Here is a 1,121,011-nt window from a genome sequence, read left to right as displayed (position 1 = left end):
ATTTGTGGCTGACAATTACCACATATTGCAGTAATTAATTCAACTATATGTTACTAAACTAACAGCCGATATATACGCCGTCTGTCAACCACAACTTGCATGAATAAATTAATGTTGCTTGCTTAGAATCTCTGTTTATACTGCTTACTATAAAAACCATTAAAATATATACCATCAGTATTCTGGAATTATATTTTATCGAATATGAACCAGTTATTACTGAATACGGAAAAGCTGTATATTCGACACCCGTTATATGGGAATAGTGATTTTTCTTTGTCTTTCGCGCATTAAGTTTTAGTCATAACGACGTAATCTTTCTCATGTTCAATGATCTGTGAAATCCGTTCTCGAAGACATGGAAGCCGTATCAATATATTTATGTCATAAACAGAATTTGTAATTATTTTATATTTTGTATATGATATTTTTTTGTATATTGCTTACCAACGCTAGATGATGAACATATTGATGATTGGAATAGTATAACTGAAAAAACTCGGCGTACCCTTATGCACATTTTTTCACCCGTCAAAGAAAGTGTAAAACAAATAAGATAGGATATTGGCACAGTTGAACTGTCATTTTCATACAAATGTCTATGCACAGACACCTATCCGACCTACCATGCATAGATTGTATCGATAGATGGCTATTACAATCCGTCGATTGGTTATTGGCACACGAACGTCGAGGATATACGGGTGGATTAACTAGTCTTGATGTGGTATACCTATATGCCAAACAAAATAAAAATTGTGGATCGTGCACTCAGTCTTTAATAAAAACAAATTATTTTTATTACCTACTGATGAAAACATTAGTTTCGAAGGCATTAAAAACTGACCATCTACTTCATATAAAACAATTGAAGAAATGTCTCTCGTTTAAAATGTGTGTGTAGTTTAATATTTAAAGTCAAAGAAATCAAGAGGCAAGAAACCTCACGAATTTTTATAAAAATCTCTATATTGTGAATTTAAAAGGCATCATTCCAAGCGTCAAATACTTAAGTGAAATATAATGAAAAGATCATTACCATTGAGCACCCTCATATCTTCGAAGTCCTACAATGTTATTAAAAGTAATGAACCCATTACGATGTTCTTATGTTTCAAAATTTTATTATACTGCCGTAAATTGACAGGACTTGCTTTTTGCTTTTAATTTTTTAAAGGTAGTACTGGCTGATAATAATAAGGTTAAGGTTTTATATTAAATTAATTAATATAAAACCTTAACCTTAAACATATTAAAAAATTAAAAAGTATATTTAATTACTTGATAATACAATTTTTAGCTACAAGGACAGAAGTTTTGGCGATAAGATGAATAATTATCAATTAATCTAATTAAAAAATCCTCAATTATTCCTCATTTTGTTGTTTATGATTTTTACCAAAAACAGTTAATCATCATGGTGTGTGCATGTTGCTCCCCCAACCGATACCAACGTATTATCTTACTTATCTTGTTGAACGATAGGTTGCGCTTTGTCGGTTCTACATATATTATGCGCACAGGAGAAGAGGTAATAGGCATATCTGACATTTATCTAAACAAAACATAAAATGTTATTGAATATTAAGCTACCCGCATCTGAATAGAAACCATATTCTGACAAAGGCAGCTTTGAAGTTAATAATATTGAGCGGAAAGGAAAAATGTATTGTGCAATCATCAAAGGACCTTAGACGGAAAATCAATCTAAGAAATGGAATATTTCAATCATTTTAAACTTTGAAAAGGAAATCGCTAAGTGCAACACCGATAGAAATGGATTCCGTGAATAACAAAATGATCGGGCCTACAACTTCAATATTAAAAATCCTATTTTTTTCTAAATAAACACATTTCCGCCTTCGGAACACATGAACATTATTTATTTCGTCGTCGCTTTGCGTAACTGGCGACATCTAAGATAAATTATTTATAACAAAAAACAGTTACACTAATCATATAGCCAAAGATGAAATATATGCACAAGGGTTCAAACCAAAGGAATCAATCATTTAATATAATTAACTGTTACACTGTTGGAGCAGTGCGTACAACTCTTACCCCTGAGGTTATAAGTTCGAACTCTGTGTATGCACTAATTTCCTTTTGTTGTGCGCATTTAATATTAGCTCGAACGGAGAAGCAAAATATTGTACGGAAGCCGGCTTGTCTTAGACCCAAAAAGTTGACGGTGTGTGTCAGGGACAGGATGATCACCTACCCACCTACCTATATTACATTTACAAATGATTTTAAACAGATACAGAGTGTGAGGCCCAGAACTAAAAAAGGTTTATCGCTGAATTAATTACTTATTTAAGCAGTACCTAATACGGCTGTGTTATGTGATGGTCTAGACTTCTAGAGTGAGGGTATTGCATTTCGGCGAAATTATATTTTATTCATAAAATTGTATAGTATAGAAATTTAATGTAATGTCTAGCTAAATTCAGAATTTTTAAAACTTTTGTAATGCGATAGGGCTGCCGATTGGGAATTGTAAGTTACAATATATCAGGGTTGGTCTGAGTAGAAAAAAGACGCATAGAATAGACGCACATAGATAGACGCACAAAGGGAAACATGAGCTACCCGGTAAGCCTATGATCCATAAAGTCGACGGCCTGTTTGCCGTAGTTTCGATCCCCAGCTGTGCACCTATGGACTTTATTTCTGTGTACGTATTTAACATTCCTCTTTTGCCTGTAGCCTCCTGTGCCTGACACACACCGTCAACTTTTGAGTCTAAGGCAAGCCGGTTTCCTCACGATGTTTTCGTGCACCGTTCAAACAAATGTTAAATACGTACATAGAAATAAAGTCAATTGGTGCACAGCCGGGAATCGAAACTCCAATTAACAGGTATGAGAGTCGCACGGTGAAGCCACTAAGAGATCTCTTAAAAAAACGTTTACTGTGTTTTAAAAAAAAAAGGTTTTTGTGAAAATAAACCTAACCGTATTCTCGGAAAATTTGTAATTTCACGGTATTAAAATCGTCAAAGCCTCTGCCAGGATTATCTTGTTTTTGAAAGGCTTTAGAGGCATATTAAACTACGATGTCGCTAACCAAGATATCGTTAAATGAATTTTAAAATTATTTTTTTAATAAATGAACAACAGCTTTTACAGTAACAATGTTTTAATATGATAAATATTTAGGTTCTCATCACACATAGGACAAACATTATGCAAAGGGCGCATATTATTCGGTGTTTTAGTTTACTTAACGAAATACATAGGTTAACGTACCTCTTTCATTGTCCGTAGAGTGAGGTGGCAAAAGTTATTTTATTTATAAGTGCCTATAGTAGTTAGTAAATCTCTTGTATTTTTTATTATGTAATTTAATGTGTTTTTTATAAATAAAAATTTGTATACTGTGAAAACTTTCCTAGTATGTATCTAATGTGTAATGTATTAACTAGTTGACTATAGTTAAAATAGACATCGAAAAACGCATTTACGATTCACCTAGTGGTTAGTCATTTAACTATAGTTAATGTAAGAAATGGTTATACCATTTTTAACTACCGATCAAAAAAATTGTGCTTAATTTACTAATCAGTCTTATGTTAGGCTAAATCGTAATGTTCCATGATGTCTTATTGAATACACATGTATAAAAAGAAATCGGTCCACAAACCAACAGTATTAAAGGTTTTTATAGTTTTACTACCGGTTCCAATAAAACAATAAAAATCTTATTCACGTATAAATATAAAAACGATACCCAAGAATACAAGTACTAAAGACTTTTCTTTCTAACTCATTGAATTTTACGCTTCGTTCAGATTCCTTCCATTGAAGTTATATTTAGACAAACCTTTATATAAAGGAGCAAGCCTTTTTATACTCAATACGTTAAATATTAACACCTGTGACTTCTACTGATAGGTTAATTCGTATATTATGACACTATATTAACGTATAATAAAGCTGTATATCTCGTAAATATCTATCATGGGAAGGATATGTAAATTATTTTTTTATTCAAAATCAAAAATCATTTATTCATATCGGTAACATAATGTGCACTTATCAACGTCAAAAAAAAATACATTAAATGAATCTAATTTTACATTTACTGCCAGTTCTCAAATCAAGAAGTTCCGCGGGCAGCTGTAGGGGCTACCTATTCAACTCAGACGTGACACTCATCTTCTTCAACTTTTTTCAATCCCAAAAATCATTTCAAATTGTCAGGTCCTTTTAACCATATGTTATGCTCTTCCATTGTGTTTATAACATATTCCAACCCACAGCTCATCTTTCATAGGCAATCCATTTAGGATCTCCGCCATTAAGCTGACAAATTATTTAAGAATAAAATATTTATTTATTATTTAAGAATAAAATAAAGCAACTCTTAATGTCTTAACTCTATATTACTATTATGTGTGTTGTTGTCATGTATTATTTTTTGTATCATATGGTTGTATAAGTGTAACCTGTTGTGGATGCATCCAGTGTGTTTGTATTTGTTTTATTTTTGACTTTGTTTTTATTAACGATGTCTCTGTTTGGTTTCCCAATAAATAAATAAAAAGAACTGCTGAAAAGCTGAAACAGGCTGCCGACTCCATACAACTGGTTTCTTCCCTGTCATCTTTAAAACACTTATGTATAAACATTTTTTATCCTTATCCTATCCTGATTAATCGTGACTTGACTTGTAATTGTAACGTGTAATTCTTGTATTTCCTTTTTTTTAGTATTGCATCGCTTTCATGAATCCGTAAGTTTAGCATTTTATTTTTTAGCTTGCTATTTAAAAAAAATCTATTACTTTAGATTAAATAAAGGTTATATAATTTTTACTGATCATTTTTCTTTTTAATCTTTTCTCATACTAGGGTTGCTTGTGTGTGTAGTGTGAATAAATAAATAAATATATCATATTCCAGAGTATCATTTACAATATTTTGAGGATTCCCCTCAGTTGAGGGCGGAAGTTTGAAATATGTATTTAATTAGAATCTTCTCGAATAGCTGTTCGCTAATTTGCCGACGACGTTGGTTGATGACAATACCTTTCCTTTAATAAATGCCTACAATGAATATTTCTGTGCATTCAAAGTATATATTAAATTTGTAGGTAACTTAATTATTAAAATAAGATTTTACGATAACTTGGCAATGGACTCGGTTCTCTCAATCTATACCTATGGTAATTGATTTCTGACATCTTGGTATGCTAATTATGGTCTTAATAGTCATAGTATTTAGTAAAACAAAATTTTGTCAGGTTCGTGTATTTTTAGAGTAGCTATCTATAGCCTCTTTAATAAAAACATAATCCAGTTAATGTTAAAATATTTACTTCGTTATAGTACGAGATCCGGCTGCAGGTTAGAGCGCTAATCGGATATTTGCTAAAAACCAAATTTTTATAATTAGAATGTATTTCTACCAAGTTGCTTCTCAAAATTTGGCCGCTACTATTTTAAATTAAATAACGTATTTTGAATTACTTTTTATAAAACATTTCGCTTGTTATTTAAATAAAATATCGTCTACATGAAAGCAATTTACATAAAAATTTAATAAAATCACGGGTACACCTGGCCGCACTTCTTCACAGCCAGGTGTAAACAGGTATGATTTCGATACATTTATACGTTCATAACGTAGGTATATTTATTAATTATATATCATATTGAAGCAATTTTTTTCTATTAATTATCGTAGATGGGCGTCAAAATGGGCGTTAAAAATGACGCAAATTTGGCTTAACTGCTGTTAAAGATGATATAATATTAAAGGTAGAGTGACAGAAAGTTAACGCATAACATCATTTGTTAGACGAGAATAGCGTATGCCGCCTGTGCGACGCTTTTAAGGCCACTGCGCATGAGTCGAATGTTAAGCCGGGTTTCCACCGCGAAAGGGTAATGAGTGGGAAATGGTTAGGCGGGACGGACGCCTTTTAAATGAAATAGGTTTACATTTCCACCAACAAAGAGATTTGTCTGTTGATTTCCACTGCAAAAGGAAAATGAGAGAGAGGAATCAGCGGAGCGAGCTGAACGAAAAATGAGAAATGGAAAATGAACAATCAGTTTACACAGAGAGCGAGTTCAGTTGGAGTTTTGAACGTGCGGTAGTGTTTTGTTGCGAATTTGCGATGTTGTCGAGTGACACGGGATCAAGTGAAGACAGTGATTATGTATACAGAAAGAAAAAGTACATATGTATTATCTTAAGCTTAGAAAAAAACGTGCAAGACGGAGATTTCGGTTATGCCAGCACATTCGAGAAAGAACATTGAAAGGGGAATATAGGCTATTCTACGATTTAGACGATGAAAAATTTAATAACTATATAAGGTAATATGTACTTTTTCTTTCTGTATACAATATAATCACTGTCTTCACTTGATCCCGTGTCACTCGACAACATCGCAAATTCGCAACAAAACACTACCGCACGTTCAAAACCCCAACTGAACTCGCTCTCTGTGTAAACTGATTGTTCATTTTCCATTTCTCATTTTTCGTTCAGCTCGCTCCGCTGATTCCTCTCTCTCATTTTCCTTTTGCAGTGGAAATCAACAGACAAATCTCTTTGTTGGTGGAAATGTAAACCTATTTCATTTAAAAGGCGTCCGTCCCGCCTAACCATTTCCCACTCATTACCCTTTCGCGGTGGAAACCCGGCTTTAGTGTTCTCAACCACCAGAGTAACTGAGTTAATAACTAGGTAATCCATAAAATTTGTCTTCGTTTTGATAGACAAATTTAAAAATTAAAAAAAAAATAAAAATGAAAAATGATTCAAAAAATATATTGTATCATATTATCACTATATGGACTTTAAAAAATAATAAAGCCAAGGTTAATTGTAAAATTATGTTTTCTTGTGAAAGTATTGTTTTAAAAAAAATCAGATTTTATTCAATTATTTAATCGTCTGTTACATATTAATACAACATTCAAGCAAATTACTTATTTTATTCTGGCCGGAAAGCGAAAATAAAACTGGCAAGGATCATAAATAAAAATAATATACTACATCAACACTTTATTTTGAACAATTTTAAACATTCACAATCAAGCACACAATTCCATTTCAGACAACTAAATCTGTTATATTTGACATCAAAATGCAATTTCTTCGTTGGTACAAATGATTCGTACCACATAAAAACAATATTAAATATGTAGTAATAAATCTATACTAATACTACAAAAGGAACGATTTTTTGGTAAGAAACTCAAATTCTACTGAACCGCTTTCTTTCACCATTGTAATTCTCCCTGAATAACATATCAGATTTTTTGTTCAAGGATGTAAAAGGAAAAATTAGTATTTCCAATTTGAAAATACTTTTTGATGTTCCTTATTTGAAGTCGGTTAAAACATACATATTCACAGAGTTTGGAATTTTGTTCTTATATTTATAAAATATAACTAAATATTGCGGTCCACATAATTTTACGATGTCATTAAATATAAATTCTCTGTATATTTTGAATATATCTTAAATTTGATTTTGTTTTTAAATCAAAGACTTGTGTACATAACATTTTAATACAGTTAATTTTACATATTATCACATAGTACGAATCATACATTGCATTATATTTATAATTGTAATTAACTCAAATTCCGTTGCCTCTGACCAAACGGCATTTTAGGCATACCACGAGGTTTGTCGTGTTTCTTCACAGATAATATAATGTCGCTTGTCACCAACTTGTCTAAAGTCTGCAAAAAAAAGGTTTTAATAAAAAATGATATTTCTGTATCAGATTAATATAACTACAAAGTATCGCGATCATAGAATTGATAATGAATTGGCCACTAGTACTAAAAATAACCATTTCAGAAAATGAAATAATTTAGATATACATACACATGTATGTGTAAATGGTGAAAGTGGTTATTTTATAAAATAAGAAATATTAATAAATTATTTATAATATTATAAAATGAGAATTATTAATATTAAAAAAATGGAACGTGTTATAATGACATATTTTTAGTTTCCAAAATCATTTTAGTGACATTTTACAGTTAAGATATAATTTTGTATTCAAATTTAGAATCCCGAAATAATTGTTTTTTTTTCTTAAGACAAAATGGCCTGGTAACAAGGCCTAGCAATAATTGTCATCTGTAGCCAGTAGACAAGAAATATCGAATCAACATGGGGTATAGACTATAGACATATTGCCCATAGACGATTAAAACTAATCAATATATCAGATAGATATTTATAACGTTTTTTTCCGTCGTTGCGGGTTTAAGTGTTAACACGTGTTTCGGATTTAATTATTTAGTTTTTTCTATTTTTATCGTAGTTTAAGCTGACTTATCTAATTGGTGGTGGTTAATTAATAACATCAACTAATAACGTAAGTTATTTTTATTTATTTTTTAATTTTTCCCTTTAACTTGTTATATTTTTAGTAGTCCTTAATGGAGAAACATCCTCCAGACCCTCCGGATCCTCCGGATAGGGTCTCTTCTCCGGTTGAGTTAATGGATTCATCCCCCTCAATGTTTTCCCATCCCGGTGTCAAACGCAGACTCGACACTGACAAAGAAGTTTTAATGGAACCCTCTAAAAAACCATTGATTGAAGGCCGGTCATCTGCTGATGATGTCAACCCTGGGTTTTATACCCATCCATCATTAACTGACTCACCCAAGACTTACCTTGTCAATGACAAGGGTCCTTTTATAGTACATGTTTCTTGCCCTGAAGCTGACCCATCCGCTGGTACATCAATCCGCCCAATTAAGTTTGGTCACTTCTTGGTCAAAAACAAAGTAGCCAACATTGTTCGAGATGGTGTTAAGAAAGTGGGTCGTAACAGAATATCTGTTGAGTTTAAGTCGGGTTTAGATGCCAATAATTTTATATCTAGTCCCATAGTACCTTCCAGCAATTATTCTGTTACTATTCCCAATTATAATGTTTCCCGTATGGGCCTTGTGAGAGGTGTCCCAGCTGATTGGTCGATGCAAGAATTTGTTGAGACTGTTGAAATTCCCGAAGGTTTTGGTATAGTCCTCAAGGCCAGACGCCTAAATCGCAAGACAATCTCCGATGGTCAAATTACATGGACTCCAACACAAACCGTTGTTTTGACGTTTCAAGGACAAAATCTTCCGGAGAGAATATTCTCCTGTCATAATTCCCTCCCCGTAGATACTTACCAACTTCCGACAATCCAGTGTCTTAACTGTTGCAGATTTGGCCATGTTAAGTCACAATGCCGGTCGAAACCTAGATGTTTTCGTTGTACTCTAGCCCATTCTGGCGATGAATGTAATATCCCGGAAACAAAATCATTATGTTTATTTTGTACTGCCCCACACTTTGCAACCAACAAAGCATGCCCCGAGCATAATAGACAAAGAAATATTAAACACTGTATGTCGCAGGAAAATATATCCTATCTGGAAGCATCAGCTCGCTTTAGACCTAGCAGTGGCAAATCTTTTGCAGATTCTGCAAAAGCTACCTCGTCCTCTTCATTCAGTTTATCCCAGCCCATTATTATACCTTCCCAAGTATCCCCCCAGACTACATCATACAGGAAAACTATATTTCTCCCTTCTCGCTCTAGGCCAACATCAGGTAAATCTTATGATAAAGCGGCCCATGAGGCCATTACTTCCAATTTACCCTCATGTTTACCAAATGGTTGTGCCATAAGCCCCTCTTCCCTTATCAACAATGAAGTTTCCCCTAATGAAAATCTTCTTGACTGCTTATGGTCATTGATTTGTAACATGCTATCTAAGTATGATGATATCCCCGTACCGTCCCACGTTGCCCAAAAAATCAACTTGCTCCACTCATTTGTTACCAAAAATGGCGAATCTGGTGATTCAGTGGAATTGTAAGAGTATTCGTAATAAAAAATCCGAATTAGCCTTTCTGATCAACAAATTCTCTCCATCTATTCTAGCCATATCGGAGACTTGGTTATTGCCGGATTCCCGCTTTAGGGTTTCTGGGTATCGTTGTCTCCGAGATGACAGGGATGATGGCTATGCTGGCTGTGCCTTTTTGGTCAGTCGATCTCTCACCTTCCACTCATTATCCCTTCCTCATAGTGATGGTATTAATGCTGTGGCTATGAGGGCTTTTAATATCTCATTTATTTCTGTTTATATTCCCCATCCTCATTTTGACCTCATTTCTGATTTACGTTCTATTATCCTTTCGGTTCCTCCTCCTGTTGTCATGTTGGGTGATTTCAATGCCCACCATGTTGCTTGGGGTTGTCATTCCTCAGATTCTTTTGGGTCCCTTCTACTCGATTTACTTGATGATATAAACATAAGTGTCTTGAATAATGGGTGTCCTACGAGAAGGTGTCTTCCATCTCAGAATCCCGCTAGCGCAGTGGATTTATCACTTTGTTCTCCTGATCTCTTCCCTTTTCTATCCTGGCGGGTTTTTGAGAGCACATGTGGAAGTGACCATTTCCCTATTTTCATTGATCTCCCATCCAATTTAAGGAGTGTTATTCGCCATTCTCCTCTCTTAAAATTTAATCTGAACCAGGCCAATTGGTCAGACTTTTCATCCACTATGGACTCAAAAATAGCTGCGCTCCCCGCAGTTTCTGCTGAAAACTGTCTATCTTCATACAATGATTTTATCAATTCCCTTAACTCATCTGCCTGTTTACATATTCCTCTTAAACCTTCAACACATAGAAAAATTTCCCCTCCTTGGTGGGATTCCGAATGCACAGAGATGATTCAAAAAAGAAAAGCATCAGAAAGGTCATACAGTCTCTGCATGACCTTGGAAAACTTTTTAATTTATCAACAAGCCTCTGCAGCTGCTCGTAGACTTTTTAATAAAAAAAAACGTCTTGGGTGGCATAAGTTTTGTGAGAGCATGTCTCCTGGTACCCCTTCGTCTGTGGTTTGGAGGCAGATCAGAAGATTCCGATGTTCGCTCAATTCCTACGATGTCCCTTTCAATGATCCTTCCAGCTGGATTACCTCCTTTGCCGACAAATTGGCTCCTTCTTCAGTCCCTTTTTATGATTGTCTTCCTTTTAAGTATAATTCTTTTATCCCCTCTTCAAACAGTCTGGATTGTCAATTTTCCTTGGAAGAACTCAACAAATCATTAAATGGTCTTTCTGACTCTTCCCCTGGAGTAGATGGAATCCCCTACTCATTCCTCATAAATTCTTCGTTAGGCACGAAAAGATACTATCTTGATTTAGTCAACATATTTTTCGATCTTGGAATTATTCCTGACTCATGGAATCGACAAATCGTCATTCCACTGCTTAAACCTGGCAAGGACCCATCAGATTTCTCTTCATACAGACCTATTGCTTTGTCTTCCACCCTCTTAAAAATTATGGAATATATGATTAAAAATCGTTTAGAATGGTTTTGTGAAAATAACAATATCCTCGCAAAATCCCAGTTCGGTTTCAGGAAGGGCTTGAGTACGACGGATAGTTTAAGTGTCATAACCACCGATATTCGGATTGCTTTTAAAAAGAAACAGTTCTTTGTGGGTGTTTTCTTGGATATCGCATCTGCGTATGACCACGTGCTGGTTCCAGTGCTCAGGCAAAAAATGCTTCAGCTGAGTATCCCTGAGAAGTTAGTACGTTTTATTTGCAATTCTATTTCGTGTCGTTGTGTTATTATAAGATCCCAAAATACCGTGCTGTCTCCTAGATCTATATGGAGGGGCTTACCTCAAGGTTCTGTGTTGAGTCCACTCCTGTATAATATTTACACCTATGATCTGGAGCTTGTAGTGAATTCCTTCTGTCAGATCCTTCAATACGCGGACGATGTAGCCTTATACCTTTCATCAAATTCAATTGAAGAAGCATCATCACGCATAAATTCGGCTCTGGATTACTTGGGTGATTGGTTAGATGATCATGGTCTTTCCATTTCTGTGTCCAAATGTACGGCAGTCACGTTTACTAGAAAATACAGGGTTCCTCAATGTAACATTTCATTTAAAGGGTCCCCGGTGTCTTGCTCTAAGCATGTAAAATTTTTAGGCCTTATTTTAGACTCAAAATTAAACGGTGTTCCCCATTTCAACCATGTCATTAAAAAAAGTGAGAAGGGTGTTAACGTTCTTCGTTCGTTATCTGGTGTGAGATGGGGAGCACATCCCTACTCGCAAAAGCTTTTATACAATGCTGTAGTACGAAGTCATTTTGATTATGGCACCTTCCTTTTAGATCCTGGCAACAAGCAAGCCCTTGACAAAATTTCCAAAATTCAATCAAAATCTTTACGCATCATCCTTGGTGCTATGAAATCCTCACCCATCAATGCTCTCCAAATAGAATGTGCTGACCCCCCCCTGTATCTGCGTAGACAATTTTTAAGTGACCGATTCTTCATCAAAGTCCTTCAATATTCTTCACACTCCATCTTGTCCAAATTACGTCGCTTATCTTCTCTTACGATGCCATCTAGTACAGGTAATGTTCCATGCCTATTACTCAGTTTTAAGAAACTATCTCGTCTTCCTAATCCCGTTGAAAGTTTCCCTAGTAATCCCTTGTTTTTAAATAGTTACGAATCCCTCATTTTTGACCCTAAAATAATTTTAAACTTTGGAATTGATATAAAATCCCCCCAAGCTTCCATTTCTTTTCTAGAAAAAATTTCTAAAGACTGGCAGGGATGGTTGCCGATGTATACTGATGCCTCCAAGTTTCCCAGTAATGAGTGCATCGGTGCGGCTGTATGGGTCCCTTCATACAAAACAGTTTTGAGCTATAAACTTCCTCCTTTGACCTCCGTATTTTCAGGTGAAGCTTTTGCAATTCTGGAGGCTGTTTTGTACGCTGAGTCCCATAACCTGAATAAAGTTACAATTTTTTCCGATTCTCGCAGCTGCTTACAGGCAATTCTTTCTAATCCATTTAGATCTAAAAAAAAACATATTACAATTTTAAAAATAAGAGAAGCTTTGTTTAGGTGTAGTAAAAAAGATATTCAAATTGTACTTATATGGATACCTAGTCATTGTGGTATAGCGGGTAATGAAACTGCTGACTCTTGTGCAAAAGGTGCTATTTTCTGCGGGTCTTGTCAGCACCCTAACATCTCAGCCCACGACCTAACAGCTCTTGCATACTCCCACCTTCTAAAATCCTGGACTATTGATTGGCAATCTTCTAAAGAAAAAACCGGCAAGCACTATGCCAATATTCAATATTCAATCCCTTCTTCGCCGTGGTTTTTTAAACATAAGTTTTTAAGCAAAAAGGTCACATCTTTAATCTGCCGTCTTCGTATAGGGCACGCTTGTACTCCCGTTCACTTAGCCAAAATTAAAATTAAAGACAGTTCTCTCTGTGAGTGTGGTATGGACGAAGGCTCGACAGATCATATATTTTTTAACTGTTCTCTAATTAATGACTCGTTATATGACCACCTACCTCCAAACTTCCCTCGTCCATGTAACCTTAACTCCCTTCTTTCCCTCCCATCCAGTCCTATCGTCAAAATGTTAGGGAAATTTATTTCTGCTAATAAATTAAACTTATAGGATTCTCCCCTCCATAACTTGTAGTATTATGTTAACCTCTTGTATATATTAGTATATATTTATGATTGAAGTAAGCTTTGTGTGTGTTGTCTTTTTTCTGTGAAGTCATTTTTGTTTTGGGTAACTCTGCTTAGATTTAATTCAATCCATCAAATCTATCCTCACCGTGATAATGCTTAGAACGTGACATTGGCGGAATTGTGATTGACACAGAAGTCGCCATTAAAAATAAAATGAATGAATGAATGAATGATATTTATAACAGGCATAGTACTTGTACATACCTGATCATCTATGAGATCGCGATCCCGTAAAGCCTTTTCGATATTTTCAAAAGTCTTTTCAAGATCTTTGTCATTCTTTTGTTTTACCGCTTCCTGTGCTGCTTTTATCTGTAAAAATAATTAACATTAAACTATTATACATATTTTTTTTAATTTTATAGATAAGCATAAATTAAACGTTTAAAAGTATTTCAAACAACTTTTCGCCATATCGCAAATATCATCTGATATATGATTGCTCAATTCTACAATTCCAAAACATCACAGTTTCTCAATTTGTTCCGGCTCGAAGGACCAAAATGAACGATTTGGGGGAAGCTTTAAATAACCGCTTCAATTATACTAATAGCACTCTATACTGATTTAGAAACTGATGAATTTAGTGGTTTTTAAATTGGTCCGTTCATAAATGTTCCTCGTTGCCAATGGGGCCGTTAAAGTACGTAAGCTGATTAAGTGTAATTCATCCCTCCTCCCCCTCCTCTTGTCAACAAAAGCAAAGCTATCTAAAATAATAATAATATATGGACGCATTAATTTTTGATAGGAATCGAAAATGCATTTAATTGTAAAGCAATACAATAATAAAAAAAAGTAAATAATTACTGTTGACGTAATCATAAAAATATATGAAAATCAAATACCCTATAGTACATACTTAATACTTAAATGGCCCTAATATGAATAAATTTATGTACAATTTTACCACATATTTTTACATAAACATATTAAACTACATGAATGAAACATGTTACAAAAAACCTTTGGCTTAGCTTCTATAGCTTCCCAAATCGGAGTAACATAAGTAATGGACCTCAATTTTTTTAGCTAATTAATCTTACATATAACCCTTTAACCGATTTTAGACCGTTAACAAACATACCGTCTCTGAAAAGAACGTGTGTTTGTCTATTCTACTCGGAGAGTCTATATCCAAAACACCTCTTAGAATTGGCAAGGCATCGTCAATCCTACCCACTTGACATAAAGCTATGACCTGAAAAAAAAATATTTTAAATATAACCTTTACTAATATAATTGAATTTTTTTTAAATTATTTTAGCATCAAAATACGGTCGATCTACAACTTTTTGAAGACATTTGCCGCGCACGTGTTGGAACCAGCACCAATTCATATAAGCATATTTCAGATCCAATTCGACTAAGGGTCTAGGTCCACCAAGGTCAGGAGTTGGACTGACCAGATCAAGTCTGCCGCATGAGGTTAATGAGTACAGCAGGATAAACTCTAACAGGCAACGATGGAGAAACGTCCTGAAGCCCATCTGTCTGCCCATCAATCTGCCCTTTTAATGTCAAGAGTGTACCCTAAGAGTCCATAGCCCCTCCCTGTTCTATGAAGATACACATTTGCATATGTTATAACAAATACCCCTGATTTCCTAGAATTCTGACAGCTATCATTTTTTGACATGTCAGAGATGGTAAACCTTTTTGGCGGGGCACAATTTTCAATTTCAATATGAATCTGAACATGAGTCTATACATACATTTAATTTGTTAGTGAATGTATTAAATTTATTAAATGCTTTTGCCACATTAAAAATGGTTTTACGTCGAGTGATAATTACGTCACTTTTTATAATAATCAGTAAAAAACACAAGTAGTACCAGTTAAGATAACATTTTATTTTATTAAAAAGTTTTACTAAACATGGAATTAGTAGGCAGTGATTAAAGTTAATTCGATATATCGTTCGTGATATTGAAGTCAGAATTCTACGGAAATAAAAATTAGAGTATACTTGCCTATAGAAAAAAGAAATATTTAATATACATTATTTCATAGTACTTACTTTAATATTCCTAATTGTGACGTAATGCGGTGTTTGTAACGATATACACTCTAGAGCTATGTGTGGTTCATTATTCCTTAAAGCCATGGCTGAAATAAAATAAAAAATATTTTATCAATAGTATACATTTTTAAGAGCCCAATATTTGTTACTTATCCAAGACATAATATATGTTACGCAAAACAGACCAATTTCCTACTTACGTACTTTTTCTTTCTGTATACAATATAATCACTGTCTTCACTTGATCCCGTGTCACTCGACAACATCGCAAATTCGCAACAAAACACTACCGCACGTTCAAAACCCCAACTGAACTCGCTCTCTGTGTAAACTGATTGTTCATTTTCCATTTCTCATTTTTCGTTCAGCTCGCTCCGCTGATTCCTCTCTCTCATTTTCCTTTTGCAGTGGAAATCAACAGACAAATCTCTTTGTTGGTGGAAATGTAAACCTATTTCATTTAAAAGGCGTCCGTCCCGCCTAACCATTTCCCACTCATTACCCTTTCGCGGTGGAAACCCGGCTTTAGTGTTCTCAACCACCAGAGTAACTGAGTTAATAACTAGGTAATCCATAAAATTTGTCTTCGTTTTGATAGACAAATTTAAAAATTAAAAAAAAAATAAAAATGAAAAATGATTCAAAAAATATATTGTATCATATTATCACTATATGGACTTTAAAAAATAATAAAGCCAAGGTTAATTGTAAAATTATGTTTTCTTGTGAAAGTATTGTTTTAAAAAAAATCAGATTTTATTCAATTATTTAATCGTCTGTTACATATTAATACAACATTCAAGCAAATTACTTATTTTATTCTGGCCGGAAAGCGAAAATAAAACTGGCAAGGATCATAAATAAAAATAATATACTACATCAACACTTTATTTTGAACAATTTTAAACATTCACAATCAAGCACACAATTCCATTTCAGACAACTAAATCTGTTATATTTGACATCAAAATGCAATTTCTTCGTTGGTACAAATGATTCGTACCACATAAAAACAATATTAAATATGTAGTAATAAATCTATACTAATACTACAAAAGGAACGATTTTTTGGTAAGAAACTCAAATTCTACTGAACCGCTTTCTTTCACCATTGTAATTCTCCCTGAATAACATATCAGATTTTTTGTTCAAGGATGTAAAAGGAAAAATTAGTATTTCCAATTTGAAAATACTTTTTGATGTTCCTTATTTGAAGTCGGTTAAAACATACATATTCACAGAGTTTGGAATTTTGTTCTTATATTTATAAAATATAACTAAATATTGCGGTCCACATAATTTTACGATGTCATTAAATATAAATTCTCTGTATATTTTGAATATATCTTAAATTTGATTTTGTTTTTAAATCAAAGACTTGTGTACATAACATTTTAATACAGTTAATTTTACATATTATCACATAGTACGAATCATACATTGCATTATATTTATAATTGTAATTAACTCAAATTCCGTTGCCTCTGACCAAACGGCATTTTAGGCATACCACGAGGTTTGTCGTGTTTCTTCACAGATAATATAATGTCGCTTGTCACCAACTTGTCTAAAGTCTGCAAAAAAAAGGTTTTAATAAAAAATGATATTTCTGTATCAGATTAATATAACTACAAAGTATCGCGATCATAGAATTGATAATGAATTGGCCACTAGTACTAAAAATAACCATTTCAGAAAATGAAATAATTTAGATATACATACACATGTATGTGTAAATGGTGAAAGTGGTTATTTTATAAAATAAGAAATATTAATAAATTATTTATAATATTATAAAATGAGAATTATTAATATTAAAAAAATGGAACGTGTTATAATGACATATTTTTAGTTTCCAAAATCATTTTAGTGACATTTTACAGTTAAGATATAATTTTGTATTCAAATTTAGAATCCCGAAATAATTGTTTTTTTTTCTTAAGACAAAATGGCCTGGTAACAAGGCCTAGCAATAATTGTCATCTGTAGCCAGTAGACAAGAAATATCGAATCAACATGGGGTATAGACTATAGACATATTGCCCATAGACGATTAAAACTAATCAATATATCAGATAGATATTTATAACAGGCATAGTACTTGTACATACCTGATCATCTATGAGATCGCGATCCCGTAAAGCCTTTTCGATATTTTCAAAAGTCTTTTCAAGATCTTTGTCATTCTTTTGTTTTACCGCTTCCTGTGCTGCTTTTATCTGTAAAAATAATTAACATTAAACTATTATACATATTTTTTTTAATTTTATAGATAAGCATAAATTAAACGTTTAAAAGTATTTCAAACAACTTTTCGCCATATCGCAAATATCATCTGATATATGATTGCTCAATTCTACAATTCCAAAACATCACAGTTTCTCAATTTGTTCCGGCTCGAAGGACCAAAATGAACGATTTGGGGGAAGCTTTAAATAACCGCTTCAATTATACTAATAGCACTCTATACTGATTTAGAAACTGATGAATTTAGTGGTTTTTAAATTGGTCCGTTCATAAATGTTCCTCGTTGCCAATGGGGCCGTTAAAGTACGTAAGCTGATTAAGTGTAATTCATCCCTCCTCCCCCTCCTCTTGTCAACAAAAGCAAAGCTATCTAAAATAATAATAATATATGGACGCATTAATTTTTGATAGGAATCGAAAATGCATTTAATTGTAAAGCAATACAATAATAAAAAAAAGTAAATAATTACTGTTGACGTAATCATAAAAATATATGAAAATCAAATACCCTATAGTACATACTTAATACTTAAATGGCCCTAATATGAATAAATTTATGTACAATTTTACCACATATTTTTACATAAACATATTAAACTACATGAATGAAACATGTTACAAAAAACCTTTGGCTTAGCTTCTATAGCTTCCCAAATCGGAGTAACATAAGTAATGGACCTCAATTTTTTTAGCTAATTAATCTTACATATAACCCTTTAACCGATTTTAGACCGTTAACAAACATACCGTCTCTGAAAAGAACGTGTGTTTGTCTATTCTACTCGGAGAGTCTATATCCAAAACACCTCTTAGAATTGGCAAGGCATCGTCAATCCTACCCACTTGACATAAAGCTATGACCTGAAAAAAAAATATTTTAAATATAACCTTTACTAATATAATTGAATTTTTTTTAAATTATTTTAGCATCAAAATACGGTCGATCTACAACTTTTTGAAGACATTTGCCGCGCACGTGTTGGAACCAGCACCAATTCATATAAGCATATTTCAGATCCAATTCGACTAAGGGTCTAGGTCCACCAAGGTCAGGAGTTGGACTGACCAGATCAAGTCTGCCGCATGAGGTTAATGAGTACAGCAGGATAAACTCTAACAGGCAACGATGGAGAAACGTCCTGAAGCCCATCTGTCTGCCCATCAATCTGCCCTTTTAATGTCAAGAGTGTACCCTAAGAGTCCATAGCCCCTCCCTGTTCTATGAAGATACACATTTGCATATGTTATAACAAATACCCCTGATTTCCTAGAATTCTGACAGCTATCATTTTTTGACATGTCAGAGATGGTAAACCTTTTTGGCGGGGCACAATTTTCAATTTCAATATGAATCTGAACATGAGTCTATACATACATTTAATTTGTTAGTGAATGTATTAAATTTATTAAATGCTTTTGCCACATTAAAAATGGTTTTACGTCGAGTGATAATTACGTCACTTTTTATAATAATCAGTAAAAAACACAAGTAGTACCAGTTAAGATAACATTTTATTTTATTAAAAAGTTTTACTAAACATGGAATTAGTAGGCAGTGATTAAAGTTAATTCGATATATCGTTCGTGATATTGAAGTCAGAATTCTACGGAAATAAAAATTAGAGTATACTTGCCTATAGAAAAAAGAAATATTTAATATACATTATTTCATAGTACTTACTTTAATATTCCTAATTGTGACGTAATGCGGTGTTTGTAACGATATACACTCTAGAGCTATGTGTGGTTCATTATTCCTTAAAGCCATGGCTGAAATAAAATAAAAAATATTTTATCAATAGTATACATTTTTAAGAGCCCAATATTTGTTACTTATCCAAGACATAATATATGTTACGCAAAACAGACCAATTTCCTACCTAAGACATAATATATTTAAAAAAAATACTCTTATAAAGAGCGAAAATGTATCTTTCATTGTCATATACAAACAGTCGCGACTAATCTGGGATTAAATTTCATAAGTTGCAATTATTTTAATATACTAATATATAGATTATAGTATTTTTATGAAGGGCCTGATATCTGTGCTGGCATTTGGGTTTTGCATTTTGAGAATGAAAAAAAAATTCTCTAGACATAAATACAAAGGCAATTTTATTAATTTGATATTTATATATGTAGAACTCGTTATGTCTTGGTTAGTTTTATAATTTCCTCATCTGTTTCTCTGAACACTTTTACTGAAAAACCCTAAAAATCTGTACTCATACATAATCTTTATACAAAAATTTAACAGCTTGCATCGATTTCAAACAAAACTTTGCTGTATAGCCTAAGACACATTTCACATACCGCTCATGAATGTACAACTTCTACGGAGAGGGGAGGTCCCGGCAGCAGACATGTCCTTCCATAATTTCTTTGCATATTCATAACTTTCTGGTGTATTCTGTAAACATAAAAACTCAAGTAAATGTTTGTAATATTAAAAATACTTTTTCATTATTACAAGATATATTCTATATATATTTCTATATAAATCTATACCAACCAAAAGGCTATAAGACCATATGAAAAATCAAGTATCACTACATAGTATAAAACAAAGTCGCTTTCTCTGTCCCTATGTCCCTTTGTATGCTTAAATCTTTGAAACTACGCATCGGATTTTGATGCAGTTTTTTTAAATAGATAGAGTGATTCAAGAGGAAGGTTTATATGTATAATAACATCCATTAAATAGTAGAGAAGTACTGTTATTTTTGAGGTTTCTAATGTGATGTCGTAAATAATTACATTTTTTCCGCTTACATTGCAAACGTAGGCTGAACCCTACGAGTTTTATAAAAATAATGTACTAAGTATTTTACACATTGAAAAGTTCTACAGAAAAGTCCCGGATGGCATATGTCTATCTCTTATGGATAACCCACAATAACTTTTTTTTGTCATTTACTTTTTACGACAAATAATGGCTAATTTTCGAAGCGATTTTAACCGATACAGCATTAATCCTTAACCAATTAAATACCTTGAATACATTGTTCATTTAATATAGATCTATACAGCCCATTACAGCTTATTTAGCAGCGATCAAACGCGTATATTATCGGAGCTTTCCAGCGACGGAAAAAACAATACATAATAAAAACCTGCTTTTCATCAGCATTGCACCCGTGCGAAGCTGGGGCGGGTCACTAGTAATGTGTATAAAACATGCTTTATGAAGTAAAATAAATCTTGATCTTGTTCGAAAATAATCAGTCATTTATAAAAAAAACTCCATAATTTAAAATATTGATTTTAATAAACGACAAAGCATAGTAAGTGGCTCTACAACCTATTTAGGTCTGGGCCTCAGATTTCTAAATTTATATTCAATAGGCAAGTACATCATCAACCTCCTACGCCGTTTTCGTTACGATATTCACCGTTCCAACAAATGTTAAATACAACAAAGAAAGTCAAACATACAACAACAAATTTTACCTGTTTATAACAAGCAGCAAGTATTAAAACAACTGGATACTTTGGATACTTTGTCATATTCAACTGGCGTTCTTGTACTTTCTCAAATATCTTGAACATTTCATCATACATTTCATGATTGTAGAGAAGATCCAATAATATCTGGTAACTGACTAATTGATCAAAGAAGCCGGCATTATCTGGGTTTTCAAAACACTGTAAAAGAAAAATGCTAATAATAGTATTTCCAACAGTAAATAATAAAATTATCAGTTGTAGAAGTAAGAATTCATGATTTCTATCAGAAAACTAGAACAATTGCAATATACTCTCAACATTAAACCTAACCTAAGCATTCTTCCCTATTATTATTTTTTCCCCACAGGAAATATTAAAAAAATTTGTATAAAGTAAATTTTTCTTAACAGGAATTTTGTCAAGCTTTTTTAACTTTTTAATTTATATAAACTATGTATTACATTAAACAGACCTACATACAATAATTTTATGATTCTTCTGTCTACTAACCTTTAAAGCTTCAGTTGGAGCATCCAGGAAATAGAACATCCTCATCACAACAGGTCCAAAGACAAATGATCCAAATCTAAACTCTGATTTTTGTGTATTAAATCTGAAAAAATAAATACAGTCATCTATTGCCCTGAAGGTTATTATATTATATATTCATCACAAGAATTGAAGTATATGTTATTATTTTTATTATATAGACATTACATCCATGCTTGTCTCATAATAGATTTTCATATTGTAAAGATTTAATGACTAAAATGTTTGGTTTAGTTTCAAGTGTGACAGTCACAGGGACTTGTAAAATGATCTTGTCTTAACAGTTTAATTATTAAATTGCTACAAAAAAGTTTAATAGTTACCATGTCCAACTTTTATATTATATAAAAAAAGCTATATGCTGTGTGTTAGCAATGAATTAATAATCATCTGCACAGTTTTTTTGCAGTCGGGTGGTTTTTTAGTTAACCAGCACATTTTAATTAGTAGAAAAATGATCTGCAGCCAAGATAGTTGCCATAGATATAGATAAGAATATAAAGATATTTAAATAAGTAACAAGAAATAAGAATATATATTCTAAAATAAGAAACTCTTCAAATTACAACTTACTTCTTAACCATATCAAGTACTAAATTTAAGTCTGTGGGCTCAGCCATGTGGACCATATTTTTAAGATCCTCTGTAAAAATCATATGTTTTGAATCATGTACAAAGTCATTCATTTTAGCTCTAAATGTGTCAGTGAATTGGGCAAATTGTTCTTTTATCTTCTTTCTGGTCTGCAGATATCCATCAATCCCCAGAGCTGATGGTGAGTATAAGCATTGTACTGTAATTATAAAAAAGTACTTTTAAAAGACCATCCAACAAAAATAAAATGTGGTAACTATAGCAACTGTTTTATTACAGGATTAGACCTCCAATACTATTTCTATCTTAAAACTTGAGAATTTTACTCTTAATGAGGAATATAAAAGGTAAAATAATTAACCATACAGAATTCTTATTTTATAAATAATAACCATGCCTCACCTTTTGTTACGTGAAAATGTTGTAATGGCATTTTCATACCAAAATTATAATGAGCAGAAGCTCTTGAAATTGTATTTCTGATAATATTCATTTTACCTATACCTTAAGTCTTTTTCACGGTATATTATTTATATAAAACAACTTTTTGTAAATTTATTCTATATTAAACTAAGTAATTTTCGGGGTTATAGGTTAGAGTCATGTTAATTTTTAAAAGTTAATGTCAAATTTTTGACAATAGTCTCAAAAGAGCACAATGTTATGTCATGTGGGATGGTGCACGATACAAAAAAGTTGGCTTATTTTTACTTAATCATGCGATTAAGATAAGAGACCAAACCAAACATGTAATAATGAGAAATCTCTTGTTCTAGAAAGTGAAATGCTTTAGTCTCAATAGTAAATAAAACTTTGAGAGTCAAGCTCTCTTTTACTATGTAACAAAGCATACTAGAATAATGCATTTCTTTGTTTTTACAAAATTTTAACAGTTTTAAACTTTATTTAAGTGTACAAGTATTATTCTGGATACTAATATGCTATTTTAGTAAAAATGTATGCTTTTTTTATAATATTAAACCCTGATATTAAATATTTTAAATTAACGTGAAGTCACCGTTGAGATGTATATTAATTCTTATCTTTTGTTGTTGAGACGTACAACAATTGAGATTTAAAAATATGTCCAATTTGGTTTTTTATGAATGCTAATCGAATAAGTTCAACACCAAACAATAAACACATGTAAGTAAATAGTCTGTACTACAGACTCTGTAGTCATTAGTCCATTGTCAAATTGCAATCAAAAAGTAATGGCTAACTTTTTGGCAATAAAACAAAACTAAAGTACAGTAATTTTTGGGTTCAACGTTAGGTACTTATATTATTTCTTTATTAGTTTATTGACAAATTTTATTATATGCACATTATTAATGACACAGTTGATTTCTATCAATCTCCGGTAAATTTAAGTTTTACGGAATATTTATGAGGATACGCGTTTTAAAAAATTATGGCCTGATTAGTACAACTATTTATGACTGCAGAAAATAACACTATAAGATTTCAAACAAAATAGGTAAGTCTTGCGTGAATATACATTTTAAATGTGAAATTCAATACGGTATATGATGAAGTTCAATACGTCTAAGTAGACTATGCAGCCCGTTACAAACAAACTTCAATCAATTACCAAGAGAAAAGCAAAATTATTTTATGATGTAACACAGCTTTAATCTATCTCAATGTGCCTGATCCTCGTCTGAACTAATAAACTGGGTTATCATTATACTTACGAAATCTTTAAATGTTTTTCTTATATTCCAGATTGTACTTCTGAGGCCATGTAGTGTAAATTTTCATTAATATGTTATCGGCTTCAACATTTATAAAAGCTTATGGTGAAATTGGTTTTATAAATATTGAGTAACTACAGAAGAGTTGTTCAAGAATAACTCATAACATTTTAGTAGCACACTTATTATTAGTTTAAGAGTATGAAAACTGGGATTGGAAATTATTACTTTCAAACAAGTTTTGCATGTTTTATAATATGTGTGCTATAAAAAATGTTGATTTCTTTGGGACGAAAAGGATGAGTAAAAGAATGACACTTTGTTTTGTGTAAAATATTTTATCCAAAGTTGATATATCAATATGAGGTTTCTGTCATCATTATGTTTGACTAATACATATTTTTCATTCCAATAGATAACAATGGATGGAAAAGTAAAATGAGTATGCAGCCAACCCAAAAATGGCAACTTACATAACAGCAACATGAAAAGTCGATCACTTAGTAATGTTGACACATCAGATGTCGAGATTGGGTGGAAATGTAATCAGTGCTATAGTTAACATTACATCTTTTATATCAAAATATCAGATCCATGATTGCAAATTTACATCATATTCTATACATTATGTCAAAATTAAAAAATTTAACATCATGAATCTGATTTACTGTATGTAAAATGCTTGCCTGTCTAAATAAATCCATTTTTATACATAGAAAATGATTTTTTACTTTAAAATAGATATATTTTACTTTTTCACCAGTCTAATATGTAAAATATTTAATTTTTACAGATTAGGTGACCATACGAAACAAAATTTCTTTATTAAATAATATGGCAGATCATCACAGAAAATACTCAAAACATAGGACAGATTCAAAGAGAGATAAAAGTGCAAAAAGGAGTAAAGATTCTAAACGCCATCTGAATGAGTCTAGAACACCACCATATTCATCTAAAAGTAATTCTATTGACGAACTGATAAAACAGCGAGAGACCTTAAAAGAGGAACTTAAGAAATTCTCAAAACATTCTAAATCAAGTTCCAAAAGCAAGCATGATGATCATGGCAAAAAGCGGTCTAGTTCTGACAATCTTCATAAAGATAAAAATAGTAAAAGATCCAAAAGTGAAAAAAATTCCTCTTCCACTGTATACGTAGAATCTTCACCGGTTCATAATGTTGATTATACACAGGTAGACTCTGAAGATGAGGAATCTATTATTGAGCAAAGAAGACAACAAAGAAAGAGGCTATTAGAACAACTTACGCATAGTAAAGATATTGCTGAACAAGAAAACAAAAGTTATCAAGAAAAGTGTATAACAAAAAAGGATATGCAAGAAATAACCAACTCAAATGAAACTAAAACTCAAATCAAAAATGAGACAACTGACATGTTTGCAGAGGAAGATTTCATTGCTAAACAAATAACTGATAAAGTAACTCAAGACAATAGCAAAAATAGTGTTCAACTAACAGACAATTGGGATGATGAAGAGGGTTATTATAATATTAAAATAGGAGATATTATTAATAACAACAGATACACAATTAAATCTTTAGTAGGACAAGGTGTGTTTGCAAATGTCATCAGGGCTCAAGATACCAAAACTAACACTGAAGTTGCAATTAAAATTATGAGGAACAATGATTTAATGTACAAGACGGGATTAAAAGAAATAGCAACATTAAAAGAAATGAATACTGCAGACCCAACAAATAAATATCATTGTGTTAAGTTAGATTGCCACTTTATGCACAAAAAACACCTTTGTTTGGTCTTAGAATCCCTTCATATGGACTTACGAGGGGTTTTAAAGAAATATGGTAGACATGGGCTGAACATAAAAGCCCTCAACAGTTATTCCGTGCAATTATTACTAGCCTTGAGACTTCTTAAGAAAGTCGGGTATATCCACGCCGATATTAAGCCAGATAATATTTTAGTAAATGATAGAAAAAATGTTTTGAAGTTATGTGACTTTGGTTCAGCATTTAAAGTGGAAGAGAACGAGCCAACACCATACTTAGTCTCAAGATTTTACAGAGCCCCAGAAATTATATTAGGCATAACTTATAACCATGGAGTAGATATATGGTCAACAGCCTGCACCATGTACGAAATGGCAACAGGAAAAATATTATTTACTGGCAACTCTAATAATAAAATGTTGAAATGTTTTATGGACCTTAAAGGAAGAATTCCCACAAGACTTCTTAAAAAAGGAAAATTTAAAGACCAACACTTTAATTATAACAACAACTTCTTATATCACAGAAAAGATGAATTTTCCGGAAGAGAAAAATGTGAGGAAGTGTCTAACATTACAATTGGAAGAGACCTTCTGAAAGAAATGAAAAAAGCTAGAAAGGAAATGACACCTGGCGAAGAAAAAAAGATTGGACAACTTAAAGATCTTTTGGACAAAATGTTAATGTTGGATCCTTCTCAGCGAATATCTGTCAATGAGTGCTTAAAACATCCGTTCATTCGAGAAGAATTGCATTACTAAATTGCTCAATCAAAAATAAACTATTTTTGTCTATAACATCTTTTATTCATCAATTAAGGAGTAGGGCAAATAATAAAACAGTAATTGTAAATTCATTACTTTATTCCATATAGTTTAAAATAACAAAAAAATATAGCTACAAATTAAACCAAAAATATCACTTAATTTAAGGTTTTACATGAGTATATAAGTATACAGCATGTTCAGTATCACATTATAAAGGAAAAATTGACAATCGGCACTTTGGGTTTAAATTGACAACTATGCTGTGTATGTTAATTGTCAGAGTACTTCAATATTTAAGTTAGAAATGTATAAGTACCAATTAGCTTTAGTCACTATAAAACTATTGCTTCAAAACTCATCATTTTAGCGTGTCTAATCACTTAATATATAAAACCTAAGACTAGCTACATCTGACAAATTCCGTATCAATCTATATTACATAAAATTCGTCGCGATCTATCAAATACATGGTGTACCAAAAACCAAAAGTGAACAAAAATAGACAAAAGAAATATGTGTTAGCTACCAAAATTGGTGGGAATAAACTAGTTTAGGGGCGAGTTGCTTGCAAACAAACTCATACGGATATTGCTTTCAAGGCTTATTATACTGTTAAAAAAGTCAACATTCTTAAAATCGCACATAAAAAAACACCCATAAATTTACTGTACTAAAAATAATATATTTTAAGTGCACAAAACTAATCATACTGTGATATCACTAAAAATGACTAATTTATGAACAACCTAAATACGACAGCTTTGCTGTATCTTGACATTATACAAACATAAAATAATCAATAAACAACAAAAATAAGTAGGTAAAACATCACAGTAAAATAAATAGAAAAAAATATTTATACAAGTACAATGGCGGAAAAATACTTAAAGCGTGAAACGCGACGCGTTTTGGGTCGGATCTTTGGATTTAATATAATCCCCCCCCCCCCCTCTTTTGTCAGAAAAAGTAAGCAAAGCTCTCAAAATTTTATTGACAGTTTTGTGATGCTTTATAGATAGTCGGCAACAAATTTTGCCCAACCTACAACCAGTAATCGACCACTGTGCTCAGCTCTCACTTTGTATGAGTGAAAAAAGCGAAATTGCAGAATGTCTCGCTCTTCCCTCTTCCCCATATCAACCTATACATGACAGTCCTACTACTAGTGGCTGAGAATCTTATGTGTATAATTTTGTGCTCAAAAACAAACCCAACATTTTACGTGCAACTAAATTGTTGGATGCAAAAAAAAACAATTGCAGATCAGGATCGGTACTAGCTGTCGCTATTGGAATTTACAGAGTGAGGGAGAGAGGACATGCCATATCGAGAACTCCGGCGCTACCTGTGAGTAATTGTATAAAACGCTTTCGAATGCTTGGCGCATTCATAGGCACTTTAAGGCAAATATAACCCGGAAGCGGAAGAAACAGGAAAGTACATAAACAATTTCCCTTTTCTACCCTAACACCAAGTTATTTTTTTTCTCGTTCGTTTACCCACATTGCGTATCTTATATCCTCATGCAACATTCAATCAATAATGCCATCGCGTGTTGGTAGTGCACGAATTGAAAGTGATCACGACAATATGCGTTGCGCTTTAATAATCTATTTCCACCTTAAAGTATTTATATTGCATTCACTAATTCTTGTTACTATTTCAATCATAATATAGGCAAACAATCTCACAAATACATATTATAAATACTGTTTACCCCAAATAACTTATAACCAAATAACTAACTAACTAACTAACCAGCAAAAATTAATTACCGAAAATATTTTAAATGTTTACGAGTACTTAAATTTATATATTCGAAACCTTTTTTTTCTTATTTATAAAACTTGACTAATTATTGTATTTTATATTGCATTATAGCTAATTTCGAACACTTATTACTTGGCTTTCGAAAACTTGCCCGTGGGAAAATTCATTGAAAGTTCAGGAATTTAATATTATACAGTTAATTGAATGTCTTAACAAAACTCTAAAAGTGATCAGCTGCTGTCATGACCGCCATCTTGTTTTACATTATTAATCAACTCACTGGCTTTCGGTCAGACAGATAGATAAATTATTTCGATGCTGCTTTATTATTTGATTATCGATCTTTAATTAAGAGATTTAATTAACTCTCAGATTTAACGCCTTTACTGCGACAGTCTTATATTTACCTGATCAGACATTTGTTGGATCCATTGATTTAGTTTTGCCATTTTTATAAAGACAAAGGAGAATGACAACGTCTATGCTAGCATTGGAAATTAGCTATTATAAAAATTATTACAATAATCTTATTCTAACGTGAAAATTGTGTGGATGGATCCATTACTTAGCTTAAAGCGGAGATGGTGTGTCAGTCTAAGACACATTGTTCGTGAGATTCGTAATATATCATTTCATATAGAAAATAATTCTAATTCTAACCTTTGGATGCTTTAGGGATTATTTATTCAAATACTGGCATAGTTTACACTTATCCTGGTTTCCAATCTTGGCTTAGAGAATGTATCTACCCCACGATCCAATACTACTTTACCAGTATGTGCCGATAATTGCGACATTCGGATTTCTCAAACTGTTTAAAAAGGTTGACTTTTAGCTTAAGGCCTACAATTTAATGTTTTCTTATAATTGAGATTTGTCGATGTTTTTCTAAGTTTCACCCAAAAAAGAACACAATTTATATAAATTTTAACTGCCGCATGAACAATCTAATTACGTTTCTATCATTCTTTAGTCTATTACAAATTGCATTATTTCTATGAAGAAGAGCGTAGCAATTTCAATGATTTTCAATACATAAACATTCCAACTGTATACCAGGATGGTAATACATAAATCTCTCTTCGAGATTTCTTTTTTGATTGGGGTAAATTGTAGGCCCTAAATTAATTCTGAAGAGACGGTTTTTACTACCGTCGACACAAACAAGGGCGTTCCCCTAGTTTAACATATATATTTCTCATGCAAGCATGAGCAAGCCCTTGGACACAACTGGTAATTACACAATTTAATTATCTTTATTGTTATGTAGAGAGCATATTTTTGTTCGGAAAGCCGGCTTGTAAGTCTATCGATTGACCAGATGCAATAGAGTCTGGACTTTGTAAGGATGCACTATACACGGGGTTCATTGGGGTCGTCCCGCCTGCTTCAAACAGTGTACTATCATACACACTGTTACTCTGGAAATAAAGGATAGCCATATACTTGATTTTCCCGCCTTTTTGCTTCATAGAGATGAATTCCCCCCAAAACTCAATGACAGCTGTCATTCGTGTGGCACGAAAAGCTGATCACTTTAAATAATAAAACTGGCTTACTTAATAAATTTAAATAATTGTTAATTATCTAACGTATTGAATGATTATCAATTATGTATGTTAATAAAACTCGCATCTATTATTAAAATAACAGTTAAGTTAGAAATATCTTGGTTATAGCGGCTATTTTATAAAAAAACGCTTTTAAATTGCAACTTATGGTGGAATGTAAAAAACAAATCAACAAAAGCGCAGCAGGCGTAATAGGAGCACTCACATTATCGTTCCCACTTTATTCTATGTATAAAAACATAATAATATTTACTGTTATATATTTTTATGTGTCGGCTGAAATAAACAGACGTTTCTTCTCCTTTTTATTATTTATGGACAACTCTCAAGTTATAACATGTTTTTAAGATCTGTTGTCCTTATTGAATGAAAAGGGTAAAACGCTTCATTAAATTCGTGTTTTATAAGTTTCGCATTTAAGACTAACTTACTTGATAAATGTAGTCTGAATCCGTTTTAAGTGAGCTAAAACTTTGTTGATGCGGTAAAGAAACTTGGTCTTCGTCCATTGGCTCATCCATCTGAGCCTTGTACGAGAACATTATGCTTGGTTGTGCGACACTGGAATTTTTGAGCAGATTTAGTCAAGTGCTTAGGTTGTCTACAATCCTAAGTTGGTGCGTTCTGGCCTTGTACCAATGGAATATTTCTACCTGTTTATTAGATTACCCTTAACTTATATACTTATAACTTAATATGTAAGTATGAGAAAAATAAGTTAATTTGTCAAACCTGTCATTCATCATATCAATGTCAATAGTTAGAGTAAGCCCTAGAATAGATTTTCATTGAAAGATTTTGACCATAACTATTTATTAGTTGTAGTACACTACTCACCTGAAAAATTCACTTAAGAATGTATGATATACAAGTGGTGTATACAGTGAAAAGTAAAGCCAGGTGGTAACATCAACAACACAGAGACCTGATTGCATAGATCCCCACATTAGTAACCCGGTACCCACTGACTGGGTCATATCAAGTAGGGTCAGTAGCAGTATGTAAAAATAAAATGAGAGTTTTGCTGAAATAATAATATTTGTATGTGTGTTATAAAAGTGTGGATTATTTTTCACAAATTAAAAGTTATGTAAAACAAACAACAAGCATACCAAAAGAGGTTTTATTTATTATTATAAATAAAACTTCAACCTACTTCTTTCAATAAAAGTAATTAATACTTCCTTATCATTTGACAGTCACATTAACTTCCTTAAGTTGTCTCATTAGTACCATTTTCATTGGCCACTACATAAATAAAGTAGTATATGCTTTGACCTTGACTTTAAATATCCATATAACCTTATTTTTATATATTATTATAAATCATATTTTGTTTAAATATATTCAAAATCTTTTATTTAATTACAGAGACAAAATAAGGATGATTAATAGGAATAGTCATTATAAATTATAACAAACAACAATACTAGCAGACTGGGCCAAGTGTTGCTGTGGCTAAGGTTTTTGTTATATTACATAATAGTAAACTATTCAAGGGAAATGGTAGGAAAACTTATGCGAAAGGTAGATAGCTCATGTGAAATGTTGGTACTTTTAACACAGCGCCATCTGTTAGAATTGTATCAAATAATAAACAAATATTTGCAATAAAATAATATTGCCGGTATAAATTGACATGTAAGCTAATCCTTTCTTTAAGTAAGATCAAACTGCAAACGGTTTGCAAATTTGATTGATAACAGTTTGGTACTTTACGAGTCCATAGCTGACAAACAACTTAACACATAATTTATATATCTAAAGATTTATCAAATTCTTATAAAATATGAGAAGAATATATATATATATATATATAATAAGAATACATATAGAGAAATAACATGAAGAAAAATTTGCTACTAAAATTTCAAATACTTACTTGGCAAAGCTAAATACTCCCGCAAAGGTGTCCATGGTAGAAGTAAAATTATGAAGTAAATAATCCCAAAAACCAATGATGATGTAAACCAAAAGAGCATCCCACCATGTCCAAATAGATTATAATCCCTTGTATCAATATGGAACATGTCATCTGGCATCACTATTTCTAGTGTACCCTGAGTGACGGTAAATGCAAGGGAAATTAGAGATGTGGCCAATAGAACATATCTAATGCTGCTGCGACTATCCATGTGGCCTAAAAATTATTAGTTAACATTAACATAAAAAGTAGCAAAAAAAGGTAAAACAAACAGTATATTTATATAGCTAATTACATACACATTATTAAGTTTATTTAATACAATATTCTATTATAACAACAACTTACCAAATGCAAGTCCAAAAATTACAACACTCATTTCAGTTGCAAGAAGGAAGAATCTTACAGTTACCCATAAAATTTTATCAATCAGACCTCCAAGAGGTACTGATGCATTTACTGTCATGGAAACTGCACATCTTATAAGACTGACTATGACATTTCCCCATACAAGAGTGTAAAATGTAAGAAATATGGGACTACTTGTGGCACGAAGTTTTAACTGAGCTTTGTTAAATCTGACAACTAAGAAAAGCACAAATAACGCATTTGGTATTAATATTATTAAATCCCAAATGCGAACTCTGAAAAATAAAACAACAAGAGTAAATGGTAGCGAACTTTCTGCATTATGATTGTATACATAACACGAATCTCATATTTACCTTGAGTTGTTTATCTCGTAATACAATACATATTTGCAAAATGTATCTTCCTTTACGGGAGGAAAATCAGTACCGTTACTAAACATTTTGCCACTTTTTAAAGTGTGACCATTTAGATAGTTATGAAATTATGTCGAGGCTCGAAAAGAAATCATCACTTGCACCACAAGTAAATTTTTGTAGTTAATGTCTTATAACACAATTATCAAATAAAAAGCCCCTGCATTATAACGTCAGCTATCTTTTACCATTATATACAAAATTATATATTTTGATTATTATCCTTCGTAAATGGTTTTCCTTTCGCTTTGTTTAATTTAATTTATTTTAAGGTGAAAATTGAAATATATAAAATGAACATAAATGTTATCACAGACCACATCTGTAATGTCAGTTGTCAATGAGAATATATCAAAATGAAAACAGTAAAGGAAAAAAAGTCCACAGATAACCATTCTATACATTTTACCTATAGTAATACCGACTGTAAGTAGCCGCCATTAACTAGAACTTTAACCCCGATCCTCAGATGAGATTAAATTCAAATTCAAATTCAAATTCAAAATTTATTTATTCATGTAGGTAACAATGTACACTTATGAACGTCAAAAAAAGAAATATTATATGAATTTAATTTTACATTTACTGCCAGTTCTCAAATCAAGGGCGTAGAACGGAAGAGAAGAACTGGCAATAAACTCTCCGCCACTCTTTTTAATCGCCAAGTTTTTTTTTTTTACACAATGCTTGTAAGGAGCTGCAACCACTACACCATGTTCCATATGACATATTGAGTAATAAAGAATAAAAAATAAAAAATTAAAAAAATTAAAAACAAAGATTTGACCTCTATCAGCAGGAGGCATGGTGAAATAGGAGCACGCACTTACGTACTCGTGAGAACAACACGCAAAGACGTAGTATAAACAACTAATATCACCGCAAACACGAATTCAAGTACGACCAGTCACCACAAGTAGCACCCGTTCACGAGTATGACGCATGGCCAGCCATTGGCCCCCTCGCCATATTTTAGGGAGAGAGACAACCCGACGCATGGACGCCGCCACAAGCAATGACATTTGAGTGAGCATGACGATCCTTGAAATGTGCACTTGGCTACACAAGAAAATAGTAATAATACTAATTATACTGAAATAATTTGATACCACATGAATCACGGTTTGTTCCCACTTTACATTTAAAAAAAGTCGTAGATGTCGACGATCGCCCCATAGTCTGAAAATGCAGCCGAGAGATTCTGTCGCGTTACCTATTTATACTGAAGCAATTTATATCCAAGCACTATGATCGTTTAAGTATTCATTTATATTATAATAGGCCTTAGCAAGCAGTTTTACTTTAGTGTACGATTTAAATTTATTGATTGACAATATTTGTATCTCACTAGGGATTTTGTTGAAAAAACGTATGCAATTGCCTTGGAAAGAATTACTCGTTTTATGCAGCCTTGTGGTTGGTGCACTAATTTTGTCTTTATTACGAGTACTATAATTATGGAAGCTACTATTCTTTTTAAAGATATCTATATTTTTCCGCACATACAAAATATTCTCATAAATGTATTGACTTGCCAAAGTTAAAATATTTAATTCCTTAAACTTATTTCGGACTGACTCCCGTGGGGACAACCCACAGATCGCTCTTATAGCCCGTTTTTGTACTACAAATATCGAACTAATGTCGGCGGCATTACCCCACAAAATAACACCATATGACATGATACTATGAAAATAGCTGAAATAAACGAGCTTTGCTGTGTTCTCATCCGTAAGATCGCGTATCTTTTTCACTGCGAACGCTGCAGAACTTAGCCTATTCGAAAGACCTTCTATGTGTTGGCCCCACTGGAGTTTACTATCTAAGGTAATTCCCAAGAACACCGCACTATCAACAAAGTCTATTTCCTCGTCTTTAATTATTATTTGAGAAGGACTACTTTTTACATTTGTAGTTTCAAATTTAATACATTTTGTCTTCTTCTCGTTTAACTTAAGATTATTTGTACTAAACCAGTGAACCACACTGGAGATGGCACTATTTACATTCTCAAGTGATGGATTTCGTCGTTTCACTTTAAATAAAAGCGAAGTGTCATCAGCAAACAGTACTATCTCGTGTAGCTCCTTTACAAGAAATGGTAGGTCATTTATATAGACGAGGAATAAGAAGGGACCAAGTATGGAGCCCTGCGGTACGCCCATCGTAACAGACGATCCCTGTGATATAGTTCCATTTACATTTACCTTCTGAATTCTATCGCTCAGGTATGATTCCATAAGATTTAGCGCTTTTTTGCCAATGCCATAGTGTTGAAGTTTTTTGATAAGGATTTCGTGATGGACACAGTCAAAAGCCTTTGATAAATCGCAAAAAACTCCAATGGCATCATGAGAATTTTCCCAAGCATTTAAAATCTCGGAAATTAATTTAAGGCCAGCATCGGCTGTAGAGCGACCTCTTGTAAAACCATACTGCTGGCTATGCATAAGTTTATTATTATTAAAATGTATCAGTAATTGATCTAGAATAATTTTTTCAAAAATTTTACTCAATGCAGGCAGCACAGATATGGGTCTAAAATTTGTGGGGTCAGAAGTGCTGCCCGTTTTGAATAACGGTGTGATTTTACTGAACTTCATCTGGTCTGGAAAGACTCCACAATCTATACATTCATTAAATATTATAGCCAACTCTGAACTGATAGCATCGATTACTGATTGTACAATGAAAACAGATACACCCCAAAGATCTTTAGTTTTTTTAATTTTTAGCTGTTTAAATGTTTTTATGATATCATTGCAGCTAATGCGGCTAAATATAAACTCACGATTGCATACAGGAACATTCTGTTGCAATAATAAAAGGGCGGCTGATGGCGAAGAATTCAGAACGCTGGTTGTATCTAGTGGTGTGTATTAAGCGGTGTACTGGTATCCCCTAGACTTCCCAGCTGAGCAGCTGGTTGGTTTCACAAAACTGTGGTACGTGGCCTTAAGAAACGGTCAGTTGTGCTGTTGGAAGGTGCTGTCCACATATATTTGTCTATAATGCATAATGCATGTAGTGCTGTCGACCACATAGTAAAGTTTTCTATGTTACAACATGATATGTAGAACAAACAAGGTCGGGGATAGGACACAGCCGTGATAGACTCGTTCACGAGTCTATACGATCGATCCTCAGCCTATGACGACCTTGATGCCCCGATTAGCCAGAAAGGTGTAGATCTAGGTAGGTAGGTACAGATAGCTTAATTTATCGGAGAACCCATAGTCCAATTCAAGACAAGCGCTTCTCATACCTTATTTAAGGCTTTCGCTATATCCAACTTACCGCTAGCGCCTCCCCCTTGGACTTACTTCTGCAGATAAGTTACACAAAATGTCACCAAGGCAAAGTTACCACGATGAATGCCGTACTGATAATCGCTAATCAGTTAATGGTGTCTAGAACACCTCAAGAGCTGGCCGCCAATAATGGTTTCTATTAATTTGAAGAACAAGGAGGTAATATCTACTACTTGTCCAGCCTCATGCCGAGGTTCTCAACGAGGACCCTCGTGAGAGTGTGGTGCCGTCTTTAAATGCTGCACTGACTCGATACAGCCTCGGTCAGGATGCGATTGTAGTCTGTACCGCGTTTTTTAAATAAATATATAGGACCTAGGCATCCGACATGGCCAGACTCGGGTCTCCATAGAAATTAGAAAGTCGATTCTTAAAAAGCATGTTTAGTCGCCATTTAACGTATTGGTATGTAGTCGATGAGACTTATATCGAGTGTAGTATATGATGTAATAATTAATCTTTCAGTTTACCCTTCTGCATTTTGGTATGTAGCTGTTGCATTTTATCTTATACATAGTAATATTATGTGATACTTTTCCTCAATCCTCAGATATAGTCCAGTCAATTTAGACATTCGAAGTTACATGAAGTCCCAAAAAGCTAAAAACCAGTGACATTGTTCAAAACATAATTATAAACAATGTTTAAAAGTTCCCCATCATTCCCATGTATGATTTTTTTTTTATTTAAGGTCAAAGGTCAAAAAATTGAGTTTTTCGCGTTTTTCAGCAAAACTAAAATTTTTATCATAAAAGTAGTTAGGTACCTACTTCAGACAAAAATTGTAGATCATAAAATTATCTATAAAAAATGTATCAATACTTTTTTTCTTACGCGCCACTGTTTCTGAGACATAACGATTCAAAAAGTTATAAAAGTGGTTATCGTCATAATATGCACACGTTCCCACGCCACCTATAAGGTAGCGTACTCAGCGCGTTTTTTAACGTGGTTTCTCCAATAGGCCTACTCCACGAGTCAGTTGTGATCCTGTTTAATTAACTATTGCAAAATAACGGAAATTTTCAAAGATTGGAAAAGATAAAAGCGATGTATATTTAAAAAAAAGTGGTGATGTTCATTCGCCTGATTCGTAAGTTTCAAATTCTTGTTCTTCTTCTTGAGCTACTTCTTCTTCATCTTCATTTTGGATGTAAGTAAATTGCGTCAATAGCAATGTATCGCATGATACTCCGTCGGAATCAAACGAATCTTCCATTGTTTTTGATTCAATATTAGAGCACGACCGGCCTTGACAATTTGTCCATTGCAAAGAACAAAACAGTCTGCCTTTTTTGCAACCATATTTAGCACTGCATCCCCTTTTGCAGTTGCAAAAAAATAGTGTTCAGCAGTTTTTCCGGCGCAGGTGGAAGTAAAGTTTGAACTGGCTCTATATATTGTTGACCAACTTCCAACCCCAGTCTGTTAGGTCCAGCTGATAAGCAAGCCACACTTGAATTATAATTGGTAACATACTCAAAAAATATGTTAGTGAGCAACTGAGGTTGGAGGAAGACAAGCTAATTGAACTTGTTTTTTGTTTTTAGTATTTTTAACAAAACATTCATTATTAACTTATTTTACTTATATATTTTCAGTTGTAAACTTTTCTTTCAACATTGAAATGAACCGAGACTTGTTGTGGGTACTTGTAGGAAATTTCTGTTGACTGGTAGGGACTGTCATAAGTTCATCAAATAAAATATCGGAAGATGAAGATGTTGCTAAAGTTCGACGACGTTGTTTTGCAGCTTTGATATTTATCATGCAATCATCATAGCCATCAAATACGATAGTTACTCTGGAACCAAAATGTCTACGTACATATTGAACGTATTTGTCTAAGATAACGTTGAATGTTTCTTCGCTATCCCACACAACGCGGAGTAGTAAGTATTCTCCGTCAATGATGTATGTCGCACTAGTGTTGTTAATATCAATATTGTACTTTTTGAAAACAATCGTAAATGGCATCCCGATGTCATCAAATACCAAAAGGTAGGGAGGGAGCTAATTCATATTCAAAATATTTTTCTAATACATCTTGAAATGCTGCAGTAATAACCATGGGTTGTAACAATAATACCTACAGGGTCAATAGGTACTTTTTCTTCATGAACTTTTATGGAACTAGTCATAGCTAAAAGAGGAATAACTTTGTCAGGGCGTTTTATTTAATATTATACTCGCATTAGAAACAATTTCGTTAACCTCTGGAAAAGGATCATGCGTTGAGAACCACTCTAAAAGTCTTTGTATGTCTCTAGCATCTTTTTTTACTCGTGAATCACTTGCATCAACATGCTGCTCGTTTGGATCCACCCTAACATTAGCGATATCTTCTAATTTGTCACAAACTGTATTCATGCATACTATAAACCCATTTACTTATGACGCTCTCTTGTGTACTTCTCCCTCGAGCCTCACTCACTCGATACCTCCATCTGTCTTCATATATATATAACAACTCTAGATGTATATATGTAGCGTACTCATGCATATTATGACGATAACAAGTTTTATAAGTTTTTGAAACGTTATATCTCAGAAATAGTGGCTTGTAAGAAAAAATATGTGTGTGTACCAGAGTACACAGGTAAGAAGTGAAACTTCTTTACGACATATCATTTTTCTACTATTTGCAACTTCACGAAAATGGGGTAGATAAGGTTTAAGCCTTAAGAAAAACAATTTTTTCAGTCATATTTATTAATACTTGCTAATTTTAACAGATTTATATACATTCACTGATACTTACAATCAAAAAGTGAGGTTAACCTCAAATACATATTAAAATCATGCTCATACCTGTTGAATTTATAAAACGAAATGTATAATCACTTCCATTTACTTTCATTACTTTCTTGTAAATTCACTTAAATTTTAACAAGTCTTCTTATTTTATCACTTTCAAATTAATATATTGTTATACTTATTTCAAACCAAACTTCAAAACTAATATATTGTTGTTATTATTATCATATATTACATTATATTCTTTACGTCACTATACTAAACTTCGATAAAAAAAGCAACATGGCGCGTAACCGAAAAACGTGAATTTTTCTTACAAAATTTCTCACATACCTCGATAAAGAAGTTTCACTTCAAAAAAGTATTGGTACATTTTTTATAGATCATTTTATGATCTACAATTTCTGTTCGAGATACCTTTATGATAAAACTTACTGTTTTGCTTAAAATCGCGAAAAACTCTTTTTAACCTTTGACCTTGAATATTTTTTTTACACAGGAATGATGGGGAACTTTTAAACATTGTTTATAATTATGTTTTGAACAATTCAGTTCATTCATTCATTCATTCAGCTTGTTAGGACTTTATGTAACTTCTCTAATTTTTTGGTCTAAATGGACCGGACTAATACTACACTTAGCTTTTTGTAGTCTGTAAATTGAAACTGACGCGTCGAAGTGCAATTGGCTACTGGGTGATGCCTTGTGTGAGTTTGGTTACTGGGTATCAGTCAAATTATTTTTTTACATTTCCGATCATTTTTATTTTAGACGTAGCGTGGCACTGTCGGTTATTCAGTTGTAAATATTACATATTATAATTTTAAAAAAAAGTTAAAAATTCTCAGAAAGAAGACCAAAATTGTTTTAATTATGGGTTTTCTAGCTACAACCCTTGGCCTTTTATTAATTGTCACTACTGTTTGGTCAGATGAAGCTCCAAAGGGTCCTAAAGTAACCCACAAGGTAATTTAATTAATGTTTAATTATTGACTAGATCATTAAAATAAAAATGCAATCGTTATAATAACTAAATAAAAGTATCGTATAAATTATTTCTATACTATGTTTAAAAGATCGCCCAGGATTGTAAAGGAGCTTTCAAGGTCGGTGACCTCGTACTCAAAGCGAATTAGGAATTATGATGACGTACCTTAGAGCTTTGTATACGTTGTCATTTTCTTTGTTTTTTTTGTTATTACAAATACTGTCATAAGTTTTTTTTATTAATTCTAAACCATACTATTGTCACCTTGTTTGTTCGTTACATTGCCCCCCTTGTACTTCACTTAAATATCCTTATATTTTTAAATATCATGAATATATTGTTACAGGTTAAATTTGATATTAGTATTGGGGAGCAAGCTATTGGAACTGTTACAATTGGTCTTTTTGGAAAGACAGTACCAAAGACAGCCGAGAACTTCTACCAATTAGCCCTAAAACCTGAGGGAGAAGGTTACAAAGGCAGTAAATTCCACAGAGTTATTGATAACTTCATGATTCAAGGTGGTGATTTCACAAAAGGAGATGGAACTGGAGGTAATTATGAATAAACTAGCCATTACTCTATTTTTTATTTGAGTATTGTAATATTTAAAAAAATACATTTTGACAACTAGCAGTTTTTTTAATTTAGTTGTCAACTCTATTTTTTTTGTCGTACTGATTATTTGTTATTTAATTTAATAGGTCGTAGCATCTATGGAGAAAGGTTTGAAGATGAAAACTTTAAGCTGAAGCATTATGGTGCTGGATGGTTATCTATGGCAAATGCAGGCAAAGACACAAATGGTTCCCAGTTCTTCATTACTACCACTAAGACCCCATGGCTTGATGGTAGGCATGTAGTTTTTGGAAAAGTGATAGAGGGCATGGTAAGCATTATTGTGATTGTAAATTTTTCATGTTCTAATATAAATTTGTTTATGCATCATCATGTAAAAATTATCATATTGTTCAATTTGCAAAGTCCCACTTGTGATAACCTATTTACTGATTAAGACATGAATTGAACACAATTTATACCTTATATTCTTTGATATAGTTACCATTTTTGCTTGATTAAAGATATAAGTGGTTTGATTGTTGACAGGATGTTGTACGCAAGATTGAGAAGACTGTAACTGGAGCCAATGATCGCCCAGTAAAGGATGTTGTTATTACAAACACTGAAGCAGAAATTGTTTCAGAGCCATTTAGTGTTACAAAAGAAAGTGCTCAATAATACTTTTTTATTAGTTTCATTCTAGAAACAATATTATAAGTTCTAGGAATATTAAGTGAAATAATAAGAATATCTTTAACAGATAAATATATTATTGATTTATAATACCTATATATTTATTTATGCTCATAATACAATATTTTTGATTTCAGCAATACATTCTGCTGCTTCATGTTTAATGTCATTATTTTTATTTAATATAGCTAATCTTAAGCCATACCCACAATATTGACGAGCACTATCTATCATTCTTTTCTTCATGTAAGCTCTTCCCAAATTAACATAAATAGCTCCTAGGTCTTCCATTTCTGGAAGTGTTTTTCCAAGGTCCAGTGCCTTTGATACATATAGTATACAATCATCCACGCGATCCATTTGATCACAAACTGTACCTATGTCATTCAGTTGAACTGCAATATGTTCAGGATCAACATCACTTAGTTCTTTCATTTTATTATAAGCACTAAGCATATAATTAAACCCATTCTCATATTTTTTACATTCAACAAATAATCTTCCATACCAATCCTCAGTCATTGCTAAGAGTTTCTTTAATTCTTCCGAAGGGTTTCTTGAGTATTCATTGTTTATTCTTTCTAAGCACCAATCAAAACCTAGTTGTGCTGTCTCATATTCCTTTTGCAAGTGGCTTACTCTTGCTAGTTTAACACTGACCTGAACAATACGTAAATCATCTTGATGCACGCCGCTTGAAATCAATCTTTGAGCTACAGATACAAATAACTTCTTTGCCTGATCTAGACGTTCCCTTTGCAAGGCCAAATTAGCCATTAAATCGTATATGTAAGTGATTCCTACATCATGATGCATTTGTTGAGCTTGCCTTAATGCAACATGAAGTAACTGCTCAGCTTTGTCATACTCATTTCTTTGCATAAAAAGTAAGCTATGTTTTATCATTATGATTAATTCATCTTCTGCATTCAGTTTCTTCTCTAATCCAATCAACGTTAAAATAGAGAATCCAACAGTGCAAGGCAAACCTGTTTTTTGAATTAGTATTCTACAAAATGTTGTAGGAAATAGGGGTTTATATTGTAATTTGATTTGTAAAAGTCTCCTAAAATATGGTCTGAACTTTAACAACATAGTTTTTTTTTAAATTAACTTTAGTACAATTTTAATCATTGACAACTTATTGGTTATGTACTTTTACGCATAGGAATTAACACAGACTAGAAAACAGTGTTGCCAGATTGTATCGGTGATATTCCCTTGACTCATTTGAATTTTGATTTACCTCGTCCGCCCATCATCATGCTTAGGAAACATGTTGCCGAAATCTAGGTCACAATGAGGACAACCTGATAGCCAATGCGACACTTGCTATAGAATATTTTTAATTAAATTTTTGATTTGATTAAATTAAAAATATTAGGTAGTGGTAATTGACCCATTCTAGCTCCAACAAGCAAACTAAAAAATGTGCCATTGAATTTTTATTTGCTTTCAAACTTATTAGTAGATGGTATTATTATTCAACTTTTTAAGTTATAATAAAACAAGCCTGTCTATTAAATGCGGTATATACAAGGTGACGCTATTGCATTGAACAAATTGATAGGAATGCTTCAACTATGCAACCAGTCCGTAAAAAGCTTAAAAATTAATAAAGACTATTTAATTAGATGCATTTACTCCTATTTTTATTTCTTATATTTATGCACTTAAAAGCCTTGATTGTTTAAGTGTTTACACTTAGTAATAATAAGCCGCGAATCACCTCTTGGTACTTTAATTGGCACAATGATCTCTAGGCAGCGCTAGTGCGCTGCAATGTCGGTTAGTATACTCTATGGATTACATTATTCTTTAGCTTTAGCGCCAAGTCGCTGGTAAGGTTACTGGTTGACTTTATCTGCCAAGTAGCAAGTTTTATGAAAATTTGAATTTGATTATTGTATCATCATAATATTTTGCTTTTAATAGTTTATATTTAAGATTCATAATTAAATATGGATGTTTTAGTCAAAGAAGAAATTTTAAATCGCTGCAGGTGTTGTTTGGATAATGTAGATTTACATCTCATGTGGGAGGAAATTTCCAACAACGATCGAGCCGATTCTTTTGGTAACATGTTAATAGAGTGCTTTTCATTACCAGTGAGTTATTATTGACTTAAATATGTTTATGTACCCAAGTATTTACGCATTAAATTGTTATGTCAAAAAATATGTTACAGTGGTTAGCAAAAAATGAAGGTGATCAGCTGGAATATATTTGTAGCTCATGTGTGGATAGATTACAGAGCGCTTTGGATTTTAAGAGAGAGATAATTGCCTCTGAGCAAGTTCTTAAAGGTTTTTTATTCCAATCGGACATACAAATTGAAGTTGTCACAGAAGAAGATTCAATGAGTGCTAAAGATGACCATATAGAAAATTTGGGTATTAAGACTGAAGATTCAGAAGGTAGAACAAATAAACAGGACAATTTAAATAAATTGCAATATTTAAGCTTATACCTACTATGATAGTTTCATTACAAAGCATAATCACTAATGGATCTCAATTTATTTCAGGTGAAATATCTGCTTTGGATATAGAAAATAGTGATAAAACAGATCTTGAATCAAAACCGAAACGAAAATGGCCTAAAAAAAGAAAAGGTGCTAACCGTTTAAAAGTTTACAAAAAATATACACAGTTGGATTTACGAGAAGCTATTGTGTCGGTAAGAAGTGAAAAAATGACATTTAAGGAGGCTTGTACTGAATACAACATTCCCCGGAACACACTCAAAAGTAATCTAAGCAACGCTGATACTATATCTGAAGATAATAATTGTAAGTTTTTATATTAAACATTTCCATAAGATACTGTATATAGAAAAAGTAAATTTTACAATTACCAACTTTCAGTACTAAAACAACTCAAATAACTCTTTCAACATCTAAATTATTCCAATAAATATTGAATTATTATTTAAAAATATAAAATGTTTAAGAACTTTTGAAGAAAGTATAAAGTATTATTTATAAATTATGTATTTAATTAATGTTTTAAAAGAAATAAGTTCTTACACATTGCATATCAATTTTTGATTCCAGTTTCATGTGAAGATAAGAGTATGAAGGAAAGATACTTCAGACTTATTGAAGAAATAAAAATGATATTAAAGTATACAAATGCTATACCATTTAAAACAAAAACTGCGAAATACTACTGTGCATATTGCTCAACCAATGGTCCCATGTTTCAAGATGCTGATGAATTAAGAATCCACACAAAGTTTCATGAAGAAGAACGACTACAGGAAGTGGATCATTTCATGAGACCCTATTGGCTTAATGAAATATTGAAGCTTGATGTATTAAATTTAACTTGTACCATATGCACTACTAAACTTCCCGACTGGAATCAAATGTTTCATCATTTTGACTCAGAACATGGTATTGAATTTGACGAAGCATACACTAAAGTTGTGCCTTATAATCTATCTGAGCCGATGCAATGTGTGTTATGTCATGATGACTTCCCAAATTTTCATAGCCTCGATGGCCATATGAATGCCCATTACAATAATTACATATGCCCGACATGTGGGGATACTTTTGTTGCTAAGTGTCGTTTAGAGAAACATTTACAAGTACATCATCAAGGAGAGTATCAATGTGAAGAATGTAAAAAAGTTTTCACTTTAGACAAATATCGTGCTAAGCATTATAAATTGGTTCATAAACGAAATACTACAAAGTGTATATTGTGCCCGGAAGTATTTAATACAGTTTCTGAACAGAATGCACACTTAGTGGAGTATCATAAAGACACTACTAATGTCTACATTTGTGAGTACTGTGGTCGTTCGTATACCCATAGAAAAAATTTCCTGAAACATCTAAGTAGAAAGAAATATAAGTGTGAAGATTGTGATAAAAGATTTCCCAGCTTTAAAGGCTTAAAAACACATAAATGTGAAACATAAATTTTGGGGCGTTAGACAAATTACATTTGATAGAATTATTTGTGCTAATGTCATCCCCACACAATTTTATGAAATAAGGACTGTCACAAAATTTTGTCAAAGGCAAAAAGTTTCTCATTTTCATTGGCATTTAAGCCAATTGATATGAGAAACAGGTTTTAAAAATTTTCATGGGTTTATAACAGTTTCGAAAATTAGAGTTTTAAAATTTAAAAGGAGAATTTCAAATGCAATTTTTTTTTCTGTTGAAACAACATTTATTCACTAAGTATTTTAAGCTAATATATTTTTGCTCCTCATTAAGTTAATACTATAATTTTTAGTTATATTAAGTTAATACTGTATATCAAGACGCCAGCTTGGTATCTTTCTGAAAATAAAACATATGTTAATTAAAAGTGCCTTTACTTAAAACTAATGAAGCCTAATTATAATTCGATTGATGCCTTCTAGTAATAAAACATGCACTAAAGTTAGTACCCACTGTGTTTTAAATCTAAAAATTTTTTTGTAAACACACTAACAGTAGTATCATAAGTCAGAATTTTATGTTAAGTTTTTAAGAGTAAGGGGCCGTTCAAGCATTACTTAAGCAGATTGACTGGATCCCCCCCCCCCCCCTCTTGTCAACAAATATAAGTTAAATTTAAAATTAGAAATTATGTAAACCGTGGGGGGAGTTATTGCATGCAGTAAATCTGCTTCGTGGCCGTTCAAGTATAACGTAAAGAATTTGAAGGGGGGGGGGGGGGGGGGGGATAAAACGACGCGGGGCTGGGATTGAATAATGCGTTATTGTTAATATTATTTTCGACTGTCCGATACTATACACAACGTAAATGGCAACTTTTAGGTTTAATGAGTCATGAAACGTTAAAGAAAACAGAAAAAAGTTAAGGAAGTTGAAGCAGCTGTAATACCCCCCTCTCCCCTCTTGTCAGCAAAGTTACGCAAAAGGCTAATAAGGACTAGTAAATGCATTTCGTTTCAAGTAAAGACAATGTGTGAGTTATATTGAGTAAAAAAGTAAATGTAATTATTTGTTGTCGACGTAGTAACCAAATAAGAATATCAAAGACCCCACTCTCCCCTATAGTGCTTACGTAGTACTTGAACAGCCCCTAAGGTGGTGGATTTGTAAAGTATTCCATTTTTGATTGTATAAGTGTGGATTGGAGATGTTATGGATATGATATATCGGATCTGGATACTGATCCGGATATAGGAATAAAATTAAAAAAATTAAATTATATCGGTTTCGGATACGGTTACGGATATCTCCTCTGTTTTATCTATTCAAATAAAAGTTAAATAAAAAGATAAATTTAAAAGCTTTGCAAAAACATTATAAAATTTTAAATTCAAAAATTTCTTAAATTTAAAGCTTTATACATTGCACATATTAACTTATAACCTATGTATAACATATTAAATGTTTTCTTTTTAATAATTTTTGTGAGTAATGAAACCTCTACTGTCAAAACATGTAGTTTTATCTAAATTTTAGACTCCGATATATATTTATTTCGGATATCCGATTGTTTCGGTTACGGTTACGGAGCTAGATTGTATGTTGGTTTTTTGTACATTAAAGAAAAAGCTTCTTTTATTCATGTATTTTTTTTTAATTATTTCGAATTAAAAATGATTAAACTATTCTGACGTTTTGTGTTTTACACTGACAGAAGTATAGACAAGAAATTGTCTTTCGATTTGTGGTATACGTCAATTCTGCCTAATTCGAAACTCGAGGGAAATTGAATTGTCGAGTGTTTGAAATAAGAAATGGTTCGAAATTTGTGATAGAAAATTAAAAAAAAAACAAAAAACCTAAAGTGATCAATTATTACTTAGTCACTGCTATTTTAATAACAATGTCAGAGGTACATTCGTGTACATGTTTACATAATAAGAATGAATTAAAGATTAATTCATTCTTATTATGTTAACAAAACAAATATAAAAATTATTATATTACGGTAGAACATTGCTGCTGCTTAGACTGCTATATATAGAACAGGGGGCAAACGGGCAGGAGGCTCACCTGATGTTAAGTAATACCGCCGCCCATGGGTTGTTCCTTTATTTACATTTTGATGTTAAAAAAAGTATTATGATGTGATACTAACAGTTTTTCAATTCCATCGATATTATTATTACGACTCTCATTTATTTCGTTATTTTGACACCTTCTCGTCCATTGTTTTGTCGAATTATACAAATGCGATATAGAGCGTTGTTTACCCACTCCTTTATCCGATGAGCTTTCACCAAACGCACTAAAATAATTGTATTATAATAATGTATTATTTTTTTAACATGAAACACGAAAATGGCCTTTTAATACAAAAATACACCCTAAACTTAATTACAAAACGATATATTTTAGAAAATAAACAGCTCATGCTGTATAATTAAGAAGCAATCATTCAAACATTGCCCAGTCTTATTCTGTTCGAACTGTGGTTGCCTGATGTTAAAATTAAATACTTTTAACATGCGTGAGTCATACTCAGCGCTATACTTAACTCCTGTCGCCCGAGTAGCGATAATAATTTTTGGAAAAGTCCCGTAATCAAATGACAAAAATTTATTGACATAGTGAAGGCATATTTAGTCCTCTTTTAGGCTAATAGCTCTACCACACTTTAAAAACTAACTTAAACCGTAAATTATTTCTATTTCTGTATGAAAAAATTGAGCAGTGTCAGTTTATTTGGAACTCGAATCAACGTATACGACTATTTAAATGCATCTAGGTTAGGGGCCTACTTAAGATCAAAGAACTAAAACTTACCCTACATTCAGGTCGCCAGAGTCTTCCTTTTCTGGTAGTTTTGCTACAGAAAAAAAAATAGTAACAGCAAATATTGTAAAAACATTTAGAATATAATTGTTAAAGGACATATAAAATTAACTTTATGATCGTCTTCAAAATATATTTGATTAAATTTTTAATTATTATTTTTATTTTAAGCGGATACAGAGGGTTCATTAACCACACAGCAACTACTTTTTTGGAACTTGGGGAGATTATATAAGTTAGGAAAGATTATAATTCTAGGTTAAGTTATTCTCACTTTGACTGTGACCCTAAACAGAAGATGCGCTCTAATAAACAAAAATCTGTAAAACACATAAATATACAAAACGATTCACACCTGATCTTTGCCGGAAAATGGCTGGGGCACTATTTCTTTTTATTAATTTGGAAATATCATTCTTAACATTACCCCTCTCTAGTTTATGGGGACATTTTATTTTCCGTTTATTTTCCTTCCATTTATTTAAAGCGGCTTCCTGGCATTTTTTAAGCTTTAGATATTCATTGTACCACTCTATATGAGAATATACATCATCTGAATTGATTCCTGAAAATATTTATAATTTTTCTTCGTCACAAAACAAAGAAAATAAACCGAAATAGCTAAATATGTTTTGTCTATATATAACCTAAAATATGTTATACTTTGTTATAGTTGAATGACCGTCTGTTAATCTTACCGAAAATTTTCACACAAGTTTCATCCTTAAATTTCAGGTAAGATGGATCCTTCCTGTCTTGATCTTCAATAACGTTATCTCCATAATATTTATTCCATATGTGTACAAAGATATTGTGATTGTACTCATCCCATCCACCGTAACGTTTATTTGTTTTCATAAATTCTTGGAATCGTTGAACTTCCTGGAAATATTAATTATATTTTGGATTAAGAAGATTGGCAGATTTGAATCGTGAAAAATATGACTTAATAAAGAAAAAAGTTACATCGAAAAATATTTTTTTTTCTCGAATTTCTGAAGATTTTCGCATATAACTTTTTTATTTATAGTTCTACGGAAAAAAATTACTGGACCAAAGTTGTAGAGAATTTAATTTGCAACAAAAAATGTTAACATTTTTTTTTATCAAATAAATAGTTTGAGAATTGAGATATATCGTAAATACCATTTCAACCCCTATTTTCAAGATGGCGGCCGTGGGACAAGGGTGGTGACCCCACAAACTTGGTTTTAGCTTAACACTGACCCCCCCTCCCCCTACACATCAAAAAAAATAAAATTGTGTCCTCTAAAAAACGCAAGATTAGGCCTAAAAATGTTACATTTCAATGGACTATTTGGCGCGTTAGGGAAAAATATTGACAGTAAATATTTACGATGCGCGTGCACATTGTCAAAAAACCGATCTTGAAGTTAGTCAACATTTTAGATTTTTTGTGATATTTCAATAAACTTTATTTAACTAGGTAACGCATACAACTTTCAATGTATTAAATACTTTTTTCTATTGTTAGATAGTGTAGTTTTTCTTACAAACGTAGAATACAATTTTTGATAAGAATTTTATCTTGTTACGCCAAAGAAGTATAACGCGTGTACATAAGAACAAAAAAAACGTACTTACTATAGATTTAAAAGGCGAGTTTATTAATGCTCGTACGGGACTTGGCACTACCTCACTAAATGATTTCATTGATATTTGAGTCTTTTTAAAGTTATTCTCTTCAGAGTTTTCACTTATCTGGAATTAATATTATTATGATTTAAAGCAGAAGCAGATAAAACTTAAAAACTAAAGGAATCTTATAATCAGTTATGACTTTTTATTACTTCAGTTATTGTTAGTAGTTATTTTCTGGCATTGTGTGGTTAGAGGAATTGCTTATAAAGGTTTTATACAGATCAAGCAAACGGGCAGGAGAATCAACTGATGTTAAGTGACTAGATAGTCGTCGATAAGAGATAGATAGTCCGTCGCTGATGGATCAAATGCCAGAGGGCTCCCGAATACGATGCCGGCCTTTTAAGAATTGGTACGCTCTTTTCTTGACAGATCCGAAATTCAATTATGAAATATTAGCAGTTAGTTTAAGAATTAAGTAACGTTTATAAAAATAAAAATTTCTAATATCAAATTTATTTTGGATTAGCATAATATTTATACTTTGGCGTATATGGTTATTATCATGAGGATACCTGTATCAATAACTCTTTTTCCGCAACCTTCAGTAAACCAATTTCTACGCGAGAAAACTCTTTTAACGCGACAATTTTCTTGTCCAATTCCATTATATCTTTTCTAACATCGTCGATATCTGAGAAAATTAAATATAGTTAAACATGAGCTAGTTACGTAATTTATACTAAACCTGTTATCTCTGGCCTATTAAAATTTGGTAATCCGAAGGACAGGCCTCTGAGTCATTCTAAGGCAATTTATGTACCTATACAGTACATATACATGCGGGAAGAGTAAAACACATTTCTACTTCTCATTCATTGATTATGTAAATCGTAGCCGACCCAGCCAAATTTTTTCCAAAAAAAAATTGTGTGAATTATACAATACACTCCATGAGCGTCAATCATTTTTATCAGTTACTGGTTCAGAATTGTATTTTTTACTTTTAAAGTTTAATAGCATTCCAAGTTCAGCTAGTTAGTATTATATACTTAGAAAGTTTATAAAATTGTATCGTTACCAGTATTTTTTAAACTATCCCGGTCCTTTGTGATTGTTTTAATATCTTGATATAGAGTTTTAATTTCCATATAAGAGTTTTTGATTTTGTGTAAATAATTTCTGAGTTCTACACTCTCTGTATATCCTTTTTCTGCCATGTCAAATTTTAATGCACTCTTATTAGAAGACGTGGTCAATATTTCTTCCTGGATTTTTAATCTTCTCAGTTTAGCACCTATGCGACTTTGGTCAGTTTCATAGACTTCGCTACAGGATTCCATTGATTTAATCCTTGCCGTTTCTATTATTTTGGCTAATATTTTTAAAGACGTGCTATATTTTGGGATTGTTATACTCGCGAATCAGTATAACAAATAGCTTGTTGCAATATATTAATTATAACATTAACGCTACCTCTGGTTGCTATGGTAACACATAAGTAACTTGTTAATAACATTTGAACCTAGGTTGATCAATAGAAGCTGTGCATTTAGTGGATAAAGTTAAGTCAGTAAGTTTCGGAAGGGCAATTATCATCCTTGACCACTTATTTCTCAGTGTAACGTGATTAAACTCGTGTTGTGTGAAAAGGTGCACCTCGTGCGGGTAGAAATTCCTCGATGACTAACATACAAACAGTGACAACAAAGAATAGTCAATAGACTACGCAATCCTTTTATAATTCTTAAATAGATTATGTATGTTTTCGTCCTTATCTTAATCTGTATAAAGAAGAAAAGATATATAACTTTTGTCAATTGCCAATTTGAAAGCGAATTCTTAGTCAAGTGTCAACTTTCCGTCACTAAAATAACGAACCGTCAATAATTGTAATTGAGTAATTTTCTGTTTACCCTGCGGGTTATCTTACAAGTTACAATAATTATGAATTTATTGATCATCTTACAAGGTTTTACTTAACTGTCTTAAATTGTAATAAATAAAAATGTTCACACGGACAAGGTTATTCCTATCAAAAGCGCTTCCTTTAAAGGTTCGGGGTTTTTCATTAAAAATTACTTAACATTGCCTAATAATAATTTAATTTTCTTATTGGAACTTTCAGTATACTCTTAAGGAATATCAAAATGAAGGCAGATTTCTTTATAGTGTCTCAGCAGCACGGTACCGCTCAACATCTCCGATTAATACAATTGTTATGTTTGTACCCCAACAAGAGGTTAGTTTGTTTTCTGATACAAAATGTGGACTATTCTTAATAGTATGGTTAGTTGTTACAGATCCCAACCTCTCAACTGTTTCTCTAACTTTCAGGCATGGATTGTGGAAAGAATGGGAAAGTTTCATAGACTCCTGGAACCAGGGTTAAACCTCTTATGGCCTATAGTAGATAAAATAAAATATGTGCAAAGTCTTAAAGAAATTGCTATTGATGTGCCAAAGCAAAGTGCCATCACATCGGATAATGTCACATTAAGCATTGATGGTGTCTTATATTTGCGTATTATGGATCCTTACCTTGGTAAGTATGCTTTATTAATAGGAGGAACTGTTGAATAGTTTATTTGACTTCAACTATGAGAATTTTTTTACATAAAATATTTCTATTTTTAATATGCTCTTGATGTGTTTTCTGAACAAGTGTCCTCATCGGGTATCAATTGAACTTATCTGCAATATTATTCAGAATCCTGTTGATGCTATTATGTCCTTGTGCTACCACCAAAGCTGTGTTTTCAACATAGTGCAAGGACACTGTCCACATGAGTGTACCACAGTTGTGGTGTAAGAACTAAATGAGACGTAACACAGCCTCAGCAACACCTTAAATGCATTATTATATTGCATTTGCAGATTTTAACTTTAAATTGATTAAAAGTATTTTAAGTTTGAAACTATCTGCTGTAAATATTCATTCAAAGCAAATATAATAATTAATTTCAGCTTCCTACGGTGTTGAGGATCCAGAGTTTGCAATAACACAGCTTGCTCAAACTACAATGAGATCAGAGTTAGGGAAAATATCTCTTGATAAAGTATTCAGGGAAAGAGAATCACTAAATGTATCTATTGTACATTCTATTAATAAGGCCAGTGAAGCTTGGGGTATAGCATGTCTGAGATATGAAATACGTGAGTATATTCTGAAATGGCTTCAATAAAATTATAAATTTAAACATAAACCTTCCTTTCTTCCTTCACTAACATTCAAAGTACTACTACTCTGTACAAATCACTTGTCCATAGTATTTTACATAAAGACTACAAAATTCACATAAATACTATTTAAACCGTTCAAAAACAATTCTTTTTCAAGATTTCATTTGTTTACATTTTAAGTTTAATAATCATTTTGACCATCTTTCAAAATTCTTTGTTGTAGTCAAAAAGTTGCTAGAACCTAAAATTGGACCTATAAAAAATCCTTAACATTGTCTTTAAAAATATTTTATATTGTAAGTTGATAGGAAATAATAAGTAAAAAAATTCTTCTGTAAAATATTAACATGTATATAAAATCTAAAAAAAAGCAAAATATAGAATTCCTAGAGCCTCCATTCAACCTCATTCCTTTTCCCCATCATATCAATTTAAAATTGATTTGTAATTAACTTGATTTAGATTAATTGTAATTAAATCTTTATTTTTTTCTAGGTGACATAAAGTTGCCTACCCGTGTCCATGAAGCTATGCAAATGCAAGTTGAGGCTGAACGTCGCAAGCGAGCTGCGATACTTGAGTCTGAAGGAGTGCGTGCGGCTGACATTAATGTGGCTGAAGGCAAGCGACAAGCTAGAATCCTTGCATCAGGTAATATTTTTGCCTTACTTTGAAGTGAAAATTCTTTAGGCGCCTGATGATAAATTTTTCGTAAACGTCACGAAGATGTGCAGCGTTTTTTTCAAAGAATAGGGAAAGAGCGATTGAGAGAGAGTGAGAGAGTGATATCGAGGGATACTTTGTACGCACGCACTTTTTTTAAACACTTAAAACAACAAAACAAATGGCGTCAAATAAATAAATGACTATTTATTTGAGATATAATAATGGTATTATGATAATAAAATTTAAAAATATTTAACAGATAGCCGATGCCTAACATGATTATTCACATATTAGTCTCATATTGTAATTTAGATTTGATAGTATATATAATATGTAATACTATACTATATATGTGTGTTTAGAGGCGGAAAAGCAAGAACAAATAAACAAAGCCTCGGGAGAAGCGCAAGCGATGTTGGCTGTGGCTGAAGCAAGAGCTCGCGGACTTAAACTTGTGGCCGCCGCTCTCTCATATCCGGTAATAGACATTTCTGTGTCTGTTTTATACTCCTTAAAGATCATATTGTTTTTATTTAGATTATTCTATGACATATTTAGTTAGACTGTTGATTGAATGATTAAGCTGGTTGGCTGCCACATATACATACCTCTGGCTTTGAGAGTGTCCATGGGCGGCGGTGTCACTTAGCATCAGGTAAGCCTCCTGCCCGTTTGCCCCCTGTTCTATAAAAAAAACTTGAACGTTAAATAAAATATGAAGATGATTCTAGTGGCCTCTTCCAAAAGGTAGTTTCGTGTGGAGAAGAATGGGCAAGAAACTCTACACTTACTATATTAAATATAATTTAAAATATTTGTATACATTAGTGTAGTGGTTGCAGCTACTTACAAACATTGTGTAAAAAAAACTTGGCGATTAAAAAGAGTGGCGGAGAGTTTATTGCCAGTTCTTCTCTTCCGTTCTACGCCCTTGATTTGAGAACTGGCAGTAAATGTAAAATTAAATTCATTTAATATTTCTTTTTTTGACGTTCATAAGTGTACATACCTACATGAATAAATAAATTTTAATTTAAAATAATTATATCTGAAGTAAATGTACTCTAGGAGTACATTGTCAATAAAACTACTAAATAAATAATTTAAATGACAGGACAGCAAACAAGCCGCGTCTCTGTCAATCGCTGAGCAGTACGTGGACGCGTTTCGTAAACTCGCTCGCACAAATAATACCCTCATCCTACCCGCGAATGCAGGCGATGTCTCCAACTTAGTGGCCCAGGTGAGATTTTACATACGTCTTAAATACAAACAAATAATACTCATAGTTACTTTTTTTTTTTTTGGCTTTAATTTGTGCCAACTGGGCACAAGGTACTTCGCCAGTGTCGTGTAGATGGAGAAGGCACGAACATAGTTACTATACTCTGATTTTTAATTCTGTAGAACTCTGACAGCTATCATTTTATGACATGTCAGAGATTACAAACCTTTTTGACACATTTTTCAAGTTCAATACGAGTCTGAACATTGAGTCTATACATTCATTTTATTTGTATTTGCATGTATCACATCAAATAATGTTTAACGGCGAGTGATAATTACGTCCCTTTTCATTACAAACAGTAAAAAACGCACAGATAACATGTTTGTAATCGATGCCAGCTAAAGAATAAAATAAAGTACTTAATTAAAGTTAATTCGATATATTGATCGTGATATTGAAATATTTGTTACGTTTGTATCAAGTAAACATTAAGATTTACCTTTTTGCAGGTAAACCAAAAAAATAAAAAATGCCCTTAAATGGGTCAAATTTATTCCTTTTTCCCGTGGAGAACTTATTAAGTAGCAACTCTTATGAAACCTCTGAATTCTACGGAATTAAACATCAGAGTATAGTTCTATATATTCAAGAAAAGTTACTATTCTCTGAAAGGCCTCGATTGCATCATAAAAATCTAATTGTAAATAATCTAAACAATTCTCAAATTTACTTGAACATTCATCAAAATTGGTCTAGCCGTTTAATTACAGACACTAGATTTAAATACATATATCAAGACATCAATTGGTTTGTAGCTAGAAACGAATCGTATTGGTAAATTAAATTATTTATTCTTTATACCTTAGCTAAACATCTAGCTAGCTATTAAGCGATTCTCTTCATAAGTTTGGGAGAAAAGAAGAATCAATCTAAATTACATACTGTACGATAGTTTTTCGTGTCTTTTGTGCTTTTTATCCACATGAATAAAAAAATACAACATAATTTGTGCTGCAACAAAAGACGTTAGGCGAAAATAAAAGACTATGAATTTTATTTAATTACTTACGCTAGTGTGAAGTAAACTTTGTATGTTTTTAACACAGATTTTTCTTTTTCCATGAAACCTTCGTAATGTCAAAATGTGCACGTTATATACAGTGTAGGTACATTGTATAATTTTTATGCGACCTTCCACAATCATTGTTATATTCCAGTGAATTAATAAAAAAATGTGTTTGTACTCATGTATATACAAGCTTTAGACGTTATAGTTCTTAGGCGTAACAAGATACAAGTCTTTAAAAAAATTATCTATTTATTATTTACTAACGAAACGACCCTATCAATAGAAAAAACTAAAATGTTTACTATAGCTAACTTCAGGGTTTTTTGTGACGGTGTGCGCGCGCATCGTAAACATTAACTCTCAAAAATTTTCCCGAACGCGCCCAAAGAAGTATAACTTCAAATGTATACACATTCCTTAGGAATCTATCAAAGACAACTGTATAAAAATCCGTTTGTCTTCTGTCCCCGTTTTTATACCATTGTATAAATTGCTTTCAGGCGATGTCAATATATTCAACAGTCTCTGCTCACAATAGACAAACTCAACCTCATGGTGAGCCAATAGTCCCGGAAATAATGTCAGAAGACCCACTTTTCAAATTAAACGCACCCGCCCTTAATGAAAAGGGAACTACGTTGGCCGGTCAACCCATCCCACAAGAAAATGACTTAGCAGAGTACTTCTCCGACGATGAAGAAAGAGAACAGGCGTTGAAGGCTCAAGAAAAGAAGAAATGGACAAAATTAGAAAAGGAAACATAGATTAAGAAAAGTTAAATAAAACTATCGTTAACTTTGGTATTTTATTTAATAATCGTAAAAAATCTAGCTTTAATAAGTTTTTGAAATAACAAAAGCAATTTGCATACTTAAAACAATTGGTTGTCAACTTAAGATTCTATATATTGCCTTTTCGATTATTGGCACTAGAGTGAGAAGGACAAAACATAGTCCATGTTTTGATCGTTTAGAAATCCACCAAAGAATTTGGTAGATTTAGAGCAATAGGCCCTAAGTTATTTCTATATTAATATACTAAACAAATTAGTAAATATATATTTAATAACTTTTAACCATAAGACCATATTTTTTTTCATAAGATTCATAAAACAGTCTTATTACATGTTATAAGGTTTCCAAACTTCATCGGTCACAGCAACTAGGTTGTATATTAATTGAAATTAATGTCTTAACCAAAATACTTTTGTCTCTTTTCAACACAGCATAAACACCATTTGACAAAAAGAGAATGTAGTTTAATTAAATTAGATTTAATTTTTATTAAAACTCAAAGTGTGTTGATAATTATGTGATGTTGGTAATAATTAATACATCAGTGAATAATAATAAATCTGCAAGTTTTTTATTAGGAATAATAAATTCCTTATTAAATCTTGTATGAAATCATCTTGATATTAAAATGTATGTAACGCTATTAAATACAATAAATAATTGATAATGACATTTATTGTTATATAAATTTATTGTATAAACTTCATATTAAAATATGTTATTTTTTAAATAGTATCTTAAATTAAAATGGAAGTTAAATTTCACTGAGTTTTGCATCATTGATTAATTTTTGATATACTTGTAAATACGTATTAGCTAATTTTACTTACTATATCGGATCAGTGAAAAACCCAGTCAAAATAACCTTTTCGTCATCTATTGTATTAATTTTTATCAATTATGTATAATTTTATACATTTTTGGCAAATAATAAATAGAATTTCGTTTAGACTAGTCATAGTAACTGCATTTATAGGAGTTTAAACACACAAAATATTAAACAGGAATGTTCTAGCGCTAATATTAAATTCGTAAATTACATAACAATATAAAACATTTACGATATTTTAACAAACTTATCCCTCTGGTTGAAGTAACTGACTGAACCTTCCTCGGCATTATCGTCATTTTGAGCTGGCATTTTGTGTAAACTTAAGTAAGAAGCCGAGATGTCCGTACCATCGAATTGCCTCAAATGAATCTGAAACATCAAATTAACATCTCCTTGCACATCTATTTATACATAATCTGTGTCCAAATCAAATAAAAAATCATTTATTAATGTAAGTAACACAATGTTCACTTATGAACGTCAAAAATGAAATGTATATATTATATGCTTCTAATTTTACATTTAATGCCATTTGATTTATGTTTGTATTGATTTAAGAAAGTTATTTCCAGTTATGTGTGCTATATGTGATGAATAATTATTTTTTGACCAAATTCAGTATATACTACATATTTGATTTTAAGAATGAGAAAAATATTTTCTATTATTCTTTTTATGACTTGTAGAAAATAAGTAAATAATTGTTACTGTCACATTTTAAAATTTACGGGATATTGAAATATGACGGCGAATATTTAAAATTATTATACAATAGCTACAAGGACTATCGCAACGCGTGTGTTATGAATGGCCTTAGCCATATAAAATGAGAAAGTGCATAATCAATGTTACTTACCAGTAAATGTAAATTGACCTCGTCACTTCTGCTTAAATATGGAAAGTTCCCTCCACTTTTCAAATGTGCTAGTTTTGCTTGTGGATAGGATTTGTAAAGATCTTCTCTCACCCTTGAACTTAGGGCACTTTCATCCCAAACATCCATAATAGTGATTGGCAAATTATATAGATGCTGTGGTTCAACATAGCATGGAGTACAATTTAAGGTCAATCGGGATGCTAGCTCTGATTGAGTTAAAGATTCCAGCTGAAATGATAATTGTAGCCCTGTATTTTGGAAAGCAGTATAACTAGGGTCATGTTGTAGCATTCAAACTATGGGGTTATGGAAGTTCATAAAAAAGTGTAAATTGAATTTAAAACCTAATCTTTAGCTGCAAAAACATCATAAATATTCAACGCTATGTTTATTGCAGCTGGAGTTAATTATAAATTCATATAATTTTATTGAATTGTTTTTACCCGTTTTAATGAACAAATAGACAAAATATATACAAACACATTAATGAACTAAATTTCATAGTAGTTCATACTTGTCTTCAAAAGGCAAATCAAGCGGAAAGTATTACCGTGATATGATTTCACTTTATATAAATATTCAGTAGGAGATCAATTTACATAGCTTTAATAGTAAGGACATATTTTTGTAAATAAGTCAATTATAGACCATTAACTTATCATGTTTAATTTATTGTATGCTATTATATTCTTACAAAAACACTTTAGATAACATACTTAGAGATGAGTAATTAAGGAATTAGCAATAAACTAGTTTTCTTCTGATAAAAATACTACAAAAATATAATAACAACAACATAGATTAAGATCAAGCTCTACAAGCATGCTACATTAATATTTATAGACCATTTTATAGCCTTGAATTATTTATATTCATTTTGGTTATGTATATGCTGTAAATTTGGAAACATTAAATACAAAACTTTTAATAATTTAATAACAGGGCAGTGATATTTTAAACATATCTTTAATGGTGTCAGGGGTTATGCAAGTTACAGGGGTGCTAATTATCTATAGTAAATTCCCATTTATAATATACACTCGGTTAATTATTAATGGGAAAATTATTTTGTTTATTGCAAATGAAGTATTGTTGAATGTTACCATTTATTTATTAACAATTTGTTGCATATACAGAAATATAATACAATCAATATAATAAAAAAAGTAGGGCACCTGGAGTTCTTATTGCCAGGTAACTGCCAGTGCAGAAATACATGACCAAGTTATTAAAACAAAACATTATTTATTTTATTTATTTACCAAGTAGTTTAAGAGAGCAATGTCCTGATATTTGTGTTCAAGATGATTAGTAATATTGTTTTTGCACTAGTATAACAATCTTTGCAGGTCAGTAGAAACACAACCATATACATGCATAATTATATATTATCTTTAAGATAAATCATACCTTTTCAACCATAAAATCTATGGAATCTGCAATTCTCTTATCAACTTTATCAACAGCAAAATTACCCATAAGCATTCTTTTCAAAACCAGTGATGGTAGAAGCCAAAACAGTGCAACTGAGTCATTGTACTCAAAGACAGTTGTGTCTGTGAATGTGTTACACAATACAAGTGACACTACACGTGGACAATTCTGAGTATACTGTGTAAATTTTTGTGCAATGAATCCTCCTGAAAATGAAAAATTAAACAAATTAATAACAATTATCTTAAAAGTATTATTAGTAAGGAAGTGAATACACCACAGTTGTTATTTCACCTGCGGTTAAAATTGTCAAAATAGTTAAACAAAAAGGGAAGAAAATTTCATTAAACAAGTTATAACAGTATTGAAATTTATTATTGATACATTATATTATTATATATAATAAAAAATAATGTCCATATAATAAGGTGTTAACTCATTAGTACTCACCTAAAGACGTTCCAAAAATGTGAATTTTATCTAGTTCAAGGTAGTCAATAAGCTTTTTGAAACCATCACACCATTCTTTGATATTCCAATAAGGTGGAGGTTCAGCTGCAATAACCCTTACACCTCTAGATGCAAGTCCCATTACTTGCTTATAAAATATATCAGCTGTTCCAGAAACAGGAGGTAAGCATATCAAGGGACAAGTAACAGATTTCGGACCACTATCAAATATTTTCCAAGCCTAATAAAATATTAATACGGTATTTAAACACATATTTTAAAGTGGGTCATTGGCACATAATGAACATTAAGTAATTCGTTTACCTTGATTCCATCAGAATCCACAACTATCTTTCGTAACGGGACACTACTCCTAAAACTCAAATATTCACTTGATTGAGACAAATCACACGAAAAATTCATCATAATATACTAAACTTTATCATATACTTCAATAAGAAAGCTTAGATTTACAATTAAATTAGAAACAATATTTATCAATAACCGATGTTTAGATTTCAGTTCAGTGGTCCCAGTTCCCACTACTTGTCAGCACAGACTAATGTACAATAGTCATGAGTCAAGTGACTACCTAGTTGAAAACAAAATAAACATGTTTTGAAGTTGATGACCATTAAGGCTCTTTTAATAATTACACTCGTTGCCAAAATTGATTATTGACTCCGCAAAAGAACAACGTGTCCTCTTTATTTATCAAATATTGGGTAGTTGTCATGTTATCTGGTATCACAGATCAAATTAACTTTCTATCTAAATAATTAATTATAATTATTTTTGTAAGATATTTTGTTATACCTTTTCTTAAAGTGCCAATGGACTTTGTATCCGGCTAATAAGTAAATAAAAAATAATAATAAGAATAACTTTCTATCAGTCTGGTTTCGCTTCAAATCCAAAAATCTTTCGCCTTTTTTTTAACTTCCTGTTATTATATCTCCAATGAAGTCTTATGCGGCAATCATTTATTATAATGGTCCGAGATCCCACTGCAGGATTGGTGCGTTCATCGAGTTTTTGTTTAAAACCAAATTTTTATGTTTATTTATAATTAGGAGATTATATATCTACTAGGTTGCCTATCAAAATTTGGCCGCCAATATTTTTAATTAAATTATTTTGAATTGATTTTTGGTAAAAGATTACGTTCATTTAATTTTTATATAAAATAACGTCTACATCACGGTAATTAATATGAAGATTCTAAAAAATCATGGTTGCCGTTTCGCACATGGCCGCACCTCTTTGCAGCCAAGTGTAAACAGGTATGATTTCGATATATTTATACGTTTATAACGGATATCTATTAATTATATGTCAAATTGAAGCTAATTTTTTTCTATTAATTTTCATATAAGGGTGCCTAATTATATCTGGCCGCAAATGAGGGTTGCTGGCGGTTAAAGATCATAAATATTTGAGGTAGAGTGAAAGAGAGTTAGCGCGTAACGTCATTTGTAAGACAAGGACAGCGGTTGCCGACTGTGCGACGCTTTTAAGCCATTGCGCATCCAAATCATTAGTAGAGTCAATTGTAAATAAATGGTCATAATATTTATATTTTTTTTACGACGAAACAATAACATTAGCGAGCACTTTTGGATTAAAGTCGAGTACATTGCTTTTTTCGTTACACAAAAAATACGACTTCATCTTTATCAATTTTATTTTACTTTAATTAATATAATAATTTTTAGATGCACAAATAAAACAACAATGTAAATATAAAACGTTGTTTATTACGAACTTCAAAACAGCGTGGATTTTCTGTTAGAATAAAAATGCCGCATCTGTTCAGTTGAGAACACTAACATTCGACGCATGCGCAATGGCTTAAAAGCGTCGCACAGTCGGCAACCGCTGTCCTTGTCTGACAAATGACGTACGCGCTAACTCTCTTTCACTCTACCTCAAATATTTATGATCTTTAACCGCCAGCAACCCTCATTTGCGGCCAGATATAATTAGGCACCCTTATATGAAAATTATTAGAAAAAAATTAGCTTCAATTTGACATTTAATTAATAGATATCCGTTATAAACGTATAAATATATCGAAATCATACCTGTTTACACTTGGCTGCAAAGAGGTGCGGCCATGTGCGCAACGGCAACCGTGATTTTTTAGAATCTTCATATTAATTACCGTGATGTAGACGTTATTTTATTTAAAAATTAAATGAACGTAATCTTTTACCAAAAATCAATTCAAAATAATTTAATTAAAAATATTGGCGGCCAAATTTTGATAGGCAACCTAGTAAATATATATTCTCCTAATTATAAATAAACATAAAAATTTGGTTTTAAACAAAAACTCGATGAACGCACCAATCCTGCAATGGGATCTCGGACTATAATGCTTGTACTTAGACATTATCTTTCAACCGACTTCTCTCTCTCTAAAACTCTAGAGAAATTTCTTACATAGGCAAATTTTTTAAGAGCAATCTCATTTCGTTTGATTGGCAAAACCAGAAGTCGGAAATATCGCGTCTATTCGGATTATATATGCTGTAGTCGCCATCCGCGGTTCGAGGCATTATCCATTACTTTTGAAGCAATAAAAAGTATTCAATGTACATTTAGAAATACACACGTGGATATTCTAAATACACTATTAATGATCCCCCAGAAAACATGTATTTATGTTATGTACAGTTAAAAGCAATTTTCATAAAGCACTACTCACTTCATTGCCTTCAAAGTATGGTTTAAAATAACAGTATAAACTTTAAAAGCAGGACAATAAAAAACTAATAGCTTCAAAACACATGCTCTTTATTACTGAATAAACCTAATTATTAAGTTATTGACATTTTCATTGTGAACATTTCTACTATTTAAACCTTAACTAAACAAAACATTGTTGGACACATTATCAGAATAATTTTTGTTACACATCATTATGGGTCCATAATTCCACATGGAAGCTGTTACTTTCTAAGAAGAATAGAAGTCACAATTCATAAGAATTTTAATATTCATCTTAAAATACGGGCCCCAGAGATTCAATGTCCCATTATAACCATAAAATACAGTTTGTAAAGTGATAATGAAACTTGTACTTTAAGTTGTAACAGTGAAATTGTAATTAACTGTTTGTTTAATAACTTTTATTCCTACTTTTCACAGCTACTTTACTAAATCCTATAGAAAACATAAGCAAGTCACATCACTTTTTTATTTATTAGAAAACACTATGAAATTTGATTAGGTAAAGGTTTTTGCAAAATATTTTTTTTGTACGCCCTATAAATTCACAATGATGACAATAGCTGTTTTCTTAATGCAAACTATACATAACTTATATAATTTCGTTTATTTACGTATCACTATAATATATGCTTTGAATATATCTTAAGAATGTACTATATTTATAATTTATTTTACAGTTCTGATTTGAGCATATTAATAGTAAGCCCAAATAAGGATAAAACGATTTCACCCCTTAAGAGGGCAACACCGTTGCACTTTTAATAAGTCATTGATATATTAAAGTTTTCAAGTGTTATATAAAATAATAATGCACACTTTAAAGCAATTTTTATAAAACGAAAGATATTGTATATTTTACTAAAACAGTGTTGCCACCTATAATGAGTTTCAATAGCACATTTAAAACACAGAAAATAATTTCATTTTAACACAAACAACAAAAATGTGATGTAAAATTGAAAAATGATGGCAATTGAAAAATAAAATAACTAAAGGCATCTAAAATAGGCAATTAATAATTAATCACAGAAAATGTTTAGCATTAAAAATAATTACAAAATTGTCTAGCAATTGCCCGGCTGGGGCTTTTTTAATATATCATTTACTTAGTATTAAATTATCTATACATTAAGCGAACGGTACGGACTGTACATATTTGATAGAAAAATAATTTTTATATTTTATACTGAATATCATATTAAATACTTAAGTAATTAATAGTATCTTTCTGTCAAATGCTCTGATGCAATGACAGATCCGTAGGCTTAGTCAAGATGTCTTAACAATAGTGTATGAAAATTTGTGGACACTGACTGTCATTTTCATACACTACTGATAAGGCATCTTGACTAGCCCCCAGTTCAAGTTAAAACAGTGTAATAAGATAAGACTGTTTTATGAAAATTTTAGTAATAGTTAGATTGTTATCTTCGGTTGACAACAAAATTTGCATACTTTTTTGTATAATTCAAGTTTAGTTAGTATAAGTTTTTATAGAAATCATCAAAGAAATTCATATTTTTTAAAGCAATAAAGCTATATCATAAGATTTACGTCCATATTCAAAACCGTGTCTACTGTACTGTCAATTGTCAGTATGACAATACGTCAAAGAGTAGAATAGTTTGACAACTAAAAACCTGTATGACCTAGATAAACAAACATACATGCTATTAAAATAATTGCATGTCATGTAATATATTATTTATTGATATCGTCCGTACGCGTCGCCGGAGATCGCATTCGTTGTGACGCGAGAAGCTGGGACAGCTGTCAATCTGGTAATTGACATTGATCTGTCAGACGTCAGAGCTGTCCTGTCAGAGCGTAAGCCTCACGACTCTCCGTTGCCACTGTCGTCTCCATCTTCACCACCTTCGATTTCCTCTTCCGAATCGGAATCAAGATCATAATCGTCATCATAAAAGTCTGTCATGTCCAACTGAAAAAGAAAACGTATTATGTATGCAACATTAAAACAATGACGCCCCATTCATTCGGCCACAGATTTATGTATTTATTTATGATATTTTTTTAAGAGCAATTGAGTGATCAGTCTTCTATGCCTGACTCACGGTCTTGTGTTTTAATCCCGCGTAAATAAATATTACTTTGTTGGTTACCGTGTCTTATTAAAAATTAATCAACTGAAATGACGCACAAATTAATTACCGTGAGGATTATTTAAATCATGTGACGATATGAATTCCACCAACTGCGCAATAGTACATCTTTATTAGACGAAGATACTTTCAATTAAATTCTCTTTAGAATTATCTAAATGTCAAAAAAAAATCTGGATACTCTACAAGATTTATGATTATAGCTAATTTGTATGGAAGAAATTAACTGTACATTTTAATGGATTTCAGAAAAAGGTAAACAACTGCTTTAATTTTTTCATGACCAACAGTGAAGTAGGCTCAAAACAATATAATCTACATTTAAATACAAAATCTACCACACCTTTGACATATTCTATGGTTTCAAAGAACAGTCAATTAATAGATTTTAAATATCGAAAACCGATTCCAAATTCAAAAAATCGTTTCTTTTTATTCTACGAAATCTGTTTGAAGTACAAAAAAATTACATCCTTCCATATACAACCTAATTGTATATAATATAACTCTGAAATGTAAGGGCTTTTCTCTTTAAATAAATAAATATAAAACATCTGTGCATCTATCTATTAAATACATTATGAGCATAAAGCTGTCACCACAAACAACATAAAAAATCCGCGATACTTTAATCATTCGTGCAATTCGAGGCCGAATAAGCTTCCGGCATTCCATATTAAGGCCTCAAATCACACCAAGACATAGGAAGCATACCTGCGGCTCTTGTGTCGTCGCCTTGACTCGAGTCTTAATACAATAATCTTCTAACGTAAGTGGCACTACTATTCCTTCCTTTTCCGCGTCCATGCGCGCGACTTGCGCTTGTTTTCTGCAATATAACATGTATTTTATGTAATAGTGAAATTGGCTGATACATCTGCTGAGTTATGAAAAAAATAAATCAGTAGCACTACAACCTCTTTAGGTCTCGGCCTCAGATTTCGATCAATTTTTAAATCTAATAGGCAAGTAGGTAATCAGCCGCCAGTGCTGACACACGTCGTCGACTTTTTGGGTCTAAGAGATGTCGGTTTCCTCACTATGGAATTCCTTCACCGTTCGAGCAAATGTTAAATGCGCACATATGAAGTCCATTGATGCAGAGCCGGGGTTCGAACCTACGACCTCAGGAATGAGAGTCGCACGCTGGAGCTAGGCCAACACTGCTCTTTGAAATTATGAATTGGCATCAATTCGTAGAATTTTTCGTACTTTGAAATAGCTTAAACTATTATTATATTTAAACTATAATATTAAGTATTTAAGATACATATGAAACGGCAAGGAAGAGAACATTTGAATTATATATTTTAGATCTCTTTACAGCACAAGGCTTAATGCTTCTAGACATTTCCGAAAACTGCAGACACGGAAATAGAAAATTATAATTAAATTGATTTTAGCCAGCAACGCTCTCGCCCTCTGACGTTGAGAGTGTTCATGGGCGGTATCACCAGGTGATCATCTTCCGAGCATCCAACTGGGGTTTTACAAGGGATTCGTTCAGCAATTTCGACTTCTTTTGGAATCTCCAATGGAATTTCCGATCATTCATGAGATTGAGAGTCTCTATGGGCAATATCAACTTCTGGAAAACCTTTAGGCTTTTAGAAAATCCAAATGCTATACCCACCTTATAATGTTCTCATACTCCTTATCTTTCCCTTTCGAGTCACGCCAACGGCGATACATCACACTAGCGTCAACATTAGCTGGGCTAAAGGTATTTGGCTCGTTGAGGAGTGATATAACCGAGAGGAGAACTGTTCGCACAGACTGTGTGGGGTTCCAACGCTCGCAGGGCAACTCGCCAGATTGTGGGTCGTCGACTGGTGGATGAAGAATTGATATACAGAGGTCGCCATTCTGAAACATTTAATGTTATGTGAGCATACTATATAATATATACCCGTTTTGTTACAGTTTTAAGCCTGTATCATAAAAGTAAAGTAATCCTCCTGTAACGAGATTTCGTATATTCGTCACCATATAACGTGGTATTTGTATGAAATTTGTCAAGTCTATAATAACTTAAAGAAATAACTTTTTTACCGCTAAAATCTTTAGGCCTGGGCCTCAGATTTCTTTATCTAATTAATTCTATTAGGCAAGTAGATGATCAGCCTACTGTGCCTGACACACGACGTCGCCTTTTTGGTTTAAGACAAGCTGGTTTCCTCACGATGCCTTCACCGTTCGTGCGAATGTATAATAAAAAAATTTTTAACAGTGTATATATAGTATTTTGGAACATACATATAACAGTATATATCTATATATTATTTTGGATCACAACAGGCAGCCGTTTGAATAAAACTACAGGATTTTAAAGGGTATCTAAAGTTTAACCACTAATAAAAAATCGGTTGTCTGTAAAGTCAGTTTACTGACGATAGTTGAACGTGACAACGTCATAAGAAAATACTGATAGAATGGTTGCATTTTTCAAAACAAAATTTTAATTTTATTTGTTTGCTAGATAATTTGTATGGATATAGAAGGAGGTAAATGGAAATTACAACTGAATTGAAAGTTACATTTATTTGTACGCATAAATACGCTTGCACTTCAAGCTTTAAATGGAACGCATCAGAGGTAACGACGCGCCGCCAGGTAACGCTGCATGATTCGTGTTTTTTCGTGCGTGCACCTGGCTCCATCGAATTATATGACGTTGTCACGTCAATAGTCTTGATATATAAGGTTAGGTAAATAAATCAACGTTGAAAGAGATATTGAATGCTTTAGAAAAAAGGCCCCGTCGAGTTGTTTGACATGTTCTTAAACCAAGGTTCATTCTTGTTTGCTGTAAACTTGTGATTTCAATATTGACCAAGGAGAAGTTCACATTTTATTTATTGCTGGATACTACTGGATTCATAAAATCTTAATGTAATGTAGTCTTTTAACTAAAGAAAATAAATATTATATACAAAAATACAAATACACACCTAATAATAATATAATAATAATAATAATACTTAACTTTAAGTTAACAATTGGTAAACTGAAAGTCAAGGACAGTAAAAATCAACTTTGTTGACAAACTGTATTCCTAGGCGTAAACTCCAGTGGGGCCCACACATAGAGACTCTTTCGAGTAAGCCGAGCTCTGCAGCATATTCAGTAAAGAAAATCCGATAGTTCATTGATCAGGAAATGGCGAACATTGTGTATCACAGCTACATATATGTATACAATGTGGAATATATATATATATATATATATATCTTGAGTTATATCTCTAGATAATGTAGCATTCAATCGTAAAACCATTTTTGAAACCAATTGTTTATTTTACTACCTATTTATGAATAGAATCGAATACTTCGTTTACTTCTAGGTACTAGGTCCCAAGCGAAAATTGAGAATTATCACTGAATAAATTCAAATCTGTCACTAAACGTAAATTAATCAATAAAGCTTTTTATAAATTTCACAGTTATTATTTAAACGATCCTATAATCCTTGGGATTGATTTGCTCCAGTTCAAATAATTCAATTTGTATGACTCAAAAATGACTGGCGGAGATTTCTCGCGAACTTGTAGTATATGTAAATTTAGAATCAATTAAATATATTTTCTGTTGACGTTCATCAGTGTACGTATATATGAGTTTGAGAATATATTTCTAATTAAATCGACATATACAAACAGATAATCAGACAAATGGCTGTAATTGATAGATAAATATTGTATAATCAAATCATTTGCAATCTAGACAATCTTATAATTTGTAATAAGTGCTTCTCTGATTCGTGTTGAATTACGTAATTTAATAATTTAGAATCTACTAAATATATTTTATATATTTAGTATGAAATTTTAAGTGACATAATATACTTCTTGAATTAACATTATTATTTAGATCGAAACGTAGCGCTTACTCATATGTCAAAAATGCATTGGTATTGAAATATTAAAGTCAGACTTAATACTAAACTTAAAGTAGGCTGAGGTCGTAGGTTCGACCCCCGGCTGTCACCAATGGACTTTAATTCTATGTGCACACGAAACCGACATGTCTTAAACCGAAAAAGTCGACAGCGTATGTAAGGCACAGGAGGCTGATCACCTACTTGCCTATTTATTACATTGAAAAATGAAACTGATACAGAAATCTATGTCCCACACCTGGAGGTTGCAGCACCACTTACTTATTTAATTTTTAGTTATAACATTGTTTAACTGACTATTTTTTATAGCATTTATAAAAGTTTCAAACGATCCTTCCAATAGGCTTAGCTTGGTAGCCAAAAGACCTCCGAGTTGCTGCGATTAAAAACTAACATTATAACTCGACCTCAATAAAATACTGTTTATAATGAAAACAATATTAATTAATTTTTCTCAATAATAAATCGGGTAGTGAGTTTACCTCGATATATATATATATATATAATAGTGCGTATAATATATATATAGTAGAATACCAACTTCTATTTAAAAACGACATAGAACGGTAAATATTGGGTATGAATATACTGTGTACTTTAACATTGAATGAATAATTAATTAGAATTATATTATAGAAAAAAACATAGGTAATAAACCTTGGCAATAAATTATTCTAGTGTTAATACAAAATCATTGACGATTGTTTTTATTAATAAAAAGACTTAGATTAAATAAAAAACTACATTATTTATTATGTGTAATTGCAGCTCTTCCAAGATAAACTTAAACGTATTTAACGTTAAGTTGATATTTTTCACTATAGTATTTTTAAAAATTTCAAAAGGCTATTCGCGGTGAAGACTTGCAACCTGAATTTTTTTGTCATTAAGTTTTATATATTGTTACCCTAGCTTGTAGCAATATGTATATTGTATACCTACTGCATGTAATGGTTAATATTTGGTAAACCAGCACTGAAGATGCCACTAAAATGTTGTGGTCAGATGTAATTGGACCTCAGGTTTTGAAATGTTGTTTAGTGTGTTATAATTGTATGTATGTATTTAGTCAATCTGTTTTCTGTTTCTGTACCAAAGTTTAAAAATAAAAATATACTAACTAGTTTTTCAATTACATTTTTTTAAACTGTTTACACAGCGTGAGGGCATGAGTGTGTGGGTGCATGGGGATGAATGTGTGTGTAATGTGTAACTGCATGTTTGGTCTAATGAGTGTTTCTCCCGGTGTTTCTGCATACAAATATTTTCCGAACTTAGAAAACAATAACAACCTTTTTTATGCAGATGCATGCCAGAAGGCTTGCACTTGCAGTTGCAATGCACTTGCGTTGTCGGCCTTTATATCTATAGCGTTCAGTATGACTTATGGCCCTGACGTTTTATTGCTTTTAAACTTCACCCTGAAATGCAGAATACGACCAAACCCAATTGTTCGAAAAAGATCAATAAAGTAGGTCGAAGGTTAAGAATCATTTGGTTTTTGTATCAGCAGATCTCGTCTAAAAAACCAATACAGATTGTATCACAATAAAATTCTATATTAAATTGTTCCTACAATGTATAAGAAAATATACTTTTATGTAATTTTTTAAATTTGGTTCACTTGTGTCATTGTTTCTAGTTCTCGTTAATCAGATTTTTTCCTATTTTTATAGAGTTTGTTAGACATAAAGGTAAATTTGCCGAATAACTTTCTATCAACTACAATTTTTTTCTATAGTTATTTATGACGTGTATGTCCACCAAGTAATAAGGTGGCGCATGTGTTTCGAGCCCTTTAAAAAACTGTACATGCAAGACGTAAATTACCCACAGTACGTTAGGTTTTTTTTTTAATTTAAGTAGCACAATGATGATCTGCGTGAGGGACGTGCTTTAACAGCGACTACTGAAGATAACATCAGTGCTGTGCGACGCATGCTAGAGGAAGATAAGAGACTGTATCAGCAGATACGGGCAAGTCGTGGTATGAGTGAAGTTCAAAACATACTACACGAAAATTAAGGCGTCGGGAAGCTTTGTACCAGATGGATTCCCCATACTTTAACCGACGACCAGAAACACATTCGCATGGACTGGTGTCGCAAAGCAAAGATTTGTCCACTATCAGCAGGAGGCATGGTGAAATAGGAATACGCACTTACATATTCGTGAGAACAACACGCAAATACGTAGTATAAACAACTAATATCACCGCATACACGAATTCAAGTTCGACCAGTCACCGCAAGCAGCACCCGATCACTAGTATGACGCATGGCCAGCCATCGGCACCCTCGCCATATTTTAGGGAGAGAGACAACCCGACGCATGGACGCCGGTGCTGAAAGCTATATATTGCTACGAACCCGAAACCAAAAAGCAATCAGCTCAGTGTTCCTTTCGAATGGTCAACACTAAGGTAAAGAAATCATATTGATTGATGAGTATTATTTATCTATGTCACAGAAGAATATTCATAAAATCTGGCTTCCTATTAAAAAACCAAGTGACTTATGTTAATCGAAAGATATTAACGGTACATATAACCGGTAAGCAAGCGTTGTTTGACCTAACTAAACATTTCTGTACGGGCTTTTTAATGAACAACGAAATAGCTTGTTTCATTAGGCAATATTTATAGGTTCATACAATTAATACAGCCATTCAGTTTTCCAACTAACAATTACACAATTAGTGCATCGTGTATGACATGACTCTACTATTAATGGCATAATATAGAACGCAGAACGAGTACTAGTGCCCCGGCTCGCCCATGAATATTGTTAATAAAGATATTACCGATGTAGTCGGGGCGATTTTCCGACGCGTAACACTTCTAACACAGTAGCAGTGATTGTATTTTTTGTTTAAAGTCCCTGGACACGATGGCAGGACTAATGCAAAACATAACGACTTGGATTTAATGTAATATAATGTAGTACTCAAATAAAGTTCAGAAAGGTTGTTCAAAATTTACTGCAGCTGAGTATCATCGGACGTCAAGGCTTACAATATACCATCCGTATTACCTCGACGCCCGTCGTTCCACAACTTAAGTAATTTAAGGCAGTTTTTGTGCACCACTACTATGTGGAACCAGCTGCCCACTCAAGTATTTCTGAACCAATTCGATTAAGGGTCCTTCAAGAAGAGAGCGTAACAATAAAAATTATAAAAAGGCTGGCGACGCACTTGCGAGTTTTCTGACACAATACAATACAAAAAGGCTATTTTTATTTAATAATTTGGAAGTAAGGTCGAAAAATACAAATGTATGCAGAAACAGAACACTGTCATTTTCAAACTCTCAATGACCAAATGGAATTTGACTTTAAATTCATTTTATGACGAAAATTTATATAATTATTATTAATACAACATGATTTTGAAATGTACACGATATATTTTATCGATAGCCAAGTAATCCATTTCAGAAACTAAAATAAAAAATTACATTAATTTAATGTTTTACATAACTAATTTAAAAAAGGCCGGAGCGCCACAGTGCTCCATTGCGCACCGCAGTCCACCCCGAGATACACTGACACAGGAATTCGTGCTGGGATAGGGCCTTAAATTTTGTTATAGTTCGGGAATGTGCTCGAAAATTGAGATGATTAACAAAAATAACACCACGGTGATAGCGCATAATGGCATGGGCCGTGATCGGTGCGATGCCCTCGGCTAAAATTATGCTTGGCGTAAGATTAACCGCTTCCTTACCGACAATATTTAAATCTGAATTTTATTTACTGTATCCTATTATAATCTGCTTTTGAAAACCGTAAAAAATATCAAATAAATATACCACACTTTCCTTTAATACATAGAAGTTTAAAAAAAACAAAACAAAGGACAAAAGCTTACCTGATGTTAAGTGATGTCATGACTCGCGATTGCGTTGCCGGACTTTCAATTAGTTCAAGTTCGACCTCGAGATAACCTCCTACCTCACAAACTTTACCTAAATATAAAGTATAGTTGTCTCAGTCGTCTGTCTTATTCACCGGCTAATTAAATTTTCAACATTATATGAAAAACTTTGTTTTTCAAATTTCCTTAAGTACTCTGGTAGAGTTCTAGAATCGTCTTACATAGAAAAACGTTATGGATTTTTCTATAGCACAAGGAAAATATAATTACCTAAAATGTCTACTTTAGCATTCAAACAAATTGATATAAAATTAGTCGATACAACATCGCTAATTCATTCATAATACGAAATTCCACCCGTATCACCTCGACGTCCACCGTTCCACAACTGCGCGTTTTTCTTGGCAGTTTTTGTCGCGCAACACCACTTTGTGGAACCAGCTGCCCACTGAAGTATTTCCGAACCAATTCGACTTAGGGTTCAAGAAAAGCCGTTTGCCCCCTGTTCTACAAAAAAAAAATCATACCGGACGACGGTCAAAAACGCGATGCATTGGTGTGCTAGTTCGGTAAATTGAAGACGTAAATATTATCGATAAGTTCACTTGTGTCAAAATCATAACAAATTTAGATTAATAGGATACGACTGTTTACTTATCAGATGTATGCAATATGCATACAAGTGTTTTGTAGTATAAACGAATAAAAAGTATTGTGAAATGAAATTTAAGTTAAGTTAAATTAAGTTAATTTACCAAATTAAGTTGGTAATGTTTTTATTTTGACAAGCAAAACCATTGAAGTAAATAAAAACCCGATTTTAATAGAGAGGACGGCCTAAAATGATCAAACCCCTGGGATCCAATGATATCGACATTAAAATCTCAAAACAAACAATCCGCAAAAATGGAATACACAGTGAGAAAATTCTGCAAAAACCCTTTATCTTTAAGCCGATATCAACTCGGGGGAAATAAATACAGATAATATAACTTTTTCTACAGCTGTGATACTTTTTGACATTCAACACCTTATGTCTTCAGTCACCGTGACCACGCACGCTGTAAAGCACGCGAAATGTCAAAAAAAAGTTAAATAATTATAAGTTTCAATCCTGTAAAAAAGTGTTTTCTTTAAATAGCTTAAGATCTTTAAACCGGTTCATTATATGTATTTCAGTGATATCATACATACATATATATTCTATTCTCTAATGCTATGCTATGAGGCGTCATACTACCATAGCGTTTAAAACAGTTTTTAATGAATACCTAGTTAATTTTGGAGTTTGGATATGGTACCATTTGCAATTGCCGATATATCTAACATATTAATATCTGCAACTGTAACATTTAAATTGTAATGAAAATCTACTCTATCGCAATGTAATAAATCGCTTATCGACCACGTCGTGTTTACATTTATATTCAACCAGAAATAAACACGCAATAAAACGGGCTAATTTCGATTGTGAAACAATAGTAGTATACATAGCTTACTGATTTCATTATATAAAGCAGGGGGAAACGGGCAGTGGGCTGATCTGATGATGCATACGCACACTGGCTTCTGCCATTCTTTGGAGAATTAGTACGCTCTTAAAGGACCCTAAGTGGAATTGTTTCGGGAATGCTTCAAAAACTGCTTAAAAAACGCTAAGATGTCGATCGACGGACGTAAAGGTGATACGGGTGAAATTTCGTATTCTGCCTCGACGTCCGATGAAACACGGCAAACTCATTTAGCTATCATTTTTACGTGTCCGAATACCAAGTTAGATCGTGTGACACATATAGCTAAGAATGAGGGCAAAGCAATATCCCTAACATGTGAAACACGTGATAAATTGTATAAGTAGTCTTGTGATACAGAAAGCCCTCTTTCAAATGACCATAATAAAATAGACTCTCCGTAGCCCACTATAGGATTCATTTTGTTTAGTTTCCTATCAAATACCAACCAAATAAACTAAAAGTACATGAGGATCTGAAATAAATAAATACTACTATTAGATACAGGACATAAAATGTCGTACCAATATGAGAAGATATCGTAAAGGGAAAGTACATCCAGACATCAGACTTGCCAAGTTTGAGACATGTTTTGGCATACAAAACCTTATTTCTCTTCACTTAAAATTCAACATTTGAAGTCTCAAATTGGGCAATATTTGTGACTATACAGTACTTGAGACACCGTCTTATTTAAGTATGTATGATCAACATGAAAACATTTCATATCAATAAAGAAACGCGTTTCGGTCGCATCTAGTTAGTGTTAGTGTCTTGGTTACGATGATATATCGTATTTACATACGATAAATACATACAGATGTCGACTCTTAAACAAAAATTGATGAAGCAGCTGCCAACGATATATACTGTACATCAATTACTAGTCAAATCATTTATTCCAATTAGACCACCTAAAATGGCACTTTTGAACGTTAAATAAAATATAAAGATGATTCTAGTTGCATCTTCTAAAATGTATTTTCGTGTGGAGAAGAATGGGCAAGAAACTCCACAGTTACTCTTTTAAAATAGAATTTACAATATTTGTATATATTAGTTAAATAATTACATGCGAAGACAATGTACTCCTAGAATAAAATTACTATAGATGTCTATTATTGTATTGTTTGTATACATGTACCTCATATATTTACAATTATCGAAACCGTAGAATATTATACATTAAAGAGTAATAAATAAATCAATAAAACAGTGTGTAAAATAAGAATACGTAAAATTAGATAAGCAACCAATTGATTTTGTCAAGGCTCCATGATTGTCTTCTGGAGCACGACCAGCATGTTTCCAACCACTCATATCTTTCCAAAGACCGAAAAAATTAAATCCACAATACAACTTTAAATAAATATTAAATGAAAGAAAATACTTTTCCGATATTCCTATTAGACGTGGTCGGCAATGGTTCAAGGTATGATGGGAAAATTTGAAACAAGAAGTGCATTAAAGTTGTCCTACTATGAGCACCCTATGTGTTTTTCAAGAACTCGGAACTCTTTGCACCTATGAGCTATGTGCGACGGCGAAGGCCGAGGTACCAGTATGTTGCACAGATCCCCGTTAACTGAAGTTGCGCTTACTGAATGTTCGCAGTGACTGTACAGTGGCGTATTTAATATCGTATTTAACATTATTTTCGACAATATCGTATTATCGTAATGTAAGAATCGTGTTTTTGAAGTTATACTGATTTTGGCGCGATAAGGAAATTATGATAGTAAATTTACACGATGCGCGCGCACACCGTCACAAAAAACCGACACCCTGAATTTTACTTTTTTTGCCCACAACAACCGCATTAATTACCAACCACTGCAACGCTGAATTTACATCCAAAATTTACTATTCACTGCCTCACGTTAGTCACCTGGGATTGTTTTGATGTGAGAATGTAGAGCATACGGGTTCAAAGCGGCCAATGCCATGACAATCAGGTTAATTACCCCAAGGTTGGGACGTGCCAATTTTCAGGTCTTCTTTCAGGGAACCTCGAATAATGCGTCAAATTGCCAAAAATTTTTCTTTGAGTAGGAATAAATTCAAACAAAAGAATCATATTTGTTTCTGCTTACACTGGAGTAGGTAAAAATTTTAACCACGTACACAGCTAAATGTACTGTAATTTAATTTCATAGAAATATAGACTACAATATGTTTTTTTTCCAAATAAACTTAAATAAAGTATGTCGTGTATCAAAAAAATTCATTATTAAAGTACACATTTTGGGAATTCATTTCTTAAAAATAAATTCGCGGCACTAATTTTATCGAATAATAAAGTTACTTATCGGCAGGTGGACTCAGTGATTGCTGCCATTTCGTGACGGATATTTCTTTCAATTGCGCCACAGAAGTCGGCTTATTGGCGTAGGGAGATTAAGAATAACCCTTTAAGAAAAAACTCCATAGGGTTTAAATCAGGACTTGGAGGTCAATTAATGTAGGTGACAATAATTGGCCTCATGGAGATCAATTTTCTTGAGAAAATTTCATTGGCAGAGACGTATTGGACGCGTGTGACGTTGCTCCGTTCTGCTGGAACCATGTTCTTTGGTTATAGGCAGGAAGTTTTGAAGTTCAAGCACCCAGAAGTCGTCAAACATTTAAACATGTCCGTGATGTGTTAAACGCATTTATACTATCTATTGCAGAGGGCTCGCGTTGCTAGCCTTTTAATAATTGGTACCTTTTGGACCCTAACGCCCGAACCCAATAATACCCGAAACCAAATAAAGAAAATAAAACCGTACAAATAATATTAAAATATATATCTATGTTTAAAACATATCAAATAGCATATAATTATTTTAAAAACTGGTGGTTAAAATCTTAAGGCACTGTTGAACCGCCATTTGCATACAAAGGTCTATCCACATATTATGTACACCGATCTGACCTACCATGGAGAGCTTGTATTGACAGATGGCTATTACATACTGTCGATTGATTATTGGCTCACTTTTATCCATATTTGGATTAAGATGTCTATCTCAGATTGTATCAAAAATGGATTGAGATTGGGCATTAGTCGAGTCCTCTTCCGCGAATCTTTTTAGTATTAGTAACACCCATCTCATTTGAAAATCAGCTTAGATAACGACATGAATATAAATAAACTAAAACTAAATTGGTTATTTATCATGCAACACCAGGTTTCGATCCAATCAATTATAAAACTTCTACACTATTGGCGAAGACATCTTTCGTCCACCACCAGTCTTTGTCTTTAATCGTTGCCTTGAGGTCATTCAACTAACACTACATCCTGTTTGATGCGACCTGCTCTTTATAAAACCTCACAATGTTATCGATGAATAGAAATAAAATCGTTTATTTGCTAAGATAGTGATACGATACATGAATTATAAAAATCAGCACAATCTGATACATATAAAAAGCCATGCAAATGTCATATTAATTTTTATGTCATATAATACAAACATTAATAAACAAATTGTACTATAGTAATTCAAATTCAAATTGTACATATAGTACATTAGTATACCTAATAACTAACCTTAAAATTTAATAATTAACATATATTATTAACATAATCTTATGATAATAGGAAAGTTAAGTTATTTAGAATTGTTTAAAAAAAATTAATCACCTTCCCCTGAAGGAATTGCACGTCACTGATCTATAACTTCTAGGAAGGCGATTAAATAGTTTAATACCTATGGCGTAAATTTTTTTTGCATACATCGTAGTGGAGCATGCCCACCCACAGCCGTGTTTGATCCCTCAGTATATACAGGATAGTTTCTTTGAATGTTTTAAATAATTTTTGATGCTTTTTAACAGTTATAACTAAAGTGACTACGTCTACTAACAATAACAAACGGGACAATTTTGCGCCCCACAGTTCATTTCGGGGACAGTGGTACTCGTAATAGGAAAAAGGGACGTTACTCATAACTGCAATAAAAAAAACTTAGTAAGTTAGTAGTACTTAGTTAGATAGTACTCAAAAACATAAGACAGTAGAAACGACAGAGGTTCGAAGAGAGATTAAATTTTATTAATTACAGATTTAGCAAATGCGGAAGCGACGCAAGTAATGTTTAATATTACATGAATTGTGCTTACGTACTAAAATATTTCCGCATGCATTTTACGAGTTATAACGATCGTGATTCAACACTGTTTTAGATCATATTTATTAATACTTTTAATTTTCTGTATGCTATATATGATTACTATATATTATATATAACTGAAAATATAAATGGCATTGTAACATTCGTATTTTAAGTGATCTCAGTGAGTTTGATATTGATGATAACTAGAAAACGTTTCCGGCAAAACGGGAAGTCTAAAAAATTCATTTGATACGCTAAAATTTCTTCCGCGTTGCTAACAAACTTGCACAGGTAATAAATGTTCAGAAACAATAACGGCGCGGGTTCTCGGCGCTAATCACATTTTAGTTTTAATTCAATAAATAAAACATATCAGCTGTACACAAAACAACAAGTACTGATATGTTTGCTATCTCTTATTTTACATAAATGTTTTTTTTAATATAATAGAGGGGAAAAGGCAGTCATTGCAGCCCATAGACACCCATTTTTAGTGGGTGCGTTGCCGGCCTTTAAGGGAGGAGTACGTTCGAATTTTGAATTGTTGGAGGTAGTATATCTCAGAGAAGACCCCCGCCGGTAGTCAATTCCACAGTTCGCTACTCCGCAAAAGAAAATGCCTTGTGAAACGGACTATGGAAGATTCCAGCCATCAAGGTGATGTTGGTGAAATTTAGTATTCAAAATTATTTCATTTATATGATAGAAGATAGCGGGGTAGATTGACAAATGGAAGAATTCAGTCTTCACTCTGTCGGAGGACGTGTACCAATATTTGCGTGTTGTTCCCACGAGAATGTAAGTGCGTGCTCCTATTTCACCATTCCTCCTGCTGATAGAGGACAAATCTTTGTTTTTAATTTATTTATTATTATTAAGTCATGTGGAACATGGTGTAAAGGTTGTAGCGCCTTACAAACATTGCGTAAAACACTTGGGAGATTAAAAAGAATAGTGGAGTTTATTGCCAGTTCTTCTCTTCTGTCAACTGGCAGTTAATGAAAAATTAGAAGCAATTAATTGTTTTTGAGGGTTATATTCATATTGTATTACCCATATGAATAAACAATTTTGACATTAATTGAATCAACATCAGAAATACTTATAAATGGTTGATACAATCCAACAGTTTCAAAATAAGGATTTTCCTGTCGCCAAAATATAAGGAAAAAAAATTTTAATTGCCACCTAAACCTGATTAAAATAAATTATATTAGTTAACAAGTTGCTGCAAACTTCGTTTCACATTAATATGATTTCTTTACAGACTTTATCCAATTTTACACTTCACAAAAACTTCTTCAGAGTTCAAAGTATAAAGAATTACTCGATTCGTCCAGTCGTCTTCAAGTTTTGAGCTTAGCAACATATTTTTATATAGGTACATAAAGCACAAGGATTTTGACATAAGGGAGTCACACTTCACGATAAACCTTGTTCATAAAACTAGTCTTTATAGTATCGTCGATATTACACACGTTTCTCTGTGTGTTAATAACAATTTATTTTTATTATAACATATATATTGAGGGAAAAGAGAATTATGTATATGTTATATACTAACCTAACATAAGTTAAGTTACATATACATTTAAGTTATATATACTTAGGCCCGGCGCTCATTATCGGCATCAGAACCGCTGAGGAAGCAATTATCGCACATTTGAAGCCAAAATGACCCCCTTAGTTTCTACCACACATAAATTGTTATTCATTCTCGTTTCCGATAATGTCCAATAACTTAAGCATCTGTTAGATTTAAGAACTATTAAATACGTCAAGTTAGTTTTATTAATGCAGCCCCGCAACCCCACTGCGCCTATCTTTATTACAGATACCGGCAAGAAACTAGAACTAATGTCGTGGGGATGGCTGAAGAGTGACGAGTCGATCGCGTGGTTGGTAAATCAGTTGACCTTTGTGTCGCTCTGCGATACGATGCTTTCCCTCACTCCCTTCTTTAAAGCTCTCTCTCCTCGCATGCTGCAGCCCGCGTCAAGGCCTAACAGTCCGCCCAGTACCTCCCTTTATTCAGGGCACAAACCAGCACTCCATCCGAAGAGCATACGCCTGGAGTGTGTAAAAAGATAATCGAAAAATAAAACCTAGTTGACCAGCTTCAAACAAAGTGATTCATTTAACATATGTATTTGAACATATACACACAAACTAAATATTATATAATAATAAGGGTGAAGCAACAATAAAAAATTGTTTCATTGTATCTCTTTCATAAATTAATTAAATTAAATCAAGTCTAATTAATATGTATTAATAAAACAACGATAGCGTGATAAATCTTAGATTTCTGTACTATTGATATGAAGATTTGTGATATTATTATAGTTATCTACAAAAGTATTCTTATCACTATAATAATATTAGTACAGATTATCATCAAATCGTGTAGATATTGTAAAATTGGTAGGTAGGTAACACCTATCAGTTTTCGTAATCAACTTCTACTTTAGGTTAAGGTATCACTTAACATGTGGTGAGCCTTCTGCCCGTTTGCTCCCGGTTCTATAAAAAAATAAAAATAATAATATCTATTATTTTTATTTAATTTTTTTTTTGTTTTTTAAAAATGTTTTTTTTTCGTGCTGTTTCTCTTTGTTTATACAGCATACGAGCTCCGAGGAAAGACTCCCACCGGCTGATTGTTTGGTTCCCTTGTAAAGAAATTTCTTAAGATTAAAGTATTATGTCTACACTGTTCAATTCTGCCAAAAGAACTCGTACTTAATTAACTGAACTCAGATGACGTACAGCTGAGTTTAATTATCGGACGTTAAGGCAGAATACAAAATATCATCCGTATCACCTCGACGTTCGTCATTCCACGCACTACCGCTATATGAAACCAGCTGCCCACTAAAGTATTTCCAAACCAATTCGACTTCGGGTCCTTCAAGAAACGAGCGTACCAATTCTTGATAGGCCGGCAACGCACTTGCGAGCCTTCTGACAATGTGAGTGTCCACGGGCGGCGGTATCACTTAACAACATGAGCTTTCTGCCAATTTGCCTAATATTACATAAAAACAATTATTTAATCAAACTGTTACAAAAACGGGTCGTTTTGTAAAACGGACCGTAGACTTCATCGTGTCACTGTGAATCATGCTTGGTTGATGACCCGATTAGTATTACTGTTGGCTCGGATGCCTACAATGTAACGGTATTCAAACTACCACGAAAAACAAGATTAAGTGACGCTATTCGTGTTTTGTGTAACTACTTAGGAATATAGGAAATATCTGATCCAATCAAGATGTATTGAGAGACTAAGGCGATAGTTTTATCAATTAAATATTATTGAAATTTCATAAACATATTATATAGCACAAATAAAAGATGGACTTCAACGTTGTCATTAAGAATATATAGAATTACGACGGGACTGTATAACCGGTATGTTGTTCTAGACGATGTCGTCGTAAACGGTTTTATATAAAAGAAGGAGAAGGAGATGTCAGCGCCCCAAAAAAGGGAAATAGAAGAAATATAAGCGGTAGCAGGGAATGGAGAACGGAAGTCATTGATAGTTGGAAAGAGCTGGAGGAGGTTTTTACACACGAAGGAGTTCCAATCAAGGGTACTGAGGGAAGTTAGGATTACAAGAAAATTGTATATAACAAATTTTATTTAAAAAGGTTATATTTAAAGTTATATATAATAATAATTAATTAAAAAATTTCCGACCGAAATTTTTCGTTTCCGGGGAAATAAATACAGAAATAATAACTTTTCTACACCTGTGATACTTTTTGCCACTCAACACCCCTTTGTCTTCATTCAACGTGACCACGCACACTGTAAAGCACGCGAAACGTCGGTAAAAAATAACAAAAAAAGTAAAATAATTATAAATTTATAATACAACTTCAATCCGTTGAAAAAGTATTTTCTTTAAATGCGTAGTTATGTTAATACAATACACTACTAAATCTAAGTATATTCCATTTTTGTAATGATTGTATATCATAGGGCTTATATTATTATTACATTAATAAATAACGTTCATAGAAAAGTCTCGTCACCTATAATGATTACTCATCACTGGAAAACGATTATGCATAATTTTAGGAATCAAAACATTGCAGTGTTTTCCAGTAAGTCCAGTAGTTCTATTGTTTATAAATTATCCAATGACAAAATCAAATAAGTAGGGCGGGCCGTGATTCCCTATCTAGCACACTTAATCAGGTCAATGTTGATGGCTCTTTGTCGAAATTCAATAAAAACTTACAATAAATTAGCATTTATATAATCCGTTAAAGTGCAGCCGTACTTAGACTGAATCGCCAAATTACGCTCATAAATTTTTTTATAAAATCACCGATAAATACGGTAATAAATCGAATAATTGATCTTGTAATGGATATTGTAGCGTGCTATGACTATCTCCATCTCATATATCTAATATTTTCCTACAATTAACCAAGATTTATAAACATATTTCATATATTTTTGAATCAATTTTAAATCTGACAGTCTCCTTTCTATTTTTAGTTATATTCTACCGCTATTATGCAGACTACAAAGACTTATGAACGTCAATATTAAAAAGATCTAAATTTACTACCAGTTCAGAAGACAAGAAGAATTGGGAAGATTCCGGTATGCTTTTTAATAGCCAAGTTTTTTGCAAATTTTAGAAGAGACAATCTACATTTGTAAAATAGCGTTTTGAAATCCAGACGAGATCATTAGATAAATCCCGCGTGAACATAAATTAAAATTAATTAAATGTTTAACCTCGATTATAAAACAATGCAACATGCGCAACAAACTGGCCCAGATTTCCAGATATTAAAAAAAAACAAGGTTTTAGTTAGAGTACAATATACCTCTTTATTTTCATTTTCATATTTGCATTGTCTGTTATCAATATTTGCAAATATATAACTGCCAATACCGAACGCGATGGACAGTCACTCTGGACGCCTTATACCTAACGTAACCAAACGTCCCGTTTTTGGGACTGTCCCCTTTTCCAATTACGAGTCCGGGTGTCCCAGAAATTAACTGTGGGACGCAAAATTGTCCCGTTTTCAGAAAGCGCGTGAAAATTTGAGCAGCAGAATATTTAAAAAAAACGTGCCATAAGTTTCATTGTTATTTGAAATCGTCACCATTATAAAAAATTTGTTCTTCTGATGAATATAACTAAACATTTTGAGGACCTATATTTTGTTTACTTTCACTAACTTTTTTTAAATAAATAACTTTAAAGTGTTTTTTTTTTCATTTACTATTGTTTAATTAAACCAATGTGTCGTTTTGAGAAAAAATGGTCACTTTAGCTATACCCCATCTTGGCTAGAGGAGAGAGGAGTTACTTATGTTAACGTGTTAATATAAACTATGTAATGCTTTCATGACCGTATAATTGGTATTTTTAGACAAACTGGGATGTGATTGCTTGGCTCTATGTATATGATATGAGGTTTTTATGTTATATATGTTATATATTTCAACATATAAAAGATTTTTTTCTATCCATTTGTCATCTTTTCGTTCTTTGCATAAATCGATTTCTTTAATTTAGTTTATGAGGAATTAAAAAAAAGAATTTGTTTAAAGGTGGAGCCTTAATCCAACAATTTATTTTTATTGTGGTGTATTTTTAGTAAGCAGTGTTGGGCTAGTGGCTTCAGCGTGCGACTGTCACCCTTAAGGTAGTAGGTTCGATCGCGGCTGTGCACTAATGGACTTTCTTTCTATATGCACATTTAACATGCGCTCGAACGGAGAATGTATCGCGAGGAAACCGACATGTTAGACCCAAAAAGTCGACAGGATGTGTAAGGCACAGGAGGCTGATCATCATAACTTGCCCATTAGATTGAAAAATGATCATGAAGATTCAGAAATCTGAGGCCCAGACCTTGTGTTACCACCAAGGTAAAACAAGGTCTTTCATTTGCTCCCTGTTCTATAAAAAAAAAGGTTAAGCCCCTTAGCGGGGCAAAACAAGAAGAGTTTGATTATATTGTTCTCCTTATATATTATTGTATTAAAACCACAATTTCTACCAAAATTATTAAAATTAACCCCCCCTGAATTCCAAAATATTTAATTACAAACTTATTCTGAAATCAGTTATTTAAAAATTGCGATGAACACTAAAATAACTGATTTTATATCATATAAAGGTCTATGTCGTGAGAGCCTTGATCTAGTTCACAATTTAAACGAGGGCGTCCAAGCCTAAATTATAATCGACTAGCAACTATCAATATAGCGAGTGGGACTGTTTAATTTTTACTAGTCGCAATAATTCTTAACCAGTTCTGTGAATGTGTGCGTGATCCCACAGGGTTATATGTACATTACAGGTTCTGAGTGGTTACATGCATAGACCTCGTACTTGTCTTAAAATAATCACATGTCTTCCCCGTGTCCCATTGAGGAGGGGACTACGTGAACAGCATTCCAGTATGTTGGTTTCTTCAGAACCGAATCAGTTGCGTCACACGAAATTAAACAAAACAGAACAGATTCAAAATCGACAGAATTTTCCAAATTCCATCTAGAAAAAAAAAAAAAAAAAAACAGAGCTTGATATATTTGGTTGTGGGCTAATCAATTAAAAAAAAACATTTTAAGTACCTAAACCCTCTTGCAATTATTTGCAAAAAATAACTAGTAAAACCTAAAATTGGAAGTGTAATTTTTTTATACTTATATTATCTTTTTAAAATATTTTTTGTGACATTTATGTTTGATATTAATAGATTGTAACATATATTGTGGGTAGAGTGATATATGATGTGAACTTTAATAAATATAATATATAACACAGAAACACTAGGCTATAACATTTGGAGACGGCGTCGGGCGCTCGTCCAGATCAGACGTGTTGTCGGTTGAGCGCTGCGAGCGAGTGAGCGTGAAAATATTGCGTTGAGTACGTAATATATAAATGTTTTTATTATAACTTATATTTAAAAATAAATGCTAGATGTACCTATTGTGATAAATGACATAATTATTATCTGTTTAATATTTTATACTCTATGGTTAAAACTAATAATTCTAAGCAAGACATAATTATTATCTGTTTAATATTTTACACTCTATGGTTAAAACTAATAATTCTAAACAAACTTATTTTGTCCTACCCTCATTTGTGAATCATATTTGTTTGTTTGTTAACGGGTATAAAAGAGCGGAGCTACGGTGGCGTAGTTCAGTGACTGGTTGACTTTCAAAGTGGTAATATCTAAAGTACGATATTTTTGATTATTTTGTATATTGTCTATTTATGTCATATTGAGGAATCATATAATGTTATTATGTAACGTCATTATATACTGATGACTGGTGTATTTAAAAATACGGTTAATACAAACAGTTGTTGTAGTTGATTATGATTAGGCATATTGTTATATACACTATTGCGATAAACACTGGTTATGTACTACGAGATAATTAAAATATGATTATGAATTTAACCCTTTTATTTATATTTCCCCTTAATAACTAATAATAATAAGATTCTAGTTATATATATAAATATCTTTTAAAATAAAATTTATAACATACGCGTATTAATTAGTGAGTGTTTTAAAAATGTCGGTAGGCGTTAGCTACCGTCATTTATTAATGAAGGTGAATTAGTTGGAAAACTATTGTTGTTTTCTTTGTGTTATACCACACAATTATTAAAAATGGAAGACTTACAAATGAGTGACGAAATCCGGGAGATGACAGGTTCAGACACGGAAACAGAGGAGACACAATGGAAAAAAACTATCCAAGTTTCTACTGTAAGCTTGAGTAAGGCACGTGAAGCATTAAAAGCGAAAAAGGAATCAGATGTACAGGAAGAATCTTCGGTGGAGGAAATAAAGGAATGGGTTTTTCGACTATCTGAAAGAATTGGCGTGCTTGCATTAAAATCGGGAAACACAAAACCAAAGTATGTAAAGGAAATGAAAGCAGCAGCGAGGGATATCAAAGAATTAGCTACAGATCTTCCTCTACAAAATCAATCGGAGGAAGTTATTCGCCTAAAAGCGAAGTATACTGGGGTAAAGATGCGCTTGGAGGAATCAAAGAAAGAGATAGAGGTACTTAAGAAGGAGCTTCTAGCCCGGTCCGATAATGGTGCTGAAGGGCTAACGGAGGTTTTAAAATCATTTGGGAAAGATCTGAAAAGCGAAATTATGCATTCAACTGAGGAACTTTTGAAGAAAAAATTGGCGAATATAGAAAATAGGCTTTTACCTAAACAGTTAAAGTCGAAGTCGGACCAAACAGTAGTTGATCAATCGATAAAGACGTTGGATCTACAGACCTCACCGGAGGGAACTACACGCCCAGGTTGTTGGGCTAGTGTTGTTTCGAGGAAAGGAAATAAAAAGATAGGGCAACATGAGGCGATCCCACCCAAAGGAGGGGCATTGCTCACTGTACCTCGGTCAGCAGCAGTACTAGTGACATTAGAAAAGGAAGCTGAGGAAAATGGTGTTACATATGCTGAGGTTATTAAGAAAGCAAGGAAGAGTGTAGCTTTACCTGAGTTAGGCATAAGTCACATAAACATCAGGCGGGCAGGTGGGCGTCTTATTGAAATAGAAGGCGAGGCATATAAAGAAAAGGCAGATTTACTCGCCAGTAAATTAAAAGCTGCGCTTCTTACAATGGCGAGAGTTAGTAGGCCAGAAAAAATGGTGTGTCTCAGGGTTAAAGGCCTTGACGATGCAGTTACTGCCGAGGACGTAATTGCTGCCCTGTCGAAAAAGGCAAACTGCGCAGCAGATTTAATAAGGTGTAAAGACATTTGAAAGGCGATACAGAATAAGAAGTGTGCTTGTTCATTGCCCAGTTGCAATAGCAAAAATAATTCGTGAAGGAGAGTGCATAATAGGATGGAGTTTGGTGGAGGTAGTTCTTTTAAAAGTAGCCCCATTGCGCTGTTATAAATGTTTGGAATTAGGACACACACGTTCGTCATGTACATCCACGGAGGACCGTAGCAATGTGTGCTATAGGTGTGGAAAAGCTGGACACAAATCTGTCAGATGTGACGAAGCACCACATTGTGTTATATGTGCAAGCGAGAACATGGTGGCGAATCACGTGTTAGGTGCAAGAAATTGCAACCCTACTGCAAAGACTTCTCAGGCGATGTCAATGTAATGGAAGATGGTTGCTACAGCAGCCAGTCACGGGGTCTCTTGGTAGAATGCTTACGCGAGCCCAAGTTACCCCAACAGTGACTTGATTGGTGGGAGGGGTTTAGTGGGTAGGGCTTTTAGAGCGAGTCCCACACTCTGTGCGGAAAAGCATTCCCCTCAATAAACAAAAAAAAAAGGCTATAACATTTATAAGTTACTAATATTTTAGATATAATATTAGTAGACATTTGTTTTAAAGCTATCTTAAGTAAATAAATTAAAAAGCATTACATAATACTTAATACTGAAAGCTGATTTATTTAAACTATCATCAAGAAAACGATATAATGATTGTTTTTGTATAGGTTAATTCATATATAGTTTGTAAGATGTAATTCCGCTCTTTAACACAGACCATAATTGCGTATTAACAAAAAATATTGGCAATAATAAAAGTATTTGAAATTTACAATAGACAAAAGATACAACTATATAATATATATAACTATCTCTTTTGTTTATGGGCTACATTTTCTACTGTTTATACTAGCCAAGTACTGTGACATTAGTGTAGCACTGGCTGAATTGGTAGACAGATTATGGCAATAGATAACTTGTTCATATATATAATAATAATAATATAAATGTATGAAGTATGTAGTTTATCATCATGTGTAAGGGCATCCTTACATATTAACATAAACTAACTCTACTAATATTAGATATAATATAATAGATCAGACAATGATAAGTACATTGTTTCTCAGTATGACTTATCATATTCTAACCTATGGCCACAGATGTAAGTCTATCATGTAGAATAAATAAATATTTCTTATAAATGAAAAAATAATTACAAAAAGTTAAGAGGTATTACAAAGGCTGACCAGACTTATCTTTAAGAAAAGCAAATTCAGAAATCTGAGATTAAAGATAGTTGTAGTAGCACCACAAATTCTTAAACTAACATAAATTTCTTCTAGAATGATTTCAGTTTGTTTGTGAATATGTAAATAATAAAGTGAATGCGAATAATGTAAGTAATGTAAATCCAAATAATACAGTGATAACTTAAAGTTTGTTTTTAGTTTCTTACTTTACTATTTAAAGATAATCAAGAATAGGTAATCAAGAATAATTTGAATGCAATAAAGGATTTTATAATATAAAGGGGGATAGGTTAGGAGATTGAATTTCTTCTGAATCATTCTTTAACAGTGTCAAAAACAATAAACTAAGCATAAAAGACAATCAGTCTTATAAACAATTGTATATATGGTTTATAGTTAAAACTTCAAATGCTACACAGAACATATTACTATGGAGTTTCTTATGAAATATATTCAGTGATTTAAAAAACCTATTTTAAAACTTACCTCATACACATTTGGATGCCAAACTTTTGTTAAAAACCGTACTGTTGGTGGTGAATATGGATAATCTGGTGGGAACTTCATATATGCCTGAAACAAAAAGAAGAATTTCTAATATCTAATTCAATGTTTTTGAGATACAGGAATCATACTAAGTTCTAAGCATGGACTCTGACTCTTTCTCATTGTGCTTATAACCCATCTATTTCTCAGGTAACTCTATCAGTTTTTAAAAAGACAGCTATGGTTTACTATGCACAACAGCATATGCACTACTTCAGCGACAGCAGTTTTTTTAACAAGAAATCAGATGTATGTTACCGAAATATCTTCACGAATTGTGTAAGTTTTGTTAATAAAACTTTACATAATTGAATATTTAACAACTCCGATTATCTGGAGGAAAGAGACAATACACAGTTTGTAAAGAGTAGTAGTAGTAATAGACTGGCTAAAATAAAAAACCCATGAACATTATTTCATGACTTGAAACAAAATCATTGATTTCCTCATATTGGGTATATATAGCTTTATAAAACAGCGAAAATTATACCTACTTAGTATGTATAGTATTTATACATGTGATAATGTAGTCAGTGACAAAATAACTATACATAAATCAATTATGGATTGTTTTACAAATTTAATCTTAAAAGGTACCTAAAGAATTTATTCTAACGTACATTGTCTGTTACTACATATTTAAACCTTGATCCTATAAGTTGGAGATTGAAACACTTTTATAATAAAACCATGTTTATTTTGTCTATTTATAGGTTAATAAGATAATACGGGTACATTGTGTAACTTGTAAGGAATGAAACTGTAGTTGTAATTATACAAGAAACACAAGTTTAAATTAATTAAAAATAAAACAAAGAAAGTGGATTCTTACCTTGAAATAGCCTCCTTGATATAAAGTATCTGGTGGTCCAAATATTGCCACTTCCCACTCAAACAAATTGTCCTCTCCCAACAATTTCACCCTAAAACCCTCGACTGGCTCCTCTTGTAAGCTTTTATATTCTAAGGCCAAAGCCCTGAGAGCAGAACTGGTCGGCACCGTACTAGACATTTTATTAACTTTTCGTCCTAGTTATAACAATTTTAACACTAATATTGCTATCTAAGCGTTGAGATTCTATTGACATAACACACTTCTCACCTCAGCGTCCACGTATTCACGAGGCATTTCTACCATTCGAGTCACAATAACAACGGGCAAATTTTGGTAAACATCATCAATATCTCCCGCATGTAATGAATCACACTAGCACCGTTATAATTACTTGCAAACTTAAAGAATTAATCTTTACCGTTTAACAAAAAACAATGACAAAGCGACTATTCTATAACCAAACAATCGCAATTTTCAAGGAAAACGGCTGCGTCTTTATCCGAATACAGCTGCTGCTTGCTGTTACTGAGTTGCCCGAACGAATATTGTAGAACACTGAACAGCTGTTATTTCCGTGCTTGATTGCGCAGTGATGTGACGCAGGCGGCCATTATTGACGACATAAGTGCAATGTGCCATCTATTTCTCAACATAATTACGCTATGTCAAGAAAGCTGTGCGAATCATGAAACAGTACGTTTATTTTGGGATCGAAATCTAAATCATTTCCCTAGATGGCGCTGTAAGCATATAATTAGATGTTCATCCAAAAACTACGAATAATTTTCTATAGATGGCTCTAGCTTACTGATGCAATGCTAGGAATGTCTATTTGGTTTTAAATTTTAATTTTTGTACCACGAATTACTTAAAAAAATACTATACGTATAGCTTTATATACGTATATTAATGTAAATATTTTTTAAATTATATTGCAAAACTCACAAACCAATAAAGCTAAATTAAAGAGAATATTAAAGATTATTTTCTTCGGGTTTTCATTTGCCTAACTTCAAAACTTGCACACGCGCTGTGGGGAGGATTAGGAATGTAATTAGCCGCGTTTGGATTTGAACTGTTGTAGTATAAGCTTGTACTGTCTTTGCTTTGCAATGATGGAAATCCTTTAGACTTTTTAGTAATAGTAAAAAAAACATATTTATTTGAGATGTGTACGACTTATAAAGTAAGTACTTTCATTGTAGTTTACAGGTTTACGTGTTTTCTGTTATAAGTTAATACATACACCCAATCCATCGTTTCATATTAGGTATATTTATTTGTATTTTAAATTTCTTAAGTCATATTTCTGTATAAAGAAGGGTTAATAAAATACTAGTACTTATGGTAAATTGTCCACAGCGGATACGACAAATATTGTGTCCCCTTAACTACCTATTTACTAGGAATTTGATTATGATCTGTTAGTATTGTCTTACAAAATGTCATGTTGTAAATAACATATTCATATAGAAAAAGTCTTGGATAAGTCACGTTTATTAATATACGTTACGCACGTACAGAACACTTCATTTCGCATTTTTGATATCAACTTATTTATTTGCTTTTTTCTTGCATATAATTATTAAAAAATGCTGCCAGCGTTAAAACTACACTGCCTGCCACAGGGACCAAACTTTTGACATTTGTGTTAATTTTTAATAGTAATTATTATTACTAGTAAATACTGTATATTTCATTGTAATGTTATGTTAATGTTGTAAACGTTATACTATTTTTAAAATAATTTCGGAATCGCAAAAATACACAGAAAAAAGATATGTTTTTAATATTTACAGTTTACAGTCTGCTTCATCATGAATTAACTAATTGGCTAATTAGCTAATTTTAAATAGCCGATAGGATTTTTTTTAGCAGCCGATGTGTCGTGTAGAAATGAAGATAGACAGCATATTTTACCTTCTAAGTAGAAAGTCGATAATTGTCCTCTAATACAAACATATTCTTTCAATTCGAACTCGTTTCTAACAGAGTGTTTATCTAGAAAAACAAACTTAATAACATTTCTAAACGACACATCAAAGGCTGTAAAAAATCTTTCGGCTATTTAAAATAAGATAGTTATTAATGCTGAAGCATACTGCAATCTGTAGATATTAAAAATATACCTTTTTTCTTCGTAATTTTTGCGATTCCGAAATTATTTTCAAAGGAAGCTTTGTATTTTTTCCAAAATTATTATAAAAAATATATATCTATTATTATAAAAAGAACCTCTATTACCAAAAATAAGACTTGGCGTAAAGGTCTCGTTACCAGGCCATAAAATAATTAAAAAAAAGAACCTCTATTTGGACTGCTGAAACTATCAAAGTTTTTCAAGGACCCATATTTATTGATTTTCATGGACCTCGACACAGCAATTGTCGATTAACCTCCTTTCAGTAATTTGGATTTACAATATCACGAAACATTTGCACTAATGCGAAAGTTATGTGTATTAGAGATGTCAAGAAGTACTTGGAGAAGCGGGAAGACGCTGTTTTTTTTTAAGTAGTAGTTTTAAATTCTTAGTATTATTTGTTGCTCTTAAATGTCAAATTTCAGTTTTTTAATTTTATTCTTTTATTTTTTTTAAATGTATCGTTGTCTTTCAATGCGCTTGCTTGTTTTCTGTTTTTTTTTTGGTTTTTATACATAATTTGTTAATCTATGTAATCTATTTTGGCTTTCAGTATTGTAATAGTATTTTGTATAATTATATGTATGATGTTAAGTGATACCGCCGGCCATGGACACTCTCAATGCCAGAGGGCTCGCGAATTTGCCGGCCTTTTAAGAATTGGTACGCTCTTCTTGAAGGACTCCATTACTGCGCCAAGATTGATAAAACAGCAACTGCTTGCTGCTTGCATTAAACTTAAAGTCCCGATTTCAATTTCAATGTGATAATATGTCAAATTACAATTATTTACCTTGCTTATAATGAGGAGAGAATTTTGCATAGACTTGTGTAGTATAGGCAAAAAGGGGGGGGGGGGGGCTTAGAGGATGCCTTTACGTTTCTTTATGATTAAGTTTGTTCATTTTATATTAGTATCTTTAAAAAATTTAAAATAAAGGAATAAATTGGCTTTTTTATTCGATGGACAAACGCGAGAATACTTCCAATGTCATGTCAGACTCATCTATACAGTCGTCGTGACGCAATCACTTAGGTGATATTTATTCGTATTAAGTTAATACATACAACCAAGTCCTTTCCGTCCGAGTTACCAATACCATTTACGTAAGCTATTTAATATCTCCGACGACTACATAGTCGGGGAATTGTCTAGAAAATATTTATTAAAAAACCAAGTCCTTTGATAATCTATAGGCTTATCCAACTTTTTCGCTGATCTTAAACTTATATATTTTTTAGATTCAAAATAATCAATGTTATTCATTCAATTTAAGAAATCATCATTGTTTGTATAGCAAAATCAGAACAGGTAGAGGTACTAATCGATTTCACTTTCATATCAGTTTAGTATTAGCGAACACGCTGATACTAAACGATACGAAATATGCACCATATGTTAGCCTGGTTTGAGGACACAATGACGCCAACGACACAACATTTTAGATTCAGATTTCTGTATCTGTACACATCGTCAACTTGTAGAAGGAGGCTAGGCTGGCTTAGGCATGACTGTGGTTGGACCAAAAGGGCCTCTCACTGTGTAAACTGACTTCACACTACAATATACACTAACTAATTTCTTTTTGACGTTTGACGTGTAATATTTCTGGATATTAGCAATACTCTTCAATGTACATAGAAAAGTAAATGAACATTCTGCACTCTGATTGCAACAATCATCTTAAACAGTTAATATAACCTATATACAACGATGCGAGGGCACTTTATAGATATAAAGTTATATACATATGTAATGTATATGAGAAAAGCCATATATATTTTATATATGTATATAAAGTTTCTTAAGAGCAGTGTTTTAAAAATCATTACGTCTTTTAACTAAAATCCGTTACTTAGTCAAAGATATAAGGCTTACAAATGGCGTGTATTTTTTATAGGCCAGGGCTGGACAAGTATAACGTATGGTAAAGTTGTAATGAACTAAGTTCAATGTTTCTATGTCTAATTTAATTATTTATTTAAGCTTTGTTAAAACCAAGTGATACTTGTCTTTTAAAGCAAATAAAATATATTTATTCGGGGTAGTATAAAATAATAAAAAACGAAAACCTGCTGCCAACAAAAGTACCTACCACATACCCATACATTATATGGCATGTATAAAATATAATTAAGAACTCTGTGAATCACATGAAATTGTGCCTTTGAGTTTGTCAGAATGATTACTAGTGTAACAATCTAATACCAAAATAATCCACAGATACTTCGATCGATTCTGTTCGACCAATTAAATTTTTATTGTTCAGGAAAGTTCTTAGGATGCCTCATACACTAATGTAGAAAATCGAAAATTAAAAATGACAGTTCGGGTCAACAAATTTTTTGTCTATGATTTTGACCACATATTAATTAATACATTCCACGTTTATTTCCAAAGTCACTCATAAATTTAAAGTCATAACATATAAAATTTAAAACTTATTTGCTCTAAATGGTAATTATTATCTGCGATATTCGTATGCAATCAATCCGTGGGTGCATGATTCAAAAGCAACTCGCCCACACATCTCTGGAAATGGTAAGTTGTGCAACCCACGTCTCGGTTGTCTGTGGTTTCGAAGGCTTCATTGTTTTATAATACTTCATTCACTGGAACGGTACTTTTGAAGTCACTTTTACAGATTATACTTGTAATAAAATCAGTATCCGTGTAGATTATTCTCGATTTTTAGTTTATTATTATTTAAAAATCAATGGGTTATTAAAATAAAAGGCTTACTATAAAGTTAGTAATTATCTAGTTGATAAAAGGGCCTGGGACTAGTGCTGGGCAGGCTACTTCTAATTAATTTGCTGTATTTGTTTTAAATATTGTAGAATTGTTTGATGATTTCCTTTTTTTTTAAAAAAGAGTACCGAGAGTTTTTTACGCCGGCTTTTTCTCTCGCCCAACACCCTCTGTCTTCTTTGCCGATGAGTAGGGATGCCAACAGGCTCGAATTTAATGACGTGGAAAAAGTGATACCATGATTATCTTATGTTCCAAAATAAACGTATTTTATTTATTTTTTTATATGTATTAGTACTTTAATTTACTAACGTCCATTAAACTATTTAAAATATCTAAAGACGCAGCAGAAACAATGATTAGTTAACGAATGATTTATGGATTAGTTTATACTTCCGCTTAAACCTTTTAATTTTAACAGATTTACGTAATCATTCACTCATGAGTAACGATTTTGAATACGGCTGTTGCATACAATAAGGCTAAGGCTGTGTCCTTAGTTATGATCTCAGTTGCAAAAATAAATATGTGTTTCATTTTATTATACATATATTTTTCCCAATGAAGGTGCCTACAACTTTTTCCACCCTATTTAATTTTTACTTTATCCTCTCGAAATCGACGGCCCATTCCTCTTTTAGCCAGTCTATTTTGTCACCATTTTGACCATCTGCCATCAGCCATCTGTAGTTACTGTTAACCATAATATAATAAAAGTTAAACATACATTTAATCTAATGTTTAAAGAACTTTATTTCTCATTACAAAACAGAAATATTTTATTTACATGAGAAACTTAATATTAATATGTATATATTATATACGAGCGAGATACACGTCGCCATTAGCCGTAACAATTTTAGTCAGCTATGTTCATTCTAACATGCATCTTTAATGCCTTTTTGAATTTGTCAAACACTCCAATATTACGAATTTGAGATGGTAATTGGTTAAATAATTGCACACCTTCATACCTAATAGATTTCTTCAAATAATTTGTACGCGGCTTCGGTAAGATAAGCAAACTCGCTCGACGAGTATTGCGTGTCGTTGTGTGTTTGATTTTTTTAAACGACAAGCAACTATGGATTGAGTTATTTAAAATTTTTTTTATCAAGATACAGGTGCTATATACATACAGTTGTTTAATTGTCATAATTTTGGTTTCTTGGTAGATTTTATTAGTCGGTTTAAAAAATTGTATCTAAATAATGATTTTATTAATTTATTTTGTAGTGTTTGAAAGTTAGTAATCTAACCAAAACATAGTCGCGACTTCTAGAGTTATAAAACCTTTGTTTAAACAGCACGCTTTTCACAAACAAATTTAGTTTAAAAAACGGTTAAACACGAGTTATGTAACATTAGTTAAGTAAGGTAAATATATATTTTAGTTAATGATTAGAAGATTAAACAAATGTAAGCAATCATCGCACAATAGAAGCCTAAATGAGCCTTTACTTACCACACTCATAAATTGTAATTTAACGTTCTCCATAACTATAACTTCTTAGAACCTTTTAATAGGTCAAGATAGTTTTTTGTTAATCCAGCATCACAACCCCACTTCCCTAATTTTATCTTAGTTATAAGCTCAAGTTTTCAAACAGTAAAGCCTTAATAAATATATAAATGAAGCCAGTTAATTCCCAGATTCAAATGACGTGTTTCATATAATTATTACAACCGCCACCGAACTCACGATGAGTGGTTTCAACGTCTTAAACAATGCTTAATTTTTGAAAAGCAATATAATTACGATACACTATCAATATCTGACATTAGATTCATCCGATTAGGCGTTACAATTTAACAGGTATATAGACGGATAAATCTATTTAAAATTATCCGATATACTGCAGAGTAATTCATTTATTTAAGAATTCCTACTAGACTATTTGGTGATTACGTCAACAGTAATTGTTTACATTTTTTACACATATTACCCACACATTGTCTATGCTTGAAAACGACATGCATTTTCGAGGATTCCTACAAAAAAATAAAGAGGCAATTACATTGATATATTATAGTTATCATTATTGTATATACCTACTTATTGCCAATTTAATATGTAAATAAAGGTTGTTAATGTAACCGCAAGTCTGATGCATTTATCTAGGTTGTTCTGTAAATGGACACAGCGTTAAAACATTTTCAAAACGTTGCGTAACTTTCATCGAATTTAAAGACCTTCATGTGAATATTATGCATTTATCCCAGGCATAAATTATTAAGTTTAACTTTAACCTAAAAATTATAAATGTTGAAACCGTCATTTTAACGTGAATTTCGTTTTTAATAACAAATAAAACCAATCATATGACACATTGTTTTCAAATGGCGCATCATAATACCTAAATAAAACATAGATTTTTCCTTAACTGACGTAATTTAAATTAAAACTCAATGACAGAATTAATTATTACTTCAATTGCTATTTAACAAGAATCCGCTTAAAGGCTATTTTAAGTATACTTTAGCGAGGAATTAATAGTCGCGTATTCATTCACTGGAAAGGGTTTAAGTAATTCTATGCCTTTTTTGGTGTGAGTTCAGCAATGAGATGTAAACGCTTACGTGTCGTGACTCGTGAAGGTCTAGTGGGCGTCGTGATACGTAAGGTGTGGGGGGCAGGCGGCTAGCGCTCAGACTCCGCGAGACAGTCGCAAACAGCGCGCGCGCATAAGCGATTCTCGAACACGAACGACTCTCGCGAAAACATTATTTACATGGCACAAGTTTTAAATATGTGATAAGATTACGCGTATAAGAATATTTAATCTCTACTTTTAAGAATTATTTAACCACGAATCTCAATTTTATTTGCATTTGAAAAAGTGACAAAATGACTATAAAAAATAAAAAGACTAAGTCCAGTACTTCGGAGGTGACGTCATCTAAAAGTGCATCGAGCAGTGTGCAGAAGACCAGCACTTCTACTTCAGTTCAGAAAAGTAGTAATACTTTACAGAAGGTCAGTTCTTCTGGCAAAAAGATTCGCTACATCGATGTTAAGGTCGAACAAGATGACCCATTAATGATAACTGACATCAGCGATCATGCTTCTATTAGCGGTTCTACTGTCTCTGAACATTACAACAGCCACCCGCACTACATTATTACGGAGGCCCCATCGGTTTCTGATTTGTCACAAACTAGAACATCGAATGAAATTCAAGTAAGTGACATGGCTCAATCTACTACTGGAGAATTTGTTTCTAACTCTGTTGTGCATGAATCTTCCTCAACATCACAGCAGCAGCAAACATCTAGGAGTGAAAATATTCAGACATCGTCAACTGTTGAACATTCCGGTTCTAGTCATAGCCAGACATTTGACAGAACTGCTGATTCTTCATCTGCGAACCAAACTCTAAACACGGCCTTTATTGATAATTCAGGCAATCAGACTAACTCGAGGGGTTCATTTTTGTCAAGATCTCAAGGTGCTAATGCTACTGATTCATTCATTACGTCCGAACGGCAAAATGTATCTAAAACCGGACACAGTTCAAACGTGAGTAGCGACTCTTCAAAAGGCAATGTGAACATTCGCGGTAATGAACGGCACATGAATATTCCAGGTGACAAAGTAAATACCCTAAAAACGAATCCAAACAATTTCTATGGGGGTGAAGGAACCCTAGATAAGAATAAAAAAACAAATGAATATAGCAGTACATCACATTCCAGTCAATCAAAGAGCAGTAATGTTACAAAATCATCCTCATCATCTTACGTAGTTGAAATTGTTGATGGAAAAGAACGTATAGTTGATAAATCTCAAAGAGAGTGGGGAGATGCAAAAGAACATGCAACAAATGAAGAATATGTTAGTGTCAGTGGAACGGATATAAAGCCGCAATCTGCCTATAGTGCCCAAAATTATGACATGCAATCAAAGTATGATTCTGGCAAGGATGGAGCAAGACCTATTAACGAAATGACTGTTAGAGAAGATTCGAAGTATGTTAAAGATGGAAAACAACTGACTAGCCACGAAAGTGTAATTTCACAAAGTGATAACTCCATACAACAACAGTTTACGTCAACGCAGAATCAGATTACTTCTGATGATCATTACAATTCACACGTAGGTAATTCATCTCATAATTTACAGAATGTTCAATCAAATTCTGAAAATACTGAGTATAACACAATACAAAATAAAAACATACAATCAAACACCTCCTCTTCTAATATGCAGCAGAAAGATATACAAGAAAATGTATCAACTTATCACCAAAACAGGAATAATCAAATTTCAACAAAGCGTAACGTACATCAAACAGATTCTTCTAACTTTTATGGTTACGATTCTACCATACAAGATCAACTTAGGAAAGTTGGAGATATCTTACAGGTTCCAAACACTGAAAATATAAACTATTCAACTAAGATACTGAAAAGTAACACCAGTAGTGCCCAGCAAGCATCGTCATCGTCTTATGTATTTGAAGTTGTCGATGGAAAACAAAGAGTAATTGACAGCGCACACAGAGAATGGGGGGATAGTAAAGAACATTCAACACATGAGAAAAGTCATAATATCAGTGGTACCGGTATTAAACCAGAACATGTATATTCGAGACAGGTGCTGGATAAAGAGTCGTATTATGACACTGGCAAAGATGGTATTCCTAAGAGTGCATCTCAAATATCAGAAGAATCTGCAATGTATAAGAATGGTGTGGAAATTGCTTCAACGCGAAATGTATATGCCAGTGATTTAACTAAAAAACAAGCTATAATTGAACACCCATCTGATTATGTAGAAGAAAGATACTTGGTGGATGAAAATAATAGAAGGCAAACAGATAGTCAAGATATCAGGTCTGACAACGTCTCAACTTATGTTACTGATTCTGACAATATTAGAAAAACCACAGAGCTAATAACTAATGAAAAGCAAAATATATCAAAAGAAAGTTCTTCAAAGACTACCAGTGAAACAAAAGATACCCTGACATCGTATGAAAGAAGCACGGGCACATGGAATGGTAAATTTACTTATGAAACTGAAGATGACAGACCTAAACGACCTAAGCAAGTAACACCTTTTGGTAGATCGGACCAACCACGGCACCACTTGAAACGTCAAGATACTGAAGAAAATATAATAATATCATCTAGGGATATTAAAGATTTCACCTCTATCAGTGATTTGCGCAAAATCATTGAAACATCACAAACAAACAAGGATGTTACCGTAAGCAACAAGAATATTGTGATAAGGAGAAATATAGATGACAGGGTTTTGAAAGAAATATTAGAAACTGTAAAAAAGTATCCATTTAAAAGAATTGACAAAGTTACTTTTGGCACAAAGATAAATGAGGACGTTAAGGATTTGTATGAAGGAATTGATACCGAAGAAACGACAGTTTTAAGTACAACAACTGGAGAGAAGGTGAAAAAATCATTTGAAGTTGATAAGACGAGGAGTCAAATCGAAGTAACAAGATACATAACTGAAAATGGTATCACAAGGAAAGAAACAACATATGAAGATGCGAAAGAAGATGATAAAGTCAAAACAGATGTGTTTGTCGACAATAGCTCGTTAGACATCAGAAACTTGGTAAGTTATGCAACTTAATATAACATTTTAACATAAGAAGTACTATATTACTAATAACTATTTATTTTTAGAAGGATGTCCGCACAACGAAAGATGTTTACGAATACGACGTGGTCGATCACGCAACAACTAATACCACACGCGAAGATATCGTCAGCTCTGTCTATGATGAGACCATCATAGATGATAGAAAAACAGTGCGAGATGATACAACGGTTATCCGCGAAAGATACACCGACGAGACCAGACCACGTCCCGGTGGTCCCAGGAAACCAGAAAAAGTCTGTAAGGAGCAATGCATCTGTGAGATCTGTACTTGTGGGTAAGTTATTTAAACATCTTTTGACTTCCTAGGAGTATTAATTTGAGTTTAATATTACTTTAAAATAGGATTTTTTTAAATATTTCATCAATGTTTTCGACAAGACGCGACCTTCACCAGTGAGAGAATTATTTTGTGTTTTATCTTGCTTTATCAGTGCAACGATATAAGTAAATCATACGCAACACATAAATAAGATAAAACTTAATCAATCATAAAATGAAATTTTTATAACATTCCTTGCATCCAGCAAACGCATTACAATATTTTTTTACTTTTAAAAACTTAACTTTTAAATCCCTTCCGTAGCTCGTAATTTTACTCAATTACAATGATATGTAAAATAAATCCGATTATGTGTGAAACATTTTATGACAAATGACATTCCTTGAGGAACTTTATCATATACATAAAAATACATTTCGAATGACCTCAACATTCTTGTGTCATTACCTTTTAAAGTCGTTCACATAATCTCGTCTAGGCGTCCCTATCTTAAAACAAGTAAGTGTTTTGTGTTATCTTCTAGGCGTTGACCAGAATGCCATATCCGAAGTCGAAATATGCTATCTTAAAGTTAGCAAATACGCAAATCGAAAGAATGTACGAATTTGGCCATGTGCCTAATAGACTGCTTTTATGCGTTTTAAAAAACGGAAGTATTTTAATAACGATTATTATTTAAATTATTAAATATATAACAGAATCGATCACCTACTTTCGCACTCTAGCCTTGCCGTTTATTACATTAGATACACTGGTTTATGACCAGTATTGTACTTGATACCGAATACCAAAAAAAGGTTCAGTTCTAAATAGCACCATAGTGTATAGAGTAACGACTATGAAATTTCCTCATTTATTATACAACTAACCAGCCAGTTTCCCGCTGGCTTTTAATTATTTTGACTAAGCTTTTTCATAGGTGCCTACTATTTAACGCAAAAAGAAGTTTTCAATTTGACCAAGTATTTAATGAGATTAGCGCGCAAATAAGACAACTCTACATCTATGATATTAGTTTAGATTGTCTGTGATTTCATAATTCCTTCCGTGCTGACAGCATTCGCCCACTGGTAGATAATGGCGGTCCTTTATGGCCAAGAAAATGCGTCTATTTGTTTTGTACATATGAGGCCATGGCGCCTACGTTAAGGCCATTTCTATCGTGTCTTTTAGTCACCCGTTCGAATCAGTACATTTAAAATGACATCATTCCAATGATCGAGCAAATGCATCTATTTCCGGCATGGAACAGATGAATACGTACAATAGGTTAACAAATGTCACTGAGCTATGTAGAATTTTTATCTGTGCTTATGAAATAAATTAAGATTATCTGTATATTTATACATATTTTATGTCACGGGATTTGTGGAGTGATATTTAAATTTCCTTGTGTACGTACCGCCACCGGTGTTTATTGTTATAGTTTTTTTACCGGTAACTTTTGGCTTTTAAATACCTCTAATCCATCAACTAGAAATATGTCAGGAAAACTTTTTTACCGGTTATTTAGTATAAAAAAAAGTCAGTTAATGGTAGCGTGGAGACATTAGTTTAGATTGTGTTGTCGTGTATGTGTGACGACTGAAGCATGATAAAATAACCTTCGCTTAATGATTTTTCAAGTAATAATTTAAATTTACCGCAAAAATAACGATTACGGTCTGGTATGATGACTGTTCTATTGAGAGTATCACGAATTTTAAATGACTCAATTCGACATTGACGTGACGTCACAAGGTCATCCAAAGTATAAGTAATCGATTGATTAATAGAGTGATTACCTTAAGATTCTAAAAGCAGTACTCAGAGTCGTACCTTTAACGTAAACGGTTACTTAATTTAAAAAAAGATTTAAATCAATTCACCCGCATATCGTATCTGTATTCTAGCAAGGAAATGGGATATTGTGCACGAAGGACCAACTTCTGTTATTCTTTTTTTTACTAGTTATATGTACAACATATTTCGGTTTTAGGTCAAAGACAATAGACAATAGAATAGAGTTACTGGGTTCCTTTACAACTAAACATGATCCAAAAAACGTTTTATTTTAAAAAATGGTGTCATAGTATTAGTTAGGGTTTTAATGAATTCCTAAATTATCGTATACATTGAATAATTTAGCTATAATAAAACTGAAATCTTTGCATAAATTATTAGCATGAAAGTTGCCATACAACAAAATTTTCGAACCATAAACAGCGAAGATGATAAGAGCCTCATTTAGCAGTTGTAAGAAATCGCAAACTGGCTGGAAACAAGTCTTTCCACTCCGATAAGCATTTATATTTGTTTATAACAAGAATTTTTAGTTCGTTCAGGTATATTTAATGCGATTATCAACACATATATATTTTAGATACCTGCGTTGTAATTAAAAAAATATATTTTTTAATTATTTAAGTTATAATAATAATATTAAAGGTACTTATATTCTATGATATTTCATACTATTGAAAATTACAAATCAAATGGGTGTTAGTTTAGTTCTCAAAGTCTATGTTAGTTATTTCACTTACTTACACTTACTTTACTGAACGGAGTAATAAATTATTTTCCAATCGGCTTTTAGGCGCTGAAGGCGTACTGTCTGTCTGTTTGACGATTTTTAAAGTAAACAGTGTCATCGATTGAACAAGTGTTTCTGAACCCAATGTGTAACTAATCAGCATTTAATGTTGAAGAGTCTCAGATTTTGATCCATATAATAAAGATTAGTTACCCCGAATTTTCATAAATCTGGCCAGGCCTGATTTTTTTATCTTCTTACTTAATAACATCAGCTACCGACTTAAATTACCTGAGGGCTTATAATTCGTGTGGTTTTTTATTCACTGTATCTGCTTTTTTAGATCTTCTAACCTGTTTCTCAAATAAAGGTATAGATAGGATAGGATACCGAAAATAATGATCAGTTGAAGGATACGGTTTCCCGTTGATGAATCCCCTATTTTTGTTACCTATCTCATTGCTTCAGCATTGACTTATATGTACAATATGTTTTATATGAAAACATTTCCATGAATCGTAATTATTTGTATTGTTTTATTAACTACAATCTATAAATAAATATGCAGTAATTATTGTGTAATGTGCTATGATGCGCTGTCTATGTAACTTCAACAATATCCGTTAATTAATATTACTAAGTTTTCTTAACATTAATTAACTTTAAGATTTTTTTTATTTGTTTGGTTTGATTATTTAAATTCATAAACTAAATATCTGCTGTTCATTTTTCTTATAACTAAATTATGGTTAGAATATATAAAAAAAGCCTACGTTTACAAAGGATTTGGTGCTAATAAAACAACAAGACAAATCGAAAAATATTTATCTACTCATTGAATACAGTGAACATTCCGCCATGCTAGAGTTACTAAGTATACTACCTTGGCTTACGTATATTTTTAATAGTTTGTAGAATATTCTAGAGAAAAAAGTAGTACAAATGCTTTCCAATAGGCATGGGAAAAAAAGTTTTACAATAGGTGCAAAATGCCGCCAAATTCTAAGTGTAGTATAAAATACGTTGATACTTAATTTTTAGATTTAAATTTTATTTTTAGACATAAACTCTATTATCTATGTATACGTCATGCTCGATAGGCTACCTTTATTTATCCGCCACAGATAAACTCTGACCACAGACTGTCATAGCTGTGTTGCATTACGATATGCATATATTATCTTTGTTTTCTTTTTAAGCAGATAAAAACAAAACAGAGGATAACCTTGAAATTACTTTCGTAAGAATAATTTAAGATTCGTTTATGAGTTATAAACGTTATGTTAAATGTAAATATATAAAACAGCGAATTTTAAGGCTAAAGTGCCTTTAGACAAGTTAGAGTAATTTAAGTTTGATATCGCTAAAACAGGTTCGAAAATGAGTGTACGTTGAATTTGATAAAGAATATAGGTTTTTTGTTATTGCTAGTTCATTTAAAAAAAAACAAAAAAAAAACATAATCGATTTTTTTCAATTAAAACGCCAATTAAATGGTTTATAGACTAAATAATCATAGGTACATAGATAATGCGTGTATGGTGTAGTGTGTGTGTGTGTGTGTAACCGAAGCGTGTGAGTTAAAATCGGCCTGATTCAGTGACATGAATAAACATATTTTTAAATTCTTCGTAGCAAACTCGATCCTATTTTTTATTTTTATAATTTTTTCTGTATTTAAAATTAAAGTCAATTTATTTCTTAAAATACACAAATATATATGCTATCTATTTCAAATATGTACATATATTTGCGTTTTATAATTTGTCAAAATCTTGCAAGTATTTAAATAATAAATTTTAAGGTGAAATCTACCCCAGAACATAAGAATCATTACCCTTAACAAAACAATGAACACAATGAAATAAAGCCTTTCTTGTCCAATGTCAATTAGATTAGATTAATGGAAGACACGTGCTACTGACATCAAATTGGGTCTTGAATTTATCGTTCGAAGACTTACAGGGCCTTCCCATGACATATTATTAACATTAAATTATAACACCCGCTAGCTATACCTAATTCAACTGCCGACTCGACACAAAGCTGATCGTAACAAAAGATTAACATGTGCACACAGTGTAACATTGCCACATACCTCTATGAGGTTTGCGAACCGAACAAAAACGTCACAAGAACCATCTAATAGGGTCTAGTAATCAACAATTTGTTGGTAAATATAATTAAATTGAATTTTCTATATAAGTATAAAAGCTTGTGTCTTCAGCGTGCGACTCTTCTGCACAATCTCATGATTGTGCAAACTTACTATGTAACTCGATCGGTGAAGGAAAACAGCTTCCCTTAGACAGAAAAAGTGCGTGTGTCAGGCACAAAAGGCTGATCACCTATACATTTACAAATGATCCTGAAATAGATACTGACAACTGAGGCCTAGGCCTCAAAGGTATAGAGGAACTGTTTATTTATATATCGTATATGAAATAAATTGAAATACTTAAACGACAATTGAATTTTCTAATAAATACTGTTCCTAGCTGCGACGTTATATATTATAACGTCTTTTATATTTAAAGAATTTTTTTTTGACTTGGTAGTCATTCATAGGCGTTCAGACGAGGAAAAATAAATTGGAGGAAATATAAGTAGACGATGTCCTCAATAACGTATCAATGGACACAATCAATACATGGTACTAGAAAAGTCTACACTTTCATAATATACATATAGGCTTAGACTTTTTCTGATCTATGTTCTACATGTCATCGGAAGTGGATGACAGAGTGTGTTTATGGAATAGGTTTTCATGTTATTTATTCATTTATTTGCGCCATTTTTCTAACATGTTGCGTCAGAAACTTAAACTCTAAATTCATAAATTTTTGTAATTCATTAGATTATTTAAACGAAATTTTTGTGCATTGTGAAATTTGTCTTATTAGTGTTTTTTTTTAATCAAGACTTATATTTACCAATTCCAACATTCGTAGAACGGACAAGAAGTAATGTCATAAGAAACAAAAAAGCGAACACTTATTAATAACCCAGTGACATTATTGTGTAGGAAGTATTTTCTAAGTGTATATTAGTTAAGTGTAGGTGGCTACAGGTATACATGTAATGCCAGGCAAATGGCCTACATAAAATAAACTTATAATGCTTTACGTGGGTATATTTTAAGCTTAAAATATTGACTACGGTTACAAAACTATAACTTATATATCTACTTAACTTTCCTTTTGTACTGGTTTTGCTACCAAAGAGATAAACAGATCCTACAAGGACTTTTTAGATTTGTTTAAATTTTCATTTTTTTAAATAATACCTGATTATTATTATACTATGTAGGTGAAGAATAATAATAAAACTAGCTGACCTGGCAAACGTCGTTTTGCCACGTATATCATTTATAATAAAAAATAGGGGTTGATTGTAGGTAGGAAAATTTAAGTTAAAAAAAATATTTAGAGGTGGATTACCCTTAACATTTAGGAGGATGAAAAATAGATGTTGTCCGTTTCTCAGACATACCCAATATGCACACAAAATTTCATGAGAATCGGTCAAGCCGTTTCGGAGGAGTTTAACCACAAAGACCGCGACACGATAATTTTATATATAAGATAGTTCTGTCATAAACCGTTTTGATTGTTGTAAATAGCTACGCGTGTAATTGTAATAAATAATTAAATTACATGGTGTATAGACGTGACTTCAATCGCCGATCAGACTACCTGTGAGGCATTCTGAACACGTTTTAGTGCGAAATGATTGGACAAGTTTGATAGCCTGTTTTATATGCTAACTTAGTTAACCTGCAAACGCTGCAGGCTGTACCAATCAGGTTTCGTCCGAAATCTAAAGCTGTCTTTGTCTTCATCATCCGAGTAGGTTTAAGATACTTTTCTGTTTTGAAATCAGAAAATGTTGTTTCATTAATTTGTCGGAAACATTATTAATATTGCGAGATAAATAATATATACTCTGTTACTGCTTAAACACCGTAGTCGTTGAGGAATTCGTATACATTTATTGAATAAAGGTAATTATTAAGGGAGTTCTTTTCTCAATAGCCAGAGGTCAAAAATTTAATTCAATTTTGAAGGTTATAAAATAATTATTGATAAATCTAGTCTAAGTACCCTCTGTTCACTCCTTTGTTCATTTTCATCGTCAACACAATTTGACAGAGAGACAAGGACTTCAATTAAAATTGTGCAATCAGACCTATATAATACGTAAAGGCCTGTTTCACAATGTATGGATAAAGTACCAAATAGGTATGCAACACATACTTCACGTTTCATGACAAATCTTACAGTCGTGAAACGCAAAAATACTGTTAACCTACCAATAAGTAATAAATAGCTAATTTGGAACTTATCCGGACATAGTGACACAGGGCCTAATGCTTTCTGTCTATTATCTGTCATTTATATTCAATTTATCATCAATACTATAACGTCCGGTACGCAAAACGAGCTTAATGTTCTCGATAAGTATTTTTATTACTTTGATTAGACGATTTTAAGGCATTTAGAGAAACCAAATCCAGTTGTTTCCCCTCCGTAACATGCAAACTATCAAACTTCGGCAAGTACTTCTCAGAGAGACACGCACTTCGCCGTTTCCAAGAGGCCCGAAGTTTGAGGTTTAACGTCTTGCTGACGTCTTCTTTGTATTGTTCGGTTGATCTTTTAATGACTTCCTTATTTTTATTTATTTATTAACACTTCGTTACATAAAAGGAAAAAAAAAATTAAACATAATTTGAGTGAAAAGCAACTGGCGGCCATATCGCTTTAGAGCGATTTCTTCCAGACAACCACTGTGAGTAAATTACATAAGGTAGGCAAGAAGTGCAAAAATACATATTATTAATACAATAAGAAGGAAAAAACATACTTAACAGAAACAAAAAGAAATAAAAATAAACTAAACTGATATAGAATACATAAAAAAAACAACAAAAAGTAAAAAGTGCACATGAATCATGATACTCCAATTCAAGATCGGATCGGAAGATTAATTATATAAGTAAAACATTCTTCTATAAAATATAATAAACATATAAGCAACGGTGGATCCAGGGGGGGGTCATGGCGGTCATGCCTCCCCCCCCTAAGCTTCAGTCTTAATATATATAAATCTCCTGTCACGATGTTTGTCCGCGATGGACGCCTAAACTACTTAACCGATTTAAAATCAAATTGGCACACCGTGAGCAGTCTGGTCCAAATTAAGAGATAGGATAGCTTAGATCTTTAATTATAGTCGCAATTTTATTTTATTGCAAATTATTTGATACAATTCTAACAGATGGCGCTGTGTTAAAAGTACCAACGTTTCACATAAGTTCTCCTACCGAATAGTTTACTACTATGTAATATAATAAAAACCTAAACCACAGCAACGCTTGGCCGAATCTGCTAGTTTTTAATGAATTTAATATGTATTATAATAACTTTGTATGATGGCAAATGTATAAGTTCTTGACTTGACAACGACTATGGCGCCATAGTTGGATCCGCCCTGCATATAAGTAACTTATGAATTGAGACCCAGACGTTATAATGAAAATAAACACATCTGTCATTGACATATAAATTATACTTTAATATATGTAAAGAAGTTTTCACATCTGACGTCATTGGATTTCGTGATTATCATCACGATCCGTTCCCAGAACGTTCCGACATACATGTTATTGTATGGAAATAAGTGTGAATTATACATACGGTACGCGGGTTTTAAATAGCAAATATATTTCGATAAGCGATACTTTCATATTGGTTTACATACATTATACATACTAAATAAATCAGTGGCCATACAAACTGTTTAGGTTTTTGTTTTCTGTTTCTGTTACATGATCATTCGTCAATCTCATAGGCAAGTAGGTGATCAGCTAAATGTCTTGTGTTGTTCACAAAATGGTCGGCTGTGACGACGTAGAATGCTAGCACATTGCCTACAGAAAAAGAGAGCAGAACGAGGGAGGGAGCGCTTTAGGATGAATCTTAGAGGTCTAAAATCTAAGACGTGGTAAATAGGAGAAGATATACCCATCTCTTACCTCCTATTAGTGTATACTTAAGGTTTTTGAATGTAATATGACGTATAGGATCCGATAAAGATCCTCAGCTACAGTAGTCCGAACGACTAAACAACTTTGTTGAAGTTTTTTTATCATTCGTCTGTATACAAAGGAACGCCACAGTTCATATAACAACAATCATTATTATATAGAACGAAATAATGGTGTTAATTAGGCGGATGCCGTAATGTACCGGGGAGTAATAGAGTTCGTTGTATTTAACGAGTTCTATATGATCAAAGTTGTTGGAGTAATAGCATAATAAGTAAAGTGGACGCTCTCGCCCACAATTCCTCAATTGAATACGTCTTGACCTTACCAATCTGGACAATAAACATGAATTTTATGTGTTCAAATATAAAAACAGAGTGTGCAGATTGATATATTAATTTAAGGTTTTTAGCTCTGTGGGTAACTGGTGTAGATCCCATGAACCTTATATCTATACAATTACATATACCATTTAACGTAAAAGGTAGTGTAAACAAACGGGCTGACGTTAAGCATACCGCCCATGGACACATTCACACAGTCTTTTAAATAGGCCTTAGTAAATGGTACGCTCTTAAGTATATGCTACAAATATAATTTAGTCGCCATATTCTGCCATTGACAATGTTCGTCTTAAAAGTCGTAATATTAGTTACATATTAAATAACATCATTATCACATAAGTATTTCACAGACTATGTTTTTTCAAAAAGCAATAGATTTATAGAATACTTATATAACATATAAGTACACCTGTGTAACATATACGAATACACATTTTTATATTCTTACTCAGTTTTTTTACTAAATGATAGGTTAATAGGACACAGTTGGTAATTTTTCAAAACATATATTGAAATTCAAATTCCATATAATTTAACGAAATTTTCGATTATTTTTCTATCAATCTAATTGCCCCCTGTAGGGACTTTGTAATACGTGGGCCCCACTTTGGGAAACACAGCTATAGATCGTCAATAGGTCTTGCCATATAACATATTTTTTTTAAATAATTCAGGATTTTTCAGTGGTTGTCCGGAAGAAATCGCTCGAAAGCGATAAGACCGCCAGTTGCTTTTCATTAAATTATGTTTAATTTTTTTTTTCCTTTCATGTAATGCAACGAAGTGTTAATAAATAAATAAAATAAATTATTCACAGAACCAATTTCTGCCTGTCAACAGTTGCCATTAATACGTGGCTTTGTAGGTATATAAAAATACTGGTTGAGTTTACATTTTGTATGGCAATTGGAAAGACGCGCAGGTTCCGACCTCACTGGCGCTATTCGCGGCGGTGATCTCATCGCTCGAGCCCACGTCCTCGCAAACTTGTTTCTTACATGTTTACTTGCAAGAACCAACGCAGGATAAAATTACGTCATTCAATTTTTGACTTTCGAATTATTTCTGCAATTAACTTTTACAGTCCTACTCAGATGTTTGATGATTTTTATTTACGTACTAAACTACGTTTAGTGTTCATTTGTCTAAGCGTCTGTCAGACACTTTTCTATTCTGTGTCCTCTACTGCGTCATTGTGTTAGTAATGATTTGGGTCGCCATAATTCAAAGGAAACAAAAGGTCATTTACTTTACGTTCTATATTTGACGTAATAATAGATTTGTAATTTAGTTTTGGTGTTATTCAGACTCGTTACAGTAGTAATAATAATTTATGTACAACACTGGTACAAAAATGTTATGGTACAATCTAAACTTCGCATATTTTGGCAAACATAATGCGTGCAAATTTGGCTTACATAATTAAAGGTAGAATTTTATATAGTAGTTACATATTACAACATATAAATCATACCAATATAGTCAAATCTTATATTATTATATCAGATTATTACAATAATATATTATGTAGCTGTGAGCAGTGTTCTAGGAGTTTCAGTGTACGACTTTCTGAGGTCTTAAGTTCGATCCCTGACTGTGAAATGGACTGTATGTCTAATAACATTCGCTCGAATGGTGAAGGAAAACATCGTAAGGAAACCGGCTTGCCTTAGACCCAAACGGTTGACGGCATGTGACAGACACATGAGGCTGATCACCTACTTGCCCATTAGATTAACAGATGATCATGTAACAGATTCAGAAATCTGTATTCGGAGTTAAGTCGACGCTAAGAAGTCTTTTACAGCTCTGGGTGTCCCTAAATCATTCGTTAACAAAGTATTAATCATATTATTATATTAATCAAGCATTAATATTAACGTGAAATAATAACCCAAATAATAATTCTTGGTGCAATTTTCGCGGAAACAATTTTTCAGATGATCAAAGAATTTTTTTAGTCTAGATCAAATGAAGCGATATCGCATGCGCATTATCTAAGATCAGCTGGTATGTCACCTACTTTCTTAAGTTATCTCTAGATATTTTCACAGTCTTTGTCTTGTCTCACGCTACAAGTTCACAGATAATTAATATAACTTTTTAAATGGAAAATTGTCGGGAGCATTTTATTTTATTAAAAAATCATCGTGACTATTATAAAAAAATATAATTTTGTTATATAGCTACATTTTTTCTTATAAACCTAATATCCTAGCTTCTTTCTGTACCGATCGAATTCCATTTACGGGAATAAAGCTTTAAAGCTTCTTCCAGCTTTTTCCAAATATTGGTGATGGCTTTCTTACTCAATTCGGTGCTACTTCTTGTATTTTTTATATTTATTATATATTTATTAGTCCTTTCCATATACAAGTGTATATGTTTATGTAGCCAATTTCAGTTATTGATGACGTGGTACAATTATTTATTAATTAGAATTTAATACCGGCGCCGATTTTATTTCCAATAAATATTTGTGCTCAATTTCTCCGAATAATCCATTTATAAATACAAATCGATTCGAGAAACTCGATTCTGAGTAGCAACTCAAGACCCCATTATCATATAAGGTCTAAAAAAACTGTCGACCTCAATAGTCTTTAAAAGGAAAGGCGTTCGAGACGCAGACCAAAAATGGCTCCGGACTTAAAGAACTAACAATTGTGTCTTGCTAAAGATTTAACTGGTTACATGTGCATTTATATAAATCAAAAGTCAAAATTTATTTATTAATATAGGTAACATACACTTATGAACGAAAAAAAGAAATATTAAATGAATCTTATTTTGCATTTACTGCCAGTTCTCAAATCAAGGGCGTAGAACGGAAGAGAAGAACTGGCAATAAACTCTCCGCCACTCTTTTTAATCGCCAATTTTACACAATGTTTGTAAGGAGCTGCATCCACTACACCATGTTCCATATGACATATTGGGTAATAAAGTATATGCCCGCACGATCTTCTTTATATAACTTAATATTAAGGAACAAATTTAAAAATATATATATAATATATATAAATAGTTTTTTATACAAAGGCGCGCCAATAAAATGGATGTCCATGGGCTACGATGACTGCCCGTTTTGGGCGTCCCATAGGCTCGTTTACTACATATAAGAAAAGGGGGTGCGTACAAAGTACACATGTCAAAAGTAAAACTTTGTAAATTAATTATTACTAAGGAAAAGGCTTAATATATGATCATGTACCAGTATATGATCACTCCAATTGTAAATCTAAATTCACACTGTTTACACATTGTATACGTGCTAATGATAATACATAAAAATCTGTGTTTTCTACACAAAACGTTATATGGCCGAATTGCCATCTAAAGTTCTAATATGTAACTTCTAAACGAATACATCAATAAATAGCGTGTATTTTTTCTTGATCTCCTTCTCAATCTGTCTCAATCGCTCTATCCCTTTTCTTCGACAAAAGGGAGAGAGCGATTGCTGCACATTTTCCAGACGTTCAGAAAATAAAACTAAAGCCATGTTCGATATTCACTACGACGGATAAGTAGAATTAAGTGTAGGAGTTTATCAGCTTTACACAAAGGTCACCGACCATATGGTGTCTGAAGCTTAAATCTTTAGGCTATTTTTTATTCAATGTACTTGAAATACGCAAAATTAAAATTGTTTCCGGGCGTTGATTACTTTGAACTTGAGTTTCAAAGGTCATATAGTTCGGAACAAATTATGTATTGTATTATTTGTGTTTTTTATCTATTTGATAGTTTTAATCAGTGCGTTAAGATGTATACGTTTTAATAATACCAGGGGCAGTCAGAGTTTTCGCAACAGCGTTGGCGGCCTTTGTCTGACTACTAAATGAACGGTAATTCAAATGAAATCACACTATGAGTAGCTTTAGTATCTTTCATTCAATACAATTATGAATGACTTAAAGTGATACCCAAATTATATTGCCAGAAGGGTCGCAAGTGTGTTGACGGCCTTTGATGAAGTGGTATGTCCTTTTCTTGGAGGACTCAACCAAACTATTTCACACTTATCAACGTCTATGCCATTAATTAATTACATCTGACAAGTAGCAGTTATCAAAACATTCATAAATTGTCTTAGTTTGTTACTCATCAGCAGAGTTGAGTAACCATCCCAATATAGTATTCGTTTGTGACCAAGTGAGTCATGTGCGCATCTTGTGAAAGCATGGTTCATGTTACATCTGGAAATATCGAGAGGGTCCAATTGATTGCGCCAATTAACATGAAAGAGAAATTAATTATATTGTTATCTTAGATTTCATTTTGTATTATGTTTACTACAATAAAGGGACTTTAGATAAATAACCATCTAGGATATATAATAATTATGGCTTCCAAGTAATATTCTGTAAACTTAAGTTTCTACAATCCTACAATATTCTGCAATAATCAAATTAAGGCAATTTGACAGTCTTAGTATCTATATTGTTTTGACTATGTTCGTGTGATAACGAACTTGCGTCCTTACTTATTACACTAGGTTATATTCTTGTAATTTGTTATTTAAAATTATTATTTAGATAAATTTCTTATAAATAAAGTATCGTGTTTTGGTCACTCAAAGGTTCTTTCATTCGTTAATTGTTTTAGTACGATTTTTTATTTCTATTTCTGACAGCTCGCAAATCTACTTTCCACTTAATCTTCTCCTATTGACATTTAAATCAACATCCATTCATAGAAATATATATGACGAATTAACCGTTTTAAGATTCATCAAAGTCTGTAATCTATATTTTTGGAATACAGACTTATGTAAATAAATCTTATGTATTAAAGAAAAGTTCTACGACAGACTAGGCGGTATTGTCGAAAGGCCTGCGCCACGGGCGAAAAAAAAAACATTTGGTTAATACAATTTTGTTGATTGGATGTATGCGTAATATTTCTTACTGAGGTTTTATTGAGAATTTAGAATTTGTGTCACGGTCGCCTACTCACACCCTCACCGTGTGACATATCTCGTGGTTTCTTGTTTTGTCCTTAATGCTTATTTGTAGAATTTATCTCACAGGTCGTGACATTGCATTTACATTATCTTAGTACCTCTCATCTCTAATTTTGGATTAATTTATTGCTTTTCCAGAAAATATTTGTCATACTTAAAAATAGAACAGTTTTATTTATTAAAAGTAATTGTAATTTATAAAAAGTATTGTAATAAATTAAAAGTTTAGTTATAACTATACATAAACTGACCATAGAGCTAATTGAATGATAATATATTTCTATGCTTGGTGATTGAATATTATGGTTTACTTGTCTGTATTCCATAAGTTCGTAGCCAATAAGCATTCAATGACAATATTTCTAATTTGTATTAATTGGTCATGACATTCATTCTCTTAGGTACATGTACCTAAGAGAATGAAATATTAATTAATGTATGTTAATTGAAAACCCCTGCTTCAGGTCTGTTGACATTGTTTAATTATAAATATATATATATAATCGGTCTTAGATTTGGGTAGTACGGTTTCATTTACTCCGTTTCAATATGAGCAGACAAGCCAACACATGAATTATATTGATTATAAAATCATTTAAATTTGAGTCTGTATTGTAGATAGTAGTTTCATGAGAATTCCTGAAGTATCACCACCGGCTTATCACGCGCAGTACATGTCTTCAAATGAGACCTAGAGAATACAAAAAAAACAGTGTTTAGTATATCGACATAAATACGCAGTTACATTGGTAATTTGCAGTATTAGGTAATAATTCTATGTATTGGAAACTTTTATTTGACCTTTGTTTTTAGTTCTTTGTAATTACTACGTACATATATGAACCGTGTAAACTCTAACATTACAACTGCACAAGTAACATAAAAATTGGATAACTAAGTTTTACGGCTTCAGAGAGAATTTTACATCATCCCTTTACAACGTGTTATGTAAACAAAATATTATTAGCATCTTCGAAACTATCCATATTATATTTATTACAAATATAATCTGGATAGTTTAAAGGAATTCCATAGACAGTTTTTATTTCTATATTCAAATTTCATAATTGAAGCGCAATAAAAACGGTGATACCAGTTTTTATAATAATGTATAACTCAAACAGGACGTGTCTTTTTGACCGGCTCAAAAAACCGAAAGAGGTTACATTTCGACGGGTATGTTTTTTAAATCCTTTGCAAGGAGTGTTCGGTGTCAGTTTACGCAAATTCTAAATACAGCTTTCCCCTTTGCATGTTGATTACTTATTATAAGCAATTATGTCTGTGAGATGGATTTCAAGAAATGACTAAGTCAGAGCTAAATCGGGACTGGTGGCGTACTTAAAATGAACGACTACTTGCAATTGAAATAATATATTTTACTTGTTTACAAGCTCAGAATTACTGCAAATTTTAAGCTACTATAGAATTAGTTAAATATGAAATAGATGCAGTAGTATTTTTAAGTCCGAAAACTTTTTATGAGGTCGGCAGCCGTTGCTATGGTTACCAAATTTTGTTATGAGTAATTTAGAAAGGTTGGAATGGGTATCAAAGAGTAGGTATTTGATTAGATATTATATATAAAACTAAATTTTGTCCCCTATAAGATTCAAGTAAAATGCAATTACAGTCAAAATCTGTTAACAATATCGGAGGTTCTACTTATATTTGGTCGTAAAAACCGATAGTCGTAATAGCCGATAAAGTTGTGATAACGAACCTTATACAATAGAAATTAGCCGCGACCTTTGATTTTGGTAACCGATATGTTTATCTAAACGATGTCTTCGTTAACTGTTCTGACTGTAATTAATTTTTCTTGACCGTTTGACTGAAGTACGATAGAACAATCTACTTATGTTTTCAATAACTTTTACAAATATCGGCAAAAGCTAACATTACAAAAACGTTAAGCTCTATCAAGGCTTAAAGCATTTATGATTTTAGTCGATACTATCACACAATCGGTATTTAGGTCTCGCGTTAACAGTCTGATGCGTTAGATACGGCAGTTTTCCTGGCGCGTTGAAACGTCCCACTCGTGCGATATTGTCGTCATTAATCCGTAAATGTCTAATTTGAGGACAGATCGACGATTTGGTTTACCTCAATGAGTTTCTATGAGATGTAGTTAGCGCAATGAATGCGCCGTGTGATGGCTAAATTGTTAACTTTACCGCCAATACCTATACTACGACGTTTCCCTTTGTATCTCCATCCGTATCGAAGAAAAAGGTAGTCGACAATTACTGCATACTGTTTGCTTTCATTTTATCTGATTAGTGTATGTAAGGGATGGTGTTTTACTATGGTTGAATCATTGTTTTTATCTATTATTCCAAAGATAACATATAGACAAAAGTATGTAAAATTATTTAATTTAAAATGTGTCTATGGAAATATGCACTAAGGCTACGTCCTCTTGATTTCTGTTCAAAATTTTCTTAGAATTGTAGATGTACTTATGACATAAATAAAAAAGTGCTTATAAAAACTAACAATACAATCAATGTTTTTCAGGCGCCACCGTTGCCCACACAACGATGTCCCGGAGCCATTGTTCGATGTGGAGCATACTACGAGCGTGGTTTCCGCGTACAAGCAGGATTATGACGAGAAACATGTCAGTCGAACAACAGCCGTTCATCACGAAGATCATTTGTATCTTGAAGGTGATTTTCAAGAGCCGGAACGTCCTCAATGGCAGCCCATCGAACGGCGTAAGCCAACAAAGCCAGAAGACAACCTCAAACCTGAAGGTGATTTTGAGAAAAGGCAGCCAAACGAATGGCGTCCTGGCGACCGGGCTCCAGTTCGACGCCCCGAAGACAACTTGAAACCGGAGGGTGAATTTTCTACACCTGAAAAGGAACAATGGAGACCTGCAGAACGACAACGCCCTACAAAGCCAGAAGACAATTTACGACCTGAAGGTGATTTCGAAAAACGTAAGCCAGATGAGTGGTATCCAGGAGATCGTGCTCCAGTAAAACGACCTGAAGACAATCTGAGACCAGAAGGAGATTTTGAAAAGAGAACGCCACACGAATGGCAGCCTGGTGATAGAGCACCTATACGTCGACCACAAGACAATTTAAAGACAGAAGGTGATTTTGAAGATAAACGACCTGAAAAATGGCAACCCGGAGATAGAGCTCCAATCAAACGGCCTGAAGATAATTTAAAACCGGAAGGTGATTTTGAAAAGAGACGGCCAGAAGAATGGCGACCAGGAGACAGGGCTCCTACACGTCGTCCTGAAGACAATTTGAGACCTGAAGGTGACTTCACAACACCAGAAAAAGAATCTTGGCGACCAGCTGATCGTCAGAAACCCAAAAAACCCGAGGACAATTTATTCCCAGAGGGTGAATTTGAAGGTAGAAAGCCAGAGGTATGGAGACCAGGTGATAGAGCTCCAGTCAAGAGGCCAGAAGACAATTTGAAGCCGGAAGGTGATTTTGAAAAAAGACACCCTGAAAAATGGAGTCCTGGAGATCGAGCTCCAACGCGTCGTCCGGAAGATAACCTTCGACCTGAAGGTGAATTCACTACACCTGAAAAAGAGTCATGGCGTCCTGCTCAGCGTCCAAAACCTATAAAACCAGAAGATAATTTATTCCCTGAGGGTAAATTTGAAGACAGAAGACTCGAACAGTGGAGACCAGGAGACAGAGCTCCAGTCAAAAAGCCTGAAGACAATTTAAAACCAGAAGGAGACTTTGAGGATAGAAAACCGGAGAAATGGCAACCCGGAGATAGAGCTCCAATTAAACGCCCTGAAGATAATTTAAAACCTGAAGGTGAATTCGAGAAGAGGCGGCCTGAAAAATGGCGCCCCGGAGACAGGGCTCCTACTCGTAGACCTGAAGATAATTTAAGACCGGAGGGAGATTTTACAACGCCAGACAAAGAACCTTGGCGACCAGCAGAACGTCAGAAACCCAAAAAACCCGCAGACAATTTGTTCCCAGAGGGTGAATTTGAAGGTAGAAAGCCAGAAGAATGGAAACCAGGTGATAGAGCTCCAGTCAAGAGGCCAGAAGACAACTTAAAACCTGAAGGAGATTTCGAAAAAAGGCGCCCTGAAAAATGGAGTCCCGGTGATCGCGCTCCTACACGTCGTCCGGAAGACAATCTCAGACCAGAAGGAAAATTTACTACACCCGAAAAAGAAGTTTGGCGTCCGGCTGACCGCCAAAAGCCTACAAAGCCCGAAGACAACTTGCATCCAGAGGGAGAATTCGAAAAACGTAGACCTGATGAATGGCAACCAGCTGATCGGCCTAAACAAAAGAAACCCGAAGATAATTTAAGGTCCGAGGGTGAATTTACTACACCTATAAAAGAAAAATGGCAACCAGCAGAGAGGCCACAGCAGAAGAGGCCAGTTGACAATTTAAAACCCGAAGGTGATTTTACGACTGAGCGCTCAATAACAGATGATTTCAAAGTTGTTACCAGTGAAAGGGCTAAAATTATTAAGCGCACTGATAATATTATTACTGAAGGAGAATTCACAGGTAATTATATTGTTTAGAGTAAAACTAGTAGTGTACTGATAATTTTCATCGCCCCGTCAGTCTATTCCATTATAAGAATAGTTATCTTATAATCGTATTTATATTATTCCAACAATAAATATTATTTAGAAGTTATATAATTGGTCGATACAATAATAAATTATTAAAATATAAACAATTAATTAATAAACAAACAATTGTTACAGATACTACAACTTCTCGCAGCGAGTACTCAATAAAACCCATGGAAAAAATTAAAACTGTACGAAGAAATACATGGACTAAGCCAGAAGGAGACATGACAACAGAAACAACTTCACAGTCAGAATACATTGATTTTACAGATTCTGTAGAGAGAACAACTCTTGTAACGAAAAGAACAGATAACTTGATTCATGAAGGTGTAATAGACTTCGTTACATCAAATCAAACAGATTATACAGAAAAAAATACTGTCATAACACGACCCCAAAGACGACGCACATGGACGAAAGAAGATTTGGAAAAATTCTATTCAACTCAAAATACAGAGACAACAACTACAACAACACAAGAAGAATATAAGATTCGTGATGAACGATGGCATGAACGGCAACAACCTAAAAAACCTAAAGATAATCTTGTCCCAGAAGGTGAATTTTCAACCCCCGTGAAGGAAGACTGGCAACCTGCAGAACGAGTAATACCTAAAAGGCCTACAGATAATCTGTTTCCGGAGGGCGAATTCACTACTCCCCAAAAAGAACATTGGCACCCAGCAGAGCGACCAATACAAAAGAAACCTAAAGATAATCTTAAACCAGAGGGAGAATTCCAACAGCCACATCAAGAGGAATGGCGGCCTGCTGAGAAACAAATACTTAAAAGACCACAAGATAATCTTAAACCTGAAGGTGATTTTGAAACACCGAAACGAGAAGAATGGCGTCCATCGGAAAGACCAAAAGCTAACAAACCAGAAGACAATTTAAAAATGGAAGGTGACTTCACAACACCTGAGAAAACTAGATGGACTCCCGCTGAAAGACCTGTACAAAAGAGACCTCAAGATAACTTAAAGCCCGAGGGTGAATTTTCTCAACCAGTTCACGAAGAATGGAAACCAGCAGAAAAGCGTATTCAAACTAAACCACAAGATAATCTTAAGCCAGAGGGTGACTTTGAAAAACCAAAAGAAGATAAGTGGAGACCTGCTGAACGTCAAACTCCAAAGAAACCACAAGATAACCTAAGGCCGGAAGGAGATTTCGAAGTACCAACACAAAAAGAATGGCGACCGGCTGAACGCCCATCGCCAACAAAACCAAAAGATAATTTAAAACCAGAGGGTGACTTCGAAAGACCAAAAGAAGATACGTGGAGACCTGCTGAACGTCAAACTCCAACAAAACCGAAAGATAATTTAAAACCAGAAGGTGACTTTGAAAGACCAAAAGAAGATAAGTGGAGACCTGCTGAACGTCAAACTGCAAAGAAACCACAAGATAATTTAAAACCAGAGGGTGACTTCGAAAGACCAAAAGAAGATACGTGGAGACCTGCTGCACGTCAAACTCCAACAAAACCGAAAGATAATTTAAAACCAGAGGGTGACTTTGAAAGACCAAAAGAAGATACGTGGAGACCTGCTGAACGTCAAACTCCAACAAAACCGGAAGATAATTTAAAACCAGAGGGTGACTTCGAAAGACCAAAAGAAGATAAGTGGAGACCTGCTGAACGTCAAACTCCAAAGAAACCACAAGATAATTTAAAACCAGAGGGTGACTTCGAAAGACCAAAAGAAGATACGTGGAGACCTGCTGAACGTCAAACTCCAACAAAACCGAAAGATAATTTAAAACCAGAGGGTGACTTTGAAAGACCAAAAGAAGATACGTGGCGACCTGCTGAACGTCAAACTCCAACAAAACCGGAAGATAATTTAAAACCAGAGGGTGACTTCGAAAGACCAAAAGAAGATAAGTGGAGACCTGCTGAACGTCAAACTCCAAAGAAACCACAAGATAATTTAAAACCAGAGGGTGACTTCGAAAGACCAAAAGAAGATACGTGGAGACCTGCTGAACGTCAAACTCCAACAAAACCGAAAGATAATTTAAAACCAGAGGGTGACTTTGAAAGACCAAAAGAAGATACGTGGCGACCTGCTGATCGTCAAACTCCAACAAAACCGAAAGATAATTTAAAACCAGAGGGTGACTTCGAAAGACCAAAAGAAGATAAGTGGAGACCTGCTGAACGTCAAACTCCAAAGAAACCACAAGATAATTTAAAACCAGAGGGTGACTTTGAAAGACCAAAAGAAGATACGTGGCGACCTGCTGAACGTCAAACTCCAACAAAACCGGAAGATAATTTAAAACCAGAGGGTGACTTCGAAAGACCAAAAGAAGATAAGTGGAGACCTGCTGAACGTCAAACTCCAAAGAAACCACAAGATAATTTAAAACCAGAGGGTGACTTTGAAAGACCAAAAGAAGATATGTGGAGACCTGCTGAACGTCAAACTCCAACAAAACCGAAAGATAATTTAAAACCAGAGGGTGACTTCGAAAGACCAAAAGAAGATAAGTGGAGACCTGCTGAACGTCAAACTCCAAAGAAACCACAAGATAATTTAAAACCAGAGGGTGACTTTGAAAGACCAAAAGAAGATACGTGGCGACCTGCTGAACGTCAAACTCCAACAAAACCGGAAGATAATTTAAAACCAGAGGGTGACTTCGAAAGACCAAAAGAAGATAAGTGGAGACCTGCTGAACGTCAAACTCCAAAGAAACCACAAGATAATTTAAAACCAGAGGGTGACTTTGAAAGACCAAAAGAAGATATGTGGAGACCTGCTGAACGTCAAACTCCAACAAAACCGAAAGATAATTTAAAACCAGAGGGTGACTTCGAAAGACCAAAAGAAGATAAGTGGAGACCTGCTGAACGTCAAACTCCAAAGAAACCAGAAGATAACCTAAGGCCGGAAGGAGATTTCGAAGTACCAACACAAAAAGAATGGCGACCGGCTGAACGCCCATCGCCAACAAAACCAAAAGATAATTTAAAACCAGAGGGTGACTTTGAAAAACCAAAAGAAGATACGTGGAGACCTGCTGAACGTCAAACTCCAACAAAACCAAAAGATAATTTAAAACCAGAGGGTGACTTCGAAAGACCAAAAGAAGATAAGTGGAGACCTGCTGAACGTCAAACTCCAAAGAAACCACACGATAATTTAAAACCAGAGGGTGACTTTGAAAGACCAAAAGAAGATACGTGGAGACCTGCCGAACGTCAAACTCCAACAAAACCGAAAGATAACTTAAAACCAGAAGGTGACTTTGAAAGACCAAAAGAAGATACGTGGAGACCTGCTGAACGTCAAACTCCAACAAAACCAAAAGATAATTTAAAACCAGAGGGTGACTTTGAAAAACCAAAAGAAGATACGTGGAGACCTGCTGAACGTCAAACTCCAACAAAACCAAAAGATAATTTAAAACCAGAGGGTGACTTTGAAAAACCAAAAGAAGATACGTGGAGACCTGCTGAACGTCAAACTCCAACAAAACCAAAAGATAATTTAAAACCAGAGGGTGACTTCGAAAGACCAAAAGAAGATAAGTGGAGACCTGCTGAACGTCAAACTCCAAAGAAACCACAAGATAATTTAAAACCAGAGGGTGACTTCGAAAGACCAAAAGAAGATACGTGGAGACCTGCTGAACGCCCATCGCCAACAAAACCAAAAGATAATTTAAAACCAGAGGGTGACTTCGAAAGACCAAAAGAAGATAAGTGGAGACCTGCTGAACGTCAAACTCCAACAAAACCAAAAGACAATCTAAAAACAGAAGGCGAATTTGAAAAGCCAAAACTTGATGAATGGAAACCAGCTGAACGTCAAAAGCCAAAGAAACCACAGGATAATTTAAAACCCGAAGGCGAATTTGAAAAACCTACAACAGAAAAATGGCAGCCAGGTGAGAGACAGACACCTAAAAAACCTCAAGATAACCTGAAGCCTGAAGGTAAATTTGAACGTCCTGATAAACCCAAGGCTGCACCAGTTGGCGAGCGACCTGTTCAAAAGAAACCCGAGGATAATCTTAAACCAGAAGGGAATATGGAAGTTATACGGCGAACTGACTATACAGCTACCAGAGGTGATCGTGTCGACGTTGTGAAGCATGAAGATCATCTTAAAATGGAAGGTAAGATGGACATTCATAGAACAAGAGATGACTATAAACGCATAGAAAAAACTGAGAAAATCATAATTCAAAAACATGAAGATAACTTGCGTACAGAAGGCGAATTTATTGATTTGCATATTCGAAATGATTATAATGCTACGAAAGGAGATAGAGCACCTGTTGTAAAACCACAGGATAATTTAAAACCTGATGGAAAATTCTACAAGCCTGAAATTATTCCGTCCCAACCAGCTGAAAAAAGAAAACCATTTAAACATGTTGATAATCTAAAAATAGAACATGATCTAGATTTACGTCAGAAAGTTGACAGAGTTGATATTATAAGAAGAGAAGACAATTTAAGAATTGAAGGTGAATTTATAGATATGAAACAAAAGAATGATTACCAAGAAGTTACCGGTGAAAGGTCAGCGATAGTAAAACATGAAGATAATTTGAAGATGGAAGGCAAAATGGAAAATATACGATCTTCAGATACTTATCGTCTTGTAAAAGGGCAAAAAGTGAAATTAACGCGCCGGGAAGATAACTTAAAAATTGAAGGAGTTTTTGAAGATCTTACACGAAAAAATGACTATAATATAATTAAAAATAGTAAACCAGTGCTTAAGAGCATTGAAAATGAACCACATAATGGTGAACCAAGGCAATTCACAAAAATAGACCAGACAAATGTAGAAAACAAAAACACGCATTTTACCTCACAACATACAACTTCGATTCAAAGAATTGATACTAATGATAAGCAAAACAATACTTATCGACACAGCCAAGGAGGTCCTGGCGAACCACACCATAAACCTGATGAGCGACCTGGTTCACGATCCAGATATCCTTCCACTCCAAAGCATCAGGAAAATCCATCTGAACCGTATTCGCAAAAGCCGTCTGATAGAATAAAACCTGTGGAAGATGAAACCGACAAATCAAAGTGGAAACCAACTGATTTTTCAACCCCAATTGGTAAAACAGGTAAACCAACATTTAAATCTCCTACAGAACCTCACCGCGAAAGCCCTAATAGACAAGGTAGGCATTCACATGAAAGACAAGTTGTTGATTCAGATACAACTTACAACACAAGGAAAAATCAAAGTGATACACATATTCACACTAGTAAGGTGTCGGAATCTAGGCTTCATACTGAAAATCATAATCATTCTAATCGTATACATAGGGATGAAATTGATGTAAACAGAACTCAACACAATCATCTAGAGAATGTGCAACAACAAGAAAATAATTTCCAGCGGCATCAACATCATGAAAACCACAATCAATACGCTCAGCATCATCACGGAGCTACGACAAAACACGAAGTTATTCATTCACACATCGATAACTCTACTTACCGTTCAGAAGACGTTAAGCATTCTAAAGTGTTAAGTCAAGATGAAAGAAATATTAGACACGGTAGTGTTGATCGCATACCGTCGACGAGTTCAGTCGATCAGAATAAATTAAATCGTACTTCGGCTTCAATAACTAAACAGAATGACAAAAATATAATTAATAAGAGCGATTCTAGATCAATCAAAAATACGTCAACATCTTCGACCTCTACAAAAACAATGAAACAAGTAACTGAAAAGAAATTAATAGGGGGTAAATGGGTAAATGTGACTAAGATGATTGAAGTGAATAATATTACTGCTGATACGGGAAAATCACATCCCATACATTCTGAACCTCAGCAGGCGCCTGGATTAAAAACAGGTGTAAGCGGGATTACAGGTAGGATGATTTCGACGGAACAAAATAAATCTTCGTCAAATCAATTCCATTCCTCACAGAAGAATCAATATAATCGCAATCATAGCGATGTATTAAATACAACATACTCTATAAAAGGAACCACTGAATCTGACAATACCCGACATCAAAGGCAAAATGATACCAGCCAGCAACAACATGAGAATATTTCGTCATCCAAACAAGTTTCTAGCTCTACGAAACAAATTAAATCGACACATATCAGCGACAACAGTTCTCAGATCTCTCAAACATCTCGGAGCGCTTCAGATGTACGTAGTGGAGATCAAATCCTTGGAAAGCACATGATATATGATAAAAGTGACACTACGAAGTTCATCAATAATCGTGGAGGATCTGGTCACCAACACGACCATCAAACATCAACAACACATGATAAAAGTGACACTATGAGGATAATAAATAATCGTGGAGGATCTATTCAGCAACATGACCATCAAACATCAACAACACATGATAAAAGTGATACTACGAGAATTATCAATAATCGTGGAGGATCTGGTCAGCAACACGACCATCAAACATCAACTATACACGATAAAAGTGATACTACGAGAATTATTAATAATCGTGGAGGACCTAGTCAGCAACACGACTATCAAACATCAACCATACGAAAGGGTGCAGATCTTTCTAATATTTCCACTGAAAACCACGAACATAATACAAAACATATTTACGTTTCCAATCAAAACCATACAGTAAACAGAAATCAGTTAAGCGATAGCGTAACTAAAACTAGCGTTGAGTTCCAAAGAGCTATGCATGGTGGGGACAATTCGCTTTCCCAACAAGATCACTCCAATCGAAGTGGATATCATAAGCGTACTTCCGACTTTATATCCGATGCCAATTCCAGTAACGCTGTTCTTCATCGCAAAGGAGTAACTTCAAATACAGAAGCATATCACACTACAAGTTCCACCGCAGCAGCACAGCGGAAAAGCATCAGCAATTTGTCTGAGCGTGGTGAATATATAAGCAATTCGACTCAAAGCGCAGACAGGAAGAGTATCAGCTCAATGCACAGATCGGCTAGAGACAACACAGCCGTTACATCTCATCACACTGAAAGTGTCGATACTCGACGTCAACAACGACGGGACGGGCAGTCCACGTTTGTTACAGAGAGACAACCTCGTGCCGTAATAAAAGATAATCTACGCGTTGGCGGTGAGTTCTTTGGCCAATCAGAATCCCGGTATGGAAGTTTTTCTAAGTCGCAACATGCTCAAAAGATTGACCGATCCGAACACATTGAGAGAGTTGAGCAACACTCGCGACACGGATCGAATTCACATTTCGTTCTCGGAGATGGGAGTGGAACAAGCTATAAACAAGAATTTAGGGGCCACGTTCATGGAACATGTCCAGCAACGTTGTTAGAATCTACGCGGACTCCATACAAGCATTCTCGTGATTCTCGGGAACACAAGTTCTACACTGAAAAAATAACAGAGAAAAAATCGTTATCGTAAACGTTTTAAAACGCAGAATACTTTTTTCTTTATAATTTTATTTTTTTATATTTTACCATTCCTTATTATATCCATATGCTTTGAGTTAAAACCGCGATTTAATACTAATTTTAAGACTATAATGTGCCTTTAACTAAACTTTTAAACAATGTTTAAAATAATAATGTTGCGATTTTTATATAATTTATGACAATTAATATATTTATAACAAAATGCCATGTAATAAAATCGTTATAAAATACAAAAACCTTTTTTTTTATTTTAATATCCTTTCTGAACTATTACCGATAGACTATTATTAATAAGTGATAAATTTACGCCGAAACCCAATAACTTATTTCAATCCATTTTTGACCATCTGAGATAGACATCTAAAACAAAATATTGTAAAAGTGCGCCAATAACCAATCGACGGATTGTAATAGTCACCTGTCGATACATGCTATTCATGGTATTTCGGATCGCTGTATGTGGATAGACCTTTGTATGAAAATGACAGTTCAACTGTGCCAATATCCTATCTTAAGATTTTAACTTACAAAAGTTTTTAAAATAATCAAAAAGCTATTTGATATGTTTTAAACATAGACATGTATATTTTAATATTATTTGGACGGTTTTATTTTCTTTATTTGGTTTATATTGATTATCAAATATGAGTATGAAGAGCGAAGATATTGCATTCTATCCGTCGCCAAAAATGGACTGTCTTCGTAGGGTTTGTTTATTGGGTTGCAGACAGGAGATCGATCGATTGTGAATTAATTGTAGGGTTCGGGCGTCAATTAAATGTATTTAATAACATTGGAAATGCACGTCAATTTTTGATAAAATAAATTTATATTCTATTCCCAAATAAAGGCGCAGGCGAAACGAACTGGCAAGAAACTATCTGCCTCTCTTTTTAACTGACAGGTTACACAAAAGTGTACAAGAAAATTGTAAGGTAAACAACTATTGAAAACGCTAACCATCAGCATGAAAACATTAAATGGATATTATAGTGAGAACAAAACACAAACACGTAGTCGATCACACACAATACGAGCATAATCAGTCATTACAAGTAACACCCGTTCTCGAGCACGACGCATGGCCACCCATTGTCACCCCGTGCACGTATGGCAGGGTGAGGGTCAATCTGACGCATGGACGGCACCATAATCGATGAAAATTTTAGCCTTATTTAATGAAATCTTCAATTCAATTAGTTTTGCTAATACAACAAAATGTGAAGCAGATCCGGGAATCCAAAATGATTCGGTCATCCTCTTGATTTTAAACTGATTAATAACCGGGGTAACAGAAATCGTTTAATTATTAGGACTGCAATTCGTAAACTATACACTTACTCAGCTTTCGGTGTCAGTCAGACTTTAAAAATAAGTTAACTATAAAGTTTCATTTTACTGTCATAAAATTATATAACACGTATACCTTATCAGAGCTACGTTTTAATAATGTTAAAACGTTCTATTTCAAGATAAGTTGGATAGAAGAAATAGAAGCGGTAACAGGAAGCGAATAGAGAAAGAAAGCCATGGACAAAATCAGTTGGAAAGAGCTGGAGGACTTTTCCCGCGAAGGGGTTCCGATCTACACAACGGTCCTAAATTTGGCTAAGATATAGGATATATAACAAGATAAATAAAATAATGTATAAAATATAAGTTGTAAATTATCTTTTTTGTCACGATTGGAAATTAAACGGGCTTTATTATCATTATGTTCTATTTTACAATTCTCTGAGAATAACTTCCTTGTTTTTTTAAACGTAAGTATGTTTAAAAAAGGTTTCTTAGTATTATTATTAAATTTTTATAGTTTCCTTCTTATTGATTAAAGTACTATAAACCTCATTTTTATAATCCCTTTGTGAAATCAAAGCTTATTTAATTGAGGTTTAAAGTACGTTTGAATAAAATAACATAAACTTTCTTTAAAAGTAATACTTTATTAAACTTATACGTCACTAAAACAAACTAGCAGACAAAAAAATAACGAAAATTAAAATAAAATTCTTAATGTTGAACAGTTAATAAAAAGTCTATGTATAACTAAATATCATTGTGTATTCTCTTGTGGCGGCGACTTGTTTAATCTTCGTATTCGTTTATATCGGCCAAGTTCCTCATTAGCACCGCGTTGTATAGCGCCAATGGCATCTTGATCTTGGTAATGTAAATCTTTCTTCGATAGTGAATCTCTCATGTTATTCTCGTTAAACGATTTTGCAGAGTCCAGAGATTCTTGTTGTAATTGATTGGCATCAGTGTCGTCTGCAATACGTTTTTTACGTATTTCTTTATTGTACATCAAGTTATCATCAACTCCTTCAATGTTCGAAAGAACGTTGTCAGTATCTGAACCAATCTTTGCGGAATCTGTTTCGCACTTTCGACTTGGTTTAGTATATTGACGGTTCCTATTTGAACTTATATCATAGTAACCGATGTTTTTATTATCCTCCTTTCCGACTTTTTCATAGTTGTATGAATTTTCAAAGTTGAATCCATCGTCAAATTCATCTTTCTCGTTGTCATCGTCATTAGCCGCACCAGGGAAATATGGGACTTTCATATTACCTGAACTGTGATTTATAGATCTCTTAATATTATTTGTTCTTTTTACACGGATTAGAGGGGCCATTTGAGAAAAGGATGATTTTGCATTATCTGCTCCGTATAATGGAAACGAATCTTCTAGTGATTTAACATCGGCTGTATTGGAATAATCGTCGACACCTCTTTTATAAAGGTTGCTATTGTGCAGCTCAGATTCATCTTTCATCAATTCCGACCAATTAGCATCTTTATCTGAATCATAGTTTTCATTATTCGAGGGTTCGTTAATCAGTTCGGGGTTTTCCGGTGTCATTTCTTCAATATTTATTTCCCTTTTATTCTCGTTCTTTGATTTTTCGTTTCCGTTACTGTCTTTCGATAGAGCGACATTATCTTGCATAGATTCTTGATTGTTGTTTAGGTTCATATCATTTACTTCATCCTTTTTTTCATTATTAGGTGAAGTATTATCATCAGATTCGGAAGCCTTTGTTTTAGAAATTTCACTACTTTCTGATTGTTTTGTAGTTTCAGTTGTTTCACTTTGAGATAAAGAGGAAAGTGAGTCCACAGAACTTCCACTTTCAAGTTTATTTAAATCCGACCGGCTATTTTCTAGATAATTATTTTCCTCTACGGCTCCGGCTTTTTTGGTAATTTCTCTCTTATTTACGTTATCATTAGTAAATTTGTTACTAATTATTTTGTTAAGAAGTGCTCTCTTATCGTCTGAAAGAGAGTTTAGAAGATCTTCAAGTTCTTCTCTTGAAAGTTTTTTGATGTTTCTCTTAATTGCAGACACACTATCTTCATTGTTATTCTCTACTCCTTTTTTCTCTATATTTTTATCATCATTGAGGGTTTCTTGCTGATTAAGAACAGTTTCCCGTCTATCCCTATTTGAACTGAAAACGCTATTTGGTTTCTTTTTGTGGAACAAATCACCCTGTACTTTATTATAATACGTTATCTGTTTATACAGTGGTTGATCTCGCGGCTCTATGGCTTCATTATTATAATCGCTCTTATCCTTTATAATGCGACGATTACTTTCCATATTATTATCATTCGAGCCAACGTCTGAATCACCAGATCTATATTCATTATTTTGGTTTCTTTTATAAGTCTTAAAACGTTCGTTTGGCGCTGGCTGTGAAAAGTCTGCCTCCTCTTCGGCTTCGTCATGTCCTGAATCAGATTTATAGTGACCAGATATTGGCATTTCTTCGGCGCGACCCATATTTTCATTTTTATTCATGTATAGTTTTCTCTCCATCACCTATAAATAAGACAATGATGGTATGAGTACTGAAAATTAATATAGAGTAAATTAAAACTCGCTATGGAATACACACATTTTCATACTCATTATTTGTCAGAGCCTGTTTGCGAACATCCTCGTCTTGAGTTTCAGATCTTGTTTCTATTTCTTGCGAGTCCTAGAATATAAGGACATTTATAGTACTTATATGTCTTTAAATAAGTACTGATATGCAAAACAAGATGATTTCTTCCGAGATACAAGACAAACTTCCTACCTTATCTTTGTCATTTATGTATTCATCAGCAGCAGGCTCCTTTTCTTCATATTCCGCATACACTTCACTAAAATGAAAAACAACACGAAAATATATATTACGCAAGATGGAATATCTTTTAAATATTTTATTATTTACTTTTTCAATATTTTCAAGAAGGGAAGAGGAACACAATTATTGTTGCGCTGAACCCAGGAACCTTAGCCACTAAGCCACGGAAGTGGTGCAAACATAATTGCGGATATGAATTGTTACCTTTCATTTTCAACCCGGGATGGTCTACTAGCTCCATTTGCGACTAATCCAAAAACCAACAATAGATTTATAAATCGCATCTTGCAAATACGGCAATAACTTGCAAATAAACGAAACGACGTTTGACAATCAACTTTTTAATTTTTAACTGGCCAGATATTTATTGAAGTGTAGAAATGTAGTTGTAAAAAGGTTTTACATTTTAAATGTATTATTAATTACAACCTAAATCTAACCAATCCAATATACGGTATATTTGCTTAACATATAGAGTAATAAAAAAATAATAAAAACAAAACTTTAAAAGTCTGGTCCCCATGGCAGTGTACCTGTAACGCTGACAGCATTTTCTCGCTGTATTGCAAATCTTCTTCGTCGAAACAAAATTTTGATACCACCGTTTATGGGTGTAGGAAATTTAAGGGTTCATTTTGGCTTCAAGTGTGCAATAAATGTAAAGAGGTTGTAGCGCCACTGATTTATTTGTTATTATTTTTTGCTCCAGATATTTAACTGTATCTAATATAAGAATTGGAAATAACTGAAGACCTATCAAGAAAGAAAAAACTATCCCAAGGTTCTTGCCTTTCACCTTGTGCGCTCCTCCCTGCTTGTGTGTGTGTGTGTGGTCGCGATTCCGAACAAGCGGTAGAGTTGACGACACAAAGTGATCATGTGATTCAATTTTATATATATTTTTTTTATAGAACCGGGGCAAACGGGAAGGAGGACGACGTTAAGTGATAACGCCACCCAAGGACACTCTTAATGCCAGAGGGCTCGCGAGTGCGTTGCCGGCCTTTTAAGAATTGGTACGCTCTTTTCTTAAAGGACCCTAAGTTGAATTGGTTGGGAAATACTTCAGTGGGCAGATGGTTCCACAAAGTGGTGGTGCGCGGCAAAAACTGCCTAGAAAAACGCGCAGTTGTGAAACGATGGACGAGGTGATACGGGTGGAATTTCGTATTCTGCCTCGACGTACGATGATGAAACTCATCATCTCAGTAATATGGAATATCTCAATCTTAAATATAGGAAAAGCCGTTTAAAAGCAATCAAAATGCAGACATACTTACAACAAAATTTATTTTTTTAAATGAGACCGTTTCATCTCTATCACACATAATATGTACATTTGGTTTTAATAAAACAAACCACTGAAACATTTTACTGCAAAATTCCTCAATAAGTTTGTGCATATTTGAGAAAAAACATTTATGTCTTAAATTTAATGTCATATAAAATACGCCTAGCCGAAGACCTATGCATGCTTTTGCAGTTTTATTAAAAAATACTATTGTAACAAAAGTATGCTTGTCTCTTTCTAACTCATTGTGTTAACGCTGTATTGAAAAGAGACGACTAGTATTTCATCAAACGCGCTGCAATCAAAATTTCGTTTGTATTAGGAATTGTACCAAAAACTAAAGAAATTGTCTATGCATAACTCGCATCGCTTATTATCGATCCATTTCTAAACCAATCACAAATAAGCGAGCGAGTCTACCGACAATTCGATCCGTTACCATGGCAACAAAACTGCAATAGCATTAGGCCCCATCCATTTGGTGTTCGCGTTAAAGCACATCACTTACATACTTATTTCGAAAGGTGAAGACGAGAAACGACGTGAAGAAAATGTTTTCCACGCGCTGATCGTTGTATGGCGTAAAAAAGTAAGTCTTGTTGATCTCACAACCTTGTAATAAAAGATAGAGAAACCAATATTACTACGTACGTACGTCTTCAGTACTGTCTCAACCTAAGAATTTTTGTACCATCCCCTTAACATTTCTAAAATTCTTTTGACCCCCTTGCAATATAGATAATGTTTAATATTAAATTGTTCACTACAAGGGAGAGGGGGGAGAGATTGCGAGTCTTTGATTTTTTTATTTCGTGATTACGTCAACAGCAATCACTTTTTCACACACATGAACTATAATTTAAGTTAAATTAAGTTTTGCTTACTTACAAGGGTGTGGCCTGTGGCTATGTTGGGTAAACTCTCTAAAGTAAAGGATCAGAGCGACTTATTAATGTCACTCCCGGACTATTAGAACGGCTAAATAGAAGGCTCATCTGAAGCTAAGTCATAGCTCCGGTGTGTAACCGGTCTTTGAGGCATTGGCAACGTCAAAAACGTATTCGATTTTGACATCAGCCCAGAGGCTGTCAGCACAGAGGAATCAGTCACCCACGTAGTCCTGGAATGGGAGGCTGTGGCTAAACAACGAAGGGAAATCCTGGGAACAGTGTCGCTCCGTGAAGCCTGTGAAGTGCCCAGGAGACTTCTGTGCTTCTGGAAGGAGCTAGGCTGGCTAAAGTAACCAGGACTTAACGCAAAACGGACCATTTGAGTCTAATTGCGGAAAATGAGTCTACCTACCTCGATTTTGACATACTTGTAAGTCTCAAATCACAATTAGTATGTCAAAGTTAAAATGGAAAAAATGATTTGACAGCTCTTGAACGTAGATTTGGGATTGAGCAACGTTCTCGCATGTCAAATGTCAATACGTTTTTGACACATGAAAGCCACATTCTGAATCATCCTTGTGACAGTTCTGATCGACATGACTGATCGTTGAAGACGTTAATAAATCTATTGGTTTCCCTCTCTTAAAACTTTTGAATCTAAGTCCGATACAAACGCCGTGGAAGGCATTTTCCAACAAATAAAATATATAATCTTAAATAATTCTTGATTTAACATAACATTTTATATATCTTTCGTAGTGTATGTAATAAAGCCGATTAGGCATTAATTGTGCTTCTCCTTTATCACATTAAAACAAGCATCTGTCATACAGTTTTATCACCTTTGAGGAAATTTAAATTTTTCATATGTCAACACTGTAAAATTAATTGAACTAAGTTTATAAATTTTGAAAAATTAACCATCTTTGGATATTCGTTAAATATATAATAAATTTTACATACCACCAATGCCGGGCTTGTTTAATATATTCTAACATGTGTACGTCTCTACGTACGCGTACGTGTTCGTAAGTACGTACGTATACGCGTATGTAAGTACGGACGTATACACGTATGTACGAGTACGTATATACGTACGCGTTCGTAAATACGTACTCGTAAAGTATGCAAACCGGGCAAAGTAACAAGATATTAAACAGAAAATCAACATCGGTAGGATAACGGGCAAATATTATGTCAAATTGAAACTCTTAAGTCGTAATGACTAGACTCTTAACGTAGAATGAGCATTGAAACAATACATACATCTATTTTGGGACACTGCAAGCGCTAATGTATATCAAATTACAACCAGTGTAATGAAATTGTTAAGTACGGCAGTACTCAGTGTATTTTTATACGCCTTTTAAAGTTTTTTTATTGAAAAATTCGGAAGATAACGTAATTTTTAGCTAAGTCTCTGTCACGTTCATTAAATTAATAATTATTCATTTGTCTTTAGAGATTTTAATCGGAAACTTTAGAGTGCGACCGTAAAAAGGGTTTATATTGAAATTACCAGTAGTACATTTATATTGTACAGCAAAATCTGGTGATGTTATACCCGAATATAGGTACATAAAGTTTCATTTGTGTGTGTGTGTTTAATAAATATTTGTGAGCAAACTGGTAACTTTCGTATTTCGAGGTTATCTTATAAAAACATTATTGTAAACGATTCCAGATACCAAGTCCAATAATTAAAATTAAATATGGTAATTCGTTGTTAGGGAGCGTTAAGTATTATGTAACGAATTTGGGGGGGGGAACTACTTTTAGGGATTTAGGGAACTTTTAATGGGTCACTGGGTGGTAACGAAACGTTTCACTATTGGGTACAGAAAAACGTAACGGCGCGTTATTTGGGGGGGGGGGGGGAGGTCAAGAATATCTAAAAATCGTGTGACGTAATACTTGAACGCTCTCCGATGTCATAGTTACGACAATACGTGACGTCACAATTATGTATCGTATGCCACCGTAAAATTGTAATGTTGCTTATTTTGTTTTTTGATTATAATCCCATCCAACGCGAATTGACGACTTATCTAAGAAAATAGCTCAATTTTTTGATACCACCGTTACAGATGATAATGGCAATTAAGATTTGACGGTAACAAACGAAAATCACATGCACAATGTCCCACATTCCTGAAATTCCGTCACTAGTCTATGTACTATATATTTGTAAATTGGCCATATACCGATTCGTAAAATTGACCTCAAAGTTCCACACACAGATATGTTTGCGACAAAAGCTTATCTCAATATTTACATGAAAATATACAAGACAATATTCAGGAAGCATGCATCTCTTGCGAATTGGGGAAAATACTCGTTTGAGCAACGGCTTAACGATGAAAGATATAAAAAGTACAAATGACAGCTTAAATGCAATTTCGTAGAACATCTTCAATATTTACACGAAATGATATTCGAGTACACGTCTATCGAAGTACCTAACCCATTAAAATACTTGCACCCTAAAATGAAATGTACGCGCACGCTTACACGTACGCACGTACGCGTACACATCCGCGTACGTGTACGCACTTACGCGTATTCTTAATACGTTCGGAACAGATCCAAAATAATTTAACTTTGCTTCAAACTTCAGTTTGAAATAGAATATATTTTATATGAAATGAAACTTAACCTGTAAAATAGTAATTTGAAAAAATCGGAAAGTCTAACATAAATAAACTTCCGTTTGATAATTTCCCTGTACTTCTCTCAAATTGACTATCTGAAAACCTGTTCCGTCAGTACTATATAGGGAATGTGTGATGAGTACCGGCGTCATACCACAATCGCGAGTTTTACGCCCGTATCACTCGTAATTTCTACGAGCCGTTTCCTTCAGTAGCAAACTAAACCCGAGCACGCGATCCTAACACATTGAAACTATACAAATTGTCATGAAACAAAAACAAATAAAAACGTAATTACCATCGTAATTGCACTTGATTCAAAATTGTTAAATGCATCGAACGATGTAAATGCCAAGAATGAAGAACTTATAACATGCGGTCGATCCGGTCCATTCGGAACTCGTGTTCCACGGAAGAGTCAGGTAGTAAAGCACTGGGTTCCTCCAGCAGGGACAGGTCGTCCAGGTCCAGGCCCGCCCGAAGTTGGGCTTCCTCGCCGCCGAATATGCTCGCGTCCAGTTCACCCGAGTAATCTGAAAGTTATTTATTTATTTATAAAATACACTAGCCGACCCGGCAAACGTTGTTTTGCCATGTTTTTGTGCCAAAAAATTAAAGTTTATAATTAACAGAAAAAACATAAGGGATGATTGTAGAGGGGTGAAAATTTAGGGTTGCATGTATTTTTGTATGGTATATCGTAAAAAAATAAAAACGAAAAATTTTGTCTAAAAAATTAATAAAAAAATTTAGGAGTGGACCACCCTTAACATTTAGGGGGATGAAAAATAGATGTTGTTCGATTCTCAGACCTACCCAATACGCACACAAAATTTCATGAGAATCGGTCGAGCCGTTTCGGAGGAGTTCAGTTACTAACCCTCACCCTCACAAGAATTTTATATATAAGATTATCCTTACAGGACTAAGCCAATATGATAATGTGGAAAAAGGCTTAAATTATAAATATGTAACATTAAATACATAATTAAGAAAGTTCTTTGTAAATGAATTTTTTGCGTTTGTTTATGTGCTTACGGTATACGTCAAAGGGACTAGTGAGACGCCATCTTACCAAAATATGCGTTTTGAAATTGTCAATGCTATTTGAAAATTTAAATGAATAAAAAAAAACAATTTGCTGTGTCACTAATAATTTTGGTTTTTAAAATCTGTTCAAGTAGCCCATTGTGGAGGATGTTTGCGAAGATGTGTGGCAGTCTTATATCCCATAAACTCGACAAAGAACGCAATAGTGTAAGGCATTATAATTTTATTTCTATACAATTTATTTTAATGGATTTTGATATTTACCTTCAAAATAATTAATTAAACTCTTAATAACTCACCCGTGAGTATGATGTCGGGGATGGAGGCGGGCGTGGCGGGCGTGGCGGGGGTGGCGGGCGAGGGGGAGGCGAGGGGGAAGCCCCCGGCCACGGGGTCCCGCGCCCTTCCCTCGCCCGACGACGGGTACGTGTGCGTCTGCGTGTGGATGCCCGGTGACGTCGACGACTGCGACCATTACGATAAAAATATATCTCTAAACTAGCTATAGTACGGACGCGGAGCATGAAGAAGTTCGTTTTTTTTATAAGTACGAATATTAATAACGGTAGGTTTGATTTTTATTTAGACTAAACGGCTTGATGGATTTATAAAAAGGAAAAGTTATGATTGCGACTAAGATTTGGTAAAAAAAAAACAGAAATACTCTTAAAAAAAACATTTAATTTTAGTCAGAGGCATCTATTTCTGATGAACTATCAGATGTTTCGCCAGATACGTTACTACTTATATACTATACTATAACATATATACTACTTATAACAAAACAAACCAAAGTACATGTGCACCACCGCATGTCTTTATGGTTATGACTAAAAGGTTTACAATCTCTGAATACGGCGGTCACTGCATCTGTGTGAGCGCAACGGCAATATGTTTATGCGCGAGCGACAAAGACATAAGATGAGGGGTCATTGTACGAAATTCTTCGTGCTCCGCGTCCGTACTATACCCGCCCCGGCTTCGCACGGGTGCAATGCTGATACTAAATACACTACAGAAAATCTGTGAACGTTGTATATAAAATGTGGGTTATTCATAAGAGATAGACATATACCATCACAGACTTTTCTGTAGACCTTTTCAATGTGTACAATACTTAGTGCATTATTTTGGTAAAACTCGTAGGGTTCAGCCTGCGTTTGCAATGTAAGCGGAAAAAATGTAATTATTTACGACATCACATTAGAAACCTCAAAAATAACAGTACTTCTCCACTATTTAATGGATGTTATTATACATATAAACCTTCCTCTTGAATCACTCTATCTATTAAAAAAAACCGCATCAAAATCCGTTGCGTAGTTTCAAAGATTTAAGCATACAAAGGGACATAGGGACAGAGAAAGCGACTTTGTTTTATACTATGTAGTGATGCAAGAAGGGAGTATCAAGTATTACGTAACTAATGAACAAGGCGTTATTGTTAATATTATTTCCGACTTTCCAATACTTTACACCACATTAAATGAAAACTTTTAGGGAATAATAGGATAAAATTTTAAAGATCCAACAAAAGTAAACAAAATTACTTTTAGTAATAATTTATTTGGTAAATAGATAACTTGTAAACTCTATTATTTAAGCAAGATCCCATGTCCCACAGGTGGGACAAAGGGTAGCGTAGAAATCCTTAATAGTTTTATTAGTATAAAAGTTTTTATAGTTACAGTGGGCATGAAGCTCGCTTGATGTTAAGCGATACCGCATAAACATATTTCCAGAATTTTGCCAGCCGGAAGTGCGTGGCCGCCTTTTTAATCATTGGTTCAGTCGCAAAATACTAATTATAGTTTGTGTGACTTGCGATGATAAAACTTATAAGGTATAATCGTTTTTATAGATAGCATCTATCCGTATATGACAAGAGAATCTATCTCTATCTACTCACCCTTGAATATGTGTGTTGCGTATTCGTTGTCTGAGGTGAATGAGGCGAGCTGTGATTAATATACGTCGTGTTGTAACTCGACGTCGGTGGATCGAGCTGGAAAATATAAACTTTTCTAAAAAACACATTAAAATACACATAACACCTGTAAAACAATACCAATAACCCCTCATACGTTCACTGACCGGACTATAAACTAATCTTAACTAAATAATAATTATTATATTTAGAGATGAAACGGATATCCGGTAACTATCCGGTATCCGGCCTATCCGGTGGCCTTTATACTATCCGGCCGGATACCGGATAACTAACTACTAAGCCGGATGCCTATCCGCCCGAATTAAAAAAATCTGAATAAAAAAATGTACTTTTACGTAATTATTAGCTTTATTCAGTCTTAGTATCATTTAAGAAATATAATGAGTTTCAGTAGTAAATTTTTTCATCACACAATACATAAATGCAATAGAAAAAAATTAATTAATTAGTACTCATATTGTATATAAGTAGAAATCCACCTAGTGCTAATAACTTAGTTTTTTTGAATCGTCAGTAGTTTTTCTTGAGTTAAACCTGAGTGATTGAAGTGTGCGTGTGTGTGATATATCAAACGGCTAAGTCCCGCCGGATATTCGGCTATTCGGCCACACGGTTGGCCGAATATCCGATATCCGGCCAAACTGCTATCCGTTTCATCTCTAATTATATTATAACGCTTTGGAACTTTGATTTGTGACAGGCTATAATTAGTTTTAAAAGTCAGTAAACGTATCATTGACCCACGTGTGAACAAGTTAACAGTAAATGTTCAAACACCGGTCAGTGGGTCTGAGAGACAAAGCTGTGATCCATAATACATGCTTGTGCAAATTTATCTATTAACACAATTTATAACTTAAACTTTCAAAGGCAAATAATTCTAAAAACAATTGACATTTAGTGGAAGCTTAAATAATTCAGCTTATTGCTACACATGCTTGAATAAAAATATGTAAAAACCTATATGAAACCGGGCTATAGATAATAGTTTGTGAAAATCTTTATCTATGGCCCGCTTGTGGGAGAATTCATTCCTTTATCTACGTAATTTGTGGTCTATAGAAGAAATAGTGAAACGTACGTGTCTTTATGTACGCTTAAAGAGATCGTGAACGAATACGTCGCAAATTAGAAATTACGTTACTTTTTTATATATTTTGATAATCAAGCACTATTCGTTTGGAATATATATTTAAATACATTGGAAATTATCTTCTCTCTTATCGGTACACATTTCTCTATCTGAAATTGTATTTTAGCAGCAGAAGAGAAGGTGAAGGAGAAAAGAGTTTACGAGCAATATTTTTGAGTACTGCCAATGCGTTCTATAATCTGTGCCGTGACGCAAGATACAGAGTCACGTTCGCAACTCGGAACTGTGAATCCACAGATTAAATAAAATTCACAAGGGAGAGTTTTTTCTCTTTAGGGATTTAGCTATCTCCCGATATCCACAGATTCAATGGGATTCAAAGTAAACAAGAAAATTCGTTCAAGATCCGATATATATATATATATATATATAGAAAAAACTATAATGTAATATTGTGTGTGTGTGTCGTACGTTTTCCGCGACCTGAACGTGCGCGGTCCAGCCCGACTCCACAAGACTCTGCACCAACTGCGCCCAGTCCTTGGCCAACGTTACACCAATGTTACACATTTACTTTGCCACATATACTACTACGTTACTATTTGTTTACATCGGATTAATAAGGCATTTTATAAGCTCGTTTATTTCACATTTATTAACTAATAGATTTTATGATAACTTAATGAATATATTCCTTTTCGTGAGTATAATTTATATCAGAAAAAACGTGTGGTAGAAGTAAAACCTTTAATAATTTTGGTTTCAAGATAATGTGACGAATGTAATTGTTACTTAAAGTTTATACACTGTATAATGATTTCTATCTCATTTTCTCCTACGTTAAATGTTATTAATTTATGTGTCTGTCTCTTTTTACTTTCTTTTCATCGACTTTCAAATCCCAAACTTTAGATATTTAATAGTTCACACCCATTGCTAACATCTACACATATAATTTATATAAAATGATTAAACTTTAATATAATCATATTATATTATTGACTCTCAAGAGTATTTGTATCACTGTTAATATAGAGTATATACTCTATTTAATAATTTAAGTAATTTTCCCACAAGATAGCGTCGTTACTAAGCTTTTTAAATAGTAAATTCCTTTGATTTCCAATTCCTGACATTTTTCTCGATCTCCCTTTCTCACTCTCTCTCATACAGTCTCAATCGCTCTCTCCCTTTCCTTCGACAAAAACGCTGCACATCTACGTGACGTTCCGTAAAATTTTTATCCTCATACAAAAAGTATTAAAATTGATTCATTAAATCCTCAGCAAAAGTAAACCGATACCAAAAATATTATCTCATCGCAAACAAATATTAACGTAGTTGACCAGATAATAGGGAAATTAAAACATATGTTTTATTTACCCAAAAGTTCGTCTTAATGTGCTTACATTGTGCGATTCTATTTAGTGTTTCGATCTCGGCTGTGAGAAAATCACTATTTATTATTTCTATCAATTATAAGCATCGTTTAATTAACTAAGTTACTCACAACTCCTTGCTATTCCATAGAAGCATTGAAATTTTAAATAAAACATTATGATAACTTTGATGTACGTTGTTTTTATTTAACGAATCATAAATGAGTTTGTGTACATCATAATTATCATAGACTAAAGACAATATTTAATAATTAAATAATAATTGTATCGCAATACAGCGAGGAAATGCCAGAGTTAAAGGTACACTGACCAAACTTTCTTAATTGTTTTAATTTTCTATTTAATTAATTTTACTATTACGTAATTTTTGACAACTTAAAAAAAACACAAAATCATCCAACACCACATCATATTTTTTTTGTGTTTGTAATTTGATTTTTTAAAATTTATTTATTTTTAATATTTTTGTTGTGATCATAGTATATAACTATAAATTGAAAATACTGATCCACTGAAGATCAGTATATCTGTATCTCATTTAGCAATATAAATCTGAGATGGACTTGGCCCATGGGCAGTTCTATTCCAGCCCATGGACACAACGTCAAGTGCATTGCCGCACTCTCGAGCCTGGCATTGAGTTGTCTTTTAAAAATTGTTTTTTTTTTCTTGGAAGTCCTAAGTCTATTACTGTTAGTGATATTCGTTATTAAGCTCCGTCATATAAAATATTTAAATTCAAGTATTAGTGCAACATTTTGGTTTTGTACGAATGGTTACCATGGCAACAGACGTTTAGTGCACGTCCAATGCGGTCATAATGAAGATAAGTGTCGAATCCTTTGGCAACGTACGATACTCAGCGCTAAGTCTGTACGTACTCTCTCGTACGTCAAAAATGTATTGGATTTTGACATGTCGGAGTTTATAGTTCGCGAATACTTTCTGCATTCCACCCTCTAACCATGATTATTGTCGTGTTGTATTTAGTGAAATAAAGTCACACACATGCGTGTGCGCACACGCATCCGAGATAGAATGCACTATTGACTATGGTAAGGCGTATATGGACACATTTTTTTATTAATTAAATTAATTTTTGATGGCAAACGAAGGCAAATAAATTACCATTCCCCGTTAATAAATTAGTTAGTAAAATTAAAAAGTAAATTAAAATTAAGTAGTGATTTTTAACCAAAATACACTGAGGTTTTCTTTAATTTACGTCAACTATATTAACGTGTTTGTTAAAAGATTAATTAGAGTATTATTATTACATTTATACAAATTGAACCACCTTTAAAACTATCAAGAAAACTGATTCCACACATATCAAAAACTACAAAACCGATTCTGATAAAGTTGGAGTACAATAGATGACTCAAATTTAAATTCCAACAATTACTGAACTTCCTTTTTGAAGTCGGTTAAACAAAACATCTCACCATCGTGATTTGCTCGAAGGGTTGTAATAGCACTTGATGCAGGTTGCTGTAGTCTGTCTGCGGTGACTCTACCGGACTACCGGGACTGTGGACCATCTGAAAAAAACCCACGAAAAAATCTAATATATATAATTCTTGTGTCACGGAGTTAGTAACCGAACTCCTCCGAAACGGCTCGACCGATTCTCATGAAATTTTGTGCGCGTATTGGATAGGTCTGAGAATCGAACAACATCTATTTTTCATCCCCCTAAATGTTAAGGGTGGTCCACCCCTAAATATTTTTATTTATTTTTAGACAACATTTCTTAAATATTTTTTTACGATACACTATACAAAAATACATGCAACCCTAAATGTTCACCCCTCTACAATCCTCACAAACACAATCCTTACAAATCTCATCCCTTATGTTTTTTTTGTTAATTATAAACTTTAATTTTTTTGGCACAAAAACATGGCAAAACAACGTTTGCCGGGTCAGCTAGTATTACTATACATATATAATACCGTTAAATTCTGACATTTCATAAGTGTTGCTACTAAATAAGTTCTCCACCGAAAAGGGGCCAAATTTGACCCACTAAGGGCCATTAAATAAAATGCTACGTATTTTTTATGTTTTACCTGCAAAAAGGTAAATCTTAATATTTACTTAAAGTACCTAAAAAATAACAAATATTTCAATATGACGAACAATATATCAAAGTAACTTTAATTACTTTATTTAATTATTTAGCTAGCATAACTGCCAATTAATTCCCGGTTTAGTAAACCTTTTAAACAAAAATTGCCTTTTAACTGTTTGTAATGAAAAGAAATTAATTTTAACAATCTATTTCATTTCTAAATGAAATGAGACCGACCAATCAGGAAGAACTTGCAGACAGTTGACAATTTGACGCGGGACAGATTGTAATGTAACGGTTTCACTTCGGTAGATTACAATATAGCGAAAAATGACGCGTTAAATTGCAATCATAATGATACGGTTCACAATCTATCGATAGTTTACAATCTTACTAGATAGATTGTAATATAACGATGTTTATAATCTTACGGTGACATATACATGTCGCAGCCAACTAACTTAATTGTCCTTTCAGGCCGCTAGTTAAACGGCGCCGTTTAGTTCAGTCACTCGCTCGACGCGAACCGGAACGCACCTAACGGCATTGCGCGCGCGCACATTATTCATCATCATGGTTAAATGTTTTAAGTGCGCGAAGACAGTTACCAAAAAAAGCCCAGGAGTGCAGTGTGGAAAGTGTAGTAAATGGATACATGGCGCTTGTGCATCCATAACTACGGAACAACTAAGCGCGCTCGTGGCTACTGACTCAGTAGACTGGAAATGTCGAAATTGTGCGGGTGGTGTCAAACCTAAACGTCTATCCTGCATCCTACCTGATGCCGATGAAGAGGATATTACGGATAACGAATCCGTATCTAATTTGGCGCAAAACAAAGTTACACAACAGATTCTTCACGATATACGGCGAGAGGTCAGAGAAATAATTACGTCGGAGCTGCAATCTACCCTACAATTCTACTCGGATAAAATTGACGAGTATGAGGAAAAAATTGCATTGTACGAATCCAGCATCAAAATTGTTGAAAACCAATGCCAAGACCTGAAAAATGGTTTAAAAAATTCAATGCTCAAACATGAGACCTTGGAACAAAGAATCAATACTATGGAGCAATTACAAATGTCAAACCAAATTGAAATATGCGGAATCAAAGAAGCGGCAGACGAGGATCCCGTGGACATATCCAGTAAAATCTGCTCCAAGCTGCAACAAAATCCTAAAGTAATAATTAAAGCTTATAGGAAGGCGGGAAGAAAAAACCGGGCCGCTACCACCGACAAAGAACCCTCCCCCCCGATAGTGGTTGTCATGCAAGATGGAAGCCGAGATAAGTGGCTGGAGGCTGCACGGACAATCCAGCTCAACTGTACAGACCTAAGAAGAGAGGATACATCCAAGATCTTCATACGGGAAGCCCTAACTCCCAACTCAGCATTTCTATTATGGAAAGCTAAAAAAGAGCTAAAGGAGACTAATATGTATAGATTTATCTGGTTTAAAAATGGCCAAATATTAGCAAAAAAGGAAGAAAAGGAAAAAACTAATCTAATTCGATCGCTCAACGACATTGAAAGGTTAAAAGAGAAATCGGTAAAGTAAGTAAGAGTACAATTCTACAACTGCCGTATCAATAACATGCATTGATTTATGTACTAAAAATGGCTGAATATATCATCAAATCTATTCATGAATTAAATAACACGTCATGGAATGAGTTTATTCAAGATATAAAATTAACTCGAGACAAAGAACAATTAATTGCATTAAGTGTAAACATCAGATCCCTTATCAAAAACTTCGCGCAACTAGAATTAATAGTGACGAGCAGTAGCAGCACCGTACACGTCGTCGTGATCACAGAGGCGAATATCACTGATACATCCAAAACATTATTTCAACTTCAAGACTATGAAATGTACTCCGAACTGCGCCACGCCAAAAAGGGAGGCGGCATCCTAGTGTATGTGCATAAAAGCGTGTCATTTACAAGATTCAAAATAAGCAACCTCAGCTACGAGTGTATTTTTGGTGAAATTAAGACGTGTTATAATTATAAGATTGGTTTGTGTGCTATTTATAGACCTCCAGACAGGAACAAAAACATTTTTATTAAGGAAATTAAAAGAATGATATCAAAATATCCTGAAAAATATAACTTTGTAATATTAGGCGACATTAACATAGATATCAAGATGTCAAACCCACACGTACAACAATATTTAAACCTGATGTATGAATCAGGCTTAGAGTGCGGCATTAGTCAGTACACTCGGGTAGAAACCAAATGTAACATAATTACAAGGTCGTGTATAGATCATATCTTCTTACGTAATGTAAATAGTAGTAACACAAAAACATCCGTTATCCAAAATGCACTGGCTGATCATTACATTACCGGTTTATCTATTGTGAATAACAACCACCGCACACAACCACAAAACACTTATAAATTAATAACTCAACAAGACAATAAAAAAATACAACACGAACTATATAACATAGACTGGACCGCAGGCTTAGCCCACACAAACCCAGTTGATATTCTAAACTTCATTATAAAGAAATTTACAAACGTATACAATAATTGCAAAAAAGTAGTTAAATTTAAAGTAGGAAAAAGACATCAATGTGTATGGATGACAAACAAAATAAATTGTATGTGCGCTCAAAGACGTAAACTATTTCTAATTTGGAAAGGGGATGAAAGTAACTTAAAAAATAGACTATTATATAATATTTACAGAAATAAAACTAATAAATATATTAACAACGTTAAAAACCATTACTATAAGAAAGAAATAACAGAAAATTTTAAAAACCCCAAAAAACAGTGGGAAATTATAAATGCAATATGCGGCAAAATAACTAAATCAATCGATGAAATAATAATGAATTCATTTGATAACATAAACTTAACAAGTCTGGTAAACAACTTTGCTACAGAATTTCAAAATAATGTTAAAAAAATCTGTACATACTGTGATAAACCATTATTAGACGTCAATTCCTACGCAACGCAACCAAATATAACAATAAGATTGAAAAAAGCAAGCAATCACATTATTTACTCCATAATAAAGCACATGAATGAAAAAAAAAGTCCTGGAATCGACGGAATCAGAATGAAAGATTTAAAGTTCATAAACGGACAAATAACACCCTTAATAACTCATTTAATAAACTCCTGTATTGCATATTCTCTATTTCCAGACAAACTAAAAGTCGGCTGTGTACGACCTGTATACAAAAAAGGGTCGAAAAACGAAATAAACAATTATAGACCAATAACAATATTACCCTGCATAGATAAAATAATAGAGAGGTACCTTGGCACGAATTAAATAAATTTATCAAAGAAAATAAGATTATAAACGATAAACAATTTGGCTTCCAAAAACAAAAGAACACTTCTCAACTTTTGTTTCAATTTACCAACGAGATCAACAAGCACATGAATGATCGTCGTCATGTGCTCGCTGTCTTCGTTGACTTTAGCAAAGCCTTTGAAACACTAAATCATACAACCCTATTTTTAAAACTACGCCAAAATGGCATACAGGGACCATTCCTAGAACTTTTAAAAAACTATCACATGAACAGATTTACTGCGGTTAACATAGGCGGGGCCTTCAGCCAGCTGATCCGTACCGAAGAGGGCGTCGCCCAGGGGTCAATAACCGGGCCGACTGAATACCTCTTATATGTAAACGACATGCCTAACATATTTACCGAAGCGAGTGTCTATCAATTTGCAGACGATACTTGTCTACTTACTGCACACAAAGACATCTCCGTAGCTCAAAAACAACTCCAGCACAACTTCAACCAACTATGCAAATGGGCACACGATTCAGGCCTCATCATTAACGCACAAAAAACGAAATTACTACACATCCACTCACCATACTTGCGCACGGGATTAAGGCCATCCATCACAGCTCACTCACACCAATGCTTTCATTCATCGAACTATACAAATTGTAATTGCATTAAACTAGAACTAGTTAAACAACATACCTATTTAGGTTTGATTATAGACAATAACTTCAATTGGAAACCTCACATCGAACATATTTGTAACAAACTTAGAGCAATAATGTCCCGTTTGCATATCATTAAATATAAATTACCATACAATACATTAAGGATGTTGTACCTCTCACTAGCAGACTCCATTATAAACTATTGTCTGAGTAGTTATGGCCGCACACACAAAACAAGCATAAATAAAATTTTTTAATACAGTTGCTCAAAAAGTGGCATATTGCAGGGACGTATAGCGTTCGGAAAGTGGGCTATAACACACTCGTGCTTTTTCTTTGCCATTCCCGCACTCGTGCGTTTTCTTTGCCAACTGTCAAAACAATGTGTATTAAAAAGAAAAAACCAACCACGAAGGTTTTATTAAAAAGATTCATAGAAGTTTTTATGATATATGATTTCTAAATATTATAATAATTGGATTCAATAAGGTCGGTTAGGTTTCTTTTCATTTCATATCAATTAAAAAAATATTAAAAAGAATTTTATAATATATGCAAATACGTATTTTTAAAAAGTTTACTAATTTAGATTTAAAGTTGGATTCAATAAGTTAGGTTAGGTTTATTTTATTTCATATCAATAAATATTTTAAAAAGAAGCTACTATTTGTTTCAATATCAGATTTAATGATTGGACTCAATGATAGATTTGGTTTTCTTTCAATAAAAATAGTATACTGAAGAATTGGCTGTATGGGCCAAGTTCCCTTTGCCTACCCAGAATGGGTGAAGAAAAGAAAAATCAAGCTTTGCTCATATTCTTTGCGGTTGGCACCATTTTCCAAAAATGTTCTTTCGAGTTGAGTTATTTGTTGCAAAAAATGAGTAATTTCGACGATATTTTATTTGAATGAATACCACCCGAACTCAGTATAATTGCACAAAATGCTTCGGAGAACATTTTACCGGAAATATATAACATATCTACGTGCAATGGATTTATTCCGTAGAGAGAAGAGAAAAAAAGTAAATAGTTTAATTAAATTGTTTAATTTTTTCGCAACTGTATTAAAAATAGTCGTTCAGTACACGTGCGGTACCGTCATTGCAACTTGTTCCGACTGTCAACCCTCACCTTCGGCTGCGCCTCGGCTCGGGTAGACATTCGTCGGAACTCGTTGCAATGACAGGCTTTCCGCACTTGTAATGAAATATACTATTTAATTTACAATATAGACTTTTAAAGACAATTGTACCACCAAAGGTAAAACAGAAATTGAATCTTAAGGGAAAAGCCTTGTTTCACTATTGTAAGATACTCAATATATATGATAAAATTGAATTATCTATTGTGTGTGAGGCTCACGGTCATATAGATTCGTTAGTAAAAAAAGAAAGACATAACAATCTACGTGTTTTGCCCTACTCACCTAACTACATAATACCCAACTTTAAAAATTCATACGGTCAACGGACCTGGGAGTACATGCTTCCTAGCATCTTAAATAATATACCGAACCAAACCTTGAATAGTGTACTAAATAATATAAACAAAAGTAAATTTATACTCAAAGCCCACTATTTGTCCCGTTATGCTTAAAAAATATACAGATAAGAATAGATCATAACTGTGTAAAAACTCGATAAAAAATTGTAGCCTAAGTGTTATTCTGTTGTACAAGCTATATCATTGCAAGGATCCATTAAAATTCATTAAGACTGAATTGATATTGTGTAACAAAATGAACGTAATAATATTATCATTAAAGTTGTATAGACATATTTCCGGCACTTTGTTTGTATCTATAAATGTTGGCGTATGACTGTACTTTATGCTATAAAATAAGATACTATGTAAGTGTTAAATTAATTATGTAATCAAACAGTCGAGTAGCAGCGACCACACCATGCCGCACTTAAATCTGTTGGTTTCAGCGCATGGTTATTTGCATGTACCCTCATGTATTTTTTTATCACATGTATTGAATAAATAAAAAAAAAAAAAAAAAAAGTTGAATGGCTAGGCTATTAATTAAACGGCTATTTAAGCCTGTTGGCTTCGTCATATGACATATATATGCCAACTTATGGCTATACGTATGGCTTAACGTGTTCAACTAACCGTTGGTGAAGGGATATTCGATGTTGAAGAATATTGTGATGGCGGACTGCACTGAGGCTGATAGCTCGATACGAGCCAGCTGTGATCCAAAGGGGACATATTCTGAAATATAATTATTTATACATTAACAGAGTATTTTTATACATTCTTGTTGTATTGTCAACGTGACACCCATATATTCGGAAGATAATAAAAACCCTTAACATTGTTAATTAAAAAAGTATAAATCATTTTACTAAAAATAAACAAATGTAAACTCATGCTTTAAGTAGAGTATAATATTAAATTGGAAATATTATAGCAAAAGCATGTTTTAAATGAAACATTATTTTAATCAGCCCTTTAAATCCGGTGGTTTAAATTGCGTTAAATGGCCAAAGCGTTAAAATAGAATCATGTTTAACGAGCACGTGCACGGACGTGAACGTACGTGTCATCATGCAATAATACAAAAATATTGTAAATGTTATATGGGAAAAAATAAATAATTTATTATTATTATTATATTTCTAAATGTGAAATTTAGCTGAGACTGTTAGAGAGAAATAATCGCCGTAACTCTAGTCTATTTAAATATTCTATACTCTGATTATTTAATCTGTAGAATTCGGACATTTCATAAGTGTTGCTACTAAAAAGATGCATTGAAATGCTACGTATTTTTGTTTTACCTACAAGGCTGTGCTGGGGAACCTAGAAGGCAAAGTTTCTCATCTCGGAGGGCAAACCACTATTTGGGTAGCAGAGCCAAACAAAGTGAGTGACTCAGTAACGAAATAACCCTCAAAACAGGAATGGATATTATGACGAATTTAAAATATAAAGCCGCATACATAATTATTTGTTTTTTTAATAAGTATTTGTGTTTATATATAGTTTAAAAAGTATATATAAACACAAACTTTGCATGAATACAAACAATATGGGCGATTATTCCTTTCCAATACTCGTTGTTTTGACTGACGAACTTATGAAATAGTATAAATCCATAAACTACCTCCATAATTTACCTAGCATTATATATGCTATTTTTTTTAGTTAGAACACCTCGAAAGATATTTAAAGTAATTATTTAATACATGCAGATATGTTAATCAGAAGCAAAAGCATTAATCAAAACGTTTCAAAAGAAAACGAACCTTACTATGATGAAGATAATTATTTGTGTTTGGTACAGATAAGTGATTCTGAAATAAACAAAACAATATGACACAAAAGCAAAACGATACAACAAAATCCCTTTCATAAAAAATTAATCGAAATTCCATCTCTTTTACACCACAGCGTATACGATCCGCCAGAAAGAGACGAAAGATCACTTTAGTTCAATCAAGTGATTTAGTTTTTTATGAAGGTTAAACTACAAAAAGCGATCTACAACAGACCATTAACTGTATTTTTTGAACCATTTTTAGATTCAATTCGATATTTGGTTGAACCAATTTTGATGTTTTTTAACTGTCTTATCCAATTACACAGATAAAGGTAATTGATTCTTTGAAAAAAAAAATGAAATTTAACCCCTAAAGGATCGCTTTTGCATCTACTGTCTACACACAAGAATACGGGACAATACATTGTGCCGATGCGCCTACACATATGTCTATAGCCAAACAAGCCCTGATACCTAGTGTATCCCTATGGCTACTACAAGTTCTATAAACCATAGACTAAATAACACAAAACTATAAAAGGCGTTACACATATTTTAATAACTAGGTTTAACCATTTTTTTTAAACAGCTACCTAAAGGTCTACAACCTAAAGGTTTCAAAATTTTAGTATTAATATATAACAGTGGTCAATTTCGATTAAACTGTCTTAAATCTCAAAAATTGTTACGATGCGTACGTATACGTGTGCGTATAAAGCGTATACGTACTTGCGTGTCGTATAACGAGTGGTCCGGTGGGTGCATATTAGAGAGGGGCACTGTGGCCCCCACGGGGGAGCCCGAGGCGGGCGAGAGGCCCCCCGTGGCGGGAGAAATACTGCCCCCGCCAGGGGACACCGCTCCAGGGGAACTGGGGCTCTGGAATCGTAGAAATCAGAACTTTGCAACACTTTGCAGCATACATACGCCATAGTTAGGTAACAATACACATATACACACAATTAAGAATACAAAGAAGAATTAATGACAATTACAGATATGATGACTAAGATGTATATATCTATACAGATGTACATGACTAGAAAGTACTTACCGCACTGTGGTGATAGTCGGGCGATGTGCGCAACGGAAGGTAGTGCGGCGGCGGGAAGTGCACGGAAGTGAGGTCGGGCAGCGAGCCCCCCGGCACCTGCAGCTCGCCGCACCCCAGGCCCCCGCCCCCGACGCCTCCACCTCCGCCCCCACCGTCCCCGCCGCTCTCGTAGACGCTGATTAATCATTGTATGAGTGTATGTTCCCATTATGACAATAAAAAACATTTGGTACTAGGGATTCATGATTGAGGAGTGTCTTATTTTATTCCTACAGTCAAATTAAAAGCATTCAATTATGGAAGGTATATATGTTAGCGGAAATGATCTATAACATCTACATGTATATCTAATATATATGCGTTAAAGTATTACGTAACGCGAGGTTCTACCCCCCCACTCCTGGTAACGCACCGTAACGTTTTATGTAGTATCCCCCCTATCCCGAGTCAAATGTTACGTTACGTTACAAGTACTTAACGCGTAGTTCAAACACCTGTATTGTATCGCATCACGTTACAAGACTATATAAAAGCATGCACTAAAACTATTTTTTTAAATAAAATCCACCATATTCCTAAGAACTCAGCCTTATTGCTATAAAGTACTCATCTCTTTTCATCACAGCATAAATACAATACAATAGAAAGAGACAAAAGACATTTGCAGGACTTATACTAAGAAATATACTCACTTGTTATTATTTGGTATTCGTGGGATTTCACACGACGATCTCGGACGATTCGAGGGAGTCATGCCAAACGTTGCTAGAACATCTAAATGGATATTTGCAGCTGGAACAGAAAATACATCTTTAAAATAAGCGCTGAATTTGATGAATTTTGATAGTAACGTACAGTACGTCGTATGAGAGAAGCAACGGAATAATTTAGTTTTTAATTCATAGAAATGTTAGAAGAATGAAGAAGTTATGTTATTCTAGCGTATATAATATTAATTCACAATAGCTAGCGAAAATAAAGCGTCGAATTTTGATAGTTCTGTACTGTAATGCCGCATTTACTTTCAGCCGTAGTTAGCAAGGAATTGGGCAGGGAAGTGGGCAACGAATGTTGTATGTAAACACAACGACAGTGAGTATGACAATACAACAGATTGCGAAATAATACAATGAAATGGTCAATAATTATTTCGTAGAACAATTGCAACTTTTTCTAGGGTAAAAAGGTAACATGTGCTCGTGTGTTATTTGAAAACAGACTCTAAACCTTTCAAATAAGGTTTATTTAAATGGACCATGGAATCCAAGAATTTTCCTGTATATAAATGTTATTTGTATCATACATATCTATACTAATATTATGTAGATTTTAAAAATTCTTTCACCATTCGAATGCTACATTATCACCGATTAATACAATATGTTACTTACAAGAGAAACAATGTACCCTACTAAAACTAAATAAATTCGTATATTCAGTTTAGATGCATCTTGGCATGGGCAGGGCATGCTTATGAATGTCAAAAACGTTTACAAAATTCACGAAAGAGCAAGACTACGCCATCCGGGCACAAGGGCAGAACGGGCAAGAAACTCAGCAAGTTTTACCCTCCCTCTGAAACGGCAAAGTACTTTCGAGCTCTCTAGCAATGTGACCGCCCATGGGCGGTATCACTTAACATCAGATGAGCCTTCCTGTGCATGATAAGAAGACAAACAAAAATCGATTTTTCCATCATACATAATTCCACCGATGGAATCACCAATGGAGTAGACGGGGTACATGGCAGAGGAACAAGAGAGAGTTAAACAGTTGCCCACGGTGCAATAAACGCAAAAGAAGGAGACAATTTAGAAGCAACATGGAAACAACATGTGGTACATGGCAGAGAGCGGCACAGAAAACCAAAAACAGCGGTACCACCCTTGACTTGGACCTCAGATTATGTATCTGTGTGTGTGGCACACGTTATGGCCCAACACGAATTGTTGTGTCAGTGTTGCGGGGCGCGGTGCGAAATGGAGAGCTAGAGCACTGAGGCGCACGGGTCCGTAATAATAATTAGTTATGTAAAACATTAAATTAATGTAATTTTATCATTTTAATTTCTGAAATGGATTACTTGGCTTGTGATAAAATATATCGTGTAAATTTCAAAATCATGTCATCATAAATTTTTGTCATAAAATTATTTCAAACATTGGCCATGTTTGGATTGTTTTTCTATCGTTAATCAATCTTTCAAATGGATACATAAACTACTCAACTCCACGAAATATTTACTCCATTTGCCCTACTTTAAGAAACGATGAAAAGAAATGGAAAGAAGCAATGTACTTTTTTGGAGTTTTGCGACCGGATAGGTCCTTTAGGCAACAAAGGACCTTAAACTAAACGATGAAAAGAAATGGAAAGAAGCAATGTACTTTCTTGGAGTTTGGCGACCGGATAGGTCCTTTAGGCAACAAAGGACCTTAAACTAAACGATGAAAAGAAATGGAAAGAAGCAATGTACTTTCTTGGAGTTTGGCGACCGGATAGGTCCTTTAGGCAACAAAGGACCTTAAACTAAACGATGAAAAGAAATGGAAAGAAGCAATGTACTTTTTTGGAGTTTGGCGACCGGATAGGTCCTTTAGGCAACAAAGGACCTTAAACTAAACGATGAAAAGAAATGGAAAGAAGCAATGTACTTTTTTGGAGTTTGGCGACCGGATAGGTCCTTAAATAAACGCAACAAAAGACTACCTTAAACTATACGAGGGAATCCTCAAGTAAAACCGCGAATACATAAAGCATGTCTCTTACCTCGTCTATGATTCTGGTGAGGCATATGCGGGTGCGCATGGGAATGCAAGGGGTGGTGAGGTGAGAGTGGCGGCGCGGTGGATTGCTGCTCACCACACGACTGGTGCAATGCCGAGTCACTGTTCGTCCTGCGCCAGTTGCTGTCTGGTGGTGGACTGGAAATGTATAATAATAATAATTATTTATTTTTCTCCCTTAAACATTAACCATAGTAATTAATAATACAGTGACGGTATTGGGAGACTGGTTTCCAATCTAGGTAAGAACCTATGGATGAATAATATAGATACTACATATATAAAGCACGGTTTCGTTAATGATTTTCATAGAAATATACGTTTTTCTCCGATCTTATCTTAATAATATATTCAAATTCTCAGGCTTTTTTCTTCTTCGTTTACAAAATAAGATATGACAAAATGTTACATTAGAAAACCGCTGTGGTTTGTATTAATGTAATCATAGCAGTTTTGTTTAGGAGCGCGACAATGCATATAAATGTTGTTTTTTTTAATTTAGAGCTTATGTTGGTTAGTGTTAGTTAAGCTATCTATTATCTACTTGGGTAGACTATTTATCTACGTCTGTCTGTCGTCTGTACGTCGTGCTCCACTTTTTTTTAATGTCATCTCGAAAAAAGTACTAGAAAAGACATTTACTTTTTCTGTTATTGGCAGTATTTTGCAGTTAAAAATTCCTGTTTCTTCATTTTTATATGAGTCGAGCACATTTCTCGAGACGACGTGTTTGAGTATTCGCATTTGAAGTTTATATATTGGTTGAGATGCGTCGGATAAGTTCTACCGTAGCTACTTAGACCGTAATTGATAACAGACTCGCAAAGCACGTTGTAAAGTAAAAGTTTAAATGGGATACGCTTTTTGAGTATTGTTATTTGTGCCAAAAACTGTCATAGCTTATTGCAGACGTATTCTATGTGTTGATTCCAATGTATGTTTTTGTCAATAATTAATCCCAGATATTTTTGTTTATTAACTATTTCTAGGATTGTCTGGAAGAGATCGCTTCGTTAGCAATAAGGCCGCCCGTTTCATTTCGTATAATTTTTATGTAAAATGTAATTTAGTTGTATAAATGTAACGATGGTGAATAAATATATAAAAAAAGCAATATATGTATAGCAGATAAGATTTAACTAACGCCCCCGACAGTTTTTATATATTACTACCCTTTCGGGGAATTTCTAATTAATACGAAATTAAATATTAAAACATAAGGTCCCATTTCACCTAAATATGTTGACTTCGCCAAAACTTAATATGTATTTAATTTAGTATCAATAAAAACGAGTTCCTTTTACCAATACACGAGGATTTTCTATAAATATACCAGCTACATATAGTAAGGTTATAATTAATATAACAATAAATCATTATGAACATTTGCGCAGTACTATATTTCTTATGAGGTGAGGTTAAATCATTGGTTTTCCTTGATTATGTAACAGTTAATACTTTCACATCATGACGAATATACAATCTGTGTAAATATTAGATAAAAGCCAATTACGTGATGTCTTTCGACCATTTAAAGATTCAAATTAAACTTCTATCAGAAATTTCAACGAAATCCTACTCACAATTAGTTTAGTAGGTTTTGTTCATAATTTATTAAATACATTGTTGCTACTAATAAAATAAAATATCAGTGGCGCTACAACCTCTTTAGGTCTTGGCCTCAGATCTTTGTTTCATGATCATTTTTAAATCTAATAGGCAAGTCAAAAAGTCAAGTCTTAAAGACATGTCGGTTTCCTCACGATATGTTTCTTCACTGTTCGAGCGAATGTTCAATGCGTACATAGAAAGTCCAATGGCGCACAGCCGGGGATCGAACCTACGACCTCAGGTATGAGAATCGCACGCTGAAGCCACTAGGCCAACACTGCTCTAATAAACACAGATTTTTTCAAATTAATAAACGAGAATGTAATGCATAATGCTAACGACATCCAATTTTTAGTTCCGTTTGTCACAAGAGGGCATTTCTTATTGCTACGAAATTTTGAACTTGTTTAGTCCCAAAATAAATTGCATTCACTACACTAACACAACATCCACGTACATTCTAACTGGCTTTTAAAATTTATAAGCCTCGTGATAGCTTACGTATTAAAGGAATCTAGTGCTTTACAAAAGTCTAGACAAGTTTTTCTACCACCTACTAACGCGCAAATAATAAATACATAAAATTAACTGTACATTTATTCCATCTAAATATCTATAGATTTCCAATTAAAGCATGACAAACTTGAATTGTAAAACTATTCGTGATTTTATTGTAATGTTAATTATACCACAATAAGGTAGACAGATTAATGAAATTATTAAACATACGAATAAAAACATACCAAGGAAGGAAACTTAGGATCTTTTTAATTCAGAATTGATAATTATGTGAACAATACAATCAAGTTATGACGTAAATGTAGGCTTGCTATGCGGTTTCGTTCTCTATTTATATCAGTATGGAGTACAAAGTCCGTTGACCCGAAACTTTGACTAGAAGATTAAACCAATTCCAAGTACCTACTGCTTGACCACAGCCGATGCAAATTGTTTCCTGTACATATCTGTCGCCGTGCAAACAATATATTTATTAATTATGAATGAGGTCTCCACAAATGAATGACAATAGAGATTCTATCAAGCCAGAACATATAAGCAACACGTTCGTTAACAAATGCGTTCAGAGCGAAGAGTTTTTTAAAAAAACAAAGCTCTTCAGATGTTAAGTGATAACGCCGCCAATGGGGAATCTGCCAGAGTGCTCGCGAGTGCACCGCCGGCCTTTTAAGAATTGATTATTATTTTACCGTTTGATCATTGATGGGTGAAAATTAAGGGTTGTTTGTATTTCGGTGTGTTATATCGTAAAAATAAAAACAAAAAAAAAATTGAGGTCGACCCTTATCAATTAAGGGTTTGAAATATTGATAGAATAGATATTATAATAGCAGATTCTCAGACTTATTGAATATGCATAAAATATTTCATAAGAATCGGTCGAGCCGTTTCGGAGGAGTATGGGAACGAATATTGTGACACGAGAATTTTATATACATAGGGATTTGTTTAAAATCAGGCGTAAGAAATGTCAAAGCTTACGACAGGTTAAACGTATAAATTTTGCATATCTATCGAGTTTTACCGGTTTAGACGAATTATTTACAAGACTTTGTTTTTCAATTATGACTCAATTTTTAATCACTAATTTTTCTTATATAATTCGATTGACGTAGGCAAACGTGTTAGTCGTTTAAGTATAAACAAAAAATACTCTAATATTGTTCGTAAGCCGAAATGAATATTGTATTGTCACGGTATATTGTCTATATATCGCGGTTTTGAACGAAACTACTCGAGGTGGTTTTAGTGGGCATTGTTCACCCAGGTCCCAGTCTATGAATAGAGTCTCTCAGCAGAGAATCTGATGTGGGTCTAGTCCCAGATGCCCCTGCAACTTTTGGGGGCAGGGGGCAAATACAGTTCCCTTTCGGATATAAAAAAAGGCCGAAGTGAAAACTTAACTTGGAATTTTAACGCTTGGGTATATATGCTATGGTATTGTGTTTCAGTTTCCGCACTTAACGCCCAGTTTTTCCGTCCGTTTATTTCCAGAAGCTCAGAAGATTCCTGGGCACTTAGCACCAGCTTGCTACCGGTTAATGTACCATTTATTTCATTCGTAAATTATCTTAAATCGGCTAGTAGGCGATGGTTTTGATAAATGGCAAAAAAATATTTCGGCATGGATAACATATCCAAAAATATACAGTGAGCAACATAGCTATAATGCCATAATACACATTTAAATTTAATTCTTCAGAAATTAATTTATTAAAAACATCCTATGTTTTAAGATACGCGAACACTTGAAATATTTACTATATGTATACAAATTTTAAAAATAAACTTGGGAGCTGAAATCTTAATTATAGGCCATCCTTGGCATTCAACTTTTACTTTCAACATGGCAAACAATATTAAATAGGAAATACAGTCGAGGTAAAACCAATTTAGTTCATGTTGAACATGATCTTACAAATAAATCAGGGAAAATGGTACAATTAATAATACATGATATAATATGTATTATTTACATTACATGATATATATGTCATGTATTATTTCTGTATATTCTCGGGTTGTATAACTGACAATGAGCATTTGTGTATCATAAATATGATGCAACCTTCTTGTAACTATAATGTAATGAAAATAAAAATACGGTTATTTTATTCCACGTCATTAAATTCGAACCTCTTGGCATCCCTACTCATCGGCAAAGAATATAGGCCGAGAGAAAAAGCCGGCGTAAAAAACTCTCGGTACTCTTTTAAAAAAAAAAAGAAAATCATCAAACAATTCTACAATATTTAAAACAAATATAGCACATTAATTAGAAGTAGCCTGCCCAGCACTAGTCCCAGGCCCTTTTATCAATTAGATAATCACTAACTTTAATGTCTCAGAAACTAACTGATTGGGCCTCATAATATCATTTAATACCCTAAAAACATTAATTCTTATATTCAAATAGCTACAATTGAACATCTTAGAGGTTATCAGTAAATAGTATTGATCTTTTAAGCAAAATATCAACAGAAACTATGGGCAACAGCTAATTATTATTTAAAAGTATTTTTAAGAATCTAATTAATATTTGTTTGAACTTGATGTTTTAAGCTCAAAATTCATGTTAATATAGTTTGGAAGTAATTTAATTTAATCAAATTTCTAACATTTGGTTCTTGGAAGGAGTAGCAGTCAACAATGAACAGTTAATTTAATGATCAGTTTCTTTAAATTTGTAAATATCAATTAAATCATCAAGAAGCAAAATAATCATACATTTAGCACCTCATTCATAAATAAATACTTTAGAACATAAGTAGTTAATTTTTTTTTAACTTTCAAAAATAGTAGAAAAACCTTTTATATTGTCCAAATTATTTGACATATTATTTTTAGTAGAGTTAATAATCTTACCTGAGATAAACATTGCTACCATATGGACTAGTGTCATGCTTGCGGTCTGCTGGCCGTCTCATTGGTCCAACAGATGATGAGGCTCGTCCTCTTTGACCCGGGGATCTGGGCGAGGGTGACATACCCCCACTCCTGCCCCCGGACATTGTGTATTGTGATACTAATGGCGCTTCCTCTGGCTGTTGACAAGAAAATTAATTTATTAAAAAACTGTTATTCATTAATTTAATATTTTAAAGAGAGAAGTTTATTTATCTATTAAATATATTTTGTAAATAATAATATTTTACACCAAAACATTAAATTATCTCATTTTCTACCCATGCACTATCATACAAAACAACCATTCCCATTCTTTTCAAATATTTTTCTTAAACAATATAACGACAGAGTACTTCATTTTAAAAAGACCTTATGCCTATAGAAATAGGAACCAACATACTTTTGGTTTGTTTATCATAACACATGGTAACTCATATTGACTTGAACACATGTTATAAAACAAATAGAATAATTTCATGTTCAGCCAATAACCCACTCAAGGACTGTCTTTAAAGTGATAATAAATAAATCTTTACTGATGTAAAACAATAAAGCTATTAGCAACCAACTGAATTATCTACATACAAAAAATGTCTCATAGCCATTCAAAATAAGTGGATATGCATAATCTACGAAAATAGTTTTTAAAATTACAAAAAAGAGAAAAAATTAACATTGTTCCAACATGGGATAAAAAAACGGACAATCTAACAAGACTACATGTCTCAGCTTCTAAAAGAGAAACCTTAACAATCTCTGGTTCAGAGGTGGGCAGTTGTGGAGCAGCAACATTAGGTAGTGAACCGCTTCTGAACGAACCCACATTTTGTTGGTTTTGAACAGTCTCCAAATCTTTATCACTCAATTCTATTGTAGCATTTATTCTTGCTCTTCTATTATTTGTATTCACCTGTAATTATTTAGCTTCAAGATACCATTGACTTTTTAAATGGCTAGATTGATATTTTAGAATGGTACCTATACTATTTGAGAAACATGTAATGTTCAATAATTATTATTTTCTAATATGAATGAAACTAGTATCAGATAACATTTATTTCTAGTGTTAGAGCAGAGAATAAGGTAAAGCACATCTTATAGTGTGTGTACATACAACAATAATACCCTATTCTCTAGCTCTTGATGTATTAACGTTTCAAGACGATGTTAAGTCGCAAAAAGCATTATAGTGTAGCAATTATTGTTTACGTCGGCTAGCGCTTTTGACGGCCAGGAAGCGATTGCCTGAGTAAATAGGCGATTCGCGACATACCTTATTGGTTGCGTCGGAAACTTCACGCATAATTTTTTCAAAGGCAGCCGTCTCCTCAGCTTGCTTTTGATTATGGAGGGCAATTTTTTCGCTAAATTTCCTAGGATTCGCCATGATTATCAACAAACATTTATTATTCTCTTTTTACATCACAAATTTCTGCGTTCCTGCTTCCTAAAACCCAAACGCGCTTACTTGTCAAACTATATGTGTCAGACGTAAACTGTTAACTAAAGACTATGGTTTGTCACAGCTTAAGACATGAAAAATTTTATATACTTGACAGTCAACTAACTAAAGAACTTTAGACTGAGTCCAGTAGATTTTCATTGATATGTTTTCTTTTTTGTGTATCTGTATCGTAATTTACGTTAAATGATATTCTTTTTATCAGCATTCTTTGTCTGCCTAGAAGAGTTCACTTATTTCTTCTTCTAGCACACTACCAATAATCGCAACGACGCGAACGCGGACGTTTGTGTGGACGTTGACAAATGACAGCATAAACTCAAACAAACCGATTGGAAAACATTAAGTATTTTCTTATTCTGTGTAACTTATGCAAGTAAAAGTCCAGTTTCCACTTACCAGTTACCACTATGCAGTATACACTTTAAAGTGCCAAAACAATTAATAGTTCAATTTAATAATTATAACGGAATAAATACAACATTTATAGTAAAATAAATAATTTTACTAGTGTGTACAGATTTTTCATGTGCAAATATTATTAATATTTTAATGGTGTTAAATATAAACATTGTGTAGTATAAAATAAAATACCAATGTTTTTGGGTTTTCTGTAATAGATCTTGCAGTTTTCTGAAATAATGGAAGAAAAATATATTCTATCATTAGATATTGGAACTACAACCATACGAGCATTTATTTATAACTCTCGTACCGAAACTATAGCTAAGGCTGTTGATCACGTATGTACTTTTACTTTTATAAAATAAATTTGTATGAAACTTATGGTTTAATCAAATTATAATGCTTATAACACAGCTTGGGTTTCATGAAATCTCAGTGCACTTATAGTGATGCTGCTAAAGTTATTTAACTTTATTTTTTGTCATTACAAAACTATATATTTTATATGAGCAAGTTAATATTATTACGAAAGAAATGCACGTCGTAATAGAATACTTGCCTTGATTTTAAAATATATCTATATTTTATTTAATGCATTATGTTCATTGATTTGAAAATTTAAGAAATTGCATTTCACTATTTACCAACTCTTTACTTTTGTGGGTCCTTTTAAATGGTAGTCTGTAATAATTAAGTAAGTAGCAGATGGTGATGTTTTCAGGTAATACTACATTATCCAGAACCAGGCTATGTAGAGATCGATCCTGATGAATTATGGAACTCTGTTGTTGATGTCATTAATAAGGCTTTAAATTGTATGTATTACTCTTATTGTTAAATTATACAGTATAATAATTATAATAACATGACATTTTATAAATCAGGCTATACATTTTTAATTCAATTTCAAAATTCCAGGTGCCAAGTTAAGTCCTAGACAAATAACTGCAATGGGAATTTCAACACAGCGGAGTACTTTTACCACATGGTCTAGAGTAACAGGAAAACCATTTCATAGATTCATCACATGGAAGGATTTAAGGGCTGATAAATTAGTTAAATATTGGAATAATTCATATTTGTGGAGGGTTTGTATAAAACATACTTAGTAAGTTTAATTGCGAAAAAGTGTATAGAATCAGGTAATAAATTTTATAGTCCTAATGTATTATTCCATGATAGATGTTACAATATGAATTTTCTATTACCATAATTTTCGAATAATCTAGTAAAAGGAAAACATTTGAGTTATCTTCAATATTAATACTAATTTAAGTGCGAAGGTCAAAACAATTCCATAATGATCTTCATTGTACACAAAAAGTTTTAATGATCATTATTATACTAACTGTCTCTATCACCAAGGTGTTTCCTATATTTTTATTATTTGTATTTAGTTTTGTCTATTAAATTATTTGAAAAATAATTTAATAGACAATAGAAATATTGTTATTATGTGTGAGCCTTTTTGCATACCAATAATTATTTTCTGGCAACTCTTGTCAAGATTTTATAAAGACAAATGAATGGACTAATAGTGAAAAATTTAGTTTAACTGATCCAGATTGTATTTAAATTTTATTTATTTTTCGACACCAACTCTCTTCATTAATGAGACTTCAGACTGCTGCCAACATCTATACAAAGTCATCTTAGCAAACAGTAGTCTTGCAGAGCACTAATAGGATAGTTTTATAATGCACTTGTACAATTCTTTGAAATGTCTGGTGTTTATTTTTTCAGTTTATAAAGGTTGGTGCTTATGTATTATATATGGTATCGAGAAGTAAAAGATTTAAAGCCGGAAGTGTTTTTAAATTTTCAAATAATCAGGTGAGGTTTTTAAATTATAGCAAAATCAATGCAAAAATGAATATTTTTCAGTTAAGTAAAAGAAATTAAATAAATATATAATAATAAAATTTATTTTCAGACTACTTTGCGACTTTATTGGGCTCTACTTAATGTACCTGAATTGAAAATTGCAGTTGAGAAAAATGATGCAATGTTTGGCACATTAGATACATGGCTTTTATATAAAATGACGGGTAAATAATATTATATTTAAGATATGATTTTTATATAGACCCCTAAGTATTTGTAAAAAATTGTACCACGCTGCATAATTCGGAAACAGTAAGACGAAAATGTTTTTTGTATAAATTACTATACTCGGGAGTTTTACAATGAACTATTTAATTGGGGGTTTGATTATTAACGAGAATTTTATAGTTATGTATAATTTAAATGTAGGCCATATTTTTCTCATGTTTTATTTCTTAAAAGAAAAGTTTAGAAGTTTTATAACCTATGTGATATTGTTAGAATTGAGTTAAATTTGAGAGTAATGATATATAATAAGTGAGGGTCTTCCCTGAGAGATACGACCTCCAACGATTAAAAATTCGAGTGTGCTCCTCCCTTAAAAGCCGGCAACGCACCCACTAAAAATCTATGTCTATATGTTTATGGGTTGCGATGGCTACCTTTATGGGCGTCCCGCAGGCTCGTTTCCCCCCATTTTATATAAAAAAAACATAAAAAGTTATTTCATAAGTTTTTAGAGATATTTTTTACACAGGTAAACAAACTTAACCTAGAACTAAAGAATTGTAGATAATATCTTTTTCAGTTGACTGGTTGACGGTCGCATTAATTTTTGTTTGTTGGTCCAATTAAAATATGCACTACTCTAGTAAGTTAAATAAATATTTTCGTGCGGTCACTGTGCTAGTTGGCGAACACTGAACAACAAACGCTTGCATTCCTTATCGCTTAGGAATTTCACTCGATTAATCCTTATCGCTATAATTCCAGATAAGAAAATACACATGACTGATATATCGTCAGCGTCAGCTACGGGTTTCTTCGACCCATTCACTATGCAGTGGGCCGGGTGGGCCATGTCCATATTTGGTATATCCTTAGAGATGTTGCCCACAATTGTGGACACGGCAGGCGACCACTTTACCAGTACAGCGAAGGAGATATGGGGGCATGCTATACCCATTAAGAGTTGTGTGAGTACCTTATGTAATTTATTGTATAAGTGATGGATATATAATAACAAAATTATTATTTTTGGTTTAGGCAAGTACTACACGTTTAAGTTTAGTCACCTAACCTTTTAAAATATGAGATATTTTGGGCAAAGTGTTTTAGTTTTAGTATAGTAAGAAATGAGACGTAGTGACCTATCATTATGGACGTGGGTATTCTATACCCGTCTAGGGTATTATATACCCACATATAAAATGTGACAAAGGATTGCGATTGGTCAAGGAATTTATCTATTTGTGACGTCATTATACATAATGTGACCGATATTTACCCGTAATTTTAAGATGGTTTAATAAAAACTGTGCGTTGAGTTTTCTGACTCAATAACTTCCTCCAGATAGCTGACCAAACAGCTTCAATGTGGGGCTCATGTTGCTTCGACGTTGGAGACGTGAAGCTTACGATGGGGACTGGGACATTCTTCAACATAAACACGGGTTCATCGCCCCACGCCAGCGTATCGGGCCTTTATCCTGTAGTGGGTTGGAAATTGGGGCAGGAATTGGTCTTCTCGGCTGAAGGGGCCAATAATGATACCGCTAGTATTATTAAATGGGCCCATAATTTGGGTAAGTTTTTGAGTTGGCAATAATGTCAAATTTGACAGCTGACATTTTTTTACAAATACCCAACGAACACTCAGAGGTACTAAGTCACTACAATAAAATTGCTAATTAAAATTACTAAGCTACACGAGTATTTTATATTTTTTTTATTAGTATTTTTTACATATTCAAAAGTTATTTTACTATTCATTGTCCCATTTCCAAGGCCTATTTGAAAAACCAGAAGATACAGCTGACATAGCGATGTCTGTCCCGGATTCGGATGGTGTGTTCTTCATACCAGCATTTAGTGGACTCGGGGTAAGAATAATTATACTGCTTAGAACGAACAGCCCAGATATTATTTATCCGGCTCGAAGGACCAATTTGATTCCCTAGAGGTACTTAAACAATAGATTTTATTTTTCCTCTATATTTACTACTCGCGTACAACAATTTAAGACGTGAAATATGATGAATGCAGTTTTATAATTATATTATAATGTTATAATATAATATTCACAGCCCCCATACAACGATTGTACGGCGGCTTCAGGCTTTATAGGAATGAAGCCTTCGACGACCAAGACGCACTTAGTACGCGCGGTTTTGGAGGCGATAGCCTTTCGTACGGCGCAGTTGTACGATTGTGTACGGAAGGAAACGAGCTATACGTTCAATACTATACGGTAAACTATATTTTGTTCTACGGAACTAAAAAAATATCGATTTTTAGCTGACTCGGAAATGTTTTGTTATAAAAGATTATACATAATTTATATTAAAAATAGGGGTTTGTTAAAACAATGCATACTGCTAATGCAGGGCCGGATTTATTTATTTATTTACACTTCGTTGCTAAAGAAACTCAAATAACACAATATATATAAATATCAAGGGATGCAACGGATGGATTTAGGTGATGCAATCGCGGCCTAAATCTGGGGCTCCCAAAAATTGAAACTTCGGAAAAAATTGTTTTTCTTTAGATTTTATGATAGTCATTAAGTAAAATACAGTTTACATGCCAAAAGGAAGAGACTGGCTGCCCACAACACAGAATCCTAGTGCACTTCACTTTATCTAAATATTCCTGTATATTATGTACATAATAAAGTTTATTCTTTCTTTTCTTTCTTTCTCCTTGTATTGAGGCCTCCAGAGCTCTAAATCCGGCTCTGAGTATTAGAGTTTAATCCCAAATTTGATAGAAATGGCGATGACTCGAGTACTTTTTATGAAGTTTTCTGTGTCTACATACTGTAAAATTTGTATTAAAACAAGCCGTTTTGGAGGTGTTTTATTACATATAAAAATGTTATAATCCATGATAATTGTCTATTTGACTGGTTTAGTTAATATAAAGTTATTTTTATACTATTTAATCAAACTCAAAATAATAAACTTAATTCACCATACGCTCTGTTTGAAAGTTTTGGGTGTATGAGTGAGTAGAAATAAATGGATGTGTTTTAGTATGGACGGTGGCGTGTCTAACAATGATTTCGTGGCCCAATTGGTGGCGGACCTCACAGGCCTCAAAGTGGAAAGGCCGACTGAAGTTGAAATGTCTTCGCTTGGGTGTGCTCATTTAGTTGGACTCACTTTAGGTAAGAATTTCATTCATTCATTCGTTCATTTGTTATTTTAAACCGTATATAAATATGTTTTTTTATACTAAATATATTTTATGTCATTTTGATTTTATTTTTAATTTTTTGTGATAGTTTATTTCTAGATTTTTATTCATTATTGCTACACAAATAAGAATTGTCAATCTCAATTATAAATCTATTATCAATTCTTGAAAGGCCGGATTCTCGGATTGTGATACCGTCGCCCATGGACACTCAGTCCAGTGGCCAGGATCTTTAACATCAGATGTGCCTCCTGCTTATTTGCCTCATATTACATAAAAATGACATTTATAACAATTAATGATATTTGCATATCTATTTATATATAGCTTATTGTGCGGAATAAACGATTTATTATTATTATATAAAAATAAATTGTTCATTTCTTTTCTTATTTAACTTTCAGGTATATTCAAATCGAAAGAGGAACTAAAGTCCCTCCGTAAAATTGGTACCGTATTTACACCGCGTGCGCACGTCAAAAAGTCGTACGACGTCACGATTTCCCGTTGGGAAAACGCCGTTAAACGGATGTGTGGATGGTATACAGACAATAAATCTTCGCAAAATAGTATTTCCGATAGTTCGGCGACGCCCCAAAGTAGTTTCAAAAATGGCAAGGCGAAATAGCATCGGTTTTTGTACCTATTTATCAAGAGTCTGAACAGACTCAGATGATATAGGGACAAAGTCACCTTGTTGTTATATGTGTAAGGTATTATGGACTGTAAGTCGATTGAATAGAGTCGATTTTGTAGTATGATTACTTTTTGAGGTTATACTTCTTTTGGCGCGATGGTGGAAAATGATGAGAGTACATTTTTACGATGCGCAAATACCAACACCTAAATTCGACATCGTAAAGTTAGCTCTAGGTGGCATGGAAATCGATAACTATGTTCAAGTTGTATATTCTAGTATTTTTATTCTTAGAACACGTGTTTCGTAACAATTAATAAATATATTATTTTGGTGTTTTTAAATCAATTTCATATAACGGTGATAGTATTTACTAATAATTTATTTATTTAAATAAAATCTTTTTGATTTATTTTAATATTTATCGTTAATCACTACTGCATTTTAGTTATTTTTTTTCCAAACGCCAAAGAAGTATAACTTCTAACGCGTGTATAAACACACTCTTTTTTTTACTAGGTCGAAGTTTTGTACTAGTTAATAAGATATAATCTATATGAAATATAGGTTATCTTTTTTCCCCAATACAGTGATATCAACAAGCGAGTTTAATTCGTTCCGTACTCTTGGTCAAAGTTCTCGTCACAGGGCCGGATTGAGGGGAAGGCAACTGGGGCTCCCCCGGACCTCCACACAAGAGATTTAAAAAAAAATGTTTTGAATCCGTATAATAAACACTAGTAAACAACTATTCTTTTGATATATTTTTATTTTTGTTAAGTACTTAAAGACTACTGGTTTAACAATAAATTATTGGTTGAAATAACTAACGAATTATTTACTCGAGAAAAGAAAGAATAGAAACTTTTTGAGTAGTAAAAATTACTACTAAAAAGTATTTCATTAATAAAATTTTTTCCTTTCATTTGGAAAATAATTGAATGTTCCAATATTATTTAATACAATATCGCTCTCTATAAATCATTAATTCACGAAAGAGGTTTATATCGAACAGTGACTTAAACTTTCTTCTGCACAGACTATGAAAATGTTTAATCTTTGACAATTAACTTTTATTTTGAAGCCAATTAAGTCATGAACGGACATAGTTATATACAGTGCTTTGTTTAGAGGTCTGAAAGCATAGGGGCAACAAAATGGTGTAGTTCCCCTGGCCCCAAATTATTTTCTAAATGAAATGAAAAAATAATTCAGTCGAGTTTTTCAATAAATAATTTATAGTAGAGATTTTTTTAGTATTTAACAAATATAAAGTTATGTCAAAAGAAAGTTTTTACGAGTATTTACTAGTCGGAATTAAAAACATTTTTTTCCGAACTCGAAAGTGTGGGGACCCCTCTTTTGTACCGGGAGACTCCCCTAAATCCGGCATTTTTTTGAGGTATCAAACATTAAATCAACTTGTACTTGACGAAAGTATCATATTGTCTACATGCAGTCTTTCGTCTCTTTCTGTCAAATTGTGTTTAGGTTACGTTAAATAAGAACAGATGAGTGCTTTATACTTGGTTTTAAGGGTGTAAGACTATCTAAGCAGGCAGCGGCGAATCTTTTGAGATCTCATGAGAAATGACAATTCTTGCCAAAGGGACTTTTATTGTTTAATACATGACATAAATGGGCTATCGGATAGGAGATGGGTTAAGAAGGCCTTACTATGGCCCAGTGGGAAGAAGAGAGGAGGCCCACAGAACAGAAAATTGGGAAGATGGATTAAAAGGGACAGCGGGGCAGAATTGTAAAAGGCGTGGAATAGGGACAAGTGAAAGACTCTGGAGAAGGCCTTCAGTCCGTCGGAGGTCCAATACTAGTGTAAAACATAATGACATGGAATTAGTGTAGTTTAGTGTACTCGAATAAAGGTTATTTTTTTTACATTAGTAGATAATAACTCTATATTAAACTAGTTGGTCTGTTTTTCACGGCTGACTGTTTTTATCTATTCTGATGTATTATTAGTACTTATTATGTATAAATAGTTATTACATGTTTGGTTTTTATGTTTTCTTGTTTTAAATTAATAAGTTTTCTATTTAGTATTAGGTAACTGTAAAAATAGGAATAGGGAAAGTCTCTTAATAAGTGAAATAATTAAATTTAAATGGTTACGTGGATAAGGTTTTGTCGAATAGTCAACAAAGTATGGACTCACATAAACATTTCCATACATATTCGTTTGGCGTTTGGTCACGCCTAGCAAAGTTATCTTGTCAAAAACCTCTGATTACATTACATAATGGCAGAGAATGACAGCAGTGAATCCCTAAATATAGGTACTCAACATTATATTTATCAGAAGAATGAATTTGTTACGATGATGATGACGATGTTAATATAGCTGGTGACCATTTCAAATATGAATGATTCTCTTGGCACGATTTTTATATCTGCTGCTCAAATAGTCGCGCGGTTTCTGAAAACGGAACCCCACACCCCCCAATTCTTTTCGGGTACAGTGGGACTCGTAATTGGAGAAAGGGACAGTATACATACCTATCGTGACGTCATACGACGTAATAGTTTGATAAATTACGTGTATCAAATAAAATTATTAAAAATCATTTATCGTTGTAATGCTGGATTATTATTTAGGACCTGGATGACCGAGCTTAGCTCGGTATTTTTTTTTATAAATCGTGATTTTTATAAATTTTATTTAAGTACTAATAAAATTATGAAATATGAATATAATTATCGAATAAAGATAATTATATTCATATTTAAGTTTTTATTTGACTGACATCTTTAAACGAGCAACTCTATGTAAGTTGATAAAACACAAATAAAATGACATTTTCTAGAAATGATTCCTAGCTTAATCGATTTATCGCCCCCGAAACCCTCCGTATACTTAATTTCATGAAAATCGTTGGAGCCGATTCTGAGATTCCAATTATAAATATATATACAAGAATTGCTCGTTTAAAGATATAAGATAAGATTTATGGTATTGTATACCGTTTTATTTGTTGAATATTTTACCTTGCCTATTCTTTATGAATTGCAATTGCCTATTACGCTTTGAATTATGTCAGTCTTGATTGGTTATTGTAAGTTCCAAATAGATTTTAAGATACAATTATTTAAGTGAAAAATTTTATAAAGGGAAAATAAATATCATTTATCTGTTTTTGTCTTTTATTCGTTGAATATCTTCTTCGCGTGTTTTACGCATTACACAGTACTAATCCGTGGCTGGATTTATTTGGTAATCTATCCAGCTATGGTGATCTGATCAAATTTAAAGAAAGTATTGTGAAGTGCTCGAAATTAATTCGCTGTTTTGCTGATATTATTACTGTCTGCTTAACAGAAATTTCTGCTGTTATGTCATACATTTTGGATAAAGAGTTTGTAATATATGTCGTAAACTTTAATAAATAAATATCTTTTCCAATAGTTTAGAAAATGAAGGAGTCTAAAAAAATTAAACAAAAAAACTTAAATTAATAACATTTATTAAAACATCATATTTATAATATACTAAAAGTTAAATAAATACGCATTTAGTAATTCACTTTGGTACAATCTTACATATGAAATACCTAAAGCTCATAATAATCTCTTAAAATTAACATAAATTAGGTTTATAAGTAAAGTTTTTTTTGTTATAGTAAAAAAAGTTCTAATACATGTTGGGCTTAACGATGTTACGTATACCATTTGGTTGATATTAAAAACTATTTCGGATTTACAAAAGGGAGCTGTAATTATTTACCAACTCTAAAGATGGACGGCAAATGCATTGCGTAGTAAAGCAGCACTGTATTTTAGTTATAACAAATTCTCCCATAAGACGTACGACGAAGGGATTTTATTCAGGAACAAGACTTACTGATATGACTTTGGAATGCCAAGGATTATGATTTAACTTCTATCCAACCCAACTAGGTAACGTCTTGATTCTTCTACTAAGTCCCGCGACGTTGCTGTCGCCTTGTAACGCCTCGGACTCTCCAAGAAGATCGTTGTTTATTAAATCTTCAGGTACAGCAGATCTCTTCTGGACGTCGTGCGATGGTGAACTGTCTGCTTCCGATGTTTCGTTCAACGGCACCACAACAGGAATGAAACCAATCACTTCTATAATTTCAACTGTCGTTGACTCATTGTCGTCTGGTGTTGGTAGAGCGTGAAGAATTGTCGCCGTGACTAGCAAAAATAATAATGTTTGTTTCATATTTATGTGATTTGTATTAACGAGTTGTTCACTTGAACGATGTTTGAATAATAGCCTTATAATCGAACTTGTCCATATATATAGCAGTTAAATAATTGTGTTAACTCATCCAGAGTTTTTGACGCCTCACACATGTTAAGTTTTTGAGTAAATATTTTGATAATGACCATGAATATCGGGCGACTAATACTACTAACTTGATTTATAGATAAATATTTTTCGGAAACTCATTTATTTTTGGATGCATATTTACGATTTTAATAAACGTGTGTTGGGATGATTTTCATACCTTGTTGAGTAATACGAAACGGTAGAAAACCATTGATTTTTTTAGATAAGTAAGTAGTAATCATAAAGCCTTGACAAAATCAAATTGGTTGCTGACCTAATTTTACAAATTTTTGTTATTTTTTATTTTATAATACTACAAACTGTAATTATATTTTTATCTCACACACTGATTTATTGTTGTAGGTAAATGTGTGAGGAACATGTATACTAACAATACAATAATACACCTGTATAGTAGTTTTATTCTAGGAGTACATTGTCTTCATATAATTATTTAACTAATGTATAGAAATATTGTAAATTCTATTTTCAAAAAGTAAGTTTGGAGTTTCTTGCCCACTCTTCTCCACAGAAAACTACCTTTTGGAAGGGGCAAATAGAATTATCTTTATATTTTATTTAACGTTAAGTGCCATTTTGGTGGTCTAATTGGAATAAATGACTTGACTTGAACTTCTTAAAATTTTTGGAATATCTGAATAGGGGCTCGCAAGTGTTGTGACTACTAGTGAGTAAGTGAGTAGAGCACTATTGAAGCATTTAAGCAGTGCATCCTTGGACTGTAAGGATTCATGGATCCTTTGTTTATAGAAAATTAATGAACGGCTCAAAAATAAGACTTTTCTCCAACTTCGACTTTGTTCCCTTTGGAGTAGAGAGTCTTGGGCCTTAGGGTGCACAGGCGGTAATTAAAGATGTAATTTAGAGCCTGGCAGATAGGACCGGTGTCCCAAGAGGCCAGAGCAGGTGCTTCCTCGCTCAAAGAATAAGTATCGCAGAGGAAATGCTGCCAGCGTTAAAAGTACACAGAGTGACTGATTTTTTAAAATTTGTTTTTTTTTTAATATTTTGTATGATTACCTACTACGTAAGAAAATTGTAAATACTGTATTCTTGATTACTATGTTAAGGTTGTAAACGATTTATTATTTTGTATAAAATTTAAACAACTCCAAAAATCTTTAAACGTTATTTACTTAGGTACGTATAAAATGCATGCCTTCATAATTGCATTGATACCTATATCTCGAAAGCTAGAGAACCGATATTTATAAAAGCCTGAATTAATTATATTTAAATATCAAATACAAAACAATATCATGGTGGCACCGTGGGGGTTTAGTTTGTATTCACTAAGGGAGTCTCACATTACCCCCCGCACTTCCCCTTGTAAATAGCCAGCCATCTAGAAGTGACAGACATCTCCATTTGTATCAAATTAAAATGTATTCCATAGGCTATTGAATTTAAATAATTCTAGAACTTTCAAATGCCGACTATGTCCCTCTCATTCCTTTTATATATACGGCGAAGAAAAACCATCGGAAGGAAACATGTTGTATACCCAAAAGTGTAAGCGTGACTGTCTACTTTTATCATCTACTTGCATCATGAAAATATAAATAAATTGACGCACTTTGTCTGCCCAGAAGGGGATATTATTTTCTAGTGTATTAGTTTTTTGAATACGTACACATGGCAAACGTAGAAAGTTACAGCTATCTATCTATCTTGTATTTGTGAATATTGATCATAACATTCCTCTGATAACCATGAACCTACGTCCTTTCATAAAACCTCAAAACAATTTGTCCGTTTCAAGGGCACAGTATGTTTATTTTTCTATTTAGACTTGTATTATGTATTCTGAACTAGTGACATATATTATATAAATATCTGTGTTAGCTCACATAAGTATATGGATATAAATCTTGCGCACGTTTATCACGTATTTAAAAGCCGGCAACGCATTCGCGAGTCCTCTGGTATTGAGAGTGTCCATTGGCGGCGGTAGGTGACTGCCCGTTCGTTCGAATAAATAAAGTACTAGATTTAAGTAACTAAAAAAAGTAATGATACATATTAGCGGAATTTTGGCTTTACTTATAATGGAATAAGAGCAGGTTTAGTGGCTTTTCTGATGCCCCAAATGTTTGTGTGGAAAATGGCTTACTTTAGACCTAACAATTTTTGGCGTGTGTCGGGTACTTAAGGCTCGCCTTGACCAAGAAATTTACAAGTATTCGACAATTAAAACTCTTTCAAGAAGTCTCAATAATATAGGGAAAAACTAAACATAAAATTAGGGGTTGCAAGCTAGATTAACATAAACCTAACTTGGCTTATTAAATTAAATGGACACTTGAGTCATTATATTATGTAAGAAAAACGAATGGGCTCATTTTGGCTTTTGTGCCAAAGGGTCTACGGCCCACGAGTCTCTATTCCAAAGGGAAAAAAATGGAAGTTGGAGTAAAGACTCTTACATTTGAGTCGTTTATTATTTTCTGCGTGCTGTGCGGCTGCTGCTCAAAACGAAATATAGTTTTTTTAGTCTATGAATCTAAATAAATAAGATAAAGTCTTGTTAGTTAGTTAGTTCACCACTTATAACTATAGATCGGCTGGACCGATGTTAGTTATCTGTTTTTTCTTCTCCGTTCTGAATAGCACATTAAGTATTAAAATATGGGATAAGTTATCGAATAATAATAAATTACCAAATTAATTTTACGAATGCAAACAGCATGTGGTGCCATCTGTTGACAAAACTACGCATCGTTTTACATAGAATTCCTGTCAGTTCATGAGATTCGAAACTTGAGGTAAATGTGGAGGTGCATAACCAGGCTTTAATCTTGATCGAAGACATAATATGTTACCTCATAAAAAATGTATTTCATAATGTGCTTTAACCTGCAGTATCGCAATGTTGGCGCTAGAGAGAAGAAGCCTAATGTGTAAAACTGCCATTCTTCTTTCGAAATGGCAAGCAATAAAAAAAATTGATATTGCAAGAAAAGTTGTATGAATGAAAATGAAGCCGGAATTAAGTTTAATTAAAGTTAACAGATATTATTAACTGTTAGGCGGAACGAAGTTCGCCGGGTCAGCTAGTTAATATATAAAACACAGAAGGAACTTGAGAGTATGTATATAAGTTTTAACTGAATTTAGAAGGAGGCAATTCAAAGTCTAAGTTCTTTATAACATCATGTACAACAATTTTTTTACATGTAAATTACAAAATTAAAATATCTATTTACATATTTATTTTATAAATAATTCTAATATAATAACTAATCTTAAAATGTAATAACTAAAATATATTATTAGAAGGAGTCCGTTTAGGCTAGGTTTCGAAGATACTGGCAGCGTTCCCCCTTTGAATAGCTAGACTAATTCTTTGTCCGGGGTAGCTGCCAGCTCTTCGGTCTCCAGTGATGTCGACTAACATTTTAGATATTTCCCTAAAAAGCCTTATAGCGCTAGGACCCCACGGACCAAGGGTCTTGACACCGAATGGGACAAATTTTATATATTATTATTATTATCAATTTCATATTAACATAATACAAGACAAGATCAACGACGTACATCACATGACCCACCGCTCGTGCTGAGGAAATTATTATATGTTTATTGATAATGCGTCAGTATCGAACAAACAAATCCGGTAGTCATATGTATTTAGCCATGGCCCTAATCAGTTCTGCTATCACTGGAGCATTTATAAATGTAAGGATTTAAAATTAAACCATAGTTGAACGTAGCAAGCAAGATTGAATCAGTCGGTAATGCGTTTTATGTTCTTCGCCGTCGCGTCGCTGGCATTGCTGGCGGCGTGCGTCTGCGCACCAAACGATGCGATCCAACAAATACCAAAACAAGAAACAACACAGTCAGCTACAGAAAAAGACGTTGCGGCATCTGGTGTTTTGGTAAAAGATGCTGGATCTTCTGAACCGAGGGAGAAGAGGGATCTAGGTGGTCAAGAAAGTGATTTGCTTCCAGTTGAACATGAGGTGTCGGCGTTTGGGGAGAATGCGCTGGTTGGTCGTGGACGTATCAAGGTTTTACCCGCTTTTCTAGGCTGATTGATAATAATGAAATTATGAAGATTCAAATAATGAAAGCAGGAATTAATGACTCCGATTTTTTATAAGTTTTAAAATTGCGTAAGCTTTATGTTAACAATAATTTAACTATTGTACTTTAGATAATGAATAAACGTTTATTCAGTAAAGTTTGTTTTTATTTGTAATAAGGATTCGTTGAGTGTCTATGGCAGTTATACTCTAAGGCTTGCGAGCGTCTAAAGGCTTGCCAGGTTTTCTTGTGGGCTTATCTTTAATCTCGAGTGTAGAAAGTATAGTAATAGTAATAGCCTTTATTTCCAAAACTTAATTTTAAGTTTCATTGATTTTGGATTAAGAAATACACTTAAACATTTAGGAATAATCATTTACTTGTTAGGTTTTGGTTTGTCCATCGTTGGGCATAGGCCTCCTCCATCCGGTTCATCCTTCTGCAAAAGCATAGGAAGATTCAGACCTCTCTTTCGAATTCTTCGCAGTTTTAACGGATTTAACAGTACTTACAGAGCTGGATATGATCGGTAGTGGGCTGTTCGGTTTTAAGCATTGTTAAGTACATATCTCGAACCAAATCTACTGTTTTGCTGGAAATTTTTTTTGTGCTTAACAAACATTTCTGGTATTTTAATTGCATTTTATTTTAACTTGTATATATAATTGTATTTTTGTAACATTTATGTTAACCTAAATTGTAATACATTTAAGATAAAAGAGTTTGTAACATATACCGTAGATTTAGTACTATCAAATGAAATGTAATGAAAAAAAATGGATTCAGATGATGGAACTAACCACTCTTTGTTGATATTAATTATCAGTAAATAGTTAAGTGTGTTAATCTATTTACATAGTAAATGTGATTAATTAACACATTTCCATTACATTTATATATGTATTCTCTTTCCTTATACGCCAGTTACTCAGTCATGCGAGTCTTATACATGTCTTTGATTTTAATATTAGTTACAGCTAATATGGAAAATGCGGATAGTACAAAGGATTTAGATACAGCAGACAGTGAATATGTGTATCGGCCCTTGTATGTGTATAGAAGAATAGAACATAGCAAACGACGTATAACGATGTTTAATTCGTTCGCAGGATAGCTAAGGTAAATATTATATTTATTTTATATGCAACTTTGAGATATGCAAGTGAGACCAATGTAGTGATTAATGGTTATTTTTGCGCCTGTAAGACTATGAAGAATAACAGCACTCTGTTACTGTCATGGACCATTTGGGCAACACACACACTCTATGTGAAACCAGCTGCACACAGAAGTATTTCCGAACCAATACGACTTGGGGGTTTCAAAAAAAATAGTGTAAATTTTTTTAAAAGGCCGGCACGCACTCGCGAGCCCTCTGTCATTGAGTGTCCGTGGGTATCACTTAATATCAGATGAGCCTCCTGCTCGTTTGCCCCCTGTTCTTAAACCAATCTTATAAAATTGTAATTCTGCCCAAAAAAAGACAGCAGGCATTGCAGAAAGCGCAATTTTTTTATACCAATTTTATTATACCACGAATCCAGACGCTCAAATATTTCTGCTCCCGCTCGCGTTTCCAGTACTCCTGTAATCTTTAATAATTTTATTGCTTCAATTAATTTACACCTTAGCTAATTGCCTGTATAAATAATTTTATTTCCTAACGATAACGTATTTTTCAAACGCCATTTGGAATAAAAATGTTGAAACTCGTGTTTGGTTTGTTGTTTGTGAGTAGTCCAAATTTGGTGTCAATTCGTTATTTAAACATATCCATAATAATTTATGTAAACTAAAGTTTAAGTATACAAATTGATGAGTACGTTGAAGCTATTCAGTTAAATGCGTAGAATTTTTTTATTATGACATTGATATCTTTTATCTAATAGAGGGCAAACGGGCAGGCGGCTGATGGTAAGTGATACCGCTGCCCATAGACACTTACATTGCCAGAGGACTAGTAATGTTGCCTTTATGGTACGATTTTTTTTGAGGGACTCGACGAAGAAGTCGACTGATCCTCGCTTTGAGTCTCAAGGCAAATGACTTGGTTTGAGATCTCGGGAAGGTGTAGACAATCGTAGAAACTAACTGAAGTAATACATGTACGGGGTTTTATTTTAAATTTTGTTTTTTTTTCATTGTAGGTCAATACCATCCATGCAGGAATATCACCAGTACACGATTTTAGAAATCAGTTAACCCCACAAGTTGGAGATAAATTATTACCTATGAGTGCACCTTACAATGTCCTCAAGCATTTAGATAATTCCGTAACTAAAGCGACAAAGAATGTCACCCACAATCCAAAAATGGAAGAAACTTTGTATCAACTATCAAAGGATTTGGTATCAGCTATACTCTCTAAACTTGAGATTCAAGATAAGCTCACGAGAATAACTCGAGAAGCTTTAGACGCTCCAGGAAAAACGAAGGGTATGACTGCCATAGAGACTCGACGAATCCTTGACTACATTTCTAGAACTTTATCAGGTCATATTCTTACTATCACAAGGGCTTCCACAGAACCTGAATTACATAGATTAGTTTATGGTTTGGCTCAAATTGCCGCGGAAGTTTCAATTGTATCAGCATTAAAAGACATAACTTACGCTACAGCTCTATCGAAAAAACAGTCAGTTGATCTTTCGCTGCGTAAAAAGAGATCTATACTACCCAACAATGCTAATGTTGTAGCTTCTACACCACAAACTAGCCAGTCTACAGTTTACGATATTATATTAAATAGACCTATCGCTATATCTTCAACAGAAGCACCAAACAGACTACTGAATATTACGCGATACTCTGTTAATTTATCAAAGAAGTCAGTAAATATAATTCAAAGCAAAAAACGAGCTCTACCATCACCCCCAAAAGGATTTTTAAATCAGACAGTTCTTGATGCGCTAGTTAATGATGATATAAATGATACGGATGCAATAATAGTACAGAATAAATTAAATAACACTCATGTCGTTACACAAGACAGTCAAACACTTGACAACCAGGAAATGAGTGCACCAAATCTAATTGATGATTGGGTCGACCCAAAAGAAAAAGTATACACCCTTAACCCAGATGTCATAGCTGAAATGGAAATCGATCAGCCAGAAGTAGAAGATGATGTAGCAAACGAAAAAAAGACGAAACAAAAACTCGAAAAATTGGAAATAAAAGCTAAAAAAGCAATTTTATACGCTGGTGATGTAGCATATTTGACTGCAGCAAGTGTTGTGGCTATGCGACGTGCGTTAACGGCATCAATTGAAGTCCAAATGTCAGTAAAATATGCCAAAAATGGTATGTCGAACCATCAAGACCTAATGATGAATTTGGCTAAAACAGCAGCCCAACAAGCGGGCAAAGAAGCGAAGAGTGCAACATCGAAGTCTCTGGCCTGTGAACGTGTTATAAAACTAGCTTTAAAATACACTGCGCAATCTAGAGGGGCAAAATTGAATCACGTTGCCAATAGAGTTGTTATGGACACGTTATCATTGGCAACACTTGCAAAGTCTATGGCGTTTGTGTCATCCGATATTGCTATTAATTCTTTGTACCAAGCCACCGACGTAAAACCACCATCATGATCATAAATAAAAATTCAGAACGTTAATCCATGTTTTATTTAAAAATTACTAGTAGAAATCGTTAGTCGAATTACCATGTGTTCCAGTATGAATAGTAAGGCGCGTAATCAGCGTAGTATGATGTGTAAACACTGAAACAAATCGAAATATTAATTATTCAATGACAGAGTTGTTGATCCATCTACACATTCAATTTAAAAGACTAGTTACACTGTGCGGAAACGACAACAGTAGTGAGATTTCTGTTACATAATATGTCATCTTAATACATAATATGTAAAATTAAATTTGAGTGTAATAGTTGACGATTAGCAAAAAAAATGTTTAAATACCATAACCGTCAAAAAATCATATGTAGTTTTTTTCTCTCTATTTCTCTAAACATTTACAATAAAAATATCTTCTTTCACTTGACAACAAGTCTTTGTAATGTGTAATTCAGGGATTCAGGGTTTCCAGCTCTGTGACAGCAAATTTTGTCTTTATAATCGGCGCCATAGCAGAGTTAAGATATATGGTTTGATATAGATTTTACACAAAACACTATAATAGCGACATATAAAATTAAAAGCTTACCGTGGCCTATGGATTATCAAGGGAGGGGGCGGAGCACTATGGATGCTATGATGGTAGCTGAACCACACACTAGGCTCGGTTTCCAAGTCAGAGTCAGTTTTTTGTACAGGCGTTTTGGTTGCGTCAAGATTTTCTGTCGGCGCTGGAGTTGACACCTCTGAAGCCAGTTTGATTTCAGGTTCGATCGGGACACACAGGACGTATCCAGCCAATAACAGGGCAATCAAGAAACGAATCTGAAATTATTTTGATTTATAGACACTTAATTTATTTTCTTTTATTATATTGCTACATTTATATTTTATCTACTTATAATAAAAACTGACAAAAGATTTTTGTTGTAGAAATTTAAAATTATAAAACATTAGTTGTTCTAACCATATTGCGTGTCGATTAAAAATGATAAAAGTTTTAAATGCGATTAAATAAATATCTCTTTTATATATAAATTCAAATGCTGTTTCTAAAGGAAAATATTGATTAATTGACCTTCGATTGCGTTAAGAAATTTATCATTTAATTTTGGGTTCCATTGGAAACCTGTAACGAATTTCGTAACGAATTTCGTACCAAAAAATTGTTATTAATTATTTGATTTAATTTTTTCAGGGTTGTCTTATCTATCTCTCTCTACAATCGCAGATCAAGTCTGAGCGTCGTGGTATGTATGTAAGTATCTGGAGCTTATAGTTTTGAGGACGATGAGACTTTGACATAAAAAACGAGATGATCATGCTGCATCAAGTTAGGATCTGTACATCGAGAAAAAACGAAGTATATGCTGAGATAACGTTGAGGTTATTGTTACCACGGCTAGTTAATAGACAGCCCAGTCAGTAATTAATAGGCTGACGTTAACCCAACATAAAAAGTATGTAAAAAACTACATTATATGCATTGTCGCGCTCCTACACAGGTATGGTTACATTTATACATATCACAGTCGCAAGTAACATATTATTATGATTTTATTATATTATTCTGTAAAATAAATAATAAAGAACTTGATCGATCCATCTGTTGGGTGAACCATGTGATCTTTTGCGTGCTGTGTATTAACCACGAATAGTTTCTTCAAGTTCTAGCCTATGCGCATTGTATGGCCGAAATAAGATACAATCTACTTTCTTTTTATATAATTTTTGATGTGAAACATCTATAGCCGCACGTAAAACCGATTTCTGGCGTGGCGACGCATGCCGTGGCGACGCGTCGCCACGCTATATAATATACAACAGTCTAAATGCAGTAGTAAATTTTACATTAAAAATATTTAATGAAAATAATGTTTATTCAACAAATAGTCATCGTTATCTGGAAAAAATCTTAATATTTTATTTTATCATTATGACATATTTAGTTCATATCACAGTCTGTTCTTTTCTGCATATTACTTTTACAAAATAATGTCGATGTTTCACATCTGCCAGGCGTGCTGTGACGGCTCACATTTTTTTTATTTACATCTTTATCAGGGTCTGCTATATACTATGAAGTTGTCATGTCATTTTTTGATTGATTATTACACCTTGTTTCAAAGCATAAATACCTTCAATAAAAAAAATAGTTTAACGTGTAATATTATTCAAAGTCAAATCTTTGTAATTATAAGGAGTTTCAAGAGTTTAATGTGTACGAAACACGTGTTATATAAAAATAGGCGTTTTTGCTGTTTAAAGTAAGTTTTTGCTTGTATGATTAAAACGATGAAACGTTAAAAAGCTTAATATTTCAAGATTATAATAAAACCGAAAAAGTATTTCATTACTATTTTTTATCTTTGAGTCTTATAACGACATTTATATAAAAACTATTACATATTGTTTTACATTTTAAAGTCATGTGCTGAGCACATAGTGATTTGCCTTTTTTCTTTATTTATTTATTTATTAACACTTCGTTGCATTACATACATTTAATGAAAAGCAACTGGCGGCCTTATCTCTTTAGAGCGATTTCTTCCAGACAACCACTGTGAGTAAAGGAAAAAGTTTTCTGTTACTTATTTATAAGAATTAAATGTATATCATATCAGTCTTGATTATATGAAAACTGTTCAGTGCAGCCAAAGACAATAAAAGTACATTAATTGTCTGTGGTGGTCAGACGAATGACATTTGTCGACATCAGTTTACGAATAGAGTTATATGAAAAATGTATTATGGTTTCTTAATGTAAATGTACATTTGATATGATAATATGCAAGTAGGGGATAATATAGGACCCATGTAACTGTCATTGGCAGGAAGATGTCAATCATAAAAGCATAATGTTTAAATTATAACTATGACTGTTTGACCTTGACGCGCTAGTTTTGCTCTAAATTATTATAGACAAAGTTTCGTTATTTATTAAATTATTATACTTTGTAAATTATAAAATTGTTGACTTATTTAACCGTCATAGCCTTTTTCTTATATTTTTTCTTATAGAACAGGGGGCAAACGGGCAGGAGGCTCACCTGATGTTAAGTGCCCATGGACACTCTCAATGCCAGAGGTCTTGCGAGTGCGTTGCCGGCCTTTTAAGAATTGGTACGCTCTGTACTTGAAGGATATAAGTAAATAAGCAGGTAATATTTTTGCGCCTGTATAAATAATCCGGCTAAAATGAAATAAGAATTTTTTGCTTTGTATTATTATAATAAATAAGAGAAATGGTAAGATTTAGAACTGATTTTGCCGTATGACAGATATTTTTTGCAAGTTGGAGTCCTAGTTCGCGTTTTGTACGGATTAGACATAAAGAGATTTGACATTTTGTTGACATATGCCTTCCAGAATCACACTAGCATAGTTATTCCGGCCGCTAAGGTTATATACAACCTTCAGGCTAGTCTTGAGACAATTGGAGCAATATTTAGCGCATAGGAAGAGCACAATAACCTTTATACCTTTGGACACTAAAAGAATACTCCTAATTGTTACCAGTTAAAAGTAATTTGTTAAATTATATAGTCTGTAAATTTAAAAATCTTGTGTTTTCTTATTTTTTTCTAATTTAAGTCTAGTCATGTAACGGCTAGAAACTTAGTAATGTTCATAAATTCAAGTTTATATTTTATTTGCTGTTAAAAGTATACAATGTTTGTAATAATAAATATTACAATTATGCGAACAAGTGGATAATTTGCACATTTGCGTACGTAGATGTGTCAACTAAAATTAAAACCGTATTATACCTATTTTTAAATATCTACTAAGGCCTCTTCAATTAAGCTATCCTATCTTCTAAGTTAGATCAACACACACAACACGGTGAGCAAATTTGATTGATATCGGTTCGGTAGTTTAGGAGTCCATCGCGGACAAACATCGTGACAGGAGATTTTGTATATTAAGATATATTTTAACATTTTAGTTCACCACTGGTGGCCTATGTTTTTAAATATTTCAGAAATATATTATAGCATATTTTACTCAGGTTTAATGTAACGTTCTAGTGGTTATACATATATTTTTTAAATAGTTCCTATAATAATTTTAAGTGTAGGTATTCGCTGGAAAAAATGTTTTATACAACTGAATGTTACAATTATATACTTTATATCCACAGTAAATAAAGACAACACGTTTTTCAACCATCTGTTACAAGTGACGTATTTAATATACAAATAGCTACCCCTCAAGTGTTATAACGAAAAAATCACGTGTCATGCACACTTGTGTATTGTGTGTGAGCGTTTGACGTAAACAATTATGTACATAAGAAATTGCTTATTCACATAATATTTCACTCAAAGATCTAAAAGTAGCTACCAACTACAGCGAGAAAGCCTCAAACACTACCCATCGAATTCAGAGAGGGCAAGACAAGACATTGTCTTCCGTATGTCAAAATGTAATACATTTTTTTTTGTTTTGTATACTAAATGATATAGATTATACTTGTACAACTTATAAAGAATATAAATTTAATAAAATTTAATATATATTCTATGAAAGTTAAACAAACAACATTACATTTTTTACTTACAAGAGTATGACTTCGCTTCTGAATAACTCCGCAACACTAACGAAAGCCCTCACAAATAAATAATACACAGTTTCGGAGCTCAGTTTACAGGCTAAGGGATTCATAAGTGATATTTAGCGATATTAGTCCTTTACAAAACTGTTTTTCTAGGCATAACAATAGATAGAAAGCTCCAGTGGGGCCCACACATAGAGACTCTTTCGAATAGGCTGAGCTCTGCAGCATATGCAGTAAAGAAAATCCGACAGCTTACTGATAAGGATACGGCTAAAATTGCGTACCATAGCTACTTTCACAGCGTTATGTCGTACGGTATTCTACTGTGGGGTGCTGCTGCAGAGGTTCAATCCATATTTGTGTTGCAGAAGCGGGCTGTTCGAGGTATTTGTTGTGTTTCCCCGAGGGAGTCGGTACGGAATAGATTTAAGGAACTCAATATTATGAAATTATCCGGTCAATATATTCTTGAAGCCTTATTGTATGTACAAAAAAACTTAAACGATTTTAAAACAAATGGTGACTTTCACCAGTATAATACGCGTAATAGAACTAATTTGAGTGTGCGACCAACCAGGCTCCAGAAGATAAACCACTCCTTATATGGAAATTGTATTCGTTTTTACAACAAACTCCCAAGCGAGATTAGAGAACTGTCACTAAATAAATTCAAAGCCCTTGTTAAAAGTAAATTAATTAATAAAGCCTTTTATAAATGTGACGAATACCTAAATGATCCTAATCCTTGGGATTGATTTGCTCCAGTTCAACAATTTGTATTAAAAACTTGGCGATTGAAAAAAGTGGCGGAAAGTTTCTTGCCAGTTCTTCTTACCCGCTCTACGCCCTTGACTTGCGAACTGGTGGTAAATGTAAATTTACGATTAATTTAATTTGTTTTCCTTGACGTTCATAAGTGTACATGTTTACCTAAATGAATAAAGATATTATGACTATGACTATGACTATAGCACTAAGTATGATTTCTGTATGTCAAAATCCAACAGCTTTTTGACGTACGGGAGTTATACTCAGCGCTGTCTTGTTTCTGAGTTGACCTGTTTCGAAAATGTTTTTAAATCCAGTAACATATTATGCCGTTAGATAGTATACATTTCTTGTTCCACCGCACATCTTACTATATATATATACACCGAATTAAAGTTAATTACATTTAATTTTCTGTCTACCTTTTGTATTAACTTCTAACAATTCTTGTACTCGACTTGATTTTTCGAAAGCGCTGTTTTTAATTATTATAATTGTATATTTCTGTATACTTGCAAGGAAGTGTTTATAAATAAATAAATTATTATGTTTTCGTGTCAAATACGAATACGTTGCACACAGAACCGAAACAATTGAAATAATTAAATGAAAAAGAGAACAGGTGGCCTTAATTATTTAATTAATTATTTATTGATACTAATTGTAATTACTAACTTAGACTTGTTACTAACTCTAATACTATATATGGATAAAATCTGAAATATTAACTTATCATTTATTTCTTTGTTCTAATGTATAGTTATTTCACTCAGTATGATTTTGCATAATGAGTACGAATGTAAATAATTAATATACCTACCGATAGTAAAATATGTCAACTTTGCATTTTCAACGCAAAAATCAAGAACAAAATATTCAAGCAATATTCTTTTTTAAGTACATACTTAAAACCGTGATGGCGTCAGTTTGCTTTGTATTTTAGATATACAATTATATGTATATTTCAATATACATATAAAATACAAACGCGTTAGCTAATTTCAATATACACTTGTGACGATTTTAAAACATTTTTAAACACTAACAAGTACACACCTAATGAGAAATTAAATTCAATACTTTCTACATATACTGCCATTTGAACGTAGTATAAATTAGTAATAGGCTCTTTCCACCAACTTCGATTTCTAATTTGTTCCCTTTGGAGTAGAGACTCAAGTGCGCATGCGCCAATTAAAGATTGAAGTTGACATCTGGTAGAACCCAGAGCTGGTGCTTTCCAAGCTCAACGAATAAGTATCACAATACAGTGAGGAAATGTTACCAGCGTTAAAGGTGCCATTGCCACAAAGACCATACTGTTTGATTTTGTTTTAATTTTCGTTTCATTTTCAATTATTTTTATTTTTTATATGTAGATTTAAAAATATAAATATGTACTGTACATTTTAATTGTATTAACTGTTGTGTTGTAACTAATAAACAATCTATTCTTTTGCAAAACTATTTTTTTAAGATTTCTAAGAAATAATAATAACGTGTAAGCATAACATTAGTTAAGTTACATACATATATTTTACTAAACAATTAGAACCGAAAACCAAATGTAGCATCTATCGCACACTTGAAGCCAAAATGAGCCCTTAACCTACACTCATAAATTGTAATATAAAGTAGGTGATCAGCCTCAGTATATTTTCCTTCACCATTCGAAGGAATGTTAAATGCGCATATAGTCGACTGGTGCACAGCCGGGGATCGAACCTACGACTTCAGGATTTAAATTCACTTTTATTAATACACAAGCCAAGTAGCGTGTCGCATAATTTAAATTGCATTTGTGGAATTCGTGACAAAACACTTTGGAACCAAATCAATATTAATTATTTATATTGCTTTAAATATGTAAATATATTCTTTAGAATTATTCAGTTATATACCTCAATAGCCGTCACAGTGCAAAGTACGACTTGATCGGAAGTCCTGCTCAAAAATTGAGAGGAAAATTTTAAAAACGTTACAGGTGGGAATTGTGTCGCGGGTGCGTCACTGGACTATTTGTTAATCTTTTAGGTTAACTCTTTTGCTCCAGCTGTATGATCAGTGTTGGCCTAGTAGCTTTAGCGTGCAACTCTCATCCCTGAGGTCACAGTTTCAATTCCTAGCTATGCAATAATGGACTTTCTGTCTATGTGCACATGAAAGATATAGTGAGCAAACCCGCATTTCTTAAAGTCGACGGCGTGTGTCTGGCACAGGAGACTGATCACCTACATGCCTATTAAATTGGCAAATGATCATGAAACAGAAATCTGAGGCCTAGACCTAAATAGGCTGGTGCGCCACTGCGTCATTGTATTCACTTCCAGCCGTGTTATTTATACCTTATATCATTCAAGTTCGTCGATTAAGATACGTTTGTATCTTAACCATTATATATATGGTGCGAGGCAACGGCCTTAAAACGCTCATTTGTGGAACCTGTAGAGATATAATATATAAGAGATATTATGCGTATGTACATGCAATGTATTTAAGGTATGTGAACGCTCATTTCCGTTTACAAATCCGTAGCAATCGATTTAGAAGCCATAGATTTCGGAGTCTTAATACAGAATGTTCTCATATATCATCCAATCAGGTAGGGAACATAACTGTGAGCAACCAAGTACGAGTGGAACTAATTGTAATGTATGTCATGAAGAAATATGAATTAAATTTATCATAAATTTTCTAATATTTTTCATTTACCAAGAATGAGTGATGATAATTAACTTAAAATAAAAACCTTTTTTATTTTAGAAGTTATAAGCGATATACATACAAACATTCAAACTGATGATGCAGTGGTTCAGAGACAACTTCAGTTTGATTTACAAATCCCGCAATTATCTATCTAGAAGCCAAAAACAGAATACCCATTCAAACATAAAACAAAATGAACAATTATTATTTACTTGTACAAAGAAAATACTTTTATAATAAATTGTAAAATGCATAGATTATTAGGACATAATATGTATGTGTAAAATAGGAATAACAAAGCGATAATATCTAATAAATTATACCAAAGTTTTTTTATAACAACTTTAATCATTACATTAAATATGTAGTATTCTGTAGTCTTTTAAAAATGTATGGTAAAATACCTAGGTGCTGTGTTTACAAAATCTTTTTTCTGATTTTAAAATTTGACAGTTAAATCATGTATGGAAGCAAGAAGGTTTGTGTTCATTTAAGGGGCGATTAATTAGGCATAGACAATACGCATCTAACATTAGGTGGGCCAAACGGCAGTCTGTATGACAAAACAATTTCAAACCATTAGCTAATTGATAACGAGTTCCGCGTTTTTATCTATAAATCAAATTGAGGCCACAAGCGGTGAAAATTTAGTTTATAAATGATAAAATCATCTAAATATAATCTTATCGAAACACGTACTTTATTGATAACAGACACGCCTACGCATTTTCACTTTTATTATTTATCTTAATACGATAAGATTTTGAATACTTTCTATATAAATCATTTACAAGAAGCGTATGCGTATTTGAAGCAGCAAAAGTAGACATTCTTGACTATACAACATTTACCCCACTTTAGAGTGGAAAAAATGTTATAGTAACTGGTTTGAGCGAATGGAAAAATGTATAAAGCTAGAGGTGAATACTTTAAAAAACTAAAAAGTACTATAAGGTTCTAGTTGTGTTTTTTATTTTCATACGACAAAACGTAAAAGGCAAGCCTCGTACTAGGCGTCAACTTGCCTGTGCACTTGAATCCCAAGAGGTTTTTTTAAACTTTTTTCATTTTGTTTTATTTTCCTATAATTAATTTTTAATTATTGAAGCGAAACTTCTTTATCGTTAGGCGTTAGAAACATACCACCGCGGTTGATTCGAATAGATTCAAAGCCATTAATATCAAAAATACATAATAACGATAACCATGATAGTAATAATTATATTACTATTAATGAAAATCTGTAATAGTCTTAGTAGTAATAAGGTAAATGAAATAATTGTATTATTAGTCTAGGATAATAAAAGCCTTTTGTTAAAGTTGATCTAATTTAACTTAAAACGACTAAGGGAAACTGTTAACCATGCTGCGGTATTAGCTACTTATCATGCATATATTGCATCTATAATTAGATATGGAATTATAATTGGGGGAAATTCAGTCGAAGTGAATAGGGTATTTAAGGCCCAAAAAAAATGTATTAGAGCAATTTGTGGAGCAAATTGCATTGATAGTTGCGTGCCTCTATTTAAGAGACTCAAAGTGTTATCTCTTCCATCTATACTAATATTATAAAGAGGAAAGGTTTGATTTTTTGTTTGTTTGTATGAATTGAATAGGCTCCGAAACTACTTGGCAGATTTGAAAAATTCTTTCACTGTTGGAAAGCTACATCATTCCTGAGTGACATAGGCTATATTTCATTTTCAAAAAAAATAGGCATCCTTACTAAAATTACGATAACATTAACATTTGTTTATTATTTGATACAATTCTAACAGATGGCGCTGAGTTAAAGGTAGTTTAGTTTAGGTCCGTGTCGTGGTACCAACGTTTCACATAAGTTCTCCTACGGTTTCCCTTGATTAATTTACTACTATGTAATATAACAAAAACCTTAGCCACAGCAACGCTTGGCCGAGTCTGCTAGTGTATTTATATATTAGAAATGTCCCTGTTCGTACACAGAAATATACATATTTTTAAATCGAATGTAGTAAGTAGTAGACATGGGGAGAAATTGGCTGTGCCAAAAATAAATTTAGAATTATTTCGGAAAAACGCCTTCTGTATGGCAATTAAAATTTACAATAGATTACCGAAAGAACTTAAAGATCTTCCGACAAGAATCTTTAAAAAGCGACTTAGTGCATTACTTTTAGAAAAAACATACTACTCAATAAACGATTATTTGTGTGAGTCATGGTAATTTATACAAATTTAATTATGTATGATAATTGACTTAATTGATATGAATCTGACTAATAATGTAAAATCTAAACTAAGATAAATTTGCGCGCCACTGTGTGTGGCAGAATATGCGAACGACTGACAATTGTACCACCTTGACATTTTGTACCATATTCGTGCAATGAATAAATTATTATTATTATTATTTATTTACCAAATTCTATAAAGTTACATACAATACTATATGTAACTTTATAGTAAAGTAGATCATTTAAAAAAAAAGGTTTAAAGAGGTTAGTTTAAGAAAATTGTAAATACTGTATAATTGATTGTTATGTTTGTAATAAACGATGTATCATATAATGTGGCTGTAAATGGTTTCAATATTATGACGGATCCGTAAACTGAGGTATTATGGAAACTGCTACTTCCTAATATTAGGTCAGGGCGATAATACAATTCAGAAATAGCACAGCGCGTCAACATAGAAACAGGCTAATCGCGCACGGATTACCTTTCTCAGCATTACATTAAAGTGTGACAGTGACAGTTTTTTTGTTTTTTGCCGTTATGGATTTCGAAGAAACGTTGTCTCTGAACTTATCAGACGCCAAAAAATGAGCGTTCCAATTCTTATAAGGCCAGCAACGCACTCGCGAGTGAGTGTGCATGTGCGGCGGTATCACATCAGGTGAGCCTCCTGCCCGTTTGCCCCTATTCTATAAAAAATAATAATACACCCCTTTGGAGTCAAAGACTCAGAGTCAGAGAAGGAAAGTTCTAGACTGTGTTAACTTCGAGAACATTCACAGAAAGTTAGAGACTGTTTTACACGTTGATAATAAAGAATGCTAGTCTCGGAATTCATTCAGTAGTTCCAGTTTAGCGTTTAGTCAATAAATATTAATCTGCTTGGAATCATTTTCAATTTATGTTAATCATTTATTGGATTACAATGGCTTGTGTCAGCTGTATTGGCGTCGTGCGTTCAGATCCCAGTAAAGCCAATAGAATTTTCTTTCTTTGTGTGTATTTATGAATTAAGTATTAACACTTGCTCGTATGAAAACAAGGTGGGGAAACATTGTTTATTTTTAACACACTTAAAATTTTGTATGCTCCAAGGTTTACACCTAAGACCAGATAGTACGCTAAATTATGGATAGCTAAAACATATTAACAAATTCATTTTTATTTACACACCAGCAAATATTTTGAAATAAATATCAATCATGGATAATAATCTAAGTGAAACATTTGTTTGCATCGGTTTAGTTGTTTTTGATAATTTTTGTCGTATCACCTGACATGCAAATCTTTTCTATTCATAATAATGATATTGAGTAAATTTGATTATTATACAAAAAATCACACATTCTAAAATACCTACGTAGTATGTACACAGTGATATTTATGTTTCGTCACTACAAAGCGCAAATCTCGTGGACTTTGACCGGCCTTGCTCGAACTCCCGTCTCAAACACGTTTTGTAATACAAACAGCATTTTTTCGCATGTTTTGATCGCGAACGAAAACACGAGTAATTGTATGTAGTATAGTATTGTGTGCGTGTGTGTATAGATATCTGTGCTTGCAATAATCGATATAGATTACTAATAGTGCTTATAACATTGTAAACAAATATATGATAATATCCTTGTTGCACATGTTGTGTTTAAATTACAATTGAACGTAGTCTTATAAAATACGAAATTGTTTTTAGCGCTTTAACACAGATATGTCTGCTGAAAAGCACTAGAATTTTTTTTGTCATTTATGGCAGCCAAAAGTTATTTAAATGTGTACGAGAGAACTAAAGACTATAAATAAAAACACAGAGGTCAATGACATATTCTTTATTGGACTTTCTATTAAATATTAATATTTATATAGATAGTTTAAAAAATTCAAGGTTTTTAAGCCACTAAAGTCTTACAAAATTATTTCAAAATTATGTACGAATTAACTATGTATCGTAACGCAATGATTTAGTCTTTGGTATGTAATTAAAACCAAAGATTATAGACGTCACAAATGCAAATTGTGCTTTGTTTTGAGTGCAATGAACTTTTACGTCACATTGTGTTATTTCTGAAACTTTCGTTTGAAGCCGGAAAATTTGAACTAAAAATTTGTATTAATGAATGCAAAAATTGTAGATACAGAAATTTTTATTAGACGTTCATTAGCCTAAAGTGTTCTATTAAAATATATGAATGATATTTTGATCTTTGCGGTTTCAGCGTAAATGCGTTTTTAACGTGATAATTAATTTATAACAAAATGGCCTATTTAAATTCCAACATAAGAATAATCAATTGAAACCAGAAATTCCTGTTATTTTAAAAAACTAAATTTACTAGTAAAATTAATACACTATGACGTGGATTGAAAATATAAACATCTATCAATTAACAGAAAACAGTTGGATACGTATCAGTGATCACAAAATATATTTAAATGAACACAAATGTGTTATACGAGTAATCAGACTGTCTCTATGTTGCGGCCATTCAGCTCTTTTCTCTTCTCTTTGCGGGCATTCTGTGATTAACTGATTTCATACATTAACAATTAATAAGCTACGTATTATGTCCAGAATAATCATGCCGCGGACCAGCGCTATGCGAAATGAACAATTTTTAAAGAGTGGCGGGCAGTTCCTCTCTTCCGTTATAGGCCCTTGATTTGAGAACTGGCAGTAAATGAAAAATTATAAGCATATATATAAATTTTGAAATTTTTTGTACTACTCAGTAAAGTATAATCCAAATCAAATCGACTTAGTGTCTTTCAAGAAAAGAGCATACCAATTTTTAAAAGCGGATGCGAACAGTTCTCTTTATTGATGAGAGTCAATCAACGCATAACTTGGAAAATTATTTACGTATTTTATCAGTGGAAAGGATATAAATACCGATGGATTAGTTTCCCAAACTCCAGCTCAAATGTCTCATTGATTACGGTGTATTTAAATTTCGTAGTTTGTAACATTTTCAAATTTAACGATTTAACCATAGTGTACCATGTTTTTTTTCGAGTATCTTCGTTTATAGTCGTGTATTTTCGTGTATTTTCGTTTACCTTCGCTTATTTTCGTGTATTTTCGTTTACCTTCGTTTATTTTCGTGTATTTTCGTTTATCTTCGTTTATTTTCGTTTATTTTCGTGTATTTTCGTTTATTTTCGTTTATTTTCGTGTATTTTCGTTTATTTTCGTGTATTTTCGTTTATTTTCGTGTATTTTCGTTTATCTTCGTTTATCTTCGTTTATCTTCGTTTATCTTCGTTTATTTTCGTTTATTTTCGACATCACATTAGAAATCTCAAAAATAACAGTACTTCTCCACTATTTAATGGATGTTGTTATACATATAAACCTTCCTATTGAATTACTCTATCTATTTAAAAAAACCGCATCAAAATCCGTTGCGTAGTTTCAAAGATTTAAGCATACAAAGGGACATAGGGACAGAGAAAGCGACTTTGTTTTATAACATGTAGTGATTCAATTTAAATATAATTATATTATGTTAGTTAAATACTAAAAGAATCTCAAGTAGATTTCACAATAAATTATTGATTGAAAAAATCGACCTAAAAAAATTAGTTCATTTCATTTGGAATATAATTTGAGGCGAGACTCCCTTTGTTGCCCCAAGGCAAAATAAAACCAGCCCTATAGTTAGCTATACTATAACTAGCAGTTCACAACTTTGTTGTACTTAAATCAGTTACAGACTTACAGTTAATAAATATGCAAAATACAGACGTATAGATAAAGCATGCATCAGTTATAAAATATATGATAATATATTTATGCTAAATTACTTATTTATTTCCCAATCTCTTATTTTTCAAGAACGAGCCAAGAAGAAGAAGAATCTAGTTGTTTACAGAACAGGAGGCGATCGGGCGAGGCTCATCTGATCTCACTCTCAATGCCAGAAGCTGTAAAGAAAGAGCGTTCTTTCTTTCTTGTTTTAAATAATAATAAAATAAATTAAGAACATAGATTTATAAAAACAGATTAATGATTTTGTTTAATATTTTAGCACAATATAATCATGATTATTCACTGGTAAAGGTTAAGGTTAAACAGCGACTAAATATATGAAAAGAAAAGTTATTTACTAGTGTCTACTAGTCGAACTTTTTTCTGAATTATCTATTGTCTAGCGCCCTCTTCTGTGTAGGCGTGGCATCCGGTTCGCAGGTGAAAATCGATTCGACATTTATCTAATATAAACATTACTATGAGATGAAGTAAAGTTCTGGTGAAGATCATTCGCAAAAACTAGGCCATCGATTTAATGACACAGTATATCGAGATAACACGTTTACAAATAACCGGTTGTGACGTATCTAATATTGTTTATTTCCGGTTTGGATATTGCAGCTTTTATAACCACATTTTTATTGGTATTATAGTTTAATTGGAAACGAAAAAATCGACCACATTTTGAAGGTTTAAGTTTATGGTAATTTAGCCCACTGAATAAACAGTTTTTTACACGATAAACAAACGAGCCTTCAGGATACAAAGAAGGGCATCGCAACCCATAGACACCCATTTTTGTGGAAGGAGTTTCTTTTTATACAGATACCGTCATACTTCTTGAGCATTAAACAAGGGAGTGCGGGTAGTTTGCGCCTCGTATCACAGCGCGGGACACAAATGTCAAATGGTTTACCAATCACGTGATGAACACGTCACTCACCCGCCGCCACATTTTAGGTATAACTGTTAAGGGATACCTAAAAGAAAAACCTGATGACGTACACACAATGACGTAATATAGGTGCGGCTAATACGCGTTAGAGCGGGACAGAACGCATACTGCTTCTTTTATCGGTCTGTAAGCGCGGACGGTGCAGCTGGTACCCGTTAGAATAAGACAGACTATATAGGCGTGATAGTCTGAGTAAATTTATTAGCTATTGGCAGTCCACAAGTGCCACTCGTTTTTTTTTAAATTCATTTTCACAACTACTAGAGTTTGCGTTGATATGTACTTATGTCACAATCTATTGTTTTAAAGGTTGAGAATTAGTTTAACCTATAGTCAACATCATTTACAATTCTGAATTACTTTCGTGGATGATTCTTATTGAGGTTATGAAAATAACATTCAGTGAAGTTGCAAGTCTTTTTAATTCTTGGCCACAGATATGTGTCATAGATAATTTCTTTATGGGCAGCCTGTCACAGAGACGAGTCTATATCAAAGTCTGTATGTCAAAAACGTTTTGATTTTGACTTACGGAAGTCACGTCTCGTTTTCAATGTTGCCGATTACCTTGAGAAGTTTTACTTTATCCTGCACCGGTGTGGATTGACCGCATAATATGAATTATAAGTAGAATTTCTGTGTATAATTATTGTATTTAAAATATTGATGTTCAAGAGTAAGATTATTACTTGGCTGCTAATGAATGCTAGGTCAGACGCATAAATTAACATAAGTAAGGATCAAGTAATCAGATTTAACTCAGTTTAATTATTTCTTCACATCCGCAGTTGTATGCACTTCAAATGGAAATTTTCTAGATAATTACCACACATATAACATAGTTTACAACTATAAAGTTTCACATTATATATAGATTCAGAGACGAACACTATATTTGACGCCATGAATCCACAATGCGTCAAAAATTTATTGGATTTTGACAAACGAAAGTCATGGTTCGCAATTTCTCTTGCTTCTGAATTTTAACGTACGACCATTTCAGTGGTCTGCTGGTATTTCTTGTTCATCATTCGTTCAAAAACACAACTGTTTTTATGTCAACGGAAATTGATTGAAACAAAACATTGAAACATATAAAATCAGTAAGGATTTTATATGTTTCAATGAGATTTCCTTTTAATCGCCTGCTTCCTAAATCAGTGGGATATATGTATGGTTGGATTAAATTGTATATAGTATTGTTACGAGCTAGAGGATCGGACAGAAAACGGCGCAGATCTTTTCAAGGATTTATTTTCAGATAAATGAATTTATTTACACTACAAACCGCAAATAACGCGCACAAATACACTAATTACCACACACAAAAGTGCACTAGCTACTTCGATTACGCGCACTTCACACAGTAGGTACTTTATCACTTGAAAATGAGGGTAGCATTATGCAAATTACAATTTTTAATAATTATGTGATAGAGTCTCTCGAGAAACGAACATAAGTGATTTGAAACGAGCATGCTGTAAACTTATAACTAAGATTTCTAGTATTAGATTTTATAATTATACAAATTCTGTTCCGAAATCAATTTTAAGATATCCGGCGATCCAATTGTAATTTATACAAATTTGAAGAAATAGGTTACCGTAACCTATGAATTATTGATTATTCAATTCCGATCATTTACGTTCTTCGTTCATTGTTCTTACGAGGTAAATATGTTTGAACAGAACGTTTGTGAGGGACGTTAACAACAATTGATTTTATAATTAAATAGAGTAATAGGGCGGCGGTATTGGGATATTATTATTTTAATATTGGCCTATAATCACTTTTTAATAATCGATAAAGAAATTGATTATGCACGTCATTCAATTTACAGATATAAAAATTTAATAAATCATATCATATTTTTTGTACTTTTATTAAAATCGTAAAAATATTAAATAAATCAAAGGCGCTAAATCTTTTTTTTAGTTCTGGGCCTCAGTTTTCAGCATCTGCTTCATGATCATTTGTCAATGTAATGGCAAGTAGGTGATCAGCCTTCTGTGCATGACACACGCTGTAAACTTGTTGGGTCTAAGGCAGGTCGGTTTCGTCACGATTTGATACTTAAGCGTCCGAGTGAATGTCAAATGCACATAATATATAGAAAATCCCAATCCACATTCTTGGTGCACAGCCGGGAATCGAACTTCAGGGATGAGAACGAGACTGAAGCCACTAGGGCAACACTGATCGAAGTAACATAATACGTTCAATAATGAAAATTCTTGTATTTAAACGTTATTGGTTAATATAAAAATGGAAAGATCCATGGGGAGAAGAAGAGAAGCGCCCCAAGAAAAGGTGGATAGAAGAAATAAAAGCGGTAACAGGAAACGAATGGAGAAAGAAAGCCATGGACAGGGTCACTTGGAAAAAGCTGGAGGAGGCCTCTCCCACGAAGAGGTTCCGATCGACGGTACTGAATTTAGCTTAAATATAGGATAGATAAAATAATGCTAAAATGTAAAAAATATAAGCTGTATTATCTTTTTGTCATGATTGGAAATTAAACGGGCTTTATTTATTAGTTAATATTAAACAAGTTATTATATTAACTAATAACTATATGTTAGCAAAAAGCAAACAAAAACTTCAGTTCGCTTTAAATAAAAAAAAATACATAAAATTTTTAAAAATCTCATTGTATAAATATGACGCACAGGCATGAAAAAAGACTAATCTATAATTAATGATAGGGTGTCATATATATATATATTACATATTACATTAACTGCGCAGGGGTAACGTATAAATTGTCACACTTATTTAACATATACCTAATATGTTATATAACAATAACAAACTTGACTAAATTCTACACCGAAATTCTTAAAGCAATAAATTTAACGTTATAACAGCGAAAAGGCAGTTTGAGGATCAAAATCGAAATAAAAAAAAAATCATCCAAGTACTGAAAAACAAAAACGCTACTGCGGACTTGTTATAATTAAAATAAATATTTTTAGTTACGGTATACTTTTTACCGCATGTTTACGTTGAATGTCGTCAAGGTCTGTGCACACCCATCGCTGTTCGCTGTTCGCAGTTCGCACTCATTCCTAACCAGTGATTGATATTGATCGCACGCACCTGTATAATTTAATTTTCCGTTCGGTAACCTCGTCTTTATTGCGCTTCACTTTTTAACAATTAAAATGTACTCCATTGCCGAGGTCACGTTGGCATTTATAGTATTATACCTATTTTCTTTCCTTTTCGAAGTTGTGACGGGGCTTGTGTCGTAGTTAATTATGAATAAAATTGTGATAGTAATTAAGTTTTAAGGTTTTAGTTTTAAGGGAAATCAATGCAATTTTAGTTTATATAATATGAATATTTATATTCGTTTATTAAGTGAAATATTTAACCTTTATATATGCAACTTTCACCATCTTGACGACAGCATTTAATGGTGAGTGTTAAGAGTAAAATAATTTGTGTAAATAAATAATTATAACATTTATTCTTATTAGGCTGGCAGCTGTTTAGCGAATTTTTATTCAAATATAATTAAAGCAGATATTGCTCCAAATGAATATTTATAGACATATTAATGAACAGTTTTAACATAATATGGTATATCTGTATAGATGGTAAAATTATTTTGAGACTTTATAACTCACCTAAAATTTGTTTTTGTTTTCTTTTTACATAAATAAAAAGGCATATAAAATTCAAAGCTTTGTTCATAACAAGATATTTTTTTTTAATAAATTATCCGTGTCATCGAGAGAGATTTTTAATCGTCATAACGAATTTAATAAATATACGAGTTCATGGTAATTAGGTTTTATCAATAAACAAAATTAGGTATTGTTGATCACAAAGTTTACTAAATAGAATTAAGAATTCTATAATGGCGGTAAAAATTAATTTGACAGTTGTGACGTCGCAAGTTGGTATGGTTTAGCGCCTCTTGGCTACTCGATTTGCCGAACTGATTGTCATTGTCAATTGACATATCAATCAGGTGATTGTCTGTTTGATAGTTTAAAGTTTTATTACATTCAATTTTGTAATGTTAACCTACGTTTAAAAACAAACAAATATTAATATGGTATAATTTTTTTATCAGATAAAATGAGGTCTAAGTTATTATATAAGTATTTAAATATACATAAGCGTTACTCATCGCAAATTGCAAAGAAATGGCAAAGTGTCGTGGGATTAGAAGTTCACGCTCAGCTAAATACAGAATCAAAGTTATTCTCCGGCGCCCAAAATACTTTTGGAGGATTAGTTAATAACTGTGTGTCCCTATTTGATGCTGCTATACCTGGCACATTACCTGTACTAAATAGAAAATGCGTTGAACTTGGTGTGTTAGCTGCATTAGCATTTTCATGTCGAGTTAATGAAGTCTCTAGTTTTGATAGAAAACATTATTTCTATGCCGATTTGCCTGCAGGATATCAAATAACACAACAGAGAGCTCCTTTAGCTAATGATGGTGTTATTAATTTTCAGGTATATGGCATAAAATGTTAAATATTAATATTTCAACACTTCTGGGTTTTTATCAAAGTTGATATTATTTTAACCAAGTTCTTATTTGTGGTTCAGCTTCATAAAATTATATTCACATACTGACAAATATACACCTGCCAATTGTTTAAGTATCTCAACAAAATCAGATTCCATGTTTTGATTATATTAATACATAATATGTTTTTTTTTTCAGGTATATACACCAGGAGTTCATAAAAAGCCATATAACAAAAGATCATTGATTAAACAAATACAATTGGAGCAAGATAGTGGTAAATCACTTCATGACATAGAATTAAAACAAAGTCTTGTAGATCTTAATAGAGCTGGTGCACCGCTTATAGAAATTGTCTTTGAACCAGATTTAGAGGTGAATATATCATCTATAATGAATACTCAATTTTAAAATAACTAGACCATAAAATCCAAACTGCTAAATCTATTTCTAATAGTTTAGATTTTACACTCTGTTGAATCAACATCGAAGGAACTACTTGTATTTGGTTGTAAAACAAATAGTCATAAAAGCTGATGATGTTGATTGTACTTAAAGTATCAAATACAATAAAATTTAAAGTTGTCTTTTTTAAAATGACCAGTATTAGAACTATTATAACTACTATAATTTTGGAGTTATAATAAAAATAAAAAAGCCTTTTAATTCTTACAGCAGAACAAGTTACATTGATTAAGTTTACTTACATACTAGTGTTAGTTTTGTTAGTAATTAAATTTCTATCCTAAATTTTGTTGTGTTAGTTTTTCCTATTTCTAGACTATTATTGTTCTGTAAGAACTTTGGAGTTAGTTTATATAAATCATAAGATGGCAGGCCTGGCTAGCTCAATAACTTAAGTATTGTGTCTATGTTAAAGTTGTCTTTCTATTAAATATAATAAAGTCATTAGTGTACTTATTGATGAGGCACAATAATAAACAGTGCTACTTCAGCTATTAACACAATCATATTTAGAAAATAATTAATTCTTTTTCCAGGATGGAGAAGAAGCTGCAGCTTTAGTAAAAGAATTGGTATTAATTGTACAACGCCTGGGTGTATGTTCTGGTCGTATGGAAGAAGGTGCTCTGAGAGTAGATGCTAATGTTTCTATACGAAGAGAAGGCGATCCACTATCAACACGGACTGAGGTAATTTTACAAACCTATTTAGTTGTTTAAGGGTTAATCTCAGTACTCAGTACAGGATCTATCAAATGGAGAGTGAATCCAGCCATAAAATTTAAAATTTATAAAGTACATTTTTTTATATTACAACAAAATTAAAATATAAATAAAATAAGTAATATTATGTTGACTTAATATGTTCATTAACAGTCTTAGTGTTCTATAATATTTTGACACTAAGTTCATATGTCTGAGATACCGCACTTGCACTTATATTCACTACATTAAGTTACTATGGTCTTATACCTGACATGTCAAGAAGTTGGTTTGCCTCAGCATTCACATGGCTATGTAGCCAAGTAAATAATTACTTTGTTACAGTCCTATATGTTATAATGATTCTAAAGCTTCATGTGAAAAACTTATCTACTGCTCGTTAAATGTATAATTCAATTCAATTCTAAATCATTTGTTCATGTAGGTAACATACTGTACACTTATGAACGTCAAAAAAAGAAATATACATTAAATGCTTCTAATTTTACATTTACCGCCAGTTCTCAAATCAAATAATAGCTAATAGTAATAATTTTTAAAATTATAAATAAGTAAAATGTATTATAAGTATGCACAATGGATCTAGTGAGAGTCAAGTGTGGCAACTGAGTCCACCGATCTCAACCTTAACCTTACCTAATATTTATGAAACAGTTCAACAAATACAGTAATAGTTTTAACACATAAATCCACTGTGATTGCTACTTATTGGTTACTATAAAGCTTGGTTTTAAGAATTGAAAGCCGAAATGAAGGCACAATTTTATTGATTTTGTTAATGTGACATCTGTTATATTAATCTCAATTTTAATGTCAAAATAAGTTATTGTAATCATCAGTTTCATATTTTAGTATTAATTGTTCCGTACCAACTGGATTTAATTTCCCGCTATATGAGATTTTTTCCCCTTTGTTTCGTACAAGGCATTGCCTAGTTGCCTTAAAAAGATTGAAAATTGTCTATCAGATAAATTCTTCATCTCTCAGTGTTGTGTCTTTTTTGTTGTACATATGTTTTAATTTTTAACGGCACCTTGACTGTTCTGGGTCATCTAAAAATCGTTTTTCGAGAATCATGGGCTCCTAAAATTTCTTAAACTTTTACTTCAGATAAAAAATATTGGCTCCATCCGCGGTGTGGCCAGTGCGGTGCGATATGAAATTGATCGGCAGCGGTCAGTACTCGAAGATGGTGGGACTATTATCAACGAGACCAGAATGTGGGATGCCGCTGCCAAGGTCACAGTACCAATGCGAGACAAGGAAGTTGTCCAAGATTACAGGTAGGTGACAAAATATTTACCCAAATGTAACAGTAATAATAATAATACTAATAATAGCCTTTATTGCTGTAAAATACTTATCCTAGGAGGCCGCTCAAATATTATATATGTATTTGATTTTGTTATTTCGTGATTACGTCAACCGTAATTATTTACTTTTTACACATATACCCACGCATTGTCTATGCTTTATAACGAATTGCATTTCCGAGGATTCCCACAAAAAATTAATATGTCTATATACTATTGTTTTTGAGAGCTTCGCTTAATAATTTAGCTGACAAAAGGAGTGGGGGGGAGATAAATTACAGTAAATCAATCCCTAGAACATACAAATGTGAACATATTTTACAGCTTGTATTGGACTATAGGCCTCCTGTAAGAGCTTACAGTCATGCTCTATGCCCTCTTAAATAAAATTTTGTGCAAAAAAGTTAAATAATTTAAGAATCAACATTTAGAGTTTGTTTTTTCAATTAATCCCTAATGGGAAAGGACTTTAGTCCATACAGCCTAGTCTTCTTTTTCGTATTCAAATTAAAATGACTAACACATACAAACAAAACTAGCGGATTTTCCACAGACTAACGAACAAAATTAAATGAACATCTGTAAAAACAAATGGATAATAAATACAGATACCGGCAAACTTCTTGAGCATCGTATCGGCGCGCGGGACCCAAATGTCAAATGATTTACCAATCACGCGATCGAAACGTCACTCTGCCCCTCACTATAATAGATAATAGATACCAATGGTGCGTTTAGCAACTGACCAAAATTTCCTACAGGCAATGTAATCTAAGAATAATGGCACACGTGTTAATGCAATTAACAATAACAAAGGCGAGGCTGTTTATGACCTCTGGTGCCTTTTAGAAATTTCGGCACCTCAATTTTTTTAGTTTTGTAATGTGATTATAAAAACAATTACAATAATGTATGTTGTTCAAATATTTCTTCGTAATAGAGAGCGTTGCGTTATAAAGATTGAATTAATGAATGGGTTATGTGTTAAACTAACCAAATTGTGTATTTTAACGTTATACAGAGTTTATCGTTATAAAGAGGTTACATATATTATCATATACCCTTAATAAAGGTTTTGTTTTCAGATATATGCCTGAACCAAATTTACCGCCTCTCCGTGTTAATTTAACGACAAGAGAAGACACAAAAGACATCATAAGCGTACCATTAATCAATGATAGAATACCAGAATTACCAGCACAATCGAGAACGAAATTGATCGAAATACATGATCTCCGTCCAGAAATAGCAATACAACTCGTCAACGAACCGACTCTGTTTGATTTCTTTAACAGTTTGATGAACGAGAAGAGAAATCCAACAAAAGTCGCCAATCTCTTATTAAATGATCTCCTGACTGTACTTAATAAACGGAAAATCGATGTCAACGACTGTACAATAAATATGGAGCAGTTAGACGAACTAACTGACTTGCTTCTACAAAAGAAAATTAACTTGGATATTTGTCGTAGTGTTCTGGAAGAAATTATAGGTAATAGTAAATCTCCAGTTGCAATAGTGAATGAGAAGGGATGGTCCCTTGTCACAGATGGGGAAGAGATAACAGAGCAATGTAGGAGGGTTATCGAAGATAATCCAAAGTTAGTTAAACAGTTTAGAGATGGGAAGGTGAAAGTTTTGAGAGCTTTACTAGGTATATTGAGTAAAACGTCTGATAATAAACTGGACATGTCACTAGCGTCTAAGAAAATGGAGGAGTTGTTAAGGAAATAAATGTTTATAATTTTTTATTGTTTTATTTACTTTTATTTTACTTTATATTTAGTAAGTTGGTTATACTAGATATGTTAGATTACTAGATATCAAATCTGTTCCAACATGTATGGGGAAATACAATAAGGGTTAGCTGCATACAGCATAGGCAATAATTTTAATAAAATAATGAAATAGAACAATTCCTTTGAACTAGAACAAGTTATATAGTAAAAAAATATAAATAAATAGTAAAAAAAACACGTCTACTTTAAGAAATGCTTAATTCAAGCTAAGCGCTATTTACAATAACGCTGTCAAAATGTCAGAAGCTACTAAATGCCAAAAACCATTTTAATCTATTTTTAACGCCAGATGTAAAATAATAGGCAACATATTTCGTAATTGTATTATCGACATTTATAAATTGCTAGTTATGATTTGTATTATAGATTAGTAATATAGCGTGGTTCGATACTGTGGAAAACTTATCGATTTAAAGGGCATAGAAATCTGTATTGTTATTTGTTTTATATTTGACGTATTCGCTTCAATGAAGAACTTTATGACATCTTTGCGGCCGCCAGTATCTAATTCTTAGATTACAGACGCAAGTGACATTTGCACTAAATGGCGGACGACAGAATCACATAGGTATTCTATAATATGATTATATATTTATATATAGAATAGTAAATCACCTTCACGTTCAAAGTCAGGTAGGAAATTGACAAAGCCTAAACTGAGATAAAGAATTGCGTTCCAGCGCAAATGCGCGGAGCAGTTGTAATCTATTACCGCAGTAAAGAGATTGATAATATTTAGAATGCCATCTATCAATTGTAATGAATCACTCGAGAATGCTATTGTGCACTTACGTTTTGAATTTACGGCCACACGTACGAAGGTTGATTGTTTAATCGTACATCGTGCGCCCTGAATAAAACAAACAACAGGGCTAGACAACCTTTTAAAAAAAGTAAGTAGATATAAACAAAACATACTAGGTAGTGCTAGGTAAAACCAATTTCTTTCCATTTGCTTGAATATTTGGTACATAAATTTGTGACTTTAATCCACAAAATGTTTTTCACTGTTTAGCTTAGGATTTTTTATTTATTATTTTTTTTATTTAAACTGCATTACTATATACAAATACATACATATAAAGAAGTAAGTTATAAAAGTTATTGGGCAATGGGCGGCCTTATCGCCCATATATGGAACAATAAATAAAACATCTACAGAGGGTAAAGTACAAGACGTGAATACATAATTAACAACAAAGAACATAATATAACGTGTAACACTAACTATTACCAAAATAATGTAAAATCTAATTAATTGCCAATTCGGGTACTTTTCTTAATTTTTTTATTTAACTCTTATGGCTTTTATGAAGAACTTTTAAAACTGTTAGGAAAAACTTAACGCCCAATCTTTATTAAAACAACAAATGTTCCATACGTAAAAATGTTAGACTAAAAAAATCGAAACGAAATTCGCATTGGCAGCTGGTACAAAATAAAATCCCAATAGTTACTCACCTCTGTCAATCTTTAGCATACCGACAAGGTGAAAGCAATACATCTTATGTCATTACGTCAATCGAATCCTCATCACCATCATTACTTTACCAAACTTACCCCAAGTCGCACTCAAAATGTGGAGCTTATTAGCATTTTTGAGCCTCCTACGATTACTATCAGCTGAAATAACAGCCCCAGGCATCGATAGAATAATGAGTGATGGTGTTACAAGTGTTGGGTATAATTTAGTGTATGGAGACGAAGATTTTCAGGTGTACAACGAGGTGGTGAAAAATGAAGAGAAAATGAACGCTCTGAAGAATAGGTTCAATTTAAACGAAGCCCTGCCTCCGTTGCCAGCAGGGGACGTCAAATGCTTGATGTCTGTTGATAGATATTGCTCAAAGAGTATGCGCGAGATGAAGAGTATGTTTATATTATTATATTGTATAAGATTTATAGGTATATAAACCGTATTTTTAAGATTTACACTCCAACTATGAAATGATCGGGATGTACATAGATGATTTGGCTCCTATATGAAATATAAAGACAGATCTTACGATAGGAGAAAACCTAAGTACATATTGTTTTTTTTTAATTTTTTTTAATTGTTGCAAATTGTTTTAGGTGTTTTAATAGAGGCTTTAAAAGATGATTGTGCGAAATGTTCGAAAGAGCAAAAGGAAAAAGCGGGTAGAGTGGTTGCTTCAATGATGGCGCACGATCCTTCAGCTTGGAAATTGTTCCTGACAAGGTACGATGGTCTGCAGAAAATTCAAAGGATTCTTGGATAGTGTATGTATTTTCTTCCTTCTTAACACATTTACATTTGTGGGTACTAACATAAAAATAGCTATACAGTACGGTAATGTTAGATAACTTTATTTGATAATTAATTTTGTTTTTATATCTATTTATTTATTTTATTAATTAACACTTCGTTGCATCACAATATAAAAAAATTGTTACGCTTATAAAACTAAGAAATTCTGGGTGTATGAACCTAGCCTGAAGAAGGTTCGTACAGATATATTGTTAGGATAGTATTGTTTAACATTTCTACTATCGAATCAAACTGTCTTTATCTTTAATTTAGGATAGTTTATATGTAAAGAATATAACATTAAACAATTAAATTTTCAGGTCTTCATTACAAATTTTTCCTGAGAAAAAGCCCGCAAAAAGAGAAAATTATAAATATAAAATTGTTGGACGAGCCGAAGATGTAGTTAATTCTAGAAATAGATACACTATGCCAGGTGTAAAAGTTAGAGTTAAGAGATATGTCGTAGAGAGAGTTAATTACGATTAGTAATTTAGTATGTATGTAAATATACACTCTTCACAAGTGTGTTTTTTAAACAACATTGATCATTGTTTTTATTTATTTATTTAATAATAAGTAATCAACAGCTACTTAACACATATTATTATACAAAACACAAATACAATACACAAAGCCAAAACAGATTACACACATTAAATAAAAAACAGAAAACAAGCATTAAAAGACAAAGTGTCATTTAAAAGAAAAACAAAAGAATAAAATTAAAAACTGCAAAATTAATTTTTTTTATTTTTTTCAACAAATTTCTTTGCACATATTAAAGTGAAATACTAAGTGTGCTTAGATGTCTTGGTCGACGACCAGGCACTTTCAGAGCGGCTAGATCTCTTGCGTAGACATGTTTAGTCTCTGCATCATTTACCGCATTTACCATGGTGAGTGTTCAGGGGAGTTTGAATGAATACCTGCTGAGTTGCATCATCGGACAGGGCAGAATACGAAATACCACCCGTATCACCTCGACGTCCGTCTTTCCAGATCTGAGTCTTTCTTAGTGCAGTTTTTACCGCGTACTACCGCTATGTGGAATCAACTTCTGAAGTATTTTTAAACCAATTCAACTATTGGTCCTCGAAAAAAAGAGCGCACCAATACTTAAAAGGCCGTCCACTGCCGAGACAATATAATTGTCGATGGGCGGCGGTATCACCATCATATCCTCAGATAAGCCATCCGTTTGACACCTGATATAATATATTAAAAGAAAAGTGCGTTCGTACAAAGTACACATGTCAGAAGTGAAACTTCTTCGTAAAGTTCGTTTGAATTTATTGTTTGGACCTGCAGTTGACTTTTATCTTCGAGTCAGAATACAAAATTTCTACCGTGTAAGCCGGCACATTTTTCGTTTGAGACCATCATCAAAAATGTCAATACTGTACCAATTTCTTAACGCCTGCGACAAACTTATGTCGTTGTTAATGGCAGTATGAATTTTATCAAAATTTTTGCCTGTTCGCTCATTTAAAGTATTTGTGTAGGTCTTAGTAATAAAATAAATATATAGAATATGTCAGTGTATGTAAGCAATTGCTAGATATTGTTTCGTTGCAATTTATATAGCGCCTGACAAAAAATATTCGCAATTATTGTATTTATATAGCGTTGTTCATTTTAAATATTGTAGGTTTTATATTTGTTGATTGTAACAGATGTCATAAAAAAAAAGTACACGTTACTAAATAGAAGGCAATATTAAGAACTAACGATGCGACTTCATTTGCGATGATTAGCTTTTCATGCCTTCTATCCGATAAAGTGTATTTTCTTTAAAAATAACTATTTAAAATACAACTTCAAGTGCTGTCCCAATACTATTTATTCTACAAACATTTTTTTACCAATAAATTGAACAACTTAATGTCTGTCTATTATTTTATTCATTGATTGGCGGCTCGGTCGAGTTTAAGGTTTTCCTCGATAAGTACTGAAGCCTGTAACTACCGTCAGCATTGAATCTGAAAACAGATAGTTTTATTAACCTTGCTTAGTTAAATAATTGTTGTTTTTTTTGGAATATAACACGAGTAACAGTAACAAAATATTATATGCTTAATTCAGAGAAATTACTATTTTAAAAATCTTTTATTTTGCAATTTTTTAAATTTTAAGTCTCGGCCTCAGATTTCTGTATCTGTTTCGTGATCACTTGTAAATACTACTAATAAAGGTGATCCGATCCGCCTTCAGTGTAACAGACGCCATCCAATTTTGTCTAAGGCAAGCCGGTTCCTTACGATGTTTTCCTTTATCATTTGAATGGATGTTAAACGCACACAGACGTAAATTTCACAGCCGGGGATCAAACCTACGACCTCAGAGATGAAATTCGCACGCTGAAACTAAGCCAATACTGCTATAAAAATTACGATATCTATATATTGATAAATAACCAACTGTTGTGTTGTTATTTCAACAGCTTCTTATAAAAGCGTAAAAGAGCATTGGTTTAAAACTTTTGAGTTACCTGGAAAACAACTCCTATATTATATGAAAACAATTAAAGACATACTTTTCCTCCAAGGTTTGCCAATCTTCAGGTCTATTGTCTATGATGAACTGCATCACTTTATCAGCACCCTCTCGTTGATGCTCAGTACACTTCTGGCAGTCATTTTGTATAGCATCAGGAAGGTTTCCTATGATAAAAAAGGGACTGTAAAATCTGAGTATTCAATATTACTATCACGACAAAAAATAAATCGCACATTATAAAGGTTTAAAAATGTGTTACTATTCAAATAAGATTAAATATTTCGATTTTTACACTGCGTTTTTATTTATTTATGATGTCTTAGATTATATTTGTATTATTTCGACATAGTAAGTTGAAAGTTCATTTAAGACTATACCAAAATAATACGTAGTAAAATAAATAAAAAATACTTCTCAATTCCTTAGCATCGGGCGTACAGGGCCCATTATCTAGAAGACAGTTGATGTACCCAGTCAGCAATCTGTCACTTGCTAATACCTCATCCAGATTCACATCGTCATACTTGGTTGTATAAGTTGTATTTTCACAAGAACAGATTGCAAATATCAGTGACAAAACAGCTAGGATCTTCATATTGTTCTATAAATATTAACATACATTAATAGCGCCTGTGAAAACAGAAACATTATTTTAACCTTCATGTGAACCAAGTAACTAAAACGACAAACAATTTGGTTGAGTATGTGATTTTTGGGACCACGATATTTTAGTGAGTTTATTGCCAGTTCTTCTTTTCTGTTCTATGCCCTTGACTTGAGAACTGGCAGTCAATGTAAAATTAGAAGCATTCAATGTATATTTCTTTTTGACGTTCATAAGTGTACAATATATTACCTACATGAATAAATGTTTTATTGAATTGGAATTTTATAGGTATAAGGAGAATTAATATTATGAGGATTTTTACCCAATACCTTCTTCTCTCTGAGGACTTGTCAACCCCTAACGTCTTGCTTAAAATAACTAAGAGAAGTGGCGGATATATTTTTGAAGTTTCTTTTGGCGCGTTACGGAAAAAAAATGGGAGTAAATTTTTATGATAAACGCGCACAACGCGTTGTAATATAATTTTAAATGTATTAAATGCTTTTTTTCTATTCTAAGTGTCGTTTTTTTCTATGTAAAATATTATTCTATTTTATTCTATGTAAAATAATTTAAAACAAAAAGATTTTTATCTTGTCACGCCAAATAAGAATAACTAACACGTTTGTTTTGTACTTACTACGATGTACCTGGCGTAATAGTTTTTTTAAAATATAATACGAGGGGGCAATCTGCGGGGCGCCCAAAAAGGGCAGTAATCGCAGCCCATAGACACCCATTTTTCGTGGGTGCGTTGTCAACCTTTAGTGTCTAGGTGTCCATGGACAATTCTGCTTATTTTCCCTATTCATCATTCATTCATCCTATGAAATAGTCAACTTACCGGAATACCGTAGAACACTATAGAAAATGTTTGAAAAACAAATTGTTTTGTGTACTTATAAGCAAGCTCATACAAGAATAAGGTTGTAACTGAATTTTATTGTACTCAAAAGAGGGCCGATGTGAATGTGTAAAATTGATAGTGACAGCCAAAGATAAAATAGGGTTGGCCAAGTTGGAGGAGGCCGTCTCCCAACCGGGCCACATCTTAGAATAGCATATATTTATGCCTCTTTCTATGCTTTTACTCAAACTTTTTGCCTGTACGTCGTTTGCCTCATCGATGCATCCGCCGTTTTTTGAAATGGACCACGTTGCATTTGAGTCACTTCAGGCGAATTATTTCTGGAATGGTCCACAATCATCACCTTTATTTGGTGCAATTTATTTTTAATTTTATTTTGAAGAAAACTCATGGCGTATCCCTTAACATAAGGAGCCTCCTGCCCTCTGTTATATAAAAAGAATAGATTGATCAAAGGAAAGTGCGATGGATATTTTAAGAGAATCAAACTGAAAAAAAAACAATTTTTATCAAAGTTTGTTTCTCAGTTCTATCTATGCTGAGGATAATCAGTAAATAGTATAATGCGACAAATTTTATTATGCTACCATCAATTTGCGTTACACGCAACTTTACATAAACAATAATGATTATATTTTCAAAATTACGCTATTAATTTTTACATTTACAACTTCCGAAATTAGGTAAAATTCAATAATATGGACATTATATCTTCTTATCTACATCATGTCGGACATACCTTTACGTCATAGCCTTTCAACTTGCTGCAGCTCATAATGATGGGAAAAAAATGTAGTAAAACAGTATTGCACGGGGCAAAGGTGAGTTAATTCGTCATTAGAACACAGATTGTAATTCCAGGAAGTTTACGATACCAAGGAGTTTCATTTATATTTTTTTTATAGAAGGCGTTCTGTAGTTGTGTGTGGCTGCCACAGCCTTCCTTTTATCTGTTTACAGTTCATGATACAGATAATTTAAAAAAATATATTAAAAAACTGTACATAACAATTAGTTTTTATATGAAAATACCTTTCTTTAGAGCAGGGGCCAAAGCAGGAGGATCACCTGTTGTTAAGTGATACAGTCGCCCATGGGCACCCACAATGCCAGAACGCTCATGTTTAAGTTGCCAAAATCGGTACGCTCTGAATCGATACTTCAGTGGACAGCTAGTTCCTCATAGTGGTAGTGAGAACCAGTTGCCCATTGAAGTATTCCGAACCACTCACCACACCGAAAAAAATTGGTTCGGAAATCCGATTTCGAATACGATTGGTAGGAAAATTCCTTCAAAACAAGAGCGTACCAATTTTTGAAAAGCCGGCAACGCACTTGCGAGCCTTTTGGCAATATGTGTGTCCATGAACGGCGGGATCATACAACATGCTAAAGAGCTGAATGACATTGAAAACGCCAAAAAAATAGCTTCCTAAATATGTAGTTTAAATTTCAATAAAACAAATATTTTGTAATAAATCTAATAAATAAATCAGGCATCGAATCTCAGATCAGTTGCACGCTGAAGCCACTTCTCAAATTTTGTAAGAGATTCTTTTATACAGAGTTATAAAGGAACAGTTCCGATGCGGAAATTTCCATATTAAAGGCACTTAATATTGACCTTACCCTTCACGACTTCATTATAAGGAGTGAGGACGACATTAACTTTGATCTTTGCACACGTCGTTGACATTCAACAAGTTTATATACGGGAATTAAATATATATTAATCAATTATTAGTACAATTAGGTTCTTCATACTCTTAGCCTATATAGTAATAATAATTATTTGAAGAAATCTATAAGGTATGAGGGTGTGCAATTATTTAACCAATTACCATCTCAAATTGAGTGTTTGACAAATTCAAAAAGGCTGTAAAGATGCATGTTAGAATGAACACAATTGACTAAAATTAAGACGGCTTATGGCGACGTGTACCTCGCTCGTATATATACATATTAACATTAAGTTTCTCATGTAAATAAAACATTATATTTTGTAATGAGAAATAAAGTTCTTTAAACATAATCCAAATTTAATAAAGTTTGTTACATGCTAATGGATTAAAAGAAAAGTCACGTTTATAATCTAAAATCTAGAGCTATTTCTCTCAATATATTTATAGTCAACTTTATGTGTCATCCATTCCATTTTAATACATGCGGCTGGTGGATACAGGCAAAATAATGGGCCTAATAAGTCAGAAGAGGCTTCGTAACAGCAATCCTTGACAAACAGAAATTTTCGGGCCAGGAAAGCAGTTAGGAGGTTTGCTTAATTAGCAAGGACTTCGCGCACAACGGACCGAATGAGCGTCTAAGTGCAAAAAATGAGTTCACTCTACCACTACTAAGTAGCAATGTAATGAAATACAAAAAAAGCAATCGAAACTAACCACTTACGGTACCTTCTCTTTATATTCGCATTTTTGGGCATAGAACAAAGTTTTTGACGTGACAACGTCTAATAGATCGACGAACTACGGCTGTACGCATGAAAAAGCATGATTCATTGTCCCGATACGCTCATTGTACGTTTGCGCCGCATATATCTATCTCTCTTCCACTCGATTGGCATATGTGGAGGATTCACTCCCAAAATTTGTGGTAATCCAATAAAAATGATTCAATTTTATTCATAAAGGAATGTAATCATCTCATTAATGATTTATTATGTTAAACTTTAAACTTTATTAAAGGTAAATAAATATCGGTTCCGAAATAGATAGGTCTATATAAAACTCAAAACTTAGCGATTAAAAATAGTGGCGGAAAGTTTCTTCCCATTTCTTCTTGCCCGCTCTATGCCCGTGACTTGCCAACTGGTAGTAAATGTATATTTAGAATTAATAAAAAATTTTTGACGTTCGTAAGTGTGCTTCTTTACCTATATGAAAAGACATTTTGAGTTTGAGTTTACAAAAAGTATGATACAATTTAGTCCAAAACATTTATCGCTTGCTTAAGCTAATGCTTGATTTTATTAATAATGATGTCGAATCACGAATTAACTAAAAAGCAAAGTTAGGCTATCATCTTTTTCTCTTAATAACGTCATTCGTCGATTGAAGCGAAGAAAAGTTATTCAACTTTGGAATTAATTTTTGCTATGGAATTTTATCGTTGTTGCAATGTTTTTAGTTTATTTAATCGGGTGTTTCCAGGCCTGGGTTTTTACCTTGCTTGTGACGACAATCACAAGTAGAACAGGTTTTACGACACAGCTTGCGGCCTGGCTTATTTCGGTTTGTAAACACTACTTGACGTTTTAAAATATACGAGTTTTTGGTTAAATTTATATATAATATTATCAGGTGAATATTTACTTAGATGTTCTTCAGGAATTACTTAATTGTATTCCTTACATTTCTTTTTGTTGATAATCAATTCATAGACAGGCTACGTATATAATAATAATAATATAATAAAATCTATTTTTTTAAATCACGTACATAAATTATTATCGTTATTACTAATAGGTTAATAATTAAATTATTATTATTTTTTAATTATTAAATTTAAAGGTTAGTTATTATGTACATATATTAGAATTAACTACAATTATATTTATATCTGTTATATTGGTTAATTTGTCTGTTTGTTATGTTTAGAGATATTAATAAAATTATTTACTTATGTTATAAAATTTGTTTAAAAATGACAGAATTATGTGGGAATAATACAGATGCTGGTGTCTTAAGGACAAGTGTTGTGTGTGATTAGATCTATTCCGTATTTTATTATGCAAATGATACAAAAAATCATGATTTAAATTTGAATTAAGTAAACTATTTTAACGGTTGTTGTCCGTTAAATTCGTTATAAATAAATTTTTATAAACATTAAATCAGGGCTGCTGAAATCTTTTTAGGTCTTAGATTTCTGTGTCTGTTTCATGATATTTTGTCAATCTAATAGGCAAAAATATTTATTTATTTAGGTAAATATTTATTTATTTAGGTAAATATTTATTTATGAACGTCAAAAAAAAATGTTTCGAATTTTATTATTTTACATGTACAAAATCAAGAGCTTAGAATGAACGTAAAGAACTGGCAATAAACTGTCTGCCACTCTTTTTAATCGCTCAGTTTTTTGTTCTAAATGATGCTTGTAAGGCTTGTAAGCTGCCAGCATCTGTTCCACATGAGGCAGGCACAGAAGGCTAATCACCTACTTGGTGATTAGCCTTCCGTGCCTGACACACATTGTCGACTTTTTGGGTCTAAGCCAAACCGGTTTCTTCACGTTTTCCCTCAACGTACAGCAATAAAAAAAAGAATGGCGGAGAGTTTATTGCCAGTTCTTCTCTTCCTTTCTACGCCCTTGATTTTAGAACTGGCAGTAAATGTAAAATTATAAGCATTTAAATACATTAAATTTCTTTTTTTGACTTTCATTAGTGTACTTTTTTACCTACATGAATAAAGATATTTTTGTTTGTTTGTTTGTTTATAAGCTATAACAAATCATATAAATTGAAGCTAAAGCTTAAATATCGTGTATTACCACGAAATAAAAGATATTATATCTAGTTCACCTCGGCGTAAATGAGTAATGTTAGTGTAATACATATTTACATATTTAGCCGTGATGTTATTGTCAAAGCGATTTTCTGCGAACGTGGTGAATATGAAGGAAAATAACTAGAGGTGACACGAGTTCAGACTGTTCGTAGTTATTAAGTGTAATAATATACGGCCATGGATGTTATTTGCAAAAATACTAATAAATTTGGTTAATGTTATGTAAATTTTTTTGGGCTTTTCGACTTAGCGTGTTCCAGAAATCGTAGGACCAATGGACCCTGGACCAATAGACTTTCTGGATAGATCACATCGTGAGGAAACCGGCATCATGCTTTAGACTGAAAAAGTGCCCTCGCGTATCATAGTCAAATTACCAACTTTCCTATTAGAAATTACAACTGATCACGGAAGATATAGAAATGTTAGATGTTTTTTTTTCTCTGCGGTAATTTGCAATCAGCCCTAGGCTATGAGCGAATTTGTTCTGTGGTGCTGTCAATTGTAGTAACTTTACATTGGAAGCATCAACTCATCTTCTGCCTAGAGCTACTGCCGGTCTTCTAGCCCTAGATATGGTGACGTTTTAGTCAACTCACATTCTGTCTAAAGGTGAGTTGGCGAGTAAATGCCATCGTGTCTCATAGTAAAATTACCTACTTGCCTATAAGAAATAACAAATGATGACGCAAGATATAGAAATGTTAGATCTAGACCTAAAACTTTAACCTTTCGTCCTTGAATTTGATGTTGGTGAACTCAGTTTCCGCACTAAGACTTACTAGGTTCATCCGTAGTCCTGGCTAACTAGGCCAGCCTAGGTCTTTCCAGAAGCATAGAAGTCTTCTGGCACTTCTCAGGCTTCAGGAAGCGACGTCACTTCTCCAAGGATTTCTGTATGCTAATTAGCCAGCTGTCTGTCGCACCTAGGATAAAACAATATGTGTACTAAGGAGACATGGGGAAATGGAAAAAGCTATTCAACACCAACTCAAAGAAACAAAGTTATATACTATCTCGTCTATTCCCACGATTGTATTTTATTAAAAAAGTTGCGGGGGTAGCTCTCGCAATGTTTAAGAACCTTTATCTAAAATATACCATACTAGCTGACCTGGCAAACATCGTTTTGCCATGTACTTATATCATTTATGGTTATTGTGCCTCACTCGACATAGATAGGTATAGTGTGACGCAGACTTTTTTGTAGATATTTATAAGATCTACAATTACTTAGAACATTTTATGGTTCTATCTTTAATAGTTTAGGCAGGGTACGCAAAATAAGTAACTTTTTTGGTTGATTTTTTACACCTTGTGTCCGATAAACCCTAATATCTTACGGAACCCTATTTTTGTTCAAAATTAAATATAGCCTATATTACTCGTGGATAATGTAGCTTTCGAATGGTGAAAGAATTTTTAAAATCGGACCAGTCGTTTATGAGCCTATTCATTACAATCAAAAAAAGAAACAAACAAAGTTTTCCTCTTTATAATATTAGTGTAGATTTAAACCTACCATATTAAATATTATCACATAAATTTAGTCTTTATTCTATTTACATACGAATTAAAATCCTGTGTTTAAAGTATTCAATGTAAAATAATTTGTTTCTAAGATTTACACTCCTTATATGGACCTCGCCTTGAATCTGACGGCAGAGGTCAAATACTGCATTTTATTTGTTTACATTTGTCTATCCTTAATTTAAGGTTGCTTTGTTTGTATACTAGTTATTTACCCCAGTTTTACATTTGAACTTAGTTTCAAAGAACCGAGCTGTAACGGTTCCAAACAGAAAATTACGTTATACTATATGATATATATTTATTATACTATGGTGAGAGAATGTTGCGGTATTTTGCGGACTACCCGGTAAATTATTAGATAGCCAACAAAAAGTAAGATAATAAAAACTACTTTTAAATGCATTTGTTGCGCTCCAAAACATTTAAATAAAATAATTCAGTGGCGCTACAACCTCTTAAGGTAGGCAAGTAGGTGATCAGCCTCCAGTGCCTGACACACATCGTCGACTTTTGAGTCTTCAGCAAACCGATTTAATCACGATGTTTTCTTTCACCGTTCGAGCGAATATAAAATGCGCACATAGAAAGAAAGTCCATTGGTTAACAGCCCCGGATCAAACCTACGACCTCAGGTATGAGAGTCGCACGCTGAGGCCACTAGGCCAACACTGCACTAAAACCAAACATTTTCATTACATTAATATTAATAATATTATTCTATAAAGAAATATATACATAAAAGTCTACATTTAAAAGTCGGTGGTCTACTATATTTATTGAAGGCCAGTAACTCACTTGCGAGTCCTCTAGCATTAAATAATGGTGTCCATGAGAACTTAACATGAGAACACGTTTATCGGTAATGAGGGCTTTGTAATAAAAGCAGTGAAGCCTCTTCAAGGATCCATGGTGAACTTATTGACAAGAATCACCGTAATCTCCTAAATAACGACTGTAATGATTACACAAATACACAAAAATATACAGTATTTACAATAAAAAATGGCCTTTATTCGAGTATTACTTTTAGATAACTCGTTACATTTAGCCTCTGTCTTTGTTCAAAGAATGTCTTTTACAAGTCTGTGCGCAGCATCTTCTCTTTCTTCTTCCCACTGGGCCATTCCAATTAAGGGAATTTGACCTCCAAATGGACAATGTGACTGGCTCATTTCCACTTTAACATGTTGGTATGTCGACGTATTTTATGTTTGTACCGCTTCGTATCATACTGTTTACAACTTCGTCTTTAAATTTCAATCGAAGAATTGAATCGAATAATCGAAAAGTGTAAAACAATATAAGTTTTATTTTTAAATCCAAATAATAAAATAAAAACAGTGGCACTAGAAACTTTTAAGATATTGGTCTCAGAGTTCTGCGATCGGTTTCACGATCATTTGTGACCCTAATTAGCAAGTAGGTCATCAGCACGTAAGCACTAGACCAACACTGGTCCAATCCAGTCATAGTTTAATCATTATGTTAATAACTATTTAAATGGTGTAATATTTAATGTGCATATAAATCAAAACGTATGCATAATTATATATTTATAAAAAATAACATGTAGTTTAATTCTTGTTAATTATCATTTTTATAAGCAAAAAACTTCGTTGGATATATATATGTTAAGCAAAATTAAGTGGCTTCGGCAAACGCGTTTATGTCTTTTGGCTACTGAATTGTCTTCGCACGAATAAATTTCGGTCTATGTTGTTGTATGGAGATGTTTAAATAAAACTCTTTGTTTGAAGCTGGGTAATAAATGACTTTTATGTTTTAAAACATGAGCTTACAACAAACATCAACGCTAACAAAAAACAGACCCTAATAAAAACAAACTTGAATCATGCAAGGGTTTATAGATCATTAAGATCTTTTTTTATATTTAATTATAAGTAATCTAACAACTTATATTATATATATTATAATACAAAACACTAAGAGAATACAGAAAGCCAAAACAGATAACATAGATAAACAATTTATGTATATAAAACAGAAAACTAGCAAGTGCATTCATAGATACATTAAAAAAAAATAAAAAAAACTGAAATTTAACATTTAAAAACAACAAATAATACTTAAAATTTAAAACTACCGCCTCGTCCTCCCGCTTCTTCGAGTACTTCTTTTCATCTTTCTTTTTGAGGTGGAAAAGATCAATATCCTGATAATGGATGTCAGTTCGATAAAACCCGAAACATTAGGCGAATTATGCAGGTAATTCGACTGTGTACGAGGCACACTGAACAATTTTGAGTATATTGTCGCATACGGAGGAGGGATTTTAAAAGAAATTAACGATAGCAAATAGGGATTCTTATGGACATTATCGGAACAGAGAACAATTTATAAACATAAAGCGCTCAGTACTGGCTTCAATTATTACATTTTATCTAAATATGTAACTTAACTAAACTCATGTAACAAATTTTTTATAATTCTTTATCAGTTGTCTTATATAAAAAACCGGTCCTTCGCTAAGTTATAAATTTTATAGATAAGTTAAGGCCCGTATTCACAGTAACTGAGATCGATGTTTGAGTAACTTTAGACTTGTATATGTTAAATTAGATATAGCACGTAATATTTTGATACAAAGTACACATGTCAGAACTTTTTTGTAAATTATTTATTACTAAGGTATAGATTAGATGATCATATACTAGTATATGATCACTTCATATATTTGTATATATATATTCACACTGTATACGTGCTAATTTAATAAATAAATAAAAAATCTGCGTTTACTGTACAAGATGTTATGCGACAGAATTACCATCTTAAGTTCTAATATGTAACTTCTTAACTTATAGCGTTTATTTTTCTCGATCTCCCTTTCTCACTCTCTCTTGATCGGTCGCAATCGCTCCCTCCCTTTTCTTCGACAAAACGCTGCACATCTTCGTGACGTTTCTTCCGTAAAAAAATTACCTCATGGGCCTAAAGATGTTTCACTTCAAAAATAAATACTATCACGTTCGTTGAAGGAACAACTTATAGCAGTGAGCGGCCATTTATATCCTTATTTTTTTATTTTATTATTTTCCTGTGTGTTTATTATTATTATCAACATTTAATTACTAAAATAATTGACATTTCATCTAATTATAAATTGTCTTATTAAAAATCTTGAAAAATCTTAATTAAAAATTTGTCAACATATTTGTCAAGTGTCTATGTAATTTTTTACAAAGTGGAACACAACTTAAGTTTAATCTCAGTGTTACGAGCGTTTGTCTGTGGATAACCAAAATTTAATTAGCGACATGACGAAATGTCTTCGCAGAATGCCCAAAACTAGTTTACATTGACGAAAAGATCATGATATTTTGTCGTATAAAAACTAAAGTTGACGTCCGGCCAATATAGTTGACACGTGTGATCCTAGCCGAGTGTTTTAAAAAAATTAAGGTATTTTTTGTATAAATTGTAGAGATTTTCATTGGCAGATAAAGAAAAACTTTGATTGATTAGTATAAAAGGAGAAAAAAAAATGCTTCATTTTTTATCAGCAAAGCATGTTTTAATTAATTAGCTATTTGTGTTTTTCATTACATTTTTTTTAATAAATCTGTGTTTTTGAATGTATATTTTGAATATAACAAAATTAATTTTAACATTTGTTTTTTTTTAGGATGAATGCTTTATTAATTTGTCTCTTGGGAGTACTGGCTGTAACCGCGGGATTACCGGCGGACCATTATACCGATCGCTTTGACAATATCAACATTAATGATATCCTGAATAACCCAAGGCTCCTCAATGCATACATCAATTGTGTGTTAGATAAGGGAAAGTGTACCAGCGAGGGAAAGGAGCTTAAATGTAAGTAAATTGATTAACCTTAACCTAACCTAACCTAAAAATAGATAATGTTGAAATACTCGCGTATTAGTCTTCTTAATCTTACTTTTCTCTTAGAAACCGGCCTGACCCAAAACAGGGTTTGTGTCATGCACAAGTTGATCACCTTCTTGCAGATTAGAAAAAACAAATGATCAATACAGAAATCTGGCTCCAAGGCTAAGCGTTTTAGTAGTTTGAAATATAGGTTTATATCACATACTTGACGATTTAATTAAATTACCACGCAAATACGAGAATTAGCTTGGTTAGGTTAGGTTATCCAGTTTAGATGTTTAGTAGTTTATTCAGTTTAGATGCGTCTTAGGGCATGCTTATGAATGTCAAAAACGTTTACAAAATTTGCGAAAGGGCAAGACTATCTATAGAATAGATTGAATAGATTGCGTCATCCGTTCGCAAAACTACCAGGTTGTTCTGAGAAGAACGGGCAAGAAACTCAGCAAGTTTTACCCTTCCTCTACAATTCTCTATTAAAATCATGAATTTAGGTGTAGACCTAACACATATGGTAGAAGTATGCTATAATGTATATAAATATAACCTATATACTCTGCCTATATTTTACACGTGTGCACATCCTTTCTATAACATATTTTCATAAGTATCATATCCTCATTTTAACACGTATGTGGGAGTAAAAATAAATAAATATATTATATACTTTAAAGTTTGAACTGCAGTTGTAATTACCAAGAGTCACTCACAAGTTACAACACCAGAATAAGAAAGAATCATTATCTTTATTGAATCAACAGCTCCAAGAAAATTTACGCAAGGACTAGCTTGGATTTATATTTTATTTTTTTATTTTTTTATTCTTTTTACATTTTGGTACAGAGACAGAAAACAGATTGATTAAATACATGCAGTTATGACGTAATAAACAACATTTAAAAACCTGAAATCCAATTATCTGCACACAGCATTTTAGTGGCATCTTCAGTGCTGGTTCACTAAATATATTAAAAGTTTATGGTTTTTACAGCTCACATAGGCGATGCTCTAGCGACAAACTGTGAGAAGTGCACCGACAAGCAACGCAAGGGAACCAGAACCGTTATCAGCCACCTCATCAACAACAAGCCCCAAGAGTGGGAACTGTTAACAGCCAAATACGATCCCCAAAGAAAATACTCAGCGCAGTATGAAAAGGAATTGAAAACTATCAAGGCTTAGAACATATACAAATTTATTTTAATTCATTTTGTTTTGTAAACTGATTTACATTTTTATTTATTATGACTGAATAAAACTTAAGTTGAATAGGGTTTTTTTTGTCCTCGCCATACATTTAAATATATTAAGGTTCTATTTCACAATAACCGGATTAGTTCCAATAAGCTATCTATTTCGTTTCACGACTGTACTGAAACGCGAATCGGCATTTTCAACTTCCGAATAAAATTTATGTGTTGCATGGCAATTTGTTCTGCTACACATTGTGAAACATACCCTTACTGTGGTATAGAATTTGTGTGTTGATCGTTGGAAATCATCCCTAAAGTCGTAGATTCGAACCCCGGCACCCAATGGACTTTTCTATGTTTACATTAATACTCGGTTGTGCAAGGAAGCAAACATCGCGAGAAAAACTTACAAAAAAGACAGAAGGCTGATCATCTACTTGCCTATTAGATAGATATTAGACACATATAAATCTGAAACAAAAGATACACAGTTTTTAACTCAAGATCGGCTGGACCAACCTGAAATATTTGAAGTTAACGAGTGCATAACTAAGCTTTGATCTTGATCGAAGACACATCAAAAAATGTTGTGTGTCAGAAATTGTATTAACATGCAGTATTGCAATTTTGAAACAACAGAGAAGAGACCGAATGTGTAAAACTGCAATTCAACATTCGCAATAATAAAACATTTCTGTATTTTCAAAACAAAGTTGTTTTAATTTTATAGCCTTAATGAAATCCTAAATTAAATTTAACTTTACTTTAAATCGGCAGGTCAGCTAAAACTGTATATTGGATTGTTATGTTTAGGTTTTATTAACGTTATGAATCATTTATATACTATACTAAACTTTTTATTATCAAATCAAAATATAATTCAAACAGGTAATTCAAACCTTAAAAAGGTTATTAACGAATAATAATACAATCTGTTACCTAACGTTGAAAATAATATTTAATAGGAATTATTTTAACGTTGCTAAGGAAATTTTTTGTTCTGTTTTCTGATTTCAGACTTTGAGTCATCTGCCATCACACAGGTTAAGGCTTATGCTAATGAGTGTTTAAGTTTTAAATTAGAAAATTTATATTTGCGTACAATCGCTTACACAATATTGTTTTGAAATGAACCTACTTTTAATACTAGTAATTAATGTTTGTTGTTGTTAAACAGTGTAGCTCTATAATATAAAAACCAATTAATCTTTATTTTATATTGGTCTTTTTTGGGGTCAGACGCCAGGCGCACCTGACTTAGCTAAATCAAAAGTCAAAGTCATTTATTTCAATAATTTCTATTGAAAAGGTAGTGTTGAAAGTCTATATTAAAAGTTACAAATATAAAAAAATGACTCAAATAATTGCCCCTTCCAAAAGGTAGTTTCATATAGAGAAGAATGGGCAAGAAACTCCTGACACGTTTATAATAGTTTTTACCAAATTGTACATTGATTTCATAATTGTATCCGAAAACTATGTAGCTAGAAGAAAAAATATTCTATAGTAAAATAAAGATTTCTAGGAAAGGGGAGACTAGGCACATCTCTATTGTTCATCTTCTTTAGGCTAGAACTGCACGACCCCGTGGTTTGAAAAAATTATTTAGTGAGCAATTGGTGCAACTGTTAAGTATCAACTATCATATTATATGATTATTTCAATTCCAACACACATGTACAATATTTACAATATTCTTAATACATTAAGCGCTCTTTTCTCGGATCCGAGTGGTGCGTTGTCATAGTAGCAGTGCTGCCCAATCGGATCCGTTCGAGCGTCCCGTTCACTTTTTTTAAACCATTGCCATCCCTATCTATCGGATCCGAACATTGGGTACTCAGTGTATGCCGACCATACGGATCCGAAAAATGTGTTAACCTTAAAAAAATATAAATAAGAAATTAATACAATCTTAAAAGTTTGGTCACTATGACAGTGTACCTTTAACTCTGGCAGCATTTCCTGTATTGCGATACTTAAGCGAAAATTTAAGCGAAAATTTATTTGGCTCACCAGATTTTGTTTAAATAAATAACAATAAAAAGTTTCTTTATTTGACCCAAAAACAAATACTACATTACATATATTACAACATTCATTGTGGTCAACCTTATATATAATATACATCTATGAGCACTAGCGTTTAAACTAGGCCTAGCCTGTACCTTAAACGCTAGTTTCTTCCAGTGTCATCAAGAAATTGGTCATTTAACCAAATGGAAACTTATTCGTTAAGTTTTCTTTAGTAAGAGATATTGTAAGTTAGTATAATATAGATGCCAAATTATTCAAGTGTTACACGAAAACATCGTGAAGCAACAGTGATAGAGTTCAACCACAGCTTTCAAAACCATAATTAGATTAACAAATGAAAGATCTGTTCAATGATTATATATAATCGTAGAAAATTATACAAAACAAAAATGTCAGACTATTACAGACGCGCGGTAGTACGCTCTGTAGGTTTTTGCCCTATAATCTAGAACTAATTCTTAATTCAAAATCATATATTTAATAACACAATATACAATTATAAACATCAACAAAGAAATCTATAATATTAAATGGTTCTATTTTACATAAACTGCCAGTTCTCAAATCAAGGGCGTAGAACGGAAGAGCAGAACTGGGAATAAACTCTCGGCTACTCTTACAATACAGCATTTTAGGGTTTGTATGTTAACCCATGACTAAAAATATTGATGCTATAAAAAACACATGAATGTTCGTTTATCTTGGCGTAGTTTTGCTCTTTCGCGAATTTTGTAAACGTTTTTGACATTCATAAGGATGTCTTAAGTCGCATCTAAATTGACTAAATGAATTTTGATTGATTGATTTGATCTTGTTCGGCCTAGGTCTCGTTTCACCATACCAACAAAAAAAATATCTTTTTTTCCATAGAATACCTGTTATATTTTTAAAGTTTGTATATTAATTCTCATGTAGATTATATATTAGAATAAACGAGTCCTTTACGGAGGTATTTAATTATGTTAATACAGTATACGAGTACTTTTGACGCAAACAGTTTCCTAGTAGGTAATCACGAAGCAAACGGACGAAAACAAATATATTGCATGATATTGTGATTTGCGTCACACAGATAAATCGCATACTATAATCTTTTAAACTTTCCCATATTTATCCATAACTTTATTTCTTCATTAGGGTATTATTATTTACTACTTAATGATAAGAAAACCAAATATTCTCTTCTCTCTTGTTCTAGACTTTTGAATCGTATCAGTTTCACGTTTTTTTTTTTCATTTTCGTTCACAATAAATTTTTAGTATTATCTATAAATAATAATATAAAAAATCGAGAATAAAATCAAAACTTTTTTATTGAGTCTGACCAATTAATATCAAAATGAAGATTATATTTATTGATTTATTACATTCAAAATCCGTAAAACTTCGTTCAGAATAAATTCTACTTGGCATATTCATAATAGAAAAAAATACAGAATATATATAAAATTTATTTGAATTATAAGAGTCTATTATATGTAGTAGTATTATAGTTATAATAATTAGATGTTAGTCTTACGGTAGCTCTGTCCCCGAAATAAAAAGGCGAATCGGCATGGCTAAGGATGCCATGACACGTTTAGGCAACATCTGGAAGAAAAGAGGAATTGGCATCAAAACTAAAATAAGACTGATACGGGCTCTGGTTTTCCCTATCTTCCTGTATGGAGTAGAAACGTGGACCATCCTGGCTCGAGAACGACAAAGAATCGATGCCTTTGAGATGTGGTGCTGGCGGCGAATGCTCAGAATACCGTGGACTGCAAAGCGCACCAACACATCAATCCTGACCCAACTTCGCATACGAACTCGCTTGTCTACCGTATGCCTACAGCGAATCGTATCGTATTTCGGCCACACAATGCGCAAAGGCGATGAGAACTTGGAGAAGCTGATCGTGGTTGGTAACACAGAAGGCAAAAGATCACGTGGCCGTTCACCAACCAGATGGACCGATCAAGTGAAAGACTCATCGTCTTCAAAGCTATACAATGTTATAAGAGAAGCGCTGGACAGAAACCGGTGGAAGCAGATAGTCCGCGCTAAATGTTTCGTTGCTGACCACGACGCTCAGAAATGAGCTGCCGACTAAAGAGAGAGTCTTTACGTACTGTTTTATTAGAAAGTTGTTGTATTATCTGGCTAACTAAACAGTTTATTTTCGGTAAAAACAAACGACCCGTTTTATTGAAGATTGCCTATAATTCTCAGATGATGACACACACACGGAGAAATCATAAAAACACAAAATTTTATGTGTACTAGAATAAATAAAATGAAACATTAAACCCGACCCATCAATTAATCTCATCCGAAGAATTTAATTTCAAATCCAATTTCTTAAAGTTAATAAAAAAGCTCCCACTGCTCATATGACGTCAAAAAATACGTAGAAAATGCAAATTGTTCGTTTTTGTAACGAGATTTAAAACTATATATACTGACTTGATGGAGCGTGAAATTATCAGTTGTTTGAAGTGAAACGGAGCCTACACATCTAAGGTATATCTTTTAAGTCAATATCAAAAGACGATAGAATATTAGGGAATCTTTACCATGGGGTTTTGTATTTAGTTTCCTATTTATTAAATGGTGGCCTGACCGCTTTCTTGCGATAAATAGTTTATTACTTTTTATTTTTACTGTGAGAGTATCATTTGCTAAAGTTCCTTAAGTATAATCGGGTTTTGCCATTCATAGAGAGAATATTCAAAATCCTACCTGGACTGAGCCGGTTTATATTATATATAGCAATTATAAACTTGTATTGTAACAATTTCAAATCAATATATTTTCTCCAAGCCCAACAATACTAGGAACGAAGAAGGTATGAAATAGCCACTTCTTTCTTGCGTCCTTATCCTTGTGAGGCCCAAAACACAAGCGCCAATTTGTATCAAAAAACAAATTCTACCAACTAAAGGGTCATTGTTTCGGAATACGATCGTTGCATCCTCTGCGTAACGATCGTAACATACTATATCGTGTCCTATATTTATCCGATATAAAATCCGGTGCTTTGTAACTCCCAATAACTGGCTTCAGTGAAATGTTTTCCCCACTCGATTTCTTTTATTGAATTTATATGATTTTTATTGATTAAACAAACGTCCAAGTCGTTTGGGGAAAAGCCACTAATGGCTAAGTGTCTTGACAACTATCTTGTGTATCTCATTAAAATAAATAATTCACTATGGAATGGAATGTAACTAAAATTTTTCCTTCAGAAACTAACTAATTTCTTCTTTCAGAATTTCAACATGAGGACTTTCATTGTATTCGCCCTTTTCGCCGTTGTCGCTGTATCAGCTCGTCCCGACGTTACCTACACTGACAAGTACGACAGCGTGAACCTCGATGAAATCCTCAACAATGAGAGACTTCTGATTCCATACATCAAGTGCATCCTGGAGCAGGGCAAGTGCTCACCTGATGGAAAGGAATTGAAAGGTACTGTTCTTCTCAATCGAGACTAAATACGAAAATCGTCCTGTATCACCTCGATGTTCCACAACTGAGCGTTTCTTTGGCCCACTGAAGTCATTCCGAGCCATACGAATGTGGGTCCTTCAAAAAAAGAGCGTAACAATTCTTAAAAGGCTGGCAACTCACTTGCGAGCCTTCTAGAATTGGGAGTGTCCATGGACACTTAGCATCAGGTTAACCTCCTGCCTAAAATCAAACTATTACACAGAACACGTACATTTAAAAACACGTATAATGCCTAAATCTTATAATTACGAACAGACTAGGCTAGACTCTTTAAGAAATGCCTTGAGGCGTGGAACCTTTATGCATACCTCGAATTTTTTACTGCAACTGATTAAGTTTGTATCCATGTTATGGGTTTTGTAGTTAGAGAGTTCTCAGACTGCTTTTGAGTAAAGATAAATCTTCTATTGAAGTAGGAAAGGTACATATGCGCGCTTTTATTGCATTTAAACATTATCCCCATATATAGGGCGTGACAGATAGGACATAGGACGTCCATAGTAAATCTCCATTGCGGTCTTGAGCTTCCTATTTCATCTCGCTCCAAGTTATTCTTGCTCTCTTTGCCTCATCTGCAACTGCCCGACGCCTTAGATGCACTGGTCTATTTCCAATTGCGTCGCTTGATCTGCTATTCGAGATTATCTCGCTCCCAAAGTTGCTCATTAGAAATGATTAAAAAGGACATATAATAAACAAGACTTGATCGTGACCTACAGTACAAGGAAACAATAGTAATACACATTTTATCGTCAAGGTTTTACATTAATATCCAACAAGTTATTGTAATCTTTCAGACCGGTATTCTCTTCTGAATTATATCTACCATTATCGTTAGCTTGAGCAGTGTTGGCCTAGTGGCTTGAGCGTGTGACTCTCATACCTGAAGTTGTAGGTTCGATCCCCAGCTGTGCACCAATGGAATTTCTTTCTATGTGCGTAATTAACATTTGCTCGAACGGTGAAGGAAAACATCGTGAGGAAACCGTATAAGACCCAAAAAAGTCGACGTGTGTCAGGCACTGAAGGCTGATCACCTACTTGCCTATTAGATTTAAAAATGATCATAAAACGGATTCAGAAATCTGAGGCCAAGACCTAAAGAAGTTGTAGCGACACTGATTTATTTTATTATCGTTAGCTTACTAGCGTTGTATTTGAAGGCTCCTAGGGAAACAATATAAAAACGATACTAGCCAGCTACGAAAATTTAATTTATTATTTGTTGGAAGAGTAAATAGCTGTTATTAATATTTTTATTGTTATTTTGTGATTGATTCTGTTTAACAATTTCACAATACACAAGACATGTATGTACGAGTATTAACTCAAAAATTCATCCGCATCTCCTTGATGGCTGGAACTTTTTCACGGTGCGATTCAAAAGTCTTTTTATTTCGCAAACTAGCGGACAGTGAAGTCTACTTCCCGGTGAGGGAGGACGACCTCCATTTATTTAGCAAAAGGCCGACAACGCACCCACTAAAATGGGCGTCCCTTAGGCTCGATTTTTAAAAAATAAATATCTTTGTATCACAAGAAACTTTTAATTAAAACAAATCAATACGTTTGAATAAGTATTATTCGCTTACATATATATATATTTTTTTTATAGCTCATATCAGGGAGGCCTTAGTTAGTAACTGCGCTAAGTGTACCGACACACAGAAGTCTGGAACCAGGCGTGTGATTGGACATCTGATCAACAAGCAAGCCGCCTACTGGGAACAGCTGAAGGCCAAATACGACCCCGACCACAAGTTTGTACTCAAGTACGAAAAGGAATTACGCACAGTGGCTGCTCAATAAATCAAAATATTAATTTATTTGAATTAAAGGTGTTGATTTCATAATATTTCCTTGTTTCATTTTTTGAGAATCTAAATGTTAGGCGTAGTTTCTAGGTACAAAATGAATAAAAACGTTTTGAATCACAATTAGTCTTTTTAGAGTCTGTGTTTTAAATGAAATGGTGACTAAGCTTCATTTAATAATTTATAACTATATAAAGTTTTGTTTTAGGATCGATTTTTTTGGGAGAACATTTAATAGAGAAGGCTTTCTACATAGAAAGTTAACTTTTAAAGTAAAAGTCAAAGTTCATTTATTCATATAGGTAACACGATGTACACTTGTGCTTGCTTATAATTTTACATTTAGTGCCAGTTCTCAAATCAAGGGCGTAGAATGGAAGAGTAAATGGGCAATAAACTCTCCGCCACTCTTTTTAATCGACAAGATTTTTGTTTTACACAACCTTTGTAACGCTGCAACTATTACACCATGTTCCACATAACATCTTAAGTAATAAATAATAATACAATAAGTTAAACAAAGCACACACGAATGAATTAGTAGTACGCATTTACATTCTCGTGGGAACAACATACAAATATGTATACGTAAATAACATCATTCATCAACAAACAAAACAAACAAAAAAAAACAAAAAATTCCTTTATTAAGTTCATGGTCTTAAATATACATTTTAGTACATCCCTTTTAAGTTCTATAACCTGTGTTAGGGATGATCATTAGATCATAGGATCAACATTTAGACTTTTATCTGCATTTGTTTAGAAGCGAAGCATAATAAAAACATGTACATTGTTTAGCCTTCTTTTTTATAATTAATTTTTATTGTAATATATTTCTTGGTACTTGCGGCGATGTGGTTACAAAAAAATAAATACTAAAAAGTTTAGTCATACACTGCCTCTAACAACTTTTTAAGGGTTAATGCCATTGCTTTTAAAATTAATACAACTTTAAAGAGAAAGCGGTCTTTTTTACAAAGCATCAGAATTTATATTTATAAATCTAATAATTATTAATTTATACCAAACAGTATTACGCGTTTCTTCTTTTAATTTGGAATGGTTGGAAATTACAAGAATTGCTCAAAACTTGTGGGTTTTTGGTTTGAAATTGAATAATTTACCTATGGTACTAAGCTGCACTATAGAATTAATTAAAACATAAAACTTAGTTAAAATTTATATAAATAATTACGAAGTAAAGCTGGCGTAACGTGATTGTAAGCGTAATATCTAATCCGGTGATATATTAAACCCATTTCATGTGAATATATTAATGGGAATTGGCACTAATGATAAAACACACAAAAAACATGTAATTGGTGTTGTGTTAATGAATTCATTTTGGGAAAAATTAAAAAAAAAACGTTTGTAACATATGTACATACGTTAGCCATTATATTTTTTTGGCGGAACAAGAAGTCACACATTATCTAGTTAAATAAAATTGTTTTAAAATATCACAAAAAAACTAAAATGCTATAGCTAACTTCAGTATATCGGTTTTTTGTGATGGAGTGGGCGCATCGTAAAAAATAAATAATTTTTTTTTTTTTTTTTTTTTATAGAACAGGGGGCAAACGGGCAGGAGGCTCACCTGATGTTAAGTGATACCGCCGCCCATGGACACCCTCAATGCCAGAGGGCTCGCGAGTGCGTTGCCGGCCTTTTAAGAATTGGTACGCTCTTTTCTTGAAGGACCCTAAGTCGAATTGGTTCGGAAATACTTCAGTTGGCAGCTGGTTCCACAGAGTGGTGGTGCGCGGCAAAAACTGCCTGGAAAAACGCGCAGTTGTGGAACGGCGGACGTCGAGGTGATACGGGTGGAATTTCGTATTCTGCCTCGACGTCCGATGATGAAACTCAGCTGCAGGTATTAATCCGAACAACTCCTCTGAACACTCTCCATAGTAAATGCGGTAGAAGATGCAGAGAGACCCCACATCTCTACGCAACGCCAAGGGATCAAGCCGCTTGGAGAGATTTTGGTCGTCAACGATTCGAACCGCTCTTCGTTGAATACGGTCAAGTGGAAGAAGCTGGTACTGGGGAGCACCCGCCCAAAGGTGGGAACAGTACTCCATGTGGGGCCGAATTTGCGCTTTATATAGTTGCAAGCGGTGGCCCGGAGTGAAGTACCGTCTCGCCCTGCTGAGCACACCGAGCTTTTTGGAGGCTAATTTTGCCTTTCCCTCCAAGTGACCGCGAAACTGAACGTCGTTCGATATGTCAACGCCAAGTATTCCAATGCTGGCTGTGGCTTTAAGGAGAGTGTTTTCGAAAAGAGGAGTAGCGACAAAGGGTGTTTTTTTAGCGGAAAACGCGCAAACTTGTGTCTTTTTGGGGTTAAATTGGACTAGGTTTAGTCTGCCCCAGTCAGAGACTCCACGTAGTAGGGTTTCTACTTCAGACACAAGTTTGTTCCGGTACTCATCGACATCTGCCCGAGAAATACTTGCCCGGCCAGTGTAAAGAGTGTCCCCAGTGCTGTCATCCGCATAGCAGTGAATATTTCCATAAAGCCCCAAAAGAAATATAAGATTTGATTTTTGTCCTCACCTCTATCTAATTTTATTTTTCTCATAGCGGTTGCTGGAAGAGATCGCTCGAAAGCGATACGGCTGTCAGTTGTCTTCGTTACTATTGAATAATTTTAATTGTATTATATTTCTACATGCAACGAAGTGTTATAAATAAATAAGAAGAAAAAGTTTCGTCAATATACATTCGCTGATGACGCAACTATTTTGCGGACTGAAACTTAATATAAAAGGATCGAAAATCCTCATAAATAATACCATATAAGCAAAAGGATACATAATGTTTAAGTTTTTCTCATTACGCTGATCCTAACACATAGAAAAAATATTGAATTAAAACTGTACTTATTACATTGTTTAACACGTTACAATATTAAGTTTATTACACATTATGCAGGCTTTGACCATGAATTACTATAAATTACCTAAAAAGCACCAAAATAATAAAGAAGTACTGTTTTTATTACGTTGTTTACATGTAAGTAAGTCATATAAAAAGATCTATTCACAATAGGAATTCAGTCTAACATTTTTAACCTGTGAGTAAACAAGTAAGTAGGTATGTTTATTTCTCAAAAGTACTGCCTCAAAGATGTTTGCTGTATTATGTTTTAGAAACACATACATACATAAAAGACAATATTAGATTTTTATATCAGTTTCATGACCATTTTCCCGACACACGCTGTCGACTTTTTGGCTTTAAGGCAAGTCGGTTTTCTTAAGATTTCCTTCACCGTTCGATCCAATGTTGAATGTGCACATACAAGGAAATTTCATTAGTGCACAGCCGGGAATCGAACCTACGACCACAGGGATGAGAATCGTACGCTGAAGCTAAACATCCAACATTGCTAAACAATACATACTTTACTACATGCTAATACTATGTGAACGTGTTATAAATTGTATATATTTCTATATAGGTAAATGAGATGAAGGCATATTTTATCTCACTCGGCCGCCGAAGGAAATTTGAGTTAATCGGAATTTCCGAGAAAAATAAAAATCATTAATCTCAGGACATGCACGCTACCGTAGTTAACCTATGAATTGCATTTATCTTAAATATATTTTTATTGATTAACTTAGCAATTGTAGATAACTACAATATATATTTCTTGCAGTTTGTTGACTATTGTGAATTAAATTCTAGTTAAACATAATGAAAAAACGCATTGAATTTTCATATACAAGAAACATAGTTCTCACTAATCTCGTCTGATTAATACTCTACGATTTAAAGGGAAATCTTTGAATTTTGTATTAAAGTATTAAAACATACTAGTGACACGTCCTTTGTTTTGATACTTTACGACGTACTGTTTTGCTAAACAGTTTTACAATACTTACAATCATTTGTTTTTACTTGTTCAACGAAGTATGTTTCTTCGACGAAATTAAATAATATATTTGATTATTATTGTTGTAGAGTAAAATGAAGACCACGTGTGTTTGCCTCTTCGCGATTATCGCTTTGGCAGTAGCCGAAAAGTACACCGATCGATATGACAATATCAATTTGGATGAGATCTTGGCCAACAGGCGGCTTCTAGTGCCATACATGAAGTGTGTATTAGACGAAGGGAAGTGCTCAGCTGACGGAAAGGAGCTGAAAGGTAAGGTTTTAATTTCTTGAATAAAGCTGAAATATAACAAGCGCGCAAGTATTGGATTGAAATTCAAACAAATGCATTAGTTTTTTATTGCGGACTTTGCCGAGACATAATGATAAGCATGTGTTAACTTTCCTTAAAATAATGATGAAAAATTACTGGGTTTGATGAAAAATTACTGAGTTTGATGAAAAATTACTAGATTTGTTGAACATTTTTAGTGACTCTACAGATCAAGTCGTTATAGCAACCTTGCTGTCCGAATTATTTAATATTATTTTTTTGACATGTTATTTATATTTTTACATAGTTGCAATTTATGTATTAACAATGTATATTCGAGGTTACTTTTCGGCCATGTGACTTCTTAGATACAAACCTCTCTCTGAGTGCTGCGATACTGCGACCTACTCGAGTATGAGGAAGTTTTTTTACATGTGTATTATAACACATTTTCATAAGTATCTGATTGTCCTTTTTAACATGCGCAGAAAAAAATATCAAGGCAAGTACGTATATAAGCGATAGCAAATATAAGGCGAAAAAATAACTAGAATTGTTAGCTGTAGTAGGCTTAGTGCTTATTATATAAAAATTATTGAAAAGACACAAAGATGGAATTGTAGCTTTGCAGTTCAAACAATAATTGTGTTTTCTTTTTAAAGTGCACCTGACTGAGGCGTTACACAACGACTGCCAGAAATGTACGGAAAATCAAAAGAAAGGTTCGGGACGGGTGTTATCACACCTTATCAACAAAGAAGCGGAGTTTTGGCAGAAGCTTAAAGCCAAATATGACCCAGAGAACAATTACGCGCCTAAATACGAGAAAGATTACAAGCAGTAATGTATTTTGGTAATGGTAATAATGATAATACAATATTAATAAATTATAAAATGTTTTAATTTTAAACCCAATTGTGTGCACTGGATAAAAATCCCTGCTCAAATATCATTTGCTGGTACAGTTAATTCTAAAGGAACCTGCTCAAAGGTTTGTTATTAGAAACAAATATAGATTTGGACACAGCAGGTTGACAACTTAGTTGTATGTATATAAAAATGTATCTCGTAACATGCATAACAATTCATAAACTACACATGTTTTCTGAATCTGTCACTGAAATAGCTGAATTAAGGTGAATCCACCACATCTTGAAAAATGAACATGGTTAACTAGGTGTCGTTATTTTTTCAATGGCAACTAAGTTATGGTTAACACCATCTGGTATAAACACAGTAAGTACCTTTCTACTGACATTAGGACTTTTCGCTTGGTCTGTGCGAAGGCACGAAGAATTTAATGTATTCTGTATACATAAAGTATCTTTTGTGTTTCGCTCTTGTGGCCAATTCGACTTTTTGAGTGTTTTGTTAAAAAAAATAATAAAATAAAATACGTTTATTTTGGAACATAGGATCATAATGGTAACACTTATTTCACGTCATTAAATTCGAGCCTGTTGGCATCCCTACTTATCGGCAAAGAAGACAGAGGGTGTTGGCCGAGAGAAAAAGCCGGCGTAAAAAACTCTCGGTCCTCTTTAAAAAAAATCATTATGTATATAAACATATTTAAAACAAATATAGCAAATTAATTATAAGTATGAAAATATGCACGCAATATATATAATAAAGTTATAATCAATAAACACATTATTATATATATTGCGTGCATATTTTGTGAATTTGTGCATGTTTTGTATTTGTGCAAATGTTTAAAAATAATTTAATTAAATAATTTAATTTAATTAAACCTATGTTCATTAATTTAGTGTCAATGTATAGTTTGTTGAGTAAGAGTAGGATAAGAAAGCTCATTTTAATGTTTATTTTGTTGAAACTGAGTTTAAGTTTACTAGTTGAAGCGATACCCTATATTATATCTATATGATAAATGTGATTTTATTAAATACGAATAGCGAGTGACAGCATCATACGATTAGACATTTGTTTCTTATATTATTTATGGTAATGGTAATCGGGAGATAATCGTGATCGATCACGCATTGGTCTAACCAAATAATTGTGTCTAATAAAAGTCTCTACTTTCCTTATGAACTGAGAACTGAGCATAGAGTGTTGTGGAGTCAGCAAGACGACGTATTGCTAGGGCTTCAAAGACAGGCATGAACACTGAGAAAAAGGAGAAGAAGTACGGGTTACCAATGGTAACATATTATGCTGAAAAGTCTGACATCCGTGCCACGGGTAAATTTAGATCAGGCTCGTGAAGAAACTTACATTCCCCATATAAGCTGACCTTGAGAGATGGGGAATAGCAGAATAGACGCTCTGAAAATGTGGTACTGGAGCAGAATGCTTGGGATTTTGTGGACCGAGTACTCGTCTCGATACTCCAGCAACTCGGTATTAATCAGCGTCTGTTCTCCACAGTAAAATCTCGAATCCTTGCATTCACGTATTAAAGCGTCGTGCTAAGTTAAGAGAACCTCCAAGGAACGTTGGAAGGCACTAGATCGGGCAGAAACCACAAACCAGAAATCACCTAGGTACGCGTTGTGCTGACCAGATCAGGTCTGCTGTAAAAGGTGCAGCAAGGAGCGCAGCAGCATCACATTTGCCCCTTCTTATACTACTACTACCTACATAGCGATCACGACTGCTCTGTCAAGATTGTACCGGATAAAAAGAACTAATGAAAATAATTTGACGCAGGCTTAGCGTACAAAGCTATTATAAAATGAACCTTGATTATCGCCAAGTACGGATATGGTCAGTAAACTGCATACAAAAAATATTAATTAATATTTTATTAGTAATTTAGTAAAATTTTGGCTTTTTTGTCCAAATTTAAGTAAATATATAATGATGTGTGTCTAAACTTCAGCAGTGTCATTGTGAGTGATAAACGGTAAGCTATCCAATATTTATTCTATTATCTATCTAATTGAATTATCCAGAAGATTCTAGGACCTTCCATTTTTTTGTAATATCCTATAGTGTAAGCAACCCAAGTATACTCCAACAACTGGGTTTCTATGGGATATGTGCGACGGCGAAGGCCTAGGTTATTTGCGATCCCAAGGGCAAGAACCAGTCTGTTGCACAGATCCCCGTTATCCAGGATTATGCGCCTACTAATTGCTGCCTCCGACAGTATCGACATATTTGTATGTTCGCATAGTGAATTCGCAGTAGCCATTTTCTGTATATTATGTGTTTAATATTATTTATATACTTTATTGTATTTAATTTAACGTTTCTCGACATATGTTTTGGTATAGTCTGTATGTATTTCTGTAATACATAAATAAATTAATTTTCAATTAGTAGTCTAGGCCCCTATATCATATAATTTGTGTTATTTCTGAATGCTTGATACCTAACATTATCTAATATGTTTATAAATATATTAAATTGAGTTTATATATTACATATTACATTATTTTGTATCTGAGCTAAATAGGATTACTATTGTCATGGCCCCACAAAAACTAATTCTATTTATAAAATAATTTTGTTGCGAAAATGATTTTTTCTCTGACGGTCTTACCGCTCCATTGATTTTACCTCGATGTGGTTAGTAATACCAGAATGTTTATGTAAAAAGTATTCGGTTTGAATGGAGATTTTGGTGCAATAATATGTTCATTATAAAATTAAAGTGTCGACAATGATTAAATAATTAATATAAAGTATAATTTAGTTGCATACAAAAAGGTAGATTCAGACTTAATCCAGGGAATATCATAAATTTGGCTAAGCACAAATAAATTGTTTCATACAATTGAAATCAAATGTAATCGTTTATTTGCTAAGATAGTGGTACAATTAGAAGATAATTTAAAATCAGTGATCTATAACTTCTAGAAAAGTGATTAATTACTAAACAACAATTAATAGACTTAATAGAAGTATAAAACTTTATTATATTTACAGCAATAATGAAGCTCCAAATCCTGCTATGTTTGGTGGCCATGGCTGTTATGGTGTCTGCCCGTCCCGAGCAGTACACTGACAAGTTTGACAACGTCAACCTGGACGAAATTCTCAGCAACCGACGTCTTCTTATGCCTTACCTCAAATGTATTACTGATGAAGGAAAATGTACTCCAGATGGAAAGGAACTAAAGAGTAAGTATATATTTAATGAATATCTAATCTGTGGTCATATAAGTTTTGCGTAGTATGACTTATTAATATCGAGTGTTTCATATTTTAATAGTGCCTTCAAGATTTCTCAATAATTCAATTGCTTGTCTTGTACTGAAATATCATTACATACATACTGCCCGTTATATTATATTGTTTTATATAAAAAAAAATTATATTCTGACCTATGGCCACAAATATATATTTGACACTTGAATCTGCTAAGCTTCAGCAAGTATGCCACACTTCACGCACAATCACTTGCACACACACTTGAGAGTTTCTGTGCATTCAAGTGTCATGTATTGAAAGGAATTTTTATAAGAAAACTGATATGCCTAAGACCTATATGTGTCAGGCACAGAAGGCTGCTAATTAGAAAATGAACACCAAACAAAATAAGAACTCTGAGGCACAGATGTAAAAGCTACAACCAGTACTGGCTTTTTTGTTATATTTTCTTTAATATTATATCGGATTATCATTATAACAATTGCACCGTATGAATGATTTACCCATATATTTTCATCACAACGTAACATTATTTGGAGTTTAGCGGTTCAATCACCTATCGTTGATTACGATATATTTGTTTCATACATTTGAAGAGATTATAAATCGCTACAACCTCTTTAGGTCTTGGCCTCAGATTTCTGAACCTGTTTCATGATCATTTTTTAAATCTAATAGGCAAGTAGCTGATCAGCCTCAAGTGCCTGACACACATCGTCGACTTTTTGGGTCTAAGACATGTCGGTTTCCTCACGATGTTTTCCTTCACCGTTCGAGCAAATGGTAAATGCGCACATAGAAAGAAAGTCCATTGCTACACACCCGGGGATCGAACCTACGACCTCAGGGATGAGAGTCGCACGCTGAAGCCACTAGGCCAACACGAATGATGTGATAGATACGATGTGATTTTTTCATACATTTGAAGAGACTTTAGAGACTTACATAAAGTTGCTGAAAAGTACAGTCTTTGGGTTGTATCATTGGGACAATGAAGGTTTTGATAGAGCTAGTATTCTCGTCTTGTTCCTAGATACCTAGATGCCCCATATACCCCCCATACACGCCCCATTCTTATAACTATAACAAACTTTGCAATCTTTTAAAATGTATTTATTATTGTATAATAGTAGTTTGGAACAGTTACAGCTTAAAATCTAAAATTATTAGCAGAGAGTATATCATCATGATTTTTCAGAGCATATCAAGGAAGCGCTCCAAGAAGACTGTGCCAAGTGCACGACGTTCCAGAAGAATAACTCTAACAGAGTAATGGCTAAGGTGATAAATGAAGAGCCAGCCTACTGGGAGAAGATAAAGGCTAAATACGACCCACAGAACGCCTTTTCTTCCAAATACGAGAAGGACTTGAAGAAAAATTAAGCTAAAATATTAAATAATGGTAATAATCATGTTCCTAATATATCACATACCAAATTGTTATCACTATTTTAGAAAATTAAGTTTCAAGTAATAAATTTTCGAAGAATTTAATATATATTTTATTTTGTGTGAATGACGTTCAAATACCTAAACGATGATTTTTTGGCTTAACGTTTACGTGGTTATACAAAAAGTTACCTCCCAGAAGGTCTACACTCTTAATTAGTTATAATTAACATTAATCTTTAAACAAGTGTAATATTTTACAATTGTTTGAGGTGGGTTGATTGCATCCACAAAAGGGGGCAAAATGATGTAAAGTGATACCGCTGCCCATGGTTATTGTTTCAAAATTATTTCGGCACAATTTTGAAACGATGAACAATCTTTTAAATTTGAAACGCTATTTCAGCGCTTTTTTACTTTACTTATATGATCTCTTGTTTATTATAAACATCAAAATAATAATATAGCCTTTTATTCAGATTGACTTAGGTACATAAAGATCATTGTATTAACTAGATATTAGCAGGTTGAAAAAAAACTATTCTAATATTTGGATCTTGCAAGGTATTGAACCATTTGTTTTGAAAGTTTTAGTCTTAGTCCAGGTTATATAACATTTCAATGGAATTATACCTCATATCAGGTGTTATATTTTTTGCATATTAATGAATAATAGTGTAAAAAGGGAGTAACAATTCAACAACAATTTGTTTTGTCAAAGATCAAAGTTCATCCGACATTTATAAAGAAATTGCTACTCATGCATCCCAGAATATATTATTAGCGTTGATTCGTTGAAACTAGTTATTAATGAGATTGTGCCGTATAGAGAAAATCTTCGACACTACACGTTTACATACATACACTGAGTAATTAATCAGATTTAATCAAAAAATACTTACTTTATTTATTTATGTATAATGTAAAATTAAGAAGCGTCCCACTACCCCGAATTTTATGTTAGTTATAAGCTCATATTTTTAACGAAAAAGCCCAGCTTCAAACATATCTACAACAACCGCTACTGACACTTAAGCCTACACAAAACATTTTTATTAATCATGAATAGTTTTTTTATATTTTATCATGCTTAAAAGTCTGATCCGGATTCCTGACGATGTTTTCTTACACTATTTGAGCGAATATTCAATGCGCACATAGAAAGAAAGTCCATTCCATATCATAGCGATCATCACTACTTATTATAAAACAAAGTCGCTTTCTCTGTCCCTATGTCCCTTTGTATGCTGTATCTTTGAAACTACGCAACAGATTTTGATGCAGTTTTTTTTAATAATATATAGAGTGATTCAAGAGAAAGGTTTATATGTATAATAATATATAATAACATTCATTAAATAGTGGAGAAGTACTGTTATTTTTGAGGTTTCTAATGTGATGTCGTAAATAATTACATTGTTTCCGCTTACATTGCAAACGCAGGCTGAACGAGTTTTATCAAAATAATGTACTAAGTAGGTATTATACACATTGAAAAGGTCTACAGAAAAGTCCATGATGGTATATGTCTATCTCTTATGGATAACCCACATTTTTATATACAATATTCACAGATTTTCTGTAGTGTATTTAGTATCAGCATTGCACCCGTGCGAAGCCGGGGCGGGTCGCTAGTAATTACTAAAACTATTCGAATATTAAAGCCATCTAGATTACTTTTATGGCGCAAATAACGACACATTTAGATGACATTTAATACATATTTTTCCGAACAACATCCCAAGAAACCTTGAAGGGTACACAAATGGGTGACGTATGTTAGTAAGCGTCTTTAAATTTTGTCTTTTTATTTTCTTTGGTGTAATGGGAACAGGTTTTGCTTCACTATTTATTATAAATAGGATTTTGCCTTCTTAGGGATACGTATTTTGTGCGTGGCAGTGAGTGAAATTGGTATAATTTCTAAAGACAAATTCTAAGGTTCGTTGATAACTTGTTTATTTAGTGCCTTTTTTAAGAATGTCTATCAACAAATTTAAATTAAAGTTAAAATTATAGAAAGAATTAACCATAATCTACATGCAACATTGAATTTACCACCTTTGAAATGGCAATAGAAATATATCTAACTAAATAAATCTGAGTGTGCGTATATGAATAGAAAGAAGAATGTTAGAATACATAAATTCAGTAAACCAAAATATCTTTAATTATACTAAACGCAACTAGGGTATAGATAGGGAAATTTTGAGCATTTGTTGTTATTGTAATGTTTTATTAGAACAATTATTTCACAATAGTAATTTTTTTTCGTCATAAAAAAATATATAAAAATAAAATAAAATTATTGCCATTCATTGCCTTGTGCACGATTTGAGAATCCCTCTTAAATACGCCAAAACTTGTAATTGAGAGTCACTTTTCAATTATAATTAAACAATTCAACCTTTTACAGCTAATAAAAAGTTATATTTTTTATTAAAACCGCCTACAAAGTTTAGGATGCTACATAAGCAAAAATAACATTTAAAAACTATTATAACTATATTTCCCTTTTTTAAATGTTTTATTTTTAGATAAACATTTTCTGCCTAAATATATGTTTAAACCACTCTACCCTGTCGCATAGTAGAGAACGGTGGTATATCATTTATTATTTTCAGAATGAAATATATGATTCTACTATGTTTCCTGGCTTGTGTTTGTGCCCGACCCGAGACATATAATAACAAATACGATGGTGTTAATTTACGCGATATTTTGAGTAACCGAAGATTACTGGTTCCTTATATACTTTGCACTTTGGAACAAGGACAATGCTCACCCGAAGGCAAAGAACTACGATGTAAGTTTATTACGTAGAAAAAAGAAAGTTTAGTACGTTTTTACTAGGCGTGGATGTGCACATTATAACTTGGTTTTTTAACAGAAATACCGACTACGAATGCAAGTCCAATATTCTTCTCTCAATCCTACCTCTGTTTTCAAAATCTTCTAAATCTCATTGGAGTCAGGATCGGGGGTTATTTATTTGAACTTGCAGAGTCAGAGCCCTGGTCCAAAAAAGACTGGTCCCAGGGTTGACAGTTAAACAAACTTCTGATGGATATATTATTGTAGCTAACATTGATCATTTTATATATTTTATAAAAAATTATAAATATATTCGTAAAATATAAATAATAATCGGTATATAATAAATTTACAATTCATCATCGGTGACCTGGAAGAGATCGCTCGAAGCGCGGCACTGATAAGGTCGCCATTTGCTATCATTTCATTTAATTGCGTCAATTGTATTAATGTTTCTGCAACGAAATATTAATAAATAATGCATTTTTCCAGCTCATATCAAAGAAGCCATAGAGAATGATTGCGCTAAATGTACTGAACCTCAGAAGAAGGGCACCCAACTTGTAATCGCACATCTTGTCCAACACGAAGACGATTTTTGGAACCAATTACTTGCCAAGTACGATCCTAGCAAGACTTATGTGACAAAATATGAGAAACAATTGAAGTCTATTAAATCCAGACCTTAAGATTTAGACCTTAAGACCCAGAGATTAAATGTATGAATTAAACTGTTTAACTATCTGAATCTTTCTTTTATAATCGTTAAAAATCTTACAATACTAATGCCTAATATCAGGCGTTATATTTTTTGCATATGCATGAATAATAGTGTAAAAAATGTAGTCAAAATTCAGTAACAATTTGTTTATATATGTTCAAGAACAAAGTTCACCTGAGACTTCATTTGTAATTAGATTGCTACTTAGGCTACTCTAACCCAGAATGTATTTTAAATTAAAAATCAATGAGATGTTGCATGTGGTTAAAGTTAGCAGGCATAGCATTCGTTTGCGTTTTTCGTATCTAGAAAAGCTTCGACACTATACGCAGACATAATACACTGCGTAATTATTATAATTATTATTATTATATATAAAAAGTATTTAAACTTAAGCATGACTCACGGATTTTTAATAAACTATGTTTTGAGAGGGAACAAGATCATAGTTCATGGTAGATTACATGGCAACTCTGGCTATGTTTGCACTCCGTATTTATTTATACCGGTACTAAATCCGACCACTCGTAAAGAAGAAGCATACAATTATGCCCACATTAGTGTGTAGTGTGTGTGATGTTTTGGTGTTTGGAACAACTGATTTAGGTATTTATTGTCAGGAGATTCAGAATATCTCTAGCAAACACCAAGTATATATGTAGTAAGTATCTTTGGCAGTCTTACACAATATAGAAATTGAATTGAAAAAGGAACCTATCTCTTATGATGAAGCCGAGCCCTGCCTCCACCACCACCCTCATCTCAAAACACAGTGTTCCTTCCTTCAGTTCAGTTCCTACTCCGTGAGCTATATTTATTAAAAAAAACTTAAATAGTTTCAGTTTAAACAAATAAAAGATTTTTAACATACTGTTCTATTTACTTTTGAAACATTTTAATACATCATTCTAAATATAATATAGTGACTACTAAAAGTTTAGAGTTCTAGTCTACTAGAATGTCAGTTTGTAATTTTAAATTTATCTTTACCTAGCTATGTATCTCGGCTATATTCTTAATTCTTTGTTTGTGTTCCATTTTGAAGATTTAGGTTTATAAACAATTAGTGTTTTAATTTAGATATATCCGAACACATTCACAAGAACCGCTACCGAACTTAAGCCAGACAAGACCTTTTTATTTATTATGAAAAAGTTTTTATTTTTATTTCTTACTAAACTCACAACCCTAAGCCGGATGTTTTCCTTCACTGATTGAGCTAATATTAAATGCGCACATAGAAAAAAAGTCCATTGATGCACAGTGATCGAACCTACGACATCAGGGATTATATCGCACTCTGAACCACAGTTGCACAATGTTTAATCATTATTGAGTCAACTGACATTTTTAAAAGTTATTAAAAGATATTTGTAGTTATTATCCGAGTTAAATTATTTCATGCAGCGATGATAAAACTACTCTATTAAAAACGTTTAAAACTCATCTAGATTATCTTGATGTCGTAATTGAATTAACTTAGATGACATTTAATGTAATACATATTTTTCCGAATGAAATTCCAAGAAGCCTTGAAGGGTAGACAAATGGGTGACGTAGTGAGCGTCATAATATTTTTTCCTTTCTTGTAATGGGAACAGGTTTTGCTTCACTATTTATTATAAAAAGGGTTCAGCCTTGTTAGGGATAAGTATTTTGTGCATTGCAGTGAAAGGGATTGGAATAAATTTTAATTTGTAAAGAAAAAATCTAAGGTACGTAGGTTATGGTGCTTTTTTTAAAATTACTGTTAAAATTGACGTTAAAAGTGTATAAAAAACAATTAATGAAAGTTTGAATTGACCACCTATAATAATAATAATAATGAATAATTTATTTATTTAGGTAACTTAATGTACACTTATGAACGTCAAAAAAAATTACATTAAATGCTTCTAATTTTACATTTACTGCCAGTTCTCAAATTTAGGACGTAGAACGGAAGAGAAGAACTGGCAATAAACTGTCCGCCACTCTTTTTAATCACCAAGTTTTTTCTTTTACACAACGTTTGTAAGGAGCTGCAACCATTACACCATGTTTCATATGACATTTTGAGTAATGAAAAAAAAAATAAAAATAAATTATAAACAAGTTTTTTTGAAATAGCAAAATAGAAGAATATCTGCCTAATTAAATATATTATAAGGTTTAGGGTTGAAACAAATTATCTTAAATAATAATATTATATAATATACTCAATGGATATGTTTTTCAAGATTTCATATTTATATTTTAAATGACTCATTATCGTATAATTCTTTTCTTAAATTTATGTTTTATATTAAAGCCGCGAAATGTGTAGAAAATAGTCAGACAAAAATGAACTTCTTAAAACTAAAAAAATATTCGCAATATTTTTAGATTAAATAAGTTAACGTTTAACACAGTTTCTGTTATATAGATTTTTAAAACAATTATTAATCATTGTCGTAGAGCATAAAAAAAGTAGTTAATTTTTTATTAATTTCAGAATGAAATACATAATTCTACTATGTTTCCTGGCCTGTGTTTGTGCCCGACCCGAGACATATACCAACAAATACGATGGCATTGATTTACGAGACATTTTGAGTAACAGAAGATTACTGGTTCCTTACATACTTTGCACTTTGGAACAAGGAAAGTGCTCACCGGAAGGCAAAGAACTACGGTGTAAGTATTTCTAAGTAAAACTTCTTTAGTCGCATGAGGGTAAATTTTTTACGGATCGTTACGAAGATGTGCAGCGTTTTTGTCGAAGAAAAGGGAGAGAGCGATTGAGACCGATTGAGAGAGAGTGAGAAAGGGAGATCGAGAAAAAATACAAGCTCTAATGGTTGATGTATTCGTTTAGTTAGATGGCAATTCTGTCGCTCGACTTGTGCAGTAAACAGAGATTTTATTTATTTATACATATTATCATTAGGAAGTATACAGTGTAAATATAGATATACACGGAGTGATCATATACTGGTAATTGATTATCTATTGGGGCTTTTACATTATACCGCATTTACATTCAGCTGTAGTGAGCAGGGATACTTACGCCGAAGTATCGCGTTTACAAACTCGTCCTTCCCTGCTCGAAGTAATACATACATTTTTTATTTATTTATTCCCGGAGAGCGTAAAATTCCCGACTAGGCGAGAAGTTTTCTACGTGCGTATTATACAGGGAACAAAAATTGGAAGAGGAAACCAGCTTATCTTAGCCCAATTAAACTATAAATATATTTTAATTACAACAATATATATTATATATATATAATATATAATATATATTGTATATATATATATTATATATTATATATTATTATATATTAATATATATATAATATATATTGTTGTAGCGTTATTATTTAACGTGCCGTAGTTTAGTGGCTTGTAAAAGTCTGGGAGACTCACGCATGGTCACGTGACAATATTCTTTACACAAAAATACTTCACGGCAGGCGTCACCTACTAGTCCTATCGAAAGAATGGTCACAAGCCCTGACAAAGTGTTTTCGTCTAGATAACACTTTTCGTCGATTATTCATTAAAAGCCCATTTATTTTTATTCAAATTAAGTAAACTGTGACGTACGAAGATTTGTTTGAATTCTCTATGCTCTCATAAACTTCAATCTCAGTAACTACAACCATTCAATTATTAATTAATACAATAAAACTGTGTTAATTACGAAAAGATATGAATCACAACAAAAATTAAAACAATGAGCGTTCAGCTATATTTCCTGTTAATTCTTATTTTTGGAATATTTTTTATCTCATTTTACATTGCCTTGAGTTTCTTGGTTCAATAACAGTGCCCTTACCCTGTAACTTGGTGTAGTAACACTGACGTCTTTGAATGCTAGTTCCATGTCTCTCAATACTGTTTGTACAACCTTGGCACCACAACAAAAACTCATTATTGGGATTAGGATCGGTGGTTTGAAAGGTATAAGGTATGAAATAATAGCCCTCGAAAATTTTTTTCAGTTCGTCTTTTCATATTTATTTCATATACAAATAATAAACATACCACTATTTGGTATTCAAACATTTATGATTCAGCAATATTATACGTTTTTCCAGCTCACATCAAGGATGCCTTGGAGAATGATTGCGCTAAATGTACTGAACCTCAGAAGGAAGGCACTCAACTTGTAATCACACATCTCGTCCAACACGAAGACGATTTTTGGAAGCAATTGGTTGCCAAGTACGATCCTAGCAGGAAGTATGTGGCGAAATATGAGAAACAATTGAAGTCTATTAAATCCTGAGTTTAAGTTTGTATAAACGAAATAAACTGTGTGTTTTATTATCTGAAGCTTTCTTTAATCCTACATTTCATATTTTTCTAAATTTATTTCTTAATTCTACAGCTAAAATAATTATATAATTCAATTGTAGTAAAGATACAGCCAGAGATGGGAATATAATATATAAAAAACGGTTCAATCATATACTAAAGGAAACCAATAAAAAAATATTAAATACATTCAACTAAGTAATAACTAATACAGCTGTGTGTGATGGAGTGAAAGTAAGCCTATGTATGGTTGTGTGGGGTGTTGTTATGATGCAGGTGATATGCCAAACACACAATACTCCTTTTAAGAAATTTCGGATTGCCGAAATTTCTTAAAAGGACTTACTTAAGCTATTGAGCTTAAGTAAGTCAATGCTTCAATTTTGGTAGTAGTCTTATTTACACAACTTAAGTTTACCCGACTTAAAATTGACGCTGATTAAAACCTCACTTGTTTTTCAGAATAATGTAATTGTGATTGCTTATTCGTTGTTATTACATATTTAATTATGCTAGTATTTATTCACTAATCATCAGAGGCCAAAAATGGTTCGTAAATTTGTTTATATTCATTTTTAGGGTCGTATTTCTTTACGATGTCTTGGAAATAATTGTCATAGTTCTCGCGAAGATATCGCACGACCTTCCTTGCACCTCTCCTCTGATTGTCTGTACATTTTGTGCATCCTGTCTGCATACCATCTTTGACGTGCTCTGAAAAATATATTTGCAATCAAATAGATTTTGTCTTGAATTGTTATTAAATTATCGGTTCGTTCGACAGTTTCGGTGTTCGTTATAAAAATAATACAGATTCACACGCACACATCTTCGTCGTATTGCCAAGTTGTGGACAGATAACTTTTCAACTATTATCGTTATATCTCAGTCAATTTACATAAAAGTATTATGAATTTTACACTCAAATCTTCCTCAATTATAGCATATCTATTATAAGACATTTACAGAGTTATTTAGGCAAGACTAATGTAAACAGTGAACAGGACAATAATATATAAAGAACACATCAAAAAGAAAAAGTGCACATAATTTCAGATCATAATTTAGGGTTGATTTAAATGAAGATAAGGAGAAGAGAAGGAGCTAAGCAAACAGGAGTAGGAATTGAATTTCATAGGTTCACTGGATGAACCTTAGAGGATTCATCAAGAAGAGCTATAAGATGGGATTTCAAGGATATGATTTTAGAAAGAGGTATAGGCTCCCAAAAGATTGAAATAGTTTTTGAGATTATGGCATTCACTATAAAAATATTATAGAATACTAAGACTGTTAATGAACATTAACTTAGTTTAAGCTATTTATTAGTATTTTAGAAAATTAAGTAAACAATAAATTAGCCATAAATATTGTAAAGGCTAGATTGTAATTCATGTAAAGTCGCATTCTTTTTTGTGAAATTTATAGTAAGAATAAAAAGGCAAAGGCAAATTTAGTTAAAGAACAACAATTTTATACTCTATTATGGAATGTAAGGGGTTACAATTCTCAGTTTAAGTATCTAGAACTTATTTGATAAACTTTTAATAAACGACTCTGAGTATTGTTTTAAACATGTACCACGGAAAAATTGTCTTCTATTCACGCACAACACAGGGATTTCCCCCGTTGTAATCTAGAAGATAATATGAATCTTGTCACAACCCGTTTGTCATTAATAAAGTTTATTATTATTATTTATAATAAGAGATTAATCATACCCTTTAGCGCGTTTCCCTCAGGCGTACACCTGCCTTGCTCCAACAGACATTTAACATACGAAACAACCAAACGTTTATTTTGTAAAATTTCATTTACATTTATATTGTCATATCTATCTGTATATTGTTCTGCATATATAAAACCTACGACGGCGAACAAAACTAGAATAAACTTCATTATTTACGATTATTTAAACAATGGTGGCGGCGCACTCTGACTGCATTTATATATTTTCTGTAACAATCGCTCAACATTATTTTTAATAGGTTTAATTGTTGTTTCAATAGGTAATTGCATCAATAAATGATAACCATAAGTATGATTCAATGGGAAGATTTACATAGATTATAGAATAATATCTCTGTTTACATCTAGTTGTCATTCGTCTTTTTTCAAATATAAACAATGTACAATGTTGTAAGTGTTCGACTTTTGGTGTATGATTTTCTTCGCTTTTATTATAAAATAAATGAAACAACTTTTTATCTAGTCTCGAATTTATGTGGATTATTTTCAATTTATATTATAATATCTAAGGCTATCAGATGAAAATTCGAAGAAGATGGAATTAAAAAAAAAATTCATTGGCATGCATATCGACGCCGACAGAACGGGTTTTTGTTGAAGATACACACACACACACTTTGATAATAATTATAAAAAAAATAATAAATAGAAATTTAAAACAAATTTTAAAAGTTACTACAAGCCATTTTAAAAACGTAAATTACCGAGTAAGGTCAATATATTAAATTAATTACATGGCTCTACATAACCTAAAATGTATTTACATAATTACAATAGCAACATTTTAATTATAAAAATATTAAATTATAAATCAACATTAAACAAGCCGCTTGTGGCGGAGTTAAAAGTCAAATAAATATGATTTTTATGTAATTTTAATGAGTTAGGATTATTAAACTAAAACCAACAAATGCATATCCAACCATTTATTTAGAAAAATAAAAGAAAATCGGGTCAAGTAATCTTTTAAACGGCTAAGCCGGCAGACTTCGCGCGCTCCTCATACTTCTTCCTGTATTTCCCTTCAGCGTCGTATTTGGCACAGAGCTTTTCCCAAATCTCCTTCTCCTTGTTGATAAGGTGCTCTATGATGGTGTATGTGCCCTTCTCTTGAGCCTCAGTGCATTTGGAACACCCTGTTTCGAGCGCGTCTTGTATGTGGTCTGCAAGGTAAAAGGAAATTACATGTTTTGCAAGTGTAATTACTACGTATATTTTGAATTTTCCAAGGCTTAATCTATCGTTAGTAAAGTTATATCTTTGCTGTAAGCGAACACTCTTAAAATTTCCTAAAACTTTTTTATATTTACTCGAGTTAAGAATAACATAATTAATTAACATAGAAAATAATATACGGCTCAAATATAGGAAGGAGTCTTTCCATCTCTCTGTGATTTGGTTCAATTTGGAGAAGAGACTCTTTAGCCGTGGGGTTCAAGTACACAGCCGCTAATTAAAGATTTTAGTTGGCGTCTGGTAGATGGTACCAGTAACCCCAGAGCTGGTGTTTTCATCGCTCAACTAATAAACATCGCAACACAGCAAGTGAATGCCAGCGTTACAAACACAGCCACAGAGATCAAACTTGTGAATATGTTTAAATTGTTTTATTATTATTATTATATACTATGTAGGTTAATAGTGAACGCTGTAAAAAATAAAAAAATTGAAACTGATAAAAAATTCTTAAAAGGCCGGCAACGCACTCGCGAGCCCTCTAGAATTTAGAGTGTCCATGGGCGGTGGTATCACTTAACATCAGGTGAGCCTCCTGCCCGTTTGCCCCCTGTTCTATATAAAAAAAAGTGAAAAATAATTTATTTTCTCAATCTGTGGTCATGCTTGATGTAAACTTTTTATGATGAACTGCGTGTTCACCCACCAAACCAATTGTTTTATTTATAGAAATTACAAAATATATTTCATCTTGAATTATTTTATTCAGTAAAATATATATTATAACTTTTATTAGCTAAGTAATAGCTCATTCAACTTTTGGCACGAGCAAGAACAATTTAATTTGTGGCAAGAAATAACTATCAATTTGAACACGTTTATCAACTATTAAAAATGTCACAATATTACCTTTCAATTCCTTTCCTTCAGGGCTACACTTTCCTTTATCCAAGAGACAGTCAACATAAGCATTCAGCAAACGCTTATTTTCCAAAATCTCTTGCACGTTGATGTTGTCATATTTATCGGTGTACTTCTCCGCGAACACCGCCACCAAAACACAGCAGAACACAATGAGTTTACCAGCCATCTGAAACATATATTGACTTCAATATTAATAAGCACGAACCAGATATTAGTTTAGTAAACTCTGAAACAACGCTATACGAATCGCGTATTATATATATATATATATATACATATATGCGATAAATCCAGAGAGTATGATTGTCCAGTTATGCCGCGATAATATCCAGTATAGGCAATGGATAATAAGCAAAGGAATTTTATTTATTAAGGGTCTGTTTCACAATGTGGATATGTTCTAAATAAGCTATTTATTACTTATTGGTAGGATAAACAGTATTTTTGCGTTTCGCGACTATCAGATAGCGCTATTCGTCATGAAATGCGAAGTATCTTATTTGGAACTTTTATCTTTCGAATAATTTATATGTTGCATAACTATTAGGTACTTTATCCATACATTGTGAAACAGGCCCTAAGAATCTTAATGTTGCTAATCATGCTTCGAACTAGGCTTACACTATTCTCGACCGACACTAGGACACGATTCCTTGTTAATCCTTATTAACCACAAATTTTACTTTTAAATAGTGATTACTATTATTTATATTAAACACTAAACTGAACCCACCGTCTCAATCTCGAACTTGGTAACTTATGCCTCTCAATGTAATGACAGAGTTTATATACTGGTTATATCTAATTTACTCGTCAGATCGTTAGCTGTGAACCATTTGATGCATAAAAACTAATGTACATGGTGTTCAGAAAATAGGAGTATCAGATTTTGATGTAAATAGGGTTATTAATAAATTATTTGTGAATTGTCAAGTAGTTTAGTAGTTAAAACAAGTTAAGGTATTAAAAATTTGCATGTATCTTTCCATATAAACAAAGTTTAAAGCTTTATATATTACCAGTTTTTCTTAATATGAACATTATTTTTGTATAATTAAATTTTATTTATAGTATAGGGGCAGAATGCTCATCTGATGTTAGTGCCGCAGTTGGAAAACATAGCCATAAGGCTCGCGAGTGCGTTGCTGGCCTTTTAACAATTGTAACGCTCTTTTCTTGAAGGACCTTAAGTCGACAGCATAATAAGCAAGGCATATGTATTTATATAACTATTAAATATTTCATAACAATCTAAATAGGTTTCACTGAGAAAAACGTGTTTATTTAAATATTTATTAGACATTATGGGGTATACCTACTATCAATTTTTTCTAACAACCAAATATTATTTATGTTCACATTTTTTAATCATAGATATGTATATCAAACCCATTTTAAAACATTTTTAGTAAACTATAGGAATGTATTAACAAAAACCTACCTGGAAACAAAAGACTAGCATAGAGCTACAATCACAAAATAGTATTACGAATATAGATTTATTATATATTTATGGCGAAAATTTTGATAGAAAACAGTAGCGATAAACGAATTCTAAACTCAAACAAAGAGTTTAAAGAATTGTTTCTTTTAATATCACATGAAGAGTGAATGAGAGAAACTGTGAGCGATCTTCAATTAATACAAGTGGATTTATTCATTGGGAAACCGAATGACCCCCTACCGAAAACATGCAAGAAAAACAGCAGAGTCTAATTCGGTGGACTAGTAATTTCATAGACTGACACATAGATGGCGCTACTGATTCTTACCTTCAAAAGACACAATTCCTGCATTCAGACAACAGAGAATGCTCGCTGGAAGAATATTTTGCGCTAATGAAGTGAAAAAAATACTTGCTAAATAATAATAATCTCTAATACTCAGCCCATCTTTTGTGTATAAGGATAAAATCCTAAAAGTACTAGGATAAATAATCAATATAACGTGACTGTACTAATATTAGTACAATAACATATTTGTAATATTGTTGACATATGTATATTATCATATATCTTTTAAATAATAACTGGAAGTATGATCAATTGACTGATTTTCAAAGAATTCAAACCGCAATTATAACAAGTTCTGTAGAATTATGTAAATTAATAATTGTCAACAGATCTATATCATAAAAATAATTTTATACATTTTATTCAGATTCAAAATGAAGGATATATTGTTTGTATTGATTTACAGTTTCATAAATAGGTGTTAATCGGCTTTTGGATGACTTAGAAACACACAACTGTATTGTGCCACAGGGCATCAGGGCTACGAAGAACAGGGAATTGTAAGAATTGCTGCAATTAACACCGAAAAAAACCTCCAGTAATGCATAACAGAAAATTTTTATATTAAAAGAACATTCTAGAGGCCTTTTTCGGCCTGGCTTTGGATATAAATATGGCTGCTTCTGACCTGGGATATAATGTGTAGTATAGTATCATGGACATTATAGTATATATAGATATATTATTTGAATTTTTTCTCAAAAATCAAATGAAAATATGTTATAAAAGGATACATATATATATGTGTATATGTAACTTCCGAAGGCGCAGCGCTAATTTCCTCACAACTGAGTAGCAATATCGCAGCACACAACTCAATAAGGGGAGTTTTTATCACATTAGATTATATCGGGAGCAAGAAATAGGCTAGAAAATAACCGGCCTATGCTTCCATGAAAATTGCTAAATAATTTATAATTTCTCAAAAAAATTAAAAAAGCGCACAAGGTAATAAATAAAATATGAAACATCCTATATAATATCATATTTATTATTATGCATAAAAAGCAGACCTTTTGTTTAAACTTAAACCTCAATTTTATTTAAGTTTTTTTACAATATAATGAGGTGTTTTGGAAATTGTTCCGAGTATAATTAAAGGAAGTATCCAAGGTGTTCTTACTAATTCACGTTTGAAGTCCAGATTTATAAGTACAATAGTGTTAATTAAAAATAAATACACGCTTATCAGACCAAACCAAGTTTATATTATTTATTATATAACAACTATGTCAAGGTAAAGTTCGTTCTATATTTATTTGGAAACAAAATAGATACATCTATACAATAAAAAAAGTTAAAAAAAAAAAAAATTTTTTTGTGCAAAGTTAAACTAAAGTAAATTAAATACTCTTTAAATATTTTATAAACACTATTAATATATTTTAACATGTATTATTTTGTTAGATAGAACCATTTCAATTGAATAAATACATTTAATGACTGAGGACTATTAATTTATAATTCATCGGAAGGGTACAAAAGGATTTTCAAATTTTAAACCGTCCGTATTTAATTGTTTATAGGGTTATATATACCATATATTATTTTCCGTTGTGCGTCTGTATCAGACTAAATTAAGACTATAGAAAATAATGTTCCTGTATAATAAACTGTAAGTATGATTCGCAATTTGTTTGCTTGCGAAACATTTATTTCGCCAGGGGATAGTAAACCTATGCCATTTTTATTTTCTGTAAAATTTTCTTTCGATCTTAATATAGTGTTATTGTAACAGCCCCTACAAACGAGAAAACTATACATAAACTTCCATACAAACATTGTTATTATGTGATTATAAAAAAAATAACTATCCTTGAATGTACTGATTTAATTAGTTTTTAATGAGTGTTAAATAAGTGTTACTATGTTATAAAACCTGTTAGTACTTAGTCGTTTTTCTGATGAATAATACAATCTATGGTTCGGAATCTATGGTAGAGAAACCATAGATTGTATACATTCATGCTTTCAGTTAGCAAGTACAAAGCAGACTTACTACAACTAAATACTCCTCTTGTAAATACTTTTCTATAATACGGGAGTCATCCAATCTAGGTCCTAACTTAGATGTCACTCTAATAACTTGCTATCTGAGCATAGCATTAATAACCCGAAACCATTAATCCACAATCTCAGATTGTTTTCAATCAGACAATGACAGTCGATCGATCTCCTATCCGCATCCCAATAACCAAACCCTACGAAGACAATACATTTTTGGCGACTGATAGAATACAATCTATTCGCTCGTTATATTTGTCAATCAATATAAACAAGATAAAGTAAATAAAACCGTACAAATAATATTAAAATATACATGTCTATGTTTAAACATTTCAAATAGCTTTTTAATTATTTTAAAAAGAGGTGTAAGTTAAAATCTTAAGATAGGATATTGGCACAATTGAACTGTCATTTTCATACAAAAGTCTATCCATATAGCTTGTATCGACCGATGGCTATTACAATCAGTCAACTAGTTACTGGCGCACTTTTTGTCAGTATTTGGATTAAGATGTCTATATCAAAAATGGGATAAAATACGTTATTGGGTTTGGGCGTAAGACTGGCTGTCTAAAAGATAGTCATGGAGCTCATTTAAATCAATTTTCAATAAGGCTTTAATAATACCAAGTGCAACAAGGAAAAGAAAATGTAACAATTTTGATCAGACTATAACTTGGGTGTAGCGACCATTTAGGTATAACGACGTTAATTAATCTAAAATCCCTGAATTATTTAACTTTGTTGTTTACTTGAATTATTTGACTTTATTACTTAAAAGAGACAAAAAATTCACTTATATGAGAATAATACTTAATATTAACATTACATTATAGTCGTTCTTAAAATAATCACAATATAAAGATACATACATGCAACAAACTTAAAATATTATTTCATAAATATTTTAAGTTTATATTACATATTACATTTATAATACATAATATTTTATAAATTATATATAAATATATTAAATAAAAGTAATATTAATGAATAAATTTTAAAGTAATTTTGTTTAAACTATACACTTAGCTTCGATTTGAATGTATTGAAAGAAGTAATATTTTTTTATATTTGTGGGTTTATTATACAGCTATGCGCCTTTGTAGGTACACATTTTTTGCCATAGTACGTATTTTAGGTAATGCAAGACAACTAGTATGACGCATACTTCTATGAGTCACACGTTGCGTTTCGGAGAAAGTTGGGCTAGTCTAGTTAGCTCTTGGCTGGATGCGGACAAGGCTAAGCTGTTACCGTGTCCTGCCTCGGGCAATTGTTTGTGGCTCCGAGGGTTCTAGTGGGTATGCTCAGTGGCGAGTCCCACATGACCCTTCACAGGCAACCGTGCCGCGGGAGGGTATACGTAACGTATTTCCCCACGAAAAAAAAAGTATGACTCGATATATATGTATCGAGAATGAAATGATAGATACAAGATAATTATGTGACCATAGCGAGTTTGGATGTTGCGATTGTTTTTAATGAATCAATAGGAAGGTACCGGTGGACCAGTCTGGGGTCCCAGGCGCTAAGATATATGAAAGTAAAATTAATACTTACTCTTTAAATATTTTATAAACACTATTAATATGTCTACACTTGTATTATTGTCTTAGATAGAACCCTTTCAATTGAACACATTCATTGAATGACTGTCGTCTTTTAATTAATCGGAAGGGTACAAACAAAGGTGGTCAAATTTGGAACGGTCCTTATTTAATTGTTAATAGGGTTATTAATAATATATAAATATAGTCAATGTAAGTATTAGTAATTCAAATACAACACTACGAACGCATGTGACGGTAAGTGTTTGTGATTATATCAAAATTTACCCAGGAGTTTCATTTAGTAATCATCGTGAACGGCTCTTATTTTATTTATAAAGGAAATTTCAAAAACAAAACATGTTCATAACTTACATATATCTGTGTGTATACAGTTATTCAGTATAAAATCAGACATTAATAATTTAAAAAATGTATACTCCCCCCTTCAATAGTCAGGGGCATTAGAGTCCTATTGTAGACGCATTTTAATTAACAGTTTTTTTTAAGAACCCATTAATGTCTCAAGGTATTGTACAAGTTAACCGATGGAAGCAGATAGTCCGCTCTAGATGCTTCGTTGCTGACCATGGCGCTCAGACATGTGCTGCCGATTAAACAGAGAGATAGTACCGGTTAGTTTTTTTTATGTTGGTTATAAGCCTAGTTTTAAGTAATTAACACACAGTTGACAATTAGCATCAAACAAAATTCGGGTTTTTTAAGTGTTAACATCTTTAGGCGTTTGAGGGTAATTTTTTTACGGATCGTTACGAAGATGTGCAGCGTTTTTGTCGAAGAAAAGGGAGAGAGCGATTGAGACCGATTGAGAGAGAGTAAGAGAGAGTATGTCTACCTTGGCCAAAATATTTCGTTTAATAGCCATTATATAGAGGAGGTAGAGAGAAGAATTAAAAAATCCTGGATTTCATATTGGTCACACGAGCATATTTTCAAGTCTCAAATGAGTCTATCACTGAAGAAAAAAGTGATGGACTCAGTTGTGACACCTGCACTGTTGTACGGCTGCCAATCATTGCCTATCACAGTTGAATTAATAAAGAAAATTCAAATATTTCAACGATCAGCCGAAAGGAGCATGCTAGGGTTAAGTCTCAGAAACAGGGTAAAGAGTACAGCGATACGACTAAGAACAAAAATAATAGACGCGGCAAAAATGGTGTGCCGCCTGAAATGGCGTTGGGCAGGGCACACAGCAAGAACAAGTGACAACAGATGGAGCGAGAGAGTGCTGCACTGGTACCCGCGCGGCGCGAGCCGGCCGCAGGGGCGCCCACGCCGACGCTGGGCAGATGATATCATCGCAGTCGCCGGGGTTACCTGGCCGCGCCTGGCCCGCGACAGAGGCGAGTGGAACCGGAAGGAGGAGGCCTATGTCCAACGGTGGACAAACCAAAACGACGACGATGAATGACGTTTTATTATCCCTAAATTTTAAAGATTTTTGGAAATAAAGGCTATTATTATTATTATTATTATTATAAGAGAGATCGAGAAAAAATGCACGCTATTAGTTGATGTACACGTTTAATGCATATTAGAACTTTCTATAGAAGTTCTGTCACAACGTGTTGTAACGTGTGAATATATATACAAATACATGGAGTTATCATATACTGGTACATGATAATCTATTCGGGCTTTTACCTTAGTAATAATTAATTTGCGAAGAAGTTTCACTTCTGACATCAAGTCCCATGTGACTGACACGCAGTGAACTTTTCATAGAACTTTCACATAGAACCCAACACCCAACTACCCAAGTTAGATCTCTGTATTTCATATCTTTGGACTACTGATAATCCATATACTGTTCAATGCATTGTGCTATTGTTAACATAATCAGACAATATAATTAACAGTTCCCTACGAAGAATCAATGCGTGAGGACAATCTAATAGGCTGATCGACCTTCGAGGCTGGCTTGACCAAGACTGTCTTGTCAGAGAGGTCAACTGACTTGTTTACCTACTAATACTGCTTCGTAAACTAAATATATTTAAAGTAATACAATTGTGCTAAACTAGCTAACTATATGGAAGAAAAGGTGCCTCCGAACATACGTAAATGTAGCATTTGATATTAAGGAATATTATATTAATTAGATTTACATAACATTGTTTAACCTAAGCCGTAACTAATACAAATAATTAAAGTAATATCAAATCAAATTATTAATTCTAATTAGACCACCTAAAATAGTACTTTTGAATGTTAAATCACTACATAGTATAAACAAAGTCGCTTTCTGTTCTTTAAACTTTTTTCTTGGATTTTGATGCGATTTTTTAATAGATACAGAGATTAGAGGAAGTTATAATACATTAAATAGTGAATAAATTGTGATGTTTTTGAGATTTCTAATGTGATGTCGTAAATGATTACATTGTTCCGATTACATTAATAACGCACGAGCCGTACGTTTCCAATGTAATCGAATCGGAGAGCCGTACAAAATATTTTTTCTAAGTAGTAGTTCACATTGAAAAGGTCTACAGAAAACTCCACGATGGTATAACTCTATCTCTAATGGATATCCCACAATAACATTTTTTTGTCATTTACTTTTTACGACAAAATATGATGGCTAATTTTCGAAGCGACTTAAGCAATACAGCATTAATCCTTATCCAAATTAATACCTTATATACATTTTTCGTTTAATATAGATGTATAATATAGATATAGATACAGACAATATAGATTATATATGGTCCCTTACAGTAAATGATTTAAATGAATATTTTCAAAGATATTACAGATTTCAAAATTGCGGGGCGTTTGCGCCGGTGAGCTACGCTCGCCAAAATAACGATCACCCAGTCCAAACGATAGTATTCCGATTTGGAATCAAATATCCTCGTGTACAGAGTTTATGTCCATCAATATATTATACTGGCGGGGACAGCTAGTATTAATATAAAATTATAGAACATTTTACATACATTATACAATTCTGTTAAAGGCGTTCATAACTTTTTAAAATATATTTTTACAAGATTTAAGATATTAGTGGAAAACCCGGCATCCGTTTGCGTCATTAAACAAGTAACGACACAAAAATGCAACTTAAATACATAATTGACAACTGTATATCATAACATTCATCAGCGGAAGTAATCAAAAGCCATTCTTTGGTTTTTATCCGAAATATATTTTTTAAAACAATAACAATTACTCCAAAGAAGAATGACAATTATTAATACTTTACTGTAACATATCATATTATGAAGTTTTGTAAGTTTTTGTGAGACATAAATAAAATAAAAAATATAAATATTTTTGTTATTAAATTGTTCTTCTTAGATATGCACTCAAACACAACTTTTTTTTTTTTTTTTTGTTATTCGAGGTGGAAATGCATTTGCGCATCCCCTGCCCTAGGAAGTTGCAGGGGTATGTGGGACTCGACCCACACCAAAATCTCTGCTATTCAGAGACTGGGTGAACAATACCCACTAAAACACCTCGACAAATACCTACAAAGCCGCGTTACAGAGGCTCCGGGGTCGCTATCGCATTCTACCGGGACCTCAACGGCATAATACATTCAAAAAGCTTCGGTGCAATACACTACATAGGAGGTAAGAGATGGGCATATCTTCTCCTATTTCCTCCCCGTCTTCTACCCCTAGGATTCGTCCTAAAGCGCTCCCTTTCTCGTTCTGCTGACTCCTTCTGTAGCATTACATGCTCACAGAAGGATACCACTGCATTCCATACCTCGTCACTGCCGAGCATTTTATTTACAACACAAGGTAAAGCAAGATTATAACCCACCACAGAACAAAGATTATGACGCAACTGAGACCACTGTGGACAATCCTCCAACGTATGCTCTGCAGTGTCATCATTTGCGCCACAGTCCAAGCAGCTAGTTGTTGGTTCCCGCTGCACTATGTCATGCAGGTACCGCCCAAAACATCCATGTCCTGTCATTACCTGCACAAGACGAAAGGTAAGGGTACCACTTTTTCTGTTTGCCCAGTCACTAAGTACTGGACGAATAGCCTCTACCGTTCTATGCCCTGCTAACTCAAACACAACTACAATATCGTCATTGTTCAGATAATTTATTTATCCGATTTCTTGAATATACTAGAAGGTTCTGAGTACTCGAGTAATTGACAGACCCAATCAATGTTCAGTTACAATAAGAATAGATGGCGTTAGTGGCAACCACTACATACTTAAATTGTGTGCTTATTATATAAATATATAGAGAGAGCCGTATTAATATATTTTAGAGATTTTTGTAATTTTAAAGTGTTTCGAAAAAGGAAGATTACCAGTCTCTGTTGTACAAACACTCCCTAATATTTTTAATTACCAATGTGAATGATTAAATTTAGATTTTTGTATATTTTTTTTAATAAAAAAATGTAGGTATGCCTCAGATTTCTGTATGTGTTTCATAATCATTTTTGAATGCTTAAGATCAGCCCCAGCCTACTATGTCGTCAACTTTTTTGGTATTGGGTCACATAGAAAGAAGGATCCATTAGCTCAGATTGAACCTACGATCTCTGGGACGATAGTCGCTCGCTAAAGTCACTAGGCTAACACTGTTCCTATGAATAAAACATTTATTTAGTCAATAGCTAGTTTATGTTTATTTGTTGAAACGGCAAGCTATTGTCTATGGTTTGCGCAAGTGAAATAAACGAGAATTTCTTACGCTTACTCTAAATCTAGTGCTTACAATAATTATAACTTTTTATTTCCAATAACTATGCTGGAAATAAACATTTTTTTTATAGAACAGGGGGCAAATGGGCAGGATGCTCACCTGATGTTAAATGTTATTAATTATAATAATAATTTATTTATTTTTCTCCCTTAAACATTAACAATAATAATTAATAATACAGTGACAGTATTGGGAGACTGGTTTCCAAACTAGGTAAGAATTTTATTGACCATGGACACTCATTGCCAGAGGGCTCACGAGTGCGTTGCCGGCCTTTTAAGAATTGGTACGCTCTTTTCTTAAATGATCATTTAACTAAGACGATACAATATACAAATCTTGGCAAAGTTTCTACAAAAAAAATTACAATTACTCCCATAATCATAGACAAACGGTCCAGTGTCATAGGTCATGATCATTAGTCTAGGTGATTGATAGTGTTTTTTTTTTGGCAGTGATTGTCAAACGTCAAGGTAATAATACTTTAAATATATTTAATATAAATGACACATTGTTTTCGGAAGTTAGACGCAACAATGGCTTTTATCATAGTTATTTTTCTCAATTATTTATTTATTTACACTTCGTTGCTAAAGAACACAAATAACACAATATATATAAATTACAAGGGATGCAACGGGCGGCCTTATCGCTAACAAGCGATCTATTCCAGGCAACCCTAGTAAGAAAAGAAATAAATAAAAAAAAATGATGGGTGCAAGAAGTGCATAACCAGAAGTTATATAAAAAACAAAATAAATTTATATTAATATATAGAACCTTAATCTATTAATAACTATATATATTATATTAACTAACTAAAACTAAAAAGCTAATCTTACAAATTCAAGAATAGCAAATAGAGAATTACATTTACAAAACGAACAGGAGATTACACAGGTCACGATTGATCAGGATATGATAAGTTTAGGAAATATTTATATAGAAGAGTTTTAAAAGACGATAGGGAGGAAGCCAATCGTATAGACTCAGGCAGCTTATTCCACAGCCTAATGGCGGAAATCCTAAATGAATTGAAGGCCTATGAAGGAAGAGCTGTGGGATGAAATTTCTAGATATGTCATTTCTAGAATGATAGATGTCTATTGGAAGAGCGTAGAGTATAGTTAGAAGGACCTAAGAATTTGAAATTATTTTTGAGATCAGAAGGGGTTTTGAGAATTTTCAGATACTCCTCATCAATTCTCAAAAAGTTAGCGGCTAATTGATTAGTAATTAGGATTTTATGAGGGATATTCAATTCATTTTGTTATAATTTTTATTTTATCTTGTTTTAATTATTTTTTAGTGTATACGGTTCATAATATATGTAATGTTTTATGAGCCTGTAATTGGGGTAGCACTTGGCTTATGTTTGTGTTATATGCATGTGTTAGTGACTACATTGTTGGTGCAATAAACAAATAAATCATTTTTATTTATTCAAATTTATATTTGATGTTTTTAAACTTAGTTTGGATTTGCTGATTTCTTATCTGCTATAATTATACGATATATTTCAATAAATATTATATGCTTCTACTAAAGCTACTGATGATCTAAACTAAAATAGAAATAGGCAGAGCATGCAGCAAGAAGAGGCCCTATTGGAAAACGAAACAGAAGAAGACAATCGCTCGCTTGTCACCCATTTATGACATCACGCATCTCCTGGGGTGGATGACATTGCTAATAGGGCTGGCTCGAGCTGGTTGCATCTCACCCAAGACCGAGATACCTGGAGATCCTTGGAGGCCTATGGGAGGGTTCTTGCAAAGTAGTTAGGAAATAGTTAAAAATTGTAATATATTTATGATCACTATGTTCTTTTGAAAAAAAAAAATAGGATTTTTTAAAATATTTTATATTACTAGTTATATAACCTGATATTACGTACATATACAGTGTATATAATGACACTCAAGGGAATGTGCAAATTATGACGTTACAAAGAGTCCTCGTTAAATATAAAGACTAAAAATTTGTATTAGAAAAACAAAAAATAATCAAATTCAAATTTCAAAAATCATTTATTCATGTAGGTAACATAATGTATACTTATGAACGTCAAAAAGAAATATATATTAAATGCTTCAAATTTTACATATACTGCCAGTTCTCAAGGGCGTAGAACGGAAGAGAAGAACTGGCAATAAACCCTCATTTCTGACTGTTATTTTTACTTGACGTCTTTTGCCGGACCAGAAAGTGACACAGATTTAAGGACCCTTCAATAAGGCAAACCCTTTTATTAACATTACATATAAGTTCATATAAAAATGATTAAAGCCAGTTGAAAATCAGCTTCAAGCAAAGAGTTTTATTTATTATTTAATTGAACATACCTCTAACTACCACAACCTAACGTAACTCACTGAGAAATAAAATAATTTATATCTAGAAAAATTGTCGTATTAATTCTTTTATCGAACATAATGTATAAATCTAAGCCAAGATTTTCAATAAACCTTTAACTGACCTTATATAAACCAGCTTTACCATCTTAATTAGTATTGAGTCATTATTTGAATAATTCCCTAGGTCATAAGGTGGAAGAGCAGTTATTATTAACTACTTGATAGATAAGTATGAAAAAACAATTGCGCGCTTTTAAAAGATCTATATTAATTGCGCTGTACCCTTTAAGGTTAGGCGGGTCTGGCCTCAGATTTCTGATTCATGATCATTATTTTCTAATAAACTATCTCTTAAACACACCGTCTTATATTCCTTCGCGATGTATTCCATTTTACCGTACGAGCGAAGGTTAAACATATAAGGTCCATCGGTGCCCTTTAAGTATGAGTAACATGTTGAAACTATAAGGCCGACGCATCCATTTCAGTAAGGTTCTTTACCTGCTTTGTTCGTCCCATGGCATGGTAAGCATTAGACAGAAAGATACAAATGAGAACTGTAGTCAAAACAAACAAACATACGTTGTTAGAAGGGCATTTTAGTGCCAAATATGCGTTTGGGGCAAACTCTTATCACTTAGAGGTATGAAAAATAGTTTACGACCTATGCTCTGGCTTCATTTCACAAGTTAAGAACATCGCCTATAGTTACAAACATTGTTTACAACTACAAAGTGTGTCAGTGATGCATTATATTTTTTGCAGGCGCTTTGCATTGTGATAGTCTTTTACGCTAGGTAACACTGAAACTGTTTTAATGAAAACCGGCTTAATATTGAAAGTTGTCTATACTTTATTGATTTTCGAAGTATTCTCCTTCCTCTCTACACATCGTCATTCGATTGAACCACTGGCAGTTTCAAACGCTTTCACTGCATCATTAGGGCACAAAGAAAATACCTGGAATTTTATCTTTAGTTCTTGGGAATAAAATATGAAAATCACAGGGTGCCAGGTCAGGACTGGAGATGACTCAATCTCTCAACATCTGACATAGACAAATATTCAATAGTCCGTTTTGCGAAGTGCGACAATCCTGAAGGATCATCGTGGTGAAGGAGGATCCTGCTTCGAGGGCGTGCTCTCAAATTTTTTGCAGGCAAACTGCGATTGACATCCCACTCGCAAAATAAACTTTCCGACCAAAGAATGAGGCAATCTTTTTTCCTTGACTTCTTCCTTTCTTTACATTTCTTGGCTGATACTCGAAAGGATATATTATGTATGAAACTGGATATTTTGTGTGTGTTTTAAGTTAGCAAAATAATATAATAATATCATTGATGGAATAGTCCCGATGTCATAAATAATATAAAATCAATTAAAAAATCCAGTTTCGTTAGGATTTTTCCAAAGCCTATAAATATTAAAAACAAGTACACGTAGAATAACGAAGTGGAATTAATTATTGTAATAAGTTGTATGTTGACAAAGGAAATATACTTGTGCAAGATTAATACATCATTATCAGATAAACGACAGCTTTTTACACTTGATATGTATTATGCATGTTTTAATAGCTATTTGGACTCCAAAAAACAGAAATTAATTATAAAAGGGCTTATAAAAAAGTTTGAATTACCAGTGGGAATAAAAGAACCAGCGACTCATACATGACAATTACCGGTATTGATTTCTCCTCTCTAATAAATATGACATGGAAAACCATGGGCAGAAATATAACTAAAAAGTGATGAAATACCCAGAAGAATTATATCTCAGTTGTGGATTTTTCATTGCATAAAAAATGTTAAAAAATCTATTATAACATAATTCACACGAGTTTTCCGTTAGATTTTCTTCCGCTGGCTATTGTCTATTAAATTAATGAATTAATAATGACGTCTAGTGAATAACGCAATTTTTATTGTAAGCAATGAAGCAGGTATAAATGTCCTAAGTTAGCCGTGAGATCTTCACAGTTGTGTCTAGGAACCTAGAGATTGCAAGGGGATTTATCTAATCTTGTAAGTAAACAATTTTATAAAATCTTTATTGCACTATTATTAATATAATAAGTTTAGTTGTTAGATTATTAATACAATTTGAAAGACAACAAGAAGTAAAGTTCGAAATAACAAGAAGTCCTCAAGTAAATAAGTGTTCAAAATTCGTGATTTATTTTTATTATTCCTAATTCATTTACAAATTTTTAGTTCGAAAAGAAGTATATAATTTTTTATGAGTGACTTTGGTCCATCATTGTCCATAAATTAAAAAAAAACAGACCACAGGTCTTTCTATGATAAAGACTTATTATAGATAGTAGGAATCCCGATTATAAAATTATCGCAAGTTGGCAAGCACGATCTATGCCTTAAAGTAAAAATTATGGAAGGGACCAATTAACATTGATTTGATTCAATTTATCGAGTATTTTTTAAGGGTCCGGAAAACAATCTTTAAATAATTGTCGCCGGAACAGGTCAATGTAGATACTGTATACAACGCATTTTTGTTATTTACAGTAATTTTATTGCATAGTTTTAAGACTTTACTTTTTCTCACATTTACTATGCGATGACAGATCTTAATAAAATACAACTGACAAAGCATTAAATGGTAATCAGTGATTGATTTGATGATAACATCCAATTTAAATTTTTCTAGTAAGCATCAGTAATTATATTTTTTTTATTGTGTTTGTTTATTTTAATTTTCTCCTTAGATTACTTCTAATATAATTGATGTGTATGCGTGTTAAATTTGTGATGTCATATTTTCTTGTTTTACGAAATCAAATACATTCGTATGTCCTAGATACTTTACATAAATTAATAAATGGAAAAAATATATGAAAAAATATCTACAGGTCTGCCAATATGACCTATACTAAAAACTGTCTTAGAGATGCCTGTATAAACACATAGCATTGGATTCTTGATCTTTCTTACATTGTCAGTTCTTTAGCAATATTTTCTCACCAAAAAGGTGTAAAGGTGCTTCTTTGTAAAAAACTGTAAAGTAGGTCCTAGGTGAGATCATATACTTACGATACGCACAGAGAAATATTGGATTTTTTCAAAAATTTATTATCTGTTGTAATAAAGTGCTTAGATATAACTAGGATATTACCGCTGAAACAAAATTATTTCATTAAAAAAAAACATATAAAATTATGTATCGACACAAAGTTATTTGGGTGAAAATATTATTGATGAGAATAAATTTTATTTTGTTAGAACATAAAACCCATTATACATAATATAATGTTCATACAACTCATTAAATTAAAATTATTGTTGTTACAATGGAACAATAGAATCACAGTAATTAAAAACAATATTTACATAACGCCGACACGTTTGCACTATTATAAACTTTTTTTAAATTATTATAATTTGTATATAAAGTTTTATATAACAAATAATTGAATAAATTTTTGCAGACGCATTTTACACTCAGTCTAATCCGGTATTAAACCAAAATATTTCTATTTTTAGGAAAATGAAGTTAGCACTTGTCTTGGTTCTTAGCTGCCTTGCCTTAGCTTGGGCGAAACCTTCAACATACACTGACAAGTATGACAATGTCAACGTGGATGAAGTGCTGGAATCCGATCGCCTATTGAAAGGGTATGTTGAATGTCTTATGGAGAGAAGCAGGTGTCCACCAGACGCGAAGACCTTGAAGGAAACTCTTCCAGATGCTTTGGAAAACGAATGTAAGAAATGTACAGCGAAACAAAAGACTAACGCCGACAAAGTCGTAAGGCACTTGGTGAACAAGCGTCCGGAGCTGTGGAAGGAATTGGCCTCAAAATACGACCCAAAAGACCAGTACCAACAGCGGTACAAGGACAAGATTGACGCTGTCAAAGAAACATAAATGTGGTGGTTGAATGTATTCAGTTATTTTTTTTTGTTTCATATAAAAATTTGTCTTCAGTCGAGTATGTATAAAAAAAATATTCCAAATATATTTGTTTAAGTTTAATTTTTTTAATGTCTATCCTTCCTGTCATACTTATTATTTTATGATTTACTGTAGTATTCTAGTAAGAATAACGTTTCTTCTCTTCCTTTATATCGTTAATTGAAGTTTATTTATTTATTTATTAAGTGATACTTCTTTTGGCGGCTTAAGGAAAAATAATGAGAGTAATTTTTATACGATGCGCACACCGTTACAAAAAACCGACACCCGGAAGTTGGCTATCGTCAACATTTTAGTTTTTTATATTGTCTGTGTCGTTTTTTCTATGACCGTAGATTAAGGCGAAAGATAAAATTATTGAAAAGACAATTTTGTAGAGAATAATCTAGGCTTTGCAGGCATCACGAGTATCATTCAAGTATCACTTCGTTTAACTAACTGTCTCAGTATAAATATCTGAATATTATTGAAATAAAAATGAATCGCAAAATATGTGTCTGAGCGGTAAACTTGAAGACGGTTGGCGCAATTTAGGTTATTAATGTAATTTTTAAGTGGAGAGGAATATTTTTATGGAGAGAAAATATAGTTTTATTTAGTACTAAGATTTATATTCCAAAAAATCAAACAGCCTAAGTAAAAAACTATAGGCAAACAAATTGACAATGAGACAATGTTAATTAATCTGTTTATTGGCAATAATTAAGTTATAAAAATATGTCATTGTATATATAATTCTACTGTACTGGTGTATGTCACTGAACACCTCCTTTACGGGTGGACCGATTTTAATGTTTTTTTTTTGTATGTGTTTGGGTGGCGCCCTGGATGGTTTTAATTCACAAATCAGCCCGTCAGATGGCGCTGCAGTATCTTATTTAGCAATTTATCTATACAAAAAATAAACAGCTGGCATATATTCTTCTGCCGGTCTTATTCTCTTAACAGAACTTGATAATTTTTTTGGGTGTTCAAGTGATTCGAAAATTATGTATAAATAAATTAATTAAAACTTAAAAATAATAATTTCAATTAAAAATTGAAGAAAGAATCACTTATTGACAGTAAATTCATATCTATCTTTTTTTATTGAATATCTATCTTATTATATTGTAAATAATTATTTCAAAATCTGTCCCCGATAATTATTACTTATTTATTGCATCTAAGAAGGCGTAGAAACATCTCCATTGTCCATTGGACGGCTTATGGAAAATAATCATAATTTTTGTTTACAAGCAAATGAAAAGTATTACTTTCTATCTTTCTCTTTAAGAAATTTATTGAATTCTTCCCTATATTTTTTCTCTCCATCATACTTGTTCACGAGCTGGTCCCAAGTATCAGGGTGAGCTGCCATTATAGCTTTTATTACCGTTTTGATAAGCTGTTTCTGTTTTGGAGTGCATTTTCCACAAGATGACTCTAATGCTTCCGGTATAACTTCTGAAAACCATAACAAATTAAAAATATTAATAAAATTTTCTTAGCTTTTAAATACTGCTACTACTACTAAGATATTAATATTCCAAGAGTGTTACAAACTTAATAAATTGAATGCTTATATAATGGATGCAAACAATGCATGTTTTAAAAAAATGAACAGGATTCTCGCACGGATCCGAGTGGGTAGCACCGCCACTCGGCCCGCTCCGCTCGGATCCGAGAAAAGAGAACTTAATGTGTTAAATCACAATGATATTTTTACAATACCTACTTTTAAAATCTTTTGCTTCCGGTGTACACGGACCTTGGTCGAGGAAGCATTTTGAGTAACTCACTAATATCCGGTCGTTTTCTATGAGAGGGTTGATGTCGAAGTCATCATATCGTGGGCTATAATAGTCCGATAAAGCTGGTGTTACAATGTATACAAGGAAGCATACTGCGAGCATCACTAAAAATAACCATTATCGAATGAGCCACTGCGAAAAAATATACGTATAATATGTATGTATAATTTACTGAATTATTTTTATATAACGGGCAAAAGGCCGTCTTATGTTAAGTAATAATCCGCCTGACACTGACATTGACTGGTTCCCAAATGCGTTTCCGTCATTTTAAGAATTTTCGTCTGCTCTTGCCCTAAGTCCAATTGGTTCGGAAATATTTCAGTGGAGAGCTGGTTCCAAATAATGGACAAAACCTGTATTAGGATCCGCTCAGTTGTGGAACGATGGACGTCGAGGTGATAGCCTGCCGCGAAGTTCGATAGCTCTGAATACTCTCCATGTTAAATGCGTTAGAAGATGCAGAGAGATACCACTTCGAGATCTTTACTCGACCTAAGGGATCCAGCCACGCAGAAAGATGTTTGTGTGTTCACTATTTTCTTTTTTAGAAAATAATGTGAATTTTTAATAATGCTTTTTTAATATTTCTTTATTCCAGAAATAAACTTAATTAAAAATTGTCGCACAACAAAGTAGGACATTTTTGTGCCCCTTTAACTCAACACGCCACCTTCTAATAAGTACCTAATTGTGATCTAAAATATTTTTATTATTAAAAAATAGCACTTCTCACAATTCTTATGAGGATAGTGTAATCACTGCCTTTTCTTTCATTTGTTTACTTTTATCGTTGGGCCTTAAATTAAAAATACATTTACTGACTATTTTTAAAACATGTATTGAAATAGGTATATAGTCATCAATTCTATTTAGAAAAATCACGTCTCATACTGTAAGAAATAAATAATCTTTTTGTTAATATTTTAATCTACTACAGTTGTGTTGTTTTGTATTATGCAAATGTAAATAGTTGCCGCAAGTAATATGTAAGGTTACCTTATTTTTTTAAATAAATACGTAAATATTCTTACCTCAATTTTCTCTATCAAAGAGGCTGTAACTAAATTGCGTAGTAATGTTCTGTCTGTATTTATAAAGTGCATTGCACTATTATTAGGTGAATATAATCTCGCTATGTAATCATTATTTTACGATGTCGTACAAAGTGTACATAATTATTTTGCGTAGGTAACCTTGAAGGCTCTGTGGCTTGAGTTGGAATACAACCTCAAGACTATGAATTTCTTCGTTAAATCAAAGACGTATGAAGTAGACCAATAATGTTAATACATTAAATAGATAACCAACCTGTTAGAAAGAAAATAAATTATTTTTATGACTGCTTTAATATAAAAAAATAAACCATGTGTTTATGAAACATGTCAAATCATGCAATGTAAATATTGTAACCATTTTTGATAATTCTTACAATAATTGTTGATAATTTATTTTCTTTGTATTATTTTTATTCGATTGCAATGCCGGTAGATTGCCAAAGGTCCACCTCTGGTGGGAAGGGTAATTGGGGAATGTTTATAGAACGTGATCCGAAAATATGTGCCGCGGGATTACCCTCTGCTCAGCCAGACGACAAAGTTTCTGAGTCATTAAAACATTACTTATTGAAGGATGAAGTGGATGCTCTTGTGAGTGATGCAATCTTTCCACCGGAGCCTCCTCGACCATTGCCACCTTTACGACGACCGATTCCATTAGACAAACGCTTCGCAGGCCCATTTGGTCAAGTTGCGCAGTTAATAAATCCCCCAATAAAAACAAAATTCCTAACACTTGTGGATGAATTTAAGGATACTACGTATACGTCTTATTGGAAAAGACCACTTGCACAAGTGCGTGATCCTGTGCCGATGCTTCCCGATGGTATGGATACTTTTGGCACCACTTTTGGAAAGAAAACACCATTTCATGGCAGGTTATATGATGTTGTAATGCCGAAAAACCCACTTCCCGATAAAACACCTCGTTCTAAAGAAGCCGGAGTGCAATTAGACCGAGAGTACTGTTCTCCTCCGTATAATGGAGATGTAACATTTGGGCACAGAACATTTGTTGATAAGCGTGGTACATACGCTAAATGTTGTCTTACTGACGATAGAGTAGTTCTCGGAAAGGGAGGCCGAACGATTTTAAATACACTTCAAGCTAAATATCTGGAAGCCAATCAATCAAGAGTTGGAAAGGCTATCACTCCGAATGACAATATAAATAACGTTCCAGAAGGCTATGCTTTTGGAAAATTAAAACCACCTGATAATTTACCGGAATGCCTATCGTATTGTGCTTTAAATCCAGAACGGCATTTCTTCAAGAAATGCTTAGGACACTTAAATTCTCTTCGAAAATCTTTGTCAAAGCGTTTTTTGCCATCATTCTTTAGGGATTTCTTTTTAAATATAAAATTTTACGATAAAGAAAGAAGTGGTTGGTTACCTAAAAAGGTTGTTTATGATTTGTGTGCGTTAAGACTTATTCGATTCGACTCGTCATTAATAGAGCCCTTGTTGTCTATGTGGCAAGCGTATGATGGAGAAAACATTGAGTACAAGACATTTGTTCATGTAATTAATTACCGAGAACCATCGCCAGATCTATCAAAAGTCAAGGACATTCCCGATGAATGTCTTTCATTTTCAACTACTTATACAGAAATGGTAGCGCCTGGAAAAGAGGAAGATAGAAGTCGAATGGCCGGTTTGCCATCGGGTAGGTACTTTGACATGGATAATCCAGTTACTCCTGAACGTTGCTGCCGAGCAGATAGAACTTGCCTACCCCATGAATCTGATATGAAAGCATGTCTCAATCCAAGCATTTTAACTTTATACCATGTTAATCACAGAGATATGTATGCTAAACGAGAACCTCCAATTGTGAGAAGGGTTTTTGAAGCAGCCGGTGAAATATTTACTGATGAAAAATTTAACGAGATTTGGGAAGAAGCTAAGAAGTATCATTCAGATGGTTGGGTCTGTTATGAAACATTTAATAGAGCTTTAAAATCATCTTAATTCTGTAGATTTATTAATTCTGACTGAATTCGGGTAAATAAAATACTTTATTACTGTTACATGCTTTAATTTTAGCAAAGTATAAAACTCTAGTGTTCAAAATCTTTAGTTGAGAAATTCTTGGAATTCTTTTTGATATTTTCCTTGAGGATCGTAGTATGATACCATATCTGTCCAAATGTTTGGATGCTTCTCTCTCACTTGTTTAACTAAAGATTTTCCGAGATATTTTTGCCGGTCCGTACACTTAGCACAGTTTGTTTCTAATATTTCAGGAATTTTATCTGTAACAATAAGAGTAAAGGATTATAGTCTGTACTATAAATAGCGGATCCAACAAACGTAGCAAAATATTTTATTCTTTACTACAACAAATATTTCAAGATTCAAACTTGGCATCAGTCCAGCAGTTCTCCAGCTTAAGCGAGACAAACTAATTATTTTATATACAACGTAGATATTATCACTATGAACAATTTATTTTCATAGTGTGAAAATAAATTGTTCAAATATTCGTGAATGTTCCACAGACTTCATCTCGACATCCAAAAAAGTTCCGAACTGAATACGAACTGGTAAGATTCGATATTATAAAATGGTCCAAAAATTGACATAATGTCAGTATAATAAATAAACATACATGATTGTCTAGTTCTAGGCAAATATTTAATATCGATATTTATTTATCGCTGGGTATATTAAGGCCCAATAGAAAACATGTCAAGAGTCTCAAGTAACAGAACAAGTGGTGGGAAAGGAAATATAAATATGTTTATTGAGCGTGATAAAAATATATGTGCCGCTGGTCTACCAAATTTGGACGATGCGTCAATACCTAATATTCTTCCATGCTACCAGCTTCAAGATCACGCCGATGCCCTATTACATGACGCTATTATACCTGAAAAGTCCTATAATCCACGCCAAATGTCAAGTCGGCGTGATATGCGAAATGCTGGAATGTTCACCGAATCAGCTGATCTAATTAAGCCACCTATGAAGACCAAATTTCAAACGTTGGTTGACGACTTTAAAAATACACAATGCCACTCATACTGGAAAAAAGAAATAGGAAAAGTGCCAGATCCGAAAGGAAATCTACCAGAGGGCGTAAATGTATATGGGAAAACTATGGGAAAGAAGTATCCGCCATGCTTAAGTTCTTACGAGGTAATATTTCCCACACAATCTATAGAAGATCAAGTCCCACGTTCAAAGAGATGTGGAGTTCAAACTCACCGTAATTACTGTTCGTTTAACGCGAATCAAATTTTCGGAAAGAAAACAAATATAGATTCATCGAGCAAACGAATGAAATGTTGTTTAACTGATGATAGAATATGTATAGGAAATAATTTAAAAGCACCGATACATTTTCTGCAAGCTAGGTTTAATTATAAAAATGTTGCTAGGGTAGGAGAAACTCAAGAACCAAATAATAATATTGATTATGTACCAAAAGGGTTTGCGTTTGGCAAAGTTGATCCTTTAGACGGTATCGGAGTGCCCGAATGCCTGACAATGGAACTGAATCCGGACCGAAAATTCTTCAAAGAATGCCTAGCGCATCTGAATACTCTGCGAAAGTGCATGTCTAAGCGCTTCGATGGAGCGTTTTTCCTCAAATTTTATTTGGAAATTAAATATTTGGATGCTCCTAAAACAGGATGGTTGCCGAAGGATGTCGTCTATGACACCTGTAAATCAAAATATATAAAATTTAACGAGAAACTTCTTGAACCTTTAATGTCTATATGGAATATATTAGATGAATCAAGAATAGAATATAAAAAGTTCATTCATATGCTGAATTATAGAGAGCCTGTTCTCGAGCTTCCAAAAATCAGCGATATCCCTGAAGAAAGTATCGATTTCCGCACGACCTATTCTGAAATGTGTAAAGATAGTGTAGGAAATACACAAACATATATGGCAGGAGTACCATCTGGTAGGTATTTCGACAAGGACTACCCAATAACGCCTGACGGGTTATGCAGAGCTGACCGTGTGTATCTACCTCAAGAATCGGATGCCAAGTCCTGTTTATCTCCAAGTATCTTGACAATGTATGGAGTGAACCACCGTGATATGTTCGCAAAAAGAGACTCGAAAACTATAAGGAAGGTATTTGAGAATATCGGAGAAGAATTTACTGATGAATCATTTGACTATATATGGAACAAAGCACAGAAATATCACTCTCAGGGTTGGGTGTCCTACGAAACCTTCCGCCGTGCCTTAGATAATAAAAGTACTTAGTATTATAGTTAAGGATATTTTGGAGTAGGATGTTTTTGTTTTCACTACTAATTTAATAAATAATAATTCTTACCCTTCACTCGCTTTATTTCGGGAGTACATGGCCCCTTGTTTATCAAACATTTAGAATATGCTAGTAATAGCCTTTCATTACTTAACACTTCTGAGATATCAATATCCACACCGTCATATTTGTCCTGCGCATAGGCAAACATAAATAAACAAAATAGCACGATTAATTTCATATTAGCTGTGGTAACGATCTGATCTCGGTCTTAGCGCGATCAATCTTATATGTGTTTTATACTAGTCATTTGTTTATAAATACTAAGAAAATGCTATTAGAATATTAATAGTGATGCGTCAGTAATCCAGTTTTAGACCTCGGTGCTTTGTGGTCAGCGCAAATTACAGATCAGCCTTGTTCTAAGCGCGATCATCGACATAGTAGATAATGGAAAAATACACAACTCCATAATGTGACATGTTTATTCATTAAATACTTAACTAAAGCATTACAAGGAAGTAAATTATGCACTGTTTCAAGAATTGTTGTTATATTATACACCTTTAAATGACGTTGAGCATTGGTGCTTTTTGAAGTTATACTTCTTTTGGCGCGATGGAGAAAAATGATGAGAGTGAATTTTTACGATGCGCACACCAACACATAAATTCGACATTGTAAAGTTTGGTCTAGATGGCCTAGAAATGGATAACTATGTTCAAGTTGTATATTCTAGTATTTTATATTTAGAACACGTGTTTCGTAACAGTACAATTAAACAGTGTGAATAAATCAGTATTACTTTGGTGTTTTTAAATCAATTTCATATTCGACGGTGTTAGTATTTACTAATAATTTATTTATTTAAATAAAATCTTTTTGATTAATATTTATCGTTAATGACTGCAGCATTTTAGTTATTTTTTTCCATACGCCAAAGAAGTATAACTTCTAACGCGTGTACATAAGTACACACACTCTTTTTTTATCTTCCGTAGCGATAACTATCCCGATTTTACAAGTGTCTACCCACAACTTAGATACAGGAGTTAAAGTCGTTTGAGCTGTAAATGAACGTCTTCGGAGGGTCAACAATGATTATTTATCACATTTTGAAGATAACAATTTTGGTTAACTCATTTCGATGATTACGTATACAATAACAATATCAAAACAGAGCATACATTTGGCATAAAAATACAAACTAGACAATTTAAATGCATTACTGTTGTTTTAATAATTAGACCATATATAGTAAACTAAAATTCCTATCGACCTTACTAGGCTTTAATCGGTTTGCCCTTGTCCATAATATATGTATGTATGTATGTATGTACATACATCTCTAAAACGTCACACACTTTATCGTCCCTATATAGAGTATAGGTAGCTAGGAAGACAGTACTTGTTAACTTAAAATAAATAGTATTAAAACTACGTTAATTTCAATTTTCTTCCATCATACTTAACACGTAAGGTAAGAAAACAACAGTGTTGGCCTAGTGGCGTCACCGAGTGACTCTCATCTCTGAGGTCGTAAGTTCGATCCCCGGCTGTGCACCAATTTTTCTATGTGCGCATTTAAGATTTGCTCGAACGTGCGTCAGGCACAGAAGTGTGATCACCTACTTGCCTATTCGATAAGACAAATGATCATGTCATCTGAAGCCTAGACCTCATGCTGTAGTGCCATTGATTTTAATTTTTAAGATTCAGAGACGGTATGCGAGAATCATAAGGTATGTAAGATGCAGACAATGACTTCAACTTAAGATCCATTGTTCATTGTTAATGTAAAGTTTACACAATTGTTATGTCTTCTAATTCCCCGTCACTAAGAAGTTGTAGAGAGCGTCTCTGTTTGTCGCGGTTGGGTCGTACTTTTCTAATAACTCGGTGAAACGAAGTTCACTCTTCGACCGTATACCAAGAAGCATTTTCCTCACAACCGCTTTCTGCTTTTGGGAACACCTTCCGCAGGCTGTTTGGATCGTCTCAGGTAGAACTCCTGTAATAATGATGAGAAATTGTGAATTATATTGAATACAATATTCGATTTTTTAATTTAAAATACTAGTAAACTAACACTGAAGGAAATGTACACTATCACATTAGCTGTTAACTTAATTAATAAAAAAATATTTTGTTGGCTTCAGCGTGCGACTCTCATCCCTGAGGTAGTAGGTTCTATCCCGGGCTGTGCACCAATGTACTTTCTTTCTATGTGCGCATTTACCATTTGCTCGAACGGTAAAGGAAAACATCGTGAAGAAACCGACATGTTTTAGACCCAAAAAGTCGACGACGTGTGTCAGGCAGAGGAGGCTGATCACCTACTTGCCTGTTAAATTTAAAAATGATCATGAAACAGATTCAGAAATCTGAGGTCAAGACCTAAAAGAGGTTGTAGCGCTACTGTTTTTTTTTTATTTAACTTGGCAATGAAAAAGTGATATATATATACAAGTAGAACTCGTTTTATGTGATGATTCGATGATTTTATTCATCATTTATGATGATTCGGAAATTGTGTATTACTGAAATTTTCTGTCTACATTTGTGTCGCATTAATTTAAAAAAATCATTTAAATATATTACGGACCTGTTTCACAATCTATGGATAAAGTACCAAATGGCTATGCAACACATAAATTATTCGAAAGATAAATGTTCCAAATAAGATACATTGCGTTTCATGAAACGCAAAAATACTGTTTATCCTACCAATAAGTAATAAATAGTTTATTAGGAACTTATCCGGACATTGTGAAACAGACCCTAAGTCGGCTTATGAATACAATGTTACTTAATTTCTCGTTAAAATATTATATAAAAAAACACTTTCTTTTAGAGACAAATAAAAACGCTGGTGAAAGTCAAGCATTGAATACAGAGAAAGCAGGACGCAAATGGACTTGAAACGATATCTCCTCTATCATAGATAATGTAGAAGACTTACAGCGAACTTTTTAGGGCTTTTCAAATGTTGTTTTACTTTTATTTTGGCACATTATTTGTAATATTAAATATGATAGTTGTACCAATTAACAAGTAATTTATAAAATAAATTAGTTCGCGAAAAAAATACAATTATTCTGTCATTCGTTCCACTAAAAATTTAAATAAGATTTAAATTAGATTGATAGAAAAGATTAATTTAATAGAAACACCAGTTTATACATTACTTACATGGCTTCACATTATGTGTGTTATTTAAATATCCGTGACAAGCGAGAAAGTATATCAACGTAGTTTAAATGCGCCTACCAAAATATAAAAGCAAATATTTCATGTCACAAGACTTACGTTTAAAATTCTTTCCGTCCTTAGTACATGGTCCCTTCTCCATAACACACTTGTAGTATGCCAATAGTATCCTTTCGTTTTGGATGATTGAATCCGCATTGAAATTATCATATCGGTTATAAGGTTGTTGTTGAGAGAATGAGGAAGCCACCACCGTCAGCACACATGTTGATAGCAACCAGAATCTCATGATGACCACAAAGTACCTAGAACAACATAAGATTATTTGTTTTGCCTTTGAATTAAAATAAGTTAATAAAATAAATCAATTTTATGTTTATTAATAAATAGTGGAATTTGAAATTTTACGTGAATTAAGAAAGTAAAAAGTTTGACGTATAAAATAATCTTAACAGAAAATTGTAAAGTCGCATATTTTGGCAAGTCCCAAGATAGAAACAATAACAAAGAAAAAACGCAACAAGATAAAAATCTTTTCAACATTGTTATCCTGCGTTTGAAGAAATAACGACACAATAGAAAAAAGGCATTGAATGTTTTTTATAACGCATTACCTAGTTAAATGAAGTTTATTTAAATATCACAAAAATATAGCAAATTTCAGGGTGTCGGTTTTTTGTGACGGCCGCGGCGCGCGCATCGTAAATGTTTACTCTCATATTTTTCCCTAACGTGCCTAAAGTATAACTTCAAAAATAATATAATAAAAATTTTTCTATGTCTATCAGGATAATTGTAAAGTATTTATCATTAAACTCAATTAAAATCCATAAATCGTGTTAATATATTTAATTAAATTTATCAATGAAAATAAAATCTACATTCATAATTTCTTACTTTAAACTTACATTAACCGCAAACTTATATTAACGTAGACAGATAATAATTTTAAAATAAGTTTAAATTGATTGCACTTACCGAAGAAAGTGTTCCGAATGACGCACAAGATCGTTATGGTTGGTTCTCGGGTGTTCACAATTTCTCTAAACCTGTCCTGGGTACCAAGACAAAGCCTACTTTCGCCTTGCGTACACGCTGGCAAAGGATATTAAAAGCTTTGACTTTAGTCTAACAGTATGACCGGACAGGTATTATTCAATGTGTATTTGTTTGTTTGTTCAACCATAGTTCCGTCGGTGATATATCCAAAATAATTTAGTGATATAATATAACAGAAAGCATATAAATATATGGCAGACGTATGATCTAATGTTATGTGATACCCATGGACATTCTCAGTAGTGCGTTCATTAGAATTAATCTAATAAATACAAAGTATTAAGTTTACTTTGTTCTTTGCAAGAAATAAATAGGGTTTTTTTATTTTTATTTATTTATTAGTTTATTACTTAACTATTCGGCTTGTTTTTAAATCATTTAAATTCGTTTATCCAACTATGGTTAAACAAACAAACGCATATATATTTATAAGCATTTATAGCTTTATAAAGTGAGGCAGCCAAATATATCTATATAATAAAGTTTTCAATCCTATCATTTTTAAATTATTAATTAAATAAAACAACACATAAGTTTAACTATTTTATATTTACACAGTAATTAAGTATTTTTTTATTTCAGCAAATTTCTGTAAATGATATAGTGTTTTAACTACATCATCAGAACAAATGACCATCATCTCATGGTTTCTTTAATGTCCATAGCCATGTCCGTAACCACCGTACGATGTACCAATAACGCCAATTGGGCCAGCAGCAACCATCGCAGTACCACCAACTGAGCCAGCAACAGCGCCAAGTCCGTTATTGTCAATTAGCATCAGACCGTCCTGTCTTGCAACTGTATCAGCAACGGCTTGTGCCTGAGCCGCACTGCTCGCCACAGCAGCTGCCTGAGCTCTTGCAGCGTTCGCGATGCGAGCGGCTTCTATGGCACGTGAGTTTGCAAGGGCGACGGCTTGTAAGCGAGCTGCGTTTGCAATGCGTTCGGCTTCAATGGCTCTAGATAATTCCACGGCACTGGCAGCGGCGGCACGTCTTGCTGCATCAGCCGCTCTAGCGTTCTCTAAAGCAGCGGCTTGGGCTCTTTGTACGTTAGCAATACGGGCTGCGTCTAAAGCCTGGGCATTTTGAATGGCGTTAGCCTGTCCTGCTCTAGCAGCAACTTCTGCAGCGCGCGCATTCTGGATACCTGCAGCAGCGGCGTTTCCAATCTGAGCTGCTTGAACAGCTTGAGCATTCTGAATAGCACTAAGTTGTGAAGCGCCTACTGCACCGGCGCTGTTTAATGATGCAGTTGATCCATCTCCCAGGCCACCTAAGGAGCCAAGAGCTACACCACCTACAACCGCTTCACCAACAGCGAGTCCACCGTGACCAACTCCACCAAGATGTCCAAGACCAGCATCGAGAGCAATGCCACCATGAACCGGTGCTGATAAGATAGCAGGTGAGTAGTAGCCAGTTTGCTCAGATTTTGAGTCCGCAACAGATTTGTTTTTTAACACAGCTGTAAATTTAAATAAGAGTTATAAAAGCTACAATAATTTTATGTTAAGAAAACTATTAAAAGTTACCTAACCTTTTCCTAGTACTCCATACACCATGGAGAGAACAAATAGAACCTGCAAAGAAATAACAATTAACTCTTGCAAAGTTCCATTGGCATCGCATGTTGTGATTCCTTACCATTAGTTTGGACATTTTGTTGATGCTAACTACAAAACCTCTAGTTAAAGGCGCACAGACGAATATACTTTGTAAAAACTAACATGCACTTTTATACGAAACTGAAATTTATTAATAAGCAATTACCAATTCTAAATAGACGGCTGACGCCACTTTACCTGAATATAGTTGAAGTTCGTGTAAAAACTCACTGAAAACCGGTAAAAAGATCGTTGGATTTGGTCCACTACTCTTACGTCAGAATATGCTTTTAACTTACTATATTTATGCGCAGAGGCAAGACTGCGAGAAATTAGTCGTGGGCACTTCGTCCTCAAAAGTATATTCTGTCATGAGAGAGATAACGCAAACATGGCTACTAACTTTAACCACAATTCTGTGGGCAACAAAAAACGATAGCGCGCGAAGAATTTGCTCTAACCATGATTCTAATAAAGTGGTTTAGTGGAAAGGAAATCCAGTGGGAAAACCAGCAGTGCTCCAGGGATTCCATTCTCGTAAGGTTATGAGGCCGTATCAACTGCCGTTACTATTCATACCTTCCGCGAAAACTAACCTAGCAAAAAGGGCACAGATGGCAAAATCTATGGAAATAATAATTAATGAACTGCATGGACAATAGCTGAATTTGAATGAAATCTTCTAAAATATAGTCTTAATAAAGTATATCAAAAAACTACCTATGCGTACCGTGCCCTAAGGTATGATTCCCGAACCTCAAGATTTTTAATCTATTTTAATTTCGTATTTTTTTTTAGTTGAAATGAGATCAAGCTAATTTCTGATAACTGTTATTACCAACGTAAAACGGGTCAAGAAAAATGTAATTTTTCATTAACTTTAAATATATTGATATCTACTCTTTGAATAAACCCAATTAGGTAAATCGTCACGCTTTATTAATTAAAATCTTATACATTACTTATGTAAGCAGCAAATTAGCAACTTGCAAATGAAAAACTGCGTGTCAAAATGTGAGTCTCCGTTTAAACTGGCCCATTGCGTGTAACTATTGATCCATGAATCCATACATTAATACAGTATGCTAATAAACGAATGACTGTGTAATGAAAATGTATCAATCGATTTTATGACCTTTTTTAAATTGAAAACAGCTGTTATCTTCAAGGTATATAGAGCAGAGTAACAGTCCCTCGTTAAGATAATAAAATACTTATTAAACTTCTTTCTCTCTCATGAGGGAACAAATTTTACGGATGAAACGTCACGATGATGTGCAGCGTTTTTGTCGCAAAGGAAGAGAGCGATTGAGACCGATTGAGAGAGAGTGAGAAAGGGAGATCGAAAAAAAAATAACTATTGGTTGATGAATTCGTTTAGTAGTATTATAACTTTAGATAGAAATTCTGTCGCATAATATCATGTTTAAACAGTGTGAATATAGATATACAAATACATGGAGTGATCATATACTGGTACATGATCATTTATTGAGCTTAATAATTGATTTACACTTTTGCTTTTGGACTACTGTTTTACTTCTGATATGTGTACTTTGTACGCACGCACTTTTTGTATTTCTATGTAACAGGAGGCAAACTGGAAGGATCCCGTTTTTTTTAGATTCCTAGCTAATCTGATGATAAGTAGTACCATGGACTCACATTGCCAGAAGACTCGGAAGTGCGTTACCGGCTTTTTAAGAATTGATACGGTCTTTTATGTAAATCATTATATATTCGTTTCACCTTTAAACAAAGAGTGTTAAACAAATATGAATAAGATTTGATTAGGAATAAAACATCGCTCCGAGTCAAATATAATAAAAGGAACTTGTCTAAGACCCAAGGAAGGCTCAAGAGGTCAACGTAACGGTATATGTGACATGCTCGGATTCGAAGAAAGTATCGGTGACTAAGCGTGTTTTACGCAGGTAGAATTGCTCTCAATACCATTGGCGCCATGTTTTCGATTTGAGAAATTAAAAAGGTTCGTTAGATGTGTAAAAAATTCCATCAGTTTATTTTAATTGTACTCCTTTACAAATTTTAGAGTATCATCATCATTTGTTGCATAGGTCCTGTTATTGTTTGGATTGCAAATAAAGCTGATCTTTCTGGTAGTCTAAGTAACATTTTTAGCATTCTAATTTGTTACTGAAGTTCTGTTAATGGTGCAAGAAATCTTTTTGTTTATCAGTTTATATAGTTAATAAGTTTCTGATTTTTATTTTTAGCAATGATTTAAATTCAAAATCATATATTCATTTAGGTAACACAATGTATACATAAGGTACTCTTATGAACGTAAATAAAGAAATACATATTAAATGCTTCTAATTTTACATTTAGTGCCAGGTCTCAAATCAAAGGTGTAGATGGTCGAGAAGAACAGTAAACTCTCCGCCACTCTTTTTATTCGACAATTTCGTTCGTTTTTTGTTTTACAAAATGTTTATAAGGAGCTGCAAACATTACACCGTGTTCCACATCTTTATGTAATTTAAAAACTATAATTGTAAAAATAAATATATAAATGATGATGAAAACTAACAAAGATTTGTCATGTATGAGTAGTAGTCATGGTGAAGAGGAGCACGCACATTGGGTATCGGGAAATAGTCCTCCACAGAAGGGGGCAAAATAGGAAATAGTAAGTAAATAGTAATAGTCTCCTTCTGCTTAGTAAAATCGTTTTGGATTCTAGTAATTTTAGTCGGTAATGGTCGGCAGTCAAATTAGGAGGGAGTGGTTGAGTTCCACATACTTCTGTTACATTACTGATACTCAATTATATTCTAATATTTAAACAGTTCTACTGTATTGCTTCTAATTATGTTTTAGACAAGATGGTTCATGTTTCTGTATGTAATGTAGAGTTAATAATAATAATAATAAAAATATAGAAGTAGAACATTCATTATAAAAAACTACACAGTCAGTCATCATAAAAAGTTTATTTTTACTTGAAGACATAGGTACTGCATTAGGTACTGAAAGATCAACGATTTTTTTACATTAGAGGAGGCAAGTGGGTAGGAGGCTCTCATGATTTTAAGTAATACCCATGGAAACTTATTGCCAGAGGTCTTGCAAGTGCATTGCCAACCTTTGAGGAATTGGTACGCTCGTTTCTTAAATCGAATTGGTTCGGAAATACTTTAGGGGGCAACTGGTTCCACATTGTGGTGGTGCGCGGAAAAAATTGCCTTAAAGACGCTTAGTATTGTGTTGCACACGGTTAAGATCCCATTGGGAGTTTGACCCCACAGCTGATATTGAACGGCTATTAGTTTATCCATTGTTGACATTAATAAAAAAAACGAAAGCTTCATTTTATTTTCATCGTCATCCTTGGTACTTTGCCTTGAGAGCTTTTAATTTTTCCGGATATGCTAAAGCCAACAATTGTGAAAACATATTATATTTTTCAGATTCCTGCGGTGGGCAGTTTTGGCAGCTCGTCTTTATCATTTGAGATATTGATTCTGAAATAAAATATATATTTTAGCCACAAATCGTATCCAAAAAATAGTAATTTAGTTTTAAGTAACGTATTAGGGAAGAGAATCCTTAAATCATGGGGTATCTGATATGAAAGTAATGTTAAAGAGTATACTGAGTTTCTCTTTATGACAGATTTTTTATCTGTTAAGTTTAATTTAGACTAAAATAAGCTTTAAATCTATCGTTATTATTATCTATTACAATCAGAAATCAGATGCTTAGACGGACAAGTATAATTGATATAAATATGATTTGTATATTAATACTATGTTTTACTAATACATGCGGGTGGAGACAGGGTATAGATAAAAGTAGTGACAAAGACAACTCATAGGTTAAGAGGGTAAGATAGAGAAAGGAGACGGGTATAGAGAACTAGGCACAATAACAAGAACGTATGACCCTTATTTTAATATAAATAGCATACACATTAGTAAAAAATTGTTAGTTGGCTTTATCAATACAATTTAACGAACTGGGCTGTATCAACCAGTGCCTGTTATAAATTGTCTTTAAGTTTTCATGGTTTAAAGTTATGAATACTTTTAATAATAATAATAATGACAAAAGAGTAACTATTATCATTAAACATTGAATAGTCATTATTTTATAGATGTAGAAACATTGACAAATCAAAGAAAACACTAGTATTAACGGTTTGGGACTAATTTGAATTTGATAGTATTAGGCTAACAGCTGACAATAACGCCATTCCTTTAACGTTTAACATTAATAATAAAGACAAATAAAAATAAAATAAAACAGACTCTCAAATAGTCGTTAAATTGTACATCGATTAATATCGACAAATAAAACAAACTATAAACGGGTTTTAACTAATTTGACTTGATTATAATCATAATGACAATGGCAGCTGACACAAATGCCATAGTTTCAACATTTATATTAAAGACCATTAAATTACTATTACTATATACTTTAAAAATCTAATAAACTACAAGTATGTCGAACTGATTTGACTTTGACACTGTCAATACACGCGCCCTGTGACGTATTTGACAATGACAGCCGAAACCAGCGCCATTGCTCCGACTGTTTTTTGTTTTTTATTAATAACACGCCTATTATTATACATTAAGATAATTATTACCTTTAAACTGCTGCATATCACCGCACGGCGCCTGCTCCATCAAACAAGCAAAAACATGTTTCCTCTCCTTTTCATTTTTAAGCAAATTGACTAAGTCTAAATCTTCTATACTCTTTATTTCCTTACTATTTATGATAGCAATACATGCTATACACGATATAAGTATTAATAGTCCTATTTTGGTCATTGTAAGGAACTGAAACAAAATATACTAGCATTAATTGAAAGTCCTAGAACCTTTCTGTACCGTACGAGCCAAATAAACCTTTGCTTATTATGCTTATAAGGTAGTTTTAGCGCCTTAGGATAAAAATGGTTTAAAACCTTTGACAACGATATAATCTGAATTTCCTAGAGATTTTTTAGAAATTCCTTTAGAGTTAAAAAAAAAATACCACATTTAGCTTATCTCAAATGCGTTTTGACATACGGAAGTCATACTTAGCATTAAATCTCTCAGGCTAACCCTAAGACTTCCAACTATTTCGTTCATCACGGACAGAGCATGTTCCGGCTGTGAACGCCTACAAGACTGTCCTATCTCCGATCTGACCTTTCCTGACCGACTGGGGTAGACTAAATCTAGTCCAATTTAACCCCAAGCCCCCAACTAAAAACACTCCTTTGTCTCCACTTCTTTCTTCGAAGACACTGTCCTTAAAGCCAGCGAAGCGGAAGCGTTCGTTTCGCGGTCACTTGGAAGAGAAGACTAAATTATACTCTAAGAAGCTGGGTGTGCAAGGCGAGATGGTACTTCATTCCGGGCCACCGGCACCATGTGGAACCAGCTGCCCAAAGAACTCGTCCGACCAGCTCCTCAAAACCGTACTAATTCTAAAAAGATCCGGTCTTCTGGTAATGATGGTGTCTATGGGCGGGTGGTATTAATAACACCTGGGGAGTCTCCTGCCTCCTCCTACATAACAAAAGCATGCTTCTCATGCTCGCTTTACAAGAACAAAGGACAAACATAGAAGATATATCAATACTCTCAGTGAGCGGAGATTTGGAATTATACGTTAGAAGGTGTATATCCAAAATCTAATAATCGCCCTGATCTATGATAACGTATATATACTTTATGTATAAACGAATACTAAGAGTAAATAAAACTTACCTTTATTATATCAAAGCAGCAATTGAAATATAACTTTACCCCATTAGACTTTTATACTAGCGATAATTATACTCCATGCAGATAATTGTGTAAAATGCAATCCTTTGTGATGATAAAGACGTACCGGTTATGTAATTACACAATTACTAATTCAAACTAACTAACTACCTCTATCGGCAAGAAAGTTGCGGCAAAAGAGCAAGATCTAAAATGCTAGAAACTTCGCTCATACTACGATAGCCTTTTAAAATTTTGTAACTCTCTTCTTGACTGGAATATTAAAGTCTTCGCTCACAGTTCCTTTCTTCTTATAAGCAAGAGGCAGTCTAAACTAAGTATTACTTCCGTGTGCCAAAATAATTTTAACAATTGTAACGGCCTCAGCAGCTGAGAGGCGTAACTTAATTTCCAGTTTCATTTTTGTTAGAAGTTGTAGTTACAGAAGAACAGTGCTGGCTGATAGTTACTGTGTTTAGATTATATTTATTGATGCTACATATGCAATACTTGCAAAGTCACCTTCACGCCTTGGCAAGTGATATGAATCTCATGGAATAGATCCATTCGAGTCCAAAAGATAATCCCTTACTTCTAAATCGATCATATCTAGGTAACAAATTTCTGTATCTGTTTCATGATCATATGTCAATCTAATAAGCAAGTAAGCCTTGTGCCTGGCGCACACCGCCGACTTTTTGCATCTAAAGCTAGGTTCTGACCTATGTTACGTTCAAACAATACAATGTAACATCGCATGCTCGTTTGAACTCTGCGTTCCATAGTCAGGCAAGATATCCAAGGTTGTATTGGGATTTTTGATTTACAATTAATCATTCTCTGTACATTTATATAAAATACATAGGCTAAGAAAAAACCCTGTATTTTATAGAAAAAGAAAAAACCGAGAGTTTTTTTATATAAAATATACCTTATATTTTATAAAAAAAACTCTCGGTTTTTGCCACTTTGAAATATATTTCTATTTATAATTCATACCTCTACCGCGAGAAATGAATAAGACAATATTCAAATCTGATTTATTGGAACGAAATTCCATATCGAGCGTTACGAAAGGGAGCTAGACGGAAAAAATAAGACGAAAAGTTGTAACCGCGAAGCTAGCGACATCTCTATGATGGAACGGGAACTCTTTCGTGAAAAAATGGACATAGGTGTCAATAGATGTCTCTATCTTCAGATTTGTTGTCAAAATGAAACAATAAATTATTACAAAATAATAATTTTAGGCACTTTCATTACTAAAATTGAGCCCACTGATTAAGGTTATATTACACTATATTTTTTAATTAAAAAAAATACAATTCCTTCACTAATTAATTGAAAGTAACTTCGTTCCATCCGGGTGTCACTTGCAAGTTTTTATTCAATAACATTATCTTAATAACTAATTACACCTATTTACACATATATAATATTATTCTAGTGAGCTATTAATTAGATGTATCGCGCACCTTCAGCTGTTAAGATTTGGAACACACGTGGGCCGTGTCAGCAGATGATCAAAGTTCAAATAAAATATAATTAAAATTGCTCTTCAGTTGCTAAGATTTCGAACACACGTGATCCATATCATATATTATCAGCAGTTGGTTGATGTTCAGATGATGAAATCTGAACAATATATATTTAAATAAATAAAAATATTATAAAAACTAAAGAAAATTAAGAACTAAACAAAACTGAACAAACATTACTATTATTAGAGCTTTATTCATGAATCCATACAAAAATTGGTTAGTTAACAGTTCTTAATATAAGTATTAGTTGTGTTAAATTAAGTTTGTTTTAGTGGTCTTGTAATTTGTGGCCCGTTTTAGAGTATCACTTATTCCACGTCATTAAATTCGAACCTGTTGGCATCCCTACTCATCGGCAAAGAAGATAGAGGGTGTTGGCCGAGAGAAAAAGCCGGCGTAAAAAACTCTCGGTACTCTTTTAAAAAAGAAAAGCAAATCATCAAACAATTCTATAATATTTAAAACAAATATAGCAAATTAATTATAAGTAGCCTGCCCAGCACTAGTCCCAGGCCCTTTTATCAACTAGATAATCACTAACTTTATAATAAGCCATTTTACACAGCTTTTCTTTAATAAATTTCTTGAATTTAATAAAAGGCAGAGATAAAAGAGCCTTTGGGATTTTAATTAAGGAAGAGTATTCCTATTCCAAAAAAAAATCTCTGATTGATCTCGATGCATTGGTTAGATTTAATTCTCTTGTTTGGATAATAATGATCTTACGTTGAAATTACATAATTTTAACTATTATGACGTGGGCGCCTTTTTCATTTTTATGATTGTACTATTCATTATAAGAAAAATAAGAGTACATATACTAAAACTATCTACATTCAATGTATTTTAAACGGTAAATTAAATATATTAATTTTAGATACCATGAGAGGATTATAATAAAAGATAATGCATACGATATTATGGATAGTAAAATTGAGCTCGTTAAATAGATAAAGATAATAATTATGTTTTTCCGCTGTTTTTTCTATAAATTCTAAACATTGTAGTTAGTTCCCATGAGTTTGAGTGACAAGTTAATCTAAAAGTTAACAATGTAAGTAATAAAATTAAACTTTTTTTATAAATAATAAGACAAAAAAAATATAGTTTTAAAAATGTATCAAAAGATGGAATTATGTATTATTATAACATAAAAAAAGGTTCAAACATCTGCAAAAGGATGCTATTATTAAAAAAAATATTAAATACATTTAACTAAGTAATACGTAATTTGGCTGCTCATGATCCAGGTGATTTACGGCCATACCCAATCTAGAGAGAGAGAGATATATCTAAGATATAGAAAATTCAGATCGGTGTATGTGGATAGACCTTTGTATGAAAATAACTTAACATTCATTTGTTTTCTGTTTCTGTAAATTGTGTAAGACACATGTTTAATGTTATATAAATGTGTTTATTATAATTAATATTTATAATAGTTATTAACATGCTATAACGCTGTTAGTATAGCTTAGTCATGAAAGTGTGAACTAATCTAATTATGGGTAAAATTAAAGGTTTAATTGTTTAATTATCATAATTTTCATCACCGTTTTCTTGATATGGCAATAACTTACTTACCTAGTTTTCATGCGTCGTGGTCATCATGGTAAATGTGTCTGTGTTGTGAAATAATTAAATATTTATTAAATGGAAAAATATTCAATTAGATTAAATTACTTTAAATAATTTTCAATAATAATCAGCCGTTCAATAAGAGACATAGAATCAACGACAATAAGAGTCTAATAAACTCTTTGTCACAAATTTGAATAACTAAGTTTAGCCTATAAGTTTGACAACAATTGATTGTAAATACATATAGTATACGTAAAGACTTATTATTATAACTGATGTTCTTATTATATGACTTGATAAAAAGTAATGTATCATTTGCATGCCTATTTTTGTGTGGATTTTTATGATAGATCGTTATAAATGTACCATTTTCTTGCAAATAAATTTATTATTACTATCATAACATGTTCCCAAAAAAATCTGTGGTGATACTAGGTCTGGGCCTCAAATTGGTCAATCAAATAATCAAGTAGGTGATCAGCCTCCCGTGCCACTATATCGACTTTTTTGTCTAATGCATGGCGGTTTCCTCACGATGTTTTCCTTCACTGTTCGAGCGAATTTTAGACGCACAAAAGACAAAAAGTCCATTGGTTCAGTGATGTTAGTCGTACTCTAAATTAGACCATCACTGCACCTCATGCTCCTAATCTAATCTTAAAGCAACGAATTATATTGAAAAGGAGAAAAACAATTGCTGCACTGTAAATACCAGCAGAATGACCAGCGCTGTGGAACAGTCTGCTCCTCAGCATAATGCTGAGCCAGGGCCAATGACAACCACAGCTTGCACGCATTACATTCTTTAAACGTTTAAAAAAAAATGTTGTCTCTCATTTTTTTTTCTTTTTTTTTCTTCTATTACTGTTATTTTGTGTGTTTCTGTGAGTGTATTTTGTTAGTAATTAATGATATGTCTATGTCCGTGTCTACAAAGTGAAAATGATTTTCAGATGTTTCTTTTCATCATATCCTTCCTGATCTTATCCCAGGGAATATTTGGCTATGACGAAAAATATAACAACGTGGATGTGGATAAGATAATCTCTGATGACACTCTATTACTGGCCTACATCAACTGTTTTCTTGACAAGGGTCCTTGTGACACCGAATTTGCGCAGGATTACCGAGGTATCTATTATTTTTTTTATAAAAAAATATATTTGTTAACACATTGAATGCCTTAACAATGGAATGGAATGGACCAAAACTATTTATGTCGAATTTTATTATTGTAAATGATAATAATATAAAAAGATAATTTTTCGGTACCGAGTGGTCGGCATACAGCATGTCGGGTGCCGAATATTCGGATCCTAGTATTTGGCACCCGACGACAAAATGAACGGGACGCTAGCACGGATACGAGTGGGCGGCACCGCTGCTGAATGTGTTAAGAATAAACTTGATTACTTTGAAACTCATCTCAAAAGTGCTCAAAAATTATGATTAAATGGCTAATTTTGATCTTGAATCATTTAAAGTTCATCATCATATGAGTACATAAGAAAAAAAAATCAAATATTGTGAAGATAGGAAATTTTTATCAGAACATATCAACAAAAATCCTACCCGGTTTTCCATGAAGCTTCCGTAATCACAATACATGAAACTAAGCGCGAACATTTTTCATCAGCGTTAAATACTCCGTTAAAAAATTGTCTGCCATTCTGTTTTCAGACATGCTACCGGAAGTGATAGCTACAGCCTGCGGCAAATGTTCAGATATTCAAAGAAAGAACGTCCGAAAACTAATCACAATAATATTCGAGAAAAAAACAGCATTGGCGGCTGAACTCCAGGCGAAATATGATCCTGAGAGTAAATTTCAAGATAAAATTGCCGCTTTGATGAAGGACGACTAATGATGGTTGGATGGGATGACGTTTAGAAATGGGAACCTCTTTCTTGGCTAGACTTTTGTATGTAGAAATTCGTACTTTTGCAGTTGCAACAATGGACTATCATTTAACAATTTTAAAATAAAACTTGTACAGTGGAGCATTAATAATTGTTTTATTTTATTCATAAACTGTTTAAATATAACTTGATAGAAATATTGTATAAAATATATATTATTTCACTTTCCGTTACACATTTTACTCTTTTTAAAAATAACCTATATTAACATACATGAATATGAGAATTTATTGTGTTGATTCATACTCATTCGTTTCGGATTAGGGATACACTTTGTTGATTAAATAGACTACATTCGAGTCATCGCGGCACCTGTCTTGTAGTGTTCTTTCATTGCAACTTTGCGCAAATTTTTTATAAGGCGCAAAGTTTTTCCATACAATTGACATTGGGCTTACTTATTTATTTATTTATTTATTCGGAAACCAAACAGAAACATCCTTTTAATAAAAACAAAGTCAAAAATAAAACACAAAACAAACACACTGGACGCATCCACAATAGGTTACACTTATACAAACGACTATACTTACGACTGCAATATTGGCTTTTAGAGCCGCGGATTAAAGAGTAATTACCCACCCTACGGATGTTACGAAAGCTAGTATGAAATTACACACACAAACACACAGAAACGTCGTAATCAGTACTGCGGTTGAAATAGGTACAAAGTACTTGATATCGGTAACAGTCAACAAATTTCCCATTGTAATAACAAATAAATATAAATAATACCTGTAAAAACTTATTCTAGTACATTACCTTTTACTAAATTATCGGCACGTCGGTTAATTTTTATTTTACAGCTTGTCCTTTGACATAGGCCTCCATCCTCTCAGTGACTAGGTATACGCGGGCTGTACGGGGTATTTGTTGTGTTTCCCCGAGGGAGTCGGTATGGAATAAATTTAAGGAACTAAATATTATGACATTATCCGGTCAATATATTCTTGAAGCTTGTACAAAAAAATTAAACGATTTTAAAACAAATGGTGACTTTCACCAGTATAATACGCGAAATAGAACTAATTTGAGTGTGCGACCAACCAGGCTCCAGAAGATAAACCACTTCTTGTATGGAAATTGTATTTTACAACAGACTCACAAGCGAAATTAGAGAACTATCACTAAATAACTTTAAAGCCCTCGTTAAAAGTAGGTAAATTAATTAATAAAGCTTTTTATTAATGTGACGAATACTTAAATGATGCTAATCCTTGGGATTGATTTGCTCCAGTTCAAACAATTTGTATTAAAAACGTGGCAATTGAATAGAGTGGCGGAAAGTTTCTTGTCAGTTCTTCTTACCCGCTCTACGCCCTTGACTTGCGAAGTGGTAGTAAATGTAAATTTACAATTAATTTAATTTTTTTGACGTTCATTAGTGTACTTGTTTACCTCGAATCTAAATGAATAAAAATATTTTGTTGTTGTTGTAGCCGCATAGTGCAAGCGGCTCTTATATCGTAATCCAATCATTTTATTTGTTTTCCTCGTTCCAGCCAATCCACAGCTTTTTTCGTCTATTTAACGGAAAACTGGCCTTCATCAGATATGACAAACTAATTGTAATCATAACCTAAGCTAAGTATTTGTTAATAGCCCAATCAATTTGGCTAAAAAGAGATCAGCCACTATTAAAACTCATATGATTAATTCTAATACATATTTGTTGTAATTTAGTATGTTAATAATATTATCAGAATGTCTCGTTAGTCTATAGAGTGAAAAAAACAGACGTGACTTTCCCGATAATCGATGTAGACGTGCAGATGTCTGACAACCAATTCTATATAGAATTAAATGAAACATCTGCTTCCATCTACTCAATTAATTTAACGGGATATGCCTGAAACACGAAACATTAAAGGTTTTGACCATAGTCATCATCGTCTTGTGACTAATTTAAACCGTGGTAAAAAATAAACAGAGATTTAACGATTGCACAGATTACATTATACAACCGCTTACGTCACGCTGCAGCCTGGCGCAACTGACCTCGCCTGACACACAAACACACATACAAGCCTTACTCAACATTTATGTCTCACTGATTCATTTATCTCTTGAAGTATTCTAATAGTGGTGTAGTGATATACATAATCATATTTTAAATCACGAAATATACAGTTCAAAATTACCCATAGTATTATCATTTTATCCACCTTCAGAAATTTCCCAAAATAATTACAGGAATTTCTTAAATTGAGACCAAAAACCTCACGAATTAATTTTTTAAAAATCATTGGAAAATAAAATAAATATGGCAAGAATATCGAGCAATTTTCTTCTTTTTAGAGTGTTACACATAAAAAATCTATGTTCACTTGGATTCAGCCCGTTGTAACAGGATATATCATTAAATCCTGGGCTAAAGCTAACTGTTTATTTTAATAATAATAACAATAATAATCATCTTTAACGTATGCCAATTTAATTTATTATTTATGTTCATCGAGTGCTGAGGAACAAAAACCGCCAGCATATATATATTTAACAAGAGCGTATAGCAATTCTTAAAAGGCCGGCAATGCACTCAAGTGTCCATGGGCAGCGGTATCACTTAACATCAGGTGAGCCGTTTGCCCCTTGTTCTATTGGTTATATAATAAGTTAAATTTTTTACATAAAAAAAAAAGTTTTCTTTATTACATCCCTACAATATGTTTTTACTTTTTTAAACACTTTATATTATGTTTTTAATAGTTGTATATGTTAGAGGTAAATCAGAAATGTTCAATTGAAAAATAAGATTTTATACACATATTTGCCATTCAAAACCATTCTAACTACAAGTACCTAGACTTAAAGTTGCAGATTTTCATCAAAATGTCTAAAAATCAAGAGGTTAAAAATATAAAACAAAAATTATCACAATTTCTTTATTATATCAGTCTACACAAGCACATTCAAATGCCCCGTGTTTTTTAATATTTTTTATCACAATCTTATATGTTATAACAATTCATTGGAGCCTCATTATAAAGTCAATCTTGGTACACAATTAATATTATGTCGATGGGAATTAGAGAATAAAAATGAACTTTGAAAAGGGTTAGTAGATAGGTTATGATTTAACGATCACCTAAAATCAGTATAAAAGCAAACAATATATTTTACTGCCCGATGCTTTGTCCATCAGTCGTTAATTAGGCAAATTAAATTGTTATTTATAATTTCGTTGCCTAGATACACCATTGTGTACTACCTACCGTTTAAAAAAAAAGGAGTATTAAAAATTTAGCTTCCTTGGATGAATTTATCAAAGTTTTCTCTGTGTTTGCCTGTTGGGTCGTTCTTCTTGACGAGCTCGTCCCATTGCTTGGGATGTTTCTGCTGGATGGCCTTAATAACTTTTTTGATGTTGCTTTTCTGTTTTTCACTGCATTTTCCGCAGGTCGTCTCTATTGCCTCTGGTAAGTGCTCTAAAGAAGACACAGTTATATTAATGATACTGATATTCATGGTAACAAGGTTATAGACGTCTTGAGGAATCCGGTATGTCCAACGATAGGTGACATGTGTCAGGCATAAGGGCTGAGGCTCACTTGATGTTAAGTGAGCCCGCCGCCCATGGACAAAGAATGTTGCAGATTATTTCATGTATTAATAAATACTATATGAATAAATGATTTTTGATTTTGATTTTGCAGAGTGATGTAATGACCTATTTACAGTTGTTGCACGCATATTACAAATAAAAATAATTAACGCACAGCCCTTATAATGCAACTTAAAATTCATACCGAAACCATAAAGATTAAAGAGAGCGGATCGGTGCCCTGCAATATGATTGCAACAAATATTATTGCAGAATGCTATGACATAACAACAACATAACACCTCAGCAACTTCTTTATATAATAGGCAATTTATAACGGTAAATAACATCAGTCGCTATATATAAATCACAGTCTTATGTAAAGGAAAATCTGGAAGACTTCCGTGTATGGAGCGGAGTTGTCTTTACTATATTGGAAAGTTTCATTCTTGTGATTACGTGTGAGAATCTGGTTGAGTTTAACACACAATTTCATTTAAAAATGTATGAAGTATGATTATTTAAGTATACGTTTGTGTGTGATGTACAGAAAAGTGGAGCAAAAAACTGCTTAACTGGTGCTCAAGGTACAGCAAACGCAAAAGAGGGAGACAACTGAGGTGTGAACCACATTAAAGAAACGGCAGGTGGTACATGGCAGAGAGTGGCACGGTGCAGAAAGGAATGGCGAGATTTGGAGGAGGCCTTTGCCAAAAAAGGGCACACAGATGCACCAGAATTGGATTAAAGTGGAAATTTATTTAAATGTATATAAAATATAATCTAAAATGTATCTGAATAAAGGCTGTTATTATTATCATTATTGTGTGTGATATTTATTAAATATACTTATGTATTCAAGTAATTAAGAAATGTATTACTTTATAAGAAATTATCCTCTTAGTGAACCAAGGCCGGCTACGTCCTTGAATCAACCTCGACCTTTATGTATAGTAACGCAATGTATCCTGTGCGCACATTGCAAGACTACACAAGTATTGTAAATATACATTATTTATATTTTGTCGCGCCATTTGAATATAAAAGTCTCCTTAACTAAATCTGATTTAAAAAAATACCAATGAGAAATTAACTTTAGGTATATACAGGTAAAAACAATCGTTAATGATTTTCATCTTATGTAGTATTTTTGTGATCAAGGCTGCACAATTCAAATTTATATTTTAAAGAAATCCATCGCAAGCAAACCATGTCTTCCAGTGAAAATCGGGGATATGCGTTTGGCACAAATGCCTGATCATCTACGAACACGTATGACTCATGCTTTTTACATTTTCCTCAACACTTAAAGGTTTGAGGTAAATTGCAAGTTGACCTAATGCATCTATTGGTAGTTTGTACAAAATATTGGGGTCATAGCATACTAAAAACCGGTATACTGTATAATTAATTCAATCTTATCGTGATTGTACTTAGTCAATTTAATTTACTTTTGAAACATTAAATCTATCTAATAAAATAATGTTAAGATTTTCTTTTTTAAATATTTTGTTTACATATATACGATACGATTTTTCATAGATAAAGTACAACGATGTGTCGAATGATTTCAAATATATTTATACAAAAATGTGGATTTGTTTGTAATATGACATCGTCGGAAACACCTTTTTTTACGATAGGACAGTTTTTTTAATGCAAAGATTTTCTTTTTTATTTATTTTGTTTACCTAAATACGATACGATTATTAATACATAAATGTGTCGAAAGATTTCAAATATATTTCTACAATAATGTGATTTTTAAGGTGACATCGTCAAAAACAACTTTAATTATGATAGGACAGTTTTTTTAATCATCAGTTCATGTAAGAAACTTTGTACTTACTTTTGAAGTCAGCTCCTTCTGAGGTGCATCTGCCTTTGTCCAAGAAACAGTTGATGTATGTCTTCAGAAGTCGTTCATTAGAGATCAAAGTGTCGACATCAAAGTTATCGTACTTTGAACTATATTTCTCTACAGCCGACACCGCAAGAACCAAACACGCTAAGACAAAGACGGCCCTCATCATAAAATCTGAAATAATTTGACTGTTAAAGCATTTCATTTGAATAAAATTAATCCAAAAAATACTAGCCAACAGAGACACAATCAAATGAGACTATAAATTTAACATGCTGGCCGATTTATATGTTATAAGTAATAATGCAGCTATATTTATATTTTGTTGAAAATTTAAATAAAAGAGTAACGTTCTAAACTAATATTCTATACAATGTACTCAAGAATAACTGTATACTTTATGCTTTATTATTATTATTCTTACTCAGTTAACGCGTGTAATAAACAAAAAAATCGCGTTGTCTCACTGAAAACGAGTTACGCGATTATTAATAAATTGACAAATGGAAAAACGGAAGAATAGCATCAAACCGATAGTATATATGTGATAATCGAATTTCGAATACAAAGCACTATAAACACTGTATCAAATAGACAATGGAACGTTCTCCCCTTCCAAGAACATGTATGGAATACGTAATTCGTAAAGCAAATTCTGACACTACATTTGTCACAAACCTTTTACTCGGTATAAGGGACCCAAAGAACTAGCCAATGCAGAGTGCGACATTGCTTTTATATTGACCACGATAAATCTACCACTACCAACGGCGCATAGTTCACAGCAGTGGTTTTACGCAAGCAATTCTGCGCCTTTCGTATGATATAGTAAGGCTGGTGGTATCACTTTTATTCGTAACTGTTGATGCCGAAATTGTATTGGCCACGCAGATATTGCCAGGAAATTGTTGAGTAACATAAAATTCCCTGAAGGAGGATGGTAATACGGTTTTGTTTTGTTTTATGAATTAGAAATGTATTGTTTGTTCTCAGGTATGATAGCGTATTTCAACCCTGACTGGGTTAAACGTCAATACATTTAGTTTAATCTATTAAATACTTATTGATCATACTGATTAGACTTCTTATACTGATTCATGACTAAAGGAAAAATTCCTGTGAAATGGGCGAAAAAATATTGCAATTTATAAATATTTAAATTTTTGGTTACAAAAACAGTACAACCATTATTTGGTAATGGATTTAAGATTTAAATGTTTCATTATATTTGTGATACAGTCTAACGACCACGTTACAGGGAAGAAAAGCAGAACAATCAAGGTCATAGCCAGACTGGGCCTAATTACTTAAAGAAAGAACATAAAAGAAGAAAGAACTCACCTAATCAAGTAACTTAATTATATATTTGAAATAAACTTTATCTTGATTTGGATATAGTCCTTAAAAAGTTCGCGAAAAATCTGTTCTCAGGATCCAATCGACTCTTCAGTGTATTGTAGTCATCGTGCAAGTACAGGTTGAAGGCTTCGAAGGTTTTCTGTGCGAGCCTCTTTTGTGATGGCGAACATCGTGAGCAAGCCGTTCTAACTATTTCCGGTAATGCCACTATAGAAAAACATTCATGAGTATTTTGAGAGGATATTATATTAAAGTGTTACTTAATTATACGATTTTTGATGTATTTTTATACAGTATGATTTAACAGACTTTGTTTAGAAGATAGAGGTTTTAAGACGTATAAACTATATTTATCCCGTATCACATAAGTCAATAGAAAATCTGTGCAGTTAATATTGATTAGTTCAATCTATCTTAGGAAAAGAATATTAGAAATACAATCCACAGGGTAGTAGAAAAAATCCCAGTTTTTTTACTATAAATAAAGATAATGAAGGAAAATTGGAATTTATTTTTCGATGACTAAGGAAACTCTGTAGAATATTATTTTAATGTTTATTGTACTCATTTATTTTATTTTCGCGTAAATTTCTATTAAAACAAAAAATTCATACCTACTTAAACTACAATACAATATTTAAGAATCGTGGCATTAATAACGGAAGTTACATCCTCATAAGGAAATATGCTGCGTTATAAATAGTTTTATAAACATGATATGAAACCCTATCTATATAAGTAAAAATAAAAATAAAATAGGCTTTATTTGAGTACTACTTTAGATTACTTTAAGTCCACGTCCATTATGTTTTACACTAGTATTCGAAGAAAGATGTCTTCTCCAAATTATTCAACTTGAATAATTTGGAGAAGACATCTCCGAGACAGTTTTAAAATTCTTCCCCGCTATCCCCTACATCTCATCTTCCGTTATTCTGGTGGGCCACCAGATATAATACAAGTAAGTACCCTGAATATTATAAGTCTTAATAAATATCAGCTTATGCGCGTATACAGAACACTGGCTCATAGTATGATGGCTTTTTCTTTGAAGGGAATTAGGTACCGGTGAAGGAAAAAGTTACGGAAAACTGGCAGGTCAGGCTATTATTACTCGCCTATATAGAAATTAATCATAAATACATGTTTGGTTAAGATATAAGATGCACATAATGTGTATTTATATAAAAATTCTGGAATGTTGAACTAAGTTAACGCTATTTTCGCTATAATAAATGTATACCGAACCATGCTTTGGTACTTCAAATACTATATAAAATGACACAAATATATGTAGGTGATACAAAGTTCAACGGGTCATTTAGTAATTGTATGAATAACGTAGTCGGTGGTACGTGTATTTGGCAAGTAATCAGGTTTTAAAACAAACAATTCTGCAACTTAACCATTAAATTGAATGTCCAAAACGCGAACAGTCAATTTTGGTATCCGTAACATAATAAATATACGTTGTATATCTTATACACATAAACAGCATATGTTACCTATATATATATATATCTGTAACAGTGCAGAGATGTGGGGTCTCTTTGCATCTTCTACGGCATTTACCAGGGAGAGTGTTCAGAGGAGTTGTTCGAATTAATACCAGCAGCTGAGTTTTCATCATCGGATGACAAGGCAGAATACTAAATACCATCCGTGTCACCTAAAAGTCGGTCCACAACTGAGGGTTCTTAAGGCAGTTTTTGCCTACCATTATGTGGAACCAGCTGCCCACTAAGTATTTCCGAACCAATTCGACTTAGGGACACTAAGTCGTGTTCGTTCAAGAGAAGAATAAACCAATTCGTAAAAGGCCGTAGAGTAGCGGACGAGGCAAAGAGAGCTGGTAAGACTTGGAGCGAAGTGAAACACGAGGCTCAAGACCGAACCCGATGGAGACTCGCTGTGTATGCCCTCTGCCCCACCTTGGGGTTATAGGACATGAGAGGGAGTGAGAGAGTAAAAGGCCGAAAACGCACTTGCGAGCCTTCTGGCAATGTCCATGGTAAAATCACGGCTAATATAAATTATGTATAGCCAAAACTAAAGAAGAAGACAATCGTGGAATTCATAAAATACAAAAGCGAAAAATAATAATAATTTATGTTGCTAAAATATTGAATCCATGTTTGAGCCTGTTTACTTACATTTAAAGTCTTTTCCAATTGGAGTGCAAGGCCCTTCGTTGAGGAAGCAATTGATATATTTCTTGAGAAGCCGCGGATTTTTAACTAAAAAATCTGTGTCGTAATAGTCATAGCGACTGTCATACAACTTTTGTGAATCACCGCAAATAAATAAAATAAATAATATTAAACGCGTATACATAATAGATAAATGAATTCAGTAGATAAGTAATGACTAGTTAAAATTTCTGCAAAAATCTTCTTTTATTCATTGAAGGTACTTGAAAGGTAAAAAAAATCAAGTGTTTTAGTCGATGTTAGGAGAGCAAATTAAATGTTTATATTCATTTTTGTGCAAAAGTAAATAATATTAAGTATCTTCCTTTAGTTAAGGAGATGAACATCAAAATTACTAACCTTGAAAAATGCTGATCGTGAACTCTATGTTTTGTTGACTTATATGGGTTGTTTTTTTAGTTAAATTTAATGTTGTATTACGTTTTGTCTGCGCATTTGATTGTATGTAAGTGTGTATAAGTTTACTAACATAAGCATCATCATTAATATTATTATCATCATCGTTGTTCGGATTAATACCGGCAAGTGAGTTTCATCATTGGACGTCGAGGTGATACGGGTGGAATTTCGTATTTTGCCACAACTGCGCGTTTATCAAGGATGTTTTTGCCTCGCACCACCACTTTGTGGAACCAGCTGCTTAGTGCTTACTGAATTATTTCCGAACCCATTCGACTTAGGGTCTTCAATAAAAGAACAATTCTTAAAAGGCCGGCAACGCACTCTCGAACCCTCTGGCTCTTTGCCCTATCTTTAGGCATTGAGTGTCCATGTGTGGCAGAATCACTTAACATTAGGTTACCCTCTTTGCCCCCGTTATATACGAAACGCTATATCTATAAAAATGACCACCAGAAATGTGGCATCGCCATGAATTTTGTTTTGCACACCGTTTTTTTTATTTATTTCGTAATCCTACAGCAGTTACATATACACTAAAATATATATAATAACAAACAGACACACCGAAAATATAGCCAGAGGTGGACTACATCATACATTTAACAACAAAAAGGTTCAAAAATTAACAAAAGGAAACTTACAAGAAATATACAATACATTTAACTAAGTGGTACCTAATTTAGCTGTGTTGTGTGTGTGATGTACAAGTGATAGTAAGGACGTGGATGTGTGTATGTGGAGTATGCTCATGATGCAAGTGATGCTCTATGGATTTTCATAATACATACATACTCATTTTAACCATATTCCGTCATAGCCTAAACAAGTCAAGACTTAAATAGGTCGTACGTCCGGGCGATACAAAACTGACTTTTTGCAGAGTTAGTGTTACGAGACAATTACGAGTCTGGTAGGCACAAGTAAAGGCAACTTTTCCAGAAGGGAGCTGCAATTTATTTTATTTGAGATGATGTCATGCAGTAGCAATAAACCATATTGTTTTCGCCGAGAGTCTAAAGTATTAATTTTAAAATTTTCACACGCGTCTTTTTAGTAATGAAACTTTTTGTAAATTTAATTCTTATTTATTGTCTTAAAGGAGATAAATTATTAATGTAATGAATACTTTTTGTTTGTTTCTTACCTTTTGTAAATCTTTTTGCAGTAAAATGTATCATGTATTCCATCTTTGGAAATATTTTCAGTGTATTTGTTTGTAATTATATATAATTTATGTTAGCTGTAGGATTACGTAATAAATAAATAAATCTTAACACCTTAAGTTTGTATTTTCACGAAAACAAATAAATTAATTAAGAACATTTATTATCCATTTTTATCTTTTAAAAACCAGAGATTGCTGCTTGAAGTGGTTGAATGTATTTTCCCTGAGTGTCGTATTTCTGTAAGAAGATCCCGTACTCAGAAGGCAGTTTCACTTTGGCTTCGTCAATGAATCTTTTGAAGATATGCTTCTGTTTGTCAGTACATTTGGAGCAGGATGTTTCGAAAACTTCTGGGAGATCCTCTGAAATATAAGAGTTATTTTAAATACATCTGACAGTCTATGGGCAATGGGCTAGTGGCTTCCAAGTGTGCACCAATGGACTTAATTTCTATGTGCGTATTTAATATTCGAACGGTGAAGGAAAACATCGTGAGGATACCAGGTTGCCTTAGACGCAATAAGTCGAGGATGTGCGTCAGGTACAGAAGGCTGATCACCTACTTGCCTATTAGATTGACAAATGATCATGCATCATAAATCTGATGCCAATAATTAGACAATTATTTTTTGTGACAGTCCATAACATAATTTTAATTCGGAAATATATCTTTAACGCTGGTAGCATTTTCTTGCTGTACTGCGATATTTATTAAGTGAATTAAATTAAAGAAATGATAAATAAATACAAAATAATTCTAAAATAATTGGTGAGTACCTTAAAATCTAATATTTATTATTATTAAAAAGGAGTCCCTTCAGGCAAGGTTCCGAAGATACTGGCAGCGTTTGAATAGCTAGACTAATTAGGAAATTATATCGATTTTACGATGTCATTTCAAACAATGCTTCTTTCACCGTACTATAGACACTTAATTATAGACATAGTAGCAGTGGGGATAGTTTAACTAATTCAACATATATTCATAAAATAAAAATATTCGATTATTGTATATTGTATGTTCTAAAATTATTGTTTATTTTTCTCGCGTTATGAGTTCATGTAAAGGTTAATTTTGAGATAACCTTGATATATCACTTAATATGCACACAGTCAAAATAAGCTATTACAATTATTCTTAAAAACGTTATCAACCAAGCGTAGGTATAATCATAATTATTTATTTTGCATTGTGGTCACGCATTGTTTGTGCCACTACGTTATATACTATGTTTTTTTAATATAAAAACTTAAAACACAGTCTAGAAAGATTTTCAAAAAATTTAAAGAAATGTCTGCTCAACTGTTAAGTGTAGTGGTATTGGTGTAAACACCTAATTAGGATAAAGAGTAAATTTTATAACACTTATTATAATGAACTTATTAACAAATTACATTGGAGTACCTAGGTAAATTGATTATTTTAAATCACTTATCACACAATCAAACATGAATCCGTACGAATAAAGCGAATCTATGAAATTTTGTATATATAATATGCCTTTAGCTTAAAGTTTTGTAAACATAAGCCAGTACTTACTTTTGAAATCCGATTTCACCTCATCACACGGTGTGATATCATTGAAGCAGTTGATAAAATCCCTCAGTACATCAATGTTAGATACCACAGACTCAATATCTATGTCGTCATTGTCAGGGCTGTAGGTGTTTGCTGCAGCCAGCACCAGGAACGCAGAGAATATCAGTAGCTTCATTTTGACCTGCGACACACGAAATTTAAATTTCGAATACGAAAAACAAGTCGAACCCCGATGTTTATATTCGAAAAGCTGAGACCCCGCCCCATCTCATGATAACTTGAATTATTAAAATTACATATAAAAATGTACAGATAAATACAATTTTAAAAATCTGTTTTACCTCAATATATAAGCTAAAGTTTCATAGAAAAGGGTTGATTTTATAAAAAAATAGTATAATAGAAGAAACAAGCTTAATTTTATTGGTTGGTATGATTTCTATTGATTACTCGTGTATCTCTACACTGTCAATATACAGACAGTACACAGTGGCAAATTTATAATGTTATGAATGAAATGATAAGAAAGTCAAACTTATCTGGGGAAAACAAACAATACATTAAACTTTAGTCTTTGTAAATAATAAAAATTGAAGATAACGGGCTCAGCTTTCTCAATAACATAACATAGTTGTTTATTATATCAAGAAATTTGGGATTAGAAAAAATAATTTGAAATATTTTTTCTTAGGACTCTGTACTAATCAATAAAATAAAATATCAAAATATGTCTGCCCTTTGTCCCAAGAAAATTCAAGGTCAAATAAAAAATAAATGAAATTTTTACCTGAGTTGTAATGGCGTCCAGTAAAATACTTGAAATAAATGTTTTCTGATTGAAATCGGTTTATATATCTTCGTTAATTCCATATTATATTCAAGTCATGTAACCTTATATGATTCTCTCACGGTATGATAAAAAATGCAAAACGTGATTACAATGTCAAACGCAAAATATCTGAATATACGTTGCCCGCACTTTAATCTGGGATAGGAGAGAAGAGATTCTATTCCCATTTGTAAGAAAATGTAAGATTATTTTTTAATAGCGTCAATTCATAGCAAACTATTAACAAGTACGATAAACAGAATATATATTACAAATTGAAAGAATGAATAGCTTTATTGTACACAATATAATATTAAATAAAATAAAATGGATTTATTTGCAAAATACAAAAAAGGATATTGAGGTAAAAAGAAAGTGCACTAGCCCTCATTAGCTAGCTATATTATATATATATATATATATATATATATATATATATATATAATATATAGCTATATATAGCTAGTCTCTTCGTTTTGATAATATGTTATCAGTACTTAGTAATTATTTTTACATTAAAGTGTTGTTGCTAAATAAGAATATTTCTAGTTCCACATAGGGCAGGTTAAGAAAATATTGTCTAAGATTAGTAGTGAATGATCCAGTTCTGTGTTGAAAAATTAGAAAAAAAAAATCATGGCAGCCATACTTTATTGAAAAGGTAAATTATTTGTCATTCTTTATTGTTTGTACATGAATGCGTATTAAATGAGTTTAGTGCAGAACAGGGATTCGATCTACGACCACAGGGATTAGAATCGCCGTTAGCTCTGCAAGACTTTTGTTAACAGGCATTACAAAGTGCAAGGCGCAAACTTTTCCATACTGGGACCAATACTAACCGCATAGCAATATATCTCACAAAATATTTTTTCTTTCTGAGGAAATTCTGTAATTAATTTGAAATTTTGATATATCCTATGAACTTAATTTGGCATTTAAATATTTGCTCAATGTTAAATATAATAAATACCATCAATCACATTCTTCTCCATAGAGGTATCGACCTAATAGTATCAATCAATTTATCATTATTCTATATCTTGATCATATTCTGATTAAAAAAAAAAACAGAAAAAATTAGATGAAAATTTTAAAGTTTATTTACCTATTCATTATTTTAAAAAAATTGTGAAGTGAAAACTTCTCATTTTCACTCTTCTACTACTTTTTACTGTTGCTTTTTCGTTTCATCGACTTTTAAAATTTTAATATTTTAGTTTTTATAAAAATTCAAGATTAATATTAAATTTAAATAAAAAACTAATTTAAAGATAAGTCTACTACTACATTAAGATAGTGAAAAAGGTCCCATTTACATATTATTAATTATAAAAACCTTTTTAACCATTGTAGTTTTTATCAAAATAAATAATAAATAAATTGAAATGACATTCGTCTTATTATATTTATAGAATTTATATACGATTATAGATACTGTAAAGTCTAATGGTAAATAATAAGATGTATTGAATGAAAACGTTTATTATGGCATGTACATTGTAAAGAAATCTATTACCAAATGTTATGTTTAAGCACCTTGTACGCTTTTGAGGAAAGAGTCCATGTATTCGCCTTTGGGATCGTATTTTTGTACGAAGTTGTCATATTCCTGGGGCAGGTTTTGTTGTAACTTTGTGAAGAATACGTTAGCTAAATGCTTCTGTGCTGGTGTGCAGTTGGCGCAATTGGTTGCAACAGCTTTGGGTGTCATTTCTGCAAAAAAAGAAGTTTCAGTCAGTCAGTAAACACATTGGGAAAATTAAACCAGTCTCAAATTTAAAAGATATTTTTCGGTTAGCAAATACTTATCAGTTCAGATAAAGCATTATTTAAATAAATAGTTATAATAATTGATTAAAAAGCAAATTTTTCTTTTGTTGTTTTTTGGCTGTTTACCAATAAATATGAAAGTTCAGGGCTAATATGACATTCGAAGAAAGTTTCATTTCAACATTACTATAAATGTTAAGCCTTAATACAGAAAAGAATTGCCAAGATGCCAAAGACATATATGATATTTTTAAGGTAATATTACTAAAAATTATCGATCATTGATTAATTATAACTGTTAACTTTTAGCATTTTGGTGTGAGAAGAAATATACACTGCTAGTTCTCCTACTATCTCGTCCTTACCTTTAAATTTAGCTGGTTCCGGGGTGCATGGTGCCCGATCAAGGAAGCAATTGACGAAGCTTTGCAATTTCTGGGGATCAGCGATCGCCTTTTCCAAATCCTCTTCAGCTAGAGCAACGGCAACGATGGCAACCAACACGAGAAACTTCATTGTTGATATCTGAAGATTGCAATTTACTTTTTAATGGCGTTTATTTTCGTGTGATTTGTGCTAGGTATAAAATTTAAATACTAGCTACATATATTGGTTTAAAATAATACTTATTTAAGCAATTATAAAATTATCGTCTCGTATTGTTAAATAAATAAATTATAAAGTATTAATTAATTATGAATGTGATACGAGAAATTTAAGTTAAACGCTTACCGCCGCCCATGGGCACTCGTAACAATATGAATTTGCCAAATGCGTTGCTGGGTATCGGGCAATAATCATACGAAGTTACTCAAAGACTATATAAATAACAGGCAGAACTTCCAAAAGCGATAGCGATCCCAACTTTTATATATTGCGCTTTTGAGATTGGAAAGTCCAATTTTTATACTTCAGGATCGCTATCGCTGCAGAGTAGCAATGACGGGAATAGATAAATGAAGGAGTGGTTTCTCTGGATATCATAGTCTATTTATCAAATATATATTTTATATTTATCAAAAATACTTACCGATTAATTTAATCCCAAATCCAAGACAATACTCGTTAGATCAAAGGATGCTTCAAGTATAACATCAACTGAAATGGAGCTCGTCTTATATAATTCTAAGCAACCTTCAAATTTGCGAACTCATGATTTACATTGTTCGAAAAAATCACTAATAATTAAGATATGTTTTTGTATCCTCTTTTGGTCAGATAACTTTTTGATGCAGGATTATTATGTAGTGTACGTTTTTTATTCAACAGTAACGCATACAATATAACTGTTTCGGGTGCGATTTGGAGCTAAAGACTGCGATGAGGCTATCCCGGTGTGGGCTTTACGACGTGTTGATTGAGCAAAGATCTCAGCAGGAAAAATTCTGCCATAAAATTGTCAAATATGTAAGAAAGAAAAATTGCACGTAAAACGTGCCCCGTGAGGGGCTCCAACTTGCCCATAATTATCGGGAGAATATTTCTGGAGACACAAAGTGCTTTAAGGTCAATGAGGTCCCTTTTTAGGAAAGAAGAGTTTGGACACTCCCCTGCAGCCTAGCTTCTTGACCACAAAATAAAATATGTTTATTTTGGAATATAAGATACAGGTCATTAAGTTTGCATGAGCATCCCTACGCATCTGCAAAGAAGTCAGACGGTGTGGGCCGAGATAAAAAGCTGGCGTAAAAAACTCTCGGTACTCTTTTGAAAAAGCAAAACATCAAAAAATACATATTTTAAAACAAATATGGCAAATTAATTAGAAGTAGCCTGCCAAGCCTTAGTCCCAGGCCCTTTTATCAACTAAATAAATAAATAAAACAGTGGCGCTACAACTTTTTTAGGTCTTGGCCTCAGATTTCTGAATCTGTTTCATGATCATTTTAAATCTAATAGGCAAGTAGGTGATCAGCCTCCAGTGCCTGACACACGCCGTCGACTTTTTGAGTCTAAGACGTGTCGGTTTCCTCACGATGTTTTCCTTCACCGTTCGAGCAAATGTTAAATGCGCACATAGAAAGAAACTCCATTGGTGCACTGCCGGGGATCGAACCTACGACCTCAGGTATGGGAGTCGCACGCTGAAGCCACTAGGCCAACTCTGCTCTATATATACATATATCATTAAGTTATGTAATTTTATTAACGCACCAAAAGAAGTATATAACTTCAATAAAGTGTATTTAGATATCAGAAAAAACTAAAATAACTAACTTCATGGAGTCGAAATTTACCCTTATCAGTTTCCATAACGCACCAAAAGAAGTATAACTTCAAATATTAAAATAATCCGATCTTTGTCCATAGACTACAAATTCACACGTCTGGTTTTTTAAATAAGTACAGAGCAGTTGACGTTAATTATTACACTTGATTCAACATTGTAAACCGTTTTGTAAAGATGATAATTTTTACATAGTCATAATAATAATCCAGCCTTGGCATTCTAATAATATGAATTCATTTCACTAACAGAACTGCCTTCATGATTATTATCGTGACAATTAACTCATTTATTTATAAAAATAATTGTCTAATTTTTAAGTTGGAAAACAAAACATTTACTAATTTTAAAAATGTACGTGAGTACAAAGTACACAGAAGTGAAATTTCTCTGTAAATTAATTATTACAATGGTAAAATAGATGATCATGTACCATCATAAGATCACTCCCTGTATTTGTATATTCACACTGTTTACGTGCTAATGATAATAAAAATAAATAAAAATCTTCTAATTGTACTACAAGATGCAGTTAACACAGATGCGACAGAATTTCCATCTAAAGTTCTAATATGCAACTACTAAACGAATACATTAACCAATGTATTTTTTTCTCGATCTCCCTTTCTCACTCTCTTTCAATCTTTCACAATCGCTCTCTCCTTTATCTTCGACAAAAATCGCTGCACATTTTTGTGACGTTAAAAAATTAACCTCATGCGCCTGAAGAAGTTTTTCTTCAAAAATTATTTACAAAGACTGATTAATGAAGAGAAACATCTACATCAAGCATAAAGGACACCTAGTTGCACTCTTAAAATAGAAAAAAAAACACTTGTTTAATGTAGTGAAACCCTAAAAAAATTACCTTGCCAATGATAACATAGTATGTGAAGATGTTGTATTCTGATTCATATTATGATATATTATTTACCGCCATCTCATCTGACAAAGCTTGATCCTCGCCGGACTATTGCCCATGATATCAAATTTATTGCTTATAGAGAACAAGACTTAAGACCGTCCTAGGATAGATGGACCAAACGTAAAGCTATACAGGTTGATCCAATTAGTGACGTCAATATTTTTTTTTTGATTCCTCACACATGGGCGTGTACGATAATACCCCATGTATGTTCCGCGAATTTTATATAGTTTTCGAGTTATATTTTTTTGTGTTATTCAAATGTTTTCTGCCAACGAGGTTTCAAAAAATAATATATTTTTTTTGTAGGTATTTTGCTGACTTTTTTCTATGAAGTGATTATCTTTAATGTTGTTCGCATAAAATAAACTAACTTCTAAAAATTATTTAGGAGTTAGTAGAGTAGACGAATTGGCCACTGAAGCGAAATGCATTGTAATTCTTTATTATTGCTTAATTCTATACATTCGATTCTTTCTAGGTGGATTCGATCTACGACCTCAGAGGATACATCCTTAAATACTTCTCACAGAAATACTTTTGATTCAAGGTCTGAGACTGCTTTTTTCATTTCATACGCTGTAATCTAATTACTGTCCACATATACACATTGTCTGAATTTAATTTATCACATGATTTTTTCCCATGATAACTTGCCGTAGTCTTACATCCCAATAAATCACACTAAGCTAAGATCTTCTTAACTAGTGTACAGGTAAATGATAAGAATGTATTGAATAAAAACGTTTATTATTAATGCGTTATGTCAAGATGTTACAAAATGTTATGTTCAGGCCCCTTGTACGCTTTTGAGGAAAGAGTCCATGTATTCGCCTTTGGGATCGTATTTTTGTACGAAGTTGTCGTATTCCTGGGGCAGGTTTTGTTGTAACTTTGTGAAGAATAAGTTTGCTAAATGCTTCTGTGCCGGTGTGCAGTTGGCGCAATTGGTTGCAACAGCTTTGGGTGTCATTTCTGCAAAAAAAAGTAGTTTCAGTCAGTCAGTAAACACATTGGGAAAATTATATTAGTCTCAAATTTAAAAGATATTTTTCGGTTAGCAAATAAATATCAGTTCCGATAATGTATCATTTAATTGAATAGTTATAATAAGTGATTAAAAAGCAAATTTTTCTTTTCTTATTTTTTGACTGTTTACCTATAAGTTCACGACTAATATGACAGTCGAAGAAAGTTTCATTTCAACATTACTTTATATGTTGGGGTAAACAGCAATGAAATGTCAAAATAAAGACATTTATGAGATTTTTAAGGTAATTTTATTAAAAGTTGTCGATCATTTATTAATTATAACTGTTAACTTTTTAGTATTTTGGCGTGAGAAGAAATATACATTGTTACTTCTCTTACTATCTCTTTCTTACCTTTAAAATTAGCTGGTCCCGGCGTGCATGGTGCCCGGTCAAGGAAGCAATCGACGAAGCTTTGCAATTTCTGAGGATCAGCGATGGCCTTTTCCAAATCCTCTTCGGCCAGAGCGACGGCAACGATGGCAACCAACACGAGAAACTTCATTGTTGATATCTGAGGAATGCAATTTACTTTTTAAAGGCTGTTATTTTTATTTCCTGTGATTATGTATTAAGATTTAAGATTTTTTCAATAATTTTGAATGTAAGGAGTATACTATGAGAAATGTATGGTTTCTGGAGCAGAATTTTTTTAAATTAATATTCACTCCAGTGAAGCTCCATACTAAAAAGTGCCAACTACAAACTTTAGTAATGGGATAACATAAAGTTAGGTGCTTAGCACCGCCCATGGGGTGCCCCTGTGTGCACACAACAATGTATTTGTCAAAATCACATGAAGTTACTCAAATACCAATATATAATGAGCTGCTAGTACTCCCCATAAAGGTAGCTATCCTTCACGTAGGTGAATAACCAGGCTCACGATATCTTTTTGGGTCAAAGGCGTGCCTGTTTCCTAATGATATACTTCCCGTTCAATCGAGTGGTATATGTACATAGAGAAGTCCATTGCTGCTTAGCCGGGGATCGAATCTACGACCTCACTGATGAGATTGGAAAGTTCAAGTTTTTACTTCAGGATCGCTATCGCAACAGAGCATTAATGACGGGAATAGATATATGAAAGAGTGATTTCTGAATATCATTTATATATAATCATATATAAATATAATTTAATATAGTCTATTAAATTATATTTATCAAAAATACTTACCGATTATTTTAATCCCAAATCCAAGACAAGACTCGTTAGACCAAAGAACGCTTCAAGTATAACATCAACTGAAATGGAGCTCGTCTTATATATATCTAAGCAACCTTCAAATTTGCGAACTCATGATTTGTTTTGTTCAAAAAAATCACTAATAATTAATAGACTTTTTTGTATCGTTGTCTTTTCAGATTGAAGAACTAATTTGACGCAGGATTATTATTTGGTGTACGTTTTTTATTCATCAGTAACGCTTAAAATAGAACTATGCCGGATGCAATCAGGAGCTCGAGACTGGCGTGATAGTAGCCCGGTAGGATTTACTAGATGTTGATTGCAGCTAGAAAGTTCTGTCATATAATCGTCAAATTTGTCTCGAAGACAAATAGTACAACTCGCCCATAAATATGAGGATATTTCCGAGAAGAGTTGTCGCCCGACCCCGACGGGACACGCAAGGCCTTTTCAAATGAAGATTTTTTTTGGGGCAGATTCAACACTGTGCCTAGCTCTCTGTCACAGATCGGCCTTATCGCATGCCTGATAAGGTAATATGTAAGGGTATATAAAAAATATGTTATAATACAAGATACAGGTATCCGTTCCGCGTCATTAAATTTGAAACGGTTGACATCCCTACTCAGCGGAAAAGAAGACAAAGCCGGCGTAAAAAACTCTCAGTACTCTTGTAAAATTAGCAAATCATCATACAAATATCTCAATAGTCCCAGGCCCTTTAATGACTAGATAAACGTTAACGTAGTAAGCCTATTTATACAGCTATTTTAATATATTTCTTAAATTAATAAAAGGCAGATATAAAAAAGCCTTTGGGAATTTATTAAAGAAAAGGATCCTGGTTCCCAAAAAAGAATGACTTACTTTAGATAGTCTAGTACGGGGAAATTGCAGCCTGCGTGTGTTTCGAGTATTAACATTGTGCGTATGTTCTATTCTAGTAAAATATTACTGTTCAAAGCACTTTGGTCCATCATGGCAGTGATTTGTCGTTAGTTCTAACTAGTTATGGGAAACAAAATGCTGAAAGATAGGCTTGTTCATAACAAATTTATGAGGCACACACAAAAAATATGTAAATATGGCACAGGCACTGGAATAATATGTTTTCAATATTATTTATAGAAATTATTGTTTTTACTAATCTAGTAGTACTATACATATATATCTGTGTCGATGATGTTGCCGGTTTTTGGGTAAGCAGCCGGTTTCTTGATGCCATCCACCATATCCTTTGGTCTCTTGATTAAAACACGCTTTGAGTTGAGATTATGTGGCAACTAGACCAACTACTCAGCGTAACAGAAACAATTAAATGATAACATGTCTATAATTAAATTTTTACCATTTATATGAAAAAAAAAACATTTTTTTAATAAAATTAAAAAATAAAAATCTACCTGCTCTTTTGCCGTCTGTTTTACATTTATGAGATTTTTTAATGAGTGTTTCCTAATGAGGATAAAATAGGCAGCTCTTTGTCTACAGACAACAAATTCACACGTGAAGTTTTTTTTTCAAGTACATAACTTGATTCAACATTGAACACCAATGTTTAATAATAATTTTATGAAACAAAACGGTCAGTTAATTACATACAATTTTATACAATGTTAAATTATGCTTGTCACATACATTTAGCAATTTTTTTTTCTTTGTGTACACGGATTTTGATACAGGGTTGATACAAGTTCCAGCGAACAACCCGGTCCAGGAGAATACTTGTTGTGCGCATGTCGGGGTGTGGATAAGGCCTATCTTTATTCCTATAGAAAAAAAATCTACCGATCGAATTTGCAGTGCATTATAATTAGTTATACCTACCTAGTATAAGTGTGCGAAGCGTTAGCATACTAACAGTAGCAAGTATTATAAAAATAATAACGATGTACAAAGACTTTTAAGTGCAACTTTTCAGTTAGTATTTTAAATCTTTCGTCAAAAGACGTTACTAACAGTAGTCTATTTAGTTTCTCACTGTGTTAAATCTTTCTTATATATATTTTTTTCAGAAGTACGTTCGAAAAAACTAAAACGTTTTTTTAAATATGCAAACGTAATCATGTAAATTTAATTACGTGAAACAAACTTATTTTACGATCTGGTAAGCGATAAATTAATTTTATGTTTTTAGTTGTCTATTGTTACGATTCAAACTCATTGCAACACTATTAAAGTCGTTATTCTGGCAATTATCCATTAGCCAAAACACAATTTTTTGAACACTAAAAACCGGAAAAATTTTGACCTTGGTCTAGACGGAAGAGGTTATTTATTTGTAAAGGCTTCAGTGCAGTAAAAATCTGTTTAGTTAGCAGCTTATATGAGCTTTTTACATTTAAATCTTTTAACGGATTTAAATTAAGTGTTCAGCGTTTTTAACATATAACAATATTGTTGTATATATTTGGTAACATTTATATCTAATAAGGTATAGATTTTTTCCCATTCGATGTCGAGACCCTTGATCCGTGGGGTCCTAGCGCTATAAGGCTTTTTAGGGAATTATCAAAAAGTTTAGTCGACATCACTGGAGAACGAAGAGCTGGCAGCTAACTCGCACAAACAATTAGTGAACGCTGCCAGTATCTTCGGAACCTTGCCTAAAAAATCTTATTAAATTTTAAGGTTACTTATTAGGTATATTTTTATGTATTATATTTTAAAGGGTATATATTATGTATAATGTTTTTGTTACAATAAAAAAAAGTCACTCCGATAACTTTACATTTTTTCTATCGTCACAAAGAAATGGATTTCAAGCAACGAAAGTTTAAGGTAATTAAATTTCCCAATTCGACTTAGGGTCCTTCAAGAAAAGAGCGTACCAATTCTTAAAAGGCCGGCAACGCACTCGCGAGCTCTCTGGCATTGAGAGTGTCCATGGGCGGCGGTATCACTTAACATCAGGTGAGCCTCCTGCCCGTTTGCCCCCTGTTCTATAAAAAAAAAGAAGCAAGCATACCTTTGCCAACGCGAACACGTCATCAGGAAATACGCATCGTTTCGTGAGACTATTATACTTAATGATAATGATCAATAACAATCTAAAGGATGGTGATTAGAGATGACTTAGTCTTTTTTTTCATCGTCAACCCACTATTACGTTAATTAGTCTTTTAATAGATCAAACTAAACAACCATTACACTTCTCTAAATACATTTATTAAGCAACGTAAAAACACAACATAATACCTTACAAAACATAATATAATAACTAAAACATATGATTAAAAGGAGTCCCTTTAGGCAAGGTTCCGAAGATACTGGCAGCGTTCCCCCTTTGAATAGCTAAACTAATTCTTTGTACGAGGTAGCTGACAGCTCTTCGGTCTCCTGTGATGTCGACTAACCTTTTTAATATTTCCCTAAAAAGCCTTGTAGCGCTAGGACTCCATGGACCAAGGGTCTCGACATCGAATGGGACAAAATCATATTCAGAGCCTAGACCACCATATTTGTTGTTGGTTTCATGAAGATGGGAAGGGGCCAGTGTGTCTGAACAGGTTGCATCTCATACTAGAACCCAGCACATCTTCCATGGAATCAAACTCATACCGTCCGTGTTGCCATCATCTCTTGCAATACCAGTCGGCTCTAGATGACTTGGCACGGTGACGGTGAAAGCTTTTTTGACATGATAGTTCCTGATGTCCTAGCTTGTCGACATCACTGCCACCGGGACATTTATAAGGATAATTAATTTTATTTCATTAGTTCAAACTAATTAGTTTCAATTACATCTATAGAAATAAAGTACATAATATATTTATCACCATACTTAGTATTATCTAGCCTATTTAATGCAATACAGAGTTATAGTATAAAGTAACACACACATAGATTTCTATAACTGGTCATACTATGATCTAATAGTACATAAGTCAAAACTAAGTCGCGGTAACATCAAGTGTAATTCGCTAATTTTTTGCGCTAGTTTTTGCACGAAATCACGAACTGTATGATGTAATATGCAGATTTAATAAATTATTTTAATTTGTACTTTTTCAATTACTCCAAGGCGCAAGCGCATATGTCATAGCACATTTTTAGAAAAATCCACACATTTTATTTTTAACCATATTTATTTAATTTAACAACAGATTTCTACATTAAATGACTAGTTACTGCAATAATTATAGGCACAGTTGAAAATATTAAACTATCGTCAATTATGTACTTCTCCTCAACGCCTTGTGTTCCACAACACGACGAAAAAGATGACAGTTTAAAGGCGGCAAAATTTTTCCATTTCCATAACAAATATATCTATCGTACGGAAAATAAAAATTTAATCAAATTATATTAGATTTCCTTTTAAACGCTTTACGCTTTATACTGAGATTAAAACCGCAACCGAAAACTAAGATGAATTGCTCGTTTTAACGATTGCAAAGGATTTAAATTTTTATTGCTACTCACGATAGTGCCACCCAGAACGAAATATGTAATGAATATCTTTCGTTACCTATAATTAATAACTTGATATCAATAGTAGGATCGGTTCTAGTAGATAAGAGTATATATATTATATAAGTATAATGAGTGATCTGATAATAAATATATTTATTTAAATAGATATCTTAGCGGTTTTATTTGTGTTTTCGAAAAGTAATCGAGATCTCGCGAGATTAGTGTAGATAAGTGATACCTAGATGATCTTATGTTCCAAAATAAACGTATTTATTGTAGTTACACGAGACTAATTAACACGAAACGAATTAACGATCTCGACTCGAGATCGCATCCACTAGCTAAAAATATCTTATTTACATTAACAATAAATAAGATATATACAAACAGAACAAAAAATATTATCAAAAACATAAGAATAATATATCAAGCAACTGTGGTGTGCTGTTATTGTATTTGAGTCGGTATTGTATTAGTCTTATGCCGGCTACACCATGGCTTGAAGTCTAATTAGGCATAGTTAAATAAATTGAATCACAATTAGTTAAATGTATTGAATACTTTTTGTTTGTTTGTTCCCTTTTGTTAATCTTTGAACCTTTTTGTAGTAAAATGTATGATGTATTCCATCTTTGGCTATATTTTCAGTGTATTTGTTTGTAATTATATATAATTTATGTTAACTGATTACGAAATAAATAAATAAATGCTGGTATTTATTGTATATAAGTTTAATTTTGTAATATGTAACTACATCTCAGTAATTTTCTAAAAAATAATGATATCTCAGTACCACAATTTGATTATAAATTGCAATCTTAGGATACATACTGTGATTTTTTTATTGCCAGTGCTTCACTTCCGTTCTACGCCCTTGATTTGAGTACATGTAAAATTAGAAGCATTTAATGTATATTTATTTTTTTGACGTTTGTATTCGCTTATTTGCGATAGAATCCAGTTGATGTTCACATCTATTCGCGGTTCTGTCTCGTTTACAATTACCACATTAATTGCTCTTTTCTTGGATCCGAGGGGGCCATATTAGCGTGCGATCGCCCCGTTCATTTTTTTTAAACCATTGCCATACGATTGATGTGCTGTACGCTGACCACGCGGATCTGAAAAATGTTTTTTTAAATAATAATTTAGAATTATACATGTTTCAAACATTCATATTTACTTAATCAAAATTCTCCATAAAAAGGTTTTCGTTTCCGGCTATTACTTTGTATCCATTGTTTAAGCATTCAATCAAAATCAAAAATATATTTTTTCATATAGGTAAACAAGTAGGTACACTTATGAACGTGTGTATAAATAAATAAAATCTTTATTAATATTACAAGTTATTCTACAAAAAAATATTCGTACTGAACACAAACAGGTGAATTAAATTAAATACATGTTTAATGCAGATTTTTATATGTATAGTTAAATACAGAAATTCATAACTAACTTATAAACGTTATTGCTGATGGGGAGCGATACAACTTAATTTTTTTTTTGCGTGCTGTTAAAAAATGTACAATAAAATGAGGTTTTATTATTTAGATGTTGTAGAAATTTCATAAAATTGTTTAGGTACCTACATCATTAGTTTATATACGTACAAGCATCTGATAAAAATAAAAGCCTCCAGTTACTACGGATAAGATTCATTCTTGGCCATTTAAAAAACTAGTAATTTATTGATTTATTTCTGCTTACTATTGTAAATTGTAAGATTGTCGAATTTGAAAGTGGCAGAAAATGGAACTATACTTAAATCAACCGTTCAGTTTAGATTAGATTAGAGATTAGAAACCGATTCAAATACGTTTCAGTTTATCATGAGGTCATGGTACGAAAAAATGCGATTGACTTTAGGTACCTAAACTCAACTTTTTTGGATTGTTTTAAGAATGTTCATGGTAGGCCCCAAGCCATTACTTGGTTTCTTTAAACGTCATCGATCCAAGTCATTTGGCTAGCTGTTTTATCAACTGGCTGAACACCTTTCAGACTGATTGTTAAACGGCGCTGTTTGGTTAAAGGCTGCGACATATATACAAAACAGACAACATATAAAAAAGCCGAATATTCTTTCAGTGTTTTGTTTCAAATTAACAGGAATTCTACTTGGAATAACTAATTTAATCGCCTTAACTTATCAACCCTGTAAAGAGCTGGGATGATACTTTGTGTAAATGTGAATTCCAAAATCACACCTCAATTACAGGGTGGTGTGTAATTGTATGAGGTACAGTGGTCTTAAGACATCGCTTTGATTCGATTCCTTTAGGGAAGAGTTTTTTGAGCCCTGGAGTTCAAGTCAACAGGCGCTTATTAAGGATATAAGTTGGCGCCTGATTGATTTGTTTTCAAACTTAAACTCTGCTATTTATATTTTTATTACTATCTATGTACGTTAAGAATTATAATTTATACTTTATATCTAGCTAGGCTTTAGGCTTTATATAAGCCTAAAGTTCTATAGTTTATATTATAAAAAACTATGTATTCTCTAGTTTTGCAGTGTCCATTTGCTTTATTAGGAACTTGTGGAGTTTTAAAGCTGTCTGGCATTTGCTATGAAAATTTGACAGGCGATTTAAATATTCGTTTTTGTTAATATATTAAATGAGATAATTAACAGATTGTATGTAGCCATTTTCTATATATATAAAATACGAAGCTATTTTAAAACTACGTTAGGTAATTTTTTACGTAAACCATTTTATATAATTCTTAATTGTCACATTGATTTAAACGTGAAGTTGACAATTATTTTTTTACCAAGAATGTAATCAATAATATTTCCTATAAAAGCTTATTCTTTATCAAGAACTATTAGTGAGTTATAAACCTAACTGTGGTACGTATCTTATATTATACTCTGGAACATTTATACATCTAAGTAATTCAAGTCTTGTATTAACAGCATTTGAAGATTTTATTCGTAAAATAATTTGATATTATAAACTTCAATTTAAATCGGGTCCATTTTTGTATCTTTTTTGTTTACTTATTTATTTTCTAACCACATTTTACCGTTAGATTTCTTTTTAAATTTTTCTCGTAACCTTTTTGTTCAAATCTTTAATTGATTTAATGTAATACAAAACAACTTATTTAGTACAACAAGATATTTGTATGTGCTCTAAATGTTTGCCTATAAGTGCTTGTCACATTAAAAATTTTATTTTGTTTGTTTTTACTAATATGTCAGTGCGCCGAGCGCTGGAAAATTTTATCAATAAAAATACTTACACATGGATCGTATAATTAAATTACCCGTTGTATTTAAAGCTAATAAAATATCCAAAATGCACTTTAAAATTACAATAATAACAGAAAAACGGTTATTTTTTACTTCGTTGTATTATGTAATATATAAATGTCTACATAACATTTATATTGAGCGTAAGAAGCGCAAATTAATCATTAATTGTAACGATTCACTTAAGATGTATTTATTAAAGTAATTCCTTTTTTATTAATGTTTAATAACTTCTCTCGCATATATTTAGTTATCTACCTTGCGGATCTCTAAGATCTACAGATCTCCCTAACACATAATAACAATAAATATATAAATAAGAACCCTACGCGTAGAATCAAGGATGAAGTTCGAGAGAGTCATTTTCTCTGAGCTAGATAGGCAGGCTTCGTTTGAAGAGGAAGGATGCGAGAAATGTATAAGACAGCAATATTCTAATGTTAATTGTGAGATATATAAAGTCCCTGGACACGATGGCAGGGGAGTAGAGTAAAAATTATAAAAAAAAATATTCTAATGTTAACTTTTGTCATGTAAATAAGGCGTTTATGATTAATTGCGTATTCTTATCCTAGGAATCAAATGTATGACCGTTATTTTCTTTATGGCTTTATTTTTATTCATTTATATATCTGTATTTTGTTTAAATAGGTTAACTAATTCAAGATGAAAATCGTTGTGGTGTTAGCGGTTGTTTGCGCTGCATTAGCCAGCCCGGTTGATTACTATACGACAGCTGATGATAACCTGGATATGAACGCCGTGATAAACGATTCAGGGAAGCTCAAAGCCATGACTGACTGCTTCTTGGATAGAGGCTCTTGTGATGATGTTGCAATGAGTTACAAAAGTAAGTAAAATATTCATATTAAACGATCGAATGGCTTTTCAATTGGCTAGTATCTTACTCCAAGTATCTCGTGAATCCAAAATCTATTTTCTTATATATATGTTAGTATGAATTATATAATTAACTGTCCAGTCTAACCTTTACCAAAAGTCAATTGATATTAAACGCCGAAACATAACTTCGATACAAGTTTTTCAAAATCTGTTAGTTTCTTGCTTGCTTCACACGAAAAGTGTTTTAATTGTGTTTTTCAGAAATAGTTCCTGATAGCATGAAGGACTCGTGCTCGCGTTGTAACGACGCTCAAAAACATTTGGCCAATGTATACCTTACAGGTTTACTCGAAAAAGTTCCAGACGACCACGAGAAATTCAAGAACAAATTTGACCCTGACGGAAAATACTTGAGCAAATTTATGGATGCTATTAAAGGCCATTAAACATTGCTAATGTCAAGAAATAAATCAGTTTCGCATTCGAATTTGTTTATCTTCACCTTCGTATAAGATACGGCTGATAAAGCTTTTGTTAGTTCTCATTTTTTAAGTATAATATCAATATATATATCAATAGAAGGATATTTTGATTACTCAATTTGATAAGAAATACACCTGTAAAATATTTTTTAAATGACGCATATCACTCCTGTCGGAACTGCTGCAGGCCTAGACAAATGGACATCTAATATCGTAAACGAAAGTAGAATAGAATTAAAATGTATGGGAATGACATTTGTCACGTCATCTACCTTATCGCAAATACAGCGATCGTTTTATTACGCAGCCAAGTGGCATAGTTCTGTCATGATTCGATTATCGCGTTCGATAAACGAAACGCGTCGTTCGCTACGCCATACAATTCGTAGCCAAGTGGCACATTTTGACAGGTAATGTAAGCATCAATCGTATCGTTTAAGCGATGACAAATCGTTCGCTAGGACCCTGTAGATAACCACAAAAATGGCGGTTATTTAGTCAGCTGTATATATATTATTGGTAAACCAAACTATCTCTTTATATTTATTTTTAAGAATTTATAGGTACCTTCGTGGTAGGTAAATTCAAGAGTAAATAATAAATAAAAAAAATGATTTCCAAAATCAAATCATCTCTTTATTATTTTAAAGAATTTGTACATAATACATAAGACTAAATAATAACTAAAATCGTTTCTTTTTCAAAATCAAATCATTCATATGTGTTTTAACCTATTTAGCGCCAAAGTCTGATGGGTTGCCATAACAATTACTGTAAAATCACCCGATTAAAAAAAATATTTCGTTTGTAAAAATAAATACAACAAATACAATTTAAATAACAAATATAAATATACATAGAAACATAGACGGCTAAAATCATTACTCTTCCTTTTGGCTTTGCCGTAGTCGGGTATAACAACAGAAACTACACATTAGTCATTAGTTAAAAATTATCATATCATAATAGCAACATCAAGATTGTGCTTGTCAACAGCTATCAAAATGAACTGACAGCGCGCGCTATACAGTATACCACATACAATATTGTGGTTTTTTCACATATCTATCGCATATCTGACGCAAATGGAAAACGATGCAACGTTAACCGAACTTAGGTCCGTTTGGCTAGGCATCGATTTGCGTTCACGACAGATCGTGCGTATTATTCGATTGCGAAACGTTTGATAACGAATGCCACTTGTCTAGGGGGGCTGATCTTAGCTATACCAATAATTTAGATAATAAGTATTCTTTGACTTTTGCTTAGTCCGTATGCAAAGTTGTATTTTAACTTCATTCTTGATTTAATACGAGATCTGCGTTCTCAAGACTTGATACTTATTTATTTATTAAAGTTAATATATAATGCTATATCTACAATATGTTACAAGCTATCTATGCTCGATTTAACAAACGGTTTGCTATATATATGTCATTAAAGTCGACATCTATGCTAAAGAAGAGATTTAATTGTCAATCAAATGCTCTACGTGAATATATTACTTGAGAGATTCTTGTGTGTATATTCTGTTCTTCCAGTTGTTTCCTGGATCTTTCCGTTGAAATACCTTTCTTATTTTAAGATCCGATATTTTACACGATCCATGAACGGATCTTTTCATTTACGAGAATCATGAAAAGTTGGACATTAACAGATCGAGATGGTTTCTAATTGACTCGCGAGATTCCAGATTTTATCAGGACGTTGTAGAAACTATATTTTGAAGTTAATTTATTCAGATTCAAATATTAATATAAAACGAATAAACTAGGACTAACATTTGATTTATTTTTTTTAAATTCCATAAACTATAACAATTGGTATTGTAACTGGCAGACTGACTGAGTTATATATAAATATACTAGCAGACTCGGCCAAGCGTTAATATTGCTAAAGTTTTTGTTATATTACATAGTTGTTCAAGGGAAACGGTAGGAGAACTTATGTGAAACGTTGGTACTTTTAACACGGCGCCATCTGTTAGAATTATATCAATTAGTAAACAATTTAAAAAAATTGCGGTTATAAATTGAGATGTAAGCTATCTTTTAAGTTAGATAAAACTGCACACGGTGTGCAAATTTGATTGATATCGGTTCGGTAGTTTAGGAGTCCATCGCGGACAAACATCGAGACAGGAGATTTATACACATTGAGAATTATTTATACATAAATATTGAGAATATATGCATATTTTACTTGATTTCGGGTGGTATGTTTGTTAAGAAAAGATTATAAAAATCACATTATGTCTAAAATTCACATAATATAGAAGAGAGTTTTGTGAACTAAGAAAACATATAATTGCCTAGAAATATTTTTTGTTCAAGTAGTCCATGATCTCATCTTTTATTTACCTATCTATTACCTACCCTATAAATCACCATTTGAATCTCTTTTTAGAGATTTACCTGCATTTAAATATTTGATTTGAACATCTACATTCTTATTATTTTGTTGGATCTACGCATACTTCATCTTACAACTAAATCAGAGTGGTAAGATGGGCTGCCAAATTTGACAGATTCCTACAGATGAGTGGCATAAATCTAAAATAGCGATATACTTGATGATAAGAGAAATCAACAAAATCAAAAAATAACAACATCGAGAAAATACAAAATCAAGAAATTCTGTAGAACGGATATTTGGGATTAGGAAGAAATATTAACCATTTCACATGTAATTCTATTTTTAATATTGCTAAAGTATTAATTTACACTTTAATCACATATTTATAAAAACTAAATTAGTCTAATAGTAGTCTTTCTGAATCAAATAAATCTGTTTATTTAAAGTTTTATACAGAACACAACTGCTTATCAATTTTATACTATAATCATCTGTAAATTAATAAAACTATTTTGAACTACTCCTTGTACTTTTCTAAGATATAAAAATTCCTGTGTTACAATTTTTGTAATTAAACTCCTCGGAAATGGCTCGCACTATTTTCGTGAAATTTTTCATCCCTCTAACTGTTAACTGTGGTTCATATATTTTATTTTTCAGACAATTTTTGCCTTTATTTTTTACATACGAAAATACATACAATCCTAAATTATCACCCCTCTTAGTTGAATTATTAGAAACTTATGACTTGATCTCTGAGGTTTATAACTATTTGGCGGCACACAAAGATAAAAACTATTTACTTATAGTTTATGACAAAAGTTTTGAAAATACAGAATAAACTAATATTTGCTTCAATAAAAATAATAATTAAAAGTTTATTACGGGATTAATTACAAGCTTATAATTAAAATATATTTTTTTAATTGTTATAATTTAATAATATTAACATTATTATATGTTCGCAAAATGTGGCGGCACACAAAAGTGCCGCGGAACATAGGTTGGCCTAGTCCATATTGTAATTTGATAATGTATAATATGATGAAACCGATTTGACTTAGACCCAAAACTCGACGGCGCGTGTCAATCAAAAAGGCTGATCTCCTACTCGTCTATAAGATTGACAAATGATCATGAAATATATACAGGAATCTGAGGCCTAGACCTAATGTTGTAGTGCCACTGATTTATCTTAACCGAAGGTGAAGATTAAAGTGAAAATAAAAAAAATTGAATGCGAAACTGATTTATTTCTTGACAATAGCAATGTTTAATGGTCTTTAATAGCATCCATGAATTTGCTCAAGTATTTTCCGTCAGGGTCAAATTTGTTCTTGAATTTCTCGTGGTCGTCTGGAACTTTTTCGAGTAAACCTTTAAGGTATACATTGGCCAAATGTTTCTGAGCGTCGTTACAACGCGAGCACGAGTCCTTCATGCTATCAGGAATTATTTCTGAAAACCACAATTAAAACACTTTTCGTGTGAAGCAAGCAAGAAACTGACAGATTTTGAAAAACTTGTACCGAAATTATGTTTCGGCGTTTGATATCAATTGACTTTTGGTAAAGGTTAGACTGGATTAATTATATAATTCATACTAACATATATATAAGAAAATAGATTTTGTATTCACGAGATACTTGGAGTAAGATACTAGCCAATTGAAAATCCATTGGGTCGTTTAATACGAATATTTTACTTACTTTTGTAACTCATTGCAACATCATCACAAGAGCCTCTATCCAAGAAGCAGTCAGTCATGGCTTTGAGCTTCCCTGAATCGTTTATCACGGCGTTCATATCCAGGTTATCATCAGCTGTCGTATAGTAATCAACCGGGCTGGCTAATGCAGCGCAAACAACCGCTAACACCACAACGATTTTCATCTTGAATTAGTTAACCTATTTAAACAAAATACAGATATATAAATGAATAAAAAGAAAGCCATAAAGAAAATAACGGTCATGCATTTGATTCCTAGGATAAGAATGCGCAATTAATCATAAACGCCTTATTTACATGACAAAAGTTAACATTAGAATATTGCTGTCTTGTTCATTTCTCGCGTCCGTCCTCTTCAAACGAAGCCTGCCTATCTAGCTTAGAGAAAATAACTCTCTTGACCTTGATCCTTGATTCTACCCGTAGCGTTCTGTCTTTTACTTTAGGCCTCTTGGCGCAGGTACTTATTTATATATTTATTGTTATTATGTGTTAGGGACATCTGTAGATCTTAGAAATCTGTGAGGTAGATAACATAAAATATATGAGACTCTTTGTCTAGTACAGCTTGCTAATACAGATACTACATACATACAGATACTCCTAACATTTATTATATATAAATTTTAGTACATATTTAACTGTCCCCTGGCTTACAGCCAAGATGACAGTTGGCTTAAAAAAGCCATTAAAAGGTAATAAAAAAATTATTTTGTTTTTACATAAAACAACGAAGTAAATAGGTAATTACCGTTTTTCTCTATTAATTGTAATTTTTGAGTTATAGAGAGTTGACTGGTAATTTAACTATGTAAGTAAGAAGGCGTAAGTTGCTCTGTATTACATTAAATCAATTAATGATCTACAATTAGAACGAAAATGTTTTGAGAAAATTTTAAAAATAAATATCAAAAGAACCTTTTATCTTACAATTTTAGAAAATAAGTAACAAAAAAAGATTCAAAAACGGACCCGAATCATCATCTTCATCAATCAAGTGTTTTTAATACAAGCCTTGAATTATTTGGATATAGAAATATTTAAATAATATAATATGAGATACGTACCACAATTAGGTTTATAACTCACTAATAGTTATTGATAAAGAATAAGCTTTTATAGTAAATATTATTGATTATATTCTTAGTAAAAAAAAAAAGAATTGTCAACTTCACGTTTAAATTAATGTGACAATTAAGAATTATATAAAATGAGTTACGTAAAGAATTACCTAACGTAGTTTTAAAATAGCTTCGTATTTATATATATATAGAAAATGGCAAGAACCAATCTGTTCATTATTTCATTTAATATATTAAAAAAACGAATATTTAAATCACCTGTCAAATTTTCATGGCAAATGCCAGACAGAGCTTTAAGACTTCTTATGTACTAGCTAATGAGCACTACACAATTAGAGAACACATAGTATGTATATAATAAAATCGATTGAATTTTAGGCTTTATTTTCTTTATTTCCAACACAGAAATATACAGCATTTACAATATTCTTTTAAATATATAAAAAAATAATCAGTGGCGCTACAACCTTTTTAGGTCTTGGCCTCAGATTTCTGAATCTGTTTTATAATATTTTTTTAATCTAATAGGCAAATAGGTGATCAGCCTCCAATGCCTGACTCACGTCGTCGACTTTTTGTGTCTAAGACTCTTTGTCGGTTTCCTCAGGATGTTTTCCTTCACCGTTCGAGCAAATGTTAAATGCGCATATAGAAAGAAAGTCCATGGGTGAACAGCCGGGGATCGAATCTACGACCACAGGTATGATAGTCTCACGCTGAAGCCACTAAAATAAAAATAAAAAAAAAATAAAAAATACGTTTATTTTGGAACATAAGATCATCTAGGTATCATTTATTCCACGTCAATAAATTCGAACCTGTAGGCATCCCTACTCATCGGCAAAGAAGACAGAGGGTGTAGGCCGAGAGAAAAATCCGGCGTAAAAAACTCTCGGTACTCTTTTAAAAAAGCAAATCATCAAACAATAGCAAATACAAAGAGGTAGCCTGCCCAGCACTAGTCCCAGGCCCTTTTATCAACTAGATAATCAGTAACTTTATAGTAAGCCTTTTTACACAGCTTTTCTTTAATACATTTCTTAAATTTATTAAAAGGCAGAGATAAAAGAGCCTCTGGGATTTTATTAAAGAAGAGTATCCCTTTTCCCAAAAAAGAATTACTAACTTTACATAGTCTAGACTCTAGTACGGGGAAATTGCGTTTGTTCCGAGTATTGACATTGTGCGTATGTTCTAATACTAGATTAGATAAATTTATCATTATTTTTGTATACAAACATAATATTTTCATAAATATATTGCGAGGGAAAGGTAAGTAGGTATATTAATTTCCTTGAATTTATCTCTCAGAGATTCCCTTCATTTTAAATTATAGATTGCACGAATAGTCCTCTTCTGCAGAATGAAAACAGATTCGACATCAGCAGCATGACCCCATAACAATAAGCCATAAGTCATTAAGCTGTGAAAGTAACTAAAATAAACAAGTTAAGCTGTATCGACATCAGTTAGTGAGCGAATTTTTTTAACCGCGTAAGCTGCAGAACTAAGTCTCTTCGCCAATCCGTTGATATGAGGGGACCACTGAAGTTTTGAATCCAAGGTGATTCCAAGAAATACAGTTGTACTACTGGACACTAGGCCAACACTGCTCATTAAATATATAGGTATAGTAATCCTAAAATTAAAAACGGATAAATAGAAAACCTTAAAGGATTCACTAAAAAAGGAAGAGTTATGAGATGGGATCCTTGATGGATATAGGTTTCGTACATTAGTTAGGGTACGTATCATGTATTTAGTTATCTAGTGCAGCTTGATACTGATAGTTCTGACATTTATTACATAGACTACTATCTGGCAAGCTGTTTTGACAGTCTTACTTAGATGTAGATTGGCTTAAAGAAGCAATTAAACAATATTAGAAAATTAGCTATATACTGTAAATAAAACACAGTGAATCGTAAACTAAATAGTTTTATTGAATTATATCTTTAAACGAGCATTTTGATACAGTTACAACAATTAAGTATACTTCTATGGCTTCGGGGGCGATAAATCGATCTAGCTAGGAATTATTTATAGATATCATTTTATTCGTGTTTTATCAACTTAAGCATAGATTTGCCCGTTTAAATATGTCAGTCAAATAAAAACTTAAATATGAATATTAATTCGATAATTATGTTCATATTTAATCATTTTATTTGTATGTAATTCGTACTTAAATATAATTACCAAAAAACTAAATTTATAAAAAAATACCGGTCATCCAGGTACTTGAATGATAATTCTTCTTACGCTCAATAGAAAATTTATCTAGACGTTTATATATATTACACAAAACAACGTAGTCAATAATATTAATTTCCCATCTCTGTTGTTATTGACATTTTTACGTGTATTTAATATGTTTCTATTAATTTCCAATACGACTGGTAAATTCAATGGCGTGAGTTGTTTTGAATTACATTAAATCTATTAATGAATCTATGAACGAGAAGGTTAAGAGAAAATTTTAAAAATAAAGTATAAAATAAACATTTTAATTACCAATTTTGGACTCAGATTGAAGTTGATCATCTTAAATTATCTATTTATTTTATTTATACTTTATTACCCTATTCAAAAACATACACATAACAAAAATAAAAAATTTGAGAGGTGTCAAGGGACACCCGGATATAACGAAGTTCCTTTCGATTAATTAGTAAGGCATTGTAATAAAATTTAATTTTTTTTAAAGTTATAATATTTTTTTTATTATTAACAAATATAATGTTATTAAAATTTAATCACTAGGCTTTAGTAATAGTTGGCTTGTGGTAATTGAAGTAGGAAACATATGTTTTGGATTATATTTTATTTATGTCTTGAAAAAACTGCATCGACGGTAGTATTATATTTTGTTGTTTTCATTTCTTATTCCTAGAAAGAGAAAAAAAAGACAACATCACGAGGTTACCCATCCAAGTACTGACCTCGCCCGACGCTGCTTAACTTCGGTGATCGGTCGAAAACCTGTGAATTACAACAACTATAGCAAAAAGTGTCGTGACAACTTTTCGTAAGAATTTTTTCCGTCTAGCCCGTCAGACTAGCCTCTTCAAAACGCGCGATAAGGAATTTCGTTACAAAATTAAAAGGCAACGGTCGGCCTTATCGCTTACAAGTGGTTTCTTCCAGGCAACCCTAAATTATTATAAGATAAAAATCTTGAAATGATGTTCAGACAAGCCTTTTCCAACAACCTAATATGACATACGTACCACAGTAAGATTTATAATATACTAAAAGTTATTTATATAGAGTAACCTTTTATAGTAATTATTATTTATTATATTCTGTGCATATAAAAATAATAAATATAATTGTGAACTTCACGTGTAAATTAACGCGACAATTTATAATTATATCTAATTGTTTATTGTAAAAATAATTATCTAACATAGTTTTAAAATAGCTTTGTATTATATACATACAGAAAATTACGCGATACAATCTGTTCATTACTTGATAAAGAAAATAGGTACTGCAAAATTATTCATATTTTATAAATTAATAGTTTTTAAAACATACTATTATAAAATTGAATTTTAGCACTAAATTTTTTTTAACACACAAATACATAGTATTTACATTATTCTTGACATATGTAAAGAAATAATTTCTTTAATTAGATTATTAATTATCTATTTTGTGTGTACAGATGTTTGTTGTGTTGAGGTGTTCCTATATGGCTAATAGATAATGATATACATACTTATTTATTTAATTATTTTTATTCTTTCATGAAGACTTTATTTGAGTCGTATGTTTATTCTCTATATTACTTTTATATTTATTTTATTCAGAGTAGCTAAAAGTAAAAATTAGCCATGGTCTATGTTTAAATTTAATTACGCCAAGTGAAATAGCTTACGAGAGACTAAAAGAATCCGGCTGCATAAAATGGATAATGGAGTACACGATATTTTTATATGAAATAAAATCTTTCAAGCGCTATATGAATTTACTTGCTAATAAATAAAATTTTAATTTCTCTCATCTTTGATCTCGCAAGATCAAACAGTGATTGTGACTACGATTCCTAAACCTGAGGTCGTGGGTTTAAATCAAGGTTTTACACGAATGGAGATAAAGAAGAAAGATTCTAATATATAATAAGAAGAAAGAAGAGAAAGATTCCATGCGCGCATTTAACACCAGCTCGTACGATTGTCTACCAGCATTAAATACAAAATTAAGGATATGTGTCAGTAAGACTTGTAATTGTATATTAACAAAGAAACTAGAATGGTTGCCTAAAAATAACGAACAATGTTGAATGCTAAACGGATTTATTTCTTGCATAAGCAAAAAAACAAGCAAGCAAGCTTAAAAGCCTTTAACAGCTTCCAAAAATTTGGTCATGTATTTTTCATCAGGGTCAAATTTCTTTTGGAAGTTCTTGTAGTCTTCTGGAGCATTGGTGATCAGACCGTTTAGGTATACGTTTGCCAAACGCTTCTGAGCATCGTTACAACGGCCGCACAAGCCTTGTATGCTGTCAGGAACTATTTCTGAAAACCACAAATAAAATCATTTTTAATTCTTTGGCAACTAACAAAGACCACACGCTCCAACGTACCCGTAATAAATAAATAGGTATTTTACAAACTTTTTACCGAAATGTTCTTGTTGTTTGATTAAAATTGATATATTTAGACTAGCATACCACATCTACCTTTCAAGCGGCCAGATTTTTATTTTTTATAAGAATTCACTTTTATGAATATAGTTTATGATTTGCTTAAATAAGTCTAATTGAAAGTGTTACTATCTCTATAATTGCCGATATTAAATTTAAAAAAATGGTAGCGGTTGTGTTTTATTATACCTACACTAAACTTGGGAATTTGAATTTGCTACAGGTACCGCCCTGGCTTAATCAGGCACTGAGGGTAGTTGACAACCAATTAGTTGGTATTTTTTTTTATCACGGCTACGAACTACAATCTAAGGAACAGTATTGTATACTATATGTAACACATGTATTTTTTAAACTTTGACAAGCAATCAAGCGAGAAAATAGCAGATTTTGACAAAATTGTATAGAAATTGTGTTGCACCGTTCAATGTCAGTAGGTACTCTTTTAATTAGGATTGGACTAGACCGTTAATTATTGAATGCATAATTAGTTTTATTTACAAACTTTTTCATAAAGTTCATATGAAAATAGATTTTGGATTCACGAGATACTTGGAGTAAGATACTAGGCCGATGATTATAAAGCCATTGGGTCGTTTAATATGAATATTTTACTTACTTTTGTAACTCAATGCAACATCATCACAAGAGCCCCTATCCAAGAAGCAGTCAGTCATGGCTTTGAGCTTCGCTGAATCGTTTACCACGCCTTTCATATCCAGGTTATCATTAGCCGTCGTATAGTAATCAATCGGGTCGGCTAATGCTGCGCACACAACCGCTAACACCACAATGATTTTCATCTTGAATTAGTTTACCTATTTAAACAAAATATAGATATATAAATGAATTAAAAGGAAGCTATAAAGAAAACTGGTTATGAGTCCTAGGACTAACGAATGCTCATTTAATCATGAAGGCCTTATTTACATGAGGCCTTTAAGAGAGGCGTACGCTCGAATAATATTTATATAATTATTATTCGAACGTACTCCTCCCTCTTATAATACAGAATAATTTTGAATAGTTGCAGGTCGTATCTCCCGGGAAAAAAATAATAAAACTAACGCAAAATTACAGAAACGGACTCGAATCAGGCATTTTCTATGGGCCCATCTAAAATTATTATTATGTTGTTATTACAAGCCTTAAATTACTTAGATATAGAAAATTTCCAACAATGTAAAATGAGATACGTACCACAGTGAGATTTATAAGACACTAATAATTATTGAGACAGAATAAGCTTTTATAGTAAAATTGGCAAATAAATTTAATTATCAAGTTCTCGATTAAATTATCGTGACAATTTAGAATTATGTTAAATGGTTCATTACATACACATTTATCTGACATAGTTTTAAAATAGCTACGTATTGTACATAGAAACTGACGCGATACAATCTGTCCATTCCATGATTTAATATAACAAAAACGAATATTTAAATGATCTGTGAAATTTTCAAGGAAAATATCCTTCATAATTTTAAAACCCCCATAAGTGAGTAATAAAGCCAATGAGCACTCCAAATATAGGGATTTCATAGTTTATATTGTTATGGGTTTTTAACGTTAAATTTATAAATTACATAGACATTTATAAAAAGAACTTCAAGCTAACAAAAAACAATCAATGTTTAACATAAATTAAACTATATATCTTATAACTAAAATTAACCTAAATAAATAAAATGTGGGCGCCAGGAGGATTGTTGGCTTATCCTACCAAACCTATGTGTGGCTACGTTTACCACATAAACAAACGGTTAGTTAATTATTCAATAAATGAATATCTAATTTGAGGGTATTTCCCATAGCCCTCAACACAGTTATAACCGAAAATCTAAAATCAACGGCAATAACCGTCTATGTCTGTTCTTTTGTCCCTACCCTCCTATCACAATATATTTAAGAAACTCAGCTTCTATCCTTATTCATGCAAAAAAGTCCTTATTCGTGCACAGTAAAATACATATTTTAAGTCGAAAGTAGAAGAAGACATGGGTGGAAATTGGCTGTGCCAAAAATAAATCTGGAGCTGTTTAAGGAAAAACACATTTTGAATATCAATAGAGGGTTAACAATAATTTACCAATTTCTAAAGATCTTCCGACTAGAGTTTTTAAAAATCGACTTAGTGTATTAGTTTTAGAAAAAATTTATTATTCAATGAATGATTTTTTGCGTGAGACACTGCAGTCTGCAGTTGATATAAATTTAATTATGTAGGATATGATACAAACAATATAAGAATTTACCACACCAATTGACCAATTCATAAAACTAATAATGTAAAATATAAAATTTAAGGACAAATTTGCGCGCCATTGTGTTTCAGAATATGCGAACTTACGATTGTGCCTTACCCCTTTTTGTATCATATTCTTGCAATAAATAATAATTATTATAAAAACGATTGAATTATTCAAACACTCAAATTACAGTACATATTATTTACAATATTCTTACTAACATAGTAATAAAAATAAGAGACAAATAACTTTAGCAATTTAGAAAAGCAGTGAGTGCAGGAGAGGGTTCCTCAGGGCACGATTCTGGGCACCCTTTTATTGCACATTGTATATCTCAACTTTTATTAATAATAATTTTTATAAATATACACGTAAGGCCTCTTTTCTGTAGCGTTAAAATTGCGATACAGCTAACATGCAGCACAAGCAAAAAAAATGTACAAGCACTTCATGATAAACAACATTTTTGATGAGTTAACACATATTTTCGATCAATGCCTGGTTATGCATCTTCTCATTCACCTCAAGATCAAAATTTCGATCGAAATTAAAACGATGCATAGTTTTCTCAACAGATGGCACCACATGCTGTATGCATTAGTAAAATCTAATATTTTTTTATTATTATTGGATAACGTATCTGATATTTTATTACTTATTCTGCCTAGAAGCTTTGAATAATTTATCAAAGAAGAGATAACTAACATTGGTCCATCCGATCTAGAATTATAAATGGTGCAACTAACACGTCTTTGTTTTATATATTTAGATGCTACAGCCTAACCAGCGCAGGTGAAACCGCGTTAAACGGCATAATAAAGGTGTTTTCTTAATAGAAAACAAAAAACACATCAATAAACATTTATTGTCATAAATTAATAATCCTTTACACCATCCATGAAGTCGTTCGAGTTCAATTTCCTTGTTTGTTTCCAGCAGAGACCGCGGACGAAGGTGTGTACCAAATGCATTCAGGGCGTTCGATCAAAAGCGTGAGCGATGGATTCAGGAACTATCACAAATTTATTTGCACATTAAAGAAATCATTCAGTCACGGATATTTGGAGATATTCCAGGACTATATCCATTATAGGAGGTCTGGTGTCTCATTGTGCGATTTCACATGACAAGTGACTCATTACATAAGCTTAGCAAGCCACGTCAATTAAATGAATATTTCGTTTCTTTGGATCGCATCGTTGTTCTTTGCTAGGGGTATTTGCGTGTTGTTCCCACGAATATGTAAGTGCGTGCTCCTATTTCACCATGCCTCCTGCTGATAGTGGACAAATCTTTGTTTTAAATTGTTTATTATTCTTTATTACTTAAGATGTCATGTGGAACATGGTGTAATGGTTGCAGCACCAAACGTTGTGTAAAGGAAAAAACTTAGCGATTAAAAAGGGGGCCGAGAGTTTATTGCCAGTTCTTCTCTTCCGTTCTACGCCCTTTATTTGAGAACTGGCAGAAAATGTAAAATAAGAAGTATTCAATGTGCATTTCTCTTTTGACGTTCATATGTGTACATTGAATTACCTAAATAAATAAATGATTTTTGATATTCTTTGATTTGAATGCAAACAACGATATCGCCAAATGTGATATTGGTGTATATTGATGTTAGATTAGCTGATCCCTAGGATATTACTTGTATCAGAGTGACCTAGAAGGCTTACTACCATACATCCTGTTGTTGATTGTTTTGAGTCAATATATACGATTCTATAAGTAAGATGATATAAGTTCTTACTGCGATAATTCATGCTGTGATTCGTTGTTCCTAATATGGATATTATCTGAATATTTTATTTTAATGTATTCATTTTTAATTAATAAGTATTACTGTATAGCTTAAATAAATTGTAATTACTAAGAAATAAATAAAGCCTATTTTTATCTACATTTTTTAAACATCATACTGCACAATTCACGCTTAAAAAAGTTTTTAATTTAGTAGCTGAATTTCGAAATCTTTATTTTTTAGCTATTTTCTACAGCTTGAAAAATACGGAGCCATAGAAAATAGGTTCATTACTTTTGTTACCCTAAGCTAGAGTCAGTCATGGCTTTTAGCTTTTCTGGGTCCAGTACCACCGCCACCATATATATGATCAGCAGTCGAACAAAAAGCGTATATTGTCATATCGGCTAATGCAGCGTACACAATCACTAACAGTAAAATTATATTCATCTTGAATGCCTAAACATTAAAACATATATATTCATATTCAGAATTTAAAGTTATATTTGTTAACATGTTTACATGGGCAATGCGAATCGAAATATTAAAATTATAGCTAAAACAGGAATCTAGGACTATGTTCTGTTTAATCTAGAATATGTCTTAATTACATTAACAATAAATTAATAGCTCATATCATTACTTAATGATACATTAAATATCGACTTGTTATTGTAACAAGAAACAATTAAAATAGCATAATTATCATTGAGATAACGCACTCCGTCATGTATTTAGTTCATAATTGGCAAATTTTATATTTTAATAGATACTATTAATTTCCTATGAACATAATATATTAATATTAAAATTAAGAAAAACTTCTGTGCCTGACAAACGCCGTCGAGTTTTTGTGTCTAAGTCAAACCGGTTTGCTCGCAATGTTTTCCTTCAGTGTTCGGGTGAATCTCAAATGCGCATATAGAAATAAAAATATTGTTGCACAGCCGGGATTCGAACCTACTTCTAGTGATAAAAGTCGCACGCTGAAGTAAACACTGCGCAAAATAGTAAAATACCCTCAATAAGTATTTGTATGTAAATCAGTAAATAATTAACTAAAACACGGTACCTATTAAAACACAAATTTAATTTTAAAAAATATGTACATGCTTGTATCATGTATATTATATAAATTACAGTATTATAGCTAAATCGGCGAATTCCATTCAAATACCTAAACGTGATTATTGAGAATTATTAAAAACAAACTGATATTGGAATCTCAAATGGAGAACAGCGATTTCGAACTTTTATAAGTTTGAAATCTAATAGATGAGGTGACTCTCGAATATTTTTTTCAGAGAGGTTTATGTGGAGATTCATATCACATTATATATGCGCCACTGTAGGCATTAAGCAATTATTTTATATTTAATGTAATTCTCATCATGGAATTTGTTATTATTTTTACAATAATTCTGTAAATTTGAGATATAAATACGAACAAAGATATTTATTTAAATGGAAATCCCTATATATATTTTTATTACTTACTGTTAATGTCTTGTTTTTCGTATGTGTTTTTTGGAATATAATAAATACAATACATTGAACCCAAAGTATTTAAAATATATATATTAAAAGATATATAAGTATATATATTTATATGGATCTATAGAAAATAAACTATTCAATCCAAATTAAAAACAAATTTGAGAATGTTTGAGAATATAGTATAAGACATGGAATTTTTGTACGATGTATGCAAACAAATACATAATATAATACCTTCTATACAGTAAAATGTAATGTTCTTAGATCACTATCAGAAACGTCAATTTGTAATCATGTTATCAAATTGAATTAAAATCTTTTTAATTAATAATAAAATTAGTAGATGGAAACGTTCATTTCAATGACGTTATGGTACCCAAATCTTGTATATAAATTAGATGTTTTTTTAAATTGATTCAGTACGTGCTCAAGACATTGGTAAGTGACAAACATAACTTCATGTATATAGGTATTAAATATTTAGAAAACTCTTGAAAAATGAACAAATTATGATCAACGTTTATCATAATTATTTTTAAGATTGACAGTGTGTATATAGTATATAGATATTTTATAAATAAAACAGTCGATTAATACATTCGGTATTATATAAAATATGATACTATCTATGTATATAATTATATCAACCTCGACGGTATATAATACACGTGGAATTCCTTACAAGGGTAAGATTCACAGGTTTTCAAAATATATTCCTTTTTTCAGATCAAAATGAAGATTTTCATCATCATCACCGCGCTGGTAGCGTGTACCCTCGCCGAGGATATCGTATACTACACCACGGGGAATGATAACCTAGACGTGGACGAGGTGATGAAGCACCCGGAACAAGTAAAGGCATTCCTTGACTGTTACGTGGATAAGGCTCCATGTGATCCTCTTAGTCTGTCATATAAGGGTGAGTCATATGTTTGTTGTAACTGCTTCCTACTTAAAGTAGGAAAATTTATGGATAGTGGTAATTAGACCAAGAACTACAGAAATAATTGATATTAATAATGTTACAACGTAGTACACGCTGGCCAAGTTTGTATTTTTAAGTTCGGCTCCGTACATCGAGAGCAAACATGTTTAGCTATATGAATGTTCAGGTATTTGCTACCGCGGCCAATAAATAGTCTACCTAAACAAGACTGCTATAGTTACACTAATACAACCCACATCGGTTTTCTAATGTACTATTGTGACTTATAGTATTATTTTGTAAAAAGAATTGCGCAATGTAAATTGACTATATATATATATATATTCTTAAATTAATGAGAAATGTGTTTTACAGAAAACATGCCTGAAGCTGTAGCTACCGCTTGCCACAGATGCAACAACGCCCAAAAACACTTGTGGACTCGGTTCTTATCAGGACTCAAGCAATACTACCCTGAATACTACGACGCCTACCAGCAGAAATACGACCCGAAGAAAATTTATTTGGTTGCCTTGGAGAAGGCTGTTGAAGGATACTAACGACGTTTTGCATTTGACACTGGTTCTTAATAAAAAGATTTTTGTGTATTTGTGATTTTGTTGCCTAAACGAAAACATTGATCTGATGATATTGGAAAAGTTTGATGGACTTCTGAGTGTGATATTCCTGTTATGTTTTATTGTATTCCCGTGTTTGTTGTTGGTAGGTTACTAAGGCGAATTATTTGTCAGGCGGAAAAATTGTTTTTTTTTTGTGCTTGCTCTTTCAACTTCTTTCTTTTCTTGTATATTGTTACTATAGGTTTGATCTCTGCCGCTCAGTTGTGGGACGACGGATATCGAGGCGATAAGAATAGTATTGAGTATTCTGCCTTGACGTCCGATGTTGAAACTCAGCTGCAGGTCTAAACAATTTCTCTGAATACTCTCTCTAAACTATCGTAATTCAATCCAAACAAATTAAAAACAAATTTGAGAATGTTTGGAGAATATAATACCCACATGCAAATTTATGTGCGATGTATGCAAACAAATACATAATATGATACCTTCTATAAGGTAAAATTTGTAATCTTCTTAAATTACATTCAGAAAGGTCAATTCGTAATCATCTTATCAAATTGAATTCAATTATTTTTAATTAATAATAAAATTAGTAGATCGACACGTTCATTTAAATGACGTTACAGTACCCAGTTCTTGTATATAAATTAGATGCGTTTTTAGATTTATTTAGTACGTGCTCAAGACATTGGTAAGTGGCAAATATAACTTGATGTATGTATCGTTAAATACTTAGAAGGTTCTTTTTCAACTATTTTGTTATTAAAGTTAGCGTATAGTAGTATAAAAATCGCAAATTATGCTGTTAAATAAAACTTAAAAATCCCAAGTTATCATAATTATTTTTACGATTATTTATGCTGAAATTCAGAGACGAGACTGTCTTAGTTGTATTTTTATAGAGAAAACAATTGATTGTTACATTCGATATGATATAAAATATGACGTATATATATGAAATTCTATCGGGATTTCACATAAGCCTGCTCTATTTCTAACTGAGCCACAAACAGTATAGATAAAAATAATTTATACTATTTTATTTATTATTATATAATTCAGAAAGAATAGTTGGTCTGCTAAACTTTTCTACTTGAGAATTAAAAGTCGAATCCAAATTGCTTACGCCGTCAATCTAAACATAGTAAAGATCTTTACGTGAAATATAAACAAAGCCCAATGTAAGAAAAATTCAAAATATATTCCTTTTTTCAGATCAAAATGAAGATTGTCATCATCATCACCGCGCTGGTAGCGTGTACCCTCGCCGACGATATCGTATACTACACCACGGGGAATGATAACCTAGACGTGGACGAGGTGATGAAGCACCCGGAACAGATGAAGGCGTTTGTTGACTGTTACGTGGATAGGGCTCCCTGTGACCCTCTTAGTCTGTCATATAAGGGTGAGTTTATATTTCTTGTAACGACTTCCTTCTTCTGTGAATAGTGATAATTAGACGTCTACAGAAATTATCGATTTTTATAATGTTACAACGTAATATATTATGCAGGCAAAGTTAGTATTTGCGCCGGAATGTTAATGGACTAACTATGAAATTTCGAGGAGTTAAATTTATTCTAAAGGTAGTTCGATTGCGTCGTTTCATGACAGTTCACTTGGCAATCCTATTCTTCAAATAACAAGAAATGTTTTTTTACAGAGATCATGCCTGAAGCTATAGCTACCGCATGCCACAGATGCAACAATGCCCAAAAACACTTGTGGACTCGGTTCTTATCAGGACTCAAGCAATACTACCCTGAGTACTACGAAGCCTACCAGCAGAAATACGACCCGAAGAAAATTTATTTGGTTGCCTTGGAGAAGGCTGTTGAAGGATACTAACGACGTTTTGTATTTGACTCTGTTTCTTAATAAATGGATTTTTGTTAATTTGTGATTTTGTTGCCTAAACGAAAACATTGATCTTATGATATCGGACAAGTTTGATGGACCTCTGACTGTGATATTCCTGTTTTGTTTTATTGTATTCCCGTGTTATTTGTTGTTGGTAGGTTACTACGGAAATTATTTGTCAGGCAGGAAAAAAGTTTTTTTTTTTGAGCTTGCTTCTTCAGCTTCTTTCTTTTCTTGTGTATAGTTACTATAGGGTTAAAACCTGCCGCTCAGTTGCGGGACGACGGACGTCAAGGTGATACGAATAGTATTGAGTATTCTGCCTTGAGCTAGAGCAGTGTTGACCTAGTGGCTTCAGCGTGCGACTCTCATACCTGAGGTCGTAGGTTCGATCCCCGGCTGTGCACCAATGGAGTTTCTTTCTATGTGCACATTTAACATTTGCTCGAACGGTGAAGGAAAACATATTAATTAGAAGAGCAAATTTGTTTTGATGTAACTGGTAAAGATCTCAAATAAGAATGAATGATTTCAATAACTCTTTGCTCGTTTCTGTTTTTATATTCTGCTGCTCAAATTTTAGCGCGATGTCCCAAAACAGAAAAAGGGACAATCTTTTCCCACATAATAAATAGTTTTATAATACTTTTAGTTGAAATTTGGCCACACATACGCTGTAGATAATGGGTTTATGGAGCATAATTTTACGTGATAACGTCACAAGAGAACATTGGTGGAAAATTGCATAGGTACTTCAATGAATTTAATTTAATTATTATAATAAAATATCATTATTTGTAAAATACGAAATCCTTTTACGCTCGGCTCTGGGACAACGTGACAACGCCATGTTTTTTGTGCGTCCAGTTTACGTTCATTACACATAATCGCACCTCCTGACCTCAGGTATGAGAGTTGCACTCAGAAGCCAGTAGGCCATCACTGGTATTGGTAATTAACAAAACCAATCCCAAGAGGATTGGTTTTGTTAATTGTCATTTCAGTTGTTTTTACTCTGAGTTGTCCTCCCGGTCGTTGACCTCTGACATATTAAAATTATACGCTACAAATCTGTTTAGACATAGTGATTCTAATCAATTTTATTGACCATTGATAAACTATGAAATTATAATATACATATTTCATTTCATGGTGAAAATTATATGAAATTTATTTTCAAGATATCGACTATAAAATGGGGGGTTTCTAAAATATTTTATCAGTTGTCGACTTCTGTCTTCGTGACTTGGTAAGAATATTCAACATTTATATGGCTGCTTTCACATCACTATAATTAAATCTAATTTAGTGTTGAAGTATTTATTATTCTTTTTTGGAAGTTATCATTTCCCGTGGTAAAATATACGAATCCCTCTTTAAAAAAAAATATTCTAAACTTAAAAGTTCTAACGATACTTATCTATAGTTATGGATCTTTTTAAATATAATTTTGGTACTTAGAATTAGACAATTGTTTTATTCGACACCGAATGGAATTCACCGATTTCGTTTATATACTGTAACTTATATATGTTCTTATTTTATTAAATAAGATATGTGTTTTTGTAGCTACCCGCGTGCGCAAGACTTATCACATATGAGATAAATAAATGATCATGAAACACCATCCGCGACCCAAACTAATATATGTTGTAGAGACTGACTTATATATTATTATACCAAATATTCTAATCGATACTCATAGGAGATAAAAATTAAATTTAAAATTCGCCAATTGCGAACTGAATGCATGACACAATTAAATATAGACATTGGTATTTTCTACCAATGATAATTGCTATTTTGAATTGTTTCTTGTAACAACAACAAATTTTTATTTATTTTATCATTTAGTTCTATAAACATGTTCTGTATTAGAGAGAACATAGTCTGGATTCCTGATTTGGTTTCAACTATAATTTTAATATTAATGAATCGTAATATTAAAAAAAATCACATAGCCCATGAAAAATGTCGAAATGGGCTAGCTAATAGATAAATATATGTTCAAATACTGACAATAATGTTTATTTTTTTATAGATAGACAAAGCATTCAAGATGAAAATCATTGTCCTGTTAGCGGTTGTGGGCGCTGCATTAGCCAATTCGGCACAGTTCTATAAGACAGCAGATGATTATATGGACATGGAGGGGGTGGTACGCGATCCAGCGAAGCTCAAAGCCATGACTGACTGCTTCATGGATAATGGCCCGTGTGACCCTGTATCTCAGAGTCTCAAATGTAAGTGCAGCAGTTTTCTATGGCTCCGTTAGATAATAAAAAAATAAAGCATAATATGTTCGACTACATATTTCTTAGTATTTACAATTTTCTTAACATACATAGTACGTGAGGTTACTGGGGTGGCGCCGGGCAGCGGGCCCCAATTCACCAATAAATATTATGGCAATAATCCCTTGCCCGGGCGACAACTACTCCGGGAAAGGGGACATTTCGACACTCCCCTGCTGCTTAGCCACTCCATCACAAATCTGCCTGATTGCGTGCCTGATAGACTAGGATGTAGGGGTCCCACAAAAAAAAACATACATATAATAACAATTACAATCAACTGTAATTCGGGAATTTCGTTGTTTGGGTACCCTAGCAAAGAACAACGACTGGATCCAATGAAAGAAAAATTGCCATTTACCTTACGTGGCATGCAAAGCTTTAGGTATCACTTGTCATGCGGAATCTAAAAATGAAACGCATCCTCCTATAATAGATATAGTCCACCTGTAATCTCCAAATATCCATGACTGAATGTATATCTTTTTTATTTTGCGTATAATTTTAGCAATCGTTGGTGACTCCATCGCTCGCGGTTGCGACCGTTGTAACGACGCCCAGAAGCATTTGGCAAACACCTTCTGCCGTGGTCTCTTCTGGAGACAACCACACGCCTACAAAAACTTCGTAGACAAATTTGACCCTCAAGGAAACTATATGGCAAACTTCATGGAGGCTGTTAAGGATTATTGATTAATGACAATAAATGATGATTGATGTGCATTTTTATTTTTTTATTCAGAGGACGGCTTAAAAAAGTCGTCACCTGCGCAAGTTAGGTAGCGTAGTACCTATGTTATATGAATATTAACATTCTATAAACCTTGTTATAACAATGAAGGATGTCACAATCTTCAGAAAATTTATTCTTAATTTACTTATTTTAAAAGTAATAAATCAATATACTGTATATTTAGAGCTTTTCAAAAAAACTTTGCAATTTATATATTTTTTTAAACTGTTGAATTTTTTAAATTCACTTTGCTATTCTGTTATACAACTTTATAGTTTTTATATAAAATATACCAGATTTTTAGGATAATTAATTTGGTATTAATTTAATTCTTCCAAAATGGTAAAGTACGAAATTAAGCGAAAGAACTGGCCGAATGTAATAAGAAAAGAAAAGCAAACTAGGATGAGTACCTTCCCTCTTTAGTGGAATTTTAATTTGGTCACATGTTACTAGCATAGATTTTCATTTTAAATTTTAATATACTAATAATAGCATAATTACAGTTATCAGCATCAAATAAAACGAGTGAATGCTATCCTAAATAAACACTACCAAGAAACTGATTTAAATCAGTTCAAATAATGCACCATTAGATGGCGCTGACGGAATATAAAACGCGCTATCGTTGTTATTTTTAAATAGCGGAAACCACACAAACATTAGTAAGCGTTATTTCAGTAAGAAAAAAATGAGTTACTCCTTAGTCGCGCCTATTCGATTATTGATTTGAACGCCCATACTGGAATAAAGAAATGATTTTTTTGTAGATAGTACTCACTTAAAGAAAGTTTTGAGTTGCGAAAACTTCCTGTTCATAATATGATACATTTAATTAGACTTCTACTCTAGATGTCAAACGTCAATCACTTCAAAATCACTTGAAGATGTTCCATCAAAGTCCCCCGAAGACACCTACAAAATCAGTATCATCAAATTCGTGTATATGATTTCTATGTCGTTACCAATTCCGTTATCAATGTAATAAGCTCCGAATTGTCTGTAGTTTTTAACAGATGTATCGATTGTGGAGTCTTTCCAGACAATCTAAATTAAAGATTTACACCATTGTTCACGGTGCGCGTTGAGTAAAAATTTTGAAAAGAAATGCTAGACCAACTTTCTTTATATTTTAAAACTCAAACTCAAATCTTTATTGCATTCCTTATATAAATATTTTACACGTTATAATTTATTACAATAAAGACCTTGGTTAGGCACAGCAATGTTGTGGGAGGGCTCCACCATAGTTAATACATTTCTATTCTCACAAGATACATTATTTATTTGCATTAACTTCACTTCGCGAAAAGGAGAATGTACTTAACATTATCAATAAACTTAACTTTTATAAAAGAAATTAAAGTCTATCGGTCAGATACTCTGTAACAGTGTAAACACTTCTTATATAATAATTTCCATAAAGATTTTTACCTTCTAATTTGACATGGTCTATGGTCGGTCGGTTATCAGTACTCATAACTTTTTGGTTGTTAAGTAGAGATTGACTTTTGACTTCTTTTGTAATATTTTAACTTGTTATCATTTATTTATTTATTTATTACATTACATTGTTGATATTCGTTCTTAAATACAAAATACAATGATTTTTAATACTATTCCCATTTAAGCTATGCCTTGGGCCAATCATTTATAGTACTTAGTACTTAATAACATTTGAAGTGATGTTCCCCGCGTTAATTTCAAACTTATGATCTAGGTAGTAATAAAAATAAAGTCTTGTATAATAAACAGTATGGTTTTTCTAATCGCTCCGATGCCGGTGTGAAGTTAATTTCGGACATATTACATGCCTGGGAATAAACATAATATGATGGAGTCAGCATCTTTTGTGATCTATCCAAGGTCTTTGACTGTGTTCATCCTGATATACTGGTTAGAAAGCTTTAACACAATGACGAGATTGGCAAAGCTTCCAGCCTGATGAATGCATATTTAAAGGAAAGGATCCAAAGAGTGTGTCAATGGTGACACTACTTCGGGTTCGCAGATGTTAATCAGCGTCCCTCAAGGCTCAATTCTCGGGCCTTTCTTACATAAACGACCTCCCATTCTTTGTTAACCATATTCATAAGCTACAGTAGGGCTCACACATAGATATAGACACAGTAGAATAGTGGTGACCATTCGTCCAGTACTTAGTAACTGGGCAAATAGAAAAAAGTGGTACCCTTACATTACGTCTTCTGCAAGCGTTAACAAGACATGGATGTTTTAAGCGATACTTGTATGACATTGAGCAGCGGAAACCACCGAGCTGCGTGGAGGGTGGCGCAAATGGTTGGAGAAAATGATGTATCTATCCATGGCTTTCTTACTCCATGCGCTTCCCGTATCCATCTTTCTATATCTTCTGTCTACTTTTTAAGGCCGTTCCCCTCAGTCCATTCAATGATGCGAAAAATCGGAAGTATATATCCCTACATTTATAAAATTATAAATTAATACGATTGAACATTGCATGCGGCGGGTTGTCTCATTCCCTAAAATATGGCTAGGGAGCCAATGGCTGGCCATGCATCATACTCCTGAACGAGTGCTCCTTGTAGTGACTCGTTGTACTTGAATTCGTGTATGCGGTGAGGTTAGTTGTTTCGACTACGTATTTGAGTGTTATTCCCACGATAATGTAAGTACGTGCTCCTATTTCACTATGTTTTCCGTTGATAGTAGACTAATCTTTGTTTTTAATTTATTTTATTATTATTTAATACGTAAGATGTCATGTGGAACATGGTGTAATGGTTGCATGTTGGCGATTAAAAAGAGTGGCGGAGTGTTTGTTCTTCTGTTCCGTTCTTCGCCCTTAATTTGATTTTAGCAGGAAATGTAATATTAAAAGCATTTACTGTAAATTTCTTTTTTGACGTTCATAAGTGTACATTGTTATACGTATAAGAATAAATAATTTTTTTTTCAATCTATTCTGTAACTACTATTTTAAATTAAACATATTTTTCAATTCAAAAGATTTCTTATTTTTTAAGAAAGAAAAAAAAAATAAGAGAAATTTATATACCATACTACGCTAAGACCTAACTTGCACAGGTGAAACCGCGTTAAACAAGGTTTGAGCCGTCTTCTTAATTAAAAAGAAAAATTCATATCAATCATAATTTATTGTCATTAATCAATAATCCTTAACAGCTTCCATGAAGTTTGCCATAAAGTTTCCTTGAGGGTCAAATTTGTTCACGAAGTTTTTGTAGACGAGTGGTTGTTTCCAGAAGAGACCACGGCAGAAGATGTTTGCCAAATGCTTCTGGGCGTCGTTACAACGGTCGCAAGAGCGAGCGATGGAGTCAGCAACGATTACTAAAATTATTTGCAAATTAAAAGGAAATACATTCAGTCAAGGATATTTTGAGATGTTACAGTTGGTCTATATCTATTATAAGAGGATGCATTTCATTTTTAGATTCCGCATGACAAGTGATACATTACCTAAAGCTTTGCATGCCACGTAAGGTAAATGGCTATTTCGTTTCTTTGGATCCCGTCCTTGTTCTTTGCTAGGTATGCAAACAGCCAAATCCCCAAATTTCATGGTAATGTTGGTTTTTATTGCATTTAGATGAGCTGATTCCTAGGATATTACTTGTATCTGAGTAATCCAGAAGGTCTACTACCATCCATCCAGTTGTTGACTGTTTCGAGTCAATCTATTCGATTCGAAGTTCGTTGCGGTAAATCGGTCCAGGATTCGTGGTTCCTAATGTGGATATTATCTAAATATTTGATTTTCTGATAGTAATTTTTTAATTGTTGTTGTCACTATGCAGGTCAATAAAAGTTTTATCTATATATTTTATATTATCTAGCGGAGCTATAGAACAGCTTCACTTACATTTGATACTCTGAGCTACAGGATCACATGGGCCACTATCCAAGAAGCAGTCAGTCATGGCTTTGAGCTTCGCTGGATCGCGTACCACCCCCTCCATATCCATGTAATCATCTGCTGTCGAATAGTATTCTATCGAATGGACTGAGGCTGCGCCGACAACCAGTAACAGTAAAATGATTTTCATCTTGAATGCGGTAACCTAAAAAAAGTTATTTTCCATGAGCCATGCGATTTTTAAATATAACGATTCATTAGATTGGAAGTATTAAATTTATCAGTATCATCAAATTCAGGTGACGTAATTCTAAATGCAACCAAAATTAAGTATATATAATATAAGTTATACAGTAAATAAGCTAAATCGGTGAATTTCATACGAAATCGAATATAATAATTGTCATGCAAAATTAATTATAATTAAGTACCAAAATTATATTTTTTTAAATAAAAAACTGATTTGTTTTGAAAATGGGCAAAGATCGGCCATGCCACTAAAAAAAAAAAAGATCGGCCATTTCTAACTTTCGATGGGGTCACTGTCGAATGATATTTTTTCAAATCGTATACCTCACCACGGGAAATGATAACTTTGATAAAATAATAATAAATACTTCAAGACTAAATTACATTAGATCATAGTGATGTGACAGAAGCCATATAATTGTTAAATATTCTTACCAAGTCACGAAGACAGAAGTCGAACTGATAAAATATTTTAGAAACCCCCCATTTTATACTCGATATCTTGAAAATAAATTTCATATAATTTTCACCATGAAATGAAATATGTATATTATAATTTCATGGTTTTATCAATGTTGAATAAAATTTATTAGAAACACTATGTCTAACCAGAATTGTAGCGTATAATTTGAATATGTCAGAGGTCAACGACCGGGAGGACAACTCAGAGTAAAAATAACTGAAATGACAATTTACAAAACCAATCATATGAGAAACAGAAGTATTTTAGAGAGCAGCGATGGCCTAATGGTTTCAGCGTGCGACTCTCATACCTGAGGTCGTAGGTTCGATCCCCGGCGCATTTAACATTTGCTCGAACGGTGAAGGAAAACATCGTGAGGAAACTGACATGTCTTAGACACAAAAAGTAGGCGACATGCAGGCACTGGAGGCTGATCACCTACTTGCCCATTAGATTTAAAAAAAAAATGATCATGAAACAGATTCAAAAATCTGAGGCCAAGACCTAAAGAGGTTGTATCACCACTGATTTATTGTTTTTATTTTATTTTTAATTAAACCAACAATGGGACATCCCATTTTGAAACGAATGGGCACGTTAGTCGTACCATAAAATTCCCATCAAGAACTTCGAACTCATGAAGAACGTGCCTTTGAAGAACGTTTGACGTTGCAACGTCAAACGTTTTGTATTAAATATAAAAACTGTAGAAAGCATTAAAAACAACTAATCATTCTAAATCATTTAAATAAATATTTTTGAAGATATTACAGATTTAAAATTGCGGGACGCAGTATTTGCGGCGGTTCTGGCCGGCCAGGGCCTATACCGCCCGAACCCAATAATTAATTAACAATCTCAGATTGAAAGCAATCTGAAATCAGACCGTTACAGTCAATCGAACTCTTATCTGCATCCGAATAGCCAAACCCTACGAAGACAATCCATTTTTGGCGACGGAAATAATGCAATCTCTTCGCTCTTTACACTCATATTTGATAATTAATATAAACCAAATAAAGTAAATAAACTTACAAATAATATTAAATTATACATGTCTATGTTTAAAACAAATCAAAACTTTTTAATTATTTTAAAAACTGCTGTAAGTTAAAATCTTAAGATATCCTATCTTAGATTATTGGCACAGTTGAACTATCCTTTTCATATAAAGGTCTAACTACATACACCGATCCGACCTACCAGGGATAGCCTGTAATCACAGATTTATCAGAGGCTATTACAATCCGTCGATTGGTTATTGGCACACTTTTGTCAATAAAGATGCCTATCTCAGATGATCAAAAATGGACTGAGATAGGTTATTGGGTTTGGGCGTAAATAGCGCGTCGGAGGCCGCGGTTCTCCTCCTAAAGGCCCTTGAGGCCAACGGTGTGATTTCATTAAAAAAAGCGATTCTCTCTATAGCACTTTAAATTTAGCAGTAATTGGACGCGTTTAGTATCGGGCTCTCCAGCGAGGAAAAAAAAGCAGATAATATAAACGGGCTATTCATCAGTATTGCACCCGTGAGGGTCGCTAGTTTGTGATTATTCTCTTTTTTTATAGAACAGGGGGCAAACGGGCAGGAGGCTCACCTGATGTTAAGTGACACTCTCAATGCCAGAGGCTTGCGAGTTCGTTGCCGGCCTTTTCAGAGTTGGTACTCTCGTTTCGCTTGGAAGTTTGTTTTAAAAACGAATACATTTTCCAAATAAGTGATCTAATCTTTTAAAGCCTGGTTGGTCGTACTGTTAAACTTGCTTCAAATACTTAACAGGTGTCACCATTTGTTTTTAATCGATTATTTATTTATTTATATATACATTTTAAAACAATGTGTATGCCTAAAAAATATAGAAGGAAATATGACATCACAAACTTAACACACTTACACATACACATCAATTACATTAGAACTTAAGCTTATATTTTGTTATACATACAATAAGGCTACAAGAACATATTGACCAGAGAGTGTCATAATATTTAATTCCTTAAACTTAGTCCGTATCGACTCCCTTCGGGTAACACAAAAAATCTTCCGAACATACAGGAATTCATGCGCCATCTGACATAAGATAAAATAAATTACTTACCTACTATATTTTATGTGTATTGTAATACAAACATGAGTGCATTTTGTCTATTATAAGTTTTATATAAATAATAACTTAAATAATCGTTTAATAACGATGGTCACAATTTAATACTTGAGGACTATTTCCTCTGTAACAAGGAAAAATAATTAGTAAATTTAAATAGTTTATCAATTATTATTAATAGAATTAGTAACTATATATACCGTACTGTATTATATATTGTCACAGTTCAATTTGGATCTCAATTTGGTATGGTTTTATATTATTTTCTTTGACTAAATTTGAACATAATAAAAATTGCGATGTTTATGGCAACAATTTTTGTATTTCTTTATTGGTATTATATAATCTGTAATTCTCTGAAACCCAGCTGTTTAAATTATTGTTAGAGAAACGAATTTCGATATTATTTTACAGAAACATGAAACTCTTCATCATCCTTTCCGCCCTTGTGGTGATGACCATAGCAGAGGATTTTGTCATATTCAGTCCAACAATGATCAAAGAAATTAGTGATTGCTTCGTTGATCGTGCACCATGTCACTCTCTGATTCAGTCATACAAAAGTAAGTCATGATATATATTTAAAATAATTATATTGCGCAGTATAGAAGACAGGCAACTAAACGAAAGCGATTTAGTCAAGCATTGCTTAGGCAAAAGTTTTCTTTCTCATATTATCACGATTTCTGACTTCCTTTGATATTTTTTTATTAAATTTATAATTTTATGTGTGTTTTATAGAAAACATGGCTGAAGTAGTCTTCACAGCCTGCCACAGATGCAATGACCTCCAGAAGAAATTTTTGAACCGTTACCTGATGGCTCTGAAGGAGTACTATCCTCAGTACTACGGGGACTTCCAGGAGAAATACGATCCTGACCACATTTATCTGCCCATTTTGGAAATTGCTGTGTCTGGAAACTAATTTTTTTTATCAATAAAAAATTTGCATGTAATCACTTCTGTTTGATGTACCTTACTTGATTAATTATACATTTATTAAATCATTATTCATGTACGACACTTATGAACTTTAAAAATAATTACCTTGAATTAAAAGGTAACTGCCAGTTCTGAAATAGGGAGAGGTTAACAACGAACAAAAAAATTGAAAACGAAGTGCTATTGTATGACTTTTATTTCATGAAATATCGAGTATAAAATGGCAGGTTACTTAAGGGTTTTTTTACTGTTCCACTTCTATCTTCTTGTTAAAACACATAAAACATGCCAATTATTTTTAAATAAATAGAACGCACCTTATATTTTATTGAGAAGTATTTATTTCCAACACAGAAATATATAGCATTCACGACTTTCTTAACCTATAGTGTAAATAAATTAAGATAAGTATATAAATCATAGTATATTTTGAAAAACATGTAACACACTCAAATAAAAAAATAAATTGTGTGTGTCAGCTCCGACGCACGACTGGACTACTCCTTAAGTACGATTGTCAAGAGTTTATCCAACTGAAAATGAGATTAATACCATATGAAAGGGTAAATTAACAAATTAATGAAAATAATATACATATATATTTATTTATTTTATATACATTTATTATAACTAATCGGCGAAAAATTTTACATTAAACTTTTCACAATAGTCAATTTCAGATGTGCACAAATATTTCATTAGGAATGTTGATAAATTATGTAATTATTATTATCTGACAATTATCATTTATTTTTTAAAATAATCCAACCAAATTAGAAAGTTGCGAGCAAAAAAGTAACGAGGTCAGTCATCAGTAGATTTTACCTGTCATATTTTTCTCATACCGGGCGCCTTATATATGAACATCGATTCTTAAGGAGTAAACTCCAAAAATTTGGTAACTTTTATTTTTTATCTATTTCATTGTATATGTGTTATTTTTAACCTTCATGTTTTGTGATTAAAATATATTTATTTCCAACATACAAATATATATTACTTATCAGACACTCAAACTCAAAATAACTTTATTTATATAGATAAACCAGTATACTAATGAACGTCAGATAAGAAGTTAAATTAATTCAAATATTCGTCAAATTTATAAGAAGTTTATATATTAATTTAGGTTTGATGAGGGCATTGAATTTTTTTAGTGATAATTATCTAAATAAACTAGGAAGTTTGTTATAAAAACCAATACATTTCCATATAAGGAGTGGTTTATCGTCTCCAGCCTGGTTGGTCGTACACTCAAATCGGTTCTGTTTTGAGGATTATTCTGTTGAAAGTTAGGATTTGTTTATATATTTGTGTTCATACAAAAAGGCTTCAAGAATATATTGACCAGATAGTGTCATAATATTTAACTCCTTAAACTTATTCCGTACCGACTCTCTTGGAGAAACACAACAAATACCCCGAACAGCCCGCTTCTGCAGCACAAATATGGTTTGAACCTCTGCAGCAGCACCCCACAGCGGACAACCTTACGACATAATGCTCTGAAAGTAGCTATGATACAGAATTTTAGCAGTGTCCTTATCAGTAAACTGTCGCATTTTCTTTACTGCATCTGCTACAGAGCTAAGCCTATTGGACAGAATATCTATGTGTTTACTATCTATTGTATGTCTAGAAAAACAGTTTTGTCAACGAAGTTCAAAATCAAAATTCATTTATTCAGTCCAGATGCGACCTAAGGCATGCTTGTGAATGTCAAAAACGTTTACAAAATTCGCGAAAGAGCAAAACTACGCCATCCGTTCGCAAGACTACCAGGAGGTCTTGTTCTGAGAAGAACGGGCAAGAAACTCAGCAAGTTTTATCCTCCCTTTACATACAATTATTCAAAAGAAAATGTCATAAACCACAACGTCATTTAAGTTACATAAGTAAAAAAAAAATACAATCTGTTCTGTGATTTACCACATTCACCATTACATTACATTCCATTACATTACATTACATTCACAACACTTCCAAGAGAACAAAGCAAATTATAAGAATTTAATTAGACCTATTGCCAAGCGTTTTTATCTTCTAGGTAGTCATTAACTGTGTAGTAACCTTTACACATTAAGGTTTTTTTAATATGTGTTTTGAATCTGTTGAGAGGCAGTTCCAATATTTCACTAGGAATCATGTTATAGCAGCGTACACTTAGGCCTATAAATGAATTGTTTATTTTCTGCAACCTGTAAAACGGCTGGAAAAGTTTTCCCTTATTTCTTGTATTCCTATTGTGAATGTCACTGTTCTTTAAAAGAGAACTAATATTACTACGCACAAAAACGATACAGTTGTAGATATATTGTGACGGTACCGTCAAAATACTGATTTCCTTGAATAAGTGTCTAAGTGAAGTGCCTGGTTTCAAGCAATAGATTGACCTAATAGCACGTTTTTGCAAGATAAAAATAGATTGAATATCTGCTGCTTTGCCCCATAAAAGAATTCCATATGACATAACGCTGTGAAAGTAACTAAAATATGCTATTCTGGCAGTTTCCTCGTCTGTGAGTTGCCTAATTTTTCTAATAGCGTATGTCGCTGAACTAAGCTTGTCTGAAAGTTTAGTGATATGCTGACGCCATTGAAGTTTTTGGTCTATTGTAATGCCTAGAAATACCGTAGAATTAACTAAATTTAGTTTTTCATTGTTTGTTTTAAGCTCCATGGTTGTAGTTTTAACATTAGGTAAAGTAAATCTTATGCATTTTGTTCATCAAAGCAAATTGTCGTATGGCAATCTTGAAAATCGTATCGTAACATTTATAAACTGTCAATTTACCACAACATGACTTACCGAAAATTAAAAGGGTAGGAAAAAAGGGAGAATGAAACCGGTCTATTGTAAAGGAGGACTATCTTTACACACACTCAAGAAAAGAACCTGATAAGAATCCAGACAGTGTTTTTGTGGCATGCGGTAGTTACAGCTTCAGGAATATTTTCTGTAAAATAAACATTTCTCGTTGCGTGAAGAATATGTTATATGACATACTAGCAGACTCGGCCAAGCTTTGCTGTGGATAAGGTTTTTATTATATTAGATGATAGTAAACTATTCAAGGGAAACGATAGGCGAACTTATGTGAAACGTTGGTACTTTTAACACAGCGGCATCTGTTAGAATTGTATCAAATGATCAACAAATATTTGCAACTGTACCCGTCATCTGTTGGAATCTTTTGGAGTTAACAGATAATTGTGACTGTCAATTAATTATAGACAAATAATTTGCAATAAAATAAAATTGCGACTATAATTAAAGATCTAAGTAAGCTTATCTTATGAAGCAATCTTTTGGGTTGGACCAGACTGCTTACGGTGTGCCAATTCAATTTAAAATCGGTTAAGTAGTTCAGGAGTCCGTTGCGGACAAACATCGTGACAGAATAAATATTTTCGAAGATATTAAAGATTTAAAAATTGCGGGACATAGTATTTGCGGCGAAACCGGCCGGCCGGGGCGGCGGGAGTGCGCCTATAACGCGGAACCCAATAATTAATCAACAATCTCAGATTGAAAGCAATCTGAAATCAGACCGTAACAGTCGATCGAACTCTTATCTGCATCCCAATAGCTTAACCCTACAAAGACAATCTTTTGGCGACGGATAGAATGCAATCTCTTCGCTATTTACACTCATATTTGATAATTAATATAAACCAAATAAAGTAAATAAAACCGTACAAATAATATTAAAATATACATGTCTATGTCATTATATGTTTAAAACATATCAAACCTTTTTAATTATTTTAAAAACTGCTGTAAGTTAAAATCTTAAGATAGGATATTGGCACAGTTGAACTGTCATTTTCATATAAAGGTAAGTATCTACATACATCGATCCGACCTACCATGGATAGCTTGTATTCACAGATTTATCAAAGGCTACACAATCCGTCGATTGGTTATTGTCACACTTTTGTCAATAATGATGCCTGTTTATATTTTTTTTTATAGAACAGGGGGCAAACGGACAGGAGGCTCACCTGATGTTAAGTGATACCGCCGCCCTTAGACACTCTCAATGCCAGAGGGCTCGCGAGTGCGTTGCCGGCCTTCTAAGAATTGGTACTCTAGTTTCGCTTGGGACTTTGTTGTAAAAACGAATACATTTTCCAAATAAGTGATCTAATCTTTTGAAGCCTGGTTGGTCGTACGCTTATATTTGCTTCAAATACTAAACGGGTGTCACCATTTGTTTTTAATCGATTATATTTTGTTATACATACAATAAGGCTACAAGAACATATTGACCAGAGAGTGTCATAATATTTAATTCCTTAAACTTATTCCGTATCGACTCCCTTCGGGTAACACAAAAAATCTTCCGAACATACAGGAATTCATGCGCCATCTGACATAAGATAAAATAAATTACTTATCTACTATATTTTATGTGTATTGTAATACAAACATGAGTGCATGTTGTCCATTATAAATTTTATATAAATAATAACTAATAACGAAAATAATCGTTTAATAACGATGGTCATAATTTAATCCTTGAGGACTATTTCCTCTGTAACAAGGAAAAATAATTAGTAAATTTAAATAGTTTATCAATTATTATTAATAGAATTAGTTACTATATATACCGTACTATATTATATATTGTCACAGTTTAATTTGGATCTCAATTTGGTAAGGTTTTATATTTTATTAACTTACTAACTAAATTTGAATATAATAAAAATTGCGATGTTTATGGCAACAATTTTTGTATTTCTTTATTGGTATAAAATATAATCTGTAATTCTCTGAAACCCAGCTGTTTAAATTATTGTTAGAGAAACGAATTTCGATATTATTTTACAGAAACATGAAACTCTTCGTCATCCTTTCTGCCCTTGTGGTGATGACCATAGCAGAGGATATCGTATACTTCACCTCGGACGATGATTATTTGGATATCGACTCATTGATGAACGAACCACTTATAGCCAAAGAAATTATTGATTGCTTAGTTGATCGTGCTCCGTGCTACTATCGGATTCAATCATACAAAAGTAAGTCATGATATATATTTAAAATAATTATATTCCGCAGAATATAAGACAGACAACTAAACGAAAGCGATTTAGTCAAGCATTGCTTAGGCAAAAGTTTTCTTTCTCATATTATCACGATTTCTGACCTCCTTTGACAATTTTTTATTAAATTTATAATTTTATGTGTGTCTTATAGATAAGTTGGCTGAAGTAATCTTCACAGCCTGCCACAGATGCAATGACCCTCAGAAGAAATTGGCGAACCGTTTCCTGATGGCTCTGAAGGTGAAGTATCCTGAGTACTACCGGGACTTCGACAAGAAATACGATCCTGACAACATTTACCTGCCAATTTTGGAAAATGCTGTATCTGGATACTAATTTTTTTATCAATAAAAAAATCAGCATTTAATCACTTTTGTTTGGTGTACCTTACTTGATTATTTATATATTTATTAAATCATTATTCATGTAGGACACTTATGAACTTTAAAAATAATGACCTTAAATTAAAAGTTGTCTGCCAGTTCTCAAATAGGGGAGGTTAATAAAAAATTTAAAAAGAAGTGCTGCTATTGTATGACTTTTATTTCATAAAATATCGAGTATAAAATGGCAGGTTACTTAAGGATTTTTTTACTGATCCACTTCTATCTTCTTGTTAAAACACTTAAAACATGCCAATTATTTTTAAATAAATAGAACGCACCTTATATTTTATTGAGAAGTATTTATTTCCGACACAGAAATAAACAGCATTCACGACTTTCTTAAACTAAAGGGTAAATAAATTAAGATATATAAATTATAGTATATTTTGAAAATCATGTAACACACTCAATTAAATAATTTGGTAATATTAAGTTAAGTTAAAAAAAATATTTTTTATCTATTTCATTGTATATTTGTTATTTTTAACCGACATGTTTTGTGATTACAATGTATTTATTTCAGAAACTCAAACTCAAAATAACTATAATTATGTAGATAAACAAGTATACTAATGAACGTCAGATAAGAAGTTATATTAATTGTAAATTTTCAACCAGTTCGTACACGTTTTTTGTTGTTTATTACAAGTCAAGGGCGTATAGCAGGCAAGAAGAACTAGCAATGAACTTTACACCACTCTTTGTAATTGCTAAGTTTTGAGTTATACAAATTGTTTAATTGGAGAAAGTCAATCCCAAGGATTAGGATCATTCAAATATTCGTCAAATTTAAAAAAAAGTTTATAGATTAATTTAGGTTTATCTAAATTCATTTGGAAGTTTGTTGTAAAAACCAATACAATTTCCATATAAGGAGTGGTTTATCGTCTCGAGCCTGGTTGGTTGTACACTCAAATTGGTTCTGGTTTGAGTATTATACTGTTGAAAGTTAGGATTTGTGTATATGTTTGTGTACATACAAAAAGGCTTCAAGAATATATTGACCAGATAGTGTCATAATATTTAACTCCTTAAACTTATTCCGTACCGACTCTCTTGGAGAAACACAACAAATACCCCGAACAGCCCGCTTCTGCAGCACAAATATGGTTTGAACCTCTGCAGCAGCACCCCACAGCGGAAAACCTTACGACATAACGCTGTGAAAGTAGCTATGATACAGAATTTTAACAGTGTCCTTATCAGTAAACTGTCGCATTTTCTTTACTGCATCTGCTACAGAGCTAAGCCTATTGGAAAGAATATCTATGTGTTTACTATCTATTGTATGTCTAGAAAAACAGTTTTGTCAACGAAGTTAATTTCACTATCCTTAAACTACCACTATACCAATATCTCGCTTTACACTAGTGGTTGTAATTCTAAAACCTTTTGTTCTATTTTCATTAAGCAGTAAGTTATTTACATTAAACCAGTTAACAAAACGAGAGATAGAATCGTTTACATGGTCCAATAATACGTTCTTCCTATTCACTTAAAATTTATGTGAAGTGTCATCAGCAAACAATATCAGATTGCTTTAAATCAGACCGTAACACTCGATCAAACTCTTATCTGCATCCCAATAGCCTAACCCTACAAAGACAATCCATTTTTGGCGACGGATAGAATGCAATCTCTTCGCTATTTACACTCATATTTGATAATTATGTAAATAAAACCGTACAAATAATATTAAAATATACATGTCTATGTTTAAAACATATCAAAACTTTTTAATTATTTTAAAAACTGCTGTAAGTTAAAATCTTAAGATAGGATATTGGCAGAGTTGAACCGTCATTTTCATATAAAGGTCTATCTACATACACCGATTCGACCTACCATGGATAGCTTGTATTCAGATTACATACAAATTTATTATAATCCGTCGATTGGTTATTGGCACACTTTTGTCAATAAATATGCCTATCTTAGATGATCAAAAATGGACTGAGATAGGTTATTGGGTTTGGGCGTAAATAGCGCGTCGGAGGCCGTGGTTCTTCTCCTAAAGGCCCTTGAGGCCAACGGTGTGATTTCATTAAAAAAAGCGATTCTCTCTATAGCACTTAAAATTTAGCAGTAATTGGACGCGTTTAGTAACGGAGCTCTCCAGCCAGGAAAAAAACAGCAGATAATATAAACGGGCTATTCATCAGTATTGCACCAGTGAGGGTCGCTAGTTTGTGATTATTCTCTTTTTTTTATAGAACAGGGGTGCAAACGGGCAGGAGGCTCACCTGATGTTAAGTGATACCGCCGCCCATGGGCACTCTCAATGCCAGAGGGCTCGCGAGTGCGTTGCCGGCCTTCTAAGAATTGGTACTCTAGTTTCTCTTGAGACTTTGTTGTAAAAACGAATACATTTTACAAATAAGTGATCTACTTTTTTGAAGCCTGGTTGGTCGTACGCTTACATTTACTTCAAATACTAAACAAGTGTCAACATTTGTTTTAATTCGATTATATTTTGTTATACATACATAAGGCTACAAGAACATATTGACCAGAGAGTGTCATAATATTTAATTCCTTAAACTTATTCCGTATCTACTCCCTGGGGTAACACAACAAATCCCCCAAACATACACGAATACATGCGACATCTGACATAAGATAAAATAAATTACAATATTTAATGTGTATTGTAATACACATATTGAGTGCATGTTGTCCATTATAAATTTTATATAAATAATAACTTAAATAATCGTTTAATAACGATGGTCATAATTTAATCCTTGAGGACTATTTCCTCTGTAACAAGGAAAAATAATTAGTAAATTTAAATAGTTTATCAATTATTATTAATAGAATTAGTTACTATATATACTGTACTATATTATATATTGTCACAGTTTAATTTGGATCTCAATTTGGTAAGGTTTTATATTTTATTAACTTACTAACTAAATTTGAATATAATAAAAATTGCGATGTTTATGGCAACAATTTTTGTATTTCTTTATTGGTATAAAATATAATCTGTAATTCTCTGAAACCCAGCTGTTTAAATTATTGTTAGAGAAACGAATTTCGATATTATTTTACAGAAACATGAAACTCTTCGTCATCCTTTCTGCCCTTGTGGTGATGACCATAGCAGAGGATATCGTATACTTCACCTCGGACGATGATTATTTGGATATCGACTCATTGATGAACGAACCACTTATAGCCAAAGAAATTATTGATTGCTTAGTTGATCGTGCTCCGTGCTACTATCGGATTCAATCATACAAAAGTAAGTCATGATATATATTTAAAATAATTATATTCCGCAGAATATAAGACAGACAACTAAACGAAAGCGATTTAGTCAAGCATTGCTTAGGCAAAAGTTTTCTTTCTCATATTATCACGATTTCTGACCTCCTTTGACAATTTTTTATTAAATTTATAATTTTATGTGTGTCTTATAGATAAGTTGGCTGAAGTAATCTTCACAGCCTGCCACAGATGCAATGACCCTCAGAAGAAATTGGCGAACCGTTTCCTGATGGCTCTGAAGGTGAAGTATCCTGAGTACTACCGGGACTTCGACAAGAAATACGATCCTGACAACATTTACCTGCCAATTTTGGAAAATGCTGTGTCTGGATACTAATTTTTTTATCAATAAAAAAATCAGCATTTAATCACTTTTGTTTGGTGTACCTTACTTGATTATTTATATATTCATTAAATCATTATTCATGTAGGACACTTATGAACTTTAAAAATAATGACCTTAAATTAAAAGTTGTCTGCCAGTTCTCAAATAGCGGAGGTTAATAACAAACAAAAAATTTTAAAAAGAAGTGCTGCTATTGTATGACTTTTATTTCATATAATATCTAGTATAAAATGGCAGGTTACTTAAGGATTTTTTACTGATCCACTTCTATCTTCTCGTTAAAACACTTAAAACATGCCAATTATTTTTAAATAAATAGAACACACCTTATATTTTATTGAGAAGTATTTATTTCCAACACAGAAGTAAACAGCATTCACGACTTTCTTAACCTCTAGGATAAATAAATTAAGATATATAAATTATAGTATATTTTGAAAAACATGTAACACACTCAATTAAATAATTTGGTAATATTAAGTTAAGTTAAAAAAAATATTTTTTTATCTATTTCATTGTATATTTGTTATTTTTAACCTACATGTTTTGTTATTAAAATATATTTATTTCAGAAACTCAAACTCAAAATAACTATAATTATATAGATAAACAAGTATACTAATGAACGTCAGATAAGAAGTTACATTAATTGTAAATTTTCAACCAGTTCGTACACGTTTTTTGTTGTTTATTACAAGTCAAGGGCGTATAGCAGACAAGAAGAACTGGCAAGAAACTTTACACCACTCTTTGTAATTGCTATCTTTTGAGTTATACAAATTGTGTAACTCAGCGTAAGTGGAGCAAATCAATCCCAAGGATTAGGATCATTCAAATATTCGTCAAATTTAAAAAAAGTTTATAGATTAATTTAGGTTTATCTAAATTCATTTGGATGTTTGTTGTAAAAACCAATACAATTTCCATATAAGGAGTGGTTTATCGTCTCGAGCCTGGTTGGTTGTACACTCAAATCGGTTTTGTTTTGAGTATTATACTGTTGAAAGTTAGGATTTGTGTATATGTTTGTGTACATACAAAAAGGCTTCAAGAATATATTGACCAGATAGTGTCATAATATTTAACTCCTTAAACTTATTCCGTACCGACTCTCTTGGAGAAACACAACAAATACCCCGAACAGCCCGCTTCTGCAGCACAAATATGGTTTGAACCTCTGAAGCAGCACCCCACAGCGGAAAACCTTACGACATAACGCTGTGAAAGTAGCTATGATACACAATTTTAGCAGTGTCCTTATCAGTAAACTGTCGCATTTTCTTTACTGCATCTGCTACAGAGCTAAGCCTATTGGACAGAATATCTATGTGTTTACTATCTATTGTATGTCTAGAAAAACAGTTTTTTCAACGAAGTTCAAAATCAAAATTCATTTATTCAGTCCAGATGCGACCTAAGGCATGCTTGTGAATGTCAAAAACGTTTACAAAATTCGCGAAAGAGCAAAACTACGCCATCCGTTTGCAAGACTACCAGGAGGTCTTGTTCTGAGAAGAACGGGCAAGAAACTCAGCAAGTTTTATCCTCCCTTTACATACAATTATTCAAAAGAAAATGTCATAAACCACAACGTCATTTAAGTTACATAAGTAAAAATAAAATACAATCTGTTCTGTGATTTACCACATTCACCATTACATTACATTCCATTACATTCACAACACTTCCAAGAGAACAAAGCAAATTATAACAATTTAATTAGACCTATTGCCAAGCGTTTTTATCTTCTAGGTAGTCATTAACTGTGTAGTAACCTTTACACATTAACGTTTTTTTAATATGTGTTTTGAATCTGTTGAGAGGCAGTTCCAATATTTCACTAGGAATCATGTTATAGCAGCGTACACTTAGGCCTATAAATTAATTGTTTATTTTCTGCAACCTGTAAAACGGCTGGAAAAGTTTTCCCTTATTTCTTGTATTCCTATTGTGAATGTCACTGTTCTTTAAAAGAGAACTAATATTACTACGCACAAAAACGATACAGTTGTAGATATATTGTGACGGTACCGTCAAAATACTGATTTCCTTGAATAAGTGTCTAAGTGAAGTGCCTGGTTTCAAGCAATAGATTGACCTAATAGCACGTTTTTGCAAGATAAAAACAGATTGAATATCTGCTGCTTTGCCCCATAAAAGAATTCCATATGACATAACGCTGTGAAAGTAACTAAAATATACTATTCTGGCAGTTTCCTCGTCTGTGAGTTGCCTAATTTTTCTAATAGCGTATGTCGCTGAACTAAGCTTGTCTGAAAGTTTAGTGATATGCTGACGCCATTGAAGTTTTTGGTCTATTGTAATGCCTAGAAATACCGTAGAATTAACTAAATTTAGTTTTTCATTGTTTAGTTTAAGCTCCATGGTTGTAGTTTTAACATTAGGTAAAGTAAATCTTATACATTTTGTTCATCAAAGCAAATTGTCGTATGGCAATCTTGAAAATCGTATCGTAACATTTATAAACTGTCAATTTACCACAACATGACTTACCGAAAATTAAAAGGGTAGGAAAAAAAGGAGAATGAAACCGGTCTATTGTAAAGGAGGACTATCTTTACACACACTCAAGAAAAGAACCTGATAAGAATCCAGACAGTGTTTTTGTGGCATGCGGTAGTTACAGCTTCAGGAATATTTTCTGTAAAATAAACATTTCTCGTTGCGTGAAGAATATGTTATATGACATACTAGCAGACTCGGCCAAGCTTTGCTGTGGATAAGGTTTTTATTATATTAGATGATAGTAAACTATTCAAGGGAAACGATAGGCGAACTTATGTGAAACGTTGGTACTTTTAACACAGCGCCATCTGTTAGAATTGTATCAAATGATCAACAAATATTTGCAACTGTACCCGTCATCTGTTGGAATCTTTTGGAGTTAACAGATAATTGTGACTGTCAATTAATTATAGACAAATAATTTGCAATAAAATAAAATTGCGACTATAATTAAAGATCTAAGTAAGCTTATCTTATGAAGCAATCTCTTGGGTTGGACCAGACTGCTTACGGTGTGCCAATTCAATTTAAAATCGGTTAAGTAGTTCAGGAGTCCGTCGCGGACAAACATCGTGACAGAATAAATATTTTCGAAGATATTAAAGATTTAAAAATTGCGGGACATAGTATTTGCGGCGAAACCGGCCGGCCGGGGCGGCGGGAGTGCGCCTATAACGCCGAACCCAATAATTAATCAACAATCTCAGATTGAAAGCAATCTGAAATCAGACCGTAACAGTCGATCGAACTCTTATCTGCATCCCAATAGCTTAACCCTACAAAGACAATCTTTTGGCGACGGATAGAATGCAATCTCTTCGCTATTTACACTCATATTTGATAATTAATATAAACCAAATAAAGTAAATAAAACCGTACAAATAATATTAAAATATACATGTCTATGTCATTATATGTTTAAAACATATCAAACCTTTTTAATTATTTTAAAAACTGCTGTAAGTTAAAATCTTAAGATAGGATATTGGCACAGTTGAACTGTCATTTTCATATAAAGGTAAGTATCTACATACATCGATCCGACCTACCATGGATAGCTTGTATTCACAGATTTATCAAAGGCTACACAATCCGTCGATTGGTTATTGTCACACTTTTGTCAATAATGATGCCTGTTTATATTTTTTTTTATAGAACAGGGGGCAAACGGGCAGGAGGCTCACCTGATGTTAAGTGATACCGCCGCCCATGGGCACTCTCAATGCCAGAGGGCTCGCGAGTGCGTTGCCGGCCTTCTAAGAATTGGTACTCTAGTTTCTCTTGAGACTTTGTTGTAAAAACGAATACATTTTCCAAATAAGTGATCTAATCTTTTGAAGCCTGGTTGGTCGTACGCTTATATTTGCTTCAAATACTAAACGGGTGTCGCCATTTGTTTTTAATCGATTATATTTTGTTATACATACAATAAGGCTACTAGAACATATTGACCAGAGAGTGTCATAATATTTAATTCCTTAAACTTAATCCGTATCGACTCCCTTCGGGTAACACAAAAATTCTTCCGAACATACAGGAATTTATGCGCCATCTGACATAAGATAAAATAAAATACTTACCTACTATATTTTGTGTGTATTGTAATACAAACATGAGTGCATGTTGTCCATTATAAATTTTATATAAATAATAACTTAAATAATCGTTTAATAACGATGGTCATAATTTAATATTTGAGGATTATTTCCTCTGTAACAAGGAAAAATAATTAGTAAATTTAAATAGTTTATCAATTATTATTAATAGAATTAGTTACTATATATACCGTACTGTATTATATATTGTCACAGTTTAATTTGGATCTCAATTTGGTAAGGTTTTATATTTTATTAACTAACTAACTAAATTTGAATATAATAAAAATTGCGATGTTTATGGCAACAATTTTTGTATTTCTTTATTGGTATAAAATCTAATCTGTAATTCTCTGAAATCCAGCTGTTTAAATTATTGTTAGAGAAACCAATTTCGATATTATTTTACAGAAACATGAAACTCTTCATCATCCTTTCCGCCCTTGTGGTGATGACCATAGCAGAGGATATCGTATACTTCACCTCGGACGATGATTATTTGGATATCGACTCATTGATGAACGAACCACTTATAGCCAAAGAAATTATTGATTGCTTAGTTGATCGTGCTCCGTGCTACTATCGGATTCAATCATACAAAAGTATGTCATGATATATATTTAAAATAATTATATTCCGCAGAATATAAGACAGACAACTAAACGAAAGCAATTTAGTCAAGCATTGCTTAGGCAAAAGTTTTCATTCTCATATTATCACGATTTCTGACCTCCTTTGACAATTTTTTATTAAATTCATAATTTTATAATTTTATGTGTGTTTTATAGATAAGTTGGCTGAAGTAATCTTCACAGCCTGCCACAGATGCAATGACCCTCAGAAGAAATTGGCGAACCGTTTCCTGATGGCTCTGAAGGTGAAGTATCCTGAGTACTACCGGGACTTCGACAAGAAATACGATCCTGACAACATTTACCTGCCAATTTTGGAAAATGCTGTGTCTGGATACTAATTTTTTTATCAATAAAAAAATCAGCATTTAATCACTTTTGTTTGGTGTACCTTACTTGATTATTTATATATTCATTAAATCATTATTCATGTAGGACACTTATGAACTTTAAAAATAATGACCTTAAATTAAAAGTTGTCTGCCAGTTCTCAAATAGCGGAGGTTAATAACAAACAAAAAATTTTAAAAAGAAGTGCTGCTATTGTATGACTTTTATTTCATATAATATCTAGTATAAAATGGCAGGTTACTTAAGGATTTTTTACTGATCCACTTCTATCTTCTCGTTAAAACACTTAAAACATGCCAATTATTTTTAAATAAATAGAACACACCTTATATTTTATTGAGAAGTATTTATTTCCAACACAGAAGTAAACAGCATTCACGACTTTCTTAACCTCTAGGATAAATAAATTAAGATATATAAATTATAGTATATTTTGAAAAACATGTAACACACTCAATTAAATAATTTGGTAATATTAAGTTAAGTTAAAAAAAATATTTTTTTATCTATTTCATTGTATATTTGTTATTTTTAACCTACATGTTTTGTTATTAAAATATATTTATTTCAGAAACTCAAACTCAAAATAACTATAATTATATAGATAAACAAGTATACTAATGAACGTCAGATAAGAAGTTACATTAATTGTAAATTTTCAACCAGTTCGTACACGTTTTTTGTTGTTTATTACAAGTCAAGGGCGTATAGCAGACAAGAAGAACTGGCAAGAAACTTTACACCACTCTTTGTAATTGCTATCTTTTGAGTTATACAAATTGTGTAACTCAGCGTAAGTGGAGCAAATCAATCCCAAGGATTAGGATCATTCAAATATTCGTCAAATTTAAAAAAAGTTTATAGATTAATTTAGGTTTATCTAAATTCATTTGGATGTTTGTTGTAAAAACCAATACAATTTCCATATAAGGAGTGGTTTATCGTCTCGAGCCTGGTTGGTTGTACACTCAAATCGGTTTTGTTTTGAGTATTATACTGTTGAAAGTTAGGATTTGTGTATATGTTTGTGTACATACAAAAAGGCTTCAAGAATATATTGACCAGATAGTGTCATAATATTTAACTCCTTAAACTTATTCCGTACCGACTCTCTTGGAGAAACACAACAAATACCCCGAACAGCCCGCTTCTGCAGCACAAATATGGTTTGAACCTCTGAAGCAGCACCCCACAGCGGAAAACCTTACGACATAACGCTGTGAAAGTAGCTATGATACACAATTTTAGCAGTGTCCTTATCAGTAAACTGTCGCATTTTCTTTACTGCATCTGCTACAGAGCTAAGCCTATTGGACAGAATATCTATGTGTTTACTATCTATTGTATGTCTAGAAAAACAGTTTTTTCAACGAAGTTCAAAATCAAAATTCATTTATTCAGTCCAGATGCGACCTAAGGCATGCTTGTGAATGTCAAAAACGTTTACAAAATTCGCGAAAGAGCAAAACTACGCCATCCGTTTGCAAGACTACCAGGAGGTCTTGTTCTGAGAAGAACGGGCAAGAAACTCAGCAAGTTTTATCCTCCCTTTACATACAATTATTCAAAAGAAAATGTCATAAACCACAACGTCATTTAAGTTACATAAGTAAAAATAAAATACAATCTGTTCTGTGATTTACCACATTCACCATTACATTACATTCCATTACATTCACAACACTTCCAAGAGAACAAAGCAAATTATAACAATTTAATTAGACCTATTGCCAAGCGTTTTTATCTTCTAGGTAGTCATTAACTGTGTAGTAACCTTTACACATTAACGTTTTTTTAATATGTGTTTTGAATCTGTTGAGAGGCAGTTCCAATATTTCACTAGGAATCATGTTATAGCAGCGTACACTTAGGCCTATAAATTAATTGTTTATTTTCTGCAACCTGTAAAACGGCTGGAAAAGTTTTCCCTTATTTCTTGTATTCCTATTGTGAATGTCACTGTTCTTTAAAAGAGAACTAATATTACTACGCACAAAAACGATACAGTTGTAGATATATTGTGACGGTACCGTCAAAATACTGATTTCCTTGAATAAGTGTCTAAGTGAAGTGCCTGGTTTCAAGCAATAGATTGACCTAATAGCACGTTTTTGCAAGATAAAAACAGATTGAATATCTGCTGCTTTGCCCCATAAAAGAATTCCATATGACATAACGCTGTGAAAGTAACTAAAATATACTATTCTGGCAGTTTCCTCGTCTGTGAGTTGCCTAATTTTTCTAATAGCGTATGTCGCTGAACTAAGCTTGTCTGAAAGTTTAGTGATATGCTGACGCCATTGAAGTTTTTGGTCTATTGTAATGCCTAGAAATACCGTAGAATTAACTAAATTTAGTTTTTCATTGTTTAGTTTAAGCTCCATGGTTGTAGTTTTAACATTAGGTAAAGTAAATCTTATACATTTTGTTCATCAAAGCAAATTGTCGTATGGCAATCTTGAAAATCGTATCGTAACATTTATAAACTGTCAATTTACCACAACATGACTTACCGAAAATTAAAAGGGTAGGAAAAAAAGGAGAATGAAACCGGTCTATTGTAAAGGAGGACTATCTTTACACACACTCAAGAAAAGAACCTGATAAGAATCCAGACAGTGTTTTTGTGGCATGCGGTAGTTACAGCTTCAGGAATATTTTCTGTAAAATAAACATTTCTCGTTGCGTGAAGAATATGTTATATGACATACTAGCAGACTCGGCCAAGCTTTGCTGTGGATAAGGTTTTTATTATATTAGATGATAGTAAACTATTCAAGGGAAACGATAGGCGAACTTATGTGAAACGTTGGTACTTTTAACACAGCGCCATCTGTTAGAATTGTATCAAATGATCAACAAATATTTGCAACTGTACCCGTCATCTGTTGGAATCTTTTGGAGTTAACAGATAATTGTGACTGTCAATTAATTATAGACAAATAATTTGCAATAAAATAAAATTGCGACTATAATTAAAGATCTAAGTAAGCTTATCTTATGAAGCAATCTCTTGGGTTGGACCAGACTGCTTACGGTGTGCCAATTCAATTTAAAATCGGTTAAGTAGTTCAGGAGTCCGTCGCGGACAAACATCGTGACAGAATAAATATTTTCGAAGATATTAAAGATTTAAAAATTGCGGGACATAGTATTTGCGGCGAAACCGGCCGGCCGGGGCGGCGGGAGTGCGCCTATAACGCCGAACCCAATAATTAATCAACAATCTCAGATTGAAAGCAATCTGAAATCAGACCGTAACAGTCGATCGAACTCTTATCTGCATCCCAATAGCTTAACCCTACAAAGACAATCTTTTGGCGACGGATAGAATGCAATCTCTTCGCTATTTACACTCATATTTGATAATTAATATAAACCAAATAAAGTAAATAAAACCGTACAAATAATATTAAAATATACATGTCTATGTCATTATATGTTTAAAACATATCAAACCTTTTTAATTATTTTAAAAACTGCTGTAAGTTAAAATCTTAAGATAGGATATTGGCACAGTTGAACTGTCATTTTCATATAAAGGTAAGTATCTACATACATCGATCCGACCTACCATGGATAGCTTGTATTCACAGATTTATCAAAGGCTACACAATCCGTCGATTGGTTATTGTCACACTTTTGTCAATAATGATGCCTGTTTATATTTTTTTTTATAGAACAGGGGGCAAACGGGCAGGAGGCTCACCTGATGTTAAGTGATACCGCCGCCCATGGGCACTCTCAATGCCAGAGGGCTCGCGAGTGCGTTGCCGGCCTTCTAAGAATTGGTACTCTAGTTTCTCTTGAGACTTTGTTGTAAAAACGAATACATTTTCCAAATAAGTGATCTAATCTTTTGAAGCCTGGTTGGTCGTACGCTTATATTTGCTTCAAATACTAAACGGGTGTCGCCATTTGTTTTTAATCGATTATATTTTGTTATACATACAATAAGGCTACTAGAACATATTGACCAGAGAGTGTCATAATATTTAATTCCTTAAACTTAATCCGTATCGACTCCCTTCGGGTAACACAAAAATTCTTCCGAACATACAGGAATTTATGCGCCATCTGACATAAGATAAAATAAAATACTTACCTACTATATTTTGTGTGTATTGTAATACAAACATGAGTGCATTTTGTGTGTTATAAGTTTTATATAAATAATAACTTAAATAATCGTTTAATAACGATGGTCATAATTTAATATTTGAGGACTATTTCCTCTGTAACAAGGAAAAATAATTAGTAAATTTAAATAGTTTATCAATTATTATTAATAGAATTAGTTACTATATATACCGTACTGTATTATATATTGTCACAGTTTAATTTGGATCTCAATTTGGTAAGGTTTTATATTTTATTAACTTACTAACTAAATTTGAATATAATAAAAATTGCGATGTTTATGGCAACAATTTTTGTATTTCTTTATTGGTATAAAATATAATCTGTAATTCTCTGAAACCCAGCTGTTAAAATTATTGTTAGAAAAACCAATTTCGATATTATTTTACAGAAACATGAAACTCTTCGTCATCCTTTCCGCCCTTGTGGTGATGACCATAGCAGAGGATATCGTATACTTCACCTCGGACGATGATTATTTGGATATCGACTCATTGATGAACCAACCACTTATAGCCAAAGAAATTATTGATTGCTTAGTTGATCGTGCTCCGTGCTACTATCGGATTCAATCATACAAAAGTAAGTCATGATATATATTTAAAATAATTCTATTCCGCAGAATATAAGACAGACAACTAAACGAAAGCAATTTAGTCAAGCATTGCTTAGGCAAAAGTTTTCTTTCTCATATTATCAGGATTTCTGACCTCCTTTGACAATTTTTTATTAAATTTATAATTATATGTGTGTCTTATAGATAAGTTGGCTGAAGTAATCTTCACAGCCTGCCACAGATGCAATGACCCTCAGAAGAAATTGGCGAACCGTTTCCTGATGGCTCTGAAGGTGAAGTATCCTGAGTACTACCGGGACTTCGACAAGAAATACGATCCTGACAACATTTACCTGCCAATTTTGGAAAATGCTGTGTCTGGATACTAATTTTTTTATCAATAAAAAAATCAGCATTTAATCACTTTTGTTTGGTGTACCTTACTTGATTATTTATATATTTATTAAATCATTATTCATGTAGGACACTTATGAACTTTAAAAATAATGACCTTAAATTAAAAGTTGTCTGCCAGTTCTCAAATATAAGGGGAGGTTAATAAAAAATTTAAAAAGAAGTGCTGCTATTGTATGACTTTTATTTCATAAAATATCGAGTATAAAATGGCAGGTTACTTAAGGTATTTTTTACTGATCCACTTCTATCTTCTTGTTAAAACACTTAAAACATGCCAATTATTTTTAAATAAATAGAACGCACCTTATATTTTATTGAGAAGTATTTATTTCCGACACAGAAATAAACAGCATTCACGACTTTCTTAAACTAAAGGGTAAATAAATTAAGATATATAAATTATAGTATATTTTGAAAAACATGTAACACACTCAATTAAATAATTTGGTAATATTAAGTTAAGTTAAAAAAAATATTTTTTATCTATTTCATTGTATATTTGTTATTTTTAACCGACATGTTTTGTGATTACAATGTATTTATTTCAGAAACTCAAACTCAAAATAACTATAATTATATAGATAAACAAGTATACTAATGAACGTCAGATAAGAAGTTACATTAATTGTAAATTTTCAACCAGTTCGTACACGTTTTTTGTTGTTTATTACAAGTCAAGGGCGTATAGCAGACAAGAAGAACTGGCAAGAAACTTTACACCACTCTTTGTAATTGCTATCTTTTGAGTTATACAAATTGTGTAACTCAGCGTAAGTGGAGCAAATCAATCCCAAGGATCATTCAAATATTCGTCAAATTTAAAAAAAGTTTATAGATTAATTTAGGTTTATCTAAATTCATTTGGATGTTTGTTGTAAAAACCAATACAATTTCCATATAAGGAGTGGTTTATCGTCTCGAGCCTGGTTGGTTGTACACTCAAATCGGTTTTGTTTTGAGTATTATACTGTTGAAAGTTAGGATTTGTGTATATGTTTGTGTACATACAAAAAGGCTTCAAGAATATATTGACCAGATAGTGTCATAATATTTAACTCCTTAAACTTATTCCGTACCGACTCTCTTGGAGAAACACAACAAATACCCCGAACAGCCCGCTTCTGCAGCACAAATATGGTTTGAACCTCTGAAGCAGCACCCCACAGCGGAAAACCTTACGACATAACGCTGTGAAAGTAGCTATGATACACAATTTTAGCAGTGTCCTTATCAGTATTTTGTCGGATTTTCTTTATTGCATTTGCTGCTGAGCAGCCTTTTCGAAAGAGTCTCTATATGTGGACCCCACTGGAGTTTACTATCTATTGTTATGCCTAGAAAAACAGTTTTGTCGACAAAGTTTAGTTTGCTATCCTTAAATTTCAGGATATCAATATCTAGTAGTAGTATACGCTAGTAACTGTAAATCTAATACATTTTGTTTCATTCTCAGTAAGCAGTCAATTATTTACATTAAACCAGTTAACAAAACGAGAGATAAAATTGTTTACATCCTCCATAAATAAGTTTTTCCTATTCACTTTAAATAAAAGTGATGTGTCATCAGCAAACAATAACATCTCATGAACTCCGTTGACAAAGAATAATCAGAAATGAGAAACGCCCGAGAATCAAGCCTTGGGAGACGCCGATTAACACCTGCGAATCCGGAGAGGTGACTGGTGAATATCCATTGACTAATAAATTGAGGAATAATATTAATATCTATATTTTTTTTTAAAAATAATCAAGACAGTGGCTTATTGCATTTTTTAGCATTGAGGAAAGTGAAGTACCGTATGCGAATCTTGGACATAAATAGTTACATTTATAAAACAATCCTTTACTACAACATGACTTACCAATAGCTAGGAGGATAGGAAAAAGGAGAGAATGAAAACAGCCTATTGTAAAGGAGGACTAGCTTGACTACACACTCAACAAAGGAAATAGAATTATTATAACCACAAAGAACTTGGGAATTAAACAAAACAGAAATATCACATTCAGCACTCAAAAGGCCATCAAACTTTTTCGATATCTTCATATAATTGTTTTGGTTTATGCGACAAAAACACAAAAGAAGAAAAAGTTATTTATTAAAACCGTGACAAATACAAAACGTCTTTAGCATCCTTCAACAGCCTTCTCCAAAGCAACGAAATAAATTTTCTTCGGGTCGTATTTCAGCTGGAACGCCTCGTAATACTCCGGGTAGTATTGCTTAAGGCCTGATAAGAATCCAGACCACAAGTGTTTTTGGGCGTTGTTGCATCTGTGGCATGCGGTAGTTACAGCTTCAGGCATGTTTTCTGTAAAACACATTTCTTGTTGTTTGAACAATATATATGACATATGATAAAAGAAGTATCGATATTTTATTGAAGACAGATTACAAGGATTAAATGTTCGAGTCCACCAATTATGGTGTCATGAAACGACGCAACAATCAATTGATTGCTTACATTGTTACATTAAAAAAATCAATAATTTGTGTAGACGACACTTTGGTCTAAGTACCACTATTCACTAAAGTAGGAAGTAGTTACAAGAAATGTAAACTCACCCTTATATGATAGACTAAGAGGGTCACAGGGAGCCCTATCCACGAAACAGTCAACAAACGCCTTTATCTGTTCCGGCTGTTTCATCACCTCGTCCACGTCTAGGTTATCATTTTCCGTGGTGAAGTATACAATATCCTCGGCGAGCGAACTCGCTATTAGAGCGGTGATGATAATGACAAACTTCATTTTGATCTGAAAAAAGGAATATATTTTGAATTGGTTTTTCTTACGTTATATAGTTAAATTATTTACGTTATATAGTTAAGTGTGTTAATTTCTAACAGAATATTATACTTTAATTCTAAAGTATAATAATGTAGTAGAAATTATTTTAAGTTATTACAATACGCATAGGAAACTTTATTTTTGTATTGCAATAGATTTTAAAATATAATAACTATTTTTTTCTACACTGGTTGAGTCTAGAAGGCTTAATAAAAAATTGAAGAGGGTATTTGAAACAGGCTAACTTTTATAACTAAATTATTGAAACAGGTTTGTTCGCTACATCATCAAATAATATTTTCCACTTACCGATGTCTTAGGCACCTACTGAATTAATCTAAAAACTCATCTAATTTATATACAAAATTTGGGTACTATACGCCATTTGAATGAATATGTACATCAATAAATTATTAATTACAAAGTTTTTTATTCAGGTAGATGACATGACTTTAAATTGACCTTTTTGAATGTGATTTAATAAATATACATTTTTACATTTAGCTTTTTTTATATTTACATTATAGAAGATATTGATTAATGTATTTGTTTGCACACATCGGACATATATTTGCATTTTAAACGATTTTCTCAAAGCAAAAAGTCATTTATTTTTAATTTGGTTGGATTGAATTACAATAAGTTTGAAATGCATTATATTTAGAAAATATAATGAAAAATGCTCTGTGGCTTGAACGAGGATTTTAACCGTGGGGTTTCCTATTTTTAATAAATTGTTGAAGTGAAACTTCTTTAGACAAATGAGGCTAAAATTTTTACGGAACATCACGAAGGTGACGTTTTTGTCGAAAAACTGGAAGAGAGCTATTGAGAAGGAAAAATGGAGATCGAGAAAAAAATTCAGGTCGATGTATTTGTTTAGTAGTTACATATCAGAACTTTAGATATCAATTCTGTCGCATAACGTCTTGTGCAGTAAACGCAGAATTTTATTTATTTATATTATCACTAGCGGATCCGACAGACGTTGTCCTGTCTATACGTCTTTAATTTGAAAATTTCAAACTTTTTTTAATAAGCTAAAACATTCTGGACCATTTTGATGAAAATTATTATTCATATGTTATGACAATATCTAACGATCCAGCACATGGTCTACAATAACACAATGATAACAAAACTTTTTTTTTAATTTGATCGCAGCGCTAACTGTCGGGACAGACTAAAATTAAAATACGAATATTATTTAAAATTTGACAGTGCGATGGTAGCGCCGTCTGTCGGATCCAATGTAAAACATTCCAAAATCAACAACTATTAATTAATTAAAAAAAACATTGTCCAGCGGACAAAATTGTGAATCTAAACCATTCTCGAATCTCCACGAACACACACAAAAAATTTCATCAAAATTGGTCCAGTCGTTTAGGAGGAGTTCAGTCACATACATTAGTACGTTAACAGTGTATAAACAGTGTGAAAATAGAATATACAAATACTTATGATCATATACTGGTACATTATCTATTGAGACTTTTACCTTAGTTACTAATTAATATACAAAGAAGTCTCACTTCTGACATCTGTACTTTGTACGTACGCACTTTTTTTATTACTTCCTGTGAGTGTCTTGTCTTTGTTGTAGTCCATAAAAATGCAAACACATAATAAAATAATCTACTTAAATTATATAGGACCATTTAAATAAATATAATATAATAACAGAGATACATTGTTTAAGCTTAGGGTGACGCAAACCGATTCTGGCATGCAGGTCCTAGGATCTATAGTAAGAAAAAGTATTATTCGGTATTGACCCCACCTATATTTATGTACTATGTAAGATAGAAAGTAGTTTAAATAAATTTTACTTGTAGATATTTTAATTAGATTAAAACATGACAATTGTTTAATTAGATTTGCAGCGTTCGCATCTAATATTCTCAATAATCACGTTTAGGCGTTTCAATTGAATTCGCTGATTAACCATACATACAGTAATTTATATAAAAGCATGTGTTTTCTTAAATAAGAATTGTGTTTCAATAGTTCGTGGTAAGTGTTATAGTTTATTATTTAATAAATTACGTAGGAAATATTCATTGGGGTTTCATACTATTTTGTGCTGTGTTCGCCTAGTGGTTTAGCGTGCGATTCATTCCAGAGGTAGGTTCTAATTTCCCCTGTGCCCTAGACTTTCTTTGTATGTTTCGCTCAGAAGGTGAAGGAAAACATTGTGAGGTAATCGGCTTGCCTTAGACGCAAAAAGTCGACAGCGTGTGTCAGAAAGACAGAAGGCTTATCGACTACTTGCCTATTAGATTGACAAATTGAAACAGATACAGGAATCTGAGACCTAAAAAAGCAACTATTTAAACATATTCTAGATTAAAGAGAACAAAGTCTAGATTCCTGCTTAAGTTTTGGAAATTTTAATATATCGATAAATTACATTTAATATTTCCAATCGAATGAATCGTAATGTTGAAAAAAACACATAGCCCATTGACATTGGTTTTATGTCCAAATGGGTGATAAATATATGTTCAAATTCTGTAAATAACGCTATTTTTATAGGTTAAAGGATTCAAGATGAAAATCATATTGCTATTAGCGATTGTGGGCGCTGCATTAGCGGGAAAGATTGATTTCTTTTCGACTGCTGATGATTATCTGGATATGGAGGCGGTGGTGAACGATCCAGCGAAGCTCAAAGCCATGACTGACTGCTTCTTGGATAGAGGCCCATGTGATCCTGTAGCTCAGAGTTACAAAAGTAAGTGAAGTTTTGTATGTCTCCTTTCCTGTCTTAATTTTTCGATTGCATTATTGGAAATCAAAATATTTTTTATGTATTTTGTTAACATTTACAATTTTCTTAACCAACATTGTAATAATAATAATTAAAATGCTTAATAGAAAAGTATAAATTTAATATATTAAAATAAAAATGTGGCGATTCCGTTGCTTACAATCCTTAGCAATAACAACGACGGGAGCCGAAGAAACGAAATAGCAATTTCTCTTCCATAGCTTACACTGCCTAATGCAATTAATCCCTTTTAATGTTGAATTCAAACATTAAATGTCCAGGTTTCTCAATCTCCGGTAATGTGATTGTCTATGAACGAGCCCCTTGGCCCCTTGGTACATATCTATATATATCTCCAAATATATGTATATTTTTTTTTATTTGCTGATTTTAGTTATCATTCCTGAATCCATGGCTCACGCTTGCGGCCGTTGTAATGACGCCCAGAAGCATTTGGCAAACACCTACCTCCGCGGACTCTTCTGGAAAATACCAGAGGACTACGATAACTTCTTGAAGAAATTCGACCCTCAAGGAATCTTCTTAGACAAGTTCATGGAGGCTGTTAAGGATTATTAATAAATGACAATAAATTATTTTTCCCACTTCAAGTACTTTTTTTCTTTTTAAAAATGGTTTATATAAGCTGTTTCATCGTATCAGTTTTTAAAAATTTAGAGAGCATATGTATACTATATATATATATATATAATTTGACAATTACTTTCAACTTTTGAGACTGCGCCCTTGGTTTCAACGCACTGGCGCTAATTAAGGATTTAAGTTCGCGCCTGATATTATATTCGTAGTAGTCATAGTACCGGTGAACAGCATGAAAGGTACTATGACTACTAACACAGGAACCAAACTATTATAATATATTTTTCAGTTTTCTATTTATCCGTTTTTTTAATTATGACTTTTTTTAAAACTATGTGGGACATAACAAAAGTTTTAGTCTAAAATACAATAGTTTTTTTTTAATATACAACGTTTTTAAATACCCATTTAGATGGAGAGGGTTTTCGTCTCGTAGGTAAGATTATCGAAAGAATATAAAAAAATTGTCTAAACATTCACACCTCTCGCTCTCCACTTTGGCGACAATTGCCTCGCAGTGGAAAGCAATAATCGTATTCGAGATTATAGGCCAGAGGCGTGAGTGTATTTTTTGAAATTTGAGATCGTGGTACGAGTTCAAAGAATTGTACCAAGGCAAAATAGGCACGTTAATATTTTTAGCCCCAGCTCCAGGCGAACCGAAACGAACGATGATTTTACTTTCTTTTTTTCTTGTAAATACTTCTCATATTTTTAATATTTGCACTAATTAATTTGGGACCAAATCCAATTCCATTCACCCAATTTAACACACAATTCCCTCAATGCATTAAGAGCTGCCTTTTTCGCATCACGGTTTTTATAATTTTCATTTTCCGTGTACCACAAACACTCACCTGCAACAGTGGTGAAACTGGTAAATGGTTCTTGCTCTCTTCTTCTTCAGTCGCGCTCTTCATATTTGAAGATCGTCTTGTGGCTTCCTTCCTCCACTGTCCCCTGTCTTCGGCAAGCAAACAAGGTCTTGGGTCTCCATTGTCCTCTATTCCATTGGTTATTTTCAATTATAGGCCAGTAAAAGATCAAACTTCTATTCCTGACACCAAGTTTTTGGGTCTTGCGATGGTTACCCTTTCCATATGAGCAAGCAGCACGCAGACTTTTAACACACAACCTCAGGCTAGAAAGTCACACAACAGCAATTGTTTATTGTATTTACCTGATTTCGCTGGTCGTGTCCACATGTTTTAGGGACGACACCGCTTTTTATATTTTCGTATGTAAGTTAATGTTGACATGTGTTTCTAATTTTGTGGTCCAAATAAAAAAAAAGTAGCAAGTAGCTTTTTCAAGTTTTTGTTTGTTGTCAACCTCGCATTATTTGAGAACTGGCAGACCACTTTTAATTTAAGTTCATTATTTTTAAAGTTCATAAGTGTCGTACATGAATAATGATATAATAAATATATAAATAATCAAGTAAGGTACATCAAACAAAAGTGATTAAATGCTGAATTTTTTATTCATAAAACAAAAATTAGTATCCAGACACGGCATTTTCCAAAATAGGCAGGTAAATGTGGTCAGGATCGTATTTCTCCTGGAAGTCCCCGTAGTACTGAGGATAGTACTCCTTCAGAGCCGACAGGAAACGGTTCCACAGATGCTTCTGGGGGTCATTGCATCTGTGGCAGGCTGTGGGGACCGCTTCAGGCATGTTTTCTATAAAACACACATTAAATAATAAATACAATATATATACTAATATCAAAAGAGGTCAGAAACCGTGATTATATGAGAAGGCAAACTACCACCAAATGCCTACGTTTTGTTGCCTGTCTAATATTCTGCGCAATATAATTGAAATCTGTATGCATTGTCTAAGACTCTAAGTTAATAAAAGATTTCATAATCCTTCATACATTAATACTTATTTCAATCATAATTTCCTCTATTTCAATGTCTTTTTGATATATTTGAATGTATATATGACACCATGACTTACTTTTGTATGACTGACTAAGAGAGTCACATGGAGCCCGATCAACGAAGCAATCAATAAATCCTTTGACCAGTGTTGGGTTTTTCATCGCTGAGTCGATGTCCAAATAATCATTATCCGTGGTGAAGTATACGATATCCTCTGCTACGGTCATCGCCACCAGGGCGGAGAGGATGATGAAGAGTTTCATGATTCTGTTAAACATTATCAGAATTAATTTCTTCAACACTAAGTTGAACAGATGAGTTTCCTATTAACTACAGATTATAATAGATAACTAGTAAGATAATTATTCAAGAAACCGGTGTCTCATAGGAAATATTATGATAATATTAACCTTAACTATATTTCGTTAATAAGTATAAGTAGTATATAAAGTACAAAAAAGGTAAAATGTAACTTACAAGATTGTCAATAAAGGCTATATTTATTTATTTATAATAGACAATAAAGTAAATTTAAAACCTTACCAAATTGAGATCCAAAATGAACTGTGACAAGAGAGAATCCAATATAGTTTATATACTAACTAATACTATTAGTAATAATTGAAAAATTAATTAAATTTATCAATTAATTTCCCTTTTTGCATAGGAAAAATGGTACTAATTGAAATTGTTATCGATTATTATTAAGAAATCTGTAATGAGCCTAAATGGAATATGTAATTTAATAATATTTATGTAACATTTATAATAAATAAAATGGACAATACTTCGTTCTTTCGCTCGGCCTTTCGTATTTTTTATAATCCATGTTATATATATATATTTGTTGTATTTCCCCAAGGGAGTTGGTACGGAATGAGTTTAAGTAATCAAATAATATTATGACCCTATATGGTCAATGCATTCTTGAAGCCTTGTATTATGTAAAAATATAAATCATTTTAAAGCAAATGATGACTTTCACCAGTATAATCGAAACATAACAAATCTAAGCGCACCACCAGCCAGACTCCAGAAGATAAACTCCTTTTATGGAAATTGTGTTCGTTTTTCCAAAAAAACTCTCAATCGAAATTAGAGACTTATCTGACTGACTCGTTAAATGTATAATTTTGACAATTATTATAATCCTAGGGATTGATTTGCTTCAGTTCCAACACATAAAAGAATTTGTAAATAATTATTAATTTTATTTAATAAGGATTTTCTTCTAATTTTTATTCATAACAAATATAAAAAAACCCGCATGACAATCGCTCCAGCCAGTCGTGTTCTCTAGAAATGTGTTCGAGCAATTGCTTTTAAATTGCCGAGAATCTACAATACTTACTTTATGATAGGCGCTAAATTACGTCGTAGGTTCGATCCCCGCCCGTGCACAAATGGACTTTCTTTCTACGTGCACATTTATCATTCGCTCGAACGGTGAAAGAAAACATCGTGAGGAATCTGGTTTGCCTTAGCCCAAAAAGCTCGAGTGTGTTAGGCACAGAAGGCATCTACTATTAGATAACAAATGTTCATGAAACAGATGCAGAAAACTGCGGCCCAGACTTAAAAACGTTGTACCGCCATTCATTTATTTTTTAATAGAAAAGAGCTCACTGAATATTAAAAGGCCGGCAACGCACCCGCGATCGCTCTGATATTGAGAGTGTACATGGACGGTGGCAGCACTTAACATCTTTTCTAGTAAGCCTGTTCTATAAAAAATTGTTTTAATACACGTTAAGTTTTTGTATATGCGTAATTAGCCAAAGACAGCCTACGTTATTTGCGTCGGCTACGTTTGCAGGTTCATTAATTACAATATTTTTGTTAGTTATAATACAGTATTAGGAATTTTAATAATAAAAATTGAATAATAAGAAAATTAATACTAATTTTAAAAGTTTGGATCCTGTGGCAGTATCCCTATAACGCTGACATTTCATAGCTTTAATTAGATCAACAAAAACAAATTTTGGAGGAAAGAAAATAAATCAATAATAATATCACGAAATTGGAAAAAAATCAATGTATTTATAGAGCTATTTTTCTATAGTCAGTAAAATTATAATTTTTTGTTTACAAATCAGATATTGTGCAATTGAAATTAGTCTTCTGTATAACCGAGTATACCAAGTATTATATTTGTAAGGTGTCATACACCTACCAAACTACCAAAACTTACCTAAACTCCTTATTAAATCAAACTTATAATATTAGACGTGATAGCTCTGAAGTAACAGTGATTTACTAAGAAATTCATTTCTTGTCAGAAGTCATAAATTAATTTTACTTTGCCATTCTTGGGCAATCTCTCCCGCGCTGACCGACCCACTGGAAGATGTGGGACCGAGGGGTCTATTATATGGTTGCTAATAGACGTGGGAACCCTGGTATTGAGAGGCAGTTCGCGTTTAATGGATTTGGTTTTTGGAAAACGTAATTTTTTAACTTGGTAACCTTGTTTTTCTTGGATTCGGTTTCCTCTTTCTGGCTACTAGGGTACGTTAACTCTGGTAATTCTGATAAGATTCTTTTATTTATTAATTCTTTTATGGTTTCGAGAAGAAGAAGAAAAGAGTGGAGGAGAGTATATTTCCAGGTTCTTCTCTTCCGTTCTACGCCCTTAATTTGAGAACTGGCAGTAAATTTAAAATTAGAAGCATTTAATGTGTATATATTTTTTGACGTTTTTAAGTGTACATTATCTTACCTACATGAATAAATGATTTTTGAATTTGAATAAGAAGAATCGGGGGACATGTGAACTGCCCTGGTAACCTTTCAATACTATAACTTTGCCGTATCTTATAAAAACAGTATAGCCTGCCTCTTTTTCATTCTGTAACTGAGCTTGGAGTACCTTCCGCGTGTTATGGACCTCAATCTTCCTTATTTTAGTACTGAGTATTTCCTAGATAGGACTTGTTTTTTCTGAATGTGTAACTAAACAGCCGGTCTTATGATTTCACCTTTCTTTTCCAACCTTTTCCAATATTATTTTTCTCACATTCTAATCCAAATTACATCTTTATTATATTTACTATAATATTCTTTAATACAAAATAAGTTTTTTTCTACTACTCCGAGGTTATTATTGCTTCTAAGTTATTTAATTTGACTTTTTGTTATATAATTATTTTCTCTAATCATTTTTCAATTTAAGGTATGCAAATTTCTAGCGTATGTTGTTTGATTATCGTGTTTTTATAAATCCTTTTTAATACCTAACTGTTTTTGTTTTTGTTGTCTAATGTCTTGCTGTTAATTCAGTAACATTAAATGAATTTCTTCCATGGTGTAGGTATATGATTGTTTCTACGAGATTCGGAAAAAAAAATATATTTAACTAATTTAATTTTTATCTTCACAACTTGTGTAGTTATTACGATTTAATTTCAACTTTTGCCAGATATTGAGTTTTTAAAATATGTTGTTTATTTGATTACCTACACTGTTTTGTTTTTTAAGAACTTTAAGTATAAACATATAGGAAAGAGCGTTCATGCCTAACACGGGTCGAACTTAAAAGGGATGTACTAAACTGTAGATTTAAGACTATTTACTTAATAAAGACATTTTGGTTTTAATTTTTTTAATTCTCTGAAATAATATTACTATTTAGCGTAATATCTATTATTTCAGATGTGTAACGAATTTGTCTCAAAATCTTTGTTTTGTAGTAGCCAAAAACTATATATATAAATTGGTACATTTCGGTTTATTCGAACATGGTCCCTTTTGGCTATCTGAGATATTACACAATTATTGAACAAATGTTTATAATTTTCTGATCAGTTCATATGAATGATTAATGTCAGTTAATTATTTGTATTTCGTTTTGCACTAAGATTTTTTCAAAACAAATTTAGTCACTTTTCGTACTAAACGTCACAACTTCACAAAGATTAAGTATAAAGTTAACGATTATCTAGTTGATAAAAGGGCCTGGGACTAGTGCTAGACAGGCTACTCCTAATAAATTATACTGATATTTGTTTTAAATAAGTGTTGTTTGATAATTTGCTACTTTCAAAGATTACCGAGAGTTTTTTACGCCAGATTTTTCTCTTGGCCTACCTACTAGCCACTTTCCCTTTCTCACGCGGTTCCTCTACTGATCGTATTTGCCACGCACCAACACTATGTGGAACTAGCTACCCACTGAAGTATTCCAATACCAATTTACTATAAGCCTACAACACATTTGCTGTTCTATTAATGTGAACAGTTAGGTGACCTTAGAACTGGTCCTTTCCTCGCTCTTCGAATAATTATCGCAATACAGCGAGGAAACACTGTCAGCGTTAAAGGTACACGGGAGCGAAAAAAATATTCTTTTAATGTTTTAATTTTTTATTAATACCGTATCGGTATTGTATTAGATTTTTTTTAATAAAATCTATAAAAATGGAATGGATGTTTGATTTAATAATTCTCCACGGCTTTCATCAACTCATCTAAGAATATATTACTCCGGTCATATTTCTGTTGGAACGCCAAATATTCAGTGGGATAATATTTCTTCAAACCATTCAGCCAGATGTTCCACATATGTTTTTGGCCGTCTGTACACCTCAAGCAGGCAGTAGGAATAGCTTCTGGCATGTTTTCTAAAAACAATTTAATACCACATATTATATTAGTATATCAGAAAATAGAAATGAACAGTATAGAACTTTCGAATTAAATAGATAATGTATAATTTACATTTTAATTATAATAATAAATTATCTACTTGTCGTCATACATACATCGACTTCCTAGGGTCCTTCAAATGCTTATCAATTCTTATTAGAGCGACAATAAATTTGCGAGCTCGCATATAAGTGTATACCTATGGGCGGCGTTATAATTTAACATCCGCTGAGCTTGCTACCCCCGTTATATAAAAAAATCTTGAAGAATGAAGTCTAGCTTTTATTGCTGCTGTTTCGAGACAGCAGAGAAGACTTACCGAATGACTGAACAACTCTCTCGTCTAAAGTAAATAAAAAAACCGTGTTAAAAGACATCTTACTTTTGTATGAAAAGCTGAACGGTTCACAAATCCTTCTTCCAACGAAACAGTCCATATGATATTTCACCTGTACCGGGTCTTTCAATACAGCAGCGACGTCGTAATGGTCGTCAGCGGTGGTGAAATAACCGCATTTGTGACCGACAGCGATGACGAGTAGAGATGACAATAGTAGCACCTTCATGTCTTTTAAAACGACTGATCGTATTCAGCGTATGGATGTCACTTATAAACACTGTTATTTTCAATTAACACAGTACATTGTAATTATCTATAATGAAGTAATAAATTATTTAATTTATTAGGTAAATGAAACAAAGGCATTTTAATATTATATGGCTCGGTGTAGATTTAACGGACTTCTGAAGTAACATTTAACTATACTGACTCCATATTTGTATACAGTATCAATTAATGAGAACTATTGATAGTGGCTTTAAGGGCCTTTACTGATCAGCTCTCGGAAAATGGCCGAAATGGGCGTTGTCCCGCGACTAGCGCATTCTCCGGTGGAGGCGAGGTTAGGTTAGGTTAGGTAGGTGGACTCATTTTCCGCAACTAGACTCAAATTTGGTCCGTTTTTCCGGAGCTGTCCGTCGCGCCTAGGACAATTAGATGTTTATTAAGGAGACAATGGCCCGTAATTGTCCCTATCATTATTTTTACATCTGTTATGTTTAAGCTTAGAAGTCGCGTTGCCAATTGTGGGTTCACTGCTGGCAGAGCCATTTTGGACTGTCTGCAGTCCGCACTTTGCGACCATCGTAATTTCTGGATTTCGATGGATTTCCAGAGAAACCATGTTCACAGTAACGAGAAAGGCAAGGCGTCATTCCGGAGCCTCTTCTCGCAAGTCCCTTGTACCTTTATATACTGCAAGGTAACCCTATTGGTTACAGTTAAAGCCTCTAGTGCTTCGTGACACTCCAGTAATAGTTTGCTGTTTGTCTTTTTGGTTCCTAGCGCCATCAGCACGGATGCACTGTCGGATACGAGCTTTATGCAAAAGTCATTAACTCCTAACCGCTGTACGGCTCCGGCTGCCTCTGTTAAGGCGACACATTCACATTGAAAGATACTCTCTTCTACCTCCTACCTACTCTCAGGTACTCTGTATGCCTGATACCCACCTGATTTTGACTGTTATTTGTTGGTGATTGGATTCTCCGGATCTGTTAAGAAATCGTCGGGGCCTCCTATGGGCCATTTTATCGAAAAGAGGCGAATAGAAATTTCATTATTGACTTCGTAGGCTTAGCCTAAGAAAGAGCTGGACTTTCTTTTATCCAAGCTAAGGAACTTCTCTTCTCTTGATCAATAGCATATTATCATAGGAAGATAATAATCGTAGGTCAATGACTCTGTTACAATTAAAACAATAAATGCAATAATATCATATCTAATTATAAACACGCATACAATTCATAATGTCAATATAAATTTAATTAAACTTAAAGTACTTTATTAATAATCTTCTACCGCTTTCATAAAATGGTCTAAGTAAAACTTCTTCGGATCGTATTTGTATTGAAATGCCAGATATTCAGTGGGATAATTTTTCTTCAGATCGTTCAAAAAAATATTCCACATATGTTTTTGATCATCAGTACACCGATAGCAGGCTGTAAGGATAGCTTCCAACATGTTTTCTAAAATAATAGTATATAATAATATGTTAGGTTAAAATTCCGAAATAACATATTACATAGTTATAGATACACATCATAAAATTTACTTTGTGGAACCAGCTGCCCACTGAAGTATTACCGAACCAATTCGACTTAGGGTCCTTCAAGAAAAGAGCGTACCAATTCTTAAAGGGTGGCAGCGCACTCGCGAGCCCTCTGGCATTGAGAGTGTCCATGGGCAACTGTATCACTTAACATCAGGTGAGCCTCCTACCCGTTTACCCCTATATGCTACACACAATCAAGTAGGTACCACGCAAGATTAAAACGTGCTAATTTTAAATAAATATAACTTACTCTTATAGGAGAAGCTGAATGGCTCGCAAACCCTTCGTCCCACGAAGCAGTCCATATAATATTTGACTTGAACTGGATCCTTCATAATTGCGGCTACATCCAGTTTATCATTGGCTGTGGTGAATTTGCCGCATATATTGGACTCAGATACCGCGAGAAGGGATAAAAATATTAAACACTTCATTTTAACGTAAAATTTGTCAGGCAAAGCAAAATAGCCAAATCGGTCGTGGGTATTGGTATAATAACACCGAGATGTGGTATTTATTGCGTTTCGCTTATAAATATGGATAGCATTTGTTGTATGTTAATTTTTTTAATAAGTTTTGCACACGCAAGGTTATTTGTGTCTGTATACTTTTTTAATATTTCAATTGAAAATTATATTTTACTACATTTGCCAATAAAAATAGTAAAATATTTATCTTGCTGATCACTTTTATGATATGTAGATGAATTAAAATTATAATTATAAGGGTTTTAAGTCTCTTTGGGTTACTAAGGATATGCTTTAATCCAAGGTGTAACAGGCATGACCGATGGCTGGCCATGCGTCATACTCGTGAACGCTACTTGTGGTGACTGTCGTACTTGAATTCGTGTATGCGGTGATATTAGTTGTTTATACTACGTATTTGCGTGTTGTTCTCACGAGTATGTTAATTGATTTGTAGTATAAAAAAATAATCCAGTATTCTGATAGAATGTTATCCCAGCGACAGAAAGCGTAATGGAGTACGATCACATATGCGATGAAAGGACGCATTCATAATCATGACGGGATTTTTTTGAAATTTAGGGGTGGATTTACCTTAACATTTAGGGGGATGAAAAATAGATGTTATCCGACTCTCAGACCTACCCAATATGCACACATTTCATGAGAATCAGGAAAGCCGTTTCGGAGGAGTTTAAACTCAAACACCGCGACACGAGAATTTTATATATAAGATTATTTTTTTTTATTATAAGGAAACACAATGATCATTCGTCATCATGCATTTGATTTTAAGATGTTCTAAGTGGTCATTCTATATATCTTTGACAGGAAACTCTCAAAACTCTACTTATTAATATGCGACATGTATTCTACAATCAAGTTCAAATATGGTCTCCAGAATGATTTTCCTTGAAGCTGCCAATTTCGTGTTTTTAGTCGTATAAAAAGATGCTATTGTTTATTGTGACAGTTGAGCAGTTTTGGTGCATAATTTTAAATGTAATTATGTTTTATTGAATGGATGGGAATAGGTCAGACCTGACTTGCCAGTGAGTTATTTTGTTAGATGGTGCAGTACTTAAATTTAGATCTAGATGATTTTTAAAAATATATTTTCGACTTTCGCCGACTATGTTGTCGACTAAATTAAATAAAATTAAAGAAAAGCTGTGTAAAAAGGCTTACTATAAAGTTAGTCATTATCTAGTTGATAAAAGGGCCTGGCACTAGTGCTGGGCAGGCTACATCTTATTAATTTGCTTGCTTTGTTTTAAATATTGTAGAATTGTTTGATGATTTGCTTTTTTTTTAAAGAGTGCCGAGAGTTTTTTACGCCGGATTTTTCTCTCGGCCAACACCCTGTGTCTTCTTTGCTGATGAGTAGGGATGCCAACAGGCTCGAATTAAATTACGTGTAATAAGTGATACCATGATGATCTAAAGTTGAGTTCCAAAATAAACGTATTTTTTTTAAGTAAATGGTATTGGTAACCCGGATGATGTAGTACTACTACCTATTTATTTTAACAACTTTAATAACAATCACAGAAAATTCTAGAAAGGTTTCTCTTAACCTTCTGTTGAAGGTCTAATCTAAATTAAATTACAAAGCAAAATGTATTTGTCGCGTTGTAACGCAAACAATGTGCATGTCATGGGCGAGTCTCTAGTATTATTTTAATTTGTATTTAACCAACCGTGAAACTGCGTCAATAGTATTATTGTTATAGGTAACATAGATAGGGTAAAAAAATATATTTGTTACTACACACACAGTTAAGGAAATTAATTTAAAATTTTACAGCAATAACTGTTATAGTTTTCGGTATCACTTAACATCAGGTGAGTATGCTGCCCGTTTGCCCCCGGTTCTATAAAAAAAAAATTTAGCAAAAATTAAGAAACCTTGGCTGGGAGGTGTTAATGAATCCGTCGTATAGTATAGTCCTGACTTTTACCTTCAGTTTTCCACCTGTTTTGGTCTCTTCAGAATTCTTTAGGTTCAGGTTAACATCACGAGAAGACTGCCAAAACCATTTGTCGCGGTATTATGATCAGAAGTCCAAAATTTCTATAGCCATGGGATCATATACCTACCTACAAATGGCAAAACATTATCGAACAGAATGGTACCTACATAGTTTAATTAAATGTAAATAATATTAAAAAGTGTCAATTTTCTTATAAAATGCGAATAATCTTTATCCCCAACCTTTTATTTAAAATGAGTGAACAAAAACAAAATCATACGAATCTATTTCATTCCTGTAATTGTATTTTTTTCCTATAAGTACGAATCTAATGAATAAATTTACACATTTAATTATCCATTTGATAAGTCCTATCAGTGTTTGACGTATGAGTTTAGCCTCAATCAACTTTTCACAAATAACATAATATTAGACAAATGCTATACGTAATAAGCGAAAAGCAATAAATACATATTAGCGTCATTATATCAATACTGATAACAGTTAAAAAAATAAATAAAATAAGGATAAGTAAATAATGTAAAATTATTTTAAGGAATTTAGAATTAAGTTTGTTTATGGAAGAGCCTGACAACCCTGACACATGTATTTTTTACTTTAAAGTGTTTCCAAACCTTACACCTAGGAACGCAAATGTACCTTTTTTTTATAGAACAGGGGGCAAACGGGCAGGAGGCTCATCTGATGTTAAGTGATACCGCCGCCCATGGACACTCTCAATGCCAGAGGGCAGTGTCGCGAGTGCGTTGCCGGCCTTTCAAGAATTGGTACGCTCTTTTCTTGAAGGACCCTAAGTCGAATTGTTTCGGAAATACTTCAGTCGGCAGCTGGTTCCACAAAGTGGTGGTGCGCGGCAAACACCGCCTACTTAAAATGAATAAACACTTTTTATTTTTTTATACTTATTATAATACCAACGACTGGTTTGGATTTTTTGCCTGACACATTTTATTTTAAAATAAAGTATTTAATCTTTTTATACCCATTCGATAGATAACGAGGACGTTGCTACCAAAATGAGTATTCCGGTCTAGTGAAATATTATATGGACTACTTCGTAGAACGAAGGGTTTGCGAAGCCTTCAGCTACTCATATAAGAGTAAGAAGTAATATGTATTTAAAATTATTAGCTCCCGCATTTTCAATGATTAATTAATTCGTATTTATGAGTGTATCCATTTTCACTGAAATTAATTCAACGGCTTTATTGTTTTCCTTGATTAATTCAGTTTCATTTACTTGATAATTACACTTCTGAACATCCAAGTCAGTAATCGTATCTTATTAATCTTAAATGAACTTAGCGATATTACGTCCCGTTTTAACATTTTTTTTAACTTTTAATCCTACCGAACTAGCAATACATACTTTTTTTCTTAAATATATAATAGTGCCCTTTACAGTTAGCAGCTTTGAATTGGGAAACTCTTCTTAAGAATCAAACCCTAAAGTAAAGGTGTTGGTGCTGATGACATTACACCAATTTAAGCTAAATATTTGGTAGAACCTCTGCTTACAATGTATGACAAATCTCTTTCCTCATTTTATTTTATTTTATTTTATTTTCACATTAAGGTACAAAAACAGAAAACAGACTGACTACATACATAAAATTATTACATACTAAACAACATTTAAAAATCTGACTTCCAGTTATATCTGTACACAGCATTTACACTAAATATCAACTAAACAACATACACATATCAAACCGAATGACAAAAAAATAAAAAATAAAGGAAAAAAATTTTGTTCTTGATAAATGGAAAATTACAAAAGAGATACCTATTTAAAACTATTTCTGTCCTGTCCTGTATTGCTAAAATACTCGAGTCATTCAAAAAGCTTCTTAATTTGTTAAGTAGTCCCGGACTTGTAACCTAGCAATAACAAAAAAAAACGCTATTTATGAACCATGAATCAGCTTTGGCATATAACTATGTCGCCCGTAGTTTCCTTGTACCGTCAAAACTGGAAACAATATCAAAAATGATAAATAAATTATACATTAATTAATTGTTAAATTTTACGTTAGCAACATGTCTACCTTATGATTTATGAATAGTTTTCATATATTTGCTATGACGCATAAGAAATTTGTAATTGACGTAGATAGTTAGAAATATATTCAGCACATACAACATTTCACCTTTAACGTATTTGTTATTAGAATAATCGAATTTTCACAGCACATCAAATACTGTTGCAGCTTGATTCAAAAGACATTAATTATTCAACAAGTTTTAGTGAAACAGGAACATTTATTGTTATGATTTAAATATGTAACTGCGGTGGTTGGAGGTTGATACAACTAAAGCTGATCTGCTGATCATGACGCATAACGCTGCGGTATGCGCCGCAACGCAGCGTCACGACGCTGCATTTAGCGTCCTTACGGAGAGGTGGTCAGTTGATTTTGCCGCAGCTAGAAAAATTCCATATTGACTCAGTGACGCACACCGCACACCGCAGCGTTGAACCGAGAATGACGCCGCGCTGTGCGGCAGTACACCTCCCCACTTCACCGCGCTTGCCTCTCGCCGCTGACGCATACTGCGACGGAAAAAGAGAACAGTCTCGACGTTTTTCATATGATTGAGTGTCCGGCAACGCATACCGCAGAGTTGTGCGTCATGATCACCAGACCAAAGCTTGAGACAGCGTTATCGAGAGCTATCGGCATGTGCACGTGTATGCACGTGCACCTGATGTCGCCCCACTACCGTATCGGTACGTGCGCCCGACCGTGCATGACCTACGCTAGCGTAGTCTTCGCGCACTGTGCCCCCTCGCATATCCACCGGCTACCTGTGCTACAGTCGCGTTTCATGAGAATTGCGACCGGTGCACACTTTTACGTGAGAAACGTCGATCTCCACTACGACCTGGAGCTCCCTACCATAGCCCAATTGATGAAGTTGGCGTCCAAGCGCCACTTCGACAAGGCTAAACACCATCCCCACCCACTGGTGCGTAAAAGCATCAATTACTACGCCTTCCCGACTAAAAAGGCTCGCAGGAGGTCCCGACACGTACTAATGGATCCGGATGATTCAATCACAACAGCAAACGACAAATTAAAAGCCGCTCACGCGGCCAAAAATAGTAAACAACAGACTAAGGTAAAAAAACCGCCTTCACCGCTACTTCGTACTTCGCTCACTCCGGTGAGCTTCCGTCCTGCCCTTCAGGCGATTGACAATTTACAAAGCATTTACTGTAATTAGTATAGATGACATCAACCTGTTTACCGTGGTCCATACCTTCTGTGATATTGGCAGCAATTAAATTAGATGTCATTGAACGATTTTTTAAGAAACCATGTTATTCCGAAATTAGTTGCGGTTTAACAGCTACGTGAACTCATTCATATACTATTTTTTCAAATACTTTAGCAATAAGACACAGTTTTGATATGGGACGATCATTATTCGCTTTATCACCTTTTTGGTGTACTGGTGTATTAAAAGCTGCTTTCCATAAATAAGGACCTTAACATTTATGTAAAGAGCGTTTTAAAAGATAAGAAATAAGTATAGATTAATTTTTAGCACACTTGTCAAAAATATATCATTTGTGTGCTAATACATCAAAAATCAATGAAAATATATTTTTATTAAAGTCAAAACATACACTTTTTCCATGAAGGATTGAAAGATTCTGATAGTAACAATAGTATATATATGTATATGTATCCTTAATATTTTAAATCAAACTTATACTTAAGGCCGATAAACAATAAATAGGCCGTGGCCGATTTAAACAAAAAATTATCAAGAAAAAAGCTTCACGCTGTTTTACCATGCTTAGCTCTTATATCCTGAAGTTTACTGCGTAAGCTATTAATGATACTTTGCGAGTCGAACGTGGCCCAATGTTTTTTAACAGAATGATCTTTAACGAACGTTAATATAGTCATTCTCGCGTTCTCGTCTAATCCAGGTCTGACATGTGTGCCGCTTATATCGAAAGCGTTCGCTTTGACACCCGTTAATGAACAAACACTTAACGCACTCTGGGAAAAAACTTCTACGAATAACATTCGAGCTAACTCTTTACTCTCTTTTGCAGTAAGCTTACAATGCGCTAGTTTCAGAGAGTTTACAAACACATTGCTTCTAGGAACAAGTTCAACCAGGTTAAGTTTCGGGTCATTCTCACGATACTTCAGTGTCCATCTGGTGTCATCTGGATCGTATTCCGGAGGTAATACGAAAGATCGAATGTGGCCACGAATCTTTCTCGGAACCTCATTATGACTATCCTGGCCTTTCACATCTCTGATGCCTCTATCACAATCATCATCATTTTCGCTACTTTTAGAGTCCGCATCGTTATCTTCTTTGTCTTCCTCCATACTGACATCAGAGTTTTCTTCCTCTTTTCTCTCAGCTTGATCGTCTTCAGCTATTTTTTGAACTTCCATCGTAACCTCTTTAGACGTCACTACAGCTACTTTGCCATTCTTCAATGCTCGCAAATTTTCTGATGCATTCGCCATACATTCGATTACTTTCTGGGACTGAACTAATGATTCGTACAAATCATGAGCGATCTGACAGGTTTCCGAGAAGTTTATTTTCATTTTTTGAAAAAGATCAAACAATTGATCCGCCCAGACATCTGCCTGGTTCAATAAAGAAATAACTAATTTGTTTGCTTGTTCTTTAGAGTTTGGACTAGTTGTTATAATTTCGTCTGAACTTAAATCTGAAAAGTCACCTTGCTCGTCATAATCAACATCTTGCGACAACAATATTCCACTTGACGTAACTTCAACCATCGGTGATTTTTCCTCCATAGAACTTTCTCCTATCTGCCCTGAATGATTTGCCTCTTCCAGAGCTTTTGAATTAGTAGAGAACTCTTTCTCTGCTGTAGTTCCAGAAAATACATTTTGTTCAATACAGCTCGTTTCAGTCAATACGTCATCGACCATGTCTTCTACAATTGAATCCTGATACTCTGCTAAATTTGTATAGGCAATCGATACATGTGAAGCACCCGTCATTTTACTATGTGTAGTAGGTTTGGAAGTAGCACACTCTAGTTCTGAGGAAAGGACAGGTATCTTCTGTTTAACACTTCTGTGTAAAACTTGTGGATGCTCTTGAATAACCGGTGATGGCTGTGCAATCTCTAATTGATTGACCTGGTTAGCTACGTTAGTGGGGTTTTGAATGACAAACGAGGTATTTGATTCGATATCTGGGTCCAGGACCAGAGGTTCTGGAATATCAAGAGTAAAGGTTCGTAGATTTGGAATCCTTTTGTTTTGTATTCCTCGAGTCAATGCAAGGTGATGTAGATGTTTTTGATAAATTGACAATTGGTTTTCTTGTGGTTTCTGAGAATAATCGCAGATTTGATTTACAAACTCGAGAGGATCCTTAAAAGTACTAAGTGTTTTCCCCGTGCTTCGAGACCAAGCTCCCAGAATGTTACCTTGGGTTCCGTTATCCGTTTCCGGTATTTGCTGAATATAGGGATATCTGAGTAACAAATTGTCAGAACTTGATCGAATATCACGAGAGGCTTGATCTTGGTGTTCTCTTTCATAAGGTTTCTTCATCACTAGTTCTTTCAGTTTATTTCTATTCTTTTTTGATTGAGGGTCTGGCAGCTTGATTTTTTTCAGTGGCGGACTGTCTCGTTTTATTGTTGTATCTGGCAAAAGTTCAGAATCTAAAACAATCAAAAAATAGTTTAATTAACATTAGCGATGAAATTTATCAAAGTAATTTCGCATAGCTGCCAAGAATACAGATACTCACCGATTCTCATTATGTCCGAGTTACTATTCTTAGAAACATTATGATTTTTTTCCATAATGAACTCACAAGCATGCTCATATGATTCTGAAAGGAATACGACTTCATAATTCATTCAGATTTTTAACTAGTTGCTGACTATAATATCATAGTTTAGTGTGGTAATTTATTCACGAGTCAATGTATTAAAGGTACATACATACATTTAACAAAATACTCACGGGATTCAAGTTTTATAATTGCCATATAGAGTTCCCATTTTTCCGAAGGTTCATCGCCGTTCATAATTCGCAGTTTAGTAATCGATGGAGATTCATCGGGATATGCAACTAGGCTCCTCCTATCTGTCGCTCTGCGGCCTCGTATCCAAGAGTGAGGTACACAACTGTAGTCGCCAATATCTGCATGCGGTAACTGCAAAAATTGTACCACTACGTATGGGTACCTAGCAGCAACATCTTCCTGGAAGAATAGAACAAATTCTTTACAATAACATATCAAGCCCCAAATTACGCATCAGTGTTTGTTTCGTTTATATGGCCTTAAATCTCCTTCGTTTAAGGGACTCTGGGTAATGCTCAGCTAGATAAGCATAAAATGTGGTTATTACAACGCAAACAAGAAATTCTCACCTTCATTTTATCCTATGTCTCTGATGATCGCAATATCACGTAGTATGTACTAACACATGTCGTCTCACTTGCTGAAAATATAACATTTATTATTATATTTTTTTATTTTGTCCACTACGTTCAACTAAAACGGGTAATTATAGGAACATGAGCCAGAAAGAGGGAAGCGTCATGGGGGCGTCTGCACTCTGTCTGAACGAATACTAATTCCGGGTCAAAATTTGTTGTCTGTTTTATGATTAATTTTTTTTTTCATTCAATAAAATTTTATCATAAGAATTGAATCTATTTTTGCCCGTACTGTTCTCAATGCAGACCGTTTTTTAATATTGTAATAAAATTCTTTTCTAAATTCTTTTATTCAAGGCCAAAACCAGACTTTTTACGAATTAGATAGTAAAAACAATAATAATACATTTATTTATTTATTATTATTTTATTCATGTCCTCGAAGATACATACATAGTGCCTACAGGGCACAGCTTTTCATTATCTGAAATTGTAGAACGTAGTGCAATCTATACATTAGTGCAATGAATACATTAGTGCATTGAATACATTAATGCAATGAATACAATAGTGCAATGAATGCATTGGTATACCAAGCGGTATTCTTCGAACTACCGAATAATGAATACCACCCATTAAATGATGCGTGTAAGCGTGAAAGTATAAAATTCAACATTAATTTTGTCATTTTGTCAACATTTTAATCTTGTCGATGTATTCACATTGTGTTTTAAAATAGAAAACTCTAGATTCAGATCCATAATTAAACGATGAGAACTATTTTATAAACGTATTGCTCCAATGTAATACAGAATAATCAGGTAAGAATCTACAAAAAATCTAAATTAATCTAACAGATAAAATCACCCACTAATTAAATTTCTTACTCTAATTATAATTATGACCTGTACCACAAAGAACGAGTCGGTAGCCGTCGATATCTTATACGATATCTTATACTAGAATAAGTCCTAAGTACATACCTCGTTACAATGTCTTATTACCAGGAAGAAAGGCACACAATATTGTCAGCCGATAGACTGTCGCTGATTCCTTGCCTCACAATAGTTCTCAAAAACCGAACACTCCACTCCGTCCACTATTTAGAATACTATAGTGAGTGGTAACACTAATTATCAAATATAATTAACAAAAATATATATTATACAAATAAAAATGCCTCTAAATTAACCCGAGTAAATCTCAACAATGACCAAAAAGTTACATAATAGTTACAAATTACTATTATAATATATATTTAATGAGAAACTTTGCATGACTGCTCATACTTGGCTCTTACGTCATTAATCTTGGTCCGAATAGTACTCATAACAGCTGATGGGTTGGCTTTGCTCCAACCACATTTCTTCCCGTGTTGTTCAACGAATGTTAGCAGGACCATTCTCGCATTTTCATCTAGTCCTGGCCTGACGTCAATGTTCACGGAATTAAAAGCTTTTGCTTTTCCACCTGTCCATGAGCACACACGTAAAGCGTTCTGGCTGAAAACTTCTGTTAATAGCAAGCGTGCCAGCGTTCTACAGTCGTTTGATTCCCGTATGCAACGTTTCAGCTCTTTCTTTTTTACGTAAACACCAGTTCGAGATATGAGCTCGACGAGTCCTCGTTTATTTTCTCGGTACTTTAGAGTCCACTTGGTGTCATTTGGATCATATTCTGGTGGCAGAGAGAACGTACCTCTCTGCTCATGAATCGAAGTTGTTGCATTGTCCACACTAGTAGTGTAATCGTTACCTCGAGCTGGTATTTTTTGAGTAGCTTGTGATATCACATTGTTAGGTAGATACGCAGAATTTTGGAGGGGCTCTATTGAATTCAATTTATCAACTTTTGCTAATAATTCTTTGTACGTTTGTGTACATACGAGGATGGAATTGCGTAAGCCATCGAACATGTCGCGAGTGAGAGACAAATTGGCTCCCATTTGAGTAAAGAGAGTACCAATCGTATCCAACGTGTCTTGCTCAACAATTATTCTGGATTGCTGATGTTGATTTTCCTGTGAAAGGTTTTGTTCAGCTGTCAGAGTCGCCTGATTGGCTTCTGGAACTACTTCGTTTTCTGATTCAAACTCGTCTGTTGTATTTTCAGAATCTGAAGATGTCTCTTGATAAAGTGAGCCTTCTTCTTTTTCCAACCATTCATCGGTCTGACACATACTTTCCACTGTTCTTGAAGCGCTTTCAGAAAAAGAAGATCCAGCGATTGCTTCTACACAGTGACTGACATCCATTATTAAATCTGTTTCGGTAGCTTGATTAATCATAGTTTTTTTCATAGGAGAGCATTGGCAGTTATGCTCATTTTGAACTCCAGTAAATTGTGTTGCTTGTATTTGGTTGGATAATGGTATATGATGAACTTTGATGTTTTCCGTAGAAGAAGCTAGTTCTTCTGTCTGGGTTTCAGAAATAGCTGCTAGATTTGTATTATTAGATTTTGTAGAACTTTTATTCACTCTTTCCTGTATATCCAGTGCTTGGACTAAACAGCTTCTCTGTGTATCTAGAAGTGCCTGACTTGGAGTCTTTAAGGTAGGAAGTGATCGTGATCTCTTAGTGATTTTTTGAGGTTTAGGAATAGGAGATCTACGTATTGATTTGAGCGGAAGGCCATTTTGTATGTTTGTTGTATCCGGATCTCGATAATTCTGTGGACTTTGTTTCTTTTGTGGATGTTCGGCATCCTGTTGTGACTGGCTTGATAAATGATATGCAGGAAATTGAATATTCACTTCCTCGGGAGCAATAGGCTGGTAAATAATGTGAGTTCCATCAGTATAGTATCTCTTTATCAGTTCATGGCTTTTTACTTCTTGTGAGTACACGTTGTTAATCGGCACGTAATGATTTACATTTTGGGAAAAGAAATGAATGGGCTGTTTGATCGGGTTCGGTTGACTTTGTATAACCGATCCTCCGTGCATCATAGCATTTTGGTGATAAGCCTTCTGATCTAGTGTTGGAGTCATATTTGGTCTTCTAAGCATATCTTGACAACGTGTGTATTGCTGCAGATATTCGTCCCGAGTCGGCAAATATTGTTGTTCATGTGACATCCCAAAAAAAGGGTTATACTGATGAGCTAACTTTAAGAGGTTCTGTGAGGCTGGTGCATTCATCATACCTTGGGGACAGGGATCTCTCATTCCATATCTATCGTCATTTATGAGTAATCCATCAATTTGTGCCTGTTGTAAGTGATGTTGAGCAAATTGTGCAGATTGTACGACTGTTGAACTACCAGGTAAGCCGAGTTGTCTTATTGAGTTTGGTGGATATTCTAGGGTTGCAATATTTCTTGCCATACCCTCTGGGCGAGTTTTATTATCAACGGGATTTTTCACTTTCTTCGCTGCTGAAAGTTGTTGTCTAGCTTTTAGTTTTAACATTTGAGTCAGTTTTTCCGAAGTGTGTTCATGATGAGAAGTAGATGGCATGCTATTAATAATGTCTTGAGTGCACAGAAATGAGTGGTTATCAGCCACTTCAATAGAATTTTTCCCACTGAATACTTTGGTTTGGAATTTCGTATTCGAAGTGCTATTAACTGAAAAAAAAGGTGATTGAGGGTATCCGTATTGCTGAAAAAGCTGCTTGGATGTACTGGGGGGCTTCGGTACTATTTTTGGCGCAGTCAATATCCATTGAAGTTGAGTTTTTTGGCTTTCATTGGGTTCCTTCGATTGTCCAGCAGTTATATCTCGCGAGTGAGGCTCGGGAAGTGAGTTTTCATGACGAACCAGTGGAGTTGGTCTCTCGTTAATCGAATCAGGCTGATGAGCCGGTTTGAAATTGCTCGGAGAAGTTTTAGTTGATAGTCTTTTATCCGTGACAGGCTCAGGCATAACGTTTTGATAGCTAGCGAGATCTCCCTGAGATCCATGCAGATCTACAGTAGATATGCTAATTCGCTGATGGTCTTCGCCAATACGTGAAGATTGTTTTTCGCATGAAGACTTTAATGAAGAATGTTGCTCAGCTATAAACTTCGGTGAAGGTTGTTGATCGATTGGAGGCTGCGGTGAAGATTGTCGATCGACAACCTTGATCATAGTTTTTTTCATACCAGAGCATTGGCAGTTATGATCATTTTGAACTATAGTAAATTGTGTTGGCTGTATTTGGTTAGATGATGGTATAGATTGATCTTTGATGTTTTCCGTAAAAGGAGCTAGTTCTTCCGTCTGGGTTTCAGAAATAGCTATTTGATTTGTATTATTAGATTTTGTAGAACTTTGAGTCACTTTTTCCTGTATATTCAGTTCTTGGATTAAACAGCTTCTCTGAGCTTCTAGAAGTGCCTGACTTGGAGTCTTCGAGGTAGAGAGTGATCGTGATCTCTTAGTGATTTTTTGAGGCTTAGGAGAACTACTTATCGATTTGGGCAAAAGGATTTTTTGTGGGTGTTCGGCATCCTGATGTGACTGACTCGATAGGTAATGTGCAGGAAATTGAATATTCACTTCATTGGGAGCAATAGGCTGGTAAATAATGTGAGTTTCGTCAGCATATCTCTTGAGCTTCGGTGAAGGTTGTCGATCGATTGGAGGCTGCGGTGAAGGTTCTCGACCAGTTGGGGGCTGAATCGACAGTTGTTGCTCGGTTGGCGGCTGCAGTTGTTGTTGCTCAACAAGAAGTTTTGCTGAAGTAGAAGGAACTAAAAGGCCAACTGACTGATTTTCCTTTATAACTTCAGGTTGAGAACTCTTCTCAGCGTTTATCTCACCATTGGAAGCGTAGTTTGTCTTCTTCTGATTTTTTTGAATCACCTGATTGCTAGTGATTACTGGTTGTTTTCGTTTTGAACTGCCAGACGCTGTTGTGTGATCAGTAATGACGACAGGCTCAGGATTTTTATCTAATTTCAAGCACTTGTTATTCCGGTTTTGATTTGATCCCTGAGGTATTTCGTTTGAGGTGATTCGTCGTATCAAAATTCTTGGTAGTGGTTTTCGAGGATTGTTACAGGGTTTCACTGTTTTCAAAGCCTTGTCTGGTTCAGTATCTGAAACGAGAAACATTAATAAATCGTTAAGAAATTAGGTCTGTAGCAGACATAACACTTGACGTTTCATATATTCTTTACCTTTTACTTCTTCAACAGGACCATGTTCCTTCATCGCTATCCATAATTCAGCATCAGAAAAGTTGTCTTAAAAATAAAAAATCTCAATGGTTACTTATTCCAAAATTATTTTATCTAATAATAATTCAACACAATTGAAATTCATTAGTAACAATAGTAATTTATTCACCTGACTCATATTTAAAGAGGGCTGCATAAAACCTCCATGAAACATTTGGTTGCTCTTTTCTTCTGACGCGTTCTCTCGTTTCGAAGGGATCTTCGTTTTCCGGGTAAGCCACAACTATCTTATGACTTGAAAATGTCATAAATGTTGCCCACAAACGGGGCACACATACGTAGTCATCAATGCCCTTGGAAGGTACCTCTATGAACTGAACTACAATAAACGATCTTCTTTGATGCCTCTTAGTCATTCTCATCTGGGGAAAAAAGACCCCGCAAATGAGCTAGTCACAACAAAATTATTGATTCTGAGAAACTAGACTTGGAAGAGTATGGCGCCAAGTGCTATGTAAGTTTGTTGATAACGTAGCCTGGATATATCAACAAATTTATTTTAAAGAAAACACTTTTATAACGGATTGAAGCTATGTATTATTGTAAACTTATAATTATTTAACATAATTTTAAATTTATCCGACGTTTCGCGTGCTTTACAACGTGCGTGGTCACGGTGACTGAAGACAAAAGGTATTGAATGTCAAAAAAGTATCACAGCTATAGAAAAAGTAATAATCTGTATTTATTACCCCGGAGTTGGTATCTAAAAGATGAAGGGTTTCTGGACTAAAAGATGAAGGGTTTCTGCAGGAATTGCTGACGGTTTCCTACATTTTCGCGGATTGTTTGTATTGAGATTTTAATTTGGATATTATTGGATCCCAGATGTTTGATAATTTTAGGTCGTCTTCTCTATTAAAATTGTCCACGTACCAATCTTGGGAATGTATATTTTAACCAAAATGGTAGTGACATATTGCGAAATTTTATTAATTAATTGGAAATAATTGTAACAATAATAATTATACTTAATATATCAATGATAAGTCAGTAAGGGTCAGTTTTTCAATGTCCGGATAAGTTCCAAATAAGCTATTTATTACTTATTGGTAGGATAAACACTATTGTCGCGTTTCACGACTGTCAGGTAGCGCTATTCGTCATGAAACGCGAAGTATCTTATTCCGAATAATTTATGTGTTGCATAGCTATTTGGTGCTTTATCCATACATTGTGAAAAAGACCCTAAGGGTCTGTTCTGGCTGGTTCATTCTAACAATATTAATGGAACGAGCGTTCAACGACTCTCGGCGCCAAAATTGACCTCGATAAAAACATAAAATATTATATCATAAATATTTAAGAGGGATACGGATTAATGGAAAGAAAGCTACTGCATCTTAGGTCGCAAGGTTTCGCTGTATTTCCTCAGCTTCAATTTATGTTTAAGACATAAATATATATAGTTATACACTATTCGAAAAATATACAATATAAGACATAAAATTCAACCACAATAATATTTAACATTACAAAAACTTTTAATAAAAAGACACACCAAATTAACAATAAAAATAATACATCAAGTGAATGTACGTTTCTATGCATGTGCTCAACAGGTACACAATTCTCTGGCAGGTTCTTACGACTGACACTGACAACCTCAAGTCAAACAAAATTATTATAAACAATGCATATTGTCTTGAACATTGCATGATAAACAGCTCTTAATAAAATAAAAATTAACAACTTAAAAACTGAAATGAGACGATTCTATTTTTTTTTTTTTCAAAAAGAACAAAAAATCGAGAGAAAATCAGTAAATTCATTCAAAAGTGAATGCGGTTTGAAAAATAAAAATAGTGCTCTATAAAAACTTCCAATAGCCTATTGAGGTCGCAGAGCTTAAAAAATAAGTGAGTACCTAAGTGAGGTATGGAGATATCGGGAAGTTGTGGTAGCAGGGATGGCCTTTATCGTCAACCGTTTAGCTGGGAAGCTACATTACTGGTTTGACTTTTAGCGAGAGGTGAATTAGCGGATATATTAACACTATCATTTCTGTCTCCCGGAGACGGACTTATTGAGATATTGCTCGCCGTGATTGGAGGAAAAAAGGGGATATTAGGTATAAATAATAAGGGAATTGTCGTCCCGCCATTTTGTTCACTAGATGGGTGCCAAGGTCGGGCAAGGTGGTGACGCATCGGTCCGCCATCTTGTTGTTTACAGGTTTGGAGGACTCCTGGCGGTCGAGCGTCTATCACACAGGAGTGGGTTAGCGTGCAAGATTTTGATCTCGTCACACCGAAGTGAATTGAGACATTAATTTTAGTTTTATATTTTATAGTTTTAAAAGGCGAGGAAGGGTGGTCCTCCTGCTGCGCCGATCCTTCCTCCTATGAGTGGTGGAAGTGGTCCTGTGGAGGACCCTGGAGTGGATCACGGTGCAAGTCCCTTAGCTGGGTGAGTGGCAGCCGCAAAGAGGCATGTCAGGGTGCAGCCTCCGCTCACTCCGCCTAAAACGGCCGCGGTGGTCATCACACTGCGGAGAGAGGCGGTGGACCGTGGCGTTTGCAGAAGTTCTGACTTAGGTATCTCATTGGGCGGAGCTCCTGTCGAGTAGAAATCCGAGAGGACCTTTGAGGTGCTTCAAGTGTCAGCAGCTGGGTCATCCTCCCTGGCGGGGGCTTGCTACCGGTGTGGGGTTGTGGGCCACAAGGCCTATAAATGCTCGGAAGAGCTGCATTGCGCAGTTTGCTCAATCAAGAAAGCCAGCAGACCATAAGATGGCGGGAAGGTTTTGCAACCCTCCGAAAGATACTAAGGGCCCGGGTGCCCTAAAGACTGGAACAGTTATGGGGGACACTCGTATGGAGGTTGATGTGCTTCTACCATCATAATTACACCAGCCTTCAAAGGGGGATTTTGAGACGCTCTGCCGCACCTCAGGGGTTTGTCACTGCACACCCTGGCCGAATGTGCCACTTGGTCGAGGCAACACTGGTCGTCTGAATGTACTATTAAACTTTTAATTATTTAACATAATTTTAATTTTGTTTTCCGACGTTTGCGTGCTTTACATGGGTGGTCACGGTGATTTGTATTTATTTCCCCGGACTTGATATCGACTAAAAAATGAAGGAAAATTTAAAATTATGTTAAATAATTATAAGTTTAATAATACACAGCTTCAAAAAGGTAAAAAGTGTTTTCTTTAAATATGTAAAAGCTATGTTTATTTTTTATAGAACAGGGGGCAAACGGGCTCACCTGATGTTAGGTGATACCGCCGCCCATGGACACTCTCAACGCCAGAGGGCTCGCGAGTGCGTTACCGGCAATAATTGTTAATAAAAGACAATATTACTACATAGCTTATGTTCGCTGAATCACGTGAGTCATTTATTGTTATATGTATCTACTCGCTAAAACATCTCTTGCTGTACACTAGTTGTACGTCCAAAATCTCCACATTATTGAATACATGATTTTGTGATAATTCAAAATACATCCCTTTTTCCAGCTATTGTCTCGTCTGACCTACATATGTCCGACCACACATGCATGGTATCTTGTAAACAACCTCACCTTTAAGAAGGCTTTCATTTGGAGCTTTCAACATGGAGTATATAAACTACTTACGAACGAGTGCTACTTGATAAAAACTACTTACAAGCGAGTGTAACGTATCCCTCGGAATTATCTAAGCGATTACAATATTACATCATGCTCGCAATCGATCAAATAAAAAGAAACTATTCAAATTTACGTAAATCGATTCAGATAGAGATAAAAAACCAATAAAAATTCGCGAACCCTCAGTTGTCCTTCAGACATTGCAGAGTTGTTGTTTTTCTCTGCGCAAGGCCAAATAATTTGAAGGTAAGAAAAATTCCTACGCATTTACTCATAACACATAAAATCTACTTATTATAATATTATTATTAGTAATACGGTTGAATTTATCATTACAGTCAATTTTAAAACTGTCGTTTTATAGCACAATATAAAAATTATTTGAGTGTGCCCCCATGGAACAATATAATATATATGAAAATAAACATATAATTATAAAAAAATAAAAATATCCAAAATATATCTAATTAATGATATATAAATAAATAAATGTATTTTCGCTGAAAACGTACCTAAAAATTTATTTATTTGTTTGTTTACATGTTCGTGTACTTTTTTACATGTTTTCATGTATCCGATCATATGAAACAAATACAAATTATTGCTATTGAAAACAGGCTAAAATAAGCAAATTAATTAATTAAATAAACTTATTATTTATTTCTAATTTATCGAACCAGCACGAAGCTACGATAACATTAAAAACACTCCCTTTTATCTATACTGCACTGTTATTGTGACGTTGACCTCATTATTTTTGTGATAAACTTCACTAATCGAAAACCGAACTAAATTCTGCCGAAAATCAAAGTCAAATTATGCAATAATATAAATACAGTGACTTGAAAAAAATTGAACTTTTTTTTCTGAATTTCTATGAAAGTTTTCGTCTGACCAGTTTACGCTTAAAGAAATATCAAAGAACTTAAAAAACTGCGTCCAATGCCGAAAAAAACTCTAGGGCTCTCCCATTAGTCTTGTGAGCACAGAACAGCGATTTATATTTTGATCTCTAAGAACTGTACTAAATCGCTGTTCACACTCAACCCTAATTTCTAAAGTTGTATTTAGTTTCGTCCATATTAAATATGTAAAGCAGACGTCAAATCTTCCAGCCTTGACCCTTTTGGTCAGTCATTCAAACATTCATTTTTTGTGTTAATAAACTTCTTGTTCACTTAAAGTTTGTTGTTATAGATTTCAAGCATTTTTAAATTAATAGCATGCAGTGGAGCCCTACTAGTTTTTACTAATTAAATTCAACGCCCTGCGCAATGTCTATTTTGCTATCGAGTAAAAAAAATACATACGATTCTATAAATCTATGTATGACTCGTAAAATTATATAAAATAATATACAATAGAGTTCACCTACATAAGTGACTTTTTGCGCGCATCATTATTATTTACATTACCTAAATAAAATATTATTAAAAGCACCCCAGCAGATATTTACGTCACTTAAGTAACTAATCAGTAACATAATTCTTAGTTTAGCAAGATATTTTCATGAACGAGTGTGTATATTTAGTAAATTAAAGTTTCATGCTATTTTTGGTCAGTGACTAATTGATGTAATCAGTCAATAGATGGACACTCCATCTTCCCTTATTGTTCGAGAGATTCTCTCTCCACACTAGTTCGATGGAAATGCCTGAAACAGGACCTAAATAACTTTGATACTCACATTAATTGGAGTAGACGTTAACGTGTTTGTCTCATGCTGCTCATTCTGAAACTGAAAACGTCACCGCGTATAACACCAATTCACTCAGACACTCATAAATCGATAAACTACTATTTATACTAACTGTCAGAATCAATTAGGCGCAGATGCAAATGAGTGTTTCTAAACGTGAACTTGATATACGTATTGCCAGTGGAACGGAAGCTACTGATCTGAAATTATAAGCCAGACAGTGTTGCCAACGAGACATGGACTGATATCGCCATTTTTTCTAGAAAAAGTAGCCGAATTACATCATCTGTAGCCTAAAAAGGAACCGCGAAGTATAAAAATAAAATTAAGTTGTAGTGTATATTTTCGAATCGGAAATCGCTCTAAAGCGATAAGGCCGCCAGTTGCTTTCATTAAATTATGTTTAATATTTTCCCTTTATGTAATGCTACGAAGTGTTAATAAATAAATAAATAAATAATAAATATTTTATTTTACCTTTAATACATAATTTCTAATTGTTGTTATGTTGAATTCGAAGGATATCGATCAGCATGGGTAGTTTCATTTTGGCATTAAGCTAAGGTAGGAAAAATCCGCTAAGTCTTAAAAAATGAAATAACCACCAGTATTCTGCATTTTCAACACCCATTGATTTACAGTAACATTGGGAGGAGCTGTACCGACTGTTTCTTCGATACGCATCGTACTTAATACAAGCCATTGGTAATTGCTTTCCGGTCATTGTTACGATGACCTATATGCCAGTGACAAAACGAACGAAATTAAAGGCACAAAACATTTTCCCGAACTATTTAGTCAGTATAATATAGATAAATCCGGTAGTCACTAACAGCAATATAGGTACATTGTCATGCACTACCTCCTAAATTTGGTTTTTAAAATAATTTCTAAGCCAAATTCTGGGTATTCCCCGCCCCGAATCATACCACGAAAAGTGTTATTATCATTTTTTTATCTCATAAAGATTTTACAGTGACTATGATATTTAATGTAGTTCATTTGCAATTCATGACATGTATGGAATAGCCTAATAGGCGACCAGTCGCCATACAGATCTTTTCATCGTCGATTCTAGTCCCGAGTAGCCTCAATGGCGATAAATCGCCAACCTTGAACTGGCGTTTATTCAAAATGTCGATCATTTTTGCGACAGAATTATTTTAAGAGAGCCTTTTTGAGAGAGATGCGAGTTTTACGACGTCTAATTCCAATGACCTCCGACAAAATATGACGTATTCGCCAATAAAATCTAATTCAAAATCTGTAGTCGATTGCATATTCAAGGTTTCGTCGCGACAACGAACTTTTATATTTTAATAAACGCACTCAACAGACTGCTCAGTAAAGATAAGACAAATAGCCTTGAACTGAGTATGGCAGCGAGGTAGCGACCGGAATGTTTATAAAAAGTATATCGGCTTTAATCGACAATTAATGTAAACACGTAACAGATGATTAATTTTCGCGAAAGAGTAATTCTGAAGATGGTCTAGGTACTTACTTTTACGCGGGCGTCCTGCGGTGAAATGGCGGCGACATTCCACTGCACATGAATTTATACATGCAGCGTTACTATAAATTTTTGATCACGATTATTTGACTGCTTTTTATGACCACATAATATTACAAAAAGATGTAGTTTATTTGACCGGGTACAATGCACTCGGCACGCAATCTTATGGCTAGCTTTTATTGACAAATCAATCCGGCGCAGCGTTGTTTGTATAGCTGATTTCTTGGCACAAAATTGCCTTGCGCTAAAAACAAATTTGACAGATAGTGTTGCCATTTAAAGAACATAAATTCTACCATATACAGTGCGCCAATATTTTAAATTTTATTGGTAAATTTCAAAATAAGTTATGGAGTGCCAGATGGAATTATAACTGAAAATAATTCAAGAACAAATGGACAAGCTAACCGTATCTTGGATTCAAAACAAAACAAAACAAAATTTGATTGGCGAAGAGACTGAGTTCTGCAGCTTACGCGATTAAAAATTCACTCACTGACTGATGTCTATACAGATAGAAATGTTTATTTTAGTTACTTTCACAGCTTAATGACTTATGGCTTATTATTATGGGGTCATGCTGCTGATGTCGAATCTATTTTCATCCTGCAGAAGAGGGCTATTCGTGAAATATATGATTTAAAATGTAGGGAATTAAAAATTAAATTCAAGGAAATTAATATACTTACCTTTTCCTCGCAATATATTTATGAAAATATTGTGTATGTATACAAAAATAGTGATAAGTTAACTAGAATACAACATACGCACAATGTTTATACTCGGAACAAACGCAGGCTGCTTGTTGGAGAACATGTTCTTCTGATTGCAGATTGTAACGCCCTGAGCTTTATACAAACAAATACGGGTGATAGTTTGGTCATGGTAAAATTTGGTTATGGAACTCGAAGCGAGAGAGGAGAAAAGTTATCGCAATATGCTTTAGAGAACACTTTCGATTATGAATACATTTTTCAAACTAAGAAAAAAACCGTAAATGGACCTGGCTATGACCTGATGAAAAACAAAAAATGAGGTGGATTTTATTCTAAGAAACGAACCCAAAGTAATGTAGAAATCCCACGGCTTTGGATTTAGATCAGATCACCGCCTAGTAAGCTACCTACAGCCAAGGAACACAAAAGAAAGTCAGGACGACTTTCAAATCATAACCTAAATCATTAAAAACAACAGATCAGATAGATATTAGAGAAGGCCATCATTAAGACTATGCCACTAAAAACACAAAATACATCAGAAGACACCGTTGGAAAAATTATAAGTAAAAGTACCCGAGAAATGTTGATTGTTGGTGCATAGCGCCTAAACATATTTAATAGCAACTGCGCAGCGGATGTCATATCAACTACAAGCGGAACAAGGCGTATATTTTCATATTTGTTAATTGGTTTATTCTTCATAAACAACAGTAATTAATTTATATTCGTATAGAAACGCTCAAGCAAAAAAAATATATATTCACTCATCTTAAAAGTATGTTCTGGGTGACGTCTGTTTTCTTTTTTTCTTAGAGTCCTATATTTATGTTGCCACATGCATCAAAATCTTATAAAAAATGCCACACAATATAGTATGCATATTTTTTCGTATATACGATACGCTATTAGTTTTTCTTAACTTTCCGTTTATCCTGCCTTAACACTGATGATGAGAAGTTAATAAAAATGAAACAAAAAACTACAGAGGAGACAAAAGCATTACGTGCTCTCTCACTAGTATTGAATTAAAGTAAATTATTGCTGATGAAACTACTACACTTATAATAAAAAGCAAAATAGTCAAGATTTAAAAGACAACTTAATTGAATCTCTAGACGACGCCATCAACTGGATGAATTCAAATAATCTACAAATAAACATGACCAAAACTAACATTTTTAGATGTGTGCTCTAAAATACAAATAGACTTACAATATAAAAGGAATAAACTGAACATAATGAACGAGTTTGTATTTTAAGGTATAACGATAGATAAATTTTGTAGTTGGAAATAACATATTGAAAAATTACAGAACAAAATAGAGAGTTTTGTTTTTGTGTTAAAACGACTTAGGGAAACTGTTACCCATACTACGGTATTAGCTGCTTGTCTGCTTATTATGTATCTATAATAATTGTATGATGAATAGAGTATTTAAGGCTCAAAATAAACTTATTAGAGCAATTTGTGGAACAAACTGCATTCATAGTTGCGTACCTTTATTTAAGAAGCTCAAAATTTTATCTCTTCCATGTATTTATATTTTAGAAATATCCTTATTCGTGCACAGAAACATACATAATATTTTAAGTCGAATGTAGAAGTCGAAGTAAGGAGTAGACATAGGGAGAAATTGACTGTGCCAAGAATCAATCTAGAACTGTTTCGGAAAAACACCTTTTGTATGGCAATTAAATTAATTAAAAGATCTTCGACTAGAGTCTTTAAAAAAACGACTTGGTGTATTACTTCTGTTAAAAATGTACTATTCAATAAATGATTATTTGCGTGAGACATTGTAATTGATACAAATGTAATAAAGTATGATAATATGTACGATACAGATAATATAAGAATTGACTTTGACTAATAATGTAAATATATTATAATATAATATATTATATAATATTGTGTCACTGTGTGTGGCAGAATATGCGAACGATTAACGATTGTACCACCTTAACATTTTGTACCATATTCTTGCAATACATAAATTATTATTATTATAACGGAATTTTACAATCCACTCTATCAAGAAAAGACTGACATATCGCATACTTTTCGTTCAAGAAAAAAAATCTCTTCACTGTAAAACAACCGATCGAAATACTGATATACCATCAATAGACGACTTTGAAACATATAAAAAAATTGAAAAATGATAAAAGTTCAGGTTTCCTCATATTAGCACGACCACTCACTCACTTATTTAACAAAGTCCTAAACAGTGGTAAGGTGCCAGAACAATAAAAAGATCTCCGTTATAATTCAAAAGATGTAGGTAATTATTGACCGATAAGTCTCCTTTAAAGTGTATACAAATTATTCACAGAACATAATGAACACCAACCGTTAGAACAAGCTGGCTTCCGTTCGGGCTTTTCATAATGGTAATGGATACATGTGTGGGTATCGTACGGGTAGGCACATAGCTAATATATAAAGGATATATATATATATATGTGTATATTAATTTTGTTATTTTTTTATTTTTATCCATCAGCAATTAGCCTCTTGGCATTTATCAGATTTAATTTAATGTATGTAATGGCAATTTGGGAAAAATGAAAAAATGGGAACGCAAACTCAATAATTTTTTGATTCCCTCCGTATTTCAACTATCAGACTGCGTCAAGTTTCGCCCTGAGGCCTGAAGCTAGGGGGTTGACGTGATGCTGAAGTCTCATATTGTAACACACTGATCCTTTTATGTCTTCCTCGACAGTGGCAATTCCCAAATATATTTGTGTGAACCGCGGCGTACGGTTAGGCACATAGCTAATATTTGAAGGAAAAATATAATCAAACAACCATCTTAGGCAAACCTTGGAAACCGACTCTTTATTTAATTCATTTTTAATTTATACGTTTATTCATGTACATAGGTAGAGCGCGGTCACACGATGCGGTAACAGTTTTTTAATTAAATAAAAATAAAATAAAATACGTTTATTTTGGAACATAATATGATCGTCATGGTATCAGTTATTCCACGTCATTAAATTCGATTATTATTTCGAGCTATAGGAAATAAAATATACCACCTACGCCCACACGGCAGTTGCAGTATGGCAATATATTTGACCTCTCCCCGCTTCGTCTCGCAGGTCACTAGATCGGCGCGCTTGCATCGCGTTGTGTGACGTGGTATAGTAATTTGTATGTAGAATGACGTTGAGGCACCGCACCTCTACCGCATCGTGTGGCCGCGCACAACAATTAAATTACCCTCAACTTACTATAATGTTTATATATGTAATATGTGTTCCCTTGAAAAAAGATATTTAAGGCTAAGATAGTGATGACGCAACTGGTTTATCGATACACTCTATAATAATCTACTCTAGGCGTCGTATAGTACCAGTTCTAGTAATTTGCTACTGCAGTTTCAAATGCGTCCATATAAATATGACCAGGGTCATATTTCTTCTGGAAAGCTTCATATTCCGAGGGATAATCACGCTTGAGTGCCACTAAGAACGTTTTCCATTTACCCTTTTGGGCTGGGGTACACCTCAGGCAGGCAGTAGCGATACCTTCTACCATGTTGTCTAAAAAGATACGGAATATTTCAATAAAATTAGGCGAAATTTAAGTCTACAAAACAACTGCTGGTTATAATGCCAATCTTAAAACAATTACGGTTTCGCAGGAAGTCAACCCTTCTAGATTATACACGATGGATTAATCCATGGCATATCCATGGCATAGAGCCGTGTTGGCCTAGTGGCTTCAGCGTGCGATGCTCATAATTGAGGTCGTAGGTTCGATCCCAGGCTGTGCACCAATGGAGTTTCGTTCTATGTGCGCATTTAACATTTGCTCGAACGGTGAAGGAAAACATCGTGAGGAAACCGACATGTCTTAGACCCAAAAAGTCGACGACGTGTGTCAGGCACTGGAGGCTGATCACCTATTTATATATTAGATTTAAAAATGATCATGAAACAGATTCAGAAATCAGAGGCCAAGACCTAAATATGTTGTAGCGCCACTGATTTATTTTTTATTTTATCAATGGCATATATATGTACAATATCGTTTCCTTAAACCGATTCTGAAAAATTCTAAAACATGTTCTTCTAAGCGCAACACCTCTTTGTGATCCCGTTAATTAATCAAGCCAAAAATAATATCAGGCGTTAACCAAGTTGTCCTAGGCAATTTGCAAAAGACTAACCCTTATATGATTGACTGAAGGGTTCGCACGGTCTGCGATCGACGAAACAGTCCATATGCCATTTGACCAGCTCTGAGTTCTTCATCAGCGTTTCGATATCGATATTGTCATCAGCTGTAGTGTAGTACTGGATGTCAGCAACCGCCAACACCACCAATGATAGAATTATAAATACTCTCATTTTCAAATAGTTGTTATTGCAACGAATTCTTAAATATCACTGAGATATGCGGTGGTAATTTTGCTGTTGACTTGATTGACTTGATAGGATTCCGTAGAAAATTTATTCAAAAATAAAAACTCCAAAAAAGTACATTTTCCATTTTTTGTCATCGTTTTTAAAAGTTGGGAAAATGGAAATAATATATGGTGGAGTTGAGTAGTTTACATATCCATTTTGAAACGATTTAAATAAATCTCCTCGATAGTAAAAAAATCCAAACATTGCCAATTTTTGACACTTTGAATTTATTTTATGATGAAAATTTTGAAATTTACACGATATATATATCACATATCACAACCCAAGTAATCCATTTCAGAAATTAACATTATAAAATTACATTAATTTACAGGTTTACATAACTAACCTCTTCAGCAGTGCGATTAGTCGTTTACGTTGGCAAATCGATTCATTAATCTTATTTAAAAAGATGATAAATTGTTTTTTTACTTAATATTTCAAATAGTTGCAGTCGTAGCAGACAGAGCTGTCTCGTATTGAAAGTCTAATACTAGTGGTCGTATTAAAAAAATACAACGCAAAAGAGTGGCGGAAAATTTATTGCCAGTTCTTCTCTTGCGTTCTACACCCTTGATTTGGGAACTGGCAGTAAATGTAAATATACTTAATGTAGGTTGCTACTTATATGAATAAATGATTTTTAATTTTTGTTTTTTAAGATATACTTCTTTTGTAAAAATGTAGAGTAAAGTTTTACGATGCGCGCGCACACCGACACCTGAATTCAACATCGTTAAGTCAGTTCTCGGTGGCATTAAAAGTTGTACATTCTAGTATTTTTATATTTAGAACACGTGTTGCGTAACAATTGCGTAAATTAATTTCATATACGACGGTGATAGTATTTACTAATCATTTTTATTGATGAACATTAAATCATTATGTTTATTTTTTATTTGCCTACATAATAGATAGATTGATCCAGTACGTGGAGACTGAATTACGATTACAAAACCTATATGTACCTTTTTAATATACATTATAATATAAATTTATCGGTATTATAAACTGGAACCCACAATCCGATTTAATTAAAAAAACATATTTCTTTCGCCAAGAATGAGCGGGTAATGAGCAAAAATATTTATAATATGATATTTCTTGCTATTATTTCGTAATGCGTTTATATTATGCTTCGTTTAATCTAATATAAAATTATTAAGAGAATTTTATTTAAAACGGTAAACAAACTGCAAAAAATCACCTTTTTTACATCGTTATCGGTTGCCAACGCCCGAACATAATAATATTGAAATTGAAAACAATCTGAGATTGTGGATACATTATGGTAGGGGAGCCCACGATGCTAAATGGGGATTTACTCGAGCGTCGTGGAGACCTATTGGGTTGCAAAGCTTAGATGATAAGAAGAAAAAAATGTTATATGATATATACCTTTTCATCGGTGGGGAAAGCGGCTATAGATGTTTAAATATGTAAAAAAAAACTGTTGCATGGACATACTCGAGCGCGTCAGATATTGATAGCATCAATGTCCTACGTATTTTTAATAATGTACGTATGTTAATCTGATCATTTGCATGATGGGGGTGGTTGTACGTAAGGGTTAAAAATGAAAAAAAAAAAATTTAATCGAGCGCGTCAGGTTTTCTAAGGGGGTGTTAAGTGCACCAAAAAAAAGCTCTCATTCAATAATCTGACGATTTCGATCTGACGCAAACTCGCAGCCATTATTATAATGTGCAAAAAAAAATCGCCATTTTGAAATACTCGAGCGCGTCAGATTAAGATATATATGGTTCAGATTTATATTCTAAACGTACTGTCTCATAATCTGACGATTATCTAGAGGGATTTGCCTGATCTGACAAAAAAAATATTAGAAAAACGGTTCACCCTAAAGGCCATCCCTGCAATTCCATTCCTGGGCGCTTAAAATTGTACTTATGAGCTCGCAGAGTTCAAAGAAATAATATTTCTATGCGTTTGATTTCTCCCAGCTCGAAAGTCTGATAGAAGTTTCATATTTTTTTTTTTTTTTTTTTTATATAGAACAGGGGGCAAACGGGCAGGAGGCTCACCTGATGTTAAGTGATACCGCCGCCCATGGACACCCTCAATGCCAGAGGGCTCGCGAGTGCGTTGCCGGCCTTTTAAGAATTGGTACGCTCTTTTCTTGAAGGACCCTAAGTCGAATTGGTTCGGAAATACTTCAGTTGGCAGCTGGTTCCACAGAGTGGTGGTGCGCGGCAAAAACTGCCTGGAAAAACGCGCAGTTGTGGAACGGCGGACGTCGAGGTGATACGGGTGGAATTTAGTATTCTGCCTCGACGTCCGATGATGAAACTCAGCTGCAGGTATTAATCCGAACAACTCCTCTGAACACTCTCCATGGTAAATGCGGTAGAAGATGCAGAGAGACCCCACATCTCTACGCAACGCCAAAGGATCAAGCCGCTTGGAGAGATTTTGGTCGTCAACGATTCGAACCGCTCTTCGTTGAATACGGTCAAGTGGAAGAAGCTGGTACTGGGGAGCGCCTGCCCAAAGGTGGGAACAGTACTCCATGTGGGGCCGAATTTGCGCTTTATATAGTTGCAAGCGGTGGCCCGGAGTGAAGTACCGTCTCGCCCTGCTGAGCACACCGAGCTTTTTGGAGGCTAATTTTGCCTTTCCCTCCAAGTGACCGCGAAACTGAACGTCGTTCGATATGTCAACGCCAAGTATTCCAATGCTAGCTGTGGCTTTAAGGAGAGTGTTTTCGAAAAGAGGAGTAGCGACAAAGGGTGTTTTTTTAGCGGAAAACGCGCAAACTTGTGTCTTTTTGGGGTTAAATTGGACTAGGTTTAGTCTGCCCCAGTCAGAGACTCCACGTAGTAGGGTTTCTACTTCAGACACAAGTTTGTTCCGGTACTCATCGACATCTGCCCGAGAAATACTTGCCCGGCCAGTGTAAAGAGTGTCCCCAGTGCTGTCATCCGCATAGCAGTGAATGTTGCTAAGTTGCAACATATCATTGATATGCAGAAGAAACAGGGTCGGGGATAAAACACAGCCTTGTGGGACCCCAGCGTTCACGGGTTTAAGGTCGGAACATGCTCCGTCGATGACGACCTTGATGCTCCGATCGGCCAGAAAGCTGGAGATCCAATCGCATAATTTCTCGGGAAGCCCATAGGCTGGAAGCTTCGAGAGCAGTGCTCTGTGCCACACCCGATCGAAGGCTTTCGCTATGTCCAAACTAACCGCTAGAGCCTCCCCCTTGGACTCAATTGCCTCCGCCCATCTATGCGTAAGGTATACAAGAAGGTCACCAGCCGAACGACCACGACGAAAGCCGTACTGAGAGTCACTTATCAGCTGGTGGCCCTCCAGATACTCGAGGAGCTGGCAATTAATAATGGATTCCATTATTTTGGAGAACAAGGAGGTTATCGCTATTGGGCGATAGTTGGACGGATCGGAGCGATCGCCTTTTTTAGGGATCGGATGTATCGAAGCGATCTTCCAGCACTCCGGGACAGTGCCAAGCGAGTACAGGTACCGGAAAAGGCGTACTATACACGCGTCATAGAACACTATTTTTGAAATTTTCAAACCCCAATAACTTTTGAATGGATTAAGCAATTTTCCCGCGGTTGACGGCGATCGATGCATTTTTTAAGCTCTAATTATTTAATTTCATCAAAAACGATAATCCGATATGAAATATCGAAGTTATGTGATAGAAACACTTTTTTCGGTTTTCTTTCGTTCACAATATCTCTCGAAGGAATCAACCGATTTTGACCAGTTTGGTGGCGATCGACGTCGTTTTTCAAGCTTAAAGGTGGATTCGTTTTTGAAGTTGATAGATAAAGCCGTTTAAAAGTTATTGCAGAAAAACACTTTCAAAAAAACAAATTGTTATTTTTTTAGATTTTTCAAAATTTCTCAAAATCTATCGGTCCGAATCGGTTCAAATTCACATGAAATCTAATTTTGAGGGAAACGCGGAGAAGGAAATGTAGGCATCACGCAGCTGCACGCGTTTATCGTACGAACTTTATCGACGAAATTTTGTTATTTCGGCTTGTGGAAATCGTCAGATTATATATTTTTCAATATTCTTGAATTATTTCATTCAAAATAAAAAAAAAATTAGCTACGCTCGAGAATGTCAAGATGACGTTTTTTTTTACAACTTTGCTGGCCTCCCCTCTCTTTACGTCACTCTCAAATTGTCAGATTAGTGGAATATACACTTTTTAGGATGTGATTAACTCGCACTACCTTAATCTGACGCGCTCGAGAATGTCTGATGATCAATTTTTTTTTACTAATCTGATCCTGTATCCTTCACGGGCGGCCTTATATATGGGCCTCATATTTGGTGGAGGTACTTAACCGGGTACAAGGTATCCCCCTATATATTAATCTGCCGCGCTTGAGTAAATCCCGAAATCCCCTCTTGGGCTCCCCTACTATTATTATGATTTTGTGATCGTGGATTGTCAGACCGTGACTGTCAGCATCCCAATATCTAAGCCCAACGAAGACAATCCATTTTCGGCGACGGATAGAATGCAATCTCTTCAAAAAAACTGTAATAAGTTATAGATAGGATATTGGCACAGTTGTACTGTCATTTTCATTCAATGGTCTATCTACAGATACCAATCCGACCTACCGAACCGTACTAATTTATGGCTTTGTATAGTAGAGCAAAAACTATAGTTCCTATCATATCAATAACATACCGTTAAATCTGTTCCAAAGCAAAAAGATGCGACTACAAAAAAGGGTAAATATGTAAACGGAATGATACAATTTTTTTCTAAAATCGTTAATACTAATGTGAGATATCGTCAATATAGTCAATAGTTTTAAGCTTTTAGTGACTTGAAAACCCAATTCTGGCTTAAGTAAAATAATACCTTTATTAACAAAGACAGCTTCAGCTAATTGTTTTTTTTATATAATATCAAACTTACCCCGACAGGGGTAATTGATACTTCTTGACAGACGTTCTCAAACTTTTTCCATCTTAAAATTAAGCCATTTACGAATCCCGATGTTGCACGTATAGCTTTCCTAACGTAGTTACGAAGCAATGTTACTGAATAAAACAATTGCAATTATTAAATATATAGGTATTATTATTTCCATTTAATTGCAAAACTAATACTCTATTTAAAGTAAAATATGTAGGTAAGATTTTAAAATATTTATTTTTTACTTATCATTGCATATTCCATAATGTAAACTACACATAATCCCGTCGAAGATTCATCTAGGTAAGTGGTCAATTTATATCCTGTTAACAGTTAAAGTTTGAGAACAACTGAATTTTCGTATGAAATTGGAGTTAGATCGAAACTTTTGTAAATATATTTATCTTAACCCGTAATTTTTTCTTTGGGTAATGTTTGAAAATGAATGAAAGAAGTTTCCTAAATTACTAAAAAGAGCCGTATTTTTGTGATTAAAAGTAACTAAGAACAAAAACTATAATTAAATATTCTTATGAAACAGTCGCACCCATCTTGTAATAAAAGTTACAGTACAAAGGGTGAGATTAAATCATTTGAAAATTTTACGAACAAATCGCGACCCAACGCAGATATTATCCAAATTTACTCATTCCATGCACTCTGGGCCACTAACTTCTACTAGGATTTGGTACGTTAGAAACCGGCGCTTATAGTAAAAATGCCAGCACTCAAAAACATACGTTTAAATCGATGTTATAGATTTGTTTTTTTACCTCATTTTTCATCTTGCCCCCACTTACCTAATAAATAATTATTAATTAGCGCTTAATTAAAATGTTTGATTACAAAGACAAAGTACATTTGGAAGGATTTTTTCGGAAAAGACTGTTCATTAACGGATCTGTTGCTGTTAAAAGTCGTTGCCCTATGCCTCAGCTTCATTATAGACCCAAGCAGCTTCAGAATAAATATCGAAATACGATGTCAGAGAGATCTCATAAAAGTTTCCTCTTCTCTAGAGTGCTTGCTTTAAGACTTCGGATACGTATGGTCAGTTAATTCCAATCCCAATCCCTCATGAGAGCTTAAACTAAACGTTCCTGCGCATTTATTGCAGTAAATAGTATGTATGGCAATATTACCAACAGCAAACATCAGATCAATTGCCTCCAAAAACTACATCTCAGGCGTATCAGGAGTATTGGGTAAATAAAGAGAAGATGTTTGAACAATATTTATTAAAAATTCTCAGGTAGATCAACTTATACTAAGCGTCAATTTTATCTCAAAATTAAGTATAATGTGATGTTAAGTAAATACTGTATTGTTTTTATTAAAAGCTGCAATTGCTAGTTCTATTAATATTAACAATTATAAGAAATAATAAATCTTAGTCGAGTAAAGAGTATTTTGCTCATAACAACTAAGTGTAACAATTAAGAATGGTACGCTATAATAATTAATCTGTATTAGAAAGTCTGTTAATTGTCAGATTTACATTGTCGGATTGATAACGTTTTGACAATCTTTATAAGCGATATTTAATTTATGAATGTAAATGTCAAATTTATTGAAACACAATCCAAATACATTAAAAAGTATTTTATCACATAAATATACATTTCAGCTGTATATTAGTTCTATAATTGCTACATAAGTCTTAGTTGGAAGCTGCCAAAAATTCGTTGAAAGCCGCCGTGTATTCATTTTTGGGATCTTCTTTGCGGACAATTTCTTCCCACATTTTTGGGAGCTTAGTTTTAAAGCCGTGAACAACAGTACGAATCAGTTCACGCTGTTTTGGAGTGCATTTCCCACAATTTGTTCTTAGGGCTTCGGGTATGACCTCTGTAAGAATAATTAATTATATAGCGACATATCATAGACGTCTCCTTAGACGGCCATCACATCACATCATCACTCACAACCATGTGAGTTAATTATTTTTTTATTTATTAACACTTCGTTGCATTACATAAAAGGTAAATAAAAATATATTAAACATAAATTAATGATAAGCAACTGGCGGCCTTATCGCTTTAGAGCGATTTCTTCCAGACAATCACTGTGAGTAAAGGAAAAAACCACTGTGAGTATATTACATAAGGTAGGCAAGAAGTGCAAAAATACGTATTACAAATAATAAAAATAGGAAAAAAAACATACTTAACAGAAACAATTATTTTTTTCTATACCATATAACCATACAGTGTAGAAAACAATAATTAACTCCTGTTAAAAAACAGTATATGATAATAATAACCATTTTAAATGACGCTATTTTTATCTAAGTCCCATAATCACCTTAGGGGTATGGCGGAGGCTCTTTGTATTTACCATCACTCAATTATCTGGGATTTGAACCCAGGACCCTTACACTTAGAGAATAAGTAACCACAAATATACTATTAAATGTTTTAATTGTTAATATTATTCTTGTTGCAACTTTTGTTATTATGGAAGATACGAAAATATAACCTTGACATTAAGGTACACCAATTAAAAACATTTAACAATTCAAATAAAACCAGTTCTCGTAAATTACATTATATAAAATCTCTTAATGTGTTATTTAATGAGTCATACTAATGGAAAAGCCCAAAATAACATGTCAAGCACAGATCGTTGTGATATACTATCAAACAACAAAAAATATTGTATGGTTCTTATTTCTATGATTGTCTATGCTTCCTATATATGTTATATGCTAATGCAATTAATAGTATAAATTTGGTAGTACATATAAGAAACATTAGGAAGATAGTATAAAGCAGTAGTGAAGACTAACCAAGTTATCCAAATGTTCTTGCAATGTGTACTGTATAATGGTAAGTATTTTTTTTTATATAACAGGGGGCAAACGGGCAGGAGGCTCACCTGATGTTAAGTGATACCGCCGCCCATTAACACTCAATGCCAGAGGGCTCGCGAGTGCGTTGCCGGCGTTTTAAGAATTGGTACGATCTTTTCTTGAAGGACCCTAAGTCGAATTGGTTCGGAAATACTTCAGTGGGCAGCTGGTTCCACAAAGTGGTGGTGCGCGGCTAAAAACTGCCTAGAAAAACGCGCAGCTGTGGAAAAGTGGTTAAAATTACTTACTTTTGAAGTCATGTCCCTCAGCTGTGCACGGTCCTTGTTCTAGGAAACATTTTCCATAATTTTTAAGTAGACGATCATTGTCAACCAACTCCTGCGCATTGAAGTTGTCATATGCTGGGTTGTAGGTATCTGCGGGTAAGGCAACTGCAGCCGCTACAATTGCTGCCAAAACTAAAATTGTCTTCATTCTGGAAAGGAGATATATAGGAGGATAATATAAGATTACGTATTATACTGGGGATAATAAAATAGAATTTGATATTTAGGTCATACTCAAATTTAAAATGTTCTAATGCATGTTCGTTAATTTAAATTTTAGTTTAATAATTTATTTCTTTCCATATGAGATTTAAAAAAACATTTACAATCAAAATTCCTGACATAAGTTCTGCATTGATCAATTCAATTTTTTTATGAAACACTTAGTGAAGAATTTAGAAAAAATTTTTTCCTATCCAGGATTCCAACTTTTCTTTCTGATTTCCGATGACAGAGAACTGATTAAACTACATTTATTTCTTATCACAAAAACGAAATAAACCCAATATTAATTTACTACTTTATGATAACTTACATTTTAACTCTTCTGAATAAAGCACGACTTTACACTTTAAAATAAGACCAACCTGAACTTTGAAAATTAGTCACTAAGGCAAATTATTAATTAATAAGTAAATTACTTACTTGCTTGTTGCTTGGTCCTCTTCTGCCCTAATACTGCGCGGATTATTTTAATGCATTCTTATATATTCCGTATAGACGACCTTATTGTATGTAATGTACAGGCGGGCGAGGAGCTTGCGTAGTTTTTAAATTAGGCCTTCAGAAATTAACGACCAGTCGCGTATTTCGTAATGTTTTATTAATTTAGACATTATTTAAGGTTTTACGAAACTGCATTGATGAACTATAACTGCATAGATGATAAATATTGCGGTGCGATTTAAACAATTTAATTAAATCTTGAGTTAGGTATAATTTTTTTAATATTAAATGACCTTATTTTATTCTTTGATTATTAGCACAATAACACAAAATTCATATAGTCTGAGCGTGCTTAATAGGAACGGAAACATATTTATTTTATGGTATTATTAACTCAATTATCTATAAAACTAAACCAGGCTTAGTGCAGCTAAAACACCAGACCAGTCGCAGGTTCTCTGGCTTCCATACAATATTATTAATCTAAAATATCCAATATTATTTTACATAAATTTACAATCATGCTCATTTAGGTAACACAATGTACATGAACATGAATAAAGAAATACATATTAAATGCTACTAATGTAACATTTACTGCCAGTTCTTAAATCAAGGGACTAGAACGGACAAGAACTGGCAATAAACTCTCCGCCACTCTTTAATCGCCAACTTTTTGTTTTATAAATATTTGTTAGAAGCTAAAACCTTTACACCATGGTCCACGCGACATGGTAAGTAATTAATAGTAAAACTAAATACTACTTAACTTCCGCGAACTAATATCGACAAGAAGTCGCGATATTAATAGCAAACATCTAATTTTTATTAATGTATATGTACCACTTTAAATGTTTGTGAAACGCAAAAGAATTATTGAAATTGAATTGATTATCCAACATCGCACGATGTCTTTTTCCTTAAATGTCAATTGTCATTCCGCAAAATTAGCTCGAACGTGATAATTATTTGATTAAACATCTCTTAGGTTGGTTTTGTATTAGAATTTCAAGATTAATGTCACACGTACCTAACAATAACATCAAACTGTACATGCTTGAGTTATAAACATGTTTTCGATAAAATTTGTAAATCAAGGAAATAATTCAATCGCTCGTCTACTACAAATCAATAACAGTTTTTTTTTTGGAATAATAGGTTAATCATTTTATACGTTACTGATCTAAGGAACTGATAAAGTATCGGTAAAGGGAAAGACTTATTAAAACTAAATTATTAAGTAACTAATTGTACAGAAATATTGCATTGTCAGAGTTAGTTTTGGTTTTAAGGTTGGTGGGGCTTGGGGTTTTAGTGGGTATGCACAATAGCGTGTCCCACATAACTCTCCAAGCAGTCGCGCCGTGGTAAGGTATGCACAATGCATTTCTCCAAGAAAAAAAAATAGGTTTATTTATTTATTAGCACTTCGTTGCATTACATAAAAGAAAAAAATTGATCGTAATTTAATGAAAAGCAACTGGCGGTCTCATCGCTATCGAGCGATTTCTTCCAGGGAACTTACTTTGAGTAAAGAAAAAAAATGTATTAAATTACATAGGTAGACAAGAAATGCAAAAATACATATTACAAATACAATAAGGAAAAAAAAACATACTTAACAGGAACAAAAAGAAAATGGTTCTATTTTTCAATCGTGAGACCTTTGAAGTTAACGCACTACGCAAACTAAACTTTACTCACTACCACTGAACTGGTAAAAAAACATGTGAACTTATGTACACACGTTAGAAGTTGGTTTCGCAATAAGATAAAATCTTTAAAAAAAAATTGTCTTTTGCCGTATTTTTTTTTTTGTAGAAAATCGACACTTATGTGAATATACTCTCATCATTTTTTCCTATCGTGACAAAAGAAGTATAATAAAAAAATAAAAAATAAACATAACTTTTGTTTTTATTAATGTCCTAAAAATACATTTTATAAACTGTGTCACCGTATTCTTCCTCAAAATGAGCGAACGAAGGACATTACGATAGAAATGTAATATTTGAATCAAGGGCTGCAGGTAAACAATGGCATATAGTCTAGTCAACAAGTTCCAAAAACATGAGCGATGGCTCATTTGATTCGGAATCACCTCTAGAAAAATGTTTTTGAAGGATTTTCGTGCAGGTTAAAAATTGCAATTGCTTTTAACAAAATTAGATGAAAATAAATTTATCTTTTTCTTTGTTAATAACTCGAAAAATAATAACATTTAAGCAATTCACAGCCGAAGCTCGAACCCACGACCTGAAAGCTTGAAAGTTAAAGATTGAGATTTCAGACAATAGCATTAGACTCATTTATGTCAAGAACGGGGCATGGTCATCTGTGTCAAAAATCAGTTTGTAAACAACTATTTAATTGTATGTATTATGTAAGCAATGCTACCATAATTAAATGAATTAATTAATTTTAATCAGAGATTAGATCACTAGAAGGATTTGTATAGTTGTGCTGACAGCTTTCCGTATTATTTTTCATAGAAATCATTGTTATTACAACCAAACTCCATTAAGATATCAATCATTTAAAAAATACCATGAATAATAGGAATTTAAATTTTCTTTGTTTTAATCAGTTTTATTTTAATTACGCCTTCATTCATATACGAAGATATGAATAAGTGAGTAAGTATATCACGCGTTTATATCCAAAAATATTATATATAATGTTTATATATGTTTCCCATACAGATTTTACGATATGCACGAATACCTGCATATTTTCATCAAGAAATTACTGAACTTTACTATGGGAACATCGCGATAAACATTTGATAATGTTCACATTTAAATTCATAAGCACACTTTTCCGTAACAATCAAGGTAAATAATGTATTTTATGTAAAATACTAATTTATGTGCTTGTATTATTTAATTTTGTTTAAGGAAATTACACTTTATCAAGAACGTGATGACTTAAATAAGTTAACAAAAAAAAAACAATAGACAAGAAAATATTGCAATAATTTTTTTTTATAATAATTCTTCCCACACAGATCGTTCTTTCGTCCTCGGCTGTGAGCCAAACGTTTTGCCTTGCGTGAAAGATAATATCGTGAGAATATCAGCATGTCAGGCAACTGAACATATTCAAAAATCTATGTTAGTTAATAAAAACGCATCTATTATGTATATGTTTCATTATATATCATTAATTTTTATTTTACACTACCACACTCCATCCCATCCCTAACATCACAGTCATTTACTTCTGGTGTGTACAAATATCTCAACCATGCAAACCTGTATCTTTATTTTAGTAATAAGTCTTAGCTTTCTATATTTTTTATATATCATGTTATTAATAACAAAAGTTAAGTTACAATTTTGTTAAACCGTTGGAAGAGTATCAGAGTACTCTGAAGTAAGTCTAAGGAGAACTGTACTCTCTAGACTTTCTTCAGGGGCTCGAATATTTACTTAAACAATGAATTGTTATTGAATGAAGTTTTTTTTATTATTAATTTGAATTTCAATATGTTCATATATTCCTATTTCCTTTGAGCCTTCAAAGTTACGTTTCACCGCAATGATTTCCCTGTTAGATGCGTTCAGTTCCGTAGTTAATAAATATGTAACCTAAAGTTACTTGTTAATATTACATATATATGTTTAATATTAATAGAACCCGATTGAAATCGGCATGTTACCATTTACAATGGACCAGCGTTTGATGGTGTACAGTAGATTTTAAAATAACCTACAATCATTTCAAATCCTTATTACGAAGATACTTAAAATTAAGTTTATTAACTTATCGCTAAAATAGTATGGGTCTTACTTGACTAACACAAACTGTTGTGTTAGTCAATAAGAACATAATTATATCAAAATTAATACACACTGCGAGGAAAGCAAGAGATATTTGTGGAGAACACATGGAGAAGCCTATGTTGAAAAGCAAGATGATCGAGAAACCGGTGTCTAATAGGAAATAATATTTACATTTACTTTAACTGAATTTCGTTATTAACTAAAAATATAACTTACAAGATTGTCAATAAAGGCTATATTAATTTAATACACACTGCGGGAAAAAAAACATCGTTCCGTTTATACTACAAGATTACTATCTTAATATAATGACGTAAGTGGTGTCAACAAAACAAAAAAGCTATTTTTACACTAACACTGACCTCCATACCGGTTCTCTTAATAAAAAATATCATTTAATCATATGAAAAACTTATGTACACTTATAAACTGCATAAATGCCGGTTTTATTAATTTATTATTTCGATTTTTTTAAAGAATAGAAGGCAAACGAGATACTTATGTGATGTTAAGTGATGCCCATGGACACTGAATGCTAGAGGGCTTCCTAGTGCAGTGCCAGTCTTATAACTCTTTAAAAGAATTGGAAAACTTTATTATTTTAATAATTTATTTCGATTGAGATGTCATCTGGAACTTGGTGTAATGGATGCAGCTCCTTACAAACGTTGTGTGAAACAAAAAACTTGGCGACTGAAAACTTGCGGAGAGTTTATTGCCAGTTCTTCTCTTCCGTTCTACGCCCTTGATTTGACAACTGGAAGTAATGAAAGATTAGAAGCATCTCATATATATTTTTTGTTAAACGTTTATAAGTGTATTTTACTTATATGTATTTTGAATTGCAATCGTTTGTAATAGTTCCGGTTTCCTAAGAGCATATAACTTATCAATGTATGTGATCTTGGTTTTATATGGTTGGTTGTATGTGGCTTGGATCTTTTGATTTCTGGGGCTCAGATTGCTATATCGATTTCATGACCATTTATCAATCAAGGTATGTAAATTAATTATCAGCCTCCTGTGCCGTCACAAGCTAAAAACAATTCGAAGATTTTTTTTATTTACTTTTAAATAACTTATCTTTGTAAGTTTAGAAGGTTATCATTTCAACCGTTTTTATAATTTCGTTCAGATCAAATGTTCTATTTATTTGATCATAAACAAATTTAAGATCAGTCTAAACGAAACTGTTGTTAACAAAAACCCTAAAGTACAGAAGATGACAAAATTAACTGTGAGTATTTAATTATGTTTATCAATCTTTATTAATGTAATTTAAATATTTAAGTGAGTTGTGAATTAATTTGTTTTCGTAAACCTTATACAGGAAACATCAAACAATATTTTACGATCAAAAAAAGTCATATATTTATGTTTTTTATTAAAAAAAATTCAATAATTCCTATATAAAGTGCATTTCATATTCCTTTTGGCTATGTATGTATATTTTCTTATCCTAAAAGGGAATTAAATAGAGTTCGGGTGACATACCTCTCATTTTTTACATCTCTTCTATTTTCAATCCCATCTCTTTGGTGTCTTGATATACCACATATGACAACTAAATTGTTGCTTATATACCTAAAACTAAATGATGCCTTAATCCTTACATTTTGAGTAGTGTTAGCTTGGCCACAACGTCAACTCTCATACCTGAGGTCGTAGGTTCGATCCCCGGCTGTGCACCAATCGAGTTTGTTTCTGAATACATCGTGATGGAACCGACATGTCTTAGACCCAAAAAGTCTGATTTTTTTTTTATATAATTACATTACTTACATCACACTTAGTATCTTCAGTACGATAGAGGACAAATTGCAAAAATACTAATGCACATAATTACAATGTCTATATAATATAATGCTTATTAACAGATTAAATATTAGCTAATTGCAATGTGATGTCTAGACTTTAGTAAATGTATTGATTTTCATTTGTTTTAGATTGTTCTGTTAGTAATTGCCGTCATTGGAGTTGTGTGTGCTCGACCCCGGGCATTACGTAAGTATAATTTTTTAACCTAAAATGAATGCTGAATTGCCAATTGACCACCATCATCCGTATAGGATGTACTCTTACATACATCCTAAAGCTCGTAGTATATTTCCTTAATTAGCATCACTTACACTCGCATAGCATTTGTACATGCTAAGCACATCCGTCTGCAAGGCAGGGAACAAATTTTCGCACTTACGCCCGAACCCAATAATTAAAGAATTAATCCACAATCTCAGATTGAAAACAATCTGAGACCATGACGTTCCATCGATCTCCTGCATCCCAATAACCACGAAGACAATCCATTTTTTGCGACGGACATAATGCAATCTCTTCGTTTTTTTTTCACTCATATTAATTAATAATCAATATAAACCAAATAAAGTAAATAAAACCTTATAAATAATATTAAAATATACATGTTTATGTTTAAAACATGTCAAATAGATTTGTAATTATTTTAAAAACTGGTGTCAATTAAAATCTTAAGATAGGATATTGACACAGTTGAACTGTCATTTTCATCCAAGGGTCTATCCACAAACACCGATCCGACCTACCATGGATAACTTGTATGACAGATGGCTATTAGAATTCGTCGATCGGTTATTGGCACACTTTTACCAATATTTGGATTAAATGTCTATCTCAGATAGTCAATAATGGATTGAGATAGGTTTTGGGCGTTAATAAGACCACTTGAATATGAAACCAACTGAAGTATTGATATTTCTATTATACAAATGTATATTAGAGGATAAATATTGAAGATAATCTTATTTTATTAATGATTTCAAAAATTCCACCGGTTCTATGGGCCTCCCTCCCCATTGAATGTTTGCGTTAGTTTAATAGTAAACAGTGAAAAAAACATCCGGATCTTGTTATTAACTTGGCAACAATTATAACATAATAAAAAATATGACGTAATAAATTTGCGTTTAAATGTTTAAAAATATGATAATTAGTTTGTGTCAACCACATATAATTTTAGCTGATGAACTTTTTTTTACAGCCAGCGACGATGGGAGTCAAGGTAAGGTTATTTTTTTAATGTATATTCAGATATTTTCCTTGAATCCAATGAAACATTAGGCAAACAAAATTCATTTTTCAAATTTAATCTAAACCTTTGCCGATCGGAAACAATTTTAGTTTCGTCTGTTTCATACCCTGAACGAACATGGAGGGAACACTTTAATGTCTTACTTAGAACTGGCTTTAGTAACGTTATTAGCTATGTTGGCTTTAAATCGAATCTCAATATAATAAGTATTATTGCATTTAGTATCAAATTGATATCTGGGGACAAACAAAGCGACTCTCACTTGTTCAAAGTATTACCGAACCAATTCGACTTAGGGTCCTTCAAGAAAAGAGCGTACCAATTCATAAAAGGCCGGCAACGCACTCGCGAGCACTTTGGCGTTGAGAGTGTCCATGGGCGGCGGTATCACTTTTTTTTTAAGTTAACAGCAGGTGAGCCTCCTGCCCGTTTGCCCCCTGTTCTATAAAAAAACTCCTTACACAGTACCGACCATAACTAATATAAATGTATTTATTTAAAACAAAAGATTTTTAATATGGTTAAGATGTTGTTTTATTAACTAATTACATAATAAACAGAAGTTTCCTTGAGTAAGGACTTATTAAATTAACCGACTAGTATTGACACGAATCTCAGATATGTTTATAGAAGAACTGCGTTTTTTTAAGTTATTTTATTTGTTGATATTGTTAATTTTTGAACTAAGTACTTATTTTACAGTTAATGTCGTGGAGGGCGGTGAGAGTGGTAAGTACTTAATATCTAACTAAAATTTTAAGTTTTGCTATAAATTAAATAATGAAATAATGAAATTCGCGTACTTGACTAAATTTCGTGTGTAAGAGTTCTGAGAATGGCTGTTAATTTATAACGCCTGATACAATTCACGATAGTCCAATCTAATAGAACGTGTAATTAGTATTTATCACACCATCACGTACATACCCACACTTTCACACCATCACACAACACAACCAAATTAAGCTTAGTTAACTGTATTGAATAGTTTTTGTTTGTTTGTTCCCTTTTGTAAATCTTTGAACATTTTTTTAGTAAAATGTATGTTGTATTCCATCTTTGGCTATATTTTGCAGTGTATTTATTTGTAATTATATATAATTTATGTTAGCTGTAGGATTACGAAATAAATAAATAAATATAAAAATCTTCGATACCTGAAAAAAAATTCATTTGTGCTGCAGCACAAGACAATCCGCTATTCGACAACTGAGCGGTTTTTAAGGCAGTTTCTGTCCCATGTGCAACCAGCTTTAAACTGAAGTATTTAGGAAAGATCGACTTAGGGTCGTAGCGTACCAATAATTAAAAGGTCGGCAACGCATATGCGAACCGGCAATGAGAGTGGACGACTGTATCACTTCAGATCAGATTAGCCTTCTGCCACTTTACCCCCTGTTATATAAAGCTTCGTTCTCGCGTATGTTTTTATTTATTTATTTATTACACTACATGTTACCGAATCGTATACCCTTTTTTAGCACTGCATTTCTAAAAATCCATGTCATGTGCTGCATAACCATTTTCTGGAATACGAGCTTCTATTTCATGTACTCCTTGATACATATGTATGGAGGAAGACACAAAATAATAAAACACCTTTTATTTACAGTTCACGTAGTGGATGGAGGTGAAAGCGGTAAGTGGAAATCGTCAGATTATATATTTTTCGGTATCCTTGAATAATAAAAAAAACAAAAAATAAAAAAAACAGCCGCGCTCGAGAATGTTGAGATTACGTTTTTTTTTCAACTTTGCAGCCCTCACCATTCTTTACGTCACTTGCAAATTGTCAGATTAGTAAATTATACTGTATATATCTGACGCCCTAGAGATTTTCTAATAACTATTTTTTTTAGTAATCTTATCCTCGACGGGGGGTCATATATGTATATGTGACTTATAGAGGTAAAGGTACTTTACCGAGTACAACATATCTCCTGTATTAATCTGCCACTCTGTAGTAAATCTCTATCCCTGCTATAATCCCTACTACAATGTTCGAATTTTATCGCTGCAATATTAAATTTAACATATGTATTATGTATTTATAAATAAAGATATAGGAAATTCATTTTTATTCATTTTTTCCTTTTATTTGATTATGGTTATATCTTTAGTATTGTTTTTATGTATAATATATGTTATCTGTAGGATTACGAAATAAATATATAGCCCACCACTCATACTTTCTATGATGTATTTTAGATAAATGCAACCATATTTTTTGTTTCAGTACATGTTGTGGACAACAGCAGTGAAGGTAAATTATGTTGTATTTAATCATTTTTATTTATTTTTTTCTTTTTATTTGTATTTGTCTATATCTTTAGTATTGTTTTTTTATGTAAAATTTATGTTATCTGTAAGACCACGAAATAATTATATAGCCCACCACTCATACTTTCTATGATGTATTTTAGATAAATGCAACCATATTTTTTGTTTCAGTACATGTTGTGGACAACAGCAGTGAAGGTAAATTATGTTGTATTTAATCATTTTTATTCATTTTTTCCTTTTTATTTGTATTTGTCTATATCTTTAGTATTGTTTTTTTATGTAAAATTTATGTTATCTGTAAGACCACAAAATAATTATATAGCCCACCACTCATACTTTCTATGATTTATTTTAGATAAATGCAACCATATTTTTTGTTTCAGTAAATGTTGTGGACAACAACAGTGACGGTAAATTATATTTATTGTTTTAAATAATTAGAGCGAGAAGCAAATAAAATAAAAAAATAAAAAAATTCGTTATGTATTTCCATATTTTGAAACTGATATTTTTGGTGTAGCAGAAAAATTTAGTCCCCAAAAAATACTATGGTGCCTTATAAGTGTTACGTGAATATTATATTTCTTTTCGATACAGCATCATTTTTAAAATTGTTTTGTATTATTACATAACATATTACTAGCGTATCCGACAGGCGTCCTGTACACCTCATGTACGGGCGTCACCCAAACGCATGCAATATATATATATATATATATATATATATACATATATATTCGTAAGTTTGAACATTATAAAACAACTTTACAAGGTTAAAAAAACTTAAAAAAATGTTTGTTTCAGTCGACATCCGGGAATATTATTACTGATTAATAATTCTGAATAAAAGTTTGTATTATGCAATATATTATGTAATGTAAATACACACTTATGCTTGTTATGTGTTTGTTTATTTAGCCACTCACTATTAAGTGACCTGTTAAATACTCTTTAGTTTATTTTTGTAATGCAAATCTAGGAAAAAGGTGGGTGTATAAAGTCAATCTGAAATTAAGATCAAAGTCTATAAAGACAACTCTCCTTTGCTTCATCAGTCAGACATCGGATCCTTCCGAACATTAAGGGCCTGTTTCAAATGTATGGATAAAGTGCCAAATAGCTATGCAACACATAAATTATTCGAAAGATACCTAGGGCCTGTTTCACAATGTATGGATAAAGTGCCAAATAGCTATGCAAAACATAAATTATTCGAAATACTTCTTATATAATAGATACTTCGAATTTCATGACGTATAGCGCTATCTGACAGTCGTGAAACGCAAAAATACTATTTATCCTACCAATAAGTAACAAATAGCGTATTTGGAACTTATCCGGACATTGTGAAACAGGCCCTTGAACTCCTACATCTTCGTACGTGTGCACTATAATATTTTGTGTCAGGGGTCAGTCTCCAAACAGATAAGTGGCCATTGCCGAATCGGTCTGGGCAACAAACTTTTTTAGATATCCTGTCATTTGACCCGTATGAACTTTACTGTATTTATTTATTATATATCAGCCTCGGGCTAAATATTAAACATTGGTTTTTATAGGCATTGATTTTGTATATAAATAATTAAAAATACTACTAATTTAATAGCTATACTAGCTGTACTTCGATTTTAAAATACTTTTTTCAATTAAATTAAATCAGCTACAATCTTCTACGTGATTTTAACACGTAATACTCTTAATAATTGATACCATTTTTTTCTTTATTCTTTTCTTCATTGTCCTATATGACATTAAAATTTAACGCCTGCTCAATTTTTTATACAAACTGATTGCTCAGTTTTTAATACTAGGCGTTATAGTATTATTTGTTTTTTATATATAATATTATTCTGTATGTAATCTTAGTGATTTATTGAGGATTATTTATTAAATATTTCGTCCCTTTCATTTCTTTTAAACAGCTTAGGTTACTGTATTTTTTCATGTAATACAAAACAATTATAATTAAAAACAAATCACAACATTCACTTATTTTCTAAATAAATTCAACATAGTGATTATAGAAAGTTAAAAAGTCCATATATAAATAATTTTTAATGACAAATTTAATTATTGTGTAATTACTAATTATTCCTTGAAGTTTATGTTACTTATAATATATAACCTATAACTATCTAGTTATTATATATATCCATCTACAAAAACTCAAATCAAGTCCTGTTGTATGTATTAGAAAATATATTTCTAATACATACACAACAGGACTTGATTATCATTAGTAGTACCACTAATAATATGATCACCCACGAAAAGGTTCACAAAACTTTTCTCCGCAGTATAATGATTCAGTATTGCGAAATAACCAATAGTCACGATGACAAAGCGGAAAAAAATAATAATTAACCTTTAGTCGTATTACGCTAGTGTACCTCGCAGGTATTTAATTTTGCAAAAATTCCGCGTTATCTGTGTATCACAATGAATTGAATTACTTCCAATTATAGCAATAGATCTAATGACGTCACAGTTAAAAGAGTTATTGGGTTTAATTGAGTTCAACGACGATCGCCAGCAGCTGTTTCGATCTCGAATGCATCGCTCGTGTACTAAGTCAAATAATGTCCGCATTTCTCGCCGCATTTATATGTGCCATAGTATTGGTAAGTCTTTACTTCGCAATCCTTTGTATGTAATCATGCACTTATGTTCTTTTTTCAAATCGTCACAGATTAGCGTGAATTACGTAATCACAGACTATAGTTTTATGTTATTGACGCAGGCGTAAATTGGCGGGAACTTATTTCAATAACGACGTTTTGTAACACATTATGTTGTACTCCACAGAATACAAAATTCTATTTTCAGGCTGTCATCGTGATAATATTCATCGCATATTGCATGTTCTGCAAGGAACGGCATAAATCGGAACGTTTTCAATTTGACATAACAGATATACGCCGGACCAATATAGAAATTGCTCAAGAGCACGATAAGAAGACTAAAGAGGTATCTGCTGTGTTCGTTTTAGCACGGAAGAAGCATAGAGAGGACTACAGTTATCACAAAAGACCAGACTATCCAGAGGGGCCTGTGACAATAATTGAGCCAAGGACAGATAAGTTAATAGAAATCTTAAACGATCGCGAGTGCGACAGTCGTAGATGCGTCGAATTCGACGATGTGCCATACCACAGTGAAGTTTGAATACAATTAATAAGTTAAGAATTTGATTTGGTTACTAATAATATCAATTATGATAATAGCATATTAAATAACAATTAATAAGTTATTGTAATGACCGGGCTTAATAGCCTATTCGAGAGATTATACATTTGCTTTGTTAACTGCTTGAACGATAAAATGCCCGATCACACAATTAAACGTAAACTTTAACAGTGTCAAGCGATTTTTTTAATTTTCTTACAAACATCGCACATGTTAAATGAGCAAAGGTTACAGAAAGGTTTTATATGAAAACTATAATTTCCCTAATTAACCATTTCTAATGTTCCACACCTTACTGAGAGACAAAGATGTTGTTAATTAAATATTAATAAAAAATTCTAGTTTAATATAGTATGTAAGATAGTTACAAATAATATATTTGGCATTTTTTTGTAAATAAATGAAATATAAAACAAGCTAGTCTAATGTATTCTCATAATTAACTTCCGATTTTTATTTAAATTATTTCATTAGTGAATTGGCAATTCATCATCAGATTAGCTGTTTTAAAACAACTCGTAGAAAACGATTGGTGTTTCGTAAGTATTATACACTAACGCCCAAACCCAATAACATATCTCAATCCATTTTTGACCATCTGAGATATACGTCTTAATTCAAATATTGATAAAAGTGAGCTAATAACCAATCGACGGATTGTAATAGCCATAGGTATCTATAGCTAGATAATCCTATCCACTCTATCCAATTGGATAGACCTTTGTATGAAAATGATAGTTCAGCTGTGCCAATATCCTATCTTAAGATTTTTACTTACAACAGTTTTTTTTTTGAAAAGCTATTTGATATATTTTAAACATAGACATATATAATTATATATATATATATATATATATTTCTACGGTTTTATTTGGTTTATATTGATTATCAAATATTGTTATTGTGAGTGTAAAGAGCAAAGAGATTATATTATATCCGTCTCCAAAAATGAATTATCTATCTACAACAACCAAACCTAAGATAGGTTTGGTTATTGCAATGCAGATAGGAGATCGATCGACTGTCAAGGTCTGAATTTTTTTAGTAATATGTGTTGCATAGCCATTTGGTACTTTATCCATACATTGTGAAACAGGTCCTTAATCTCAAGAATTCAACATTTTTTGCGTAAGATGAATCTGTTTTAAACACCTTATCAAACCTAGATTGTATAATTAACGAGAATATATTTAATGAGACTTTAGTTATAAAGCAGGTATACTGATTGTATTGTTATAAAACCCATCCATAGAAACCATCCAAGAGAGCAAAATAATAAAAAAAAATTAAGTCTATTTTGTCTTTTGAAAGTATCACTGGTTCACGATTAATACGCTGACATGAGTGGTAAATAGCCGTCAATATTTTTCTCACTATATAGTTTATATAAGAGACAAATAAATAACACAATAACAGAGAACATGGTTTTCCAACGAGCCTCATATATTATACTAATAACAGACAAATACACTAAGCAAAACAAATAACTTAATGTTTCTTCTATTACAATTCTTCTAGAAATAACTGTGTCTCAAAGATCAGTCAGAAAATAAAACCAATATCTAATTAGTAAGTCCCTTTATTCCGTCCGCCATTTTGTCTAAAACGTTTTTCTCTGTTGGTTTGAACACGTGTACTACAGCATCCCCGGCGTCATTAAAAGTCTTCACCACCTCGTCCCAAGCATGCTTCATTGTATCCATCACATCTCTTTTGTTTCTTTGTTCATTGGGAAGAGTACTAACCATAATTATCTGAAATTTTTGTTAGAAATTTTACAAAATGATAAATTTTAGGCAGACATTTTCTAGACAGCGAGCGCTCGAAAAACTAACTGCCTGCATGGCAATTAAATCTTTTTTTTTATTCAATCAATCAATCAATCAATCAAAAACCATTTATTCCTATAGATAACATAATATACACTTATGAACGTCAAAAAATGAAATATACATTAAATGCTTCTAATTTTACATTTCTTGCTAGTTCTCAAATCAAGGGCGTAGAGGACGAGACGGAAGAGAAGAACTGGCAATAAACTCTCCACCACTCTTTTTAATCGCCAAGTTTTTCTTTTACACAACGTTTGTAAGGAGCTGCAATCATTACATTAATCTTTTATCTGTAGCTTAAAAATGTCGGCCATTTACGGCGGCGTAATATGTATAATTTGAGTTTTAAACTATCCAGCATTGGATACGGATAGCTCATATAAAAAGTATTGAATTTAGTTATTTTCTTATTTACGAAACTTACAAAACACATAAAAATAAACAAGCGAATTCCCATAATTGGATACTGAAAACACACAATGGATGTTAACAATACAAAGAACCAACGACCACTGTCCATTGATGCGACAGGTCACAGGAAGGTATAATTTACTTTTGTTACGCACATTGTCTTCAAAAATACCTAAGGGTTGGCCCAAGACAAACTTTTATATTTAGCCATAAATTTTTGATCTATAGCAGCAGGAGGCTTGCTTAAGCTATGGCGGCTATATATCTGTTTAATTGATAAATTTTCTTCATATTACACACACAAACAATAACACAATGTGTGATTTTATATTGCAATAGTCCATTTTAGCGGGATTCTACAATAAATGCCCCATCTTCGAAAAATGATTATTCACTTTCCATCATAGCTTCAACACAATTTGATGAAAAGAGACGCACGACTTTTTAGACAGTAGAATCCTGTCCTGGACCAGTTGGCAAAATGAGGAGAAACACCCCTAGATAAAGGTAGGTGAAAAAAAGAGATTACCATTATTTTAGGTAGAGATCGCAAAAGAAAAAATAATGAAACAGATGGAATGCACTTATGTTAAAAAATACAGTTTATAAAACAAATTCTATTTTTATTTTATTCTTGCAGAAAAACACTTCATAAACTAGTTAGATATGAAATTCACGGGCATAGGTTATAGAACAATCAGGTAATATCGATAGCATTAGCTATGGTTGTATGACCTCCATCTGTTATGGTAGGCGAGGCAAATGGCATCGCCATGTATTGTATTGATTTCCGGAGTTATTGAAATGTATTTGGTTTGTAAAATTAGACATACAATATTGCAATTAAAAAGAAAATCTAACAACACACGTTTTAATTTACGTAATTACTTATAAAACTTTATTGTAAAAATATTTATACAACTAATAAGCACTGTTAGGTATTTAGATAAAATAATAATAAGGGATCGTAATATACTGTTTAATTTTAGGTTTTTTTATTTTATTAACGTACTTAATTGACTTATATATACTGTTTCGTATATTTTGTTGGCTTTGTATATTGTCTAAGTGTCAGTGTCAGAGAGTATGTATATACTTTCACAGATATTTAGGTCATCCCTAACGAGTGCAAATTGGATAATGTCACATGTTGGATATTTGATAGAATAATCATCACAATTACAGGTACATACGCACTTCCAAGGATTCTGGGTCTGGGTCTTTATTATTGATAATTTTCATTATCATTAATTGTTCATCATCAAATCGTTTGTCTATTAAGACAATCCGGGAATCTAATATCATAAAATTTAACCTAATGTCCTCAAAAGCATTTCTGTAGTTACTTTAAAGAAGATACGTATTTCGGCTATAAACGGTTTAATGTAGACAGTTGAAAATACTGTTATTGTTTTTCGAAGTAATCTCCGTTTCCTCTCTACACATCGCCGAATGCGGTGGAACACTGAGAAAAACTGTGGACCAATTCTTCCTTAGGAGTCTCTTCTATGGCATTTTCGTACGCTTTCACCGCACATTCAGGGTTCGTAAAGCGAATAAATGAAGGTTGCACGGTTACAGATCAGGACTGTATGGCGGATGACTCCTTGTTTTGATACCTGACATACTCAAACGTTCAATAGTCTGTTATATAACAGGCCTGGGCTTTATTTGTGTTAAATTGGACTAGATTGCCCCAATCCTTTCAGGCCCAATTTAGATGTTTAATCTAGCATTGGACAGATCTTTCAACGATTACTCCGTCATCGGCATAGCTATGTGATTTGTGAATATCGTTAACATGTATCAAGAAGAGAGTCGCAAAAATAACAAATCCTTGTGGTATACCGGTATTTACAGCCTCTAAATGAGCCATCGAAGACCAACTCAAGTGAGTGCTCCTTCAAAAAAATTTCCATGTATTTGATTTTTGATTGTAAAACTTATAGATATATGAGAGGAAATGTCTTTTGAAAGTATCTCTGGTTCACAAGTAATACGCTGACATGAGTAGTTAATGGCTGTCAATATTTTTGTCACTACACTGTTCATATAAGGGACAAATAAATAACACAATAACAGGGAACTTAGCTTCCCAATAAGCCACTTTGGTGCAGTAAGGTCGCTCCGTAATGCCTGCGAAGTACTCAGGAAACTTCTGAACATCAGGAAGGACGTAGGGTTGCATAATCAGCCAGGACTTATGATACGAAAGACCAAATGCGTATCTGCGTAAACTGATTTCTATAGTATACTAGCACCAAGCGTTGCTGTGGCTAAGTTTTTTGTTTTATTACATAGTAGTAAACTATTCAAGGGAAACGGTAGAAGAACTTATGTAATAGGTTTGTACTTATAACACAGCGCCATCTGTTACAATTGTAACAAATAATAAACAAATATTTGCAATAAAATAAATAAGTTGGACCGGGCTGCTCACGGTGTACCAATTTAATTTAAAATCGGTTAAGTAGTTTAGGAGTCCATCGCGGACAAACATCGTGACAGGAGTTTATATATATTAAGACTAATAACAGTCAAATACACTAAGCAACACAAATAACTCAATGCTTCTTCTATTAAAATTCTTCTACAAATAACTGTGTCTCAAAGGTCAGTCAGATAATAAAAAACAATATCTAATTAGTTTAAAGACCCTTTATTCCGTCCGCCATTTTGTCTAAAACGTTTTTCTCTGTTGGTTTGAACACGTGTGCAACAGCATCCCCGGCGTCATTGATAGTCTTCGCCACCTCGTCCCCAGCATCCTTTATTGTATCCATCACATCTCTTCTGTTTCTTTGTTCATTGGGTAGAGTACTAACCATAATTATCTGAAATTTTACAAAATGATAAATTTTAGGCAGAAATTTTCTAGACAGCGAGCGGTCAGAAAATCGCCTGCATGCCAATTAAATCATTTTTTTAATTCAATCAATCAATCAAAAATCATTTCAACGTCACAAAAAGAAATATACATTAAATGCTTCTAATTTTACATTTCTTGCTAGTTCTCAAATCAAGGGCGTAGAGGACGAGACGGAAGAGAAGAACTGGCAATAAACTCTCCACCACTCTTTTTAATCGCCAAGTTTTTTCTTTTACACAACGTTTGTAAGGAGCTGCAACCATTACATTAATCTTTTATCTGTAGCTTAAAAATGTCGGCCATTTACGGCGGGGTAATATGTATAATTTGAGTTTTAAACTATCCAGCATTGGATACGGATTGTAGCTCATATAAAAAGTATTGAATTTAGTTATTTTCTTATTTACGAAACTTACAAAACACATAAAAATAAACAAGCGAATTCCCATAATTGGATACTGAAAAACACAGAATGGATGTTAACAATACAAAGAACCAACGACCACTGTCCATTGATGCGACAGGTCACAGGAAGGTATGATTTACTTTTGTTACGCACATTGTCCTCAAAAATACCTAAGGGTTGGCCCAAGACAAACTTTTATATTCAGCCATAAATTTTTGATCTACGGCTGATGGTGGCTTAAGCTTTGGCGGCTATCTATCTGTTTAATTGATAAATTTTCTTCATATTACACACACAAACAATAGCACAATGTCTGATTTTAGATTGCAATAGTTCATTTCAGCGGGAATCTATAATAAATGCCCCATTTAAAAAAAAATATTATGTCACGTTCCAGTGATTTGTAAGCGCAGATTTTAGATGGCGCTACTAACTTTTTTGGATATCATTTCTTAATTTGATAACTAATAAACAACTAAAGATAGCTATGGTATAGGTTTTTAATTTCCTCTTCGGGTAAGATAATTATGCTATAACCACGTCAAACGTAATAATCTATGTCTAATTTTTATTTTTAAATTTAATATTGATTGTGTGTTGCCAGTATCGTCTTTGTGATGTCAAATATCCTCTTCCTGTAGAATCCTGTCCAGTTGGTAAAATAAGTAGAAACACCCGTCGATAAAGGTAGGTTATCGAGGGGTAACCTACCTTTATCGAGTAGTTAGTGCCAGTTCTCAAATCATGTACAATGTAAGTGTCATTTATAATATAGATATGTCTACCTGTATGATAAAGAAATAAGTAACTGATTTAAATGAAGAAACATATTGTATATTCTTTCACAGATATTTAGGTCATCCCTAACGAGTGCAAATTGGATAATGTCACATGTTGGATGTTTGATAGAATAATCATAAAAAATTACAGGTACATACGCACTACCAAGGATTCTGGGTCGGTCTCTATTATTGATAATTTTCCTTATCATGAATCGTTTAATGTCTATTTAGAAAATCCGGGAATCTATTATCATAAAATTTAACCTTATATCTGTTGTATAAACAATATGTTACATTTAATAAATGTATGAAATATGCTTGAATTGAATCTTAAAATGATGTATACTGCAATTTTGCACTGGAAAAACAATTTAATAAAATAATAATAAATTCCGTTTGTAAATTTCGTTTACTTTTTTTAATTCACCATGTAATTATATTTGATATAACTAATGCATAAATTCTATCCCATCAGTTAGAACACTTTTATATCAAGTTGTTTCGTGTTAAAGGCAGTCCACAAAACCATGGTATGTTTATTTAAATTCAAGTTATTTTCATTTATGTAGCCTTTCGTGACCATCTATTTTTCTTAATAGACAATAAAGTCAGGCTTCTGTGCCTGACACAAGCCGTCAACTGTGTAGAGCCTACGACCTCAGGAATTGGAGTTAATGAAACCTTAAGCCAACACTGTTCTTATAATTATTAAATAATTTTAAATAGTTTGATTTAGTAATTATATATCTATCGAATGAAGAAATGAGACGACACCGGGATAGATATTAAAATTAAAATTAAATAAGTGATAGGTTTTTGGTTGGAATCGCTTGGACAACTTCCTAGTGATTCCAAGCATCGGAATTCTAATTTCACATTTACTGCCAGTTCTCAAATCAAGGACGTAGAACGGAAGAGAAGAACTGGCAATAAACTCTCCGCCACTCTTTTTAATCGTCAAGTTTTTTTTTTACACAATGTTTGTTAGGAGCTGCAACCATTACACAATGTTCCATATGACATCTTGAGTAATAAAGAATAATAAAAAATTTAATAATATGATTATGTATTATAGGGGTCCATAATCAAGCTTCTTCTAGCGTTCATCATTATAGCGCAATGTTGCACGCACGGGCAGCGTGTAAGACGGCAAGCTGAAGATGATAACACCGGTGGTGGTGATGCTACCAGTGGTGGTGGTGATGCTACCAGTGGTGGTGGTGATGCATCATCATTTCCCTTACCCAATGAAAATTCAGCATTCTTCACGAGAATAACCAACATGCTTGAAGGGATACCTTCTGAATTTAACAAGTTAATGGCCCAAATCATTAAACCCATTAATGAACTGAAACATGTATTAAATAATGTATAATTTTCATTAATGAATATAATAAAGGGAAATCAATATTTTGAATTATTATTGTATCCTATACAGCCACTATAGTTTATTAAAGAAACAACTTTTGATTACTCAGTCAATTCTTGTCATGTCTTGTAACCTGTAATAATGTATTAACTTTTCACAAGTTGAGGAAACATAGGGAATGATGTCTCCAAAGCTAAAATCAAAATTGACTTTTGCAAGAATTCGGAGATACAAGACAGAGAAAAAACAACGTTATCTTCTTTCTGAAAGCCAACAGTAAAAAAAAATCTAACAAGAAACCAAAATTATGACGTTTAAACAACTATATATCTTTAAAAAAATCAAATACACACACACTCTTTTTGAAGTGGAAAAGTAGTACTTCAGGAAAAGAGCGTACCAATTCTTAAAACGCCGGAAACGCACTCGCGAGTCCTCTGGCATTAGAGTGTCCATGGACGGCGGTATCACTTGACATCAGGTGAGCCTCCTGCCCGTTTGCCCACTGTACGATAAAAAAAACAAGCAATACTCGTCGAGCGAGTTTGCTTATCTTGTCGTAGCCGCGTACAAATTATTTGAATAAGTCTATTATGAGAGTGTGCAATTTATTAATTCAATTAACGCGTAAAATTCGCCTTATTGGTGCGTTTGACAAATTCAAAAAGGTATTAAAGATGCATGTAGAGTTAACATAGTATACTCAAATTGGGACGACTAATTTATACTTACATATTAAGTTTCTCATGTAAATAAAATACATTTTTGTAATAAGAAATAAAGTTCTTTACACATTTAACATTAAAAAAATCGTAACTATCTTATAATCTTGATTTGCCGACGATTTTTTAAAAGTGTATTTTTTTATGTAACTGAAGACAGCTTAGGTATTAGCAACACACTAATAAAGTAGTTTTTGGCAAGCGTAGCTGGGCCGGAATAGGAGTTTTCCCGCGACTAGTGCAAGGGGACCGTCGCGGGATGATATCAATCTCACTAGAGTAGAGTAAGCGAAGTAAGACTTAGTTCTTACAGTACTTAGTAAAGATTATCACTTCACGCTGTCTCCGGCGACAGCGATATTTTACCCTAATCTGATTTTGACTTTTATTTGGCGGCGGCGTTTAATACAGCCATGCTAGGACATGCTAAGGGCATGCATACATGCTCTCTGTCGGGCAATCTATTAATTAACTGAGCACTTTCTTTTTTTTGGAATCTCGCTGTTGGCCTTAAGGGCCTTCACAGGTCAGCACGGGCTGTTTTGGCGAGCTTAGCTCAGCCTGAATGGGTGGGATTCCCGCGACTCGCGCCAGGGCGTCTCCTGTGAGACGCGAACCTCGGCATGGGCCGCCGCGGGAGCGTCAATCGCCTGAAGGGCAGAACGGAAGCTTACTAGAGTTAGCAAAGTTCAGATAAAGGTCCTCGCCTTCCCCAGTGAAAGCGGTTTTTTACCCTAGTCTGTTTGTTGCTACTGTTATTATTTTTGGCCGCGCGTGCGGCTTTTAATTTGTCGTTTGCTATTGTGATTGGATCATCAGAATCCGTTAGTACGTGTCGGGGCCTCCTGCGAGCCTTTTTAGTCGGTAACTGAGCACTGATCAGTTATCAGTATGTATATATCTGCTAAGTAAAACAATACCGCGTTCCAAATGCACTGCACAAATGCAAAACTATTGCCAACTAGTGATCGGCATAAAAATTAACTTCTTAATTAAACAGGCTTAAATAAAGTCAAGGTATTTTAAACCATCATTAAAGACAATTCCAGTTCTTATCAAATAAATTAATGCACCGATATAAGCTTGATAAGACAGTGATAAAATAAATGTTTCCGTTTTAGTAGATAGTCAAATGAAGTTTAAAATAATTATAAATTACTTTGCAATGTTCTTTGAAGCAGTTAGCAATTATTTAACATCACCAACGGATTAACTGAAGCAATTAAGATGACAGTAAGTATTCAGGATTATGTAATATCCCCTATATTCTTATATGGAGTAAATACGTGGACTATATTAGCTCGGGAAAGGATTTATGCCTTTGAGATGTTGCTGGAGATAAATGGTAAGAATACCGAGAACTTAATGCAGGATGATGAGAACTTGGAGAAACTGATCGTGGTTGGTAACACAGAACGGTCACTTTTTCACCAACCAGATGGATCAATACAGTGAAAAACTCTTCTCAAAACCGTACACTGTCATAGTTTTGACGCTGGACAGAAACCTATCGAAAAAGATTGTTCGCTGCAGATGTTTCCTGTCTGGTCACAATGCTCAGAAATGAGATACCGTCTGAAGAAAGAAAGTATTTTTTAATGAATTTTTCAACGCAATTATTGCCGCATTCCTTATAAATACGGATTGGTAATTTAAAAAAGATATGTTTTAACACGTTGAATGTTTAAACAATGGATACAAAGTAAAATAGCCAGAATTCAAAAGAAAATTATGGCAAATTGTGATAAAATAATATTATATATGTATATTATTTTTCGACATAAAGCACGTCGGGTGCCGAATACTCGGATCCCAGAGCTAGGGATGGGAATGGTTTAAAGAAATGCATTTAATGTGTTAATTCTCTTTATAATTTATGTTTATGTTACTTTACTACTATATATACACACCTACTGGCAGTGCGATTATCCAAGGGCGGCTACGGTATCACTTAATATCAGGTGAGCCTTCTACCCGTCTGCCTCCTGTAACATAAAAAGAATATAAGTGTGATTTTAGTCTGATAGTATGTTAATATAATTCTATTTTAATAGATTCGCATGCTCGTCCTGCTATGCTGCCTAGCATTCGTCAGTGCAAAACCGAATTACCCCGTCTACCCTCGGACAGATAGTGCCAATCAAAGAAACCCAGTTAACGTTGATCCAAACAATTCTTCGAACGCTGTCGCAGCTCAGAACTCCATCGTCGGTAACATTGGACAAAATGTTAGAAGAAGAACTTCAACATATCCAAGGAACCAGGGACGTCCACATGGGAACAATAATTCGGCGAATGCAGTGGCTGCCGAAGACTCTTTAGTCAGAAACTTAACTTGTAACAGTAGTTTTTATTAGACAGTGCTTAAAACAATTGAAGGAATCGATTAGATTATTGTTTTGTTTGAACTGTTAGTTTTGAAGACCTATTTGTTTACTTATTAAATTGTATTTCAAATAAATATTGAGTATATTTAACTATTTTTTATTTATAGTCGTCATTCGTATAAAGACATGTCTTTAAAGATCTAAAAATTATGTTAAAAACTATTTAATCACCTTCCCTTATAGATCAGTGCCATGTCTTTTCACTGGAATGTAATTTCATTTTTAAAGGTATTGTTCCTTTTGCCCATAACTTTTGACAACACTTTATAAACTGTTCTTATTATGATATTATGATAAACAATATCGCTAATTTTTATATGCCTGATTGTGCGAAGTTTTTGATCAACCTTTCCAAACCACTTTGGTCGTGCTGCTGATTTTTCAAAAACCAGAATTATATTATATTAAAAACCCCCCTATTATATTTAAAAAAAACAGGTAAATTATATGAATAGTAAAATTTAAATCTTATATTTGTAACAGTAGTTTTTATTAGGTTTCATTTTTGTGTAGGTAGTTTAGATTTTCAGACTTCCTGTATTTGTACCAATCCTAAGAATTTGAAAGATGAGAGTCCAAAATATGCATTCTATTGTACTTATATTTGTTCCAAAATATCATTACAAATTGCCTTTCTGTTCTAGTGGCCAGATCGACGGTAGATCATGAGGTTTCGATTCCCGGTAGGGTACGCCGTTTTACTCGAAGCGAATTCAGTAGTATAGATACCTGATTTATAAACGAAAATAATACATAGGAAACAATAGAGTTTTAGATTTGCCGCAAATTCACAAGAACAAATGACAAATGAGTGCAATATACGACATTGATTACTAGAGATTTCTAAACTCGAAATTTAAAAAAGTTTTTATTAGCTATGTATCTAACTGGCCAGTTCTAAACATTTACAGTGTTATCCAAGTATTATATTATTTAATGCTAGAAAAAATACTACAAAAGTTGTTTAGGCAACTTTACCGACGTAAATATTAATTAGTACCTACTATTAATTATGACGTAATTTGACCCATTGTTGTGCATTTTCCTGGGCACGTAGGGCTACGAATCTTTAAACCAATTTTTAGTAAGAAGTAGAACAGACATTACGGGCCTACATCTGGAATTGTTTGCTTAGTGTATGTGCCTGAATGCATGCCCGTAGAATATCTAAGTGTCTGAGGAGGTCAGGAATTGTCCTCCGTCATCACCAAATCCGCTTTTGATCCTTTTGCTTAGTTCTGCGCCAGAATTGCATATATTTGTGACAAGATAAGGAAGGATTTTGTTATCTACCTTTAACAGAGACTCTGAGTCGTTATTGGACACTTTCTTATGTTAAATATTAGTAGTAGTAAATAAGTTAAACTTAACTTACTTATTAGTTTTTAATAACTTAGTTTAAGTAGTACTATGATATCTTAGTAAAGTATGTAATGCATGTAAAAAAGTACTATAAATGTAGTCTATAATATAGACGTTAAACAGTCTTAATACAAGGTACAAGCCACTGCAGTATTGTATCGTATATGATTTGTATTATATGTACGATTATAATGGATTTATTTCACAAAATTTTAGTTTTAAGAGTTCAAAGTTTAACATTTTACTCTTAAACTTTGAACTATTAGTTTAATAGTTTTAATATTCTATTAGTTTTAATAGTCAAATTAAAGTTCGGACTATCCGTGGAAGGCTTCTTACTTCTTTTTCATTGAACGGAGGGCAAACGGGCAGGAGGCTCATCTGATGTTAAGTGATATCGCCGCCCATAGACACTCTCAATGCCTGAGGGCTCGCGACTGTGTTGCCGGCCTTTTAAGAATTGGTACGCTCTTTTCTTGAAGGACCCTAAGTCGGAAGCCTAGATACATTCTGGGTCGACTCAGCGGAATAAGTTTATTTTTTGGGAAGAGATATTTTTCTGATCTCACAAAAAGAAAATTGAATGTTGCAAAATTTATTAAAATACACCCTTACAAAATTCTTTCACACACAACAATTGAATTAATTATCCTCCTTGTCGGAGCCCTTGTTCTTCGATGCACCCTTTGCCTTTCCCCTAATCGAACTAGAAAGGATTGAGAAAGTTTGTGTTGGATCCTTGGTAATCTTTGACACGAGTTTGTTAAAGTTTTTTATGGCTTCTAAGTTGCTAAGGGAAAATCCGCCGTCAGTGTTCTTGTCTTCATCCTCTGATGATGCAGCTTGGGTATGCATGATGCAGGCGAACAGGACGATAGCGAGAATGATGATCTGAAAAACAAGTGTTGGCATAATTGTGTGATTGATTAACTTTTTTTATGGAACAAACAAATGGGACATACGGGCAGGAGGCTGTCAATGTTCAGTCATACCGCAGCCTACGGACAAGCCAGCACCAGTGGGCCAGAAGGCCGACAGCGCACTCGCGCTTTTAAGAATTGGTACACTCCTTTCTTACGACACCCTAAGTCGACTTGTTTCGTAAATACATCAGTGGGTTCCACATACGCGGCAAAAACGGCCTAAAAAACTCTCAGTTGTTGAACGATGGACGTCGAGACGAGTGGAATTTTTTTTATTTTACCTCCACGTCCGATGATGAAACTTAGCTGCATAATAAATATAATAGTATTCATCCAAACATCTCGTCTGACGATGCTGATGATGATGCAGAGACATCATCGCCAAGGGATCAAGCAGCTCAGAATGTGACTGGTCATAGACAATTTTATGACCACTCACAGTCTGAGTTTCATGATGTTGTTGTTAACCAGAGATTGAATCCGGCAAAACGTTACGAAAATTTAGTAATACTTGCTAACGGTAATCAAGATAAAATAGGATTTAAAGAAATAATCTTACCTTTGAAGAAACCATGATGATGTCAGGATTGTTTGGGTGTTTGGAGTTGACTGAATGTAGACTGATGATGAAGCTAGTCTAGGCCCAGCTTTTATATGAATGTGGCTTCCTTTACTACTTTTACGATCATCAATTAAACTGATAAAAATGTAGATTTTTAGTCTATAAACCATTTATTGCCTACATTTGGGAAACAGCTAGATCTAATTAACAATGAAACGAATTGACTATAATTTGTTTTTTTTTTATAGCAGATTTACTGCAATTCCTCTTGCCACCAAAATAAGCAAACCTCTAAAAAATAATAGTACATAAACGTATAAATGTTTTGTAGAAATTCTCAAAAATGCATTTCGTTTTCGTAAAATCAAAGGCCTCCATTTATATTATAAAATAATAATATTTACTAAATTTCTTTAATTTCTTTTGCCTCATATTTTTTTTTCTCATATAATAAAAAAAAACATTTATTTCAGACCAATTAATAAGTCCATATGTTGTTAATATAGTAAACTTTTAACTATTTTAGTAAAATTATTAAAAATATTTAAATATTTAATTCATTGGTCTACGTTGATTTGAGACACCCGGTACATGGGCATGTATATGAACCCAGTGTCTCAAAAAAACCCCTTTGGGGTTATTTGCTATAACCATCAGGATATTGTTGGTACTCGTAAATATCGCAATATCTTCCTATTATGCCTAAGAAAATATAAATATAAATTATGCCATCAAAGTATTTTTCATGTAAAAAAGAGTTTTTGAATTCAGAAAACATATAATTTTGTTATTGATAGTGCAGTAGACACACATGAAAATAAAATTATATCCCAGGGGTACAGAATCATAAAGTTTACGGAAATAGAAAAAAGTTTTCTTTCTGTTAATGGTCAAGTAGTTCATTGCCTCATTTTTAAGTGTTTCTCTTAAAACACCATTTAATATTATATATTTGAGATTATTTGTAGTAGTAGCATATATTGATTTGGTTTAATCTACAAACTTATTACAGATAATTGTTGGACCTACTGGTATCTTTACCGATTTAGTTCCAAGATGGTCTTGTCAACATGACAGATTTGTGGTCTGGTGGCCAGATCGACGATAGATCACGAGGTTTCGATTCTCGGGTAGGGTACGCTATTTTACTCAAGTTGATTTCTGTAGTATACATACCTGCTTGTTTGAACGAAAATAATACTAATAGCTAATGCTAGAAAACATTCAACAACAGTCCTTTTACAACTTTACCATTAAAGATTTAAGTTGGTGCCTAGTAGATAGTACCGGTGACCCTAGACCTGGTGCTTTCCTCGCTCAAGGAATAAGTATCGCAATACAGTGAGGAAATGCTGCCAGCGTAAAAGGTAATCTGCCATAGGGATCAAACTATTTAAATTTTCTTTTTAATTACCCAGTGTTGTGTGTTTGCTTGATTGCTTAGTGAATGTGCTGAATAGTATTTCAGATCCCGGAAACATGCTCGTAGAATATGTAAGTGTCTAAGGAGGGTCAGAATTGTCCGCCGTCATCACCAATTCCGCTTTTAATCCTTTTGCTTAGTTCTGCACCAGAGTTAGATTATAGTCCGAGATCCTACTGCAGGATTGGTACGTTCATCGAGTTTTTGTTTAAAACCAAATTTTTATGTTTATTTATAATTAGGAGAATATATATTTACTAGGTTGCCTATCAAAATTTGGCCGCCAATATTTTTAATTAAATTATTTTGAATTGATTTTTGGTACAAGATTACGTTCATTTAATTTTTAAATAAAATAACGTCTACATCACGGTAATTAATATGAAGATTCTAAAAAATCGCGGTTGCCGTTGCGCACATGGCCGCACCTCTTTGCAGCCAAGTGTAAACAGGTATGGGTAGGTAGATGGACTCATTTTCCGCAATTAGACTCAAATTGGTCCGTTTTGCGTTTGTATCGTATATGATTTGTGTTATATGTATGTGTACGATTATAATGGACTTTTTTCACAGAATTTTAGTATTTATCGATTCGTTTTATGAGTCAAATATTTAAATTGAAGTTCGCAGTTTCCTTGAAAGGCTTCTTGCTTCGGAGGCCTAATTAATATAATTAATATTTTGGGTCGGAGACCCAGCGGAATAATTTCCCAGCAGCCTAAATTAACCCAGGGGTTCATTTTTCGGAAGAGATATTTTTCTGATCTCACAAAGAGAAAATTTAATATTGCACAATTTATTTAAATACACCTTTATATAATTATTCACACAAAGATGCAATTGAATTAGTCATCCTCCTTGTCGGAGCCCTTGTTCTTCGATGCACCCTTCGCCTTTCCCCTAATCGAACTAGAAAGGATTGAGAAAGTTTGTGTTGGATCCTTGGTAATCTTTGACACGAGTTTGTTAAAGTTTTTTATGGCTTCTAATTTGCTAAGAGAAAAGCCGCCGTCAGTGTTCTTGTCTTCATCCTCTGATGATGCAGCTTGGGTATGCATGATGCAGGCGAACAGGACGATAGCGAGAATGATGATCTGCAAAACAAGTGTTAGCATAGTTTGTGTGATTGATTAATTTTTCTTATAGAACAAACAAATGGGCAAACAGGCTGGAGGCTGTTTATGTTCAGTCATATCGTCGCCCATGGACAATACCAGGGCTGGCAAGTGCGTTACCAGCCTTTTAAGAATTGGTACACTTTTCTTTAACAAGCCTATGTCGAATTGGTTTGGAAATTGTACTTCAGTAGCAGCCGGTTCCACATAGTGGTTTTACGCAGCAAGAACTGAAAGTTGAAACTACTAGACGTCCGATGATGAAGTCAGCATACGGTCATGTGGAAGGAACTCCTATCCTCTCTTTCTTAGCAGGTTACCTATAATACTTAAGTTACTAACTTAATCTTGTAGTTAACCCGAGATTGAATCCGGCAAAACGTTACGAAAATATAGTTATACTTACTTCGGTAATCAAGATAAAATAGAATTTAGATAAATAATCTTACCTTTGAAGAAACCATGATGATGTCAGGATTGTTTGGGTGTTTGGAGTTGACTGAATGTTGACTGATGATGAAGCTAGTCTAGGCACAGCTTTTATATGAATGTGGCTTCCTTTACTACTTTTACGATCATCAATTAAACTGATAAAAATGTAGATTTTAGTCTATAAACCATTTGTGGCGCACATTTGGGAAACAGTTAGATCTAATTAACAATGAAAGGAATGGACTATGATATAGTTTTGGTATATGGGGCAGATTTACTGCAATTCCTCTTGTCACCATAGTAAGCAAACCCCTCAAAAATAATAGTACATAAACATATATAAATGTTTATAGGAATTCTCGAAAATGCTTTTCGTTTACGTAATAAAGTAAATAATTAAAGAAACCCTATTACGTACTAGAACGGCCCCTAATTATTTTATCAAACGTATATAATATTTACTAAATTTCTTGAATTTATTTTGCCTGTATTAAAAAAATATAAATCTTAACAGAGACTATTTGACGATTTCATATAATATCTTACTATTAAGCCTAAGAAAAAAAAATAGATTATACGATCGAGATATTTTTTCATATGGAAAAGAGTTTGTGAATTAAGAAAAATATATGATTTTCTTATTGATAGTACAGTAGACACACATGATAAAAAAATTATATGGGATATACTTTTTTTATCATAGTACAGAATCATAAAGTTTACGGAAATAGACTTTTATTGTCAAGAGATTTTTATTGTCTATTCTACGTTGCTTTTCTATTGTCTATGTCAATTCTACATTAATGGCTAAATAGTTCATGACCTCATTCCATATCTTTATATGGAACCCAAAAAAATATTTTCACCATTTAATATTACATATTTGAGATTATTTGTAGTAGTAGCAATACATTTAATTAAATGTGTTAACATCTTATTATATTATGAGGATTATATTCAAGATAAGAATGCTTGGAAACATCCTGCTCCATGGGACAATCATAGAGCCTTGACAAAATTCAATTGGTTCCTGATCTAAAGTTACTTATGTTTATCTCAGACACTGATTTATTGTTCTTTTATTACTCTTTAATGTATAATATTCTAAGGTTTGGATATCTGTAAATATGTGAGGAACGTGTATACTAACAATACAATAATAGACCTGTATAGTAGTTTTACTCTGGGAGTACATTGTCTTCACATACAATTATTTTACTAATGTATACAACATTTGTAAATTCTATTTTCAAAGAGTAAGTGTGGAGTTTCTTGCCCATTCTTCTCCACACGAAACTACCATTTGGAAGAGGCAACTAGAAACATCTTTATATTTTATTTAACGTTCAAAAGTGCCATTTATGTGGTCTAATTGGAAAAAATGACTATGACTTTATCTACAAATTTTTTACAGACTATTAGACTTACTGGTTACTTTACCAATTTAGAACTAAGATGGACTGGTGAATGTGACAAATTTCTACTGATGAGTGTACAACAGAAAAATTGTTGGTGCCTGTCCATCTTACTCGTCGATGGTGCACGTCCATTGAACATACATTGGTTGCAAAATTTATAACATCTTCCATCCAGTTTTTTTTTATAGAACAGGGGGCAAAAGGGCAGGACGCTCGCCTAGTGTTAAGTGATACCGCCGCCCATGGACACTCTCAATGCCAGAGGGCTCGCGAGTGCGTTTCCTTTTAAGAATTTATATAATTGGTACGGTCTTTATATTTCGAATACAATCCGGAAATATAAAGGAAAATAGGAAATACCATAGATAAAACTTATAATTAAAGAAATCCGTATAATAAATGGAAAGTAATTATTTAATTAATTAAACAATTACACATGTTAATAATAGTTCAGATTGAACTTGGTTCGTAAAACCTTATGAAGGTTATACTTAGGCATAACTTAAAACAAATGTAAAAGATGAACATTGATAGATGATCAAATCTCCCACAAAACTAGCTTTAGCTGTTTAGCGTTATAAATACATTTATAACGCTCAAAATCATAACGATAAACAAGCCACTTGTAGCAAACTGATTTCAAATATCTCAGGTGATCTGAGTGTCGTCTTTGTATGCGGATTTTTAATTATTTCCTAAAAAATGTGTTTTAGAAATATCGGAAACATTTCTTGACTTTTATTTAAAAAAACAAAAAAATACAAATTATTTATTTTATTTATTCACGCTTCGTTGTAAAGAAACACAAATAACACAATACATAAAATTTCAAGGGATGCAACGGGCGGCCTTATCGCTAACAAGCGATCTGTTCCAGGCAACCCTAGTAAGAAAAGAAAGAAAAATGATAACTGTAAATTACGATGCTGGCTCGTCATTCCTCTTAAAAATTGAATCAACTAAAGCGATCAAATCTTCGTAATTTCGTGGTATGTCATCAATCAACGCATTTTCAATATCAGGATCTCTGTACCCGAAACCAATTGGCCAATCTCTATCTTCATAATCATCTCCTGAAGATATCTTTAATAGGAAAATGCATATGACAAGCGCGATAATTTCTACCTGTGAACAAATGAGTTTAAAGTGTAAAAAGTGTAGTGAAAATATTAATAAATAAGTCCTGTAACCAATGGTTCGTGAAGTAACAGTTATATACTGTCCTCCAAGAAAAAGCAATATTTTCTTTCCGTGGAATCAAACTAGAATCTGCAGGTTACATGCTGATATTTTTTAAAAGTGATTGACAATTAACAAGTATTTGAGTACCTTTCTAGCCATGTCTGAATACTACATTTTTCAATTAATTTTTACCCTTTAAATATATTAGTTTGAAATTATCTAACACCGGAAACTACCTATAATAAAGTTTTGTTAACTGTTAGACACTAAATAAAATAGTTTAAATTTCGTTGAAACATTATTTGCATTCATTACCCGAAATTGTGTTTCTGTAGGTATATTTGTAATTTTTTCACATAAAACTTCTGGACTGATTAAAAAAATTATATCATTACCTACTTAAAATCAAATATATATAAATGAAGTATACATGATAAAATCTGTATATTGATTGGATTATGAATGTCACTATATATCTAATGTTGAATCAATAAAAATCTTTTCCGTTGCACAGCGACCTTGATTCTTTTGTACTCTACGTTTTGAAATGAGTTAAAATCTATGAGTGAGTAAAAGGCTTGATTAATGCACGTTTGTTAAAATTTGCACTTGTACTAACTCTACATTCATTCTTGCAAAAAATCTTAGCTTATCTATAAAACAAGAAGAACAAATCTGAAAAAAAGTGTATGTATTATTGTAAAGCTCTATCAACTATAATATAAGGAGTGTTTATTACGTAAAACACATTAACATCATCAACCAAAACCTATTATAATAAAGATATAGACAAATATAGAATAAATAACAAAGTTTATTTACGAAAGGAAAAATCAATAAAAATCTTAAATATTGGTTTAAGTCATAAGAATAATAATAAATAAACATTAATAACCGTATAGCAATACTTATTACTACTACTACCAGGCGCCAAATTAAATCATTAAATAGCGCCTGTGCAAGAATCTCTTCTCCAAAGGGTACATAAGTAATGCCAAAAAGTTAATATAACCTCAAATTAGTAGTATTTTGTGAAAAAAAATCACTTATAGATAAAGTAGAAAATGTCTATTTCCCAAATGGTGCCATAAATTGTTAAAACCCCGAAATTTACATTTTTATCACTTAAATTGAGTAACATAAAATTGGTAAACGAAACTATTTTCCTATAAAAGATAGACCTAGACAAGCTTCATGATCAGTCAACTTCAATTCACACCAATCACCTAAACTATCCAGTTATCATCATGGTTTCTTCAAAGGTATTTTATTACTATAGATTTTTTGTATTAACTATAATTGAATTGTCTTTGAAATCTTCATAATGTTCGATATTTGGAAAACTTTAAGATCTGGGAGACAATCTAGAATTAATACGCTTCCTAGACAATGATCATGGCATATAATTTTTCAGATCATCATTCTCGCTATCGTCCTGTTCACCTGCATCATGCATACCCAAGCTGCTTCATCAGAGGATGAAGACAAGAACACTGACGGCGGCTTTTCCCTTAGCAACTTAGAAGCCATAAAAAACTTTAACAAACTCGTGTCAAAGATTACCAAGGATCCAACACAAACCTTCTCAATCCTTTCTAGTTCGATTAGGGGAAAGGCTAAGGGTGCATCGAAGAACAAGGGCTCCGACAAGGAGGATAACTAATTCAACTGCATCTTTGTGTGAATAATTTTATAAGATTGTATTTTAGTAAATGGTACAGCATGAAATTTTCTATTTTTATTTAACCTTAAACAACGCTTTATCTTATGCATTTTAATTAATCATAAAATTAATTTTACTAAACTTTGTTCATTCATTTCGACAAAATTCTATACATTAAACTATAAATATTATAAGTAAATCTTTTCAAGACTTAATAAAGTAGGAAACATTTTGCATGTATGGTAGAACTAAAAATGTGGGTCCCGGATTAAGTCATTCATTAATTGAGGGGTATACAGTATCTTAATGATACACAGCATTTAGTGTATTACAATAATGCATTCAGGAAATAATTGAGACTTCAGAATGGTTTAATTTACGTTATCGTTAATGTGATGGAGATAATTTTTTGTATATATACTGTACACTGCACCAAGGTTTGGTATCAAACAATCAACATGACTTCCAAGGTAAGTTTGCATTTACATTTAATTTAAATATAGAAAATAAGAAATCATAAGTATTTATTTGAATTTCTACCAAATTGGGTCCTAGAAATTCTAACTAATTCGCTATTAATTATTACTCAATATGTCATATGGAACATGGTGTAGTGGTTGCAGCTCCTTACAAGCATTGTGTAAAAAAAAACTTGGCGATTAAAAAGAGTGGCGGAGAGTTTATTGCCAGTTCTTCTCTTCCGTTCTACGCCCTTGATTTGAGAACTGGCAGTAAATGTAAAATTAAATTCATTTAATATTTCTTTTTTTGACGTTCATAAGTGTACACATTGTTACCTACATGAATAAATAAATTTTGAATTTGAATTTGAATAGACTGCCAATTTTTTTCATTCAATTTGTGTTCTGTAGATCCTATGGGATGTGAATCTAAGACATTTTAATTACTGATAAATAACTCTTATTCCGAAAGCATTAATGATATGTTCTTTCATACCTTAAACGGATTCATAAAATAATATATAAATATTTAAAAGAAGTTACACTGCCACCATCAAGTATTTGTTATAATTTGTTTTGATTTTCTTCTAAATTTATTTATTTTTTATTATTACTTTGTAGATTAAGAAATTGAAAATACTGTATTCTTGATTGTTTCATATTAATTACAATATTTGAAATAAATTTATATATAATAAAAATATTTATATTAGTAGGAATACGAAATAAATAAATGAATACTTTTTAGGTAATCATCTTCGTCGTTTTGTTGTGCCTCATACACGTGAGCTTTGCGGGAATACGGGTTCCAAGACTTGCCGATGGAGAAACTGCGAGCGTTGCTGGAGCCAGTGTTAGCAGTGGGGGTGGAAGTGGTGGAAAAGGGGAGGGTGGAAGTGGATCACAAAACCTGGGAAGTTTCGCTGGAGTCTTCGAAAAACTTCCTAAGGGATTCTTGGAGTCATTTACAGGATTTTTGGAAAAGTTTAAACAATAATCTTCAAGAGTTGAAATGATTTAATAAATATCTCATATCTAGATTTTCTTTCTTTTATTTAATTAATCAATTAAGGATCGTACTCTTTATGGAATATGGAACGGTTTAGAAAAGTGTTTCCCAACGTGATTCCCACGCCCCACAGGGGGGCTATTGATTCTTAAGGGGGATTATTTATATAATAATATTTTGAAAATATACAACGTCTCGGCAACATTTCCAAGTAAATTCTTCCTAAAATCTAGTTTTATATTTAAAATTATGTAATGAAGGGGCGAGAGGGGTCAGGTATTAAATCTTTATTTGCTTCAAATACGAAATTAAAATAGTTTATTTCACATAGAAAGTAAAATTATTTAAAAATTGTTAAGTGCGTAATGCAAAATTAATAACATATTCATCATACATTATATCTGAATACACTTGTCACAATTCTCACTTGATACATTATTACAATAATATAAGCGCCAAATTAAAAAAAACATAAATCTAAAGCCAAAGTTCACTCAACTTACGCCTTATAAGATGGAACATATTGTTTATCTTTATTCTGCTTCTTGATGTTATAATTAAAATAATTTACGTCGGGATATCCAAATGGCGGTCGTTGGTAGACATTTGCAAATTCGCCAAACACATAATAGGGAATAGTATATAAACCAGGTACATAGTATGGCTTAGGATATGTCGTCTGTATTAAGACCTGCTTATCATCCTTGGGCGTTGTCGGTTTGATCTTCTCCCAGTATGACGGGGTTGTAGGACGCCAATAATCCTTGGTGCTTTGTTCCTTGGAATAATAATCTTCAGCACAATTACAGAAAGAAATGAATACGAAAAATAGTAGTAAAGAATACATAATGCCGTATGAGTTGTAATCACTAGAAGTAAAGCACAGCCTTTTTAAAGAACTACAATTAAAATTATCAGCGATGGGAAAACCGACTGAACGCATGTAGGATTCTCTTAAGGGTATTTTAGTTATCTATTTTCTTCAACAGCCTTTGCAATTTTAAATTACATTACCGTTTTTTCAATAAATACTATGACTATTTGATTAAGAGATTTTCTTAATTAATTAATAAGCAATGTGCGTTCGTATAAGTGTATTTTGTTCAGTATTATTAAGAAGCTAAATTTATCATTAAGATACTTTTATGATAATATTTATTGAAATAAAACCTAAACATATCAATCAAATATACAGTATTTCCAATTTTCTTAACCTACATAGTAATAAAAATAGGTACCTTTAACGCTGGCATTGTATGTACATTTTCTCTCTCTATTGCGGTTCTTATCCGTTGAGAGAGGAAAGCCCCAACTCTGGGGTCTCCGGTACTATCATCTATCTTTTCATTGATGATTATATCCTTCTAGGATCCTTATGATATAAATTTATTCATATTAGCGTTTTACAAAAGCACATTTTTGTTTTTACCACAGATATGCTATAGCTCCGCCGACTACGATGAATTAATTATTATTATTATCGAACGAATTATTCGATTTGTTTTAATCTCATTTTATTTCTTAAAAAGAACCCTACATTATCTTTTAACTTTACTGGCTTTGCCTCGAGCATTATCTGTGTCCTTGGTTCTCATGAAAACCCATAATTACTTTGAACAAATTATTTTTCTTGGGTTTTACCAAATCCATTTTTATCTGTAACATTTTTCTCTATTAAATATAAGGCCAAAAAAACTATAGATATAATGTTGATTGATTCCATCCCACAATAGTAAGTGTAGTATGTATATACTTGCAAATATTTGATAGACATATAACATTTAGATTATATATGTGTTTGTTTAAAAAACAATTTTTCATAGTTCAGAGTTTTTAAAAGTTCTTTTGAACATTAACTCAGCAATATCAAAACATAAATTTCTTTTGAAGATTCACAGGACTGTTTTAAAATTCTGTGTGTTTATTCCCAACTTAACTTGTGTTATTTGGATAAACTTTTAAAAACTTCTTGAAATCTATTTTAAACGTTAGTTATGAATCATCTTCATGAAATTCCCATCATAGATATCCCAGGATAGGAGCTGGCTGGTAAGGAGTACGCAAGATAACAAGTGTAGCTCTTCCAGCGATTCTCTCATCTGCTTCCAAATCTAGCAGTCCGGAATTAACAGATGTGATAAATGCGTGGTTAGCATCCAACACATACTTCAGTTTGCCTTCTAGCGTCAACTTTTAAAGAAGCTGGGATGATCCTATTAAGTCGTACTTCGATTACAGGTTGATGGCAGTTTTGGCTTAATGCTTATCCTTCGCCAAACTGGCACCTTTTGGACCCTAAATCATTCGCATTGCCATCAGTCTCCGCTTAGAAGTGTCTGTATATACTTCCTATAAGTGTCCCTGTTGCTTTGAAGTAAGTAGCCTTGGACACCATGGCCTCTATTGCCAAAAGGTGCAAGTCGTTTTTCTCACCTCGCCGTGCTACGACAACGACATCGTACACTGCTCTCTTGCCTCCGTCAACGTTCCAGCCATTTAGGAGCCAACAGGCATCGCTAGAAACGATGGCAAGCGGCCTGATGTGATGTCGTTGGACCATTGGAGGATGGGACAGGCTTTGGCAAGGGGTGCTACTTGTGTGGACCGAGACGCTGCCCTCGGAAGCAAAGCTAGGGCGGCCACTGAGCAGGCGGAAAATAATAAATGGCTCAAATATAAGCCTTTTCCCAACTTCGATTTTCTTTGCTTTGGATTAGAAACACTAGGACCGTGTAGTTCAAGTGCACAGGCGCTATTTAAAGATGTTAGTTGGTGCCTGGTAGATAGTACCAATGACCCCAGAGCTGGTGCTTTCTTCACTCAACGAATAAGTAAACGTAACGAGGAAATGCTGCCAGTGTTAAAGTTACACTGCCAGAGGGGCCAAACTTTTTAAATTGGTTTTAATTATTATTATTGTTTCTAACTAAGGCAAGTATAAATACTCTATATTCGTTGAATAAACGTTAAAATATAAAAAACTGCAGACACTTTAAACTAAAACATATTTATATTTCAATCGACTCATTCATTTTAGATGTCTGTGTAACATTTGACAAAAGCCTCTTCCAAATCCCGCTTTTCTTGTCTGCACTATGCCACTCCCTGCCATGGAACATCTGCCATTTCCCTAATCTTGTCTGTCCACTTTCTCAATTGTCCTTGGACACCAGTTTAATACTTTTTCACTCCACTTTACTGTTTTCGAATACTTTTATAATAATCCAATTCATAAATTGAAGTAGACAGGATTAAGGGGGATCTTAATGTGGTTCTTTTTTAAATTGGATTTCTAATTACTAATGTAATTGAGTGCATAGCAAAACAAGTAGTACTTGACACGTATTGATTACAAAATTGGTAATTTAAAGAATTTAAATTTATTTAAATATCAATACAAATTTAGTGCAAATGATACATAATAATTATTTGCACATATAAAAACCTGACTTCCAGTTTTTTTTAATACTGTTATTCGTCAAACATAAGTACAACAAAATGAACTCTAAGGTAAATTTGAATTTTATATTAAATTATCATTATTAAAACGTTTTGTAAGTGTTTTGCATTACGTGAGTGTGTGAGTTCGTTCAATTAACAGCCGTTTAACTAAACGGCCTAATTTAAGTAACGGCTTGAAAGATGTTCAGCCAGTTGATCAAACAGCTAGGCAAATGACCTATATGTTATATATATAATATGTTGTTAATTTATACATAATTCCACTTACTGCCACTCTCAAACTCGAAACGGAACTGAATGTAACGTCAGCAAATCACAACTTTGATGGTGTTTTCTAAACTTTCATGAAAAACAACAAGTACATTGGGGAGTGTAGTGACAATAATAATGTAAATTTGACATCTTCTTCTTCAAGTAACTCTCCAATACTGGAGCTTGGCCGTCAGTTTCCTGAAACTCGTCTCGTCCTGCGCCAGATGTAACTCTTCCGCATTTGCAATACCGGTCCACTCCCTACGTCGAAGCCATGAATTCTTCCTTCGCCAAATTTGACTTAACCAATTTAATTTAAAAGAAATATTTCTTATGTCGTATGTTTCATCTTTTTATTTCTGCCAAATAATGGCTCTATCGTACGAATGACTTAAGCAATTAGCCAGCCAGTTTACGGCGCCGTTTAGTTAAATATATATATTATAGCTAGTCTGTTAATAGAACGGCTGATTAAGCTAGATGGCTGCGACATATATATTATTAGTGCTACAACCCTTCGACTTTTCCTCAGATCTTTGTACGTTGTGTATTTCTGTATGTGTATGTGAAAAGGCAATTAATTGGTCCATGACCTCAGGTTTGACAACACTACTCTTAAAAATAAACGCCTGTAGAAAAAATATTATGTTATAATATGTTTACTTTTAGTCAGTAAATATATTATGTCCACGTGTATGAGATCAAAACCATAATTTGCCTATAGTTTCAACGTTCATTCCTCTATTATTCTTATTCCAGGTTGTAGCTGTACTCCTCGTAGTATGCCTAAGCACAGGATACTGTCTTGATATATATGGGGTCCGTGCCTCCAGACTCTCTGCGGCTCGAGACTCACCTGAAGACAACTCGAACAATGCCGCAAATGCAATAGCTGCTAATGACGGTGCAGAGGTTAACAATATCGGACAGGTGGTTCAAGAAATCAATTTGCCAACAACTGCTAGTATTGCTAATTACAGCTAGAAATGAGTTTGTAAATTGTAGTACTGGTTTCTATGTTGTAAGACCAAAAATACTTGTAACAAAGCTATTGTAGTCACGATACAGTCAATGTGTTTTAATATGATAATATCAATTATATATAATAATTCTATTGAATCTTATAATCTTCTATTTGTATTACATTCATTGCTTTATTTCTTAACATAAAATTATTATATCTAATATTATATATTTAAAATATATTAAACTATTTATAATAAACGGCTAACTTTTTCTCTTCTTTCTCTGACTTTGATGTTGTTCCCTTGGAGAAGAGACTCTGGGGCCATGGGTTCAAGTGCACAGGCGTTATTTAAAGATTAAGTCGGTGTTGGTAGATGGTACCGGTAACCCCAAAACTGCTACTTTTTTATAGAACAGGGGGTAAACGGGCAGGAGGCTCACCTGATCTTAAGTGATACCGCCGCCCATGGACACTCTGCCAGAGGGCATCGTTTCTTGAAGAACCCTAAGTCGAATTGGTTCAGAAATACTTCAGTGGGCAGCTCGTTCCAAAAACTTTCCTACTGCAACGAAAATTATGGCGCGAGGAAATGATGCCAGCGTAAGGGCTCCGTCAAATATGACGCAACGTTCCGCACTTCTTTGTAAATATATGTAAATAAGAAACGCTCGATACCAGCGCTAAACCAGCGCTAGTGCTAGTTTAGCGCTCGTACGCATTTTTTTTGTGCAATAGACTTGTAGCATGAACATGAAATCAGGTTGAAGAATTTATCGATGAGGTTGACAGTCGTCCAGCGATATGGGATTATAGCAAAAAAATTGAAAAGGAAAAGGCATGGGAAGAAATATTCAATAAATTTATTGAGAATTTCACAAATAAATTGAAGAAATACGTTTTATTTTATTACTGCCCTTGACAATTCTCCTTATGGGCTTACAAAATGAATCCTATTTTCGTTTTAATAGGAACACTTAGAACAATGTTTCTTCGTCAGAGTCCATCGTAAAAATGTACTACACTACAATTCTCAAAGTACGGGAGCTAGCTACGTTTTCGAGAAAGAATTTCAGGTCAGCTGATTTTATGATGTCATCCTTCTTGCACTTTCGGTTAGAGTCTGGGCTATCTGGCTGTGGTGAGCGGTTGCGTTCATCATTGCGCATCCTACCTTAATAGTCCTGGATTTTAAGAAAAGAGCGTACAAATTCTTAAAAGGTAACGCACTCGCAAGCCCTGGAGCGAGAGTGTCCCTGGGCGGCGGTATCACTTAATATCAGATGAGCCTCCTGCCCGTTTGCCTACTGTTGTATAAAAAAACATTTTAACAAACGTAATTTAAAATTTTTTGTTTTTAAATTTTATTATTTATTATTAGCGATAACAGTGCGCCAAGTTTGAAGGCCCCCTTAAAGAGACCAAACTTATTAAATTCTTTGTTGTATTTATTACCACGTAAGTTAAGAATATTGCAAATGCACACAAAAGTATATTTGTTAATCATATTTTTTTAAGTTTTTTCCGTCTAAGTTTTCAGCTGTATGCTCAAAATAATTGAATAAAAAATTGAGTTGATAAACAACATTCATTGGAAATATTTTACCCCTTAAAAATATTATTCTTGAAATACTAGGATTACCAATGACGTCAAGTATAACAATTACAAGTATCGAGGTATGACGTCATAATTCAATATTTACGTGGAACGGCTAATTGAATTATACACTGTACAATTAAAATGCTATTTATGATCGCTATAGGATTTTTCCTTTATTAACCGTGAAATATGTTAATAGATAGCCTTTGTTATACTGAGAATTTATCATCTACTATGGAGCAGTGGTGGCCTAGGGTATCGGTCTCTGAATCCTGCGAAGATCGACTGTGGACAAATAGACTTCACACACAAAACTAGAAAAGAGTGAGAGTAATATTAGACCGAAAATTTGACAGCACCTTCTAGAATTTTTCAGGCAACAAAGACGACATGTATGTAAACCCTATACTTTCAAAATCAAAATTATTTATTCATATAGGTAACAAAATGTGCACTTATGAACTTCCAAAAAGAAACATTTATGAAATGCTTCTAATTTTATATTTACTGCTAGTTATCAAAGGTGGTATAATGGAGGAGAAGAACTGGCAACAAAATCTCCGCAACTCTTTTAAGTTGCCAAGTTTTTTTATTTACACAACGTTTGTAAGGAGCTGCAACCATTATACCATGTTCCATATGACATATTAAGTAATTCATAATAATAAAAAAAATTAAAAACATGCATTTGTTCTCTATCAGCAGGAGGCATGGTGAAATAGGAGCCAGCACATATTCTCGTGGGATCCAACAAAATTGTGTTTGTGTTAATAGATATTAAGTATTAATTCTATGAACACATTAATTTACTACTCATTAAATACTGTCATTTTTAGTCTAGTACTTATTAAAACATGCTTAAAGACTTGCATCATATAAAACCTAAATTTGAGTTTATTGGTTATGCGTTCAAAATTCTTTATTGGATCATGTATATTCCAAGTCTATACCAGTTAAGTAGATAATTAACTGCTTCACAATTTAAATTTTTTTCTAGAATTAAGTGCAAATATAGTTTAGTATAAGTTAATCATTTTTTGCTTCCTGTGATTTCATTGTAATATAAAACCGTTTAATCTTTACAGAGAACTAGAGTCTAAGGAATCTTATAATTATCGTTAATTGAATATTTGCAAAAATATAAAATACCAATCTACATTATAGAATATATTATAATATACTTATGCCCTGTATATAAGATAGTGGTGAGGCAATCAGGGTATAACATAAGTTTGTAACAGGCAAACAAATACACCATCATGGGGAAGGTAATCAAATTTTATAATTCAATATTTTTATTTATTTAATAAGCAATTGTTTGATTTATATCAAACTGTGAAACTGTCGCTGCTTTAAAATATACAAACGCACGATATGCGTGGAATTCAAGTAAAAATTACCTTATCTTAATTTAATTGTTTTTTACTAATGGAGAGGTTTTCAACATAATTGTACATTGAATCTTATCTATTCCAGAAATGCCTTGCAGTAGTCTTTCTGCTTTGTTCAGTGCTAGCGATACAAGGAGATGAACTTGGTGGTACAAGCAGCAGCTCCGACGCTTTTGGCAAGGCCAAATCGGGTCTGTTTGGAAGCAAAAGTGACTCTGGAGCTACTGGAACCAGTCGTGGCTCCGGGACTGGACTAGGAGCCGCTTTACGCGGTTCTGAGGGTCTTGGTGGACTAGGAGGAGGCTCGCAAGGTGGTTCCAGCGGAGGAAGTGGTGGTTCCTCTGGGGGCCAAGGTGGTCAGGGCTCCGCTGGTGGCAGCTCTGGTGGTTATGGTGGTAGCTCTGGCGGATCAGGAGGTTCTGGTGGTGGTTCAGGAGGATTTGGTACCTCAGGTGGCAACTCAGGAGGATCCGGTGGTAGCCAAGGTAGCGGAGGAAGTTCTGGAGGAAACCAAGGATCGGGTGGAAGTGGTGGTAGTTCTGGTGGATACGGAGGTAGTTCAGGAAGCAATGGGGGGAGCTCAGGAAACCAAGGTGGAAGCCAAGGCTCAGGCAGTGGGGGGAGTTCTGGATTCGGTGGAAACCAAGGTTCAAGTAGCAATGGGGGTAGCTCAGGGGGATATGGTGGAAGCCAAGGCTCAGGTGGCAGTGGGGGTAGCTCTGGAGGGTATGGGGGTAGCCAGGGCTCGGGCGGGAGTGGAGGTGGCTCAGGAGGTTCCTCAGGAGGTTCCGGAGGCTCCAGCGGCGGTGGCTATGGAGGCAGCCAGGGTGGTTCCTCAGGAGGTTCCGGAGGCTCCAGCGGCGGTGGCTATGGAGGCAGCCAAGGTGGTTCCTCAGGAGGTTCCGGAGGCTCCAGCGGAGGAGGCTCAGGAGGTTCTTCGGGAGGTTCCTCGGGAGGTTCCGGAGGCTCCAGTGGCTCCAGCGGCGGTGGCTATGGAGGCAGCCAAGGTGGTTCCTCAGGAGGTTCCGGAGGCTCCAGCGGAGGAGGCTCAGGAGGTTCTTCGGGAGGTTCCTCGGGAGGTTCCGGAGGCTCCAGTGGCTCCAGCGGCGGTGGCTATGGAGGCAGCCAGGGAGGTGGAAGTGGTGGTTCCGGATCAGGAAACTATGGCAACAACGGAGGCTCAGACAGCGGTGTTAGTCACAAAGTAGGAAAGTGATTACTTATTACCATAACTGTCAAACGATCCAGTGATGTACCTACACCTGAATAGACTACAGCATAATAAAAACCTTTTTATTTAAAAATGTATGGCTTCATTTCTTTTGATCTAATGCAAAGATGAAATTTTAGGATTTATATTATATCAGCTTCTAATGTTTAAAGTTCTTTTAATACATACTTACCCTCATAATAATTCCCGTTTCAATAAAACATTCTTATGACGTCACCTGCATGACAATGTAAACACAAATTGACAGAAAAAATCAATTAGTATAAACTAATCAGTCTATGTACTGTGTAATAAATCGGCATCTCAATTGATACTGCCATAAAAGTAGAGGGTTTTTGGATATTTACCGGGCGTAGCAAGAGTTATTTCAAAGTGTAGATTTCGTAGTGAAATTTTCTTTTAAGATTCAAAATACATCTGTTTTAATGAAGCAATACCTAAATAAAATAACGTGCATGCAGCGTGTTTAGCCGAGAAATAATGTTAGTTAGAAATACAGCGTATTTTTTTAATGTGTTAAACATTTACACAAAATCATAACTATGTAAAGGCCTGTTTCACAATGTATGGATAAAGTACCAATTAGCTATGCAACACATAAATAATTATTCGAAAGATAAATGTTCCAAATAAGATACTTCGCATTTCATGACGAATAGCGCTAACTGACAGTCATGAAATGTAAAAATACTGTTTATATTACCAATAAGTAATAAATAGTTTATTTGGAACTTATCCGGACATTGTGAAACAGGCCTTTAAATAGTTTGATACTTATATAAAGCCAGACCTATTTGGCGCGTTGACGCATGTGACGTGAATACCACTCACCTCTCGCTCTTACAACTTAATTACTAATATTCATATCTTTTACAACTTACCGTAACTTTGTTTACCTTGCTCTTAATGAGGTCTAAGTTTATATTTAGTTGAAGTTATTATTTTTTTTATTTTGTGGATGCTTGTTTAACTGAAGTTCCGAACCAAATCGACTTATGGTCCTTCAAGAAAAGAGCGTACCAATTCTTAAAAGGCCGGCAACGCACTCGCGAGCCCTTTGGCATTGAGATTGTCCATGGGTGGCGGTATCAATCAGATGAGCCACCTATTCTATAAAAAAAACTCTTTCCCTTACTTCCTTGCTTATGGTCTAACATAATTGATGCGTAAACATGTGTATGGATATGCATAAAATTGTAATGTTTTAGAACTTATAAATAAATAAATAAAAATTTAAAATAAATATATTTAAAATTCATTAAAACTCATGCAACGACATAGTACGTAGTGAGCGTAAAAAACATAATGGCGCTGTTAAAGGTAATTATAAGGTTTATGAACAGGTCTCATTTTTGTGATTATAACGTAGAATGAAATTCTTATTCGTATAATGACGTAATTATCATTGTAATGTTTATTTGCAGTACGGTAAAAAACTAAAGAAATACTAGAGAATATGGGGAAAGGTTTCTTCTATGTCTAGGAGAAATTAATCTTCAGGTTCCAAAAATAAGAAAAAAAAAACAAAAGTCAGTGTCAACCTTGTACAAAAAAAGAAAATTTAAATGGATCTGGACTGGACATATAATATGGACTAAAAATACAAATGGACTAAGGATGTAATAGAGTGGTACCCGAGGAACGGGAAACGAAAACGAGGAGGTCAAATTAAAAGATGGAAAGATGATCTACCAAAAGGATGGAGAAGGTCTGCCAAGGATAGAGAGGCATGGAAAGAATTGTGGGAGGCCTATGTCGACAGACAACCAAAGTGGTTGTAAATAAATGTATTATTTTTCTAAGTGAATTAGATTTAAGAATACTACCGTTTTATAAGAATAGCATGTAAGTTAAAAATATCAACAAATAAAGGGGTTTTATTATTATAAATCTTCAGGTTCAGGGAGAATATAATATTGTGAGTTATTTACTACGACATGACATGATGCAAATAAGAAATACACTGCGCATATCTTAAATTTTAATTAAAACACTAATAGAGTACAACCCTAGTTGTTATTAAATATACAACAATAAGAAAGTAACGAAGAAATACATATTTATTTATAACTATGCTTCAGCTGGTGGAGGCGGAATACGTGCTTGTACCCTTGAAACTAATCTTAACAATTTCCTTAAAATACGAGAGCTAACGTTTAACATAAAACGTGATCCTCGAGTAAATAAACCTGGGGTTTGTTCTGTTTGGATCACAGTGGTTTCTGTTTGTACTGGTGGTGGTGGAGGTGCGACTACCACTTCCTTTTCTGTAACAACTACTACAGGTGGTGCTGTAACGACTACTTCCGATACAACAGGCTGTACAGGAATAGGCGCGGGTATCTTGGCATCCGTGTATAAAGGAATATATATTGGCTGTGGTAACGGACTCACAGGAATTCCTGGAGTTTCTATAGGTTTTGGAGTTAACTCAACTAGAGGTTCTGGTTTAACCGGTATAGCCTCCACATGATCACTGATAGGCTCTGATAAGGTCTCCCTATTCTCAATTACACCTGATGATTCCTCAGAACCTTGCGTCACTTCGCCGGATACCTTTTCATCTTTGGTTTCTGAGAGTTCTAATTGTGATTCTTTACCGTCTTGAAGCTCCTCCTTTTTGTCTTCCTCTTCATTTTTCTTCTCTTCTACATTACTGATTTGTTCTACATCTGCTTTTGGTTCAGTTAATTTTTCGCTTTCACTGTCTATTTCCTCAGTTTCCTTTGGAGGTTCACTTTCATGCTCAGTATCAGTTATACTCTCTTTCGATGCAGCTTGCGCCACTAGATCTGAGCTTGTATCTACACCATCTTGATTCGTTTCACCAGGAAATGTAATAGATTGTAACTTAATGGCATCAACTGGTTTACCCCTATGAAACTCCACACGTGTTAAAATAATATCGGTAAGATAGTTGTTTGAAGACAATATTTCTTTTTGTGTTTCAATTACAGTATCTGGTTCAACTACTTGTTCAATATTTGGTAGTTCAATATCTTCAGCATCTCTTGCTTTTCGTGTGTGTTCATGATGTAAATCTCTTTTTTCTATGAGATGTTCAACGCTCAATGTTCCTAAGGGCGTAATTGCTTCCTTTATTAACGATATCGGGCTAAAAGGATGGACTGCTCCGTGCTGAAATTCCTTGAGTATCCATACTTTCTTTATAATTTTCCTACTTAGCACTTGGTCACACTGATAAAGCGATAAGTACAGCACTATTACCTGGAATAATATATATTTTTAAACAAATGTATTCAATTAAAAAAAAGTTTAAAAAATACCAACCTTAAAGAAGTTGTTCATGGCTAACAAACTGCTTTCTAAGCTGTCTAAACAATAATGGTTAATAAAAAATTGTTCGTTTAAATAATAAGGATCCGGATCAATTATTTATCATTGTTTCTTGAAGGATTTTAGGTAAGGTAAAACTTTGACACGCAATAAAGAGTATAAGAGGTTAACTCAACGAACAATTTCCTACCTTCTTGTGTTTCACCATTATTTTTAATTCCATTTGTCCCTTCATTCCAATCGCTCTCCGATGTCCACAATGAGAATTTTGATAATCGAGCTACATTTGGATATACTTAGTTACTAGCCTCAAAGTTTAGTTTTTTTTTTTCGTTTAGTTTTTGTAATTCTGTTTTGTTAAATATTTGTATTATCTCATATATATCATGTTTGCCTATAGGGCTTATTACTGAAAGTGCTAAAAATTTAATATTGCGCTTCTTTTACCAATCAGTGTTAGCAATCTTTTATCGATACAAAAAGTTAATCAACCATTATATTGATTCTAACTTTAAAACACTAGCGATGAAAATTTAAATCGGTTCTGTCGCAAACGAGGTACAAATATCCACTACATCAATCATTGCCTTAGAGCCTATTTGTCTGCCATATGAGCCTGCTCGTTTGCCACTGTTAGATGCTGGGTTCCTTCACCGTATCAGCAAATTCGTATAGATAGATGCAGTAGAGCAGTGTTAGCTTTAGCGTGCGAAATACATCCTTGAGGTTGCAGGTTCAATTCCCATCTGTGCGTCAATGGACTATATTTCAATTGTGCATTTAACATAACGTTGAAGGAAAACATCGTGAGGAACTCGGCTTTTTGTAGACCCAAAAAGTCATCGTGTCAAGGACAAGGAAGCACAGAACCTATTAACCAATTAGATTGACAAATGATCATGAAATACAGAAATCTGAGGCCTAGACCTAAAAAGGTTGTAGCACCAGTAATTGATTTCATTAATTGGTGAACAGCCGGGATGAAGTCCCAACCTCGAGGTTCGCGCCCTATTACGGTCGTTATTATGCGCGCGAGACGTTCAAACTTTTTAATTTGTTTTCTAATCAAAAATTTCGTAACGAATTTGAAAGTATACAGACAGGTTTGCCGAACATCAACGGAATATCAAGTCAGCACGCCATGTGAAATTAAACTCACATTTCCAACAAAATACTTTTTTCTTTAAAAAGTTCAGTTAGTTGAATGTAAGCACATTTGAAAGTACAAAGACCGCTTTGTTATCCAAAGATGCGTCAACTACGGTTTATAAGTAAAAAAAAGATTACGTTCGTTAGATTACAGACACGGTTGTAAAAACGAAAGTGAATAATTGAAGATAATTAGCTTACTAATGATATGGTATAGTACTATTGAGTTTAACGAGACTTAAATCAAACATTTTTAAAGAAATAAAAGACTAAATAGCGAAAGTTATACATCAAACGAAACAGGAACCAAAAAAATCTTAATAACACTCCGCTGGTGCAGCGAGCCATAGACATGGAACCATTCTACACAACATTTCCAACATTAGATTAGAAGATTTCATTAGAAATACAAGTGGAGTGAAATTTATTTCTAAGGTTTTCATAAACGGTATAAAAAGTTTAGTCGACATCACAGGAGACCGAAGAGCTGGCAGCTACCTCGGACAAAGAATTAGTCTAGCTATTCAAAGAGGGAATGCTGCCAGTATCTTCGGAACCTTGCCCAAAGGGACTCCTTTTAATAATATATTTTAATTATTAAATTTTTAAGGTTAGTTATTAGGTATATTAGAATTAACTACAATTATAGTGTTTATTTCTTAAATTTATTTACATTAAATCACGCATTTTGTAATGACGGTGCAAATTGTATTTCCAAAATATTTACATTTTCATCTGTTTTCGTACCTTGATATAAAAACGCCGAATAGAAATTCCCTTCACAAATGTTAATAAGAAAAGCACATTAGCAAATAAATAGTTTTTTAATTCGTATCTCGGAGCAAATAAGCGACTATCATATTAATTATACGGAAGCGTGTCTTGATTACATAATTCATAAAGAAAGTGGGGTTGGTTAGTATTCGTATCCGACGCATGTCACTCCACATGTGTACAATGGATAAGACACTGCTTTTAATTAGTTGACGAAGCACGCAATATGTTTAAAATTACGTACCAAGTGCAGTGATTTTGTGTTGCTTTTGGATGCTTAATTGTCTAGGTAAGATCTTTTCGTATCTAATTTTCTAAAATATAATTCTTGTATCATAGTAGTGACTCTATATTTTAACATATTGATAACAGATAAATATTTAGGGCCTGTTTCACAATGTATGGATAAAGTGCCAAATAGCTATGCAACACATAAATTATTTGTAAGATAAAAGTTCCGAATAAGAAACTTCACTTTTCATGACAAATAGCGCCATGTGACAGTCGTGAAACGCAAAAATACTGTTTATCCTACAAATAAGTAATAAATAGCTTATTTGGAACTTATCCGGACATTGTGAAACAGACCCTTAATCTATTAATTTGTTCATGTATTTATCAAAGGGCTTTGGTTTTGAAAGGTTTTTGAAATACCATTTTTTTAGGGAAGCGCTTCTTTTGTACCAACATTATTATAATTTCGAACTTTATATAACAAATGTTAAGAGACAACTGCCCATGGGCACTCATAATGCCAAAAGGCTCGCAATTGCGTTGCCAGGTTTAAGAATTGGTGGTCGCTTTTTTCTTGATCCCAAGTTGAATTGATTCGGTTCCATAGTGGTGATGGGCGGCAAAAACTTCTAAAAAATAAAATAAAATATTGGATTGTTATATTTCGGGATATTTTTTCGTAATCGTATAATTTCTTTGTAGTGGTAACACTGTAAATTAAATACAATATCGCCAATAATAAATAATTATAAAAATAAATAAATTAGCAATATTATTAATTAATTCGTAACTGCCGAGTCATCTCCCCAACCCAACCAACTGCCGCAGGCAACGTGAATCATTAAAAAAAACTGTAACACTTCAAAACGTCTTTTGTATTTATTTGAAAAATAAAACTACCTTCGAGGATTATTTTTATATTATAGAAATGTCAGACGTGAAGAGACATTTTTCTGTAATACTTTAACTTTATTTCTGTAATATACGGGCTACTTTGGATAATGTACCAAATAGCTATGCAACACATAGTTGGTACTTTATCCATACATTAAAATCAAAAGCAAAAATATTTGGAAGATAAAAGTTCCGAATAAGAAACTTCGCGTTTCATGACGAATAGCGCTATCTGACAGTCGCGAAACGCAACAAACACTAGTTTATCCTACCAATAAGTAATAAATAGCTTATTTGGAACTCATCCTGACATTGTGAAACAGGCCCTTAAACTTATCAATTTTACCTTAGTAAAACATCAACATTCTGCCTCTTAGCCAAAATTATTGAATTGCCTAGATTGCCGTGTAAAATCGAACTCTCTTTTATATTTCTAGGAAATAAATCTGTCATACACACTCAGCAATTAACGGTTCTGCCCTTAACTTTCTAGTCAAATACGCCTACTTTCACATTCATATTTATACAAATAAAGGAAATATTTGTGACTATAGGAATTCTTACTTGCGTACTAAGGCGCAATACACACTGAGCCCGCCGGGCCGTCGACATTATGTTTTCAACTTTTTGTCGGCGGCCTAGTTGGCGACTTCACTTATTACAAGTCAGAAAATTTGGTCGGCGGCATGTCGGCGGCTTGAGATGAGAAATTTATTTGGCAGTCAGTGATTGCCATGTGTCGATAAATTTTGTGTTGCCGGGCAACTGAACGCAGGCGAACCCAAGCCGCCGACATGTCGGTGGGTAACATGTGCAGGCGCATGTTGCCGACATGATTCTTTTCATACAGGCCGCCGGGTTGTGTCGCCGGCCTCGGTCGGCGGCCCGGCGGGCTCAGTGTGTATTGCGCTTAAGTGGATAACTGTAATAAAACTTTGGATATATTCATAAAATACTTCACGTTAATGAATGACCATAGTTGATACTGCTTCACTTCTGTATACTGCAGTAGGTTCATATATTCTGACGTGAAACAATAATTGTTTAGTTGGGGATCGAAAACTTGAAATGTCTCATTGGGACGCCAAATATCATCAGCCCCAGAATTAGAGGGTAACCACAATAGAAAGCCCCCAATAGAGATTTTATTTATTTATTTAATTATAAGTAATCTAACAGCTTATACTTATACATATTATAATACAAAATACTAAGACAATACAGAAAGTCAAAACAGATTACATAGATAAACAATTTATGTATAAAAAACAGGAAACAAGCAAGCGCACTAAAAGGCAAATATACATTTTAAAAAAACAACAGAATAAAATTAAAAAAACTGAAATTTGACATATAAAAGCAACAAATAATACTACTTAAGAAAATCAGAGTCTTCCCGCTTCGCCAAGTACTTCTTGACATCTCTCTTTTTGAGGTGGAAAAGATCAATGTCCTGACAATGATTGTCATAGTTCGATAAAACCCGAAAATTTAAACTATAAAAGATTTTAATCACAATAAAATATTTACTGGAAAACTTGAATGAAAAAAGTTGACCATTTTCATTGAAATATAATTTGCCTCTACTTAATAATTACGTCGATGCCTCTCAATGCAACCATGCCTATTATATCTCGTTCGAATCTATTTTCCTACGATAATGAATATTACCTTAAGATTTGTTTATGTATTTGCAGGAAAATGAAAACAATACTGGCCCTGGTGTCACTCCTATTAATAACAACAACCTTTGGAAAACTTATCGATGGGAAAAATGAACCGCGAGGTTACTCTGAATCGATAACACGCATTCTGGACTACATATACCCAAAAGATGACAGCGATTCCAAAATAATGAAAGAGATATTTAGTTTACTAGCTGATGATGGACCACCGAGTTTAGAAGGTGGATTAGATGCATTGGACTATTTATTGAGAAGATAGTGTTAAAAATTAGACTGATTTAATTTTGAAATGTTTTAGTTATTAAAGTGAACTGCATTATATTGTTTATAACTTATTTTGTATATATTTGGTTTAAATACGGAATTGTAAAAAGTAGTTTTAATTTCTGTTTCTAGGCGGTTATTTTTTTTACATAAATAAAAAAACTCATACAATAACAATTCTGCTGCTATATGTGCATCTCAATGTAAAACAATAGGTTTTTTTTACTGGGAATTCACCTCAGTACTAGATTTAACACCATTTTCAAGTATAAAGGAAAACTAAACATACCAGACACAGTAGATAATAAAAGGTATTTTTAGATATATACTTTATACATATAATCTATTATAAAGTCTCTTCCGTGTTAGGGAAGTAGCAAAAAACTAAACCAAACCACTGAATGGCAAAGTAAGGGAATTGATTATAGCTATCCAACAAAAATCCATCGTAAATAATGCCGATAAATGGTATTTGCAACAAAAGTAAATTGTTATATGTGTAAAATTACATTGGAAAGTATTGGATACAATCTAATTGCTACCTTCGCAGTTAGACGTGTTAGATTACAGCTTCTATGCCAGCAATTTCTAAGAGAAATTACAAGTGTACAACCTTGTTACTAAGATTCACAGGATGCAATTATATTAATAACTAGCGCCCCGCCCCGGCTTCGCACGGGTGCAATGCTTATACTAAATACACTACAGAAAATCTGTGAACGTTGTATATAAAAATGTGGGTTATCCATAAGAGATACACATATACCATCATGGACTTTTCTGTAGACCTTTTCAATGTGTACAATACTTAGTGAAAAAATGTAATTATTTATGACATCACATTAGAAACCTCAAAAATAACAGTACTTCTCCACTATTTAATGGATGTTATTATACATATAAACCTTCCTCTTGAATCACTCTATCTATTAAAAAACCGCATCAAAATCAGTTGCGTAGTTTCAAAGATTTCAGCATACAAAGGGTCATAGAGACAGAGAAAGCGACTTCGTTTTATAATATGTAGTGATTTATTCTCACTATACAATGATAGGAGAGCTACGAACTGAACACTTTAAACGTAATAAATGTATTTTAATATTTGTACTTAAACAATCTTTATCTATAAATATTTCTTACATTTAATATGTAGTAGTAGTTTGCGACTTTGACAGTACAATACCCATTATTTAATAGTTTAAATTTATTATATTTACGTTTCTTTATATCCTGTTAGTCTTTATAAGAGGCAAAAGCCAACTGAAACCTCCTCTAAAATTACTAAATCTGTTTATTATAAAGCTAAAGAACCAATATAAAAAAACAATCACGGCATTGTTGTTTTTATTTGATTCCTTCTTCATTTAGAAATCGCTCGTGTTTAATAACATAACTACACAAACTTATTTATTTACATACTCTTTTGTTTAAAACATTATCAATAATATTATTGACAAAATTGTGCGGATAAACTCACGAATATAGCGTTTATCCGCAATTATATGCTTTTGCATAGTTTATGCAAACATTGAAATTGGTATGTGGGCGTTAGTGTTATTTCTCCATACCATGCCTTCAAGAAAAGCGTTAGCAAAATTTGTCCCAGTTCTTAATGTCAAAGGTAAATTTGAAAGGCGTTTATGTTTAAAACTTAAAACTTGCGACAAACGATTCTGTCCTTTATTTCAAGACAGCTAGTTGAACCACGTAAATTGTTAGTTGTTCTCTTTAGATTTAACCTATTTTTCAGAGGTGGAGACGTCATAGATGCATCGATGGCGTTCTCCAAGTACATATCTTCATTTTCGTGTGTCTGATCCCAGCCGGATGGTCTTCTAGAATTAATATAAGGAGGTTCAATATAACCACATTCTAATCTTCCACCTCTTATTATACATCCATTATTTAAGTTTACTATTGTGTCACTATTTCGGGGTGTGCCAACATTAGTATTATAGCCGCAGAGTAGCCGATCACCAATTGTCCTACAAAATTTGCTGTTGAAATTGTATGGACAGCATCGTTTTTTAGTTCGTCGTGTTGCCGTCTCTGTAGCATCTTCAATTCCCTTGTGTATTTGTCTATGAGACTCAGTTACTGTCACATCGTGATCACTACAAGTGCAACACATAACTTGTAATAAATTCGTTAATAACTGTAAAAATAAAACAGATTGATATCATGATTTTTTTACACTACACTACAAGTATACTAGGTGTAGCCATTTACCAGAAAGCATGCACAATAACATGCGTACATTGTTCTTATCACAAATCCAATAAGTACAAGACATTATTAATTTTCATTCAAGTATCGTAATTGGCAAAAGACTTTATAGGTTAAATTATTTATGTATATAATTTCTTAATTTATGCCTGCTAATTTCGCCCTCAAATCTGATTTAAGCTGTTTAATTTTGGATTGCTTGACGAAAGTATAACTCTTCTTCTTCTCTTTATCTTTGTAAAGTTCTATAAGTTTTTGTATTTTCTCTTTATCAAGTTTATCCATTTCAATTTTGGATTTAATAAATAAACCTGTTAACGAAAACTTATTTTTCTTATAGTCGCTCAGCATAGTCTTTAAAATATTATGTTTAGAAGATGTAATTGATAATTTGTGTTTTATTTTATCTTTATCCATACTTTCTAATTGTTTAAAATCCAAGTAGGATAGATTTTTGTACTTATCATCATACTTTTTCATGTAAGAATTTCTTTTATTTTTGTCTAAATCGTCTAAAATGGATCCTTTTCTATATTTTTCTTCGTATTCCTTAGCTTTTTTAGAAAAATATTCTTTATCGCTTTTTGTAAGATTGAGCTTAGAATCTTTAGACAATCCTATATACAAATTTCTTTCTTTAAAATCGCTTAAAATTGCCTTAATATTACTTCCCTTGGGTTTGATTAAAGATATATTGTCATATTCCCTGATGAGCTTCTCTTTAAATGGTATACTAATGATCGATTTCTTTTTATTACTTTTATACAAGGTAACAATGGAGGGCTTTTTCTTTTCAGGGTAATCTTTAATAGATTTGCTTTTATTTATTTTTAATTTGTCCCTGGCGTCTCCTAAATTAACTCCAACAATGTCATAGTCTGATAGTTTTGGATCTGGAACACCAAAAATGGCTTTCTTACAACATCTTTTTGTCTTCCTATAAAACCACTTGACAATTCTACGTTTGCATCTCTGATAGCATGTTAATTTTCTCTTTCTTTTTTTCTTTTTAATGTTTCCTGTACTTTTCTTTTCTTTTGCCATTTAGTTGTTTATGGTGTCTTCTGTTTGCGGCAATACATTTTGATAATTTATTTAATCCATTGAAACAAGTTTGCTCTGCATATCTGTTTAAATTATAAATAGTCTAAACTACATTATATCTTATTTCTTTTACTAAAACCATGTCACATGTCAACATATTGGATTAATTTTAAATTGCGTCAATTTAACCACAAATTTTTGACGCAATTTGGCAGCAATGAAACAACCAAAAACAGTTATAATAATATTCTTTATTTTTCACAGATAATCTGTAAATAATTTAGAAATCATTTAAACATCATTTGCTTGCCATAGAGTAAGCACTAAGAAATATACTAACACCTTATTAAATATAGGCTTAGTCGAGCTGACAAATAACTGTAATAATAAAACAACTGTATGCTATTGTACAAACATTTTATTGGCAATCGATAAATCCCAGGTGATTAATCAAAGCAATTCAAGTGCCTGCGTACATACTACATGCATAATGCTGATAATAACATCGGTAAGACAGGTTTATGATTGATTATATTTAGTTTATATCATTAATTACTGAGTATAACCATAAACATTATCTTTGAATCTTTTACAGGGATTTTGTATAATCGTTAAAATACAACTAATTTCGTGCGCTCCAAAAATTAGACCAATTCTATTTGATCCTTTGATTTACGAAAGCGAAAGTTTTCGTAAATCCGATACGAAAACATCTAAAGATTCCGATGAGTTGTTTAACCCAGTTTTAAGAACAAAGACATTAGAAGGAACATCAAAGCCCTGTCAAGGCTACGATTACGATATTACACAGTGCAAATACGTAAATGATAGAAAAATTTGCGGTTATAACAAGAACAAAGGGGAATTAAAATCCGAAGAAATCATAGATACCGGTAATGGCTGTCAAATACGAAATGGAAGGCTTGAATGCGGATACCTAAATAAACCCTTTGACGGGATACGACGTCCGCCGCCTGATAGTGCTGACGCTAGTTCTCAAGAGAAAGTAACATCCAATAAAACACTACGAAATTCTGAAAACAAGAGCAATATCGCTGGCAATGTAAACACTATTGCCGATGACACTGACATTGAAATAAAAGTAAAAACCCACGCGTCAACTGTAAAACGAAATACAAGTGATATTACTAGATCTACAAAGATTGTTAAAAGAAATAAATATTGTGTAGAAAAAAATGACGGAATATTTTGCTATACAGTTATAAAATGAAGCAGAAAATGTTGCTTACATTATTAAAATAAAAATCAAAATCAAACGTTGATGCAAAAGCTTGGCTTTGTAGATTATATAGCGTTGTGTAATTTATTATTATTATGAACTTAATTACAGACTGTAATTAAATTATACATATATCCTCCTTATCTAGTATTAAAATGAATATTTTATTACAATTGTCATCAACAGCTTTTTGTTGGTGAATAGAAATAATGTTAACTTTAAAAATAGTACGTATACCTACGTGGAAACGTAAAAAATACGATAATGGCTTAAAAAAATACTATATTTAAAGGTTTTAACGATATCATTACAAGTTATATGTGTAAATTGAAATTGAATATTACATTTAGGTACACATTTTTCTAGTAATGACATCGCAGCAACAGGTGAAGAATCCAGGGACTTGGTCGTATTGAGTGGTACATTTGTAAAAAACTCTTCAAAAGTATAAGCCACCTCTGAGTCCGATTTTATTAATTTCCCTTTTACTTTTATTGTATAATCAGATCATTTGTCAGACGCTTTACCGGATTCCTCATTTATTACTTTCCAGATAGCTTTTACTCTATCCATGCTATTTTTTTTATTTGCAATCTTTTTTGAAATTATTAGAATACAAACTAACATATTCCCTAAATTCCACACTAGTGTTATATTCCTTTTCATCATACATTTCATTTTATTTTAACCTTTTTCTGTGTCCAGTCACAAAAACTTTTTTCTCAGAGATCAATAAAGTCTATTGAGAGAATACTTTCTTGATATACATAAAATTAATTAAAATTTCGAATTAGAGGTCATTAATTATACATAAAATTTCAAGTGTCGTATCCCGATTCTCCACAATTTTCTTTCAACTACTAACATTGTTTCTGAGGACTTAACCTTTGTATCTGAGAAAAAAGTAATCTTTATTATGTCTTTAATTGTATATGTAAATGATGAAATATATATATATATTACAAATCGAATCATACAAGTTTCCTCTCATAGAGTCTTAAAATTAATATAGTCCGCAGAATAGATTGATTGGCCCCTTTGCTTTCTATGAGCCAAAGCGGTACATTTTGTTGACTCAGGCTTTCTTAGTTTTTAGAGGAATCATTTCTGTTTTTGTGTGTATGTTTTTACACATAAAAATAGGAATCCCTAATCCTATGATTTAGCTAGATAATGTTTTTACCTAGCAATAGTACCACAAACTTTACCCACCACGCATAATCTTAAATCTGTATACCGCTAAAAATAATTCCTTGCAAAATGCCTTGTTCAAAGCTGTTGTTTGCATTCCAACACATTTTTACACAAGTATTAATGACTTCACACATTTATCAGAATGCTGTCGACTAAACATAATCACGAATTTGCAACGAAATTGGTTGTGAGACTGAGCAAGCAAATATTTTTGAAGTTATACTTCTTTTGTCGCGATGGAGAAAAATGATGAGAGTGAATTTTTTCGGTGCGCGCGCACACCAACACCTAAATTCGACATCGTAAAAGATGGCATGGAAATCGATAACTATGTTGTATATTCTAGTATTTTATATTTAGAACACGTGTTTCGTAACAGTACAATTAAACAGTGTGAATAAATCAATATTATTTTGGTGTTAGTATTTACTAATAATTTATTTAAATAAAATCTTTTGGATTAATTTTAATATTTATCGTTAATCGCTACTGAATTTTAGTTATTTTTTTCTATACACCAAAGAAGTATTTCTAACGCATGTACATAAGTACACACTCTTTTTTTATTAGCTTGTTTATTAAATATGGTAAAATAAAAACCAGATTAAAGAGTTGTCATTCCCATGACGATGATTCACGCCATCATAAATACGCAGTGTTGCGCAGTTATTTTAAAACTCCTATGATATATTTTATAACGACTAATTCACTTCATTTTTAATATTATTGTTGTGTGGGTGGTAAATTAAAAAAGGCCCATTGTTATGGATATGTTTAGAAAAAAATGGCAAGAATAAAATTTTGTGGTGTTGTTCGGACAGCTGCAGCTGAGTTTCATCATCGGAAATCAAGGCAGAATACAAAATACCATCCGCATCACCTCGTTCCACAGCCCACTAATGTATTTCCTAACTAATTCGACTTAGGGTCCTTAATTAAAAGAACCAATCCTTAGAAGAACAGCAACGCACTCGCGAGCCTTCTGCCAATGTGAGTGTCCATGGGCTGTGGAATCACGTAACAACATGTGTATGCCTGCCCTGCCCCTTTTGCCTCATCTTTCATAAACAAAAATTCCGGGTTCGATTTGCGGCGAAATAATATTTATCGAAGACGTCTGCTTGCATTACTATGATAATATTTCATTCGTTTTTGGCAAAATGTATCTGCCTAAAACCCAATGCGGGGTCATTGGACTTTATAATGACTAGGCACATTTCAATTGATTCTTTTTGAACGATTATTTATATTGTGTAATAATCGTGACGAGTAAATGTACTTCTATTATAATTTCAATTTACTTGTGTATGTGTACAAATTACGGTACGATTCTTTATATATATACATGTGGGTTATTATTATTATAATTAAACTCTTTATTCTTCATTATTCCAAACGATAAATCATGTAGATTTACAATCCAACAAATGTTTAAGACATCACGAAGTGAATTGAGTTAAAATTATTAACTTTACATATGCAATCACCGTTTTTTTTAATAGTTGACTTAGGTTAATACACAAGTGAAATTTAAACACCTCTGGGGATGAGCGTCTGACACAGCTCCTGTCAAATGAAATCTTATATCTTTAAACGAGCAATTCTTGTATTTATATATATATATAAATAATTGGAATATTGGAATCGGCTCCAACGATTTTCATAAAATTTTGTATACGGTGGGTTTCGGGCGATAAATCGATCTAGCTAGGAATCATTTCTAGAAAATGTCAGTCAAATAAAAACTTTAAATTGAATATAATCTTTATTCGATAATTATATTTACATTTCATCATTTTATTAGTATGTAATTCGTACTTAAATATACTTTCCAAAAAACACAATTTATAAAAAGAAAAAAAATACCGAGCAAAGCTCATCGGTCATCCAGGTACTATTATGTGATTTGAAATAACTGTAAGCGGTTATATTAGGAGGATTCATATTTGATATTACACTATTCCTACTATTACTATTCTATTTACATCAGTACTGTACATTAATATATTCAAAGTCATAATTATTTTTATTGGTAGTTAAATAAACGGTACCAGTTTCTACAGAATTTTAACCGATCAGAAAGATTTTTAGCTATTGAAACAGTGTTTTTTTTTATAATCACCAATATAAATAAATAACATTATACCACGCCAGCACTACATTACACGGAAGATGTTATAAGCACATTTAAAGATATTACTCACAATTATGTACTAAGCAATAATTGTGTTATTAGCGATCAATTTAGAAGCGAGATGAGTTTTCATTATATATGGTAGGTTGTTTACCTGCAAGGATTAGTCATAAGCCCAAGAAGGTGTGTTTTGTATATATAGGTCGCATCGGACCACACGAGACATTCAGAATCTTGCCATCATGAACACTGTAAGTATCTTGAATCGTTCGTTTTTATATTAAGTGTAAATAAAATTGTTGGTGCTCGTATTTGTATGGATTTGTGTTCATTCTTTTTGAACATTGGTATAACATGATTGTCGGTTATTTAAGTTCCTGGAATTTGTGTGAAAATTCAAATGAAGTTCTTTAAAAATGCTGTTATGACAGATAACTATCTATACTTAATAAAATTTACAAATCCGTTTCTTTTCAGTTACTGACGTTTGCCTTGTTATTATGTGCCTGCGTGACTTACGCGTCAGCCCTGCCGGCCAATGCTGCGATTGCCCCTGACGTTGCAGTACCAGCAGAAGGGCTGCAAGCAGAGGAATCACGTTGGGGCGGCTATGGCGGCTATGGTCATGGATCGGGCGGTGGCTATGGACGCGGATGGGGCGGTGGTTATGGAGGAGGATGGGGTGGAGGATACGGTCGTGGTTGGGGAGGCGGTCATGGACATGGAGGAAAAGGGTGGGGTCATCAAGGATGGGGACGTTAACGACATGCTATATTTAATCTGTGATTTATATGAATAAATAAGGTTTATAATGAGATTTCTTTTATTGACATAGACATAACATTTATAACTAAAAAAACACACAATATAACAATAATCTAATAAAAAATTAAATAACAATAAAATAATTAAAAAAAAAGAATGAGAGATAACATTTTTTATATCAGTTTTACGCATTCACGAAACTGATTGAAAAATATTTTGTATAATTAAAGAGCAACGTAAAAAATTTAGCCAATGTAGCTTAAAATTAACTAATCAACGTTTTTTTTTATTTGGACCATAAAAAACATTAATTTATAATACATTTTTACATCTGATGATTATATGCTTAACAGGTTCGACATGGTTGAAAAATTATGAGGCAAATCATTTTAATTGTATATATATGTAAAATGGTAGACACTAACATTTTACACAAACATCGTAAATACAAAGCGTAATTAATAATAATATTGTATTACGAAACACTAATATTGTAAAGCGAAAATAAAGCACAGACTAATAAACGTGTCTCCTCACATTTTATTACTAGGGTATTTATTTTGATTAGTGATTAGTGCAAGTGCATTGCATTTTTGTAATTATGAATATGTATAACAAAAAGAAACACTTTTGAATTCAAAATCCAAGGGACATAAACTATTTTGATTTGGTAGTTGTTGGAATGGTTTGAGATTGGATTATTCAACATAAAAATATAACTAAATATAACGTTATAAATAAAACTGTTCATTTATTGATTCATTATTTACAAAGCAATTACATACAAAATTCATTAACAATGTCTAACACATAATTGAAAACTTATTATACTATTACTTATTATAAGTCATTGCACAAGAAATTATGGCATTATATTCTATGTACGTATAGCTAGAGCAAATAATGAGCTGTTTACATAATATACGTATAGCTGAAAAAGTATATTTAAATACTATGGCACTTTATTCTGCATTGTTTGACAAGTTATACATTCTTATCATATTAATTGAGTTCAGTCTTATCTTTTCTCCGGTATGCAATTAAAAATTATTCTTATACATTGATAGTACACTCTTCTCTTCTCTTATTCAATATTATGAAATAGAACTACGCCTGAACACAATAATTAATCCACAATCTCAGATTGTTTTCAATCTATAGATATATATATATATATATATATATATATGGATAGAATGCAATCTCTTCGCTCTTTACAGTCATATTTGATAATCAAGATAAACCAAATAAAGTCAATAAAACAGTACAAATAACATTTAAATATACATACTTGTGTTTAAAACCTATCAATAGCTTTTTAGTTATTAAAAAAAACTTGCGTAAGTTAAAATCTTAAGATAGGATATTAGCACAGTTAAACTGTCATTTTCATACAAAAAACATACATCCGACCTACCATCGACAGCTTGTATCGATAGATGGCTATTACAATCCGTCGATTGGCACACTTTTATATATATTTGGATAAAGATGTGAAAAATGGATTGAGATAAGTTATTGGGTTTGGGCGTTCGAAAATACTTCTATCGACTAAAGATTAAACCGAAAATAGATAACTATATCATTGTTCTTTATGAAATGCAAGTTTAATTTTCTTATGAATTTCTAAGTAAGCCAAAAGGATATATTCTATTAATTATTAGCTAATACTGAAAATAATAAAAATGTAACTTTAAGTAAAATATAAATAAGTGAGATTGATATTTATCTGTTTCTCTGGGTATTAATGAAAGTCTTATGGAAATTGACTTTGTATGATCAAAATTATTTGTATACCTCAGTATTGTTCTTGACCTTTCACCTCCAGATCAAACGAAATGTTGAATATTGAAACAACATGTTGCAAGTATCTTTAATTAACTGTATCAAAATGTAGCAATGCATTGATATTGTTTTGGTACCCTGACCTTGGCAATGAGATAATGTGTAGTCATGATGTCATCTTGTGAGGTGGACGCTACAATTTTCATCAGAAACACTGATTACTGTTTTCGAGATGACAGACATTGGTTGAACAACATTACTCTTTTCAAATGATGCGCATCATGTGTATTTTTGATTAATGCTATTTTTTTCTACAAGAGACATTCATGTATACTTTAATTAATATGTAAACAATAATAAAAAAATGATTCGAACGCCCAAACCTAATAACATATCTCAATCCATTTTTGACTATCTGAGATAGACATCTTAATTCAAATATTTATAAAAGTGTGCCAATAACAAATTCTTAAAAGCACTCGCGAGCCCTCTGGCATGGTGAAAAGAATTAGCAATGGTTTCGTACAGTTCTCAGTAGTATTTTTACAAAAATATTCATAGTCATAGAGGGTTCTGAGTGACACACGAATGGTTAATGCCTGCGCAGGACTTTGTAATATGCAAACAACAACCAGTACTTTTTGCATATCGCCGCTGTATTATCGCAATGATTTTGACCTCATTTCTTTTCATTACAATACTGAGTACTGCGTAAGTAGTAAATATTGTCTATTTTTCCCCATTAATCCATTGTTTTTAATTATATAAAACTACTATAATATTAGAGAGATCCGCTGGTATGTATAGAGCTTGTGAAATTGATGAGTTACAATTCTGCCATGCGTCGTGCAGAAAAATGAAGTTTCGAGATAAGTGAGGTTTAAGTTTGAAGTAAGTCTTACTTACTGTGTATCTGGATTTGCGCTAACCTGCAGAACTTGGAATATCTTCAATATCATTGCAAAAGTTTGATACTAGACTCTTAAAAGATTATATTTTTTAAATAACAAAGAATAAAATCGAAGTCGTGAAAATACGAGACCACCAGGTGCTTCAAATAATTTAATCAGCGAATCAATTCAATACTTCTTCAGCAATATTTCCTTCGAGCCTAATTATTTTTCGACAATATTTTGATGTTTGCCTCGCATTTCTTGCATTTTGTTACGAATCGTATTCGAAATCAGCTGCGGATCAAATTCAACCCATTTTTTTTCAGTGGCATGTTTTTTAACATAGTTCAATAAAACAGTTCTTGCATTTTCATCTAGACCGGGCCTTACACTCGTTCCATCCAAGTCAAATGCATTGGGTTTTTTTCCAGTTAGAGAACATATACTTAATGCGTTCTCGGTAAAAATTTCCAGTAATAACGTTCGTGCAAGGGTTTTGCTGTCTTTCGACGTTATTTTACTATTGCTTAGTTGAATGGCATTTACGTACACTCGTGAATGTGGTAGGAGTTCAACGAGACCACTTTTCTTTTCCCGATGCTTTAGGGTCCATCTTGAGTCATTCGGGTCGTACTCTGGTGGTAAAGTAAACTTGCGCGCTTGGCCACGGATCTTATTAAGTGGATTATTATTTTTAACTTCTGTACCGTCACTGGTGTGTCTTTTCTGTTCCTTTTCTCGAGTGTCGTTTTGCACTTTTGATCCGGTTGCTTTATCTGAATTGTTTTCATTTATATTTACTTCCATCATACTATTTTCTAATTCTTTGACTGCTGAATCTAGATCAAAAATATCAGGACAATTACTAGCTTCATTCGTTAGCTCAAGTAACTCTTTTATGATCGTACAATTTCTTATTAACGCAAGCCGCATTTTGTCTAACACTAATTGGTTTGCTTCATACTCCCTATGAAGTTTTTCCAATGATTCTTTGAAGTTATCACCAAAGATTGACCGTAGCACCATTATAATTTGACATTTTCTCGTTAACTCTGAAGAGTTTTGAGCGGATGGTTCATTTTCTTGATTGTTGTTAGTCTTATCACTCTCTTCAATACAATGGCTAGTTGTCGGAAGATTCTCTTTTGTAGTTTGATCCGGCACACTTACGGCATTATTGGCTGATAAAGATATTTTGAGTGACTGTCTTGTCAAATATCTTCTGGCTTTTGGGGAAGCATCGGTAGTTGCAACTTTACTTTTCTTTCCGCTCATTGTTACCTCAGAATCACTCACTGGTTCCGTATCACTGTTTAGAGTTGTACGGACTTTGTTTGTTTCTGAGCTCGATTGTGATTCGAGTACTTTCTTTACCGATGTTGATGGTGCATCTGGAATGCAATTTTAAATTAGTAGCAACCTAATCAAAATAAATACTTTTAAACAGAACAATAGATACCTTCGACTATATTTGAGCTGCTCTGCTCTTGATCGGATATTTTATTCAAGATCTTGATATAGTTGTTTGCGTCTTTATAGGAGTCTGTAAAAAAAACAGTTTTACGTACTCAAAACATGTCGACTACTCTTTTGACTCGTATTATAATAAGTCATCACCAGTTCAATATTTGAATAGCGACTTCAAGTCAATTGCAGCAATTAGTTTTAAGCAAACATTGTAGAAGTTGACCTATTTGCCAAATCGTATCTATCGGCTCGCTACCCAAAAAAGAGGCCTTACAATGAACACATAAAGCGATGATGGTTATAACTTACGTGTACTGTAGCAGATATTAGCCAAAAAAACTGTCCAGTTTTCTGAGAATTCTTGTTTCTCAACACGTTTCTTTATTTCTGATAGTTTTTCGACTGGAAATTTAACAAAAACTACACCATCTGATGTTTCACGACACCTTATCCAAGAATCCGGAACGCAAACAAATTTTTCAGGATCCATGTATGGAGGATCCAATAACTCAATCACATGAAACTTAATCTCTTTCTGCTTACTCATCTGTAAATAAATCGTTAGATTAAACGGCAAAAATGCAAAGCATCTAGGACGGTGCATATGTTATGTGTCTGTAGATGTATACATGTGCAGATTCGGTTATTGAACGAAAACATTTGGTATTCAATGACGTTCGCCAAGTACGTTTAGAAACTGTTTCCATAAATTAAATTTGGAACAAAATATTTTTCTATTATCGAAAATCACACCAATTATTTGGTTTTTATTTTACTTCATATCTTTCTGTAAAAATGATTTTTTAAATAGCCTTTGAACTTGAAATTGAACGCGGACTCGGTACAATTTCTCACAGGAAAACTGGTTTTGTTCGGATTAAATTATACACAGCACGAATTAATAAAATAGCTTACGTTTAGATGCCAATTTTGTGACTACTGTCCAAGCAATTGAGCTGATTCCAATAATATGGCTTGATAATGTTTTGGAAATACTGTTTTCACTGTGACTTTGAACTCTGTTATTAAAATTGATAGCGAAAAAATATTTGTACCGTTTACGTCGTGAGACGTCTGTTATCACGCACGACAAGGACGCTCACTGAATGGAATTAGAACTGTAGAACTGACCTACGATTCTGTAACTCACTCTATAAATTCTTACAGCGGATTCCGTTCCCAAATCACTCCTGAAGGTTTCATGTTAATGAAGTGAGTTGCGAGTTGAAGTCACGGTTTAACAAAATCGCTGGGCTATTATCACTCCGATTAATAACAACAACCTTTGGAAAACTTATCGATGGGAAAAATGTGCCGCGAGATTAGTCTGAATCGATAACACGCATTTTAGACTGCTTATACCCAAAAGATGACAGCGATTCCAAAATAATGTAAGAGATATTTAGTTTACTAGCTGATGATGGACCACCGAGTTTAGAAGGTGGATTAAATGCATTGGACTATTTATTGAGAAGATAGTGTTAAAAATTTAACTGATTTAATTTTTATGAAATGTTTTTTTTATTAAAGTAAACAATTTTATTTTGTATACATATATCTGATTTATCTGTAGTACTTTGTAGTTATGTCCCGTTAGTCTTCATAAGAGGCAAATGCCAACTCAAATCTCCTTTAAAAATTAGTAAATCTGTTTATTATAAAGCTAAATAAACAATAAACAGAAACAATTACGTCATTGCTGCTTTAATATGATTCCTTCTTCATTTGGAAACCACTCGCATTATATAACATAACTACACAAACTTATTTATTTAGATACTATTTTGTTTACAACATTATCTATAATAAAGATCTAAGTAGACAATAGACAAAATTTAACGCACAAAAGAACGTATAGCGTTTATCTACTATTATATGCTTTTGCATAGTTTATGCAAACATTGAAACTAGTATGTGGGCGTTAGTGTTATGTCTCCATACCATGCCTTCAAGAAAAGCGTTAGCAAAATTTATCCCAGTTCTTAATGTCAAAGGTAAATCTGAAAGGCGTTAATGTTTAAACAATGAACTTAAAACTTGCGACAAACGATTCTGTCCTTTATTTCAAGACAGCTAGTTGAACCACGTAAATTGTTAGTTGTTCTCTTTAGATTTAACCTATTTTTCAAAGGTGGAGACGTCATAGATGCATCGATGGCGTTCTCCAAGTACACATCTTCATTTTCCTGTGTCTGATCCCAGCCGGATGGTCTTCTAGAATTAATATAAGGAGGTTCAATATAACCACATTCTAATCTTCCACCTCTTATTATACATCCATTATTTAAGTTTACTATTGTGTCACTATTTTGGGGTGTGCCAACATTAGTATTATAGCCGCAGAGTAGCCGATCACCAATTGTCCTACAAAATTTGCTGTTGAAATTGTATGGACAGCATCGTTTTTTATTTCGTCGTGTTACCGTCTCTGTAGCATCTTCAATTCCCTTGTGTATTTGTCTATGAGACTCAGTTACTGCCACATCGTGATCACTACAAGTGCAACACATAACTTGTAATAGTTTCGTTAATAACTGTAAAAATAAGAACGGTTTGATATCATGATTTTTTTACACTACACTACAAGTATACTAGGTGTAGCCATTTACCAGAAAGCATGCACATTGTTCATATAACATGCGTACATTGTTCTTATCACAAATCCAATAAGTACAAGACATTATTAATTTTCATTCAAGTATCGTTAATAGCAAAATACTTTATAGGTTAAATTATTTATGTATTATATACTCAATTTATGCCAGCTAATTTCGCCCTCAAATCTGATCTAAGCTGTTTAATTTTGGATTGCTTGACAAAAGTATAACTCTTCTTCTTCTCTTTATCTTTGTAAAGTTCTATTAGTTTTTGTATTTTCTCTTTATCAAGTTTATCGATTTCAACTTTGGATTTACTAAATAGACCTGTTAACGAAAACTTATTTTTCTTATAGTCGCTCAGCATAGTCTTTAAAATATTATGTTTAGAAGATGTAATTGATAATTTATGTTTTAATTTATCTTTATCCATACTTTCTAGTTGTTTAAAATCCAAGTAGGATAGAATTTTGTACTTATCATCATATTTTTTCATGTAAGAACTTCTTTTATATTTGTCTAAATCGTCTAAAATGGAACCTTTCCTATATTTTTCTTCGTATTCCTTTGCTTTCTTAGAAAAAAAATCTCTATCGCTTTTTGTAAGATCTTTAGACAAGCCTACATACAAATTTCTTTCTTTAAAATCGCTTACAATTGCCTTAATATTACTTCCCTTGGGTTTGATTAAAGATATATTGTCATATTCCCTGATGAGCTTTTCTTTAAATGGTATACTAATTATCGATTTCTTTTTATTACTTTTATACAAGGTAACAATGGAGGGCTTTTTCTTTTCAAGGTTATCTTTAATAGATTTGCTTTTATTTATTTTTAATTTGTCCCTGGCGTCTCCTAAATTAACTCCAGCAATGTCATAGTCTGATAGTTTTGGATCTGGAACACCAAAAATGGCTTTCTTACAACATCTTTTTGTCCTTCTGTAAAACCACTTGACAATTCTACGTTTGCATCTCTGGCAGCATGTTAATTTTCTCTTTCTTTTTTTCTTTTTAAAGTTTCCTGTACTTTTCTTTTCTTTTGCCATTTAGTTGTTTATGATGTCTTCTGTTTGCGGCAATACATTCTGATAATTTATTTAATCTATTGAAACAAGTTTGCTCTGCATATCTGTTTAAATTATAAATAGTCTAAACTACATTATATCTTATTTCTTTTACTAAAACCATGTCTCATGTCAACATATTTGATTAATTTAAAATTGCGACAATTTGGCAGCGTATGTAAGTGTCAAAGTAAAGACACACACAATTATAATAATGTTATTTAATCTTCACAGCTTATCTGTAAATTATTTAGAAATCATTTAAACATCATAGTGTAAGCACTAACAACTTTTATAACACCTTATTAAATATAGGCTTAATTAAGCTGACAAATAAATGTAACAAAAACAACTGTTTGCTATTGTACAGACATTTTATTGGCAATCGATAAATCCCAGGTGATTAATCAAAGCAATTCAAGTGCCTGCGTACATACTCCATGCATAATGTCAATAATAACATCGGTAAGACAGGTTTATGATTGATTATATTTAGTTAATATCATTCATTACTGTGTATAACCATAAATATTATCTTAGCTATCTCTTACAGGGATTTTGTATTATCGAAAATACAAATTTCGTGCGCTCCAAAAATTGGACCAATTCTATTTGATGATTTGATTTACGAAAGCGAAAGTTTTATTAAATCCGATACGAAAACATCGAAAGATTCCGATGAGTTGTTTAACCCAGTTCTAAGAACAAAGTCATTAGAAGGAACATCAAAGACCTGTCAAGGCTACGATTACGATATTACTCAGTGCAAATACGTAAATGATAGAAAAATTTGCGGTTATAGCAACAACAACGGGGATTTAAAATCCGAAGAAATCATAGGTAATGGCTGTCAAATACGAAATGGAAGGCCTTGACGGGATACGACGTCCACCGCCTGATAGTGGTGAAGCTGGTTCACAAGAATGCCCTGACTTGTTATCGCTTTTACTATTTAAGACCCCTTCATCACCCAATACAAGGCAAATCCAATTATTCGAAATTCCTCGTTCTAAGACCAACTATTTACGAAACTCGGTTATGTATCGCATACCTACAGATTACAACATAAATTACCAGCAAATCGATATATTTAATGTGACTAAAAAATTCTTAAAAAAATATTTTACAAAATTCAGGTAACTTTTACCAATAATGGCTTTGTTTGTTGTTTCATGTTGAATATATGTTTTGATCGCCCAATTCAATCAATCTTACAACTGTGCTTTGTAAAACTGTGCTATATGTTTCTGATATATGTGTATTCCGTTTTGGCTTTTGTGTGTAATGTAATTGTTTGGATATTGTTTAATGATTAGCTGTAGGAATACTTAAATAAATAAATAAAATAAAATCCGATAACACACTACGAAATTCTGAAAACAAGAGCAATATCGCTGGCAATGTAAACACTATTGCCGATGACACTGACATTGAAATAAAAGTAAAAACCCACGCGTCAACTTTAAAAGGAAATACAAGTGACATTACTCGATCTACAAATATTGTTAAAAGAAATAAATATTGTGTAGAAAAAATAACAGAATATTTTGCTATACAGTTATAAAATGAAGCAGAAAATGTTGCTTGTATTATTAAAATAAAAATCAAAATTAAACGTAGATGCAAAACTGGATTTGTAGATTATATAGCGTTGTGTAATTTTATTATTATAATAATGAATTACACAACTACCTACTACTGATTTAACTTAATTACAGACTGTAATTAAATTAAACATATATCTTCCTCCATCTTGTATTAAAATGAATATTTTATTACAAGTGTTATCATCAGCTTTTTGTTGGTGAATATAAATAATGTTAACTTTAAAAATAGTATACGTGGAAACGTAAAAAATACGACAATGGCTTCAAAAAATTACTAAATTTAATGTATTTTATACATAAATAATTGAACCAATAAATTAAATTGGTCTGCCGGTTTCGTACGAATTTAAATCCATTAGAACATAGCCGGGATTCGTACGTTCGTCGTAAACTCCGGACTGGGAATATATTTATTAGCGAAGCTTTTTATTTTATTACTCTATGGTAAACAATATTACGTTTTCATTGTATAAAGTTTTATATTGAAATATTTATTTATAATGTACCTACATTCAATTTTGCACTGCAAACCAAGTGGATATGTTTTGACGTCTTGCGTTTATTGACACAGGCTTATTTGAATGATTTTCGGAGGAGTGTTATTAAAAACCCATGATGATGCGTGATATATCATCCTAAGTGAAAAAAAACAAACCGTGTTATTTACATCAACAACTGACGGAAATGAAAGGATAACAAAAAAACTTAAAGATAAACAAGAAAATAAACTAGTTTCAAAGCGATGAAACAGGTTAAAAGGTTTTGGTACTTGTAACTTTATTACATTATATGTATTAAGGTAATATTTAATAGATAATACGCAATTGTTCATAATAATACTGTCATGCAGATATAGGCATGTATACAGTTTTCTGTTAGTATTCAACTTACAATAATTTTTAATTATTACTCAAATATATTACTAGTAAATAACTACATGATTAAGATTTCGGATATCCAATAATAGATAAAACATGCAGTAGCTATAAATTTGGTAATTATGGCATTTTTATTAGGAATTCCTATTTTTGTGTAAAAACATACTCAACACAAATGTTTCCTTTTTATAATATTAGTATAGTGTACATAAAGTATGGCTCACGTTAAGTTAAGAAACAAGCGAGATGTTAGATGTGAAGAAGTATCAAGTATTATGCTTCGAATTAGCCTCCACAAAAGGGATTATCTATCGTATCAAGGACAAAGAGATGTTTATTAAGGACTCCTTAATTTCTAGATAAAGACACAGAGTTACACGGGAGACAGGAGACACACATAATTGCCAGTATGCGCTTGCGATTGTCCATCGTACGCCTGAACCGATTTTATTAAGATGGTTTAACGTTAGATCTTAGTTAGACAGTCTAGATAACATTCGGACAGTTTTAGATAACCAAATATCGTCAAGCTATTTAAGGATGTACTTCAAAGGAATCCAGGCAAACCTTTTTCTAAATTCGGTGCCGATAACCAGTTCCAGGTACATTATGCGTTTAAAAGATGCGAAACGAATCGAACATTTAAAGACAAAGTTTAATCGATAAATGTTTAACTTATACGGCAATGTTTTCTCAAGTACAGATACCGGCAAACTTCTTGAGCATTAAACAAGGGAGTGGATTAAAAAAGTTACAGGAATGTCATTAAAGTATTGAAAGTCGGTGCAACGGGGTGCTTTTTACTCTTTATTAACCGATGGTGTGGAGTGGCGCTATTAGTTACCTATTTAGTTCTTGGCCTCAGATTTCTGAATCTGTTTCATGATTATTTTTTAAATCTAATAGGCAAGTACACGAAGGTGATCAGCCTCCTGTGCCTGACACACGTCGTCGACTTTTTGGGTCTAAGACATGTCGGTTTCCTCACGATGTTTTCCTTCACCGTTCGAGCGAATGTTAAATGCGCATATAGAAAGAAAGTCCATTGGTGCACAGCCGTCGAACCTACAACCTCAGGAATGAGAGTCGCACGCTGAAGCCACTAGGCCAACACTGCTTAATACAATAGAATATAAGCGAAATAATGAAATGTTAATTGCTATGTAACGAAGAATGCAATGTAATGTTGAAGGGAGTGTCTTCGTCTGGCTTCTCGGGGCATAACTCCGACGATTTTGGAAACAACGCTTATAAAACGAAGAAAACCTGAGTGAGAAAAATGTACAGCTTCTCATATGTGTAAGAGACCAATCTATCGTCTGCGGAGTATATCTATTATTATTATAATCTGTATCACAATAGGAGAATGTATCTATGGAAAGTGTTTATTCTCTATGCATTTTTCAGACGCATGTGAGGAAACTTGTATTATTCGCCTTTGTATTATTATGGTGCAACTATTAATAAGTTTTTAAATAATATAATAATTATTTAAAAACGTATTAATAATTACGTATTAAATAATTTATTAATTAAATATTGTAATAATCGGAAAGGAAGTAATTAAAAATTAAGAATAATTTAACTTTGATGACAACAAAAATATATTTATATTCCGATTTAGTAGACGATTTACCAAGAGATAGATAGATCTACATTGAAACCGCTAGTATTAAATAAGAATAGCTCTCATGAGTAAGCTAGATTTTATTCAACAAAAGTACCACAAAATTTACCCACCACGCATAATCCTAAATCGTTTACTGTATAACGTTAAAAATAATTCCTTGCAAAATGCCTTGTTCAAAGCTGTTGTTTGCATTCCAACATATTTAAACACAAGTATTAATGACTTCACATATTTATCAGAATGCTGTCGACTAAACTCAATCACGAATTTGCAACGAAATTGGTTGTGAAACTGAGCAAGCAAATATTAGATCTTTTTAATAGCTTGGTTATTAAATATGTTAAACAAAACCAGATTAAAGAGATGTCATATTGAATACTAACTGTTCCCATGACGATGATTCACGCCATCATAAATACGCACCTATCCTTGAACATTTTGTTGCGCAGTTATTTTAAAACTCCTAAGATATTTTAAAACGAATTATTCACTTCATTTTCAATATTATTGTTATGTTGGTGATAAATTAAAAAAAGGCCCATTAAAAAATACAAATAAGAAAATTTTGTGGTGTTGTTCGGACATCTGCAGCTGAGATTCATCATCGGAAATCACGGCAGAATACAAGATACCATCTGCATCTCCTTGTTAATGCGACTTGGGGTCTTTGAAGAAAAGAGCGTACCAATCCTTAAAAGACCAGAAACGCACTCGCGAGCCTTCTGCCATTGTGATATTCCAAGGGCTGTGGAATCACGTAAGAAACGGTGTATCCTGTCCGTTTGCTTCATGTTTCATAAACAAATCCGCCTAATAATTTATAACTCCGAGGCTTACTGGAACCCAACCCTGGCCATGACCACATTCCGGGTTCGATTTGCGGCGAAATAATATTTATTGAAGATGTCTGCTTGCATTAATATTTTATTAGTTTTTGGCAAAATTTATCTGCCTATAACCCAATGCGGGGTCATTGGACTTTATAATGACTAGGCACATTTCAATTGATTCTTTTTGATCGATTATTTATATTGTGTAATAATCGTGACGAGTAAATGTACTTCTATTACAATTTCAATTTAAATGTAATTTAAATGTGTAGGTATGTGTACAAAATATGGAGATTCTTAAAAGTAACTGGGCGAAATTGAATGATGACGTCATTAAAATTGGGTACACACAGTTGGAGAATGTATAATCATGTTATATTTACTTGTTTTTGGAAAATGTTAAAAAGATAAGGATAAATAAGGATTATTATTATTATAATTAAACTATTTATTCTTCATTATTCCAAACGATAAATCATGTAGATTTGCAATCCAACAAAAGTTTTACATACATTCAAATACCTAGTGCCCGTACAATCACCGTTTTTTTTCATAGACAAGTATTTTAACAGATCAGAAAATTAAGAGGACAGTTTCACATCTGGGATTTGAACACCACTGGGGGTGAGCGTCGAAGTCTGACACAGCTCCTGTCAAATTAAATATGTGATTTGAAAAAACATTAAGCGGTATTAAACTATGTAATGATAAAATAGGGTCAAGGATTCATATAAGATATTCGAATTTAGCTATTTACATCAGTACTGTACATATATATACAAAATCATAATTAACTCTGTTGGTAGTTTAATTTAATAAGCAGTGCAACATTTCTACAAAATTTTAACTGATCAGAAAGACTTTTTAGCTATTGAAACAGTATTTTTTTAACAATCCCCAATATAAATAAATAACTATATTATACCACGCCAGCCCTATATTATTTAAAGATATTACTCACAATTATGTACTAAGCAATAATTGTGTTATTAGCGATCAATTTAGAAGCGAGATGAGTTTTCATTATGTATGGTAGGTTATTTACCTGCAAGGATTAGTCACCAGCCCAAGAAGGTGTGTTTTGTATATATAGGTCGCATCGGACCACACGAGACATTCAGAATCTTGCCATCATGAACACTGTAAGTATCTTGAATCGTTCGTTTTTATATTAAGAGTAAATAAAATTGTTGGTGCTCGTATTTGTATGGATTTGTGTTCATTCTTTTTGAACATTGGTATAACATGATTGTCGGTTATTTAAGTTCCTGGAATTTGTGTGAAAATTCAAATGAAGTTCTTTAAAAATGCTGTTATGACAGATAACTATCTATACTTAATAAAATTTACAAATCCGTTTCTTTTCAGTTACTGACGTTTGCCTTGTTATTATGTGCCTGCGTGACTTACGCGTCAGCCCTGCCGGCCAATGCTGCGATTGCCCCTGACGTTGCAGTACCAGCAGAAGGGCTACAAGCAGAGGAATCACGTTGGGGCGGCTATGGCGGCTATGGCCACGGATGGGGCGGCGGCTACGGACGCGGATGGGGCGGTGGTTATGGAGGAGGATGGGGTGGAGGATACGGCCGTGGTTGGGGAGGCGGTTATGGATATGGAGGAAGAGGATGGGGTCATCAAGGATGGGGACGTTAACGGCTTGCTATGCTTTATCTGTGATTTATATGAATAAATAAGGTTTATAATAATATTTCTTTTATTGACTCAGACATAACATTTATTACTAAAAAAACACACAAAATAACAATAATCAAATAAAAAATTAAATAACAATAAAATAATTTAAAAAAAAGAAAAGATAACATTTTTGATATCAGTAAAAATACTTTGTTTAATTAAAAAATTAAGCAACAAAAAAATGTAGCCTTTTCGAAGCTTAAAATTAACTAATTAACATTTTTTATATGGACCATATGTTAATTTATTATACGTTTTTACATCTGATGATTTTATGCTTAACAGGTAGACATGGTTGAAAAAATAACAAGGAAAATCATTTCAATTTTATCATTATAATATGTAAAAATTGTAGACACTAACATTTTACACAAACATCGTAAATACAAAGCGTTATTAATAATAATAATTTATTACGAAACACTAAAATTGTAGAGCTAAAATAAATCACAGACTAATAAACGTGTCTTCTTCTATTTTTTAAAAACCTAATCATATATTATTACTAGGGACTAAGTATACAACAAAATTAAGTTCTTTAATCATTTTATTCGTAATTCTAGTGTTTTTAAAACAAATCTGTTTGCACCAAACAGTTGTTTTACTAATTAATAGTAATAATCGCATTTCTATTCAGATACTTTTACATTTAAACTGATTTCTATTTTAATTTTCTCTTAGGTATTACATGTTCCCACGAAAATGTATTTCACCATGCCTCCGGCTGATAGAGTACAAATCTTTGATTTTAATTTATTTTAATATTATTTAATACGTAAGATGTCATGGGAAACGTGGTGTAAGGGTTGCAGCTCCCTACATACGTTATGTAAAAGAAAACTTAGCAAAAAGACGCATCTAAACTGAATAAACGAATTTTGATTTGATTAATTTGATTAAATAATCTCGTTCTCGGTGACATCCCGGTGACGGCGGCGGTAGACTAAGTTACGTTAAATCTAAGGCGTATTATGAGGCGTAACTTACAAGTAACATAACGCGTAAATTGTTGTATTCGATATGTTTTCCTAAAAAAATAATCATCTTGTTTACATTATTTCAAGTATAATACAGCAATTTCCGCATTCAGACCCGTCCTCAAGTGCAATTTATATGTTTATTATTTTTTTAAATGCCAGTAATGTAATTTCATAAATCAAAGCAAAAAAACCAGGCCTCGCCTATGGACCAGTCTTAAACAAGTTTATTTTGTTTATAATACTGAGATATTCTTAATCTCTCATTCTATTTACGTCATTATATTTATAACGGAATATAATGCTTGTTAGACTGGTTTCCAATTAAATAATAATATGCATTGGTGATCACCATATACACAAGTATCAATATATCAAGAATAAGTTATAGATTAATTAATTGTGCCATAAAAATGCGCGAGAGTTTTTACACATTGTACTCTCTTAAAATATGTGTGCTTTATAACCATTAATACTAAGAAGAGGTAAGACTTGATTGTTTGTTTAATTAAAACTAATGGATCGATATGAAAAATTCCTTCACCATTAGAATCCTAAATTATCACGAATGAATATATATTATAAAACAAATGTCTAAAGGTGCAAATCCAGAACAGACCGCTATTAATGAGATTATAGACTAGACCAGTGATTCCCAAAGTGGTCTATATCGACCCCTAGGGGTCTATGACTGAAACTGAATTTGGGGGTCCATGAAATGAAACACATACACCGATAGTACCTATTTACTTACATCATACTATCTTATAATATCAAAACATATACATTATTTATAAAAGTACCTATGAAGTAAAAAAAATCATTATATATGTGAGAGAAATTTATGTATAAGAAAAAGAAACCTGTGTTCTACTACTGGGCACCTTATTTTGTATTAACCTAAGATATGATAGGACTACAGTTCATGACGCATTCAAAATACCGAACAAACAAACCGTTAATAGAATGTAAACATGAACCGGAATGAATTATTAAATTAGTCTAAACAAAAGCGAAGGACGAATTATTGAACCCGCTTTACCTTGGAAATCCCCAACATTTCTTTAACATAACAAGTGCTCTTTGGAAGCGAATTATCTCAAAATGCCAAATAATTTAAATACTTCAAATGTGAACGCAAAACATGTCCCTACATGTGTGTGTTATAAGACCATCTCATAACAATATTGAAGACCGCATCTTTTCAAAATTCCATCCATTGCAAACTTGACAGATGTGAGCAGAATTCAAAATTATTAATATCAGTAATATGTTCATTAATTTTAGTAAAAATTAATATTTTATTAAATTAATGTTTTATTAGCTAAGTATATGGATTATTTATTAAAACAAATATGATGCTAAATCTACAATAAAACATTTATGTAATATTCCTAATAACTAACCTTAAAAATTTAATAATTAAAATATATTATTAAAAAGGTACTCCTTTGAAGGTTCAAATTGAGGGTACGACACCATCGTAATGATTGTAGCCTCGAATTGTGGTAAATTCTGGACTTTATCACATCCTGGATCCGGCAAAGAATACCCGCGGCATAATATTTTATTTAATGAGAATCATTAAAGCTATAATATTGTAATTTCAGTTCATTATGTGATTTTCTTGTCAGTTTAGTGACAATCATGATATTTATACAATTGAATACCTAATTCTGATGTATATATATATGAAATCTCATGAACCTCCCCCCCTAACAACAGAATGACATATATTTGTGTCTGTTTCGTTGTTTTTTTTTATTATAGGTAAGCCTTCTGTGTTACACGTCGACTTATTTTATGATCTTAGGTTATAGTAAGGCTGTAAACTGCACAAAGAAAAATCCATAGTTGATCTGACAGAAATCGAACTCATAACTGAAGGCTTGAAAGTCCCCCTTCTCTCAAATTTACAGACAATTAATTATTGCGTATGCGTTGCGCAAGTGCGTTGCCGACCTTTTACGAATTGTACGCGCTTGAAGGACCTAAAGTTAAATTGGTTTGGAAATATATCGGTGGGCAGTTGGATCCAAAGAATTAAGCCGCTCAGAAAGGAATGGTCAAATTCTACAATTAATATATGTGTATCGAATATAGCCTCTTCATTACTCAGGAAACATTACGATGTTTTGCATACATAACAACTAACCACAGACTGCAACTGACAAAGTAATTAACGTAACACAATACCACAATGTAGACAACAATTGTTTCCTGTCATTGGTAGCTTAATTTATGGTAAAAGTCATTGGAATAGGTCAAGTGTGTTTGTGTTTTACAAATAAATTAATAAAAATCCTCTTTGATCTCCCATGAGTTTTATCATTGGAAATTCAGGGCCAGTATGGCTCCAAGGGTACCTACGGTCAATGTTTTACAAATACTTCTATAGAAATAGTACCTATCATGGCTCTCCTTATGTTATTTTTTTATTTTTTGAAGTGAGACTTCTTAAGGCGTAGGAGTGTAAATTTTTTACGGATGCAACGTCATGATGCAGCGTTTTTGTCGAAGAAAAGGGAGAGAACGATTGAGAAAGGGAGATCGAGAAAAGAAAAAATACACGCTATTGGTTGGTGTATTTCGCGGTTCGATTACAAAAAATAATTTTAAGTATAGATGGCAATTCTGTCATATAACGTCTGATGCAGTAAACACAGATTTTTATGTATTTATATTATCATTAGCACATATACAGTGTGGAAACAGTGTGAATATAGATATACAAATACATGGAGTGATCATATACTGGTACATGATTATCTGTAAGGGTTTTTACCTTAGTAATACTAAATTTGCAAAGACGTTTCATTTCTGGCATATGTACTTTGTAGGCACGCATTTTTTTTCTTAATAGGCACGAGTTTATAGTTATGAACTATATAATATCTGTGGCGATGGCTTCAATAGATTAGCTGCCTCGAGTGATACGGTCAGGAATCATTATCATGTTCCACCACCACACTTTCCCATATAAAAAAGATTCCTTCATAAATACAGTTTTATAGGTATTATTAAAATATAATAGAAATTCATCCTTCCATAATAATAAAAGTTAAAACTTTCTCCACACGAAATGCGTCCTTGAACCTGTAATAAAATTTCTAATCCCGAGAAAGCGATTCATTTTAGTCTCAGTTCACTCAGTTTGTAACATTGAAGTCTGAAGCAACAGTATCTCGATTAGAGTTTAATAATATAATTAAAAAATATAAATTCAAGTTATCGAAGAAGCAAGTTACAATGTTTGTAAGTACGAATTTGAACTTTTATTGTAGTCAATTTATAATACTCCAAAGCATAGGAAAGTATATTTATAAGCATAGATTATGCAAGGTATAGACACCAAAATTGATAACTATTATATTTTCTAATTTAGCTGTGCGAATCTTCCTCGCCAAAGGATGCTTAAATTTAAGTGTATACTTTATTTACAACTATACTGGCCCTGTGTGACGATTTTTTTTTACTTATTAGATATTATATTATTTTTAGTTTGTTATAACTATTAATAGTAGGGCTGGAGCCGGGACGGAGTTGCATTAATTAGCGGTCCGTCCCGGCTTCGCACGGGTGGACATTTATTTTTTGCATTGATATGTTCTTTAATATAGCGGAACGTTCTTTTTTCTATCATCAATTCTTTTAAGATTTTTAAAGGCATTTTTTTACACCTTAGATAACGTTATTGTAGTTTTAGTAGGGAGCCTTATTTTTTTAAATAGCCTATATTAATCGGTGATAATAGAACATTCAAATGGTGAAATAATTTTTTAAATCAGTCCAGTACTATTTGTTCCATTTCGTTATAAACATACTTACATACAAATCTTTTAGTATAGATATATTTTCAAGATTTTGATACAAATAATGTAAGGTGGTATAGTCTAAAGTTCGCATATCCTGCCACACATGATGACGTGCAAATTTGTCTTAAATAGAATGTAGTAGAACAGAAGTTACAATTACATTAGTCATCATATAATTATAATGCGTATATTATTTTATCACTACATCATCACAATAGAAATACATATATTTTTACATTATCAGATTTGTATTTAACCCAATTAATAGAATATTTTTTCCAAAAGTAGTAGATACTAGATTTTTTTAAATCTAGGACCATTATATAAACCAAGTGTGATGGGAATCCTATGAGTTACACGTGTTCTGTATATTTGATATTCAAAGCACGTAATTATTTCGGGTTTCTTGGATATAATATAAATTTGCGTCCAAGTGCTGCGTCGTATAATTACGTGTTTTTATGTTTCTAGTTGCGAGGCCTGTTTAAATTTGAAACAATGTTTTATTCTTATATCTACGTAAATTTATATTTAAAATATTTATGATTACATAATATCATGTATGATGACATTATATTTTGATATTAAATATGTTAAAAACATAATATTTAAGTATTTATTTATACAATGCTGGTATTGTTTGCTGTGGTGTCCAATTCTTAATAGCCATTGTATTCGACAGTATTGTTTCTGGAAATTTAATTCTATTGGACAATTGCAAATCACTAAAACAAGAGTGTAGAGGAAAATATTATGTATGCCAGATATAAATGATATAGTATTTGTAAATTAAAAAAGATTATTCACGGTGAGGACTGGCAACCTAAATTACCATTTTTTTTGTTATTAAGCTTAAAATGTGTATGTTGTGTGGTTGATATTTAGTGAACCAGTACTGAAGATGCCACTAAAATGCTGTGTACAGATGTAATTAGATTTCAGGTTTTTCGAATGTTGTTTAGTGGGTAATGACTGTATGTATCTAATCAATCTGTTTTCTGTTTCTGTGCTAAAATGTAAAAAACATAATATATGTATATTAAAAAGAATGGTAGGTACATTATCGTTAAATCGTTAATTTGCAATTGTTACAAACTACGAAAGTAAAATACAACAAAATCAATGAGATTTTTGCGCATGAATTTGGGAAACTAATTTATCGATATTTGGATTAACGATACAAAGACGTAAAGATTTTTCCAAATTATCGTCCGTTAGTCTTGTACGATATGTTGATGTATAGACTTTCATCAAAGAAAAGAACTGTTCGCATTTATAATTACTGCGAAACGCACAAATCAATCTACCGAATTTTTTAAGCTGCGGCTTCGTCTTTTATTTGGTATTTTTTGTATAATTCTTAGTATTATAGTCTAATAAGTATCCAATGTAATTTTTTTAATTGGGATTTTTCAAAATGTCTCGCGGGCTAGTTGTTGCCCATATACCTACGCCGTATATGTCAATTTTATGAAAGAAACATGAGCTTCATTTATTTTCAAGTTTATGATTAACGTTAATTTATGTCAAACAATAATAGACATTTAAACGATGCGTTATTTCCTGATAGTCATCTATATGTTCCTTAGTCATTGTTTAACATACACATACTAGTTATTAAGTGTTTCCCCGAGAAATAAACGCTTCTAAACTGTATATCTACAAAATAAATTTTTGAGGCATATATATTTTTAGAAGTACAGTGTGTATCCCTTTTATCCACTCATGTAACCAACATTATTTCTGGTTCTGTAGGCTACAACGAGCTTTTGCCGAGAATTCGCGCTTGTTATGTACTTAATAAAGTTGTTACAGGACAGTCACAGCCGAATTGGCAGTACTTCAGTACTTTAGCTTCAATGTACCTGATGGGTACGTGAGAAAGCGACATCATCCGCCATTACTTCATGTACCCACAGCTAGGACTAACCTTCTGCAAAGGGCACATATTATTCGGTGTATTAATTTACAACTAATAATAATAACAAAATAGGTTAACGGACCTTTTTCATTGTCTGTTGAGTGAGCTGGCAAAAGTTATATTATTTGTTAGTGCCTACAGTTAGTAAATTTCTTGTATTTTTTCTTATGAAATTTCATATCTTGTTTTTTTTGCGTTTCGTCTGTAAAGTATATTACTTATTGTTCTCTCGTGTCAATTCAGGGTCACCTGTTAAGGCAGGAGTATTTTTATAAATAAATAAATCTTAACCGAAATGAAAAATGAAATAACTTACACCGATGCAGTTTCATTACTTCCCTAGTATGTTTGATCAAATTTTGGCTCTTGATTGAACGGCTAATTATTTGGCTGCGACATGTATTTGGCCTTTCTGATGTTAAACCGACCAAGGCTGCTATATATGTAAATTGAGAAATTCCTCATCTCTTGCCATCGGTTAAAATTATTTAGACATATAATTAAAAGTCACAATATTGCGTCGTTTATAATTTCCAAAGAAGAGTCATAATACATTTTAAATATATGAAAAACTCTTTCACATTATTTATTTATTTATTAATATTCATTACGTATTGCTAATTACATACGGTACCCTAAAGAAGATCGCTAACGTTGCAGCACGTGTATGGTTAACGTGCGGGCTTCAGGGAATCGTTTTGCTGCCTCATCATTTACCGCATTTTTCCATTTTAAATTTAATAAAATATATTTGCATTATATTCGTGTCTGGCATCGACTACGGATCTATTCTATGTAATTTAATTATAAGTTTAATTAATAAATAGTTACATAATTATTGGTTTTTTTTTGAGAGTCCGGGCTGTCGATATCGTAATTGGCGCAGTCGGTAGGATAGTTTCGGGGTTACGACGATCGCTATAAAGAAGATTTCCGGGTCTAGTTTCGACACCGCGCGCGGTCGTTCTAGCTATCGCTATCAAGCGTTCACCGAAGCATCAAAAATCATAAGGAAGCAGCCGGGGCGTACTCAAACTTCAGTGCAACTCAAAAGAAACCAGGGAAGTCGACGAGTTATGTGAGTACATTGAATTATTTTTCCATTCGTGTTGCTCTCTCCTCGTTACGATTTTCCGCCCTATGAAAAATAGTCCTGTTTCCTCCAGGTATAAAACTCGTAGGGTTAGTTTAGTAGACTCGAATCCTCAATTAAGTGAAGACTTGAATCGTCAATTAAGTGTAGACTCGAATTGTCAATTAAGCGAAGGCTCGAATCGCCCTTCAGTAGGTTTAAATTTTTTTTCTGAGAGCTCGCATTGCCCTCATAGTTTAAGTAGTAATTTGAATTTAAATTTTAGTAGTTTAAAGTATAAAATGGATCCTGATACAGTTTATAAGGCTCTCCGCCCAGTTCCTGAATTCGATGGGAACCCACATATACTTCCTAGGTTTATAAGAATATGCGATCAAATTGTTATTCAATGTGTAAAGGACGAGATAGGATATGAATTATCTAATTTATGTGTAATCAATGGCATATTAAATAAGATTACAGGTTCAGCCGCTCGTACTATTAATTCCAATGGCATACCTGAAAATTGGTTAGGAATTAGGAATACATTAATTAATAATTTTTCTGACCAAAGGGACGAGACCGCTCTTTATAACGACTTAGCATTAGCGACACAATGTAATGAGACTCCACAGGAATTTTATGACAAATGCCAAAATCTTTTCAGTACTATAATGTCTTATGTATCGTTGCACGAGACATTAGACACAACTGTAGAAGCTAAAAGAGTTTTATATCGCAAATTAACATTACAAGCATTTGTAAGAGGCTTAAAAGATCCTCTCGGGTCCCGAATAAGATGTATGAGACCTGAAACGATTGAAAAGGCGTTGGAATTTGTCCAAGATGAGCTTAACGTTATGTATTTACAACAGCGTAATAATTTAGCAACAGATCCTAGAAAACCATTGTCATCATCATCACCACAGAACACACACCAGCAACTTACACACACACAGCCTAAATTTCCTCCGATTATTAACAACTTTAATCCTTCTAAATTTTTACCTGGGCCTAGCTGGCAAAAACCTAATTTTAAAACCTAATTTTAATTCTAATTTTAATAGTCGTCAGCACATGCCTATGTATCCAACGCGTACTCAGCAAATTTTCCGAGCACCGTTGCCTAACTATAATAGTGGTTTCAGAATACCTAATAGGAATCCTGTACAAAATAATTCTGGTCCTAAACCTATGAGTGGGGTAAGTCATTTCGTGACGAAACCCTTACCACCTAAAATTACTGGACATGATTGGCAGAAATTTGGTAATCCGCCTCCATCAAATTACTTTAAGTCTAAAGAACTTAATTTTAATGAATTTTATGATTATGATGATTATGACTATGGCAATGACTATGTTGACTACAATTATTATAACACCGACTATGATTTAAGTGACTATTATGGACAATATGGTAATTATGACTATGATGACAATCAATACTATGAACAACAAGAATTACCACCGATAGAGGATATTCGCTATGATAGTAATAGGCCTAGTACTAGTAAAGCTAGTAAAGATATTCAATCGAAATATCCAAATGGTAGGAAAAGTCAGGATTTTCACAAGAGCAATCAGAAATCCGCACCAGAATAGAATTAAATTTACAATCAAAGAAAGAATTGCCTTATATTAAAATTAATAATCCACCTTTAAAGCTTCTCATAGATACAGGCGCAAACCAATCATTTATAAGCCCTGAAGCAGTGGATAAATATTTCAGTAATATTCCGAAAATGTATGATCCTTTTGAAGTAACTAACTCTAGAGTAACAAGCATTCATGAACATTGGATATCAGTTCCTAGTTTTCCTGAATTTAATGATGATAAAAATATAAAATTATTTATATATAAATTTCATAATTATTTTGATGGTTTAATTGGATTGGATTTGTTAGAAAACTGTAGAATTGATTTTAGAGATGATATATTAATAACAGAAAATGCGAAAATTCCTTTATTGCGATATCAATGCAAAAGATATACAGATCAAATAATACCAGCCAGAACATCTCGTTTAATTAGTATACCGATACATCATAACGATGGTGACGTATTCATACCAGAACAATTATTAGGTAATTGCATTGTACACGAATGTATTACTAATGTGACTGATCAGATTGGTATAGTAGAGGTTAAGAATATGACAGACGAAGACATTGTAATTCCAATTGACAGACCTTTACGACTTGACTTATTTAACTTTGAAAGTTCCTATACTGAACCGGACTCAGACAGAGTAAAACAGGTTTTAGACAGACTTAGAACTGACCATTTGAATAGTGAAGAACGGGTTAATTTAGTTACTCTTTGCAAGCGCTATGCTGACATATTTTACATTGAAGGCGAGCCACTAACTTTCACTAATAGAATCAAACATAGCATTAGAACTCATGATGAAAACCCAATTTACACCAAAAGTTACCGATACCCTTTTGTACACCGTCAGGAAGTTAGAGAACAAATTAGTAAAATGCTCGAACAAGGTATAATACGACCCTCTGACTCTGCTTGGAGCTCACCCATTTGGGTAGTACCAAAGAAAGCTGACGCTTCTGGTAGACAAAAATGGCGACTTGTAGTGGACTTTAGAAAGTTAAACGAAAAGACTACCTGGGGCTACCTCAATTTTACATGTATGTTAATGTTTGTGATTCAATAAAATACTTTTTTTTTTTTTTTTTTTTTTTTTTTTTTTTTAAAGACTATTGATGATAAATACCCAATTCCGAACATCACCGACGTTTTAGACAAATTAGGTAGATGTCAGTATTTCACCACCCTTGACCTTGCATCTGGTTTTTATCAAGTCGAGATGAATCCTGAAGATATACCGAAAACCGCATTTAACGTAGAACACGGTCATTTTGAATTTCTACGTATGCCGATGGGACTTAAGAATTCCCCTTCCACATTTCAGCGTGTAATGGATAATATCCTTAAAGGTTTACAAAATGAGATATGTCTAGTATACCTCGATGACATTATAGTATTCAGTACATCTTTGCAAGAGCACATAATTAATTTAGAAAAAGTATTTAGTAGATTGAGAGAGTCCAATTTCAAAATCCAGATGGACAAATCTGAATTCTTGAAACTTGAAACAGCTTACCTTGGTCATATAATCAGTAATGAAGGTATTAAACCGAATCCTGATAAAATTAAAGCCATAGAAAATTATCCTTTACCTAAAACAACAAAAGAAATTAAACAATTTTTAGGATTATTAGGTTATTATAGAAAGTTCATACCAGATTTTGCACGTTTGACGAAACCGATGACTAAATGTCTTAAAAAGACTAACAAAATAACTTTAGATTCCGAATATATAAAATGTTTTGAGAAATGCAAAACTTTATTAACTAACGATCCTATTTTACAATATCCCGACTTCAATAAAGAATTCATTCTGATAACAGACGCCTCTAATGTAGCTTTAGGAGCAGTACTTTCACAAGGCACAGTAGGCTCTGATAAACCGATCTGCTATGCTTCTAGAACATTAAGTGACAGTGAATCAAATTACAGTACGATCGAGAAAGAACTTTTGGCAATTGTATGGGCAACTAAGTATTTTAGACCTTATTTGTTTGGTAGGAAGTTCAAAATTATAACAGACCATAAACCACTTCAGTGGATTATGAATCTAAAGGAACCGAACTCGAGACTGACACGATGGCGACTGAAATTGAGTGAATATGACTATACAGTGATTTATAAGAAAGGAAAGTTTAATACTAACGCAGACGCTTTATCCCGTGTTCAAATTAATAACGAGGAAATAGAATCACTTCTTAAAGAATGTGGTATAGATGTGTCCATAAGACCTGAACCACCAGGTTCAACTACTGCAACAGCACATACATCCGCTGAAAATCCTATTCTTGAAATACCCATTACAGATGAACCTCTAAATAAATTCCATAAACAGGTTTGCTTAACTATAGTAGGTGATATTAAAAGAAGACCTCATGTAACTAAGCCTTTTGATACCCACACACGTACACATATACAAGTTTCAGAATCTTCATTAGAACAAGACGTCATTAATGCTGTGAAAGAATATGTCAACCCTAAGATAAAAACTGCTATTAAAATAACTCCACCATTAGGTATGTATTCGATAATTCCGATTTTACAAAATAACTTTAAATATAATTCTATGCATCTAGTTTTAGTAAAAACCGAGCTAGAAGATGTTAAGGAGTACTTACGACAGCAAGAAATAATTAAACACTATCATGAAGGTAAAACTAACCATAGAGGTATTAATGAATGTTATTTAGCCTTGTCACGTCGTTATTACTGGCCTAAAATGAGGGAAGAAATTTCTAAATACATAAACGAATGTACAATTTGCGGACAGACTAAATATGACAGAAACCCAATTAGACCACAGTTTAATATAGTACCACCTGCAACAAAACCGTTTGAGATAGTTCATATGGATTTATTCACAGTGCAAGCTGAAAAATACCTTACCTTTGTAGATTCGTTCTCAAAATACGGCCAAGCATATCATTTACGAGATGGTACAGCTATTAGTATTATCCAAGGTCTATTAAATTTCAGCACTCATCATGGACTACCTTTGACTATTGTGACAGATAACGGGACTGAGTTCACTAATCAACTTTTCGCGGAATTTGTTAGACTACATAAAATTAATCATCATAGAATACTAGCTCATTCACCTAACGACAACGGAATTATTGAAAGGTTCCATTCTTCTTTACTAGAACACCTTCGTATTCTTCATCTGAAAAATAAAGATGAACCTACAATAAATCAAATTCCTTATGCAATCTTAGCTTATAACAGTTCAGTACATAGTTTCACCAAATGTAGACCACACGATATCATTAGAGGTCATTTTGATCCTAGAGACCCTTTAGATTTTAATTTAGCCGAACACCTTTTGCAACAGTATATTATAAATCATAGAGACCAAATGAAGACGGTATATGAAATGATTAATGAAGCTACAACTATTGATCGTACGAATTTAATGACTAATAGAAATAAAAATCGTGAGCCAGAAACTGAATATGTACCCGACCAGCAAGTTTTTATTAAGAACCCCTTAGCTAGTAGACAGAAGTTAGCACCACGATACACTCACGACACAGTTCTTGCAGACCTTCCCATACACATTTACACTTCAAAGAAAAAGGGACCTGTCGCTAAATCTCGCTTGAAACGAGTACCAAAGTCATCCAAATTGTTACAGGTACCGACTAATACTGATAATGACAATGACGAAGACAGTAGAGATAAAACTTGAGACTCTTGACAATTAACTTTTACCCTTTAAATTGGTCATTCCTTTATTATATAATATTTAGAATGAATAAATGAAAAGTTGGATTATTTTAAGAAATTCAACTAGATAGGATTTATAAAAGAGAATATTTTATAGGATTTATACGTGCAGCGAGCACGCATTATAGTATGATAGGCATAGATAACTTAGGATATGTGATTAGTTAATTAAGAGAAATATATAATCTAGAAATAATAAAATTTTAGATATTGATTTTAGAGAATATTATTATCTTATAAAACCAGGTAGTTATATTATAGGTATATATTCTAAAGATAGTTACGACTTATTTTAGCTGTCCATTGTTCCTAATATATTCCACTAGACCTTTATACCTATATCCTTTCATAGCAACCGATGGGAGATTTTTCATGTACTTGCAAACCGAATGCCCGAAGATTGGCGAATACCTTCTCTGTGAGGAAAGCACAAATCAGTATCAGCTACGAGAACACGCAGATTGTATCCGGAGTATTATCATTAATCAATCTTTAGATAAATCATGCAGCCCCACTGAAGTCTCTATTACAAGGCAAGCTATGGAACAACTGGATGATAGACACTATACTATTGTCTTCCGGAATCCCACAAAAGTCGAACTTTGATGTGAACGGCAGGAATATGTATCCTTATCAGGCAGTTACTTAGCAACCATTCCTCATGAATATTCACTACGAACAGATATATTTAAGATAACCAAGATGAAATGAAATCAAGGGACAGCCGCTGAAGATCACCTGGAAAGTAGAATTATGCTACAGAACCCCATACGACTCGCCCACTTTCATTCTTCACTATACCTTACAATGTTGCCCCTCTATGCACTTGTATCTGGTATAGTTATAATTTTCCTTGCTTATACTCTTCGACGATACCTGCGAAAGAACTCTACTACACCAGGGAGAGAACCAAGAAGCAACCCTATACATTCTGTTCCTGATTCTGAAAATCATGAAGTACCAGCAACATTTTCCCTCAAAGTGCTCAAATAGTTGCTGTTCTGGGGATGGAGGAATTACATACGGTACCCTAAAGAAGATCGCTAACGTTGCAGCACGTGTATGGTTAACGTGCGGGCTTCAGGGAATCGTTTTGCTGCCTCATCATTTACCGCATTTTTCCATTTTAAATTTAATAAAATATATTTGCATTATATTCGTGTCTGGCATCGACTACGGATCTATTCTATGTAATTTAATTATAAGTTTAATTAATAAATAGTTACATAATTATTGGTTTTTTTTTGAGAGTCCGGGCTGTCGATATCGTAATTTGCTTGTAACATATAGTTGAAGATAAACATTATACATAATATGGTTAATAATACATTATAATAAAAAATTGCGATAGGTCGTCTAAATATAGTCTCATATAGGAATTTTATATATGTTTATATTGTTTCAGTTTATATGGTGTTTACTCAGTTTCCAACTATCCGACGGTGCAGTTTTAGACCCAGCATTATATCTCTCACCAAGCCCTCCACTGATCTCCATTAGTGATAGCAACCCTGAAGTTATATGGACACAACCCAGGAATGCGCCTTTAAACACCAAATCTATTATCGATAAAGGTATTATATATATATATATTATATATTATATAGCCGGTCTGGTTTTCTCATACGCCGACAAATATTCACGATCAATTATCTAAATATATTGTTGTTGGTTGACATGGTACGGTAAACTGTCCACTCAAATTAAAGAACATAGTAACAATCTAAAAAAATTAAAGGTTTTAAATTGACATATAATTGTAATGCAGAATAATATATATATAGAATAATGTACCAGCTTTGGCTCCAGGACGGAGTCACAGGTCAAGCCTTTGTATGATGATAAACTTATTCGTTTGTCATCATACAAAGTTATTATTATATTAAATTAATTAAATATTGAAGATATTATGTAGATACATAAAATCTGGATGGTGACAAAATATTGAAATAAATATTTAATTAGTGGTTCACCTAAGTCCTGGAACCAGCTCTGGGGGCTTCATGTCCGCCATGACCCCATACCCCGGATCTGCTCGCCACAGACTGAAAGTTGTTTATTAATATTGATCATGCTTATACCTACAAAGTAGTTATTTCTTTATATACAATTAGATGTCGCTAGTAGAATAAATTACTATTTTGATACATATTTAACACATATATTTTGGTTGTCAAATATTTAACTTAATTAAGTTCAACTTATCCGTTAACACGTCTTTAATTGACATTAAGTATCGGTATTGAAGGTTTTTAATGCTTTTTAGAGACATAAGTTTAAAAATGAAATGATAAAACAATGAACATATTATAATCTTTGACCGAATATAATAAATTGTATAGCCTGTGAGTCTCAATATAATCCAAACCTTTGAATTAATATCATCCTTCAGTCCGGTTATAAACTTACTACTTAGTCGTATTTAAATGGGATTTTTTTAAAACGATTTCAGAGCCAGCGAATGACCAGGAAGCGATGGTGGAAGCTGAAACATTTTGGCCGCATATTCGATCAATACACTTCCCGATACAATTTCATTTGACTGGCACTTATGGAGGCTTTGGAGGTACTAAAAAGTGATTAATTTACTTTTGATTATTTTTTCTTTGGACGTGTTAGCTTATTAAACCAAATTGCATGATAATTCCTCGCACGTGTCAGCACACATGATACAAACTAAAATCAGGTTGAAGTTTAATTTCTTCATAAACTACAAATTATAATCTCTTAATTTTTTATTCAAATAGGTTTTTGAACTAATTCCTTACGTACTTACCTTACTAATAACTTTATATATTTATTTTTTGTTATCTGCAGGATTACGAAATAAATAATGTTCAGCACTTTCATAGATTTTACAAACGACCTAACAAAATTAACCTCTTCATAATACATTTAAGGAACTGATAGGCTCCTCAGGTAGCAAAGGTCTTATCAGTAATTTTGGCACTTTTCTTTTCATAAAAATATTTTTCTATATTTATTTGTATTGTTGGCAGGTACAGGAGTAGTCCCCAGCAGTTATACGAATTTATCTGGCACCAGAGTGTACGGAAGACCTCTTAATCTAAGTGGCTTTGGAACAGGGTCAAAGTTATTCGGAAGCCAGGAAGCGTCGTGGTCTGGCTGGGGTAATGGAAAATGGGGACACTACGGAAAAGGGAAATAAGAATTAGTTGCTTTATTTGAATTTTGTGAGATGTCAGAGTGAATTTTCTTTCATACTTATGTAATTATAGTATTTATTTGTCCCTAACACGTATTTGAAAGTATGTTCTTATTAAATACATATGTTATAAACATTGTTTTAATTCGATGCTACAACCATACAAATAGTCGTCTATGTTTCAGTATTGAAAAACGTACACTTAAGTTAGAATGATAAACCTATCAAACAATTATGATTATGAATTTGTACAGCAAATTTCCTTTCATACATACGCCAATCAACTGTCAAGAGCAACAACTGTTTCCTGCGCACAAAGTATTAAATGAGAACAATTTTCCCACAGATTCATTTGGCGATATGTTTGCTATCACATTAACATTAGTAATACCACTAGTGCTTTGCGCGAACGAAGGCAACATCCATTTACTAGAGGAAGAAATATCGGAAGCATTGCGATCTTGTTCTTTGGAAGTTCCGAAGACTCGTCAACGTCGAAGTAACAATTATACGCGTATTGATGGGAACAAAGAAAACCACAATCAATATTACCACGAACGTAGAAATAATAGTCAGGAAAATCGGATACACGTACTAAATGGCACAGACTATGACTATTTGGGGTTTGGAGCTGGTGATGTTGGAGAAAAATATATAAAAACTTTACCCCGCCCGGCTTTGAATTATAATAACAATAGCAACGACATATATAGAAATAAACGAGATTTTCTATCTAAGAATACCGATCAGGTACATTTTGTTTTAATAGGACTTAGTACGTTTATAATAGATATAATTTATGGACGCGGTAGCCCGTAAATTCGTGGTTTTTTGTAAATTATTAATTTCAATGCAATAATTTGTCAATTTATCCTTTTCTTGACTCTGAAAATTTCTACATTTATTCATGTATAAAATAATTATATCGGAATACTTCCGGATACATAATTTTATAAAGTAATTTAAATGTGTGAGTTAAGGTGAATTTAGTCTCATAATATAAATACATAATTCGATCACTTCTATTACGCTATTCATAATTAATTATTTTCATCCATTTGTTCCTTTCAATAATTAACGCCTGACATCGTTAGCAATTGTAAAGCAATTACGTTTTTCAGTGCCTGAGTCAATGCGTGTTTGCCAATTTACAAGTGGTAAGTGGTCTTGTGGTTTATCCATTATGTCAAAATAATAGTTATTAACATTGTTAACGGATTTTCCAGATTGATTCTAGGGGAATTCCAAGAGAACCGGAATTATGGAACAAGCTTCAAAGTTCTCTCAATTCACAACAAACCAGTTCGCATCTTAAGGATCAGGTCCACGAGTGTTTTCTGGAGTTGGAGTCTGGTAAGTTCGTTTATTAAATGACTAAATGTTGCATAATGTTATATCACGAGTGATAAATACGTGCTATTATTAAGTATAATTACGAAATACGTTTTGTATTAAATTACTGTTTATTTCAAAATATTATTTCTCCAAAATCCAGCAGATTTCTTCAAATCATATTACATATTTTTAATTCGACTTAGCGTGCAGCCGATGATATATGGTAGGACAAAAAAACAATATAAGGTTTTTCGGTGAAATAACCATTTTTTTTTTTATCATTTCACAGAATCGGAAGAGAATAGCTGCTCGTATTCACATAAACTGGAGCGATGTTTGATGCTAAGAATCTCTGATCGGAAAGCAAATGTAACGAAAACCACGGAAAATAATAATGAATAAATAATAAAGGGTATTGGTAGGCGATGTCGTTTCCTAAATTATACTGATGATGCTATTGAATCATAATTTATTAGAATAATATACCGCATTCAATAAGTTGGACAGTCTGTTATTTTGTGCACGGGAAATTGGCAAATTGGGTGTCAAGACTTACGTTTGAGACTAAGCCTGACTGCCGAACGTCAAAAATGTATTGAATTTTGACATATTAGGGGCCGTTCAAGTATTTTATGTAAGCACTATAGGGGGAGATATTTGATTTTTTTATTTCATTACGTACAGTAATTATTTACTTTTTTACACATACTTATTACCCACACATTGTCTATGCTTGAAAACGAAATACATTTTCGAGGATTCCTACAAAACGTTTATTTATATTTGCTATTGACAGACGCAAGTCGTCTGACAGGAGGAGGGGATAAATTGCAGTACATCTTCTCACGTAATACTTGAAAGGCCTCTAAAAGGACACACAGCACAGTAGAATTCGAAATAATTCTTTCTTCTGAAGATTATACAAAGACTAAGTGGCCTGCAAGGAAAGAGTACTGCGTACCATTAAACACCTGAAAGTTCAGCGACACACCCGCTAGTCCCCGGCATTGCGGGTGTCATAGGCTATAGTTATCACTTTTAGTAATTGACCCGTCAGTCGTCACCCGTCTAATTGTTCGCCTGGTCCATAAAAAAACAAAGTGACAAATCCCTGTTTGTGTTGTATTAAGATTTGGTACTTATTAAATAAACTTCGCTTTTCGGAACCTTGCCTACAGAGATTCCTTTTTAAAATATATTTTAGTTATTACATTTTAATGTTAGTTTTTATAGGTTCGTATAAACCAAAAACTTCTGAACGCTGTAAAATATTAGTACATAATTACATGAACAATAGGATTAAATAAATAAAATAACATTCAAGTAAGTATCTTGTACAGTTCATAAGGAGTCTAATATATTAGGACCAAATATGTTAAAATTAGATAATGAAAGTTTTGTATTTATTTTTTTATAAATATAATATAACTGGATATCCAGGGTAGGAAAATGGCTGAGGGTGGTACACTAGTGGTTTATCCAAGCTGGCATTCTTCAGTTCATGAGGCAATAATTGCTTTGGCAGTGGTATTTTGTACCAAGGAGGGATACAAGCTGCTTGCTGAAATATTAGACACAAAACACTGTTCAAACATTAAACACAGTTTAATATTTTTAAGTTATGACAGATTAACTAGCGATTACTAAATTGAGTTTAAATCCTGTAAGCATATATTTTATATTTGTTATATTCCGCGTAGATATTATTAACAAAGGAATATGTGGGCATAGAGTAGGTAGTTGCGTGTTATACCCACGAGAATGTAAGTTCTATTTCACTATGCCTCCTACTGACGAGGACAAATCATTGTTTTTAATTTATAATATTACTAGCAGACTCGGCCAAGCGTTGCTGTGGCTAAGGTTTTTGTTATATGTACCTATTACATAGTAGTAAATTAATCAAGGGAAACCGTAGGAGAACTTAATATGTGAAACTAAACTACCTTTAACTCAGCGCCATCTGTTAGAATTTTATCAAATAATAAACAAATAATTTGCAATAAAATAAAATTGCGACTATAATTAAAGATCTTACCTATACTATCTCTCAAGTTGGATCGAACTGCACATGGTGCGCGAATTTTATTATAATCGGTTAAGTGGTTTAGGAGTCCATTGAGGACAAACATTGTGACACGAGATTTATATATAAAATTAAGATTATGAATAAACTATTAATTACTTAAGGTACCATGGTGTCACATTACACCATGTTCCACGTGACACCATGGTGTTGCAGCTCCTCACAAACATTGTGTAAAACAAAAAATATGCAAAAAATGAAACAATATACCGAGTTAATTTTGGAAAACAGACATTTTTTATTTTAAATTTAGAGGGCAAATACTTTTAAAAGGAAAATGAATTTGTTAAGAATTTCGTTACATTAACTAATTTGACCCATTTCCAAAATCATTAGTTTCTCTTAGCCATATTACTTTTTTTTAAACATAACAGGTGTCAAGGGACACCCGTTGGAAGAACATTGAGAGTGTCCATGGGCGGCGGTATCACTTAACATTAGGTGAGCCTCCTGCCCTTTTGCCCCCTGTTCTATAAAAAAGAAAATATGAAAAAACATACCAAAAATATTACTGACGCAGCATAAAATAAAACACATCTTAAGTCTTTCATTTCGAGATCCAGTATAATTAAAATACATAACCATTAAAAATACCAATAAAAATTACACTTTATGTACTTAATGTACTGCAGGTGCGAGAATATGTAGATTCAAAGTATGTAATGGGATTGGGGCACAATGAGAACACACTCTCGGTTGCGCTTGTACATGTTTACACCATCTACTTAGGTGTAGCAATGATTCCTGCTCCAATATGGTTAAGTTTCCCTAAAACAAAAATACCATAAATTCTATAACAAAAAAGGGAAATTAGTCTGCATTGTAAGAGAATGGTCACAAAAATAAGGCACAGAATTTATCATTGATATTGTCCAAGGATCTTAAGTTGAAAATTGATAAAAGATTCCTCCTTATATTAAATGCAGTACATAAATTTCATAAAATCCAACATTATATGCAGATTTCTCGAAATCAATGGCAGATTTAGGAGGGGTGGGGGGGTCATGGGGGTCATGACCCACTCAAACAAGTGATAGATTATAAGTATTCAAGCGAAAAGAAGATCGCTAGCATTAGTTGGCCTGAATGTTTGCATGTAACTCACCAGAAGTCAAAGATATTCTGTTCAAAGCGTATTGTTAGTTATTTTATGTGCTGCTTGTGCCTGGTTTACTAAGGCTTGAATACGCTCCATATTCAGTATAACAACGAAGGTAGCTATTTGACCTCGGTAAGCCCAATGCTAGTCGAGCTTCTGCAGTGCGTCCATTGCCGATACCCAAACTGATGGGTTTCGTAAGTCATACGGAAAATGCTGTGGCTGACTGTATGTTTTCTTTATATCCCCTTCAATAAAGCAACCAAAACCTAATTGTTACTGAATCTATATGTCGTTATCCTGTACACCCTTTTTTTTTATAAAACAGGGGGCAAACGGGCAGAAGATGCCCACCTGATGTTAAGTGATACCGCCGCCCATGGACACTCAATGCCAGAGGGCTAGCGAGTGTGTTGCCGGCCTTTTAAGAATTGGTACGCCCACTTACATACTAAACTATAATGTAAATCATTCTCGACTCCAATTGAACACCCCAAAAATTAAGTAGTGACACGAAATTTAAAATTCCAATTTCAATAAAGTCTTAAAGTTAATTTGTTGCTATAATAAAGTTATTAAATTATGTGTATTTATACGTCATTAGCTAACTTATATTTTGGAGTTAATGCGGCATAATTTTAGTTATCCAAATTAGTTCTCGTTCGGTCTTGACCGAACCGAGACCGAACGGGATGGAGGCTCGCTGTGGACGCCCTCTGCCCCACCTATGGGTTATAGGACATAAAGAAGAAGAAGAAAATTAGTTCTCAAAACATTAAAAAATTTAGGTTTTTAAATTTCGCGCTTTTACTACAAATGCTACCGCTATAGAACCTTTTATTATGGCGGACGATAATGACCAGAATACTCTAAAAGGTGTGAGAGAGAAAATATTTTCAAATTTAAAAATAAATAATAATTTATAAAACAGCTATCGAATAATATCATTGAAGCTGAACTTATTTCTGGAAAGACCAAAGGACAGACAGTATTTATACCTAGAATACCTCTGATCTCTTCGGAATTTCCATTTCAATTTAAAAGACTGCAGTTTCCAATAAAATTAGCCTTTAGTTTTACAATTAACAAAGCGCAAGGACAAACTTTAAAATTTTGTGCCATTAACCTCAAAGAATCCTGCTTCTCTCACGGTCAGCTATATGTAGCTTGCTCAAGAGTAGGAAATCCGAAAAATTTATGTATATACTCCGGACAATAAAATGAAAAATGTTGTTTATAAACAAGTATTGTAAATAATGAGAAAACGTTTTCAATAAACTTTTTTTTTTACTTGTCATAGTTTATTTTTTTATTTCGACTCTACCACATCATCTCATATCAAGTCCCGGGCGAAGCCGGGTTTTTTAGCTAGTAATTAATAAAATCAAAGAATCAAAGCTGTTTATTTATTAGGTACATTCAGTTTAACATAAACAATTGCATCTAAAGATTGTGCAACAGATACTGTAAACAAGATTAATATAAAGACTATCTTCCCACAGATGATGGAGGCCAACGATTTGGTAACTTTAGGCCTACCAGAGATCATTCAACGTTCAAAGATCTTTTCATATAATTTAATATTATTCCAGGCATGAAACATATTATCAAAGCCATACTTATTTTAAAACATTCCATCATCTGCATTTCTAAATAATAGAAAATACGGTTTATTTACAGAAATCTTATATACATACCACAATACTGATCTTACATTATATTAAAATAGTTATTTTATATGATTTTTTAAACAAAATTATTTCTCCCAACCAATAAAAATACATATGTATAAAGTACAAACTTAAACACTAAGAAGTCCCGAGGCGGCTTTGAGCTGTGCTAATTTTGATGGTTACGAGCTAGGCTAAAAAAGTTGAATAATTCATTATTAAAAAAATAATGTAATGAACTAGGACTACAATTTTGCTTCGGATCAATGGTATCGGAATTAACAATCTTTCATATTGTTAAAAATTCTTGTCCGTGGGCCATATTACAAAAGGTATATTGGTCCTTCGAGCCGGATGTATTTTTAAAAAATATTATTTTCTTTATTTCACAAATTATTATTTTATACGTCGTTAACATAAGTAAAACTAGTTCAGTACACCAAAATTAGCCCCAATAACCTAAGAAAGTCCTGAAAATTAAATGAAGCTCGAAGAAAGGCATATTTCGAAAATAGCATTGCACTAACTCAGTAATGAGATTAACTAATAATTACAACATTGGCTAAACTTAAACACGATGTGACGAAAATATATAAAATCCAGTAATTAAGTAACTTAAGAATTTACAGAGCAGTGTTTCCCAACGTGGGCCCACGCCCCAAAAGGGGACAATTGGATTGTGTGAAGGCTGTTCGAAAATGTATTAAAATCATTTGGAATTAGAAATTACAACAATTTCCTAGTAATTTCTTTCTATAAAGGGAAAATATGATAGGAACCATTTATGATTTTCTAATTTAAAAGGTATTTATGATAAATAATTGTATATATGCATAAGAATTGTAGTAAATTGCATGGCACAAAAAAAATGGGAAACAATGCTATGAGCTGCTCAGCTTGCTTGGACTTCACATTTGAGATATACAAGTTTAAAATTTTGTTAGTCGTCGCGAAGACCATGAGCGAGACATCTAGAGTTGGTTTAGTGGAACAACACAAAACTTACTTACCTATTAATTACATGTATTCACAAGTCTAGGAAACATTTTATTGTATCTATAAATTCGAAAGATCACAAAATTGATACCCAAACTTTTTTGAAGGTTCACAAAAATACTTTGGACTATAGATTATCTTTGTGTATAAAAAAACGTCACACAAAAAGGCAAAATTAACACTCATACTAATTACAATTCGTTTAAATCCCAGGAAGATGCAACAGAACAATAAATACACTTGAAGAAAACTGAAGACGAGAGTTATTCTCAATGTTGCCATGATTTTTCTAAAGTTTTGAAGTTTTGATAAATAAGGTATTTACAAAAATAGTTTTTTTTTATGGAATGTTACGAAGAATATTAATACTTAAACGTCAATAAATGCTACAACATAGACTAGTATTTGCGTTCCGTTTCACTTAAATTAACTCGCCATTCTTTACGAAACAATATGAGATACTTAGACATTGTGTATAGTCATGTTTTTTTAGTACAAAGCAAAAGCGCGGAGTGAAACACAAAAATGGTATGTGATGATTACTTTAAGTGAAACAATCGCAAAAGGTGGCTTCAGCAAACTCAGTGCTGTGTCAAAAATATTATTCTATACATTAAAATTATCGTGTTACGTCGGATCATCTGATATCAGCGCCTCTGACTGTTCATCCAAATCGGAAATGCTGCGTATCGTCCTGCAATATATTACTTTTGCTCAGATTCTTATGAATGTCATACATGCTATCCTATAAAAATATCCACACGTTTCTCGAAGAGACCTGTATAGTTAGATAATATCGCAAGCCATACAAATAATTAACAAAATTTCTTTTGAGGTAGACCTATTTATTTGTACACTGGAGTTGCTTGCTATTGTTAGTTATAAGATTGAGGCATATAAATATATTTATTTAGGTTAATTGGTGTGGGTATTATTTTGACGTTCTATCGAATTAGAAGCAACTATTAAGGTAGAATAATGTAGCGTAAAAAAAAAATCTTAGCAGAAGAAAATACTCACGTGAGCCGATCGGTCGGCCGAAGTCTGATTAGTAGTCTAGCGGCCGGCGCGGGTAGACCGCTCCTATCCAGCCCAGCGCAGAACCAGCCGCACGTGGCCAGTACGGCCGCACACGATCGCACCACGCCCCCCTCGCCCCGCCACGCCTCAAGGCACGCACACATCACAACGGTCGCACTCAACACGCTTGTTGCTGTGCGCGATGATGTTAGTGATTTACCCCTTTAAGGACATTTCAGTATTAGGAACTGGATTTACATTTTATAGCCCCATCTGTTCTGTGTATAAGTGTGTCAACTAGGATTGTTAAATTGCTATTAATTAGCTGATATCATAGAGTATTAGCTTAGTTCTTGACACTTTAGAACATATTTAGAAATGGAAAAAAAAACAAAAGTAGCGACTTTATTAAATTGATATAAATATTGACTAACGAACTAAGTGAGATGATAAGAGAAATTAGGAGAAGTAGGTACTCCTATGTGTCAAAATAATGCTGAGCCAGGGACAATTAAAACCACAGCACACACGCATTACACATTTAAAACGTACCTTGTTTAAAGAAAAACACTTTTTAACTGATTATAGTTATGTATTATTGTATTTAAACTTATAATTATTTGGACATAATTTTAAATTGACCGTGCTTTACAGCGTGACCACGCACGCTGTAAAGCACGCGAAACGTCGGTTTAAATTTAAAATTATGTCCAAATAATTATAAGTTTAAATACAATAATACGTAACTATAATCCGTTAAAAAGTGTTTTTCTTTAAATGTGTAAAAGTTATGTTAATAAAAGACAATACTACGTACCTTGTTCTTTAAAAGAATTGCTATCTCTCATTCTCTTTTCATTATTGTTATTTTGTGTTTCTGTGTGTTTTGTTAGTAATAAATATGATGTCTATGTTTATGTCATAAAAAAAATTTAAACATAAATTGTGTCAAAAAATTATTTTCTGGCGGTAGTCAGAAAAAACTCAAAAATTCAAACAACAACCGGCCAAAACGCTTCTTTGAACAAGATGACGGGTCAATCTTTTGATAATCTTTCGATAAATTTAATATGACTGACTTACAAGTTATTTTGCTCTTTATACCACCTAAGTGAGATTTTCATATTTCATACTCAACTATCACTTACCAAAGCCACAATGACTCCATTAGCAAAGGACTAAGAGCAGCATCCAGCAACAACCAGCTCCAGAGACGAGGAGAGGGCAGTTCCGCCTTCTCAACTCCCGTGAGTGCCAGTACACCGCCAAATGTCCAAATAAGACAACCGCAAACACAGCCGACTATACCTAAAATGACGGAAATTAAGATTTTGTTCTTTTGGGACGAAGAAAGTTATCACTGATACTTTTCAGCATTAGAAAATCCTATCATTAAACCTCATCTTCAAAGTATCAAATCACCAACTTGTCTTTAAAATTAAATAATGAAATCTCTGATCAGAAACATTTTTGTCGAAAATATTAGAACATTATCAAATACATAATTTTTAAAAGCCCGGGGTGGAACCTGGGATCTCAGTGATGATAGTCGCACACTGTAGCCATTAGGCCGGCAATGCTATATGGGCCGAAAATATACACATAAATGTTTCGATATGGCACTTAATTAATTGTATATTACGGGGAAAAAAATACCAAATACTCGTAATATAAAAAAGTGCGTGCGTATGCAAAGTACACGTGTCAAAAGTAAAACTTCTTTGTAAATTAATTGTTACTAAGCTTCGAAAAAAACGCTGCACATCTTCGTGACGTTTCATCCGTAAAAGTTTTACACTCATGCGTCTAAAGAAGTTTCTACAAATATAACTACAAATTGTACTTACCAACAAGTAAGAAAGAATTAATTCCATCCCCTTTCCTCAATTCCCGTCGAAACAATAGCAAATGTACTGCGTAACAAAGTGCCGAGCCAAGAGCCGATAGTATCGCAGTCCAATTATTCTTATGGCTTTCCGATAAAACCATCACCACCTTGAAATAAATACAATACAGTGCCTCAATAACGCCGATTTAATACTAAGCAGTACTTTTGAAGCTGCGGAAATTAGTTAAAACTGCGGAGCTGTGTACGTTTTTTTTTGTCGCTTTATTGTCCTAGTCCGTAATAGTTCTTTTGTTTACAAATGGGGATTGCTTGGAAGTACTTTATCACGATTTTGCCTAAAAATCGCAAGATATGAATAAAAAAATACAACATAAATGGTAAAGACGTCAGGCGAAAATAACGGAGTACGCAATAGTTCTAATAAGAGTGAGCAAACGAGTAGGAGGCTTACCGGATCTCCCACATAGCTCGCGAGTGCGTTTCCCGCCATTTAAGAATTGGTAGGCTATTTTTTGAAGTACTTGCTTAAAATCCAAGATTCAAACTACACCTTTAAAAACGTAGAAGAAATTATTCTCATCCATCACTTACCATTCCACCTACGGTGAGTAAAACTGAGAGAAATTTCGAGAAGCTGAATCTGTCGGTTGGCGCTTGGGCGAATAAAGCGCCAAGTGATAGCGCAAATGCACTTGTTGTTGACGTGTAAATTGTCGCGGAGCATGTCGACGTATGGAGCAAGCTAAGCCGATATAGATAATTTGATATGAACCACTGGAAAAAAAGGCAAAGTTATAGTTATATAATATGAAGACACACACACCCCAAACTGAAAACTAAAGTGGACGGGTCAAACAAAAGCCAGGCTGATGAGAAGATGGGAGGACGATACAAAAAAGGTATAGCGAGTTCAATGTGGATTCAAACCGCTAGATAACGCCACTTCTTTGATTTTCTCTTTGGGTGATTACGTCAACATTAATTATTTACTTTTTTACAGATATTATCCACACATTACTTGACAGCGAAATGCATTTTCGAAGATTCATACGTAAAAATTAATACATTTATGTACTTTTGAGAGCTATTCTTACTTTTGCTGACAAGAGGAAGGGGGGCTTAATTGCAGTACATCTGCTTTTACTTGAACGGCTCCTATGTATCTGTTTCATGATTCTCAATCTAAGAGGCAAGATCAGAACACACGCCTTCCACTTTTTGGGTAAAGGCAAGCCGAATGTTAAATGTGCACAGAGACAGAAAGTCCATTGGTGCACAGCCAGGGATCGAATCTACGAACCTAAGCGATGAGGCGTAGACCGACACTGCTCAGTCCATATCATAATCTTCTTAACATTTACCATAAACATAAAAAAGAAATTACATTATCTTATAACTTATACTTATATATACTAAATATAGATAGATAAAACTCACAGGTATCGTAAATATAAGTGCGAGACGTATATGTCGTCGAGTGGCTGCTGCCGCGGCACGTCTTTGGGCAAACTCTGAGGCGCGAAGAGAAGCCGACCACGAAAGACGGGCGAGTAATGCCTCACCGGCCATCGCGGCTGACATAACTCGCACCTGTCATTGATAAAATTCATGATTTCACAGAGTTAGCTGCCATCTTTTTTTAAATAAATCATCATGCGAAATAAAGTATTTTCGTGTACATTATTGTTCTCATAAAGTAAAACAATATCTGACATAACTTTATTATAAGGTAAGGGTGGCAACCGCAATTGTCATTATTTGCAGATGACAGAAGTGGATAATAAAAGTTCTGCTTTTAAAAGAATGGCATTAACTTCTATGTTTATGTTTGAGCATTACAGGAAATTAAAATTCAACATCTGTAACAAGAATAGGGCATAGTATTTAAGATATAATTTCTAAGGAATTAGTAGGATTTTGTAGCAAACTAAGCCAAAGGACATTTTCACCAGAAGTGGAATCAACCAAGGTTTCAGTGCATTGACCAATAAGCAACAAAAGCCTGTAAATACCTCAGCTACTTTGTTGAATCTGACGGCTCTTGGGGCTGCATCATCACTATCTGTTGTTTCTCCTGCACGGACTGGCACAAATGTTGAGTCACCCTGGTATAAAATGAAAAACAATATATACCGAGGCAATTTAAGCTAAAAACTGTACTGACACATAAAATATTAATACCATACACCAAACTGACTAGTGTTACAAACTGATAATTTTTATTAGCACTTAAGTCATATTTGAATTACATTTTTTTAAATAAAATCTACCTTAACAGCGCACTTCTTTTAATTCATTACTCATAACAATGTTTATTTGTGTAATTATTTGGTCATATTAAAAACTTTACATACCAAACTATTTGTTGCCTCACTAAACTCATCATCAGTTTCATTTACTGCTTCTGTCAGTTGCTACAATATAAAAAAACATATGAGTATTAAATGAGGTAAAATGTATACTGTTCTAAACAGTGATACAGGTGGTCGCTGTACAACTACTAACACGGTTAAAAATCCTTAATTTATATTTTCATTATTATATTTCATAATTTTGTTTACTTACTGTGTATTCAGCTGGTCGGCATGGATCCTTTGTAGGTGGAGTAAAACACAGTACTAAGAGATATATAAATAATAACGAACTTCTCACATAGGTTACAAGGAAAGGTCTCTCCAATTTCTTCTCAATATATATGTACTATAATAAGAGGAAAGTATTAAGAAATAATATATAAAAGTAGTAAATTATAAATCAACCTAATTACCAAACCTAATGTTTACCTTAGTTAATTCTGAAGAAATTACCCATAAAACAGCAACCAGTAATAGAATAAAAATACCAAATGCATATTTTCTTCTACTAAACACTTGTCCCTCATTTTTGCTGGTTTTATTACTATTCGAAACGCAAAAGTAATTATGACACAAAGTCAGCATCAAGAAAAATGAAAACCGCCGATCAAAATATAATAGTATATTATTAATATTCTTTAATCTTTTATTACTATTATTCGCCTTACGGCCAGGCTAAAGTCTGTACACCATTGACCATACCCTTGTCTTGTCTTACGTATAAATTTTATTATTATTAAATAAAAATATATGAGAAATTATAACAGAATAAAAATTTAAACTTCACAAATCACAAATCGTAAAACAGAAAATAGGCTTTTTTTTTTTTTTTTTTTTTTTTTTTTTTCCCTTTCTTGGCCTGCACGGTTTGTGCGTCAGCCATGTACAAAAGTTAGGAAGTGCATTATTAGGTTTATTGGATAGGAAATTACTACGGAATTTGGAAAAGGATCAGATAAATTTTATTATAAGTACGTATATACATAAAACGTAGGTTATAATTTTATATTGTTATGAAAAATGAAACTAGCTAAAATTTTATATACATCAATATTGATATTAGATAAAAGGACAGAAATAGAAGTAGGAAAAGGAATATTTATGGATAAAAGCGAGGATATAAAAGCGGAACGGTCATGTCTATTGCAGGCAAAAAATATATGGTTAAAATCCCCAACGTCATTGCCACACTCACATGTGTCGTCAGGCAAAAGGTTAAGCCTTGCCAAATGCAAGGGTATGCATGCATGGCCCAGCCTCATACGTATAAGGGTCGAAGTAATATCTTTACCAAGCGTCAAAGTAGAAAACCATGGTTTAGGAGGTATATCCCCCTGAATCATGTTGTAATACCGTCCTTTCGTCTGACTTGAAGAACGCCAAATGTTTATCCAAGAATTTATTAACTGGGATTTAGGAAGGAGAGTTAAATCACAAGAAAAATTTTTGTATGGAACCAGGTCTCCGTCATTGACCGCAGCTTTGGCAAGCCTATCAGCCTTGGTATTGCCAAAGATACCTGAGTGACCCGGAATCCAAGCAAAAGATACAGTGTACTTTTTGATGAAGCATTGATATAATAAATCACGACATGCAATAATTACTGGGTGATTATTTATATTACGGCTAAAAGGAAATCTTTTCAACGCTTGGAGGACACTTTTAGCGTCAGTTAAAATAATTGACTTTTTAAGCTTCATTATTAAAATGTACTCCAGAGACCTCAGCAGACCAAAGCATTCTCCAGTAAATACTGAAGTCTCTGGAGGTAATTTTATTTTCTGTACAATGTCAAACTGTTGATGGAAAACGCCAATTCCCACACACTCCTCGGGACCGGGTTTGGAAGCATCACAAAAAATTAAATGGTAATGTTTCCATTGGCTGTCACTGTCAATAATATCAGTAAATTTGGCATTTGCAGAAAGATCTTGTTTACTTATACCGAAGTCAAACAAAATAGTAGGGTCTAATGTTAATGCATCATAGTTAACACAAAATATAGGAAGGAATTGTGATCTGTGTGTTGGAGCTTGAAGAGCTAAGTATTTTTGGAGACTAATAATAAGGCATGGCGGCGATTTATGAGCCCAGTACGGGTAATTCATACATTCCAACAGAGACCGTAACTTAGAATAAAGAGGATGATTATATACTTGTAATGCCCTAAACAGGAACCTGTCAGAAAGAAATTGTCGTCTGAGGTGCAGGGGAGCTTCAGAACATTCGACCTGCAAAGCGTTAATAGGGCTCGATCTCATAGCCCCAGTAATTATTCTCAGAGCCTTAGACTGGATAATGTTTAACTTATGGAGAGCGACTGCATTACAGGGTTCAAGTATAAATGTTCCATAGTCTAAAATACTCCTTATTAGTGCATTATATAGAAGCTTTAAAGAGAAAGGGTGGGCTCCCCACCAAACTCCAGAGAGACAACGCAGTATATTTAGGATCTTCTCACATTTGGCACTTATATATTTGCAATGAGAGCTTCCTGTAAGTTTCGAGTCTAAAATTACCCCAAGAAATGTTGCTTCACTTTTAACAGGAACTCTAATATTATTATAAAATACAGTTACTGATGGAGGAAGTCTCATACGTGAAAATAAGACTATTATAGTTTTATGAACTGAAAGGCTTAGAGAGTTATTGTCCAGCCAGACTTTTAGCAACTGAAGGGAATATGTCATAGTATCAGATATGTTGTCAATAGAATTACCTGAGATATATAAGAGTAAATCATCTGCATATTGGAGTGAGTTAACTTTACCCTTAAGGGAGGCTTCCAGATCATGAGAATATATATTGTAAAGTAAGGGACTCAAAACTGATCCCTGTGGTAAACCTTTCCAGGCAATACGGGATTGGTAGGAATCTTCTGACATTACTTTAAGCATTCTACCAGAGAGAAGATTTATTATGAAACTTATAAAAATTTGTGGGATATTCAAATTAATCATTTTTTGTTTCAGAATTATAAGGTTGACATTATCATAGGCTGCAGACACATCTAAGAATGCTGCTATCACAGGCTTGTTGTATGAAAACGCCAATCTTAAGTCTGTCATAAATATACTGAGACTATCCATAGTACCCCTGCCTTTCCTAAATCCAAACTGGTTTGGAGATAATAACCCGTTACTCTCAATAAACCATTCTAACCTATTTTTAACTAAATGTTCAGAAATTTTGGATATAACTGAAGCTAATGCAATTGGTCTGTATGATGATGGATCATTAATCGGTTTGTTAGGCTTATGTATTAGGATAACTTCGTGAATTTTCCATGATGGAGGAATATTACCTGATGTTAAAATTGAATTAATTAAACTGAGAAAATAAGAAAGGCTGAAGTCATTTAGGTTTTGAAGAAAAGAATATGGAATTCCATCACAACCTGGGGCTGAGTCCCTAAGTTTTGAAAGAACCCCTTTGAGTTCTGAAAGGCTAAACGAAATGAGTGAATCACTACTTCTGTGCTGGGAGAGGAAAGAAGGCTGTGAGTGAAAAGAGATATTATCTATAAATGGCACATATGGTGGAGCTAATTTGTCTAGAAACAAATCAACTGTACTGCTATCCATAAAATGAGATCTAGGAGGTTTAAAGGCAGATCTGAATCTCCGAATATTTTGCCAAACTTCCGATGGAGAAATGTCTGGTGAAATTGAGGCACAAAAAGATTTCCAGCCATTGAATTTTTTTTGCTTTAATAATTTACGTGTTTTAGTTATAAGATTACTAAGAATATTAAAATTTTGTGTTGTAGAATTTTCTCTGTAATTCCTTTCAGATTTCTTTCTCTCCGCTACAGCCGCAGAACACTCACTGTCCCACCAAGGTGGTGATGGAATATACCCATTGCCACTTTTATTTTTAATTGGAAAAACTTCCTCAGCAGCCTGTAATAGGGCTTGTGTTAAAGCTTCAGCACAAAAATGATTATTGCTGTCATTTACTGGAGGTATGGTTGTTAAATTTTGTTGAACTTTATCTCTAAATAATGACCAGTTGGCTTCCTTAAGTTTATATTTAAGACGGGGAGGAGCCTTTGTCTGTTCTCTAATTTTTTGAGGAAATGATACAATTACTGGAAAGTGATCGCTTCCGTATGAAGACGATAGAGTCCACCAGTTTAATGTAGGAGCAAGGGAAGGGCTACACAGGGTAAGATCTGGTGCACTAATACCCTCATGGGGCTGTGTCCTTCTAGTAGGACAACCGGTGTTTAGAAGGCATAAATTATAATCATCTAAGATGTCCAAGATTCTAGCCCCATAATGATCAGACTTAAAACTTCCCCACATAGTATGTTGTGCATTGAAATCTCCCGTGACCAAAATAGGGCGCGGGAGGGAAGATAGAATGCTACAAATATTGTCAAAGACTTCAGTGGAAGGGTGAGGTATATATATATTTACAATACAAATATTATTTACACTAGCAGCAATAATAGAAAATTTATCACTGTGATTAGGGATGGGTATGTGAACAAATGGCACACCTCCTCTAAGAATAAGTGCAACTCCACCATACCCATCTGTTCTGTCTTCTCTAAGACAGATATGTCCTTGAATTCTAAAATTGAATCCGGGACGAAGCCAAGTCTCTTGAAGAGAGACGGCAAATGGTTTGTAATTATTTAATAAAAAAATTAGGTCACTTTTTTTACTATTAATGCTCCGGCAATTCCATTGAATCACCAGAGACTGGTTTTGTGGATGGTCTTGACTGTCCATTAGTTAAAAAACTTTTTGTAGAAGGGGCATCGTTGGACGGTATTTTAATTATGTCAGATTGTGAAAGGTACTGTATTATAGAAATGATGAGATCCTTTGTTATTATTTCTGACAAATCATTATAGTTGTTGAGACAACCTTTAGAAAAGGAAGGAATGTTGCTGTAATCTTGGATAAGCTCTGCATGCGTTTTTTGATCATATCCCTTACTTACATTTTTAGGACGAGCTTTGGGTTTCATGAATACTGTTTTCCTAAATGACTGTGTGGAAGTCTTAGTAGGGCTTGTTAAATTATAGGGACTGGAATAAGAAATATTCGGACCAGAATGGGCCGATGACGCAGAAGCAACAACGTCTGCATAAGATTTAGAAATTGGTGGATGGACTTTACTGGCTTCTGAATATGATATTGACTTTTTAGCCATTGTTTCTTTAATAGCTTTTTGCCTAGCATACTCTGGGCACTTTTTATCCGTTGCAAAATGAGAACCAGAGCATAAGATACACACAGCATCATCCCTTTCAGTCTTGCAACTAATACTTGAATGGTTGTCACCACATTTGTAACACCTTGGAGTGCCTCTGCATTGCATTTTGGTGTGACCAAAACGGCAGCAATTGAAACATTGCAGTGTGGGGTAAATATAAAGGTCTACAGGTAGGGAGTTGTAACATATAAAGACCTTGGGAGGTAATATCTTCCCATCAAAGGTTAAGACTACAGTCTCAGTTGGAATGAACTTGGAATTCTCTCCTTCAAAGATCTTCCTGTTTAACCTCCGAACTTTCAAAAGACTTCCACAATTCTGCGGAAGCTCAATGTTTTCTAAAATTTCTTTTTCATCCCATTCACACGGAACACCTCTCACAATTCCCATGCGGGTGATTGTGAAAGCCGGAATAAAGGCTTTGTATTTATTTGTGTTGAGAGATTTATGATTTAAAAATAAGTTAGCATCTTGGAATGTCTCAAATTGCAATGACAACATATTCCTCCCTATTTTTTTTATACTTCCCTCTACAATGCTTTTTACATAATTTTTTTTAAGGAAAAATCCAAATTGTATGGGGTGAACAGATCCGGTTTGATTTGTTTCCATGATTTTTTGAACATGGACAACATAAGGCGCAGGGTCTGACGCCTGGTAAAGCGACCTAGCAACGCGAGGATTAATTGAAATACTGTTAGAGTGGGCAGCCTCATTTGGGGGTATTTCTGTTGTTTTAACATCAGACTCGATGACTTTAGGAGTTATATTGTCTTTTAAATCATTAGGGAAATTTTGGGAACTTTTTCTCTTTTTTTCATTTCTAACAGATACTCTTTTTCTTTTAACAGACTTCGTGCTATCCGAACAGTCTGTATCGATAATGGAACCTTCCGTTTCCATTCCAGACGCATCGATTGTAACTACATGAGACACCTGGAGGGATGTCCCTCCAGGGTCTTCGGGCTCCATCATGGACGACAAGAGAAAAATTCTTATCTACATATAATAAAATAAAATAACTTACCAGGCTATTAAGACAAACTAAAAATATAAATAATCAACAATAACTACTACTATATACACCTTATAACTTAACTGATCCTGTATTTTTTATTTAAATTTAATTTTCAAAAGTTAAGCCAAAAAAAAGACGCCCGCCTATTTTTACACTTCCCGCGCTTTTTTTTTTTTAAATAGGCTTTTATACACAGGAGAAATCTCAGAAATCATATATGAAATGTCAAGTGATTGTCAAAAATGCAAATGTCAGAACATAGAACCTGCCATTTAATAAAGAAGGAAAATTGTTTTTTTACTTTCTAACGCTACCCTTTGTTTTGCTTACAGAGATAAAGTGATGTTATGTTGAATTTTAAATCAAAAACAAGAAAATAGAGAGCCAGTTTAGGAATACCAACAAAATACATGTTCCGTACACGTATCAATGATATATTTCTAAACATCAATGGAAAGAATTTTTACAGGTCACTGCTATGTCATGAAAATTTCGTGTAGAACTTGTGTATGTACAGTATTTAATATTTATGTACTTTATTTTTTGTATTACCAATTGACGTCAGCTTGATAGCTTGAGAGATTCCGATAGAACTATACCTACGTACTTAATAGTTCTACCGGAATCTCAAGACAAATATTGAAACAAACATTTGTTGTGGGCAATACTAGGGAAATCGGATTAAATGTCTTGATACTATTTATTGAAGTGAAACTTCTTTAGAATCGTTGATTTCAAGGCGGATGCAACGGAAAAGTGACAGTAAAAAGAGACAGAGACATTTATTCATATGATTTAACGTGGGAGAAAATGAGATAGATAAACTTCTTTCGAATCGTCGTGATTTCAAACCGGATGCAGCGGGAAAGAGAGACAGAAACATCAATTCATAAGATTTAACGTGGGAGAAAATGAGATAGGAGGCATTATACAGCCTCTCTTTACTGCCGCTTTTTTTTGATCGAATTTCAAACTTTCGTTGTTTTAGTTTTTGTCAAATTAAAGATTTATATTAAACTTACAAATTAAAATGTATAATTTTTAAAGAACACACACATTTAGATAGTGGAAAATGATTAATTTATATTTGATTAATTATAAAGACTTTGTTTTTGAAGGTTTCACTTCTACCATGTGTGAATTGCACAAATGTTTTTGAAGTGAAACTTCTTTAGAATCGTTGTGATTTCAAACCGGATGCAACGAAAAAGCGACAGTAAAAAGAGACAGAAACATTAATTCATATGATTTAACGTGGGAGAAAATGAGATAGATAAACTTCTTTCGAATCGTCGTGATTTCAAACCGGATGCAGCGGTAAAGAGAGACAGAAACATCAATTCATCATATGATTTAACGTGGGAGAAAATGAGATAGCAGGCATTATACAGCCTCTCTTTACTGCCGCTTTTTCATTTGATCGAATTTCAAACTTTCGATGTTTTAGTTTTTCCCAAATTAAAAATTTATATTAAACTTATAAATTAAAATTTATCATTAAAATATACTGTTTTAAAAGAACACACACATTTAGATAATGGAAAATGATTAATTTATAAATGATTAATATTAAAAAAAATGTTTTTGAAGGTTTCACTTCTACCATGTGGGAATTGCACATATGTTTTTTTTTTAAATGTCTATAGTTTAAGGGCCTCATACTTATATCATGAAAAAAATGTTGCGTGTACTAGTACACACGTAAGATGTGAAACTGACCTTTATTTACTGTAATTGATTTAGTGGTCAAATATAATTAAATAAGAGAATTTCTAAATAAAATTTTAAAAAATATATAAATTCTGAAATATATTATATTTTTTTTGTAAATTATTAACTAATTTTTTATAGAAATAGATTTCATTAATTTTAGTATACATGTTACTAACATTGTTATCGTTATTTTGTTATTAATGGCTTCAAATCTCTTTGAATTAACCGTGGTAGTGACAAGAAAAGATGGCGCTGTAACGATGGTGATGTAACAGATAAATGTGACGCATAACCCGAACATGTGAGGCGTAACCGAAAAATGTGACGGTATTTTTTATTAACGCTGATAAAGTAGATTCACTTTAATAAATCTATCGTAAATGTTGTTTATGGGATATCTTGAAAATAGTATTAAGTTTTACGAAATAAATTTTTTTACATGAGTTTGAATCACTGTTTTTTATATATCCTATATGTACATGTACACTATGGCCGTAAGTCGTAACTATAAAATTTTATCCACAGATGATTACAGTAGTGTTTAGACTTTAGTTATAGGTAATCTGTGTTCTATTGACCGATCACCGAACACATTTTGATTTTAACTAAAATGTAAACTAATACTATTTACTAATTATAAATCACTTCAATTGTGGTTATTTATATGTAAAACCTTAACTTTTATTAACAAAAGCCGTAATTACAAACTATATGATGTCGAACGTTATAAAATTTACCCTGAAACAGGTTATGCCTGTATCAAAATATTTTTCTTCCTTACTTAACCCAGTTTATAATAAAAATGCGCGACAATATAGCAGCAGTCAGAAGAATACTACAAATGCACATGATATTTATGAACAATTTACTGATTGGGAAACATTGAATAAGAAGAAATCTATTAGTAAACCAATGAAGGCTTACTTGGAACGAGCAAGAGAAAATGATGATTTTATGAAAAAGCAACAAATTGAGTACAACATCGGTAAAAGGCATCTAGCTAATATGATGGGTGAAGACCCTGAAACATTTACACAAAGAGATGTAGATAGAGCAATTGAATATTTGTTTCCTAGTGGTATTTACGATCCTGCAGCCAGGCCGTTAATGAAGCCACCTGAAGAAGTTTTTCCAGCTAGAAAAGCTGCCGAGTTTGATGAAGCTGGGCGACCTCATCATTTCCTATTTTATACTGGAAAACCAAACTTTTTTCAATTACTCTATGATGCTGCAGAACATCTAGAAAACTTGTACAAATTTGAAGATAAAGTAATAAGAAACAAAGCCAACCCAGATCAAAATAGTAAACTAGAACTATCATCAAGTGTTTGGGTTTCCAAAGATCAACTGGAAATAATGCTTGTTGAAAAAATTTCTGATCTTGAATATGATAATTTTAAGTTAGTCATGGAGAGGTTAGTGTCTACACCATATTCTTACAGATGCATTGATTTCATTGAGAAGTATAGGAAGCCACTTGCCTCTCAGAAATTTGCATTAGAAATACCTAAGCCCAGTTTTGATGAAGAAGGTAGAGCATATATTACAACATATGAATGTTTAAGGAAGAAAGCGAGAGGGGATGTCACCATTCACTCTCCTGGAACAGGAAAAATTATAATTAATGGTAAAGACATAACCTATTTTGAGGACATACAGTCAAGAGAGCAAGTAATATTCCCATTGATATTCACTGGCCTTCAGAATAAAGTGGATGTAGAGTGCAACATCGAAGGTGGAGGTCCTTCAGGGCAAGCTGGGGCAATAAGATGGGGCATAGCTTGGGGCCTACGTAGTTTTGTTGATAAAAGTATGCTTGAATCAATGCAAGTTGCTGGTTTGCTAACTAGAGATCATCGTAGAAGAGAAAGAAAGAAGCCAGGTCAACCTGGTGCAAGGAAGAAGCCTACATGGAAGAGGAGATAGATTCAGAGTGTAATGTACAAAATATTTAATTTCTTCATAAATGATAGGAGATAGGAATTAATGAAAATATAATAGACAATAAAAAGTTATATGTAATTATTTTGTACAACAATTGTTCGCATCAAGTGAAATAGAAATAAAAGACAATCAAAAATAGTTTATTTCATTTATTTATGATCCTGAATAAAAACTTACATTTTTCTATAGGTCTTTTTCATTGTTTTTTTTCTACCTCCAATTTTCTTTTGGAACATTTTGTTCTTTCGCTCCTTGTTATAAAGTCTCTTCTTCATAACTGATTTCAATTGTCGTCTCTCTTTATGAATTGAACTTTGAATTGTTGTGTTAAAAAATTCTAATCCATCTGAAACATAGGTTTACTTCACTAATGCTATGATGAAAAACAACTGTTTTGTTATTGAAACAAGACATCTAAATAAGTGTATTTAATTTGTTTTCGTTTTAGTAAATTCCTACTACTTAGACTTTGAAAATGACCTTTCTAACTCACCTTTTAGTCTATTATCAAACTTTGTGAAAAACAAATTTTCTCTCCATACAGCTTTTACTTCAGATTTTTCTGTTTGAACTGGTTCCTGAATTTTAGTTTCTTCATCCTCAGAATCTGATGAGTCATATACAAATGGATTTTTTTCACCTAGGTCCAATGGATTCTTTACTTTCTTATCCATCTTTTTCCCAATTGGTATACTTTGTGTTTCTTGCTCTTGTGGTTCTATAATACAACAGAAAACATTATCTTAATTAATAAAATAAGAATAGCACCCATTTTGATACTTCCGAATCCTTATTAGTAGTGATTATTTTATAATGCATTCTCTGATCACATGTTTGCAAAGAAAAACATTACTTATAAAGCTATTGTCATCAAGACCAATACATATAAAATAAAAATATACCTTCCTCATTATTTTCTCCTTTTGAAAATAAACTACGTAAACTAAATGCTGTAGGCTGTGTGATACTTTCTTTTAAAACATCACTAACTTCATAAAATTGTTCTTTTGAGACTTCAACTTTTTGAATTTCCATTGGTACTGGCTCAGGATCTTGTAACTCACTGTCCTTGGATTTTTTCTTTTTAGATTTCTTATTCTCTTGCTTTGGTTCAATTGGTGCAAAGAATTTTGCATGCTCAGGTTGTAAAGGATCAAATCTCAGCATACCAATTTTCGCCCTGTAAAAAATATAGTTTATTACCTATTTTTGGCAACCTATAAATACATACTGAACCATAGCACGAGTTATTATAATATTAAAAAATTAGAAAACAAGTTCTATTTCCAACCAAAAGAAGCTAAAAGTCAGAAAACATACTTGACTTTATTTGAAGGATCATGTTGTTTAGTTTTAATTGGCACACCTAAAACATTCTGCAGGATATTAAGTTGTGTTGCCTTTTCATCTGCCTGATTTAATTCAATGTTCTCAATGTTGTCATCTTCCTCATTTGACTCTTCGGCAAATCTTTCATCTAAGACAAACCGCTTATCAGATTTGTACTTTGATTGTAAATCTAAAACCTATGAGAAATTAAAAAAAAACAATTACAAATTACTAAGGAAACCTTGCTAGCTGAAAAACTACCTACCTTGGGTAAGATTATTATTATTAAATAATTTTTAATGTTCAGGAGTAAGTGAAAAAAATAAATTGAACTAATTTTCTATACCTTTTGTCCCTTTCTTCCTTCGAATTGTTCTTTTATTTCAAAGTTAATTTCATCACCACTCCCATCTTCATCAAACAAGTCTGGTTTTCTTTTACTGTTTGTAGTTTCAGATACATCTTCATTGTCAGAAAAAAATATTTTTTTATTGGTAGGTTTGTCCTAAAAAAAGATTACAGTAAAAATTATTGAATTGGTGGAAATTACCTACAACTGTAAATTTCTTAATATTTAAGCATCTTTCAAATGAAAACTAAAATACTATTTATAGTCTATGTTTTATATAAGGTTAAGTTTGATTAAGTACATACAATACCGATTAACCCAGTTTTGATCATCATTTTCTTTTCTTTAAACTCTTGTCTCTTTCTTTTCATGGACTCTAATCTTTTAGCTTCAGATTCTTGTTTCTTATTAAATTGAGAGGTTTTAATATCAACATTTCTTGAATAGTTATTGTTTTGGTAGTTATTTGTTTTATGTTGAGGTTCCGAGTTAGAACCTGTATGACAATTTCTATCAGTTTTATCTTCAAAATCATTATCATTGATAAATTTTCTTTTATTATTTAGCTTAGCAACTTCAAAGCTTTTCTTTGTATTAAGGTTACTTTCAAGAAGCTGTAAAAGATACACATATTTTTTTAATTATAGTATTGATTACAGAATGTACGTTGTTTTAAAAGGCTCTATTTATTTCATTTAAACAACCTTTGGTGTCTCCTTTTGCTGAGCTTGTTCACGTTCCCTTTGAAGCCTCTCCAAAAAACTCTCACGAGCTCTAGTAACATATAATTGTCTTCCCAAAAACAATTCATTTGAAAAATGCTTCAAGCCTGCAAATTAGTTATTAAAACAATGAAAATGAAGAACGAAGAAATACATTTTTGTATGTAATAACTAGGTACTTACATGCTTCTATATTGTATTCTGATGTACGTAATGTGACAAAGGCAAATTTCTTTTTATCAGATTCAGCGTCAGGTTTACATTTAATATCAATATTTACTATTTCTCCAAAGGAGGAAAATGTTGCACCTAAGTCCTTCTCGGAACTACTTTCAGGTAGATTTCCAACAAACATACGAAAATTTGAATCCATTGTAACTCACAATAATAATTTTATAAACATTAAATGACAAATTAAAATAGTTCAATTGCTTCTAAAATAAAGTGACATTAATTTCACCAGGCCATCGTGACTTTTTTATTATAATTTAGAATATTAACCTAAAACTGCGAACGACTAATAGCTGTTAATTTGTGTTCACTGTTCCTCAATCCTCATTGATCATTCTGACATACTCAGAGTGTAAATATAATAAAATCTACTGACACGAACTGTCATTTTCATACAAACTTAGTTTTTAACATGCATTTGATTGACATGATTTTTGACTAAGTCCCCAATGCAAAGATACTTTACAGACTACGGTATTTCCCCTTAAAACTAAACAAACCCCTAAATATATAGTAATAATAATATATATATATACAGTCAAACCTGGGTAAGTGAGAAAACTCTATTAGTGAGAGTTATAGCCAGGACTCGTCATTTTCAGCTCCCAAAAACTCTATTAGCAAGAAACAGAAACCTCTGTAAGAGAGTCGTTTCCCCTCATGGACCTCAGTAAGTGAGACTGCTACTTATCTATACCTCTATAAGCGACAGTCGAGCTTTATTTATGTATATTATTTAGGAGAAACAAATGACAAATTTAACATCTGCTATTTATGACTCATTCTTAATTTTCGTGGAACTTCTTACCATTGTTTAGATCGTTCCAATGAAGCTAGCTTTAAATGCGTTGGAGACGGTCCATCAGTACTTTGAATACGCGGCGGTTGTTGATCAAGCAATATTCGACAAATTTATGAGTTAGAGAAAAACATTCAAAAAAAAACAAAAACAGAAACCCAAACGAAATTGACGGATTTTTTAAAGTGTAAATAAGTTCTAAATAAAATAAAATCACATCGTGCATGAATATATGTCTTGTTATTGCTGCGTACCTCTATAAGAGAGAAACGCTACACTGCATTAGCGAGAAACTCGGGTTAGTGAGAAACCTCTATAAGCGAGAATGAGATTGTGCTCCCTTGAAGTCTCGCTTATCCAGGTTTGGAAAAGAAGGAAAAGAAAGAAAATTTTACCCTTACTTATTTGCTGATATTATTCAAATTTTCCTATTTATCTGCATCAATTAAATTATCCTTACATTTAATCCCTTCAAATTTATTTACTTACATATAAATAATAAATAAACAAACTATTTTAAAAATATTAACTTTTAAAAAATTTACATTTTACTTGCTTGCTTCTTAAAATATTGATAATTTGATTGATTGATAAAAAAATCAAGCAAGTAACATGAAATTGGTGTGTGTATAACTTAAATGAACATTTCATTAAAAGCACCAAAAACAGGGTGGGCCTCAAGTTTTACGATTTTGAAAAAAAAAAAATTGGGTTAACTTTATTAAAAATAACATCATCTAGATGTGCACTATCGCACTGCAAACGCTATTAGAATCTTGACTTCTAATTGCCGAAAACTCATTCGCACATGTCGCGCGGATTAGCAAACATTTATCCGCAGATGTTGGCTTTCAACTGGGAAATGGTGGTTGAATTTTGCTGTAGACTCGACTTTTCATGTCTCCACATAGGAAAAAGTCTGGTGGGGTTTAACCTGGACTCTTAGGTGGCTATGGAATTGAATGAAATTGCGATAACATGGCTATGTATTGCTTAGTATTTACTGTCCGTATCCATCCGATAGTCAAGGTCCGATGATTCTGTGTGCTGAAGTAGCCGCCTGAAACCAACAACCAGCCGCCGCCAGAAGCAGAAACTGTCACTTTCGGAGAATGCAAAGGCTTTTGGTGTTTGAAACGTGTATTGTCTGAAGCCCAATAACGACTGTATTCTGTTTATGACGGTGCATACAAACACGTGCAAATAACTGGCGACGTCACCAGGTAGCCAGAATCACGCGCGCATGCGGAGCGGTCGACTTTGGCTACGCTTTCTACATGACGACGTCGCCAGCATACATTTCAATAAGAACTAGTTGGCGACGTCGAGGTATGGCTCTTTACGCTTTGGCTAACGAAATAGAGACACTGTCATCACAAACTGTCATTGCGAAATTATAGAAATTTACTTTTTCGATTTTCTAAATTCTACATACATTATACGTAAAAGTGTCTTGTCTCAGCCCCCTGGAGGTCTAGTCAAAACGACTTAACAGTAGTGTATGTAGAAAGTCGAAAACTAAATTTATATGAAAATGACAGCTAGTACTTGGTACCAACTGTCGACACTAGCTCATAGCTGTCATTTTCATACAAATTTAGTTTTCGACTTTCTACATACGTCATAGTGTTACGCTGTCTTGACTAGACCCCTTGAGAGTTTAGTCAAAGTGCTTTAATAGTAGGCCCCTGCTGGTTCAACTTCATATTAATTGATGGAAGATGAGATAATAGCCAATTTAGGTGATAAATATATTTAAAACAATATTATTATAATTGCACATTTCAATAAATAAAATGGCAAATTTAAAAAAATATATAGGTAAATGAACCATTGTAAAAAATGTTTAAAAAAAAATTTCACATAAAAACATCATGTACAGTAAATATTTTTTAAGATATTGGAGCAAACTTAACCGACGGTATGTACCGAGGAATATATCACGGCTTAAGGAAACATGACCCGGATTTACACAAGGTCTTAGACCGTGCATGGTCAGGGGGTCTCAATAAAATTATTATTACTGGAGGAAGCCTGTCAGAAAGTAAAGAGGCTTTAGAACTTGCACAAACAGATTGTAAGTATTCATAACTAAAATTTTATATGACTAAAAATACTCAACTTATGTGAATGTATGAGATTGATGTGAAAAAATGTGCCACTGACCACATACTGAAAATGTATTCACAAACTAATTGGACTTCTATAAAGAGTATACAAATTCAATGCTAGCAATTTACTCAATGTCTATATGTCTTCTTGCAACATTGTCCATGCGTTGAGGGTCTCACTGTCAACCTAATAGAATAAGCTGGTTTGGTACTCTTTTCAATATGGCCATACTTGTAATGTTTTCTTATATAAATTTCAGCAAGACTGTTTTCAACTGTAGGATGTCATCCAACTAGATGTGATGAATTTCTTAGTGATAGCCCTGAAACCTACCTAAGCGATCTTAGTGACTTAATATTGGACAATAAAGACAAAATTGTTGCTATTGGAGAATTTGGGCTGGACTATGAGAGACTAAATTTTTGTCAAAAGGATGTTCAGCTCAAGTAGGTACTTTATAATTATACTCTTTATTAGTTACTTTATAGTTCTAGCCAGTCTTCTAGCTTTATAGTATTTAACCCAACATTGGTATGTTATGTGAGGGAAATGCCAAAAAAACATTACATTTATTAAATGGCTGGCCATGCATCTTATTCATGAATGGGTGCTACGTGTGTTATATGAAATGATAATTTTGACTTTGACTTGCATAGCACCAGTGTCTGAATTTCATTCCAATCCCATCATTGGACACAAAACTAAACTTTGATATTTCTGAAATGATTTATACTTTATAGTAGTGTTATTATTTTTGTTTTAGATATTTTGAACTACAGTTACAGTTATGTCATAATCACAAATTGCCACTGTTTCTGCACTGTCGAGCTGCTGCTGATGATTTGGTATCCATTTTAGAGAGACATCGGGATAATATTACTGGTGGAGTTGTTCATTCCTTTGATGGTTCCTATACTGCCCTTCAAAAGATTTTAGATTTAAATTTGCATATAGGTATAAATGGATGGTAGGTAATGTTATACTACAATGCAATTGACAAGTTTTTTTAGAAAAATGTATCTTTCAATATTTAGCTAAAATATGTTTATTTTAAGGTGAAAGCTCTTTTCATCTTTCCATAATGTCTGTTCAACAGTATTGGTAACTAGTGGTTTCTGTGTGCGACTGTCATCCCTGATGTCGTAGGATAAATCCTTGGCTATGCATCAGTGAATGATAAACAAAGTTTCTATTTAACTTTTGCTTGAATGGTAAAGGAAAATATTGGTAGGAAATCCGCTTGCCTTAGACCCAATATGTTGACGGCGTGTGTCAGGCCAGGCGGCTGATCATCTACTTGCCTATTAGATTTGATAATGAAACAGATACAGAAATTGCAAAATTTTTACCTATCTTGGATAGGTCTATTTCATCAACATTCAAATAAAGCTCTTTTTCAGCTCATTAAGAACAGAAGAAAATCTAGAAGTAGTTGCAAAGATACCACAAGATAAGTTACTTATTGAAACCGACTCCCCTTGGTGTGAAGTTAAACCAACACATCCAGGGCACAAACATGTAGTTACAAAACGACCAACAGTTAAAAAAGAAAAGTTGACTCTGGAAAATGATAGTCTTGTGAAAGGAAGAAATGAACCTGTAAATATTGTGTATGTATCTGCAAAACTTATTTTAATATATACTAATGTCAAGAATCACTCAAAATGCCTGTGCAGAAATATTTTATAATTTACTAGCGGATCCGACCCTGTCTTGTACACAGAAAAAATATCTAATAATGTAAATTCTAGACTCTTCTTGAACATCAACAAAAATTTCATTAAAATCTGTCCAGCCATCAGGAGTTTAGTTACGAACATATGCACAGAAGATATGCCAGCTGTTTATTTACTGTATAGATAAATTGATACTGATTTGTGAATCTAAACTATTTAGGGCGCCACCCAAACACATAAAATAATTCATTCATGTCGGTCCAGATGTTTAAGAGGAGTTCAGTGGCATACACACATACAGTAAAATTATATATTTAACATTAACATTTTTCTTAGATTAACGCTTTGTTTAAATATATTAAATTCTTGCTTTATCAAAGCTTAAACTAGCTTTTCTTCACTTATTATCATCAAATTTTCAACGTATTTAATGTACTTTGAAAACAATACTTACTTTTTCATGTTATTTTCTTACAGACAAGTTTTGGAAATCTTAGCGGCAGTACGAAATGAAGACATAAACGAACTTGCAGAAGCTATTTATGAAAATACCACAAAGTTATTTTTTAAGGATAAAATGTGTTAATTTTCTTTATAAATAATCTTAAATTTTGATCTTTTTTAAAATATATTATTTAAGTAAGTTGAGATTTTTTCATCTCATTATGTGGTGTTTATTAACAGCGCCTAAATCTAGCAATATTATATAGTATCAAATGCAATAATCATGGCTAAATTTACTAAGATCAAAGGAATTATACATTGGAAAGTTTTGTAATGTGGACCAGACTGCTTGTTTATATTTGAAATTTAAGTCACATTAAACTTACTTTCTGATTTAATAAAATAATAAATCAGTGGCGCTACAACCTATTTAGGTACTGGCCTCAGATTTCTGAATATGTTTCATGATCATTTTTTAAATCTAATAGGCAAGTAGGTGATCAGCCTCCTGTGCCTGACACACGTCGTCGACTTTTTGGGTCTAAGACATGCCGGTTTCCTCACGATGTTTATCTTCACCGTTCAATGTTAAATGCGCACATAGAAAGTACATTGGTGCACAGTCGGGGATCGAACCTACGGCCTCAGGTATGTGAGTCGCACGCTGTAGCCACTAGGCCAACACTGCTAAATTTTCTGATTTAAACAATTACCTATGAAAAAAGAAACACATTTAAATTTAGATTCTGTATTAAAATTTAAATCACACTCAACACAAAATAAATACACTACAAAAACTTATAGCAATATTTCTACATTAACACTGTGATTTCATTAATGAGGGTAACTAGAATTTGTTTCAACATTATTAAATAAAATGCAATTGGGAATGCTTAAGAATACTGAACGCCTAATTAATGTCATGGATAAATAATAATACATTCAATCCATTGCTTTTTTAAATTAAGTTAAATATATAATAAACCTCAATTTAATTTTGTAATTCATTTCTTCAAAATACTACTCATAATTTCGTTGTTGATGTAACAATTAACAATTAAATTTGTGCTTGATATCTCATTTAAATGGATTATAAGATAATAAAATAATTGATCATACTCCATAATGTGGTGCCGATTTAATAATTGATGACCTTAGATGTAAGTTATCTAGTATCGCTAAATGTTTAAATCTTATAGGAGATATAGGACATTACCACTTTAGAAGCAGCACCACATTACAAAAAGCATAACAATGTCCAAACTGCTAATTTTATTAGTAAAATTGTGTCAACCTACAACAGTAAATATTACTTTACAAATCTATGGTGATGGCTAATTTTCTACCAAGTACTAAAACATGTGATGTTTTAATGACATATGTTAAAACTACATACAGAAGTAAAACATTTAATTTTCTGTAAAAAATGTATATGAATATTATGATGATTAGCAAACAGTAACCACACTCAACTTTCAAACATTAATAGTAGAAAAATCACTATGACCTTGTAAAACATGGTTGACACAATAACACTAACTCACTGTTCATAAACCCCTCATATGTCTTCAGGGAATCTTCGAATATGTATGTACTTGTTCACGGAACCAGTGGAAATAGTCGTTGACATGAGACCTGGTGGCATTGAGTGCAAGTTGGGTTTTAACTTGCAAGATCTCTGGTGCCCAGTCGCCTCTGTAAAATAACAAAATTAACAATATACCTGTAGTTCAGAGAGCCTAGAAAAAATTCTTGTAGACATGATAATAATAATATGTAATATTGTGTGTATGTCAATTGAAACAACATAGAAGATTACTTGCAGGCTGCTAATTTATATATACAGTGAAATAGTCTAATACACAAAATTGAATCTTCAGTAGAAAGTAATATAAATATTAAATTAAATTTAGCAACATTAAAAATTCTATTGAATAAATTTATTCTTTGGGCCATCATAAAAATTTTATGGACCAAAACTTTTTAAAATCAATTAACATCTACTTTAAATAAATCTGGCTAACCTTGAAAACAGGAAATAACAAAAAATTCGTTATTATGCAAACTTACACAAAAACTTTCGTTGCGAGATATTCAGCAACAACTTGGTAATAATCATTAGAATATTTTTTTATTGTGTTCACACCGCTCACAATATATGTTTGAGTTGTTTCAACTGCACCAGGGATGTATTGGTCTATAGTTGCTACAACCACTGGGGTCTTCTCTATCACATATTCTTTCATATTCCCATAAAGGATTCCTGTTTTCTTCACACCAATGGCGAAGAGGTCCTTAGAGAGCTGAGAGTACGGTTTTGAGAACTCAACTGCCTGCGTATAGTATATTGGTACATTTGTTTCAAGCCAGATGTATCCACGAGCAGATGAAGACAGAGTCTTCTGCCATGCTTTTTGACTGTGTTCTAACAATCCTAGATCATTCAAAAGTTGACCAGTTGTGCTTTCTGAAAAAATGTTATAATTTGATTTCTTATATTATAACACTTCTTTAAAGAGAAAAATTTAACTGCAAAGCATCAAAATAAGAACTTATATTAGCCTAAAAATATAACAATTAGAATTTGTTCAAGTAAATAGCACAATATCTATCCATATCCAATTTACGTAAAATTAAAAATAACAATAGAGGTAAAAAAGGTATTGCTACATCACATTATCATATAAATGACAAATAATTAATATGTTTTCCTAGGTATTAATAATTTAAGACATTTAAATATTATAACACAATGGGACGCTAGAAAATAATGTCTACTTATTAAACAAAGAGATTTAGTAACTTATACTATGCTGGATATTCTAATTGATAATGAACCTTAAGTAATATTATTGTGCAACAGATAGATAAAGTGAATGCTGTATATGACTGCTAATGAGGATAAAATTATAATAACTGTAATGTATTAATAATAATACTTTCAAATTATACAATGTAACTTACTCGGGAAGTTTCCATTAACTCGAGAGACATCATATGAAATAAGGCCAGTTATACCCACTAACAGGAACAAAATTGCCCACATCCAAGGAAACCGTCTTGTACTTGTCATCCTGTCTAAAATATCCTATAAAGAAAAATTTTAGGGCAATTGTTATGAACTGTATTGTAATAATTTTTATGTAATTGGAAGCAATTTTATCCTTATCTAAACACACACAAACAAAATATAATAAATGTGCTTTCAGGGTTTATATTTTCCACAACCTTTGCCTAACCCATATTCTATCGTTGTATAAATTTCAAGAACTTAAGACAAATATTATCACTATCACTGCACTAACAGTTTAATCCAGTATTTAATAACTGTTATGTTATCCAACATCATGATAAAAAAATGTTATAAAAATCAATCTTCTAGAAAACATTGGAAATAAAAAAATGTAAAGAAAGTTGCTAGTCAATTTACTAGTTATACATAAATACAGTCTTAAAAAATATCTCATTGAAATGATGAGACTCCCGCAAAGGTTCAGTATATATTGAATAACAGGGAAACAGTTACTAGCGGATGTAACGTGGTAAGTCTCATAGCTGTTCTTTTTACAGAGGTATTTAGTAAACAAGTTTTTCCACTAAAACAACGCCCTTTAGGAAAAAATACTTAAATGTGATTTTACTTTTCAGATACCTTTACTTTACTACGCTGATCTACTATGATTATTTAACCGTTGGAAGCTTTGGAACAAATTTACTAACGTAGTATTCAAGTTTGTCTTAATATTGCTTAGCTGAAATTCGATTTTTTCGTCAGAAGCGACCCTTCCCAGATATAGCTTACACAAACTAAATATGTAATGTATATGACAACTGGCATGTCATGTAGTTAAAGTTACCCAGATTATACTTCAAACGAAAATCGATAATCTGTGCAGTTTATAACTCTTCGTTTGGTATCTGTGTTCTGTGTATAAGATGGCGGTATATTTGAAATATATCTAATCATATACGTTATTTGTAATACGTTTCACACACACACTTCATTTTTATGTTCTAATTATCAGCACACACCTGACATATTCTGTTAGCCTTGACTACAGTCTCATCCTTTTTCTTCCCCTTCAAGAATTCACCACATACCTCCTTGTATTGAGTAATTGTTATTTTAAGTGACTTATGCTTTAGCTTTCGACTGACTTCTGCCCAATTAGTGTCTAAAAATTAAATATATTGTATAGTTAAAATTGTAAAATACTTAAGTTTACCAAAAAAACATTATTTGTTAAGATTTTGCTTACCAATATATTCAATCAGAGTGGCAGATTGCTTGCTGCATCTGCTAAACAATTGTCGCCACGTGGCATTGCATGAGTCATCCAAAGCTAAGCAGTTAACCAGGCTCTCGACTATCACTTGGTTGTAAGGATCCAAATTCGTTCCACTGAGGTATTGATTGGGTAGTTTCTTCATAAACTGATTAAAGGTCACTTGAAGTTTATTACCACTCTTACTGAAGTAAATATCCTGAAATTAAATAACCTTATAATGCAAAGTCGATTTTTATGTTAGACGGATATTGTTTAATACATTTTGATGAATTTATCATATTATGAACATACAATAACCTATCATAAACTAAAAATCTTTAATACCTAGATATTTTTTATTTAGTTTTACAAATATCAGTAGTTTACCTTATATTTAATTAATTGCTTGATAAGGTCACTTGACAGCTCCTTGGGTAGTCCATTCCTCTTACTGTTAATTGTATCAAACATTGCGAATAACTGTTCCTGACTAATCCTGGTATCATCCATTCTAGCATGCCTATCTAGGTGGTTGGATAGGTATGCAATTATGTACTTGGTGTAGTTCTTCAGCTCAATTATGGGGAGGAATATTTCTTGCCAAACTGAAAAAGTAATTCATTATTTTTAATTAAGTAAATATTATTAATATACCAACAAATTGATATTTGCTTAGTAGAAATATTATTTTAGGGTCAATTTAAAATTCGGCCTTGGAAATTGATGTATTTCCTATTTATACGACAATTTATCCATTTTCTACAATAGAATAAGCATGAGAAGGTGTTCTTTATGTTAAATAAAACTTTGTATATACAAAATTGTTAACAATATTTGAGTATAATTCAGACAGGTTCAGTCACACCTTTCAATGTGATTGATGACAATTTATTGTCCCTGTAATTTGGCAGAGAAACACATCATTGTTAGTAGTTACTACTTAAGCAGTGGCAAGTGCCTATTATAGTCAAGTTTTATAAAGTATTGCACATTATGTTATCATAATAACAATTTTACTTGATTGTGGTCAGAAAACTGTGAGTACATAATAATATTTATTTTAAAATATTTTCATTTACTGCACTCACACACCTATATGTAGTTTTAATAAACAACTTTCACAAGAGAATAGCATTCAGGTTAACATAATGAGATAAAAACTATGTAAGTTTCTTATCAGCTACCTTGGAACATGTCATAATGATAAATGATCTCACCTATATTTAAAAAAGTTATTGAGATAATGAACCATGTTAGGTTTAACCACTTTTGTGTTGTTTTAAAAAAAATACATTTGCCCGAAAACCACTGTGCTCTGTGGCTCATCCTAAATATTGTAAATGTGCTATTGCCTATTCAACAGATAAAGCTACTTTTTTTTTTAAAGTTTTGCGAGTCAAGTCTCTTGTCATGTTGATAGATATTGTTGTCCAATCAGATTGTGGTAATTATGAATTACTTAAGTAAAAACCATATGGAACAATAAATTCAATATTAAATATTTACCTTTCATTCCATCTGCAAAGTTATTATATCCGCCTTGGCCTAAAGCCCATAATAGTGATAAGCCAATGGGTGGGCGGTTTTGGTATGAGTTTCTGAGACTCACACTCTTTGGTAAAGAGGTGACACAGAATTCAGAATTTTCTAGAGCTAACATTTGTAGCAGTAATCTATGCCCATTAACTGACTGACCTGTAACATAATGTATTAGATCATACTTCATATACATATATATTATTAGTTTAAAGTTTATGCAGCGGCCTATGAGGCATTTTTAATCACTTTAAATATTAAGTTTAAAGTAAATGTCAAAAAACACTTTAACATACAAATAATACTAGATTTAAAAACTATATATATAATTTCAGACACAAACAAAAAACAAAATACGTACCTCTGCTCATGTCATTTGCAAGAGCTGTAAGAGTAACATCAAAGAAAAGTTGAGTATTTGCTTTTCCAGCATCTCGAAGTACATTTTCTAGACTAGCTCTTATGTCAATTGGCAACACACTGACTGGGTAATTTGGAGGGAGATTAGAAAATGTAGGATCATCAATATCTATAGGAATTTTTGAATTTAAGAAATTAGCTAATTCTTTCAACCAAACCAAAGGAGCATTTGAAAACCTAACTTTATTTGTAGCAATTATATTAGCTAGTTCTGTGGCATCAATCTGAAAAATAATTTAATATAAAGTATTTATAATAATTATATGATACATGAAAGATACTACCAAATAACACAACATAAATCATATAACTTCCATTGCAACATTTGAAAGGTTTCTTGTACATAAGACTGGATTATTACATCTCTAGTACCAAAATTACGCGTAAATGTTGCGTGATTTTTTAAATTACTATTTTTTAAATATTTCTGAATAAGATATATTTCTTAAAGCTCATGGGCATTGGGCACAATAGTAATGTGATATAAAAAAATTGATAAAATTTTCTTACTGCTTCTAAAGCCTCTGCTATTGTTTTTGGAGGTTTTGGTTTTGACGATTCTTTCTTTTCTTGCTTTTTTGATTTTTTTTCACCGTCTTTCTTTTTTTCTTTGGTTTTTGTTGTATCATCGATTTCCATGCCATCGTAATATGACTTGATCTGCGACGCTGGAACTGCAGATTTTCAATTTAAAAATTTAATTGACATTTCTGTCTTCAGTGGATATAATGTATTTAATATACTCACTCAAATCTTCGAGTTTTGGTCCATTTTTGATCGACTTTTTATCTTCGTTAGTATTTTTCATTTTCCCATTTTGGGATTTCTTGTTCTTTCCAACAACTTCCCATTGACCACTAGCCATTACGAAAAAGGTATTAGAAAATTGAGATCGAACTAGTTAAAGTTTCGTAAATAAATGGATAATGGAAAGCCGAAAGCGGTAAGTTACACGTCAAAAACAATTTACAAAAAACGTCAAACTGAAATTTGAAAGGATTGAAGAAGGCACCCTATTGGCTGCTTTGATTCCACTTGGACAAGACGTGGCCACTGTAGTGACAGATGCATTCAACGGATGCATTCACTGATGCATTTAAAATTTCAATGCATTTTTTAAGGAAATTAATAAACAATAAATAAAAAAACATAAATGACTACAAAAACCTTAATTTAGGTATTTATGATAAAAGTTTCTTCTGGGCTTGTGAGTATAAATATAGAATAAATATCGATGACAAAATCCTCGAGTTTTCAAATTGTTGATATTTAGAAGTCAAGTTTCAATTCGCTTTTGTCAGTTGTCATTTCTTACTGAAGTTTTCCCTGTTGGCGATTGGCACTTTCAGAATTTTCTGATTTTCAATGAAACAAGACACTTGAGAGTTGAAAGCGATTCATTTTCGTTTCTCAATTATTTCAATGTTCTCGCGATTGTCTCGTTGCGGTGTTAACTAGCTGTTTACTGGAAGTGCAGTGGTGTGCAGTGTTAAATTGTTTTTTACTTCGTACATCCACAGCAATGGATGAAAAACTATTGTTGGACGATGTTTCCAGCAGTTTAAGAGATCGAGTGTTTTTCGCTGCTAGAGATGGAATGGCTTTAACGCTTTACGCGTTATTGTATGAAAAAAACACAGATGAGATAGACGACCTTTTAAACAACGTAAGTCTTATCAATATCAATATATTGTCGACGGAATGAGAAAAACGTTCATAATAATGTCTATTTTTATCCGTGTAAATCTTTATGATAGTTGATGCGTGATTCTAGTGCGTTGTGCAATTATTTTTGTTGGGACAGTTTTGTTTTTGAAGGCCTTATTCATTTATTCATCCTACCATACATTATTTAGCAGCAAAACGTAATAATCCAAAGAAGTTTAATTTCACAGGAAACCATTTTAAAAGGAATTAATCATATTTTTGACTCAACAATGGAATTCAGTGGTGTTAAACTTATTTTTTATGCTTACTTATATATCTATATTATTGTATGTTAATGGTATGGTACAGTAAATATACCAAAAATATTTATTACTTTTATTAAATAGAGGGCAAACCTTTGCTTTGCACATTTAAAGTTAAGAGATACTGCTGCCCATGTTCACCACACTGCAAGAACATTGCTGACCCATTTTTTTAGAGGCTAATTACAAAACTTATTAAATATAAAAATAGATTGCAACTATATGTGTTGCATAAATACATATGGTTATATTCCATTTTTCATCTTACATAGCTAAGTTTTTAAAATTAATTCTGTATCTTTGTGTTTATTCAGACACACTTATATAGATAGTTTAATATCTTTATAACATAATAATTCTCAGGCATTTTCCACATAACAAAATTGCATTAAACCCTATCTACTATCTAAGGAGTTATTGCAACATAAAATTACATTTGAATTGTGAAGTATTATATTATAGAACTTCTTGAGTCCTAGAGTCCACAGTAAAGTTATGGAATTCACTTCTTTGCATTAAGATGTATTTTCAGTTAAATAAGGTCATGAGCAATTGGTTTTAATATTATCTAAAATAATATCACAATTAAATCTGTATCACTCTTTATTTCTACTTTTTAGATTGGATCATATCTTTCTGTTGAAATAAAAAAACATTGCTGACTGTTGCTTGAAATATTATGCTCTACTACCATAATGTTTATTTTAATTTCCTTTATTAATAACCAAGATCAAATATGTAACATCTGTAAGATCTATCCTTAATTCATGTGAAACAGTGCATGTTAAATGTTACTCACACTTTTCCTTATATATTACTTCATATTACAAAAATTCTTCATGGTTGGTTGAATCTTTAATATGAATATATCTTCTAATAATAAACTTGAATAATCTTGTATCATAGTTTGACCTATATAATATTATATACCTTTTAAATTTTTTCTCGTAAATTTCTCAATTTTATCTATTATTTTTAATTCTGCAGCATAATCTGCTGCTCTTTTGCTTTACCACTTGCTCTAGCTTCTTAGGGCAACTATTCGCCTTTGACATAAAGCACCCAGACTACATACTATACATCATTTAGTCATAAATACAAACTTAGAAAAAAGATTAAGATTTACATATATAGCAACATAGGAAAGGAAAATAAAGTATTTTTTTTTTGTTTCCATGCAAGTATAGAACAGTGAAACCTGGATAACTGGAAAGCTCAAGGGACCACAATCTAATTACAGGTTTCTCACTAACCTGAGTTTCTATTTACAGAGTTACATAAGAGCTTTGTCTCATATATAGATATTGATAAAACTATAGAAAACAATTAGGTTTCATGTTTCTAACTTATACAAGTTTTACCAGGACAAAATGACGGGACACAGTCAGGTTTGACTGTATATATAATTTTTATTCAATCCTTTATCATTATGTCAATCAAATAATAGATATGATATATTTTTCTTTTATTTAAAATATATAAGCTTATTAAATTATTTGGTAGTGACTAGTGGCTTGATTTTGTATACATTCAACAACACAAGGAATTCTTCGATTAGAAACTGAAGTGCCCTCAATTTCCCTGTCAATTGAAGCAACATAGATTCATAGCTATTGTACTATTAGATTTGTAATTCGTCACTTATGAATTATAGGATGTATGCTGTGATGGAGTCAAATGTACACCACTTATTGCTGCTGCAAGGCACGGGCGCGAAGCCGCCGTACGAATACTTTTAGATAAATTCCGTCCACCTGTAAGACTTGAAACGGAAGGCACTGTAAAGTTTGACGAATATGTCATTGAAGGTAAGCAAAATTGAATCCGTTAAACCGATAGGGTATTCTGTTCCTGGCGGTAAATTGGCGTAAGTTGGTAATTATTATTTTTACAAAGATATCAGGACACTGATATATAAAATGGCGGGAATTAACTCAGCCCAGCATATATATTATAAAAATAAAATGCCGGCTTTGTCATTTTGTGTAATTTTACAGAAAATAACGATATTTAAGTGACTTTAATATTTGCCAAAATACCCGAAAGCTTTGCGGACGAAGGTGCGGAATTAACATTTTATTATTGAAAATTGTGATTATTAATAATATATTATTTTACTATTATCGCCACTAATCTGTGTAATACTCACCTAACTAATCATCCATTAAGGAATTTAATAATACGAATTATATTACATATTATCATAATTACGAGATTTGTTATCGAATGGATATTCTAGTTGTTGATTAAAACTTCCTACAATCATGTTGCGAAGACTATTTTACAATTTAAGTCTTATCAGTAAAATGTAGAGTCATCAGTCCAAATAATAAGCTTATCTTGGCGCATTGCCGATTTGTATTTCAAATAAAATTGTGGAGAAAATGTATCTGGGCTTAAATTAAATAGATTTCAGAATTATTAAAAAAAAATCAAAAGTAGGCAAAGGTTTTATTATAAAACTTTTTCTCACCGATAACAGATATAAGCAATGATATGATAAATATTATGCAATGTCGACCTCGTATTGTTTTTTTTATCTCGGTTATTTTGGATAGCAAAAGATCGTGGATGTTTTGTCAATTGATATGCTGTTGACTAGTTAAATCATGAAATACAGTCAATATCTGTTATAACAACATCGGAGGGACTGCTCATATTTGGCCGTAAAAACCGATAGTCGTCACAGCCCATGTCGTTATTATTAAGAACTTAATGCAGTAGAATTCAGTCAGGACCTTTGATTTTGGTCAATATAACCGGTATGTTGTTTTAAACGATGTCGATCGATGATGGCTTTGACTGTACTCGAAACGTTTTTTTTTAAATCTTATCTATGGTAGAAACCCAATATAGATTATGGTTTTCAATTTCCGTACCTACTGCTTGCGCACATTTGGAATAACATGATAAAATATAATATGATAATTGATATCGCTTTTTTAGTTACGTGGTGTAACGTTAATTATAAATATGCTCTTGTTTATAAAAACTGGAATTTCTTATTCTATTGAATTATAGCAATTAGTCGTCTTTTTCCGTAATTTTGGAGCATCCAAGTTTTCTTTTTTCCGATGTTTTTCGTTTGTCTAATACAATTGTCTAAAATATAACACAATTACTAAGGGCCTGTTTCACAATGTCAGGATAAGTTCCACATAAGCTATTTGTTACTTATTGGTATGATAAATAGTATTTTTGCGTTTCACGACTGTCAGATAGCGCTATACGTCATGAAATTCGAAGTATCTTATTTGTAAATTTTATCTTTCGAATAATTAATGTGTTGCATAGCTATTTGGCACTTTATCCATACATTGTGAAACAGGCCCTAAGACTAATAGATTGCATGTGTTATTCGCAGATTAATGATTTAATTCTTGCCGTATTCTTTAGTAAAGAAGTTTGTTTACGTATCAGGCGCGTTCTATTTATCAAAGGGATGTACGCTCTTGGGGTCTTGTGTCGTTGACTTTTTACGCAGTCATCCGCCCGCGCGCGTGGCTTTTATAATTAGCTTGCCCGCTTGTACACAAAGAAACTGGTAACGTGTTCGTTCGCAAAGAGTTTGGCAATAATCCAGATCTTTGTGTGTTTATGATTTATAACAATTAAATTCTATTTGTTATAAATCGCTGGCTACGCTGACTTGCATTTTCACGAAACGCTAAAGTTTATTTGTTATCATCGCGTAACTAAGCGCGATTTAGATTGAAAGAAATTAGATACTATGCAAATAACGAATTATATTTTTTTATGAAGGCTGTTATGTTGTATGCTTTTAAATCTTGTTTTGAATGTGGATAAATACTCATTTAGTTGACTATAATTGCTTAAATCACAAACAAAGGGAAACATTTTAATTTTTATTTGCTTTTAGAAACCATCAGGGAATTTTTGTACTTGACAGGTTAGTTTTCATAGTAGACAAATAGTTTAGGTTTTCGTTTTCACCACCACCAATCCCCAACCAAATTTACTTGATGACTGGTTAACGGCATTTTTCGATATTATGTTTGTCCGATGCAGACTTCATGGTGTATCGGAGTTTTGTAACGATCCGTAAAATATAAAATTAGTATACAGCGTTGCAACTTTTTTCGGAATAGAGCGTTGACTTGTTGCTAACTTCCGAGCTGTCATAAAATTTGTATCGAACGAAAAGCGCTTCAAGCCGTTATTTCGACACGAATTTATAAAAGCGCCATCTAGTTTCTCCTTACAATTGTTGGTGAAAACGTCTCGAATGTGTGTTATAGAACTTGTCAAATATTCCAGGAGCCACAGCGCTATGGTGCGCGGCGGGCGCTGGCCACTTAGGCATAGTGAAAAGACTTGTCCGAGCCGGGGCCAACGTGAATCATGCAACGAAGACTTTAAGTACCCCACTGAGAGCTGCATGTTTTGATGGCCGCTTGGATATCGTGAAGTATTTAGTCAGGCATGGTGCGGATATTCACAAGGCTAACAAATACAATAACACCTGCCTAATGATTGCGGCGTATAAGGGGCATTTGGATGTCGTAAGTTTATTTTTACAAATAATTTTTCATATCACAGTATATTGTCTATATTCGGTTTGTAGCGACATCTAGTGAGTTAAACAGTAACCAAAACCTATATGAAACCGAAATTGCTCTGAAGTTAGCGCGGTCTAGTTTTATTTATACTGTTGCTAAATAACTACTATACGAAAATTTAACTAGTCTAGTCACTAGTTAGAGATTAATACCTGGAACGTTCCAAGGTTCAGCTGTTTAAGATATGAGATGTGACAACGTATAATAATATAGTTGAGGACGCTGCTGTAAACGCATGACTCATTGACTCACGAGGATTCACTCCTTTGTATCCATACAAAGAAGTGATAATTTAATAAATTTTATTCGGATGACGTCACGATAAATTAGGTTAACGTTAGCGTCCGTAAACCGAGTAACAGACAGTCATTTTAAAATTAAAAATAAAATTCTCTTCACTCCGCAAATTCTACAAGAGTAATGATAACACTCGTTTCGTCTAACCATAAAGGCAAAATATTATTTGTATCTAGGTCAGTTGGTTATGTAAATAATAGGCATTTTAAATGTATCGCAAATCCTATTTTGCTAAAATTAGCAAAACTTTAAGATTATTATTATAATAAGAATGAACAAAAAACTGCACGATTCCAGATCCAAGACATTTATTTACAAAAACATGTAAAACCTTATACTAAAAACCCCGACACAACGATAGCGCGATGCAGAAACACATAGCGCCATCCGTTGGTGAACTTTACAACTAACGCACAATTTTACTATATTACGTTCGAACATGCCGCCCACCATGGACAGTATGTTCATCCTCCTACCCACTATGAAATAACTTGTTAGACAAGTGGACTGTATTAGGCGAATGGTGCATAGAATGTGAGGTTAAGTCATAGTGGTCAAAACTAAAACTAACATAAACTAAAACTTAATACAATAAAAACAAACCATGAAAAATAAAAAATACATAAGCTTAGTGCAGTAGTTGTGATCAAATTTCTAACGAATATATTAACTTAACGATAAGATAGATGATAGGAGTTGTTATACTCACACTAGATTACACGTTTGTATTTATTAATTGTATATTTAAAACATTCAAAGACAACTCTTGGTATAGGTAATAAAGTTAAAATAACAAAAGTTCGTACTACATGTAACAAAGATAAACATCAACACCATATTGTTTCAGACAGTTACAGGTAAAATACATATTTTGTTAATTGGGCGCTTTATTATGACATTTCTGACCTTCAAACTAACAACTCTCGTGAGTCCATCCAAACCTGTGTGCTTTTCGGTGATTACTCCCAACAACCATCTCGCTGGAGGCATATCGTCCTCCTTGATTAATGCTACATCACCAATTTTTGGTTCTGGCGTAACGTTAGCCCACTTATAACGGTGCAGGAATTGTGTCAAATATTCATGTGACCACCTTCGCCAGAACACTTGAAGCATTTTTTGAATTATTTGCCAACGATTGAGATTTGAAATGGAAGAATTTTCATAATTCTTATCGGGTACTAACAGAAGTGGTTCGCCGACTAAGAAATGTCCAGGAGTAAGAGGAGTCGGATCCTGAGGATCGCTACTAAGTTGAGACAAGGGTCTCGAATTAAGACAAGCTTCTATCTGGTGCAACAAAGTAGTGATCTCTTCGTAGGTTAGGGTTGCGCTGCCTATGACGCGTCTGAGATGGTGCTTTGTAGCTCTTATTCCACTCTCCCATAGTCCGCCAAAGTGTGGAGCGTGGGGTGGGATGAAATGCCATTCAGTTCCATTGTCCGCCAAACTCTTAACAATTTCCATTGTTAAGTTTGACGTGTCTGCAGCGAACAAAAACTTAAGTTCCCGTGCAGCTCCCACAAAATTTGTCCCATTATCGCTGAAAAGTTCTGCGCAATGACCACGTCGAGCAACAAAGCGCTTGAAAGCGGCTAGAAACCCTTGCGACGTGAGATCACTGACGGCTTCGAGATGTATAGCTTTCGTAGCCATACAAATGAACAGACAAATATATCCTTTGTGAGCTCTATGTCCTCTTCCCTTAGTTGTTCGAATCTGGATAGGACCAGCGTAGTCTACGCCACTTTGGTAAAATGCACGAATTGGTGTAACTCGTACCGGGGGTAATTGGCCCATCAGCTGAGTCCTAGTTTGTGCAGCATGACGTGCGCATGTTACACAGTTACGAACAAACATCTTTGTACGATTTTTGGCGTCAATAACCCAGTATTTGGAACGTAGATAGTTCAGCGTTAATTGTGGTCCACCATGCAGTGTTCTTTCATGAGCCTCCATGATTATGAGATTGGTAAGATGTGATTTAGATGGCATTATCAACGGATGCTTTAAGTTGTCACTAATGTTAGCTCTGTCAAGCCGACCACCAACTCTCAAAATATCATCTTTGTCAAGAAACGGATTCAATGTGGTAAGTTTACTCTTCTTATTTACTGTTCCCTTCAACTTTAAATCGCTTATTTCTTGTGAAAAATATTTTCTTTGACACTGTTTAATACACGTAAGTAAAGCTTGATTTAATTCTCGGCTAGTTAACCAAGTAGGATACTCATTTCTTAATTTCCTTAACTTTTTGATAAATCTGTTACAATAAGCTAGGACTCGTAAAAGTTTTCTCAATGATGAATATTTTGTCCACAACTTTAATTCTATCTCTTCTACTATGTGGTAAACTTTCGTGCCTTTTTCTTCTAAATTAGTGTCTAGTATAGGTTTTCTTTCATAATTGATAACTTTATTTTGTAGCCAGGGGGAACCAGTTCTCCACATTTCCATGTTTAGTAAAGCTGATGGTGTAACTCCTCGAGAGGCACAATCTGCTGGATTGTCGGCAGATGAAACATGTGACCACTGACTTGCGTCTAAAATGTCTAAAATCTCCGAAACACGGTTTGCAATGAAAGTTTTCCATCGACTGGGATGACTACTTAACCAAGCTAGCACAACCGTTGAATCAGTCCAAGCGTGAAGTTTATCCTTTGGTACGTGCAGAACTTCTGCAACTTCTTGTAACAATTTGGCCAGTAAAACAGCTCCACACAGTTCGAGCCTTGGAATACAAACTTGTTTGATTGGTGCTACCTTTGTTTTAGACGTTATCAGGTGGACATGAACATTACCGGAGCCATCAACTACTCGAGCATAAATTACAGCAGCATAAGCTTCATTTGAAGCGTCGCTAAACCCATGGAGCTCCAGTGTGACATCTACTTTAGTACTTATCCAGCGTGGGAGACGAAATTTGGTAAGTTCCAGGAGTTCCACACGGTAAGTAGTCCAATAATCAAGTAAATTATTTGGTAATTCTTGATCCCATCCGATGCCTGAAAGCCACAATTTTTGTATTAATATTTTTGCTTTTACTATTGCTGGAGCTATCCATCCTAATGGGTCGTATAGCCTTGCAATATCCGATATAACCTTTCTTTTTGTTACAGGTATGCTGATCGGCGGTAGCTGCACGGAGTATTCGAATTCATCGGTTCGTCGGTTCCAGGTAAGTCCTAAAATTTTAACTATTTCATTTGATTTCAGTTCTACATTAATATCTAAGTCTAAATCTTCTTTATCTATTTCCTTTAGCAGATTTTCATCATTGCTTGACCACTTTTGGAGTTCGAAGCCACCTGCATTTAGTAGGTGGGTAATATCGTTAAATAATTGCTTACCTTCTGAAACTGATTCACACCCAGTAAGCAAATCATCCATGTAAAAATCCTTTAAGATTTTTTCAGATGCGGCGGGATACTCTCCTCCTTCATCGTGTGCTACCTGCTGCAAAGTTCGAACGGCAAGGTAAGGAGCGGACGCAGTACCAAAAGTGACACGTAAAAGGCGAAAATGCTGTAAATCTTCTGTAGGGTCTGTGCGCCACACTAAACGTTGATAATCTACATCTTCTCTTGTTACCTTCACTTGACGATACATTTTGATTATGTCGGCCACCAGACAAATAGGATGAAGCCTCCATCTTAAAACAATGTGACGTAAGTCAGGCTGTAGCGACGGTCCGACCATCAAATCACTATTCAGAGATACACCGTTCTGGTCTCGACAGGATGCATCGAAAACAACTCTGATTTTAGTAGTCGATTTATCAGCTCTAACGACCGCGTGATGAGGTAAGTAAACCGTTTCTTTTTTGTAAATTTCTTCTGTAGGTACTAACTCCATATGTCCCAACTTCAAATATTCTGATATTACCTCTGTATATGATTTCTTTAAATCTAGTGAATTTAATAAACGCTTTTCTAACATTAAAAATCGTTTAATTGCTACCTCACGCGAATTACCATATTTGCAGCTCGGATCGACATCTCTGAATGGGAGTTTAACGACATAGCTTCCTGATAGATCTCGCGTCGTGGTTTCTTTATAGATGTCTTCACATCTTTGTTCTTCAGGAGTGAGGTGAGTTCTTTTCAGGTTGAAGCTATCAGATTCAAGTTCCCAAAATTGTTTAAGGTTAAAATCATCATTGTTAATTTGAGTGTACATTGTTAATATGTTTTCGCAACCCAAACCATGTTGATCGTGATGATCGTTCTCGATTTTTCCAGATAAGATCCAACCTAGCTTTGTGTTCTGAGCTATTGGTGTTCCTGGTGGTCCTCTCATTAGACCCTCAGCTATTATTTGACAATAGACATCAGCACCAAGCAACATATCAATTTTACTTGGTTTGTTGAAATTTGGATCAGCTAACTTCATTCTTGGTAGATTTGGCCACAGATGGACAACGAATTCCTTTACAGGGAGGAATGAAGTTAGTTTTTTAAGAACATGAGCTTTTACACAAATAGTAAATGATTCATCTTGAATTGATTGCAGATTAATCTGAACTACATACTTGGAATCAAGTGGGGCATTGCCGTCACCTCCAACTCCAGATATGACACTGTTGCTTTTGATTTTCTTTAGCCCCAGTAACTGGACTGCAGACTCCGTAATAAATGAAGCCTGTGAGCCCTGATCTAATAAGGCTCGCAGTGTCATACTTGATCCAGAGTTATTTCTGGCCCTTACTAGGGCTGTTGCCAATAGAACTTGGTTTCTGGTGTTAGAAAAACAAGTGGTAATATTTTCAATATTGGTCTCGTCTGGTTTCGATGTTGTTGCCATTGCAACAACATTGATATCTTCTGGTGATTGGTTGTTAGCTGATACATTATCTGTTGATACACTAGCGTTGCAATGCAAAAGTGAATGGTGCTTTCGTTTACAAATCTTACACCTGGTGGGCAAACGACACGCCACAACCGAATGATTAGCACCTAAACAGTTGAAGCACAAGGCGGAACTTTGAACAAACTCACGACGTGTTTTAAGGTTACCCTTAGCAAATTTCTTACAATTTCCTATTTTATGCGTACTATCAGAACAAAAGACACAATTTGATTTTTCATTAAAAGTTACATGATGAGATTGAGTACTTTTGACTGGTTTGTTTGTTAAAAATTCAAGTGACCTAAACCTATGTTCTAAAAATTCTAAAAATTGATTTAATGTTGGCAATTCGTCTGTTAAATTACAAATTTTAGTTTCCCATAACTCTCTAGACTTGTTATCTAATTTTGAACTTAAAATATATAAAACAATAACATCCCAATTGTCAGTTACTATTCCTATATTTTTCAATGCATTTAAACATTCATTTGTGGTATCTAATAATTCTTTGACAGCATTAGAAGATTCAGAAACAATATTCTTTTGAGAAAAAAATCTTTTTAAAATACTATTAGTAATAAATTTCTTATTATTAAAACGTTGCTCCAACATACCCCAACATAGTTCATAATTTTCACTTGTAACCGGCAGATGTCGTAACAACTGCTCGGCTTCACCAGTCAGGTAACTTTTAAGGTAATGCAACTTTTGCACTGCTTGCAACGATTTGTTGCTGTGTATTAATGATTGAAACAGGTCACGAAATGTGTTCCATTGTGAGTAGTGGCCAGAAAAGATAGGTATTGTTATTTTCGGTAATTTAACTTCACTGTAATTGTTGCTTACTAGGTCACTCGTAACTAAAAAGCTATTTTTAAATTTAGTCAATTTTTCCTTAATATCAATTTTGTATTCACTATATAAATCTTCTGTCTCTCCATATAAATCTTTTAAATTGTACTCCGATTCATCATAATCTTCCTCACCATAATTACCTATTAAGTTCTTGTGTGTCTCTTCAAATGTTGACCATTGCTTTTCCAATTGTTCCAATCTGGTTTCCAAATAACTTTCTGAAATTCTATCTTTTGGTGTTTTCTTAAAATTGGTATAAGCTCTTTTTAGTGTTTTGTTAATATCTTTCTGTACTCTTATAAGTGATTGCATTGTGATCGTGATTTTTCTAAGTCCCAATAATAATATAGACTTGTAAGATTTTCAATTAGCAAATCACAAATTTTTCTAAGTCTTTGGTGTACTAACTTCGACTTAGGCAAAATCGGGCATGGATTCCCCGTCTCAACCACTTTTGCCTTAATTATTTTACAAGTCCATGCACTATCTTAATTTCTCACTGAGTAATTTTACTAGAGTTCAAACTTCAAATTTGTTAGGTAAAGTTTCAAAGTACTTACAGTTTTAGTGACCTTTACACTTACACACCACACTTATTAACTTCTGCACACTAACACTAGGGGGCGCCACTACTGCTTCCAGATGGTTTCGTTTTCTCCAATCACTGTTGTATCCGGCTCGAAGGACCATGAACAAAAAACTGCACGATTCCAGATCCAAGACATTTATTTACAAAAACATGTAAAACCTTATACTAAAAACCCCGACACAACGATAGCGCGATGCAGAAACACATAGCGCCATCCGTTGGTGAACTTTACAACTAACGCACAATTTTACTATATTACGTTCGAACAAAGAATATTATTATGTTATTCTATACTAGCAGACTCGGCCAAGCGTTGCTGTGGCTAAGGTTTTTGTTATATTACATAGTAGTAAATTAATGAAGGGAAACCGTAGGAGAACTTATGTGAAACGTTGGTACCACGACACGGACCTAAACTAAACTACCTTTAACTCAGCGCCATCTGCTAGAATTGTATCAAATAATAAACAAATGTTAATGTTATCGTAATTTTAGTAAGGATGCCTATTTTTTTTTGAAAATGAAATATAGCCTATGTCACTCAGGAATGATGTAGCTTTCCAACAGTGAAAGAATTTTTCAAATCTGCCAAGTAGTTTCGGAGCCTATTCAATTCATACAAACAAACAAAAAATCAAACCTTTCCTCTTTATAATATTAGTATAGATAAATTGTATATATATGAGTTGCGACGCCAATTTGTGCCTTCAAATAATTAAGATGTACTCTTAAACGCGCTAAAACAATTCGTATGCCTCAAAACTTGGCAATTAAACAGTGGCGGAGTTTCTTGCCCGCTTTACGCCCTTTTAAACTGGTAGTAAATGTAACTTTAGAATCAATTTAACATCTGTTGACGTTCACAAGTGTACTCGGTTACCTATATGAATAAAGTTATTTTGAGTTTTATACAATTTCTCGACCTCTCCTCTTCTCGACCTCTTTTCCCGACAAAAGAGGCACGTAGAAGGCTCGACACGTGTTACCGAATCCGAGTGATCCAATCGCGATAGCCAACGACATTAAAAGCAGCCCGCGCGATAAACAACCGATTTCTCCGGAGAAGCCGTGACGTACTTGACTCACTCCAGTCAAATCTCGTCCTGCTCTTCAGGCGATTGATCACTCCGTGACGGCTCGAACCGCAGAGACTTGCAGGAGATGCTCTTGAGCGCGGAGAAATGCCAATTCTGGTCCTGAAGGCCAATAGTAAGGCCCAGATTCTAGAAGAAATATAGCCACTAGACCTGGCCAGTCGCTGATCCTTTGGAGGTCGAAGGAAGTGTACTACACGCACAAATCAACTTGGCACCTGATTTGGCGATAGACACTTGGCGAGATGGCTAGTTAACTTATGTGTCTTCAAATCAAATCAAAACTCGTTTATTCAGTTTAGATGCGTATTAATGCATGCTTATGAATGTCAAAAACGTTTACAAAATTCGCGAAAGAGCAAAACGACCAGGAGGCCTTGTTCTGAGAAGAACGGGCAAGGAACTCGTCAAGTTTTACCCTCCCTCTACATAACAATAATTCAAAGGAAAATGTCATAAATGTTCGTTCAGAATACGTTGATTGAAATGGATAATTGTTTCAGGTACAATTTTTATTGGAGAGTGGAACAAGAGTGGACGATAGGGCACTTTGCGGTGCGACTGCGTTGCATTTTGCAGCTGAATGTGGACATGCAGCCGTCGTTTGCGCACTGATGGACCACAACGCCAAAATGTTGACTAACCAGAACGGTAAGAGAGTGTGGACATTGTGATTCCTGTGTGTAAAGGTTGTATCTCAGCCCTGTATTAATATTTTAGAAAATTTATGCACAGAAATATACATATCTTTAAGTCGAAGTAAGAAGTAGACATGGGGAGACATCAATCTGAAACTGTTTAGGAAAACACCTTTTGTATGGAAATAATTTTCCTAAAGAATGAAAAGGTCTTCCGACTACAGTTAATTTCTTTTTTGACGTTCATAAGTTTACTTGTTTACCTATATGAATAAAGATATTTTTGTTTGTCTGTTTATAGTCGTAAATTAATTTTATATTGCAGACATGACACCGCTGCAGTGCGCAGCGGAACGTGCGCGCGCGTCGGTAGTGGAAATACTCGCGGCGAGACCGGATGTTACGCGCGCTCAGGCGATCGACGCTTTCGAGTTACTCGGCGCTTCGTTTGCTAATGACAAAGAATATTATTGTTTACGGGTAAGATTATATTTGACAGCGCATTGCTAGCGCCATCTATTGAAATAGGTCGGAACGAGATTTGACAACTGTCAGTTTGGCGGAGCACGACGTCTATGGTCAGCGCGGCCATTTTGAACTTCACTTGGTTTCGAAGTTCGAATGTCAGCGGCGCACCACGTTTGCGACGAATCGCATTTGTTCCGAGTCATCTTGTGCCATGTTGTTTCAAAACTAATTGAAAGTGATTGATTAAGTGATTTCCTAATTACTAGTGAATAGGTTTTAGTGAATTTCTGTAAGAGAGATACACTAAAATCTTGGGCGATTTCGATTGTGACTTACATGATTCTGTTCCTACCCTCATAACAATTTAATTACGACATGGCCGATTCTGATGATGAAATCTTCATATTAAATAATTTTTAGTGATTTTTTATTAATATAAATGAAAATAATTGATTGACAGATGGCGTATCAATACCTGCACAGAGCAATGACGATGAGATACGACACTCGATATGGCCAGTTGCTGAAGAAACCTGCCGATCCCATACCGGCTTATGATAACTGGCGAGAAAGTACCACTTTAGAGGTAGTTTCAAAAATATATTATAACTTTACTTCAATTATATTTTTTAAATACTACTTAAATAAAATCAGTCTTGACGCCGCTTCAAAAACTTCCTCATATCATTTTTGGTGAGGTGGAAAATAACAATATTTATATTATTATCATGAATTAATTGTTTTTGACCCCAGGAGGTGGAGAGATTACATGGAAACCCACACGCGTTGCACATGGAAGGTCTGACAGTCCGCGAGCGGATTCTCGGTCGCCAATGTCCAGATCTGCCCCACCCGGTCGTGTTTCGGGGCGCGGTTTTTGCTGACGAAGCAAGGTTCGAACGGTGCCTCGCGTTGTGGAGACACGCCCTTACACTACGGATTCTCAATTCTGTGAGTTTATATAATTAATTTATTGTTCAGCTAAGAATAAAAGTTATCATTGAAAGACATAAACAAAATAATAAAGCAAGTACATTTCTGCCCGTCACACGGCATCCATTTACAGATTTTCATAGTCCCTGACTCATAACACTTTTCTTTTTTCCAGGTGTCGGTTGTGAAAGATCTACTGAGGTTCGCTCAGGTTTTTTCGCAGATGATTCATATTGGAATTGAATTACCGCTTTTTCAGGTAATCTTATTCGATTTATTATTAAAATTGCACGGTGTAGAATGAATATAGAATGTAGAGACTCCTTTTCCGCACTTAGACTCTTAGCAGGTCCGTTGTGCGTGAAGTCCTGGCTAACTAAGCCAGCCTAACTCCTTCCAGAAGCACAGAAGCTTCCTGGGCACTTCGCAGGCTTCTCGGAGCGACCTCACTGTTTTGAGGATATCTGTACGTTGTTTAGCCACAGCCTCGCATTCCAGGACTACGTGGGTGACTGTTTCCTCTGCGCTGAGACAGCCTCTGCACACGGGGCTATCTGTCACGCCTAGGACAAAAAGATGTTTGTTGAGGAGACAATGGCCCGTGATTGTACCTATCATTGTTCTGAGACTAGTTCTGTTAAGGTTTAGTAGCTGTTTTGTCATTTTTGGGTTAGCTGCCGGCATAGCCATTTTGGATTGCCTACAGTCCTCACTTCGTGACCAGCGTTGTTGCTGGAGTTCTTCTGATCTTTGGCGAATCCATGCTCGCACCTGCGAGAAGGGCAAGGGCAGGAGAGGATACGGGCCAGCAGGCAATATGTCCGAGCCTCTTCTCGCAAGTTCATCGGCAGCATCATTGCCAAGAGATCCACTATGTCCTTTAATCCACTGTAGGGTAACCCTGTTTGTCAGGGCTATTTCCTCCAGTGCATTATGACATTCTAGTACCAGCAAATTATTTGTCGTTTTGCTTGCTAGTGCCAACAGCACAGACGCACTGTCGGATACAAACTTAATGCAAAAGTTGTTTACTCTTAGTCGCTGCACGACTCTGGCTGCTTCTGTCAGGGCGACACATTCGCATTGAAAAATCGAGCTGTGCGTGCCTAGAGATAAGTGTGTGTTAATGTTGAGATCCAAGGAGAATATGCCAGCGCCGGAGCCACGCCCTGTTTTTGAGCCATCAGTATATATTCGAAGCTCATTCAGGATCGATCGATCACATTTCTCTTCTTTCATTTGGACCTGGTATTTCTTGTTTATTATATGTTGGTTAACGATCCTATCGCATGGCGCGGCTATTAGAGGTTGGTACTCTATTGCCCTGTTGAGAATCGCTGTGTGTGCGCTATAGTGATTTTTGCCCCATAGATCCAATATCATAAGCCTAATAATGGCTGCTAATGCTGCCTCCTGCTGTATGTGTAGATCCAGGGGTACAATTTTTAGGGCCAACTCCATTGCTGCAGTTGGTGTTGTTTTCATGCAACCACAGGTAGCCGATAGAGCGAGCCTTTGGAAGCGCCCAAGTTTCGTTATTGTCGTTTGTAGTTCTGTTCTCGGCCACCATACCAGGGCACCATGAGCTAGCATTGGCCTTATTACGGCAGTGTATAGCCATAGGGTGATTCTGGGTGATAGGCCCCATTTGACGCCTAGCATCTTTTTGCATTGATAAAAGGCGATCGTTGCTTTGTTTAGTTTATGTTCAAGGTGTTTGTTCCATAGCAGTTTACTGTCCAGAATCACACCTAAGTATTTAACACTTTCTTTTAGTTTTAGTTCAGTGTTGAAGAGTTTCGGTAGCTTGTGCGGTCCGAGAACTCTCCTGTTTGTAAATAGCACTAGTTCCGTTTTTAATGGATTGACAGATAGCTCGTGCTGATTGCACCATCTCTCAATTACTCTGAAAGCTCTTCCCATGAGATCGCATAAGGTGCTTTCAAAGTTTCCCGATGCTAAGATAGCTATGTCATCCGCATACCCTACTGTGTAAAGATTGATAGCATTTAGTTCTGTAATGAGCTCATTTACCACTAGATTCCACAAGAGCGGCGAAAGGACGCCACCCTGTGGGCAGCCCCTGCAGACAATGCCTCTTGTAGTGGTATTTACGGTGAACTGTATAGCTCGTTGTTTTAACATATTATTGATCCACTCTGTAAGAGTCGTTGGTACTCCACAAGATACAAGCGCTCTGGTAATGCTCGCGAAATTCGTTTTGTCAAAGGCACCTTCAATGTCAATAAATGCGCCAAGGGTTGACTGCTTTATCTTCAATGAGTTGCCTATGCGGGAAACAACGTTATGGAGTGATGATTCCGTTGATTTGCCTGAGCTGTAGGCATGCTGATTGGGATGTAAAAATCTAGACAGGGATACCCGACTACGAATCTCCAGATCTCCCAGCCTCTCCAGCGTCTTGAGAAAGAATGAAGTGAGACTGATGGGCCTGAATGATTTGGCCTGGGTATAGTCCTCTCTACCCGGTTTTGGGATAAAAATGATTTTCACTTCTCTCCATTTCAGAGGTATATAGCGGTGAGCTAAGCAGGCTCGAAATACTGGTACCAGATGGTTCACCAAGATATTCCCACTCCATCTTAGTAGACCTGGGAATATGCCGTCCAAGCCAGCCGCTTTGAATGGTAGAAATGAGTTGATTGCCCATGTTACTTTTTCTTTCGTGATTATTTTGTCAGCTACCTGCCAGTCGGAGTTGATGGTGGTTCTTTCCGAATGGGGTTGCCATGATTGCTCGTTGGTGATTACACAGCCTGGAAAGTGAGTCTCCAGTAGTAATTCACAGGTTTCAGTTTCGGTTTTTGTAAATGTTTTGTCTGGTTTTTTAAGGCAACCTATCGAGTGATGGGTCTCACTGGAGAGACACGATTTGACTCTACTTGCCTGGTTATTGTTTTCAATACTAGTGCAGAAGTGCCTCCAGCACTCCTGCCTTCTAATACGAAGAAGTTTTTTGAATCGCCGTCTTGCGACTGTGTAGTTGTCCCAGTCGGAGGGTAACATTGTGTTACTCGCTCTATTGAAAAGCTTCCTGACTTTCCGGCGGTGCCTTTCCAGCTCGGGGCACCACCAGTTCTGTTTACCCCCCCATCTTGGAATGGTGAGGGGACACGACTGCTCATAGCATGTCAGGAGTAGGGACGTTAAGTTGTTAACATGTTTATCTATGTCCTGTACGTCAATGTTTGTTGGTATCGTTAGTTTGTCTACCCCGGAGCTGACAAGTCTGTAAAATTTTGCTGAATCAGTTCTTCGAGGTATTCTTCTTGGTTGTGGTTTAGGTAGTTCCCCTTTGATTGCAAAGCGGATCCACCTATGATCCGAGCATGATAATTCTCTTGATACGTGCCAGTCCTGTATGTGATTTGTCAGGCCTGCCGTTATCAATGTTAAGTCAATTATGGTATGTGAACGCGCGTTGATGAAGGTTGGTTCTGAACCGATGTTTGCTAAGATAAGATTATTACTAAGAATGAAATTAAGCATATTCTCACCTCGAGCGTTGGTATTACTGTTACCCCATAGTGTGTGGTGTGCGTTGGAGTCTACTGCGATTATGAGCTCCAGTTGGTCCCTCTCGCAGTAGTCGGCCAGAAGGCTGAGTTCCGGAGTGGGTACATCCTCGTCGCCCAGTAAGTAGGCTGACGCCAGGACGATGTCTGGTTGCTCGTTTCTGGGTAACCTAACAGTTGTAAGGTCCCTTGAACATAGTTCGTTTATTAATAATGCTGGTACATGTTTAGGTATTATTATGCAGGTTCTTGGGTTACTTACGGAGGTGTCCAGTAGAATTTTACCAACAGTGTTACCCAGACCGCATATTTTGCCATTCCGGATCCACGGCTCCTGGATCGCAGCGATGGTCTTGGGGTTGGTTTCCAGCAGTCTGCGCAGGGAAGCCGTCGCTGTTTGACTATGCTGGAGATTAGCTTGAATGAGGTCAGTTCGGCGAGGGGGAGGAGCGCAGACAGCTGTCGCTGAGTTCACTCCCCCCTGTCTCCTGAAATAACTCTTCATCAGAGGTTAGTTGTGCCGCCTCCATGGGGGACTGAGTTTCGGCTGTTCGGTCATCCACAGCCTTCCCCTTCGGTGACATGGGAGGCACTGGCCCCGTCGTCGCCGTCCCCGATGTACTCGCGGTGGTTACAGGTGGGGCTTCAGCTACCTGTGAGGACTCCTCCTTTTCTAGGATCCGGATATAAATGTTCCCCAACAGGTAGTATATCCGCCTTTCCTGTGCTTTAATCGTTATGATCTCGGACTCCGGTACACGAAGGAAGAGAGAGACACCTGTTGGGTCCTGTGTTCTCCTTTCGTGTGTAAGGGTCCATGACCTAATGTTTAAGTGGCGGTTTTGCCTCGTTACAATTCTCATTAGGCTCTCCGTACTGCCAGTGTACCCTGGAACATGTAACAGACACGGAACCTTCCTTGGGATTGCGGACTGAGGCCGAACCACTAGTTTGGTATCGGTTATGGGGTTGTTGATGACTTCGCAGGTTCTGGTTAGCCACCTCATTGCGAACGCGTCCTCGCACCAAATCTTGAGGACACCGTCCGAGAAATGGGCTTTACCCCGGAACCGGATGTCATTTGGTTCTGTTGTCAGGGTAGCATCATAGTCCGCCATTAGTTCGTCATGTAGCTTACCCTGGATTTGTAGGCGGATATCTTCCGCTTGTTCTGGCGTCATATCTAGGAAAGGCTCAGTCATTACGGCAACACAAAACTTATTAGCTTTGTATGATGCTGCCGCTTCCGCGTAATTCGCCGAGGTCCCTCCCACCGTACGAGGTTTATTGGGTTTTATCCTTTTCCGTTCTCCGGTCGGTGTTACGGAGTCCTCCGGCCGTACGCGTTTCTGGCCTTTCGTCGGTTGGTTGGTTTTTGGTTTTTTGGGGTTGTTGTTGGCTGGGTTCTTAGGTACCCCTTTCCTTCCACCTGTTGCCGTGGTGGCTTCAGGGGCTGGTTTAGGGTCCACTGGTGACCCTTGAGCGGTGCTTGACCGCTTCTGCCATTCTGCCGCCCTGCGGGCTTTGTTGAGTCGACGCCTCTTTGAGGCGCTTAAAACCCTGGTCATAGCCGGTTCCTGAATAGCGGTTTTCAGGGCCGTCATGTCCATGGACGAGGACGGTGCACCAGGTGCATTCGCCATCGCAGTCTCAGTCTCCCGCATCGCTTTTGCCGCAGGTGCCTCACCTTCAGACGCAGACTGTTTTGTTGCATCGTCCAGAGTTGCTACCTTTGGCTCAACCGACGCAGTCAACCTAGCCGCAACGGTGGACGCTTCCTTTTGCGGTGGTGCTGTTTGTTCCGCTGGAGAGGGTACGGTCCTGGGAACAGCCTGGTGTGGCTTTTCCACAGTCGATTCCCTTTCCTTCGGAGTTATGGACGCTGCCCGAATGGGTGCATCCATATGTGAGATGGGGGCATCTGAGTGTCGTGCCACTGGTGACATGCACCGTGGCTCGTCCTGAGACGCCACCCTGGGTTTATTGGTTTGTTTCTTTTGTTTTGGTTTATTTTTAAAAATTGCCTCTTTATCCATGAGGTTAAATTAAAATAATTTCACCGTTGGAGCTCTCCACCCGCCACGGAGCCCTCAGTCGGGGACGTCGCTTGTTCAACAAGCAGACGTCAGAGCTACTCCTCCGGTATAGAGCCAGCGTGTAGGCAGGTAGACGCGTCCGCACGCCGCAAGGGAGTACGAGGCTGTTTGCACCACGAGACAATGATGCCCACTAACCCCGAGTCCCGTGCGGCGCCGACGGCCTCCCCCCCACACCCCGACTCTCGCTAGGTAGCCCGCTTATGGGATACCACAGCCGGTTGACCAAGGCTAGCTAGTCCCTGGCCTCCCGTGTGAGGGGAAATCCAGACCAAAGAGGTGTGTTGTGTGCAGCGCACAACTGTTGTCCGGCGCACTGCTACACTCAACCACCAGGATTCCTTCATCCCCCCGTACGGGTCCCCGCGCACGGCACAAACACGCGGGAGGTCATTGACTGTCCACCGTCCTGTCTTCTTGGACGATGAACTCGCAAGGACATGACCTCTCCATCCCTGCAAAGGTCCGCTTGGTGGTTTCAGTTGCGTCTATTACTTAAGGTATTAGACCAAGAACGGGGTCGGCAACCTCGAGAAGGTTAGTCCACCAAACTTGCCTTGGGGATCTCAGCGACGTGCGCTACTCCCAAGACCACGCCACCCTACCCATCAGAAGGATGTGGTAGAGTAGGTCTGTACCTGTGCTACCATGCAAAGCGAAGCGAAGCAAAGCAAGCATGTCGTGCAGGGAACCGTAAAAGCGTAGGCCCAGACCCCCCCCAATTGCACGGTGAAATGACCTACTACATTATCTTCCGGCTCGAAGGACCAAATTTTGGCTGGCATAAACAAATTCGAAAATATATTTGTATAAATTTATTATCATCCTTTTAGAACCTTTTATTTCACTTCTTTTTATATATTATTATTGAGATGCTATCTTTCAGGTCTGGGCCTCAAATTTCTGTATATGTGTCATGGTAGTTCAAACTAATAGAAAAGTAGGTAATCAGCCACCTGACACATGCTGACTTTTTGGCCAAAGGCAAAGGTCAAACGGTGAAGGAAAACATCCTGAGGAAACCGACATGTCTTAGACCCAAAAAGTAGACGACGTGTGTCAGGCACTGGAGGCTGATCACCTACTTGCTTATTAGATTTAAAAATGATTATAACACAGATTCAGAAATCTGAGAAAAAGACCCAAAGAGGTTGTAGTGCCACTCATTTATTTTTATTTATTAAAACCAAAACACCGACTTTTGTGATGTATATATTTGATGAAATAATGTTTTTTTTCAGGTATGTTTTGTATTGGAGGCTTGCGCTGAAGAATTGCGAAGAGGTATCAAAAGGCTCGAGTCTGAGAGTGACACAGAAGCTTTGATAGTACGTTTCATATTCTTACTCTTCATATACTGTGTGTTTTTACTTAAACTCAACTTAAACGGCTGGATCGATTTTGATAAAATTTTTGGGGTTGTGAATTCGAGGTTGATTAATGAAAAAATACCGCATCATCCACATGTAAAGCTATTGAAATAAATGTTTGATAAAGTGTGAAAGAAAGTTTAACTTTACTGTGAAAGAAATTTTAAAATTAAGTTCAGTAGTTTAAGAGTTGTATACATTACAAACACAATCTCATGATATCTTTAAACTAATAAACCATATGAAAAGGACAAGAGAGGAAAGAATTGAGTGGGTTTTAAGTAAATTCTGTAGTGAGGTCTTTTTCAGGAGGAGTACGAGAGCAATGTGCGAACTGCTCTCTATCTCGTTGCTGTTGCTGCTCGATTGCTTGAGAATCCTAATAATGATGAGGTAAGCACAGCTTATATACAATTTAAAAAAATAACCCTAGTTAAAATTAGTATGGGTGCGTACGTATGTTCGTATGTGCGTGCGTGTCTTTACAGACAACTGTTTTTTTTATATAAAGGGTGGGAGATAAGAGACTCATCTGATGTCAGAGGGCTCATATCAAATTGTTTTTATTTTCCTCCCATTAATTTTTTTTTATAAGAGGGGGGCAACTGAGCTTGCGGGACGCCCAAAAAGGGCAGTCATCGCAGCCCATAGACACCCATTCTTAGTGAGTTATGTGTGTATGTGTTTGCAGCAAACAAACAGACTGACAAGATGTTCAGTGTTCAATCTGCGTGATGTGACTCTTCGTACGGGCGGTACCCTTTTACACCTAGCCGTGGACAGACGGACGCCAGTTGACGATTTTCATACTAGTGATGTTTGCCAGTAAGTTGTTCATGTATTTATCTCTCTCTTAGCAAAATTCATGATTTCACCCGCGCGTCTCTGAATTCCCATACCACGACTTTTAATTCTATTCCATATTTGACATTAGCTACTGTCATTTTACAAAATGTCAAACCACATATAAAAGTGTAGTGATGTACACAGAGTCTTTTAATAAGTACGCTGTAGAAGAAATGGCAGCACAACATGGGATCACGGTGTTAACTGCCCCCTTACCATTGCGAGTTGAACCCTATCGAATTGATATGGGCGCAGGTAAAGGGGCATGTAGCTCAAAATAATAAAACCTTCAAATTGACAGACGTGCGAATTTATTTGACATTCAAAAAATTACGGCTACCAAATGGTCTAAATGCTTGTCCCATGTTGTCAAAGAAGAGGAAAAATGAGTAATATCTATCTAATAATAAATGTTGAATTGAAAATTGAAAATGTATTAATGTCATTTTTATCAAAAATTATTTCATAATATATATTTTTGTATTGGTTAAAAACTAAATGTCAAAAAAAGGGGACGTATACAATCTTTTTCAACGACTTCAGATAATGTCGGGATTTATAATTGTATCAGTATTTTAATTTTATTTATGAAATGACAAAATCTCCTTACATCATTATATTCGTAAATTAAATATTACACTTATACATATTGGTTCACTAAAACCAAGGCATCTTTCGTCTCTTTCCTTCAAATTGGGTTTACGCTGTGTTAGAAAGAGATAGATCAATGAAGTGAAATTTGATTCATTTGTTTTTTATATCGAGGCATTGTTATTAGTATTGAATGCATTTGTTCGACTTTCAGATTCCCTTGCACAAGAACAACTAGACTGCTTCTCGAGTGCGGCGTGAATGTGGACGTAGCCGATGACTCGAGGAGAACTGCGCTACACGTTGCGTTGCTGTCCTATCAGTATATGCCTGGTGAGTGCTAACAATTTATTCAAATATATTTTTTGCTTTTTATTTAATTATGTATTATATGTTTCGTTTAAGTTATTTTCATATATACCTACATATATTTATAGTCTAGGTCTTAGTTTTTGATAAATATATAATAATACGTTTAAATAATAGTGTTATACAATAGGTAATCTAATTAATTACCGATAATAAACTCTTCTTTCTTGCGTTCTTTGACTAGCCATGGTAAAAAAAGGAGATGTTTTTTTATAAGTGTGAGTGCAAAACTGGAATTCTGATATCTTTACTGTGTTTTGTATATTTTTTTATTTAAAAAAATTGCAAAGCTGTCGTAGACAGAGGCTAAGTATAAATGTGCAGTCCTATGTGTAGAGGAACGGGAGGCCTGGAGCGAGGCGTTGTGCGGCTGTGTGTGTGAGTTGCTCGCACGCGGCGCACACGTCGACGCCATGGACATGGACGGGATAACCCCTCTCGTCGCTTCCATTGGAGGTACGTGTAGATTATCCAGGATTTGTGTTATTTACGCCCGAACCCAATAACTAATCCACAATCTCAGATTGTTTTCAATCTGACCGTGAGAGTCGACCGATCTCCTTTCTGCATCCCAATAACCAAACCATACGAATTTTTGGTGACGGATAGAATGCAATCTCTTCGCTCCAATTGGAAAACAGTTTATGCTATATTAGAAGAAAGTTTTTGGGTTCCTTGTAGGGTTTAAACACACTAGAGGCTTAGTTGATATTTGCCTACAACGCCTATGTAACTTTCAATAGGGATTGCGATCCCGACATTCTGTATTTATCTACACCACGATCTTTAGGTTTGGACATTCCAAGATATTCCAAGAACTTATAAAAACACGTTGGGATCGCTTCTCAAATGGAAGTTATGAAGTAGCGGCGCAGGACTAATGTTATTAATCTAAATCTAAATTACAATTTCTAGGTCCAGCAGAGTCTTTAGTCCGTTCTGCGCTAAACCCCAGGCTGAGCTGCTTAGCAGCGTCTGCGCTTGCGCACCACGGATCGAAGTACCGTCCCGAACAAGTGCCAAAAGACTTACACGATTTCCTCATCATGCACGGAGTTTATCCAGTATAATTTAACTTTAATTTCATTGCAAAATAAACTTTAATTCGAAGCAACAAACACGTAATTCATATATTCTTCACTAACCTATTTCAGTAAAGATTGTATGAATTACTCTGAAGATTAGTTGTTACTAGACTGTCCCTATATGTTACGTCAAATTTAGGAACTGTTCAAAGGCTCGGATATTATTATATGCTTTAAAATATAGGTTAACCATAGATATCATATCATGGCACGTATCGGCAGATGACAGTCTAAGTCACGATAGTCGTGTGACGTCTTTGACATATCCCGTATATTATTATCTTCATAATAATTTCTAAAAAATGTATCGATGTGTTATTTTTATATAACTAATTTATATAGCAAAGTTGGGTTAGATTAGAAAATGCGGAAGGTTCGCGTAAAAATTGAAATGTCAGCGAAACTATAGAGCAAAACTTGCCATTTAATTTAACATTTCCTCGACATAGACAATAATTACCTACTTTATAGATTCGATTAATATATTCCTATTTACAGATTATCTATGGAAATGAAAGCATCGATGTATATCATATGTCAAATTGTTTGTCTTCGTTATTGTCGGAAAACTAGTCTGTGTAATGTTTAATATGCAAAGGCCACAGATTATATAGCTGTTTGACCAGTTCCTAAATTTAACTTGCCTTATACAGGGTGTCCCATAAATCATGAGTGACAGTGAAGTAGAAACTCAGGGAATTAAAAAAATGTTATTCTTTAAATTATTGCCATGCCAAAAGGTTTTTACAGTCATCTATCCGAATGTGTTAAGAACTGTCCTATGCAATATTGGCAAGTGGCAAAATTATGACGCATTTAAACCCAATTCCAACTTCTTACTTCCTCTTTTTTCTGGGTTTAAGTATATTGTTGACTTCGGTTTGACGTTATTTTTTGGGACACCTGTTTTAATATTGACAACGACTTATGGGTTTTCATATAAATACTTGTACGGACTCGTATCATAATTAGTTATTTACGAAGCTTCTATTGATATTCATCGATATCATTTAACATTTTATGTTAGAAAAATAGTACAATGGTTGTATAGAGGTGATATTATCTGTGTAAAACTGGAGTATATTCCGTCCAAACTTTTGACAGCGAAACGTCGGATTTAAAATGTAAAAAACGCGTTTCAACCTTTAAATTGGGCTTTGGTTTCCTATTATGCATTTTGACAATGACAAATGACATCAAATGCGCTACTGTATATTGACAAAGTGTCTGCTGTCAAAAGTAAAAAGGTCGGAATATATCCGGCATAATTTTTGTGTCTATTACCTTTGAAACCACGTTACGAATTCTATAAGTAGAATTTGAACTGTGGTTGTTTAATGTTTATTTAAATGTTTATCCTATTCAAAGATGGCGTTGAATCTTTGGTTCGTAAGAGATATATTTATTGAATCGAGCCTCGTTTGGCCATTTATATTTTTTAAATATATTATAAGGAAATATAATTCACTCGTTCTATGGCGAAAATGCCACACACTGATAGTTTGAATACGTACTTATGTATATATTTTCATATTAACCTAATTTTTATTATAGTTCTGAATATATTTTTGGATAAGTTATGTCCGAAATGGTAATTTGCGATTTTTTTTATAATCCAAATTGAACATTACAATTTGCCATAGCACTCCAAGGTCGGGCACAAATTAAAACAATAATTACTCTTAAAATGACGGCTGTCAAATGGTCTACAACTTGAGTTGACAATTTACCGTTTCGGGCGTTAGTTTTAATGACACAGATATATCAGTTATTTACACGAACTACATTTTGATATTAACTGTAAATATTCTAAATTAATTTTATTGTTATTTGAACCGATTTTGTCTGCCATATGTTTTTCGTCCATCTTGTATGTTAAAGCATTTATCATACGAATTGTAAAATGAGTTGAACACGGAGAATGTGTTCGAGATGTGATGCAACATAATATTATCAAATGGCTCAAAGTTATAGATTAAGTGTGAGATTGGGTAATTTTGATCGACAAAAATAAAAAAATCTTAATAATCTATGTTCCTACATAGAGCAAATTTAAAAATACATGACACCACAGAGCACAGAAGCCATTTCGAAACTGACAGTTCAAGTTCAGTTGACAATATTCAAATTAAGAAATGTTATTCAATATTACTCAAACTCAATGCATGCAAATATTTAAGGAAAAATACAATGTGATAATTATAGAATATTTTAGGCTAGGAAAGCCTCACGGGGCTTCTAGGTAAGAGATTTTGGCCTTTGAATTTAATAATGAATATATAATTCATAAGTGTCACTGACGTGGCATGACATATTATCGATTCGATGTTCGATTTGACGTAACAGACATTGACATTGACAATTTACTGTTGAAATTTCTTTTGAATAATTGTGTAAATTAAGTTGAATCGAACGCACAATTTAGTAGCATAGATTTGCTAGTATTGAGATATTTTATATTTAAGTTAATAAACTCGGATAAGATGCCTTAAATATAATAAAATGCAAGAACAGTGATGCTAAAACTTTCCAGGTCTGGACTCAAATCAAAAATCAAACATTGGACATTGGTCCAGGTTTGATTTTGAGACTATGGTTTCTTGATTACTGTCAGTGAAAAAGTTTTATTTATTGTTTATAAAGAAAGTTATCTACTAAGATTAATTAAACTAAAAAGGAAATTTACGTGGATTTGCAAGAAAGAGGCATCTATCCCAGTTTTACAGTATACAAAACTATTTTACAGCTAATTAAGTTTATTTTATCAACTTTGACTTATCAGACGGGTCACTATGCTATCAGTTGACTAGGTAACAAAACATAATGATCTTCTATCCAATTTCAATGGAAGAATTTTTGTTGTGCATAATAGTCCATCTGAAACGATTAGGTCTTGTTGAAGAATAAAGATTCTGTATATTTTCGTGATGTCGCTCAAATGATGGCCATAATGAGCTTATAGATAGTAATTTCTGCTATACGCCGGTAGTCTAAGGCTTTCTAACTAAATCTCTATTTTTCTTGAAAGAGTTAAGATTATGCATATCAAGGACCAGTCTAAACGCAGCTTTAATTAACTTAAATTATTCACGAAGTTTCCGTTAATTAAAGTTGCGTGCGTTGTCGTTAACTAAGGTATGTTTCAAAGATATGTAATCCCAAGTCTCTTAGAGTAAGATTCTGTCGGGACACCGTTACTGACCATATGTCAAATACGTTTTTGACATAATATATAGTGATACAGTTCTATTCCTAACCTTTAGTTATTTCAAAATCTCTTTTCTTGGGAATTTTAACTGCACTGTCTTATATATATTTTTTTACATAATTTTCAAATTCGTCAAAGGTTGGATGGTTCAATGCATTTCGGTTTGATTCCGGTTTTGTAGAATTTTATGAAATTAAATGTGACAGTAATTGCTGTAGGCACAGGTTTAAAACCCACTGGTTCTTAGAAAACCCATTAGTAACAGTATTTATTCGTATTTGCGCATGGAGATTACGTAAAATTTGATAAACGCGAAACATTAGTGATTTGTATGGTCGTGAGCGACGCTCCTTGGTTGTATTTGGATGTAAAGCAACGCGAAGCGAACGTATAGAAAATCCTTTTGACAGTCCGTATTTATTCGAACTAGAGAACGCGAGAAATAGATTATCTATAGTGAACATTTTGTTTAAAGAAAGACAAAGGCCTCTAGAAAGAGAAAGAGAAGAAACGAAAAGAAAATGATTTTTTTGGGTAGGTACGTTATATGTAGGTTTTGATGCAACACTCACAAAGGTTTAACAGTTTTGTTTTAAATTCTCATCTCCTTGTAATAAGTTTTGCTGTGAAACACACTTGGGTGGGATAAATTTTACGTATAAGCCATATATACTTTGTATATATTTTGTGATTAAATAATTCGTTAGTGCCTTAATTAGTTACAAATACGCCGAAGGAGCCAAGTTTCATACAAAAGTTTTCGTTGCTATTTTTACGTATTGCTGTGTATAGAATTATCGAAAAGTTTCTTACGCTGAATATAATATGATTTTTACATGTCTAGTTTGTATTGTGTTCAATTATTATTTAATGGCTTTAGTGATCAGTGCAGTTATTTTCGTGCAATATTGTTTATCCATGGCCCACTGCACTTAAATCTAGTCAAACTGTTAAAATTAGTGTTTAGTTCGGGATTTGTAGACATTTTTTAATAAATTGGTTTAATTTCAATGTCTTTTTTATTTTGACTTGTTAATTTGAAAAAATTGAATTAAAGTGAATTGACTCCTTTCCAATTGGTTTCCGTATTTAACCTGTAAGAGTCTTTTTCCTTTTGTTTTCTTTTGTTGTTCTTTGTTTTTGGAGGAGGCATTTGCCAAAAAGGGCACACATACACTAGAAGAGAATTAAAATGGAAATTTGTTTAAATGTACATATAAAATGTATCTGAATAAAGGCTATTAAGATTCCTTTAATCTATAATAATAAAAATGAATTGCAAAAATGTTGCTAAGCGCAAATATCCAAGACGGCTGTTATATTATATGTGTATTCGAGCCGATAATTTTGTTTTATATATATTACAACAAATACACAACTACGGTATATTATTCAGAGAACGAAGAACTTCGGAACAATATGGCTTTGAAATTCTTGTAACAAAGGAAGTTTCGAAGACCGTGACAGATTTTTTAGCACTGTCTAATCGAGCTATAAGGATGAGCGCCCAGCCTTTCAATATTAATTTAATTCAAATTTATACACTAACTGAGCAAAAACCGGAGAGCGAGAGCGAAAATCAAAGTTTTCTCAAAGCTATTTTGAGAAACTGGTGCCTATAGAAGATAGCCCACAGTTGCCACTATGCCGTCTGTATATCTAGACATCTCCAATGCACACATATCAACATCAATTTATCTAATGGTAAATAAAAGATTTGGAACTTGTATCAAGAGCGTAAAGACTTATGCAGGAGCAGATATTGGTTATTTGCCTTCATTGTAAACTCTATAACAAATAACAGAAGAAGAAATAGTATGCAAAGCATCCCTATTTTTGCTCTGAATTTCCTTCTGTACAATATGCAGAAGACGTCTTCCTATGCTTTATAGACTGTGAGAACGCTTTTAAGCATGACGAGTTTATAAATCGTCCGACACCAGTTTTAATGAGGATTTAAAAGTAATAAGAAACATGAACAAAGACAAAAAATCGTGAAAATGCATCACGAGGAAATCGAGTGGTTACCGTGGTGTTCATCAAGGTTGTATATTGTCTCCGTTGGTAAGGTATATGTGAAGCCATTGTAAATGTAAACGGAAAGAAAATCAACAACATTAGCTATCCAGGCCACACTATTGACCTAGTCAATGGTCGATCTCCAAATGTTTGTGAATAGAGTTGAATGAAACTGGCGAGACCTAACTCTAAGAAATGGTCTAACTATTGAAGCGAAGGTGATGGCATTTTCTCGACGCTTTAAAGTCCAAGCTGTAGCTCGAGGGACTTTGGAACAAGCGCCAAAATATAACTAATTGAGTACACAACGAATTGGGTTACAAAGGAGTGAATGGTAATTCTCTAATAGGATTCAACTTAGAAGTCTTATCATTTAAGTAAGCATTTAGGGCCTCCTGTTTTGGACAATGCTGCTATATTTTTAAAATTTATGGATCAAATTAATTTATATTCTATTCTATAATAATAATAATCAGTGGCACTACAACCTCTTTAGGTCTTAGCCTCAGATTTATAAATCTGTTTCATGATCAATTTTTAAATCTAATAGGCAAGTAGGTGATCAGCCTCCAGTGCCTGACACACATCGTCGACTTTTTGGGTGTAAGACATGTCGGTTTCCTCACGATGTTTTCCTTCACCAATCGAGCAAATGTTAATTAAAGTAAAAAAGTTAAATAGAATGAAAGTCAATTGGTCCACAGCCGGGGATCAAACCTACGACCTCAGGTATAAGAGTCGCACGCTGAAGCCACGAGGCCAACACTGCACATTCTATTCTATAGTTGAAATAAAAAAAAATAGAATCAATTACTCAAAACGTAGTGCATACAGGTAAAGTAAGTAAGTCTGAGCACGAGGTGTAAGAGGAAATCATTGCGTTTCCCATGTCATACGATTCCGGATGTAATGATTGCGAAACGTCTCAGATTCCGAGTCTTAAATGAACATCCGTGACCCCATTGCATTAGACTTACATGTTTCACATATATTATTTAACATGTAGTGGAGTTGGCTTAGCCCAAATTAACACCTGCGATAGTCTCCCATTAGTCGAAATCCATAAAAACCAGTAACGCAACCTTCCGGTCTGGGCCTCAGTATCTGTTTCGTGACATTTTTTTTTCTAAGTTGTAGGTTGTTTGTCAGCCTTCTGTTCCTGACACACTCGTTTAACCAATATTTTCTTACACACCTTAGAAAAAAAATGGCGCAACATAAAAATGTGGCAGTGGCCGAGAGGATGTATTTATAAATTTAAAAAATCGTTTGCCTACGTCTTTACAGTAAAATCTTACATCTAAACAAAAGTAAAAATAAAAAGGTGTGGTACTCGGGGACTGTCGGTAGAGCTATTGCATTTAATTTTTTTATCAACTTATGATTATTTATTTAATATCACTCTATCAATCTATCACTCTCTCTCTCTTCCACTCTAACAGACTCAGAATGGCACGCACTCAACTTACGCTACGTCACCGATTTCGTCAGTGAATACGCAGTATGCGTTCTGTCCCACTCTAAAGCCAGCCGCCAGATCGAGCCTCAGTATGAGTTCTGTCTCGCTTTAACGCGTATTGGCCGCACCTGTCCATCGCGTGTTAGGTTTATTTTCGTTACGGAATTTCTTGATTTGGTCGCCGCTCTCAAAGCCCGCGATAAAATATATGCAATAGCTTAAAAACTACTTACACACCCTTTAACAACCACAACATGCTTAATAACTGTTATTAACAGAATTCTCACAAACTCTAAGTATGTGATTCGATAAGCAAGAAATATAAAGTGTCTCAAAAAAAAACCTCTGATAAAGTGAGTAACTGGTGAAAAGGCCAATTGGAAAAAAAAATTCAGTTAACTTACATATCCTAGGAATAATAGCGTTAGATCCATGTAATCATTTTTTTACTTATAACAGTAGCGTAAATCCAAAATGGCCGTTTGTAAAATTACGCCGCGGTCGCTAAACAACAGTGCGGTGTAAATATCGAAAGGATTAACTACAGGGAGAACAAAGCCATATAATTTGCGGTTAAGATGTCTAATCACGCTTACTCGTCACTGGCTTAGCGCCAGGCTAAGTGATGTACAGTTGTGACCGAAATGCTCACTGATCCGCATAGGAATGTACTGATTGAGCCGAGATTCACTATGGCTTATGAAGTAATATACAAAAGAAGGCTTTATATATGAAATATCATTTAAAGAAAACACTTTAAAGGGTTGAAGCTATATTGTTTTATTATAAACTTATAATTATTTTACATAATTTTAAATTTTTCCCGGCATTTAGGACAAAGGGTGTTGAATGTCAAAAAGTATGTATTATTATAAGTTATGTTAAGTGTAAAAGTTATCATATGAAAAGACAATAATATATGTAATGCCATGTTTATTTTTTTGTAAAACTAGATTATATATGTTATATGTATACATATGGTATTGAGAACCTTTTTGTAGATATTATGTATCTTCAATACGCCACTTTGCTCTATTGTCTATAGCTTCCGCAGGGTCCCTATATTAGGGATTTGTATTGTTGCTTTTTCACACCGCGTGTTGCACTATAGAAGTACAATACGGAAATCACTAAACCTATATATATATATATATAAAATAATTAACGACTTGCGTAAGACAAGAGGGATCAAATAATGAGCATTTTTTTATTCTTTTATTTATTCACTCTTCGATGCAAAGAAACACAAATAACATAATACATAAATAAAACATTACAAGTGATGAAACGAGCGGCCTTATCGCTAACAAGCGATCTCTTCCAGGCAACCCTAGTAAGAAAAGAAAAAAAAAAGAAAAATGATGAGTGCAAGAAGTGCATAACCAGATGTTATACAAAAAAAATGTTTATCTATAGAAGAAATTTATTTAATTATTTTACATAAAAATACCCACTTAATTAACTACGGCAGTTTCCTGTACGTTTTTAATTTGATTAAAATTATTAATTTCACGCTGTTCCTATGAATGTTACTAAAGAAGACTTATTAGTTTTTGGCCATTCTTTCCATTGGCATCATAAAAGTAGGGGTGTTTTTTTACATTTAAGTCGGTTCGATTCGCAGACAAGGCAAGTAATTTTTAGAAAATCTTTAAATGCAGAATTACTAACTTTAAAAATAACATAAGGTGTTCATTATATGAAATACCCTATCTACGATATTTAAGGTACTTTCCCTTCTTCTCTCCTAACTTTGGGACGCTCTATATATTTATACATATAAATTTTATTAACCTTTTTTATAATATTAGTGAAGATAATTCGTTATATATAAATATATGTCTGGCAATCCGTATATATGAGCATTACAAGGAAATAAAATACTGATTATCAACGCACATTAACTATATGATGTGATTTAATAAAATACTAACAGAATAGAAACAATGAGGGAAGTCATTATTACCACGAAGATTGTTAAAAAAAACTATTACATAATTGAAACAAAGAAATTCGTTCCGAGTTTCCGAACGTCATTCCCGCCAATTTTTCAACATGAAATACAATAATGGCGGATCTGCTGACGATAATGGGATTAATGGTAATTTGTATTACCTAACAGTAGCATCGGGGTGGGGTTGAGACGTCGGGAACCACTTTCAGTTTCTGCTGCTTACTTGCTTCGTAAACACGACTTACGTAACGTATATGTACCCGGTTTGACAGCCCGCATTTGCATGACATACTTTTTAAAATTCGAACGGTTTATCTTAATTGTCTATGGTCAGAGTTTATACATTATTGACTTAATAATAAAAAAAATTGAATCCGGCCAAAAAGTGAATGTCTTTTATTTTAAATAATGTGTAGAACGAAGTGCATTATCGTAAGTGCTCGCCAAAGTGTTGTGTTTGTTTTTTGAAGATATATCAAGCTAAAGCACCATCTGTCGAAAAGTAAGTCAATCATAAACCAAAAGAAAAATCAGGAAATGAAAACGAATAAAAATAAAACTAGGGGACATCTGTATAATTATTTAAAAAAAAAAATTCAGACCATTATGAGTCTATATATTAATAGTAGAATACTTATACTTACTATGTTTACCGCAAGTTTATTTTATATACAATTAGTTTCCCAGCATGTAATCAAAAGCTAATGTTTTATTAATTTTCTAAAGAACAAGTATCACTTTTAAATACACTCTTATTGTGAATTACCTAAAATCTAATACATAAAACGCGTAACATTAGAAACTAGAAACGCGTAATTTGTTACAAATTACAGACAGCTTAAAAATTACATTTTAATGTGAAAAATAAATTATATACGAAGAGATAGTGATATAATTATTTAGATAAAAATTTAATTATTCTTATTTCCTACAAACTAAGAATATTTAAGAAATAAATGCAGGAATTTGCATGCCTTATTCTCAGGTATAGAAGTAATGTTAAGGTGTAACATTATTATTCAAAAATAATATTATTCTGCAAAGCTGCCAATACCAAATTTCGAGAAATGTCGAACGCATCTTGATTATGCCCGGTGAATACGAATATATCAGTTTTCGCAAGTTGTTTTATTCTAATTTAAACAACGTATTTTAATGTTTTTGACACAGTATGTAATTAAATCCAAATTTCATAAAATCTTATAAATCGATAATCGACTGCTTACTAAACTTTTAAATTATAAATCTAGTTTGCAACTAACAAAATCTTAATCTTACTTATTTATTAAAGTTTCCCACATTATATCTAATACTATATTTTCATTATATGTTACAAGCTTAAATACATTGACAATATTATATTAACAATAAAATTATTACACTTACACTAGCATATATTACACAACATCGTTGCATATAACAATATTATACAATTGAAATAAATAAATGAAAAGGAGAGCAACTGGCGGCTTATCGTTTCCGAAGAAACTCTTCCAGACATCCACTATATCTTATTAATAAAAAATACAGCAAAACAGCACATCAGATAATAGTAGGTTTTTTTTAAATTGATTAGCCCTCTACCGAATATATCAAGTTCTAGAAAAGAACGAAATATATTTAACTAAATTAAAAATATTTAATATTGTCTTTGGTTTACAATATAAGGACATTTTCAAATTCAAATTCAAATTCAAAATTTATTTATTCATGTAGGTAACAATGTACACTTATGAACGTCAAAAAAAGAAATATTATATGAATTTAATTTTACATTTACTGCCAGTTCTCAAATCAAGGGCGTAGAACGGAAGAGAAGAACTGGCAATAAACTCTCCGCCACTCTTTTTAATCGCCAAGTTTTTTTTTTACACAATGCTTGTAAGGAGCTGCAACCACTACACCATGTTCCATATGACATATTGAGTAATAAAGAATAAAAAATAAAAAATTAAAAAAATTAAAAACAAAGATTTGACCTCTATCAGCAGGAGGCATGGTGAAATAGGAGCACGCACTTACGTACTCGTGAGAACAACACGCAAAGACGTAGTATAAACAACTAATATCACCGCAAACACGAATTCAAGTACGACCAGTCACCACAAGTAGCACCCGTTCACGAGTATGACGCATGGCCAGCCATTGGCCCCCTCGCCATATTTTAGGGAGAGAGACAACCCGACGCATGGACGCCGCCACAAGCAATGACATTTGAGTGAGCATGACGATCCTTGAAATGTGCACTTGGCTACACAAGAAAATAGTAATAATACTAATTATACTGAAATAATTTGATACCACATGAATCACGGTTTGTTCCCACTTTACATTTAAAAAAAGTCGTAGATGTCGACGATCGCCCCATAGTCTGAAAATGCAGCCGAGAGATTCTGTCGCGTTACCTATTTATACTGAAGCAATTTATATCCAAGCACTATGATCGTTTAAGTATTCATTTATATTATAATAGGCCTTAGCAAGCAGTTTTACTTTAGTGTACGATTTAAATTTATTGATTGACAATATTTGTATCTCACTAGGGATTTTGTTGAAAAAACGTATGCAATTGCCTTGGAAAGAATTACTCGTTTTATGCAGCCTTGTGGTAGGTGCACTAATTTTGTCTTTATTACGAGTACTATAATTATGGAAGCTACTATTCTTTTTAAAGATATCTATATTTTTCCGCACATACAAAATATTCTCATAAATGTATTGACTTGCCAAAGTTAAAATATTTAATTCCTTAAACTTATTTCGGACTGACTCCCGTGGGGACAACCCACAGATCGCTCTTATAGCCCGTTTTTGTACTACAAATATCGAACTAATGTCGGCGGCATTACCCCACAAAATAACACCATATGACATGATACTATGAAAATAGCTGAAATAAACGAGCTTTGCTGTGTTCTCATCCGTAAGATCGCGTATCTTTTTCACTGCGAACGCTGCAGAACTTAGCCTATTCGAAAGACCTTCTATGTGTTGGCCCCACTGGAGTTTACTATCTAAGGTAATTCCCAAGAACACCGCACTATCAACAAAGTCTATTTCCTCGTCTTTAATTATTATTTGAGAAGGACTACTTTTTACATTTGTAGTTTCAAATTTAATACATTTTGTCTTCTTCTCGTTTAACTTAAGATTATTTGTACTAAACCAGTGAACCACACTGGAGATGGCACTATTTACATTCTCAAGTGATGGATTTCGTCGTTTCACTTTAAATAAAAGCGAAGTGTCATCAGCAAACAGTACTATCTCGTGTAGCTCCTTTACAGGAAATGGTAGGTCATTTATATAGACGAGGAATAAGAAGGGACCAAGTATGGAGCCCTGCGGTACGCCCATCGTAACAGACGATCCCTGTGATATAGCTCCATTTACATTTACCTAACTATTACTTATATAACTATTATACTAAATTTCAATAACTCTTATACATACATATAAGACTATATATATATATATCCTTATAATTAAATCTTATTAATAAAATTGGTTTTGAAAAAATAATTGTATCTAATGCGAGAATAATTATTAATTTATTGGTTATCAATTAATTTTTCATGTAACTATTGCGTTAAATTTACAAATGCATTTAACGCTTTTCGTTCTAAGTATGAAATATTTTCACAATGTTTATCTTGTGCAAAAAAGAATTGAATCTTTGTTTTTTACTAACGTAAAACTCTTTTTATTATACATTAAAAAAGCACTGGCCCCTGCCTTCCAGGTCTCATATTTCTGTATCCGTTCCGTGATCTTAGGCATGCTGGTTTCTTCGCTATGTTCTCCGTCAGCGTACCAGCGAGATAATTGCGATAGGCAGAACGTCAATTCGTACACAGACGAGAATCGAAACTACGCCCTTTGGGATGAGAGGCGGTCGCTAAAATAACGAGGCCAACAATGCTTTCTATCTTATATGTATCTGCATAAAGACTCGTTAACACAAAATATAAATACATAAAGAAGTCCTTAGTTGAAATGATAAAAAAAATACGCAATATTCAAACGGGAAAATCAAGTTGTAAGGAACACCTAGTTTCTTCTACAACTTGTAAGATTAAATCAGTCTTAGGATTTGTGCTTCAGAAGTTCTTGCGAAATGGCAAGGCCACTCTGATGTTTCAATTATTTTTGTTTGTAATACAAATAATTTAATTGCAACCGTTAAAATAAGTGTAGACTAATTTTCACGTTTGTTAAATTGATAATACAGTGATCAGCCCAATGTGTAATGGAACGTCAAAGACATTTGTCAAAATAAAATTACCAAGAATTTTTGGTACTTAAAGCAGAAAAAAAATCACTAGCAAAACAGCGAATTAGGTTCGAGAAGGGTAACCAATAATGCTTTTTCTAAAATCGATCAGCCCACTACCGAATATATCCAGCTCCGTATAAGCTGTGTTCAATCCGCTAAAGTCGCGAATAATTCGAACTAGAGGTGCCTGAACTCCTAGCTTGGCAGAAGGAACTTGGAAAATATTGGTGATTTTAGACCTAGGGAATGAGTATGGGACTACAATTTTAATTCAATTTAGCCGTGGATAAAATGTTAAATGAAAAGCAAAACGTGTTGTGTCCATAACATTCGTGTCTTATTACCGAATATATCAAATAATCGTATCGCTATCGAATTAATTGTATCAACTGCAAAATGATATCTGTGGAAACTAGGCTTCTGTTCGCATCAATATTTCAAAAACATTTTAACAACATATCAAATGATAATATTATGAAATTGTATCTAATGATTACATACCTATATTTTCCAGTATAGCATTCCGACTTGGGTGCCAGCTTTATGTATGTGTGTTTACATATTATCATGTAAGCTTCTATAAAATTTAAACTTCGATCTGCAATACACATATACTACTTCTTGTTGTGTTCAGGTTTAAAGTGTACGTTTTTGACATAAAAAATCTTTGCCGTGTATTTTCTTTTGTACAGATTAGATCAAATTAATACGTAAATTGTATATAATTTGTATTGTGATTTGTCACATATGTCTGACACAGAGATTTGCGGTCTGAACTAACTACTGGTAAAAACTGTGTATGGATTAACTTCGGATGATTCCCTATGAATAACAATTATCTGTTATTTATATAGCAACAGTTTTATATATATTTGAAATGTTATGACCACATTAATTCCCTTAAAAATTCATTAAAGTGCATCTATTAGTTGCGCTATACATATAATGACGCCTTCCATATTAATTATTTCGCAATCCTAACAAAAAATTATATAACATTAAAAGATATATTAAAGAATGTATGCTGGTTCAACATTTTACAAAAGAAAAAAATATTGATTGAATGATCAATTCGACTTAGACAAGAGCCTACCAATTCTTAAAAAGCCGGCAACCCATCTGCGTGTCCTCTGGTGATGTGAGTGTCCATGGGACATGATATCACTAAACATCAGAAAAGCCTACTGCCCGTTACATAAAAAAACGTCACACCAACGGCTGTGTTGTGTGATGGTGTGAAAGTTAAGATATGAATGTGTGGGTGTGTATGTAGGGTTCTCTTTTTTATCAGAATCAGCGAGTGTCGACATAGATCTCAAGATCAGGCTTTAATAAACTAAATTCACGCTTTCAGTGGTAACCCTACTTGCGAATTGATTTGCAAGGTCACTTTGCGTAATTATTTCACATAATTTTATATTCGTGTGCGCATTTATTAGTTTATTTTAAAAAGGAGATAGTGTTTTCATATTTTTTGATATTTCCCTAAAAAGCCTTATAGCGCTAGGACCCCATGGACCAAGGGTCTCGACACCGAATGGGACAAAATCAAATTCGGAGCCTATAAGGCTTTTTAGGAAAATATCAAAAAGGTTAGTCGACATCACAGGAGACCGAAGAGCTGGCAGCTACCTCGGACAAAGAATTAGTCTAGCTATTCAAAGGGGAAACGCTGCCAGTATCTTCGGAACCTTGGCTAAAGGGACTCCTTTTAATAATATATATTTTAGTTATTTTATTTTAAGGTTAGTAATAATATAAGAACTATTTTTTACATAATTAGTATAAATAAAAGTTTAGTATTTAGGCATAATATATATATTAACTACAATTAGTATAATATCTTAAAATTGTAAATACAGTTTTTTATATTGCGTTGTTAAGTTATAAGTATCGAAATCAGCCCACTGAAGTATTTCCCAACCAATTCAACTTAGGGTTCTTCAAGAAAAGAGCGAACCAATTCTTAAAAGGCCGGCAACGCACTCGCGAGCCATCTGGCAGTGTCCATACATATTACTTAACATCAGGTGGTAATAAAGGTTGAGAACTGGCAGTAAATGTAAAATTAGAATAATATAATGTTTTTTTCCTTTTTTTTTTGACGTTCATAAGTGTCCATTATGTTACCTATATGAATAAATGATTGTTGTTTTGTTTTTTTTGTTGAAAAACACGCAGGTGTGGAACAGGTGATATGTTAGTTAAAATTGATTACTTTTGCCCTTAAGAAATATATAATTTATCAATAAATTGTTCAAAGAGTAGCTAGTGATTCGACGTGCAGATCTGAACCCTGATATATCTTTTGAAATCACCAATAGACCTTCCATGCATTAGATGTCGTGGTAGTCAATAGACGACGAAATTTTCAAGTAGATTTTTTTTAGTTTAAAACAAACAGATCTGGAGTGGAGGGAAACGGACAGGAGTAGCACTGATGGACACTGTCAGATGCGAATGCGTTGCCGGGCTATTAAATAATTATTTTATATTGTATGAATGAATTTCCAATTAAATGCCGTATGCATTGGTATTTATAAGAGGCGTTAGTTTTTGTGATGAAATATGACCTCATTAAGAGGTCTTCGGTCAGTCGGTGTCACTGACAACCGTGAGTTGAGAAATACCTTGTTCCTAAGCTGGACTTAGATTTATAACTACATAATTTAGTCATTATAAATAAAAGATAGTATATGGATAATTTATAGTCCTTTTTGAGCAGTGTTGGCATAGTTGCCAACACGGTTGTGCACCATTGGACTTTCTGTCTCTTTGCGCAATTAAGATATGCTTGACCGGGGAAGGACAACATTGTGAGGCTTGCTTTAGGCAGATGAGGCTGTACACTTACTCGCCTATTAGATAGACGAATGATCTGAATACAGAAATCTGAGGCCCAGAACTAAAAAGGTTGTAGCGGTACTGTTTTTTTTTGGTATTATTTAAGCAAACCTAAAAAAATACGTCATTTCAACTAAATTACTTGTCTCTTTTTAAGATAGCAAATTGCATAACGAATTGTATTTATCAATTTGACAGTAAAAGACGAGAAACTATTTTAGTAAGAGATTAGACTTTTAGATATTTTATACTAGCGAATCGACAGACGTTGTGTGTATGTAAATCGAAATCACTTGAACATACAAAAAAAATTATGAAAATAAAATATGTTTACTATGGAATATAATATGTACAGGTATCACGTATTCCACTTTATTAAATTTTAATCGGTCTACTAGTCCCAGGCTCTTTCATCAACTAGATAATCGTTAACTTTATAGTAAGCCTTCATACACAGCTTTTCTTTAAAACATTTCTTAAGAAAAGCTGTGTAAAAAAGGCTAACTATAATAAATCTGTCTATTTAAGGTTTAATTGCAAACACACGTACAGAAGATTTATATATAAAGATTAAAGAAACCTATTTAGGGTACAACAGTAATGCCACAAATACATATCCTATTCTCAAAAATTAATGGTTTTCAGCTTTGTACATAGAGTTCCAAACATAATAATCATAAAAATAAACTGTTTGTTTTTAGTACCATACATACATAATATAGTACAAATTCGGTCATATCGTTACAATGTCGATTGTGTAATGTATGAGACATGCCTGACCTGACCTAATGTGTTTGAATATCGCGGAATAGAAATTGAGCGCAATTATTATTTACATTTTATTGCACGAAAAAACTTTAAACGTAAATCTCCTAAGATACCAACACTCAAAAAATAAAAAATAAATGAATTATTATTGTTATCCAAGCGAGGACACGTAAAATTTTGTGCGCCTTAGTCTGTGGACTTAGGAAAACTGGTGTAAGTTATAATAAGTATAATAAAAAGTTATCTTAAGATAGGATATTGGCACAGTAAAACTGTCATTTCATACAAAGGTCTATCCACATACACCGTTTCGACCTACCATGGATAGCTTGTATCGACAGAAGGCTATTAAAATCCGTCGATTGGTTATTGGCACACTTTTTCTCAGTATTTGGATTAAGATATCTATAGTATTGTCTTTACATAGCTTATATCTACATAGCTTTGATACATTAAAAGAAAACACTTTTTACCGGATTGAAGCTATGTTTTATTGTAAACTTATAATTGAGAGATTTAATATGTCTATCTCATATGGTCAAAAATGGATAAGTTATTGGGTTTGGGCGTAATATTTAGCTTTGATTAAAAAAATATGGCCGTACAGCAAGAGCTGAATTTCATTGAAACGCGACCTTAATTTGCCAAAGGACATGCATAATAAAGACATCATTATCAAAAACAACTGAGCAATTTGGTATCCAAAAATAGTTTATCATTTAAGGTGTAAATCAACAGATAATATTGGCATGCGAAGAACGCGGTCAGTCGGTTTCAATGTCGGCTTACGATTGTATAACGTACCGTAATGAGAGAAAAGTGGGTTGCGTCAGCAGGTCACCGCCATACAAAAGGCATGTACTAATTGATTGGGAGTTTCTTAAAAACAATTATCTTAATGCGTTTTATCTAGATATCTTTTGTATATTTCTTTAAGCTTTTATGTCATAGGAGGCAAACATGCATCAAGTGATGTCCATACATAGATTTCCAGAAGGCTCGCAAGTGCGTTGCCGGCCTTTTAAGAATTGATAGACTCTATTCTGACCGTAAGTCGAATTGTTTTTTTTTTATAGAACAGGGGGCCAACGGGCAGGAGGCGCACCTGATGTTAGTGATACCGCCGCCCATGGACACTCCCGATGCTAGAGGGCTCGCGAGTGCGTTGCCGATTGTATATAATTGTATACGACTAATTTTAGGTTCTATTTGGGTTTGTGCCTTTGTAGGCACAAATATAGGCAAAATATAGGCAAAATATGCCCCTTACCCCACGACTGGATTTAGGGAATAAGTAACATGACATGATGACTCAAATATATATTTTTTATTAATAAACTCTATAATTTAAATCCAAATTATATTTTATTGATGTCAGAACATTATAAAATTGTACATAAAAACCTATATAGAATATTTACATAACGTGTAAAGCACGAAATAATCGATATAAGTGGATAGCTATTTATTGTACCTACTTATTAGCTAAGTAACTAACTTAATATGTATATTGTACAATATTGATTTTTGCTATTAGTATGTCTCTATATTGATTAATATAATTGTTTAAGTAAAATTAAACTAAATTTATTATTTAGAATATATTATTACTTATAACAAATTTGAAAGTAAAAGTATTTTACTAACGCATCTTTTAATCTGTCTTAACACGTATTATTTACAACACGGTATTCTTATAACGCGATTTCAGTTCCTCGTATAAGACGGCTGCCCATATAACGCGGGGATTTCACACGTTATATTTCTGTACAAGACATATTTTCTATACGAGACATTTATAATTATTGGTACGTACTTATTTCGTTCACAATGGTTTTTTTAATATTTAAATTCCATTTCACGAGGAAAGACGTGAATCATGTATTATATATGGGGTCATACAAACTTGTTATTCGAGAATATTTCTAAAACGCATTTCCTAAAACACGAAACCATACTACTTACGATTACTTTATTTAGAAAATAGTTCTTGGATTTCGCATCATCAGGTATCCATAGAATGAATTTTTACGCTTAGACATAGACACAGACGTAACATTAATTACTAACAAAACACATACATAGAAACATAATAATAATAATAGTAGCCTTTATTCAGATACATTTTACATTATATAGGTTACATAGAAACATACAAAGTATCAATAGTCTAATAAAAAAAAATGAGAGATAATTTTTTTAAAGAACAAGGTATGTTTTAAGTATGTAATTGGCCCTGGCTTAGCATTATGCTGAGGAGCAGAGTGCTCAGTGAGAGAGAGCACAGTGCTGGTCATTCTGCCTCTGATATTCCTTTGGCGCCTCAGTCGCAAAAATAATAATAATGTAATGATACTAATACTAAAAAAAAACTGCAGTTAGTATTGGTCTTGTGTAAAACTGTATAAAATAAAATTAAAAATTTCTTCTTATGCGGTAATTTTCAGTTTTGTTAAGTTTAAAATCATCATATATCGTAAAGATTTCTATAGAAGTTTTATGACTTAACCTTATTGCATCAAGAAGCGCGCAGACGAACACCAAACTTTCTCTATTTTGTTTACAGCCAGGTTTTAAGGTTGCCTGTATACTTCCTTATATAGATACCACATAATGTCAGAGAAACTCGTGTGTATAGTCTATATTTCCTAATATTCTACATCTAATATCTATACCGAAATATGATGGTTTGTTTCTCCGAAAAGAACATTGCTAATTTTCATTAACAATCTGTTACTTATAAAAAAAACTATATATTCGTTTTAAGAACGACCTAACAATGCTTGATTAAATGTAAATATTTGCTTTCGTCCGTTTCATGATTATAAAATAATTAATTTTGAATATATAATATAAAAGAATTAAATTTATTAATATAAAATAATTAAAGCATGATAAGATTTATTTAATTTCTGTTCATTGTTTCTAGTTAGTTAAATAAATTAGTAAATTAAGAAGTGATGCTCTAGTGGTTTCAACGTGCGATTCTCATCCTTGGAGTTGTAGGTTCGATCCCCAGCTGTGCACTAATAGAGTTTGTGTTGCTCGTAATGTGATAGAAAATATCGCGAGGAAAGCGGCATGCCTTAGACCAAAAAATCGTCAGGCATAGAAGATTGATCACCTAGTTGTATGTTAGAAATATAGTAATAATAGTAATCACGAAAAAGAAATCAGAAATCTGAGGCCGAGACCTTAAAAGTTGAACGTTGTGTAACTTCTTCTATATTTATTCAGATTTACAAAACCCCATGATTGGTAGTAATTGTCAACAAGTCATTTTAATTTTATTTACAGTGATATCTAGAAAGCACCTCGCGGCGTTGCACCCATAACTGATTGCATTTCCTCGTTAAATAGGAAATGATATTACTTTACCACTCATGAGCATTTGATATTTGTTTAGAATATTATATTACAGTTCTTCTCTTCCGTTCTACGCCCTTGATTTGAGAACTGGCAGTAAATGTAAAATTATATTCATTTAATGTATATTTCTCTTTTTTTTGACGTTCACAAGTGTACATTATGTTACCTATATGAATAAATGATTTTAGACTTTAACTTTTTTAAGGCAGATTTTGCCACTCACAAAAGCGAACCAGTTGCCCACTAAAGTATTTCCGAACCAATTTGACTTAGGGTCATTGAAGAAAAGAGCGTATCAATTCTTAAAAAGCCGACATCGCGAGGCCTCTAGCATTGAGAATGTCCATGGGCGGGGCGGTATCACTTAATAGCAGGTAAGCCTCCTGCCTGTTTGTTCTTAAATAAAAACACTTTTCGTGCGTTTCAGGGTAGACGTCATCTTATATGTTGAGAGGCATAGATTATAAATATATGTATATGCTACATTTTTACTGATTAATTTAATCTTTAAGCATATAACATATTGCTTTTTGTTTTTTGTTTTTTGTTTCTGGTAAGAATTTTTTTTCCTTCTTATTGTATTTGTAATATGTATTTCTGCACTTCTTGCCTACCTTATGTAGTTTAATCCAAGTTTTTTTTGTATTATGTAATTTGTCCTTTACTCGCAGTGGTTGCCTGGAAGAAATCGCTCCAAAGCGATAAGGCCGCCAGTTGCTTTTCATCAAATTGTGTTTAATTTTTTTTTCTTTTATGTAATGCAACGAAGTGTTAATAAATAAATAAAATAAATAAATATTGGGTATTTGTTTTTTCACACCAATTTTCTCTGGTACGCTTCATATTCATACCATCTATCGTTCTTCTTATGCTATGGCCTGCTTCTGATGCAAAATTCATTATTATTAAGAAATAATTAAGTGTTTAATTAACACTTTATATTCAAAGTTGCAGAACCCTAAAAATAATTTATTAGGCTGTAAATTACTGTGATTCCGCACTTTCGTTGCTCGCTGAGCGGAACGCGAGATAACTGTTTGTTTATAAGCTGTTGCGTAAGGGACATGCAAACTACAATTATTTATACATAATTAATCCTTTTTAACAATATTAATTAAAAGATATTTATTTAAAGTATACAGTTACACATATTTAGTAACACTTATAAATTATTTAAAGGAAAAACAGATAAATACACTAAACATATAACATAAGTCAATTAAAAGAAAACTGAAATTAAACATTACATAAATTATTAAATATAATATAATAAAATCTTCCCCCTTCCTAATAAATTTCCTTGCCCTTTAGTAAGTTGAAATATGTCTACATCTACATAAATTGTATTGTAGTTAGATAAAACCCAATACATTCTCACCGTCTTCTCCACATTACTGTCCATTCAGCACTGTCTTCTATTGTATCTAATGACAATGACCTGATTGTACGTGTTCCGGTCTGGTGGTGGAGAGGCTGACTATCTGTCACTCAGGTCTCCTGGTACAGAGACCAGTCTCTCACATACACTTCCAAATGTTATCATCTTAGTTTAATAATATTAACCTTGTATGTATATATGAGATAAGATATAAAGATTATTTATTATTATTACTGTTTTGAAATTCTGTTGAAATTCGGCCTGTTTTATTCCAAATTCATGTACTTTGCTGTTGCCAGAGGGCATAATTCAGTTCCATTTCGTCATTTGGAAACCAAAACATTTTCTTGGAATCTTTTTAAACGTTCGTTTCGATCATCTTCATGAAAGCATGACTCCCTATTCGTTTTGGCGGATTAGGAGTACGCAACATAACAAGTGTCGCTCTTCCAGAGTTTCTCTCATCTGTTTGCAAATCTAGGAGTTTGGTAGGTATAATCCTTAGATCTTATTCTCCAAACTACGAGATTGCGGATTTAACAGATGTGAAATTCATGCACACGACAGACACAGAAGTAGAACTAGGGCTGCTAAGTAGTGTCAAGGTAAAACATAGGTAATGCATAACTGACATGTACAAATATAAACAGACTTCGTAATATCTTCAAAAATATCTGCAAGGCTAAATTTGGTAATGCTTAATCTTTGGTACCAGGACGTTACACGGTGTTTGGACGATTTGAATCGAAATAAATAATCGAATACTTGGTGACCGGTCATTCTTGAATTTGTGTATAATGATGTTAGATGTTCCGACTATGTATTTGCATGCTACTCCCACGATAATGTAAGTGCGTGCTCCTATTTCACCATGCCTTCTGCTAATAGATGATCTTTAATAATCTGAGACAAATCTTTGTTATTAGTTTATTTTAATATTATTTATGACTTAAGAATTCATGTGGAAGATGGTGTAATGGTTGCAGTTGCTTGCAATCGTCGTGTAAAACAAAAAACCTGGCGACTAAAAAGAGTGGCGGAGAGTTTATTGCCAGTTCTTCTCTTCTGTCGCCTTGATTTGAGAACTGGCACTTAATGTAAAATTAGAAGCATTTAATGTATATTTCTTTATTGACGGTCATTGTGTTACCTATGAATAAACGATACTCACTTTTGACTTTTTGACATGAATACACATGTTTTAATATGCGTTAACAAAAGGCTTAATGACTAATGATTGCCGGAAAGCTACAGACGGCCGTAAGATCTTGGCTTGATGGGAGTTTTTCTTGTATCCTCGCTCGGGGAAAACTTGGTGCAAAAATCTATGTGTCAGGGATAGAAGTCTGACTCCTATAAAATAATAGTAGCCATAGAAACTGCAGATATAGATGCAGACTTACGCTAGTATTTGGAGTCAAATATCAAAACCTGTTAAATCACAGACGAGTATATCATGTTTTTTTAATCTTGCATATATATTGCGATAAAAATGTTATTAGTTTGATGATATTCACCAAAGAAGCGTTCAAGGTTTTCAAATTTATATTGTAGGTAAACAAAGATAAAATCTGGGTCATTGTATACATTAAAGCTAAATTTAATTAATTATTAAATTTATTTGATATTTTTCATGATCACAAAAATGTTAGCTTAAGTGTAGGTTACACTATGAATATTCTGTTATTTCTTTAAAAATCTAAGCCGTGGACCACGTGTTGAGCATTTTCTTAATAAAAGAGAATTTGATTGGGACATATGAGCATCTTTATCACTAATTTATTTTGTTAAAGACTATTTTTTATGAGACGCAGGCATTTTAGGCATTAAGAATCAAACAGACAACAGGTAGCTTGGAAGTGCGTTGTCGGCCTTTGGACCTTTAAACGTTTAAACGACCTTTTAAGGCAACTTCTACCACGCACCACCATTTTGTGGAACCAGCTGCCCCCTGAAGTATTTCCGAGCCAAATCTTTCTTGCGTGCCCTCTGGCAGTGTGAGTGTCCATGGGCGGTATCCCTTAATATCAGGTTAGCCTCCTACCCGTCTGCCTCCTGTAACATAAAAATAGTTGGAGGATGTCGTCATTCCGCAAGTGAAATACTTTGCCTGACGCGCCACTACTATGTGAGAAATCATAAGAGCTCATAATAAGCATACCGTTTCCAGGACGTCAATGAACTTGCGAGGCTTCTGGCAGTGTCAGCGTCCATGGTCATCCTCTCAACATCAGGACACACCCCTATAAAACTTGTATATGTTTTTCATAATATTTACGACAGCGTAGGTCATTTTAAAATTGCGTAAGAGTTGAAAATTGTTACATTCTTAAGATATTTAGCCTCGCTGACCTCTGACCATACTTTTGTTTGCCTAAATAATGACTGAATCGATGAATCATTTCGCAACGATTTAATGTTTGTCAATTAGTGCATTGATAACGTGAACCATGAACTTTTATTACAAATGTGGATAAAATCTAAACTCACTAATTCATTAGCGGCGTCTCACTCGCCGTGAAACATTTTTTTTGTTCTTGTTTCTAATTTAGACAGATAGAGACGTATGACACACAGAAAGACAAAAATACAAATAATAATCATTAATAAAGAAAAATATCAAAACTTATGGAAAGAAAGGAATAACTTACATCTTAAGTGTGTAATGTATACACACACAACACACACACGTGTTGTGGGTGTAAATGGGCTTGGCTCAGCATTATGCTGTGGAGCAGACATTTTCAATAGCGCTGGTCATTTGGCCAGAGACCACAGCTGTTAGTTTTGAATGATTAAATATTTATTACTGCAGCTTCGAAAGGCTCATTTTTTGTGATGTTTTTTTTTAATTTTTTACTATTTTTTCTGGTAAACTAAACACGACATGACCATGGCTTTATTTATAACTTTAAAACTTGGGATGACTTAAAGACTTCCATATAGAATATTCATTTGTAAATTGTAAAGCACGAACCTTGAACGCGGATTATATTTTATTATTTTCCACTTAAATCCAATCCTACATTAGGGTCAAGGCAGCACGTATCACCTAACTGTCAAATTTTAAACAAGTGCTGGCATCTGTTATAATTTTATCGGTAATAAAAGAATGCATTCCGAAATTGATTTGACGTTGGGTCACGACTAGTGTTCGCAGCATAGACAATAGACAATACAATTTATGATATACACTATTAATTGTTATAAACTCTTTTAAAAAGTAAATATTTTCGTCTTGAATTTCTTTTTCTTTTTTTTTATAATCTAATAGATTGACGCAGCTTGAGCTGATACTACGGTGAGCAGTGGAGAGATGGAGCACTGAGGCGTGCCGTTATGCAAAACATTAAATTAATGTATTGTTGTCATTTTTTTTGAAATGGATTACTTGGCCTGCGAAAAATATATCGTGTAAATTTTAAAAAATATTTTCATTATACAAAATCATTAAAACTTGAAAACTGCAAATGAAAGTCAATTTAACATGAATATCAATAGATATCATAATAATTAAAAAAATACTTCTTAGTTCGGCGTTAATCTACATACATATATTAAAATACTTACGGTAAGTGTATACCCGGCCTTATGCGTTATGTATGAATGTAACGCAATACCTAACAATGAAATTAATTACGCGATCATTAGGATATTGTTTAATGATACGTAACAGTTAATGATTCAGTGTCTGATATAAAGATAAAAGGCTAAAATACTTGCCTTTCATTTATACAATGAATTGTATTGAACAATAGTTGAGTTCATCCCACTGCTTTTGTTCAGTTGTGAGTTCAAACTCTAAAACCAATAGATTGAATTCTATTTGAACAATAAACTTATGGCGAAAAAAGGGGATATTCGCAAAATAAACGCGAAATTTGATAGAACACCTGACAGTCAGGGTTGACAAGTCATGTCAAGTCATACAAAAAAAACTTGATAAATAAATAATAGATCAGTAATTTATTTTATCACGTTTTTATAATAGCTTGATTGTTTTAGATATTGATTTGCAACGTGATCAATTAATTAAATCAATACCTCATCAATAAATTCGGGTTAATATTGTTTGGTAATTAGGTTTTTATATTTGAGAATCGCATTTGATTCCCACGCTTCTAGATTAGATTCATATCATGTTGGTGTTTGATCCAAGTATACATTACCATTAAAATCAAGTTACAATAAAATATTAGGGTTGAAATGGGCAGCCTTATCGCTAATAAGCGATCTCTTCCAGACAACCCTAGTAAGGAAAAACAACTAAAAATAGAAATATTTTGTATGTTAGCAGTGCATAACGCAATTTAAAGATATAACAAGTAACACTGAAAAATAATACAATTAACAAACTTATTAAAAAAAATCTTATGGCTCATGTATTACAATAAACAATGCAATATGTACAAATGTATACATGAATTACAAAAGTACCGATCTTCTTCCGAAGTCTTTATGTATACCTACGAAATTAGTTTACAAATATTCGAGATACAATACAATTAAGGAAAAAAAAAACAACCCAAACAAATGTCATCTTTCCTACTGTGACTTCCAAACAAACAGAATTGCCTTCTAAACAGCTAAGCCAGAACATAAAACAACTACACTTTCAAATTAACAAAATAAATACAACTACAACAATTAATGCACGTAATAATGTTGGCTAATGTAAAAAAAATTCAAACATCATATTCAACCTGTCTTGTCTAACCGCATGACACTAATAAAAGTTCAACTAGCCATATGACGGTGTCCCAGTTTCGTTCTTGGGTAACAGAACTGTTGTTTTATAACTTTATTGTTTGTAACGTAACAGTACATAATTTTTAACGGTGATTACATTAACTCATGTAATACGGACTGTTAATATGTCCCGACATTGTATGAACTGTAAATAGTTGATTAATAATAAGAAACGCGTAATATGCTTAGGATATCCATAGCATCATAAGCACACACATCATCATGAACATGGCTGCTTGCCATACTTGCCTATCACAAAGACTGATCCAGAGTTTTGAGATAAGTTTGATTTTTTTTCGAGTTTTTGACAGATTTTTGTGCCGTCGATTCTTCATCTAATTTGGAAACTAAAATCGCCCATCTGCTTATAGATCCAGTTCTCAGTTCATTTAGTGTTTTGTTTCGGACCAATTGAAATATGAAGGGGATGATGCATAGGATCTAGCGAAGACGCGATTTCAGCGCGCCCCCCTAGAACGTCGCGCCCTAGGCTGCAACCTAATCAGCCTAAGGGTTAGGGCCCTGTGTATATGCTTACCTTCACACCATCACACAACACAGCGGAATAATGCTGCAAATGCATTAAAATACAAACCAAGCAATACCTAATGTATTTTTATTAGCTTTTTCCTTTCGTAAATATTTGCACCTGCAATATTTATTTATTTATTTGCGCCTGTTTTCTTTAACACCCCATTCCATATTGTAATTTGATAATGAACCCTAAAAAATATGTGAAATAAAGCAAAATCGTAAGCAGTTTTTAAAATAACATACGTGTTCCAAATTCAAAATAATTAAAAAGTTAAAAAAAAGAAAAGTTTTTATGTAACAGTATTTATGGCCAGACTAGTTATATTATTTATTCCATATTTAACTATATGTTCATTATAATTATTGTTGCCTCTAATTTATGTTAACTGTAAGATTACCTAATAAATATAGCCCGTTTATTTTTTATCTTTACAAATGTTAACAATAACAGTCTAAATTTGTTATATCTATCATTTCTTCTTACTTTTTATCATCATAATTTCTTCAGTACAATTAATCAGAACTTTACGGGAAAAAGCTTTCTTAAAAGGCGTCTCTATATTGCTTTCTTTGTTGTATGTAAAAATAATATACCTAAACGATTTTAAATCAAACCTACCAGTATAATATACTCGAAACAGAAAACCACCAGGCTCCAGATGATAAACCAATCCTTTTATGGAAATTTTATTCGTTTCTACAATAACCTCCCAAGCGAAATTAGAGAATTACCAGAGAATAAATTCAAAACTCTCAAAAATAATTTAATCAATAAATATTTTTATAAATTTGACTATTATTTAAATGATCGTAATCCTTGGGATTGATCCAATAATTTAGACTACTTTGACTTACAAAGAATTTGTGTGACTCTGGTAGTACCTAAATGTCAATTTAGAATCAATTTAACATCTTTTCTGTGGACGTTCATAAGTGTACTTGGTGACCTATACGAATAAAGTTATTTTGACTTTGAGTTTCTCATTCGCTAACTTATGCTTCTATCTTTTTTCGACCGTTTTCTAGAGCGCTCTCTACTCCTTATTATTATTATTACTTATGTTGTAGGGCATAATATATACATATAATGTCTATATAAAAGATTAGAAGGTTATAAAAAGTCTTTACTATTCTCATACAGGGGGATTACCTGGAGCTTTTTTGTAAACCTAAATAAAAGTGAAGAGCTTTTAATCATAATTTATAATCCTCTTCTTAATTCAGGTATTTTAAGAACTAATTGCGAGGTTTAGGTAGACTAATTTATTAACTTAAGAATCACGATTAATCCTTATTATGCCTGCAAGATTTTTGTGCATTAAAATTAGCACCGTCATGGGCGTTAAACAATTTAAAAACCTCTGGGTAAAGACTCCTTCGCTAAACAATTACGTTTAGGTTATATTATTTCTTTGTCAATACGAAATCAATACTGCAACAAAAAAATCTCAAATCATGGACAGGAAAGTCCTTCTTACTCCTAAACACGCTATGTCATAGGCATGATATGTGAAAACAATTCACAAAATTAAAGGTTTTCTACTGATAATCAACTCTATTGTTCAAAGTAATATTATATCTTACGAATACGTGCGTGTTTACAAAGAACCCATTCAAAAGAATTACGTAAGGAATTCATAATTATGTGTTTTACTGCTTAAGGCGTCGGTCAAAGTTTTGAAAAGGGCACACAAGAGAAGACCTTGGTTATTATATCTATTGTACCTTAGACCTTTAAATTAATTGGATAATTAAACTTTTTAGAATAACATGTCGATTTTGATTACTATAGGGCGAGGCCGGGTAACACTGCTTTGGTTATACAAACGCTGTAAGTAATAATTTCCGTCTGTAATAAAGTTTGACTCAATAGGAAACATACACACATACTCTAATAATAGATTAGTTATTGTAATTGCTTAGTTTTAAATTCTTGTTTCTATAAAATCTTCATGCAGAAATATTGTCGCTGATAATGGGTGCAAAGTATATTATTAGCTATATGAAGTTAAGCTCAATAGTATTATTCACAATGATGTGTGTCTTTTACAGGGTGGAGGGGGTGGCGAGTGCGGTGCGGGGTGCGCGGGCGGAAGGCGCGGTATCACCGCCGCACCTGCGCGCGCGTTTGCGTCGCACCCGCCGCATCCGCTCCGAGCACTCGATGATATGCCGCCGGTACTTAGGTACAGTATGCTCATCCATAATATATCACTATAATCCACATAAATCCATAGTATATCCAAGGTATATCATAGCACCTAAGACTGAAATGTTGCTAGGGCGTCGAAGTCGCTAAATGACAATAAAGATACCAAATATTTTAAAACATTACCAATTCAAATTTCTGGCGATGAAATAAATTTTGTTACTTGCCGGTGTTAAAAGATAAATTTAGAGAAACATAAATGTTTTTAACTGTAAAAGCATTTAAATTTTATTTAAAATAAAAGGTTTTTATACTTGAAGTTATGCTCCTTTTGGCGCGTAAGGAAAAAATGATGAGAGTAAATTTTACATACATACACACCATCACAAAAAACCGACGACAACCCGAAGTTAGCTATTGTCAACTTTGTTTTGTGATATTTAAATAGGAGTTATTTAACTAGATAATGCATTATAACAAATATTCAATATTTTAAATACCTATTTTCTATCGTTACTGTCATCTACAAACGTAGAATAAATTTTTGTTTTTTTTTATCTTGTTACGCCAAAGAAGTATGAGTGAAAGAACTTCTAATGCGTGTACATAACACAGAGGTTTTTTCTCATAAAAATGTAATTCAAACATAAATTAACTTATACCGTTATTTATGCTTCTATTACTAAAGTAATCTCCATAAAATGACCTTTATCTATGCCACATCGCGTTCCTTATTGAAATAAGAGAAAACTATTTCCTAACGTGAGTTTGCTAAACATTTCGATAGCGTGACAAATGCCTGTGACCCTAGTGTCGTGTTGTGAGAGGATGACCTTTGATGAGCATGCAATGTAGACAATTGCAAATACTTATCTTTGTGATACCGCCGAAGTATCATTTAAAAAGTAATTAGTACTTGATACTTTAAAATTTAAACGTATCAGCAAGCTGCACTAGATATAAGAGGGTAAGAATTAAGAAGCCCTACAGATATACCATAACACATAAATAGTGAATATATTGGACTTACTGAGTTTCTTGCCGGTTCTTCTCCGAACAAGGCCTCCTGATAATTTTGCCAATGGATGGCGTAGTCTTAGTTGAAAACGTTTTTGGCATTCATAAGCATGCGCTAAGACGCATCTTAACAGAAGAAACATACATATTTTCATTTTTAAGATTTTAATAAAAGTACCAGATGTCTGCACCAAGAATCCTAAAGTAACTGTGTGTTACCTTATGTTGCCCTATGAGAAGAATCAGAGGTTCAAGGTGGTGGGATTTTATCAAAGCTATCGGGTAGGCTCAACCCCTTGATGGTGGGTTCACCACTTTGACAGGATGACCTCTTTTAAAAGAATAAGTGTGGGAGGATCGTGCCCATTCTTCTCCACACGAAAATTTTGAATCTCGGCGTTGCATACTTGGCTTAGTAAATTCAAATGTTCTATGATGGCTGAAAATTTTTATGTTTTAATTTGGATCAGTTCACTATGGCTCATCTCCTTATTAAGAAAATATATACATATATCCAATATATATTATTAGTTATTATATTTTAGTCAGTTTATGCAGTCACGTAGGCGGTTAAACAATAAAGCAAAGCGAAAGCAACATTATCATGATGAAAGGCGTTATAGGTCTTCCATATGACTGTACAGGAAGCCATTTAGTTGATTCATTCAAGATTTCTGCCAACCGCAAATAATTTGTTATTTGGGTCAACACACATCTCTCAAAGTAACAAATATAACTGATTTTAAATGGCGTTTGTCTAACGTGTATCATTTGCCATTATCACATATGAGAGTCATGCCTATTTACATTATATAAGAATATGTAAATAAAGGAATTGTATGTATTTAATAATTTAATCATGTGACTAGGCCAGAAAGAAATTAATTTCATAGTAGTTGGATGGGCCTGGGTATCCGGAAGCTTTACCCAGGATGCTCCATTCCCATGGTAAAATTATATGCGTAGGTGCGGTATGTCAGTATAGTAAGAAATCCAGAAATCGATCAGAAAAAGACAAGCACTTACAATCACAAAAGATTCTAACAGATGTCGATACTTTTCGACTGGATTGAGTCAGTAATCACTAGATGACACTGCTATCGTAAGTGCACCGACAAACGTGTTATATAATTATATATTATGATTACCACGTGTTATTGAGGCTAAAGTATAAATTAAATTTATTTAGTGAAACGAAGGAGAAACGAAGTTCGCGGGGGCAGCTAGTATGATATAAAATAATACTTTATTCAGTGTATATAATATAGATAAACATTATTAGTGATTTTCATAAATATTAAACAACAAATCATTTGCAAGGAAGTGGAACATTTAGATCGATCAATTATCAAAATCCGCACAAAGAGCCATTTAAAAATAGACATGCAAATGTCATATAGATTTTCATTATATAAACCACGTTGCCTTTAACAATTTTTGATCACCATCTATATAGTTCGCGTATTTTATTGATTTTATCACAATCGTATAAATTTAGAAATATTATTAAAAATATTCCTTTCCAATTCCTGTATATTTCTGTATTTAAATCTGTTGAATAAAGTCATTCTAAGGCTAAAACGTAGTGAAGTGAATTTTGCAATGTCTTGCGTTCAAATGTGCGTAATCCCTCAAAGGATTTCATTAATGCAAATATATTCTATTGTTTGTTTTGACTATTGTGACGCATTGGAAAGGTAAATGACTTACAAATGTGTTCACATACCTCAAATACGGACCCTCTTACAGGCTTATGGTAACTTTATATATATATATATCATCTCGGCTGTGTGTGTCATTTCACATGACCTTTGAGGTGGCTCTATTAATCTAAAACATTTAGAAGTGGTTTCTTTATGCTAAACTAATGAGACTAAAATATGTATTTTTATATGTCAAACAATTGAGCGTACAATTATTCCAATCATGGCAAGAATTGGTTTATTAATATCATTTAGTGTACGTTCGGAAACTTCTTCATAAATTGTTTGCTATACTAACTGCGATTTACAACTAAAATAAATATAAGTTTGTATTAGAAATTCGCTTGAATTAAGTAAATAGCTAAGCTTTTAAAGTAGTCCTTCTTTCCAGTATTATCCGTCACGGTTTAAGTCGGATATGATATGGTCGTATGACATTATAATATGTTATATTGTTATATACAATGTGAGTCATAGATTAAAAATTAAATTAGTGGCACTACAGCTATTTAAGGTCTGATCATTTGTCAATCTAATAGGTAAGTAGGTCAGCCTCATGTGCCTGACACACGCTGTCTACTTTTTAGGCCTAAGGCAAATCGGTTTTCTCAGTTTTCACCGCTTGAGCAACTGCTAGATGCGCATATAAACAAATAGTCCATTGATGCATAGCCGGGGATCGAACCTACGGCCCCAGGGACAAGAGTCGCACGCTGAAGGCACTAGGCCAACACCGGTGTGTTAGCTATAGATCAATTAGTGAAAACTAATAATACTCTCTGCTTAAAGAGCAGTTCTCGAACTGTGACAGTCGAATTCAGTTTTTAATCAAAACTTAAAGCAAAAGTGTTGCCAGCAGCAATTTCAATTTCCACGAAAATTCAATGTTTTGAAACTCATTCTGTATGGAATGAAGCGAACTAAATTTTCGCGAGAATATGGATAAAGCAAAAATATTTTTCTTATAACGTTTTCGTTTTTACTCGGTATTAATAAGAATATTGATCTATATCTTGATTGACTTGAAATCTTTTGTTGTCTCTAAACTCTTTCAACATATTAAATAAATGGTATGTACTAATAACCTTAACCACTGTTCAAAGCCCAAACATTAAGATGTCTAAATTTCAGGTCAAACCCTTTGTACACAGAAGAGGAAGAACAAGAGGTAGTGATAATTGTGGACTCACTGGAGACGGAGTCGGTGGAGGTCGCAGATGAACCCCGCAGCCCTCGACGAGCGCCATCTTACTCATCAGGTAGAAAATGTTAGGCTTTTTTTCTTTATTTCCTTCATCTTTTATGTGCTTTTATGGTGACCGCATTCGTGAGAGGAATTCATTATTTACCGATTACTATCATATATCCCATTAACTGTCAATATATGTTGTAAATGCTTTGTTTTGTTCCACTCTCATCAACTTTTTTATTATTGTTTCATAATAACATACTTAGTTAAAAATAAATTGCGATTTATATTTTTTAATAAAATATTAATTTAAAACGTAAGTATCGTAATAAAGCGAGGGAATACTGCCAGCATTAAAGAAACAATGATACAAGGACCAAACTTTTGAAATTTCTTTAATTTTCTATTTATTAATTATTTATTATATTGTAAATATAATATCTATTTGTGTGTTGGAAATAAATGAGTTTTTAAAAGGACTCTTGTCTGTAATTATGACCTGACAAAGTTTTTGTTACTTTATCATTTAATTTTAGGTTATGGCAGCGGCGGAGGCAGCCATGGACGAGTATCACCAAGTTTACCAAAGAATGAGGAATATGAAGTTGAGCCGAGACTATCGGACTCTGAAAAGAATGGATCTCAAAGTACCTCCGATTCTGATGGCTCCCCACCATGCACCCTCTCCAGAAGTTTGAAAGAAGATATCCGCTCTTGTTTGGGAGGATGCCGGTCAGTATGAAATATAATTAAGAGTGACCCACTACGACTAAGACGTCGCTAGGGTGAGCTGCCCCCCCTTCTTAGACAATGAAATGTGTCCTAACTTCTTATTAGTAACTATATCAATACAGACAAGACAGACAAGAACACGTTAAATATTGACAAAGCAGGCTTCTACTGCTACAGCGCCCATGCATAGTGAATTTAAAATTATTAATTTAAAGTTAGTTCCTTTGTACTTTTGAACAATGGATCTGCCGCGTTGTTTCTGTCTTCGGATCTAATAGGTATATTAATGACTATTAAAATACCTATTACCTAACCTATACCTAAATCGATAATTATAAGAATAACTGCATATTTTTTAAAGATGGGAGAAAGATGTGGGCCAAGTGGTAGAAGCAGCTGTGCGTGGGTCGGGCGGTGTGAGTGCTGCAAGGGCGCGGCTTCACGCTGCCCTTCTAGCCCTCCATGACCCGCCCAGGGGCTTTAACCGGGGACCATCGTTACCTTATTGCGGGCCTGGCGTACGACCTGGTGATGTCACCATGATGCCTAAATCTACAGGCATGTCCTTACTGGTAAGTCGTTTCTTAAATTATGTAGTTTTATTTTGAATCGAATTGGTTCAGAAATACTTCAGTGGGCAGCTGGTTCCACATTGTGGAGGTGCGCGGCAAAAACTGCTTTGAAAAACGCTAAGTTGTTGAACGGTGGAAGTCGAGATAAGACGTCCGATGGTGAATCTCAGCTGCAGGTATTCTCGTCAATTAATCAACTCGTCTGAAAATTCTTCACGGTAAATGCGGTAGAAGTCCCCACATCTCTACGCTACGCCAAAGATTTTTGTTGATGGGCCTTGAAAAAAGAATCCTGCTTCATATTTTAAGAAAAAGGGTAGAAAAACATTGGAACCCAATTCACATAATTGTTAAAAAATCATAAACGGCTAAAACTTCTTTTGATCTCTTATTCCCGAGTTCGCAGGATTGAATCTTGGATATCAAACAGTGGACTTTCTTTTAATGATTATCATTTTCAAGACGTTTGGCAAAAGTCCACTTAACATCAGGAAAGCCTCCTGGCCATTTTTCCTCTATTCTCTTAATAATGTAAAATTTTGTGGAGAAACCAAAGTCTTGGTTCCAAAAAAGTCGCGTGTGACAGGCACAGACTTACCTAAAAAAATAACACAAAAGAGAAACCTGACTTTGAGGCTTTTTTTAAAACTCCGAGTAAAATACATATTTCTACTAATTTTCCATAAAACATTTTCAAGCAACAATTAATACTAAGCGCACTTCGCTAATAGCCTAGTTTGTAACTACGTAACTACAATATCTAATCACCAACAATAAATTGTTTCATTAATCATTTAAATCGATACAACGATTAGCGTTTAACTATAAAATACTGCATCAATAATAGTCTCCCCAGCTATATACCTTATATAGATCTAATATATTGCCAATATTTAACAGCCATTAGTGTTGCCAGCACATTAAATTTATATTGCAGATGGTTTTTAACTCATAATGTACAAACGGTAGTTCCAACTATGTTTTGATATGGAAACAGATATATATTTGGATGTATTTTAGTATTAAATAAAAATATATAACATAAGATACATTTTGAGGTCGTAGATTGTATACATACTTTTGAAGTCTTTTATTTATAATTTTTAGGAGCCAATAGCTCATAGTAGTCCCATCTGATAACTATTATTTCTGAGCGAATCCTGTAAGGTCACTGCAGAATTAATTTCCCGTCCCTATCCGCTAAGCTCCTTCTCTATTTTCCTTTTAATCTCTGCTGTACAAGTCCATTATTGTCCCTTTTACTATTGACATGTTTTAATTGCTTTGTAATATTAGTTTTGTCTAAATAACTAAATGTCTTATGTAGATTTGCACTTCGTGCAACCATGTTTTTTTCTCACCTGGAAGAGATCGCTCGAAAGTGATAAGGCCGCCAGTTACCTGCCTTTCTATTTAATTGTACTGTATTTATGACGTGTTAATAAATAAATAATTTTAGCCACATAGATTGGAAAGATTTTTGCGCATCTAAAAAGAACCTTACAATATAGGAGAAGAATTATTTTATTACAATATCGAATTAATTATATACTAGAAAGATATGTCAACTCTTTGATGGCTGATATAACCTGCTTATAATTGCAATAGATTTGAAGGTGTGACATCATAGATAAAGCAATATTTGCTACTGGAAAGTAGAATATCATGTCATATCAAAAACTAGAATACTTGCAATGATTAAGCCTTATTAATTAATCATAAACACGTGACCGGCACACGCGGCTTATTACGATTACAGTATCATAACGGATAGTAATTCCATTCACTGTTCACTGATTTTGATAGAACAATATAGATCATACACGGACTAGGAGGAAAAAATATATTACAAAAAATGGGTGTCTGTAAAGACAATATTTTAAAGTGATATCCTATTAAAAGATTGATGAAATGATTGCATACTTAAATCTTCGACTGGATGAGCGGCGTAAACGTACAATAAGCGTAACAGGACAATGTGCGTAACAGGACACTGCACGTAACAAAACAATGAGTCATGCTTATTCGTGCACGCAGACGGCGTTTATCGAGTAATTAGACATAAATATATGTCAAAATGTTTTAAGACAAATTTTGAGACCTAAGTCGTTTGTTATTATTGCTTCCAACTTTATCCCAACAGATACAGTGGTACGTCGATATACAAGTCGATTTACAATATAATATACCAGTATTTTTAGATATGAGCAGCCGAACGAGCGATATATACTAAGTAGATTTTTAAAAACTCTAGTATAATAATATAAAATATTAAAAGATTAGTCTTTTAATATTTTTGATAAACCTGAATTGCCTTACTAAAGGTGTTTTTTCTATAAAATTCCAGATAAAGTTTTGGCACAACCAATTACTCCCTATGTATTCTACGACAGACTTCCCGATACTTAAACGAATAAGGACATTTCTAAAAAATATTTTCAAGGCAGTTATAAAATTTAGAGAAAAAAGAGCGTCGTAACACTGTATTTAGAACGCCAAAGAAAAAGAATAATTTAAACCTAAAGTTACATATTTTATAGTTATATTAGACATACGCATTCTCCAGACCGATAGTAGTGGTTTAATATTATGCAATTTGATAGATTTTTATAAAAGAAGGTAAAATTTATTATATATACTTCATGAGTTCACATATTGAATTACTGCTAGAAAGCATGTGGACTGCATTGGCGCTGACGGTGACCGCGAAACTGCCTTGCCGCGGGGCATTGCGACACGATTCACCGCTTGACGGTACTATTACAAACAAAAGTGAGAAAGTATTTTTTTATGGTTTCTGGAGAAAATAAATATACGCTGTTTTTGCCGTAGTAATTTCTGATAAACCCTGTAATTATTAAACACGGCATGTTTGGTGAGAAGAGAATCTGCTCATAGCGTTCGATCTTTAAATGTTTCATTAGAACTAAACCTACTTTTCACCATGCCAAATTTATTTTAAATCGTTAATCATAGACAAGAATTACTGTCCAAAACAGGGCACAAAGTTTTCTTTCTCCTTTTCCAAGCTTCCTTTAATAAGTACACAAGCTCATTAGACACCTGCTCTAAGTAGGAGCTCCATCCATTTAAGCAATAAAGATCGATTCGAATCATCGGCGACCAGTTACTTTCCGAGCTGCTAGACCCCTTTTGCGTTGCGCATATGCGGTCAATCTACATATTTTATGATGAGTGTTTAGAGGAGTTGTTCGGATTAAAACATGCAGCTGAGTATCATCAGGCCAGCGAGGTGGAATACGAAATACTACCTGTTATCATTATGTGGTGCCGCTGTAATCAGATGCCCACTGAAGTATTTCAGAAACAATTGGACTAAGTTCCTTGAAGATAAAGTGTACCAATTCATAAAATGCCGGCAACGCACTTGCGTGCTGGCAATGTCACTGTTCATGGGCGCGGTATCACTTAAAATCAGCCTCCTGCCCGTTTATAATATATAAAAAAGTTACAGACGCAATTTCTTTATTTCAAATAACGCTGCGCAGATACTTGAATTATCAAATAATACATTCGTATATGTTTTTCTACAGGACTGTACAAACTTTGCAAATTTTTCACTTTACGTATGACATTGTATGTACGATAAATAAATTGGAAGCTTTATATTTTAATGTATAATTGATTATAACACTTGAGTCCTTGACATCAACTATTTTCAACATTTAATCATATTTAACTGTGCATCATTAATTTTGAGATCTTAATTTTTATTTATTACTACCGACATTGCTTAATGTTTATTGATGTGTATGTTTTTGTTAATGATATTCTATTTATGTTTTATGTGTTCATATATGAACTTATTTGTAAAACTTTTAATCTAACGGAAAGCTTTTGTCTATTTGTCCAAGTTTTTCGCAAATTGTACTTCAAAAAGGTTTTCTTCTCACTCTTTAGTGGGTAGCTCATGTCTGTCACCAAGGAAACATCTGGAGCTGAAAATCTGTTTTCACCGGTTTCTGTGCAGCACCTCAGTCTACAGTTTTGAGACGATGAGTTTTTTACTTGATGGGTCCATCTGGTGGTGAACGGCCATATGATATTTTGTTTCCGGTACCAATCACGATAAGTTTCTTCAAGTTTTAATCGCTTCTGGGTATTGTAGTACGTCTAAAAATTAAAATGGAAGAAAATAACTTAATATGTCTATATAATAATATTAAAAAATATTCAATGCAAATGAATGTAACTGATTGAATAACGCAACAATACGAAAAGTATCTTAAAAGTGCAGGGATTAATACATTAAGTGTTAAGCTTTTAAATTAATGTACATTTCATATTTCAAAACAAATGACTTATAAATTATGTATAATACTAATCGTGCAATATATTGCGAAATATAATAGCGAGTGATTGCAGTAAATTCGTAAGGCGATGGTACAAAGACGAGAATGTGTGACAAACCGTACGAAGGACAGAGAGCGGATACGATGTGACCACAACGTCGGAAAGATTGGCAAATTTTAAAACAATGTATACATTGCCCTATTGTAGAATTTAATTTGGCCAACTAGTTTGGAGATAAAATCGAAAAGACAGCTTTTATTAGAAATGACGCAATAAGAATCATCATAATCAAAAATCATTTATTCATATTGGTAATGTACACTAATGAACATCAAAAAAGAAATATACATTGAATGCTTCTAATTTTACATTTACTGCCAGTTCTCAAATCTGACAACATCTGTTTCATCCCCCTAATTGTTAAGGGTGGTTCACCCTTACATTTTTGTACACATTTTTTTTATGATACAACATATAATAATACATTTCATTATATTCATTAATTTTCACTACAAAACCGATAGTCTCGGAGGTAGCATGGCATAATGTTGCACGTACTAAATTGGTAGGTAAAATCACATTAGGGGAAACGAATTCCGCGACAGCAGCTATTTTTTATATAATATATGCTGAATTTTTAAATAGAAAACTAAAGTAGCCCTTATACAACTAATCGAAAGCTAGAATATTTGTGCTCGTCTTATTCTTGTACAAAATAATACCTACTTGACTATAAACGTGCGTTCATAAGAAACTACTTAAGTTTTTTTTTCATATCAATATTGACATAACCAGGCCGTTGCATTACCACTGGTGTACACATTTTATCGTAATAAGTTCAATGATAATAAAATATTTATTTGAGTTTTATGTGCAAAGATTTTAATGACTATCCCGCGATTACCGCATGCACACACTCATTTATCGCATTTCCAGGTAAAAAAAATCATTCACTCTCGCTCTAACTCTTTCCATTCTCCCTCCCCAAGAGCATTACATGTTTAATGCAACCTTGTTGGAAGTAGCATTAGAAGTTTCACTTCCAAAATACTAATCTACTACTTTCTACTTAACGTTAATCTGTTACACTCATAAATCCCACTTAGTACACTTCCAAAGTGGAGATGCCTTTGAGTTTATTGTCATAGTTAAATTGACGTCAAATTCTTACGTCTAGAGTACTTTATCTTCATCTATTTCACTAATAACGGACCTATCAGAGCTCGCAATTAAGTCAGAATTCAATTATACATCAAGTTTTTATAAATTATTCTGACCATAATAGTTCAACTTGTAATGAAATTAATATTGTCATTAATATAAATAGAGTATAGTAGCGGCCCTAATACAGGACCCTGAAGAGCACCTCATCGATTTACATAAATCAATCACGCTTGAAATTGTTTGTACGTCTTTGTTTATGCCTCACTGGATGCAGTCAATCAATCTTGCATGAAGGTAACGCACGAATCGAGTGGCTTGAACACTATAAAATCTATTTCTGAATGTATATAAACGTATGGATATATACTGACCGTTTTGTCTCAACAAATATGACATGCATTTGCTTAAATAAGTTCTTTAAAAAAAAATATAATAGATTATTTAGCCTTAGAGATTTTGGCTGAAGAATCCGTATCACCTCGATGTCCATCGTTCCACAACTGAGTGTTTCATCGACCCACTGAAGTATTTCCGAACCAATTCGACTTAGGCTCCTTCAAAAGAAAAGCGTACCAATTTTTAAAACGCCGGCAGCGCGCTTGCGTGCCATCTGGCAGTGTGAGTGTCCATGGGCGGTGGTATCTCTAAACATCTGGTGAGCTTCCTGACCATTTGCCTCCTGTAACTTAAAAAAAATACACGACGAACTGTACGTTTTATTCAGTATAAAATGCTGTTAATATAATTTCGGACTCAGCACCAACCAATATATTGGATATAAAAGCTATATTAATATTGTATATTCAATTTACATAACTTATCATAAAACTGGCAATTTTTTATCAGAATGTCAACGATGTAAAGCCAATTGACGCCTACAAGACACGCACGGAAAGTTTTGTAAGGCTAAACCCTTAAAAACAAAGAATATAATATTTTAATTGCTTTATCGTGGCCACATAAAATAATTTAGCGAAGTGAATGGAAATCCTTCCTTCCTTCAATAAAGTGAAACCGTAAATAACGATTTTATGTATCTCCGAGTAAATTATGATTATATCGCAATATTTCGTTATCTATAAACTTGTGTTGCAATTCGTAGCATTAAAATTAAGGGCAATTATGCTTTTAATAATTTGATAGCTACCGTTTACAATATTAAGATTACCAATATTTACTGATAGCAACGGTTTTGGACATTTCGGATGTCATAAGTAAAGTGAATGTTAATGTAACAAGAACATTAAATAATCAAGGTGTACAAATATTAGTTTATCAAATGAAGAAATTATCTGACCATATAAAACTGTATATTATTTTTTTTCTCTTAGATGGTTTTAGATATCTCAAAAAAATTACAAAAAAATAGCAAAGGTCAAATCTATCTCGTAAATTGTCATGCTATTTAAATTTGTTTCTGTATTTTATTTTCAGTTCAAATAAATATATAAGAATAGAATAGAAAATTAAGGTTTCCAGCGATGAAAAGTTCACTCTCTATCAAATTTGACAAAGTCTATCAAACTTTTTAAATAGAAAACCATAAAAAAATATTTAAAATGTTATCTGTGGCAGATGTAATACTACATCGATATATAACATAGTGATATCTTTAATAAAAAAATGCCTACAAAAATTGTACGTCAAATGTTGGCCTTTACTTCATATATAAGTTTTACAAATATGGAAGATTAGATATATTTTATATCTAGTTCATTGTGCTAGTCGTGAAAAAAGATTTCATTTGGTTTATATTAACTCTGTCCAAATTGGAATTTTTACATTCGTGATAAATGAAATTGTAGGCGTTAAGATTTATTATCTGTACAAATAATGTTATTATACACTATACAGGTTCTAATCAATGTTTCACTAGTTGCCGCTAGAATATTCATTAAAATTTGTTTGTGCCAATAATGATGTTGCAATGAAATTCTTGTAAAATACCAACAACCTCGAAGTAGCCAGGGCTTGGAATATTTTGGTTACATTTGATTTTGAATAATTAATGATTGTGTAAATGTGGTTCGTGCGTTCAATCCCAGTTCGTCTTGTCTTAAGACCTGAGCGGCATTATAAAGAGAGACATTCAACTGAGGTTATGACTGTGGTCTGTCAAAATTCAATATCCATAACTCACTAATCACCGTGCTTAGATTATGATTTGACATGATATGATTATGACATGGAATTCTCCTTATATCATTTTTTTCGAGCCACAAGTAGTATTGATTGGGTTGGATTTAGCCTATTTTAATGACGCTAGCCAGCTGAAATATATAAATTATACATTATTATTACGCCCATTTAATTCCCAATAATGACAGAAGTAGAATGCACAGCTTTGATTTGTTGTATACATTTTAGTGTTCGTGGTAACCTTCATAGCTTCTTTCAGTACCATTAATCGTAACATCTTCATAGGTAAAGGCCTCTTCCAGTTCATCCAAATATCTGTATCCACGGCTTTCTTTCTCCATTCTCCTAACGCATCACTTTCTCCTATTCAATAGTCAATGTCAAATAGATTTTTCAGTACTTAGAATTATTTCTGTTTCAAAATATTTTATTATATTGCGTTTACAACATGCATCAACCTGTTTTGTAATCTCAGCAGATATTATGAAACTATAATTATTTATATTTTATTGAACCTTTAATGGATGCTTTATTTTACGACCGCCGTTTTTAATTGTTAATTTTGAATGTACAGGCATAAAATTGAGGTACACATAAATTAGCATTTATTCAATGGTAAAATGTGAATTTTAGTCTCTAGAATATATTTGTATGTCGGTGATATGTTTCTAATTGATTTTTGGAGGCAAATTAAATTGAAAAATTCTAAAATTATTTTTTTAATTATTAGCATAACGGTTATTTTCATTATAGGTTAGTAAGTTATATTAGATTCCTAAGCACGCGTATGTCAGTGATTTTTGGAAAATATCGGTTTCTTAAGGTTTTTTCTATTACCATATAAGAAAGTGTTTAATAATAGAAAAAATCCGATATGTGCGATCCATTTATTTCTTTATTTCTAAGCAAAATCTCTTGTAAGTTTACAGCTTTATTTTATTGTTCGCGTAACCTTTGGTAATTTGACGGATTTTACGAGAGAGGTATTTCGCGACCAGTCTTGTAGGACACAATACGTAAAAAGTTGTATTGCCAGAGTTGAGGAATTTAAAATATTTATTGTATAAAAGTTGTAATACGTTGTTTATGATAAATGTAGTGAATTTAAGATATTTCTCTAGATTTACGACCAGATATCGTAGCGCAATTTTTTACTTAATTATAAGAGTAGCAATGTCGTATTAAATCCTTATAAATGTGTTCCATAGTTCGTCGATGTGTTCTGTTACGACGTCTGTTATGAAAACTATCAGGAAATAAAAAAAAATAACTTATTATTAATCATATTATTTCGTGTGTAAAGGCAATATTTGTCTGTGTTTTTGTAATTATTAAAAATGAATTAGAGAATTTAGCTTGTTTTTTAACCCTTAACAATATAGTATTTTGCCAAGACTTACCAAGGGCTTATATATTTAAAAATGTATATTATGACGTCGTCGTTAAATGGAAAGAAGAAAAATTTTACTACATAAAAACACGTATGATGCCGAGTTTATTACGGACTAAGACGTTGATTGTATGTTCGAATGGAAGACAAGCAAAACCAACCAAAGCCGAGTGATTTCGACACTTTAGGGGAGTTATTGTTAAATGGATAGACGTAATATGGAGTTTACATTGCATATTCTTTTTAATTATTTTAAAATCTTTGAGTGTGCCTTTGTGTTAAACAAAGGGTTTATTAACTAAGCCCTAAGCCCTTCACGAGGTTTCTAAAAATCAACGCGAGTAAATGGGTATAGCTGTTTTTTTTTTGTTTCACATGCGTAAGGGGGTGTCAATTGGCAATGCAGCGTGACCATGGTGGCAGACGTGGTCCTATCGTGTTACTATCGCATTTAAAAATATTAAAGCAAATCATAAATATCAAATTATTTAAAGATTTAATAATTTGACTACTCATAAATGTTAATTGTAGGATTCGATATTTGACATTTATTGGTGAACGGATATGCACATTGGTAGGTGACACTATTTTTAAACTATATCCTGTGTTTCAAAAACAAGTTTCGTAATAATAATAACTGTGAAACATTCACTTTTTTGTAAAAAAATACACTCGGACGATATAGTTAATTATGTTATGTCTTTTTCTGTTAAATTATGTTTACGATGTGATGGAAAGAGACAGAAGAGTACTTGACTTAACAATTAAGGTTGTATATCTGAAGCTTCAACTTCTAATATATTTGTCTGGTAGGTTATAACATAATTTTATATCACGTACACTTGTCACGATGCCTCAGGTTAGAGAATAATTGGCTCAAAATTGATCGTACCCACATATCATTGTCAAGTAATGGCAAGGTAAGAGGTAATTGTTACTAAATTATTAAGAAGCATGTCAGACTCAAGAACGTTGGAGAATTGCAAACAATTTCCGTGTTCTATGTATCTTTTATTCATATATTTATTATATTTAATCTATCTAAGATTGTTTTCTGAATCCTTAAGATTCAATCCGGAGTGTTTCCGAAAATATGATACAAAAAACTTTTTTTGTTTGGTACATTAGTCAAAAAACTAATTGTTACCTGTGCTGCTCTGCGGTGTAGAATCTTGGACACTGACAGATACTATGTCCAAAAACCTGGAAGCGTTTGAGATCTGGGTTTATCGACGTATGCTTAAAATATCTTGGACAGACCGCATACGAAATACAACAGTGCTGGACAGAATGCAGAAGAACAAAGAAGTGCTTATGACGGTTAAGAAAAAGAAACTTGAGTATTTCGGATACGTTTTACGTAACTCCCAAAAAATACGGGCGCCTTCAACTAATCATACAAGGCAAAGTGGCAGGTAGAAGGAGACCTGGCCGAAGACGCACATCCTGGTTGAAGAACTTGAGACAATGGTTTGGTCAAAGCATCAAGTTACTGTTTAGAAGCGCGGCATCCAAAATTAAAATAGCCATGATGATTGCCAACCTTCGTAAGGAGATAAGATTCTTCTTAGAAAATTCTTCTAGAAAAAACTAATAAACGACTCGAATATAGTCCTTTTTCTAAATTTAAGATCTTATAATTTAAAAGATACCGCCGCCCATGGACACTTACATTACCAGATGACTCGCAAGTGCGTTGCCGGTAATAATTGGTTCGGTCTTTTCTTGAAGTCCGATCCTCCGATCGATCCGATCCTTAGTCGATTTGGCTCGGAAATACTTCAGTGGGCACCTGGTAATATATGGCATATTGTTGGTGGAATTACCTTAAGAAACCCTCAGTAGTGGAACGACGGACGGCTAGTTGATTCGGATGCTAATCTGCTTTGACGTCTGATAATGAAACTCAGCTGCAGGCATGAGCAACTCATCTGAACACTCTCCATGGTAAATGCGATAGAAAATGCAGAAGCTTACACTATTACTACGTAACTTAGAAAAATCCTTTCCCCCATCACTCTTTTAAATTTCAATGAAAAACTTAAGAAGTGCACAGATTTTCGTTTTCACCAGTCTACAGATTTATGGCGAAAGTAATGTTTTCTTTAATTAAATTATTCAGAATTACATTATTTTCTATTTTATATTGAGTAATTTATCACATGCTTTATTAGTCATTGGATATTACGATCGGCATTTGCAATTTAATACATGGAAAAGCTTGTTTCATAAGAACACTTTCTCTAAGAAATCCCGAAATATAAATTATCTAGGCTAGACAACTTTGTATAATGCACAAAGCGAACTTCTTTATATTAAAAAAATCGATAATAATTTCAATAACTTTTAAGAAGTAAGTTTAGATCTGAATACATTTCTAATATACTTATATACCTATTATTATATGTATTTAAAAAGAGAAACTAACTGTTCGTTTTGAGGCTAATGTTTAGAAATGTCAAAAAAAAAAAAAAAAGACAGACTTATAGGATTTTTGAAGTTATTAATTTTTAAAGTATTTTTATACTTCAAAATAATGTGTAAACTGTGTAATGTTCGTCGTTGGATCGTTCATACAATTATACACTAATTAGTCCCCCTTAATATCGACAGTTAAATAAGAAAAAGTACTTTTAAGTTGCCGAAATTAGTTAAAATTGCGAAGCTTTGCACTTCATTTTGTCGCTTTATTATATAATTTTCAGCATCATACGTACCGAAGTTACAAAAATTATGTCAATGAAAATGTTTCGTAAATAGTTGGAGGAAAAACCACCAAAATATTGAAGAAAAAAAATAGTTGTCTATAAAGTGATAATAAAACATTGATGAAATGATTGCATACTTTTATAAATAAAATTAATCACTTTTATTGACCTAACCTATTGACTTCACAATCGCACTAACATAAACAGAATATATTTGACAGTAGAGCACGAAAAACAATTGGTTCAATTATTTTATTAAAATTCTAATTTAGTGAATAGTGAAATATTAAAATTTAAAATCTAATAAATTAAATTAAATTAATTAATTTAATTTTAAATCTTTAATTTTGCTTTAAAATCAATTTACACTCAGGATTTGATCTAACCAAATAAAACATTAACAATACCCTAATTTAATTTGACTTTAGATCACTCAAGAAAAAAACGTCCATGGGTCTAAACATCGGGTGAGCAAAATATCATTGCAATAGCTTGTAATGATATCCAGAACATGTACGCCACGTAAAACTTAGCTTTAAATGTTGACAAAAGAATAATTATTGTATGTCTATGATTGCGTACTGTTACAAATACTCTGTGAAATTGTCGATAACGCTATGTCGGATGTTCACTGACGGGTTATTATGAATAAATTACATTATTTATATTATATTTTAAGGAAATTATAGTAATTTTCCTTGAAGGTGCCAATGCTATGTTTACTAAATGGTCTAGCATGTATTAAATTTTAACACTTTTTGCACGTACCCATTTTTTTCATTTATAAATCTCACACACACACCCTCACATACCCTAATGTACATTCCCTCACTTTCACACCATCACACAGTACAGCCGAATTGGTTACGTATTTAATAATTTTATGTTTCCTTACGTAAATATTCAACATTTTGAATACGTTATGTATTTCATCTATATGGTTAGTATTATTGTTTTTGTCGTGTATAATTTATGTTGTATAGTTCGGTTACTGCGCGTGGGTTTTTGTATAAAACATTGTTTGTAACATCCTTGCGTACAAATGTAACCCATAAAAATAAAACAGACCTTTAGAAAATAATATATCGAGAGTTTACAATCATTCTTATCAAACAAAACCGTAGTACATAAAATAAGTACAATGTCATACGAATGTCGCGACAATTTTAATCAAATTGAGGTAATTTCGACAAAATTTAATTAATTAAATTGAAATTTCACTGATATTTATTAACGATATTTTCAAAAATCAATTTATGCAATCGCAATACGCAATTGACTCGATCGACTACAAATAATTACAATATTAAAACACTCAATGTTTTTTATTATTTGATTCGATTAACGAAAGGCGCCATGCTATTGAATCGTTCGTTCATTTCAGCCTGTTGCCGTCTAGATTTCTAAATTTCTATTGTGACCCGTCACTCCCGCTTTGCATCCAACTTCTTCCCTCCATCCTTTAAGGGTCATCTGGCCAGCTTGTAGGATAGGTCCAACGCATCATCGACTGGTCCTCTGGTTCCATTCCAAATTTAATTTCCCTATTTCACCATCTGTTCTTCGGGTAATGCCCCACCCACTGCCATTTAAGTATATACGCCCTTTTTGCTATGTCAAATCGAATACTTGTATAGAATTGGTGTCATACATATGTGACAATGTTATAAATTCTTTTTTATAAATGCTTTTCTTTCGCCTTACAATGCTGGGTTGACACGTATCTTAATCCAATACAGACTATGATCGGCTTCCCTAGACCTCTGCCACCAACCTTGCGGGGTCTGTGATTGAACTAATAGCTTTTGGAATTCCGAATTCAAAGAGGATAATCCCAGCTCATTTTAAAGCAAAGGCAGACTCTAGAATGGGTCGGATGCTAACCATGAATTTCTTGCATCTGTTAAATACCAAACTCGTAGTTTGTAGAATAAGTTCTAAGGATTTTACTTACCAGACTTCTTGATTTGAGAAAAACGTTTGACAACACTTCAATCCTAACCCGCCGAAGAGAACAGGCAGCGATGCTTGATTTCATGAAGAAGACTCTTTTGTTTTATTTTCTCTATTATTTTAAATTTAACAATGTGCTTTATACAATTTCAGGCAGCCAGCGCACTTTTCACTCTAGATGGTGCGAAGGGTGAAGAGCTATCGAGACGCCTTGCTCGCAGGCATAAGCAGCGCAGACGATGCCGCCTTGCTCTGGCGTTGATTGCGTTGCTGCTGCTCCTTGCCGCTGTTGCTGCAGTGGAATTGCTCATGTCGAGGGGGCAGAGGTTATTTGGAGCTGTTTTACGTTGAGTAAGTATTACGATTCCATATAAAATTTGGAACTTACAAAACAAGATTGATCTTAATGCAATAACCATTTTAGTTTATTTTGAACATCTCTATTAATGAGACATATATTAATTATAAAACAAAAACTAATCACTACCTATAATATACAATAAAGTAATAAAACCGAAATATTCTTACAATACAGATGACAGAAAGATACGAGTATACATAATTTATTGTCTAAAATTAAAATACGTTGTTTAGTGTATACCAACCAAACCTCCGCAACTATGAATAACCCATAATGAAAAAAAATTAAATGAAAGATATGCAGAAATGCCAATCATTACTTTATCCGTGATTTAACATCGTTTTTGTTTCAGCAATGTTATATGCAGGCCAAGAACAAGGATTTCGTAACAAAAACAAATGGTTTTGATTGATGTGATGGTATTGAACATTTAATTAATAATTCTTTGTCTCAATGCCTTCAAATCAATTAAGTATTATCTAATTTAATAGACGCAATGATATTCCTTATAAAATCACCTCTGTGCTTTCTCTAATCAATGTACCATGTCCAGAATCCACTTCACAAGAAGTATTACCTGTTAAGATAGACATTTTGGAAAATAAATACTTAAAGACATTTTTTTTACTTTGCTAAATAGCGAGGAGTTGAAATCGGGGAGTCTTTCCTGGGAGATACGACCTGAAATTGTTTAAAAACATATACGTCTCTCTCAAAGGCCGGCTTAGCCACTTGAATAAGTGTCCATGTTGCGATGACTGCCCTTTTTGGACGTTCCGTAAGCTCGAGATGGAGAAACAAATTCATCAACATAGGAATTTGCTTTGTCGTTAGTTGAAGAATATATCTTTTAATCTGCACTTTGTTATTGAATACCAATTTCACCATGAATTAGTCTGCTGAGTTTTGATGTATAGAAAAAATATTAGATTGTAAGAAAAGTGTTATATGTTTAAGATTGTATGGCTATTTGGTTTGATTCTGTCCGATTTTCATCAAACTATTTGTTAAAAGTATCTTAATGTTAATCCGAAATATATTTTTATAGATAGATAGAATTCAGAATACTCAATTAGTGGTCCAGGTCCACCTAAGTCCTGGAATCACCTCGGTCATGACCCATATGACCCCCCTGGATCCGCTGTTGGTAGTGTTCTAGGTGATTTTAAAAGTTTCCACGAGTAATTGGTGTCGGCATTTTGTTTGTAGATGTTGGTGATTTTCGTATGTAATTAAACAATTGACAAATATTTGAGGAATATAATCTGAGTTCCTTCTAATGTGATTTGTGATAAATTAGTATTAAGCATTCGAATTATTAGCTTAAGATTAAAAAAAACAATTGTTTCCCATAAAACAATGTAAAATTATAGTATAAAGGAATGGTGAAAAAAATAGTATAAATGTAAAAATCTTTGGAAATCTGGTAAGGAGTTTGAGTATTTAAAATGTGATAATTGTATTTAATATATGTTTAGATGATATTATCAATCCGAATTATTTGTTAGTATAATAGTATTATGTTTAAGATTTAGATTTTACACCCAGTTGGGATAATTAGAGTAATTTATATTTTGGTGTTACTCGTGAACCACAAACTATGTTGAAACCACACAAAATCCTTGGAAATAGTTAATTTTATCGCGAACAGACACCGATAATAATTTTATATTCTGTATTGATGTACAGATACCGGCAAACATCTTGAGCATTGAACAAGAGACTGCGGGTAGTTTGCGCATCGTATCACAGCGCGAGACACAAACGTCACATTTGCCGGTATCTATAAATAATTTAAGAAATTTCATCAGCTTCAGATTTCGTCAGTTGCTGATAGTATAGGTCAACTGTGTGTTTATATATTTGTTTAGAATATACACCTAATGACAGTGAAACATTTGTGTATATTTTATTTTTGTATTCCTGGCGTCACAAAGGGCCTACCATGGTTATAACAGCAAGACTGATGAAATTACTGAATGTTTCATGTGTGAGAACGAAAGGTAATAAACAATCTTATTGAAGTAGTCCTGGAGGCCATGAAGATGTAATCCAATTCTTTACATAGGTAGTAAATTATTATTTCAATTACGTAATAAAATAAATAAATCAATGGCGCTACATTGGCCTCAGATTTCTCAACCCGTTTCATGATCCATCTATCTATCATCTCTGCCTCACGATGTTTTCCTTCACTGTTCGAGCGAAAGCATTGGTGCACAGCCGGAGATCGAACCTACCGCCTCAGAGTCGCATGTTGAAGCTTTTTTAATAACATTATATATATGTTAAATATAATTCTTGTTGTTTATATGTACGGAGGTTTTTATCATCACAATAAATCTTTTAAGGTGATAATGAAGGAATTAGTTTTAATTTTAAAAGTGCCAGATGTATATAGTTTTAATATCAATATAAAAATGTATTAATTATTGTTCACTTTTGTCAAATTTTTTTCTATAATTATTGTTCACTTTTGTTAATTTTCTATCAAATCTTTGTTTACATTAATAATAAAATATAAATAATAAATATTCGTTTTGACTTTAACTATGTATCATTTTATTTAAGCACCAAAATTTATTCATACAGTTTTGCAACAGATTTCACGCAATTAAAGTATTTAACATATCTTATATAATATACAGAAACAATGTTATTATATATTTAAAATTTAATCACTTCCCGCATATACAACTTCGTCTATTTTCTGGTCCAAGTCATTCATCGGCACCTTGTCTAGAATCTGACAGTTGAAAGCAACGGCTACCACCTGAGGAAAATCACGACACAAATAAATGTAAATTAATCAATAAAGCATTTTTTTATTTGATGAATAATTAAATGATCCCAATCCTTGGGATTGATTTGCTCCAGTTCAAACATATTAGTATTAAAAACTTGGCGATTGAAAAGAGTGGCGGAAAGTTTCTTGCCAGTTCTTCTTACCCGCTCTACGCCCTTGACTTGCGAACTGGTTGTAAATGTAAATTTACAATTAATTTAATTAGTTTTTTTGACGTTTATAAGTGTACTTGTTTAACTATATTCATAAAGATATTTTGACATTGTTTTGAAGTGAAAAATGATATTTTTCACTTCAAAACAATGTTAATTGTTGTTAATGTTAAATGCAAGTTATCAATTTTATAATTTGGTATAATGTCTCATAGTCTGTGGACATAGCAGATTTCCCATAGATAATATTTCTTCCTTTCTTTCTCTGTCTTTATCGCTTGTGTTTTGTACAAAGCTTAATAAACGCGTTACTAAAAATGTATTGACATAAGACTGTTTATACTCATAAACAATGTTTTAGAACTACCTAGGGTCCTTAAAGATAAGAGCGTACCAATTCTTAAAAGGCCGGCAACGCACTCGCAAGCGCATGGTATTCACTGTGAAGAATTGGTACGGTCTTTTCTTGAAGGACCCTAAGTCGAATTGGTTCTTTCTGAAGAACTTCAGATGGAAGCTGGTTCCACAAAGTGGTAAAAAGAAGTACCTTAGGAGCAGTGTTGGGGTTAGACCGCAAGTTGGCAATGTATTTGTCGTAGTACCCACCGCCATGCCCAACTCGACCACCTTCCAGGGAAAACGCCACCCCTGGAGCGATGATTAAATCTAAACCTGAAAAGGGAATAATTGAGTTTTCTAAAAACACTGAGGTGTTAGTATTTTATTTTGTATATAACATTTAGTTTAAATTCGCAAATCAGCCCGGCAGATGGCGCTGCAGTCGGTACTTTCATTATTTAATATCCTAATTGCTTGAATTATCATGCAGGACAACGTCTGTGGAGTTCTTTGTTAGACTTTAAGGCAGTAACTCCGTACGATGCGAACGATGGCGTGATATATTTATCATGTTTTTAATGACTTATGTACGTGACATTAATAAATAAGTAGAATTATGTTACGAAAACCAAAAAGTTTTAGTGCAGTATTGGCCTAGTGCCTTCAGAACATTAACATTCACCCGAAAGGTTAAGGAAAACATCATGAGGAAACCGGCTTGTATTAGACCCTTAAAGTCGATGGCGTTTGCCAGGACTAGGAAGCTGATCACTTACTTGTCCATTGACCATGAAACAGATACAGATATTTGAGGCCCACACCTAAAAATGTTGTAGCAGCCATGATTTTCAATTAATTTAACCTAAAGAACTTCGAAACGCACCCGCATCTAGAGCATCTTCCCTTTTCTGATCCTTCGAGTGTTGGGCTATCCCATGCTTGGTCAACGGCATGGCATCCTCGTCACCCACCTCAAGCTTCAACATTCTCATAATCCCACCAGCATACTGCGGAACGAAGGCTGAACCACCACGGGATTTGATGTGGGATATAATGGGTGCTGTGTTTATTTCCTGATCTGTGCTCATGAATATTGCGACGCGGTTCGCCGTCTTGTAGTATGGGTGGTTGATTATCTGCAAAATGGTGTTAACTCAAATTTGTTCATAGTTCTATGTACGTAATTTTGTTTCTATGCATATATGAGGGCAGAAGGAAGACCCCTTGAGGACACCCGCAGAGTCAGAGTCAAGAACATATTAATGTTCCATATGTTCTTGTCTCTGACTCTGCGGGTTAAATATTTCTCGATTGTATATTTGTCATAGCCGTACTTAATGCTAAGATATATAATCTAAACCGTATCATTTCGACGTCCACCGTTCCACAATTGAGTATGTATTTATATTTATAAATAATTTGTTATTTCCCTTATATTCTATATTACTTTTCACTCTATCCACTCATGTGCAACAGCGCATTAGTGGTTAATATTGAGTGAAATAAAATCCTCTAATATTTAAGCGCCCCGACGACCCAGCAACTATACTATAACTACTAACGTCTACAGATTATATGACAATAGGGTATCGGTAAATCTTGATAATTGCGCCATTAAAATAAATTATTACCGTCATAATGAGGAAAATAACAATAACATCATAATAATATACAGAGGTTAATATTCATAAGTGATAAGTCGTTGTTATTTTAAACTTTCGTTGTATACAACGAGATTTAGGATCAACGATTTATTTATTTAAAAAATTTGTTGTCTGTAAATTCGGTTTACGGACGATAGTTTAACGAAACATTTCAAAACATTGATGCAATGATTGCATACTTTACGATACACAGGAAGAGTCACTCCTCGGACGCATAGACCAATCTAGTGGAAGGAAGATAGATGCGGCGAAAGCGTACAATGAGCGTAACGGGACAATCAGTCGTGCTTTTTCGTGTGTGCAGCCATAGAACATCGATTTACTAGACGATTTACTACATGACGTCATAAACATAATTTCTGCTGAAAGTTGATTTTTTTTAAATATAACAGTTGCCAAACGGGCAGGTGGCTCTGAACACTCTACATTGTAAAACCGGTAGAAGATGCAAGAGCGTAGAGATGTCGAAATGAAAGAGAAATCGATCGTGTTGCTCGGAAAGTGACCAGAGGTTGTTTTAAATCGCTCTTCGTTGACTACGGTCAAGTTGAAGTAGCTGGTACTGAAGAACTACCTCCCAGAGGTGAGGACAGTACTAGAGAGTTGGTCTTGATGAAGAGGGAAAAGGCGTGGCGTGGATGGCAGAAAGCATGACGTTTAAGATATCATTGAAATTGAGAAATAGTGTGAACAATTTGACTAAGCCTTTAAATAATGTATAGCTACCTTATTAAATACAATTTTTGATTGTCGATCTTTTTCTTCTGTAGTCATTTTGGCGATTGCATCAGCTACCTGCTTGCGAAGCTCAACCTTTGCTGGGTCCGGGGTTCGGGCGCTCATTTTGCCTGTATTAAGATTTAATATATTAAATCTCAGTGAGACTTTTTAAAATTCTGTGCGGAATGTCTTACACCCAATAAGATAACCGCTATATTAGGGTAGAGGAAGAATAGACGCGAATTGAAAGACTAATCAGGAGAATCTTTGTTATAAAAAATATAAACATGCTTCTGTTTTATGTTCATGCTGATTTCACCCAAATTACAAGGCAATAAAGTCGCGATTGCAATGTGCTAAAACATTGGTTTAGTAATTTTTATAAGACCATTCAGATCGGCGTGTATTTTGTCAGCTTGTGCTTATCATATTATAACAAAAATCTGTTTGTGACGATTACTAGAATCTGTATCCACTTCTATTACTACTTATACAGTTGAGCGTGAAAATGACAGCTAATTTGGTTTAATTTACTAGAAACTAACGTGATATATAATATCTCTACATAAATGAATTTAGATTATTTATAAGACCTGTGTGATCCAATCCGATAAATGTTATTTGTAGTAGTTAGTTTCATTCTGAAGTAATAGATAAATACACATTTTTCACTATTTACAAGTTCAGAAAAAACAGGTTAAAATCGTAAAACTTACCGCTGCGTTAAGGATTGTTTTTCTTTTAAAAAATGGGTACTAATGAAATATCACGTAAAATACAGTGTTTAAAATAAAATTAAGCTGTCTTACCGACAGGTTTGTGAGGAATATCATTAACGTTTGACAAACGAAACTGAGATAACACACGATACAACTTTATCGTCATTTCTTTACACAACTAACAAATCCGAATGAACGAGAATTCAGAATGATGAACCGGTCTGATAGCGCCACCTGGGGAAGAAGCTAAGAACTATTGTAAAAATTTTGTTGTATTAAATTCAGCGCCATCTACCGATTTTTTGAAATCCAGTGTACAAACAAAGGCTAATACATAAAAATGTTTAAGTAGAATACATGTTAATAATTATTAATATATTGCGTATTTTTAACATACACTATAACAAGAACAATGTAGTAAGAACACATGGCCTAATAGTCATCTAGTTGCTACTTGCATTTCGAGAATTAATCAATTGCCACCCAGTTACAGACTTTACGACAAATTATTGTTTTCATTATAAAATTAAAAACATGAATCGATAAATCTTAGTAGTGTCAATTAACACCGAGTAAATAAGAATAATTTAGATAATATAATTCTATCGCATTTGAATTTGTGATTTTATTTTTAAAATATGTAACTTTTTAATATAATAACGAGCTGATTTCTATTTTATATAGATTACAAAAAAAAAAATTCATATGCGAGAATTTCTGAAAAAGAGAGACTTTATGAAAATATTTACGCCTGATAATATGTGGAGGCGACGATTAAAATTGTAGGTTTTATGATGGTGGTTATTCATTCAGCCATATTTGATCTTGAAATTTATAAAAATAATTTAATGAGAAATTTAGAGAATAAAGGGCCAAATTTTGATACATAATTTCTTTGAAAGGAGTTTAATAATAGTCTACTTTTTATAACATGTTAGTTCCAAGTCTCTAAGGGTTTTTAGTGAGGGTCAGTATGTGATATAACCTCAATGATCTTACCTCTTTGTTTGGTTAAAAGTGGCAGGGGGAGCCGTTAACAGCAGCTTGCGCCTTACAGCCCGCAGTACGCAACAATTGCCAGGCGCTCCGATGACCCACGTACGTCGTTCGCCAGCTCCTACTCCGTAGTCGGGCGCTAGCCATCATCTGTGGAGGGTGTGCGTCACACCTTCAAGCAAACCGAAACTTTCTTACGTCAAATCAATGGATATAACCTAACAAATCGCGAGTTACATTATAAAATGTGATTTCCTCCACAATTCCATATGGGTTAAGTGTTTATGTGACGTGATATTTGCCAATAATGTGAATTAGTTCAGTGTAGTGGTTATTAAAAACCAAGTTATGAGCATTCAAAAGTGTCTTTTGGATAACTCCAGTAGGATGATCAAGGCAATGTCAAATGCGAAGTCGTCTAACAATGAAGTCAAAACGGTAAGTGGTTGTACAGTTTAACCATTGTTTAAGTAACAAAGAAGTTTGTACAACAAATGCGAAATAGGTTATGTGTGGACTGCAATAGTGACGTTTAGGTTATAAATTCCTAAATTGGTGTTTAGAATAATTATTAGATTCCAAATTCACATATTAAAACTATTTGAAAACAATTCGTATGTCTATTAATTTCTCTTAGTGACTCTATTACAAGATCCCACGAACCGTGTTCAATAAGTTTCTATTGATCCTATATTACCAGATTTTTTGGCATTAACGGTAATCGTCGAATGTTTCGGTTTTCGTCATTTAATTAGTGCAATTGGCTTTAATTACCGTTCAATGAACTTACTTGACCCTAATTTTATGTTCACGAAATACAAACGAAAAGTTTAAAATTCAATACATAAAAACTGTTACGGCTAATAGAAAAATAACGCAAGGTTTCTTCTTGCGTACCTATCTATAGGATTCTTCACAATTTACATAGTTTCAAACAAGGCTCTTTGTAAATTCTATTATTACTACTTTTCCAAAATAAGATATTATCCAACAAAATCTATGTTAGTAATGACACGTAATAAATAACGAATTGATTAAGACGAATGTCAACCTTGCTCTTGAAATAATTTGTATAACATTGAAAATAAAGTACTAGTTGACCATTTCAAAAAATTCTTATTGATAATATTTTGTATCACTACCAAAATTGTGACGTAAATTGGTGAGACCTACCTTTTAACCCATAACTGTATAACGCTTGGAGACCAGATGTCATCAACGTGTGAACAGGGAAAGACAAAGGAATATTGGTAGTCATTCTCATGCACCTAAATCCCGCGCCTAAATTGCAGTGTCATTTCACAGGATTCATTTTTATTGCGGACATATTTTATCAACGCCACGCCCTTATAAAATGAAAAATTTATTTGAAAAACGTTGGTTAAACCATAATTTGTGTCTAAAAATCCTAAGACGTTTATTGTTTCACTGTGAGAGAAATTCCGTTTTTAGTGCGAGTTCTCACCAATACTATTAAAACTAACGCCTGAATCCTGATCTTCCATAGATGATAGAATATACCACAGATTATGTTGGATATTATAAGTAAAAATCACGTCACAAGCACTCAACTACACAAAATGTTATCAATGTTCAAACAAGGGATAGTTACGCTTTTACGTCATTATTAAAAAGGTTAACCGCTCGCTAAAATGTGGCTTATGTTAACAAAACATATAAACAGTGATTATTAAAATCAGTAAATAACAAATAACACTTGGAATTTTCTGTTGGCCGCAAAACTGTTTTCTTTTTGCTACTCTTCATTCTTTCACTTACACAATACGTCAATTGTCAAACGGTAATATAGTTGCACTAAAAAATAAGACTTGGCTGTATGGACTAAAGTCCTTTGCCTTTCCCATTAGGGATAAATTGAAAAAATATATATATATATAGTTGCACTATTATTAAAAAAAAGTGCTGTAATTTTTACATTTTTAAAAAATAAACATAACAGAAAGTATAATAAAATTATTTGATAAAAGTAGTTGAATCACGATTAGATTTTATGTGTTACATCGAATTAACATACATTAAAATTGTATCTTAGTTTCCTTATCTAAGTGTGTTAAGCTGTATGTATTTAACGACAAGTTTAAATTTTTTGACAGTCGCAGGTTAGGACATTGGCAATGAGTTGCTAAGCTCCCGACAGATAAAATTTTAAAGCGCGGGTGCTGGTATGACAGAACGTAACAGGTTCTGTTATTTATGGACGATAAATAAACAATATTTCATAAGTCAAAATGAGTTTAATATTTGTAAAATTATTAATAAATTGCTCACTATGACCATTGCTGATAGAGTTTGTTATTATTATTTAAGTATTTCTCATTATAATTAATTGTATATATAATACATAATTAATTGCTTTAAGATATTATGATGAGGAACATGATGTAATGGTTGCAGCTTTTTACATTTGCTAAACAAAAAAAACAGCAATTTAAAAGAGGACACATACATTTCAAAAGTTAACTATAGGAATAAATGATTTGATTTCTACTAACGAATACCGCTCGCGAACTAACACTTTTTCGATTTATCTTATCATACTTTACGGCTAATAAGTGGACCAGGAATTTTGTTATATTATCTTGACGCTGTCTGCCCTTCATACATTGATGGATATTAGTGGATAGTTAACTTTCAGTAGTGTTATTGTGAGGTTTTGTACAGACAAATCTATTAAAATTATTTTCTAGCCTGAGGGAGCGTTCAAGTATTACCTACGTCACGCAATTTTAGGAAATTCTTGACCCCCCCCCCATGTAACGCGCCGTAACGTTCTTCTGTACCAAATAGTAAGTAAAACGTTTTTTTACCACCCAGGTACTTATTACTCCTTAAAGTTGCCATTTATGTGGTGTAAAGTATCGGAAAGTCGAAAATAATATTAAATATAACGCATTATTCAATCCCCGCTCCGCATCGTAACGTTTTATCCCCCTCCCTTAAATTCGTTACGTTATACTTGAACGCTCACTTAGTTGTCCTTAATGTTAGACTCTGAAAGAAGACAGGGCTTTATTTATTTTATATTCAGTATCAAACGAGCTATTAAATCTTAAATCCCTCCATTTTTGGATGAATATTTAAATGATTCACTCACAGCGATGATGGAATTAATATATTATTAAGATAAAATAAACAATAAAATATGATATGTTATGCATACGTATATAAAAGTGTTACGCCATATTACGAAGAGTTTGCAAGTATGTAATCGAAGGGCTAAATTTTTTTATTAAATGTGTCTATTCTTGTATTGCGACGTTGGTGTTTTGGCGTATTCGCTACAATGAAGAAGCTTATAACATCCTAGACGACGCCAACATAGTCCAACTCAGAAAGTGCATCAAGCTCAAGTGGCTGAGACATGTGCACCGATCTTAACTGAACTTACAACCCGGTGGCAAGAAAAAAATCGGTCTGTAAAGTAGGTTTACTGACGATAGTTGAACGTGACAACGTCATAAGAAAATACTAATGGAATGGTTGCATTTTTCAAAAGAAAAATTTAATTTTATATGTTTGATAGATATTTTGTATGGAGATAGAAAAGGAGGTAAATGGAAGTCACAATTGAATTGATCAAGTTACATTTAATTGTACGCATAAACACAATTATGTCAATTTTTTAACGAATGAACGCTGCCGAACGCGAAGGCCGATTGTGCCTCTTTGTCGCTCGTTTCGCGCTCACGCTTGCACTTCAAGCCATAAATGGAACGCCTCAGAGCGAGGTAACGCCGCATGCGTCATGTTTTTTCCGCGCGTATCGAATTATAAGACGTTGTCACGTCAAAAACCTTGTAGATCGAGGATGCGTCAGTGGGATGGATTGTTAAAGACCGAGAATCAAAAGGGCTTCGAAATTAGACATGGGAAGCATTTTGATTTTTGATGATGGTTGTTGTATTATATAATAGATTGTATGATTTTATCATGATATAGAAATGTCGTATTACACACGCTCGTGTAATTGGAAACTAAGCTGACGCCACAGCCTACTTATTTTACGCACGCGAGTACGGAAATTTTCCCATATTGTAAATGCATTTTCATATTACGAATTCATATTTTAAGGTATATTATTGCATTGTGATTCTCATCTGTATGTCTCTGACAATGCCTACCTTTTTAGTTCACACCAACATGGAACATTTTGCTATGATACCCCAGAGACTTTGGTTTTCCGGAATGAAAACTTTTTAGGTTGTTCTGTGAATTTTCTCAGGTATAAACCTCAGAGTTCATGTCATAAGCTTTTAATAAGAAATAAAAATAGGGGTTATTTATAGAGGGGTGGAAATTAAGGGTGGAATGCCGTATCATAAAAAAATTGTTTAAAAAATATTGGGCTGGATACATCACTTAGGGATTCGAAAGAAAGTAGCCGATTCTCAGACCTGCTGAATATGCATAATAAATTTAAGAAGAATCAGTCTTGCCGTTTCGGAGGACTATGGCAACTAACATCGTGACACGAGAAGTTTTATGTGTATGTATAGATACTAAAAGTATTCATGTTCAAGAGTTGTTTCGGTTAATCACTCCTGCGCTTCCTCGCTTTAACATCGTACGCGCTGTAACAAAAATTTTAAAATTTATAAATTCAAAATTTTATCATCATCACCTTGACGGCTGGAAGTCTTCCACGCTCTGCTTCATAAGACAGTTTTTGCGAAGTAACTAACTGTGGAGTTGACTCCCGGTTGATTATTTAAAAAAGACTTCTTCCTCAAAGGCCGGCAACACACATAAAATGAAGGCTGCGATAACTGTCCCGTTTGGGTGTGCCGTAGGTTCGTTTGATTCCCTTTACTATAAAATGTTAAAACATTTGTGGTATTGAATCATCAGTCATTTGGTAGTGCTCTACAAAAATTTCTAGAAATTTTGCAATTATACAAAAGCTCTTAGCGTAGCAACTCTTTATTATCTTTCTTAAATAATATTTTCGCTATGTTGCTATTATCCATAGGTTTAATATCAATTATTGTATACAAAATTCCAAATTCGTATTCAGCAATCAGCCCGAATGGGATAAAATTCAATTTGTATTCTGTATCGGCTGCTCGTAGAAATAGGCCATTCATTGCTTACTTGAAGACTAGAATTTATTGATAAAGTCAAGAGCTTTATTCCATCTCTTGATTCAATAACTTAGTCACGATTTATTAATTAGGGGTATACATAGTTATGTCAGATTCGGTATTTCCATTCAATACGTGCGATTTTGCTGTTGGCCTGTTATATTAGCAGCGCCATATAAAGGTAATTGGGAGGTTAAGATAATTGAAAGTTTCGTAGCGAATTCAATGGGCAGACATCGTGACTCACTTCGTTTAAATACAAAACTCTTAATAATACTAACATTAATACTCTTAAATACTCAATAATCATATCGTTTTTATTCTACCAAATATTAAGTAATGCTTCGCAATGTTGATGCATATAATAGCATTTTTGATGTTACAACGTCTAAGAAATTGATGAACGCCGGCTGCACGTACGAATCAGCATGTCTCATTGTCCTGTTTCACTCATTGTCCCATTACGCTCATTGTACGCTTGCGCCGCATCTATCTCTCTCCACTCGATTGGTCTATGCGTCTGAGGATTCACTTTTTCTTTGTATCCACACAAAATGGTAATCATTCGATAAAAATGATTTAATTTTATTCACAAAAATATGCAATTGCATATACTTAAAAATAATTGCAACTATAAATCAACCATTTTTTATATATAACATTTTTTGGGCACTCCAATACCAGACGGCTCACGAGTGTATAGCCGGTCTTTTATGAATTGGTAAAACGAATTACACAAGCATGTTTTCTTGTGCTCAAATTTTCAAACTGTTTCTTAGATACATTTTCTGTCCAGGCAAGTAGGAGTCAAATGGTCCTTAATTAATATTAAAGTTTTTCAAGACTCCGATTCCGACTTCGTAGATTTTAGAGTCTTTGACCTGTTTACCCACGAGATTAAAAAAAAAATTAAGAAAAGGTGAACGATTCTATTATATCACTGTCTTTAAATTTAAGAGACACAATTTATACCGTTTAGTTATAAAATTAAGATACTTATAAACTTCCTCCTTCATTTGCCTAGTAGAGCATGATTGTAAATGAGGGCTTAAAAGTCGAGGTTAATGTTACAAAAAGGTTTCATGAAATTCCGGTGGAAATTTTGGTTTTGTAGCAATATTCAGCTCTATGTTGTACAATAATTAACGATTAGTCATTTAACTTATTATTAATAACATTATCACTAAACAGGAAAACAATTTTAAATAAAATCTAAGTGAAGTTTGCACGGCAAAGCATTCCCTAACCAAATAGAAGTATTATAATTAAAGTAATTTTTTACATAATTAAGTCTTAAATTATTTAATATTACTTAATGTTTCCTAGACTTATCTTAACTAGCTACAGTAGCATTTAAGAGAATTATCACTAAATAAATTCAAAGCCCTCGTTAAAAGTAAATTAATCAATAAAGCTTTTTATACATTTGGCGATTACTTAAATAATCATAATCCTTGGGATTGATTTGCTCCGGTTCCAACAATTTGTATGACTCAAAACTTTGCGATTGAAAAGAGTGGCGGAAAGTTTCTTGCCAGCTCTTCTTGCTGCATAAGTGTACTTGTTTATATATGGATAAAGATATTTAGAGTTTGAGTTTGAGCCGCTTTACACTCTCTCAGCTCTCTCCGAAAGCGATAGCGACCCTTGTATATAATATATACATAGCAGCAGTTTCATTTTATATAATTAATTATAATTATTGTGTGTTAGTTTGATAACCTTTGGCGCTGAAATGCTAATAATTTTCCGATTGGAAAATTTGTTGAAAGTTGCTGTGCTAAACTATTTTCAAATCACCCCAACGGATCCGATACGGATATTCGATTCATGCAATTGTGAAACTTTGCAAGCTTACAACCAATGCGAGGAATATACACGTAAAACTGCGAGAAAAGTTGCAAATACGGGAAACTTTTGGCCCTAAACGAGTTAAATGTACCTTATGTTAAAGCTGGCTAGCTTACTATTAACGTGGGAAACACTGAAATGAAAGAAAAAGGATTTTTTTAGATAATTATCATATGGTGTCATCACGAAAAATCATGAAGGAAATATACATATTATGCCCAAATGTATCAAGGATTTAATGAACTTGATATAACCCTTTATGGGACCAAGAGTCAAATATGCAGGCCAGTTAAATGACCCTATAGTTAAGTTTTTACCGCTGCTAATGGATCTGTGATCATGAAACAGATTCGAAAATCTGAGGCCAAGACCTAAAGAGATGGTAGAGCCACTGATTTATTTTTTAATGGATCTGTACAACGAGAAGGTTTGCTAGTGCACTGATGGCCTGTAAGGTTAGGTCCGGTTCGGGAATTCCTGGATTGACAGCAGGTATTACGGCGGTCGTGAGCGAAAAGAAACGTCTTGAAAACGCTATGTTCAGAAATGTAACAATGTTTCCTTGATGTTTTACGATACATATATAGTGTTGAGTGTATAAAATTATTTAGGCTTAACAGCGCAGGTGTTATAGCACGCGTTGTGCTATCGTTTGTTTATATAAAAGTCGATAAGGTTATATCAACTATGTGTGGGTGGGCTTTGTAAAGCGGCCGTCTTTGTCTGCTTCTGAGAAATTGCACAGGCTGAGCTCTATTTACATTTCGCGTAACGGTCGGCGAGAAACGATAATTTTTTACGGTGAAAGTAAACAAAATGTCTTACAAAAAATCCACATGTGTCAGTCAACTGGCAAGGAAAAAAATCATATTTATTTCACTAAAAAAATTCGCAAAAGATTTTCTTTATTTTGTCTTTGGGGCATTTTTGTACAATAAAGTTAAATATCTGAAATAAAATAGGCGTTTCTAAATGTCTCAAAAACCTTGATTACGATGTAACAGAATTATTTATTTACCCTAACACATATTCCCATACAAACAGCCACTCATGCAAGCCAGGACGCTCATGTAATATCAAGTGATACCGCCGCCCATGGACATCATTGCGAGGAGGCTCGCAAGTGCGTTGCCGATGTTTCAAGAAATGCTATACTCCTTTTTTAAAAAACCCCAAGTCGCTATTTTATTTCTTTGTTACCTTAGTTTATTCCTAATAAATAGTCTTCTGCATTGCATTTTCTGTCCGCGATGGAAGGCTGGTGACCTGTTACTTTTAAAAGCCTGTCTCTCAGAAAGATGGTCAATACCGGCTTCGTGTACAGCTGTAAAAATGCAATATTGAGACGAGGCAAATCAACTTGGTTTACAGAGGGACTGAAACAAATCCATTACGGCCAAAACTTATACAGGGCTAAAGCGTACAATAATACAGTGGTTATTGTATTTTTAACGAAATTTTTGGTGCATTTTACAATTTTCGCACTCTTGAAATTATGAACGTCGAAAACGGACGTAGGTAAATTGTGAATCCTAATGGGAGTAGAGGATTTCTGTAAAATGTAGATTTTTCACTGCATTGCGACTACGTGTACCGACTACATTTTTATTCTTAGTCACTTGACAGCAGTATAGAATTCATTGAAACAATTTTACGTAAAGTTTTGTATTTATATGAAAACTGTTTTGAGGCAGTTTTGGAGACTCAAATCCCCGAGGTCGTAGGTACGATCCCCGGCTGTGCAGCAATGGACTTTCTTTCTATGTGCGAATTTAACATTCGCTCGAACGGTGAAGGAAAACATAGTGAGGAAACCAAGTTGCCTTAATCCCAAAAAGTCGACAGCGTTTGTAAACTATTCATCTCTCTAAATCTCGGAGAATTATTCTTCGATAGCATTGTCCTTAGTGGGTTTAGTGAACGTCATGTGGTTATAGTACGAGCACAAAATACACGAATAGTTATTATACAGTAATTAATTTAGAATTATTCCTTTTCACATTACTAGTAACATAGGCTTAAATTGTAACGAGCAGCGGGTTCAAGGTTACTTTTAATCAGAATCTACTCAACCACAAATCACATCAACCAACGTGTCATTACCACTAAGTTCCACTGAATAGTGAATACTCCAAAAGAACTCTGACGCGTTCCGCCGAACGCACTGTCCAAAAGTCAAGATGGCGCCACGACCCAACTTGAGGCACGTGCCCTGCTCTGATTGGTACGACAAATACGAACAATAGTCGTACTTTTATTCTTTAAGTTATTATTTTCAGTAGGAAACAATTCAATAATAACAAAATAAACCTTATTAAATCAAATAATGAATTTTAAAAGTAATACAACCAAAATCTCAATGATTAGCAAGAGTAGGAATAAAATACAACGGTCAATTGACTCGATCAGAACATTTGCCGATAATCGGAGCATTCCCTGACATATAATAAATAATAATATTAATATTAATGTATATATATGTATGTTTACTTTTACTGCAGTGTTTAAACTAACCGTTTTAATGTCTCTTCATATATTGAAACGCCTTTTAGTCAGATATTTATTTATCGTATGTTATAAATTTACATGATTTATTGATCACATTTCAATTATCTACAAGATTTTTCAGAGTGGGTTTAGAAAATGTAATTAATAATATATATTAATCTAATTAACTCTGGTTGTCGTATGTAACGCAATACCACCGATATGTTTTCATAAATGTAACTCATAAATAAAGTTTGGCAGATGTCACAGATGACATAAATTGTATTGATTTGTGACTTGTGTAGGACTCTTTTGTCTACAGCAATATAGGCACTTTATTTATATTACCACTCTGTACCACAAAGAACGGTTCGCTGGCCGTCGATACACAATTTTATACTAAAATAATAATTCCTCGTTTCGATATATTCTTAACAGGCAGATAGGCACACAATTGTTAGTCCTATAGATATTGAGAAATTATATTAGTTATAAGAGAAGTTAGACTGATAATCGACTGATAACTTGCCTTACAATAGTAAAAAGACGCACAAAACCCACACTACAAAATTATAAAATTAAGGACGTAACAAATATAATTGTCTAAGGTAATCAAAATAAAAGTACGTCTAAAATATTCCAAGTGAAATTGAAACAAGCATTAATTTAATCAAAAATATGACGATCGGCCGAGTTTATTCCAATTCACCCTCATCAAAATTTATGAAACTAAAATTATGTATTTCGAACACATTCATTAAAAGTTTTAAAGATTAAATCGAATAATAATTTATTACGATGTTTGCTACTAACAGAGGACTATGTAACTTCCAAATCGTATGAAAGTTAATTTTATGTTTGTTAAAAAGGAATTTGTGTATGTCGCTCGCTGAGGCGCTTAATTTATTATTATTACATTATTTACGTCAGAGGCACAAAGTTTGTGGTCTCTGGTTTGATCAGCACTGTGGAACATGCTCAATGCTGAGCCAGGGCCCCAGAGTGGTTGTAACCACAACACACACACACATTACACACTTAAAATATAAGTTTTTCCTTTATTTTTATTTACCTCTTTTTGGGGGTTTCTGTGTGTGTGTTTCGTTTAAAATTTGATGTTCATCATAATAATGCAACCTTGGGATACAGCAAAAAAAAAACAACAACCAAAGTAGAATATTATGTTTTACTATTGCTATTTATTATAGTATTTATAATTATATATGTTAATTATTTATGCATATAATATCTATTTTCAACAGGGCGTGCAAAGTGGTCTCAGGAAAATTGGTCTGGCGATGCTGACGCTGTCAATGCCGATGATTGATGATAAAAAGAAAGTCAGTAGCTCGGTTGGGGCATGGTCAATTGTCTATTGTCATTATGTACATATGCATTTTTATGTTCATTCATTATTCATCTATGTAATTTATATTAATTGAGAAAGGTCCGAATATAAACAAAACTTTCGTTCTCGGCACGCAAGTAAGCCTGGGACAAAATTACTTCCCGACCGGCGAGACCCATTAACACCAACTGGCTTTGTTTTGGGTCTTGCCAGGAGGGGATTTTATCTCATGCTTAAGGTTTTGTGTGGGATAAAGCGCATATTTTATCCGAAAAAATATCTAACTCAACTACAGCCAATCTGTCATACTCCAAATATTATTTCATCACAATATTTCTATGTTTTTTTCTTGTGATTTGTTGAATTTGAGTGCCGTTTTTCTGAACTAATGATATTCGATGTATATATATATTTTCATTAATGTTATTTTGTCATTGTCTTTACGCCGTTGTAATGATATTGTGCAGTCTGTCAGTGAGCTGCATCTTGCGGCATGATTCCATTGAATGCGGTGTTTGTGATGGAGATATTGGTAAGTATTTTACGTAAATTGTGTTCTCTGCTAATGGAATTTTAAAGCATGAAAGCAAGTATGTCGAATGAAAGACTTTTGTTGTCCAAGCATGAGTTTGACAAAAATGGCCTTAAATACTGATGTGACGTGATATTTTGCACGTAGGGTACATACGTCACTGTTATATATATATATATATATATATATAGGTACATACTATTTACTATTATGGTTCAACGATATGTGATATATGTCTAAGCCACAGAGATCGGATCCAGCAACAGGTATACAAAAAGCTCGATATAAGTTATGTGAGTCCTATGTATTGATTATTACCTATGCTATATTAACTATGATCTTTCTTGTTGTAGTAATGATATATATAGTTATAAAAAAAAACTGTTTTTTCCTAACCGGTGAGCTTTTAATTGAAATAAATGACCATCATGTACAACAAATGAATTATGTTTACACACGAACCAATAATCAAACAGAAATTAATTAATAAATACAATATTACGTAATTAAAATACAATGAAATTACTATACTATAGGCAGTATTACAAAGAATAGAACTTTCTGTTCACTCAAAGTACATTTCATTTCTTGTATTTATTTCCATTATATCCAGATTAATCGTTTTAATCCTGTAAATATCTTAAATACATACATTGACAAAGCAACATACACTTATCTTTCCGTATTTACATTTATTTTTTTCTATCCTATCCGTATTTAAAATTATAGAATAAAAACTTCCGACTGAAATGATAAAAAATTATGTATATATAGAACATATGTCACAGACAATAGATATAATGTACAATTTCAAAGAGTAATATCCTAAAATGCTGTCCGAGTAATAAACAATCTTATTATATATATACATATAATTAATAACGTTTAATTAACTATAAAGTTCCTTAATTTACTGCATTGAAGTTAAATTTTCCAGGGCTGAAATACAAGTTAAACGCTAGGATATAAAAAATGTTGTGTGGTTTTATACGGTAAAAGAAACTTTTTTCACATTATAGACATTTGATTAAAAAATTTTGGAATAATATTCTATTAAGGGTACAAAATCGCTTTATCAATCTAAAATTTGAAAATTGGAATGATCATGGGACTAATAAAAGTTGGCCAAGTCTTCAACTAATATTTTTATTGAATTCCGTATCTTAGAGAGTATGATGTACATAATACTTAACAATTATTTAGATTATATACACATAGATATTAAAATAGCCTGGAGCACTGGCACAAATGAATAATAGTCTGTACACTACACGGTCAGCTGCTGCGAACTATGTGCGCCGCCATTGGCCTTGGCTGCTATGACGAGCGCTTATCACATTATCCCTACTCCGCGGCCGAGCGTCACGCGAAATGCGCCACACAGACCAAAAAGTTTGAGACGATGTAATAAAAGTTTCACGTTAAAAATCTTTATATTCTAATTAGTCTTATCGAAGACCGTTTAGAAGTCTTTCTCAACCTTTTTGTGCCAACATAAAACTACCTAAAATTCTTATGCTCCCGCCATTTACTTAAATAGTTTTTGGTTTTATGTGCATTTACATAATTTCCTATAAAAAATAACATTAGCGTCAAGAAAATTTCATGTTTCTTTTCGACACTTTTGGTTTTAAAACGACCTACCCAGGGCCATCACATATACTATAAAATTCACCAACACATGCAAATTTAATATATACTGTCGTTACTGTAGCTACAGCCCTGTTTTCGCATACAGCAAAACATTCACACATAATTTAGCACGGCCTCGAGGCAATATAAAATGCAAGAGATGCTGTAATTAGAAACAGAATGAAAGTCCGCATTTAAAATGGAATTCTCCGTCCTTGTTCTTATCTCGTAAAGTTAATTATATCGAGATTATGTAAAGTAGGCATCAATCAATTATGCTTGCGATAAAATTAATGAGCGATTTGTTAACTGTCAACTTATGAAGACGTACTATACGCTGTCTTGATTATACGTAACAAATAGTATTGTCTTTTATTAACATAACTTTAACACATTTAAAGTAAATGTCACTGTGACCACGCACGATGTAAAGCACGCGAAACGTCAGTTAAATTAAAAATTATGTTTAAATAATTATAAGTTTACAACAATACATAACTTCAATCCGTTAAAAAAGTGTTTTTATACGTAACAATTCATTTTCAAGAAAAACTCAATCTCACGTTGAATATCGTCGATGCATATAAAGCATTGTTGGTCTAGTGGATTGAGCGTGCGAACTTAATGGCGAAGCCCTGGCTGTGAACCAATATACATTTCTATTTATATTTTTTTTTTTATAGAACAGGGGGCAAACGGGCAGGAGGCTCACCTGATATTAAGTGATACCGCCGTCATGTCATGGTCATGGTCATGGGTACACCGGCATGCTATTTAATCGAAAGTTCAACGAAAGACATAGTAGGCTGACTTACGTGTGGCCCGTTCAAGTATTACACATATTTACTTAGTGCAATTTATAAATGAATAATACTTTTGAAATACTCACTCCCAGTGTAGTGGTATTATTTTCTACTCGTGTCCTGCAATATAATTGATCATTTTGATATTTTATATGCAATTTTTACACCTTGGGTAACACTATTGTAGTTTTAAAAGGCATCCGTTTATATCTTGCAATTAAAATATTTATTAATTATAATGTAGCATTCAAATAGTGAACGAATTTTTAAAATTCGTCCAGTACTTTTGGAGGCAATTCGTTACAAACATACATACAAATCTTTCTTCTTATAATATTAGTATAGATTTTGTCGTCATGTTATCATGTAACTAGCGTATATAGACTAATTAAATTGACATAGCATTTTCATGGTCACGGTCTCCTTGTTACATAAGTATAACTGTGATACTTTAAATTCTGACTCTTAATATTGTATATGATATGCCATCAATTTGTTACATTTTAACCTCTTTCCGGTAGACGGTGTTGCATGTTCTGACCGACTGTCCAATGTATGGATACGATAGGTTTAACTCTGAGCAAGCTATGGGCATAAAAGTAACGGAGACGAATTTAAAGGTTATGTTCAACATTAAATTAAGAGACATCTTTTGGGATTTGCTGTAAAGGTCATACAAAAAGTAGTTAAAAAAAGAAATAGGTAGTAGTGTTTTATCATCGCAGTTACCAATACCACTTATGCAAGCTATTTAATACCTCCCACGACTGCATAATCGGGGAATTATCTAGAAAATATTTATTAAAAAAAAACCTTTATTTCTTTCCGAGCGAGCTGATCCCTTAATGTTGAGTAGAGATGTAGGATCATTTCACTTCTACCGCATTCAAAATGGTGAGTCTGACATGGAGTGTCCATGGGCGGCGGTATCACTTAGCATCGGTTGAGCCTCCTGCCCGATTGCCCCCTATTCTATAAACCAGTATGGTATGCTTTCAAAGGGTTCCCGTGTTACACAGTGAATGAAAATTACCACTTTCTATACAAAATATACGATTGGAATGAGGTCTATATTAATTTATTATTGTATACTAACGAGGAATTTACGTAATTATTTTAATTAGCGTCATATACATACTATGTATTTAACGCTTATAAAACGATAATATCTGTAATATATTAAAATCCTTTCAGTGGGACTAACAACACAGCGGGTTATTATATAAAAATCTCATTAATCATAATATGCAAACATAGACAAAATTACACGAAATTTTTGATTGATGGAGTGTACAAGTACTTAGTTTTACTCTCATTACGTAATATATCAAGTAATTATGACAGTAATACTAAAAAGTAAATAAAAAAATAGTAGAGCAAATAGAAAAGTATCGGTATCGGCAATTAAAATATCGCCGATACCGATATACCGTATTCAGTCAAAGTCAGAATTCATTTATACATACCTATAGGTAACATAATGTACATTTATGAACGTCAAAAAAAAATATTAAATGAATCTAATTTTACATTTAAGGCCAGTTCTCAAATCAAGGGCGTAGAACGAAATAGAAGAACTGGCAATGAATTCTCCGCCACTCTTTTTAATCAGTATCGGTATCGGGTGCATCCTTAATATAAATTGAATATCGAATTGATGATATTTGTATTTATAATGATTTAAAAAAATACATGAAATAGCCAAACCGCAGTCTACATATGAAGAATGTAATTTTTGCGCTGCATGAGCACCAACGGTAGCTTAAATTTAATTTATCCCGAGTCACTGAATTGGTGATTAATTAATGAGTGAGCTAGATTTATTCTTGTTCGTACATGTTAGCCATTTATCCGCTAAAGGCCACTCTCGTTTGCATAGAAACAGTGTCGTTTTCCTTCGTGGGAATCGTGTGCCGTGACATATGATGCTTATGTTCGGTTCAAAGATAATTTATTTCTCAAAGAATATTCACTAAGCGAGAAAATTTAGAGTTAGTTATGTAGATGTGTTATGAATTTGAATAAACCTATATATAATACAAATATTAGTTTCAAACATTAGTAGAAATTTTTTACATAAGGGTAGATAGGTCGCATTGATGTTACAACACGTATTATGTGACTATTAAGTAATAATTTTTTTGACTCTCGTACATATTATTCCATTAATTTGAATTTTTACGATTTTTACATATATATATATGTGTGTATTTTTTATTTTTGTTCTTTTGTTGTAAATTATATGTAAGTAAGTACTAATATAAAAATGTTGTTGTATGTCTTATATGTTGGAAATATCACATACTAATGAGTGTCCATGTCTGATTTCTAGAAACGAATTTATTAGGTAATAAAATGTATAATAGAAATGAATGGTAGAGCGTTGTTTAAGTCTACTTACTTTTCAGTAAGTATGTACCTATACTTCGAACAGATGAGAAGAACTGGCAAGAAACTCCTCCATTCTAAAAAGATAATTTAAAACAATCGATCAACCTAAATCACAGTGTAATTAGACTTTATCTGGACCAGACACAATAGAAAAGAGCATCTTCAGTCACACTCTTCATTTCTGAAGGACGTGTTAGTGGCACTGGACAACTTATTCCACTCTCCCCTGTCTTCGACATTTCTCAAACTCCACTACTGTGGCCGTCCCATTGCTCCGTATAAAAATGGTCTTGGAAATGAATATAAACGAGATGTGTCCAACAACCTTGACATGGTCAGCGTGATTTGCATCTTTCATTGGAGGTCTGCAGCAGACTGGATTATTCACCAGTGATATTAATACACTAGCTGCCTCCGCATACTTCGTTTCTCGTTTATATCTAGCCTACCTTTTTAGTACATACCAACATGGAACATGCTATGCCACCCCAGATACTGTTCGGTTTCCGGAAGGAAATTTTTTTAGGTTTCTCTGTGACTTTAACTACTCGGTATAAACCTGAGAGTTTTGGTTATGAGTTAACTAATATGATATATAACTATGAGTTAACTAACAAATAAAAAATAATTGTTGATCATAGAGGGTAGATGAAATTTGTTTTGTAAGTATTTTTGTACACTGTATCATAATAAATAAAAATAAAAAATTTCGTCTAAAAATCATAAAAAGTTGAAAGATATATAGTTACTTACTGAATATGCATAAAAAATTTCATAAGAATCGGTCGAGCCGTTTCGGAGGACTAAGGGAACTTCCATTGTGACACGAGAATTTATATACACATACATATATAGAGATATGTATATTTGATACTACACAGTAGTAAAAACTGATTTCACTGGTCTACATGAAAAATTTCTAGTTAGTCCTTGTGGGATACAAAGTTGTATCGATGTAATAATTATAGGAAATAAACAAGGCTAGACGTAAATTCAGTATTTGTTTCTGTAACTAAAAAAATATGATATCTTACCAAAATTTTATCATTTCTTATCGAGAGTTTTAGACTGGTTTGTTCCTATTTTAAATTTAAAAAACTTACCTCTTTTTTTATGTAATAAACCTCATTGCGATTATAAAGAATCTGCTGCAAAATATCTAAATACATAAAACCAAGTCGTGTTAGTTACAGCACTTATAACTCAAGATCGGCTGGACTGACCTTAGTTATCTCCTTTTTCGTGGAGATTTCTCCGCTCCGAATAGCAGAATAAGTAATAAAATATTGGATAAGTTATCGCCTAACAATAAATAAATTAGAGCGTACCAATTCTCTGGCATTGAGTTGTTTGTTGCATTTGAGAGTGAGTCTCTGCCATTTAATTTTTTTTCGAAACGAAAGGGAAAACGGGCAGTACCTAGGCTCATCTGATGTCCAGTGATACCGCCTCCCATGGACACTCACATTGCCAGAATGCTCGGAAGTGCATTGCCGGCCTTTTAAGAATTGATGCGCTCTTTTCTCGAAAGGACCATAAGTAACAGTGGTTCAGAAAACTGGTCATCCGGATGTATTTTGTATTCTGCCTTTACGTCCGATAATGAAACTCTGCTGTATTGTATTAGGTATTGATTATTAGTTTTGCTATATTGTATATAGCTATACTAGTTTTTAGAAGCGATTAACATCAAATTTTTATGTTTGTTTAATTCAGCATCTTAATTATTTAGTTATTTAAGCATAACTTGCCAACACAGCGCGGTCCACTCAGCCGACAGTTGTCACCTCGACGCACTGACAATTGACAGCCGCGCGCCTTTTGCAGAACGTCACACACACAGGCTAGAGTAATACTAATATTGTGTTCGTGCCAAAAAATAGCTTGTATTAGGGGCACAAGGCCTTTATAAGGTCTTTTTAATATAATTATAATTTGATGGTTTTTATTATAAATAATATTTTGAGGTCTTAACATCTGTCACACAAAAATAATATTTCGTCATAGAAAATTTACAACCCTTAAAAAATAGTGCTCACTCTTGACTCAACAATGGGTTCACTTCTTATCCCATTCAGAAAAAAATATAACAATATGTATGCGTTTTAAATAATTATATTCGAAAAATATTCCGCTGATCCATATGCGTTATCGCTAACCTAGCAGTGTCTAGTTTGCCCCTTGGTTAAACAAATTGTTATTTACCTGGCTTATCATGGGTTGACAGACCGTCGACGATGTAACTTTGTGGTGACGTCCAATAAATAAAACCAACCGTACAAAATATATATACAATTTAAAATGAATGATGAAACGATAGCGCGTTACGTTCGGTTACGATTGGTCGTACGAAATGCGAGTCTGTGATTGGACGAGAGATTTTCCTGACTAATCAGAATCAAACGTTATCATGAAACAGATGAAGAAATCTGAGACCAAGAATCCTAGACCTAAAAAGGTTGTAGCACCAGTTTCTTGTTTTATTCAAATATAAAGTTGTTTTTTTAATAAAATGAGTTGTTTTTTTTATGTTCTTAAATATTACTACTGCATACGGTTTTCAAACTCTAGTTCAGCTTAGAAAATGTAAAAAAGTATAGGAATATTGTTAAATTATCTGTTATACTACTATATCTATATCTTTCAGATTTAATAATAGTTCACCAAAACCAAATAAGATTTTAATTTTGAAATGTGTAACATTTGGCGGTATGAACACATGAATAAAACAATAGGAGAGGCGTACAATACTCAGCGGTAGAGTAGACTATTACGTTTTGTACGCCAAATGGTGCATAGAAACATTAATCATCCAGAAAATTATCTTCCTGTGCTATTGCTTCCGTGGATATCGTATGTTCTTGTTACAAATATGTGCTGAAAGGTTTTTGCGTGATTTCTTTATTGCAAATGTTACTTTATATATGTATACGATATTAAAAAGTCTATAAATCATCAAATTGAGAAATGGTTGAAAAAATATAACGACATTGAGTTGAGTGTCTACTAGTAAAATCGTTCCAACTTTCTTATGGAATAGTTATAGTTAGACCTACGTGAGCCGCTTCAATTAATCATCATAATGTAAAACAAAAACGAACCGTTTCGTTCGACTGTGATTGGTCAACTGGATTTCTATTCAAAGACACGACTATACGTCAAATAAGGTCCGTTTGTCCATTACAATCGAACAATTCTGCGTAGTTAGTTTCACATTACTAATATGACCAAAATTCTTCATAATGGTCGCCAATCTTCTACGGAGACAACATACAGAAAAACAAAACAAATTCGTAAGAATTGTAATGTAAATAAGTTTCGTACCAAATACCAGACAAGCATAGTCTTAAATAATGCCTTTTGTTGCAATTACCACATTAATAATTGTGCTCTCTGAGATTGTTCTCGAAGCTTGCTAGATAAATGGCTTCCGACCAAGTAAAATATTACGTATATTTATGTGAGGGGTTTGACAAAACCAGCAATTACAAATGCGGGAAATTATATTTATTAACAGACACTTAAATTAATATACAAATTACGTTAGTCGAATTTAAATAATAAAATATATAATAAACTGAAAACCTAACCTGGGACAGGTAAGTTAGCGTTCAAGTAACTAATTTGGGGGGCGGTGTTCCTCTTGTAAAACGTGACGATACGGGGATTAAATTACGCGTTATTGTTTATATTATTTTCGACTTTCCAGTACTTTTAACCACAAAATGGTAACTTTTCAGTACAAAGAGTCACGAAACGTTTTACTATTGGGTACAGAAAAAATGTTACGGCGCGTAAAATGGGGGGGGGGTCATATCCAAAAATTGCGTGACGTAATACTTGTACTCTCTCTGAGTTCATATGCGGAACAGGACATGGTGATGGAAGACAGCTCGTGGACAAACCTGAATGCCGCCTGGACCAGGAATATTTGTCGTCTTATACATGGATCGTGTCGCGTGTCTGGCACGCCAGTAGTAGCTGTACATACGTCTATTTATACAACTATGACGTAAAAATGCTCTTAAAATATATCATAAAATTCCAGCTTAAAAGATTTATTTAAAATCACTTCATTTGTATTGTTGTCATTACTTTAGATAATAATTAATATTATTTCGTGGTTATTTGTTACTCAACATAGATTTCATAAAAGGGAATGTCCTATCAAAATCAATCGTGCCATTGGCAATCTTCGTTCAATCATCGCTCAGTTTGCATTCACTCAGAATGATTTATATGACAGCGGGTTGTATGCTATCAAATTTTACTGTTTAGGTCTAAGGCACGCTGGTTTTCTTACGACTATTCCTTTCACCGTTCGAGGGAATGTTAAATGCGTACAAAGGAAGTTCAGAGCCGGGAATTGAACCTTAAACATTATACAATTATAATCTGTACCTACAATAATTTAAAATGTTGTGCAGACGGTGAAAACGTTATCAAAAAACAAACATACTGACGCATTTATTTATTAATCTAGCTACTTCGTACCAAGGTAGCGTGGCGTTTGTAAATCAGTCTTATTTTACGTGTTCCCGCATTCTGTGCAGTGTTGTGCCTTAATTATTTGTGTATTAAATGCTTATATTAAATCCGAAGACGCTAGAGGTACGATAACATACAAGAATATAATAAATTGGGTGTGGCTATAACTATATATGATCACAATGTAACATAATTTAACAGTCACATTTAGAGAACAATTTTGTCATTAGCGAATATGTAAAGGATATTTTAAAGCAATCATTTAGTGATTTTAAGACAAAGGACTTTATCTTGTTTATTATATATTATTTATATGATTTTCAGTTTAGCTACACTTATAATACACAATTTAAAAAAAAAGCTTTTAAGATAAAAAATACAATACTTAAATATTTGGACTATGAAACGCGTTCAAATGTTAAGATTGGGATCATAAGTTCAATATCAGTGATAGTTAGCAAAAGATACGAACATTATTCGCTAGTGAATAAATAATCACTGATTTATTTGATAAAAGTTTAATTGGATGTTTTTTTCTATTTTTGTTAGGTAATTAAGATTAACAAGTTAGCCTTTTAATATTAATTTGAACGAAATTTCTGTTACAACTATATAAAATATAATAATATACTAGTTAAGTTCGCTGATATCTGAGTGCTCTAGATTAGATTCCTTTATCAAGGGCTGCTATGAAATTAACATAGAAAATGTAAACAAACAGTTTAACGGAACGTTTATCATAAAGTACAGTAGTTTCTGCAGATCACTTTTGCAAGTCAATATGCTGACGTTCTTGTATAATGCAATATTAATTGGTTCCACCCATTAATATATTCATCAGAATCCGAATATTTTACACTCAGACATTGTATCTAAAAAATACGGTTACTCGGGTCCTGCCAATTTTTTTCCTTTTATTCAAATGTAAATTATTATACTATGGCATCTAATTAATTGAACTCTGAAGCTTAGATGGATAGATTTTACTCATTACTCAAATAGCAACAAAGAGGTACTTATAACACACAAGCTACAACACATATATGTTCACACACACAGGAATAGTCGAAGATGTTGAATTGAGATAAAGAAATCTGGCTCCTGTACTTGATTTTGACATACAGGAGCCGTTTATTCGTTACTAGTATAGCCATTTGACAATAATTGTCTAATTTTCCATATCCAAAAAATATACAAAATTATTATTAATTATGTATGTATATATACATGCAAAGATTCAAAACATAACAGAGTAACATGGCATAGTGAAAAGTAAATTGTGTATCTAGGAGGTTGTGTTATCTGCGAGATGACGTCACTGGGTATACCTACTGAAGCGCCGGTACATACAATATTGTTCACTTCGGCATACACACAAAATACTGTCAACCCTCCTAAGAAGGTATGTATTATTTCAAATAAAATTATAACATAACTAATATATTTTGGGCGCATAAATTGTACTATTTATTACATTCCATTAGGCAATGTATCAATAATACTGAAACTTTATTAATATGTTTTTATATGTGAAATAATAATACATTAACACCATGATATATTACAATTTAATAAAATTGAAAACCGTATACAAATATTACTTATTTGTATTATTTAATGTAAAAAAGTAGTAGTTTGTCTGGAGCGCAACAAATAAATAAATCAGTGTCGTTGGATCCTTTTTAGGCCTGGGCCTCCAATTACTGTATCTGTTAATGATCATTTGTCAATCAAATAGGCAAGTAGGTCTTCTGTGTCTGACACATGCCGTCGATTTTTTGGATCTAAGCTGGTTTCCTCACGATGTTTTCCTTCACCGTTCGAACGAATGTAAAAGGCACACATCGAAAGTCCATTGGTGTACCGGGGATCGAACCTATGACCTCATGAGGGTCGCACGCTGAAACCAGTAGTGACTAGGCCAACATTGCTAAAGCGACAAATATTTATGAAAATAATGATTCAACTTTCATTAAGTTGCTTTATGTTCTATGTAGGTGATAGCTGACCGGATAGTCTATTTATTTGCTGCAGTTAACTCAACGTTCTCTCACTAAACTTTGTTGACTCTCAACAGCTCGGGAAGAAGACAGTTATTTACTGATTCTATTGCAGCAGGCTGTTTACAATGTAGAGAACATTCTTCATTTTTTATGAGTCGAGCACATTTGTCGAGTCACATTTGGGGGGTATATTATATATTATATTGAGATATGTTGGGTATTTTGGTACCATGATTAATGACTGACACGCAAAGCGCAAAAATACAACTAATCTAAATTGGGGAACAGAAGTATGATAATAGATTAGCTGTGAAGGAGAGATAGATGCTTCCATGATCACTATATAGCAACGATAGGTCGCTGATTTTAAAAGCTACGACTTTAAGAGAATCATACAATTAAAAATGGTACCTACTGTCGCTAAGAAAAAATAAGATAAGGCACAATTTGATTAAAAATCATGAGATACACATAACTAAGCAGAGAAAGGTTCAGATTAATAGCGGCAGCTAATTTCATTTAATTTCAGCTAATTCAAGGCAGATATACCATTCATAATACCCCGAAGTCCGGCGTTCCACAACGGAGCGTATTTTAAGACAGATTTTTTCGCGCACCAGCCCCAATTCAAATTTTTAAAAGGTCGACAACGCACTCTTTCAGAAGAGCCTCCTGCACTTGTTGTTTTTGACATAATGTGTTTACGTCATATTTGAACGGCTTATAAATATTTATTTTATTTACATGTTATCAGTAATTTATTGTATTACTTACTGTTTTAATTAAAGGATTACGAAGCACATTAGCGTTAATAATATATACTTACTTAATTACAATTTGTTATATCACTCATTCTTGTTTTTATACTTTCTGTTACTTGATATCCTTCAGTAGGTATCATTGCTCGGATCTTCACGGGTTTCTTTCTCTATCCTTTTTTTTCATCCATTGGGTCAAATTTCACTAGCCTTTCTTTCTTCATTCGCTTCCTGCTAACACTTCTCTATATTGAACCTTTTCTAGGGCGCCATCTTCTTCCCGTTGGTTCTTTCCATATATATATAGTCCACCTTTTATATGTACATGCTAATATATGCCCCGGAAACCCGGGCTATAGAGTTACGGCTTATTACTTGGAAGCTGTCTCTTTCAGGCAACTCATTGATTTTATAAAGTTTATTGCTATTATAAAGTGGGCAGAAAAGTTCGTGCCATTATGTATTGTTATGTATTATATACACTTATGAACATCAATAAAGAAATATTTCTGAAATGCTTCCAATTTTACATTAAGTAACTGCCAATTCGCAAATCAAGGTCGTAGAATGGAAGAGAAGAATTGCTAATAAACTCTCCGCCACTCTTTAAAAAAAATGATAAAATACGTTTATTTTGGAACATAAGATCATCATGGTGTCACTTATTCCACGTCCTTAAATTCGAACCTGTTGGCATCCCTACTCATCGGCAAATAAGACAGAAGGTGTTGGCCGAGTGAAAAAGCCGGCGTAAAGATCTCATTAATCGTCATAACATCTAGATCATCATCTTGCTCTTTCGCGAATTTTGTAAACGTTTTTGACATTCATAAGCATGCCTTAAATCGCATCTAAACTGGATAAATAAATTTTGATTTGATTTAATACAGGGATAAAGAAAGTTATATTTTCTATAACGTCAAACATATGACTGATACGAAGCCGGGAACATCAACTAGTTACATCACGTGGCCATGCACGTCCTTCATACAGTTTATTATTAGCCGTGAACGGAACGAATTTTTTCCTTGCGTTTTATTACTATTTTACGATTGCAGTCAAATTGATCACGGGCTAGCATCGATATGAATATATGTATATAAATACAAGATCTATTTATCTGAACTAAAGATAATATAATTTTATAGTAAGTAATAATCTATTTGCAAGAATATGGGACTTTTATAACTAAAACGTCAAATTTTACATGGTAGTTAGTTATTTAATTACATTATCATTCATATCATCTTAGTGAATTTCTTAATTATTATTATATTTTATAGCGATGATATTATTATTTTTTTGGAGATTCTTGACCCATGTAACGCCCCGTAACGTTTTTCTGTACCCAATAATAAAACGTTTCGTTGATCCAGTGACTCATTAAACCTAAAAGATGCCATTTATGTACTGTAAAGTATCAGACAGTCGACAATAATATTAAATATAACGCATAATTCAGTCCCCGCCCCGCATCGTAACGTTTTACCCCAAACTCCCCAAAATTTGTTTCGTAATACTTGAACACTCCCTAGAACAAAAGTAATTATATATGTAATATATATATATATATATATATATATACCAATTCTATTGGTACTATCCAACGCAAAAATAATTTTTAAATTAAGTAATTCCTAATTGTAATCTGAATACATATTTACAACATAGAAATACACAGAAGTATTTACAAAATTTTTAACCTACATAGGTACATCACAATAAACGAATAAGTATAGGAATACTGCGAGGAAATTCTGCCAACATTAAAGGTTGTTTAATTTTTCTTTGCCAATTTTTCATTAATAATATTATCTGTTTATCATTATGATACTCTACGACGTCGTAATTACAAATAGACGTATCTCGAGACAATGTATGATCTTTATCATAAGCCTTCATAAAATCCTTGCAAATGTTGCTTCGTACATACAAGAGGCTTCATGCTAAAAGTAATAGAAGGAGTTATTTATTTACACCTCAATTTAGTTATACAAACTAAAATATGTGTAGACATTGAAATGGAGAATAAAAAAGGACACAAAAAAGAGTCCCTAAATGGTACATAACATTAAAATAATTTACTCGAAACTGAGTAATTATGATTCCATTATCAGATCTTGTCGTGATAATTCATAGGAGCTTAACAAATGAAAACTTCGATACAGTTGTCATCGGGATACGGGATTTCGCACCTTTCCTAAGTCGGTTGTAATGATTTTACTGAATTACAATACCTACTTACTATCTAGATTATTGTATGTAAGACTAAGATTTTTGTATGTTTTTAAATCAGAAGGTAAGTAGTAGACCAATTAAAATTTCACGATTAAAATACTGCATTATCATTAAGTAATTCATATTCATTTTCAAAATATTTAATGAATTAATGTCCTGCGACACCCAGTTCTTACTTGAAATAAATAGGATATATTACGAATCTGAAAAGATTCCCTATTAAAATATTTGCGCGGTTTGACAATACTCGTGAAACTACTGTCTACAGCATATTAGTGGTTCTTTACAGATATCGCTTCCTAAAGCGACCAGAACCGTTAATAGTTCTTGATCGTGTGATGTTCCTTTATAGAGAATCTCACGAATCCACTCCACATGAGATTAGGCACTACAAAAAAAACATATTAAGATCGTTGGAGCTTTCCACCCGAGAAGGCTTAGGTTGCCTCCCTGATTAGCGGATTACTAGTGTAAATATAATGTTCTTCTCGCATAAATAAGCCTGTAAGGCATCCGTTGAGTTGTTAAAACCTCATCACATAATATATTATACGCTTTACCCATCTGTTTATTCTATTTTTTTATACACATTAGTCAATAACGATCTAGTTTGTATTTCCAACAGAAAAATATACAGTATTTAATATTTTATTTACACAGATATCGTACCAACATGAATATTATAAAAAGGTTTGTTTGTAATTGATGAGCCCAAAATCTACTGGACTAATCAAAAAATTCTCTTACCATTATATTTTATTTAGAAGTCAATATCTACAAATAAGTCTGTGATAATATTACAGTATCAAACAAATATCCATCGGAGCGAAGCCAGGGTTGAATGATTAAATTATCGGGGTATCATTTTCTTATGGAACACATAAATTAGCATGGGTTACCATGTTCTATATCAGCATACTTCTTAAACTTCCAAGCAAATACTACGCCTAATATAAAATTCAACCGTATAGATAATACGAAAAGTATCTGTTCCCTCATCTCTAGATAGCCAGACAATTTTAATGAAACACTTGAAACTTTGTGACATTTTGACAGGCTGTCGCTAAAGTCATTAACTCTGTGGAGCCTATCAACACAGCAAACATTTTGACGGACAGTGTACTGAAGTTAGACACAGCTTAATAGTGACTTTAATTTACTTATACAAAAATAAATTAAATTATTAAATTAGAATTCGACTTGGGGTCCTCCAAGAAAAGAGCGTACCCATTCTTAAAAGGTCGGCAACGCACTCGCGAGCCCTCTGGCATTGAGAGTGTCCATGGGCGGCGGTATCACTTAACATCAGGTGAGCCTCCTGCCCGTTAAAAAGAAAGATTATGAGTGTATAGTAATAATAAAATATACAGGATCTTAAATACTTTGAAAAATTAACATGAATAGCCCATGAAAATCCATATATTGGAAAACTATTCTATGTTTAAAAAACAAATCAAGAACTTTACACCGTAGAAATATCACAAAACAAGCAGAAAATTTACTCAGTTTAGACAATTGACATTGATAGTTTGACAACATGAAAATATAAATGGGAGAGTTCTCATTTCCTAAGAAATTTATAAACATAAAACAGTACGATGTATTGTATCTACAAACGAATATAATAAAATATTCAGCTGTGAGCATAGTATGCACACAAGCGCAGGAACTACTGAGCAAGACCTGGAATTAATAGTTATTGCACCTGCAACATATAAGTACTAGTTTAATAACATGCAATAATAATTTATTTATTGCAAGAATATGGTACAAAAATGTTCAGGTTTCATGTACAATCGTAAAGCGTTCGCATATTCTGCCACACACAATGGCACGCAAATTTATCTTAAATTACATTTTACATTATAAGTCAAAGTCAATTCTTATATTATATGTATCGTACATATCATACTTTGTTAAATTTGTATCAATTACAATGTCTCACGCAAATAATAATTTATTGAATAGTACATTTTACCAAAAGTAATGCACTAAGTCGCTTTTTAAAGACTCTAGTCGGAAGATCTTTTAATTCTTTTGGTAATTTATTGTAAACTTTAATTGCCATACAAAAGGTGTTCTTCCGAAACAGTTCTAGATTGATCTTTGGCACAGCCAATTTCTCCCCATGTCTACTTCTTACTTCGACTTCTACATTCGACTTAAAAATCGTATCTCGATACTCGTCTGGAATCTACATAAAATATGATGTGAAACGAAGTAGTTGTTTTAGTTTACCTAACAAAATCAGGGCAAGTTATGTGCCGAGACCTTCAATATGATAAATAATCCTACATTTTTAGAAATAACCTAACCTTTTCAATTTTTATAGACCGTAAAAAACACACAAACAAAAAAAACACCAGACAAGGTTGTGCATAAAGAATTATTACTTTATAAGTGCCCTTAAACCATATGTAGGGCGATTGAGTGCCGAAAGTAATTCTATTTGTAACTTCTTTACCCGCCTAAACTTTGCGCTCAGTCAATAAATCAATGAAATAAAAGCCTTTTTATTAGTTACACATGTATTCTTTACATTCTGTTTTACTAGTATTTGTTTTTATACTACTTAAATAAATAAAGTACTTAAATATGTGTATAAAGATATAGATCTGATAGATCTGTTAGCAAACATACAGTACAAAAGCAATACCGCTCAATCGCAACAGAGATACGCATTAAAACCTTTTTATATAACAGAAGGCCATATGAGGATACCGCCCATGGACACTCAATGCCCAAGGGCTCGCCAGCCAGTCGGCCTTTTGAGAATCGGTACGCTCTTTTCTTGGAGGACCCTAAGTCGAATTGGTTTGGAAATACTTCAATATAAAAATTAAAATTTAAATACATCTGAGAGATATGGGTGGTATTTCGCAATAGAATGCGAGGTAGACCTCGTAGTCAGATGATGCAACTGATAATGAACTAAAATAAAATTGGGATCAAAACGTTGATTCTACAGCTTTTGAAATTAACTGTGGACAAGGTGTGATGCTAAGTCACCCAAATCGTAATAAAGGAAGTCTATTAGTGGAAAAGGAAATATGATAGAAGACATAAGAGTATCTCTACTTTTTTATTTTTGGTTATTACTTATTTTGCTTAACTAGAGATATTACAACAATTGTACGTAGTATTACTCTGTAAACTTAATTACATGTCATTCTTAGGTTTCAAGAAATGAAAAGCCTTGGAAATATTTAGTACAATTTACAATCTTATAACAAAATAATATAAACTTGTGAAATTATCGATGCGTCATTAAATTACAAGAACCGATACTGTACATACATTTAGTTTCGTTAAGTGCTTATTTGTAGAAGGCCAATCCCTGTATATAGCGTATATAATGTCATTTATGTCAGGGCAATGGCGTCACTGTCAGTTTCTATTGTCATTATCTGTCACAGAGGTGTTAATTTAACAACGTCAAAGTCAGTTTAAAATAGTTAATATTTGTGGTGGTCACGATTTGCCCTTATTAATAGATCTACACATTAACGGCTCTTTGATGGTCAATAATAATTGATTCCGTAGTCATTATTATTATTATCAGTAGTATTATGTCGAAACAATGGCGTGTAGAACTCACTGCTAGGGACATAGATTACAGAATAACATAGACAATTGACGGAAACAGAGGGTAAGATCCACAGATAAGGGATAATTAGAACTAGGCACAATTATGAGAAAACGAACTATGGATAAATTATTTAAAATAAATAAATTTAATAAAAATTAATAAATTTGGCTTGAAAATAAATATAATTTTAATACTATTCAATTGCACGTCTGAATATATTAAAAGAATATATATATAAAAGATATATATTTAAAAAAAATCACTGAAGTTAATAGCGAATATAATTTTCTTTTTTGACATATTATATTCAATTCAGTATTTAAGAAAATCGTTATATATATACAAGTTAATACTTATATATAATTTAAATACAGTTTCACTTGAAAAAAAACCAGGATTCAGTAGTCAGCTATAAAATGCAAAATAAATATTGAACATTTAAAATCTGGCGAAATACAAATATATAAATGACGTTTGACGTAATTTTGTTTTGAGGAAATTGCCTTATAGAATTGGGTAATCAAAGAGTGAATAAACCACAGAGCCACACCCCTTGTTATTTTAATAAATTATTATATGGAGAATCTTACATAGAATCTTATCTTATATACTATATATTTACGATCCAGGGCTAATTCGATTCTGAGTAAAATGGCATACGTCCATGGTTTGAAGAAAAACACTTTTTTAACGGATTATAGATATGTATTATTATATTTAAACTTATAATTATTTGTACATAATTTTAAATTTAAACCGACGTTTCGCGTGCTGAGAACGGCTGACTGACCTACGAAAACCAACTCAGTTCAAACACAACTTCATCATGCAGGCCCCGGTTTTGGAAATCCGTTCTTATACACTTCTCCAATCAACTCGAACAACTTTCCAATGCAAAATACCAATTGAGACGACCTTAGTTTAGGAAGAAATCGAAATAAACAAAACGTGGAACATCTATTTTAGAAGTAAAAGATAAATATTTGGAAATACACTATTTATATGTACTCACATAAAAAAGTTTTAAATAACTTTTCAATGTGTGTAAGTCGACTTTGAACTCAATAATTTTGTTTATGTAGCTCGAACGTTGCTAGTAATATGGCACGAGTTATGTAACCTACTTTAAGACACACACACACACACACACACACATATATTTTTTTATAGAACAAGGGCAAACGGGCAGGAGGCGAACCTGATGTTAAGTGATACCGCCGCCCATGGACACTCTAAATGTTAAAACAGGGCTGCCGGCCTTTTAATAATTGGTACGCTCTTTTCTTGAAGGACCCTAAGTCGAATTGGTTCGAAAATACTTCAGTGGGAAGCTATTTCCTTTATAGTGGTTGAAGAAACTTCAGTAAAAACGGTCGTATTCTGTTTCACCGCCCGATGATGAAACAGAGTCAGATCAAGATCACGTTAATTCTTTTATATATATATTCACGTATATTGTATGTTATAGATATGTCACTTAGTTATAAGAACCAATTGCTTTTGTTAGTCCAGTGTTGCATCCTCCTAATTTTATGGAATTACAAGCTCTCGTCGTAAACGATTTAAGACAGTTAAATTTATTTAATTGAATATCACTCCAACCCGCCATTGAACTTAACTTCAGGATATTTACTAGAGACCACGATTAGGACGCCACTCGGCCATGTTTCAAAAACCGTCTTTGTCATTTTGACGCGCAAGAATCGTTTATGTGTTATAGATCGTTGACGGGAGATTATTGTGGTTATGATATATAAGCTGGTAACCATGGCGAAGACTTTTATCCAGTAATAATTAATTAGGTGATGAATGCGCAAATAATGTACGCAGGACGGACGGAGTATATTGTTTTCGCCTTGTTAATTTATAGTCAAATCTCTAAAGTAACACGAAAATTGCTTCATTCAAAATGTGGCCATCTGGGATTGCTTGGCTACATTTTTGATATATGTAATATTATGGATGAGATATTATAAAAACGTTGGTTTTTCTCTCTATTGTTATGTTTTCGTTTCGTTTCGTTTTATTGATTTTTTAAATAGTAGTTACTAACTACTGCTGTGGTGTCCTTCTGGCATCAAGGTTAAACCCCTGAGTGGTTTTTGGTGTTCTTCATTTATTTCCAGCAAAATAAAGAAATACGATACATACATTTTTAAATAAAAAATATGTAAGTAGGTATTTGGAGTCCAATCGAAGTATTTTCTTGAAATATGATAATGTTTCTTCTTTTATGGTATAGATATAGAGGTAAAACACACATTTTTTCACACACACGTGCAAGTGTGTGAGAAAAAATAAATATTATCTATTATTAATAAAATCTTTCTCATACAGATAAAATCGTAATATTCAACACTATAAATTAAATCCATAGTTGTGAATTACGATTGTTATAGATGGACGAGCCTACATTCATTCAGGCGAATAGCTTTGGATGGGTTTTTCGTCCCTTTCTCTTCACTATCACAAATATGAGATGGATAGATAGAATTAATTCAAGATGCAAGGGGCGGATGCAGCTACGTAAATCAAGCGCTATGTAGTGATAGCAAAAAAGATGATTTTAATATCTATGGTAATGTTTAGTTGCAATTTTATTTGCGCCCACTTAAATCATAACCGTTATTAAAAAAACACTGATGTTGGTGAAAAGCGTATAATAAATCGGTAGTTTATGTATTCCATAGCATCTAATGTGCATTTTTGGTACGGTTAATTTTCTTTGCCTGCTACAGTAGTAAACAGTGGTGTATTTTTCAGAAATTTTCTTAACTTTCAACCCTCGGGAGTGGTGAGGGCAAAGAAAGTAATTAAAATTGCCCATAACCGAAGAGCATGGTAAATGTCATGAAAGTGATTGATTGATTCTTAAAAGGCCGGCAACGAACCTGCGAGCCCTCTGGCATTGAGAGTGTCCATGGGATATTTGAACTCACTACTCACAATCTCTATAAAACAGATTGTATTCTTGTGTTTTATTTTTTCAATCAGTGTTTAGCTTTACACTAACGTGCACTAACACTAATTCAATAGTTCAAACAGTTTCGTCCTATTCAGTGTGTGAAGGCATTGATTTGCCTCGAAATTTTATGTGATGGTGGAGCCTTTGTTTGTGGGCTCCAGCCGAATTTATGTAATACTATGTAGCTTATAATATTTTTTTTTGTTTTGCGATGAGTACCACCATAAAGTCGATGAGATTTGTTCCGCCCAATGCATGTATGAATCCGCACTGGAGCACCAACGCTACTGTTGTGGAATTTCCACTTTACTATGATTACATTTGACCGTACCCTGTTGACCCGGTTTCGAACGTATAACGGGGTTCTAAGGAGGCTTTATACATCAGTCAGTTGAACTTTTACTTAAGAAAATGCATTTCCGTCAGACAAAAAAATCACTGTAGTTTGCGCACATTAGCACGTTTGTCAATTTAATCTAATAATATCTTATTTAATAAGTTTTACTAATAAATAAAAGGGAATATTAATTCGTGGATCAGGAAGCTAACTGGCCGAGCTTCATCTGAAGTTAGTAGTTAAGTGATATTGCGGCAATTTGTATACAAGTTCAAATATGTACAAAGTTCCTTGGTATGAGTTTGAAGATGCTTCAAGATGCTGCTCGAAGCGTTTTAACGTGATTCAATGTGATAAAACTTTGTATTAGTCGCGGCTTTATTCATAGAATCAAAACAGAAGAACCTATTAGAAATCTAAATTTTAACTTGAGTTTCGAGAAACAAACTCTAGTGAAGTTAATAAATATAATAAAGACGAATATATCCCTTAAAGTGAATCCGTGAAGCTAAATTTAGTGTTTAAAACAGCCAAAACACTAGTGAATTGCCAAAGTAAATACTTATGCAAATAGAATCGATAATGTTATAACCAGAAGATTCAGATGAAGCTCTGAAGACGTATTTCTAATGTTTATTTAATATTTAATAACATTCCACATATTTAAATTCTTATATTGACTATGTTGCTTGCTAAAAATACCTAGTTTTAACAATGAAATTTAAGATAATTAATAAAATCGGCTCATAAGTGGATACAAAAATCCACCAATCCTATATTTATTTAGTCTCCGACAAATTTGTGGCCAAAGATAATTAATACCCAGTCCCAGCAATAAACTGTGCTGTTTCGCTTAATAAACTGTGAATAAATGACATAATGAAATAAACATATACATATGTAACATATTAAGCTAGCCCGTATCAAAGAACAAAGGATCGCCCATTGGAGCTTTGGGATGTGAACTTGGTGTAACATTGTTCTATTTCCGGACGAACTTTTTTGTATTTGTATGGGTTCATTTCAAAACTTTTACGGATAAACCAACCTTTTTTGTGCGTCTAACTTGAGCTTACTAAATTCTATGCCCCCGTCCAGATTTAATACATTACTTTTAATTTTAAAAAATATCATTAAGTAAATGAAAGAAAAACAAATCATATCATATTTTTCCTTTTTAAACACAGTATTGTTACTGATACACAGTAAGTAAAAAACTTATAATTCCAATTTTTTTTTATAAATTTTCAAATCCTTTCCGAATTTTAAATCTCTTATCAATCAAAGTGCCCCCGTTGTGGACGTTGGCCCCACGTTAAGAAACACTGATTTATCGTGTTAGGTATTCCGTATTTAATATAAAGCTTAATTATAACGGGTTTCAACGACGAAGAAAAGTTCTCTAAATTACGAGGTTTTACAGATTCCAGAGATTTCAAAAATCGTTAAATTTCATTGTATATTAATTTATGATGGCTGAATTGACCTATGTAGAGCTTTTTGAAGGAGCTTTGTGTCTCTTCAAGTCATTGAAGTTTATTTTTAAAAACGTTTTCTTTTAGCATTTTTTTTATTCTGAATTGGAAACAACATTGCTTTCAGTCTGTACAGTACTTCCATCGACATGGTATCATAACCTAAATTAAAAACCCTGATGGGAAGCCGCTAATAAATTGCTTTATTTATAACTTTTACATTTCCCGACCACCTCGTCAATATATTTACAGCCCAGAAGTTTCAATTTAAAATTATTACCATGGCAACCGCTAACACAACACGTTCTATAATAATAGACGCAACTTAAACAACTTACAAAGTTTTACAAATACCTCATATAGTTGTGCATGAGGTAAAATGTCGCCATATTATTTTTGCCTAGTCTTACCTATGACTACATTATTAAGGTTTTAAAATACAAGCACTTGAATAGATTTTCAAAGTGCATGTGTGACTTTACGTTATACAGTTCGGTAAATAAGCCATTGAAACGTCTTGCGCTGCAGTTCTTTCATCGTAGTAGTGATTAAGGGTCGGCTTAGGATCCTTCTAGAATAGAGCGTTCCAATTTTTAAACGGCCGGCAACACCCTCCCGAGCCCACTAGCATTAATAGTGTCCATGGGCGGCCGTATGCCTCCTGCCCCTTTGCCCCCTGTTATATAAAAAAACAAGGCGGTAAATTTATTAATTTCTACCTAAGTTATTACGTAGCTAACCTCACAACATTTTAAAGAGACCATATCACATGTTTGAAACTGATACATTGATTTGAATTTATAGTGAGTTTGTAAATGGCTATACGATAGCCATTCGATTTTTGTATTATCAGTCTTTTGTGTTCTTCAGTGCTCTTCACGTTTTTGCTTTTCGTTATAAAACGATAATTCACTATCGAGTTTTGATTGCAGCGCATGAGTATTCATAAGAGTTTCAATCTGATCATTACTATTAAATTGTTTTTTTCGTTTCAGGTAAGTTGGCATTTCTTATTAAATCTACGCGGTAAGTTGTCAAAGATATCTTAATTAAACTTGATCGATATATTAGTAAAACAATGTACCTACACTTAATATAATTGTAGTTATTCTAATATACCTAATAACTAACCTTAAAATTTAATAATTAAAATAATTATTATTAAAAGGAGTCCCTTCAGGCAAGGTTCCCCCTTTGAATAGCTAGACTAATTCTTCTAAAGATCGATGGCGTGTGACCACACAGATATTTTTATGCTTATTTTATACAGAGCAGATTATGAGACAAAAAATAAATATGTCGCACTAAGACATCTCTTTCAAGCCGAATATAAGTAATAAAGGAATTTAATGTCAACATTATTATTATTAAAAACTTATATCCTAAAAAAACAGATTGAATGAAACTTGGACTGTTCTCGTTGGAATATAGGATAAGTCGATGTGACCTAGATTCCGAAAAATTAAAAAACAAGCATACAAATACGAAATGTAGGACAAGAGCTTGATAGACTATATTATTTATACCATATATTATATATACACATACAGACGGGGTGACCAAACGCAACTAGATAGATGGGGTCATCAAATCATAACTTTACAGCCCGAAGTGAAAACTGCCTTTTTGGAAATGGGTGATGAAAATAAATTCAAATTCTTATATTATCATTTAAATTTAATAAAAACCTTACATACGAAATTATTTTTTAAATTATATTTCTTTAGTTATCGCTCTTTGGTTGTATCGACTTTGACAAAAGCAAAACTTAATTGTGAACTTAATATCTGTATTTCTTTTCCGTGTTAACATGTTATAGAACATATTTAACATAACATTATCGTGTTAAAGTTAGTTATAATTGGTCTTTGACGTTAGTTACAAAAATAAAGATACATTCTTTGTAAATATTTGGACAAGATATTAATTTAATTGAAATCACATTAGTTATAATTTTTAATATCCTATTTGTCTCTTGAGTAATAGAACTCAATTTTTATTTTCTAAATTATCAGCTAGAGCAGTGTTTCCCAAGGTGGCCTAGCCCCACAGGGGGAAAGTTGATTGTTAAAAGGGGCATCCACAATCAGTTGGATATAATACAACATTGAGGCTTGATACAGAAGCTAACAAAAAATGGAATCTAATATAAAATCTTTGTGCAGCAAGCATCTCACTGAATAAATCTTTATTAAAATTATTGGTTTTGAATTTCAGATTTTCATTATGTTTTGAAAATTTACTTATTGTTTCGTTAACAATTTCTTAGTGATTTCTTCGTTAAACCAAACATTTCTTAACTGAACATACAAGTTTCTTAACAACGTATGAATAAAGGTTGGAAAACACTGAGCTAGAGAATACTCAGATACATTATTATTGTTAAAACAGTTTTTAGTTTATGACACTTCTTGCATTTTTCAAAACTACAACTTTTTATTATTCTAATATTTCTCAGTACAAGTATCATTCATCTTATCAAAATATGGTACATTATTCGATCATAGTAATGTTACGTAGTTAATTAACTCGCTATCTTTATGTTTTAATAAGAATGTTTAAGATCGGTTCAGTGGTTGTAGTGTTTAAATCTTTCGTCTATATAACATTAGTGTAGACATGTCCAAACTGGAATTAACTTTATGGACGAGTTCCTCAGAGCAATTTAATTAAAATTTGACTTAATGTTAACAGTAGACTCAAACATAACAGCCCCTCAGCTGAAGATGTCGGTTGTGGCGGATTGTAATACTTCTCGTACATGGAATTCCAGAAGTCCATTCTTTGTTGGTGAATGTTAACTCTCGCCTCCTCTTGGAAGCTTCTTCCAGCTAAGATTTCATCATCGCCACTGATACGCAAGGCTATTGTTGACTCCCGAGTGTAGGTATTCCATGGAATTCCAGGGTTGACGTAATTAGTTGGATTCGGGTCTCTGTAAAAATTTATTATTTTTAAATTATAGAGCTCTAAATATGGCGTACACAAATACGATCACAGCATAAGATTAAAATCTTATCTTGTCTGCGCTGTTTCGTTCTTATTTATGTGATAAGTATTTAGACTATATTTAGTAACATAACAAAATACAGTATAAATTCTACGACAGTAAATTCTTGAGGCAAATATCCTAGCAGTATGGGATATTTGCCTTCATTTTACAAAATTTATTTTAAGGAATTAAAATATAATTATCGTATCAAAGTAAGAAAACAAAATAATCTTACCCAACTTTAACAAAAGCTACTAAACGTCTAATGATTGCATCTTGTACGGCAGCGTCGCTTGGCCTTAAATCAAAGTCAAATAAGTAATTGAGCAATGAACCATGCCTTGCCCCTTTAAGAGGTATTTGTGGATATGACCAGTCTGAGTTTCGGGTACCGCGATAAGCAAACTCCATTAGCCTCACTGGCGATTTAGAAGTTTTCGATCTCTCGGCCACTCCTCGGATTACAGACACCGCTACCAAGGTATCACCCTGGTAATCTAAGAAATCTTCAATTGTATCCATAGCGATAACTCTTTGTGCGAAATAGAAATCTCTTATTTTTTGCGCTTCAGCAGATTTATTGCTTTCAGATTCAAATTTCAGATCGACTTGTATGAAATCGGTAAAGTTCTTGTCCATTTTACCTAGCCAGTCGTTTACTGCGGCTTGTTCAGCTCGCAGTGTCCCTTCTCGATCAACAAAAACAGCGATGTACGGGACATCGTTGTAGTTACCATTACGGATTAAGTTTATTGGTGAATCTGTCAAAACACTGCCTGCTCCCAGACTTGCTTCCTCGATGCACGGTGCAAAAAGTGGAGTATTGTTGAAGAATTCGAAATCATTTAGTGCTGGAGTTAAAATGCTTAGATCCGTTGATGCCAGTAACTTGGCCAGCTCTGCATTCGATTTATCAGTGTATGACAGCTTTTCTCCTAAACTTTTAGCGTATTTCACAGGTTCGTATGCTACGGCCCACGGTGATAACGCTGAGCCACTTATGGCTATAACTTTATGCAGTAAATTTTGCGATAGAGGCGATAAGGTAATCAATTCGGCCATCGCTGCGCCTGATCCTTGTGCTAGTATAGCCACATTATTCGGATCTCCACCAAAACCGGCAATATTCTGCTGGATCCATTTTAAAGCCTGGATTGCGTCCTTTATTCCAGCGTTACCTGGTGCATCTGGTACTCCCAAACAAAGAAACCCAAATATAGATAATCTGTAGCTTATGGAAACCAACACAACATCATGTTCAACCAGTTTATTGAATGAGTATAGTTCTTGCCTGGTTGTAGTATACTCCTCACTTTCGAGCCATACTATTACCGGTCGGTTTCCGGTAGCATTTTGTGTGAAAACATTTAGTACTAGACAGTCTTCAACTCCGATGAGACCTCTAGGAGATGGTTGGGCACAAATGACTTTGTTGTCGATGGCATAGTATTCTCCAGGATATGTTGGTGGTGGTGTTGGTGCCTGGAAAAACAAATAGGGTACATATCATTTTCTGTTTAGATTTTGTGCAATCAACACAACTGTAATCTTATCGGTTACGCCCAGTTTCTTTGAAACGAGTTGTGTTATTTATATAATCGGTACTTCAAGAGTTTCCATACCATAAAAGTGGTTTTAAGTTATTAAAATTAATTGAGTACAGGTTAATTAATTACTCATCAGCATAAGGCTTCCCCTAATTACCTTCATATACTTGTCTTTGAAGTGGTTAAACCTAAATTATTTTATAATTGCTTTGTAAGTTTTATTAAAAATATTATCGAAGATCCGGTATGAGGCTTATGTATGTATTTAAATGTTGTTATTATATGAACTACAAAGTTCTTAGTACTTAATTCTTAAAAGGCCAGCAACACACTTGCGAGTGTACATGGGCTTATCACTTAAGATAAGCCTACTGCCCGTTTGCCTTCTATTACACAAAAATAATAAAATTTTGATTTCTTTTGCGTTAATCATTGACGTATATAATTATATCTGTTATCAGTTAACTTGAAATATATAATAATTATGCTTATTTATAAGTTTTTTTAACTATCAAATATCTGATACAATTTTGTGCTGTTGTGTTCTTAATATGAAGAAAAACTCAAATAACTATAAAATCATGTTTCTCATCTACAAATACCCACATTGCTATGTATAGAGTACATATTTAAACCACTCGACTGGGCCACCGAATAAGCCCTACCCACAAATAACACTTTTAATTATTATTGACCTTCACTCATTAGGTGAAGACACTTTGTTTATGTTACACGGTATGCGAGATAACAAAATACAGCATTACTTAATTCATTCTCTGTAAAAAGTTATCATAGAAGCACTATTACTACGCCAAATTGTACATAAATTAAATTAATATCCCGAAACATTTCAACGGCAGGGCAACTCAGAATGAAAGAAAAGAATCAGGTATCCCCATTATATATATTTTACATTTATACATATATGTATAGAAAGTTATAATATTATTTAGATTTCACATGAAATAGAATTATCGGCTTTCCTAAACGTTTGAAGTTTCATAACTCCATTTATGTGTTTGTCGTGTCTTTTAAATGTTACTTACCAATAAAAATATAATATTGAACAGTAATTTAATAGTAAGTACTGTCTTTTATTAACATAACTTTTACACATTTAAAGAAAACACTTTTTTAACGGATTGAAGTTATGTATTATTGTAAACAAAATTTAAAATTATGTTTAAATAATTATAAGTTTACAATAATACATAACTTCAATCCGTTAAAAAGTGTTTTCTTTAAAACAGTAATTTAATTACAAACAGAGTAATATTAAATTTACATGAAACTACACGGTTTAAAAATTATTTAATTTGCAAGACAATCATTGATCAATTGCCTATTTAAATTAGCCAACAGTTTTTTGTTCTACATGAAAAATGTTAGATAGTCAAGCTGACACTTGACAAACTAATCATATTGAGTCATACTTCACACCTATACTCAAATATATTCCTCATTACTTTGTCATAAATAATTGCCTGAATTAGTTTCAAACAGAATTCAATCCTAAACTAAAGTAAACAGGAACCAAACAAAATAAAATCATAAAGTTTGCCCCTTCACAATATTGCATTATAAATTCTGCAGGTATTAATCATCTTTGTGAGAGGCTGCTGCTTATAAAACGAGTTAGAAGTCCTGTGGTAACATGTCGCCAGCGTTCCTAAAATTTACATGACTACATACTATGACTAACATAGTTGTATATAAAACAGATATGAAGTGTCGATAACGATAACGATAGGATTTTCATTATAAGCGCTATTAGTACTGGCAATTCACCGTAATTTCTTAGGATAATTTTTAAATCTAAAGGTAGTATGCACATAGCCCCAAGTAACGCCAAACGCAGGCCTACATCTATATATAATAAATTAAATGCCTTCTTAATATCTACCCACTTACCGTCCACTAAAAACGCTTATATAACTGGCTTATGAACAAACCTTACGCATAACACTCACTCATTAATTAACATTCACACTTCCACTCACATATGCACTCCTTGTAAACATGTTATTTAAAATAATTATGTAATTAACTATTAGATTTGGTATGAAGCTGGGAACATAGCTATTTGTTACTTAATCCTAAATCAGTTCATTATAATACATTGTTTATAATAAATAAACAAATGTTAATTGATTATTAAGTATCGACATCGAATCACAGATTCCCAAACTACCTATTAGGAATATGTTTCGCCGCCGCGAGACTCATACGCACTCCAAATCTTTAAATAAAATCCTAACAGTAGAATTGTGACCTATGAGTCAAAGTCGTTAAAATACTACGCACTGTGGAATCTCTAGAAATTAATTGCAGTATAAATTACCTTAAATCTGTTTTCTCCGGCTGTATTTCCACCATAATGTAAACCATAAAACGTGTAATAATTTCCATCGGTGGCTCGGCTGCCGATAACCACACCTTGGGTCGTGTTTACAGAGAGATTAGCTTGATTATCTTGCGCGTACGCAAACACAAGTAAACTTAGGAACACGAACATCGCGATACGTCCACCCGTGGCGGCGTCAACCTGATGTGTGAGGTGTAAACGTAAATATCAATGTATATAATAAACGGTCATTTTGAACAGTATTGTCTATGGATAAATTTTCTAGAGGTTAAGTGGGTTTAATTAGTAGGGTCCTTTAATTTTCGGTGACCTTGGGTTATTAAGGCGATATCAAGCGATGAGGAAATTCATTAGTAAATTTAACGTATAACAGTAGATCAAGCATATAAAAGACTTTGCATCGTCAAACGTGTATGCACATCTTTTAAGAATATAAATTGCATAAAATTCCTAAGCTTTTGTAAGGAGCATGCTAGAATAGGCATGCACTATTTGGTCTTTAATCTACAAAAAATACATTGAAACAATAAAAAAAGGTTCAACAAAAGAGTTTAAGGGTTTTAGAAGAAAAAGCCATATAGATTCCCTCAAGTACCTACTTTGCATCTCTGGAATGTAGACGACCTGATGTTTTTAAACGATTTTTGAAACGTAAACCGTTTCAAAAAAATTGACTGCCCTGAATAATTGTCGTTTTTTACTATTTCTTTCCTTCTTCATTTGTATGAAATAGTTTGTATTATATAGGATTGTATTGTTAAAATCCTTTATTAAAAACTATTTACGTAACTCAGTCAATTTACCAGGAAATAGATATGTTGAATGTAACAAAAAAATGCATAAAAATAATATAAATAATCTGTTGTCCTTAATTAGATATAATTGGTTCTTTTTCCACTTTTACAATTATATTATAATGATCAATGCACCTTACAATTTATTATTTTGTATAAGTAGGTTCTAATTTATTTGCTATATTTGTTTTGTAATAAGTATTATTTGATGATTTGCTTTTTTAAAAGAGTACCGAGATTTTTTTACACCGGCTTTTTCTCTCGGCCTACACCGTTCTGTCTTCTTTGCCGATGAGTAGGGATGGCTACAGGTTCAAATTTAATGAAGTGGAATAAGTGATACCTTGATGATCTTATGTTCCAAAATAAACTAATTTCTTTTATAATAATAAAATAAATAAATAAAATAAACTGTGTTTTATGTTTGTGTAAGAATAATAAGCAAATAAATAAGAACGAATTTTATTCCACTTTTATGTTAAAATAATTTAAGTAGCGACCCGAATGTTTTCCTGTTTTCCATTTAGGCATCATTGTAAGTAATCATATACTTGTTTTATAACATTGCGATAAAATTAACACAAGCCAGTTCAATCGATTTCTTGTCGACTTTTATTAATAGCTCAAACAACAACTCACGAATGTTTTGTGTGCAATATGTTGTTATAAATAAGAAATATAGTTATATAATACATATATAAATTTAGTATAGAAGTTACAGAACTAAGGTTCAGTTTGGTTTCGGTAGGGATTTTATGTTCATACATTATTGTTATATTATTGTTACCTTAATTACCGTACTGACGTAACAGATTTTACGAGAAATAAGTGTTTCAAATCATGGTATGGTATCTCATCATCATCATTAATGGCTATACTTGAGGGCGTAAGCCTCCTTAGTATATTTCGCTTTTCGGATTTTCGAGGGCCTTGACAAATCCATCCCACCAGCACTGCCTCGGTCTACCAAGGTTTCTCTTGCCACCAGGTTGTGAGTTCAGTAAGGAACTTAACTGGTTTTTAACGATTTTTTTCGCACAAAAATTTTTTAAAGGCGACTACTAGGTCCACACTACAAGGAATTTGTCCCAAAAATATTATCTCAAATTTGACATATACTCGAGAATTTTAGCTTTTCGATTCTTTATACACGTTTTCATAAACATTATAGTTGCGTGACAGTGGGTCATTGAATTAAATTTTAATGTGTCACGCAAAAAGTGCTAATGCCACTCCATTCCTAATTATTTAGGTATTTCAGCCACTATATATAAATATATACTGTCATTATAATAAATAAATTAAAATCACTTTATTTGACAGAAAAACGTTTTTATATTCTAAACGTTGGATACATACAATAGGCAACGAATCGTTGAGATACAATATTCATTTTGGTTCACCTTGTATGTGTGCTTTTTCTATGAGCTAGGTTTAGTCTGTATCTAAAAAGTTAGTTCCTACCAGTGTCATTAAACTTAATTTTTTTGTTATCAGATGTTTATTCAGGTTATAGTGCCACATACTTTTCTTGGCAGGCGACTTAAATTTAAATTTAAATAATTTAAATAAATTTCAGTCTGACACTTTCAGTTAGCAAATGCAACCCATAATTTTACTACCTAGCATCTAAAATGTATTTATTATTATTCCTTGCATTTTTAATTACAATGGCAAAGTTTTAATTATTAAACCACCCATCACACCCATCACAGCCGTATTAGGTATTATTTAGTATAATAATACCTATATAATATTAAATTAATTTATTTATTGGTTTTTCCTTTTTGTAAATGTTTGAACCTTTTAAAGTAAATATTATGTCAATCTTTATTTCAACTGTAATTGTTTTTTATTATACATATTTTTTGTTAGCTTACGCTTAGCGTTACGAATTAAATAAATAAAAGCACCTCTGTAGTTGTGTGTCTCAATGACAGATTACAGGAACTGTCCAAATCTTTCATAGAATTATTTTATCATAATCACATCATGGTATCATAAACCAAAAACAAACTTATTGAACAAAACTAAATATGAAAAACGTACCAAATTAAAAGCTATTTTAAAATCAAACCCTTAACCACGTATTCCACTCATCACTCTTGAAGATGTGTTTGATGACCACGACGTATGGCGGCCATCGCAACAGATCAGTGAGATATTGGAGAACTCGCCTGACCAGGTGGTGTCTATTTTCCGCCTCTTGAAAGAGTTTAACTCTCTATTTTACTATACTATACTCTCTATATTAAGAAGGCTTGGATTTCTACTCTTTCGCCTTAAATGATGAACCAAATCGTGCAGAGTGAAACTTGGGAATGTGTTTTTTTATCCTTCTCTTTTGCAACTATTTTAATAGTGTTATTTCAAGCTTCAAATGTTTTATATGAAATAATAATAGTAATAGTATCGGCCTTATTCAGACAAGATTCTATTTTACTTAATCTAGATTATACATGTTTTAGTATTGAAACAAATAACTTTAATATAGTTGAATATTTACTTTCTGTCGACAACCTTGTCTGTTCTGTTGGCAAAGGCCAACAATTGCCACCATAAATTTCTGACCTGGGTAGTTCTGATCCACCTGCCACGGCTCTCATTGAACCACCTTTGGAATGGTCTACCACTTTTCCTCTTCATGTGACCTATGTACCAGCATTAATTACTTGCTCCAATTTGACTGTCCTGTGATAGTATTTTTCTTTTAAAAAAATCTTGCGTAGAAAGTACACAGTAGATGATATGTACCAGTACATGATTACTCCATGCATATATATTCACACTGTTTACACACTGTATACGTGCTTATTATAGTATAAATTAAAAATCAAATTTAAAAATCTGCGTTTACCGCACAAGACGCTATGCAACAGAATTTCCATCTATAGTGTTAATGTGTAACTGCTAAACGAATACATCAACCAATAGAGTGTATTTTTCTTGATCTCCCTTTCTCACTCTCTCTCAATCGGTCTCAATCGCTCTCTCCCTTTCTTCGATGTATGATTTTATATAATGAACGTTTTGGACAGCTTTCGCTTAGACAATGTCGTGCAAACAATTTTCAACAATGTGATAAAACAAGATCCCTAAGGGGCAACAATGTACATATTGCATAAGTCCTTCAGTAAAAGCTCGAGTTCAAGGCTTCTCCGGAAATGCTAATTACCTAACCGTAACTAGAGAATAGAAACAGCTGAGTACACTTCAAACTTTAAGTAAGGGTGAACCACATTTTCTAATATTACGGTGACCTTTTGACAATCAAATCATTTAAATTTATATTAATGTTTTGAGAAGTCACCAATTCCGCTCATGATCTTGCGAGGTAAACGTTTCCTTCGTTGTTCCCCAGAACTGACCGATATTTGAGACAGATATGGAAAAAAACATTAAACATTGTATTTTTTTTTAAGCAAACGGGGTGTCATTACGCCTCCTGGCTTACTGATACCGCCCCGCCACCCATGGACACTTACATTGCCAGAAGCCTCGCAAGTGTGTTGCCTGCCTTTCAAGAATTGGTACGCTCTTTTCTTAAAGGACCCTAAATCGAATTGGTGCGGAAATATTTTAGTGGGCAGTTGGTTCCTCATAGTAAAATGCTGTGTGTAAATAAATTTTACATAAATTCTTAAGAAATGGTTATGTATCTCAGACATAGTCCGAACCACTTTCAGTAAAAGCACCAAGATAAGATGCTCTATTTCCAATGCAGAATATTGTACTGCTTAGTCGAAAGAGATGCAATTACGATCCTAATACACATGAAAAGAGATAGATGCATGACATACATTCAACACAGTATCCATTTGAACGGTGCGCGTGAGTCAACGGTGTTTGCAATTTCGGCGATTTTTGCTTGTTTTTTATCATAGATAAGTTGAATTATTGTGAATGTTTTAATATATGATCTCCAAATGTTAACAGTGCCAATAAAATACTTGAAGGTTAGTATAAAAGTTTCATAAATTCATATGATCGCTATTATCGTATGACTTTTTTGTATGTTTTATATGTTATTTTGGGTTTTTATGTGTATGTTTCTTAATACTTCTACATTTTTAATTTTATTTATTTTAAAGGAACAGGTAATTGTTTATGTAAAGCGTCAAGATTATTTGAAGAACGTATTTATTATTATTACAGTCTCTGTATCCGTAATACAAACACACATAAGTATGTTTGTGTCTATATGTTAAACTGATAGTTGTAGGACCTCCAATAATCCTTGTTTTGTCTTCATTCAATAATAAAAATTGTATCAAAGGGAATTAATGATGAAAAACTGAATCGAAACAGCAAAAGTTAATACAAACTTATAATGGGATACGTTGTTAGTTTCCTCTTTGATTTGATGTCCTGTCATTTATGTTTCCAATTTGGAAACTAGTTGTAGACATAAATAATTTCTATAAAATTACCTTTCTTAAGTAAATTAAAAACACTGCCGCTACCTCTACATTTCTGTTATTCACCGCATGAGCGAGTGTGCATTTAATTTCTCGGCTCATTGAAAGAAATTGGTCCTTCGACAAAATTGTACCAATTCCCAGAGCTGAATGTGCGCACAAGTGGGTGCCACCGGACTAATAATAAATTAATAATTACTGGTGAGTGGTCCCGTCTGTAGAGATAAAGTTACTTACTATAATAATAATGATTTTCTGGTCGTCCAATTTGATTGCTTTAGACGATTAGGTAACATTATACATTTGTAAACGCAGTACTTTTAATTATGTCTAGAAAACATTTATTCGATATTTGTAAGTAGCTGAAAGTCTTCAACATAATTCATTTAGTGTATTTTATAGTTCCGAAAGTTGCACCTTTGGGATGTTCCTTTGGCTAAAGTTCGGAACTGTCATTACTCATGGACGAGTATTGATAATAATTGATGAGCTATTTTATAGAGGAAGCAATCAAGTTGTTAAGTTTTTTTGCACAAATTATTTCAAGTAAGCTTTGGCATTAAAAAAAATCTTTTCACAATTTTATTGTTTTTTGTTTTACAATTATATACAGCAAGATATAGTACAAATTTACATAAGACACTTTTAAATAAAACTATATTAACTAATCCCGTTAAATAAAGGCGATATTTATTTGTGTAATTAATATCGCCTTTATTTAACGGGATTCCTGGTTTGTATTTATTAATTAAATTAATCAAGTGGAGTCGTTACTCCATTAAAATAAGATTTTTTTAATATATTTATATTTAGTTTAATATATAATATTTTTTGTACATACTTTAAGGCTTCAAGAATGTATTGAACATATAGTGTCGTAACATTTAATTCCTTATTAGTGGGGTTTATGATTTAAATTTGTACATTATTGTATTTCTATTTTAACTAAGTACTTAGTATTATATATATTTTAATGAAGATATCTATTTATTAATAAGCCACAACAATATACATATATGTATATAGATAATTAAATTATATTAATATACAATTACAAACTAAAAATATATCTAATAACTAACCTTAAAATTTAATTATTAAAAAATATTATTAAAAGGAGTCCCTTTAGGCAAGGTTCCGAAGATACTAGCAGCGTTCCCTCTTTGAATAGCTAGACTAATTCTTTGTGCGAGGTAGCTGCCAGCTCTTCGTTCTCCTGTGATGTCGACTAACCTTTTTGATAATTCCCTAAAAAGCCTTAACGCGCTACGACCCCACGGACCAAGGGTCTCGACACCGAATGGGACAAAATCATATTCAGAGCCTAGACCCCTGTATTTGCAGACTTTAGCTTTTTCAGCCGCATCACAAGCCGCACCAGCTCTCTTGTTAGTTCCATGAAGATTGGAAGGGGCCAGTGTGTCTGAACAGGTGGCATCCCATACCAAAACCCGACCCATCTTCCATGGAATCAAACTCATACCGTCCGGTCTCTTGCCATCGTCTCTAGCAATTCCTTATTTATATTCCTGTTAATGATAATAATGTTTCTAATTCGCCGCCTAAGATATTAATAAAGCATTAAATTCTGACCACATTCATTTTGTGTTATCATTAAATTGGATGTGTAAGTGGAATTCTTTATCGGCCATTCGCCTTAATTTTCGTTGTTTCCGCATCAACTAATATCAAATTAGTTCGTTCTAGTGCCTTTATTCGGATGAAGAATTTTGCTATGAAATTTATAGCAGGCGCATTTAGATGATACTTTAGTACGAGGTATCGACACTCAAATTTATAGCAATTGAGTATATATACAGTATATTTGGTAATTGTATAATTTTTGTGTTAGTTTTATTTTTATTTTTTTATGAACTTTTTCTATTTTTCCCGCTTAGCTTTTAGAGATCGCTTGTTGGTTGTTATATATATATATATATATATATATATATTACTTGTAAAATATAATTTTATATCTATTAATACTGTTTACCAGTTTTTTGTGGGATTCATTTCAACTATCTAAATTATTTATATTTTCATACAATGAAAACCGTGTCTCTATTAATTGTAGTTCGCAATTGAAAGTTAAACAATTGTGCAAACTGAGCTAACAAAAGGACGTATTGGTCGACGGTATTGGTATTAGCGCAAATAAAATATGTGCCAATACGATTGTAAATAACATTGTAACTGAATGTTGATTCTACATTGACCATTTATTATTCCAAGTACATTCTTCGTATCCTCAAAGGTCGTAAAAATATATATTTACTTAAATATACTGTATTTACAATTTTCTAAACCTACAAAGCAATAAGAAATAAAAAAAAACAAATTTAAAAATTTTGGTCCCTGTGGTAGTTTCGTTTAACGCTGGCATATCCTGGCTTGTATTGCGATACTAATTCGTTGAGCGAGAAAAGCACCAGGTCTAGGGTCATCGGTACTATCTACTAGGCGCCAACTTAAGTCTTTAATAAGCGCCTGCACTTTAACCCACGGCCCAAGAGTCTCTATTCCAAAGAGAACAGACAAAGTAATAATAAAATAATTAAGAAAGTTTTTATTTTCATCGAATTCAGGTCCTTTATTTTCATCAGTACACAATGTCAATCAACGTTTAAATAATTTTCTCCAATCTCTTCCCATCGAGCAATTTGGTATTGTATATACGAAAAGCCGAAGTTTGAATGCACTGGAGGGTTAAGAGATGCATACCTTATAACTTTAACTTAGATTTAAAACAATTTAATTGCTCATTTTCAATTCCAATTACAATTGTTTTGTAGCTTTAAAAGTAAGTTTTGTTTGGGTGATTTTCTCCATTCCTCCACTAGGAAGTGCCTGCGAGCGGATACCAGGACGTTGGGGTAGTGATGAAAACATTCCAATCAGTATATGCGCCTTCCAAATTAAAGTTGGGCGTGTCAAACGAACAAAGCGGGCGCAGAAATTAATGTGGATTGTCAAAAATTAATCTCAAGAAGGAAACGGCAGCGGAGTTTCTCTGACATTAAACAAACAGGAAATTTCTTCAATTTATTACAAGTTATAGTTGTTTGTAGCATTTCATCGACTACTTGTGATGTTTGACTTGGAAAGAGGTCGGGATGGCACACCGTTAAAAAGAAAAAGGAAAGATATATCATATTTATATATAACGCTAATTAAATTTTGAGCAGAACAGAAAGGTGGTGCAAGAATGTATTCAGCTGGTGCCCAAGTTACAATAAACGCATAAAATGACAATTAAGAAGGTGGATAGACTAGAATAAACAGGTGATACAAGGCAGAGAGTGGCACAGTGCAGAAAGGAATTACGGGATTTGGAGGAGGCCTTTGCCAAAACAAGGCATACATATATCTAAAAAGAATGTTTTCTCACTTTCATAATATTAATGAAACTAGACCACTGCCAAAGCCGAATAATCTCGATAATACGAATGCTTTGAAATTGTGTCGATATTGGGAACGGTCGCAGGTAAGGTTAATCAGAGCTTAATGGCATATGAATATATAATTCATTGTTTTGTCCCGAATTAATCCTGTGAATATAAGTACGGTAGTGAATAAGTTATATTGTTCACTATACAAACACTTAATATAATTAAAGAGACTTAGGGCCTGTTTCACAATGTCCGGATAAGTTCCAAATAAGCTATTTATTACTTATTCGTAGGATAAATAGTATTTTTGCGTTTCACGACTGTCAGATAGCGCTGTACGTCATGAAATTCGAAGTATCTTATTTGGAACTTTTATCTTTCGAATAATTTATGTGTTGCATAGCTATTTGACACTTTATCGATACATTATGAAGCAGGCCCTAAGAAAGATAGCGGTGGCACTATTAAGCTCTGGTTCGATCTTCGGCTGTGCACCAACTTTCTTTCTTTTCCCATTTAACATTCACTTGAAAGGTGAAGGAAAACATCGCGAGGAAACCGGCTTTTCTTTAACCCAAAAAGTCGATGGCATGTGTCACAGTAGGCTGATCATGCCTATTGATGGTGTGCGAGTATTGGTCCTTATTAAGAAATAACCACTACTGCTGAAGCGATTGGTCATTGGATTAGTCGTTGGCGGCCTGGTGGAACCGGGGGTGAATTACGCCATCTGCGCGTATTGCGTCATCCAAGGGCGTGGCGTAATAAGCTGTGTGTGTATATATATTTGTATAAGGGATAGAGACCCATTGTGTGTGTCAGTTGCGGCTGGGAGGAATTGGCGGTACCCCATTTGTGTGTGATTACGTCATCTCGACTAGCGGCGGTGATTTCAGTTTAAGCGTATGAATTCTAAGTGTGTATAGATTAAGATTTTAGAATTTAAGTTTATAGTATTTATATTGTTTAGATAGTAAGCTTTTTCTTCTTTCTTTCTCTTGGTAATGGGTCTTACACTAATTTTGGTGTGATAGTGAAAGACACATTACTGGACGGGCAAGGCCAGGTCTCCATAAGGGGCCTGGACCTATTTTTGTCGGCAAGATGGCCGAGAGTGACAGAAGGAGTAGGTCTCGCTCTGGATCCCGGAGGCGGGAATTTATACGTGACCTGTCGCCCCCCTCTGTTGTGGTGAAGGCGAGTAAGAAGAAGGCTGCGAAACACGCAGTTGGTCTCGGGGAGGCTGAGCGGGAGATGGTGGAGCAAGTGGCTCGTTCAGCTTTGGAACGCCAATTGCGGAGTGATCGTAGGGAGGCTAGGCGCAAGGAAGAGGCGGATGTTTCTGAGGGCGCCTCAGGCGCTGCCTTAGAGGCTGAGAGGACGGGAACCACGTCATTAATGTCTAGTGACATTAATGACGTGATTTTTAAAGAGGTGCCTGAACTGAGAGAACGGATGGTGGCCCAGGTTCGTCGTATTGTGGAGATTGCGGCGAAGTCGAAGAACCTAAAAGGGGACTTTGTCCGTGACCTCAAGGTCGCAGCAAAAGACCTGGGCGAGATTGTGGAAAACCTTGCAGAACGGTGCTTGGAGGGTGATGAGGGGAGGCGTCTCGAAAGAGATAATAACCGGCTGAGGGCCCGAGTGTCTGACCTTGAGTCGGAAATTTGTGCCCTTAGACGGGACTTTACCGAGCGTACAGCCCGTTCTGTAGAACAGGAAAAGCAAATGGTCGCTCTAAGAATGGAGATGTCGAGAGGAAACAAGCAGTCGGACGAATTAGCGGGTCTATCGGTGAATGGACTCCGCGAAATTATGGCGGGGTTTGTATCGGAAGTTAAAGGGGAGTTGTTGGCGGACATGATGCGGGCGGTGGGAGGCATGATGGATGCTAAGCTAGCTGGAATTGGAGATCGCCTCCTCCCGAGGCCGACCATTCGTCCTCCACTGGCGGCTTCGCGGGTAGTAGATGTGGGTTCTTTTGGTGGAGTCGAGGGGCTTGCTGCGCGGCGGGAGACATCTGAGGTAGGCAATGTTGTCATGGAGGTGACTGAGAATTGGTCGACGGTGACGGGGAAAAAGGGAAAGAAATCAAAGGCGGTTTCCACATCTAAACACACTTGCGGGGCATCTGGTGTGGCATCCTCTGCAACGCCCCTGGTGAAGGCCGTGCCTCCTGAACCATTGAGGCTGCCAGTTGGAGGACTATCCCAAGCAAAACCTGGTCTGAGGCAAAATGGTCTTGGGGGTGTAAAGTATGGGCAGGCTGAGCGCAATACTACGCGGACGCTCGTGGAGCCTACTACTGCTGCTGTTGTTCTAACGTTGCGGAAGGAGGCGGCAGAAAGGGGCCACACGTACGCCGCCCTTCTGTCCAGAGCCAAGCAGGACATCAGCCTGACAGGTTTGGGAATTGAAAGGGTGAGCGTGCGTACAACTGCTACAGGGGCGCGGATGCTAGAAATCCCGGGTTCCCAGAGGGGGGAAAAGGCCGACCGCCTCGCGGCGAGCCTTCGGGAGGTGCTGGCGGACGTGGCTCGGGTGGAGAGACCCGTCAAATGTGCGGATCTTTACATCCGAGACCTCGACGACAGCATTACCGTTGAGGAGGTGGTGGCAGCCGTGGCAGCTAAGGGTGGTTGCTCTGCTCACCAAATAAAGCCCGGGCAAATTCTTAGGCGTGACAATGGTATGGGGGACATATTTATCTTATGTCCCATCTCTGCTGCCAAGAAGGTAGCCGAAGGGAGGCTTCTTATTGGGTGGAGCTCGGCCAGAGTAGAGATACGCGAAGAACGACCTCTAAGATGTTTTAAATGCATGCGACTGGGGCATACAAGAGAAGTGTGTACATCAGAAGTGGATTTAGGAATGGCCTGTTATAGGTGCGGGAAGGTTGGACATAAGGCTGGTGATTGCGGTTTGCAGGCACATTGCGTGGTCTGTGCTTCGGCTGGAGTACCAGCGGGGCATAAAATGGGTGGACGGGCTTGCAAGCCTCCACCGATTAGCAAAGGGGGTTTTATTGTGGCTGCGGAGCATTCTTCGCCGGAGGTGTTCATCCCTGGGGAGTCTAGTGCAATGTCTGATTAATATGGATAGAAATTGCACCAGCTTTCTACAAGGGAACCTAAACCATTGCGCTGCGGCGCAAGACTTGTTCTTGCAGTCCATGGCGGAGCTGGGGGCGAAAGTTGCGGTTGTTTCTGAACCATACTACGTGGCTCAGCGGAGCCACTGGATGGGAGACACTTTGGGGGTGGTGGCTGTTATCGTAAGTCCGATGGATATGGCTATTACCCTTAGAGAAAGGGGGCCTGGGTTTGTCATGGTTGACTGGGGGCTTTGTTCGGTAATAGGCACTTATTTCTCCCCTAACAAGCCGCTTAGAGATTTCGAAAGCTTTATTGGTGACTTGGGTCGTGCGATCCAGCGGGCCTTGCCCAGGCCAGTTATCCTGATGGGAGATTTAAATGCTAGGTCCACCGCCTGGGGTGACACTTCTATAAACCCAAGGGGGCCGCTCCTGGAGGAGTGGGCGGCGGAGTTAGGGCTTATATTTATAAATAGGGGGACGGAGCCTACATGTGTACGACCACAGGGAGTGTCACGGGTAGATGTCACGCTTGCTTCCTCAAACTTCGCATGGAGATTGTCTGGATGGGAGGTAATGAGGGATTTGGAGACGTTTTCAGATCACCGTTACATTAGGTTTGTCGTAAATGCTTCTTTAGGACCACCTCTGAGGTCGCGGACCAGTCGTCGGACTTTTCCGCGTTGGACTGTTGGTCGACTTAACCGGGAGCGAGCGGAAGAGGTTGCCATTGTTCAGGCGTGGTGTGCGGATTCAACCCCGGTTGAATGCGTAGAAGAAGGCGTCCGCAGACTCCAACGGAACATGACTGAGGTGTGCAACGCCTCCATGCCTAAGTGGAGACCGCCACCTCTGCGGAAGGCAGTCTACTGGTGGACTCGGGAAATCGAAGAGCTTCGCAGGGTATGTAGTAGTGCTAGGAGGACTTATCTTAGGAGTTGCCGACGAAGAAGTGATGATCCGCAGGTCAGAGAGGGATTGCGGTTGGCCTACTGTAGACACAAGAAGGTTCTTCAGGTGGCCATCTTAGACGCCAAGAACGAGGCACATAAAATGTTCTTAAAGGAGTTAGACAGTGATCCCTGGGGGCGCCCTTACCGAGCAGCTCGGAAAAGGCTGAAGGGCGCAGGGGCTCCACTAACAGAGACTCTAGAGCCCACCTTGCTTGATAATGTGATCTCGGGGCTTTTCCCTTTGCCTCCGAACATCGTCCTTCCAAGAATGGTGACCTCGGTGGTGGTGGGGGACGTCGATAGAGAGCAAGCTCCTGAGGTGACTGACCCAGAAATAGAGTCCATACTTTGTCGCCTGAAGAGCAGAAAGAAGGCACCAGGTCCAGATGGCTTGCATGCTAGGGTCTTAGCGGTAACTTTTCCCCACATGGGGGAAACCATTCGGGGTCTGTTTAACTTATGTCTACGTAGTGGACGGTTCCCGATAGCATGGAAGGAGGGCCAATTGTGTCTCATCCGAAAGGAAGGTCGTGCGCCGAACAGCCCTGGAGCTTACCGGCCCATAATTCTCTTAGACGAAGCTGGTAAGGCGTTGGAATGGATTATTGCCTCTCGTTTGGGCCGTCACCTCTCGATCGTCGGGCCGGACCTGGACGAAGCCCAATATGGCTTCCGGGCTGGTCGCTCTACAATCGATGCTCTCACGGACCTAAAACAGCACACCAAGAGTGTAGTCGAGCGGGGTGGGAGGGCGTTAGCAGTGTCTCTCGACATTGCCAATGCCTTTAATAGCCTTCCATTTGGCGTGATCAGAGAGGCCCTTAAATTTTTCGAGGTTCCCCTGTACTTGCGCCGAATAGTAGGGAGCTATCTGGAAGGACGACAGGTCGCTACTGTGAACGGACAGGGAGAAATCGTTCGCTATCCGGTGATGTGCGGAGTTCCACAGGGATCAGTTCTTGGACCGTTTCTGTGGAATATTAGCTATGATTGGGTGCTGCGAGGTGCACTGCTTCCTGGGATGCGCCTCTTCTGCTATGCAGACGACACTCTAGTCGTAGCGAGCGGAGGGTCATTTGGGGAGGTGGCTCAGCTTGCGATGGCCGGTACAAGGCTTGTTGTTAGGCGGATCCAGGCCCTGGGTCTCAAGGTGTCCCTTGACAAAACGGAAGCCCTGCTATTTCATGGCCCAAAGATGGGTCCTCCTTCGGGGGCGGCATTGGTGATTGAAGGCCTTAGGATTCCGGTGGCCCCCTCCATGAAATATCTTGGTCTTGTTTTAGATGGTCGCTGGAATTTCGAGCCCCATTTTAAATCTCTCGAGGGGAGACTTGTGAGGGCGGCAGGAGCACTTGGCACGCTCTTGCCTAACCTTGGAGGCCCATGCCAAAGCGTGCGCCGGCTGTACTGCGGAATCATTCGCAGTATGGCCCTGTACGGGGCCCCCATTTGGGACGACGCGCTGAGCAGGCGGACGAACCGTATGCTTATACGGAGGCCGCAGCGAGTGATCGCGGCTCGGGCAGCTCGCTGCTACCGTACAGTATCGTTTGAGGCGGCCTGTGTGTTAGCTGGTACTCCTCCTTGGGAGCGGGAGGTAGAAGTGATTGCTGCCTCATACCGCGTGAAGGCCGAGGTAATGGATAGCGGGAACGTCACATGGGGGGAAATGTCACATGCGGGGCATGTGAGGCGTCATGCCAGAGACATTCTTTTTAAAAGGTGGTCTGACGATCTTGCTACGCCCCGCGCTGGTGCATTGACGGTAGGGGCAATCCGCCCAGTCCTAAAAGACTGGGTGAATAGACATTGGGGTGCTGTGACGTTTCGGCTATCGCAGATATTGTCTGGGCATGGATGCTTTGGTCGGTATCTTCATAAGGTGCCTAGAAGGGAGATACATCCGTTGTGCCACCACTGCGGCGCTCCAAATGACACGGCGGAGCATACTGTGGCTGAGTGTGTCACCTGGACAAGGGAGCGTCATGACCTGGTATCGGTTATAGGGGCGGACCTCACTTTACCGGGAATTATAATAGCCATGCTAGGGAGCGAGGAGGCCTGGAGTGCAATGGTCTCCTTCTGTGAGCATGTAATGCTGCAGAAGGAGGCAGCTGAGCGACTGAGGGAGAGGTCTGGGGATGATTGTAGAAGGACCGGTGGTTCAAGGTTGGGGGCTCGACCTCGAGTAGCCCGGAACCGCAGGTCATGATTAGCTCTCTATGTCGGATATAAGCCCGGGTCCCTTGGGTAGAATGCCTAGCGAACCCCGAGGGCCCATCTTAAGGGCGTGTGATGGGCTGAGGTGGTTTTAGTGGGTAGGGTCTCGCTACCCCTCTGAATAGCAGAGGGTTTTGAGTGTAGATCCAGCCCCACAGTCCCCGCGTTAAGTTCGTTTCTTGATGCGGGCCTGCAGAAGTGCATTTCCACCTCATAAAAAAAAAAAAAAAAAAAAAAAAAAAATGCCTATTGATGATGATCACATGTTTCATGAAACAGATTCAGAAGTTCTGCCACACTTGGTTGCAGCGCCACTGATTTTTGTTTTGTGTTGTTTTATATTAAAATACCAGTAGCAAACCATAATAATTAATATAACAAGGCTTTGATATGAATTTAAAATATGAAACATTGTGCTATATTGTGACCTATTTTAAAAGTCTAGAAACACAATTCATAATGTTCGCATACTTATTAGCATAAACTGTCGGGTTTATTTTAGTTAATTACATTTTTGCGTGTAACTAATGTATATCAGTTTTCTATGCGTTTGCTACTAATGCTATAAAAGCTTAATTATAAAATTTAATATTGTATCAAGAACAATAAATTACTTTCTTAAGGACAATTGAGTTTAATTTTTAACACGTCCATACAAAGCTTACTTTAGTGAATTCGTAAAATTTTCGCTATTACAGTTTGTAGGTTCTAAAAAGTAATCGAACGACATAATAATAAGCTTTATTTCATGGCAAATAGTTTGTGGCTAAATTCATCTATCTCTAGTTCGGGTCCCCGTGTTGTGGGTTATTCCGTGGTACATATACTCAACAGTTTTTAGAGGTAGGTTTAGTGTTATTACAAATCAAACACAAATCTTATAAGACATTAAGTATGTGTGAATGCGTGAATGGGTGGGTGTGTGCCTGTATTTGAGAGCTAAGAGTTGTTATATGCGCGGGTCTGTGTAAGTTTTATATAGAAACACATGTAAAACTTCTAAACGTGAGAATTTTACTAATTGATTGGTGATCCATTGACCCTCATCCAATTATATCAAAAAATCGTTGACTCAAGCATTGTTCTGTCTGAATGCTTCCAGTCTTTGTGAATAATGTCCAATTAACTCTGACCCATCATCCACTTAAAACCTTTCACAACTACTACTGTGAAGCTAGACCCGGAGATCATAATAAGCGGGATATCTAATTACGTACAAGTTTCAATGAATGTATTAGTGGAGCTTAGACGTATTTGTGAGGACTCTATTCATAAAACGACCTTGTTTCACATGTTTTTTGCTGTTATTAAGTGGAACTCTTGTCTATGCTCTTTCTATTAAAAGTAGATTTTTAAATAATTAGTAGATGTTTAATAAAGGACTTGTTCAATTAGTTAAGTGTATGTTTTGGTTTAGAATTTCGTTGCACTGCACAGATATTTTTTTGTGATAATGCGTCATCCCGTCCGACTCCATCTATGAAGTAATTCTTCTTTCCAATTTTGGTTGATTTAAAAAAAATATTTTGTTTAAAATTATGATAAATTACTTTTAATATTCGACCATTAAGTAGTCTTAAATTTAAAGTTCTAGTAATATTGACAAATCAAATAAACCAATCGCATTAACGGTTTGGAACTAATTAAACTGTGATATCATTAAATTATAATGACAATGGCAGCTGCCACTAAGACCATTGCTTCTACATTAATAATAAAGATTATGATTTAATACTACAGACTATCAGATAGTCTGTTAATTTGTAGACCTATTTTGGCTATAAGTCACAGAACAGTTTTGAACTAATTTTACTTTGATGTTATTATAATGACAATGGCAGCTGATATCAGCGCCATTGCTCCGACACATACTCCTATACATTAATTATGTCCAAATCGATCGCTTACAGAGCCTAGTACACTCCTTTTCTTTAGAAATCCCTTGTGCAAATATTTTAAGCAGCAACCATAACATTTCCCTTTGTTTTCTCAGCCACTCTATTGTTCTTTGATGTTTATATAAAGGAATGTTGCCACACCCTTGGTAGCTTAGGTTGCTTCAATACGTTTTCTCACTTGTTTACTGATCCGTAGTGACAGGTGCAAAATAGATACAACCAATGATTCAATAAATGATTATTTGTGTGAGACCTTGTAATTGATACAAATTTAATAAAGTATGATATGTACGATACAGATAATAGAAGAATTGACTTTGACTAATAATGTAAATGTAAATTAGGATAAATTTGCCCGCCGCTGTGTGTGGCAGAATATGCGGTTTACGATTGTACCACCTTAATAATTTTTACCATATTCTTGCAATAAATAAATAATTATTTAAAAAAAAAATGAATGATAACAGCGATATTTGCCTTTTAAATAGTTTTAATTTAGTCGTTTCATTAGTTCGTTTAAATAGTCGAACCCAAAACCTTTGTCTTTTATGAGCTACTTAACAGATACAACGTTTCGATATTCCAAGAAATCCTGATTGGGAGTTTTTTTAATATTTTGTGTAAGTTTTTGTTATAACAGTAATTGTACAGTAACTCTCCAATAAAAATAATAAATACAGCCACACGTTTTAGCCCTGTTTGCATATACCTGAGACTAATTAAGATAAGATTGAATTGTTATAAGTTTAATGTAATATCGCGTGTTCATAACTCGCCACATTTCATGTTTACCCCAGCAAGTTCACTCTCACGTATTGCAAAAAGGGAAACAGTTAAATTGAATTATATAACTATTAACACCCTTAACGAAATACTTAATAATGGTCAAAGTACGTACGTAAGAACGTCAAAAAAAAAGAAATATTAAATGAATCTAATTTTACATTTACTGCCAGTTCGGTATTAGCAATTACTTTATTAATAAATTTATAAAATCTTTATTATAGAATTTTACAGATTTTAGCTTGTAATTAATAACTTACCTACAAGCTAAAATCTGGGTATTAAATTGCTCCATCTATAGACCAAATTATCAGCCAACCGTGCCACGTTCGGTTTTTGGTTTTAAGACATGCCGTGTACCTCGCTGTAATTTTCCTTCCGGACAAGAGATAATGGAGAATGGAAAATTAAATTTGACATATTTATTTGACATAAGTTTATTAGTATTTGTAAGTAAGTTGTCCTTGCTATTGTTTGAAGACTGATAAATCCCAAAGACATGGTAATGATTCGATCAGCCTTTTGTGCTTTCGTTAGGAATTTAAAGATAATAACTAAAAATAAAACCAATAACTTTTCTCAAAACAATATTTAAATGACTTTATTTAAAAAATCCCAACAGATTAATATAACTCATTTGTAACACACATACATACCACAAGAGCTTATAAAGTATTTAGCTATCACAATTTTCCAAAAATAAATTCTATATACAATTATAAAACAGGCATCAGTGGTAAGCTAGGACAGTGTATTTTTAATCACAATATTAAAAATAATAAAAAAAAAGTTGGCGCGGTTGCAGAGTAGGTATATGAATAATGTCCCAAATATATATAGTTTTCATCCATCGTTGATTTGTCCGCTTTGCATTAGCGATTTATGAGTCGTAGGGTTCAAGTGCAAAGGCAAATAAAGATTTATGTTGGCGCCTGGTACTGGTAACCCTAGAGTTGGTGCTTTTTTCGCAGAAGGAATACAAGGAAACGCTGCCAGCGTTAATATACTTATGCAGTCATCTGAATATGCAACCGTCTTAGACCAGCACGGCTACCAACCGGCTTCCCTCATCAAGAATATCCTTGCTTCCAGGGTTAACCGTGCACTTTCACAGGGACCAAACTTTTTCTTTTACTACTATTATTATATAGGTTAAGTATATTGTACTGTTTCTATGGATGCATTTTTATAATTCAGTCAATAATATAAATCTTGATTGTTTTTTACTGCAATATAAGTTATATGTGGAGTCGGAAATGCCTATAATCATGTTATTTACATCTATAAATATTTTAAACTATCGAAGTTTAAGAAAGATTTATAGAGAATTTAAACGAGTTTTTCCAGTCCTTTGTAATTCAGTCTATATTCCTCTGAGCTCTCTCTCATATTTCTTAGCATATGTGCCGGCGGGGTCGTATTTCTTCTGAAGGCTAACCCAGGCCTCCTTTTCATACTTGATAAGATGCCTGATAACCTTTGTTGTACCACGCTTTTGGGGCTCGGTACATTTCTTGCACCCGGTGCGAAGGGCGTCTGCTATGTGAGCTGTTAAGGATTAAATCTTTATTATCACATTGCAATGTATTTACTATATTAATAGTTTACACATAATAATTCATAATATTCTATGTTAAATAATATCGTACTCACATTTCAGTTCCTTGCCATCAACAGAACACCTTCCTTTATCCAAAACACAGTTCAAGTACCCATTAAGGACTTTCTTGTTAGACAGAATCTCGTCCAGATTGATGTTGTCATATTTGGTGGTGTACTGCTGGGCCGAGACCAAAGTCACCAGAAAGATAGCTAGGAGGAGAAGCTTCATGCTGAAATAGACATATCATTAGTATTGCTACTATGTACCTGTATTAACATAACAGCGGTGATTGTAGTGTATATTATATACATTATTTTAAAGATATCAGTATAATAATAAGTAGGAATATTATTGTTTTACTAACGAAAAAATACATCTATCGAAATCGTTACATGAATTTTAATAAAACAGTGTTTTTTTTAATCTAAGTAGAAATTACATTACATAACAGAGGTAAATAATAAAAACTATGCCTCCTTTGAACTGTTTCGTGTAAAACTGGACTAGTACGAAAAGTATTAATTATAGTTTTGGTGACATACATTTCTTAAATATTATTAATAATTACCATAACTAATTCCTTATGAATAAGTTTATACTAGTAAACTTACCGATTTTCAGTATTTTTATAGATAATTAGTAAATTTTTAATAACAGAATATTTTTTAAAAGTATATGTGAAAGAGCAAAACAAGAATTCGCTTTGGTAGTTCAAAAAGTAGTAGAGTTCTGTGTATAAGTTATATAGTGGAATCCTCTTTAGGTAGGTGTTTAAACTGCGCTTTCAGTATTCATAAAAATAATATAATAATAATAAATACCACAATAAATTTAAACACAAATAAAATAACTATTCTTTTTTAACTAAGCTATGTTAAAACTTACATTTAGATCACAATAAGACACCAAGTTCTGAGATTAAACTGAACTCAATTGATACAATTAATTCAGGAAACCGCTGTTTTATCTGTTTTCTTAGTCCTTGCCCGGAAACCATTTCATTGAAAGAAAATCACGCAATGTTTTCCATCAATTTACCTCTAAAAAGGCCTATTATGTTGAAGGAAGTTTCATTGGGTAAACATTTTTTATATAATACGGAATTTCCTCTTGATATTACCAAACTAAATCAATACTAACTAACCGAATACTCAGTTTGGTATTCAAAAACTAGAAACACGAAGTTAAAAAGTTATTTCGTTTAATTTTAAAACAAAACAATTGAAACAGGTGCAAAACCCAAAACTATTTATGGACTTGACTAATCATTGGAAATTTGACCCTACAGAAATATAACTTATGAAATCTCCGTGTTATAGGGGTACCTAAAGTATTTTACATTTCAACACAAAGACAATTTGTCACAAATTCTTTACACTTTTGATTTTTTTCTCGCTAAATACTATTTTAATTAAATTATCCACTTTATTCAAATTTAAAGAAATATTCCGTACATTATGTAAATAAGTAAATAGTTAATTATTATTATCGCCGTGACTAAGCACGGTTAAGGAAACCATTTCTTGAATTTCCTAATCCTAATTACTCCTATTGATTAATATTGCCTTCAAAATGACAGTTGCATTACAATGATCTAAATGGTAAACTGTGCAAAGAATAATTTCAATTAGAAGAACTATTCACTTTATTACAAAAGAAAATGCCGTTAGGAAACCGCCCTAGTACTCGTATGTCAGACTCAAAAGCCTGAGCAACAAAGCTTATAAAGAAAGATCATGATTTGACAAAAATGTTTCGGCCATACGAGGAACAATGCAGATTACAACACAATATGATATATACATTCATACCCTCTTGAATTATGTATGTATTAAATATTTATTATAGATTTTTTTCCTTCGTAAATATTTCAATCAAATGTATTCCATCTTTGGCTATACGTTTAGTATAATTGTTTTTACTGTATATAATTTATGTTAGCTACTTAATAAATAAATAATCCATTACGATATTGTAGAAGTCTTTTTATTTTACTGAACTACTTTGATATATTTTATATTATTCTGTAGAAACTCATATTATTGTCCAGTTTAGTTTATGATGAGGCAAATTTGCTTCGTTAAATCTTAATGAAACTAAATGTCAAAATGGCATCAAATTAAATTATTGCGGAGATTAACCACAACCGCTTAACTTCTCTCATCACTGACATGCACACAACCCACTCCGTGTAATTGCAATGCCACGTGTAATATTAATTAAACCTCACACAGATTCACTTTCTAGCATATTACGCCAAATAATTTCCAAAAAATCGTCTGTCTGTAAAGTCGGTTTACTGACGATAGTTGAACGTGACAACGACATAAGAAAATACTGATGGAATAGTTGCATTTTTCAAAAGAATATTTTAATTTACAAGCTTTAAGTGCCAAACACAATCGTTTGCAAATTTGTCTTACATAAATAAATAGAATTTAACATGGTTCATAATACACACATTACATAGACAATTTTTGTACATATTATTTTATATTAGGTTTAATTACGTCAAATTAATTGTAATGTTTTACTAAAATAGATGATGAAATAATTTCTATGTGTAAAGTCCCTGTCCCTGAGGTCGTAAGGTCGATTCCCGACTGTGCATCAATGGACTTTCTTTCTGTGTGCGCATTTAACATTCGCTTGAACGGGAAGGAGATTATCATGAGGAAACTGGCTTGACTTAGACTTAAAGTCGATGGCTTGTGTCACAGGAGGATTACTTACATTGACAAATGAAAATGAAAATGTTATCAGTATTTGTAGTCTGTTCATACATCGAAGGAAAAAATATATAAAATGCAAGTAGTAGGGAAAATGCGTCAGTAATAATTTATTAGTTCAAAGCCCTTCATGGCGTGCGAGAGAATTGAAACAATTTATTAGACATCTTAATTAACCCTTAAGATGTCAATCTATATTTATTATCTAATATAATTCACGTGACGTCATCTGTTTAAAAAAACAATACTCACTTTGATTAATATATAAAAAATAGCCGGCTTAAACGAGAATTCGGATATTCATAGATTAATAACCTCAAAAAATCTTAGTGTTGGCCACAGATTTTCAATCACTTTTGTGATTATTATTTTGCTTAATAGGCTAGTAAGTCACCAGTCCCTGACCCACGCCTTTGGACTTAAGGAATGCTAGTATCCTCACGATGTCTCTTCTTTCTTAAACACTGCCCCAGTGTTGAAAGGTTGACGCTGAAGGCTAACGCTGTTCTTTAAACTTAAGTAAAGAATTTAAACGTCCACTTATTAAATCACACACCTAGTAAACATGGTTTTATCAAAAGGATTTTTACGAGCTTCGATTACGTCTCTCGTATGATTTGTCACGTTTTACAATCCTACATTATCCTTGGGATTGTGACAAAAGCAAATAGAGTATTCAAAAATAAATAGCAAGTAATCTGCGGAAATATTGAATGCTTTCCTTTTTTTATAAAGAGTATATAACTAGCAGGGACGACATATGTTATGTTATTGGATCGAAAACAGTTTTCTCACGATGTTTTACTTCACTAATAACATTTGTTACGTTTCCTTAATTTTAAAAATAAAACTACGTATTATAATTAAACTCACAGTAAAGCAACTTAATAATACGACATAGCAAACATACATAATATAGATCCATTTGGTATATATATGTGCGCATAAATGAGAAATTTAAATTGTCATCCCATTTATTATTTGATTATTGTCATGATTACCTTTATCGACGAAATTTAGGGCTATGTATAAAAATCCTAAGAAATATTATCAAAAGTTATTGTTTTCGCTAAATCATGTCATTCAAAGAAGGATGTAAATTGTCAATCATGATTTTGATACACGAACCGGAAATGATAAGTGGTGTTCCGGTGTAAGGGTGTAAGCATACTTAGTTGAATTTTAACCACTGTCATTAAACTGCACAGTGCTTAGAGACACGACCGTTGATAGTGCTAATCTTGGTCTGATCGCTTTTTGGAACTCTTTCTGACACGCGACAGCTGAACAGCAGGAAGCTGGCACAGCTACACAGGCGCACACAGTTATTAAATTAAAAGTTTTTCCTTTTAAATACTTCAAACTAAAAAGAGTCAATTGAAAAAGCGCGTTCCAGTTCAAAAGTTCATTTATCGAATTAATTATATCGTGCTACGACCAAATTAACGTGACACCGTGGGTCATAGCTAGTCTATATGGCATTTAAAATTATAATTAGTGATTATTTAACTGATAAAAAACTGGGTTTAAATGATTTATTTACTAGTAGACCACACGCGAATGTAAAATATATTTTTATAAAGAAATAAAAGGAACGAAATGACTTCGAATTAGGCAAATAAAAGAAATAACCATCCCTCACGGACCCAAATAGCTGTGAAATATTGCCATCATAAAAAATTTAGGGACAATGGAGGTGGCTTTTTTATTAGAGTAGGCAAAATGCTAACCAAATCGAGTAAAAAATGATGAAGTTTTCCTTATACTTAACAAATAAATGTTATGTGAAAATGTTATTTCTGGACAAACCAACTGCAGTGTTGTGATGGTTCTGAAGCCTTTAACCCTGTGGTCGTGCAAGAGTGGGTGCTCCTACGGCGAGGGAGACGTAAGGAAGTTTCATCATCAGACGTCCAGGTAGAATACGAAATTCCACCTACCGTTCCACAACTGAGCGTTTTTAAGGCAGTTTTACACGCACATACTGTACTGTGTACACTGTAAGCGCAACACATCTACCCCTTCTCATAGCGATCACGACCGCTTTGTCAAGAGTATACCGAATAAGAAGAAGTAAGTACTGTACTTACAACTACAAAGTAATAATAAATATTGAAAATTCATAAGTAAAAAAGAGTGTGTGTACTTATGTACACGCGTTAGAAGTTATACTTCTTTGGCGTATTGAAAATAATAACTAAAATGCAGCAAATAAATAAATTATTTTAAATAATATTACTGTCGTATATGACGAGCGGGGAAAGCACTAGCTCTGGTGTCACTGGTACTATTTACCAGCTTAGGACATGTATTAAATACATGTGCATATTTCGAATCAAACAATACAGAGAGAAAAGGTAAGGTAAATTTTTGTTCTTAGTCGTCCGCAAAACCCAGAACCAAATTCATGTGATAACCACTATAAAATGTTTACGTACTGACACGATATTTTTATAATATAATTATCAATTTTATAATTGATTTGTGTGTTTTTATTATTATCGAAAACTCACTCTTTAATTTGTGGTCTTACTATCATTTATTGTTACTATCATTTAACAAAGAAACTGTATTTGTATAAATCATTTCAAATCGAATCGAAAGCAATTACAATTAAAAACTATTTGAACGAAATTCTTAAGATCGCCTGCAACAGAGGAAGTGTGGTCTGGGATCTTAATTAAAAAATAAACCAGAGAGAAAAGAAAATATCCTGTGTGTTACACGCCTTTGCTACAGACTAAGCATTACAGTTTCACTAGTCTAATTTAATTTCAGTTAAATTTTCTATACTTTACAAGCATGTTCTGAGTAAAAATGTAAAGAAAAAAAAAGATGCTTTAATTTCGCTCACTCCAGCGTCCATTCTGCCCTGCATGTGATTATTGTAGGAAAAGTAGGTACTTGCGGCAAAAAAATACAAAACAGCGAGATTCGATGAAAAATAAAAAAACAAATTATAATCGAACGGAGCTGACAATCATTTCCTAAATCGTTTTACATTCTCATCCCATTTTATTTATTTTATTAGTTAAGACGCAACCATGCTCCCAATCTCTTTTATTCAAGTTAGTGATACGCCATTCATCCCTACACTTAGTATTTTTTAAACAAATTTCAACACTCTCTTCTTCAAAATTCTCATCTCTTTCCTAGCAATATTTTCCTTTACCTTACGAGTTATATACTTAATTGATAAATTGAGACTCAGCATTAAGAATTACATGCCTAACCTGAGACTACTGTTAAAATAAAACTCATCACTTAGATACTTACTGTTGGAAATATTCTGTGGCCCTTTTTAATTCAGCTCAGGTCGAGGAGTTAACTTTTCTATCATGTTGGCGATTACTTTGTGAAAATTTTAAATGAAGCCATTATTTTTCCATTACACGCTTAAACAGATTAAGGAAGGTGATTGTTTGTATTAAATGTTTCTTATACAAAAGTTTTATGTTATATTAGGTCAAAATATATACGTGAACTAATATCTATTTTAGTTAATAATTAGAAGCTCAAACCAAATGTTAGCAATCATTGAACACTTGAAGCCAAACACAGCCCTTTTCTTTTTCGCTAATATATAAATAAATTATTAGTATTTACCATAAAGATTTATTAATATTATTACCTTAATGAAATCCCAAAATTAGTGAAACTAACAAAGATATTATTAGACTGTAAGGCGGAACAAAGTTAGCCGGGTCAGATAGTGTTTTAAAGTTAACAGAATAGTCAGAGATGAGAGTAAGTGAGACAGGTAAATCGAGAAAAAATTCACGCTATTATATATGCATTGTTTAGTAATTACGTATTTGAACTTTTGATGGCAATTTTGTGACACAGTGTCTTGTGCAGTATACAGATATTTTTAATTTATTTAATATGTCATAATTACATTTCTTAATATGATTACTATATATCTAATAAATATTTATATACAATTACAAACTAAAAATATATCTAATAACTAACCTTAAAATTTAATTATTAAAAAATATTATTAAAAGGAGTCCCTTTAGGCAAGGTTCCGAAGATACTAGCAGCGTTCCCCCTTTGAATAGCTAGACTAATTCTTTGTGCGAGGTAGGTAATTTATTTATATTATCATTAGCACATGTACAGTGTCTAAACTGTGCGAATATAGAAGTACATTATCATCTATTGGGGCTTTTACGTTAGTAATAATTCATTTACAAAGAAGTTTTACTTCTACTATGTGTACTTTGTACGCACGCATTTTTTTTAAAACCAAGTAGGTATAGCGATTTTTTTCATATTCGCAGACAAAGGTCAGCTTATAAACAGAAAAGTATGAAAGGAACATTTTAATAAATTTATAATGGAGCGCTTGAATCCACGTTGATTAAAGTTTGTTTAGGAGTTTCGTGTTTATTTTACTAATTAATTTACATCTAATTGTTTCATTTGGTTTCAGTTAATTTCAGCAACCTTAATCCATATTTGGGTGGCCTATGACATTGAGTGATCGATTTTAATAACTCTCTGCATACATTAATACGTAGTTTGCTGTGATATTAATGTTTCTATTGTTTGAGCAATATTTATGTTTTTAAAGTAAATTAATAAAATATAGCAGAACACTTTATAAATTAAATTAAAAATTAAATCATATCTATAATATTCAATATTAAAGCCTGAAACTTATTCTCTTCTCCCCTCAGCAAAACTCATCAGAAAATATACATACAGATAAAGAATATATTAAAAATAAAAGCCAAATAGTTACCTCAACTTAATATATTAAAATCTATAACTAAAATTAAACAATTGCCCAACAATATTACAAATGTTGTTGAGAAATTCTTTTCTCTCTGTGGCACCGCAAGGTTCCTCTATAGTTCAGAAGTAAATTTTCTAAATCTCTCCCTATTTATTCCCTATCTAATTTTTCAGCGTGAGCTTTGTATAGGTATTTTAATGTTTTATTAATTGTTATCCTTTTGCCACCTGCATTAGCATGACAAATGAGCCAGTCCAGGGAAAGTAGGTCGGGAAACCAGGTCAAACGAGGATACTTTAGCGCTAGAAATGATTTATCACCTTATTTTATAATTTTTGCAATAATAATGAAGAACCGATTTAAAAAAATCATGTATATCATCATCTACCAATAAAAATATGAAAGGTCAAATTATAGTTTTAATCGTTTATTGAAACCTAAACATAACAATCTAGTATTTACAAGTTTTTAACCTGTTTAATCATAATTAAAGATTAATAAACAGAAAATTAAAACAAATTCATAAAGTTTGGTACTTGTGTCAACTGGCAGTGTAACTTTAACGCTGGCATTCCCTCGCTGTATTGTGTTACCTTTTCGTTGAACCAGGAAAACACCAGCTCTGAGGTCATCAGTACCATGCACCAACTTAAATCATCAATTAGCGCCATTTGCACTTGAACCCCACCGCCCTCTACTGAAAGACTACTAGACTCTATATTTCAGCCGTTCATCATTTTCCGCATGATCTGCGGCCACGCAATTATATATACAAAACATACAAAAACCCGTCCCATCTTAAATAAATATATACAGTAATAGTCTATTTAGATTGCCTACTACCACTCTCCCTCTGGTGAATGGATTTATGACAGTGTTTAATGTTTATTAAACAATAATGTCTATTTATCACTACGTAAATAATTTACGATATTAATTAACTTTGGTCATATGACCGATATGTGACCCTGAAATAAGAAGCAGTTGTAGGACATTTATTACATTTATTTACAAAAATAATTGTTTGTGGCGATATTTTAGATGGTCGGTCATTCTGACATTAAATAAAGGTCTATATCGGTCTGTCTGGATTTGACTGCCAAGGCGAGACATATCTAGTAACATAAGTTTTGTTTACTGGGTAACAGGTGGCTTTAGTGTCGTGCTAGGTCCATTAAAATATTGTACAGGTTAGTGTCGGTTAACTGTGCAGTTAAATTAATGACAGAACGTAAACTATGTTCTTAATTTAAATACATATAGAATGTAGAAAACAATTAGATTTTTTCTTCTGTACTTTTAAAAGAAATAGTTAATTTAAGTAATTCTGGATCGTAGTTCTTGTTTTCGGTGAAATGAAATTATTAAACACTTTCGTTATAACATATTTTACATAACCAGTCTGTCTTCAATTTCATATAATTGCAGTTATTTTATAAAAGTTTAATATGGCTGGTTTATAAATGTATAAAACATTTATTATTTGGTTATGTCTTAGAAAGTGTTTTCGATATTTAAACGCGTTTATCTCTTCCAACTGTTATCGTTATATTATCTTTCCTTATAAATATTGCTGAAAACCGCATGACATTCATGCAGTAGTTTATGACCGAACAGGCACAGACAGGCGAGGACTTTACTTTTTAAAATACAAAATATTGTAAATTTTAACAAGTCAGTATTGTATTTCGTGCCTTCTTTTATATTATTTTTGATATTGATTATACTATTTTATTCTTAATATTACACAAAACATTTCGCATCTCAATATATAGTTCAAAATAAAATCTATATCTACTCCAGCTTGATGAAATTTCTAACAATGTGACGATGACCAGTGAACAAGGAACCAATTTTAAATGTGAGCGAGGTTTCGTCACGTACGGGCGGATATCGGCACGTCTGTGGTAATGTCCCAGCATTTTATGCTCACTAGTTGAGCAGCTTAAAGCTTGAAAAACATATATATTAATTATACAGCCCGTTTATTTCAAATTTATAAATATTGAATATACATTATAACGTATATCCATTCGCTAACTAAGCTTTTATATCTTCTGGCCACCTTTATTTAAATCCTGTCCTTATCTTTGAAGCCCTTCCTTATCGATACAATTTGCTGCATTCTACATATCTCATACATTGCCATTTCTGTTTAAGGGTATTATTATGTATTTTGTAATTTTATTTTTTGTTTGTCTTATTTTTCTTCGTTATAAATAATAAAGAATAAATAAAAAGCCTTCCTCGATGTTAAGCTAACATGCTCAATTTAAAGTTCAGTTTGGTTGGTTCATCTGGTTGGTGAAATCATCAATAAAGTAATAGTCAAAATAACTGTATTCATATCGGTATACAAGTATATTTATAAACGTCAGAAAAGAAGTTAATTTTATTATACATTTACATTTATTGCCAATCGCAAGTAAAAGACGTAGAGCGGGCAAGAATATACTTTATAGTAAATCATAGACAGCGTAAAAGATAAATATTTTTTTATGAAGATCCAAAACCCAGTTGATATTTGTTTCTGGCCTCTATTTAATTTATCATTGTAGGTATATTTATAACTAAGTAGGCGATCAGCTTTCTGAGCACGACATACGTCAATTTTGGGTACAAGGGTAAAAATCCAATACTGATATGATACAGATGAGTTTGAGAATGAGACATGCCGATTTTCTGATATTATCCTTCATCAAATGAGCTGTTTTTTTTTAATAAATATTTTCTACATTCCCCGACTATGCAGACGTCGGAGGTATTAAATAGCTTACATAAGTGGTATTGGTAACTCCGAAGATACAACACTACTACCTATTTCCATCAAATGAGCTTGGAAATAGTTTATTTATAAGGTGATATACTGGCATTGTAGAAATCCGTACTCAACTGGCTCAGCGGATTTGAACCGAAAATAACTGGAACAGAATCCACTATATCTCTACTACTCAAGTTCATTCTGTTGTGTATATAAAATTATGATAATATATTCTAAACTTTGATGCGTGTTCTGCTTCTATTCCCGCTGATAGTTTTTGGTGACATATTGAGATCGGAGCAGTGTTGGCCTAGTCGTTTCAGCGTGCAAGTCTCATACCTGAGGTCGCAGGTTCGATCCCTGGCTGTGCACCAATGGACTTTCTATGTGCGCATTTAACATTTGCTCAAACGGTGTAGGAAAACATCGGGAGGAAACCGGCATGTCTTAGACCCAAAAAGTCGACGACGTGTGTCAGTGTCACTGAAGGCTCATCACCTACTCGCCTATTAGATGTAAAAAATGATCATGAAAGATTCAGAAATCTGAGGCTTGGTTTAAAATAAACTACAACTATGCGCCAGGTCCAAAAAGATAAAGACTACATCTCCATACACAATCAGGCACAAGTGGTTTCGTTTTATTAACAATAAAAACTGCAATTCAAATAAGGTTTCTTAAAATGGAATAAATCCTGACTTTATTAAGCCCAAAACCTTTGGCTATGACGTCAAACAAAGTTGTGTTCATTTACATATAAAATGTGTGTCGTCCGTCTGTGTGAGATTGCAGGTCTATTGTGTCTCATGAATTGCTAATATTGAGGACGGCTTGTTAACCGGCCTATGAAAAAATAAATTTTGTGTATGTAAAAACGTTGTACTTTCGTTAGAGCTTTTTATTTTCAAATACAATAAATAGTTACTGGCTCGTTAACATATCTAGAACTAATAATAATGCATCTTTAATTGTACCATATTACTTTAAAACATTACATAATTCAACTCAAATACAAACAAACAAACAAATTTCAGTTTGAAGAATAAGCAATACGCAATACGTATTCTATAAAGTGTACTATGGAGAGGTCCGAGTTCTTTCAGTTGATCTCTCCCCCACATTGTTTCAACACCGTGCGAGCCCTATTTATTCAATATTTTATCAGCGTCACCTTGATGACAGAAAGTCTTCCACGATCCGCTTCAGAAGACACTTTCTTTTGCGAAATAGCGAACTGTGGAATTGACTCCCGGGTGGAGTCGTCTCTGGGAGATATGAGCTATTCCTCTTTCACACGCCGGCAAAGCACCAACGTAAATGGATGTCTGCGATGACTAGCCTGTTTGGCCGTCCCATAGAGTCGTTTGCCAAGTTACAACAAAATTCGCGCAATAAAATCACTATCTTTTATACGAAACAATCCCAAAGCCGATAAGTTCTTGAAAGTTATCCTATAAAGCTATAACTAATATTCCAACTGGTGTTGCCAACTCGTAAATCATAACTTTAGCTTTAGTGTATTTTAGTACAGACTACAACGACTACGAGAAACATTATGACCATGACGATAAGATGCCTTCAATATTTGATTAAAATGGAAAGGGTGCTTATAACTTGTATGGGTAAAGTATACTAAAGGTAAGAAGTTATTTTAGGTAAAAAATCTCTTAAGTGTATTTCGATCACACTTTCACTTTGTTATTAATGAGAGTTCTGTAATGTCAGAGATTATGTAATAAGAGGATAAGATGTCATTTGTTTTATTAAAATGGCAACACCATGCATAACATAGACATCTTATAGGTTATAAATTGTCAATGTGTCAAAGTCAAACTGACGGTAGCGATTAATCAACCGTGGCGCCGCAACCTGGACATATGCGTACTGACGTCGTATGTATCCGTGTGGTAATACTGTTTTATGTATATTTCAGTGGTCCATATGTTATATGGTATAGTATAACTTCCTAAAATGTAAATTGCATTGCCAAAATATTATTAATAAAAAAGTACTATATTTTATTAACAAAATACTGTTTTCTATTCGTTTCGCTTTTAAATGCAAATAAGTTTATACGCTTAAAATGAAGTTTTGGATTAAAAATTCTATTTCAAATTTACCTTACCTTTGTAACGGATCTAAGCGAACACCTGTTACTAATATAAACAAGCAAATTTGTCGTAAAAAGCTTTCGGTCTGTAACAATATACAAGATAAGAGAAAAAGGTTTAAAATATGTGGGCCCAGTTGCCCACTGTAGTATTTCCGAACCAATTCTACTTAGGGTCCTTCAAGAAATGAGTAATAATTCTTAAAATACCGGCAGCGTGCTTGCAATCCTTTTAGTTGTGTGTCCATGGGCGGCGATATCACTCAACATGAGTTTGAGCCTCGTGCCCGTTTACCTCTTGTAACATAAAAACAAAATAAAAATAAAACTGATCCTCTAATTTGTCATATGCAACACAAAGTGTATTTTAATTAGCTTAATCTACTTAATTCTATTAACAATATCACTGATACGTAAATTTAGAAATCGATTATCTCATTTGCCTAAAATATAGGTCAAATATTCGGCTCACCTGTTTCTATTCACCTTATAATTTTGACACAACGTGTGACTTCAGTAGCTCAGGTGCGCATACCAACGATTGCTATTTTCCGGAGTACAATGCCAGTTCAAGCTACCGGAAGCTATTTCACTCGTGCTTTCTTTTCATGCGATTTCTACTGGATCTCATCGCCTCTGCGCATTGTATGGCCGAACATGACATAATTCGCAGTCGGCATATGGTAGACGGCATAGAGTAGATCAATCCTGCATCAATCCTTTCTGGAGCCAAGATAGTCCACATTTCTACTCCATTTAGGACGATACTAGAACCCGTATCAGTCTGATTTTGGTTTGACCAATTCCTGTTTTCTCCTAGATGTTGCCTAAACGTGTTACGGCATCTTTAGCATCATCTTTACTTTGTTGTATATGTTATTGAATAAGATAAATAGCTAGTTGCACTGTTAATAATATTATTTAGGTTTGTATAACTTATATGTATTAAAAATGGTTCCTATATTAAATATTTAAATATCCAGGACTCAAAGGTTTAGGTTCATATCTTATTTATATAGAAACAGATGTTCACATATTCAATAATTCAATCCCATTCCAGTAAACACTTCAAAGCAAACGGACCCTAATTTCATCATTCCACATTGGCATGCTAGAACGTTTGTTATTGCAAAATGTATCCTATCAATTCCCAGTTACCGTACACTTTCCAACCGCACAGGTACTCCTTTGTCGCGACGCTTTTACCAGAGTGCTATTACTCGGTGCAGAGTTAAGATACATTTAGAAACATCAAGTCTTTAATCTTTGTTTCTGTTCTAAGTTAGTTCCTACAGCGAAAATTTTCATGTACAAATTAAACTGATTTTTATTATTAAACACAGAAGTATTCATTTTTTATAATGGTTCTACGATTCTTGAGTTTAAGAGCGTGCATTCGAATTCCGACTGGGTTTTATTTCATACAGTATCATTATTGAACGTAGAGGCAGAATACGAAATTCCCGTACTCCCGTATCACCTTGTTCATATCGTAAATAAATATCCTCTCAGTTGAAAAACATACAAGCTTTAATCAAGACGCTGTAACGAGAGACTTTGATTCTATGATTCCAAGATTCATTCCATAAATTAATAATTAACCCACTTTGAGTAACTACCTCGTTAACCCTATAGAGGCATGGTAAATGAAAGTTGGCACCACGCCACAATATATTATCAACTAAGAGGCAAGCGGTCACATAATCATGCAAACTGTTTTATTATTCCGCACCCAGAAAATCCTGACTTGTGTAATGAGGATACAAATTATTCGCTTATGTATTTGTGGTATTTTTATTAACTTAATTAATATATAGGCGTCATGTAGATTAGTACACATGTTAGCCCCTCCAAAAGCAAAAAGCTGTCGCCGTGCAATGCTTCCGCGAGGGAACAGGGGTTCATGCATCTAAAAGAAGGGATGCCACATCCCTGCAAGCATTGTACCCGGCCTCCCCCAGCTTGATAAAACAGGGCGGATTCAAAATTCAAAATTTATTTATTCACTAGCGGATCCGACAGACGTTGTCCTGTCTACACGTCTTTAATTTCAAAATTTCAATTTTTAATAAGCCATTTTGATGAAAATTATTATACAAATGTTATGACAATATCTAACGATCCAGCACATGGTCACACACGACTTGATTTTTTTAAATTTTGGGACAGACTAAAATTAAAATTTGACACTGCGATGGTAGCGCCGTCTGTCGGATCCAATGTAAAACATTCCAAAATCAATCAATCAACAACTAATAAATTGAAAATTAATTAAAAAACATTGTCCAGCGGACAAAATTGTGAATCTAAACCATTCCCAGATCCCCTTGAACACACACAAAAAATTTCGTCTAAATCGGTCCAGTCGTTTAGGAGGAGTTCAGTCACATACACACGCACACAAGAAATATATATATTAAGATGTAGGTAACAATGTACACTTATGAACGTCAAAAAAAGAAATATTAAATGAATTTAATTTTTCATTTATTGCCAGTTCTCAAATCAAGGGCGTAGAACGGAAGAGAAGAACTGGCAATAAACTCTCCGCTACTCTTTTTAATTGGCCGATGTGAATGACCCTTGCTGAGCCATTTGACATGATTCGTGGCCTAGGACCGTGAGTTTTAACGGCTGATCGCGTGGTTGGATGTCGACAGGGCTAAGCTATTACTGTGTCCTACCTCGGGCGATTGTTGATGGCGCCGTGGGGTTTTAGTGGGCATGTAAGTAAGGGTACAGTAGCGAGTCCCACATATTCACCACCAGGCAACCCTGCCGCGGGAGGGTATGCGATTTTGTTTCCTTTGGAGTTGACTCTTGACTCATTGTCACACATTGAAACGCATTTTTGAGGATTCCTACAATAAACTAATACGTTTATGTACTATGTATTATTTTTGAGAGCTTCACTTAATTTTGCTGACAAGAGGAGAGGAAGATATATTTCAGTGAATCTGCTTATGTAATACTTGTATGGCCCATCATATTTCGCAACCCTAAAGTTTAATTTTTGGGATGTTCATATTTTAGTTAGTTAGGAAATTTGTTGAAGCGTGAAACTATGAACAAAGCAAGTTTTCTATGTCTGACATATTTTCTCCAAAACCAGCGCATAACTGTTATGAAACTGTACAACACAAAGAGAAATGATGTGCCAATATAATTCTGCAAGCCCAGGCCATTTGTGTCATATATTTTAATCAAGCTTTAGTTACTTTAAAAACGCCGCGAACGTCGAAATGGTTGAAGAAGTCGGTAATTACACTTGTTGGCATCGTCTCAGAGCCTTTAATTTGTATTTTTATTAACCTCTACGAATGTCATTTTAAATACAAAGTTTAAAAACTTAATTTAATTACTTTAATTTTTTCTTGAAGATACAGCTAACCGCTTTAATGTATTATAGCCAAAATACTTAAAAAGAATATGAATAAAAAATATTTTTTTGTTTGGATTTAGTAAATTACAAAACTGGACTGTCTGAAACATTCTTTGACTATCAAACAAACAATTAAAATATCTTTAAACAAGTATACTTATGAACGTCAAAAACTTAAATTAATTGTTAATTTAAATTTACTACCAGTTCGCAAGTCAAGGGCGTGGAGCGGGCAAGATCTTTGATGAAATATTCTTGATGAAATTAGACTGTAATTTTTTTTTAATTTTTGAGTGGTTCGTTTTATGCAAACTTCGATATTAAAAAATACCAATAAACATTACACAGTACACTACTGAAACTATTGACGGTAGAACAAAATTATTTACAGTTTTATAGAAGATTATATCTTAGTATTAATTTAATATCGGACTGAACGTTAGTCAAATACAAGACTCGTCACGAAGGAAAAAGAACAACAAATATGTAAATACAAGAGAGCAGAAAAGCAATAAGGCCGCCAGTCACCCTTCTTTTAATTTTTTTTTATAGAACAGGGGGCAAACAGGCAGGAGGCTCACCTGATGTTAAGTGATACCGCCGCCCATGGACACTCAATGCCAGAGGGCTCACGAGTGCGTTGCCGGCCTTTTAAGAATTTGTACGCTCTTTATTATGCCAATTGTATTATATTTCTGCAACGAAATGTTAATAAATATAATTAAAGCTTTCATTTATAAGCCAACATACCATTTCGTGTCTTGAAAATAGCTAACATCAATTTGAAATAACAAAAGTTTTACGAAGCTGCAGACATTCCACTTACATATTGTTTTGTATTCGCCAAGGCACAAGACATGACTCTTCAACACAAATTGTTTTCCTTTCATTTTAAATAAATTTAATCCAAGAGTTTTGTAATGTGTTTGTAATGTTGCGTTGGTATTTTAAGAATTTGATATATATAATTATCGTGATTTATATGTATTTTTCTTTTTCATGAGTCTGTTTTTAGTTTATTTTTGTTCCTGATTTAGTTAGATTTAATTAACTATTTATTGTGTATTTTTCTACTTGAAGAGATAAGCGATAGGGCCGCCAGTTACGCCTTTGCATTTAATTATATCAATTTTATTATATCTCTATATGTAACGAAGTGTTAAATGTATAATAATATATAAAAACTTATCTATAGAAGACTTATACCGGTAAAACTAACTATTTATGGACCCAAATTATACATAAACATAATATTTTTAAGTGCAAAGTCAGCAAAACCTCTCCTCATGTTAACGTAAACTTGTCTAAATATTTAATTAATTTACGAGTCCCTTAACGTTCCATTCCTAACCCAAATACATGTAGTCGTCAACAAAACACATCTAATTAAAAGCGAATTTATTTGCATAATATTGGCTCAGGTGTTTTAAATAATAAACAAATTGTAATAATTTTCTACTACTCTTCGATTTTTTAGATCAGTAATTAACCATTTAAATAATGCTTCGGTATTCATTATAATATCAACAACGGTTTGAGTTCTTTTCAGATATCGTGGTGAGAGAAAATTATTTGTTTCTATGTTTATTAAAGTTAACCGCATATAATGAAAGGGGCCATTTATTTTTGGACTCAAAACGGGACATTGGTTTAATGTAGGTCAAATAAAAAGTACTCAATTAAAAAAAAAATACTTTTAAGTATTTAGAAAAAGTTAGTTGCCTTAAAAGTTACGAATTGCAAAATGTACCCATAATGTTTAGTAATATTTAGTAGGTAATATAGTCATATATTTATGAGAATAACAAATTTGTTTTAATATAGCCGCTGAAAATTTCAAATAATAATGAAACTCTTGGCACGATTTTTTATATTCTACTGCTCAAATTTCGCGCGGTTTCTGAAAACAATTTGGCGCCCCACAGTTAATTTTGGGGACACCGGGACTCGTAATTGGAAAAAGGGGAAGTCTCGTTCAAAACGGGACTTCTAGTCACGTTATATATAATGCTTTATCAACAGTATGTGTTACAAACTATCTATTCTAAAACGCATGACAATTATGGTAAACATAAAACAAAAAAATATAATATTAAAGTTCCAATTTTGGACCTTACTAGTATTTTTTATAATTTGAAATTTACGAGTCTTCGTTATTAGAGTGTGAAATGAAACCTTCAAGAGGAGAAGTAACATGACATGTTTTTTTGTTTCAGAAAACCACACGTAGCTGGATTGAAAGCACTTTCCATAAACGCGAGTGTAAATGCTTCGTTGCCAGCGCCAAGGACGAGCATGTGTGAGTTACCTTACATTTACTCTTTCAACGAGCTGACCAATTCTTAAAAGACCGGCAACGCACTCGCGAGCCCTCTGGCATTGAGAGTGTCCCTGGGCGGCGGTATCACTTAACATCAGGTGAGCCTCCTGCCCGTTTGCCTCCTGTTCTATAAAAAAAAACGAACTTCGTATCGCTTATCAGTCTAATTAAAGGCATTACAAATTAGTTGAAGTTAGTTGGGATTTTATGAAAGTAACGCAATATAAAATAAATATTAAATTCTCCCAATTGTAACTTCGATATCGTGTATTGAAGTATCAGCAGTAGTTGTATTGAAGTTGACATATTTTCTTTAGTTTACACAAAAATCTGTAAGCACGCACAGGTGACTCTAAAAAGTAAGTTAATACAATTTACAGACTTAATCAAGTGAGCATTTTGCCCGTTTGCCTCTTATTATATACAAAAAACAATACTCACTTTGATTCCAAATATTCCCAATTATTCCATACGTATTGTCTTATTAAACACCAGCAGACTCGGCCAAGCATTGCTGTGGCTAAGATTTTTGTTATATTACATAATCATAAACTATTCAAGGGAAACAGTACGAAAACTTATGTGAAAGGTAGAAAGCTTATGTGTAACGTTGGTATTTTTAACACAGCGCCAACTGTTACAATTGTATCAAGTAATAAACAATTATTTACAATAAAATAATATTGCGAGTATAAATTGAGATGTAAGCTATCCTATCTTTGAGGTTAGATCAAATTGCACACGGTGTGCAGATTTGATGGATATTGGTTCGGTAGTTTGGAGTCCATAGCGGAGAAACAACGTGACACGTAATTTATATATATTAAGATAAACATTAAACATGTATGTCTTATGTCAAAATTATTTTTATTTCTATTAGTATGAACTACTTATCCTCATTAGAGGGTAAATAGTTTATCTCGTGGCATTTAGAAAACTTAATTATTATATATAATTTACTAAAAATGAAAAGAGAATTTGAATTCAAATGATGAAATTTTTTATGTAAATCGCTGATATAAGAATAAACAAAATGCAAATCCGACCAAATGAAGACGGACATAAATGTTTTCTTCTCTACTTATCACGTTATGAGAAAAGTTTGACATTTCCATTTTCAATATAAGTTTAAGGCATCCCTGCGGTAGCTGGAAATACGGGGTTCATTTACAATTATGTTATAAGATAGACCCCAGGCTTTCCGATAGACCGATCTTACAAGTCGAAACTGTCAATTTGTGAGAAGAAAATTAGTTACCTGTTTTCCTTCAAGTCAGATGGAGGTTTGATGTTTTTGTTACCTGCGTATAGATATGTGTTATTTTTTTATTTTATAACGGTGAATTAATGTTAAAAGAAGCAGACTCCTTGCGTCGTACTAGACATCAAATGCTTGTTTTCTAATATAAAAAGGTTTCAAGATACTCGATGGATATGTTGCTGTAATACCTTCGGCGAAATAAAGCGCACATTATTTTATACATGTTTATACATATTTAAGATAACATGGCACATGTTTGGAAATAACTGAGGAAGCGATTATCATATTTAATTTTAACTGTCAAAGGTGGTGCGAGTCTATACTTTAAGTCTATTTGTAAATATTTTAATTTATTACTGTTAACATTGCCATGTTTTTTCTGTGTATGTTATTTTGTATGCGAAATAAATCAAAATTTTACACCACAAAACATTACAGATTACTCTAATGCAGCCGCAAACATAGAAGTAAATAATATAAAAGACACACATCATCGCGAAACGAAATGTATGTAGTATATAGTATGCAAAAAGATAACCACCTTGTCATTTGAGATCACAGCAGCTCTTTTTCACCTTTTTTATGATGGCAATATTGGTAGACAGTTATCTTCGGATACTTGATATGATAAAATCTAAATCATGTGAATAAATGATATGACGCGATACAAATAATAATTATTAGAGATTACCACACATAACATACATTTCCTGGGTCATCGGGGTCAGATTTTATTTTTCTCGTTATGTTTGTGGTTAACTCGCGTACAACAATAGAATATATGCGAAATAATTAAATGCTTATTGGTATGAAACGATGCTAGATTAATGCAATAGATATGTTGAAGAGATTGCCTGCAATGATTATACTCTCGGGGCGTAACACCAACAATTAAGGAAATCGCCACGATTTTAAAACTAAGAAACTCTGTCTTAGCAAAATGTATAACCTTGGCTCGTACAATATCATTTAAGAAATTAGTCATAGATATCCGAATTTATCAAAGTTTATCGTATTTAAATTCAAACTGAACGAATATATACAAGTTTTATCGTACTAAAGAAGGCTGTCATACTTTTGTCGCTCTTATTCAACGAAATCTGTACCGTCCCTAGTGTAAACACGTCGTGCCTTTTCATTTCGCACAAAAATATATGAATTTAAAGGTAGAGTAATATATTTGGGCCTCGCCCTAAAAGCTTTATTGGTCTCTGTTGACTCAGAAACTTCAAAGATTAAAACTTTTCGGCTTAAGGACAACTGCTTCCGTTTTTACAGTTATTAATACGTTATGTGTACCTTCTTCCTTCATAAAACCTCCTAAACATACTTTATAAATATATTTTTGAACCAGTAATAATTTCAAGTATTACCACTTGTGGTGACTGGTCGAACTTGAATTCGTGTATGCGGTGATGTTAGTTATTTCAACTATGTATTTGCGTGTTGTTCCCACGACTATGTAAGTGCGCGTTCCTATTTCACCATACCTACTACTATTTACTAATTACTTAAGATGTCATGTGGAAAATAGTGTAATGGTTGCAGCTCCTTACAACTATTGTGTAAAACAAAAAACTTGGCTATTAAAAAGAGTAATTTATTGCTAGTTCTTCTTGTTCCTTCTACGTCCTTGATTTGAAGTGGCAGTGAAAATAAAAACACAGATTAAACCATGAAACTGCTCGTAAATTCGTGTGAAGGCTTCATTATAAAGCTAAAAAGATTCGAAGTTTTACTAGTCGCCAGTATAGGAGACCGAAGAGATGGCAGCTATCTCGGACAAAGAATTAGATAAGCTATTCAAAGGGGGAAGGCTGCAACTTTCTTAGGAAACTTTCTTAAGGGAATCCTTTTAATAATATATTTTAGTTACCACATATATTTTTTAAGGTTTTTAGCTTTAGATTCAAGAAACAATTTTGAACAGGTTCTTTTGATAATTGTTTATTGAAACTCGGAATTCAGAATGATAGAAGGTCATTTTTTTTAAGTGATCCTATTTTATATGCAAAGAATTCGCCACAAAACATACATATACAAAAATTTCTTACTAAAAATGAAAATCAAATTTCTAGATGTTGGTGTGGCCTAAGCAAGACCGCGCACGGTGCCAACATCGCCATTGGCCCTGTTGGTGAAGCATGGGTGCCCATAAAGCATACTCAGCCATCACCAACAGATGCCTATGGCACGGTGGAGTTCCAGGGAGGACCACACCCTACGAAAGCACAGGTATATTTTAATGAACTTTATAAAACGTGTATCACAACAACGTATTTGTGTGTGTGTATACGATTTTAAATATAAATGTGAAGAAAATTAAATTCCATCAAAATATCTACGAACAAACAATTATTTAAAAAGAAAGCCCGACAACGCAATTGCAAGTTCTCTGTCAATATAAGTGTCCATGGGCAGCAGTATCACTTAACATCAGATGAGCCTCCGACAAACAGCTCAATTACATTCAAAAAACAAAAATATTCAACGCGATGGTCCTAGATAAATAAATATTAAACAAATCGTAATTTTCAGTATGTCCGTCTATCACACGATACACGACCGGAGCTAATAGTCCAACTGCTCACACGAGAATGGGCGTTGGAAAGGCCAAAACTGCTCATCACCATCCAGGGTGGGAAGGCCAATTTCGACCTTCAACCCAAGCTGAAGAAAGTCTTGAGGAAAGGTCTTCTGAAAGCTGCGAAGACCACAGGTGCATGGATATTTACTGGAGGCACCAACACAGGTATCCATAACTTCGATCATATTAGATAATACAAAAGTAACATCAAATGCAGAACATATACTTTCTACTTATAAACAAAAGAATAGACGACGCTTCCAGGATCAGCTTTGTATAAAAATACATCATACTATCTGATACTCTTTGTATGAAAAGTGAGTTTCCGAATGAGACTTCTCTTCTCTTATCTTCATGATATTGACAAAATAGTGCATATAGTAATCCAGTTCAATGCCTACTGTCAGTAATCTTATAACGTTTTTATTTATTACGCGATTTCAGTCCCTCGTATAACACGATATTCCCCCCATATAACGCGGGGATTTCCTAAAATACGCTGGTTTTCATACAGCTTTTATCTGTATTGTGAAATTAATAATATATACTTATTTCGGTCAAAATATAGTTTTTTCTTAATGGAATTAATCCCCTTTTACGAAAAAGTTACGTGAATCATTTGTACATAACGCGTTGTATGGATGAAACAATGCAAAAATACTCATACAACGCGTTTCCTATAGAGATTACTTTACACTATAAAATTATCTCTTTACTTCTCAAAAGTTATGATTGAAAATGAAATAGCACTGGTGATGGCATAGATAGCGTTACTCGAAACAGCATTGTATAATTAAGAAATTAAACTTTCCTTGCTCAACTTGCTAGAGGCATTCGGTCGACTTAACACACTTTCTTGGCCATTATTATTATCTTGGAAGTTTTCATTTGGTCTTAAATTTAATTGAACATTTACATAATTTTCCTTACATACGCTACTGCACATATATCCTACAGATATACAAAATTTTCAAACCTTCACCACTCGATTCGAGTTCTTTACAGGAATCGAGATTTTTTTTTATAATATCAATTTAAATTACTTATAAACATTTAAATAATATATAGGATTATGCTACCATGATAAGCGGGGCATTGATTAAAAAATTTTGGGAACCAAAAAATGTATTAGTTTTTAGAGCTTCCGTTGACTGCGTGAAAGGTTACGCAAATACAAAAATGGTGTGATTTTAAATTTGAATGTACAATACATGGAAAGATTATTAAGACATTACCGAAATTGGAATATGATAGACAGGGGTATAAAGTAAACTAAATAATTCAACGGCTTCATACGCTAGAATTACGAATACGTAACCGTTCACCGTTCATTTCTGTATTTTTCTGATCCAATTATTTCTGTCCACCCAGGTGTGACCCGGCAAGTCGGTGATGCTCTGCAGTTAGAGAGGTCACAGCGTGCTGGTCGCGTGGTCAGCATTGGTATAGCGCCCTGGGGCATCGTTGAGGGCGCAAATGAACTCATTGGCAGAGGAAGAGATGTCCCCTACCACGCTATGGCATCTCCTAGGTAATAAATTTGTAATAATAATAATAATCTTTATTTATTTTCTCACAAAACTTCATACATGATAAGTTACAACTATTTATTAATGTATGTAAATAATTGTCATTCTTCTTTTGAGGGATAGTTATTGTTTATGTGAGACTGATGCCTGCTAAAGGTTGAGCACCTGTGTTACAGGTCATCAGGCCTCCACCACTTCGGATCGACAAAAGATAATAAATAAATAGAGAATAGACAATTATGGTTATACTTAGTAGGTTGTAACGTTAACAAAATAAGAAAATATTATATGTGTTTAAGTATATTATTTGTGTTTAAGTGATGAAGTAAGAACGAAGGCCAATTGTATATTTGTTGAAGACAAATATCAATAAAATATTTCACTTCTATTTTGATTTATAAAGGTGGTGACTGAAATTGTATATTCGCTCGATGTGAGCTCATTAAAAGTCGAATATTCGGCATGTTAGTACATCGAGCCGAGCAGCTCGATACGAACGCCGAGCGCGCTCCACTCGGCTGTCGGTTTTTTGGCGAATACCTTTGATGATTACATTACAAGTCTGTCGTCACCACCTCTACGTCCGCATTTTGACTGCAACTGTAGATTGGATGGAGCACAGGCGAATCGCGAATGTTCAGGTGATGTGAGTATGCTCTATGTATATTCACATCGAGCGAAAAGTCGATGTCAGTCGCCTTAAGTCAAATAAAGTTTGCAGTTTATTGATACATGTATTCTCTACGGATGAAAGTTGCTATGTACTAGTATGATATATCTAATATTATAAATAAAACAATATATTATATAATAGTTTCCGATTTAATTGGGTCCGGGGATGTCAAAACTGTAAAGGCACTTAGGGAGTCAGTTTGTGCCTGGTACAGGACGTCATTGATGAGTTTTTCAGCCAAAATTCTTGTGTTAGCGGGAAGAGCGCGAAGCTTTGCTGCGACGTTGAATCCTGAAAAGCAAAGAAATGTTACACAAAGTATTATGCAAAAGGTTATCGTTACCATGGTAACTATATAAAAATATCGTTTCTACAAACATGGTTCTCTATTTAGTCCATGTTTTAATGTATTTCACTCCAGGCAACCGCTTGTAACTCTATAAAGCGAAATTCCCGCTCCTAATGGAGTACTGTTCTCACATCTGGGCGGAAGCTCCCCAGTAACATTGATACTTTTTAAGGCGGTTTTTGCGAGCACCACCACTATGTGGAACCAGCTGCCCACTGAAGTATTTCCGAACCAATTCGACTTAGGGTCCTTCAAGAACACTTGCAAACCTTCTGTCAATGTGAGTGACCATGGGCGGCGGTATCTATACATCCTCCTGTTCCAAAAATAAATAAATTAATACAAAAATGCCATATGTAGAACCGAGCAACTTTACAATTCAATTGGCAATATCCGATAATGTCATTCCATCGTCCCGAAAATTGCGAAAGAAAATATTGAATTATCTTATCATACTTGAATGGCTTCCAAACGAGAGATTTGAAGAATTTATTTTCCATAAAAAAACTAAATGCCTATACATAAAAAAACGATTTACTAAAAATACCTTACCTATTGCGTCATATTCATCTTTGAGTTCTCCCCCACATATTTTCTTATCGTAAATATCCTGGTAAAAATTCTGTGGGGTTTGTACGTCGATAATGGAATCCGACGTATAGTTCGGATATACAATTGCTGATTCTTCATAATTATCAGATGTTATCACTTCCGGATTTTCTTTTACCACTTCACTTTCCTGAAAATAGTATATTTCCTTTTTTATATGGTTATCCATTCCAATATTCGTAGGCATTATGTATTAAATGGATTCATCCTTGCCAAAGTTATATTTATTGTCCAAGATTATCCTTTTTATTGTTAATTCAACTTTTCTTTTTATTTTATATGTTTATTATATATACATGTATTTATGTTTGTGTTTCTTATATACTTTTTTTTAAATTTCTTGTATGTGTTTGTAAATGAATAAATAAATAGAAATTAATGTTGGATCTGCTCTTAAAGAAATACTTTTTTATTAATATGGCTATATTCGAACCACGCCTTGAGGCTGGCATAAAAATACAATTTGCTGGAAAACACTGCTATGCTCGTAGAATAACGATTGTCCATTTCAGTGATTCCATAAGGCAACGTGACCGAAATAAATCCCGATTCTCATATGTGAATCCAATCTCTTTATACTAATTATTTAGGCTTTTTAGGCCTTCCTCTCATACATTTATTTAATACTATATGCTTGCTACATTTTAAAAAGTTTATTAAATTTCAAGAACATTAGTTAGCCGTATTAAGGATTGGGTTCCTCAAAAGAAGCGTACGTTTGTATTATTTGTTGTTTTATTAGGTAATTGTGTCTTGCAAATGATAACATACAGTTAACTGTTGGCGATACTTATAGGATAAGGGCCTGTTTCACAATGTATGGATAAAGTAACAAATAGCTATGCAATACATAAATTATTCGAAATATAAAAGTTCCAAAGAAGATACTTCGCGTTTGATGACGAATAGCGCTAACTGACAGTCGTGAAACGCAATACTGTTTATCCTACCAATAAGTTATAAATAGCTTATTTGTAACTTATCCAGACAATAAGTAATAAATAGCTTATCCGGACATTGTGAAACAGACCCTTAATACTCTCCGACGTCATCTTGCCTTTAAGAATTGTATCAACTCCCATTTCCGAAAAATAACCAGCTAAAGCTTACGTTAAATAAATCTTTATTTTCTAGCTGTATAAGACATTCTACTAATAGTTCAAGTTTCTTTGAAAACCCATTAATCCTTTCCCGTGGAAAGCTGTAATGGATTATCGCATAATAATAATTTCCTAAGGGACGTTGCGAACACGAAAATGATACCTCAACCTCGAAACCTACATACATCTACACTATAGAGAAGCGAAAATACAATTTCTTGTAAATCTGTTTTGTTCTTTAGAAATTTCGCCCGCAGCAGACTTCATTTTCATTTTATTTATTTCAGATTTAGGTAGCATTTCCATGCGATATCGTCCATCTCCGACATTTTACAATTTTTTTTAATGAAAAACATAGCCTTTGTTAGAAGTTTTGCAGTCTTCATTCAATATTTTGTCTACGTTGTCTACGTCTACTTTTTAGATTTCTGATAAATTAATGGTTATTAAACAATGTTGGCAAGAGCAGTTCTTTAGCGTGCGAATTATTCCTGAGGTCAGGGGTTCCAACCCCGGCTTCGCACCTATTGAATTTCTATATCATTTAACATTAAACGGTGAAGTAAAACATCGTGAGGAAACCGACTTGCCTTAGACGCAAAAAGTCGACTGCACGAGTCAGGCACACGCTGATCGTCTACTTGCCTATTAAATTGACATTATCGCGAAACACATTCAGGAATATGAGACCTCAATGTTTCCTTTGAACAACTTTGTTTATTTATTGGTAAGAAAATAAAAGTGTGTCTGACAAATAGCGTGACATCTATAAGATATTCACGAATTGGATTTGTGTTGATCCATAGCAATCTAAACTTCTAACATTGCATTGACGAATTCTTCCTTTGTGAGTTTTAGAATTAAATTATATTAGAAAATACCTCTGCTGCTTCTTATTCAACATCTATTGTTTTTCCACGCTTATGTATGACAGAGTCTATAGAATTTTATTGTTACTTTAAGTTATATAAAATATCTGTGTGATGGTTTTAGTTACTCACCAGCCTCATGAGTACGAATCAATTTGCGAGAAATCAAACCCATAGGCATTGAGTGATAAGAGATTAACAACTCAATTATTTAAATTCAAGAATAATTTATGTAACAAAATGTACACTTATGAACGTCGAAAAGGCTTCTAATGCGTAGAACGGAAGAGAAGAACTGGCAATAACCCATCCCCCACTTTTTAATCGTCAAGTTTTTAGTAAAAAAATATTTTGTGTGTTGACATTGTTATAACCGCCATTTGTATTGTTCTTATTTATTTATTTATTTACATAAATATATTTATTATCCTTTCAGACATGTATGTACTTCTGTTCATACAATGTGTTTTCTGTTCATCAAATGTTTATTGAACAGTGCTTTTGTAAATAATTGTTTATTTTTTTAGATCGAAACTGGCGGTGCTGAACAATCGCCATGCCTACTTTCTACTTGTGGACAATGGTTCAGTTGGGAGATATGGAGCTGAAATCGTATTAAGAAGAAAATTAGAAAAGTACATAGCTGCACAAAAACTTCATCCGTGTAAGTATTTTTATATTTTGTGTATTGATGGTGCCTTATATATTAAACTGTACATAAATAGACAAAAAACTTATCAAACATTAGAGGCGCGATATTTAAAAGATACAGGTTCACTTATTCGCAATAGCTAAAGACATTGCATACCTACCAAATAACAAGAATAAAAAAATTAAAAAAGTACGAGAGATAACAATTTTTTTACCCACAAAATGTTTGATGTATGCAAGATTTGCTATACTTACCGTTTGCCATTTCACCTTTTTGTTCTCTGTATCTTCGAATACGAAAGATAACAGGTTATAGTACCAAAGGCATGGCTCGTACACTTCATTCGGGTTCTGCGCGTGACGTAAGCTATACTGGACTTTAAGGTACTCCCGTCGTACGCACGATCGCAAACTCTCAATTTTCCTACAAACATGGACTCTCGTTGCTTTTGCGTCGTATTCGTTGACTAGCTTCGTCAAGCGACAAATAGCTTCGTCTCTTTTCTTCTTCTGCTTGTACTCAGGACTACGACGATCCCATAGACACGGCGATTCTTTATACATACGTAGAAATTGTTTTAGTAGATTCCTAGAGAAGATTAAGTTACTTCGTTTTTCGTCCGACATTTTGTTTTGCGTACGTCAAGCTGCGCGACGCGCGGGTCACTGTACGTTTGGCTTGGCCTTGCTTAGGGCTCCCCGCCCCCTCCTACGCTTCCCCTCGACTCCCGCTCGATCCGTACAATTTGCTTGATATAACGTGCGATGACTATTATTCCGTACCAAGTTTGTATTTCAGAAAAAGATTAAGCTGCAAATTTTATTCTCAAGCAATAACACATTTAGGAATTCTATAAATGCAACTACCGATGATGAAAATATTTATATATTTTACAACAATATATATTTTATTATTTTAAGTTTTTTTTTACTGTTTGTTTAGTGTTTTATTTATATTAAGTTTGAAATTTTTGTTGTAACATGTCTGAAAATATTTTGACGTCATATTTTTTGTATTTCTCTAGCATACATGAAGTTTTACAAATAATATAGTATGTTTGAACGATTTTATGTTTGAATACCTAAAAAGCTAGGTTTCTGAAACGTATTCAGTGATGTGAAATATTTGCTCACATTTAATAAATTATTATTCTATTTCAAACGTATCTAAATTTAAGCGAAACTGTTTCTAGTATTCACACAAGCTGGAATATAAAATAAATACCGTATTTTCGTTATCCGTAATTTATACATCTTTCATGAAATAGAGCTTAGATTTTGTCGAAATTATTTTCATATTTACTCATAGAATTCGTATTAACATAAAGGAATATCGTTTATTTTATGTTATTTTTATTTATTATGTATTATATTTATATCCATCAATGTATTATTGTAGACGGTTTTGTACCCGCGATATCTAAAATACCTCGAACAGCCCGCGTTTGCAGCACATGAATCCGAGAGTGATACAATTATAGCGGTCATACAATTTTTGAAACCATTTTTTATCGTACGAAACTGAAGTATATTTTGAAGCTAAATACAAGCCTCAAAATATACTTCAATTTCGGCACAGGAAAAGCCTAAGCAATTCTGTCCCATTCTTTATTTGTTTTTCTGTTTAGAGTGTGTATTTAGTCAGAAAATTCTATTTCTAGATAATTAAGCAATTTCTATATAAATATGGCTTTTTTGTCGCTTAAGATTTCCCTTTAAAGGTGCATAAAGATCCAATTTCAAGGATGACAATAGTAAACAAAAGCCTCTGGTGGACATCATCCCGTATTAACGGCTATAAAGGGGATTTGCCCATTGTGACGATGAGAAATTCTTACGGAACACTGAATTTCACTGACGCTTTCAACCATTTTATGGTTCAGCGGCTTTAGATTAACTAAATATTGTATAGTATAATTGTTTTAGGTTATGAAACGAATATATATTTGCCTGATAGTTCATTTAAAGAGAAATTGCAATAATAATTTGATTAAGTAACACTGATAGTGAGCGGTACAGCCACTAGGAAAGCCAAGTTTTACTTGACTACCTGTAATTAGCTAACAGAGATAACATCAACTTTAGTAAAATCATTAAACAGACAAAATACAGAATCTCTTAATCAAGGATTTTAAAGTGCCTTTGCAAAGAAATATGGCCGATCAAATGTAAAGAAAAGAAAACATTGTTAAAAGCAAAAAAAAACTTATTCCCATAATCCATTCATTTCCATCCGATGTAGTGTATTCCCTGCTTGCAAAAGTTGTGGTGGCAATGTGGGGCACAACGCACCCGTCTATTAGTTACAATCTGTTTGGCACTCGCATTTTAGTATTTCCCCCTAAGATAGTTCATACATTTTTATTTCTTAACATAAATTTAAAATGAAGTCTATTTAAAACTCAATTGGCCTACAGGCTTCAACGAATGATCGCTGAGATTATAGGTTCTAAAAAATCCATTGGTGCACAGCCCCCGGCTCGAACGGGGCAGGAAAAAACATCGTGAGGCAAGCTACCTAAGACCCAAAACGTCGACGGCGTGTGTTTAGACGTAAGAGCTTTCCTATAAGACAAATGAACCGATATAGAATCACGCCCCAGCCTAGTAAAGTTGTGGCGCCATTGCTTATTTTGACGTGACAACGTCTTATAATTCGATGCAGCCGGCACGCACGAAAAAACAATGACTCATGCTCGTTACCTCGCAGCGCGGCGTTACTTCTGATGCGTTCCATTTAAAGCTTGAAGTGCAAGCGTATTTATGCGCACAAATTAATGTAACTTGATCAATTCAAGTGTGATTTCCATATACCTCCTCTATATCCATACAAAATATCTATCAAACAAATAAAATTAAACTTTTCTACGTTCAACTATCGTCAGTAAACCGACTTTACAGACAACCGATTTCTTTTATAAAAAATACGCTCTCAGATAAGAGGTATTTCAATAAAGGTATAAAATTTTGTGGTGACCATTAAAAAGTTAAAATTACAGTAGTAGTAAAAACATTTATTCATTAACACCCCTATAAAGAACCATAGATAAAATTTGAACACGCCTTTACCTTCGACATAAAAATTGCATTTTTACGGCTTTTTTACGATAAAACGAAAATCGAAACATCTCCAAGACATAAAATTGATTGCGCGGATAGTGTTCAACGCCTGTATAAAAAGATTTCTTTTTTATACAGAACTGCACAACTGTAGCCTATTGGAGGGCCTGTCTAGGAGATAACTATTTAATCTCCGCCTGGAAAAGTTTTATTAAAAAAAACGTGAATGCTTTACAAATTATATTTTTTCGCGTAACAAAATAAAAATGTCTTTCGTTCGCCTTATCTTACGTTTGTAAAAAATACTATAGAAAAAAGGCACTTTAAGATTTATTATAACTAAAGAAGTTAAAGTTTATTTAAATATCGCAAAAAAGCAAAAATGTTGCTATAGCTACTTTCACGGTGTCGGTTTTTTTGACGGTATACTCACGCATCGTAAAAATTTGCTCTCATACTTTATAATGACTAACGTGCCAAAAGAAGTATAACTTCAATAATAGTCGAAATTGATTAAAACTAGTAAAAGTTTTGGTCTTGCATTCTTTGCAATGACTTAACATTGTAAGGACATTTGAATTAATTCTTATTCTGTCTGTTATTGAGTATCTTTACGTCATCTTTACGACAGCTCCAATTTTTGGTATTCTAATGCATCCATAAATGACGATTCAATATCTTTTTAGACGCCAAAGTGGCAATTTCTATCGACATGTAAATTTATCGATTTTTCTTGATCCAATGGCATTGGGTAGAGATGTGGGGTCACTCTGCTGCATCTACCACATTTACCACGTGTTCAGAGACGTTGTTCAGATTAATACCGGAAGCTGGGTTTCACCTCGACGTCCGTCGTTCAACTGATTGCTTTTTAAAGATGTTTTTGTTTTTCTCTATATGGAATCATAATTATATAATTGATATATTAATAATGGACGGAAGTTAAATCTTCATATTTTTATATACATAATTTATCATTAGATACTTTGACTCTAAGTACGGCTAATAATTAAATAAAATTATTCAGAAAATAGGGACGTTTATTAACGTTGAAGATTGGGGACTAAATGAAATGGAATTTGCAATCCATTTGAGGGATGTAAAATTGGCCGAAATTTTTTAAATTACCGCATAATTCTAATAGAATTCTGTTATGACATTCCTAATTAAACTTAATACTTCATAATATGGAATTTCGTTGAATTGTTAATATAAACATTAGTATTGAAATTTGAAAGCGTAGGTAACCTCCAAAGCAATAAATAATTTGGAATGGTTTGGCACAAAAGTCCGTAAGTCGAAATGTATTCAGGAAACGGATCCAAATATTGTCTAGCCTATCGTGAGTTTAAGTTACTTCGTATGGTCATAATGATCATTTTGCGGCGGCCTTATCGCTAACAAGCGATCTCTTCCAGGCAACCCTAGTAAAAAAAGAATAGAAAATGATGAGTGCAAGAAGTGCATAACCAGAAGTTATATATAAAAAACAAAATAAATTTATATTAATCTATAGAACCTTAATTTATTAATAACTATATATATTATTATAATTTCAAGTACCTAAGTTGGAAAAAATCTACCATCAGCGCGCTTTTCTGGCGTGCGCTGCTAAAACCGGTAGATTACCACATATGATGGAAATGTTTATCTTAAATAGACAAAGTCCTAGTCCTTAAAAGCCAGCTTTTGATATACCTACATGTATATGGATATATTTATATCATATAGTTTTGTTTAACAAAACTTCTGTAACAGATTCATCAAATTAAAATGTTTTGAGTACTTATAGAATCTTGGCCAGCGAAAAGCTGACATAAGTTGATGGATATGAAACTATGATTACAAAAAGCTAAATTTTGCCAGAAAGTTCCTGCAATATTCCGCTTTACAAACTCGAATCAATGATTTTCCATTTTTATTGTTCCAGATACCCATTCATCGACTCCAGTCGTGTGCTTAGTAATAGAAGGAGGAACAAACACAGTACGAGCTGTGCTGGAATACGTCACTGACACGCCACCAGTTCCTGTTGTGGTGTGCGATGGAAGTGGACGAGCTGCAGACCTTATAGCATTCGTGCACAAGTGAGTAAAACTTGTACAGTGCCAGCTTAGTGTTAGTATGGAACTGCGTATTATCAGGTTATTAAGACAATTTGGTTTCGCCGTGGAAAAGTGTTCAGAGGTTGTTGTTCCTCGAGGCAGAATACGAAGTTCAGAATATGCAGTTTTTGCTGCATAGCACCACTATGTGAATGCCCACTGAACTATTTCCAAACCAATTTAACTTGGAGTCTTTAAAAAAAGAGTACCAAAAAAAAAACAAAAAAAAAACTCTAAACTCTAACTCTAAAACTCTTCGTTTTCTCTGTGGAATCTATGCAAAAAGGAACCACAAAGATTGTTTGCAGATACTCATAATACGCAGAGGAAGCATGGGTATCCAGCTAGTTCATAAAGTAATTTTCCGACTTAATCTTCAACAAAAACTGATTTAAAGGTGAAATGAGTCTTTTGTCTTCGGCTTCAATGGCTACAGACAAAAGAAACTTATTACAACCATCTTTTATCGGAAGCTAATAACGGGAATGTTTCAGGAACAGAGGGATTTGGAAATTTAAGATTGTCTATACTTTATTATTCCCTTTATTATATATGTATAAAATTGGGTATATTCCATATATTGGAATTGTTTAATACGTTATTTTCAAAACGGTTTTACATCTATTTTTTACGTGCGATCGAAGCCAGATCTTATATCTTAGGGGTAAAAATCATCTGCCAAATTGGCATCTTTCCAACCACCGCGCGTTGAGCAAACAGTTTTGTACATAGGTTTTTATGTGTGTAAATTATGGAGACAAATGGTACTACCAGCGAATAGCTATCGTTACTTTTATTTTTATTATTATTTAATAAGAAGCAAAATGAGTGTCAACTGATATTCCAAACAAGAAAACATTTATTCCTTAGGGTCTGAATTGTGGTCAATAAATAAAAGTAATACTCTAAAGCTTTTTCTTGGAGAGGCCAACGCGCAGCCAATGCTTCATCCAGTGATGTTGGCTTTAGAGTCCGTTCTCTAAGGACAACGTTAGACAATCAATTTCAGAATCAAAAAGAACTTATTCTGGTTATATGGCTTTTAGGAAATTATACATAACATACTAAACAATAAAAAACAATGAGATGACCAGTAATAGATAGGTTTACTCAGAGATAGTCGATTATCTATTTGCGTGTTGTTACGAGAATGTAAGTGCGTGCTCTGCTCATATTTCACCTCCTGCTGATAGATGATCTTTGACGATCTGACAGAAGAGAGAGAGAGAGAGAGAGAGAAATCTTTGTTTTTAATTTATATTATTATTATTAATTACTTAAGATGTCTTCTCTTCCGTTCTACGCCCTTGATTTGAAAATTGGCAGTAAATGTAAAATTATAATCATTCAATTTATAAGTGTATTATGTTATCTACATTAATAAATAATTTTTGTTCTCTTCATGAATAAATATATAGGTGTTGTTGAAAAGTTTATACATACAAGTATTTATTGTATTAGTATACATTACTTTTAGGCAATTTGCTCAAACATAGTACTAGTTGTTTCGGGTTGGACTTAGAAATCATATATGTACAATCAATCTTTAATTAATCGATTGTTTTTTTAGCATGAAGTAGCATGTAGTTCGTGTATATGATTTCTATATAGTTACCGTTGTTTCATTCTAAACCTAAAAACCTAATTATGACTAATTTTTCAAAGTTTAATTTAATTATAGTTTACAAAATAATATTTTTTATCAGTGACTAAAATTATGTTTTAGTTACCATAATTTGATTACATTACAAACAATTTGTGTCGGTAATATTCTACCTGTGAAGGCAGAGTACCTACGCCTAAGACATGTCGTTTCAGATCCTATCACAGCTCTTTGTCGGTATTCCCATTTAACTTTGTGTACAAAGTTAAAGTTACTACACAATTTTGCTCCCACACGCCTTCAGAGAATATACAAGAAGCGTAAATAACGCCTGACTGCGATTAACTTCAGACTTGTATAATCCTTCTGCGTCAGAGTAGAACTTGGCGGTTAGGTTTAACCACAGTTTATAGCTTGGATTAACAGAGATCTGACAGATATAATGTCAGATGTAGCTCATACGATCTGGTGTTCTTACATATATCTAAAATATATGCAGGATAAACTAAGTTTCACGATATCATTAAAAACTCGGTAATAATAATAAAAAGTCGGAAGAAATTAAACTAATAAGTTTATTACAACTCCTACAACACGATTTACTAGAACGTGGTTTGGGTCTACCGCTTTATAGGGGATTTAAAGATAAAAATCGTACAAAACCTGAGTAAGGTACTAGCGTTACATATATCATATTTAATTTAATTATCATAGTACGTGAAAGTCGGAACTCGTGTTTTAAAAGCTCTTTTATCTTCCTTTACTATGTTAATATGGAACAAAGAATATACAGCAAAATTTTAAAGTAGAACGCGAATATGACTGGCAAAATAGTTAGCATTTTTGTTTAAATTTTTAAAAACCGCATCATATTTTTACTCTAGTTTCGTGGAGTTTATGATACTACGCCAAGAACTGATAGGTGTGTGGTACTTTAAAATGTTAATTATTTAGACCTTATCAGCTAGTATCCAAATTTTTAGATGATTTAGATGATAAAGTGTCGACAAATCTACGATAAGTCATTAGGTACGAGACTACTAATAAGACACGAATTAAGAAGAATATTATTTAACATTAGGAATCCAAACTAGGATTGTTAATATATGTTGAAAATATCAACCAAAACGCTCATCCTTTTAATAATCCCCAACATGTTTTTGTATGTAATAAGAGGCAAACGGGCATGGCTCACCTGATGTTAAGTTATCACTTCAACGTTCAACATCCGGTGAGCCATGCACCGCCGCCCATGGACACCCGCACTGCCAGAAGGCTGGCAAGTACGTTGCCGGACTTAAAGTACGTTGCGTTTGTTTGAATTGTTTGAACCAAGTCGAATTGGTTTGGAAATACTTCAGTGGACAACTGGTTCCACATGGTCGTGGTGCGAGGCAAAAACTACCAGTTATGGAACGACGGACGTCAAGGCTATACGCATGATATTTTCTGTTCTGCCTTGACGTCCGATAATGAAACACAGCTGTTTAAAATTGCTAAAAGCGTATCAAAGCGACACCCTGGAAACAAGATTTGCCCAAAAACTAACTGTTTTATTATATTGTGCCGATTGATTTCATTTTAGATACGCATCAGAAACGGGGGAACAGACAGTCCTGGAGTCGATGCGTGATTACCTGATAAGCACCATACAGAAGACGTTCGAAGTGGGGTTGCAGCAAGCTGAGTGCTTGTACAGCGAACTACTACAGTGTACGAGAAAGAAGAATCTGGTAACTTATTTTTTACTCAATTATTCACACCCATAGAGGTTCGCCTAACCCAGTGAGGCCACATTGGATGGTAAAATTAATTAAATTAAAGACATTCAAAATATACATGTAGATTGTCCGTCAGCTCAAGGTACATAATGTATATGTCACAGCCAAATAGCTCAATACAAAGAGTTAAACTGTTAATTGAACGGATCATTAAGCGAGTGGGCTGCGATATATATGTTACATGGAGAATATGTTAGGTCCTGAGATATCATATCTATTTTTTGTAAGTAAATTCATCCGTTCTGCAGGGACTAAAACGTAAGTCTACATATGGTTTATTGTATGATCCAGATTGCATTAAAGTACCTACATAGATTAAAATCTATTTGAATCTCACAACAGCGATAGCACTATAACTTCTAAAGATACGAGTGAATTTAATTTTTATTACAAAGCACGTAAGGCATACAATTTCGTGCACCTGTATTGTGGAAATTGCAAACTTTGTTGAGAGGTAATATGAACTTTATTTTGTTCAAATAGAGTTCAATTTTAATTGACGTCGTTTTCGCTAACGTTGCAATCCAAGTTAAATTAGGAGATTCGAAAACAGGTCATCTTTTTCCATTAGATAATCCTTGCAACCCTCTTTCATACGTTTTTACGATAATTGACAGTTCCATTAGGAACCGTCCGATCTCTGATCCCTGTCACAAGGAATACTGTGGGTTAACCGTGACTCTGAACCAGGTCAGGTTAAACCATGGGAATGAAGCGTCTACTTCAAGGTCTTCCTGCGTCGAATAAACCCGATTCTTTAGAACCTTATTGATTTATTGTACGTTCATAAGTGTACATTATGTTACCTATATGAATAAATACATTTCGACTTTTGACTTTTATTGTTAAAAGCTGGCGAACTATCGACACATTGAACATTTGTGCAATAAAAATAAAATATAATATTTAATTTGACCAACACAAACATGACAAACAAGAATTAAAAAATGTGTGTGTACTTATGTACACGCGTTAGAAGTTCTTCCTACACTTGGGTTTAGCAAGAGAGACCGAGTGGTGTTTAATGGGTGCGGTAAGGATAGAATATGAGAACAAAGAGGATTTATACGTAATTGGATGACGTGAAGAAATAAATTTAAATTTTGAATTTTATTGTATATTTTTTATACACATGTTCCATAATTTCTACACATAAAGCAATAACTGAACCCAACCCAATCTCGATCCAGTAATCATTGCGGCTGTAAACTTTCGGGAACTTATAATTTCGCATTTATATAAATTTTTTTTTATTTTTTTATTTTGGTACCTAGTTAACAAATATTTGTTAACTAGCTACCAGTCTGCGTAAATTTCGTGTTTGGCCAGTTTCTGTGACCTTTCTATTATATTTTAATTAATTTATATAAGAACATATCATAAATTACAGTTTCTATTGGTGAAAATCGTAAAAGATTATTATAAAGATGATTATATTAAATAAGGTAACTAGGAAATTGTTTTAATTAATAAATTTGAAACTAACTATTTTTATAACTGAAATGAAAAAATTGTGTCTTTGTAATTTAATTCTGAAGAACGTCGCCTTCATAAATCGAATTAAATACTTCTCTGGTCTGGTGATTGCAGAACTTTAAAGAAATTCTCTATAAAATTCAATGCATCCATAAAAGCATTTAAATAATTTAATTAAATGCTGAATCCTGACTATTCAAGTGTCGTGTTTTAGTTTTATATTTTAATCCGATAATACATCATTGATTTATTTTAAATACGTAAAATTATTTAATTAGCATTTTACGAAAATTATTTTATATCATCTAGAGTTTACCGACCACGATGTTGTATTAGTGGCAAATGAAGAATGAATAAAACATACAGAAAAGAAGAGAAAGTACTACAACAGCTGCATCATCCTGAATAGCTTTATTATTTTCAGATCACGGTCTTCCGTATCCAAGAACGCGCAGAAGGTGGCGAAGTTCAGGAGCTAGATCAGGTGATATTGACGGCTTTGTTCAGAGCCCAACACCTGTCACCAAGTGAGCAGCTGTCTCTTGCTCTTACTTGGAATCGAGTGGACATTGCAAGGTCTGAGATCTTCGTGTACGGACAGGAATGGCCCCGAGGTGGGTTTCTTTATTATTAAACCGTGATTAATCCAGTTGTGATTTTATTTATGTTATATTATCCATAATAAATTTCTAAATTTAGGAGGTGGGGCCGGTCTGCTAATATCAAGGAGAAATGTAAAAAAATAACTTCGGAATATATAAATCAGGCTTTCTACTGTTACAATACTTATTGGTACTAAAGGTTATTTTTTCGTAAATGATGTTACATAATCCCCGTTATTGTAAAAATACCCCAAGATTTATGACACAATTACATTATCTGTAATTTTTTATTATTCTAGTAAATAATATTTTTGTTAACAATGTGTATTTTCAAAATGATCGGCACTTTCTTTTCCGCGTTGACTTTTATCACCACAATATTATATACATATATCGTGGCCTGACATTTGAATTTTACTGTAGGGGTTTTTTACGACACACATTTTGTATTACGACAGTGTGTAGCGTACAATTGTTCTTCCCGCGCGCAATAAAATACTTACTACTGATTATGTTTAATTTCTTACACACTTCGTAACTAGGTGCGGCAACATCGCCCACACCTGAATTAAAAAAAATAAGTAATTGCACATGTCCGCAGCGACGAACAGAGACAAACTGAACTGAACGATTGATTAAATGCAACATTGACTTTGACACATTGACAATTTACAACCTGTACGATGTTCTCTAATTACATAATCTCTGACATATATTAATTTAGTTTATTTAGTACATATTGACACGCTAGTATGCGCCTAGAAATACCTATGATGGATGGAGAAATATTCCCATTACCTACGTATTTCGCTTAATAATGTGTTATAAACAATTGCCCGAATATTGAATTAATCAAAAATATCAAAGGTCTACTAATTACGAGTAAGACTGCATATTATATATTATCAACTTATCATTAGCAATTGGATATTACATTTATTATAAGGCGCTCTAATACTGTACAAAATAGGAGTTCAAGAAAGAAATACACTTGTAGCCAATTACTTTATAGCTCCGGGCATTTGCCAATATTTGGAGTACGTTAATATTTAATATATTAGAGCTGATAATTTTACAAATTATCGCATTAATTAATAGATTTTGCAATATGTACATATTTATTCATGTCATAACAAAAAAATCTCTATAAAAATTATCAAAAAACAAATACATTCGGAGACAGCATTCGGAAGGCGCAACGTCCTGGACAACGGGGTTCTGTGCACCAGATAAAAAGTCTGGTCCCTGTGGCAGTAAAGCATTAATGCTTGCAGTGTTACCTCGCTGTATTGGGATACCTATTCGTTGAGCTAGGAAAGTACCAACTCTGGGGTCACAGTAGGTCCACCAGGCGTCAACTTCAATCTTTAATTAGCGCCTATGCCCTTGAACCCCACAGTCCAAGAGCCTCATTACCCATATTAATTAGATGATTAAAACTTCAAGAATTGCCTAATTAAATTGAATAAGCCATGCCATTTTGAGTAAATGAAAGCTTTTCAAACAGTAGCCACGATCAATTTGAATAAACAAGTACTTGAAACGGTGCTTTGTAAAATCCTTTGTATATTATTCTGTTTTCAATATTCTATGACTGAAATAACCTTCAAAGGGTATATTTTTATGGTTCAACGACCGCTTTCAGGTACTTATTTTTAATAAAACTTCGCAAGAGATTTATTCGGTCAAAATAATCGAATACATTCGAAACATCAATTTAAAATTTCGTTTTTGAAATTCGAATTTAAAATACCTACGATATTTTTCGAAGTAAATTATTATTTTTATTTTAAAAAGTACTGTTTACTTTGATACCATTCTACGTTATGTCTGCAAAATGCCATTATTTTAAATTGGTTTCACGCGAGGTAGGTTCCGAGGAGTTGTTCGGACTAATACCTGCAGCTGAGTTTCACCATCGGATATCGAGACAAAATACGAAATTCCACCCGTTTCACCTCAACCTCCGCCGTTCCACAACTTAGTGGTTAAGTCATTTATTGCCGCGCACCACCACTGCCGTCCACTAAACTATTTCTCAACCAATTCGACTGATCGTTTCCCGGGTCATCGGGCTGCTTTAAATAATAGAAGATTAAATAAAACACTTTTTTTACGGATTATAGTTATGTATTATTGTATTTAAACTTATAATTATTTGGACATAATTTTAAATTTAAACCGACGTTTAAAGCAGTTCCTAAGACCAATCAAAAGTAACACCCCATTGCGAGGATACTCATTATGATGCTTTTAAAAGATTTGGATTATACAGGATCAAGCCTCCAAATTAAATAATAAAATTATAACTTATAAGTATTGAGTATTTTATACTTTTCTATATAGCCTTAAATAGGTAAATTATCAAATTACGTAAGCTACATAAACGCTTACTTGGTTGACTCTGCTAAGGTTTTATATACTTGCAACTAAAGAATATTGTTTTGTTTTACTTTTTCCATTGCTTTTTAATGTACCAGGATATTAATCATAAAATTTTATTCTACTTGATTCTTTTGGTTGAACTAGTGCAATATGTAATCTATACTAATATTATAACGAATACATATTTTTATTTTTGTATAATATATGTATGCTATATTTATTGTTTTAATAAAAAAATCCTGTTTATTGATAGTTATTAGATTGCATTAATTTACGAGCTACGATTGCGTAGGCCTTTGGCCTTCATAGAAACTACGAAACGATATATTATGTTATGAAAGAATAAAGTATTCTTGCCAAATAAGAGGAATTTCAAAATATTAATTTCTTCTAAAAGCGTTTTCAGGTGTCACAAGATCATTATCAGTCTGGTTGAACTATTTATCAACTTGCAAGACAAGTCTCCAGACTCATATTGAGTTATAATGAAGGGCAATAAACCTCAGGTGGTGTGAATGGAGACAAAGGGTGTAAAATATAAAAACTTATTAGAATATTAACGAATTGCTTTTGTCTGGGTGCTGTGAAAGGTAGCAGGACTTAATGAATATTGCAATTTCTAATTTATAAGGGTGTTTGACTTCTTGCTTTTATTATTTAAATTACTATTTACGAAGCAATGTAAAATAACTTTTATGCATATTAGTTTATATATGTTTTATTCCATTCTTTATCTATATCTATGTGATTTATTATTTTATTTAAATTTTCCACAGTGTTTGAATGGAAGTAATCGCTCTAAAGCGATAAAGCCGTCAATTACCCTCCATTCTATTTAATTATTAATTTGTACTGATCTTGAAACGAAATGTAAATAAATATATCTATATGTTAGAAATATAACGTTGAGTTCTTATTTTCCTAATTGCGCACTTAACTCGTAATTTACTTGTCCGTAAATTTTTGCTTTAATTAACAAAATTTTAGTAAATAAGGTTAAACAATGGTTACGGAGTAATTGGTCTACGGCTGAAATGTTCACGCACTTAATGTTTAGGTCCGTAGAATCATATTCTATTATCTTAGCGTAAATTAATCTGTCCTGCTATTTTTGTTCTAGAAATTTCTTAAAATGTGACAAGCGAGGTCAGGCCAGACGTGTAAAACAGTATATTGTTCAGGCTTTGTCTGTATTTTCATAAAAATACAAATTATTTTATTACATATAGGTCATAAATAACGTACGATTTGTAGGGCACGACGTTATCGGGTTTTTTTTCGTAACTGCGCGTTTTTTAAGGCAGTTTTGCCTTCCTTTCTTCTTTTTTTCTTTTTTGGATCCTTCAAGAGCGTACCAATTCTTAAACGGCTGGCAACGCACTCGCCAACTGTCTGGCATTGAGAGTGTCCATGGGCACTAATCAGTTAACACTAATTAGTTATCACTTAACATCAGGTGATCCTTCTACCCGTTTGCCCCCTGGTCTATAAAAAAAAAGTGGCAGGCAGCGGGAATGACTCTCTTGTCGTATCACGTAAAATGCTGGGCTATTTTGAATTCTCATGTAAACTTAATTTTGTTCCAAGAAACATTATTTTAAATGGTCATGTCATTTTAGGTGCACTCGATGAAGCCATGATGCAGGCTCTTGAACACGATAGGTTAGATTTCGTGAAGTTGCTTCTGGAGAATGGAGTGTCGATGAGGAAATTCCTGACCATTCCACGTTTAGAAGAGCTTTATAACACTAAAAGTGGGCCGAGTAATACTCTGCAGTATATTCTGAGGGATGTGAGGCCCCATTTGCCCAGAGGATATGTGTATACTCTTCATGATATTGGGCTGGTCATCAACAAACTCATGGGAGGAGCTTACAGGTGAGATATTGTTTAATTAGCGTTACCGGTTTGCACAAATATGTAATCTTGTATAATTTAGATGATTATTATTTATTCAAAGAATACAATTCGATTAGCAAAGCGCCACTCACGCGATCAATACAGATAATCAACAAAATTTCTATTGAGGTAGACCTATTTGTATGTACACTAGCAGAGTTCACAAGAGTTGCTTGCTATATTGTTAGTTATAAGATTTAGGCATGTAAGTTTATTTTTTTAATGTTTTTATGTAGGATAATTGGTGTGGGTATTATTTTGGCGTTCTATCGAATTAGTAGTAACTGTTAAGGTAGAATAATGTAGTGGAAATAAATAAATAAATGTATCTGACAGTGGAACACACATCGGTTACAATTTTTCCACTCACCATTATTATATTTATAAGAATAATACTTAAAATTAATAACTAATTTCTTTAAAAAAATCTAACAAGGCAATGTTAATTACAACAATCAAAATATTTTTTATCAATGCGTAGATAAAAATTACAAAAACGCGCCAAGCTTTCATCGCTATACGAAACGCTAACTTTTATTGTTCTCGAGAGCTGGCAAAGCTATTTTCTTATGTTTCATTAAAAAAAATATGAAATAAAACAAATATACATAATTTATACTATAAATAATAAAATATACTATAAATAGCAAATTATTTATCAAAAAAATATGTGCTGAACCGAGTAGAAAATAGAAACATATCTTTCGTAGAAACAGCAATTTATTATTAATAGCCGTTCGGCCAGGTAAAAGTCTGTTAAACCTTACCTTGTCATGTACATGTACCGTATATTTTGTCCATCGATAATTCCACAACATTGTGAAGCAAAAAAAGCACTACTAATTATTAAATAAATGGATTGACTACTTGGGACTACTTGGCCGGCTATTTTTACGTTAAGACACCAAGTGAACATTTTGACTTCGACTGAAGTAAAATTCAAATTTGTCAGCCAACAGTATTTGTTATACTTTTATAACAATAAGAGATTTCCTATCCGAAACAGAGATCGATTTTCATTGAAATCTGTTGTAGTCAGCAAGTCAGCATTACAGTAAATTGAATGGGTTCAATGTTATTTTTTGTGATGGAATTTTCATGAGCCCCTGGCGTTGATAGATAGCTTCCCTTTCCGAATGCCATGTTGATAAAAGCCATATATTTTTTTAATACAATTGTCATTTTTATATATTGGTTTACCTCTGTTCAATTGTAGATCCAACTTTATTTAATTACTAATATAAATTTTAAGACTCACATTGCTAGAAGGCTAGCTAGTGTGTTGCCGGCCTTTTATTAATGAAGCTGGTATTATGTTATGTCGAGATATCTTACCCAAATTGTGGATTCTTAAAAAATACATTTTTTTGTCTGTTTAGGTGCTACTACACACGGCGCAAGTTTCGTCCCATTTACGCGAAGGTGATGAACAAGAGTGTGAATGTTCACCGGAATAGTGCTTCCTTCACCCGTCACAATGCTGGTGGGCTTTCGCTCATCACCGGCTTCATGCCTGTCACCACAGAGATGGCGCTATTCGATTATCCATTTAATGAACTTTTGGTAAGAGATGATAAAAGAATTAAAGAAAATATTGCCTTAAAATCAAATTATTGGTTACTTTTATTTTAAACATTGCAGTACCTTTACTTCAATAAAATCATTCGTTCATTAATACATAGCAGGTACAATAAATTTATTCACACCAAGTTCCTTTACTGTAAAATATTCTAGGTTAAAAGCACCTTTCACGTGAATTTCAACATTTAATAGAATGAATAGAGTTATAGTATGGCTCGTACATCAAAGGGAGCGATTGCCAGCTCCAAATGAAATAAAAGTTGGATTGATGTGTCGCTATATCACGAATCCAAACTATAAATCTTTAAGCTAGTTTTCGGGTAGATTTTTTTAGTAGATCATCATAAAATGTGTGTATCATAAAATTGGATGATCGCTTTTGATTAGTGAAGGGTTATGAAAGTTTGTTATTATCAACAAAGCGAGTATCGAATCCTTCACGATTTAGGTTGGGTCTAAATTTAAGTAAAAATGTGCGTACAAAGTATACATGTCAGAAGTGATGCTCCTTTCTAAATTAATTATTAATAAATAAAAAGTCCCAATAGATCGTTATGTACCAGTATATGATCACACGATGTATTCGTATATCAATATTCAAAGTGTTTATTGCACATGACGTTAAGCAACAGAATTGCCATCTAAAATTCTTATATGTAGCTACTAAACGAATACATCAACCAATAGCGTGTATTTTTTCTCGATCTCCCTTTCTCACTCTCTCAATCGTTCTCTCTCTTCTTTTCACGTACCAAACTTTATATATTTATTTTAATTTTCTTTCTTTTTAATCAATTTTTTATTACTTATAAGCATTTATATTTTAATAACCTCTTTGACAATAATTCGACGCTGTGATTTACGATTATCTAGTATCGTCAGGTATTTAAAAAGAATGCAAGATTTTCTGATCACAACAGGTTCTTATATGATATTTGTTAATACAATTATCTGTTTAACAAAATGATAATATTTCTTTAGATGTGGGCAGTATTGACAAAGCGGCACCAGATGGCGTTGCTAATGTGGACGCACGGGGAGGAAGCTCTTGCCAAGTCTCTGGTAGCATGTAAGCTTTACAAGGCCATGGCTCATGAGGCTGCTGAAGACGATATGGAGACGGAAGTGTATGAGGAGCTACGCCATTATGGCAAGGAGTTTGAGACCAAAGGTTTGTAGATATTGTAAGAAAATTCCTAAAAGATGATTGTTCCTGTTTCTGCCTTATGTTTGGTCTAATACATGCAGCTGAGTTTAACTATCGAACGTCAATGCAATAAAAAAACTACCATCCAAATCAACTTGACGTCCGTCGTTCTTGAAAACTGAGTTTTTTTAGGCAGTTTAGGCACCACTACTGCTGTGTGGAACCAGCTACCCACTGAAGTATTTCCGAATCAATTTGATTAGGGTCCTTCTAGAAAAAAGCGTACCAATTCCTGAAAGGCTGTCACCACACTTGCGAGCCTTCTGGCAATGTGAGTGTCCATGCGCAGTGTCATTTAACATCAGGTGAACCTACTGCCGGTTTGCCGCCTACAACATAAAATATTGTAAAATCAAAACTAAAGTTGTCATTACATGACTGTACGTAGTCTTTATCTTTCATATACAAATATCTACTTGTAAATGAGATAGACTAAAGATCAGAGGATGAGATGAGAAAACTTTTAATTACTTATTTCTGTATGACTTCATTTATTGATTGACATTTGAAAATTACTTCTTACGCATGACATTATAGTTGTTTATTTAATCGTTTGAAACATGTCGTGATTATTAAAGCATAAAAAAATTGGTCTGACCAAAGGCCACTCTTTCATAACGCCCGAACCCAATAATTAATCCACAATCTCAGATTGAAAACAATCTGTATATGTACAAAGTATATGTATGAAACAAGGTCCCGCACCACAAGAGTCTGGGATATTGGGAAATTTATTATGCTTATTATGATATCGATTTCTAACATCTTTCCTGATATGAGAAAGTGTTATCTTACGTGTTCCATTTTCGTCCCCAGTATTTCCGCCGTCTCCTTTGCTAAGTCGGTTCATTTGTAGTCGCGAAAGTAAAATAGTTTCTTGCATTAAAATGTCGTTCATATTTAATACGTCGCATGCAAAAATAAAACAACAATAAAATTTAATTGAGAACGTTGAGTCAAAATATCGGTTGCACAACAGTAATTGTGGTCCTAACGAGCAACTCTGCAATTGACCTCGAAACGTGCTCACTAGCGCCACCAATGGCAACTACCGTAAGCTTTATATGTTACCAAAATGTTCTATGAAATTAATTTTCATATGAACTCGGTGTTAATTAAATTTCGTGCGCGTTTAATTACAAAGATGTTTTTGAACTTTAACATAATTATTCTTGATGCTTATAATTATATAAATGTATGCGTTAGATATTACGTTATTCCATCCATAATTTGGTAAAAAATATAAATCCTATTTGATTTTTTTAATGGCGGCCATCTTGTTTTGCGCAAGGTTTGTTGGTTTGGGATTATTACATATAATATGTAATAATGCTTGCACAGGGGTTTTGTTTTAGTTCAAGCAGTTCTACTAGTCACAGATTATTATTATTGATTTTAATAAAATTTACTGTAATTGGTTGTTATATGCTAGTTATAAGTTTCATGTGGTTTCTAGTATATTAGTGGTAAAAATAATTTGTACCTTCTACGAAAATAATTTCCAAGGTGAGATGGTGCTGTGCCAGACTGCACTCTTTACTATATACGAAATTGTTTTTTACAGCACTGGAATTGTTAGATTACTGTTATCGTCAAGACGATGACCAAGCCCAGCAACTCCTTACATGTGAACTCCAGAATTGGTCAGGCCAGACCTGTTTAAGTCTAGCTGTAGCCGCTAATCACAGAGCTCTCCTGGCTCATCCCTGTTCCCAAATAATTCTAGCTGATCTATGGATGGGGGGCCTTCGTACCCGCAAGAACACCAACTTAAAGGTAACTTTAATACATTTTTAATCTCTTTATATTTCCTATTAACGCACAACTTGGCACGTCGTAGTTGTAACATAGGTTATAACGCCGCCGTAACGATATAGATGTCTGTGTGTCATATAGTTTTACAACGGAGTTTGACAGATAATCAAATATGACATTTCATTAAGTGTCACCTCGTTGTAGGACTGTACGGTTTGCATGCAGACGCTGATCACGGTTTTAATTTTGAAACCTTTGTGTTTAAAAAACGATTTTGTCGATGAACTACTCCTTGTTTATTTAAATTTTGATGACTTCATAATTGAATGAATCGAAGCTTTAATTAACAATATACTGTATAACGTCATAGCCTGTATGTAAATTTGATAATACAACCCGTAAAATTATTAGAAAGCTATTCAGAATATCATTAAAATACGATATTAGTTCTCAAAGATAGGTTTAAAATTCAATAGGCCTTTTTAAACACAAAAGTTTTCGGCGTCCCTAGTTTACGTAGCATGTAAAGCTTAAGTGATAGTAGCAGCGTTTAGTTTGCCACATCGGCTTTGTAAAAAGGTAATACTGAGCCTGCTGTGTCCACTCTACATACTCCAACTGGAGTTCAAGTCGAAGGAGGAGCTGCAGCTGATGCCGCAGACTGAGGAGGAGCATTTGGAAAACGAGAGTCTAGAGGATGATAGGAGCACAAGGGACCCGAATGACGCTGAGGTAATTACTGTTCTGTTGCTTACCATTCTGCTTTTGTCGCTGCCTTCCCAATGGATTTGTGATTGTTTATATATGAGTGTAGAGTTTGCAATATCATGGTTCTAGATTCGTGGCGACGTATTAAAAGAAAATGTGATATATTACATTCAGAAATAAAAAACTGTTGCTATTTTATATGATATTTCCGATTGTTAACATATTAAAATAAATAGACCTTTTTCATAGTTAATCTACAATCATAAATCCAAACCCATGTTTCGTATTTAAGGAATTGGTGGATATGTTTATATAATTCGAAGTAGCTAATATATATGTCAAATTTTCATATTAGAGTAATAAAAAAGTCTTATTACTCAGAAGCACACCGTTAGCACAATTGTTCAATGCTTTCCACTGTGTAATAAGACTGATTTATTTTTGTCAATATGAATATTAAATTTGTTTAACATTTAGTAAAAACGTTAATTTAAAACATTTTAATTTGATATGACGTTGAAATGTGATTTAAACACTGATCTGAGGAATTTATGAATAGTTTAACATAAAATCAGATAGACGTTATTAAAATCTGAGTTCATTGCCCGGACTATACTGTGTAGGTCGGGATAAAACGACGAACGCTATCAATAAAGAAGATAATACCTCCGGGACAGTTGGGTAAAGCGGAGAAGACACAGGTGTTTGATATTGACTTTTCGTACAGACACACACATTCTGTAGGAATATCTACGCTTTTTAGTACACAATATCCTATATACTACATAAGTTTTTCTTATTTATTTACGTTTAAAAGTTAAGCTTTTTTCGTTACACTGTGTACTACAAAACTTAATATGAAGACTCGGCTCAATTTATATAATAGCAATGGAAAAAGTAACGTTTTTTGTTTGAAAAAATAGGTAATGCTTGAACAAGAATAATTACTTAGAATAGGTTTGTTAACAAAGACACGTCAAACTGTCAAAAACTGATATTTCAAATTGACGTGTGAGGGCGTAAAGTTCGTGTTTATATACCACCGTATAATTAGGTAAACGATCAAAAATATTCTAATTACCTAAACAAAATAAACAAGATATATAAAGAGCCAATAACTTAGTTTCTTTATTATTCCAAATTACATTATAACATCTGTCTTAATAAATGTACAAACAAATGTGTAAACGTGTGTGTTACATTTGTTTAACTTGTTTACACATACATATAAGTAATAAGAAATAAATATAGCCCTTATGATTCAAGAAGACCATATCTTTCTTCAGTTAAGATAATTATAAACTCAAACCTTTCAACTTCTTAGAAACCTTTTAATAACATATTTATATAACACAAAGCACTCGATATTCAAGCACTCTTTGTCTCTGTGATGTAAGCTATTTGAACTTTACGGCTATTTTATAAGCTTCCTGCTTCCACGAGTTTTACGTGTATATTGGATCTTATTTACACTTTTATTTCAAGTTTATATATATACAAGGAAAATTGAACTATAAAACGCGAGCTTCATAAGGTCCCGGGATAATTCTTGAATAAAAAATGCCCTTTTGAATAATATACTATATAAGGGGAGCACACAATTGTTGCTTTTATTTATAACAGAACCCAACTCCGTATAAACTATTTAAGAAGCACCTTTAATTAAATGTTTCATTGAGTTATCGAAAAGTGACGTCAAATGGAACGTCAAATTTCAGTTGCGACAGAACTAATGACGTAACTTATGTTGTTAACTTACGCACACACGTAGAATAAATACTATTTCAGCTAAAAACTTTTTGGGTTTAAATAAATACACACATCCATGGATTTACTTCATTGTTAACTCATGTCTACGAGAGTTGGTCAGACCAGTTTAACAAGTGAATTACGTAGCGCTGCGTAGCAATCAAATAGGGCAGTCAAAACATTACTTCGGAGCTTCGACTACTACGTTTGTCTCTGATTATTTATCACCTAGTTTATTCTTGAGAAAAAAGAAGAAAAATCAATGCTTGTTCCGTGGAAATTTATTTATTTAATTATATGACAAAACACTAAGACAATACAGAAAGCCAAAACAGATTATATAAATAAACAATATATGAAATAGAAAACAAGCAAGTACATATAAAAACCTAAAGTAAACTGAAATTTAAAATTTGTTAAGAAGCAACTGTTGTTTAGAAACAACAAATAATACTTAGAATTTAAAATTACTATTTAAACAAAATCAGAGTCTTCACGCTTCTTGGTATCTTTTTTGAAATTGCTCACAATTAAATATGTAAAATAATTTAATAACCAAAAGCCAGTAAATGTAAGCATAAATCTTCCGAAACCTCAGTGTTTTACAGCGCCATTAAAATGAGGTAGAATTAATTAAATAAAGTTTTACATTGTTGAATTTGCTCAGGCCTTAAACAAACGGGAATATTATAATAATTTGTCACAATTTACTTGCCTTAACAGAGTAATTTTACTACACATTATATTATCTATACTAAAACAGAGACACATTAAAGTCATATTTGACCATATTGATAATATTCAATGATATCAAAAAAGAAATACATCGAATGCTGCTTTTTTTACATAGATAATAGGAACATAGGAACGGAAGAGAAGAACTGGCAATAAACTCTCCGCCACACTTTTTAATCACACTCCCTAATATGCTAAGTTTTTCTATAGATAATTTAAATAAACAATATATATTCTTATCTTTCGTACGAAAATTAACTTAACTCCTAAAATTCAACAAGAAATCTAATAAATTAGTTAAACTTCACCGTAAGTTCAAAACGGTTGTGCATTCAGTATTTAAACCACCAATTACCCAAGTTCCAAAGACGTTAGTTCCATTCACTTTATCTTTTAACTTCATTTTGCTTCTTATCACTTCAAACATTCTGCCTTGTATATTCTAACATTAATATAATTGTTAAATTGCTTTTGTCAAATCGTTTAAACTACAGCTGTGTTTTGACATATGAATATATGCGCGCTATTAAGAGATGAAAACAGATGACCGAAGACCGCTCAATACTCAGTTCTTTTTTGTCAGTGTCATCTGTCAAAACAGTGTGCTGTATTGCATGTTCCGTTTTTTAATCAGCTTTCACTGTGCTCTATCTATTTAAATTTCGAAGCTAATTTTATTTTGACTCTCTGGATGTCTTGGTAACGTTTATACGTATTTCTCTAAACTCAAGCAGGCGTTGATTGGCTCAGGGGCCGAATGCGAGACCCGTGTAGATCAGAATGGGAAAGTTGGTAAAATAGGCTGGGAACTGTCATACAGAGAGCTTCCTGAATATCACGCGCCTGAAGACAAAAGAATGAGACCTCTGCGACTTAGGAAGAAAATCTATGAGTTTTTTACGGCGCCGATTACAAAGTTCTGGGCGGATTCGGTAAGCGTTATTTTTAATAATATATCTCATACTAGATTATCTTCTGTATCAAGTTACGAGGCTGGTAATAATACGGATGAATCTCTAAATTGTGATTTGTTCTTTGCATTCAGATCTTTAAAGAAAGGTGAAGTATCATCGATTTCTGACAACTCGTACCTTGCAAAGTGTAAACAAGCATTTACAACGTAACTAAATATAATAAGTTATATTTTTTGTATAATTATTTAATCATTGATGGTATTTGTTTTCAGTTACTCTGTTTAAATGAATATTTAATTAACAATATCTAACCGGAAATGAAAATATAAATGGCATTAACTTCCGATCTTAGCCAAGCATTTATTTTTAATAAACCTTTCAGATGATTAATACTTCATTACGTTCTTTAAGAGTTTGAAATTAATTACAATACCGTGTTTCCGAACATTGTATTGAATGTTTGATTAGAAAAGTTTTGTTAGAAATTTAATTTCTTTTGAAAAATATCACAGTATATGAATTTATTTTCCAAGTACATACACTATTATTATAATTTGTATAAAATATTAATTTTTCAGTTAAGATTCTTTTATAAATAGCTATTTTTTTCAGATCGCATACATATTGTTCCTACTGATGTTTACATATACAGTATTAGTCAAGATGAGTCACACGCCATCTTGGCCTGAAATTTATTCTATTTGTTATATTATAACGTTCTTATGTGAGAAAATTAGGGAAATTATTACGTCCGAACCTGTTGCTATTAGGTAAGAAAACACTATTTTAAATGGCTATATTTGTTATTAAGGTTTACACAAAGGCATTCTACTAGATTAATTGTATCATAACACTTTTACGCTATGCGATTGCAATTTTTTTAGGTAATATTTCATTTTCAAGTAATATAATTATCATTTATTCCATAGATCTAGCGTAAATATTCATTAGCCGAGTCTTAAACTTGAACACAATTTTAAATAAACACAATACCTATGGCTATATGAGATACTTCTACGGCGTAGGACCCTGCTACGGTTTCCCTGCTACAATGAAACTAAAAATTGCTTGATTGTAAAAATTAATCTTGTATAACCAGTTCGAATCAAATCTTAGTTTTTTTTTTTAAGACTAGGGGGCAATCGGGCAGGAGGCTCATCTGATGTTAAGTGATACTGCCGCCCATGGACACTCAATGCCAGAGAGCTCGCGATGATAACTAGTCAAACGGGAATGTAGCCATAGATAAGTTCAAAGGTTGTAATTGGCACTTGTGAGCATTCCAGCAAGATGAGTGTCTATTGCGGTATCATAAAGAACTAGTTCTTCGTGATATAATGAATAATAATTTCATTTCTATGTAGATCGATATCAATAAAAATAAAAAATAACTACCATCTTATTCAATAAACTTGTAGTTTAATTGGCCTCTTAAGTAGTCTTTCATGTCTTTATTCAACATTGTGTCTGCTCTGATGAGAAGCGACAGTATTAGAATCAGTACTTTATATAAAACGTTGCTATTTAATTATTTATTTTTATTAATGGGGGGATTCGTTTTACAAAATTAAATTACACTTTTTTACGGATTATTGTTATGTCACCGTAACCACGCACGCTGTAAAGCATGCGAAACGTCGGTTAAATTTAAAATTATGTTCAAATAATTATAAGTTTAAATACAATAATACATAATAAAAGACAATACTAAATTAAATTACGTAAATTTTTATATACGATTAGTACCTACTACCAGCTTACTTGCAGAATGAGTAAAATGTGACAGTGGATTTGATACTACAATTTTATTGATAGATTTCATTATTTAAATATTTTCGTGCTACACACTGTATATCGAATGTTATTAATAAAGGGTTCCATGTTTCATAGCTTATTACTCATTTAATCGACATTTTAACAGACAATATAAAGCTTACAAATTTACATTTTGTAAGCGCGTTTTAAATTACATCTAGCGCCATCTAGTATACTATATATTCAACAGAGGACTTTTACTGTTTTAGACATAAGTTCAGTGTATGGGCTTGGAACATGTGGAATACATATGACGCTGGTTTTATAATATTCTTCCTCGTGGGCCTCACTCTGCGCCTACGACCCAGCTCTATGGACGTTGGCCGAGTCATATATTGTGTAGATATTATTTATTGGTATTTAAGGATATTGAATATTTTGGGTGTTAATAAGTATTTAGGTAAGTGATTTACTACACATTATTTTTAGGTAATTTAAACCGAAATCAACTAGACTTAACACACATTACAAATGTGTGTTAACCACAGTGTACTCCAATATTAAGAAGGACGCCGGGTAGTGATATATATTACAGAGATTTCTGATTGTAAACGTTGTATAAAATTATTTTTTCTAAATCTATGTAGATTCTATATTTATTACTTAGGCCTCAGATTGCTGACTCTGTTTCATGATCAGTTGTCATTAGCAAGTAGGTGAGCCTTCAGTGCCTGACACAAGTCAGTGAATGTTAAATGCGTTCATAGAAAGAAAGTCCATTGGTGCACAGTCAGGGATCGAACCTACGGTCTCAGAGAGAGAGAGAGCCGCTAGGCTAACACTGCTTACCTTGCTCTACATTCAAAATATCAGTAGTAATTGCTACGATCCGATGATTGTTGTTAAAAAAAACTACCAACAACATTCAAGCATCGTAGATTTTACGAATGTTGTGTAAAAATAAGTTGTATATCGTGCGTCTAATTTAAAAGGATTTACTCAATTTCTTTCAAAAACCTTCCAATTTGTTGGTTGCTAAGATGTTATGTCCTTGCTAATGTTTATTTAAACAAAAAATGAACCAAAATGCACAGATTGATTACGGCTTTATAGAGAAATAAACTAAGCTTTTTATCGTTTAAAATGCTTTTAAGACACTGAAACAAGCTTCACTTTAATCCTTTTGCGGTTTTTAAATCACAGAATGGAAAAAGTGCAATCCGATTGTCTGACTATATTGTTTACTCTTGGGAAATTTAAACACTGCATGCAAATTTATTATGAAAAAAATTAAAATCTATTTTTCTTATTGATATCTGCACAGTCATAACTTGATTAATAGATTCAATTACACTGTACTAGAACACCTAGATGTCACTTTGACATCACCGGAACAAATATTAAATAAGCAAATTTTACTCAAATAAAATTCCTACTCTATGATTATTTTTCATTATATTTTGATCATTCCCAGTAGAAGTGGTTATTATTAGGAATCGAACAAGGACTATTATATAATATACTCGTTCTATTTCACTACATATATCCAATTTTCTATACTGAGGTTTTACTGAGGTTCCTTTTCGTGTGAGCCTAAATTTTTTTAAATCTATTTTGACTATGTTTCTTAATAGACAAGTAGAAACATCTTCTTTGCCTGACACACAACGTCGATTTCTTACTTAGTCTAAAACTATTATAATACTAGTCACGTAATGGAATATTAAATATGGCCAAGAAAGGTGCACAGCCCTGGGTCGAACCTACACCAGGGATGAGAGTAAACTAACTTTTTATGTGTATATTTGTTGACAGGTCCTCTAGTCACAATGATGGGAAAAATGGTTAAGAATATGATATACTTCGTGGTGCTATTACTAGTCGTATTGATGTCATTTGGAGTGGCAAGACAAGCTATTTTATATCCAGATAAAGAAGCCAGTTGGTATTTAATCAGAGAAGTAAGTACTTTGTTCAGATATTTTGAATTGCAGCAGAGTGTTGCGCGGACGTTAAAACATGTTATAATATGCTGATAATTAATTTTAAAAAAGGTTTTAAATAGAACTGCATTAATTTCAAATACGAGAAACTTTACTGAAAAACTATTAGATTTTATACACAAATATCTGGTTACTGAAACGCGACGCATTGAATGAATATTTCCATAAAGCTATGACAATTAATTGAAATTCTCAACCGCCTGTGGCAGTTTCATATAGTCATGGATTTTATCGTTGATTATCGCTGTGTATTAAATTTCCCAATGTGTGGATTCTGAGACAGCCAAACAAATACAAAAATATACAAACACATATATACACATACAAACGCACAAAACACATTCAAAATACGCTAGCTGTTTTGCCATGATTCTGAAATTACTGAAAGTAACACAGATACAACGCACGCATATAACCACTCTCAGCTACGCATACTTAACGTCATAAACAACTTGTATTTGGTTAGTTTTAACACTAAATCTACTTTTTCTCAATATTGTGCTTTAAACATGTACATTGTACACGTAACCACAGACTACTAAAAGACTAACTAGCGATAGACGAACTTTGCTAGAACGACTCACGAATTAAGTTTTTATTTATTAATTTAGATTTTTTATCAATATACCATATAAATTAGAATTATAGTATATAGTTCTTTGAAAATTGTTTTATCTAAAAAATATAAAATTATGCAGTTAAGTTATGTGCAGCATTAAATAATCAAAGTTGGAATTATATTTAAACAAGAGATATGAACCACGCGCGCTTTCTTGATTTTCTCCACGACCTATTAGCGGAAATTATTGTGCAATAAAACGTGCTTTGTATGAGTTAAATCTTGTAATTATAACTTAACTTTAACGATCTTTCGCAAAACTCTACTGCATTTTCGTGATAGTTATAATTCCTAAATTGTTCATATTTTATGCAATTCTATTGGTTTGGTTTAAAATAAAACCTACAACTGATCTGGAGTTTACATATTATATGAACAAATATATGTACTTAGTTTTTTATTGCAAATCCCCGGAACGAATTTTTAAATGTCTTTATTGAAATAACAAAAACTGCTGTCTATTTTTACGAAAAATTTCGTAATTCTGTATTTGACAATAAACCTCTTTTGACAACTAGATGGTGACATTTGTTATTCAAATATCGAAATGCAAGTTCTGTGTGACTAACTTAACGGCTTTACAGGACCATATTACTAACAATTGCAGGTATTCTTCCAACCATACTTCATGTTGTACGGAGAAGTGTTCGCCGAACAAATGGCGCCACCTTGCGGCCTGCCAGGCCTAGAGGATTGCCGAGTGGGCCATTGGGTCCCACCTCTAGTCATGAGCATTTACCTCTTGATTGCAAACATTCTCCTTGTCAATCTGCTCATAGCCGTCTTCAATAACATTTTTATTGAAGTCAATGGCGTCTCGCACCAGGTTTTGGTTATGTTATTCTGTAGTCGATGTTGCAAGATTTTAATTACGCGCAGTGTAGTTTAGTATTCGCTGTAGCAACATTGGTTGTACTAGCCACTTGACGTTGTCATATTACCGTAACAAAAGAACGTGTTTTGGCTATTACAATCAATACATCATCTCTCTCGCACCTTCCCATTACTTTTGCTCTTCTTAGTTCTTATTTAAGTTAATTTAATTTTCAGTTTAATTTAGCATGTTTTCATTGCTTATTTTGTAGATATTCTTCCAACCCTACTTCATGTTGTATGGCGAGGTATTCGCTCCCGACATTGATCCTCCTTGCGGTATGGATGTCGGTGACAGCAAGTGTGTCACTGGCCGGTGGATCACTCCAATTGCGATGACCATCTACCTTCTCGTCGCAAACATCTTACTCATAAACCTCCTTATAGCAGTGTTCAATAATATATTTAATGAAGTCAATGAAGTCTCGCACCAGGTTTATTTTTGCTTTTATTTTATCCCATTTGCTTCTGAACGTTTTTAAGATCATGTGAGATGCTCGTATACGTGACTCGATTCAGAAAATTAACTTTGAAGATATAAACGGTTTTACGACAAAGAGCAATTATTTTAAGACCTTTATTCGTACCGACATTGATTGACCATACCTTAATCAGCATTTAAATATGTTTTTCAACAGTATAAGTTCAGTGACTTATTTGAAATTAATAAAGCCAGGTTCTCTTTAGCTTTCGTATAAATTTTGGTGATTTTTAAACCCTTTTATTAATATTGCCACAAAATATTTGTTATAATTTAATTTGTATATAGAGCGTAGTTTTTGACATAAAATTATATACAATATTTTGATCGCGGACTCAGAGAAAACGACTGAGTAATTATTTTTGTGTTCATTATAATTATTCTACACTGTATAAAACCTCTCAATATTTTCTGATCGTGTCACGATACTCATGACAAATGACATATTACATTTGACAAATGAGAGTAACGTTCAGAAATAAACACATGCATGATTACTATAATGCTTTTACGTAAAACCATGTTAATACGTTGAAATGTCGAGTTTTTGTTGTACCGTTGCCTTTCATTGAATAAATAATAAGCATCGTTTCTTGAATGTTTAATCGCCGACGGAGCAAGCTTTTTATAAGCTGCCCCAAATTTTGTAACATCTGGTTTTCTTTGTTATAATACTTGTAAATGCGAATTTAACTAGGCCAGTATTTAGGAAACATTATAATAAAATAATCATTATGCAATGTATTTTTTTAATACACAATTAAAAGCAAAAGATACTGGACGGATTTAGATAAGGTTTATGGCAATCTGTGGTAAGTAGTTGCAGTCGTGTGAATCCAGAATCAGACACGAAATAGTAAATTATCAAACTTTGTCTGTCGGCTGATCTTGATCAACAAATATGTGTTTTTACTCGCCGAGTTGTGTATTACAAAGCTTTATACATGAAGTAAAGAATTACTGTACTTCTTTAAAAATAGGCCAAAACTATTTTTTTATATTTTATTTTATGAGTCGAGTAATGATTTTTAGAAATTTTTAAAAAGCCGGCAACGCATTTGTCTCCATTGGCGGCTGTATTACTTAACGTCAGATGAGCCTTCTGCCCGGTTGTCACCTTAATTTAAAAAAATGCTTTTTTGATGCATATTTATTGTATTCACAAGACAATCATACCGTATAATTATGTCTAGGTGTGGATGTTCCAAAGATTCACAGTGGTAATGGAGTACGAGCAGAAGCCGGTACTACCACCTCCACTGATAACGTTCTGCCATATTTACGCGACTTGCAAGTGGGTCACAAGGAATGTGTCACACAAGAGGTTTCAGTATGACAACGGACTGAAGCTGTTCCTGGAAAAAGAGGACATGGAGAGGCTATATGACTTTGAGGAGGAGTGTGTTGAAGGCTATTTTAGGGAACAAGTAAGTAATTAGTTAATCGTAATGAAAGCACGAATGTGGCGAAATTATTATTGTTTTTTTCGATTATTTAGATTTTTTTAGATGAAATAACAGAAATATATAAAAAATAATAAAAGCAATTATAAACTATGAAGGTGCATATACTTTTCCATTATGTGTTTGTGAAGTTTAGCAGTTATTGAATAACTAATTTAATTATATTGCGCCACGAAGTAGAAATTTATTTTTAATTGTTATATATACACCACGGATACTAGTAAGAGTACTTATCTGGTTAACCATGACACAGGGACTAGCGTTTGTACGATTAGCTCTCGACCTCACAATTTTAGATAAACTATAAAATTTGTACGTACCTTTTACGGAACGCAGTAAAATTTGATAAAAGTAACCAAAATATTTAATTTTTAGGAAATAAAATTATCCAACTCTTTAGAAGAGAGAGTTAGAAATACTACGGACAGAGTAGAGCATATCACGACCAAAATGGAAGACTTAAATCAAAAAGCTAATTGCCAAATACAATCAGTCCAGGTAAATAAAGTAAAAACAATATGTAATGATTAATATTAAGATATATTAATGTAAGTGTATTAAAATATCTTCGATCTTTAATTTCTATTTCTGTTGGATGCGTGACCACACATAGAATTAGATTTAATTCCCTAATAGTATTTCAATTTACCATTTTATTTCAACTATTATCTTTAAAATCTAAAGAGCTTAATATATATTCTGCTAACATTAGATTCTAAGTACCTAATAAAATTAACTAGACGTTCATAAATCAAAGTATTATAAAATTCCAGAGCGTAGAGTTTAGGTTAAGGAAGCTAGAAGACGTGGCGGAACAGACAATGAATCACTTAGCGGTGATACATCGTTTCATGGCGACACATCCCTCCCTCGTCAATCGCGGCTCCACTGACACCCTGGGACCGCCCCCGCCCACCTTCCAAGCCTGCGGAGCTAGGCTGAGAACCGCCAGCGACCGGTCTGAGGTGAGTTAACACTCTTACAGGTACATAAACATCAACGAGAATGTGAATAAAATTCTCGTTTATGCGTACAGGAGCAACTGCTGTTTCCCAGATGATTTTTCTGTGCAGGAAAGTTGGTCTGAAACATCCTTCAAATATATATTGTTTAAATATTGTTAAACAAAAAACCACGCAACGTACATCCCAGTATGTTAAGCACCCACAGCTATGTAATTTATAAGACTTACCTAAACAAACAAAGTCGCAGGCTTCAGCTAGTCAATTTAATATCAATGCGGAATTTACTGAAACGGTTCTAAAATAAACTTATCAGAGTGCTCAGGCTGTACAGGACGTATCGGGATCCCATAAACAAGTCCACCTTTATGTGTGATGTATAGTTTGAATTATAAGGTCTAAAACGCGTGAACACAATTCCTAAATTGACCATTTCATTCGTAAAGTTCTTTGTAAGATGATCTGACAAAAGCGAAATCTTAAAGACTTCAGATGTGGAATAACATTATGCCTGTCCTATGTATGTCCTATGTATATATGTATTTCTGGGACAAAAGATTCTATTTTTTAACAACATGATTAAAAAAAAATATTTTATGCAATATATTGCACGATTTCGTTGGACTGAAATAATGCAAGACACATTAGAAGTTTAAGAAACTAAATTAATGATCTGCGTATAGAAATGTCACCTTGACATAATCGTTCTATCACGTAAACATTGACAATGACATTTGACAGTTACGAGTGGGTATAGCATGACAGGCATTAATATATATCGCGCGATATTATCACGTATTGTGTATTGTTTATCAGAAGTTGTATTTGTCCATTGTAACCAGTGTCGTTTTATTTAACAATGTACTTTTATTTGCTGTGTCGGCATGTTCATTAACCAAACTTTGATTTTATCCATTTGTTCATGTTTGCTTTAGCTAACTTCTGGTGTTTCCAAAAGTTCTGTTTTTGCTTTATTTGTATTGTGATTCGTAAACTTCCAAAAAAACAATGTGAAAATTTTCCCGCTAAAATTAAGTCAGAAAACTGAAGCTAGAAGCAGTTGAAAGTTATATAAAAAATACATATCTTAGTTTCGATTTGTAAACTGTGTAAAAGTGATATAGAACCTGATAATTTTCGTTATTATTAATATACCTAACAAAATATATAGTGCGTTAGAATTATTTCCATAAAGCATAGCTTTTGGGTAAATTTTCGCGCCATTTTGACTTTCGAATGCAATGAATCACAATTCAAATTGAGTGGATGTGGCATCGTTGTGGCCGGGCAGGTGCTGTCTGACAGTGACACGGGCGCAGCGCGCTTCATCGTCCGTCCCGTACAGGAGGAAGACGAGGTCTCGCAGCCCTCCGACGTAAGCACCCATTGATCCATTCATTGCTATTTATTTTGCAATAAAAATCACTTCGCAACAACTTTATTATTTATTTTTGGTTCGTTTATAAAGTATATAATAATATCGTCTAATTAGACGAAACATTAATAAAGCTACAACGTACTTTTATTTGCAAAATATAACGGCTTTTTACGCATCACAAATAAAATACAGTTTTGTATTGTATTACAAAAATAAACTGTCTAAAAATAATTCAGTATAAAGCTAATAAAAACTGTATTTTATGTTATAGATTCAGTTTACCCGCTTAACTTTCATCTTTAGACAGCTTTATGTTAAATCCATTTTGGATGTGACATCCCTCCTATCTTTGCGAACCCTCGATTTCAATATTCAAAATACTTGTTGTGTCGAGTCGTAGAACTTACGACTTTTCTTATGATACATATCATTAGAAAAATGTATAATAAATGTTACAAGTAGTATATATGTTGTATATTGGGTATAGAATCCGAGAGTTTAATAACGCTGATTTCATTTCCGTTTTACATTTTCCTCTGTTACAATAATTAATTAATTATACACATACTAGTTATTTAAATTATAAGAAAGTAATCTATTTGGTTCTAAATGCAAAATTTTACAGGATGAACTTCCGCAATCCGGGCCGGAAGTTGTCGCTGAGAAGGAACCGGAACCGGATTCTATATCCACCTCTTCCGGCGCAAGCGTTGCGGGGCCTGACGTGACAGTTGTCAAACCAACGGTCATTACTCCAGCACGTCAACGGTCATCTGACAGCAACAGAACAGAACCCAGTGATGATAAGAAAGGTGCTTTGTTTTTTTGCAAATTATTAATCTAAAGATGCTTACGAACTTTAGATTACGAAATCTCAAATCTCTTTTATTTTTGATATTAATACATGAATATCTTTGTATGATAATGCTACATTTATACATGTTATAAAAAACTTTAAATTTACAAAATAAGATTTACAGTCAAATTACTATAATATTTTGACTATAATACAGTGAATGAATAAAATATTTCTAATGTGTAGTGCCATCATCAAATGATGACGCCTTCTTACCGGAAGTGCGTGAAATTCCGCCGGATAACAACACCCTTCGTCCGCGGACCACTTCCGCTGGTACACGCCGCACTGCAAACGCTCGACGGTACGTATTTTTCTATAAATCTATTGCCAATATTTATGCTGGAAATACAGTTGAATCAGAAAGTAAGGGAAGTTCTCTCCCAGGCTATTAAGTCACATTAAAAAAACGTTCAATTATAATTTGTAATTACCGTAAGAATGTTTAGCAAATATTGACATCTAAAAATGTTTTTGAAACGTCTAAAAAAATCAAGAACCTTAAAAACTTTAATACAGTAGAACCCCTATAACTTCAAGAGAAACGAGTCAAATAAATAAGAAAAAAAAAATATTAAATAAAATGGTGGCCAAAAAAAATGGTGCTCAAGCCTGAGGGACGGAAACAATATTTTTTTTCTTGTTGATATTTCGACTTATCGAAGTTCGCCTTAAAAAGGTTCTACTGTATTACTACTACGGACTAAGTATTATTAGTAGAGCGAATCTAAGCAATGAAGCGAGTATGGTTAAGGTTGTAAATGTCAATAATACGTGAAATCCGAAAACACTTTACCGAGATAGAGAACTATCACCTGACATTAGATGCCGCTACAAAAGGGTAGAGTCACGCCGCAGGTCAATTCATATCATGTAGTTAGCATGTCTTAATTCATCACCCAATTGGCTATCATTGAACTAAATTCGACATCACCAATTGTTTTAAATTTTAATTTCTGTTTACTTGCATCTGTTAGGAGACGGTTGTGGAAACAGTAAGTGACGGTTATTATGCAGTTGGCTTAGCTTTTAGATGTAGTTTGAGTCAATGTTCTAAAACACTAGCTTTAACCTGCTCATTTATTACTTACACTGCACTAAGATGTTAACACTTACAGCGACATTAAACCGAGGTTGACGGGTTTTTGTTGTAACGTAAATCTCTTTGGAAGTTTAATCTTTTTCTATAACACTCTCTTCTTCCATCTTTTTCATTTTAAACTTTTGTATATATTTCTTGATTCAGAGGTAAGAATTTTACCAGAATGTATCATACATAATTCATTAAAATTTTACATGCAACGTCATGACAATTGCATAATTAGAATATTTTAATTCGTTAAATCTAAATTGAATATCAAATGTAATTATCACATTGAGCTTCAATTATTACCAAATCCACAACAAACACAGTGATCGTAATGCAATTATGTGCAAATATTAAACGTGGTGGTAATTCGCAGACGATCTGAGGGTGGAAATGATTGCGGAATGGGAGGCCCCCATTCCTCTCATCATCTGGCACCCAGAAGGCAACACAGCCAGACCCATTCTGAGCCAGACAATTCTGCAGTAGATGCCGGATCAGTACACAATTCTTTAACAGGTAATAGATATGTTACCCTACGACATTGTATAATAACAAATCTAAATCATGTAAATAAAAATTCCTTAAATAAGACATAGATAATTACATAACACGTACCTAACTGAAAATTTTTAATTTTTCTAAAATATAAAAACTTCACCTACACCACTGATAATTTTAGTACATATGTACATGTTGTATTATGAATGAAATTTCGGATCAAGCAGGTCGTCAGTCAGGCTGGGAGGCAAATGGGGCAACCGGGGCACCGTCAACTAGATCCCGTGTGGGTGGAGCCCCACGCTCCCTTCTTCTTGCAATGCACGAATACACCAGCATCACAGACGAATTAGAAACCGTGTATGGACTGTTCTCACCACCGCATACACCAAGGTAGGCTCAAATCTTAAACAATGTTTAATCTGTTCAAGATATAAGTGTAATGAGTTGTAGTTTACTCGTGATACCTCAAAACTTGATAAACAAATTACGATCGTCTGGCTTAAAGGTCAAATAGTCAAGTCACAATCGAACTCAAACTCGAAAATATTCAGATAGGTAAACATGTACACTTATGAACGTTAAAAAAACAAATTAAATTAATTATAAATTTACATTTATAACCAGTTCGCAAGCTAAGGGCGTAGAGTGGTTTAGAAGAACTGGCAAGAATGGCATTATTTAATAAAATAGAATCTCTAACTAAAAAGCAGTTCGTTAATTGGACATCAAACTTGTTTACCACTGGGTAAGATATATTTGTGTGCTTGTAATTTTGACTTCCCAATTCCTATGAAAAATGGAGCAAAATAGTGACGGAATGGTATTCTAGAGACGGAAAACGAAGAAGGGAACGACCACGCAAAAGATGCGAGGACGAACTGAAACTAACAGCAGGCTACAACTGGAGAAGAGTCGCAAAAGATAGAGAACAGTGGAAAGGGTTAGATTAGGCCATTGTTACGAGGCACACTACATACTGGAGTGAAAATATATAAAGTGACTTTGGTAGAGTTTTCGTGATTAAAAGGCTATATTATTATTATAATTTTTTCTATGGTAATTTGAATATGTTAAATAAGGATAGATTTTGTTTATGTTAGTTTATTCTCTCTGCATAATTTCCATTAAAAGAATGTTTCACTGAGTTTTAAATGACTCTCCATAACTAGAGACAAACCCTAGCTTTCGCGAACGGTTCTGTTTATTTCTATTTTCAAACAGACTGAATACACATATTAATTTATACCTAGATACTAAATATACTAATTAATTACTAGTAAAAACACACATTTAAAATAAAATAAATAAGGAGTAAACTGTCTTTAATGATCACAATTTATGTTTGAAATTAAAAACGTCCAGATATTCCTGTCTGCTTTACATAATATTTACTGTAATGTAGCATTAGTATTTTCTTCTAAAAAGGCTCCAATGTATACTGGTATATCAGTTTGTATATAATAAAGTTAGGTGCATAACGGTGCGGTCAGCTTAACTTAATGGTCGTTCTGAGTGACTAATTACGTCTCGGTGTAATGTACAGTATTACTGTACTTTACATACAGTGCACCTAATATCGCTGTCAAACTTTAAGCCAGAACATTGTCAGGAGTAGTATTTATAAAACAAGTAACGTCGGTGACACTCAAAAAATAAATAAATAAAATGTGTTATTAATTGTTTGGAGGTATAACAATTTCAGCTACGTCATAATCTTTGCTCTGTGTTGGGTAACAACCTTATTCTGTCGTGTGTTATCCAAACAAAGGCAGTGACGAAGTATGATCGAAGTATGGAATGCAGTGGTATCATTCTGTGAGCAAGTTATACTACAGAAAGAGACAAGAGGGGTAGTAGCTCCAGGACGAATCCTGGAAAAGGTGATGAAATATCCTGAAAAGGTAATCCTGGAAGATGTGGAGTTAATGATGTTGTTGGTTGATGTGTATGCCCTGGTAGAACGCCAGAACGCCCCCTTAGGTTTATGTAACGCGGCCTTGGAGGAAGTACTCGAGGTATTAGTGGGTATTGCTCACCCAATGAATACCACAGATTCTGGTATGGGTCCCACATACCCATGCAACTTTCTGGGGCAAGGAATGCGCAAATGCTTTTCCATCTCAATGCATCAATCTCGTCTTTACGTCTGTGTGTTATATAACCACACATTTAAATAAATATGGTAAAAAGATTTTGTCAAGTAGTAGCCAAAGTAGGTTCAGACGTAATCACTATTTCGATATCTTCAAAATCTACATTGATTCTAGACATTCACTGATACATATTTTACTTTAGAACTCCAATAGCAACGCGCCTGCTCTCGCCCGCCCGCCCCACGTCACCATCAGTTCGCCGGCGACACGCCAGTGAGATGTCCAATCCAGAGTTCGCCCTCTTCATGGAGAAGGAGCATCTACGTGGTGCTGAGGAAGATGACTACAACATCATGGAGAATCTGATACAGCGTCGGTGAGTGATGAAGGAAATTATTGTATTCTAATCTTAGAAAGAATTAGAACTTGGTGAAAATGCTGTGGTGTTGTTAGATTTGAACTTCCTACATCTTCTTGCTTACTCCACTGGTCTGACAGAGTTTTAATTATAATTATTATTCTCCGCACAGATGTCGGGAATTTATAATTAATTATATTAAACATAATTAAAATATTAATGACAGCATATCAGTTTGGCCCAGAGCTGTTACTAGCGGTTTTATTAAATATTGTATATTGTTACGAGTTATTTAAATAAATAGTTGAGTTCACTTGATTTTTGTTCCGCGATACACTATCGTCCATCTAGCTCTTGCGAACTTATGGCATACGTTTGTTTCACTTGTCATTATACGTAAAGCGTGCGTGTGCGCGCTCTTAAGGAGATTACTTCTTAATCGAATTGGTAAGTAAAATATTGATTTATCCGAGCCTATTTGTAAAAGAAATATATTGTCATTACAATGGAATTGACACATCAATGTAGGTTGTTTTACCATAAATTGATTTATAATTGTATCATGCCACGCAACGCGAAATTACTGACTGAAATTGCCATTAACATATAAATGTCGCTTCACAAGCTATCAAATTATTCGTTAACGATTTGGCTTCGTATATTTAATTCTAGCCAGTGTGATAACAATATAAAGCATATATTATATATTAAATCACCCATCGGCATATCTCAGCATAGTCCGCAAATATATTACTGTTTTACTTAAGTAAAACATCGTGAGGAAACCGGCTATTTAAATAATCGATGTTTGCAAGACATAAAACAGACCCAAAAATGTACTCCCCCCACTCCATATTGCAGTCACGGAATTTCATCCACAGATAAATAAGCTATCTAAACTGTTTCACTAAAGTCATTTGAACTAAAACAAACATAAAACATTTGTAAGTAACATCTGGACCGTAGCCTAGAAATGGAGTCTGTCCTGGGCAGATTCGAGGAAGAGGAGGCCGGTGGGGAGGCGGAGGTGAGCGGCATCAGCATCAGCGTCTGCGTCAACACCAGTGGGGAGGAATCCCGACAACAGCCTCTCGCTAACACCACGCATCTCACTGTCACTGATAGGCGCTTGCCACACCAGAGGTAACCATGCGTATGGGGAATTCGGTCGAAAATTTTTAATTATTTTGTGTATGGGCCAGGTCGTCTATCATCTATGCTTTCAATCACATATTCACGAATATCGTTATATTGCTTTTGATGCCGCCATGCTTTTCACTCTGGTCAGTCCTTATTTAATTAGTGAGTTACTTAGTCGGATGGATTCAGATTCCGGACCGGGACATTCATTTGGTCCGTTGCACAATGAGTCTTGGCTAATTAAGCCAACATAGCAACTTCACTGTTCCAAAGATCTCAGACGTTGGGAAGCCACACCTACGCATTCCAGGACTACGTGGGTGACTGATTCCTCATCGCTGAAACACCCTTTTCTCAAGGGATGGCTCTCCAAGGAAAAAAAGATGTTTTTTTAGAAGACAGGGGTGCGTAATTGTCCCAGTGGCAAGGAAAGGAGTGGGTACGGGCAAGCCGGATCTTCTCTGCAAGCTCGTCGGCAGCATCATTGCCAAGAGTTTAACTATGTCCTTTTACCCACTGGTGGGCAAGCCTGTTGATCAGGTTCATTGTTTCCAGTGCATGGTGATACATCAGTATTAGTTTGTTGTTAGTCTTCTTTATTTTATAACGCTATCGCCACAGAAGCATTTTGGTCATTGTTTAGTTTTCCTGCATCATACATAATGAACCAATTGGGAATAAACCAGTTATAAAGTGCGTCTTTAGGATTATTTTCATAACACTCGATTGCCAAATAACGATTTACGTTCCTTTTGAGCAGGCACTCTCTTCGTAGAGCGTCGGCGATTGATACCCGTGACTTGCCTTCACCTCTGCAACCACTGCTGGGAGAAGATGGGTGCGGAGATGTTCTCTTACCCGTACCGAGGCAACCTTCAGGTAAGAGAACTCTATTACTTGTACATTTTCTTACTCATGCCGTGTGTAAAGCTTGTTGTTATAAAAAGTCAACGCAGAAAGCAATGAACAACAATTTAATATACTTGCTTATGAGTATTCTTTCAGCTACTGATTATAGACTATTATATTATACACAAAAGCCAAAAACGGATTTTTTTATAATTTTTATAAGAATTAGTAAAAACGCCAATTTTCTTATAAAACTCTGCGAGGCTAAGCTTAAGTAGAACAATTTTTTGCAGCTGATGACCCCATTTAACCGCAAGTTGCGTTTGAGCCACGACTTTTGGTTGATGAAACGCCCATTCATGAGGTGTTTAAATTTGAATTTCTCAATAAATCTTGTTCCAGGCGACACAAACGCGTCGAGCGATTTATCACTATCGCACATGGTCAGCGAAAACCTCCCTCCTCGACCATCAATTGTCCTCGATTCGTCTCAACTTCCGAGACAACGTTCGGCCGAACAACCACAACCGCAGCCACCCGGCCCATCACGACCAGAGACTATGTGTTAGGAATAACCGGTAATTCTACGATCATTTTACCGGTAAATGGAACCGAAATACCGTTATAGCTTGCTGATGCGAGGCATTTTTTACTTTTAAATAGAAATTTATATTCAAAAAAGTATTATAATATTGAAGATGAAGATTTTTTAAGATGAACTATAGGACAAATTAGGAATTTCGCATAATCAATATGTACTTTTGAAAAGCTGGTTCACTATCACACATTATGAATTTTTAAACATTTTGTATTTTAACCATTCATAAAATAATTAAATCTTTGGATCGGTAACATGTGGGAAATGTAGTTTGTCATTTGTTTTTGATGTTGACAAGTGCGCATTGCGGCGCGATAGAAACTATTTTCATCAGTTTCATGGACTCAATTTAAAATCTTTACACTTTGCTGATATGTGTATGCTGTTCACACAGCAAAAAACTACGTGAACAACAGTTCAGTATACTCACTTCGAACACACCATTTACCAATTCAATTTCCTCTCATTTTCCATTTAAAAAACCTGGCCGTACTGTGAAATACCCGCACTAATATTGCTGTGAAGCAATAAATTTCACCGTTTTGCAGTGAGCACGAACAGTTTATACCCTGAAAGATGTACATGCGACATGAAATACAGGAAAATGTATCTTATGGACATGTTTTAAGGCATATTTTAGTACGCATTTAAGCGATTTAATATTTGTAATAGTGACAAGCGTTCGTTTCCCATCTACGTGCTAGATTAGTGATAGGAAGGTTAATGATCTATGAAGTTTATCCTAAAGCTATCATGCAAGTCTTTTGATTAATACATGTTTATTAGGTCCCGAAACACAAAAAATATTCTTATACGAGAATATGCATAGAAACCCAATATTTATTTATTTATTTTATTACATTATCTTTACAGCCTATGTCAATACGACAATGTGGAGAAACATTTAATTAAATATAATAATGTACATAGAAATTAGACACATAATTTACACAATATCGCTACTGTGAATTCACTGTGCGAACATACAAATATGTCGATAGTATCGAAGATAGCATTTAGTAAGCGCAACGTTCTGGATAAAGGGAATCTGTGCAACAGACTGGTTCTTGCCTTTGGTATCGCAACAACCTAGGCCTTCGCCGTCGCACATATCCCATAGGTACTAAGAAGCCCAGTTCCTGAAGTACACTCGGGTTACACACTATCCCCCTCAAGACTTTCAGTACGTAGGCCAACTGTAAGTCCCGTCTGGTTTCCAATTTGTTGTACCCCACCATCCCTAATACAAATAATGTTGGGTACATTAAATGATAGTAAGGATAGACGCCTTTTGATTTACATTCAATTGTCCGGGTTTTGGTTTCAAATTGAACTTCCCAGAGCTATGGGCATGATCTATATTAAAACTTTTGTAGGAGGCAAGACTGTAAATTTTGCTCACTCAGGCTTCCAGTATAGCCAGATATTGGCTCCTTCGACTGTTACATTACATTCATTCGTTAAATTCGTGAAATGTTAATTGCTATGTACAATTATTATTTTTATATCCGAATGAGTAAAACTAAAATCCTCTATTATTATTAAACTAGTTCCTCCAAATCCCGCTATTACTGTCTGCACTGTAACACTCTGTTTCCACCACCAACTGTTTCCTTCATTTGGTATATCATCTATATCGTCTTCCTCTTTTAATTAATAGTACCTTGGGCATTAGTTTAGTACTTTTTAATTATCTATAAAATTGATTAATACATATCTCAACTCATTTGTACACAATGTATTTGCAAAATGCATGTTTAGTTTGCAAAAGCATATTGATTAACTGTCAACCCCGAACATTGTTGTTAACATTCATTGAATGAACATTCATTCAGATTACCCGAACATTATAGTCCATGATGCTAAATGGGGATTTACTCGAGTGTCATAGTAACCTATAGAGAAACGAAGCTCAGATTATAAGAAAAGGTTATATTATGTTTACCTTTCCATAAGTGGCGGGATCGGCTATTCATTTTCAGAAATGTAAAAAAAACTTGCATGGATGTCCATGATCTGACGCGCCCTTGATCCATTTTCTACGTGTTTTTAATTTTTAACATTATCATGACGTTTCTAACACAAACGTTAATTTATTATAACTATATTTTCTTAATATAGTATAGTTTCTATATGAGAACTACTACTACTAGTTTGAATATGAGAACCAAGCGAACATGCGCTTTCCGGCTTCCATGAATTAAACAATTAACTTTATTTGTTTTAATGTTTCGTTTCTCGTTTTTAATCTTTAACAATTTTAATCTGATCATTATGAAATGCTTTGACGAACAGTCTCAAAGAATCGTACAATAATCTACAAGTCTCAGAGTTGTTTAATCGCCATTTTTTCTTAAAAAATATATTCTTAATGTAGAGTACCATCTTTTCGTACCAGACACGCCATCTGATGCATTTCATTCTGAAATTGTTATATTATTAATTCAAATTTCACCAACGTCTATCTAGATTCAAGTGTTGACCTCCACTTTCAATCTTTTTAATTAAAAACAAACATTGCATGAAACGTTGCGAAGAATACTTCGATTTTTACAGACGGTATTTCAGCTGACTTTAGAGATTTAAATTGGAAAAATTTCGATTGTAACGAAAATTTAATATAACTAAATATTGTGTTTTTAATTAATAAAATGTTAAAATCTCTCTTAAAATAAATATACCAGAGGCTAACTAATAAAATCTATGTTGAATTTAAAATTATACACATGATTAATTCACAAATACCGTATTTGTGAATTAATTTGGTTCACGGATTGTTTATTATTGTTTTTTTTATAAATAAACTTCGAGTTAAATTAAATCTACGATCAAATATTTGTTATTATATTTTTGACACGCGAGGTGTTTTTTAATGAATTGACTATTGGTATAAAGATATAACAATTAATATTACATTGGAAACTCACAACGTCTGTAAGAATATATCTACGGCATTTGTTTTGTTGATAATTTACTTATTATATACTTACGTGCTCATGTACTTAGTGAAGTGAACCAGCTTATAATTTGCATCTCATTTTATAAATATTGTACAGACTCGTGTAGAATATAAATGTTGGACAATACAATCTATGTGAGATGTAAATAATATCGAGAAGTAATTGAGAAATTAATCACCTTCTGAGTGAAATTAATTGTAGCCGGCGGATCCATTAATAAAACTAGAAATATGATTTAAATTGAAATATACGCTTAATTTACTGCTTAAATTTTAAATCTCGGCAAATATAGCTGCATGTTTATATCATATTTAACATATCAAATTTCTAATGTGCAATTTTATATAATCCAAGCGTTTGATTAAACCAGGAATTGTTTTATCCATTTTATTTATCACAATGTGTTCATTTGTACCAAATATTTTATGCAAACAATATTTCTGAAGTAACTTGTATATATGAGCGAATAAAATTGTCTTAGAGTAGGTAATTAAGGCAATACCAATTTATAACTTAGATTTTAATACAAGTTTAATAAAGTTGAAAGAAATTTATAGATTTTATAATTAAACTCGAATAAATAATTCTGGATCGGAAATCACTATTTGTGTTTAACAAGTAAAACATATTCAGTAGTGTTTAGTTCATTTTATTTAGTTTAACAAGAAACATAGACAGATGAACATTGTCTGAATTATTAGTTTATCAGACGTGCATTACCACATGGGTTAAATAATGTAGGAACAGAAACACAAATCCCAAATGTCGTGTACATTGAACAATCATAATTTAACGTTTTTGGTTCTAGTAAAAACTTAAAGAAATTGTTCCGTGTGTATCTTTTCCGTGCCGTCTACCATATAAATGCAATGTACCATTTTGTAATAAATAGTTTTTAATAAAATATTCATATCATAAACATCGACCTGGATAATAATGAAGGTACTTAATGAAACACTTAAAATATCATAATATACAATAAAAATAATAGGTTAATAAGCCAATTTTATATAATTTTTGTCTGTTTATTCGTAGCAAATTTTATTGTATCTTGTAAATATCTGAAGGTTATTTTGTATGAAATGGATGACTGACTCTTCACATATGAGAATAATGGATCTATAGCGATAATATTCATGTTAATTTACGTGGTAAAAATAAATTATTAAATCTTCAGTCTAAGTATATTTACTACTAAATGTTAGAATATTATTTTATAATTTAAGTATTAAAGAAATTTCTTTTCATAGAGTTGGCATTGAAAATTTTGACGCAGTCAGCTGCGTAATTTCTGTCTTTGCGAGTGAACTGCGAGTAATGACGTCGCGTACGCATTCCCTCCCCATCCATCGCAGAGTGCCTGCCAAACTATGACAACTGAATTTACTAAACAGAGCCACTAAACAATAATTGGACACTTCTTGCACTACACACCTGCACTAATCAATGTCAATTACTAATCACTTGCCCTCGCACTAATCAAAGTGAATACAGGCCTTTAGCGATGACATTTTTTCTTCCATTGAAGTAAATGAAGTGTTAACTTCAAAAATACTTTAACAGTTGAAATGATTGTTACTTGGTTGTATGTAGATTCTTTTTTTATCAACTAACTAAAAACTATCAAAAGACCTAAATAATAGTTCTGGTTTATGACTAAATATGCATTTCGCTTGATATATAGAGTATTATCGCTATAGTTCCGTTATAGGCGATGCACAAACTTAATGTACTTTAATTCCTAACTTTGCTTTAGCACAAGATCTTTCAATCAAATCCTTATTGGGATTCCTTACTAGTGTACAAATAGTTTCTTAAGTGATAATGTCTGTGTTATACAAATGTATGTACAACGGTACAATAAATATATTTGTAATATTATTTGGTTTGTTATTTCTCCTAAAATGCCTGCTCCTCACACACATTACTGAACGGCTCAAGGTGATACGGTGAAGATCCCTTTTTGAGTTGTGTGACTTTAAAATAATGTACGACTTAACCTATCAACAACTACAGCGCCTTGGAAACTTACTCTATGGAGCGTCAATGGGTTTGTATATAACAAGCAAGATATTCATTATAATTTCATGATATATACATCATTGGTCTTGGTATATAAGTTCTAAATATGTTTGCCGTCCTGGTAGACACAAAATTGTGCCCATGCTTCCACCAGACTTTTATAAACTTCTAATTTTTCTGATTATATATACATATAAAAAACAAATCAATGAATCAAGCACTTACTTGTTTAGGAAAGTAATTTTTCAGACGCTGTCACCGTGAAAAACTATAAAGCACTGCCATTTGTTTACAGTCAAATAGTGGGTTAACTAAGAATCATTCCTTTTACTTTTACTATGGGCTCTGAAATTTTCTCATTTCAGCAACTGTCATAATAAAGCCTTTTCGATCACAACCTTTCGCAGAACAAATTGCTGATCTACATTTTTATGATACTTTTTGTATTATGATCAAACCTTTATAAAGCGTAGTATATGAAAGTGGCATCTTGAACGAAAGATAATTTAATTTTCTCTTGAATATTTTTCGTGCAAAAGCTACAATCGCTAAACAAAGTAACGAGCTTGTAAAATGTTGTGATCGTGAGGTCTCGAGTTAGAAAGAAAAACCCACTCAGGTTTTTAAACTCCTGGTCTTCGGGAAGGTAGGCCTCCGTCTGCTATCTACTTACATAGCCAGTCTCAATTGAGATTAGCCGACGTTATAAACTTATTTTGAAATATTTGTAGCTAGTAACGGGTCACCGTTACTGCCCCAGAATATTTGAATTGTTTAATTAATTATATTGCTTAGCAGTTATCTTTATGTTTAATGTTTATAGAACTTTATTTCGCATTACAAAAATGTATTTTATTTAAATGAGAAACTTAGTATGTGATATGTATATACGAGCGAGATACACGTCGCCATTAGCCGTTCCAATTTTAGTTTACCATGTTTACTCTAACATGTATCTTTAATGCGTTTTTGAATTTGTTAAACGCGCTAATATTGCGAATTTTAGATAGCTATTGATTAAATAATTGCACACCCTCATACCTAATAGGCTTCTTCAAATAATTTGCACGCGGCTTCGGCAAGATAGGTAAACTCGCTCGACGAGTATTGCGTGAAGTCGTTGGATTTTTTAACTGATAAGGTGTATGTATAATTAGCATATTAATTGTTTAATTGTCATAATATGGCTTTAATAGTCTGTGTTAAAAAATTGTGTCTAAATACTTTTATTAATTTAAGTGTTTGTAAGTTAGAAATTTTGTTTCTGCTTGCTGTACCCCATATTTTAATTAGATATATGAAATGTAGCTTGGCTAAACAATTATAAACATCATGGCTGACCTTACTATATAGAAACAAACAGAGAAAAACAATCTAACAATAATAGTATAAAATTTAGGATAAAAATTATTAATTTTTGGAAGATGTGTATAAAGTCATTAAACAATTAGAATAATTGTTATTAAAACTACTATGTACACATACTTTACCTTTAATCTGAATCTTAGGTAAATCTTAAGTATACATTCAATTTGGTGTTTTTATTTTAATTTTGTTACGTCCATAAATAAAACTAAAATATATTAATATCATTTAATTAACACGTTAGGTTAAAAATAGGCTCACATCTGTCACAACTACACAATATAAGAAATTTATTTACATTAAAGATAAGTCACGCCACGAAAATGAACTCTGCTAAAAATTGACCATTGACCATTTACCATGTACAAAGGTACGGAAAAAAATATAAAATGCAAATGTTATAAAATTTACAACTTTCTGAAACTTTATAAGTAAGAATATTTCGTATTGAGCGTAAAGTGTAATAAGTTTCCTTGTCTCTTTCAACTTTTTTTGCTAATTAAATACTTAATGAAACATGGTCCAAAGAAGGGAAAGCCGATGGATCAAAAAAGGCCTGGAATGGAGACCAAGGAACAGACGCCGAAACGTTGGTCCGCCTCCTACGAGGTGGACTGGACTGGTAAGAGTGGCTACTGGAAATTTAGGATATCCAACAGTGGACGTCAACAGGATGAAGCGACGACGCAAATTATCGCGCATCGAGTGTCATCTTCTATGGCGCGAGTTCATAAATGGATAAAAAGCTGCCATAATAAGCGTTATTTTTGTTTTATTATACATATTAAAAAAACAAAACCTTTAGAACGAATTTGTTCACAGTAAGTTATTAAAGTTTTTAATGCTAATACTATACATTAAAATGCAATCTTCAAAGCGTATGCGTTGATTAGTTCTAGACTTAAACTTAACAATATTTTTTTGTCACTAACATTAATGTACCAAAACTTGATTTCAAAGATTACGTATAAATGAAATCATGGTCTACTTCCAGTTTCTTCAGTAGCCTCGTTGGTAGCTCGGACACTATGTTCGACGGTATTTTATCTGAAAATGAATATTAGACAATAGAATTTGTTCGCTTATTGTAGTAAAATGGGAGAACAGTCATTTTTATTCGGATAAAAGCAGAACGTTTGAACTAAAGTCAGGGCACTGATTGAATTTTCATGAGTTAGGAACATAACTTTTTCTACTTCGACAAGACAGATGTCTGAATCAAGAGGGTTCATTATATATTAAATATTCAAGGTTAGATTTCATCAGGCTAGTGAACATTAAACAATCTCAGATTATTTACAATCTGAGATTATGTGAATCAGACTGTCACAGTGGATCGATCTCCTATCTGTATGCCAATAACCAAACCGATCCGACTTACCATAGATAGCTTGTCGACAGATTACAATCCATCGATTGGTTATTGGCACACTTTTATCAATATTTGGAATAAGATATGTATATCAGATGGTCAAAATCGGATTGAGATAGGTTATTAGGTTTGGGCGTAAGCCATCACCAGCCTTTAAATGTAAAAGGTAGGACTGCAAATAATAAAAAGAACAACAAACTTACCATTGCACCTATAAACCAGATTGGACCAGATGATCATCTCCTGCGAGAAACAGAACACGCCCAATCTTCCTCCTTTCAGAGTAAAGTCGTAAACATTGCCAGAATCAGCCACGAGACGGTTATTTTCGTATATTTTTAGACGTATGAGACCTATTTTCGGTCTGTGAAGCAATCGCCATCTGTACGCTGTCTTTTCACGCCAACCAACGTTGCGCGGATCTTTCCAGAGGAGAGTTACCTGGAAATATATTCAGTAATGGCCAGCAGATAAGGTATTTTAGAACCGCTACAGGCGTTTTAAGCAGTCAGTTTTCTATATCTACTTAATGAGCATTTGTCAATCTAATAGGCAATTAAGTGATCACACACGCAGTCGACTTCTGAGTCTAAGGCGAGTCGGTTTCCTTACGATGTTCTCAGACCGTTCGAGCGAATGTTAAATCCACACATAAAAAGAAAGTCCATTCGTGCACAGCCGGAGATCGAACCTAGATCTCAAGGATCGAGATCTCGAAACTCTCTCAAGCGAAATTAGAGAACTATCACTAAATAAATTCAAAGCCCTAAAAAGCCTTTTATAAATGTGACGAATACTTAAATGATCCTAATCATACAGGTACTTTATTTATATAGATACATGTTTACCAATATGAATAAAGATATTTTTGAGTTTGAGTAAAATTCTCACTTGATCCGAAGTAGATTCCGTATTCCAGAGAGCATTCCTCAAAGTTTTTCCGGGTCCCGTCTTTGAATTGACGAGTTTCAATTGTATTCCCGGTTCGGCGACCGCTCGGAAGGGCGTCGTCTGCCAATACGTCTGCGTGTACTTCTTCCACATTACAACGTAGAAGCGTTTGTTGTTTTGATATCTAGATTTATTAATAGCAGATATTAGACCTAATCGGAAGCGAAAAACTGACCTAATATTTCTTATGTATGTTCTTAATAAATCTATCATTATGAACAAATAATTTTCATCCAAGTTATTTCCTTCAGGTGGTGGGAGTATTATGTTGTTTTGACAATGTATTATAATAAAATCTATTTAGGTCCTGGCCTCAAAATTCTGTATCTCTTTTGTGATAACTTATTCAATATCCAAGTAGTGATCATCAGTGACCCTTTATAAGTCTAACGCAGGCTTTCAAGTGTTAAATGTGCACATAGAAATGAAGTCATTGGTACCGGGGTTCAAACCCCGCGATTTTGACTGAGAATTGCATGCTGAAGTTACTAGGCCAACACTGCTCTGTTAGGACAAAATAGGCCAATTAACAATGCTTGATTATCTTTTTTACGAATATTTTTTAAATATAAATTAATCAATGGCACTACAAACCTTTTAAGATCTAGGCCACAGATTAATCATTTACGATCGATCGGTCGATTTTTTGGACAAGCCGATGTTTTTCTTCATCGTTAGAGCGAATGTTAAATCTAAGAAAGTCCATTGGCATTGAGGTGGGGATCGAACCTACGACTGATGAGATTCCCATGGTGAAACCACGAGGCCAATACAGCTTTTTTACACTTACCCAAATATAAACCCAACGTAATCGTCATCAATCTGCGAATCAACGAACAATGTTCCTTCGAAATCAACGCCGCCGAAGTTTTCAAAGCCAACGGCCAACCCAGGGTCCGAATTGAGTGTCTGAATAATTTCTGCTCCTTCGTTAGCTATCTCCCAGTTTGGGTCCTGCTGAGACGTACCCTCAGGGTCCAAGCGGACTGTCATGTAGTTCCTAAAAATTTGTCACTCATTGAGTTTCAAGTCCTGTACGTAGACGATTAATTTCTGCATCTCCTTCATTTTAATGCAAATGAACATAGCAAAGACTGTATCTATTATAGATAACTTACCGAAAATCAGTTCGGAATATTTTGGAATTGTTCGGGCAATTATCTAAGTCGTTTGTAACTTTGTCACCATCGTTATCATTATCGCAGGCGTTTCCAATTCCATCACCTGAAAATTACGTCTCATATAAAATATAAGATATAATTATTTGAAGATTGCTTCTGTTTAAACTCAAATATAAAATTCTGTGAAATAAATTTAAAGAAGCTACTTTTTGTTCTCCTCTTTTACCTCACATATTTTGCTAAAGAAAACAAAAAAGTGTAGCGTAATCCTAGTTATATCTAAAGTGATGCGTTCTAAGTATATAAATTTTCTCTGTCTGCTATCCCCATGCATCTGCAATCCCCAACAGCCACGGCATTCCCTCTTTCGAAATAAAAGGTTAAATCTTTTGAAATGTCAGTCGGATTAGGACTTTTGCCTCTCATCTTTGACGTGTTTTTGCCTGTCAATGGTTTTATCAAACTTACCGTTACTATCGAGTTGGTCCGGATTGTGCACTAAAGGACAATTGTCTTCCAGGTTAGGAATTCCATCTCCATCAATATCATCGTCACATGCGTCACCCTTGCCATCATTGTCGACATCCTGTTGATCACTGTTGGCCAGGTTTGGACAATTGTCAAGGCCATCTTGAATACCATCCCTAGACACAAAAATATATTTAAATGTTTTGAGAGAGAAGTTCTTTACTTATAATAATATACTGTATATCATATAGGTCTAGAGATAGAGAGAGAGAATAACATTAATTTCAGTGGGAAGAACTCTCTGTACCTTTTGCCACCGTGTTTACTTTAGCCACGGAAACCTCAATTTTTTAGCTGATATCAACTTACTGGTCTCGATCGACATCGCTATCACACGCGTCTCCAACATTGTCTTTGTCAGCATCGTCTTGTTGAGGGTTCCTCACTCTTGGGCAGTTGTCGCAAAGATCTCCGATATAGTCACCATCCATGTCTTCTTGCTGTGGATTGTATACTCGGGGGCAGTTGTCATTTTCATTCAAAATTCCTGAAAAACAACGAAGTTATTTTAACATTAGTCTATTTTATCGTTTCCTTAGAAAAGCCACCTTCAAAATTGTTACCAGTAAATTAATAATCAATAATTTTATAGCTACTGTTTTTAAATATATCTATGATTATAAACTGTTAGAAAAGCCCAGATTCAACAAATTTCCAGTGTAGCGATAGTAGTTTTGGGATTATTTGGTACAGATACAAAATTTCTGGTTCTTAATAAATTTAGTCTAAAAATCTTAATTTACGTATTACGAAATTATAGATTTACCATCATTGTCCATATCTGGGTCACACACATCTCCCAACCCATCCCTGTCTGCATCTTCTTGTCCTGGGTTAAATCTTCGTGGACAGTTATCACACGCATCTCCTCTCTTATCACTGCGATCGTCATCACGGTCTTGTTGATCCGGATTGGGTGTTAAAGGACAGTTATCCTATGAAATAGATTTTTGACTAACAACTTACAGTGATCAATTAAATGAAGCAGTTTTACAAGAACGTTTGCAGAAATAGGTTATATTTTTTTAGATTTATCTTTCTTTAGTCAAGACATTTTTTTTAACTCATATGAAAAAAATAGTATTATTTTTTATATTGGCGCTATAATTTATATATAACATGTTTACTACACTCACTGGAATGTTAGGTATTCCATCACCATCAGCATCTGGGTCACACGAGTCTCCAAGCCCATCTTTATCCGCATCTTCTTGCCCGGAATTGGAAACATCCGGGCAATTGTCAGCCTTGCAGTGGATTTCATTGCAGGGCAACTGGTGATCCGGGTATCCATCTATGTCACGATCGGGGCCACATACTGTTCCGTTACCGGCCCAGCCAGTCTAAAACATATGTATTTTGATATTTTATGAGCAGTATTGGTCTATTAGAACCCGACTTCCACTGAAAACTTAAAAATGAAAATGACAACTGTACTCTATATCTATGCGCGCAATGAAGATATCAGTTTAAGGCACAGCGGACCACTGTCAGTTATATCAGGTCACCTTTGGCAACACCCAAACTCGTGCACTATGAAATCTGAGTAAAAGGAAACGTCCCGCATATGAAATTGCTCATCAAAGTAAACAAACACACAGCAGACAGAACAAACATACTTCTGCAATAAAGTGATATTAACAAATGCTTTCGTGCGGTTATTGATTAAAAGTAGGAATTATACATATTAGGACTAATTGATCCATACTACAACTACTATAAAGTAAGGACTCACCGCACAAACACAGGTCTGGCCATATCCACAGACTGCGTTAAACCGACGACATCTAGCCGGGTCACAGCGTTGTACCAAATCTCCAACGTCGATGCATGGTCGCGAGGTGTTCACGTAGAAGTGACCCCCGCATGGCACACACGTAAATGAACCCTAAACAACAGTAGATTTTAAATTATTATTTTTTATGTACTACCTTTAATTTACTGTTAAAGTCTAAATAAAAAGGATTCTTCTTTGTTTCAAGTAAAAACTCTCAATTAGTATTGACTTTTAGCCTTACTTAGTTATATTACTGGATACTCAAACTGAAACTCAAGCTCAAAATAAATGTATTTATAAAGGTTAACAAGGTTAAAGGTTAACACACTTAAAAACTTCAACAGAAAAGATGTTAAATTTAACCTAAATTTACATTTACAACCAGTCGCAAGTCAAGGGCGTAAAGCGGGCAAAAGGAAGTGGCAAGAAACTTTGCCACTCAGTAGTAAAGGTATCTAAACTGAAAAATATGTTTGGATTTGATATTAGACAACTATGTTTTAAGTTACCAATATCTACCACAGCTCAAAGAACTTTAGTTATCCTCGTTACAGTTAGAAGTTTAATTTCGTACCTATTACAATATTTAAAATACCGGCAACACAATTGCGACTTACCGGCGATCATTACAGTAAACGTTAGCCAAAAACAAAATTATTATACATAGTTTCCATATGAATTGCTAAAAAGACTATTAAGTTGACTATTGAGTTAAGAATATCAATAGTTTTAAATCATCATCATCATCACACCCCACACAAACACAGCCGAAATAGGTATTGCTTAGTTAAACGTATATTAATATTTTTTGCAGATTCTCTCCTTTCTACGGTTCGTAAATGATTGAATCTTATATCTTTAATATTGATTGTAATATTAAAATAATAAAATATCTCTTTAGTGGGTTGTTTTTAATAGAAAGAAAAATCACAAAGCTATACTAACCAAAGTATTAACACAAAGCCGCCCTTTAGGACACGGCTCCCTTCCATCAGCGCACTCATCTATATCCACACAATGCTCCCTTCTCCTATCATCTCCAGATCCTCTCCATCCGGAACTACCGTCGAACCCTGGGGGACAGGGTCCACAAATGAAGCCACCGTCGACATTGCTGCATGACACCATCTCGTCGCATGGTCGAATGAGATCACACTCATCCATGTCTATGCAAGCGTAACCTGCAAGGCGACATTGTCATTAATAATTCAATTAGAATCATTTAATGTACCTATATTTATTTATTTTTGACGTTCACAAGTATACATTATGTTACCTATATGAATAAATGATTTCAGCTTTGATTTGATTTAATATTTTATAACATTTTTATAAATATTTAATACACAAAAATCATGTTAAACACACAGTTGTTTATACGCCATCTAGACAAGGGGAGAAATTGGCTGTGCCAAAAATCAATCTGGAACTGTTTAGGAGAAACCCCTTTTGTATGGCAATAAGGGTATAAAAATTCTTTCAAAATCGTGAGACACTGTTAAAATAAATTTAATAATGTAAGATATGATATATATCCTTCAGGGACAAATTTGCGCGCCATTGTGTGGCAGAATATGAGAACTAACGATTGTACCATCTTACACATTTTTCTTCCATATTCTTGCAATAAATTATTATTATTGCAAGAATATTAATACAATTTTAAATACGGGTCAAACAAATATGGTACTACAAAATTTATGAAATATAAAAATATATTTCGAACACCGAGTATACAATAATAATGTCATTACCATTAAGCTTTCATCCAAGCTTTTAACGGGAAGGTGATTAATTTTTTTAAAGCAATGCCTTTATAGCGTGGGAGAGTATTTAGATCATAAGTTTTGACAACAATTAGAAATCACTTAACAGTTAAAGAAATATAATAATACATATCTATAATCCGTTAAAAAAGTGTTTTTCTTTAAATGTGTAAAAGTTATGTAAATAAAAGACAATACTATGTCACTTAACAGTTCTTATTATTATATCATAATTAATATGACACTTGCATGCCTATTTTAGGTGGCCGGTTGTATGATTTTACTTAGAATTAATTAATCTGAATGTACCAATTTCTTTGAAAATAAACGATTTATTTATTTTTATTCCAGGAAGAAATGCTTTAATTATTAAAGAGTCTCAATCCAAAATGTTTGAAAATGCGACCAAGTTTTATGCTTAAAAATTAACTTGCCCGCGCTATTTTTTTCTACGCAATCTTTATCTACGAGATTAATTTGTTGATTTGTAGTAATGAAACTCAAAAATAACTTTATTAATTTCATTATTTAGTAATTCAGTTTGTTATGGAAGAGCTGGAAACCCTAACACAGGTATATTTACTTAAAAGGGGTCCCAAATCTTACACTATGAAAAGAAAGATGTACCAATTTAAAATGAATAAAGACTTTTTTATTATTATCATAATTATTACCACAACATGTGTTTTACAACAGTCTGCCAAGTTGCATCCCTCTCACAACATTGCTGTGGTTAACCAAGGTCCGTATTGTAATTAATTATAATTTTCACGAGTAAAATATTAACATTAGGGATGCAATAAAGATTTGAGTTTGAGTTTAGTACCGTAACCTTGTTTATTATGCTCTTAATAAAGTTTAAGTTTTAATTAGTTTAGGTTATTATTGTTACTTTTATTTTATTTTTTATCTTCTTCCCGTTCTACGCCCTCGATTTGAAAACTGGCAGTAAATGTAAAATTAGAAGAATGTAATATATATTTCTTTTTTTGGCATTCATAAGTCTACATTATGTTACCTAAAAGAATAAATTATTTTTGAATTTGAAATTCTTGGTTTCAGTTATTATTAATTTTTGATTATTAGTTTTTAAATATAAGATATAATGAATGTGTGTTGAATTACTATGTCATATTTTCTTGCATGTTTTTGCACGTATACATAAATAAATAAATGTTCTGTATAACCCTGAAATAAATAATGATTTGCTGGAAATGGCTGTTCTACTTACCATTCCACTCATATCCCAGCGGACATCCCTCACACTCGTAGAAAGGATTCGACGTCTTTGGAGTGCATCTTCTTTCTCCGCACGGACGCCTGAAGTCGCAAATGCTTTGACATCTTTGACTGTCGCCTAATTAAAATAAAATTCTTTACCTTATAACATTTATACTGAAGAAATATTCATATTTAGTTGCAAGAAAACTGTACTTTTTATTAAAACCATATCTTTGTTAATAATTTTATATTAATTTTCTATCTGATATCTTCACCGCTGTTTTAATTATTTTTTCGTCTAACAATAAGCTACTACTAGTAATATCTGAAATTGGAGGTGTCATTATATTTTTGTTACCTTTATGTTTACCATAATTGTCATATAAATTAGAAAATATGGCTTATATACGTACGTATAGCATTATGTATGAAGTAGTTAATAAATAAAATTACCATTCCATTCATACCCCTGAGGGCAACCCTCGCATTCATAGAAAGCGCTAGAAGATGTGGGAATACAGCGCCTTTCCCCACAAGGTCGCCTAGTCTCACATATATGTTGGCACCTGTCCCCTATAGATAGAAATCGCTTCAGTTCGATTTTATTACATACAAATTCAAGCGCTTTTCAAATATTATGTGTTGGCAAAAGGCTTCGATTCGCCGTCAAATGTGTATCAGATCAGTGTTCAGCGTTCGACTCTCTGAACTCGTAGGTTCGATACCCGGCGATGCACCAATGGATTTTCTATGTGCGCATCTAAGATTCGCTTAACCGGTAGAGGAATCGTGAGAAATGCTGCTTGTCTTAGAAAGTTGAGGCACACTTGAACCCTTTCTTGTCTATTTGATAGAGTGATCATGAAATTGATACAGAAATTTCAGACCCAGACCCCAAAAGATTGTAGCACCACTGACTTTTTTTACTAAGATGTGTATTTCATTTGTAAAGCCCAAGTTAAACCAGTGCAGTATTTAAGGTACTGCTCCCGTTCTCAGTAATACACCACGCGACGGCCCAAGCCGAGGGTCGGGTCTCACAGGAGACGCCCTTGCGCGAGTCGCGGGAAACCCGCTCATTCAGGCCGCTCATTGGATGTACAGAGTAAGGATTCTGCTATCTTGTAAGTCCAAAATTAGTGTATTAAGCTTTCAAAAACTATTTTATTTAGAGGTGTTCTACAAGGGAGAGTACTAAAACCCATTCTTACTATGTATTCCTAAATGCCTGTTGAACAAAACATAGTAATACTTAGGATATTATAGAAAGTGAATTACCTCTTTAAACGGTATCTCTTCCTAACTTTCATCATAAGCATCAATTCGACATGACATACTCACCATTCCATTCATACCCCTTCGGGCACCCTTCACATTCATAAAATGGCGTAGAACGCTTTGGTATGCATCGTCGTTCCCCACAAGGGTTCCTCGTGTCACAGACGTGTTGGCACCTTTGACCATCACCCATATAACCAGCAGGACAGGAACCACACCTGGGACCAGACGCTGTCTCTTGACATTCCACACCTGGCAAATTTTTCAATGGTTTATTGCATTGGATGCGTACCTCACTAATAGAATTTTAAATGTAAAGTTGTATTAAATAAAAATGATTTTCTCTCAAACATCCTAACCATGGCAACAAAGATGGTAATAATAACGCTGAATATATTTAAAGCCCAAAGTGGGATCCACGCCCCATCGAGGGCCGATTTCATTCTTAAGCGGGGCAATAAAATAAATAAATTATTATAAAAAAATAAAAAAAATGCGAAAATGGATTCGACGTTTTTCATTATGTTTTCTAAATTTTCTGGCTGTGTTTCGTTATTTCGTATAACTTTCTTCCTAAAACTTATAATTAAGTTTCTTATTATTCAATTTAGAATATTGGTTATTATATAGACATAAGCATTTCAGAAAGGCTAAATATTGGCGGAATTGGGAGACTAGGTTGGTTGGATTTAGTAACGCCAGCGAAGTTAACAATTAAAAAATCGTTATCAATTTAAATTATTCTGAAGAACGCACTGAAGTTAACGAAGTAATAACAATTATTATTAGTACAATAATAACTGAGGAAAGGCTTGGCTAAAATGTTATACCTTGGAAACACGATATCTGTCTACAAGTGATCCTGACACATTGTTCCCCATTTCCTGTGAATCCTGCAGGACAGGAGCCACATCGGTATCCTCCAACTGGCGTATCTTGGCACTGGACACCTATATAAATTTGTTATTAATATTTTAGGCTTACAAAAGTTCTATTACGACCTCGTCTTTACGCTAAGTACCGACTCTGTCTGTCTGTGGACTATGGACATCGAAGTATTTCCGTCTTTAAAGAAAAGTGTGTATCAATTTTTAAAGGCCGGCATCGCACTCGCGAGCCCTCTGGCATCGAGAGTGTTCATGGGCGGCAGTATCACTTAACATCAGATGAGCCTCCTGCCCGTTTGCCCTGCCGACCTTTTAAGAATTTGCACTTTTGGCGCTACATAACCTAATATTTATCCAAATAAATTTACAAATCGTCCAGCCATAAACATGGATAGAACTTGAAAACACGGAAAACTAAATGTAAAAAAATACTATCATATAATTTTAAAATAACATTGTATTGAATTGACTTACGCCCTCCGAAGCATGGGTTGGAACTACAAGGCGTCCGGCAAGTCTGTCCGTCACTTGTTTGTCTTCCTGGACACCGCTCACAATGGAAGCCTTGTTCCGAATCGACGCAGAACTCCGCTAAACAAATATCATTGAGTTATCCCAATCTTTTGACTTTTACTTGACTTGATTATTTATTCGGATTTCGCTTACGCTTGCAAAAGTTTTCTTTTTATAGTACCTACGCATACTCCCTGTTTAATTTTTTCGTTTCGTTTTCGTATTTACTGTATTTCTTTGTTTTAACTGTTTAAATTGAAGGAATTTGTACTGTAGTAAGCAATAATAAAGGTAAAAAAACCTAAATTCGACGATCATCAGGATATGACTGCTGCTGCTGATTAGATCTTACGCCATTCGTTCAACGGATATTAAACAAATATGTTTTTTATATTAAAAATTCCAAAATGCACACGAAACAAACAATTTTGATTCGTTCATCGTATTTTGATTACACAAAATATTCATATACATATTACATAAAACATATGTTACCTTATTATTTATCTATGTAAACTTACTTTGTGAGCATGGGCGTCTATCACAGGTCAGCGGCCTACATCTCCTGCCATCCCCTTCCATGCCTGAAGGGCACGAGCCACATTCGATTCCGCTTGCAGTATTCCGACATTGAACACCTATTTTTAATAGCAATATAAATATTTACATAGAAGTAATCCAGAATAATTTCAAGTCATGGAACATATGAAAACCAGCATGATAAAAGGAAGCTTTTCAATACTTGAACCTGCACTAACACTATGGATCTCAAACTCACAAAGTGCAGCATATGAAGCTACAGGTGTATCAAAGATCGATGGAAACATGGATGATAGGGAAGAAAAGAATACATCTTTTAGTATAACAACTAAGGTAGCAGATATTATAATAAAAATAAATGAACGTAAGAGGAAATGAGTGGAGCATATGGCACCAACAAATTACTAAGCTGCTGCACAAGGTACAATACAAAAGAAAAAGATGAAGACAATTTAGAAGGTGGGCAGACCAAATAAGGAAACAGCAGGTGGTGTACATATCAGAGAATAGCACAGAGCAGACAGGAATGGTGGAATTTACAGAAAGCCAAAAAAGGGCACACAGATACAGAATGAGATAGAAAAATAAATAATATTATTATTAATCTAATTGTGACTTTATTCGTTAATAATTGAAATTTGTTAGAAGGTAATGAACTATACTATTATTACTAATATAAGTCAACTAAATAATGTAATTTTCCTATCCTATATTGCCATCGTTTGGGGATTTCCAAAAATAGCGTTGGAGCTTTTTTCTGAACACAGGGAAAGAATCTAGCGATTTCATGACGGAACACTGCCAGTTATTTTTATTATTTATCCTTATAAATATTTTTGTAGCGTATTTCATTTGCATTAATTTATTTATTACCTATACAACTATCTTATCAGTAAGTAATAAATATATAAATATTATTACTATATTATTGTTTGTATATGTTTTCGAGTTTACTAGGGAATAAGGATTTTAAATTTATTTAAAATTAATTTTATAAGTCAACCATATAGAATACTAAAGTCCATATGTGTTTATATACTTTTATATCGTTTTATGTTGTCAGGACCATCAGCTGTCAAAGGGCTGTCAATGTTATATCTTTTATGAATATAATTTTCGAAACAATAACTGTAAAAATTAAGCCAACTCATAATTTTCTTTTACCAAAACTGACGTAAAAGCCAGTCTTTACAGATATTATTTCACAGATATCATTTAGTAGGTTAGAAGCAAATTAATATTTCGAATTTAGTGTTACCTCTTTAGAACGTCATTGATTATATAAAAAGTCTCTCTATAAAGCATAAATTAGATAAATTTGTTTAATTTAACACAAAATCCTTACTTTAATTTTTTTTTCATAACGCAATATGTGTTCTCTATTACGAAGAAATATTTTCATATTTTGACATCAATTTTTACATATTTTCACATACCTACTAACTTTTAAGGTCCCAAAATTTCTAAGTAAGACACCTAAGGTCATGAACAGCCGCCTAGCTTTTGTTGTTATTCATTAAATTAACACTTGTGCTATTATTCTTAGATTACATTGCCTGTAGGAAATTTAGGTTCTCAGGTACTAAACGCACCATCGGCACCTATCATGTATTATCAGTCGTACACAAACTTTGAAACTATCAAGATCTAATAAAAGAAAAGCGTTATGTGTTAACAAAACGTTGTTTGTTTCAACGTGCGATACAAAAGGCCTCAGTGCATCTACTGTTTTTCTCAGTTTGCTAACCAAAGAATTGTTTTTAGAAGTAAAACTGCAGGGAGTGTCCTCAAAAAATTAGGAAGTCAAAATTTGACGACGAAGCATTTTTGTAATAAAAATAAAAATAAAAAATAGAAATTATCGTACTTGGTTAAATTTGTTTTTTGTTCTCCTCTCTCGATATAACGAAAAATATGATTGGTTCCTTGAAATTCGGTATAAAGAGCTTACACTGTATTTCGAATTGGTTCCTAAATATATTTACCTTTAAGGTAAATATATTTACCAATTCGACTCCATTTTGGAATTAAATTCTGAACTCTATTTCACACACGTACATCTTGAAAACAGGCTAACCAAATTAACTAATTCTCAAGGAATATTTTTTTTTAAAGATTAGTTAACCATATATCGTAAACGCAAATTTATCACATTATTTAGATTTGGGAGCCTCCGACAATCTCTCGATAAGACGATATTAAAAAAATCTTAATGAAGTTTTATTTATATAAATAGTATAATTAAGCGTTAAACCCATATAAATAAAATTTTTCTTAATTTCGTAAGTATATTAATAATACCGGTTCCAAAGATTCAAGAAACAGTCCATTTAAAAGCAAGCTCTTAAGAACCGCTCCACACTTTAGCCTTCGAGTGAAATATATTAATATAATAATAAGACTTTTGCTTGGAAACACTTTGCCTTTAAACAGAGTCTCGTAGCCCCGCAAAAGTTGAATAATTATGGAAACCATTTAAGGTACTGCCAAGGACAATCAAGCAACTGAAAACTTACGTGGGCGACGAAACTCTGTCTCGGTCCTTAGGAAGGGCAACAAATAAAACGTGATTATTGCGAAATTCATTTAATACAAAACCCACAAGTTGCTTGATTTACCTTAAAATTCACCGCTAGATAGAACCATGCTGTTTAGGGAACTCTATTAGGACTAAAAATATTTAAAATAAATAATTAAACGACATTTATACAACGCAAAAAGTTATACACACGTTAATATTTTAATTTCTAGCGGTAAATTTAGATTTAACTGATTTCCAATTTAATTAAGTTTAAAACGACTTTTTGTGATTTGAAATTTGCTAAAATATCAAAGAGTTGGAAGTAATAATTTTTAGTAATCAATATAACCAGGGTGACATGAAGAGCCAGAACATCTCTCGACAGGAGGCGAGGGCCGACTGCAGCAAATCCTCATTTGGTTTCGGAGATTGTCAATCGTCCCCTTCTGGTCTCCTAGTTCTCGTCGAAGTAACTCAATCGTCTCCCTTAATAACTTCAGTTGACGGATCACTTCATCTGGAAATTGTGTTAATGGTAGAATTTGTAAACTTCTTGTAATTGTTTCTTTTGATAAATTTGTCAATGAATTCGAAGTTTATAATTCTAGAATTATCTGTTAATAACTGATTCTAAAAAATTCAGCAGTTGAAGAGCCTGTATATTTAACGTCATCTATTTGTTAAGTAATATTCAAGTTTTTGATTTTAGCTATGATAAATGAATTTCCTAATTTGTTTTTATCCAGTCTATTCCGATAGGTGTTTGGTTAAAAAATATCTAAGACGCATACAACAAAAAACAATTAACTTTATCAGCAAGGGCACAAGTAAATCAAAAACTTACCATCACACGATTCAATATCCATATTAGGTATGTCTCCTCTCGGAGGAACTGTGGGCTGAGCCATCGGCAAAATATTTGGATCTATATAATTCGTTCTGTAATCATCTCCTTGCATTTCTTCCCTTTTAAGTCTCTCTTCTCTGGCAATAAAGTCTTTGACTTCCTCCACATCTGAGTCTACTGTTACAAGACTAGGAGGGCTGACTTCGCAATTGAGGGAGTATAGTGCCGCTTTCTCATTCCCGTGTATATCTACGGGAGCATTTTCTTCGTGGTACTACAAGAAAAGATTACTTATTGTGAATTTTTCAAATCCAAAACCATAAGAAATAAAGAATAACCGAAAGGCTTAAAGGATAAGAGTTATAACTTCAGGTCAGGCAATAAATGGTAATCTATATTCTCAGGAAAACTATATCAAGCAGTGTTGGCCTAGAGACTTCAGCATGCGACTCTCAACCCTGAGGTGCTCTCCCAACTATGCACTAATGGACCTTCTTTCTAAGTGCGCATTAAACACTTGCTCGAACGGTGAAGATAAAAATCGTGAGGAAATCGGCTGGCCTTAAACCCAGAAAGTCGACGGCGTGTCAGGCACAAAGGCTGCGTATTAGATTGATATATGACTATGATACAGATTAAGAGATCGGAAGCACAGACCTAAGAAGGTTATATTGCCACTGATTTCAATTTTTATATCAGGAAAACTAGATTTATACAATAACCAATTTACTAAATTACTATTAACTATACGAGACACTTAAAATATAATCTAAACATAAAAAAAGTCTTTCCTTTGGACTTTTCCCACTGAAACAACAGGCGACGTTTTGTCTTTTGTTTCTTTCTTTGCAGATATTTTTGGGAAACTTACCAATTTGAACTTTTTATTCGCTAGCAAACTCAAGATATCGTGTCTGCCGGACATTGGGTGCCAGTGTAACGGTTGACATCCTACGTATAGTTTGACCTTCTCGTGAGTCACAATTAGAAGTAGGGTCTCCCTTGGATGTGATCCTAGGCCCCACGATACTGACTTGAGGTGACCTCCGTGCAGACTTTCCAGAGATACTGAAAACAGGATAGTATATAATTTGGTGTATTACGGTGTTAGCCGTGTGTTAGCGATGTATTTTTAATGTTTGCTTGTGTTCTTTTACATTGATTGATGTTTTACATAAATTAGTTTTAATTTTCTATCATTCATTTTTATAATTATTATTATTACTAGAGTTACACTACAGCAATAGAATATAATCAAAATAATGAAATGCTAATTGCTATGTAACGAATGAATGCAATGTAACCGTTGAAGAGAGTGTCTTCGTCTCTCTCTCGGGTTTTATAAGCGTGGCGACTTCCTAAGTCCGACGATTTAGGAAGTCGCCACGCTTATAAAACTAGGAAGAGCTGAGTGAGCAAAATGTACATCCTTGGTTCGTACATCTACAAACATATGTAAATATTTTCTTTTTATGACTAAATTCAGTAAATGCTCTTATTTTTAGGTCCTACTGTATGACCTAAAAATATTATCGCTTATTGATTGTGCGATGTGAGCTTTCAATCATCGCTGAAGTCTGCTGTTGCCATCAGTCGCTTACGGTGACAAATGATGGATCGTTACTCGGTTTAAAAATACATAATTGAGATTAATGAATATTCTTCACTTTTATTTAATACAAAAACTCTATCATAATGTTAAATAAAATAAAAAATCCGATCAAACTGCATTCTATTAATTGTTCATTGTCTCTTTCTGCTTTTTCTGCACGCTGTGACGAAAAGAGAAATGAGTGTTAGTAATAAATATGAAACAGGAAACATTTTCTACAATAATTCCCAGATTACACAGAGCTTATTAAAAGTTAGGGTCAACTAATTAAGTTTAATTTTAAAACTCATAATGTCCTGTGTAGTGTAAGTTTCGATTCCTGTCTTGTTAAATTTTTCCTGTACACTTCGACTTAGAGTTTTTAAATCTTAGATGGATAATAAAATCAACAAGTGTTTAGATAATCAGACATTTGTGTATGTGTTATTACATTAAACAACACATCTGTGAGTGAAAATATAATAAAATATTGACGAAGTTAAAGTAACTTCACAGTTTACAATACCTTTATTACTCTTGCTGTTATAGAAAAGTGAGAAAGCGCTCTCTTCTGTAGTCTTGCCGTGCAATAGTTCCTCTCTCCTCGCTGTCCTGTCGTGAGGTCCTTGAAGGAGAATTGCCACTTCTCTATCTTCGCCTGCTGATGCTGCAGCTATGGCGTCGTTCGTTGCATCTAAGTAAATTTATATTAAATCAGGAAATTAAAGTACTTGAATATTTTATTGGTACTCTATACAGAATACCGTTTATGCCTGCAGAGGTTTAAAAGCTGAATTCAGTTAGCAAAGAATCAGGTACTTAAGAATCAATACTATGAAATACAAAATTGATATGAACGACGAGTCGCTGCATTGAAATGGAGTGCGAAGCATCCCCACCAGGCAAAGATCGGCCAAGTTATGTATTTGTTTAAAAGTAATTTACAGCTATCCTTATTATAAAATAAAACACTTAGACAAGATACATAGCCAAAACAAAAAAGGATTAATATAAGATTGTTATACAAAATAACGTAACAGAAAATATAAGTCAATTCATTCAGTCAAACATCATATATAAAAAAAAACTAAAATTAAAAATTAAAAAAAAAATATTTTGAAGAAAACGAAATTGTTACTACTGCCAAATAAAGTCTGTCTACCTATTTGGTAAGATAGAAAAATAGACTAAACTATTAAGCGATCATATAAACTTAAAAATATAGATGGCAGATAATATAATATTCAATATTTCGTAGACGGTAAATAACAATTTATGAAAACAATAGTAATTAGAAGTCGATAAGCATTTCCTAGTGAATATTCAGCGCATGTCATAGTTCATGATGTGATTACAATTCGTGAATTACAGATAACAGTACTTTAACCCAATGAACTGGAAGATATTAAATATTATTTACGTTGTTGATAAGCTATTGCTAAACGTCTAAGACATTTATAAATGGAACGATTTTAACAGCTAGTTATTTTTAGACTTTGCTTTGTCCTCATAGCTTAGTATTTCGTTGGATATTCAAGTTTACGTATTGTCTAAGCTAACGAGCGATATCATAAAGGCAACACTAGTAACGAAAAAAATATAAAAAAGATCCAAGAAGTTCATAACCAAATAAACAAAAATAAATAAACTAAATGCAATACAAAAGAAAAAGAAATAGAATTACAAAAGTCTCGATTAAGCAGGACAGGAGGAGTATCACTAAGAAGTGTTAATATATAAGATTTTTCAAAAGAAGTTAGAGAATCGTATAGACTTGGGGAGCGTATTCCACAACGTAATGTCGGATATCCTAAACTAATTGCCTAAAGAGAATAAACTGTGATATGAAAATTTCCAAAAAGAATTTTCACATACAGCGCCTGATCATTTGAATTCAATGTTAACTTAATATAAGAGAGAATTCTTGGAGTTAAACTCAAGATAACTTTGAATAACCGGGTTAAGAGTTAAACTACCACAGCTTCCAGAAGCTATTCTTGAAACAGATGACACACGCCACAAGTCGGCGCGTTTGTGCGGAAAGATGTTTCCTTTATTTTTATTTTGCAACACGTGTACAAATGCTTCATCACTAGTCTATTTGCACACAGAATCTTTAAATGTATATTCTGGCTGGCCCTTTCCTCTATTATTAAGATATACCTATGTCGGAGCAATGGCGCTGGTATCAGTTGCTATTGAAATTATAATTTTATAACATCAAAGCGAAATTAATTTAAGACCGTGGTATGGTTTATTTAATTTGTCAATGATCTAGATCTATAAATTAAACACTATTCAATGGTCGATAATAATAATGACTGAAGTTACTATTACTACAGACTATCAAAAAGTCTGTTAATGAGTAGATCCATCCACCAGATAGACCAGTTAATGGTTTCATGCTAATTTGACTTTGATGTCATTAAATGATAATGACAATGACAGCTGACACAAGCGTCATAGTTCGTGCTTTTATGTAGTAAACAAGTTGGACGCATAATATTAGAAAACTTTAATTGTATAACAATAAACATTGTACTATAACAGATTTTTTGCAATTCCAGCCGATTTGGATCTTTTTTTTTCAATCTAGTTATTTTTTTTCAAAATAGGTAGTAATCAGTCTTACACTTTTTATCAAGGACCCACAGAACAACCATAGAAGGCCTATAAAGAAGCTATTTTAGCCCATAGAAACGCATATTAGTGCGTGTAGCCTTTAGAAATTCATGCTTCATACTCCTGTTGTAACTTGGTAATCTGTAAAACTCATATGATCGCCAAGATAGAACAAACAAAATTGTACCAAAGCAAACACCACAAGACCACATTCCGTATCTTATATGTATCAGTAAAGTAGTTATACCGTTTATCGGCAACTTGTATTAGCTGTATCGACGATTAGCCGGTTCGCATCACAGGAAGACCGTATAAGCTACACTTTTTATCCTACACCGTTACCTGCCATTCAATATAATTCATTTGAGCAGTACTTCAAAACCTTTATTTGGTCAATTTCTATACCAATATAAACGCGAATTTCCAGCGACCAAAAAAATTGGCATGTTTTTATGGTAAAAAGATGTCGTATGAGTTGACTAATTCTTAAATAATTATAGGAATGTATCAGTTAATAGAGAAATCTAAAATATAAAAATTATTTTAATCCGTTTTGGTGCTATTATTAATTTTAGAGATGTACAACCCTGATTTAGGATAACTCTCAATTTAAAGGTAAGTAGAAAAAGATCTTTCCTTCCCTCATACTTATTTAAAACAGATGTAAGCTTATCTTAATATTAATTAAGTTGGGATTAAGCATAGATTACTATTATTAATCTAGAGTTTATAACTAATTAGAATTAATGGACGGAGTATGTACATGTATTGACTGTGATTTAACTTTTCAGTTTTAATTTAAAGTAATTTGTGCCCGGCTTTTTTCGTGTTTATTTATTTACTATGTACACAATAATAATGCGTAAGCCATAAAAAGGGAAATAAAACCGTAAATCACTATTACGACTGTTTTAATAATTTCTAAGATTTTTCTTTGAGTTTCAATTTTTATGCCTTCATTTGATGTATATTTTTATATGTACTTAATATCAATTTTGCTTTTACGACTTTGTCCTCTTGGGCTAACGAAATGTGATAATAACAAAACATAACTGCGATTACAAGCAATCGCTATGTGGGATTTGAACATTACCATAAATTCGTGGGCAAAACCTTATATAGCAATCTGTAAACGAATCTGGCGCCTTGTCACCAACCGGATAAAGCATTACAATCAGCCTATTTTGCCATCTGTTACGATGTTATTGTGAATTCGAAATTGTAATGAGAAAAACATGAGAAGCGCTTAACGATAATAACATTTGCAGAAGATTGAGCTATCACAATTAAAATGAGATTTTTTAATTGTAGTTTAACGTCGCTGTAATTTCGATCTATTATTTGATTATTTAATATGCATTGTAAAGGTATTTATATTTATTAACTTATTCCACACAAAAGTTCATTGTTAAGGCGTGTGTATAATTCGATTATACGTGCTAATGATGTGATATCACTTAACCTTAACTTCAATTATACATGCTGTTAATCATCATGCCATCATCAAACCTAATGACTACGAGTACAAGATTCATAATACTAAATTACGTTATATATGTATAATACAAATTATTAATTCTACAAAAGTAATTTAAACACAGAATGCGATTTAAATAAACTTAAGCAGAATTTCAAGTGCCTTATTATTAGTTTAGCTTAACATAAACCACTGAACCATAGAAAGCTTATTTTCTACTGAATGCTGCACCTTCTTAACACGTGCTTCTTATCCTTTCTATAACAAATTGTCCTCGTTATATGTCATGTTTGAGATCAAAAATAAAATAAATATATGACCGTGCATTGAGAATATTATTTCAAATAAAGTTTCTGTCCATCCATGCTCGTTTGCAAACGGTTGTCTGAGAAGAATTTTAACTGGTCATGCTTGAACTATGAAAAGAAATTTGAATTGAAATCCTCTAGGTAGAAGCCATTAAAATTCTACATATTCTCTAGATAAACTGCTTTAGTGTAGACAAACTTATGAAGTATTGTTTGAAGATCAAAAAGTCGGTAAATCAACATTATCTGAAGGATCTTTTGCGGCATACGTTAAATTGCCTTCAAGAAAAGATTTTCGTCTTTTATGGATACGATTATCTCGAGCAGAGACGTCAGTAATTATTCATATTTCTTACGCTTGGTAAGTTTTTTGTTATTTAATCTCGCTTTAACATGTCTATATCTCAAATGTAATTTAATTTGCCTACTTGCTACTAGGAATGCTAGATTGTTAAGACATTCTAATCCTTAGAACCCTAGAAAACCAATGGATTTTCCTTGCGTTATCAAGTCAACCGAATTACCTTATGAATAATTGTTTACTCAATTTGTTAAGAAAAACATGAATTAGTGTGTACACTGTAAGAAATGCTATGTGTTGTTGTGCTGTGTTAATGTGTTTTAACAGACGAGATGATGATTTTAATTATAGTTATGTCTGCAACAGGGAATCAAACCAGGCACCATATACATCAAGTAAACCAAATTAACAAACTCGTATACTACGCAGAGTCAAAAGCAATAATTTCAAAATAAGTTTTGAACAAATTGCCGCTCCCGACCTAACCCTTGCTATATATAAGTAGAGATGCAATAAATTAAACAGTGCAATTTCCGTTGCAAGATCTTTGCATAAATTCCGTTTGGTGTCAATGCTGGGCTGTGGGTGGGTGGAAACTAATAATTCAAGATTATGATGTCATCACCAACTGTGCACTTGAACGACCGAGATAGAGCATTAGATATTTCCTTGTGTAGTTAAGTTTTGTAAGCAGTGAATATTTTTCTGAGTATCGCTATAGAAAAACATAATTTTAAATCAACGGGAAAGGCAACTGCCGAAGTGAATACATAATATATATGTATCTACTAGATATACATAAGTAGAAATTGGTTATGAAACTAATTTATCTGAAATTGTATAAGAAAAAACGGTTTGTAATAAGTTACCAAAATTATATTTTTTTTAAATTTAGTTGTTTTTTAAATGAAGTTTTTAAAAATTATATTTTCTAATGTAATTGAGGGATGTGTGTAAAATTTGTATTGTCATAATATTGTCTTGCTAATTTTATGCAAGACGTTGTTCTACAACTTAGAACTTAGAACTAATTAATTATTAAAAAAAAAACTTTCAAAACAATTTATTAATCTATGCTTATTTGAGTGAGACATTATAATTATTATTAATTTGATGATAATATATTTGAATAGTGTGATAATATCCTATTGATAAAATAATGTTCATTATGTAATGTAAAATATAAGTTTTTTCTAAAATTCTTCCTGCTCATACAAATTTGTGTAGCAGGATATGTAATAGATGGAAGCAACATAATATTTTTGTTCCATATTCGTGCAAACATATTATAACTATTATAGCTAACATTATTTTATACGAAAACAACATGATAACAAACGTATTACTCTAACATATTTTATTTATACACCCGTTTGTAGTAATTTTTTAACAGAAGCAAGTAGTAGCTCTAGCAGATAATTCTATAAAAAACAAAAAAGTATTTCTACTTATCATAATAATTAATAATTGATATCTTGAAATAACACTACGTACAAACATTTTCTACCACTGTCAGAATATAAGAGATGTTTATTAAAAAAACAATCAATGTTAAATGACAACGTCGAAACAAAATTGATTTTTGTTCAAGTCCATTTAAGAAAGACACACACACAAGAAAATATTAATTCAAATTCAATAGGCATTTAATATAATTGTAATTGTTACATAATTTTGAAAATAAAATCTCAAAGGCAAAACAGAGAAAAGTTTAAATGAGTACGTACGTCATTAAAACGAAAATGAATTTATTAAATCCTTTGTTGCGTTGCTGACGCAAAGGAAAGTAAAAGCCATAGAAAGAATTTAACAAGAAAGTTCGAGAGAAGAAAAGGCTAAATTTGCAAGGCTTGTCGAAGCTAAGTTTATTTGAACCCAGAGTAGATGTTTAAAGCAGTGAAGAAATTTCAAACTAGTTTAAAGTAAACATATATACAATATCAATTGTATATATTCCATGGTAACGTCCGGACCGCGTAATAGTAAATCGCGTAGAAAGAGTATTCTCGTAAAACCGTTTCTATTAACATTTCAGGAACTAAGAACATGAATTTAGGTTATTTAGTCTAATTTTATATCACCATTGTAACACGTGCAAAGGTAAAACTAATTTACAAATTATTATAAATTTTACTCTACAGTAATTTAATTCGAGAAATCTCGGCGTTTTAGGGGACATAGCTCTTTTCTCATATAGGCAAACAAGTACACATTCGAACGTCAGGAAAGAAGTTAAATTAATTCTAAATTTACGTTGGCGTAGTGCAAGAATAACGGGCAAGAAACTTTCCACAAATCTTTTTAATCACTAACTTCGAGTCATACAAATTGTTTGAATTGGAGCAAATCAATCCCAAAGATTAGAATCATTTAAATATTTGTCTATTTTATAAAAAATGTTTTAAGTGATAACTCTCAAATTTATTGTAAGAACCAATACAATTTCCATATAAGGAGTGTTATTATTATACTGGTGAAAGTCATTATTTCAAAGTTATATTGGGGTTTACTGTATTTATAATTTTCTTCCTTAGCTTAATAAAAAAATTTGAACATTGAAACAGACTATTCTGAATATGGATATAAAATAAATGCGTTCTAGTTTCCCATCTAAATGGATAGTGTAGGCTGTCTATTGAGGTATGCGCTTTTGTGAAGCTCTTCTTAGTCCACTCTAGAGACATCGTTATATCCAGCTTAACTAAAAGACCATGATGCTGTCATATATCTGCAGCTTATCCCCTTTTTCAATTCAATCATTACGATTTTCTACCCTAAAATCAAATTGAGTATACGATGTGATGAAAAAGGTAGATAATATAAAACGACACCAAAGACGAAAATGAAATGTAATTAAGATATTTTATAAATATGAACGTGATTTACGATCCAAATTAATTAAGGAACGCACTTTTCAATTCATTAGTTCTATATGTTACCTAAAAACATTACCAATTGGAAGAGTATTTTCAAATTTATTTTTTTAATTCAAAAACTTTATTACGTTACTAGGTGTCCATTAGGTGAAGGGTATTGGGTTCGATTCCCAGTCGGAGCGCAATTTAATTTCTTTCTTTAGCCTTTAAAAGTGTTGTACGTTACCGGAATTTCTTAGGTATGCAGAGGGATCGAACCTAAGAAAGGAGACCGTGAGGTATGATAGTTCTATTATAGTCAGCCATTGCTCATATTTCTATTAAAGCAAAACCAAATGCTTAGAACGTAACAAATGCGGAAAATTAATATATATATATATATATATAAATACGTAACAACCAATTAAAACGATTATTAACTCCTATCACAATACCACAATAACATGTGGTTACAGTTTAGGGAATACCAAAGCTACTATATGGTTGTAGCTGTGTCATAAATATCCTTTTATATTTTACCCAAGTGTATACAGGGAGACCAGTGTAGGACGTACTGGAGGAAAACGGTCTGGAAATGGACCAAATAATGAGGTTAACGATGATTTTTTGACCGCTGATGGTATGTACGAAAAAGCATGACTCATAGTCACGTTCCACCTGAGTCGGGCTTAAATTCAAAAATTTTCAAATTTAAATCATTTATTTGCTAGAATTAGTCTTACAACAAGTTACATAAATTACAAAAATCCGCCACATTTGAATAGGCATGCAAATGTCATCTTATATTTTATTTATTTGATCTATTGAATAACAAGACTAGTTATCAAATCCCACATTTAGAAAAATGACAGCGTAGAGCTGTAACAGTTAGACACCAATATTTGTAATAATTCTTATCTAAAAAATACAACGATTTAAACGTTAGGCTTCTTTTTCTTGTATTTAATAACATCTGAAGTGATGTTCCCCGCGTTAATTTCAAACCTATGATCTAGGTAGTCGCCCACGCTATAAAAGCAACTTGCCTTTAAGAACCCAATCACCTTAATTAATGAGCTTGTAAAAGCATTTGTTTTGAAAACTTTTTTTTTTTTTTTTTTTCATCTGCAATCGGCTATCAGCCATAATCAGATATTCTCCGAGGGTAGTTATGGTTGAAAACTTAAGAAAGAATTATAATTCTATTAATTCATACTAAAAATATTTATTAAATAATAAATATTTTTGTACCTAAATATAAAATCATCATATTTAAAGAAATAGGTAAATAAACCTTTCAACATTAAGATGACTCATTGTTCCGCCTGAGCCGAGCAATTGAATTAAATAAATAATTAATTAAATTAAATTAATAATAAATTAACAATAAGTTAATTTAATTCAACTGCTCGTAACTATAAGTTAAGTTATAGAAAAAAAATTTTTTTTTAATTAACGGCTTCTTTATATTATTCAAAATAATTATAACTTAGTGATTATTATTCAATTCAATGCATAACAATATGCAATTTCTTATAACGTTATAAGGTAACTAACCTTTTATAAACCGACTTTCAGCCAAATTTTTATTTCAATAAAAAAACATCTTTTAACAAAGATATGGACATCGCACGAATTAAGTAATTTGTACGGTATTATTGAGCAAGAGCTTTATATGGTCCACGCCATGACCCACTGACTCCAACGGCACATAAATGGACCAAACAAAATCAATATCTGCGACGCCATTTTTAGCGTTGAAAAATTATAACTCTCAGACCTCAATTCTTATGTCCATTATTGTTTTGCATTTAATAATACCTTAACTACCAAATAAAGTCCATATACTTAAACATACACATTTAAATAAACTCGCGCCAATTAATTAGGTATGCTAAACCAAAAAGAAGCGACTCGTTTGTTGTTTTAAATTAGTAGTTTTAACCAGAAATGCTTCCACTAAAAACACTGTGCGCGATTACATTTTATATATTTGTACATTCATAAAGGCGTTTTTATTTAAATACAACATACTAACGAACCAATTAATAAATTCAGAACTTTTTCATGTTAGTAGTTAATATAGACTTAATAAAAATCGATGCCATACTAATTATTATTAGACAGTTAAACAGCATAGAGCAGCATACGTATTTATAACAGACGACAGTCTTTTCGTTATTTTTATTCATATTGTAATACACAACATTTTTATTATTCAGTTTCCCGCCACTACTAATGACTCTACAAATAGGACAACTCAAAGTCGCATTCGTTTTTTCTTCGTGTTTCACAACTTCTAATGGTTACTTGGCGCCTATCAATTCTATTTTCAAAGTTTTGATTTTAATTTAATATAACAGGCAAGAAAAAAAATTGCTTACCTTCGTTTAATGTTAGCGCATTTGTCGTCACTGCCAGTAAGGATAAAAGGGTGAGGGCGCGAATGGCCCGCGAAGCCATATCTCCTGGAAATTACAAAATGTAGGTGTATATAGATACAAATAGAAAAAAATTATGGTAGATACTATAATTTTTTAAATTTTCATAACATTAAGCATTATTTTTGTTTATTGTGTGTAATTTTACATTTATAATATAGACTTTTTTACAGAAATATGTCTTCATTTTAAAACCTATTACAAAAAATAACAAGTCTACTTGCTAACTTTTTAACAGAAAAAATATTCAATTTGCCCTTATTAAAAACAAATTAAGTCTCCCTTAAATTACCAACCTTTTAATGTACGCGTTGCAAATTTTATGTGTATTGATAATTATTACTACGCACAAATATTATTTATTTTATTTCCAACAACTGCCGTCATGTTATTTTAAATTATCTTGTTAAGTGCGCGTGCGCAGCGAACCACAAGTTAAACTAACGCGCCTCGACTATTTGAATTCATCGTATATTTTCTGTAGGTCGCACCTTGTGAATCATAAATTCTACATATGACAGCCGACAGGAGATGCCAATGTTATATACTTACTTGCTTAGACTGTTAAGAGATTTTTTCCTGTACACATATATTTTGAAAAAAGAAAAAAATATATATGAAACTGTTTAATGTTATTTAGAATTTTACTAAATACTATTTCACACATTCACGTATACCTATAGATTCCCGAAGTCTATGTGTTAAGATTTTAGATATATGGCAACACACCGGGTGTACATAAAATAATATTGATGCTTAACAGTGTGGCCGGTGTAAGATTTTTGACCGACTTCAGGGAACTACCAGTTACTGCAAACCCCATTTTTTCCATACTATTCGGCAAAATCCGACTCTATATCATTATATTTTTTCTCCTTGATTTAAACACGATAAAATAATATACAATAGTGATGGTTGTCACAATTATGTACGATGTATTTCAAACATGGCTTTGTACTTATGATCAAATACTATTTGGGTAATATTGAATAAAGAAACGGCAGCACTTGTAGTTAGTTTGGGAAGAGTGACTTGTCTGTAAATGTAAATGTCATAGTTATCGGAAATTTCGAGTGGAAATTAATCGCGATGGCTGAAAATAGAGAAGAAATTCTTGCTAATTTTCAGGTGAGTTAGTAAGTTATTATTTAAATTCAGACAAAAGAATTTAGGAAGTTTATAACGATTTCTTTCTAGATATACAGGTTATGTGATGAACAAAAACAGTGACTTTTAAGTGCTATATCTTAGCTTTTTTAACTTGTGTATGTAGTATTTGTGACAAATAAACTTTAATTCAACAATGTTCTTTTCCTTGTACTTCAAATATAAAATTCTAAACAAAACGCTTAGGTTTCGAGAGTAATCTAACAATGACATTGAGCCTTTGTGTTGTTTTATTTACGCATTAATCCATATGATTTCCGTTATTGCATTAAATTTTTCATGAAATGGTTCGTATTTGAACTTGCAGACCATTACCAATGTTGAAGATGTCGACGAAGCATTATTTCACTTAGAAGAAAGCAATTGGGATTTACTGGTATGTATTTAAATGTTATATGTCCTTTGTCTAGTGTAAAAAACAAATTTTAAACTATACATTGTACATTGTGTATTGTTTTTTTAGTCTGCAATAAATAGAGTGTTGCCTCAAGATGGTAATTCCACAACTCAGACAAATAATGCACAAGATGAAGAGATGATTGATGATGACATATCTGTGATAACTCCAAAAAACCACCCGCCTGGTAATTATTATTATTTTAGCACTGTTTTAAAAATAGCAAGTTATTTGCCTTTGTCAAGCTTTCATAATTTTTAAAGGTAGGTATGAAGTTCCTTTGCCAGAGATCATCCTACAGAATTTATTATTTTATTATCTACTTGCTATTTTCTATTACTGATTTGTTATCTTACTCTATAAGTTTGATTTTAAGAAGAATATTCCTAAAGCAAGATTAATAAAACTTTTGAATAAACTAAATGCACAGTAATTAAAAAAAGCTGTGTTACTTGAAATATAATATAAAAAATTTTTTTAGATCGGCAAGATAATCAGGCTTCAACATCTTCGTTAAGAAACAGCTCCTCTGATTTAGTAGAACTTCAAGTTAACTGTAATAATAAGATAAAAGAAATTATTATTTCTGGTTCAGCGACTGTCAGTAAGTATAACAAATTAAAAGCTAGTTACATGTCACTCGAAGATTACTTCACTATATTTATTTTTTACCACATGTGGAGATAATTTTTTTTGTGTGCACATCTAACATCGAGTTAGAAGTGGACATAATTTTTTACTATACATATATATCATGCCTTTTAAATTTGATGAAACTTTTTATATTAAATATAGCAGGGATCCATAGACTAAAACCTGATAGGATTTAAGTGCAGTAGGAATTTGTTTTAAATTGAACTTTCTTAATGAACATGGCAATGGTAATGTGAATTTATTGTATTTTAAAGATTGGTCTATATATGAATTGTTTAATAGTTTTTCTAAAATTCATATATATTATTTGTGAGTGTAAGAAGTTAGATATTTCCTACATTAAAAACATAACTGGCTCTTCCAATATAAGTATATTTTGTGCAAAATAATGTATTTTTAATTTTTTATTCAGATATGATAATGATGAAGATATTAAAATTTCCTTTTTGTAATCCACTAGGTGATTTAAAAAATCGTTTAGAAATGGTGTTTGGTATACCAGTATGTCAGCAACAGATATCAGGCCTGGGTGGGTCAAAGGCTACATCCACAGCACTGCTTTCAAGTTTAGGCCTAGCTAGAAATGCTGTACTTCGGTTAAAAGCTGCAGATGGATTGATGGCTGATGAAGAGTGAGTATTTTAAAGTTGTTACAAGCTTATTCAATTGTAATACTCAAAGATTGGATGATTGTGAGAAGACCTCATAACCATTAACGAGACAGTATGTCTTCAATATGTATAAATAAAATATATAATATACTAAATTACTAACCTTATCATTATACATTTTAATACTTTAAGACTTTCCTTTTAAAAAAATATGGTTTTATATTAAACCTACACATCTTTTACAAGCCAATGCATTTGTTGTAAAAAAATTGAAGCCGGTGTAATATTTATTTCAAATACTTGTACTAGGGTAGCAGAAAGACTGACAACCACATATGTTCTACACGTAAAACATGAAGAAAGAGATTACACCCTCAAATACCCAGGAACCAAAACTGTGCAAGAGGTTAAAAATGATCTCTTCTCGCTGACAGATATACCCGTTAGACATCAGGTTTGTTAACGTTTATTATTTAGACTGTAGACAGTGAATGTCAGTACATGGTTATTGTAGATAACCAGATTCCTTGGCAAGATAATTTCACATACAATTGTAACAAGACTGACAAATGTTATGAGTCACATATGCTAGTTTATATGACACATACTTGCTTTGTCGATATTAAGTCAAAACCTTATTTGGTATTTACAATTAGTATCCCAATGGTAAATGGGTCCGCTACCTAAATCGCAGAAAATAAATTAAATTATGTTGCACCCTGTCAAAGTCTTTTTCTCATTACACCCAACTAATAACTATCCCAAATATTAAAAAAAATGTCGGCCATATTGTCACTATTTAGTACTTTTCATAATGTTGCAACACTGAAATTGTCAAATTTGGTGTATGTATTAATTTATAATAAATTTCTGCAGGTTCCTTCTTTGTCTCGTACAAAATATTTTGACTAAATATCATCATACCATGTATGACATATAAATTGAAATATGTTACATTCATAATTTCAATATACTTTAAATTAAATATACTTTGAAGGTAAAAAAAACATTGTTGTTTCATGTTGCATATATTAAAGGTAAATACAAAATTTATGATTTTTATTTTAACTTTGTTTTACCGAATGGCTTGATATGTATTAAATATATGATTATTATATTATCAATTAAACATTCTTGGTATATGTATTTATCTGTGTGTTTGTTTTTACATTTCTAAATAGTTGCTTGTTGTGTGTTCAAGTGGAATTGAGAATGGTATAGATTTACAATTTGATTAGAAAGACCGGCAACGAACTTGCGAGTAAAATTTTTGCACTCATACAAGTGCCAATGGGCGGCGGTATAACAAGATGAGCCTCATGCCCGTTTGCCCTATTTATACATTTTTATTTTTTTTATGTAAATAAAGGACGTCTTTCGGGTCCGCTATAATAATTGATATATTACCAGGTATGGACAGGGTGGCCAAATGTAACGGGCTTGGATGACACAGTGCTAGCAATGGTGGGGTTAAATCTACCCCAACATGAACTAACAGTTCGTGGAGCCCCTAAACAAAGAGAATATAAGAGGGTAAGTTTCAATTTCAATGGTCAAAAATGTATTGGATTTTGAGACACGGTACTAGGATATTACACTCACTCACATGTACACACACCCATACACCCAACACGCTAACACAGGCGTAATACGCCGCGTCGCGTAAGCTGTTAAAAATTGTTATACCGTCTGTACACACGAGAGGCTCTCGCCGAGTCTCGATCGATAGGATCGAGAGAAGAGCTCCTGTACACACTCGTTAAATTAATTGTATTTGAAACACCGTTAATGATGGACGTGGAAACTGCTGCTGCAAAGACAAACTCTTTGTGTAATAAGTTACTATAATTTTCTTCACGTTTACCATAAAAAAATTACGAAGCCATGGCGAAGAAGGTGGATGGTAACCAACACCGCAACAGAAATAGATTCGACCACAGATTGAACGAGTGCGCACAGGTCGCTCTCGTTTAACTCGCGAGACCCTTTGACTCGTGCGCAAAAAACCGACAGGCGACCGAGAGAGGCGAGAAAGCGAGACGAGACAAGAGCCGAATTGTACACTCGCGATCGGCCTGTCTCGACCAGTGTGTACAGCCGGCATTAGAAGAATTTGCTGTTAATTTTTGGTTCCCAAATCTTACACATTTTAATGGATACTTTTGAATAATATACTATTATTTATAATAACAATTTGTTATGTCTAGGGTTGTAGTGAAATAATTACGTATCTTCTATGAAAAATTGCAGATAATAGTAGATAGTTCGGACAGTGAAAACAGTTCGGTTGAGGAGGTCGAGGATGCCGATTCATTCCCTGCCGAAGATGACATGTTCGTCGATGCCCCTTCAGACCGGCTTCAGCCTTTGAGTAAGATTTGTGTTTTATTACCTGAGATATTTCCTATTTAACAAGCTGTCAAAAGATAGCGTGTTATTAGCTGATGATACAGCTTTAAATTTGATTATTTATTTACACTTTGTTATCATAGTAGATGATTTTAAAAATTTTATCTTTCGCCTTATCGTTTTTAGAAAAACGACACAAACAATAGAAAAAATTAAAATGTTAAGTATAGCTAACTTTAGGGTGTCGCTTTTTAGTGACGGTTTGGTGCGTAAGGTTGATTTTTTCCTTACGCGCCAAAATAAGTATTACTTTAATAAAAAGCCTGTACTCCAGTACCTACTACATAATAGCCATGTCACTATGTTTTCACATTAGCCCACGAACACCGTCAGTCTTCATTCTTGCAACCATTTTCCATTCCTTCCCGCTATCTGTTATATTGCATACATATGTAGGTATTATGCAAGTTAATTTGTTATTAGAAATATAAATGTATTTTCAAAAGAAATAAAATCAGATTCGTTTCAAATCTTCTAAGGTAAAAAATAGTATCTTCTTTTCTAAAAAAAAAATTTTTTTTCAAACGGCCGAATCTATACATGACGGTATAAGATTTGACGTTGTCAATCTGTTTAACTACGGATTTTATTGATATTTTTATATTGAAACCATCGCAAATGAGCTGCCATGATCTAAATCCTGATGAAAATCAAATAATCGAACAAGAAAATAAAGGCGACGGTGATAAACAAACCGACCAAGGGCCTAGCACGATCAAACGCGTATTAAAACGAAAACGTATCAAGTATACGAAAACACGAACGAACATTCCACGAAAGTCGAAGACAAGAGCGTTGATATTAATAAAAGCATTTGTTAAGCCTAAAGGTAAGCTGCAGACCAGAAATAAGCTGGTCCCCCTGCGAATACATTCCCCTCAACCAACGAGGTCTAGTACGCATGCAGCAATGAATTGAAGATGTCTTCAAAAATCTCGTATAAACAGATGTCCGTCCTTGTTCACTGGAGATAACGCCCATATAGATGTTTATTTATATGTCGACCAAAAGGGTTTGTCCCAAAAGCCTACAACAGCTCAAAAGAGATGAATTCTTTTGAATATTTATTAATTTTGGAAGTTGGTTTTATGGTTTAGATTATTGGTGTACCAGTTTTGTGATATTTTTGTTTTGTTACTTGCTGTTAATGTTTTATTTTATATGCTAATTAGAGTAATATATAAATCGAATTATATACTTCTTTCAATATTTTGTATTAGACAGTTAGTCTTTACGAATGCAGCTGACGTCAGCTGATTATCTTGACGTCCGTTGACGTCCACAACTGAGCGTTTAAATTCAGTTTTAGCCGCGTACCACCTCTATGTGGAACCAGGCGCTCACTGAAGTATTTCTGAACTATTTCGACTTAGTTTAAGAAAAGAGCGTACCAAAATCTTAAAAGGCTGGCAACGCACTCGAGCAATGCGTGTCCGTGGGCGGCGGTATCATTTAACATTAGACATTGTTACTGTAATGTCCTGCCTCTTGGAGTATTACGGCTCACCAACACCACAACACTATACAGTCGTCTTAAACACAACCGCTCCGCTCGGGTGACGGTTGACGACTGACTCGTGACGTAGGCGCATGAGACAACCAAGCAACACTTTATTTAGCCAATACACTACAGTTACATTAAAAATAATAGACTAGCTGCTTCCGCGAACTTCGTTTCTCCTTAATGCTTAGCCTACCTTTTTAGTACATGCCAACATGGAACATTTTGCCATGCCACCCCCTTTTTTATTTTTTGGTTGATTTTTTACACCTTGTGTCCGAAAAACCCTAATATCTTACGGAACCCTATTTTTGTTCAAAATTAAATATAGCCTATATTACTCGTGGATAATGTAGCTTTCGATTGGTGAAAGAATTTTTAAAATCGGTCCAGTAGTTTATGAGCCTATTCATTACAAACAAACAAAGTTTTCCTCTTTATAATATTAGTGTAGATATCAATTGCTGCGCTAGATGAAGTGAATTTGGTATTATTAAAAAAAAGGACATCTTTTGAGTAGGAATTATTTGTTAAAGTAAAAATAGTTTGTAACCAATTTCGTATACTTAGGTAAATAAAACTTTAGTAACGGTTTTTTTTTTATTTTTTGATAATGGTTCTCTTTTGACTTTCTCTACTCTAGTACAAAACATTTTGTGCGTTGTTAATAATTATTTCTTTATTGCTTAATTTTTCCCCGTGAATTCAATTATAAACTTTTCTACTGCAAGTAGAAACATATTCAAGTTTTATACATCCATAAAACTATGTTATCTTGAAGTACCAAACCCCTGTATAACTCTTATAAGGCGATTTCATATTATGCGATTTTAGTCGTATAATACGGGTGTGCAATACCCGTTATATTATCTGTATTTATGACAAATGTTTTTAACGCACTTATTTCGTTTATAACATAGATTTTCTTTGTATTCAATTTAAATCCCCTTTATTGAGAATTGACAAACGTGAATTATTTGTACGTGTTATCTCATACAAGCGCGTTATGCAATAATACTCCTGCAACGCGAATCCTATGAATTATGATGCACAACCAATCTTCTATTTTAACATTATGGGCAGATGTTTTTATGATTGATATTTCTAGTGTCCGAGCGAGTCCAAGACGAAGCCCTAGGCTGCATAGAGTTTGCGCAACGGTTTCGAACTCGGTACGGACCGAATTCGCCTAACTTCTTCGAAGGGACGCTGCAGGATGCAATCAAGGAGTCCTGTCTCACCCCAGCCAAAGAGGTAATTGTATATTTCATTCATCCAAGAAGCTACAGTTAAAACAACGAAATCATTAATAAGTACTTTTATAAACGGCTACAAATTTATTAGAACACATGTTCAGTGATCATTATAGAATGTCCTCTATTTGGAGACTCCAGGTGTGTTCTGCAGCTACAAATCGATATATTATTATATCGAGAATTTACTAATTTTAAGAAGCTTCAGATCACAACTTCATGATTTCTGCAGTAAGAGAGTAACATGCGACACTCACTTCAACAAGAGCATAGCGGAGGCAAGACGACAGACGTCTATGAATGTAGAATAGTAATATGTAATATAAATAAATATAATACGTTAATATAATTATATAAGAACTTCTCGTTGGGCCTAGGTTACTGAAAAACGTCTATATTATTTAAATACAATTTAGTTTGTTGAACAGTGGCCCAGTGGCTACGCGGTCGATTTTCAATCCTAAGGTCGGGGGATTTTATGTACATAAGTCATGGATTGCAGGAAGACGTGTATTGGACATGGACATTGTCAAAGGGCTCGCATGTGCATTGCCGACCTTTATAAAAATTAGATTTAATAACTATAAAGAAAACGAAGACCCATGAATTAGCATTTTTTTTTCAGAGAAAGCTCCTCGCGTTGTACCTCCATCATGAGCATTCGGTCTTATCGAATGTGTTTTGTGCCCAACTTCTCGGCTGTGAAACGGTGTTGCAGACACTTGCGGCTAACTTCATAGTGTACGGCTGGGATCTCACTTACCCGGATAACATGAATTTGTAAGTATTTTAACCTTTATTGATATGTTTTCTGTACAAACGTGCTGTCTTTTTTATAGAATTTTTTTTTAATCACGTCGCTGTTGGGGTAACTTGGGATCGCGTTAGTTGATAAATTCAACCTAACTAAGATTAAAAAAAAACATTTTCATAATAATGTTTTTCAGATTACTTACGTCAGTGACAAATGCCTTAGACCTAGTGGCCAGTAGAACGATTCGAAGGATTCCAATAGACCGATTGCCCGCGCTGCTCATTATCATGCGCCTGCGCTCCAATACAGAGATTTACTCTGTTATCAATGGTGAGATTTTTAGACCTCTATTTTCCTTTAGTACGCCATGCACTTGCATCTCTGTATCCACTGAGAACCAACCTCTTTGACAATGTCGATCTAATAATACACATTTAAACTCAACGATAATCTTGTTTTTAATCTTTAATTTAACATTTTTATGTACTTTACTATACATATATACATATATACAACTTTACACAAGACTGCAATACGTACACTGGTAACTTTTTTTTCTACTAATATAAGTATTTATTACATTCCTCTTCTTTCTTTTTTGCGACTGAGGCGCAAAGTAGCTGCTATGGTCTCTGGCAGAATGACCAGCCCATGCTGAGGAGCATAATGCTGATCCAGGGCCAATTACAGCCACAGCACACGATCGCTCATTTTTTTTCTTTGATTATTGTGTGTGGTTATGTGTATTTGTTATTACACACGCAAATACAAATATATATAGGTCTCAATAAAGTAGGTATTTAAGATTTCTAACACTAAAAAGCCGGTGTCAATTGTATTTGGTTTGTAGGTAATGTGGGGGTGTCGGAGTTGGTGGGGGGTTTAATGGAGGCGGTGGAAAGATTCGCGGTCCAAAGGGAAGAAGACGCGAAGGTCGAGAGGGAGAGACTGGCGAGGCAACGTGTCAAGTGGGAGCAGGACGAGGCGTACCAGATGAGTCTGGATGCTGACAGGTATTTAACATATAATGACTTAAAATTCATTAAAAATTTATTATTAATACAACAATAACCTCGAATCCCATGTAATCTAAAGAGAAACTTGCGTTGAAAAGAAAGAATTTGCGTTCATAGATAACAGAATATAAAGTCATAGATTATTTACAAATATTGTCAGCGATACCGTGGATTACTTCGAACATTTTAGTGTCACGTGACTTGTAAAAATATTTTTTTATTTTTACAAGTAATACTTTAATTACATTCATACTGTAAAGTTTTGTAGTTTATTTAAGTGTAATACCTTAAAAATTGAACAGAGCAAAAGAGGAAATAAAGAAACAGCTAGAGCTGGAACGGAATCAGGAGATAGAGCGCGCGGAGTCCGAGCGGCAAATGCAAGAAGCGCAGAAGGAGGCGCAAAGGCTGGGTGCGGAGGCCCGGGTGCCTCCGGAGCCCGAGGCGGACGCCGGTGACGTCACGCGTATACGGGTGCGTCTGCCCCCGCCCCACCACGAGTGCCTGGAGAGGAGATTCAGGGCGCAGGACACGCTGGCCGTGAGTTGATCTTTGATTTCATTAGTTTCATAGCCCCACAGCACAGAATTATATAACAATAAATTATGTAAGATGTTAAAAATGTTGGGTATTTTTTTAGAATTGGGGTCAAACGGGCAGGAGGCTCACCTGATGGTAAGTGATACCACCGCCCATGGACACTGTCAATGCCAAAGGGCTCGCGAGTGCGTTGCCGGCATAATAATAATATATTATATTTTATGAATATACTAGCTGTTTACTTCGATGCGGCGCATTGTAATTGGTTGAAAAATGAGAAATAACAAAAAGAATACAATTCATATCAGTTTAATTTTACAATAGTTGTGGATATACAATATTTTTATTAATGTGCAATCCGCATCAAAGTCTTAACCACACAATTCTTAAGATTGAGCTTGGGCTTTATTATTGCAAATGCCAATCGAATTGGAAATTGCAATATTTTAATTTGAAATGGTGTATCGGTCGGGATCATGGGTAGTCGAAGAATGAAGACATCTTCACCTTGAAAGGCCCTGTTAAAATCGATGCTTCCACTATGTTGCCCTTGCAGAGTTTTGACTCAATTACTATTGGGGTTGTCAGCGAGTGCTTTCCTCGCTTCCGGCAGCTTTAAAATAAAAATACATAAAAACAATCCTTGATGCGATATATCATGCTTAGAATTCAGCTTGATCGGTACAGAATTTGGAGTTGAAGTGCAGACAAACCAACATAACATTTTTTTATATTTATATATATATAGATGTTTCGATTTTCAGGGGCTGTTAGACTTCTTAGCGTCGAAAGGTTACCCACAAGAGAACTACAAAGTTATTTCTAGCTGGCCTAGAAGAGACGTAAGTTTAATATGTGTTATGTTCTTGGTCGAGTTTGGTTTTTATAAGAGAGGAGGCAAACGAATAGGCGGGTCACTTAAAGTTAAGTATAAACGTCGCCCATGGGCACCAGGTCGGCAAGAAATATTTTTAATAAAATAGTTTACCTAAAGCTTGATTCCACTTAACAGTGACCGCTTTTATGTTTTAAAAAAATGAAAAAAGTGCGTGCGTACAAAGTACACATGACAGAAATGAAACTTCTTTGTAAAATAATTATTACTAAGGTAAAAGCCCCAATAGATGATCACTCCATGCATTTGTATCTATATTCACACTGTTTATGTGCTAATGTGAAAATAAATAAATAAAAAACTGCGATTACTGGACGTTATGCGACAGAATTCCCTTCTAAAAATCTAATATGTAGCTACGAAACGAATACTTCAACCAATAGAGTGTAATTTTTCTTGATCTCCCTTTCTCACTCACTCTCAATCGCTCTCTCCCTTTTTTTTCGACAAACACGCTGCACATTTTCGTGACGTCCCGTAAAAAATTGTGTGCAGCATACGCACACACACACACACTCTCAGCTACTCTCAAATATGTATTTGAGAGTAAAACGAAACATATATATATGTATAATAATATAAATGTAATTAATTAATGTTAAATTTATTATTCAGCTGACAGCGGAATCTCAGAGCAGTACACTGAAGGCACTAAAACTATATCCACAAGAAACCATCGTCCTGGAGGAGCGGTGAAGCGCGCTTTTTGCAACTACCCACCATTTGTCATACGGTTTTTTACCTAAACGGGGATTTCTTAACTTTGCCGTTTTTTAATAAAATTGGAATTGTGTGTTCATTGTGAACATTTCGTTGTATTTATTTTTGTACCGGTTCAGACACGTTTCGGAAGTATGAACGGATCTTACAATTCTGACCGGAAGTTATCAACAAATCGGAAATTTTTGCACAGTCACCATTTTTTGGCGGGCTTGCTATTTTTTTTTAATTCGTATAAGGAATCGTCCCCATAACATGTATGACGTTATTGAAATCAGTGAACGTGAAAATCTTTATGCAAAGTTTGCGGGTACCTCAATGAAATATTAGCGTTGTCTAATTGCAACATGTTACAATAATAACTCTTAATTTGTATAAATTGCATTATGTTAATTAAAGATTTTAAGATGGATCCTTGTATTTTATTTATACACCTTTAAACTAACTCATTAGTTAAATGTTTAGGCGCTTGTCTAAATTAATTACAAAACATCCTTCAAAACACAAGAACAAACAAAACAAACTTTCAAGTACTCACTTGCCAAACCGGTGTTAAATAAAAGATTAAAAGGTGCTTTAAAATGGGTATAATTTCTCTAAATTCTATTTTATTACATTATTTTTAGCTAGACAAAAGAATATGCATATTTACTTGAATTCACTTACTTTACAAATACATAGGCAAATACAACATAATATATTATACTTAATAATAAGCGTAATAAATGAATCTGTGTGGCCTTTTTTGTCAAAGGCTTACACCAAATTCCACAATTTTTGTCTACACTGTGCCACTCTGCCGATCTGTGTGTGTTCTCTGTTGTACCTTCTAAGTAGTCTTCCTCCTTTGCGTTTATTCTACCTTGGGCACCAGTCAAGAAGTTTCTTGTCAACCTTTTCTGTTCCTCCATCATACATAGTAAACTAAATCTACGGAATATTTTAGAAACAATCTCTTTTTCTAATTCCTTTATATAAAATGTATGAGAATATAAGTATTAAGAAAAAAAAATATTCAAAAATATATACAAGATAAAATAAGCATACAATAAAAATACCAAAATTTCTTTGGTTAAGCAGAAAAAATATTTTCAGCAAAACAGCGAATTTGGTTCGAGATAGGCACCCAATAATGCTTTCTCTAAGACCGAATATATCCAGCTCCGAATAAACACTGTTCAATCCGTTAAAATCAAGAAGAATTCGAAAGAGACTTGCCTAAACCCCTAGGTTGGTTTTTTCAGAGTGGATTTTTGAGTAAGGGACAACAATTTTAATATAGAGGTCACTGCTCTGTATTTGATTATTCAGCAATTTATACAAGGTAACAACGACTAAAGATCTCCGATTATACAGTGTTATCGTACTTAACCTATAAGTCGCTGATGTTATGGATATAAATCCTCTGCTAGTGAAAGCTAGGTATCGAGTAAGAGATCTTTGTATGCTTTTAACGCGTTCTTGCATAACTGCTAGCTAATAGAATTGGTACCAACTATAAAAATGTGATCTTAAAACCGATAAATGATAACTTATTGCGAGATTTTGGAAAGCTGGAATTAATTTTGTAGCTTTAGACATATATCTATTAATTTTATTTTTAAGAGAAATTCAGGTGTATTTGTTAAATATATTTAGAATGTTTGTTAACTCTAAAAACAATATTCTCAATAACTAATACAGTAAGAGCAAGAATATGTCCGATACCAAGCAGAATAAGTGCAGTAGAGAACTCTTGTATGTTGACTGAAAAAGCGCGAGTGCCAGGTGTGCGAATACAGGGAGGCTTTGCTTCGTCCCATATTGCCTTCAATCTGCTCATCACTCCAGTTTCCAACATTTTCCTTATTCTGAAACGGGTAAAAAGATTTTTGTATTGAATGCCTTAAACAGTGACAAACCATTGCCCCACGTATGTACCTATATTTCCTGATTTAGCCTTTCATGCCTGACAAACGCAGTCGAATTCTTTATTGCCAATTTCGTGTGACTATCATCAGGGTCCCTTACAAGTTATGGAAGGGAGAATCGTATAATAAATTAAACTTATAACAAAACTTTTAACTACACATTAAAAGAAAAGTTTCACTCTTTTAATTCCAGGTAAGAAGTACCAAAAAGGTTAACTCAATGAATTATTACGCATATCGTTTGACGATTCGTCAAAATGCTGACAACTGTTTTCTGAGGTTTCGTAGATTGCTTCAGCAATACTGTGTACATGTAGTCAAAATCGAAGCGGAGCGCCTAACTTTCATACGGTTGAACCAAACGGCGTTCGGAGAAGTATATGCATTTAAAAGATGCACTGAAGAAAGTGCAGCTAATGTTGGACATGTAGTATCACAATATTGGCGCTAAAGAGAATTGGTCTAATTGTAAAACTGCCATTATTATTTCGCAATTGCAAGAAATAAAACATTTATGTATTTGCAAAAACGTTGTATTAATGTTATTTCAATTTTTTTATTCAAACTTCGTTGCTAGAAAGAAACACAAATAACACAATACAGATAAATTACAAGAAATGCAATGGGCGGCCTTATCGCTAACAAGCGATCTCTTCCAGACAACCCTAGTAAGAAAAGAAAACAATAAATAAAAATGATGAGTGCAAGAAGTGCATAACCAGAAGTTATAGAAAAAAATATATTTATATTAATCTATAGAACCTTAATCTAGAGAAATTAAAAAACCATATTAATAACTAACTAAAATTAAAAAGCTAATCTTAAGCTTAGCTTAAGGATTCAAGAATAGCAAATAGCGATGTAATATAAAAGAGGAGATACAAGAATTATACAGGTCACGATTGATCAGGATATGATAAAGTTAGGAAATGTTTATAGAGAAGAGTTTTAAAAGATGATAGGCAGCAAGCCAATCGTACAGACTCGGGCAGCTTATTCCACAGCCTAATGGCGGAAATCCTAAATGAATTGCCTATGAAGGAAGAGCTGTGGGATGGAATTTCCAATGATATGATATGATATTTTAATGAAGTCCTAAATTTAACTAGGGTTGTTTGCGTTCTTATAGTAAATGCGTATCTCGGCCTTTTAGCGAGCCCGATTTATTAATAATTTTTTGAACAATATGACTAACATGGTTAATTACCCAAGTCTAACGTGTTCCTTATAAGGTGATCGCTTTTGCAGTATAACCCCCATCTTTTGCGGAGGTATCATGTAAACTTCTTGGACCTCACAAATCTCGGACTCCGTAAACGACCACCGCATTATGGGGTACGAAATAATCGTGTCGACGTGGAAAGCAAAGCCTCCTGACTTAACTAGTTCCATGCCTTTTATGGGTGGATAAAAATTGTTTTCTCTTGCAGTCACTACTTTCTGACGATACAGAGCTTTTGCTACGGGATCGGTTGTGCGCTAAAATAATAATAAAAGAGTAATTTCCACTAAAACCTTATTAAATTTCTGGTGAAATTGTATTTAAACTTTGAAATTGTTGACACCATTAGTAAAATTTGTATTAATTATAGATATCATGTAGGATATTCCGTATATATATGTATGTGACGCATAATGTACAAATACGTCTCAAGACTATGGGGCATAAAGCGAACGTACCTTTTTATATCGTCGGTAGAATATTTTGTTAATCTAAATTCAGAGAGATAAATTGTATTATTTTAAATTGCGGATTTTGTTTTATTCCGGAAACATAGGTACTAATACTATTAATAGGATAAAGCAAAGGAAAATCCCAGAGAATGATTTCTATGCTACTATAATATACCTTGAGATAATCTCTATTGTAGACTACATCTTCCACACCTATCTTTAGGTTGCTGTTTAATAGGTCTGTTAGAGTACGAATTGTTTTAGGAGGTTCACGCAACAAAGTTGACACAAGCATAGCATTGTAGTACTGATACAATGTCAAAGTGAACATAAAGGTTATAAAAATCGTAATCTTCACCGCTGTTGATCCTCTATGTATTGACATTCCTGAAATAGTTAAGTATATAAAAAGCTTTGCTTTGCTATAACATGCAAAGCAAAGCTTAGTGCCATTTTCAATAATTTTGTCGGCCACAGAAAGCTGAATACTGATGCTTGCCTATTAGAAAAATGATTACGAAACAGAAAAAGAATCTGTCGGCCAGACCGTAACAATAAGCATGTCTTTTGGTAGACTAATATAGTGGTCTATCTGGAATATGTAAATGTACTACCTTCTTCTAATAAAAAATAGCCGCAGATATTATGTATCTACCTAACTCAATGCCACAACTCCTCACGTCCTTTGCATGCAGTTATGTTTCATATACATTCTAATCTCGATAACTTGAGTGAGTGACTAATTTCACATTATTAAGAGTTCAAAATAACATGCGTTTATAACCGCGCGAATAAGAAAACAAAATTCCCGATTAATTATTAGTATTTATTAAAATTTAAAAAAAAAATTACAATTATTTTCGAATATTCGGTAATCTTTTTTTGATACTTTGCAGCCTAATTTGCATGATAAACAATTTAATTAAATTACCGAGAAGACCAATTTAAGTACATTGATTTTATTCAATTTATTGAGTAAGGACCGGAAAATATTTATTATTATTATCAAATTATCGGGAGGCGACTGTGGCTAGATATGGCTAGATGTGTAGATGTAGGTGGCTAGATGTGTATAGATATTTAACAAACAGTAATTCTTTTGCAACTTATCAAGTACTTACCTTGCTGTCCTAAAGCACTAAACACAAATAAAGCCGTGAGCGATGGTGTAGTATCCTCCGAACCTCCTGGTCTTAAAATTGTATTTAGTTTAAGGAGACTATAGAGGAAAGTCGCAATGAGTAGTAATAGTCCAAGCGTGCTATACCAGACCGCGTTAACAAGAGGTCGAGCGTAAATCGCAAAACTACCGCCCGGATGCTTAGGGTGGCGGAAAATGAAGCAAATTCTGAAAAATAATATGGAGTCAATTATACTTATAGTCTTTACTGTTTGATTTTTAGACCAAAAGATTATTACCTGCTTCCCCAAGTTTCAGCAACATAGTCAATAACTTCAGATCTATCCTTTCTAAAGAAAACAGATGTTCCTCCAATATCAGACTCCTTCCTCTGTAAAGCACCTACTAACCCATCGAAGCTACCATTGCGCAAGTATCCCCAAGACGCTGTGCGTTGGAGATTATACCTAAAAGTAAAATAATGTATTGAGTAATTTAAAGAGTGTATACTTATGTGTTTTTATTCCCAGAAACCAGAAATTGCAAATTGGGGCACATTTTACCGCCCACTACCACTATGTGTAGCCCGCTGAAGTATTTCCGAACGATTTCGACTAAGGGTCCTTCAAAAAAAAATATACTAAATCTTTAAAGGGCGCACTCACAAGCCTTTCTGCTTATTGCCTCCTATTGTCCACGGTTGGCGGTATCACTTAAATCCAGGAGAGCCCCGTCTTTTTAAAAGAGTATTTAATAGTTTTTTAAATATAAACTTACGTAAAATTGTACATATCTCGTAAGTACATCATGAGCGTAAAAAACTTTAGCTTATGTAGCGAGTCGATTTGGGATTTCTTGTGTAGATTAAGAAAACTATGAAACGTTATATGGCTGATAGGGTCCGGATATACAACGGTTATTTGTAGCCTAACTCCTGTCAACCGTTTGTTGCGTTTCGTCAATAAAGATAAGTTTCCATCCCAATATCCGATTTCACTGAGAATAAAACTGTCCTTGCGGTTGTATTTTTTACTGTATAAGTCATAGATTTTGTAAGATCCACTTCTGTTGCATAATACATTAACATCGGATGTAAACTCAATAGGATATTGAGATAAAATGTCTTTTGTCTTTAAAATGTTATCGGATTTCAAAATCCACGAGAGAGGGCTTTGGAATGGCTCATGGAAAGCACTGAAACTTGTTTCCCATAAGTTACAACTTGTGTCAACAATCACACCTAACCTTGAATCGGTATACAACCAATTACGTGCAGAAGTATTATTTATATGAGAAACAGCTACCCGAATGTTATTTTCTATAAACATTTTCTGAGCCTGATGAAAATGCTGCAGTTCAAAACAATGGAGCAGAATAACATTTGCTACATTTTTTAATTTGAAGATATTTATAATTACTGCTATTTCAGTTAAAGAAATCCAATAAGTTATATTAGCCATAAAATGCATGACTGTTTTGTATTAAAACAACTGATTGACTAGAAAAATTTATTTTAAAATTATAAGAATTACTGACAAGAAAATTACATGTATTACTGTCAGCAGACATTATACATGCATACTGTAATGCAGTTTCAAATTAAGCATATTACAATTATTCAATCTAATTGGAAATAGCATTTTAAATAAATTAGAACATATAAGTGGAAAATACATCTTGAAAAGGAAATTCAGCTTTATCTGGAACCAAAAGATCACTTAAATAACACACTGTACCAGCAGTGCCTTCATAAAGGCTTTCAGGATTATCAGGCAATCTTGCATCTCTCAAAAATTCTTCTGTATTTATGAAACTGGCAAAAGAAGTGGCCCAGTACAGATACTTGTCATCACCAGTTAGTCGGTATAATAACAAAAACACCATTCCATTTCCAGCAACACCATGACATATTCCAGGGCCTTTGCGAAGAAGTCCTTTCTGCCAAACTAGTTCTGCACTTTTCTTGCATGCATTTAGATACTTTTGATCCTTGTACACTAAATATGCTTTTGCCATGAGATACACTATGCCAGGTGCTCCATGACACCAATGTATGAGTTTATGTTCAGCCATACCAATTTCTTCCATACAACATGGCCAGTTACCTTCTGTTGTTTGTAATGATAATATATAGTCTATCGAAGCTTTAATATCTTGAGCAGCAGATTTATCATGTTCTAAGTAACCAGGAACAGTCAACAACATTTGTAGGATAAAACTAATGCCATGAGCTGCTCCTAAATATTGTGTATTATAATAATGATACATCAAAGGACATGGGCTTTTATGATTTTTAGAATACTCTTTACCTGAAGCTACCATAACATTACAAATTTTGTAAAGCTCATTATTTGTAAACACAGGAATTTTTAATTCTCGACTAATCCATAAAGCCCCTGCTAAATATCCTGCTCTACCAACAAAAAATTCATCACCACCACATTTCAAAAAATTTTGACTTAGATATAAGCTAAAGAGAGATTTGTATTTTTTAAGATATTCTTTGAATAAATCATCACCCGTCTCTTTTTTAATAATAGTAGCCAAGGCGTAAGAACCAGCGTCTCCGAGTAAAAATGATGTTTTATCGCCTGCCGAAGTCTCCAAAGCTGGTTGCAGATATTCTAGGCTCTTCTCTAAGAAATATACTTTTTTGTCGGACAGTAACGGATTTCGTGACAAATAATAAAACATATATGAAACACCAGTAGTTCCAACGTAAAGTCCTCCATCAACAGTTCGGGGAGAGGGTTGCAGTCTTTTAGTAATAACTCCTACATTTTCTTCTATATTTTTAATAACTTCGTCTTTGTTTACAAGCTCAAGCCCAGGCTGGTAATCTTCATAAGGATTTGGAAAATGCCGAACCATTTTCAGGCCAAAAGATGTTGCAGAAACCAAAGTCCTAAATAATCGGGCAGTAAAACTATTTTTTAAAAGCTTATACATACAAAATTAGCGTTACATCGACAGTAAACGAATAAATAATAAGTTAGTATAATAAATTCTTGAGTTCTTGACTCTTTGCTTTTGTCTTAAAAAAATATATTTTGTGCCAGGGAAAAACAAAAACAACAGTTTGATTGTCATAGATTCATAATTTTGAGTTTTGACAAACATTTACAACCTTGTCTCTAACATTAATTAGTCTGGGACATGGTTATAACTAATGACCTTGTATTTGGCCCGGGAAAATACAATCAGTGCGTGTTAGTATAACCTGCCGGGTTCCTGGCTGGTTTTTTTGTGTTATTAAAAGTGTGATCTATTATTGGTATCACTTGTCTGTGCATATACCGCGCGCGGTTTCCTAGCAACCGTTTAAATTAAAATGAGCTATAAAACGGACCAAAGCCTTTTGTAGGAATTTATTTTTATAACATAAATCGTTTTAAATGGGGCCAAAAAGTTAATAAGTACATACATTTATATAATTGTATAAACGTAAATAAACATAAAACCAATGCCAATCACATATAATCGCGGAAATGTGAGTCGTTTGTTACATGAACATCAGGTTTACGTAAGGAAGTAAGTACTAAGTGTATGTAACTTTTCCGTAGGTGAGAAAACTTGCTTTTAGATCAAGAGGAAGGTCTGCCCAGTCCTTTGATGTAACTGCTCCCAAAGTCGAGCACAGTGACGAAGGTGATGGGCGATTTCTACAAATTAAGCCTGCGATAGCCGATCCTCGCGCCTCTTTACAACGGTCTAACACTACTATATCGAGGTAACTAAAAATAAAATATTCGTATATTTTTACTAAAGATTATGGTTATATTTAATTAAAGAAAATTTATTAGCAGTTCCAATTTTTTGCAGTAATAATTATGTTCATAGAGGAGATGGCAATGAGGAATCTATCAGTTTGCAGGCAGTGGGTGAAGGAAAGGTGCAACTTTCTAGAACTCAACAGGAAAAAGATCGTCTGCCTGATAGAATAAGTTTAGATAGGTAATATAACTTAATGTGTAATTATATCTTTCATTTTTTAAAACAGATAACTATTATTAATTGAATGAAAAAATAAAAACTAAAGAAAATGAAATTTCTAGAAAATTTCATTTTTGCTCTATTTCATTTTTGTTAAAGTCAATAAAAAGTTATAATATATTGGTGTTAAATGACATCACCTTTTTTTCAGGAGAGGCTTATCATCAATACCACATATAGTAGGAGAACCCGGTCTGAGATTACTGTCACTACAGCACAATTTAATTAACAGTTTAGCTGGCTTAACGCCTCTTGATCTCGGGAAATTAGTGTTCTTAGATGTGTATGATAATCAAATTGATAAGATTAACTCGTTAGAACGACTTTTCAGTCTAAGGGTGCTTTTAATGGGTAAAAACAGGTAATATTAATCTTATTCTGCTATTTAATGAACGGCTGACACCTACTATACCTTGTGATGTAATTTTAGGATCAAAAGAATAGAAGGATTATCAAACCTTTTGAAACTAGAAGTGCTAGACTTGCACGGTAATAGAATAACAAAAGTTGGGGCGCTATCTAACTTGACCGAACTCAAAGTGCTCAATTTAGCTGGAAACCAAATAAAATTCATTGGACAGAGCGACCTTCAGGGACTTTTAGCTTTAAGAGAACTGAATCTTAAGAGGAATAGGTTGAAAAAGTTACAAGGATTTCAGTTTACGCCGAAACTACAAAAGCTTTATTTAAGTAACAATGATTTGCAAAGGTATAAAATTTTCTCGTAATATGGCTAGATTTTTAATATACCAATTTTATCTTAAATAAATCTACTGATCGGTTAACCTTGTAGTGTGGAAGATGTCTCTTCACTTGCTGAAGCCACAACGTTGATAGAAGTATCATTGGATGGTAATCCAGTTGCCTTAGGAGGAGACTGTACACCATTTTTAGTATCATACCTTCCGAATTTAGTGTCATTATCAAATCTGCACGTTACTGATCAAGTAAGTTTGAAAGCTTTCGTTCAAGGTCTAGGCTGGTTTTGAAAATTTTTTTGTATTTAAATCACGTTTGAACAGCTTTCATAAAACGTAATTGAAGGTTCGAAGTGCGGCGATGGCATGGCGTAATAATAAAGAGGCTGGTCATGCAGCTTATTGCGCTCTTAGTGGATCGGCCCAACAGGCAGCTCGTAGAGATCAGGTTATCAACAACGCTAGAACCAACTGGGAACTTTTAAGGTATGCCGTCATAAAAATTGTACCCTCGATGACAATAATAATAATCCTTCTATTCACAGGACAGAAAATAAATGCTTCCTGACTCCAAACAGCCCTGTGAAACATACTGAGTCTGAAAGTGATTTATGTGACGGTAAAACTCCAGATGAAAAACACACTGTTGAAACTAACGTAATGCCAGATGTGATAGTGTGTGCGCAACCAGCAAATGAATCTAGGAATAATGCTTATAATAGCAAGACAACACAAAATGATGTAAATGCGAAAGCATCGGCAACCAGGATTCAAAGAAGCAATACTGCTCGAAAGCCTTCAGAAAGGCGAGTTAACTTTTCAGACCGTAGTGCCTCTCAAGACACAGATGCTTCACACTCTACATCCACTAGCAGTGACCTACGACTACCGCCAATATTATTGCCAATAATTTCGTCTTTGGAAAATGTTAAACTTGCAGACAGTAACGAACCCATTCTGAAACGGTGGGAGAGCATTTCAAGCGTAGAACCTGTAATTGATTCATCATTCAGTTCACTACCTTCAACATCAACAGATAGTGAGGAAGAAACTCAACAGAGGAGACTAAGGCGAACTCCAACAGTAAAAAGACGAGAAAAATTCAGTTCGATGCGTTCAAAGTCTGTATGTGACCCAGAGAGTAGAAGAATAAAAAATACCAAAAATGTAGACAACGACAATGCGAGCAATATATCCACTAATACAGCAGGAGGGTCTGTTGCAAGTGAACACAAAATCAAACGACAGGGTTCGTTAAATACTAAATCAAATAATAGAAATATAAGAAGTGCAACAATATCCCGAAGAAGTGAAAGAGCGTCGTCCGCACAACGTGCGTCTACAGGAAGAGTGAAATCTGGGAAAAGTTTGGCCAATTTAAAGTCGACTGAGCCTATTCCCAAGGTAATGTCTACAACTAAAGACCGCGAACAAGGAGTGGACTACTTGGTAGAAGTAAATGACGGCATCGTAAGTGCGTGGGGAACAGGGGCAGTCCGACGGTTGGCACGCGAATGGGATTGGGAGAAAGCGCAGACAGTAACAAAGGCTGCATTTCACTACGTTAATTTTAACGCTGTTGCCCAATCTTTGCCAGAGTTAAAGGCCAAGTAAGATAAGTATACATTAACTTACAATAAGTTACTTAAAGAATATTTATTCGTCAAATACGTGAAATGTTAAACCTCTATCTTTAGTGCCTTTCTGATTGACTAAACGATTTAAAGACGAAGTCCCTCTTAGAAGCTGTAATTTTGCAGTAGTTGGCCGGGGGTCCTAATATTATGGATATTTACAGATTTCCCAATGTTTCTCACATATCGGTACGCGCAACTGGTCTTCAGTATTTAGGACAGTTGCATTCTTTGGCTGAACTACGAGGCCTCACAAGCTTGACGGTTCTTCCCGAAGGGAATCCTATTTGCGTAAAAACCTGGCGTGAATATGCAATTTATAGATTAGCACATTGGGGACTTAAAGAGATAAATGAAGAACAGGTAATTCTCGTGTTTTGTTTGTGTTTTGTGTAAAATTTAAAGATTTGTATTGTGGCAATTCTAATGGGCCTTTCATATCCTATTTGACTTTTAATATATTAAGTCCAACGCTTATGCAAATGTGAGAGTATATTTCAGGTAACTGAAGAAGAAATCAAATCTGCAAATAAAACTTATAGTGGCTTAAGCGATTTGGTCCTTCGAGCCCTACCCGATGACCCATTACAGCCACTTTTATCTCGGCTTGGAAGAAGTGGGAATAGCGTAACGACTGCTAAAGCTTGGTTAAGATCTGCAGACCCAGCATTGCGAGACGTCATTGCGAAGGAAGCCTTACAGTACAAGAAGGGAAGTGTATCTCAGGCAAGGTTTTATTATATTTAAAATTGATTTTTCAAATTTTAATTTTATAAAAAATATAATAATAGTAATAATTAAGCATCTATAATATGGAAACCAGCACACTACAGATATCGGCAAATTTCTTGATCATTAAACAAGGGAGTGGGGGAACGTGTACGCATCGTATCGCAGCGCGGGACACAAACGTCAACTGATTTAACAATCACGCGATCGACACGTCACTCTTCCGCCCCCCCCTAGTGATACCTAAAAATTTCTTCTGCGCAGGACACCTGTATCTGTACCACGTATGTTTTTTTTAAGTAAAAAATAACAGTTTCGTGGGCGATTCATACATTTTGGTATAAGTATGTATATGTGTATATATTATATAAAGTTGAGCCTTTAAACTAATTTAGACTAACAAAACATTCTACACCTAGGATGACATGAGTTGGCGCGTTCGTGGTCGCAAGCAACTATCGCAAGCCATTGAAGTTTCATGTGGAGCTGCCCAGCGCTTGCGCATCTTAGAAATGCAATGGCCGACAATATTCAACGATATGATCGAAGAAATTTTAAATGATTTTGCCGATATGGACACACATGTCAAGGAAAAAATGCGTTCACTCGCAGAGACACTGCATTTATAGTTTAGCTAATGTTAGCCAAATACACTAGTGCCATAACCTGAATGAATAATCAGCCAACACTCGCTAATGCACAGCGTTTGCCTATCCGAAACTGGTGAAGTCTATTTGTTATAGTATTGTCAATATTTACGTGATATAAGGTTTTAACTAGTATTGAACGAAAAAAAAATGATTTTAATATAAAACAATAAATATTGACAATTTAATCCATTTCGTGGGCATAAGACTGAAATTTATAAAGCGTACCGTAATTTTAGCTCAGATTTTGCTCATGCCAATCTTATATATAAGCTCATGCTCTACATGAGTATGACTACATGACTAAATGTAGTAAAACGTAAAATGTGCATGCGAGTTTTTCATTAGTTTCATTTTTCGTTTTTATTTAAATAATAACATTAGTTAGGTGCGCTTTATAAATTTACAGACTAAGGTTTCAAGGTGACAATTTCATTGTCAATGTGTGACAAGGACTGCTAAAAACTCGAGAAAACGCGAATTTAAAATACGTATTTGATCAAATACTGTACTTATATTTGATTGGTAAATCTTAAAATTATTATGTTAAAGGAATAGATAAAATACTTGGTGACGTTTTTGTCTCAGACAAAAACGTCATCATCATTGGTGGCACCGAAATACGGCGCACCACCGTTTTTGTTACGCATTGACGAATTAGCGGAGTATTATTTATCATCAAAATAACTCGTGACTGATATATTTTTCAACATAATAAACAATAGTTGCTCAAGCTAGTTTAACTGTTTACACCTTCATGTTAGATATAACATTGACAATTATTATAATTATTATTGTAATTCATAATTTTATAGAAATTGTTTTGTTTATACTTTACTAGATTGTTAAGCGAGTATGAATTTAAAAATTAATTAAATACTTCTCATTATATTACTATTTTATTTTGATGATTCCTGATTTAATCCTCTATGTAAAACCTCTATCTAACTAAAAATAAATCAACATCTAAAAATGTCACATATAGTTTTTTATCCGCCCAGTTTGTTTTCTCCTACTTCTGAAAAAATATCCTACCAATCTACATGTAACCCTGGAGTTTTAAATATTAAGCTATTAATTAATTGTAAATTAACGTATAAGTATAAAATATCACTTGATCGGCTGGGGGTCAAGTTGATGTAGTTTACCTGGATATAAAAAAGCGTTTGTTACGGTGCATAGTTACATTCTTCTTAGGAAATTAGCGGAGTTCGGTTGTACACAAAACTTCTGCATTTCTGGGTAACATATTTTACAGAAAGAAAGCAATATGTAGACTACAAAAACCATGAGTCTGTATTTTACTCGATCAGAAGTAAGTCAGGGTTCGAATCTCGGACCACTGGAACTTGTCCTTATGGTTAACGACTTGCCGGAAGTCTTGCGTTCTAGCAGATGCCTATTGTTTGCAGTATTTTGTGAGCAGTTTTATAAAAAAAAACTAACATGTGGGTATATCTTATTATAGTATATAATTAGAGAATCGTTTTACAACTATTCTCTCATCATCATACCGATAATTCGGTTCAGTTCACGGAGGGCTAAGCTGACAAAAAAAAATACACGTAGAATTGATAACTTTCATTTAAGTTCTTTGAAGTCGGTTAAAAATAAAGTACATTCCTATACGATTTCTGTATATAAAATTCGTCTTCAATATGTTCCACGTGCTTGCACTGAATACGCCAATCTTCAGGTGTGATGCTTTCAAAAGTGGCTTTTGTCAGCTACATTATTTGCTTTGGGTCTTCAGATACATTTTTCTCAGTCACGCGTCTTTTAGCCAGACTCCATATTTTTTTGTATGGGAATTAAGTCGCATTTAGTGAAAATCTATATCTCATTTTAGTTCCAGGTGCAGTTTATTTACAGTAGACAACTTCACAACACAGAAGAAATGAATTTCCTGGCGGATAGCACATAAATCCATATCATCCAAATCAATTTTTCTGGATTGCGGACGGCTTTTTCCAGGAATAACAATTTTTTCGAAGTACATGCTCCAACTTTTGCTTCTTTTGTAATATTATATACAGTTTTCACAGAAACACCTGAAACAATAAAAATATTGATTGGGCCTCAGAATCGCGCTGGTGGAATTCAACTCTGATAATAATATGTTACCCAGTATTACACAAAACTAAACTTCTGGTCACCCTTAAATTTACCTGTCATGGCAGCGACTCTCTTTTGAACAAATTCCATAGGTATCAAAAGGGCGCACGCAATAAACGCACCCTTCACAAACAACAAGATGGCGGAGCTGTCTAATTTAGTTCCAGGATTCTCGTCGGCACTTTTCCACATTGGCTGCGCGCAGCGAGTCGAGTCTATGCCTCCTCGCCCGCTGAAGCCCCCATCAAGGGCTATAGTATACAGCCGCCCCCTTACCGCCCCGTATCAGCATTGAGCGAACCCATACACTACCCGAAGAGGACATACCTATGCACCGAACGGGCTTAGGCATCCCCCTCCCGAGGGAGGATGTTAAGCCGGGTCCACATTTGTATCATTTCGGTGTATCGTATCTCCGTTGCGTGGCTTCGGCACGTATCATGATCGCTAGTTTGGACGCACAATGATACTCGTTAATGATACACGCCGTGTCTGATACGGCCCGATCCGCACTAACCGCGTATCTTGATACACCTCGTATCCGATACGCGTATCACGATCGGTGGTGTGGACGTATTTTGATACTGTATCGCGATACGATACTTGATACACGGTGAACCATCCATTGTGGGTTTTTTCGCGATCATCAAAGGGAATACATGTCGTATCGAACAAGTTTGAATGTGAATGCAATTTCATAAACATTGTTGAACGAAGTATAGTAGTTGTTAGTTGCAGTGAAAAAGGAACAAGATGAGCTGCGAAAACGAAAGTTTTATAAAACTTATCAAGTTGTGAAATACTATTAATGATAATATAACAGGCGCAATTGCTGACATGGCTAAAGCGTTTGAGAAGGAAGACATGACTGAACCGTACGAGAAGGGAAAGGTACACTGAGAGACACGCGTATCAGGAAATGATACATCGGAAGAAAAGTGAGCGTCTATATTTGTAAAGCAAAAGCCGATACACTGACATGATACAGCTTCTGCTAAGTATGGACGTGTTTTTTACAAGATACGCCTTAAAGATACGACATGGACAAAATGAGCGTCCATATTTATGATACAAATAGTTGATACGACTGATCGTGATACGTCAACATGATACAAATGTGGACCCGGCTTTACATGGACCACGACATTCCGTCAGCAATGAATGCGGGAATGGCGCGGACTATAGAGCAAAGTTTGTCTCCCGAACATGAAAATAAAACATGTTTTTGACGTTTATACGTATAAGAATACTGAATTGTGTTGTTATTTCTGTATAGTATTTTATGTCAATTGTCAATATAAAGATTTTTCAATGTAACTTGAAGATAGTAGATACGTTAAAGAAAAAAGATATAAGTATGAAAAAATTAAACATTTAGTTCATATTATTGATATTTTATTTTAAAGTTTTTAAAAGTTGATAAGGCTTCTTGGCTTACTCATAATATATAATAAGAAGGTATAAACTTACTACATATTTAGCTTACAGCATGAGCCCCAAGATTTATTGAAATGGATGATACCGAAAGTACTACAACTTCTGCTGATGAAAATACAGGCAATTTATGTGACAATCCAACAAGAGACACTCTTGCTGAAGGACTTTTAGGACTTTTGAAGCCAACTGTAGATCAACTGGATGATAGAGTACGAGCCACAAGGTTGATAAATATATAATTTACTCTTGCTCCTTCCAACTCCAGTAAAGAACCCTATAATTTTGTTTACTGTTAAACTGAATTAATATTGTCTACATAATTTATATTCTTTATATGGGCTATATATTTCTAATTCTGTATTTTACTTTTAGAATTGCTCAATTAGAACTGAAACAGCAGATTGAGTCACTTAATGAGAAGTTGGAGAGGGTACGAGATGCCTTAGTCAATCATCCAAATTTGGATCCTTATGTGAAAAAACTAATTGCATGCAAACACAAAGTTACTGTTGTTTTAAATGTTTTACAAGCTTCACAGGTAATATATGCTGTTTTTTTAGTATTAGGTCTCTACTTAATGTAGTTTTTAGCAAATAATAGTTAAATTGCATACATGAATTAACTTCCATTATTTCTAGTGACCTTATAACCTAGCCTCAGACCTGGCCCTGATCTCTATATTCTAAAATTGATACAAATATGACACCAGGATGTCAAAAACATTGCATTTGACATAGATTATCCTCTCACATATGCTTTAGAATTTATCCAGACAATTGCCCATAAGATTAAAAAGGATAAAATTCAGCAATTAGTCATTCTTAGCACTGAATGTGGACTCTGAATCTTGGATTAGGATTTAGGAACATAGTACTAATTTATCTTTTTGTTACAGGACAGATTAAATGAAATAAGACAAATGATCAATAAGAATAAGGCTGTTCTACAACCAGAACAATCAGAGCCAGAACAAAGTACCAGTTCCATAATATCAAGTCAAGGTAGTATCAACTAAAATGGAAACTCCACACCAAGAGCATATTAATAAAGATGATTTTCAACATGTCTATGAACCAGCAGAGGACAGTTTCCTCCTTATAGATGCTTTGGAGAAAGAATTAAACTTTTTAAAATCATTTAACCCCTTTTCATGCCTTGAAATAGGGTCTGGAAGTGGTGTTGTCATAACAGCCCTGGGCATGGCATTACCAAATTCCTTATACTTTTGTACAGATGTCAATTTCAAAGCCTGTTTAATGTCTAAAAGTACTGCTCTTCACAATAGGGTTGGTCTGGAGTGTGTTAATATGAACCTAGCTATGTGTTTTCTAAATAAAAAGTTTGATATTGTTATTTTCAATCCTCCATATGTTGTAACTGGCTCAGAGGAGTGTATGAGCAATGGTATTGAAGCAAGCTGGGCTGGAGGTAACAAAGGAAGAGAGGTGATAGATAAATTATTGGATTTAATACCAAAGACATTAACAGACCACGGCATTTTCTACCTTCTGCTCATTGAAGAAAACATTCCAGAGGAAGTAAAACAAATTATGTTAAATAAAGGCTATAAATCAAAACTAATTATAAAGAGAAGGGTTAAGAATGAGAACCAATTAGTCCTTAAATTTTATAAATAAGAAATAAATGTTTATTTATAATTAATTAAGGGATAATAAATAATTATCTATAGTTGTAGGTTTCTTTTGACAGCATCACCGTAAAGCTTTGCCCCTTTCAAATTTTCTTCAAATCCGGGTATATTTTCACATTGCTTGAACCATCTACCAATATTGGGCAAGTTGGACAAATCCCAATCAAGAGCCTGCAATAAAAACTTTTAAAATTTAGTCAGATATTTTAGTAAGTGATAAAACAACCTACTACACCTGATAAATCAATAAATATTATTATAATGTCAATACAAACCATAACTGTAGCCATAGAAGATGCAAGGGATATGTCTGCAACAGTTAATTCATTGCCAGCCACCCATTTACTCTCACTCAGAAAGCCATTTAGAAATCCAAGTTGAACATATAAATTATCTTTCAATGGCTTCTTTATTTCTTTAACATTTTGGAATAAAATGGGATGCTGCAAAGATACTAAATTATTTATCCAAAAATATAAGGTAAAGGAAGGTGATTATTAATTTTTTGTTCAAAAAGAGTTAGCAAGTATTTCATAGTTAAAAAAAAAAGAAAAACGATAAAAGCATATTTTTCTTCCGAGTGGATTTTTTTGCTAAATGAGGGTGTTTGTCTAATAATGTAGCCACATCCAAATAACTAGAATTTTGCTGTTAAGACGAAAGATAATATTTTGCATAAAGATGCGGCTACTCACTACTGCAATAATAATTCCCAAGTGATAATATCCTGTCAACAGCAGAATTAATGCCTGGACAGCAAGGAATTTTCTATTAAAACATTAAGAAAAAAAATGACTATAAAATTATACAGAGTAGGCACAAGATTTTAAAAGAGGTTTGGGAAAAAGGAGTAGGTACAAAACTTAGTAAATAAGTATAGTTGGTAATCTTAAAAAAGAGTTCTTTCAAGCTAAATTATGTTTAAAAGACGAACGAATTTTGTTGAAATCTATTTAAATAATATTGAAATATATTTCAACTAGATTCGAATCTTCCGGCATTGTGAATCTCCAATCTCCATGAGCGGTCGACGGTATCACTTATCGTCAGGTGCACCTCCTGCCCTTTACCCACTTTTTCTAAAAAAACCTACTTAATAAGAATGTAAGTAAGTAACCTAGATACAGTTTAATCAGTAAATCATGAGTCACGTTTCATTAGATATGGCACTTCGTGACTATCAATCATGTGACTTTTAAGTACTTGACGTATTTCAGTAACTTAGCCTACCCTATTCCCCAGGGATATTCTTACCATAATAGCACGTATATGCGGTAGCAAAGTAGCACTATCGAAATACAATCTTTGATTCACAAGCGCACGGTGCTTTAAATCTTTTGGATAGAGATCATCCCTCCCATGTTTCTCGGCCAAATAGCAGGCAATCGCCTTACTTTCCCATAAAACAAAACCATCATCGTCAATTGTCGGTACGCAGTGCTGGGGGTTAATCTGAAGAAAATTTTCTTTAAGTTGTTCCTGTTTCATTAAATCAACTATTACAACTTCAACTTCTAATCCAATAGCTTTAATGGTCATGTATGCTGCCCGGGATGGGCCACTGACACTATAATGATAAAGTTTTAACCCCATTTTAATTTTAACTGCACTTCAACACACTTTTAATGTTAAGTAAGAAGTCATTAGAATGTATAGGTTTGCCACATGAATAGGTCTAGATTAGATAGTAATTTTCATTGTTATAGCCACTTACAACTTTACTGTGACAACTTAAGGTTCAAATTTGAATATATTATGTTTGGTTATACATTTTTTTTCATGTCTATTGAAGCTATTAATCTTTCATTATTAGCTTTTATAGACCATATTAATATGAAGATATAGAGTAATAATTACTGTTGTTTATGTTTACATTTATTCAAAAGTATTGTTAACATAATAAACCAAGTATAAAAATAAATAAGAATGTTTATAATAAATATATGTTATTATTGCTGCAAATTCTTTTTCACAGCATTCCCAAATACACGAGCACCCTCTTTGTTGTCTTCAAAGCCAGGAATTGATTCACAATTTTTTAACCATCTATTAATGTTGGGAAATTCATTAAAATCCCAATCAATAGCCTGAAATATAGAACAGTTTAAAAGCAAGCAATTACTTTGACACAAGAATTTCAATCAATAAATTAAAAGAATAAACAAATTAAGTAAAGAGATTAATTTATAAAAAAACCTACTGCAAGAGTTGATATTGATGCAGCAATTGCTATATCAGCGAGTGTCATTTGGTCACCTGCAACCCATTTGCTCTCATTCAGGTACTGATTTAAAAATCTTAGTTGGTTATTTAGATCATCTTTTAACGGCTTCTTTATTTCTTTAACACCTTGAAATAGAATGGGATACTGAAAATTAAAAGTGAATAAAAAAATAATAAAAATAAAAAAAAAAATAATTAAACGTCAAATAAATAATAAATGAACATACATTTATGGCCCTTATACGGGGGTACAACATGGAGCTATCGTAATACATTCTCTGATTTACAAGAGCACGGTGCTTAAGATTCGTAGGATACAAATCATGTCTTTCATGTTTTTCTGCCAAATAACAGGCAATTGCTTTACTTTCCCATAACACGAAACCGTCGTCATCTATAGTCGGTATGCAGTGCTGAGGGTTAACTTTTACAAAACTTTCACTGAGTTGCTCCTTTTTCAATAAATCAATATGAATTATTTCTACCGGTACATTTATAGCTTTAATTGACATAAAAGCTCCTCTTGACGGAGAACTCAACGGATAGTGGTATAGTTTAAGCACCATATTTATTTTGCTATTAAGACTACTCAGTTCACTTTGTTTCACACTAATAACTATTATTTGATATTTAAAATATGTACAATATATTAATAATAGCAATTTCAAGCGCGTTAATGACGCGACTGTGGTGTTTGAGTCTCTTAGAAAGTTGAAACCGGATTTACAGTTAAGTTATAACGTATATAATAAGTACATATAAGTAATATACCTATAACCTATGTGGAATAATATTCTTTGCTAAACTTTAACGTCGTAAGCCATTATATTTTCTATTGTACCAACCACCTCATATGAATATTGTGACTAAATAATTAGAAGATAGAAACAATCAGAATTTCTTATTCGGGCACATTCAAAAACGAATATAAAGATTCGCTCTGGTTCTATTTATAATAACTAATAACATACTAAGTCTAAAATTATTTATTTTAATTTATTTCGTTTAGCTTTTCAGGCAATTGGATTAGAAACGTCACGGAGATGTGCAGCGTTTTTGCCAGCGTTGTTGTTGTTAAAACAGGAAAGCGGCTAAAATATGTAATTATTATTCTTACTACTCCTATTTTATCTATCTCTATAAAATTTGATCTTAGAAGGAGTGTTAGAAAAAATATTTACACGTTCACCTTGTTGTTTTTATATAATTACTTAAATAAGATAAAAGCTGCTAAAAGTTTATAATTACACGTGGAACCATTGTTGCAATAAAACAGGATATTGTTGAAGGGAAATAAGACCTTCGAGAAGAGTTAACGGGTCGCGCCGAGAACAAACAAACATGATGTGGTTCAAATCAGGAAAATACGCTTCCAATTATCCGCATTTTGGGAATATTATATTAATTTTGGAAGTGAGTTAAACGATCACTCGACAGTCGACACTTCTATTTTGCCTTTACCTTCGACATTATATTCTAAAGGCTTAAAGGTCTTGTAGCGTATCGTAGATACGCACTAAAAATGTACATACTATATGGTGTAGTATTTTCTATACGATTGTGATGTATGTGGCAATATAAATACAGGACACTTAGAAAAGAAGAAAACAGACGTGAGTCGTGACTCAGAACAGACTTTTAAGATGAGTGAGCATGTATTTTTCCTATGAGCCTTCCTATAAGAATATAAATTAATTACTGTTGTTTGTGAAGAAATATATCAATTTAACAAAGATAAAAATGGGTTGTGATTTATCAAAATATAGAACACCCATAGTCTCGTTACCAGGCCATAAAATTATTTTAAAAAAAAGTATTCTAAATGTTGAGTCTATGGTTTTAATATAGTATCTGTGTTTTAAACTTCAAGTTACAATTTTGGTTTCCAATTCCATCCTTTGAGTTGAAATTAGTTGAATCATTTATATAATAAACAAAAGTTTATTTTGCAGAGTTGCATACACAATACTGTTGTGTGTACGGTTTGTAAATGTATAACGAATTATCAAATATAATAACTCATCTGTGCAAATCGTCCTGATTTCTAAACTTAGTTTAACATCATCATCACAATCTAACATTAAATATACCTTAAAAGGTATTCTGCACCTAATATGTCAACAGGAAAACTTTGGGGTGAATTTGAAGACGATGAGCCCAATGAGGCAGTACTGCAAAGTGTTAACTTTAATCCAATTATTGAACTTGGGATGCAAAATATTCCGGAAATTCCCATCACTGTAAAGTGTTCTCCCGTCGAACTACCGAAACCCAATCTTATAACTCACACAATTCAACTTCATTCCTATGCTAGACAATTATCAGCTATTTTAGAGCAAACTGAAAATGCAGTATTTGAAGGAGCAAGACTAGATGCATTAAGCTTGCCCAATCCTCCTCCAATGCCAGATGTGGAAATGGAGCATATAGCTTCTACTCCAATAAATTTTCTTCCTAAAGAGTATTGTGATTTTTCACTCGGTAAAGGTCCGGTGATTTTACCCTTTACTCCTGAATGTCACAGAAGAGCTTTAAAGCAATGTGCAGCTATAAGTATTGGGCATGTTGGAGTTGCTACATGCACCAACACAGCTCTTAATGCTGTAGCAGATTCTTTGGATTTCTATTTAACAAACCTGTGTAAATTGATGAGAACTGTCACTGACAGACAAGCAAGTGGTATTAAATCAGGGTTCCCAGACATCATTTCAAAAGTATTAGCAGATTTAAATGTTGGAAATCTTCATAACTTTTATGAGAATCGTGTAGTAAGATATCATCATAAAATAAAAAAGAAATGTGATCATTTACGGTCACAGTGTGAAGCGCTAACCATTGGAGATGTAGCACCTCAGTTAAAACTTGAAGAAGTCCCAGAGCTGCATTTCCCTGCCGCCTTAGACAGTGCATTCACTCCTTCATTAGAACCTGGTTTTCAAATGCTACACAGTTTGGAACAAGAGCAGTTACAAGGTCTAGATTTATTAGATACAGTATCAACTGAAGATATTAAAGTTGAGTCTGTGGAATTCTCACAACCAGAAACAAAAGGGCCTCTGTCTCCTAGTGCTAAGAAAAAGAGAAAATAAAGTATTTATTAAAATTTGGCATATAATTAACTTATTTAAGTTAAAATTAAAACTTGGTAATTCAGTATCAACAACACCAGATGGCAAACCTGGCGCAGGCATCTACAACCTTAGACTTATGTCAAAAATGCATTGATTTGACATAATACATTTTAGTATTGTTATTATTGAACATTTCGTTTGATGTTCTACTCATTGTAAATTTGTTTTTTATTTTTAATCCAAGCAACAATTTAAGAGCAAAGAATATCAGACTATTATTACAAAGACTCCTTTTAAAATAGTAGGGGAGCCCAAGAGGGGATTTTGGAATTTACTAAAGCGCGGCAGATTAATATACAGGGGGATACCTTGTACCCGGTTAAGTACCTCCACCAAATATGAGGCCCATATAATATAAGGCCGCCCGTAAAGGATACAGGATCAGATTAGTAAAAAAAAATTTAACATCAGACATTCTCGAGCGCGTCAGATTAAGGTAGTGTGAGTTAATCACATCCTAAAAAGTGTATATTCCACTAATCTGACGATTTGAGAGTGACGTAAAGAAAGGGGAGGGCAGCAAAGTTGTAAAAAAAACACGTCATCTTGACATTCTCGAGCGTAGCTAAATTTTTTTTTATTTTGAATGAAATAATTGAAGAATATTGAAAAATATATAATCTGACGATTTCCGCAAGACGAAATAACAAAATTTCGTCGATAAAGTTCGTGCGATAAACGCGTGCAGCTGCGTGATGCCTACATTTCCTTCGCCGCGTTTCCCTCAAAATGAGATATTTTCATGTAAATTTGAACCGATTCGGACCGATAGATTTTGAAAAATCTCAAAAAAATAACAATTTGTTTTTTTGCAATAACTTTTAAACGGCTTTATCCATCAACTTAAAAAACTAATCCACATATTTTGAGCTTGAAAAACGACGTCGATCGCCACCAAACTGGTCAAAATCGGTTGATTCGTTCGAGAGATATCGTGAACGAAAGAAAACCGAAAAAAGTGTTTCTTTCACATAACTTCGATATTTCATATCGGATTATCGTTTTTGGTGAAATTAAATAATTAGAGCTTAAAAAATGCGTCGATCGCCGTCAACCGCGGGAAATTGAAATTGCTTGATCCATTCAAAAGTTATTGGGGTTTGAAAATTTCAAAAATAGTGTTCTATGAAACTTCTATCAGACTTTCGAGCTGGGAGAGCTCAAACGCATAGAAATATTATTTCTTTGAACTCAGCAAGCTCATAAGTACAATTTTAAGCTCCCAGGAATGGAATTGCAGGGATGGCCTTTAGGGTGAACCGTTTTTCTAATATTTTTTTTGTCAGATCAGGCAAATCCCTCTAGATAATCGTCAGATTATGAGACAGTACGTTTAGAACATAAATCTGAACCATATATATCTTTATCTGACGCGCTTGAGTATTTCAAAATGCCGAATTTTTTTTGCACATTATAATTAGATAATAAATAGAGTTTGCGTCAGATCGAAATCGTCAGATTATTGAATAAGAGCTTTTTTTTTGGTGCACTTAACACCCCCTTAGAAAACCTGACGGCTCGATAATTTTTTATTTCATTTTCAACCCTTACGTACAACCATCTGCATCATGCAAATGATCAGATTAACATACGTACATTATTAAAAATACGAAGGACATTGATGCTATCAATATCTGACGCGCTCGAGTATGTCCATGCAACAGTTTTTTTTTACATATTTAAAAATCTATAGCCGCTTTCCCCACTGATGAAAATAAATATATCATATAACATTTTTTTCTTCTTATCATCTAAGCTTTGGAACCCAATAGGTCTCCACGACGCTCGAGTAAATCCCCATTTAGCATCGTGGGCTCCCCTACCAAAATAAAAGTTATCTTTGTCATTCAGAATACATTGGTACCTTGATATACAATCTAATTTGATCCATAATTGATTAATTTAAATGCAGTTACAACACCCAAAACAACACCTCAGTTGTTAAATGTTTTGTATAAGAAAACACACATTTCACAACTCAGTAGACATCATTTACTTGACCCATGATTATAACAATAAATATGATATTTTGTAATGGTACAAAAATAGAAACATGCAAAGCCTACTTATTAAAAATACTTTGAAAACAAGAGAAACAAGCTATCAGGTTGAAGTCTGATGTGGCAAATACTGTAAGTGTAGTGATTTTAGTGTGAGGTTCTTATCTCAAAGGTGCTTGCTAAAAAAATATAACTTACTCAGTTTGTCGTATCGCAAACATGTATATATCAAGGTCCCACTGTAACTCATAAATGTAATGCCTAGTTTAGAAGAACCCACCTAACATAACATAATTAACCAACAATGTTTCATATTTAATGGTCAATTTCTTTATTTTGTTAACTTTTTTATCTGTTAACCACAATGAAAAAGATTGGTTAAAATGCATGTGATCTAAAAATTTTAAGACATGAAATATTGAAAGGCAAGAGAGAAAAGCACCAGTAACATAGCACCAAACATTTATTTGTACAAAATTTGATTAAAACTAACAAACCATATTCTTAAAAGAGTGCTAAATGAGCATTACCATTGCTCAGAGAAGCTGCAATAATTATATCTTGTCAAACTAAATATAATAAATTACTGCTAAGAATGATAATTATACATTATTTATGATTTGAGTTAAAAAACTTATAAATTAATGACTTAAAATCAGGAATGAAGATCATAGTAGCTTATAACAAATTGACATATTTTTGTACTGAGAACACTGTTAAGCCTAATATGTTGGATTATGTATCTAAGTTAGCTACAAGACGAGTAATGCAGAAGTTGACCACATCAATAAACTTGCATAATTAAAAAAATTTGTTATGAGCAAACTTAAATTAATATTACATCTAGATTATTTTTGTAAATTAAAAATTAATTGTTCTGCGTTTGAGGCTTCTTTCTTCGAAACAGTAGAATATGAGGCTCTGGAAAATAATAACCTTATGTTTTATGTTGAAGAAAACTTTGTATTATACTGTCTATTATAACAGATGAATATTTTATGTCTTTCATAGCCAATTTATTATTATTTATTCAGAAATAATAAACATATATAATAATGTTTTAATTACAAATAAATGACGTGTATGTGTACTAAGAGTAAACCATGAATTAATAATTAATGCTATTATACTTTTATTATATCATAATTAATATATAGGTTAACAAGCTCTTAAAGAAATTCACCTGGCTGATGTGTCATATAGTGTACCCATCCATGGCTTTGTTGCACACCAATACTGCGCCACTCGTCCTCACTCATTAAGTGGTTTTTTGGAATAAGCTTTACCATCTCCTTTGGTAACACCACATGCCTGAAAAGAAAAAACAATAGTTAGTAACTACTTTTAACCATCTTTTTTAAGGAAAAGTAAAAATACTAATTCCACATGAAAATCATTCATCTATCGAGAAATGGCATTTCTCATTTGAAGTAGAGCAATAACATGTTATTAAGATTAAGAAACGTGTACCCATAAATGCACTATCAAAGCAAATAATGTAGTTATTTTACATATAAACTTTCTTCACTCTAGCCGTAATGTTATTAATTATACTACTCGATATAAGCTTTTGAATAATAAGTAATAAGGATATACCTGTATTCGTGATCGTCGTCATAATATTTCTCAGAATAATAAATGTCTCGAGCAGACATGTTGATCGTAAGTCTTTGTGCTCAAATATATTAGTCTAACAGTTTCCTCTCTATTTATACTATTATAACTGAGTATCTAATAAGCTTTTTCGATTTCTCAACACAATAAATATTTTAGTACTTCTATAATTGCGCAAAGAAAATTAAAACTAGGGTTATACGACGAGAATGACAATTGAAAAATTCGTTGAACTAAATTTCAAATTTGAATCTCCCGATGAAATTCCATTAACGTTTTTTATTGAGGATATGGAAAGAAGTCTTTTTGACGACTATAGTTTGACTATTTTTTTATGTATTGGAAATAAGTTTTTATTTTAAGTTTAATATTTTTTGTCGTTTATTGTAAAATGCAATATATTATATTACTATGATAGTTAAAATAAGTTTATTTATAAGCCCACAGGACTCTCTCTGATGGCAAAATTAAAAAGACGACTGAAGATTTATGTATTTTTTACTTGGGCGTTTCTATAAGAATATAAATTAATTACTGTTGTTTGAGAAGAATAAAACAATTAACAAAGATAAAAATGGGTTGTGATATATAACAAGATAGAACATGCCATAGCAGTAGTTAACACTCGGGATATTCTAAATTTATTTTTTAAACTTTTAATCTGTTTGTATATTGACAATAACTAGTCGATATCCAGAGTCTCGACTTTCGTCTGGATGTGATGTATATATACTGTATGGATTTGACGTTTATTATGAAGAATCTACAATACACCAATCAGACTCATGTTTAGGAAATATAACTTTCATACTTGCAAATTAATTATTTACAAGGAAATTTAAGGAACTGCAACTGCTGGACCTAAAATTGTAATTAAAATAAAGAAAAATTGTAATAAATGGCGTATATTCAATTACACATTATGTTCTAATATAATAAAAAGTTTATAAACAAATACACAAATAGTTAAGGATGAACGAGACTCCTGTAAATTTTGGAAATATATGCCGAATCTGTCTGCAAAGCAGCAAAACTTATTCTTTTAAAAGTTTATTTGAAAATCTACGGAATGGTACTATAAGCTCAAAGTTAATAGCAATAGCAAACATAAGCGTGAGTGAAACTGATTATAATAATTATGCATTCATCTAATTTTTAAAAATCTTTTAAATTAACACTCTGGTTAATTTTTGGTAATATTTATCATGGTTACATTACAGATAGATAAAATGGATGGGTTTTCAAAACTTATTTGTTTAAAATGTACCAAACGATTGAATAAATGCATTGAATTTATAGAATTATGTCAACAGTCAGAAAAAAAGTTTAAAGAACTAAATTCCAAGAAGCTATGCAACAAATTAAGTGAGGATAAGAAAGAATCTGTTCTGCAAGTAACACAAGATGGTACAGCGGTAAAAAACAATGAGACTTATAATAATACAAAAGCTGAAAGGCAACATCAATGTACCATATGTGGAAAATTTATGTCCTCCAGGTACTTTTTCATAAAATTGGTCTATGAAAGATATTTTAAATGGGAGCAAAATACTGAAAGAAATGATTTCCTGGTTAATTGTATTGTTACAGATATAGACTTAGAACTCATCTAGTAACACATACCAAAGAACGCCCGTTCTCATGTAATCAGTGTGATAAAAGCTTTTCATTATCAGAAACCTTGAATGTGCATAAAAGGACACACACTGTATGTATGACTTGTTATCTGAGTTTAAGTTTTTTTATTATTACATTATCTAATGTTTTTCAGGGTGAAAAACCATTTCACTGTGGAACATGTGGTAAGGGTTTTGCCCATTCAGCTGGCCTGATAGCTCATAACCGAAAGCATACTGGTCAGTTACCTTACCAGTGCCATCTTTGCCCTAAGCAATTCAGAACTATAGGCCATTTGCAATATCATATATGGTAATAAAATTTAAAATATTATCAGTGTTGTCATAGATTTTTTAAACCTCTTACTGCAAATGATGTAAATTAAACTTTTATATGGCCATTAGAGATTGTCTTTAAAATTGGTAAATAGTTTAATTCCAGATATATTACACATATTAATTTTTATCCATTTTTTGAATTTTAGTAAACATACAGGAAAACGAAATTTTGATTGTGATACATGTGGGCGTGCCTTTATCACCCGTCAAGATTTAAAGCAACATCTCATGACGCATGGTGGTGAGAAACCGCATGTTTGCTGTGTTTGTGGATTGCGTCTGAGTCGTGCCTCTAACTTACGACGTCACTTAAAACTAGCACATTCTGAAGATTCTTCTTTGTTATTTGATAAAAACAGTGTTAAAAACCCAGAATTATGCATAAAGGACTAAAATATAATTACTATTTAACTATTCACCCTATCGTTTACTGAAGGGACACAAAGTTTATTAGACCGTCCACTTTCTAAGTATAATCTGAAATAAAGTTTTATTACAAAATAAACGCGTTTAATTTTGGGACAGATATATATTATACTAGCAGACTGGCCAAGCGTTGCTGTGGCTAATGTTTTTGTTACATAGTAGTAAACTATTCAAGAGAAACGGTAGGAGAACTTATCTGAAACGTTGGTACTTTTAACACAGTGCCATCTGTTGTTTTTAAGTAAAATCAAACTGCACATGGTGTGCAAATTTGATTATATCGGTTCGTTATTTTAGGGGTCCATAGCGGACAAAAAACGTGATACGTAATTTATATATATATATATTAAGAAGATAGGTGATTAGTATTATTAATAGATTAGTGGTAACTTGAATTGTTTGAATAATTTTAAACTATCGGACGCCACCATTGTAACACAATATTGAGCAGAAGATTGGCTGGCTCTGAACATCTGATGAGATCAGACCACTGAACATAACACAAATTCCCTAAAGAACTCTCTCCAAAACCGGGTAGTGGCCGAATGGAATAGGCTTCCGGAAAGTGTAATCATTGCATCATGAACTCTTAAAACTTAATTTAATTGGATATTTTCTCCAAATCTCAAATTACGCGCGCATCAGCTTATTAAGCTGTTTGTGTATTTATATACATAATTTTTGAAATTGGTACGCTCTTTTCTTGAAGGACCCTAAGTTGTATTGGTTTGGAAATACTTCAGGTAGCTGGTTCCACATGATGGTGGTCCGCGGTTAAAACTGCCTTAAATAACGATTATCAGTAGTGGAACGATAGACGTGGAGGTGTTACGGGTATTTGACTATTTGTATTCTCCCCCAACATTCTATGAAGAAATTTAGCTGCAGCTTATCCGAACACTCACGATGGTTAATGTTGTAGAAGAAGCAGAAATACCCCACATCTGCACAAAGGCGCAACGCCAAAATATCAAGCCGCTCGGAAAGAGGTTGGTAGTTGACGATTCGATCTAGCCTCTGCCTAGCTCTGCCCATAGATTTGTAAAGATCAGTGTGTGGAATATTACCAGCCAAGGGACCTCGGCGAAGACCGTACTGATAAGTGAGAACTGCTAATCAGCTGGTGGCCCTCTCGATACCGCAGTAGCTGGCCATTAATAATTGTTTCCAATATTTTGGAAGACAATGGAGGTAATAGCTGTTGGGCGATAGTGAGATGATCAGATCTATCGCCTTTTTTATCGGGATCGGGTATGCTGAAAGACCGCTTTCAGCACTTGGGACAGTACCAAGCGACTAAGCACTGTTAACATTCCAAAAATATGCAAAATATAAATTATACCTAAGAAAATCTAAGAATTCGATTGTAGTAGATTTGGCGATCTCCAGACTAAATTTATTACTCTCTGGCTCGTTGAACTGTATTGCTACGGTGCTAGTAGAAATAGACTTTCGCACGGAAATTGAAAATAGCCTTGTTCTGAATATTAAATAGAATGCAACATCATAACGCAGAACAATTAATAATGCACATAAAATCGACCTCAAATGCAAACAATTGAAACATCCTATGACTTTATTTGTGACGGTATCGGTTACATCGGTTTAAATTTATATACGAGTGTGCGTCCGTGACTTTTTTTTATATAAAACTAGCTTTCCCGGCGAACCTCGTTCCACGTATGTGTCAATGAGTGAGCAGTTTTAGAGAATTTCATTTACTAAATTAAATTTGAACAAACACATCGACCGGACCAATTTAATTTTAAAAATTATTAATTACGTAAACTAACTGTCGCGTTTTATGTTACTTTTCAGGGTTTTTAAGATTTATTATTCAAAATATCATTTTTCAATACTTATTCCGGACGATGGCAAACTAAAGTAATTTCTTGGACACATTCTAAGGACATTCTAAATCGTATCCTAAAATACATACACGTACTTAAGTATAATCATTAGTAAATAACATACAATGATACAGGAAAACATAAAACGAGCAACTTTAATATTCTATTGTATGTTTCAAAGGTATTTTTTTTAAGTAAAATTCGACTATATATATTGAAAATAATACTTATAGGTAACACAATACGAATAGTAATTAATTAACGAGTTCTACGTTAACACTGTAACCACAAAGTGTAGACGCGCTACGATCTGATGTGGACCGGCCGATGACTACGAAACACTACGACAAACCATTGCTACGCATTTTTACACACCTACACACACTTGTATGTACTTCAACTGTTAGCCATTACATTACCAGTAGTATTTATTTATTTATTTTAAACAAAAAAAACAACAGAAAAAAAACAGAAAATCATTTATTGAAATAGGTAACATAATGTACACTTATGAACGTCAAAAAATAAATAAATATTCATTAAATGATTCTAATTTTTTTTACTTCGCTACCATAATATACATAACTATACATATAAAAAAAACAAAAAGTAATTAAGTATAATTTAAGTTAAGTATAAGCTATTAGGCAACGGGTGGCCTTATCGCTAATAAGCGATTTCTACCAGGCAACCCTAATATGGAACAATAAAAAAAGAACACCTACACCTAAAGTACAAAAAGTGCTTAAAATTAAGAAAAAGAAACTCAAAATAACATGTAACTATAACTAAAATGAAATGCAATAAAATGTAAAGGAAAAAATATAAATAATATTATGTATAGACATGTAAAAGCTCTGCGAAAGGTTAATAGACTCACAATTAAAATATAAAAGGATATGGAACAGATATGGTAATTCATTGGCAGGCATAAAAAATACACTTAACAAATTCTCGTAACTGCCATAGATTAAACATTATTATTACACTGATATTTTTGTGTTTGCTTTATTGGTTAGTTTTAGGCACACGTGTATCAAGCACAAATGTACATTTCTTCAGGATCTTAAATTCCGGTCTCAATACGATGTTGCACTCCATCATATGAGCCAACGTTTATATGGCGGCACAGCCGGGGTTCGAATACCCGTTCGAGGGTTCATTTATTCATAGTAATAACAAAAATAAACACAGATTTGACTATAATGGTAAATACGTCTTTCATAATTGTATACCACAACTAAATCATAAATGCATTATATATTATCCACGCAACGCGTTTCAATCTTTAGCCGGATTTCCGGTTGTTTTGCAACAAAAAACTCTCAACATGCGTCAAAATTGTTAAGAGTGCGTTGAGAGTTCCATATCGGAGGGATCGCAGATCAATCGTCACTCCCTATAGTCTGTACCTCCAGGATCAGGATCAAATTGGCATCAGTCAACTCCCGACTGCCGGAGGAAGCGCACGCGGTGAAAAAAAAGTAGCGCGAAGTAATGCTGTGAACATTTTGTGTTATTAACGTGATAATCGCAATACGAGTGCATTTAGAAGATTTACTACTGTTTTGTAAGTACGTTTTCGTTATTGGGTATCTAGATAATATGGAATAATAAAGAAGCTGGAATGATAAATCTGTAGTCAATCGACACCTGTCGATTGTAGTGAATAAAGAGATTTTTGCGGGAGTATTGTGTCGTACAACGTAGTTTGTACATACACTTTGCCGAGATGTTTTGCAAGGATTTCAGTTCTTGTCATGTAATTAAAACACATATTTAATTAAATTTTATAAAATAAAGCATACAGAAATAGAAAAATAAAAGGGAAAGCAACTAGCAGACTTATCGCTTTCGAGTGATTTCTTCCAGGCAACCAAATATTTTATTTATTTATTTTTTACTTATCAGTATTCCTACAGCTACTTTTTATACAATATCTAAACAATTACATTATACACAAAAGCCAAAGACGGAATACACATTCAAACATAAACATAATAAATAGTTTATAAAACACCGTTAAGAATTACCCTACTTTTACAAAAAAATAATATATATTACTTATATTTAAATAAATATAATTAATATATAAAACTGAACACAGAGCAAGTTAAGTTTTGTCGAGAATCGAGAAAAATTATCATAGGTCTCAATGATCTTTAAGTCTTCTGTAGCTTAAACAATTACTTTACCAAAAAGTTTTATCTAGTATTACTATAAGCTATAAACACTATATACAATATAATTTGTAAAGTATTAAACTTTATATTTCATTGTTTGTATTTTTTAAGAATACGATACTCTTGATCGCATGGGGTATTGATTAAATGAAATATTTTTGACGGTTACTGTAAAGGTGAAAAAAAATTACGATGTGAGTAACTCCTATATTTGTATAATAAACCATAATATAACATACGTGTAGACTCTCTAACATAATTAACTTCAAACAAAGACTAAGAAAGAAAGAGCAAGCCGTCGTCGAATTATTTTTTGAAGGGTTTAAGCTCAAACTCAAAATATCTTTATTCATATAGGTAAACATGTACTCTTATGAACGTCAAAAAAAAACAAATTAAATTTATATTTACAACCAGTTCGCAAGTCAAGTGGCGTAGAGCGGGTAATAAGAACTGGCTTTTATTAATAAAGGTGCTAAAATTTTAATATGCAATCATTTTGCAACATGTGAATGAAAAATTACTCGTCGGCTAAATTGAAGGGTTATTAAGATTTCTTTTTTTGATGTTTGAATTTGAATGGTCACAAAACACAATAATCGAGTATATGATAACTGGACAATGTTTTTTTTTCATCATGCCACGACATTACGCAATAAGTTAATAAAAAACATTTTTTTCGGATTGACTGAGCAAAATACAGCTCTTGAATACATTATTAAATTGGTCGTCGGAAAACCCTTCTTCACGTGTCACTTCAAAAAGTAGCCTGATAGACTTGTTCCGAATCATGACGGATATATGATTTGCAGGATAAATCTACTTGACATAAATAGTCATCCATATTTATCTAAGTACTATTTATATACCTTTAAATGTGGTTATAGTTTCACGAGGTTGGAAGTTTTGATTGTGATTTATTTGCTTGTTTCTAGATCATATTTATTTATCTTATAAAAAACACGTAGATTTAATTTGTGTTTGTAAAATAATTATTAGTTTTAAAATTGATTAACAATTTCTTTTACGAATCATATATATTTAATTTAAGGTTTCCTGAGGTTCTTAAATTAAAATTTAAAACATTAAAATTAAGAAACTTTAAAGTTTATTTCTTTCATTAAATAAATATGTTTTTTACTGGATATTTCAATATACGTTACAGACAAATAGTGTTTTTACTAGATTATTTTTAATTAAATAGGCTGCTTAACATCTATCCTCTCACCGATACGATGTAACTACACTTTACCCACACACTTACTCATGCACTACTCTTGTACTCACTCAGGTGTGATGATAACGGTTCAAAAAAGAAAAATAAAAAGGAAACGGTTAAAAAAAATAGGTTAAATAATGTAATTAAGTTTGTTATGGAAGAGCTGGGAACCCTAACACAGGTATTTTTACTTAAAAGGGTTTCCAAATCTTACACTTTGAAAAGAAAATGTACTTAAAATGAATAAAGACTTTTTATTATTATTATTAATATATAATTCACATAGCATGAGACAATGAATTAGAAATTATTGAATAAAACACATACACATTATACAGAGATATTTCGCGTCGCCTAGGACGGAAGTGCTTGTTATACAAATTACATTTGCCATGCTTTATCATCATTTGTTCATGTATAGTACTAGTACGAGCTTAGTCAAGAGGTTATTATCTTATTCGGACCTTAGCAACGCCGTCTACAATTATTGCTTAGCAAACGGTTCGAACTATTATATCTTTAAAGTTTTACACTGGGACTCTTCATACTTTTTAAAAAAAATTCTTAATACGTAACGAAATGATCTGGCTTTAAGTTTAGACATTATCATTTTCCTCACTAATATTATATATACATAATACAACTACAGTTTACTCTCAAAAGTAGGGTAAATCTGTAAAAAATATATAACGACGGCACGTTTAAAATGTTTACAACTTTAATTTTAAGAGCAGGAAAGTTTTAAAAGCAAACTTTCAATATTAGAAACAAACATAAATTATTATTACTATATAATAGTATATAATTTAGAAACGTAATTTTATTTGCACAAGATATGTACATAGGTAGAAGGTGCATGGATATCTACGGGAGATAAAGATGAGTAATATTTATAGAGAAGAAATTTAAAAGACTTACCAATGAGTTATATAGTCTACTAGCAGACTCGGCCAAGCGTTGCTGTGGCTAAGGTTTTTGTTATATTACATAGTAGTAAATTAATCAAGGGAAACCGTAGGAGAACTTATGTGAAACGTTGGTACCACGACACGGACCTAAACTAAACTACCTTTAACTCAGCGCCATCTGTTAGAATTGTATCAAATAATAAACAAATGTTAATGTTATCGTAATTTTAGTAAGGATGCCTATTTTTTTTGAAAATGAAATATAGCCTATGTCACTCAGGAATGATGTAGCTTTCCAACAGTGAAAGAATTTTTCAAATCTGCCAAGTAGTTTCGGAGCCTATTCAATTCATACAAACAAACAAAAAATCAAACCTTTCCTCTTTATAATATTAGTATAGATAGTTATAAAAATTAATCTATCGATGTTTTATACATAAAAGTAATACTATCCGCCGCCAAATAATAAATAAAATTGTTTGGAAATTAACTATATTATATTAACGAACATTATTTACAGTTTAGTTTTTTACTGTTTGTATATCGTAGATTAAACAAAAATAATTTTAGCCGTATGGCAAAGATTTTCAAAGTATTATATTGTTAATGTTTTATTGTATTCATTTAATCCCTTATTTAGGTCGATGGGTCTTTAGAAACGGAACAAGTAGAGATTATGAAATAAAAGCCTTTTGGTACCAGATCTAGACATTAGTTGGACGAACATGTCTGTTATTCAAATCTAACACATTTCTAAAGTAAAATTTAGGTAATATTCTTAAATTTAGATGCAGTTGTATTTTTAAAGTGATGGCTTATTTAAAACAGTCCTATAAAGATAATTCAATTCAAATTTCTTTATTAAAGTAGCCTTATGATTATTTACAATCTGGAAACGTAAGCAACTTTAAGAAATTGAATCAAGGTCATTACCACTGACCCACCCATATTTCGGTAGTGCTAATAATCGCTGGAAACATCGAGTGTACACTTCCAGCCAGGTGACTATGCACTAGATTGGTGTGCGTGTGACCGAGGGGAGCGATCGGTTACACTAAATAAGATATCCGCGTCGGCATCCGCACAGGGAGACTCCCACGTGTTGTTAATGGATAGTGAAATTTGTGCAACTTGCCAAATTGGCAAGATTTGTACTGGCACGCCTGAGTGCGTCTCATGAAAGTAAGCATTCATTCGTTCAATTTCGTTTAACTGTTGCACTTGAGCAATACATTGGTATAGTTCGTTCTCAAGACAAAACTTTTAGGCAGCCAAAAAAAAGATTTCTGTAGATCTATAGTTAGACATGCAATAAAAAAATCTACATAAATTTTGAGTTATAATTCTGAAATACTTATAAAAAGCTATGTATTTTATTTGTTATTTTTTAAGTATCATATGCCAGCAATGGTGGAGACCTGAAAACAATGTATCAAGCATGAAGTCAGCCAGAGCTACATGTGATTTATAGTATATTTCATTACAAGTGCGGAAAGCCTGTCATTGCAACGAGTCCGACGAATGTCTACCCGAGCCGAGGCGCAGCCGAAGGTGAGGGTTGACAGTCGGAACAAGTTGCAATGACGGTTCCGCACGTGTACTGAACGACTATTTTTAATACAGTTGCGAAAAAATTAAGCAATTTTATTAAACTATTTGCTTTTTTTCTCTTCTGTCTACGGAATAAATTCGTTGCACGTAGATATGTAGCGACTTATATGTTTCCGGTAAATTGTTCTCCAAAGCATTTTGTGCAATTATACTGAGTTCGGGTGGTATTCATTCAAATAAAATATCGTCGAAATTACTCATTTTGTGTAACAAATACCATCGCCAACCATCAAAGAATATGAGCAAAGCTTTTTTTTTTCTTTTCTTCACCCATTCTGGGTAGGCAAAGGGAACTTGGCCCATACAGCCAATTCTTCAGTAGACTATTTTTATTGAAAGAAAAGCAAATCTAACTCTTTGAATCCAATCATAAAATCTGATATTGAAACAAATTAAGTAGTAGTTTCTTTTTAAAATATTTGCATGAATCATAAAAACTTCTGTGATTTTTTTAGTAAAAACTTCATGGTTGGTTTTTTCTTTTTAATATTTTTTTATTGATATGAAATAAAAGAAACCTAACCTAACTTATTGAATCCAATTATTAGTAAACTTTTTAGAAATACGTATTTGTATATATTATAAAAATCTTTTTAATATTTTTCTAATTGATATAAAATGAAAAGAAACCTAACCGAACTTATTGAATCCAATTATTATATAATATTTAGAAATCATATATCATAAAAACTTCTATGAATCTTTTTAATAAAACCTTCGTGGTTGGTTTTTTCTTTTTAATAGACATTGTTTTGACAGTTGGCAAAGAAAACGCACGAGTGCGGGAAAGGCAAAGAAAAAGCACGAGTGTGTAATAGTCCTCTTTCCGAACGCTATACCTCCCTGCAATATGCCACTTTTTGAGCAACTGTATTAAAAAATACATTTTTCTATATTATGTGAAATACTTGTTGTATCTTGGTAAATCTCGGTCTCACAATGTTAAATTTCTTGTCTAATTAATGTTTTTCGTGGTGGTCTTACATTGGCATCAAAGTATTATCAAAACATAATGTTTTAATGTCAGGTTGTGGGCAATTTTCCAACTGCCGAGCTATAATTATTAATTGTGCTAGAGTCACTACAGGTCACATACTTGTCAAGTGCATCATCATAATATCATGTAACAGGGATTTCTATTATTGTAATTGTGAAATATACAGAAAGTATACAGTATTTATGATGTAAACCTGCATAGTAATGATAAAAATTAAAAATTTATAAGTATAAAGTTAAAACAAATATAAAAAGTTTTGTTCTCGTGTCAGTACCTCTAAAACTGGCAGCATTTTCTCGCTGTATTCCGACTTATTCCATGAGCGAGGAAATCCCCAGTTCTGCTGTCAGCCATACTACATACTAGGCGCTTAATTAGATCTTTAATTAGCGAATGTGCAATTGTACACCACGGCCATAGAGCTCTAGTCTAGTTTACTGCAAAGGGAACAACCAAAGTTGGAGGATATTCGAGCCGTTTATCATTTTCTATCTGCTCTGCGGCCGCGCAAGCTTGTCCGATTAAAGAGGCTAATGTGTCGACACAAGTAGCATTTCATACTAAGCCCCTCTCATTCAAGTGATCAGAGAATCCCATACGGCTGCTTGTCATTGTATCTAGCAATGTCTGTTGACTCCAAATTGACTGAAACATCGTCGTTGAAGACGATAGATCTATTACTGCGAGAAGATAGATTTTTATCGCTGCGTTGTTTATATTTAATCAAATATGCTTAAGATATAATCTACAATAGAGATTATAACATGTTCGTCATTCTCTAACGGGTAGGTGATTTCCTAGGTACTCTTTCTTTCCTTAGCTTAATCGTCAACTAATCAGGAAAATTTCGTATCGGAGTTGCACACTTATACAAATGTATGGGTATAAGTAGAGACTGTTTATCACTTATAGATCATTCTACTAACATACTACCATTATTAAATCTCAATTAAATATTTGATTAAGTTAGTATAACGTGACTTTTATTTCCAGAACCGGTGTCAAAGATGCCGCTCCAGATAAGAAGAGAGGGCGTGGTCTCCTTCCTCCGGGAGAACCTCCTCACGTTACTGACAATCATTGGAGTTGTGGCCGGAACTCTTCTTGGTTGGGGATTGAGAGCTACAGGGTATGAATGGACACGACGAGAGGTTATGTACTTCCAATATCCTGGAGAGCTATTTCTCAGGATGCTAAAATGCCTGATTGTGCCTTTGCTGGTTTCATCGATTGTGTCTGCTATCGGGTCTTTGGATCTCAGCTTATCGGGCAAGTAAGTTGTGTTTGCATAGATATCCGCATACTTTTCGCATTTAAGTATAAATCCGGATTTGGGACACTGTGATTTGCTTTGAAAAGAGTATAAGACTTATCAAGTAACACATGATATGGGATAGGGCTATGTCTTAAGCCATGATTCATCAAGAATGATCTAGGATTATGGAATTCTACTCTTTAACGTTCCAGAGTTGGTCTGCGGGCGATTATCTACTACATGACAACGACATTCTGCGCAGTGGTGCTGGGAATAGCGCTCGTCACCACTATAAAACCTGGCCAAGACCCGGATTATTTACCTGCTACCACGAAAGTAATTTCCAAGGACGCATTGACGGCTGACAGTATTCTTGATTTAATACGGTATGTACGGCCATTACTAACTAATAGGTTCACTTTTTAACTATATGAAGAGGTTTCTTTGATATGGCATGATTTAATTCGAATGCGCTGCCTTCTACCATAAAACGTTTTGACGAATGTTTGCTCTCGATCATAAAGGCAAGATGCCTTTAATAATCGTGAGCAAACATTACTACTAAATATTAGTATTCGATTGCGAAGAGATATAGGGTTTTCTTCAAAGATGAGCGTTTTAATTCTTAATAGGCCGGCAACGCACTTGCGGGCCCTCTGGCATTGAGTGCCGATGCGTGCGCGGTGGGCGGCGGTGTCATCAGATAAGCCTGCTGCCCGTTTGCCCATAGTTCTTAAAAAAATACTTATCAATATAAAAACATGATTGTTCACTCAAAGATCGCGTATGCAAGTAAATAGACTTGCGTATAATCCTCATTTAAACACGCCAATTGACCAGATGAAATTTCATACTCAATTTATTAACCATTTGTACCTCTAACAATGAAATCGAAAACAATTATACCGAACATGTTTATGTAATAAATTTTATTTACGTATTTTTTGTATAATTAATAAATATCTTCAATAACAAATCTTTCAATGAAATTTCAAAAACTAATCTGTTTATTCACGAAAAGCTATAAATTGGTTCGGCTGAAAAGTTAGAAGGCGAACATAGAAGTAATCTTTTAAATCTAATTTGCTATATTTATTTTAAATATTGTAGAATTGTTTGATGATTTGCTTTTTTTTAAAAAGGGTACCGAGAGTTTTTTACGCCGGCTTTTTCCTTTGGCCAACACCCTCTGTCTTCTTTACCGATGAGTAGGGATACCAACAGGCTCGAATTTAATGACGTGGAATAAGTGATACCATGATGATCCTATTCCAAAATAAACGTATTTTATTTTTATTTTATATAGTATGTATCACAGTATAGTAAGATCTTTGTGACTTGTGTTTCGCGAATACAGGTTTATATGGCGAGTCTATTAATAGGAAAGTCAGAGGCGTGCATCATTATTTATATTGTCAGTTTATTGTGTTAGTGAGTCGTCAGGTGACAACAAGTTTAAGATTAGCCTCTGGGGGATCTTTATTGGATGACGACCTGCATCAATTTGCTTCAGTCTCTAGGGATATTTTTGGCTTCATATATATAGCGCGGATTGCTCTTAAACTATTATAAAACGCTATAGTTTAATTTAATTTTAATGAGGCGAACTATAATATACATAGATACATACATAGTCGTACACATACATAGTAACATTGAAATCAAAATTAATAATTGACAATAAGAATTGCTTTAAGTCTAGAATCGGCTGTTGCTGATATCATTTGACGCTATAGATTTGTTGTACGTAAGACAAAGTAGATAAAGTAATTATTTCAATATTCGTTATCTAATACAATATCGTATGTTTAACAAGAATCCAGTGGTGTTACTTTTTAGCATCTACGATATTATACTATAGACGAGGTGATCAATAGCCTGTGTCCGATACTTGTAAACTATATTAATTCCTTTCACATGTCATGTTATACAATGCTTCACTATACCTCCATTAATGATGTTTATTTTGACATCATTTGACAATTAAAAAAACTAAAATAGACTATAATTATAACACTTACATAGACATAACTTCAACAATTACAAAATAAAACAATAACTAACCTTAAAAAAGAATAACTGGATAATAATTAATATTAATATAATTGTTATAATACATGTACAATCTATTATTGCTTCGAACGCTTGACATTGAGTCTGAAAAGAAAAAGTATAATAACTGTACAAAGAAGCTAACATTATTTAAAAGAAATAACAGCTAAAGAAAAAAATCCATATTGAAACATCTAAAATCAACACTGCTAAAAGCAGTCCAGTATTAGGAACTTAACAAATGGCGCGACATTGTTTTTGTATAAAGACACAGTCTCTTCGTTTGTGTAGAGTAGTTTATCTTAATGGAACCGGAAGGGAACTCAGGCCATTCATCGTGTGGGGCCAAGTGCGTTTAAAAGATTTGCCCTTCGAACTCGGGTCTAGGTGCCGATTCCTTTATTACTATAGTAATAGTGGCCCTACACGTTTATAATCTATGATGTTTTTGTCATACAGAATGATAAATCGAACAATATATGTATACCGTCTAAAGCTGTTGTACATGTTTTTAATATTAAGATTTAAGACAGGTGTTTATCAGCACCTTACATGGTCAAACCTTACATGGTCTACGCCTGCCTATAATAGGTATATATAGCTGAGTAGTGACCAGTATGGCTTTCGTCAAAGACACTTTTTAATGCCACAGCCAGAATTGGAATACGAGGGAAAGGATAAATTAGCCTCCAAGAAGCATGTTTGCCGCGAACAACAACAATGTGGTGCCCACTGCAGTATTTCCGAACTTATTCGACGAAGAACCCTAAGTACTTAAAGAAAAGAGCGTAAAGGCCAGCAACGCACTAGCGAGGCATCTGTCGTTAGGAGTGAAGTGTGGATTATAATAATAATAAGTCTTATTATTATAAGATTATATTTTTGTTATTTTCATTAAATGGTTGTTATTAATTTTGTAAATAATCAGACAGCATACATAACAATAGACATATAATACAATAAAAATAAAATTTATTTATTATGGAATATAAGATATATCATACAGTATCACTTATTCCAGGTCATTAAATTCATCTGTAAGCATCCCTACTTATCGGCAAAGAAGACAGAGGGTGTAGGCCCAGATAAAAAGCCGAAGTAAAAAAACTCTCGGTACTCTTTTAAAATACCAAATCATAATACAAAATGACTAAGTCAAACAACAGTTATTTTAAATCAATAAGTCATAATATAATTATAATAACATCTCAGCGTTCACAAATGCGAGTTTAATATCAAATTAAATTAAATTATTTTCAGAAACGTTTTCCCTGAAAACATAGTTGAAGCTACGATAGCCTCATATCGCACAAAGCTCACCTACGATGTAAATGACACTAGAGCAATTAAAGGTAAGATCAAATCAATCGTCACTTGTAATAACATTCGATTATTTACAAAAAAAGTCATAATTCAATCAATCATAATTTTTTCATGGTTCTAAATTTTACCATGTTTACTCAAACTCAAAATAACTTTATTCGTATAGGTAAATAAGTACAATTATGAATGTCAAAAAAGAAGTTAAATTATTTATGAATTTACATTAACTACCAGTTCACAAGTCAAGGTCGTAGAGCGGGTAAGAAGAACTGGCAAGAAACTTTCCTTTTAACTGCTAGGATATAAATATTGGTTAAATTTATAAAAAGCTTTATTGATTAATTTACGTTTAACGAGGGCTTTGAATTTATTTCGTAATAATTCTCTAATATCGCTGGGAGTTTGTTGTAAAAACGAATACAATTTCCATGTAAGGAGTGGTTTATCTTCTAGAGCCTGGTTGGTATGTAGTTACGTATCGTAATTGGCCTGTTTTCAAGCCGCTATGGGGCTTCAAACATTCGTATTTTAGTCATATAGAAAATTGAAAATTTTTAAGTACAAAGCACCTGTGCAGTGGCGTAGCTAGGGGGACAAGGGCCCTGGTGCATAGGGAAAGAATCGGGCCCTCCTCCTCCCCTCTTTCCGCGCAGTTTGAACTAATATTGGCCTTCAAAATTATTGATAAGAATAAGAACAGAAAACAGTAAGTGAACTTATCCCTAGTAGGCTAAATCCATACGTCGTCTCTATTAGGATCTCCATGTGTTTAATAGAAGAAAAAGGGAATAAATAAACAACGACGCACATGACAATATAGAGTATTTATTATACAGATGAGATTAATTAATGGAAAAAACAGAATTTTTAACAGAATTCCCCGCCCAATTCACAATCTCTTGCGCGCTTTAATTTTTGCGAATTCGTCTATAATTTCACTCAAATCCAAGTTTGATGCCGCCTCATTTTCTATTGCAATTAACGATAAATGTCGGAGGCGATCTTGTCGAATGCTGTTTCTTAAATAATTTTTTATAATCTTCAGTTTAGTGAAAGATCTTTCTGCTGCCGCGGAAGTAACAGGAATTGTATGAAACAGTAGCATCGCTGTATACACTTCCGTAAGGTCACATTCGAGCACGCCAAATTTTTTTATAATTTCTTTGCAAAGCTGGCGAATAGACCACGTCTCCATCAATTGAGGGAGAATCAGATGATATACATTAAGAAATTGGAGCGGAAATTGGGTCCAATTATATCGCAATATTTCTTCTGAAAGTGATCACATTTCTCGAGTAAAATCGTTTCATTCCAGCTAAGCAAGTTTTTTGGAACAAAGAACTAAACAATCCAGTGTAACTGTTAAAATCTCAGTTTGGACAGGAAAATTCTCTGTTCCACTGTAAAATGAAGTGGGTACCCCGTTGTTTAAGCAGTTTACACTGCGATATTTACTGTTTCTTTTTGTCCGTGTAGTAGCTCATTGTTTTCAAAGCTGAGGTTTGAGGGCCCCTGAGCTCCGGGGCCCTGGTGCACTGCACCACCTGGCCCTATGATAGCTACGCCACTGCACCTGTGTAAAGTGCATCATTTAAGTCGTCTGAGAGCTCACTCATGTCGACTTAAGTTCCAAATGGTCAATGTAGGAGTTAATGATCCTTTTCAGCCTCATTTTCTTGAGAAATGTGGAGGCTTTTAATGAATGCTTTGTCATGTAGCGAAATGTATGGGTTTACAATGGCCTAATAATTGACAGATACATACTATTTCATTTGTGGCATGCACTAGATGTAGGATTAATATCAATTTATTTTGAAATAAATGACGTATTATTCAGTATTGTTATAGTCTTATATAAGAGATTCTTTCTATTAATTTGCGAAATCTTTAAACCTTGATTAGATCTATAAAAATTAAAACCAACCTTGGTCACTTTGGTAATTTTATCATTTATTTTTGTTTTTTTTTCTAGGTCAACTGGAGACTTACAAAATAGAGAGTTACTACCAGAAAGGCAGTAATGTCTTAGGTCTAGTGGCATTCAGCATAGTGCTGGGCATCACTCTTGGTAAAATGGGAGAGAAGAGTCGACCGTTGCAAAATTTCTTCCATACACTCTCGGAGGCCATGATGATAATTACCGGATGGGTTATTTGGTAAGAACCATTTATCCTTAAAAGAACATATAACTGTAAATGTAAATAATGTATACCTTCTCTTTGGTACTCTTAATTTATTTATTTTATATTTGTGGGTTTATATATTGATATTGAACGATTTTAGAATTTTGAAACTGTAGATATTAGCAGCCTGTTCTTCCCGGGTCTGGGGTTCCCAGAACCCCAATGGGGTAAGTAGCAGTGACTTTTTCAACTGTTGAAGTTTACTTTTAGGGCGAATCATTAACCATTTGTACTGATTCGATAGTTCACGTGCGTATCTGTATGTTTCACGCTATATATATATATATATATATAATAAAATATATATAATATAATAAAAGGAGATAAATTAACATACATTTTACTTAAGTAACATTACTGAACTTTTAGAAGTTCTGATCTCACATTCTCTTTCACAGTTAAGATTACACATTTTAATTTCATCAAGAATTTTTCGACTTTCAGGTATTTAATGACGGTAGATTATCATATTTACAGGCTCTCACCTCTCGGAGTTTTCTTCCTTGTGACAGCGAAGATCATGGAGATTGAGTCATTCTCTGACCTCGTGGGAAGACTTGGCCTCTACTTTATGACGGTGTTACTGGGTCTCTTCCTTCACGGCTTTGGGACTTTGAGTATTCTCTTCGTGTTGGCCACAAAGAAGCTGCCTTGCAGATACATTGCGAAGATGGGACAAGTTATGGCCACTGCGTTTGGAACTGCATCAAGGTAGTTATTTATACTAGAAACCATTTAATTCTGGTTGAAGTGCAACGTTGAAGTTTTAACATTTCACTTCTTATATAATTTTGAATTAAATTTTCCTAACACCTAAAAAGCTATTCTTGAGAAGGGTTTAAGTTGTTTGTAATTGGCCTATTACCTACTTCAACATCTTTTGATATTTCAAGACTAACACACAACAACACCATTCTGAAGAGCCTGTCTCTCTATTTAAAGTCATGCCAATTTATTATTATTAATTATTTTATAGTAAAAAATTAATAATAATAAATTCATAATTCATCAAAAATCATCATTTGTGAAGGTCAACTTGAACGAAATGTTGAACACGCTTGGTCTGACTAAAGCGAACCAAAGAGACTCAACCAGCTTTAATATTTTCTGATAATTTTTCCAAAAATACATTTAACAGGTGACGTTTAACTCTAGTCGTGTATTTTAAGTTTATCGAGTATTTTGAATTTATCGAAAATTCTTATGTGAATGCGGGATTAATTCATTCTTGAATATTTTCAGTTCAGCAACAATGCCAATAACGATAGGCTGCTGTGATGATATGGGTCTGGACCCACGCATCACGCGCTTCGTGATCCCCATCGGAGCCACCATTAACATGGATGGCACGGCCCTGTATGAGGCAGTCGCTGCAATATTTATCGCACAACTTAGGAAAATCGATATGTCATTCGGCAAGATTGTAGCCGTCAGGTACGTGTCACATTAAGAAATATTAACCTCGAATAATTGTTGAATATTTTTATCTCTGCAAATAAATGTATGAGAACATTAAATGGCACAGACAAGCAATCATAGATTTAAAGCAAAACAAAAAGAAAGTACATATTGGTCTGCAACGTGTGTAAACTTATTATAAAAACTGTTTTAGTCACGAGTATCAAAAGTTTACTAAGCTTAATGAGTATTTTGTGACTTAGTATTTAAGTAATTTCTTCGCGTGAATTTAGGAATCGAACCTTAGTCAAAATTATATTCAGCAATTCCAACAAAAATATTGGAGGCTTTTGTTAAGAAAATTCTGAACTGTATTTTTTGTAGTATAACGGCAACAGCGGCTAGTATAGGCGCAGCTGGAATCCCGCAGGCAGGCCTCGTTACCATGGTGATGGTGTTGGATACTGTTGGTCTTCCAGCCGAAGACATCTCTCTAATTTTTGCAGTTGATTGGCTATTGTAAGTAATGTTTACGTGATGCTGTAGCTTCTAGGTTTAATTCACGTTAAACTGAATCTTCAGGCCAATTCTTCCTTGTGTCTCTATCCTTCCATGTAACATAATTGTTCTTATATTAGCTGTGTTACATAGTTGAGTTTATAAGCTGTTAAGCTCACCCTAAACCAAATCGCAACTTAGAGTAAAAGAAAACGCTGTGTGTAAAATAAGTATATTTATACTCGTTAGAAGTTATACTTCTTAGGTGTGATAACATAAAAATCTTTTTATCTTATTCTTTTCTTCAATAGAAAAAAAGGTATTTAATACATTGAAAGGTTTATTATAACGCATTATCTAGTGATATTTATTATGAAATAATATGGGTTCTATAACCGAAATCTCTTAATTACAGAGATCGATTCCGAACTACAATCAACGTGGTATGCGATGCTTTGGGCGCTATTATCGTAACGTCACTGTCTCAAGCAGATATAGAAAAATGCCGTGTACAAAGCGAAAGGGAAGGGCCGGGGCACGAGCTCAGTGATCTTGAAAAGGGCGAACATTAACAAACTTTTTGTAACGTCCGTAGCGATATTTTTCACAACATAATGACCAAACGAAAATAAATATATAACAATAACATAAGTCATGACCCCGAACTTGATTGAAAGTAATTTAAGTATCATCAAAAGAGCAGAATATTTTTGCGTCGATTTAAGAAACACTGTTATGCAAGGGAGAACATTAGGTCCCTCAAGATTTCAGTTGTTATTCAATGTGGCTACAATAGTTTCAATACAATTTTATGAATTCAAATTGAGGATATCTGAATATTAACATTATTGTACGTCACATTCTCTATTTGGGAAGTTCAAACCATACTGTTAAAACCATTTACAAACTAATAACGACATTGTTCATGACAATTAGAACTAGATTTGTTTAGTTCCAGCATTTAGCTATTACATACTTTAGAAATGTATACTTAGCCCTTTGTTAAGCCATAATAGTAGTCTCGATGTTGATTATAGTAGGTGTTCACAGAATTGTTGTTTTCAGTTTTATTTCTTTTATTATTTGTTAATTTTCTTTTAATGCAAATCGTTTATTTTTTACTGATTCCGTTTTTGATATAAGTTTTATTAATTATTTTCAAGTATGAACATATCATAAAAATTATTGATTAATTATCGGCTATTAATTTTGTTTAGTTGATTTAAGGTCAAGTGTTATAAGAACTTAGAAGTAGAATGGCTTACAATTTGACTGCATGGGATTTTCAACTCTAAAAATGGTAATACATACTACATTCATATGAAAAATTATTTTTCCACTTGTGAATAATTCTACTAGTATATTCACTTACCTTTGTGTGAATGTATTTATTTGTGCGCCTGGTAAGTACATTTTGTTAATTAAGGATTGTGTATACAGTACCAAATACTAGCTGTAAATTAGACTATAGTAATTGAAATTTGCAGTTGCATTCCATTTTATATTAGCCCGGATATTATTTCCCGGAACGTAAAAGATATAGGTATGTATAATCATAATTATTAGGTTTAATCTAGAATAGGAAAAAACCGCACAGTGAAAACATATAGTGTAGCTATTATTTAACTTACTGGTTTCATTAGAATTTCCAAAGATAATTATAACTTTCTCTTGCTCAGGATATTTAGCAATTGTATAATCTTACGGAGCAAAATGCTAATGCGGTAATGTAAGACACAACCCGCAACAATTTGCTTTTTCCAAAGCAGCCAGTATCTTTATCACCAACGAAATCCACCAAGAAGGTTACATACCTAACCAAATTGCTATTTTGGCTATTATGATTGTCATTTGTCAAAATACCGCAGAAAATATGTTTTTTTTTGTATACGTAACATGATAATGTATAAATGTGTTATGTTCTCTACGTAAGATGTTTAATGATGTGCCAAAATCAATGTTTTATGTATTTTAAATACAATAAAGTTTTAACATATATCTAGTCTATTTCGGAGATTCATTTTGTTCACCATTACGGTAATTTGTGCTTAGCACGACTATGTTGGTTAAATTATCAATGTTGAGTCATGAATGCAGATATTATATTGGTGTACTATGTGGTGTTTTATTGTTAATGTTTATTAATAAATAGTTATATGAGTTCAATGTCTTTTATTTATAGGTTAACGGGGTCCATATACTCACTGACTGACTCACTGTCAATTAAATAAATATATAGATATTGTGATTAGTAGACACAATATCTAATCTACACTGCGTTTATGACTTTATTCTTAGCGCACGTTGCAATTTAATAATAATAGTTTAGATTGAATTGGGTTGAAAAAAAAATATAGCCAATTAAGCATAACACTTTTCACCCCCAAACGGGCTGGTTTTTACATACCAGAAGTGTCTTTTCAAATTCTTAATTTGTTACTAAATAGAACTTTATATAAATGGAGAAATACTGCCAGAAACGTAATCCATTAGTAGCTTTAAATTAATTACATTAATTTTAAAGAATTAAGCCCAAAACATTGGATAATATATTTACAAAATATATCAATGTGGATTTAAATAAAAACAATTATTTTTTAATTAGTTTTATTTAAACTAAACTGTAAAATTATTTTTATGATTTATAACTTTCATAGCCTCACAGCCGATAATAACACTAAACTTAAAAAAAAACTTGACTAACGGTTATATTTATTTACCACTTTCCACTCTCTTGGAACTTTGTCAGTCTGTTACATAAAAATATATCGCATTTTATAGGAATGTATTGAGTATTATTGGTTATAGTCGTTATTATATGAGATAAAATGTATTCATAAAAGCATAGACTCAACATGTCAGCCGTACTTAGCCATTAAATAAGTTATCTTTAACCGCTGATCAAAAAATCTGGATAATCCATGGTGTTTGTTAAAATTTATTCTTATTTTTTCATGTAGTGTGTTTTATTTACTAAGAAGCATCTGTCAATATATATAATATATATAGGCTATTGTATGGTTAAACTTAACTGTTTTTGTTATAATTAATAACTCTAAGTACGGCTGTAAATAAAAAAAGTAACAGGAATGTCCTATTTTGTTACATTATTCTCCATATTCGTTTATATACATAGGCCTTTGAATTCACTAAAAAGGCACATTGGTATAACATATATACACGAACTTACAAATATATTTTCGAGACTTGTTCCACAACATATACTTTAAAGCTCTCAAATCAAATTGTTTATTTACATTCATGTTTGAAGTGTCTAAAGACTATCTATTCTATTTACAATAACTTATATAAAGCATGCTAGTACAAGTCATTTGGTTGCTTTGTTTCGTAATGCTAAGTTCACGGCAAATAAGTTGGCCATTTTTAGGATTATTTCTACTAAAAGTCCATGCCGGTCCTCACCCGACATATAATATTTCCAATTGTAAAACCTGAGTGATGAGAGTGATCACATGAATGCGTTCTGCATTTACACGAGGACATGAGTATAAGTATTTTTGTAAAAATGAATGTTAAGATGATCTTTTGACGTGACAACGTCTAATAAATCGATGAACACCGGATTCGAGCACGAAAAAGTATGACTCATCGTCCCGTTCCGCTTATAGTCCCGTTACGCTGATTGTACGCTTGTGCCGCATCTATCTCTCTTTCAATCGATTTGCCTATGCATCCGAGGATTCACTCCTTCTTGGTATCGATACAAAATAGTAATAATTTAAGAAGTATTTGTTAAAACGTTGTCACGTTAAACTATCGTACCGTAACCGGCTTTATAGACAACCATTCTTATTTTAAATTAAACTTTAAAATTTTTAAACAACACCATTTATCTGGTTATTGTTATTCATATGTTTCTGGGAGCCGTTTGGTATCACAAAACTCCGCGCGGAGTCTCGCCGGTTATGTCTATCGCTGTGTATTGAGCATCGGGCTCTGGCGAGGGTAGCAGCAGATATTTCCATGGAGTCACCGTGAGGGAATCTGGAACCTCGTCTCATGCAACCACCTCGATTTCGGGCATGCTGAAAATGACAAGATTTCTCAATTATTTTATGTGAATGTGTGTGTAACACAGTTTGTGATAGGCCATGTATAAAAAGTGATAATTTCTCTAAAGTGATAGGCCAATAGCAGTAGGGATTGTTACTCACAGGGCCACTTCGCCAACTCCAGCGATTTCTGTTAAACACACCGTAGACAATAGGGTTCGCGCACGAATTCGTACAGGAAAATAACCACATGGCTTTCTGGAATGCTGGATCCAGGTGGTTTACTATGTCCTTATCTATCCAATACCTGAAAGTCAAGAAATAAAATAGCAAATAAACACTTCTGTTTGTGAGCCTAAAAAAGTATATCGGTGGACGTGCTTTACAAGGACCAACCACAAGCAATAGCAGTAGTAAGGCGACCAACAAGTGAAGAACACTAGTACGATCGTAACCGACATCTTTAGTGTGCGCGCTCTTGCTCTTCCAAGAATGCCAACACCGCTGCGTCGCATTTTATCTGAAACATTTTAAATTAAGAAATAAAACTTAATAATCAATCAGAATTATAAATAATATTTTCATAAAAAAGAAATAAATAACTTTATTAAACATAATAAAGGATATTAAGATAAAGTATAGTGCACTGGCCCCCACACTAAGAATACCTGTGTGGCAGACAATTTCTTCCTTTTCACATGTAACAGCATTTTACTTAATGATTTCTACATAACAACAAGATATTGTTTGAGATGTTTTGTAAATGTATTTAATGTGATGTTTTAAATGTCAGTAATAATAATGTTTTTAAGGAAGTTGTTAAAGAAGAATGGGTCTCGGAAGGAGAAAAGTCGTTAGGCAAAGAAAGTACGTATTTTATGTTGATTGTGTATTATATTGGTCTGCGTTTTGTTTGATGTGGTGCAGCGGGTGTCTGTTACGAAAAAAGTCTGCATATTGCTATAATTGGTTCACAGTTAAAAGTTCCATACTGCAATTTTGAAGTTGAATAGCGGATATCTTAAGAATGGCACGTTGGGAGCACTCAATTTTCAGCATTGAAGACCTAAATAATACGTATTTTACATAAAACAAAAGACGGCTTGCTTCATTGATTGCGCTTGATCAAACAAGCTGGAACGCCAGCCCAAAAAAACGCTGTAGTTCTATATTCTCACTCCAGCCCTTAAAACATTATATTTATGTAGAATTTAATCTGTCTCTTTGGCACTGACAACGACACTATGCTACGGACATTAAAAAATGTAAACTAATGTACATATGAATTTATATACATATAAGGAACGAGTAGATAATAAAAGTCTACATTTACTCGCGTTTTCTGAGCACGTCCCTATATTCAATTATCGTTAGCAGACGCTTGTCCAAATTTGATTTATTGATATTCTTTGAGGTTTACGAAGTTGGTGTTTAGTATGGGTATGGCTTTACTTTTGTTCGCTAAAACTTTTGAATAAAAAGAGCCATATTTATGTAATGTATATTTAAAAGATTTTCAAAAGCCGCAAACATTTAAATTTTTAAGAACGGAAAGCTTAGTAAAATTTTATAATGTATCCATTATACTATTGTACTAATGTTACTACTAGTAGATATACTTAATTTCTAGCAGCGTAGTTATTGTTTGATTTATGAAGAGTTACAAAAACTTTTAAACAAAAACGTTAAAGGAGAGAGATTGAGTTGACTAAAGTAATTAATAAATGTTTAATAAACTTCTCGGATTTCGGCTGTTAGTACACAAAAGGCGTATCGCGAGGTTGATAAATAATATTGTCCATTGGAACTTATCATTAAGTAAACAACCTATATAACTTATTAAATAATAAAAAACGCAAATTACATTCTCGTCTACTATCGTGAACGCCGAGAGCGTCCTTTTAAAAAATTTACGCATTTTACCTACCATTAGCTGTGTTAGCCCTGCGAATGATCTCCAATAAAGCGGCCGAAGAGCAGTACAGAGTAAAAAGAAGAGGAGCCACATACATTAGTGCCATGTTAAGAAGGAAGTAGGCAAACTCGTGACGTTCTGTTGGAAGAGATCCATATGTCACACATTGGTAATACCTGGAAAATTACAAAATACCTATTACTTACAATATCGTTGAATGTATAACACAATACTCTAGTCTACCAGACTAATATATTAATCATATTAAGCCTCAAAAAAATAATAGGTAGTCAAAAAGTGTTTCTCAGTCTCAGAGTGCTGCAGTAATAAATAATAAATAGTTCTGAATATTCCACTTTCTTTGTGGAATAGAGTTTCTAAGTGGAATATTCGGAATGATTAATTATTAAAAACAACTCCGCACAATCAGCCATATAAAAATTGGCAAGCAAATGTCATATTCATTATGAATTATTTAATTGTTTTTAATTATCATAAATATTTATATTTATTGAGAACTAGCGACCCGCCCCGGCTTCGCACGGGTGCAATGCTGATACTAAATACACTACAGAAAATCTGTGAACGTTGTATATAAAAATGTGGGTTATCCATAAGAGATAGACATATACCATTATGGACTTTTCTGTAGACCTTTTCAATGTGTACAATACTTAGAACATTATTTTGATAAAACTCGTAGGGTTCAGCCTGCGTTTGCAATGTAAGCGGAAAAAATGTGGAAACGACATCACATTAGAAACCTCAAAAATAACAGTACTTCTCCACTATTTAATAGATGTAAGCAAATGTCATATTCATTATGAATTATTTAATTGTTTTTAATTATCATAAATATTATATTATACATATAAACCTTTCTCTTGAATTACTCTATCTATTAAAAAACCGCATCAAAATCCGTTGCGTAGTTTCAAAGATTTAAGCATACAAAGGGACATAGGGACAGAGAAAGCGACTTTGTTTTATAATATGTAGTGATAATCAAGATCAGGCGTGGTTTTAGATTTTGCAATATAAGTATCGAAACAATCTTGGCTTAAGGTGCCTCTGAACATTATATTTGTGAACAGCAAAACTTACCCTTTGACATCAGGATGTTCCTCTAAATGGAATATAAAACTTTGTGGCAAGCTGGCTAATCCTGCGCATACCCAGGCGATTAATAGGGCCCGACGCACCCGAGCTTCCCATGTTACATTCAGAGGTTTTAGTATGGCATAGTATCTATAAATAGAAGACGACATAATTAAATTTATGGATATTAATTTTTAAAACTTCTTCTACTTCTTTCAGGTAAGAAGGAATAAAGTGTGTACGTTATTCACACCTGAATATTATAAATAAATAAAATAAATCATTTATTACAGACCAATTAATAAGTCGATATGTTGTTAGTATAGTAAAACTTATACCTAAGTGAGTATAATTATTAAAAATATTTAAATATTTAATTCATTAGTCTACGTTATTTGAGACACCCGGCACATGGGCATGTATATGACCCCAGTGGCTCAAAACAGCACATTCGGGCTTATTATGCTTAAATAAATTTAAAATCGATCAGGCGAGAAGTGGCACAGAATTGGTACCGGTAATATTTCTTGTTGAGCCTAAGATGTGAGTGAAAAACAAAATAAAGAGTGGCGGAGAGTTTATTGCCAGTTCTTCTCTTCCATTCGCCCTTGATTTGAGAACTGGCAGTAAATGTAAAATTAAAAGCATTTAATGTATATTTCTTTTTTTTGACGTTCATAAGTGTACATTATATTGTTACCTATAAGAATAAATGATTTTTAATATTTGATTTTGTGAGATAGTTCTTGTATTCATATATAAACAAAGACGCAGATGCAGTTTATTAAAATAAACAAAGAAAGCATACACCTTGGAATTAATTCAAAGTAAGAGATGTTTCTTTATCTAAGATAATTGGTATTTACTTTTCCAAGGAATTTGCTCAGCTGAACGTAAGGCGAGGCTAAATTCCGGCGCAATCATTCATATTTATATTCTCGTGTTGACCCCGACTATAACTCGTGTTCGAATGACGGATTGATCCATTATAATATTTTGTAGATGTACTGACTCACTTGCGGACTACTTAGGGAGTTGAACCATAAAATATATTGTATTCCGATTCGGCATATAAGCATACACGTTTTAGGAAATATTTTTGTTACATAACGCTTGTGTGAATTGTCACACCAGCTTAACACAATATATTCTTAGTATATATATCAGAAAACATCATAACACCAGTTATGTTACAACTTTTCAGGTTTGGAGTCTAAAATTTCTGTAACAGTTTCGTGATGATTTATTTTTCTCTGCTACACAAGCCGTCGAGCTGAGCAGCTGAGGATCCAGTTGAGAATTCGATAGACGCCCAAACTCAATAACCTATCTCAATCCATTTTGACTATCTGAGATAGACATAATTCAATTATTGATAAAAGAGTGCCAAAAACCAATCGACGATACAAGCTATCCATGGTAAGTCAGATCGGTGTATGTGGATGGGTGTATGAACCTTTGGATGAAATTAACAGTTCAACTGTGCCAATATCCTATCTTAAGATTGTAACTCACACTACATTTCAAAATATATAAAAAGGTGTTTGATATTTTAAACATAGATATGTATATTTTAATATTATTTGTACGGTTTTATTGAAACAAACACAATATTTAGTCTTACCTATCAATAGCGATACATATAAGTACGAAACTGGAGAGGTACAGCCCAAAAGTCCTCGTAAACATCATGAAGCGGCACATAAGGTCTCCAGCAAGCCACTGCACAGTGCCAGCCCACGCGATCTCCAGTGGCATCATGAGAAATGTTACCTGCAGACGTCCACTTTGATTACCAACTATATAAATTTATTGAAAGTAAAACTTTTTGATTGGAGCTTTGTGTATCTGTTGTTCAAACTGATAGGTATAATTTGTCTAGAGGGTTATCATGCATATATATTAAATACAGACAACCTTATTATTAAACTTTGACTAAGGATAGTTACATCCAAGTAAAGACAATATATAATCATAGTGAAAAATTAAAAGAAAGCCTTGTTTAATATTAAAGTCGAACCAATGTACATTCGGAAACTATTGGTAATTCATTGTATTTTTTTTAAAGATGTATGTTATAGGTTATAAAAAGTATACATTTAGAACTTTTACGTAATCGATTAAAACCTACCATAAGGTCAGCAACAGCCAAATGCATCAGCAGGACATCCAGTCTGCTGGCTCTACCAGCTCTTCTTCTCTTGACAAGCTGCGACAAGACTGTCAAGTTGCCAGTGGCTGATACCATCATCAGCACACTGTACACCGTAATTGAGACCATATGGCCATGATTGAAACGCATGTCTAAGGGCAACTCATCGCTAGTGTTGAGGTGCGTCCAGTTCTTCTGAGACGCACCGCCAGGACCTGATACCTTCTCGTCTATATCCATGATTACCTTTGACACGGTCTGAGGTTATAAGTGCAAATCATTTTTGTGATCGGATGCATGTGGATGTACCTGTAAGAAGCAAACAGTTTGTATATAAGACTCTCTGTAATCTCTTCCGAATATGTTTGAAGTCCAGAAACATATGATTTCTACTTCAGAAGAATGTGATAAGTAGACATACTTCGTCTGTAAGTCGGCGCTGTTTCATTTATTAAATTAAGTAGGGTTTATCAGTGTTTCATTACCAAAGAAAAGTGGTCCCGAGCTAGGGCCTAAATAAGTAAAATAAAATAAATCTTATTATGCTGGAAAGATTTTTAAAATATGGTTATGTTAAAAGCCAGACAATCTTACTCAAGGCTAAAGATTAGGTACCTATAGTTACTTATCGAAATTGTGAATTTACCTGTAAATTTTTAACGAATAATAAATCTTAACATGATTTTCTTTATTTAGGTTCGTTTTCACTTAAACTTGTGAAAATCTCTTTTAAATTCTAATTCGTTTCAATAAAAATGAATCGTTAAAATGTTGGAAAGTAATTGGTGCTTGGACTCTATCACGGCAAAGTTGTTTAAAATCCTTTCAATTTTAAAAGGTTATCAAATTGTATCAAAGGAATCTTTCAGAATCAGATTTATTTGAAAAGTTTCCTTGTTTAAGCGTGTTGAGAATACATTAAAAGTTTGTACCGACTGTCAAGTAGCGTCAGCACAAGGTACGCCGTGATAAGTAAATTTTCAGAAAGTAATGACAGCTAATATTCTGTTTAAAACTTTTTGACAAGACAATAAGATTATTCTTCCGTTCTACTAGATGTATGAGCTATGAAGATATAAAGAGGGATTATATATTATAATTTCTCATTTAATTTCCTAATTTATATCTTTATAATTCAGAATGGTGCAATCGCTACGAAATGAAATGCTTTATAAATTAATTACTAACGTTTAGATGTAAAAGGAAGAGACTGGCTGCCCACAACACAGGGAATCCTAGTGTGGGGGCCAGAGCACTCTACTTTATAGAAACAATTATTGTATTTTGTGTCTAATAAAGTTATTTCTTTCTTTCTTTCTTAATTTTAAATTTAGGCCTCAAGTTGCTGTATCTGTTCCATGTTCATTAGTGAACCTAATCTAGCAAGTAGGATAAGCGTGCTATGTTTGGCCCACGCCGTCGACTTTTTGGGTCTAAGGTATGCGGGTTCAAGATGTTTTCCTTCACCGTTCGTGCGAATATTAAATGACATAGAAAGAAAATCGGTTGGTGCACGGCCAAGGATCGAACCTACGACCTCAGGCCTCAGAATCTTAAAATATTACTACTAATCTAATAAAAACTAAAGCTATGTGTGTGTTTTCTTTAACACCTAACTTCCCTTGAAAGCCAAAGGAAGGAAGTTTCAATTGCTTTAAAATTAGGGTTCATACACGAGTAACAATAATGGTAGGGGAGCCCACGATGCTAAATGGGGATTTACTCGAGCGTCGTGGAGACCTATTGGGTTGCAAAGCTTAGATGATAAGAAGAAAAAAATGTTATATGATATATACCTTTTCATCGGTGGGGAAAGCGGCTATAGATGTTTAAATATGTAAAAAAAAACTGTTGCATGGACATACTCGAGCGCGTCAGATATTGATAGCATCAATGTCCTACGTATTTTTAATAATGTACGTATGTTAATCTGATCATTTGCATGATGGGGGTGGTTGTATGTAAGGGTTAAAAATGAAAAAAAAAAAAATTTAATCGAGCGCGTCAGATTTTCTAAGGGGGTGTTAAGTGCACCAAAAAAAAAGCTCTCATTCAATAATCTGACGATTTCGATCTGACGCAAACTCGCAGCCATTATTATAATGTGCAAAAAAAATTCGCCATTTTGAAATACTCGAGCGCGTCAGATTAAGATATATATGGTTCAGATTTATATTCTAAACGTACTGTCTCATAATCTGACGATTATCTAGAGGGATTTGCCTGATCTGACAAAAAAAATATTAGAAAAACGGTTCACCCTAAAGGCCATCCTTGCAATTCCATTCCTGGGCGCTTAAAATTGTACTTATGAGCTCGCTGAGTTCAAAGAAATAATATTTCTATGCGTTTGAGTTCTCCCAGCTCGAAAGTCTGATAGAAGTTTCATAGAACACTATTTTTGAAATTTTCAAACCCCAATAACTTTTGAATGGATCAAGCAATTTTCCCGCGGTTGACGGCGATCGACGCATTTTTTAATCTCTAATTATTTAATTTCATCAAAAACGATAATCCGATATGAAATGTCGAAGTTATGTGATAGAAACACTTTTTTCGGTTTTCTTTCGTTCACGATATCTCTCGAACGAATCAACCGATTTATCCAGTTTGGTGGCGATCGACGTCGTTTTTCAAGCTTAAAGGTGCATTAGTTTTTTGAAGTTGATGGATAAAGCCGTTTAAAAGTTATTGCAAAAACACACTTTCAAAAAAACAAATTGTTATTTTTTTAGATTTTTCAAAATTTCTCAAAATCTATTGGTCCGAATCGGTTCAAATTCACATGAAATCTAATTTTGAGGGAAACGCGGAGAAGGAAATGTAGGCATCACGCAGCTGCACGCGTTTATCGCACGAACTTTATCGACGAAATTTTGTTATTTCGGCTTGCGGAAATCGTCAGATTATATATTTTTCAATATTCTTGAATTATTTCATTCAAAATAAAAAAAAATTAGCTACGCTCGAGAATGTCAAGATGACGATTTTTTTTTACAACTTTGCTGCCCTCCCCTCTCTTTACGTCACTCTCAAATTGTCAGATTAGTGGAATATACACTTTTTAGGATGTCATTAACTCACACTACCTTAATCTGACGCGCTCGAGAATGTCTGATGATCAATTTTTTTTTACTAATCTGATCCTGTATCCTTCACGGGCGGCCTTATATATGGGCCTCATATTTGGTGGAGGTACTTAACCGGGTACAAGGTATCCCCCTGTATATTAATCTGCCGCGCTTGAGTAAATCCCGAAATCCCCTCTTGGGCTCCCCTACTATAACGTCCGATAAGTTCTTCAATAAACAACGATATAACCTTACAAATGACGAAAGGTTTAAAGGAATTACTGGAATTTCACCTTTACTTAAGTAAAAACCCATAGAAAATCGGTGTCGCTTTACAAAATTATTTATTTACTTAGCGTTAAATAACTCTCAAGTATATCTTTTTAATCCGCCCAAAAATATTTATTAATCTATATCTTAACAATTATTGTTATTTTTAATTTCGTTTCATTTATTATACAGTTTTATAAAAGACTTCATTACTTATTCTTTTTTTCTTTGGTTATTGTTATTTTGTGTGTTTCTGCGTGTGTCAATTTATTAATAAATGTTATGTCTAAGTTTATCTTTTATATATTACTTAATTGTGTAATTTTGTTAATTCACCTACTTGACTATAAAGCAACTAACAAAGAGGCGCGTTTCTTACAGTTAAAAAACTATTGTGATTTTATTTTATACGGTGGTGGGAAATTTAAAAAACCAGGCAATATTTTATAACGAGCCAAGTTGCGGATCATAATATAAAAAACAGATACTCAAACCAATACTTTTCTTCATATATAATAAAGTACAAACGAGGCATTGAGGAAGGACTAATATTCTAACTTTGAATAGTTGAAGGTCGTTACTCTTAGAGAATATCCCCACCGGGAGTACATTCCACAGTTCGCTTGTTCACAGACGTAAGTGCCTAAGAAAGTGGATTGTGAAAGAATTCCAGCCATCTTGCTTTTTTTGACATAAAAAAATAATGTTAAATTAAGTTTACAATAATACATAGCTTCAATCCGGTAAAAAAGTATTTTCTTTAGATTGACAATTCGACATGTCACTGTATTAAAGTGAATTCGTGTTTTTATTTCAGTTTATTAAAAAGTCTTCTTAAATCACTCCTATGATACAAATACATCTCCGGTATTTAAATTTTCACTACGCCGCTGTTTTCTTGTTATTCAAAATCTACATTCACTAATTATCTCTTGTTCTTTGAAGATTGAAAGCTCGAATAAGGCTTCTGTTTAGCCGAGTGCTCTCATCGTCGATCAACACTTGTAAATCAGTATTATTTCAGAAGTTGCCTGCTTTGATTACATAAAGGTGGTTATGTATATCTCTTTTTACAGTATAATAATATTGTTGAACTTTTCTAAGATTTATTATGAGAAAGAATCATTAGTCTGTCTCTGTCAATACTGTAGTTACTTTAGTTGTAGAGTAGTTTAGTTAGTTGTTTTATTCCAAGAGACACTGCTATATTCAGGTTAGAAGACACAACGCATTCAAAGTATATGTATAGACTTGACTTGATTTTCACAAAATCGTATAGAAATAAATTCTGAAATAATTTCTTAAAACAAGACGCCATACGATTTATTATCTTAGTGTTTTTAACCTTCTTCAACGTGAAAGCTTTGAGGATCTGCTCCGCGATACGAATTCTCAATCTTTTTGATTGAGAGTACATAAGACTACTTTTTTTTCCATTTTCCGCTTGACCAATGAGACTTTTCATTCTAAGATTAAAGAAGATATAAATCTTATATTCGATTCATTGATGAAGAAAATCAAGATCTGTCTTCAATTTACATATTTTGTCCTTAGAGATTATTGGATTTATTTCTAAATATAGTCACAATTTACAATTATTTCCAACAGACAATCAAATAAAATATTGAATAATGAGCCATCCAAGTTGCATTAATTTATATTAATGCAATATGGAGACCAGTTATAAAATACCACAACACGAAAACTCGGACTAAACGAATCCATTTATGATTATTGTGTCTCTACTTTGTGTACTTTTTGAGTGAAGCGTTTTTGTAAAAAAAGTTTAATATTTTAACCAATACGTTAATAAGTATACAAATATCATAACAGAGTTCGACAACTTCATTGATTTGTACAAATGAGCTTGTAAGCTCGAAGTGTTTAGGCAAAATATCCATTTAACACCAGCCGAGCCTGATCGTTGATAATTAATATGTTTGTAAAATTGATATTTAATGTGTTTGCGAAGACATATTCCGTAGACAGTATTGAAAGTATGTAGTCGTGCCTCAATGGAACGCATTTCTTTGACTCTTTCGATGAAATAGTTATGGCACGGCTAAGCAGATCTTAGCTTAACTCTTCTCGCAAATAGAACAAGATGAAAGTATCACAAAAAAATAAATTGTACTAAGTTACAAATTGTAATGCAATATTGCAATGCCTGGATAAATTTGCGCACGACCTATCCAATCAAGGGAATGTTCGGCGACACTTTTATCGAAAGAATAAATAACTCGAACACTCACACCGAATAAAGTGATGTTTGCGATTTGCGTATCATGTTTATTAATATATTATTCATACCGCATGATAACATATTTGTCGAAGTCGTTCTGTTAAAATCATAAGAAAGACTATTTTATTACAAATACGAAGAGGTTGGAAGTTTCGAACTAAATTTTATAATTTTGACAGGGGGAAAAAAAACAAGTTTACAGGTGCTAATTAAATACATATTTAAGTTGGCGCCTTGTATATGACACCAGGGCTGGAGTTTTCTTCGTGTTTTGTGTATTTTATGTGACTATGTAACTCTTGTTAGGCAAGGTATCAGTATCAGTCTATTTTCTCTTTGTTTCCAAACTAATGCAATTTTCCGAAGTCCTCATGGCTAACAATTGTGTGCCTTTCTTCTTGGCAAGGATACATCGCAACCAGGTATGTACTCAGGACTTATTTTTTTAGTATAATATTGTGTACGGCTATCGAACCGTTCTTTGTGGTACATGCAGTTTTAATATTTTTTGTAGTTTGTGTGTTCAAAATTTATATATATTTTCGTGATATTTTTTTACGCGAAATTCAGTAACGATTACGTCTTTTCGTTTTGAATGTTTAATAAGAGTTATGAAGACGTTGTTCTGACTTAACAACCTTGTTAACACATTCAGTTCGCCAAATTGAATTAATTCTTGTTTATCGTTATTATTAAAGTAACATTTTTAAAATTGAACTTTTGTTTATTATATTTATAGGAATAACATTCATAGTAATAATAAATAAATAGTATATCAGGCAGATCAGTTGCCGATATGGTAGGCAATAGGGAAGGGTCTCAACTCCCCTTCCTAAAAAGGGACTTTATTTGCTTAAAACCGATATTACATAATATTAAAGTCACGTTTTTACGGATTAATACGTTAGTGGTTGTCTCAGATAAAAATAATTGAGGTCTGAGATGCCACCTCTGAGAGGGATATTATGTTGTATGTAATTAGAGTTCTTGATTTTAATACGGTAGGGTGTGTTATAATTATTATATTACTAGCGGACTTGACAGACGTTGTCCTGTATTTATTGTTCTTAATAACCAAGTATACCAACTACTATATAGGTATCGGGTATATAAGTATATCCAACTTACCAAAACTCTATATTAAATTTACTTTTAATATTAGGCGTGATAGGTTTGAAGTTAATTCATTTTTGTTAGAAATCATGAATTAATTCTTTTATATGTAGTTTATGTTATATATCGATTAATTACAAATAAAAAATAATATATATTTTTTATTTGTCCGATCGAAGCAATTTTAAAACGAATTAAACGATATTCGTTTTTCATACTTCCTGTTTTTCGATATTTGTCAATGTCAATGTTATGTCAAGCGCCATTAGGTTACATAAAAAAAGTTTGTATTGTAAAAGGGTTATGCGCTGAAAAAAATAATTTGCTATCGTAAAAAAATTCAGGATTACTTAATATGTGGTTCAATATTTTTATTTTTTCTAACATTCCGCACCATTTTCTTAATTTTTCATACGAACCTTAAAAAAAACACTTAAACCTTAGAAAATCCCCTCCTGAAAAGTAACTTTCATGAAATTGTGTTATTATAATATTTTCTTTTTTATTATTTCTATGATACGACTATAATGATAGAGAAAAGACAAATTGCAAAACCTAAACGATACGGAAAAATATAATAGAATTATATTCCGTAAGCCTTTGACCTAGCCGCTATTAATGATTCGATAACGACTATTTTGCAACACCGAGATAATGAAAATAACTGAGGGCGTGGTTAATTAAACACTATATATAAATAATATTGTTGTTTTATTGACCCGCTCTAGAAAATTGTGTAACTACTAATGTACTGTACTAATCAAGAAGCAAATTTACTTTATTTTATTTGTCTAGCAATAATTCAATTAATCATTAAGAATTAATGAAACATAATTGAAAACTAAACTAGTTTTAGCCTAAAAGTCAGATTTTCAGTCGGGGCCCAAATTTATAGTAAACATGTCTATTAGGTCTTTTTGGTTGTCAGAAGTCTGTATAAATATTTACTTACGTAGAAACATACTGACGTATTCAGATGGAATTAATTTAACGAGGTTTCACGGAGTATCTAGGTATATATTGCGAAAATATATCCCACTTGAAATGGTTTGTATTCATTGAATAGATGCGTAGACGTAAAATACCTATCTCAGTTTCCTCCTTCAGCCAGTTAGTATATATTGTATGTTAGCATATATTCACTTTTTTTAAATACAGTATTTTTTATTTATATTAAAGTGTTATTTACTTACAGAATGGCTCTGGCTTGGTCAGGAAGTATTCGCTAATACCAAAGTCTTCTTTTCCCGTAATATTCCTGTATATTGTGGAGTGTTGGTCTTGAGGCATCAGCGTGCGAATATCATCCCTAAAGTCGTAGGTTCGATCCTCAGCTGTGCACCAATGGGTTTTCTTTCTTTGTGCGCTTTTAACATTCGCTCAAACGGTGAAGGAAAACCGGCTTGCCTTAGACGCAAAAAGTCAATGCTGTGAGTCAGGCACAGGAGGCCGACCACCTACTTGCCTACCTGGCGCAGCCCTAAAAAGGTTGTTGTGTCACAATTTTTTTTACAGTGTAATACGATAGATAAAATCGTACGTGTTGTGTAACATACTTTGAAAATTATAATTTAAGCAACATAATTGCAGACTGATTTTTCATAACTTTTTATCATACCTGATGTTAGCAAGGCAAAACTGTAATGATAATTAAAGTAAGCATAGACAAGAATTACAATACTGTCGTAATGGAAAAAGAGTTTAAAGTAAGTATTTGTCGGAGAGGAATTTTAATAACAAATACATATTCCCTTTGAATATCAAAGAAATTTTCCTTCAGGCGAAGCCGCAAGAATGTTCAGGATTTCTCACGTATATTGTAAAGATATGTTCAAATTCTGTTGAGAAGCCATTTGTTTTTTTATGAACACAAAATAGTCAACCTATATATAATAATATATGACATATAATAATTTTGCATTAGGGTTGACTTCAAGATATTCTTGAATCAAGAGAACGACGAACTTAATCTTTCGTATATCAAATCAAATATGCTATAACTCATACCAGTCCACAAAACTTATCACTATTTTTTTATAAAATTTTATTATTTTTATTCTTATGGTATAAAACAATAGTAATACAATTTTAATAAGTAAAGTAAGTTTATTTTTTTTTTTAAAATAAACAGTCAACGCTCTTGTAAGAAATTCTATTTCCTTCTTAAGAAAAAAGCACGTAGACACAATATTGATGTTTTTGGTTATTATGTGAATCAATAATTTAATACATAGTGAATATAAAATGTTTATTTTTTTCAAATTAATTATTTTGATTATACCTGACATAAAAACTAAGAAAGTATTAATAATATGCCTGAGATTACATGTTTAACATATAGGTTAGTTTTTTCATATTTTTGGGTGAAATATAAAGGGAATTACTATATACTCAAATTTCGATTTTAATAAACTTTACAGACTTCATTAATTCGTCATTTAACTGTTTACGAAACCGTGTCGATGCGACAACACTCAGATATTCAAGATGTAAGGGTATTATCCTAATGAACTTGATTTGTCATCAGTTCAAATTTTCTAAAAAATACTAAAGATTTAGATTTAGATGTATTTCAAGAAACAATTTTTTCACTTATGTTAAACGTAATTATTGTGAAACGTCGAACGTTTGAGATCGAAATAATAAATCGATGTAATTTACAATTAATTAAATTTTTTTTGACGTTCATAAGTGTACTTGTTTACCTATATAAATAAAGATATTTTGTTGTTGTTGTTGTTGAAACGTAGAGATCACCTTATTTGTATTGATAATGCTAAAAGCAACACAATAAAGTAACAACATAGTTTAGTGAAATCACTTAACAAAACAGGATCAATATTCTTTAACTTTCGCTTGAATCTTCATCCAATACGCAAGTAACAGGATCAGCTTATTGTACTGTAAGAAATCAAAAATCTTTCACCGAAATTGTCATTTTTCATGGAAAAATTTTCGATGAGAGATTCTAAAAATCTATAATTTGAATATCTCGTATACTTGAGAGAGATGTCCTTCGGAGAGCAAATTATGTGAAAGTTCTTTAGGCGCATGAGAGTAATTTTTTTACGGAGGAAACGCAATTATATTAGCGTCACAAAGGTGTGCAGCGTTTTTGTTGAAGAAAAGGTAGACAGCGATTGAGCCCGATTAAGAGAAAATGATAAAGGGCGAATAGCTAGAGATAGAGCAAACGTCGCATCACGCACAGTGCCATGGAGCGAGAGGCGGGTGAGAGCTATAGTGAGAAAGATTGAGAGAGTAAGGTAGAGGGAAGATTGAGAAAAAGAAAACACGCTATTGGTTGTTATAATCGTTAAGTAGTTTTTGGCCTTTAGATGGCAATTCTGTCGCATAACGTCTTGTGCAGAAAACGCATTTTTTTATTATAATATTAGTACGTATACAGTATGTAGTGTGAATATAGAAATACGTATAAAACCAATTACATATACTGGTACATAATCATCTATTTGTGCTAATGGGCTAATAGGTAATAATTTACAAAGAAGTTTTACTTCTCACATGTGTACTTTGTACGCTCGCACGTTTTACCTAGATGTTACTCATATTCTAGTTAGTTAGTTAAGCTAAACGAAACTTGTTTCACTACTTTTAATTATACCTATTACCGTAACTATTCTTAAAAGCTTGGAAACGCACTCGCGAGCCCTCTTAGTAATTATATTGCACTTAATAATTATATTTTTAACATTTAAAATAAAGTAGTATTATAAAACGTTCTTCATTTAATGTGTATTCTAAACTCTGCCCCATAACCTCAGATATGAATTAAGTATAGGCGACTTATTCAGCGTTGAATATTTCAACGGGTGACGATGTTCGAGAATATGGTAATCACACTAAGTGTAAATCGACATCAACCTTAATTACCCTTGTTATAGAATATCTACTAACCATTTTAAGAAGCATTAATACTACCTAAAGTTGTTCCCACACAGAATGTTTGAATGTTTTTATATAGTGAAGAGTTTTTGCAAAAAATAAGAGAAATATAAGAAAACGTCATTTATGGCGTAGCACATGCGTAGCAATTACGTAGCACGCACAAAACTCTAATTAATTTTTCATAGTTTTACTGAGGTTGATTTGCTTTTACGTAAATAATTTGTCTACGTATTAAGATTTATTTATAACATATTTCACTTTCACACACTAACCTTACAAAATTATGCTTTCTTTATAATCCTAGAGTTACTAGAACTAAAACTCTTCATAACGCTCGCTTTTTGACATTAATGAAATTATAATATATTTTACAATAATCTTCCAACTTCCGTAACTTTGTTTGAGAACAGAACATGATGTTCTGAATAAGGTTTAAGTTTCTATTTAGTTTCAGTTATTATTACTTTTTCTAGGAATTATATTTTTATTTTGTGGTTGTTTGTTTAAGTTTTCTCTTGCTAGCTTGCTCTTGTCCCAATATAATGTGGTATGTGTGTAAAATTTGTGACGTATATTTTTTTCTTATAATAAAACTATTATATAATATGTTATTATACATGTTATGTGTTTCAGAAGTCATAAATAAATAAAAGATAAATGTCATATTAATCTAATACAATAGATATTTCATTTAAGTTATCAATAAGAAAACAAAAAAAACAAATTTCAATAATCTATATCTACGGTATATTTCATAAATAGCAAAAAGAAGGGCTTTATTTGAAAGTGCGTTTAAAAGTAACAATTTCTAAATGTAAAATAAATAAAAAAAACTGTACTAGACTAGACTAGTAGTAAACAAAAAAGGATGTATGGTTGAAAGATGCGAGGTTATCAATTCGGCGAAATGTTATCAGTCGACAACATAATATTGCTTTAGGGTCGTCGTGACCCTCCAAGGTTAGGCTGACGACAGTCAACAGGCTTAAGCCAAGCCGAGCCTATGCGGTTTATTTAGTTTCTAACTCTGACCTTGAGAACTGACTTCCAGCTAATATGTAAATTGGTAACCATAAAAGTACACCGAAGTTAATTGAAAATTTTTAATACATTATTTACCAAGAATGTTAATAAATAGAGAGTTGATCACATAAAACATATAGATATAGCACATGCTATGTACTTTATAGATAACATTTTTTAAACAATTTATAGCTACATTAAATGGATCTATTTGCTGATAATTTGTGCAGAATGTATTAGATACAAGACTGAGTAACGTATATATTTTGAATAAAAAATATATTTGGATATGCTTTGTACTTTGTAATGGTAAAAGTGGCAACAATCAGGGCAGTCAATTAAAATATTGCAAATTGAGTGTAAAAACATAAATTTATATTGCTACACATTCCAGGTACTCAATACAACAGTACTTGCAGGAATCCACATAGCCTCTATAGTTTATACTATCGGAAATTTATAAACTCAAAAGATTTGCATACAAATAGCACTAAAATAATATTTATTAAAGTTTTTGTAAACAGGGTCACTCGAAGGGCGAATGTCGAAGCAAGTGTCAGCGAGCCTCGTTAGTGTCACGATGCTATCAGCATCCAACATCATGGAAATAACAAAACACGTCTTCCAATATATGAAATGTCATTTTTACTATTAACAAAGCCAAAGTCAAAAATCAAGTTCATACAGGTAACACGAGGTACACTTATGAAGGTCAACTAAAAGAAATATGTGTTATATATAAAATGCTTCTAATTTTACATTTACGGCCAGTTCTCAAATCAAGGGCGTAGAACGGAAGAGAAGAACATACAAAAGAAGGCTTTTTAACATAATGCATATAGAATCCACCACAGATTTATTTATTTTTGCCGTATCACTGAAAAATCTAAGATCCGCTATCATCCGATATGGTGAAATTTTAGCAAGTAAATATATGATGTTATTCTAGAGTTTCTAGCATATGTAAAGCAATTTACATACTACATCTATTATATTCAAATATATTTATATATGTTAATTTTGCAGTTTATTTAATAATATCGTACACTAATATATATAATTATACAGGTAGAGTTTGGTTAGTTTAGGCCAAATTAATGGATTACAATTTCGAAGTTCTAAAGTTTCAAATCGAGTGCTTCGGGCGATTACAATATCCACTTTATATTGAACCTAATGTAACTAAATAACGATTTAATTTAACGTGTATTTTATAATACTTGCAGTCACACATACTTGCAATTTTGTTTCAAGTAATTTTTTGAAGGCTCGCGAACTCTTTGCGTTAAGAAAATGTATTCTCTTTTCTTGACCCTAAGTCGAATTCGTTCAGAAACACTTTAGTGTGAACCTGATTCCACATAGAGGTGGTGCCTGACCTTCCAAGAGGCTATTAATTAGCCTTTCCTTTCCAAATGACCACGAAACTGAACGTCGTTCGATATGTTAACGCCAAGTATTCCGATGCTAGCAGTGGCTTTAAAAAGAGTGTCTTGGCAAATTGGAATAAACCTCTTTTATAATTATTGTAATGCAAAGACGAAAAAAGAAAATGTAGAACACCATACAGGTGTATTCTGTATAGATGTCTATTTTGTTACTCAAAGCCATTGATATACAAAAAACCATTTTTTGTATATCAATGCTCAAAGCAAATAAGTTCTATTTATTACAATCCGTAAATATTTGACATCCGCTCTGTAAATTAGAAGTTGGAAGTTAAAATCAGAAGCAAATATAGCTAATACCTCTTCTTTTTATTTACAACTACATATATATGGTACTGGTATGTAAGATCATTTTTTTGTTTAGATTAGACCTTTGTTAAGTAACAATATATAGGAAAGAGTGTGCATCCCTAACACAGGTTATAGAACTTACAGGGATGTACTAAAATGTATATTTAAGACCATTAACTTAATAAAGGAAATTTTTGTTTTTGTTTTTCTTTGTTTGTATATATACTCTATATCGTAACATAAATATTTAAATATTTTTAGGTTTTTGTTAGCAGTTGGTTTCCCTGACCACGAATTCCATGGTAATTCCAGAGCTATTGATTGATATTTCAAATCAATATCTTGATTGTACCGCCGTAAACAATTTCCGGCACTTCTATATCTTTACTTAGCAACAGTATATATAATACTGGGTCTTAGAATAGATACATATTTAAAGTTTCCACTTTAAATATGTATCTATTCTAAGACCTTCATATATCACACATAAATACCAAACTAAAATCACTTATAGGCAGATTTTGGTCAATATCGAAATGTATTCCTCAATCCGAAAAGGCAAAAAGGCAGTAAAAATGCACGTTAGAGTGAACACAGTTGACTAAAATTGAGACGGCTAATGGCGGCGTGTATCTCGCTCGCATATTATTATTATTAAGTTTCTCATGTAAATATTTTTTTTTGTAATGAGAAATAAAGTTCTTTAGTCATTATGTATATAACCATAATTAATATAAAAATTAACCTAAGAAATCAGTTAATTCCAAGTAGGATAGTATGACCATGTAGTTCCCTAAGTTTCGAAATTAATCAGAATTTAGTAATTGGACTAATTGCCACACTGAGAACTGATCTATTCATGCGTATTATTAATCCCTCAGATCATATGATATGTTTGAAATACCGCCTGTAATTGAATAGGAATTTGCTTATGTAGGTTAAATTGTAAACAATGAACGTTATTACAAAATACATATGGCAATGTACTGATAATAATTTGTCTTATAGTTCTCTAATTATTAACTCGAATGATTTAGCGAAAGACAGTCTCCCGCTGATCACGAGTGCTACAAGCACTAGAAACAAGATAGATAAATAATGTCAGACTATATATACGTTTATATATGTATAGTCTGACATTATTTATTCAATTAAACAATAGTGAACGATAGGGAATATCGTTTTTTGTAATCATATTGTTAGTTATTCTTTTAAAAACTTAATACATAATTGATATTTTTGTTTGAAGAAACAAGTACTTAACAGCTGAAGAAAGTAGAAAGTTAGTTATACGGGCTTTGAGTTACATAATAAATAATAGTATATTCTGTAACATAGTGGTTCTAAGCCTTTATAATAGCACAGTATCACGTGCAGGTTGTCCAGAAGGCATTCCACGTTATCAGTACAAAATAAATTATCTACAAACAAGTCCTAACACCTGTATGCATATGGTTGCCAGCTGTGCGGCTGGATCAGTAAGAAAAGAAAGAAAAGAAAATACGTTCATTTTGGAACATAAGATCATCATGGTTATTCCACATCATTAAATTCGAGCCTGTTGGCATCCCTATTCATCGGCAAAGAAGACAGAGGGTGTTGGCCGAGAGAAAAAGCCGGCGTAAAAAACTCTCGGTACTCTTTTTAAAAATAAGCAAATCATCAAACAATTCTACAATATTTAAAATAATAATAGCGACATCCAAATAATCCAACGATTCCAAAACTCATGAGAATAGTCAACCCTTATATATACATTTGCAATAACGATGTTCATCGGGACCCATGTTGGATATCGGATGTTCATAGTTACCACAATAATAAAAAAGACTGCTTCAGGTCAGAGACATATTCTCCATCATCACGTGAGAAGACTGAAAAGGACAAAACCATTTAAACTGAATTATTGTTAGGGACTGAATTATTTTTCAAAACCTTTTATCAACGTGCGTCCGTCTTTACTAAAAGATTCCCTTACAATTCTCGCCTTTAAAGATCTGACCTTGTTTTACTTGAATTGTGACGTGATGTAGTGTTTTTTTACAACATAATGCATATCTAACTACTCCAGTACACGGTTGACTAGAAAAAAACACCCTTTTACACGCCTGTCTCACGCTCGTGCTCATCGCTTAATGGTCGGATTTACATTAAACTGTGAAAAATTACTCGGTGAACAATTTCAGCAACTCCATGGAGACATTTTGCCGAGTCATTGTCCGAATTATTTGCGATTATTATTTTATTTATTCCTATATAATTATGTATTTACAGTTTATATTCGCGGATACGAATATACATATTTTGTGTGGATGTAATGTAATATACATATATTTTCTTCCTCACGATATTTTCCTTCACCGTTTGAGAGAATGTTAAATGCGCACAAAGAAAGAAAGCCCGTACAACTTCAGAGATTAGAGTTACACGCGCGCTACAGGTGAATATAAAATGGCTGCCTACATTTTTTCCATATACAAAAATGCACCAAAGTACTTACTATAGTAAATTTATAACCAAAAGCAATTTAAATAAGGCTTTCGAAAACCTGATTCTAGTCCATACGCATCGCACGTGTAGACATTTATTTATTTATATTATTTCTATAGGATAAAGAGTGGTTTAGAATGTTAAAACTTAAACTTATAATATTGCTTACTTGACGCACATACTATATTCTTTCTTAAAGACTTGGTTGGCAAAACACTATCAGTTTAACATCGTCACGAATACGTCAGACGCCTCTGCGTCACAAATGGGCAGATCTCTTTAATTACAACACTGACCTAAATAATGTTGTTTGATATCTTAGTTATAATCATCTTTAACTAGTTTTACTTAACGGAGCTATTCGTAATGATAAAATATTTCTGAGTATGCTGTACAATTTCCCAATTTTTAGTAGTGAATTTCTAATAATGTTTTTGATAAAATTGAAATATGTATACACTTTAAACAAAAATATGGGTACTAAGTAAAACCTGAGGTGGAAATCAAAACTTTTGGATTATACACACACATCCAACTTGGTTAGTGAAGCGCCACTATACAAACACACAATACAAATAATAAACAAAATTTCTATTGAGGTAAACCTATTTGTACACTGGTTGAGTTCACAGGAGTTGCTTACTATAGTATATGTGTATAAGATTAAGGTAATTATTTTAATGTTTTTTCTTGTAGAATAGTCGGTGGTTCTATGGAATTAGTAATAACTGTGTGAGAGATAAAGAAATTAATTTAATCTCGGTTTTATAATGTGTTACAAACTGATAATTCTTATTTCTTGTAGGATCTTTATTTTTTAGTTCTACCTAAATAAATAAAAATATAAATTCTAAATATATATACTAGAAATATATGTATAGTCTGTACTAAATCCAAAGGATCGAGGACACAGATCATTCCCATAGAACAATCTTAACTCAACCATGGAAACTAATTAAACTTGCTCCAATTTCACCCTTTGGCAACACCAATAATTCATATTTCTCAAGAAATTCCGGGTATCAGGACAATTCGATCGAAGTGAGATTGCCAATTACACGATTATTTTAACTCACCCGACGCAAAATGTGGTTAGGAAACCATTTTGTCAATTTTATTACAGTTTCGTCTAAACTTAAAATTATCTGCAAAGGATTGTTTGATTTTAACGCAAAATATTGTAAATGTAGTTCGAAACTTGGCGTTATAATGAAAGCTAATGACTACTTTTAAACTTATTATTTAATAATCAAATAAAAAGCAATAAGGGTAAATGTAGCAGGTAAAAGCCTACGGCGAATTGATATTGCATGTCATAAATATTATTATGCGAACAAACCACTCGCTTCGCGCCTAAAAGATTTTAGGAGGAATTTTTGATATTACCGATTTGTTATAAATATTTATAAATAAATTATTGTTAAAATCTGAAATAAGTAGTTGCTCAACACTACGGTTGATTGCAATAATAAAACAGAAGGTAAAATGTAAGAGGAAAATGGTCATAATAGAAAACGTTAATATTTTTGAGACATGCGGTCAGGATAACGATACAAATATTATACAGTTTCGTATATCGTTTGGATGTATGTTATTAACTTAGGTGCCTCGGTTCAATAAATTGTACGCATTAATTACTAACCATGTGTGCTTCTGTACCTTCAAACCAGCGAAATGCATTTAAAAAACATTTAGGCCATATTAATTAATTCTTGATTCTGTAACTATTTTTAATTGACTAGTGTATTGAAGAAACTATGTTCTTCTAGCAGTCCTATACGTAAATCAATTCTGATATGGTGTTCCATAATGTACATTTTCTAATAAATAAGTTAGTTAAATATTTTGTGTAGTAAAATCTTGACGTATGTTTCAGTTTTATTGTACTTAAAAATCTTTGCGTTATTTATATTTGTTTAGAACTTGCATTAAACGCTATTTCTAATTAGGTCTGACACAGTGATACAAAGAGACAGTTTTATAGCGTGTCTAGTTATGACAGTGTGGAATAAAAACTGATAAACGAAAATACTTGACAACAGTGATAAAAAATTATTTTTAAATTAAGTTGGCAGCCCTACTCTCATGAATAAAAGTATCGGCTCTTGGAATTCCATTAGTTGTCGATAAAAGAGGGTGAAAAATGTTGTGAATATGCGACGTGGGTCACATGGAATTTGATCACATTTTGGGTTTAAATTAAACCAAAGTCGACGTCATTAAAACTTCTCAGTAAAGCGGGATAAACAATTTCTATAGAACTTTTTTTGATAATTACATTAAAAATATATAACAAATACGCCAAATGATGTAAAGCAGTTTTATTTTTTACATATTACGTGCCAAAAGAGCTATTACAATACGCACGTACGTACAATATAAATCTAAAACTACAGTATATATTGAAGCTATTCAATCTAAAATACATAATAATTTTGGTAAACATAAATATTACGAAGAATAAAAAAATATACACAAAATCAAAAAACATACTAGAAGAAAAACTTGTGAAAAGAGCGGATTAGGTATGAAATAGGTTCTTAACAATGCTTTCTTTAAAATTCAGCTCCAGATTATTGTAACTGTTTAATCCTTTATAATCGCGAAGAATTCGCAAGACAGGTGCCAAAACTCCTACGTTCGTTTTTGCAGAGGGAATTTGGAAAATTCTGCGGATTTCACCCTTGGGAATGTGTAATAGACGACAATGTTAATGACCTGTTAGAGGTTACTGACCTGAGAGCCATTTAGCAATTTATAATGTCAAAGACAGAAATCATTTATTCATATGGTTAACACAATGTACACTTATGAAAGTCAAAAAAAGACATATTACATTAAATGCTTCTAATTTTACATTTACTCTCAGTTTTCTAATCAAGGGCGTATATAAGAATGTAACACCGTTTGATAGCTGCGTAGTGTTAAAGTATATTTTGTGCTTAACAAAAAACAATGTAAGGTCTCTAAACTTCAAATTACTGCCAGTTCTTAAATCAGCCAAAGATCGGACGAGAAGAAAGGACAAGAAACTTTTTTTAATCGCTAAGTGTTTTGTTTCACAAGAGGAGTGTGCAAATGTCATTAGAATAGATTTTATTTATCGTGTTTGAGCCTAAAAGTTCACTTATTATACAGTATGTCTTTAAAAAAAAACCCCAATATCCACTCGGATGGACTGAAAAATTAGCTACTCGTTGGCCGTATACATTGATTGCACAAAGCCTTCTCAAAATTGCCGAGTTCGATAAATCTTACGTTAAGGATAATCTTGAATAAAATTTTAACAATGGTCCCTTCGTTATCAAACGAAGCGAATTAATTAAATTGATTAATTGTTACTAGTAAAAAATAACAATCTATACTGTTTGATAATAATTAAGAAGCCAAACCTGAATCTCGTAAAAAACGATCACTTTAAATATCGAAACTAACACAATTATTTGAAATCATTTTAAAACCCTTGAAAAGACACAGACAAGACAAATGTGCCTTAATTGAAATATGAAAGACGCACTTCGAAAGGGCACTTATAATAAATTTCTAACTTTAACATATGATGGTACTTTGAACCTATTTGTTTTTATTGAACCTATTTGCAAGGGCTCAGCGATTAAATTCTAGATACTTATTTAACAATGTGCAGTTATTTGGAAATTACAGTGTAGTATAAGCTTGCGAGATTTATTATTTAGACCCATTTTCCAAGCAGCCTAGCCTTCCTAAGCCTTTATTATGCTTACGGTTTTTTTTTTGCATAAAGGGTAATAATGGTAAAATTTTGGTTAAGACATCACGCTCTACCACTTTTAAACAAATTATTCCTTTTAAAACGAATTCCCTTCGGGAACAAAAATATCTGACAAAAATCTTCATACATTTTACTGAGGGTGCTTATCCCGATTTTCTTTTGTCCGGGAGGAAAGGGTTGAAGTTGATATTGGAGAAAAATCCAGGTTATTGGGTCCTTGAAGTACTTTACACAAGCAAAATTCATAGTCACCATGTGACAGAAATTTTAAAGTAATATTAGCGATCATACTAGTATTGGTTGGTCATTAAACCTATTATGACTGACCAGCTGATCCCGTAATTTTATAGCTGAAAGCTTTTAGCAGTAAGTAATAATATATCGTTTATTTTCAAAGAAATTGGAACATTTTGATTAATTACTAATAACAATCCACACTACTAGACATATAACCGCTTAATAGACGCTTGTGGCGGCGTCCATGCGTCGGGTTGTCTCTCTCCCTAAAATATGGCGAGGGGGCCGATGGCTGGCCATGCGTCATACTCGTGAACGGGTGCTACTTGTGGTGACTGGTCGTACTTGAATTCAATTATGATGAATTAAAGAACAACTAAGGTAACAGATGTTATGATAAAAAAAACTTAAGATTAAATTGGCGGGGCACAGAAAAGGGAGCAAGAATGTCAAAAGAATGAAGAACTCATGAAAAGTCAATTAAAAAGGTGGATAGACCAGGCAAAATAGCAAGTGATACATGGAAGAGAAGTGGCACAGTGCAGAGAGGAATGGTGTAATTTGGAGGAGGCCTTTGCCAAAAATGCACACAGATGTCAAAAAAAGTTGGAGACAAATATGTTTAAATTATAAGCTATTTTTGTTATTATCGTAAAGTCCTACCAAAAAGAGAACTAGTACCATTTGACAATAAATTATGCCTATTTCTCATACTATATTTCCGATATAACTCACTAACTCACTCACGGAAGTTGGTATACGATCGATTTAAGTTTTAAATTTTAAATAGTACATATGATAAAGGCTACTCATAATTGATCTATAAAAGAAGGTCGGTTCAATTGGACGTTTAATTAATTTCTCAAAACAAGCTGATAAGTGTACATCGGTCGTCGGGTCACCGCGCACTTTGATTTGCTGAGTAATTTTATCTCGAGAGACCGATACATATCATTATTATTACCTAAGTTTACGGATATTGCATATCTCTGTCGCGTTCATTACTTCAATTATTAGTATCCTTTAAAATGATTATATATTTTTTATTTTGTTCAGGCTTGTGGAGGAAGGATGGTGAAGGGAGGATGCTCAACCAGTCTAACTGAACGGCTCGAAGATCGAGAACTTGTATATAGTCTTCGTTCTGCGTTCTTTGCAAAGGAGGGTCTAATGGAATCATAGGATGCCTGGGGTATCTAGAAGTTACACGAAATTTAAATGTTCAGGCAATGACCCTGATTGTTAAATAGCTTAAATGTAAACAGATTATTTTCTTAATGTAAACAGCAGATTCATTTGCAATTTAAATGTTACTTGTCGTATTTATTTTAGCCTACGTGCCCATCACGCGTTTCTGTTAAATACTGCGTACAATAGTATAAAATAATAAAAAAAGACTTATCCACTTGTCTATGAATAAAAGAGATCATGTAACAAATGCATACATGTGCATGTCATTTAGGGTTACAACAATACCGCTTAAGCGTAATGATACTTCAACACGTAAATGTGGTTTTATTATAAATTTACTGCTAATATTTATGTTTTTCCTACAACGTCAGGTACAATATAATTTTCATATAAACATGTGTTATCTATTTGTTTATTTCACGGCTTTTATGCCCGAATAGATAAGTAGGTAAACAAATTATAAAAACCTTTTTTACTCTTTTGATGTTGTTGCTAATGGGCTTGAATGTAAAGGAGGTTTATATTAATATTTTTCGCGTTTATATTATCATCAAAAAATTAATATTATAAAGGTCAATTATAATTTAAATTTGCAATATAAAAAAACTTTTTCGTAAATTAATTTGTATTACTATATTTACACTGTTTACACATTGTATACGTGCTAAGGATAATATAAATAAATAAAAAATCCGCGTTTATTGCACAAGACGTTGCTCAGTAAACAGTCGACTTTCTCACTCTCTCTCAATCGCTATCTCTCTTTTCTTCGAATGAAAACGCTTCGTGACGTTCCGTAAAAATTTCCCTCATGCGCCTAAAGAATTATGTTTAATAATAATTTTTAAGACTGTGCCTTAGAATTCTGTATCATGATCATTTATCAATATAATAAGCAAGTAGTCTGTGCCTGACCACGCCGTCGACTTTTTGAAGTTGTTTTAAGTTAAGCTTGTTTTCTTACGATATTTCCTTCAATGTTCGACCTATTGTTTAATACACACATACAAAGAAACTCCAATGGTGCACAGTCGAGGGCGAAACCACAGAGGTGACAGTCGCACACTGAAGCTACTAGACCAACACTGGTAAAAAAAATAAAGATAATAATCTAATATAAACAATATAATATAAGTTGTTTTGTTTCTCAAACTATTATATAAGAATTATATCCACAACGAGCAAAATATAAGTATAGACGTAAGAAATTTAACGTATGTAACCAAAAAATAGGTTTCTTCATTATTAAACCTTATTAGGATTAGACGCGAACTAAGCACTTCATTAACAAGCTTAATCGAGACCACTTATAATTATAAACAGTTGATTACAAATATTACATACACGTACGATCATTGATAAATGATCATAATACATAAGTACTTTCTCCTAAATGGGCCTTAAAAGACTTTAACCCTAGGTTCGTTCGCACATCGCCCCCACAGAATTTACGTTTTAAAATAATCTATTTTCAAGAGTCTCGTTTTTAAAGTATGTTTATAGAACTGTGTAAACATTGAAATACAATACAGTGATACTCTGTTTTGAATAGACTTTCAAGCATTTCATTGATATAATGGTTAAAAAGCAATATTCTATGGAGCGTACCTTTGAGTTAACATCTACTTCGCTGAAGGCTAATTTATCTCAATTTAAAAATAAAATATGGTTATTTTGGAATGTAAAATACAGGTATCACTTATTCCACGTCATTAAATTTGAATGGGCATCCTTACTCATCAGAAAAGAAGACAGAGGGTGTATGCCGAGAGAAAAGCCGGCGTAAGCTCTCGGTACTCTTTTAATGTCACACATATACATAGTGAGGACCAGTTGGTTGTAATGCTCCTCTACACAGATCTCTATCGGCATTGAACGACGCTCTGAGTACATGAGTCCATGTCTTCAGGCGTCAGTTGCTTCAGCCACAGATCCATAACCAATAGTGACAATTTCGAAGTAAAAATATATTAATCATATTTTAATCGCACTTCTATGTTTTCATCTAGCTTCTTTTTTACTTTTAATGTTTAAGTTATTTTCTCTTTATCATTGTAATGTTTCCCTCTAAATGTTGTGCACACTTGTCATTGATGCACATGCATATATCTAATAGCACGTGTAAGTGTCTGTATGTGTTTCGTTAATGTACCTTTTGAAATAAAATAAAAAGGAGAAGCTATAATTTTTCAAATATTGATATCAAATACTCATTATACTTAAACAGCAACCGTGTAGGTAATAATATTAATTTACACTGATGCGGTACCTACGTTCAAATTCCAATTTCAAAATCTCTAGTAGGAAGATATTTAATATTTTTGGTAAATTATTATAAATCTTGATACTTTGCTGTCTACTTTATTCTGCAATTTTTGAATATGTGGTTTAATAATTAATTCAAAGACTTTTCTGAGTTATAAAGGTAGCATAGAGTCCCATGTAGATTAAAACAGCCTTTATCAAGTAGGTATCATATTCAGTACAAGAAAGATTACTTTTTTTATGTACATTGAAAACTTCTTTTATCCAGTGAAAAGCAAAAGGCTGGCGGCTTACCTTGCCTCGGGCAGGGTTGAGCACACAATACAGAATATATTGCATGAGGAGGATTAATATAGACATATGTACAAAGACGAATCCTTCTTATATAAATAACATATCCGTTATAAATTCATATATACTTTATATATGACATATATTATATAGATCGGTTAAAAAGAACAAAATACCAAAATCTTATAGGATTTTTGAAAATATAATATGCTTTTAAAATGTGTATTTAAATTGATACTAATGCAGAGGTATTTACAAAACTTTTTTAAAACCTATATTTTAACTTTCAACTATGTTTAATGTTTTAAATTGTTTAAGTTTTAATTATACATAATCATATATAAATAGATAGCATTAAAAATACACCAATGCCAATGGAACCAACTTTTTAAAATTTATATGTATTATTTTTTAATTAGTATTTAAATACTTGTGTGTTGGAGTTAAATAAATAATCATTCCAAATAAAATATTAAATACAACTTATTTGGTATGTTTACATATATCAGATATTTCAATTTGTGAAAATATAGCGATGTTATATTCTAAGATTAATGACCTCTCCTGGGTGTAGTATTAAAATACTCATATAAAATATTTTTAATATCGACGAAAAATTCTACGTTATACTTATAACGAAATTAACTGATTAGTAATTCGTAAACAGTCTACTTTACTTTCATTTTCAGCGGTCTTCTCTATAAAAAACATGGCTTAGAAAAATTGATGACATAAAAGAACGTTAAGTTTGTCTTTATAATTTTAATTTACACGCCATAGATGTAACCTTTCATTAGATTTATATGAAACTTTACGAGATTTCCCGCACATGTCAACCGTTTTCAATTGAACCTGTCGAATCATATCGGTAGATTGGATTTACTTCCATGTTGTTTTTTCTGTGATTATGTACTTGTTTTACCGTAAATCTCCACAAATCCTATCTGAATAATAAATCGATAAATAATTTATTTTTATTTGCGAATTTATTTTAGACAATTTTACAAAATTTCGTTTCCATTTTTAGTTAGGCTTCGAATGTATGGAAATTTGATGTATCTAAATTTTAATATACTTTCATAGAATGTGGGGAAAATGAGCCTACGAAACGTTCAAAAAGGGCAGTGTTGGCAGCCCATGGACACCCATTTTTGCTGAGTGCGTTGCCGGCCTTCAAAGGAGTACACTGTTAATTTGAATAATTGGAGGTCGTATCTCGAAGAAAAATACAGCAATTGCAGCTAAACATATTTACAAACAATAAATATTCCATATAACTATTAGTTTAAACATATTTGGGATTGGGTTATTAGAAATATACCTAGTATGTATATGTAAGTAACACTATGGTAACCAAGAAGCCATAAAATAAAAAGAGGAAGGCATTTAAAAGGTGGACGAGATTAGTGTACAATAAAGAAAAATTTGGGAGGCCTTTGCCTGTAGGCACACACAATCGGTTATCGTAGATTAAGAAAAACAATAGTTATAATGTTTATAAAAGCTATAAATATTAATATAATATAATACTAGAAATATATTGACGAACACTTTAACACGACGAAGTCAAGTCTCATTTGTTTAACGAACACGCAACATATATTGCAATAAAATCAAACAAGATAGAAATCAAGCAAGCCTATGCCTAAAAGGAAATGGTTACACTTAATTGAGGTTTGGGTACCATTGCGGGACATCGACAGTCCGTACAAATTAAATCAACTGCCCTTTCATCTGGAGACGTGGTCTGTGTTATAACTAAAAGCCAATTACTGAAACGTGAAGTTACGATTCATGTTATGAATATGACATCATATTTATATACTAAAACATTTGTGTAGTAAAGTCAGACTGTAGTCACAGCAAAATAGGGGTTATTAACACTGTAATTATGATGCTTTTTATGATCTGTCTAATATTGACAGTTGCTATTTTGTTGTTGTTGTATGTTGCTCTCTCCCTAGGTTACTCCGGGTTGTAATATTAGTAATAATTGTATATAAATATTTATATAAAACACTTTTTACCGAATTGAAGGAATGTATTATTAAACTTATATTTGATTTACAGCGTTACCACGCACGCGAATCGTCGGAAAATTAAAAATTATGTTAAATAATTATAATAATACATCAAAGGTTTTTACCTTTTTATTAATGTTTAATTTTTTTTTATTATTACTATGTAGCTTCACAAAATTGTAAATACTGTATAATACATATTAATTCGACATTACGAACATGATCTATATTATTTTCTTACTACTGATATAAACTAAAGAGGGATTACTATATTTAGACTATATTTATATATAAACTAAATAAACACTTCAATCTAAACTAGATAAAACTAATAACTTATATAGTTAAGTTAACACTTATTCAAATAAGTATCGGGGAAATAATAGATGTAAAAGTTTTAATTTATAGACTACACTGTGTTTTGCATAAAATATAACCAGTAGAAATGCGAATTGCAATTCTGTTCTTCCACTAAAGTATCTATATTGATCAATAAAATAATGGTCATTGAAATATAAGTATAGCTATAAATTATCTCCAATCCTTGTAATCCGATATTGTAATAATGAAAAATGCTAACAAAGTAAATTCGGGGCCATATTATGCGCGTAATTGGATTCTATAATGAAGATCGATGGAATTTTAATGTAAGTTTTAGACACAAAGGACAGAACGTCAAACATCAAACAAATCAGAAACCAGTTTCGTAATCGTGAAGCCAATGAGGATTACATCGTATGCACGATAGTTACAACTTGTACAACATATAGTTTTTTTTATAGAACAGGAGGCAAACGGGCAGGAGGCTCACCTGATGTTAAGTGATACCGCCGCCCATGGATATTCTCAATGTTGAGAGAGTTGCCGGCTTTGCAAGAAAACCTATTTTAACAATAATGTGTCTAAATGGAAAATACAGAAAATATTTAACTTTACGTGTGTCTCGTGTCCTTTTTCTAAAATAATAATAATATTATGTTTCACTATATTACTAAGCTTGATTACAAATCACATTCGGCAGTGAGAGTCCCGAAAATCCAGACTATTCGATTATAGGGGAATCGCTGTAAACGGCATGATTATAGGATCGTATCAAGAAATATCCATTAATTTCATTTTGGATTAACTCATACTTGTTAAGAAAGCTGCTTACACCGAATTAAAGCTTTACATTTGTACAGGTATTATAAATGTCAGTTAAAAAGAATTGTATGATTTACGGCTGCGAAACATGTAACATATAACGTTATAAGATCGCCAAATAAAAAGGATTTATTGCAACATCTAAACCTAACATCTACATCATTGTATCACATCCGGATTAAAGTATACACAGCAACTAATATAAACGTTAATATGTTGATACCCCTTGTACTTTAGTAGAATAATGATGTTAATTAATCAGCTTCCTACTGTATGCATTAATTATTTCTAATACTTCGTAATCACTAATTAGTATTTGTTAAATCTAAACTGCCCTCTTTCAGTCATTCCTCTTTCCGTCATGCTTTTTAATTGGTTTACATGTAACTCTGAGCATAGATATAATATTTCTAGGTCTGTTTTATGGATAAAAATTAATAATAAAAGTATGAGCTTCAAAAAAATTCATTCGTTAGTAAGTCATGACCTGCATTGTGTCAAGTTCATTAAGGCAGTAAGTGTTTTTATATGGGAAACATGCAGCAGTTTTTTTTAACCCAACCGATAAAAAAACAAATCAATGTCTATGTTTTTGTCTCTCAAAATCTCTCTTTAAAACAGTACGATTCTATATTGTATTGTTGAAAGCAATGTAATTGTTTATTTGTGAGTCTTTATACTTTTAAATCGTTTAATTAAATATACTTAAGTTGTATTACTAATTAGAAAGTAAATCAGCGAATTCAATTAAAAAGTTATAGAACAAGTTGCGACCTTTAAAAGGACAACGGACCGTTGAAAGGTTTTATTTTAAAAAGCACTGTTACGAAGACGGGTTGAATGAAATGTTCTCGATTTTTCTACATCTCAGCGATCAGCGATGTTTTCAGTGAGCTGAAACATAATTTAAGACCCGTGTATAGAGTTTCTATCTCATATGTATTTGAAAATTGAAATTTACATAATTACCCCCGTTTACAGCACTACGCTGCATTTTCAGGGTTATACCCCTTTGATGAAGGAACATCCTGTAGGGAACCTTCTAGGTGTGAGACAAGGACGAAAACGGACGAAATAAAGGAATCCTCTTGAAGCCAGACTCTTGGTCATTCTAGAACGAGACGCGAGCTACGTTTGAAAGAGATAAAGAGCACGTATGTTCTAGAGTTGTGTGATAAGGATAGAACAATACCGAACAATACAGAATGTTCTGCAATATCAATGATATTGAATTGTCAACGAAATTGATTATATGTGTGTTTGTCTGCATAATTGTGTATTTTTAATACAATAATATTCCTTCTTAATTAGTTTAAAATAAAGCAATCCCTCAGCTCGTAACAAACGATAATAATGTGTAGGAATTTTATAAATTTAAATAGGAGTTCATTTTTAACTGATTTATATAATAATAATAATAATAATAGCCTTTATTCAGATAATCTACATTACATATTTTATACATTTAAACAAATTTTCATTTTAATCTAATTCAGGTGCATCTGTGTGCCCTTTTTTGGCAAAGGCCTCCTCCAAATCCCGCCATTCCTCTCTACACTGTGCCACTCTCTGCCATGTACCACCTGCCGTTTCTTTAATGTGGTCAATCCACCTTCTCAGTTGTCTCCCTCTTTTGCGCTTGCTGTACCTTGGGCACCAGTTAAGCAGTTTTTTGCTCCACTTTTCTGTACCTCTTGCGATGTGTCCCACCCATTTCCACTTTAGCTTCTTGATCGTTGTTGTAACATCTGTTACCTTAGTTATTTTCCTTAATACTGTATTCTTTATTTTGTCTCTTCTTGTTTTCCCTATCATACATCGTTCCATCGCTCTTTGACACACCTGTAGCTTTGTATACTGCGCTTTAGTAGGCGCCCAAGTTTGTGATCCATATGTTAGTACAGGTAGTACACAAGTATTGAAGACCTTTCTTTTAATTACCATGCTTGTTTTCTTATTTTTCATGACTTCTTTAAGCGCCCAAAAGCTCTTCCATGCTTTTGCTATTCTTGTGTCGATTTCTTTTGTTGTTGAATCGGTCATAGATATTGTCTGCCCGAGGTACAAGTACTCATCTACGTATTCTATAATATTGTTATTTAACAGTACTTTTTCCTTTCTGGAATTCGTCATTACTTTGGTTTTCTCGGTATTCATTTTCAGACCGACAAACCTACTTTCTGTGTCAAGGTCTGAGACCATCTTCTCCAGTTCATCGCGTGTTGAGGCAAATAGAATTAGGTCGTCTGCAAACCTTAAGTGGTTCAATCTTTCGCCGTTTATCATTAGTCCGTACTTATCCCAACTTAGTTTTTTGAAAATTTCCTCCAGAACAGCCGAAAACAGTTTAGGTGATAGAGGGTCTCCCTGTCGCACTCCCCGTTCAATATTTATAATCCCTCCTAATTTATCCATTTTTATTCTAGTTTTTCCATTTTTATATATATTCCTGATTATTTTTATATATTTATTGTTTATCCCCTGACTTTGCAAGGCTTGCCATATTTTTTCATGTTCCAGAGAGTCAAACGCCTTAGAATAATCAACAAAGCATAGGTAGATTGGGAGATTATATTCTTTGCTTTTTTCTAAGATTTGCCTTACTACGAAGATATGGTCTATTGTCGAATATCCACTCCGGAAACCTGCCTGCTCTATAGGTTGGTTGTCATCTAAGATTTTACCAAGTCTATGTAGAATTATTTTAGCGAAGACTTTGTATATATTCGTTATAGAGCTTATGGGCCTGTAGTTGTTGATGTCACTCTTGTCTCCTTTTTTGTGTATAAGTGTTATCGTCGAGTTTGCCCATTGTTCCGGTATTGATTCCGTTCTAACTATCTCATTAAAGAGAACGGTGAAAGTAGGTACCAATACTTCCTTTAGACTTATCAAAAGCTCGTTGGTGACGTAATCTGGACCCGGTGATTTGTCCTTTTTCAGAGTCTCGATAGCCCTTTCTACCTCCCTTGGCAATATATCAGGTACCTCTTCTCCATCTTCTAGCGTCGTTTCTTTCTTTCTGCTTGTTTGGGTAGAGTATAGTTGTTTGTAGAAATCTGTCGCCGTTGAGACAATATCCGGGCGTTTGGTTATTTTATATCCTCTTTTGTTATTTATATTTGGGATCCAGTTAATATTAGTTTTTAGTTCTTTGACAGCTTTCTTGATGCCACCAGTTTTGTTTATGTACCGTTCAAGTGTGTCTAATCTTAGTTTTTGTATGTCTTGCCTAAGTGATAATTTAATTTGTTTACTAAGCTTCGTTATTTCTACTCTGATCGATTTCGTTTTATTCTCCAATTTAATTAATTCCTGCCTTTGCTTAAGGAGTAAGGACGTCTCGTCTGATACCGAATGCCACTTGTTTCTATTTGGAGGCACTCTGTTTGAACTGTAAGTTATGGCTTCTAAAACATTGTTGTATTTTTCTTGTACTGATAATTCTTCCAAGTTTAGTTTGATTAAATGTTCTTTTATTTCGCTGATATTACCGATAAGGTGTTTTGATTCGCTTGTCCTAGCTTTAAAAGGTCTAGTCTTCTCTAATTTTATTTTTAGATTAGCTCTGACCATACGGTGGTTAGTATTGAAGTTTAGATTCTTAAGAATTGTACAGTCGCTGAACATGTTAGCCCTATTTGTGAGAATAAAATCGATTTCATTTTTATAGAGTCCGTTTGGTGAAATCCATGTCCATCTATTTGACGGTCTTTTTTTGTACATACTATTTAGAACCTTTAAATTATTTTCGTATGCTAATTCTATAAGTTTAGTTCCATTCCTGTTTCTTTTCCCTGTACAGTAAGGGCCTAGTATAATTTCTTCTCCTTTTCTTCTCTTACCTAGTTGAGCATTATAATCTCCCATAACAATGAGATTTTTATGTGTATAATTTAATATAGCTCTTCTAAGATCTGCGTAGAAGGAATCTACATCGGCGTTACTGGCTTGTTCCGTAGGGCTGTAAATCTGTACTATAGACCATTTTGCGTTCGATTGTGGCATTGTAATGTTCAGAATAGCAATTCGTTCAGATATTCCCAAGAACTCCTCGATATTCTTTTTAAGTTCTTTTTTTATAAGAAATCCGACTCCATATTTGCCTGATGTTTCGCCTTTAAAATAAAATACAAAATTACCGTGGTCTTCTATTTCTTCTCCTAGTCTCCGAACTTCGCTAAGGCCTATAATGGACCAGTGAATTTTTTCAATTGCTAATATTAGCTCAGTAAGGCTTTCTTCCTTTCTTAGAGTGAGAGTATTAATTGTTGCAATATACAGGGGCTGATTGTCTTTTTGGCGATTGACTATTTTGAGGGAATTATTTTTTATTTTGGGATTTGAAGGGTAGTAGTCTTTTTCCCCCACGGTGACCAGCCGGCTTGGGAGAGGTGGAGGGGGCGCTTGTAATTGTTATTGACATGCTGTAGATTCTTCTAGAGCGGGACGTTTGGAGTTTGTTTTTTTTGTCAAGTAGTTGTCTATGTGATTGTTTTTATATAATTTTTTCGCTGCTTTTCTTGTTGTATCGGCTTCGCAGTTGTCTTCTTTCGACTCTGGTGACGTTGACTGGTTTCTCTTCTTTTTTCCTGGTCTTGACCTTTCAGAGACAGTGTTTGGATTTTTTAAATAAATAATTGTATCGTACTTTAGAATCGCTAGTCTGCCTTTTTCTCGTTCTGTGTTGACTATTATTTGCAACTCCTTGCGTTTATTAATGATTTCTGGAGGAAAATCTTCTTTAATGTAATAGGGTGATGACTCAAAATTTTTCCTTTGTTTAAGGATTTTTATTTTTAGTCCCATCGTTGCTAGTGTGAAGATTATGGGTCTCCCCCTTTTTTCCTAATCTTCTCACGTATTCGATGCTGTTTTTGTCGCATTTAATGTTCAAGCATTTATCGATTATTCCTGCAACGGATTTTTCTAGGTCCCAGTAGCTGTTTTCTTTTTCCTCGACGCCAAAAATAAGTAGATTTTTACGTCGAGAGTTCCGCTCTAGTTGGTTTATTTTATTTTTTTGAATTTCAAGGTTTTCTTCTGTGATTTTGTTTCGGTTTTCCAGCTCTCTAAACTTTTCATTTAAGCTTCGATTAATTGTGTCTTTAATACCTTCCATCATATCCTGCATGTCGAGTTTTTGTTGGTAAATTGCCTCTTGCATTGTTTGTAATATATTCTTTATTTCTTCCATTCTATCTGTCCTTTTACTCTGAATCGAAAGAAAAAGAAATAGAAATAAAATAAAAATATTCCTGAGTGTCGGGATTTGATCTTGGTTCTGTTAATTGAGTGCCGTCTTCGTACGGAAGCGGCCAACTAGTAGTACGAGGGAATGTTTGAATTTCCTCTATATATTTAGTTTTGCGAGTGATTTTTGACGTAAAGGCTGGTAAATATAAGTACGCTACAGCCACATATGCACTTTCACTGCAAAATATATTAAGTTATTGTTCCACAATTAAATGTTTCACTTTTGTCTCTCTTCTACACTTCCGACTTCACAGGTTATAGGAAAGTTAAAATTAGCAGGTTGGTCCGTGGCCGTGTCACTCACTCGGTAGTAGTAGGGATTCACGGGTTCTGCCTCACTCGCTGCCTCAGTCAACCTAACCCCCCGTGCCGGGGACTGCCTCACTCGCTGCCTCAGTCAACCTAACCCCCCGTGCCGGGTTCTGCCTCACTCGCTGCCTCAGTCAACCTAACCCCCCGTGCCGGGGACTGCCTCACTCGCTGCCTCAGTCAACCTAACCCCCCGTGTGTTTCTGGCTCAGCGGCAGTCCCCGCCTAAAAAAAAAAAAAAAAAAAAAAAAAAGTTTGGTCTCTTTCCCCACTAAACAGACCGTGCTGAGTCGATAGCACTCACTCCCGAAGCGATATTTCTCTCTGTTTCGAAGTTAGGTTTTGCTATACGTTGCAAATTAATCGATTTACTAATCACCTCATAATAAGAATGTAACGTCTCGTCCAAATCCTCATTTACTAATCACCGAGTCAGTTTCGTATCCATAATTAGCAAATTACCATGCGCATTTACCTGCAAATGCACCAGGACAGATGGGAAAAGGATTTACTGAACATTAAAAATATGATTTCCGTGTTTTATGTGTTTATTTGCATTATGTTACAATACAACTTTACTAGTGTCATGTCATTTCTTGGTGAGTCATACGAAAAATTTCTGAGGTAATCTTCCAAGCTGAAACCCCAGAACTTGTAGTACAAATATACTACACAATACTCCCCACAAAAGGCAGAATAGATGTCCTGAACGCTAGCTGTATTATAGCGCCATACCCGACAATTTCTTCTTAAAAAATCCGCTATTACTCTAATAGGCTTACGTCCAAATGAATCAAAATATTCTCCAACTTTTTCGTGGTTGATATGAATAGCTACCCAATGAGATCCTGGTTGTGAGTCAGGATCGAGATTGCATATAATAAATGTGGGTAAGTGTACGTGCATTGGTAGGCGATTCGAGGGGTACACGCTATACTGGATGCTGGGATGTATTTTATGGAGACTCATTTGCAGGTTTAATGTATTCATTTTTATTCCAACGCGTTTGACCTTCTACTCTTATATATTGCACTAAATACAATTCCAATTCCTATCAATCATCCACCTCAACTAACATCACGTTGTATTGTCATCCCAACATATGTGATATCTTATATGCATTTATTTAGAAAAGTAGGGAAATTATAAATGAGAAACCATATTTTTATTTATTATATTTCATTCCGTTTATTATTCTCAATTTAATCATAAGTACATAAAAGTCATTTCTTAACTACTATAATCCACACATACATTTCTGTTCTTATCTATTTCTATAATGTTTGAAAACTCTGCATAAACTAAGGTAATATCTAAATAAAACAATAATATGAAAACATTATCTTACAAAATATTATAAAACACATAAATAAATAATAATGAGTAATGAAATTATCTACAACTAAATTTCATAAACATATTATTAATAATTTAGTTCACATTTTTCTTTTGTTTTTTACTTGGAATTGCTAACGAGTTTATAATGGCCTAGTGGTATCGTATCTATATTATTTGGGAGAATGTGTCGCTTGGTATCATTAAAAGATAAACATGTTTTATTAATTTCTTGGGTGAAAATTGTATGTTTTAACGATTTAAATCGATACATTTTACAAAATTGAATATTTTTATTAAATAAACATGACTTATAATTGTCTAACGTTAATTTTTTTGTGACACATTTGTTAACACCCTTCGCCTTAGTAATAATTTTATCATCTACCTGTAATGCATACATTTTTGATCGCAAACCTACAAATTCTGTAAAGATTTTACCACAATTTTCATCTTTGAAATAACCTATTTTTTTCTTATTTAATTTAGGAAAGTTAAAAACATTATTTGCATCATAATCTGATGTATCGAAATGTGTACAAATGTCTGGTTTTATATCATTATAAAAGTTACTAGTAAATATTTGATAAATGAGACTGTCGGTATCTGTGTACAGTAGCTTCAGATTGGAAGTAAATTTCTCTTTCATGTAATTATAGTGGAAATCATACATAAGCGTTTTAGATATATCTAATATACAAAATCCGAGATAGATAGGTTTATTATATATTAACTTCATTTTATTTAATTGAATTGCAACAAGACTATCAGAAAATATTGAGACACTGTGAAAATTTGGTTGAGCAATTAGATCCCCAGCTCCTAATACTTTGCCCCTATTTTCCCAGTGGGTTAATAGTTTAACGTTTACACGTTTCTCAATATTTTCCATAGTCTTACCAAAAACAGCGTTGTTCATGAGTTTATAGAAATCTTTCTCAAAATCAGAATTAGCTTGGGTTCTTAATTGTGTATTAAGGTCTATATATTTATTTAACCATGGACTCTGCTTAAATTTTAATATTCTATGAACTTTTAATAATTTTAAACCCATTTTCAAACATTGAATTAAATTTCGATAATGAATAATATATTTGGATTTATTGTTTAAGTTTGGAATCAATCTAATTTCCTTAGCATCCCCAACTGGTATATTTTCTGGACAAAGAGGTAAATCCGAATGTTCATTATGTAAATCCACCGGATACTCCAGATCTACTTCTAATATAAAACCTATTTCTGATGAACAGCTTACATTAAAATCTGTATCAGCACTAACCCATTCAAAACCACCTGTAGGTAGATATTGTGACATTGCCCAACCATAAAGATTATTGGCATCGAAATACATTAAGAATGACTCTTTATCTTTCGCATTATAGTCAGACATGTAAACATTATTGGCTTTTGCATAGCGAGTGCTACATTGCGAAACACCTCCACGAATTCCTGATTTAATAAAAGCAATCATATCTATATCAGTAAGTAATTCAATTTCTGTTTGAGTATGTTTTAACATGGCATCCCAACTTAATCCAGGTGCTGTATAGTAATGAGCCGGATCTAAATCGTATGTTTTAATACAAACACTCCTAAAATTTTCAAAAATATCTGCTAATAATAAAACATCCGTTTTTAAATAAAGATTTGAATAATCTAACATATTTTTACAGTTGAAATGTTTCCAAACATCTTTGGCGTGGTTATAATCTTCATTAGAAATAATGGAATCTGTGAGAGTACTATAAAAGTGTGAAAGTTCTGGAAGTTGATTGTAGTTTAATGTATCAAAATCTTTAATAAATTCATATGGAAATACACCTTTTTTAGTCAGTCGTTTAAAGTCTTCTGAATTGGGAAAGCATTTTGATAATTCTTTAAAATTATTATTGTTTAAATTTTTTGCTAAAGTATCTAAGCTACTGGGTAAAAATTTTAGGGAATCCACAAAACGTAAAGTTACATTACTGTTATTTATTTTAAGTACCTTTGAAAATGATATGTATTTTTCTTTATTTTGCGGGAGTACTTCTACCTGACCTTCATCAAAGTTTAAGGCGTGTACGATAAAATGTGCATCATAATGACTTAAATTGTGCAAGAAGACTGGTATAGTGTAAGGTACTCTAAATTTTTCTGAACAAAGTTTATGTACGACCCCAACAAATTCACCAGTAAACCAATCGTGGTAAATCATTGAATCCCCACCCAAAATTTTATCACAAATATAACAATGATTAGATTTGCTAATTATATCTTGTTGTATTGGTGATATTTTACTTGCAACTTTTTGAAAACCAATTTTTTTAACAATTGTTTTCAAATTATCTTTAAGTGATTCCATAAATTTTAAAGCACAATTTTCACCAGTATATGTTACATATTTAGACAACTTATCATCGAATGAGCATTTAATGTAGTATCCAAAACTATATACATTATGTTTTTGTACATTTATTGTATGTGATTTTGAAGGATCGTTTGAACATGATGCTAAAGGGCTCAAAAAAGCCTCAAAATCCGCATATATAACAAAAGGTAACATCAATTTACGTTGAAATTTATCAAAACTTAATTTACTTTCAGATACAATATCACCCCACCAATTTTTTTTATTTTTATCTGCGTTTGGTATTTGTGTACAAATATGTCTGCAATCATTTTTTTGATGGTTATTTAAACGTTCAGATGTTGAAAAATATTGTAAACAAAAGTCGCAAAGATATATAGCTTCCTTGGATTTCGAAATTTGACTACTTATTAACCTTGACATATTTTTTATATAACAATAATGACCGATTTTACCCTGTGTCAAATATAGTAAATTTATATGAGTCGGCATTTTATTCTTTGTAAAATACAATGGCCCGACAATACAATGTTTTTTTCTTTGTTCATTATATTCCAATCCAAAAACATTAATGCTAATATTATTGAGACTTTCAATTTTGTGAATATCGCTTAATTTAACTGGAAATTTAATATTACCAAATTTTAATTTATGACTGTATTTGGTGTATGATGATACTCTATCCGAATTTTTGTGCATTGGAAATAAAGCAGATAACAGTGCCCACTTAAAACATGCGTCATCGCTGTTTTTAACATTTATCACAGCTTTTTTTATTTTTATGTCATGTGGTAATTCAATAAAGGATTTTCCTCTTAAAGGGTTAAATTGATTCAAATTCATATCCAAATGTAAAATTTTTTTCAGACTCCACCCACTATCCTTTCTCTCGAATGAATTTACATAGTTTATTAGAGAATTCGTGAGAGTTGTATAAAATATATTCAAATCATCACCAATACCAACAATAAAATTCATTGATTGGAAATCAAAAGTGTTGTTTATCTGTTTTGTCTCCTGAACAAAGTCACCATATAAAATGAAATTTATTTTTAAAATTGTGTGGTCTTCTATAGATTTATTTATTATTGTAAATATTGTATCTTTAACTGACGCGAGAAATGAATCTGGTGTCTCAAACTGTAAATCATTTTGATTTTCTGAAGTTACTCTATAGGTTATTATTCTATTACCGAACGCAGTCTCAATTATCTTAACATTGGGTTTTATCGAATGTTGTATTTTATCTACATTATTTTTGTGTGCATTGCTCCTTAGATGACTAGCGAAATATTTTTTGGAAAAATTTGTATTACAAATACAACAAAATTTCGTGTTAGAATTATTACCTTCATTCGATGTTGATGGCTCTTGTGAAGACCGTGAAAAATCCATGGTAGGTCCAGATTTTATTCTTTTGATATCAACAGAGTTAATATCAACATCTGCTTTCCTTTTGGTTCCGCAACCCATTTGATCAACCCTATCGAATAAAATTTTGATTTATTTAACTGTTAGACTTGCGAATAGACATACTTAATCATAACAAAAAATAAGAAATATGATTATTAAATATACTCACAGTTTTCTTTCGAATTCCTCACATAGCTCCATCATTCTTTGATCATAAAATGAGTTATTTAAATCACCTCTTTCTATTTCATCACAAACATTAAAAAGTTCAATTGTATCAATGTTTTCAAATTCATGATCCATTTCTTCAAAAAAGACACTAACACATTCTTGAGACATTGTAAATTGTAATATATATTCGTTTCACAACTATTTATTTCGTAACACACTTTTTACCTTAATGCGCAAAGGTCTTCAACACAATTCACAATGATTGACTTTGTACAATGCAACATAATATTTATACTAGAGGACAACTGAAACATTACTTAATTATATAACGTATGGTATTAGAATTTGATAGTAAGTTAATTAATTACTAATAAGGTCATCACGTAAAGATACTAAAGGAACCTAATTTTTAAAACTATAATGTTTTACATTATCTTCCTCGGATATTTCCTTTGTTATGTTATATACTACGTCTTTTATCTGAAGATCAATGTTGGAATCGTTTTTCATGTAATATTTAACACGAATATCTGCATTTTTCCAATGTTGTGAGACCGGGATTTCTTTTAACTTTTTTAAACTATACAAGTCGATTTTCACAAGTATGTCAGCGTCCATTCCATCATCTTTGTCTGTTGATATATATTGAATGTTCCCCTCCTTTCCTGCACGGCCAACAGTTGAAGAAAGTCTAGCTTTTTTCTTCTTTCGGTCTGGTTCTTGAATAAAAAAGTCATCTAAACGACTGGTCCCCTTATTTTTATTTACGTGTATGTTCGAAACCTCTTCTTCATCAGATAAAACATAATAATTATAGGGTCTGAAACATTTTTCCACATCTTTCAGGTTGTATGAAGGCTGAAATATAACATTAACAAATCAAAATGTATTTTAAAAAAATTAATAAGATTTTATTAAAGAAACCTTGGAAAACAAATTTTAAAAATATAAATAACTCACCTCCATTTTTGATATTAGAACACTACACACTTTCTACACGTTGTCCTGTGATTCATACCACAATACTATATTTTTCTTTACAATATCTGTATTTAATAAATTAATGTTAATCGATTGTTACCTCAAATATTTATTAAACAATTATAAATTCATTATCATCCTAATGTTGTCGTTAAAAACAAATTAAAACTCAATGAAATAGCAAATAAATTAAGAGCTTAAGACCGGTACTCAGGTACCGGTATACATTTTCTTAACGAAGGTAATGGGATATCGAGGGAGCAATACTCAGATGGATACTGTTTACTAGCCTTTGATTTAACCCCCGACTTATCAGCTAACTCTAATATTCACTGGAATCTCATTCGTCATGGTAGTGTGAGAATGGAAGTAAGATTCGAGAACGCATTGACTGAAACAATTAACTGTGTAGTTTATGCAGAGTTTTCAAACATTATAGAAATAGATAAGAACAGAAATGTATGTGTGGATTATAGTAGTTAAGAAATGACTTTTATGTACTTATGATTAAATTGAGAATAATAAACGGAATGAAATATAATAAATAAAAATATGGTTTCTCATTTATAATTTCCCTACTTTTCTAAATAAATGCATATAAGATATCACATATGTTGGGATGACAATACAACGTGATGTTAGTTGAGGTGGATGATTGATAGGAATTGGAATTGTATTTAGTGCAATATATAAGAGTAGAAGGTCAAACGCGTTGGAATAAAAATGAATACATTAAACCTGCAAATGAGTCTCCATAAAATACATCCCAGCATCCAGTATAGCGTGTACCCCTCGAATCGCCTACCAATGCACGTACACTTACCCACATTTATTATATGCAATCTCGATCCTGACTCACAACCAGGATCTCATTGGGTAGCTATTCATATCAACCACGAAAAAGTTGGAGAATATTTTGATTCATTTGGACGTAAGCCTATTAGAGTAATAGCGGATTTTTTAAGAAGAAATTGTCGGGTATGGCGCTATAATACAGCTAGCGTTCAGGACATCTATTCTGCCTTTTGTGGGGAGTATTGTGTAGTATATTTGTACTACAAGTTCTGGGGTTTCAGCTTGGAAGATTACCTCAGAAATTTTTCGTATGACTCACCAAGAAATGACATGACACTAGTAAAGTTGTATTGTAACATAATGCAAATAAACACATAAAACACGGAAATCATATTTTTAATGTTCAGTAAATCCTTTTCCCATCTGTCCTGGTGCATTTGCAGGTAAATGCGCATGGTAATTTGCTAATTATGGATACGAAACTGACTCGGTGATTAGTAAATGAGGATTTGGACGAGACGTTACATTCTTATTATGAGGTGATTAGTAAATCGATTAATTTGCAACGTATAGCAAAACCTAACTTCGAAACAGAGAGAAATATCGCTTCGGGAGTGAGTGCTATCGACTCAGCACGGTCTGTTTAGTGGGGAAAGAGACCAAACTTTTTTTTTTTTTTTTTTTTTTTTTTTAGGCGGGGACTGCCGCTGAGCCAGAAACACACGGGGGGTTAGGTTGACTGAGGCAGCGAGTGAGGCAGTCCCCGGCACGGGGGGTTAGGTTGACTGAGGCAGCGAGTGAGGCAGAACCCGGCACGGGGGGTTAGGTTGACTGAGGCAGCGAGTGAGGCAGAACCCGTGAATCCCTACTACTCTCGGTACGTTGCAGAATGTTGTTTTTCAAGTAATTGTTCGAAGTTTATGCATTAAACATTTTGTAGGCCGTTAGTTTGTATCGATTCACGATTTTTAAACATAAATGTGCACTGTATTATTCACTGATTATATTTATAATAATATCTATTAGACGGAGCTTATGTTGTCGGTTGCTGCACGCACTACCCTCAATGTTTAATTTAACTGATTTAATAACAATCAAATTACCAGTATTTACAATCTATGCAATAAAAAAAGAAAATTAAAAACTTTAACGTTGGCAGTATTTCCCCGCAGTATTGTGATACTTGAGTGAGTGAGGAAAATTTTCATCATGGTCCTCTCCTGAGCGACTCTTTTATTTAAGCCCTTTATTATTTTCCGCCTGCTCTTCGGCTTCCTCAGCTTCCAAGGGATCATGGTCATCCCATCCAGCCGCTTGCCATCGTCTCCAGCGATGCCTATTATCTCGTGGTGGCCATGGTACTCATTAATACTAATATATAAATAATCAGTTCTTGAAATTATAAGTATTATAAAGAAAAGCACGTACATTTAAAAAACACATGAATATATTCATATATTTATTTCTTATACACATATAAAAATATAAAGAGAACAAAGGCTATGCTTCGATGATTTCCAATTTCATAATCTACGCAGCGCTATCGAAATAGCATCTATTTTTAAATCGACATATTAAACCGTGGGCGGTTCAGGAAAATTAGTCTCCGATATCCGCCAAGTACTAAGAAAGTTTTTAAACTTTAAAAAATTTAAATAATTGTTAACGGAATGAAGACTATTTATAGAAAATTTATACTATTGTAAATACGTTAATACTTCGTCCAAAAATAAATACGTAGAGTACATTAGTGAATTTCATGATTTTAATTTCGTACCATCAATACTTTGGAAATCAAAGTGAACTAATCCTTTATCATACAGATCCTACGCCTAAGGTTATAATTACGGTGCCTGATGTGATGTGATGCTACTTGTGTGACACGCTTGCCCCGTCTCTACTCCCTCGGACAAGCAAAAATGAAAAAATCTAGGGCGGCCAAAGTACCGATCACCGATTTTCTTCACTCAACGAACAAGTATCGCAATACATCAAGGATGTGCTGCCAGCGTTAAAGGTAAAATAAAAAAAAATTGTTTTAGTTTTTATTCATTTTTAATTATTTTTATTATTACTATATAAGTATAGTATAATAATTTGATTGTTATGTTAAGTTACATGATAAAACAAACCGTATTAGTGAATACTAATAAATTTTAAATATGGCTTATGAAATAAAGGATAATATATTAAAATATGCTTAGAATAAAATTTGCAATTGTATAGAAGACTATGGGTGACGCATCACCCGATATTTAATATGAGAGGCATAGGACTACGAAATTCATGTCTTCAAATAGACAATAACTGTTATTAGGTATAAAAGCAATAAGTCGTTCTAAAAATAAAACTACAATGACGAAATAATTCAAGTTTCTTATATTTATTTAATATGTTATCAAATCAAATATTCACAAATAACTTGAATCATACTACACTTGGCACTGAAATAAATCAGTGCGTAAAACTAGATGTGAAGAATGTCCATCTTCGTTTCTCTAAAATGATAAGTTTCAAAAAATTTAATTTTTTTATTATTTATTACTCTAATTTAAATCCTCGGAACAGTGAAGTCGGTCCGTGAAGCCTGCGAAGTGCCCAGGAAGCTTCTGTGCTTCTGGAAGGAGCTAGGCTGGCTTAGTTATCCAGGACTTCACGCACAACGGAGCTATTGAGCGTCTAAGTGCGGAAACAGAGTCTACATACATACATACATACATACTCTAAATTTACTATTACTGTACTTAAATCCATGGCTTACAATGCCAAAATGTCTATAAATATATAATAGAATCCAATGATCTGACATAATTTATTCATACATATATATTTAAAATCAAATCATTCCGTAAGAATTATTGGCATAATAATAAATAAAGCTAGACATCAAAGTATGAAAAGGGGAAATGATCACGCGGCGGCATGTCAGAGCCAAACATATTGGGTATCAAAATCAACATTCACGTGCTCTGATATGCTTGTGAAATATATTCATAGCAAAGCTGAACAAACTTACGACACGACGCGCGCAAAATGTTTTACCAGGTAAGGACATAATAAAGGACACGGCGATATGTTTACGTACGTTACGTTACGTTACGATTACACAAAAATACCAAAACACAATATATTTGAATTAATATTTGTTTAAGGTAAATACAAAAAAACATTTCTAGCTATTTATGAATTTTTATGTATTGTAAAAATGTGAAAAAAAACAAAACGATATTAGTAAAGTAGAAAGCAAAATGTATGCTTTCGATATTGCAAGTAAAATATTTCAAAGTGATTTGGCTCAAAAGCTCAAATAAATGTTATAATCCCAATGCGTCCTTTTACAAACTTCTTAATATAACAAACCGCTAAATTTTAAAATACGTCCAGCGAATTCCTCTTCTTTAGACTAAATCGTTCACGTTTTAAACACGGTTCGTTAGCAGATTCGATTACTATCCTTCACCCAACCTTTTTGTCGTAAACAAGTTACATAACACGAGAACTTTGTAATTAAAGAGCGATGTAGGATTAGTATTGCCTAAAAGTAGCAAATTACTCACAAAATGGATGGGTTTATAAACTAGGCGTAACCATCTCGCTGGCTCAGAGATGAGCTGGCTTAATCTGTTGTTATTCCATTAGACTACCGCGGTGTAGTAAACATCTCAATATTGGCATCGCAAAACACATACCTTTGTATCTTTAAAGACAGGGTCAATGTATTTTAACCTTTATTTATTTACTAGCAATGCTGTTTGACATTAATTCCGTCATAAGCTGATGTTTAAAAACACTGAAAATAATTTCAATTCAAACGAATTCTTAAGATTGCGGTCGAACAAAAATTTCAGCTTTTATTTAACATTGATATAGATATGTATGAAGTAGTTATAATAGGATTAATTTACTTTTGCTGGAAATAAAAACATAAGTAATATTTGCTCTTAAAGTTCTTTTTTTGCTTTATACGAACGTAGCAATAATTTACAGACGAAATAGATGAATAAATGTATAAATAATAAACAAAAGAGAGCTACGAAGACGAATGCCGGAATCATAGAGAGGCAAATAAAGCAATTTTTTTTTCTGTCATAGATATGTTTTATGTGCCTTCATTTACTTCGTTGAAAGTTCAATATAGACATCTGGCAAACGGTTTATAAGGTCCTCTAGTCAGTTATTACGCACAATCGTCTTGCATGCCGAAAGAGATGGACTGGATGGATAAAACTAAGTCGTAGACCATGATAGATAAAAACGGACGTTACACGAAAAAAAGGATGCGTTACTTGTATGTGGGCAAAACGTATAAGTAGAAACCGCAACACATCTTCACAACACTATTTTGTTCAATTTTGTACCACGATTTCGAGCAAAATTTATTTCTTTAGAAGTATATTTCGTTGCAATTCAGTGCACGCGGTACCTTTCATGCCTTTCATGTTCTCATATCGTCATTATATCAATTTTGCATGTGTTTGAAGTTAGCACATCATCGCATTTATTAATATCAGCTTCATAGTACGTAACTACGCAACATTACCGGTGATTACTTTTTAATAAACGACTGTTTTTTGCTGATATTAAATATAAATTCTTCAGATAAATTAATAGAGGTCATAGGTAACAGATTTTGAGTTTTTATTTATTAGAATGTAAGTAAACGAGTAAATCAAAACGTTTTCTAGAATATAAATAATAAATTAGAATATTATTCATTAGTTTTATTAACATAAAAATTAGTCTGATTTATGAATAATAGTTAATTAACAAGTTAATAAAGTTATAAGTTTGTATTGGTTTTTGGTTCCACGATATTCTATAATAATTAAAATTAATACTTTTAATAATCTAATATGTTTTAAAATTTCGTTTCCAACTTATACAGCGAGATATCATTCATTGAATTGTTTGTCAACTCACCAAAAAGTTCTTACTTCCGGATAACAATACTTCACTTGAGTTTCACTGAACTTCACTCTTCGAAATGTTAGAATGTTCGGAATTATCACTGTCACTTCGTAAGAGGCGTTTGCGTGACACGCGCGTGGGCTCAGCAGTGGATTGCTACTGGTAGCAAGCCGCCCGCCCGCCCAGATCTTATCTTGGGTTAAAGGGCGCAAGTCTTGATCTATCGCGGTAGATAATTTTTAATAACATGTTTGTTATTATATATGACAAATTCTCCTTAATGTTTAACGATTAAACTGTGGTGCGAAATAATAAAAGGTGATTTTATTGCGTCGTAAATGCATTTACATGTTGAACGATAAAAATTGATAGAGAACCGAATCTTGAATCACAATAGATACGAAGACTCCTTCTTATTGGTTTTAATGCTTTTAATCGCTTTTCGTTCTTGGTTTACGACATCCAATCCCTGAGGACACCCCATTGTCATCAATTGTTTCACTTGGTGGTCTCGTAAACACGACTTAATGATCTGTCTGCAACTGTACACTATTGCACTTAAAGGTCACCCATTAAAATCTAATTTTTCAGGGGTTGAAAGGCTCACCTTAATAGAATTAAATACCTACTCAGTGAATAAACCTCAAAGCGAAATTTCTCGCTTGCCTATTGATTGGCAAACAGAATAGTGTAGACAACCTTATTAGATTTGGGCCCTTAGATTTCTTCTGTTTCAAGATCATTCGTTAATCTAATATGCAAGTAGGTGAGCAGACTTCTGCGCCTGACGCACGCCTCGTTTTGGGCCTAAGGTTTGGTTTCCTCACGATGTTTTCCTTCACCGTTCGAGCGAATATTAAATGCGCACATAGAAGGCAGTGCATTGGTGCACAGCCGGGGATCGAACCTATGACTTCAGGTTTGAGAGTCGCATGCTAAAGCCACTAGGCCAACACTGCTCACTCCTGAACAGAGAACGTATCCGTAGAAAATCATTTATGTATATTCTACAACTTAAATGAAGATGGGCACCCGTTATACAAATGACATGATAAAACTATTCCAGCCTCGAAACTTTAATTGAGGCCCATCCATCCAGATATCATCCAGATAGGAATGCGTACCTAAAGTTTTAACTAATACATAGTTTTCCTAAAGCCTCCTAAACAGTGTTTTTGATATTGAACTTACCGGGGATAAAATTTTCGCGTTAATAGAAGTTGATACATTAAATTTACTAACAAGTGAATGTTCTAATGCAAAACAAATTAAAACGATTAGTATACTACGTCAATTAATTTTCAGGCAGGTCTTGTCGATTCTATATTTTTTATTTATTAAAAACAAATACACCTTTAAGTTCCCCGGAGCGTAAGCGTAAGGTAGTGCACCAAACGTTTTATTACTAGGAATAGAAATTGTTGACGAGATAAAAAAATATCTAACAATATAAGTATAATGTTTCTCGTTTCTAGACTGTCATTGTGAGTTATGAAATCATTGGTCATGTAATGTTATTTTTATAATAATTTCTGTTCAAAACAACAAAAAACTAAGTTGAAAGAATCAAGGGTATCATCCTCAATTATGTACTTATCACTCAAAAATGTTAAATGTGAGTTGAAAGGTTATCAGGGTAAGTCACTATTTTGCATGAGAATCCGTCATCATAAAATGAAGATTTTCTTAAATATCTTATCTGTATTTTGGTTGATATAATTTTGCGATTTTAATGATTGTTATTATTTTGAGTATTATTTATTTTTCACTGGTTTTCAAATTAATAGTTGCATTCAATTACAATCAATCCTCATTTTTTCTTTCTTGTTTTTTTTTACTGCTAGTGCCGCCATATAAAATCAAAATAAGAGCAATTTAAGAGTCGATCAGATCAGGGCAGATCTAAAATGTATATTATATTTGTATTTTAGTATTACACGGAATAAGGACTAGCCTCGGTAATATATCGAACAAAAAGAAACTATTTAATAAAATTTATTTAAAAAATGTGGCTTGCACGGCGTTAGTGTAATAAAAAAAACACATTTCCTAAACGATGTTAGTAAATTAATAACTATGCACAATATTTTCAGCTTCCTCTATTTAGACAGTCTTGCTTCTCATTTCCACTACTGCCCCGCTCTAAAACATGTTATGATTAACTCAATGTAAACTGTAAGTTATGCATTAAAACTATTTATTTACAGCATATATATAGTACAATTCACACGCACACAAATTACAAAAAAAACGGTTGTAACATCCTGTATCTAATATAATGTGTCTTAAAAGAAATCATATTATTTAGACATTAAGAAAATTATAGATTTGACTAGATTGACTCAGGTCAACAGGTTTCTTCAAAGATAATTAATGGTCCCACGGTGACTTCGCATGATGATCATTATATAATAGCTGCTGCCCGCCAATTCAACGTGATAAAACGTCTGTATAACAAAAAAGCTAAACCTCTATGCAACAGAAGATACAAATTCTAATGAGGCAGTTTTTGTTAAGTTATGGTGCCCAAAATTACCAAAGACAAAGGCAAACGGTATTAAGTCAAATCAAATCAAAATGTATTTCTTCGTATTGATACACACATTAAAATCAATATTTGAAAAATAAAATTAACTTACAACAGGTTAAATTTTTTTGCGTCGCACTATACAATTAGTGTCGTTAGGAAAAAGCGACAAAGCGCTCTATTTAGCACAAGAAGATTTTGTGGACAAAGTGTGCTAACGTTAAAACTATCTTAGATCGCTATACTATATAGTATATATAATACTACCACTATTATTCAGTTATTATGATGGAAGCAACCACAAATAGCGCTTATAAGCAGATTTTATTATAATATTCCTTTTTTAATACCAAACGCCTGTGAGCAGTTACTAGCAAACTGTTTTAGTAGAAGCAGGTTTTATGTTGAAAGATCGCTATTATTGTTTTGTATTGTCCCAGATATATTTATGCCACTGTTTCATTGAATACTTTTTAGGGCGTTTGCTTCGATTCCAAAACATATATTGATTCATGTTGGTTCTTCCAATTTTGTAACGACTTATATAAAAAAAAATGGTCAGGGAAATAAGGGGATCCAAAAATGTGTCTATGAAGTCACGTCAATACTCCCTGTGTTTATTTGTGTTCCACATTAATAATAAAACTAACGCAATAATGATGAAAAATGTTATCGGAAGTTATAAAATTGATGTTTTGATACAGCTAGTTACTACACCCATAGTCTAAAGATAGCATTACATAGTTTTTTTACAAGACCGTTATTTGTATGTACAATATACCTACATTTGATTTAATTTATGCAGTGTTTGGATTACAATGATTGGACTAAAATTTCTAATTTTAAATAAAACTAACGGACTAACTACAGATGTTGTCCAGCAGGGAAATCTTTATAGTGTTGTTATGCGCCAAGAACTCTACCAGTTGAGCTTTCCGTGCGCAAGTACCGGAAAAGCTTGCTGTTTAGCTGCAGTTTATATAAATAACCTACGTAGATACCGACTGCAGCGCTATCTGCTGGGCTGAATTGTGAATCTAAACTACCCAGAGCGCACCCCAACGCATACAAAAAAATCCAGTCCAACCATTTAAGCGGAGTTCAGTGACATACACACATACATTAAAATTATATATAAAGATAATACAGCCAAAAGTGAGAAATATTCTATTCTTGATTCCTAGTAAGACCAAAATCTACTCTGCCTAGTAATGAGTTTGTTTTAAATTGTGAGTTAATGTTCTCATTGTCCAGTTAAATAAAACGTAGTTTTTTTTAAGTATAGAAAAAAATGAGGTAATTGCTTCATAGGTAATAAAAAATCAAACAGAAAATAAGAATAATAAATTATGTCTCATTTATTATTATCTAAATCAACATTTAGTCCAACATTGTTATGTTCAAATAATTTACCAAACAGTGAACTATATAATTCATTAGTACTTTCATCATTCCACTTTGTCCCTTTCTCCGATGCCATATAACTGACCAATGGGTTATGTACAACATATTTAATTTTTCTTCCCTTAGTAGCTTTTGTGTCGACCTTTCTTTTCATTTTACTTCTCATTTGCTGCAATGATATCCACTGACGACTTAACTGTACAGGATCTGTTATATCAGCTGATTTACATTCAATCAACTCTCTTAAAAGTTGATGGTAGAAATCACTGTCATCAAATATTTCTGTAATGTACTCATCATCATCTTTTCTATTCTTATTTGTAGGGTTTATTTCAGAGACTTCTTTGGATGCTTCCTTCTGGTAACCAATGATTTCATATTCTGATCTCTTAAGTTGAGTTCTTTTAATAAGTTTCTCTCGATCAGATAGAATAAAAGATATCTGTTGAAGGATAGTATTTATTGGTGCAGTTTTGATATTTGCTGCTGTTGCTATTCTAGTCTTTTCATTCCATTTCAGTATTGTAGAATCTCTAAATTGCTTGAATTGTTTATGAGCAGATACAATCTCCTTTTCAAAGTCCTCAAGTTTACGTTTTTTAGGTAACTTTTTAATTATTGTTTCATTTAATTTACTATTACCAATAGATTTTTCTGATTCTGTGTCAGATGGAATTTCTTCATTATCTGTATCACTTGGAATTTCTTCATCACTCTCTTCATTCTTTTGTTTTCCATTAGTGACCTGCTTTCCTTTTACAGCTAAAGCTTTTGTTTCAGGAAATTTGCTTAGCGTTAAATTCTGAAGTGTTATAAATCTAAAAATATCAAAAAGAGTTTAAAGATTTAATAATAACATTTATGTTTTAACTACAACAAAAATGTTACAAAAGTTATTAATGTTATTATAAATAAACATATTTAATACATTATTCATGAAGAGTAGAGGATTATTCCCTAAACAAAAAAAATATATAAATAAAACTTACTTTTCTAATAGAGTTGAAATGTTTCTAATTGTTGCATTACTCTCCTCAACAAAATCATTTTTATTTTTCATCTTTTGATATATATCATTCATTGGCATCATATTAGCAGTATTTATGCATCGTTGCAAATGTATCCTCATTTCCAAAAGTCCTTCCCATAACAATAATTGATTTCTTACACAAATGCCTTTCTTTGCTTCCTCTGATACATCCTGTTTTTTGATATGCTCAAAACTTTCTTTCATGGGCTCTTCAAGTTGACTTATATCATATCCTTCTTCTTCGTCATCTTCATTATCAGAACCGTCATCCGTTCCACTATTTGATGGATCTGAATCGGAATCACTTTGCAGTTGTTTTTGAAACTTTGTTATGCTGTAATCATCACTTTCATCTCCTTCGTCTGATGCCTCTTTACTGTTCTCATTACTTCCATGGACGATGTCATTTTCACTATCTTCCAGAGAGTCTTCAGCTTCTTTTTTACTATCCTTCTTTGAAACCACTTCACCTTCATATTTTTTACTTATATCACTAAGTAAGTTTATGTTTTGCTTCCTAAAGTCACTAATAGTAGCGTCATCTTCGTCTGAAGAACTATAATCAACACGTGAAACCGTACTAGGTTTCGATCCAAATATGTGATCATCTTCAATATCCGCTCGTGGTTTTAATGTTAAAGAATCTGCGATTTTATCGGATAGTGTCTGTTTAGAAGGTTTTTTTATTTTATATTTCATGATTTTTATTGATTTTCGAAGTAATATCCTGCAATATGAATATTATTTAATATTTTTATTTTTAACAAATCTGATCTTCAAACATAAGTATTTGACACGAGCTTACAACGTGCTTCTGACGTTCCAACTTCGAGTTTTGACATTCCATTGACATTGACTAGAATTATTAATTGGATGTAATTAATGTTGGCGTAAAAAGAAGTTATAATAAGATATTACTAATATAAACACTGGGTAGACAACTGAAAGAAACGTCGAAAACAATAATAAAAATAAAAGCACTAAAAACAGAATTTATAGAGTAATCGTTTTGTATGAGTTTAATTTTTGTTATTTGTCAAATATCAATTATCATGATTGGTGCGACAGTTACTGTTAAGCAAGTTCAGTTTTTAGGCGCGAAAAATGATAAAAAGTCAAAATGAAATTTCAAAATATTTAAAACAATTAACAATCAGACTGTCATTAAACAAACTAATAATTTTCAGACTTAGTAGACTTATCCAGCCGTTTTTAATAAGTTTAGTTTAAAGTATTGTGACAATAAATACAGGATCACCATGCCTAAGCGAGGAGATACTACCAAGTCTGTTATTTGGTTAAGTGAAGAAATATCCAACCAATATAATTTCTCAACCACATTTCATTACTACAAGTAAGCAGTATTATTTATTTTATTATTTATGGTGTTCAAAAGATTCCTACTTTAACTTTAAGAAAACTAGTATAATGCTCTGATGTGAACATACGAGTGTTCAAAGTCAGGTCTAAATATTTACATATAAACGTAGGAAAATAAATTTAAGCTGACCATAATTATAATTTTGTCCATTTGCAGAAAATTTCAGTTCAAAGATATAATTGCTGAAGTAGGCGACTATGTATTAGTGTCAAATGCTGATTCTGCAGAACCTGATACTGAAGAAGGCTGTGATGCAGCTAAAATACTTGCATTGTATGAAGATAAATATAATAAAAATGATCCATTTAGAGCAAAAGTTCAGTGGTATTCAAAACCTAGTGATCTACCTAAAGGATGCTTGAGTAGTCAAGAATCTATGGACTTTTCTGAAAAAGAGGTAAATATTTTCTTATTCAATTATAATAATATTTTATGTATTATATTAAAATTATATTGTTTGCGAATTTAACATTTTGTATTAATAAAATAATACTTCACTGAATGCTATAATATTTTTAGGTTGTAGAGGATCACCGTCCTTTTGACACAGATGTTTCTATAGAAACATTCTTTAAAAAATGCCACATCAACACTACTTTTACCAGTGACAATCAAATTAGTTTTAGAAAACCTTACCATTACATATGCCGATACAGACTTATAACAATCACTAAGAGAAAAGTTACATTAGAACCAGTATTAGAAGAAGAAAGACAAGCTTTACAACTTTTAGTGACTCCTAAGAAAACCACAACACCTAAAACACCCAACAGCTTAATAAAAAAGATGAGTAGAGCAACTATTTCAGAAAGAAATTGGAGTATAAGTAAAAATGATGGCACAAAACTGTTGCTTAAAAGAGCAATATTATGTGATAAAAATGAAAAAGAACCTTGTAAAACTTCAGACAGTTATTCTCCTGGCATCGAGAAACCTATAAATGTTTCACAAAGTTATAGCGAGATTGAGGAAATTCAGTTACTGAAATTAAAAGAAAACTCTAATGGAGAACTTCCGACACTAATAATTAGAAAACATATACCAACAACACCTAAACGAAAAATTCCTTCACAAAAGTCTCCATCAACAAATACAATACATTTGACACCTAAAAAAAACTTGTTTATTGAAGAAGAAAAATGTTATGCAACTCGATCTGGAAGAAAGATTAAAAACCCTGTATCATACTGTGAATCTGAATTATCTCCTGTGAAAAAAACTCCTCAGAGGAGTCGTAAGGTGTTAGACATCAGTGACGACTTTTCAATGACCACAAGAACTCCTAGAACTTCAAAGACACCAAGAGCATCCAAAACCCCCAGAGCTTCTCTGGCAAAAACTCCAAAAACTGTTAGAAGAATTTTAACTAGTGAATTGACTCCCACACTCCATTCAAGGGCTCATTCTGTTGAAAAAATTGATGGTAAGTATTAAAACCTAGCCGTCACCGCTAATAGCATATTAGCAGTTTGTTTAGTTTAGTTTTTGACAAAGACAAATTTTTTAAAATTCACAACTGTCTAAAATATTGTTTACGTTCCAGATTTCACAAAGGACAATAGTTCTCTACCGGGAAGAGAAGTTCAACTGGAGGAGATACTTTCATTTGTGAGATCTAAAATACTAAATAATTTGAGTGGGCAAGTTATATTTTTCATAAGTTGATAAAAATCAAGTAATAAATTTAAGCTTATTCTCTGATATAAATATATTATTATTTGAATATTTAATCAATTCTTTAGATGTATGTACATATCGGGAGTGCCGGGAACTGGTAAGACGGCCACTGTTAACACAGCCTTGAAGATTCTGAAAGATGAAGTAGATCTACCTGAGTTTCAACTCATAGAGGTTAATGGTATGCGAATAGCTGAGCCCCGACAGGCTTATGTTCAGATCTATAAACAGCTGACAGGTTGGTTTTATACAAACATTCTAGTCTTTGATTCTTAGAACTATTGCAATACATCCATAAAGTTTTTCATTTCATCTTTCAAAACACTATTGAATGTATGTCATTATAATTCGTAATTATTTTCCATTTATTTTCACAGATAAGAAATTTTTAATGTATATTTCTAATACAATCTCATTAGACTAGGCTAGGATTAGGCTTCCATTATAAAGATTTATCTATTATTACTTTAAATTTGTTTGTCAAAGGCAAATCTGTAGTGTGGGAGCAGGCCTGTGCCCTTCTAGAGAAGCGATTCACCAATTCCGGGCCTAGACGAGTGCCAACAGTACTGTTGGTGGATGAGGTGCGTACTCATAGCGATTGTTTTCAATAATTTCATCAACTCCTTGAATGTCAATTCAAAAACAACAGACGCGAGTTGATGTACACGTTCCACCAAAGACAATTCTACTAAATTTCTAGTATATTTAAAAAATTTATAAGCTTGGAAATTCCGTGTTTTGTTTTATTGTAAATGGTTAGGTTAGGTTAGTCTTCGGAAACTCGTTACTCGTTCAATCACTTGTCTATCTAGAGTATCGATCTTTAATTAACTGTCTAGAGATTCAATTAACTCTTTGTTTTTACATATGTCAAACCCTTTCAGCTAGACGCCCTCTGCAACCGAAGGCAAGACGTGTTGTACAGCATAATGGAGTGGGCTGCCCACAGCACGGCTCAGTTGACGGTGCTGGCCGTAGCCAACACCATGGACTTGCCCGAGAGAGCTTTGGCGGCTCGCGTGGCCTCTCGGCTGGGCCTGACCAGGCTGCCGTTCCCTCCGTACACCCACACGCAACTGCAATGCATTGTGGCCACTAAATTGGCTGGAGCCAATGTCACGCCGGATGCCGTCCAGCTGATTGCCAGGTGAGTTTCCCGTTCGGTCCCAGATTTCGTTCTCATACTCCTCCGAAACGGCTCGACCTATTCTTATATTTTTATGCACAATCAGTTAGTCTCAGAATCGGCTAATATCTTTCAAACCCCTAAGTGAAAAGGGTGTACCACTACTAAACCCTTTTTTTTTATTTTTAGCTATTTTTAAGATACAGCATACAAAAATATATACAATTAATTTTCTCCCCCCTACGATTACCCCCTGTTTATTTTTTAATTAACGAAGTTTGCGGAGTGCGTTAGTATGGATATATAATTAAAGAATCATTTTAAATAATTTAAAGTTTACAATAATAAACTTGTCGCCTATTTTGATGATTTTATGAGAAATTTAAATTGGAACAAAATATTTTTGCATTAGGAATAAAAATAATTTTGTAACAATGTGAATTATATTTGAGTAGTTATTTAAGAAATGTGGGTACATCGCTATATTTTTGTATTTTTATTTATTTATTTAGGAAAGTTGCCGCAGTATCGGGAGATGCGCGTCGGGCCATAGCACTGTGTACACGCGCCTTAGAGCTGGCGGAAGGACAAGCCGGCCTCCTGGAGGTTCAGAAAGCCCTCAACGAGGCAGCCTCCAGTGCTACGGTCAGGGCTGTCGGATTCTGTTCACCGGCTGAAAAGTTAATGCTGAGGGCCGTTGCTGCCGAGGTAACTCACTTTTATTATACCGTATAGAAAACTAAAAAGACGGTAGTTTAACTTGACCGCGTCTTAACGAAATTGTATACGTAAGGTAGCGTTCAAGTTTATGTAACGAATTTTGGAGGGGGGTTTGGGGTAAAACGTTACGATGCGGGGGTGGGGATTGAATTTTGCGTTATTGTTAATATTATTTTCGACTTTCCGATACTTTACACCACATGAGTGGCAACTCTAAGGAATAATAAGTACCTGGGTGGTAACGAAACGTTTTACTATTAGGTACAGAAAAACGTTACGGCGTTACCTGGGGGAATTAAGAATCTCAAAAAATAGCCTGACGTAATATTTGAACGCTCCCTATGTCTTCGAGTGAAAGAGATAGTTGCGGCGCATACAATGAACGTAACAGGACAATAATCGCAGCGTAACGGGACAATGCTTTTACGTGCGTGGAGCCGGCGTTCATTGATTTATTAGACGTTGTCCCATCACTATATTAAAATTAATCTGTATTGGTATGTCTTATATAGCGTATTTTTTGACGTGGGACATAAATTGTTGTATAACTGTCCTCAAACCTCAAAGCTAGTGAGTCTAAAAACAATATTTTACAGGTGGAACGTACAGGCTCAGACGAGACAACACTGTCCAAAGCGTTAGCGACCGCCGCTGCGATAGTGGCGTTGGATGGGAGGCCGTATCGGTGCGCTACGAGCATACGAGCCCCGACCCCAACTCAAGCCCGAGCCATATGCGCAAGATTGGCCGCACTCAAACTCATCCTGCTGGAACCGAAGCCGTCGGAGCCGAGACTCCTGTTGAACATCAGCACCTCCGATGTTTACTATGCCACTAAATGTAACATTAACATAGATGCATAAATATTTACATTCAGTTCTGCAATGTATTATATATAGTAACTTAGTTTTTTAAACTCGTGGCAGACTGATATAATTTAACGTAACTCTTAGATATAACTATTTGACTTAAATGTTTATCTGAATAGCATTAACTAAGAAAATTAAAAAAAAAATATAATTTTCTTAAAATATTTCGTTTTTTTTTTAATCATAACTGACGTATCACAATATGACTACTCTTAGTAAATAAGTGCCTTTGTTATTGATAGATTAAATGAAACATGCCTCGATAGTACAATTTATTTAAGTTATTTAAAAGACATGATGGCTTAATTAAACAATTGAACTTTATGCAGTTTTATTAAGAATCTCCAACTCGCAATATTTTAATGAGTGCATCTATATTATTATCTTGAACAGCTTTTCTGCACGCTGTTACAACCGCTTTGCCGTATTTACCAACTGAAATTGAAAAGTACGTTTTACCAGCGAAACTGCTGAATTAAAAATAAATCAGCAACTCTACCTTTTTAATACTAAGCCTCATTCTGTATCTGCTTCATCAGTATTTGTTAATGTAATAGGCAAGTAGGTGATCAGGCTCTTGTGCCTTACATAAGCTGTACGGGTTACGATGTTTTGTTTCGTACGAGCGAATGTGAATTCGAAGCTAATAAGTCATTGCTGCAATGCTGGGGATCGAACCTACGAACTCAGGCATAAGATTCACTCAGCCAACACTGCATTTTAGTTAAGGGGGCAAACGGGCAGGAATCTCACCTGATTTTAAGTGATACCGCCGCCCATGGGCACTCAATGCCATAGGGTTCGCGAGTGCGTTGGGAAACCCTAAACGAATGAAATAGATGTGTTTTATTTAACATTTCTCAGATAAGATAAATTTATACGACACTTATTTGTCACTCAACTCTATTAAATTAATAATTTAAATGACATTTTTAAGCTAGTCAGTTTCTCCAAAACTTCACTTACCACGAAGTCTTGCCGCTTGTTGGAGTATACCATGAAGGTTTTTTAAAGAGGTAACAGTTTGTTCCTGTGATGATCGTCGTACGTGACATCCAATTAGTAATTCGTCATTAAGTAGCATAACGTCTTTATATCGATTTAACATTTCCTTTCTAAAACAACCATTTTAATAACTGACGTAAGTATATAAAGTCCACGCACGCTAAAGCTGTATAATTAAAAAATCTATAGTAAGTATTTGTAATATCTGAGCACCATCTACATAATCATTTAGTTATCGGCTGCATTGCTTTTTATCTTAATACTAGCGGATCCGACAGACGTTGTCCTGTCTACACGTCTTTAATTTCAAAATTTCAATTTTTAATAAGCCATTTTGATGAAAATTATTATTCAAATGTTATGATGTTGTATGTTGACAATATCTAACGATCCAGCACATGGTCACACACGATATAACACAATGATAACAAAACTTTTTTTAAATTTCGGGACAGATTAAAATTCGAATATTATTTAAAATTTGACACTGCGATGGTAGCGCCGTCTGTCGGATCCAATGTAAAACATTCCAAAATCAACAACAACTAATAAATTGAAAATTAATTAAAAAAACATTGTCCAGCGGTCAAAATTGTGAATCTAAACCATTCCCAGATCCCCTTGAACACACACAAAAAATTTCGTCTAAATCGGTCCAGGCGTTTAGGAGGAGTTCAGTCACATACACACGCACACAAGAAATATATATATTAAGATATGTAAATCTCCTGTCCGCAATGGACTCCTAAACTACTTAACCGATATTAAATTGGCACACCGTGAGCAGTCTGGTCCAACTTAGGAGATAGGATAGCTTAGATATTTAATTATAGTTGCAATTTCATTTTATTGCTAATTATTTGATACAATTCTAACAGATTGCGCTGTGTTAAAAGTACCACCGTTTCCCTTGAATAGTTTACTAGGATGTAATATAACAAATACCTTAGCCACAGCAACGCTTGGCCGAGTCTGCTAGTACAATAAATAATTAAAATAAATGATATGACTCGACATCATAGGTAACTATTAAATCAAACCCTAAGAAAAATTTAATTAAAATATTATTACATGTCATAAGACGCAGCATCTATAGCAGCCGGCAGTAAAGCTGTTATCATTTGAGCTTTCTCAGCACTTTCAGCTGCCAACCGCGACCTTGTTTCACCGTGCTCGGTCGCATTAAACATTTCAGCCCATAATTTTTCCTCTGCGACCGGAAAATGTGCGCATGACTGTAAAAAATCTTTAGATAATCAACTTTTTTATATATCAAAAACAGGGGGGAATAGGCCCTGTCCTGTAGAGGACCATAAATCGACTTGGTCTGGAAATATCCACATTGTGGTGGTGTGACTGTCTTAAATAAGGCTCAATTGAGAAACGAAACATAAGGTGTCACTTGCTTGCCTGCCTTAACTGAACACACCGAGCTTCTTGGAGGCCTTTTTCTCCAAATGAAACTTAGTAATCTTCTGGATGTTAGGTCAGCAGAAGGTCCATCAAAGATAGTTTGTAAACAACAACACAACAAACATGCGTAAATACAAGTTGAAGTAACATGTTTGGTTCTAGTTTTTAACGTTAGAATTATATTTATAATCTGTATAATATAAAGTACATAATGTCAGTCGTGGCTGTCAAAATTCAAACAAACGTTTCTTGGCATCTGACAATAAATAACAATAGCGTGGAATCGCTCATCGGCTTGTTACCGAGTTTATTTTTAACAAATATTTGTTTAAACTCAACCGAAATGGTCGAAAATAATGAAATGGAGTTGTCTGAAGCTGAGGCAGAACAATATGACCGTCAAATACGTTTGTGGGGCTTAGAATCTCAAAAAAGATTACGCGCTTCTAAAGTTCTCGTGATCGGCTTGTCCGGCCTCGGCGCCGAAATTGCTAAAAACATTATACTTTCTGGAGTTAAGAGTGTGTGTCTGCTAGATAACGAGAAATTGAGAGAAACCGACCAGTATTCCCAGTTTTTAGCGCCACCTGATAAAATCGGGGAAAACAGAGCTGAGGCGTCCTTATTACGAGCTAGAGCATTGAACCCCATGGTTGATGTGACATCAGAAAAAAAAGCAGTAGATGATTTACCAGACAGTTTTTTTACTGAATTTGACATAGTCTGCGCAACAGGCTTAAAACAAGAACAATTGGAACGTATTAATAATGCCTGTCGAGATTGTAACAAAAAGTTCCTTTGCGGTGACGTTTGGGGCATGTTCGGCTACATGTTTACAGATTTAGTGGATCACGAATACTCAGAGGAAATAGTTCAACACAAGGCTGTTAAACGAGGGCCAGATGATTCTGAGAAGAATGCTCGTGAAACAGTTACAATCACTGTGAAACGACGAGCAATATATGTCCCACTACAAAATGCATTATCTGCTGATTGGTCCAAACCTGAACTACGATCAAGACTACGTCGTGGAGATCCCTCCTACTTTGTAATGAAAATTCTCTTACGTTTCCGCGATGAATATAATAGGAACCCTGATCCTGCTAAACGTAAAGCAGACACTGAGATTATCTTCAAAATGAGAAATGAACTTGTTAAGGAGTTAAACCTTCCAGCTGGATTTGTAAGTGATGCAATATTGACTGATGTATTTGGAATTGTGTCCGGTGCAGCAGCAGTCATGGGTGGAGTCATTGGGCAAGAGATAGTAAAAGCAGTGAGTCAAAGGGAGCCCCCACACAACAACATGTTTTTCTTTAATCCAGTCAAGTGTGTGGGCTTTGTAGAACTCTATGGCCAGTGAGTATCTCTAAATTTACTAAATTTGTAAACTAAATTATAATAAATATTTAAAAAGCACAATTTTTGTTTTATATTTTAAATGGAATCTAAGAAATAAAATTGCATACCTGTAGATTGCTTAGATTCAAAAAAGTTGCTAAACTCTGTATCAGGTCTCCAGCTAATCTCATGTCATTTGTAGATAGTTTGACCTGACCATCCACATTAAAGGTCATATGTAAATTACTTTGATCGCGAAGAGACATGAAATTTAGATTAATATCTTTGGCTTCTTCATTCCCTATTTCAATTTCTTGCTCTAAAAGGAAGTTTTGGTTTATCCAAATATAAATCCTCTGAACTCTTTCAGTGATGTGAAATGTTACATTTCCATCTATTTTTGGTTTTTGGGTAGTGGCATCTATCAGTTTATACATTGAAAAGCGTGGTAGGTGTTTTGTCAATTCAAAAATATGAAATTGTTCACTATCAGGATAGCCAATCAGCGCCTAAAAACAACCAAAGAATTTCTCTTATCATCATCAACTCTTTAAATTTGTAAAACAGTCCTCACCTTTATATGAACATCAATTGGAACATCTCTTGGTGGTCTAAGTGGTATAAAAAGTATAGGGCGTAGCTGGCCATGAGAAGGATGACGAGCTAATGTTTCACCAGTTTCAAAAACACCTTCAGCTAAAATGAGGGCTGCTCGCACTATGGTTTCATTGTTTGTTGAAATTGCAAGCTGTATGCAACCCTAAGTCAGAGAATGGTTCATAATAAAACATAGACTCAATATATTCTGGATGATTAGCAAATAAGAGTAATAACAATGTGCTAAACAAAGGCAAGTATAAAAAAGAGCACTAGGATACAGTGGCTTTTCCTTAAAAAAAATGTGGCCACATTCTTAAGTTAAATATCTTTAATAAATAGTAAGTAAAATAGGTTAGACTTAAATTACTTTCTATTTAGTCTTAATAAGGCTAGATCAGTGCCCACTCAACACGAGGCGCCACATAATTTGTAAATTCTCCCTTAAACCTAAGCTTGAATTTTTAAATGAACAATTTTTTTTATATTAAATATAACATAGAGATACATAAGAATATTTGGGAGACACTGGGCTAGATTGTCTTGTCACAACATATTACACTTCAAGTGAAAATATTTACTTCATCACAATCTGTAGTTACAGCAACTTGAAGTCTTGTATTAGTAGGCATGGCTGATGATGGTTTATGTCCTAAATCTGCATTAGAGTTGTCCACAGCAGCATTAGCTTCATAATGTTGGAGTTCAACCATCAAGGCTTGTTTCTTATTCATCAACTCAGTTATTGCAAGACGGTCCTCCTCCGATGCATATTTTTTGGTAATATTAAAGCCTGAACTTTCTTGGTGGGGAGGGTAACCTAATACTGTTGGAAAGTTTTTTTACTTATTACTGCAGAAAAGGTTATGTGTTATCAAAATTCATACCAATTATTTTAATAAAGAAAACACTGGATATACAATACATATAAATAAATATATGCCAATATTTTTTATACCTTCACCCCTATCAGAAACGCAAACTAAATCTGGAACGCCAAGTGAGCGATAATCTGCCAGCAACATTCCAGCGGAATTAGATCGAAGTTGAACTCTTCTCACAACACGGCCGGTACCATCTCGCCAGTCCACTCGACCATTGGTCCAACAACATACAAGCCATTCGCCGGAACTTTGCAGGGATACTGCATTTTGTTTTGACTGAAATCATACTATATTGATGACAACACATACATGAGTATTGTAATCATACTATCATGTTATATACCGTTCGTGTTTTTTGCGTCTTATAAATTTATATAATCCCTCTGTATATAACACCTCAAGCTTAAACTGACTGTTGTTTTTTATATTTTTCTCAACAGACAAATATTATATCAGTCTTCTGTGGCTTCAGCAACTCAGACGGGCCAGCTCATTCCAATATTACAACTCCAACAAAAGATGGTCTTAAGTGACAAATACAAGCTTAAAGTGTTCTTACCTTCACTCTCCATAAACGTATTCCTTCTTCGTAAACTCCTATAGTACCGTTTGCAAGCCCATAGGCGAAGCGAACATCGGATATTGGAGATAAACAGAGCACCGAGCCGGTTTCAGGAAGTTCCACCATAAATTGGTTGTTTTTCATAACCCTTATAAATGAATCTTCACAACCTATTAGAAGCTAAAAGGAAAAAAATAGAAACATTTAAAGCGTAGGTCTTATCATTTCTTACGCCAAAATGTAAATTATTATCCTTTAGTTCCATAGGTATTTTTTTTCATTATGATGCCGGTACCCTACCGGCCGCCTTAATCATTAGATGTATGGCTTATAAAATAAACGATTTAAAAAAATAAAAGATGCCGGTAACATACCAACGACGGCGCGACCCAAGGACGTAGAGTAGTTTGATATGGTTTAAATGTTTGTTATAAATAGGGTAAATAGAATTTAAATTGTTGCAAATACTCACCTCATTTTCTCCATCCTTATCAAAGTCGAATACAGTCACAGCGACTACCCTGCCGCTAACTACGTTCCAAAAGATTTCCTCACCTTTTCCGTTCAGACCTATCACGGAACTATTTCCACCCACAACAGCTAACATTTCACTGCTATTACCAACTCTACCTGTATTTATAACATTTACGCCATCTGGCACTTCTTTGAAGAACAAGTCAGTGTTTTCGTGAACGTCGTAGGCTGGAAATCGTGTGTAAAAGAAACAATAACGTGGGTAAGAATTTCAATTGACGAAACTTATTTAGTAAGAATACTTAAATTTTCATTACTAATTACTATAATTAAGAGTTTTTTAGAGAACAATTATTATCAATCGTGTCATTTCGTACCCAATATTTGAGTAGGCGAACCAATAAGAAGCATATCTCTGGTACAGTCATCTTTAAGTGGTCCAGCAGCAAGTGCTTTAACAGCTTGGCTAAGGTTAAGCTCAGAAACCTCAGCATGTGCCTCTGATCGCTGTGCACGACCGCCAACAAGGCCATGAGGGTGATGAATTATGATCTAATAAAATATTTATAAGTTAGTATTAAAAATGAGTCTTATTTGAGTCTCACAGCTATACGTACTTTATCGTATCCAGCAGATGCTGTCAAGCAAGGATGTGTTCCATCGTATTTAGCTATTATAACAACGCCAGGCGTTACTTTGTGGTTTAATTCCAACTTAAATACGGGTTGAAGGGAAGATATTTGCATTTTAGCTTAAAAACTATTTTGATTCTATTTAAATACTATGGCTCATGTAATATGTATATTTCTGTTGCTATGGATACATTAACCAATACAAGCACTTTTTTATAGAAACGCAATGCCTTAATAATAAAGTACATTTATGTGTAATATGCAAATAAGCTAAACACTAATGAAAGATAACTACATATTAATGTATTAAATACTATAATATTAATAATAAATTTTATTTATAATAAACTATTATGCTAAGTTTAAGATATCGGGCATTAGTCGTATAACAAAGATATATCGCACATATTTGTTGAATGCCAAAAAGTTTTTCAATGTAAATAAATACTGACCAAAGATTTATAATAATTGTTTTATATAAATATTATCAAGGCAATGAGAATAAATATTTAGACGATCACTTAAATAATAATATAACTTTAGTTTTCTATTACATACAAATAAGCCTACGCTTATTATAATATATAGTTATTAGTTAATAATTATGTGGGTAGAGAAAAATCAATCCGCAGTGTTGCGAGCCGAAGGTCAAACACACGACTACAAGATATAGCTTGAACAGCCTTGAAGTTGTACAATTTAAATGAACCGAAAAGGTAGAAATATTTAATAATAACACCGCGGGAAAAATATATTTAAAGCTTATATTAATTAGCATGACAAACAATCCATCGCTACGGTTACATTATTTTTTAATACATATTGTATCATAAAATATCCTAATGCTTTCTGACATTTTGATTTTGATAAGTTGTAAATTGTCATAGTCAACATGACAATAAGTAAACTCAAGTAAAAATATTTTAAAATTGCTTGCTCTGGCCTCTGATTAACACATAATTGGAAATTAGTAACCAAAGTTCAAGTGGATAAATCTTGTTTGTTAAAATTAGGAGGTGTATGGTTTATTACGTATCAACTAATTTCCCTGCTTGTTTTAAGATAAAGTTTCTCATTGGAATGCTTTTTTAAATTAAAACCAAATGGGCAGTGAATTAAATCTTTCAACTACGGAATCCAGGTATACGTACTATATATGTTAACAAGTATTGCACAATAATATGCTATAATGAATAAAATCCTTAGGTCCCACAAACTGAAATCATTTCATAACTTATATTTTTAGGTGCAAGAATTTTATCTTTCTGCTACATTTAAACACTTCATCTTATTGTATTTGGGTACACTATGACATGCCATTAGTATTTCATATATTTTTTAGATTAAAACATAGTCAGAGGTAAAACATTCTCTCCAGCTGGCTAGCTAAAGTAACATAGTCATTGTTTATCTTTGTTTATTCTAGAACTCTTCCTACATTTCACATTTTACAAATTGAAATAAATGAAATATAACACTTAATTGCCTTCATATATTACAGTAAAAAATAAATTAAGTTAATATAAAATGTTCCACTATATATTTTAATAAAACTATATTGTAGTTGTCATAAACATATTCAATAATTTTCAGTAGAAATTGAGTATTATCAATGGGAGCAGACAAGCAAGTTTATTATTGCACTGTTTCTGCATGAGTCATTAATTGTTTGCTTTGTGTTACATTGTTGTAGTGTTAACATTTTTTAATTCAGTAAATTTTATAATGCTATTTAGTTAATTACAATAATCAGGAATTGCTATTGAATTCAGTGATTGTATTTATATAACTACTGATAATATTCTATACCGTTTATGTTAGTACACTAGTACATTCAAGACTTTGTCTCTCATAGTATCAAATAATTCCACTCCATAACATACATTTTTAATTTTATATACAATGGATTGTTTGGTTATGTGTTGTTTATGTGAAATGTTGTCTTGCAGTTTTTTAAGCAGAGCATGGATTGGAAATATTTTTTCCATAATTTGGAAGTAAGATATTTTATTATCAGCTTATATAGATATATGTACAGTATTTCTTGATTCCTTATAACTGCGATAAATATTCATATAGACTATACCAGGCTACTTAAACACTATAAACAAAAGCACTAATGTCTCTTTTCACCATAGCATTAATATTATTTGATGGAAAGAGAGTAAGAAGTATTTCACTTAAAACATTGATATAACACAGGTTGAGTTTGTATGAATATTGGCCATAGACTTCAGATTTCTAATTGTGAAAGTAGTAAAATAGGATTTCAAACCTACATTTACAAACTTCTTAACTTGTAGTTTGTTAGTGTAGTAAGAAGTGTATTAATTTGTTTGCATTTTCTTTGTTTGTATAAAAGGTTGTGGAATCACAAATATTACAGTAAATTGTTTATGGATTGTAATAAGTAATTATAAGTTACAGTTGGACTGGAGTATGGTTCAGCTGGACAAGGCAATCTGACACAATGCTAAGGAATATCGAGAAGACTATACTATCATGTAAGCCCATATATATTTGAAACTTTTAAATGCAATCTAACTATTGATTTACCAAACAGTCCTTTTTCTGGCCACATAAATGTAATTAAAAACTACACTGAACCAATTTTTATAAACAATGATAACAGATCAATTATGAAATATTACTTTATGGTAATTTTGCTGCTGTACATGTTAGATCCTATTTTAAATGTATGTTTAAAGATAACTGTCCGTGTTGTTCTAAAGTTGCAAATTTTTTAAGGTAAATTTTAACTGTTCCTTTATCTAATCAATCTATGATTGGTCAATGTTAATTACTTATGTATAAATAGATATATTGGAAATCGCGATTATATTTTTATCAATACTTTGTTTTTTTATCGCGCAACCTTGACTTAGTAGATATTGGACGTATTTCGGAAATGAAAGGCGATAGTGACGCGTTATTATATCATCATTGCTTTGTAGTTCTATGATATCCCAATTTTTTTTAAATTTAAAGCGATAGGCTTTAGGTTTACTTTCCTGAGACTGGCTGTGAAAGATTCTGTAAAGGTTTAGGCATTCAAAAATGTATAGGTTTTTGACACCTCAATCAGCAGATTACACATAGATACAACATGTATTTCATAATAAGTTGATCAAGATTCTGTGTCTTCTAAACTAAGCCATGTCGCAGTGATATATTATAAAGTCCCTGGACAGGACTACTATGGCAGGGGAGTAGAGTAAAAATTAATTAAAAAAAAAAAAAAACTAAGCCATGTTGCAATATATAATATGTTACAGGTGTCAAAACAGCATATAAGCGTTTCTATGTGGACATAGGGTCGGTTGTAGGACAATGTGACAAGATATGGACAATATCATTGAACGATGAAGCGCCACAGACGCCGCTTGTAATGCTTCATGGAATGGGGGCAGGCGTGGCATTGTGGTGCCCCAACTTAGACGCTCTGGCTGCCAAGAGACCAGTTTACGCTATCGACTTATTGGGTGATTAATTTTAATTTAAAACATTTTTAACGCGTTTTTATACTGAGAGTGAAGTTTCAACTTTATAAATATTTTCAGGCTTTGGCCGCAGTTCGCGACCGAAGTTTGCAACAGACGCTGAAAAAGTTGAAGCTCAATGGGTCGAGTCGGTGGAAGAATGGAGACGGGAAGTCAAGATCAATCACTTTATCCTACTAGGTCATAGTTTGGGAGGTTACATTGCTACCGCCTACGCCCTCAAATATCCTGATCGGTTCGTGATTTACAAAACATATATTTTGCATAAGTTCTAAGTCGTCCTAGCGGCTGCGCAAGTTGTCTTATTGGCTTGGTTAATATTTTTCAGAGTACGTCACCTTATCTTAGCCGATCCGTGGGGATTCCCCGAGAAACCTTCTAATGTGTATGAGAAGTACCAAGTGCCGTTTTGGGTCCGAACAGTGGCAAAAGTCTTGCAACCTCTCAACCCTCTTTGGGCGGTCAGAGCCGCGGGGCCGGCTGGCAAATGGCTGGTCTCTAAGACCCGGCCGGACATTTCAAGGAAATTTATGAATTATGTAGCTGATGCAGAAACAGTTATACCCGAATACTTGTATCAGTGCAATTCGCAGACCCCAAGGTATTTTAGCTACAATGTTGTCTTTGATACACAGGCTCGCCATCTTGAGTCGTTCTTAATTATTCGATTTATCCAGGCTTTAAATACATTCTTGTAACCCTGTCAGTTATGTTTTATGGCTACACTTTGTGCCTTCTGTACTTAGATATTTACTTTACACTTATTTAGAGAATCCAGCACATTTTATAATTCTGTGTCTTTATAATTTTAGTGGTGAGAGCGCCTTCCACACACTGATGCACGGTTTCGGATGGGCAAAGAATCCGATGGTGCGTCGCGTCGACAAACTGCATTCCGCCCTGCCCGTTACGGTGCTATATGGGTCTCGCTCCTGGGTGGACAATACTACGGGGCAACAGCTGGCACAGCATCGCCCAGATTCCGATACTACCGTCCAGGTAAATTGTTTTCACGCTTGGCCAGAAGTTATCTGTGTTTCCTGTCTTACAACTTTCTTCTTTTCCAGGTGATCAACGGTGCGGGTCATCACATATACCTCGATAAACCAGATCTATTCAATAAATACGTTAACGAAGCGTGCGCACGCGCAGATGCGGACACGACGTTTGCGACTCGAATCGAAAAAATGGAGTCATGTAGCGAGAAACGAAGTTCGGGTGACACGCAACCAGATATAGAACCCAAATGTGATAACACGAACCAAGCGTCTTCATCCTGATAGATTATGAAATTAGGGAATTTACCGCAATGCCTCATAGGTTAGAGCGAACGAAAATCAGTATTTATGCGCGCACATATTAATGGGCCAATGTCCACTAATGCAAACTTTATTTTCTACTGACGTTAATAGTAATTGTGAAAACTGACAAGTATTTTGTAAAATGGCTATTCGGGAACGTTTAGTCTAAAGCTGTGATAATTCTGATGTTCAAATGTATAGACTAAAAATCTCTCAGAGATAAAAGAGCATTTTTAATCTGTTGTGTGTACCATAAAATATTTTCTACTATTTTTCATCCATCGGAATTAGCACCCTTCTCTCCAATTGTATTGTTATATTATTTTGAAAAGCCTTATATTTAATACCTAAAAAGTGTACATGATGGGAATATATAAAAATTGTAAAATAAATAATGGCATGTGAGCTTAAAAAATACTTTAAAAGTAGTATTTAGAGCGTTGTAAAAGATTAAATTGAAATAGGCCTTATATACAATTACCATACAGACATTTCTGCCCAATTCTCCACTTTCGGCCACTAACTGAAGGTAGTTTCAAATAGCGATAGTTAACGTTTTTATAATTTATATAATGTTACTTAATCATGTTTGGTTATGTTATAGTTAATTTTGGTTAAATAGTAAAATTTATTTATTGCTTTTCCACACTGTTACAAATCTAAAAATAAAAGTGTTTTATTAAATTAATATTTTATTGACACTTAAGAATAAAAAATTCGGAATGACATTAATTCACATTGAAGTATTGAATTGTTCATTGAGTAAATTTTCCTACTAAAGGGAAAATGTTCAGAAAGTTAAAACTGGATATAAAATCAAATAATTCTAATGTGCGAGGAACTGACGACAGTAACTTTCCCTTCGTCCTGTAAATCTCGTAGAGCCTCGTCCAACTGCTCTCGCGATACCGTCTGTGGATTTTATATATTTACTTGCCCCAACGTATGCATTATACAAAAGAGTACCTTAATTAAAACAATATAAATAATATAAAACTTGGCTTTATTGACCTTATCATTTTCCACATTTTGTCAAAAAAAGTTTTCTTTTGTTTTATTGATATTAGTTTTTTATTTACAATTTTAAAACAAGGTAATTTTTTTTTGCAACTGAAGATAAAAATTATCGCAAATATGCCAATGGGAATACATCAACGCCTAGCGTTAAATTCAAACAGTTCAGTACTTTTTGATAATAAAACGACTTACGATTTGGGAGCCTGCGTTGATCTTCTGCAGTAACTTGTTGTGCGTGAGGGTAGACGGCCGCTGCATTGGCTCCAGGGCCTCCTTGAGGGCCGCCAACAGATCGGCGCGCCGCCTTCTCGCAGCCACGCCCAGACCGGTCGTGAGGATCCCCACGTCGATACGGCCCGACGCCGGGTCAGTGGCCGACTGCTTCAGGGCTTCACGATGGAGTCTGCAATTTATTTTAATATTTCTTTGTGTCAATTGTATTCTTATATAGGTGAAGTATTACGGGAATAATGCCAGTGAATGTCTCTCTTTTATGAAAATCATAATCTTTTGAGGTAGGAAACTCATCTAATATCAAGTGATATCGTGTGCCTTACAGACAGTGCTACAAGGCTCGCAAGTACGTTGTCGGTCTTTAAGAATAAAACAAAATTGAGTTATTTGAAAAATTAAGTAATATTTACCGAGCAGCTTCGTCGACGTCCTTAATCTCAACCACAGAAGACAAGCGAACCTTCGCATGAGCCTCTGCTAGCCGAATGAGAGATTCCAGCTGACGAGGGTAGGCCGATATCTGACCGCGGCCGCTGCCTACCCGCCTGAAACGTTATTAATATTATATTCAAATATGATAAACTAATATAAAATACACACTAACAACCTACATTCATTGTCTTTTCAATATTATTACAAACAAAAATATCTTTATTCATATAGGTAAACAAGTACACATAATATGAACATCAAAAAAAAATCACTTAATTGTGAATTTACATTTATTGCCAGTATTATTTAGTCTGTAAATATTTTAATTAGGGTTTTGATTTAAAAATTATTTTGGCTTCTGTTTAGTAAACTGTAAGGCTTTCTAAATAAATAAATAATTTGATTTACTAGGTGTACCCGACAATATAATGTTCTCCGTCTTCTTTGCCGATGAGTAGGGTTACAGGTTCAAATTTAATGATGTGGAATAAGTGATACCTATCTTATGTTGCATAATAAACATTTTTATTTTATTGTTTTGTCACGTTAATTAGAACATCATTGGGTTGTAAGGAATATGGGTAACGGCCTGCGCCCATCATCACGTTTCGCTGCCTCACCTCATGTCAACGTAGGCGTCAATAAGTCTCTGCTGCGAAGCTTCGCTGAGCGTGGGGTGGACGTTTTCTTTGGCGAAGGCCAAATAATCCCGCATCAAGTTGATACCCTGGAGCGGAACATTTCGTTTAGTGATCGAAGTCATCGCAAAAATAACTAACAGATAATATGAGCTCCAAAAACAAAACTAGTCAACCAATATGACGAAACTCGGAGGCAGTTCGCTCGATTGAAAGTTAGTATATATGTCGCAGTCAACTAGCCTAATTAGCCGTTCAATTAGCAGCCTAGCCTTTTAACTAAATGGCGCTGTTTAACGAATGGCATGAAAGCTATTCAGCCGTTTTGCCGTTTTTTACATTTAATAAATTGGCTGATTAGTGCTTAGGCCATTCCTATGATAGAGTCATTATTTGGCAGAAATAAAAAATAGAAACATATGACAAAAAATATCTTTGTTAAAATGAAAATGCTTAAGCCAAATTTACATTATTATTGTCACTACACTCTTCCACTATAGCTACTTGTTGTTTTTCATAAAACTTTAGAAAACACCGTCAAAGTTGTGCACTGCCGACGCCATGTTGAGAGTTGAGAGTTTCGTTTCAAGTTTGAGAATGGTAGAAAGCGAAATTAATTTTAAATTAACAGTCAACGGGTTAGGTTAGGCTGAACATCTTTCAGGTTGCTAGTTAAACGGCTAGGCATTTAATTGAACGGCTAATTACTAACTAATCTAGTTGGCTGCGACATACACACGACAACGTAACATGACATAATATACAAAATAACAAATATGGTTACAAATGAAATTAACTTCTTTAATACCACTAGTTTCTGCGGAGTAATGTATGTAAGTATGGAATTAAAATCCTAATCCAAAAGAGATCAAAAAATGCTCACGATTAAATCCTCATCATCTTCGTGCACTTGAGAAGGATCTCGATAATAGAGGGAGACCAAATGCGAGGCCAGTCTGCGGTCGAAGACTTCGTCTTGCGGGTCCAATATCAAGAATATCAGGTCGAATCTGCAATACATTTTTTTTATGTTTCTTTAGTACGCTTCTTGAAGTATTTTGTGGATGTAATAGGATTATATATAATATAGCGATATTGCCAAAAGGCTCGCAAGTGCGTTGCCGGCCTTTTAAGACTAGGTACACTCTACTTTTATTACTTCAGTGGGCAGCTGGTTCTATATAATGATGGTGCGCGGTGGTGTTGTGGAACAACGGACGTCGAGGTGATACAAATGGTGTTTTCATTCTGCCTCGACGTCCGATGAAGACCGTTTAGTCCGAACAACTATGAACCATCTCCTTGGTGAATGGCTTTTAAGTAAAGGAAAAGACTAGAGCTGCACCTGGACATGAGCGTGTGAGGCAGCTGGACGTTCTCGACGATCGTCTTGTTCTTGTTCCACTGGGACTCGGCCGGGTTGGCCGCCGCCAGGATCGACGTCCGGGCGTTGAGTTGGCAAATGATGCCGGCCTTCGCTATCGACAAGGTCTGCTGTTCCATCACCTGAAGCATTTTGTCACACGATTATCTTCTGCTGTTTAATTTTGATTCATACCTGTTCAGTCATTTTTGAGTTATGGGAATGATGCATTGCTACAACCTTTTGAGGTTTGGGCCTCAAATTTATGTATCCATTTCATTATCATTTATCTATATCTAATTGGTAAGTAGTTGATCTGACACTCGCCATAATTTTTTTGGGTCTAAGGACAGTCTCGTTCGAGCGAATTTTATTATTAATTGGTGCACAACCAAGAACCGAACCTACGACCTCAGGGACGAAACTCGCACGTGTGCCGTTTAAGCAAATAATGTATTAATATTAACTTTTAACTAATGAAAATGTCCGAGAAAAATCATGGAAATTACGTTGTTAAATAAAATCTAAAATTAATGAAAGATTTACTCCATTTTTAAAACTTATAATTAAAAAAAATCATAAAACAGCGTGTCTGATAAAAATAAAATAATAATGACGATAACCTACCTCGTGAAGAACACTGCGAGTGGAATCGTTCATTTTGTCAAACTCGTCGATGCAACATATTCCGTTATCAGATAGCACTAAGGCCCCTCTGAAATTTTATTATTCTTTATTAGTTTTTTTATATATTTAACACTATTGATAATCGACTTGTTTTTCGTATTTAGATTTACAATTTTTAAATTCAAAATATATCCATGACGGCTTACATAAAAAAAAGGATCATCTGATGTTAAGTAATACCGCCCATAGACACTCACAATTGCCAGATGTTTCGCAAGTGCGTTGCTGATCTTTCTTTTACTGGAATTGTTGTGGAAACACAGTAGGCAAACTGTCTGAAAAACTCTCCGTTGTGGAACGAAAAACATCGACATGAAACAGGTAGAATTTCAAGATATGCGTCGATATGCGTCGGAACAACGTGTAATGAAGTGAGAAAAAGTGAAAAGCTGGCAAAGTTCAGACGAATGTTCTACTCACGTCTGCAGAATGAGCTGTCGCGTATCAGGGTCCTTGGTGACGTAAGCCGTGAGTCCCACCGCAGAGGAGCCTCTGCCGGAGGTGTACTGCGCCCGAGGGACCAAGGAGTGCACCCAGCGCAGCAGCTGAGACTTGCTCGTACCCGGATCTCCGCACAGCAGAATGTTTATTTCCGATCTGAAATTTCCAATGATGAAAGGAATCTTATTGTCGTCGACCATAACAAGTTGGGTAACGCTTATATATTAAGCAATAAGCCTTCAGTACTGGGCTTACCGTTTCGATATATTCCTAACATGAAGAAAGGCAAATGTCAGTCATAAGGAAATTGAGGAATTTTGTAGTTGGTCCAAAAGTTCTGTCCCTGGCACATTATTTTTAAATTTCGAACATGATTTTTAAAAAAATATTGGGTTCTATTTTTGAATGTTTGACTATTGTTAAACAAAAACAATCACGTTCCGTAATTTTTCACTATGGAGTGGACATTGAAAGAAGACAGTGTAATAAATTATAACTATTATCATAGATTTAAAAAGAATGATATGATTATGGGGCATGCGTTACACAACAGGCTAGGGCCTGTATTACAAATACAGGAGATCATTACGAATTGTACACTATTTCTATTCCTTAATTAAAGTACTATAAATTCATATATATCATGAAACACTGATCAGTACTTTTGTTTTTATCTTTATTTCCATTTTTGACACAACTTTGGGACCGACTATGTAGGAAAGTAACTAATGCCTTGAGTTATTAAAAATACTCACAAACGCACTGAGGAATTGAGGACGTAAATAATAATTATAATTAAAATATTATAGATCAAAATTTATGTATAAAAATATTTATTTCGAGGAGAACAAATAAAAAAAAAAGAAGAGCTATTCGCTTACCTAAAATGTGTCCGACCAGCGGCATTAAAGTTCTTCTTGGTGCCTCCGAGGAGCTGCAGCAACACTCCCTTCTTAATGTCCAAGTTCTCGTAAATGGAGGGCGCTATGGCCCTCGCGAGCCTCTCGTAGCAATCCGGCTGCGAGGCCAACGTCTTGAACATTTCCACGCGCTCCGGAGGAAACTGGTGCTCTTTGCTGAAACAGGATTTTTATTATTCACTCAAATGACTTTAGATTCAATTAAACATTGTCGTCCCAAATGTATTCTCGCAATCATCGTTTTCGGTCATCACCTACTTGCTAATTAATGATAACACAGAGATGTACCCACCACGCCCATTTACGCACTACCAGTTAACGCCCAATGGAGCCAGAATGTCTACACAGTAAACCATATAACACGGTACATTGGTTTTGCGTTATAGAAAACGCGTTGTAGGAGTATTCTCGCACAATACAACACCATATAACGCATTATGTAAAAATGTATCTTTTAACTTTTATGTTTTCTGGATACAGGACATTTGAATCGAGTATTATATACAGTTACAGAACTCAAAGAACTGATCATGGTTGGCAACATAGAAGGCAAAAGATGGCAGTTCTCCAAATGAACCGATCAAGTAAAGACTCACCGTCCTCAAAACTGTACACCGTAATAAAAGAGGTGATGGAGAGAAACAAGTGGAAACAGATTTTCCACTCCAGGTACTTCGTTCCATAATAAGTGCGTCAATATGTGCTCAGTACAGGAATATAGCAAAAGCAATAATACGAAACTAAATTCGCGTAATATGAAAACGCGTTATAATAGTATATGTTATAGTGATTAAACAATATGAAACACTTCTCACCCCTCTTCCATATCGTGCAGTCTATCGGAGTGAGTCTTTTTATAATGCAATGAGTCTATGTGGGTCCTATGCAACGCCCGGAGTGTCGCCCTCCGAGGGTTGACGGATGCGGGCGCGGCCCGGAACACTCCGGTCACTGCGACCCTTTCTCCCGCCCCCACCCCCTCCACTAAGGCCCCGTGGGCCATTACGCTGACGGTGGCTGGGGTCCGACCGGCTGGCATATCGTCTGGAACACAGAAATTGGAGCGTTGATCACCTCCAGATAATGTCCACAAATTTCTCAAAAAGAGATAACAAGATGTTTTTGATTTTCCAACACACCAATAGTTCAACTTTCATGAAAATCGGTTTAGTGGTTTTTGAGATGAGAGTTTAGAATAGACGCATACGCACCGGGAGCCTCTTGCAGTTTGACCAGCTGTTTGTCGGTGAAGTGCGAACGGTTGTGTATGAGCTGGAAGCTGTGTGCCGTGCTGCAGTGCGAGCAGTGAGCCGGCTCCGGCACGCAACCCCGCTCCAGCTCCGCCGTCGCCCCCGCCCCGCACACCCCGCACCGGAAGTAGGCTTCGCGCATTTCCGGCACGATGGTCGACGTGCGGATCACCATGCCCGATATGGTCACCAGTTGGTCGATGTCTGGAGACAATAGACGAGTGAGCATTCTCCAAATCAACTTCACAATGACTTTTCATACGCGTCTGAATGGAATTGAAAATTAATCGAAGTGACAGACTTATCCTAGTGGAAATGAAGAAGATCCAAAGCATAATAATGCATTTGTAAATATAAAAATGTTGAATAAGGTTTTATTATATATTAATAGTAAGTCTAGTTTGAGTTTTAAGATGGGACTGATGAATAAGCTTACAGAACATAACCAATTTAGGCTTAATTAATTAAATTTAATCACAGTTAGTTAATTGTATTAAATACTTTGTTTGTTTGTTCCCTTTTATAAATCTTTTTGTTATATAATGTATCATGTATTCCATCAGTGGCTATATTCTCAGTGTATTTGTTTGCTATTATGTATCATTTATGTTAGCTGTACGAGTACAAAATAAATAAATAAATATAGATAAGTTCACCTTCAGGGTTCAAATCCCTCATATGCCTTTGTGGTGCGTTGTATGGCCTAACCTGTATCTGATGTTCCAGCACTGCAGCTGGATACTTTTGAAAGAACAACTCATTAACTGCTGCGTCAAATGCTGGAATCACCTGTAATTGTAACATTTTAAAAGATATGTATTCTCAAATGGGCACACTTTTTACATGTGTGGTAATGTTATTTTACATCTCTTACTGTCAAATTGTGTTTAAGAAGGGACAGAGAATACTTTAGCTAGACCAGTGCTTTAAGTCTAGCCTTTCCTTTTAACGGGGAAGACTAAAATCAATTAAAGTTAATATAGATGATTACACTTACCTCTTGAGGATAACAAACAAATTGTCTATGGAGTTTTGCATCAAAAACTTTAACATGTTCACAATCAATATCCAAAAATGGCTCTTCAAGTGTGTGAATCTGAAATATAAACCAACGAATTAAGCACAGAACTTAATATCCCAATGTAAGTTACTAAAACAGGTAAATCATATTAAATTCAGCTGTGCCTTATTTTTGTTTTTTTTTTTGTTAATTTTAATCCATCCGCAATTAGCTTCTTGGCATTTATCATATTTAATTTGAAGTTATGGCAATTAGGGAAAGCAAATTCAATATTTTTTTATTCCCTCCATAATTCGTAGACTGTTAGACTGCAGCAGCTGTGCCTTAAATTACTTAAATTAATTCAAAGTACATATTAAACTTATAATGTTTACCTCCTCCAATTTCATTTCATATAATGGCTCATTGGTGACTGCAGTGGGTTCAACAAATCTCTGGAGAAATTTTATGAACTTCTCTCTACATTCTGCTATTGCAACGTCTGTACCCCACACTACAAGCTGAGGCTCACTTGAAGCTGATTCTTGACCTCCTTCAGCCTATAGATAATTTATTTTATTTTTTATAAAACCACTTTTCTGCAAAAATACTTTACATAAAAATTTATTATTTATATCTTTTTAAATTTGTATGTGGTGCATAATTACAATTATAAAAAAGTTTGAAACCTAATCTAATATATAAAGGTAAACTTAGAAATCATTTTGAGTAATCAGAAGGTTTTATTGAATTGCTGTTACTCTGTTAAATGTTGTTTTAGAAATCAAATAGTTACTTGTTTCCTACAATGATCTTAGTTTACTCATACTTAAAGTGTGCATACATGTCTTGATGGAGTAGGTGCAGGAACATTCGGACCCACTTGATGACCTCGCAAGTCAGCCCTTTGTCTTGCTGGAGTCATAGCTCCCCTCATGAGGGATCGAGGTGTGCTCAATGAGCTTGGTGTTCCATAGTTCAATGGCGAACTCATATCAATATCCATACCTATAAAGTAGTTACAATGATTACTAATATAATATGAAGTTTTCCTTAGACTTTTCATATCTCTTTTATTAAATTAAAACAAATTGTGAAAATTTAATATAATTGAGTAAGTAATGTTTGCGTTGCCCTTTCAAACTAAGATGTCTGTTTGATATATGATTGTTAACCAGAAAATTACCAATAGGGCTAGATTCAAGAGCTCTGGCTGGGGAAGTGCCTGGAACCTGATGACTCGGAGTGCGCGGCGGCCTCCGCGGAGTCCCTGGAGTTCCATCTGTATAAAAAACAAACATGTCATAACCTGTTGTTACCAAATTATTTACTTCTTAGAAGGTCCAGAAGACAATCTCATTCCTATTTAAATGCGAATAATTAAACGTTATAAATTGTTAAACTTCACCTTTTGATGGAGTACCAGAAGACCGTTGAGGTGTCTCGGGTACAATTACTTGTTGAGAAGCTCGTGTTCTGCGAGATGGTGTTACGGCTTCTGATGAAGCTCGCGAAGATGGTCTTTTAGAAGGAGTAGACATTTTGATAAAACGAAAAACTTTAGATCACATTTACACAGAAAGAAGTAGTTTACTGTTTAGAAAAATTTTATTGTTTACAATAATTCGTGATCGGTGGTTGGCATTTGGCGCCAAATGGAGAAACAGTAAAATATTTTACTTTTGACGTTGGCATATACAGATTTGACAACAGTCAACAATGTAAAATGTTACCCGTTTATAAACAATATATTGCTTCCATAAAAGTATAAGTTTTTCCCTTTTTTTATAAATATGTTTCATGATTCTAATATGCTTCAAAAAAGAATTGCTGCACAGATCAAAATTATATCTATAATATGTACAACCGACGAAAAACCTTAAATTCATAAGAGAAAATGTTGCACACTGATAATTTTAAAGCATAGCGAACATACTATGTAATAAAAAATATTTTGTAATATTAGGTAGATAAGATTAAACTTGAAAGAAATTTTAATTAACTGTTTGATTCAATTCACTGATCAATATAATTTTAAGCAGACATAATAATTTATATAAATTTAGATTCTAACATTTTAATCGATAACAAGGCTTTGTCGAATACGTAAGAAACAAAAGATATATTTAAATTAATTATGATTGATGATAAAATAAACTATACAAAATTATAAAATGTATAATTTTACATTTAGTAATAATATTAATAAATTTTACATCAAACTCCATAAAATGAAGCATTATTTTTTTTGCGGCGACTCCGTTTGTTTATGATATATCCTATCACAACTCACAGGTAAAGTGAACATATATTTCTTAATAATTTGAAAAAAATCAACATTTCCATAATTACTGTAAACATATTTGTGCAGTATACATTTTTTTTACAAAATAAAATTAACTTTTCTGTATCTAAAATTCATTGATGAAAACCATAGACATCGCGTTTATTTTTAAATCAATTGATCGTTCATTCACCGCTGTTGTTTTCGTGGTGTTTTATTGATAATAATAAATAAATACACGATTATTGCGAAATAATATTGTATCGCGATGACTATCAGTATCGGTAATTAGTGCAATAAAATCTGCGTAGTTAATCTTAGACTTTCTATGAAAATTAATGGTTCTACTTTGTGCAATCTACCTACAAGCTATATAGTCAGGCATATTTTTGTAAATTATTGCTGTGACTTCGTATTTCATATCTTATTTTCCAATAAGACGTTTTTAAAGGTTAAAGTGTTTAACGAAATATGAACAGAGAAATCGTCATAATATAAATTTAAGAAGCAATCTGAGAAAGTTAAAGGTAAGTGTATGGTGTATAATTAGTTATTATAATTTGTGATTCACTCCTACATCCATTATGTTCAGATAGCGACCGCATGAACAAACAGGAAGACTTTGAAAATCCTTTGGATTAATTTGTTTTTCCAATGGCACATATTTATATATCTATAATTTTCCTAGGTATTATATCTTTATATAATGGTGTTTTCGAAAGTTATTATCGCGATAACATACTCCAATACAACTTCATAAGATTGTTTTATTTCTAATGTAACATTTATTCTACAATAAACTATAGAGACTGCTAGAAAGTAATTTTCCATGACATGTGTATGATACTGCAATGAGTTGCATTGTCATTGACCCCAAAATACCTACCTATTAATAACAAAATGCAAATTTCACTTTGTGTTTCTGCACAGCCAGAATTCTGTCATTAGACTTGTAGTATATTATAGAAAATAAAAGAAACACTTAAAATAGTAACAACAGTATATTTGTGGTTTGCTTTTATTGCATTTTCATGTTAATTAATTAGCCTTAAGGATTAGATACTTAACATTAAATTTGGACAGATACAAAGTTATTTTATTTTTGTATTTAAAAATATCTTTATTATTTATAAATATTGTTGTTGTGTATATGTATGAGACAATGTTAGTCTAGCAGTTAAGTGTCATTCTCTAATCAGAGGTTATGTATTATCCATAGATTATTCCTTTATGCGCACAAATAACACTTACACATGCATTAAAGAGAAGTAAGGTGCACACACTTATCATAGACTCAAAAAATTCCAAATGAAAATTATCACCGTAAAAGCAAAACTTAGCTAAATTCCATAGACCAATATTTTATTATTATATCAGATTGTGGCATAAAATTGAAAATCGGTAGGTAGTAACTTTGACAATACTGTGGGATGTAGTACCTGTATATTAGATAAGTTTTCTTGTGATATATTTAGTACAACTGTCTGCCTTTATGTAGGCATACATTGGTTTATATTGGCTGAGGGTCTTTCTATATCACAATATGTTACATACAATATTAAAAAGCTTAGGGCTTTGGCATTATTTATGATTACTGCTCTTAAGATCATTATAATATAATCCTAATTTAGCCAAAAGATATATAAATACAAAAGAGACAATACAACATTTGGAACACTACCAAGTAAGATCATATTTTTTTAATCTATAATCTCAATTCCTGGTATTCATGTAAAGGATTACACACCGTAAACTATAAAAGTATATTTCTATTTAAGACAAGTATTTCACTAATAAAATTATTTTACCCATTTTTATGACTTATGTTATATTTTTTAGTGCATATTCTAGGAAAATGCAATGTTCAAATATAAAAAAAACCTAATTACATACAAGTCGCTTTGATAGAAATGGTTGGCTACGAGAACGGCAAAAATATCGACGTATTGTTCTACGTAGGGGCTGAGGACAAAGACCTTTAATACTGTAATGCCGGTCGGACATGGTTTTTTTAAACAATCAATATTTAAAACTTTAATATTTAATGTATTGATTGAATTTTATGATGTTAAGAATATTCCATCTCATTCTATAAACGATATAATATCGAATATTCTACGACGAGACATTGGTCTCGTCTGAAATATCGATATATTACACTTTATAATAATATCAAAGGTAGCTTAAGTGGACATTATAAATATAGTCAAATAGTCGCTGACATTTTTCACGAATTGAGTATCTGAATAATTGTTTTTTTGTTTTGCGTATCTAAAGGTTAAAGCCAATGACGTATTGTTAAAAATAGCTTTACAGCTTTGACTTCTTTTAACCTTAGTAACTTTTGAATGTTGTAGAGAAACCTGTAGCTTTCTTAGCTTCTTTACAACATTAATTATCTTCGGAGATCTGGTTACAATTTTTTCTCTGGCCGGTTCCACCGGTATTGTACGATCGGGTTACAACTTACTATGTGTATTATTATGCGAAACTATTTTCTGTTTAGACCACCGTGAAAAAAATAATTGAAGCTACCACATTCGATGCCACTATTCAGCATTGCAGGAGAGATCCCAAAAAGCATGTCATGCTCATATAAAATATTCACCTTCAGATGATTGGTTTTATTGTAAGCGATTGAATTCTGTAGGCATAACTGATTTTGTTTGGATTTCACCCGCGTCCAGCCACTAATTAAATGTTTAATATTTTTTTTTGGACAGTAGTGGTTAGTGGTAAAGAAATAGAGAATAATATTATGGGTTTATTTAAATTAATTATTACTCACGGTTTCGATATAATAATTACGCTGTGATTACCTACTTTAGTACATTACTTTCGTGGTATCACTGACTTCTTATCTTGCAAGGATCCATCAACTATAATTAAAAAACAAAAAGCCCTTATCAACTTGTTCTAAACATCCGCTGACTGTACAGGATTTCAAAACAATGACCTACCGAAAACAAAGGAAAGTTATCAATTTTTGAAGAAAACGTCATTTCCGGTTTAGGGTTTTTCATTTTTTTTATCATTTACAAATTAAAATATTCATACATTTTTATTATTTAGTGTAGAACTGAACTCATTTCAATTCTTAACCATAACGTACCGATGCCACAAAAACCTAATGAAATATGTATTATTCATATTCCAAATTTAAAATAAGCAATTTAAATGACAACAAAAGAGCTTTCATTGAGCCTGTTCCCGGGAGATCATTTGTCGCATTCAGGATATTGTCGAGGACTGCGTTGACCGCTCAACTGGTGTCTGGAACAATGCCATTCATGTTAACAGATGTACTTGCCTTTGTTGTAGCAGGTAGTTCCGCATTTGTTCTTACTCTTGCCGTCACAATCGTGTTTAATTATAGTTTTCCAATCGTTGCACAGTATTCACTTCCTCATAAGATGTGATGTTTTCTATTGAGCAGACTAAAGCGATGACACAGAATTTAAGGAAGTTTGAAGAAAATGACAGAGTTGTGTGAATTAAAATATGTAATTATTTTATACGGCACTTATCATCAACATCTTTAACAGCAATCCTAGGAAATGTAGCTCCCATTGTATGAAATGTACTATTGTCTCATTCAATACCGAAAGCGCAGTTTCGCCGAAAGCCGAGCTACAAAACATACTACCTGCTCAAATAAATGGCTTTCTGTAATTGAACGTATTTTTTTTGTGTGCAATACCTTTTTTTATTGGCGGCTCTTTTGGCCTAATCCGAACAGGTAGATATGATGCAGGTAAAGAGACTGTACATTCGAATAAAATTACCACTTTTATTATGGTCGTTTTTTATAGGACAGGGGGCAACTTAAATAATACCATGGACACTCTCAATGCCAGAGGGCTCACGAGTGCGTTGACGGCCTTTCAAAAAATGGGGTACGCTCTCTTCTCGGAAGACCCTAAGTAGAATTGGTTCGGAAATACATAGTTCAGTGGGCACCTGGTTCCACATAGTGGTGGTGCGCGGAAAAATTGATTGAAAATGGCTATAAGTGGTGATTGATCGATTTAAAACCTATTTTAATAAGGTTATGTACAATGTCACATGAGAAACGAGCAAGCTAGCTAGGGGACTAGAACGTAACTTCCTTGTAAAGGCTTTTCGAAGGAACCTTAGAAAGCGCAGGCTCTTGCTTCAGCTAGAATTATTTAAATACCTTTAAATGAAACATTGACGTCGAGATTCCGACATTATTTCGTTCACCTACTGTAGCGGTCATGGCCATGGACGTATTAAAATAAGCGTCTCGAATTGTAAAAATAAGTAGGATGAAACTGGCGCGAGTTTAAAGTACAAAAAATAATTATTGTTAGAATATTTATACCGGTAGTAGATTAGTAAGTGAAAATTTAGAACAACGTCGCAGCTAACCAAATAAGCGTTGTCATGAGTGTGTTGGTGTGTTGGTACAGGGTTGTTTCTAATCGGAGCAGATCGATAACGGGATTTCAAGACATCGCGGTAATATTGGTGATGGTCCCTGGGTTCGCCCTTCGGGATAAGGGCAGCTCGGTTAGGGAGGCCATCGATTTTTGGCCCCCTCGCGCATGTAGCGTACGGGGGCGTACTAAGATGGCGTGCCCGGACCTACCTCACGCGTATTCTATAACCAAGGTCACGAACAACGCGTCTCTACCAAAATATTCAATCGCGACACTTATACTACTTTCTCTTTCGATTCTATTGAGTTATGTATGTAGTTGTCTCTTTTCAACTCATTGGGTCAATAGTCATCACTGCAGGGCCGTCGCATGTAATAGAGTTACAACGTTTACAACAATTACGTTTAATACAATTTTATATTTTTGCTTGTTATTTTAATTTTTATATAATCAACGAATACTTCAAGTATTAATTGCATTACAATGCGTATTAAAATGCTTGCATAACACACAATATACATAAAATGAAATCGATAAGTAAATACAATTTGTAAATTGCTACCACCTTCAAGTTTATTAGAAACAATAAATTTTTCGCTAGTTTCTTATCGTAATTGAATTAAAGTAAAATCAATACAGAGTAGCTGAACTGGGAGCCAACCCTAATCATAGCGAACCTTCTTTATCTAAATTATGGAAAATTTTGGAATGTGTATACAATATCCCCTTCTAACGCCTAGTGTTCTATATTGCTATCTCTCTCATCTATTGCTACCTAGAAGCAAGAAGGGTAGGGAGTATTAAGTTTTTGGGATAGGATTTTTTTCGCAAACTGCACCAACTCAAACAACCCCAGTGCATGTTGACGCCGCCCTGGCGTTGGGTTTCTGTTCAGTATTTTTTTATTCAATTTAATTATTTTTATAAGTGATTATTCTGTAGTTTAAATGTTGTGTATTGTTATTATAATTTAAAAAGTTTCTTTTAATGTACAACGTGCACTATCTACAATTCAAGGTACTTATATATTGTGTTTCATTGTACAAGCTTAATATTTTTATTTATTATAAACACTATGCATAAATAAAAAGTGCTATTACTAGAACTATACAAATTAAAAAAAATACCTACCTACCCTTATTTATTTATTATATACTGAATCATATGTATATTAGGGTTGCCTGGAAGAGAATAATTTTTATGTATTATGTCATTTGTTTTTATAAAGTGTGAATAAATAAATAAGTTACAATCTATTGTAATATACATATGACAATTACGGTGAACATAAAATTTACAAAATCATTAAATTAACAAAATAGACAACAAAAAAAACGTTTCTACAAATTTTAGATTTTACTAACTACATATAGGTTATTAGAAATACTGCGTAATTCGGATTTGATCAGCTCACTACCGAATATATCTCTGAAAAAGAAGCATTCAATCTGTTGTATTTGCGAAGAATTCGCATGAGAGGTATCTGTCTCCTAGGTTAACTTTAGACGGAATTATTTTAAATACAGAATATCGAAATTTCGGAGGATTATGTTGATTTTTATCCTTGGGACCATGGGGAAATGGAACATTTCGTCGGCTTGCAACTATTCCAAATATTCTACAATCAAATTACCATGTAAATATATTAATTATAATAACACTGCGGTTTAATTTATTTGACGCTTAGATATACGTTTGTGAATCGAAAAGATTTACTTTTCTGATCTCGTCATGTTTCGCTTTCGGGATTAATCTCGAAATTTGCACGAGATCTCGCGGGATCGGTATCTATCGAGATCGGGATTGCACTCCCTACTTAGGAATGAGTTTTTATGTTTTTACATATTAATTTAATTAACTGTTTTTTTTTAAAATTAATAGCGTTGAATTTAAATTACGGATGTTACCAATAAAATAAATACATACATTGAAATAACCGTGCAACTTTAATGTATATAATTAATTAATTACATTCTATAATTAATTATTGTGTATTCAGTGCTAACATATTGTTTTCTTATTTCAGATCTAATGACTTGACTTACGCCGAGTCAAAATGACGTCGTTTGCTAATATGACGCAGTCGCTGGCGGCCAGTTTACCGGCCACTTCAACCTCGTCCTCGGGCCCTAACCACGGCGCCACCGATCAAGAAGATCCACTCGGCATGTCTAACATCATATGTAGTCTTCTTGAGAATATGAACAAACCTTCTACCATGCAGGGTGGACCATCCAACTCCAGTTCATCGACTTTACCTTACGATATCTGGGCTCTACCATCTTGCAGCTCTTTACCAAACCCCATAGGGAGCTCGAGCCGTGACTATGGATCGACATCTAATAATAACAACAATGCGAGTCATTCCAAGGAAGACAACTCGAGCGGCTCGCCTGGCACATCGTCGTCAGTTTCGATCACCTGCTTCCGTTGCGAGGAACGGACCCCCACCATGCGTTGCCTCGAATGCAATGACCTCTTCTGTCACGAATGCTGCCATAAAGTGACATCTGACTGCCAATTACGTGAGCATACTCTGCTTCCAATTCATCAGATTTCACCGATCGGAGCTAGACCCAATTCTGTTACGAATGATAAGGAAGTCATGTATTGCGAGCTGCATTGTGATCCAGTGAGATATTATTGCGAAGCTTGCATTATCTTTATTTGCCAAGAATGCACTTTATGGGTGCACAAAGATCATTGCTACACTCCAATAAAGGGTGCGTTGGATATGTGTCGTATCGGTGTATTTCGGGCCATCGAAGACACAAAGACTGGCACAAAGGCAATAAAAACGGCCATCGATCGTGCCGTCGCCATGTCTAAAGCGTACGAAAAGGAGACAGCCGAAGCTAACATGAAAATCAGAAAGGCAATGCGTTGTTTTGCCCAAGCAATTGAAGATCGTGAAAAATATCTATTGGATAAAGTGGAAAAGATGCGACAGGCCAAAATGAACGACCTAACTGATCACATGAATACACTGCGGGGTATACTGGCAGGGCTAGCTCATACTAACGAAACATTAGTGAGGAGTATGGATTCGGAAGGAATTGACTTGTTTATGGCCAAAGAAAAAGGAAGAGCTCAAGTAGATTATTTCTCGTGCATGTTCAAAAATATGTACGTTAATGAAGAGCGCATTATGTTTATTCCACCTAATTATGATTTAGTAGATCAGATAAAAAGGCAATGCGACCTGCAGTTGGCACCGGTAAACGCCCTACATTCTTTGACATCATCATCGACTCTGCAATCTCGCCAATCCTTGCTGCAGTCACTACAGTCAGCTCAAACCTTTTCGCCTTTGACATATCAAATGTCGATAACCAACAGCCTCCGCTCCTTACCAGACTACACTACTAGTCACACCAGATCCACAAACTATTACGACCACAGTATATCTTCCAGTATTTCAATGGAATCTAACCCTGCGCGTGGTATCGGTCAGGCTATACCTGGATATTGGATGTCAGTCTCCGTGAAGCCGACTAGGAGTCCAGTTCCTGGAGTACCGATGTTTTCTTTTGGTAGAGAGGGTCAAGACGAAGGTCAAGTCTCCAGGCCTTGGGGATTATGTGTCGATAGAGAGGGCAATATAATTGTAGCCGACAGACGAAACAACCGTATTCAGATATTCAATAACCGCGGCGAATTTAGAACTATGTTTGGCTCTAAGGGAACGGGTCCCGGCGAGTTTGACCTTCCCGCCGGCATCACAACTGACACCTATGGCCGCATCATCGTTATCGATAAAGATAATCACAGAGTGCAGATATTTACTTCTTCGGGTAATTTTATTCTAAAATTTGGATCGTTTGGAAAAGAATGTGGACAGTTCCAATACCCGTGGGACGTAGCAGTGAATACTCTGGGTAACATTGTGGTGACAGATACGCGTAACCATCGTATTCAGCTATTTACTAGCGACGGAACATACATCACCAAGTTTGTATTCGAAGGAGCCAATCCTGCGAAACTGCTGAAAGGACCTACAACTCCTAGAGGAGTTTGTTTTACGACTTCCGGCAATATAATAGTGTCGGACTTTGAAAATCATCGTTTACTCATGGTGGATCCGACGCTATCCAAAGTCTTACATTGCGTAGGACGCGAAGGGTCCGGCATAGGTGAGCTGAATCGTCCATCCGGCATCGTAACAGATGACGATGGTCGCATAATTGTGGCCGATTCGAAGAATCACCGCGTGCTCGTTTTTACTTCGGAGCTGCGCATTCTTTGGGCCGTCGATTTGAAGAGCCCCGGCCTTGACGACAAGGACCGGCCCAGCGACGTGGCTCTGACCCCCGAGGGCTACCTCGTAGTGTTGTTCGAGACGCTGCCTGACACCGCGCGCGACATCTCCTCCCACGGCAAGCAATATATTAAGGTATACTGACTGACTAGTTTCGTAAAGTTACACTTTGGGCCGTAGGTCTCTTATATTTTATTACAAGTATTTTTGTTTTGTTTAAGTTGTGATTTATTTCATAATGTGCCAATTTTATTATATTTGAAACCGAATCGAGCATAGCTTGGGCGGAGAATTAGTATTTGTTGATTTACAAACGTTGCACAAATCGAATTCTCCTTAAAATCTTGAAACAACTTTGTTACCATAACTTTTGATTTCGTTTCCGTATCGGACTAGTCTTAAGGGCCAAACGTGGTTTGCAATAAATGCGCTACGATTTTGTCGCAATTTATAGCTTGGATATTATATTTAATCATATCTGATATACACCAAATCAAATACAGGATTGTCTTCAGTTTCAAAAATAGCAATTTTCTGATATATTATGCGACGCATAACGAATTAGACGGAGATTGTCAAGACTTTTATTATGATTAGGATCACGATGTGATTTAAAAGATGTTTTTTATGTGAGATAATTTAAAATTAGCTTGAAAAGTATTTTTTTCCAAAATGTTACTTTTTGCGTTCTTTTACTTGATTAATTTTGGTTATTGGAGATTTTGTCGTAAGGTTGTAGATTTTAGTGAGTTATTTTGCGTTTTGTAGATCATATTAGTTTCTTTTGCAGCTTCTGGTACTTTGCCTATTTTTGCCCATTATTTACATGACTGCGTTTAGGTTTTTCTTCAGAGAGACTCGATCGAAATGGGTGTAGGACAACAGTGCTATGAAATTAAATGCAATAAACTTTGAGACTGACTTTAGAAGACTGTCTTAAAGATGAGGGGGTGGATGCGCGCGTTCCGGAGTAGTTCTGCGAGGGGGAGGGGATAGATCGCGATTGATGCAATTTTACCAATAATTAGGTATTACTTTTCTTATGCATACTTAATACTATGCTACATTTATATTTTCTCATTTATGTTCTCGTTTTAAAAATTAATTCTAATGAATTTCGACTGGATTTATGGGCTGATTTTATTTTTTTATATTTTAAAAATTAAATTTCTCAAATATAATTTAGGTTATAATTATTTTTAGTTGTTATTTAATAAATTGACTTGCTTAGGTGAATCGTAAGCCGCGTTGGAGCAATTTCTAAAGTCGAAGTTAGCTCGCCTAGAGCTGGGCGTGTCTGTGTAGGTTTGTCTTGTCTCGTGTGAGCTGATCGATAGTTAATCCACGTTTATGAGTGCTCCTGCCCAAGACAATCGTATCTTAATATATCCTAGTCAGTCAAAGACGCTATTGCATTAGTAAATTGTTCGGCGCGGGGAAATTCGGTTAGTTAAAATTTTTTAGCGAAATTCATCCTTCAAAATTGTGAATTCTATAAGTATAGTATATTTTTTAAATCTTTCTAAGTATATCGAATGTATTCGATTTAACATGTGTTCAGTCTGTATGTGTTCACTATTTAAATGTAGGTTAGGTTAGAACCCGTCGGTTCTAGAACTATCATTGTCTAGTTAAATTGCGTGCTGTAGGCTAATCGTTGAGGTATCGCTTCCAGAATAGTTTAATAATCTTAATATACTGTTATCGTCATTATCAATATTTAGTCACTGGTTTGCCTCGGCAGCAGTACCACGATGCTAGATGTATGCAATCCTTAAAGTCGTCCTAACTCTTCGCCTAGACCTTGTATTTAATGCCAAAGCTACATCTTCAATGTTAGCTCGCTCCTTCGACCGCACGTACGGTCATGTAACCGCTTCTAGAGTATTCCAGAACAGTGTTTAGTATTAGGCTCAAGAAAAGCAATGTCTCCTGTATGCATAATGTTAGTTAAATTTAATGTGTTAGAATTAAATTTTTCACGTTTTGTACTTAGGTTAAAATTAGATTATAGGAGTATATGCCGACTCGACGTTTAACTTCAAACAAAAATTTCTATGTAATGTGAAAATTATCTAGTTACGTAATAACTAATAGTTAAGTGTGGCTTAAGGTAGTGAAATTATTGTTTGGAAGAAAGATAAGTGGAGGGATATAGTTATCACTTTGCGCGTGTGTTGTTTTTGTTGGGCGTCCATTGCCATTTGGGTAATTATCCATTACAAGGAAGAGGCAGTATTCGGAACAATGAACTAGCATCACGCTTAATCAAATTATCAATAAATGAACAAGGCGAAAACGACGAAATAAAAACATGCAGTTTGCGTCTCTTACGGTCAATTATGAAGGTTTCGTTAATATTTTCTTTCATAACTCAAATATGAATTAATTACTTAATTTTTTTTTCAGTGCCATTGTAAAAGTATTACTTTAATTTTAAAATACTATGTTGCATGAAATGCATTTTTTTATATAATTGAAATTTTCTACGGAATTATAAACTTGACGGTCATATAGTTATTTTTGTATAACGACTGAATCTCGGTATTTTAGACGGCGATTTACAATTTTGCATAACATAAAACGGATTTGCAAAGCGAATTCTAATATTTTGCTACTAACTTCACGGTATTGAAAGTTCATTTTTCAATGTAACAAATCTTATGAATGCGCAATCTTGCTTAATATCAACGCGGATAACAGATTTCAAAGATGCCAGCAATTTACAATATTCGGTTCTACTCCTTGATTCCGGTCGGTTCAGCTAAAAAGATTATCGCCAAGTCTTTGAATTCTGTTAATCTCTAGATAAAGAATCTAATTCTTTGTTGGTCTTCAGAATGACAGCATAATGTTAATTTTCATTATGATTTCTTATTGAATTGTTTAGATTTATTTTGTTAATTTCGTGAACGGGACGGTGCCACGCTAGGATCGCGTCCGGGACTCGAGCAACAACGATTGGTATGAAATACGAGTGGTCCTAATGTGGAACCGTCCCGACGCATTACCACTTTGTAAAAGTGAACCAAATTTGAAACGCATAATATTGATGTAATCATCCGAGTCATAGATTTGATCGCGAGCAATGTGTGTGAGAGCTGCCAGCTACTGGCAGTATAAACATGGTATTGTGATAGATACAATAAAATTGAGAACTGCGCGTGATGATAATTTTGTACGTGGTTTTTCAATGTTTGAACTTTATCAAACGGCAAAGGAAAGTCGATTGGTTTCCTTTTAAAAACAGTGTTGTGGTAATGTAAGACGCAATGCGAGAACTGTACGATACGCAGATGAATGTATGGAGCCATTATATTTGTGCTATTTCTAATGTTATCTAGGCTTGCGTTCGTTGTGTTAGTATTAGAGCGATCTCAGCCGTTCGTCTCTCCTTCACGCGTTTATCATATTAATGGAACATTTATCGTAGTGATCGTATTAAAAATACTCCTTGATAGCGTAGAGCGTGTTTAGCTTATGAGGTCTTTAGTGAAATTTTATGTCTCAATAAAATAGCACATATTATCGAAGGAGAGATGAATGTCACCGAGTTTCTATTTAGAGTAACTGATAAGTAGTATTTTTGTATTTGTTCTCCGATCGGAAAGTCACAACGACTCGACCGCGGAGAAGGTCATGTCCACGAGTTGTTTATGATACGTTCCAAATTGTGATCGCGGCGAACGATCTGGCAGAGGCGGAATACGTAACAGAAATGACTCGATGCGTGCATAGTTACGACATACCGAACCTACCTCACTTGCAAAAGCATAAAGACTGATAGGAATTAATTCAGCGGTGGTCAGATCACTGCACTAGAAGTCTGTTGTCTACTAGTAATAGCGAAATTCTTAATCGTAATTTCTTCACTTAAATTAAGCGTCCAATAATCGAATCAAATTTTACGTTAAACTCCCCATTTGAAGATGACAACAGTCTTATTATTTTATAATAATTATCTATATCTTACGTTACTGTCCTGTAATATTGTTGAAAGAAGACTGATATTTTATAAATGTTCCTATATTTTAATTTAGAATAATTTACTGCCTACCATTTCATTTTATTTTAACCCTTCGGTAATGATCATTACTTTGTCTCTTCTAATATTATAATTAATAGTGCGTGACGCTATATTATGTCATGGATTTTTGAAAATTTTAATGCAATTTTGTATGAAAATTAATCAAGTGATTGATAAATTAAATGGTGTTTTATTTATATTCATCCCTTACCGTAGTTAAAATTATGATAATCACATGTTATTGAGGTATATGACTTAAAAGTAATTTAGAAATAGGTACTCTCCTAAGTTCCAATTGTTAATAAAATGAGAAAAAATTAAATACTAGAACCTACACGTATGTACAAACTTAAAAAATAAAATGTCAAAAGTAAAAATGTCAAATTTTATTTAAATATTAACAGTAGCCAATATAAATATTGGTGTTGTTAATATGGGTCACCATATAAGCACGTTGTTCTCGAGTCTTGGGAGGTTTTTCGAGTATCCCGTAAAGAGGAAACCCATATGTTTTTATAGACAAGAAGACTTTACCGCAACTGGTAAATATGTAGTTACTTTAAAAACAGTACTGAATTAGCTAATTACGGAATTCTTAGGTTCCGCGTAACATTTTTAATCTGACAACTGCCGCCCATGAACAACGACAATAATAATGGTTTAAGTCCTGAAAATGGATGTCAAGCATATTCTTGTACTGTGGTTCCACTTGCTTTGCAATATTTATAGGTGAGCCTCAGAGAAAGGTAGCCGACACTCAGAAAGCTACTAAGACTGATTATGACAAGCTTGTTGAATTGTTTTACAAAAGACTGGCTGAACAACGGCAGTATAACCAGGTAAATAAATACCTGTATATGAGAATTTGTTTTTAATCTATAAAGCTATTGTTATATATATATAAATAGTTCGGAACTCTGATGTTCTATATTATTGGCATATATGTAAATAAAACAGGAAATGAAAGAGCAAGATAGACGATGGAGTATGCAGAAAGTAGTTGAAAGGTTTCCTGGGTGGAATGAGGTTACTATAGCGAACCTGCACAGTTTGTTTCTTCTTTTCGACAACCAGTCAAACGGCATGCTTGGATTCGATGATTTGTTAGTAATTTTCTAATCAATATATTAATCATAATAATATTAAATGAAATACATTTTATAGAATAATATTTAGTTTAAAAAACTATTATTAAATAGCTGTGCTGTTCTTGAAAGTTTGGGGGACGAAAGTTCGATGGAGCTTCGTAAAGAGAAGTTTAATGCTGCCGACTCTGACAGTGATGGCTGGATAACTTATGACGACTTTTTATCGGTATTTTTAGTACATTTTATACTTGTAAAACGCAAACCCCTTTATTATTACCTCGTGTAGGCGAATAAAAAAAATTGTGTAATTTTAATCAGTTTTATCTAATTATTAATTCCTTAGTTAATAAGTATTATATTTCAGCTCGTTTATCACTTCAGTCCACAGGAAAACGGCAATCTGACTGGATTAGCCCAACTGTGCAACGATGTTGCAGATAACATACAATTTGTTAGCAATCTTACTGTAGGCGAACAGTTAGAATATGGATTGTTCTAAAATAAAATAATCATAAAAATATATAGTTTTATTACCACGTTCACAAATGTTTTAGGTTGTAAAGTTTAGCATATCCTGAACTGTGCAGCCAGTATACTTAATTAAATAAATTTAGAGCAATTATCCAATTGATTAAGTGACAATTTCTAGTGTCATTTAGAGACACTAAGATTTTTTTCGCAAATTCTTTACGTAGTTATTTAAGTTACTAGTCAGTATCTCGGAGGCTGATCGTCACTCAAAGAGTCAACGTCACTGAGCTCATTAAGGGCAGGGTCGCAGGCCAGACAACTGCTTCCAACGTCCTTCCAGCACTCATCGCAGTATACGAACGGACACCTAATGCTGGAACAGTTATGCCAGCTCTTATCGCAACCTAGAAAATGGACAGTATTAATATTTAGATACCTTATTGCGTAAAAATTTAATAATTGTCACCAAAATAATAAAAATAGAGAAATTAGAATTTTTAAATGGATTGCTACATAAACATAACCAAAACGACAGTAAAAGAGTATTAGGAACAGTATTTGTTTTGACATCTACATACCTTTTTTCATATTAGGTTCAATTTCTTCGCATATAAGACATTTCATCCTCGCGAGGGGCAAAGCACCCAGCCATCCCAGCAGCTGAGGGAACCTTATCCTCAAAGTAACAAGATTTTCTCCCGACAGATAGTGAGCCCTCACTGCTTGCACGGCTTTTTTACGAAGTGTTTTCTGCATTCTTAAACGTTTTTTGAGAATATCGTTGTAGAGATGCAATATTCTCTGCTTTTCGCGATGTGGGTAGAAAAAAGCACAGATTAGTCTGAAATTATTTATATATATTAATTAATTCACTGTTATAGTATAAAATATATAATTGTAGCATAATTCATTAAAATCGGCTCAGCCGTTAGAGTTGTTAATAGGCATTTTATTTAGGACCATAGGTCTATGTTATGGCTATGAAAACGAGTTTTTTTGCTATTTATATGGTAGGATTCGACATAATTTTTTTATTTGAAAAAAGTGCACTGCGGTATTAAACAGCTCGAACTCAGGCAGTATCCATTCTGGGGGGTTCTCAGGCTTAAATAATGAAAACTTAAATCAATAACCTTCGTAATCTCAATGTGTAAGGATTCAAATACAATAGTGCTAATATCCACAAATATCCTCCATATATTTTAAAGTAATAGCTTGGCAATATTGCATGAGGCTGCGGCAGACATTCCTTGTTGGATAAGCATATTGAACTTGTGTTCACTTTACCCAACCCATCGATAACTTTACGAACCATGCTTGCAAGGAATCCCTTTCCTTCCACCTATAAATGTAGACAAATGAATATAACATGCACTTTAACTTTAAAATTTTTTAACATGAAATTTTTTTAACAACAACGATCAGCCATTTGCATAATCATAATGATTAAATGAACAACAACATACAAGGGAAAATTATTAAAGTAAATTTAAAAAATAAACTGTGGTTTAATTATGATAAGGAATTTATAATGTGAAAACTGTAAAAACATATACCAGAACATCCAAATCTCCAATCCCATAATGTTCCGAGTCTGCGTACTGCCGGACCACATCCAAGGCTTCGTAGAAGAGACGGTCAAGCATCACGAACGTTGTTGCCGTTATAGCTTCCAGCGTTAGCTTTAAGATCTGAGTGAAAAGCTTGCTACGTTCAGACGGAATGAAAGACGTTAGATAGACGTCTATATAACGATTTCTTTCCATCTAAAATTGATTAATTTAGTTTAATATTATGATATAATACTTTTTTAAAGATTTGTATTCGTTTCTATAAAAATCGCGATGTTTTTATATAGAAGGTATCTATCTATTAATTCAATACTTAATTTAAATACGTAATCAGTTTAGGTTAATAATAATAAGCATGTGTTAGGTAATGCATTACTGTTTATTTAACTTTTCTTGCTTTATATAAAATTATAATTAACATATTGTAACCTTTTTTAGTGGCAGTAACGAACACTTATGTTTATCTCTCCGCCTCTGATCGATCCTCTTAAAGTATCCAGTTATATACACATTGTCATAATCTATATTAGTTAAATATAGATCGTGGTAACTTTGCGCCGACGTGACAAGTCGTAGAAAGAGAAGAGCCAAACAAACATTTACAACTAGAACAGCTCCTTGCATTATACTGTATTTTTCTTTAAATGCATCAATTAATTGTTGTGCGCTCTCGTTAGCTAATTGACACTGAAAATGTTTTATTATTCATTTGTAGCTTCTGCGTATTATAATTGGTATGACAAGAAATGAGAATAGCCTTCATTTTTTCGATTCGAGCTATATTGTGGACTAGTTGTTGGATTGAGTTTTTTTACTGGAATCTCGCTGTTGGCCTGAAGTGGCACAGTGTCTATCGACTTGCGCAAGGGCGTCTCACTGAGAGACTCCAACCTCGGCTTAGGCCGTCGCGGGTTGGTTAATCGCTTAAAAGGCAGGACGGAAGCTCAGTGGAGAGAGCTAAGTACGTAGTAAAGGTCTCCTCGCCTTCCCTTGGGAAAGCTGTGTTTTCCCTAATCGGAAGTGGCTTTGACACCAGGGCGTTATAATCTGTCATACTTTTGTTCATGTTCATGTAGGTACATATTATTGTTCATGGATCATCCAGATCCTTAGACGTGTCGGGTGTTTCCGGCTTTTTTTGTTCAATAGTAATACCCAGTTTACGATAAACCTCGACTCTAAATCTTATCCTAAGACCGTTATAGGGTTTTAGCGCCACTAGATAATATTGTGCCTAGTTATTTTTGGAATCAAAACTTACATGTGGATCATTTTCAACAATTTCTCGCACGGATATGTTGACGTCATGAAGATTTTCAATAATTGTGACCGAAGCTCTCTTCAAATACATATAACCTTCTCCCAGTCCGGGATCTAACTGAAACGTAGTATTGATATGATTTATATGTTCTTTTTTAAAACAAAAGGCCCAAAAGCCTACCATGATTCAGATACATAGATCATTGTATCTGGAAAAGGAAAGGGAAATTGGTACTTTACTTACCAGATCCTCATATTTGCAAAGAGAACCAAGATAACGGTCAATATGACAAGCGTTTTGAAGCATCAATGGCCAGCACATGATACCAGCATGTATCGGTAAAAGGCTATAGCAAATATTATATGAAGAAGAAAATATACGCATACAGGAGATAACCGCGTGGTCTAATTGTCTTTGACAGCGTAGTTCTATCTTTTGTATGTATTTCTTCCAATATTTCATTGGTTCAGGGTCTTTGGCACATATCCTAAAAAATATTAACGGGTTGACAATTACGTCTATTATTATCTAGAACTTAAATAAAATAAAAATCGTTTAAACTTTTATGTTTAAAATAATTCGTATAGTTAATAAGTATTAATATAATATCCTGTACACTAACCACTAATGACATTTTTTTTTACTTTTCGTTTAGTACAACGGTTTTGTATTAAATTATTTTCCTACCGATATTTCTCCTGAATTAGATCAGACTTATGTCGAAAGTAGAACATGTCGTCGACAATGTCATTCTCTGCTTTCGTATTCTGGAGTTCTATACTGTTCTCCAGTTCGATTTCTATAGGTTTTACTATGTCTTTAATAGACCTAAAAATTTATAATAAATTATACTTAAAAATCACTTAATATTATAGCTGTCGTCAGAAACACTCGAAACTTATAAATTCTCGTTTATAGTCTTTAATTATTTAAATACGTAAATTAATAATAATATTACAAGGGTCTTAATCAATCCTAATTTAATTGCCCTATATGTATTCTATAGTTTACAAATCCAAAACATCAAAAGCTAAATTATTTTTAAAATGTTCAACACTTCAAGATTTCTCAAGATATATATTAATTTCCACTATACATCTAAATACAAACCTTAACGTACCTTTGAATTCATCTCTTTCAGGGTTCATACTCAGCAGTGCTCTTCTCAATGGGTTAGCTATAAAATTGTATTTTATTCTTGTGATATTACATGACAGCTGGGTGCTACAGGCAAAGACGCGAACCACTTCTTTCGCATTAAAAGCCATATTTGTTATCGGACCTAAAACGTACGGTACCTTACCAAATCGCAATTCATTTTTATGGTGTGAAGTAATTAATCATAATCTCCCCCCCCCCCCCCTTCTCCCGATTTCTGTATTTTTTATACGTAACATGCTATAATTGTTTTTGTCAATTTACTCATCAGGGATGTTTTATCGTAAAATTTAGTCGTACGTTAATAAATCGGATATTTTTAACTGTTATATATTGTGTAAAAATCCTCCCATCAAAGTATTTCGCAAACATCGACTAACGTCCGAACCCAATAATTAATTCACAATCAGAGATTGACAACAATGAGGTAAGAACGTGACAGTCGATCGATCACCTATCTGCATCCCAATAACCAAACCACGAAGACAATCCATTTTTGCTTTTTGCATTTTCTTTACAGTCATATTTGAATCAATAAAAACATATCAAATAGCTTTTTAATTCTTTAAAAAACTGGTATACATAATTTAAATCTTAAGGATATTGGCACAGTTGTCCTGTCATTTTCATACAAAGTTCTATCTACATACACTTCCGACTTTCCATGGATAGCTTGTATCGACAGACGGCTATTACAATCCGTTGGTTGGTTATTGGCACACTTTTGTCAATATTTTGATTGAGATGTCTATATCAGATGGACAAAAATGGATTGAGATAGGTTATTGGATTTGGGCGATAGAGCATCAAGTCTAAAAAGCGCGAGCCCTTTGATGAGCGACATGGCAATTGACAGTGTTTCTGTCGATCGGCGGCTGCACGATTAGACTTTATTGTATAAAAACCTACGAACCTCATTACGAAGAATAGCAAATAGGAATTACCTGCAACGACGTATGCGAGCACGAAAGCTTTTAATATACCTCTTCCTGCTTTCCCACAGTACATCGGCAGTAAAAGTACAGAAATACATCTTATTTGAATTGATATTGCGTTTCCTACACCTAAAACGGCGAAAAAACATAAAACCGCCAACTACTATGACGCTATTTAAAAAAGCAACTTACCTAAACATACACTTATTATTAATCCCAGAGATTGACCAATTTTATTGGGCAAAAGAAACTTTAATAAATAATGGAAGTAAGCCTGCCCAAGGCAGAAACCAGCCATAAATGCAGTCAAACATTTAAACTTTACTTTATATCGATCAGAGAAAGTAAACCAGGTGCACGGGCAGAGAATTCGTAAAGCTACTTTGGAAATTCCTTCCAGCTGTTCTAAGAAAACCATAACAATTGCTTTCTCGCAGATTAATATTATTAAATATTAAATGTCATCATGATCGAACTTTGACAAAACAATAACATGAGTAGTGTAAATATGCTCTGTAGCGAATGTAATAAAGCTGAATCTTATCTTATATTGTATCTTTAAACGAGCAATTCTTGTATATATATAATTGGAATCTCGGGATCGGCTCCAACGATTTTCATGAAATTTAGTATACGGGGGGTTTCGGGGGCGATAAATCGATCTAGCTAGGAATAAATGATAGAAAATAACAAAAAGGTGGTGTTTGAGTAGTCCCAATTTAAACTGAAAAATGTATCTTCCTGACATTTATCGGCGAATAATAATACTATTTTTTGTTTAAATTGCTTTAACGACACAACAACACGAAAGTAATTCAGCATATATATTCTATACTGTTCATATTTCATCATTTTATTTGTATGTAATTCGTACTTAAATATAATTTCCAAAAAACACAATTTATAAAAAATAAAAATACCGAGCAAAGTTCGGCCATCCAGGTACTTTAAATAATCCTAGCAATTATCTATTACGTCATCTTGTTCATGAAGTTTAAATCATAATCATATTTATTTAAATGTTAAGTAACCGTAGACCAACCAACCAAACGAATCGTTTCCATATATTATAATAGAAATTAAAATAACTAATATTGTTAAGAAATTTATTCATTAAGTCTTACAAAAGTCATTACATTAGAATGTAAACAAAAGCGAAGGAGGAGCGACCTTGCGATGCATTTTAAATGCAATTATATTTCTAATTACAAATTTGAGACCTTTAAATGTTTACACGCACTAATTATTTTATTTTTAAATTTAATGCAATACACCAGTTTTTTAATTATACATGAACATTTTCGAGGAAAAGGCCAACCCTGTGGTGTACTCCATTTTCTTGATTCTGCAGTAATGGTAAATGTTTATTAGATAATCAAGAAATCTGGTTTAAAATATCTTTATAATAACTGATTTCTGGGTACTCATTTTATAATCATTGTTGTCCTCTTGTTTATTAACACTTTTGTGCACTAGACATTTGATTATATTCATTTGAACTAACGGCTGAGTTTATTCTGATGATAAAGTTTTAGGATTGTTTAGGTGAGCCAATAAATTTATGACGGCTCTCAATTTAGATATTTTATATCATTGTGTGACAAAGATTCAGTGAACATAAGCTTATGTTCCATGTAAGACTTATCTTTTAACATAATTACATCTTTTTTGTTACATATATTCAATATGATTCAATAAATAAAATGGCTTAGGACTTCTTTTAGTAAAATTTACATCATTCTTTATATGCTAGACATTGAAATATCATGATTTGGCATTTACCTTAATAATTTACAACCAAATTTCTACATTTTAGGCCTCGAATACAAAAAATACTTTATAATTAGTCAAATAGAAGCTGGCTCCACCAAATATCGAGTTAACATGTACAGTAATATCAGGTATTTGAGTTTCATCGACTGAAGGACAGTATTGTTATGAAAATATACTAACTTTTCTATGAAAAGTCAAACGTTCAATAACTGTTTTTGGGTTATAGCATGTTTATAAATAAGAGCATAAATTCTTAATAAACATAAGTCAAGTATACATCACTCACAGTTAGTTAAAGTTTATTTGTTTCATTAAAATGAAATGCTGTCTGTCCTTCTGCCTATAAGCCAGTGATGACAGATGGTTTTAAAGTATGGTTAAATTTAAGCGAGTGCCGTGGGAGGGTTTCCAGCCATATCATCTGTGACTTCTGTGACCATGGGCTCGTCTTCTTCTGGTATTTCCAGCACTCGAGGTCCATATAGAAGCAGGTATGCACAGTGCCAATCGCCTGCGAGGAAGTAGTCTTTTTAGTAAATAATAATAACAGTAATATTTATAGAAATGAATAATTTGATGATAATCTTATAGTTTAATTGAAAAAACACAGATTTTTAATTCTCATAAGGCCCTCATTTCAATTTGCACCAAAATATTAGATATACATATATAGACTCGATATGTCACAAGCACTGGGTACTGACCTCCTCCACTCAACTTGAGCACCTCTTCCTCCGAGACAGGCGTGACGGTGTCGTCGTCGCAGCGCAGCCAGGAGTCCCCTCGTGCCACCCAGGCCACGTAGTGCCCTGACGAAGACGAGCGGCCGCGGTGGGTCAGCACGGCCTGCAAGCGGTAGAAGCCGCTGTTGTTGCTGCCTATGTCTGGAATCACGTTTTTTGGTTGCTTTTTCGTTTCCAATTTCATTTACCTATTGAATTTTGTTCTTTAACAAATTGAGAATAATAGTTAGGTAAATAAAGACCATAATTATTTATTAAGTTAAATATGTTCGAAAACTTATAAGGACTTTAGGGTGATCGTAACATTTCAGTTCTGAGGTTTTTTGTTTCTGGTCTAGGATAGTTCTAGGTTATATCAGTTCAGTCTTCCATATATATATATATATAAGTGATAGTAAACAAGCATTACCATCCTCAAACCAGTATGGCACCAGTTTCTTTTTTCTTAGATCTTTGTTGTCCCCTTGATTCTTTTTACGAGCGGGGAGAGATTGTTGTACGGCTGCATCATCCAATTCCTAAAAATTATTCAATCCCTACATAATAAGCCCTTCATTTCAGACCAAATGAAGTGTTTTCTAAGGTGAAAAATAATTACATATTACTGAGATCTTCCCTGTACAAAATTAACTCATGAAAGCAAAGCTTTTATTAAAAATATCAAAATCTTAATAATATTACCTTGAATTTATTCCTCATAGGCGTCAATCTCTCCTGTAGTTCGGGTGAACACAACTCATACACGTCAAGGTCGAGTGGAAATTTCACATCCTTCAATATCTTGGCATTTATCGATTCCTTTTCTTTGAAATAGAAACGGACAAATTGAACCGTTAAGTATGCAGGCAAACGGCTTATTTTGCTCTGAAATTTTCAACATTTGATTTCATAATCACTAATAAATTTCTTCCAAGCCAGGCAGGTAGGCAGGTTAAGGTAGGTTAAAATAAGGTTATCAAAATTATTCAACAATATATGAGTCTAATTCGCAATCAAATTGTATATGGAGTTTACTATTGTTAAAAATACTCACTGTTTTAGTATAAACAGCATCTCTTCCCAATGACTCTGACATCTTAGTAATGTGTTCTGTCATTTTCTGGAAAAAAAAAATAAGTTTAACTATTTACACTTCATTACATTTATAGAAAAACAAATTACACATAATAAGAATACATAAAAATTATATGGGACGCAAAGGGCGTTCTTATCGCTAACAAGTGAACTCTTTTAGGCAACCCTAATAAAGAAAAAATCTAAAAAAAGAAATATCATGCGTAAAGTGCAAGAAGTGCATAACCAAATCTTATAAAAAAATATAGAATAACCAAGCATAATCTAAGATAATACTAAAGAATAAGAAATAGTAGTTTAAGTCAGATGTTTGTTGTTTTTCAATGATGAAAGAAATATGTTGTAGTACTTACAGATCTAAGGCCAGACTGTAAATATTTAACATCTTGTGAGATAAAACATGACAGCTGAAGAAAAGACTCTTCAGACTTTGTTGGTGGCTCTTCAGCTTCACTACACACCCACTCAACATCCAGAGTACCACCAAAATATTTTTCAATCACTGACTTACTAAAAGAAAACAAACAATTATATCTTACATAACTTGTGACAATTTATAAAACCCAGTTATGCAGTTAAGTTAAGCAGCTTTAACCTTTACATTCAAGTCATAGTCTAGTTTATGTAGAGTTAAAAATAATAATAATAGATATAATTATTATAAATATGTATTTTAAGAAATGTATAATAAAGGAATGGAAGGAATTGTTATGGAAGAGCTGGGCTCCTTCAGAAATCTTATACATAGTGCATATGTACTTAAAATGAATAAACATATTTTTTTTTGTTTAACCTCCCACTGAGTATTGAAACTGAGAGAATACCTTTATCAACCTTTCAATTAAGTTTAATACAAACAGAATAAACACCAAAGGTAATCTTTACTACAGTCATAATAAAAATGTGTCACACCTGTCCAGTCCTGGCATAGGTAGCCTTGCCCGCAGTGCTCTAATCATTTCTGTCCAACATTCAGAAGCATCTTGCTGAGCTAATACTCCTCCAGCTCCTCGTTCAGCAAGCCTTGGGGCAGCAGCATGAAGAGCCAGGAGAAGTCTGGATACAGATGCTGCGCAGGCACCGGGACCCCCACTTTCCAGGGATCTCATTGTGTCACTTAGGGCTGCAGTTAGACCACCAGCTGTGCCACCCCCAGATGCTATAAAAAGGTACATCAATAAAAATCTAAATGTAAATAATATTTTATATCAAAGAGTAATGTGTGCAATTTAATTGTAACTTACTATGATCATACTCGAGTAATGCATTTCTTAACTCTGGTACAGTTTTAAGACATTGTACTGTAGCATTCATATAACATGTGTTCCCTAAATTTATAAGCCCTTCAGGAAGATCCAACTGTATAGATAAAACAGAGTTTTAGGTTACATAACTCTTATAAAATTAAGATATCAATAAATAAAACAGTTAACAACCACTTACTGAATCTCTCTAAAGAGATCTGCAGAATATCTTTAATTTTTTTTTTATAAATATTTAGAGGCACTTTAAGAATTAGTATTTTCAATTGATAAAGGTCTTTTTTAAAAAAATTGAATATTATTTATCTTGGCAAATTGTACACTTACAGCCGTTGCCAGTTCAGACTCATTCATATCCTCCACAAATTTAGTTTTCTCCACTGGAGCAGTAGGCAAATCTTCTTCTTTGCTACCCATAACTAGCACTAGTGCATTCTAAAATAAATAAAATTTACTATTTGTGTACTCTTATACATTTCATATTAGGTATATGAAATGTATAAGAGTACACAAATTGGCATTAGATAAAATTACTAAAGTCAGTCAGTCCAAAAGCATTTAAACTAGTTCTAAATTTGATTCGCCAATATTTCTAGTTCTATAAATTAAAAACTATTCAATTATTAATACTTAAATTTATTACAAAATATTTATCAAAATTAGATGTTAACAAACTAATCATCATCATTAAAAAATATACCATCAAGTTATGCTTAGCCATAAATTACATTTATCCTTTGTCAATTACTTTTTATGATATGAATAACATAAAAAAGTACTTACATTACTTAATTTGAAATTAGCCCACGAATCATCCCTCAAGGTTACACCTTTGCAAACTACCTTTTGTCTTTCAGGTTGAACACCTGTCAGGGCAAATATTTGTGCCTTGAATACCACGGGTTCATCATCTGTATTTACTTCAACATCCTTGAACAGCTCCTTTCCCCATTTGACTTTAACTAATAATAAAAACAACATATCATAAGAAAGAAAGGAAAAACTTAGGCAGTACATATTCAAAACAATAGCTTCCCTAATGACTTGCCCATAATGTTTATTGTGTACTATATTCTGTGTGTTCAGAATGAATTATTTTAAGATGAGTGAATATATGTATACATGAAGAGGCTGATTCTGTGTAGAGGAATCAGTCACCCATGTAGTCCTGGAATGTGTGGCTGTGGCTTTCCAAAGTACAGAAATCCTCAGAGCAGTGAGGTCGCTAAGTGACCCTGGGGAAATACCCAGGACACTTCTGTGCAAACCACAGCACAGAAGCCAGCCTAGGTCTAGGCTTAGTTAGCCAAGACTTTACGCATAATGGGCCTTTTGAACATAGTGTAGAAACTGAGTCTACCAACCATATACCATATATATGTAATAATTAAAGGTTTAGACTTTGGAGCATATTTTTTACCTCTTTGTGGTAAACATAGCCGGCATTTTATACGCTAAGTCATCCTTGACACAATTAATATACCACCATATATATGGGTAAAACCGTAACAATGACAAAAGAAAACGTGAAACATATTTAACCATGCACCTATATTCTATTCTTTATTCAAACATACTATGTTACGCAGATTTTAAGCAAGTTAACGTTCTTTTTGGAAACATTTTCATAACCTCTATTCTAAAGAAATGAGTAAGCATAATTGTAAAACGAATCTTATCGTACCTGATACTTTCGGCATTTTTATATATTATCAGATAAAATGTCGAATATGATGAATACTAAACACCCGCAAAGTCAATAAATGAAAGTCACGATATTTCAGTTTTGGCGTTTACAAACTACAAGTTCCTTTTACTGGTTTTTTGTGATTGATTTGCAAGTTTTCTATTTGACTTTTGATGTTCTTTTCATACTCGTCATGATTTTTAATGTCAAGCACATAAAGTCCGTCAAGTAAACATTGAGTAATGACTACTGTCATCGACTGAAACTCCCACAGATTGGAGTTATCATAGATTATTAAATCCTCCTTTAATATTTTTTCATCAATTACATAGTTGCACAAAGAGGATTGAATGAGTTTTTTCTTAAATTAAAGGCAAGAATCTATTTCAATATATTAGATACACTTTATCAACAACCAACGCCACTACCTTCACATGCCATCTTCAAAAAAAAACTTCAGTTATGAATGAGTTAGGTACAATTGTTTTACAATTATGCTGATACAGAGATTCATCAATATTATGTTTTCAAACCAAAAGTAATTGACCGTTAATAGTGCACATAGAAACACATTGGCTACTATTACCAAGGAAAGTGGTAGGTATATGTATAGTATGGTAAAAGTCGCAGGTAAAAGTAAATATTATTATTTTTTAATTAAGCTTTTAACATTAGCCTACTAGATGATTTCTTACGCAATAATAATTTGACCATTTAATAGGGGTATATGTAATAGGATCACATAATCTTGGGAGAGGACACAGGATACAGGCCTAATAGCTATTCTCATAATTAGCTTTAAAAGCTTTACCAGATGAAGCACGTTCGATGAACTTTCCCGTCGAAGCCTGCGGGTGCGCGCGCGCCGCAGCCTACGGCCGCGACCATCAACCAATCCCCATCACACTCAAATTTCACACGCCAGACGCCAGTTTCCACGCTAACTTTATACCTTGTGCACGCGTAATATGTGTCTTATTAAATAGTGGAAGTGTTGTGAGAGTGGATTAAGTAATGGTGCAACCGTGCCAGAGGTTTATGTGAGTATTTAAGCTAGTAAAGTAACAACTAATTACAATCTATGTCAATTTCTATGAATGAATCTAATTAATTATCTTCGATTTTAGCCAATACTTTACGGAGGCTTTCTTATTACATAAAAATTTTCTTGAATTTACCAAAAAAATTTCTAAGGTAAATAAATTGCTGGGCGTCTCTCTCTTGTATATGAAATTGTAAAAGGCCTAGTTTAAGATTCTTCGTTAGAAATCTATTCCAACTAATTCAACGTAAACAAATTAATGAATATTATAAACTTAAAATCTCCAATTGAATTGAAAGAGACCCGACGGTATTCCACGGAAGAAAAAAGACCGGGTGCTGGTATGGGATGCAACCTGTTCAGACACACTGGCAACTTTCCCATCTACATGGAACCATCAACAGAGCTGGTGCGGCTTGTTATGCGGCTAAAAAGGCTCCGAATAACCATTCAAATACATGGGTATTTGAATGTGTACTAAGCTAAAGGGCTTACATAAAAGGGCATAAACCTACAGTTAAAAAGAACTCGTAAACAACTCTCGTTAAGAATGAGAACTTATAAATTCCTACCTATGATATAACAATGAAATATGATTTCGGCTACTAAACTTAAAATATAATTGCTTGTTACAATGTGAACACTATTGTACTCAGTATTAATTAGCCTATTCTCTTTCATCTAATGTAATTATATAGACAAGCTACAATTATGCATGTGCTTATTTTAGCATTCAGAACTGTAATTAGTTTTTTCTGCATGTAATAATGCTATCAGGAAGCCTATAAAAAGAATCCACCTGCAAGTCAAGTATTTAATTCAACAGAAATTATACAAATAATACGGAGTACCCATTCAAAAAAAAAAATGCGTGCGTATGTTTTATTCCAGTTACAGTATCATTTTATATTAGTGTTTCAATGACTACGAAACAGGTACGTTCATACGTTTATTTGAAATGTATTTTATGTATTAATGTCTAAATGTCTAAATGCTGACGTACCTCCTAAAGCCATGTAGTTCAATTACCATCGTATAATATATAAACTATAAAGGTGTCTTCTTAGTAATCCTGTTGTAGTAAGGACAAGAGGTACATATCGTGTGACCAGAATATTAAATAATGGATATTAGTCTGTCTTGAAGGTTATTATTCTTATTGACTGTAAACGGATTTAAACATTTACTTATTTGATGGAATTTCAAAAATTAAAAGCTGTTGTTTAACTATAAAAAATATAATTTTTCAATTATACATATAAAATATTAAGTTCTTTTAGAAATGAATTGTTACGATTGCTATTAATATGTGTAGGAAGATAAAAGTATAAAAATAAATACCTCGTTTTAAAATGTATATATTAATCAAATCGTGTAAGTATTAACTCTTATTGGAATATAAAGCATTCGGCATTTGCAAGCCGGTGCGCAATTCGCAAAGCTTTTTGTAGCTATGCGAAGAATTTATAATGATAGTCAGGCTACCTGCGCTAATGGTCGCCATCTCTATCCACACGTTACAACTGTGTAATAGAAACATTCCTTTGATGTTCTTATAAATTATACCAGATGACTTTGAGTTTTTACGGAATAAATATGGCGAATATTATTGATTTTAAATTCTCGTAAATTCCTGTTTAGAAAACAGCAACTTAATGAATTAGTGGTGTCAATTAATAATACTTTAATATGCTACTGACAAATATTAAAATCCTAGCCGTCACTAAACGATAATTGTTACGGTTATACTTTCTCGCTTATGAGACTGATTCCATAGACTTTTACACAGAAATCCACTATTGAAAGGTGAAACATGTCGTGAGAGTACCAGCGGTTAATTAATTTATTGCGAGATTTAACAATTTCGAAAGCTAGGCAATTAATATCTTTACTGGAACAAGCTTAACAAAAGGCGATAGAAAGAGAGACATATTCGCTTACTGTTTTTCCGTGTTCAGACTAATATAAAATAGTAATACAAATTAGGGTTTTGTATTTGTCTACAATCAGTGTATCCTTTCCCTTACTGTAAAGCACTTAAGATTATGCTAATAAAAGTTTTACGACTTTTTTGCGTTTTTTAAAATAAAACAAGTATTTTAGGTAGATTTTAAGATATTTGTGCGTAAACTGGTTTTATATCTTGACTGTAGGGTTGTTTCGAAGATATTTTTTTAAAATTGTTTCTAAATGTATAAGGGGGGGTCTAGTGACATTGATTTAGCCGTATTCATAGATATTCATATGACCATGGGAGGCGGTATCACTTAACATCAGGTGAGCCTCCTGCCCGTTTGCCCTCTGTTCTATAAAAAAAAACTCTATGCAAACATCTGCAGTGAGCTATCTCTTTAAGTTATAATATTGATAATTACGTTTATTTTGTGATATCTCAGACATGTTAAATGATATAATCCACGAAATAAACGTTTTTATAGGTAGGTTTTGGATTGCTTAAGCGAATTATTTTTGCTACAAACTAGTGTGTTTGACATTCCTTATGTGTCAGTAATTAAATTTAATATTCAACTTCGGTCTGTATTACTTACCCGTATCTAACGTCACAATCTAGTCGTTCAATTATGTTAACCTTCAATCAGTAAAAATAGATTAAACCTAGATTTTGGCTTAAAAGTCAGACAATACCTACCCTTTTCCCGATTTTGGGGTGAAAACAACCGTTACTATAACGTTCTATTATGAATAGTGTAAATGAGGCTTAAATCCGTTAATATAAGGTCGTCGTCCAGCCACTGTCAGTCACGGTTCACGCCTTCAGATTCATATCATACCTCTTCAGTACACATATTCTATTTCTATAAGAAATATATGATATTAAAATTTACTTATAGCTGCAGAATACTCATAGCATCTCCCTTTGTGAAAGACTGACAGAGATTGTAAAGGCAAAAATATAGCCTGAAAAACATTTTGATGACTCCAACATCCTCTGCTATTCCAAGATGAATTTTGATCACAATATTGTATTGAGCCCTGCCAAACTTTAAAAAATATAGTTTATTTGTTTGTTAAAAAGGTTTTACAACAACACTTTGTTGTAAAACCTTTTTAACTTGCTTAGAAATACAAAAATATGACATGATAATACCAAAATAAGTATATAGGAATACATACATGTTATCAACTACTGTTAAATTTGGTTTAATAATTCAATAAATATATTATATAAGTATTTAGTTCACACTGCCATTTGCTTAGATATAATATTAATGTGTATATATCACACATATCCTATATTACAAAATTCATCCAATTTATTGTAGGTAAAACTTCGAGTATTAAGTAACATGTAAGTTATTGGAATTTATTATTACGGAAATAGCCGACTGACATACAAACTGCGGAAGGTGCCTTTAGGTTTCGTCATTCTCATATCTTTAGAAGAATTTGGGAAAATACACTTTTCAAAATTTATGTACGATGTGATACTAACTATAGTAACAGAATGTTCTAATTTTATTTTAATTCGTAGCATAGAAAGGATATTACAGCCGAAATAATATAAACAATAGCTTTATTACCCAATTTTAACCTATAATTTAAAGTAAGTCTTTATTTTATGTGAAAGTTTATTTTAAATACACTTGACAAAAACATCCTTCTAATATCTAAATATAAAAATTAAACGATAGATACAAATTGGTCTGACCTTAATACCTTGGAAGATTTAAGAGAAAGTGGCAACCACGAGGTATTATAATAAATTTTATAATAATTATTTAAATATCTTGTCATGCTGCTAAGAAAGTAAAAGTATCAAGTAATAGTAATCAAGTTTATTTTATCAATGATTCGACAAAACACAATGTCATCCTTCGTCATTGTTGATATCAATGTCTTTATGCAACATGTGGCGGTTCCAACAAAACTATTGTGCGTCTGATTCATTACGTTTAACCTATACATAACTTATACTACTACTACTATTAACATAACTAAAACTAACTAAATATAAACTATTTGATATAATTTTATATACCTTTGCCAAAAAAGGGCACATAGATGCACCAGAATTGGATTAAAATGGAAATTTGTTTAAATGTATATAAAATATATAATGTGAAATGTATCTGAATAAAGGCTATTATTATTATTATTATATACCTTCGAATAATCCTTGAAAGCCGAATATCAATAGGATAATAGAGATATGTCCAGGAAAACAGCAACAAATGCTTCAAGTGAAGAAGTATAACCCAACTGGTTTAAAAGGGTGTCTATAGGACAACAGCAGATGCGATAACAATGCACCTGTTCTATTTCGCTGTCGTTTTATAGCGGGTAATATTATTATATACTCACATTTACACTGGCTTTAATACTTTATACACCTATTCAACTATTTTTATATTTAATGTTGCGAAACTTTCAATATTTTGAATGAGAACTTAAAACAGAAAAACTGGTAATTATTATTCAATTAGCACCTTACTAATTGAATAATCAAATTTTAGGAAAACATATTTGACAGACATTTATTACTTATTTATTGGCACGTTGATTGTAAGGGACCGGCCGGCGTATGCTATCGGCATGTCTCGCGAAGCGGCCTGCACTTTTTTGCCATGACAGTCCATGATGTCCTAGCTAGTCGACATCTCTTTTTTTCAAATTGTGTTTACTATGGAATGGAAACAGATCAGTGAATAATTAAAATAGTTACGTTAAAAAGTTTCTGAATTCAAAAGCATTTCTAGTACTAATTAGTATTTTCCAATATTAAATAAAATCATTTGCGCGTTGTACAGACCTAATTGTACTGTAAACATTAAGTTGGACTTCAAAGCAATACCAATATTAGCTTAGCATATTTGCTTTAGGCCACACACATTTTGACCGCCAGGAAGTGGAGTTATGTACCAGAAAAATGTTTGATTTCAAGCTTGGTATTGGAATATTCTGTTCTCGCAGTTTAATTATAACAGTTTTTACACCAGTTGCTGGACAGAAAAATAGTTTTATTAGTTTATATGCATTTAAAAAAAAGAAATATAAGCCTAAATAATTAATTTAGGGCTTTTTTTATGAAACAATTTTCCTGTTTTCATTATTTTCGTGATTCCTATTTGATTTTTTTTATAATAGGTACATATTTAGGAAGTTACATTTAAACATTTATTATAAAAACTTACAAGAATACTGAAAATTGTGTTCCTTACGGAAATTTTTTGAGGTCACTCACCTCACCACAATGTTGGCAAGGACGCAAACTACGAGCCATTCATGAACTGTTTACTTGTTCTTAGAATTCTTATATACAGGTTTAATTTCACTAGGATACCAGTTCTAATCATACGTCATGCATTCCCATTTTTCTTCAGCATATAATTCGGCATTATTAAGGAATTTTTGAAATTTGTATTGGGGTTTAAACCAAAAACTTTTGATCAATCATTCTACCACTTCTCCATGTTTTACCTATCTATACCTAATAGACAAAATAAAGACCCAAAAAATATAAACATTCCTCCACGATAGAGACTTTCTATACATTAATCAAATTTAATAAAGACGTATTTTAGTTTGTCCATAAAAGACAACCAAACACATATTAATAATACCATTTGTGTTTATAATATTATCGTACATAAGACATTAATTATACCTGATACCAGTTACTTAATCCTTCATAATTTTAAGCGTATTTCAAAGAACTCGATTTTAAAATTGTCGGAAGCAGAATTAAATGTAACTTGTTCCGCTTGTAAATCATTTTGCTGCATCCTTTATTCTTAAGATCTTTAATGTAGCACACGTTGTTATAGTGCGATGGATATGACAATTACTCGATCTAGTGTGGAACCAAGAACAATCGGTCTGAGATCGCATTCCTGTGCGGGTTGAACGACCACGCCAATTTGCTCTTCGTTGACGAAAAATGACAGCTACCGAGATATTTCATATGACTAAAATATTACGTGGCGTAATATATGTATGAACGCCATCTTAAAACACTCAAGCTTACCGCGTATTTCAATAGCGTTTTGAATATTCGAGTCGAGAATGTTACATTTTTAGGTCATCAGCGCTTCGGATATTGGAGAAATCACATCGAAATTTGGTGTTGTAGTTAAATTACACTATAATAATTATTAGAGAATGCTAATGCAAAGTATTAAGTTACGAAGTAAGGTATACTCAGATACTTAGGTAGATAATCTTTTCTGTTCCCATGATAATATTTCTTTACAGGTAAGTAGGTCAGCCACGCAAGAGTTTAGCAGCGTGTGCCTGACACTTGGTTAACACTGATCATAAATATAATTTAAGATAAACACAGATTAATAATGCCTTTCCTTAAACAAAAGAGGTTTCGCTTCCAAAGTCATCGTTACCGATAGGTATATAATAATATTTTACGATGGTTATGGACGGGTTACTCTGATGGCGAGAAAGTACAATACAGGTTTGACGACAACCAACACTCATTATTTCAATGATAAACGACTTTTAATATCTCATTTCGAAAAGGATTTTATATTAAATATTCTGAAATAAATTATACTTTAATTTTGAATCAAGTGTATTAAATATCTTTCTTTGAGTAACGACTTTCGCTAAAACTAAAAACAAATACATTTATATTTGCCAACCGGCATTATAGTCTTAGTATTACACGGAAACAAAAACAGAATTAATTACTATTATTTGCAAGGTCTGAATAAGGATAATATGATTTTTACCAGTTTTACTTACTTTGTGAAAATTATTCTAGAATATTAAATACAAAAAACAACACATTGCTGTTTCATGCGTTTCTTATTCGTTTAGTACGAAAGAACCTCTTGTCTATTTTAGATTAGTTTCGCCTCTTAACGATACCAAAAAAACCTAAGATAGATTCGTAGGCGTATAAAGATTAATAGAAGTATGTCCAATCTCAATGACTAAACAGAAAAGTTTTTTATTTTATTTTCATACAACGATCATAATATATGTCTTAAAGAACCGATACCCATCATATTTAATTCTTGTGGCATAAGTTCCAAATCAAAACTCCTAACACAAAATTACCACGGAAGTTTCGTGTGGAGTTTCGAGGCCGCTATTGTCTCAAAATGCGATGTTATGATATCGAATGTGACTCTTCCGTGAATTGTGCCCATGTGAGATTTGAAGTTTCTGGTTCGGTGAAGCACAATGCACAATACAATGTTACAGGGCCCATAAATAATAAAGCATAGTTATAATGAAAGTATATCTTTTATTTACTATGACAAGTAATTAATAGGAATATCATTACATTTCAAGGCTGGAAAACGATGACGACTAATCGAAGATAAATTAACTTGGTATAATAACAAATAAGCAGTGTTGGCCAAGTGGATTCAGGTCGTAGATTCGCCCCCAGGCTGTGCACTAATGGACTCTCATTCTATAGGCGCATTTAACATTGGCTCGAAGGAAAACATCGCGAGGAAAACTTGCCTTAAACCCAAAAACTCGACAGGGTTTGTCATGCTCGAGATGCTGATAGCCTTCTTGCTGATTTTGGTTGGATGGTTTTTTTTTAGCCACCGATTTTATTTTTATAATAACAATACTTCTTGACTATCAACTGTAAAATTATTAGGTTTGTGATACTTATTTTAAAGCCTGAATGCATATGAAAAATACAGAAAATACAATAATATAAATCAAGACACGTATAATGATATAGGAATATGGGAAGGAATATTTAATAAAAAGTGATAATATTTTATATTAAATTTTCTTTGAAATATTAGGAGCTGAAAATGTAGGATTTTTCCATAATTCAAAGCATTTGATATTTATAATTATTATATATTATGCATGAGAGTATTTATTTATGTCACAGTTCCAAGGAGAATGTATCGCATTATTATTATTATTTATTTCCCTTTTTACGTACAATTTTGATTATATATATACATATATATGTATATATGTATAAGTTAAAGGTATCACTAGATGGTAATAAAGATCTACTAGATGACTTCCCAAACATGAGCAATAAAAAAGTGGAATTCCGTAGATATATTTGCATGTACGAAGAAAGGAAGTAAATAGTAATAACGTCTGATTGATGATGGGATTGTAAGAGATGTATCCGTATATTAACTTGCGCACTGCCTTATTACACTCCTCCTTTATCGGGAGCCTATAAGGAAGTAGATATTGAACAGAAGCTGTTCATCTAATATCTACGATCATAAAACTAATATGGTATTTACTACCTCTTACTGATATCTAACTTTTTGGTGTATTTATTTAGAAATATTGTGAATAGGTTGTAAATATGTTCATAAATTTGAAAATAAAATTTAATAGACAATAAACATTTGTTCGTTTTTGCTAAAACTTCTTGAAACATTTCCCGGCTTTCACGTCTGCGAAAACAAACAGCGTAATAAATTACTGTATTTACGATACAGGTAACATTTAGTTGTGAAAATGTCCGTTATTCCTCATATACAATCTGTGACTATCTGTGTCAACATTTGAATACGCAAGACAAAAAATATTGTATTCCTCGGTCTGTGTCCAGCGTCCTGCTTTCGGTAACTGTAATCTGTATCTGTAATTCGATTTCATTTTTTCTTAACCGCAGATAATGGCACGCACTAATTTGAACTTAGCCTTAGAACAAAAACATTTTTTGTGACTTACATAGATCTGCTGAAAAGGATTTTTCTAGAATACGGATACACCTCACGCATAAAATAACGAAAAATAAAATACTAACTTGTAGAAAAATAATAATTTTATATTCATTTATAATTCCAGACCTCGCATGTAACGTTTTTTTAAATTATTTATAGTAAAATGAAGGATTTATCACTACTTATTTACACAGTACATTAGGTATTTTAAGAATTTATTTATTTTTTTATATTAGAAAACATTTGATGTTGTGTGCTTAAATACTTACTGGTTTGTTTATATAAATTATTACTGTAATAATTGTACTGTATTTGTACTGTGTTTTATAAGAGTATATTTATTAAAACGTAAAGTGAATATATCTATATGCTATCTAGCAGATTAGAGACCTGTTTTTAGAACGTGTTGATTTTGTTGTAAGTTATATTATTATCGACTATAATTGGTCATGCTTGATTTGTTTCCGAGTCAAGGTGTCGATCAGAAACTGTTTCACTTGTGAAACAAAAAGTAAGCAAATGCAATGAATTAATAACTGTAGCACTCTATGTTAATAATTACGAAATTGAATTCCTCTATTTTCATATTTTAGTCCCATATCTATTTAAAATAGGCGTTTCTTAAAATAATAGTCTTTCATAGAATCAGGCTGGTTAAATAGGGATACTTTTAATAAATAAGTTATTTATCAATTAGCGTCTAAATACATATTCATTTTTCACATATGTAAAAAGGGGATTTTAAAATAATATATCCATGTTAATGTATGTAACGTTTTTGTTATCAAAAAACGACTCGAGTACCTAAGTAAGTAGTATCTTTGAAACTTTTTACTTGGTATATTATACATATGTATTTGCAAAGTTAATTTTCTAACACATTTATATTAATTGTATATTCACGATAGTAAAAAGTATTTTTAAAATTGTATTTATTAAAAAAACTGATTTTATTTCCTATAAACTAAATGTATGCATTTTTGAAAATCCTTGTAAAAGTTTAAAAGCCAAGTATATTTAGAAACGGTTGTTACAGTTTTCTCAATTACGAAAATTCTGTTTTCTTATTAATTTATTTCTTATTTCTAACTTAAAACTTTTCTTAGTCAAACTAGATAACTGGAATATGCCCGCGATTTCTGAGCGCTGATAAAAAGAAGGATTCTTTTCATCAAAATATTTCGCTATTGGGTTACTCTTAAAGTCAATACATGGTTAGAGGATTTGCTGATGGACAGTGAATATAAAATATAATGGGGCTCGACCCCAAAAGCCCTATTCACATAACTTGTTGAATAAACTGAAGAGCATCTTGACACAATCGGAATAACTTATCAATAGCATGACTGAGCGGAATCTGCCCGAGTTGTGGTGAAACTCGACTTCGAAAGTAAAAACTCTGCAATCATTTAGCAATATGTTCATCTTAAATTACTTCTCATAGCAAATCGTAACATTATTAAAGTGTGAACTTTAAAGTTAGATTAGAAATTTATATCAGCTAAATGATGTCGATAGACCAATCCAGTAAATATTATAGTTCTCTTACGGTGTAAAGAGGATTCGTAATTTTATGACGACCTAGAAGGCCAAAAATAACTTTCTAACACATTCCATATTTATAGATTCGTTTAAATCCATCTGTATTAAAAATAATTATAAATTTACAATTACATATATATGAATTCAAACCGTTAAAAAAGTGTTTTTCTTTAAATCCATCTGTAATTTTGGTAAATCAAACGAGTCTGATGACACACATAGTTACGAATTGTGTAGCAGTTGCAAGTCTAATCCATATAAAATAATTTTAAATTAATGAATTATTACAAAATTGTTAAGCAAAAAGGTTTTATCTCAGACTCAAGCGGTGTTGAGTGCGCAATCAATAAAATCAGGTTAACTATTCACGAACAGGTGCTCCTTAAAACTGGTTTCTGTTTGTGATAAACAACTGCAGATATGTAAAAAGGGGGTTTTATTGTTTATAGACTGTGTGCAAATCGTTCCTTATATAGGAAATATAAACTTTAATAAACGTTAAGCATTTTGAATTTGTTGATATCACACAAGATGCTAAATAAAATATTATTTGTTATTGTTCCAGAATAAATAGTGTGCACTAATGCGCGGTGCGGGGCTGAGAGGATGCGTGAGGAGGAGCTGGAGGTAGCCCTCAAGGTGGTGATAGTAGGTGATGGCGGTGTGGGGAAGTCCAGCATGATACAGCGGTATTGCCGCGGCACCTTCACCCGAGATTATAAGAAGACCATCGGTGTTGATTTTCTCGAACGGCAAATCGAGTAAGTTACAAGTTTATAATTAAGAAACGCAGTGCATCTAGCCGTTCTTCATTTTAACATAGACTATGTGGTTTTGATTACTTCTCCTTATACCACATTCACGCTAAACCCTTGCTATTTCTTCAGTTACTGCCGAAAATGTCGCCCTAAATACTTCTGCTGCAATATCGTCACTAGTGAGTGACACTCATTTACCAAACGACTTGCAACATTGACAAAAACAACAGCAGTGACTAATATTCACGCTGCCCTGCTCGATAGGGCCGAGTGTAAATGTGACATATTAATTAGGTAGATAAAAAATACACGCGACGCAAATACTGTAGCTGCCCGGATATTTGTCTCTTCATATTAACCTAGATGGCGCTGGTCGTATATTAAATTACGTATGAGACAGACGGCTAACAGATGTCGCCCTGTAGTTCATAAATCGCGGTATAGAAGTATTTCGTTCATCACTATATATACCGATGGTAACAATGTGAAAGCATACTTACCTGGCGTAGGGGCTACCGTGATCAAGAAGGCGGTTCCCCCAGAGCGAGACTTATCCATTGCACTGCGGTTGAGTTGACCTCTGCGATTATCCCTAATGTGGATAACTCGGACGCGTAATTTTTGGTAGTGGGGACTGCGTACGCGCCGTCCCCCTTTATTAAGTAATAAATAAACTAACGATAATTAAATTTGAAATATTTCTTTACTCTATTAAGTGAATGAGAGATGAGACATGAGTTATGACTTATGAGCTTAGTGTCACAGTTACAGTTTACTTTACAGTTCTTAATATTTAATACAATAATACATCCGGCATATTCTTTGTTCAGTATTTTTCCCCGAAATTCCTCTTAGTATTTACTATTTAATAATCGAGAAAGTATGTATATATTAGTGAAACTTAAATCCGGTAAACTAGTCGCACATCTTCCAATATTTTCTAAGTTGGTGCGATCTTGACCTAAATTCTTCATTAGTATTTGCACGTGAGATGCTTTCACTGCGGAAATCAATTTTAAGGCTTAGTTCCTTGTTCAATAATAATTTACTCTCAACTAATTAATCTTATAATAAATTCTCTCTCATTTATAGATGATATGATAAAACCCCGAAGTATTTAAATATTTATTTGTTAACGTTAATGTTTTTTTTTAGGATAAAAACATTCCAACAAAACGGGACATTAAATTTGAAAGTAAAAATTATTGTTGTATACATTGAAGTTTTTAGCGACAAAGAACGTGAACGTGAATATAAGTGTGCTGTTAATGATTTTCAGAATCGATGGTGAAGAAGTTAGACTGATGCTGTGGGATACAGCCGGTCAAGAGGAGTTCGATGCTATCACAAAAGCTTATTATCGCGGCGCCCACGCCTGTGTTCTCGCGTTCTCTACAACTGATAGGGATTCTTTTCTAGCCTTACATTCATGGAAGCTAAAGGTACTAAAAATTAAATTTATATCGTACCAAAGTTCTTTATATTAATAAGATGCTTAGAAAACTTTATTTTAATCAAATACATTTATTATTAAGGATACAAATAGGTATGTGTTGTACGTCTGTCGCAACACTTATGTAGACCGGATGTTTAAAAAACATAGGTAAATTCGCTAACTCCTTAGATAATCAAAAATATTGTGTGTGGTACTTGTGGCACATTTTAGTAATATATCATTTAAGAGAAACATTATAAGTAAGTAAATAGCAATTGCCATTAGTATCAGTTTGTTGTAACAATTATACCATCATAAGTGATCTCTCTTTGGTAAAAGATCTAAGATTATATTTTAATCCGGTTCTTTGTTTTGCGCACCACATTGATTGAGAATAGCTTGTGACTTCACGAATATCAGTGTAATTAAAATTTTATACAATGCGTTAGTTAGAAGTCACTTGGGGTGCAACGCAATGGTGTAGGCCGCATATAAGGCTAAAATACAGTCTCATGTTAGAGCGACTACAAAATAAATTCACCCGGTACTTCTACAAGTATTGTATTGTGTGAATCCTTTTAATCCGCTTCAGGTCAGGATTATTATGGGTCGCGTCCATTATGTGGATATAATGGAGAGACTGGGTTCCAAGCAAGAATCTGGTGCGGAAGTGATAACTTTTGGATGTACCGCGCGCGCGCAAATTGGTTAGCGGAGCGCCAATAACGCCGCTCGCGTTATTGGCGCATATAATAAATAAAATACATATAATAAATAAAATTTCTATTGAGGTAGACCGATTTGTTTGTACACTGGCTGAATTCACAAGAGCTGATTATGTTGTTAGTTATGAGATCTTATTATTTTTAATATCGGTGTAGGTATTATTGTGTAGATCTATTGTATTAGTAGTAATTGTGAAGAATAGAAAAATGAATAAACATTTTTAGCAACATGCTAACTAAATTATGAATAATACATTTTTTTATCTATTACACTTTCTGTATACATGTGAATGATTAACTTGTTTCGGTAAAATTGATAACGGGGGATAAATTAGAATACTGATATCCTTTCGACCCGGCAGTCGGCACGCAGTTAGCTTTTAGTGCGCTGCCAATATTCACGACAATCATACCTATTATCTCTACATCAAAAGCAACAATTAAAATGTATTTTTTGTTACTTTTTGTTTGTCTTTTCGGATTTGGCCAAGTGAAGTCCAACGCCAATGTGGAGGATCAGTGCATTGATTACTTCAGAAGCGGAGACAACTTTGACTTAAACCAATTGGAAGGAGACTGGTACGCTGTGTACTATTGGCCACCATTGCAGCGTCAGAGAAGAAACTGTGAAACTGTCCAGTTTAAAAAGACTACGCAAGTACACAACAGTCCAGAGTGTTCTACTGTTCCATTTAATCAAACGCTAATCGAATCCAATTACAAGAACACTGCTGGAACCAGAGTAAATTTGCTTTATTACGGGGAAGATGAAGTGAAATATCAGATTAGATCATGCAATAAGCTTTCGAAGTACATTTTCATTGATGTTGATGACGGTTATGTTTTGGGGATCAATTGTTCTACTGGGGGCAGGGGAGTTTTATTGGCAAAGTCGCTACCAGCAATGGGTGAAGTTCAGTCAATAGTGGAAGACATTGATATAATGACTGGAAGAACTGGAAGTCCCGACTGTGAACTTTCTGCTTAAAATATAGCTTAAACGTACTAACTTTAGTAATAGGTATTATTTACTTTTAAAAATAAATTAGTAATTACGTTGTTTTGTTTCATTTCAACAATACTTTGATGTAAGTATAGTATAAAACTTGGTTTGTATTACTGAGATACAAATAATATACCAGCTAACATAGCATTAAGTATGATTAAGCTTTAGCATATTTTAAGAATTAAATATTATTTATCAATCTATGTTGGGTTCTGTCCAACGATAATTTTTATGATAAAATAACATTTATAGATGTAAATTGTAATATAAGGTAGATAAAATAATAAATTCCTTACAGGTGGAAAACGAGTGCGGTGAAATACCAACTATAATTGTTCAAAATAAAATTGACTTAATGGATCAGTGTGTAGTGGGCCCGTAAGTAGATCACTAATAATATAAATATGTATTTTTGAACGACGATGAAAAATGATTTTTAATAATTATGGAAGAGAGAAGAAATAGTTGCAACTGAATTTTTTTCAATTAGATTTTAGAGTCAATTTATCTTAATAATAGAAGACCTACTATTGATTGTATGGTCATCTCATCGAGCGTATTCTGTTCTAATTATTTTCTAATCAATCGCTTTACGCCTTGTACCTTTAGTTACGGCTTATAACAGCTTCAATAGCTCACTTGATTCACGGTCGAGAATAACGGAAATTATAAGTTTGAGCTTTGAATCTCACCCTTAAAGTTTAACAAGAAAGCAAAAGCTGAAACCTAAGAGGAAGGTGACGGGTTTGTGCTAATGAAGAGTCAATAATTTCAGAGATGAAGCCGAGTTAGTGGCAAGAGCTCTGGGCTGTAGGCTTATGCGCGCTTCGGTTAAGGAGGACGTGAACGTCGGAGCCGTCTTTCGGGCGCTGGCAGCGAGGTGCCTCGCGGACTTGAGGCGAGAACACGCAGCTGAAATCACTGCACCTACTTTAGCACCAGTTATAGGTAGCTACTACATATACATTAATCTATCGTCCATAGACAACTAATTGATTATGTGCTGATTATTAAGTCGAACAATAGTTGCTTTAAAATATGTAATTGACGCTTTGTTTCAGGAACGTTTACTAATCACAACAGCAACGGTACAATTCTACTCCGCCCAGTCAAGCATAGGCCTGGTGGTAAAAAGAAAAATGTTTTTAAAAACGCGTGCAGAATATTGTGATTGACTGTCTAGTGGATAAGGTTGACTACAGTTGGACTTTTAAACCCTTGTGTTTATGATTATGTAAAAATAATTTAAGGTTACACCTAATTTGTAGTATGTTAAGCAAACGTGGTGCCTCTCTGTACATTCTGATATTAGCTATTGATTTGGCATTTGTAGACTAACGCCTGGAAATACATTACATACTGTATGTACATAATTTTGTTGTTTGGATATGTGCAATTTTAATACATTAAACTAGACTTTGATTTTAAGTAAATTTAAAGGGGAAATTTTTCCTTCATCTAATGGTTTCCTTATAGTTGGTATATTTGGTATTTCCCCACATTATTCACATTTAATCACAGCACTGGTTAAAATTGAAGACTTATTGTGGAGAAAAAGTTTGTGTGTTGCGGTTTATTTACTACATATATCTTGTAGTTAATTGAGAATATTTAAAAATATATCTGACATATCCAATAAAATAAGTATTGGTTCCTCAAATGACTCAAGTTGTGCAGATTACCTTAAAAATAATGTAGTATTTTTTGTAAATATGTATTTGTTTTGGTGTCAATAAATTATTACAAAAAACGTATTTAATTAGAAATAAAATGAAACACCGCCTTTAAGATCTCATAGTTTATTGTATGCATGTGCCATATACGAAATATTACAACATACTTTAGTATAAAATATAAGAAAAACTAATAATCGAAATCTACAGTACTTGTAAAATTTTACAAAAGCTTGAGAAGTACCACACGAAATCAACTCGTTTTTAGTTAATTTGGAATATACACTTTGCATATATTTAATAAGTTAATGACCTAAAAATAATTACAGATGTCTAAGGTAAGTATCACTCAAACTACACATTTAATAGAATATTTTAATGGACTTAAAACGATAAACATTCAAACACATCAATAAAACCTTTTTCGTTAACTTTCGATGGTCGAATTTTAATAACCAATACCTATCTACCACATTGTATTCTATACAACCACTACAAGCAGTCTTACTCCATCTTTCCTTTATCGCCAGTTCAAGAAAGAACCAATTTCATTACACGAAAAATCCCCATTTTATGAGAATTGTACAAGACTAAATAAGGCAGAAGTAATTTTTATTTGACGACAAAGATAAATGTCTGGTAGCATCAATTGTAAGTAAACACCATACAGGCTGAAACAAATATTATGGTCGAAATAAAATCTCAACCAGACATTTATCTAACGTTTCCCTGTGCTACAGAATAACTGATGTATAAGTGAGAAAAGGTGTGTAATTAAAGTTCTAGACGAATAATAAACTAACAATGTGCGAATCAATTACCGTTTCTGCTCCGGATATAACAAATGCCTTTATTCCCAAATAACCAGAATTATCAGACACAATTCGGAACTTAGAAATAAATTCCTATATAAGTTACAACATTTTAACCCTCGGCTCAACCTACTTATATCAAACACACCCAAAAGAAAATAACAAATTGGTCTCGAATAAATAATATTATGTATAAAACGGTAATTTAGCCAATTAGTTTTTAGTTGTTAAGAAAAATTTGTAATGAATGTGTCTACTGGTAGGATTTTATGCTTGGATATGCGATATTGCTTATAAAATATATATTAATAAAACTAAATGCATAATTCAGCTTTTCTCAAAATTAAATTGCAATAAATCTTAATTCACATTGCGAGACTAAAATTATTAAGCATCGCAGACACATTCATCACAAGGTGCGTTCCAATTCACTACCGACCATTAAGGAACGGTTTTCATACCTCTACTTCTAGTTAAGTCATGGCCGATATGAGAAAGAAGCGCCTTCGGCAGCAAACAGTCCACTTGAACCCCGCTCACGAGAATGTGGTGATGTTGAGTTTCGCAAAGTAATCTAGGAGGCCCTCGAGGCGTTTCTTGACTCTCTTCTGGTCGTCGAGGGTGCAGCCGAGGATGGCGGTCTCGAAGTTCTTGTCGGTTCCGGAGCTGGGGTCGGGCTGCGAAGTGCAAGCGTTCATGTACGCCTGACAGCGGGTATGGGCCAGGACTGTGTCGTCGTGAACGGACATTACTAATTTATCGATATACATGTTTACCTGAAATGTTATAGCCAATGTGAGAACGAGATCCCATCTTTTGATTAAGGATTATAAATTAATGAACAAAAAAGACAGAAAACACGTTTAAGAAGAGAAATTGAAATGTCAACATTTAATTCTTAACTACATTTTGGTTATTATTTTATTTTCACAATATAATTGGACTATCTTTTAAAATTCTACCCAATATACATGCTCTTAAAATATTACGTAATTGTGTCACAGCCCTCAAGTAATTTTTTTTGTCACTAATTTAAATTTATTTACAAACAACAAGCTTCAGAGTTTAGATATCATTGATTAGCATGAGATGATGAATAATATATAAATTTTACCTAAAAATAAAATTTGTATTATGTTTCCTAAGACGTCCGAGGTCCATTATGAGAGAGTACATCGCTTCCGTTTCCGCCCAAACCGCTAGTTACCGACCTTTTCCCACCACGTGACACCGCCGCCCGCGCCCAGCGTTTGAAACTGGAACTAACTTTTTATCGCGCTAAAGCAAGCCGCCAGAATTCTTGTTCATTGTTTGTCTCATAATTAGAGAACCAGGAAGAGCTTGTTTGGACCTCGGACGTCTTAGGAAACATAATACAAATTTTATTTTTAGGTAAAATTTATATATTATGTGTTCCGTTTGACGTCCGAGGTCCATTATGAGAGACGTGTTTGTTATCTCCTGGTGGCTTGTAAAGTTATATAATATAACTAAAAAACGCAACAATGTGATTTGAATTAATTATTTCCGATAGAATCATGATGAAATAAACAATACAATCTAATTAAAGCCTAAGCTTTAGTACCATTTAATAAATATGGTAAATAAATTTTCATTGTTTATAATGAAGTAGAAAACCTGGCTAATTCATTAAGCGGCCGAAAATCCTACTGAGAAAGAGACTTTTCCGATCGAGTCTCAGCATTCCGACTATTATTTTCTAGATTTCGACAATAATATTTCTTATGAACTTTCATGACGCCACTATGCCTTAGCAATAATTTAATTTATGGGAAATCTTTCTAAAAACTTTAGCGAAGCTATACCTAATCAACTACGCGGCGATGATTTGATACCCGATTCTAAAGGGTTTTCTTAACCTAGCTCCCAATAATTGCGGGGGTAGCTAGTCTTACAAGATCTCTGGTTGTAATAAATAAATTTGTCAAGGAGCCACGCCTATTATTAGAGACGGTTATGAGTGTCTTAAGACAAATTACGGATTTAGATGCTTATTCGGGCAAGATAAAAACGTCCAACTTGATTGTCTATACGTTTCTGTATCTGCTTTATAACCGAAAACCAGATGCAATTACGGCTAATAATAAAATGATGAAGGTCGCCATGCAAGAGTCAAATCATGAACTCTGCGCCGAGACGCCAATAAAATTATAATGGATGTGCATCCCATACTGGCAATTCCTGCGTGATTGGTTTAGCTATAAGCGATATGAGGAAAGGAAATGCTTTACTATGTACGTTTTTAATAAATTATTATTAGATAGAATCTTAACATCGCTTAGAGTCTCACAAATTGAACCATATGCCAGATGATTATTTGGTAAATAGTTTTGCTAAGTATCTAACTACATCAGGAGGAGCCGGGAATCGACATATTCAGTTCATATTTAATTATATATATAGTTATAATTTAATTTACCCATTTATACCAAAAAGGGGCTTATGTTTTCCTTGTTGAAGTTCTTCAACACGACGAAAGAAGTTTTTCGTCTCAAGCCAGTTGTCTGTTAAAGATTCCTAGCCAAAAACGTTTCCAATTGTAATTTCTGCACTTAAGGAGGAGGTTAACTAGTTACGGTATGTATATATCAGGGTTTGGCTTAGATTCCGTACTGATAGCGAGGGTGCAAGTGTTCGGGCTATCAAATCCGGGCGCCAAAAACTGCTTCCTCCACCTGGGTGCTATTATTATGCTATTATTTCCCTTAGAGGAAAGATGAAATGGTGCAACACTCGAGGTAGAATCGCTGGCGGTGGAAATATCAACACTAGATCGTATCTCCAGTATTTGCTTAATGAAGGAGTCGCAAGCGTTCGAGTCTAATAGTTTAGCGACACATAACTTGCTACGACATGAACCTCTCCAGAAGCGAAAAGATCTATATGGTTCGAATATGTCCGTGGTTGCCTTTTTAAGAGATGCCCTTTGGCGCCCCTGCGATTGCGCGAGAGGTAATTGGCTTCCACGTTGTACATTCCCGGCAAGTGTCGTGAGGGATAAGTACAATATTCAAACTGTACGTCAGTGCCAGAAGATCTTTAGTCAATTTTAACAGCATTTGGGGACCTTGTTCCTTCTCCGTTTTTTTATGTACTAAACAACAGTTTTGCTGTCGCTTTGCAGGATTAACGTTGAGTTCTTTAGGACCCCGGAGTGTGTCAAACAGATTGCTGCTACGAGCGTGCATCTCCCTCAGATTACAATGCCACTCCATCCGACTGTGTCCAAGAACCTTTCAGGGGTTTGTTGTTGACCTGCACTCCCTTTTGTAGATCCGAGGCATCGGTGACAATGTAATGCATATGCCTTGTTTTTAAGTGAATCGGGGTCTTGTGACCGAGGTTGTGCAACCACCATACCATGTCTTGATTCACCCCCACTGCAAGAAGACTCGGGCAAAGAGGAGGTCTCCTTAATGAATTGCTTTATCGCTGCAGTGTTTAACAATGCAAGCTTCCCCGGTGGGTGATGAAGGTCGCAAAATTGAGATAGGTTATCTACTATACCATGTCTTGATTCACCTCCTCTGCAAAAGGACTCGGGCAAAGAGGAGATCTCCTTAAATCATTCCTGTATCGCTGTAGCGTTCGGCAATGCAACCTCCCCCGGTGGGTGATGGAGGTCGCAAAATTGGCATACCCTTAGAGGCGTTGGGCCTGCTTGAGGGTCCAATTTGCCGGCTGACAGGCGTGTTAACTGGCACTGACGAATTTTGATTACTTTCTCTGCAGGTGAGGACTTTGCATTTGATATTGTGTCCCACGTGATACCCGGAAAATCGATCGACCTCATTGGAGTGCATATCGACTTCTCTAGATTTATGGTCCAGTCCAGGTTCTCAAAGATAACGGGCATGGCTACGAGAACCTGGGAGTTCAGACTTGTTCTGTCCTGGTGGACCAGTAAGTAATCATCCAAGAAAACGATTACTCGTAAGCCTTGACGGCGTAATAGCTCGGCTGTCCAAGTTGTCGCCGACGCAAAAAAAAATTTCGGAGCTATGGCCAACCCAAGAGGTAGACATGTCATTTGACGGAGCCTTCCCTCATAACTGGTACACAGAAAGAAACGACGTTCGTGGAAAATCGGTACATGGTACTGGGTTTGGCCGAGATCCTTCACCATTGCTTTATTATAGGAAAATTTGGCATTTGGTGGTGATGAAACAGATGAAAAGGTTCTGGTTTCATGAAAATAAGCATTTTGGGTTGAAAATAAATCGCATTTATTTATTTATTTAATTTTTCGTTATTATAAAAGAGGAGATATGAACAACGGGGTCAGTAGGGCTGGCTCCAGTATTTATTATGGTTTAGAATCATGAAATGGATTTCCAACGACATCGAAGTTGAAACAGGTGTTTGCAACTTTTTTAGGATTTCCCGCGTTGGCAGTATTAATGGCGGTTGGAAGAGGGTTTTAATTTCGCCCAATTTTTGTGATAGTACCTTAAACAACCACCCGAAAAGCCTATCGAGTCACTTATACTTGTATTTATTTAATCTGTTATTTTTGCACCCCCCTTTTTTCTTCCTTTCGTGATCGTCGAAGTTGTGACTCTTTTGTCCTTGTTTTGAGTTGTATCGGTTACAAAGAAAGGGCTTTTGACTGACCTGAGAAGTTGAAGCTACAGGCTATTCAGAACGTACGGGTGATTTAACGCGTATTGTTTTAGGTTGGTACCCGCAAATTCTGCCAAATTTGTCAATACCACCAACTTTATGTAAATATGTAGATAATAGTTCCGGATTGAACATGTATACCGAAGAGAGGAAATTCTTTTTAGGTTTTTTAGCAATGTTTTACAGCGAGATTCTAAGACTTTGGCCCGTTTGCCGCAAATAATTTGTAAAACCTCGTGAGCCCGTTACTCACTTTATACACTTTATACTTTGACCAAAACATTCGTACAATTGATCATGTATAGAATTGAATTAAGTGTCACGTTCAAGTGAGAATACCACTCTAAAACGCTACGTAACGCCTTATTTACTAACTCATTTTGAGCTACAAACGTGTTCGATAAGACCGCAAAACTTTCCATAATAACCGTAAACCATAAACCGTTCCATGATATACAATTATAAAGAATCCTCTAGGAAACGTCTTTATTAATTTTGAAATCGGTAAAAGCAGAAAAAGCAACGTATTTCTTTTGTATATCATATAACGTACACAGTTCAGATAAGAAGCGTTAAGCCGCATGGTTTAAAAACGGGTTAACGGGTAGGTTTGCATTATTATTATATATAGATTGAGGCACTTTTTAAACATGCCAGATGACGCAGCATAATTGAAGAAAGTATTATTAAGATGACTCACTAATTTCTGCGACAATTACTCAAACCTTTAAAACAAATCTGGAGAAGAATCACGTGAATTCTTGCGCACGTGGTTATTTCGTCTTTGTTTTGGCGGCGGTTCTTCATCCTCTTCACTCGTGCTTTTGCGAACTTTGCGAAGAACCCGGCTTGTTAGAACTTGCAGAGACAAAATCTTCCGTGACATTATGAGAAGGCTTTGTAAAGTGCGGGCTAGGCACGTTCGACCGCGTGGCCAACACCGCCGATTTTAGCACTTTTATTAACCATTTTTCCACCTATTTTAGCACTTTACTTAACCAATTTTCACCGATTTTAGCACTTTTCTTAACGATTTTGTAATTATAACGTGAAAACCGAGTTCACCGATTTACGTATTTTCACTTTGAAAATAAATTTTAGGTCGATTAACTTTAAATATACTGATTCGTTTTTAAGTTTGCACTAGCGACTGTGCTAGACGAAAAACGACGCAACAATGAACAAGAATTCTGGCGGCTTGCTTTAGCGCGATAAAAAGTTAGTTCCAGTTTCAAACGCTGGGCGCGGGCGGCGGTGTCACGTGGTGGGAAAAGGTCGGTAACTAGCGGTTTGGGCGGAAACGGAAGCGATGTACTCTCTCATAATGGACCTCGGACGTCAAACGGAACACATAATGCAAATGCGTATCAAGGATACGCAAGAACAAAAGATTGATGGCCGTGATATTACTGATCACACTCTACACTCGATATAAATAAAATTGTGATTTTTCAAAGAACTAAATTATTTCAATGAAAAAATAACAGGCTTTTGATTGTTATCAACCTCAATCGGCAAATGTCGCTCTTGATAATACACTTGTATAATGCTCTTGTAGTACTTAGTGAATATTTTTGAAGACTTACTTAACATACAAGTTATACAATTTCGACCTCTAGAAACTACAAATATTCCACGTCACAAGATTCATTAATAATTATTAGTTTAGTGTCTTGTTATTTCTTTATTTATTTTATAGGCCAATCCTTGATTTAGTTCAATTAGAATTCTGCCTTAGTATCATTGGCGGATCGTGAATTATTTGGATGTCGCAGCCAACTAGATTAATTAGCCGTTTAACTAGCGGCCTGAAAACTGTTCAGCTAGTTGATCAAACAGCTAGGCAAATGACTTGCATCGATGACGATCACTTGCCTAACCTGTTGATTTAAAATTAATTTCACTTTCTGAACTTACTAATTCTCAAAATGTGGCAATGCATAACTTTGATGGTGTTTTCTAAAGTTTTATGAAAAACAACAAGTAGCTACAGTGGAAGAGTGTAGTGACAATAATAATGTAAGTTTGGCTTAAGCATTTTCATTTTAACAAAGATATTTTTATGGCTATGAATTCTAGGCTGTGAATTGAACGACTTATTAAGCGAGTTGGCTGCGACATGGACATAGCATACTTTCAGTAACCAACAGTCATTGCATAACATTTTTCCTCAAAAGTGTATCTTAAATATACCCTTTAGTTATATACACATACATTAATTTTGCTTGTGACATCAAACTAGTATAATAAATTAATACTAAAACATTCAAGAGTAAATATTTGCGCAGTATACATCACCACTGACTATATGACAACTCACCTGATGCAATGCTTCTTCTTGCTGCGGATCTCGGTCAGTTCTTACAGCTACCTCGATTGTCATTGCACGAGCTACAATACGGTCTGCATACCGGGTAATGTCATCTTTATCACCTGCATAATACAAGTATTTTTACTATATTTGTCACAATTACATAATGAAATTGATTTAAAAATAATAAGTTGCATATTTCATAGCAACAAAGAATCTACCTTAATTTTGAAACCAAAAAACAATACAAATATATGAAAAAATTATGACATGTCTTGAAAATAATATAATAAATGTTGAAAAAAACTTTCCTCAACATCCCCAATATATAACTAGATGGAATGTTGTATTGTGTTTGCAAACTAGCAAATGTTCTAAATATGGCCTACAGATAATATTTATGTATACTGCCAAATTTACAATTCTTGTTTCCTTAAAATTATATGTGTAAATTCTTAATATTAAAAATTTATACATATGTTAACATTGTTTAATATTAGTTACTCAAATATTTTTTTTTTTGTATTTTTAAAAGAAACTTAAGAAAGTAGTATAATATAGTCTTACTAATAGTCTTACATTCAGTTATATCTGAGAGGAGTTCCGAATGTTTAATACTATCCAAAGTAGACAGTAAGGAATCTTTTTCCTCTTCAATTCTAGTAGTGTCTCTTCTCAACCGTTCAACCCTCAGCTCCACTTGGTCTAGTACTGATATCAATCTGTATTATAATTAAATAACTTAATATAATAACAGCTTACTAATTTTTAACACTGGTTACAACACCATTTGCTACAATGTAAATAGTAGCAAATGGTGCTTCAACCCATTACATAAAATGTTAAGATGGAAAAGGCAGTAACAACTTCCATAAAAACTCCCAATATTGGTGTATATGTTTTTATAAAGTACAAATTTTAAAGGATTAAACTAATTTATATTTAAAAAAATCTAATATGATTATATGTATGATTCATACACACAAAAAAACTATTATTACCTACGTTAAATTTTAAATGAGTGGGCGATAGGCAATCGTTAATTTTTTGTAACGATTCCATAATCTGTTCTTGACCAAATACAGAACGGTAGCGCCCATACGATGTCGTAAAAGGTAGAGAAGGAACTGGAATATTCTATTGATATAATAGAAAGTAAAGCAAAATAATGATTACTTGTCTTTCGGTGCCTGTGTACCATGAGTCGATGTCTCCTCAATAAGAGGCAACCGGCCACTTTCAGCCGAGTGTGCCCAATCGGTAGCGTACAAATCCACATCCATCTTTTCAGTTTTATTTTCTATGGTTGAAATAGTTGCGACGTTTGAAAAGGTCGGTTAGTAAATTGTTTTTAACACTATCGGTAGTACCTACGATCTGGACAAAAATTTAAGTTTGACGATTGCAGATTGAAATTTGAATCAGTATGTCAAAATCTTTAAAAACGATAGATGTTTGACACTGACATTTTTATTGTGACAGTTTCCCATACAAGAACTATCCATAGTCGCAATTTTGCGAAAAATTTTATAGTAACTGAGATCTTTTTGGAATTAAAAATAGAACTGAGGCCGTAACTTTGTACGAGATTTTTTTTATCTGAATTTATTTCGGTTATTAAAGCTTTTGCCTACAGGATCTTAATCCACAGTAAACATGAAAAACTGATTTAATCATTAATATGATCCTTAATAGGAAACCTTAAAACTAGAATGATTAAAGAAAACTGGTAACGATTAAAATTAAAACACACTTAGTATTATTATTATTTACATTTATTTTTAATAACATTTCATTGAAGATTACATATTATCATAGTAATTGCCATGAACCAGTAATCATAATAATATTGCTTTACAGTTTTGGCCTAATCATTAACAAACTATCAGTTGAAGTCTGAAGAATATTCTTTTTCTGTCACATTTTTATTACAAAGTGAGGCTAGTATTTTAAGAGTTAAACCAACATGTGGTTATTTGATATCTGTAGTAAGTTTATGAATTTATGAAGTATTTCCATAAAGGACACTTAACATGGAATAAGTAGATAAATATCAAGTGAAGGGCTGACTAAGTTTGTAGCTTTAATTTATTTTTTGCTTTATTTAAAGATCAAAAGTGTAACGACTAACTACACTTACACATGAACTGAATTTAAACCTCTTGTAACATATAAAGCGTAACAAAAATATCACAATTTCATAAAAAAAATAATATGCAAGGAATTTTACATAATATAGCGGACGGTACAGATAACTATCTATTATTAGTAGGTACATAATTGTTAATTTCTACATCTATTATATACTATATTTAAACATAATTATTAGTATGTAACTAGTAGATGCAAAAAATAATAGAACCACAAAATTTTTGTGACTTGTGTAAATATGTGTATGATTACCTATTTTCTTAACAGAAAAATTATAACTATGGAAGCAATTTTATGAAACTAAACACTTTAAATTATTAACAATAATATATTAATCACAAAAATACAAATTAAGTAAGTGTTCACAGTACATATATATTTATTCGTATTTTATATTATTTTTAATAAAAATATATAATTATAAATACGTGAAACCTATAACAATGCTTTGCGTACATAAATTAATAGGGCAGGAGCTTAATAGAAGGTTATAACAATTACCCAATTTAACATGTATGTAAGAGATACGATAAAGAAATTCAAGTTCCACATACTAAACATAAATCTAAAATGACACGAAGATGGCTAAGTTATACAGTAAAGAAATTTTTAAATAGGATATAATTTATTACTTCAGTTATGAACCATAAAGTTACTTGTCTAACAGTTTTACGTTACAAGGCTTACAACATCGTAGGCCGAAAACAATAAAAAATATTTATTTTAAAAAAGTATACATCAGCTACATAAAGTAAAGCATGAGAGGAATTGTTTTATCATTTTTAGCCCCACAGTCATTTCTGTCTGCACCAAAAAGGTGCCACATACTTTTATTTGACATTTATTTTACGCTGTATTGAAAAGAGATATATAATATAACGTTTTTGTTAGTAAAAGGGCTATTCTGTACATGGTAATGTACAACATTTTAATCACAGGAGTTATAGAAAATAATGTATATTACAGCAACTGAAGAAATTGGAAGCGTGGAGAACTATAACGGCTGTTTTGTATCTAGATTCTAGACCACAAAATGCTACTTTAATGGTCATTCACTATGACTATATCACATTCACTAAAATTAGGCGAACGTGTCACTTTCCACTCCATTCGCTAATTCGGCCGTTTTCAAAAACTAGGTTTTTTCTCGGCAAAGGGACTAACGTCCCTCTTTTCACAATTCCCATATCTTCCCCGGGATAATACTGTAACGTAAAGGCAATTCTTTTAACAACTCTTACATCTCAGATGGCATTAAAGTTTACAATGGAATAATAATATTTGATTAAAATAATGCCCATATAATAAATGACTCACCTGACATTGGGACACAAATTTTAGTAAGTCACCCCTTATAAATTCATTGTCCTCTTTTATTTTTTCTAATCTGGAATTCAGTACATTGTAATTTTAAATTTATAAATCAGTAAGAAACGGAAAAAAATCCTATGAAATGCAGGGCTACTTACAATTCTGGTTTCGCTATCCTGTCAACAATGCTCTGACAGACCTTTTCACATAAGGCTTCATCGAACAGAGGTATACCGAACTGCAGGTCTAGAATGGTCCATCGCTGAAAGAATATACGAAGAAAGTGAAACTCGTGGTTCATTAGAAACATCTCGATTGTTGACAACACGCACCTCGGGTTTGCAAGTCTCGTCGTCGGAGCAATTGTGTGCCGTGTCCACGCCGCTGTCGCCCTCTCCGCTCATCTCCGTCAACTTGTTGCTCAACTGAGTGAACATAGACACCGACTCCTCCGCCGGACTCAACAGATCGACCGACTTTTCTTCCTTCTTGTCAAACTTCAGATTCTCGACGCTGGGCGTTCCGGAATGTATGGGAACCAGATCGTCCGTAATGGACTCTTTGCTAATCGATATTTTGGAATGTTTCAAGTCTTCTATGCTGGTCGAAGTGGAATGTATGGGTACAAAATCATCGCTGCCCGCGATGGACTCTTTGCTTCTGTGGGTGTCTACGTTTAGGCTGTCTAACTCTTCGCATAACAATTTCCCGCCTTCGGCGCTCGTGAAGCCGTTGGCGGGGGAGCCGGTTTTGCTGTCAGTGGTCGGCGTGACGGCAAAGTGCGATTCTATGGGCGACCGTAGTCTATTGTCTATGGCTTTGAACTCTGTGGTCTTTTCGCCGGATTCGTTAGAGGATAGAGATAGTTCGCTGACGGGTTTGGCCATGCCGCATATTTCCTTTTTCTTCCGACTTGGAACTAAAAAAAATATATTTTGTTTAAATTTGCTGCACAGTTATATGCAGACTGACTTATCAAATATTACCGTTAAAGATTTGCGAATGCAATAATATGATATCGTTAATTTACCGAGTTGTACAGTGGAGGGAGGTCTCGCACAGCCGAGGTCAGGCACTCCGATATCGGCCAGCGTCACGTACCCCGCAGTGCGCGTGAGACGCAACCTTCGCATGAGGCGCCTGAGCCCACCGTGCTTACGCCAGAGACATTGATGGTCTAAAAAAGTTATTTTTTTATTAAAGACGTGTCAAATCTTTGAACTTTTTTATCTAGTAGGATTCTATATTAGTAGGCATTACATCATCACTTTGTACCGACCTTCAGCGTCATCCATGGAAGCCGGTGGGAAGGCCAGATACGCTACATGCGGCGGGGCTCTTACTCCGGCCGCCTGCAGCAGCACGGGGCCCCGGCGCAACGCCGAGTTGGCCGCCGCCAGGGCGGCCGCAGCCGGCAGAGCGGCGGCTTCCGATTCCGCCGTCCACCAAGACACGGCCAGCCGCGAGAAGCCAAGGAGACATCTGGGCACCCCGCGGAGAACCGTACCTGAATTTGACATAACTATTTGAAGAAGCCAATCGCTATTTGAGTAAATTTAATTAAATAAAACCGATGAACTAAAAACAATCTACGCGTGCGTTAGCTGCATTCCAATGAATATCGCTGCACAAACCCTTAGTGAGCAGCAGCGTAGGGGGTCCGTAGCCCGCCACGTGATACAAGTAAAGCCTCATCCAGGGCGAAGAGGCCTCGGGGGGCGCAGGACCCACGTGCGCCAAGGAACACGCGGCCGAGCCCGCTCTAGCCTCTCGGCTCAAGGGCGCCGTCGATATCGCCAGTCTGAAACATCAAAGGCCTTAGTTTTCGCCCCTTGACAAGATTAGGCGTGCAAGATAACAACACGTGAATTGAGGTCTTCGTCTTCTGCGTCCAAAATAATAGCTTGGTTTCGGAACGCAAGATAATGTATAAAATCCCGGGCCGACGAGATGGAGGCACGGTTCGTGTCAGTCCAATATACAAGAGTTAAGCAGAAACAGCTCAGTCCAATATCAGCTGAAGCTGAGGAACCTTGAGACCGAAATCGGGCAGTGAATGAAGCATATCTTAGCCCAAGTGGTCGCGTTTAAAAAAAGGCACTTTGAACCGGTGAAGCTAGGATATAAATTGGAGGTTGAGTCGGTAACTCAGAAAATACCATCAGATTTTGACATATAATACATTAATTAAAATCAAAATTCGTTTATCCGGTTTAGATGCGTCTTAGGAAATGCTTATGAATTGAAAATTGAAAAATGAAGGCGAGTGGCCCATGTGGGAATAATCTCACCTATATTTCGTAGCGAGCAGCCTGGCTCGCGCTGGTGCATCGAGCGCATGCAGCGCTTCACAGCGCAACAAGTCCAACGGGCGGAGTTTGGGCCGCAGCGTCCTCAGCGCTATCCGGAGGCACGCGGCCGCCGCGAGGTACCGTCGCGCTTCTCCCTCGATTTCGGGATCTGCGACGACCTGACGGGTACCAAGTCGGCGATAAGGTTTTTCGAACCAAAAATATGAGACAATCAAACCGTACTATCACCTCACCTTATCTAACTCCATAAGCAGACTGTCCAGGCTTTCATCGCACAGTTTGCCGACTTCAAATAATGTGACCGCGTGACTCTTGAGATCCTAAAAAAATATTTCTCGTTTCGTATTCTTACAAATGTATAAATAAAAATTCCCATGCTTAATGCTTAAACGAGTTCCTCAAAACTATTATTTTGAATTTCAAATTATATAATTGTCACATCGTTTCGCATCCATAGAGAAGACTATATATACATACGAATGACACGTGAATGATGATTCGCAGAGGCTACGGTCAATTCTGTCAAATGCTGATTTCCTTGCCTGACGTGTAGTGTGCAGGCATCTTAATCTAGTAAACTGGAATACAGTCCAATTTTACGCTTTTCAAACAGTTCCATGTGATTTAACTAGTTCAGTCAGTGTTCGTAAGATGAAAATATTTGTACTAAGAGACTGTGTGAGGAATTGGAATTTGATATCCTTACTGGGGATAAGTTTCCCATCATGAGGTAAGCGGCGAGCGTCGAATCAAATAAGACAGCGACTCTCTGTCCACCGCTGGTGGGCGTCGTCTCCAAGGGTACGTGGGGTATCTTAAACAAATAAATAATATTAACATATTACATACAGAAAATATGATTCTCCTGCTTAAACTTAAGCAACACATAAACAAAATTAAATTAAATCACTCACGGGGTAGATAAATAACCACTATTTTAAATAAATTAATTTATTTACTGTGTTTACGATTAGAAAAATATACAAAGCTAAGCATACGAGCAACCAACGATATGTCACAAAGTGCACTGGCGCACGCATTAATCCCAGTAACCTGCGTACACGTATACGTACGCGCGGAACATTGAAGACCAGTTTTCGTGTTTACGATAAAAAAAATGGTAAAGTTTGAATAAAAGTACATTTGAAATGTAAATTTGTAAAATCAAAATCATTTATTCATTTAGGTAACACAATTTACACTTATGAACGTCAAAATACGAAATATACATTAAATGTTTCTAATTTTACATTTATTGCCAGTTCTCAAATTAAGACTTCCAGTTACAATCACAACCAATTACAATTAACTATCCTAATTAAAACAACAATAAATATGTATATAATACTAACAGACTCGGCCAAGCATTGCTGTGGCTAAGGTTTTTGTTATATTTCATAGTATTAAACTATTCAAGGGAAACGGTAGGAGAACTTATGTGAAAGGTTGGTACTTTTAACAAATAATAAACAAATATTTACAATAAAATAATATTGCGGGTATAAATTGAGATGTAAGCTATCCTAACTTTTAAGTTAGATCAAACTGCACACGGTGTGCAAATTTGATTGATATCGGTTCAATAGTTTATATAATTATTGACGTGATTTATATAAATTAAAAAAATGCTTTGATATAACTCACCTGCTTGGAGGTAGAAGGCATATCCTTGATGAGCACAGGCTCCATTTGCAAAGCGTCTTCGTCTAAGCTCGAGTCGAACGATAGAGGGGTAATTTGACGATATCTAAAAATATTATATTTCGTCATTTAAAGCTAAACTTAGTTTAATAGTATACATTCAAAAAACAATTGATATCACTCCTTGTCAATTAGAACCAGCAATTCCCGAGAATAGCGCATTTAACCAAACAATAAATATCGGTCGACCATGATTCATAAAGAATCGAGTAGAATTACGATGTCTATTTATTTTGGTTTAGATCTATACTATTAATTGAAATAAACTGACGGGCGATGCTGGTGCGTGGTGATGGCGTGCGTCCAAGAGGCGTGGTGAGGGTTGACGGGCGGAGGCTGCAGGTGCTCGGCGAAGCCCAGCCGGCAGTACAGGGACACCGCTTGCTTCACCAGAGACGCGTCCACCTACAAACCGCAATGTACAATTGAACATATCAAATTACTACAAATTCTCCCGATTATATACAGATACTGCAGAATAATTACCTGCAGCACTGAGGCCAGTTCGGCTACGCTCGTGTGCTCGTCAATGGACACGAACACTTTATAAAGCAGAGTCTCGAAATAATCCCCCGCTATGCGATTCATCACGAACCCTTTCAAAGGGGGGACGGACACTTTGTCGGCCCCCGTTATGGGTACGTCTAAGTAGACGAGACCTCTCCTGAAATGAAACGTATGACAAATATATGAAAATTGCATGTACATTGAAAAAAATGTGTCCAGGTATAGGCTAATAGGTTTCGCACGGGTGCAATGCTGATGAATCCACGTTTTTATTAAGTATTGTTATTTTCCTCGCTAGAGAGCTCCGATAATAAACGCGTCCGATCGCATAGTGCTATCGGGAGAACTTTTTATTTTAATCTCGCTGTTAGCCTTAAGGGCCTTAACGGCCTTAAGGGCTGCTTTGGCGAGGTGAGCTCGGCCTGAATGAGCGGCTTTCCCGCGACTTGCGCAAGGGTGTCACCTGTGAGACTCGAAGCTCGGCTTGGGCCGTCGCCTACATAGGGATATAGGGTCAGAGAAAACGACTTTGTTCTATACTATGTAGTGAATTTATATCATGAATAACCTCACCTGTATAGGCTTTTAACAAGGTTGTAGTCGAGCGTGCCGGCCGTTTGAGATCCTCGGTCTATGAGGAGGTCTATAAGTGACTTCTCACTCTCATTAAGAGGCTGGATGGAAGATAACCTTCGGTTAGTCAAACAAAGTAAACAAAGACAGATCAACCATGTATTAATAATGTCAGTTTTGAATACCATAGCTTTAGAAATTAATTAATAAAATTTGTTAATGTTAATAATAATAAATACATTTATATTTATTTATATTTAGATGCAAAAAAACAACATCACACTTCAAAAAGATACCATTGCTATTCCATCTTAATTAGAACTTACTTTAACATCTTCTTCGAGGACATATCCGAGCTCCACCCTCCACCAGGGTTGCATGGGTATATTGAGGGGCACTCGAGGTAACAGACCACGGATGGCCTTGGACCTTCCGCGGCGCCCCAGGGACCTAGCCTTCGCTACTAGCTCTAAGTACTCATTACGGCCTATGCCTAATAGACGAAGACCTAGAGAAGAGGCACAACAGTAAATGTGTTACTCATCTGTGTACAATTTACGGTAGACATGTTCTAGTGGACAATATCAGTATTTGTACAGTATATCAGCATTATAACCATTATCAACTTCATCAATATATAGTTATTTATCTAACATAACATAAATGAAACTATTGTTTCAGTGGCACTTAAAGTAGCCAGATCTGACAAAATATGTGTTAACTCCATATCCTTGGAGAAATTTATGTCTAGCATATCAAACCAAATTAAATCAAAAATATTTTTATTCATATAGGTAAACAAGTACACTAATTATGAATGTATAAAAAAATAAATTAATTGTAAATTTACATTTACTACCATATCATGACACCAAACAAAAACAAGTATTAAAAAAACACATTTCCATTTACTTACAATCAGCAGCAGTGAAATTGGGCATTGTGTCATAACTTTTCTCAGTTTCTATAAGTAATGCAACTACTTCTATGTAGTAAATGAATGGGGTGATTCTAAGACCTGAAAATAAAGATCCATGTTTTAAACTATACATAATATAATGCTTAGTTGATAATACATATTCATAGATAACTGTGGCATGACTATTGTAAAATTTATTTTTATGAGATATCCAAACTAAATTTATGTTGCATACAATGTGTAAATTATCAGAAAATACATCTATTAAAATACTAGCTGTTCTTGCAAACTATGTTTTACCTAAACACATTTTTTTACATACCCACATCCAACATATGAATCATTGATTTCTTTTTTGTAATATTCAATTTTACTCTCTATATTAATACAAATAATATTATAAACTTTCTCAGAATACAATGAATAAAGTTGTGTACTTTGATGTACACAGAACATTCAGAGGCAGTGTGAGTTATAGAAAACTGTAAGAGCTTAAATGTAGTGTACCTTTAACTATCATATCAGCTAAGTGATATGGGTAGAGCATGAGCCTTTGTATACTGCTCTGTACCAGCATCTCATAGTATTTCCTTTCATCTTTTCGAACTGAGCGCACTGAAATATCACAATTACTTTTCCAGTTATCAAAGTGATTCTGCTTACATAATATAAAGATGAATAATTTTATTATTCTGCATTTATAGATTATTTTTAAGTCAAAATATACACACATAAATATGTCTAATGCGATACAGACAGATGTTAAAAATAGTCTTTTTGCTTCCTTTGGAACAGGTTGTTGTTCCTTTGAGGCACACCATCTACCTAAAAACTGGTTTAGTTTTATTGACCTCATGAAAAAAGAACAAGTTTCAACATCAGATCAAATTGTTGAAAACAATATATTAATAAATAAAAAAGTGTTTATCCTTATACAAATCCTCCCTGTTTTATACTAATATATAATGTATATTAAATATGTAGTTTTTTTAATGTAAAGTTATATTGTAATTTAATGTAAATTAATTAATAAATTAAATTACAAAATAAATCAACTTAAACCAGCAGTTAGAAACATTCAACAAAACATCAACATATAAATGTTAGCATACAATTATGTTACAATAAAGGAAAAAAAAATATTTTTATAGATCTTCTTGCAGTAAAAACTTTGATAACTGTTAATAAAATCTTACCCAAGCTCCCTCTGAATCTCAGTTGGTTTTTTATACTAAAGTCCAATATACACCTTTCATATTCCTTTGGAGAATCATTAAGTAACTAAAAGAAAAAGGCATACAACGTTACAGGATAATTACAGGTTTTAGAAGTAGATTATATTAGCAGAGGTAGTGTTAGAAAACATACTTTTAAAATATATTTATTATCAATGTTACATTGAAATAAATTTATAACACGATATTACCTTATAATATTATCGGAGTAAAAGGTTTCAGACATTGAATTTCCTAGAGAGTGAAGTTAAGTTACAGATAATAGTACTGTGCAGTACACGTGTTATAATTATCAATAAAATATTTGTTTCCAATCGGAAAATAGAGGGACAGACCTGATAATAACGCATAACTTTGGAATTCATTTTGTTATTTACCTTCTTTACATTTCCTGGCAATTGAGTCCACTGTATCTTTTTACGAATGCATTCATTGATTTCATCTTCCATTTTACAAATATTGATATTATTGCTGTTCACTACATTGAAAAGCGATATTATTTAAATTTGCACCTTGTACAAAATCTGAATGAACACCAAACCAAACCAATATTTTGATAGATGAATGCTGATTGTCGAATGGTGAATTGGTGATTGCAGAAATGTCACATCCATTATCCATTTTCCATAACAAAAATACACCACAGTGTATATAAAATAATAAAGAATAAATTTCAGATATGCTACAAACATGTCTAGAGAAAGATGATAAACTAGATAAAGAACTTCAGTAAAGCGCATGATTTTTTAATGGAATTTATCATATCATACTTATTAAAGACTTTTTTGTTTGTGCTGAATAGTCCTTCTGTAGAGGAACGCGAATCTCACGACTCACGTCCGTCTCACAAATGACCGAGAGTAATATAAGTATAGGGGAAAATATGCAAGTGACCAATCACTTTAATATGTATGCTGACCCATCTAATTTCAATTATTTATTTATTATCATATATCAATAGTCATAGACAAGATTTTTTCTTGCAACCGTCGGGAATCAAGATAGTTGTCACTGCTCAGGTGTCAACTGTCAACCAGTTATAAATACCGATAGCGGCGAATTGACATTTCGAATAATTATAAATTATAATAAATTCAATAATTATTTATCTCTCTTGGTACACAAATATTACTTATCTCGCAGTAAAGTGTTCTTCACAAAATTATTAAAACTTATTCATCTGAAAAAGTGTCGTGTTAAAATGGATGACAAGTTTGAAATACTGAAATTAAATTATAAAATACATAAGTATTCTAGTTTTTCCGCCCACTACGTTCCCGAGTAAGTCAAACAGTTAAATTATTAAAATTTAATAATAAGTAAACATTTAATAACAAAATTACTATCTACTAAATTTACTTCAAATCTAGGGTATCACTTAGCTTTAATAGTAAAGTTTTAAAATATTAAGTGGTTCACACATTTCTATATTTGGTGTTTGTCTGCATTACCTAAAAAATGAATTCTAAAATTAACATTTTTATTAGTCACTTACATACTACATATTGGCAGGAACATCTTGGTCAATAATCCTTCAGACCAGCTGTCTAGATGGTTTACAGACAGTTCTACATCATCACAATTTATTGTTTTAAAACTTGATTCACCAGCAATCGTAGAAACCATAAAATTTGGCAAATATATTAAGCCTCATGTGAGTGATTTGAAAAAGTTTCAAGTTTATGGTGGAACCGATGAAAGCAACTTATCTTTATTATTGACGGGGTAAGTAGAAATATTATCTTTTTGCTACATTAGTAAACTGCCATCATAAGGAATCTCACAATCTAATTTCTCCTTCTGGAATATTGTGTAAATGTTTTATTTTTTGTTTGTACTAATTTGGTGAAAAATTTTTTTTTTATATTAAGTTTATTTTTTATTTCAAAAAAACAGGGGCTTAAGAAAAGATAGTGTAGCAGAAATCTTCCGATTGCGACACAAGACAACTGAAGGCTTGTATCTACCTGTAAAATATATTAAAATAGTGCCATTACAATCATGGGGACCAGTATCAAACTACACCATCTGGTATGTGGAACTTGAGGGAAAAAAACAGCCAGAACTTATAAGCAATGTGATGGAAACTATTAACATGGTTTGTTAATTTATTGAATTTTATTGTTTTAAAAACTATGTACAAGAAATGATGATATTGTGTAAAGTAGAAAAGTATAGTTAGTTTATAGGTGCTGTCTTTTTAATTAGTCTTGATAAAATACCATTGCTGTTGTTAGTGTCTGGCACAAACACACTTTTGTTATGCTTATAGTTTTGCAGCTTTTGTGCTATTCACATCTTCTTTTTAAGCTTGTCTGATGCTATCCTTGCAATAGTCATATGGCACTTTCTTCATCTATCAATATATCAATGCACTCGTCTTAATGATTCTCAACTCTTCTCTTAGGCTATATATGGTTAGAACGAACATCCCATTTTACTGTCAGTAATTTTTTAGAGCTGAGATTTTGGTGAAGGGCAATCAATGTATGTTATTGAAAATAAAATTGAAGGGTACTTAACTAATAAAACAGAAAAATAAACTTTATCAAGGGAAAGTAGTAATACTATTTTATACATCCTCGTAATATTGATAAAAGTGTATATATTCCTTCTCAGTTTGTGGTTGTTCAGTTGTATTATAATGGTAAAATCTTTATTTATATTCAATTATCACTATTGGCTTCATAAGATATTTTAAAATTAAGAAGAATTGCCTAAACCTGATTTCATCAAAGTAGAATTTTTTTCTGAGGTAATAGCAAGACACTACAATCTGCATTGGTATATCTATCTTTTAACTAAGATACTAACAATTCAGGCTTTATTTAAAATCCAAAATACTGCTTCACTTATAATGTGGTAATTTAAAAGCTGGTTAAATATAATATTGCTTTTTGAAACTATCATCATCATAATTTGCAAATTCAAAACTGCACTAAGATTTGCTTGGTTTTGATTGAAGACTTCATTCTATGCCTATAATTGAAGATAGACTTGCCTATTTTTTACTATAAAAGCCGTTGGCAATAGCCAGTATTGTTGTCATTGGCTAAAGTAATTACAAATTATCTTGCTTTTTACACTTAATTACCAAATAAATATAAAACTGTAAAGCAATTAATATTGTTTACCAAAATATTTAAATTCAATAAGTGATTAGTGTAGTGATAAATAATATCTCGTAATCGGACATATAATATGAGTTACGGAGTCTTACAATGAAACAAATATTTCAGCGTAAAGAAGAAGAAGCCGTCCGCATACTCTTGAAGCACCTCCGACGTCGAAGATACAAAGACGCGTTTGAAGCGTTGTCCCGTGAGAGTGGGGTACAACTCGAAGGACATATGCAAGCACGACTATGGAATGCACTCGTCGAGAATGGAGATTATAAACTGGCTGAGAGAATATTTGAAGAATCAGCTCGAGGTATTTATGACAATATCCTACCTTTACTGTATTTCTGCAGCCCGAATTGTTTCGAACATTAGCAGTCTTTCTGATGTAATAAAGAAATTATTCAAGAAGATATTATTTATAATCAATAGATGGGAATCCATTATTCATTGCCTAGGTCTAAAATCAGGAAAATTTTCCAAATTCCTTCTGCCTAAACCAATCTAGGAGTCCAGGTAGGTACCTCTCGTTCGAATTCTTCGCGACTTTAACGGATTGACCACAGCTTAACCGGAGCTGGATATATTCGGTAGTGGGCTGATCGGTTTTAGAGAAAGCATTGTTTGGTTGCCTTTTTTGAACCTAATTCGCTTTTTCTGCTTTACCATTCTTTTTATCTTATATTTATTTTACTTTATTGGATTTTTTTTTGTAACTTAATTTACATCAATTGTCATACATTTTAGATGGAAGATTTTGTAAAATATACCGTAGATTTAGTAGTATTTATGATGTGGTAAACTTTAATAAATTAAATAAATAGATGGGGAGCTCGACTGGTACATGTCATGGCAACCCTACACCCCGGAATGGCGCAAGCTTTGCGGTTGTTCTGCTCAAGTGGAAGAACGGCTGTGCTGCGGTGAGGCCTCCCCAGAGGTGCATCCGCGACCGCACGATCTGTCTTGTGTCGACCGGGACCCTCGGTTGGAGGGCGGGGTGAGTTAAATGTTTCTTATTTATTGTAAACGATTAATTTTTCCTTTGGATTTGGGATTGAATCTTCTCGTTTACGAATGACCTATTCCACCAGGACGTGGCGTTGAATGGAAACGAGGCGATGGAAAACTGCTTCGTATCTTGCGGGACCGCGTGCTCCAACCGGCCCGGGCCTCGCGGCGGACACCAGCTGGTGGTCGACCCTAACACGGGTAAACTGCCTCGTTCATTTATTTTAAAAATACTATTTTCTTTTTCATCCAAGTGGTGGGGATATTTGAGGGAGCACGTGGAATAATTTCAGGTACGCTATACCTCTTCGGCGGTTGGAACGGGACGGAAGATCTGGACGACCTCTGGAGTTTCGACACGGTCAATGAACGGTGGAGTCTCCTCTGCAGGCACAGCGGAATGCTCGGAGGCCCTTCGCCTCGCTCCTGCCACAAAATGGTCTTCGACCCTATCAACGAGAAACTCTACACCATAGGAAGATATCTGGACAACGCTCAGCGGACGCCGGCCAATTTGAACGTGAGATCCTCAGTTTATGATACTCATGTAGCCAAGTTGACATTCTAAAGATACTCGCTAAAATGTCATTGTTTGTCTCCCTAAAATATGGCAACGGAGCCGATGGCTGGTCATGCGTCATACTCGTGATCGGGTAAACGAAAGATACACCGTACTATTTTTCCTATCTCATTTCCTCCCACGTCAAATGAAATCCTATGAATTTATGTCTGTCTCTTTTCACTGTCAACAACTTTCAAATCACAACGATGATAAAGAAATGTTCACTTTGCCGGTTCCATCCTATTTCTGTATTTGTGTCTCTTGCCTGTTGTTTTTGCCTTGCATCCGGTTTGAAATCACATCTAAAGAAGTTTCACCTCAACGATGATATCGCAGAGCGACCTGTACGTTTACTCCGTGCGGTCGGCGGAGTGGTCGCTGGTGATGAGCGACACGGCGGCCAATGGCGGACCTAGGCTCGTCTTCGACCATCAGATGTGCATGGATCCCGACACCAGCACCATCTACGTGTTCGGGGGACGGGTGTTGCCGGCTAACACCGAGGAAACGGCGAGTCCGCAATACTCGGGCCTCTACGCGTACTACATCCAGACCTGCACGTGGCACCAACTTCTGCCCGACGACCACGACCTTCCGGCTCCGCAGCCGCGCGTCTCCCACTCCATGCTCTTCCACCCGATCCAGCGCCGACTGTACATTTTCGCCGGGCAGCGCAACAAGGAGCAACTGCTGGACGCCTGGTGGTACGAGGCGGGGTCGGGGCGGGGCGGGGCGCTGTGCCTGGGCTCCTGCGCCCCGCCCGCCGCCGGCTTCACGCAGAGGGCCACCGTCGACCCCGACACCGACGAGATCTTCGTGCTCTCGGTGCGTACGGCACCGACGTCGGCCATTTTCATTTCTGATTGCCATTTTACAAAGAAGTCGACGTTCGCAGGGCATGAGCAAAGAAAAAGACCGTCGGGTGTACAACACCCTGTGGGTGCTGTCTCTGAGGAGGCTGACGTGGAGTTGCGTCTACAGGAACGAAGCCGTCACGCCCCTGGAACCCAGGCCGCGATTCGCTCATCAGTTGGTCTATGACCCGGTCAGGAAGGTGGGTCGAATCAGTAGAATGTCGGCTATTCAACATATACTTGACCGCGCTATCAAGTTTTAATTAAATTAATAATTTCACAAAATTTTCTTTCTAAAATAAATCTGTGTCTAAAATTTATTGTGAATCGCCAATTAAGCCGGTTATATTTCTCGAAGATCCACTATTTATTCGGCGGAAACCCCGGTTCGGCCAGCAGTCCCCGACTGCGCCTGGACGATCTCTGGGCGTTGCGGTTGACGCGTCCCGCCTTGTCTCGCGTCGTGGACGGCGCGCGGGCAGCCCTCCGCGAGTCCTGTTATCGGGAGCTCGCGGCGGACCCGGCCGCCGCCCCCGAGGCCTTGGCCTATCTGAGACGCGAGCTCAGTGACGTCATCGACCACGCTGACCCCGAGCAGGTATTGTCAAGCGTTGTTTAACAGCCGCTTAAATTACGCGGCCGGCCGTCGGTCGCGGACCTGACGAACGAACGACGAATTGCAGGTGGCGAAGTTCCAGCGCCTGGCGACGGCGCTGTTCGCGGGCCGAGTGCGCGACGAGTGCGCGCCCGTGTCTCTGTCTCCGCGACGCGTCCGGGCGCTCGCTCGACGCCGAGCCGCCGTCAGCGCCCCCGCCGACCTCGCCAGGGCTTTGGCCGCGGTACTTGCCATTTCCTATTATAATCTCCCCCCTCGATGTTCCCGAAGAAGTAACGAGACGCGCGGCCATCTCCCGTAGGTGTTAGGAGTGGACGACACGATCCCCGAAGCGACGCAGCCGTTCGAAGAGGCGACTCTGCCGGACGTAGACACGTGGGACGTCGGCCGGGACGACGAGGAACCGGTCCCGGCGAGCGGTCCCGGCGGGGCGTGGGACGAGAGAGCGGCCCGAATCGGGCTGTACGAGCGGCTGGCCGCCTACTTCCGTCCCAGCACCGTGCCCCCCACCGCCGACATCTTGGATCTCGTCGCTTTATAGGTACTTTAGTCTTAGGAAGTTCATTTTTATTGTCTTGTGTCGTTTCTCCTTTTATCATTGTAATGTTTGCGATGTTGTGTTCTGTGTGTGTGTGCATTTATGAAATTAATTCAGGAAAATAATTTCGTTTCAGATAAGAAATAGTTCTGGCAACATCCGAAGCATCACTCCCTTCTACGTGACAAGATTAATTTATAAACACTTTAATTAAATGATAATCCGTTAAGTTATTTCTCAACACACCGGCAATGTTGGGTAGTGATCTTTGTAATTTAAGAAATTAATTACACAAACAGAAAAAAAAGTACGTACGATGTATTCGTTCTTTGCCGTCAATGAAGATGGCCGATTTTAACTTTAACAAAAAAAATCTTTCAAATTATAACTTTTCGCTTATAGATAGAATTTTTTAACTTCGTGGTATTATATTTTCCAAAGAAGAGAATAAAGTAATCTTAGGAATGCATATTCCGGTTTCTCCCTCACTTTAAAACCGTGTTTATTAAACGTATCCATAAATGTGACGAAATACCGTCGTGTATCCCCGCCTCTAAGTGTTAAGTTTGTTCCTAGATTAGTCTGTAATGTAGGTTTAACGGAGCATTTGTAAATAGGTTTAATGTGCATTTAATGTTTGATTCAAGTAAATTCTCTTTTGTGAAAAAAGAAATAGTTTGAACGTCTAGAGACATATGATGGAACGGTCCCGCTTTAGTTGGTGCAATAGATTTGTAAGAGACGCTTTGGTGAACACGTACATTCTATAAATGGGAAATACGTACGATTTGGTAAATAGAGCTGGCTTCAACTGTAATTTTTATAGGACAACACTTGTTGACGCTCAAATAAATAATGGTTGTAATAATTAAAACGATTAATGTCACGTCAAACAAAGTTAATCTCGCAAAAGCCATGAAGTGCGTTACGTTGAGCGGTAATCACGAACTGTGATAGGAAGATAGTCATACGAGTATTTCATGTTTAAGCGCTTCGAAGAATTAAGTTTTCTTTTGTAAATGTTTTTACAGTTTTTATTGCAGCGAGGCTTATGCTTTCATTTATAATGAATAAAAGTATTTGTGGTATAAAATTAAACGATTCTTTTACTCTCTCCTTATGAATAATGTCTAAATAGACTTATGTTTTTTTTTTGTATTTCTACAATATTTAAAAACCTTTTAACACTAAATGATGAGCTCGTATATTTTGCTAGACGAGTAAATGGTCGAGGATCGAACAAAGGATTTCATTTTACATATTTACTTAATGTCTTTTTGTGTAACTCGCTTGGCCCGAAATTCGCATTCGGTTCAATACGTTAATTCGATGCGACGCAGACGCATACAGGTCTTTATCCGAAATCGAGACCCAATAAGTGTCTCGGACTGGAATCGAATTTAAACTAAGGAAGACCCTTCGTCGTATCACCATTATTGCGAGGGGGTCGATGGCTGGCCATGCTTCACACTCGTGAACGGGTGCTACTTGTGAAGTCATCACATCACATGTGTTTGCTTGTTGTTCCCACGAAAATGTAAGTGCTTGCTCCTATTTCACCATGCCTGCAGCTGATAGAGGTGATAGAGATTTATTTATTTCTTAAGATGTCATGTGGAACATAGTGTAACGGTAGCAGCTCCTTACAAACATTGTGTAAAACAAACAAGTGACGAAGAGTTTATTACTAGTTCTACCCATTTGATTTGAGAAGTGGCAGTAAATGTAAAATAAGAAGCATTTAATATATACGTTGTGTTTGTTACCTATATACATTAATGATTTTTGACTTGTGACTATTGGAAAACAATTTTGCAGTCGTAAGGGGGAGGGGGGGAAAGCTATGGAAGTATGGCGTTTTCACCAAGGCCGGGCGATATTTCTGTCTGGGTCACTTCAATTCCATACAGCACAAATCGCCGGAAAAGTCATCACACAGTGTTGCTGACATCCACGGGCGGCAGTTATCACTTTGTTAACACTTGTGACCCATTAAAAAAAATATGCCGAATAAACGATATAATTTTAACTCTGAAATAATCTTGGTGCTTCATACTATGAAACAATCGCCATTTATTTATAATTGAATTAAAAAAGAATTTTAGGTTTTATATTCGGAAAAGAATTTAAATAAAAACAAAACAAAATTGTAAATATAATAATTTATTTGATACATGATCTTACATCAGTCAAGCGACAACGCGACGAGCATTCCTTTCAAAATTAATTTACTCTTTCATGATATGTTCCCGGTGCTGGTTCATCTGTTTCTATCAGAATATGCTATAACACATCGACAAGGTTTCACCACGCGAGTAGAAGATCTGACGTTTCCAAAATATTAATCGGCCATCTTTACGATCAAACGAATTAAACTTTACAGTGAACCATCAAACTGTGCATCTCGAGACAAAGTATAGTAATTGACAAAAAGAAGCGACGATGCAGCGAGGGAACATTCATGCGAGTTGTCGATTACGAAAATCATGTCACGATACAATAAGTAGCAGGCATTTCATATACTTTAATATAAATAAAGAAGTAATATTCCTTTCTATGAGATAAAAATCATATATTTACGCCTACGCAAAACGAGTAAATAACTAAAGTATATAAATTGTATAAGGAAAATAATATTTGGTTTGCCGCTCCAAAAGCACCACCGCTACGGGCGGACACCGAGCGAGATGACTTCATTTTGCGTATCAGCATGTCCGGCAGACATGCAGTCAAAGGTCCCTAAACAGGTTAACAATAAATAAAGGGTAAATATTATGCATGTCAAAAAACTTATATATAGCTAATACTAATGTATAACACGAACAAAGTGTAAAGTGGACGTGAATAACAAACAACCTACAAAATCAAAAATGGTTCAATTCATTTCGATCGCAACGAACCGAACAGTGCTGACTAGACACGGACGATACGTTCGCGACGTCTGCTGTTGGGCTACGAAAATAATACTAGAGAAAATACTAATTCTATAAATGGTAAAGTTCATCGTTAAGTACGCGAAGAAAATGATCTACAGTTATGTAAGCTAGTGAATAATACGATCTAAAAACCATAAATGCAAGACATGGTCCTCGCGCGTCGAGCCGCGCTAATCAATTACACTACGCGAGAGACTTCGCAGAACGTTCGCTACGACATCTCACAAACGTCATCTACCGAGTACTCGAAGGTTACTGCGACGACTACCTCTAAGCCTAAACGGATAAAGACAACTACGGTTCAACTAGCTACGAACGGACACTAGGAGAGAAACACTACCACCGAATGCCACACGTATTCTAACACGAAAAGCTGCACCGATCACATCCAATAACGTAAACAATAATAAAATCGTAACTTTTAATAAATATTTTGTAAATTTTGCCTTATCAATACGACGCCGGCCGACCCTCGTGAGCAAAGTTTTGAGCGACACTCGCCCTGCGTCGGGCCGAGGGAGAGCCGCCAGGGACGAGGTGAGGGTCGACCGGCTGTGGACAAGATTGGACGCGAGTGGCCGAGGCCACGGGACGGCAGAGACTGCGCCGCGCCGCCGCCGAGCCCCCGAGAGGACTCCGCGGCGGCGCGGCCATCGACGAAACGACGGAAACACTACCAATACAACTAGAACGAGATGGACGAGAATAGACGGCGGAGGGCCACAACTCAACAACGCAACGACGAACGCACAACAGAATTCACGGTCTCTTTGCGCACAATGGAGGGACACCGGACTTGTCCGGTTCGCGTTCTGGACGTTCCAAAGACTCGTTAACGATCAGAGGTACTATATTTACACATACGACTCTTATAAATATGTATATTAATATAATAAAAATAACTTCGCACGGTCGGTAAATAGAGAATTCGCGAAGGGCGCGGGATAACGGCGAATAAAGATTCGATAAAAAATACATCGAACGCGATACGAAAATAGCCGTCGAGCGTTCGATACGATCTGCGGGCAAAATATATTTAGGGAAATTCGATATGAAAATATTGGGCGGGGATATGGGGACGCGCGAGCGACGAGCCGGAGTCTCTCCGGGGCGGAGCGCGAGTCGCGGCGACCGGGCGAGGGCGCGTTCGCGAGTCTCACTCGCCGGTGACGTCACGCCCGCACAGTTTGACGGTTCCGGGAGGCGTTCGGCGCGACGTCACCGCGACCGCGCCCTCCGCGCTCGCTCCTAAGGCTAACTAGGTATTATAAAACGTACAAATAATTTATCCTCTAGAGCTATAGTAAAAAAGTGTCGTAATGTCCTAAATAAATTCGCGCATCGAGCGAGAGATCGTCGGCCTCCGGTCGGTCGCGTCGGTCCCGGATTAACACGCAAAGTGGTGACACAACGACCGAAAGGCTTCCGGAGGAATGGGTCCCCGAGGGTCTCGTCGGGGGCAGGCTCAGGGCGCCGGGCTGTGCTGCAGCAGCTGGCGAAGGGCCGCAGCGGCCGCCTTGAGCGCGCGAAGGATGCGCTAGAAGTCCCGAGGGCGCGCGCGGGCCGTCCCTCCCGCCTTGGGCACTCGGCGCGTGCGCATCTCGCGGTCCACCTGCGAAAGTGCACCGTTGTAGCGATATCGTCACGACCGCGTCGCGGGTCTCCCCTCCGGGGCACGGCGTACCTCGAGCTCCTCCAGCCTCTGCGTGAGGGAGAGCTTCTGCTGGACGGCGAGGCGCAGGAGCTGGTTGAGGGTCTTCTTCTCCTCCTCGGCGCTGGTGAGGGCCTGCGTCAGCTCGTCCACTTGGGTCACGTACTCTTCGCAACGCGCAGCGAACATGGCGCGTAAACCTGGATAATTGAATAATGAATTGTATAAACGTCTCAAAACCGATGAAGACGAACGATGAGACGCGCTTTACTGACTTGAGAAAGTTGCCGCGTCCTCCTTGAGCAGCCTCAGCTCGTTTCTCAGCTTGAGCATGGTCTCCGTGACGATGGTCTTCTCCGTCTCGTACTTGGACTTGAGGTTGGCGAGGGCCACTTCCGCCGTGTTTTTGTTGGATTTGAGAACGGTTCGCAGGGTCGCGATCTGCTCGCGCTTCGTGGACAACAGTGACTTCAGTTTGATCACTTGCTCTTGGAGCTCTGCTAATTCCGCCCCGCGCTCTTCGGCTTCCATCACTGTAATTCACATGGAAAATTAATTTTCGTTACTTTAAAAGAACATAATAGGATGTTCCACAGTTTTTCTTTACGAAATAGAAATCAAAGCGATCTCATTAGAGTAGTGAAAGGTGGATTTGGTCCATCGAGCTTCCCAAAATTCTACAGTTTAATACCTGCTACGGTATCGAGGTAACGTTTACTCAAATTCACCTCGACTACAACTATTTACTTCTAAAGCTAGTCAGGGAACTACTTTTACTGAGCTAACCGTTACATTGACTACGTTTGATCACGACACTGGAATTCTACAGAAGGGAAAGGGTCTCACGTATAGTTCAAATAACGTATTGCAACAAAGGAACGCAGGCGACAAAGCCGGAGCGCAGGGACTCTCTCAGAGAATAGCTACGCCTCTGGCCCCTGCGCTGAAGAGCGGCTCGCTTCGAGGGCGAGCCCCTGCCGTGGGCCGAGGCGCGTCTCCACACGGCGTGGAGGTTTACGTCGCACCTCACCTCACACTTTCTAGCAAACACAAACGGTGAGTTTCGACATTCGTACGGCACGTTCTCTCTCGATAGACTCTCCGTTTGGACACAGCTTTTATATTGAGATATTCTCTCGAAGTGATGCGTGATCTCTTTCACAGATTTTCCCTCGCATACATTGTCGCTACGTCTCTGTTTCGTTTCATGGAAATTCAGGTTCGACACGAGATTGTTAAATTTCTGTCCGGTCTCCGGAAATCCTAACTCGGCGTATATCCAGTCCTCGTTTCGTTTTATGGTATCGTTACTTTTGGTTTTCAGAGAGAAAAGGCAAGGTGTCGGGTCTGCAGAAAGGAATAAAGCTAAATGATCGACGCCTCAATGGAGCACGAGTGAAGCAAGAAAGAGACGTGCTAGGTCAATCGGGATATCATTAAGCGAAGAACTCACCGGGTTGATGCCTAAGCCTGGAGTCGAGCGCCGTGTCCAGCGACGCCCGGAGATGCGTGAGCTGATCCAGCAGCGTGTCGGCGTATCTGGCCACGCTGCCGGCGGCCCGGAGCCCCTCCAGTTCCCCGGCCGCCAGAGCCAGCGCCTCCTCGTCGACGCCCCGGCCTTCGGCGTTGGGGCCGTCCGTCTGGTGCGCGTGCTCCAACAGCAGCCTCTCGGGCTGGGTGCCGTTGACGGCGCACACGTGGTGGTAGAGCTGCGCCAGCGTCTCGGCCGCCGACGTGAGCGCAGGCGCCGCCGACGCGAGCGCGCGGCCCGCTCCTCCCGCGATGGTGCGCATCAGCTCCGCCTCGACCTGCAGCGCGGAGCAGCGCAGTTCGGCCTCGGCCACGCGATCGCTGAGCTGCGCCAACGCCTGGCGCTGCAGAGCGGCCGGCGTGGCGTCCGCCGCGATCTGCGCGGCCATCAGCTCGGCCAACGAGTCGCTGAGAGCTCCCACCTCGCCGCCCGACACGCGCCACCACGTCAGCCATTTTGCCGCCCGAGCGCTCACGCCGCCCTCGCTCTTCTCTTCGTCCTGAGATGCGAGTTAGATGTTGATAACGATGTTGATAAACGATGAGATAAGAAAATCTCTGCGAAATACTCACGAGTGGGCCGCACTCGCCGTGCAAGTGGCGCAGGGCGCTGAGCCTCGAGGCGAGTCGCACGAGGCCGGTCCTCAAGGCCGTCGCGGCGGCGCTCTCGGTCTCCGCCGTCGTCTGCGCGGTGCGTAGGGAAGAAGAGAGTTGACCCTGAAAACGTAGAGGGCGTTCGATTAATCAGTACTAACTCGCTTTCTTCGTAAGCTCGATTGGCGCTCGGGAGTCTTACGTTCTCGTTGTGGGCTTGCTCCAGCTGCTTCTCGAGTCTCGATATTTCGTGCAGGTGCACCTCCGAGAAGAGGTCGGCGTGATGGTCCACGGCCAGCTCTGCGCCGCCGGACCCGCCAGCTTCGCCCTCCTCGTCGCCGCCGTCTTCCGGCATACCTGCCGATTAGCTTCACCTCAAATACACAGTTCCACACGGATATTGGGCCTAAAATTCGTGGTAATCATAAACAAATTCTACCTCGTATACTGTACGCCAGATTCGTGATATTATAAGCTGCTTCTCTGCTCAGGTGGGCGTCGAGTTCCTTCTTAGCGGCGAACTTGGCTTCCCTCTCCGCCTGCAGCGCTTCCAGCGCTTCGGCCAGCTGCCTCTCTGCGATACGTCTGAGGGCAGCCATCTCTTCGGCCGCTGCACGGGCGTTCTCGGCTTCTTCACGCAATTGTCTAACTTCATGTTTTAAGCCTTCAAATTCGACCTAAAATTATAATAAAACCACAAAAATAGTGTGAAACTGCTGCTTGTTAATGGCTAAAGTGTTTAATGTGAATATTATATACTTTTTCTAATGAATAATTAATTAAATTTAACATGTTAACTTACTTGCGAGGATCGTAGAGCGGAAACTTGTTTCTGTAGGGATATATTTTCGTCTTCCAAGTCGCCAATGTCTAGAAGTAACCTCTGCTCTCTCTGCCTGGCCTCCCTGAGCTCAGCTCTGAGGGCGGCTCGTTCCGACTCCCTCGTCGCTTTGTCAGCGCCCAGTTCCGAACTCTCCGCTAATAACCTATCTCTTTCACTGATTACACGATCTAATTCATGGCGTAGCTGCAAAAGTAACACAAATCAGTGGCGAATTTAATACGAGACGCTAAGAAGATATTATTCGCCACAAAGACATATTCTCTGCCTCTCGATAGCAACTAAGTAAGCTCATTATACTTTCAAAGATTATCTAGACCAAGGGATAATCACGCTTGAAGTGGTGCCGCTTTAGAATATTAAACAGCTAACAATGCCAACTGCAACATTTTATTTTTAATTTATTTATTTATTTATTTATTTATTTGGTGCACAAAACACATTATAATCTTTACAAAAATAAACTTAAAACTAATAGTTATGAACAGGATTCTAATGTAAAACCATGTGCACACTGCAAAATTAATGTTACATCAATAAAAGGCTCATAACTAACAAAGGTAACATAGTAAAAAAAAAAAACAATAATAATAATAATAATAAGTTCCTCGACACCAATTTAACGTAACGTTAACCAGGACCACAAGGGTCAGCACTTAACCTACGATGGAGGATGTCTTTAACGACACTAATGAATTTATTGATGTTGCGACAGAATATGTCCACAAGTAAGTGGTTGCTCTTTGCCATCTCGTTATATTGACGAGCCATCCTGGTCAAAGGGTTGTAAAAAGAGATGTTATTCTTATAAGTTTGAAGGGAAAATAAATTGACTTCGTTAGCTCTACGGGCACTAAATCTAATGTTAAGGCTAATGTGAGCTAGTAGTTCGGGAGAGTCTATAATGGAGTGGGTGATTTTGTAAAGGTAAACTAAGTCGAAGACTATGCGTCTGGATTCTAATGGTTGAACTTTAAATTTCAGGAGTCTATCGCAATAATTTAAGTTAGACCGGCCAGGTTTTATACGATAACATAAAATTCTGAGAAATTTCCTCTGAATTCGTTCAATATCGTCAATGTGCACCTTATAATTCGGCGACCATATTGGACTACCGTATTCTAATATACTTCTTACGAGGCTGAAGTATAAGTACAAGGTGCTACGAGGATTTTTAAAACCTTTTGTGGATCTAAGAATAAAACCCAGTAGATGGTTTGCTTTAGACGTGATGTGACTATAGTGGGCACGGAATGAAAGCTTGTCATCGAACAGGATACCTAGGTCTTTTGCAACATCTGATCTGTTAACTAATTGACCATCTATGACGTAGTTCCATACGATTTTGTTTCGTTTATTAGTAAACGATATGACAAAACACTTGTCTATATTTAAATACATGTAGTTCGTCTTGCACCATAGTGATACGGTATTGATATCACGCTGTAATGTTAAGCAGTCATCTAAATTAGTAATAGAAGTAAATATTTTTAAGTCATCTGCATATAAGAGACAATTGCAGGACAGTTGTTGAATAAGGTCATTAATAAAAACTACGAAGAATAATGGCCCTAAGTGGGAACCCTGAGGTACTCCCGATGTAACTGCGATAGGTGCAGAGATGAAGCCCTTTAACGCAACCAACTGAGTTCTAGAGTCTAGGTATGAGCAGATCCATCTATATAAACTGCCGTGGATACCATGTGACGCTAACTTATGACAGAGCAGATGGTGATTTACTTTGTCAAAAGCCTTAGAGAAGTCAGTGTAAACAGAGTCAACTTGGCCACCTGTGGCAAACACTTGACAGAGATAGTTTTTGTATTCCAGAAGGTTAGTGACCGTAGACCTGTTTCTAACAAAACCATGTTGCTTGTCTGAAAGAACAGGCTTAAAATGGCTGAACAGATGAGTATACATCACTGACTCAAATAATTTAGCAGCGCAAGATAAAATACTTATCGGTCTATAGTTTTTACAATTGGACTTATCACCACTTTTATAAATAGGTATTATGTGGGCAGTTTTCCAGCGCTTAGGAAACACACCACTAGTTAACGATTTATTAAAGAGAACACATAATGGAATGGACAACTCCTTTCCGCAACTTTTTATGAAAATAGGAGGCAGAAGGTCAGGACCCGCCCCTTTGTTAATATCCAAACTATCTATTTTACGTTTGATATCTGTTACCGTAATAGAAAAGCCAGATAATATATTAAAATACGTGTTATTTACAGCACCAGATTGGTCAGTGTATATAGTTTTATTAGTTTTATCGTCAAAAACTGAACCAAAGTATCGCGAAAAAAGGTCACATATCCCCTGACCGTCTGTCTCAGAAGTATTTTCAAGTGTCATGGTGTGAGGCACTGAAATATGGCCTTTACGATTATTCACAAATCTCCAAAATGATTTTATGTCCTTGGCCAACGAGTCCTCGATGGATGCGATATACTTGTCGTAACAAATCTTGGTAAGAAATTTGCATCTCTCCCTCAGCAAAGAGAAAACGTCGTAATCGCGGGGATTCCCAAACCTCTTAAACCGTTTATGGTATAAGTTTTTTTCTTTATTACATTTAATTAAGGATTTGCTGTACCAGACTGGATAAGATGAGAATTTGCTACAACAACTTGGTGTATTTCTTGATATTATTTCAAATAAAAGCTCATAAAAAGCTTCGGTGCACTCATCAATACAAGGGGACGATAAGATTTCGGACCAGTTCACAGACTGGAGTTCAGATTTAATGTTTTCAAAATTACATTTAGCAAAATTAAGCCGTTTAATGTTAGCGCGTTGAAGCCCTTTAGAAATCTGAATCGGAGAAAGAGTAATCAAAATTGCGGGATGATTTTTATCTAACAAACTTAATGCAAGTGTTTCATTGACACTTATACAATCTATATTAGAAAGCACCAAATCCAACAAGCGAGCGTTTGCATTTGTGATAAAGTTATGCTGTTTTAGATTACACAGTGACATTAATTCATTTAGTAGAAGGAGCTTCTTACTCGGGTTAGGGGAAATTGACAGAGAGGGATTAATCGAATCAGAGTAATCAGGTGTGTTAAAATCACCAATTAATAAGAAATTATCCAAAGGGAAACGATTAAGAAGTAAATTTTGGCAATGGCTATAAAAGAGTTCAAGCTTGTTAATTCTAATATCAGGAGGCAAATAGCAAACACATAAATTTATGCGAGAAGTGTCACGTGCTTCAGGAATAAGAGTAACCCAGACATCCTCCATATCACTATCCCACGATGCTTGACGGATGACCTGGTATTTTTTATGGACGGCGAGTAAAACTCCACCTCCCTCGGTTTTAGCACAGGAGGAATCCGCACGATCTCGTCTGAAGAGATTGTAACGGGCGTCAACAACTTCGCCATCGAAAACACTCATATTTAAGTTCGTTTCCGTCAAGCATATAATATCGAAGTTAGAATTTAACAGATTTAAAGAAAATTGAGTTAACTTGCTACGAATTCTGTTTACATTTTGATAAAATATATTAATCATTGTGGAAATAACGTGTGATTCAGTATATAAAAACAAAAATTGATCAAGTAACTTACTAAGCAATGATAAACAAACAAATTAGTAGTAGTAATAACAATTAAGACAATTTAGTGAAGGAATCATGACTTTTAATTAGAATGGCCGGGCTTGATTCATCCTTACGAACATAAATTTGGCCATATCGCACCCAAACAAACCTGTAGTTCTTGTCAGTAGAAAATTTACGTGCCGCACGGTGTAACTCTTTAGCTTCAGGAGACAAATGTTCAGACAAGTATATCCTGCTCGACGACGAGCCGCCAATACCAATATCGGTAGTAGATAGTTTGGTGTCAGGGTGGGACTTATTGAAGCGAGTCAACGCAGACAAGAGTGTATCACGCTGACGCTGCGTTGAGAGGGTAACTAGTATGTTTCGCGGCCTTTTGGAGTTTGAGTCCATCTTAGCTACACGACGACATGCTTTAACATCACTCTCAGATACCACAACATTTAAACACTCACAGAGTTTTTTGAATAACTCCATCAGATTCTCAGTCTTGCTTTCGGGTACCTCGTGAATCTCGAGGTTTAAGTCACGTGAAATCTTTTCAACTGTAAATAAACGACTCTGGAGTTTTGATAACGTGTTTTGAGATTTCGTAAGTTCAGTCTCGAGTACCCTGATTCGATTGTCTTTGTCTGCAATATTTGACTTCAAATCATTTTGTTCTAAGATGATAAAATCCGTTGTCGTCGTGAAGTCAGCCTTTACCAACTCAACAGCTCGGCTAACCTCGTCGGTCACCATGTCCTTCAAGTCCTTTCTAAGCGCGGACCGTAGATTTAGCATAAACGATGAGTCAGGGGACAGTTTCAAGTCTATAAGTTTGCTAATACTGTCCAACGTAACCGGCTGCTTAGAAAAGTCAGCGCCTGCAGAAGTTTTCGTAGCAAAATCACACTCCGGCTCTTTACACGTCGTTATATATGAGGAGGCGCTTGGTGATTGGTTATTGCGACCCCGCCGGACAGGAGTATTATCGTCATTGTTTTTACGCCGAGTTACATTCTGACACAGAGGACAATTAAGTGATGCCAATTGCTCAGCACTGAGCTGCTTAGTCGACCCGGCAGCAACATCAAGGCATTCATAACAAAACTTGCGTTTGCAATTATTACACTTTAAAAAATGATCGACATTTAATACGTTATTACAGCCATGGCATTTCATAGCTTGATTAGATTCACTATTATTCACTTCACTGATTTTACGTATTCTGTATTACTTCAAATTTGACTTATAAAAGCTAACACTATTGTTAAAAATTGAATAATAACACTATAACACGGCTAATAATACTTTTAACACGGCTATGGACTACCTTCCACCACGGTTGAAAATTGAATGCCAATTAATTAAATTAAATTAGTCTACTTACACATCTTAAATGATAACGAGACTAGGAATGTAGGTATACATTATATTTATATATTATATTTAAAAATATGGTGCATGAAAAATGCTTCGTGGCACCTACTTTTTAATGTTCTTAGCAACAATATGGTATTAATTTTATTAAGAAAATATTATTAGAGCATGTAATAAACTTGACCTAACCGATATTATCAAATTATGATGGCTAACAAGGAGGCTAATGCAATTTGTTCGACAGCGTGATATAAAGCTAAGGCTAGTCAACCTTCGGCCAACCTGTCTAGCGCACTTAGTTGATTAGTGTCTAACACTCGGCTCTGGGCGCGGCCGGCAGAGTTCCCTCATAATGTAGCCTCGAAACGACAAACAATACTTTGTCATGACGCTCAATCTAACTATTATTATTAAACATTATTTTTGAACATATTATGAAAAATTCACTGAATAATTAATTTATTTTTCGACTATCATCAAAATAACGTGCGTTCCATAAGAGTTTGAAATAAACATCGACCAATATTATAAAATAAAAAAAATAAATGTAAAGGATTAAAGAGCGTGCATGCCATAATTGTGCAGCCCATGAATAGCCGCAATATACGAAATACATTTTATTCAAAGCTATCATGTATTTCAGAGCTCGACCTAAAAACTCTTGTCGAACGAGAGGCGATGCCGAGTTCTTTGAGAGTCATTAACATCGCGAAATGAAAATGTTATTAAATTTCTAGCGAAATACATTTTTCTGCAAAGTACCGGCTCGATGGCGATATTTTCTGAATATTTAAAGTGTTTTTTTACCTGGAATAACGAGATTTGTGACGAAGATAATTAAAGTACGCAAATAACTAAATTGTACTTGTACTGTTAATAAAATACCCAGATGTAATATTCCCATAAGAGCCGTGCGGCTCTTAAAGTACAAGTATAGGACAGAAATTGCATTTTGCACACGCCGGTGGACGACAAAATTGAGTAAAGCTAATAAAATCCGAGCAAACTGAGTTACCTCGCTGACTCACTATACATTTGCATCGATAAGAAAATAATCACGTCACATCGCGCTATGAATTAATTATATGAAATATATATTGTCATTCTTAAGGGACCGGTTGAGGAAACAGTCACCACCAAGGCGCTACTTCTACTTAATAACTAAGGAACAGTTACAGTTAGTCTCAGGATCTTCATCTTCCAAAAACCACCTTATTTGAGTATACTTAAATAATTTGAATGAACGTTTTTGGTTTTCGAAATCACTAATAACAGACGTCAAAGTAGTCTGTCGAACCTAGTTAATCTGTGATTTACGCCACATTTCCTAAACAGTTTAAATAGTCGGAAACTTTAACATTTGGCACGCTGTGCATTGCCTCTAGATTAATCTGTCAAAATCAGTTGCATTTCGCTGTAGAATATGCAGCCATCCATCTCCACACATGACGGGGGACGTGTTGTGTGATTTATACAATTTGCAAGCGTATGAGTCAGCAATAAACAAGTCTCAATGATAACAGAATTGACCTGGATAAGCAGAGCTGCAGAGAGAATGCGTGCCATTCTTCTTAATTGGAATAAATTTTGTCTGGAATGCTATTAGTGAGGAAATATTTATTCGAAAGCAAAGCGCATAGATTTAGATAAAACTAAGTGTTATATCAGTATGCCTTGTTTGTATGGAGCAATAATCGGAATTTGGAGATATGGGCGTAACATTAATTAATTATTTAATTAAGCACGATAAATGAAATTCGATTGAAAAACGCTGTATTTGATTCGTTTAAGAAACGGAATATGGTTAAACTATAACTGGAGATTGAAATTAATTGTTTTGGCTGGTCTCCAGCTACGCAAACATCAACAGATTCCATTAACTATGTCAACATTGTAAGCGTGATTTTGACATGTTTCTTCGGCATGACATTGAGAATTACATACGTTATAAGTTAGTACCTCTCCGCCTTTGCTCATTTTGGTAAATGGTCGATAATTCCTTTTGGAATTCCTTTTGCTGTTTTCAGCCAGCAACACCACTATGAATCAAACGACACTTTCACATCACCAATATCTTTAAACTTCACACCATTGCGTAGCGCGGGAACATGAATCAAGGCCGGAATAAAAATATATTTCTGGATGTGTTATGGACAAAATGCTGCGCTTACGCCATTCGACGTCTAACGTTATAGACGTTTATTAAACTCTCTCGTGAGTAAAACTTTATGGATCGCTTTAACGATAACTGATTAATCACTCTTTTCAGTGAAGAAAAGATATTGCAGTGCGTTCCATAGCCGAGTCCCGCGTACAGTGTTCGAGGGTCTCGGGATGATTCACGTCAATTGAACTCATTTCGTCAAACGACAGCAGACCATAATTCGTCAGAATGTTTCTAGTACTAAATACATTTATCATGGTAAGAAAAATATGGCTTATTATTTTCGCGTGCATGGTGAACCTCTAACCTATTGATAATTTAATTAAAACGTAATTTGGACTGAATTTTTTTTTGTTCTCAAATAAATTGTGTCTTATCACTAACCTATCTTAACATTCTATCAGTTCTTCGTTCTGGATTAACTTGGAAAATTGATATAGGAGAACACCAATATAATATATATATATAGCAAAGAAAACTTTCTTAATTATAACTATTCTCCATGGCTAACATCAAAAAAAACTAAATCAAACAATCAATAATAAATATTCCAAAGATCAAATCAATTATTACAGAAATATAATTGTTATAGCAATTCTAGTTAATTATAATAACAATATGGTCATTTAAATTTTTTTAGCAATTAATTATCATATAAATTACTCAGATTATTCTTCACTTAGGTAAATATAAAAATGAGCTAAAGATGTGTTTCATTTATATTATAATTTAAACCTAAAAACTCAATTATACATGTATCTTACATACAATTGAGTTTTTAAGTTAAGAATATATTTCTAATTTCAATGTGAATCTAATTTCTATTCTCGCAAAATATTATAAATTCATGAGCACATTAGAGATATCTTGAAAATATTGCTCCAAATAACTCACCTGTTTAGTTTCACCTTCAAGCTCTATTATATGTAGAGTGAGGGAGCTTTCCATAGCTGCAGACTCATTGAGTAATGCATTTTCTTGTTCTATACCACTTTGTGTTGTCTCCTTTTGAGTTGTGTCAAGTTTCATTAAAGCCTGCAACATTCAAATAACTTAGAACTATATGTTTAAAAAAAATATAAGCATGCTGATTTAATACAATATAGTTAAATTATTTAGTCGTGTTTCTAACAAACAGCTGGAATCAAATTCTTAATTTTACAAAACTTCATAAATGAATTTGAATGAAAAAAGCACATCTATACATTACTAAACATTAAAAAACTATTTTGAAGTTACGGTACAAACGGTAATGCATTCATTAAGGCATGAAAAGTGAAAATTCTACGGTATGTAGGCCAGCTAACCTCCTGTGTGATCTCCAACTCGTGTTTCGTGTTTTCGTAGAGGCTTTCGAGCTCGTCGCATCGCTGTTGAAGGGAACTTTTCTCTTCGAGCAGTACCAGTCCTAGCTGAGCTGACTGTATCTTCTCACTACTTGCTTGGTCCAGCTCACGGCTAAGTCTCTCAATCTCCGCCTTCAGCTCAGCGATAGAAATGCCGCTTTGAGCTGTGTCTGCCATTTTGACAGTACGGCGGCTCTTTACTTAATAATTCATAAACAAACTAAACTATTTCATAAAAACAACTTTAAAACGTGTAAAATCAATGTTTCTTGCTACATTCTCCTAACAAAAGTTATCGTCTTGACAGATCACGGCAGCTCACAAGTCACAATTGAAAATTATAATTTTGTAATAGTGTTGTCCGAGTCTTCCACATCCAACGATTGTCATTGGCTTCATGTCAACTATCGTACCTATATATCGCAGTTAATACGAATTATTCACATTTGAACCGTTCCAAACACGAAACGTTTGTTGAATTAACTTTTAGAAAAAAATCATATTTCAATAGTCTAACAACAATGAAATTGTAAAATCAAAATATATACCTAAAAATATTATTTTATTTGGCTTTGTTTCTACGGTATTTTTTTCGTCGTATTTACTTAGAACGTGAGCGCAACACTATATTGCACAGATTGAATAGCGTAGACCACAGACATATTTATGATTTACCAGCCCGGAACAGAAGATTAGATATAGGCTATCGCTAAACAATTCTCCTCGTCTATATCAGTACTAATATTAAAAAGAGATAAAATTTAAATATCGCAACTATTAAAACTATTTCGAAAATTCTATATATAAAATGAAAAATTACGTCTCCGAGGTCGTCAGAATTGCAACGCATGTTCTGACTTGCGTCAAAACGGCCGAACAAAAATGATTCTTAGAACGCTGCTTTAATGATGAAACATATATTATAAAAGCTATAGATAACTATTGTTAAAAATGCTTTTCGTCTTATATGTTTTGCGAATATCTGGAATGTTTCACGAGGAAGGTTCTTTACCGGCTACGTTACGGGCAACCTTGCGGGTCTCCTCTCTTGTTTGTTTAGGTGTATTGGGTCTTGGTCGTGTAAAATGAGATTCATCAATTTAAAATTTATTAAATCTTTATTTAACACCAATCTGTTTTTACAATAAATACAATTGAAATAATACAATATAATAAAAATCTATATTATTGTAATAAATAACATTTCAAAATTAAAAATCCAAGAAATAATAATTTAAAACGTATACAAATAATCAGATAAATGAATTCTCTAGGTTCCGAGTTCAGAAAACAACGAATAATTTAAATATTTTGGGCAATCACATAATAAATTAATAATTTGAATTTTTACTAGAAAATTTTACAAAAAGTCTTCACTCGAAGTATGAGCGATGAATCATCTCAACTTTTCGTTCCAAAATTATTACTGAATGTATATTCATCAAAAGAGCATATGGGCAAAAACACAATAATAATAGATTCGGTAAATATAACAATAACAATTATTAGCACCCGCACGTAAATGACGACGAAAAACTTCACAACTTTAATTGACGATACAGTTTCAAAAGCAACTTAATTTTTGTTACGATTGATGCACGATTCTACGCTACGACAATCTTTGAGGAAAAGCTTTACAGATGGCAGTCGGATGCGTTTGGTATAACGCAAACGTCGACTATTACTGGTGAAATCGCTCAAGGTTCATTCGGAAGGTTAATGAGTGCAGTTATTTTAAATACTTTATTAGTAAACACTTAGTGGACGTATCATAACCACACGATTAAAACTTATTTTTATGTTAGTTGTCATTATAAAATTATATAATATCATTAATTAGGAGTGGAATGTACAATTGTCCAAATACAGACTAAGATAATATTAATATATATTTTTTGTACAAGTTCATACGATCGAGAACTGTTTCAATATTGGCACCACGATGGCGGTATAGTAAAGAAAAATCGCTGTTCACATTTACTATAATGAGATTTCCCATTGAGCATAAATTAACACGAAACAATATCAACCACACGCAATGAGCAAAATGTTAAATCTACTGTTATATTGCTATTTTACACATTAACTAGAACCTAACTATGTGCTAAAATAACTATCGCTATTGGATTTGTAAAAATTTCACTATAAAATTGGTTTTAACATTATTTATTAATTAATTTAAAACCGGTTATCAGAATAATATATTAAAATGTATGAAGAAGGCGCTCTCGAATAAAATCTGCGCGTCTTAAATTTATTCATATATATATATCTTTTATTTCAGTAAATTGGTAAAGATAATATTACGTCATCGTTTCCGGGAAGACGTAAGTTTATTTAATCGTTCAATGTCCTACTCTTCTAGTTGCACTTAAGTACACGTGAATTACATAAAACATGAACACGAACGATTTACCGAAATCGTGACAAATAATATACGATGACGTTGACATTCCCTCTACATGAGAGCACAGCCGGAGGAAGTGTCTCCTGGCTCGTCCGGCGGTCGGGGCATCTCGTCGACCGCGACCGGTTCGGGGATCGTCGGAGGCGTGTCCTTCCTCACGACCTGTTTGGACACCTCTTGGGCCTTCTGCGGCGGCGGCAGCTTCGGCTCCTGCGTCTGCTTAGGTTCCACGTTGAGCGAGCCCGTGCTCGGCGTGCGCACGCGCGGCTTCACCGTCGACGTGCGTCGTTCGCGGGCGTTGATGATCGACGTCAGGAACGGTATTTGGTTGCCGATCGCCAGCATGAACGGTTTGTACCCGACGCTGGAAATAAATTCACGTATTGACATTAGAACAAAATAAAATACGTTTATTATTGAACATAAGATAGACAGGTATCACTAATTCCACATCAATAAATTTGAACCTGTAGGCATCCCTACTCATCGGCAAAGAAGACAGAGGGTGTAGGGCGAGAGAAAAAGCCGGAGTAAAAAAAGTCTCGGTACTCTTTTAAAAAAGCAAATCATCAAACAATACTTATTTTAAAACAAATATAACAAATTAATTAGAAGCAGCCTGCCCAGCACTAGTCCCATGCCCTTTTATCAACTATATAATGGCTAATTTTATAGTAAGCCTTTTTACACAGCTTTTCTTTAATACATTTCTTAAGTTTAATAAAAGGCAAGAGATAAAAGAGCTTCTCAGATTTTATTAAAGAAGAATTTCCCTTTATCCTAAAAAGAATTACTAACTTTAGATTTTTGGGAAAATAGCAGCCTGCGTTTGTTTCAAGTATTACCATTGTGCGTATGTTCTCTTCTAGAATACTTATTCCTATTTTTGTATACATACATAATATTTTCATAAATATATTGCGAGGGAAAGGTATTCATTTCCTTGAATTTAAATAATAGATTGCACGAATAGCCCTCTTTTGCAAGATGAAAATAGATTCGACATCAGCAGCATGAACCCATAATAATAAGCCATAAGTCAATAAGCTGTGTAAGTTATAGAGAGAACAGAGAGAGAGAGACCAGGAAGACCAGGGCGTGAGGGCCGGACATACCACTCCTCGTCGGACCAGGCGAGCAGGTCCCGCAGGGCGTCTCGCAGGCGCTTGGCGGCCGACAGGCTGACGTCGGGCGACCGCGCTGCGTTGGTGCAGCGCAGGACGGCCAAGGCGTCGCGCAGCGCCACGGCCACCACGAGCGCCCATTCCACGCAGCTGGCCTCCGTCGCGAGCTGAAGGAAGTAGCGCAGGCGCACGTGGGCGGTGTGGTCTCCACGGTCGGCCTGGTGTTGGTGCAGCCGCTCCATTAGGGCGGCGTAGCGCCGCTCCTCGCCCTCGGCCTCACCCCACGCCACGCCCCCGCCCTCCGCCACGCTGCCTTCGCCCGCCGAGCTGAGACAGATCACCTTGAGCTCTAGCGCACTCCGCTCTACAATTTAAAACCTTCGTCGATCACGCACCTGACGGGCCCCGGAGATCGACAGGCCACGGCCCCGGCCAGAGGTAAGGCGGCTTTCAGAGACAGACTCATGTAGCCGCTGTCGCCGCACTGGCTGCCGCATTCGGCCGATAGGCTGTGGGTACCTACGACATTAATACCGTTCACCGAACAATCGCAACATTTTCATTCGCTTCTTCGACAATCTAAAACTCACTCGGAGCGACGCTGGTCTTCCTCTGCGCGTACTGGTCCTCGGTGGGGGTCGGGTAAGGCCAGTCGAAGTCCCGGTGGACTTGCTTGAGGCAGAGCACGGCATTGTCGACTCGGGCGGCCCTCTCCCTCTCTCCGGCCAGCCAGGCCACCAGATGCAGGTCGAGGGCGGCCGCCAGCTTCCCTAAGGACACGAGTCTCGCGGTCGACAGCAGATGTCGAGCGTGTCTCTGTATCATCATGTCGATGAAGAAATCCTCGGCAGTGCCGTTGCACGATTCTCTGAAACCGATAAACAATGATAGCATTATCACAATTTGAATAATATAAATATGTATAATAAAACGAAACATTGTACCGAACAATAACGGTCAATAAACCGATTATAAGAAACGAAGGATAATAAAGAACAGAGAGCAGAGCGTACCGGTCGGCCCTCGCGGGCACGGACTTCTTCCTCTTGACGGCGGCCGCGGCCGTCCGCCTGGCGGGTGGGGGGGCCGGGGGCGGAGCGTGTCCCGTTGGAGACGGCTCGCGGGGGGCTGCGGTCGTGCTGAAGCTGCGCCCGCGACCACCCGATATCTGACCACGTCGAAGAGAATCAATCAGTCGTGTAGCTCAAAAAAACTTATCTAAACCTTCCTCCAGCATGAAGGAAGAAAGTCATATAAAACCTGATAATATTAAACATTTATAAAAAATAATAGATATGAACCTAGAAGTTAATCATTAAAATGTCAAAAATTATTTAAGTTTTTACCTTTCTGTCTATCCGCTATCGTATTCAACCAAAAATCACACACACATATGAAATATGGAATCATCGAACTCTGTTGGCCACCATACCTGCATAGTTCCCAATATGACGGACAAGTCTTCGGCGTTGGGGCTGACCGTTTGTGACTGCACCACTTGCCCGTACTTCGTTTGCACGTTCACAGAGTTTCGAGGGGAATCTACGTCGTTTGGGTCTGGAAGTGGACAGGCTTTCATTCCGAGAAGATTTCACTCTCTCCCTCTTTGCAGTAGAGTTAAATAAAATGGCAGAAAGATCGTGGACTAAATAAACCTAAACAAATTGTACAAATGGAATAATGTTTTCTACCTATAGCTCTCAGGAAGCGCACCAGATCCCTCGCGAGGTCCCATCGCTCATGTTGTAGAGCCGTGTCTAAGAGCTGGGTGGCGAGCTGCCGGCTCACCGCCGAACTCTCCAGATTCTAATACAAGAATGCTTCATGAAGGAGTGTTTTTGACATAAAATAACAGAACAGGCGTTAAGCCTCAATCCCAACCGAAATTAAGTGAGATGCGGCCTAATGGGAGGGCAGACCTGTGCAGAAGATGCCCGTTCAACCACCGCTTGAAAGAACCCATATAAAGTATAGTAGTGCAATAGTAGTCATTGTGTTTTGTATTATATGCTTAATAAATAATAAATATATAATAAACGTACCGGTATTCGCTGAAAACATTATGCTTTAAATTATTCTCAATTACAAGAATTGATTTCATCAAGTGGTAAGACAAGACATTATTCAGAATTACAAAACTGAAGAGCAATGTTACCTGTAAAATAATTAAGTAGGAAGCGGCCGTATCCAGCATTTTCCTTTGCAGACATTCCTGGAAGAGCTCTTTGGGTTTTCCGGCCGCCGAGAAGAGGTACGCCCACAACGCTATCTCGGTCTTCCTTGCACATTGCACTATCGTCTGACATTACAATCAAATACATTAAACCGTCTGCTGAGCACTTATTTTCTTCTATTTAATAATTTGTTACCTGAAGATAAACGGGAAATTCATGAACGAACTCGATGACGCTGGGCAGCTGGGCGTCGGGAATCGGCTCTTTGCTGGTCGCTTCTTCTTCTAGAACCTGAACACCAGTGTCACTTAAAACTTTATTACCACTTACTACCAGTACATCTTTGTGTCTATCATCAGTAAAGAGAGATAATATATCAGTTACTTCTCTATTTCTCAATAACATTTTTAGTTTAGCTAAAACTTGATTTCGAAAGAAAAATTTACTAGTAATAACAATGTCTTCTGCTTTGTGGGGTCAAAAGCTTACCTCGTGCAATAAAAGCTCTAAGGAATGCGGAAAATAGGGCAACTGCGAGCAAGAGCGCGCAATCTCCCACGCGTGGTAACCGAGGTTACGGCGCAGTAGCTGCCGGAGTATTTGGTGCAGGTACACTTGACTCTGGTAATCAGATGAAAGAATTTTAAAATATGATCTACAAGCTTAGTGTAGGGTTTGTGTAGTTTCGACCAAAAGAGTCGAGTGGAGTTTGGTAAAATTTCACTGCCTCGTTTCAAAAGAAACGCAATAAATTAAGAAATTGACTTACCGTTCTATTGATGACACAGAAGGGCAACGAGAACACGGAGTTGGAGTCTGAAGCGTACAGGGTGGTGTCGTTTTCAGCACCCAACAAAATTGCATCGTCGAAAAGTATTGCTGTAAAAAAAAGATCCATTTTACAAACATAGATTTCGGCAAATATAGTGTAGATTCGAGACGGAGAATAGCCAAATTATAGTTTTGAATGTTGTTCTTACTCAACGGATAAATATTCAGATGAAACGGCAGCATGATCCTCTTCGCCATAAAAGTATGTCTCGAGGGGTCCTGTCTCCTTGTGGCCTCTCTTGGTAATAAAGGTAACCACACACGGGCACCGAGTGCGCCGCACCACAGCCATAGGGCACGAGATAATTGCGTCTGCGCACCGTTACTCTTGCCAGAAGACCAGACACTCTCAACACAGGACGCTAAAACTGTAGCTGGGAGGCAGCTGTACGCCTGTAAAGCATTTAGATTTTGTCAACCGACTGAAGGTTTTGTCCGACCACAAATGGCCCAATTTGTGGGGTTGACATAAATTAGTTATTTAACAATCATAACACTTGAGTAGTAGGTGATGGATTCAGTATTTAACCAATAATTGAGGAATCTTACAAGATTTCTTCTAAATACAACGCGTGTACGAGTCGGCCATATTGCATTTATAATTGACTATTTATGCATGATTAAAAACGATAAGTAGTTTAATTTCGAATCTTTTTTTTATTATCTATTTTAACAGTTGCGGAGAGAGAACTTATAAAATATATTCTGGACAATGTTAAGTTTACCAAATAAATTCTTAAATTAACTTAATAATAATAGTGAAAATATTTAATATATTCCAAGTTCACTAATAAAGCCGTATTAACGCAAGATTGAATAATATTACACAAATTACATAAGACGGTGAAGTCACTATTATGTTATTGGCCGACCGACGCATCCGTCGCGTGCGCATATTTCGTTCAATCAGTTCAAATTCTTCGGTACAGAACTCGGCGAACGCCTATGAATAATAGTAATTGGAGCAAGGCATATTCGTTTGCAAACATTGCATCAACGCCGTCACGCTTCATAGGCTCATAACCTATATATATTGATTTAATCATAAGGAAAATATGTTATAACATCAGTATAATTATGTGCAAAAATGTTATAATTAGCATTACGGCGGCATCGAGCCTAGTTGTTAATAAAATAGCGCCCAATTCGTCCGAATCATTTATTCGAATGAGCGTTTTCACCGACTGAAGGTTCTATGAAAATGAGGATGCCTGATGCAACCCCCAGCGATTGTTGTTGCAGCCAACGGCATGCATGAAACATTCGACATCCGGCAGACGTAAGTATATGAAGGTCTAGCAAACCTATAAATGGGCATCGCTGGTCTTTCCGAAACCAGTACGTTTTTGACGCCAAGTGACCGGTACTCGGTAATAATGAAGTACATTCTCGCGGTCAGTGTTTTGCCCTCGAATGTGAACTCATTATTCTTCAACAAGTTTTAAATCTCTATAATATTGCAGATATCGTGCCTCCTGGCGTTATCCGGGCCAGCGAGAGCTAATGGACTAGAAGGATTAGTTTACGCGCCAGGCCATGCTTCACCGGATTACTATGTAAAGGATTTATTAGTAAATTTATAATAAGATTGAGTAGCCCTTATTTAATTAATGCGCGTTTCAGGCTTACCCAAGTTATGCATTCGAGTACGCCGTAAGAGATCCTCACACAGGTGACAACAAGGCTCAATGGGAAAAGCGTGATGGTGATGTAGTGACCGGTAATCTTAATTTCCGATAATGCCATAACTTTGATATAATTAATAATTAAGAAATAACAACACTTGGTCGTTTTGTTCCAGGCGCATATTCTTTAGTGGAGCCTGATGGCAGCATACGAGTAGTGGAATACCGAGCCGACGACAAATCTGGTTTTAATGCGGTCGTCAAACGAATTGGACCTAACCTTCACCCAGAAGTAAAACCGATTTACAAAGCACCCATTCCGAGTTTGGGCTACGCAACGGCTCCCCTTACTGTAGGCCCGGTGGCCGGTCTTGGCGGTCTATCCAGCGCTCCATATTACAGCAAACCCTACAGTTCTGGAGCGTATTCTTCTGCCTCAATATACAAATCAGCAATTCCAGCTGTCGTGAAAGAGGACCTTCCGATTCCGGCTCCGATTTACCCAGCCCCCGTACCCATTCTGCCTGCACCATTGCCATTACCGATACCTCTGCCTTCCTTGCACCCGACCCCGTACCTGCCTCGACCGCGAATTCCGATTCCCGTACCGATGCCGTACGGTCCTCTTGGAGGATACGACTCCGTCGGTTCAAACTATTTGTATTCCTCTCCACTAAGCTACCACTAGTCATGGGAATGCGGAATTATTAACGTTTTAAACTGGCAAACCTTAGTTTTAAGGTGTCATCGTTTGTGTGATATTTTTCACCTTTTAAAAGCTTAGTGTAAGATATTTATATTTCTAATTTATGGTATTATGTCAGTCAAGATAGCATGAATAAAACACTAACCACGTGACGTGGTAGTTACGAGTCGTTTTATTTATCACTATATGCATAAAATAAACAGATTATATAAAAATTGTAGTAATATATGTTTTTTCATCTGAATATTACATCGGGGATGAATATGAAAGACTAGCACGTAACCACATATGTTCAAAACCAGTACCACCGCATCACACATAACATTCGGCTTGCTGTATTCGTGTTTATAAAAAGCCTACAAGCAGATAACGAAACATTTAACAATTCGCAGCGACCAGCGAGCAATATGTGTCGGCTGCTTTTGGTAATTAATACATTTCTAAGACAACCCCATCGGGTGTCCTGTGAATCAGTTTTTGTTTGTCTTTCATGGGATGTTCTTATACCAGCGTAAAATATTAAACAAATATTTGTTTTCAGATTCAAACCGTTTTACTAGCAAAGTTTATAGGGACTATTTGTAATCCTCTAGCAACTCATGCCATTTTGCCAATCACCACAATCGAGAATGCTGTAAGTAGAACGATGGGCATTTTTTAATAGCGCAGGCATATCGTGTGTTAGTCTTGAAGCCGCATTCATGTACCGCACCCGCTTCGGAGGCTCGATTAGTCAATGGAACAAACGCACAGAACAAAGCGTCTACCGAAATAAATACAGAGTAGAAAAAGATAGGAATATTAAACTTCTTAGCTTATTTTCTATTGCATTTTCATATTTTTTTTACAGCACCATCCCCAATACGCCTTCAACTACGCTGTATACGACCCTCATACAAACGATAAAAAAGCTCACTGGGAGACCAGAAACGGTCCAGAAGTCAATGGCGCTTACTCCCTCCAAGAGCCAGACGGATCGATCAGAATTGTGGAATATAACGCTAACGACGTGAAAGGGTTTACCGCGGTGGTAAAGAAGATAGGACACAGCGAACATCCGACAAAAATAGTTCAAAATGTTCCGCTTATTCTAAATCCAGTGGTGCCTCATGCAACAGAACAAACAGTTCATCCACTACCCATACCCATTTCATTGCCTCCACCTCCACTAGCCCATATAGGTTTACCACAAAAAGTTCCACTACAACCTCAAGTCGAGATTCGTCAAGAGATAGGTCATAATAGCGAAGTTCCGTCAGTGTATGGATTAGGTGCAGCAGCATTACCTGTTGGTGTTTCAAGGGTAGTTTTCGAGAGAGGGAGCCACCCTTGGGACCCTATCACGGGGACCTACGGTGGTTGGCGACCTCTACATGGTGCACCTAGGGACGTTCAGGCCACCCTAATAGCACGTAAATATATTAATGGGCACCTCCACAAGGTTGTTACTGGACCCATTTCATTGTTCGGTAAAACATTGGTAATTAAGAAATCATATTGATAAAAATTAAACATTCACATATGATTTCAAGTAATAGGTACTAAAAGTATTTACAGACAAATACAACTTGCTACAACTTGAATTCATTAATTTTTAAAGTGAAATAAAGAAATACAAAAGGCAGCACTTTTTTATTATACCCTTGAACATCCGGTAATATAGCAGTGAATACAAATAATAGTAGAAAAATAGAGTAGAGTACAAGAATATAATATATAAACGAATGAATAGAGAATTCAAAAATGAAGCCCATCACTAACGTATTCTTGATACCTAGACGAACCATGAAAATGCCTAAGTTAACATGGCGAAATTTTGTTTTTCCTTTCAAATGAATTTGCATGATTATCTTTGCATCGTTATCGTTACTGAAGTTGAGAAAGCCACAAAGTATGTGTTATAAAGTTTTCTGCTAAAAGTCCTAAGAATAAAATTCTTAAAGTTATAAATAATTAACGTCTAAAAAGCTAAAACATTACGGTAACTAACTGACATATAACTGTACAAGACAACGCATAGGCAGGCACTGTACATTTTGCTCACTCAAGGTTTCTTAATTTGATAAGTGTGGCGATTTCCTACATCGCCGGAGTATATAATATAGCAAGACGTAGGACCTTTCTTCCCTAAATACAAAGTAACAGTTGACTGTTACTCTGTATTCATTCGTTACATAGCAATTAACATTTCACTATTTGCTTAGATTCTATTGTTGAACGCGAGTGGTTAAAATGTAGAGTAAAATAAAATCCTCTAGTATTTAAAGCGACCCAGAAACTGTACAATAACATAATATGTAAAATTATACATAATACATATACTTAATACATACATACATTGGCATAGACTATTTGTATTAATTTTTGTTGATCTATAAGCGAGAAACAATCTATCCAAAAATGTTTATGTCATAGGTTATATGATTAGAACTAACCATAAAGCGGAATATTGCAAAATGGACCATCCGTCGCAGAGACCTTCAAACTAATCACATGCGAGGATGAATTGGCAATGAGCTCGGAAAGAATGCAAATTTTTACGGACGGCAAAAAGAGTGACAAAGATGTCGGTGCCGCTTTTTCCTGTTGGAAAAACGGGGCCCAAATAAAATCGAGGACACTCAAGCTATCCTACTGCACAGTCTTCCAAGCGGAGGCTACGCCGCTAACGAAAAATCCTGTGCCATACATATGTATTACCGCATCATTATCGGAATATTCCGACACAAGATCAGTACTACAGACGGTCGTCAATGGTAACTAATGGCACCCTCTCATAGTGAAAATAAGAAATAACATAAAGATAGGAAAAAAATCACCTAGGAAATGAAACGATCAGGATGAAATCTGACTAACTAGATTTTTAAACATCTCCAACATCAAACAAAAATTTTGAATGTTTTTACTGATAAAATAGGTTCGTGAGCCTCAATTTACTAACACATTTGTTTCACATTACCTAATATAAATATAATAATTGTCCTAGCCATACATTACATAATTTACAAATGATTCTTTTACCAATTAACAAGATCATAAAGCACACATGATCATGAACACCGGTCATCTTGTCTATTAACGGGTTTTAATTCGGATATTTATTTAATGACATCCTGCTGAAATTTCGGCGAATAATAATTTGAATAGGAAAAAAATTTACAAGCGTTTATCGGCAAGTACCTTTATCCCTTAGATATATATCATAACATACGCTTTGTATATAAATAAATAATAAATCACGCAAGATTTGCCTACGTGTGATTTCCGTTTCAGGATCGTCTACATGAATATTCAAAACTACGACTTACAACAGAATGTAAAAAATAAAATACTAGTATGCCTATAAACACACTTTTCTAGGGCACACGAACAAGTTATGTTCATTAGGACTGAAGACAATCGATCCGGAAAGGCTTGACAAAACCGGGCTACTTAATTAGCGGTTGTATAAATAAGCACGATTTTGTTGACAAAGGCACAGTATACTTCGTTTGCTCATTGGGACACATTGTCAGCAACATGAACTCGTATTTGGCGGTAAATGTCCCTCCATTTTATTGGAAATTCTTGAAATGGAAAGTCCTATGTTGGTTTTAATGTATACTTTATGTGCAGGTATCCTGCTTTTTGGCGATCGTTGCAGCGGCATTCGCCAACCCGCATGGACTGGGTCTGATTCCCGTTCACTCTGTAGAGAGCATTGTGAGTAGTAATTTTTATAACCACACTATTTACCAATCCGAATTGACCAACCTAAAATGAAGACTTTTCCAGCCAAACCCCAACTACAGCTTCAATTACGCTGTCAACGATCCATCGACCGGCGACAACAAAGCGCAATGGGAAGCGCGTGACGGCGATCAGGTGCGCGGAGCTTACTCCCTCGTGGAACCCGATGGAAACGTCCGTACCGTGGAGTACACGGCCGACGCTCTGAGGGGCTTCAACGCCGTGGTCAGGAAATCCGGACCCAACATTAACTCGGTAGCCGTAGCTGCCCCGGCGATAGTTCAAGCTCCCGCTATTGTCGAACCGGCCCCAGTCATCGAGCAAGTCCAGGAGGTCGCTCCCTTGGCGCAAGTTTATGAAACACCAATTTTAGACCACGGCCCATACCTCGCCCCGGCGACACCCCTTCTCGACCACGGACATCTTCCCGCTCACGGTCCCCTCCTGCCCGCTTACGGTCTGACAGCTCCACTCGCCCCGATCGCTCCGTTAGCTCCAGCGCCGATTGCCCCGGCACAAATTTTGGATTATTTACCCCTGATCCATTCGGCCCATGCGCCAATGGTCTCCGTCTCTGGGACATCATACGGGAGGAACGGACACGTCGCCCAGAGGTGGGTGGCCGGTCCTCTCGCCCATGGCCAGAGTGTCACGATAAGAACGAGGCATTAAATACCATATAGGGTTAGTTCCATCCTACGTAAGACTTCTCCGTGTATAGGTAACCTTTTCGTTACTCACGGCTCTAGTGTGTTCTTGCATGAGATTTTCTTGCAAAAATACACATAGGTCATAGAAGTTAAGCTGATCAAATTGTACATCCTGAGCAATGAAGTGTATCTTATTTATTTTCTGATTAAGTGAATAAAGTATTCTAAAAATTCGTGTCTATTTACTTTGATATGAGGCGATGTTGCATAAGCCGAAATACCGAACGCTTAATTTATTACCAATTTAATTTTCGCAATTAAAACGAACGCGTAACCTAATAACGTAAAATTATACGAGTGTAAACAATCGCTGTAAAGCATGATTTAAAATGTTAATTTGTTTTAATATTCGATAAATACATTTTGTACCAATGTAATCTGCGTAACACTATCATCTAATTTTATAGGATTTAAAGACCTAATAAGATTATTATGTGAAAGTTAGTTCGAAATATATAGAAAATATATAATTTTGTTATTGAGAAATTTCCAAAAAGGGCCAGCTAAAGATACAAAACAAAAATATTTAGTAAAACTTACGGGATTATTATCCTCGTCGACGTCGTATTCTTCTCGTTGAACCATCATCAGTTTTCCACTCGCATTGATCACCTGAAGGAAGCAAATCAAATATTATAAACACGCACAATGGTATTATTATTTCCTGTAAACCGTGATCTCCATCTCACCAGTGAATCTGGCGCCTGCATCTCCGACTTGGCGTTGCGGTTGAGATGAGCCATGGGCAAGGGGTCCTGAAGTCGGCAAAGAGACGCCGACACGACGCACGCGGGGTGGGACAAGGCGGAAATGTCCACAGCTTGTACGCACCGCAACTCAATAGCCCCTGCTACGGATCATAATAAATGTTAACTGCAATAACACATTCAAGGGCAAATAACATGAACCGACGACGACACAGGGCTCCCAGAACCTACCATTATCCAGGCTGAGCTCATAAATGGTGACCAGCGCATCCGCTCCGAAGACCACGAGCTGATCGTGGAGCACGTCCAGAACGAACACTTGAGACTGAACTCGCACGATCTTAGCGAAGCGATTGTCGAGCTTCGCGTCGCGAGGGTAGAAACGGATCTCGTCGTGACCGTCCAGGATGCTGTAGCAACCTTGGGGCGGGAAGACAGGGTTTATAAATTTAATACGCAGACGAAACACTGAGGAAATCCAGGTGCAAATAGAAATATAGCTGGATATTACTTGATGCAATTGGATAATTTAGCATTATAACTTTTGATCTTTATTTTATTCGGATTAAATGAACGGCGACCGACCCACGACAATATAGTGCCGCCAGCACAACATGCCTCCGCTGACGACGAAGTCCTTCTCCTGCGCCTCGTTGCCGAAGAGCTTCCACCTGCGGGCTGCGCGGCTGAAGTGCGCCAGGCCCGTGCGACCCGCCACGCACACGGTCTCGCCTTCCTCGTCGAGGGCACTGTACTGAAAGACGTCGGTCGAGGGTGACACAGAACTCTAGAACCTTCGATGGAGTTAGATCATAGGTCCCAAAGATTGTTTAGTCTGCGATCGATTTGGGTCTCTTAATATACGGGGATAAGTTAGGAAACTTTTTTATAGTGGAATCAGTGGTATAATTAATAAATACATAAATTTGAAGCACTCACTCGCAACGGCCAGTTGCTAGCGATGTATGTCGCCGGCAATTGTAGAACGATCCATTGTTTCCGACATTCGTTGTCATCAACAAATTCTTTGTATTTAGCACTATTTTCTATCTCCCCGTCGGTTTGTTCCTGTCCGCTCTCGTGATAAGCGTCCGCCGAGGAGTCGATTATCGACAGTTTGGTGCGTCTAGTCAGATTGTCCTCCAGGTTTATGTACAGTTTATCGTCCGCTTGCAAGAAAAGGTGTCTCTGGTTACTCTAAAATCATAAAGAATTCCATCAGATTCTGGTTATAGGTAAATTACATAATCAATTACATAAACAATAACTTACCATACAAGGATTAACGGTGAGGGGGCTCTTGACGAAATCCAGTTGTATAAGGCTCGACTTTGATTCTTCTTCCTTGACCATCCATAGTTGATAGCCCTCTGTTGCCCATTCCTGTAAAAACAGCAAAGATATCAAAAAAAGTCAGAAGGTGACAGTAGTTGAGATGTGGCTACTGCCAGAGCGAAAGGCTTCGTTCGGGTGTGCACGGAGCATTTCTGTTAAGCTCTATCGCTCTCAGAGTCTGTGGGCTCTACAGCAAATTATGCAAGTTTTACAGCTTTCTCGCAAATCGGAGTAACAAGTAGTAGTGGTCAATGATGGAGCATGTTCCCGCCTAAAACACGTCAACGCTGAAGTGCCACAAGGCTGTGTACTATCCCCGACCTTGTTTCTTCTGCATACCAATGTTATATTGCAAATTTGCAACATATATTGCGATGCAGACTATAGCACTGGCGTTACCCCTTACAGTTGATGTCGATCAGTATCAGAACAAACTTTTGTCTGAAGTCGAAGTTTAGCTTGGTGGAGTTAAACTAGTCCAATTGAACACTAAAAAGACGCGTTTTCCGCTAAAAACACTCCTACCTCGGACCACGACTTTGTGGAACCAGCAAGATAAAAGACTACCAACAAAAGACCGGCAACGCACTTGCGAGTATATAGGCCGCGTGATTGTACAATAGGTAAGGCCAAGTGGTTCGTAATTTAAAAAAAAATTACATACCATACTGGAGATAACTAGTGGGTTATGCTTGCTAAGATCCTGGTTCAGGCCATAATCCCATGCCAGGGAACACATTAGAAGAGCCCCAAATGTACTCCACACTGATATTCCACCGCCTTCCCAACTCACTGCCACGGCACGGCCATCACCTGTCCATCTATTGACGTTTATAGAATATAACAAGTTTACTCTAAAATCTGGATATCCATATAAAAATAATGCCTAACTTCACTCTACATTTTATAACTATATCTAAAAATAAATATAATATAAATTTACCTCATGCATTTGACAGGCCCCGGGTCGCCCGGAAAGTCCTTCGAACTGAGAACCATGGTGTGAGACAGTTCCAGACCACCCGTAATTTCATCTATTGTGAACACGTCCACCTGTGAACTAATTTACTTTTATTATTATGGGTTGAAATGCTCAAGCATAAACAACTTTCAATAACGGTACGTGGGGCAGATAAAAATATCTTTATTCCTAGGTGAGGGAGTCAAATGGGCTAAATTGAAATGCTATTAAAGAATATGAAATATATAATAAATGCATACTTTCTTCTTCCAATAGCGATTAGTCTGAATTTATGATTAACTCTTGCACAGGTAGAGTCATCGATGCCTTGCGCCCAAATACCTTGAACTGCCTACAAAAATAAAAAAAAGTATGAAATAGGATACCCTTGTACAAAGCCACATAACATATTCCTAGCTGTGTGCTTCTATACCAATCTATAAATAACAATTGAATAAAACATCTAGCAGATATCTACCTTAACTGGCAACAAAATATTTGTTTAACCTCTTACCCTTAGATCAGTCTCCAAATTTATCTGATAAGAAATTTTATTATAGCTTGATTAGTTTATGTAAATAATTAATTCACTTTCAAAGTGAAAGTCAATTAAATATAATTTTGCTTAAATGTGAAATTACAAGACTGACATCACAGTTTCAATTCCTTCAACTTTTCAACAGCTTTAAACTTTCGAATAGTTTAATTTTTTAAATTTCAACCAAACAAACATAGTTTAATACATTTAGGTAGGAAGGTTCTTTAATATAAGGTACAATTATTTAGTTTAGATACCTTTACAGATAACTTATGATCAAATAAATAATGATCTTGTCTACCTAAATGGCTCTTGGCGGCCTATTGCATCATTTTTCTTTTATAAATTAATTAATTAAATTTAATCAGTTAGTTAATTGTATTAAATACTTTGTTTGTTTGTTCCCTTTTGTAAATCTTTTTGTTATATAATGTATGTATTCCATCTGTGGCTATGTTCTCGGTGTATTTGTTTGCTATTATATGTATTTTGTGTTAGCTGTAGGAGTACAAAATAAATAAACAAATAAACAGGTGATTTAGTGAGTGTGATCAGCCCACTGTGTCTGGCACATGTCATTGGTTTTCTGTTTAGAGATATGCCAATTTCCTGACAATGTTTCACTTCTATTTGCTCATTGTATAGACTACATGATTCAAACACACCTCGAGTATGAGAGTGGCATACTTCACGCAGAGCCCCTAGGCAACACAAATATATAAATATATTGTGTAAAACATAAGCCAATACTTACATTGGGGTCAAATTTTAGGTTTGGAGCAGTCAGATATGCAGCACGACCATCATTTAAAGTTATACCAAATCCACAGACTAAAGGTGAGTACTCAATGTCATTGACGTGGGTATTATCTTCTAAAATTGGTTCAGCTGGAAATTTCAAATAAATTATCACAAAATCAAAAATCATTTGTTCATGAGTGCTTCTAATTTAACATTAGTGCCAGTTCTCAAATCAAAGGCATAGAACAGAAGAGGAAGAACTGGCAAAAAGCTCTCCGCCAATCTTTTTAATCACTAAGTTTTTTTACACAACATTTGTGAGCTGAAAGCCGCTAAAATTGCATATACCTACTTAAACTTATTTACCTTTTGACACTTGCTGGTTAATAGAGAATGGTATTCTTCCTAAGTCCAGACAGTAATCTCTATTTTGTGAGCCATCCCAACGATACCTCAATAAATGAGCTCGTGTTGTACACACAAGAATTTCAGTTCCCGATATGCAGCACATACGTGTAATTTGACCATCCCAAATTAAAACTTCTTTAAACTATAACAATAAGCACTTATTAGTATTTTTCCTCTATTATAAAATATCGTGTTTCACAACTATCAAACAATGAAGGATTCAACACCTTTAATTCTATAAATCACTAAAAGTTAATACATATCTAGTTAGAATGAATGAGAATTCTGTTTTGAAATTTCAGCATTGTAAGGTGCTAAAACATTTATAAACAAGTTTTAATCAATGATGAATGCCAATAATAAGAGAATTTGTAAAATAGTATTATTACACATAAATAACATATCACTAGAATGAAAATATTTACCAATGTTATTTTCAGAGATGGTATGACTTCTTTAACAAATAATTCAGCAGAATCTCGTCGCAAACTTGCAGTAGGTGGATCAAACTGTTGATATGCAGGTTGGTCACCTTGTACCTCAACATTATATAAGATTAAATGACCTTCTGATGTCTGCAAAAATATAATAAAAAATATATAATAAATAATATATTATAAGCCTGAGCCCAGATAGAACTTATGTTAGTATATTACAATTTTGTGGTTAAGTAGTAGAATTCAAAAGAAATAATTACATACCGAAATGCATATCATAGATGAGTCTGGCTTCCATTCAATTCCAACATTTATTCCAAGTCTTTGTATAGATTCAGAATTTCGTTTGTGATATACTATAGACACACTGGGCTGTTAAAATAACTCTGTTAATAAAATACTTTTTATGACCTGTGTGTAACGTATCATAACTAAAAACAAAACTTTTACGTACTTTACAAAACCACACCACAAAAGCATCATCACTTAGTGAAGCAAATAAGATTTTATCCCGATTGGACACAACTTGTTTAAACGCCTGAAAATCTATATCCACACTCCTTAGAACTTTCGGCCATCCTATGGGGAAATACATATTGAAATAACATTTAGACAAAGCAAATTTGATCTTCTTCCAACAGATTCAGGTATATTAAAACCTTGAACCTTCCACGCTTGTTATTTAGTTCATGTCAGTCCCTCAGAAAACATGTTTTTTATAGTACACACACAGGCAACAACAACGAGAATGAGGTGCAAAACATTTGATGTTTACTGCCATATTTACTTTTTCTCTAAATTAAAAATGTTTTATTCGCTTTTTCTATTATCTCCTAATTCCTATTATGAGTATTATTTACGATTTGGACGTGTCAAATTATATTCTATATCACTGACAATTTGACACCTCACTGGCCACTGCCCACTACCAATTAATCTATCCAAAGATACCAACTTATAGAAAATAAGCAACTTCACAGTCCAAGTCGTCATAAAATATAGAGTAAGTTGTTTTATTTACAATTCTACAAATGTCTCTATCTGTGGGTGTGGTATAATATGGAGATTTATTATTAAAAGACTCTGTGATTTAAATTTGCTCGATATTTTTAAGTTTAGGCACAAATGTGTGAATAATGCGACATATAATATCAAAAATTGTTTTTAAATACTGTGACTATGATTAACGATTATACTATATGTATATCTATACGTAATTATACATAGCATAACGCTGTTAAACCGCTGTGTAAAGTGATTTTTTACCATGAAAGTAGACATATGTTTGTTAAAACAATAATAGTAAAATGTCTGAAGAAGTTCATATTACATCGAAGCATTTAACGACCACCGAGGAGGAGTTTGAAGGGTTTCAAGCAAATTCGATTTACGAAGAAGAAGAATTTATTACTTTATCAGATCTAGTGTCTCCTGAGGAGGAGGTCACAGAGTATTCCTACAATTGTGCAGCAGTGCTGGAAAATAGTGACATTAGTGAAAATTTACGTTACGAACAAAATGACGATTTAGATGTTGGTCTTTCAGAAATCAAAATTGACGGGAACTCACTACAACATTTTAATTCAAATTATACCCAAGATTACGTAGAACCTCAATTACAGACTAAAAAAAGAGGTTGTATAACAGAAACTGAATTAATTATAAAGTCACAGACAGCTGCTACCATACTTACAACTAAAAGAGGTCGAGGAAGAGGCAGGGGGGGAGTTCAAGGAAGAGGTAGGGGAAAAGGCAATGCAGGAGTACGGGGAAAAGGCAGAGGAGGAGTACAGGGAAAGGGCAGGGGAGGCAGAGGAGGACAACGAGAAAGAGGGGGAGCTCTACGAGGAAGAGGCAGGGGAGGACTAAGAGTTAGAAGCAGGAAAGGACTACAAGATAGAGGCAGTGTAGGACCACAAGGAATAAGCATGGAAGCACTGCCAGATATAAGTGAAAAAAATTGTAACAATGAAACTCTTACAGAAACTGTAAAAAGCCCTTCATCAAGTAGCTATGAAACTCCGATGGAAATAAAACCTTGTGTTAGTGTTAAAAAATCAAAAAGAGGAAGAAAAAGTGAAAATGTTTCAAATTATGACCAAACTGACTCTCAACTTGTTCTTACTAATGCTATTGATGTTACTTCGACTAAGAGTAACTTAAGTAATTCTGAAAAAAAGCCTAAGAGAGGAAGAGCAAAACCAACAATAGAGAGTGTGACAACTAGTCATATAACTGAATCAAATAATTCTAATAACTCAAACAGTGGTGATAGAAAAGTGACCAAAAAGAAAGGACGAAAAACAAAGTCAAAACAAAATATTGATAATGTAAATTGTGACATTTCAGAAATAAATATGACTGCTGTTATTACTGATATAACTTCTTCTATTGAAAATGATCCCTTAATTAAGGACAATAATAAAGGTGATATACAGAAAAATATTATTGATTCAAGTTCAATTGCTATAGAAAATAAAGAAAATGATGAAAATAGTGATATGGGTGACGATATTTGCTTAAGTGAATTAAAATCTCAGCTTGAAAATGTTGTTTCTGATATTGAGAAAAACAATTTTCCTTCTGAAAATGACTTGCACAGTAGAAACTCTGGTAGCAATGAATCTTCCAACATCCTCACAGAAAATCTTCTAAATATACCACTTCCAGGTAATACAGAAAATAACATTGTAGAGCCTACAAAAAATGAAATAAAAGAAAATGATAAAATGGAGATAAAAAATTTGGCATCATCTCCAAACTTTTTAGAAACTAAAAGACCTTCTCGAAATCGAAATAAACCTGTTTTTAAATATGACGAAACTGGGTCAGAAGATGAAGACCCTTTTGCCAATATAGAGCTATCAGATGATGAGCCCAATAAAAAGAAAAAAGGCAAATATAACTCTGATGATGAGTATGTACCAGGAAAACAAAGAACCAAAAATTCCTCAGACTCTGATGATTTTGAGAATGAAAATGAAGGAAAATGCAAAAAAAGAAAATTTTTTGACAAATATGGAAAAATTAGAAGTCCTAAGAAAAAACGAAGCCAAAAGCTAATTGACGTCCAAGAACATAAAGGAGACTCTTCTGATATAATAGATATAGAAGACTCCTTAAAAAGTTCGGTAGTACTTAAAAGCTCCCGGGATGATATTACTGACTTTCTTGCCAAAAAAATTCAAGGAACAGATATTAAAATATTTAAAGCAAAGCCAACAGGTACATCACAGACATCCTTTGAAATTCCAATAATAGACCCAAATGAGCCTAAAAAATGTGTTGAATCTTCTGCTCAGACAAATAGTATTAACATTAAATCAGCTGGTGTTCAGACAGATACACAGTATGAATGCGGCATGATGAAAGAAGTCACTTTATCTTCTATTCAAGCAGAAAAGGCTTGTGAGTTTTTAAAAAATATTGTAAGTACAACTGCTGAATTAGGGGAGCTTATGACCCAAAAGTCTCAGGAGTTTATTGCAAAAAAAATTAACACAGATCATGTAACAGATACATTGAAAATGGATTATTGTGTTAAAAAATCCTTCTTGTTGTTTAAACTTGCCAAGCATAATCTGTTACAAATGGAGGAAGACTTAGAAAAACAATATGAAGATTTTTTAAAAACTAACAACCTAATTCAGTACAGAGAACAGAAAAAAGAAATTACTCCACAATATAGAGAAGACAGTGATTGTGAAATTATTGAAGTGGCAGACTCAGTGTCAAAAAAAAGAAGTTCTAAAGAAAAAGCTTTTAATCCTAAAACTGTGTTTTTAAATAAGGAACTTTCAATAAAAATTGCCAAGAAAACACAAGAACAACCAGCAAAGCAGAAAGAAAAGATAAATGTTAAGGGAAAACATACTGTTTGGATAAATGATTCTATAATGGTGAAAAAAGTTAAACCTACACAGTCTTTTTTAGCCCAGGACAGCCGAAACAAAAAACCACCTGATTATGTTACATTGGAAATGGTTAAAAAGTTTTTTGATGACTACACAAAACAAAAAATGTTATTAATTTGTAAAAGACTTAACTCTGTTAAATGGTTATCTTCCTATCAAGAAATAATATGTAATTACTTTATTAAAGGAACCAGTGATATTGGGAGCTCTCAAATTACTGAAAATTCTGCAGCTTCAAACTGTCTGTTAAGAACTAACAATATATCACACATAATGAAGTCAGATAAATTAAGAAAAAAAAGGGAAAATGATATGATGAATCCCAAAACCCTATTGACTTTATGTATAGAAAGTTTTCAGAACCAATATCATAAACCAAACCCAAAGACTTTGTTTACTCTTTGTGTAGGAAGCTTTCAAGAACCATCTAAAAGATTCAGTCCAAAAAGTTTATTTACATTATGTGTAGAAAGTTTTCAAAAATCAAGCCATGATCCAAAATCCTTGATAACAACTTGTATAGAAGTTATTCAGAACCAAATTCTATATAGAAATGCAAGCTCTGTAAAAATTGATTATCATCAGCAAGATGATTCTATAACACCTTATTTTCAAAATAACAAAGTGAAGTCTCTTAAGTTTTTATGTTTAGTGAATTTGAATAAGCTTTTTATGATAAATTGTACACAAAGCAATATTTTTAACATTGATACAAGTCATATTGAATTAGATAATAGGTCACCTAAACCTGAAGTTAAATGTCTATCTACATTATGTTTTATGAAAATTCAAGGACACTATCTACCTAACAATCAAAACAACTATGTGAATTCATTATCACTTATAACTTTGCAAATTATAAATAAACTGATGTCAAATCAACTTGTTAATACAAATTATAATAGTCAAAACAATGTAAGAAGACAGATGGAAAGAACTCAAGATACATTATACTTAAAATTAAACTTAAATGAACAAGTGGTTACAACAGAGTTAAATGAGGTGGGAGACTATGAGAAAGATAGTGACAGCGATGATTACTCTGACTATAATTCTGAATCAAATTATGCAGAAAAAGCTACAGAAGCAACTAGTTGGGTCTCTAAAGTTCAATTGCACGATTTACATTCTGGAGCCCAGTCTTTACTTCATAGTGGCAATCAAGAAGATACTAATATAATCTATAATGTTTCTTCAAAAGTTTGCAGACTGGAACAAATAAAAATTGAGCCAATTGAACCAGAAATAACAACTTCTTTAGAAGCTGTTAAAGTGGAACCCTTTGATGTAACTGACAATAATGAAAGCATTATTGCATCTAGCAGCTTTTTAACTAAAGAAGAGTTTATTGATCATATATCTGAAGAAAACAGACCACAAGTAACCAAAGGATCTTTTAGCTCATTTGATGTTGATGTATTTGAGTCATTTGTGCAGTCAAATAGGATGATAGAAGATATAAATACAACTAATTTAATATCACATCCTGATGAGATCTATAGCCAAAGTTCTCAAAGAATTCGCAGGCAATATGATCCTGATTCTGATGAAGAAAATATAAATTCTGTCGACAGTATGGGTCTATTAGTTCCCCAAAGCATAGAACAAGCAAAGGACAGTTTGTTAGGAAATAGTTCTGATGATGGGGTACAGCATATGGATAAGGCAGTTAAAAAAAGGTATTTTCGTTCCCAATCAGGAAAAAAGATGACTAAAGGATTGACAAATACTACAGAAAAAAATTTTATTGGAAAAGAAGTAGAGAATTGTGCAAGAAAAATGAGAGGCAAAATTAGATTAGAAGAGAAACGTGACTGTGATACACCTTTGATATCAAGAAAAACTAGGCAGGCTGAATTACCTGAAACAAATGATAATAAACGTGTAGCTGAGAACATAGCTAAACCTTCCACAAATGAAAATATTATTTCAGAGAAAGAAATTCAATGCAATGACGTGGATTCAACTGAAATTATAACCCGAGACAACTCCAAAAATTCCCGGAGAACTAAAAACTGGCATAAGAATAGTGATAACAATCATGATAATTCACTGAATTATGACCTAGATGTACCTTCTGAACTGTTAGAATGTGAACCAGATATCTCAATTGGAACTAATAATATATGTTCTGTAAAATTTAAAGAAACAAATATAAACAAGTGTAAACCCACGTCTGAGCAAAATTTGGAAGTCAACATGAAGAATGAACTGAAATGTGTTGAAAGAAATGGTTGGAAATGTTACGAAATAGATCATAAAGATTCCAAACTTTATGATGAGGTATCGATTGCATTAGAGAAGCTTCCTGAATCCTTTATTAAAACATATATAAGATTTCAAGGTATTACAGATAAAAGTGAGGACGACACGGAAGTTGATAGGTAGGTTCAAATATATATATGTAAATATAATAATATGTATATATGATATATAGTATATGATATTAATATGATGGAACTAATTTTTTTTCAGACTAACAAATTTAAATTCCTTACATCGTCATTTACCTAAAGGTAAAGAAAGTCGCACAATCAGAGAACGGAAGAGCTTTAAAAAAATAAAAAATGTAGTCATTAAGCAGGAAAGTAACGATAACAACAATGACAATGAGCATTTTGCAGAACTTACTCCTTCCGAAGATGAAACTGCCGATATATTGGTCCCAGTATGTAAATTATTATTTAGCGAACACACTTTCTTGTTTTTGAACCTAATTGCTTTTTAATGATATTATAAAAAGTTATCCAGGGGCTGTGTTAACTTGCTTTGCTCCTCAAAGAAAATCCACATTGTTGTAACGTGGTGGTATGTTTCAAAATCGGTCTGTATTATCACTAATTACAACTAATCAACAGTTTGTCTCCCGTAAATGTTTTCCTTCCTTGCTTCTCTTTCCATTTCATGTATTATATTTGTCAATTTCATTATTTTTCCTGTTATATATTTTATCTAATAGTCGTTAATTTTATTGCATAGGAGGTACAAGATACAGACAACAAACTGGCAAAGAATCTTCTTTTGGGAGACGATGAGAGTGATACAGAACAAGTAAATAAATCGAATGTATGTATTGATGTGAAACAGGAACCGGAAACTTCACAAGGAACTAAAATTCATTCAAGTACCAAAACGAAAGTTGCAATGACCGCTGATGGTTTAGACGTCATGCTCACAGCAGATATAATGATGAATAAAGAATTAACTCTCCTACATACTCCAGTCGCTCTAAAGGAGGAAGTGGCGCCGACAGATTCGAAAGACCTTCAGAAAATTAGGAACTCATTCGTGAGTATGGCGAAATATTTTTATATTTTTTTACAGGAGGTAAGAGGCTCGCTCACTTGCCTTGCCAGCCTTTAAAAATCGACACATTCTTTTGAAGAACCCTTAGTGGAATTGGTTCCATTTCACTGAGTGGACTGGTGGGCGCCAAAATGTGCCTTAAAAACACGGTTGTGGATCGAATTTCATAGTCCGATAATCATTACACTAATTATCTTGCCTTCTAAACACATACGTTTTAAAACTTAAACAAGAACTTAAACATTAGAACTTTTTGTGGCGATTATTTTACGTTTATATTTGATTATAGAAAGCTGGCGTTAAGAAGTCAAGACAAAGTGCTCCCAAAGATGACGATGACTCTTCTTCAGAAGAAGAGAAGCAGTGGGTCAACAGAAAAGAAAAAATGCTCAAGCGAATGGGAAAAAAACAAGAAATCACTCAGTATGTTAATATTTAATAAATTAAAAATCATTATTTACTTAATAAAGCCTATAAATATATAACATATAAATTTCAACGTACATAATTCAATATCTAGGACAGTAAATTCTTTTGTGATTCCAGAGAGGACGAAGCGAAAGGAGCGAAACGAGTGAGCGAATTTATTGAAAAGTGTTGTGATGGACCCAGGCCTGTCAGGGGAAGAGGAAAGAGATCCCGGAAGAAGTTACTCGAGAAACGGAAGCAGATGAAGTAAATATGTTTTCTAATTGTTATTGAACTTCTAGAAAAAGTATCCTATGTCCGTCTCCTGTTCTGAGCTACCTCCCCACCAATTTTCAGCCCAATAGCTTCAGCCGTTCTTTGGGACAATTGGTGTAACTATAACATTACATTATTGTATATTTAATGTAAGACATGTTATGTTAAGGTCAAAGATTTACTAATAAATGAAAGCTATTAATTCTGATTACAGAGTGTTAGCTAAAGAACTTTTGTTTGAATCTGGATCCGGCAAAAGATCCTCGCAAACCTACGGGAAGGGACGACGTAATATTCGAAAGGTATTTGATTTAGGCCAATCGGGTTTTGGTTACACAAACCACGTTAACGATGGTTGGCACGAACTGTTATAATATTCATATTTTTTTTTCCGTAGCCATGTTATTTTCTAAATTATTAATATACCAGCGATCAGATATATCGATATTTAGTAGTTTATATTTTCCCTTAAAGTAAAATCCCTCTGCTATTGTGTCTCTAAATCAAAGATCACCCATTAACATCTAGCTACATTTTTTATTTATATCCGTTTCTGTGTTCACGTTTGTGATTGATTTCATAAGTCAATTATTTGACAGGTGATAGACAAGAAGTCCCTTCAGCGAGACACAGTGAGGGCGAACATGCAAGAGTTCGAGAGGAAACAGAGGCTCGCTCATCGTTTGCTTGAATTGGTAATTTATATTTTACGAGAATTATCTACGAACACATATTTTTTTACATGGGCTGGAAAGAGGACAGTTATTCCTAAATCTTAATTATTGGCGATTAAATATAATACCGCATTTACATTCAGCCGTAGTGAGCAGAGAAGTGGGCAGGACTTCAGTGCAGTGGCAGTGGTCCTGCCCACTGCTCTGCTCACTACGGCTGAATGTAAATGCAGCATAAAACGAATAACTTTTTATAAAATGAAAACACTTTAAAAGCCAAAAAGGTTGAGGTTGTCCACACTTGCTAACCATTAAATTTTTGCGGGGTAATACGTAATAATAGGATATTTGGTTTGTGGTCGCGGTAGAACTGTATTACCTTCTATTACGTCGACGTTGTTGTTTTGTGAACGAATGTAGCAATTGAGAACACTATCGTGCAATGTATAAGTAAATAATTGCAGCGAGAACGACTGGGCTGCGAAGAAGGTGTGAACGTGGTCGTGATAAACGGCGAACTTTGCCTGGAGTACGACTTTGACAAAAACGCGCCCGTCGCCAGCGTACACCCCTACTTCACCGGCGTTATGAAGGCGCATCAGGTTCGTTTCGCTTCCTTTTGATCGATTCGTCCGATCGTCACGCAAAATCGTATTGACAATGACGTGTCGCCCGTTTTTTTAGTACGAGGGAGTGAAATTTATGTGGGACGCCTGCTTCGAGACCGTGGAACGGGTGAGCGGCGGCCATCCCGGAAGCGGTTGCATATTGGCGCACTGTATGGGTCTCGGGAAGACCCTGCAGGTCCTGGCTCTCTTACACACGGTAAAGGCTCTCTCAGTGACGCATGGCATGCCCCAGCAGATGCATTAATATAATTCAGGAATTGATTAACTTTTCCGTTTCAGGTTCTCACTCACCCGATGCTGAACATGCGTCGGGTGTTGGTGTGCTGCCCTCTATCCACTGTGCTGAATTGGGTGGACGAGATTCATAAATGGATTGGTCCGGTCACAAACGAAATTAAGGTGAATTTTACCAAACATATCGTTACATAAATTATAATAATAATAATTTTGCATTAAATTATATTGAAAAAAAAAATAGTTTTCCTGGTCCCTTAAAAGGTCTTGTATCAACCGCGGAAATAGATAGAAAATACTAGAAGGTGGTGTGAATACGTGAATGTGGAGAATTTTCTAGTAATAATTTATTCCGTTATTGCCGTACGGCGTCCAGGTCGGGATCGTCTTTAGGAGCCTCTTCAGAACCTCTTAATCTTGCTCGAAAATCTTCCTTGTCTTTTTACCAGCTCCGTAATTCACTTTTTCAAGCAATATTCTACTACCGCGTGACGTACATTTTTTAAAAACGAGTTTCGACATGACGCAAATAAATGACTTTTATTCCTCGAAAATAAAAGAGAATTGATTTTTTTATTATTATTATTATATCAAATTTTTGGGTGGGAAAGAATATATAAAATAAATAATGTCTGTGTCAAGCCAGTTTTTTTTGTTTCATAGGAAAATATATTGCAATATCACTATATTATGCGTCGGCCCTTATTAAAAGCCTAAAATTTCTTTTTCATCTAAAAAGTGAGGCCACAATTGCAGGTAGGCATTATTAAGTTCACGCTGAAACTATGATCTATTATAATTGTCGCCTATGACTTTTTTATTATTTAATTCGAACTTTGACATTTGACAGGTGTTCGAGTTGTCAAAACTGAAGAAAACTTACGAACGGGCTTACCAATTGGAGGATTGGTACAGCGGAGGTGGAATATTCATCGTCGGATACGAATTGTTCCGAAGTCTCACGACGCTGGACGCGGACATCGATGACGTCAGACCGACGATTATTAAGAAGATTCGCACGGCCCTGTTGGAGCCGGGCCCCGACGTGGTCATATGCGACGAGGGACATCTGCTGAAGAACGACAGCTCGGTCTTAGCGGTGGCCATGAGCAGGGTGACCACCAAACGCCGCATAGTGCTGACCGGCACTCCGATGCAGAACAACCTCAGAGAGTACTACTGCATGGTCAACTTCGTCAAGCCACACCTCTTGGGGACGTATTATGAGTTTTCAAATAGGTATTTTGTACTGTTTTTTCCTTTTCAAACTACGATTTTCAGACCAGTGTACGGTTCAGGGAGATGAGTAATCAAACAATCGGATGCTCGAATAATGCTGTATCTATACCTATTTGATTAAATATTCCTTTAATACTAGATACAGAGCTATGGAGCATAGATTATGCAGAGATGACACCACCACACTGGCCCAGGCCCTCGATCGATTTTGTGTCTTTTATCCTAAGCATTGGCGAATAAAACCGCAAAAATTCTGTCGCAGTACTTTTGAGTTTCTCGCGAACAGACATGTTTCGCTCGGTAAGCGGGCAACGTCTACACTTTTCTCAATCATATATCTCTCGAAATACTGATTTTATTAAGAGGTTAATAAAATCAGTATTTCGTAGCTCGAACGGCCGTATCAAAATTGCTTTTTCACTTTTGCAAATTGAATGTTCAGATTCGAAAACCCGATCATGAACGGCCAGCACCGAGACTCGATAGAGGAAGACATAAGACTGATGAAGACCCGGACTCACATCCTGCACAAAGTGCTGGAAGGTTGCCTCCAGCGCCAGGAGGCCTCGGTCCTCTACCCTTATTTGCCCAAGAAATACGAGTACACGGTTTTCATCCCCTTGACCGTGTGCCAGCGGAACATGTACAAGCACTACTTGGAGAACTACGCGAGGAGGGGCAGGCAGATGGTGCTCAAGGACTTTCACACGCTGCAGAAGATCTGGACGCACCCGCAAGTGCTGCACAACTTCCAAACTAAGGCCAGGGACGAGGAGAATAAGAATATTAAAGGTATTTTTTGCCATAGTCTTAGCTCAGCGGCAGTAGGCGGACGTTATAAGTGGAAGACGAAATTTCAGTCGAAAAGCTGGAGGATGACCTGGCGCACGAAGACATCGCGGCGTCGGAAGACGTGAAGCCCGCCCCGACGGAGGTGTGGTGGCCGCAATACCTGGAGGGAGGCGACACGCTGGACTCCTTGCACTGTTCCAACAAGTTCCAGGTCGTCTTCGACCTGCTCGACGAGTGTGTGGCCCTCGGGGACAAAGTGTGAGTATTGTTCTCACGCTCAGATTTTCCATCCGTGGACCGTTTCGATGACTATCATCCTCCATAAACAGACTCATATTCTCGACGTCCCTGTTCACGATGGACACCTTGGAGTACTTTCTGCGGTCGATCAACAAGTGGAGCTTGGGGCGGGACTACTATCGCCTGGACGGCTCGGTGCCCGCGGAGGTGCGGCAGAAGTGGTGCAGGGAGTTCAACGCGCCGCAAAATCATAGGACCAAGTGAGTTTCGTCACTTCCGATGCGCACGTCTGCCTCGTCGCGACCTTCAGAGAGCTGTTCCTCCTTCCAGGCTTTTTCTAATATCGACTCGAGCCGGCTGTCTCGGCTTGAACATGACCGCCGCCAACCGAGTCATAATCCTCGACACGTCGTGGAATCCCGCGCACGACATTCAGAGCATCTTCAGAGTCTACCGATTCGGACAGAAGAAAGACTGCTTCATATATCGTCTCGTCGCTATGGTGAGTAGCCCCGCCCCGGGTCGGGTTTCGAGCCGTTTTACGTGAATCGCTCCGAACAAAAAGTTTTATCGCATTGCTCCAGGGCACCATGGAGCAGAAGATGTACGAACGGTCGGTGACAAAACAGGCGGTCTCCTGTCGGGTCGTCGACGAGCAGCAGATCGACAGACACTACAATTCGGCCGAACTCACCGAGCTGTACAGGTACGCGCGGAGGCGCCGTCGTGTATGTCCGTTCGTATACCCGCCGAAGCTATTAATCTCGTTGCGCGCAGCTGGGACGAGGAGGGCTGGGGCGTGCTGGCGGGAATGGCGCCGGGCGTCCGGGACCCGGCCCTGCTGCGCGTGGCGGGCGCCGGAGCCGTGCACGCCGTGCGCGAGCACGACTCGCTGCTGCGCGGCTCCGAGCCCGCGCTGCCCGAGGACGAGCGCGCCGCCGCCTGGCAACAGTTTCAGCTGGAGCACGCCGAAGGACGTACGTGTGCCTCCCTCCGAGTCCGGAGCCGCGACCGGAGCCCTCGATTCATCTTTGACGTTTTACAGATCGAGCCCACGTCGTCACAGCCGCGAAGCGGATGGATCAAGCGAACCGCCGGCTGGACGCGAAGCCCCCCGCGGGAGCCTTCGAAGCTCTCGCCTCGACGGAGCCGGTCGCGACCTCGAAGACCGCGAGACCCAAGAAGAGAGCGAGCTCGGCCGACGTTCCCGACCGGCCCGAGAGGGAAGACCCGCCCGGAGACGACGACGCAGAGCACGAATTAGTGAAGAAAATTATGAAGATACTCATCTCTCACAAATTTCACGAAACCGCCAAACCGGAAGAGATCACCGCCCTCGTTGCCAACATTAGGAGACTCGTCGTGTCCGGAATGAGCGGTGATATTTCTGTCGACGAACCGGTGGCGAGCAGCATCGCGGCGGTGCTTCTGAGAGACCTGAACTCGGCCTCGGACCTTCCGGCCGCCGCCGGCGACGTCCCGGTGCCCGAAGGCGACAGACTCTCGGCCGGCGTGGGCGCCGGCACTGCCCACGATACCGATTCAGCTTCCGATAGAAAGAAACGCTCCACGCGCAGAGCCGCCTTGAGAGCAGAACGGACTTTCGAAATTATCGACGACGACCCGTCCAATCACGCCGAGGATGTCGAATGGGACGCGGGAGAGGGCTGCAAGAAGAAATCGAAATGCAAGCACAAGGAAAGCGAGAACGTGCGCCCGGTCTCAAGCCTATCCGTCGAAACAAGTCGAAAGCTGCCATGCAGCATCGTGATCAGCGATGACGAAGTCGACGATTCGCCCGTCTCGACGCTAGAAAAAAGGAACGAAGTCAAAACGGATTCGAGGCGTGAGAAGATAAAGTTAAAGAGGTCATCGAAACGGGATGTCGAGATCCCACCTGCCGAGGAGACTGATCGTGCGGAAGCGGTGCCTTTGCATCCCTCTCTGCTGACGGACGATAACTTCATAAAGATCGTGGCCCACACCTACTTGAAGGGAAACCCGATGCTCACGGAAGACGCGGCCGTGATGGCCGCCCACTACAGCACCAGCAAGGCACTCAAGGAGCTTCAGTCTTCGGGGAACCCCATCACCGACGGACCCATTTACGACGTCGCCGTCAAGGTATGTTTGCATTGGTTTTTCTTTTCATACACAAATCGCTTATGTGTAGAATATCGATCAGCTATCAGCTATAATGACTTATTTTTATAGAGCCGTCTGTTATATAGACCAGTATAATCTAAAAATGTATTTACAAAGAAATGCACGTGCAAAGTTATATTTAGTCTTATTCTACATCAAAGCCGTAGATCCCCAATTACGCTCAAGCAATTTGTTTAGTATCAGCCACAATTTAGCACTAATAATAACACAATAATAATTTGCTAACCGTATTATTATTCCCTGGTCTCTAGCAAATAAAATAAAGAAGTTTAGTTTCTCTTACACCACTAACTTCTACGATACTTTACATTTCTCTCTTGATCTTCGAATATAAAGAGCACATACCTACAGATTGTTTGTATTTAATTTTTGTCTTAGGTCCTAGGTAAAACTCTTTTGAAGAAAATGCATCTGAACAAATACGTGTCTTCTGCGTGTGCCTCCACTCGTGACAAAGAAGCAAAAGCACAAACCTCTACAGCGATTAAACCAAACCACCAAGTCGTCGCCGCATCAACGCCGCCATCCACAAATGCTCAGGTCATAACAGACGACGAGGACGATCTACAGATAGTGATTCCGAAAGAAAACCCTCCCAAGAAGAAACCCTTTGTAGGACCCAAGTCTCGTAAACTTCAGATGGAAGGAAAGCAAACTAAAGTCAGTCCACCGACCACGGCAAGTGTCGAGAAGCCCGAGACTTCGCGACCGGAAGCGAGCAAAATCTTCCCCGTCGGCATGTGAGTTTTTATGCAGTATAAATACAAATCATCACAAAGAAGTCAAATTACCAAAGTTAAAATATCTTTCGACATTTTTGACAGGTTCATCGGCCCCGGCCCCGGTAGTCCCGCTAAGAAATCTTCCTTTGTGGAAGAGTGTATTTTGCCTGATGACGACGATGACGTCAACCTTGCACCCGTTCACCCATCTTCAATTCCAAAATGTACACCCGTTCAGTCCGCGTCTCAAAATCGCTTACAGTCTACTCGGCAGCCTACTCGAGAGTCGACGCTCGCGCGAGGACCCGAAGCCGATACGCAGATAAAGTATCCCAAATTATTACCGAAACCGCATACCATACCTCTTCCCGTTCAAAATTGTCCTTCAAAACAGACGGCTTCTGTGAGTAATGCTTCCACGGCGGTTCGCCGGGTACCAAACGAAAAAATAGCTCCGAATACCAGAGTCAAAATAGTAGAGAAAGTAAGCGAAGCATCTGGAAGCTCTCAACCTAAAACGGCCAGTGTAGCATTTGATTCGGAACCTATATGTCTTTCGGACAGCGACGATGACTCCTCGGTAAACCCTGAAGGAGTCGAGATTCCCGTGAGTCTGACGTCCTCCTTTCGACAGGCTCCCGACGCCCTCCCGACCTCCGGCCCACTGTTGCTACAGACTGCAAGTTTCAAGGCCAACAGTCCGTTCGGTCTTCCCCCTGCGATCAAGAATATGTTAGACCCGACGAAAAAATATTATTGGATACCTTCGTCATCGCTTCCTTTTCTTCAGAAGCAAAACGTCGTTTTGAAAGATGCGTCGATTCCCGGCGTTAATACAAATTCGGTTTCCAGTGTTTATACACATTGCACTCCCAGTGTTAATGTATATTCGGTTCCCGTCGAGAACGACATACTGCCGAAGGAGAATCCTTTAGCCAGTAATGTGCTAACCGGTGATGGACAATTGCACGTACGACGAGTTTCTACGACCGCTTCCCATCCGACTATCGCTCAGCCTTTGCCGAAAGCCGCCCACGTGACGTATGGTACTAGGCAGAATATCGCTTCGAAAGCTAAAAGCACAGCCGGCTGTGCGTCTAGCTCTGTCGTAAAGATACATAAGAGAGAAAGTAGAGTGGAGATAAAATCTAATAATAAACCAGGAACTGTATCTGCTCGGAGTTCGATTCCGGAAACGAATCGTAAACAAAATACTGTATCCAAGCAAGGACTTCCCGATATCGAAATACTGGATGACGATCCTCCGCCGACTACGAGTACGACTACCAATCGTACGTATCGCACAATCCGATCACCGACTCCTCCCGATGACGATCCTATGTCAATTTTCAAAAACGTTGTTCACATTCAAGCCCCTCAGCCGGACATAATAGAAGCCATAGGAACAGCTAAGCGGACAGTTCCAGAAAACCCTCCTACGAAATCGAAAACGGCCAGTCTACAGAAACATAATATTTCCCAAAAACCTAGTGTCTCACTTCAAAGTGAGCATAAAAAGAAGTTAAACGACCTACGTAGCCAACCCACCAGCACCCTAATTAAAAAGACTGCGACATCTGTGTCCAAAAAGCCGGCTTCGGTCACACTCGATCTCACAGATTTAGAATCGAGCGAGTTCGATAAAAAGAGGCTCAGATTGGATTTACTTAAGAGATTGGAGAAAGCCAAATGGGCGAATGCAAACTTTAAAACGAACCTAAACACTCAAACAAACGCGAGCAATGCTAGCACTGACCTCAGAGGCCGAGGCTCCAGCCGCGTCAAGCAGACTGCGACGAATGCCTCCACAGAGCAGAAAGCCTGCTCTTTTGTCGACTTAACGTGAGTATTGTAAATTATTTAACGATGAAGTGAAATAATGAATTATATCTATATCTACAATATAACCAGTCAAATCGCTGTTTTAATACATCAATGTAACTCGTATCTCGTAAACTGCTATATTTTTAAGTGAAATTTTAGGCACATGGGGTTTTTTACGGAGGGAACGTCATCTATTGGGGATTATAACTAAAGAATTAATTTTCAAAGAAGTTTCATTTCTGACATGTTTACTGTTTTTATTACAAAGGTATTGTTTTACAGGGCATTCCCTGTAAATACACCGACAAATACGCCTAATATGGACAATAAGCGTCCATCGCCGTGGTCAAAACGTGATATAAAGAAACCTAAAAGTGAGTATTTTATTAATAGAACAAAAATATTAACAACAATGTTTCCTAAAACCATATCTCTCTCTAATAAGGTTACAACCTCAAGAGTCGTTATGACCCTGAATGCAGGCCAACCCTTCCGTTCACCAGCGCCTTGCTGGCTGTCTGCTGGTGAACTCTTCTAAACACAGTTCAGTAAGAGCTGGTCATTGGAAATTATGCATGGAAAAATAAATCTCCTAAAGTCTGAATAAATTGCACTTTGTTCCAGGGTTGCAAACTCTCGAAGATTTCGACTTGGATGATATTGACGATATCACCGAATTAGAATAGGATCTTGTGCTACTACTGTATTTGCAGTGGGAAAGTATTTTTTAGAAGTACATATATTTTTGTTGTCATGTGAGAAGCGGTCCGTTAACGAACTGAAATTAAGTGATTTTTTAATTAAAGTAGTCTTTGTTAATTTAGGTATGAAAGTGAAGTTTTGCATTTATTCTATTACAAGGAGGATTCTGTTTCCATCGTGAATACGTATTCGGTTTTTTTCTGACATTATGAATAGACTTTTGTTTTATAGTGACATCTCATTTTATGTATCTGAATGAACGAAGCTCCTTTTAATAATAATAATTATTATATATAAGTAGGTATATTTAAGAATTGATCATTAACGTTGTGATTTGTTAAAGTGAAGGTTAGGCTGAGAGATAATATTGTGTCCGAGATGTATCTTCGAAAGTAAAATACTATTATGCGAATTTGTCTTTTATTTCAAAACCACTCTCTATTTAATTATTAAATCGACGGTTTATCTAATCGTCTACATATTATTAATGAAACAATTTTTTATCAACTATTGGTATATTCTCTTAAATTTACAACGAAATTATAATATATAATAAAAAATAATTTACATTTCGTAAATCTAAATTGAATTAAAGCTAATAAATACGTTATAAATGATCCTTAACATAAATAAATTGATAAATGACCAGTCATCGTTATCACTTAGTTTAAAAATATTCCGCACAACTGTACATTACATGTACGAATGTTGAGAGATATTTTTTACATTTTCAGGTGAATTATGTAAATATATTATCCGGTATTTAAATAAAAATCATAACTTATACCGCACAAAAGTGAAGTAACACCTCATCGTAAATCTGCCTTTGTCTTAAATACTACAATATTTCTTATATTGACAAAAATTACCGAGAACCAACACTGGCGAGCGATTTTTTGTTGAAAGAGCAGATCGCTTGAAGCAATGCGCCACGCCCTTCGCTGGCCGCGGGAGGGCAGGCGCCGGAGTCACCTGTCGCTGAAAACAAACGTCTCTAATCTAGGTCGCGATGCTACAGATCAAATTTATGGTTAAACAAATCAGGCTTTATGTAATGGGACAAGTAGAAATGGCGAAATGCCAATACATATATTAAAAGTAATAATAATCACTTGAAGAGTGGGCGGTGGCGGGCGGCGTAGGCGAAGACGCCGTGCTGGCGGAATGAGATCGCACGGTCTCCGCCAGCGACGAAGTCGACTTCCACATGCTGTCCCTTTTCTTCTGTAAATATTTTACATTTGTATAAACACAAGTGTATAACATCATGTATGGCGTCTAACAATCAATCATCTCACCGCTCTTCGTCGCTGCTTCTTCATCTCCTCGTCGGAGCCCAGAATTTCCTGTATCCTCACTTCGCGACGCGCGGTCCTCAACTGTTAAGAAATGAACAGTAATTAAATGGAATATCTTAAAGTAATTCGCTTACTGCACCGAGTTTCAAACAGAGCTTACCAACTTTTGATCAGTCTTCAACCTCGTCTCTAGGCGAAGCACTGCCTCCTTGATTTGCTCTTTGAGCGTGAGAGGGAACTTCAGATGGCCTCTGACGTCTCGCTCGACAAACCCGTTGAGGGCGCGAATGAAGAACGGATGCTGCAACAGCTCGTCCAGTGTCGCCCCGCCTCGTTTCCACGACGATCTCGATAGGGTGAGGTGCAGAATAGATTCTAAAGCCAGTACAAAATTCTTTATCTAAGATCTCTTGACTTTCCGATTTGAACGAAAACCGTACTTAATACTTGAATTATAGCGTTCGAGAGGCCACAAATGGGAACGATGACTGACCTAAATCATCAAACGACCGAGAGAATGCATTCGAGTCAAATTTATCACAGTAGCAGCCGTCCAGGTCTTCGGCGTACACCATCTCGTACAGCGTACGTCCAAATCCGTATACGTCTATAGCCTCGGACGAGGCCCGTCTCAGTTCTCGTAAATACGGTCTGTGAACGCTCGAAACGCCAAACAGAACATTTTCTGTGTCCATAAGTAGCGCTCTTTGGTTCTCTATCAATATGTTACCAGGGTGGATGTGGCCTGAAAATTTGACTATTTTTCAATGGAGGGTTCTATGTAAGATTGCTATTTTGCTACTTCATTATCCTATCAAATAAAAACGACAATGTAAAATTGTATACCATGCGGTAATCCTTTATCGTGTAAAAACTTTAGAGCCTGCAATATTTGATATCCGTAGTGTGCAATTTGACCAGTTGTAAACGGTTTCCTCACTTTAGGATTTCCATATTTTGCTAAATAACTTTTATCATATTCAGTTCCATACAGGAGATCTCTCATAGATCCTTTCTCATGTAATTGTCTAACTACAAACGCTCCACTCTCCAAAATATGAAATGTTAAAATTTCACCAATAAATGGATGCTGGAAAGACAAAGGCTTTATGCTATTGTACAATTGGTCATGACATAATAAGTAATGAAATAAAAAATATTAAAAATAAAATAATCATCCTTCTAAATGTATTTAACAATACTTTTATACTTACTGATAAACTTTGCATGCTCTTGAGAGCAATTTGTAAATCTTTATTATGTAAATGCTTATCTGGTCCATAATTCTGCCAAGAGAGTAAACAATTTGTCCTTTTTGAGTCAACAACCTGGATAAAAAAATAATAATTTTATGAGACAAAAACTTCTGATAGTCTTATTTCTCATTTGTTTTTGATTTGATTCCATTGTCATTGAACCATAATAAAATATTGTATACATTTCTATATTTCACTAAAATACTATTTGATATAATTTATAAGTGGTTTTCATTGTATTATGTGGCTAGGTTCTTTAGAAAAAAACCTTAAATAGCAACCTTAAATACATATAAGAGTAGACTTTACATAGTTCTAATTTGGTAAGAATTAAAACAGCATACATGAAAATAATGTTTCCTTATTCTCCAGTTGATGGTTTGCAGCGGACCCTTAAGTTCATATTGACCATCTCCCCTTAGTGCTATGGATACCGATTGGAGTGCTTCTTCTATAAAAAATTAAGTTTTGTTACTAAGCTGTTTTACATTAAATATTATTATTCTACTGATCAACAGGATGAAAACTTTATTTACTGATATGACATGTATGTTTTGTACACATACATACACTTTCGTTACAAAATATCAATCTTATATGTGGTGGTTAGTGGACTAACTGAGTTCACACTGAGAAGCTCCATAGGTCTGTTGTGCATAAATAATATCATACCAAATTGATTGATGTAAATATCAAAATTATATTGATATTATTAATAATACTCACCATCTAAATGTAAAGGATAACTACAGGGATCCAAAAATCTCCTTACTGGTAATGATAATGCTAATATTTGGTATTTTAAAATTTCATTTATGTATTGCTGCAATGTAAGAATAACAAAAATTGAGAAAAGTAAATACTATATTAATTACAAGTGCCATATGTACACAACCATATATACACAGTCATCCATATAATACGTATTACTTTTTATTACTGAATATAGTTAAATAAATCAAATAAAATAAAACAAACAAACAACAGAAACATTACATATTATAGCTCAAGACACAGAAACAAATTGAGATATTATCTTTGTAAATTCTAACATTCACAACAATCAGAATATAAATGCTTCCTCTAACTACAACTAAACAATGTTTTGCATAATACGTAAGTAAATAACTGACTAAGGCAGTAAAATACTGTTTAAAGCTTCTAGTTAAATTCATGGTGAGTTTTTTCAAATACATTAGCTAAAATTAAAAAATGGCTTAATGATTACTTACCTACCTAGACAATATCTTATTTTTGTTAAACTATAGAATACAAAAACAATATTGTATGTCACCAACCTGTAAGGCTATTTGTCTCTCAGCGATAAAGGAAGGTTGCATATTTCCTATCAACTTCTTTGGGGGTAAAGGAAGGTCAATGTGGCCCTGTTGAATATTTAAATGCAAAGATGCAAAATCTCTGTATCTACGAGACACTGTCCATTTGTTCTCCTTGCTAGGTCCCGTCTGAACCCGCAATATATATTCCTAAAATATTAAAACAATTGAAAAATAATGTCATATCTGACAAAACATAAACTTTAAAGAAATACAGACTGTATGTTTGTTAATATTTTGTGCATTTTCTAGTGTACAAACGAGAGTATCGGTATCATCTTGAATATATTTAAATTCAGACAATTTTTCGAATATAGCCATTACACCAAATAAAATACTTAAACATTAATTTTAATTGTTTAATTTTTAAACGCAATATCACAAAACATTTTCACAGAATTTTTCATTAAAATAAACTTTGAAGTTAGCAAAATATTGGCTATTCAAAAATAAAACTGTCAAACTATATTCATGACATGACTACTGCTGTCAAGTAACATAAGCATAGAGAAAATAAATCTTCCTGATTAGAAATAAAAGTATATTTATTTCCAAATTTTTATTGTATATATATTTCTATACATGGTTTGCTTATATATAACAATTAATTTATTTTGTTAATAAAAAATTTTTTACAAAAAGATTCATAAACAGCAATAACAGGAAATTACAGGTTTTTGAACGAAACCTATTTTAGGTACAGTTCGCAATAGACAATTATCAATTCTTTCATTTCCGGTAATATCGCGACGAGTTCTGAGCGGAGAACATCAGAGTTGTCTAATTTGTTATAAAATTAATAAGAAATAGTGTAAAATGTCGCTCTTCTCCGCTCGTGTGGCCTCTTCGGTGGCCAGGCGCTTGCCCAATGCTGCTACAAAGGTAACTATTGCCCCTATATGTTTATCGGTTGCTAAAATAATTGGATAACCAAACCGTCCGGAATGTCGTTTTTCTCTTGCTATATTTTATGTATATCGGCAAAATTAAAGGAAATAGGTTACTTAATGATAATTTAGCAAGTATAACTTAATAAAAAATTCATTATTTTCTACGTAATATATCTAAAATAGCGGTTCTCAAAAGTGATGTTATGTAATAGAGGGCGATCGGTTGGTTGTCAGATACCATGTCCATTTTGCTAAAGTCTTCCAATAAGATGTTAATTATTATTAGTGGAATGAGATTTCAATTGATGGACGTTAAACATGTTTTAACTATACGCTTATTCTTGTAAAATGGTATTCAGATCTCGAAAGTAGCTGCTCCTGCGGCAGCGGTAGCATCTCGCAAGCTCCATGTCTCCGCTCCTACCCGAGGTGCCGAAATCTCCACTATTCTGGAGGAGAGAATCCTCGGTGCTGCACCCAAGGTTTGTGTTACATAAACTGTCAACATCCATTATCAGCTGTTTTGGATCAATGCTAGATTTGAGGTTATAGAATATAATTGCTTTAATTTCGTAAACAAATTGTCTTTGGGATATTTCACATATCTTTTTTGCAATAATGTTTCAGGCCGATTTAGAAGAAACTGGTCGTGTCTTGAGCATTGGTGATGGTATTGCTCGTGTCTATGGGCTTAAGAACATCCAAGCTGAGGAGATGGTGGAATTCTCCTCTGGACTGAAGGTTTGTTTTATTAATATTAAATTAACGCCAGATGTTTAAATTTTTCAATTAGATATCTTGATTCAAATGGGTGTAACAAAAATGTAGTCTTATAAACTTCTGATTGTTGAATTCACTAACTAAATCATTGCTAGAATATGAAATAAAGTAATGTTATTTCTTGAGATCAACATTTTTTTTTAATTGTGGATATAAAGATTCGAGTTGAGTGCTGATTTTCACATTGATTGTTTGATATGCGTGGGTACTGATCTGGTTCTGATCTGGCACAAGTGCTATCAATTTATTGCTATTATTTATAATTTGAAAAAAAAAATTAAACATTAAATGCGTATATAAAAATTTGTGTTATTACCTGTAGGGGATGGCTCTTAACTTGGAGGCTGACAATGTGGGTGTGGTCGTATTTGGTAATGACAAGCTCATCAAGGAAGGTGATATTGTGAAGCGTACAGGTGCTATTGTAGATGTTCCCGTTGGAGAACAGATTTTGGGACGTGTTGTAGACGCCTTGGGTAACCCCATTGACGGCAAAGGTCCTATTGATACCAAGACCCGTATGCGTGTAGGTATCAAGGCTCCTGGTATCATCCCACGTGTGTCTGTACGCGAACCCATGCAAACAGGTAAGTTGTGTAAACATTATACATGAAAATTTTGACTTTATGAATATTATACTTTTCATTTATTCAAATTTTAGGTATTAAGGCTGTTGACTCTCTTGTACCCATTGGTCGTGGTCAGCGTGAGTTGATCATTGGTGACCGTCAGACTGGCAAGACTGCTTTGGCCATTGACACCATCATCAACCAACAGCGTTTCAACAAAGGAGAAGATGAGAAGAAAAAGCTGTACTGTATCTATGTTGCTATTGGACAGAAGAGATCAACTGTCGCCCAAATTCTGAAGAGACTGACTGACGCTGGTAAAGTAAAATTAACTGTGCTTATGTTATTGCTATTTAATTGTCCCCTATGTCAGATTGGTACGAAAAAACTTTGTCTGAAATTTGTTATTAAATGATTATAATTTTTGGATAGGTGCCATCAACTATACAATTATCGTGTCTGCTACCGCATCTGATGCTGCTCCTCTGCAATACTTGGCGCCGTACTCTGGATGTGCCATGGGGGAGTTCTTCCGTGACAATGGCAAACATGCCTTGATTATCTATGATGATCTGTCCAAGCAGGCCGTTGCCTATCGTCAGGTATACTACAGTATATATTCTAGACTATTAATTATAAGGTTCAAATGGCTCATAATGTTTGCAGGGATTACAATAAGATTTTTCATTTTTTTGTGCATGTAGATGTCACTGTTGCTGCGTCGTCCCCCGGGTCGTGAGGCCTATCCTGGTGATGTGTTCTACCTCCACTCCCGTCTGCTCGAGCGTGCCGCTAAAATGTAAGTAAATAAAAAAATAAAACGTTTTATTATTTTTAATTAAGTCTGCAACAAGTTAATTATTTATGGAAAAAATGTTTTAGGTCCGACAAGATGGGTGGTGGTTCTCTAACTGCTTTGCCTGTTATTGAGACCCAGGCCGGTGACGTGTCCGCTTACATTCCGACCAACGTGATCTCTATCACAGATGGACAAATCTTCTTGGAGACTGAGCTATTCTACAAGGGTATCCGGCCCGCCATCAACGTCGGTCTGTCTGTATCGCGTGTAGGATCTGCTGCCCAGACCAAGGCTATGAAGCAGGTTAATTTATTACATATTTCAAGAGTTGTATAAATTATTCGTACGTCATTTTACCATTTTCTGAAATGCTGGCAACTCACCCGCCCATTGGCGTTGTTCACAGGTGGCCGGTTCCATGAAGCTTGAGTTGGCCCAATACCGTGAAGTCGCTGCATTCGCGCAGTTCGGTTCTGACTTGGATGCTGCTACCCAGCAATTGCTGAACAGAGGCATGCGTCTTACTGAGCTGCTCAAACAGGGACAGTATGTTCCAATGGCTATTGAAGAACAGGTATATAATATAAAATAGTTAAATAAGATTTGCAAAAATTTAATTTATAACGCAAAAATTTATCACAACTATGTTTTTGTTGCTACTCTTAGGTTGCTATCATCTACTGTGGTGTCCGTGGTCATCTTGACAAACTGGACCCAACTAAGATCACAGCTTTTGAAAAGGCGTTCACAGAACATATCAAGACCAGCCACCAAGGTCTTTTGAGCACCATTGCCAAGGATGGACAAATCACACCAGAGTCCGACGCGTCACTGAAGAAGATTGTTACCGACTTCCTGGCTACTTTCCAGGCGCAATAAAGTGTTCTAACTACCCTATCTTAAGTCTTTTAAAGATTCACTGCCTCAGTGATTTGTAGTGCATCATTCGTACAGACTGTATTAAAAGTGAATACAATCATGGAATGTATATTTATCTCTTGGAATCAACAGTGGTTACAATACATAATATAAATAAAATCAAACATTTATATTGTCTTTTATTTGTCACTTACTACTACTACATTTGTTTTATGAACTATAATAGTTCTAGCCTACGTCTTCATCCGTTAATTTGATGTAGCAGTAGTAGTAGTGTACATGAAATAAATATACTTACGAGAACGTTCAGGTATGAGAACATCACCAAATTGAAAAAATCTATCCGGACTTGACCTCAAGACAAATAAAATATTTATTATTTTCAATAAAATATATATATTTTTTAAATAATAATTTATTTGATTGGTAATTTAGGTCTAATATCTTGGACATATTTTGTCAACAATCTGCACAATCAAATATATTCTGTAACGGTTACCTTTGTATTATTTTTTTATTCTTTATTACTCAATATGTCATATGGAACATCACACAAACATTGTGTAAAAAAAAAAACTTGGCGATTAAAAAGCCACTCTTTTTTATTCCGGAGAGTTTATTGCCAGTTCTTCTCTTCCGTTCTACGCCCTTGATTTGAGAACTGGCAGTAAATGTAAAATTAAATTCATATTTTAATATTTCTTTTTGTTGACGTTCATAAGCGTACATTGTTACCTACATGAATAAATAAATTTTGAATTTTGTGATTTCAGACCTTCCTACGAACTACGTCAATGATCCAAATTCCTATCTGCTTTTGTAAAGAGCCATGACGCCATCTATCTGAAAACTTAATTTTATTTGTTCGTAAACTGTTATGTTTGACAAATTGACAATCCTCAAGAGTCAAGATGCGATTATTATGTGACGTACAATGCCACTAGTCACTACACCAGAGACTATTAAAATTTTACCATACTTGTATGACAAGAATAAAATACTATACGACGAGATATTTTTTACTTTTCAGTCCCGGGAAATAAATAAATATTCTTGAACATTTTACAGAATATAATTTAAATAATGGACTTGTTTGAACGGGCACATGTTCTTAAAATCAAAGAAACAAAACTTAATAAGGAACAGGTAGCCACAAAGAAACAGCTAAAATTGATGCTGCATGGTTATAAAACAAGTGATAATGAACTTATTAAAGAAGCAGAGAAGTTAAAGGTAGATTTAAACGAATCCTCTTCAGTAAGTGGGTTTTCTGATTTAAACCTAACTTCGTCCAGCGACGAGGAAATTTATAAACCAATTAGTAATTCGGAACTAGATCAGAGTATGTCTACATCCAATATGAATGCAAAAACTGAATCTAGTCATGATAATATTATCAGTAGCGAGAATACAACTGCAGGTGAAAGTTTAAGTGACACAGTTACATCAGCTAGCTTTGCCAGCATTGACGAAACTATTCCCACATGCAGTAACTCACTTACTGAATGTGATGAAGACGACTCGTCTTCAACAAATTTTACTCCAAGTTCACCGTTATTAACAGAAGAAAGCATAATCAGTTCAATTGATTCATTGAGTGAATCCAATTTATCTGAATTTGATGCAAATGGTGAGTTAGCCTTACAGATACATGAAAGATTAAAATCACACAAACAGCAAGAAGTAAAGAACCAAATAAAGCATGAAAAAAGAAAAATTAATGATGTTGACATATTATCAGTTGAGAATAAAAAAAGTAAACATGAAAAGAAGTTAAAAAGTAAGAAAATTTATGATAATGAAAAAAATGAAAATCCAAAATTCTTACTTAAAAAAGATGCCAAAGTTTCAGATAGTTTAAATTTACAAGCTGCAGAGGTCCATTCACCTTTTGTATCTATAACCGCTATAGACTTACAAGAAGAAAGTTTTGATCATATACTAGGAGATTATAAACATTCAACAATTAGAAATCTTCCATTGGACAACCAGAGTCCATTGTTTTTGACAGACTCCACCTTTCCAGTTGAAAATTTTAGTGCTGATATTAATATTAGAAACATAGATGAAGTAAGCAGCTTGATCCCAGAAGTAGATAATGATCTCAGTGTTTTAGATCTGGATGAAACTGATACAAACAGTCTTACTATGCTGGAAACTGATTTGAAGGAGACACCAACAGAATCTATTGAGACATGCATGCCTCTGGATGAGTCAATAAACAATGAGCAAATTAATGACAAATATAAAGTATATTTCGGAAAGAAAAACTGTATTATTGTATTGAGACACCCCGCTGAGCTCTATATTCATGGTAAAGTAATAGTTAAAGCTCTAGGGGGATCAGTAGAAGTATTTGGTCATAAACTAACAGATGTTGAATGCCCAATTATAGCACCATTCTACACATATGCACAGTGTTTCAAAACTGTTCAAAATAATAATGAGTACAAATATTTGTTTAGTAAACTACAGGAAACTGGAATTACATTTCAGGAAATTGAGGAGATAGTTGTCAATATTGGTAAATATGATGGCGTTATATTTCTGAAACCTATGGAATGTCCAAAAATGAATTTTGTGGCCCAAAACTTTCGTAACACAAATTTGTTTAAAATTAATCATTATAAAGGGAAGCTGTTGGATAATGCATCTACAGTCTTAGGTTGTACTTTATACTCAACAAGGCCACAAAAATTTTTTCAAGAAAATCCTCTTTGGGAAACAGTACTGCCTAATAATCAATGTAAGTAAATAATTATTCTGTCACTTGTTTCTGATATATGTAGTAATTATAAAAAAATGAATACCTTTCAGCTTCAACAATAACAATTGCTTGTGGAGGAAAAGGCAGTGGTAAATCTACTTTTATGAGATATTATGTAAACAGACTACTTCAGCGGGGCCCAGTTCTTGTAATTGATTTGGATCCTGGGCAAAGTGAATTTACAGTTGCTGGCAATGTATCTGCAACTATTGTAGATAAACCTATATTTGGTCCAAGTTTTACACATCTTAAGAAACCTAACATGTTTGTATTTTTTTGTTTAAAATATATGCAATGCAGTAAGCTGTAGTGTCAGTATAGTGTTGTGAGGATGCATGCCTGAAGCTGTTTCCATTTTAGTAATGCACTTATATTTTTTGTTAATGTGTACAATTTTCATTTGCGTTTATGGTATGGGAAGAAAACCTGTACATCTGATAAATATTGGAGAAGTGAAAGGCTGACCTATTATTAAAGTAAAATAATCAAAAGAATAATCCAAGATAAGACCTAAACGGTTCTTGGATTTCATCAGTCATCATGCTTATATAATATAAACATAAAATATAGGCGTTTATGAAACAGATGTTTTAACTCCATTTTGCTTTGACTTATTACAGGTGCCTTAACATTGGAATAATAAGTACTATGGATAATATACAGAGATATGTTAATGCAGTTAAAAGTGTTATCTCATACAGCAGAGATAACTTTAGTATGATTCCCTGGGTAATTAATACTATGGGAATGACTAATGCTGTAGGCTTAAAGTTTATGGCCCTCATTATAACACTTGCCCAACCAGACTTTGTTTTGCAATATGGCTCCAGAAATGCAAAGAAGTGCTTTGATACTAGGCTTACTGCGGCAAATGTTAAAGATTTGTTACGAAAATATAAATATGATAAGATTTTTTCAAATCTAAAAAATGATGTTTCTGAATATTCTCTTATCATGGCACCAGAGGTGGAGATATTAGGACCAAATAAATCTTCGCTTATACCACGAGATGAGAGATACTTAAGTTTTTTAGCTTATTTTGGTGACTTGGCTGTTGACCTTGATCATGAAAACTTGTGGTTGTTTGGAATAACGCCATATGAGTAAGTTTAATAACATTTTAGTTTATCCAACTTCTCTTGCAGATTGTTGTGTATGAAAATGGAATTTTTGACCAGATTGTTTTTCGAACATTTCGAATATTATAAATACAAATTTTTGTCAACTTCTCTGATTCATCGACATTAGATTTCTGAAAAATTATTATTAAACCTAAGAGATAACTTGGTTAGATGTGGTAATCCCAGAATCTATATTATCGAATTTAAAAAATATTTTCGTTTTAAATAGTCCGTTTATTGAGGAGGAGTAGGCTATGATGGATACTTGACTGTGATACTATACTACCAATAGGACCGCAGCATCAATGACAGGAAATTACAAAACCGTAATGGAGAGCTGCCGTTGCATCCGCAAAGTTCAAAAAAAAGTTCGCTATAGCGAGACTATCTTTTACAATTTACATTGACTCACGATAACCTTTTCAGTCGTAATTTTTAATCCATTTCTTTCTTTAATTAGGCATTATATTGCCTAATAATGAGAACGTGTTTTATAAACATTAACTTAGTCTTAAATCTAATTACTTACACATAGATAACCCGATATAAAAAAAATATTTCTATCAAAGTTTCCCTTGACATCTTTTGATTTTGATGAATATCTTGGATGCATAAATAACTCTGCAACGTAATAATTATGGTCACATACCATAATACCACATACGTTATACTGATGTGCACGGGTTAGAAATTAATGCTAGTGAAACAGCTAACTTAAAAATAACATTTTCATAAGAGCAACAATAATCCAAGATTAAAATGTTTTTTTTTTTGTATACACGTGCAAACTTCCTATCACTTAGGTACTTAAATTAAGTTAAATTATCATTAGAAAAACACGGGTCGAATTGGGAATGTGGTGCTGGTCTTCCAGCAAACTCCAAATTAAAGGGAGGATTCTCGACCAGTTAAACAACTGACCCTGCCCTGAACCGACGACCCAGTGGCTAAGGTCGAGAATTTAAACATAATGTCCTTTACAGTTGGAATAATGTTGTTGGCGCGATTCAGGGTATGACGTCACAGTACCGATTGGTAGCCCAAGATTGTAGGTGCTACAATGAGACCTTGATAGAGTGTTATCCTAACATTCAGGGTAAAATTTAGTCGTGACTCAGGGCTAACTATGACTTTCGTATGTCAATGTTTTGGATTCGATTGTAATTCTTGTCCTAAGCGTATATTAGTCATTGTCATGTAGGCCAGCTACAAAATATATGAAAATAATTTTGATTATACTACAACTAGACTGTTGAAATTACTAATTACAAAAACTAGTTCCTACGAAGTTCGTTTCTAGTCATATCTTTTATAATTCATGACGCATCGTCATCCAATGATGTCACGTCACAAACATGTACTATCTAAACACTTACCCCATCAGGTTTTTTATAATGTAATGCCCAATTACATTCATATATTAATTAATTTTGATTTAAATTCAGATAATAGAGCAGAAAGGCTTAGAATTGTTACTTCTTTAATATTAATACTTTTTTTAAATAAAAAATTCAACTTATACTGCCATAAGTTGACTATAATTTAGTGTAGTTCCGTTCTACGCCCTTGATTTGAGAACTGGCAGTAAATGTAAAATTAAATTCATTTAATATTTCTTTTTTTGACGTTCATAAGTGTACATTGTTACCTACATGAATAAATAAATTTTGAATTTGAATTTGTACATCTTGTTATCTCTTATTTTTTTTTAATATCCCATTCTTGTTATAGGGTAAGCTTAAAAGACTTGACTGTCGCTGTAAACGTGAGATTGAAAAACGATTGTATTACAAAAGTGATCAATGGCAAAGTGGTAGCGTTATGTCAACAAACGACACAATGTCACAACGCAAGGGTGTTTACATTGGATGATAAGCCTCTGCTGTGCCACGGACACGGTAACGACTTTATCAATTGAGTCTATTATTCTGTTGGTCATGTTCTTTTGAAAAATAAAAAACCAATCTAAATTTTAAAATGATAAAGGAGTATAAAGAATATAATTAAATTTATTATACATATCAAGAAAATTTTAACCTTAACAAAGTCTGTTTACTGTCTCAGATCTTAAAGAAATTTAAGACAGTAGAACATTTAAATAAACTAATACAATTTTAGCTCTTTCTTCAAGTAACATCGAAATGACTCAATGATGATGTAACTTGAACAAAGTACATCATAAATATTATATTTGTGTTATCAATATAAGTGCTATAATATACAACTTGATTATCTGATAGTGCACTGTTTGCAATACAATTCGACTATGTATGTTTGCAGGTCTCATACGGGGAATAGACTGGCAACATGAGGTTATATATGTTTTAACACCTTTGTCTAGTGATGAGCTAAGGTTAGTTAATACATTAGTGTATGCTGACTGGGTCCCAGAGCTCAGAGGACAGGAAGTATATCTTTCCGAAGGAACAAAAGTACCATACAGAACCACAGCTCAACATGAACAGTCAAAGCTAATGGCTGTTCCAAAAAGGCGATTCAACCCATTGCAGCTCCTAAAAATGACAAGGGATTCCTAAATTGAAAGCATGGTTCATTAGTAAAATTGTAATTGGAATAATTCCAAAACATCTTAAATCATAAAAGGAAGTTAATGTATATTTCAAAGATAATTTTGTACTTACAATACTAATAAAACATAACATAGACAAATTGAATTTTAACTTAAATATTTCCCCATCTTAAACCTTTGATTTATAAATGCTGTATTAAATTTTATAAAAGTCAAAAAGTCTAGAAAAGATTTGTTAAAATTTAGGGGTTTAAAACTAATAAATAATAGCATGCAAGACCATACTCAAGTTAATATTCCACACAAATAATAGATTACAATAAACTGCCGGAAATCAGTATGCAATCAAATTAATATTAAGTGCTGTCAGAATGGGGCTAGTGCTCCTCTGTCAAATAAACATCCTACATAATTTATACACTATTTTATTGAAAAATTAAAATACAAAATACCAAACTAAACAATAAGTCTCGCTGAGACGACACCGGTCGATGAATAAAATCTATTAGTTGAAGAAATGCTACTTGATTATATAACATGATAGTATAGCACAAATTTGTAGTGAGCCCAAAAAGAGGGCCCGCCTCGCCCCTCGACTACTCTGTTAAGGCAATTATTACGCTTATTTATAGATTATTATAAAATATACAAGTACCGATTGTGAAAATATAGCCACACGAATACTGAGTGGGTGTGCGTGCTATGCGCGGCGCGACATCGTCGGGTCAGTATCGAGGAAGCACTGTGTGGCCGACGCCGCGACTGCTGCAGAGTTCGAGTCATTTCAAACTTAAGTTTCAGGCAGTATGCGAACAATTCATAATCAGAGTTCTTGCGACAACAGCACAATTACAGCAGAGAACACCTTGTCTTCTTCTTCTTCTTGACTTGTAATGCAGCACGGGTTGCTGTTTCAAACACCTCGCGAACACCCTCCTTGCTCTTGGCTGAACACTCAAGATACGCGAAAGCGTTGATCTTTTCAGCCATCGCACGGCCTTCTTGAGGTTTGACCGGCTCCTGCTTCATCTTACGCAGCTCATTGATTGTGGCCGGGTCATTACGCAGGTCTTTCTTATTGCCAACCAGGATAATAGGCACATTGGGGCAGAAATGCTTAACTTCTGGCGTCCACTTCTCAGGGATGTTCTCAAGCGAGTCTGGCGAGTCCACTGAGAAGCACATCAAGATTACATCAGTATCCGGATATGAGAGTGGCCGAAGCCGATCGTAGTCCTCTTGGCCGGCTGTATCCCATAAAGCGAGCTCTACTTGCTTTCCGTCTACTTCAATATCAGCAACGTAGTTTTCGAATACTGTCGGCACATACACTTCCGGAAACTGATCTTTACTAAATACGATCAACAGGCATGTTTTACCGCAAGCTCCGTCACCCACAATCACTAATTTTTTACGTATCGCAGCCATCGGTCCTGAAAAAGAATAAAACGCAAATTATTACGATGAGCGTCAACGCCTTTCATGACTTATAAATATGGCCGCCGTATAGGAATATGGGAAGGGAGTAGTCAGACAAGCTCTCAAATGTGAATAAGCACCTGAACTAGCGGAAGAAGAACAGCACCACCACATAGTACCCTCACATGCGAGGGTAATTATTTAGTATATTTTGTAGATACCTGAAGATTCTGGCTAATTTCTGTAGAAAATTGACCTATCGACACTTTAACTCATCACAAGCACTTTCGTTTCATTTATATACCAGGGTTACCACTTTAAAAAATTAGCACTGACTGATGCCGTGGAAGGTAAAAACTATATTTATTAAAATAATAATATAAAACGATATTTATAATAAACGATAATTTGTAAATAAACTACCAGTTTATTTCTAAAAACGACTTGTAAGTAATTTTAATTTATTAAATTGTAGACATTATTTTCTTGCCAGATATAAAATACCATTTATTTCACGATTGTTGTCATTTTGACAGTTAGTAGATGACATCTTTATTAGACAATAACAAAATACTTGTTCAAAATAAAAAATCTAAATTCCAATGTAGTTGTAACTGTCAACAGGAAGTAGGTTATAGGACTATGTTGTATGTACTTATTTTCTTAAATGTTATTTTTAACACTGTGGGTATGGAATTTTAATAAAAAATTTTTTTTAAATATATATGCGTATTAGGTACATGTATCAGTACCTAGAGCGATAATGATTGGTATAACGCGTCATCGGCTTCTTACTTAAGACTATATTTTCAATCATCTGATATATATATATTTGAATCTGAACTGAAAGTTTTTAACGAAACTTTCAGTTCGTTACCTACCTAATTTTACACTCAAATTCTAAGTACCCAAGTCTAGTCGAGATCAACAGTCGTGTCGGCAAATGGGAAAATGTGCTGATAGTTGAGCCGATTTTTTAACCCTATATTAAATAATACAACAGCAAAAGATATAGCCTAATAATAAAACGATAATTGCTATCATACACGTGAATGCAATGTTACACTTGAAGAGAGTACCTACGTCTGGCTATACCGGAACGTAACTCTGACGTTATAGGAAATCGCCATGCTTTTGCTAAACTAAGAAAGCCCAAGTGACCAATATGTAGACCCTTGGCTTGATGCTTTTTGTAATCCTTTCGAATGGAGGCAATGTGCATATTTGAGTAACAAAATCTTTCAGTTAGGTAAGAACATCTGTAGGATGTATATATTGACTCTAATTGTTATGAAATAAATAAACACATATTATTCCCATTTATTACTAAAATAGAATCATACAAAAAATCGTAACAAATATATTATACTAAAACTTTATTCCTTATTTATATTGCATTCCCATTTTAAAAATAAAATTCTCAGTTTAAGAAATTATGTAAAAAACCAGTGCATTTTATAATGTATAGATCTAAAGAAACTGTTGTTTGTGAGTATAAGGTAAGTATATAAAATAAATGCATTTTATTACAGTAGCCTGTTAGTCATAATCTAAAACATATACATACCAAAATTATTAAGCTTGGTAAATTTGGATAAAGTATCCAATGAAATGCTTATTGGGTTCTTCAATGTTATATGCTGTTGTGCACATTTCTATAAATATAAATTTACACAAAACTAAAGACAATAACTTCAGTATTAAACACTGCTCAGAGGGCAGGACATTAAGAAGTGTGACCATGACCATATACAGAATTAAAATATAGGTCCTAACTATCCTTCTTACAGCATAAAAATTAACATTCTAAACCTACATTTACACCCTAATTATTGTTTCAGATAAAAATGGAGTACAATCCATTGCATATAATTTGATATAAATAGGGTATAAATTTATAACATCACATTATATATCTTCACTGAGCCTGCATTGCATCTTAAAGCTCTTCACCTCCCATCTGAAATCAGATTAAAGACAATGAAATAGTATTATCTAACAATGAAGTTGTGAACAAAATATACATAAGTTATATTGTCTATATACTTCATTATGCATCATAGTGACTTACTATGATGATTATGACATAGACAAGATAATCTGTATACATTAAAAAATTCTATGGTATATGAGTGGATGATTCAGAGACAATTTCAAGTGGGATCTGTCAAAATATCATTCGATTTTTATTAAAATGGAAAATTAGCAGGTTTTTACATGCTTTCTAGCAATTATTTAAAGTCTTAAAATCATGATCATTAATAATAAGTAGAGTAATGAAACAAATACTATATCATATAACGTTTAATGCAATAAAATATATAGAAACATATATTTTTATAATAACAAAGGTTTTTAATTTAAGGGCAATTTCACATGCTTTAATTAATATTCCACTTATTATTACTAAGTTATATTTTCTTAAAGACTATGGATGATCTTGAATATTCTACATAATGGTATAAAAATCTCACAGTAAATCAATCTATACATAATAATTAATATGCATTATGGATGGATACCATTATCTTAAGTCTTAATCATATCAGTGGATTTTTTTATAAATAATCTATTTAATAAAAAATCCACTGATATGATTGCAAATAGTAATTCAAAACCAATTTATTAGTATCATGTAGTTAGAGATAGTCAATTAAGCAAAGGAAAAAAGACAAAAACATACACACTTCACATAAATATTGATTATTTTATGTTTTAATTAAAAGAATAGATATAGGAGCAATTCTATCTTCATATATTAAAGGGCTTTTCTATAATTATATTAACTAAAATAAAATGAAGATTTATTCACTGTGACTTAATCTATAAAAAACTTGTCTACTATGAGAATTATTATCTAATTGTTAATGAGTGATATTTATTTACTTTATTGAAAATTGGTGGAATTCGTCATTATCTGTTAATGACTATGAATTGATACTAGAAAGATCTAACGCAATATTTAATGTAGAGAAAGGGGGCAAGATGAAAAATGGGGCAAGATAACAAATCGTACATAACACCAATTTTCAGCGCTGGTATTTTTGGTAAAACCGGCAGTTTCTAACGTTTCAAACCACATTTGAAGTTAGCCGCCTAAAGTGCTTGGAGTGCGCGAATATGGATCATTTCGGGACTATTCATGTTTAAGGAATTATGGTTGAACGTGTATGGTGTAATAATAAATATTTATTTAATAATTGTATTAGCTTTATTCAGCCATCATGCCTCGTAATTACGTCCGGAAATCGTTACGTGTACCACCATCCTCTACTCACGATGTGGCCGAAGCCATAGAAAAAGGAATCTTTTTGGCATTTTGAGCTAAAATTTATGAAATACTCGTTGTTACCCTTAACAACCGTTTGAAAAAAAAACAGAGTTTAAAGTATTCCACCACCAGCCCCCTGTCTTTGCTCATGGAATCTAATTAAATGGGGTTTTGGTCTATCTAGAAGTAATTTTTCTCGTCTAGCGCTATGTTACCTCAATTAACGACGGTGCTCCAGGACCAGATTGGTTCACTAAATTCTGGTTCAAAACTAAGATGGCAAAAGATTAAGAAATTCTGTTTCAATCTTTCCCTGTTGGGGTAAGACTGATATATAAAAAATAAACAATCAGGTGTATATTTGTTAAATAAAGGTATTTTTCACTAAGGTCAGATGTTCAAGTCACTAACAGTTATGTACTTAAAACCGTTGACAACATCTCACATAAATTTTAACGATTTTAGAAAAAAAAATTCAATCTTTTCCCGTCAAGTTTTAATCATTACCCTATTTTGTAGTCGTATCATTATTTTTTAATTATTTTCTCTGCTTAAGAACAATTTAGGCTTATGTTATTGATATCATAGAAAAGTACAGTTTTTGCTCGTTACTATACAAAGCTATAAATTAGTACAGGTTAATGTATATTGCTCTGCAAGAGGTTCAAACACAACTCTGCTCATCTAATCAAAAACCGTTAAAACTTCCCCCAACTCACCTTAATAAAAGTTAATGAAGAAAACAAATTCAGTTCTAACTTCTTTATTGAAGAAACGATACTAAAATTAATTATGAACGATTGTACCCTGTGTATAGTTATGTAATCGGTGTGTGCAGTATGAGGATACCTATGTTAATAGAATTGCATTGTACTTGTACGATCGTAATAATAGAAAGTCCGAATCCCCGATTATTTGTTTACCTTCTGCCAGACAGTGATGCCGTAGGCGACGGATGCCCCCAACGCAAAGGTCAGGAGATAAGGCAGGAACTTGAGGGAGGGCCCGTGGCGCTTGCGCATCAACATCGATATGAAACTCAGCTTGCCGTCAGTGTACGGAGGGTAACGCCCACTGAAATTGTTTTAGCACCAACATAATATTATATACAATTATATATATCTGCATTTGGCTTTCGCTAAATTTTTGAAATTCGAGTAAAAAAGGTACTCGGCATTTAGAAATAAATATTTTAGTTAAATATCAGTTATCAATATTCAAATAATTCTTTATTCATTAAATTAAGTAACTTACGAAGCGAGTTTTTCACCGATCGCTGCAAAGTTCTTGATGAGACAACTCTTCTTGTGCGTGAAGGTGTCGAAGGAAGCCTTCCCGTGGTAGGCTCCGACGCCGCTGTTTCCCACTCCGCCGAAGGGCAGTGTATCAACTTTGTGTTCAGATTTATAGTCAATTAGTTCTTATTTAATATTAAGAAATATTAAACATAATAGGACGGATTATTTATGGTTCGCTTAGCTGACAATAAATACGTGTGAAATAGATTCAGTAATTTTCGAGATCGTCTCAACATTTGTTCTATTGATTGACACATCTAAATAATATTGTTAGGTGTATATTGAAATCTAAAGTCTACAGCCTGTGCTACTGCTACTCTAAGTGCACTGCGTTTTACATTTTCAAAAGTTAAATGATCTTGTCAATATTCAATATGTACTTCGATAAACGATTGGCCGTAGCCAAGTAGATCCGTACCTCCCATTTGCATCATGGTATCGTTTATGCACATTCCTCCACTAGATGTATTATCGGTTAAACTCCTTCGGACTGCACCGCTTTGTGTGAAAACGTAGAGCACCAACGGCTTTTCTCTACAGCCATAAACAAACATACACCGCCACCGTTAATAATCAGAGACTAAAGAGAATTTTCAGCAGAGAAGGAACTAATTAACACGGTATAAAAGTACATTTAGAATCAAAGATCAAAGTATAATTCAGAAAGATTTCCGCCACCATCCATGAAAGATACCAATAACCAAACGATCCATCACCAGCCCTTCAATACATTAATTTAGAGTCATAAACCAATCAATAATTGTATTTCAAAAATTCCTTTTTCTAAGTAGTAACTTTTGATAATTGATTATAACCCTAAACGAGCGCAGTTTTGTTTGTTGGAAAATGTTAAGTCATCAATGATAACATTTAAAATGCATTCCTACGTCAGAGTACCTATTATGCATACAATGCTACGAACAACAAAATTAGCTTGTACATTCTAGAAAACGTGACTAATTCTTAATGAATTTTATGTGATTGTAGTAAAACTTTTTTTTATATATGTATAAACAAGTAATGTTGTTTTTTAAAGTGAATTTGAATAAGTATAATTATAGCTACTGGCCAAACGATAGCAAATGGTCAACAGATAAACGTATAAACAAGCTGAATTATCGAAATGTAAATTATTTGATTGGCATTGACCTAAGTGACATGCGTCGCTACGTGCAATTAAAATACCCTTTACCAAAGCAACACCTCGACCCGGACTTTTACGAGTATTGCAATTTGAATATGGCTGTCCGTATATTATTAATATCGTTTGTGTCTTTGGAAATGAGACATTCAAAGTGCAATATTTCCAGTCCGCGAAATCCTTATTCCTTACCGCCATAAAACATAATAGTATCGTTCACACAGAGACTGCCCGAACGGGTTTGCTCCGTAAACAGTTTTTGGATGTTCTTTTGCTCGCTGAACACGTATAATACTAATGGATGCTCCCTGAAATCACCCACAGGGTTACCATAACTATCGGCAGTGTTATTCGTCAACTCATCAAATAATACTGCGTCGGTAACCCAGAGCAGCGTTCAAAAAGCTGAACATTCATTTTTCTTCCGAGTACAACAAACGCTATTGCGAATGCTATTTTTGACGAAATATATAAAATAATACATTGTACATCAGAAAAGCCTTTAATTTATGCCACCAATGTCAAAGTTCAAACATCACACACAACACAACTCACAATGAACAAGTAATAACGTCATGATTAACTTCAAACGACATTGCCAGTTAATTGATACAAAAAAGACGGCCGAGTGAAGTGGAGTTCTAACTTGAACCCGATAATATTGTATCTTTTAGTGTGTAATAGGATAAAACAGATAGTCCTCCGCTTCGCTCGTCCGCAAACTAAACACCCACTTCCATCCAGAAGTTGTTTGTTATTCGCCCACTCATTTCCAAATGTAGGCTAGATTAAAATAAGCCCTTTTAGTGGCCACGTCAACCCAAAATGGCATTGTGATAATGAAATTTGGTGTCTTCCAAATGCAAGCCGATTAAGCTAAGCCTGCCAAGGTCAAAGTAACGTGTAATCGCCACACGATACCCGGTAGCCAGACGTCATTATCGAGCGTGGTTGAAGTTCAAGGTCCATTGACATGACATTGATTTTTGTAATTAATAAAATGAATAGCAACGGCGCAGTTGAACTTCAGGCTATCAGATATGAGCAGATTTATCAGTAATTATCTAGAAATATTCAGATATGCTGCAGAGCGAACTTACCTGGCGTTGATAAATTTGATGGCTTCGTAAGCGTTTTCGACGGGCACGATCGGTAAAATTGGGCCGAATATTTCGTCCTCCATTATTTTGTCGTCCGGGGACACATTAGTGAGTATGGTGGGCGATATGTATCGGTCCTGGGAGTCACTTTTACCTCCGATGGCGATTTTATCTTTACTCGCGTTTAATAACGCTTGCAAGCGACTAAAATTTGAAGACAGCTATTATAAAATTGTTAGGTTGCATCAGTAAAACACAATATTTATTTTATGGTTCTCTAAATAAGTTTAACGAAAAATAACTTACTTATTACTTAGTAACCCTATATTTACCTATAATGTCTGCTGTTGATAATCCTGCATAGGTCTGAGGACTTTTGTGGGTCCTCTCCATACCATTCTTTAAGTATGGTCTTAGCGTACTCCACGAACTTGTCCTGGACTTCTCTACTGCACAGAATATAATCTGGAGCGATACAGGTCTGGCCGGCATTTATGAATTTACCCCAGAGTATCCTTTTCGTGGTCACTTCCATGTCGACTGTGTTGTCTATGTACGTTGGGCTGTGAATGTCAATTAATTAATAGAGGTGATTAAGTTTGGGGTACAGAGATCCAGTGTAGAAAGGGAATCACGAAGATGACAATCACATATAACATATTACAAATGAAGACAGCATCCATTGTATGATCATTTACGTTAGGTTTTCAATTATGTAATAAAAAAATTCTACTTCGTTTACTAATTATCGCCCACCCTTACCATACCTTTTCCCTCCAAGTTCTAACGTGACCGGTGTAAGATTTTTGGTAGCAGCACTGTATACAATTTTTCCCACATTAGTCCCACCAGTGTAGAATATGTAGTCGAATCTGTTCTTTAGGAGCTCCGTTGTCTCCTCTGGACCACCCTCTACTACAGCTATCGCGTCCTTGGATAAGAAAATGAGTGTCAACGCATTATTGCTGCCAAATTCAAACCATAATACTAGCAAATGGCATATTATTTAAACACTTACACTATCTAAGTATTTGGGAAGAGTCTCAGCAATGAATGTAGCAGAGGCTTCGGCCAGTTCGCTGGGCTTGACGACCACTGCGTTACCGGCTGCAATGGCACCGGCCATTGGTAGCAACAGAAGTTGCAGGGGATAGTTCCATGCGCCGATGACCAGCACTAAGCCGTATGGGTCGTTGTAGATGACAACGTCATCGAGGATGTTGACTAAACCCTTTGCAGGCTGTTGAGACAAAATGATACATAACTGAGTATAGATTACCTGCGTGAGGTAAGTGGCTCTCAGCGTCTGAATTTGATTAGTGAATCGCTGGGCTGAAATATGTATCTACTTAGAGTGAGATTAAGAGTATGTCAAACATTTATTGGCTTTGACATATGACCATAATAATACATACTAATAAGCTTTTTGATAACACAAACTAAAAATTCTACATTGTTATAATATATTATGTTAAAAGACTTGACAAGATTTCCAATTTAATTTTACAATGTAGTTCATTAAGTTGTAAGTATCGGATTTTTTTTAGATTTTTTAATTCACACGAACACTACACGTCGCTCCGGTTAAAATTAATAATAATTCAATTAAATGAAGACGTAGTTCAATTTTTAGTAAACTTTTCAAATCTTTATAAAAATAAAGCGAAATCATATTTTCGTGTCGTCTTACAGAATAAGTTACCTACTTATGCGATAAAAAACAACGCTGAATCAAAATACGACAAACCGGTTTGACCTGTATCAATAATGTAATATATATATACTAGCTGACCCGGCAAACGTTGTTTTGCCATGTTTTTGTGCCAAAAAATTAAAGTTTATAATTAACAAAAAAAAGATAAGGGATGATTGTAGAGGGGTGAAAATGTAGGGTTGCATGTATTTTTGTAAGGTGTATCGTAAAAAAATAAAAACGAAAAATTTTGTCTAAAAAATAAATAAAAAATTTAGGTGGACCACCCTTAACATTTAGGGGGATGAACAATAGATGTTGTTCGATTCTTTTCTACCCAATACGCACATAAAATTTCATGAGAATCGGTCAAGCCGTTTCGGAGGAGTTCGTTACTAACACCGTGACACAAGAATTTTATATATAAGATATAAAATACCAGTACATTTAAGTGTCAAAATATCCTATAATTTTAACACCTTTTTAACACTAAGGTTGTGAATTTTAATTATGAACCCTAACCATTATAGAATGGTGCACTCCTTTTTATGTGCACTAATGTCACATTCTTTTAAGGTAATAATATTGTTGGGAAGTGAGCATGTTTTATACTCAACAATCTATTAACAACATCCAGCACCGGCTGATCACATTAATAATTAAAGGTTTTTTGACCAAATATGTATCACCTTTGATTTCTTTACATCTATATCTATAGTTAGTGTAACTTACCCTCTCTGGTTTCGCCCATTCTTCTAAATAATGTATAGTGTTCTTCAAATCATTAATAAGATATTCAACTTCTAGAAGCACAGCTTCGGTCTTGCTTCTTCTTAAATCTTTTTGCAATACTTCAATCATAACATTGTAGTTCTCCTCATACATTCGAAGAAGACTCTTGAGCTGTTTTTTCCTCCATTCTAAAGGTTTTGTTATGCCACGGTTAAAAGCATCCCGTGCTTTTTCTACAACCTATAATTGTCAAGATGTACATTAACTGTTTGAATTTGAAAATTTAAACAAACAATAAATTTGAATTATATTTATTTCTTACAAAGAAAAAAACATTTTCTTAAAATATGTATTTGTAAAAGACACTATTATAAATTGTGGCAAAAAAATTTTTTTGGAAACTAGTATTATTTACCTCTCCAATATTCACAGGTTTTGCTTTAGACGGGCTCAGATTACCTAAAACAAGTAAATAGTATTATGCACACAATGGTACCTAAACATTCAATTTCAGATTCACTTATTCTCCTTACATACAAGTTCAACATCCTGTTTAATCTAACTGGGTTTAACTACTACTAAATTAAATAAATTTAGTTTTCTACTACAACAGTACAGTATCTCACTAATTAATTACTCTAATTAGTTAAATTAAAATTTCAAGGACAAACCAAACCTACATTCTTAGATTTTATGTAAACTTCTACAGCTCGGAGAAAATATTGTGTAAAATGTTAAAATAAACAACAGACAGTTTATAAAACTAAGCCTTAATACCAAAAGTGGTCATGTGATAACAATGGACTTTAATTTGCAACAAAAGGTGTAATCCAAGGTTATTTTTAATTATTCTGTTTATAGTTAATACAATAAACAACATAATTGTCATTTGATGTTGTTGTTGGATACATTAATATCTTAAATAACTTATTTAAGGGAAATACGTCTTATAAACTGAAAAGGCGCAAAATCAATCCATTTTTAAATAAAAGTGACTAAAGTTCATCAAAATCTCACGAGCGATTTGTGCGTAGATAAGTTTAATAGTAGGAGTGTAGTAACTCAGAGAATTTAACTTTTACCAGAGAAAAGATTGAGTTTTCAGTAGTTTATATCATCGGAATTTAAACGGTCTATAAATTTTGTGACCGCTCCAATAAATTAATTGTTAAAAACTCACCGTAAGTCATATTGGCACAAAACAGATTGATATACAACGTTAGCCCACTATTTCCAATCTTATTATTATATTTCAAACGAAAATATAATAACAAAATTATTACAAAATACTTTCGTTACGTGCAGTCGTTTTTTCAGCAACACGAATAACGAAATGTAAAGAATGTAATAAATTAAATTGAAATGTTTTTCTCACTAACTGATAACTATGTATGACATTGATTAGCTTAAAACATCATAACCGTCCGACCGATTTGACAGTATTGATATGTCAGTTAATAAAACTCTTTAAAATGACAGTTTCTGTGTCAGTTAAGACTTTTTCCACAGACAAAATATTGCGTAGATTGTCTACGATATCGTATGTTTACTAAGTTCCTATAATCAAATTATATTTTTTGTTGCTTCAGTACTTCAAATGATTTGACGATTAGTGTTTAGGTAATCTAATTTGTCATCATTTTACAATGTTTAAGGATTAAGTATGTAACTTACCTACAACCCATTCTTATATTTCTATGCGTAAAATGGTATATAAAATTATGTTTGGTAGACTACAAGAGACATTTGGAGTGATTTATGAGTGCTAATAAATTATAGATTTATTTACTATTTAATTTAATTATAAAATTTCTAATATTCAATATGAAATGTTGTTCTTTATTTGTATTATTTTATCTTGTTTTCTATTTTTGCGTTATGTAGCTTTTAATAGTCAGTGTAAAGAAATTGACCATAGGTACATAAATGTCTTTGTTTTGTAACATTTGTAATGTAATAATAGAAATAGAGGTTATTTAACTGTCTAGGGGTTTAGTGTAAATTCCTTAACAGAGGGTCTAGTCAAAGCCCGTTAACAGTAGTGTATGTCGAAACAAAAAATTCGAAAACTTAATTTGTATGAAAATGACAGTTTATGTCGACGAATTTTATGAAATTTGTACGAAATTTTTATTCTGTGATTACAGATAACATTTTTAACACAGTTTACAACTTCGTATTATATCATTCCAACCTTTAGACATAAACTGAACTGACTGAAAAATAAATAGCCATAAACCATCTAGGAAAAATTTCGCATCGAATGGTGGTAGTTTCATGTCGATACGATCAGTGGTTTAGGCGTGATTGAGCCTCAAACGAAGACCATTTTCATTATATATATATAAAATAATAGAAAGATAAAAGATATAATTGGAATCTCGGAATCGGCTCCAACGATTTTCATGAAATTTAGTATACAGAGGGTTTCGTGGGCGATTAATTGATCTAGCTAGGAATAAATGATAGAAAATAACAAAAAGGTGGTGTTTGAGAAGTCCCAATTCAAACTTAAAATGTATCTTTCTGACATCTATCGGCGAATAGTATAAAATGTATCTTCCTGACATCTATCGGCGAATAATAATACTATTTTTTTTCGCAATAAATTGCTTTAACGACACATCAACTCTAAAGCTATTCCAGCATAATGTAATCTATATTGTTCATATTTCATCATTTTATTAGTATGTAATTCGTACTTATATATAATTTCCAAAAACACAATTTATAAAAAAATAAAAATACCGAGCAAAGCTCGGCCATCCAGGTACTGTTTTTAGAATAAAAAAGGTCTTTGGAAAACAAAAATCTATTGGAAGATACAGAACTGTAATTATATTTTTGTCTTCCAAGAAAATTGAAAGATTTGAATGATTTTACTTGTCCTCATAATGTTTTTTTTATATATACTCGTACTTAAGACCCGTTGTCTTTTTTAATAACATTAATCTCATGTAATTTATTATTAAATTTGTTATGTAAGAAGGTCTTAGCTATTATAGACAGTTCACAACGCATAGTCATTACCTAACCCGTTATTAGTGTTAAGTGAACTGTAACCGCATCAGAATGGAAATTATCCTTATTAAGCGAGATCAAGTACAGCTACCTTTGTCCTACTGATTCGCAACTCCGTATCTATATCAAGGATTACCAGCGAAAAGGTGTCAGGGTTAGCTATGTTCAAGCTCTTAATTTAAAGTATCATGTACACTATATGATACTTTACCTACATGTAGGTGGCCCAGGTAGACTATACGAATTACTATAGCACAATTAATATAATTTTACTAGAAATAAATATAGTTTTTACTTTCAAGTCTCATTTAATAAGAATGGAATGTCATTAAAAATTAAAATACTGAACGCAAATATTAGGTCAAGGGAATAATAACCAACCGATAAGTTAACAATTATTAAGTATGTAAATTTTAAAAATACATTCCAAAGGCCATTTCACATTCTAAAATTTGGTGTTTTTTTAATTCAGAATCATACTTACTGTAAATAATATTCGTTAACTTCCTGCAAAGACAATTAAGTATGTTAGTACATTAAATTGAAATGTATTTGCAGTAAGTAATGTGCAGAATTGCCCTGAGATTGAATTCAAACCGATCATCATTCAAACAGCTCATCATATTCTTGATATAGGTATGTCAGAGGCAAGAAAGCTTCTTCTATGTATACAGTCAAAACTGTTTCATCTGACTGTGTTACTAAGCTGTTCAGTTTTTACACGTATAATTTGTTAAACGGACTATCCGAAAATACTATGTGAAGAGAAATCATCTCTTCTTGTACTGGGTAATAGACCTATACATTATACATTTTGATTAAAGGGAAAAGAAAAAGTAAAATGAACTTTTTATAAAATTTTGTTACGTGTGATTCTTATTTTTTTATGAGGAAAACCTCTTAATTTAATCTTTTTAATTGGTAAAAATTATACAAAAATATAATTTTTACCAATCCTATTCCTTCTTTTTCTCTTTAACTTGACTCACCTTGATACTAATTGTTTGCGTGTTGTTCCCACAGTAAGTATGTGCACGTTTCTATTTTATTTATTATTTATTTAGCTTTAGGTACTAAGAAGAAGAACTAACTAAGTAAGAAATTAATTTAATAATGGTATATTATCAGGGCAATGCTATTATAAACTGTGTATCAACGATCGCCGAACCGTATATATATATACATATATTATTCTTGTTGTTATATTAGTCAATTTGAAGTTTACCTCAACATTAAGTATAGAAATATAAATTAATTGACATGTCACTTGCTTATATAATGATAACATGAACACTACATGACTGGCAAAGTATGCGAACATAGTTCCAATGTTCCAATGTATGCAACATTGTATAGTTTATAGTAGTTAAAATGTACTCTACAGTATGAAATCTATGAATACTTAACAAAAGTTTTTCTTTTCTCAACCGCTCTATGAAGAGTTTTAAGTCGCATGTACTGGCTATGTTTTTAATTAGTAATAATACGTTCGACTGCCTATATCCTAAATCAATGTTAGCTCAGAGAAACGATGAACGTGGGTTGTAGCGCCACTGGATTATTATTATTATTATTATAGTTTACATACCGCTTTCGGGACCTATGTCAATTACGACGTCCGAGTCCCGTACATCCACGGGAATATACACAACTTCCGGTTTCACATGTTTTTGCACTGCGCCACTCATTTTAATATTATTTAAAATTTCAATATCGAAATGACCGTTTAGGTCTAAAATTATATCCCGAATGATCTTTGCCATGATGAAGGCGATTCAATATAGGTATTTAAATTACGTTTACATGTTTGTCTTCAATTGCGATGCATAATTCATTAATACTGGTTATTGTTTATTTAATATCGTCCATAAGTATATCTTAGATTTATTAAGATAAAAACTGTGGACTGTGACAGATATTATCTATGTTAGACATTGTGACATTAAAAATTAGTTTACAAACATCGCTTCGTTAGCACCCTTAAAGATTCTTTTTAGAGATTTAGTTTAAGTACTGTTTAGTCCATAGACGCACATTTGGGCATGAGCAGATCAATTTGTACGGAATTTAATTAATTTATTTGTATAATTTAAACGATTTAGAAAGTATAAAAACGGGAAGCTTTGTCGTCGCTTATATTGTTTTTATATTACACGAGTGATGCGATCAGCCTTTTGTGGCTGAGACATGTACGTCATTACTTTTTTGAGTTGATTTGTTCTTTCAAATCAAATCAAATCAAAATTTATTTATTCAGTTTAGATGCTACTTAAGGCATGCTTATGAATGTCAAAAACGTTTACAAAATTCGCGAAAGAGCAAAACTACGCCATCCGTTCGCAAGACTACCAGGAGGTCTTGTTCTGAGAAGAACGGGCAAGAAACTCAGCAAGTTTTATCCTCCCTTTACATACAATAATTCAAAAGAAAATGTCATAAACCACAACGTCATTTCACTTAATTATGTATAAATAAAAAAATCCAAAGTGATCTATTTGCGGTGCGGTGATCCACTATATAAACACTATGCCCTGGCTGATGATGGTTAGAATTTAAATCTAAGCATGTGATCTATTACAAAGTGTAAGTCATTGTGTGCGTTATATTAAAAAGTAACAACATCTTGCAGGGTTATGACAACATTACGCTTGCATTTATGGAATCAAAGCTAATCCATAAAAGGTCTAATTTCCTATTTGCTTTGTATAGATTTAATGTAAGCACCCCTATGCAGTAGGTATTATGTAAAATGGTGTTTACCAGTTGTGACAATAAAGTTATATACAAAGTAAATATGAATCGCGATGAACTGGAGAAGATTGTCACAGACCTTGACACATAAAGCAGGTTTCTCGGTATGACCAAAGCAATGACCGATTCCAGAAAGGAAATAATACGGTTAAATAACCGTATTATAGAAAACGTAGCTGAATACTCGTACCTTGGCCAGACAATACCTACGACGGATGCAAAAATAACTGAAATCGGCACAAAAATAGCAAAAGCATAGAGCTTTTGGGCACTTAAAGAAGTTAGGAAAAATAAGACAACGAGCATGGTAATCAAACGAAAGCTCTTCGATACTATAATTTATTATAGTACGTATATACTATCTGTATTAACATATGGATCACAAACTTGGGCGCCTACTAAAGCGCAGCATACAAAGCTACAGCTGTGTCAAAGATCGATGGAACGCTGTATGACAGGGAAGATAAGAAGAGACAAAATAAAGACTACAGCGTTAAGAAAAATAACTAAGGTAACCGATGTTACAATACCAGTAAATAAACTAAAGTGGAAATGGGCGGGGCACATGGCAAGAGAAACAGAAAAGTCGAGCAAAAAGCTACTACTAAGGTACCACTTGGATAGACTAAATAAAAGAAACAGTAGGTGGTACAAGGCAAAGACTGGCTCAGTGCAAATAGGAATGGCGGGATTTGGAGGAATCTTTGTCAAAAAAGGGCACACAGATACACTAGAAAAAGATTAAAATTATTATTATTATTTAATATGAAGTTGTATATTTTATTTACAAAATTCGTACCGTCATCATCATTCGCCAAATGTTTATAATCCTAAGTTGCTGTTACTTTTTAATGCAATTTGAATCTTTTAGCTTCGAAATAATACAAAATAAGTAATTAATTAATTTAATAATTTTCTAAAGTTATCATAAGCCTAGTTGAGTACCACGAAAGCTAGCCGAAAATATCCTAAGCCACATCACATTTAGCAATGCAGTACTAATGCGATAATTAAATATGAGAGCGGACATTAACTTCTTGTTGTTTGTTTACTTTTGTAATTCTTTTTAACATTAAGATGATAAAAATCTCAAACTGAGATATCGTATATTTTAACCCATTGTGCGTATGCAACTATGTATAATTAAATAAAAACGTCAAACGGTTTAACCGGCAGATACAATCTTAACTCTGTACATTTAATTTATTAAACTGTAGTCAATGTATAATTAACATACCCTTCATTGTGTATTACTAATGTCTTAAAGTGAAAAATACCCCCAACTCCAAAAATGCACTACATTAAATAATATATTGTTTCGTCTTGAAAATCAAACAAACAAACAAAAAAGGTAACAAACAGTTTATCTCGATTTTCGGCAAAACTAAAACTCCAGTGGAAAAAAACTCAAATGGAAAAGTTGTAGATAATAAAAGGAAAGACTTTTGTATTTACACTTTTTTCACATAACCTCAGAATGTATGTGGAAAATTAAAAAAACCAAGTTGGTTTTGTAATTTTATCCTTAACAAAACATTTTCTTTTTCCACGAAATTTGGTGAAACCTTACCTTTTTATGTCCTAAATACGCTGTAGATAATTTATTTATTTATTCGTATCATATCAAAATTTTAATTAATATCAAAAGCACCTTTATTTTCAATCGAAAATTTACTCGACAAAATATCAGTCATTCGTTTAGTTTTGCCGAAAATCGAGATAAACCGTTTTTACCCTTAAAATCTCATCCCTCTCCCCTTCCCGACCCAAGATTGCCCGTATATTATTTTTTCTTTTATTTTTATAATATTCTCCTCCTTTTCGAATGGTTTTCATTCTACTATTTTTTTTTGTTTCAAAAATTATCGACCCTGGTCTATAAAGGCTTAATATTGCGTTTTAATGACCCTGTGTCAAAACGTGGCACGACCATAGACAATGAGCACGTCTATAATTCGAATTTGGAAGAGGGCCGGCATTATTGCATATTAATGCAATACTTATTAAATGAAATGTTGCGAAACCTTACACTCTACTTACTTATTTTAGATCGCTGCAGATAATATAAACTTGCTTTTAAAAATGTTGATAAAAATCTTCACTAACTTCTACAACTGACGGGTCTGGGAAATATTACGCGTATAATAAACTTTAGCTACACACATGTAATTCGTATGTCTTATTATCATTTTTAATTTCTTTGATTTCAAAAGAGGATTTTGATGAATCTCAGTGCGTCAACCTTTAATAATTAGGTTGTGAATGTCGAAGGTGATAAAATTAATGTTACAAGATTTAACCCAGTTTCAAGAGTTGCATAAAGTAATCTTCTGCTCATAAGAAACTGCAGGGATATGGCGATCCCGATTTCTCAAGAATTATTTTCCATGTACCTACTTACGTCTGATGTGTAGAGAAAAAATGAATATATTAAGACGATTCGTCTACATGAATTTCTCGATTTCTTTATGCATAAAATATTACGATTATAACTGAAAGAATAAGAAAACTTAATGTTTAGTTATGCAAGATGCTAATTTTAATAAATTAAGTTTATTATTCGTTGTGCGTGTATGTGAAAATGTTTGCATTTATAAAGAAAATAAAGCAAATTTATTTCCAAACTGTACCTCTAAAATCAAAACCTTCATCTATAATTCAAAAAATAATCTCTATATCAACACCATCAAACAAGATTCCAGTTTTAACTAAAACAAGATATAAGTTATGTCTGTTATATCTTCTTCGGTTTTAAACAGTTCCGGTTTTATAGTTTTAGGGTGTTGGTATAGTGTGTTGTACATTACTAAATACCGATAATTTAAATAAATAAACTAAAAAAATGGGCTTTGGACAGTACAACAAACGGAAGTTTGTTGTACGTGCCACTATGGTTTGTGGCTCTATTATATCATTTATCAGTGAAACTTTAACATTATAAACATTAAGCCACAAAGCATAGTGGCACGTACACTGCGAATCTGATATTTAATCCTTATTAAGAGGAAACCTACTTTGGAGCCAGGAGGAAAGAGTTAATCATCTATATTTTGGTTTTTTTTAGTAATTATAATAAAGTTATGATTTTTACGACCCAGTGGTATATTCTGCTGCGACCGGTTTTGAGAGCCTCCTTTTTTAATATTATTTAATTCAATTTTATTTCAATTTAAAATTTCATTCATGGTTTACCGAATTTGTTGTATTATTACATCGTAAAAGTTTTTAGTTTGATTTATTGTCAACATACAAGCTTTTAACAAAATTTTCACTGATCCGCAATTAATTACCTACTCGAGGTAAGATAGAATTCTTAACAATAGTATTCATCAGAAGTGCATTTCCTGCGAGACGTGAGCTTCAATTATGTTAATTTCAATTTTAATTAATTTAGTATTGAAGCTACAAAAGTGAAAAAAATCTCACCGTTCGTCTTCATGTTCGTGGTGTCCTCAATGTTAATCACTGCTGCGTTATCGATAGAATCCTCCTCGATATCGATAACATACACGTCACTAGCACTGCCGTCCTGTTTGGTCCGCGCTGGCATCTCAACTACCACTCAGATATCACCTTCATGCACGCGAGTAAGGTTATGGCTACGACATGATACAATCAATCAAGGTGTGCGTTTTAGTGTATCAAATGTGTAGTGAAAAGAAAAAAGGATTAACTCAAACCATTTAGGCTTCTACAAACACTAAAGGATAAACAAGACCATTGTTGCTCAAACTATTAATGTGTTAATTCGCCTTAAGGGTTAAAACATTTTTGAAGTGAAACTTTTTTAGGCGCATAAGGGTAAAAAATTTACGGAACGTCACGAAGATGTGCTGTGTTTTTGTCAAAGAAAAAGGAGAGCGATTGAGAGTGAGTGAGAAAGGGAGATCGAGAAAAAATACACGCTATTGTATTCGTTTAGTAGTTCATATTAGAACGCATAATGTCTTGTGTTGTTAACTCAGACTTTATATTTATTTCTATTAATCATTAACACGTTTACAGTTTGTAAACAGTGTGATATACATGGAGCGATCATATACAGGTAGATGATCAACTATTGGGGCTTTTACCTAAGTATTTAGGCTTTTACCTGACATATGTACTTTGTACGCACGGACTTTTTTATAATTCGATAAGTTCGTATGTAATTTATTTTAAATTCAGCCATGGAACCCGAGGTTGCCTTGGTGGCTCGTGACGGCTCGACTGGACCTAGCAGAGTGTCCAGTCTAGGTTGAGTGTATTGAGTCCGAATATTCGGCAGCGAGGAATTTCTAAATGCATAACATAATTTATGAAATAGTTGAAAATTCATTGCATACCTTACTTTCTTATACCATGCAATAAAACTGGATACAATATCGTTTTATGTCAGTCATGTGTCGCTCTACGAACGGAGGCTCAAACGGAACTGCCGAACTGCGTCAACAATTCAAATATCGTTTAACACTAATACCTCGAAATAGCTAAACGAATTGGAAATTATACAAATTACACAAAATAGATCCCATTTTGTATAATTAAGGTTATTAGTATGATTTTTTTTTTAATTCTTGAATTCATTAGCTAGTGTTTATAACTAATTTAGTTTTTGTATATGGAAGCGGAAGCAATTGAGAAACTAAATGTTTGTTACAAGTCTGTTGTATTTGTTATATGGGTACATCATAATCATACCTGTTCCATTAAGAGTATTTCGAGTACAGAGAAATTGAGTAATTTATGATATTCTGTATCGAATAGATATTATAGTATATCTGAAATACAAGCTAAAACCCTTTGCAGGATGCAACGATTGGTCGATGGACATGTATCAGATTATGTACCTACTTTTAATTTTCTATATCATCTAGCACTTTTTCAATAAAAGCACTGAAATAAAATAGGGTTTTCGTCTGCTTCTACCGAAAACCGAACAAATACTAACGCAAGGCCATTAAAAAGCAAGCAAGATTAGCATCTGCCACGCGAAGGGTAAAAATAGAGATTTTCAGAATTAATTAATACAGTATAAAGGTGACCTTTCATTATTCGATAGTGTTGGCTGTTTTTTGTGAAGCTTAATGACAGACGTAAGAAGAAGTGAAAGAAGTGTCCAAGGCGTTATTTGCAAAATTCAGTACATTAAAGTACGTCAGAAGCTAGTCAGTCCCTTATCCATCTAGACAAGCCCATGGGTATCACTTTTCTGCGTGATCAGCCTTCTATAACTTCATCGCAGTGTGTTGGTTCTTAAACCTACGAGTTATGCCGCGAGTTACCCCTCACCTACAAATTACCACTGCTCTGATAATAGGTTCTTCTATTAATTTTTGCATGTCGTGTCGTTGTCACATCAGATTTTCAGTTTTTAGCTAAATTCAACTACTGTTTAACCATCGCTCGTCACTTAAATGCATGTTGAATATGCACCAGCATAAGTGGAACAGAAGAAGTTTAAGAATTGATGTAAAAATAACACAATGAAGTTGTTAAGCAGTATCAGGATCGTAAACAACATTCTTTTTGTTGCAGGAAACTATTTAATTAGTTAGTAATCGGTCTTAGGCTGTAATTAAACCGTATCGTTACGTATCTCTTAAGTGTTAAGGAAAGCAGGAACTAACGTAAGTCTACTTGCATAAAGGGAAATGCCCAGTTACATTACATTTATTATATTGCACCTTGTTATTCTTTTTAACCGACTTTAATTATGACGTCTATTAAGTTATCTTAACAACAAGGTGTACTGTTGAAGACGCATAGAAGTAACAATTAAGTACTGGCTAACAATTGGCACGTGGATATAACAAAAAAAATGATTTTTGAATATTATATCCTATAAATTTAGAAAAGATATATGTTTTAATAAAAATCTCTTAAAAATAAGAAATCTGCTTTAGGAGTAATTCAAATTTGTTTTATTTATGAGTGTTTTTACATAACTTTTTTGTAACGGTAAGTATAAATTTAATATGTTACGGTATTATGTAAGTGAGAATTTAATCTCAGTATCTTTTATGAGCAGCATAGCACAAAAACATTGACTAATTCCTCGATTTTGTACAAAGGAAGTAACATTAAAAACAGGTTTTTTTCTACTAATAGTTATGATCTTACTTGCTTATGCGCGTATAACTTTTCCGCCTTTGAAAGCCAAGGTCGTTTTTTATGTTAGATCTAAGGTCAATGCGATAATTACAAGCATATGGCTTTAAGTAGTGCATCGTCGCTGAATATTTCTATATGAAAGATCGAACCACGGACTTTTATCATGAAATTGAAATTTCACAATACGAGGATCACAGGCGGAGATCCTCGAATCGACCAAAATCTGGTTATTTAGCGTAATTATTGTTGTGATAAAATATTTGGCAAAAATTTAAACACAGTTTTAATACAAGTAATTTGTTATATAATGATTTCTTGCACATGAACAAATAAGAAAACTGTATATATTCATTAAATAAATTCTTAGAACACTCCAAAAATAAACGTAAGTCATTAATTAATCAATAAAAAACCCTGAATGTTGTGTATACCAAGCGTAAAGCATTTTGGTAATATATAGAAACATGAAAGTATAAATGCAGCTACATATTTAGTAATATCAACTTTTGTAGCAAGATGCAATGTTATGCACGGTGAAGGTTGACGCTCGATCTGTTTCATTTGCGAAAATTACGTGTTTTATCGCATTATGTTGGTTTGGATTTTTCGTACTTACCTATGTACCTGTACCGCTCAGAAATGACGGCATATAGTCATGGGCTTGTAGTCCAATAGTAGAGTATATGTTATTATAGTGTCAGTTATGACTTCTAACGACGTAAACAAGTTATATATATATACAGCATATATATGTAACAATATATATAAACTTCTGATAAACTTATTTACATTATATTTAAATTTTATAATATAAGATTAACTTTAGAATCATCTAAATATATATCCTATTAAATTTCAGACTAATAATATCAAATTTTAGTGCATACTATAAACCATAATTATTATTATTTTTGTCACTAAAATGTCAATAAAATTCCACAGTCATTGAAAACTAGAAGAATATGGTACTATTTATATGTACTCTACAGTTAGTAAATAATTACAGCTATTTAATTTCCACTCGCATAAGGCATGAAACATTCGCTAACTTATAAAATGTAATTTACTTAAACTTTAATAAAATCATAATGAAAACACTGCCATCTGGCAGTTTAGGCTCGAACTAAAGAGAGTTCAGTGTTAAGATTTTCAACTAGACAACTAGATAATAAATAAATCTGTACTGTACGTATTGCATCGCTAGATAGCAGCATTTACAACAAAAGATTGAAGAATTTCTATTGACTTGTACGGATATTTTTGAAACTTGTAAAACAGTGTTAATTTACATTACAGAATTATAAACTACAATTACAATTCAAAATGGTGTATTTCTTCGTTTACAGCCGTACCATCTTTTGTCAATTCCCTGTATTTATTTAAGAATGCGTCCCAAAATTCGGATCGTTTACCCAAAGGATTCTTCTTCATTTTTAACGTTTTCGATATATGGAGGTAATTCGAATCACCTTTTTTATCCATCGGTAGCCATTTTGTATCTTTTAAAATGTCATCATTTCCAATAGGTGTAGGATTTCTGTAAAAAAATCTCACTTCAAAAAACAATTTTGCCTAAATTTTCTGTGTAAAAAAAAAATGTAATACCCGTATTTCGCAAAATTTGTCCACATCCTGACCATTTTCTTCAACACTTTAAATTCAGGCTGCTCACTGGGCAATTTTTTGTATTGATTGTACGTCTTCTTAATTCGTGTGCACAAAAGTAAATAACAAAGTTCATCAGTAATTGTTGCGCCCCAGTGCTCCATGCTGAATCTTAAAAATCTAGATATGTATTCGCTATTTTCATTTAATGCTCCTCTATAATCAAATAAGTAATAGTAGACTTCGGATTTCAGATCTCTAGATAATTTCTTTGCAGTTGTATGCAAAGCATAATTCTGAAATAGATCGCCCACATACACAGCGTAATCTAAAATATTAGTGTAATGCAAATATCCATCTTTCAAATAGAAATGTAGGGCTTCACTCAGTGCGTTATGAAATATACTACTATTGCGATCGAAATGGAAATCGACCCTTATTGGGAATATAAATAAAGTGTTTCTAATATCATTAACCATCCTTGGTTCCATTAGGTAAGGCGACACTAAATCGAGTCCTTCTCGTGAGTTAAATCCTACTAACACAGGAACATCATTAACTATATTAGCGTTTTCAGGTAAAGTTGCAATCACAGCGTTTTTAGTGTTTTTATCAATAGTTGGTGAAAAAGTGTCAATGCTTAACTGCAGATCATTCATGACTCTGTCATCGAAAACGTTTCCTTCCAAAGAGAGTAAAGTATTAGCATCTACTAATTGCAGTTTTTCTAAAAGGATTTTAGAATCGTCTGTCGTAATATTGAGTAATTCTCCAATTTTAAATGCTTTCTCTTTAGGATTATTATCAAAATAAATAGATTCCATTGCTGTTCCACTCTGTAATATAACGGAAGAAAATAGATTTTTGGCCTTATCTGAATGTAGTAAGATATTAGCTATTACTGCACCGCCACGATTTCCCATAACGGTAACTCGTTTTGGGTCACCTCCAAATGCCTTGATATTATCTTGAATCCACTCTAGACCTAAAATGAAGTCTTGTAATCCTGCATTAGGTGGTATAACATCATCTTCTGTGGTTAAATAACCAAAAATACCCAGCCGATGGTTAATATTGACGACTATTACTCCCTCTTCAATGAAAAAGTCTGGTGAATATGTCTGTGATCCATTAAAGCCCGTTTTGAAATTATCATTGTAATCGAAAACGACTACAGGAACAGAACTTTCTATATCGGGAGAGTAGACATTTAAGTAAAGGCAATCCTCAGAGCCGGAGAATCCAGGTGGCTCATTATTTCTTATTCTAAAGCTGACTTGGAAACATGTTGGTTTTTCCTCGTGGGCCTTTAGTATGCCTTCCCAACCTTCATGAGACTGAGGTGGCTAAAAAGAATATTATATAAAGTAATAAAATATTATAGTATTTTTTCCGTATTATTATATATTCAAAAAACTAGAGGGTCAAAGTCAGGCTCTATAGGCTTATTAATTTCAATTTCTGGTGCTGTTCGGACGCAGATGGTTTTAATTGATTGATAACTAAATTTAAAGTAAAATTAAAAGCTTTCTGCTGTACAATATACATTTAACATACTAACCTGAAGCCTCAAAGCACCAAGCGGCGGATTGGCAAAAGGTATTCCCGTAAACGAATAATATATTTTATCATTCAAAAACGTTTGTTTTCTTAATCCTGATAACGTACCCTGTTTTAAGTTCAATTTTACATCGTTATTTGCACCACATTTTGCGAACGTTATAAACAAAAACATTATGCTCCAAGGTTTTTTAAAATAATGCATTTTCAATATAACTATAATTCAATATTTATATAATTAACTATAATAATTCAATATTTTATAAAACTAATAACAATCAGTAAGATACGAATACGAAAGGCTGAATGGACTTATGTGTATTTCTTATCACTCTTGTATCGATAAGCTTCTAGGAATTATGGCTCAAATTAAAATTACTATAATTTATTATTCGATATGAAATATATTTTTTTTACATTTCAATAATTTGATGATACATTTTGAAATGTAATTTCAAACAATTTATTAATATCTACTAAAAACTTATTAATTACGTCGTATTCTTGTGAATAAACAAGTACTTATTAAAGAAAAACACATAACTTTAATCCGTTAAAAAAGTGTTTTTCTTTAAATGTGTAAAAGTTATATTAATAAAAGACAAATAAGTATTACATTTACGAAGAATTTCATTGGATAAAGATGCGTGTAGCATATGCAAATTGTGAGTGACGTACTGCCGTACGCTGATAGCGTTACTGAAAACATGTATTTAATGCATTCCACTAATTAAAACAATATTTAATTATCTCAAAAACAGATAGTACTGTTTTTGAAATAACTTTATAAAAAACAATCAAATCAAACAGCCATCTCCATACAATTTGAAAAAAACAACAAGCTTGTATTATACAATTATTTAAAAACTATCATACTTTTCAGTTGTTTTTGTCAACTTTCACGTTCTTAAATATGACTTCAAAACTTTGTTTTTTAGTGTCCATGTTAGAAGATCTATAATCTCTATAAAATGATAATTATTTGGTGATTGACCGTTAGAATAAAAGGTTAAAAAAAAGGACCAAATTAAGGGGAATTTTAATAAACAAATAATTCCGTAGTTCCTATTGATAAATATAATTATATCTGATAAAGTACACCTGTTCCCCGTCGGTTCGCGTGCACATCTTAAATGTCCGAATGGTAGATATCTGACCATTATTTTCTTGACAGTAAACCTAATTCCTAACCAAAATATGTAAAATTAAGTGAATTAAGCGACACTATTTCATAATACAATATTTTGCTTGAATATATTTTGGTTACGGAACGCATAGAACGAAGCTTAATAAATATTTACTATAGGTATTAGCTTTTCACTTATTATTGGTACTGTATTGTTTATAGCATTTCCATATAATTAACTATCGAAAACAATAATTTTTGTCAGAATCGAAATGGAAACCTGAAGTTTTTTATTAGAAATAAAAAAACAATAGTATTCAATTAATTTATAATTCATCTCTGGGTGTATCTTTTACAACACCATCAACGGCTAAAGCTTTGTACTTTGCGATAAAATCATCCCAAAACTTGACTTTGTCATTGTAAAGATTGTTCATGATACGTAGTTCATCACTTATTACTAGGATTTCTTTATTCTCTTTCGTTGCGGGTTTCCAAACGAATTTCGCTCCTTCGGGAGTTGGATTTCTAAAAAAATAAAAGTGATATAAAAGCAATTACGTACTTTAAATATAGAAATAGTAGGTACATGAACACGATTATCATTAAAAAAAGAAAAGCTTATCGTCCAGTTTTATATAACTCTTGTATTTTTGTAACATATTCAAGTTGTCTTACCCGCTTCTAGCAAAATTTGCGTATAACCCGACCATTGTTTTTATTACTTTTATCTCTTCCACGTCTTCTCCTTCTAATAATTGTTTATATTTTTTTCTAATTGGGTTGCAAATAAATAAATAACATAGGTCGTCGCCCATGGAAGCTCCCCAGGTGCCATCAAGAGTGAGAGCGTCCTTTAGTATTGACTGTTTCTTGTAATTTAATTCTCCATTATAATCAAACATGTAATAATACACAGATGACTTGGAAACATTTAATAAATGTCGTACCGTGTAATCCATAGGATAAAATGTTGAAGCATCATTTATGTATGACATGTATTCTCCAGGTTGACTGACTTTTACGTAGCCTTCATCGAAATAGTATTCTTTTATTTCGTCTATCGCTTGTAAATATATTTGATCGTTTAGTTGAAACCGGTATCCTGATCGGATTGGCATGAGAAAGACAAAATCTCTGTCTGCAAAGGTGAGATAATTTGGTTTATGAAGGTAGCGGGCACAAGCGTCAATTGATTCCCGTGAGGCGTATCCAATCATAATGGGGATATTAATAGTTGCAGAGATATCTTCTGGGTACGATGTAATAACTGCATCTGGGTGGTCATGCTCAATGACAGGTGTGAATGGTAGAACTCCCCTTTGATGTTCCCTTGATTCGTCTGGATGTATGCACAAAAGTTCAGCATCAGCTATTCTATCAGCTGGTACGTCTGATAACCGTTCGATAATTGATTTACTTGAGGTGGCTTTGTCTTCAAGTTGCTCTGTTAATGCAATAGCCTTTTTGCTTGGATCTTTTGCAAATGAAACTGGAGAGAGTGAAGTCCCACTTTGTAATATTACAGAGCTGAATAAGCCTTTTGATTTAGGAGAACGCATTAAAATATCGGCAATTACTGCCCCTCCTTGGTGCCCCATGAGGGTTACTCTTGACGGATCTCCATTAAAATTTTTGATATTTTTATTTAACCATCGAAGAGCTAAAAGAATATCTCTAAGACCATTATTACCAGGCAAAACATCATCACCAAACGCAAGAAAACCAAAGGCACCGAGTCTATGGTTAATCGTTACCAATAAAACCTCTTCTTTCATAAAAAAATCAGCTCCGTAATCCTTCGAATTGTTGTAGGACGTCTTAAAATATTGATTGTAAAGAAAAACAATAACAGGTAACTTGACATCTTTGTCGTCAGGCAAATGAGGCGTATGTATGCTTAAGTACAAACAGTCTTCGTTTCCGCAAAAGCCAAATTCATTTCCACTTGAAGGAATATTATATTGTGCACATGATTTTCTTTCTCTTTTAGCCTCTAATACGTCATCCCATGATTCATGAGGCACAGGTGCCTAAAAAAACTATTTATAATAAAATTATCACGACTGCGGTAAACTATGGTGAGATATAAATATAAAATAGATTACCTTGAACCGAAGCTGCCCAATAGGGGGTTGTGCGTAGGGTATACCCAGAAATGAGAAGTACCTTTCACCGGGTATAATAGATTGCACTATTTTTCCGGCGATTTTGCCAGACTCGGTTTCCACAACCACATTTCCTTTTATGCAATTTATGAAACATAAAAATATTAGCGCTCTCATTATATTTTCGTCGAATTATGGATATTATTTACGCCGACAGCATTATTGTTACTTTAAAACTGACGTGTTCAATAGATAATTCGTATCGGGTGAAGTTTTACGACGAACCTATATTTAAAGATAATTTGTTTGATAAAGATAACCAGTAATAGTTTTATGATTGGATTACGTATCGTGGTATTACAGTATGTGGATTACCTAGTATTTATTATGTAGACCGAATTTGATAGTAAAATGTATATTTAATTCCACCATTTACTAACATGAATATCATACTATTTTTATGGTGCGTTTGTTTATAAGTAATGTTTAAATAGTCTTAAATTAATAAAATTATAAAAAAAATATAATTCATCTTTTTTATTAATCGAAGTTACGACACCATTTACAGCCCTGTTTTTCCATTTATTTATAAAATCGTCCCAAAATTTAAAACGTTCAGTCAGTAAATTCTTTTTTATTTTTAATTCGTGGCTGAAACTTAGGTATTGTTTGGATTCCTCATTATATTTAGGCCATTCTAGGTTTGCATCAATGTCATCAAGGGTCGGATCTCTATAAAAAAAAAATTAAGCACAATAATTATAAAAATATTTCTTAATTATAATTATTTTAAATGCGAGTCTTGACACATACCCATACTTGGCAAAAGTTGTCCAAATTTTGATTAATTTCCTTTGCATTGTCCAAACATCAGACTCTTGATGTTTGTTTTTTAAGTATTCTTGGCTAAATTCTGGACATTTGAATAAGTAGCATAATTCATCACCTAGCGCCGCCCCCCAGGTTCCATCATTCACCTTGGATAGTTTTAATAAGTCATTTTTATTCTGATTAAAGTTACTGTAATAGTCGAAATAGTAGTAATAAACTGTGTTTTTCTTTGCATAGTTCTCAACCATTGCATTAATTGCATAAGCATTAATAACATCGCCGACATACGTTATAAACTCTGGCACACTTTTTGGAGAAAACTTTTTCTTTTTGAAATAGAACTTTTTGATTTCTTCTGCAGCTTCTATGTAAGTATCGTCTATAGGGTCAAAACGAAAGTCTACTCGCTTAGGAATTATAACGGGAAAATCTTTATTGAGACTGCCTACAAAATTTGGCTCCAATAGATAGTTTAAAGAAAATTCTATGCCCTCTCTTGAATTGAATCCAATCATCAAAGGAATGTTATATTCGTCACTTGTATTTTCAGGGTATTTTGTTATGAATCCATTAGGGTTTTTCTCAACAATTGGTCCAAAAGGAAGAAGACTTCTTTGCATGTCTTTATTGTAATCGTCTGGCACTGTCCGAAGTTCCTGTGTAAAAAAGTTAGCAATGGGACTACCTTGTAATTCTCTCAGAAGATTTTCACTTTTCTTTGAGGGAATTTTCAGCAACTCGCCGAGTTTCAACGCTCTCTCCCACACTTTTTCCTGTAAATACATCGAAGTGAAAGATGTGCCACTCTGTAAAATGGCTGAATTGAATAATTCCTTAGCTTTCGAGCGTATAAGTAAATCGACAGCGGCGGCGCCTCCTTGAGATCCCATCAGTGTGACCCTTTTGGGGTCGCCACCAAAACGTCCTATATTTTTCGATATCCACTTAAGAGCAGCGTACAGATCTAATAATCCAGAGTTTCCTGGTAAAACGTCATCCTCAAAGGATAAAAAGCCGAAAACTCCTAATCTATGGCTAGGTGTGACAATGACTACGTCTTCTTCCAGGAAAAAGTCATGCGCGTAGTCCTTGGTTTTATTGTAAGAATTAGAAAGGCGTTCGCTGTAAATGAAAACTATTACGGCTCGTTTATTTTCGTCTGTATTTGGAGTGAATATGTCAAGGTATAGGCAATCTTCCTCTCCGTATTCCCCGAGTGGTTGCTTCTTTTTAATGTTATTGTTAAACTGAATACAGGCTGACCTTTCTTTTGTAGCAATTAGAGTTTCGTTCCAAGGGTCGAGATCTCTCGGAGGCTAAAATAAAAAAAACATAAATAACAAATATATGACAATTTACTACATTTTGAGTAGGTATTAATATTAAGGATTAAGAAAAAAATCTAAAGTACATTATCCTTTCAAACTGTTATGTTTTGTGTATTTAATTCAGATTTTACTTAAAATAGTTTCAGCTCTAAGCATTTATTATTTTCTTATGATACAACTGTAGACTTACAAGAAACTTTAATTCTCCTAGGGGTGGTTTTGCATACGGTATGCCCATAAAAGCATAATATTCTTTGTTTTCATATAAAGTCTTCAAAACTTTTCCCGAAACCTGACCATGGCTTGTTGCTACTGTCGGAGGCTCTGAAAAAGCAGTGAGAAAATTTAAACACAGTAAAAACAAACGAAACATGTTTAAGTCATATCTAACTAATGCATACTGTAAATTAAATCAATATCATATTCTTATCAACGAACCATCTTGTAAATTGTACCTATTGGATATTGTGGGTGATATCTATTGGTCAAATAAATAAAATTTAACGAAAGCCGATAGCAAATTAATATCATCATGGATTGTTGTTTGAAAAGCTTCCTTATGGGCAATATACAGTAATATTTTAATTAAACGCATATTACTAATGTATAAAAATATGTTTAAAATGAAACGAGTACAAAAATGAAGCACAACTAAATATTTGATACGTATCCTTTCGACACAGGCGAGGTATGCTTAAATTAGTGTAACTTAAACAAAATTTCAACTTGAAAAACATTCACAGTGTAATTGTGTTTGAAATATAACACCTGTATTAATAACTTTTCTATAAAATGTTAAGTTTTTCTTTAATGATTTTAGTTTGTGCGTATTCGTGTGATAGTATTGTAGTTAAATTTAATGAAAGTGTTATCGTTGGGAAATATTTACGAACCATTTTTGGGGATAAATCTTACGTAGGATTTTTTCACATACCTTACGCGGAGCCACCTTTAGGGGAATTAAGATTTAAGGTACATTGAAATAAAGAGTATCATTTTTAAAATATAATAATAACATATTTATTGCTTTTTGAAGCATCACAATACCTTGATATAAATACTACTCAATATGTTCCTCAAAATATCTTTTGTGTGTTTTATTTAAAGTTTGCTTACTATACAGTACTCTAAATCCTACCGAGTTCCAAAAATACATCACAATTAATAATTAAGAGTAATTTTCAATTTTTTTTAACCAAAATAGCCTATAATAAATACTTTATTCTTAAGATTTCGGAAAATTCTGTGCGACCTAAATTCAGCTGATCGTGCCATATGCGCCGTATATTTTATATGCAGTAAATAAAATGAGTGTTATTTATTCAGTAATGTGATTTTTCTTGTTCAAACAAACTCGAAGAATTCCTTTTGTCGCAAATATCTTACGGATGTTTTCTTTTCTCCGTAGTTAAGAGGAATCAACAAAACAATTACACTGAAACTCTTAAAGGGTTCTGAGTGTAATATTTACTATAAAAATAATACTTGTCGTAATTAATACTAGATATTGCATAAATCTCGTTATTAAATTACTTCGATCAATAAAAATATAAAATAAATAAATCAGTGGCGCAGCAACCAATTCGACTTAGGATCCTTCAAGAAAAGAGCTTACCAATTTTTAAATGGCCAGCAATGCGAGCCCGTTGGTATTGAGAGTGTCCATAGGCGGCGGTATCACTTAACATCAGGTGAGCCTCCTGCCCGTTTGCCCCCGGTTCTATAAAAAAAAAACCTTTGTTAGTCGGAGCGAATTTGTCCATTGTCGCACAGCCGGGGATCGAACCTACCACCCCAGCGAAGAGAGTCGCACGCTGTTGCCACTAGCATTTAAACATACATATATTATACATATTTTAGCCCCCAATAGGTCCTAGAAGTTTTGAAAACTACAAAATATACGCATATGATGAAGACACATGGAGCGGGCTTACAGAGGATTGTCTTTATTTATCAATCTTTATGCCTCTCTCGGTATATCCGAAACCAGTCCTGGTATGGTTTCATGAACATTCCTACTGGCATGGTCCAGATTTCTTTATAGACGAGGAAATATTAGTCGTCACTGTTTCGTTTCGAACAGGAATATTTGGTTTCCTAAACACTGAAGATGATTTCGCTGAAGGAAACCTAGGGGTTAAAGACATGCAGATGTCTCTAGAATGGCTCAAACACAATGTTCATAAATTTAATGGGGATCCTAAAAGTATTACCATTGTCGGTGCAGGTTTAGCGGCCACACCGGTGGCATCGATGTTATTGAATGCTGATAAAGATTTATTTTCTAAAATAATTGTTTTAAGCGGCAGCGCACTATCACCGGCTGATTATAAGAATTTTAACTTTGAGATTGCTAATAAATTATTCAAAAGACTTGGAGATCCACTTAAGAGATTTAATAGGAAAGAATTATATGAACTGCTCAAGAACGGGACAGCGGATAAATTGCTATCGGCCTCTCGAGAACTTTTCGATAGCACTGAAGTAAGAGATAATCAAAGATTGATTAATCCATTTGGATGTTCTCTCGAGATTGCTTCTGAGAATCCATTTATGAAATGGACACCTATTGAAATGTACAATAGAAAAGCTGTCAACGACGTGCCAGTTTTGATTGGCTACACGAGTTTACCTTCGCTCTGCAAGCTTAAAGGTCTCGCTTCTAATAGAGAACTTTTAAAGTACCTTAATTATAATTTTCAATATTTACTGCCATTCGAAGGGAGAGTGGACGAATACAACTGCAAAAAATACAAGAAAATTAAGCAGCGCATTAAGGAATTTTATTTTCTCAACGCGACAATAACAGAGCGTAGTTTGAGGCGATTCGCAAAATACCTATCCGACATGCATATCTTCCCTTTGCTGAGACAAGCGAGGCTTCAAAGCGATGTCTCGAGCTGTCCAGTATATTTGTATAGATTTGCGTTCAAGGGGTCTTTCAATATTGGCTGGAGAAATTACGTTCCCAATTTAAATTGGTCGGGAGCAAGTTTGGACGACGAAATATGTTACTTATTCAAATGCAAATCTCTAAATCACGTCTATAACAGAGCACAGACCAATGAAAGGGGCTTCATTAGGAAAATTGTGAGATTATTTGCTAATTTCATTAAACTTGGGTAAGAGCTAATGATAATGAATATAAAGTTTGAATAAATGAAACAATATAAAACGAAAATTAAAACTTGCAGAAACCCAACACCACACGATGATGAAGTATTGAAAAATATACAATGGATGCCTTTAAGTAAAGGAACACATTTAAAAGCCATGAACTTTGGGAAATTAATAAGAATGCGAGATATTCCCGAAGAAGAAAGAATGCGATTTTGGTATAATTTGCAAAGAGATTTTGTTACTTTAAATAATTCTTAATAAATATTTATTTATTTTTTTCATTAAGTATTCTTGTAATTATTAATGGATACAGAACATGTTAATTTTTTTTATTATTATTAGGACCTTTTATTTTGTTTTAAATACGAATAAATGTTAAATTATTTAATTCTATAATTTAATTGTTATAAGATGTACTTTGTAAACTGATATATCAATGATTTAAATGTAAATTCAGGGTTGAGACAATTTCTTATTATCATCATTCCCCCAACCCTACGACTTTGCCAGGATGTGCAGGAAATACTGGAACGCTTTGAAATTATGTATGTGCTGCTCTAGTTCCTGTGACTCTCTTCTCTTTAATCCATTTCTGTTATCTCATTCCCGTCATATATATTAAGTTAAAGTTAATGTAAATGTATAGGTATAAAACAAAATTGTAATAATATAAAGAATTTATGAATGAAAAATAGTCACAACTGACACTGACGAACTGGCAAACTCAACTCAACTCATACAAAAAGTTAAAATTAAATTTAAAAAAAAATCTAGCAAGTCCAGGCTCTAAGGATTCTAATTTCAACATCCTGCCTAAACGGTCACCTAACGAGATCGGGCAAAAAAAATAAAGTTATCTAAATCCCTAAAAACAATATAGTTAAATTGGCAAAAATTGCCGTCAGTGGAGCCTTATCTCTGAAACTTTGCAAGACTTCTTCGGTCGGGTACCAACAGTCGGCGTAACGGAAACTAATTTTCCGGTCTCTGTCTACACCTTGCTTTATTTTGACTTTCCCAAATGATAGTAGACAGAGATTGGAGCACAAACAAATTTTGAAACTTGGGGCAGTAGTATGGAGTTCCATCTTTGAATTTTTCTTATTTTCCCAAAATATAAACAGGCCCAATGCTGAAAAATTTTAAGTATGGTTTTGAACATCCATGAGGTCGAGGATATAGAACAAATAAATGAAATCTGGAACATTCTGGAACTTTTGGGGCAATTATTATTTCAGAACGCTATTAGGAGAGAAAATTCTTGAAAGGTTAACCAAAAATCACCAATTTCATTACCTTCTCTAACTATAACGTTATGACAATCTCCATTTCATAACTCGGCCCCGGTAATTAACCAGTTAACGACATGAATCAGCTAATGGAGGTTTTACTGTGCTCACTTTAAAAGGCTTTTACGACCAACAAAACTATATTGGAAAGTAATTAGGACAGATTGCTTTTGTTTTCTGCTTCTAGATCGGTCTTTAAGAACAGGTCTCTAATCTTACGTTGGTGTTCGTTGCTTAAACGATTCTGTAGAGAAAAAGATTAACAGTAAATAATATGTTATAAAAGTAGTAAATAGTAAAACTTGTGGCGCTACTCGTGGCCTGAGGTTTCTGTTTCTGTATCACTTGTTTCTTTTAACATGCATTTAGGTGTTCAGCCTTTTTTCCTGACATATTCCGTCAACTTTTTGCGTCTAGGCCGGTTTTGTCACGATGTTTTCATTCAACGCTGTGCAAATGGACATAATTGTACATTGGTTTACAGCCGGGGTTCGATCCTACTGGCTCAGCCATAAAAGTCAAACTTTCAAGCCAATACTGCAAAATTATTATTATTATAATTTATATTAATAAGCTTGTTGTATATATAATAAGCTGTAAAAAGTTAATAATTCATAGAAATTGTGTGGTTAATTTCGTGTAATCTAATTTGGTTATTTTTAGTAATTTTATTTGTTAATTTCTTACTATATATATTTTTCGGCAATGGGCTGATCGGTTTTAGAGAAAGCATTGTTGGGTGCGTTTCTCTAACCTAATTCGCTGTTTTGCCGATGATTTTTTTCTGTTTTACCAAAAAAATCTGGTACTGTTATTGTATACTTATTTTATCTTGTAAATATTTTATTTGCTTTTTTTCATAGAACCGGGAGCAAACGGGCAGGAGGGTCACCTGATGTTAAGTGATACCGCCATCCATGTACACTCTCGATGTCAGAGGGCTCGCCAGTGCGTTGCCGGCCTTTTAAGAGTTGGTACGCTCTTTTCTTGAAAGACCCTAAGTCGAATTGGTTCGGAAATACTTCAGTGGACAGCTAGTTCCACAAGGTGGTGGTGTGCGGCAAGAACTGCCTTGAAAAACGCGCAGTTGTGGAACGGCGGACGTCGAGGTGATACGGGTGGAATTTTCCCCCAATCAGGGACTCCACGTAGTATATTTTATTTGTATTTTTGAATATTTTGTAACACTTATGTATTTAAGTAAACATACAGTCATACATTTTAGATGGAAAATTTTGTAAAATTTGACATAGATTTAGTACTATGTCGTATTGGTCGTAAACTTAATAAATAATAATAATAGGTGTGAGTATGGTTTTAAGAGGAAATTCTATCCGGTCGTGCCTCCCCCATTTCTTTCCAATGCTGTCTGTTTTTAGTTTGGAGTAGCAACTTTCTACCGGCGTCATCGACACTCGACATCTCTGCGTTTGCCCAAGAGCTCACCTCTACATCAGTTATAAAGCGGTTAGTCTGTCTGTCTGACTCGTTCCTAATATTATTATTACTTACTTGTCTTACTTTCAAATTTTTTGAAGTTGCAATGCGTTATATAGCCTCACATTCTGATATCTCGGACTAACTGACCTGTCGAATTTCCTTCCCCCTAAAAGTCTAATTATATCGTGTTAACTTAAGTTATAGTTAATTTAGGATTTATTATGTATTAATTTAGGTTTATTTTGAAAAAATTTTTAAATATTATAAACTGATACAATTTTAAATCGTCAATCTTAACGTCCTATAAAATAAATCGGCTAATGCACTTTCTAACTTTTTTGCATGGACACTGCACAAACCGTGAAGGCCAAAAATTGGAAAAAAATCTAAACGTCACACGATGTTCACAAAACATCCCAAATGTTTTAATTAATTCTCTCCGTATATCTTGTGCGCACATTAATCAAGTCAGCCAACGGTCTATTGCTCGTTTTATGAAGCCATTTTCCGGAAAGAATTAAGATCTAAGGGCAACCATAAATAAGGAATGTTTGGACTTTCTGAATTAAAAAAGTGTTATAATGAAAAGAAGCTGAATAGAAGTGAAAAAGCCGGCAAAGCATTGGTATCCTGCCGTTTAACGTTGCTCCGTAGGCTCGTTTGATTCAGATAATATATAAGTATTTGGTTCTACTTTTAACAGTTTAACAGTTTATAGTAAAATACATTTTATTTTTGTCATATCGTACAGCTAAACTATTATTTTAAAATAAAACAAATGAAAGTACTATCAACTACAACTTGTATACTGTATGGAGATTTGATTTAATGAATTATTATCAAATATTTATAAGTTTTGTTGACAAGGCAATAGGTTTTACTAGAACATTCTGGCATTTACACAATTCACAAATGTTTTTAATTGAAATGAATAGTTGAGAGGTTACAGAAGGGCCAAAGAATGTTAGTGGGTCGTGTCTGAGGCAGGTAGGCGATTACATCAGCAGGGATTATGCGATTAAACCGAGCAGTGAGGACCTCACTCAGAATTTAAATTATTTTAGTTCGCCGGGATTTCGTCGGGACTAATTTTGGTGTTCTAGTTTTATTAGAGATTCACTGAAACTATGAAAATGTATCATTAGCCTTTTTCGAAACATATATAATCCATATCGAATATTAATTTCGATGCGTAATAAGATTTAACGAATAAAATGTTATATGGATTCCAGATAACCAGAAACTCTTGTGGGCGAGACCTGAAGAGAATCGGCATTATTAAATAAAGCCTGTGGGAGACTTAAGCACACGTCATGACTTTGGCCGAACACTTAGGGAATAGCTAGTATGCTTTACTTTACTATTGCTGATTCTGTAAGAATTACAAGTTAAAACGTTAAATATTTTTTAAATCATTGCTTTAATGTTACTGGTTTACTATTACAACATGTATACTATTATTTGCATACGTAAAATAGGCGCAGAAATTGAGTGAGAAAGAGAAGAATAGAATTTAGTATTTAACTAATTGCTAATAAGCTACGAATATGGTGTGAGCTGCGAAGCTTCAAGATGTTTCACTATGTTGTATTGATTTACATGGACGGTACGTATGATTAAGTGAAACATTCACAATCATTTCATAATTCACCGCACCAACTGAAGCTTAACTATGAATTTGTCTTTCTTTAACCGCTATTCACAGTAGCTCATACATTAAAAGGAAATGTCGCAAGGAAACTGGCACCCATTAGTCGGTGGAGTCAGTCTCCGCTCATTAGGTCCGTTGTGCGTAAAGCTAACTAAGCCAGCCTGGATCCTTTTAGAAGCACAGAAGGGCCATCGCTGCACCTGGAGATGCGATGGAGATAGCCATGCAAATGTAGTTTTTATGCAACCACTAGCGGCGGACAAGGTCAGTCAATGGATGCGACCAAGTTTCGTCCTGTTGTTCAGGAGTACACAATATCCCTATAAAACCTGTTTTTAAAGTATACCTGGAATGAATAAAGTACTGATTTCACTAAGGAAATTAATCTCTAAAATGTATTGTTTGGGACTACTGAGACCACCGGCTTACGTATTTCTAAGCAAAGCCGCCATTAATTTATTTGAAGTTTACGTTTGAAACGGGCTCCGCTAAATGAAAGTGCGTAGGAGAGTATTTCAAGCGCCCTTTGCACTAAAACTTTGCGTATTTCACTTTGTATTATTAAAAGGGTAGAGAAAATAAATGCCGTTTACGCCCCTGTCTGGATGGTTGATTTATTCAACTGTAAGGTAGAAGTAACATGTTTTAATCTATAAAGTATAATTTTGTAAGCTTATCGTAATTAATCAGTTGTGCCACTGAATGCTATTAATTTGATATGGGTTTCATTAAGTAAGCTATAAACTCGTATATTAACAGAAAAAGACTGTTAAACACAAATAAATATTTTAAATTCACTGTTAATATTACATTTCATTATCAGTTGTCTTTGTCTGCAATCAAAAGAAAAAGTAGTTTTATCTTCAGTTGCAAGATGTCAAAGCATCCATTGAGAAATTGCAAGAGATTTTTGTGAGAATAACTCAAAGTGTCAGCGTGCCAAAGATGGCGGACGGGGATAAACGTCGAACAAATGGGAAACTCCGTAGTGGCTTTTATCACGACACCGCTCGCGCATTATGGGAATTGCAAACCAAAAAGGCTTCAGTTTTATTTAAGCAAATTTCTTTTCCATCTACAAATGATTAAACATAAATTAATTACGTATTTATATTCGTGTATATGTTGGCTACGTTATTGTGAGTCTTAAAGAGTATCATGACTTAGTCCTAAACCATTGTTGTTATTACTTAGAAAACTGTTATGCGCTTATAAAAATGAAAATAAAAAATGAAGGACCTTTTTATGTCTGAGCAGATTACTGTATTTGATTCATATTTCTTTATCCACCTAATACGCAAGTACGCAGTGTCCTGTGCTTGACACACGACGTTGACATTTTAGGTCTAAGGCAAACCGGGATCCGAGAGTCGCGCGCTGAATTAGGCCAATGCTGCTGCTGCTGTATATAAATTGTTTAATTAATATACAGCAGCAGCAGCGATTAATCTCTTAACCGAAGAATAATTTTAGATTGATGGAAGTCCTTTCCTCCTGTTTTATTGACACTAAAATGTGTCTATTTATGGATATTCTAACTAAACGTATGACGTGTATATTTCGTATTAATATTATATTATGGCAATAAAGACGGCGCCAGGTTATGAGTAATATCGTTAGAGGTTATGCCTCTGACGTCATTTTCACTTTCTTTCAGCGGTACAATCACATCAGTGTGACATTTGTTAACATAGAAAGACGATAGTAAGAAAATAAATCCCCGTCTGCTCGAAAGTTTACTACTAGCTTTCTAGCATCCTCAGAATAAGAAAACAATGTGGGACAGACAGTAAAATATTTCCTAGTATCTGTAGTCTGAATAATTTAGTTAAAGATTAAAGAAAATTAGGGAAGAAGTAATTTCCAGTATATTATAGAGCGAGCACGTGTAAAGTGTCATTCGTATTTCGTATGAAAACGTAGCAAATGAGAAAAAGTATCATCAATCAAAGTTGCTTTTATAAGAGTTTTATCCAATAAAGTTGGAATCCGGGATGACAAACTAAGCCTTCCAGCCTGTGTCCACATCAATCTTATGAGATATTTCTGGAAATATCGAGTACCTACTGAAACTTTATGTATTTCGACAAATGACACCTTAACACCTTGACACCTTCCTAACTTTAGGAAACAACTAAACCAACTTTGTATGGTAGAAACACCAACACAATTGGTTCGAAATACATAATTGTAGTTTAATAAAAGTTGTGAGGTTGATCCAAAATATCTTAACTCGGCCGATTGTCACATTATTTTGTTAGTCACTGCTTAGTTTAAATCGGGTTATGGTAAAAGCATTTTTATTTTGATTTTTACCTTTTAGTCAATTATATTTGTTAGTGCCATCGTTAATTTATAATTTTATAGTGATTGTTTTTTATGGATGTTGAGGCAAAGTATCAGTAAGTAAGGATACATAAAAACGGGTGACAAAATGGCAAGATAAATTCTTTCCAATAATGACTATAATACGTATATTATTATTATAACGTATTTTTATAAATAAAATCACAAAGCATAAAAAGAAAATCTGTAAAATGGTTTCCATTCGTAGTTCCATTTGTTTTTACGTGTACACTTTACTCTGTAATGTTCATTTTACGATCAAGTTTATTGCCTTATCAGTAAATATACACGAGCCTTTCTGCGGGGAACCTTCTTTGCGAAGTGTTTTATACTTATTTGAATAAATGGATGTTATGGAGATGAATATTCCTTTCTTGTTTTTATGATCTTTATAATAAAATGTACCTCATGATACATGATATTAAAACATTGAGTCCAAATAATATATTGTATCAAAACTAATCAATGAATGAAATAAAACGAAATAATTACAATATTTCGTTACAAAGTGAGAAATGCCTAATAAAAAAGACAGTAGCACTATACTTCAGGAATGTGTATGTATGGATAAGGTAGTGAGTAGGAAAAATCATTTTATGAATACACGCAAACTGCAAAGTGGGAACGTCGCTATAGGGGATATTTTATTATTCGCTATCTCGTAGCTGGGGTCTACGAAAGTGCTCCGAAAGCGGAAGATATAATAAATGCTACGAGGGAGCAATGATCTTAATGGTCGGCTTATTCATCCCGTGGTTGCCTCAAATAGAAGTTAACTGTTGATACTATTTACCGTACTGATTTTAGTGATCATAAAAATATACCGCCTATCAAAAAGGAATTGTAACTAGTTATTAACTACCTAGTACTTATTTATTTATTCTACATATTTATTATATGCTTCCAGTGTATATAATAATGTGAAATCTGCAATACGTACAAATAAGTCTACTTTCATACAAAGCTTGTTGCTTATATTGAGATACATTAGTATTTCGTGCACAAGGGGCGCCTTGCTAACGAAGTGTGTGCGCGCAGTACTTCCAACAGTTGTGACCTTCGACACAGAACCAGCTCTCCATTATATGGACATTCCTAACCATAAAAATTCTAAATAGGCGTATTGATGTAGCAGTAGCAGTATTTAAAACATTTATTATTGAATATCACTGAAACACATAATACATACTACACAATGCCCTGATGAATAATTAGTAAGATGACCGCAAATCGCATCGGAACGGAACATGCCCTGCTGGGGCTTAAGCCTATTACTCCGAATTGTAGGTCGTTTCTAGGCCAATAACTATAATCCACCGCAAATTCATTTGATAACTTAATCTTTATTTGCTTATTGCTTTGTGGTCAATTCACAGCTTATTTTATGGTAACATAAATCTCATAGAAATTTGAATGACTAAATTTGAACCAAGAAAAAAGAATAAAACAAACGGGCTGAGCTAAATAAAACCGTTTAAAAAAAACCGATGCGTCTTGTTGATCATATTTTGTAAATTTGAAATAACAATTGCTGTCTAGTACTCAGAATACATTAGATATGCTGAACACATAACAAATCATCATGTGCATCTTCACATCTGAATTCGTAATCACCAGCTTAGCTTTCGCGGGTAAGTCTATCTCTCGCACGAGAAGAGAATATTTCTTCGATTTATGTTTCTTTCCTCGTCATGCTCACTCCGGTTATCTTTACGTTGTATAAGTTTATGTTTTATCGTCACGAGGAATGAAAACTAAGATACGCTGTGATTTTATAATATAGGTACGTCATTAATTCGATTGTCTGTATTATTTCATTCATTCATTCATGCTGTTCTTTTACAAAATAAGTAGAGAATCTTTAAATATGCACCAAAATTTATTTTTTTCATCTAAAAAATATCGTTTTTTCAATGAAATAGGCGTGTGTACACTGTGCATGTACGTGAAAATCTTGTCCTATTTGTTGAGAAGGGTATTACGTTATATTGTTCTCTCAAAGGTACAATACGAAAAATGGGGATAATCTTAATGACTTTTCCCTTCCTTTCGTTGAAAGCCTGTGTTCGTACTTAGAAGTAATTTCGACGTTCGACTCTGTACTAAGAACTTATTGACATTTCTTCCCTTATCACATTATATCCGTAATACTTTTTAAGTACATACATATACATTGTGTTTTCTATAAGTGGCTTTCTTTATATCTTAGATGTATAAAGTAAAATAAATAAATATTTCAATAAATATCGTATTGCTTTATTGGTTTGTATAAAATGCAATGGTCTAACCTATATTCTAGATCTTGTTCGTTCTGCCGTACATTTTGTTGACATTTACGCAATAGGCAGTTGCATCGGCCACGTTTGCTTGCTAACTTGAACTACGTTGTACAAGTTAGCGCAGAAGTTTGGCAGCTTTCTGATAAGTATCGAAGTTGTCTGTTACTCGAAAATATCGTATTTAGATTAACAATTTATAGACATCGAAGAAATGAGGACTTAAAAATTACGAAATTCTAATTTTCGGGAACATAACATATGTTATATATTAATTAGAATTATTAGTATGATTCACCGTAATATTATGTCTGGATGATATTCTCTCACTAATGTTAGTTATTTCTCAATGGCTATTGCCGATTTTATTATTATTTTATTTATTTCTTTTAAGTTGTAATTAGGAGCATGGTGTTATGGTTGCAGCTCCCTATTAACGCTGTGTAAAACAAAAAACTTGGCAATTAAAAAGAGTGTGGAGAGTTTAATGCCAGTTCTTCTCTTCTGTTTTACGACCTTGATTTAAGAACTGACAGTAAATGTAAAATTAGAACCATTTATTGCATATTTCTTTTTTGACATTCATAAGTTTACAATGTCTTACCTATAAGAATAAATGATTTTTAACTATTAATAGTTTCATATAGCCAACCGTGTTAGAAATGATTTCGACGGGCCATCTCTTGCTTATGGCCATACCCCAGAATTACCCTATAGCTCCTGTTGCAATGTATGTTTCACAAGACGCACAAAATATGAAAATAATTACATAAATATACTTAAGGCAAGAGTTTTGATTAAATCAAATAATTGTATGTCTTTGTAGTTGCACAAATAAAGATAAAAATAATAAAGTAGAACGAGCGTGAAGTTCTCGTTAAACTTTGCTGTCTCAACACGCTGCTTTAAAAATTTGACTTTTAATTCTAAAGCTTTTCTGCAACTCGCCTTAAATTATTCATTTTAACATAAATTAAAAATATGTTAATCTTGCTGCATATAAAAATAAGGTAGCACGAGAAAGATTCATATCATTTGTGTTATTTTAAACTGGTCTATCTTATATGTATTGGATAATTATTACACGTTTCAGAAAAAGCCTAAAGGTAAATAATGCAATAATTAACCACTCTTTTAATAATTCTAAGTGTGAACGTATCATACTTTTAATTTTATATTTTTGAAGTTTTTAAACATCTAAGACATTACTTTTTTAATAAACTTAAAGCCAATAAGAATCAATATCGTGCCAGAACCTAATATTGTCAATGTGTCTAAAGATCGAGCGATCTGCGCAATGAGGCTACACAATTTGTATCACTGATAAAGCCTCCAATATTTTTCCTGATAAAACCCAAGATGATTGAGTCACTTTTAAAAACTAAACCAAGGTTTTTACTTTTTAAGAAATTTACCAACACGTTACAAATTTTACTCACGTAGACGTTCTATTTAAGTTAAAGCTAACTTCAGTACGGACCTAAGGTTAACTCTTAAGCTTTGTACTGTACGTTATTATGAGTCACGTTCACAAGGACCAAATGAATCGGCTCTTGCATAGTGGATAGTAAAACGGAATGTGTTTAGGACTTTTTTCTTAACAGAGATTTATCAAGATTACAAACAGTTTCAACAGATTTGCGTTGTAGGCCCTAGAGTCCCTAATTTTTTTTAGATTCTTAGGATTTCTTTTATGCATGGTGGACAAAAAGTCGTGGATCAAACGCAACCAACGGCTAACCACTTTTTATGAAAAAATAACGGGATGTCCTTCAGCCCAACCCCTATAGTGTTATAATTTATTTTTAGATACCCACACGCACCCATAGATACTTCATTACACTCAATAAACTACCATAAATATTAGTATGTTTAACGCAAGGTTCGTCAGTACCAATCTAGTGGATATTAATAAAAGATACAGGATGTAGATTTTTTCTAATTTAATAAGAATTATTAAAAAAACATTTTCTTATAAAAACGTAAAATAAATTATAACTCTGCAGAAGTTGAGCTGAAACTTCCGTAGAACATTTTGGCCACCCTGTATATATATGAGAAACAGTGATATGCTAAGGTTTGATGAAAGTTGGCGCCTCAATAATAAATAATCGCGCATCAGTCGAAAACAATTTCTGATGGATTTTCATGCCTTAATTAACTTTCACAGAACGTTTTGATACAAAATACTCACCCCTTTTATTGGATATCTTCGCATTATTTTGTTCAAAGCCTTCTCGATTTAATCTCTAGTCAGAATGTTAAAGGGTAGAGATCTTTAATTAAACTAAATCTGGTTTAACTTGTTTGTTGGCCTAAATTCGAACAAAGTGTCTATGCTTTATATTATTGTTGAATTTTGTAAACCCACAATTGTCGCATAAGTATCAATAACATTGGTGGTGTAAGTTTTGGAAAGGTTCCCTGGTAAAATTCTTCTTACTGTATACTTATCTATGTTTTATTTATTTCATCATCAGTATATTAATTTGTTACTTTTTGTACACAATGTAGACAATATTGTACATACCTGTATCCAAAATAATGTCTGGGTTGAATGAGAAGTTACGTGATACAGTTTAATATCGGGATCGTAGTAATTGGTAAAATAGAGATTGCGGCAGATAGATATTCCTGCATAAGGTAAATTAATATTTAAAATAAAGCAGGTGATCAGCCTTTTGGGCCCGACGGGGGTGGTGGCTGTTGAATTAAGGCTCAAAGATTTTTTTACGCTGCTCTTTCCTTGGGTGAATAATTAAATGACTACTATATTAGTACTTCATTTTACATGAAATATGAAAAGACGAATTATACAACAAATAAATATATTTCCATTAATTCCATGTATAAATTTTTAAAATTACTTTAATTAACATCCATTACAACAATACTTTAATGATTTAATGCAATAATATGTTGTGGGAGTTGAAAATTGAAATCACAATGTTTCTATATAAATATTACAATGACACGTACTTAATAATAATTATTTTATAAATAATTATAAATTGTATTTCGCTATATTACCAAATTCATCAATACTTGTATATAGTATACAATATTCATTATTATTTACGTACTATGTACTGTAACTAGACATATCTTTAATAAATAATATGAGCCATTATTCCTATATAAACGATAATGGTCGGTGCGGCAACTTTCATAGTTTACTTAGAACCTAAGAAGAAAATGTTGACAAATGCTATGTGCTTACACATAGGTAGGTACTAACACATCGAAAATGGTCCACGTATTTACGTAAGTAGCACAAAATACAATAAAGACGAAACAAGCGCGAAAGTCTATAAATATAAATGGGAAGACTATCAAACGATTATACACATCTATTAATTAAACATTTAACTAAACATTAACACTTAATAAAATACAAAAACCGGATATAGTTCCTCTCGTTAATAAGGAAAGAACGAAATAAATCCTCTTCTTACCTTTACGACTATATTTTAAATACTTTATTTTTCTATTCTCTATCTAACTTATTACAATATAAATAAGTATCGCATCCATCGGAAGGATATCTCGATAAATCTGTTTGACTAACTAATCTATTTAAATCTAGAGCAATAAGGAACGTCTAGGTCTAAAATACTGTTTATAATGATCAAATTTCGTACAAGCAGCAGAGCAATCGAGAACATCAAATAGGCTCGGGTTTGTTTATACAGAGGTTCCGTATGCGTTTTATCGATTCAATGATTTCTATCAAAATGTTGTTAGAATGTAACTTGTGCGTTTAAGAATATATTCTATGAAAATGGTTTAATTGTTAGGACGCATATAATTTAAACAGTACACAATAATCATTACATACGAATAACTAATCTAAATCTTATAAAACTGTAATATTAAATAAATATTGTAATATTAATATCTAATATATAACACTTGCCAGTTTGAGGGCATACATAGAAATTTAATTGAATAATAATAAATCGCGCATACGCATACAATAATTATTTATATATTTTTACTTGTAAACCATCTAAATAAATAAATAGATTTGATTTTGCTACGAATTACACTCTGCAAATTTAAGAAAATTTACTAAACTTCACATTGGCTCGTGGCGAATGGAAAATCTACACATTAACATTACATGTATAAAAATGAAAAAAACATCTCGCTAACTACTCTCAGATTTAAAAGTTGTAATAAATGACTAGCTAGGATTCGTATCCTAAATATAGTGGAAAATTACTTATTGTATACGAGTATACAAGTTAATTATATCAGCTCCACGTAATAATTAAACACATTTTGTTCTGGAAAATCAGTTTTTTCTGATTTTACAATATGAATAAATGAAGCACCCAGCAGTGACTAGTAATTAAAAAAAAATCCTACTGAAAAACTAAAAGTGTCAGATTTTCTACACATTTAATGTTTTGGCAGAGTAATCAGTCTGTTGTGCTAAATCTGTGTCTAAATTGTTTTGATTGAACGTTTTCTATGCAGTAAAAACAAACATGTAAAACGTCACTTCTTTTCTCACAAAAATACATATTTGCCTTAAAAGTATCAAAAACAATGTTTTTGGACAATACTTAGTCTAAGAAAAATTGTATAACTCTCCAAGAAAATGAAATACATATATCAATTGGATACAAACTCTATCATTATGTTTCTGTAAAATTATTACAATCAGAAATATACTTAAGGCTTAAGCCACTATCTAGGAGCAATTCACTTTAGTTTGTAAGAAAGTATTTTACTAGAAAAGTAAAAATAAAGCATTATAAACTCAAAATTTTTTTGCCAATGAATATTTACGTCTAACTTGCCATATAAAGACCGTACTAAGTAGGGATAGGGTAATATTTTTTCTGTATTTCTTAAACAAATTATGATACTATTTACCATCACTTTGGTTCTCCGATTGGATATACCACCACTATGGTTATATTTCTGTATAAACTCTGCAATTAAAGAAGAGATAACTTGCAAAAGTCCTTGTTTTTTCCAAGGATATTATTAAATTAATGTACACATTATAATTTATAACGACCAGGACAAACAATATTGAAACAGTAAAACAAGTTAGAAGTGAGTGCTGCAAAACTTTGTCCATTCTGGATTTTCATGTGACGTTTAATAACGTTTAATAACTATACCAATAAATCTGACTCTAATTACATGTATCTAATGACATATATTACGAACCTGTAATTTTTAAGCTAAACGAGGACCCTGTGCCAGTCATGGACTGCGAGACGTGCGCCTCCGCCACGGGATCACTATCTAAGAAATTTAGAATCTACGCTCTACGCACGTCACCAGGCACAGCCTACGACGTTGCGTTACGACCTTAAATTATAAGTCAAAGAAATATTCATTTACAATTAAGAGTTTGGCAGTTACCGTTAGTGATAGACAAAGGTAAGGGCTCTTTGATCCGTTATCTTATACCCTCTTATCTATAACTTTACTTATTTACACCACATTGAAACCACCATTATACCTCCTACCTTGGCTTCGAAGAGATCGTAATGTTAATCCGATTTTACTACAAAGGAACACACAGAAAGTCCGCTAAGCTATACCTACACAGGACTCTGCAGCCCGAGTGTTCGATTCGTTTTGAAGGGCTAATTTTAGAGTCGCGTTCGCTTTTGAGCGGCAGCGAAAAGGCACAGAGTAATGGCGGCGGCTGCGACGCGGCGATGCCAGCGCCGCCGCGCGACATCAGAGAGGAAAACATCGAGACGAGCGGCGTGGCTCACTGGCTCCGCGCCGTTTACGTGATGCGGCAATTGTTTCTTGTCCACCAGCGCCACCGCAGAGTCTCTCGGGTTCTATTGGCTCCAATTTTAGCATTGAAGGTCGAGTCGATATGCGAACTAAACCTGATGGAGTCGAAGCTGGTCTTTCTGGGGACCCATCTATGTCAATCCGACCTAGAGTGAGTGCTAATGAGTATTCAGATCGCTCAATCACGCTGGGTTGTTCTTCAGCCGCAGTCGTATCAGCTTGAGTTGAGTCTGCCGCTGCTGATGATGCACGCTCCGAGGCCGTGACAAACTTTCGAGTATCTGTTGATGACGGCGAAGTAGTGGTGGTGGTTATCGCTCTACGTTCTGGTGTTGCGAAAACAGAATCTGATGCCCAACTACGAGATTCTGAAGTTTGACGCATAGTGTCGTCCATACTTCGCTGCGATGTACGGCGGCTGGTTCGTGGACTCTCATCATCAATCGCACGGAAATCTAGATTGCTTAAATCAAATGGGCCACATTGACGACGTGAACTATGACGTTTGAATGATGGCCGATGAGAAGAAAAAGCTGCATCGTATAATTCGCAAATACTCGTACGATCTGAATGGGGCTCTTCGTACAGAGTAAGATTTCTTGTTTCTGTTGCATCCGACGGAGTTTCGTCACGATACGAAGTGACTTCGCTGCGTTCAGATATATCAAACGTAAACCTTGCTTCAAACTTATCAGGACTTAGTAATGCTGCTGATCTCGAGTAATCAGTTATACTTTGCTCGTATATTTCTGAAGGAATACGAAAATTTGTTCTTCCGGGCGATGTATCGTCCGAATCTGTTGAGCGATCAGACCTCGGAGTGTGGTAGTGATGGCGCCGATTTAAAGCAGGATGTGAGCCACATGGTATGCGTCGACAGCAAGTTCTCTCGTGACGTACATCTGAGCCACTGCTTCCAGTTGATTTAGAGTGTGGAGGGCGGCGAGGTCTATATTCTTCTCTGCCGTATAGAGAGGTAAAATCTTCTGAACAAAACTTTTCAAAGAGTTCTTGTGAACTTAGTCGTGTAGAACCTGTGGCATTATAGAATGCTTCAGTGGGCGATCTATCTGCTCTTTCATAAAGGGCACTCGAGCTTGCTCGTTTTGACTTATCAATAAGCCCTAATTTATATATTTTAGGTAAACGTCTTTCGAACACGCCCTGAGAGTGAGCTCTGGATGGTCCACGAGGAGTCAAGTGTTCACGTTGGTCAAGCACACGGTCTGCTGAAGCACCGCGTGCTCGTGAGTCTGGTATATCTGTATAAGGAGAGGCGACAAACTCTGGTTCGTAATCTTCATCAGGCGTTTCAGCAGAGGGGCCAGACCTTTCGAGGGAAGCACGCTGGCATTCACATTCATGGTCGCTTGCATCTCCCTCATCAAATGACGGAGCTCGAGGTCCGTGGCCGAAAACTCGGCGTCGCTCTTCCGCGGCGCCTTCATCGTCTTCGAGACGAATTGATCGACGCAGTGGTGGCCTGTTTGATCGAGGGCGTCGCGGCGCTTCCATAGTCACGGCGTGGTGCAATGCTGGACGTACCGTGTTTGGCATGAGACGGTCGAGTGATAGGCCACGCCGTGCTCTCACAGGCCGCTGGGAGGCACGTGGGACCACTGGGGGGCTGGTCTCCTCGGGTGTCGTAGGTAACGCAGGTCCCCGCCCGAACTCTATGAACCAGAGCTCGTCTTTGAGCTCGCACTCTCACTTCTTCTCATTCATATCTTTATTTAAATAGTGTAGTACGTAGTGTAAAACTAGGTCGTAGCAATATTTATATTCCGTCTGTCAGAAAGAAAAAAAATTGGTTTGAAGAAATGATTTCACATATTATTTAAATTAAAGCCTTAAAATTCATTTCTGAAACACAATTTACCATATTCTCGACGAGCTGAGGTCGATGTCGGCGTACAGTCTTGACGGCTTGAAACACGTCCACCTCACCGTGTTGGATGACTTGTTCTATGCAAGCGTTGGCTGCACAATACACGCCGGCTCGACTTCGACCATCACTGATAACAATGATTATAACATTTTATTTTTCGTTAACCATTAATTTTAATTATTCAATGATTTTAAAATTTTCTTAATTTACATACGGCGAGACAACGCAGACAGGCCCATAGTCAGTCCTCTGTCTCCAGCGTTCAACCATGTTCATAAGTTCCACGAGTGAATTGGTTGAAGATGGGACCTTGTGGCCCATTGGCCAGCAGGTGAGCTGGAACAGCTGTACTGTTTTAGGGGGAGCTTTTACACCCGCCATTAGTTCTGTTAGTGAAACGATCTGTTGGAAATTTCTTTGTTTTAAAAACAATGTATAGAATTGAATAAAAACAATAAAATTATAGAAACGTGGCAACTTCTTAAAAGAACATATAAGAGTAGTCAAGTAAGTCAAGTAGTTTACTGACCTTCTTGTTAATTCTAAATATCCAAGTTTTTATATTAGTGTAATGGTTGTGTGAGACGTGATCGATAGTGAAGACGGGTCCATATTTCTTAGAATGTCGTCCTTCAGGCCAGAAAGGAGGATACTGTTGCTGTAAAAAAAAAGCTTATAAAGACAAAATTACTCACACATACAAAATTTCAGATCATGTGACCAAACTACCGCTACATAAGTTTAAACTTTACAACAAGGTAACCCTAATAAAAAGTATTACACAGTTCAAGAATACGTAGATGATAATGTGTGGGCACTAATGCCGCTATAAGATAATGAGATGGCGTAAATCTGACATGCATAAGTGTACTAATTGTACCTTGAAGAAGAAATGACTTTTGAACTTTAATCTCATTAAAAACAACTTAAGGAGAACTATAATTAAACTTGATTTGACCTAATTTTAACCCAACTCTTAAAAGCAAAATAAGAATACATTTTCCAGTGACTTACAGAGTTTTTGGGAGGAACACAGAGAACAACAACGGCTGCACACTCGTAGTCGTACACGAGGGACCAGAACTCGCCTTGAGTTCGTATTAATGGCCACTCAGTCACTATGTATTCACGAGGTTTTGTGTAACCCTAGATTAGAACATTATCTTAATTACAATAATCTATTTTTTTAGGAAATTATTGAGTTGGTTTAGAGATACATACGTCTACAAAAACCGCATTTATGTAATCGGTGAAGCTGTTGCCTTGAAACGATGTCAAATATGGTCGAAAGTTGTCAGCTGAAATTTTTTTTACATATTTAGTTATTTAAGCAATTACTATAGAATGCATAATTTACGTTTTAAGTCTATATTGTAAGAGTTTTAAAGCATACCTTTTAAAATATTAAAATTTATGCTTTGACTGGTAAAATATGTAACATGAAAATACCGAGTATTTTTGATACCTGAAAGTTTAACTTCACGCTTCGACGCCTCTGTGACACTTAACATTTTATTTGTTGGATTTTTTTAATAACGTTTATAATGTCTCAATTAATTTCTAATGTCCACAGGTCTATAACCTGCTAAAAATTAAGAGAAGTGTAGTAGAAACTTAACACGTATATTAAGAAATCTATTGATACGTACGTGGTACAACAAGAACGTCTCTGTTCTTCTCTCTGTTATCTCCCCTATGACCACCTGCGCAATCACCGATCGTGAATCTTGGTGTTTGCTTACAGATTTGTTGGTATTCTTTCTGATATTCATTGAGCTTCGTCGAGGGATCTCTCTGAGACTTTTGCTTCAGCCGCTGAGACAACTCCGATACGGGAAACCAGCTCACGCCGCAGACCACGTGTTCTTCCAGTGTGTCGTACACGAATTTGTATTGTTCCTGTTGTAAGTAATTTATTAAAGTTTTATATTACTTCAGTCACTATTGTTAATCGGCGTAATAGTTCTCACCTCATTTTCAATAAGTCCTTTTCTAGATTGACGTAGCTTTTTTAAGAAGCCAAAGACGTCAAAACAGTCTTCTTCTTCAGCCAATTCCAAATTTGCATCCACAGCTAGGTATACTCCTGAACGACCACCACCGTCACTATAACAATTGAAATAAGAAATAAGAAATAACTTTATTAGACACAAAATACAATAATTGTTTCTATAAAGTAGAGTGCTCTGGCCCCCACACTAGGATTCCCTGTGTTGTGGGCAGCCAGTCTCTTCCTTTTACATCTAAACGTTACTTAATTAATTAATTTTACTTAACAAATTTATACCTATTCTATTTTTTTACGATAAGAATGTTTTCTGTGTTAGTATATGACAGCTTAATAAGATATTTTTTGAGTTTTTTAGTGAAAGTATGAAGTGTGATTTTTGAAAAGTTAGTAATAATTTTATTTTTAATAAGGTGGTTAAAGATGAATGGACCTCGGAAGGAGAAAAAGCGTTGAGCGAAGAAAGTGCGTTTTTTAGGATGCTTATATAATGGTTTGCGTTTGGTTAGATTTGGTGTAGGGGGTGTTTGTTTCCAAAAAAGCCTGCATATTGCCATTAAATAAAGTTGTCTTACAGTTAGGAGCCCTGCTTCGCTGTACAATTTTGAAGTTGGGTAGCGGAAAGGTTTTCTGAAGGATATTTTAAGAATGGCACGTTGGGTGCGCTCAATTTTCAGCATCGAGGACAATGCCGCTCCACCCCATACCGATATGCAGTAAGATAATATCGACTGGCATAATGCAGTATACACTATCTTGGTTGTATGTGGGTCAGAAGGTTTTCTAAGGCGTTTGAAAACATTTATAAGTTTGCGAACTCATGAACATAGATAGTTTATTTGAGGGCTCCAACAAAGCCTTGAATCTATAATTAATCCCAGGTATTTGGTTGTTTTCGTGGGCTCCAGGAGAGGACAGTTACATTTGTTGCAAGGGTTCAGACATGAGTGTAATTTAATAGGGGGGATAGGGTTTGGTTTGCTGGTTTTCGAGATGTGAAAACATATGTATTTGGTCTTAGACGTATTTAGAGATAGGAGATTATCTAAAAGCCATTGAGAGATTTGTCGAAGACCTAAATGAGCTAACCGTGAGGCTTGTTCCCAAGAGTGTGAGTAAAAGACTATAGCTGTGTCATCAGCGAAAGAGAAGAGTTTAGCATTGGAGAGCTGAAGTGAACATAAATCGTTAATGTATACTAAAAAAAGCGTTGGACTGAGGGCACTTCCCTGTGGCAAACCGCATGAGACGTTTTCTAGTTGACTGCTATGCCCATCAACTCGAACCCTCTGCTTTCTATTGGATAAGTAGGACTGAAACCAACGGAGGATATTTCCACGAATTCCTAGTCTTTCTAATTTTTCAAGTAGTAATGGCCTTGAAACAGTGTCAAAAGCTTTGGCAAGATCAAGAAAAACACCGATACATCTTAGTCCTTCATCTAATTTGGAGCTTATGGTTTCAACCAGTCCTGTGGTAGCATCTTCTGTAGATCTACTTAGTCTGAATCCGTATTGATTGTCGGCAAGGATAGATTCTTTTTCCAAATAATTCAGTAATCTGACGTTAATGATTTTTTCTGCGGGTTGGGAGAAGGGAAATAGGACGATAGTTTGAAATATCTATTTTATTGCCTGATTTGTAGATAGGTGTGATATTAGCTATTTTCCATGATTCAGGGAAGATACCTTGCTCAATACTAAGATTGCAGATATAAGAAATTGGTGCAGCAATCATGTTTTTTAGTAGAATGACCACTCGATTACTAATATTATCATCACCTGGGGCAGAATTATATAGCCAGCTTATTCATAGAGAACATCATACAACCAACCAATGAGAAAGAAAGTTGAGAAATTTCAGTAACCTGTAAGTCATTCCATCAGACCATCTAATTAAATAATTATGGAAGTCTTTCAAGTAAAGTAGTCAGAATCTATGTTTTGCCTATAAGAGGGCGTTTATGGTTACAAATGTTTATTGGTTGTATTTTGATTAATATCAAAGCCGTCCCTTGCCCTGCGCGAGAAAAGAGCTGCTTATTTAAGAACAAAACCTTCACAGAGTTGTAAATTGAAATTGTTTGGCAGAGGGTTTAGAAAAGTTGAAAATTCTTTTCGAGAATAGCAAAGACTCCGTGAGAAAAACTATTGTCGACATCAAGTGGGATTTACATTGGTACTTTTCCTGATATTAAGTAGACTTGTTTTGGGTGAAGTAAAGGATATTCGAATATTTTTTAAAGGGACATTAATGCTGTGTAAGGCAATGACCTATTAAACTTGTTTCTTATTAAATTGAAAGCCTTCTACGTTAGTATACTTTTAATTATATCTGAAATTAGTTATAGGCCGATGTATTCAATAAAATAGTACAAGTCGTGAGACGAAAAGCGTTAACAACGTTGTATACTGACTGGCAGTCTCCATTCTAAGTATTTTATTTCTCGTTATGTTCAATGTATCCGGGACGAAGCTTAATGATCTTGTTTGATGCTAGAATTGAAATTGTTTGGAAAAGTGGGTCAATATGTCAAACACAACTTATTTTATCATTAAGATAAATGTGTTTTTGATGAACGTTTTCAAATGCAATATTAATTTAATTGGGTTCGTTGTGCCAATTAAATTATTTGGTATTTGATTTGTGTAGAAATTACATTTTATTATTTAAAAAATAGGGATACCATAAATTTAGGAATATAAATGTAATTTAACAGTGACGCAACGGCTGCCTTGAAATTTAACTTACTTGCAGTGTACTACCATTGGTCCCGTTGCAGTGCTGGATGCTAATCTTCTTCCAACCACGGCCCTGACTCTCCTTCGAAACTCCAATAGGGCATTACCGAATGGGCATGTATGCGAATGCCACTGCGTATAATGAAATTGAAGTAAAAAACGCTCTTCTATCACCACCTGCAACAGCGTATCAAAAAATACTTGATTGCAAGTATTTTAATTAGTAATAAAATGGGAATTCGGCTGGATATGTTTTTTGGAATAACGAACATTAACTCAAATTTGCATGTGTATTAAACTTGGACTTTTAATAATATTATTTTTGTCAACATAGTTGCGAATGTTTCCATATAATAGTCAGAATACAAAATGGCCGTAGCATATAAAAATATTTCTAAAATGCAAACTTTTTAAAAATGATCATTAATGATTTTAATAAAATTTCAGTGCTACGCTTAAGCGTGGCATTTGAAACTTAACGCTGAAGTAGATCTACATTGAAATGCATTCATATCTGACACTTTAATAGCAAAAATGAAATGCTTGTTGCAAAATATGAGAAGAAAATAAAGTAATAAGGCTGGTTGAAAATTATAATACATTTCTGATATATAATTCGAATCTGAGGTTTTATTGGGAATACACTTAAGTACTACTTGGTTAATAAATGCACTTGCGATATATTGCATAAGATTATCAATTAGTAGTTATTCTAGTGTTAAATCTGTGAAATATCGGTGCATAGCATACAAATATGTTAATATAGTAAGGTCTAGTTGGAGCTGCACCGTTGAGCGCGACCTCGCGTAGATAGCCAATTACCTATTACAAACATTGTTTCAACAATACCGTACTACGATATACATATTGCATTGCTCAATATACGTTTTATGTATAAATTAACTTACTTATCAAAATTTACTTAGTTACTTTTTCTTTATTTTTATTTTCACATTCATCTTGTGATGAATTTTTGTGAACCAATAAATGAGTATGACGCTTGAAAAATAATAATAATTAAAACTAAACTTACATTTTTCTCAGTTTTATAAAGGCGAAAGGTTCGTATGTGAAAATTAGCTAATTCCTCTTCTTGAACTATTCCAACACTTATGTCGCCATAGGTTTCGTCCTTGTCTTTGCTGGCCGGCCAATACTGGACACACATGACCTGTCAGCAAATCAAAAATACATCAATAATGTCACGATTTGTAAAAGAATATACAAAATAGCTTTAACGGTAAATG

General features: G+C 33.7%; 102 protein-coding genes, 10 long non-coding RNA genes and 2 other non-coding genes across 186 annotated transcripts in view; 53 read left to right on the top strand and 61 right to left on the bottom strand.

Moving 5' to 3' along the window:
• Nucleotides 1–7,009: 7,009 nt before the first annotated feature.
• LOC123690692 lies at nt 7,010–15,722 on the bottom strand. The gene is made up of 4 exons (XM_045634565.1): nt 15,623–15,722; nt 14,689–14,802; nt 13,806–13,913; nt 7,010–7,709 (listed from the first exon to the last, which is right to left on the bottom strand). The coding sequence occupies exons 1-4, from the start codon at nt 15,707–15,709 to the stop codon at nt 7,599–7,601; spliced, it is 420 nt and encodes a 139-aa protein (XP_045490521.1). The 5' UTR covers nt 15,710–15,722; the 3' UTR covers nt 7,010–7,598.
• Nucleotides 15,723–16,499: 777 nt separating this feature from the next.
• On the bottom strand, nt 16,500–23,085 carry LOC110991519 (pentatricopeptide repeat-containing protein 2, mitochondrial). The gene is made up of 9 exons (XM_022256891.2): nt 22,868–23,085; nt 22,445–22,664; nt 21,833–21,935; nt 21,326–21,520; nt 20,189–20,285; nt 19,554–19,642; nt 18,620–18,733; nt 17,737–17,844; nt 16,500–17,199 (listed from the first exon to the last, which is right to left on the bottom strand). Exons 1-9 carry the CDS (start codon nt 22,956–22,958, stop codon nt 17,089–17,091), a joined length of 1,128 nt encoding a protein of 375 aa, XP_022112583.1. The 5' UTR covers nt 22,959–23,085; the 3' UTR covers nt 16,500–17,088.
• A 561-nt stretch (nt 23,086–23,646) lies between these two features.
• On the top strand, nt 23,647–26,715 carry LOC110991515 (serine/threonine-protein kinase PRP4 homolog). Of its 5 annotated transcripts, none has more exons than XM_045634477.1 (3): nt 23,653–23,945; nt 24,578–24,704; nt 24,956–26,715. In XM_045634477.1, exon 3 carries the CDS (start codon nt 24,997–24,999, stop codon nt 26,677–26,679), a length of 1,683 nt encoding a protein of 560 aa, XP_045490433.1. In that variant the 5' UTR covers nt 23,653–23,945; nt 24,578–24,704; nt 24,956–24,996; the 3' UTR covers nt 26,680–26,715. The 5 variants fall into 5 exon arrangements, with proteins under 5 accessions (XP_045490435.1, XP_045490433.1, XP_045490432.1 ...); XM_045634476.1 differs by having other exon boundaries at nt 24,194–24,704; XM_045634478.1 differs by having other exon boundaries at nt 23,655–23,741.
• Nucleotides 26,716–26,763: 48 nt separating this feature from the next.
• On the bottom strand, nt 26,764–33,056 carry LOC110991517 (transmembrane protein adipocyte-associated 1 homolog). Its single transcript, XM_022256889.2, has 6 exons — nt 32,676–33,056; nt 32,299–32,594; nt 31,909–32,166; nt 30,864–31,050; nt 30,458–30,587; nt 26,764–29,876 (listed from the first exon to the last, which is right to left on the bottom strand). The coding sequence occupies exons 1-6, from the start codon at nt 32,759–32,761 to the stop codon at nt 29,718–29,720; spliced, it is 1,116 nt and encodes a 371-aa protein (XP_022112581.2). The 5' UTR covers nt 32,762–33,056; the 3' UTR covers nt 26,764–29,717.
• A 6,478-nt stretch (nt 33,057–39,534) lies between these two features.
• Nucleotides 39,535–41,135, top strand: LOC110991498 (peptidyl-prolyl cis-trans isomerase 5). The gene is made up of 4 exons (XM_022256865.2): nt 39,535–39,769; nt 40,138–40,345; nt 40,496–40,680; nt 40,899–41,135. Exons 1-4 carry the CDS (start codon nt 39,677–39,679, stop codon nt 41,028–41,030), a joined length of 618 nt encoding a protein of 205 aa, XP_022112557.1. The 5' UTR covers nt 39,535–39,676; the 3' UTR covers nt 41,031–41,135.
• On the bottom strand, nt 40,960–42,316 carry LOC110991496 (tetratricopeptide repeat protein 19 homolog, mitochondrial). The gene has a single exon (XM_022256864.2). It carries the CDS (start codon nt 42,138–42,140, stop codon nt 41,157–41,159), a length of 984 nt encoding a protein of 327 aa, XP_022112556.2. The 5' UTR covers nt 42,141–42,316; the 3' UTR covers nt 40,960–41,156.
• Nucleotides 42,317–42,879: 563 nt separating this feature from the next.
• LOC110991495 (zinc finger protein 431) lies at nt 42,880–46,631 on the top strand. The gene is made up of 5 exons (XM_022256863.2): nt 42,880–42,886; nt 43,020–43,153; nt 43,234–43,462; nt 43,573–43,836; nt 44,101–46,631. Exons 2-5 carry the CDS (start codon nt 43,079–43,081, stop codon nt 44,973–44,975), a joined length of 1,443 nt encoding a protein of 480 aa, XP_022112555.2. The 5' UTR covers nt 42,880–42,886; nt 43,020–43,078; the 3' UTR covers nt 44,976–46,631.
• On the bottom strand, nt 45,254–50,534 carry LOC110991525 (coiled-coil domain-containing protein 112-like). Its single transcript, XM_045634539.1, has 8 exons — nt 50,465–50,534; nt 49,959–50,077; nt 49,387–49,503; nt 48,480–48,663; nt 48,137–48,346; nt 47,773–47,815; nt 47,105–47,254; nt 45,254–45,345 (listed from the first exon to the last, which is right to left on the bottom strand). Exons 1-8 carry the CDS (start codon nt 50,532–50,534, stop codon nt 45,309–45,311), a joined length of 930 nt encoding a protein of 309 aa, XP_045490495.1. The 3' UTR covers nt 45,254–45,308.
• A 726-nt stretch (nt 50,535–51,260) lies between these two features.
• LOC110991518 (stomatin-like protein 2, mitochondrial) lies at nt 51,261–56,324 on the top strand. The gene is made up of 8 exons (XM_022256890.2): nt 51,261–51,439; nt 51,512–51,625; nt 51,721–51,928; nt 52,351–52,539; nt 53,062–53,217; nt 53,595–53,710; nt 54,347–54,475; nt 56,030–56,324. Exons 1-8 carry the CDS (start codon nt 51,392–51,394, stop codon nt 56,291–56,293), a joined length of 1,224 nt encoding a protein of 407 aa, XP_022112582.2. The 5' UTR covers nt 51,261–51,391; the 3' UTR covers nt 56,294–56,324.
• Nucleotides 56,321–60,509, bottom strand: LOC110991537 (maspardin-like). The gene is made up of 5 exons (XM_022256910.2): nt 60,241–60,509; nt 59,917–60,157; nt 59,443–59,672; nt 58,012–58,260; nt 56,321–57,524 (listed from the first exon to the last, which is right to left on the bottom strand). Exons 1-5 carry the CDS (start codon nt 60,340–60,342, stop codon nt 57,381–57,383), a joined length of 966 nt encoding a protein of 321 aa, XP_022112602.2. The 5' UTR covers nt 60,343–60,509; the 3' UTR covers nt 56,321–57,380.
• A 2,189-nt stretch (nt 60,510–62,698) lies between these two features.
• LOC110991504 (ubiquitin-conjugating enzyme E2 R2) lies at nt 62,699–90,178 on the bottom strand. The gene is made up of 5 exons (XM_022256872.2): nt 89,562–90,178; nt 88,670–88,756; nt 66,409–66,641; nt 65,490–65,604; nt 62,699–64,594 (listed from the first exon to the last, which is right to left on the bottom strand). Exons 1-5 carry the CDS (start codon nt 89,739–89,741, stop codon nt 64,487–64,489), a joined length of 723 nt encoding a protein of 240 aa, XP_022112564.1. The 5' UTR covers nt 89,742–90,178; the 3' UTR covers nt 62,699–64,486.
• A 6,924-nt stretch (nt 90,179–97,102) lies between these two features.
• On the top strand, nt 97,103–126,474 carry LOC110991520. 9 transcript variants are annotated; one of them, XM_045634575.1, is made up of 5 exons: nt 97,103–100,043; nt 100,115–100,365; nt 116,769–118,771; nt 118,978–120,081; nt 122,518–126,474. In XM_045634575.1, the coding sequence occupies exons 1-5, from the start codon at nt 97,308–97,310 to the stop codon at nt 126,231–126,233; spliced, it is 9,810 nt and encodes a 3,269-aa protein (XP_045490531.1). In that variant the 5' UTR covers nt 97,103–97,307; the 3' UTR covers nt 126,234–126,474. The 9 variants fall into 9 exon arrangements, with proteins under 9 accessions (XP_045490531.1, XP_045490524.1, XP_045490526.1 ...); XM_045634568.1 differs by having other exon boundaries at nt 97,104–100,043; nt 116,769–117,355; nt 117,443–118,771; nt 118,978–126,474; XM_045634570.1 differs by having other exon boundaries at nt 97,104–100,043; nt 118,978–119,385; nt 119,560–126,474.
• A 1,794-nt stretch (nt 126,475–128,268) lies between these two features.
• LOC110991526 (GATA zinc finger domain-containing protein 14-like) lies at nt 128,269–130,784 on the bottom strand. Its single transcript, XM_022256898.2, has 4 exons — nt 130,591–130,784; nt 130,336–130,402; nt 130,153–130,236; nt 128,269–130,076 (listed from the first exon to the last, which is right to left on the bottom strand). Exons 1-4 carry the CDS (start codon nt 130,668–130,670, stop codon nt 128,298–128,300), a joined length of 2,010 nt encoding a protein of 669 aa, XP_022112590.2. The 5' UTR covers nt 130,671–130,784; the 3' UTR covers nt 128,269–128,297.
• Nucleotides 130,785–131,659: 875 nt separating this feature from the next.
• Nucleotides 131,660–160,371, bottom strand: LOC110991527 (CREB-regulated transcription coactivator 3). Of its 4 annotated transcripts, XM_045634505.1 has the most exons (12): nt 160,162–160,371; nt 158,847–159,025; nt 153,835–153,989; nt 151,758–151,857; nt 151,066–151,240; nt 150,741–150,890; nt 149,998–150,045; nt 148,859–148,960; nt 142,161–142,256; nt 138,181–138,276; nt 136,571–136,736; nt 131,660–135,754 (listed from the first exon to the last, which is right to left on the bottom strand). In XM_045634505.1, the coding sequence occupies exons 1-12, from the start codon at nt 160,273–160,275 to the stop codon at nt 135,588–135,590; spliced, it is 1,548 nt and encodes a 515-aa protein (XP_045490461.1). In that variant the 5' UTR covers nt 160,276–160,371; the 3' UTR covers nt 131,660–135,587. The 4 variants fall into 4 exon arrangements, with proteins under 4 accessions (XP_045490461.1, XP_045490462.1, XP_045490463.1 ...); XM_045634506.1 differs by lacking the exon at nt 149,998–150,045; XM_045634507.1 differs by lacking the exon at nt 150,741–150,890.
• A 348-nt stretch (nt 160,372–160,719) lies between these two features.
• On the top strand, nt 160,720–166,862 carry LOC110991549 (putative glycerol kinase 5). The gene is made up of 12 exons (XM_045634709.1): nt 160,720–160,879; nt 160,971–161,093; nt 161,477–161,570; nt 161,674–161,843; nt 162,499–162,588; nt 162,689–162,803; nt 163,573–163,775; nt 164,153–164,384; nt 164,587–164,681; nt 164,886–165,049; nt 165,837–165,970; nt 166,404–166,862. The coding sequence occupies exons 2-12, from the start codon at nt 160,992–160,994 to the stop codon at nt 166,625–166,627; spliced, it is 1,623 nt and encodes a 540-aa protein (XP_045490665.1). The 5' UTR covers nt 160,720–160,879; nt 160,971–160,991; the 3' UTR covers nt 166,628–166,862.
• A 9,070-nt stretch (nt 166,863–175,932) lies between these two features.
• LOC110991528 lies at nt 175,933–178,617 on the top strand. 2 transcript variants are annotated; one of them, XM_045634719.1, is made up of 2 exons: nt 175,933–176,117; nt 177,146–178,617. In XM_045634719.1, the coding sequence occupies exon 2, from the start codon at nt 177,230–177,232 to the stop codon at nt 178,589–178,591; it is 1,362 nt and encodes a 453-aa protein (XP_045490675.1). In that variant the 5' UTR covers nt 175,933–176,117; nt 177,146–177,229; the 3' UTR covers nt 178,592–178,617. The 2 variants fall into 2 exon arrangements, with proteins under 2 accessions (XP_045490675.1, XP_045490674.1); XM_045634718.1 differs by lacking the exon at nt 175,933–176,117 and adding an exon at nt 176,657–176,728.
• Nucleotides 178,618–196,587: 17,970 nt separating this feature from the next.
• On the top strand, nt 196,588–202,276 carry LOC110991513 (glutamyl-tRNA(Gln) amidotransferase subunit B, mitochondrial). 2 transcript variants are annotated; one of them, XM_022256885.2, is made up of 6 exons: nt 196,588–196,957; nt 197,621–198,012; nt 198,227–198,403; nt 199,030–199,182; nt 200,326–200,498; nt 201,614–202,276. In XM_022256885.2, the coding sequence occupies exons 2-6, from the start codon at nt 197,626–197,628 to the stop codon at nt 202,260–202,262; spliced, it is 1,539 nt and encodes a 512-aa protein (XP_022112577.2). In that variant the 5' UTR covers nt 196,588–196,957; nt 197,621–197,625; the 3' UTR covers nt 202,263–202,276. The 2 variants fall into 2 exon arrangements, with proteins under 2 accessions (XP_022112577.2, XP_045490541.1); XM_045634585.1 differs by lacking the exon at nt 197,621–198,012 and having other exon boundaries at nt 196,591–196,957.
• Nucleotides 202,277–203,836: 1,560 nt separating this feature from the next.
• On the top strand, nt 203,837–204,950 carry LOC110991522 (ejaculatory bulb-specific protein 3). Its single transcript, XM_045634542.1, has 3 exons — nt 203,837–204,196; nt 204,401–204,568; nt 204,917–204,950. Exons 1-2 carry the CDS (start codon nt 203,905–203,907, stop codon nt 204,565–204,567), a joined length of 459 nt encoding a protein of 152 aa, XP_045490498.1. The 5' UTR covers nt 203,837–203,904; the 3' UTR covers nt 204,568; nt 204,917–204,950.
• Nucleotides 204,951–205,352: 402 nt separating this feature from the next.
• On the bottom strand, nt 205,353–207,691 carry LOC110991529 (ejaculatory bulb-specific protein 3-like). Its single transcript, XM_045634543.1, has 3 exons — nt 207,507–207,691; nt 207,133–207,259; nt 205,353–206,578 (listed from the first exon to the last, which is right to left on the bottom strand). Exons 1-3 carry the CDS (start codon nt 207,688–207,690, stop codon nt 206,497–206,499), a joined length of 393 nt encoding a protein of 130 aa, XP_045490499.1. The 5' UTR covers nt 207,691; the 3' UTR covers nt 205,353–206,496.
• A 10,234-nt stretch (nt 207,692–217,925) lies between these two features.
• On the top strand, nt 217,926–219,774 carry LOC110991523 (allergen Tha p 1). The gene is made up of 3 exons (XM_022256894.2): nt 217,926–218,055; nt 218,279–218,469; nt 219,497–219,774. Exons 2-3 carry the CDS (start codon nt 218,280–218,282, stop codon nt 219,685–219,687), a joined length of 381 nt encoding a protein of 126 aa, XP_022112586.1. The 5' UTR covers nt 217,926–218,055; nt 218,279; the 3' UTR covers nt 219,688–219,774.
• A 4,333-nt stretch (nt 219,775–224,107) lies between these two features.
• On the top strand, nt 224,108–232,062 carry LOC110991530. Its single transcript, XM_022256902.2, has 5 exons — nt 224,108–224,237; nt 224,987–225,185; nt 226,843–227,033; nt 231,017–231,203; nt 231,866–232,062. The coding sequence occupies exons 2-5, from the start codon at nt 224,996–224,998 to the stop codon at nt 232,045–232,047; spliced, it is 750 nt and encodes a 249-aa protein (XP_022112594.2). The 5' UTR covers nt 224,108–224,237; nt 224,987–224,995; the 3' UTR covers nt 232,048–232,062.
• A 1,915-nt stretch (nt 232,063–233,977) lies between these two features.
• On the top strand, nt 233,978–236,818 carry LOC110991534 (allergen Tha p 1-like). The gene is made up of 3 exons (XM_022256905.2): nt 233,978–234,075; nt 235,104–235,298; nt 236,527–236,818. Exons 2-3 carry the CDS (start codon nt 235,109–235,111, stop codon nt 236,709–236,711), a joined length of 375 nt encoding a protein of 124 aa, XP_022112597.2. The 5' UTR covers nt 233,978–234,075; nt 235,104–235,108; the 3' UTR covers nt 236,712–236,818.
• Nucleotides 236,819–241,889: 5,071 nt separating this feature from the next.
• Nucleotides 241,890–244,545, top strand: LOC110991535 (allergen Tha p 1-like). Its single transcript, XM_022256907.2, has 3 exons — nt 241,890–241,967; nt 242,726–242,907; nt 244,314–244,545. The coding sequence occupies exons 2-3, from the start codon at nt 242,727–242,729 to the stop codon at nt 244,502–244,504; spliced, it is 372 nt and encodes a 123-aa protein (XP_022112599.2). The 5' UTR covers nt 241,890–241,967; nt 242,726; the 3' UTR covers nt 244,505–244,545.
• A 163-nt stretch (nt 244,546–244,708) lies between these two features.
• On the bottom strand, nt 244,709–246,470 carry LOC110991536 (allergen Tha p 1-like). The gene is made up of 2 exons (XM_022256909.2): nt 246,255–246,470; nt 244,709–245,247 (listed from the first exon to the last, which is right to left on the bottom strand). The coding sequence occupies exons 1-2, from the start codon at nt 246,430–246,432 to the stop codon at nt 245,060–245,062; spliced, it is 366 nt and encodes a 121-aa protein (XP_022112601.1). The 5' UTR covers nt 246,433–246,470; the 3' UTR covers nt 244,709–245,059.
• A 723-nt stretch (nt 246,471–247,193) lies between these two features.
• LOC110991540 (allergen Tha p 1) lies at nt 247,194–249,188 on the bottom strand. The gene is made up of 3 exons (XM_022256913.2): nt 249,116–249,188; nt 248,368–248,548; nt 247,194–247,445 (listed from the first exon to the last, which is right to left on the bottom strand). Exons 2-3 carry the CDS (start codon nt 248,546–248,548, stop codon nt 247,249–247,251), a joined length of 378 nt encoding a protein of 125 aa, XP_022112605.2. The 5' UTR covers nt 249,116–249,188; the 3' UTR covers nt 247,194–247,248.
• Nucleotides 249,189–262,673: 13,485 nt separating this feature from the next.
• Nucleotides 262,674–264,796, top strand: LOC110991548 (allergen Tha p 1-like). The gene is made up of 2 exons (XM_022256924.2): nt 262,674–262,827; nt 264,304–264,796. Exon 2 carries the CDS (start codon nt 264,308–264,310, stop codon nt 264,686–264,688), a length of 381 nt encoding a protein of 126 aa, XP_022112616.2. The 5' UTR covers nt 262,674–262,827; nt 264,304–264,307; the 3' UTR covers nt 264,689–264,796.
• A 268-nt stretch (nt 264,797–265,064) lies between these two features.
• Nucleotides 265,065–266,945, bottom strand: LOC110991544 (allergen Tha p 1-like). Its single transcript, XM_022256918.2, has 2 exons — nt 266,454–266,945; nt 265,065–266,182 (listed from the first exon to the last, which is right to left on the bottom strand). The coding sequence occupies exons 1-2, from the start codon at nt 266,629–266,631 to the stop codon at nt 265,989–265,991; spliced, it is 372 nt and encodes a 123-aa protein (XP_022112610.2). The 5' UTR covers nt 266,632–266,945; the 3' UTR covers nt 265,065–265,988.
• Nucleotides 266,946–267,906: 961 nt separating this feature from the next.
• LOC110991542 (EF-hand domain-containing family member B-like) lies at nt 267,907–269,601 on the top strand. The gene has a single exon (XM_022256916.2). It carries the CDS (start codon nt 268,011–268,013, stop codon nt 269,559–269,561), a length of 1,551 nt encoding a protein of 516 aa, XP_022112608.2. The 5' UTR covers nt 267,907–268,010; the 3' UTR covers nt 269,562–269,601.
• Nucleotides 269,602–269,611: 10 nt separating this feature from the next.
• Nucleotides 269,612–272,122, bottom strand: LOC110991545 (allergen Tha p 1-like). The gene is made up of 2 exons (XM_022256920.2): nt 271,894–272,122; nt 269,612–269,845 (listed from the first exon to the last, which is right to left on the bottom strand). Exons 1-2 carry the CDS (start codon nt 272,063–272,065, stop codon nt 269,667–269,669), a joined length of 351 nt encoding a protein of 116 aa, XP_022112612.2. The 5' UTR covers nt 272,066–272,122; the 3' UTR covers nt 269,612–269,666.
• A 593-nt stretch (nt 272,123–272,715) lies between these two features.
• LOC110991512 (ejaculatory bulb-specific protein 3-like) lies at nt 272,716–276,132 on the bottom strand. The gene is made up of 3 exons (XM_022256884.2): nt 276,013–276,132; nt 275,134–275,339; nt 272,716–273,835 (listed from the first exon to the last, which is right to left on the bottom strand). The coding sequence occupies exons 2-3, from the start codon at nt 275,321–275,323 to the stop codon at nt 273,648–273,650; spliced, it is 378 nt and encodes a 125-aa protein (XP_022112576.1). The 5' UTR covers nt 275,324–275,339; nt 276,013–276,132; the 3' UTR covers nt 272,716–273,647.
• Nucleotides 276,133–276,741: 609 nt separating this feature from the next.
• On the bottom strand, nt 276,742–277,774 carry LOC110991531 (elastin-like). Its single transcript, XM_045634541.1, has 2 exons — nt 277,636–277,774; nt 276,742–277,563 (listed from the first exon to the last, which is right to left on the bottom strand). Exons 1-2 carry the CDS (start codon nt 277,658–277,660, stop codon nt 276,746–276,748), a joined length of 843 nt encoding a protein of 280 aa, XP_045490497.1. The 5' UTR covers nt 277,661–277,774; the 3' UTR covers nt 276,742–276,745.
• Nucleotides 277,775–285,971: 8,197 nt separating this feature from the next.
• On the top strand, nt 285,972–288,553 carry LOC111001988 (ejaculatory bulb-specific protein 3-like). The gene is made up of 3 exons (XM_022272073.2): nt 285,972–286,029; nt 287,510–287,687; nt 288,237–288,553. Exons 2-3 carry the CDS (start codon nt 287,510–287,512, stop codon nt 288,419–288,421), a joined length of 363 nt encoding a protein of 120 aa, XP_022127765.2. The 5' UTR covers nt 285,972–286,029; the 3' UTR covers nt 288,422–288,553.
• A 2,791-nt stretch (nt 288,554–291,344) lies between these two features.
• On the bottom strand, nt 291,345–294,689 carry LOC111001993 (ejaculatory bulb-specific protein 3). Its single transcript, XM_022272080.2, has 3 exons — nt 294,560–294,689; nt 293,867–294,055; nt 291,345–291,901 (listed from the first exon to the last, which is right to left on the bottom strand). The coding sequence occupies exons 1-3, from the start codon at nt 294,609–294,611 to the stop codon at nt 291,717–291,719; spliced, it is 426 nt and encodes a 141-aa protein (XP_022127772.1). The 5' UTR covers nt 294,612–294,689; the 3' UTR covers nt 291,345–291,716.
• A 497-nt stretch (nt 294,690–295,186) lies between these two features.
• On the bottom strand, nt 295,187–297,588 carry LOC111001994 (ejaculatory bulb-specific protein 3). The gene is made up of 2 exons (XM_022272082.2): nt 297,394–297,588; nt 295,187–295,447 (listed from the first exon to the last, which is right to left on the bottom strand). The coding sequence occupies exons 1-2, from the start codon at nt 297,572–297,574 to the stop codon at nt 295,260–295,262; spliced, it is 369 nt and encodes a 122-aa protein (XP_022127774.1). The 5' UTR covers nt 297,575–297,588; the 3' UTR covers nt 295,187–295,259.
• A 1,573-nt stretch (nt 297,589–299,161) lies between these two features.
• LOC111001990 (putative odorant-binding protein A10) lies at nt 299,162–301,450 on the bottom strand. The gene is made up of 3 exons (XM_022272076.2): nt 301,346–301,450; nt 300,559–300,739; nt 299,162–299,380 (listed from the first exon to the last, which is right to left on the bottom strand). Exons 2-3 carry the CDS (start codon nt 300,731–300,733, stop codon nt 299,196–299,198), a joined length of 360 nt encoding a protein of 119 aa, XP_022127768.2. The 5' UTR covers nt 300,734–300,739; nt 301,346–301,450; the 3' UTR covers nt 299,162–299,195.
• A 5,595-nt stretch (nt 301,451–307,045) lies between these two features.
• LOC111001991 (putative odorant-binding protein A10) lies at nt 307,046–308,601 on the bottom strand. The gene is made up of 3 exons (XM_022272077.2): nt 308,521–308,601; nt 307,698–307,857; nt 307,046–307,287 (listed from the first exon to the last, which is right to left on the bottom strand). The coding sequence occupies exons 2-3, from the start codon at nt 307,846–307,848 to the stop codon at nt 307,103–307,105; spliced, it is 336 nt and encodes a 111-aa protein (XP_022127769.2). The 5' UTR covers nt 307,849–307,857; nt 308,521–308,601; the 3' UTR covers nt 307,046–307,102.
• Nucleotides 308,602–316,868: 8,267 nt separating this feature from the next.
• Nucleotides 316,869–317,499, top strand: LOC111001985 (ejaculatory bulb-specific protein 3-like). Its single transcript, XM_022272071.2, has 2 exons — nt 316,869–317,060; nt 317,315–317,499. The coding sequence occupies exons 1-2, from the start codon at nt 316,877–316,879 to the stop codon at nt 317,497–317,499; spliced, it is 369 nt and encodes a 122-aa protein (XP_022127763.1). The 5' UTR covers nt 316,869–316,876.
• A 3,664-nt stretch (nt 317,500–321,163) lies between these two features.
• Nucleotides 321,164–321,791, bottom strand: LOC110997572 (allergen Tha p 1-like). Its single transcript, XM_022265808.2, has 2 exons — nt 321,600–321,791; nt 321,164–321,348 (listed from the first exon to the last, which is right to left on the bottom strand). The coding sequence occupies exons 1-2, from the start codon at nt 321,781–321,783 to the stop codon at nt 321,164–321,166; spliced, it is 369 nt and encodes a 122-aa protein (XP_022121500.1). The 5' UTR covers nt 321,784–321,791.
• A 24,304-nt stretch (nt 321,792–346,095) lies between these two features.
• LOC123690690 lies at nt 346,096–346,801 on the top strand. Its single transcript, XR_006751290.1, has 3 exons — nt 346,096–346,166; nt 346,335–346,483; nt 346,662–346,801. It is a non-coding gene; the product is annotated as an uncharacterized LOC123690690 (long non-coding RNA).
• Nucleotides 346,802–351,488: 4,687 nt separating this feature from the next.
• Nucleotides 351,489–352,305, top strand: LOC123690688. The gene is made up of 3 exons (XR_006751287.1): nt 351,489–351,523; nt 351,698–351,888; nt 352,067–352,305. It is a non-coding gene; the product is annotated as an uncharacterized LOC123690688 (long non-coding RNA).
• Nucleotides 352,306–355,148: 2,843 nt separating this feature from the next.
• On the top strand, nt 355,149–355,942 carry LOC123690689. Its single transcript, XR_006751288.1, has 3 exons — nt 355,149–355,183; nt 355,358–355,548; nt 355,727–355,942. It is a non-coding gene; the product is annotated as an uncharacterized LOC123690689 (long non-coding RNA).
• A 4,265-nt stretch (nt 355,943–360,207) lies between these two features.
• On the top strand, nt 360,208–361,045 carry LOC110997558. Its single transcript, XR_006751289.1, has 3 exons — nt 360,208–360,278; nt 360,453–360,643; nt 360,830–361,045. It is a non-coding gene; the product is annotated as an uncharacterized LOC110997558 (transcript).
• Nucleotides 361,046–365,336: 4,291 nt separating this feature from the next.
• LOC110997583 lies at nt 365,337–372,313 on the top strand. Its single transcript, XM_045634538.1, has 5 exons — nt 365,337–365,381; nt 365,556–365,746; nt 365,925–366,106; nt 371,468–371,666; nt 372,097–372,313. Exons 2-5 carry the CDS (start codon nt 365,560–365,562, stop codon nt 372,279–372,281), a joined length of 753 nt encoding a protein of 250 aa, XP_045490494.1. The 5' UTR covers nt 365,337–365,381; nt 365,556–365,559; the 3' UTR covers nt 372,282–372,313.
• Nucleotides 372,314–386,085: 13,772 nt separating this feature from the next.
• On the bottom strand, nt 386,086–402,034 carry LOC111002644. 9 transcript variants are annotated; one of them, XM_045634646.1, is made up of 10 exons: nt 401,785–402,030; nt 400,393–400,480; nt 400,269–400,319; nt 395,109–395,361; nt 394,940–395,005; nt 390,814–394,858; nt 389,822–389,892; nt 389,411–389,651; nt 389,193–389,276; nt 386,086–389,103 (listed from the first exon to the last, which is right to left on the bottom strand). In XM_045634646.1, exons 7-10 carry the CDS (start codon nt 389,825–389,827, stop codon nt 387,206–387,208), a joined length of 2,229 nt encoding a protein of 742 aa, XP_045490602.1. In that variant the 5' UTR covers nt 389,828–389,892; nt 390,814–394,858; nt 394,940–395,005; nt 395,109–395,361; nt 400,269–400,319; nt 400,393–400,480; nt 401,785–402,030; the 3' UTR covers nt 386,086–387,205. The 9 variants fall into 9 exon arrangements, 8 of the variants coding, with proteins under 8 accessions (XP_045490602.1, XP_045490603.1, XP_045490604.1 ...); XM_045634647.1 differs by lacking the exons at nt 390,814–394,858; nt 394,940–395,005; nt 395,109–395,361; XR_006751306.1 differs by lacking the exons at nt 386,086–389,103; nt 389,193–389,276; nt 389,411–389,651 and having other exon boundaries at nt 389,821–389,892; nt 401,785–402,034.
• A 3,297-nt stretch (nt 402,035–405,331) lies between these two features.
• On the bottom strand, nt 405,332–406,931 carry LOC111002648 (ejaculatory bulb-specific protein 3). Its single transcript, XM_022272818.2, has 2 exons — nt 406,697–406,931; nt 405,332–406,067 (listed from the first exon to the last, which is right to left on the bottom strand). Exons 1-2 carry the CDS (start codon nt 406,875–406,877, stop codon nt 405,883–405,885), a joined length of 366 nt encoding a protein of 121 aa, XP_022128510.2. The 5' UTR covers nt 406,878–406,931; the 3' UTR covers nt 405,332–405,882.
• A 6,166-nt stretch (nt 406,932–413,097) lies between these two features.
• Nucleotides 413,098–415,161, bottom strand: LOC111002646 (allergen Tha p 1). Its single transcript, XM_022272815.2, has 2 exons — nt 414,974–415,161; nt 413,098–413,722 (listed from the first exon to the last, which is right to left on the bottom strand). The coding sequence occupies exons 1-2, from the start codon at nt 415,158–415,160 to the stop codon at nt 413,535–413,537; spliced, it is 375 nt and encodes a 124-aa protein (XP_022128507.2). The 5' UTR covers nt 415,161; the 3' UTR covers nt 413,098–413,534.
• A 14,401-nt stretch (nt 415,162–429,562) lies between these two features.
• Nucleotides 429,563–430,395, bottom strand: LOC111002650. Its single transcript, XR_006751318.1, has 2 exons — nt 430,256–430,395; nt 429,563–429,753 (listed from the first exon to the last, which is right to left on the bottom strand). It is a non-coding gene; the product is annotated as an uncharacterized LOC111002650 (long non-coding RNA).
• A 2,487-nt stretch (nt 430,396–432,882) lies between these two features.
• LOC111002651 lies at nt 432,883–433,644 on the bottom strand. The gene is made up of 2 exons (XR_006751317.1): nt 433,528–433,644; nt 432,883–433,076 (listed from the first exon to the last, which is right to left on the bottom strand). It is a non-coding gene; the product is annotated as an uncharacterized LOC111002651 (long non-coding RNA).
• Nucleotides 433,645–437,468: 3,824 nt separating this feature from the next.
• On the top strand, nt 437,469–438,867 carry LOC111002658. The gene is made up of 2 exons (XR_006751296.1): nt 437,469–437,623; nt 438,445–438,867. It is a non-coding gene; the product is annotated as an uncharacterized LOC111002658 (long non-coding RNA).
• Nucleotides 438,868–440,718: 1,851 nt separating this feature from the next.
• On the bottom strand, nt 440,719–441,682 carry LOC123690700. The gene is made up of 2 exons (XR_006751301.1): nt 441,622–441,682; nt 440,719–441,030 (listed from the first exon to the last, which is right to left on the bottom strand). It is a non-coding gene; the product is annotated as an uncharacterized LOC123690700 (long non-coding RNA).
• Nucleotides 441,683–444,072: 2,390 nt separating this feature from the next.
• On the bottom strand, nt 444,073–444,693 carry LOC123690699. The gene is made up of 2 exons (XR_006751300.1): nt 444,612–444,693; nt 444,073–444,141 (listed from the first exon to the last, which is right to left on the bottom strand). It is a non-coding gene; the product is annotated as an uncharacterized LOC123690699 (long non-coding RNA).
• Nucleotides 444,694–448,335: 3,642 nt separating this feature from the next.
• On the top strand, nt 448,336–448,922 carry LOC123690701. Its single transcript, XR_006751302.1, has 2 exons — nt 448,336–448,456; nt 448,609–448,922. It is a non-coding gene; the product is annotated as an uncharacterized LOC123690701 (long non-coding RNA).
• Nucleotides 448,923–449,230: 308 nt separating this feature from the next.
• On the top strand, nt 449,231–450,356 carry LOC123690702. Its single transcript, XR_006751303.1, has 2 exons — nt 449,231–449,327; nt 450,067–450,356. It is a non-coding gene; the product is annotated as an uncharacterized LOC123690702 (long non-coding RNA).
• Nucleotides 450,357–458,281: 7,925 nt separating this feature from the next.
• LOC123690694 (fruit protein pKIWI501-like) lies at nt 458,282–459,372 on the top strand. The gene has a single exon (XM_045634579.1). It carries the CDS (start codon nt 458,386–458,388, stop codon nt 459,202–459,204), a length of 819 nt encoding a protein of 272 aa, XP_045490535.1. The 5' UTR covers nt 458,282–458,385; the 3' UTR covers nt 459,205–459,372.
• On the bottom strand, nt 459,310–462,536 carry LOC111002689 (pollen-specific leucine-rich repeat extensin-like protein 2). The gene is made up of 3 exons (XM_045634537.1): nt 462,515–462,536; nt 461,417–462,304; nt 459,310–459,323 (listed from the first exon to the last, which is right to left on the bottom strand). The coding sequence occupies exons 1-3, from the start codon at nt 462,534–462,536 to the stop codon at nt 459,310–459,312; spliced, it is 924 nt and encodes a 307-aa protein (XP_045490493.1).
• Nucleotides 462,537–477,320: 14,784 nt separating this feature from the next.
• LOC111002671 lies at nt 477,321–481,385 on the bottom strand. The gene is made up of 4 exons (XM_022272855.2): nt 481,188–481,385; nt 480,582–480,819; nt 480,265–480,348; nt 477,321–480,196 (listed from the first exon to the last, which is right to left on the bottom strand). Exons 2-4 carry the CDS (start codon nt 480,817–480,819, stop codon nt 479,028–479,030), a joined length of 1,491 nt encoding a protein of 496 aa, XP_022128547.2. The 5' UTR covers nt 481,188–481,385; the 3' UTR covers nt 477,321–479,027.
• Nucleotides 481,386–494,719: 13,334 nt separating this feature from the next.
• LOC111002691 lies at nt 494,720–506,986 on the top strand. Its single transcript, XM_045634652.1, has 4 exons — nt 494,720–494,807; nt 505,098–505,266; nt 506,145–506,258; nt 506,692–506,986. Exons 1-4 carry the CDS (start codon nt 494,802–494,804, stop codon nt 506,859–506,861), a joined length of 459 nt encoding a protein of 152 aa, XP_045490608.1. The 5' UTR covers nt 494,720–494,801; the 3' UTR covers nt 506,862–506,986.
• Nucleotides 506,987–507,218: 232 nt separating this feature from the next.
• Nucleotides 507,219–508,694, top strand: LOC111002664 (odorant-binding protein 59a-like). Its single transcript, XM_022272840.2, has 4 exons — nt 507,219–507,608; nt 507,980–508,015; nt 508,085–508,211; nt 508,483–508,694. The coding sequence occupies exons 1-4, from the start codon at nt 507,219–507,221 to the stop codon at nt 508,593–508,595; spliced, it is 666 nt and encodes a 221-aa protein (XP_022128532.2). The 3' UTR covers nt 508,596–508,694.
• A 4,076-nt stretch (nt 508,695–512,770) lies between these two features.
• LOC111002655 (solute carrier family 35 member F5) lies at nt 512,771–520,061 on the bottom strand. Its single transcript, XM_022272826.2, has 10 exons — nt 519,697–520,061; nt 519,479–519,613; nt 519,268–519,327; nt 518,926–519,018; nt 518,351–518,503; nt 517,505–517,687; nt 516,912–517,059; nt 516,213–516,372; nt 515,065–515,286; nt 512,771–514,738 (listed from the first exon to the last, which is right to left on the bottom strand). Exons 1-10 carry the CDS (start codon nt 519,850–519,852, stop codon nt 514,672–514,674), a joined length of 1,377 nt encoding a protein of 458 aa, XP_022128518.2. The 5' UTR covers nt 519,853–520,061; the 3' UTR covers nt 512,771–514,671.
• Nucleotides 520,062–527,770: 7,709 nt separating this feature from the next.
• LOC111002619 (28S ribosomal protein S9, mitochondrial) lies at nt 527,771–529,309 on the top strand. The gene has a single exon (XM_022272777.2). It carries the CDS (start codon nt 527,939–527,941, stop codon nt 529,151–529,153), a length of 1,215 nt encoding a protein of 404 aa, XP_022128469.1. The 5' UTR covers nt 527,771–527,938; the 3' UTR covers nt 529,154–529,309.
• LOC111002620 (probable RNA-binding protein CG14230) lies at nt 529,306–532,135 on the bottom strand. The gene is made up of 8 exons (XM_022272778.2): nt 531,755–532,135; nt 531,554–531,678; nt 531,155–531,463; nt 530,847–531,005; nt 530,492–530,697; nt 530,074–530,351; nt 529,665–529,889; nt 529,306–529,517 (listed from the first exon to the last, which is right to left on the bottom strand). Exons 1-8 carry the CDS (start codon nt 531,942–531,944, stop codon nt 529,345–529,347), a joined length of 1,665 nt encoding a protein of 554 aa, XP_022128470.2. The 5' UTR covers nt 531,945–532,135; the 3' UTR covers nt 529,306–529,344.
• A 2,093-nt stretch (nt 532,136–534,228) lies between these two features.
• LOC111002628 (putative deoxyribonuclease TATDN1) lies at nt 534,229–537,032 on the top strand. 2 transcript variants are annotated; one of them, XM_022272788.2, is made up of 6 exons: nt 534,229–534,343; nt 534,499–534,678; nt 534,973–535,159; nt 535,477–535,680; nt 536,114–536,323; nt 536,867–537,032. In XM_022272788.2, the coding sequence occupies exons 1-6, from the start codon at nt 534,316–534,318 to the stop codon at nt 536,973–536,975; spliced, it is 918 nt and encodes a 305-aa protein (XP_022128480.2). In that variant the 5' UTR covers nt 534,229–534,315; the 3' UTR covers nt 536,976–537,032. The 2 variants fall into 2 exon arrangements, with proteins under 2 accessions (XP_022128480.2, XP_022128481.2); XM_022272789.2 differs by having other exon boundaries at nt 534,245–534,422.
• Nucleotides 537,033–537,565: 533 nt separating this feature from the next.
• On the bottom strand, nt 537,566–544,033 carry LOC111002609 (transmembrane protein 214). Its single transcript, XM_022272765.2, has 10 exons — nt 543,805–544,033; nt 543,568–543,731; nt 542,999–543,281; nt 542,608–542,796; nt 541,489–541,706; nt 541,093–541,318; nt 540,866–541,008; nt 539,798–539,921; nt 538,904–539,300; nt 537,566–538,528 (listed from the first exon to the last, which is right to left on the bottom strand). Exons 1-10 carry the CDS (start codon nt 543,920–543,922, stop codon nt 538,402–538,404), a joined length of 1,989 nt encoding a protein of 662 aa, XP_022128457.2. The 5' UTR covers nt 543,923–544,033; the 3' UTR covers nt 537,566–538,401.
• A 362-nt stretch (nt 544,034–544,395) lies between these two features.
• Nucleotides 544,396–573,438, top strand: LOC111002677 (protein fem-1 homolog B). Of its 5 annotated transcripts, none has more exons than XM_022272867.2 (15): nt 544,396–544,723; nt 546,682–546,835; nt 548,908–548,937; nt 549,306–549,550; nt 557,794–557,941; nt 558,254–558,408; nt 558,857–558,982; nt 559,150–559,347; nt 559,505–559,588; nt 566,203–566,289; nt 566,644–566,724; nt 567,023–567,156; nt 567,983–568,101; nt 568,462–568,593; nt 569,053–573,438. In XM_022272867.2, exons 1-15 carry the CDS (start codon nt 544,580–544,582, stop codon nt 569,205–569,207), a joined length of 1,992 nt encoding a protein of 663 aa, XP_022128559.1. In that variant the 5' UTR covers nt 544,396–544,579; the 3' UTR covers nt 569,208–573,438. The 5 variants fall into 5 exon arrangements, with proteins under 5 accessions (XP_022128559.1, XP_022128560.1, XP_022128557.1 ...); XM_022272868.2 differs by having other exon boundaries at nt 566,641–566,724; nt 568,474–568,593; XM_022272865.2 differs by having other exon boundaries at nt 566,641–566,724.
• Nucleotides 550,197–556,313, bottom strand: LOC123690703. Its single transcript, XM_045634641.1, has one exon. It carries the CDS (start codon nt 555,917–555,919, stop codon nt 550,748–550,750), a length of 5,172 nt encoding a protein of 1,723 aa, XP_045490597.1. The 5' UTR covers nt 555,920–556,313; the 3' UTR covers nt 550,197–550,747.
• Nucleotides 573,439–577,981: 4,543 nt separating the features above from the next.
• On the top strand, nt 577,982–619,555 carry LOC111002660. Of its 2 annotated transcripts, none has more exons than XM_022272833.2 (7): nt 577,982–578,364; nt 597,833–597,966; nt 601,781–601,917; nt 602,375–602,570; nt 602,932–603,142; nt 616,964–617,161; nt 617,524–619,555. In XM_022272833.2, exons 2-6 carry the CDS (start codon nt 597,950–597,952, stop codon nt 617,159–617,161), a joined length of 759 nt encoding a protein of 252 aa, XP_022128525.2. In that variant the 5' UTR covers nt 577,982–578,364; nt 597,833–597,949; the 3' UTR covers nt 617,524–619,555. The 2 variants fall into 2 exon arrangements, with proteins under 2 accessions (XP_022128525.2, XP_022128526.2); XM_022272834.2 differs by having other exon boundaries at nt 577,997–578,364; nt 601,781–601,908.
• A 154-nt stretch (nt 619,556–619,709) lies between these two features.
• LOC111002626 (5-formyltetrahydrofolate cyclo-ligase) lies at nt 619,710–623,790 on the bottom strand. 2 transcript variants are annotated; one of them, XM_022272785.2, is made up of 5 exons: nt 623,662–623,790; nt 622,859–622,980; nt 621,352–621,604; nt 620,677–620,801; nt 619,710–619,944 (listed from the first exon to the last, which is right to left on the bottom strand). In XM_022272785.2, the coding sequence occupies exons 1-5, from the start codon at nt 623,735–623,737 to the stop codon at nt 619,846–619,848; spliced, it is 675 nt and encodes a 224-aa protein (XP_022128477.2). In that variant the 5' UTR covers nt 623,738–623,790; the 3' UTR covers nt 619,710–619,845. The 2 variants fall into 2 exon arrangements, with proteins under 2 accessions (XP_022128477.2, XP_022128478.2); XM_022272786.2 differs by having other exon boundaries at nt 623,569–623,753.
• Nucleotides 623,791–624,705: 915 nt separating this feature from the next.
• LOC111002621 (transient receptor potential cation channel trpm) lies at nt 624,706–757,716 on the top strand. 14 transcript variants are annotated; one of them, XM_045634455.1, is made up of 32 exons: nt 624,706–625,005; nt 635,270–635,347; nt 702,565–702,647; nt 706,008–706,164; nt 706,468–706,681; nt 707,888–708,047; nt 712,173–712,309; nt 717,287–717,443; nt 720,650–720,797; nt 722,746–722,935; nt 726,928–727,186; nt 728,587–728,770; nt 729,770–729,959; nt 731,560–731,771; nt 732,330–732,482; nt 735,677–735,874; nt 736,469–736,626; nt 737,881–738,071; nt 739,427–739,572; nt 741,319–741,540; nt 742,781–743,014; nt 743,426–743,548; nt 743,824–744,015; nt 745,304–745,387; nt 746,016–746,202; nt 746,433–746,550; nt 747,710–747,852; nt 748,062–748,227; nt 750,133–750,306; nt 751,255–751,431; nt 752,189–752,307; nt 752,680–757,716. In XM_045634455.1, exons 1-32 carry the CDS (start codon nt 624,916–624,918, stop codon nt 752,844–752,846), a joined length of 5,211 nt encoding a protein of 1,736 aa, XP_045490411.1. In that variant the 5' UTR covers nt 624,706–624,915; the 3' UTR covers nt 752,847–757,716. The 14 variants fall into 14 exon arrangements, with proteins under 14 accessions (XP_045490411.1, XP_045490413.1, XP_045490414.1 ...); XM_045634457.1 differs by lacking the exon at nt 741,319–741,540 and adding an exon at nt 740,841–741,059; XM_045634458.1 differs by having other exon boundaries at nt 735,674–735,874; nt 751,282–751,431.
• On the bottom strand, nt 660,342–665,660 carry LOC111002623 (venom carboxylesterase-6). Its single transcript, XM_022272781.2, has 3 exons — nt 665,447–665,660; nt 661,794–663,040; nt 660,342–661,501 (listed from the first exon to the last, which is right to left on the bottom strand). Exons 1-3 carry the CDS (start codon nt 665,618–665,620, stop codon nt 661,222–661,224), a joined length of 1,701 nt encoding a protein of 566 aa, XP_022128473.2. The 5' UTR covers nt 665,621–665,660; the 3' UTR covers nt 660,342–661,221.
• On the bottom strand, nt 683,853–684,850 carry LOC111002625 (allergen Tha p 1-like). Its single transcript, XM_022272783.2, has 2 exons — nt 684,673–684,850; nt 683,853–684,567 (listed from the first exon to the last, which is right to left on the bottom strand). Exons 1-2 carry the CDS (start codon nt 684,848–684,850, stop codon nt 684,383–684,385), a joined length of 363 nt encoding a protein of 120 aa, XP_022128475.2. The 3' UTR covers nt 683,853–684,382.
• Nucleotides 708,849–712,951, bottom strand: LOC111002624. The gene is made up of 3 exons (XM_022272782.2): nt 712,552–712,951; nt 709,620–709,806; nt 708,849–709,009 (listed from the first exon to the last, which is right to left on the bottom strand). Exons 1-3 carry the CDS (start codon nt 712,921–712,923, stop codon nt 708,849–708,851), a joined length of 720 nt encoding a protein of 239 aa, XP_022128474.2. The 5' UTR covers nt 712,924–712,951.
• A 1,722-nt stretch (nt 757,717–759,438) lies between the features above and the next one.
• LOC111002663 (cartilage oligomeric matrix protein) lies at nt 759,439–786,615 on the bottom strand. 2 transcript variants are annotated; one of them, XM_022272839.2, is made up of 23 exons: nt 786,436–786,615; nt 786,083–786,166; nt 776,662–776,829; nt 775,416–775,612; nt 774,542–774,818; nt 774,047–774,214; nt 771,158–771,274; nt 770,598–770,714; nt 770,067–770,186; nt 769,300–769,488; nt 768,412–768,531; nt 767,969–768,094; nt 765,917–766,152; nt 764,930–765,082; nt 764,331–764,537; nt 763,961–764,129; nt 763,504–763,681; nt 763,135–763,310; nt 762,664–762,769; nt 762,336–762,545; nt 761,486–761,669; nt 760,798–761,035; nt 759,439–760,269 (listed from the first exon to the last, which is right to left on the bottom strand). In XM_022272839.2, exons 2-23 carry the CDS (start codon nt 786,159–786,161, stop codon nt 760,184–760,186), a joined length of 3,621 nt encoding a protein of 1,206 aa, XP_022128531.2. In that variant the 5' UTR covers nt 786,162–786,166; nt 786,436–786,615; the 3' UTR covers nt 759,439–760,183. The 2 variants fall into 2 exon arrangements, with proteins under 2 accessions (XP_022128531.2, XP_045490511.1); XM_045634555.1 differs by lacking the exon at nt 768,412–768,531.
• A 498-nt stretch (nt 786,616–787,113) lies between these two features.
• On the top strand, nt 787,114–798,468 carry LOC111002633 (FAS-associated factor 1). The gene is made up of 15 exons (XM_022272797.2): nt 787,114–787,267; nt 787,614–787,682; nt 787,770–787,890; nt 788,185–788,307; nt 788,818–788,989; nt 789,278–789,422; nt 790,379–790,501; nt 791,219–791,339; nt 793,987–794,132; nt 794,757–794,911; nt 795,079–795,215; nt 795,736–795,898; nt 796,204–796,441; nt 797,206–797,283; nt 797,952–798,468. Exons 1-15 carry the CDS (start codon nt 787,229–787,231, stop codon nt 798,030–798,032), a joined length of 1,911 nt encoding a protein of 636 aa, XP_022128489.2. The 5' UTR covers nt 787,114–787,228; the 3' UTR covers nt 798,033–798,468.
• A 181-nt stretch (nt 798,469–798,649) lies between these two features.
• On the bottom strand, nt 798,650–803,280 carry LOC111002692 (glutamate receptor ionotropic, delta-2-like; the record flags this gene model as incomplete). Its single annotated transcript, XM_022272887.2, has 5 exons — nt 798,650–799,906; nt 801,174–801,445; nt 801,816–802,027; nt 802,762–802,988; nt 803,060–803,280. Coding segments are annotated over 5 exons (1,158 nt in total), but the record flags the coding sequence as incomplete, so codon positions are not given.
• A 974-nt stretch (nt 803,281–804,254) lies between these two features.
• LOC111002704 (lanC-like protein 3) lies at nt 804,255–805,815 on the bottom strand. The gene has a single exon (XM_022272903.2). It carries the CDS (start codon nt 805,707–805,709, stop codon nt 804,411–804,413), a length of 1,299 nt encoding a protein of 432 aa, XP_022128595.2. The 5' UTR covers nt 805,710–805,815; the 3' UTR covers nt 804,255–804,410.
• A 120-nt stretch (nt 805,816–805,935) lies between these two features.
• On the top strand, nt 805,936–811,326 carry LOC111002706 (leucine-rich repeat-containing protein 49). The gene is made up of 11 exons (XM_022272905.2): nt 805,936–806,250; nt 806,324–806,490; nt 806,583–806,714; nt 806,905–807,114; nt 807,184–807,462; nt 807,547–807,700; nt 807,798–807,937; nt 807,997–809,061; nt 809,250–809,448; nt 809,587–809,811; nt 810,234–811,326. Exons 1-11 carry the CDS (start codon nt 806,224–806,226, stop codon nt 810,441–810,443), a joined length of 2,808 nt encoding a protein of 935 aa, XP_022128597.2. The 5' UTR covers nt 805,936–806,223; the 3' UTR covers nt 810,444–811,326.
• A 2,531-nt stretch (nt 811,327–813,857) lies between these two features.
• Nucleotides 813,858–815,702, top strand: LOC111002683 (SNAPIN protein homolog). Of its 2 annotated transcripts, XM_022272878.2 has the most exons (4): nt 813,858–813,931; nt 814,058–814,236; nt 814,386–814,551; nt 814,909–815,159. In XM_022272878.2, exons 2-4 carry the CDS (start codon nt 814,088–814,090, stop codon nt 815,026–815,028), a joined length of 435 nt encoding a protein of 144 aa, XP_022128570.1. In that variant the 5' UTR covers nt 813,858–813,931; nt 814,058–814,087; the 3' UTR covers nt 815,029–815,159. The 2 variants fall into 2 exon arrangements, with proteins under 2 accessions (XP_022128570.1, XP_045490388.1); XM_045634432.1 differs by lacking the exons at nt 813,858–813,931; nt 814,058–814,236 and having other exon boundaries at nt 814,409–814,551; nt 814,909–815,702.
• LOC111002680 (glutathione S-transferase 1) lies at nt 815,463–817,332 on the bottom strand. 2 transcript variants are annotated; one of them, XM_022272872.2, is made up of 3 exons: nt 816,919–817,332; nt 815,940–816,107; nt 815,463–815,847 (listed from the first exon to the last, which is right to left on the bottom strand). In XM_022272872.2, the coding sequence occupies exons 1-3, from the start codon at nt 817,255–817,257 to the stop codon at nt 815,698–815,700; spliced, it is 657 nt and encodes a 218-aa protein (XP_022128564.2). In that variant the 5' UTR covers nt 817,258–817,332; the 3' UTR covers nt 815,463–815,697. The 2 variants fall into 2 exon arrangements, with proteins under 2 accessions (XP_022128564.2, XP_022128565.2); XM_022272873.2 differs by having other exon boundaries at nt 815,463–815,835; nt 816,919–817,329.
• Nucleotides 817,333–817,523: 191 nt separating this feature from the next.
• LOC111002681 (glutathione S-transferase 1) lies at nt 817,524–819,367 on the bottom strand. The gene is made up of 3 exons (XM_022272874.2): nt 818,115–819,367; nt 817,865–818,032; nt 817,524–817,751 (listed from the first exon to the last, which is right to left on the bottom strand). Exons 1-3 carry the CDS (start codon nt 818,451–818,453, stop codon nt 817,614–817,616), a joined length of 645 nt encoding a protein of 214 aa, XP_022128566.2. The 5' UTR covers nt 818,454–819,367; the 3' UTR covers nt 817,524–817,613.
• Nucleotides 819,368–819,752: 385 nt separating this feature from the next.
• On the top strand, nt 819,753–821,178 carry LOC111002679. The gene has a single exon (XM_022272871.2). It carries the CDS (start codon nt 820,002–820,004, stop codon nt 820,974–820,976), a length of 975 nt encoding a protein of 324 aa, XP_022128563.2. The 5' UTR covers nt 819,753–820,001; the 3' UTR covers nt 820,977–821,178.
• A 2,285-nt stretch (nt 821,179–823,463) lies between these two features.
• Nucleotides 823,464–824,891, bottom strand: LOC111002684 (cyclin-dependent kinases regulatory subunit). The gene is made up of 3 exons (XM_022272879.2): nt 824,615–824,891; nt 824,202–824,329; nt 823,464–823,939 (listed from the first exon to the last, which is right to left on the bottom strand). Exons 1-3 carry the CDS (start codon nt 824,671–824,673, stop codon nt 823,887–823,889), a joined length of 240 nt encoding a protein of 79 aa, XP_022128571.1. The 5' UTR covers nt 824,674–824,891; the 3' UTR covers nt 823,464–823,886.
• Nucleotides 824,892–825,405: 514 nt separating this feature from the next.
• On the top strand, nt 825,406–827,086 carry LOC111002636 (zinc finger protein 891). 2 transcript variants are annotated; one of them, XM_022272803.2, is made up of 5 exons: nt 825,406–825,745; nt 825,853–826,130; nt 826,223–826,340; nt 826,404–826,561; nt 826,734–827,086. In XM_022272803.2, exons 1-5 carry the CDS (start codon nt 825,605–825,607, stop codon nt 826,978–826,980), a joined length of 942 nt encoding a protein of 313 aa, XP_022128495.2. In that variant the 5' UTR covers nt 825,406–825,604; the 3' UTR covers nt 826,981–827,086. The 2 variants fall into 2 exon arrangements, with proteins under 2 accessions (XP_022128495.2, XP_045490668.1); XM_045634712.1 differs by having other exon boundaries at nt 826,404–826,488; nt 826,734–826,938.
• Nucleotides 827,087–830,289: 3,203 nt separating this feature from the next.
• LOC111002703 (excitatory amino acid transporter 3) lies at nt 830,290–846,650 on the top strand. Of its 2 annotated transcripts, none has more exons than XM_022272900.2 (9): nt 830,290–830,433; nt 836,775–837,054; nt 837,249–837,422; nt 840,349–840,440; nt 842,384–842,567; nt 843,072–843,305; nt 843,837–844,028; nt 844,377–844,511; nt 844,906–846,650. In XM_022272900.2, exons 2-9 carry the CDS (start codon nt 836,789–836,791, stop codon nt 845,060–845,062), a joined length of 1,434 nt encoding a protein of 477 aa, XP_022128592.2. In that variant the 5' UTR covers nt 830,290–830,433; nt 836,775–836,788; the 3' UTR covers nt 845,063–846,650. The 2 variants fall into 2 exon arrangements, with proteins under 2 accessions (XP_022128592.2, XP_022128593.2); XM_022272901.2 differs by having other exon boundaries at nt 830,292–830,437.
• Nucleotides 846,651–847,074: 424 nt separating this feature from the next.
• Nucleotides 847,075–898,114, bottom strand: LOC111002685 (adipokinetic hormone/corazonin-related peptide receptor variant I). Its single transcript, XM_022272880.2, has 8 exons — nt 897,955–898,114; nt 853,648–853,977; nt 853,141–853,289; nt 851,523–851,666; nt 850,431–850,594; nt 848,900–849,023; nt 848,666–848,810; nt 847,075–848,536 (listed from the first exon to the last, which is right to left on the bottom strand). Exons 2-8 carry the CDS (start codon nt 853,906–853,908, stop codon nt 848,327–848,329), a joined length of 1,197 nt encoding a protein of 398 aa, XP_022128572.1. The 5' UTR covers nt 853,909–853,977; nt 897,955–898,114; the 3' UTR covers nt 847,075–848,326.
• A 3,689-nt stretch (nt 898,115–901,803) lies between these two features.
• Nucleotides 901,804–903,719, bottom strand: LOC111002615 (protein AATF). The gene is made up of 2 exons (XM_022272774.2): nt 902,863–903,719; nt 901,804–902,691 (listed from the first exon to the last, which is right to left on the bottom strand). Exons 1-2 carry the CDS (start codon nt 903,600–903,602, stop codon nt 901,824–901,826), a joined length of 1,608 nt encoding a protein of 535 aa, XP_022128466.2. The 5' UTR covers nt 903,603–903,719; the 3' UTR covers nt 901,804–901,823.
• A 96-nt stretch (nt 903,720–903,815) lies between these two features.
• On the top strand, nt 903,816–908,810 carry LOC111002613 (origin recognition complex subunit 1). The gene is made up of 9 exons (XM_022272771.2): nt 903,816–904,257; nt 904,441–904,681; nt 904,804–905,707; nt 905,828–905,924; nt 906,027–906,199; nt 906,448–906,545; nt 906,849–907,111; nt 907,603–907,798; nt 908,407–908,810. The coding sequence occupies exons 1-9, from the start codon at nt 904,163–904,165 to the stop codon at nt 908,671–908,673; spliced, it is 2,334 nt and encodes a 777-aa protein (XP_022128463.2). The 5' UTR covers nt 903,816–904,162; the 3' UTR covers nt 908,674–908,810.
• Nucleotides 908,811–908,940: 130 nt separating this feature from the next.
• LOC111002614 (Bardet-Biedl syndrome 2 protein) lies at nt 908,941–915,787 on the bottom strand. Of its 3 annotated transcripts, XM_022272773.2 has the most exons (11): nt 915,573–915,781; nt 915,333–915,507; nt 914,954–915,183; nt 914,479–914,661; nt 913,994–914,195; nt 913,617–913,861; nt 913,013–913,198; nt 912,567–912,947; nt 910,756–910,919; nt 909,646–909,794; nt 908,941–909,114 (listed from the first exon to the last, which is right to left on the bottom strand). In XM_022272773.2, the coding sequence occupies exons 1-11, from the start codon at nt 915,699–915,701 to the stop codon at nt 909,014–909,016; spliced, it is 2,145 nt and encodes a 714-aa protein (XP_022128465.2). In that variant the 5' UTR covers nt 915,702–915,781; the 3' UTR covers nt 908,941–909,013. The 3 variants fall into 3 exon arrangements, 2 of the variants coding, with proteins under 2 accessions (XP_022128465.2, XP_045490542.1); XR_006751298.1 differs by lacking the exon at nt 910,756–910,919 and having other exon boundaries at nt 908,978–909,114; nt 915,573–915,787; XM_045634586.1 differs by lacking the exon at nt 909,646–909,794 and having other exon boundaries at nt 908,980–909,114; nt 915,573–915,786.
• Nucleotides 911,345–912,519, top strand: LOC111002616 (SUMO-activating enzyme subunit 1). The gene has a single exon (XM_022272775.2). It carries the CDS (start codon nt 911,441–911,443, stop codon nt 912,458–912,460), a length of 1,020 nt encoding a protein of 339 aa, XP_022128467.1. The 5' UTR covers nt 911,345–911,440; the 3' UTR covers nt 912,461–912,519.
• A 708-nt stretch (nt 915,788–916,495) lies between the features above and the next one.
• LOC111002702 ((Lyso)-N-acylphosphatidylethanolamine lipase) lies at nt 916,496–921,072 on the top strand. Of its 3 annotated transcripts, none has more exons than XM_022272896.2 (8): nt 916,496–916,728; nt 917,537–917,584; nt 918,015–918,091; nt 918,863–919,069; nt 919,148–919,322; nt 919,416–919,688; nt 919,900–920,086; nt 920,155–921,072. In XM_022272896.2, exons 1-8 carry the CDS (start codon nt 916,691–916,693, stop codon nt 920,365–920,367), a joined length of 1,218 nt encoding a protein of 405 aa, XP_022128588.2. In that variant the 5' UTR covers nt 916,496–916,690; the 3' UTR covers nt 920,368–921,072. The 3 variants fall into 3 exon arrangements, with proteins under 3 accessions (XP_022128588.2, XP_022128590.2, XP_022128589.2); XM_022272898.2 differs by lacking the exon at nt 917,537–917,584 and adding an exon at nt 917,181–917,213; XM_022272897.2 differs by lacking the exon at nt 917,537–917,584.
• Nucleotides 921,069–930,041, bottom strand: LOC111002701 (DNA replication licensing factor MCM4). The gene is made up of 17 exons (XM_022272895.2): nt 929,779–930,041; nt 929,557–929,652; nt 929,215–929,378; nt 928,766–928,930; nt 928,368–928,466; nt 928,027–928,159; nt 927,332–927,574; nt 926,936–927,164; nt 926,082–926,276; nt 925,180–925,356; nt 924,700–924,787; nt 924,055–924,215; nt 923,593–923,719; nt 922,692–922,798; nt 922,050–922,184; nt 921,598–921,808; nt 921,069–921,300 (listed from the first exon to the last, which is right to left on the bottom strand). Exons 1-17 carry the CDS (start codon nt 929,909–929,911, stop codon nt 921,205–921,207), a joined length of 2,559 nt encoding a protein of 852 aa, XP_022128587.2. The 5' UTR covers nt 929,912–930,041; the 3' UTR covers nt 921,069–921,204.
• A 776-nt stretch (nt 930,042–930,817) lies between these two features.
• On the top strand, nt 930,818–943,685 carry LOC111002639 (protein wech). The gene is made up of 2 exons (XM_022272805.2): nt 930,818–931,181; nt 937,084–943,685. Exon 2 carries the CDS (start codon nt 937,114–937,116, stop codon nt 939,457–939,459), a length of 2,346 nt encoding a protein of 781 aa, XP_022128497.1. The 5' UTR covers nt 930,818–931,181; nt 937,084–937,113; the 3' UTR covers nt 939,460–943,685.
• Nucleotides 943,686–943,762: 77 nt separating this feature from the next.
• On the top strand, nt 943,763–944,929 carry LOC111002698. Its single transcript, XM_022272893.2, has 5 exons — nt 943,763–943,884; nt 944,072–944,181; nt 944,300–944,445; nt 944,542–944,656; nt 944,795–944,929. The coding sequence occupies exons 1-5, from the start codon at nt 943,776–943,778 to the stop codon at nt 944,927–944,929; spliced, it is 615 nt and encodes a 204-aa protein (XP_022128585.1). The 5' UTR covers nt 943,763–943,775.
• Nucleotides 944,930–944,969: 40 nt separating this feature from the next.
• On the bottom strand, nt 944,970–950,234 carry LOC111002693 (protein sneaky-like). Its single transcript, XM_022272888.2, has 11 exons — nt 950,019–950,234; nt 949,836–949,955; nt 948,844–949,015; nt 948,421–948,561; nt 947,977–948,220; nt 947,734–947,850; nt 946,902–947,159; nt 946,458–946,667; nt 946,035–946,243; nt 945,480–945,742; nt 944,970–945,305 (listed from the first exon to the last, which is right to left on the bottom strand). Exons 1-11 carry the CDS (start codon nt 950,122–950,124, stop codon nt 945,142–945,144), a joined length of 2,004 nt encoding a protein of 667 aa, XP_022128580.2. The 5' UTR covers nt 950,125–950,234; the 3' UTR covers nt 944,970–945,141.
• A 684-nt stretch (nt 950,235–950,918) lies between these two features.
• LOC111002606 (ubiquitin carboxyl-terminal hydrolase 14) lies at nt 950,919–956,557 on the bottom strand. Its single transcript, XM_022272762.2, has 11 exons — nt 956,363–956,557; nt 955,462–955,640; nt 955,006–955,113; nt 954,661–954,775; nt 954,329–954,575; nt 953,770–953,926; nt 953,376–953,441; nt 953,024–953,206; nt 952,752–952,860; nt 952,304–952,483; nt 950,919–952,110 (listed from the first exon to the last, which is right to left on the bottom strand). The coding sequence occupies exons 1-11, from the start codon at nt 956,376–956,378 to the stop codon at nt 951,983–951,985; spliced, it is 1,488 nt and encodes a 495-aa protein (XP_022128454.1). The 5' UTR covers nt 956,379–956,557; the 3' UTR covers nt 950,919–951,982.
• A 711-nt stretch (nt 956,558–957,268) lies between these two features.
• On the top strand, nt 957,269–973,224 carry LOC111002607 (ras-related protein Rab-23). The gene is made up of 6 exons (XM_022272763.2): nt 957,269–957,405; nt 968,160–968,355; nt 969,632–969,794; nt 971,817–971,896; nt 972,294–972,466; nt 972,580–973,224. The coding sequence occupies exons 2-6, from the start codon at nt 968,201–968,203 to the stop codon at nt 972,687–972,689; spliced, it is 681 nt and encodes a 226-aa protein (XP_022128455.1). The 5' UTR covers nt 957,269–957,405; nt 968,160–968,200; the 3' UTR covers nt 972,690–973,224.
• On the top strand, nt 968,845–969,006 carry LOC123690722. The gene has a single exon (XR_006751322.1). It is a non-coding gene; the product is annotated as a U1 spliceosomal RNA (small nuclear RNA).
• Nucleotides 970,601–971,570, top strand: LOC111002608. Its single transcript, XM_022272764.2, has one exon. It carries the CDS (start codon nt 970,958–970,960, stop codon nt 971,498–971,500), a length of 543 nt encoding a protein of 180 aa, XP_022128456.2. The 5' UTR covers nt 970,601–970,957; the 3' UTR covers nt 971,501–971,570.
• A 77-nt stretch (nt 973,225–973,301) lies between the features above and the next one.
• On the bottom strand, nt 973,302–982,377 carry LOC111002661 (BAG family molecular chaperone regulator 2). Its single transcript, XM_022272835.2, has 4 exons — nt 982,135–982,377; nt 981,538–981,680; nt 980,968–981,080; nt 973,302–974,779 (listed from the first exon to the last, which is right to left on the bottom strand). Exons 1-4 carry the CDS (start codon nt 982,239–982,241, stop codon nt 974,540–974,542), a joined length of 603 nt encoding a protein of 200 aa, XP_022128527.1. The 5' UTR covers nt 982,242–982,377; the 3' UTR covers nt 973,302–974,539.
• A 626-nt stretch (nt 982,378–983,003) lies between these two features.
• Nucleotides 983,004–992,248, bottom strand: LOC111002640 (protein FAM91A1). The gene is made up of 19 exons (XM_022272806.2): nt 992,045–992,248; nt 991,629–991,713; nt 990,940–991,047; nt 990,430–990,531; nt 989,840–990,021; nt 989,514–989,614; nt 988,920–989,097; nt 988,705–988,838; nt 988,377–988,479; nt 987,439–987,546; nt 986,966–987,052; nt 986,712–986,890; nt 986,055–986,221; nt 985,700–985,927; nt 985,451–985,597; nt 984,753–985,339; nt 984,579–984,682; nt 984,427–984,496; nt 983,004–984,314 (listed from the first exon to the last, which is right to left on the bottom strand). The coding sequence occupies exons 1-19, from the start codon at nt 992,114–992,116 to the stop codon at nt 984,204–984,206; spliced, it is 2,853 nt and encodes a 950-aa protein (XP_022128498.2). The 5' UTR covers nt 992,117–992,248; the 3' UTR covers nt 983,004–984,203.
• Nucleotides 992,249–992,738: 490 nt separating this feature from the next.
• On the top strand, nt 992,739–999,465 carry LOC111002662 (muskelin). Its single transcript, XM_022272837.2, has 13 exons — nt 992,739–992,948; nt 993,180–993,392; nt 993,564–993,765; nt 994,907–995,099; nt 995,611–995,786; nt 995,881–995,998; nt 996,091–996,317; nt 996,696–997,184; nt 997,255–997,413; nt 997,572–997,811; nt 997,897–998,052; nt 998,131–998,370; nt 998,504–999,465. Exons 1-12 carry the CDS (start codon nt 992,869–992,871, stop codon nt 998,368–998,370), a joined length of 2,493 nt encoding a protein of 830 aa, XP_022128529.2. The 5' UTR covers nt 992,739–992,868; the 3' UTR covers nt 998,504–999,465.
• A 1,049-nt stretch (nt 999,466–1,000,514) lies between these two features.
• LOC111002604 (protein bicaudal D) lies at nt 1,000,515–1,014,712 on the bottom strand. 2 transcript variants are annotated; one of them, XM_022272758.2, is made up of 10 exons: nt 1,014,330–1,014,712; nt 1,013,917–1,014,057; nt 1,005,881–1,006,105; nt 1,005,518–1,005,755; nt 1,005,281–1,005,435; nt 1,005,058–1,005,201; nt 1,004,408–1,004,984; nt 1,003,230–1,003,487; nt 1,002,988–1,003,154; nt 1,000,515–1,002,915 (listed from the first exon to the last, which is right to left on the bottom strand). In XM_022272758.2, exons 1-10 carry the CDS (start codon nt 1,014,543–1,014,545, stop codon nt 1,002,841–1,002,843), a joined length of 2,196 nt encoding a protein of 731 aa, XP_022128450.2. In that variant the 5' UTR covers nt 1,014,546–1,014,712; the 3' UTR covers nt 1,000,515–1,002,840. The 2 variants fall into 2 exon arrangements, with proteins under 2 accessions (XP_022128450.2, XP_022128451.2); XM_022272759.2 differs by lacking the exons at nt 1,013,917–1,014,057; nt 1,014,330–1,014,712 and adding an exon at nt 1,012,818–1,012,975.
• On the top strand, nt 1,013,177–1,023,357 carry LOC123690674 (cuticle protein 18.6-like). Its single transcript, XM_045634492.1, has 4 exons — nt 1,013,177–1,013,280; nt 1,022,368–1,022,460; nt 1,022,528–1,022,624; nt 1,022,706–1,023,357. Exons 1-4 carry the CDS (start codon nt 1,013,251–1,013,253, stop codon nt 1,023,215–1,023,217), a joined length of 732 nt encoding a protein of 243 aa, XP_045490448.1. The 5' UTR covers nt 1,013,177–1,013,250; the 3' UTR covers nt 1,023,218–1,023,357.
• Nucleotides 1,016,098–1,033,723, bottom strand: LOC111002602 (guanine nucleotide exchange factor subunit Rich). Of its 4 annotated transcripts, none has more exons than XM_022272757.2 (26): nt 1,033,256–1,033,723; nt 1,033,066–1,033,173; nt 1,032,790–1,032,939; nt 1,032,323–1,032,506; nt 1,031,970–1,032,103; nt 1,030,938–1,031,029; nt 1,030,660–1,030,776; nt 1,030,381–1,030,537; nt 1,029,654–1,029,764; nt 1,029,321–1,029,578; nt 1,028,967–1,029,135; nt 1,028,613–1,028,801; nt 1,028,364–1,028,521; nt 1,028,215–1,028,286; nt 1,021,054–1,021,297; nt 1,020,843–1,020,952; nt 1,020,563–1,020,694; nt 1,020,269–1,020,364; nt 1,020,055–1,020,198; nt 1,019,591–1,019,705; nt 1,019,332–1,019,456; nt 1,018,913–1,019,067; nt 1,018,490–1,018,767; nt 1,018,295–1,018,418; nt 1,017,891–1,018,226; nt 1,016,098–1,017,139 (listed from the first exon to the last, which is right to left on the bottom strand). In XM_022272757.2, the coding sequence occupies exons 1-26, from the start codon at nt 1,033,394–1,033,396 to the stop codon at nt 1,016,827–1,016,829; spliced, it is 4,212 nt and encodes a 1,403-aa protein (XP_022128449.2). In that variant the 5' UTR covers nt 1,033,397–1,033,723; the 3' UTR covers nt 1,016,098–1,016,826. The 4 variants fall into 4 exon arrangements, 3 of the variants coding, with proteins under 3 accessions (XP_022128449.2, XP_022128448.2, XP_045490447.1); XM_022272756.2 differs by having other exon boundaries at nt 1,028,364–1,028,524; nt 1,033,256–1,033,722; XM_045634491.1 differs by having other exon boundaries at nt 1,028,364–1,028,524; nt 1,033,066–1,033,187; nt 1,033,256–1,033,368.
• Nucleotides 1,033,724–1,033,871: 148 nt separating this feature from the next.
• LOC111002675 lies at nt 1,033,872–1,050,339 on the top strand. The gene is made up of 22 exons (XM_022272863.2): nt 1,033,872–1,039,099; nt 1,039,191–1,039,383; nt 1,039,695–1,040,003; nt 1,040,311–1,040,444; nt 1,040,568–1,040,696; nt 1,040,920–1,041,007; nt 1,041,305–1,041,400; nt 1,041,844–1,041,981; nt 1,042,064–1,042,204; nt 1,042,288–1,042,407; nt 1,043,093–1,043,481; nt 1,043,924–1,044,273; nt 1,044,342–1,044,531; nt 1,044,603–1,044,773; nt 1,044,844–1,045,015; nt 1,045,098–1,045,219; nt 1,045,291–1,045,490; nt 1,045,559–1,046,637; nt 1,047,058–1,047,419; nt 1,047,504–1,049,243; nt 1,049,508–1,049,599; nt 1,049,850–1,050,339. Exons 1-22 carry the CDS (start codon nt 1,034,109–1,034,111, stop codon nt 1,049,909–1,049,911), a joined length of 11,268 nt encoding a protein of 3,755 aa, XP_022128555.2. The 5' UTR covers nt 1,033,872–1,034,108; the 3' UTR covers nt 1,049,912–1,050,339.
• Nucleotides 1,050,340–1,050,425: 86 nt separating this feature from the next.
• On the bottom strand, nt 1,050,426–1,054,228 carry LOC111002666 (PX domain-containing protein kinase-like protein). Of its 8 annotated transcripts, none has more exons than XM_045634608.1 (11): nt 1,054,038–1,054,228; nt 1,053,780–1,053,968; nt 1,053,208–1,053,304; nt 1,052,826–1,052,932; nt 1,052,440–1,052,553; nt 1,052,072–1,052,315; nt 1,051,719–1,051,982; nt 1,051,386–1,051,600; nt 1,051,226–1,051,306; nt 1,051,040–1,051,148; nt 1,050,426–1,050,899 (listed from the first exon to the last, which is right to left on the bottom strand). In XM_045634608.1, exons 1-11 carry the CDS (start codon nt 1,054,137–1,054,139, stop codon nt 1,050,793–1,050,795), a joined length of 1,629 nt encoding a protein of 542 aa, XP_045490564.1. In that variant the 5' UTR covers nt 1,054,140–1,054,228; the 3' UTR covers nt 1,050,426–1,050,792. The 8 variants fall into 8 exon arrangements, with proteins under 8 accessions (XP_045490564.1, XP_022128537.2, XP_022128535.2 ...); XM_022272845.2 differs by having other exon boundaries at nt 1,050,430–1,050,899; nt 1,051,040–1,051,151; XM_022272843.2 differs by having other exon boundaries at nt 1,050,430–1,050,905.
• A 314-nt stretch (nt 1,054,229–1,054,542) lies between these two features.
• LOC111002617 (ATP synthase subunit alpha, mitochondrial) lies at nt 1,054,543–1,057,905 on the top strand. Its single transcript, XM_022272776.2, has 10 exons — nt 1,054,543–1,054,700; nt 1,055,068–1,055,190; nt 1,055,336–1,055,449; nt 1,055,811–1,056,075; nt 1,056,150–1,056,374; nt 1,056,490–1,056,659; nt 1,056,762–1,056,856; nt 1,056,940–1,057,159; nt 1,057,263–1,057,430; nt 1,057,523–1,057,905. The coding sequence occupies exons 1-10, from the start codon at nt 1,054,635–1,054,637 to the stop codon at nt 1,057,733–1,057,735; spliced, it is 1,659 nt and encodes a 552-aa protein (XP_022128468.1). The 5' UTR covers nt 1,054,543–1,054,634; the 3' UTR covers nt 1,057,736–1,057,905.
• An 814-nt stretch (nt 1,057,906–1,058,719) lies between these two features.
• Nucleotides 1,058,720–1,064,358, top strand: LOC111002668 (polynucleotide 5'-hydroxyl-kinase nol9). Its single transcript, XM_022272850.2, has 5 exons — nt 1,058,720–1,060,481; nt 1,060,553–1,060,766; nt 1,061,123–1,061,605; nt 1,063,355–1,063,521; nt 1,063,904–1,064,358. Exons 1-5 carry the CDS (start codon nt 1,058,819–1,058,821, stop codon nt 1,064,158–1,064,160), a joined length of 2,784 nt encoding a protein of 927 aa, XP_022128542.2. The 5' UTR covers nt 1,058,720–1,058,818; the 3' UTR covers nt 1,064,161–1,064,358.
• Nucleotides 1,064,359–1,064,562: 204 nt separating this feature from the next.
• LOC111002669 (ras-like GTP-binding protein Rho1) lies at nt 1,064,563–1,065,928 on the bottom strand. Of its 2 annotated transcripts, none has more exons than XM_022272852.1 (2): nt 1,065,794–1,065,928; nt 1,064,563–1,065,586 (listed from the first exon to the last, which is right to left on the bottom strand). In XM_022272852.1, the coding sequence occupies exon 2, from the start codon at nt 1,065,579–1,065,581 to the stop codon at nt 1,065,003–1,065,005; it is 579 nt and encodes a 192-aa protein (XP_022128544.1). In that variant the 5' UTR covers nt 1,065,582–1,065,586; nt 1,065,794–1,065,928; the 3' UTR covers nt 1,064,563–1,065,002. The 2 variants fall into 2 exon arrangements, with proteins under 2 accessions (XP_022128544.1, XP_022128543.1); XM_022272851.2 differs by having other exon boundaries at nt 1,065,713–1,065,886.
• Nucleotides 1,065,929–1,066,984: 1,056 nt separating this feature from the next.
• On the bottom strand, nt 1,066,985–1,084,144 carry LOC111002674 (aldehyde dehydrogenase, dimeric NADP-preferring). 5 transcript variants are annotated; one of them, XM_022272860.2, is made up of 11 exons: nt 1,084,006–1,084,144; nt 1,075,223–1,075,266; nt 1,074,808–1,075,047; nt 1,073,401–1,073,622; nt 1,073,150–1,073,313; nt 1,072,715–1,072,945; nt 1,072,383–1,072,586; nt 1,070,560–1,070,675; nt 1,070,098–1,070,233; nt 1,069,767–1,069,917; nt 1,066,985–1,067,532 (listed from the first exon to the last, which is right to left on the bottom strand). In XM_022272860.2, exons 1-11 carry the CDS (start codon nt 1,084,127–1,084,129, stop codon nt 1,067,512–1,067,514), a joined length of 1,653 nt encoding a protein of 550 aa, XP_022128552.2. In that variant the 5' UTR covers nt 1,084,130–1,084,144; the 3' UTR covers nt 1,066,985–1,067,511. The 5 variants fall into 5 exon arrangements, 4 of the variants coding, with proteins under 4 accessions (XP_022128552.2, XP_022128551.2, XP_022128550.2 ...); XM_022272859.2 differs by lacking the exons at nt 1,070,560–1,070,675; nt 1,084,006–1,084,144 and adding exons at nt 1,071,475–1,071,590; nt 1,079,417–1,079,606; XM_022272858.2 differs by lacking the exon at nt 1,084,006–1,084,144 and adding an exon at nt 1,079,417–1,079,606.
• A 3,400-nt stretch (nt 1,084,145–1,087,544) lies between these two features.
• On the bottom strand, nt 1,087,545–1,090,096 carry LOC111002627 (juvenile hormone esterase). The gene is made up of 3 exons (XM_022272787.2): nt 1,089,839–1,090,096; nt 1,088,278–1,089,623; nt 1,087,545–1,088,209 (listed from the first exon to the last, which is right to left on the bottom strand). Exons 1-3 carry the CDS (start codon nt 1,090,040–1,090,042, stop codon nt 1,087,984–1,087,986), a joined length of 1,776 nt encoding a protein of 591 aa, XP_022128479.2. The 5' UTR covers nt 1,090,043–1,090,096; the 3' UTR covers nt 1,087,545–1,087,983.
• A 1,178-nt stretch (nt 1,090,097–1,091,274) lies between these two features.
• Nucleotides 1,091,275–1,093,351, bottom strand: LOC111002705 (esterase E4). The gene is made up of 3 exons (XM_022272904.2): nt 1,093,072–1,093,351; nt 1,091,642–1,092,996; nt 1,091,275–1,091,491 (listed from the first exon to the last, which is right to left on the bottom strand). Exons 1-3 carry the CDS (start codon nt 1,093,246–1,093,248, stop codon nt 1,091,290–1,091,292), a joined length of 1,734 nt encoding a protein of 577 aa, XP_022128596.2. The 5' UTR covers nt 1,093,249–1,093,351; the 3' UTR covers nt 1,091,275–1,091,289.
• Nucleotides 1,093,352–1,093,529: 178 nt separating this feature from the next.
• Nucleotides 1,093,530–1,095,628, bottom strand: LOC111002694 (esterase E4). Its single transcript, XM_022272889.2, has 3 exons — nt 1,095,421–1,095,628; nt 1,093,885–1,095,218; nt 1,093,530–1,093,803 (listed from the first exon to the last, which is right to left on the bottom strand). The coding sequence occupies exons 1-3, from the start codon at nt 1,095,601–1,095,603 to the stop codon at nt 1,093,545–1,093,547; spliced, it is 1,776 nt and encodes a 591-aa protein (XP_022128581.2). The 5' UTR covers nt 1,095,604–1,095,628; the 3' UTR covers nt 1,093,530–1,093,544.
• A 355-nt stretch (nt 1,095,629–1,095,983) lies between these two features.
• On the top strand, nt 1,095,984–1,100,526 carry LOC111002695 (juvenile hormone esterase-like). 2 transcript variants are annotated; one of them, XM_045634721.1, is made up of 4 exons: nt 1,095,984–1,096,202; nt 1,097,091–1,098,352; nt 1,098,425–1,098,565; nt 1,100,503–1,100,526. In XM_045634721.1, coding segments are annotated over exons 1-4 (1,584 nt in total). In that variant the 5' UTR covers nt 1,095,984–1,096,022; the 3' UTR covers nt 1,100,504–1,100,526. The 2 variants fall into 2 exon arrangements, with proteins under 2 accessions (XP_045490677.1, XP_045490676.1); XM_045634720.1 differs by lacking the exon at nt 1,100,503–1,100,526 and having other exon boundaries at nt 1,098,425–1,098,617.
• A 14,256-nt stretch (nt 1,100,527–1,114,782) lies between these two features.
• The window catches only part of LOC111002657 (receptor-type tyrosine-protein phosphatase kappa), a 52,528-nt gene continuing 46,299 nt past the window's right edge, over nt 1,114,783–1,121,011 (bottom strand). For both annotated transcript variants that reach the window (XM_022272829.2, XM_022272830.2), the window contains 10 exons: nt 1,120,798–1,120,935; nt 1,119,775–1,119,941; nt 1,116,986–1,117,121; nt 1,116,665–1,116,914; nt 1,116,237–1,116,313; nt 1,116,030–1,116,161; nt 1,115,545–1,115,673; nt 1,115,230–1,115,417; nt 1,115,007–1,115,142; nt 1,114,783–1,114,915 (listed from right to left, as the gene is read on the bottom strand). In XM_022272829.2, coding sequence (XP_022128521.1) covers nt 1,114,835–1,114,915; nt 1,115,007–1,115,142; nt 1,115,230–1,115,417; nt 1,115,545–1,115,673; nt 1,116,030–1,116,161; nt 1,116,237–1,116,313; nt 1,116,665–1,116,914; nt 1,116,986–1,117,121; nt 1,119,775–1,119,941; nt 1,120,798–1,120,935 — 1,434 coding nt within the window. In that variant the 3' untranslated portion in view covers nt 1,114,783–1,114,834. The remainder of the gene's footprint in view (nt 1,114,916–1,115,006; nt 1,115,143–1,115,229; nt 1,115,418–1,115,544; nt 1,115,674–1,116,029; nt 1,116,162–1,116,236; nt 1,116,314–1,116,664; nt 1,116,915–1,116,985; nt 1,117,122–1,119,774; nt 1,119,942–1,120,797; nt 1,120,936–1,121,011) is intronic.

Source organism: Pieris rapae, chromosome 3 (assembly GCF_905147795.1).
Source record: "Pieris rapae chromosome 3, ilPieRapa1.1, whole genome shotgun sequence".
Lineage (NCBI taxonomy): Eukaryota > Metazoa > Arthropoda > Insecta > Lepidoptera > Pieridae > Pieris > Pieris rapae.
Note: the sequence above shows the minus strand (reverse complement) of the source record. Positions and strands in the feature narration are given on the sequence as shown.

Excerpts from the sequence above, each read along its gene's own strand:
- LOC111002609 (XM_022272765.2), bottom strand. The coding sequence starts at position 543,922 with ATGGCTAGTGGTCAATGGGAAGTTGTTGGAAAGAACAAGAAATCCCAA. Across the intron at positions 541,707-542,607 it reads CTTTGCAGATGGAATGAAAG|TTTGGCAAGAAATATTCCTC; the intron begins GTAAATATTTAA and ends TTACTTTTTCAG. Across the intron at positions 541,009-541,092 it reads CACTCTGATTGAATATATTG|ACACTAATTGGGCAGAAGTC; the intron begins GTAAGCAAAATC and ends TTTAATTTTTAG.
- LOC111001994 (XM_022272082.2), bottom strand. The coding sequence starts at position 297,574 with ATGTATACGCGTTTAATATTATTTATTTTATTTATTTGCGGTGATTCA. Across the intron at positions 295,448-297,393 it reads AATTGGAAAAGACTTTAAAT|TGGCATTACCGGAAATAGTT; the intron begins GTAAGTAAACAG and ends GTTTTTCTATAG.
- LOC110991518 (XM_022256890.2), top strand. The coding sequence starts at position 51,392 with ATGTTCACACGGACAAGGTTATTCCTATCAAAAGCGCTTCCTTTAAAG. Across the intron at positions 52,540-53,061 it reads ATGTCTGAGATATGAAATAC|GTGACATAAAGTTGCCTACC; the intron begins GTGAGTATATTC and ends ATTTTTTTCTAG. Across the intron at positions 53,711-54,346 it reads CCGCCGCTCTCTCATATCCG|GACAGCAAACAAGCCGCGTC; the intron begins GTAATAGACATT and ends TTTAAATGACAG.
- LOC110991544 (XM_022256918.2), bottom strand. The coding sequence starts at position 266,631 with ATGCTCGCAGTATGCTTCCTTGTATACATTGTAACACCAGCTTTATCG. Across the intron at positions 266,183-266,453 it reads GGAAGCAAAAGATTTTAAAA|AAGTTATACCGGAAGCATTA; the intron begins GTAGGTATTGTA and ends TATGGTTTTCAG.
- LOC111002694 (XM_022272889.2), bottom strand. The coding sequence starts at position 1,095,603 with ATGTTTCGTTTGTTTTTACTGTGTTTAAATTTTCTCACTGCTTTTTCA. Across the intron at positions 1,095,219-1,095,420 it reads TAGGAGAATTAAAGTTTCTT|CCTCCGAGAGATCTCGACCC; the intron begins GTAAGTCTACAG and ends TTTTTATTTTAG. Across the intron at positions 1,093,804-1,093,884 it reads ACAACTTTTGCCAAGTATGG|AGATCCGACCCTTGATGACA; the intron begins GTATGTGTCAAG and ends TTTTTTTTATAG.
- LOC111002704 (XM_022272903.2), bottom strand. The coding sequence starts at position 805,709 with ATGTATAAGCTTTTAAAAAATAGTTTTACTGCCCGATTATTTAGGACT.
- LOC111002616 (XM_022272775.2), top strand. The coding sequence starts at position 911,441 with ATGGTCGAAAATAATGAAATGGAGTTGTCTGAAGCTGAGGCAGAACAA.
- LOC110991540 (XM_022256913.2), bottom strand. The coding sequence starts at position 248,548 with ATGGCTGGTAAACTCATTGTGTTCTGCTGTGTTTTGGTGGCGGTGTTC. Across the intron at positions 247,446-248,367 it reads TGAAGGAAAGGAATTGAAAG|ACCACATACAAGACGCGCTC; the intron begins GTAATATTGTGA and ends TTTACCTTGCAG.
- LOC111002625 (XM_022272783.2), bottom strand. The coding sequence starts at position 684,850 with ATGAAGCTTCTCCTCCTAGCTATCTTTCTGGTGACTTTGGTCTCGGCC. Across the intron at positions 684,568-684,672 it reads TGATGGCAAGGAACTGAAAT|CTCACATAGCAGACGCCCTT; the intron begins GTGAGTACGATA and ends AATCCTTAACAG.
- LOC110991504 (XM_022256872.2), bottom strand. The coding sequence starts at position 89,741 with ATGTCTAGTACGGTGCCGACCAGTTCTGCTCTCAGGGCTTTGGCCTTA. Across the intron at positions 88,757-89,561 it reads ATCAAGGAGGCTATTTCAAG|GCATATATGAAGTTCCCACC; the intron begins GTAAGAATCCAC and ends TTTTTGTTTCAG. Across the intron at positions 66,642-88,669 it reads GGCATCCAAATGTGTATGAG|AATGGCGACCTCTGTATATC; the intron begins GTAAGTTTTAAA and ends TAAATGTTTCAG.
- LOC110991519 (XM_022256891.2), bottom strand. The coding sequence starts at position 22,958 with ATGAATATTATCAGAAATACAATTTCAAGAGCTTCTGCTCATTATAAT. Across the intron at positions 17,845-18,619 it reads ACACGTTCTTTTCAGAGACG|ATAAAAGCAGCACAGGAAGC; the intron begins GTATGTTTGTTA and ends TTATTTTTACAG. Across the intron at positions 17,200-17,736 it reads GCGATCTCATAGATGATCAG|ACTTTAGACAAGTTGGTGAC; the intron begins GTATGTACAAGT and ends TTTTTTTTGCAG.
- LOC111002602 (XM_022272756.2), bottom strand. The coding sequence starts at position 1,033,396 with ATGTATTTCCCCATAGGATGGCCGAAAGTTCTAAGGAGTGTGGATATA. Across the intron at positions 1,030,538-1,030,659 it reads GGGCCTGTCAAATGCATGAG|ATGGACAGGTGATGGCCGTG; the intron begins GTAAATTTATAT and ends AAACGTCAATAG. Across the intron at positions 1,029,136-1,029,320 it reads CTAGCAACTGGCCGTTGCGA|TACAGTGCCCTCGACGAGGA; the intron begins GTGAGTGCTTCA and ends GACGTCTTTCAG.
- LOC110991525 (XM_045634539.1), bottom strand. The coding sequence starts at position 50,534 with ATGGAAATTAAAACTCTATATCAAGATATTAAAACAATCACAAAGGAC. Across the intron at positions 47,816-48,136 it reads CATTTTCCGGCAAAGATCAG|CAAAACTACCAGAAAAGGAA; the intron begins GTGTGAATCGTT and ends TTTTTTCTGTAG. Across the intron at positions 47,255-47,772 it reads TCTGGCGACCTGAATGTAGG|TGCGTTTGGTGAAAGCTCAT; the intron begins GTAAGTTTTAGT and ends CAATTATTTTAG.
- LOC111002624 (XM_022272782.2), bottom strand. The coding sequence starts at position 712,923 with ATGTCGGACGAAAAACGAAGTAACTTAATCTTCTCTAGGAATCTACTA. Across the intron at positions 709,807-712,551 it reads AAAAGGTGAAATGGCAAACG|GAAAGTGAAGTGGTAAAAGA; the intron begins GTAAGTATAGCA and ends TACTATTTTCAG. Across the intron at positions 709,010-709,619 it reads AGATGAATATGACGCAATAG|GATTCAACGTCGCAGCAAAG; the intron begins GTAAGGTATTTT and ends TTTGCTTTTCAG.
- LOC111002646 (XM_022272815.2), bottom strand. The coding sequence starts at position 415,160 with ATGAAGACAATTTTAGTTTTGGCAGCAATTGTAGCGGCTGCAGTTGCC. Across the intron at positions 413,723-414,973 it reads TGAGGGACATGACTTCAAAA|AGGTCATACCCGAAGCCCTA; the intron begins GTAAGTAATTTT and ends TTATTCTTACAG.
- LOC111002620 (XM_022272778.2), bottom strand. The coding sequence starts at position 531,944 with ATGGATTCAAATTTTCGTATGTTTGTTGGAAATCTACCTGAAAGTAGT. Across the intron at positions 531,679-531,754 it reads AGAATACAATATAGAAGCAT|GCTTGAAGCATTTTTCAAAT; the intron begins GTAAGTACCTAG and ends ACTAATTTGCAG. Across the intron at positions 530,698-530,846 it reads AAGGAAGAAAGGGACAAAAG|GTTTTAGATTTACAATCAAA; the intron begins GTATAGAAAATT and ends AATTTCTCATAG.
- LOC111002633 (XM_022272797.2), top strand. The coding sequence starts at position 787,229 with ATGGCTGAAAATAGAGAAGAAATTCTTGCTAATTTTCAG. Across the intron at positions 788,308-788,817 it reads TTCTGGTTCAGCGACTGTCA|GTGATTTAAAAAATCGTTTA; the intron begins GTAAGTATAACA and ends GTAATCCACTAG. Across the intron at positions 790,502-791,218 it reads AACAAAGAGAATATAAGAGG|ATAATAGTAGATAGTTCGGA; the intron begins GTAAGTTTCAAT and ends GAAAAATTGCAG.
- LOC110991542 (XM_022256916.2), top strand. The coding sequence starts at position 268,011 with ATGCCGGTAGATTGCCAAAGGTCCACCTCTGGTGGGAAGGGTAATTGG.
- LOC110991549 (XM_045634709.1), top strand. The coding sequence starts at position 160,992 with ATGGAAGAAAAATATATTCTATCATTAGATATTGGAACTACAACCATA. Across the intron at positions 162,589-162,688 it reads TTAAATTTTCAAATAATCAG|ACTACTTTGCGACTTTATTG; the intron begins GTGAGGTTTTTA and ends ATTTATTTTCAG. Across the intron at positions 164,385-164,586 it reads TAAATGGGCCCATAATTTGG|GCCTATTTGAAAAACCAGAA; the intron begins GTAAGTTTTTGA and ends CCCATTTCCAAG.
- LOC110991526 (XM_022256898.2), bottom strand. The coding sequence starts at position 130,670 with ATGCGATTTATAAATCTATTGTTGGTTTTTGGATTAGTCGCAAATGGA. Across the intron at positions 130,403-130,590 it reads TCCCGGGTTGAAAATGAAAG|TGAAGTGTATGCGGAATATG; the intron begins GTAACAATTCAT and ends TTTTCATTTTAG. Across the intron at positions 130,077-130,152 it reads CAAATAATGAGTATGAAAAT|GTGATGGAGAGAAAACTATA; the intron begins GTGTGTATTCCA and ends TCTTATTTATAG.
- LOC111002623 (XM_022272781.2), bottom strand. The coding sequence starts at position 665,620 with ATGTTCGTGTTCCTAAGTTTACTTGTGTTTGCGTACGCGCAAGATAAT. Across the intron at positions 663,041-665,446 it reads CCGGAGAAAACAGATTTAAG|GCACCAACACCACCACCAAC; the intron begins GTAATTTATACT and ends TTGTTTTTCCAG. Across the intron at positions 661,502-661,793 it reads GTAGCTTTTGTTAAAGTTGG|AGACCCGAATCCAACTAATT; the intron begins GTAAGATTATTT and ends AAATTTTTACAG.
- LOC110991529 (XM_045634543.1), bottom strand. The coding sequence starts at position 207,690 with ATGAAGATCCTAGCTGTTTTGTCACTGATATTTGCAATCTGTTCTTGT. Across the intron at positions 207,260-207,506 it reads CGATGCTAAGGAATTGAGAA|GAAACCTTCCTGATGCTATA; the intron begins GTATTTTTTATT and ends TTTTTATCATAG. Across the intron at positions 206,579-207,132 it reads TGGCAAACCTTGGAGGAAAA|ATTCAATGCTGACGGTAGTT; the intron begins GTATGTCTTTAA and ends ATCTGTTTTCAG.
- LOC110991495 (XM_022256863.2), top strand. The coding sequence starts at position 43,079 with ATGTGGGAGGAAATTTCCAACAACGATCGAGCCGATTCTTTTGGTAAC. Across the intron at positions 43,154-43,233 it reads TAGAGTGCTTTTCATTACCA|TGGTTAGCAAAAAATGAAGG; the intron begins GTGAGTTATTAT and ends AATATGTTACAG. Across the intron at positions 43,837-44,100 it reads TATATCTGAAGATAATAATT|TTTCATGTGAAGATAAGAGT; the intron begins GTAAGTTTTTAT and ends TTTTGATTCCAG.
- LOC110991496 (XM_022256864.2), bottom strand. The coding sequence starts at position 42,140 with ATGTTGTTAAAGTTCAGACCATATTTTAGGAGACTTTTACAAATCAAA.
- LOC123690674 (XM_045634492.1), top strand. The coding sequence starts at position 1,013,251 with ATGTTTCTAGTACTAAATACATTTATCATG. Across the intron at positions 1,013,281-1,022,367 it reads TACTAAATACATTTATCATG|ATATCGTGCCTCCTGGCGTT; the intron begins GTAAGAAAAATA and ends ATAATATTGCAG. Across the intron at positions 1,022,461-1,022,527 it reads ATGCTTCACCGGATTACTAT|GCTTACCCAAGTTATGCATT; the intron begins GTAAAGGATTTA and ends TGCGCGTTTCAG.
- LOC111002693 (XM_022272888.2), bottom strand. The coding sequence starts at position 950,124 with ATGGCTGGTTTCTGCCTTGGGCAGGCTTACTTCCATTATTTATTAAAG. Across the intron at positions 946,668-946,901 it reads CGTTACTGCCACTAAAAAAG|ATGGAAAGAAATCGTTATAT; the intron begins GTTACAATATGT and ends AATCAATTTTAG. Across the intron at positions 945,306-945,479 it reads TGAACCTAATATGAAAAAAG|GTTGCGATAAGAGCTGGCAT; the intron begins GTATGTAGATGT and ends TCCATTTTCTAG.
- LOC110991545 (XM_022256920.2), bottom strand. The coding sequence starts at position 272,065 with ATGAAATTAATCGTGCTATTTTGTTTATTTATGTTTGCCTATGCGCAG. Across the intron at positions 269,846-271,893 it reads CGAAATAAAGCGAGTGAAGG|ATAAAATTCCTGAAATATTA; the intron begins GTAAGAATTATT and ends TTATTGTTACAG.
- LOC110991522 (XM_045634542.1), top strand. The coding sequence starts at position 203,905 with ATGTGGAGCTTATTAGCATTTTTGAGCCTCCTACGATTACTATCAGCT. Across the intron at positions 204,197-204,400 it reads GAGTATGCGCGAGATGAAGA|GTGTTTTAATAGAGGCTTTA; the intron begins GTATGTTTATAT and ends AAATTGTTTTAG.
- LOC111002621 (XM_045634454.1), top strand. The coding sequence starts at position 624,916 with ATGAGCATTCAAAAGTGTCTTTTGGATAACTCCAGTAGGATGATCAAG. Across the intron at positions 743,549-743,823 it reads GCCAAATACAATCAGTCCAG|AGCGTAGAGTTTAGGTTAAG; the intron begins GTAAATAAAGTA and ends ATAAAATTCCAG. Across the intron at positions 746,203-746,432 it reads ACCCAGTGATGATAAGAAAG|TGCCATCATCAAATGATGAC; the intron begins GTGCTTTGTTTT and ends TCTAATGTGTAG.
- LOC111002661 (XM_022272835.2), bottom strand. The coding sequence starts at position 982,241 with ATGGATGTGGATTTGTACGCTACCGATTGGGCACACTCGGCTGAAAGT. Across the intron at positions 981,081-981,537 it reads CCTCTCAGATATAACTGAAT|GTGATAAAGATGACATTACC; the intron begins GTAAGACTATTA and ends TGTATTATGCAG. Across the intron at positions 974,780-980,967 it reads AAGAAGAAGCATTGCATCAG|GTAAACATGTATATCGATAA; the intron begins GTGAGTTGTCAT and ends ATAACATTTCAG.
- LOC111002664 (XM_022272840.2), top strand. The coding sequence starts at position 507,219 with ATGTTTGCTATCACATTAACATTAGTAATACCACTAGTGCTTTGCGCG. Across the intron at positions 507,609-507,979 it reads TATCTAAGAATACCGATCAG|TGCCTGAGTCAATGCGTGTT; the intron begins GTACATTTTGTT and ends TACGTTTTTCAG. Across the intron at positions 508,016-508,084 it reads TGTTTGCCAATTTACAAGTG|ATTGATTCTAGGGGAATTCC; the intron begins GTAAGTGGTCTT and ends CGGATTTTCCAG.
- LOC110991548 (XM_022256924.2), top strand. The coding sequence starts at position 264,308 with ATGAAGTTAGCACTTGTCTTGGTTCTTAGCTGCCTTGCCTTAGCTTGG.
- LOC111002627 (XM_022272787.2), bottom strand. The coding sequence starts at position 1,090,042 with ATGCATTATTTTAAAAAACCTTGGAGCATAATGTTTTTGTTTATAACG. Across the intron at positions 1,089,624-1,089,838 it reads TTGGTGCTTTGAGGCTTCAG|CCACCTCAGTCTCATGAAGG; the intron begins GTTAGTATGTTA and ends TATTCTTTTTAG. Across the intron at positions 1,088,210-1,088,277 it reads ACAAATTTTGCGAAATACGG|AAATCCTACACCTATTGGAA; the intron begins GTATTACATTTT and ends ATTTTTTTACAG.
- LOC111002606 (XM_022272762.2), bottom strand. Across the intron at positions 954,776-955,005 it reads AGTCTGAACTGGCAACGGCT|TTGGATCTTCCTGAAGGGCT; the intron begins GTAAGTGTACAA and ends TTATCTATACAG. Across the intron at positions 952,111-952,303 it reads GCTCAAGTTGAGTGGAGGAG|GCGATTGGCACTGTGCATAC; the intron begins GTCAGTACCCAG and ends ACTTCCTCGCAG.
- LOC110997583 (XM_045634538.1), top strand. The coding sequence starts at position 365,560 with ATGAAACTCTTCGTCATCCTTTCCGCCCTTGTGGTGATGACCATAGCA. Across the intron at positions 366,107-371,467 it reads AAAATGCTGTGTCTGGATAC|GTTAAAGGATTCAAGATGAA; the intron begins TAATTTTTTTAT and ends CTATTTTTATAG. Across the intron at positions 371,667-372,096 it reads TGTAGCTCAGAGTTACAAAA|TTATCATTCCTGAATCCATG; the intron begins GTAAGTGAAGTT and ends TGCTGATTTTAG.
- LOC111001991 (XM_022272077.2), bottom strand. The coding sequence starts at position 307,848 with ATGAAGTTTCTCGTGTTGGTTGCCATCGTTGCCGTCGCTCTGGCCGAA. Across the intron at positions 307,288-307,697 it reads GGGACCAGCTAATTTTAAAG|AAATGACACCCAAAGCTGTT; the intron begins GTAAGAAAGAGA and ends TTTTTTTTGCAG.
- LOC111002614 (XM_022272773.2), bottom strand. The coding sequence starts at position 915,701 with ATGCAAATATCTTCCCTTCAACCCGTATTTAAGTTGGAATTAAACCAC. Across the intron at positions 913,862-913,993 it reads CGTTTCTGATAGGGGTGAAG|TATTAGGTTACCCTCCCCAC; the intron begins GTATAAAAAATA and ends ACTTTCCAACAG. Across the intron at positions 910,920-912,566 it reads TGAATCTAAGCAATCTACAG|TCATGCGCACATTTTCCGGT; the intron begins GTATGCAATTTT and ends GATTTTTTACAG.
- LOC111002613 (XM_022272771.2), top strand. The coding sequence starts at position 904,163 with ATGCCTAAGCGAGGAGATACTACCAAGTCTGTTATTTGGTTAAGTGAA. Across the intron at positions 905,708-905,827 it reads TTCTGTTGAAAAAATTGATG|ATTTCACAAAGGACAATAGT; the intron begins GTAAGTATTAAA and ends TTTACGTTCCAG. Across the intron at positions 906,546-906,848 it reads CAGTACTGTTGGTGGATGAG|CTAGACGCCCTCTGCAACCG; the intron begins GTGCGTACTCAT and ends AAACCCTTTCAG.
- LOC110991517 (XM_022256889.2), bottom strand. The coding sequence starts at position 32,761 with ATGTTTAGTAACGGTACTGATTTTCCTCCCGTAAAGGAAGATACATTT. Across the intron at positions 32,595-32,675 it reads TACGAGATAAACAACTCAAG|AGTTCGCATTTGGGATTTAA; the intron begins GTAAATATGAGA and ends TTTATTTTTCAG. Across the intron at positions 32,167-32,298 it reads AATTTTTGGACTTGCATTTG|GCCACATGGATAGTCGCAGC; the intron begins GTAAGTTGTTGT and ends AATAATTTTTAG.
- LOC111001988 (XM_022272073.2), top strand. The coding sequence starts at position 287,510 with ATGTTTCTTTTCATCATATCCTTCCTGATCTTATCCCAGGGAATATTT. Across the intron at positions 287,688-288,236 it reads ATTTGCGCAGGATTACCGAG|ACATGCTACCGGAAGTGATA; the intron begins GTATCTATTATT and ends TTCTGTTTTCAG.
- LOC110997572 (XM_022265808.2), bottom strand. The coding sequence starts at position 321,783 with ATGAAAATCGTTGTGGTGTTAGCGGTTGTTTGCGCTGCATTAGCCAGC. Across the intron at positions 321,349-321,599 it reads TGTTGCAATGAGTTACAAAA|AAATAATTCCTGATAGCATG; the intron begins GTAAGTAAAATA and ends TGTGGTTTTCAG.
- LOC111002662 (XM_022272837.2), top strand. The coding sequence starts at position 992,869 with ATGGATGACAAGTTTGAAATACTGAAATTAAATTATAAAATACATAAG. Across the intron at positions 992,949-993,179 it reads TCCGCCCACTACGTTCCCGA|GAACATCTTGGTCAATAATC; the intron begins GTAAGTCAAACA and ends ACATATTGGCAG. Across the intron at positions 995,999-996,090 it reads GGTGGTCGACCCTAACACGG|GTACGCTATACCTCTTCGGC; the intron begins GTAAACTGCCTC and ends GAATAATTTCAG.
- LOC110991537 (XM_022256910.2), bottom strand. The coding sequence starts at position 60,342 with ATGATGAATTTTTCGTGTGATTTGTCTCAATCAAGTGAATATTTGAGT. Across the intron at positions 59,673-59,916 it reads CATTTTTGGAACGTCTTTAG|GAGGATTCATTGCACAAAAA; the intron begins GTGAGTACTAAT and ends TTTCATTTTCAG. Across the intron at positions 57,525-58,011 it reads AGGTCAATTTACATTTACTG|ATTCATTTGAGGCAATTCGA; the intron begins GTAAGTAACATT and ends TTGATGTTTCAG.
- LOC110991512 (XM_022256884.2), bottom strand. The coding sequence starts at position 275,323 with ATGAGATTCTGGTTGCTATCAACATGTGTGCTGACGGTGGTGGCTTCC. Across the intron at positions 273,836-275,133 it reads GGACGGAAAGAATTTTAAAC|GAGTTCTACCTGAGACGATC; the intron begins GTAAGTCTTGTG and ends TCATTATTACAG.
- LOC111002604 (XM_022272758.2), bottom strand. The coding sequence starts at position 1,014,545 with ATGGCAGACACAGCTCAAAGCGGCATTTCTATCGCTGAGCTGAAGGCG. Across the intron at positions 1,005,756-1,005,880 it reads CCGCTCTACGATCCTCGCAA|GTCGAATTTGAAGGCTTAAA; the intron begins GTAAGTTAACAT and ends TTATAATTTTAG. Across the intron at positions 1,003,488-1,004,407 it reads CAGGCTTAGGCATCAACCCG|TGATGGAAGCCGAAGAGCGC; the intron begins GTGAGTTCTTCG and ends TGTGAATTACAG.
- LOC111002685 (XM_022272880.2), bottom strand. The coding sequence starts at position 853,908 with ATGGATATAGACGAGAAGGTATCAGGTCCTGGCGGTGCGTCTCAGAAG. Across the intron at positions 853,290-853,647 it reads TGGCTGTTGCTGACCTTATG|GTAACATTTCTCATGATGCC; the intron begins GTAGGTTTTAAT and ends GGACGTCTGCAG. Across the intron at positions 848,537-848,665 it reads GGAGTTGGCGAAGTGGCCCT|CATGCCCGAAATCGAGGTGG; the intron begins GTGAGTAACAAT and ends TGTCATTTTCAG.
- LOC110991520 (XM_022256892.2), top strand. The coding sequence starts at position 97,308 with ATGACTATAAAAAATAAAAAGACTAAGTCCAGTACTTCGGAGGTGACG. Across the intron at positions 100,044-100,114 it reads CGTTAGACATCAGAAACTTG|AAGGATGTCCGCACAACGAA; the intron begins GTAAGTTATGCA and ends ATTTATTTTTAG. Across the intron at positions 118,772-118,977 it reads TACTGAAGGAGAATTCACAG|ATACTACAACTTCTCGCAGC; the intron begins GTAATTATATTG and ends CAATTGTTACAG.
- LOC111002679 (XM_022272871.2), top strand. The coding sequence starts at position 820,002 with ATGTCAACAGGAAAACTTTGGGGTGAATTTGAAGACGATGAGCCCAAT.
- LOC111002607 (XM_022272763.2), top strand. The coding sequence starts at position 968,201 with ATGCGTGAGGAGGAGCTGGAGGTAGCCCTCAAGGTGGTGATAGTAGGT. Across the intron at positions 969,795-971,816 it reads TACATTCATGGAAGCTAAAG|GTGGAAAACGAGTGCGGTGA; the intron begins GTACTAAAAATT and ends AATTCCTTACAG. Across the intron at positions 972,467-972,579 it reads TACTTTAGCACCAGTTATAG|GAACGTTTACTAATCACAAC; the intron begins GTAGCTACTACA and ends GCTTTGTTTCAG.
- LOC111002703 (XM_022272900.2), top strand. The coding sequence starts at position 836,789 with ATGCCGCTCCAGATAAGAAGAGAGGGCGTGGTCTCCTTCCTCCGGGAG. Across the intron at positions 842,568-843,071 it reads ATTACCGGATGGGTTATTTG|GCTCTCACCTCTCGGAGTTT; the intron begins GTAAGAACCATT and ends TCATATTTACAG. Across the intron at positions 843,306-843,836 it reads GCGTTTGGAACTGCATCAAG|TTCAGCAACAATGCCAATAA; the intron begins GTAGTTATTTAT and ends GAATATTTTCAG.
- LOC111002677 (XM_022272865.2), top strand. The coding sequence starts at position 544,580 with ATGGATGAAAAACTATTGTTGGACGATGTTTCCAGCAGTTTAAGAGAT. Across the intron at positions 546,836-548,907 it reads TGACGAATATGTCATTGAAG|AAACCATCAGGGAATTTTTG; the intron begins GTAAGCAAAATT and ends ATTTGCTTTTAG. Across the intron at positions 558,983-559,149 it reads GAGAAAGTACCACTTTAGAG|GAGGTGGAGAGATTACATGG; the intron begins GTAGTTTCAAAA and ends TTTTGACCCCAG.
- LOC111002615 (XM_022272774.2), bottom strand. The coding sequence starts at position 903,602 with ATGAAATATAAAATAAAAAAACCTTCTAAACAGACACTATCCGATAAA. Across the intron at positions 902,692-902,862 it reads ATTTCAACTCTATTAGAAAA|ATTTATAACACTTCAGAATT; the intron begins GTAAGTTTTATT and ends TGATATTTTTAG.
- LOC110991530 (XM_022256902.2), top strand. The coding sequence starts at position 224,996 with ATGAGGACTTTCATTGTATTCGCCCTTTTCGCCGTTGTCGCTGTATCA. Across the intron at positions 225,186-226,842 it reads TGATGGAAAGGAATTGAAAG|CTCATATCAGGGAGGCCTTA; the intron begins GTACTGTTCTTC and ends TTTTTTTTATAG. Across the intron at positions 231,204-231,865 it reads TGACGGAAAGGAGCTGAAAG|TGCACCTGACTGAGGCGTTA; the intron begins GTAAGGTTTTAA and ends TTCTTTTTAAAG.
- LOC110991536 (XM_022256909.2), bottom strand. The coding sequence starts at position 246,432 with ATGAAGTTTATTCTAGTTTTGTTCGCCGTCGTAGGTTTTATATATGCA. Across the intron at positions 245,248-246,254 it reads TGAGGGAAACGCGCTAAAGG|AGCACGTCAAAGATGGTATG; the intron begins GTATGATTAATC and ends TATATTTTTCAG.
- LOC111002674 (XM_022272859.2), bottom strand. The coding sequence starts at position 1,079,591 with ATGGCAAAGATCATTCGGGATATAATTTTAGACCTAAACGGTCATTTC. Across the intron at positions 1,075,267-1,079,416 it reads TGACATAGGTCCCGAAAGCG|GTAATCTGAGCCCGTCTAAA; the intron begins GTATGTAAACTA and ends TACTTGTTTTAG. Across the intron at positions 1,072,587-1,072,714 it reads ATCAACAGCAGACATTATAG|TCGCTTGCAAGCGTTATTAA; the intron begins GTAAATATAGGG and ends TTCAAATTTTAG.
- LOC111002660 (XM_022272833.2), top strand. Across the intron at positions 602,571-602,931 it reads TCTTGTTTGGGAGGATGCCG|ATGGGAGAAAGATGTGGGCC; the intron begins GTCAGTATGAAA and ends TATTTTTTAAAG. Across the intron at positions 603,143-616,963 it reads CTACAGGCATGTCCTTACTG|GCAGCCAGCGCACTTTTCAC; the intron begins GTAAGTCGTTTC and ends ATACAATTTCAG.
- LOC111002648 (XM_022272818.2), bottom strand. The coding sequence starts at position 406,877 with ATGAGAGTATTTATAATTCTATCATTGGTGGTGTTGGCGGTTGCTGAC. Across the intron at positions 406,068-406,696 it reads CTTCAGTCAATCATATAAGG|ACAACATGGTAGAAGGTATC; the intron begins GTTAGTCTTTTG and ends GTATCTTTTTAG.
- LOC111002691 (XM_045634652.1), top strand. Across the intron at positions 505,267-506,144 it reads CAAATCTATTATCGATAAAG|AGCCAGCGAATGACCAGGAA; the intron begins GTATTATATATA and ends AAACGATTTCAG. Across the intron at positions 506,259-506,691 it reads CACTTATGGAGGCTTTGGAG|GTACAGGAGTAGTCCCCAGC; the intron begins GTACTAAAAAGT and ends TATTGTTGGCAG.
- LOC110991535 (XM_022256907.2), top strand. The coding sequence starts at position 242,727 with ATGAAATACATAATTCTACTATGTTTCCTGGCCTGTGTTTGTGCCCGA. Across the intron at positions 242,908-244,313 it reads GGAAGGCAAAGAACTACGGT|CTCACATCAAGGATGCCTTG; the intron begins GTAAGTATTTCT and ends ACGTTTTTCCAG.
- LOC110991534 (XM_022256905.2), top strand. The coding sequence starts at position 235,109 with ATGAAGCTCCAAATCCTGCTATGTTTGGTGGCCATGGCTGTTATGGTG. Across the intron at positions 235,299-236,526 it reads AGATGGAAAGGAACTAAAGA|AGCATATCAAGGAAGCGCTC; the intron begins GTAAGTATATAT and ends ATGATTTTTCAG.
- LOC111002701 (XM_022272895.2), bottom strand. The coding sequence starts at position 929,911 with ATGTCTACTCCTTCTAAAAGACCATCTTCGCGAGCTTCATCAGAAGCC. Across the intron at positions 929,653-929,778 it reads TTCTGGTACTCCATCAAAAG|ATGGAACTCCAGGGACTCCG; the intron begins GTGAAGTTTAAC and ends TTTTTTATACAG. Across the intron at positions 921,301-921,597 it reads TCAACGCAGGCTCCCAAATC|ACGGTATCGCGAGAGCAGTT; the intron begins GTAAGTCGTTTT and ends TAAAATCCACAG.
- LOC111002608 (XM_022272764.2), top strand. The coding sequence starts at position 970,958 with ATGTATTTTTTGTTACTTTTTGTTTGTCTTTTCGGATTTGGCCAAGTG.
- LOC110991527 (XM_045634505.1), bottom strand. The coding sequence starts at position 160,275 with ATGGCGAATCCTAGGAAATTTAGCGAAAAAATTGCCCTCCATAATCAA. Across the intron at positions 150,891-151,065 it reads CCGACTATCACCACAGTGCG|AGCCCCAGTTCCCCTGGAGC; the intron begins GTAAGTACTTTC and ends CTACGATTCCAG. Across the intron at positions 150,046-150,740 it reads ACTCGTTATACGACACGCAA|AATCACTTATCTGTACCAAA; the intron begins GTACGTATACGC and ends TGTTTATTTCAG.
- LOC110991498 (XM_022256865.2), top strand. The coding sequence starts at position 39,677 with ATGGGTTTTCTAGCTACAACCCTTGGCCTTTTATTAATTGTCACTACT. Across the intron at positions 39,770-40,137 it reads GTCCTAAAGTAACCCACAAG|GTTAAATTTGATATTAGTAT; the intron begins GTAATTTAATTA and ends ATATTGTTACAG. Across the intron at positions 40,681-40,898 it reads GAAAAGTGATAGAGGGCATG|GATGTTGTACGCAAGATTGA; the intron begins GTAAGCATTATT and ends GATTGTTGACAG.
- LOC111002666 (XM_022272842.2), bottom strand. The coding sequence starts at position 1,054,139 with ATGGCTATATTCGAAAAATTGTCTGAATTTAAATATATTCAAGATGAT. Across the intron at positions 1,052,316-1,052,439 it reads AGAGCATGCAAAGTTTATCA|CATCCATTTATTGGTGAAAT; the intron begins GTAAGTATAAAA and ends TTGTCTTTCCAG. Across the intron at positions 1,051,307-1,051,385 it reads TGAAGACTGATCAAAAGTTG|TTGAGGACCGCGCGTCGCGA; the intron begins GTAAGCTCTGTT and ends ATTTCTTAACAG.
- LOC111001990 (XM_022272076.2), bottom strand. The coding sequence starts at position 300,733 with ATGAAGCTACTGATATTCTCTGCGTTCCTGGTGCTGGCTGCAGCAAAC. Across the intron at positions 299,381-300,558 it reads GGTGAAATCGGATTTCAAAA|AGGATCTCCCAGAAGTTTTC; the intron begins GTAAGTACTGGC and ends CTTATATTTCAG.
- LOC110991528 (XM_045634718.1), top strand. The coding sequence starts at position 176,699 with ATGTTGAAACTCGTGTTTGGTTTGTTGTTT. Across the intron at positions 176,729-177,145 it reads TCGTGTTTGGTTTGTTGTTT|GTCAATACCATCCATGCAGG; the intron begins GTGAGTAGTCCA and ends TTTTCATTGTAG.
- LOC111002639 (XM_022272805.2), top strand. The coding sequence starts at position 937,114 with ATGACGTCGTTTGCTAATATGACGCAGTCGCTGGCGGCCAGTTTACCG.
- LOC111002702 (XM_022272896.2), top strand. The coding sequence starts at position 916,691 with ATGGGCAGTGAATTAAATCTTTCAACTACGGAATCCAG. Across the intron at positions 917,585-918,014 it reads ATTTTTTCCATAATTTGGAA|TTGGACTGGAGTATGGTTCA; the intron begins GTAAGATATTTT and ends TATAAGTTACAG. Across the intron at positions 919,689-919,899 it reads TGCAATTCGCAGACCCCAAG|TGGTGAGAGCGCCTTCCACA; the intron begins GTATTTTAGCTA and ends TTATAATTTTAG.
- LOC111002668 (XM_022272850.2), top strand. The coding sequence starts at position 1,058,819 with ATGGACTTGTTTGAACGGGCACATGTTCTTAAAATCAAAGAAACAAAA. Across the intron at positions 1,061,606-1,063,354 it reads TTTGGAATAACGCCATATGA|GGTAAGCTTAAAAGACTTGA; the intron begins GTAAGTTTAATA and ends TTCTTGTTATAG. Across the intron at positions 1,063,522-1,063,903 it reads TCTGCTGTGCCACGGACACG|GTCTCATACGGGGAATAGAC; the intron begins GTAACGACTTTA and ends GTATGTTTGCAG.
- LOC111002640 (XM_022272806.2), bottom strand. The coding sequence starts at position 992,116 with ATGGAAGATGAAATCAATGAATGCATTCGTAAAAAGATACAGTGGACT. Across the intron at positions 990,532-990,939 it reads AGCTGATATGATAGTTAAAG|GTCTTAGAATCACCCCATTC; the intron begins GTACACTACATT and ends CTTTATTTTCAG. Across the intron at positions 984,683-984,752 it reads ACGAGACTTGCAAACCCGAG|CGATGGACCATTCTAGACCT; the intron begins GTGCGTGTTGTC and ends ATATTCTTTCAG.
- LOC111002681 (XM_022272874.2), bottom strand. The coding sequence starts at position 818,453 with ATGGTGCTTAAACTATACCACTATCCGTTGAGTTCTCCGTCAAGAGGA. Across the intron at positions 818,033-818,114 it reads CCCGTATAAGGGCCATAAAT|TATCCCATTCTATTTCAAGG; the intron begins GTATGTTCATTT and ends TTTAATTTTCAG. Across the intron at positions 817,752-817,864 it reads CATCAATATCAACTCTTGCA|GCTATTGATTGGGATTTTAA; the intron begins GTAGGTTTTTTT and ends TCTATATTTCAG.
- LOC111002644 (XM_022272812.2), bottom strand. The coding sequence starts at position 395,361 with ATGAGAATGACTAAGAGGCATCAAAGAAGATCGTTTATTGTAGTTCAG. Across the intron at positions 395,006-395,108 it reads CCTCTTTAAATATGAGTCAG|ACAACTTTTCTGATGCTGAA; the intron begins GTGAATAAATTA and ends TTTATTTTTAAG. Across the intron at positions 394,859-394,939 it reads TCCTGTTGAAGAAGTAAAAG|ATACTGAACCAGACAAGGCT; the intron begins GTAAAGAATATA and ends TTCTCGTTTCAG.
- LOC111002636 (XM_022272803.2), top strand. The coding sequence starts at position 825,605 with ATGAACGAGACTCCTGTAAATTTTGGAAATATATGCCGAATCTGTCTG. Across the intron at positions 826,341-826,403 it reads TGCATAAAAGGACACACACT|GGTGAAAAACCATTTCACTG; the intron begins GTATGTATGACT and ends AATGTTTTTCAG. Across the intron at positions 826,562-826,733 it reads CATTTGCAATATCATATATG|TAAACATACAGGAAAACGAA; the intron begins GTAATAAAATTT and ends TTTGAATTTTAG.
- LOC111002683 (XM_045634432.1), top strand. The coding sequence starts at position 815,030 with ATGGAAACTCCACACCAAGAGCATATTAATAAAGATGATTTTCAACAT.
- LOC110991515 (XM_045634479.1), top strand. The coding sequence starts at position 24,997 with ATGGCAGATCATCACAGAAAATACTCAAAACATAGGACAGATTCAAAG.
- LOC110991513 (XM_022256885.2), top strand. The coding sequence starts at position 197,626 with ATGAGGTCTAAGTTATTATATAAGTATTTAAATATACATAAGCGTTAC. Across the intron at positions 198,404-199,029 it reads TCTTTGAACCAGATTTAGAG|GATGGAGAAGAAGCTGCAGC; the intron begins GTGAATATATCA and ends TTCTTTTTCCAG. Across the intron at positions 200,499-201,613 it reads GAAGTTGTCCAAGATTACAG|ATATATGCCTGAACCAAATT; the intron begins GTAGGTGACAAA and ends TTTTGTTTTCAG.
- LOC111002628 (XM_022272788.2), top strand. The coding sequence starts at position 534,316 with ATGGAAGATGAGATAATAGCCAATTTAG. Across the intron at positions 535,681-536,113 it reads CATATAGGTATAAATGGATG|CTCATTAAGAACAGAAGAAA; the intron begins GTAGGTAATGTT and ends GCTCTTTTTCAG. Across the intron at positions 536,324-536,866 it reads AATGAACCTGTAAATATTGT|ACAAGTTTTGGAAATCTTAG; the intron begins GTATGTATCTGC and ends ATTTTCTTACAG.
- LOC123690692 (XM_045634565.1), bottom strand. The coding sequence starts at position 15,709 with ATGGCTTTAAGGAATAATGAACCACACATAGCTCTAGAGTGTATATCG. Across the intron at positions 13,914-14,688 it reads ACACGTTCTTTTCAGAGACG|ATAAAAGCAGCACAGGAAGC; the intron begins GTATGTTTGTTA and ends TTATTTTTACAG. Across the intron at positions 7,710-13,805 it reads GCGATCTCATAGATGATCAG|ACTTTAGACAAGTTGGTGAC; the intron begins GTATGTACAAGT and ends TTTTTTTTGCAG.
- LOC110991523 (XM_022256894.2), top strand. The coding sequence starts at position 218,280 with ATGAATGCTTTATTAATTTGTCTCTTGGGAGTACTGGCTGTAACCGCG. Across the intron at positions 218,470-219,496 it reads CGAGGGAAAGGAGCTTAAAT|CTCACATAGGCGATGCTCTA; the intron begins GTAAGTAAATTG and ends TGGTTTTTACAG.
- LOC111002663 (XM_022272839.2), bottom strand. The coding sequence starts at position 786,161 with ATGGCTTCGCGGGCCATTCGCGCCCTCACCCTTTTATCCTTACTGGCA. Across the intron at positions 774,819-775,415 it reads CGAATAAAAAGTTCAAATTG|TACCACGAAGAAAATGCTCC; the intron begins GTAAGTTTCCCA and ends CTTTTCTTGTAG. Across the intron at positions 770,715-771,157 it reads TAGACGCCCATGCTCACAAA|CGGAGTTCTGCGTCGATTCG; the intron begins GTAAGTTTACAT and ends ATATTTGTTTAG.
- LOC111002669 (XM_022272851.2), bottom strand. The coding sequence starts at position 1,065,746 with ATGTGGTGGTGCTGTTCTTCTTCCGCTAGTTCAG. Across the intron at positions 1,065,587-1,065,712 it reads TTCTTCTTCCGCTAGTTCAG|GACCGATGGCTGCGATACGT; the intron begins GTGCTTATTCAC and ends ATTCTTTTTCAG.
- LOC111001985 (XM_022272071.2), top strand. The coding sequence starts at position 316,877 with ATGAAAATCGTTGTGGTGTTAGCGGTTGTTTGCGCTGCATTAGCCAGC. Across the intron at positions 317,061-317,314 it reads TGTTGCAATGAGTTACAAAA|AAATAGTTCCTGATAGCATG; the intron begins GTAAGTAAAATA and ends TGTGTTTTTCAG.
- LOC111002626 (XM_022272785.2), bottom strand. The coding sequence starts at position 623,737 with ATGACGATAAAGTTGTATCGTGTGTTATCTCAGTTTCGTTTGTCAAAC. Across the intron at positions 622,981-623,661 it reads TATTCCTCACAAACCTGTCG|GCAAAATGAGCGCCCGAACC; the intron begins GTAAGACAGCTT and ends ATCTTAATACAG. Across the intron at positions 620,802-621,351 it reads GGAAGATGCTCTAGATGCGG|GTTTAGATTTAATCATCGCT; the intron begins GTGCGTTTCGAA and ends TTCCCTTTTCAG.
- LOC110991531 (XM_045634541.1), bottom strand. The coding sequence starts at position 277,660 with ATGGTGTATGGAGTACTAGGAAAAG. Across the intron at positions 277,564-277,635 it reads GTATGGAGTACTAGGAAAAG|CTGTGTTAAAAAACAAATCT; the intron begins GTTAGGTAACTT and ends TTAAATTTACAG.
- LOC111001993 (XM_022272080.2), bottom strand. The coding sequence starts at position 294,611 with ATGTCGCACTCTGCATTGGCTAGTTCTTTGGGTCCCTTATACCGAGTA. Across the intron at positions 294,056-294,559 it reads TCCCTTATACCGAGTAAAAG|ATTTTATGATGAGGGCCGTC; the intron begins GTTTGTGACAAA and ends AAATTATTTCAG. Across the intron at positions 291,902-293,866 it reads AGAAGGAGCTGACTTCAAAA|AGCACTTACCAGAGGCAATA; the intron begins GTAAGTACAAAG and ends TGTCTTCTTTAG.
- LOC123690703 (XM_045634641.1), bottom strand. The coding sequence starts at position 555,919 with ATGCAATCACTTATAAGAGTACAGAAAGATATTAACAAAACACTAAAA.
- LOC111002706 (XM_022272905.2), top strand. The coding sequence starts at position 806,224 with ATGCCAATCACATATAATCGCGGAAAT. Across the intron at positions 807,115-807,183 it reads CTTTTAATGGGTAAAAACAG|GATCAAAAGAATAGAAGGAT; the intron begins GTAATATTAATC and ends ATGTAATTTTAG. Across the intron at positions 807,938-807,996 it reads ACCAACTGGGAACTTTTAAG|GACAGAAAATAAATGCTTCC; the intron begins GTATGCCGTCAT and ends TTCTATTCACAG.
- LOC111002675 (XM_022272863.2), top strand. The coding sequence starts at position 1,034,109 with ATGTCTGAAGAAGTTCATATTACATCGAAGCATTTAACGACCACCGAG. Across the intron at positions 1,041,008-1,041,304 it reads GACGACGTAATATTCGAAAG|GTGATAGACAAGAAGTCCCT; the intron begins GTATTTGATTTA and ends ATTATTTGACAG. Across the intron at positions 1,044,274-1,044,341 it reads GGAGAATAAGAATATTAAAG|TCGAAAAGCTGGAGGATGAC; the intron begins GTATTTTTTGCC and ends ACGAAATTTCAG.
- LOC111002689 (XM_045634537.1), bottom strand. The coding sequence starts at position 462,536 with ATGAACAACTTCTTTAAGGTTG. Across the intron at positions 462,305-462,514 it reads GAACAACTTCTTTAAGGTTG|GAACATTGAGCGTTGAACAT; the intron begins GTATTTTTTAAA and ends TTACGCCCTTAG.
- LOC111002680 (XM_022272872.2), bottom strand. The coding sequence starts at position 817,257 with ATGGGGTTAAAACTTTATCATTATAGTGTCAGTGGCCCATCCCGGGCA. Across the intron at positions 816,108-816,918 it reads CGCATATACGTGCTATTATG|CATCCCATTTTATTCCAAAA; the intron begins GTAAGAATATCC and ends GTATCTTTGCAG. Across the intron at positions 815,848-815,939 it reads CTTCTATGGCTACAGTTATG|TTTTTATTGCAGGCTCTTGA; the intron begins GTTTGTATTGAC and ends AAATTTTAAAAG.
- LOC111002684 (XM_022272879.2), bottom strand. The coding sequence starts at position 824,673 with ATGTCTGCTCGAGACATTTATTATTCTGAGAAATATTATGACGACGAT. Across the intron at positions 824,330-824,614 it reads GACGACGATCACGAATACAG|GCATGTGGTGTTACCAAAGG; the intron begins GTATATCCTTAT and ends TTTTCTTTTCAG. Across the intron at positions 823,940-824,201 it reads CTATATGACACATCAGCCAG|AGCCTCATATTCTACTGTTT; the intron begins GTGAATTTCTTT and ends ATTATTTTCCAG.
- LOC111002619 (XM_022272777.2), top strand. The coding sequence starts at position 527,939 with ATGATGTCGAACGTTATAAAATTTACCCTGAAACAGGTTATGCCTGTA.
- LOC123690694 (XM_045634579.1), top strand. The coding sequence starts at position 458,386 with ATGGTGGTAGCTCTGGCGGATCAGGAGGTTCTGGTGGTGGTTCAGGAG.
- LOC111002698 (XM_022272893.2), top strand. The coding sequence starts at position 943,776 with ATGGGTCACCATATAAGCACGTTGTTCTCGAGTCTTGGGAGGTTTTTC. Across the intron at positions 943,885-944,071 it reads AGAAGACTTTACCGCAACTG|GTGAGCCTCAGAGAAAGGTA; the intron begins GTAAATATGTAG and ends CAATATTTATAG. Across the intron at positions 944,446-944,541 it reads ATGCTTGGATTCGATGATTT|CTGTGCTGTTCTTGAAAGTT; the intron begins GTTAGTAATTTT and ends ATTATTAAATAG.
- LOC111002617 (XM_022272776.2), top strand. The coding sequence starts at position 1,054,635 with ATGTCGCTCTTCTCCGCTCGTGTGGCCTCTTCGGTGGCCAGGCGCTTG. Across the intron at positions 1,055,191-1,055,335 it reads TCCTCGGTGCTGCACCCAAG|GCCGATTTAGAAGAAACTGG; the intron begins GTTTGTGTTACA and ends ATAATGTTTCAG. Across the intron at positions 1,056,375-1,056,489 it reads GAAGAGACTGACTGACGCTG|GTGCCATCAACTATACAATT; the intron begins GTAAAGTAAAAT and ends ATTTTTGGATAG.
- LOC111002655 (XM_022272826.2), bottom strand. The coding sequence starts at position 519,852 with ATGCTGACTTTGTGTCATAATTACTTTTGCGTTTCGAATAGTAATAAA. Across the intron at positions 519,614-519,696 it reads TTTCTTCAGAATTAACTAAG|TACATATATATTGAGAAGAA; the intron begins GTAAACATTAGG and ends CTCTTATTATAG. Across the intron at positions 515,287-516,212 it reads ATGGAGTCATTGTGGCTTTG|GGGTAAATCACTAACATCAT; the intron begins GTAAGTGATAGT and ends ATGTCCTTAAAG.
- LOC111002671 (XM_022272855.2), bottom strand. The coding sequence starts at position 480,819 with ATGAGTAAGCAGAAAGAGATTAAGTTTCATGTGATTGAGTTATTGGAT. Across the intron at positions 480,349-480,581 it reads TAATATCTGCTACAGTACAC|ACTCCTATAAAGACGCAAAC; the intron begins GTAAGTTATAAC and ends TTTTTTTTACAG. Across the intron at positions 480,197-480,264 it reads CAGCTCAAATATAGTCGAAG|ATGCACCATCAACATCGGTA; the intron begins GTATCTATTGTT and ends ATTGCATTCCAG.
- LOC111002705 (XM_022272904.2), bottom strand. The coding sequence starts at position 1,093,248 with ATGAGAGCGCTAATATTTTTATGTTTCATAAATTGCATAAAAGGAAAT. Across the intron at positions 1,092,997-1,093,071 it reads TTGGGCAGCTTCGGTTCAAG|GCACCTGTGCCTCATGAATC; the intron begins GTAATCTATTTT and ends TAGTTTTTTTAG. Across the intron at positions 1,091,492-1,091,641 it reads GCAAATTTTGCTAGAAGCGG|AAATCCAACTCCCGAAGGAG; the intron begins GTAAGACAACTT and ends TTATTTTTTTAG.
- LOC111002695 (XM_045634720.1), top strand. The coding sequence starts at position 1,096,023 with ATGTTAAGTTTTTCTTTAATGATTTTAGTTTGTGCGTATTCGTGTGAT. Across the intron at positions 1,096,203-1,097,090 it reads TAGGGGAATTAAGATTTAAG|CCCCCAATAGGTCCTAGAAG; the intron begins GTACATTGAAAT and ends TACATATTTTAG. Across the intron at positions 1,098,353-1,098,424 it reads GCTAATTTCATTAAACTTGG|AAACCCAACACCACACGATG; the intron begins GTAAGAGCTAAT and ends TAAAACTTGCAG.